This window comes from Sus scrofa, chromosome X (genome assembly GCF_054392235.1).
Source record: "Sus scrofa isolate SSC_HxYL_T2T_F1_AM1 chromosome X, Sscrofa_HxYL_maternal_Yorkshire_Landrace_v2.0, whole genome shotgun sequence".
NCBI lineage: Eukaryota > Metazoa > Chordata > Mammalia > Artiodactyla > Suidae > Sus > Sus scrofa.
The window spans coordinates 121,822,707-122,915,190 of record NC_139401.1 but is presented as its reverse complement, the minus strand read 5'-3'; the positions used below and the strand labels follow the sequence as shown (position 1 = coordinate 122,915,190).

The window sequence follows — 1,092,484 nt, the reverse complement described above, 5'->3', positions numbered from 1 at the left end:
ACGTCCTCATGGATGCTGGTCAGGTTCATTAACCACTGAGTCATGTCAGGAATTCCTTTGGTTAAATTTATTCCTCAGAACTTTATTCATTTTGATACTATTACAAACGGAATTTTTTCTTAACTTCCTTTTTGGATTGTTCCTTGCTATTGTATAGAAATGCAATTTTTTTTGGTACAATTGCCTTTTGTTGCTACTTTATTTCTTTTACCAGAAAATCATAAAATAGTTGTTCAGCAGTCTAATTCATTTGGTTGTTTATCTATTTTTATGAGTGATCATATACTTTATTGTGCTTAACCATGACGCTTTCTAGAGAGAAAAGGGCACTATCACATAACTGAAATAGGTATTTTGGATTTTCCAGCAAAAACATGGACATAGGCTACTAGACCTGCTGAGCTTATGCAGATTGCTTCCATTTTTTTTGTAACTCTCCTGCATCATTTAACTACTTTCACCTTAGTGCTATAGTAGTTTATAAATTCATTTTATATTCTGAACCAGCCTACCAGCTCCTTGAAGATAAAAATAATTTTCCACTGTCTTTGTATCTCCCAGAATCTAGCACAGGGTCTTAAATGTAGTAAATACCCCTGAAAAGTCCATTGGAAGAATGATGATCCCTATTTATCTCCAGAGAAATCCTTGGTCTTCTACTCACAGAGTGCTTCTGACCAGGAACTCCCCATATAGCACCGTTAGCAGTAAATAAAGGGGATGTGACCTATGACCTAAGGCAAATAAAACCCTTAATTATAGGGTTTAAATCATCTTCAAACAAGCTACAGAACTCAGTCAGCCACACAATGGGATTCATCAAGTTTGCAAAGCCATTTCCAATTTGCACAAAAATTACAGAATTCTCGGTTGTTCATTAAAAATGGTAATAAATGGCTGGTGAAGACTCACACATTCTCAAGTTACTTCCAATAGCAGCAATGTTTTTTTAATTAAAAAAAATTTTTTTGGCTGCACCTGCAGCATGTGAAAGTTCTCAGGCTGGGGACTGAACCCAAGCCACAGCAGCAACCTGGGGCCCAATAGCAACAATTTATTTGGGGCTTTGAATTCTACAAAGAAAATCATGGGTCCTCTGCTATTTTAAAACATATTCAGGAATTATACTAAATGGTAAACCAATTTATATGCTTCACAACTCTACTTAGAACCTAAGTGATGAACTATATGTGTTTTTCCCCCCTTTGGATGATGAATACAAAAGAATCAGCTTGGACCCCTACCTCACACTGTATACAACAATTAAAGGAATCAACAACCAAAATGTAAGAGACAGGAGTTCCCGTTGTGGCTCAGTGGTAATGAACTCGACTAGTATCCATGAGTATGTGGGTTTGATCCCTGGCCTCGCTCAGTGGGTTAAGGATCCAGTGTTGCCATGAGCTGCGGTTGCAGACGTGGCTCGGATCTGACGTTGCTGTGGCTATGGTGTAGGCCAGTGGCAAGTGTGGCCCTAAAAAGACAAAAAAAAAAAGGACTTTCTGTTCTCTATATCACAACTAGGACAGTGACAATGAACTGAGCCCTTTTAGTGGCAGCCTCCCTTATTTCTGACTTAAAAAAATTATTAGTTGATTTATAATGTTCTGTCAGTTTCTGCTGTACAGCAAAGTGACCCAGTTATACACATACACACATTCCTTTTCTCACATTATCCTCCATCATGTTCCATCGCAAGTGACTAGATATAGTTCCCTGTGATATATAGCAGGATCTCATTGCTTGACTGTGCCAGAAGTAGTGTCTCCTCAGGTAGGGTAACTGCACTGCTGGAGTCATTCGGAGAAGCCCAGACTTGAACATACACCTCCAACCCTTGTAAAGTTTTTCTAAGCACCTAATTCCCTGAATGGAGTACCTTATGCTTACCATATTGAAAGTGGCCTCTGATACAAAATCTCTGGGTGATATTCTAACTGCTAAGAGATCCAGATTAGAGACCATTTAGATCTAGAAGATTCAGAAAGGTTCCAAGGAGGATGTGGGGCTTGAGCTAGTCTGGGAAGAATGGAAGGGATTTAGTCAGTTGACTCGAATTCAGAGAAGAGGGGATTTGGGGGCTGAGGCATCTTTCAAACACTGATGGGAAGTCATTCCGTAGAGTTCAGCTGGCTGTTCCGTAACTGAACTTTCTTGAGAGGTTCTTGGTGTCTACTTTTGAACTCCTGCTACTTGTCATGATACTAACTGGCTCAGCTTCTCATATCATAACTGACACTGGCCTTACCTGCCCTCTACTCTTCCTCCTTGCCAGTCCCCTGCACCAAATAGATCGAGACAGGAGCAACATTAATCAAAGACTAGAAATTGAGGAGTTCTCGTCATGACTCAGTGGTTAACAAATCCGACTAGGAACCATGAGGTTGCAGGTTCGATCCCTGGCCTCGTTCAGTGGGTTAAAGATCCATCGTTGCCGTGAGCTGTGGTGTAGGTCACAGATGTAGCCTGGATCTGGCGTTGCTGTGGCTGTGGTATAGGCCGGCAGCTGTAGCTCCGATTCGACCCCTAGCCTTGGAACCTCCATATGCCGTGGGTGCAGCCCTAGAAAAAGACAAAAAGACAAGAAAAAAAAAAAAAAAGACTAGAAATTGGGTTCCTTAGGGGGTGGAAGGCACAGACCTGAGACATAATAATAAGAGGAGAAAATAAGCAACAGATGTTATTGAAATAAACAATAGCATACAAACCTCTGGTAAATTGTTTAAGAGAAATGGTGAGAAGGCACATATTTTAAAAAAATACAGTGAAGAAGTTATAACCATAGGTATAGTTGAGATTTTACAAATAATAATACCTAAAATTTAAATATCTAAACATTTTGTGCCAAAAACTTTTCTAATTATTTAATGCCCTGTATGACTCCGGGAGATAAATACCATTAAATTTCTGTTTTATAAAAGGGAAACTGAGCCAGCCATAGGGAGGTTAAGTAACTTGAATTAGCTAATAATAGCTAGCTAATAATGCTGGAATTTGAACACAGGCGTTCCAACTCCAAAGCCTTCATTCCTAACCACAGGATACTATGCAGGATTTTATGCCAATAAAATAAAATAGCAGCACTTATTATAATGAAGGAAGGTGGGAGGCAATCTAACCGTTCCTTGGTGAGGAATGGAAAAGGAAACTGTAGTTATTCATACAATGGAATACAATATAGCCCATTAAAATATAAGAAACAGATCAACCTATATCAACTAATATACATCTCGAAAACATAATACTCAATGAAAAACCCAAGTTGTGAAATAACGCAAACAGCATGATTCTATTTATATACAAGATGTTAAGATACACAGGAGTGGGAAAATATCCAGGGGTGGGAAAATGGCCCCCCAATGGCCAATTCTGGCCCTCAGCCTGTCTTTCTTTGTCTGGATCCAAGAATGGTTTTTACAGTTTTGAAGGGTGGTTTAAAAAAAGAAGGCAAAATATTGAGCAGAGACCCGCAAAGCCTAAAGTATTTACCTTTTGGTCCTTTGCAGAAAATGTTGGCCGACCTCTGCTGTTTTGTGGAGACACCTGCACATGCAGGAAACACAGGAAAATGATGCTCGCCAATTTCCTGATTGGTGGTTACCTCTGGGGACAGAAAGAATGGGAAATATATATTAGTGCCATTCTGTTTCTTTACAAAAAGGGATCAGAAATGGATATGTCAAAATGTTAGCATCTGTTCTGGGAATTCCCTTGTGGTACAGCAGGTTAAGTATCCCGCCTTGTCACTGTAGTGGCTGGGGTCTCTGCTGTGGTGCAGGTTCAGTCCCTGGTCTGGGAACTTCCACATGCCACAGGCACAGCCGAAAAAAAGAAAAGTTAACATCTGTTTTATCCTGAGGAATGCATAGGTGTCTGGTATATTATATCTAGTTTGAATATTTGAAATGCTTCATAATTATAAATAACATTTTAAGGACCTAATGAGTAAGTTCATGGAGCCACCAGCAAAAATCGGAATAAAAATATGAAATTTAAAAGTAAAAGTAACAGGCTAGGAGTTCCCATCGTGGCTCAGGGGTTAACGAATCTGACTAGGAACCGTGAGGTTGCGGGTTTGGTCCCTGGCCTTGCTCAGTGGGTTAAGGATCCAGCATGGCCGTGAGCTATGGTGTAGGTCGCAGACTCAGCTCGGATCCTGCATTGCTGTGGCGCTGGCGTAGGCCGGAGGCTACAGCTCGGATTAGACCCCTAGCCTGGGAACCTCCATATGCTGCGGGATCTGCCCAAGAAATGGCAAAAAGACAAATAAATTAATTAATTAAATAAAAGTAACAGGTTAGAAACAGACCCACAGACTTAGAGCACAGATTTGTGGTTGCTGAAGGGGAGAAGAGATGGGGGAGGGATGGATTGGGAGTTTGGGATTAGCAGATGCAAACTATTGTATACATGCATAACTGATACACTTTGCCCTATACCAGAAACTAACACAACATTGCAATCAACTATACATCAATAGAATACATTTCAAAAAAGTAAAAAAAATAAAAGCACAGGCGAAACTTCCTAGAGAAATGTGGGCAGCAAAGGAAGGCAGGTGAAACTAAGAAGAGCTCAGTCCTACCAGTTACCCTGTAAGACAGGCAAGGGCAGATGTGGGGACTGCCACACGTCAGAGACCCCTGCCATTTTGTAGTTTCCCTGTGTTTGCTATTTTTCTTCTCACTTCTTATTTGCTTTTCCTTCTTTCCCAAACCTTTAAATGCCTTTGAAAGTACATTTTTTGAGTCTCAGACCTCTTTGAGAAAACTGATCAAAGCTTCTGATGCCTCACAGTAGAAGAATGCATGACGACTTTGCAGGTTAAGATTTACATAATGAGGCAGGAAGAAAGAATGTTCCACTTGGCTCCAACAGTTACGGCAATGCATAGGCAACGGGCTACTTACTTCCCATCACTGTGAGGTGAACCCTCTCTTGGAAGTTATACTACGAAAGAACTGGGCTTTCAGCATTTTCAAGTCGAGTTCCCCATGTAGGGAAGTGTAAGAGGAGAGCACAGGAGAGGGGGTCAATTTTCCCCTTCCCTGGCCAAACACTGTGGGACTGCCTGGAGGTCCTTCTTCACCTCCATCAAGGGTGTCATGGCAACACCACAGTTCCACACTGACCTTGGACTTGAGTGTTGAGCTGGGTACTGCAGCAGCACATTGCCACTTTCAGCCTCTTTACTATAATCACAGAGTTGGAAAGAGAAGTAAAATTTCAGTGGGAGAGAGACACACTTCCCAGATGATGCAGTTCTTTGAGAGATGCTAAAAACTGTGGTCATGAACTGTACACACCCTGCTGGGCTCAAAAGCATCCGGGGAATCGTCTCCAATTTCTTTTGGTAACTTACCCAGTGTTGAACACTCTTCTCTGTCCATAACGACTTTACGAACATCAAATTTATTGTATGTTGCTTTCTCTTTTTTTTTTTTTCAGTTCTGTTTTATTGCTTTTGAGTATACCATTAGTCAAAATGGAAAAGATTCACTTAACGTTCACTTCTCATTGCTAGATCTCCTTAAGAATTTGCTTCCTAAGTTTTTCTTCTCTTGGCTAAATAGTCCTCATGCTCCTGGCCATGTTTCATTGCCTTTATTTTTATCTTTGTACCTAATTTACTGCCCTCTCTCCATATTTTCCACAACTAGTATGGTATGGAGTCATGTCATAAACCAGGCACAGTCTACAGAAATTGGCACAACATTGTAAATCAACTATACTATAAATAAATAAATAAATAAATAAATAAATAAGATCAGGCACAGCTTAGGAATTTGAAGACCTGGCTTCTAGTCTCAGCTTTGTCTCTTCCTACCTGCATGACCTTGGGATTTCTGAGCCTCAGTTTCCTGTCTGTAAAATTCAGGTTATAGATGTCCTTAATTTATAGGGATGCAGCCCAGATTAAAACAAATAACAGGATTGGAGGGGCTTCCTGACCTACAGAGCATTATCCAGAGTAAGATATTACTCTAAGGTAAAAGTCTTCCCCGTGCTAAATAAAATAAGCATTAGATCTCCACTTCTTGTTCTAGGATTTGTCTGATTTTGCTCTGTACATTTTCAGGACCTTACTAGATTTTTAGCTCATGATCAGATTGTGGTTTGCCACGATCCCTCTACTGAAGACAAGATTGTTTGTTGGAAATATTAGAACTTGCTCAATTTACAGCTCCCCATCAAGGTAGATATATCTAAAAAGAGGTCTTCCTCTTCAATGAAGTCCCTTTGAACATGTGTACTCTTATTCCAACTTATAAAATCCAGTAGTTTTAGACTTGTTTTCTCTTTTTTGGGTGGGAGGGGGTGGGCACTGCACCTGTAGCATAGGGAAGTTCCCAGGCTAGGGGTCGAATCAGAGCTACAGCTGCCGGCTTACACCACAGCCACAGTAAAGTGGGATCTGAGCCACATCTGTGACCTACACCACAGGTCATAGCAACACCAGATCCTTAACCCACAGAGCAAGGCCAGGGATTGAGCTAATATCAATCAATTAGGATTGGCCTAATATCCTCATGGATATTAGTCGGGTTCTTAACCTGCTGAGCCACAACTGGAACTCATTTCAGACTTTAAAAAAAGTTTCTTTTGGAATTAATGCCCATCTCCCCCAAGAATTATTAGGATTTTACATTTTCCTTTTTCATTCCTCCAAATCATTAGCAAATACTCACATTTCAGGGTGTTGTAATTTCTGGAAATATTCAAACCCCATCCCTAATACCAGGAGCTAAGGCTGGGGGACACTGTTTGGGGTCCAAATGAAATATGTCTTAAAAATGATATATTTAGATTGTTTTTTTCCCCTCCCGTGGCTTATAGTTGTTGAGAAGCAGAAAAAACCTGAAAAGTGATGGTCCAAAATATATCAGCTCCTGAATAATCAAGACGTGGCCATTTTTTCTGTTGGAGTTAGGATGGCCACCAAGTAGCCACATTATAGGTGATTTTTATTTTCCTATTAATATACCCTGGGATTTCCTAGTTTTTCTATAATTACCATATATTACCTTTATAATAGGGAGAAATCAATTCAAGTCATAATATAATAATTTTCTCACTATGTTCAATTTTTCTGTTCCCACCCTCCTCTTCTTCCCCAGAAGAAGGGGACACACTATCCTGAGAACTCACATTACCTACCACTCACCACAATAGGAGAATGACTTAATAAAGTAGGATCCATTTTACTCACTGGGAGGTAATGCAGCCATTAATAGGATCATTTTGAAAACTACAGAAACATGGTAACAGGTATATTTAATACAGAATACCAAGAGAAAAGCTCAAACTATAAAATAATAGTTACCTAGTGATTGTAATGATGTAGAAACTTACACATATGGATAAAAAGTCTTCAAAGATAATAGATGAAAATTAAAATATTAGTCATAGGTTGCAGGGATTATGGATGGGTTTTCTTTTATCCACATTGTCCTGGATATTTTTAAAACATCTTTTCACTTACACGTATTTTGAATGTAAAAGGGAGATATCTGTGCTTATTATATTTATTCCAATTGTCTCAAAGAAACCTTTTTATAATTTTTAAAATGCCACAGTTATTTATAACCTAGTGTTAAATAATACATATGGGATGATTTTATGGAATCATTTTACGCAGAAATTGTAATTAGTGAACCATAATGCCTTATCCTTCGCAACTTTCCATTTTACCTTCTAGGAAAAACAACATTTGACTTCACTATGTCTGAATAAGGGCTGATTGTTTGTGGACTACTTTGCACTTATGGATATTTGAAAAATAAATTAAGTGATTGAAAATTAAGATGCAAGGCTTTTGCTGAATTTTTTGTTGTTATTTTCCCCTTGAGGACTTTAAATACTCTAAACAATCCGTCTGAAAAAATAGAGGCAAACATGACTGGCTTTGAAAAGATCAAAACCCAAATCAAATTATTGTTTGTTCTCAATGTTATCAAGAGGTGTGGTTTAATTGCAAATGAAAAAAGATAAGGATTTATGAGTCCCATTTTCCAAATTATCACTAGCTTTTCTCCTGTCTCTGTGATCTTAGAATAGCACAAAATTTGGGGCCTTTATTTTTCTCTTCCTAGGACTGCAAATAACTAGAAATGGATGTCCTTTTAGTGTAATTTACTATTCGGAAAGAGTCATATGGTAATATTTCTATTAACAAAGAAACTTTGTGTGCCAGACCCACATTTTGCTTCCAGAAACCTTATTACCAAAGGTAGAGATAATATCTAGGATAAGAGAATGCGTCCAGAGTACCGATTCCTCCCCACAAATCATCCCCCACTTTTCACTTACCCCAGACCAAATCACTCCAGTCGCTTAACAAGATCAGGAGAAGGCAATGACTTGGACTTTGGCACAACTCCCCACCCACAGAGATCTCAGTCTGAGACTCCCTTTGCCTCTAGTTGCCACCACCCTTACCCAGCTGCAAATTGATTGGCACTTCCCCCAATGCTCTCTGTGCCCAGGAACACTCCATCAAAATATGCTTTCTTCACTCATTCATTCATGCACTCACTCAGCAAATATCTACCGAGTGCCTACAACCTGCCATGTTGTCGGACATGATCCAGGCCTTCTGAGTTTCAAAATGTATACAATTTGTTGGCTATCTTTAAGAAAACTAGTACCAAAAATGTAAACACAAAATTAGGTAATAAAGTAAATATTTACTTAGAATTCAGACATCACAACAAATCACAAATTCTTAAAAGTTGAAACAACACAAACATTACAAAATCCCTAAAAATAACATACTATTTACATTAACTAACTGCCTGACATACTTATGTTTTCCTAATTTTAAAACTGCATATTCTTGGATTATCTTTCCTTATGATAATGATTTTGTAACATAAATTTCCATAGAGAAAAACGGGAAGATAATTCAATCTTTCTTCTAGCATGATTGATCAAATTTTGTTTTTATTATCACTGATAGTTCAGAAAAATACCTTTTTCAACAAAATATTTATTATTAATATCATACAAACATAGTTTTTTAATGAAAATAGAAGGAAAACTCTATTGAGTTTCTCTCATGTATGACTTGTAAGATTTGGAAGAATTTTCTACAGACTAGCTTCTGTTTCTGTAGATTTCAACCTCATTTCTCCTGCATGAATCACATACCTCCAGTGATGGGCACCATGAAACACGTTCATATCAGGATATGACCTCGGGGCCTGTACTTCCATGCCATGGTGTCAGGTGAGATGGCACAGAGACAGGTCATGCAAGCCATTCCTATCCCTTACAGGTAGCAATAACATAATTATAACCCCAGGTGACTGCAAACAGCACAAATGTATTCCATTAAGCCACAACTAGGTGTTTCCCCACTTCCACAAAGTTTCAATCATATAGGATAAGTCCTAGAGATCTATTGCACAGCTTACGTATTATATATCATACAGCATATATATTATATATTATTATAGTACCGCATATATATTATATATAATATATATTAAATTGAATAGTGTACATTTTTATCATATTTATTTATTATATATTTCATTATTATTTATTATATATTTCATTTATTTATTGTATATTTTATATTGTATACTGAAATATTATATATTTCAAATAGCATATACCGAAATACTGTATATTTGCTAAGGTAGATCTTCTGTTAAGTCTTTTTATCATCATCGTCCAAGTAAACAAGAAGGGAGGAAACTTTGGAGGTGATGAATATGTTTATGGCACAGATAGTGGTGATGGTCATCACCGCATGGGTGTATACTTATCTCCAAACTCATCAAGTTGTACACACTAAATATGGATAGCTTTTTGTATGTCAATCAGAACTCAGTAAGGTGGTTTTAAAAAAATGTATTTCTACTTTAACTTATCCTTAGTCCAATCCCCAAAATACCTGCAGCCACTCAGATGCCACTTCACAAGGTGGCAGGTATGATGGAGAGGAGTCAAAATGGAAAGACAATTGTCTTAACTGTTTTCAAATTTTGCAAAAACGTAAGACCACGTGAACACATCGCCTTGGGAGAGACTATGCAAATGATGGATCCTGATGCTTATTCCTAATTTGCTTTATGGTAAAACTGCTACTGCTTATTGTATATACAAAATTTCCACTGTCCACTCTCTGTCCACTGAGGGAACCTAGATACATTAACATCTCAGCAGCAATGAGCACACATCATACCCAGATCTTGGTGATTTAAATAGCATTCCCCAGTAAATGGAGACAAAATAGCTGATTGCAGGCCTGGGAAAGGGGAAAACACAAGACAAGTCTGGGATAGCTTGCTGTGCCAGACAGTAAGAAAGCGTCCCTAAATGATGATGGCATGTCAAAATGACATAGGAACCAAACTGAAATGGTTCTCAGTGACAAAATCCGAGATGATATGGACATCAAAATAAGTAATGATGGTAACATAACTCTGTTTGTAAAATAGAAATTCATATTTTTATACTATATTTTTATAAACTAATAGGCAAGAAAGGGAAGTTGTTCCTTATAGTAGAATGCTAACTAATAAATGGTAGGATTAAAAAATGACCATTGGAACAGTATGGTTACATAGTTTCAAAGTATCCCCCCACAAAATATTTACTTATAACAAAGGGAAAATACAACTTTTTAGTGAAGAAATCTGATAGATACTACCTTAAACAATGGTTAAATTTAAATCACTAGTAATGGGACAATTCAATGATGCACTGAGAAAAACACATTACTTTTGTGATGTTTTTGCTAAAAAATCCATAAACAGATCTACTCATAAGGAAACACCGGACAGACCCAAACTGAAGGACAGTCTACAAAACAACTGAACTGTACTGTAAAAAGGTCTAGATCATGAAAGACAAGGAAAAACTGAGAAAATATTCCAGGTTGAGCAAAATTAGCATATGACAGCTAAATGTAACATGTGATCCTAAATGGGATCCTGGACCAGAAGAGAAAATATATTTTATTGATTGACTAACTGATTGCCATAAAGGACATTGTTGGGGAGTTCCCATTGTGGCACAGCAGAAACGAATCTGACTAGCATACATGAGGATGCAGGTTCTATCCCTGGCCTCACTCAGTGAGTTGGAGATCTGGCATTGCCATGAGCAGTGGTATAGGTCTTAGAGGCCGCTCAGATCCTGTGTTGCTGTGGCTGTGGTGTAGGCCAGCAGCTATAGCTCCAACTGGAGCCCTAGACTGGGAACTTTCATATGCTGAGGGTGCAGGCCTAAAAAGCAAAAAAAAAGTCAATTTCCTGATTTTGATGGTAGGACTAGGAGGGCATCTTTGTCTTTTAGGAAATATGCACTGAAATTTGGGAGCACTGGGCATTGCATTTGCAGCTTACTCAAGGCTATTTAGCAAAAAATAATACAAGACATAATGATAAAGCTAATTGAGTAATTAGGGAATCTAAATGAAAAGTACATGGTACTCTTTGTACTATGCCTGCAAATTTCCTGAAAGTTTGGAATTATTTCAAAATAAAAATTTAAGAAGAAAACAGCTGGATACACATTGCAAAATATTACATTAAGGAGTAGGCTGTCTACTTAATCAAACTACTTAAACTGCTACTTTAAACACTACTACATTTAGCTCATTAACCACTTTGAGCAGTAAGAGACCTCAAGAGACAACCATTCATAACATAACTGATCGTAACATAATCATAAGGGTCAGTGTAAAAATATTATTCCCTTCTTGACTTATTTTTTTTGGGGGGGGGAATCTTTTTAGGGCCACACCCACAGCATGTGGAAGTTTCCAGCACAGCCACAGCAACCTGTCTGCAACCTACACCACAGTTCACAGCAACACTGGATCTTTAACCCACTGAGCAAGACCAGGGATCGAACCCACATCGTTATGGATACTAGTTGGGGTTTGTTACCACTGAGCCACAGTGGGAACTCCTTGACCTATTCTTATTCACACAGAACTTCTCCTACACTTCTGGAGTTTAAAGTGAGCCATCCTATATCTGCAAATAAGTTGTGTCAACTGACCCTGAGCTAGAGTTATTGGATTTCTTAAGTGAACAATGGCAGTGGGTAAAGGATATTAATAAAAAAATGAAAATCTGATTGTAACAGTAATGTTGGCATTCACTTCCAATGTTCATTGACAAGAGGCTTAGTCAAACAGTCTGTTAAATACTTAAATACATAAAATTTGATCTAAAAGACTGCCAACAAGCCTCGAGTATCTAGGAGAAAAGAATGACAAAATAACAACTAGTGACCTTGTGACTATTGTCAGCATGCTCATTAATCATTTTCTCGAGGAGTTCCTGTTGTGGCTCAATGGGTTAAGAACCTGACATTGTCTTTGTGAGGATGTGGGTTTGATCCCTGGCCTCACTCAGTGGGTTAAGGATCCCGCGTTGCTGCAAGCTTCGGTGTAGGTCACAGAGGCAGTTAGGATCTGGTGTTGCTGTGGCTGTGGTGTAGGCCTCAGCTGCAGCTCTGATTCGACCCCTTGCCCAGAAACTACCATACGCCTCAGGTGTGGCCATAAAAAAGAAAAAGTAATAATAATAATTTTCTCAAGGGCATGATTGCATTACCTCTGCAGTGTGTCCACGCGGAGTGGGGCAAGAAGGACAAGGACATTCTCTTTAGGGATTTCTCTTTTGGTTATAGAAGCAAAAACCTAAGATGGGACAATAGTTTGGGACCTTATATTAACTCTTGGTAAGATGCCTGATATATAAATATCTCCTATAAGGATATTGAGGATGTAACAGCTGGGAGAGTCCCACTTAAGAGATTATGTCTGCTACAAGAACTTGATTTTGCTGAAACTGGTTAGTGGCAGAGTTAGGGCTTTAGATAGTCCTTCCCAAATCCAGGCCCAGCTTTTTTTCTATTGCCACTCTGCCTTTCTGATGCAAATAAATTATTTCCACAAATTAAAGATTTCCAATAGAAACCTGTGGCACTTAAGAAAAAATTTCCAAGTGCGGAAGCTGGCACAAGTACTACGCAATGACAGTTAACATGAGCACTGTTCCTACAGGAAGTGTTTAGGCCACTTCTTTCCTACCTCACTGAATGTTTACTCCCCAGATCTCAATAAAACAAAATTAAATGGAACCACCACCCATTTCCGGGATGCAAGTTGGAAGGACTATTATCAATGAGCAACGTCAACAGAAACCCTAAGATCCTCTTTGAACACATCACTCATCCAAGCCATATTACAAGGAAAATCTGTCTTTTGTATAGGAGAAAAATCTCTGTGAGAAATATGCAGAGGAATCATTTCATTTCTTTGCATCTGCCCTCCCGGTGGGAGGTATCAGGCCTTGGGTAGCCCAAGAAGCTATAGGAAGCATATTACAGAGAGTTTAATTTATTCAAAGAAAATCAGAATCAACTAATCAGAAGGAAGGGGAAAATGCATTAATTAAACAGCTTTACTCATGCAGAAAAGCTGCCAGCATGAGCATTTCAAATTACCTGGGCACACCTAATGCATTTGCATTTGCTCAGGAGAAATGCGTTCTGCCCTACAAAGCCATGAACATTTCATAATTCCATTTGAGCGAATAACAAAAGGGAATTGACAGCCAAGAACCACCTTCCACACTTGGGGGCTATAGCCTTTTCCTAGGAATTTTTAGCTCAAGCAGAAATTCTCTTCTTGACTAGATGTGGAGAGAGGAAGTTTAAAGTCTTCTGTAAAGTAAAAGCCTAAAAAAGAATACCCCTCCTCTCCACCCCCCCCAACAAAGGAGGTGGGGCCTTTACTGGCAGGAGGCTAACAGCATTCCTTTGTTAGATATTAACATAAAATAAGGCAGTAGAAATGGATGTCCATCAACAGAATTAGAAGGAACTAAGTAAGTTTTAAGAACAAAAGGTTTACTTCTTTAAATTACAGGAGTTGAGAAACAGCTGGGAATGCAATTTCTTTCCCAGAGTAAAAAACTACAAAATGGTTCAATGTAATTCTGTTGCAATGTAATTTTATTATTTCAGATTGAATGTCCATAATCATTCTAACTAAAATAACTCTATAGGCAATACTTGAATATATGTATTTATATGCTTTATCTTAACTTTTTTCAATTTAACTTATTCATCAAATAGCACAGTATTTTATTTTGGTGTTTACTCTTGAGAAAGCCTTTCAATGTGACATTCAAGCATATAATATTAGCCAATGAGATCTGCCTTTCGATTCTGTTAAAGATGCATTATGTTCTCTGTTGCTTTACTTTTACTAATCATACTTTTCTGTTCCTTTTTGCAAGAAAATATGCTACAGATACTGTAGGATTTATTACTCTGGATTTTTACAGAAGCAAAAAATAGAAATGACCGTTAAAAAAATTCTTAGAATTCTGCTTTCTACATTGGAAAAGAAAATGTTAATTTGAAATCCAAAAGATATAATCAAACATGAGACATACCCAACTTTGGTCTATTCAATAGCATACATGAGATTTACCCAACTTTGCTTTAATTTATGTATAATTATATAGTTAATTTTTTACTCAAAAAGAGAAAACTTGTATTTGTTGTCAAGAGACATAAGAACAGATTAGATAGATGGATAGATAGATACAGATGCATTTCCTTGAAGTATATGCTTTATCACATATACACAGTGCTTACTAAAATATTCTATAGTTGTGCCTAAAAAGCCTTACCTGTGTAAATTGGGATCAAACCAGACTGATTGTCTCAGATCCACCTGTAAAATGCAGTTTGAAATGATCTACATATATATATATATGCAATACTTTCCCTCCCTATCAAAAAGAGGATTCTATTAGGAAGTTCGGCAAAAAGTATGTGTATGTTGCAGAGGCCGTGGAATACCTCCCATCTAGATTGTGTATGTTTTTGGAAACTCAACTTATATTTCTGCATGATCTGATCACATTTTACGAAGCTCGGTTGTGCATCTTCGCTCTTCTAACTAAAATAAACTGCTTTTGTGGATTATCTTCCCATGAGTTCTTTTGCATGTCACCATTTGCAGTAGATAACAGACAAAAATTTTGAATACTCAGGGGCTTAAAGTAAGTGGCCCCTTAAATCCCAAACTCCTTGGCAGGACACTGCCCACTTTAGCCTAGGTTTCAATGCATTTAGGACCCTTCACCTGGAAAACAACCTCTAGCAATTAAATATACTAGGGTATAAATGTATTGGTGCGACAGAAGTGTGATATATGAATAAAGGTTTGAATATTCAGTTTTAAATATCCTGATAAAAGAAACTACAAAGACATGTCATTGATCTAATTAATACTTGTTTGCACATTCCTTAGAGCTGTGCTTGAAGTATAATAGGATTTCTACAGGCCAAAACAACAAAAGGTGTAAACTGCCTTTTCAATTGCAAACTTTGTTCATTTATTCCATTGGTAAAAGTATGCAAATCTTAAGTCATTTTTTGTTAACTGACACCAAGTCTTTCTCACTACATTTTTTTTTTCAAAGAGACAAGGGTAAAGTTCAGAGTAAAGTCAAGCTTCTTCCTCTGGAAAAAAGAAGAAAAGAAATTTCACTAAATCATCCCTGCCAATTAGGACCTGCCATTTCAATTAATTCCAGTGCCTGAGGTGGTTTAACACACCCGCAGATATCTATAATTCAGGAAAATAGATATGGGTATTCAAGAATCTGAACAGTATTTCTATAAATATTTGGAATGCAATATACAGCAAATGACAGCAACATCTTTCATGAGTTTGCACAAACGAAATATCCATATACTTTGCTTTAACTTCCTAGCAAATATTTACCTAACCATATAATGGGAGAATTAAGATCTTTCACTTGGAATTCCCTTTGGGGCACAGCGGAAACAAATCTGACTAGTAACCATGAGGTTGTGGGTTCGATCCCTGGCTTCACTCAGTGGGTTAGGCATCCGACATTGCCCCGTGAGCTGTGGTGTAGGTCACAACGTGGCTTGGATCCTGCGTTGCTTTGGCTGTGGTGTAGGCCAGCAGCTGTAGCTCTGATTCAACTCCTAGCCAGGAACTTCTATATGCTGCCGGTGCGGCCCTAAAAAGAAAAAAAAAAAATCTTTCACTCCCTGTTGTAATTATTTCTAAAGGACAAAGTAATGGGCCAATAGTAGGTGCTCAATAAAATTTGAACAAATGGACAAATGGTCAACATAAAGAAGAAAAAGAAGTGAAAAAGTAGAAAAGAGGCAGAGCAGAGGAGGGAAAAATGATATATGTAACCATAAATCTCATCATTTCAACTATTTCAAATGATGGTTTCAAGTAAAAAAAAAATCTAAATTTATTCATGTTGAATTCAATCCTAATGTACATACACAAGTCATTTTAAAATGTACTACAGATGTTCAAAAAGTTGATATTAATAGCAAAGTTAACTAATTTTTATTCATCTAGACCATACCAAATTCTATAGGTTATTAATGTGAATTCTTTTCTCTCACCTGCACTCCAGGGTGTTATCTATAATTACCTCGAAGCCCCAAGTCGCACTACCTTAGTTAACTCAAAAGTTAATTTATCTGTCCCAGATTGGAAGCTAAGGACATAGTACAATGTCAAGGAGGAAAAAGTTTTCCTATATCCTCTTAAGTTAACTTCTCGGTGTGGGGGGAGGTTGTCTATGAATTAAACTAAGAAAAGCCAGATTAACAAGAGAAAATGCATACAATTTTTACTAATATTTTCTATGCAAGGGAGTTTACAGAAAAGAAATTAAACAAGGAAGTGGCTAGACTCTGGGGATTATATGCCATTTAACAGAAAGCAGGTTTGGCCTTCAAGGAACAATAGTGGAGAAGTGCCCAGAAAATATCTGGGGGTACGAATGGAGGATAAGGGTTATTTAAGTATACTTTGTCTACACAGGTTCATCTCAGTGATGACTTTCTACCTCTGGTGATAAGTTGTTCTTCTCTTACTGATACAGGAGAGGCGGACACTTTCATGAAGAGAAATTTATGCCCTGCTTTTAGGCAGATAAAGGGAGGCAAGAAAACTCTTCCTACATTTGTTGATTCTCAGTTGCCTTCAGCTCAAAATAATCCGTATGTCAAAGTAGCATAATATGGGGTAGCATATCCTAATTCCCTTCAACAAGCAAAAGCAATCTGGGTTCCAAAATTAGATTCTGGACCAGAAAAAAGATGTTAGTGAGACAGCTGCCAAAATCTGAATGTTTATATCTGCACTGTGTAATGTTGTCATCACCAGCGTTATGTGGCTACTGAGCATTTGAAATGCGAAGAAAAATCCTAATTGAGATATTCTCTGAGTGCAAAATATATACTAGATTTTTGAAGACAGAGCATAAAAAAGAATGTAAAATAACATCATTAACATTAGTTTCATCTGTTTCTTTTTACTGTTTAAAATACGGCAGCTAGAAAATTTACTGTTACGGATGCAATTTGCTTTATATTCCTATTAGTGAGAGCTGGTCTAGAAATTCACACTCAGGAGTTTGTACTTCATCCTGGGCAGCCACTGCAGGTCTTTGAGCAGGTATCAGAGATTGGTGTTTGGGGAGCATAGTCCAGCTGTGGCCTGGAGAATGGCCTGGAGGGAAGGCTGTACTAGCTGGCAGCACTTGTCAGGAGTCCAGGAGAGGTGATGCAGTTCTGGACTGCGGTCATAGCTGTCAGGATGGAAAAGAAGGATACAATCCAAGAGAGTCCCAGCTCCACCTAGACCCCAGTTCCCTTTATGAGAAAGGAAGAATGACCCCAAAGGCAATCCAGAGATCATCAGGGCTGCCCCTCCCATCATCTGTTCCATGGGCCAAGGAACAGATCCACTTCCTCCTAGGTTTCAAAGAGTGGGGCCACCTCTCCAGAATGGCAGGCCTTCCCAAGTACCTCAATAGCAAGACCCCTGCAGGAACCCTCAGTATGGGCAGTGTCCTCTTGAGTCATGATGGTAACATTGCCACCGCAGTGGTCTTAGAGGGCCAAACGTTAGACCAAAGAGGATAATTCTCAAGGCTTACGATCTCAAGGAATTTGTCTAACTATGTTTTGGACTTGCTTCCTTCTTTTCAGAATGTGAATGTTTACTCCATGCCTGTCCCATTACTGTATTTTAGAAGCATATAACCTATTTCACAAGTTCATAGCTGGAGAGGAATTTTGTCTCAGGGTGAATCTTACTAAGATGATATTTAGATGAGACTCTGGCCTTTAGACATTAATGTTGATGCTGGAATGAGTTACGATTTGGGGATCCTTGGGATGAAATGAATGTATTTCGCATGTAAGAAGGGCTGAATATTATGGGCTAAATATTCCTGCCCCACCCCCCACAGAAATTCATATGTTTAAGCCCCAGCTCCCAATTTGATGATATTTAGAAGTGGGGCCTTTAGTAGGTAATTCAATTTAGATTAGGCCACGACAGTTGAACCCTACAAGAAGAGGAAGAGAGCAAGAAATCTCTCTCCAGGAATATCCACCAGATAAAGGCCCTGTGAGCACACAGGGAGAAGGCAGCTGTCTGCAAACCAGAAAGAGGGCCCTCACCAGACACTAAACTAAATCTGCCAGCATCTTGATCTTGAACTTCCCAGCCCCTATAATTGTGAGAAATAAATTTTGGTCATTTACGCTACCCAGTCTATAGTAGTTCGTTATAGCAGCCAGAAGATATTAGCTAAATTATGAACTCCTTGAGGCTAAACACCATGTTATACTTTTTTCTGTACCTACATAGACCCCAGAAGAATGCTGACATAACTTAGATGTCCCCTCAAAATATCTTGATTGATAGAATGATTGTAACGACGTCTTCTATAAATTAAGTTTATGGCCTAAATCTATTTATTTTAGCCACTGCTCCAAAACCCAAAATACCCTCATGGTTGATATTACGAATAGGCACAATATTTTAATTGTTCTCACAAATGTTTGGTTCATATAAAAGAACAAAATGGAAGCTTACACTTGATTGGATACTTATCATCAGGCTCTGGCCCTTTCTCCCCCACTTACTAGTTTTGTGATTTGAGGTAAATCATGCAAACTCCTAGATTTGATTTTCTCATCTGCAAAGTGAGCCTTATAATGCCTTACCTATCTCACATAGTTGTTGTGGGGATCAAAGGAGATAGTATAGCATATACGTAAAAGCATTAGACTTTTGCAATCAGAGAGGCCTAGGTTTGAATCCAGGCTCTGCCACTACTGGGTATGCGGCCTTTATCAAATTGCTTCACTTGTTTGTTACTGTCTATTCATTTGCAAGTATTGGCACAATAATATCAGTGTTATAGCAACTTGAGGTATGAAATATAGCAACTTGAGATATAGTGACTTGAAGTATATGAGGAGCTTAGCACATTGCCAGAGATATTGATGTCACTCAGTAGGTGATGGGTATTATGAAAGTGATCAGAGTGCTGTGAACATGTGATTATGATTAATATTCATAAAATGATTTGATATGGAAAAGTGGCTAACTGGGCACACGGTATCACTGACTTATTTCCCCTAAATTCAAAAGAAATCTTCCATGTTAAAGTTTGTGAGCATTTATGGGATTGGAACAGGGATCAGAAATGGACTCCATCTTTAAACATAAAACCCTTGATATTGTTAAAGATGGTTTTATTTTACTTGGAACTTGGAGAGTCAAATAAAATAGCTCTTCGGGATTGCTTAGCTTTAAAATGTCTTTTTAGCTTTAAAGAAAGTGTTTAAATTGACTCCAAGAAAGAATATAATTTAAAGGGAGAAATTAAACTCTGTATTTGTAGTCTAAGAAAGATCTTCTCTATGATCCTAACTCATTAAGTCATAGAAGCATGGAATGCATCAGTTGGAAGAGCTATGGGGGATCATCTGCCAAACTCCTCATTTTACGGATGGAAAAATTGTGGCCCAGGAAGGAGAAATAGCCATGAAGTTACTCAGTTTGTGAAAAGGACAAGAACTAGATCCCCCGTCTCCTGATTGTTAAGACTGTCTTCTTTATATCACACTATTTTTTTTACTGCAAAAGATACCATTCCTTTTTCAAGACTGTAGATGACATAAACGAAAAGATTTGGGAGAAAACCTTTAAATGTGTAATTGGATCTTGAACGTGCCCAGAAAATCCCAGTTCTTTAGCCAGATGCCATTTGCTCATGAGCAGTCAGTCATTGGACCAAATCTACAGGAAGGAAATAAACTGGTATCAGTATAAACTATTTGCAGCTGAGTGACTCCTCCCACATCTTGCTCATCTGAATTATAGAACGTGGTATGTAGGTCTGGTTAGAAACTTATTCCAAATCACTTCTTATGTTTATTTTTGGTGTTTGGCCCATGGCATGTGGAAGTTTCCGGGCCAGGGATTGAACCCTCGCCACAACAACAACCCAAGCCGCTGCAGTGACACCACATCCTTAACCCGCTGAGCCACAGGAGAACTCCTATCCCAAATCATTTATATTAGCTGTCAAATCCATGTGAGAGTGAGGCATCAAATGTCTTTAGAGGGTTGTGAACCAATTCACTAACATGAAGACAGCCTCATCATTAAATCAGTAGTACTATCATTAAATCAGTAGTACTATCAGTCACCTACCTACATTTATATTATCGAGTCCATTCAATGAGCATTTTTTTCACTAAAATGCAAGCCCCATGACAAGAGAGGGTTTTGCCCATTTTGTTTGCTGCTGCATTGCCTAGAACAATGCCTGGCTTTTAAGAAAAGAGCAGGTGGTATTTCCTGAGTTCTGATTTTTATATTTAAATTTCCTTCTTCTCATGGCTTAATTCAATAATATTAAAAATGAAGCTATAATGTATTTGTTGCATAAAACTAGCTGACTATACAAGATGGTACTATATACTAGAGATTTTCTTTTTTTCTTTCTTTTTTTTTATTTTTATTTTATTTGTCTTTTTGCCATTTCTTGGGCCGCTCCTGCGGCATATGGAGGTTCCCAGGCTAGGGGTCTAATCGGAGCTACAGTTGCCAGCCTACGCCAGAGCCACAGCAACGCGGGATCCGAGCCACGTCTGCGACCCACACCACAGCTCACGGCAACGCCGGATCGTTAACCCACTGAGCAAGGGCAGGGACCGAACCCGCAACCTCATGGTTCCTAGTCGGATTCGTTAACCACTGCGCCACGACAGGAACTCCCTAGAGATTTTCTAATGAACTTCTAGACTCTTCGTAACAGAGATCTTTTCAGAACTTTCTTAAGACCTGGTACTTTTATGACCCTTAAACAGCAGCTCCAATCAGTGAGGAAGTGCGTCTAGAACCTGACTGTCAATAAACTCACATCTTTCCCTGTAAATACTTTATCTGTCTCTTTAAAAAGTGAAACTGGTAATTAGGGAAAATGTCTAATCGTTTCCTTTATATAGCACCTTATTATGTCAAGCAATGAATTCTAAATGAAGTCAAATGAATTCTAAACATGAAGCAATGAATGTTTAGTAAAACCCTGAGAAACCCATAGAATGCAAATATTATTTATAAATAAGGATTTTAGTTCTTTCCTCTTTTTTCTGGCACCTGATATTACTAATGTGACCAATCTCATATAACCCTATCATATTTAAGCTTGAAGCATAGAGTAGAACAAAGGGAAGATTACTAAATAAGACAGCATAGTACTTAGGATGGGGACTGGAAGATAGCGGTGGGAGGGGGGTGGAGAGATGGGAGGAGCAGCTTTGCAAGTGGTTCGTAAATAATGGACTGCATCCCATCTCACAACATATAAGAATAAAAGGAAACTAATACATTTTGTTATTGTTTAGAAATGGGATGAAATTTTAAAACGTTTCAAATGAGCAATTTCGCCCTCACATTAGTACTCTGGGGACAGCTAGGGCTTCTCTTTTGTCTCTTCCTGTTGCCTTGAATGGTGATCAGCAATGCATGATCAGCCAAGTGGCATCAGCTCTAATGCTATCATCATATGCCAGCCAGAGGGGGTGTGAAAGGAGAAATGGGATTTGCCACCGCAAATGCCACCTCGATTAATAAATATCTGAAACGCACCAGGACAGAACAAAATCTCTCTTTTCCTTTCTGCATGTACCTTGCCGTTTGGGTTGTATTACTTGTATAATAAACCCTCTTTTAGATCTTGTTGTGTTTCCACGCAGCTGACAAGCAGTCAAGCCACCCCCCAAAAGGGTCATGTTAATCACTGTTTCAAACAGCGATCTAAAAATGCATTCTAACATGCCTTTGCAAAGGTATAATTCAAATGATTACCTCATGTGTTCCAAAGGGGAATCGGGTGGTGTCCTGTTTCCATAGCACTCAATTTCACAACATTTCGCAAAACTGCTCTGTGTGATGTCTTCCTTCAAGAATAGCAATATCACAGCCATAACTTTCTAAATTTGGGTTTGCAGTAATGACAGACTTTGAATGAATGCTTTCCCATCAAATGGGAAAGAAGTACAAGTTCAAGAAATTAGACTTTTGCCAGCTTTAAGCTCTAAGCTATACTAAGGTGATTTATCTTCCTTTTGATCTATGTGAAATACCTGGGCTTTGACGGGATTAGAAGGTTGGAATTCACTCTTTCTGCTCTTGGCTGTTGTGGAATATTTTTACAATGGTCACTTTTATAATCAGAAAAAAATGTATACCCGTTACTCTTTCTCATTATAGAATCTTATCTGAAAAAGGCAAAAATGACAGTGAAAAGACATGCGTTCAAATCCAGAGTCTACCTATAACCAGCTTTTTGACTTTTGACTTGTTTATTAAGGTCTCCAAACTCAATTTCCTGTTCTTCTAATAAAAAGCCTCTAAGGACTTCTCTAGCTTTAAAAAATATATATAGTAAATAACTTCTGTACAAAAAAGAGAATTTGTGCCCTAGATGTTAAGTTTCCAGATGTACTCTAATTTGAAATACAAAGATATTTGATGTTGTGGTTTGTTTGTTATTTAGGAATTAAAAAAATTTTTTTTCATTTCTCAAAAGCTTCATAATTCAGTTTCATGATCAACAAATTTTGAGTTGTCAAAAATTTTTTTCTACTCTTTTTACTTTGCTCTGTCTAAAATGGTAAAATTAAAGTGAATATCATTGATGGAGTTCCCGTCGTGGCTCAGTGGTTAACGAATCCGACTAGGAACTATGAGGTTGCGGGTTCAATCCCTGGCCTTGCTCAGTGGGGTAAGAATCTGACGCTGCTGTGAGCTGTGGTGTAGGTCGAAGATGTGGCTCAGATCCCGAGCTGCTGTGGCTGTGGCTGTGGCGTAGGCCGGCAACTGTAGCTCCGATTAGACCCCTAGCCTGGGAACCTCCATATGCCATGGGTGTGGCCCTAGAAAAGACAAATAAGTAAATAAATAAATAAGTGACTATCATTGAAATCAATGATTTCTGCTCAGAAATTATCATGTAAAACTTTTTTTCTTGTCAGAATATTTTCTAGCACTTTCTCATTAGAAATTGTACATGTAAGAAAAAGCTCAACTAAATAAGAAACAGAGTATTAGGATTTTAAAATATTTTATAGTAAAACTCCATCCTGCTCGATCTGTTCTCTTGTGTTCTGCACGTTCAACATGGCTGTGAACCTCTAGTTCTCCGGTGTCTGGTAACAATAGCCAGAAGACCTAACCAGAAATTGATTAGAGCCAAGAAGTTCCACAAAAACAAAAGTAACCCCCAAACAGTACCCCTTAATCTAAACAACAAAAGTATGTCTATATCAAAGAGGCAAAATGTGGCTGGTCACTATGATTTTAATTCTTGCACATGTAAGTAGCAGCAGTCTAAAACCAACCGAAACTTACTATCTAGGAAATTTCGCTCTTTAAAGTTTGGACATTATAAAATGTGTCAAGACTATTAAAAAGCAAAGTCTGGAGTGTATATGCTGGTGATGTTTGACTGTGCAAGGTTCAGTGAGTCCCAGAAGAAAGGGATGCTTCTCATACTAGTCTTAAACAAGAGCCAATCCAATTACTTTTCTGGTCTGTTTTCAACATTTGACTCGGAGTGCCTACAACTTTGATGAAATCATTTTTTTCTTTTGGCAAAGTTTTACTATTGTGATTTTGGTTGTAATAATTGTAATCCTTTTCCAAGATGCTTAACACCAATTGGTTAGATGTGGACGATCTTACTTTTAGCGGCATATATTTGCATAATATTGTTGACTGGTGTTTATTCCCCTTTTCCTCACAGCAACACGTCAAGAGTGGTACCAAACTGAATCCCAGAGTCTTGATCTAGTTTAAAATAAGTTTTGATTGAGGATATAGCAGGAAAAACCAACAGACAGACAGTCAGCTTCCCTGCAGGTAAAGAAATAGCACATGCAAGAGTCCTTTGGCAAAGCCAAATTCTTCCATTATAGAGTCTCACGACATACTTTGTTGTAGTATTTGTCACAGTTGAAGCTTTACATTTAGGTGTATGATTACTTAAGTAATGTCTATATCTTAGTAGCATGCCATTCAAGGTCTTCAATCATATCTTAAGAATTTTGGTCTTTATCCTAAAGATAATGAGAACGCACCCACTGAAGGGTTTTAAGTGTATTGTTGAGAAGGAAGCCATAGGATTGGATACACCCTTCAGAAAAGACACTCTAACTTCCAGGTGGAGAATGGGGAGAATGGATTGGAAAATGGCCTAGAGCGGCTAAGGGAAAACAAGTAAGTCTCTACTGTGACTCTCTCACTTGCCTCAATTAATTTTTCTTTTTCTTTTTCTTTTTTGGTCTTTTTAGAACTGCACCTGCAGCATATGGAAGTTCCCAGGCTGGGGTTGAATCAGAGCTGCAGCTGTAACCACAGCAATGCAGGATCTGACCCATACTGCAGCTTGTAGCAATGCCAGATCCTTAACCCACTTAACCCAGGGATTGAACCTGCATCCTCATGGATACTAGTTGGGTTCTCAACCCACTGAGCCACAACGGGGACTCTGGGTCAATTGATTTTTGACAAGAGTGCCAAGATAATTCAATGGGGAAATGATAGTCTCTCTGAAAAATGGGTCTGGGACAACAGGACATCAACGTGCAAGAGCATAATTGGATTCCTACTTAACATCACATATAAATATTAACCCAAAATGGGCCTAAATGTAAGATCCAAATATAAGAGCTAAAAATATACAGTGCTTCAAAGAAAACAGATATAAACCTTCATGACTGTAGGGTAGGCAAAATTTCTTAGATATGACACTAAAAGCACAAACATTTAAAGAAAAAATAGATAAATTGGACATCATCAAAATTATAAAGATTTATGTTTTGAAAGACCCTATAAAGAAAGTGAAAAGATGATCCACAAAAATGGGACAAAAATATTCACAAGTCATTCATCTGGTAAGAGATACGTATCCAGAATATATAAAGAACTCTTACAACTCAATAATAAAAAGACAAATGAGCTGATTTTCTAAACGCGAACAGGAACTGTATAGATATTTCTTCAAAAAATTATGCTCAACTGGCCAATAAGCACATGAATACATAATTAGTCCTTCAGGAAATGCAAATCAAAACCAATGAGCTATCAGAGTCTCCACCGTGGTGCAGCAGAAACGAATCCAAGTAGGAACCATGAAGTTGCAGGTTCGATCCCTGGCCTCCCTCAGTGGGTTAAGGATCTGGCATTGCTGTGAGCTGTGGTGTAGGTCGCAGTTTCAGCTCGGACCTGATGCTGCTGTGACTATGGTGTAGGCCAGCAGCTATAGCTTCAATTAGACCCCTAGCCTGGGAACCTCCATATGCCACTGGTGTGGCCATAAAAAACAAACAAACAAAAACAATGAGCTATCACTTCGCATCTACTAAGTAAGATGGCTTGCATCAAAAAGTCCACTCCTGGGAGTTCCCTTCGTGGCACAGTGGTTAATGAATCCGACTAGGAACCATGAGGTTGCGGGTTCGGTCCCTGCCCTTGCTCAGTGGGTTAACGATCTGGCGTTGCCGTGAGCTGTGGTGTAGGTTGCAGACGCGGCTCAGATCCTGCGTTGCTGTGGCTCTGGCATAGGCTGGTGGCTACAGCTCCGATTGGACCCCTAGCCTGGGAACCTCCATATGCCGCAGGAGCGGCCCAAGAAATGGCAAAAAGACCAAAAAAAAAAAAAAAAAAAAAAAAAAAAAAAGTCCACTCCTGGAAACATATCCAAAAAAAACGAAAACACTAATAATTCAAAAAGATACATGCACTCCAATGTTCCTAGCAGCATTATTTACAATTGCCAAGATATACAAGCAACCTAAGTGTCCATCAGCAGATGAACAGATAAGGAAGATCTGATATATATACACAGTGGAATATTATCCAGCCATAAAAAAGAATGAAATTTTGCCATTTGCAGCTACATGATGGACCTGGAGGATGTTATGCTAAGTGAAACAAGTCAGACAGAGAGAGACAAATACTGTATGATATCACTTACATGTGGAATCTAAAAAATAAAGCAAACTAGTGAATATAACAAAAAAGAAGCAGACTCACAGATATAGAGAACAAACTAATGGTTACCAGTGGGGAGAGGGAAAGAGGGAGGGGTAATAGAGGGGGAGGAGATTAAGATGTACAAACTATTATGTATAAAATAAGCTACAAGGACATATTGTACAATATAAGGAATATAAACAATATTTTATAATAACTATAAATGGAGTATAACCTATGCAATCACTGTATTATATACCTGTGACTTCTATAATATAGTACATCATCGGTAGTTCAATTTAAAAAAAGTCAGATAACAAGTGTTTAGTGAGGATGTGGAGAAATTGAAACTGTATACTGCTCTTGGGAATATAAAATGATGCAGCAAGTTTAGAAAAAGAGCCTGGCAGTTTCTCAAAAAGTTAAACATTAAATTACCATCTGACCTAGCAATCTCATTCCCAAGAGAAAATGAAAACATAAACTCACACAAAAACTAGTATACAAATGTTCAGAGGAGCATCATTCATGAAAGCCAAAAAGTGGAAACAACTCAAATATCCATCAACTAATGAATGGATAAAATGCAATATAGCCGTACAAATGAATATTATTCAGCCCTAGAAGGAATGAAGTACTGATACATTTCACAACATGGATGAACCTTGAAATAATTTTTGTTTTCTTTTTTTTTAGGGCCGCATCTATAGCATATGGAAGTTCCCAGACTAGGGGTCCCATTGGTGCTGCAGCTGCCAGCCTACGCCAGAGCCACAGCAACGCAGGATCCGAGCTGAATCTGCAACCTACATCACAGCTCAAGGCAACGCCGGGGATCTTTAACCCACTGAGAGAGGCCAGGGATCAAACCTGCAACCTCATGGTTCCTAGTCGAATTCGTTTCCCCTGAGCTGGGAACTCCTCATGAATACTAGTCAGGTTCATTACCGCTGAGCCACAGCGGAACTCCAGTCTCTTGGTTTTATTTGGCCACTTCGTGGGTCTCCTTTGCAGGTTTACCCTCCTCTACTTGGCGATTAAGCGTTGAAGTTCGTTAGGGCACTATTCTGGATATTCTTACCGTATGCTTTCATAGGTTGATCATATTAGAAACACATTTGTAGACCATTCATGTGCTTCAAGAATACTCTGAGAAACATTGATCTATGTATCAAAATGACTGCTGGAAAAATAGAGGAAATATAGTTATAGAAGCCCAAGGAGAAAAGTTACTTCTTTTCCTTGTGCCTCAGAGCCTTCAACTATAAAAGGATAAAGGTGGACTGGGCTATATCATTGAGGACCCCCCCCCAGCACTCCCATTTTATCAGCTTTATATTTATTCACCGTCTAACTAAGCACCTATACACCCTCAGTGTTTTCACAGAACTCCTTCTACTTCCCGCCCTGACAAAGACTTGGCTCTCTACAAAGACAGTGAACCTCACATGCTACTCTCACCAACTAAAGCTGCTTAATCTCTGAAAATCCCAACTTCTAGAGAGGAGAGGGTGCGAGAGAGCCAAGGATCAACCCCCTCCTGCTCCGTAGCGCCTTTCCAGGCCATCGCTCCAGTCTCATGAAGCACCTCCTCCACCTATAAGGTTCACCCCATCCCTGGGGTGCCTATTTACCCTTCTCCTGAATATTCCCCTTCATTCACTGAGGACTCTGGCATCTGGCTCACCGGCATCCTCTCTACCCCAGTTCGTGGCACCATTGGCCAAATGGAAAAGCCGCCCCACATCCTAGACTCACATTCATCGCCTTACTGAGTGCTCACAGCACATGCCGAGTATTGCCGTCTTCTAGAACAGCTTCACCTTAAGTCACAAACTTGGATATCCCACTTTCTGACCAAAGCCTCTTATCTTCTAGACTAGACCTTCTCCCTGGCCAGGTTCCAGCTCTGGGCTCCTGTACTTCCCTCTGGATGACAGTATCTTATTATTTGCCAGGTCGTATTAAAACTCTCCGTGAGCATGTCTGTCTGTCATGAATACTTTCAGGGCAGGAACTATTTCGCTCATGCCGCAAACCAGTCTGGCGCATGGAGGCACGCAAATCTGAATGGAGGTTTCTGAGTGACTTTTATAGTCAAAGCACTGTGTTTGGTATTTGAGGATCACCCAAGACTGAGTGAAAATGTATTCTGCTTCCTCTCCAGGAAATGTAGAAACTAATAGAAGCTATAAAACAAATACATGAAAAACTAACTTTCAAGGTGAAAAGTAAGGTGAGCCTTGAGAAAGATAAAAGCAGAATTCTTTGAGATGGCTAGGTAATCCAGGTGGGGCTAGAGAGACAGCAGAGAGACACTGTTTCTCTGAAGAGATCAGAGAAGCCTTCCTAGAGGAGCCAGCCCCTGACTGAGCCTGGAAGAATGGGTGGGAATTTGGATATATGAGGACAGAGGGAGAAGGACCCCTTTTAGGAAGCGGGACCAGCGTGAGCAGAGACAGCAAGTTAGGAAAGCATAGGGTCTAAGTGCAGAGCAACTGAATCAGTGGGAGCAAGGGGTATATAAAGGAGCAAGTAGGAGCAACCGAGTTGACCTAATTTGGGAGCAGCTTTAACGAACAGTTTTCATGTTATTTTGGCAGTGGGTACAAGACACAGGCGGAGTTCCGTGGTGTCTGATTTATCAATTAACCCTTCAACCACATGCCTTTCTTCAAAAGAATATTTAAGGGATTCAAAAAAAAAAAAAAAAAACCTTCTTACAAAGGCTTTTCATCCAAGATGATAGTTATTTATTATTCCTACCTAAGTTTACCTTTTTTTTTTATCAACACAGTCATTGTTTCCTACGACAAAGTGATAAACAGGTTTGTTTGTTTTTTAAAGGAAGGTAAGGCCAAACCACAAAGATGGGAATCGTTTTCAATTCTTTCAATTCTTTAGATGATATTTTATTTCCATGAACATATTTTCCTGTTATTGTAAATTTATACTAAGTAAATAATGATGGCATTAACTGGCATTCTTGATGTGCTTTTGATCATCTTTCTCAAAAAGGGACTGCCAAGAGAATTTCCTAACAAACATCACTTAACTACTAAGTGGCTGTGAGTGTTAAAAGCAATTAGGCAATCATTATTTAAGAAGCACAATGAAAATTACCCACTTTCTCTGCTGAAGAATTTAAAATATACACACACGCACATACACACTTACAGAGGAGCCCTTGGGGTATATGCCTCTAGAGGGCTTCATTTTAGAAACTCTTCAGGTCTTTGTCCTCAGAGTTGGTGGCTGTAGCCTTATGAAAATCCTTCTACGGAGTTCCCATTGTGGTGCAGCGGAAACGAATCTGACTAGTATCCTGGAGGACGCAGGTTTGATCCCTGGCCTCTTTCAGCGGGTCAAGGATCCGGCGTTGCTATGAGCTGCGGTGTAGGTCACAGATGCTGCTCGGATCTGGTGTTGCCGTGGCTGTGGTGTAGGCCGGCCGCTGCAGCTCCGATTTGACCCCTACCCTGGGAACTTTCATATGCTTTGGGTGCAGCCTAAAAAGCAAAAATAATAATAATAATAATAATCACTCCACAGGTCAGGAATTCCCTTCAGCATTCTGGCTCTGCCACTTACTAGCTGTGTGACCTTGGGCAATTGACTTAACCACACTGAGCCTCAGGTTCCATATGAATTAAAGGACACGGTATTGCTTACTTCATAGTGGTGGTGTGAGAATTAAATGAGACAATGCATGCAAAGTGCTCAGCAAAAGCTTGGCAAATAAATCAGGCTCCATAATTGGCGACTGCATTATAATTATGGGCAAAAATAGTCTTTTTGATAAAGAAATCCATGCTACAGTGTGGATTTGTACCCATGTGTAAAAACAACTCTGTCTACATGTGAAACTGAAGTACTTTTAGTATTAGGTTCCTGTACGTTTTCTGTCCCTTTCCAATTCTACACAACTAAACCTCTGCCAGATTTGGGACAATTCTAATTCTAGGATTGTTGGGACAGTTCTAGTTTTAAACAATTTTACATGTTTTTAAACCCAGCCTGGATCAGTCACATAGTCTTCGGTTAGCGGTACATCAAACTTGAACTTTTCCAATGAATTCCTTTCCTTTGAATCTCATGAAACAGGCACCTTCTTTCCCCTCATTTCAATTCAGTGTCAAAACAAAATGGCATTTACTAGTTTCTGATCTGATCCACATGCTAGACTGGCCAGCCCAGACCTAAGTATATAGGCAAAGCTGCTGAGCTCTTTGCAACCACTGGCAAGTGTCCCGACTCCCAGCGAGAGTATCCAGTTCTCCCTCACCGCCCAACCAGGAGCTATGTTAAGGCACCGATGAGACCGGCAAAGTATAAGTTATGCAGCTCCCCTTTGCCTCCCCTGCTTTTAAGAAAATACCGCGGATTTTCATAAACTAAATGTATCACTGAATAGATTAGAGGAGGTAGGTGGTGGGCAGAGTGCACATTTAGTTCCCCTCCTGTATCATTCCTAAGACTTAGAAAACTCATGGCAGTTCCCCTCCACTCACCCAAACCTATTCACAGGCCCTAGCGAACCAACCTCGGCCCCCTGAACAATTATGTAGAAGTTTGGTGCAGCCCTGTCGATCTGGAATGGGAGTCAGTCACTCAATATCTTGGGCTTTAGAAACTGAGTTCAAGTCAATTCCACCTGTATTGAGCATCTACTCTGTAAAGCTAGTCTGTGCTTTTAGACTGACGGGATAAGCAATAAGATCCTGCTGGAGAGCTCAGGGAACTCTATTTAGTCACTTGAGATGGAACATGATGGAGGATAAAGTGAGAAAAAGATTCTATGTATATCGACTGGGTCACTTTGCTATAGCAGAAATTGACAGAACATTGTTTTGGTTTGGTTTTGTGTGTGTTTGTGTGTGTCCTTTTAGGGCCGTACCCATGACACGTGGAAGTTCTCAGGCTAGGGGTCAAATTGGAGCTGCAGCTGCCAGCCTACACCACAGCTACGTGGGGTCTGAGCTGAGTCTTCCACCTACACCACAGCTCAGGGCAACGCTGGATCCTTATCCCACTGACTGAGGCCAGGGATCAAACCTGCATCCTCAGGGATACTAGTCGGTTTTGTTAACTGCTGAGCCACAATGGGAACTTCTTATAGAACAATCAACTGTAACAATAAAAATGTTAAAAAATAAAAATTAAAAAATTAAACCGAGGGGAACAGAAAGCTCCACAGGATATAATCTCTACCTTCAAGAAATATGACAGATGTTTGTGCTGAGCAGGAAGGTACTGCCCTGCCTCCTTGGCAGACATCTGTTTGAGCCCTAAAATGCCTGCACCAGGGGAAACGTGGGAAAGCAGCAGACGTGCCTTAATGAATCCAGTCATACTGCAGGATAAGTGGGCATTGCCAAGGAGGAAACGAATCTGTAGAGGTAACATACAGGAGTAAGAAGAGGAGCTCTGGGATCAGACAGACCTGAGTTCTAATCCCAGCTATACCACTTGCTAGCTGTGTAGCCTTAAGAAACTAACCTCAATGAATCTGTCTTCTTTCCATAAAATAGTAATATTATGAAGATTATCTGCAAGTTCCCACTGTGGCACAGAGGACTAAGGATCCAGTGTAGTCATTGCAGAGGCTCAGGTCGCTGCTGTGACACGGGTTCGATTCCTGGCCCAAGAACTTCCACATACCACAAGCACAGCCAAAAAAATATGTATAATACATATTACATATACGATTATCTGTTCCACAAGATTGCTGTGAGGCTTAAACAAAATAATTAAGATAAAGCACAATAAAAAGTACTCAAAAGTATTAACCATTAATATTATTATTACTTTGAGGTCTTTCTGGAGAAGAGGATGTACTCCTTAAAAGCTCACTTCGGCGGAGTTCCCGTTATGGCACAATGGGATCAGCGGCTGCTTGGGAGCACTGGGGCACAGGTTTGATCCCTGGCCTGGCACAGTGGGTTAAGGATCTGGCATTCCTGCCGCTGTGGCTTAGGTCGCTACTGTGGCTCTGATCTGATCCCTGGCCCAGAAACTCCATATGCTGTGGGGCAGCCAAAAAAAAGAAAAGAAGAGAAAAAGATAAAAACTCACTTCAGCCAAAGGAGAGATGTGTTTCTGAGATGTCACCATGAGCAGGAAGCCAGGAAAGTCTTACCCAATCAGAGTCTGAAAGTAGCTGTGCCTGAAAATTAAAGTTAGGCCCAGGAAGTCAAAGAGGAAGGTACCACTTTTTTAATCCCTTAAGTAAGGGTGCTACCAAGATTCTGTCCCAATACAATTTACTCCAGTCACCACGACCCAAATACACAATAACTTAGTAAGTACTTCCACCAATTTGCCTCAGCATTACCTCTAAAACATGAATTATGCTATCAATACAATTACCTCTTTACCTCCATTGCTAGCCTGGGGCTTCATCACTTCATCAAGATCATCAAGACACAACCCTGCTCCTCCACACACACACACACACACACACACACACACACACACACACACACACACACACACTGAGGTTCTCTCAGTGCGCTGAACACTTCACATCCAAATGTCTGAGCCCCAGGGCCCTGACTCAAGGGGATTCCTGTCCAGTTTGCAAGACAGATCATGCTCAGCCAGCAATAGCTCAGAATAAGTTAGCTTACCCTTGAAGCCAATGAACAGTGTAGAAAGAGATGTCTGTGGGCTCCAGAGGAGACTGAGACTGGAATATTCTCTGGCTCAAAGACCCCTTTCCCTCCCCCTCACCATTCTTTCCATTTCAGTGTAAAACCCAGTGTCTTCACCACGCAAGCTCTCTATGAGCTGGCTGCTTCCCAGCCCGCCAGCTCATCTCCTCCCACTCCCTACCCCTTGACTCTACTCCAGCCACGACGGCCTCCTCGCTTCTCTTCAACAGGCCAGGCATGCTGTACCTAGGAACCCTTGCGGTGGCCATTCTTTCGGTCTGGAAATTTCTTTCCCCTGATCTTTGCATGGCTGATTCTTTGGCTCCACTCAAGTCTTAATTCAAATTCTCAGAGAGGCCTTTCTTGACCTCTTATTTAAAGGACTTGCCCCTGTCCCCCCGCCCCTGTCACTTTCTATCACATCACCCTCTTTTATTGTCTTCCTAGCTTGCTACTCTCCAGCCAAAAGGACTTCTTTCAAGTTTTCCTTCCTGCCTCTGGATCTTTGCATATGCTATTTACTCTCCCTGGAATGTTCCTCCCTCTCTTTAGGTGGCTGTTTCCCAGGCTTCGGTCTCATCTCCTGAGAAAGGACTTCCGTGATCACTCTGCATAAAGTAGCCCACCTTCCCTCTCCACACACACACACACACACACACACACACCCATTAATCCCAACTAGCATCCTGTTCATTTTCTTCATGACCCTTATGACAATCCACATATGTGGATTTTGTTCATTTTCTTTCACCCTTCACGCCAGACTGGAAGCTCCATGAGGGCAAGGATTTCTATCTGCTTTGTTCACCAGCGGGATTGTCAGGGAAGTCCTCACTGAGGAGGTGGAATTGGAGCAAAATCCTCGAGAAGAGGTTAGCATGACGGTTACTAATATATTGAGGTCAAACACTTCTGCCTGATTTTCAAAGCCTTTCACAAGCTGGACTCATTTAACCCAGGCAGTTCTCTTCCTCATTCATGCCATGGGATACACTCTGTACTCTAATCAGAACCATCTCACACCTTTCCCTTTGGAGAGTCTTCCGTGCTTACTCTCCACAATCTTTTAAAACAGTATTAAATAGGTACAACCATTATACCCATTTTACTGATGAGCAAACTGAGATTCAAGATGTTGAATAACTTGTCCAAGGTCACAGAGCCAGTAAGTGCTGGAGCAAGTTTGGACCTCATGCCTATTTGGGCTCCAGGGCCTGTGTTCTTAAATACATGATACTAACAACATAACAAAATAGGCAGCATGGGAGAAATTTTTTAAAAGAAGTAGAGAAGAGCACTTAATAGACTCCAACTCATAGTTCCTGCTGTAGTGCAGTGAGTTAAAGATCTGGTATTGTCTCTGCAGTGGCTCAGGTCTCTGCTGAGGTACAGGTTTGATCCCCAGCCTGGTGCGGAGGGTTAAGGATCTGGTATTACCACAGCTGGCATAGGTCGCACCTGCAGCTTGGATTAGATCCCCGATCCAGAAAATTCCAAGTGTGGCCAAAAAAAAAAAAAAAATTGACTCCAACTTGTTTTTCTAACACCAAAGCCTGCGTTCATAAACTCTATGTAGAGTACCATACGTTCACATTTGTCTCGGACAATCCTGTTGTAATTTTAAAAGGGATTGGGTGGTTCTGCCTTCCCAGAATTCACAGTGCCATTTCTCTCACTCTCAGGAAATTAAGAAAAATGAAAAAAAAAGAAAGAAAGAAAGAAAGAAAAAGAAAAAGAAATTGTGAGTGTATCCTCTGACATGGCATTTTCATTATGAGAATTGCTTGTGTGTCCTACGTTACACCAGCATTTCTTGAAAACCGGATTTGACAATGAGGATATGGGAAGGACTGCATCTGTCTAATACGTAGTTTATGGGCAATAAACATGGGTTGAATAGTATTAGAAGATGGTGAAAATAAGCCCAAATATTGTCTCAATTAAATGATCTAGGTATCATTACAACTGCTAATACAGTTGACCCTTCAACCACACAGGTTTGAACTACATGGGTCCACTTATACACGAATTTTTAAAAATAACAAATACTATAGTACTGCACAATCTGTGCTTGGTTGAACCCACAGATACAGAGGAATCCTGGACACAGAGGGCTGATTGTGCCAAAGGTCAGAGCCACTCACCCCGTGTCATTCAAGAATTAACTGTACTTGCTGAGAGTTTAGTATATGTCAGACACTCTCTATAAGCATCATTTTATTCAATCTTCACAAGAACCATCATCATCCCCATTTTTTAAAGTTTATCTTTTTATTGAAGTATAGCTGATTTACAATGCATCCCCATTTTTTAAATGAGAGGACTGAGGATCAAGAAGGATAGGAGTTCCCGTCGTGGCACAGTGGTTAACGAATCCGACTAGGAACCATGAGGTTGCGGGTTCGGTCCCTGCCCTTGCTCAGTGGGTTAACGATCCGGCGTTGCCGTGAGCTGTGGTGTAGGTTGCAGACGCGGCTCCGATCCCGCGTTGCTGTGGCTCTGGCGTAGGCCGGTGGCTACAGCTCCAATTCAACCCCTAGCCTGGGAACCTCCATATGCCAAGGGAGTGGCCCAAAGAAACAGCAAAAAGACAAAAAAAAAAAAAAAAAAAGAGAAGGATAAAGTGGCTTAGCCCAGGTCCCATGGTTGCTAAGTGGCGAAACTGGAGTTCAAACCCAGATCAACCTGATTCCAAAGCCTACGTGTTTAACCGCAATGCTTTCCTCCTCCTTTCAACACTGTATTGCTTCCTAACTGCATTCAAAAATCATGACATAATATCCAATATTTACTCTAGAAAGGGAATATGAAAGGAAACAACTTCCTCAAAATCCCACCCAAGCACCCCTTTACTGATGCATTAAAATTGCCACGAACAGGAGTTCCCATTGTGTCTCAGTGGTAACGAACTTGACTAGCATCCATGAGAACGCACGTTCGATCCCTGGCCTCACCTGGTGGGTTAAGGATCTGTTGTTGTTGTGAGCTTCAGTGTAGGTCACAGACGTAGCTCAGATCCCACATTGCTGTGGCAGCTACAGCTCCGATTTGACCCCTAACTTGGGAACTTCTTTGTGCCCCAGGTATGGCACTAAGAAGACAAAAAACAATTTTTTTTCCATGAACAAACAAACCAATACTCCCCTCCCCAATGATAGAAGGCAGCTAATAAAACATAGCAAAGCCCACAAAGAAATGCTGTGTTTAACATCCTCTCTCTGCTTATGGGATGGAATCCCCATCCAGGGCCTCACATGGGAGGGAGCCCACGTAGAGCTGTCCAGGAAGGTTGCAGTTGGAGAGTGTGCATTGCATGATGCGGAGCAAACTCCAACCATGTTCCATTCCTGAAAACTGTCACTGTATTCAACTCCATCCAATCCTCTGAGCACCTGCCATGTGCTCACAGCACTGGGCCAAGCACTGAGGATACGGAGACGAAAAAAACAACAGTCCCCATGCTCCAGTCCCCATTCCCTGTGTTTGGAGGGGCAACGTGGGAGGGGAGAGGAAAAAAAAGACCCAGTGCAGAAGCTCTGTCCCTCCTCTGAACTCCCTTAGCACATTTGCTGCGCCTCTCTTGGGGCACTTCCACTTATTCTCTCCGGTGTTCGGTAGAAAGGCCGTGTAGCGTAGGAGCAAGTACTGAGCTTGGCAGTCAGACATTGCCTTAAATACCAGCTCCTCCATTTAAGCAGCCAGGTAAAATTGAATACGTTGTTTAACCTCCCTTGACCTCAGTTTCCTCACATGGAAAATGGGATTTACAATACCTACTTCGCAGAACTGTCAGAAGGAGTCACTTGGAAAGAATGATAAAATGCCTAGCACAGGACCTGACACATAACAGGTCTTGAATAAAGAGCATCACTTATTAGTCTTTTTTGGGGGGAGGGGGGCACGCCTATGGCATATGGAAGTTCCCAGGCCGAGGATCAAATCGGGGCTGCAGGTGTGACCTTAATCCTGCACCACATCAGGAACTCCATTTATTAGTCTTATGACCATGCCTTACCTCCTGTACTAGGGTGTGAGCTCTTTGTAGGCATTATGCAAGTATTTTTTATCTGTGTGTCCCCAGAATATTGAGCATATGGCCTTAAATATGAGACGCTCTCAATAATAGCTGTATTTTTTTCAAGCAAAGAACAAACTATTATAGTTCAAGTATGATACTCTGAGATCAAAAGAATTACAAACAAAGGGAGTTTCTGTTGTGGCTCAGTGGTTAATGAATCCAACCAGGAACCATGAGGTCGCAGGTTTGATCCCTGACCTCGCTCAGTGGGTCAAGGATCCAGCATTGCCCTGAGCTGTGGTGTAGGTCGCAGACGCAGCTCGGATCTGGCGTTGCTGTGGCTGTGGTGTAGGCCAGTGGCTACAGCTCCGATTGGACCCCTAGCCTGGGAACCTCCATATGCCGTGGGAGTGGCCCTAGAAGAGGCAAAAAGACAAAAAAAAAAAGAATTACAAACAAAGTGCTTTGGGATTCAAAGAAAGACAGCAACACATTTACAAGGACAGGAGAGAAAAAGAAGGGTCAGGGAAAATCTCTAAGGAAGAGATAGATAGTAAGTAGAAATAGTAGAAATGACATGGAAAAATAGTCCTTCCTAAGGGGATTTGAATCCACATCTATATGGCTTCAATGCCTCACTCTTGCCAAGCTGATTCCAGATAGTAAAGGACATTATGGTCCCTCCCATAATGTAAGTGGAAAGTTGTGGTGCAGTAAAAAGCCAAGAACCCAAGGTTTAATCAGCCAAAGACTCACTGTGCTATCTTAGGCCTGGCACTTTAGCTCTCTAAGCCTCAGATTCCTCATCTATAAAATGGGAACTTAAAAAATATATATCTGTCTCACAGAGTCGTTGAGGGTCATGTGCTCAAAAAATGGCATAAGCAAATTCTGTCCAGTGCTGCCAAGGAACATGCCCATGTGCTCTTCAAATTTGGCAGAAACCAGCCCATCATACAGATACACTCAGCTGGCCATGCCTCCCTGTTGCCTGGAATGTTAGATTTTGTATACAGCTTTGGGTGTCTTTTTTTTTTTTTCTTGCTTTTTTTTAGGGCTGCACTTGCGGCATCTGGAGGTTCCCAGGCCAAGGATCTAATCGGAGCTACAGCCGCCGGCCTACACCACAGCCACAGCAACGCAGGATCTGCGCTGCATCTGCAACCTACACCACAGCTCATGGCAACGCCGGATCCTTAGCCCACAGGGCCAGGCCAGGGATTGAACCCACAACCTCATGGTTCCTAGTCGGATTCGTTTCTGCTGTGCCACGGTGGGAACTCCCCCTGTGTGTCATTTTTTACTCCTAGTTTTAATAAGCGCTAGGAGAGCTGGGACACCCCAACTTGGAACGATTGAAACTTCATAAAGCAGATGACAGCTTGGGTAACAGGGTTGCTAGCTAATTTTATTAAGACTTTAGGAGCCTTTAGAAACTTTGGGAAAATAAAATGAATGAAAAGCTGGCTGAGACACTGATTTGGTGTGCTGATAGGAGCAGTCTTGAAGAGGAAAGTGAGAAGGTTGCTCTCATGAAGCCAACAAGGAAGGAGCCAGGCCCAGAAGGCGACGACACAGGGGCACCAATGGGGAGCTTGGCTTGTATGGTTTTAGAGCCAACATGTTTGGTTTAAATAAAGCTATAGACTATATCAGACAAAAAGGAGGGAACTTCCAGAACCATGATGATATATTAAATTCCATCCCAGGCTCAATAAACTATGACTTATAAGGCTTGTAAAATCTTTACAGGGCTCCTGACAGCTCCACATGTGCTGATGGCCAGAAGAATGGAACTTTTGGAAAACATCTGCTAAATCATGCATCTTAGCTAGAATTTCTCTGTCTGCCCATGATGACAAAATACAGAGGGAGTGGGGTGCATTGAGGTTTCATGGAGTGGCTGTGGGTGTTTTTGCACAATATAGGGGCTGCTTATTTAAAGTGGCATTTCGTCATAGCTTCCATCTGTAAGCTGCATTTCTGATCATATTGGATGAAAGCCGCTCTTTCCTAATTTTAACCATGCCTGAGCAACAAGACTCTGTTCATCACATATTGAATTACATTGAGGGTCTACTAGAAGATGCAAAGCTTCTGGTAACTTCTGACAAACATGAGCTTGAATAGATTATACTCAGCAGGCTAAAAGAGTTTCCTAATAATTTTAACTGGAGTTCATGTACAGATGGGGGAAAAAAATGGACTTTCATGGACAAGCGAATGGTTTTCCATTGTCCGGAAAAGTTGCAAATCAAGTGATTGGAACTTTTTCATATCATGCTGAGTTTTGTTTCAGAACTCAAGTGCTTGTGGAGTGAGAACACGGAGAAACAGGCTGATAAAAGGGACTTTCATCTTTCACCTTTTCAATGCTGTTTTGGGTTTTTGAGGTTTAAACAGTGTATTGCTCAGATGATTGGAATCTAAGTAAGGAAACAGAAGGAAGTGGAATGGTGCTCTTCTTCCCCTCCATTCTCCTCTCAGTTTTACTAACTGCTTCTCTCGCTGTCCTCAAAGAACTAGACAGTGTGGGGGAAGCAGCACACTTCGTTGGGACACCTGGAACTGAAGTCCAGATCCTTAGCACCGAGGATCTCTATCCAAACCCTTGGGCTGGAATCCAACCGGGTAACAATGGTGCCACCTTCCCAACACCCACTGAATTTGGTTAGTTGCTAATTTTCTAAAAATCTTGGGACAGGGAATGGTTTTTACTATGTCTGACTGCAACTACGCAAAACGATTTTCACCACCTTCTACCTCAGGTGGCTGCATCTCAGTGGGAAACCCACCAAATCTTAATGTCCATTGGCCACTTACTGGCATCTACCCTGTGCCAGGTACGACGCTCGGTATGAGCCTGGGGACACAGCAGCAAAGAAGGTGGGTGGAGTGTCTGTCCTCATGGAGTGCAGTAGAGCAGACAGGCAAGCAACGAGGGGGATAACTGCTGTGGTAGGGAGTACAAAGGGGCAGCAAATATGGTCTGTGCCCCTAGGGAGCTCAGGACCAAGTGCAAGAGACACGATAGCAAATCAGCGATTACGACACCCAGTGATCATCTCTGGGAGAGGAGGGGGCTCGGGGACTGTGAGAGTACAGAAGAAAGAACTCGTCCCTCGACCCGGGAAAGTTGGGAAGGGGCTTCACATAGGAGGTGCCATTCAAGCAGAGCCTGAAGGATGAAATGGCTGAGGCATGACATGGTCCGGGACTCCATGGAAGAGTCACAATTTTCTCCCGTCGACTGACTACGACCTTTGAGTCCAGACTGATGTAATCCTCACACAGTGAGCAATAAAGAGTTAAACTCACTTCTGCCAGTCCTTTTAAGGTTCTTGAAATCCCGGGGGAGGAAGAACTCTGATCCTGCCTCATGGTAGGAGGAATGCTTTAAAGAGAGGAAACTAGGCAACATCAAAGACAGGGTGTGTTTCTGGGTGAGTGGAAAAAGCCCCGGGTTTGAGTCCTGGTTCCACCACTAACTAACTAACTGACTAACCAACTAGCTAACTAAATACCTCTTTGATCTTCAAGGAAACTTTTACTTTCCTCTCCGACTCAGTCTCTGTCCCTACCCAGTGGTAATGAGCATGTCTGCCTTTAGGAGGGCTATGACGATCAAGTGCAGTAATCAAGGGAAGGGGCTTTGTAAACTAGAAAGCCTGATACACATGTCGGCTATTGTTTCTTGGAAGGGAGTGATGGCAGGAGGTCGGGGGAGCAATTGGGGTTGACTCCTGGTGTCCTCTGCCAGGAAGCCAGTCCTTTCCCGATGAAGCGCGCAGGCTTCCTGCAGGAGATGCACAGGCTTTTCCATCGTTCCTGCAGAGACTGAGAGGGAAAACAGTGACCTGCTTGGCCAGGCTGCCCAGGTAGGGGGTGCCTTCATGGTTTAGGGGGTGTGGGAAGGCGGGCGGGGGTGGTCTGGAGGAGAACAGAAAACACAAGGAAATCCACACAGCCCGCTGAAGACGGAGACCATGGCGAGTGCCACTCCGAAGAAAAGGAGCCCTTGGATGCAACAGACAGCAGCTGAGCAGCTGACAAAGAGCGCGGTCAAGAGGGCGTGGGAGGACCACAGTGCAGTGGTTAAAAGCACAGGCTTTGGGAGTTCCCGCTGGGGCACGATGGGGTCCGAGGTGTCTCTGGAGCACGGGGACGCAGGTTCGATCCCCATCCTGGCACAGTGGGTTAAGGAGCCTGTGTTGCTGCTGCGGAGGTTGCCATCTGATCCCTGGCCCAGGACCTCCATACGCTGAAAGGCAGATCCCAAAAAAGCACAGGCTTTGGAGCAAAACAGCCTGGACCTCACCTCTCATCTCTACAATCTTAGGTAAAAGGGTAAATTGTATCAATAGTTGACTGGTTTACAATGATTCACTCCCTCCCCGATCAAGGCTTCCCTAGAGGTCCAGTACACGTTCCTACCCATCGACTTTGGATTTGGCCATGTAACCTGCTTTGGCAAGTGGAATATGAGAGGACACGACATATGTTATATATAAACACAAGCAAGGCTTTGAGGGGCTTGTAAAATTTGGCTTTGCCCTCTTGCTCCCGTCCGATGAGAAAAGTGTGTCCCACATAACGACGGCTCTCTCAGCCTGGGTTCCAGAATGAGAACTGCGAAGCCAAGCACAGCCAAGACGGACAGAGCTCAGAAGTGCTACGGCTGACCTGCAGCCTCCACATAATGTGAACAAGAAATAAATAGGTGTTTAAGTCAATAGTCCACCAACTACTACGGGCCACAAATGGTCTGCTCCCTGTTTTTGGATAGCCTGTGAGCGAAGGATGTTTTTCACATTTTTAAATAGTAACGAACGTATAAAAAGAATAATATTTCATCACGTGCAAGTCAGAAGAAATTCAAATTTCTGTGTCTTTCAGCTAAGTTTTATTGGAACACGGCCCATGTTTTCCAATAAGCATTTTCTGTTTTAGTGTTTGTCCCGTGGTTTCCTGTTTATCCAGTGTATATGGCTACCTTTGTGCTGCAAGGGCGGAGCTCAAGAGCCCTGACTGAGACCATATGGCCCACGAAGCCTTAACTATTTACTCTCTGGCCCTTTACAGAAGAATTTTGCCAAACTCTTCAAGCCCCAAGATACTGGGGTTATTTGTTTACAGCCTCTTCAAAAGATAACATATTAATGAAGTACCCACGTTCACTAGGCCTCAGTTTCCTCGGCTGCTAAATAAGAAGGAAAATAGGCCCACATCCACTGGGTTTTTTTTTTTTAAATAAATTTTATTGGCGTATAGTTGACTTAGAAAATTGTGTTAGTTTCAGGTGTACAGCAAAGGAAAGCAGATCTCTCTCTCTCTATGTATATATCTGCTCCTTTTCAGTTTATAGAGGATTGACTCATAGTGCATCTAAAGCACCCATAATGCAACCCGACACATAGAAACCATTCACAATTATTATTAAAGGGCCATTGGATTCCCGTATCCAGCACAATAAGAAGGAAAGGAAAACCGAACAGAACAACCAGACACAATGCAGCAGGACCGAGACACTGGTCTACCTACCTACATAGTCTAATTACCTACATACCTACCCAGGATAAAACTGTCACGCAAAACTGGGTCAGGGACAACATGGGTATGATAAATTGTAACGTTGATGTTAACTGGTGGGTAAATCGGTTCCAAAGTTATCTACAAAGATGTGTGTTGCATGAATATCTTTGGGCTACAAGCCCAACTTAAGAATCCCCAAAGGGGCATTGTTAATATCAGAATAACCTCACGGACCATCCTTCTGGTGTTTGGATTGGTACCAGACAGCAATCTACCTGGGCCCCTTCTATTTGATGAGTGAGGGGCCAGGTGAATAAAACCTGAAAAAGGATGGTCACGCTGCGCCATGTTCCACCTTGACTGAGGGCTGGCTGGGCACCTGAGGCCCAGGGGTCAGCAGACTGCATATACATTCTTTCAATGTCCTTTTTTGCCTTGACGCCCATACCTGCATCTATCAATAGAGTGTCACCCATTGAAATCATTTGTGCTCCATGCCTGTTCTGTTATGGTCTTCATTCTCCGGATGCCCAGAAGAGGAAAGAGGCAAAAGGTAAAATTCACAGGGCGACTTTTTAATAAAAAGCTTTAGAAGGTGTTTCCAGAGCCCCCTTGGATGCTCAGCAGAGGAAATAAATTAATATCTTTCAGAAAAGAACCAAAAGGCCGGTCCCCCCTGCTCTACTCCTTCTGGAGCCTTGGGAGGTTTTCCTAAAATTAAATTAATTCCCTTTCCCTCCAAAAGCAGATTCGGTGGCAAGCTCTGTGGCTGAGCCACCTGATTTGACTCCACATTTCCCCCGTGTAATCTACACGAGGCAGAATATTGCAAAGTATTCCCAAAGTACTTAGAGTTTGAATTAATTACTTACTTTATTTAACTTCTACAGTCCTGAAACCGAAGTGTCTCATAGGTGATCTTTCAAAGGCTAGATGATGTGGAAATAGTTTCGTCATTGACCAAATATTTTGTTCTCTTCTCTCTTTCCAGATGTAAAAGCCATTAGTTGCTAAGGCTGCCTCTGTGTTGCTGTAAAATGGAACCAGAATGCTTTTCTCAGAAATATTAGATACTCCAAAAGTTTCTTTGGAAGCTCACCATTCAGAGCATCTGTAACATAAGGCTGGAAACTCAAAGGTACCTCTCCCTTGATACTTGCGCAGAGGAATTTATCAGACTCTTCTGAATCTGCTAAATCATCCTGACGGCTTTGCTGCAGCGTTTTCGAAAACACATGCACCATTTTGTCATGGAGATCACCTTTTTCTCTTTTTTTCAAGAGTCCAAACAAGCCAAAAAGCCTCCCAGTAAATTGGGACTAAAGAGAAACACATTTCAGAAGGGTCCCAGAGTAGCCTCTCTGCTGGCACCCCCCGACTGGCTCCCTTAGGCTGGGCGGGCAGCAGGACCACTGGTTCCAGGCCTCCAGCTCTTCTCAGAAGCTCCAACGTATATTCTAACCCAGCCTTCCTGATCTTGGAGTTTTGTTTTCTGTCAGCAGCAGCTTGGTAGAACCCCCAAGACTTTCCTATTTCTTTCCTACTTTTTTCTCTGAATAAATCATGCAAAAATCTGCTGCCATTCCTCACTTTTCCTGTCACTTCCTCTGAGCTCATCTGTTCTTGTCCATCAGCATTTTCCCTTCTTTCCCCGCAGTCTTCAGGCGAGGCGAAGAGGTCGAATTCTCCAAGCTTCAGTGGCCCCCTCACAGGCCTTCTCACAGAAGCTCTGGCTCGGCCTCACTGCTCCCGCCACAGAACCAGAGCTCACCTTTGCCCCCTGCATCGTCGACGTCCAGTCGCTTACTGGGTCCCTCGGAACTAGGAGCCCTTTGAGAACAGAGGCCTCCTCTTCTTCCTCTCTGAATCCCCAGGACATCGCATTGCCTGGCACATGGCAGATACTTCATATATATATATATGTGTGTGTGTGTGTGTGTGTGAGATGAAGGAATGAGTGCGTGGACCACTCAGCCAATGAATCAAACAAGCAGGCAATGAACTCACTGCCGCTCAAGGTATGAGGAAACTTCAGGCCTCCAGGTCTGTGGGCTCTTCCGGGGCTTCTCCATGTTTTTTGTTACGTTCCTGATACTCTGTGATGATCTCGGCAAAGAGGGTCGTTAAGCAGTGAGCAAGTGGCATTGTGGGCATGTAACCTAGTACTCTATTTACCGAGCAACTGCAGTTCTGTTAAACACACTGCAGCCATCTGTGGCCAGAGGACGCTCTGAAATGCATCCTTGCCCCCGTTAGGATTGTATGAACATGTCTCCCTGCCCTCCTTGTGCTGGCCCCGTAACAGACTCACATGCATTTACTTAATCGTCTCCGTCAGCAAGAAACCTAAGTACATCACTTTCTTGGTCTCTCTCACCCCCTTGTCTTCCCCTGTGCTGTATCAGAACAGAAGGTGGCTGTCACAGGGTTGGTGATAACGGTGGCAGGCGGGAGGCGTGGAAGTGAAGAGTTCTGAGTGGTCTCAACTGATATCTCCATGGAAACCTCAAGTTTCTACCCAGATCCCACCATATTTATGTACATTAAAGTGGCCTTTCCCTTTGTATGGAAAATCTCTCCTGTGGATGACCTCAGCCCTATCTATTGTATTAAACTAGGATTTTACTTAATAGAGCCAATTCTAAGTGTAGATTATGCAAACAATGAATTATCTAGAGAAAGTTTGAAACTCTAAACTAGGTTTCTGCCTGCTCCAACTTTCCACCCCCCTCCACCTCAGTACACACACACACACACACACACACACACACACACACACACACCCACCCCTTACCTATTTTCTCCTAATTGGTATGGCCTCAAGCAACACAAACCAATTTTATCATTAACCTAAGAAAAAAACAACTGGATGTCAAATCTGTGGCCCCAAACTTGTATAATCCAATCAAACATTTGGCTCTGAACTGTTTTGCTTGTATATGAGGTGATGAAAACAAAATGAGTTTGTCAGGCACTTTGGGAGTTGTTTTACATTTCTGAAGCCAATAAGGTATTACTCTGTAAATTACCATTGCAGTACACTAAACAGAGCCCTGGTAGCCTTAATGAAGAAATGTTTCTCTGAGAATGCCAGTTGACTCAGCGGACTAACTTTCCCCAGGTTGACAACAATTAGCAACAAGCACTTCTAGAGGTAGGGGAATATTTTATACCGTATTAGGTCCATTGTTTAATTGGTTGGATATTATTGTGAAGCTGTTGAAAAGAAGTCAATGTGCCATTAGGGTTAACCATCAATCTCAATGATTTATATTCTTAACTTGGCCCGGACTACATAGTCAAATGTAACAGTGAGAGCAAAGTATTGGTGCAGCAGATGAGGCTCAGTATTCCAGAAAGAACATTTATTTAAAGGATGAGATAGCTTGAAGTGATTAATCAGAGTGGGTAATGGAACATGAACTCCTTCCAGATTTAAATAAATGATTTGAACACACCCCCTAATCTATTAGGAAGTTATTTACATGTAGTAATCTTAAAATGAATTCTCTTTCTCTGTGGATCCTACCTATCTGTCATGCCCCAGCTCAAATGCTGACTTTATAATGCCTGCCTGGATCTCCCCACAGAATCGTCAAGGAAGAAAGGACAAGGTGGACAAATGCCCACCTGGAGGAAAGAGTTCTATTTGTTCTGGGAACTGAAGGGAGGCCACTGCGGCTGGAAAGCGGGAAACGAGGGGGAGAGTGGGAGCAAATGGGACTGGCACAGCATAGTGATGGAGGCATTTTTTATTCTAGGAGTATTAGAAAGTAATTGAAAAAATTACACTGAAGATAGAGACAGGAGTGGAATGAAGTGGGCCATATGATCTTATTTGCTTTCCCAAGATCATTCCAGCTGTAGCTTAGAGTTCAGATAAAAGGGGACTAAGAGTGGAAACAAGACCTGTGAGTTAGCCTATTGAGATGTCCAGGCGAGAGATGATGGTAGCTTGGCCTAGGGTTGTGGCAATGTTGCTGGTGAAAAGTAAATGGATTTGCTACATTTTCAAGGTAAAAATATCAGGATTTGTTGATGAAGAGGAGGCAAGTTTGAAAAAGAAGTATGAAGGATCTGTTCCAGGGAGTTCCTGTTGTAGTGCAGCAGAAACGAGTCCGACCAGTATCCATGAGGATGCAGGCTTGATCCTTGGCCTTGCTCCGTGGGTTAAGGATCCGGCGTAGCCTGGAGCTGTGGTGTAGGTCACAGATGCAGCTCGGATCTGGCGTTGCTTAGGCCAGCGTCTATAGCTCCAATACGACCCCTAGCCTGGGAAGCTCCATATGCTGTGGGCTTGACCCTAAAAAGACCAAATAAATAAATAAATAAAAGGAATCAGGAAAATGGTAAAATAACATAGCATGTAAAACAAACAAACAAACAAACAAAAGGTATAGTTGTGTTTAAAGCACTAAACTGAGAGTCAGTTATAGTCCAGTTCTGCCATAAATTCACTCTTTGGCCTGAAGCAAAAGTCCCTTTGTTTTCTGGGCCATAGTTTTTCCATTTACAAAATGACTGGTTTGGATTAAGTGATTTCTAAGATTTTGTTCAATTCTAACACTCTAAATCGGAAAAAGTCTAACTGGGATTTTCAAGGCTACTAGTTAGGTTATTATAACAACCTTTTGCTAAGACAATAAAGAGATCAACTACACTTGACATAAAATGATTTCTCAAAATTATATATTGTCAAGGCACAAAAGAGTTAGAAACATGGAAATTAAAAGTTGTAGAGTCAACATGTAATCCAGAAAAAAAGAAATGTATATTATAAGAGAATAATTTCTCAGTGTTTCTACAGCGTGATCAGGAGAGAGCAGTCTGTTCTAGGCAGTAATTTTAGTTGTTTGGACAGAATGTAACAGGAATGAAGAACCTGGAGTCTTTAGGACCCAAAGCGTGATGGAAACATCTCAGAAACCCAGTTTTGCTTCCCTTTTGCTGTGATTCTCTGCTCTAGAAGCTTCTGAGTGGTGGATTACATTACCAACTGGGGTGCCTAGCAGACAACTGGTCTCATGTATCAGCCCAGGGGCCACTCTCATAGTAAACTAATTAACCAACTTTCTGATTTACATTTAGTCTCCGGTGAGGTTTTCTTTTAAGAGTGAATTCATTCAGGGGAATCAGAACACCCCTTGGTAAAAAAGATAAAATGTGTTTCGTGCCCATAAGAGTGAAGGCCAGCCTGTAGAGTTGAAGTGGTCTCCAAAACATAGGAACCATAAAGCCCCAAATGGGAAGTAAATGTGCCCCATGTGTCAGAGTCGTGTTCTCTTTGGGCTGAGATGCCGCGTGTCAGGGCAGTGATTGTCTTCTCCAGTTGTTCAGATGCTCAGGAACAGCAGCTCAAAAATCTCAGGCCATTTTTCTCCTCCTCCCTGCCATCCACACATTCCTGCGGCACGGAGTATCCATAACCCTTCAAATTGTGAGAAAAGCACCCTATATAATAGCAAAAATCAATGGACAATTTTATCCTCTACATGGAAAAAGCACTTGGCAGGCATCATTAATTCATTCTCACCACATTCCTATGACGTAAGCGCCATCCTCATTTTGTCGATGATAAACCAGAAGTAGAAAAGTCTTCGTGATTAAGTCGATCTCAAATATATCCTTCTTTTTTACTTAAATTTCATACTTCTTACTAGAAAGCAGCCCAACTCTCAGAATTCTTTGCATGTTTACAAGTGGTTTACATGTTGTAAAGTGCTTTTCCCCCTCGGTCAAATATGCAGAGCGACTATTAAGCAATGCAAATAGGAGGAGTACTTTGGTATGTAGCCTCTTTAATTTAAAATTCTAAAAATATTTGGAGAGCAACCTTGGGAATTATTCTACACTATCAGTAACCTGTGAAGATATTATTAGAAAAAGAATTCTAGAATATGGCTTCGGTGTGTCTTTATGCGAGCAGCTCAAAAATTACGTCTTAATACAAGGTTTTATTTTCAGCAGCCAAAGGATTTGGTTCAGTCACAGCAAAAAGTGACAAAATGAAAACCAATTAAATAACATGGGGGAGGGGCTGTCTGGAAACATCTTGTTTAAATTGTGCAGTAAACATGTGGTTTCTAATTCTCTTGGTTTCTGTGTTTCCTCTAAAAGGATGAGAATCCTCATTCTCCAGTTCCCTGGTCCTGTACACGATTTTTTTTTTTTTTCCCGGTTTCTGGAGTCAGCTGGAGCCTAGATTCTTTTATAGAAAAAAAAAAGAAAAGAAAACAAAGAAATATCAGTCTTTGGATTTTGTTTGCTCTGCCTTTTTAAAATTTGGATGCAGAGAAGTACACACAAAGGACAATAAGCTGTCTGATGATTTGATGTCTGAGCTTTGGGACCAAGAGTTTTAAATTGGGTAAAAGCCTGCCTGAAAGTGCCCAGGCTAATGAAAGGTGGCCAATCCCAGAAAAAAGCTAAAGCAGAAGGTGAGCCCTGGGGAGTAATTAAACCAGGAAAAGACCAAAAATACTTCTTCTAGAAAGAAATGGAAACACGAAAGTATAATCTCTTTCCAAAAAGACTGATCAACTGTCTTGAATAGGGAATGTCCTGTGTGATAATTCAGTTTTCCAATCTTTGCACTTTTCCTCCATTTGTTTCAAAGGAAAAGTTCAAAGTCTACAGTCTGTTGCTGTCAGACCTAGTTTTCACACCTTGAAGGAGGGGAATTCAAAATTGGTTTTGAAGTGTCTTGCAGACTGAGACCTTTTTTTTTTAAAACCATTTTCCTCTGTTCCTTTTAACAATTAGCTACTTATTTAGGAGTGTGTGGGGAAAGGAGAACAGTACCCCCCACAGAAAATAAAATTGTGCTTCCACTTTGAGGCTTTTAAGCTACGTTGGACTCTACCCTAATACGCATGTCAAAAGACCCATTTGAAAGAATAGATTTTCTGTGCCCTGGGCCAAATCCATTTTAAAAAAATGCAATTGATCCATTCTCAGGAACTGTTCTAAACCCACTGAAAGAAAGCTACAGCTACTTTAGCAATTAAATAAACTCTGGCTTGGAAACATATAAATATATGTAAAGTTATCAAAATATATAGTTTGTAACTAATTCCTAATCAACTTATGTCTATTCTATTCTTCGACATGATTTCATACAAAGAATCGATTTGATCAAAATATGTTCCGAGATAATGAAATAAAGGGAAGAAGGAAAAAAAAAAAAAAAAAAAAAAAAGGGAGTTCCCGTCGTGGCGCAGTGGTTAACGAATCCGACTAGGAACCATGAGGTTGCGGGTTCGGTCCCTGCCCTTGCTCAGTGGGTTAACGATCCATCTGGCGTTGCCCTGAGCTGTGGTGTAGGTTGCAGACACGGCTCGGATCCCGTGTTGCTGTGGCTCTGGCGGAGGCCGGTGGCTACAGCTCCAATTGGACCCCTAGCCTGGGAACCTCCATATGCCGTGGGAGCGGCCCAAGAAATAGCAAAAAAAATTAAAAATTAAAAAAAATAAATAAATAAAGGGAAGAAGGCCAAATAGTTTCCGATGTAGGCATTAGTCTCAGAAGTGCAGTAGACTGTGGCCAGGTACAGAACCCTGGAAGTTGTCAAGGAAACGGAATGGCTTTGTGTGTCTGGTAGGCTTCTCTTCTGCCTCTGCCTTCACACTTCTTTTACACTAACTGGAGTGATGATGTCTGTGCCTTACAAATGTTCCAAATCACGTGACACACTTGCTCAGAAATATTCTCAGGGAAGAATGGCCTCCTAAACACCAAGACATACCTAGGGAAAGCCTAATTGTAAATGCACACTTCATTCTGAAAAGTTTTTCAAAAATTCCATCTTTCAGAATTCCTGTTGTGGCTCAGCAGGTCAAGAACCCAACTGTCCATGAGGATGCTGATTCGATTCCTGGTTTTGCTCACTGGGTTAAGGATCCAGCATTGCCCCAAGCTGCAGCATATGTCACAGATGTGGCTCAGATCTGGGGTCGCCATGGCTGTGGCATAGGCCAGCAGCTGCAGCTCCGATTGGACCCCTAGCCTGGGAACTTCCATGTGCAGCAGGTGTAGCCAGAAAAAGAAAAAAAAATTCCATTTTCCTTAAACCAAGGGTTTCCTGAATTTAACCCTTAGAAAGGAGACTATCAACTTAATCATTGCAAAGGTTTCAAACATCAGTCTTTAATTTCCTTAACACGTCCTGTTAGAGGGAAGGTAACATGTCATAATCCTCTTTAGTCATTGCAAAATGACCTGTTAAATTAAAGACCCACTGATGGTTCTTCAACTCATGAATAGATGAGCAAACAGAGGTATACCCATAAAAGGGAATACTACTCAGCAATAAAAAGGAAAGAAATACAGATGAATCTCACTCAAAGCATTGTGCTAAGTGAAAGAAGCTAGACTCAAATGACTACATATTGTAAAATTACATTTATATGTCATTTACTAAAAGGCAAAACTACAGGATAAAAAACAGATTCATAGTTGCCAGAGGTTCGTACGGAGTGATTGCTTGACTATATAAGAATATGAGTAGTTCTAGGTGGTGATGGAAGTGCTTTGCATCTTTTTTTTTTTTTGTCTTTTTGCTATTTCTTTGGGCCGCTTCTGCGGCATATGGAGGTTCCCAGGCTAGGGGTCTAATCGGAGCTGTAGCCACCAGCCTATGCCAGAGCCACAGCAACGCAGGATCCGAGCCGCGTCTGCAACCTACATCACAGCTCACGGCAACGCCGGATCCTTAACCCACTGAGCAAGGGCAGGGACCGAACCCGCAACCTCATGGTTCCTAGTTGGATTCGTTAACCACTGCACCACGACGGGAACTCCTTTGCATCTTGATTTGGATGGTTGTCAGACATTTGTCAAAACTCGCAGAACTATATACTAAATAGGGTGAATTTTTCAGTATACAAATTATATGTCAGTAAAACTGACCTTAAAAAAAAAAAACACAACTTACTTTTTATTTCCTTCCTCTAAGAAAACCCCCACACTGGTGGTTAAGTTTAGTGTATAAGTTCTCAGTATAGCTATACAGCAAATCACACATAGTATCATTATATAAAACAAACCCACAAATTGGAATTATTCCAATACAAGGGGTGCTGAAGCAAAATTTCATTGCAATAATCTTTATAATAATATTTTTCACCAAAAGATGTTTTAAAGTCTCAGTCAAAATATTGTAATACTAAACATTCTGCTTATATCTTCCAAGTAAAAATGACCCAAGTTTATCTCCAAATGAACCATAAAAGGTAAGTCTTTCACAATGTGGTATTTATATGTATCTCCAGATCTAGATTAAGTTTTCCTATTTATATATAATGAGCCACTAATAAAGAGACATTTATAAACGTTTTACCATTTGATCACATTATACTTCTGGAAAGCCAATATTTTCGTCTTTTTATTAGTATTGGGATTATTATATTGGGAACCTTAAAAAATTGCACTAATCCAGAGAGTTAATATAAAGGGGATAAAATAAACACAGTAGCTATTATATTTCAGGCACTGTACTAGCTCTTTGTTATCACCTTTAATTAATTTATTTATTTATTTATTTATTTATTGCTATTTCTTTGGGCCGCTTCTGCGGCATATGGAGGTTCCCAGGCTAGGGGTCCAATCGGAGCTGTAGCCACCAGCCTATGCCAGAGCCACAGCAACGCGGGATCCAAGCCGCGTCTGCAACCTACATCACAGCTCACGGCAACGCCGGATCGTTAACCCACTGAGCAAGGGCAGGGACCGAACCCGCAACCTCATGGTTCCTAGTCGGATTCGTTAACCACTTCGCCACGGCGGGAACTCCATCACCTTTAATTTAAAAGACAACTTTGTAGAGCTCTCTTGTGGCACGGTGGGTTAAGGATCTGGCATTGTCCCTGCAGCAGCTTGGGTCACTGCTGAGACGCAGGGTCATTCCCTGGCCCAGGGAACTTCCGTATGCTGAGGGTGTAGCCAAAAAATAAATACATAAATAAAATTTTTTAACCAAATAAAAAACAACTTTGTGAAGTACGCGTGACTATCTCTATTTTCTAGATAAGGAAAGAAAGTTTGAGGGAGATTAGGTGACTTGTCCCAAATCACCCAGCCAGTTTATTGTACCATCTGGATTCCAACCCCAGTCTGTGGCTCAAAAGCCAAAGGATTGCCAGGTTAAGGTGACTGAGCAATGATTAGGCTTTTGGAGGGTTCACTGGGTGTTGAAATAGGCCGGAGACTATTAAAGATTTATGCTATAAAGTTGGAACACCAGTACGTCATTGAAAATATGGCCAAAGCATTTTTCCTTAGCTCAAGACATCATATTTAAAGGATTTTTCTTGGGTTTGACTGTCCTAACTTCATCCATTTTTTTGCCTGCATCTCAAATTGATTTCCTACATTTCACAGGGTCTTAGGAAGATCTTTAATCTTCCAAGCCTGCAGACACAGTCCGGCATTTGAATGTTATTTAACGATGTGTTTGTAAAGGAAAAAGCCAGGACACTGATTTAAAGAGACCCTTATAGTGCTCAGTGTTACACCTAGTGTCACACTTCAAGCAGAGAAGTAACAAAGACAAGTGGCAAGAAGAGAGCCTTGGCACAAAGTCCCAAGCATGCATATTCTTAAACAAAGAGGCCACATAGAAAACACACATTACAGTATGAGCAAGACCACACTATCTCAAATTATTTCTCTTCTTTTCCTCAGCTGATTAAAAGACTAAAGAGAACATGCCTGCCTTTTTCCTGTGCTAAGAACTCTACTTGTGCAGAAAAGCATGGCTCAGCTAACTTTTTAAATTACCTAGTAGTCTTAAATGATAAAATCCTTCCACGGTGAAGGATTTTTATCTCATCTGTGTATTCCTAAAATCTTAAGCTATTTTATTTCAGGATATTAATGAAAGTTCCTAGCATTTAAAAATCAAGTCACATTCCAAACTTGGTAATTAAAGGAGTGACTACCTTTCCAAACAAAATTATGTATGTTGTCTGAAAAATGCCTTTTTGAAATGTGCCAGAAGGATGAACCACAAAAGCCTATTTATACAAGCCTAGCATACGCTGGCTCTTAATATTCTTCTTGCGGAATATGGAACCCAGAGTTGCCAAACAAAATGTTTATGGAAGACTGATCGAAACTAATTACTCTCCTCTAGATGAAATGCTGAGGAAAAAGTGAATGAAAAATCCAGCATGAATTTGTTGGAAATAAAACAGAAGCGCCATGTGCGGTTATGTACACACTGATTTTTCACACATGGACCTGTAGGAGCAGCATTTTGGCTTCGTAATTGTGTTCAGCATGTAGGCCTGTTTCAAAGCAACTGAATTTTCAGCTACCCAAGCCCTTCAGCCCACACAATCTACGGGGCAGTGTGCAAATTATTTTTTTTTAACAGCTAAAATGCTGAGATAAGAAAACAGCCAAGTTCACACCATGTTTTGAAACTTCCTGACTTTTAAGTGTTCTGAATGCTCATTTAACACTGTTTTGAGGCCATTTTTAGTTCGTTTGCCCTCACAGGTGTTTTGTTTTTTTCAATTTGAAAAGAAAAATTTTAAAGCCAGTTAGCTGTGAAGTCCCTCCCACAGGCAGCTTTAATTACCCGACAAATGTTTCCCAGGCTTATCATCCCCTTCTGCTGCTTAGAGAGCGAGGTTCCCTTGAGAGTGGGAAGTACACTTCTGTGAGTGTGTGTTTGTGTGTGTTTAAGTCAAAGGAAAGCCACTTCCTTGGTGTAGACAACCAACCTCATGGACACAACAAGATATCTGTTTAATTTGGTCAGATACTAAATTACTATTATTGCTGTTTTCAGCACTTTGTATTTTAAGGGACCTAATTCAAAGGTTCATTTTTTTTTTCCCCAGGATATTTTCGAAGCTAAAACTGTCTCTGGTAACCAGATGTCATATTCGATTCTTTTAAAATCTCGTTAGGTGGCCTCGTTCTCATCGCCACTACGCTGCCTTCTTTGGATATTTAGGAGAGGGCCAGATGCTCAGAGAAGATCCAAAGGATGAGGTCATGAGACTTGTTTCTTACAAAACAGTACCGGACAGTTAGCTTATTAAAAATGTGCTTTAAAAGACCATCGTGATCATGGAGTTCCTGTCGCGCCTCCACAGTAATGCACCCAACTAGTATCCATGAGGACGAGGGTTCAACCCCTGACCCTGCTCCGTGGGTTAAGGATCTAGCGTGGCCGTGAGCTGTGGTGTAGGTAGCAGTCGTGGCTCCGATCCCGCGTTGCTGTGGCTGTGGCGGAGGCTGGCAGCTACAGCTCCGATTGGACCCCTAGCCTAGGAACCTCCAAATGCCGCAGGTGCGGCCCTAAAAAGACAAAAGAAAAGGGGGGGGGACTACAGTGATCACACAAAACACATTCAGAAGAGAAATAAAGGAATATATACAAGGACAATACATTAGAATAGTTATCAAAATGCCAAGACTGAGAATATGAATGATGACTTTTTTCTCTCTTTCCTTTTCTTTCTTTTTTTTTTTTTTAATGTGTATGCATTTTCTTTCAATAGAAAGTGAAATTCTTTTTATCTTTTTCGGCCACCCCCATGGCAGATGGAAGTTCCTGGGCCAGGGATCAACCCCGAGCCACACAGCTGCAGCTGGATCCTTAACCCACCGCAGCTGCAGCTGGATCCTTAACCCACCACAGCAGGCTGGGGCTCAAACCAGCACCTCCAGAGACTAGCCAGATCATTAACCCACTGAGCCACCTTGGGAACTCTGAAAGTGAAATTCTAAAAAGATTGTTTCTTTCCATCATAAAGAAAGCAGCATATGTATTTATGGTCAGGTCACTTTTTTGACAAACAATCGCTACAAGTGCCGCCACGGACCCTGTTTGCTTCTGTTGAGAGGTAAGAGTGATTTATAGTTTCGAGTCTCTTCAAAGATTCAGAGTCTATTTATTCCAAAATAGTAATTCCTTGCTCACAGCAGTTTGGAGCCTATAAATTCATTCTATCCATAGAGATAAAATTAATCACTTCCATCATCAATGACATTTTCACAGATGGCCTCCAAGGTGGAGATTAGTAGTTTCTCCCTCCTTTGCATTCCTATGGAACTTATTGTCTGTAAAGCTTATTTGGCATTTGGCATTATTACTTGCATATTTTATTAGTTTTTCATGAACACGTTTAACTAATAAACTCCTTGAGGGAGCAGTGCTTTTTTTCCTGTCCAAAGCTTCACAATGTGATGCCTTTGAATTGCGATGCACTCAGTGTTTGTGATGATGTATCAGTTTTATGGAGGTGGGGGGTGGACTGAGCCTGATAGATTAGACCAGGTCACGAGTCACCCTCTTGGAGCTGAGAAAGGGGTCACCTTTCCTGAGTATGTGGGAAAGAGGATCCAACAGGAGAAAGGGGCTGAGCTTGTCAGGAATGGCTGTGCCTGCAGGAGCAGCTGCTGCCGATGATAGGATGATGGTGTTTGATCAAACTCTGAGATCGAAAGCATGGAGCAAAAATGGGCCCCTATGCTTGGGAAGATACCAGTCAGTGTAATTTCCAGCACAGTATGTAGATAACATAGAATACATAAAAGCATATTGGTTTCTGCAATAAACACCCACAATATAGGAAATCGAGTCAGTTATGTGCCCTGAATGGTTTAATTATGCTGTGCTATTAAAAATGTCTCTGCCAGAAACGTATTGGGTTTAGACAATTCTTTTATTTTTCATGTGTGGAAGACATAAGCAACAGATAGAATAAGACTCCTGCTGTAAGTTTGACAATTATGATTTGATAAGCCCAAGAATACAAATTGATTCACATGATAGATTCAGGGATGTGTTGTTCTACTCTGTTGAAAAATACAGATTGTTTGGTTTTGGTCTTGTGTATTTTTGTATCTTCCTTGGGGCCTTCACAGGCCTTTGCACATGATAAATACTAACTAAATATCATCTGATGAATGAATAAAAAATGAGTGAGTGAAAAAATTAACAACTTGTGGAAAGCAGAGAACAATTCTCATGTTATCCTAGCATTAGCATTACGGTCCTGATGACACAATATTATTTTGCCACTGTTTCGATCTAAGAAAAATACACCAAGATTTAGGGAAGATGTGAGACTGCCCAATGCAGAAGGGAGCCAATCTAAAGTCATCAGCATATTTCCTTCCTTTTCTAAAGAAAAGACACAGTCATTGAAAAGCACGTAGTTCAGAAAACTATTTTTTAATGTAGAAAGACTTTTTCCAACTGGCTTTAAGTAATCTAAAATGAGAGATCATTTTTCACTTGTTGTGTTGGATAAACAAAACAGCATCATGATAGCCACAGCCAGGCTGACTAATCTGTGAACAGCTCATTCACAGAAAACACAGAGACACACACAAAGTAAAGCTATTTCAGAGAAAACTTTGTTATGCCTCTGTACATTGCCAGGGCAAGGGAGTGGACGGGAAAAAGGATTGAGGAAATTATACTCTCAGATAATGTTACTGAAAAACATCAATTACTCAGGAGAGATAGGCCTAGCACCTCTAGAACTCTACAGGACCTTTCTATAAGAAAGAGAAAAGTAATTGAAAATGTGCATGCAGCTATGGGAATTCTCCAAAGAGTAAGGGATGAAACATTTTTCTTTGGGGACGACTAGAGAATAGCATGTTTCCCTGAATTTGACACAAAACAGAAACAAGCTTTCTGATAACAATGTGCAGATGAGAAAGCTTTCATTCAGAAAAGAGCATCGTGGAGTTCCCGTCGTGGCGCAGTGGTTGACGAATCCGACTAGGAACCATGAGGTTGCGGGTTCGGTCCCTGCCCTTGCTCAGTGGGTTAACGATCTATCCGGTGTTGCCGTGAGCTGTGGTGTAGGTTGCAGACGCGGCTCGGATCCCGCGTTGCTGTGGCTCTGGCGTAGGCCGGTGGCTACAGCTTCGATTCAACCCCTAGCCTGGGAACCTCCATATGCCGTGAAAGCGGCCCAAGAAATAGCAAAAAGACAAAAAAAAAAAAAAAAAAGCATCGTGTAAGAGACTGCACTGCTCTGTGCAGTACAGAAAATGACAACAGGTGACGTGACTCGTAGGTAACAAGACTACTTTCCTTAAGCCATGCTTATTAATGCATCTTGAAACTTTATAGTCATAGCCCATCTAGTCAACTCTTAAGGAATTCAAAATTGGGCTTTTGAAAGGCAGCAGCAGAAGGGTGTGTCAGGAATGTTACCAATTAGCCATGGAGGCCATTCATTTAACAGACTCTTGGCAAACGTTCCCTAAGCATGAAATGGGAATGAAGAAATGTCTCAATGGAAAAGATGGGAATAAATGAAATAACATAAATGAAAGGCTTAAGCCTTTAAAAGAAATGAAGAGTAGAAACAGGAGGCAGGAGTATGTGGTGATAAAGAAGCAGGATTCCAGAGGCAGGTTGCCCAGGTTCAAACCCTGTCTCTACCATTTACTACCTGGGCAAGTTCCTTGAACTCTGAGGCTCAGTTTGTTCGTTTCTAAAATGAGAGATAGGAGTTCCTGTCGTGGCTCAGTGGTTAACAAACCTGACTAGCATACATGAGGACTCGGGTTCGATCCCTGGCCTCGCTTAGTGGCTTAAGGATCTGGCATTGCCATGAGCTGTGGTGTAGGTTACAGACACAGCTCGGATCCCGAGTTGCTGTGGCTGTGGTGTAGACCGGCAGCTGTAGCTCTGATTCAACCCCTAGCCGGGGAACCTCCATATGCCGCGGGTGCAGCCCTAAAAAGAGAAAAAATAAAATAAAATAAAATAAAATAAGAGAGAAAGCAAATACTAATTTGATAGAGTTGTGAGATTTAAATGTAAATATGGGCCCAGTACGTGCGCATAGCAATACTCAGTAAACGTTAAGTTCTTTCTGCTACTACATTCATGAATAGAAAAATGTTGTTGAAAACTTTAAAAAAAGAGAAAATATATTGTTGAGGGACAGCTGTATTATACAGATTATAAGTATATAGTGCTTCTTCCCACGTATTAAAATCAACCTCTTTTGAATGTGAATGAACTGATCCAAATTATTCCATATGTTGCAGCAGAATAAAAGAAATGGCTTTTTATGAAGTGGCATTTCTATTGAATTTGGTAATCACTCTATGACAAATTAATCTCTATGGCTTAGTGAATGGTTTCATATGGAAACCCCTTTGTATCAGTGACAAAATAGCAACATTCCCATTTTAAAACATTTTATTGGTCCATGCTCTTTAATCAAAAATCATAGATTGTGTGCTACAGCAACAGGAGCTGATTCTGACCTTGAAGGTGACCAGAACAGAATTCATGTAGACAAGGAGAATGGTATCAACCACAGTAATATTTGTTCAGATCCTTCATGTGGCCCTAACAATGACATTGTTTAAGAGAAGGGACAAAGAGGAACAATAGAAAAACCACATGTAAGGACATGAGGCGAAGGAGAAACAAGAAAGAGTACAAATACATTCCTTGCATGGGGATATTTGTCAAATACTGTTCATCCCCTGCCCTGCAATATACATGTGCAAACACACACACATGTGCACACACGCAAGTACATACACGTTTCTATTTACCACTCACTTCCAAAGTCAGATGATAGACCAAGTCAGCTACCCCCAGCCAATATTCATTCCTTTAATTTATGTCAAACCTGTGCCTGCAAGATAAAAAACAATTAGCTGTTCCTAGAAATGAGAAAGGGTAGTCAGAAAAACAGTGCCATTTATTCGTTATCTCATTCCCTTTGACATTTAGTGATCTTTTGTATATGATTTGAGTTAGAAAATCCTTGATAAGATAAAAATAGAGCAAATGAAGAGATAATAAAACGCAGTGATTAATGTGGAGACAATAAAGCATAGTGGCTCAATTAGACAGATACGGCCACTCGTGGGGGGAGAGCAGGAGACCTGGTTTATACCATTTGCCGATTTCCATGGTGTAAATACACCTACCATGCCAGTTTCAAGTTCCCCCAATACATTAACCATCTCACAAAATTCTTGAAAATGTGACAAGCTGGCTGCAGCACAGCGCTAATTGTATTTATATGACCATACGGCAAGTTACTTAATCTCCCCAAGCTTCACTTTCCTCTTCTGTAAATCAAAATTATTTTTCACAATTATTAGTACAGGATAGTACATATATTTATCACAATCATCATGATCATCATCACTATTATTTCTATTATTCAGTCCCACGTACAGCCATAGCTTTTAATTCTCATGCCAATGGCATCCTAAATCACATACCAAGGTCTCCAAGCAATGCTATGGCTTCTCACCTCATGATTAGCAAAGTTCGCATGGTCCAATGTCAAAAATTAAAGACTACAGCTCCTATTGAAGAGCATCTCCCAAAATATCACCAAAATACCACTCATTAATATAGTTTGCCCCTAATTAGAAAGAAGGAAGGAATAGGGAAGAAAAAAGGAAAACAGACACATAGACAGACTAGAGAGCACAGAAATGAACCCATACTTATATGGGCAATTAATCTACAACTAAGGGAGACGAGACCATACAATTGGGAAAAGATAGCCTCTTTAATAAATGGTATTGGAAAAACTATCCAGTTCCATGCCAATGAATAAGACTGGACTAATTTCTCACACCATATACAAAAATAAACTCAAAATGGATTTAAGACTAGAAGAAAACATAAGCAGTATGTTCTTTGACATCAGCCTTAGCAATATTTCTTTAGATCTGTCTCCTCAGGCAAGGGAAACAAAAGCAAAGATAAACAAATGGGTCTACATCAAACTAAGAAGTTTTTGCACAGAGAAAGAAACCACCAACAAAATGAAAAGTCAACCCACTGAACGGGATATTTGTAAATTGTGTATTTGATAAAGGGTTAATATCCAAAATACACAAAGAACTCAGACAACTCAAACAAACAACCCAATTGAAAAATGGGCAGTGTACCCAAGTAGATATTTTCCCAAAGAAGACATACAGATGGTCAACAGACATAAAGAGATACTCAGCATCACTAATAATCAGGGAAATGCAAATCAAAACCATCATCTCACAGCTGTTAGAGTATCTATCATCAAAAAGACAAGAAATAACAAATGTTGGCAAGGATGTACAGAAAAGGGAACCCTTGTGCACTGCTGGCAGGATTGTAACTTGGTGCATCCACCATAGAAAATAAAATGGAGGCTCCTCAAGAAATGAAAACTACAACTGCCATATGATCCTGCAATATCACTTTGGAGTATTTACAAGAAGAAAACAGACATACTAATTCAAAAAATATATAATCCCCCATGCTCATTGTAGCATTTTTTGCAAGAGCCAAGACAACCCGAGTGTCTATCGATAGAGGAATGTATAAAGAAGATATGAAGAAAAGGGGGAGTTCCCATCGTGGCGCAGTGGTTAACGAATCCGACTAGGAACCATGAGGTTGCGGGTTCGATCCCTGCCCTTGCTCAGTGGGTTAACGATCCGGCGTTGCCGTGAGCTGTGGTGTAGGTTGCAGACGCGGCTCGGATCTTGCGTTGTTGTGGCTCTAGCGTAGGCCGGTGGCTACAGCTCCGATTCGACCCCTAGCCTGGGAACCTCCATATGCCGCGGAAGCGGCCCAAGAAATGGCAAAAAGATGAAAAAAAAAAAAAAAAAAAAAAAAAAAAAGGGAACCCTCCAACACTGTTGGTGGAAATGTAAGTTGGTGCAGCCACTATGGAAAACAGTATGGAGGTTCCTCAGAAAACTAAAAATAGAATCACAATATGATTCAGCAATCCCACTCCTGAGTGTATATCCAGACAAAAGTATAATTCAAGGAGATACATGTACCCCTATGTTCATAGCAGCATTATTCACAATAGCAAGACTGGAAACAACCTAAATATCCTTTGTCAGGTAAATGGATATAGAAGATGTGATACACATATACCATGAAATACTACTCAGCCATAAAAAAGAATGAAATAATGCCATTTGTAGCAACATGGATGGACCTAGAGAGTCTCATACTAAGTGATGTAAGTCAGAAAGAGAATGACAAATATCATATGATATCACTTATATGTGGAATCTAAAATGTGACACAAATGAACCTATCTACAGAACAGAAACAAACTCACAGACGTAAATTACAGACTTGTGGGCGTTCCCCTTGTGGCTCAGCAGAAACGAATCTGACCAGCATCCATGAAGACACAGGTTTGATCCCTGGCCTTGCTCAGTGGGTTAACGATCCAACATTGCCGTGAACTGTGGTATAGGTTGGTGATGCGGCTTGAATCTGCTGTTGCTGTGGCTGTGGTGTAGGCCAGCAGCTACAGCTCCAATTTGACCCCTGGCCTGGGAACTTCCATATGCCACTGGTGTGGCAGTAAAAAAAGAAAAAAATTGCTATGCGATTCCTTCTCCTTTCAACTCTCTCCACCCTGCCCAGCTTTGTCTTTGTCTTCTCACCTCAGCTTTCCTTACTGAAATAGTCTTTTAACAGGTATTTCTTCTCAGCAGCTCTTTCTTCCCATCTGTGATTTTTTTCAAGGCCATGTTAACCTTCCAAAGTACCCTGTTCCTGGTGTTACCCTACCTGTGGAGCCGTATATGAGTTATTTTTTATTTACTTATTTATTTTTAGGGCAACACCCACAGCATATGGAAGTTCCCAGGCTAGGGGTCGAAACGGGCCTACACTGCAGGCCTACACCACAGCTTACAGCAATGCCAGATCCTTAACCAACTGAGCAAGGCCAGGGATCAAACCCATGTCCTCATCGTTACTAGTCGGGTTTGTTACTGCTGAGCCACAGCGGGAACTCCCTGGGTTCATTTTTTTTTTTTTTTTTTTGTCTTTTGTCTTTTTTGTTGTTGTTGCTATTTCTTGAGCCGCTCCCGCGGCATATGGAGGTTCCCAGGCTAGGGGTCAAATCGGAGCTGTAGCCACCGGCCTACGCCAGAGCCACAGCAACGCGGGATCCGAGCCGCGTCTGCAACCTACACCACAGCTCACGGCAACGCCGGATCGTTAACCCACTGAGCAAGGGCAGGGACCGAACCCGCAACCTCATGGTTCCTAGTCGGATTCGTTAACCACTGCGCCACGACGGGAACTCCCTGGGTTCATTTTTATAATCAACATTTATTGAACTTCTACTGTGCACAGGTAGTATGATAAACTCTAGAGATGGAGAGGTGAGGCGAAAGCCAAACTCTCCAATTCAACGCCTTCACAAGATGGCTGGGGTAAAGATTGTGGCCAGAATCCCAACATCATGATAAAGGTTCTTGATCTAAAAAAATCAATAAGACTGAAGAATCTTGTAACCACCACCCACTACGTTTCTAAATAAATGAGCTATAACTGAACTCTGAGGAGTGAAAGAAGAGAAGTTTAAGAAAGATTACAGAGTTAGGGAATTTCCTCTGGTATATATTTAAGAACTATCTATGCCTAGGATCTAGCTTAAGCATAAAAACAATTTTGGATATTTTTCCATGGAAGTTGAGGAGTGGGGGATGGGCTGTGGGAACATTAAGAAATCGCTTCTAGAATTTTATGATTTTGAAACTCCTTAAGCAAAGCAAAGACAAACCAAAGGTTGATTTGGAGAGATATTAGTGATTCATTAAATAACCTTGATGCGTCTAGACTGCAGAGTGGGACGGAGACCAGGCTGTATTTTTGAACAAACTATAAAAATATAAACTCATTCATTTTTAGTTTTATTTTTTTGGCCATGCCTGCGGCATGCAGAAGTTCCCAGGCTAGGGGTTGAACCTGCACCACAGCAGCCACCTGGGTCCCTGCCGTGGCAAGGTGGCCACGCAGGGTCCTTAAGCCACAGAGGAACTCCTGAAGTAATCTATTTCTAAATAAAATATTCCCAAGCATAGTCACCAGCATTAAGTAGTGTTACTCTGAAGGAAGCCAATACGGACAAAAGTAATATTGTAAAACTAAGTTGCCAAATACCCAAGGAATTATGGTGGTCATCTGAGTTCTTCTGGATTAACATTTCCTTCCAAGGAAGTAGTGGCCTGACCTGCTTTGTGTTGTTAAGTACTTAATTTCACATTTATTTTATGGTTGCCTGCTTATGTGTTCTGAAAGACACATGATCAAATTCAAATGCTGCTAGAAGCGGAGCTTATATCTTCCTGACACATCTCCAGAAAATTATTATATGGTTAGCTCAATTGGATATTTGAACACTGCACAATTTGAGTTGATGAAGGAAAAACGGGAATGGTTTCTCTCTTGCAATGACACTAGAATTTTGACAGTGGGATGCAAAAATCCTTTGACTTGAAAGAACAAGCCAAGTGTGTGAGCTAGACCAGAGTTTTGCTGCATCAAATATTTCTGCAAATATATGGACTGATTACTTGCTGGCACTTTTTTTTAGTATTATTATATAAAGAATTTGGGGGCATTCTCATTGTGTCTCAGTGGGTTAAGGATCCAGTGTTGCTACAGGCTTCAGGGTAGGTCCCAGATGTGGCTTTGATCAAGCGTTGCTGTGGCTGTGGCATAGGCCTGCAGCTGCAGCTCTGATTCAGACCCCTAGCCTGGGAGCTTCCATATGCCATGGGTGTGGCCAAAAAAAAAGAAAAAAAAAATGCTGGAAAAGCATTTTTTTGTAATGGGATTTAATGCCAAGACTAAAATTGATACATGCTTAGTCAAATATTTGAAGCTGACATTTTCTCACCTTATTTGTTACCCAAGTCATTCAATAAGTTAACATAAAAACATGTTTGGTTCCATATGCCTGAACCATGTTAGAATTCTGCAGCTTTAAGAACACTGCAAATATACAGCAGCTGCCCAAACTTAATTATAGTGGTGTTTCTCAAACCCAGTGAGGAATTCTATATAGCCTGTTTTCCATGGTTGAAATTTAGATATATAATCTGAAACTTTTCACATAAGATCTAAGCTTGGAGAGATTTTTGTGTATATGTGAGTATTAGATGTCTTTAAAATTACTGCATATAATTTTAGACTACACAGAGCCCTAAAAGTTAGAATTCTTTTTTTAACTACTCCAATTTGTGGCAGGATGGAGAGAGAATTTGCATTGACATGAAATAGTACATATTGATTGTCTTGAATTTCATAGATTTTTGATAAAGATTTGATTTGATTTTTACTCTTCATTATACTATAAATGTACAAAACTTTGCCTAGCAGCAATTTTATTTTTTATTTTTATGTATTTATTTATTTATTTGTCATTTTAGGGTCGCACCCACGGCATATGGAAGTTCCCGGGCTAGGGGTTGAATTGGAACTGCAGCTGCTGGCCTACACCACAGCCACAGCAACACCAGATCTGAGCCACATCTGCGACCTACACCACAGCTCACGGCAACACCGGTTCCCTTACCCACTGAGTGAGGCCAGGGATCGAACCTACAACCTCACGGTTCCTAGTCGGATTCGTTAACCACTGAGCCACGATGGGAATGCCCAGATTTTCTCATGAATCAGTTCTGAAGTTTTTTTTTTTTTTCAGTGACCACTTATCCCAATGATATTAAGATTGCCCTCCCAGTTCCAGACGTGAGGGAGAACTTGCACAGGTTGCTGGCTCCTTCTCCTGAGCCCAAGCCTGGAAATGATCCAGAAGTGTGTTTGTGTTGAGAGGGGGAAGGTTGTAGATCCCAGAATCCAAAATGGAAATTGTGAGGAGTTCCTAGGGACAGAGAAAGTGGCTAGAGCCACCTTTTGCAGAGAGAGGAATGGCTAAATGTAGCTTTCTGAAATGTTGGTAGACTTTTCAATCTCACCAACATTTTGCTAGAAAGATTTTTTTGATCCTGGTATCGTTGCAGAATAGGAAACAATAGAAACAGCACCAGTCAGAGGCAGAGTGACACCGGAGTAGCACTCAAGCTCAGCTGTCATCAGGAGCAGATAACTATCGCCTTGGGAATAGGCATTCCATCCTACGTCAGCCTCATGGGTTAGTTGCTCAAAACCCAGGGGAAAGAGCAGTTCCCAGGATAGAGGTATAGAGAGGTTTCTTCACAGTCAAGGTCACTTGAGAGGGGAGGCACAGCAAACAGGGCTTTGGGATTGGCGTGTGTATACAATTGCATATGGAACGGATGGTCAATGGGGACCTGCTGTATAGCACAGGGAACTCTACCCAATATTCTGTGGTAACAGATATGGGATAAGAATCTGGAAAAGAATGGATACGTGTATGTGTATAACTGATTCACTTTGTCGTACAGCAGAAATTATCACAACATTGTAAATCAACTATACTTTAATAGAACTTTTTCAAAATGGGGGGAAAAGTCCAAATTATAACCCAGAGGTTATTATTTCCAAACTCAGAGGTCCCCAAGCGTGTGAGCCCCCCCACCCCGCCACACACACACACACACACACACACACACACTCACACATACGCATACACAACACACGGTAATGGATAGTGGATGATGGGAGTCAGGTGGTGAGGGAAGTTACAGAGAAGCAAAAGTGGCTAAAAGGATCCAGGTAGTAACGGATTAGAGTTGGAGACATCATTGTAAACTCATGTTTACCTTAATGGAGATACCGATACTTATAGATAATGTGGGTTTGTAGCCACACACTATTTCCTTGCTCTATCAGCCGAGAGGGTCTAGAAGCAATGACACTCCAATAGCAACAAGTATTCTAGGACTCCTTGGAAAGCTGGTTCATTCTAGGGCTGGGGTAGGGAATGTGCAAGATGAGACTGGAATATCTTGCAGTGACAAAAAGTAAGGAAGTGATTTTTTAAAAAATGCACAATCCTGCTGTGGTGCAGTGGGTTAAGGATCTGGCATAGGTTGTAGCTTCGGCTAGGATTTGATCCCTCGCCTGGGAGCTCCATATGCCACGGGTGCAGCAAAAACAAAACAAAACAAAACAAAAAAACCAGCAAATGCACAATCATTATGTCAAAGGGACACAGAAGCCAGAGGAAAGAGCTCCCAAAGGCCAAAGCCAGAATAATCTGAATAACAAAATCATGCACAAGTAAAAAATTTATTTGAAATGATGAGTCTTCCAATGGGTTTTAATGTAACAAAGTACATAAATTTCACTGATAAAATTTCAGATTTCACAATGCAATTTACCTTTAAGACTTTTATTGCAACAGATTGAATGTAGAAGCAGTTATGAGACAAAATATAACTGTTTTGTATTAAGCCAAACATTAACAAAATTTGCAAAAATATAATATAATGTGACATAACACTAAATTACTTTTTGCTTTGACAAATTTGGTTATTTTCAAATTAGAAATATGTTCTTTTGTTGACATATAATGAGTTCTAACTATTATATTTATTGTGTATATTATAATTAATCAAAATTTTAGAATTTTCTTGGTTATAATTTCTGGTATGATAAATATCAATTTGTATAACCCACATGAACCAAAGCTCTCTTGGATGTTTGATAATGTTTAAGAGTGGAACCCACGTCCTCATGGATACTGGTTGGGTTTTGGTACCACTGAGCCACAACGGGAACTTCCAGTTTTTGTATTTTGAGAATGCTTTAACAGTAATTTTAGATTTACAAAAAAGTTGTAAAGATAGTACAGAGAGTTCTATATAACCTGCACCAAAGTTTCTCTGATTAGTAACATTTTATACTAATTTATCACTTTGTTAAAGATTTGGCAATAACAAGGTACATTTGCCACAATTAATGAACTGATATTTATACATTATTGTTAACTAAAGGTCATACTTTAGCCAAATTTCCTTAGTTTTTATGTAACCTTTAGTCTTCATGTCTCTTTAGGCTCCTATTGGCTGTAACAGTTTCTCAAGCTTTCCTTTGGTTCACCAAGCTATGCAAATCTTACAAATGCTGACTCATTACACAATATCAAAAATTCACATTCAGTAATATCTTCACCGAACTATAATCCCTCTGGAGTTAATTTCTGTACAGCACATGAAGTTTAGGTTAACGTTCATTTTTTTTCCATAAGAAAAACCTTGAACTTGCTAAATTCACCTCTTAGTGAATTTGAAGATTCTCTGGGACTTTTTTAAGTAGGCAGTCATATCATATGTAAACTGGGGCAGTTTTATTTCTTCCTTTCTAATCTATGTGCTTTTTCTTCTTTTTCTTCCCTTATTACTTTTATTAGGACAGTCAGTATGATATTGAATAAGAGTGGTAAGAGTAGACATCCTTGAATGATTTATAATCTTAGGAAACATGTATTCAGTCTTCCGCCATCATGTATGATGGTGGCCGTGAGGTTTCTTTGTAGATGCCCTTTGTCATGTTAAGGAGATTTCCTTCTAGTCATAGTTGATTAAGACTTTTTTTATCATGATTGGGTATTGAATTTTATCAAATGCTTTCTCTGTATTAATTGATATGATCATGTGGGGTTTTGTTCATTAGTCTATTAATCTGGTGGAATGCATAGATAGATTTTCAAATACTGAACCAGCCTTACATTAGCAAAATAGACCCCATTTGGTTGTGTTATACTATTTTTATCATATATTGCAGTATTCAATCCAATTAATAATTTGTTGAAGATTTTGCCCCTATATTTATGAGAGATATTGGTCTATAGTTTTCTTTGCTTGTACTGTCTTTTTCTGGATTTGGCTGCAGAAGAATGCTGACCTCATGAGTTAAGAAAGGTTTTCTCGGCTTCTATTTTCTGGAAAAATTATGTAGAATTAGTTTTATTTCTTCCTTAAATATCTGATAGGGTTTGTCAGAGACATTATCTGGGTCCGGAGATTCCTTTTTTGAAAAAATTTTAAGTATGAACTCATTTTATTTAATAATAAGATTATCAGGTTATCTATTTCTTCTGGAGTAAGTTTTGATATTTTGTAAATTTGGAAGAATTGATCCATTACATTTAAATAATCAAATTTATGTCATAGTCATTTGTAGTATTCCCTTATTATCCATTTAATGTTGCAGATGTCCGTAGTGATTTTCCTCTTTTATTCGTAATATTTGTGTCTTCTAATTCTTTGTCAGCCTAGTTAGAGATTTGTCCATTTTATTCACCTTTTCATTAAAAAAAAAGCTTTTGGTTTTACTGTTTTCTCTATTGCTTTTTTGTTTTTAATTTCAGCGATTTCTGCTCTCTTTTATTCCCTTCCTTCTAATTCCTTTGGGTTTATTTTTTTCTTTCTTTTCTAGTTTCATTAGTTGAAAGTTTAGATTTTTGATTTCAGGACTTTTTTTTGTTTTCCAACATAATCACTTAAAGCTATAGTTTCCTCTAACCATTATTTTAGGAACACACCACAAATTTCAATATGTTGTATTTTCATTTTCATTTAGTTCAATTTACTTACTTTCTAATTTCCCTTGAGGCTTCCTCTTTGTTTTTTTGTTTGTTTGTTTGTTTGTTTTCTGTCTTTCGTCTTTTTAGGGTCACATCTGAGGAAAGAAAAGAACACTCATTTGTTTTGTTTTGTTTTTGTCTTTTGGGGGGAGGCTTCCTCTTTATCACATGGATTATTAAGAAATGTAGGATTTAATTTTGAATTGATTGATGACTTTCCATTTATCTTTATATTATTGATTTCTTATTTAATTCTGTTAAGGTCAGTCAACATACTTTTTGTTATTTTGATTATTTCAAAACTGTTGAGATTTGTTTTACGACCCAGGATTTGGTCTGTTTTGGTGAATGTTGCATTTGCATCAGAAAAGAATAAGTATTCTGCTGTCATCGGGTAACTGTTGTATGAAAGCCAGTTAGATACTGTTGTCTGATGGGATTGTTTGGTTCTATATCCTTGTTGATAAGGTACCTACTTATTCTATCAATTACTGAGAAAGGAGTGTTTAAGTCTGTGACTGTAATTGTGGATTCACCCAGTTCTCTTCTCAGTTCTATCCTTTTTTGCTTCATGTATTTCGAAGTTCTGCTTTAGTTGCATACACATTTAGGATCCTTATGTCTTCTTCGTGATTTGATTCTTTTATCATTACGTAATGTTGCTCTTTATCCTCAGTAATTTTCCTTGCTCTAAAGTCTATTTCTTCTGATATTAATATAGCCACTCCAGGTTTATTTTGATTAGTGATTGCATGATATATATCTTTTCCTATGCTTCCCTTTTACCTCGATTATTTCATTACATTTAAAGAGGTTTTCTTTTTCCTTCTTTCTTTCTTCCTTCCTTCCTTTTTTTTCCAGTTTTATTATTCATTTTATTATTCAGTCAATACACAGAGTGGAGACTGCTGAGGAAACTAAAGAGCAGGGGAAGGACATGCTTCACTTCTTGCTGGCCTTCACTGCTGCCTGGTCACCTTGACCGTGGTGGCCGTCTTCTTCTCCACCGCCTTGATGATGCCAACGGCCCTTCTTCCTTTCTTCCTTTCTTTCTTCCTTTCTTTCTTCCTTCCTTTCTTTCTCTCTCTCTCTCTTTCTTTCTTTCTTTCTTTCCTTCCTTCTTTCCTTCTTTCCTTCTTTCTTTGTCTTTTGAGGGCCACGCCCATGGCATTTGGAAGTTCCCAGGCCAGGGGTCTAATCAGAGCTACAGCTGCCAACCTACGCCACAGCCACAGCCATGCCAAATCCAAGCTGCGTCTGCAACCCACACCACAGTTCATGGCAACGCCAGATCCTTAACCCACTGAGCAAGGCCAGGGATCAAACCCAGATCCTCACGGATAGTAGTCAGATTTGTTATCACTGAGCCACAAAAGGAACTCCTAAAGAGGTTTTCTTGTACAAAGCATACCATTGGATCTTTTTAAAAAATGTATCTTGATGATCTACGTCTTTTAATTGACATGTTTAGATCATTTATGTATATTTATTGACATGTTTGGATTTGGGTCTACTATTTTTTATTACTTGTTTTCTCTCTTTCCTCTGTTTCCCTTTCTTACCTTCTTTTTGATGTTTTAACATATCCCTCTCCATATCTATTTAAGTGGTTACTCTAGGGATTACCATATACGTACCTAGCACTGTCTACTCAGAATCGGTATTTTATCACTTCCAGTGAAAGGTAGAAACTTTATCCCTATATGAGTTGCTTTAACCTCCTCACTTTATGTTGTCTTACCCATTTTATTTACATACATTGAAAAATCCCAATAATTTTGCTTTCAACCTTCATAATATTTTAAAGACCGTAAGAGAAGACTCATTTATTATATTTGCCTGTGCACTTAGCATTTCTATTTCTCTTCCTCCATTCTTTTTTCGTTTTTTTAGTGGCTGCACCCACAGCATATGGAAGTTCCCGGCCAGGCATGGAATCTGAGCTGGAGCTGTGACCTACACCACAGCTGCAGCAAAGCTGAATCCTTAACCCACTGCCCTGGGCTAGGATTGATCCAGTGCCTCCACAGAGACACGTCAGATCATTAACCCACTGTACCACAGCAGGAGCTCCTCTTCCTCCAAATTTTCTACTAGTACCATTTTTCTTCCATCTGAAGAATTTCCTTTAGCATTTCTTATGGAGCAGGTATTCTGCTGACAAATTATCTCAGTTTTCCTTCATCTGAAAGTATCTTCATATTACCTTCATTCCAGAAGGATATTTCCATTGAATATAAAATTCTGTATTAACAGTTCATCTCTATAGGCAATTTTTAAAATGTTATTACGTGTCTTTCTTGCCTCCATGATTTGTAATGAGAAATCCACTGTCATTGTGCCACCATCTGTAATGTGCTGTTTTTCGGGCTGTTTTCAATGTTTTTCTTCATATTTAGTTTTATGTAGTGTGATTTTGATGGGTCTATATGTGAATTTCCTTGAGTTTATCCTGGGTAGGGTCCACTGAGCCTCTTGAACATGTATATTCATGTCCTTTGCTAAGTTTGAAAAATTCTCATTGATTATTTCTTCAAGTATTCTTTCTATACCACACTTTTTCTCTCTTCTGGGACTCTGCTGAAAACAATACTTTATTTATATGTTTATTTGTTTTACAGATCCCTGAATCTTTGTTCATTCTTTTGATCACTTTTCTCTATCTTGTTCATCATAGATAATTTTTAGTTCTATTGTTTTTACTATTTTAAAGTTCAAGTACACTGAACTTTTCCTCTTAAAACTCTCTTCAGTTATTGATCACATCCAATGAATTTTTATTTCAATTATTGTATTTTTCAGTTCCAGAATTTTCACTTAGTTCCATATATTTTCAATTTCTTAATTGAAATGTTCTATCTTTCCATTCGTTTTAGGAGTATTTAACTTTCTCAGGACTTCCCTTTGTGGCTCAGTGGTTAAGGAACCTGACTAGGATCCATGAGGATGCAGGTTCAATCCCTGGCCTTGCTCAGTGGGTTAAGGATCCAGCATTTCCATGAGCTGTGATGTAGGCCATAGATGTGGCTTGATCCCGTGTTGCTGTGTTGACGTGGCTGCAGTGTAGGCCAGCAGCTATAGCTCCGATTTGACGCTAGACTGGGAACCTCCATATGCCACAGGTACGACAGCCCTAAAAAGAAAAAAAAAAAAAAAAGTATTTAACTGTCTCAGGCAAACAAAAATTGAGGGAATTTGTCACCAATAGAATAGAATATATTTCAAGAAATTATAAAAGAAGTTCTACAGCAAAAAGGAAAATTATATGTCAGAACTCAAATCCATACAAAGAAAGGAAGAAGGAATAAATGAAGCTTAAAAATCTTGTTTCTCATTCTTTTTTTTGTCTTTTTGCCATTTCTTGGGCCGCTCCTGTGGCATATGGAGGTTCCCAGGCTAGGGGTCCAATCGGAGCTGAGCTGCCAGCCTACGCCAGAGCCACAGCACCGTGGGATCCGAGCCGCGTCCGCGACCTATACCACAGCTCACGGCAATGCCAGATCCTTAACCCACTGAGCAAGGCCAGGGATTGAACCTGCAACCTCATGGTTCCTAGTCGGATTCGTTAACCACTGTGCCAGGACGGGAACTCCTTGTTTCTCATTCTTAATATAACAGTTTGTTAAAATAAGTGTAGCAACAACATATTTAGTGATTGTATCTTATAGATAAGTGAAATGAAGAACAATATTATAAGGGGTGGAAGGGAAGAATTGGGAATACTCTTTTATAAGGTATCAGCAATACTTATGAAGCGGTACAGTGTTACTTGAAATTGATGTAGTTGTAAATGTACATTGCAAACTCCAGCACATCCACTAAAACGAGTTTTAAAAAAAGAAGTATAATTGGTACGTTAAGAGAGAAGGAAAAATTGAATCACAAAAAATGCTTAATTAAAACCAGAGAAGGCAGAAAAAGGAGGGAGACAAAGAGTATTTGCCCTTATTTATTGAACCATAGTTATAAGGGATGCTTCAAAGTACTGTCATAATTCCAACATCTGTGTCATCTTGAAGTTGGAATCTGATGATCATTTTGTATCTTCCCTTGCAAGTTCAAGTTCCTGATTTTTCATACGCTGAGTAATGTTGGATTGCATCTTGCACATTTTCAATATGAGACTCTGGGTCTTGTAGGATTTCTAAAGAAAGTGTCAAGGGTTTGTGTTTGCTTGTCTTTGTGTTGTTTTGTTTTTTGCTTTAGAATTAATAGACCTGCTTAGGTTCAGGCTGCAAGTTCAACCCAGTTTCTCTGGGCTGTGGTTCCAATGTCAGTTTAGTTTTCAGAGCGTTTGCAGTGTTATCTGGATCTGTCTTGCATGTACACCACTCAGTGGCCACTCTCAGACTAGGCAGGTGTCTAATGGTCTTTGGTATATAATTCAGAGGTGTGCCCAGGAGTTCTCACACTGCTTTACAGATTCTCTCTCCCTGATGAGCTTCTTCCTCTCTGGGGCCCTCCTTCACAGTCCTCTGGCCAGAAAGCTGGAGAGTTCTGATGCAACACTACCCTTCTGAGTAATAGCCTGGGGCTCCTGTAACCAAAAATAAATTAACTAGAAGAAACCATACAAATTTATTTAATATGAGTTTTACATGAAAATAGGAGCCTTCACAAGGAAATAAAGACCCAAAGAAGCAGTTAAAACCGAGTGCTGTTTTTTTTTTTTTTCTGGGGTGGGGGGTGCACCCATGGCATGCAGAAGTTCCTAGGCCAGAGATTGAACCTGCACCGTGGCAACAACCAGAGCGCGGCCATGACAACACGTGATCCTTAACCTGCTGTGCCACGAGGGAACGCCAAACTTGAGTATTTTTAATGCTAAGTTTGATGAAGAGTGGAATGTCCTGGAAAAATATAAAAGGAAAAAAAAAAGAGTATGAGTTAAAATGCAGTAAACTGGGAGAACCAGCAAGGTGTGTTCACTCAAATCCTTTCAGCATCCCTCGGTCTTGGGAGATAAGGATGCTCCTTTACTCCAGGTATCAGGGTTTTATGAGGGTTTTACCACCTGCTTTAGGAGAAGGTCCTAAAGTCCTTCCTGCACCTGCCCTCTCTCAAATTCCTTCCGCTTGAAATATTCCAGTGCCGAGATGCCATATATTGGGGTAGCACATCTGAACCCTTCAGGGGCTAGAAGGTAGAAGGGCAAAGAGAGAAAAAATGTTCATTTACTCAACACTCTTGAGACCATATTCTTTCTACATTGCCTGGTGCAGGACTGAATCTGGGCAGTTTTCAAAAGAGGCAAAGATGTCTTTGGCATTCTCCTACCATTATTCTAACAGCTAGCTCTCTATTTTAGCAGACTTCTAAAGTCCCTTCTCACAGGGAGAGACTTTTTTTTTTTTTTAAGTAATTCAAAGTTATTAATAGCCCATACCTGGGGTTTGGATTACTTTTTTTTGACACCATTTTTATTTGAATCCTGCTTAGTAACTGGGTGACCTTAGAAGATTACTTAAATTTACCTGTACCTGACTTTCCTCTTAGTAGTACTTACCTCCTGGGGTTGCTGTGAGTTTTAAATGAGATACTGTATGGATATTGATACCCAGCACAGTACCTGCCATATAGAAATACTAAATGCTTAATAAATGAATGCTCTTACTTTGTAACTTAAGGAGAAATTTTCTTATTCTGGGACAAATTTCAAATTTGTTTTATTATTAGTTGTTTTTTTTTTTTTTTTTTTGGCCATACCTGCAGCATGTGGAAGTTCCCAGGCCAGGGACTGAACATGCGCCACAGCAGCGACCCAAGCCACTGCAGTGACAACGCTGGACCCTTAACCCACTGAGCCACACGAGAACTATTTTTGTTTTTGTTTTTGTTTTTTTTTTTTTGTCTTTTTCTAGGGCCACATCTACGGCATATGGAGGTTCCCAGGCTAGGGGCCTAATCAGAGCTGAAGCCTCCAACCTACGCCAGAGCCACAGCAACCCCAGATCCAAGCCATGTCTGCAACCTACACCACAGCTCACGGCAATGCCAGATCCTTAACCCACTGAGCAAGGCCAGGGATTGAACCCGCCATCTCATGGTTCCTAGTCGGATTCATTAACCACTGAGCCATGACGGGAACTCCTATTTTTGTATTCTTATCAAGCAAGAATGCTATTTTACGTATTGTGTGCTTTTGAATTTTAGCACAAAATTCTAACATGGCTTTAAACAGCCACATAATGCTTATATATACCAGCACACTATGTATCCTACTGAACATATGAATTTGAATTGTGTCAAATCAAAGGTACAGAGTCTGATTAGAGTAGGACTCTATTTGCATGCACTACTGATCAAATGATGAATTTTGGTGATAAACATGTATTGTTTAGATATTGAACATAATTTTGGCATAATTACACTGAACATTTAATTCTTATTTAGGGTTTATTCATGAGTGTGTTTATATTTTATTTTGAGACAGTATTCTTTTTATCAAGGTACAAAGTCCAAATGATTAAAAGAAGAAATATATGCAATATGATGTTGACCTTCATGCTTCCTTAATACAACAGAGTAATAGGAACAATAATACCTTGCATTTGAATCTTGCTTTTATAACTTCCAAAGCACTTCCACAGAGCCTCTTTTGAAATTTCGTTAAATTGCATGTTTCAGTCTCAATTGTGAAAAATCTGATTCCACTTTAAAAACGGAATGAAAAATACATCTTTCATTTTTATACAATAGTATTTTTCTTTTTCTTTTTACTAACGAGGGCTGCACGCATGTCATGGACAGAGCCTACCCACGATCCCAGCAGTGTGACCCTTTTTTCTCCAGGAAATTAGGTGGAAGACAGAAAACCATTTTCACGGTAGGCATCACACAAATTAATGTAAGAGATAAGAAACAAATAGCTTATTTAAACTTAGAAGGTAATTTAAATATATTTAGTAATTTTACATTTGTAGAAGCATGCAACAAATATTTGCTGAATGAATGACAAATTGGACGTTTTGTTCATTTAAAAGACAAATTGCAAGAAAAAGGTAATATGAAATTTAATTGTTGCCAAATATTCATGACTATGTTTCTCTTTCTGGCTCAAAGCAACACGCTGATGCTCAACTTTGGCTGGCTCGCTCTTGCCTACCGTGTGGGGACACTTGCTGTTGCCATTTAACGGTCTCCACTCTGAGGCCTAGTCTGATCTCCCAGCAAGCCCCCTCTTTAAATCCTTGACGCCAGGCCGCCTTAACTGTTCTTTGTTCCATGGACACAGTCATGCTCCCCCAGCTCAGGGCCTGTGTTCATGCAGTTTCCTTTGCTGGAAATGATCTCCCCACGGCCAGCTTACCTGTGGCATCCCGTCCATGGTGTGTGTGTGTGTGTGTGTGTGTGTGTGTGTGTGTGTGACGACCATTTGTTAAGGCTCCTCAGTTCTGTGAGTAGGAAATGAAGACAGGGCGCAGCGGTCATGACTTAGCTGCACAATGTCAGGGACCTCAGATGAGCAGCCTTGAATGGCTGGCGTGATTCCGTGGCTGGGGCTGACATGTGCAGGGCTGTCTTCACTCACTGGAAATTGCCCTGCTGAAAATTCTACTCACATCTGGCACCTGGGCTGGGTTGCCTGAAAAATTCCACCCACCTGGTCTGTTGGCAGAAGCACCTCTACATGTATCCCCATGTGCCCCTGGCATGCAGCCTTGAGGTTCCAACAGTGAGCGTCTCAGCAAAAAGTCCAAGCCATTTTTTTTCTTTTTTGTCTTTTTAGGGCCCCACCCCACGGCATACGGAGGTTCCCAGGTTAGGGGTCCAATGGGAGCTACAGCTGCTGGCCGACACCACAGCCACAGTAACTGGAGATCCTTCATCCGCTGAGCAGAGGCCAGGGATCGAACCTGCCACCTCACAGATTCATTTCCACTGTGCCACAATGGGAACTCCCAATCCATTCTTTTTTTTTTTTTTTTTTTTTTGTCTTTTTGCCATTTCTTGGGCCGCTCCCACGGCATATGGAGGTTCCCAGGCTAGGGGTCTAATCGGAGCTGTAGCCACCAGCCTACTATACCAGAGCCACAGCAACGCGGGATCCGAGCTGCATCTGCGACCTACACCACAGCTCTCGGCAACACGGGACCCTTAACCCACTGAGCAAGGCCAGGGATCGAACCCGCAACCTCATGGTTCCTAGTCGGATTCCTTAACCACTACGCCACGACAGGAACTCCCCAATCCATTCTTGAAAGATCCTCTCAAATGCTTCTCCTGCATATGAAGTCTCTCCTTATTTCCCCTCTTAATCAGAAGTGTTTGCTCTCTTTTGAAGTTTCCTTGGGCCTTTCCTTCAGCGCTGTTCTCATTACGCCTTGGCTTTACAGCCCTTTTAACGTGTGTCTTTAGGTTCATCCATGTTCCTGTTTTCTATGAACACTTCGAGGGCAGGAGCCACGTTTTGCTCACCTGTGTTTTCTCTAAAGCAATTAGCAAGGTACCTCGCTAGCGTGTTGTACACACTGCATAAGTAGCTGTTGCATCAAACAGGAAAGAAAAGCTCGTTTCCTAATCCTTCATCAAGTATCCAATTTCTTCAGCATCCACTGTAAAAAACCATGCTTTCACCTGACATAGCCATGTGTTTGGGAGTCATGAGTTACGCTGAACCCTAATAATCAAACCAACAGGAACACCATTTGGCAGTTAGCAAAGAGGAATCGGGTAACTACTGTGAAGTGGTTATTTCCAATCAACCATGCATCCATGGATGGTTTGTGAACCATGGTTAATTTAATATCCACACATGCTTATTAGAAGTATTCAGCCTCTTGCTATAATCAACTTGTTTATATATTTACAAGTAATGACTTTCTGGTTATTTTAATTAAGAAACCCTTCATTCATTAGGATTCTGTTGACTAATATAATCCCTTCCAATGGGGCAAACTAGTATTTATTGCAGTTGTAGGAAGAGCAGGTTGACAAATTGCCACAGACATCCACGAGGAGATCTTGATTAACCTGTTAATGGAAGAATTAAAATCAGATAAATGTTCCAGAGGGCAGTTTTGTAATATTCATCAATGGATATAAAATTGTACATATGCTTTGACCCAGTAATTTCTCTTCTAGGATTTTTTTTTTTTTTTTTGCTATGCCTGTGTCACAGAGAATTTCTGGGACCAGGGATCAAACCTGCACCACAGCAGCCATCCGAGTCACAGCAGTGACCTGAACGCCAGCAGCAACGATATCAGATCCTTAACCCACTGAGCCACCAGGAAACTCCCTCTTTTAGGAATTTATCCTGAACACTTGCCCAAGTATATGAACGTGGTATGAATCGAAGCACTGGCTATAAGAATATATATTTGGAAACAACATAAATGTCTATCAATAGAGCATTGGTGAAATAAATGGTGGTACAGCCACACAGTAGACTGTGAGAGAGCTATTAAAAAGATTGAGGGGCGTTCCCATCACAGCACAGTGGGTTAAAAATCTGACTGCAGTGGCTCAGGTCACTGTGGAGGTGAAGGTTTGGTCCCCAGCCCAGCGCAGTGGGTTAAAGGATCTGGTGTTGCCACAGCTGCAGTGTAGTTGGCAGCTGTGGCTTGGATTCAGTCCCTGGCCCAGGAATTTCCACATGCTTTGGGTGCAGCCATAAAAAAAAAAAATTAAAAAAAAAAAGAAAAGAAAAAAAAGATTCAGGAAAATCTATCTGAAATAAGACTGAAAGATATTCCTGATGGATTGTTAATCAAAGGAATTTTCAGGACAATCCATATATCATGCTACCATTTCTATGAAAAACAAAAGCATCAACATGTGTTTATAAATTGTAGACATTTAACCAGGACCAGAATGGCGATGTTGAGGGGGAAGGGAGAGAAGAAAAGGAAGGTGGAAGAGAGGCTGGGCTATATTTAGCATTTCCGAGAATCAAAAACATGTGTTGTCAATCTCACTCAAAACTGTAATTCTCGTGTCAAGGAGCTCCTCCCTTTTCTGTCAGTCCGTCTCCCAGTTGGTCAGGCTCAAACCTCCACTCTCTCAGACAGACCTGTTCCTGGGAGCCAGTCCAGGGCCCGTCCCCAGGCTGTGGATGCCGGCAATAGTCCCGTCCGCTCTGACCTCACCCCCGTCTCTTGATTTTTCTCCTCTCTTTTCCTTTGTACTTTCTCTACCTGCGGGTCCAGGCCGTTAGCACCTCACCCTTCAATTGCTGCAGTTTCTCTTCCCAGCCCACAAACCTTCCCTCTGTCCTGTGCAGAGTTTTCCTAATCTGCAGCATGTGCCAGCCCAAAGCCTTCAGTCCTTGCTACTGTGACATGTTCCAGCTCCAGAGGCAGGCTGGGCGGTGGGCAAGCCTCCCACGGCCCAGCCCAGGCCACAGTTTCGGGCGTAACTCCCAGGGCCCCTCGTGATGAGGCTGACCTTCTCTGATCACCAGGACCCCTCTCTCTGAAAGGCCCTTCCTGCCTTTTCAGCTCTCTGAACGCTCTGTATTCTTCAGGACCCACCTGCGCTGCTGTGACAACCCACTTATTTGTATGGGCCTCCGCAATGTCGTTCTCGTGGGTTTCTTTTGTTTTGTTTTGTTTGTTTTTTGTCGTTTTAGGGCTGCACCTGCAGCACATGGACGTTCCCAGGCTAGGGATCGAATTGGAGCTACATCTGCCGACCTACACCACAGCCACAGCAACACCAGATCCGAGCCGCGTCTGCCACCTACACCACAGCTCACTGGGAACCACCAGATCCTTAATTCACTGAGCAAGGCCAGGGATCGAACTCGAATCCTCATGGAAACTAGTCAGGTTCTTAAGTCACCGAGCCACAGCAGGAATTCCTTTCTCATCATTTTTATAATCTCTTTTTATTTGCCTTGTGCATCCGTCCCTAAGATGTGTGCGGAAGCTCCCTAAGTGGAAACCATGACTCTTACACTGATGGATTGATTACTCAAGCTGAATTTCCTTCGGCTTTGCCAGCCTGTGGGTACGGCAGGTTCAGGAGCATCTCTGCTTCTCTGACGTTTGTCCCTATCTGCTCATGGGGGACCCTGTCCTCCTGCAAAGGGCCTTTCGGGGGTGTGTGTGGGTGTCTCCAAGTAGCATCTCACCGTTGCTCACGACTGAGCCCCTGTCGGCTGTCCGGGTCTGCTTCCACGCAGCATATGCCCTTCGTTTCCTCATTTCCTGCTCTTGACCCCTGCCAGGCACCACTGCTCCCCACTGGGCACCACCGCTGCTTCCGCTGCATACCACCGTGTTCACTAGGCCCCAGCCTCCTGCAGGCACTACTACAATTATATATTTTTGCGCTTGCCACGCTGCTGTGAACCCAACAGTCTCTCACAAACATAAGCCGGGGAATGAGGGATGACATTCACCAGGACATGCTCCGATTTGCTTTTCCACTGGCGGGGAGATAGGTTGCAGGGATTTATCCTCACGCTCTCTCCACTCACCACGGGGACCGGGCAGGACACGGTTGCGAGGTGGTTTTTCGGCGCTCAGCGTACACCCTTCTGAGCGGCTGAGCAAAGAAATCCCACCTGCCAAGGTTGCCAGCCCACATCAGGGGGTGCTACTCCGACGTGTTTTGATCCTTATACGGAAACTTCCTATCTCTGGGTCTTCAAAGTTCAAATCCAAGTGGGAGCTGAGCTCAAATTTCAAGAAAGGTCAACTCACACCTCGAACAAAGTTTCTTTGTGCCCATCTGCTCGGCCGGCCGGCCGAAGAGAGTGAGCCCTGCTGCAGGTCTCACAAAGGGAGACTTGGGGAAGTAAAACAATCAAAGAAACGCTTTCTCCACCAAGAGTGGCACAGGGCAGCGTGGCTAAGAATGAAGGGACAAACGCGCTGCATGCAAGTGGGGTGGAAGGATGGGCAGAAGACAGTTTATGAGTGTTTGTTTCTTAGTGCTTAACGGTACTACCGTTCAAATGGCTCTCAGAGGCTTTGAAGTTAAAGCTCCTGGGAAAGAGAAGTGTTCACACTTGGGGTTTCCATGCACTAGACCCAAGGTCAAGTAAACCTGGTGGTGCGAAAGGCCCACAATAGAGGCTCAAATGGTAGGGAATCTATCTGGGGCTTCTTTTAAAATACCTGAAGGCATGGATGCGTGCATGTGTATAACTGAATCGCTTTGCCGTACAGCAGAAATTACCATATCGTCGTCAATCAACTATACTTCAGTAAAAAATTTTTTTATAGAATGATTTTTATTTTTTTCCATTATAGCTGGTTTACAGTGTTCTGTCAATTTTCTACTGCAGAGCACGGTGGCCCAGTTACACATACACATATACATTCTTTTTTCTCACATTATTATGCTCCATCATAAGTGAGTAAAATTTTTTTTAATTAAAAAAATAAAATAAAATAATACTTCATATGAAAAAAGAAAACAAAATACCTGAAAGAATATAGAAACAGTCTATCCTTACAGAAAGCAAAAGGTAACTCTGAATATTCTTCAATAGTAAAAGAAACACTTTTTGGAGTTCCTGTTGTGGCGTGGTGGAATCCGACTAGGAACCATGAGCTTGTGGGTTTGATCCCTGCCCTCGGTCAGTGGGTTAAGGATCCAGCGTTGCCGTGAGCTGTGGTGTAGGTTGCAGACGTGGCTTGGATCTGGCGTTGCTGTGGCTGTGGTGTAGGCTGGTGGCTGTAGCTCCGATTTGACCCCTAGCCTGAGAACCTCCATATGCCATGGGTTCGGCCCTAGAAAGACAAAAACAAAAAACAAAACAAAACAAAAAAACAAAAAAACACTTTCAAAGCATATAAATTGGATTAATAATTTTCTTTGACATGTAGTCCTTGGTAAGATGTGACATATGTAGAGGGGAAAAAAAGCTGATGGTCCGAAAGGCAAGGCACTTTCGAGGTAGATACAACCAACATTAGAAGTTTCCAGGAGTTCCCGTTGTGGCGCAGCGGAAACAAATCCGACTAGGAACCATGAGGTTGCAGGTTCGATCCCTGACCTTGCTCAGTGGTTTAAGGATCCCGCATTGCCGTGAGCTGCGGTGTAAGTCACAGACGCGGCTCGGATCCTGTGTTGCTGTGGCTCTGGTGTAGGCCGGCGGCTACAGCTCCGATTCAACCCCTAGCCTGGGAACCTCCATATGCCGAGGGAGCGGCCCAAGAAACAGCAAAAAGACAAAAAAAAAAAAAAAAAAAAAAAAAAAAAGAAGAAGTTTCCAGACTTTTTGTAGTGGGTGTCAATTTTTCTCCAACTACTTTCATATGGACATTTTTGGAATTTCTAGGACATTCTCTGTTATATGGGTCTCCCTCAAGGAAGATACCATTCTGTATCTATAACAAAGGAGAAACAGAGAATGATTATTCGCCTAACCAAAGGATCTTCGTCCCCTCTAACGTAATTTAAGATTGAGTTTACATAAATAGATTTTCTCAGAACTTTTCTTTTAACTGTTCTTATTTTTTTAATCCTATTTTCATAGATTCTTTGTGGAATAAAAAACTAATGCTCATCAGTTAGGAGCACTTGGGATTTGTATGACAGCTGCTGCGGTTCGAGCCCCGCCCCTCTCCCATCCACTCTTCATTTGGTCCTGGCAGCCCTGTGAGGAGATGGTTGGAGCAGAATTTCCCACCTCTGTTTTGTTTCATCTTTACTGCGGGGGGCGGGGCTGGGGTGGGGGTTCGACATCAGGAATCTGGTCTTGAAAAATATCAAAACGATTCCAAGTCCAACATCGAAAACCCTCTTGATCCTACACGGCGCTTTCGCGACTTCTCTCCATCCAGGGAAAGGTATTCCAACACCTCATAGCAAAACCCACTAAGGAACGGGAGTAATAGTTTCAGCCCGGAGAAGTGGATCCCAAACTTGACTCTACATCAGGATCACCTGAATTTGCCAAAAATACAGCTTCCGAAACCCCACCGCAAACCCACTGAATCAGAATCTCTGGCTCTAAGAAGCTCTGGGAGAGCCTGTTGCAGGTAGTACCCCGACTCTTACCTCAAGGAGAGGACTCGACTCTCCCTAATTCCTTCAGTCCACGCTGTACTTTCTTAGAGACCTTTACTGCATGCTTGCTGGGTGGCGAGGAGGTAACTGAGGTAGTAGCTTATAACTACTAGCTAACAATTTCCAATCCACATTCAGCTTCCAGCCCACCTCTTGGCAGTTTCTAGCCCACCTCTTGGCCAAGGAGGTACCGGCTCAAAATCCACACCAACAGCAATCTTTAGGAATTCCGGTGCCTGAGATTCCAGATACAGCTCCCCTTGGCTCCAGCCAAAGGAGAAACTCCTTTCGTGCCATCTAAGATCATTGGCCCACTTCTCACCCCAGAGTGGTTGACATAGGTTCTCTATTTCCTCCTGGGGCAATGCTAGTGCACGGTACTTCCAGATACCACGACCCAGACAGATAATCGGGACTCCACACTCCATTTCCCGAAGGCTGGCATAAACGTGTCTCAAGTGATACCAAGTAAGGCCGTCTTTCATCTATTCCAGCCAGCACTAAGTTAGGCCCAGGTTCAGTTCCCTGTCACAGCCTTTCCTCCAATTTAAAGCTAAAAAAAAAATCAAACTTGCACACCTGCCTCATTTCAAACTAATCTCAATTCTAAGTCTATTGTGAGAAAATTCCAAGGCAAAAAGCCACACCCATCTCCAGGGGAAAAATTAATCCAAGCTTAATCCAGCTTTAGAAAAATGGAAATTCTCTAACTCTATTGGGGCGTAGTTTGTTTAAACTCAATTTACATCACCAAACACACTGATTAGCATCTCACTCTGAAGTAAGTTTCCTCCAAAACAAAGACCTGACAAAAGGAGCTCCTAGAGGCGGCGCTCCCCCAAACAAAGCCCAGACCAGCTACCTTTGGAGTGCATCCTGCTACCCCTCACACTTTTCCTCCTATCGAACTTAGCCAGTTCAAATCCCTCTTCCTCCTGGACCATCCTGGCCCACCATCACGGCTCCTTCCAATGAATCCCAACAGTTACTACCTATCTCATGCATCTGGAAATCACTCATACGGGGTCTCGAGACTCTTCTTGTATTATTGCCCCGAGCTTTTGAATTCTTTTTCATTTAACTGCAGGTATAAATCTCTGTCCCCACCCCCACCCCCCTCATTTGACCCTGAGCTACTTAGTGCCAGTAAGAGCAGCTTTCAGGCTGGTCTAGTCAGTTCTGCATTTCCCTCCAGGACTAGCTCTATCTATCCTTATCACACAGCGAGTCATCATTGAGCGGTTGATAGGAATAATCTAAAATAGCCTGTTGTTCCCCCAAATGTCTGAAGTTTATCTCTTTGTTCAGTCCTCGCAACCACCCTACATGGCAGGTGTTGGTGTTATCCCCCTTACATCGATGAGGACAGTGACATTCAGAGAGGTAAGCAGATGCACCGAAGTCACACAGCTTGGTCACGGAGAAGCAATTCTGATCTGACTTCCAAAGAAAGTTCTCTTATCTATTATTTTGAACTCCTTCCAAACGGGTCTCTTTTGACCGGCCTGTAGGATGTGTGGAAAGGTATGCTGCAAACTAAGGTCTGGCCTAAGGGAGAAGGGCCTTATGTATCAAGCTATGAAATTTGTACTTAATCTGACAAGCAATGGGGTGCCTATTGAAGGTTCCGGAGCACAGAAGTGACAGGATCAGTGTTAGGTGTCTGGAAGATTAATCTGACGGTAGGGGGTAAAATGAGAGTGATGGGAGCCTGAAGGAGTAGGGGGTGCGGAGGAAGATCAGTTAGTGAGGAAAGGCAACGCTCCAGGTGAAGCAGTGGTTAGAACTGGAGGTGAGGAGTTCCCGTCGTGGCTCAGTGGTTAACGAACCTGACTAGTATCCATGAGGATGCGGGTTCGATCCCCGGCCTCACTCAGCGGGTTAAGGATCTGGTGTTGCTGTGCCTGTGATGCAGGCTGGCGGCTATAGCTCTGAGTGGACCTCTAGCCTAGGAACCTCCATGTACTGTGGGTGCAGCCCTAAAAAGAGAAAAAAAAAAAAACTTGAAGGGAGGAGGCAGATGTACAAGAAAGAAGGTACTGATTATAAAAAAAAAAAATGAGGAGGAATGTCAAATCGACCTCCTACGTCAATTTCTGGAGCCAAAGAAGTGAAGAAAAGGGTAATCTCTTAATATTATACAAAATGAACACCGTTTGAGTTGGCACCCTTTCTTCTAATTCTTGCCTCCTTTTTCCCCTTGTGATTGACCTATAGTCACCTGCCACAGGACTCTTCTGTTAGGTGTTTTATTTTTTTTTTTCCTAAGGAACACAAACATTTAGAAGTTAGAACTGTGATTATTCCAACTTGGAGCGGAGCCCCAGTATTATAGCTTCAGGGCTGAAATAGAGTCAAACACGACCAATGGTTCTGCCTGGTTCAGACACTTCAGCTTGAATAATGCCTAAGACAAATATACTGAAATTAACGATGACAAAATGTGAATCAGCTCCTTTTACAAATAGTATGTTACAGAAAATAAGAGATATTGAACTTGTTTTCAAGTCAGGAACTCGGACCTTATCTAGAAGTTTAAACGAAAAGAGAGAAAAGAATGGCATTTGTGCTTTTTTCTTAAGACTTCATCACTAACTTTAAAGATATCTAAACACCCAAATGAATTTTGGGCGGAAACCTGATGCAAACGTGAGTATTTTCTCTCCTACTCACTCTCTGGCCTTTAGTATCAGCCCTCGTCCAACTGGATTTGTTCTAGATCTCTTCTGATTAATTTTCTGTTTTTAATAATGATTTTTATTTTTTCCCTTATAGCTGGTTTACAGTGTTCTGTCCATTTTCTACTGCACGGCAAGGTGACCCAGCCACACATACATGCAGGCATTCTTTTTTCTCACATGATCCTGCTCCATCATAAGGGACTAGATATATAGTTCCCAGCGCTACCCAGCAAGATCTCATTGCTTCTCCATTTCAAAGGCAATAGTTTGCACCTATGAACCCCCACTTCCCAGTCCATCCCACACCCTCCCCCTCCCCGTCGGCAACCACAAGTCTGTTCTCCATGATTTTCTTGTCTGTGGAAAGGTTCATTTGTGCCGTATATGATTATTTTTATTTTGTTTTTCTTTTTAGGGCCGCACCAGTGACATATGGAAGTTCCCGGGCTAGGGGTCGAATCGGTGCTGTAGCTGCCGGCCTACACCACAGCCACAGCAACACCAGATCCTTAATCCACTGAGTTAGGCCAGGGATCGAACCCATGTCATCAGGGGTACTAGTCGGGTTCCTTACCACTGAGCCACGACAGGAACTCCTGGTTATTTTTCTGTTTCTATTTCTAGAAAAGTGCCTGGTTAGGTGCTACTCAGACAAATATTATCCTATGACCTCCAGTGAGGAAGACCCACTGTGTACCATGTTTAACACATCAAACGCGTTTCCATAGCTTCAAACACTGGGAATTACCTATGTTCTGATAAGGCACTTGGCACAGTGTGGTGGTACTGAAGCCGCAAGAAAGGAATATTACCTTAGCAGTACAGAGTTGAGGACGTGCTCTTTCAAGGAGGCGAGGAAAGGGCACAGTAAAAAAGCCCATGTACTCGGCTTCTCTGACACCAAGGAATCCAGAGGAGACCGCCTCACCCAAAATTAGCACAGAGCCTGGCTCCGAGCGCGCCCCTCCAACTCTGCCTCTGTTCCTCCCCAGTTCGGCAGCAGAATGGTTAGGACCCAAAAGGTTCGCCCCAAACAGGAGGTTCTCCCCTTTACCGCATTCTAAAAGCCTTACTCCACCGTGCCTCTGCTTGGGGTGCATAGCATAATAAAACCCATGTGTGAATGTTTATATTTTAAAGATGCTGTGCTCCAATATGCTCTGAGTTAGAGGCTTTGGAAAATACTGTACAGATTCAACACAACGCCGACTGAAGGCTAATCTTCCCATTGTTACACTTTAATTAGTGAGACCTGTCATTACAACTTTTTATGATGAAAAGTATCAAGGCCTTTTATCTTCCTTTTAAGCCCTATTCTGAAAACAGCAGAAAAGGAACCGAGAAGACAAAGGAAATTGCATTTTATGGAACAATAAGGAGAGTCTTTAAAAATCCAGGGAAGTTCACAAACTGCCAAGGAAAACTACTCAGGGGCAGCAGCGTCAAGAAAGGGGCCCATCCACCGGGCGTAGGACATTAGCAGCCAGCTACCTCTCTAATCCCCTCCCGAATCCAAGGGACAGGAAAGAGTGAGGACGTTTCCTACGAGCGGCCCGGAAGGGTGGCCTTGCAATTGCATCTCTTAATATGGAGGAATTTGGAGACGAGTTTCAAAGCCATTAGAAAGGTCCTGTGTGCTCTTTACCTCCAGACCCGAGTCAAAAGACAACCATGTATTGCAACTTACTGCATATTTATTACATTGATTGCATCATTTGTTTCACTAAAAATTGTTCTGACGCAGTAGAAAATCTGACATTGAAAAACTCAAAAAGCAACACTGAAAAAGTATAAGAAATTGGAAGATTTACAGGATTAACCTAAAAATTCGGAAGCACACGATGAAAAATGTTACAGGTTGAGCTGGATTTGGCATACTTGACATTTACGTAAATAAAGCGCTCAAAAAGTTCTCAGGAAGTGATCAATTGTAAAAAATGAACTAAAAAAGCCAGAAGCCATAGACAAAAGTAGAGTTTTCCTTCTGATTTCGTACATTACTTTTCTGCAAACACTATTTATGTAAACATTATTGCCATTTGTTCTCAAGATAGTAGAGGCTTGATACCAATGAACCTGCTGTTTTAAGGAAAAGTGCACGTTCTGAAAGCACGTGAGACAAAAAGACAAACACAAGGTTGAGAAAGCAGTTTCTGGTTTGGGGGGTGAAAAATAATTACTCAACTGCAAAAACAAAACCTACGAACATTAAATCAAGGATACAGTTCCTTTTGTGAAGTGAAAAAACAACTGATGACTGCAAAAATGCGTCTCCTTCCCTCTTTTCTGATTATCTACTTCGGGGTAGATTCAGTTGGTTTACTTTGTATCCGACTAGGAAACCAAAGCTTTAAACTGAGATAGGGAGAGGTTTTCAAAGCAGAATAGGAAAAAGAGCGGTGGGGTGGTTCTGAAAAGAGGTAGGAAGCTGCCTTACGAATTCAACACTCGGGCCAATTTATTCCCTTTATCCATCCCTACCTGCTGTTAAAAGCTGGCTCCTACTTCAGAAACCCAGTTCAACGCACCCTCCAATTCTAGAGCTCTCCTCAAGCACGCCAACCCCAAAGGGAGGAGAAAAGAGGGCGATGCAGAAGAGAAGGGGTGGTCTCCTCTCTTCCAGCCTGCACCGGTCCTGCCCCCATTTTGTCTGGGCAGCGGGAGAAGGAGAGCCAGGCGGGGCCGATGGCATCTCTACTTGAGTCACCAGCCAGTATTATGGTCCCGTCATCTGTTTACATTGGGTTAAAGTTCAGATAGAAGAATTAAAAAAAAAAACCCAAAACTTTCTGTGAGGTCATGCAAGGACTCCATCACTGATTCTAGAGAAAAACCAATTGTGAATTTAAAATCGCCTAAAACTTCAAAAGTAAATTTGGGAACATAACCCATTTCCAACTCATTTGTTGGAACTGCCAGCACTGAAAAGACTCCGCAGAGAGCGCTCTAGGGCTTAGAAAATGCAGATGAACGAAATTCCTCTGCTTGCTGCATCCAAGCAGGTATTTCCTTTAATATCATGGAAAAACAATCTTGTAGCACCCATCATGCCGAAAGTTAACTTTAGAGTTGGTGTTTCCTTCCAACGAAAGCTCTTGTATTTCTGTCTAACAGAAGTGTAGGGAAGGTGAGTTATTGTTCTTACTCATTACGGAAAAAAAGCTAGGGCATTATTTTCCGATTCAGGAAGTGCTAAATCCTTAAGACAGCACAGTATTTATAACGTTACCATTTTTAATATGTCATGATCATTGACACAGAAAGCTGCAGTAAACGCGGCGTTGGACTGTGGGCACAATGAATGGGAAATAATCGGAAATACAAAAAGGCTTGGGTTCTGCATTTAAGTCAAATGTTAGATCAAACAAACAGGTGCTGAGGAGTCTACCCCCTGCTTCTAGGTATCAATTTGTCCTCAGATCTACATCTATGTGTCTGAATGGTTTAGCAGTTCTACGTTGGCAAAATGAAGCAGAAAGAGTTGAAACACTTGTCCACACTGGGAAAAAAAATTTGCCTCAGACAAAAGTCATTTCGGAGCTTATTAATTGAGCAGGCCATTCCGACATACTGACTCTTAAAAGACCACTGGTGACAAGTAGATAAATTGGTGATAAAGAGTTTCAAGAATGTTGATGTTTGCCATTCTCCGTAAAACGGTAGTTCTAAAATGTTCATACCTATCCGATTCAGCTGGAACCACTTGTTTTAAAGACATATCCCCAGGTCCTGACACTGAGAATTTTTAATCTGAACTGGGTCCGAGAAATTTTGATACAGGTGACCTGCACGCCGCATAGCAGGCAGCTCCCTTGTTCTGTGGAAATTCCTAAATAAGCAAAAATAAAATGTCAGTTAAGTTACATTGTATATTCTATGCAAACTTTTGAGTTATTCATCCACTTATTCAACACCTATTTATTGGTGGACATGGTGCCAAGCCAGACACGCAGTAGGGGCAAAACTCAGTCTTTTGAACCGCCAGCTGTGTGTAAATTTCCTGACTCCCCACTTCATTGTATCTGTATAAACACAGTTGTCCCTGTCCAATGCCAGACCATCCAGTTGATTTAATGAATCAACCAGCTTAAATATACACAATAACTTCACCACTAATATTGAGTTTTTTCTGAAATAACTGGAGGTTTGGGTTTGATTAGATGTAGCCACTCTGAGTTTTAGAATGCCTAAGAAAATCAAGGAGTGAGAGTTCCCTTCATGGCGCAGTGGTTAACGCATCCGACTAGGAACCATGAGGTTGTGGGGTTTAGTCCCTGGCCTCGCTCAGTGGGTTAACGATCCAGCGTTGCCGTGAGCTGTGGGGTAGGTTGCAGACGGGGCTCAGATCCCGCGTTGCTGTGGCTGTGGTGTAGACCGGTGGCTACAGCTCCGATTGGACCCCTAGCCTGGGAACCTCCATATGCCGCGGGAGGGGCCCTAGAAACGGCAAAAAGACCAAAAAAAAAAAAAAAAAAAAAGAAGAAAATCAAGGAGAGAAATAGCGAAAGTCTTGCCCGAGAACATTCTTCAAAGCTTGAAGTAGAACATAGGAAACAAGGACTGTCTCTTGAAAGGGAAACAGGGCAACCGAGAGTTGTTGGTGGGCAAAGAACATTCTTTTCATTGTGTACACTTTCGAATTTCTCCTCATGTACATGTACTACCTATTTAAAAATCAACATAATTTTTACATTTAAAAAAAGCTTAAAGTAGGTAAGTTCCTGGAATGGTCCTTACACTATGGCCTGAATTTAACTATTTTGGGGGAGAGGAGCACACATGCTCAAGGCTAATGCTCAACCTGAGGGTCAGTGAGGTTCCCCACTTCTTTCATTCCACGCGATCCATTTAAAAATCGTGGAGTTCCCACTGTGGCACAGTGGGTTTAGAACCTGACTGCAGCCGGTGGGTTCGCTCCCCAGTGGATTAAGGATCCTGTGTTGCCCCATCTGTGGCATAGGTCTGCACCTACAGCTCAGATTCAATCCCTGGTCTGGAAATTTCCATATGCCAAGGGTGGGGCCATAAAAAAAATCAAACATAAATATTTGAGCCATTCAATTTACACTTAGCACAGCAACCATAACAGTTTTCTAGCATAAAAAAAAAATGGGTCTTATCACCTATTTTAGCTAAAGATGCTCTCTCCTGATTCTACCAGGAACCTCAGCTTTGAACACCCGATTACGACAGACACACATTTTTCATCTAAATGAATGTTATACGTGTGCACGCACAAGCCACAATTCCCTTATTGAACAACACATATGCACCAAATAAGTTTCAATTAGTGCAGGCTACAGAATCAATCTTCCCCCACCCCAGCAAAAAATGCCCCAGGCCGTACATTTAAAGAAATGAATGCAAATTGAAAACAAATGCACAATTACCTTTTCAAAATGATTTAATTTTAATTAACATATTTATATTGCATGTGGATGCTCAATTTAAAACACTTAAAAGAAGCAAATGCAGAAGATTTGATAAAATATTGTGTATGAAGATTGTGCACTTACCAATTACTGATTCATTTTCTGGTTTATTATTTGCCCAATAAAAAGCCATGCTGGTTAATTTAAAAATTCAAAGTCGTTTTTAGATTTTTCTTCTTTTAAAATAGAAAAGTGGTTATGGTCCTGCGTTCTGATTTTCAAGTACTATATTCCAACTATTCACTTATCCAAAGTGATTAGAGTGTTAATAGAAGCATTTGGGTTTAAATTCAGTGTTCAAATAGCTGTATTATGCAATTAGTCAATATGCAATTACAGGGAATCTAATGGAGCCAGATGCATGCAATCCAGACACATGCAAACTAGAGATTAAGACTTCCTCAGTTTTATGCATATAAGCAAATTATGCAGTTAAACAGGGCTCAGTAAAGAATGAATTGCATCCATTTTTAAACGGCTGGACTCTGCGAATTTTCATTTTACCAGTTCGGAGAGATGCCTTAAAGCCCTGAAGCTTTGCAACACTATATAATAGTGGTGTGAAGTCTCAAGTAGCCATAGCAAAGACAACAACAGCAAAAATGGTCTTAATGCTTTTCCTAAAATAGGGCTTCTTTCCCCTCCCCCACTCAGTTTCTTTCATAACAATGTCTCATCAGAAAGTATTTTGCTTCCCTGCCGACTCATTCACAAGATTAATCTAGTGCCTTGAACATAAACGTTGTGTTTCAGTGGAACATTCAATGGAAGAAGCTTCATTTCACATCCTTGATATACCCGCAAATCAGGCTCAAAAATCATGGAAGGCTCAGAAATGATCAAGGAATAGACGCCTGATGGAACAGATGCACAGATGCTGTGCTGGAAGAAAAGACAAATGCTGAAGTGCATAATGATTTTGAAAAGATTTCTTTATCAAACATGTCATTTGTTTGAAAGACCAGAGTCGTTGGCATCAGATGTGGGATATCAGCTTGTTAGCAAAGTGAAACATGATGGCTGCTAGATACTGGCGATTGATGAATCAATTGAAATCACTGATGTTGCCCAACTGAACATCTTCATTTAAAATGTCAATGGTCAGACGCTAACCGAACACCTTCTTTATCGGGTTATCCCTACAACCAATCCGATGTCACATCTCAGTGATACCCTGGCTGGGTATTTTTGTAAAGAATAGCAAAGTCTCCAAAGAAACGTTATCAGCTGACCCACCAACATACTCTGTTGATGATTCGCTGCAAAAATAGAATACGAGTGTAGCTTTTCCATGTAAGTTCTGGCTGGGTAACATGAGTGAATCATTCGTAAACAAGTTCCATGCACTGGATTTATATGGAGATGTTAACAGGCATTTATTTATCGGTACCACAAAGAGCCTCCTATTATTGACTCTGGGGCATTTACAGCGGGAAGTGTTGGCAATGACATTTTTCTTTATTTCATCAATGGAGTTCCTGACGACTCAATTTTTTTTAAATGACTTTTCCCCCCAAAGTACAAAAAAAAAAACCCCAAAAAACCCAGGAGCGGGAACGTAGATTCTTCTCTAAGAATCTAAGAGGGTTTTCTCCTGCCCCATCCATCCCTGTTCTATAGGAAAAGGCTGTGCTGACTGGATTTTCAGGCTCTAGAATGATCTCACCCATAGGAGGACCTGGCCACGGGGGGCACTACAGCACTACACTCGACATCAGTTTCCAAACTGGTCATTTAATATAACTTTGCTCTTACTCGGTGACAACCAATACCCCAATACGTTTTAACACCACGGCCGAACCCCGCTTCTAGTGGGGCAGAGTCAGGAGGAAAGAGAGAGAGGAATAAGGAAAATTCCCCAGGCCTCCGTTCAAAAGCCATTATCATTCAGCAGTGCTGCCTCTCTGGAAAGCTCCAAGTCCCCAAAATCAGTGGGAAGGAAAGAAATACTCCCCACGCAGTTCATCTGGGAAGAGCTTCGTGTGTTGGTGTTTTTGTTTTGTTTTACTGCATAGAGACCTATAACTGAGAAAAAAATGCATTTCATAATGCAGTAATAGGGCATTTCTACGCTTGCACTCGAGCCTCCATTTTATTAACATAAAATAATCAGGGTATCCTTTTAAAACATAATAAAACCAAAAGCATGGCCGTAAAGAAATAAGACTGGTGGCCGATGTTTGTTTTTTCTCCTCCGAAGCGAGGCCATCACCTAGGGAATCCGTAAACTTATTCTAAGGATGCTGACGTTGGTCAAAACATTTCGGGGACTCCTCCTTGGGAATTGCCCTCAGAGCTAGTTTCCAAGCCCCACAAGAAAATCAGTCTCATTACTCTATAGTCACAACCCGCATAATACTAACATAAATTTCGTAAGGGGGGAATTGAATAATTTAAGACATCATACGATTTAATCTTTTTGTTAAATGCGAATGCCAATTTGCACATTATGAAATTGTCATTTAATTTAAATGTAGTAAGAAGCTGTTGACTACAGCGAAAATTGTGTCAAATTGAAAGTAAACCATTAAAACACTGTTTACAGGTTTGAAGTACACAACTTATTTTTATCTAAGAATAAGTATTCATTGGAAGATAATGAACAACAGGCATTTAATAACATTTTAATTTTGTGTGTTTAAATATTCATAGCTATGTTCATAAACCCACATGCCTGATCTAGTGATTACGCTTATGAAACGCAGTATTTCTTATACGCCCTAAGTCTCCATCTATTTTCTGAACACTGCATTCATTTGTACCCCCGTACAAATCACTCACTCTATGTCTTTAGTAAAATAGTCCATAATATGGAAAATAGGAATCTACCCCAGAGCAATGAAACAATAGCTACCTGCAAGAGGAAAAGAAGCGAATTAACATTTGTTCAGGGCCTACTCTGTGCCAGGCTCTTTATGGACATTTTCTTGCTTAATCCTTAGAATAACCCTAGGAGGTATTATTATCACAGTGCAGCTGGCTCATGGCAACTTGGTAGTTTACCTTTCCAAGGGCTTTTTTAATAATCCCATTATAACACTCCACTGCCTGTCTGAGAGAACACAGTTCTTGTTCTTAAAAACAAAACAAAAAATTCTACCAACATCTTTCTGGGGGGAATGTCAAGTTCTAGGCAGCTAAGAATCCAAGCATCATAGTCTTTCTTGGCTGGCCTGTACTCCTATTCCAGATGTAAATGAACAGACAAAAATCAGAGGGTGATGAGCAGTTTTTCCTTCTACTTAAAGAAATTACAGTATCATCAGTCTACTTAGCAGAAATTTTAATAAAACTGGATCTAAAGAACCAATAGCAATATACTCTATCAGGCTGCAATTTTACAATACCTCATCATGGCATAATCATGTCAAATAAATAGAATGATGGCCACTCACAGATTAGATTACAGATGTTAAATTTAAAATGAGAAATCAAGTATCTGGAGTTCGAAGAATTTCAGTGAAGTGTCTTCATCCTCTCTAACACTACAGTTAATTAACGACAACTTGTGTTTTAATAACACCTATATTCCATGATTCTATAAGTGTTCTAATCAATGCTTGCCAAGTTGTCTGCCCCAAGAACCACTTCGGAGCTTCTGAATAATGTACATGTAATGTGTTGTGCTGCCATGCCCCCTTTCCAGAGGCCTTCCTTTCTCCTTTAAGGTTATTCTCAGCTTTGTTTTTTTCCTCTCTCTCACCCAACCAGTGGTGTTCCAGTGCTCTTTTTTCTCCAAACTCCACCACCAGTCTTTCCTTCTACGCATCCCAATCGATCCTTGACTCTGACGTCTCCCCCTGACCTGCCCAGCACCTAGCCCGGAGTCCCTCTGGGAAAACACTGTGAGCGCAAAACAGTTGGTTGGGCTTTGTTCAGTGGATTGCCCCCACCCCCAAGTTTATTGCTTCGTGAAAGCCAAGCTATATCGTGAAAAGATGTGAACAGAATATAAATTGTCCGAAGTCAACAGGTTAATCAAGGTTATTTAGGGGCTATAGCTGGCACTGTAATAAAACAGTAATCACAAAAAATAATTTAAATGGTTTTATTTACGTCAAACATCAATTATAGGGATCCCGGGTACTGCTTTTTGAACACAAATATGAAATTCACAAAACAAGCACTCATAGTTCTAGTTTTAAACACTTGAGTTCTACATGTGGAATGCAGGTGTTTGAAAGAGACTTTCAACAAGGTCAACACAATGCATGAGATAATACACCCTGGGTTATGAATTAGGCCAGTCTTCACCTCCGTCTTCCCGTTTATGATCCTAAATTGGCGGGGGGTTGGGGGGGTGCTTTTTTGCTTTTTCATTTCACAAATGATTGCTCAACACAGAATGAAATCCACCAAAAGAAGAAAATAGTCTTTTTATACCTAGGGAGGAAGCTACTACTCTTAAAATGATCCCTTCAAGGTAACAGACATCCAAATTGATGTGGTTTTCTTTGAAACCTCATCAGTAAATCATTTCTTGCACAGTAGGTTCGGCATTAACCCTGCATTTAGGATAGGTAGTGTTATGGAGGGCTGGCTGCTGCATACCAACGTCAGTATCAAGTTCTTCGTCAGGAATTAGAGACTGTCCCGGATACCAAGCAGGACAACACTGGCAAAAGAACAAAAAGTGAACTGCAGATAGGTCAAAACAGGCTACATTTACTCTTAGAAAAAAATTCGTAAAACGTTACCGGATATGTTGTTTTAAATACTAGTTTATAATAAAACACAACGGAATCCTTTATTTTTAACACCTTCAAACAGTCTTTACATAGATTGTGTTTTAATAAAATACACTGGACAATGCACACATCCAATTCGAAAACAAACATTATAAACTTGCCATCTGGTGAAGGCTGTTCTTATAGTTACCACAGAACTCACACTCCTCTAGTCATCAGATTAGCAAATTGGTTGAACTGTCATCACATTAAAATACACAAAATTGTTTGCTTTGTTAGATGATTTTTAAAGAAATATATATACTTTTAGTTTTAACAGACTTTTGGAAACAGGAATCTTACTCAAAGCAGCGCTGCTCCTGTGTTAAGTTACTATTAGTCCAAGTGCTCTGAACATCCTGCCCTTTAAATGCTTCCTGTAAACTTAGTGTTTTTCAAGCTGTAAGTTTCTATGGTTATGGTAGAAACCAAACCTCAGTGGGAAAAGCAGTGCCCTCTGGAGTTGTCATTCAAACAAATATAAGAGTTCTACCAATTTATCACTCAGCCAGTTCTGCAGAAATTCCATTCACATAACCCCTGTGAAAATTAACTGCAGTTTCACCATATCAAATGACCCAAAGAACACCGCAGGTATCCAGGGGAGATAGCTCACCAGTGCATCTTTAGCTTGATTTTAAAGTCAACTCCAGGGACAATCTGGGCTCTGCAGTTCTCAAAGAGACAAACTGCCTAGCCATTGGCTAAAAATTTTTCAAGTTAATGAACTTTGCATTTTCCACACTTTTTGGTACCAAGAGATTTTAACCAGGAAAAAAGCCCAAACCTCAGGGTTCAAACTACAGCATGGAAAAATAAAGTATACAGCAGGCAACCATCTCCTTCCTTTGATCTCTCAAAGATGTCAATACTCTAGTCCAGTTAGGGGGTGGGGTGGAGTGCCTGAGCCCTGGGAGGAAACTTCACCCAAAGGGGGGGAAATCTGTTTGGTGGCCATTTCAAAACAAGTTTCCAAACTGCAGAAGGGACTCCGGCCCCTTTGACTTGCAGGAACCACACATAAGAAAAGGACAGAAAATACTACAAGGCATGCTTATTTTAATTGCCCAGGGGTTTCCAATGCAAAGCACGACAACTTAAATGCATATTCCAAATTCTTGCTCCAAAGCCGTCTTCTTTGTGCACTGAAAAGGAGGAAAGACAACCCCATCAATTGTTCTCTGCAGATAAAGGCACTGTTTTGCAGATTTCCCCCCAGATCTGGGCCAGCTTTGCTAATGACCTGCCCACCCACCTGGGGCCCTTCCCAAGGTGGCCCACGGGAACTGCCCGACACCTTCAGGAGCCCAAACGCTCGACCGTGGGCAGCCCCAGAAAGGCTGTCTTTTCGTTTAGCTGTTGGCCTCCACGAAGACGCAACCTGAAAGAATTCGTACCGCTTAGTTTCCTAAAGGAGCCGGAGGTCAATAACTGTACTTAAAAAAAAAAAAAAATCCCACATTGTTTTATTCTCATGAAAGACATCTGAAGGCGAATCTGCAGCATCTTTCTGCAGGGAAAACACGAATTCGAGATCTCTGAGCTACCAGGGGTTCTTTCACACGCCAACATTTAGGCAGTTAAGCGAAAGCGGAATCAAAGTTTTTGGAATCATGGCTTTTTTTTTCTTTTTTTGCTTTTTTCCTAAGACCACCAGCTGTTCCAGCACACACACAAAGCGCACACAGTGCCATTTTTCATAGGCCCGCGTTTAAATGAGATATGCAGAAAATGGGGCCTGAGCAACGTGGAGGGTTCGAACTCGCACTGGCACGTCCACGTCGCTCATCCAGGGCATTTTGGCTGCAAACGGTGCCTCCGTGCTCGGCTCACGGGCCCCGCCATTGTCCTGGAAGAGAACAGTGTCCACTCCTTGGCATTTCTCGAGCCTCGAAGGTGCTGGGGGATCCCGACCCGAGCGCCAAGCTCCAAAGGCCACCCCCACGCCCGAGGGCCCGGGGCAAGGGTTTCAGGTCGCGACGGGAGGGCGGGGCGGCCTCTGGTGGGTTTCAGGTCCCAGTCCCCCCGGGGACCCCAGTCCCCCAGAGGCTCGCCAACTTCCCACGCCCAGGATGCCCTGGAAGAACTTCTTCGCTTCCGTGTCTTAACAATTTGCCGCTCGGCCGCCACGACCTACATTCCCCCGCGAGGCGCTCCGAGCCGAGGAAGAACAAGGGACTTGAAGCCCCACAACAGCGGGGCAGCCCGCAGTCGGCGCGCCGCTGCGCTCCGCGGGGGTTCGCATCCGGCCGCCATGTTCCCGACCCGCGAGCCGCCCCAGACCGGCCCCCGGCCCCCGGCCCTCCCCTCCGCCGCGCTCCCGGCCCGGCCGAGGCCGCGGCGCACCAAAGCGGCTTTCAGCTCTCCCCCGCCGCCCCCTCGCAGCCGAAGCCGACTCGACGGCTGCGGGCTGTGCGCCTGCGCGCGGCGCGGGCGGAGGAGGCCGGCGGGTCCCCGGCCGCGGCTTGAAAAGGCTGGGGCGCCGGGGAGCGGGGGAGGGGTTGGGGCCCGGGCCGGAGCCTCCTCTTTCCTCCCAGCGGGTCCCCGCTCCGGCCCCGGCGCGGCTCTCACACGTGCGCGCTAAAAACCCACTTCAAAGTCTGCTCTCGGCGCGGGGGCAGCCCCCTCTGGACCGGCCCTCGGGCCCTCGCGCGGGCCGCCAACCAGGCCCCAGGCCTCGTCCCCCCTGCAGTCCCTGGCGCGGCGAAGAGACCCGGAGGGCCGAGCGCGAGGACGCTCGCTTGAGAGCCCCGGGAGCCGGGATCGGCCTTCGGGCGCGCGAGCACCTCCCTTCCTCCCCCACCGCCACCGCCACCGCCACCGCCTGAAAAAAATGAATGGAACACAAAGTTTGCGGCCAGCGCTGCGCTGTGGCCTTCGGAGCTCACCATTGTTTGGGCTCGTATTGACCCCAGGTCCGGATTAGGCAGCGGCTGATTCCTGCTTTACAGCCCTGCCGGCCTAATGAGGCCGGGAGGCGATGGGGCGCGAAGCGTCCTCGGAGCCCGGGCGACCGCCGGCTTACGGCCGCCAAGGGCCCTGTAGGTGGAGGTCAAAGGGTCAGCGGGCCGAGACCGCGGGAGAATTGACCCTAGGAAATGAGGTCCCCTCCCCCCGGCCCCAGCTTCGATCGGGCCTCGCGAGGACTCGGTACGTGGGCACGGGCTCTGGGCGCCCCGACGAGGGGCCCGGGGGCCTCGGGCTGGAGCCCCGACTCCCGCAACGCCCGGCCTGGTCCCGGGCCAAAGCCCGACTTAGACTTAAGCCTCGAGGGGCAGACAGTCCGAGAGAAAACCAGCCTGGCTGCCAGGCGGAAACCCCACGCTTCAGGGGATGGGCACGCCGGTGGCTATTCTTTCAGAAACTTAAGTGGAGAGAGGCCCTTGGACTTTTTTCGCTTGTTTGGGGGGCTTTATAAGGGGAGGAGAGGGAGGCAGGGGCGAAGAGGCAAGGAGACCGCGGGCGGCAGGGAGGGGGGAGGGGCGAGGAAGTCTCGAACACAACTTTCCTGGGAGGCTTTGTGAGCGGAGGCGGTCCCTGCTTGCTCTCCAAGCTTCGCAGTAGCCAAGACTGACTGCCCTGCTTAGCCCGGTCCCTGATCTTTAACCTTCCAAACTGGATGAAGCCCAGACTTATGTCGGCGTGGAAATAGACACCTCCGCCTTCCCCACCCAACATTGGAAATCTTCAACCACCCATTTTGGAAAAGATAATGGATTTTTAACCAAAGGCTTTACCAGGTGCAAGAAGTAAAAGAACAGGCAGATCACTAAGAACCCAGCTAACATTCATGGTTTTCAGCTGATCTATCTTTAGGGTTGCAAGGGGGTTTTTTGGTGGGGGGGGGGGCTTATCCTTTAAGGTATTTACTGAAAATTCAAGAATGTACATGTGCACTCCCAGATTCAGATTATAGGAAGAAAATCTGTGAATAAATTTTTCTTTGCAACAAATGACAAGGGCAGAGGGATAGACTATTAAGAGAAATACGATGCTACACCCATATTAGAGGAAATCATGTAGCCGGGCAAAACTTTTATATTATCGTAACACTGGTTATCATCATTGTTAAATAGCATCATCCCCTCTTAGGACACAATGCTTTGCTGTAAAATTTTGTGGTAGAATAATTTCAAGCCTAGCAAGGAAAGATCAAACTCCTCTTTTTGTCTCCTAAGGAGATGTTTAATATAGTTAACTGGCATGGGGGAGAGTGGGAGAAGCAAGTTTCTGAAAAAATCTTGCAACCAACCCATCACTCTACTGCCATTTAAAGTTAGGTTAAGTTGGGCATGGAGAGGGAATTCATAGAGAAAACAGTAAACTGGAAATTCAACACGTATTTCAGAAGAAAAACATTTAGACTTCAGTTGGAACACATTTAAAGCAAATCTTATGGGTATAAGCTTTCTGAAAATTTGCTGAGCATTTAAAATGGTCTCTGGTTTGAAGTGAAGGAAAAATCCTGAAATAGGAATTTGGTCCAGCACCTTCAATGTCAAGGTCAAGATTGGAATGTTTGGAGTAGGCGTGGTAGACTGACCAGGTTACCTGCTCATCACTTTGCGAAGTCATCCCAATCGGTTCGTGGCATTCAGGCCCTTGCCTTGTCTATTGGTGGAGGAAAGTGCAAAAAAACCCATTCTCCACAAGAAATCCCATTCAAAGCAATTTGCAGTTAGAAACTGTCAATAATTAATTGTTGACAAAGATCAGTAGATAACTTAAAATAGACTGCTTCGACTGTATCCAGGGAATCAAAGTTTCTTTTAATCATCAGAAGTTCTCTGAGCGTTTCAATTTAAGGTTGATTTATTTGAACATGGAAAAAAAAAATCAGGCACCAAATACAAAAATGTTATAAATAGATGTGCCAAGACTTTATTTCTTCAAAAAGAACAATAAACAAAATTCTAGAATTCAAAATGATTATGTATAATACCAAACTGACTGCCACCAAAAAACCTAGAGCACTGCCCCTTCCAAGAGAAGGAGGTACTTAAGCCTATTCATTACATTTCTAAATTCTTTACAATTCCTTATCTCCACCATTCTATTTGCTGATTTGCAAGTTGGTTATTCATGCAGAGATTGGGCTCTCAGTATTAAATAGCACCCTAAATTAGTTTAAAAAAAAAAAGAGAAACCTCTCTCAATACTCTACCCACTCCAACCCCTCCCCCCCAAGAGTAATCAGTTTCTTTTTCAAATGACAACTGTAAAAGAACTGTTTGTCCAAATGAGTTGCTTCGCTGAAGATTAAATGGATTGTTAATATTTTATCACAAAGCAAACAACCATTTTTCATTGTTATTGATTTTAATGGAAACAATGCTCTTAACATCTTTGCCTACAAACCATGAACTTTAAAAATACATATTTTGCAAATGTTTTTTCTTTCCATAATATCATTTCAGAACCGCTGCAGTTATTACACCGCTATAAAAATTTTATGAATCAGTGTGATAATTACGAATTGGACTATATACAGCAAAACAAACCATCCTTTGCCTTCCAAAACTGTAAATGGACTATGGTTCTTTTAAGAAGCACTTTCATCATAAGTAAGCACGGCTCAACTGGCCTTACTCATCACCACTGTTTCAGACGTATGCTTACTTTTGAAAATATATAGAAAGCTAGATAGATTTGATAGACAGATTAGATAAGTCATAGATACAAACATATATAGGTATATGGGTGATCTCTCAATAGGACAGACAGACATGCATCCTGCCACAATGTTCATTTTTATGTAAGATAATAAAAAAACTAAGGGACATAAAACTCATTAGGTTACCTTATGTTTATATATGTAGGGCAGGGATGATTAAATCCAGCTTCTCAGTCTTTGAAGCACAAGATTGAGATGTCATGGCCACTAACTGAATTGATCAGTAATATTTGATTTGCATGCCGAAAATCCAGGACAAACACATTTAAACTCGTAGTTAAACAACCATCTGAGCTAGAGATAAAGAAAGGAGGGTCTTCCCAGATGGAAACTGACACTGTAAGGAATCTATACTGCAATAGAAAAATAATTTAACAATTAAAAAAGGGATCTGAGTGAGTTATAAATACCAACAAACAAGATTTCATTTGCTCACGTCTCCTCTTTGTAGAAGGAGGCTGTTACAAAACAAGAGAAAGGAGTCAGTGGTTCAAAAATTGTAAATTGTGTTCTTCTTTCAAAACAATAAAATTTAATGCTAAAGCGGTTATAATCAAAAGCTGTACAGAATTTGTTAGAAAACATTTATCCATAAATATTGTTCAGTTCCCGGCACTTGTAGCAATAATTAAATTACAAACGATAAATATGGCATCAATGGATATGTATTTACAAAAAAAAAGTTCTTACAAAAGGCAACTGTATACTAAACGTCACAATCTGTGTAGAGTAACATCACATCCTCAGCCTGAAAAAATACTGAACAACAGTTTCGACCCCATTCGACAAAAATACATTCACAAGTGTAATGCTTTGAGGAAAAGTTCAAGACATAACAGGACTTTGGCACGGTTTAAGACTGTGAGAGTTTAAACAATCACCACTAAGGCGAAGATGTTTCCATCAATTTTAACATCACCACCACCACCACCACCAAGCCTTCTGTAACTTCCTCTCAAGGAACAGGACAAGAGTTAAAATGAACTGAAGGCGTTCAGGGATGGGGTGAGCAGAGAGCAAGAGAAAGGGGAAGAAAATGCAGTGAAAAGATTTTTTTTTTAAATCCTTCAAATGCCAAAACATATTTTCTAATCCTGAGAAAAGGGCATGACTATTTTTGGATCTTGCCCCAAAGCCTTCCTGGACAATTGCAATGAACAAGATGTAGCCCTATGTATGGCCTCTTGCCTTAAAACTCCATTTCCATCTGATTGGTCTCAGTTTTCTTTTTAAAATGCATTTGGTCCATTCTATGGTTAACAGGGTTTGTGTTTGTGTTTGTCCTCAGACGTACCATTCGTTAAAATTGGGAGGAAGTCCAGGGTTGTGGCTGGTGCTAGTTTGAACTGCAGAAGGGGTTTTAGTGGTATCTTTACTGTTTGCAGAAGCTATAGCGGGTGGAGTGGAAGATTCATAGCCTGAACTGGCAGCAGGGGAGGAATCTGACCCTTGAGATTCATGAACCTAAAATTAACATGTATATATTATAATGAATATAATTCCAACTGGCATTGTGCAAGCAAAAACAAGAGCAGAATTCGAGCACTGTAAGAGCAAGACCGCCCAGTGACCCACTTAAAAGAGAAATGCTGCTGGTTTTTGGTATTCTCTTTTTAATTTCCACATTACCGATGTCTAGAAAACCCCAAGATGTTCGCCAACAAAACAGTCTGAGTCCTAAGAATGGCTTCATGAAAAAGGAATAAAGCGCTCCGATTTACTCCTGCCCCTTCAAAAAAACGCTTTCTCCGCGGATGGAGCGGGGTAAGCACGAAGCCTCAGGGGCCCTCTAAAATACTCCGGGCCCAGGTTTCGCCAAGCCCGCTTTGGCTTGGCAAAGCAGGTACACAGAAAGGTGGCACGGGCGCCCTGGGCGCTGCGAGGTCTCAGACAAATGCTTGGGACTCACAGCGCGCTCCTCGGCCCCATTGTTTTATCGGAAGCCTAAGAGCCAGTGAACCACGCACCCCCCGGGTTCGGCGCGGGCACTCTCGGTTCTCACCGCGGGCTGAGCGGGGAGAGGCGGCCCCTGCAACCTCCAGCCCTGGCGAGCCCGGTTAGAGCTTCCCAGTAAACAACTGATTGTTCCCTCCGCTCCCTCCTCCTCCCCACTGTGCTCTCCCCCGCCCCCCTCTGGGTCCCCAAAATGGGTTCAAGGTGTCAACGCTGGAGCAAATAGGATTTAACGTGGAGGACACAGGGTTGGCAGCGCGGGCGCTTCCGTTCCGCAGCCCGGTGTCGGGCCGAGTGTTTATAAACCGCCGACCGCTAATAAAGAGGTAATTACCTTCATGTGCTTGCGCAGGGAGCTCGGGTGCGTGTAGGACTTGTCGCACACTTTGCAGATATAGGGCTTGTCCGAGGTGTGCACATGCATGTGCTTCTTGCGGTCGCTGCTGTTGGCAAAGCGTCTGTCACAGCCTTCAAATTCACATTTGAAAGGTTTCTCACCTGCAAAAGGCAGAAACGCAAAGAGGGGTAAACACGGTCAGGGCCGGGGCTTCCTGGGGTCGAGCAGCGGGAGACGGAGCGTCCGGCGGTCTTCCCGGAGAGGGAGCGCCGACTGGGGGCGGCCGTGGCATCTCTTTTCCCTGGAGAAAAATGCAGCGCGCCGGTCGAGCCTGCTGGGGGGCGGGGGGAGCGGCGGTCGGGGGGCGGGGGTGGGGCCGGGCCGGCCCAGAACCTGCCGGTCCCTTTGTTCTCGCGCAGGATGGGAAAGCCCCCGGCTTTCCAAAGTTTCCCCTGAGTCGCGGTACCCCCCCGACCCGGCCCAGGGCCTCCAAAGCGCGGCCACCTTCCGCCGATCTCTCGGCGCAGGAGCCCAGCCCGGGCGGGACAATGGACCGGGACGGGACAATCCCTTTTAGTTCCTCCTTTGTACCTTTTAATTTGCCTCTTTCAAATGCAGCGGTTTTGCTAAGCCCAGTATTAAAAAGCTTGGGTCGTCGTACTTAACGTTCGAAAAGAGAAAACTATATAAATCCAGGGGATCCGGACAGTTTTACAAGATGCTCTGAACAAGCCACGAAACTGTGGTGCCTTTTCTACTTTAGCTTTCCTCCCGGAGGACTGAATTGAACCTGGAACTCCAAATAAAAATAGTTTGACAAAAGTATCCGTCATTTAATTAGGAGATGTGCCAATCAAGGGTAAAAAAGAGCGGAAGTAACCGAAAGTTAGTTTTCATTAGCATTTCTATGGTTGCCTCCCCCGACTGTGTGCCGAGAGCTAAGTCGCTCGTAAGCAATTCCTCTCCACACGTTCGGAGTCCCTTCACAGTTACCCAGAAAGAGACAAAAAGAGGCGGCGCCAGTTTGTTCCTGGGCGCGAGAAGGTTCCAATTAGTTCCCGAGACCGCAGAGCCGGCGGCCGGGGAAGTTAGAACTGGGCAAAAGCGCCGCGGGGCGGGGAGGGCGAGAGGTGGAGGGACGCTGACAGCGCTACTTTTTCGAACGGCCCTGGCGGGGCGCCGCCCCTCTCTTTGGCCGCCACCCCCCTCTCCCCGGCGCTGAAAGTCGGCTTGGGGAAGCGGTGCGGCGGCGAATCCCGCGCCCGCCCGCCCTCCCCCTTACCTGTGTGGGTCCTCTTGTGGATCTTGAGGTTCTCGGAGCGGGCAAAAATCTTGCCGCAGCCCGGGAAGGGGCACGGGAAAGGCTTCTCGCCCGTGTGCACCCGAATGTGATTGACCAGTTTGTACTTCGCCTTGAAGGACTTGCCCTCGCGGGGGCACTCCTCCCAGTAGCAGACGTGGTTGTTCTGCTCCGGGCCCCCCACATGCTCCATGGTGACATGTGTCACCAGCTCATGCATGGTGCTGAAGGTCCGGTCGCAGCTCTTCTTGGGCCGGCTCAGCTGAGCCTCGTCGATCCACTTGCACGACAGCTCCTGCTTGATGGGCTGCCGCATGTAACGAAAGAAGGCGCCAGGCCCGTGGTGGGCCGCCACGTTCACGCCCATGTTCATGTTCATGGGGCTGTAGTTAGGGAACTGCGCGCCGGCCGTGTAGGGGTCCGTGCGCGGGCTGGCCACCGGGCGGTACGGGTCGGCGCGGCCAAACAGCTCTCCGCGCAGCCCAAGGTGGACCTGGTTATTGTCCACGTGCCCGGTGGGCGACGGGTGCCCGGCGCCCTGCTCGTGCAGCCCGGGGAAGAGCAGGTAGCCGGGGGGCTCGGGAATGCCGGCCGGAGCATGCAGGCTGCTCGCCGAGCCGGCGAAGAGACCGTGCTGCCCGCTACCTGAGGCCGCCTCGCCCAGCCCGGAGCCGCGCTGGCGGAACAGAAAGTCGCGCGTGGAGTTGAACGCGGCGGAGGCGGCACCGCCGTAGCTGGGCACCTGGCCGGCGTGGTGATGGTGGTGATGGTGGTGGTGATGATGGCCCAGGGCGTTGGCGTAACCCGAACCCTGCGGCGTGAACGCCGAGCTCTGGCCCGAAGACAGATCGTGAGCCGCGGCGGGGCTCAGCTTGAAGGCAGCGGCGGCGGCGGCGGCGGCGGCGGCGGCGTGGGGCGAGTCCCCGAAGGGATTCAGACCCATGCCCGCCGGCTCGCGGTTGGGCATCTCATGGTGGCGCGGCGCGCCGAAGCTGCCCACTCCCAGCCCGGGGAACTGCGGGCCTCCGTCCAGGAGCATCGTCATGGGTGGGGCGTTCTGGGCACCAGCGATCCGGCTGAAATGAGCGAGGGTGCGGGCGAAGGAGATCTCCGAAGTGTCGTAGTCGGAGAGGGGTGGCGGCGGTTGGACACTGTCGGAAGACCCCCAAGGCGGTACCAGGGGCTGCAACTTTCCGTCGCTGCGAGAGTCTCCTGCAGAGGGATAGGAGGGAGGAGGGGAAGTAGAAGGACCTGGAGGGGGGGAGGAGGGGGGAGAAGGAGGGGGAGAGAAGGGAGGAGAAAAGACTCTGGGACTAGATCTGGTTTAACAAACTAACAGGCGCGCACAAAGAAAAATAAGCAAAATAATAAGTGGAGGGCGGAGTTTGCCAATCCAGCCCCGGGCACCCTTCCTCTCCCCGAGAGCTCAGAACCGCGAGGCCAGGAGGCTCCCTCGGCACCGGCCTCCCGGCTAGACTGCGCTTAGAAGCAGAGCCGGCTAGCGGCCGGCAGGCAGGAGGCAGGCTCGGTCCTCGCCGCTCGCCGCGCCAGTCCCAGCCTCTTCGCCTCCAGAGTAATGTCCTTGGACTGATAAAGTCAATCACTCACTCCTCTCACATAAACCGAGCGGGAGGCCCGCGGCGCGCGCCAATGGGGAGCCAGATGGCCCGCGGTCACCTGACCCCCGGCCCCGCCGCCCATTGGCCGTCGCCGCAGTGATTGGCAGCGCAGAGCGGGGAACATGGCAGCCGCGGCCGAGCGACCGCCGCTGATTGGGCCGTGGCCGGGCGCCTGGCAGGTGAGGCGGCGGCGGCCAGGAGCCCGCGAGTGGGCTTCGCGGGGCTGACGCTGCCGTGGGGAACTGGAGCCAGGCTTGGGCCGGAGACCGGCGGGGCGGGGGCGGAGCCGGGGCCTCCCTCCCGCCCGAAGCGAGCGAGCACCCCCAGCGCGCGCTTTACCCGCTTTGGCCAAATGAACTCTCTGCCCCGCGGGGATCGTTCCCACCGTCGGCGCGGCGCTGGACGTCCAGATCCGCTCGGGCCCCCGCCACCAAACCACCCCGAGAATGTACCCCTTCCGCGGCCGCAGGGCACCCATCCTGAGGCGAGAACAACAGTTCTACTCTCACGGCCCCTTAGCCGCGTCCTCCCCACGCGCCACTGTGGGCTCTGATGGCCCCAAGAGCCCGGACCCAGGCCGGCCGACTCGCCGTCTGTGATCCGAGTTGCTACCGGCCGGCCGAGGCCCAAGCGGGGGGAAACGATTACAATGAGAGCCATCTCCCTTACTTCCGTCTGAGCCAAGCAGTGACTCTTTAGTTTGTGAGTAGTGGCTATACAAGCCACTGTCCTGTCCCTGCCACACACACCCCACACACACACACATGACACACCAGACCCAAGGCAGCAAACATATATAACACAGGAAACTCGCACACACCACACTACGCACACAACTAAACACAACAGTAAGTACACAACAAACTACGCACAAAACAGTAAACACAGGCACACAACAGTGTACACCCATAACACATGCAGAAGCACAGATGCTAGACATGCACAGAGTACACTTAGCCTGTGTACCCAAAACGTGCACACAGCACACTAACACATTGCACAGCAAGCTCACTAGACACACAGGATCTGTGCCCTGTTTAAACCACGGGGTTAATCAACTTCGAACTCTCAACATTTTCAAATGCGAAAGTAGGAGGCGGGAATGGGGATTGAGAGGTGGAATTTTCTTCCCTCCAGAACTGCCAAGGCTTCGCCCCCTTCTACTTCTACCCGGAGAAGCACGTAGTGACCTCGGGAACTTCTCACCCATTAAGGACTGACTTTCCAGGGTTGTGTGTGGGATCACCGCCCCCTCTCCTGTCTGGTGCAAGGTCTTTCTGGACATAATAACCAGGTTCAGACCGGGCTATAAATCCACTCATTTTTTGTCCGGCCCGGCATTTGCAAAGAATGCAGGAGAGTGAAAGGGCGGAGAGAAAGATGGCTGTAATTGTCACACCCCGAAGAGAGCCGAGCCCCAAAGTCTGCGCCTTGAGGCAGCCTCGCAGCCAGGCCGCCATCTCTCTGTAGGAAACAGAACATCTGATCAAGTTCAGAGGCGCTAGGAGAGACCGCCTCAAGCAGCGCTTTTTAACTGCAGCCTTTCACTTCCTGCCCCCCATTCCGCCTGGCCTGGTCCAGACTTCTTCTTTCTTTGCCAGTTTGCTGGGGGGAAACCCTGCCGGCGGCACACTTACCGTAGTCACCCCCTCCCTTCAAACTCGCCCCAATTCTCCCTCTGCATCAGAGCTCTCTCCCCAGGTTGGAAGGTGAGGTCACTGCAGACTTCAATTATTACATCTACTGAAAATAGGCTCTCCAAGACTTGGTTTCAGTGTCGCTCAGCCGAGGGTTTCTTGGCGGGGCGGGGGGGGGGGGGAGCGGTCAGGGAAGAACAAATACGCCTAAATCATGCAAATGAATTCCCTGGAGTCAGGTTTACAAAAAAGGGAGGATTGCTTTTCTTTCTTTTTCCCCTTTCTCCTCCCTTCCCCCTTTAGATTCTGCCTTCCTGCTACCTCTCTTCACCTCCCATCCACCCCCCCAAGGACCCTGGGCGCAGAGTTGGTTTGAAAAAGTTTGGATTTCCTCCTGGCGCCAATCCGGAGGAGAGCGCGGGGCTCGGGGCTCCGGAGCGGGGAAGAGGTGGCTGTCGGACCCCAGCCCGGCCAGCGCTGATGCGAAGGTTTTCGGGGAACCTCGCCTGGTACCCCGAGAACCAAGGGCCTCGCGCGACTGGGAGTCGGAGCGGGCAGCGGGGCGAGGAGCGGTGGAAGAGGGCGGCCGAGGGAGCCTCGCCTGCCCCTTTGGGGGGAGGGGTCCCGAGCGCAGGGCAGGGGATGCCGCCGCCGCTGACCTACCCGGTGCCCAGTGTCCGTTTGGATATGGCCACATTCCGATAATTAATTGCCTCCAGCACGTGCTCTGTAGTCCCTGGAACAAAAAGGCATAATTCAATTAGATCATCAACGGAGAAGTGGGGAGGGGGGAACGCTTGTTAAGGGGCCGACCTGAAGCGGTTCAGCCAGGCCAAAACCCCCGGGCTTCCTGGGGCAGCCCGGCCCAGCCCGCGGGTGCCACTCAGGGGGTGGCGTTGCTTGGTGGGGCGCGGGAACCCCAGATGCCCTCAAGAGGACGAGGCTGGGGACTTTGTGAGCAGCAGGGCAGAGACAGGCCATCTCGAATTCTATTTCGGTTGGCTTGGGTGGCGGTTTCCTTTTGGGGGGAGGGGGAACCCTGACCCTTAAAACACGATAGAAAGCGAAATATCTCCAGAGATGGCAAGTTACTGCCTAAGAAATCGACTCCCCCCCCCCAAGCAAAGCACTCCTGTTGGGCAATAATAATCATAAGCCAAGTTTTACAGATGACCTGCAGCCCCCACCCCTCAACTCACTTTGCAGTGGAGACCCTGGGAACAACTTCGGGGGACAGGGGGCTTTAGGGAGCTGAGTCTGAGAGCAGACTGGTGGCGGAAAGTGGCAAGCGAAGAAAAGTTTTTTTCTGCACGCAGGCTGGGGCAGGGCAGAAACGAGTTCTGGTTTCTTCGTTTTTCAGGTGGAGAACGGAATCAGCGCGCAGGGCAGGGCGACTCGAACCCAGGGGTCGTGGTTCTTATTTTACGCTAGAACCAAGGCTCCCTCGGCAGCTTGGGCTTACTGGAGTTTACATGTGTATTAGGCGGCGTAAATTAACCAATAAATCTCTTTTATGCGTCCCCCAGTTGTATGTGGTCTGGTCTAAATATCCACATGTCTGTATGGATAGGAAATATAATGGGATCCTTTCCCTCACACAGAGTTCAAACAGTAAATAGGAAAAAAAGATTTATTTTCATGCCCAAATCTGAAGCAATAAGTGTATCAGAGAAACTGATCATTGCCAAATGAGCAAAGCTTTTGAGCCCGAATTTTAGGATCCATCTTGGAGAAGCAGGAGGGACAGAGAAGGTCCGGAGGGCAGTAGGGATGAACTGATTTCTCCCTATAACCCAGAGCCCCACTCTGCAGCACTTTTCTCTTCCATCCAGATCCAGCCTACTTAAAAAAAAAAAAAAAAAAAAAAAAAAAAAAGCAAAACATGTACAGCAGTTGTGCTATCGGGCAGAATTTCTTCCTAAACACATTTTCTGTGGCGGACGTGAAATTATCCTAAGTCGGAGACCTAGCAATTTTAAGTCCAAGGGAAACACTGCGGTCTTTTCTTCTGTTTTGTATTTAGAAAAGACTTGCAATCTAACACTCGCAACATTTTAAAGACCCTTTAAACCCAGCAAGCGGATTTCCGTTCTGTCAATGCTTCCTGATTTATTTCAATAAATGAATCTTTGAGTCCAGGAAGGGAATTATTCCAAGACGCTGAATTTGGTGCCCCTGCCTCTTCCTAGTGAAGCACAAAGTGTTTCTCGTTGAAACATGCCCTTGAAACTCACCATTATTCGCATTTTCCCCCCCTGGTAAACGACACTTTACAGAAATCCCCACCCTCTCTTCTGAGTCCCAGATCCTTTAAAAAGAAAAACTGCAAATCGCAATAAAAAATGAAGGGGGAAGAAAGCTGGGAAAGGAATGCATTTGTAACTCCTCTTTATTTTTATGCTAAGATAAAGCTCTTAATTGGTTTCAGGGTCCGAGCTAAACTATCGATCTCTGGAGCTCGGGGACCTGCGGACACTCTCGACAACCGCTCATTTGGGCTCCAGGTTTTATTGGCTTCATCATAGTTTTCGCTGCCCTCTCATCACTTGACGAAAATTGTATGAGTCCTAAATACCTTCAAATTTCAATATAGAATGAACAAATAGATATTGTTAACCAATCCTTAAAAAAAAAAAATCTGTCCTGTCTTTGTCCTCTGCAGTCCAAAGCATATCGCTGCCCAATGTAATGAAATGCAAACCAGGCAGGAATGAGACATTTTCATTCATTGTACTTGTCAATCAAGGCTGTGCAGATAGATAGAGAGGTAGATAGATAAAGAGATACTTGAACTTCAGCCACACAAGCTGAAGTAAATAGGGTTGAACTTGGAGGAAGGCAGGGAGTTGAACCAGAGCTATCAGAATCCAGGTTGAGACTGTGAAGAGAGCCCTGGAAATGGAGTGAAACCCTAGGCAGTGGGCAGTGCTCTGTCACCAGCCAAGTCTGGGTGCGAGGCTCACGGTGAGCTGTGGTCCTGGCCCACCAGGTCCTGCTGCTCATAAGTCCCTTTCTTGCCCTGGGGGTGCCTAGATGTTAGCCTCCAGGCTCTAAGGTACAGTGGCAGTGGCTCTGGGTGCCAGAAGGACAAGTCACATTGGAAGAAATACCCTTCCCTTCGGATCAGAACCCTTCGTAGGTGGGAAGTGCCCAGGCAAGGGGAGAGGGAGAGCCAGGCAGGGCAGAAGTACACAACGGTGCATCCGATGTATGTTTCCAAGTCCTTGCCCAGAGACCTGAAGAGATGGAGGAAGGAGAATGGATTTGGGGTGCAAAGCTTGTGTGACATCCTGGAGCTTTCATTTACCCAGGTCTCCAAGTTCCTTCCAGCTGCTAAATGCTCCATTAGTTCTAATGTAAATGATTTCGGCTCCAAAACTAGTGGAGGGAAGCCTTGACCATCCAGAGGTATTTATCCATTCACTTCCCTGTTTCGAGACAGGATCCTGCACCCAAGGTGACAGGAGGGGTACCTCCAGACCACATCATGCTTCTGGCAGTGTCTCTCACCTTTGGTGTCTAGGTCTGGGCCTCCTGCCATCCCAGCTCCATTTTTCTAGCCCAGGCCTCTCCCACGACTCCCTCTTCCTCCTCCCCTTCTCCCTGGGGGCAGATGCTGCATTACTGAGTTATCTTCCCTTGGGCCCAAACTGAGGGTGGGAGCTCCTGCCAACTAAAGAAATGCTGTCCCTTGTTCATTCAACTCCCAGGAAACTTTGTAGAGTCAGGAATGGCATTTTGCAAAATCAAATTGCCTGTGGATTCTGCATCAAGTTTGGAGTCACTCATCTAGTCCTTTCCCAGTGAAGGGATGGGAGGAATGGGCTTGGATATTAAAAACAAAACGTGGGGCCCTTTTCTCCTCCCCCCTCCAACAGGACAGAGTGGGAGTGAATTAGACTAACTTTTCGCTTGAATGTGATTTGGCAACTTGCAAGCCAAATCTGGCCCGTATAGCCTGTTGTATTTGTATGGCCCCAGGAACTAAGATTTAAAAAAAAAAAAAAACTTTTAAAGAGTTAGAAGTAGAAAAAGAAGGAGGAGGAGAAGGAAGGGGGTGCAGAGATAATGCTACAGAGACTGAATATGGCTCGCGAAGCCTAAGTATTTTCTATACGGCCCTTTCCAGAAAACGTTTGCTGATCCGTGGACTAGAGGTTGGACAGCAGCCTCACAGAAGCCCCGTGTCCCTAAGCGGCGGCCTTTGTCCACTCTCACTCCCCTACTTTCCAAGCTTCATTTTGCATGCCCTGATTTTTTTCAGCCTCACACCTCAATTATTTCCGGGGATAACTTTGGCTTCGGAAAAAGAGTAAAGAGTCCAAGGGAGAACGAGGGGCCGGGAGAGAGGAGGAAGGAAGAAGAGCTGTGAACGTCTCAGGCCGAGACCGCGCGACCTCTGACCCCGAGGGTGGTTTTATTGTCTTTCTTCTTGGCCAGAGATACACAGTTTGTTGACCCTTTCTGCCTGACTGAGCCCTGAGGGGCAACTGCAGCCGCCCAAGCCAGCAAGGCATGTGAGTCCAGGCTCGGCCCTTGAGCGGCCTGCCTTCAGGAGGCCCGAGGGAAGGCTCCCCCGCTCCCCAGGCCTGGGGGGCTCTGAGGAAAAGAGGTCAGCTTTTCCCAGTTCAACTGCCCCTCCTCAGCCAGGGCCTGGACGTCATCCCTCTCCTCTGGGTCTCCCAGAAACACCCACATGCCCACGCCCTCTCTCCCATGGACACAGGCCTTCAGCCAATACCTCTGGGCAAGGATTTTAGGCCGGCCCCCTGAATTCCCCTCCATTAAACTAGAAAGGTGGCTTAAGATAAAGAGTCCAAGTCCAACTAGGAACCATGAGGTTGTGGGTTCGATCCTTGGCCCTGCTTCGTGGGTTAAGGACCCAGTGTTGTCGTGAGCTGTGGTGCAGGCTTGGATCTGGCGTTGCTGTGGCTCTGGCGTAGGCCGGCGGCTGCAGCTCTCATTCAACCCTTAGTCCGGTACGGCCCTAAAAGGCAAAAAGAAAAAAAAAAAAAAAAAGAAAAAGAAAAAAAAAAAAAAGGAAAGAAAGCCGCGCCCAGTTCTCCTTCTCCTGGGCCCCCTACTCTGACAACGATAAAGATTCCAGGAGGCTTCTCCCCCTAGGTGTGTATGTCTCTCCCTCCTCTTTTTTCCTCCCAGACTCTAGCCCTCTCCTCCCTATTTCTCTACCAGGTTACCATTCCTCTGCGCCCTCAACCTTTGTCTCCTCAGATTCCATTTTGGTGAATTATACTTCATCTTCGAACCTGGCCCCGGGCCGGCAAACAGAGTCAAACAGTTCCTCCACACAGCAGCCACTCCAGTCTGGAAGGACCACCAGATTTAGCATAGACATCAGGGAACTCGGGTAAATTTGAATTTCTAATAAACAGTGATTTTCGAAGGGTGTAAGTATATCCCACATATCACAAGGGAGATACTTATGGCAAGAGAGTATTCCTTCTTCATCTGAAATTTGAAATTTTTTTTTTTTTTTTTTGCTTTTAGGGCCACACCTGCGGCATGTGGAGGTTCCCAGGCTAGGGGTTGAGTTGGAGCTGTAGCCACTGGCCTACACCACAGCCACAGCAATGCCAGATCCAAGCCGTATCTTCAGCTTACACCACAGCTCACGGCAATGCGGGATCCTTAAACCACTGAGCAAGGCCAGGGATCAAACCCTCAACTTCATGGTTCCTAGTCGGATTCGTTTCCGATGCACCACGACGGGAACTCCCGAAATTTGAATTTAACCGGATGGCCTGTATCTTGTAACACCAGGATTCAGGCGTCTGGCCTACACAGGCCTAGATGAGCCAACCTGTCCCAACATGGAGACACACTGACCAGGTATCGCGTGCCCAGGGGGGTGCAGAGAGTAGGACCTCTTGCACCTAGGGTTTGCCGCAAGTGCCATTTGTGGAAAATCAACTTGGGGACTCCGACCCCAGCAAGCCCAAGAAAGACCTGGTGGCATTCCCATTCCGGTTCCGGGAGGATGCCAGAGGGCCTCGAGAGGACCAGAGGACCGGGAACCAGGAGCCGTCTCACTGAGAGCGTGTGGAGGGCACAGCATTTAAAAGGAGCTCCCTCCCGGCCCTGTCTAGAGAAAGCTTCCGCTCTTGGAAGGGGGGAAGGGGCAACGGAACTCTGGGATTAGCACCTTCCCGGCTGCCACTCCCAAACTGCGCCCCCTATGGCTCAGGCTTCTCCTCTTAGAGCAGGTCCTTAACCGCTTGAAGGAAACTCCGTGCAGCTACTGACCACAGGCTTGTGAGGTCGCGGATGTTGCGGAAGAGCCGGTGCACCGGGAACCTTGAGAGCCCATGCACGGCCAACCGGCCTCGAGGCCCCAGGGGGTGACCTCTTGCTGCCCTTAAGGGGAGGGGAGGCTGCGGTCCATCCTGCTTTTCCTTTCCTAGTTTGCATCTGAGCTCTCACCCCAGGGTCCAAGTTCCACGTGGACCGGGCCCCCAAAGACCTCTGTGCCTTGCCCTCTCTCCTCCTCTCTCACTTTTGATTTGGGTCCTTGAAGGCTGTCCACAGGAGGAGGTGGCAGCGTCTGGGGTCCCCCTGCCCAGCCCCGTCCTTCTCCCAACCTCTACACACACACTTCAGCCAACACCGTTTGTGCAGAAGCCCACTGCAGCCTTCCAGGGTAAAAGGTCAAGTTTTCCTCAAGACCAAGGCCCTGGCGAGGCACATTTTATCAGCAGACTTGCGTTTTTCCTCCTCTCCTGCTTCCCCGCCCCATCCGTATATCTTGATAGAGGTCCTTATCTATCTACCTCTAAAATGAAGGTGAAAAAAACAAGGCCTGGAACCCTCTTTTCCTCACTCCCTCAGTACTAGTTCCACAGGCCGAATCTGTCCTCAGCTCAGGGGCCTCAAGAACATTCCAGAAGACCTCTCTACCCCCCTCATCCAAATATCTCGTTCCCCCTTTCCAAAAAGCTCACTAATTCTTATTTCTCATGTCTGCCTTCTTCCTGAAGTAGCCTTGGCCTCTAGGTTTGTCTGAAACCAAGGGCACTCGCACTACCTTTGGATGCCATCTAGCTTTCTGGGTGGCTTATCTGGCTCTTTACCACTGAGAAGAGTGGAGCACACTTGCTGACCTCCCCAGTTTCTAGAGCGCCCCCTAGGCCTGGAGGGGGACCCATTCCCTTTGTGCACATGCTGAAAAGCTCTAACTCTGGCCTGATCTGTTATTTTTGTGGTTCTCAAAGAGTTAAATTGCAATATCTTGTTTTCTTTGCAGACATCACACCTCCTCAAATTTGGAAGAGGGAGGAGTTGGCTGCCTTTTGCTCCAGAAGCAACAGCATGGAGCCAGGGTTCCCAGAGCTGGAAAGCCTGGCTTCACAGTGGAATCTCCTGGGGATCTTTGAAATATTCAGATACCCAGAACCACCCCAGAACTTCTGACGCACGGGTCTGGGGAGGGGTGGCATATTCCTAAGTCTTAAAGCTCCCCAGGCGATTGGAATGAGGGAACCACTGAGCAGAGTAGGGGATTATCTGGGGCGCCTTTACTCCCAGCCTGCAACCATCCCAGGTCTCAGGCACCCCAACTTGGTGTGCTGAGGGTCAGCTTGGAGTCCCCACTGCAGACTGCTGTCGCCTTCTCTTCCCTTTGCCACCAGATGTTCCCATGAAGAAGAACCTCGCCTTCAACTCCTGCCTCACTCTCTGCTTTCCAGGAAGGCACCCTTGCCATGCCCTGGTCTGAGGTGGAGGAAATCAAAAGTTTCTAATCAAGAAATGATTTGGGAGTTCCCGTCGTGGCGCAGTGGTTAACGAATCTGACTAGGAACCATGAGGTTGCAGGTTCGATCCCTGGCCTCGCTCAGTGGGTTAAGGATCCGGCGTTGCCGTGAACTGCGGTATCGGTCGCAGACGCAGCTCGGATCCTGTGGCTGCAGCTGTGGCACAGGCTGGCAGCTGTAGCTCGCTTTGACCTGTAGCCTGGGAACCTCCATATGCCGTGGGTGCAGCCCTAAAAAGCCAAAGAAAAGAAAGAAAGAAAGAAAGAGAAAGAGAGAGAGAAAGAGAGAGAAAGAAAGAAGGAAAGAAAGAAAGAAGGAAAGAAAGAAAGAAAGAAAGAAAGAAAGAAAGAAAGAAAGAAAGAAAGAAAGAGAAAAGGAATGATTTGCTCTTGGGCCTGGTCCCATTTCTTTTATTTCAAGAGAGCTACGCTCTTGCTGTCACGGGACAAAATTTCCACGGGAAGACAGCGAGAGATGGAGCCACTTAAACAAAAGAGCCGGTCCGATGGATCCTACTTCTCTCCATCTTACCCGGTCCAGTCCTGTCCTCCTTCCAGAGGAAAGGAGAAGGGGGGGGCATTTCTCAGGAATACTTTCTTTGCTCCCCCTTCCCTGCCCTGGGCGGACTCCCCACAGCTAGGGAAGGGAGCCTTATGCCTCTCAGGTTCTAGACAGTTCCAAGGAACAGCGCTGTCCAGGGAGTGTGCAGTTTGGTTCAGGCTCCAGGGACATCTCCTTGAAGTTGTGGAAAGCAGGGAGAGGCAGGGGCAAGTGGTTGCAGCTCAAGTTGCAGCGTAATTTGAAGCTGAACCTTTTTTTTCGTAGAAAACATTCTAAAAAAATCCACAGGATCATACATTAGCTGGTTTCACTCAAAAAAAAAAAAAAAAAAAAGTAGAACTTGCCTGCTCTCCGCAGCTGTCTGAGGTGCTGTGAGGGAGATGATAAGAGCAAGTGATGTCACACAATGACTCTGTCTCGCACAGGGACCAGCAAAATGTTTACTGCCCCCAAAACAAATGCTGGGACTTGAAGCTTTAGAATGAATATTGCATGAATACTGTGTTGATTGCTTGGAAGTTTGGGGTAACTTTTGGAATTTATTACTTTTTTAAAAAGCATGCCTCTCTTAGTTATGTCTTTTCCAACCCAGATATGTTACTGGGGTTGGCTAGGATGAATACTCAAAGGGAACTTTTATGGAAGAGTTTCTCTTTTGGTGAGAGAAAAAGAAATTGGCTTGAGTTTATTAGTTTTGTCTGTCTGTCTGTCTTTCTTTCTTTCTTCCTTTCCCTCTCTTTCTTGTCATTTTAGGCCCTCACCCATGGCATATGGAAGCTCCCAGGATAAGGGTCGAATTGGAGCTGCAGCTGCAGGCCACAGCCACAGCTACAGCAAAGCCGGATCCGAGCTCTGTCTGAGACCTACACCACAGTTTAGGGCAACGCCAGATCCTTAACCCACTGAGTGAGGCCAGGGGTTGAACCCATGTCCTCATGGATACTAGTCAGGTTCGTTACCACTGAGCCACAGTGGGAACTCCAGAGTTTCTTAGTTTCTTAATCTGGGGAATGGCTTCTTCCATTATATTTTTCTTTTGTCCTGTTTTGCAATATCAAGTCTTTAAGGCCGAGGGCTTCCTTTAAGATTGCTTCCCTTCTGGCCGCTTTAAAGCAGTTTTAAAGATCACACTGTAACAACTGGAGGCTTAAGTTTATTATTATTACTTTTCCAACTCTGCAACTCCCTGGATCACAGAGGGGAAGGGAGGGAGGGGGAGTAGAGAGACGAGCTGCGTGGGAGAGGGCTTTGCAGCGGGTTCCATGCATGAACTTCACATCTGGAGCTCTCTTGTTATTCGACAGCCGTGGTAGGTTCAAATGATTATTTCGAGTGTAATGCTCAAAAGAAGTTAGGAGACAGACTGTTCTCGAAGTGGGTTTGGCACTTCGTTGTCATCACACATGTCAGTTAATTTCTGTGGATTGTTTTTGTAATGCAGAGCCGTCACAAATACATTCATGAAGAAAAGAGCCTTTAGAGGATAATACACTGGAGAGCGCATACTGTGCCTCTGCTCCGTAACAGTGAATTTTGGGATTCATGGAAACCATATTATAAGTGAATTATTTTGATTATTATCAAATGGGCTTTGCAGTGGTTTTTACGTTTCCATCCAAACAGATCAGATGCTGCTCATCACATAGAGAGTGTACATGATTGGAAAAGGAGTCCTTGATATTGAAGAGCGAAAATTTCGGACCTTTATGCAAATACCAATATTTAAACCGCAAGACTTAGAGAAATATTTGGTGGTCCTCCTCTTTCCCCAAGCAAGGCAACCTTGCAGCCCTCCTCGCCTCGCAGAGCCACACGGGCTGCAGAGGTATTCGGCAGCCCATCCTGCCTTCAGTCTCATTTCCTTGAGTGGAGTGAGGTCAGAAGGAAAATTTCCTCTGAGCAAAAGCTGGAAGGGCAGCATCCCGGCCATGAGGTGGGTCTCCTCACCCCCAGCCCCGCTCCCAGGCTGCAAACCTTGACTTTCATTCCCAGTTCCAGCCAAAGCAACAAATCTTCACAGGAGAGGAGGTCTTATGACCAGTCATCAATTTATAGGGTTGAGTTTGGGGTCTGTCTAAAGGGTTAAATCTACACCTCTAATTCGGCCTCCCTCCTACTCCACAGGTTTATACTTTGTTGTCTTGTCTCACCGGAGAATGAGCAAACAATACCGTCGGAGTGTCAGGCCACAGCACGCCTGCCATCACTACCTACCAGCCAGAGCTGCAAATGCCGTGGGGAGTGAGTGCAGCGGGCCTGCTCGGTGTTCGGCTCCAGGGCGGGGCTGCGACGGAAGCGGGGCCACCGGGGAGGCGCGTGTGAGAGGGAGAAGGGGGTTACCGGTGGCGCTCAAGTCTGCAGAGCCTCCCGAGAAGCAAGGGTGTCCCGTGTGTGTGTGTGTGTGTGTGTGTGTGTGTGTGTGTGTAAGAAACGTGCCTTGCTTGGGCTCCCAGCACATCCTCCCATCGGCTTCTCCCCGGCCTTTCTTGAGGCGCCACTTAGAACAGCGCCCGCGGCGCCCGCGCTTTCAGGGAGCGGATGCTGGCGAAGTCGCCTCTTCCTGTTGGTCGGGACAGAGGATCCGCTACTCTGGGAGCCGCCAAGGGCCAAGGAGCCGGAAGTCGAGGAGTGGGCAGAGACCCCAGAGCGTCTCCTGGTGCCCATCGCTGTCCCGCCCCCCGGCCCAGCGGGGGCCTCGAGAGGCCCCGGGGCGGAGGGACGGCGGCCGCGCCCGCGGGGGGCGCGGGGGGAGGCGGGGAGGTTGGCGCCGAGCCCGGGCGCCTCGGACGGCCTGCGCCCGGTCCTCGTCCCTGGGGAGAGAAACCGCCTCCCTTCGGCTGCTCTCCTTCCCCTCCCTCCTCTCGGCCTCCGCGGGGCGCTCCGGTCCCGCCGCCTCCCGCAGCCCCGAAGCCTCCGCCTGCCGATCCCGGCCCGGAGGGCCCAAGGGCCTGCGAGCCTGGCTCGGGGGCCGGCCGGCCTCTCCGCTTTTCCTAAAGGGAACGAAGGGGGCGCAGCGCCCGGCCTCCCTCCCTCGCCCGCCGCCGCTTGAGAGGGGCTGTTTAATTAAAGGGGAACCCGCAATGTATACGTCAGATAAAAGCATCGCACAGAATAAACTAATTAAAACATTGTGTTTGCAACACATTTTATTTCTCTCTCTCCCTTTTTTGATCTTCGCTGTGTTTTAAAGAAATGTCATCGCACCATAAAGCGAGCCGTGAAACGCTATTTCCTTATAGTGTGCGGCGCTTTTCAAAGGCTAGTGTGATATATTTTAGAAAAGGGATCCCGCTGTGAAAGCTTGCGTGTCTTCCCTTTTCCAAACTAAGCTCTTGTCAATCACACCGAGCCCGGTCCAATCACCGAGATCCTTTTTGGAAAGCAGCTCATCCCGCTGTGCTTTTATACCGCGCTCCGCAGCCTGTTTTGATGCATTTTTACCAGCACGTCCAGGGAAATGAATGATGAGGCCGCGGACAGTGCAGGCCTGGCTCCCCGAGCGCCCGCCCGGCCCTAACGAGGCGCCGGCGCATTGTCCGCGGCCCAGGCTTTCTCACGTGGCGGTCATTTCGCGGGGGTATCCCAGCGTCAACTCGGGTCAATGCTGGGGGGGTGGGGGGACCCGGCTTGTCACGGCCGCACGACAGCTTCCACCTGGCAGTCCCTGGCCTGGATCGGCGAGGCTCAGTAGCCGCCTTCCTGGCAGGTCTGTCCTGGGAAAGCAAGACCCAGCGCAGCCCGGCGCTGCACCTTGACTGCGGGGAGCTGGGGGGCCCTCGGGACGCACCTCCGCGCGAGCTTGGCGGAGGAGGCAGGGCCCAGAGCCCCGCTGAAGGGGTCTCTTGGCCTCGCTCGCCCGGGTTTAGGCGAGGGCGTTGGTTCCCAGCAAGGCTCGGGTTTCTCCTCTAAGTCCCCCTCTCCTTGGCCCGTCAGGTCCAGAGGTTCGGGTGACTTCCCCAGCCTTCTGGGAAAGGCCGTTCCCGCCCCGGAGGGGCCACCAAACCACGGCAGCTGTCGCAGAGCTCTCGCCCTCAAAGAGGGGCTCGGCTGCAGATGCCCACGGATAGGACCGAACCGGTGGCCTCGGGCCGGGCAGAGCCTGCAGTTCCCCGGTCAGGACGCTAACTGGACCAATGGGCCATGGAGCCGCGGGCCAGGCGCGGGTGGCCCTGAAAGGCCAAATATAAACTCCCAAACCACTGCCGAGAACCCAGGAGGGGACGGGCCTACGCCCGCGCCTTCCCAGGATGCAGAGAAGGGTTGGCAGGAGCCGCCCAGCTCCAGAGTCCCACGGATTTCCTCCCTCCCCCGGTGCCCCCACCCTTCAGTCAGCCTCCGTCAGGGCTGGGGGCGCGCCCCGCCGGGGTGATGTGGAAGCTTTTGATCTTCACATCGGCTCCCCGGCCCCGGGAGGGGAGACGCGAGAGGAGGCTTTGTGGTGCTCCTTTCCGGCAGCGCCGGAACCGTTGCCTGCTTTTGTTTTCCGTTCCACTTCGAACTTGAACCAGGAGAATGCGGTTTGGCCAAGGTCTCAGGGGATGAGCAAGTGAAACCTGTGCGAGATTTAGGCACTCGTAGAATAGATCAAACTCTGCATTTCGCAACAGTCCCCTGTGCTCCATCTGTCCACTCTGCTTCTCTGTCTCCTAGTCCTCTGGCCGTGTCTCTCTCACTGTCTCTCACACACACGGATACACACGCGCCCTAGTCTCCAAAGACACGCGCCCTCCTTGCACGGGTTCGATTTCCACGGGCTGCCCCTCCAGCGCCCAGGCAGCACCTCATACCCCACCTGCCAGTTTCCTTCCTTAGCATCCCCCCAAGGGCCTATTGATGGGAGGGGCCTGGGTCCATCCAGGAGCCAAGGGCTTGGAGAGACGAGTGCTCAGCTCCCCTGAATCTTTGCTCACCCCCGCCTTCTCTCTGGACAGAAAGGAAATAGCTGCGCACCCCTCCCCTCCCCAGGGGTCTCCTCAGTGACGACCAGATGCTCAGACTGACTCTAAAACGAGGGGAGAAGAAGTCCCCAGCCCACCTCCCATGTTTCCGCCTGGCCTCGAGTTCCACGCGCCGGTTGGGATGACGATCAGCTGGAGCCCTCGCCCTACGCCCCCCGCCCCCCGCCCCCGGCCCCCCTCATCTTGTCTTCACAGCCCCGTCCGTGGAGCGCGGGCCCCGTGGATTGGTAGCGTCTCCAGGGTTCCCTTCCCGGACTCCCTCTCTCATGTGCCCTCCCCCCCCCCGCCCCGCGCCCCCGTAGGGAGGAAAGTCACCTCTGCCTGGTGCCCTCGGAGACGCCCGAGGAGCCTGCGGGAAGCCTGTGTTGGGGCAGTGCCCCCCTTCCCAGCTCTGTAAGACAAAGGGTGGGGCTGTGCAAGTGCGCAGGTGGCCCCAAGGCAAGCGCAGGGGCGGAAGAAGCCTGTGGACGGGAGGGAGGCAGGTGCCAGGGGGTTCACCTGTCTCGGTTTAGCAAGTTGACAGGGGCTGGGATTTTGCCGTGACTGGCAGACCACACCAGTGTCTGTCTCTGAGCAGCAGATCACACGGACTTTTCTGAAATGCTGGATGCAATGGCCAGCGCAGTGAAATCTCAGCATAGATGTATGTACAGAGAGAGAGAGAGAGAGATCCTGAAAATAATGGGCTCTTTTGATGCGGCGAATTGCTTGTCTCCAGCGAACACGTTATTGACCTTCTTTTAAATTGCATCATGGCTCTGGGGCTGCGGGGTGAGCGTCTAGGTTTCTACTTCCAGTCATACAGCAGTTCAAGTGGGAACTCGACGGCTGTAATAGGCAGTTTGCCAACAGCCGCGACAGGGAGACCAGCACTCCCAGGCACGAGGGCGACAAGCCACCAGCGGCTGAGAAGCCAGTGGCTCCCCAACACTGGCGGAAAAGCCTGAAGCAAAACCAGCATTCGTTCTGCCCCTGGCTGCCGCCTGCCACCCTGGTCCGCCCCAAGACTCTCTCCACTGCTTGGGTACCAGCCCTTGCTGAGGGTCCCACAGCCAACCCAGGAAGCCCAGACGGAACCTAGAGCCTTGCCAACAGCATCTACCTCTAGCAGCCGCAGCTCTCCCCGGCTTGCAGACCCCGCCTGCGCCACCACCACTGGGAGCTGTTGTCTTAGGCCGTACCCAGGGAAGCGGCTGGCAATCAGGGCCAGAGGCCCGGGAGCTTCGGATTTACTGCTTCCCGGACAGGCAAGGTGGCTGGCCTCCGCCTTTTTGATTTAATGCTTGGCTCAGAGGGTGGGGAAGGTGGGTGTGTGACAGGGTGTGTGATGGGGTGTGTCCCTTTAAGAGGAGGGACAGTAAAGTGCAACGTTCAAGTTGGAATTAGGAGCTGGCTTCCAGTCTCAGCTAGGCTCCTGCAAGTTGACTGACGTTGGGCCGATCCTGGCTCCTGTCCAGGCCTGGGTCTCTCCCGTGTGAAAGGAAGGGTCCTTCGAGGGCATCAGGCTCAGTGCCTGGGCTCCTGCGGTAGACGCCGGCTCCAAATACGTTTGTCCGGCAAATGCATGGACTCCTGCCTCTTCCGGTTACCCTCCCCCCATGGAGTCTCCTAAAAACTCGCTTTGAGCCCGTCAGTCCTCAGAACCGACTTTATCTTCCAGCAGAGCCCTGCCCACGTGGGAAGGTTGCCTCTGCCGCCGCCGGAGGTGGCTCGGCGATGCAGCGCCCCTCGCCTCAGTCCCTGAGCCTGACCATCCTGAAGGACTGGGACGGTGGCTCAGCAGCAGCGGGGGTGGAGTGGGGGGCCCCTAAAGGGGCTGACCGCAACCCTTCTCGGGGGGGCCAGAGGGCCACTTTGCTCCCGGGCTGCCTCTTCAAAAGCGGGGGCTTTCCATGTTTAGGGAATGGTAAAAGTAAGGCTATCCAAGCCCCTGCGAAGAAGCCAAGGCCCATCCCAGGCTGGGCCCAACCAGCTCCGGCTGGTCCAAGAGTGGGCAGACACGGCCCTCCGGCCCGCTCTCCAGGGCCGGGCTGAGATCCCTGTCCGGTTGTAAAATCTCTCGGATCGAGAGCATCAGATACAAATTGCTCCTTTCCCCTGCTGCCGCGTGATCATTTTCTCGGTGGGATGTCTTCTGCCCCCGCAGGCCGGAGAGAGGCGCTAGGCGAAGATTCCAGCGGTCGGCTGAGCCCCCCGCGGGCGGGCGGGATGCTGGTCCGCGGGGCGGTGCTGCCCACCTCTCCGCGGGTGCGCCGCTGCCGGGGCCGCTGCTTTCCAGCCTGCTGCTTCTCGTCCGGCTTTCCCGGCCTCGGCGCCGCTCACGACATCCCCTGCCAAGAGGCAGGTGGCAGGAACTTGTCCCTCCCCTCGACTTGCTCCCCCGCGGTGGAGGGTTGGAGGAGAGCACGCCTGAGGCAAAGGCTTGGTGCTCTGCCCTGGAGGCCTTAGGACCCTCAAAGGTCCCCTCTGGGCCACTGCTCCGCCCACCGCCCCCAGTCTGGCTCCTTTCTGCCGAATGGGGCCACACAAAAAAGCCACCCACTGACTCAGTCTTGTCTGCCCAGTGCACCCTCCACTGGCCCGTCTGCCCTTTGGGCTTATGATTTTTTTAGACTTCCATCACGTCAACTGGTTGTCCCCATCACCATCCAGCCAGATCCAAGTTGCTTCCTCTTTCAGCTTCCCCGCTTCACCTTGAACTCTGGAGTCGTTTGGAAAATGCACAACTTCGTAAGATTTATGGTGTTCAGAGCAATCTAGGGGAGCGGCTCGGCAGCGTTGTCTTTAGCACCTATGAAATTGCCCCCACTTTACATACAAGGAAACTGAAGGGCTGAGGTGACTGCCTCCAGGTGTTTAGAGTCTAGTAGAGCCCTCCCGCAACGAACTTGACCCAACCGTGGAGCCTCCTTGCTTAACCGGTTTTGGTGGTCCCTAACCTCTCCCTTTGCTCCTGGAGCTGGAAGGGAAGGACCAACATTCCAGAGGCTTTGGAAGGGAGACACAATTGCCCCCCGAGTCTGGCCTCAGCGACAGCCTGGCCTGAGGCACAAGATCTAGAGTCCCGCCTAGACTGCTGCCCACCCGCCGTGGGCCCTGGAGGCGTCATGTCTCCTCTCTGTTTCCCCCTCAATTTAAACTAGGAATAATGCTAAGCACCTACCCCTCCACTGGGTCGACGTCAGAATTCGGAGAGAAAATGTCTGTGATACCGCCAAGTACAATGCACTGTTGAAATGAGGGGATCCTGGGAGCTGAGGCAGGATTTGAGGGTCCTTGTCCGCCCAGGATGCAGGGGCCACGGCTGGGAAGCCCCCTCCCCCGACCTCCCCCGGAGCCGCCTCTGGGGCAGGACTTGGACCCCATTGTCCCCGAGCCGGCTGCGGCGGGGCGGGGTCCTCACGGAGCCTGGGAGAGAGTTTGGGGGCGCACCTGGCTGCCTGAGCGTCGCCGCCCCTGGTGACCGAGGCGGTTCGGCAAATGCCTCGCGCTCCAGAGGGCCCAGCTACTCGGCTAGCGATTTCGAATTCACTTGGGGCCACACCCAGCTTGGGTCTGCAAAGTGCGGGGTCAAGTGTCAGTAGAAGCGCTTGCATTCGGTTCCAGAAAACTTGCGCGGAGGGGGGGAGTTAGTGCTGCGGCTCAAGCAGCCGGCATTCAATTCTGGCCTTGAGGGCCCCAGCTCAGGCCGGGGGATGGCAGGGCATTTTTGCTTTGGAAAGGTCGAGGTAGGAGAAGTGAGACGCTCTTTCCTTTGGTCCCTGGAATGTCTCGGGCCGGGGTATGGGAACTAAGGAGCGAGTGAATAAAGACGGGCTGGTGTGGACAGGCCTCCCGGGGAGCAGGCCCTGGGGTAGGGGGGGGCTTTGAGTGCCCTGGGGTGAAGCCGTGGCTTCTGCAGTTAGTCAGTCTGCCTGGCCTGGGAGACAGCTGCCCATCCTGCTCCACCTGAAAATGTCCCATCGCTTACAAAGCTTTAACTGATTCCCGCCCTCTGGGCTGGCTGAGATGGTGGGAAATCTAGTTTAAGTCTCCACCCCACATCAAACACAACAGAGCTCCCGTGCTCCCCGCCCCATCCCGTCCCGTCCAGTCCCGTCCCTTTCCACCCCCCACCTTTTCTGTCTCTCTCTCCTACACTCTCCCTCACACACACCGTTCATTCACCCATTCTCTTTCTCAAAAGTCCTGCGATGTGTGCACAGGCTTCAGTCAAACGGTTTTAGGAGGGTTTGCATCTCTCCATCTTGCCACCAACTCGCTTCTTGACCTGGGACAAGGGACTTCCGAACTCTGAACTTTAGTTTCCATATCTGTGAAAGAGGTTAATAACCGTGCCTATCCTGACAGTTTTCAGGAAAACTAAATGAACTAGAGCCACATGATAGAAGCAGGAATACAGTAATCTCTGATGAAGTGGCTTCCTCTGTAATGTGTCAAAGCAGACTGAGTGGCTAGAAGGGGTTCGTGTGTGGCACCCTATTTGCGGGGTCTTGGAGAAAAGTGTGTTGTATGAAGTTACTTCCAAACATGAATCTATGACTACTGTCCCTTAACCCACCTGCCATCATACCAACGTATGACAGATGTGTTGTCCCTTGGATCCCCAAAGAGCAATTCCATTGCCACCTGGAGATGCCCTAACTGAGCCCCTATTGGTTCTGACCTAGCTATGGGCCAGGCTGGCAAAGCCCTCCCTATAATAGAGCAAGTCTTCCCCATCCAGTGGCCCATCACTACCCGGGGCAGCCAAAGACCCTGCCTAAGGCCGTGTGTTTCCAGGTGAGGGGAAGATAAGACGCCCAGAGCTTGTGGGAGGAGCCCCACCTGCAACCTGAGGAAGTGCAAGTACCAGGTGGGGAAGGAGGACAGGCCCTGAGCTACGTGCCCGGTGGGGTTAGAAAAGCCTACGGGACTCCGGAAACCCCATCCGTTTTCCCTTCCTTAATCACTACCCGATTCTCAACAGCTTAACTCAACTCTCACCCCTAACGAGGTGCCCAGAAGAATGCCAATGAATCACAATGCCTAGAGTCAGTCCTAGATCTTAAGACGAACACGGTGGTGAAGTGGACACACAATGGGCACCTGAATGGAGTGCCCTAAACTAGCCAAGTGACCTTGGACAAGTTACTTCAGCTCCCTGGGTTTCTACTGAATTCGTGTGCAAATCTGAGGCAGCCGGCCTGGGTGATCCCTACAAGCCCTTGAGTTCCTAAGGATCTATGACCACAGTCCTGTGGGAAAAGTCAAGATCGAGTTTGATGGTGTTGCCAGAATAACTGGGTGGGGGGAGGGCAGAATGGGGCTGAGGGAGCATGGACGTGGCATTTCTAAGCCATTTGGATTCTTTGTGAGTAGACAGTCTTTTTCTAAGAAAGAGATGAGACATCTCCACGATCCATTACTTCAAGAATCCTGATCAAGAGGAGGTGACCCCTAACAAGTTATGGTGGCCTGGGGAGGGTGTCCTGACCTCTTTCCTGGGATCATGATGATGCCAGGTTCCAGCTGAATCTGTCAACGATGGTCGAAGGGTCTGTAGCCCTTAACTGCACCTATACTGGATGGCATTTTGTGCCTTTGGGAAATTATTTGAACCTCCCGTGATTTGGCTTGGCCTTGGTTAACCTAATTGCAGGGAGTGGTATTGGTTCCCCAGGGAGTTCACTGGTGAAAAAAATCAGGTGGGCTCTTTTTCTCTCCATCCTTTCCAGGGGAGGTCACATCTGTCACCCAGACTTGTGGGGGCCATCCGACAATGCCCAGGCTAGCAATCCGAGCCAACTGATATCTGTCACGGTCACAGCCATTTTAGCTTACGAGCTGTGGGCTAAGAAACTCTGAGTTCCCCAAATGCCTATCCACATAAGCGGAAGTATCAAACCCAAGGAGTATGATGACAATTAAGGATGACCCCCCCCACATACCAGTAATGAATCATGTAAGATATTTCTCATTGAAGAAAAAGATTTCACTCTACTCCTTGCATTTGGATTTGGTTTGTGCCAATTAAGTTCTTATTAAGTCTCTGTAACATTCACTTTAAATAGCTCCTTCTGGAATCAGTGACTCCCTACCTTTAAGCGGCCGTCCCTTGAGTCACAGCATATTTTCAGTTGCATTTTAATATCTGCTACATTTCTTTGTGTCAAAAAGTCTGAACGTGTGTGTGAAGAAAGGAAAGCAAATTCTAAACTGTTTTGGCATTAGATGATGGTAGCTGGCTCGTATTTCCGTTAGACTGAACAGTAGGGTATTTAGTCAGGCAGCCTCACTGGATTCAGCAAGAATATATCCATACTCGGGTTGTCCTCTGCTTTGGACTTTCTGAGGACAAGAAGAAACAGTGCGGTTGGGGGTAAAAAGCTCTAAAAATACCGTGGCTTTGCTCTGGCTACTAGGTAGAATTATGTGGCTTTGGCCTGGTGAGTTCAGTGTCCATGGCTTTGCATACTATATGCTCAGCTAGTTGCTTTGAATATAATTTTAGAGAAGTGCACTTTGCTGTGAACAGTCGCTTTCTCCTCAGCTTGGAGAGGCAGCAGTCTTCTTTAAACTTCTGGGGTCGAGATTTACCATCATTGATACTTGGGACAATCTAGCAGATTTGTTAAAAATGAGTCTGTTTGGGGAGGTATAGGAGTGAGAGCCATCCTTCTCATTTGTTGTCTTTTTTTTTTTTTTTAGGGCCGCACCCATGGCATATGGAGATTCCCAGGCTAGGGGTCTCATGGGAGCTGTAGCTGCTGGCCTACACCACAGCCACAGCCACAGCCACGCCAGATCCGAGCCACATCTGCAACCTGCACCACAGCTCACGGCAACGCTGGATCCTTGAACCACTGAGCGAGGCCAAGGATCAAACCTGCAACCTCATGGTTCCTAGTCAGATTCGTTAACCACTGAGCCACGATGGGAACGCCCATTGCCTGTCTGTTTTATGCCTCATTTTAACCGTACTCAAATACCATCTATAACATCTTTCCTTCGGTAAAACACATTTTAAATTTCAGTCTGGGATGGCCTCCTCGGTCATAGGAAGAGAAACAGTCATGGAAATTTGCAGTCGTGTTAAGGTCAGCACTTAGGTTCAAGAGACAGCCCTATATGCTCCAAGAGATGGAGACTCCTTGTTACCCTGCCACTGACCAGCTGGGTCACCTTGGCAAGTTATTTAAACTCCTGAGCTCAGTTTCCCCATTTATAAAAGGAATTATGCTGATGATTAAAGGGTTAGTACAGTGTCTGGCACCGAGTTCGTGCTGAGTAGGTGATGTAAGTGCTTTGAAAGAATCTCTTCCTGTGTCTGTAACCAAATTCCCCAGACCCTTAGAATTAGGAACTGAAAACACAGAGGAAGCTTTGACTTAAATTATTATTAAGTTGGGGCCAACCTGTATTCAATTCATTTTTTTTTTTTTGTCTTTTGTCTTTTTGTCTTTTGTTGTTGTTGTTGTTGCTATTTCTTGGGCCGCTCCCGCGGCATATGGAGGTTCCCAGGCTAGGGGTCGAATCGGAGCTGGAGCCACCGGCCTACGCCAGAGCCACAGCAACGCGGGATCCGAGCCGCATCTGCAACCTACACCACAGCTCACGGGAACACTGGATCGTTAACCCACTGAGCAAGGGCAGGGACCGAACCCGCACCCTCATGGTTCCTAGTCGGATTCGTTAACCACTGCGCCACGACGGGAACTCCTCAATTCATTTTTAAAGAAATGGTGCAGGGTAGATCTACAAATCAGAAGAAGGCCAGAGTTTGGGTGTTGTTATTGGCTTGGTTGTGTATCTGAAAATAAATCAACAAGACGTTTCAAGTATCTGCTGTGTGCCTCTCGCAGCACCAGGAATCACAACGGATCACACCTCCTCGGCTCTCTTGTTTCATTAATTAGCCTGCAAACTTCTCAAGGAAGGATCAGAACTCCGTCCTCCTCCTCAGTGCATCCTCAGAGTGTAGCCAAGAGTGGGCCCTGTACTCATAAGAGCCTTCTTATTGGAACAATAGATTATTCCTAGGTGCTAAACGGCACATAGCAAAGCCATGATCTTGGGATCTCATAGATGTACAGGGACTTTCTAATGCCTTTCCTCAAAAAATGCAAAAAAGATTTGAAAGGGGTATCTACAGATGAGGCTGTACCGTGAGACGTAACGGTATACCAGTTGTACCATTTGTGTGTGTGTGTGTGTGTGTGTGTGTGTGTGTGTGTGTGTGTGTGTGTAAATTCCCCAAAGATTTCAGCATTGATGTCTAGTTGGCCTATTTCACAAATCGAAGCCTAGTTTGCCTTTTGTGATTAGAGAAACCTACAGACCGCTTCTTTGTGAAAGTTGAGCCTTCCCCCTTTGGTGTATCAACATTATCTTTGTTACCAAAGAGTTTAAAATGGAAGGACTCTTTCGAAGTCATAGCCTGAGTAAGCAGGCCTCTTGAGACATTCATGCTCAGAAAGGAAGTTCGGCAGGACCCCGGATGATGCAGGTCAACTTGTGTTACAAGAAATACCAATCACACACACACACACAAACTCCATATGGCAGGAAGTCCCACTGATGGCTGAATTTCAAGCACTATTTATTAGAGCCAAGTTCCTCTATGGCAAAGGAATTTGGCACCAGACCACACAGTTTGTTCTAGTAGGATTTAACTTGTCACTGGAGTTAAATTCTGGGTCCCTGTGAGGCCTGTCTGGACTATGGATGGACTGCAAGATCAGCCATGGAGAATGGATGCCACGGGGGGCTGCTTGCAGGCACAGCTGACAGCCCTGTGTAACCGGGAGCAGTAGACTTGGGTTGCTTCTCCGTTCTGCTGGTGGTAACTCCGCCCTGGCCAGACCGCTCATCAGTGTATTTGCTGGCGATGCTCAGGAGCCATCACTACCACATATTCCAGGATGGAGTGACTCATTGCTGCTGATGATAAATCGTTTCCTACGATGAACACCCACTCTGGGCAACCTTGCAATGATATTTTAAAAGAAAGTCAGGAGATCTCAATATAGAACTCAGAAGTCAGGGACAATTATGCAAAATGGAGTCAAGTCACTGGACTGTTTTTAACCTAGACTCCCCAAACTGAAAATAGTGAGAGGATGTGAACTAGCCAGTAAACTCAAAAACACTTTCTAAGGGCTTGCAGCAGGCCGAGACCGCAGGGGAGGAAGAGAGCAGATCAAACTAAGACAGCGCTGTCATTCTCAACGAAAGGCACACTCTGTGAATCGCTTCCCTCTGGGTCGTACGGTGCAAACATCCGTGAGTTTTCTCTCTTCTACCTTCCTTAGTTTTTTTTGCTCTTTCCCATATTCTATTTTAAAGTCCTTCAGATGGAAAATTCTTGGGCTTTTTTAATTTTCCCTCGTGCACCCCCTCTATTTGTTAGGACCTACTTCCTCCCTCAAAAAACCCTGAAAACATGGACAGATTCCTGTTTGGATAAACCTAAGTTTATGACGAGCAGGAGACCACTCAAAGATGCCTAAAGGATGCTGAGTAAGGAATGTTCTTTGGTGTCTCTCTTCTCAGGAAACGAAAAGCCCAAACCTAATATTGACCAATAAGATTCATTCATTCATTCATTCAAGTGTTGACTGACTGCCCCCTCCTCAGTGTAAGAATTCTTCAGTAAAATCGAATGTGAACATAGGATCCAATTCTGTTCTGCTTACTTCACGCATTTCGAATGCACTGCCCACCCGCTCGTCTGTGTCAGGTGCTGCTCTAGAGGCCGGGACACAAAGATGGATGGAGTACAGTTTCTTGTCTCCTGGTGCTCACGGTTCAGAGGAGGAAGACAAACAAGTAAGGGAGCTAGGACTGGCAGTTCCCATTGTGGTTCAGTGGGTTAAGAACCCAACATGGTGTCTGTGAGGATGCGGGTTTGATCTCTGCCCTCACTCAGTGGATTAAGGATCCTGCATTGCCACAAACTACAGCATATGTAGGCCGAAGATGTGGCTTGGAGCCTGCTGTTGCCATGGCTGTGGTGTAGGCCTCAGCGGCAGCTCCAATTCAACCCTTAGCCTGGGAACTTCCATAGGCTGCAGGTGCGGCCTTAAAAAGAAAAAAAAAAAGGAATTCCCTTTGTGGCTCAGCACTAGTATCCATGAAGATCTGGGTTCGATCCCTGGCCTCAATCAGTGGGTTAAGGATCCGGCATTGACGTGAGCTGTGGTGTGGGGCAGATGCCGCTCGGATCCCGAGTTGCTGTGGCTCTGGTGCAGGGCTGCTGCTGGAGCTCCAATTTGACCCCTGGCCTGGGAAACTTCCATATGTCACAGGTGGGGCCCTAAAAAGCAGAAAAAAAAAAAGTGAAATGAAAAAGTAAAAAAACAAAACCAAAAAACCCCCGGCAAATGCCATGTAGCTTTCTACATTGCTGTATCTTCATTAGGAAGCATGAACAAGGAAATACTATTCTTCCTTAAAAATAATCATAACGGAGTTCCCATCGTGGCGCAGTGGTTAACGAATCCGACTAGGAACCATGAGGTTGCAGGTTCGATCCCTGGCCTTGCTCAGTGGGTTAAGGATCCGGTGTTGTTGTAAGCTGTGGTGTAGGTTGCAGAAGTGGCTCGGATCCTGCGTTGCTGTCGCTCTGGTGTAGGCCGGTGGCTACAGCTCTGATTCATCCCCTATATGAACCTCCATATGCTGCGGAAGTGGCCCTAGAAAAGGCAAAAAGACAAAAAAAAAAAATGATAATAATCATAAGACCTCTCAGGTCTTGAGAAGTGCTCCAGGAAAATTCCAGGTAGATGGCCACGGCCAAACGAGCAGTCCTTATCTTCTGCGTCCTTTCTCCTCCCTCCCCTTCGCGGTTCTCTCACTTGGTTTCCCAGTGCACCCAGTCTCCTGTTAATTCATCTTTTCATTCAATAAACATGTATTGACTTTTTACTCTGAACCAGGTCCTACACAACACAGCTGCAGAGCCTGAGATAAGACATAGTCTCAGCCCTGGAGGAGCTCTCTGTCTAGTGGGGAGACAAAAGAGAAAAGAGCCGGGGACGATGGGCCATTGCCAGGTGGCAAAAGATGCCCTGCAACCTACCAGCCGCTAGTCAGTCATGTGTGAGGCCCCTGTTAGGTGTTGGGTACGATAATTATAATAGAAATCATTATATTTGCTGAAGTTATTGCTTTTTATATTAAACGTCATTTTGTTTTACTTATTACAATTAATGCTGTTATCCTAACGAAGATGTTTTGCATGTTTATGATTCTAGGCAATTTACATGTATCTGCTGGGCTAGTTAGTGGCAGGTTTGGAGCTGGACTCAAAGGCCTATCCGAATCCAAAGCTCACATTTTCATCCAGCCTCTATCATAAAGCAAAGCCAGCCTCTGCCTTCAAGATGCTCACAGCAGTGGGAAAGATGGAGAAGAAAAAAGACAATTATAACACCATGGGGCGCTGGGGGGGAAAGTGGAGAAATATGTCTTTGCCGAGGGTATTCACTAGAAAAGGGAATGAAAGCAGATGATTCTGGTTCTGGTTTTTTGGTTTTTTTTCCAACCAGGAAATCTCTCAGTTTATTATTATTTTTGTCTATTCTTTTTTTTTTTTAGGGCTGCACCCGAGGCATTTGGAGGTTCCCAGGCTAGGGGTCCAATCGGAGCTGAAGTCACCGGCCTGTGCCAGAGCCATAGCAACACCAGATCCGAGCCGCGTCTGCGACCTACACCCCAGCTCACGGCCACGCTGGATCCTTAACCCACTGAGTGAGGCCAGGGATCAAACCCGTGTCCCCATGGATACCAGTCGGATTCATTTCCACTGAGCCACGACTTAGCTTAAAATATTTAAAAAATTGCATTATAACTGATGTACAATATTATATTAGTTTCAGGTCAAGTTTTTAAAAATTGTGGTAATATATTTATAACATATTATAATTCTAATTTTTGTGTGTGTGTCTGTGGCCGTGCACATGGCATGTGAAAGTTCCTGGGCCAAGGATCGAACTCATGCCACAGCAGCAATCCAAGCTGCTGCCGTGACAACGCCAGATCCTTAACCTGCTGCACTACAGGGGAACTCCTTAAACATTTTCAATTGCACAATGTAGTGGCATCAATTACATTCGCATCACTGTGCAACTATCACCACCATCCATCTCCAGAACTTTTTCATCTTCCACAACTGAAACCCATTAAACAATAACTCCTGGAGTTCCCATGGTGGCACAGTGGAAGCAAATCTGACTAGTAACAATGAGGTTGCAGGTTCGATCCATGGCCTCACTCAGTGGGTTAAGGATCCGGCTCAGATCCCACATTGCTGTTGCTTAGGCCAGTGGCTGCAGCTCCGATTTGACCCCTAGCTTGAGAACTTCCATCTGCTGCGAGCATGGTCCTAAAAAGCAAAAAAAAAAAAAAAAAAAAAAAAAAAGCACTTTATCTGCTTGATAATAATAGAGCAAAATGCAATTTCTATATTTAAAGACGTCTTAGTTCCTATAAAAACAAATGGAATTCCCCAAATTAGAATCTGTGACATTTTCAAATATTCTGATGACTTCTTAACTTAAGTAGTTTCCAGAGTTTCAAGAAGTTCAAAGAGTTCTTTGATTATTATTCTCTCTCTCTCTTTTGCCCCTGGCCTTTATGTTACACAACACAGGACAGACCTAGATCCCTCGTTGCTAAAGATGCTATTAATCTTTCTCACACCTAGGAAGAGAGCACACAGTGACACAGAGTAAACAGATTTCTTCGCATTGACACGTCGTCAACATGAGGCGGTAATAGATTAAGCTGTTCATTCTTCCTCCGGGGCTGTTATATGGGAAACACTGCACAAGCGGCATGCAAAGCTGTGTTTCAATCACGTTGCATCCCATACATACCAGCTATGTGACAAGACTCGCAGGTGCTCAGTGGAATAGATGTGTCTTGAGCACACATCTTCCCTGCAGACAAGGGTAGCCGGGTACTTTCTATTGTGAACCTGATGTCATTTTTAGGAATGCATTTGAGGTTGGTGACCCAGTGATTTCCTATGGACAGACAGTAGGGTCTGCCTAACAGGGCCCATTTTGTGACTGACTGCCAAGCCTCCATCGGGGAAGATCGATAGTTGGCATGGCAACAAGCTCGTGTCTCCAGAAATGAGCTCCTTTTATTAAATTTTGCCAGCTATTGATCAATTCCGGATCCACATATCAAAACATGACAAGCAGGTAATGAATCATAGATCCGGTCGAGTTAAGCGACAACAACAACAAATATCCAAGAGAGTTAAGGCTGAATCTTTTTCTACAAATTTGGTCCAAGAATTCTTTTTTTTTTTTTTGGTGGGTGGGGGGGGCTGTACCTGCAACATATGGAGGTTCCCAGGCTAGGGGTCGAATCAGAGCTGTAGCCGCCGGCCTACACCACAGCTAAGCAACACCAGATCCGAGCCACATCTGCAACCTACACCACAGCTCACGGCAACGCCGGATCCTTAACCCACTCAGTGGTGTTAAGGATCCTTGGTGCCACTCAGTGGGTTAAGGATCTGGCGTTGCCGTGAGCTGTGGTGTAGATCGCAGCCACAGCTTGGATCTGGCACTGCTGTGGCTGTGGTGTAGGCTGGCGGCTGCAGCTCCTATTCGACTCCTAGCCTAGGAACTTCCATAAGCCACGAGTGCAGCTATATAAAGAAAAAAAAATTAAAAAAAAAAAAAAAAAGCCGAGGTGGGGAGGAGGAGCAAGTGTGTGTGTGCTGGGGTGATAGAAAACCAACACTTTTGGGGCACTTGCTAGATGTCTGAGCAAGGCCAGGGATCGAACCCCCATCCTCACGGATACTAGTCAGGTTCATTAACTGCTGAGCCACAACGGGAACTCCGGTCCAAGAATTCTAACATGAATAGTGCCTGGTACAGCATGAATCCATTTGTAAGGATGCAGATGTACCGAGACAGCAAAATGCAGTGACTAAAACACACTTTCACAGTAAGTTCAGGATTGCGATTTGGTCTTTTTTTCCTCTTTAGATATTTTAAGGCAAAGCTGTATTTCATACCAGGCATGCCCTTATTTTCCAAGTTGTATGCTGAGAGACAGAGTATCTGGCTCATCTGGAGCAGGGCTGATTTCCTTTAGCTACGAATGGTACCACCTCTCTCCTACCTGCAATTTTAGGCTGTCAGGCTCTTTGTGTGAAAGGTGGAGCCCAGAGAAGAGGAAGGATCCCATCGTGAAGAATGATCCAGACCATGGAAGTGGCTTTGACGCCTTCCGTTCCCATTTTCCTTTCTTCATCGTCCTTTCCATTGCCAGGCCACTCAGCGCCTCTCTTCAGCTGATTTTCTCCAACCCAAACAGAAGCCTGATTTCCCCCATAAGTGATGCTTTGTAGTTGAGGATCCTCAGGGGTTCATCTCCTCTTTCCCATTAACCAAGCTCATGTCACTTTAAAGAGTGAAAATAGCATAACACGCTCAAGTATCCAAACTACAGATTAAAACCACACAAAGGGCCTTAATGATGCCAGACAGGCCACATCATCCATCAAGAAAAAAAAAATCATGCCTAAAGAAAAAAATGTGCTCCAAGCCTTATTTACATTAGAGATAATAACAGTTCTGCCCTCAGTTTCTTCATATCTGATTTAATAAGATTCCATCCCATCTAAATTCTTATCACAGCGAAAGAGTATCGGGGATCCAGGAGTCGCCTTCCTAACCCCCATCCGTATACTTGGCACAGGTTAGAAACTGCCAGCTTCTCATTTAGTCTTATAACATGGAGTATGATAACACCTCACGACAACAGTTGGGAAAGACTAGCTGGGCTTCTATGTTATTGTGTGAGGTCTATTTGTAAAAGAATTTATTATCATAAAAATAAAATTCCTTCAATAATGACCCTATAGAAAGAGCAGCCTCAAGAGCTCTGGCAGGGATTCCAAACCTGAATTAAAATGGACTATTTTGCATAGGGGGAATTAGACCCACGTTACTGAGAAGTGATTTCATTATGTCTGATATTATCGAAATGACTACTGGAAGAATTAAAAGTGATTAGCTACGGAGTACAAGTGGTGCCTATTTGCTTCCTGAAGTGTCCGAGAACTTTAAAAAATGCAATTGGCTAAAAGCAGACTAAAATAATCTAGGACTAATAGCTATTTTATATATTTATATATGGATGTGTATCTGTGTCTTTGGAGGTTCACTGGGTATTTTTTTCATAGTGGAGTTGTCAGTATCACATAGTAAATCAGCATTTCTTAGACATTAAAAAAAACCCACTGAGTAATTCGATGCAACTTAAAAATAAATCTTTGACCCCTATTACAAACAATGCAAATAGTACTAGGCCCTACAGGGCAAAGATAGCTAGCTTTTCCTTTCAGAATCTAAAAAATGTTGATCTAAACAATAAAGCCGCAGACTAGTAACCGCCTCACGCCCTTACAAAAATTACCCCTTGTTAGACTAATCAGATGCCCTTTTGTGACCGAGGGCTCGGCCTGTTAGGTCAAGTGGCTATTGTGGCCGTCATCTAGGCTGGATGTCTCCCAGCTTTTGATTTGGTTTGTGAGGTCATCGCATGTCAGCTGAGAAGATAGGTTCTAACCCCCACCCCTGCTTTGTTGGCTGCACTAGGAACTCCTCAAGGACACAAACCAGGGCTCCTTATGCTGCAGTTCCTCCCAGAGGACGGCATAGTGGCTATAGCACCCCGCGACCATGCCATATTTGTATGTGGAGTCGAAAGAGAGTTTCCAAATGAAGAGGAGTTTATCGATGAGCCCGGACTGAAGGGAGAGCATGTGGAGCGGCAGGTGACATTCCCATGGTTGAACCTCTGCCTGGTGCTGCCCTGCAGTCTGTCTTCCGCGGTGACCCAGAGGCTGGAAGAGAAAGTTCACCTCTGTTCTCGCGAGTCACCGGGCTGGATGGGTGAGGCAATGGGCAGGTATTCACATCTGGGGATGTTCCCCTCTCCTTACATCTTGGGCTGTGGCTGGGACTTGATTTAACTAAGGAAATGTGGAGTTCCCCCTGTGGCTCAGCAGTAACCAACCCGACTAGTATCCATGAGGACCAGGGTTCGATCCTTGGTGCCACTCAGTGGGTTAAGGATCCGGCGTTGCCGTGAGCTGTGGTGTAGATCGCAGCCACAGCTTGGATCTGGCACTGCTGTGGCTGTGGTGTAGGCTGGCGGCTGCAGCTCCTATTCGACTCCTAGCCTAGGAACTTCCGTAAGCCACGAGTGCAGCTATATAAAGAAAAAAAAATTAAAAAAAAAAAAAAAGCCGAGGTGGGGAGGAGGAGCAAGTATGTGTGCTGGGGTGATGGAAAGCCAACACTTTTGGGGCACTTGCTAGACGTCAACACTGTGCGGTATATTTTCTATCCATTACATCATTTAAACCTTACAACAGTATTATGAGATAAGCACTTCAAAACTTATTCAGACACACAGACCTTATGCTAATTCACAACTGTGTACCCATCACCCAGCTCAAGACGTGAAACAGGAGAAATGGTAATAAACGCCCCTGTGTACTCCTCTTGTTGGCGACCATTTTTTTCTCCAGTTCTTTGCCGTTACGACGTTTCAGAGAAAAACTTTGTACATGTCTTCTTGTAAATGTCAGGAAGCGGGATTTCTGCCTCGTGTAGTGTGGATATCTGTTACTCGGTATTGCTGAACCGTCTTCATATTTATAACCCCGTTTGTAATGTTCGAAAAGATCGGTTTCTCTGGCTCCTTGTGGTATTTTACACCGTCAGGCCCTAATATTGTTGCCAACTGGGTTGTGTGCAATAATATATCCTTCGTGGTCTTAAGTTTTATTAAAAAAAATTTTTTTTTTGCTTTTTTTTTTTAAGGGCTGCACCCGCGGCATATAGAGGTTCCCAGACTAGGGTCCAATTGGAGCTACAGCTGCCGGCCTACACCACAGCCACAGAGATGCCAGATCCTTAACCCTCTGAGCGGGGCCAGGGATCAAACCGGCAACCTCATGGTTCCTAGTCGGATTCGTTTCCACTGCGTCACGACGGGAATGCGTGTGGTCTCCAGTGTTATTTCCGTGATAACTAGGGAGTGGTCATGATGTTTCATGTATTTGTTCACCATTCAAGTTGTCTCTTCTGTGAACCGCTTCATCATATACTTGGCCACTTTTCTTTTGGGTTGTTAGTTTTCTTTTAACTGATTTTAAGAGCATCTTGATATATTCTAGATACCAGTCTTTGTTAGTTCTGTTTATCCTGTTTTCTAGAAGACGAAAGAGAGGCTCAGAGAAGGAGACTGAGTTTGTCCATCTTACACAGTGATTAGCAAAGCTAGGGGTTGCAGCCCAGGTCTGACTACACTTGAACATGAAAGGCAGTCGCTGGATTCTATCCACCTACATTTAGTCTTTATTAGTAAGAAGCCTTTGAAATACATGCTTCTGAGATCATCAGAATTGTTCCTCTCAGAATCTGTAAATCGTAGAAGGTTCAACTTAATATCTTCAGATAAGACAAAGAGCCAGAGAGAAACTCAAATATATTTTATTCTCAGGTCCATGAAACTCCTTGGATTTGCTTATACTTTTCATAATTCTTCTTCTTTTTTTTTTTTTTTTGTCTTTTGTCTTTTTGTTGTTGTTGTTGCTATTTCTTGGGCCGCTTCCGCGGCATATGGAGGTTCCCAGGCTAGGGGTTGAATCGGAGCTGTAGCCACCGGCCTACGCCAGAGCCACAGCAACGCGGGATCCGAGCCGCGTCTGCAACCTACACCACAGCTCACGGCAACGCCGGATCGTTAACCCACTGAGCAAGGGCAGGGACCGAACCTGCCATCTCATGGTTCCTAGTCGGATTCGTTAACCACTGCGCCACGACGGGAACTCTACTTTTCATAATTCTTAAATCACACATATAGACATTAACATACCTACACACAATTAGACATTTTCTGGCACCAGGTATTAGCTCCTAGAGGGTTATTGATGTTACGAAAATTTAGTTCATATTGAAATGATCGATTTACATAAAGAATGTTTATGTTGTAGTATAGCCGATCCAATCGATTGCGTTATTAAAGTCGGATGAAAAAAAATCCTCATGAAAGCACGAATCCATTGATTACCTAAAACTGTGGTTTTAAGACAAACATAATAGCTTAAAAGCAAAGCAACAACAACAAAAGAAGTGTCTGGCTTGAAGTATATGAAATGTGGGAAGAAGAGGTTTCCCCAAGGAACAGATGATTGGATTTGTAATTATAATTTACAAAAACCAAGAGAAAATGATGAGGCCAAATGTTAAAAGAAATGCTGAAAGAAATTGGTTCTAGGAGTTCCGTGCATTCATTTCTTCGATTTCCTTTTCAACAAATAGGTCTTGAGGACCCACTGTGGCCCGGGTGCCGTCTTCGCCCTGCCGGAGCTTCGTGGCCAGCAGTGGTCATGAAATGGCTAGTTCTGTGGTCTCTGGACACACATTACTATCGGATATACGCTATGAAGGAGAAGTGTGGATCCTTGACGCAGGCGAAAAGGAATGTTTTCCAGGAGAATTAAGTGTCTAAGGTCAGTCTGGGCCAGTGGGTGGAAAATCCATGCGACCGAGATGGAAAGCAAAGAGTTACCAAACAGGGCGAGTGACAATGAGGACATGATGTGCTCTCTAATCCACGGAGTCAGTGGAGTATAAAACAAGCCAGGGAAAGAGACTGAAGGGGTGATTATAGACCTGCTTACTCCTCTTCCTGTAAGAGAGGTATTCATTACTGAAGAAGCCAAAAAGGTCACTAAAGAAGAAAGAGAGGCTTTAAGAGGTGGCAATCACAGAGCTAAAACGGGCAAGACCAGAACAATTAGCAGCAGGCTGTAAAAGGATGGACCAGAGGCCGACAGGAGGGAGAAGCACCAGCTTTCTGACGCGGGTCCTGGGGAAGCAGGGAGTAGATTCGGGCAGGTCACCGTGCATGGAACAGTATTCACAGGTGAAGGCTGGTTTCTGTGGTTTGGTTGTTTTGTTTTTGTTTTTGTTTTTGTTTTTTGCCAGAAAAGAGGAGGCGCCCTAGCATGCATGGGGCCCACCACCAAATGGCAACGAGGAGTGCAGCGTCATACACTGTTGAGCAGAGGGGGCAAAAATGCTCCCCAGGAGGAGAAAGTAAGAGGCCCTTAGGACAATGACGTGTGCGTCTGACTTGAGCCCGAATAAACTCGCCAAGTTTCTTGATTCCCAGGGGGCATGGCGTTCTCCTTTTCGTGCCAAAAGACCATCTCCTAGGATATGGAGGCCATCTGTGTCAAGGAGCAAAGCCCTTCAAGATGAGTTCAATGGAAAATGTGGCGTGACGGGGGCCATATTGTCTGACACTGTCCACCCCCTTTCGTATTTCAACAAGTTAAGCACAAAGGAAGTAAAAAACTGCCAGCAACAATGAACCAGAATTCCCAGACAGCTCCAGGGGTGAGGGCGAAGCCTTTGACAGAATTAAGACAAGTCAGTGTGGATGAGCACAAAGGTGTCTAAAATCACTAAGTATGGGGTTTGCAGCGAGCACAGAAAGACGGCCAGCTCCATGAGAAGCCACAGCCCTGGGCCCCAGGCTGGCTCACCTCCTTGCCTCTGAGGATCGCAGTGGGAAGGAGAAGAAACTGCCTTTCTTGCTTACGCGCAGGCTACCTGTCTGCACGAGCCCGGGTCCCGCCAGCCTCCGCACTTGGCCGAATTAATGCCACTCGGGGCTTGTCAGTTTCCAGTGGTTGCTCAGCTGGACATGGCGATGCCAAATGTCCCCCCCAGTTTTACTGAGACATCATTGACACACATCCCTGTGTAAGCTTAAGGTGTACAGCATCAGATTCCCGAGAAGCAAACTTAGGTTTCATGCTGAAATACCTAGAGTTGAGAAGACGCATTTGTGGCTTGCTTCAAAATCATCCAAGGTTCAGGCGGAGAAGAGGGAGTGAGGGTAGCGGTGAAGAAAGGCTGGCTACGAGTCCCCAAGAACTGTCCCCATCGTCCCCCTCATCGTCTGTTCCTTCACCAAACATGCCTCTGGGGGAGACGCTGTGCGGGGCCCCACGGGGCAAGCAGACGAATGAATCCGAGTTCTTAGTTCACAATCTCACGGGGAGAAAGGCTGGCACCAGAGGAGGGAGAGAAAACAGTTCTGGTTCATGCCCTTTGGGACAAATTTCAGGAAGAGGTGGTATTTGAGCTGATCCCCTGAAAGAGGAGTGTGATGGGTGAATAGTGGGTGTAAGGCTGCCTCGAGCAAAGAGTTACCTGGGACACGTGATCAGACTGGCCAATATAATATATTCTGTCTTCCTGTCTGGACAGACATACCTTTATAGATATCTCAAAGCCTGGGCTGGAACTTCGATTTCTTGTACGCCATGGAAATCTGGGCTGGAACATGGCCTCGCAGGGAGAGCCAGTCCCCTGGCCGACAGCCTGTCTCTTTCCTCTTCCGACCCTGGGTTCTAGCCCTCGTCACAGGGAGGGTCCCTGCACATGCAGGTAGACCCCTCGGCCCTCAAATCCCAAGTTCACCCCAAACTCCACAAACAGCCCCCCTTGATTGCTCTGCCACACTACTGGCATCGTCATCCGCCTTGGAGGGGATGGACACAAGGAAGCGTCCCCCTCAGACCCCGGGACTGAGTCTAGAGTCATTTGGGCAGGCGAGCTGGGGTCCCGCATTACCTGGGTTTGGTCTACAGGTGGGATGGAGGGAGGCCAGGCCTGCAGATTCCTTGCCTTGTGAGAGAGACCCGAGCATGGCGCTCCAAGCACAAAATGAGGATGGAGTCCCTCTTGGTGCTTTCTGTGTGGTTGCAGGGAAGTAAGAACTTGTGTAACCCCGGGCTCTTTAACTTCCACAGTGGGGATGATAGTAGGACTAACGTACTGGGTTGGATTGAGAAGTACGTGAGATGAGGCAGGTAAAGCTTTTAGAGTAGCACCGGGCATGTTGTCATTGCTCAATGAATGAAAATACAGCCAGCTAGATTTTTTTTTTTTTTTGTCTTTTTAGGACCACACCCAAAGCATTTGGAGGTTCCCAGGCTAGGGGTGGGATCAGAGCTACAGCTGCTGGCCTGCACCACAGCCACAGCAACATGGGATCTGAGCCTCATCTGCGACCTACACCGCAGCTCACGGCAACACCAGATCTCTGACCCACTCAGCGAGGCCAGGGATCGACCCCACATCCTCATGGATACTAGTCAGATTCGTTTCCACTGCGCCACAATGGGAACTCCAGCCAGCTCGGTTTTTCTCCCTCTGAAATGATTGAACAGGCTTGTTGCTTTGAAGGAGGAGGAGGGAGTGAGAAAGATGTTGAAAGAGCCTCGAAGAATCTTGTAAATAATGAACAAACCTTACACGTGTAAGTGAGAGTCCTTTGTCATAAAAGCGTTCATTTTGTGTGTGCTGAGCTGAGGTCTGCTGTTGACGGAAAGAAGAGGCAGGCAAGCCAGGCACAGAGAATCAAGATACACGAAGAATCATTTCCCTTCTCATCAGGGAACAGGAATGCATTTCTTGCCACTTTCTGCCTTTAGGGGCAGCAGCTTGCCTGTAACTATGTCATGTGAATAATGTGCCAATCACAATGAATTAGTGACCATGTATGACAGGAGAAGACACAGCGAGTGACTGGAAGGGTTACCACCTCAAGTGTGAGGTAAGAAAGCTGCATTTCTATTCATGTCATTCTACCATCAACTGTGCAGGGCAGCTGAGCTGTGGGGCTGAGTGCAGGCTCCGGAGCCAGGCGTCCTGGGCCCATGTCCCAGCTTTGCCACTTTCCAACTGTGCGACTACAGACAAGTTTCTTAACTGCTTTGTTTCTGTAACATGGCAGTAATAATAATAATAATAATAATAATAATACCTACTTCCTAGGGTTGGGGGATGAATACAGTTAATGTATATAAAGCATTTAGGATGGACACATCGTAAGCCCTATATAAATATGATTTTCATACCGTTATAATACATCCTGATAAGAAATTTTCTGCCCTTTTAAACACCACCCACCCATACCTTATTCAGAATTAGTGGGGCTTAACTATACTTAGAGAAAGTGTTTTTGTATTACTTTTTAGGGCCACACCTGCAGCATATGGAAGTTCTGGACTAGGGACTGAATCAGAGCTCCAGCTGCCGGCCTACGTCACAGCCATAGCAACGCGGGATCTGAGTTGCATCTGTGACCTACACTGCAGCTTGGGGCAATGCTGGATCCTTAACCCCCTGACGGAGGCAAGAGATTGAACCCGCATCTTCACAGACACTGTGGTGGGTTTTTAACCTGCTGAGTCCCAATAGGAACTCGCAGAAAGTTTTACTATTAATAATAATAGTGACAATAGTCACTATTGGTTGAATTCTTCTTATATGTGAGGCACTCCTCTTTTTTTACTACAAGCACCAGCTCCTTTATTCCCCACTTCAATCCTTGAGGAAGGTACATGTGATAGATGAAGAAACCGAAGGTCGAAGAGGGCAAGTAACCCGATCAGGGTCACAGAGGTCATTACCGATGAAGCCAGATTGCAAACCAATGTCTGCTGAGGGCCAAGCTCTGCCTGCTGAGCTGCCTGAGCGGAAAGTCTCCTATTTCTCCGGTGCCAATGATGCGGATAGAGATAAGTCGCTGAGAACAAACCCACTATTCCAGTTAGACTCACTGTGGTGCTTTCAGGAAAGGAGTTTGGAGAGTGGGCTCCTTATACCTGCAGCGGGAAAAGACACTGCAGATGTGAAGAGGCAGCTTTTCTGACTTAGGAGCAGCCGCCGCCTGCCCTGCAGAACCGCAGCACAGGTGCCAGGAGGTGAAGGCAGTCGGGGATCGTGCAACAGAGGGAAGTTCTGTCTCAGTCCATTTGGGCTGCTATAACAAAAACACCATAGACTAGGTGGCTTAAATAACAGATGTCTTTCTTTTCTTTCTTTCTTTCTTTCTTTCTTTCTTTCTTTCTTTCTTTCTTTCTTTCTTTCTTTCTTTCTTTCTTTCTTTCTTTCTTTCTTTCTTTCTTTCTTTTTTGCCTTGCCCATGGCATATAGAAGTTCCCCGGGCCAGGGATCGAACCCTTGCCGCAGCAGCAACCCAAGCGGCTGCAGTGACAACATGGGACCCTTCACCACAAGGGAACTCCACATGAGACGTATTTCTCCAGTTCTGGATACTGGAAGTCCAAAATCAAGGCACTAGCACATCTGGTCCTAGTGAACGTCCAGTTCCTGGGTTACTGGTGGTTGTCTTCTGGCTGGATGCTCACATGGCGGAAGCAGAGAGGGTTCTCCGGCATTTCTTTTCTAAGGGCACTAACTCCAGTCATAAGGGCTCTGTCCTCGTGACCTAATCACCACCCAAAGGCCCCCACCTCCAAATGCCATCACCTTGGGGGTTAGGATCTCAGCGTCTGCAGTTGGGAGAACACGAGCAGTCAGTCCATAACAGGTTCCTTACTGCTACGGAATGTGGCTGCGACCACCCAGGGACGAGCGCAGGTGGAGGCCGTGGTTAGGGGTCTCATTTCCTTTCAACCGCTTGGATAGTTGGGAGCAAGAGGGATAATTTTATCCGGTAGCCTTGACGGATCAGCATCGATCTTCTTCCTTGACAAATCTCCATTCGCCTTTCCTTCTGTGGAAATGTATCCAGTGGGTCACTGGCAAGGGACAGGTTCAAAGCTGGCTCTAAGTCCTCTGTACGCAGCAGGGTTCCTAGAAGGGGGTCCTCATGGAAGAGCAGGATTGAATGCTCAAGGGGAGTAGCTATTTGGAACTTTCTCCAGTGGAAAGTGGCAGCCTGCTTTACAATCCAAGAGAACCATAGATGGCTTGGGCTGGAGGGAAACTCAGAGACCATTGAAACGAAGCTCCATTTTCACACGAAAAAAACAGAGAACCGGAGGCCCCAGGAGGGAGAGGAACTCTTGTAAGGTCATGCAGCACGCTTCCCTGTTTTTCAGTTTTCTTTTCTTTTCTTTTTTTTTAAACAAACAGGAGTTTATTAACATGTATGCCTCATATACACATGGGAGATGCCAAGGAAGCTCAGTAATTCCTGTTCTTCCGTTTTCTATGGTGAGTTTCTTCCTCTTGGCTTCTATTGCAGGGTGCCCTGGGACAGGCTCCTTCTGGCATATCTATCAGCTATGCAAAGTCAACACAATGGGATGTTTTCTTTCATTGAAAACCACTGTTGCCTTACCAGTTGAAACCAAAGTCCCCAAAAGAATCATTTCCTCACTAGGATAATTTTGCTACAAGCTTTCCATTAATCCAATCATACATTCAGTAACATGATTTGGCAGCTTATCGAAGTCTTCAGAAGCCACAGGGGATTGGAAGCATTGTCTGTTTTTATGACCCAAAGAAACAGAAACAAACCACAAGCCAAATAAGCCCCGTTTAACAATCGGTTTTGTTCCACATCATGTAGGAAACTCATGCACTCATGCATCCATCCAGCAAACAAATGTGTACTGGAGCACCTGCTGGATGCAGGGCACTGCGCCAGGACGACTGGGGCTGCAGAGACCAGGCAGTCAAACACTGAGCACCCATTTCTTTCATGGCGGACAGCCTCGTAAGATAAACCACTTAGAACCAAGCTTCCTAATGCAGGGAGCACGGAAGCAAGGGCCATGAAGGATGTACACACGAAGTTCAGAGGAGGAAGAGTCACATCTAATGAGACCAGGGCCATCTTCACGGAGGACAGGACATTTGACGGGGCCTTGAGTATAAGTAGGATTTGGACCTGCACAAATGGACATTCAGGGTTGGGGCCATGGGGTGTGACATGGAGTGTTAAGGCTTGGTTAGAGTCTGGTTTTCAATTTGGATTGTCTGAAGCTGCTTCAGAAGATACTGCAGGGAAGAAGGAAGGTCAAGTTGAAGGAATCCCTAGGTTGCCTACTGCAGTTTCACCCAAAGCACCTCGGCTTTAATCTATTTTCCACATGAGGGTCCCATGTAAGACCTTATTTGGGAGAAAAAAACAAACTTCGGAAACAATTGGACCAGAGCACAGATAAATTACTGGGCAAGAAAAAGTCAGAGATAAGACTAGAAAATTAGGCTGGGGCCCAAGGAAGAAAGACCCTGAAGGTAGGCCTAGGGATGTGGGCCGCCTGACGCAACTGGTGATAATGAACCCCTGGGGAATTTCAGTCCGAGTGGAAGGATGAGAGTCACAACTACAGGGGTCAGAGTAGATTGGAGTGGGCAAGGCAGGTGGAAAGAGCCTGGATCCTTACCCTCGACGTCTGCTCTGTATCAGGCACTGTCCTGGTTGCTAGGGCTACAGTAGGGAACCAACCACAAGAATCCTTGTGCTCACAGAATTTATATTCTAGTATGAGAAGGCAGAAATAGATGAAGAGATGATACGTTGAGCGGTGGTGATAAGTGCTGAGATACAAAGGCCCTGAGAGCGAGAGGGGTACTGTTTTAGATCGATTTCTGGGGGAAGGCCTCTCTGGAGCAATGACAGTTGGGTGAAGACCTGAATTGAGCTCTGGGGCCACGGGGGAATTGTCGTTTAAGCCTTGGAAGCATCCAGTTTCCTGAGGTAGTTGTGCTAAAGGATCGGCAAGGGGGTGCCTGAGGCTGAGTGAGCAAAGGACAAAGTGTGAAAAGACAAGATTGGACAGGAAACAAGTTCCAGAACACGGAGGGCCTTAGAGGTCATGCCAGGGACTTCGGGGTTTTTCGGAGTGCGCCGAGAAGCCACGGGGGGATTTTGAGCACATGAGTGACATACAGTTTCCAAGTGCTCACTCTGGCTGCTGTGGGGAGCACAGACTAAGGGAGGCAAGAGTAGCTTGTTACTGGAAGCTCCCTCGTGGCACGGAGGCTTAAGGATCTGGTGTTCCTGCAGCTGGGGTGCAGGAACTGCAGCACAGGTTCAATCCCTGGATTGGGAACTTTCACATGCTGGGAGTGCAGCCATAAACAAAAGAGTAGCTTGTTACTTAGCAATACATACCTGAAACTGTGTGTGTGTGTGTGTGTGTGTGGTCTGTCTGTCTGTCTGTCTGTCTGTCTGTCTGTTTCCGAGTGCTCGCTTCTGATTCATTGGTCTGCTCTGGGGGTCAGTCCCATCCTGTTTTGATCCCCTTGCTTTGTAGTATGCCTTAATAACTGGCAGGGTGACACTGAGGTTTACAGATTTTTTTTTGTTCTTTTTTTTTTTTTAACTTTTCAGGGCTGCACCTGTGGCATATGGAATTTCCCAGGCTAGGGGTCAAATCAGAGCCGCCTGCCTACGCCACACCAGATCCAAGCCACACCATCCAAGCCACAGCCACACCAGATCCAAGCCTAGTCTGCAAACTACACCATAGCTCATGGCAATGCTAGATCCTTAACCCACTGAACGAGGCCATGGATCGAACCTGTATCCTCAAGGATACTAATTGGGTTCATAACCCACTTAGCCACAATGTCCTGAGGTTCTCAGATTTAATACACAACAATGGCACAGCCTGTTTGCAGCATTATATCAAAGCTGGGTGATATTTTAGTGGAGATAAAGATATTTGGCGCGGGTTTAATTTAGGAATCATATACACCATCCCCTTGCTCAGAGCCTCCCTGGTCAAATGGGTTATTTAGAGCTTCCACAATCTGGCCTCCAACCACTTGCCTGGCTTTATTGCCTCCTCTTACTTTTTGCAAAGTAAGCATGTCCCACTTTGCAGTCAAACCCAAGTCCCCTGAACACAGGCTGCACCTTTCTGCTCTCATGCCCCGCTTTTTTTTCAAATACCACGTTGTCCAGAAAAGCTTTCCCGATGCCCCTGGCAGGTTATGACTGTTCCCTCCCCTGAATCTTGATACCATTTGCTTGGCATTTTCTTTTCATCCCTTACCTTCCTGGACCGTGGCCGAGTCATCAGTATCCTCGGCTTTGGAAAGCAGCGCGTGGCCCTTACTCTTTTCAGTCTCCCTGAGAACAGGGCAGGCAGCAGGTGCTTGTTAATTGCCCGATGAGCTGGATGTGGTGGAATAACTCGGTTGTTCTGTTTACTCCAGATCACCTGCCTTCTTCCCAGGCAGAATGAGAGCTGCTTTCAGGATCCAGCAGAAACCAAGTTGCTTCAAAATGTTGGGTGAAAGAGTTCCTGTCGTGGTGCAGTGGAAACAAATCCGACAAGGAACCATGAGGTTGTGGGTTTGATCCCTGGCCCCGCTCAGTGGGTTAAGGATCCGGCGTTGTCGTGAGCTGTGGTGTAGGTTGCAGACGCGGCTCGGATCCTGCATTGCTGTGGCTCTGGCGGAGGCCGGCAGCTACAGCTCCGATTGGACCCCTAGCCTGGGAACCTCCATATGCCAAAGGTGCGGCCCTGAAAAGCAAAATAAATAAATAAATAAAATAAAAATGTAAAGAATTGGGTATAGAGTCTGCCTTCTGTTCCCTGCTCCCTTTTTTCTTTTTTTAAAGAAACATGTTTACTGATAGAATCGGGGTCCTGTTAGATCCATGACCAATTGAACTGTTTTCCTGGAATGCCTGCTTGAAGTGGTTCATGCACAGTATTGCCAAGTCCTCTTGACTTAGCATTGGGGCAGGACAGTTCAGTGGGGAAGGCAAACCGATTTCTTGACTTTATTTGGATCAAACGACTGGATGGACCGGCTTTGTTTCAGCATCCGAGAGGTGTGGATGGAGCGGAGTGAGGGACTAAAGACAGATGCATGGGGTCAGAGGACAACACTTGCTTTCCTGCTTAAGGAAGAAATTCTAGGCTGTTATTGAGGATAACGGTAGTATTTTCAGGAATACAAAGCAACTGGTAGCATCATCAGAGCTGTCATGGGGCTCTACTAATTTCATGAAATGAGGTAAGACCTTTTCAGCTCGAATTACGTTTCTTCTGAGAATCACAGAAATCATATGGAAAAAGAGGTGAATTAGATGGCACCCACCTTCGGCCATGGCCATAAACTTGGAAACGTGGACACAAGATGGTACAGAGGAAAGGAGTGTTGATCTTTGATAGGACACCTCCCTTTGCCTTTTTTCCTTACGCGGTACCTGTCAGAAATAAATGAAAGCGCCCAACAAAATCCCAGCACATAAACTGTACGCTCAATAAGTTTATTTGGAGTTCCCGTCGTGGCGCAGTGGTTAACGAATCCGACTAGGAACCATGAGGTTGCGGGTTCGATCCCTGCCCTTGCTCAGTGGGTTAACGATCCGGCGTTGCCGTGAGCTGTGGTGTAGGTTGCAGATGCGGCTCGGGTCCCGAGTTGCTGTGGCTCTGGCGTAGGCCGGTGGCTACAGCTCCGATTAGACCCCTAGCCTGGGAATCTCCATATGCCACGGGAGCGGCCCAAAGAAATAGCAAAAAGACAAAAAAAAAAAAAAAAAAAAGTTTACTTATCGCCTCCTGTCTTTCCTTTACGAAGATGAACACTCTCCAAATAAATGTTTTGTTAGGGGAGCAAGCACATACATTTCCTAAGTGAATCCTGCATCCTGTGAAGGAAGACAGCATGCATTTTCAATGCATACACTTAGCCTTATATTCTAGCCTACTTGCTACTCGTAAGTGTGGCTCATGAATCAGTAGCAGCAGTGGCAGCAGCACCGGGGAACTTAGAAGACATTTCAATTTCAGACCCATCCCAGACCCACAGAATCAGAACAGGCATTTTAACAAGATCCCCAAGTGAGTCACATGCACTTTAAACTTTGAGAAGCAGAGCTCGAGATGCTGCCTTTCAGGAAAAAAATAAATAAATAAATAAAAGAGGAAGCCATCCCAACGGACCGGGATGGGGCTTGCCTGAATGCACATCTTAACTGGCAGACCTCAACATCTCGCCTGGGATTATTATGGCATCGATGACAACTGCACTGTTTGGTTTGCAGTATTTAATGAGTTTCACAACAGAAAAGGGGAACTAAAATCCAACTTCTGAAAATTCTTCATAGGACATCAATACCTTTAAAAAAATATCAGCTGATCCTTGACCTCGATGTTGGCATGAGAGGGAAGAGAAGAGCAATCTGTATGCAGAAGAGGTATTCTTAAAACATCCATTCCCATCCATTTGTTTCCTTCAACCAAGCAAGAGTTTAAATTGTCGTAAATGCATTCATTTGGTCTGTAAAGGTCGCAGGTATGTTATTTTGCATAAATTCCAAGATTATGAGACGGGTGACTCCAAGTACATACTTTTCCAGCCTAAAATGGGAATGTAATAGTTCACCTGCTGGGACTAATTTCCAAAGAGATGGAAGTGCCTGGCAACACGTCTTTTAGCCAAGCAAATTGGACAGCTTCTGTTTTAAAAAGGGAATTTTTATGGGCTAACATTTGTTTCTTTTCCTCTCAACATATTGGGCTACTCTCAGTCACAACCAGGACATAAAATGCATGTTCAAATGTTAGGATTCACAGGGCTTGATTATTATGGAAAAGCTGTTTTTCATGGTCACCTTGGCAGGCTTACCAGATAGCTCTCACTTATTCTTTTAATTTTCTTTTTTTCTTTTTTTTGGTCTTTTTGCCATTTCTTGGGCCGTTCCCGCAGCATATGGAGGTTCCCAGGCTAGGGGTCGAATCAGAGCTGTAGCCACCGGCCTACGCCAGAGCCACAGCAACGCGGGATCCGAGCCGTGACTGCAACCTACACCACAGCTCACGGCAACGCCGGATCCTTAACCCACTGAGCAAGGGCAGGGACCGAACCTGCAACCTTATGGTTCCTAGTCGGATTCGTTAACCACTGCGCCATGACAGGAACTCCTAATTTTCTCTATTACTATACTCAACCCTCTGTCCATGTCAAGCCTGAGTGGGAGAAAGTGGAAAATAATAGAAGAAATCTAGAAAAGTGTGATTTTCAAAAATGGAGGCCTTTCCAATGATTAGGCTTAGTAATGAATTATCTTTAGATATTTTTATCAACCAAGAAACTTGGCTGATAAGGTGTTGACAAGAACCAATCAGTGAGACATTTAGGAAATAGCTGCAGCCAGTTCAAGGTTTAACTACCATCCTAAAGCTGATGACTCCAGGCATTCCCATCATGGCACAGCGGAAACGAATCCGACTAGGAACCATGAGGTTGTGGGTTCGATCCCTGGCCTCGCTCAGTGGGTTGAGGATCTGGCGTTGCCGTGAGCTGGGGTGTGGGTTGCAGACGTGGCTCGGATCTGGTGTTGCCGTGGCTGTGGTGTAGGCCGGCAGCTGTAGTTCCGATTCGACCCCTTGCCTAGGAACCTCCATATGCGGAGGGTTTAGCCCTAAAAAGCAAAAAAAAAAAAAAAAAAAAAAAAATGCTGATGACTCCAAACATTCCGCAATGTATGAGAGTCGAACAGTAGACTCACATGTTATTGGAAGCACATGAGGGAGCCAATTCCCAGAGAGCTAACCCCCTCATTATGTTTTACTTTCTAGTCACATGTTCCAAAAATAGATGTTCATAATTTTATTTATCTTCCATGATTATAATCCTTTTGTTTACAACTGAAGACATAAATGCCTTAAGCCCAGTGAGAAGCCAACTGAAGCGAAATACTTACCATGTTACAGCGTAGCCAGTGATTTCCCTCTCTGCCTCAGTGAAGTCAGAGACGATGTTTCTTGTCATTAGTATTATTTCTTTTGTTTTTCTGAATTTCAATTTATTCTTTTTTTTTTTTTTTTGCTTCTTAGGGCCATTCCCATGGCACATGGAGGTTCCCAGACTAGGGGTCCAATCAGAACTACAACTGCCGGCCTACACCAGAGTTCACGGCAACGCCAGATCCTTAACCCACTGAGCGAGGCCAGGGATCAAACTCACAACCTCATGGTTCCTAGTCAGATTTGTTTCCACTGTGCCACAACGGGAACTCCTCCATTTATTCTTCTCAGGAAAAATGCATACGATTGAAAAATGTCCCTAAGATTTCCCGTTGTGGTGCAGTGGTTAACGAATCCAACTAGGAACCATGAGGTTGTGGGTTCGATCCTTGGCCTCGCTTAGTGGGTTAAGGATCTGGCATTGCCATGAGCTGTGGTATAAATCGCAGACTCGGCTCCGATCCCGGGTTGCTGTGGTTGTGGTGTAGGCCGGCGGCTATAGCTCCAATTAGACCCTTAGCCTGGGAACCTCCATATGCCGCGGGTGTGGCCCTAGGAGAGGCAAAAAGACAAAAAAAATGTCATAATAGACGGTTTTGAACATACAGGCCAAGGTCTTTGAGACCATTGTCCAGGTTAGCACATAGTAAGCATTCAACAAAATGTCGGATGAATTGAAGAGACTGGAAAATTATAAAGAATGCCAAAATACCAGCTCTTTCAGTCAATTCAATGGAAGGGGTCAGCCAACAGTTCTCAATGTCAGGTAGACAAATCCACGAGGTGACAGCTTTTCACTTGCTCACATTTGTGCTACAGTTTCTATAGAAACTCATCATTAGTTGCTTTCATCAAAGCACAACAAATACCTAAACGAGGCGTTCTCATTGTGACGCAACAGGATCGGTGGCATCTCTGGATCGCTGGGATGCAGGTTCGATCCCTGGCCCAGTGCAGGGGGTTAAGGATCTGGCTGCAGCTTCAGTATAGGTTGTAACTGCAGTTCAGATCTGATCCCTGGCCTGGGAACTCCATACACTACAGGGCAGCCAAAAATGAAAAAAAAAAATTTCTAAATGAAGCCATTCAAGGAAAGGGAGTAAGAAGTAATAGCAATTTGCCAGTATCCCAGAAAAATGGCCATACCTTATTCGGAGGTAGATTGTCAGGCAACTAGGAATCAGGTCAAGCGGACAAGCATCTATGGCATCAAACCCTCAGCACTGGGCTAGGCTGGGGCAGGGAGGGCGGAGAATACAGCAGAATGTTAATGATTCTGTCTTCCAGTAACCGAACCACATTACCAAAGAGACACATCTCAGACATATGAAACAACTGGAGACAGATAGGATTAGGTAGCCGTACCTACAGGAGAGAGGAGAGGTCGATGCCAAATCAGTCTCCACACATTAAATTTAGTTTCATAGCTCCCCAAAGAATGGACGCCTACATTCTGGTCATGAATGGTCCATGTAATAACATTCCTTTAATACACCTAGGATATGTAGCTATGGGTCCAAACCCATTAGAACAAAGAGAACTGAAAGTGGCAGTATCATTCTGTAGCTAAAAAGACCTTTGAGGAGTTCCTGTCGTGGCGCAGTGGTTAACGAATCCGACTAGGAACCAAGAGGTTGCGGGTTCGGTCCCTGCCCTTGCTCAGTGGGTTAACGATCCGGCGTTGCCGTGAGCTGTGGTGTAGGTTGCAGACGTGGCTCGGATCCCGCATTGCTGTGGCTCTGGCATAGGCCGGTGGCTCCAGCTCCGATTCAACCCCTAGCCTGGGAACCTCCATATGCCACGGGAGCGGCCCAAGAAATAGCAACAACAACAACAACAACAACAAAAGACAAAAAGACAAAAAAAAAAAAATCTCTAAAAAGACCTTTGATCAAGAGGAATTGATTTTGCCTGCCAGTTTTCCACAATATTGATTGCAGAATTCTGTTATGGCAACACAAAACCAATGCAATGAGGCATCTTTGTTTTGGTTCTATTGGGATTTGATTCCAAAATCAGTCTAGCCAAGGTAAAGCGTCTAACACTGAAAGGTGATCAGGGGTAAGATATCCTGGCAGATTTCAGTGTACTCGAGTCACCCTGAGGCTGGTTGAGTCTCTACCCTCATTTCCTTCTGAAAGTGATGTGGGAGCCTGCATATCAGCCTCTGTTCTTTGCATAAAGCACTATCGTGCAAGCTCACTTGTCCCGACCGTCAGTAGATGATTTTGACTTTTGGATTTGAAACCTTGGCAGGGTCTGCATAGGACTGCAAGGGGTGACTGGGGACAGGGCTTCATATAAAAGATGAGGGCAGTTTGAACTTTCTCCTGCTCTAGGGGCAGAGCAAGCCCAAAAGGACCAGTTTAAAGCAGGGATGAATTTGAAGCTGCAATCCCTGGTACACAGCTCAAGCTAGACCTGTGCTGGCCAGCACAGTGGCCACTCGTCGCGTGTGGTTATTGAGCACTTGATAGGTGGCTAATTGAATCGGATGTCCTGTAAGGGTAAAATATACACCCAATTTTGAAGACAATATGAAAAAAAGTAAATATTCCCATTAATAAATTTATATTGGTTTTATGTTGAAATGATTATATTTCGGATACATTTGGTTACATACAATATATTATTAAAATTATTTTCAGCTCTTTCTTTTCACGTTTTTAATGGGGCTACTGAAAAAATGAAAATTACATCCACGCTTTGAATTATATTTCTCTTGGCAGTGGCTGATCTGGAATCTTGCAATCCAGAGGCATAGAGTGAACCTCGGACTCGAGTTACTTTTCAACAGTCAAATATCTCAAAGTTCATTTCCTATTCCATTTGTTTCTGGTAACAGGGACCTGCGTGAATGGCCGTTGTCATCAGATTTGCTGTCCACGGGGAGCCCTGGCCTCTGCTCTTGTTTCAGGCACTGAGGCTTGGGCGATATATTATTCGCTCGCTGTTACTGGTGGAAAATGCTATGTTGCCAAATGCTGCGCTCAGGAGATGAAAAAAAACCCTTTCAGCTCATCTTCAGATGCCCAAATAAATCTCGTCCCCCTCCTCCCACCGCAACAAAAATATTACAATAATAAAGCATTTGTGTCAACCAAAAAGTATCCCAAAGTCTTTTGCGCCTGTAGGGAGACCTGCTGCCAATAAGGCATTAAATCTGAGGGAAACATTTCTGCAATTACTGATCAAATACAATACAGCTAAATTTCACCTCCAGCATATCATTTTGATAATGGGTATGGAAATTATCCATTCAATAGCTATTCAAAAATAACTCAGGAAGATTGGTTACTAGATACTTCACAGACCTTCGGAATAATCCTTTCTAATCAGGCTGGTGAGATTTCAATAGGCAATGTCGGCCTTGGACAAAATAACCTTTGGGGGGTTACGGGGCTCCGGGCTTGCTCCTTCTCCCATTTGCTGTCCCGGAGGTGAAATCACAAGCAGGCAGGCAAAAAGGCAGGGACGGTTTCCCCGTGGGCCGAGCTGCTGCCCAATACCCACCAAAGCTCAGTGCAGACAGCTGTGCCTGCAAGTTAAGTGAGGCGCCTTAGTACTTATCAATCAGGAATCAGCAGGGCTTCTAGAGTTGTCCTCATTAAATTTAAAGTATATTCTCTCCCCAGCAGCAAACGTCTCCACTGCCATCCATTTCTGCACAGCCAATTTTAGGCAATCAAAGAGTGTTGGCTTCATCACTGTCTCCGCACAGATTTCCAGCTTGACACAGCTCTTCCCAGCTTCCCTGATCTTTGACAACCAGTAGCCCTCTCCCTCTGGTTGCCACCAACACGCCCCTGTCTCGGAGCCTTTTCTGATCCTTTTATCTTCTCACTGCCTTTCTCAGGGCAGGATGTGCTTGCCCATGAAAGATACCACTCCGACCTGGTCCGGCAGAAATGCTTCTTCCTTCTTCTTCATTTCCGGGTCCCCCAGATCTCAGTTCTCAGCACACGGTCGACGCTCACTTTCTCAAGGAGGCTCAGTGGTGTGGTGGAACAGAGTTACCGGCTGGCATCACGGAAGACCCTTCTACCCCTGATTAGCTCTGTGACCCTTGGGCAAGTCACCGAACCCATCTCTACCCCCGTTCCCTTCACTGTAATCTGGGAGTAATTCTCACTCCTTCCTTGTAGGATTAGTTTGAGACTCACACAAGAGACTTATAAAGGGCTATAGACCTTTGTTCGTTCATTTGCCAAGCATTTAACGAGCTCCTGTTTGGTCCAAGGCACGAGGTGACGCCAGGCTTACAAGGTCCATTTCTTATCTTCAAGGAGCTCACAGCCTGGAGCAGGGCACAGACATGCAGCTGACTCCAATAGGCGGCAAAATGAGATGAGGGTTGTGGATGCCGCAGGTAGATACCACGAGGATGAGAAGCCAGGAGCAGAGGCGATCGCATTGTGGCTCAGCAGAAACAAACCCGACTAGTATCCATGAGGACTCGGGTTCGATCCCTGGCCCAGCTCAGTGGGTTAAAGGATCTGGCATTGCCGTGAACTGTGGTGTAGGTCACAGACGCACTCAGAACTGGCATTGCTGTGGCTGTGGTGTAGGCCAGTGGCTGCAGCTCGGATTCGACGCTTAGCCTGGGAACTTCCATATGCCACAGGTGAGGCCCTAAAAAAAAACCAAGCCAGGAGCAGAGTGATTCATTCTGATCCAAGGTTTGTGGGAGTGGAAGAGGGAGGGAGACTTCAGAAAGGAGGTGGCATTTGCACTGGACCCGAAGGACAGTATGGGTTTTGACAGACCGAGGAGGATATGAAAGGCCGAGTGAGGGTGTTGGAAGGCAAGGGACGGTTTGGGGAGACACGGGAACACCTCGTCTGGCTGGAGATCAGAGTTTAGGGAGGACCGCGGGGAAGGAAATGGCTGTGCTGGGAAGGAGGGCTGAAATGAGGTTGTGGTGGGCTTGGATTGCAGACTGAGGAGTCTGAGTTCAAGAAAAAGCTTTGGAGGAGTTCCCCGGTGGCTCAGCAGAGTAAGGATCTGGTACTGTCACTGCTATGGCTCAAGCTGCTGCTGTGGCTTGGGTTGGATCCCTGGCCTGGGAGTTTTGGCATGCTGGGGGCATGGGGAAAGAACGAAAGGAAGGAAGGGAGGAAGGAGGGAAGGTTTTGGAGCAGTTTTGCAGCTTGGAAAGTTCGCTCTAGTGGCTGCCTGGAGAATGGATGGAAGACGTACAGGCCTAGAGACCAGAAGAACAGGGAGGAGAGTCATGTAATACAAAGCATAGAAAACCAGACTTACCCAGCGGCTTCCCCAGAAGCCCAGTCTCCGTGAGAGAAGCTCTGTGGATGGTGGTCTCTGTGGCCAAATGTTTGGGAAACGCTTGTTGCAGGCCCCTCTTGAATATTCATAAAACACATTAGCATATTTTTCTAGTGTCTAAGAAGTCTGTTTTATTCAGCATTTTCTAAACTTAATTGACTATACATTCCCCCCCCCCAGAAGATCCAGTAAAACAAATATTCATCTGTGTCAAGGTTATGAAAGACCTAAAAATTGCTGCCGATTGGAGTAAGACTACGGGGACCTGATGAACAAAGGCGGCGTGGTTTTCCGGGTTGGAACCTGACCCAGAGAAAGGCCATTAGTGGAAAACCTGGTGAAAGCCAAGTACAAGCTGGTTTAGTTAACGGTATTGCACTAATATTTATGTCTTGGTTTTGACACACAGACTGTGGTTGTGTGAGATTCCCCAGTAGGGGAAGCTGAGGGCACAATACACGCAAGCTCTTTGGACTTGCTGCAATTCTTCTCTAAATCTAAAATTAATAAAAAAAAAAAGAGATTTGAAAATACGCATTTTCATTAAAAGAGACTGGGAAATTGCGGTGTAAACTGATTTTAAGCACAAGTCAGGTTTAATAATACATTTCATTGTGTTAGCATTTAGAAGTAAACATAAGCTTTTATTTTCACTAGATAAAAGAAACTTTACCTCAAAATTTTATCACTAATATATGTAAAACATCTAGCAGATAATTGGAGTCTAATAAATCCTACTCCCCTTTTCCTTCTCTTCCTTGAATTTAGAAAACAAAATTGTGGAGTTCCCATTGTGGCTCAGCAGTAATGAACCCGACTAGTATCCGTGAGGACTCGGGTTCAATTCCTGGCCTCCCTCAGTGGGTGAAGGATCCAGCATTGCTGTGAGCTGCAGTGTAGGTCGCAGACGAGGCTTGGCTCCCACTTTGCTGTGCCTGTAGTGTAGGCCGGCTCTTACTGGACCCCTAGCCTGGGAACTTCCATATGCAGGTGTAGCCCTAAAAAAAGAAAAGAAAAGAAAAGAAAAGAAAAGAAAAGAAAAGAAAAGAAAAGAAAGTTGTCAGAGTTGCCACTGTGGCACAGTGGCTCGGGTTTGATCCCCAGCCTGGCACAGTGGGTTAAAGGTTCTGTTGTTGCCTCAGCTGCGGCCCAGGAAATTCCTATTTTGGTGAGTGTGGCCATTAAAAAAAAATGCCAAGTAGTTATTTAGAAACATTATTTTATTGACCCTAAAAGTTAGGTCTAACATTTGAAGAGCTATGTGAAAGCTTGTTCCTCTTCCACAGCAGATCGAGGAGCTGGAAAAAGGCATTTAACACTCAGTTATCGAGTCTTCCTAGAGCAGACAGGAACTAAGACTGTGCAACTTCCAATGTTCTGTTTTTCACTGTGATGATTAGATAATAGAGGAGAACACCTCAGATAATGTCATATTTCTTTTTTTTTTTTTCCTGCTGTAAAAAGGATATTTTTTCTTTGGACATATTTCTTTTTTTTTAATTTTATAAGGACTTTTATTTTTTCTATCATAGCTGGTTTACAGAGTTCTGTCAATTTTCTGCCTTAAAGGAGTTCCTGTTGTGGCTCGATGGTAACGAACCCAACTATCATCCATGAGGATGTGGCTTCAATCCCTGGCCTTGCTCAGTGGGTTGGGGATCCGGCATTGCCATAAGCTGTGGTGTAGGTCGCAGACGAGGCTCGGATCCTGCGTGGCTGGGGCTGTGGTGTAGGCCGGCAGCTGCAGATCTGATTCGACCCCTAGCCTGGGAACCTCCATATGCCGTGGGTGCGGCCCTAAATAAGTAAATAAATGTAACGGAATGAAAAAAATAAATAGGCGGAATGTGAAATAACATATTAGATAATACAGGGATCAAAATCAATTGTTTTAGAGGAAATTTATAACATAAAATGTACATGTGGCACAGTGACACCCTCTAGCCCCCAAACACACACTTGTCCACACCGGTGCCCCCTCCTTCCCAGCTGTCTATCAACTTTAGAATTTGCCTGCAGAGATGGAAGGCGATCACTGATGGGCTTAAGCCACATCAACTGCACTTATGAGAAGCCTGCAAGTCCGCAGACGTGAGGATCTGCCCGGGGAACATGGTGCCCTTCTCAGATGCCCTTCCCGACACACCGTCCCCCGCAGGTTTAGCTCAGAGGGCATCTCAGACGCTGTCTTTGGCTGATGCTCCATTTTACGCCCTCACTTTATCTGTTGTAATCTGTGTTGAGGGGAAACAATGTCCCGACCTCTGACACTTCATGAGGCTTAAATGATTCTGTCCAAACTGGGGCGGGAGGTGGCGTGGGTGGGAAAAGAGTGATATGTCGTTTCCACAAAGTCTGGACTTCCAGGCTCTCGACGGCCGGTATTTGCACCCCAAGGTAAATCAGGGCATCCCATACTCTTGAGGGGACCCCAACTAAAACCCAGCATCAGGTCAAGTGAGGTGGACCCAAGTTGGACGGTCAGGGGAAAGAAAGGCTGAACACTCCTCCTGGAGGTGGGAGACTGTCAGGTGAGCTGCCCCGGACAGCGGGGATTTGGGGCTAAGATAAACCCATGCCACCCCAAGACACCATCATCTCAAGTGACTATCAGTGTGGATCCAGAGATGCTCCATCCATCCCTTTGGAAGGACTAGGACTTTTCTTACTGATGTTCATGATAGAAATGGTTTTATTTTACTCTGTGCTGTTAGGGCCCCTGAGGAGGCAGAACTAGGATCTAGATGAAGTTAGAAAGATAGAGATTTCAGAGCCAAATAAGAAAGAAATTGTAAATAGAAAGAGTTTGCTAAAGATAAGTATGTGGCCTTAGGGCATGGTGAGCTCCCTCTGAGAGTGTTCAAACAGAAGAGAAATGCCACACCAAGGAAGGCGTGGTGAGGAATCAAACATAATCACAGATGGGGAAGCTCAAAGGACTTTGCTTAAAGCAAAGAGCCACCTGTTTGACCTTGGCAAAGAAAGACCCCAGAGAATACACACAACACCCTGCCCTCAGCCTAGGATCCTCATGGCAAGCTGAGGTGAAAATATTCGTTTAAACGTCCCACCAAGAGTTCCCATTGTGGTGCAGTGGAAATGAATCCAGCTAGTATCCATGAGGATGTGGGTTTGATCCCTGGCCTCACTCAGTGGGTTAAAGCATCCGGCGTGGCCATGAACTTCGGTGTAGGTTGCGGATGCAGTTCAGATCTGGCGTTGTTGTGGCTGTGGTGTAGGCTGGCAGGGGCAGCTCTGATTCAGCCCCTACCTGGGAACTTCCATATGCCGTGCATGCAGCCCTAAAAAGCAAAAATAAATAAATAAATAAATGTCCCACCAGGTGAGTGTGTGTGTTGCTTGAGGGAGTATGTGGGATGTGGTGCGTGTGTGTGTATGTTGGGTAGCAGGAGTCACCGAATGAAAAGAAGCAGAGAAGGCCCTGGTTTTTTGTTTTTGTTTTTTTGTCTTTTTGCCTTTTCTAGGGCCGCTCCTGTGGCATATGGAGGTTCCCAGGCTAGGGGTCGCATCGGAGCTGTAGCCGCTGGCCTCCGCCACAGCCACAGCCACACTAGATCCGAGCCACATCTGCGACCCACACCACAGCTCACGGCAACGCCGGATCCTAAACCCACTGAGCAAGGGCAGGGACCGAACCCGCACCCTCATGGTTCCTAGTCGGATTTGTTAACCACTGCGCCACAACAAGAACTCCAAGACCCTGTTGTTAAGGAAAACCAACACTTGATTAGAAAAGAATCCTAGATCCTCAGGGTTTACTTTATATCTTTTCCAATAAGTCACTCAGTTCTTCTGTAGTGTAGTCCCCAAACTCCTATTAGATTGAAAAATAAGGGAGATGAATATTCCCACTAGTTGATGGTCACTATAAAAATAGCTAGTATTTGTGTACACGATGCTCCAGGCTAAGAACTTCGCCTGTATTTAATTAGTTAATCCTCATCCCAGCCCTCCATGGGAGGCGCTGTGTTCACTCCCATTTGACAGATGAATAAATTGAGGCTCAGAGCAGCTTCACGCTTTGCCAAGGCCCCACAACTATAGATGGCGGAGGACTCGAACTTACGCAGTCCTCCTCCAAAGGCTGCGCTGTTGACCCCTGACAATATCGCCAAATTTATACTTAAATCAGGATTGCTGGGGCCCACCTGTTTGAGGTCCTCTCCCCGAAGCTCCCTTGGCAGGGCTCCCATGTCAGGCCCCGAGGCCCAGGAGGTAGCAGCGGTGTCCCTGGGATGGGCAAGGCCACGCTCGTCTACAGGCTCCAGGGAAGGGTCTGGCTGTCCCCTGGCCTAGCCAGGGCACAGGAAGAAGTCCTAGCCTGGCACGGGGGAGAGGGTTTGATTTTGCTCCGTCTTATTTTGTATCTGGACCATGAAGATGAAGACGGGATCTTTTCAGTTAGCTGTGTCCTATTTCCTTAGGTCCCCTGTCTTGAAAACCTATTTCTTTCAAGGTCACGATCCAATTAAGGTCTTCAGGGATCTTCATGGATCCTCCATTCTTGGAATTTCTTTCAACTAAAGATCAAGGATAGCTTCAGACACCGGCACTCGACAGAGAAAAGAATTCAACAGGGAGGAGGAGAAGTCTTGTGTCTGAATACCATTGCATCGAAGCAAATAAACGGAAAATGTACGCGGTCATATCTAAAGGCAGTCCTGTGGTCCCCCTGGGCTTCTCTGTAAAAGGGGAGCTCTCCGCCTGCAAGCCGCACAGCGTCCACTCTTCGTTATTTGGCTGGTTCTGCCATAAAGGGAAGATTAATGAATGACCTCCAAGTTCAATGTGTAACCATCTTTCAGACGTATTCGCTCATCCTTTACTTCATTTTCTTTGTTGCTTCCAACAGAAGAGACAACAGGGTATATATTCCCGTAGAACAATGGATTATTATCCTAATTATAGTTGCCTAGTGTTTTCTACACTTTTACCATTTTATTAAAAACAATTATCTGAGAGGAACCAATCTTTTGTAATACCTACCCTATTGTTCTCATTTCTCTCTGATTCTGATGAGGTCTTTTCAAAGGGTATTTTATTCATAATTATAGACTATAGGGCAATTGCTCAGAAACTGAGTCCAGGAGATACGATGCTGAGATTAATTTTTTTTCTTACACTTCTTGATCCAATTATGTCTTTAGTATTTTTTTTCAAATTAGCCACGTTCTTGTCCATAAGCCATGAATACTGTCTATTAGGGCTGATCAACATTAACGCTTATTTTTAAAGAGAATATTTTAGAAAAGTATAAGATAGTAAATGTGACTTTTTGTTTCATAAAAATGAATCTACCCTTTGCACATGGGTAGATGGGAGAAAAAAGTGCCTTAAATTCAAGCATTGCTCCCTGATTAGAGATTTTCGGTATTTTTAAAAAGTCAGGTACCGTCCAAAGATACCTGGGTGAAGAGACTGATAAAGCCGTGTCTAGACAGCAAATGTGGGGATTCAAGTGACAATACCCTGCGATGTAGTGGGCAGTAGCCTTCACACAAAAAACCTCTAGTTCTTCAACTTCCCAACTTTTTGACATGTCCCAGAGTAAATAAGACATTAAATAGCAATACCAGCGTGCATATAAAACATACTAGTTCACTTACTACTGGGGAGGCAGTTAAAAAAAATTTTTTTTCTTTTTAGGGCTGCACCTATAGCATATGGACGTTCCCAGGCCAGGGGTCAAATCCGGGCTGCATCTGTGACGTATGCCACAGCCACAGCAACGCAGGATCCTTAACCCACTGAGTGGGGCCAGGGGTCCAGCTCGCATCCTCATGGATACTATGTCGGGTTCTTAACATGTTGAGCCACAATGGCAACTCCCCCAGGGAGGCATTTTTATATCTTCTCTCATATATTTTATTTTCTCTTAACCGGTACCATTCTGTTCCACTGCATTTTCTTTTGGGGGGGGAGGGTGCTGTGCCTAAGGCATGTGGAAGTTCCCGGGCCAGGGATCCAACCCAAGCCACAGCAGTAACTGGAGCCACAGCAGTGACAATGTCAGACCCTTAACCCACTGCACCACCAGGAAGCTCCTGTTCTGCATTTTTAAACATACTGGTTGTGGAGTCCCTGTTGTGGCTCAGTGGTAACTAACCCAACTAGTATTCATGAGGATGAGGGTTTAATCCCTGGCCTCACTCAGTGGGTTAAGGATCTGGTGTTGCTGTGGCTGTGGTGTAGGCCAGCAGCTGTAGCTCTGATTTGACCCTTAGCCTGGGAACGTCCATATGCCATGGGTGTCGCCCTACAAAGACCAAAAAAAAAAAAAAAAAAAAAAAAACCCAAAAAACCTCACACTAGTTGTGACTTCATGACCCATGCATGGGTCATGAATAGCAGATTGAAAAGCACAATCCTTCGTAGGCTTTGGGGTGCGAGAGGGATCATACCGAGGAAGACTGATGAAAAAACTCTTTCTGGCCCCCGCTCCGCATCACCCCAGTGCCCTGGTCTGGCTCCGTTGGGCTGGGAGCTTCGGGGCTCATTGGGAGAAGCAGCTGTCTTCACTATGGACAGTTGCTCTTCATGTAGGCTTCAGAGACTCAATTTCCCGAAGTCTTCTCAGCAGCTCTGCTGACTCTTAAAGGTGTCCGTTTGTCCATGTTCTCCTCTGTAGGCCCCGCAACCTCTGGGGCGGCCCGGCGAGGAGTCTGATGGCAGGGCTGGCCAGTAGGGCGGCCACATCATCTAAGTATGAATGGGATCTAAATACAAGTGTCCACGCAAAGCCACAGGACTAGGAACTGTACTTTTCTCTCAGCATCCTGCCCTTATATGTCAAAGAATAGATAAGTTTAAAATTAAGTGTAGGAGTTCCCGTCGTGGCGCAGTGGTTAACGAATCCGACTAGGAACCATGAGGGTGCGGGTTCGGTCCCTGCCCTTGCTCAGTGGGTTAACGATCCGGCATTGCCGTGAGCTGTGGTGTAGTTTGCAGACGCGGCTCGGATCCCACGTTGCTGTGGCTCTGGCGTAGGCCGGTGGCTACAGCTCCGATTCGACCCCTAGCCTGGGAACCTCCACATGCCGTGGGAGCGGCTCAAGAAATGGCAGAAAGACAAAAAAATAAGAAAAATAAAATTAAATGTAATTTTTTTAAAGGAAAAATTCAAGGGTTCAGCTTCCACTTTTTTTTTTTTAAATTGATGACGCTTCATTTCTGTTCCTTAGCCATTTAAGCTAAGTCCCACTTCAAGAACAAATTGTAATTGCTTCGCATTTCACTCTAGGGCTTCTCTGTGCTCTGAAGATCTAATAACAGAGCAGCTCTTCCTTTGGGTCTTTATGCCGGCTAATCTTTCTTTAGTTTTTGAAAGAACTGCTATTTTAAAATTTTTTAGAAAAATTCACAGTCCTTAAAGACAAATATGAAAATGTGAAGATGCAAAAGTAATTTTAAAAAGCCTCCCTAATTCTCCCGTGCAAGGACTACACACTATCCACATCTGTCACATCAGAATTTTTCCTGTGCTAACAAATCCATGCAGACCTATATTTTGAAAACCAGGATCCTATTATATACACTGATTTTTCATTTAACCATATATTGTGAACACCTGTCCATGAAAATAGACAGAAACAACATTTCCGTGGCTACGTGGGGTCCCACTATACAGATGGCTCTTGTTTCTTTCTTTTTCTTTTTGACCGCCTTGAGGCATATGGAGCTCCTGGGTTAGGGATCAGATCTTAGACGCAGCTGCCAACTAAGCTGCAGCTGCGGCATAGCCAAATCCTTAACCCACTGTGCCAGCCAGGAATCGAACCCAAGACCCAGCACTCCCAAGAAGCCGTTGATCCCGTTGCACCACAGCTGAAACTCAGGCTCATCATTTCTTTAACCATTCTTCTTTGGTTGCCTAAGTAGATTGTTTCCATTTTTCACTATTATAAGCAAAATTGTGATAAATATCTTTGTGTAGACATCCCTTCACACACTTAAAATCATTTCCTTTGGGAGTTCCCGTCTTGGTTCAGCGGTTAACAAATCTGACTAGGAACGATGAGGTTGAGGGTTCGATCCCTGGCCTTGCTCAGCGGGTTAAGGATCCGGCATTGCCGTGAGCTGTGGTGTAGGTTGCAGACGCAGCTCAGATCCCGAGTTGCTGTGACTCTGGCATAGGCCAGTGGCTACAGCTCCGATTAGCCCCCTAGCCTGGGAACCTCCATATGCCGCGGGAGCGGCCCTAGAAAAGGCAAGAAGACAAATAAAATAATTTCCTTTGGAGCTCCCTGGATGTGCATCAGTTTGAGGATCCAGCACTGTCACTGCTGCGGCTGGCGTGGCCGCTGTGGTGAAAGTTTGATCGAAAATGAACCCTGGCCCGGCAACTTCCACATGCCTCAGGTGTGGCCAAAAAAAAAAAAAAAAAAAAGGTAATAATAATAATAAAATAATTTCCTTTGGATAAATTCTTAGAATGGACTTTCTAGATCAGCAGGTTCTCATTCTCTACAACTTTAGCCAGTATAATTGGCAAGAAAACGTAGGAGACTGTATCCTTGATGAGGTGTTAGGTCATTTCGGCTGAATTTCCAAGTACCCTATTTGGCACTTTCTGTTCAGGACACATATTTTGCCAAAATGCCTTCTAAAAAAGTTGGTCTTGACTCGTTCTCTCCCCAGCTGCGTGAGTGTCGCCTTCTCTACCCCTTGGCTACTCTGAGCATTAGTTATTCATTTTCATTTGTGTCGATCTGATAACTGACCGCTTCAGCTGAATGCTTAGTAAAAGCCTGTACTTGACCTGGACAACACACGAGACGTCTGAGTATTGCCACTTTCAACTGCTGCAAGTGTTTCCTAACATTGCGACTAGAACTTTCTGCTGAGCCTTTTCCTTGCTCTCTGGCTCCAGGGTGCAGGCCTGGCATAGGTCTACAGGTATCTGCGGCTGCAATTGTCTAGGTAGGTTTTGCCCACAGTGGCAGGCGACAGGGTCCTTCTGGCCCTGGTTTGCTTGCAGTGGACACTTGGCGTTCAGTCTAGATGGGAACAGTCTTTGTTCTGAGAACATTGAGATCCTGGTGGAGGTGGGCTTTTTCCTGTTGAGATGGGTGGAAAATGCCCAAAACAGAATGGAATGAGGGCCTGACCCAGGATTCTCTGTGGGTTCCAGTCTATAAGCAAAAGGCAATGGTGAGTCCTGACTGGTGAGGCCTAGGGTTTCTAGTTTCCGTGAACCTCTCTTTGGATAGCTGGGTCTCTAATCATGGCTGACACCTATTCCGTAGGCTTCTGGGAACTGGCCAGGCACTCAGTTACCATCTGCGGTATTACCTTTATTAGCAAGAACTTTTCAAGTTTGAGTCAACTTTCCTGGAAACTTTCAAACCCAGCCTTATTACAATCCAGAGTCCCGGCCTTAGAATTTTTGAATCAGAATCTCTAGGGAAGGACCCATGCATTTGCAACTGTAAGGATTGCCTCGGGTGAGGGGGAAGCACTTTTAAATTTGAGTAAGAGTTCTCTCAAACCTCTAATTAATCTTTCACGTGCCTGAGTCACCTTGGAATCAAGTTAAAATGCATATTCTGATTCTTTAAGTCTGCGGTGGGGCCAGTGATTCTTCATTTCTAGACAAACTCAGTGGTAATACCTGGGCAGCTTATTTGCGGACCACAGTTTGAGTAGCAAGGCCCTAATTCCTGCTCTACTACTAACTAGTTAGATTGCTTTTATCTTGGAGGGTGGGGTACAAAAGGGACCAGAGGATCCATCACAGAAGAGGTGATGTTTCAGCTAGACGTGAGGTTGAGGAGCGTGGAGAAGCGATGGGAAATCATGTTTCTGAGACGCTACCTGCTCTTGTCGAATTTCTTCCACTTAGAGCCTCTGTATGACTGAATGTTGTCCTTAGTCCTAAACGCCTCTCCTGGATCTGACTCTTCGAATCATCTTGACCTAACATTTCTTAAATCGTGTGTGGATCCTAAAGAGCCATCTTTTTTTTTTTTGGAGTGTTTTGTTATCTTCGTGGTATAGAGATACAGGCTGCCCTCAAAAGACACGTGGAGGAGTTCCTGCTATGGCACAGCAGGTTAAGGATCCGGCATTGTCTCCACGGTGGCGCGGGTTCCATCTTCAGCCCCGGAACTTCCATGTGCCACGGGTAGGTTCAAAAAAAAAAAAAAAAAAAAAGATGCATGGAAAGGGTACTTAAAATGTTTTCAAAGTTTGGTTCGTGGGGAAGTGGAGGGAAGTTTATTTTTTATAATCGAGGTATAACACACATACAGTGAGTGCACAAGCTCTGTACAGCTCAATACACTTTCATATACACATATCTGTGTAACCAATGCCCAAATCAAGTTATAGCATTTTCAACACCCCAGTAGGTTCCTCCAGTGCCTTCCCCCAGCTAACACTTTTCCCCTACAGGGTAACCACTATTCTGGTATCTAAAATCATAGATTAGTTTTGCCTGTTCTTCAAACTCATTGAATGAAATTGATAGGGACAGAGTAGGGAAGTCACACAGGTAGTAGTAGAAGTCCCAGTAGGGACCACAGAGGGAGAAGGAACCCTAGGGAACTTTGCGAGACCCCTGCAGGCTAATGATGGCTCGAGAATGCCATCCGAATGTGGTGGAACCAAACAGGCTTGCTGAACTATAAAACTCTAAATAAAAGCACCACGACAGTCCTAGTTGGACCTCAGAGGGTCAAATACTCTCTGACCCGATAGGGAGGAGGAGGTGGTGATGCAAGCCTACTCCAAGAATGAGGAAGAAGGCGGTTTCTTCCTCCTCCTTCTTTTCCTTGGATTATACAAATGTAGCCCGACCCCGGGCTGTCGGCACTCGGCACTCGCAGTCCCAGAGCCCCTGGGTGGGTGGGTGGTGGGGGAACGGTGGCCCAGCTGGCCTTTCCCGCCCCCTCACCCCATGCTGCTTGCCCCTGTGGGGTCTCAGGGGCTGTTTGAGGATCTATTTTCACTTCGTGATTATTTCATTTTAGATGTTGATTTTTTTTTTTTTTTAACAGGACTGGCAGCTGGACCATCCACCTTCCCACACTCACTGTCCACCCGGCTGCTCCCCCGGCTGCCCTGGCCCTGAAGTGCGGGGGGAGGGGGCAACACTGCGTTACTGAGGAATAGCTGAGCCCCAAGTCTGAAGAGGAGGCCAGGCCAGGGGGGCCCTAGGAAAGGAGGGTTGCAGTGGGCGAGCGGGCTCTCGTCCATCTCAGACGGGGCTGGTCGTGCCAAGGGCTCACAGGTCACTGGTTCTCCAAGTGCCAGGGATGGGCAGGTGGTAGCCCCGAGCCCCTCCCAACACTGTGCCCCGGTGGAGAGAACACGGACCTGTCCTGCCCACCCCCCGGGTCACCCCTTCGGACGTGCCTTTCGTGCGCCTCCCATTAGGACAATCAGTCTGCTCTCCTTTGGAAGCCGCTTTGTCTCTCTCTCCCCTGGCCCCTTGACACCCAGCCACCTGCCCAGGGGTGCCCCTCCTTTTCCACCCCGACCCTTGTGGCCAGCCCAGCTGGTTTTGTAAGATACTGGGTTGGTGCGCAGTGATGGTTTTTTTTTCTTGTAATTTAAACAGGCTCAGCATTGTTAGTTCTATTTAATGGTTTTCAAGTGATTAAATCTGCAGACTATGCAAACCAAGAAAAAAAAATGTAGCCCATCTAATCGTCAGGGCAGAACCTCCTCGCCCGCCTGCTTGTATCCCTCACAAGCATCCTATCTTAAATCTATTTCTTGCCTGTCCCTTTGCTTCTTGCTGAATTCCTCCTGCATTGAAAGAACCTGAGGCTCGTTAAGTCCGGACACCAGGTGAGTGATTCTAATTAAAAAACTGTAGGAGTTCTCATTGTGGCCTAGTGGAAACGAATCCAACAAGGAACCGTGAGGTTGCGGGTTCGATCCCTGGCCCCACTCAGTGGATTAAGGATCCGGCGTTGCCGTGAGCTGTGGTGTGGGTCGCAGATGTGGCTCAGATCCTGAGTTGCTGTGGCTCTGGTGTAGGCCAGTGGCTACAGCTCCGATTAGACCCCTAGCCTGGGAACCTCCATATGCTGTGGGAGCGGCCGTAAAAAAACAAAACCCAAAAACCATGGGTTCAAGTCCCAATCTGGGTTTACGCTGGGTTTGAGTCAGAGGTGTTTCGGTTTCAAAATGATACAGAATGCATTCGTCTTTGCATGGTTTTTTTTGATCAACATTAAACATTTTTTTGTAGTGCCTGCTCTTGCACAATAGGATCATGGGTGTCTCTCAAGTGCGCTGGGATGCAGGTTTGATCCCCAGCCCAGCACACAGTGGCTTAAGGATCTGGCGTCGCCATAGCTTTGGCATAGGTTGCAGCTCTGGCTTGGATCTGATCCCTGGCTTGGGAAGTCCACATGTTGTGGCGCAACCAAAAAAAAAAAATTTTTTTTTTTTTGGCTGCGTCTGCAGTATGTGAAAATTCCCAGGCCAGGAATCAAACCCAAGTTGTTGTTGTGAGAACTCCAGATCCTTAACCCACTGCCCCACAAGGGAACTCCCAGCATTAAATTTTTGAGACTCATCTGGGTTGTTGGAGCAGCTTATCCTCAAAGAGATGCCATTAATTCTCTTAAAATATTTCGCAAATTCTGTGTTGGCAAGATTGGGGGAAGCTTCAGGCTTTCTGAAAGCGACAACCACAAAGGAGGGGAAATCTTGGATGGGAACCCGTGGAAGTGAATGAGGCAAGATTGGCAGAGTTCTTGGAGCCTCTTTCAGGCTTTTCTGCTCCTTCCTGGATTGCATTTAAGGGCATGGCCAAGTCCAGCAGAGAGCACACCTAAGAGGTGGGGCCTTGGCTTGAGCAATCCTTAAACCTGCAACTCCCTTTATTCAGCCACAGAGCTGAAGCGAAGGCATGGTTCCTGTGTGCTCCTGGTGCGTCCTCCTTTGACTAGGAGAGATTTTCTTGCGGGAATCGCTGTAGCATTGGGAGCTTAACATGGGTGAAGATTATTAACCACGAAGGGATTTAAGAGGAGGGAGGGATAATTCCAGTTGGGAGGACTGAGGAAGGCTTCCGAAAGAAGCTGACACAGCAACTGGACTTTGAAGAAGGAATAAATCAGGCAGGTGACGAAAGGAAGGAATTTCCAAGCAGAGGAACAGTGCTGAGGTGTGGCCTCTGCAGAGAATGGCTAGTGAGCCAGCGTGTCCGGAGCATAAGGAAGGGGGACGGGGGTGGGATGTGGGTGGAGGAAGCTATAGTCGCGAATAGAAAGCTGGTCTGAGGAGTGCGTTGTGCAGACGCTATCGCTTATATGTAGACTCTGATATGTGGCCCAAACGAACCTGTCTACAGAAGAGAAACAAACTCATGGACATGGAGAACAGACTGGTGGTGGCCAAGGGGGAAGGGGAGGGAGGGGGATGGACGGGGAGTTTGGGGTTCGTAGACGCCAACTATTGCCTTTGGAGCGATAAGCAGTGAGGTCCTGCTGCACAGCACAGGGAACTGTCTCTAACCACTTGTGATGGAACAGGATGGAGGATAACGTGAGAAAAGGAATGTGTGTATGTGTATGACTGGCTCACTTTGCTGTACAGCAGAAACGGACAGAACAGTGTAGATCAGCTATAATAAATTTTTTTTTTTTTTTTTGTCTTTTTGTCTTTTGTTGTTATTGTTGCTACTTCTTGGGCCGCTCCCGCGGCACATGGAGGTTCCCAGGCTAGGGGTCGAATCGGAGCTGTAGCCACCAGCCTACGCCAGAGCCACAGCAACTCGGGATCCGAGCCGCGTCTGCAACCCACACCACAGCTCACGGCAACGCCGGATCGTCAACCCACCGAGCAAGGGCAGGGATCGAACCCGCAACCTCATGGTTCCTAGTCGGATCCGTTAACCACTGCGCCACGACGGGAACTCCAATTTTTTTTTTTAAAAAAAGAAAAATGACTCAAATGTCCCCCAAAAATAAAGACTAAGCTGTGGCCAAATTGAGGAGACCGTCAGTAATAGCCTTCAGATCTCGGACTTTGTGCTAGACGCAAAAACAGAGCCATTAAAGATTTTTTTTTTTGTCTTTTTGCCTTTTCTAGGGCCACTCCTGAGGCATATGGAGGTTCCCGGGCTAGGGGTCGAATCAGAGCTGTAGCCACCGGCCTACGCCAGAGCCACAGCAACACAGGATCTGAGCCGTGTCTGCAACCTACACCACAGCTCACGGCAACGCCGGAACCTTAACCCACTGAGCAAGGCCAGGGATCGAACCTGCAACCTCATGGTTCCTAGTTGGACTCATTAACCACTGCGCCACGACGGGAACTCCTAAAGACTTTGAGTAGAGCTGGGAGATGGTAACTCGGGGGGCAATGTGAAGAGTACATTAAACGTGGCTGGAGAAGCAGAGAGAGACTTTGTCCTGCCTCACTGGGACAGATAGTATGACCAAGTGGCTAGCCCATGGATTCTGGAGTCAAAGAAGCCTGGGTTCCAGTTCCGGTTAGAATTCTGCCGCTGTCATTTACTAGCTGTGTGGCCTTGGGTATGTTACCTAACCTCGCTGGACCTGAAGAATGAGGAAAACAATAGCAGCTACTGTTCGGTGCTCTGGCGGATTAGAGGGGATCCCACACTTGCACTATGGGGCACCGGGCCTGCCACGGAATAAGTGCTCGCGATCCGGTTATCCGCTGCTGTTAAAGGCATTTCCCGGGTTCTCTTCGGGGTACTGAGACCTCTGAGAGGTAAGACTTTGTGCGGAGGAGGCTGATGCGTAAATCCTTTCTCTGCTGGCTGTATAACAATGCTTTCTGCTTTGGCACCGGTTCGCTTTGGGACCTTGGAGTGTGTTTGCTGGTGCAGGGAGCTTCTTTTTCCTTCTGCGGGATTGCAAGCCGGCCTGCTTGGCTCGAGATTCCTAGCTGTTTCCCAAAGAGGCCTACAACTGAAGGTTGGGCTTCAAGAATATCTTTTCTCTCCTCTCCTTTGTCAAGTTCACTGTAGGAGTCCCATCCCTGGGGAGGCCCAGAGCCCAGACAAAGGGCAGTGGAGCCCAGTGGAGCTGTCCCAAAAGCCCAGCCCCACAGCTCCCTGCAGCTGCTCAATCAGGAAACTCCTAGGACTTCCTGTGGGGTTTCTCATTTACCTAACCCAGCTTTTCATTATTGCCTCCTAAGAAAAATCTGGAGTCCTTTTTCCTCCTGCATATAAGTGACCTCTCAGGGACAGAGGCCCTGTTAGAGGTATTGAGAATTCTCCTTCCCTGCCACTTAAGTGATGAGCTTCTGACAGGCACAAAATGCATTCTTAATAAGAACCAGGACTGAACTGCATTCTTTCACTCTTGACAGTCAGAAAAGACAGCTCTGGTAAGTAGTGAGTTCCCCATTCCCAGAGGTGTTTAAGCTAGACTACTACTGGTTGTGCTGGTGGTATATATACTACGTGGGGGATAATTGAGAGGTAATTGTTTTAGGGGTTGCTAGACCAGATGACTTTTTAAAGTCCCATCTAGCTCTGAGATTCTGTGATGCACTTGGGCTCACCTGTGGGCTTTCTTGCTTCCCAAATTGGCCAATCTTTGTGTGCCATTCAGCTAACAACACTATCTTTCTTTCTTTCTTTTTTTTTTTAGGGCTGCACCAGAGGCACATGGAAGTTCCCAGGCCAGGGCTTGAATCGGATCTATAGCTGCCGACCTACGCCACAGCCATAGCAACTAGGGATCTGAGTCATGTCTTCGACCTACACCACAGCTCATGGCAACACTGGATCCTTAACCCACGGGGGCCAGGCCAGGGATCGAACCCGCATCCTCATGGATCTTGGTCAGGTTCGTAGCCCGCTCAGCCACAATGGGAGGTCCCCTGACAACACTAGCTTATATCAGGTTCCCTGTAGAGCCCAAGGCCCTCTGGTTTATGAAGCTGTTACTACATTTCCCAAACCCTAATGATTCTTACAGAAAAGGTGATGAGGCAAGTCCGGATCTGCCATCGACTCATGAACTCTGCCTTGTGCCCATCAGAGGCCCCTGGTGGGGACAGGGGCCTTCTCTATGTGGCATGCGCCCATTAGCCCTGCAACAGAGCTGCTGCAGGGGTCTCTCCTGCTGATGTCCGCTCAGTGACTGAGCCCTGGGGCCTGCTCTCCACACCAACAGGAAAGACTTGTGGAGGGAACAAGAAGGGACACAACCAGAGGCAGTAAGGCTGGAGCTCTGGGGCTAGACTTCCTGTGTTTAAAGCCCTTCCTAGCTGTATGACCTTGCGCAAATTATTTAATTTTTCTGAGCCTCAGTTTCCTCACCTGGAATGGGGCTAACAATTTTATCTGTCTCCTCGGGTTGATGTGAGGCTAACATGGTTTAAGTAGTCGCTGTTGTTATTGTTACTCTTATTATTATTACTCTTTGCCTTTTAGGGCTGCACCTGCGGCATATAGAAGTTTCCAGGCTAGGAGCCGAATCGGAGCTGTAGCTGCCGGCCTACACCACAGCCACAGCAATGCAGGATCCAAGTGGTGTCTGCGACCCACACCACAGTTCATGGCAACACCGGAGCCTTAACCCACTGAGCGAGGCCAGGGATTGAACCCGCATCCTCATGAATACTAGCTGGATCTGTTTCTGCTGCACCACAGTGGGAACTCCCATTGTTATTATTGAGCGAGGTATGATATTTATCTTACTCACTTACAACCCCCCCCCCCCCCCCCCGTAAATCCAAAGTTCCTGGTTTCTTTAGGCTTCCCGGCCTCTCCTGCTCCTTTTCCCTTCCCTTCCACTGTCATTGTCAGAGAAACAGCTGAAGAATGCTGCATGGACTTGCCATAAAGCCTATGGCTTGCCTTTCCTGGAAGAAATTTCAATTTAATAGGAAATAATAAGTCCAAGGAAGGAACTGCCAATGACAGACGTCTTGACATTCCCCAGAAGATAGTGAAAAACCCTGGGGATATAGACAGGCTTGTCGATGAGAAAAAGCCAAGTTGCTTGGTGGTTTCAACACTGAGTTGAGTTTCTCTAGTGTTGGGAGGAGTTGGCCGGGAAGCGAGGTCTTGGAAAGCAGGGCTGCGTTTCCACACAAAGAGGCTTGGCTGAGTGGTTACTGGCGCTAGGGAGGGGGGACGCTGGGGGTGCGGGTCAGGTGTTAAACTCTGCTGGAGGTCTTAGCGGCTTCATTGGGGTTAAGTACAAAATTCTCTCAGTGTGGACTTCCCGTCATGGCGCAGCGGAAACGAATCTGACTAGGAACCATGAGGTTGCGGGTTCGATCCCTGGCCTCGCTCAGTGGGTTGAGGATCCGGCGTTGCCGTGAGCTGGGGTGTAGGTCAAAGACACAGCTTGGATCCCGAGTTGCTGTGGCTGTGGTATAGGCCGGCAGCTGTAGCTCTGATTCAACCCCAAGCCTGGGAACCTCCACATGCCATGGGAGTGGCCCTAAAAAAAGCAAAAAAACAAACAAACAAACAAAAACCCAAAAAACAAAAAAAAACACAATAAAATTCCCTCAGAGAAGCCAAACAGTGCTTGTAAGGGGGCATGACCAGACCTGGAGGCAGTAGCCGAATAGCAAACAAAAGAGCCCAGCGGCTGGCACTCGGCCTCATGCGTGTTGCCGCGTTGACCATCCTAAGAGGTGTGTGTGGTGCCCGAGATGAAGTGGCCACAGGGCAGGAAGTTAGCCTTATGCTTTGTGATGAAATAAGTACAGAGTAACTTAGACATTTCTCTGAAACAGAAGATGGGTAACTAACAAGATCTCTGCTCTTGAGTTTCCCCTTGGCCAGCAACGTTCACCCTCATTTATCACCAACCTGCACGAGGAGTTTGAAGTCGTGATCATCTGATTCGCAATGATACAAAGACGGCGGGGGACAGCCTATGTTCTGGATGAGAGAATGCCTTCGAATATCATCTTACATAAATGCAAAGGGAGGACCTAGGTCTGAAAATGCAACTACAGTTTCAAGACTGGGAGAATGTGGGTGACCCGTGAGCCTGGAACACAGAGGTGACAGTGTTAGTTGACTAAGCTCTGTATTTGTCAACAGTGCGCTGTTGCTGCTAAAACAGATAATTGGATCTTAGGTTGTGTTAATGAAATACAGTAGATTCACCTGTCGGAGTTACTGATTTCTGACCATTTTGACCTACCAAATGGCAATGGCATATGGTTAAACATCGCACCAAGCACGGGAGGAGGGATCCTAAACCTGGAGAACGTTACACTAAGTGAAATAAGCCAGACACAGGAGGACACATGTTGTGTGATCTCATTTATATGTGGAATCCAAAAGGTCTACTTCAGGAGTTCCCATTGTGACTCAGCGGGTTGAGAATCCAACATAGTGTCTGTGATGATGTGGGTTTGATCCCTGGCCTCGTCCAGTGGGTTCAGTATTCGGCATTGTCACAAGCTGTGGCATAGATCACGGGTGCAGCTCGGATCCTGCGTGGCTGTGGCTGTGGCGGAGGCTGGCAGCTGCAGCTCCCATTCGACCCCTGGCCTGGGAACCTCCATATGCCACGAGTGTGGCCCTAAAAAAAAAAGTCTACTTCATAGAACCAGAGAATAGAATGATGGTTGCTGGGGGCTGGGGAGTGGGGAAAATGGGCTACACACTTCCAGTTATTAGATGACTGATTTCCGGGGATCTCGAGTGCAGCCTGGTGACCGTAGTTAAGAAAACTGCCTTGAACCTTGCCACGTGCTGAGAGACTAGATCTTAAATGTTCTCGCCACAAACACAAAAAGTGGTGACTATAGTCAGGAGTTATAGACGTGTGAATTAACTTGATTGTGGCAATCCTTTCACAGTGCACGCCTGGATCACATTGTAGACTTTAAATATACACATTTTTAATTCGTCAATTATACCTCCAGAAAGCTGGGGGGAAAAAAAGATGAAGACCCTTTGTGCTCTGCACAGATTGGACCATGTTTACAGGATGGTGCTGGTTCTAGGGGACACATTCTAAGAAGTTTTGCAACAAGAGACACAGAGAATTGCTAGTACAGTCTAGGTTCAAACCCTCGGTACTGAGGGACACGAACAAACTGCTGTCTTCAAACATTAGAGCAGCTGGGAACTGGGAGAGGAGTCCTGGCTAGCTTTGGAAAGCAGCAGAAGGACAAATGAGTGGGGATTACAGAGCCATCAATTTGTATTCGACTTGAGGGAAAGGTCTCTCGCGATTGAGTCTCGTCTTGGGCTGTCAAGATAGCGAGTGAGAGCTCCGGCAGGTGTTGGAGCAGAAGCTGTATATTGTCGAGGGCGTTTATGTACCAGAAAAGGTTTGAACGACTTCATCGCTTGGTTCCCTTGCAGTTCAGAGGAGACTCTGTGATCCAGCTCAACACCGAACCAAAATGGGTTCAGTGCCACTACAGGGGGTAGTTTTTTTACAGCTTAGCATTTTTAGTGTCAAGCAGACCATAGCAAGGCATCAGAATGCTAACTCCACTCATTGGCTTCTTCCAAGTCTTTAGCAGGTTTTGTTTGATCAAACTGAAGAGTAATCTTCTCAAGATGCATTTTTAAAATCTATACTGGAGAATCTGGGTTAGAAATTCCATTGCTTAAATTTCACACTCTGTTGGTTTTTTGAACCCACTTGAGAATTAGCAGCTAGAAGGGCTGAACATAACTCACATGGGTTGGGTTCCAATACTATTTACATTACACTAATTGCAGTTACTTTTCCCAAGAAAAGTAAGTCATGGAGAAGAACCAGAGGATTCTTAAGTATGGAACTTTTTAAATGAGATAATATTTTGTTAAAGTATAGATGACACAAAAAGTAAGTTTCTCTCCAAGTGCAGGAGAGTTTAAAAATGAAGGCACTGAACACTTCAAAATGGATGTATTTTATGGTAATAAATTCTACCTCAATAAAATTGTTTAAACTAGCCAAAATTTGACAAAATGTGTGTGAGGTTGTCAGGGTTAAAGCACTTGCAAGCATGCTCAACGAGCACAGTATTAGGCCGGTACAAGAGCATTTGCCATCAAGTCAGACTGTCTGCATCTGTTACCTGGCCCCTCCGCTTACTAGCCAGGTAAACTCGGCCAAGTCATTTAACTTCTCCAAGCCTCAGGTTCTCTGAGTCAGCTTATCTGGAGGAGGTGGGGAAGGATTGATTGATAGGAATTTGATCAGGATAAAAGAAAGGAAGGCTATTTCAGTCAGAGCAACAGTATGATAAAAGGACTGAATTTTTTTTTTTTTCTTTTTTAGGGCTGCACCTGTGGCATAAGGAAGGAAGTTCCCAGGCTAGGGGTCAAATCGGAGCTGCAGCTGCCAGCCTACGCCACAGCCACAGCATCACCAGATCCGAGGCACATCTGCAACCTACGCCACAGCTTGTGGCAAGACTGGATCCTTAACTCACTGAGTGAGGCCAGGAATTGAGCCCGCATCCTCATGGACAGACAATACGTTGAGTTCTTAATCTGCTGAGCCACAACAGGAACTCCAAAGAACTGATTTTTTTATGGGACAAAGAGCAACTGGCCAGAGTGTGGTTGCAGCCACAATTCCTGGTGTATACACAGTCTCCTGTTTTCATGCCTGATGGATTCCTAAAAATACATATAGAAGTTTGAGAGGGTGAAAAATCCACGGGATAATTATAATACAGGATAGGGTGGGGGGGGTCCCATTTTCAGACAATGAAAAATATTATTGAAAAATCCACATCAACCTGAATGACATAGTCATAGGATTTTGTAAACATTCTCTGACTGCGTTCTCTTCCTTCTCAATTGAGTCACTAGTATCCTAAGTAAAAAACAAACAAACAAACAAACAAACGAAAAACTGAATCCAAAGACTAAGATTACCGAGGCTCTAATTTTGGACCATGTAATGATTTCCATCTTGATCTCGATCATATAATGTCTGAGAGACCTGATTTCTTCTCATCAGTATTGACACTTTTATTATTCTGTTTTCTACTTTCCATTCATTTTTTTTCTTGGTATCTGCATATCACTTTATTATTTTTTCAATTGAAGTATCATTGACGTGCAATATTGTCTTAGTGTCAGTTGCACAACACGGCGATCCAACAATCAAACACATTATGAAATGATCACATGACAAGTCCAGAATCCACGTCTCCCCATACGGAATGATTACAGTAGTACTGACTACATTCTTCCCGCTGTATCTTCCATCCCCGTAGCTTATTTCTTTTATAGCTTCACCCATTTCACCCAACCCCTCCATCCCCTTCTCCTCCAGCCACCACCGCTTTGCTCTCTGTGTCCATTCGGTCGTAGAAAGACTGGATGCAAAGTGAAAAAGCGCATGAACTGCTATGTCCAAAAAAGGTCACGCTGCTGAAATAAGAGTCATCATTACGGGACACCTCGAAATGCCCATACAGTAACGAATGAGCCGTCCGAAGCAGGTGTAGAGATGGGAGTTTTGGGAAACCACCGCACAGTGTCGGAGGCACTGAACGTGTGAGACGGTCAGGAAGGGCCCTCATGCCCCGAAAGACGCGGGGATGGTCGGGGGCGGGGGTCCTGGTGCCTGGGAAGCCCCCGTGCTCCCCTCAGACGGTGGAGCCTGCAGGACAACAGAACCAGCCATTTTGAATAAAGCCTTCCTCAGGTCTTTCAATGAGGCTTGACAGAGCAGGCCTAGCATTTCATTTTGATTATGAATGGAGTCACAGAGCTTTGGAGAGCTGAAATTCCTTAGCAACTCGGTAGCAACCGCTTGAGGTCACGATCTTAATTACAAACTGCCTCAGTTCAAGGGGCACCCCAGCACTTTTCTGAGGACGATTTCAAACAAGATTTGGGACTAGAGATGGATACTTACTTAATTACCTTTTGCCAGAGAAAATGGTACCCGAGCATCTTTCCTCTCCCCAGGCATACGTTTCCGGAAATAACTGGTGATGAAAGAGCCCATTTTCCACTTCCTCCTCCCCATGCTGCCGTCTGCTCCTCGCCTTTGCCTAAGCTGATCTGGGGGCTCCTTTGGTCATTTTTTTTAAACCAGTGAAGCACAGAGCTGAACAAAAGCTTCCACAGTGGCCAATTTGGGAACAATGCGAGAAACTACGTAAAGGACAGGTAACTAAAGCTTTGGTTAAATTCGCTGGAAAACTATTTAACTTTCAGCAAATACCTGCCCAAAGGTAGAAATTATCTAGTTCAACACGCTACCTGCAGCATAAATACGATCAAGGTCTCAAAGGAAAAGAGGGCCATTGCAATTACTTGCAATTGCCGTGTGCTCTTAACTTTTTTCAAAGCGCTCTCCTGCATGGACTTGATCTCATTGTATCCTCATAAGAACCCTATGAGGTGAAGTTGAACAAGAAGTATTAGCTCCGTTTTATAGCTGAGGAAACGTAACCATCGCTGTCTCGTCCACACACACACATACACAATCTGTGTATGTGGACAGGCAAAGATGCTGAACTTCCTTCGAATCTGAGAGAGTGTGGGGAGAGGCAGAGACAAAGGATAGAGAATAAAAACCAGTGCTTTGTTTAGGGTCAGGGGGCTGCTCAGTATCTCCTTCTTTATTCTCTCATTTAAAAAAAAATCACAAAATAGAATCACTGCTTGCTCAACAAGTAAGAGGAAATCGCACGATCTGAGCCTCCGGCGGTGGCTAAAACAGGAAAAGCAAGACCCAGTCACTTGTCTTTAAATAGATCTCATGCTCACAAATACAGTCAAAGCACTTAGGCTCCTTAGAGCTCTAGGTTTCTCCGGGCTCCAGAATTCTTTCTATTCCCCAGGGGGCCATGGGGGAGGGAAGAGAGGGAGATACAAAGAAAAGGGAGGTGCTATTTAATTAAACTGGTAAATCTTTTTCCTTTGAGAAAAATATGGCTTCTTCATATGTGCTTTTGCAACTTTCATATCAGCACGACTGCCAGAGAGTCAGCCTGTGTGTCGGCAAGGGCACTGCTTTTAAGGCTGAGGCGGCATATTAACCACCTCGCAGGGGGTGGCTGTTTTACATACGTCCTGTTTGCAGCAACACAGTAGAGGCAGCCACCATTTTGCTGGCGTCCCTTTGCAGGAATAAAATGGTGGCACAGAGGAAAACTTTGGGATCAAACACGTTTCGGCTGCCTGCCATCATTTTTGACTTCTTCCCAACTTGCGTGTTGATATTGGATGTCATGATACCTAAAATAATTTGAAGGATTTCCAATCCCCCCATCCCCGATTGGGTCCTGTAATATTTAAAATGCTACAACACACAGGCAGGTGATGCTCCTTCTTCCCAAACACATCGTAGTCTCACTTCTTAATTATAATTGCATTCCTAAGAAATGCGGAGAAAAAAAAACCGGCAACAATGAAAGCTAATTTGAACATGGACAAAAGACTTTTTAAAATCTTTTAAGATGTCCTACAGTGAATTGTAGAACTAAGTCTTAAGGCAATGATTTTACTAATTTTCCAAGCCCCCAACCCCCTTTAGTGGCAGAGGCCAGGTTGCAAATTCAATCCAAAATGAATGCTTTCTAATTTTCATTACCGATTAATTTAAGCCCCAGAATCTGGGGCATGTGCTGTAAATGCACAGAAATCAATTCTAAAGGTTTTGGCGTGCTGTTTTCTGCTGGGTGATGGTGAATTCTGCAGAGGCTAATGTTTTTTTTCTTTAATGGTGACATCTCCACTTGAAAAGTGGTTTGCTAAGGAACACACACTGGCGGCGGAGGGAAGTTGCCTTTCCCTGTAGGAGTCTGAACACATCTTGGCCATTATGCCTTCTGGTTGTTGACCCAATGCTGTAAGGTATTCAGAAGGGATCTGGTTTTAAGTGAATTTCGACTTTTCTATTAGGCATATGGACTAGATTTAGTTGTTCCTGGGTCTTTCTGATTTCCCACTCGTATTTCTCTCTGATGTTCTTAATCTATGAACATGTCCAACGAAAGAATGTCTTAAATAGCGGCCCCCTTTGCAGTCAGCACTTTCTTCTCCCTTCCTTCCTCCTTCTCTTCCTCCCTTCTTCCCTCCCTCCCTTCCTTTCTTCCTTCCTTCTTTCTTTCCTTCCTTCCTTCCTATGTGTTACACAGTTAACCATCCACAAGGCAGAAAAGGAATTCAGTGAATTTAGAGCAGTTTACATCACTCTTGATAACTTTCTGACTCTTCAAAATACCAGGTATATTTTCTCAAAGTTTTGTTTGTTTGTTTTTTGCTTTTTAAGGCCACACCCACGGCATATGGAGGTTCCCAGGCTAGGGGTCCAATCAGAGCTACAACTGCTGGCCTATACCACAGCCACAGCAACACAGGATCCGAGTCGCATCTGCGACCTACACCGCAGCTCACGGGCAACGCCAGATTCTTAACCCACTGAGCAAGGCCAGGGATTGAACCTGCGTCCTCATGGATGCTAGTCAGACTCCATGTTTCCTCAAAGTTGTAATCACTGGGCACATGACGTTTTGTGTTCTGCTTTTTCTAATTGCCATTATTTCATGCAGACATTGCTGCACATGGAAACTTACCACCTGCTCAATGCTCTGCTGGCTGTGCAGCGAACCACTGAGATGATGCGCTCGTCTTGCCTTAGCCAGTTCCCATACTATCGGGCATTTGGGTCACTCTGATTTTCCTCTGTTATAACTGAATTTGCTATAAATAGCCTTATTAAATTAGGTTTTGGTTTTGGATTATTTGCATGGGATAGACTCCCTTATGTGAGATTACCAGGTCAAAGGGCAGTTCGAGAGGCATGCTATGAGAGCTCTCATAGAAGCCTCTGTACTTACCATTCAGCAGCTCCTGCCTGAATCCTTCATCCACAAGGCCATCCAATAGTCCAGTGGAGTCAACCCATCTTCATGCTTTTCATAACTGAAAAATTGTGAGTCATGATTTTACAGACTTTTTAAAGATTTTTTACTTTCTTATCCAGAATTAAGAATACCAGTTTGTGAGTGATGAGAAGATGACAAGATCTTTTGAGAAAAAACACATTAAAGACTCATTTGAAATGAAGGCTGTCATTTGTACCCTGTGCCTAGCCAGTGGGAGTCAACCAACAGCCTCTGCTCAGGGCACATGGGATTGAGCTCAGTCAGGGCCCCCTGAGCTGCCAGCCTCCTTTGTGTTCATTTGCAACTGGGCTGATTTGTTTCTTTGATGAGAGATAAACATGTATTGTGTTAAGATTGATTTATTTTTGGAGTTCCCTGTTGGTTCCGCTGGTTAAGGATCTGGCATTGTCATTGCAGCAGCTTGGGTCACCACTGTGGTGGGGGTTCGATCCCTGGCCCAGGAATTTCTACATGCCATGGGCATGGCCAAACGAAGAGACGGATTTCTTTTTGTCTTCACTCATTCATTTACTTATTCATTCATTCCACAAACCTTTCTTGACTAATCCCCATTTGCCAAGCATTGTGCTAGGTACCAGGCAACTTATACAGCAGTCCAAGGTTACACACGACTAGTTAAAGGCCTGGGGCTAAACAGTGGCTGAGCCGCACCTTTGGACGCAGCTGGCCAAGAGCTGGCAAAGCACAGCCTCTACCCCAAACAGGGCGTCATTTATAGGAAATTTTTAAATTGCTGAACCAATTATTTACATGCTGAGTTCTATACCTTCGCAAGGGCTCAAGCTGTCAACATAATATATCTCGTTACAACCATCGCTGGGCATGGAAAGGATTCTTTTTCAAAGCCGTGAGTGCGAAACATCAGTTAGTCACAGGAGAGCGCAGTGAGCTGGCATTCGTTCGAGATTTTGCACTTTGGGGAGGAAGGGAAGCACATTTGCTTCATCTTTTATACCTGAATAAACAAAAGAGAGACACCAAAACCACTCCATTTGGGTTAGTTGATTCTTTTCTTTTTTCTTTTTTGTCTTTTTGCTATTTCTTTGGGCTGCTCCCACGGCATATGGAGGTTTCCAGGCTAGGGGTCGAATCGGAGCTGTAGCCACCGGCCTACGCCAGAGCCACAGCAACGCAGGATCCGAGCCGCGTCTGCAACCTACACCACAGCTCACGGCAACGCCGGATTGTTAACCCACTGAGCAAGGGCAGGGACCGAACCCGCAACCTCATGGTTCCTAGTCGGAATCGTTAACCACTGCGCCACGACAGGAACTCCCCGGGTTAGTTGATTCTTTAATTAGACTCTCGATTAACTGTAGATGCACACAGTGACCAGACAACAGAGACAGCTAGGAAGGTGGCTTTTTCCCTCGGCCTACAATATTCACCAGAAGAATGACCGCACTTCTGCAGAAGGCTACCGAAATCAATAGCAGCTTTCTTGGACTTCAATTCCGGGAGCTGCAGCTGCCCTGGAAAAACTACCTTTCCTTGTGTCACTTTTGATTTCTTTCCTCAAACAGGAGAAAGGCCAGATTCAACAAACACTGACTGGACCCCCACCAAGTGAGGGGCCCCTGGAAGGGCCGTTCCGTAAAGAAACTTTGGGAAGGAGCTCTAACCAGACGCTCTTCTTGCTCTCTGGGAGGAATGATTAAATGGAGTGGCTTGCATTGGGGGGGATATCTGGGAAATAGGAATATGAACTGGGTATTACATGATGACAAGAAATTGTCATTAATTGTATTAGTGATGAAAACGGCATTCTAGTTATCTAAGAAGATGCCCATATATATATACATTTTTTTCAAACAGGTAATATTTATTTATTTTTTAATTTTTAAAATTATATTTGATTTACAATGTTCTGTCAATTTCTGCTGTACAGCAAAGTGACCCAGCTGTAGGTGTGTATATATATATGTATGTACATATATATATACACATACACACATATATATACATTCTTTTTCTCACATTATCCTCCATCATGTTCCATCACAAGTGGCTAGATATGGTTCCACGGGCTATACAGCAGGAGAAGATGCCTATTTATTTATTTTTTGTCTTTTTGCCATTTCTTGGGCTGCTCCCACAGCATATGGAGGTTCCCACAGCCACAGCAACTTGGGATCCAAGCCGCGTCTGTGACCTACACGACAGCTGATGGTAACGCCGGATCCTTAACCCACTGAGCAAGGGCAGGGACCGAACCCGCACCCTCATGGTTCCTAGTCGGATTCCTTAACCACTGCGCCATGACGGGAACTCGGATGCCCATTTATTTTTAAAAGGTATCCTGAAGTCCACAGAGGTGAAGTAGCACAATTCTGGCACGTGCTTTAACATAACGCAGCCCAACACAGGTACAGGAGATTGAATAGATGAAGCAAATACGGCAAAAACATAGTTACTGCTCAAGCTGGCTGATGGGTCAATGGGGCGTCCCTGTACTATTTTCTTAGATATTTTGAAAGTTTTCTTATGCAAAAGAGTTTTAAAGGAGTGGCTTAATTTGAACACAGGTATGTTTTTCTTATTGGATTGATGGTCGGATCCTTTGGGATGGCTCGTTGAAAAAAATTAAGAGCAGCATTGTTTGCTGTCATATGACTTTACTGTCTATTGCAAGCAAATTCACAGTTCTGGAAACTTGTCACTGCGGCCGGCCCACTTAGGAAGGGCAGCCTTAGTAGAGATACACAGGCGCAGTGAATACAGGAGGCACCGCCTACCATTTCGATATTGGTGGGAGTGTGGGGAAGGAAAGACTGGTGCGCTAAATAAGGGATGACACTGAGAGCAGCTGGAGGCAGAGGCCGAGATTAGCCATGACTGAATCCCCATCTTTGCATACAGTAGTAGCAGTACCATAGCAATGGTTAAATCACAGGGTAATTAAAAGATCTCCTGGCTTAACAAGGGTATTTGTAAATATAACATAGTAGTTTCACTTTGGCAAGAAACTGGCATAGGAGTGAAAAAGTTAAAAACCCCTCTAAGTGAGGTGGAATCCTCTCCTTGGGGTCCTTGATAAAACTTACTGTTTTCCCCTTGGATTGGGGAAAGAGTGTTTTTTGTTTTTTTAAGTAGATGACACGGCAGCTTCGTTTATCCAGCTGCAGCCATCTGGCGCCTACAGCTGGCTTATCAGGTGAGTTTGCTGGCACCTGAGCGCTACAGGACCGCCTCCTCTGAGATGATTCCTTTCCAACACACAGCTCCTCCGCAGAGAAAGTTCTCCCCTACGGAAGAGGTAGCGACCCCGATGGACAAGGATAAACCCTGATCATCAGGCATCTGCAGAGCAGGCATGTGTCTTTAAGAATTAAAGTTCTCTGGGCTAGGACCTGGAGTTGGGCTGGAAACCATTTTTTGCTTGGGTTACTGTACCTGTGCTGATCTGGCAGAATATTCGAATGAAGTTTTTGGTTTTTTGTTTGTTTTTTAGCGAGCTCCTAAGACTTCTGGCAGAAAAGGGAAAACAAGCAAGTCCCTGGGACCATCCATGATATAAAGAGTCACTTCTAAAATCACAAACTGAGGAGTTCCTGGTGTGGTGCAGGGGAAACGAATCTGACGAGGAACCATGAGGTTGCAGGTTTGATCCCTGGCCTCGCCCAGTGGGTTAAGGATCTGGTGTTGCCATGAGCTGTGGTGTAGGTTGCAGACGCGGCTCGGATCCCGCGTTGCTGTGGCTGTGGTGTAGGCCAGCAGCTGTAGCTCCGATTGGACTCCTAGCCTGGGAACCTCCAGATGCTTAAGGTGCGGCCCTAAAAAGCAAAAAAATAAAAAAATCACAAACTGAGGAGTTCCTGTTGTGGCCCAGTAGGTTAAGTACCCGACTAGTATTTATGAGGATGAGGATGAGGATTCAGAAGGATGAGGAGGAGGGTTCGATCCCTGGGGACCCCTGGCCTTGATCAGTGGGTTAAGGATTCGGCCTTGCCGCAGGCTGTGGAAGCTATGATATAGATTGCAGATGCAACTCGGATCTGGTGTTGTGGTTGTGGCTGTGGTATAGGCCGGCAGCTGCAGCTCTGATTCGACCCCTAGCCCGGGAACTTCCATATGCCGAAGGTGCAGCCCTAAAAAAATTAATTAATAAACAAAATAAAATCACGAACTGAGAATCCTGAGTTTGATAAGGAATTTGAGAACTGTAAAGATGTTTCTTAGGTTCATTAAAGAAAGCTTGCATCTACACTTAAATTTGAATATGATGCTTAGGTTTTGAGAAATCATTGTCACCTTGCCAACGGATAAAAATGATCTGGCATTGACCGCACTGAACAGAGGCATGGCCTGGTAGGTGCCTTTGGAGAGCACCTGAAACCGCCAGGACCCAGCCACTTCAGGCACAGATGTGCTTGTCTTTCCTGAGCCGATGTCTTCCAGACAGGTTGGCCCTGATGTCTGGTTTTGTAAATTACACTGTGTTGCCCTCATCAACCTCTGCCATAAAATTATAGTGGTTTTCATGAGGATTCTCTGGCAATTAAGAAGTTATACAAATCATATTTTAGAATGTGAAAAGGGGTTTGCTCGTTTTTAACCACAATAAAAATATTCACATAATTTAAGATAAATCGTACATTGGTGGTGCACGATTAGAAAAGCTGCTCTGATTACATGTGAACAAGTAGGCATGTCCTGTGTGTTACCTTAGTTGTTAAATGTCTTCCATTGCTTACCTCTCGCTAGATAAACATTTTCTTTGAAAACTCAAAGCATTTAGTTGTCCCTTCTATAATGGGGTTTGTCTTATAGGAAATCCCTTAACTGTTTGTGTATTTAATCACCTTGTTCAAGGCTGCCAGTAGTTGCAAAATTTGCTCAATGCCCTTTTAAGTTCAGGAGGGAGAAGACACGGTATCTTTTTGCATAGTTGAGGCATCAGGTGCTGGTTGAAGGATTATTACCATACTCGGTTCCTTCTGTAAGAAAATTCCACCTAATGAGTTGTGTTTAAGTGGGAAGATATTCACGAACATTCTGACAGTGAAAATTTTCCTTTTTTTCTTTTTCTTTTTTTTTTTTAGGGCCGCACCTGCAGCCTATGGAGGTTCCCAGGCTAGGAGTCAAATCAGAGCTGCAGCTGGCTGCCTACACCACATCCACAGCAACGCAGGATCTGAGCCGCGTCTGTGACCTACAGCACAGCTCAGGGCAACGCCAGATCCTTAACCCACTGATCGAGGCCAGGGATCGAACCCGAAACCTCATGGTTCCTAGTCGGATTCGTTAACCACTGCTCCAGGACAAGAACTCCTGAAAATGTTTTTAATATTATCTTTTCTCCTCAACCTGCTCCCATTTGTAAGGTATTACTTTACTACTAGTAGGGCCTTTTCTTATAGATATTTCTGAATAATAATGGAATTTTTGTCTTTAGACACTTCTCAGGATAAAAGAAATGTCTTTAAAATTTTTTTTTGTTTATTATAGGAGTTCCCGTCATGGTGCAGCAGAAACAAATCCAGTTAGGAACATGAGGTGGCAGGTTCGATCCCTGGCCTTGCTCAGTGGGTTAAGGATCCAGTGTTGCCGTGAGCTGTGGTGTAGGTTGCAGATGCAGCTCGAATCCCGAGTTGCTGTGGCTGTGGTGTAGGCCAGCAGCTGTAGCTCCGATTGGACCCCTAGCCTGGGAACCTCCATATGCCACAGGTGTTGATTTGCAATGTTCTGTCAATTTCTGCTGTACAGCAAAGTGACCTCATCATTAAACACCTATAAATACATTTTTTTCTCATATCTTCCATCATGTTCTATCACAAAGAGATTGGATATAGTTCCCTGTACCATACTGCAGGACCTCATTCATTGCTTATCCATTCTAAATGTAATAGTTTGTATCTACTAACCCCTCAAAATCTCTTCAGTTGTATGTCACGGAAAGAACCATGTAAAATTCTTCAGGGTTAGTTCTTTGATCTGAAGGTTAAAATAATGTATATTTTTATGTAGTGTTTACCCTAGCCCTACCCCCCAACATCTGTCCCCCAAGCTGTATTTCTCTGGGAGTTTCCAACCTAGCTGAAAATAGCTTTAATTGATTGTTTTTTTTTTAATATTTGCAACTATATTTCAGCTAAAAAAATTACTAAACAAACAAAATGGAAATGAAATACCACTGTAACATTACCCATTTCTCCAAAGGGTGTATCGTCCTGAGCGTCCTATGGAGGCTAGTCAACAATTCTCTACATCCAGTTTCTCATATTTTTCTTGAAAGATTGAGCTCTGAAAAATCACATAAAATGAATCGATGAAAAATAATAATCACAATCTAAAGATATCCTCAAAAGAAAAATTCAACAATGCAAATATGACTTATTCATAGGAAACTTCTCTTTATTCCTAAAAGTTGACATTTTTCAAGTCCCAGTGTTTGAAAAACCTAACATGAATCTTCATCTGTGTCTACATCACGCTAAGCATCTGGATTTAAATGGAAAAATATGTATTTCTTAGCTACAAAAGAACAAACATTTGCAAATATCCATAGCATTGACTGTTACAGTCGATTGAGGTTATGTAGCAAGAGCCGGTGTTACACGCACCAATATGCCAACTATTCAATAACGACCCAGATTTAATTTCCTTCTGCTTTAACACGATATTCATTAATTTGATGGTGTATCTATTGCTGCTTCCAATGAAAACACATATACAAAAGACCCCTGGCTGCATTTTAAATGAAAACCTGCAGCCTATTAGAATCAACTATTTGCCTAATGTTGGTAAATTCATTGTTTTTCTTTTATTTCAAAAATTTTACTCTACTTATAGCATGGCCTTTCCCTGTGAGTCTGCAGGCACATTGTTAATAAATGCGTTTGCAAATATGATTATGCAAAGAACAAATGAATATTGATTAAACTGAATAATGCATTATTTTCGAGGATAAGTATATTAAATTAACTCTCGGTGAACAAACAGCATGAATTAAACCGGTTAGTGTTTTGAAGCTGTAACTACCTTATTTGGCACTGCTATGCACATGAGACAGCACTTGTGCTGCTTCTCCTCTTCTTTTTACTTACGATTTTTCAAAATGTATATAAGTAATATAGGTACCTTAAAGGAAAGTTGGAAAATGCAGATCTATTGAATAAGGAAAACGTCTATGGTTTTATCACTCAGACACAACCAGTAGCAGTATTTGGGCTTTCTAGTTTCATTATGGACGGCACAGAGTTTTTTTTTTAAACAGTTAACCCATCTTCTGCATTATGATACAAACTTTAAAATTGAGTCTTGGAGTTCCCATCCTGGCTCAGCAAGTTAAGAGTCTGAGTCGTCTCTATGAGAATGCGGGTTCGATCCCTGGCCTTGCTCAGTGAGCAAAGGATCTGGTGTTGCCGCAAGCGTGGGGTAGGTGGTAAATGCAGTTCTGATTTGACCCCTAGCCCAGAAACTTCCATATGCCACAGGTGTGGCCCTCAAAAATATTAAAAAAAAAATCTAAAAATCGGATCTTATTGTTTTTCTCCACTTTTTCATGTTTCCTTAGATTGCAAGATACTTATTACTGAGCAAAATCAATCACATTAGAAAACAAATAATTCTTTCATAGCTTCAAGCATTGGTTTTTAGGCTAATCTTGTTTGAGACTATTTATTGCAGAGAATTAAAGAAGTCTCTGAGTGGGTTTTTTTTTTTTTTTGTAGCATAAGTAATATAACAAATGCTTGGGGGTGGGGATGGAGTTTGAATTGCCAGATGGTTAGATTATAGGTATGATTAAGTATTCAATAACTGCTGTTAACATGGTGTACCAGGCACTTGGCATGTTCCATCCTATTTAACCCTTGCAACAATCTTGTGAAGTTGGTAACATTAGCATCCTGATTTTCAAATGGATAAACAGAGGCTCACCAGACATTGTGCTAGCCAATATTGCCCAGCTAAGTGACGGTGTCACATTCTGAATTTAGGCAGTCTGACTCTTGAATCTGTGTTCAAAACTTGTGCCATGCATAGGGTAGAAGGATGTGATAGCATGAAGTGTTTCCAACGCCCTGAGCACCTTTTGGCCAGGGCCTCTAATCTTTGGACACTAATGAACCCTACAGCACAGGAAACCACAGAAGGGACTTTGAAAACATGATTATCTCCAAAATCTACCCATAGTACTACTCCACCAATTAATTATAAACCAGAATCAAATGCTACCTTCTTCCTATACCTCCCAGGCTTTTTTTTTTTTTTTTTTTTTTTTTTGCTATTTCTTGGGCCGCTCCCGCGGCATATGGAGGTTCCCAGGCTAGGGGTCTAATTGGAGCTGTAGCCACTGGCCTACGCCAGAGCCACAGCAACGCGGGATCCGAGCCACGTCTGCAACCTACACTACGGCTCACGGCAACGCTGGATGGTCAACCCACTGAGCAAGGGCAGGGACCGAACCCGCAACCTCATGGTTCCTAGTCGGATTCGTTAACCACTGCGCCACGACGGGAACTCCGCTTTTTTTTTTTTTTTTTTTTTTTTAGGGCTGCACCTGCACCATATGGAAGTTCCCAGGCTAGGGGATGAATCGGAGCTACAGCTGCCAGCCTACACCACAGCCACAGCAACTCGGGATCCAAGCTGCATCTGTGACCTACACCACAGCGCATGTTAACACCGGATCCTGAACCCACTGAGCAAGGCCAAGGATTGAACCTGCGTCCTCATGGATTCGTAACCTGCTGAGCCACAGTGGGAACTCCTCCCAGTCTTGAAAGAAATCCTTCGTGTCAACTTGAGAAGATCCAAGCTCTCTCTCTCCGTGGGTCCCCCAACCCTTAAACATCACATTTCTCTGCCTCCTGCCAGGCTGGTCCAAGAGTGCCATATTGGGGCTTGCAAGCCCCACCATCCATCGCCGGTGGCCATAAGTGGTTCCAAGCAACTCGGAATGTCAGGCTTAGAGAGTTCCGAAGCAAGGAGTGCTCTAAGCAGTTCTTTCTACAGAGCAGGGATGTATTCTCTTTTCTATCTCGTGCTTAAATGACCTACAGGTAAGAAAGGATGAATCTTGGCCTCCTGGGAGAGGAAACTAAACCACTTTCTCTCGGAAGAAAGGACTGTGGTTTCAACGTGGGCTTAAGGCGGAGGGCGGGCGAGGGAAGCAGCCGGTTGTTCCTCCTGCTGCGCATGTCTGACCCCAGCCAGATAAGTGGCTCGCCCGCTGTTCCTGGGAGGGTAGGACGGGTCCTGCAGGAACAGCGCCATCCGCTCGCCCCTCCGCCCCTACCCATGCGCACTGCGCCCAGCAGTCCGCGCTCTCCCCCCAGTACGAATCTGCCCACGTCCCGTCCTGCCTCGACCGGCTCAGGGTCGTCCCACTGCACGTTTGCCAGAGCTATGAGGCTCTCTCCCCAGTATTTGTCTTGAACTCCACGGTCCCTCAGCCCAGGTCTCTAAACGTGCTCTCTCCCTGCCAGCCACGCTCTTTCCTTCCCTACGCCCTCGCCACCTGTCCCATGCCATCTCCACTTCTCTTCCAGTTTTTGAGGTAGAGATGGCTGCTCCCAGGTCCTCTCCCCGATGGCCTCCACCACCAGCACCCGTGACCGGGGTACATTTCCCTGCCCCTCGGCACCCTGCGCTTCTCCTTCAAGGCGCCCATCCCTCCCACCTTATTGTCATTCTTGTTTGATGTCTGTATTCCCCGACTAGACCGTAGGTTCAAGGAAGCCTTGGACCACGTGTGTATTTCTCCTTCAGGGAAAGGCAGAGAGAGAGGCGGTGTGCTCGAGGTCAGCTAAGCAACAGGGGCAAGAGGTGAGGCAAGTCCTTCCAGGTGGGAGGGACTTCGTGAGCAAAGCCCAGGAAGTGAGGGTGCAGGGAGCCGCGTGGACTTCAATAGCCTTACCATATAAGCCTTAGAGTAGGAAGTATAAGCCCTACTGTGTGGGGGGTCTATTTTTTTCTGAGACGATCAATAGTTTTTTTTTTTTTTTTCTTACAGGTTATTACAGAATATTGAGTAGTTACTTGTGCTACACAGTAAATCCTTGTTTATTTTTTATATAGTTGGGTATATCTGTTAATCCCAAACTCCTAATTTATTGCTCCCCCCTCTACCTCTTTGGTAACCATAAGTTTGTTTTGTATGTCTATGAGTCTGTTTCTGTTTTGTGAATAAGTTCATTTGCACTATTTTTAAAACTTTTTATATATTTTATGGCTGAGCCTGCAGCATGCGGAAGTTCCTGGGCCAGGGATCAAACATGCGCCAGAGCAGCAACCCGAGCCACTGCGGTGACAGTGCTGGATCCATAAATGCCACCAGCTAACTCCTTGTACTATTTTTTAGGTTCCACATATAAGTGATATTATATAATGTTTGCCTATGTGTGGCTTACCTGATTTAGTATGATAATATATAAGTCCATCCATGTTGTTGCAAATGGCATTATTTCATTCTTTTTAATGGCTGAGTACTATTCCATTGTATATATGTATCACTTCTTCTCTATCCACTCGTCTGTCTATGGACATCTAGGTTGCTTCCAAGTCTTGGCTATTATAAATAGTACCACTATGAACACTGGGGTGCATGTACCTTTTCAAATCAGAGGGTTTTCTTTCTTTTCCTTTCTTTCTTTCTTTCTTTTTCTTTTTTTTTTTTTTTTTTTTTTTTGTCTCTTTTAGGGCCATACCCATGCAGCATATGGAGGTTCCCAGGCTAGGGTTCGAATGGGAGCTACAGCTGCCGGCTTATGCCAGTCAAAGCATCACCAGATCCGAGCCGCATCTTCGACCTATACCACGGCTCACGGCAACACCAGATCCTTAACCCACTGAGCAAGGCCAGGGATCAAACCCAAAACCTCATGGTTCCTAGTCGGATTCATTTCCGCTGCACCACAACGGGAACTCTCAAAGCAGAGTTTTTGTCTTTTCCAGATAATTGCCCAGGAGTAGGATTGCTGGGTCACATGGTAATTCTATTTTTAGTTTTCTGAGGAATCTCCATACTGTTTTCCATAGCGGTTGTACCAATTTACATTCCCGCCAACAGTGTAGGAGGGTTCCCTTTTCTCTGCACCCTCTCCAGCATTTATTCTTTGTAGACATTTTATGATGGCTATTCTGAGGGGTATGTGGTGATACCTCATTGTAGTTTTGAGTTGCATTTCCCCAATAGTTAGCGATGCTAAGCATCTTTTCATGCGCCTATTGGCCACCTGTATCTCTTCTTTGGAGAAATATCTGTCTAGATCTTCTGCCCATTCTTTGAGTTTTGTTGTTGTTGTTATTCAGTTGTATGAACTATTTGTATATTTTGGAAATTAAGCCATTGTAAGTCACATCGTGTACAAGGATTTTCTCCCAGGCCATATGTTGTCTTCTTGTTTTGTTTATGGTTTTCTCTGCTGGGCAAAAGCTTATACATTTGATTACATCCCATTTATTTATTTTTGTCTTTAAGGAAATCAATAGTTTTAATCACGATCCCCCAAAAATTCGGGTGAGGGGCATGTAGAGATAGAATTTCAGGTGGCCCACAGACTCCCCTCAAGCATATCCATGGACCCCAGTTAAGACCTTTTAGAGACCTGTGTTGCTACAACCAGCCACAGACCACAGCCAAAATGAGGTCAGGGATTGTATCTTGTCCATCATTTAACTGTCAGTGCCTCGAACAGATATCTCAGACTTAACATGGCCTAACCCCACCTCAGGGATCTCTGCACCACACCCCTACCTGTTCCACCAACCTGCTCCTTCACCAGATTTCTTTTCTTTTTTGGGGGGTGGGGGTGGGAGGCGCACCCACGGTGTATGGAGGTTCCCAGGCTAGGAGTTGAATGGGAGCTGCAGCTGCCGGCCTGCACCACAGCCACAGCAACGCCAGATCCAGGCTGTATTTGTGACCACACCACAGCTGGTGGCAACGCCAGATCCTTAACCCGCTGATCAAGGTCAGGAATTGAACCTGTGTCCTCATGGATATTAGTCAGGTTCTTTTTTTTTTTTTTTTTTTTCCCACTGTACAGCAAGGGGGTCAGGTCATCCTTAGATGTATACATTGCAGTTACAGTTTTTTCCCCCACCCTTTCTTCTGTTGCGACATGAGTATCTAGACATAGTTCTCAATGCTATTCAGCAGGATCTCCTTGTATATCTATTCTAGGTTGTGTCTGATAAGCCCAAGCTCCCGATCCCTCCCACTCCCTCCCCCTCCCATCAGGCAACCACAAGTCTCTTCTCCAAGTCCATGATTTGCTTTTCTGAGGAGATGTTCATTTGTGCTGGATATTAGATTCCAGTTATAAGTGATATCATATGGTATTTGTCTTTGTCTTTCTGGCTCATTTCACTCAGTATGAGATTCTCTAGTTCCATCCATGTTGCTGCAAATGGCATGATGTCATCCTTTTTTATGGCTGAGTAGTATTCCATTGTGTATATATACCACATCTTCCGAATCCAGTCATCTGTCGATGGACAGTCAGGTTCTTAACCCACTGAACCACAAGGAGAATTACCCCCTTCACCAGATTTTTTTCTTCCCACGAATGGCTCCACTCCCCCTGGCCCCTCACGCCCTCGATTCTTCGTTTTTCACTACTCTTTCATCCCGTGCAGCAGCGAATCCCCAATCCATCTACCTCTCTCCATCTCCAGTGTTGGCAGCTGTCCCCTCCTGTCAGAGCTACTTGCTTTGACCAGTCTCCCTGCTTTCGTCCACCCTTGTTCCCTCCAATTTATTCCCCACCTTTTGGCCAGATCGTGTCAATCCCTCTGTTTTGTCACAGAGCTCAGTGGTGAGGCCAGGTAGGAATCATGGGATGGGAGAGAGATGAACCATAGCTAATATTCCATTCACAAATTACTCGGTTTATTGCTCAGAGTAGGGAAAACAGAAGGGGGTAAGGAAGCTCTCCAAGGAGGAGGCCGGGAGGAGACAGCTCCCTACAAGCAGCCGTCTCAGGTCTGGCCACAGGTCTCACGACAAGCATGAGCAGGAGTCACCCTCTGCTCCTCAGGGCCTTGGGCTGCGACCCTCTGAACAGCTCTCTGCAGCGAGGAGCCTTCAGGTCGCTGGGCTCAGTGCTCCGTTTTCAAGGGTAAGAGATACTTCGGGTGGGGGGGGGGTCCTTGGTTCTATTAGTTGCTCTTTCTGTTCCAGTGATGTACGTTGCCCATCAAACTTCTTATCTAAAGTAATACTCTTAGGAGTTCCTGTTGTGGCCCAGCAGGTTAAGAACCTAACATAGTGTCTGTGAGGATGCAGGTTTGATCCCTGGCCTCGCCATGATCTGCAGTGTAGGTCACAGATGCACTCAGACCTGGCGTTGCTCTGGCTGTGGTGTAGGCTGGGAGCTGCAGCTCCAATTCGACCCCTAGCTTGGGAATTTCTGTATGCCACAGGTGTGGCCCTGAAAAAAATAAATCAAATTTAAAAAATAAAGTAGGGAGTTCCCACCCAGGCTCAGCTGTAACAAACCCGACTAGCATCCATGAGGTTGTGGGTTCGATCCCTGGCCTTACTCAGTGGGTTAAGGATCAGCATTGCCCTGAGCTGTGGTGTAGGTCGCAGATGCAGCTTGGATCTGGCTTTGCTGAGGCTCTGGTGTAGGCCGGCAGCTGCAGCTCCAATTTGACCCCTAGCCTGGGAACCTCCATATGCCGCAGGTGTGGCCCTAAAAAGACAATAAATAAATAAAGAAATTAAGTAAGTAAGTAAGTAAGTAAAACTCTCGGTTTATCACCCTAAGACACTTGCAGTCGTACAGCAGAGGTTTTAAAATAACAGATATGGAAGTTCACATTGGCCACTATGACTCCAGTTTTAACGACTTCACATGTCTGAACATAGCTCAAATCCTATAAGTTTCACACAAGATGAATAGGTATCATAACAGACCTCGCATCGTAACACCCCCAAGCGGTCCATAGTTTCCCAAGGTACTTAGAATAAAAGTCGCTCTCTGGACCCTGGTCTGCAAGACTCTCCATATCTGGCTCCTGCCCATCCCTCTTGGATCTCACCTCACTCACCGCCCTCCCATGGCACTGGTCCTTGAACACGCTTCCTGTAGTGTCCTGCCTGCCTTAGGGCCTGTTCCCTTGGGACTCCCTTTGCCAGGAAACTCTTTCTCCTCATCTATTAGGTGGTTTCAACTCAACCTCCTCCTCTGAAAGATCTTCCCTCTTTTATCTTTCTAACACCTACTTCTATGGGAAATTAGCTTGTTCATAAATTTCTTTGCCAGTTCATTTGTTTTCTCCCCTCTCTAGAATGTACGTATTCCCTGAGGGCAGGAATCTTGGTGGCTTTTGCTGTGTTGTTGGGATTCACCTATGCATCCTGTTCCCCCAGAACAAATCTAGCTGTTTGTAGGTGTTCAATAAATATGTGTTGAGTAAATGAATACATTTCGAAAACATTGTTGGGATCCTGGAGGGTAAATACCATTGACTGGACTTGGAGTATATAGAGAACTTCTGTAGGCTCCGGTCGCTTCATCTGTAAAATGGGGTTAATCAAAATCGTTCTTCCCTAGGAGGACAGCATGAGTTAAAAGTAGATACTAATCCTACTGTGTGCCACAGTCTTGGAGAAAAGGAGCCCTGAGTACCGAGCACAGTGGGGCTGTCTCCAGGCACTGGATCGCATGGACACCTGGGCATGCTCAGAAGGCGGAGTGCAGGACAAACTGCAGGAAGGGCACCCCCCACACATAAGGCCACCAGGAGGTTGTGGTCCTGAAGCCTGCTTTGCCAGCTGCTCAGTTCTGCCAGGCAAGCCTCCTCTCTGCCAAGAGCCCTGGCACCCTCTCTTTCTCTCCAGCCATTCTTGCTGCCATTTCTGCCTTGAGTAGGGAACCAGTTGGCTCCCTCCCAGGTCTTGGCTTTGGGCAGAGAGAAGAATGACAACAGAAATATTTCCATTCCCCAGTTTACAGAGTGATGTTGCATGAGTCATCTTGTTTAACCTTCCCTCAATCCCTTCAAGATTGGCTTATTCTCCTTTTCCAGAAGAGGAAGCCGAGGGTCAGAGGCCTTGTTTGACCTGCCCGGGGTCACAAAGGCTGAAAGTGGTAAAGCCAGGATCTATCTACCAGGTCCGCCTATGTACTTTACATAACACAGCCCTGGATTTCCTGAGCACTGCAGGGCTGGGCTCTTAAGGTGAAATTCTGGTGAAAAGTCCCACCTCCCTCTCCAGATCCCTCCTTCTGTGGCTCCCAGTGGACAGGGCGCAGAGCGCTGGGGACCCTCAGTGCAGTCACTGGGAAAGACAGTGCAGTCCCTAGGCAAGCCATCCACAGCTAGCTTGAGGACTCAGAGGTTAAGTTAGGAGCAGGTCCCAGCATGCTTGAATGGATATTTCTCTGGAGGCCCTTGAACATCTTTTAAATACAATAAAGTGAATCAGTATTGCTGACGTCATGAATTTTGTGGTTTCAGCTTTTTGGCTAGCAGCCATGGCCATGACCTATGTGGTCTGCAGCCAGAGGCCAGGCCAGTGGCTGCCTCTGGAAAGCTGCACGGACTTGGGCAAATAATATCAACAGAGGTAAGTAAGCTTATAAAATCTTTATGTTACAATGAGGTAAACCTTGTGCAGTCAGCTCTGCTGCTTGGAGAGATTTGACGAGGTCTCTGAGAACAGGCTTAATTTCGTATCTGCTGCCTGCCCCCATTCTGCAGAAGGGAGATGTGGAAGATTACAGAGTAGATTTGAGACTAGCCAGGAAAGAAAGATGTGTAAATTCTAACTGAAAGTAGGAACCCATAGGTCCCGCTTGAAATAAATAAAGAGGGAGAAGGAAAAGTATCTCCTTGCATCAAAAACCAACTAATAAATGTTTAAGGGATAATTGGATTAGAAAAAGCACCATTTGGCCGCCATCGTAGTAATAATTAATTTAGCCAAGAAACATCAATAGATGCTGAAATTAGTGGGTGAAAGTTTGATGAGGGATGGGATATTGACTTAGTCTCAGAGTACCTCCCCTCCCCGCAGAATACGTATTAATTACAACAGGAATAACTTTACTGTGGAGAAGGCTGGCAAAGACTGGCACCTTAATGAAGTGATCAAAGTGAAAATAGCACTAGTCATGGGACAAATTGAAATCACGGGCCACCTGATAGGATGCAATGAGAACCCAGCATTGCATCTGTGCTATTCCTGCCAAAGTCGCACAACTTAAATCGAATCGAATCATGAGGAAACATCACAGGAACTGCAGATAGGGGGCATTCTACGAAAGGAAGGGTCTGCGCGCTTCAAAAATGGAGGGGCTGAGGAACTGTTCCAGACTGAAGGAGACGAGAAAAGACGGGAAAAGTAAATGCTACCCCAGGATCCTGGATCGGACCCTTTTGCTATAAAAGACATTCATTATTGGGGCATTTGGAGAAACTCGAGTGGAGTTTTTGCATTAGATGGTGGTGCTGTATCACTGTTAACATCCTGGGCTGGACGATCGTTTTGTGATCATGTGCCTCATACGTAATGTCCTTCTTTGCCGGAAAATATACCAAAGCATTCAAGGGTGTTAGGGGATCAGTTTGACAGCTTACTATTGAAGGATTCAGGGAAGAAACATATCGATATGATCCTAGCAACCCCCCTGTGAGTTGGACATTTTCCCAGATATATATATTTTTTTGCATTTCAAATAAGTGTTCTCTCTTTGCTTTTTAGGGCTGCACCCATTCTAGGTGTTGAAGAATCAGAGCCGCAGCTGCTGACCTATGTCACAGCCGCAGCAATGCGGGATCCAAGCTGCATCTGCAACCTACACCACAGCTCACGCCGGATCCCTGGCCCACTGAGTGAAGCCAGGGATCGAACCCGCATCCTCACGGATACTGCTTGGATTTGTTTCCGCTGCACCACAACGGAAACTCTGCATTTCAAATAATCTTATTGAAACATACACTCTATTTACAATTAATTTCCTGGAGGTAGAGTTATAGGTATTAAGTCTATGCATCGTGGGGGCAAATAGGGCACGTTCCAGGAAAAGAGAAAGGTGTGCCCAAACACAGACACTGAGGTCCCATACCCAATTCTAGGAGGCTCGCACCTGCTTCAGGAGTTAGGAGGAAACGGGGGCAGAAACGGGGGTGGGTGAGGCATTATTATCCCCATAGCATAGCTGGGTAAAGTAAGGCTACTCAGAATAAAAGATGATGCTAGAACTAGTCTACTCTTTTAACGGGTGAGAAAATTCACCCAGGGGCTCTGGACTTGCCAAGTTCTCACAGTCAGAGCTGAAATGGAATCCGGAGGCCGAGACCACATGGCTCCAACCAAACCGTGTCTCATCAAAAATATGCGTGTGGAGTTCCCACTCTGGCGCAATGGGTTAAGGATCTAGCATTGTCACTACTGTGGCTCAGGTCACTGCCGAGGCATGAATTCAAAACCTGGCCTGGGAACTGCTGTATGCTGTGGGTAGGGCCAGTTTTTTTTTTTCTAAATGTGTGTGAATGAGAAATATGTATATATATTCATTTTATTTGTTCATAAGATTATAATGTTTTGGTACATTTAGAAGTGGGAGTAGTTGGAATACAATAGAAGAAGCAAAGGCAAAAACACAGAAGCCAGGATTTTGCTCCCTTTTATTTGCTACTGTGTTTCCAGGGCTGGGAGAGGGATTGACTCAGGGAGAATGGATAACAGTGGTTCTAAACTTGAAGGAATAAAGGTAAATACTCAAGGAAAATTATTTGCTTTTTTCCTCTCCCCCAAAGTCTCAACTTGTCTTCCTCTCTCTAGGGACCATCCTCGCCACTCTCGGCCAGGCTGGCCAGGGGAACCACCCCCCGGGAAATGGCAAAAGGCCCTGCAGAGAGGACAGGTGCCTCTGCCCAGAGCCCTACATCATGGTGGCTTCTCGAGCCTTCCTGCTACTATTTGCCTTAGCTCTCTAAATGCAGCTGGCTTTGCCACACAGTAGCACCCTGTGGTGGGGAAGTGCGTGGTAACTGGAGCCGAACTGCGCGTGTGTTTTGGAGTCATGGCTCGACCAATCACTTGATGTGTGATCGCAGACAGCTCTTGAAGCTTGGAGTCTGAGTATCCTCGTGTGTAAAAGAGAGACAGTCAAAATACCTACATCACAGGGTTGGGGTGAGGATGAAGCCAATATACACATACAGTAAGCGGCGCCAAAGTTTGCATTTCCTGCCCCATCACCGGGAGCTGGTTAAAGCCCAGCCTCAGGCAAAGCACGCCTGAGAGCATCCTGCCAGACTGCCCTCTGGCACATCCACCCGCGGTGTGTCAGGCTTGCCTAGATTCCAGGGGCTCTGTCCAAAGGAAGGAACACTTGAACGAGGTCTTGAAGGATGAGTAAAAGGTCACTAGCTGGGAAAAGAGTCCCCAAGGAGCCCAGGTCTCACAGGCAACGTGTCCCTGGCCCCTGGGGACCCAACCTTGGGCTGAAAGTCATTTACCAAGAATGGACCGTGCTGTCATCATTTCTGTTTACTCAGTGCTCTGGCACACTCTGCGGTTGGCAGCTTGATGTGACCTAAAATAGCTCTTGGAAAACCTTCGGAAGCCAAACTAGTGGAGCAGCGCCCAGCGACGGCGGAGCGCACCGCTCATGAGCATGGGGTCCTGGGGCCGTTCCCAGCCGCGGGGCTTTGGGCGAGTTCCTCACCTCTCTGGGCCTCAGTTTCTTCATCTCTGAAACTGGGATAATGATGAAAATGGTACCTGCCCCATGGGGTCGTTGGGAAGAGGGAATGAATTCACATCCTAAAGGGCTTTAGAACCGTGACTGGTACAGAGTACGTGCTATGAAAGCCTCTGTTAAACATACATAAATAAATGATGACAGCACTCAACACTGAAACAGAAGATGACAGGACTATCCATGTAAACAAACACAATCATGATAAATTAGTAATACCCTGTAAGCGAAACCTCAGGTATCTTCAGCGCCTTTCCCGCTCTGGGCGCAGAGTCTGGGCGTGGGGGTGGAGGATAAAGGTCTCTCATTACCAGGAAGACCGAGTTATTTTGAAGGAAATTGTTAGTTACATATTACAGAGCTACGAAAGCTAAGTCAGAGGGAGAAACAGGTCCTTATTGCTGCTATTATTACTTCCAAACGTGAACGCGCATTCTGTGCGAATACGTCTTTGGTGACTAATCGACCGGTTTCCACCTCTTTGGAAGCAGCATTTTAGAAACCCTAGCACTGAGTAGAAAAAAACATTTTTTAAACCGTGGCAAGATCAAAATGAAAGGAATGGGAAAATAAATAAAAGCCCTAAGTGTAGTTTTACCGCCATCACTACCTTATAGGAGGGGAAAAATGTTTTCAGTAATTGCTATGGCATGAATAAACACCTGTTTCATTTGCTCACATAATCCTAGGATGACCCAGCCGAGTCAAGATGCTGTGAATTTCAGCACACGCTTGAGCGTGGTGTTGGCCTTCTGGAGCCACTGCACGAGGGGGGGGGGCCCAAGTTGTGTTTTTTGCCCTCCCAAGTTGATGCGGATTGGAAGTTGCTGTCTGAGGCGCTGCAGGGAGGGTGGGGATGGATGAGCTGACTGGCAGCCTCTGCACAGCTTTTCTGGAACCCTTGGTTGCTTGAGGAATTACATGCCGAGTAATTGGCTGGGGCAATTAGGAAGACCCTGAAAGTCAAGCCTCGTAGGCACATGCCGAAGGCTCCCACAAATGGGAAAGCTCCGTTGTCACCCTTTGCAGATGTCACCGAAATGCAGACATCTTGGGAGAGTTTTCTTTCCAACGCTGGCAGAGATATCGCTGGTATCAAGTGTTCTGCCCATAAAAATGATAAAGTGTCAGCTAATGTCTGTCCTTTGCTAAGAGCGACAGCTGGGGCCTCTGCGCTGGCAGAGGGGGGTGAATTGTATAATCAGGCTGCGCTTGACTCTCAGGAGCAGGACAATATGTGGTTCTCAATACATTTGCTCGTAAGGATGTGTCTGTGCCACTCGGGGACACCCCACCCCCTGCCACGATGCCACACCCCCACATGGCGTCTACACACCTTTGCCACACGAGGTTGGCGGAACCAGCTTTACACTGTACGGTCACATCTGGCTGGGTTTTTATTGTGCCAACAGTAAGAGTTGGGTCACAAGAACCCAGTTCACTCAATTCCAAAAATAGGAAGATGGATCTTGGGTCTGTAGCACCTGCCACGCCGACTTCACAGGGCGTGAGCGTTCAGTCAGCACATGACAAGGCTGTTGCCAGGTGTACAATGATAGCCACGTATGAAGGGTGATGGTTATTATTACTTAGGAGGTTCTCAGTAAGAACTAACCAATAAAGACTCATAAATCTCTGAATGATTAAGCAATGTCACTTCAGATAGTCCCAAGGCTACCATAAGTCTGTGTAATAGTAATAGTTTTAAATAATGTATTATAGTCATTCGAAAATCAGGAAGTTCCCATAGTGGCTCAGTTGTAACTCCTATCCATGAGGATGAGGGTTCAATCCCTGGCCTCGCTCCATGGGTTATGGATCCAGCGTTGCCATGAGCTGCGGTGTAGGTTGCAGATGCAGCTCCGATCCCGAGTTGCTGTGACAGCTCTGATTCTACCCGTAGCCTGAGAACTTCCATATGCTGAAGGTGTGGCCTAAAAAAGCAAAAAGAAAAAAGACAGGAAAAGAAAAGGGGTAGTAAATATGGCTTTGGTCTTTCCCGTCGCCATCATACCTCTTAGAAGTGTTGTTTCTATTTCCTGCCTGTATTTCTTTTTTTTTTTTTTCCTTTTAGGGCTGCACCTAAGGCATATGGAAGTTCCCAGGGTAGGGATTGAATCAGAGCTGCAGCCGCCGGCCTACACCACAGCCACAGCAATGCCAGATCTGAGCCACGTCTTCAACCTACACCACAGTTCACAGCAATGCTGGATCCTTAACTGGGCGAGGCCAGGGATGGAACCCAAATCCTCGCAGAGACTATGTCGGGTCCTTAACCCCCTGAGCCACCATGGGAACTCCCCTGCCTGCATGTCTTTATTTGTTCTCCTTAATCCCTTGTGGTGTGGGTCCTGCCCTCACCACTCTCCTCTAAGTGCGGTGAGTTAGTTAACTATTGCTGCCTAACAATGTACCCCCAGTTTGATGACTTAAGACGACAGACATTTATTATCTCACAGTTTCCGTGGGTCAGGAAATTGGGCCTGGCATAACAGGAGCCTCTGGCTCAGGGTCTCTTCACAGGTGGCATTTAAGATGTCAGCTAGGGCTGCAGGCTTTCCAAAGCTTGACTGGGGAAGGATTCAGTTTCAAGTTCAATCATCTTGTTGTTGGCAGGATTCAGTTCTTCATGGATGTGGAATGAGTGAGGGCCTCAGTTTCTTGGTGATTGTTGGCCAGAGGCCACCCCGGCTCCCGGTTCCATGGGCCTCTCCACGGGGCAGCTAATAACATGGCAGTTGGATTTCTCAGAGTGCGTGAGGGGGCAAGAGAGAGAATGTAAGGTGGATGTCACCGTCTTTTTAACTTGATCTTAGAAGTAATAGATGCCTCCTTCCATTTTCACTGTATATTATTTGTTAGAAGCAAGTCCCTGGGTCCCACCCATACTAAAAGGGAAGAAGATAAACAAGGGCATGACCTCCTGGAGGCAGAGATGACGGGGGTCATCTTCTAGTCTGTCTACTACACGGAGATCACGTGAGACGTCATTGCCAAGGCCAACGGACTCTTCATGTTTTAGCCTTGCCGAGCTTCCCACAGCCTCTCACCTGCACAATGTCCCCTCCTCTCTACCGCTCACTCCTTTCTTGCCTCCATCTCTCTTCCTCCTCCTGCCCCCTGTTTCTGTGGCTTAACTCAAAGTGGGCACCCTCAGAAAAATACGCAGACGGGCGGAATAAATGCACAGTCTCTCAGGGGTCAGTCCTTGACTCTCACACTTTCATCTTCCCTTTCCACTGCTTTTGCCACGACAATCCCATCCCGTCTTCCCCCTCTAAGCATACCCCTCAGTTACCATCTGTATAGAAACAGGTCTGATGTCTTCATCTACAACTTCGGTGCCCTCCATCTAACTGCCATGAGACATCCAAGAGGATGGCATGCTGGGACCTCAGAATCCCCTGACCTTTCCCGCCCTTTCACCAAAACCTGCTCACCACCATTCCTGATTTCTGACACTGCCCTTTACCCAGTTAGCGAGATCTAAAACCTTGGCATTGTATTTGAGTCCTCTTTTCCCTCTGTCACACCCAGTCAATTACTAAGTTTTGTCTATTCTTACTCTGCATCATCTGTCCTTTTCTCTCTGTTCCCATAGACCACTGTAATTGGTCTATCTGCTACTAGGCTCTATCTCTCTTTCCATTTATCCTACATCTTTCTTCCTTCCTTTCTTTATCTCTTTCTTTCTTTATCTCTCTCTCTCTTTCTTTCTTTCTTTCTTTCTTTCTTTCTTTCTTTCTTTCTTTCTTTCTTTCTGTCTGTCTTTCTTTCTGTCTTTCTCTCTCTCTCTCTCTTTCTTCCTCTTTGCTTTTTAGGGCTGCACCTGCAGTGTATGGAAGTTCCCAGGCTAGGGGTTGAATTGGAGCTGCAGCTGCCAGCCTACACCACAGCCACAGCAACACCAGATCCCTAACCCACTGAGCAAGGCCAGGGATGGAACCCACATCCTCATGGATACCAGTCAGATTCTTAACCCATTGAGCCACAACGGAAACTCCCTACATCTTCCTTTCAAATGAATCTTCCTGAAGTACATCTCTGATCATTCTACTCCTTGCTCACACACCATTAATGGTTGCCTTTTTTTTTTTTTTTACAGAATAAAGCTCAAATTCCTTAGCTAGTCCGTAGCATCAGATTTTAAATCTTTAAAAAATTTTATTATAATTGATTTACAATGTTCTGTCAGTTTCTGTACAGCAAAGTGACCCAGCTATACATATGCATACATTCTTCTTCTCATTTTATTTTCCATCATGTTCCATCACAAGTGATTGGATATAGTTCCCTGGGCTATGCAGTAGGACCTCATTGCTTGTCCACTCCTAATGCAATAGTTTGCATCTACCAACCCCAAACTCCCCGTCCATCCTACTCCCTCTCCCTTGGCAACCGCAAGTCCGTTCTCCATATCTGTGAGTCTGTTTCTGCTCTGTAGATAGGTTCATTAGTGCTATATATTAGAATCCCAATATAAGTGATACCATCTGGCATGTCTTTCTGACGTACTTCACTTAGTGTGAGAGTCTCTAGTTCCATCCATGTTGCTGCAAATGGCATTATTTTGTTCATTTTTTATGGCCGAGTAGTACTCCATTGTGTATACATACCACATCTCCTCTCCTTCCTCCCCCTCCTCTCCCCCTCCTCCCCCCCCTCCTCCTCCTCCTCCTCCTTCTTCTTCTTTTTTGCCTTTTTAGGGCCAAACCCACGGCATATGGAAGCTTCCAGGCTTGGGGTTGAATTGGAGCTGTAGCTGCCAGCCTACACCACAGCTACAGCCACGTGGGATCCGAGCCACATCTGCCACCTACACCACAGCTCAGCACTATATCCTTAACCCACTGAGCGAGGCCAGGGATCAAACCCATGACCTTGTGGATACAGTCGGGTTCATTATTGCTGAGGCACGACAGTAACTCCATGTATCACACTTTCTTTCTTTCTTGTTTTTTAATAGTTATTTCCCCAGTGTAATTTTTTTTCTACTGTACAGCATGGTGACCCAGTTACACATACATGTATACATTCTATTTTAGCACATTATCATGCTCCATCATAAGTGACTAGACAGAGTTCTCAGTGCTACACAGCAGGATCTCATTGCTAATCCATTCCAGAGCCAATAGTTTGTATCTATTAACCACAAGCTCCGCAAGCACCCCCACTCCCTCCCCCTCCCCCTTGGAAACCATGAGTCTATTCTCCAAGTGCATGATTTTCTTTTCTGTGGAAAGGTTCATTTGTGCCATATATTAGATTCCAGATAGAAGTGATATCATCTGGTATTTGTCTTTCTCTTTCTGACTTACCTCACTCAGGATGAGAGTCTCTAGTTCCATCCATGTTGCTGAAAATGGCATTATTTTCGTTTTTTATGGCTGAGTAGTATTCCATTGTGTATATATACCACATCTTCTTAATCCAGTCATCTGTCAATGGACATTTGGGTTGTTTCCATGTCTTGGCTATTGTGTTCATTCATGCTGCAATGAACATGTGGAGGCATGTGTCTTTTTTAAGGAAAGTTTTGTCCGGATATACGCCCCAGAGTGGGATTGCTGGGTCATATGGTAGTTCTATGTATAGATTTCTAAGGTACCTCCATACTGATCTCCATAGTGGTTGTACCAGCTTACATTCCCACCAACAGTGCAGGAGGGTTCCCTTTTCTCCACACCCCCTCCAGCATCTGTTATTTGTGGATTTATTAATGATAGCCATTCTGACAGGTGTGAGATGGTACTTCATTGTAGTTTTGATTTGCATTTTTCTAATAATTAGTGATGTTGAGTATGGTTTCATGGGCTTGTTGACCATCCATATGTCTTTTTTGGAGAAATGTCTATTGAGGTCTTCTGCCTATTTTTTAATTTTTTTTTTTTTTTTTTTTTTGCTGTTGAGTTGTATATATATTTTGGAGATAGAGCCTGGAGATAAGGCCCTTATCAGCTGCATCATTTGCAACTATTTTCTCCCATCCTATAGGTTGTCTTTTTTTTTTCTTTTATGGTTTCCTTTGCTGTGCAAAAGTTTGTAAGTTTGATTAGGTCTCATTGGTTTATTTTTGTTTTTATTTCTATTGTCTTGGGAGACTGACCTAAGAAAACATTTGTATGGCTGATGTCGGCGAATGTTTTGCCTATGTTCTCTTCCAGGAGTTTTATAGTGTCTTGCCTTATGTCTAAGTCTTTAAGCCATGATTTTAAATCTTTTTATAAAATCCCATTATATATGTATGCCTTTTTACCTCATGGTCACAGAAAAAGAGATTCAATATTACAATTAATCAATCAATTCATACAATTAACACAGGGCTGTTGCTTGAGGGTTAATATTAAACTTGGATGACTTCTTTTTTTGTTGTTGTTATCTTTTTAGGGCCACGCCTGCATCATATGGAGGTTCCCAAGGCTAGGGGTCGAAATGGAGCTGCCAGCCTATACCACAGCCACAGCAATGAGGAATCTGAGCCACATCTATGACCTACACCAGAGCTCACAGCAACACCAGATCCTTAACCCACTGAACGAGGCCAGGGATTGAACCTGTGTCTTCATGGATGCTAGTCAGATTTGTTTCCACTGAGCCACAACTGGAACCCCTGGATGACTTCTTATAGCTCATTATTTTCTTTTATGTTCTCCTTGAATTTGAATTTGTCTCTAAAGGGTAAGCAATATATGTTTTGACCCTAAGAAATGATGTCTACATTTTCCTGTTAGAAATACTAAATTAATAACTGTTATCAAACTTTTCATGGGAAGATAATCAGTTCTACAAACAGTCATCAGGCGTCTACACTGGATGATAGAGAAGTAAGACCTAATTCCTCCTTAGAAAACCTTTCGATGGGGGGTGGGAGCATAATACAAGACAACAAATAATAGGCTGAATTTCTCCCCTGCAGTGTCCAAGCAGTGCAGCCATCAATTAAGGTGCATACATCATTTATGCCTGGACTTTCATGATTCACTTGGTTTACCTTAGAACAGTGGTGCTCAGTGTGGTACCTGGACCAGCAGCAGCATCACCTGGGAGCTTATGAGTGATGCAAATTATCGGGCCATGCCCTAGGCCTACTGAGTTGGAAATTCCATGGGTGGGGCCCAACAATCTGTGTCTAAACAAGCCATCCCACCCAGGAGATTCTGATCACCTTACAGTTTATGAAGCACTGACGTAGCAATTAATCTCTCCAAGTTATTTTGGTTAGACTTCCCCCTTCTTTAAAGAGATTCCATTGGTCTTCAAACTGTGGTCTGCATTTTCCTGGGAGTACATGAAGACTCTCCATGAAGTTTTAAGAGAACCAAGTTCCAGATTCTCAATTTTACTATGTACTTCTTCCTAAAACTTATCTGTTTGCGAAAGTGTCCATGGTGGGAGCAGCAAGCCAGTTTTAATTTTCTACCTCTCCTTTTTACCACCAACCTTGTCTCAGTTCAACAAAGAAAGGCTGACTTTTACCCATCCTAAGTCTCACTATGATGCATTGACCCGGGAATGTAAATACCTCTGGGAAAACAAACAAGGAGGCAATTCGAAATACTGTGCCAGTGTTAAAAAAGCAGATGACTCTAATCAAAACTGGGTAACAAGTCCCTTTTCAAGTAGGTGGTATCCAATTCTTTGCTTTAAGCAAAATTGAAGAAGGGCTTACTTGTATTATCAGCTGACTGATCATTAAATATATTTTTTAATGGAACGCTTGTGCATTGCTGGTGGGAATGTAAAATAGTGCAGCCACTATGGAAGACAGTATGAACGTTCTTCAAAAAATTAAAAATAGATTTTTAGATCAAATGGAGTAGAAGGACATGGAGCTCATCTCTTCCTACAAATATATTAAAAAATACATCTACACATAGAACAATTCTCACAAAATACTAACACTGGCAGAAGACCTCAGACTTCTGAAAGTGCAAGAACAATCTCCATGAAACCAGGTAGGAAAAAAGGAAAAAAAAAAGAGAAAATTAAAAATAGAATTACCATAAGAACCAACAATTCCATTTCTGGGTATAAGCTCAAAAGAACTGAAAGTAGGGACTCAGACAGATATTTGTACACTCATTATTCACATAGCCAAAAGGTAGGAGCAACTCAAGTGTCCACTGATGAATGAATGGATAAACAAGATGTGGTATATCCATACAATGGAATATTATTCAGCCTTAAAAAAGGAAAGAAGTTCTGACGCATGTTACAACATGGACAAAATGTGAACTCGGCTGTGCTAAATGAAATAAGCCAAACACAAAATGAAAAATATTGTGTGAATCCACTTATCTGAGGTACCTACAATACTCAAATTCGTAGAGACAGAGACTAGAATGGTGGTCCCAGGGGCAGGAGGGAATGGGGAAGTAGTGTTTAGTGGATACAGAGTTTCAGTTGGAGAAGATGGAAAAGTTCTGAAAATGGATGGTGATGATGGTTGCACAACAATGTGGATGTATTTAATGCCACTGACCTGTCCATTTAAAATGGGTGAAATGGTAAAGTTTATGATGTATAATTTGCCACAATTAAAATTTTTTTCAGTGATAGTCATTATGAAATTTGGGGGCCATGTAACATGAAAAGAATTGGTTTTTTGGTTTTGTTCCGTTTTTTGTCTTTCTAGGGCTACACCCATGGTATACAGAAGTTCCCAGGCTAGGGGTCGAATCGGAGCTGCAGCTGCTGGCCTACACCACAGCCACAGCAATGCCAGATCCAAGCTGTGTCCTATACCACAGCTCATGGCAACATCAGATCCCCAAACCACTGAGCAAGGCTGGGGATTGAACCCGCATCCTCATGGACACCAGTCAGGCTCATCACTCCTGAGCCATGATGGGAACTCCATGAAAAGAATTTAAAAAAAAATCAAGTGATACTGTTCCAGCAAAACTCCACTCCTCCTTCTAATACACTTCATAAATAAAGTTTCTTTGAAGTTACATTTATGAAGATGAAAAACAGAAATAAAATCAATGTTGATTCCTATCTCACTTTAGCACTAAGTAATAGTTATCTCAGGTACATGAACTAATTTCATAGAAAAAATGTCAACAATGGGGAGAAAAGGGAACTCTTCCTTGTACACTGTTGCTGGGAATATAAATTGATGCAGTCACTACAGAAAACAGTATGATGTTTCCTCAAAAAACTGAAAAATAGAACTACCATATGATCCAGCAATCCCAATTCTGGGTATATATTTGAAGTAAATAAAAACCCCATCTTGAGGAGTTCCTGTCGTGGCTCAGTGGTAAACGAATCCGACTAGGAACCATGAGGTTGCGAGTTTGATCCCTGGCCTTGCTCAGTGGGTTAAGGATCTGGTGCTGCCATGAACTGTGGTGTAGGTGGCAGCTACAGCTCTGATTAGACCCCTAGCCTGGGGACCTCCATATGCCGTGGGAGCGGCCCAAGAAATGGCAAAAAAAAGACAAAAAAAATATTATTGATCATATTCCTTATGTTGTACATGGCTTAGTAATATTCTACTATATATATATATATATATATATATATATATATCTCACATTTTCTTTATCCATTTGTCTCTTGATGGACACTTTGGTTGCTATTAAAAATAATGATTCAGTGGACATAGGGCTGCATATATCTTTTCAAAAATATGCTTTTGTTTCCTTTGGGTAACTATCCGGAAGTGAACTTGCTAGATCATAGGGCATTTCTGTTTTTAATTTTGAAAGGAATCTCCAAACCGTTTTCTGAAGTGGCTGCACCAATTTAAAATGCCACCAACAGTGCACAAGGGTTCCGTCTTTTCTACATCCTCGCCAGCACTTTTTATGTGTTGCCTTTTTGATGAGAGCCATTCTGACAGGTGTGAGGTGATATCTCATTGTGATTTTAATTTGCATGTCCCTGGTGATTATGATATTGAGCTTCTTTTCATGTATCTGTGGGCCACCTGTATGTTTTTGGAAAAATATCTATTCAGTTCCTCTGCTCATTTTTTAATTGGGTTGTTTGCTTGATGATCAGTTGTATGGATTCTTTGCATGTTTTGGATATCGTCCTGTTATTGCTTGCAAATAACAGGTTAATAATTGCTTGTTATTGCTGTTACTGCTTACAACTGTCTTCTCCCATTCAGTAGGCTCCTTTTTGTTTAGTCAGTGTTTTCCTTTGCTGTGCAAAAGCTTTTTAGTTTGATTAGGTCCCATTTGTTTATTTTTACCTTTGTATCCTTTGCCTGAGGAGACAGATCCAAAAAAAATATTGCTAAGACTTATTATGTCAAAGAGAGTACTGTTTATATTTCCTTCTAAGAGTTTTATGGTTTGGGGTCTTATATTTATGTCTTTACTCCAGTTGAGTTTATTTTTGTATATGGTGTGAGAAAGTAGTCCGGATTGATTCTTTTGCATGTAGCTGTCCAGTTTTCCCAGCACCATTTGTTGAAGCACTTCCGCTCCTTTAAAATACCCTCATGACTCAATAGCATGCCTCTTGAGCACTTGCCTTCCCATCTCTCTGGTTTCAATCAGCTAGCTGAGAGCTGAGCTCACTGTGATCACCCCAGGGAAGGGCTCTTTGCCCCAAATATCTCTTAAGAAGTAACACACACTGTATACAACCTCATTACTTACTTGATTCCTGGGTTTTTCATCTATGCTTAACCAGTGCAATCTAAGAATGTCCTTTCTTCCAAATAGCTGGTAGATAAAATTAGCTGTTTAAACAATGAGAACTGCAAGCAGTCCCTTCACAAAGGGAATAAGAGGTTGATGGTTCCTTTCAGTCTCCTGTTCCATCCTGGGTTCATATGGCCTGAAGATTCTGTCAGGAAGATCTTCACATCTGGGAGCCTATAGATTCCAATCTTCAGTGATGCAGCCTTTTGGCAGCATCTACAAATAGCAATAGCTAATGTTTATTGAGTGCTTATTATATGCTAGGCACTCTTTCCAAAAGCCAGCCTACTGTGAGTGTCGTGCAAGAGCAAGAGTCACAGGCCAAGGAGATTCTCCTTCTCCAGCCCATACGAGTTCTGATGATCTTGGCCTTCAAGGCTACTGAGTCTGCCCGTAAAACAAAAAGCTATTGATTCCCCTCCTCTAAGACATATTCCTGACTCTAGGATGCAGTAAACATTTAGCAGGCAAGTTTGAGGTGCCTGCCTCCCCACATATTCTTTCTCCGAAAACTGCTTCCCACCTAAAATTCCTGCCAAAGACACGAGCCTAAGCTGCCCAAGTGCACCCATCTGTCCTGCTCTCAGTTGACTGAGTCCACCTAATTCTAGTTGGAGCCCTCCAACCCTCTTCCTGGGAATCTGGAACTGAGGTCCCAGGACACAGAGCTGTTTAGCTATGGGAAACAGCCATTTGAGGATGATCATGATGCTCCACGTGCGAGCAGCTGAGTGAATGAAGAAATTAGGCCTGCAGTGAGAGAGAAGAGTAGATGAGAGATGTCATGGGACAGAGATTGTGATCCTGCATAGAGTCAATTCCTGGTGGCTTTCCAGCCCCTATGAGGCCTGGCTTACTTTGTTTACTGACACTGGGTTCTGTGACAGTCCCTTTTGTTATATATTTTCAATAAATTCTCTCTTTTTTAAGCTAGTTTGGGTGAGTATCTGTTCCTTGTAAGCAGTGACTCATGACAAATAAAACCTTTATTGAGAAGCTACTAGATGATAGAAGCTACTAGATCTTACTAACTCTAGATTATCCTAGTCCATCGTGATTGACTCTGAAAATTTGTGATGCTTATGTTTTGTATTCTCCAACCTAGTAGTAAGTTATTTATGGATTTCACTCATTTATCTGGTCATTGAGTATTTATTGGGTGCCTCCTATGTGCTCAATATTCAGAGGATCACTTAAGGATGAAGTATGATCTCTGCTTTCAACAAACTTACAAATCCACTAGGAAATTGTAAATATGAAGCAAAAAAAGTTACTATAATAAAATTCACATGAAACATGAGATTTCATAGGAGAGAGCAATTAACTTTCATTGCAAAAACTGAGGAAGGCTTCCTAGAGGAGGTATCATCTGAGCTGAAGTTTAAAGGATGAGTAGAATTTTGGCAAGCAAAAAAAAAAAAATTTAGGGAAGATGAGTAGATTAGTCAGCCTTTACCATGATCATGCTGTGTAACAAACCACCTCAAAACTAAGTGGCATTAAACAACAATCAGTTATTCTTTTTTTTTTTTTTTTTTTTAAGGGCCGCACCTGCAGCATATGGAAATTCCTGGGCTAGGAGTCGAATCAGAGCGGCAGCTGCCAGCCTACACCACAGTCACAGCAAAACGGGATCCGAGCCACGTCTGTCACCTGCACCACAGCTTGTGTCAAGTCTGGATCCTTAACCCACTGAGCCAGGCCAGGGATCGAACCCACATCCTCATGGATACTAGTCGGGTTTGTTTCTGCTGAGCCACAATGGGAACTCCAACAATCATTTATTCTTACTCATACAACTATAGGTTTCCTGGAGATCAGCTGATCTTGGCTAAGCTCCACAGGGGCTTGGCTCCAATATGCAGGGTGAGTGTCTGTGTGTGTGTTTTTCTTCTGGAGCCCAGGCTGAAAGGGCAGCAGCTGCCCAGAGAAACCTCTTCTCATGGCCATGGCAGAAATACAAAAGGGCAAGTCCAACTATTCAAGCACATTCAAGCCCTTGATTACATCACAGCTGCTAATATACTATTTATGGGCCAAAGTGAGTCACATAACACCTGAAATTAATACAACACTGTATTGAACTATACTTCAATAAAATTAAAAACAGGGTAAACCACATAGCTGAGTCCAAAGCTGAAGGGCGGAGAAGTATATTCTGCCTCCAGTGGAATTGCACAGTGACATGGCAAAGGGTGTGGATACAGGGAAAATGAACAACCAGAGAAATTCCAGGCAAAGAGAGCAAAAAACTGATCAAAAGCATGGAGATATGGATGTATACGGATTGTTTAGAGGGAAGTATTGAGAGTAAAAAGTGAAGATACATTTTTAAAAGCTTCTAACAAAATTATGGAGAGCCTTGAATGTCATGCTAAAGAATGTGGGCTTTATTCTCCAGGTTCCAGGGAGCCCCCAGGGTTCACATGATTATATCTGGGTTTTAGAAAATGAAAAGCAAGGAGACAATTTAAGGAGACCAGTGTGATGGTCTAAGAATGCATGGAAGTTGGGTGGATATAAGAGATGTTTGGGAGATTTTAAGATATATCCATAAATTATGTGATATGCCTCCTTTCAAAAGGACTTTAATTGTTCTTTTTTTTTTTTTTTGGTCTTTTAGGGCCACACCTGCAGCATATGGAGGTTCCCAGGCTAGGGGTCAAATCAGAGCTACAGCCGCTGGCCTACACCACAGCTCACGGCAACGCCGGATTCTTAACCCACTGAGTGAGGCCGGGGATCGAACCTGCATCCTTATGGATGCTAGTCAGGTTCCCTAACCGCTGAGCCACGACAGAAACTCCAATTGTCCTCTCTTTTAGTGTCTATTCAGTCCCTTGTCTCTGTTAAACTGAATGTGGTGGAAGTGAGGCTGGTCTCCTTGCTCCCTCTTGGATCACTCACTCTGGGGAAGTGGACTGTCATGTCAGGAGGTCACTTGAGCACCCCAATGGAGAGGACCATCTATTGAGGAATTAGTACGCTTTCCCAATAGCCAGTGAGCAAGTGGGGCTCCTGCCCATGGTCAGGTAAGCGAGCAATTTTCATACCGATCCCGCAGCTCCAATCAAGTCTTCAGATGACCTCAGCTTCAGCCAACACTCTGACAGCAACCTCATGAGCAACGCCGAGCCAGAACTACCCAGTTAAGCTGTTCTTCGATTTATTACTCGCAGAAACTGGGTGAGATAACAAGTGCTTATGGTATTAAGGCGCTAAGTTTAGGGGTAATCTGCTACACAGCAATAGAGAAATACTACAGCTTGGATGTAGAAGGTGAACGAAAAGAATATGGCGGTGATGATTCTCAGGTTTCTGGCTTAAGCCACCGGGTGGTATGATTTACTGAAGGGAAAAGAGGCAGAAGGGCAAGTCTGAGGGACAGTGATAGGAGAAATAGGACAAAGAGTTCTTTTTAGGACAGGGTTTTTTTGGTCACACCCACAGCATACAAAAGTTCTCAGGCCAGGCATTGAACCCACGCCATAGCAGTAACCAGAGCCATAGCAGTGACAACACCAGATCCTTAACCCACTGAGCTACGAGTGAACTCCTAGGACAGTTTTTTTGGACTGAATTGTGTGTACCCTTTGCACAAAATTATATGTTGAAGCCCTGGCCCCCATTGTGACCATATCTGCAGATAGGGCCTCTCGGGAAGTAATTACGGTTAAATGAGGTCATACGGGTGGGGTCCTATTCCGATGGGACTGGTGTCCTCATTGGAAGAGGAGGCGATACTGGCGATAGCGCTCCGTCCATGCGCACAGAGACGGGGCCATGTGAGGACCCAGCAGAAGGCGGAAATCTTCAACCCAACGAGAGAGCGATCATCACACACCAACATTCCTTGAGCTTGGAATTCCAGGGTCCAGAACTGGGAGGAAATGCACTGCTGTTGCTCTAGCCACCCAGCCTGTGGCAGTTTGTTACGGCAGCCCCACACCTATCTTAGATTGATTTCTCTTGCGCCCCCCCCCCCCCCCCGCCCCCGGCCACACGCACTCATATTTCCTAGAAGTAACGACCCCTTTTAGGTCTTGCCTGGTCAAGGTCAGACAGGAAACGTGATCACACTGCCTGTCTATTTCCCTGGCCCGAGAAGGTTGGAGAGGAGACTGATGAATGGCCGGAAGCACTTTCACTTGCTGATAACTACACTTCAGACTTGAACTACTTTAAACTTGCTCTGCAGATGACAGCGACTCACTCGCCTGGGAACAAACCCGTGGCTGGGTGGAAATGTCTAGGAGAGTCAGGGGCAGGTCCGGACGGGAGCTTTACCATTCTCAGCAGCCCTCCAACACGCCAGAGCCCAAGCCTCCTCTCCGGAGAAAATGGGGCAGAAGAGAATGCTTAATGAGGTGCGTCGTGATCACTGAAGAGGGAGCTTCCCCTCCAAGGCCACAACCCTCAACTCAAAGGGCTCCTTTTCTCACGCGGCGCCCTGACTGGAGCCAGTGGGGGCTCTGCGCTCATGGGCAAGAGACGTGCAGGGAGACGGGGGGGGGCACCATTCGGGTCATGAGTCCCCAGCCCCAGAGCAGCGAAAGGCAGGCGCTGGGGCATTTTAGGAGGTGCAGATGCCGAGTGAAATCCGCCGAAGCCCAAAGTTAAGGGTTATGGGAAGACACGCAGGAAAGAAAACAGGAAGTATTTTACAGGCCACTTGGCATTGCCCAGGTGAAATCATCAGCCTTCGGAAGCTTATTAAAGGAATGATAACAAGGAAAGAACTGAGATAAGAAAGGTTGGAAGATGAGGGTGCCTTTAGTTTAAAACAACTCCTCAGGAAATGTTAGGGGGAAAATGGACATGCGACAAACACTGTCCCAGTGCAAGGTGGCCTCCAAAATGTCTGCGATGGGTTTGAGGCTAGGCAGGTGCTACTCTAGAAAATACAGAAGTGCACTGGGCAGAGAAAGAGACCGGAAAGAAGTCACGAAAACTATAGAAAAAGGGAGTTCCCATCGTGGCCCAGTGGAAACAAATCCAACCCGGAACCACGAGGTTGCGGGTTCGATCCCTGGCCTTGCTCAGTGGGTTAAGGATCTGGCGTTGCCATGAGCTGTGGTGTAGGTCGCAGACCCCTAACCTGGGAACTTCCATATGCCAGGGGTGCGGCCCTATAAAGCAAAAAAACAAACAACAAACAAACAAAAACAAAAAACCACTATAGAAAAAGGAATTTCAACACTCAGAGGAATCTAAATGGACTGGGTATTTTATATCATTACAAATGGAAAAATAAAGGTTAATTACCCAACAACGGATCTTTAAATGAAAAAAACTTCACTTTTTTTTTTTTTTTTTGTCTTTTACCAGGGCTGCACCCATGGCATGTGGAGGTTCCCAGGCTAGGGGTCGAATCGGAGCTGTAGCCACTGGCCTACACCACAGCCACAGCCTCGCGGGATCTGAGCTGTGTCTGCGACCTACACCACAGCTCACGGCAACGCCGGACCCTTAACCCACTGAGCAAGGCCAGGGATGGAACCTGCAACCTCATGGTTCCTAGTCAGATTCGTTAACCACTGAGCCATGACGGGAACTCCCTCATTATTTTCTTTTTTAAAAACTCCAAACCCAAAACAAAAAGTTCAAATCCAGAAAGCAAAATACATTTTTTTTTTCCTCGGGCACTCACTCCCACATGCTAATTTCATACGGTTTAGTTTCCCCGCATTTTTTTTTTTTTTTTTGTCTTTTGTTGTTGTTGTTGTTGTTGCTATTTCTTGGGCCGCTCCTGCGGCATAGGGAGGTTCCCAGGCTAGGGGTCGAATCGGAGCTGTAGCCACTGGCCTACGCCAGAGCCACAGCACGCTGGATCGGAGCCGTGTCTGCAACCTACACCACAGCTCACGGCAACGCCGGATCGTTAACCCACTGAGCAAGGGCAGGGACTGAACCCAAAACCTCATGGTTCCTAGTCGGATTCGTTAACCACTGCGCCACGACGGGAACTCCCTCCCCGCGTTATTTTCCTTCAGATTCAAAAGCATTTTTAAATCAGAAGAGCACAAGAACATTAAAGGCAGAGAAATAGAGATATCAACCTGGATCTGGATATAGACTTGAATTCTTTCCCTCTCCATGTAGCAGGAAGGGTGAAAGACTGCAAGGATAAACGTCTGCTTCAAATCACTTCTCCTCCAAACCCGAGTGGCCTTCTACTCAACTAAAGTGTTACTGTTCTGTGTCTCACCCTAAAATGGAATGCTCTGGATGAATGCAACGAGGACAGATTCTAGCATGGACCCTCTGTCACCCCCAGGGTCAAGGTGCTCTTTCTTTTCTAGCAGTCCACTCGCTGCTTTGTGTGCGGCCTCAACTACAAATCGGTCGGACTCCAATATCCTTGCCTCGTTGGTCATTTTCAAACTATATAGAGAATTGTCAATTCTTCATCCTCTAACTCAGCACCCTTTGATTGTGTGCTACTTTTGTGGTGGGAACCACGTTACGCCCTGGGGATGCAGCAAAGATGGACCCCAAGTCTCCGCCTGTGAGCAGCGTAGAGACCAGATTGAAAGAACTTTGAGCAGACAGGCAACTAAACTACGGCACAGCCGGGTCTGTGGGAGGGGTGCACAAAGTACAAAAGAGGGACGAGGGAGGCCGATGAGGAGCCGCGGGATGCTTCCTCCAAGGAGAGGGACCCGAGTGCCATCAAAGCCCGCCCTCTGCCATTGTCAGTAATGAGCTCAGGGAGCTCGGGGACTGTCAGTCCCTTCACCAGTGTGTCCTCAGTACCTAGAAGAGTGGCTGGCACTCAGCAAACAATACTCAGGATGTAAACCTTTCTTTGAAAAGACTGCAAGGAAAGCACCTGCTTAAACATTTCCCCCCTTCCATTTTCACCATGCGAAATGTATTTGCGACGGATCTGTGCTAAATAAATGAATGAATAGGAAAAACGAATATTCAGGGAAGGAACCAGATCAGGTCTGTGACTGTCTAGAAGGGTAGTTCAGTTCAGTAGGCTCTGAGTGCCAGACGTGACACTGGGTGCTGGAGCTATAGGATGGCTTAGACACAAGCCCTGTGTTCAGAGGGCTCGTCTCCTGGGGGTGACAATGCAGGATGACAGAGGGGTGATGACTCTGTGTATCTAGGTCGTTTGGGTGTGAAGGCACCTCTTCTCCCCTCAGCAGGTAGAAAGATTCACTAGCGAGGAAGACGTGGCCTTGGTAAGATGTTCTGAGACCCTTCTGACTCCACGAGAGCCTGAACACAGAGTAACTCTGCCCATTAGAGGAAACGCCAAGTTATCGAGAACTTCAGCTTATGTGTATACAAGTAGTAGTATTTTAAGTTTTTGGCGAAATCTGCTGAACATTTATAGTCAGATTTCAAAGAATACAAATCTCACAAGGACTCTCGGCTTTGATTGGGAAGTTTAAACCTAACCCATGCTCAACCAACCCTTGAAAGCAATGGAGGACCCCAGGGTGGAGAGGAGGGTGTTTCTAGCGATCAAGAGGAAGAAGAAGAAGAGAAGGTTTGCATATGTTCATTGAAGCTTAGACCACCAGTTCTAAAGTTATTTGTCTTAGTCTGTCATCCACCCTCCTAAAAGAAGATCTAGAAAGAATCTAGCCAGAACCTAGACAATAGACAAGCTAGGCAGGATGGCAAATGTGAAGGGATTGAAAATGAGCCACATTCAGGCTAGAGTTGTGTTTTGCTCCGTCACCACAGCATTTAAAAAATCAAAAGGTATTTGTTTTTCTCTTCCAACCTCCTGGGATAGACCATGATGGAAAACAATACTTTTAAAAAAGAACGTATGCATGTGTATGATTGAGTCACTTTACTGTACGGCAGAAATTGGCACAACATTGTAAATCAACTATGCTTTAGTGAAAAATTAAAACATAGGAGATCCTGGTGTGGCGCAGTGGGCTAAGGATCCAGCGTTGCCACAGCTGTGGTGAAGGTCACAGATGCGGCTGGGATTCGACCCGTGGCCTGATAATGTCCATATACCCCATTACGAACCGCAGGTGTACCTTTTATTTTCTGGTAGCCCTATTTGAAAAAGTAAAACAAAACAAACAAACAAACAAAACCAAAACCCAGCTGAAATTATTTTTATCTTGTATTTCACCCAGTCTCATTTCCACATGTAAAATATGAAAATTATTACTGAGCTATTTAGCCTTCTTGTTTTGTACAAGCCTTTAACGTCTAGTGTGCATTTTCCACGCACAGCGTACCTCCCTTGGGGCCAGCTGCATTTGAGTGCCCAGTGTCCCCCTGTGGCTAGGGACCATGGTGCTGGACAGGCCAGGCCTAAGGTGAGCGTTAGCACTTGCTCTCAAACACCAAACTTTGCTGAACACGAGGCTGGTCTATCTGGAACTTCCGAGTCTATGACTCCAGAGCTTGGCCACATAAAGCTGGGAAGTGAGGTGGAGGGGACAGAGGGAGGCAGGTTCCAGAACATTGTTGACCTAGGTCTTCAAGGATGTCATGATTTAGTCTATTCACCACGTGTTCTAAGCCACTCAGGCCAGGAACAAGGGCACATCCACCGCTGCGGTGCTTCTGTCGCTGTCAATTTTAGACATTTCATGCCCCTTAAGAGTGGCATAACAAAGTCAGCGGTGGCCCTACTCTTTGTGTTAACTAATCTACTATAGGCTCTAGACAGAAATGAGAAAATCCGATTTGAGCACCTGCTTCAGGGGTTCACATCAGGGTCAACATTGCTCATCAGAGGAAATCCAAAACTTCACTGTGGGTCGAAAAGGCCTGAGGAACACAGATCTGTGCACAGACCTGACAGTAGCCTTGCTGAACGTGAAGGTTCCCCAAGGTCTCTAGACCGAGCCCAGGAGAATGGCAAGGGTCCACTCACACTTTCCCACTCCGGCCCAACCCCGGGCCCTCAGCCTTCCCATGGCGAAAAGGGCCCCAGTCTTGGGGCTTTTTCCCCTCAGGAATGTCCACTTACAACTCATTTGCTGTCTGGGTCCAGCCTGAGAGCATCTCGGATGCTACCGTTTCCATCACAAGCCAAAGCGTTGTTCTCAGAACAGCTCTCGGGCTGGATGATACACAAAGTGACCTGCGCCAAGTGGTCAGCATGGCTGGCTGCCTTCATCCCTGCCCAGGTATCACCATCTTTTAGAAACTAGGGCTTGAGGATCCTAGAATCTGAGGATTATAAACTAAGTGGGCTCAGATTCCACTTTGTCCCCAGAATCACATTCCGTTAGAACAGACAGGGACCTTGGATTTAGTTCTATGTCTACTCCTTTCTCTTGGAGATAAGGAAATTGAAACTCAGAGAAGGGAAGTGACTTGCCTAAGAACTCACTGGAAGGTACTAGGACCAAGGGCTTTCAACGGCTTATTCAGTGCTCTTTATGGCATTCCCAGCTGCCTCCCGAATTCGAGAAGCCCTAAGGGTTTCAAGGTATCATGGACACACGGCAAACACCAGGTCCTCACTCGGTGGGTACCCTGACCTCATCCTCATAGCCATCAACTCAAGATTTTGAAGGTCTGTTTTTCCAGTCCTGAGATCCCAGGACTTTTTGGACTCTCTCTGGGTGTAAAACTTACCCTCTCTTGCTCTCTTTGTTTTTACTGTCAAGAACTAGACATTTATTCTCATTTTCTAGATCTCCACTGGAGCCCTACTCCAAGGAGATTATACCCATCCTCCTTGCCCCTAGCCACCATTGTCACCTCCAAATCTGGAAATAGGGTTTGACAGTGACGAGTGTGCCCTCTGCTGGCTGGATGTCTGCTCTGCAGTCATATCTGCATAAGTCACATGCGCATTTGGAGCCTCAGCTACCTGAGAGATACATTAAACAGAAACAAGACATGAATGAGAGTTGCCTTATGTCTTCTACAGAAGTTATATGTTTTTAGCCAATCGGTATCTTTGCTGCTCCTTATAAGTTCCGACGATGAGAAAACTATTATTAAAGAAGCTTTCGAGTTTTCATCTTCTACAGATTTTGCCGGAAAAGTGCATTTATAGCATTTACCATCCTTCCACCCTATACAACCAGTTAAAATGTATAAAAGGTGCTTTCCAAATGCAGACTATTACTCAGTACAATAACGAGCTTTTAAAACAGAACTTAAAAGGAGCCCCTTTCCTGGGAGCATGAAAAGTAATTAGAAATACATTTTGAGTCCTTCCTAGATCCCCAGCTCTCCTGGGGTGTGCTTTAGGATGTGTCACTTTTCTCACACGCCTCCTCCTGCCCTCCCCCCGCCGGGGCTGCCTTGGGGGCCAGGAGCCTCTCATTCGCAGCTTTCCCGCTGGAGGCCTCCTAGGGCTCTCCCGGTGTGGCTCTCTAATGGGGCCTCACCTTTCCTGCTCTTCCTTCCTTCTCTCCCTCCTGCCTTTCTTGTCCTTCCTTTCTTTTTTCTTTCCTTCCTTTCCTTCTTTTTTTCCCCTTCCTTCATTCCTTTCTTCTTTTTCTCTCCTTCTTCTCTCCTGCCTGAGATCACGGGAGGCACCTCCAAGGCCACCGCACAGGGCTGGACACTGGAATACGCTTCCTACACGCAGGGACGCGTAGATACTGCTGAGAAACAAATGCCATCGAGCCAGCTGGGGGGTGGGCATTTGAATCTCATGACCGTCTGCACATTCTCTTAAGCCACCTGTGGGACTGGCACAGCCAGAGTTCTGCTTAGGGTTCTGACTTAGCTGTAGTTTGAGTCTCTGTGAAGAGTCAAGAGACAAGAGGAAAGGACAGTTGTTCCAACAAGCTTCAGAAAGAGAGGGAGGGGGCAAGGGATGCCTTAGGATAAACTTCAGGTTTGGGCAGAAGAAGAAACAAAAGGAAACATCAGGCCAAGAAGGTGAAACAAATCCAAGAGTTCTTAGAGAATCTGGAGGAAGGAGGAAAATGAGTGGAGCCCAAGGATGCTGAACAGAACCTGGCTCTCATTCAACCCGGAAGGTCTCGTGCCAAGACAGCCAGTTAGGACCTGCCCCAGTCACTGCCCCAGCTCAGACCTTTGCTTCAGGTGGCAAATGTCCGCCACCTTGAGATCCTAGCTAAGCAGCCTGTGGTTACTGCTTCCGAATTTAAGTGGAGGAGACCCCAACATTGCTAGACTTCATTTGGACAATAAGTCAAGGTATGGGCTCAGTTTGGTGTGTGGTGGGGAGGGTGGCGGAGGTGAATCAAGCTGCATTAGGAGATGGCGGACAAACTCTTGAGGACAATGGCTAACACAGATTCTCTCTCCCATTTAATTAGAAGCTGGGGGAGAAAAAAAGTTTAGCATCATCCTTACTATGGAGAACAACTTAGCCCTGGGCTGAAGAGCAGCTTTGGAGTGGGGAGCGGAGGCTGGAGGTGTGTGTGAGGTGAAGCAGAGAACTGGTGGCTCTGTCTCCGGAGGGGGTAGAACCCTATTTCAGGCCCTGCCCAGAGTTGCTTGGGAACTGTTAGAGAAGCAGCAACCCCCCCATCCACCGCCGCCCCCCTCCCCCCCAGGATGCGGCACTCCTAACCTTTTTACTTTTGTTTCTTTGATTAGAGGTCTCCTGGATTTGGTGACAAGTGACAACGGCGGGGGCGGGGGCGGGGGGCCGCTGGACTTGAGGGCCCTGAGAGTCTGTGAAAGAGCAAACATCCCAAGCTACTAAGAGCTGGGGCTGTGTCTTCTCGGTTTGTGGAGATGGGCTTGAATTATGCCTGGCGAAGTTGTGCCAACCCGGTCAGTTTTTAACAGCTTTCTGGGGTGTCCCTGGGAACTTCGGGTCCACCTTCTTCACGAGAAACAGTGAGGTGCGCCAGGCGCTGTGCCTAGCGCTCAAGCTCTCCGGTTCCCGCGTCTGGGTTGGGCTCGGGTCAGGTTTTTTCCGTGGCGTGCTGCCCCCTCCGCAGACCCGCCCCCCATCCCTCCCCACCGCATCCTCTCGGCCCAGCGGGCGCCTGCGTGGTCCCAGACCTCAACCCCAGCACCCTCTCCCCTGCCCTGTCTACCTGTAGCTCCGGGGTCTCCGGAACCCCGGGCTGGTCCGCATAATGAGTGCGTTGTGCAGCTCTCTCTGTTGATTTAATACAAGGGCACCGTGAATGCGGAAAAATAAATAGAAGGACCGAACATATGACTCTCCGTAGTGAAAAGTCTTTTCGAATAAATAAAAAGAGGCTGAGTTTTCACTGTTGAATGTAAATTCCTTTGAAGTGGAACTAATCATTTCAAGGATAGTTCACGTTGTCCTAACAACGCGGGTGAATGGCAAGGGCCCTTCTTTTTGTTAAAGATATGTTTTCTTTCTTTCAGTCAAAACTGATGATGATACCCCTTTCACGCTCTGTCCTCGGGGATCGTAAATCTCCACTCCCAGCTACCCAAATCGCACTTTCAGATGCCAAGCCCCCGCGGGTGACCGCTTCCCAGGCGGGGCGGGCCCGAGCCGAGCTTCCCGCCCCCCCCATCCGGACCCACCCCCCGCCCCAGGGGCTCCCCGCGCCCGCCGGGCGGGTCCCACCTCCCAGCCTTAGGGGGCGCTGCAGCGGGGGGAGCAGGCCGCCCGGCCCCGGGGTGCAGCCGCGTCCCGGGGTCCACTGCGGCCCGGCAGGGGCAAAGTCCTGGGGCTGCAACTTCAAACTAAGCGGGATCCCGCGACTCCCATACCTTCCGAGGCCCCTGTCAATCTTGCCCTGCCCCAGGAATGTGAAAAATGTTCACAAAGACTGCACGCCCCTCGTCCGCGATTATCAGCCGCTGGTGCTCACTTATTGGGGAGAAAAGGTCATCCTGAAACAATCCCGGCCGGCCAAGCCGCTCAAATCTAACTTTTCTTCCCCCAACCGGCGCCTCCCACCACAATCCCGAAGACCCTTGCGGCCCAGGCCCCCGACTTGCCAGCCCCGCAGCGCCGTAGCCGACCCGGGTCCGCGACACCCTGGCGTCTGTGCCCAAGTGGGTGGGGGTGGGGTGCAGGCTGGGATTCGCGGCCCCAGAAAGGGTGCTTGTGACCTTGGGCTGGAGAAAGTTGCTCCCGCTTCACCTTCTCCAAGGCCCACAGATGGGGGAGGGGCTCCAAGATGTCCAGGCAGTCCCTTTTGGGTCCCAGAGATGCTGACCCTGGGGCAGGGGCGGTTGGCTGCTGTTCCCCGTACCGGGGCAAGGTGGGCGAGCCCGCCATCCTTCTGCGTCCCGGAAAACACACACACACACACACACACACCAGGAAAGGGCTCCACCAAGGCAAGAGCAGCAGTGCTTAGGGACGAACAACGAATGGGGAGGGCCAAGGGCCCCGAAAGGGTGGGCCCGCGCCGGGCGGACCCCGCCAGAAGCGTGGGGAGCGGAGCTTCCCTAGAAGGAGAAGGCTGGGCGCTTGGTGTCCAGTTCTCCTGGGGACAAGGTGGCACTTCTGGCGGCCTGGCCCAGGCGGGTCCCACACGCTCTTCGGGCGCTCGGGGCCGGGCGTTGGAACGCTACCCAGTCGGAAATGTCCAAGGGAAAAGCGAGGGGCTGATTCCTTCGCCTGGTTTTGCTCCTCCGGGAGAGAACGTGGCCGCGGTGAGACCCCAGCGGTTACCATTTGCATTTGCCTGGGTTTCAAACTACCCCCCCGCCCCGAGGACGTGATGCCAGCGGTCCGGTTCCCGCGCAGAGCGGGCACCGCTGCCCCGAAGTGGGTGAAGGGGGCTGGAGGGCCACCACTCGTCACTCCGCCCGGGGCTCGCGGGTCGGGACAGCGAACACCCGCGGGCCAGAGTCAGTACCTCCTCCAGCCCCGCTGGGGCCTGCGAGCGCTTTGGGACCCAGATTAGCTGCTCCCGGACCGGGGAGGAAGCACTCGGGGGAAGTTCATCAGCTGGGCAACTCTGAGGAACTTGGAGCCAGCCGCTAGCTCAGCTCAGGCTCAGATTCAAACGAGCTCTTCTTTCCTTCAAACAAAACGAAACAAAAATTCCAAACTCGAACCGCCGACTGTGCGCGGCCAAGTTGAAAACGCCGCCGGGCCCCGCGGTCAGCTCTGCCCTGTCCCGCACGCCCTCCGGACTAAGTTACCCAGAAGAACATTTGGAGGGCTCTGGGGGCAAACTGGGGAAGGTTTTCTGAGAACTTGCCTTCTTCTCGAAGAGCCAGGCTTGGCGGATAGGCCAGAGTGGCCAGGACATTGTCCTAAGTTGCTGCCGCGGGCTCTTCTGGCCTCAGTGTCTGCATCTGCGAAGGGGGAGCAATAATACCCTCTGCTGGGAGAGGGGGAGCTAACTGCAGCTCGGCAGGTGTTCAGAAAATTCTTATTATTCCCTTTCTGCACCCCGCAAGTCCCAACTCCTTCATTTGCCAATTTGGTCGGAAAAGTTGAAAAGGAAAACAGGCGTGAGCACCTAAAGCGGTTTCATTGTCCCGATTATTGGCTGCGGGGTGGGCCCAGGTTCCCGCAGCCCGGAACCCCCAGCCTGCAGCGGGGTGGCGTGTACCAGCTACAGCAGCTCTCTCCCCGGCTGCGGCCGGGGGACCGGGACTGAGCGGGGAGCCGCCTGGTGCCCCTCCTTCTCGGCCTCCTGGCCTCTGGCCTTTGGGCCGGGAAAGTGGTTTAGAGGCCGGCGCCGAGACTTCGGGAAGCCGGGGAACAGAACCTAGCATCCACACCCCATGCCACCTCGGCAACCCCGAGGACGCTAGCGACCCGTGTCTGCCACAGAACTGCGCGCGCAGGGCTGTCGGGCCCGGTGGGGGCGCGGCCGCCCGCGCTTCGTTTGGCGGGACTCGGGGCTCGCGGCGGGCGGGCGGCGTGATCCCGGAGGCTCCTTCCCGCCACCACGTCGACTGCGGAGGTAACATCTGTGCCGACCCCCCTCCTCACGCCCCCTCCATCCGCCACGCCACTTATATATTTTATATATATATATATATGTATTTTTCCTTTTTAAGAAAGAAAGAAAACGAAAAACCAACCTTCCTTTCCCTGCACAATAGCCGCACCAGGGGGCCTTTCACTTGGCCAATCTCAGGAGTTTCATATGAACTTCATTAAATCAATTACTCGGTGAACACATCACAATTTATTTGCAATTAGTATCAAAATGTCTTACTTTTCTTAATAGGTCGGAGCAGATGTAGCTACAGAAGGGACAACGCGTTTTCGTGAAATCTATCTCTTGCAACATATTAAATCTTCTGGTCAGAAGAGAAGGAGAAATTCAAAGGCAGTTTAGAGGAGGAGAGAGAAACCACGCTGGAGACAAATGCGATCCGTGCAGGTGTTGGAGCAGCTTGCGTTATAATTGTATCTAGCGAAAAGGTTGCCTTTATTATCCGTAATGATCGAACAAAAGTCACCGTAATTAAACGTCTGGTTTACTCGGATGACTGAGAGGTGCGTGTCTGAAAGGCGCCGAGTAGAGCGAGGGACTTCAGAAATGGTTAACAAGACGCCCCATTCTTTGAATAGTGGCTTTGTCTTATGGGGGTGGGGTGGGGAGAGAAGAGACAGAAAGAGGGAGAAAACAGTTATCTAATTTTCATTGCCCCAAACCAGAGATTTATTGATTGCGACAACAGTTTTATTGTACTCGGGGAGGGGGTTGCTGCAGGTTTATAGAAACTGATTTACTTTCGTTTGGAAGTAAAATCATATGCAACAGTCTCCCGTTGAAAGGTTGGACCTCAGCTCCTGTTAATACCATTAGTGACACAGGATCGAATTTCAAATGAAGCCTGGTGACAATTACAGACGGAAACAGATGCCCTTGGAAATTTAGGTCAAGTGTTCAAGATTCTGGTTTCATGGTCAAGGTTGTCTTGGGGGTAACCTTGAGGAGACGCTCATAAATCTGTCCTCCTCTCCGAACTGGGGATGCGCCTTCCAGGGGGGGTGATACCGGGAAGAGGCGGGTCAGAAAATTTATTTAGAGGGTCCTCAGGTCACCAAAAACAGAAGAGATGCCGGCGTGTTGTAAAACTGGGCAAGTGTGCTGGGCGGGCAGCGTGAGTGCGTGTGGTGTGGGGCGCCAGCCTGGGGGGTGCCACGGGGAAGAGCAGCTGCTCGGGCCGGAGCTGCAAAGACCTGGCCACTCCGGCGTCCACTTCCTGGTCGCCAGCAGGCTGACCTAGAGGCTGTCCCTTAGTCTTAGAGCTTTTTCTTTTTTTTAAACCCATCCGCTAAATGGGAATCCTGGTCCCGGCCTGGTCTTTCTGGAAGGGTGGTGGCGAGGATTAAGTGTGATAACGAATTTGAAAGCGCCCAGGCTTTCAAATGGAAGGTATTATTCTGCAAGTGCAGCCCCCTTCCTTTGCATTTTAATCACTTGCCCCTCAGCTAAGTGAAAAAGACGTCGTGTCTCTTCCCTCCTGCCCGCGGAAACCTTCCCTGAGAGCCGCCGGCTCCGGCTGTGGCAGCACCAACGCCTTCCTTGAGGGCATAAAAACCTCCTGTCTTTTACCCGGCTCTCCATCCCAACCGGCGTCTTTAAGCGTGGCCGTCTTCGGGGTTTACATCCCTCTGGTGGGTGTTTTCCACTTGACAACTCTTTTAAAGACATAGAACCATATTTTATTTACTGCCTACTATAAATTATTTACTAGCAGGCTGAGGTAATTCCATTAAAGCCTCACGGTTTGTTTATACTAAATAGTTATCTGGGGACTCCCTGCTCGCCTTCGAGCTGCGAGGCTCCGGAGAGGTGGGGACGGTCCGGGTTGGGCAGGGGAGGCCCACAGAAAGGAAAGGGGTCCGATGGCAACGAGAATGGTCTTATTTCTCTTGACGATGCATGGAAAATGAAATACAATCTAATAATCGTCGTGACTGCCCTCGCTACCCCTCCCCGTGCCCCCGTGTGGACTGGCTCCCGCTTGAGAGCAAGAGGACGTCTTCCTAGGCACTAACTCGACGGTGGCGGCCGCCGATTTGGGGGAGGGTGGAGGATTTCGCGAGGGGGAGATGGGGGGGCCGGCCCGGGATGGAGGGAGGGAGAGAGGGAGGGGAAGTCTGGAGCTCCTGCCGGGGTGGCTGCGCAAAGCCAGCCCGGGCCAACTTTGCCTCTGGTCCCCTCCCCCAACACGTGTGCCCGGGCAGAAAAGAGGGAGTCGAAAAACCCAGCCCGAGGGAAGGTACCAGGCGCTGCAGAGGGGCTGCGCGTCCCCGCGCGCGCGCGCGTCCGCGTCTCCCTCTCGCCAAGATTTTAGCCCTGGACCGCTGAGTCACTTCTCTCTCCTTTCCTGACTCTCTGTGTGTTATGTGTATATAAAACAACTTATTTCTGTCTCTCAACTTAGGGACCTCCCTGGAAATACCAAACACCCCAGGAGATGTATTGGCCTTTGAGGGAGGGGGAGGGGATTCGGCGAACCAACCATAAACGAGTATTTGTCTCATCTTGCTCCCTTCAGTTATGTTGGCCTTGGAAAGGGGGGGGGGGTATTTATCTATTTCTGTTGAAGGCTTTTTCAAAAGGGGCTCCAGAGGCATGTGGTAAGGGCGTGTTAGTTTCCCACCTGGTTTTGCAGATGGGGATTTCAGGACGGCGGGTCATTGCCCTAACACAGGCAGAGAGAAACAAGACACCTGACAGAAAGCCAGTTGTCTGAAGCAACTCGGAAGTGATCTACAGTAAACAGAAAGGTCGCTTATTTCACAGAGTATTTTTTTTCCTCTTTTTCTTTCGGCTGAAATGAAGATGCGAGGTAGGAAAAAAAATCATATTGGACTCAGCGAGTGAAAGACCTACTGCTGTTCATTACAGAGCTGAAGGACTGGAGTTGACAAACATTCAGGGCACAGCTTTCATTCTCAATAGTTATGTTCACCAATAATTTCAAATTCAATGACATATTTTTAATATTCTTGGATTATATTTCTTGGTAATTTGGTTACCTTTATTAGCCTAAATCCTGTTTTATCAAAAACGAGGAGAAAATTATAATATGTGTAAATGCCTTGAGTATGCAAACATGCAGGAGGCATTTTATGATGATAGAGATGCAAGTTAACCCTGTGAACACCAAGTGGAATGTACATTATGTAATCACGTATTTTAATAGCTACATGTATACATTTTTTAAAAAATCAAAGCGCAATTTACATAAAAATTAATGTGAACAAGGCCATATTTTGTACATTCACAATGTGGCACATCCACCCTGTTATCCAGTTATAAAGCATCTTCATCAAGGATGGGGATGATGGTTTTTTGCACAAAAATGTGAATGCAATTAATACCTCTGAGCCGTACACTTTAAAATGATTAAGATGGTAACTATGCTTTTTAAAAAATTAACTTATTTTCATGACTAAATTCAATCCTAATCCAATCATACACAAACATCTGCCACCCCGCCCAGAACCAACCAAACAAAAAATGTTCATCAATCCCAAATAAAACATTGTTACCCAGTAAATTGTTACTCCTCATTTTTCCAAACCCCAAGGACCTGGCAGATCTTTTTATTGGTGCTTGTATTTCTTAGGTATTTTCCTCAGCAGCAACATTTCTGTATGCTACTATTTCCTTAAAATCTATTTCATCACATTCTATTCCATACATCTAACTATGGATACAAAGAGAGAGGGGATAAACGACATAATCTGCTTATTTGTATTTGTTCTAGAAGCCAATAGAAGGTTTCCAGATTGGTATTTGCAACATGGGTCTTTTTAATGAGCGGGTGGATCCCTGGGCAACACATACAAATACTTTGTTAGTCATTGTGGGAGGGACATGAGTTTGAGGCAACAGTTAATCTTGCTGTCATCAATAGAAAGTGGATTAGAGTGGTATTTTCTCTTTTGAAATGTAATTCATAAAGTTTAACAAAGCAACAGTTATCGTCAACCTTTTGGGAAAAGAGTGCTAAGATGAGGTCTTTTGCAAACCGTTTGTTTCTGGGCATCAAAACTGTGCCCTGAATTCACAATTGTGGCAAAACTTTGTGAATAGCTTAGAATTGTCAGAGTCCCATCTCCTTGCTCTTGTGTGTGCTGACGCATTCATTTATTTCACACGGTTCTCCACAAAGACGAAGGGAAATATGACTGGGGCTAAAGAATTTTAATCAAAATCGAAGCCACCATTCATGTAACTAGGACCACAGGGTCCGAGGCCCTTGGAGAGGCTATTTCTGTAAAATGGCACCAAGAGGTCAGGACTGGCCCAGAGTAGTGAGCTCACACAGATTTTTGAACCCCATCCACCACCCTGGATTAATGGGAATTAAAGGAGCGAAGAATGTGTTGGTGGACGAAATCATGGCTGGTCACGTCTGTCGTTCGACGTTTGTGCTTTATTCTGTTTGGAGAATGATAACTTTCAGAAGGAGCCAACTGATTTTGACCTGCACTGATAAACTGCAAAAGGCATATTTTACAGTTAATGGTCAGATTAGTCCATCATGAGGGGAAAACAAAAAATGGCACTTAAAACTATTCCATTTCCCCTAATACTTTCTTCCAGTGAAACCTAATTCCTTTTGTGCCTTAAACATCCCTCCTGCAACAGGGTTTTTCGACCCATCTCTAGCAACATTTTGGACTGCGTTGTTCTTTGCTGTGGAAAGCCATCCCATCCGTTCTAGGAAGTTTTAGCAGCATCCGTGGCCTCTACCAGCAGCAGCCCCCCACCCCTCCCCAGTTGTGACAATGAAAAACATCGGAAATTGTCGAATGTCCCCCTTGGGGCCCAAATTGTCCCTGGTTGAGAACAACTATTTTACAGTGTTATGTTTAATTCTGAGACAAATTGCTTTCTTTTGGGGGGGTTGAACTTTACATAACATATATATCTTGTAGTCAGCAAGGACCGGAGCACTATTCATCAAATATGGAGGCTGTTAAGACCACAGACTTGGATTTGACCTCAGGGAAGTCATTTAACCTCCTTGAGTCTCAGTGTCCTCCTCCTACAAACGATCCTAAAAAGATCCACGTGAAGATGAAATAAGATACTACATACTCAGAGCTTGGCACAGTGCCGGGCATCCAGTAGGCAAGCAATGAGCATGGGCTAGGGTTGGTTACTGCCGGCCTACTGGGTGCCAAGCACTGTGTGAAGATCTCCCCTTCATGGCAGGACTGCTGTTCCGCAACCGTGCCAGATGTGGGGAGTAAGGGCTCAGCTGTCCTTATTAAAATAATTGCCTGCAAAACACGACGGTTCCCCTCAGAAGCATCACTAGACTGTAGCTGTGCCCGCTGTCCTTGGCTCCTTCTCACTCGCTTGGGATTTGCTGCCTTGGGTACCCCATACCACTCTCACATCCCCCTTCCTGGACCCCCTTACTTGGGCCCAATTAGGGAGAAAAACCCCTTTCTGTGTTTACCCTCAGCGCAGCTGGGAGAGCTGACATTTTCCAAGAGAACTTTACTAATCACTAAGGGGGAATTAAAAGGAAACAATTATAGAATAAACAAGCAGCATAAAAATAGATTTCTAAAACAGAGGTTTCTGGAGTTCCCGTCGTGGCGCAGTGGTTAACGAATCCGACTAGGAACCATGAGGTTGCGGGTTCGGTCCCTGCCCTTGCTCAGTGGGTTAAGGGTCCGGCGTTGCCGTGAGCTATGGTGTAGGTCGCAGACATGGCTCGGATCCCTCGTTGCTGTGGGTCTGGCGTAGGCTACAGCTCCGATTCGACCCCTAGCCTGGGAACCTCCATATGCCGCGGGAGCAGCCCAAGAAATAGCAAAAAGACAAAAATAAATAAATAATAAATAAATAAAAATAAAACAGAGGTTTCTGATCCTTTAATCCCGGTAAGGTTGCAAAGAGCCTTACAAGGCTCCCATTCCCCCTTCTAACCACATTCTGCTGCAGTCCCCGAGAAGACAGGTTCAGTCATTCATTCATTTAACAAATGATGATGCGTGCCACGAACTGTAATAGAATTGACCGGGTCGGGGTGGGAAAATTCAGGGATGCTTTTCTGATGAGATGCACTGAAAACTTCTTTTGTTCGTTTTGTTTTTGTGTTGCTTTTTAGGGCTGCACCTGTGAAATATGGAAGTTTCCAGGCTAGGGGCGGAATTGGAGTTACAGATGCCGGCCTTCACCGCAGCTACAGCAACGCCAGATTCGAGCCTCATCTGTGACCTACACCACAGCTCATGGCAATGCCGGATCCTTAACCCACTGAGCGAGGCCAGGGATCGAACCCAAGTACTCATGGATCCTAGTCCGGTTAACTACCGCTGAGCCATGAAGGGAATTCCAAGATGTACTGAAGTCTTAAGGAAGAGAATGTACTTGCCTAGTGAAGACCTGGGTTAACACGGTAAGCAGAAAACTCATAGTTTGCATCGGAAAAGGTCCTCAAATCGTTCCTGGGATATAGAGAGCACTATCATTATGACTCACAGCTCAGTCCTGCCTCAAGGCGTCTGCTGTTGCCATTCTTTCTGCTTAATGAACCAGAAGATGAGGTCCCCGGCTCTGGAGCCAGATACATATTCAAATTCCTGTACCACGTGGATTATCTGTATGACCTTAGGCAAGTCACCTATCCGCTCAAAGCTTCAGTGTCCTCCTCCTCTGTAAAATGGATATAATAATATATTTTCCATTATTTAATGATAGAATGTATGTAGAGTGCTAATTATAAGTACCTGGCACATCATTTTATGTTAAAATTGACCTTTATTATTACTTTGTTTCTATTTCTTATTTATTTATATTTCTTTCTTTTTTTATTTAGGGCCACTCTTGTGGCATATAGAAGTTCCCAGGCTAGGGGTCGAATCGAGGCTGCAGCTGCTAGCCTACATCATAGCCACAGCAACGCCAGATCCAAGTTGTGTCTGCAACTTATACCGCAGCTCAAGCCAACGCTGGATCCTTAACCCACTGAGCAAGGCCAGGGATCGAACCCGTGTCCTCATGGATAGTAATTGGGTTCATTACCTCTGAGCTGCAATGGGAACTCCTATATTTCTTATTACTCTTATTTTCACCTTTTAGTTTTAGTTCTGCCCAGGAAGCAATATAATAAATATAATTCCTCTTCCTCAAAGCAAAATTTAGCATTTGTGAAGAATTTCCACCTTACTGAATCTACCCTTCTGAAAAATGTCTAATTCTTTGATTTGTTCATGGGGTGAAACATTTCCCAACCCCTCTACATCCTTAGCATGTTCATAGGAATATTGTAAAGAGTGAAGAGGTAATGTTAAAAAAAAAAAAGAGGTAATGTTAGTGAAAAGCCTTTGTGAGCTGCGGGGAGATTTATAAGATTTTTATTTCTTAAACCATACATACATGGTATATAATGATAGTTTATCCTAATCTGCTTAGGAAAAATTGGGGCACCAAAATTCAACTGTGAATTTCTAAATCTTAATCTTAAGTTATTGCAAAAAGAAAACTAGAAATCCATTGTGGGCAAAGACAAGCACATTGTAGGAAACGATCTCAAATGTATGGCTAATTCCCAGGACATATATGCTGTGGTTAGAATGTTTATTACCTAGTCTACAATTCGACCCTGACATGCAGCATACAAATACTCTCAACACTAATTTACAAATTTAACTCTCCTCTATAATATAGGTAAAATAAAAAGAACATGGAATGCTTTTGTGCCAGGTTCTGTGCTAAATCATATATTTATCTTTTATTTATCTTTTAAATCAAAGTATATCTATACCATCAATTAAAAGGCTAATATATGTGTTACACCTATGGGTCAAAATTATTCATAGATTTATAATTTAAAAATCTGTTTTAATATTAAAATATATCCATGCTTTACATGAATGTCAAAAAGAACTGTTTTAATTATACTTGTCTCGGAGTTCCCATCGTGGCTCAGTAGTTAACAAATCCGACTGGGAACCATGAGGTTGTGGGTTCAATCCCTGGCCTTGCTCAGTGGGTTAAGGATTCCGCATTGCCGTGAGCTGTGGTGTAGGTTGCAGACTCAGCTCGGATCCTGCGTTGCTGTGGCTGTGGTGTAGGCTGGCGGCTACAGCTCAGATTAGGCCCCCAGCCTGGGAACCTCCATAAGCCACAGGAGCGGCCCTAGAAAAGACTATATATATATATAATATATATATATATATATTATATATATACTTGTTTCAGATTGATTTAAAATTGATCTAAAATTGTGAACTAGAATAGGTCTGGCAATCTCTTTCATCAAGGTCTTAAAAGTCTTAGAAATGTTTGAGGTTTTACTTCATCATCAGAGTTGATGAAATACCCTTTCTGCTTTCTACAAAAAAAACCCCAAAACCCTTCGACATCCTTTGTAATATTGAAGTGGCTCCAAAAGAAATTTTTTAAATTTAATAGTTGAATATAATAAGTGGGGCAAAGTATAAACAACTGATGAATTTAGGTGAAGGCTATATTCTTTAAATTTTTTTTTTTTAGTTTTAAAATTTCCAAGATTAAAAGTTAGCAAAACATATATAAAAATAAAGGTTTTCCTGAGCCATAAAGATTTCGGTGTGTATGAAAAGAATTTAAAAGCCAATATAGAAATAAATAAAATAGAAATTATTTGGCAACATACAGATTAGATCTACTTTGAAATGTATGGATTTACAATTAACCCAAAATGATATTTGGAAAAACACATTTTCAGTTTTATCAAACTACTTTTTTTCCTTCTTTAAAAAATACTTAATATTCCCCAGCTTCTGCATTCAGTCCTTCCACAGATATTTATTGAGCATCTCCACTGTGGCTAGTAATTGTCTAGATGCTATGTGAGATATAAAGATCTGTAAGACACGGCCTGTGCCTTCAAGGAATTTACAAGCTAGAAGCGGGATCATATTCTTCAAAAGCTTTGACAGTGTAAACAGAAACTATAAGCTTATAAAAGAAAGAAAGCAAGCAAATCTACTCCAGAAGTCCATTTTGTAATATCCCTGCCCTGAGTCTGTAGCTGTCGTCTTTCTCTAAAGCAGAGAGGGTTCCTGTCCCTGCATCTTCACCCTCTTTCTCTGCTTTCCTCTTCCTTCGCCTCCGTTTTTTCTCCTCCTTTTTCTTTGTTGTTCCCATCATCACATTCTCATTCACATTTTTTCAGTGTTTGCAAACAATTCTTGATCCTTAAAGTTAGGTATTGTTTTTATGCTTTTAAATGGTAGGGAGGACAGAAGCATAAACTCTAATTGACCTGGGACTATTAGAAGAAATTTTAAATAAAACAATGAAAACAACATTAGCTTCACACGATCAATGCCTTTTCCATTAAATAATGTTTTGTTACTTTGGGCAAAATGATCCAATAAGACATTAAGATAGCTTTTAAAACCCCATAATAGAGAACTTGCTGTGTGAAAAGAAGGCTTCCTTTATGGTCGCCATCGCCTGCTCTCCTGTGTCCCTGCCTTAATTCCACTTTATGAGGCTTTGTACTTTAAAATCCCCAGAAGTATGAGTCGAGAGGTGTGACTTTTGCATATTAGCAACAGTCACCACAAGATACGACCGCTCTCTTTGGCCTGCCTCTATGCACTGTGCTGTGGCCTTTTTGGTTGCAAAAGAAATCAAGCAATCTAATATCTGCATTCTAGTGTTTTTGTTTAACTATAGAAGGATGCTCCCTTTATGTCAGCAAAACATGGGGGTCTGTGAACAACAGCAGCAAGGGGGTGGTGAGGGGTTTAGTCTGATTACAAGAGTCAAAGCTGGGGGACTTTTTCAGGGAGGAAGGAAGAGAATAGCAGCGCGAAGCACAAGGACATCTACTCCATCTCACTGCAAGCCTTGGAGATCTTTCTATGTTGACTAGTACACAACTACATTATTCTATTAGCTCACTGCTTACTATTCCATCATGTGGGTGGGCCATAATTTAGTTAACCTTTCTGGCAGCTAATGGATATTTAGGTTATTTCTAAATTTTTTTGATATCACATATGATCTCATGTAGTGTTGTTTTTTTTTTCTTTTTGTTTTTGTTTTGTTTTACTATAGTTCTTATATAGAAAGAACTTGCTTTTCTCTACAAGGGGGAAAAACGAATGCTCTTCTGTATTTTATCCCGTGTTTCAAGATCACAGAATGTCAGAACTGACGGGGAATTTAGCCATCTTCCTCTCTCTCCTCAAGCCTCTAGTATCTCCTCTCCCGTCCCCATTCTCACTAATGATCTTGCTATCTATTTCTTTGAGAAAATAGAAATAATCAGAAGAGATCATCACAAGTTCCCAGTACCGTATGTATACACCTGCCTGGAAGTTCTGTACCCCTGGACTTGTCCTTCTCTCCAGGTATGTTGGATGAGGCCATTGTGCTACTGGCTAAGGGCACACACAATGGACTCTACTCTCCTTAGGAAAGACACCGGCCTAACGAGTCTTCCCTCTACTCTCTGCATCATTAAATTTTCTCTCTCTAATGGACCATTCCTGTTACTCATATAATTATGTTGTTACTTCTCCCATCTTAAAAATATAGTTTTTCTTTTTTACTGGAGGTTCCCAGGCTAGGGGACGAATTGGATCTGTAGCCGCTGGCCCACACCACAGCCACAGCAACACCAGATCCGAGCCGTGTCTGCGACCTACACAACAGCTCACGGCAACGCCAGATCCTTAATCCACTGAGCAAGGCCAGGGATCGAACCCACGTCTTCATGGATACTAGTCTGGTTCGTTAACCACTGAGCCACAATGGGAACTCCTAGTATAGTCTTTCTTGACCCTACTTTCTCCGCTAGATTCCGTCCCACTTCTCTGCTCCTTTCTGCAGCAAAATTCCTCAAAAGAGTTGTCTACCCTCAAGGATTCAAATTCTTCTTTCGTTCCCTTTTGAACCTGATTCACTGAGGCTTTTGTCCCCACTATTCTGCCCAAACTGCCTTTACCAATGTCACAAGGGACTTCAGCCAATGGCAGTTTTGATTCCTCATTATTTCTTGACCTACAAGCAGCATTTAGCCCAGTTGATTACTTCCTTGTACCTTGTCACGCTTCCTCCTTGGCTTCCACGAGACCACTGGGATGACGTCTCGTTCTCAATATTGGTAATTTGTGCCTTTTTTTCTTTCTTCCCAATCAATCTATTTAGAGTGTTATCAATTTCATCAATCACATCAGTGAGCCAGCTTTTGGTTCAATTGATTTTCTCTATTGTTTTTCTATTCCCTATTTCACTGATTTCTGGTTTCTTCTATTTGCTTCTTTTTCTAATTTCTTAAGGTGCAAATTGAAGTCATTCATTTCAGACCTTTTTTCCTTTTCTAATATGTTCAGTGCAATACATTTCACTCCAAGTACTGTTTTAAGTGACATCCTATAAATTCTGATATATTGTGCCTTCATTTCTATTCACTGTAAAAAAAATCTTATTTTTTGATTATTTTCTTTGACCCATGGGATATACAGAAGTTTTTTTTTTTTAAGTTTCTAAATATTTGGGAATTTTCCAGTTAACTTTCTGAAATGTATTTTCCATTTTAATGCCATTGAGTCAGAACAGACTGCAAATCAAAACCACAATATCACCCCACACTGGTCAGAATGGTTATTATCAAAAAGAACCCCCCCCAAAAAAAAGAACACAAATAACAAATATTGGCAAGGATCTGGAGAGAAGGGAACCCTCAAACACTGCTGGTGGGTCTGCAAATTGCTGCAGCCACTGGGGAAAACAGTATGGAGGTTTCTCAAAAAACTAAAAATAGAGCTATCATGTGATCCAGTAATTCCACTCCTGAATATATATCAAAAACCCCCCAAAATGCTAATTCGAAAAGATACATGCACCCTTCATAAAAGGATTATTAATAATTGTTAAAGTATGGAATCAACCAGCCTGTCCATCAACAGATGAATGGATAGAGAAGATGTGATTACACAGAAACACACACACACACACACACACACACACACACACACACAATGAAATACTACTCAGCCATAAAAATGGAATGAAATTTTGCCATTTGCAGTAACATGGATGGACTTGAAGAGCATTATGCTAAGTGAAATAAATCAGATAGAGAAAGACAAATACTGTATGAGATCACATATGTGGAAGCTAAAAAATACAACAAATTGGGAGTTCCTGCTGGGTTAAGAATCCAACTGCAGTGGCTTGGGTTGCTACAGAGTTGTGGGTTCGACCCCCAGCCTGGCAGAGTGGGTTAAGGATCTGGTGTTGCTGCAGCTACCACGTAGGTTGCAGCTGCGGCTCAGATTCAACCCCTGACCCAGGAACTTCCATGTGATGTGGGTGTGGCCATTACAAAATTGAAAAATAAAAATCAAACAAACTAGTGAATAAACCAAATATGAAGCAGACCCATAGATATAGAGAAAGTAGGGAAGGGCAACACAGGAGTAGGGGAATTGTATGAAATCACATACACAAAACGTTTGAAAATTGTAAAGCACTATAGTATTTAAATCTTGTATTCAATAAAAAACAAATTTCTTGACACTTGTTTTATGGCCTAGAATATGATGTATCTTGGTACACGTTTCATGTGCACATGAGAAGAATGTGCATTCTGCTGCTGTTGGGTAGAGTATGACGTCAGTTAGGTCAGGTCACTGACAGCGTTCTTCCAAACAGTATATTCTTGCTGACTTTGTGTTTACTTGTTATATCAATTATTGAAAGAAGGTGATTGAAATCTCTAACCATGATTATGGGTTTATCTGTTTCTTCTTGCATTTCTATACTTCTTCAACTTTCTCCTTCACATTCTTTTAAAAAATTATCAACTATTCTTGATGAGTTATTCTTTTTTTTTTTTTTTTTTTTTTTTTTTTTTTTTTTTGGTCTTTTTGTCTTTTTGTTGTTGCTATTTCTTGGGCTGCTCCCGCAGCATATGGAGGTTCCCAGGCTAGGGGTCCAATCGGAGCTGTAGCCACCGGCCTACACCAGAGCCACAGCAACGCGGGATCCGAGCCGCGTCTGCAACCTACACCACAGCTCACGGCAACGCCGGATCGTTAACCCACTGAGCAAGGGCAGGGACCGAACCCGCAACCTTATGGTTCCTAGTCGGATTCGTTAACCACTGCGCCATGACGGGAACTCCCTTGATGAGTTATTCTTATATACAGATTTTAGATTAGCTTATTGAGTTCTATGAAAAACCCATGTACGGAATGCATTTAAGTTATAAATTATTTGAGATCAGTAATTCTTATCTGCATGATATCATGTCTTCTTATCCATGAATAGAGTATGTTGCTTTGTTTATTTGGGTCTTCAACTTGCTTTTCTATAACTTTTATTATTTTTTTTCTGGAAAGGCTATGCAAAGGAAATACATTCATCAAATACATATTGAGCCCCGTTTCCACCCAGAACTTCTCCAGGCCCTAAAGATCCACTAACAAGTAACCAAAAGTAGACATGCTTTCTGTCCTCCTGGAGCATTTTATCTGAGGGGGTGGTGCAGTGAAGAGGCATACAATAAAGTAGTAATAAATAAATAGAATAACTTCAGAGTGATACATGCTCTGAAGAAAATAAAACAGAGTAATGTAATCGAGAATGATGGAGGAAGGCTTCATTACACTGAGCAGTCGGAACAGTCTCTCTGAGGAGGTAACATTTGAATCAAAACTCAAATGACAAGAAGAGGCAAGCCACAAGAAGTTCCAGGGAGGGAGTTCCCGCTGTGGCTCAGCAGGAACGAATATGACCTAGTATTCATGAGGATGCAGGTTCGATCCCTGGCTTTGCTCAGGGGGTCGGGGATCTGGTGTTGCTGTGAGCTCTGGCGTAGGTTGCAGACGTAGCTCGGATCTGGCGTTGCTGGGGCTGTGGTGTAGGCCAGCGACTACAGCTCCAGTTGGACCCCTAGCCTGGGAACCTCCATATGCCATGGGTGCAGCCCTAAAAAACAAAACAAAACAAAGACAAAAAAAAAAAGTCTCCTAGGGGGAAAAAAAGTGCAGGCAGAGAGCATATCAAGCACAAAGGACCTGTTGAGGGAATATAATAATGCCAATACTCTTAAAAATAATAGCTAGTGTTTGTTGACTATTTCATTTGTACTGTGCCAGGCCTGATTTTAAGCACTTAACTTTTGTTACATTACTATTAATCATTAATGAAGCAGATACCAGCTAGTAAGTGCCAGAACAAGACTTTAAACGCAGGCAGCCTGGATTTTAAGCCCTTCCTCTTAACCACTATGCATTACTAATCTCCCCCCTTAAGCACAGATCAGTGTGGCTGAATTGTATGGGGTAAAATCTATGAACTGTGCGGTACAACTTGAGGGGAGGGAGGGAGAATTTTAATAAGACCCTTCTCAAGTGATGCAGATACCTCAGAGACCACATGCAAAAAGAATACAGACTTTAGAGAATTCATTAAGAAAAGTCACTAAACAAACATATCACAACAAGAAACTCTGGGAAGGGAGAGAATCTGATTTCCGGAGTTGCCATATTACATTGTTTAAAATGCTCATTTTCCAACAAAAATTGTGAGGCATGCAAAAAACAAAACAAAACAAAACAAAAAACAAAAACAAAAACAAAAAACCAAGAAATTATGGTCCATACAAAGGAAAAACACTGTAATGAAGAGAAACTCTGAGGAAGTTCAGATACAGTATTTACTAGACGATAACTAAAAAGCAGCCATTATATACATCCTATGAGAAATAGGAGTTCCCACGGGGGTGCAATGGGACTAATGGGTCTCTGCAGTGGCAGGGATGTGGCCTTGCATGGTGGGTTAAGGATCCGGCATTATTGCAGCTTGAGGCGTAGGTCACAACTCTGGCCTGCTTTCGATCCCTAGCCCGAGAATCCACATGCCGAGGGGCGACCAAAAAAGAAAATAAGAAAAAGAAATAAAGGCAACTATGTCTAAAGAACTAAAAAAGGTATAAGAAAGATGTCTTACTAAATATCAATAAAGGGACATAAGTTATACAAAAATGAACCCAATGGAAATTCTAGAGATGAAAAGCAGAGTAACTGTAGTGGAAAATTCACTATAGGAACTCAGCAAATTTGATTAAGCAGAAGAACCAGGGAACAGAAGTCAATTGAGATTACTCAGTCTGAGGAACAGAAAGCAAAGCAGGAAGGAAAAATGAACAGAGCTACAAAGAACTCTTAAAATTCAGCAATAAGAAAATGAACAATCTAATGGAGAAATGGGTAAATGATTTGAATAGACAACACACCAAAGAAGATATACATATGGCAAATAAGCACCTGGAAAGATGCTCAACGTTAGAGAACTGGGTCATTAGGGAATTGCAAATTAAAATGAGATGTAATTATATACTTATTAGAGCAGCCAAAATCCAGAACACTGAAACGCCAAATGCTGCAAAGGATGCAGAGCAACAGGAACATTCACCCATTGCTGGTGGGAATGTAAAATGGGACAACACTTTAGGGAGATAGTTTGGTTGTTCATTTTTTTATAAAACTAAGCATTCTTTTACAACATGATATAGCAATCATCCTTCTTGGTATTTACCCACAGTTTGGGTTACCCAAAACTTATGTCCACACCAAAAACCTGCACGGGGATGTTTATAGCAGCTTTACTCACCGTTGTCAAAACTTGGAAGCAACCAATTGTCCTTCGGCAGATGAATAATTAAACTATGCAATGGAGGGGTTTCCATTGTGGTGCAGTGGAAACGAATCTGACTAGTATCCATGAGGTTTGATCTCTGGCCTTGCTCAGTGGGTTGGGAATCCGACATTGCCGTGAGCTGCAGTATAGGTTGTAGACATGGCTCGGATCCCACGTTGGTGTGGCTGTGGTGTAGGCCGGCAGCTGTAGATCCAATTTGACTCCTAGCCTGGAACCTCCATATGCTGCAGGTGTGGCCCTAAAAAAGCACAAACATTTTTAAAATAAAAATAATTAATAAAGTAAAACTATGCAATGGAATATTGATCCGTGCTGAAAAGAAATGAGATATTAAGCCATGAAAGGGCATGGAACAACTTTAAATGCATATCACTAAGTGAAAGAACCCAATTTGAAAAGGCTACATGCTGTATGATTTCAACTATATGATATCCTGAAAAGGCAAAACTATGGAGAAGGTAAAAAGACCAATGATGGCCAGGGGTTAGGTGGGAGGGGGTGAAGGATAAATTGGCAAAGCACAGGAGGTTTTCTAGGGCAGTGAAAATATTCTGTACAATACTATAATGGTGGATACATATCATTATACCTCTGTCAAAACTTGTATAGTATACAGGAGTGAAGCCTGACATAAACTATGGACTCTGGATGATATGATGTGTCAATGTAAATTTATTAATTGTAACAAAATATACTACTCTGGTGTGGGATGTTGACAGTGGGAGAGCTTGTGTGTGTGGGGGGGGGAGGGGTAGCAGGAGGTATAAGGAATTCTGTATTTTCTGCTTACTTTTGCTGTGAGCCTAAAACTGCTTAGAAAATAAAGTCTATCAAAAACATAAAGTTGCTTCATGTGTTCTGAATCTCTCTGTAATGTGTATATATAGTTATAGGTGTTTTTTTTTTTGAATGACTGGCACTCTACCTTTATAAAATGTCCTTTTTGTCTCTAGTAACAATTTCTGTCTTAAAGTCTATTTTGTCTCATATTAGTAGCCATTCCAGCTCCCTTTTGGTTAATGTTTTCACGGTGTATCTTTTTCTATTCTTTTACTTTCATCCTACTGTGTCTTTTTGTGTGTCTCTTGTAAAAAGTATATAGTTTTATCATGCATTTTGTATTAATTCGGCAAACTTTTGCCTTTTAATTAGAGTGCTTAGTTGATTTACATTTAATGTAATTACTGATAAGGCAGGATATTCATCGACCATTTTGCTCTTTGTTTTCTACGTTTTGCTTTTATTTTGTTCATTTATTCCTCCATTAATACTTAATTTTATGTGAAATAGAGATTTTCCCATCTACTGTTTTAACAACTGTGCCATGTATCTTATGGTATTTTTTGAGTTATTTTCTTAGTGGTTGCCCTGGGAAGTGCAATTAACTTTTTACCATAATAATTTAATTCAGATTAATGCTAACTAAACTTCAATAATGCATAAAAACTTTGATTCTACATATCTTCTTTCTTTCCCTCCTTCTTTGTGATGTTACTGTCATACAAATTATTGTGTGTCCATCAACATATACTTATAATTTATCACATTATACAGCTGTCTTTTTAACTCAGGAGAAAAAAAGTGTTAAGCAACCAAAAATACATCAATAATAATATTGGAGACTTCAATATCCACATTCAATAATGAAAACAACAACCAGACAGAAGATCAAAAAGGAAATAGAAGGCTTGAGCAACACTATACACAAACTAGATATGACATTTATTTACAGAGCACTTCATGCAACAATGGCAGAACACGAAACCTTTTCAGGTGCACATGGAAGTTTTTTAGGATAGACCATAGGTTATGCTATAAAACAATAAAGGATTTTAATTTATTGGATTCAAATCATAAAATGTACTCTGACCACAATGGAATAAAATTAAAAATCAATCACAAATAGGCATACATTAAAGAACACGGTTCTAAATAATTAACAGATCAAAGAAGAAATTGCAAGGAAGATTAGAAAATACTTTCAGATGAATGAAAATAAAACATTGCATACCAAAATTTATGGGATGCAGCAATAATAGTGCTAAAAGGGAAATTTATAGCTGTAATACATATATTGAGAAAAATCTAAAAACCACTAACTTAAACTTCCGCCTTAAGAAACTATAAAAAAGATCAAATTAAACTCAAAGTGAAAGAAGGCAATAATAAAGACGAGAGCAAATGAAATAGAGAACAGAAAAACAATAGAGAAAAACAACAAAACTAAAAATTGGTTCTCTGAAAAGATCAACAACATTGACAAGTCCTTAGCTATACTGGCCAAGAAAAAAGTGAGAATGGCTCAAATTCCTAAAATCAGGAATAGAAGAGGATACATTATTACTGACTTTACAAAATAAAAATGATTATAAGGGAATACTACATATGCCAACACATTAGATAACATACCAGATGATCTAGCAATTTTGCTTCTAGTTATATACAGAGGAGAACTGAAACAGAAATGGAAACCCAAAAGTCCATCTAACTGATGATCAGATAAACAAAATATATATACATATAATGGAATATTATTCAGCCATAAAAAGGAATGAAGTACGGATACACTCTATAACATGGATATACATTAAAAACATTAGGTGAAAGAAGCCAGACACAAAAGGCCACATATGTACGATTTTACTTAAATGAACTCTATAGAAAAGGCAAATTCATAGAGACAGAAAGAGTATTAGTAGTTTCAAGACATAAATGTTTATTGCTAAATGCCCATGTGACCTGGTAGTTGTATGTTACACTGCCAAAGACGACAAACACATGAACAAATAACTCCAGGATTCGGGTGGCTTACATCACAAAGGTTTAGTTCTTTGTCATGTTATGTGTGCTATTGGGGTCAGCTCCAGTTCCGCTCCATCTGTCTTTATTCTCAAATCCAATATGAAAGAACATCCCCTCTCTCAAACACTACTGCTTTCCTGGATAAAGAAGGGAAGAACATGGTGGACTCTGAGCTGACTTTTTTTTAAAAAAAGGCTTTTGCTCGGAACCTTTTGCTCTGTTCAGATGTCATAGGACAATGCCAGTCACCCGGTCAGGCCGAATGTACATGGAGAAAGGAAAGCACTGCAAGTAACATAGCTGAGACTGATGCCAACAGGGAGGAGCATCTAATATTTTAAACACGAACGTAACCCACTACAGCAACCCTGAGCATGTTATTTGACCTCTTTGTGCCTTGGGTCTCTCATCTCCAAAATGGGAATAATAATAGAACCTACTTCACAGGGTTGTTATAAGGATTACAAGACTTATCCTGATAGAGAACTTAAAATAGTGCCCGACATATACTAAACACGATTTAAATGTTTGTTAAATAAAAATAAATGAAAAGGATCACCCATCCGATCGTTTCCTCTTGCCATGGTGAAAATCATATTCAGCCCTTTATCATCACATGACTAAAAGAAAAGTACTTTCTTTACAGGCATTTAAAATAACACGTTCATTTTAAAAGTCTGTGCTTTTAAAATTAAGCCTCGAAAAGTTGTGTCATTGCTTAATCTCCCTGAAAGATATTCCTATCGTGGCCTTGCAGTCAGATTCGTTCCTTTGGGAAAAGGGGAGACGAGTTTCTGTGTGGTAGGAACAGGACAGCAGGTGGTGGTAGCATAAAACAGAAGAAAAGCTTCTCGGCTGGAAAAGGATGGCAGCCAAAAGGTCCAAAAAGCTGCCCAGGGCTGTGACGGAAAGAGCATCGCAGGAACACAGGTGTATAAGCTGCTGTCTGAGTTGCCACTACCCCTGAAATAAAAGGATTTCAATTCACATTGTGCTTTCCCCTCTTTGCCTGCTATGCTCTGAGTGCTCAGTTGTGTATTTTGATTGAAATGCTCTGCTCACTCAGCACGCCTGTTAATCCCCTCCAGGAACACTGAACACACACCTGGGTATTGCTAAAAGCATTCAAAGTTTTTTTTTCTCAGTCACTTTCTTCCTGAGTTAAAAAAGGCAATAATTGATCCACGACTGAAACCAAAATCGGGGGAAAATGTTCCTGCAGACAAATGCAGCCCGTTCAGCACATCTTCCAATTCCTACCAAAATAACAACTCCTTGTGTAAGAGCGAGAAAGGAAAGATCTGAATATTTTTTCTTACTGACCCTGCCTGGCACAAAAGAGAGCTTAATACAATGCCTGTGATATTAAACTTCTTATTAAGTACCTTCTATATCTTTTCTTTGTATAACCAGGGATTTTTAAGGCCTTCCAGTCCTGGCGATTGTACACTGGGTATCAATATAACATAAAGCTTCACTCTGGGAGTGGGCGCTCGCATATTCCCCTCTGTCTCTAATCATTTACAATTTACAGCCTTAAATCAGAATGAGTTGACCCATGTTCCAGCTCAGCCAGAAAGGCTCACTCCATTTCCAAACATTCTATAGAGCAGATTCAGAGACTCTACCAGAGAGTTGATAGTGAGGCTACAGTAACTAACATAAATGACATTCATTGAGCACTTTCACCATATATGCCAAGCATACGCACTATTTCACTTAATCTTCCCAATGAGTTAGGATTCATCGTCTCCACTTCACAAATGAAGAAATGAAGTTCCCAAAGCTAATGTAAATTGTTCGACGTTAGCATGTGCCAATGACGGAGGACATGGATTCTGAAATTAGACACCTCGGACTGAATTCTGACTTTGCTGTTTGACTTACTAGCTGTTTTAACTTGTCTAATTCATTTGCCCTTCAAATGCCTCACTTTTCTTATCTGTGGAAACAAGATGCTTTTGATAGTGCCCAACTCTTAAGCCCTTTATGAGGATTAAAGGAGTTAATTACAAAAATGAATTGTGAACTGTGCATAACACATAATAATCATCCTAAAAATGTTTCCTGGAGTTTCTGCTGTGGTGCAGTGGGTTAAGAATCTGACTGCGGAGTTCCCGTCATGGTGCAGTGGTTAACGGATCCAACTAGGAACCATGAGGTCGCGGGTTCGATCCCTGCCCTTGCTCAGTGGGTTAACGATCCAGCGTTGCTGTGAGCTGTGGTGTAGGTTGCAGACGCGGCTCGGATCCCGCGTTGCTGTGGCTCTGGCGTAGGCCAGGGGTTGCAGCTCCGATTAGACCCCTAGCCTGGGAACCTCCATATGCCGCGGGAGCGGCCCAAAGAAATAGCAAAAAAGACAAAAAAAAAAAAAAAGAATCTGACTGCAGTGGCTTGGGTCCCTGGGGAGGTGCAGGTTTGATCCCAGGCCCAGCACCGTGGTTTAAAGGATCAGGCATTGCCACAGCTGTGGCATAGGCCAGCAGCTGTGGCTTGGATTCAATCTCTGGCCTGGGAGCTTCCAGATGCCATGGGTGCAGCAATAAAAATTTTTAAAAAAGTTTGCTAATTTAACACCTATTCAAACTCTCAGCAAAGGAGGAGTAGAGAGGGAATCCTCCAGCTTGCTAACATCTACAAAACCCTACAGCTAACCTCATATTTAGTTCAGTGAAAGACTGAATTCTTTCTCTCTAAGAATGGGAAAAAGGCAAGGATATCTTTTCTCACCACTCTTATTCAACATAGTACTGTAAATCCTAACCACTGCAATAAAGCAAGCAAAGTAAATAAGTGGATGCAAATCAGAAAGGAACATAAAATTGTCGCTATTTGCAGACACCATAATTGTCTATATAGGAAACTCCTAACACAAAAAACCTAGAACTAATAAGTGACTTTAGTAAGGTTGCAGGATACAAGATTTTTTTTTTTTTTTTTTGTCTTTTTGCCTTTTCTAGGGCCGCTCCCGAGGCATATAGAAGTTCCCAGGCTAGGGGTCGAATCGGATCTGTAGCCACTGGCCTATGCCAGAGCCACAGCAACGCAGGATCCGAGCCGCGTCTGCGACCTACACCACAGCTCACGGCAACGCTGGATCCTTAACCCACTGAGCAAGCCTAGGGATCGAACCCGCAACCTCATGGTTCCTAGTCGGATGCGTTAACCACTGCGCCACGAGGGGAACTCCCCAGGATACAACATTAACATAGAAAAGTCAATGGAATCTTTTTTGGGGGGTGGTGCCTATGGCATGTGGAAGTTCCTGAGCTAGAGCTCAAACCAAGTCAAGCCAATGACAATGCCAGATCCTTAACCCACTAACCCACCAGGGAATTCCTGAATTTCTATATACTAGCAATGAACACATGGACATGGAAATTTTAAATGCAATAAAGTGTATAATCACTAAAAATTTAAAATACTTAAATGTAGATCTAACAAAACGTATACAGGATTTATACAATGAAAGTGACATAATACTGATGAAATAAATCAAAGAAGATCTAAATAAATGGTGAGACATACTATTTTCATCCATTGGAAGATCCAAAAGAGTAAAGATATTACTTCTCTCCCACATTTAGCTATTTAGCTATAGGTTGAATGCAATTATTATCAAACTCCCAGTAAGAGTTTTGTGTAAATAGACAATAAAATTCTAAAATTTATAACAATTATAAAAAATGAAAAGGCAACCTAAAGAATGGAAGAAAATATCTGCAAATCATATATCTGATAAGGAGTTAAAATCCAATATATATATAAATAACTCTACAAAACAACACCAAATAATCTGACTTAAAAATGGGGGGCAGAGAAATTGAATACATATTTTCCCAATGAAAACATATAAATGACCAAGAAGTACATGAAAAGATGTAATCATGAGGGAAATGCAAACCAGAACCAAAATGTGATATCATCTCACACCTGTTAGAACAGATAAAAGACATCAATATTGATGCAGGTATGGAGAAAAGAGAACACTTGTACATTGTTGATGGGAACATAAATTGGTGCAGCTACTGTGGAATGTAGCATGGAGGTGCCCCAAAAAGTTAAAAATAGAACTACCATGTGATCCAGCAATCCCACTTCTGGGTGTACAGCAAAAGGAGAAATATCAGGATCTCAAAGAGATATCTGGACCCCCATGTTTATTAGAGCCTTCACAAAAGCCAAGTTATAGAAACAACCTAAGTGTCTGTCAATGGATTAATGGATAAAAACGATGTGTAGTATGGACAGTTATATTTATACATATATATATATAACAACATGGATGGATGTTGTGGGCATCGTGCTAAGTGAAATAAATCAGAGAAAGAAAGACAAATGCTGTATGATATCACTTATATGTGGAAAGGCCAAACTCACAGAAACAGAGGAGAATGGTGGTTCCCAGGGGCTGGGCTGGTGGGGGAGGGTGGCGGAAAGACGTTGGTTAAAGGGTACAAACTCTTACTCTCAAGACGAATGAATCCTGAAGAAATGTACAGCATAGTGGTTATAATTAATAACACTTGAAAGTGGCTAGGAGAGTCAATCTCAAATGTTCTTACCACAAAAAAGAAATGCTGTACATGTGACATGATGGAGATGTTATCTAATGCTGTGGTGGTAATAATTTTGCGGTACATGAGTGCCTCAAATCAACAAGTTGTATAACACAATGTTTTACGTTTCATCTAATTATAACTCCATAAAGCTAAAAAATGAAAATAAAATGTATATGGAAAGGCAAAGAAACTAGAAGAGCTAAAACAATTTTGGGAAATAAAGAATAGAATCATTCTACTCAATTTTGAAAAATAAAAAGTGGGAAAATCCTTCTACTCAATACTAAAGTTTGCTATATAGCTATAGCAATCAAGACTGAGCAGCATTGGTAGAGAGAAAGACCTACAGATTCATGGACGGAAGAAGTAATCCAGCAATAGACCCACACAAATACACCCAGTTTATTTTTTGACAAAGGTACAAAATTAGCTCAATTAAGTTAGGATAGCCTTTCCAACAAATGGTGCCTAAGCAATTAGATATCCACAGGCAAAAAGAAAAATTATCTTTCCACTATAATTGAAAATGAACTTGAAAGGGATTATAGACTTAAATATAAAACATAAAACTATACAACTTTTAGAAAAAAATAAGAGAAAGTCATCAGGACCTAGGGCTAGGTGAAGAGTTTTTAGACTTGACACCAAAAATATGGTCCACAGAAGGAAAAATTGTTATTTTTGACCTCATAAAAATCAAAAACTATTGTTACATGAAGTACTCTATTAAGAAGATAAAAAGGGGAGTTCCCATCGTGATGCAGCAGAAACGAATCTGACTAGGATCCATGAGGACACAGGTTTGATCCCTGGCCTTGCTTAGTGGGTAGGGGATCTGGTGTAGGTCATAGATGTGGCTCAGATCCTGTGTTGCTATGGCTGTGGTGTAGGCCGGCAGCCTACATGGCTCCGATTTGAACCCTAGCCTGGGAACCTCCATATGCTGCGGGTGCAGCACCCCCCTCCAAAAAAAGGCAAGCTATCGCTTAAATGTTTTGGATGTTAACCACTTATTGGTCATATCATTTGCAAGTACTTTCTCCCATTCAGCACGTTGTTGTCTTTTCATTTTGTTGATTATTTCCTTTGCTATGCAAAAGCTTTTAAGTTTAATTAGGTCCCCCTTTTTATTTTTGCTTTTATTTCTTTTGCATTAGGAGACAGACTCCAAAAAATATCACTATGATTTATATCAAAGAGTGTTCTGTCTACGTTCTCTTTTAGGAGTTTTATGATTTCAGGTCTTACATTTAGGTCTTTAAACCATTTTGAGTTTATTTCTGTATTTGTGTTAGAGAATATTCTAATTTCATTCTTTTTTTTTTATGGCTGCAACTGCAGCATATGGAAGTTCCTGGGCCAGAGATCTAATCTAAGCCGCAGCTGTGACCTATGCTGCAGTTGCAGTAATGCTGGATACTTTAAACCACTGCACCGGGCCAAGGATCAAACCCATACCTCCACAGTGATCCAAACCACTGCAGTCAGATTTTTAACCCACTGTGCCACAGCAGGAACTCCTAATTTCATTCTTTTACATGTAGCTGTCCAGTTTTCCCAGCACCACTTATTAAAGAGATTGTCTTTTCTCCACTGTATATTCTTGCCTTCTTTGTTGTTGATTAATTGACCATGAGTGCATGGGTTTATTTCTGGGCTCTCTATTCTGTTCCATTGATCTATGTGTCTGTTGTGTGTCAGTACTGTGCAGTTTTTTTTTAGTGCTGTATTATTTAATTGTAAAGTTGCATTATTTAATTATAATTATCATAAATTCTTTGATGGAGAGGAAATCAGAATCAGATCTAAGAAGACTTCAGCATTCCAAGAATGATGTCAAATGACCCCCTTCATGGTGGATTATGCACTTATTTACTATGAGATATTTCTTCTCCAGAGATTCCTTGTTTGTGTATCAATTGTAGATTTTTGGTTTGCAGTTATTCTGAAGTTTTGATATAAGAGTCTATATATATGAGATTGTTTTAAGTTGTTGGTCTCTTAATCGCAAGTGCACCTCCAGTGTCCTGCATTTGTACCCACCTCTTCTCATGATTTCTGATTTTGGTGGCATAATTGTGCGTGGATGATTTCGTATCTTTACTGTATGTATACCTTTACTGGTGAGCCTTGTCATTTGTGGAAGTTTTGTTTCCTGTTGCTGTGTTTTCTTTTCTGCCTAGAGAAGTTCCTTTAGTATTTGTTGTAAGGCTGGTTTAGTGTTGCTGAATTCTCTCAGCTTTTGCTTATCTGTGAAGGTTTTGATTTCTCCTTCAAATCTGAATGAGAGCCTTGCTGGGTAGAGTAATCTTGGTTGGAGGTTTTTTCCTTTCATCATGTTAAGTATATGGTGCCACTCCCTTCTGGCCTGCAGAGTTTCTGCTGAAAAATCTGCCATTCCCCTTATTGGGGTTCCCTTGTATGTTACTTGTTTCTTTTCCCTAGCTGCTTTCAAGATTTTCTCTTTGTCTTTAATTTTGGTCAGTTTGATTAGTATGTGTCTCAGTGTATTCCTCCTTGGGTTTATTTTATATGGTACTCGTTGTGCTTCCTGGATTTGAGTGAGTGGTTTCTTCCCCATGTTAGGGAAGTTTTTGGCTATTATCTCTTGGACTATTTTTTCTGTCCCCTTTGCTCTCTCTCTTCTCCATCTGGCACCCGTATAATATGGATGTTGGTGCGTTTTACATTGTCCCAGAGTTCTCTGAGACTCTCTTCATTTGTTTTCAATCTTTTCTCTCTTTTCTGTTCTGCATCCATAATTTCCACTCATCTGTCCTCCACCTCGCTTATTCGTTCTTCTGCCTCCTGTCTTCGGCTGTTAGCTGCTTCTTGTGAATTTTTTATTTCAGTTATTGTCTTTTGCATCTCTTCTTGTTTAAGTTTTATATCTTGCATCTCTTTGGTCAGTGTTTCCTGTGAGTTATCCATCTTTGCCTGCAGTTTATGTCCAATGTCTTGCATCATCTTCAGCATCAACAGTCTAAAGTCTTTTTCCTGGAGGGTGAGGATCTCCTCATCGCTTAGCTGATTTTCTGGGGTTTTTCCTTTCTCCCTCACCTGAGTTATAGTTGTGTGTCTTTTCATGTTTATAGGTTTTTGGTGTGGTGACCTTTTGACAGATAACAGAGTTGTAGCCTCTCTTCCTTCTGGTGGCTGCCCCCTGTGGCTGAAGTCGGTATGGGGGGCTTGCTGTAGGCTTCCTGATGGGAGGGGCTGATGCCTGCTCCCTGTTAGGTGGAGGTGATTCTAATCCTTCTGGTGGGTGGGGCTTAGTCTCTGGATGGGATTAGAGGCAGCTGTGTGCCTGAGGGGTCTTGAGACAGCCTGTTTCCTGAGGGGCGGGGCTGTGATCCCACCTGGGTTGTTGTTTGCCCTGGGGCTTCTCAGCATCTGACTGATGGGTGGGGCCAGATTTTCCCAAAAGGGCCACCTCCAGAGAAAGGCAAGCTGCTGAATATTCCTGAGAGCTTTGCTTTCAATGTCCTTCCCTCACAACAAGCCACCTTCACCCCTGTTTTCCCAGGATGTCCTCCAAGAACTGCAGTCAGGTTTGACCCAGATTCCTATGGAGACTTTGCTTTGCCCTGGGATCCAGTGCATGTGAAAGTCCGTGTGCGCCTTTTAAGAATGGGGTCTCCGTTTCCCCCAGTCCTGTGGAGCTCCTGCACACAAGCCCCACTGGCCTTCAATGCCAGATGTTCCAGGGGCTCTTTCTCCCTGTGCCAGATCCCCACATGTGAGAGTTTGATGTGTGGCTCAGAACTCTCCCTCCTGTAGGTGAGTCTCTGTGAACCAGTTAGTTTTCAGTCTGTGGGGCTTCCCACCCGGGAGGTATGGGGTTGTTTATATCATGAAATCGCCCCTCCTACCTCTTGATGTGGCCTCCTCTTTTTCTTCTGGAGTAGGGTATCTTTTTTAAGGTTTCTGGTCCATTTGGGTGGAGATTGCTCAGCCTTTAGTTGTGAATTTTCTTGTTTTTTAGGAGAGAAGTTGAGCTCCAGTCCTTCTATTCCACCATCTTAATCCCCTAGTACTGTGCAGTTTTGATTACTGTAGCTTTGTAGCATAGTCTGAAGCCAGGGAGCACGATACCTCCAGCATTGCTCTTTTTTCTCAAGATTGCTTTGGCAGTTGGGGGTCTTTTGTAGTTCCATATAAATTTTAGGATTGTTTGTCCCTGTTCTGTGAAAAATGTCACGGGTATTGTGATAGGGATTGCATTAAATCTGTGGATTGCTTGGGGTAGTATGGATATTTTAATGATAGCCATAAAAAGGAATGAAATTCTTCCATGTACAACAATATTGCATGGACCTAGAACTTAGTGAAATAAGTGAGAGAGAAAAAGACAAATACTCTGTTATCATTTATATGTGGAATCTAAAAAATAAAACAAACAAATATAACAAAACAGAGACACACTCACAGATACAGGGAACAGACTAGTGTTTACCAGTGAGGAGAGGGAAGGCGGAGGGGCAAGAGAAGGGTAAGGGATTAAGAGATACAGATTACTACATAAAAATAAATAAGCAACAGAGATATATTGTTCCACACAGGAAAATAAAGCTATTATTTTTTAATAACTTTAAATGGAGAATAATTTATAAAATATTGAATGAGTATGTTATACTCCTAAAACAAACATAATTTAAATAATAGTTGTATTTTATTTATTTATTTATTTATTTATTTATTTATTTATTTTTGGCCACCTCACAGCACATGGAATTCCTTGGCCAGAGATCAGATCTGAGCTGCAGTTGTGACCTACTCTGCACCCGCAGCAACACCAGATCCTTTCACCCCCCCGTGCCAGGCCAGGATCAAACCTGCATCCTGGTGCTGCAGAGGCTCCACTGGTCCCACTGCACCACAGCAGGAACTCTACTAATATAACACTGTAAATCAACTATACTTCAACTTTTTAAAAAAGTCAAGCTTGAATAGGAGAAAATATTTGCAAGCCTCATATTGGAAAAGGATTAGTATCTAGAATATACAAAGAACTCAACACTTTACAGTAAGAAACAACTCAATTTAGAAATGGGTTAAAGATCTGAAAAAACACGTCACTAAAGAGGGTGTGAAGATGGAAAATAAGCATATGGAAAGTTATTCAACATGACAAGCCATTAGGGAATTTAAAACCACAATGAGATATCACTACACAACAATCAGAAGGGCTAGAATGACAATGGTAGCAATGCCAAATGCTGATGAGGATGTGGAGAAATTGGATCACTCCTACGTAATTGTTGGGAATGTAAAATGGTACAGCCTCTCTAGATAACAGCTTGGCAATTTCCATCAAAACTAAAAATGAGCTCACCTTGTTAGCCATGTATTATATTACCAGGCATTTATTCCTAATGAGAATTTATGGCCTCTAGCCATACTACCCTGAATGTGCCCAAATGCATCTAATGAAAACTTATGTTCGCAAAAAAAAAACCTCTACACAAAATTTCATAGCTGCTTTGTTCATAATAACCCCAAGTTGGAGGTAGCCAAGGTATCCTTCAATGGGATTCATAGCATGAAATATTACTTGGCAATAAAAAGGAACGAACTATTTATACAAGCAAGAACTCAGATGTATTTCCAGGGAATTACATTGAGTGAAAAAAAGCCAGTCTCAAAAGGGAGCATACTGTATGATTCAGTTCATATAACATTGTTGAAATAACAAAATTATAGAGATGGGGAACAGATTATAGTGCTTTCCAGAGGCTAGGGATTGTGGGAGGAGTGCTGTGTGTGTGGTTATAAAGGCATGATGGAGATCCTTGTGGTAAGAAAATAGTTGTATACTTTAACTGCAGTAGCAGTTATATGAACCTACACATGTAATAAAACGACATACACATGCATTTTACAATGTCAAACTTCTGCTTTTGATATTGTCCTATAATTATGTAAGATAAAACCCTTGGGGGAAATTCGATGAAGGGTATATAGATCCTCCATATATATTTTTTACCCTCCCTGTATATTTTTTTTGCAAGTCCAGTTATTTCCAAGTAAAAAGTTTTTTTTTTTTTTTTAAGTTTGTTAAACAAAATGTTGGGAACAAAGCTGGAATTCGAATGTCAATTTTTTTCTGACTCTAAAGTTAAGCTTTATGATGATAGTGAACAATTATTAAGTATTTAGGCCAAGTTCTATTAAGTAACTTGCCAGACACCACATAGATAGTGAGGACTAGAACCCAACTCCAATTCTGAACATGTACTTTTAACCACCATGTTGACTTTCTGAATCATATGGGAGAGAGAGGATCATGACATGAATGGAGGTAAAGAATTGGAATATGAGAGAAACTAAAAGAGAGAAAAGAAGGACAAAGTGAAAAACTTAATTCATTGTAGTCAGGGAAATAAAAATTAGATCCGGGAGTTCCCGTCATGGTGCAGCAGAAACAAATCCAACTAGGAACCATAAGGTGGCAGGTTTGATCCCTGGCCTGGCTCAGGGGATTAAGGATCCAGTGTTGCCATGAGCTGTGGTGTAGGTTGCAGACGCAGCTCAGATCCTGTGTTGCTGTGGCTCTGGCATAGGCTGGCAGCTGTAGCTCCAATTTATCCCTAGCCTGGAAACCTCCATATGCTACAGGTGTGGCCCTGAAAAGACAAAAAAAAAAAAAAAAAAAAAAAAAACAGATCCATAATAAGATGCCATAATGCACCAGACTGACAAAACTAACAAGTCTGACCATACTAACTATAGTCAGGTTGGGCATACTAGGAACTGTTATACACTGGGATGAAAGTATAAATTGGTACAGTCATTTTGGGAAATAGGCATTGACTAGTGAAGCTGAACATGTGCAAAACCAACACATAACAATTCCACTCCTTGGTATATATTATGAGAAACTCGTGCACCAAGAAATAGAAACTGTAACCAATGCAATTGCCCAATAGTAGTAGAATGGGTAAAGAAAATGTGGTATAGGAAACCAGAAGACAACATTAAAAACCGATGAGATCTACCAGACATATACAGAAGAATCCATTCAACAAAGCAGAATAAACATTGTTCTCAAGTGCATGTGGAATATTATCCAAGATAAACAAACAAAACAGTCCCAATCAATTTTAAAAGATTGAAATCATGCAAAGTATCTTTTCCCACTACTGTGAAATGAAGCTAAATCAATAACAGAAGGAAAACTAGAACATGCACAAATATGTGGAAATTAAACAACACACTCTTGAAAACTCAAATGATCAAATAAGAAATCACAAAGGAAATTAGAAAATAGAGACCAGGGAAAATTAAAATACAGCATACCAAAAATTATGGGATGCAGTCAAGGCAGTGCTCAGAGGGAAATTTAAAGCAATAAACACCTACATTAAAAAAATCTCAAATCAATAACCTAAATTTAGTCCTTGAGGATACAGAAAAAGAGTAAATAAAGAGTAATAAAGTCTAGTGTGGATATAAATAAGAAAATTGAGGGAGTTCCCATTGTGGCACAGCAGAAACGAGTCCGACTAGGAACCATGAGGTTGCAGGTTCAATCCCTGGCTTTGCTCAGTGGGTTGGGGATCCGGGGTTGCTGTGAGCTGTGGTGTAGGTCATAGACGTGGCTTGAATCTGGCGTTGCTATGGCTGTGGCATAGGCCAGTGGCTACAGCTCTGATTCGACCCCTAGCCTGGGAACCTCCATATGCCTCAGGTGCAGCCCTAAAAAAAAAAAAAAAAAAAAAAAAAGAAAAGAAAAAGAAAATTGAAAAATAAGAAAGATAATCAACAAAAGCAAAAGTTGGTTCTCATGAAAAGACCAATACGATTAGCAAACGTATAGATAAGCCTTTAGACAAAGATAAAAAGACGGACATACAAATATTTAAAATCACTAATGAAAGTGGGGAACTAAAGGATTAAAGAGAATACTAAGAACAAGCTGTTGTACACGAACAAATTACACAACCTAAGTGAAATGGACACATTCTTAGGCACTCACTCACACAAATTACTTAAACTGACACAAGAAGAAACAGAAAATCTCAACAGACCTGTAACAAGTCAAGAGATTTAATCAGCAATCAAAAACCTTCCAAAAAAGAAAAAGATGGCTTCTCTGATGAATTCTACTAAGTGGTTTAGAAATAATGAACACCAATTCTTATTCAATTCTTCCAAGAAACAGAAGAAGAGGGAATACTTCCTAACTCATTCGCTGAGGTCAGCATTACCCTGATACCAAAGCCATATAGAGATATCCCAAGAAGAGAAAATTATAGACTAATCTCTTTTGAATAGAGATGCAAAAATCCTCCACATAATACTAGTGAAATGAATCCAATAGCATATTAAAAGGATTTTACACCATATTAAGTGAGATTTATCCCAGAAACCTGAAGGTGGTTCCACATATGAAAATCAATGTAATACGCCACACTATTATGACGAAGAAAAAACCTACATGATCACCTCAATTGATGAAGAAAAGGCATTTGATGAAAATTCCCACACCCTTTCATGACAAAAATACTCAGAGAACTATGCATATAAAGGAACGTCCTCAACATAGTTAAGGGCATTTATAAAAATTTAAGAACATATATAAAAAATAGATTGGTCTCAGGCCACAGCAGCCACCAGAGCCACTGCAGTGACAACACCAGATCCTTAACCCACCGAGCAGGGCCAGGGATCGAACCTGCAACATCATGGTTCCTAGTCAGATTTGTTAACCACTGAGCCACGACGGGACCTCCAAGAATATAAGAATTTAAAGAAGTCCTAAATAAATAGACATTTGATGTTGATGGGTAGGAAGACAATACTGTAAAGATGTTGATACTACCTGAAGTAGTCTACAGATTCAGAGCAATCCCTGTCAATATTCCAACAGCAGTTTTTCCAGAGATAGAAAAGGCAGTCCTTAAATTCAAGTGGTATTACATGAGACTCCAAATAGCCAAGATAAACTTGTTAAAAAAGTTGGAGGTCTCACACTTTTTATTTCAAAACTTACTGCAAAGCTAAAGATTTTTTTTTTTTTTTTTTTTTTTTGCTTTTTAGAGCCACACCCATGGCATATGGAAGTTCCCAGGTTAGGGGTCGAATCAGAGCTACAGCTGCCAGCCTACGCCAGAGCCACAGCAACTTGGGATCTGAGCCGTATCTGTGACCTATACCACAGCTCAGGCAACGCCAAATCCTTAACCCACTGAGCAAGGCCAGGGATCGATCCTGCATCCTCGTGGATCCTAGTGGGTTTGTTAACTGCTGAGCCATGAAGAGAATTCCAAAATTTTTTTTAAAGCATGGTACTGGCATAAAGACAGACATACAGACCAATGCAACAGAAATGAGAGTTCAGAAATAAATCCACACACCTGTGGCCAATTGATTTTTGTCTTGTCTTGTTTTTTTCTTTTTTTGGCCACACCCATGGCATTTGGCAGTTCCTGGGCCAGGGATTGAAATCCGAGCAAAGCTGGGAACAAACCAGTGCTGCCACAGAGACAAACTGGATCGTTAACCCACTGCACCACAGCAGGAACTCCTGTGGCCAATTATTATTTTTTTCTTTTTTTAATTAAAAATGTTTAAAGTTCTATTGAAGTATATTTAATTTACAAGGTTGTGATAATTTCTGCTGTACAACAAAGTGGTCCAGTTATACATGTGCACACATCCATTCTCTCTCAGATTCTTTTCCCACATAGACGATCACAGAATACTGGGCAGAGTTCTCTGTGCTAAACAGCAGGTCCCCGTTTATGGTCAATTTATTGATTTTTGACAAGGGTGCCAAATTCATTTAATGGGGGAAAGAGTAACCTCTTCTGCAAATGATTCTGGGGCAACTGAATTTCCACAAGCAGAAGAATGAAGTTTGATCTCTACCTCATAACATATTGAAAATTAACTCGAAATGAATCAGTGACCTAAAGATAAGAGGTAAAGTATTAGAAGATAGCACATGGGTAAAAACATTAATGGTCTTGGATTTGGCAAAGAATTCTTAAATATAACATCAGGCTTGAGCAACAAGGGAAAATAAGAGATAAATAAAACTTCATCAAAATTAAAAGCTTCTGGGAGTTCCCACTGTGGTGCAGCAGGTTAAGGAGCCGTGTTGTCGCTGCAGTGGCTCTGGTTACATCTGTGATACAAATTTGATTCCTGGCCCAGGAACTTCCACATGCTACTGGCGTGGCCAAAATATATTAAAAGCTTTTGTACCTCAAAGGATATTATCAAGAAAGTAAAAAAGAAAACTTATAGAATGGGAGAAAATATTTTCAAATCATACATCTGATAAATGTTTAGCATCAAGAATATATAAAGATCACATCATAGTTCTATATAGTTTTCCCAATGTATATTCAACATCAAGGTGCACACCTTCAAAATATACAATCCCTTTTTGTCCATTACACCTCAATAAAGCTGGGGGGAAAGGATATGTAAAGAACTCCTAAAACTTAACCAAAAAGACAAAGAAGCCAAACAAAAAACGAGCAAAGGACATGAACAGACATTGTTTCAAAGAAGGCATACAAATGACCAATAAGCACATGAAAACACACTCTACTTCATTAGTCATTAGAGAAATGCAAATAAAAATCACAATGAGATAAATGTCACACCTATTAAGATGGCTAAATAAAAAACTCAAAAAATAAGAACTGTTGGCAGGATGAGGAGAAATTAGAACCCTCAGACACTGGGAGTAGAAACGTAGAATGGTGGAAACAGTTTGGCAGTTGCTCCAAAAGCTAAACATAGAATTACTATATGACCTAGCGATTTCACTCCTAGGTATATACCCCAAATAATTGGAAATAGGAACTCAAAAAGATACTTGTACATCTATAAGCATTTCAGCACTATTCACAGCAGCTAAAAGATAGGAAGAATCCATCAACAGACGAGTAGATAAACAAAACGTGGTATGTATACACACAATGGACTACTATTCAGCCATAAAAAGGAATAACTTTTCTTTTTTTGTCTTTTTAGGCCCGCATCTAATCCGAGCTTTTGCTGCCAGACTACACCAGAGCCGCGACAACGCCAGATCCAAGCTGTGTCTGAGACCTACCCACAGCTCACAGCAATGCCAGATCCTCAACCACTGAGCAAGGCCAGGGATTGAGGAATAACATTTTGATACATGCTACAATATGGATGAACCTTGAAAATATTATGCTAACTGACATAAGCTACAGGAGTTCCTGTTGTGGCTCAGTGGAAACGAATCTGACTAGCATCCATGGACACAGGTTCGATCCCTGGCCTTGCTCAGTGGGTTAAAGATCCGGCATTGCCGTGTGCTGTGGTGTAGGTCACAGACATGGCCCAGATCCCACGTTGCTGTGGCTGTGGTGTAGGCTGGTAGCTACAGTTCCAATTCGACCCCTAACCTGGGAATTTCCGTATGCCATGGATGCAGCCCTAAAAAGACAAAAAAAAAAAAAAAAAAAAAAAAAAGAAAGAAAGAAATAAGCTACACACAAAAGGACAAATATTGTAGGATTCACTCATATGAAATATCTAGAATAGGTAAATTCATAGAGAGTGTAAGTTGATTAGAGGCTGCCAGTGGCTGAAGGAAGGGAAGAATGGGAGCTATCACTTAATGGTTGCAGAACTGGCTTGGGATTTATAAGAAAGTTTTGGAACGTGCTGGTGGTGATGGTTGTACAACCTTGTGAATGTAGCCAATGCCACCGAATTGTATACTCAAAGATGATTAAAATGGCAAATTCCGTGATACATATAGTCAAATTTAAAATGTGGTATAATGATGCAATACGGTAGTGGAAATGAATGAATGGCAGCTAAACTCACGAACATGGATGAAACTCACAAACATATGATGAGAGACACACAAGTTACAGAGCCACATGCGCATTACAGTTTTGCATAAACTTCAAACGTGGGTATGCATAATAAAACACACTGTTTCGAGACACATGCATAGGTTCAAAAAGATAAAGAAAAGCAAGGGGGTGATTACCACAGGACTCAGGAGAACGCTTAGCTCTGAAAGTGGGGGGGAATCGACTGAGGGGGTTTTGGCAAATGGCAGTGTTCTGTTTCTTGATGTGGATGGTAACTACACAGATGTTTGATTTATATTTATTGTTTCAACCCTTGCTGCCAGAAGCAAGCATCACCTGAAGCGTGTTACAAATGCAGAATATCAGGCTTTACCCCAAACATGCATTTTGAACAGATCCCCATGTGATTCCCGTGCATACTGAAGTCTGAGAAGCACTGTTGTGAACTTTACACACGTTTTGTGCACTTTTCTCTAAGGGTGTGATACATGTCATAATTTTAAAATACGGTCCTAGTTTGACTCAGCTTCCATCAGGCTATCAACAGGATAGTTGTCACTGAGTTCCCTGGTGACCTAGTGGTTAAGGACCTGGGTTGTCACTGCTGTGGTTCTGATGACTGCTGTGGTGCGGGTTCTATTCCTGGCCCTGGAATTTCCACACGCTGCGGGTGTGGGAAAAAAAAAGAAAAAGAAACAGTTGCCTACTTCTGCTCTAACTCCGGTCACATGTACACATAATATACAATAATAATGAAGATGCTAATAATGAGCATCTCTACGCCAGACACGTACACAGAGCACTTCACTGAATCTCAAAGCAACCTCAGAGGAGGCCCCCGTAATAGTCCTCTGTTTGCACATAGGGAAACTGAGATGCAAAGAGGTCAGGTGGCGCATCGGGGACTCAGAAAAGCTTCTGTTAATTTCCAAAACCCGCATTCGGAAGCTGCCCACGAAAATGAGTGAACCCCCGGGTTTCTGCAGTAGCAAGAAGGCAGGCCCTGGGCGGCTGTCCTGGCCACGGCCTCCCTTGGACCCGTCCTCAAGGCCACGCCGCTGGTTTCCCTCCCGCTCCCCCCGCCGGGCCCAGGGCTCTCCTCCGGCTTCCAGGCCTGCGGGGCCGGGGACTGCGGTGACCAGCCGGCCCGCCCGCCGCCGGGCCGGGCAGAAAGGACACTCTGTCGAGAAGGCGATCCGAGTCTTGGCCTCTCCGGCGTCGGGATCAGCAGAATGCCTGAGCCCTTCGCAGCGCGCGGTCACCCGGGGCCCGGCGCGACGCTTCTTGGCCCAAGCGGGGCGATTCTGAGAAGCACCTGGGGCTGGGCGCAGTTCCCAGTCCTGCTGCTCCTTCCTCGTCAAAGCTTTTGTGCCTTATTTCCACCCGTCAACAATAAATAGACCTAAATGCTCTAGTGTTCTGATATTTCATCCTCCCTCATTTTTTTACCTTCTGCACAAAGTCTCTGAACGAGAATCACACTATAACGAAACGTATCTGGCATGAGCAGAGGCTTTGAAAAAGAATGTATATATGTCTGCGTGCCTGGGTCACCTTGCTGTACAGTAGAAAATTGACAGAACCCTGTAAACCAGCTATGAGGGAAAAAATAAAAATCATTAAAAAGAAATAAAAGTATTGTGCTTTGGAAAAAAGACGAAGATGCTTTGAAAATTACCTTGAGTTTCCACTTAGGGCCCTCGGTTAACTGACAATACAGAGCATTATTTCCAAAGGGTAAAATTATTTGTGGTGAGATGAAAATGAGAAGACATCGTTCTTGGGGAGAGCCTTAAGTGCAAAATGCTTTTAAAAAACCAGTACCATGGATAGTAACCTACAATATTATTTTTCCAGGGATTCATTATTCATTACAGTTACAATGAAAGAGGCATGATGTTAGGACTTAACGTAGAATGAAATGTTCTTTCTTCAAGCTTTACAAATCCAGCTGTTTGTTTTCCATATTTGTGTATACCTATTAGTTTTAATTACACTAATAATTTCCCTGGGTTCTTAAATTTACATTAGCTTTTAAAGGATAGAGAAAACATTCCTCATATAATTTAATCATTTGTGCAAATGGCAGACAAGGAAGTTATTGGTTTGTATTGTAATTATTGTAGTTCATGTTTTGAGCTCATTTGTACAATTGCTAAATTAATAATTATCATTTACGTAAGCAGATTAGGTCATCTGCACTCATTTACAATTATAATTCAGAAATGATTAGATGTTCTTCAAATTTCCCAATTTCTTTAATGCCCTTATTAAAATTGTACATTAAAGAATTTTCCAATTAAGTCTATTATCATAAGTAAATTTGGCTTTGTACATATAATTACTCCCATGCTATTGCATATAAATTTTCACTTAATCCATCTCTTTTCCAAAATGTATGGCAAAACAAGTTGATTGTCATAATGTTGTTTGCAGCATTTGCTCAAAAGCCATCCTAGTTAAAATTCACAAGGCCAAACCATTCTGAGTAGTATAACACAGTGTATGAAATTACTCTGTAAAACAGCTATTACACCAGGTAAAACTTGAATGCGCCTTGCCCTTTACTGTGATGTATAGTTTGTGGGAAAAGAACTTTTGATTAATTGCATAGATTCTTCAATAACGTAGAACACCAGGAAATACTTAAAAGCCTCACATAGTTGAAACACATTGACTTTTTTCAGATTATAAATGCCATGCATATTTGTTGTAAAACGTTTGGAAAATACAGAAAAGCATGAAGAGGGAAAGAAGATCATATATAATTTTGCCACCCAGAGACAGTTTTTGTTATCATTTTGATTTTTATCTTTAAAGACTTTTCAATGGAGTTTTTATCCATCTATCCATTTGTGTGTGTGCTATGAAGTAACAAAATTGGACCTGTATTATACGTACTGTTCAAATTCTTGTTTTTATGGCTGCAATAAAAAATGATATTTTGTCCCATTATTTCTGCTGCAGAAGTGACTTACTATTGTATTTATTATAAAAGTACTATACTTGGAAGAACAAAGTTCCTTGTCAACAAAGTTAATGGCATCCCAACTCTCAACACTAGTTGTGTGATCTTGGATAAGATACTTAACCACTCTATGCCTCAGTCTCATCGTTAGTAAAACTGGGATAACGATGGCATACATATTTTGGAGAGTTAATGTGAGGATCAAATGTAGGAATTAAATAGGGAGCTCATAGAGCAAAGCCTGGCACATAGCAAGTGCCATGGAAGTGTTTGCCATATGAATTAGTTTACTGGTTTTGGGGGGTGGGGGTGGGGTTAAATAATTAGTTTGCTGCTAGAACATCCAAATCTTGGAGATTTTAATTTAGGTTAGGGATACTATTACTGTGTGAGAGTAATACCATCTTCTCAGACGGGTATGGAGAATGAGGGGGAGGGAAGGAGAGACCAACAGGAAACTAATTTAGAGATAGCGTAGAAAAGGTAAGAATTAAAAGACACTTTTTTTAGACAGAGAGGTATTAACCATGGGCTCTCCCACGGTGCCAGAACTTTTTTTTTTAAATGGCCACACCTGAGGCATAAATTCCCAGGCCAGGGATTGAATCAGAGCTGCAGCAACACTGGATCCTTTAATCCAATGTGCCGGGTCAGGGATTGAACCTACGCCTCTGCAGTGACCTGAGCCGCTACAGTCAGATTCTTAACTCACTGTGCCACAGGGAGAACTCCTGTTCAATACTTTCATGAATGCTCTGAAAGTAAGAGTACATATATAATTGTCTGTTTTTGTAAATAACATTAATTTCTTCCAGTGGTGAAAAGTCAAATTAATGGACATAAATTAGAGGAAGATTCGACTAGTTAGCAAAAAGTAGCAAATGAGCTTTTTAATGAGCTTTACTGAGGTATCATTATATACAATAAATCACACTCAGTTTGATGGGTTTTCATAAATGTATTCACCTGAGTAACCAATCTCAAAGTCACCTTCACTCCACCTCCTACCCCACTGAGAGACTTGGAGAATCATCAATCTTCTTTCTGTCATCTAAGTTTCAAATGGCATTTTCTAGAATTTCATATAAATGTAATTATACAGTGTGTACTCTTTTGTCTGGCTTTTTTTTTTTTTTTTAATGCTGCACCTGCTGGCATACAGAAGTTCTCAAGCTAGGGGTTGAATTGGATCTGCAGCTGCAGGCTTATGCCACAGCCACAGATCCAAGCTGCATCTGCGATCTATGCCATAGCTTTCAGCAACTGGATTCTTAACCCATGGAGCGAGGCCAGGGATCGAACCTGTATCCTCACAGAGACAATGTTTGGTCCTTAACCAGCTAAGCCACAACAGGAAGTCCTTGTCTGGCTTCTTTCATTCTCTGACATTCATCTATGCTGTAGTTTATTCATCGGTCATTAGTTTATTCCTCTTCATTGCTGAAAGGTGTTCCATTGCATTGAATATACTGCAGTTTGTCCACTAACCTGTCAATGGACATTTGGATCATTTCTAGTTTTGAGCTAAAACTTAGTGGTGGGCGGAAGCTGGCTTATACTGGCTTGTAGACGCTGATGTTGCATGTCTCTTCTTAGCTCCATGTTCAGTGACCCAGATTGGTAGGTTGACATGAACCATGGTGGGAGTATTTACACGAAGGAAATTGACAATCGGCATGTTTTTCCCCCAGGGAGCCATTTAAGCAGGACTGCACTGGCTATTATGAATAAAGATGCAATGAATATTTGTGTCGTAGTTTTTGTGTAGACATGGTTTTTTTTTAATTGAAGTATAATTGATTTATAATGTTGTGTTACTTTCTGCTGCACAGTAAAGAGATTCATAATATTTAAAAATATTCTTTTCCATTATGGTTTGTCATTGCGCATTGAATACAGTCCTCTGTGCTATTCAGTACAATCTTGTTGATTATCCCCTTCAGGTCTAATAGTTTACATCTGCTAATCCCAACCGCCTCCCGCTTGGCAACCATGTTTCTTCTCTGTAGATGTAACTTCTTATTTCTCATGGGTTAGTGCCTAACAGTATGATTTTGGGGTTTTTGTATGGTTAATGAATAATTAATTTTTGAAGAAAGTGCCAAGGAGTTTCCCAAGGTGGTTGTACCATGTTAGTATTCCTATAAGCAATGTGTGAAAGTTCCATTTGTTGTACATCCTTACCAGTACTTGGTATGGTCAGTCTTATTTGAGCCATTCTGTATGGTTGTATAGTGGTATCTCAAGTGGTTTTCATTTGATTTTCTATGAAAAATGAAAATAAGCATTTTTCATAGGCTTATTGGCTATATTTAGATCTTCTTTTTTGATCTTCTATTTGGGGAGGAGTTGTTTGTCTTCTTCTTATTGAATTGTAAGAGTTCTTTATATATCCCTTTTTTTTGGTGACATCTACTGCATGCTAAAGTTCCCAGGCCAGGGATTGAACCTGAATCACAGCAGTGACAATGCCTTAACTGCTAGGCCACTAGGGAATTCCTTTTATATATTCTTGATACAAATCCTATATCAGATACATGTATTACTAATGTTTTCTCCTAGTCTATGGTTTGCCTTTTAATATTATTTGTGTTTTTCAAAGACCAGAAACTTAATTTTTTTATGAAGTCCATTTTATTAAATTTTTCTTTGATGGTTCATAATTTTTGTATCCTATATAAGAAATCTTAGCTTAATTCAAGGGCAAAACTTTTCCCTATGTTATCTTCTAGAAGTTTGGTAGTTTTAGCTTTTATATTTAGATATTTGATGCATTTTAAGTTAATTTTTGTGTATGGTATGAGATAATGGTTGATGTTTATTCTTTTCACATATGGATATCCAGTAGTTCCAGCACCACTTGTTGAAAAGAAAGACTACCCTTTCCCCAATTTAAATTTTTTTTTTGTCTTTTTGCCTTTTCTAGGGCCACTCAGGCGGCATATGGAGGTTCCCTGGCTAGGGGTCGAATTGGAGCTATAGCCACCAACCTACGCCAGAGCCACAGCAACATGGGATCCGAGCCGCATCTGCAACCTACACCACAGCTCACAGCAACGCCGGGTCCTCAACCCACTGAGCAAGGCCAGGGATCGAACCCGCAACCTCATGGTTCCTAGTTGGATTCGTTAACCACTGCGCCACAACGGGAACTCCATCCCCAATTTAATTTTTTTGTTTGTTTTTGGCATACAGGAGTTCCTGGGCCAGGGATCAAACCCACACTACAGCAGTGGCCGAGTAATTTTTCATTACTATTATATTTGCTATGGTGATCTTTGATATTATTATAATATTTTTGGGGTGCCATGAAATTCACCCATATGAGACAGCAAACTTAATCAATAAAGGTTTTGTGTGTTCTGACTGCTCCACTGACCTAACAAATAGTAATGAAAAATTTTGAAATATTGCAAGAATTAGAGAACTGTGACACAGAGACATGAAGTGAGCAAATCCTATTGGAAAAATAGACTTGATGCAAGTTTGGCACAAACCTTCAATTTGTAAAAAAAACAAAAACAAAACAAAACAAAACAAAACCCACAGTATCTGTGAGGCACAATAAAATCAGGTATGCCTTTATTAGACATTTAGTCATTGCAAGGCCAGAAAAGGAAATAGGAGGTATACAGATTGAAAAGGAAGAAGTAAAATTGGCTTTATTGGCACATTAATTGATATTAAATTTTGTCAAATGCCTATATCTGTTAAGATGATTATATGCTTTTCTCCTCCATTCTGTTAATATGGGGAATTATACTGATTAATTTGAATTTTTTTTCATGGCTGCACCTGTGGCATATGGAAGTCCCTGGGCCAGAGGTCAAATTGAAGCTGCAGCTGTGGCCTACACTGCAGCTTGTGGTAATGCTGGATTCTTAATCCACTGAGTAAGGCCAGGGACTGAAGCTATATCCTCACAGAGACAAAGTGGGATCTTTAAGCTGCTGAGCCATAATCAGAACTCCAGCTGATTTGAATGTTAAACCAACCTTGCATTCTTGAGATAAACCCCACTAGATCATGGTGTATAATCTTTTCTATATGTTGCTGGATTCAGTTGCTAGTATTTGAAATAATGTTTGCCTCTTTATCAGTCATAATAGTTTGTAATTCCTTTCTTGTAACAAACACAAAACATCTTATTATTTTTCTAAATCAAGGTCAGCAACCTATGGTCTGTGAGATAAATCTAGTGCACAGTCGGTTTTCATACATAGTCTACTGAACATAGCCACACTCATGCATTTATGTATTATCATCTACGGCTGCTTTCACACTACAATAGCAGATTTGAATAGTTGTGATAGAGACCATATGACTTGCAAAGCCTAAAATATTTACTATCAGGTTCCTTAGAGAAAATATTTGCTGACTCTCGTTCTAAACCATGGCGCATCTGGATGTGAAATTCTGGGAACAAATTCCGTCAGGACTTTCATGGACACATGAAAGATTTTCATGGGCACATAGGGATGGGGCCCCAGACTTCCACATTGTTCAGAGGTCACCTGTATATAGTTTGGAGATGTTTAAGCCATACTTGGGTTAGTGTCACTCCCTCCACCCCTTGTTAAAACTGAAAGTCCTATACAGTGACTTCCCATTGTACTTAGAATAAAATGCAGACTCCTTTCCTTGGTCTGTCTGCAAAGATCTATATAATCTAGCCTGTTCCTACCTGTCCATTCTCATCTTGAACCACTCTGACCACTGCTTGTTTCTCTGTAGCCATACCGGCCCTCTCAATTCCTGCAATGTTGCCAAGTTCTCTCCCATCTCAAGACTGTTTACTTGGAAGTCCACTTCTACCTCCACCTCCAAATCCTTGTCCAGGTCATGCTCATCCTCAGGTTTCAGCTTAAGTTTTGCTGACTCTGAGGCGTCTATCAAATTAGCCTCTGTAGTTAGTCTTTTTCATAAAATCCCGTTCTTTTCCTTCAAGGACTTATCAGAATTTGCAATTATATATTCGTCTGTGGTGTTAAAAATGTCTATTTTATTTCTTAAGACAATGAAGGCAAGGATTGCCCCTGTCTCTTTCATTTAAGTATCTTTAGTACAGACCCTGGCACATAGTAGGCATTCAAGGTAAATGCTTGTTGTATGAGGGACTCTTAATCGTAACAGAATGTCTTCTATTTACCTATCTTTAATGAAAATTGAATCTTACTTATCCTAAGCCATGCAATACCTAAGCTCTCTATGCACTATAGACTAATCTTATTAAGTTGTTTTGACTGTAGGACTACCAGACACCTGCTCCTGGTTTTATTGGGTGAGATTATGCCAGTCATTTGTATTAATTTCCCATAGTGTTTCTGAGGATTTCTGCTGGAAATAGCCTTTTTGTTTTCCTTGAATGTGCTTCCTGGTTGATCCCCACTACACTCCACTGTCCAAGCCCCACCACTGTCACCTCGTCCAAGCCATTTCCCAAACTTCTATCTTTTGACTGACTGCAGGCAAGACAAACTATAAATATTTAATCACTCTGAAAAACACTGAATATTTTATACTCAGGTATTCAAATCCATCTCTTTGCAAATTACACATTTCCCTTTTTAAATAGAGGCCCCAAATGTAGGCAACTTGAATTAGAAATGTAGGGAGACGATGATCTACAAAAAAATCTTCTAAGTCCTGCCTCAGGTGAGGTGTGAGTTATAAGTCAGCTAGCACTAGAGGACTGAGAAAGTAATTTTCCTAATTTATTAGAATTACTTTCCTCAGGCCCAAGCCCTTCCTCACTTTCCTTGTCCTTATGGGTCTGCACTTTTTTGTTCACTCACAATATGTCTTATTTCATAGTGGCTAAGACTTTGGAGCCAGGTCGCCAGGTTTCAAATCCTTGATTTTAATATTTAGTAGCTATGTGACCTTGAGTAAGCTACTTAACCTGTCTATTACTTTCCCATATATAAAATGTGGATCATGAAACATGATGATAATAATAGTGTGTACTTCACAGAGTTGTAAGAGGACAGAACGAATTTATATTTGCACTGTTTGGAACAAGGCTTGGCGAATACATATTTTTTCATTTTGAATGAAGGCCTTCCTCAAAAGGGATGTGTACACATTTTTGTGTACAAGCATTTGCCTTTTCATTCTTATCATTGTCCATTTTTTAATTTAGAAAGCAAGAAAATGACCGCAAGAAGGCAGGGTGTCACCTAGAGTAAGAGTCCATTCTATGAAATCATTTAAGGACTTCCTACTTGTCATTCTTCTGTGCATATGGAGAGGGGTGTGATATAAGACAGTTATCGACAATGGGAACCCCACAGATGCCCTATTTTCTGATATTTTGAAGGTCCCCAGGGGCTTGGACAGACTGGTATACCCCAGTCCATGAGCAGTCTAGATTCATGGCATAGGCCCAATTGCGTACATTTTGTTGTCTAGGCTAACTTATCTCTCTGGTTTGTCCAAGAGAGTCCCAGGTTCAGTGCTGAAAATACTGGGTTCCAGGAAACCCCGCCGTCCCAGGCCAACCAAGACAGTTAGTCACTATTTGTCACTGGCGTTTACTTGCCTAGATAGATCGCTCAGAATCGCTGATACAAAGCCACGGATCTTTGTAGTTAAACTTAATTTTTGATAGACCTCATTTCATACCTCCCTGCCACTTGTGTCACCCGCCTACTTATACATTGTTTCTTCTAGACATAGAAGTGGTACTGTGATGTAGCTAAAGGTTACACATTGTCTTGCAGTGGGCTAATGGTTTACTTTGCTGGCACAATTTCTGACTCCAGCAAATGGTAACATAACAAAACTTCATTCTTACTCTCCTTTAAACATTTCTTATGGAGATATAATTCACATATAAAATTCACCTTTCAAAAAGTATACAATTCACTGTTTTTTTAGTATATTCACAAGGTTGTGCAATCATCACCACTTTCTAATTCTAGAATATTTCCATAACCCCTACCAGAAACCGTGTATTCTTCAGCAGTCAGTCCCAATTCCCCCACTCCCATACTTTATGTCCTGGAAGCCACTAATGTACTTTCTGTCTCTACAGATTTGCCTGTTCTGGACATTTCATTATTAATGGAATCATATAATTATGTGGCTTTTTGAATCTGGTTTATTTCACTTAGCATAAGATTTTCAATGTTCATCTAACTGTAATATGTATCAGTAATCCATTTTTTTTTTAACAGCCACACCCATGGTATCCAGAAGTTCCCAGGTCAGGGATTGAATCCGAGCCACAGCTGTGACCTATGCTTCAGCTGCAGCAATGCCGGATCCTTTAACCCACTACGCTGGGTGGGGATCAAACTTGTGCCTCTGCAGTGACCCGAGCCACTACAGTCAGATTCTTAACCTACTGTGCCACAGCAGGAACTCCCATTCATTTTACAGCCAGATAATAGTCTATTGTATGAACATATTTATTTCATGTATATTCCTTTGTCCATTCATCAGTTACTAGACATTTGGGTTGTGTCCACTTTTTAGCTACTATGAATAATGTTGCTATGAATATTTGTATACAAGTTTTTAGGTGGATATGTATTTTTATTTCTTTATGCTTAACTTTTTGAGGCACTATTTTCCAAAGTGGCTGCTCCATTTTACATTCCTGGCAGCAGTGCATGAGGGTTCTGATTTCTTCAACATTTATCTCACCTTTTGATTTATTCATCCTGGTAAGTATGAAGTGATATCTTATTGTATTTTTGGTTTGCATTTACCTGATGGCTAATGATGTCCAACATGTGCTATTTGTCTATCTTCTTTGAAGAAATTCATATTTTTTGCCTATTTATGAGTCAGGTTATTTGTCCTCTTCTTATTGAGTTGTAAGAGTTCTTTATAGTCTAGATACAGGTCTTTTAACAAATATATAATTTGTAAATATAATTTGAAAATATTTTCTACTAAGATGTCTGTTGATTTTTCACTTTCTTAATACTGTCCTTTTGACGCACAAAGTTTTCCTTTTGCTTGATGTGGGCCCTCAGTTCCCAGACCAGGGACTGAACCCAGACCACAGCGGTGAAAGTACTAAGTCCTAACCACCAGACCACCAGGGAATTCCCCAAAGTTTTTAATTTCGACAAAGTCCTACTTACCTGTTTTTCTTTTGCTGCTTGTGTTTATGGTGTCCTTTTTGAGAATCCATTGCCAAGTTCAAGATCATAAAGATTTACCCATGTTTTCTTCTAAGATTTTTATATAAGTTAAGAGTACATAAGCCTTTGATCTACTTTGAGTTAATTTTTACATATGATATGATGGTTAAGGAACAACTTAATGAAGTTTGCATCTGGCTATCTAGTTGTCCCAACAGAATTCATTGAAAAGACTATTCTTTCTCCATTGAAGAGTCTTGGCACCCTTGTCAAAAATCATGTATCATGGATACATGGGCTTATTTGTAGACTCTTAATTCTATCCCATTGAGGTATATGTTTATCCTTATGCCAGTACCACACTGTCTAGATTACTATCACTTTACAGTAAGTGTTGAAATTGGGAAGGGTTAAGTCCTCCAACTTGTTCTTTTCCAAGATTGCTTTGGTTATTCTGGGTCCCTTGAATTTCCACATGAATTTTAGGATCAGTTTATTGATTTCCATAAAGAAACCAACTAGGATTCTCAAAGGGATTGTTTTTATTTTTTATTTTTTTTCAATTTCGGTTTTTTTTTTTTTTTTTTTTTGCCATTTCTTGGGCCACTCCTGCGGCATATGGAGGTTCCCAGGCTAGGGGTCGAATCGGAGCTGTAGCCACTGGCCTACGCCTCAGCCACAGCAACGCAGGATCCAAGCCGCGTCTGCAACCTACACCACAGCTCACGGCAACGCCGGATCGTTAACCCACTGAGCAAGGGCAGGGACCGAACCCGCAACCTCATGGTTCCTGGTCGGATTCGTTAACCACTGCGCCACGACGGGAACTCCCAATTTCAGTATTTTTTTTATTACTAGAGTATAGTTGACCTACAATGTTGTGTTATCTTCAGGTGCAAAAAAGGGATTGTTTTTAATCTGCAGATCAATTTGGGGAATATTGCTATATTAACAATATTAAGTCTTCCAATCAATGAAGATGAAATATCTTTTCAGTTGTTTAGATAATGTTTAATTTCTTTCAACTATCTTTGGTAGTTTTCAGGATATTAGTTTTATTATTCTTTTGTTAAATATATTCCAAAATATTTTAAAAATATTTTTGATGCCATTGTAAATAAAATTTTCTCTGAATTTCACTTTTAGATTGCTTATTGCAGGTGTAGAGAAAATTATTTTTGTGTATTACTCTTGTATCCTGCAATTGTGATGAACCCATTACACTAATGGTATTAGTGGAATTATTAGGAATTCCTATATACAAGATCATGTCATACAAATAGAGATAGTTCTTTCAATCTGGATATCCTTTATTTTATTTCATTTCTATTATGTGTTTTTGAATGAATTTCTTAGCGTATTACCTGCGAATTACAATTAATGATACCTTTATAACAATCTCATGTAGACTGACACCAAGTTAATTTCAACAGAATACAAAATATTTGCTCCACTATAACTTCATTCTCTCCCCATTCTTTTGTGCTGTTGTCCTCATACAAATTGCATATTTATACATTGTGTATCCATTAACACAGACGTATTTATGTATTATGCAATTGTCTTTTAAATCAAATACAAGAAAAAAGTTACAAAAATAGATTTATACTATTTTATATTGAATTATGTAGTTACCTTTACCATTGAGCTTTATTCTTTCCTGTGGATTTGAATTACTGTCCATTTGTTTCAGCCTGAGTTCTTGTAGGCAGGTTTGCAAGAATTGAAATCTTTCCATTTTTGTTTACTTAGGACTGTCTTAATTTATTCTTCACTAAAAAATTTTTTTTCTTTTTAGGGCCACACTCATGGCATATGGAGGTTCCCAGGCTCGGGATTGAATTGGAGCTGTAGCTGCTGGCCTACACCACAGCCACGCTGGATCCTTAACCCACTGAGTGAGGCTGGGGATGGAACCTGTGTCCTCATGGATGTTAGTCAGATTTGTTTCTGCTGAGCCACAACAGGAACTCCTAATTTCTCATTTATTTTTGAAGGATAAGTTTTTTCTGGATCTAGAATTCGTTTAGTGCTTTTATTACTTTGATTACGTCATCCCATCCCCTTCTGACCTCTATGGTTTCTGATAAGAAATCATCTCTTAAAATTGTTGCGGATCTTTTTTACATGATGAGTCATTTCTCTCTTGCTGCTTTCAAGATTCTCTCTTTGTCGCTTTCTTTTGACATTTTGATTATCATGTGTCTAGGTATGAATCCCTTTGAGATAACTGAGTTTCTTGGATATGTAAATCAATTTAGTTTTTCAAATTTAGGCACTTTTCAAACATTATTTCTTCAAATATCCTTCCTGTCTCTTCTCTCTCTTCCCTCCTTCTGGGATTTCCATACGATAATATGCTTGATGGTGTCCCACAGGTCTCTGAGGCTCATTCTCCTTTCTTTCTGTTCTTCAAAGTGGATAATCTCAATTGACCTATCTTCAAGTTCACTGATTCTTTCTGCTAACTGATCAAATCTTCTGTTGGGTTCCCCAAGTAGAATTTTCATTTCAATTCTTGTACTTGCAACTCCAGAATTTCTATTTAGTTCCTTTTTATAATGTCTGTCACTTTACTGGTGTTTTCTATTTAGTGAGACATCATTATCATGCTTTCTTCAGTTCTTTAGAGCTGATTTTATTTAGTTTTTTGAACATGCTTGAAATAGCTAATTTAAAGTCTTTGTCTAATAAGGCCAAAGTTATGACTCCCTCATGGACAATTTTTCTTGATTGCCTTTCCTTCCTGTGTATGGGCTACATTTTCTTGTTGTTTTTTTTGTATGCCTCATATTTTTTGTTAAAAACTAGACATTTTACATAATATTATGTGGCAAGTCTGTAAATCAGATTTCCCCCCCTCAGGGTTTCTTATTGTCACAGTCTATTGTTGCTGTTGTTTGTTTAGAGACATTTCTGAATAAATTATGTAAAGGCTGTATTCTTTATTGTGTCTGGTCACTAAAGTTACTGCTTGATTAGCTTAGTGGTCAGCTAATGATTGGACAGGATGTACCTCAAATTCCTAGAACCAGTAAGTTCCCCAGCCTTGTCAGAGGGTTCTGTATGTGTTTTAAAGTATATCTTCATCACTCAGCCATGTGTTGCTTATCTGGCTGGCCTAAGCTCAAACTCATAGTCACTCTTTAGTGGAGAAAATATACACCACACATGCTACTGTTGATTATTTTCTGGCGCAAGTTATTTACTTGCTCTGAACTATAATGGAAAGGTATAAATGATCAAACATATGTCTAAAACATTTTTAAAAAAATTAAGTCCCCCAGGTGTGCCATTAACTGGAAGGTAACAGAAACTATGCTATGACTAACTTCCTATTGTCTCAACCATTTTTTTTGCACTAAATTCAATGCTTTCAAAGGAGAGGTAATCCATTATGGTTTGCTGTGCTTGGAATTTCAAATTTTGTCATTTAACTCTACTAAACTACATTTTGGGTTGTATTTTGATTTTTTGCTCTAAAACTACTATCTTTTCCAAGATGATCTTAAGAAATAATCCAGAGGAGACGGGATTAAGATGGTGGAATAGAAGGACTGGAGCTCAACTTCTCTCCTAAAAACAACAAAATTCACAACTAAAGACTGAGCGCTCTTCACCCAAATGGACCGGAAACCTTAAAAAAGATACCCTACTCCAGAAGAAAAAGAGGAGGCCACATCAAGAGGTAGGAGGGGCGATTTCACGATATAAACAACCCCATACCTCCCGGGTGGGAAGCCCCACAGACTGAAAACTAACTGGTTCACAGAGACTCCCTACAGGAGGGAGAGTTCTGAGCCACACATCAAACTCTCACATGTGGGGATCTGGCACAGGGAGAAAGAGCCCCTGGAACATCTGGCATTGAAGGCCAGTGGGGCTTGTGTGCAGGAGCTCCACAGGACTGGGGGAAACGGAGACCCCATTCTTAAAAGGCGCACACGGACTTTCACATGCACTGGATCCCAGGGCAAAGCAAAGTCTCCATAGGAATCTGGGTCAAACCTGACTGCAGTTCTTGGAGGACATCCTGGGAAAACAGGGGTGAAGGTGGCTTGTTGTGAGGGAAGGACATTGAAAGCAAAGCTCTCAGGAATATTCAGCAGCTTGCCTTTCTCTGGAGGTGGCCCTTTTGGGAAAATCTGGCCCCACCCATCAGTCAGATGCTGAGAAGCCCCAGGGCAAACAACAACCCAGGTGGGATCACAGCCCCGCCCCTCAGGAAACAGGCTGTCTCAAGACCCCTCAGGCACACAGCTGCCTCTAATCCCATCCAGAGACTAAGCCCCACCCACCAGAAGGATTAGAATCACCTCCACCTAACAGGGAGCAGGCATCAGCCCCTCCCATCAGGAAGCCTACAGCAAGCCCCCCATACCGACTTCAGCCACAGGGGGCAGCCACCAGAAGGAAGAGAGGCTACAACTCTGTTATCTGTCAAAAGGTCACCACACCAAAAACCTATAAACATGAAAAGACACACAACTATAACTCAGGTGAGGGAGAAAGGAAAAACCCCAGAAAATCAGCTAAGCGATGAGGAGATCCTCACCCTCCAGGAAAAAGACTTTAGACTGTTGATGCTGAAGATGATGCAAGACATTGGGCATCAACTGGAGGCAAGGATGGATAACTCACAGGAAACACTGACCAAAGAGATACAAGATATAAAATTTAACCAAGAAGAGATGCAAAAGACAATAACTGAAATAAAAAATTCACTAGAAGCAGCTAACAGCCGAAGACAGGAGGCAGAAGAACGAATAAGCGAGGTGGAGGACAGATTAGTGGAAGTTATGGATGCAGAACAGAAAAGAGAAAAAAGATTGAAAACAAATGAAGAGAGTCTCAGAGAACTCTGGGACAACGTTAAATGCACCAACATCCATATTATAGGGGTGCCAGAAGGAGAAGAGAGAGAGAAAAGGGGACAGAAAAAATATTCCAAGAGATAATAGCCGAAAACTTCACTCACATGAGGAAGGAATCACTCCCTCAAATCCAGGAAGCACAACGAGTACCATACAAAATAAACCCAAGGAGGAATACACCAAGACACATATTAATCAAATACCCAATGGATCACTGAATAAATCAAAAAGGAAATTAAAAAATACCTAGAAGCAAATGACAACAAAGATACGACACTCCAAAACCTATGGGATGCAGCAAAAGCCGTTCTAAGAGGAAAGTTTATAGCAATACAAGCCCACCTCAGGAAACAAGAGAAAGCTCAAATAAGCAAGCTAACTTTACATCTAAAGCAGCTCGAGAGAGAACAGACAAGACCTAAAGTTAGCAGAAGGAAAGAAATCATAAAGATCAGAGCAGAAATCAATGAAATAGAAACAAAGAAAACCATAGAAAAGATCAATGAAACAAAAAGCTGGTTCTTTGAAAAGATCAACAAAATTGATAAACCCCTAGCCAGACTTATCAAGCAAAAAAGAGAGAGGACTCAAATCAATAAAATTAGACATGAAAAAGGAGAAGTAACAACAGACATCACAGAAATACAAAGGAGCATAAGAGACTACTATATGCAACTATACGCCAATAAAATGGAAAACCTAGAAGAAATGGACAAATTCTCAGAAAAATAAAATCTTCCAAGACTAAACCAAGATGAAATAGAAAAGATAAATGGACCCATCACAAGAACCGAAAGTGAAGCTGTGATTTAAAAACTTCCAACAAACAAAAGTCCAGGACCAGATGGCTTCACAGGCAAATTCTATCAAACACTTAGAGAAGAGCTAACACCTCTGCTTCTGAAACTATTTCAAAAAAATCGCAGAGGAAGGGATACTCCCAAACTCATTCTATGAGGCCACCATCACCCTGGTACCAAAACCAGACAAAGATTCCACAAAAAAAGAAAACTACGGGCCAATTTCACTGATGAACATCAATGCAAAAATCCTCAATAAAATACTAGCAAACCACATCCAACAATACATTAAAAGGATTATACATCATGATCAAGTGGGATTTATCCCAGGGATGCAAGGGTTCTTCAATATCCACAAATCCATCAGTGTGATATACCACATTAACAAACTGAAGAATAAAAACCATATGATCCTCTCAATAGACGTGGAAAAAGCCTTTGATAAATCCACCATCCATTTCTGATAAAAACCCTTCAGAAAGTGGGCATAGCGGGAACCTACCTCCACATGATAAAGGCCATATATGACAAACCCACAGCAAACATCATTCTCAATGCTGAAAAGCTGAAGGAATTCCTGCTGAGATCAGGAACAAGACAAGGATGTCTACTCTCGCCACTACTCTTCAACATAGTTCTGGAAGTCCTAGCCACATCAATCAGAGAAGTAAAAGAGATCAAAGGAATCCAAATTGGAAAGGAAGAAGGAAAACTATCACTATTTGCAGATGACATGATACTATACCTAGAGAATCCTAACAACTCTACCAGAAAACTGTTCGAGCTCATCCATGAATTTGGCAAAGTCATAGGATACAAAGTCAATACACAGAAATCGACGGCATTTCTATACATTAACAATGAAAGATCAGAAAAAGAATTAGGGAAGCAATCCCATTTACCATCACATCCAAAAGAATAAAATACCCAGGAGTAAACCTACCTAAAGAGACAAAAGACCTGTACTCTGAAAACTATAAGCCACTGATGAAAGAAATCAAAGATGACACAAATAGATGGAATGACATACCATGCTCTTGGATTGGAATAGTCAATATTATCAAAATGACTATACTCCCTAAGGCAATCTACAGATTCAATGCAATCCCTATCAAACTACCAAGGACATTTTTCACAGAACTCGAACAAAATATGTTAAAGTTTGTTTGGAAGCACAAAAGACCCAGAATAGCCAAAGACATCCTGAAAAAGAAAAATGGAGCTGGAGGAATCAGGCTCCTGGACTTGAGACTATATCACAAAGCAACAGTCATCAAAACCGCATGGTACTGGCACAAAGACAGACATATAGATCAGTGGAACAGGATAGAAAGCCCAGAATTAAACCCATGCACCTACAGCCAACTAATCTATGACAAAGGAGGCAAGAATATACAATGGAGAAAGGACAGCTTGTTCAATAAGTTGTGCTGGGAAAACTGGACAGCCACATGGAAAAGAATGAAATTAGAACACTCCCTAACACCATACACATAAATAAACTTCAAATCGACGAAAGACCTAGATATAAGACCAGACATTATAAAACTCTTAGAGGAAAACATAGGCCAAACACTCTCTGACATAAACAACAGCAACATCTTCTCAGATCCACTTCTCAGAGTATTGACAACAAAAACAAAAATAAACGAATGGGACCTAATGAAACTTAAACGTTTCTGCACAGCAAAGGAAACCCTAAACAACACAAAAAGTCAACCCACAGAATGGGAGAAAATCTTTGCAAGTGAATCAACTGACAAGGGATCAATCTCCAAAATTTATAAACACCTTCTGTAGCTCCATACCAAAAAAACAAACAAGCCTATCAAAAAATGGGCAGAAGATCTAAACAGACAGTTCTCCAAAGAAGACATACAGATGGCCGAGAAACACATGAAAAGATGTTCAGCGTCACTCATGATTAGAGAGATGCAAATCAAAACCACGATGAGGTACCACCTTCCACCAGCCAGAATGGCCATCATGCAAAAGTCTACAAACAATAAGTGCTGGAGAGGGTGTGGAGAAAAAGGAACCCTAGTACACTGCTGGTGGGATTGTACATTGGTGCAACCACTGTGGAAACCAAACAGCATGGAAATTCCTCAGAAAACTAAACATAGAACTACCCTTTGATCCAGCAATCCCACTCCTGGGCATCTATCCAGAGAAAACCACGACTCGCAAAGACACATGTACTCCAGTGTTCATTGGGGCACTACTTACCAAAACATGGAAACAACCTAAATGTCCATCGACAGAGGAGTGGATCCAGAAGATGTGGTACATATACACAATGGAATATTACTCAGCCATCAAAAAGAACGAAATAGCAGCATTTTTAGCAACATGGATGGACCTAGAAACTATCATGCTAAGTGAAGTCAGCCATACAATGAGACACCAACATCAAATGCTTTCACTGACATGTGGAATCTGAACAAAGGACAGACGGAACTTCTTTGCAGAACAGATGCTGACTCACAGATATTGAAAAACTTATGGTCTCTGGAGGAGACAGTTTGGGAGGTGGGGGGATGTGCTTGGGCTGTGGGATGGAAATCCTGTGAAATCATTGTTGTGATCATTAATCAACTACAGTTTGAGTAAAAAAAAAGAAATAATCCAGAGACATGTTAGCAAGGGTCACTTTGATTTTGCCTATCTGCGATGCTGTCAATATAAATGCTTTGGTTTTTTTTTTTATTAAAGGTGAAGTTTGTTATGAAAAATTCATATACTTTTAAGCAACCATGGACTTAGTGACAAAAGAAGACTTTAAAATCTGGCAAATAAAACTATTCGACAGTTGGAAATATTTTGGAGAAAAACTTTCCTTGGCTTAAAGCTGAGAAGTCATTTGAGTTAGTCTAGCATGCAAATTAATGTGCTTGAGTTTAGTGAAGGAAGATATGTGACTGTCTTGAAGATTAGCTGTTAGGATTATAAGTGATAAGGAAGGATGGCAAAGTACAAAGAAAAAATGATTGAATTTAATAGTCCCCAAAGAACAATGTTCCAAATCTTGCTCAAAAATTTTCAGACTGCATTTTGTTTTTGGTCCTGTGATCATTTAGGACTTTTGGAACAGCAAATAAAACAAAAATTGATCTAACTGGAGAAGAGTAATTCTAATTGAAGGGGAAGGTGTATAGGCAACAGTAAAATGCCAACTCTGGTTGAAATCTATTTGTAGTGAAATACCTCTTTAGAATGGGGCCTGGCACATAGTAGGCACTCAGTATTTGTTGAATTTATTGAGTGAATTACACTAAAATTTATTATGATGAGAACACACTGAGACAAATTTTTTTTTTCCTGAGCACAGGGAAAAGATTTGGTAAGCAAGCATGCATCCTTAACACAAATAAATGTTAGCCTCATTGACAGTATAGCTGATGATGGGGTATAGAGAAAATATTTTTATGTATCTGCAGAGATTGGGACCTTATAAATAAATTTTGTTGAAAACTTGGGATCTTGGGCTAACAGTAAGCCCAAGGTAATTACAACTGGGAAGGTAATTTACAACTGTATAGATAGTGGTAGAACTTCAGGGGATTTATCTAACGCTGGACGTAAATGTTTACATTTCAAGGAAAAATGAGGGTAGGGACCTTGAAGGCAGGTCTAGGTCATAAAAGTTAGAGACATATCTAGTCCTTGGAAAGATGAATTTATATTCAAAATAGCTGGAGTAAGAACCCAGCATCCTTTTCATTTTGGCTCCAAAGAGAAAAGTTTCGCTCCCTCCTTTCAAGAGTGAATGAGGAGGTAGCTGCCTCTTTTTTTCTGTATTTAAAGAAGAGAAACCCCATTTCTCTCTGTTCCTCATCTGTGATACAGACCTTGCATATGTAGGAGATTTGACCTGGTTTTCATTGTGTTACCCCAGGGGTAAAGATAAGGGTATGGGGAATCAAGGTCATTATTTGATTTTTAACTTAATAACAATAAGCTGTCTCTGATCCAGAACCCTCCCTGTGTGCATTCAGAATACAATTAATAAATATGAATATTAAAAATTCAACACAGACCAATTGTTTTCAAGAACTGTCATCACAGCATCATTTGCATTCAAACCAGAATGTGAGATTTTTTTTTTAAAGCACTTACAGGATTCTCAAGTACAATACTTGAAAATAATAACATTGCAGGTTATTTTTTAAAAGTCTGTAAGTTTGAGTTCTCCACCTATCTGACTGATCATTTAATTAATAGGGACAACTAATTATGGAGATTTTACAAAAAGTAAAGCTCACTTGAATTGTATGACTCTAAAGAGATAAGAGCTTTTCTTTAAAAATCAGAACCAAAGAAATGCTAAAAATCTGGAATGTTTATATTGTTGTTGTTATGATGATTCCATTTGTTTTTAACTTCAAAAGAACATATCACATCAACTGTGAGACAGGCCTTCTATGAAGGAACAGCTACAGATATTTCATTTCCTGTCCACAGACATTTGAAATAGCTTAGAGAACACATGATATTGTTCAATTTGGTAAATGATAAAACTTTTATGTTCGGTTTTTTTTTTGGTTACATTTGGATCAAAATGTAATAGATAACAGATATAGAGAAGTCAGATAATGAGATTCTGGAAATTAAGCTGCCTTTGTGGCAGCAGAAAATAACTGACCCTTATTTTCATTTTGTTTTTGCTATGAATGGTTTCCAACTCAGATGCAAGAATTGTATAGGCAAAGCCAAGGGCAAGCATAGAAGGAAGGTAACATTCATGCCTAGCTTCCTGGCCTCCATAAAAGTTCAGGCTCCCTGGAGTGGACCCTCAAGATCTAGCCCAATTTCACTTTTTCTTCCTCATCTCCTCTCCCCCTCTCCTGATAGACCTTATGCTCCAGCAATGATGAGTTACCTAAGATTTGACACATTTTCTCCATGTCTTTGAACATATTTTCCCCCTCATTTAGAAAGGTCTTCCCACCTTAACCACCTTGTCTTCTTAGCAAATTCCAATTCATCCCTTTGGGTTCTACTCAGACATGGCTTTCTCCTCTGTCAGATCTTCCTAGATTCTGCATCCCCATAAAATCTCCAGGACTCTTTCTGTCATTTAAACAAATCTGTCTTTGCATGCATCAGCCTATACTATAATTATCTATTTATATTTTGGTATCATACATTTCTGTGTCCTACATATCTTGTGATTAACATACTACCTGGCACATAGTTGTCACTCAATAAATGCTTGTTAAATGAATTAATAAATGGATGCTTGGATGGATGAATGAATGAAGGCATACGATTTTATTTTCTTAGTTCTTGATCAGCATCGTAGAAAAAAAATTAGGGTATGAAAGGGATACTTTGGAGATTACCTAACCAGTCTCCCACTCAAAGAAGCATCCTTTTTATAGTATCCCTAAAGGCTCAGCTAGCTTGAACATCTCTAGGAAGAAATTTCTACTCTCTGAGTAAATATATTCTACTTTTGGATAGTTTTCATGTTTATAAGGCTTTATTTGTCCTGTTTATCTGAAATGTGCTTTCTTCTGATTTCTGTTTATTCTAGATTTTGCTTCTGTAGTTACACAAATCAAGTGTACTACTTCCATTGTCAAATCTTGTAAGAGTCAGTGTGGGTTAGCTTGGTTTTCTCTTCAAGCTAAACAAACAGCTATTTCAACCCTTTCTTGTTTGTCATGCTTTCTAGACCTCTCCTCAGCTTGGCCGTCTTCCTAGGTAGATTCTCCTAATGTCACTCCTATGATGCAATACCTACATTTAAAACCAAAGCTCCAGATGTGTTCTGCCTCATGTCCAGTAGAGTTACTACTTACTGCATATGTACACCATTAGTTTGAGAAGCTAATGTCACAGGAAGCTGTCATCCCTATCATTCCTACTACTAATTCGCATTTCCAGAGCTTCCACTGCCCTTAGAAAGAGATTCTACTTTTTTTTTCATTTTTTAAGTTTTATTGAAGTATAGTTGATATACTATGCTGTGATAATTTTTGCTGTACCAGTGATTCAGTTATACATGTACACACATCCATTCTTTTTCAGATTCCTTCCCCATATGGATGATCACACAATATTAGGTAGAGTTCTCTATGCTCTACAGCAGGTCCCCATTGGCCAATCATTCCATATACTACAGTGTGCATATGCCAATCCCCCAGTCCATCCCTCCCACCTCCCCCGCCTGTCCCCTTTGGTAACCATAAGTTTGTTTTCAAAGTCTGTGAGTCTGTTTCTGTTCTGCAAATAAGTGCATTTATATCCTTTTTTAAAGATTCCACAGGTAAGTGACATCATTGGATGTTCATTTCATATCTAGAGGGTGATATGTCCTTATTATAAAGCTCAATATGGTGAGTTTGGGCTGGTGAATAAAAATATTTCACAAAGGAAACAATAAACAAACTGGTGGAGTTCCTGTTGTGGCTCAGTGGAAACGAACCCGACTGGTATCCATGAGGATGCGGGTTCAATCTCTGGCCCCACTCAGTGGGTTAAGGATCCGGTGTTGCCGTGAGCTGTGGTATAGGTCGCAGATGTGGCTTGGATCCCGTGTTGCTGTGGCTCTGGCGTAGGCTGGCAGCTGTAGCTCTGACTTGACCCCTGGCCTGGGAGCTTCCATATACTGCACCTGTGGCCCTAAAAAGCAAAAATAAAATAAAATAAATAAACTGGTGCTATGAGATCAGGACAGCATTATCTTAATGCACAAATTGGGTCTTCCAGGCAAGTGTATGATTACTTCCTGAACTGTCACTAGCTCAGTATGTAGAAGAGAAGATGCTGATGGGATAAAGGGGCAAAGCTCTTAGCAATGCTGTTATGTGCAGATTCAATCTAAAGAGAACTCCACCTGACACCTCCACACATGGACATACAAAATTATTGCTTCAGTTAGTTTGGCCAGAGGGCCATAGTGATGCGATAGTGCTACCAAGGTCAGATGAAAGCCAAGAAACAGTTGGGTCTCAACTGGATCTGGTCGTTCCCAAGAGCAAGAGGCTCTTCAGCAACAGATTAAAAGACAGTTATCACACCGTTTCCTCTTTCAGGAGACACAGATTAAATAATACCCACCTACATGGGCAAATTATCTCCTTGCACCAACCCCAGATCTCATCTTTTCATGTCAAGCTCTTCTACAGTCTCACATGGCCACTCTGACTTTAACTATTTTGACAAGGAAAAAGCATTCACATCCTAGACAGAGGAAGACACAGACTTCTGTGCTGTCATAAAGCACCTTTAACTAGTTACCTGGATCAAAACAGTCCTGTTCTATTTTCTATGCACATTGACTAGTCAAGGTCTACATAGGAAACAGCCTAAATTCGGCTCTCTCTCTTACACACACACACACACACACACACACACACACACACACACAGAGGCTCAGTATGTTAAAATATTGGGTTTGTCCTGAGGATTTTGAGGAATTTTACTCTAGTAAGTTCCATAGGCTTACCTCAGTCAATCTCTTTTCCCAACATATAAGGAGATGAATGTCTCCCAAACCACATACCGCTCACTGAATACTGATAAAACACAGCCACAGTTCAAAGCAAGCCTCTTCAATCTCACATTTACAAAGACTACAGAGAAAAGTCTTTGGATTCCTGACAATGCAGTAAATCCTTCACCCTTTCTTTCTTATGGGCTGAAGTACCAGCTGAGGTGAGAATCAGTGGCCTCTATATGCTGGTATTTCATTTGTAGACATGAAGTATTAAATATTTGCTTTCTTATTCTTTGAGTTTCAAGGAGAAGAAATTGAGAAACAATTCTATGAAGTAAAGAAAAGGAGTTACTATCGATGATATTTCATATTAATCAAATGGTAGCAATTGTTTAACATGCTATGGCCAGTTAATAAATATAATAATCAAAAAAATGAAGAAAAATATTTGCTTAAAATGATACTAAAAAATTTACTTACATTAAGTGTTCCCAGAAACTTAAAAGCCAGAAGGTGCCATCATGATTTAATTCAACACCTAGAATAGCAAGAATTGTTTGTATTTCCCAATCACTACGTGCAGGCACTGTACTATTTGCACATAGTTTTTCTTTTCTTTCTTATTTTCTTTTTCTCTCTCTTTTTTTTTCTTTTTAGGGCTGCAATTGTGGCATATGGAAGTTCCCAGGGTCGAACTGGAGCTACGGCTGCCAGCCCATGCCACAGCAATGTGGGATCCGAGCTGCGTCTGTGACCTACACCACAGCCACAGCAACGCCGGATCCTTAACCCACTGAGCAAGGCCAGGGATCGAACCCACACCCTCACAGATCCTAGTTGGGTTCGTTACGGCTGAGCCACGACGGGAACTCCCATTCACACATATTCTCTTATGTAATCTCCACGAAACACTACGTGATAGATATTGTTGTTCTCTCCATTTCTTAGGCATCAGAAGCTGAGGGCCAGAGAGATTAAGTGACTTTTTCAAATCCACACAACCGGTAAGTGCAAGAACTGCCTCTTAACTTTTGTCCTGTCCTGTCTTTTTTATTCTAGAGAAAGAGAAACTGAAGTACCGAGATGATCAGCTCTTTCTTCCTGGTTGTGCGGCTCCCCAGAGTCAGAGTCGGGGCTATAAGCCTAGCTTCCTGATGCCTAATCTAATGCCCTTTCTATGGCTTCCAGCCTCTAAGCTCTGCAGGGAGATAGGACATGTTCCAGACAGTTAAATCAATATTCTTTCTTCAACAAGAACTAAAAACAAAAGCTGAGCAGGAAGTCACCTTGGTTTTGTCTTGCAAAGCTTATTTATTAAAAGGAAAAAGAAAAATCTTCTGTCCCTTAAAATAGCCCTTTCTGGGTATGTGGCTACATAATGGGCATACTCAGGCAAATGGAAGCAGGTCGATAGTGGGGCACGGAACAGCCGTCTTGCGCAGAAAATGATTCAATAGACTTGAGTTCACTGGCTGCTTTAGGGACTGGTTACATGGTGTGTCCATTACTAGGGAAAAGCTAAGAGCGTTTCAAAAATCATTCTCAATAAACCCGGAAAACATTATCTATTAAGAATAAGAAAATGTGTTTTGGCTGCTGTTCTAGATGCGTGAATGCTGGTCTCTATTTAATTAAGGCTGAGGGGGTTCTTATGTTTCACATAAGCCTGAAGCCAACACTTAGTTGAAGTCTCTTGGCGCCGGATCATAGCATATAGTAAGTGCTCAATAATTGTTGATTCGAAGATTGACGGGTGGGTTTCATTCAAATTACAAAGGCTTGAAGGGCTGGACCCTGCTTTTTAGAAAGACTCGAGAAACATAGAAGAGGACATAAAGGAGCTATTTGCTCTTTTATGAGGCTCTCTGAATAAAACAGGAGGTTTGCAAGCATTATTTGCTGGGTTTTTTTGCATTGTTTTTTCCCCTCCATATGGGCAAATACAGCTTCAAGCAGGTGTGTGGATAGTACTCTGTCCTTGGCTCCAGATATGAAATCCTGAGATTTTAATTATAATGTGTGAGATACTTAACCCTATGTCACAATATGGTTTTGGAAACTGTAGCATGTACTTTGCCAAGTTCACAACGATACAGAAGTGCTTTCCACCCCCCAACACACACACACACACACACACACACACACACACACACACACACACACACATACACACACACACCACACACAGCCAAGTTATAGAGCCAGCAGGGCCATAGGTAGTCCTAACTAAGGAAGGAAGCCTCTTCCAACCAAGGTTAATCTGTTTTCACTGAAGGGCAGAAAGCGGTCGGGGAGAAGCTCATCTCCTGAGATAGATGGAAACAGCAACTGAGCCCTTTGGCATCATGCATTCTTCATCTAGATGCCCCCATGGCTCAGTCTTCCATAAAGACATCTCCTGCACGTCATTTATAAACTTGAAAGGGAGGCAATTGATCAGAGGAGTTGTTCCAATAGTCCAGGGAGGAGAGCTGGATTTAAAATAACCTTAAAATCTACCTGCAGCTGTCCATTTATCAGGGCTGTTTTGAGAAGAAAAGGTCAGTGATGAAACCTTAAAGCCAGTAAATGTTACCCTGCTTCCAAAGAGTTCATATATTAATTCCTTGAATTTTATTGCTTAGAAGCAATAAAACAATCCTTTAAAAAAAAAGACTAGTAAATGTCAGAAGGGAAGACTTCCTTGGTTTTCCTGGCACTCCTCTCCCAGCCTTTTCAGACATTAACCCAGCAAGGCATGCTTTGAGGCTTTGCCCTTTACACGCCATACAGGAATGAAGAAAATCTCTGGGTTCTTGGGGCTACCAATTTAGGGCTAAAGAGCCAGCTTATAAGGAGGGGTGGATAGACTGAGGGAAAGAGTGCAAGACGGGATTAAAAGGAGTCAGTCTTGGAGTTCCTGCTGGGGTGCAGCAGGTTAAGGACCCAGCATTGCCGCAGCTGTGGCACAGGTCACAGCTGCAGCTCGGACTCAATCCCTGGCCTGGGAGCTTCCATATGCAATGGTTTCAGCCAGAAGAGAAAAGAAAAAAAAAAGAGTCAGTCTTGGCTCTGCCACTTTCCACTGTGTGCTCTTCAGCAGGTCAACTGTCCTCTCTGGGCCCCAATTTTCTCTTCTATAAAAGGAAAGAGGTTGGGCTAGATGCTTTCTGAGGTCCCTTTGAGTGTCACCAATTTATGATTCATCATCATTTCTGACTTTCTTATGATGATGGTACAAGAAAAGCAAATGAAATAAAAATAGTTTTATTTGTAGCAAGATTACCAATTTCCAGAGAGTTGGATATGAACCAGCGCTATCATAAATTTCTATGAGAAAAGCAGAAGCTGTTTGTTTGGCATTTTAACTACAAAAACATGTGCTAATCAAAATGTCATTTCCTCTCGGTAATTAAAGCCTTGGCAAAAAACACAACTGCAGCCAAAACCGCCTGGCATCAGAGAGTGTGGGATGGAGTAATGGAACGACTATAGGGTTGGTGTTTGAAGTTCGGAGTTCAAATTATGGCTCCACCACTTACTAGCTGTGTGACTTAGAGGAAGCTGCTTAATCCCTCGGGGACTCAGTTTCCTCCATCTATAAAATGTCCATATCTTCAGACTATTGTAAGAATTAAATAATGATCCTAAACACCCTAGCAAGTGGCAGATGCTCAATGAATTAGTCCTTTCCTCTTCCACCTACTCCCTGAATATAATTCAGAGAAAACTCAGTTCCTGCTCTTCAGAAATGTATACTCTAGTAATCAAATCAACAATAATACACTTGAGAACAATTAAATAAGAGTGTCAGACAGCAGCTGAAGGGTAAAGACACAAAGGGGTTCCAAAAAGACTGAAGTGGTCAAGGCAGCCTTTTAGAAGAGGTAGGATTTATGGAAGATACGTCGTTTTCCTCTCTGCAGTGTATTGTATGGAGAGACATTTTGCTCTAAGTGTGCAGATGAGGAAATGAGCTCAGAGAAGGGAAGTGACTTGTCTAAAGTCACACGACTTATAATGAGAAGAACTGGGACTTGAATTCAGGTTTTCTGGATCCAGGTGCAGTGCTTTTTCCCAAGCAAAGAGGCTGAGCCTGGATGGGTAGAAAGGATTAGAGAGAGAGAGAGAGAGAGAGAGAGAGAGAGAGAGAGAGAGAAAATATGAGGCAGAAGGTACAGCAGAAAAGAGATACAGATGTGGCAATATTTGCCATTCAAGCAGAACTATCTCATCTTCTCACCACCAGTTCCATCATCATCCCAGATGTACCCTCTCTGCCTTTCTTCTTTCAGCAATAGGTAATTTCCAAGTGCAAAGACTAGATGCCAACCCATCCCACCTTTTCAAGGGCTCTGTGCCTGCAATGTTATTTCTCACTTTTCCTCAATCTCTCTCCCTAGAAAAACATTTCAGAATAGTTGTCTCTAATTGCTGTCTTTATTTCTTCACTTTCCTTCTTCTTTTCTCAGGCTCCCAATTCCACCACTCAACTGAAATGGCAAGTATCAAGGCCAGCGATGACCCCTATCTTTGCCAAGTTCAAGGATCATTCCTTCTCAGTTCTGATCTTTATTCATCTCTCAGCAGTATTTCACATGGCTGATTACCTCCCTCTTCTGAAACCTCTTTCTTCCCTAGGCCTCTAGAAATTCATGTTCTGGTTTTCTTCACCTTATTTGGCTGCTACTTCTTAGTCGTCATTGCTGGTTCCCCTCTCCTCTTTGCCTGACTTCTAAATGTTGGAGGATGAGGGCTCAATTATTGGACCTTATTATGGGCTGAATTGTGTCCTCTCAAATTCATATGTTGAAGCTCTAACTCCTAGTATCTCAGAATGTGATTGAATTTGGAGATAGGACCTTTAAAGAGGTGACTAAGTTAAAAAGAGGCCTTTAGGATGGGCCCTAATCTAATCTGACCAGTGTCCTTATTGGCAGAAGAAATTCAGACATACAGAGACATCAAAGGTGCTCATGCGCAAAGGAAAGACCATGTGAGGACACAGCAAAAGTAGCCCTCTACAAGGAAGGAGGAGAGGCCACGGGAACAACCAAGTCTGCTGAAACTTTGATATTGGACTTGCAGCCCCGACAGCTGTGAGAAAATAAATATCTGTTACTGAAGCCACCCAGTCTGTCATGTTTTGTTATAGCAGCTCTAGCAAACTGATAGAGTCATCTTCTCCCTGTTTTCAGGTCTGTACTCATCATCTTTCTGATCTCATCTAGTCCCATGATTCTAAATACCAACTATTTGCTGACAAGTCCCAAATTTATATCTCTAGCCTACCCATTTCTTATAGCCAACTATCTATGCCACATCTCCAGTTGGAGGTCTAACAGGCATCTGTAACTTAACCTGGCAAATAGAGTATTTTCTTACTCCAAGACTCATGCCTTTAACCACTGTATTAAATTAGAGCCATTTCCCCGTATACTTCTACTAATGTGAGCTGGGACTGCATTATTAGTTTTTCCTTTGGCCTATTTGTTTTTGCTCTTATCAAAATACTGGTGACTCACACTGTACTTGAGATATTTTTCACTTGGAGTGCTGTCGGGACAAATATTCCTCATGATGTACTTTGGCAATTGACTTTTTAAAACCTAAATGCAAGTTCTTTCACTTTATCCTTGTTAAATTTCATCTTCTTGGTTTTCACCTAGCCTTAGAGCCTAGCAAGACTTTGAAATGCAATTCTCTCCTCCATTATGTTACTCGCTCCCTTATCTCTGTGGCACAAACTTAACAAACACAACTATTTTATCTAAGTCTTACAAAAACAAGTTAGGCAATGCAAGATCAAGAAGAGCGCTCCAGGGCACCCTAACAGAGAGTCCCCCCTTCCTCGGCAAGTTGTCCTCCATCCGGGAATGCACATTCTCTAGAGCTATGCAAGCAGTTGTAGAGATAGGTAACTATAGCACCATCTAGACTCTAGGATGTCATATGAGATTTTTGTCAAATGCCCTGCTGGGACCAAAATAACCCAGAACAAAAGTATAGTGGTAGTGGTGATAAAAGAATAGAAGGGAGATGAGATCCCTCAAAGGGACATGCATGTGATGGCACTAGGTTCGAGGAGAACGGAGAGACAGTCAAGCACAGTTTAGAGCTTTGCATCCAAACATTGCATGGGTTCCGAATGTGGGTTTTATGCTTTGTTCTACAGAGTTTTAAAATTTGATAGGTTTCCCAACAACCTAAATAACTCTCAGTAGCATTATTATGCATAGAAAAGAGTATATGCTGTATGATTCTATGTATATGAAATTCTGGAATATGAAAATTAACCTATGGTGGAAAAAATCAGATCAGTGATTACCTTAGGTGGAGATATTTGACCAGGAAGAAGCACAAAGAAACTTTCTGAGGTGATGGAAATGTTTTCTATCTTTTGCAAATATCTTCTCCAATTCAGTAGGCGGCCTTTTCATTTTGTTGGTAGTTCCCTTCAGCTGTGCAAAAGCTTTTCATTTTGCTGTAACTCCATTTGTTTATTTTTGCTTTTGTTCCTTTGCCTCAGGAGACATATCCAAAAAAATATTGCTAAGAGTGTACTGCCTATGTTTTCTTCTAGAAGTTTTTTATGGTTTCAGATCTTATATTTAATTCTTTAATTCATTTTGAGTTTATTTTGTATGTGGTATGAGAGATGAGTCCAGTTTGATTGTTTTGCACATAGTTCAGTTCTAAATACATAATAGGATTCATTCTTAAGAGCTTGAATGAACAACGTTGTTAAGATTAGTAGTCTTCTTTTTTTTTTTTTTTTTTGGTCTTTTCTAGGGCTGCACCCTCAGCATATGGAGGTTCCCAGGCTAGGGGTCGAATCGGAGCTGTAACCACCGGTCTACACCACAGCCACAGCAATGCAGGATCCTAGCCATGTCTGCAACCTACACCACAGCTCATGGCAATGCCGGATCCTTAACCCACTGAGCGAGGCCAGAGATCGAACCCGCAACCTCACGTTCCTAGTCAGATTCATTAACCACTGAGCCACGATGGGAACTCCTAAGATTAGTAGTCTTGATGAGAGGAAAATAGGAGAACAGTGCCAACCTTGCCAGAAACAGGGAAGCTGAACTGGAATTTAGGGAAAAGAGTAGGTAGGGAATAAGATATGTCTAATTTTAGGCAAGTAGAGAAGGGCTGGATATTTGAGTTGAGAATGTACTAGACATCTCCACATAGGAAAGCGGAGTTTACAGCAGATGTCAGAGCTGGACGAAGTTTCCAAGAGTCCCCTTTAAATGGGTGATAGGTGGAGCCATAAGAGTGGGTGAGAACTTTGAGGCATGTGTCCAAGGTATGAACCTCAAAGACCACAAATTGGGAGCAAGAAGACAAAAAGGAGGTAGAAGAGCAAGAGCATGTCCCCAAAACCAAGAAAAGAGAGTGTTTCAAGGACAGAGAGGTGTGAAGAAACAAGAGCTTATGGAAGCATAACACTCAACCCACTTGTCAGGCAACAGAGGGACCATGAGACGCAAACAAGGGCTAATGACAGTCTCCATTGGACCTGCATGCTCCTCTGGGCTGAGTGTTTTTGGATCACAGTCAGGTCACAGTCTGTCATGTGCAAACCTAGTGTCATGTTCTTTAGGAAAGAGAATCATCTGCTTGCAGTCATAATTCTGCTAGTCCTTCTGTGGGAGAGTAACATCTATTATCTAGGAAGGAAAAATACAATGTCTCCTCCATACCAGGTAATCTCAGGCCTTGGGGGAACTGGGAGGGGAGATAAGTGATAAGCTTTTAAACTTTTCATATTTCTTTTAAAAAAACCTTTATTTTTAAGAATTCAATGAATTTTATTATATTTATAGTTACACATCCATCATCACAACCTAATTTGAGAACATTTCCATCCCGAAGCCCCAGTCCACCCCTCCCCTGAACCTGTCCCCTTTGGTAACTATAAGTTTGTTGTTGTTGTTGTTTGTTTTTGCTTTTTAGGGTCACACTTGCAGCATATGGAAGTTCCCGGGCTAGGGGCTGAATCAGAGCTGTAGCTGCCAGCCTACCCCACAGCCACAGTAATGCGGCATCTGAGCTGCGTCGTGACCTACACCACAGTTCACGGCAATGCTGGATCCTTAACCCACTGAGTGAGGCCAGGGATCGAACCGGCATCCTCACGGACACTATATCGGGTTTGGAACCCGCTGAGCCACAACAGGAACTCCTGGTAACCATAAGTTTTTCAAAATCTGTGAGTCTGTTCCTGTTCTGCAAATAAGTTCATATGTATCCTTTTTTTAGATTCCACATATAAATTATATCACATGATTTTTGTCTCTCACTTTCTTTACTTGGTGACTTGGTATGACACTGATTTTGAAAGCAAGACTATATCGACATTAATTTATAAATATGGGACTCAAATTATATTTCATTTATATTTCATTTTATATTCATTTTATAGCATACCATATCATATCGCTAAAATCCATGGCTGAGTTACATTAAATCTTCCAATATTCTATAGTAAATGAAAATCCAAGGTGGGACTATGATTTTAAAACTATTTTAAAAAATCACTACTATTTGCGTTATACTGTAGACATAGAGTTACTTTAAAGCCTTTGATTACACTCATATATTAATGCGATCAGTTACTCTGGGAGAGAATAGGTTCCTCATCCGAGCTAGGTGTTAACTCCTCTGACATCACTTGTACATTGATACCAAAAAAGTGTCTAAGAAAATGCACTCAATCTTTAAAAAATGCTGTAATATTAATTCCCCAATCACCATTATTTCCCCAAATTCCCCTCAAAAGTGCTCTCAGCAATGTACTTCCAGAAACTCATGATATTGCACTTGGAATTTCCTCTGCTCATAAGTTGAGTAAGCTACTGGTTTATCCGCTTAGCAAATAAAGCCACAGGAAGGGTTTTGAAAGTTTCATCTATTTCTGTTGTACTATTTTCCACTAGGCTGCCTAGCTCGCTTCTTTAAGCCCAGCTTAAATGTTCCAAATGTTAGCAGTTTTCATTTACCGCTTCCAAGTGGTAAGATCTACAAAAATTTCAGAATTCACATAAGGAATCAAATTCTTAAGACTCACCCAGAGACCAAGCTCTTCAACTTTTCTAAATGCCAGACACAAGGATCTGTTCACTCACTGAGAAATTTTAGACAGTCGTCCAGGTATCTTTAGTTTTTCTTCTAAAAGGTGAGTAAATGTACCATAAGACAAAGAAAATGTGTGTCTTAATCACTGCTGTGATTTCTCAAGGGCTCTATTTTAGAACCGAAAGTAACCAGTGGTATTTAAATAGGTAAAATTTATCATTGTTACAAACAGCATGTCTTGAGATAAACCAGAATTCCCTTTCAGCATGTTTCAAAATTAGTTATAAACTAGTAAATGATGGGGGATGAAAAAAGTGACAAAACATCAAAAAGCTTCATCACAAACCTGACTCCTGCCACCAAAGTGTTTTGACATGAGCTGACATCTTTTTCATCTTGAATAGTATTAAAATTGTTTAATTAGGACTGCACAGTTTGCTTCAAATGTAAATCCAGCGAAGCTCTTGTTGTATAGTAACTTGTAAAAGATTTTTGCAACAAGGTAAGCTGTAATCAGCTGATCTTGAAAAGGAAGAGATTTGAAGAGTCTTCGATTCTCGAATGAAAACATAAATTATATTCTTTTGTATTTGAAATTATCCCTCTTCTTTTAAACTTCACTCATTACAGATGCTCTAACCTATTGTATTAGTTGAATCTTTCATGGACGTCTTTGTTTGCACGTACCATCAACTCTTGATTACCTCAATTCGGCGATGCAATTGAACAAATATTTACTGAGCATTTGTTAATGGTGCAGCTAATCTAAAACAGCAGACTGTTTTAAAAAATAATTCATATTGGGTTTAGTAATACGTTATGATTTTATTATAAAAATACCGTGATTTGTATAGGGCTTTATAATTTCCAGGGTACTTTCACATACATTATCTCATTTGATTTTATGCAGATTCACTTCCCTACTTAGGAGAGGCTGATTTGGCTTAGGCTGATTGATATTAATATTAATTTGCATTCACTAAGCACACACTGGCTGAACAGCAGGAGCAGGCGGCTGCTGGAGTGTGCCGGGGAGAAGGGGTAGCTCGTCAGCGATTACAGCTCGGAGGTGGACAATGGTGCTGATGCGCATAATAAGGCAGTAATGACCACACATACACCCTGGCACATATGCCTTAATTTATTTTTCCATTGCTATTAACCACTGACACAGGCATTTTGGAGGTTGAAAATGGATAGCTAATTATGATGGGCAAATAGGATGGCATAATAATTGTGTTTGGATGAGTCACTCACTCGAGATCTAGTAGTTGAAGAAACCTTTGTGACTATCAGTATTGACTCCGGAAAGAGAAATTAAATGGAAATGAACAAAGTGACCACGGATAAGACTTCAGCCTCAGCTCAGAAAGTGGAGGCTGATGGCAGCAAAGCCATTAGCAGAGGAGCGCTGGTTACTGATTTTAGTCAAATGAGGAGCAGCAGCCATTTTATCTCTGGAGGCGCCCTCAGACTTGGCTTTCACTGGGAGGCGGCACGATGTGTGCAGAGGATGCAAGCACCGGTTTTAGAGACTCGGTTCTTGAACTTGCTGACTATGAAATGCAGCTGTCCTAGCCGTTATTTAACAACAACAACAACAAAAGTGTTCACCCGTCACAGGATTGTTCAGGAAATTCAGGAGAAATGTGTATAAACCACCCAACCCAGGGCCCGGCACATAGTAAGCACTCAATAAATGGTAGCTATTACTTGCAGTAGTTTTAAAAAATTGTCCTAACCCATCCCTTATCCTCTCTGGGAGCACGACCTGCACTCTCACAGCCAAGGCAGCTATTAAATGGTAGCTATTACTTGCAGTAGTTTTAAAAAATTGTCCTAACCCATCCCTTATCCTCTCTGGGAGCACGACCTGCACTCTCACAGCTAGGAAACAGAGTGGCTGTGGCAGGCATCACTTGGTCCGGGCAGCAGGTGCAGTATCAGGGGCAGGTAACTAGAAAGGAAGCCAGGCCAGGTTCATTACCCATATGCAGAGAGTGAGCTTAGGAGAGACAGGTTTTTGAGCAGACTGGCCAGCAGAAGCATCACCCAGAGGCAGGAAGCCAACCTCACTGCTTCCCACAGAATGAGGGGATGGGTGGGGGGGGGAGGCCCTTGTCATCTCCTTAGGTGTGGGTCCCAGGAACTGTGATATCCCATGGCACATCTCCTCAAGTCCCCTCCACTGTTAGAGGTGGACCGTAGGTCTGCAACCTCAGCAGCCTAGAATGGCAAGAGGGCACCCGAGGGACCGAGGCGTGGGGAAAAGAAATGTAACAAGGACCCAAAGCAGCAAAGCAATCTGACTTGACTGAGCGGGACCTCTCTCAGGAGAGCAAAACACGGAGGGGACGTGGAAGGAGAGAGTCTCTTAGAAACAGAGACCAGGAGATGGGAACCAACGGTGCACGCAGCAGTCATCCTGGATTAACATGATGCTTTCCAAACAAAGAGGAAATGTGATGGGTTAGTTTGAGTTTCTTTAGAAAGCAAAGTTCCTGTTAGTTTCTTCATGGCCACAGACCCTTTTGGAAATCCAATGAAAGCTATGCACTGTCCTCGGCAAGAAGCAGATGTACTGCCGCCCACGAAATGTTCCATTATGCTTGGATTAAGAATCTCTGCTATCCGAGGAGATAGGTTAGTATTGGTATCACAAAGATGTGCTGGAAGTTCCAAATCTCAAGAGATAATAACACAGCGGTCCAGGGTTTACCTCGGTATTGCGTGAAATGGAAACCAGCTAGTTCAACTCTCCTTCCCATCAGTACATGGGCCCTAACAGTCCCAAACAACCATCCCATTTCATTACCAAACAGCCCCTCGTTTCCACCAAAGGAACCATACTATCTCTAGTGAATTCCTTGTGGGTCCTAAGGGCTATTCTAATTCAGAGGAATAAAAGAGGAGTGAAACTCTAGAAAAGGCATCTTCCCCGTTGGGCAAGAGATGGTTCCAGGATTTCAACTCACAAATCTGTCATTTACCTCTTTACATCTCTGCACTTTGCACTAAGAAGAATTAGTGGGCCCCAGAGCCACTATTTCTTTTAGGTACTACCTTCCCCTTCCTCAGCTCTTGCCACTGGCACCTGCTCTCCGGGAAAGATGGAAGAGCACTAGCTGAGCACTTCAGTGGTCACAAATTGAGTCACCACCATAAATAATGGAATATTTCTTGTTTGGACACTTTCAAGTTCCACAACTCCAGAAATAGCAATTTAAATGACTTAATTTTCTTCTCCATTGACTTTAATGAAGATCTCCTTAGATTCAGCCATCCGGCAAACGTAGAGTCTCAAATAGTGCTGCGAGTGTTTGACTTGGGCCAGGAATGTCTGAGCAGTGGACTTTGGTTATGCAACTGAAATATGAATTTGGATTAAATGCTCTCATGACAAAGCCTTAAAAGGTTAGGTACTCATTTTAAAAGTTAGCACACTCTAATACAACTGCAGTGGCATTGCAAACCCTGAAGCTGATGGACCCAAAGCCCGCAGATGCTTCTGTTTCTTCTTTTGATTCTGATTTTTCCTTCAAGGACCCCTTTAGCATCCAACAATCACCCTGGGATGCTTGGATACTGGACCTCCCCCACTTCTCCCTCTTGCCCCTGGTGGCCAAGCAAACCAAACACAGCCTTGACCGAGTCCTGATTGGCATCAAGTCTGAGTGCCAGCACCAAAGAGGCTCTGGGGACCCTCCCAGCCACATGACCTCATTTTATGCCGGAGGACACCTGAGCTCAGACATGGGAAACACTGGCTTTGGGAAATCTAGAGGCAGGACATGAAAGGGCAGGGCTAAACAAGGGTAGGATAAAGATAAAAGTGAGTGTCAGAAAGCACCCGGGACATAGAAATGAAAGTTCTCAGCCCAGAATCACAGCCCGATTTTAGATTTAAGATTAGGATGTCAATTTTCTTGGATTGAAGACACTGACAGCCTAATAATCCGAAATCGCCTGGGATGGGCGTGAGTTCTGTTAAAAGTACCTTCCTTTTTTGCCTTTCTTGTGCTTTATATGCTGATCTTCAGACGACATTAACAAAACCTTGTTGTGTATTCATTTAAATGTAATGACAATTTAGATGGACTATTGTTAAATATTCTCCTTTAGTAATTGTAAAATGAATGGTCATTGAATCACAAATTTGTCCTGGGCTAAATTAATAATTACCATACCCTGAAAAATACCCCCTCACTTGCAGGCGTTTTCAGCACATTAGGCCACCAGTTTCAAAACTAATGTCCCTGAGCGATGTCAACAAGAGTGACCTAATTGTCAGCATGGGCCACCACCTTTGTACCCTGAAACATCAAGATTCAACCCGGAAGCGCCCAGATATCTTAGCTGGATAGGAATGGTCTGGAACACCCAGAGAATATGGTGAGACCAAACACAGGCTCCCCGGCTTTCAATCTCAAAATAGAACCCCGTTTTGTGTGCTGAACCGATACCTTGACTCCTGGGAGTCTGCTGGCTTTGGATTTGACCATGCTTATTCTACCCTTCTCTTCGCCTCTCCCACTAGAAATGCTTGCGTGGTTACAGATTGTTTTTTTTTTTTTTTTTTTAACGAAAAGGTAAGAAGATCAAATAATGTCTATAATAGCCTATGTTTAGTCAGCCCTTACTGTCTGCCGGGCACTGGTCCGCACGCTCTACATGTTCATGTCTTAGAAGCAGGTACTGCTGTGACTCTCATTTTACAGCTAAGGGGCACCAAGGTTGTCATCGGTCCAGGGTTACCCATCTAGTAAGGGGCAGATCCAGGATGTGACTTGGGGATTGGCTTGGCCCCTCAAGCTCATGTGGCAGGTTCTTCTGCCTCCTAATCTACACGTGTACACATAAGTGTAGCTTTGGTAGGTTTACATCAGCTCTCAAGATGATGGAGCATCACAATCCTAGGAGGTCACTGGCCTGAGCATAGCGTGACCCATGGGCTTAGAAGGTATAGGCTGATCCCTGTTTTACACTATCCACCTTTTTGTCCGCAGCCACATGCTTGTGTCCCCCGGACTGACGTGTCCTCCTTTAGGACCTGGAAAGTCCAGTCCACCAGTCCTGAGGCTTTTCTTCCCTTAGAGCAGGGGAGAGCACGGAGATATAACAAGGCCCAGTGTTTGTCCTTGGAAAACTCATGTTCTGTCTTATCTGGAGTCTATGAAGGTCCAACAGATTGATCGTAAAAGCCTATCTTCCACACTACCGAGCAGCTGTATGGAACAGCCTGCAGGAAGAGGGCAGAGGGAGAGAAGTTTGAAACAGATGCCCTGTGAAGTCAGTGGCCCCAAGAGAGCCATGCGAGGTCATGCAGTGGGAGGCACCAAATCCAACCGGTCCATTTAAAAGCTGCCCCCTTTTTAAGGGTAGAGTGATTTTTGCCTTTTCCTTCTAGTCCCCACGATTAGACGATTTAAGCATTTCAGCATATGCAAACCATCAAATAGGTCCTTTGCGAATTGGTACGTTTCAAGATGCAGAGATGAGCCTCAAGAGAAAGTGCGCATCTTGGAAACTTGGTCGCACGTCAAATATTCTCCCAAAATGTTTGTAGCAAATCACAGAAATTCAAGTACAGCCCTTGCTGATTGATAGGCGTGACCAAGCAATTCCCCACACTCCATAAAGCGGCCTCCGTGCAGCCACCCACATATTTGCTGATACCTGGGAGAAGCACAGTATAGTGCAAGCTCTGGTGGAAGTGAGAGAAAGCTTTGAAAAGACTGGTTTTTTCCACTCCAGAAATAATATATTGCCCATGATCATCATTTCTCAATCTCCCTAAAGAATCAGCCTTCAAAGATTTAAATAACTACAAGGGGATTTAGCAAGTCAGACCAGAAAGAGCCACAGGCAAAGATTAGTGTCAGAAAGGCTGACAGGTAAACTGTCATTATGATCTGCTAGGTGGACAGAAATGTGTGTAGCCCGTCACGAATTTCCCTCACACGTTTCCCCTAACAATGGGCTGGCCTAACCCACACGATCCAACTCCACGGATTAGAAAGAGGGCAAAAATAATAATAATGAGTAGAAATCAAGCTGACTGCACCACCAAACATATGATTATGAACACTTAATGAGCACCCACAGTATGCTGGAAGCGGGTCCATCTCCACACTAGTGGCTTATTTTTATTCGTAGCACTTGATGGAAAGTGGGTAGCACAGTAGAAGAGTTCAAGCTCACTTCAGGTTTCTAGATCCTCGGAGGAGGGGAAGAACATTCCCGAGGCCAGACCAAGTGTGTAAAGCCAATGAAAAGTCATGCCTTTTGGTTCTTTTTTTGCTTCACTGGGACTGAAAAATAAAAAAGGGGAAAAAAGAAGACAGAAGAGAAGAAAGCCTGCCCCGGAGCGAAGCAGGTCCGGGGAAAGGCAGGCAGATTCAGAAGTGGGGGGGAACCCTCCATAAAGAAAAAAAAGGCCAGTGCCTTGGTTCTATGTGGAGAAATGTTCATCTTTGTATCAGGACAAGCGTAGAAAGGTGAATAGAGAAGTTCCCCCGTTCCTGCCCCCAGGGAGCCCCGCAGCCCCCACGTTCCCAGAGTCCCCACGTTCCCGCCGCCCCAAAGCCCAGCACAGGGTGTGGCCTGCAGGGAGAGCTCGGGGAATCACTGTTTATACATCTCCTTCTTCTGCAAGCAGACCCGAAGTGTGTATGAATCTAAAAATAAGCAACATCCCTGGGTCTGGGAGTGGGTCTTAATAGATGTGGGAAGGAGAGTCTAGAAACTACAGAGTGGAGTGCCAACACCTCAGAAAATGGAGAAAAGCCACCTGCCATGCCAGCCAGAAATGACCACTCTTCATATTTTAGAAAAGTCTTTTTTTTTCTCAATTTTGATGGTCCATTGGACAGTATCTATCTTTGTCCACTTTTCCCTTTTTCATGGGACAGTGTGTCAAGACTCCACAGGAACCAAGGAGCACCCACTTCTTGAGCATCTCCTAGAGCGTCTAGAACCCTCACAGTGGAAAATGACCCAAGAAGTCATGCCCTCCCTCCCTGTAATATCGCAAATGGGAAAACTGAGGACTGCAGGGTAGGAAGTGACCTCCCAGGCCTGCAAGCTAGTGCGTAGAAGCCACTGAGGCCAGGTCAGGCCAAGTTCAAAGTCAGATACTTAGCCAGTACAATGTATATACGGAATAGGTCTCCTTCCTTTTGCAGGGGAAACAAGACCTGTTTAGGAAATTATGATCTCTAATATTAGACAGTAGCACATTAATTTAATGGAGAGAGAGAAAGAAGGGCCAGTCAGGGAGATTTGAGCCTGGCGGGCTGGAGATGAGTTAGTCCATTCATGTAATGGGCAGATGTTTTCTGAGCCAGGTCCTGCAAGTATGACGCTATCAGGCCAAGGGGGGGGAACAGACGTTTTAGACGGGGAGGGAGGGGAGAGGCAGAAGGGTATGATAGGACGAGCCTGTGCTTTTCTGGGGCAGAGTGGAGGAAGGTTGGCTGAGAGACAGTATAAATTGGTAAGTAGGGGCATTCATGTCCTCACCCCCTCATTCGACTCACATTTATTCAGAAGCTACTAGGTCTAAGACACTGTACTAGGCGGTGGTGAGCACAAACAGTCTTGTGGGAAAGACAGATTTCAGGCAAGCAATGCCATGAATGTATTGAGGCCTTGAGGTAGCTGCTCTAAAGGAAGGAACACATGGCTTTTTGAGATGTGGCTGAAGCCAGGGCATCAGACAGGGAAGACCTCAGAGGGGGTGATGCTTGAGCAGAGGTCTGAGAATGAGCAGGCCTTCCCTGGCTTCCCACAGTCACCCAACTTCCCTCTGTCCTAGCATCGAGTTCCAATGCTATCAGGCCAAGGGAGGGGAACAGATAGCTTCTCTGGCTCTCTAGCTAGATGGGAAGCTCCTTGAGAAGAGGGACCACCTGTGTCTTGTTTGCGCTTTTATTGTCACTCCTAAGAGTGTATGGCTCATAGCAGGTTCTCAGTAAATACTTGTCCAGTGAATCTGGGAGCGTGTGTATACACTGTGCAAACATGCAGGTGCATCTGCAAGTAGAGGATGGCAGTTGGTAAAAAGAGCCTGAAGGAAGGGCACTGGGGACCATGAGTGGCTAGATGGTTACGAGAGTATTTACTCCATGAACTGCAGATGCTACATAGCACAGTATGTGCCTGGGACTTTGCACATGTGTCATCTCCCTGAATTCTCAGGAAAACCCTTTGGAATAGGCAGCCCGATTTGATACACAAAGAAAGAACTAGGTTCAGAAAGATTAAGTAACTTGTCCAAAGTCATTTAGCTAATAACTTGCAAAGACAGAATTTTGAGCAAAATCTGTCTGACTCCAACCTGAGCTTATAGCCACAATGCTGAAAAACGCTGTGCTTACTTCAAGTTGGGTGCTCACTGCTTTTCTTTCTTTTCTTTTCTTTTTCTTTTTTTTTTTCTTTTTTTGGCCATGCCCACAGCATGCGGAAGTTCCCAGGCTAGGGATTGAACCCTTGCCACAGCAGTAACAACGCTAGATCCTTAACCCACTAGGCCACCTGGCAACTCTGCTCATTGCTTTTTTTCTTCAGTTCCACATGTACACACACGCATTCTCTTTCAGATTCTTTTCCCACATAGATGATCACAGAATACTGGGTAGAGGGCCCTGTGCTAGACAGCAGGTGCCCGTTGGCCACGCATTCCATAGACCTCAGTGTGCCTATGCCATCCCAAACCGCAGTCCACCCCTCCCCTCACCTGCCCCCTTTGGTTTGACAGTCTCTCTGATTCTTATTCCAAATGTCCTTGTGCTACAGCCACACCCAGCAGAAGCAAGAAAAATATAACGCCCAGAAAGCCGGAAGCAAGATCCAAGGAAGGATGGAGGGACTGTGGTCTCCCTGCCAAAGGGCCACACCTCAGTGACAGGACTTCCACACATGGGGGCTTTGATCCATCTTCTCCTAGGATTTCTTCTAAACCCTCTAGACCCCCAGGGCTCCCACACTTCCCTTTACACTCTTAAAAACATCCAGAATTTCTGAAGGGTTTTGGTTCTTGTAGGCCCTATTTATTGCTAGGTATCCCATTATAAGCTAAAACTGAAAGATGGAAAATATCTATTGATTATTCCATTTACAAAGAATAAGGTAAGAAGTCCATCGCAGAACAAAGGGTGGGGGAAAAATGTAATTGTAATGTATACATGTAAGGATAACCTGACCCCCTTGCTGTACAGTGGGAAAATAAAAAAAAAGAAGTCCATCGCAAATATTTTTATGAAAAATACCCAGATTTTCCCAAACCAAAGTAAATTTAGTGAGAAGAGCGGCGTTTATTTACATGTTTGCAAATCTCTTTAACGTTTGGTTTAATGGAAGGCGGCTGGATTCTCATAGCTGCTTCTGCCTTTGGTCTGCAGCTGTGTTGTCTGGGGGCAGCATATGTCGAAAAACCTGTCACACACAGATAAGTCGTTGGGAAAAGGAGGAAAGCATCTCAGGGACGCCTCCCCCTCCCCCGACCCTGGTTCCTCCAATCCCACTTTGGGCACCCAGACTTTGAGACCTGCTCTTCCAAAGTGTCCTTGTTACCTGCAAACATTATATGAGGGCCACAGCTATGCCAAAGAAAAACAAAAGAGTGGCGGGCCTTCTCAGGAGGAAAAACATTTCAGAGCTGCCAGACCACCACAAAAATAGACTTGGCTTAAAAGAATAGCCCTCCATGAACTGAATTAGTCCAGGAAGCTAAACAGCCTGATTGCCCAAGCTCAGAAGGGGCTAATTTAAGAATTGGCAGAGGGGCCTATAATGCTGCTTGGGCATTGGTGTCACAACTAACTTCTTCCCAAAGTGCCCAGCTGGAGAGGGCCTTCTTAAGCAGTCTCATTTTTATCTCAGCTTTTGAGAGTGGCAGGGCCAATTAAACACCCACTCCAGTGTTCCAGCCTAACCCATTATGTTTCCATTCACGCGTCATTATTATTAAAGGTAATTGTAGGCAGACAAGAAGAATCCAAAAATGCCCATTGAGGCACTCGCGTCTTTTTTAGAGCTAACAGAATACATTTTGACAGGAGAGAACCTTGCTGAGTTCTGGGGTTTTGAAATTGGAAGGGGGGGGGGTGTTCATTTGTGAGTTGGCAAAGTACAGCCTCCTGACTCCTGGGGAGCAGAGGAAGTTTTCTCAACATGGATCACAAAGTAACACTGAACCTGACCCCAGGAAAGTCCAACAGCTGTTTAAGACTCTCTATGACTGGAAGGTTAAGAGTGGATGGACGGTAGGCAAACACTGTATTGTCTGAAGGCCCAGGTTTGGAGGGAGTTTAAAGCCTTGCTCCCAAACCTGGGAAACCTTATCATCTACTTCTAATGTCATTGTCAACTGATGTCTCAAGTCCTGTTTTAAAAGGATGGAATGTGAACTCTGACCTGAAAAACAATGTCCCTTAAGAGCAGATTTTTTCACATTTGCCAAGGGGTCCAGAAAAGGCCCGAGTGGAGGGTAGCTCTGGGAGCGGGGCAGGCGTGGGGACCCAGCGGCGGAATTGCCTCGTACGGACACTAGCCTCCTTTCCTGCTCGGCAGTGCCTGGGTCCGTCTCCGGCAACATCCTGTCTCCTGCTCATGTCATCTCTAGCAATACCTGCTGGCCTGCAGAGAACCCGACCCGAAAAACCCATGACTGCGTAAACTGCACGTTGCTCCGCTCTACAACGGCTGCTGGTGCTTTGTGTGGGCAATGCAGGAAAACCATTAAAGGAGGGAGGGGTCCTACTCGAAAACGTGCACCTCTCTACCTTCTTCTGGCCTCCTGCCCTCCTCCGCACCCCACATGCAGACGCTTCCCTCCCAGGGGTCGTGTGATGCTATTTCGGAAGGTGACAAAATTAGATGGTCGGGTAAACATGAGCTCAGCTCAGCTAGGACATTTTTGCGGTGAGACAAAATTTCATGTTCTATCTGAGCATCTGTAATTTGGAAGCTCATTGTTGTTCAGACTTTCTGGTTAGGGATGGCAGAGGGAAAGTCAGAAGAGTCTTCTTGAGTGATTCGAGCGATCTGGAAACTCTCTAATGCATGTGTCCACGTGGGGAAGCTGTCCTTGGAGAGAGGATCCTGGCATTTCTGGGACTGCCGAAGTGCTCTGTGACACTCGTACTGCCCTGGTGGGACTGCCGAAGTGCAAGCTGGATGTATGCTCTTTGTTTTCTCCACGTCCCTCTGTCTCCTTTTCTCCACCTCGCTTTCACTCCATCAGCCCCACTCCCCCCACACTTCAGCACCAGGGAGCCCTGAAGAGGGTAACAGCCACCCCATCCATGGGTCCGCTTCCATCCTTGGATCCTCTGCATCTTAGCTGCCACTCCCCATGTAGAATCTCTTGCCTGGCTCGGTTACCCTGGGATCCGGAGCCCTCCGCTCCCAGCTGCTGTGCTGAGATTCTCTTTCCCCCTCCCCATGGGGCACGGTCCCTCTTTGGCCTTTACAAGTGCTGACCCAGCCTCGGAGAAGTTCTCCATTGACCTGGCAGATTTTGCCAGATGCTCTAAGCCTGTGATGGCGTCAACCTGGTCACATCGGAGTCACATTCAGAGGTGTGAACTGGACTCAGACTTCAAAATAGCTTCTTCAAGCAGCGAGATGGTTCACAGCAGAATGTAACAGGTTCTTAAAAAGAGAAAGCATGTTTTTCAGAGGCTGCATGGTGTAACAGCTTTGGTGTCTCCTAGACCTCTTAGTCCCTGGTTTGGACACTCCCCAGCCGCATGATTTGGGACATATTATCCAACCTTCTCACGCTTCAGTTTCTCCACTTTCCAATGGGGGAAACATCCACCTCTGCCTCCCAGCGTAGGCGAGGGGAGTAAAACAGAGATTGTGCGCTGAGGGCCAGGCCCATAATACGTGCTGGAAAAGATGCTAGTTTTCTTCTCTTTGTGGCTGAATATCCCCAAGGACATTCCTATTTTCTACTTTCTTTCTTGATGTGGAGGCAGTATTCCAATTGTCCTGAGTCATTAACCATGAAACATGAGCTGACCTGCATATAATGAAGACATGTTCAAGAAATTCAAAGGCTGGAATGTTCTGTTTCCTCATTCACTTTAAACAAAACTAAACCCCAAACCATAAACAATCCAAATTAGGATGGAGAAAGTCTCACTCAACTTGAAGAATACCAACACCCAGGTAAATTTCCATATGTACACAGTACAAATAGAAACTCCTTGATCCCTAAAGCTCTAAGACCTCTAAGTATACTCACTTTGAGTGTAGGCCAAGCAGATGGTGGGATCCTAGATCCCAGGAACCCATGCCCCAGCTAGCAGAACATAGTGGCCCCAGTGCACTATGAAGGAATGGTTTATGTTGGGGCAGGGATGGGGGGCAGGAGGAGTGGGAAGGAAAAGTCAGATGATTCAGTAAGTCAAAGGGAGAGATAAGGCCAAAGCCCTCAAGATTTAAGCCCTTGCCATTAGATCTCATCTATCCCTCAAACACTCTTTCTAGGATCTGCCATTGTCTTAGGAGGGCTGCCAGAGGTGATGACAGCAGTAAATAACCAAATCCCTGTGGTCCTTCTTTATCTGCTGAGCACACTCTTAATCTTGCCTCCATCCTTTCAGCAGCAGCAGCAGCTGCCTTGTCTTCTCACCCTTCTTTTGTTTCAGGCTTTCCCCTTCTCCAAGCCCCAGAGGATAGCTGTATACACTCATCCAAGAAGCACCCACGAGGCTTGAGGCCTGGAGTTGAATTCCTAGTCCTTGTTCGGTGATATTCTGTCTTAGGCTTGTCTTTGGCACTGACACCTGGGGTAGGAGAGAGAACTGGATCCTGTGTGCTCTTGGGACAGGAAGCAACTGAATGAGCAGAACAAATGGAAATGACTTTGAAGACACTGGCCCAGGGTCCCCCAGAGGAACAGCTTTCAGCTGACTCTGTATAATCCCAGAAGTTGCCAGAGTGGGCATCTGGGGCACATTGGTAAGGCCAAGGAGAGACTCTGGGATAAAGTCAGGGAACCAGCCTTCTTAAAGCACTAGAGGAAAAGTGAGGTGGCTAAGTTGAACGAAAAGATGAGGGCTCTATGTATAAAATGTATGCACATCAGTCTCCTTTCTCCAAGAATTCATCAGGTAATCACCGTGTGGTATTAGCCTCAAGTGTCTCACAATTAAGCACTAATTCTCAATGAAGCTGATAATATAGAATAATAGCTCAAGTCAGAGCCCAGCATATCTCAATATAAAGTAAAAGCTATTTAATACATTAAAGAGCACAGTCACTGGATAACATCCATTTCCAATGAATTTGATTCTCGTAGCATTAGTCACATCGGTGAGAACATTTTATCTCAAAAATAATTCAGATGACTTCAGTCATAAACACATCAATGACACATTACTGATAATGTACAATTCTTTTATCTCAAAAACAGAAAATATGAGTAAGGCAGGCAACCAATGGATTGTATTACGTTTACTATTTCAGGGTCGGAAAAATGGTAGTTATACTAAACTAGTTCCTAAATTTCTACTTATTTTTGTTTGTCATACCCCTCCCTAGCTACAAAAGATTTCTGCATAATAATGATCCATTTTACCAGTGATTATAGTCATCGTTATCTATCACGAACATAATTCATTTTCTTTTTTAAATGGCTGCATCTGTGGCCTCTGGAAATTCCTGGGCCAGGGACTGAATGCAAGCTGCAGCTGTGACCTACGTGGTGACTGTGGCAATGCTGGATCCTTCAACCCACTGCGCTGGGCTGGGGACTGAAGCCATGCCTCCTTGGCAACCTGAGCCACTGCAGTCGGATACTTAACCCACCATGCCATAGCGGGAACTCCCAACACGAACATAGTTCTTTACCTATAGAATAGTTTCACAGTATTTCTATAAGTTGACCTTTTATGGACTGAATATTTGTGCCCCTGAAAAATTCATATGTTGAAGCTCTAACCCCCCAGTGTAATCGGATGTACAGATAGGACCTGTAGGGAAGTAATTAAGTTTAAATGAGGTCATAAGGGTGGGGGGCACTAATCCATTTCCAACAAAAATGAGGATTTCAGAAGATTTCTCATCAGAGAGCGTGCAAGTGAAAAGACAGTGGAACAACACTTTAAAGTCCTAAAAAAGCCCCCCAAACCTCCTCAAACCAAAAACAACTACTTTTTGACCTAGAGGCTATTTAGTCCTACAAGACTCTCAAATCTGATACAACAATGTTTCAAATTCCAAGGATTCCATATTTCTCCTTTGAAAATATTTGGTGACAGAAATAAAATTTTCTTGCCTTAATCTTCAATTTTTGTAAATTTTATTCAGTCTGTCAGGTTTCCAAACCTTATAGCAAGAACAAGGTTGGGTAGATGGTATTAGCAGTGAAGAACGAAGCTGTGGAGGAAACGGAAGCAGGAGAAACAGTAGAGATATGAAAATAATTATATTTGCTTAGGCAGAAAAAAAAGCTGCTTGGCAACTAATATTTCAGATAATCTACCAACATCTGTGACGATGAGAGGTGACATCTAAGTAGGGGGTTGGCAGTGGGCATTGGGAGGGGGGAAGGAATGATCTCGAAAAATGATTCTGACATCTAAATAGATAAGATGTAATATGTGAATGTAGGGAAGAGAAAAAGGTAGGAGTCAAAACTTAAGTCAGGGAGGCTGGGAAATGTGAAGTTGATAGTTCAAGGAAATACAGAAAGAGAAAAGTGACTGAAAAAGAAGATAACGGATTTGGTTTTACTTGTTCAATATCACTTTATGTATTTGCCACCTGAGGAGGTAAATATTAAGAATGTAAAAATAAAGACGATAAAACTTTTAAACTAAACCACACCAATAATTACATGAAGTTTAAATGGTCTAAATATTCTGCCTCTGCCTCCTGATATTCACACCCTTATGTAATCCCCTCCTTTCGAGTATGGCATGGAACTAGAGACTCACTTATACTGGATACAGTATGGCAAAGAGGATGAGAGATCACTTTTGAGATTAGGTAACAAAAAGACTGTGGCTTCCATCTTACTGGCCCTCTTTCACTCTTTTTTGTTTGCTCAGAGGAAGGCCAGCTGCCATGGTGTGAGTGGTCCTATGGAAAAGCGCATGTGGCAAGGAACTAATATCTGATATCATGGGCCAACAGCCCATGAAGACCTGAGATCTTTCAAACAGCTACTTGAATAAGCCTGGAAGCAGATCCTCTTCCAGTAGAGCCTTGAGATGACTGTCAGCCATAAAACATTTTGATCATGGCCTTATGAAAGTCCCTGAATCAGCAAACTCAGCTGCACTCATATATCTGGCCCAAAGAAACTGAGATTATAAATGTTCGCTACTTTAACCCACCTAAGTTTTGCGGTTAATAGGTTATGTAATAATAGAAAGATTGGATGAAAAAAACAAGACCCAACTATATCCTGCTTACAAGACTTATTTTTTTAATTGAAGTATAACTGATATACAATATTATGTTAGTTTCAGGTGTACCATGTAGTCATCTAACAATCAAATACATTATGGAATGGTCACCATGACAAGTCTAGTAACATCTGTCACTACACGAATTATTACAATATATATTTTTTGTCCAGGCTCATGGCATGTGGAAGTTCCCTGGCCAGGGGTCAAACCCACGCCACAGCAGTGATAATGCAGGATCCTTAACCCGCTGCGCCACAAGGGAACTCCACAATATTTTTTACTATATTCCTTATGTTATATATTACATCCCTGTGACTCATTTATTTTATAACTGAAAGTTTATATGTTTTAATCCCCTTCGCCTATTTCACTCAACCCCCTAACCTCTCCCCTCTAGCAACCATCAGTTTGCTCTCTTTATCTATAAGTCTAAGAACATATTTTAGATAGTAAAGATATCAAAAGGTGAAATATGAAAGGATGGGAAAATAGACCATGTAAACACTAGTGAAAAGAAAACTGGAATGTCTACATTAAATTCAGAAAAAATATATTTCAAAGCAAAGAAGAATAGCGGGGATAAAATGGTCATTTATTTCTTAGTAATAAAGTGGTCAACTCACCAAGAAGACATACCAATCTTAAAAACTTATATAGCTAATAAAAGAGCTTCAAAATACACAAAAATCAGAACTGCAGGGGAAAGAAAATTAATCCACAATATTTCGAGATTTTGATACCTCTTTTTCAACAGTTGGTAAAAGAACTAGACAGAAAATCAACAGTGATATAGAAGAATTCAACAATCCCATCAACCAACATGATTCAACTGGCATTTACAGAACACACTACCCAATGGTGGCAGAATACACATTCTTTTCAAGTGTACATGAAACATTTACCAAAAATTGACCACATTCTGGGCTATGAAACAAGTCTCAATTCATATAGAAGGCATTAGTTCATATAAAATATGTCCTCTGAACACAGAGAGATTAAATTAGAAACCAATAACAGAAAGATGTTTGGAAAACTCCCAAATATTTGGAAATTAAATAACACACTTCTAAATAATCCATAGTCTATGGCCACACCACCCTGAACATGCCTGATCTCGTCTAAATAATCCATGGGTCAAAATCCTAGCAAACTAGAACTGGAAAGGAACTTCTTGAATCTGATAAAGGCTACTTACAAAAAGCCTCACAGCTCATGCCATACTTAATGGTGAAAGCCCGTATGCTTTCCCTGAAGTTCAGGAAAAATACATAGATATCTACTTTCATCAATTCTATTCAATATTGTAGTGGGGTTTCTAGCCAGCACAATAAAGCCAAAAGTGGGGTGGGGGATCTAGATTGGAAAAAAAGAAGCAAAACTATCTCTATTCATAGATGACATGATTTCATACATAGAAACTTTTAAGGAATTCACTATAAACTATTACTATTAATAAACAAGTTCAACAAGGTTTTAGGATATAAAGTCAATATACAAGGATCAATTGTATATCTATAAATCTGTAAAGAACAATCCAAAATGGAAATTAAGAAAACAGCTGGATTTTCAACAGCATAAAAAATAATAAAACACTTAGGAATAATATATTTTACAAAAGAAATGCAAGACCTGCATACTAAAAACTATAAAACACTGCTGAGAGAAATTAAAGAAAACCTAAATAAATGGAGATATTTATCTTGTTCATTGGTTGAAAGACATAATATTGTCAAAATGTAAGTTCTCCCCCAAATGATCTGTAGATTCCCAATCAAAATCCCAGTAGGCTTTTGTTGAACTTGGCAATCAGATTTCACATTTTACATGGAAGTACAAAAAACTGAGAAGAGCAATACAAAACACCTATGGAAAATAACAAAATTGGAGAATTTCGAGACTAATTATAAAATTTCAGTAATCAACTCCATGTGGAATTGGTATCAAAATAGACAAATTAATGGGATACAGAGTCCAGAAACAGACCTATTCAAATATGGACAACTGATTTTTTAAGAAGTTGCAAAGGAAACTTACGTAGAAAGAATAATCTTTTCACCAAATGGTTCTGGAAAAATTCTATATGCAAATAAATAAATGAATAAAACATCGATGCATATCTTGTATCATATAAAATATTACCTCAAAGTGGATTATAGACCTGAATATAAAACATAAAAGTGTAAAACTTATAGATGAAAACGTAGGAGAAAATCTTTATGATCTTGGGTTAAAGCAAAGAATTCTCAGACACGATAACAAAGGCTTGAGCTGTCATCAAAGAAAATAATTGATAAACTCAACTGCATCAAAACTAAACATTAATGCTCTTCAAAAGACACTAATAGGAAAATTGAAAGGCAGCTACAGAATGGGAGTAAATACTTGCAAATCACATATTAGATAAAGGACTTGCATCCAGAATAAATAACTCTCAAAAACACAATGAGAAGAAACATACTCCATTAACAATTGACAAAATAGGAGTTCCAGCCATGGCTCAGTGGGTTAAGAACCTGACTAGTATCCATGAGGATGTGGGTTCAATCCCTGGCCTCGCTCAGTGGGTTAGGATCTGGCATTGCCAGATGCGGCTCAGATCCCGCGTTGCTGCGGCTGTGGTGTAGGCCGGCACCTGCAGCTCCAATTCACTCCCTAGCCTGGGAACTTCCATATGCCGCAGGTGTAGCCCTAAAAAGACGAAAAAAAAAATGGACAAAATATTTGAAAAGATATTTCACTAATCATCACAGAAATGCAAATCAAAACCACAATGAGATACAACATCACACACGTTAGAATGGCTACTATCAAAAAAACCAACCAAACAAACCAGAAAATAACCCATCTTAGCAAGGAGGTGGAGGAACTGGAACACTTGCGCACTATTGGTGGGACTGTAAAATGGTGCAACCACTATGGAGAACAAAATGAAGCTTCCTTTAAAAATAAATAGAACTATTATATGATCCAGAAACCCCACTTCTGGGTATACATCTAAAAGAATTGAAATTAGGGCCTTGAAGAGGTGTTTTCATCCTCATATTCACTGCAGCATTATGGCTTCCACCATAGTCAAGAAGTGGAAGCAACCCAAATGTCCATCGATGGATGAATGATTAAACAAAATGTGGTATATAATATACAATGAAATACTACTCCGCCTTAAAAAAGAAAGAAATTCTGACATGTGTTATAACATGGATGAAACTTAAGGACATTATGCTAAGAGAAACAAGCCAATCACAAAGAGACAAATACGGGGTGATCATTAAAATAGTCAAATTCATAGAAAGAGAAAGTAGAACTATGGTAATTGCCAGGGGCTGGACTTGGGGGAAGGGGAGTTATTATTTAATGGTTATAGAGCTGCAGTTTTGCAAGCTGGGGATTGATTGTGCAATAACATGAATATGATTAACACTAGTAAACTGTACACTTAAGAATTGTTCAGATGACAAATGTTGTTATATATTTTTATCACAATTAAAACAAATACCTTTTAAAAAGAAGTAAAGAAAGCATCTATCTACAAATGACCATGAAAAGATGCTGAACATAACTAATCATCAAGGAAATACAAATCAAGATCACAATGAGATACCACCTTACAACTATCAGAATGTCTATTCTCAAAAAGACAAGAGATAACAAATGCTGGTGAGGATACAGAGAAAAGGAAAACCTAGTACACTGTTGGTGGGAATGTAAATTGGTGCAGCCACTTTGGAAAACAGTTTGAAGTTTCCTCAAAAGATTAAAAATAGACATACCACATGATCCAGCAATCCCACTTTTGGGTACATATCCAAAGGAAATGAAATCACACCTCAAAGAGAAATCTGCATCCGCATGTTCACTGCAGAATTATTCACAATAGCCGAAATATGGAAACAACCTATGTGTCCACCAATGGATGAACAAATATTATTCAGCCATAAAAAAAAAAGGAAAACCTTCCTTTTTTGACAACGTGGATGGACCTTGAGGCTATTATGCTAAGAGAAATGAGTCAGACAGAGAAAAACAAATACTGCATGTTCTCACTCATATGTGGAATCTAAAAAGGCCAGACTCAAAGAAATAGAGTAGCATGGTGGTTGCCGGGGCTGGGGAGGTTGGGGAAATCGGGACCTGTTGGCTACTTTTCCAGCTATAAGATGAATCGTTTCTGGGGATCTAATGCATAGCATGGTGACAACAATTAACGCCACCATCTTATACACTTGGAAGTTAAGCGAGTAGTCTTAAAAGTTCTCACCACCAAAAAATGTTCATTATGTGAGAGGAGGAAGTGTTAACTAAGCTTACTGTGGTAATCATTCTGTAACATACATGTGACCAAATCATCATGCTGTATACCTTAAACTTACATGTGGTATGTCAAGAATCTTGCAATAAAGCTGGCAAACTTTTTTTCAAATCTATGCCTATACAAAGCCAGGTATATGAATGTTCACAGCATCTTTATTTGTAACAGCCCAAAACTAGAAACAGCCCCGATGTCTATCAATAGGGCAGGGATAAATGAATTGCGGTATATAGATACTAAGCAATTAAAGATAATGAAGAATTGATACGAGCAACAACATGAGTGAAACTCAAAATAATTACGCTGTATGAAAGAAGCCAGACAACAAACAGCACACACTATATGATTCAATTTTATGAAATGTTATAGAATGCAAATTAATCTCTGGTGACAGAAACAGAAATGTTTGCCTGATTGAGGAGGGGCAGGACAGGAACGGGTTAAAGGGAAGGGGAGGAAAGGGAACTCTGGGGTGCTAATGTGTTCATTATCTTAATTGTAGTTATGATTTCCTGAATAGTATACATACATCAATAGTTATCAAAGGGTACAATATTGACTATATTCCATTTATTGCATGTCAATAAAGCTGTCAAGGAGAGAGAGGCAGGGGGAGAGAGACAGAGAGAGACACCATGGCATTGGAGCCAGGAGTTCCCTTCCACCTGAAAGGATAGGTTTAACCCCAGCTTAAACCCTAGGAGAAACAGCACCAGAAATAGATTTCCCACTCACTCAGTCTGTATATTCCAGGTTTAGGCTTTTATCAACCCATGTTTACTTTTACTTTCACTGAACTGCTAAGGATTAGGGGCCTCCTTTTGCATGGAACGGACTTGGGGAAAAACAGCCCCAAGCCTGCAATCTCTCTCACATCCAAGTCCATCCTCAAGAACTACTGCATCAGTCTCAGGGGCACAGACGCATCACTGCAGATGTGAGACTGATCAGGGTGTGTGTCCCACGATAAGCAGACCAGCGTGTCCATACAACACATGTCTGGTATCCAGCTTCATGCAGTGGGTGGGAAACAAGTCAGATTTGGAATCCTTTGGTCCTGCTCTCTCTCTCTTTTTTTTTCTTTCTTGGTCGCACCTGTGGCATGCACAAGTTCCCAGGCCAGGGATGGAACCTGTACCACAGCAGTAATCAAAGGCACGGCAGCGGCAATGTTGTATCCTTAACCTGCTGAGCCACGAGGGAACTCCCTCATCCTGCTCTTTGAAGACTCATCTGGCTAAGCTCCGGTCCTGGCTATTGGGACAACCACATTCTGTTCTGATTTTTGGTCCCTTCAGGAAGCAGGTTCCCATGTTATTAACTGTAACTCAGGAAGAACGCCCCAAGAGCTCAGGTCCCCTGCGATGGCAAGTCTCAGCTAGGTCCTAGCACTCACAGACTGTATTCAGGGAAGAAAGCTTCTGTATCCTTTGTGCCTGGCAAACAGAGCAGTATCTGTTGACAGAATGAATAAAGTAGTGATAGAAAATGTCCTCTTTCACTTGAATCTTGTCTATGAAATTAATAAGAGGCATTTCTGTGGTGATGCAGACAGTGTGCAGAGTTCCTTGATATAAATTATCTCACTGGATTGTTGCAAGAACCCTTCGGAGAACGATCATCCTACTTTTGTTCTACTTTACAGATGGGAAATCTGAGGCTTGGAGCGCGTGAAGTGACCTGCCCAAATGAACAAGGCTAGTGAGTGACAGACCCGTGACTCACACCTAGGTTGGCCAATTCCAACAAAGTGTGCTTTTGAGACTAAGGAAGACAGCGTTTATAAAAATGCTTAGTGCAAAGTCTGGCCCGGCTCTCAGATCCGCCCCCTCTAAACTCCATGTGTTTCCTACCAGACCTCACAGTCAGCGGAGGGAGAGGATGTAACTCATTATCACCCTCTCTTTTCAAAGCTCTTCACCTTCCTCTCTTCATCCATATCCCCACATGTGGGTCCCAACTGGTCCCATACCATCCACCCCCGTAAGACATGATTTTTGCTTCCTCAGCACCTATCGGCCCTTCAAAGTGACGCCCTGCTTAGGTTACATATATAAAAATCACCGTTTATCAGAATATCTACAGGCTGTATCTTATTGATTAGAATGCCCTATTTGTCTCTGCACCTTGACACCAAATTTTCTAACAAGAAAATATTTATTGACTTTACTCAAAACTACATTCTGGAGTTCCCTTGTGGTACAGTGGGTTAAGGATCTGGCATTGTCACTGCTGAGGCTGGGGTTCAACCCCTGGTCTGGGAACTGCCACATACCATGGGTGTGGCCAAAAAAACCCCTATACACCTCATTTCAATAAGAACCTGAGCAGTATCAGAAATTCGATTCATAATAGTTCTGAGGGACTGGATCTGAGAAGGCTTCATACTAAAATTGTCTTTTGGGTTGGATCTTTGGGAAGGTAGACTTAGAGGATGGTGAGCCTTTAGAAGCAATCTGAGCATAACAGGACAGGGCAGCTGGGAACAGGGGTACAGTTTGGGCGGGGACACCAGTCCCACTAGCTAGAGCTACAGGCGGAAGGGAAGAGGAGGTAGTGGTGGAGGTGATGGTAGTAACGGAGGCGGTGGTGATGACGGCCCTGACTGAATTAGCTAGCCTAGGGCCAGATAACAAGAAGAGTTTTAACAAATTATTCTCTAGGTCATGGAGGCACCAATGAAGGTTTACTCAAGTTTTCTAATGGAAAACTAGAATCTAAAATACTTCCATAGAACAGACTTGTGGTTGCCAAGGGGGAGGGGGAGGGAGTGGGAGGGACTGGGAATTTGGGGTGAATAGATGCAAACTATTGCCTTTGGAATGGAGAAGCAATGAGATCCTGCTGAGTAGCACTGGGAACTATGTCTGGTCCCTTATGACGGAGCATGATCATGGGAGAAAAAAGAATGTATATGGGTATGTGTGGCTGGGTCACCTTGCTGTACAGTAGAAAATGGACAGAACACTGTAAACCAGCTATAATGGAAAAAATAAAAATCACTGTTAAAAAATAAATAAGTAAAATATTTCCATAAATGGTGATCACATATTACTAAGGATGACCACAATCACGCTTAGTGTGGCCATAACCAGACATCCTCCATCTCACCAGGGAATGTGACATCATGTGTCTTTCACAGTTTCCCACCCCCCCACCCCCCAAAAAACTAGCCTATGGAGTGTTAAGAAGCCTGCCAAATCATTACTACAAAGTATTCGAAACAAGCAGGTTTTTTTTTTTTTTTTTACTATGTAATTTCACCACAGATGAAATCCTTCCACCGGGAGTGGGAGAGGAGACTCCCTGATATTGGGAGTAAATACAGGGCCCCCAGGCAGGTGGTGGGTTTATTTTCCGCTCTAAGGCTGTGGCCCTGTGCCTTCCCTTCTTTCCCCAAACCCTTCTCCCAACTTCCCTGCCCTCGAGGAGCTGTAAACTTTCTCTGCACAGCCTTCCACAAGCTGGCAGTATATTTCTACACTAGGAAGACTTCTGTGACTCACGAATCAATCTCAGTATGCGGCGCAGTGATGACAGTCTTTGTCTCTGGATGCGGAGATTACAGATGATTCTTTCTTTTTCTTTTTGCTTATCTGTATTGTCTGGTTTTGCTGCAGTGAGTATGCCTCACTAATGAACAGAGACAGAATAAAAGCAGCTCTCAGGAAGATTCAATTTCATTATAACGTCAAGCGAATGGGGCTGGATACAAAACCGTATAAGCAGTATGACCCCAACTTGGTGAAACAGATAAATGATTAGGAGAACCAACTGGAAGGAAATGTTAATGGTTGGCTCTGGGATGGGGATTCTGTGTGCCAGGGGCTACGGTGAGAGGGGAGGTGCTAAGGGCACAAAATGTAAGGAGGCCCTCGCTGTCAGAGTCATGAAAGTGCAGGATGGGCACCTGACCATGAGCGCCTCCTTACCTTTGGGCCCTAGGCACTTGGCTTGCCTCCTCCGAGTCTGAGCCCTGCCAGGGCAACTGAGGTGTGAAGGTTTCAACTCTTTCAACAACCCATTTTCAAATGACGACTGGATTGTGTACTTGTAGGGAGAAATGCAGTCATTACCGAATTCCCCCAGTCCATCGGCAACCAGGGAGCTTCATGACTTCTTTCTCTAGTCTTGTTTCTAAGGCAGCTTGCTCTGCAACTACTTTTTTTTTTTTTTTGGCTTTTTAGGGCTGAACCTGCAGCATATGGAAGTTCCCAGGCTAGAGGTCCAAGCAGAGCTGCAACTCCCGGCCTATACCACAGCCACAGCCACAACAACGCCAGATCCAAGCCGTGTCTGCGACCTACACCACAGCTCACGGCAACACAAGATCCTTAACCCACTGAGCAGAGCCAGGATCGACCCACATCTTCATGGATACTAGTTGGGTTCGTTACCTCTGAGCCACAATGGGAACTCCTCTCTGCAACTATTCTTGACCAATACTCTGAATTCATTTGGCCTTTGGCAAAATTCTTACCACGAATCAAGCCAACCAAATGCTTTGTCTGATCCTATATAAGGGCAGCTTCCGGCCTCAGCTGGGGCTTTGCCTCAACACTGCCCGGCAATCCTGCGAGTGGCTCTTATCAGCCGCCTCTTGCGTTCCCCAGGAAAGTTATTTCAAGCCCTCTCCATTCTCCTTAAACTACTTCTCATGTCACTTCCCTCATTCTCAGTAAATGCCTGTACCTCCTCGATCAGTCTGGGTCCTTGCAGGAATCAGATGGCACATCCAAGAGGAATCATTTACAAACGTGAGGGCAGAATTTCAGACAGGCACTATGCCGTAGTGCGGAGGCTGGGGCTATCGACAGGGGGGAGTGTGAAATGCCTGGCTTTACCGAGGCTAGGAAAGCAAGCAGCCACCAGAACCTGGAGGGCAGCTTTGTAGAGGCAGCTGTCTGACGGGTGCTGGGGCCTTCGGTAGAGAGAAACGACTGGCCCGAAGCAACTCCGTAAGGAAAGAACTAGGTGAACAAATCCCCAGGCCTTACCCTTCTCACACTCTCCTACCTCCCGCTGTCACCTCCACTGACCAAACTCAACCTGAAGTGTCATTTAGGTCAACCTCCTGCTTACAGCCCAGGATGGAGAAGGGTGGAAGGTGGATCTGGGCGGGGGATAGATCTCCTATTTCAAAGCAAATAGACCACTGAGTAGCATTCTTCTCATTTCCTGCAATTCTTCCCTGAATCCTTATGTGGCCCTTCCTCTCTCTTTTCCATCCCAGTGGAAGTGGTGACCCCCGTCCTCTCTGGAGTCAGTCCTGTGCTCTGGTCATCATTTGTTTGACTTTCCAGGGACCACAAGCCACCCGTTTTCCCAGCTCTCACGTCTGTCTTCAGGCTTTCTCTCGTTACAGTTTCCTTTCAAGTTAGCATTTCAACCCACATGCTTAAAGCAACAAAGCAAAATACAAAACTTTCTCTCACGACCCCAGGGCTTCCTCCACTAAACGAACCCTCTCCTCTTTTTCACAGACAAGGTCTCAATGGAGTCATTTAGTCCCGAGTGCATTTTCTTCCTTCCTCATCTCCAATTCACTCTTTCACCGACTTTAGTCAGGCTCTTGACAAAGCTAAAGGACCTATATTTTTGTCCTCACTCTAGGTAATCTCTGAAGCACTTGGCACTGGCTAATCCCTCCTTCTGGAAACGCTCTGCAGCTTTGGTTTCCTACGGAAGTCAGGAGAGGATAGTCCACAGCACGTCCTTTTGAGTCAGAGAGACACAGGGTCCACCAGCTGTGTGTTCTTCTGAGTCTCTACTTCCTCAAGCTTGAACTTGGGGTAGTAATACTATCCACCTTAGGGATTTGTTGGGAATGAGATAATCTATATAAAGTGCTTAGCCCAGTTACTGACACACTGCGAGTGTTCTGTAAACGACAGCACTGTGACTTTGCTACTCTGTTTTCCTGGAACACTGTGACCAGCCCTTATAACCTTCTTCATCGTTCTCTTCCCATGTATGTTACCAGGATCATGTTTCTTCATCCCTTCTTTGCTTTATCCATACTGCATGCATGACCTCATCAAAACCCACCACTTTAATGGCATCTATATGCTATCAACTGCCCGTCCTAACCTCACTCCCATGCTCAAGACTGTCTGTTGGATCTACCCACAGGGATGTCCCACTAGCATCGCAAATGCCACACATTTGAAATCACACACATGGTCTTCCCATCATCTTTCCTCAGAGCTCCTCTTCCGGCACTCCTTAGTACAGGAAATAGCACCAAATGCTCTCAGCCACACAAGCCAGAAACCCAGGCTCCTCTCCCGCCACCTCCCCTTCTCAATTCAATCAATCCACCTCCTGCCATCTAGTCCAGTTCTTCATGTATTTTGAATTCCTCCGCTCCTCTTCACTAGGGCAGTAACTTTAATTCACACTCTCATTATGTCTTACACGATCACTGTAATTGTTCCCCAACGGCTACTAGTCTGCTGTGATGCGTACCCCCATCCCCTGTTCTCACCTGCAAGAGTGTTCATTCGAAAATGTGACTCTGAGAATGCAACTACTCCCCGTGATCTTCAAGACAAAGTTTAGACTTCATCACCCAACACATAAAGTTCATCACAGCCTGGCTCCTGCATATTTGCTCATATCTCTCCAGGTTCATCTACCACCATTCCCCGAGCAACCACTGTATGCTCAAGCTTAGCAACTATTTTCAAGTCTACCAGCTCTCCAGGCTTACCTAACAGCTATTGCTGTTCTTTTTTTTTTTTTTTTTTCTCTCCTTGGAAGATCTCTCCTCCCTCTCCTTCGCCCTCCCTCTCCTGACTAGCTGCTCCACACGCTTGAAGAGCCAGCTTAGACTTCACTGCTTCCTGAAAGCGCTACTTGACCTACCATTGCACCTGCCATGCTTTAATGTCATCTTTGATTTATTTAAACAGTCCCCATTGGCAGTCAGCAAATACGGCCTGGCTTCTGTTTTTGTAAATAAAGTTTAATTGGAACATGACCATGCCTCTTCATTTATGTACTGTCTGTGGCTGCTTTTGCACTTCAACCATAGAACTCAGAGCTGCAACAGAGAGTGCATGGCCCATAAAGTCAAAAGTATTCATTCTTTGGTCCTTTCAAAAAAACACTGGAGGAGTTCTCGTCATGGCGCAGCAGAAATGAATCCGACTAGGAACCATGAGGTTGCAGATTCGATCCCTGGCCTTGCTCAGTGGGTTAAGGATCTGGTATTACCATGAGCTGTGGTGCAGGTTGCAGACGCAGCTCGGATCTGGCATTGCTGTGGCTGTGGTGTAGGCTGGCAGCTGTAGCTCTGATTCGACCCCTGGCCTAGGAACTTCCATATGCAGTGGGGGCGGCCCTAAAAAGCAAAACAAAACAGAAACAGTGGTCAACTGCGGCTCTGGATCAGTGGTCTCATCTCTGGCCACATAGTCGAATCACCTGAAAATCTCCTGATGCCCAGGTCACACACACACCCTGAAATTTTTAATTAATTGCTATGGATGCAGCATTGAGAGTTTTAAAAGCCCCTTAGGTGAATCTAATGCACAAGTCTAAGAACTTCTGCTGTAGACTATCAATTCCTTGAGTGCAGAAACTGGGTCTTTGCCTTTCATCTCTCTGTTCCTAAGTTCTAGTACAATGAGGAGCTCGTGGTAGATAGTCAGTAAATAATTGTTTCACAAGTCATAGTAAAAGCAATAACAGGCAACACCAATTGCGTACTCACTGTGCTCCAGGACTTATACCAAGCGCTTTACAGACATTCTCTCTTTTAATCGTCACTATAAACCTACAAGGTGCACACTGCTACTGTCCCCATTTTACAGATGAGAAAATTGAGGTTCAAAGAGGCTGACTGACGTATCCAAAGTCACGCAGGTAGTAAGGAATCAGACTGCGACTTGGAAGTCAAGCTACCGTGGTTTCAGAACCTCTGTTCCTAAGCAAACCAATCCGCTGTGTCACTTTGAAGAGTCTCAAGCAGCTCGTTGAGGAAGAAAGTAAATTGTTTTGTGGAGAATGAAGGAGTTGAGATTGTGGGTAGAGGAACATTTTAAAAATCAGGGACATGGGGAGTTCCCGTTGTGGTGCAGTGGAAATGAATCCAACTAGGAACCGTGAGGTTGCAGACTGGATCCCTGGCCTTGCTCAGTGGGATAAGGATCTGGTGTTGCCGTGAGCTGTGGTGTAGGTCACAGACGCGGTTCGGATCTGGTGTTGCTGTGGCTGTGGCTGCTGTGTAGGCCGGCAGCTGTAGCTCCGATTAGACCCCTAGCCTGAGAACCTCCATATGCCGCAGGCGCGGCCCTAAAAAGACAAAAAAAAAAAAAAAAAATCAGGGCCATGGGAAGATCATAACACTACATAACAGCACCTCCCATTTCTTGAGCACTTACCAATGCCAGATACTAGGTAATCACTGTATATGCATAATCTCATTTAATCCTTACAATCTGGGTTTGCAGGGTTTGCAGGCTTAGGTAGGATAACCTAACGAAGGATTTTAACCAGAGTGAGAAAGTGAAGAGAACCCTGTAAGCTAGGGTCCCAAGAGGAAGGAGAGGGTTAGAAGATGCTAAAGGCCAATATTACCTACCTTGAAATGTTCAGCTTTGCCTCTGTAACAATAGCTACTACTACTACCAACTATTGAGTCGCTATTTTATGCCACTTAATATATATTGACACCTAATATATATTATCTCAATTAATCTTACTATGGCTGTGAAGAATTACAATATCCATTTTAAAGATTTTTTAAATGAGACAGAGAAGGTAAGAAAGTTTTTTCCCCAAATCACACAGCTAGTGAGTGGCACAATCCAGATTCAAAGTCAGGTTTCTCTGACTTCAAAGCCTGTGATCCTAGCCACAACATTATGAATGAAGAAATCAGTCATACATAACAGATATTACGAAGAAAGCATTTTTGTCTCAGTTGCAGTTGAGACCCTAAGACTAAGGAGCCTTTAAAAACTGGCTATTGATTTTTAATCCCTCTCTGACATTGAGCGTATAGAGGAAGAACCCCTAAAGTAGCCCACACAGTAAGAGCCAGCTTTAAACATCTGCTAAGCCCAGAGAGCACTGATGCTGGATTATCACGGCAGCACTAGTTAAGTAAGGTCTTTCTTGGCCCCTTATCCCTTTTCTCTGTCCCTGCTTTGACATCTGAGAAAGTCAGAAGCCATGGTGAGCTGAGGGCAAGGCGGGGAGCAGAAGCATAAGACATGGAACTTGGGAATAAGATGAGCACCAGCGCCCTGTCTACTGAAGGCTCTAGTTGAAGGAACACAGACAGTTTTGTTTTAAATGAAAAGAGGGGGGTTGACTTGTTATATTTATTTCTTTAATTTTAAATTTTATTTTGTTTCCAGCTTTATTGAGATATAATTGACATATAACACCATGTAAGTTTAAGGTGTGCAATGTGATGATTTAATAAACATACATATTGTGAAATGATGACCTCAATAAGGTACTTGTATTTCTCTAACTTATTTCACTTAGCACAATGCCCTCAGGTCCATCCATGTTGTTACAAATGACAGGATTTCTTTCTTTCTCACAGCTCAATAATATTCCCCTCTGTGTGTGTGTGGGGGGGGGGCTTGTGTGTGTGTGTGTGTGTGTACATGCATGTGCGCACATGTGCATCTCACATTTTCTTTGTCCATTCATCTACTGATGGACACTTAGGTTGCTGGGGTTTTAATCTTAAGTGGGACTGGACTGGAACCTTTACTGAAAATGGGATACACTTTGTGACCTAAAGTGACTAGAGAACTTTTCATTTTCCAAGAGTGACCAGAAATGTCACAGGACTAGCACTGGTTTCCATCCGGGGTTGGAATAAAGCACAGGTACCGCAGAGGAGATAGGACCAACCAGTGGGGGAGCGCCGCTTCTTCGGCGGGGAAGATACACAGGGTACTCACAGCCAGGCGGCAGAGCGGGGAGAACACTGCTTCGAGGGGCTGGGAATAGGGCTTGGCGACTACATGACTTTGGACAGGCCATTTTACCGTTCAGGGCCTCAGTTTCCTTATATGAAACTTGGTGACTCTATCTGCCTCACAAAACTTAGGACACAACAAGGTAGGAAACGTGAAAGAGCTTTGATGTATGTGCATAAGAGATTATGAACATGTAAAAGTGCACCAACTTTCCAGAAAAACCAAGTCTCAGAATCAAGGGAGAAGCTACTAAGGCTTATTTCAGGATGATGCTAGTGGAAAAAATAAAATAAAAAAAATATATATGGAATGAGGTACAAGTGAACAAATCATTAATGTAGTTGTGAGACAGTTCATAAGAAAACCTAGTTGGTTTTTTTACTGTTGTTTGGTTTTTCAAAATCCAATTGCTTTTTATGTTACGTATCAACAGACATGCTGTTTCTATGGCTTCTTTTTTTTCCCTATGGCTTCTTGATTCCTCAGGCTGTTTGATATGATTCTAGAAGCAAGGCTAGTGTCTCTCCCTTTTTAGAAAACACTAAAGGAGATATAAACATATGAGTGTAGATATGCACACAACGGTGGTGTGTGTGTTTGGGGGTGGGTGGGGAGAGAGAGAGGTTTTAAGCTGGACTCTACCAATAACTGAGCTATTGCCAACACTTCTGAAGCTGATACCTTTTGTTTTATGTGCCCTGATGCTATAGTATTACCGCAGAAAACCATTTCCAGGGTGTCAACAAGAAATTTTTATCCTTTGGCCTTCAAAAATAATGAATGGCCCATTTTTCTCAGAGCTTCTTTCCTTTCTGGGTTGCATCTTCCTCCATTCTTGCAGAAGACTCCCACCCAGACCCAAATTCTGTTTCAGACTTGAGTGGTGGGCATGTTCTAAGACTGTGATTTCTCATTACCAAAACCCAAGATGGTTGCAGCTAAATCATGAAACTCATGACAAAGAGCCATCCCATTTAGCCTCAATCTTGGTTAATATTAAATGGGGAACTGAGCTAATGGTCACCTGCCAACTGCTACTGCTCTGCTTCAAAAACAATTACCAAAAGGCAGGGGTTTTAGGGAATAAACTCCTCATGTTCTCTGCCACATTGTGACTTAGGCATGGAAATGGGCACAACACAGGCAGATTTAAGTTCACACCCAAAGTGACAGCTCATACCCTTTACCTGTGCCTCTTGCAGCCGTAAGGGACAGTTTTGCACGTCTTTTATCCTTTCTCCAAGACCATGCAGGATCTGTGTTCCATCCATCCGTGTAGCCTAAAGTGTCTAGCACAGTGCTTGGCACAAGAGTGGGCTTTAATAAGCAATACGTGAATAAATGAATGAATGAGTGATATCTTGATATTGGCCAGTTCTTGGAATCTGCTGAGCTAGAGGAGTTTATTTACCAGAAGAGCTGCGTTTTCCTGTGAAGGACATCACAGGCTGATGAAGCACCTGGAAGGTTGCTAGAGCCATTGTATCTTGTGACCACATCTTCAGTTTAAGAGACAGTTTGTAATTCACAGTCAGGTCCATTCTCTTTAGTTCATCTTCATTTCCCTTTGGAGAATGACTGGAACATAACAGTGTGTGTTGATCCTGAGTGGCTGCCTCCAGCTCTTTGGTCAAAAGGGTTCTCAGAGCAAATTTGGGCCCAATGGGAAAAGTCTACTGAGACTGGTTGGCAATGATGTCATAGATACAGTGAGGCAGGTGTAAACACAGGTGACCCTTGTTCCCCGTCTCCTCTTCAAAAGTGTGCCCTCAAGGCATGTTTCTCTCCCACCCCAACAGACAAGACATCAGTTTATAAGATTCTGCAGTATATAGATCATAATACACTGCAGAACCCAAAGTTTGTGCATTCCTGCTTAACTTCTTATCTTCACGAGCAATTGATAACCACAATACTTTTTGTCTAAACCGGACATCAGTGAGGTTCCAATGTGATAATGGATGTTAACAGATCGGTAAATGTAAAAAACACCATACAGGACTTCCCGTCGTGGCTCAGTGGTTAACGAATCCCACTAGGAACCACAAGGTTGAAGGTTCAATCCCTGGCTCCGCTCAGTGGGTTAACGATCCGGCATTGCCGTGAGCTGGGGTCATAGACGCAGCTTGTCTCCTGTGTTGCTGTGGCTGTGGTGTAGGTCGGCAGCTACAGCTCCGATTCGACCCCTAGCCTGGGAACCTCCATATGCCATAGGTGCAGTCCTAGAAAAAGACAAAACAAAAGACTATTCAGGTGGAAAGGCCTGTTATTTCCCTCACTATATTCTAAGGCCAGGGTTCTCCAAGTGTTTCCCTGGAACAGCGGTATAGGACCCCCTGGGAATTGTCTGAAATGCAAATTTCCAGGCTGCATCCAAAACCTACTGAATTGGAAACTGCTGTTCCAGGGAAAGTGCATTCCCACTGTGGCTCAGTGGAAATGAACCCGACTGGGATCCATGAGGATGCGGGTTTGATCCCTGGCCCCGCTCAGTGGGTTAAGGATCCAGCATTGCCGTGAGCTGTGGTGTAGGTCGCAGATGTGGCTCGGATTCCACATTGCTGTGGCTGTGGCGTAGGCCGGCAGCTACAGCTCCAATTGACCCCTAGCCTGGGAACTTGCATATGCTGTGGGTGCAGCCCTAAAAAGAAAAAAAATACCTGATGTTCCAAGCCTTACAATAATTCAGATAGCTAAACATCTGATGAGCCCCGGATTTTGCCTTTTCCCTAAAGGAAAGAGGTACTTTATAGCCAGGATTGGGGCCCCAAATAGAAACTTCATCAGGACCACGCCTCTTTCATTCCTCTAAAGTACTTATTCTTAAAACAAAAACAAAACAATCCCTCCGATTCTTTTCCCAATCTGTCCAACCAAAACATCACTAACCCACTGGGAAGAGCATCACATTTTATTATGACTAACATGATTTTTAACAAGGAACCTTTGCCCAAATGCAGTGCTAACACAGACTAACCTTTGGTTTCACAGAACGATACCTATGCCCCAATGACTGCTAAGTGGAGAGGGGCTTTGGAATGTAGTCCTCACACAGGAGTGCTTATTTTCATCAAGACTTCATGGGAATAACTCCATGATGACCATGAGACTAAGCTAGGTATTAAAATTCCTTTGTTCAGAAAGAATTCTACTCATGATACAAACAGCTAGCATTTCTCACTCCTAAGCATCTACTGAGGAGTTTACATGAATTCTCTCATTTAATCTTAACGACCATCCTTGGGGGAGGTACTGGTATCATCCCCATTTTTCATATGAGGAAACTGAGGCTCAGAGGGGTTAAATAACTTGCTACCTAAAATCAGACAGTAGAGCTCAAATTTGAAACAGAATCCACGTTTTGAAAGCCGAAGCTCTATTTCTTAACCACTCTGCTACGGGAAATCTTTGATTCAGATTCTCGGGGGAGCCCACTTTCCTTCCCTACTTCAGACAGGGCAAACAATGTCTTCTCAATTCTTCTGTCCATTAAACACACACACACACACACACACACACACACATACACACACACACGACACACACGGAAGAAAACGTTATCTGTCTTCCTGGGGACCCCATTAGCATTTGGAAATAGACTTAAGTAGAGCATGAGGGATTTTAATAATCCTTATTGTCTTCCTTCTATCTAATCTAACTCTGAATCGAGTTACTGGGGAAGGTTGTGGAATCTCATGTTCCCTGATGACTCAAACATTAAAGAACTAATCTTCTCACTAGGATGCTGAAGTTCAGCCTTCCCTCAGCATTCACCCAAGTCTGGGAATTTCAATGAATGAAGGAATTATCCATCACCAAATACTGCTTATCTTTTGAAAAACATCATGATAAAATTAATATTTCCTTTTGAGAGAACCAAACACGTGGAATCTTAGTAGCAAGAAAAAAATTATCTGCCCTCAAGAAGAGTACAATTGAGATGAAGAAAAGAGATTAATTCATCATTTCTGCCATTAACAAACATTGATGGAATTCCTATTATGCGTCTAGCGCTGTGCAAGGAAATATGGACGATAAGGATATGAAATTCTTAATAAGGACGTCTTCCTTGATCTATTTGGACACGGGAGGGGGGGCATTTTGTTGCTATTTTATCAAAGTGCCAATGCCAAAAAGCTGCATCAGAATGCCCTGTATCCCATTTAAACTATGGTTTCTGCTATCAAGAAACTTAGAATCATCAAAGAGTTATAGCGCCCAGATGTTGGTGCTTTATATGCATTATCATAAATCTTCACAACACTGCAACACGGATACTATCCCTTGTTTTAATTTTTAATTTTCATTTTTGAATTTTTATTTTGGTATTAGAGTTTAGTTGATTGACAATGTTGTGCCAATTTCTGCTGTATAGCAAAGTGAACCAGTCATACACACACACACACACACACACACACACACACACACATTCTTTTACTCATAGAATTTCTTAAAGAAAAGGAAACTGAGGCCAAGACACTTATTTAATTGGTGCAAAGTCACACATCAGGTGACTGAGCACATATCTGACTCCAGGTCAGTCTACTTTGTTGGGCCAAACCAAATGGAATGGTGGGGGCAGCAGCTGGAGGCGGTGGACGGGGGCGTCACGTGTAAGCAAGGAGACAGAGAAGGCGCACACAGCTGACCATTTCCCAAGCCCGGCTGGCACGTTAGGGAGAGAAAAGTATCGGAAATATGAGGATCAGGGAAAGAAGGTTTGTTGTTCTGACATGGTTTGCGAACGGGAGTGATAAGAGAGAACGTGGTGCCCGTCTTCTGGGCATTTACAGAGAGAAGCGCTCCTCAAATCTGTCACATGGAAAACCACTCCCAAAGGCCTGCTGAGGACTCTAATTGGTCCAATTGACCTTCTTTGGAATTCGGCAATGTAAAGAAGGGAGAGCCATCCTCAGAAATCCATAAAGGAAGCAGGTATGGGAAACTTAGAGTTTCTGCCACGGTTCCGTAGCATGTACAGCTTGCCAGTCTCAAGGATTAGCTTGCTATCCACCTTGGGTAGGTAAGCTCCTAAAATGGCCCTCAAGATTTCTGCCCCCGGGGTACCCACCCCGCACGAACTTTAGGTGTGAGTGGAATCAGTGGCTATAATGAGATATCATTCCCATGTTCGCACTGCATTGTATGGCAAGGGGAGATGATCCTGGGCGGGTCTGATCTAATTGGTCGGGCCCTTTAAAAGCACTTTTCTACAGCTGGTTGCAGAGAAGGACATCAGATATTTGAAATGTGAAGAGGATGTGACACACGACTGTTGCTTTGAACATGGAGGGGACCACGTGGCAAGGAATGTGGGCCGCTCTAGGAGCTGCCTGTGATCCCTCTCTGATATCGGCAAGGAAATACGAACTTCAGTCCTGAAACCTTAATGAGTTGAATTCAGTCAACAGTCTGAATAGGCTTGGAATCAGATTGTTCCTGGACTTTTTGGATGGAAACTCAGCCCAGCCACAATCTTGATTTCAGACTCGTGATACCCTGAGCAGAGAAACCAGCTGAGCCATATCCTACAGAACCGCATGCTAACAAATGGATGCGATTTGAAGTCACTATACTTATGGTAATTTCTCATACAGTAAGAGAAAGTGAATATACCACCTCTTCTGACCAGCTTTCCCTAACCAATCCCAGCTTGGTATGGCCCCCCGAGAGCAGGGAGCATGCCTCATACACCACCATACTCCCCACTGTGGTTCATGCGGGGCTTCACACAATGAACAGCACTCAGCAGATGAAAGCTGATGACTAGCAAAGTCAGAGAGTAAAACTTCCCTTTAAACAGTAATTCTTGCTTTATCGAACCACGGGAGAGGTGCTCCATGGGAATGAGGGACTGAATGAATTAGTGGGTACCTCTTGCCCTTAAAGTGACTGAATGTCTACATATTTAGTGATACGAACTCCTCCACTATGTGAAATGAAGCGCACCTAAAAGTCACATTACCAAGTGCCCAAACCTGTGATGGCAGCTCTGCTCCCAGCGTCACTTAGACCCACTTGGTTCACCTTGGCTTCAGTCACCCAGTCCCTCACTTGTAATCCTGAGATGGGCAGATCACCTATTCCTCTTTATCTTCTTTATCTGTCCACAGTTACACAGATGGGGCAGCTTCTGTATTAATTTCCCTTAGACTGAAATAGAATCTGGGGATATGTATCCAAAAGGGGTAATAAAAATATATGAATGCTATGGAAGAAATAAGGCTTTATGTTCTTTGGGGAACACATGATTGGTAATGACTTATATAAGCATACCTCCACATATAGGCTTATATATGTATGCAGCATGTGTGCATGCACACACACACACACACACATAATAAAACCTCACACACTTCATAGTTTACAAAGTTCTTCCATAACCACTGGTTATTATAACCTCACAACTCAGTCAGGGCAAAGATTTGTATCTTCTTTTTTAAATGAAGAAACGGAGGCTCCATGAAATTATTTGTCCAAGTTCCCACAGCAAATTAGGGGAACTGCCGAGGAGGGCTCTCCCAGGCCCACAAATGTTGCCCATAATAATGACTTCGGGATACTTCTGGTGAGCTTTGCTCATGATGACCGACTTAGTTTCTTGGCTAACCAAAAGCCCTTTAAAGAGGTTTTTTAGGTCAAGTCTCCTAATCAAAAGTGTGAAAATTGGACCTCATCTTATCTCATTTCTTCATTCAACAAATGTCTATTGACTACCGACAGTGAGCGCTGTCCTTGACTCAGGAGATGCAGTGGGGAGCAAGGCAGTCCTGGTCCCTTCCTGATGGAGTTTGCATAGTCAAGTCATTCACTGAATTAAACAGAAATGCTGCCACTGACTTTAATTAGGGAGCCCACGTTCTTTCCTTTTTGACGCCTTAGATGAAGTGGCTGCCCTCTGCTGAAAGGGAGAACCAGTCCTTGGGCATACAGAGGGCTTTAAGGTTCTGGATACCTCACTTGTTTTTCAGGAAGGTGTAAGGGAATGCTTCTGGAATAGGCCACTGAAAACTCAATCCTTCCCCACTGCTGGTATTAAGTCGCCCCACATCCAAATCAGACCAAGGATGCTCCTGGCACCTGATAGAGAACATATAGATTCCAAGCATAAGTGAACCACAGCACCCCTAGAGCAATACAGACATGACCCTCGCCTCCCTGGCATTGGGCTGGTCATCCAGGATGCCAGTCTGGAAGGTCTGGGGCAATCACTACTAGTTGTTGCAATACACACATTTTCCTATCCCCCTAATCAGTGTTTTAACACAACAAATGTCATGGGTCAGTCTGAGGAAGGTTAGGCAGATGTCCTTGGCAGCTCTCCTCCAACAAGTGATTCAGCTAGCCTGCCGTCTCAGAGGTTTTACCTTCTAGCTACATGGATGAGGAAGACAGCAAGAGGAGAGGGCACACCAGGTTACACTACCTTGGACCAGAGAAGACACAGCACTTCAGCTCACATTCCCTTTGGTAAGAATTTACAGTAGGCCCTCAGGCTGGGAAATGTACTCTTCCTGCTAAAGGAAGAAGAAATAGGGTGGTGAACAGGGCGTTGCCTTTGCCACATGGTCCATGGGAAGAAGTGCACCTCCCACTTTCCCTTGTGCACTAGTTTTGTCAGGGTTCTTTTGCTACATGATAAACCCACTCAAGTTTTACCCCCCAGGCAAATGGAGAGAGTCATGCAACGTGGATTGGAATTGGCCTTAACAAATGCCAAGAACAGAGACAGTTACTTTCTCTGGGAATCACTCAGGGGCTGCTGTCTCTTCTCTTGGGCACGCCGGTTTCACCCTGCCTGTGTGCTCCATCTACCTTTTTAGCAATCTGATTTCATAGCATTTCTCCCTTGTAGGTAACCTACAACAGCCACCCTGGCCCTCAGTCTTCCTGATGAACTTCCAGCCCAGATGTCCTGGCAGAGTTTCTGTTTCCCATCTTAAATTCCTGAGGGCAAAAGTCTATTGGCTCAGCTCCTTTTTTCTTTTTTTCCAGACCAGGCCACCTGAGCCACTTAGGTCCCTGACCGGCCTACACACATGAGACACAATTGAGCCAATGGCTCAACCCGGTCACATAGGGTACAGAAAGGCGGCCAGGTCACATAATCCCACTGGCCATTCAACAAGGCTGTGGGACAGGAAGTTTCTCTTGAAGCTTCTCCTGCTGTGGGCAGGGCCGACAGTGCTCAATATATTTAGTGTAATGACATCTTTAGGACGATGTGTCTGGCTGACACGGGGCAGGAAGCTCCTAAGTACCATAGTTGCACAGGGCTGGCAGACTCTCCTGGAATCGGCTTGTGGGAAGGCTGTGCTTTAGTTTGCCCAGTCTCCACCCCACCCCCCTTCTGATGTACCTCTCAATACTGCAGAGCTTGGCAGGCCAGAAACTACATTTTCCCATTCTCTCTTGCAGCTGGGGTTCTGAATGCAAAATTGATTCTACCAACTGGACGCACTTGCGTGGTTTTTTGAAGACAGAGGTGAAATGTAGGCCATCTGTCTGCCCTTGTGGTTGTTTTCTGCAGGCAAACGCGGTCTCAGAGGTGTGAGCTTTTTTGGTCCTAGTGGTCCTATGTCCATTCTCTAGCTTTGTGGATGCTGGGAAGCAGTTACAGCCAAGACACCTGCCAGAGTCCATGGTCTAGTGGCCAGTCACCTCTGTGTGGGCCTGGAGGCAGCTGTGTTGAGATGGTGGCAGTGGCAGCTCCTTAATTCCATATTCCTGATTCCAGAATAACAGCAACCACAGTGTGTTCTCGAATTTGATGATTCCATTGGTGGCCTTAGAGATAGCTGGTCTTCAGATCAGTCAGTTCTGTCATGTTCTGGGAGTCATTTTTGGATGCCTGGCAAAGAGCCCACTGCTTCAGCACTTCAAGTAGTTTTTCAGCATGAATGCCCTGTATTAATTTCTGATTAGTATACCTTGAGTGGCTTCTGTTTCCTGCCCTGAACCCTGAACTGATATGCCAACTGTGTACTGCACCCACACGGAGTGGAAAATAGAGCAGACCGAAAACAAAAGTGCGTTTATCAACTTCAGTTTTTCACGTCTAAGATGCTAATGAAAGTCTATAATTGGGAAGATGCCTATGCATCCCGTTTCCCTGCCCCTAACCCCCAGATCTCATTCCGAAAATATAAACAATTTCATTAATCAGCAAAGGAACTTCATAAAAAATATGCTACAACAGATTCCAAGGCTGACTTTTTTGTTAATTTTAGATTCGATTCAGCCAAGAGCGATGGAGTGGCCTCCTCCGTGGCAGGCACTGCACTAGAGGTGGCTGACGCAAAGATATGTAAAAGCTGGTGTGTGTTCTCTGAGCGCTCACTGCCCCTGGGCGGGGGGGGGATAACTTCAGTACAAGGCAACACTTAATAAATACCAAAGGGTTCTCATCAAAATGCAATGGGAACATGGGGGAGGAAGAAAGAGATAAACTCTGCCTGAGGTGGGACAGAGAATGAGTCCTAGATGAGGTGTCAACTAAGCTGGGTTTTGAAAGATGAGTAGGATTTTGTCAAGCAAGAGAAACAACACTGCCCTTCCGGCAATCCACTAAGCTCTATCTTCACTTTTTTTTTTTTTTTTTTTTTTTTTGCTTCCCAGTGAGTGTATTTTTCATTATATCTTCTTCTCCTACCTTGACTTTTCTTCTACTGAAAGTGTGTGTGAGCCAGGTATGCATCTTGGGGCAAGCAGGAAGTAAAAAATCACGGAGATGAATTGCACTGTGGGATTTGTGAGTACGTGCTGGCAGTCTGCATTGGAGGCAACCATTAGAGCTAAGCACTTGCTGAAATTACTTTCTATCAGGAAGACAAGATGTAATCAAGTTAAAGGATACAGGCCTTGGGCGAAACAACAAAGAAAGAAACCAAGTGTGGAAATTATTTTCTAGGGCCTCAGAGCAAATCAGGAGAAACTCTAGGAGGAGAAGGATAATATAGTTGAAGGAGCAGGGCCGGGAGGGCCAAAGAACACGGGTTCTGGTCCTGACTCTGAGGCGAGTAGGGTCTGACTGTCAACAGACCATTTCCCCTTCCTAACATTTGATAATTCATTTATTTGCCTTCGGCTAATCGAATAGGGAGTAAGAACAGTCAGCAAACACTCCGGAAGCCTAAAAATGGAGCGACTAAAGAGGCCCCAAAATGCATTTACACCCATTCCAGTCCGCACCATTTCTGCCTTGCCTAAAACAAGAATGGCCCAGGAATTCATTTTACAAAACCTTACCCCATTGAAGCCCGGGCCTGGAGAATTCAGTATTTGGATTAACCCCAATTAGACCCTATTTGCTTCTGTAAGCAAGTCAAACCCTTTGTAATTTCATGTCTCCAACTGTTAAATGGCAACAGAAACATTACCACGGAAAACGGCATCAATAGTGGGAAAGCAGTTGGGAGAGATCTAATGACTTAGCTAGAGTCCAACAGCTAGTAAGCGTCAGAACTCAAGCCTATCTCACCCCAGAGACCAAGTTCTTATCACTACCCAAATAATGCTGAACTAGCTAAAGCACTTCCTACTAAATCTTTTCAACCTCTTCTTGAAGTGTGACTAGCTAGCCCTCCTGGTAAGGCTCATGAACTTTATATTTTTTTTCTATTGCCTTATAGCAAATGACCATAAATGTAGTGGCTTAAAATGACACCCATGTATCATCTCATAGTTTCCATGGGTCATGAATCTGGGGACAGTGTAGCTGGGTCCTCTGCTCAGGCTTTCGCAAAGCTGCGATTAAGATATTAGCTGCGGTTAGGATCTCATCTGAGGCTCAAGGGTCTCTTCCATGGTCATATGGATGTTAGCAGAATTCATTTTCTTGCTGAAGTAGAACTCATGGCAGCTTCTTCTGCCAGGCCAGCAGGAGAGAGTCTGCCTCCTTTGAGCCTTTTTTTCAGGGAAAGCCTGGAACCTCTTTTAAAGGGCTCATCTGATTAAGTCAAGCCCACCCAAGATAATCTACTTTTAATCAACTCAAAGTTAACCTAGAGAGGCCTTATTTACATCTGCAAAATCCTACCACCTTTGCATATTCTATTGGTTAGAAGCAAGTAACAAGCTCCACCTACATTCAAGGGGAGGGGCTTATATAAGAGTGTAGGTATCAGAGTGTGGGAATTATTGGGGCCATCTAAGAAGTTTGCCTATCACAAAGTTTAAACAACTTTTCCAATTAATGTTTTCCATGCCTCTATCAGGAGTACCCAAAAGTATCTTTAGAGCTATAATTATAGTAAATTTTTTAGTACCTCCTTTCCTATAGCTTTGTTCTTACTGCCATTTAACAATTTAAGACACAAAGTTAGAAAAGCAAGTACTAACAGAAATACTATCCATCTTTTAGAGCTGCCGAGAGGATTAAATTCAGTAAAGCTATGTTAAATGCCTCACTCGTAGCTGCAGGCACAAAGTAGGTGCTCAAAAAATAGTGGCTGCAGTGAGGAAGAGTGAAGAGGCCCATCCTGCCACTGCTTCCCCTGTTCTGGAAATCCAAAGGGGGCTGCTTATGCTGAGTCCAGGGGACTGTTGGGGAAGGAGCAGTAAGAAAAGATCTAAAAGCCTTTAGAAAACATATGCTAAATGGGGAGTTCCCGTCATGGCTCAGTGGTTAATGAATCTGACTAGCATCCATGAGGATGCAGGTTCCATCCCTGGCCTCGCTCAGCGGGTTAAGGATCTGGCGTTGCCGTGAGCTGTGGTGTAGGTCACAGACGCGGCTCAGATCCTGAGCTACTATGGCTGTGGCGTAAGCCAGTAGCTGTAGCTCTGATTTGACCCCTAGCCTGGGAACCTGCATATGCTGTAGGAGCAGCCCTGAAAAGCAAAAAAAAAAAAAAAAAAAAGAAAGAAAGAAAAGAAAACATATGGTAAATATGAAAATAATACATCATCTCTTTGAAGACAAATGTGAGATGTACACTATTTGCTTCTGTCAGACAATTTGAATATTAAAAGCATATTTTGTTCCTGAGTCATGAGTTTTTCTTTAAAATGAATAAGGTAGATAATAAGATGCCTGTTTTGTGTGTGTGTGTGTGTGTGTGTGTGTTGGTGAAGAGTAATAGAATGACTCTCAGGCCTTTAATTATTTCTACCTATTTTCTCCTTTTTTTTCTTATTCTTTGTCCCTTGCGTGTGTGACTGCTTCCTAGCTCTATATTATTTGGTTGTCTCAAATGGTGTGCAAAGGGAGCAGTGTGGATGCATATCCCAAGTAACAGAAAGAACCTTTTTTGGTTTTTTTTTTTTTTGTCTTTTTAGGGCTGCACCTGTGGCATGTAGAGTTCCCAGGCTAGGGGTCAAATCAGAGCTGCAGCCGCTGGCCTACACCACAGCCACAGCAACACTGGATCCTTAACTCAATGAGTGAGGCCAGGGATCAAACCCATGTCCTCATGGATGTTAGTTGGGTTCGTTACCACTGAGCCAAAATGGGAACTCCCCAGAAATAAATTTTGAAGAAGTATATTACAAACTTTTTTTTGCTGTTATACTTTCAGTTATTACAACAACAGAGGAGGAAAAAAAGAAATTCTAGTAGAAGACACAGTCCATGAACCAAATCCAGCAGGTAAATTCCCATTACATGAATAAATGTTAGTGAAATAAAATTTAGTTAGATGAGTTTTAGGTAGGTTTTCTTTTGACTAAAGCCAAAACAAAATTATATTACCATTATTATTTCCAAAGTCTTTCTGGATAGTAAAATGCATGGTTAGATGTTATAACAAATAAAGCAATGATACTTTCCATTAATTGTGCATCCTGGATGCTAACCAGTCGAATGTAAGGGCCTGACCTAAATGCTCATGATTCTTGTAACTGGTAAACCCAACGACATGGACCTGTTGCTGCTCTCTTAGCTTAACCTGCGATGTTTGATGAATGAGTCATCGTTCACGGGAACTTTCCGTGAAAGTTCAGCTTGGATAGTATACTCCATGGTACAAAGCTATATAAGGGTTGGCAACTATCTGGTTAATTCTGTCAATGCCAAGAGGCAGCATCAGTAATCCAGTCATTACAGAATTTGCTTCAAGAATTCAGTTAGTCACCTAAAAATGCACCCCAAGAAGCCAAATCATCCACATTTGTACATCAATACTGATGCAACCTGGCTTCAAACTTGTCCATTTCTACCCTCTCTTGAGCGTGGCAGACAGAACACTCACAGTCATGTACAACTTTGGGTTTCCTCCTTTGAACCATAGTAGGTAATCAGGAGTTTGACTGGAAAAGAATTTCCTTTTCCTCCCAGTCACTTAGCAAAGCGTCCTTCAATATTCCATGCAACCTCACCACCTCCCCTTTTATCAGACTGTCAAATAAAGTCCTAAGGAACAAGTCTGTAAAATGAAATGCTTTCCTTCCTCTTCATAGCATGTCACTAGGGCACCGAGATGAGGGTTTCGGTGATGGTACAATGGTATGGCCACAGTCAACTCCTCCCAAGGGGGAAAACCAGAAAAGGAGGTTGAGTTCAGCACAGCCACTCACCTACATGTTTCTCATAGCAAGTCTTTCATTATTTCAGGTAATGCATGTGTACTTGAGAAATGGAGTGACCCACATTATCAAAATTCTTGGGGCAGAGTTTACAGACTGTGTAACACACCGTTAAGTCATTCCCAGGTGAAGAAGAAGTGAGATGCCTAGAAAGACTATTATTGTTATCATTATTAACCATATTTAACAATACCTAATTCTAATATTAATAAGAAACACGATGATCTCAAATATTAAAAAGATGAGACTAATCATTAGGAATAGTTCTCCTTTCTCTATACTTCATTAGCACTTAGTTATCTTATTTGCTAATGTCCCACAGGGAGAACTGATCTAGACTGAGAAAATAAAAGGGATTTTTTTTTCATTTTTTAAAGTAATTTGGCATCTTGGGGTAGATAAAACTGTGACTTTTTTCTGGGATCTTTTGGAGACAGCCCTTCCCAAGAGAAGTATGCTTATTAAAGGGAGATTCATCTTTAAGGCTCCACGCACCCATGTCTATGGACTCTTTCCTGGGAAGATGCTCTGATGACTGTCTCCTCCTAACTTCTAAGGATGCAGGATAAAAAGGAACAGACACGGGACTATCTAGGGAGCATGAGGCAAACCTAGGAGGAAAGAAGAAAGTAGAAGGAGTTGAGTACAGATATTGTTCTAACCTAGAGTTGTAACCAGTGTGATTAGGTCAGTGTGATTTTTTTTTTCCTGTCGTTCAGCCCACGGAAGTTCCGCAATGCAAGGTGAGGAAGCCGAGTTCCAGGGCATCATTGCTTCCTGCAGTGGGAAACCTGTAAAAGGTCGGAGAGGTCATGTGTTTGAGTCTCCGCATGGGATAGATGAGGGAACTGATGTACAAGCACAAATAAGGGCCTTGCTTGGGGTCAGAAAGCCAATGGGGGGCAGAGGTGGGGCTTGCACAAGTCAAGAGCTTGTGAGGGGCATACAGGGCATGTCCTCTGCAGTTTTGAGGGGTCATGTGCGGTGCTTTGCCTGTGGACGGCCAGTAAACAGCTGCTGGGCAGCAGAGCGCTGACTTCCCAGGTCTTGACTCAATGATTCTCATGATCCCGTGTCACTGCCCTTCAAAGCCGACTCGAAGCACCACACATCAAAGTGATAACCAAGAGGTGGCATGTGCTGAAAATGTGCGGGGAGTGGGGGCAAAGGAAACGGATGGTCTAGACACATTCGTGATAGTTTGACAGGAAAATATTTTAAAGGACAAAGAGAGAAAATGTATAGGAATAAATTTGTGATACTCAGATAGAAGGGTAGCAGGTAGGAAGGGGTGTAGGCTTTTCATGTCAAATGTCCCCAAGGCATGTTGCTTTTTTTTTTTTTTTTCAAAACTCCCAAAAGTCATCTTAAAAATCCTTCTGGCTGAGGAGTTCCCATCATGGCTCAGCAGTAATGAACCTGACTAGTATTCATGAGGATGCGGGTTCAATCCCTGGCCTCGCTCAGTGGATTAAGGATCTGCCGTTGCCATGAGCTGTGGTGTAGGTCACAGATGTGGCTTGGATGCCATGTTGCTGTGGCTGTGGTGCAGGCTGGAGGCTACAGCTCCGATTCGACCCCTAGCCTGGGAACCTCCATATGCCGCAGGTGCAGCCCTGAAAAAAAAAAAAAAAAAAGAAGACAAAAAAATTCTTCTGGCTGATAAGTGGAGGATGGACTCTAGGGAGGAAAGAGTGGATATGGGAAGGAAAAAAGAAGTCATGAAATAGAAGGGAGTTGCTCACTGACTCAAAGAAAATAGCTGAAAAAATACAGCCCCTTTCATGATATATGGATATATTGCAAGGTATTTTTCTCAATTGATTTGAGGGCATAACATTCTAATGGTTTAATAGGTGTATTTTGTTCTTCCATGAACTGACAGACCTTAAAAGTGATGCTTGGGTACAGCCACTATGGAGAACAGTTTAGAGATACCTTAGAAATCTATACATAGAACTTCCATATGACCCAGCAGTCCAACTCTTGGGCATCTATCCAGACAAAACTCTACTTAAAAGAGACACATGCACCCACATGTTCATCGCAGCACTATTCACAATAGCCAGGACATGGAAACAACCCAGATGTCCATCAACAGAGGATTGGATTCGGAAGGTGTGGTATATATACACAATGGAATACTACTCAGCCATAAAAAAGAACGACATAACGCCATTTGCAGCAACATGGATGGAACTAGAGACTCTCATCCTGAGTGAAATGAGCCAGAAAGACAAAGACAAATACCATATGATCTCACTTATAACTGGAATCTAATATCCAGCACAAATGAACATCTCCACAGAAAAGAAAATCATGGACTTGGAAAACAGACTTGTGGCTGCCTGATGGGAGAGGGAGGGAGTGGGAGGGATCGGGAGCTTGGGCTTATCAGACACAACTTAGAATAGATTTACGAGGAGATCCTGCTGAGTAGCATTGAGAACTATGTCTAGATACTCATGTTGCAACAGAACAAAGGGTGGGGAAAAAATGTATACATGTAAGGATAACTTGATCCCCTTGCTGTACAGTGGGAAAAAAATAAATTAAAAAAAAAGTGATGCTTGGGATGCTGCTACCCAGTTGCATCATTCTGAGAGAGAAATTCCAGAAAGCCATTCTAGCATATTCCTTTACAAAAATAACCTCACTCGTTTTCTATTCACTTGCCCACACCCCTTCCAAAAGACTGCAAAGCAGTTCATCCTCAGAAAGCCTCTCCTTTAAATTTTTTGAGAAAATACCTACTTAGGAATTGGACTGGCCTATGTTTCCTTCCTCTGGATCTGCTGGAGCCAGTCTTTCTGTACATTTTAAGCATTTGGCTTTCCACGCATCGTTATTTTCCAGTACAATTGTTTGCAAATGGTGGCCATGAACCCAAGGGTTCAGAGAAATTGTTTCAGGAGTTCTGCAAATATTTGACTCGAGGCTTTCTCTGTGTGAATGCACATAGATTTACATGAAAATAAATAAAATCATATTAAAATTTATAGTAAGTTTAGCCTAGGCACTCAGATGTTGAGTTTTAACCAAGTTTTAACATTTTGGCTTTTACCAATGCTTCAGCTTAAGCTACCAGGTTGACTGTTTCTGTGCATTCCTTAGGATAAAGCCTGTTCTACCATCTTTGTTTTTTTTCTTATTACAATATACTTGACATATAACATTGTGCGAATTTAAAGTGTGCAATATGTTAATTTGATAAATTTTATATTGTAATATGATTGCCATGTAGCAACAATTAGCACCTGTCATGTTACATAATTATCCTTTCTTTTCAGTTGCTAGAAAAGTTAACTTTTAGTCTCTCAGCAAGTTTGATGATTACAATTCAACACTGTTGTCCAAATTCACTGTACTGTGATTATACAATATATAATATATTAATAATAATATACTATATAAATACTATATTAATATATGTTATAATATATTAATAACATATAATAACATTATTAGTACACTCTCAGGCTTACTCACTACTTATTGCAAGTTTGTACCCTTAAACGACATCTGTCCCATTCTGCCTACCCTTCATTTCTTAGTAACCACCACTTTATTCTCTGTTTCTATGAGTTTGGCTTTTTTTCGAGTCCACCTGCCATCTTTACTGGCGGGCTCAAATCCCCATATTGCAAGGCAGGCTACGGTAGCCGTCCGCTCAGGCTGCCATAACGAAATGCCACGAACCAGGCTTACACGACAGAAATGATGTCTCATAGTTTCTGAGGCTGGGAAGTATAAGACCAATGTGCTGGCTGATTGGTTTCTGGTGAGCCCTCTCCTCCTGGCTTGCAGACGGCTGCCTTGTTGCTGTGTCCTCACACGATGGAGAGAGAGAGAAGAGAGAGACAGAGAGAGAGAGCATCTTCCTCTCCTAATCAGGCCACAGTCCTATCAGATGAGGGCTCTACCTTCATCATCTCATTTAACTTTACCACCTCAAGACCCCATCTCCAGATACAATCACATTGGGGTTAGGGGTTCAACACAGGACTTTGGGCAGAGGGGAGCACCCACAATTCAGCTCATAGCAGCCATTTTTGAATGTCCCCGTTTTTAGCTGGGTTACTATGATTCCCCAATTTCCCGACACTGAAGAATATAAACATAGCTCAGAAATAAAACGAGCGCCACGATTACTCTCGCTTCACAGACGCGGAAACTAAGGCTCAGAGATACGAAGTGACTTGTCCAAAGTAACATTGCTAGTTAGTCAGAATTTGCAGGTGATTTTGTCTGGCTTCAAAACCACCTGTTGTCACCCTCCCTTGCCCTCCTACCTCCTAGATATGGTCCTGCCTCGTGAACCCAGGAGCTGCCTAAGGCACCTCATCTCTGCGGCACTTTCAGCACCCAGTGCAGGGCCTGGGATGAAGGAGGCGGTTGATTTTCCTACCAATGGTCTGACAGCCAGATCCCCCCAGTTGTCCACGGCGGTGGGCAGAAAGACTTTTGAACACATCCCTCTCACCCAAATTCTATCTATCCTGAAAAAAAAAATGCTGCCTTTGAGGAAATACAAAAGCATGTACCTTTGAGGAAATACAAAAGCATGTACCTTTGAGGAAATACAAAAGCATGTACCTTTGAGGAAATACAAAAGCACGTACAAGGCCACTGCACTGGCTGGGGAGGAGGCTGTCGGTGATTCTGGGGGGTGCAGCTTCATTAGGGAAATGCAGGAGAGAGCTCTGAGGAGCCTAGACACCCTCGTGGGTCAATGGCGAGGGTCTCTGCTGGAGGGAAGGGGCAGGGGAGGCCTGGGTCGGAGGAGAGCAGAGCACGGAGGCTGGATCCACAGAGGCCAGCACAACAGGCAGAGGGGAGGCCAGGCAGCCTGGGTGGAGCCGTGGATCAGCAGCATTGTCCCACTGGAAGTTCAGACAGGAGAGTTTCTAGAAGAGAGTTGTGGCCAGCGTGGCTGAAATGGCTCACTCTAGGAGAAGTTTGGTCCACTGTCTGGAAGACGAGGAGGCTCAGGGGAGCCAGGGGAATTGAAGAATGCAAGGGGCACGAAGCAAGAGCAGCTTCAGCAGCCAAGGCGCGAGGGGACAGGGGGATGGTGAACAAGCTGGGAGCAACTGCCAAGTCTGAGATCACGGGGTGGTGGCAGCAGTTCTGAGACGCCGAGGCCTCTGGTGCGTTTCTACGGGCCAAGTGAAGGAAAAGGGAAAATCATTGAAAGTAAGAAGGTCAAGGAACCCAGAGCCTCGGATGTTTGCAGGGTCATCACAAAACACACAGAAGTCCCCAAAGATTCTGGCCAGGGACAAGGGCAGACGGACTATGAGCCAGAGGCCAAAGCTCCAGAGGTAGGAGGTAGTGGACAAGGTCCAAAGGCTTTAGAAGGTGGCCAGGATGTCAGGTGACCAGAGACAGGGTTGAGCCAATCTCAGTATTGAGGACGCACTAGCTTTAAAAAAAAAAAAAAAAAAAAAAAAAGAGTTCCTCTTGTGGCTCAGCAGGTTAAGGACTTGATGCAGGTTCAATCCCTGGCCTCGCTTAGTGGGTTAAGGATCTGGCGTTGCCATGAGCTGTGGTGTGGGTCACAGATGTGGCTCGTATCTGGCATTGCTGTGCCTGTGGTATAGGTTGGCAGCTGCAGCTCCGTTTGGACCCCTAGCCTGGGAACCTCCATATACCATGGGCGTGGCCCTAAAAAGACAAAAAGAAGAAGAAGAAGCCCTAGCTCTTTTCAGTGAGAGTAAGAAAGACAAAGAAAGGAGGATTTGAACATGGACCTTCTCTCATCTCTGGGAAATGTCTGTCTGGAAGGCTGGTAGGGTGCTGGATGGGCAGGGCTGGGGCCACCTGCCCACATGTCCCAAATCAGAAGCTAAAACGCTCTATACCCTGGCTTTTACATCCTGCCTGTGGCTCCCTTTGCTCCCCAGAGTTGGGTGCTGAGTCCTGGTAAATGGCCAGGAAGCTTCCAGTTCCACAGCCAGCTCCAGTCTCAGGGCTTCCTTCTGGCAAACCAAGAAGCCCTCTGCGTCCAAAGGAAGCACAGCGCAGCAGATCCGGTTACAGCTCTAAGATCAGACTGCCTTGTGTTTGCATCCCAACCACGTGGTGTAAAGCAAAACGCATTCTCTGTGCCTCCAGCTGTAAAGCGGGGATAAATAACAGCTACCTCATGGGATCCTTCATTTATTCAGCAAACATTTATTGTTTGCCTACTACGTACCTTGGGCAAGTCACACCACCTCTACTCTCTGAGCTTCTGTCCATCTGCTAGATGTGGGGAGCTGGGCACTCTTCGGGGTTGACCGTCGATGCATATGGGGCTGCCCCTCACAAGGACGAGCCTGGGGGCTACCTGGGCAGGCCAGGCAATGATGGCATGAAAACCCACAAGGCAGGGGCGGCCTCTTATGCTGGAGGCCCATTTGCCAACCCCTGGGCTGCCAGGCTGATCCTACTGAGGAGAAAAACTGTTCTATCTTCCTGTCCTAAATAAATAAATAACCTACAAGCCCTGTCTTGGGCCCAATCACATAAGTATGAGGAATATGAATGGAAACAAACGAGTGAAAAACTCAACCACACGCTTGCTCAGCTGCTAAGTGATCCTTAGAGCTCTGGGGAAACGTGGCCATGGCAGGAGGCGGGAATGGGATGGGCGGAGAAGACAGAGGTGCTGGTGGGGTGGAGGGAGAGGGTGCAAAAGACGGAGGAGGCTTTGCAGCAAGTGTCTAGCGTGGGTGCCTTTGTGCCGAGCTAGAGTCTTGTCGCTTAGACCCTCGGCGTCCACTGCTGGACTGCTGAGTGGGGTGGGGGACGTCATCGGCGTGGAGTAGCGCTCTAAGCACTCTCCAAACAGTGCCTCACTCCGTCCTCCCTCCAAGCCCAGGAGGTAGGTTCTATCTTCTGCCACTCTACAGACGAGGAAATCCACGTTAAATGACTTGCATGAGATCTCGCAGCTAGTACATGGCAGAATTGGAACTCCCACTCCGGGCTGACTGATGCTACCACCTCGACTTTCCCCCAAAGCCTCCTTCCTGTCTGTGAGGGGCTGGATTGGACTGCATGATTGCTGAAGACCCTCTCTGAACCTGACCAGCCCAGTCCCCTTGCTTCCTGGGGACCCAGGGCTGGCCTGGCTGAGAGCCGGAGTTCTAGGAGGCCAAGACCGTAGCAGGGAGTCCTGACCTGAGACAGTGGGGGAAGGGGCACTGAGGCCAAAACAACGACCGAAGCTGAAAAGAGCATGGGACAGCTGAGAGCCAAAATGCCAGGAACAGGCTCAGAAGGCTGCTGGATGTAAGGGAGCCAGAGCTGGGTGCGGAGGTTGGGATAGGGACCCATTGGGATTACATCCCAGTGTGACACCAGCTGGCTGGGCACCAGGAGGGGTGGGGGAAGAGAGAGGCTCCCACAGGCAGTTGTGTCATTTCTGGCGTGCTCACCATCCCCCAGGCCACACACCAAGGACTCCATGGCTTGACCTCATTTCACCCTCACAGCATCTTGGAAAGGGAGGCACATCATAGCCCCGCTTCGTCAGAGGGCAAACGGAGGCTCAGAGAGATGAAAAGACTTGGCCAAAGTCACGCCACAAGGGAGTAGCAGAGCAGGGAACCAACTCAGAGCTGGCTGGCTTCAGATCCCGGCTCCGGCCACCAATCCTTCTGACCTGTGTGTGCTAAGTATCGCTGACCTTTGAACCATATAGGTGTGAACAGCGCAGGTCCACTTACACGTGGATTTTTTTCAACAGTAAATACTACAATACTACATGATCCATGGTTGGTTGAATCCACGTATACAGAGGAACCGCATACATATGGAGGGCCAACTATAAGTTCTATGCAGATTTTCAGCTGTGTGGAGGGGCAGTGCCCCTAACTCCTGCCTTGTCCAGGGGTCAACTGGATATACTGGTGAGTGGCCACCTTGAAGGCTCAGAGGCAGAGGGGCCAGAGCTTTCCGGCCCTGTGAATAAAGCATCTGATGCCTGTAATATCTGCAGCAGACAGGTCAGAATTCATTTGTCCTTTGCCAACATATCTCCAGGCCATTAAGCTCAACCTCCCAGGGAAAAAAATTTTTTCCCATTTCTAAATCTAATTTATCATCAACCAAAATTTTCAGAAAAATCTATAGAATTCTAATTTCGCGTAAGTATAGCCTGCAGGAATACTACAGAGATTTTATTAATTTATCCTCTATATTAATTCCTTTATGGCCTGTGGAAAGTATAATTAAAAATGAGATGTCACAAAAAAATCAATTAAAAGAATTGAGAAATGCTAGAAAGATTTTACTTTCCGGATCCATTGACAATGGGGAGAAAGACTGTGTCAGAAGTTCTAAGAATAAAGGAAAATAAGCACTTGGCCAGTCACTAAATGCATCGTGAGACTAGGTAGTTTACAAGCATGATAGTCTCAGGGAATGAATCCAGAGTCACCAAAAGTCCTGTTTTCAGCATCAACTCTGGTCTTGCTGGATGACCTTGGGACAAGAGCCATGCTAGATGTTCTCCACCTGTCCCTCCAGATCCACTCTCCACTACTCTCCATCCTGCTCTCTGCCCCAGGAGATCCATGTGGACTGCACCCGGGCTCCCTCGCCCTCTGGCTTCTGGTTGGGTTTGGCCAATGAAAAGCCCTGGCAGAAGACTGAAGGGTAGAAGGAAAGAGAGAATGGGATATCTACTCCCCTGGCTCCCTTACTGTCTGGGTGCTATAGACTGAATGTTTGTGTCCCTTTCACCCCCAAATCCCTAAACTGAAACCTAATCCCCAGTGTGATGGTATTTGGAGGTGTAGCCTTTGGGAGGTGACTAGGTCATGAGGGTGGATCCCTCATGAAGGGGGTTAGTGCCCTAAAAGAGGCTCAGAGAGCTTATTTAAAGACACAGCGAAAAGACCACAGTCTGAACCAGGAAGCAGGTCCTCACCAGCCTCTGAATGTGCCAGTGCCCTCGTCCTGAGCTTCCCAGCCTCCAGAACTGTGAGAAATAAATTTGTTTATGACACCCTGCTTATGATATTTTGTTATAGTGGCTGGAATAGACTAAGACACTGGGCCACAGGTTCACAATCTTTCACCGAAATCCACATCTCCTGCTGCCATAGCTACAGCTTTCACTGGGTTCCGTGTCTATTCCCTCCCCTTGCTCCTTCCAGCTGGGGTGTAACCCATTGCTTTGTTCTTAGAACTTCTGACACAGTCTTTCTCCCTGTCATGGCTAGATTCAGGGTCTTTCACCATCCCTTGTGGGTTCCCTTTACCAAGCCAACAAACACCTTTGTAAGTAGTCCCCCCTTAGACTCTCCTCAAGTCACCCCTTTGGTAACCATCTCATTCCTGCTGATGCCATGATCCATGAACTCATGTCACATGGGTGGGCCTCAACGTCTCTGTTCAGGTAATGGAATTTTGTCTTCTGACCATCCCAGGGATATGCAGTAATTCACCAAATATTTATGGAATGCTAACATATGCCAGATGCTTAGAGGAGAAATGAGAAAGGCAGTGATGCCCTCAGTCCTGGGAATAGGAGATGCTATTTCAATCCCAGGAGGGAACTGTGCTTCATTCCATCTCACCCCTGTCCAGCATTTCCAGCAGGGAGCTCAGAGCTGGGGATGGGCTGGACTCAATCACCAAGAAGCACCTGCCCTCCTAATGTAGAATTCCTGTCCAGGAAGCCCTGAATTCTGGGATAGTAGGTTGTGGGCTAGGAGTAGAATAGAGATGCTGCAAAGGCTGGAGATAAACTTCTTTCATAGGACCTTTATGTGATAATAACTATAATTCAATGTGAAAAATAAACACATGATTTTGGGATCCAGACATTTGAGTTGCAACTGCAGCAATTTCACTTGCTGGAAGAAATGTGTCTAAAGACCCAAGTATAGGACCTGGCATATAATAAATACTCTGTTGGTAATAACAACAATGACAAACAACAATGACAGTGACAATAGCTAATACTCATACAGTGATTACCATATGATATGCATTGTTTGAAAGTCCTTTGCATGTATTGACCCAATGAATCCTTACAACAACTTTATGTAATGGATCTTAAAATGAACCCTATTTTCCAAGTGAGGAAATTGAGGCATGAAGAGCATATTAGCCATTTCTTATGGCCGCTGTAATGAAGGACCACAGACTTGTTGGCTTAAGACAAAAGAAAATGATCTCTCACAGAATAATTCTGGAGGCCAAAAGTCCAAAGTCAGTATTATTAGATAGAAATCAAGGTGTCAGCTGAGCCACCCCCAGGAGCATCCATCATTGCCATTGCCAGCTTTGGTGGCTGCCAGAATCCCTTGGCTTTTGGCCACATCACCCTAATCTCTGATCACCCTACAACACTGTCATCTCCTCTCTTGTGTGTCCAATCTCCCTCTGCCCCTCTCTTACAAGGATACACGTGACTGCATGTAGGGACCACCCAGATTATTGGGGACAATCTCTTCATCTCAAAATCCTTAATTTAATCACATGGGCAAGTCCTTTTCTCTGCATAAGGTAATACACACAGTTCCAGAGATATGGACCTAAATATTTGTGGGGCCATTATTCAGCCTATCATTGAGAGGTTAAGAAACTTGCCCAAGATCACACAGATACCTATTATTATTAATTCCACATTACTCTATGATTTGGGACATGTTACTTCACCTCATCTGTGAAATGGCAGTGAAAATCTCTGCCCTCAACATGTTCAAAAATGCTCAACATCACTGTTTATTAGAGAAATGTGTATGCCCAGTACACAAAGACATAACCATTAAGATTTTCAGGGAGAATGTAAAGGTACAAAGGCAGAACCTCTATTTCAGCTTAGTATCTACCCTAGCCCATAATAATCCTTTAAGACAAGTTTGTTGAAGGGACTAATAAATGCATTAATGAGAGCATAGTGCATTCATATTGACCTTCTCAGTTTACAAAGCCCTTTTTATTCATCATCTCCTCTGACCTCACAATAAGCCTGTGAGGTAGATAGTGTGGGCTCTACTATCCCATTTTTATCCAAGTGAAACAGGCTCAGGGAGACTAATTACTAAAATAATAACCAGCTAACAGTACGGAGTGCTTGCTGTGTTCCAGGCTTTGTACTAAGCCCTTGCTCAAGGCTGCATAGCTAGTAAGTTACATGATAGTAAAAGATAGAGCTGAACAAAGAAGGAAGGAAGGAAGGAAGGAAGGAAAAACTGGGCCTCTCAGAGGTCAAAGCCCAGGCTGTGCAGGGGGGTGGTGACCGAAGGGCCTGAATTTTCCTCCTGGAGATGTCTGATGACCCCCAGGTTTGTGGAATGTTAGGCTATGTGTTCTGATTTGGGGTTAGGAACTTTAGTATCAGGGAGATCTTGGTTCAAATGCAGGTTCCACTGCTTGACCTAGGTTAGCCTTCTTCACCTCTTTAAACCGCAGTTTCCTCTTCTGTAAAAGTAAGGATGGTAATGGTTCCTACTTCGCTAGGTTGTTGGGAGGACAAAACAAGGTAGTCTGTGAAGGCACTTAGTACAGGGCCAGGCTATGATGTTTAGCAACTTCTGACTATTACTACTGTTGTCACTGTTATTAGTCTTGTCAATATCCATTGTGTTATCAAGCCAGCTTGGGTTTAGAGATTCCCACTGCCTGAGTGACCTTGGGTACAGGATGTGGCATCTCTGCCAATACTCAGGTGTCCCGGTGCTTGGTACCCCAAGCTATTCTTCCATCCTTTCTTTCCCTCTCAAGCCTGCCTTTCTGGTTGTTTATGTGAGCCATTTCCCCTGGACTGAGATGTCTTTCTGGATTGGAAACAAAGTGGTGGCACACAGAGGTGCTCTTACACTGGGCTGACTCTCTCCTCTCCATGTCCTTGGCCTCCTCTGGGCCCAACACCTTCCTGCTGCCCACCCAGTCTGCCACCTAGACAGCACCCAGGGAACCATAGGGCTCTGGATTGTGCCCACCTCTGGCAAAGAGCTGCCTTGGAAGCCTGGACCAGTCAAAGAGAGCTAAGTCATCCCTGGTGCCTATGTGCCTTCTTCCTGAGGACACAGGCCTATAGCCAGCCAGCCGCCTGCACAGCACTTGGATGTTTGGCATGGGCATGGCTCTTGGGGGCCTTATTTATATCTTGTTCAGCATCCCCGCCCCCACCCCCGCTGTTTCACAGGAGATGAGGCCTCTACTGGGACAAGTGAGTCACCTTGCTCGTCACCCTACACCGTCACCAGGCTGGCTAGGGACCGGGCCAGCTGTACAATCTGGGAAGCTTGCCAATTCTATCTTTTAATAAAAACCCAAGTTGTAAACTCAAAGCTGGCTGCCAGGGGAAGGGGCTGCCTGTTCGAAGCTATCTTTGAAACTTCTGTACATTTTATTCTTAAAAATCTATTTTATGTTTTATATAATAAAATAGTATTATGTACCAATATTAGTAATGATTATTTAGGACTTGCTACATATAAGACACTGCAATTAGCATATATGATACCCACGATCTTATTTAATATTCATAATGACCTTATGAACCATTTTACAGATGAGAAAATGGAGGCACCTGTCCAAAGTCACACAGTTAGTAAGAGGCAGGGCCAGAATGTAAACCCAGGACTGTGGGATTCCAGGATATGTGTTCTTGATGTTTCACCATCGACATAAGTTGAGATGATTGAGCCAGCATCTATGTGTCCCTTCTCCTGAAATGGTTTTTTAAAAGCCAGCTTGCAAAAGAAGCTCAGTTTCCACCAGAGGCAGGCACTATCTTCCGGGGCTCTGTTGCTCTTCCTCATCACTGCACCTCTCAAATCACTAACAAACTTTCCCTCAGGATCAGGGCTGTGGCTTTCAGTTGGGTCATCTTGTACAGTGAGTGTACAAGGCCATGTGGCTGGGGAGTAAGGCAGAAGGGGTCTGCAATGCAGCCTGTGCCCTGCTCACCAAGCCATTTCCTTTAAGGATGGTGCCTGAGTTGAAGGGACACTTTTCTCCAATTCACACAAAGGTACTGTATGTGCTAGCCCTGTTCCTGCTCACATCAGGCTTGTGCCATAAATAGTTTCCACTGGACTTGCTTACTTCTTTGGGTTTTTAGGATTTAAAAAGCATGAAGTAGTCACACATCACTAAATAAGAAGGGTGTGTTAACCCCATCTGAGGAGCACAGATGGGCCACGGAGGAAAAACTCCACTGAATACACATGATTTAACACTAAATAGAGAGTGGCAAATCAACCTATGGTGGTAGAGCATTCACTCATTCATTCATTTAACAAGTATTTACTGAAAAAAATGTTCAACATCACTGATTATTAGAGAAAAGCAAATCAAAACTACTATGAGGTACCACTTCACACCAGTCAGAATGGCCATCACTAATAAGTCCACAAATAACAAATGCTAGAAAGGGTGTGGAGAAAAGGGAACCCTCCTACCCTGTTGGCGGGAATGTAAGTTGGTACAACCACTATGGAAAACAGTATTGAGGTACCTCAGAAAATTAAATATAGAACTATCATACGACCCAGCAATCCCACTCTTGGGCACATATGCATACAAAACTTTCCTTAAAAAAGACACATGCACCTGTATGTTCATTGCACCACTATTCACAATAGCCAAGACATGGAAACAACCTAAATGTCCACTGACAGGTGATTGGATTAAGAAGATATATGGTGTATACACACACGATGGAATACTACTCAGCCATCAAAAAGAACAAAATGATGCCATTAGCAGCAACGTAGATGGAACTAGAGACTCTCATACTAAGTGAAGTAAGTCAGAAAGAGAAAGACAAATACCATATGATATCCCTTATATCTGGAATCTAATATACGGCACAAATGAACCTTTCCACAGAAAAGAAAATTATGGACTTTGAAAAGAGACTTCTGGTTTCCAAGGGGGAGGGAGAGGGAAGGAGAGGGACTGGGATTCTGGGGTTAATAGATTCAAAGTATTGCATTTGGAGTGGATAAGCAATGAGATCCTGTTGTATAGCACCAGGAACTATATTCAGTCACTTGTGATGGAACATTGTGGAGGATAATGTAAGAAAAAGAATATATATATATATATATATACACACACACACACACACACACACACACATACATATGTGTATATGTATATATGTGTGTATATATATGTGTGTGTATATATATGTATATGCATATGTGTGTATATATATGTATATGTATAATGTGTGTGTGTATATATATATATATATATGATGGGGTCACTTTGCTATATAGTAGAAATCGATAGAACACTGTAAATCAACTATAATGGAAAAAATAAAAATCATAAAAAAAACAAGTATTTACTGAGCTCCTATGCAGGTATTGTGCTGGATGCCAGGAATACATGGGTGAATAAGACAAAACAACTCCTACCCACATAGGGTTTATAGTCTAATGGAAGATACATGAAATAAAAGTAATCATTATAAGTTGTGCCAAGGAGTTGTATATTTACAGCATGCAGCACAATGTCTGGTATATAGTAGGAGCTCAGCAAATGCTTGTTAAATGAATGAATAAATGAATGAATACTCTACCACCATAGGTTGATCTGCTACTCTCTACTTAATGTTAAAGCATTTGTTTTCAATAAATATTTTTAAAAGGTCTGCTGTATACAGAATCAATTATAGGAGTAGAAGAATGGAGTCAGGAGTTAACAGGAGATTATGACAGTAATTCAGGTGAGAAATGACGGTGGCTTGGATCAGAGTGATGGTAGTAGGGTGGTGAGAAGCGGTGGGATTCAGGACATAGAGTAAAGAGAGCACTGCTGGACTCAAGTATGCCTAGAGCTAACAGCTTTTTCCACAAGGGTATTTGGCAAAAACAATCGGCAGCAATGGTTTAACAAAACGGCCTCCTGAGGCAGTATATAAAGCCCAGGGCAAACAAAAGACTAACCAAAAAGCTTAAAAAGAAAATCTGAGAAATGAGATGTCCACTAGGGCCTCTGAAGAGATCTGACATATTCCGGGGAATCTAGAAGGCCATGTGCACATGAAGGACTGTGCACCTGAACAAGACTGTGCATATCTGCACCAGAGAAGACCCCACCTCTCACCTGAGAAGGCTCTGATCTCTCACCACTGGACAGCCTTGAACCTATATGCAAGCAGGAAGTGAAGGCTAAGGCAGAGTTGATAACTGTCTGCCAGAATGCTCCAACATGTACATACAGCTCCTCAACAAAGATTGAGAGGCTTATTGTTTCCAGACATTTAAAGACATCTCTGTCTAACCACTAGTTGACCACTAAACTAACCAAAAAGAGACTTCAGTGGTCACACATGACAAAGAATACAGACTTTACAGATTTTGTTCAGAAAATTCACTAAACAAACAATAATGATATCATAAAAAGAAACAATGAACCCTGGCAAGGGTTGCTGAAGGAAAACCAAAAGACTCCATAGTATGTGAAAGGAGAGTATTTCAAGAAAAAGGAAATGGCCAATTGTGTTGCATGCTACCAAAAAGTCATGTAACATGAAGACAGAGTAATGATCACTGAATTTGTTACCATTAGGTTCCTTGATGACTTTGATAACAGCAGTTTTGGCTAAACAGTGGGATCTGAAGCCTGATTAGTGTAGACTGGAGGAGATAGAGAAGGGCAGACAGGGAGTATAGACATAACTCTTCCGGTGGACTCTTTGGAACAAAGGCCTTCAGGTTGTATTGAACTGAAGTAGGTGAATAGTGTGAAAAGTCTGTGGATGCACTTAGATCTTTTATGAGACACTCTTCACAATCTCCATTCCACTTGCTGCCTCACACTCAGCCATGGCCATAGCTAGCTTGGTGGGCTTGCTGCAGGTCCTTCTCCTCTTCGAGTCTCACTTTAATCATTTGTAAAATGATAGGCAGGAGCTGGGTTAACATATCCCAAATTAAATTTCACGACATATTAATTGCAGCATTTGTTTGGCGAACACAAAAAAAACTTTGCAGTCATATATAACTGGAGAACACCAGGCTAAACAAAGTTAAGTAGATTATCTTTATTGCAGGACTTCTTAGAGCCTTTAATAGGCTAATATGAATTTCAGATGTCCAAGAGTGGGATATAGTGTGCAGCATGACTCGAATAGAATTAAGGAAGGAAACCTTATTTCTTGAATGATCTATAAACAGCCTGTGCAAACAGTGTTCTGAGAAACACATTTTGAGAAATACCGGATCTCTAAGAGATTTCTAGAGATAATCTCCTTTGATTTTTATGTTAATATAAATGTATCATACATTTAATAATTTATGCCCAAATCAGTCAAAAATATTAAAATTATTACAGTAACAACAGCTATTATTTTATTGTGTACTTAGTCTGGATGAGATTTGTATAAAGTGCTTTACATGTATAATAAGAAAAAAAAATCACCCTCCACTCCATAAAAACAAGGAGGTGGATGGCAACTTGTGCAAAAACTTAATTAGGTCCTTCTAAGAGATTGTCTCTAAGCCTCGGCCAGACCCTTGCTTATTCTAAAAAAAAAAAAGCTTGGGGGTTAAGGGCTAAAGAGAGCTAAATTGCTTTGCATCAGAAAATGGAAAAAATTTGGTTCCTTTGTTTCCAAAAGAGAAGGAGCAGAGAAGAGAGCTGAGAGAAGCCAGTTGAGCAACTCGGGGGAGCAGCCAAAGGCCTTTTTTTCAATTTCAAGGTGTTTTGCTGTGCTGCAAAGATATATACTTTCCTAAACTTTTAACAAAGAACGTTATCCAATACAGGCTCTGTGAATCATTGCTTTTGTTGTTAATATTTAGGGGTTGTTGTGTTGTTGGTGAAATCAAAGCAAGAATTTGGATTCTAAGTTTGGGTTCATACTGAGAGGGAGCTAAAAAAAACCCAAAAAACAAAACAAACAAAAAAAAAGAAAACCCTCAAATGACCATAATTTGAAGAATAGCAACTCAGAAGTGGGAGAAAGTCAGAGATACAGGTTATCATGCGATTGTAACCGCCCCCCACCCCCACCCTGCCGCCCCATGAAATTTGCAGATATCTGGGAGAGAGTGAATGGGAATTTAAGCCAATGTCACCAAGATCTTAAGGCTAAGAAGACTTTGGTGGCTGACACCTGGGTTACATAGGCAGGACCTCACTTAATCTTCACAACAGCCCTATGACGCAGATACCTATTATTTATCCCTATTTTTCACCTGAAGAAAGTAAGGCAACTGAGGCTCAGAGAAGTTAAACAATTTGTCCAGGTCACACAGCTTGGCAGAGGCACAGACATGATTCTAGACTAGATCTGTTTGAGTCAAAAGCTCACGAGTAACCATTTTCCAAACTGCTCCCTAAAAAGGACTGCAAGTGGAGTAGGCGTGGGCATGAGCTAAGAGTCGTTTTCGGTTTTGAGTTTTCACTTACTGACCGAGCCCCAGATGCCAGGACTGCAGGTGGATTGACGGATCTGTGCAGGCAGCACGGGAGCATGCAGGTGTCTTATGGGCCGTCACTGTGGGCACTGCAGTGCCCACTACACTTTGGAACCATCATCCTCTGCTTCCAGAAAGAAGCCATTCCCTGTGCCATGGCTGTCCAATTGTCATCCATTCTTCTAGATCAAGCTGGATGTCAACTCCCTGATGCCTTTCCGACAACGTTAAAGCATATATCATATGTCTTCCCCGCTAGAACAGACACCCCCCACCCCAAAGAGAAGAGGCCCAGCATTAGCTTCTCTGCATCTGCAGTGAAAATTAAATTTTGACTCGTGTTGGATGAGGCTCTTCTTATGAATTGATGGCACCCACCCCTACTCCAGCCTGGCCTCGCCTTTCACCTCACCATGGGCCCTAGCCTGGTTTCACTCCAATGACCGTCAGCAGAAGGCAGCTCAGCCTTTCACATTCTTTCTGCTTTCTGCCAACAGTCATATTTTTCTTGGTGGGGGCACGAGCAGGGCGGAGATGGAGTGCAGACTTATTTTATTTTATTTTTCATCTGCAGCAGTTAATTCTCTGAAATCAGTTCTTTAGCCTGAAAGGACAAAGCTACCTGAAATAGAAAGTCAGCCTGGTATAGCCAAGTGTCATTATATTAATATGCAAAGCTACCAGTCAGCTAATCTCCACAAACCATTTGTTTCCTTAATTGCCCTCTCAGGGCAAAAGAGAAAAAAAATTAGGGACGATGAATACCAATTTTATTTAATTCACCCTACCCATTCTCCCCAACTCCACTTACTAATGCAGTTCTGAAGCTGGCAATTTTCAGCTTAAATTGTCTAACTCCCCCCACCCGGCCTCCCCCGCCTACATCAAGCATCTGTCTTTCTGCACCTCTGAGTTCTGTCCGTTGAGCCCACTCAGAGCAGTCCCTTAGGACTTTGGGACTCAAGAAGATCCTCAAAGAAGTGGAGGGCAACGACAAAATGGCAGCACTGAAGACAGTGGACGTCCTGCATCCCCAAGGAGGAGGAACGCATCAGAGCACCAGTTCTGAAGCAGAAGATTGCGCTTGAATGCTGGCTCTGCCACTTACTTGCTCTGTGCCCCTGGGCAGGTCACTTGACTTCTCTGGCTGTCACGCGCCTCATCAGTAACAATGGGGCAGGGGAGGTCTAGAGGTATATTAGTACCTACTGCAGAGAACTAGTGTGAGGATCGAATTAGATTGTGTCCAGCAAGTAAGGGTAGGAGGCGTGCAGGGGGCTGCTCTGTGACATTAGCTGCTGCCGCTGCAGCTGGTGTTGTTTTGATGCCTTTGTCAGTCAGGTAATGGCAAACCGGGTTTTCCTTCGCACGCACTGCCAGCCAGACCACGGCAAGCAGAGCAGCTGGTGGTGTTTTGGATGCCAAGTTAAATGGCTAAGAAGAGAGGAATGACCTCGGTGATTTCCATGAACCAGCCACCTGGGTCCTTATATACTATTTCCCATCTCCAGCCTCAGGAACTCCCCCGCCTCTGATCACAGTCCTGCCCTCTCAACAGCCAGTAGTTTTTCAGTAGTCTGTTTTGTTCTGTTTTTTGTCTTTTTAGGGCCACGCCCACGGCATATGGAGGTTCCCAGGCTAGGGGTCCAATTGGAGCTGCAGCTGACGGCCTGTGCCCGAGCCACAGCAATGCCAGATCCGAGCCGTGTCTGTGACCTACACCACAGCTCATGGCAACACCGGATCCTTAACCCACTGAGCAAGGCCAGAGATCGAGCCTGCGTCTTCACGGATACTCGTTGGGTTCTTAGGCACAAGAGGAACTCCTCCAGTAGTCTATTTGAACCTTAGAGTATCAAAATGATTCTCAATAAAACGCCAAAGCCAACAGGAACCCCTCCAGAAGGAAGGGTCACTTGAGCACAATTTACCCCTTCAGTCACACTTGGAGGGTAGCCAGGCCTAGAATAATGGGGTCACTAACGTGTTGTGTCCTGAGCATTATGTGCGTATGTGCATGAACCAGGTACTAAGAATCACAAAAGGTCAGTGGAGACCCTGGAAGCATCCTTTGGAGGTCTGTGAATGCCAGTGGAGGCGACCTAAAGTTCCTTTAAGGTTTGAATAACTTCATCCTGAAGAACAGCTCTCCCCGCGAGACTCAGCCACTGACAGACTCAATAGTTTCCTCATACAGCAAGTGGGAATAATAGTATCCAGCTCGCCAGGGGTGTTGGAAGAATTAAACGACACAAATGATGTTATCAATACAAGCTTGGTTTCCACCCCTCCCCTACCTCATCCTCACTTATCTGCCTTGGAGTCAGCAGTCCAAATTTGATTCCAGGGTCTATAATTTATGAGCTTTGCAGCCATGGGCAGGTGACTTAATCTTTTTGGAGTCTCAGTTGGCTCATCTGTAAACGTGGGCTAACAGTACCGCCTACCTTACAGGGTTTTAAGAAGTGAATAAGATAATCCCTATAAAGAGTTCAACAGACATGGTAAACATTCAATCAAAGTGTTCTTACAGTAAAATAACAGTGAACATTACCATTTGTCTCTGTGTTCCTTGCAAATTACTTCTGAGATCTCCAAACATATTTGCTTCCTTTTCAGTAACTTCCTGAGAATTTCCTACCACTGGCATTTATGTGTGTACTCTTGCCAGATCCTAAGTGGAGGCAAGTGAATTCCACTGACCCTGGGTCTCCACACCCTTCCTGCTTCAAGACCCATGGTCAACTCCGGTGCTTTGGCCACCACTGCAGATGCTGTCACAGATCCCTTCACGATGTGGTTTTGTAAACCAACCCTCCCACAAGCAACTTCATTGGGTTTCATTATTGGCACTCAGGGAGCTGGTTTAATTACAATTTTTAATGGCACACATGTTCATACAACTACTGTATTAGCTGCCATCTCCTTGAGTGCTCTTTAATATGTAATAAACATTACCCTTCACTGAAGCGGAGATCCGATTTCTCATCTTCAACACATTAGGATCATCTATAACCCTTTCATTCCACTGCCATAAGGAGGCTCAGCTGAGGTCTTGTGGTTGAGGACAGAATGAGCTCTTCCCTGCTTCCAAGGGAGGAGGCATCCCTAAGCCCATGAACTCCAAAGTGACTCTTTTGATAGAGGCAAACTCACATCTTGAAAGGCGTCATGGGAAGAATGGCTGGGGGTTTTGCTGTACTACTTACTGGTGATATGAGAGTCTAGAGGGGGTACACATGCCTGCTGAGGGTGACATAGCCCCATTTAGATGATTTGGTGCCATCATTTACCTGCACAGAGTAAGGGTGATTGAATTCTGTCCCTCAATCAAATATACTTGCTGGCTAGAAACCCAGACCATGAAGAACTTGCCAAGTACATTCAGAAAACATGAAAGACCAGGGAAGCAGAGCTGCTACATGTGACACCTGCTGGACTGCCATCTTCCTTGGTACTTGGAGAAAGGCCCTCTTGTTGACATCGCTGCATAGAATGGGAGCGGGATTTTGAAAACAAATAAAATTCACTATCATAGACATAACCATTTCTTTTTGGAATGTTTTTTCTTTTTTAAAAAATTGAATTATAGTTAATTTACAATGTTGTGTTAGTTTCAGGTTTACAGCAGATTCAGTTACATACACATGCTTTTTTAGCTTCTTTTCCATTACAGATTATTAAAGATATTAAATATTAAATATAGTTCCCTATGCTATACAATAGGACCTTGTTTGTCTATTTTATATATAGTAGTGTGTATATGTTATATATGTTATTTACAAACTCTTAATTTATCCCTCCCCCCTTGGCTCCCTGGAAACTACAAGTTTGTTTTCTATGTCTGCAAGTCTATTGCTGTTTTGAAATACATTCATTTGTATCACTTGTTAAGTTTTCACATATAAGTGATATCATACGATATTTATCTTTCTTTGTCTTATTCATTTCACTTAATATGATGATCTCTAGATCCATCCATTTTGCTACAAATGGCATTACTTCACTCTTTTTTATGGCTGAGTAATATTCCACCATGTATATGCACCACATTTTCTGTATCCATTCATCTGTTGATGGACATTTAGGTTGCTTCCAGGTCTTGGCTATTGTGAGGAGTACTGCTATGAACATAAAGGTGCACGTATCTTTTTCAATCAGAGTTTTCTTTGGAGATATGCCCAAGAATGGGATTGCAGAATCACATGGTAACTCTATTTTTAGTTTTTTAAGGAACCACCACACTGTTCTCCATAACAGCTGCACCAATTTATATTCCCACCAATGGCATAGGAGGGTTTCTTTTTCTCCGCACCCTCTCCAGCATTTATTTATTTATTTATTTATTTTTGTCTTTTTAGTGCTGCACCTGTGGCATATGGAGGTTCCCAGGCTAGGGGTCAAATTGGAGCTGTAGCTGCAGGCTTACACCACAGACACAGCAATGCCAGATCTGAGCCCGTGCTTGCAAACTACGCCACACTTCACAGCAACACTGGATCCTTAACCCAATGAGGGATCAAACCTAAGCCCTCATGGATGCTAGTCAAGTTCGTTTCTGCTGAGTCATGACAGGAACTCCCTCTCTAGCATTCATTGTTTATAGACTTTTTATGATGGTCACTGTGACAGGTGTGAGGTCGCACCTCATTGTAGTTTTGATTTGCATTTCTCCAATAATTAGCCACATTGAGCATCTTTCTATGTGCCTGTTGGCCATTTGTATGTCTTCTTTGGAGATATGTCTATTAAGGTCTTCTGCCCATTTTTTTTTTTTTGGTCTTTTTGTCTTTTCTAGGGCTGCACCCATGGCATAAGGAGGTTCCCAGGCTAGGGGTCCAATCGGAGCTTCGTCTGTGACCTACACCACAGCTCACAGCAATGCCAGATCCTTAACCCACTGAGCGCGAGGTCAGGGATCGAACCCGCAACCTCATGGTTCCTAGTCGGATTCACTAAGCACTGAGCCGCGACGGGACCTCCTCTGCCCATTTTTTGATTGTGTCGTTTGCTTTAATATTGAGCTGTTCGTGTATTTTGGAAATTAATCTCTTGTCGGTTGCATCATTTGCAAATATTTTTTTCCTATTCTGTAGGTTATATTCTTGTTTTGTTTATGGTTTCCTTTGCTGTGCAAAAGCTTTTAAGTTTAATTAGGCCCCATTTGTTTATTTTTGGTTTTATTTTCATTACCCTAGGAGATGGATCCAAAAAGATAATACTATGATTTATGTCAAAGAGTGTTCAGCCTATGTTTTCCCCTAGGAGTTTTATAGTATCCGATCTTACATTTAGGTCATTAGCCTATTTCGAGTTTATTTTTGTGTATGATGTTAGAGAATGTTGTAAATTCATTCTTTTATATGTAGCTGTCCAGCTTTCCCAGCACCACTTACTGAAGAGACTGTCTTTTCTCCATTGCATATTTTTGCCTCCTCTGCTGTAGATTAATTGACCATAAGTGTGTGGATTTATTTCTGGGCTCTCTATACTATTCCACTGATCTACATTTCTGTATTTGTGCCAGAACCATACTGTTTTGATGACTGTAGCTTTGTAGTATAATCTGAAGTCAGGGAGCCTGATTACTCAAGCTCCGTTTTTCTTTCTCAAGAGATTGTTTTGGCTATTCAGTATACCTAACAATTTTAAAGTATACAGCTTAGTGGCACTTAGTACATTCACACTGTTAAGCAATTATCACTGTCAGTCCCCAAACATTTTGTCACCCCAAAAGGAAGCCCTGTTACATTAGGCAGTCACAGTCACATTCCATGCCCACCCCTCTCCTTGATCCCAGCCTCTGGCAAACACTAATTTTCTTTCTGTCTCTATGGATTTCCCTATTCTGGATATTTCATTTAAACAGAGTCATACAATACATAACCTTTTATATATGGCTTCTTTCATTCAGCATAATAATATTTTCTAGGTTCATTCATGTTGTGGCATATATCACAACTTCATTCTTTTTATTGGTTTAATAATATTCCATTGTATGAAAACAACACATTTTATTTATCCGTTCATCAGTTGATCAACACTTGGGTTTGTTTCCACCTTTTGGCTACTGTGAATAGTGCTGTTATGAACACTTGTATATAGGTATTTGTATGAGTACTTGTTTTTAATACACTGGAGTGTATTCAAGGAGGGGAATTGCTGGGTCTGTGGTAATTGTATGTTTAACTTTCTGAGGATCCACCATCCTGATTTCTACAGTAGCTGTACCATTTTAAATTCCCACCAGCAATGTACAAGGGTTGCAATATCTTTAGATTCTTGCCAACACTTGCTATTTTCTTTTTTTAAAAGTATAGCCACCCTAGTGGCTGGAAAGTACTGTCATTGTGGGTTTTACTTGTATTTCATTAATGATTAATGACACTATCATTTCACGTGTTTGTTGGCAATTTATATACTTTCTTTGAAGAAATATATATTCAAATTCTTTGCCCACTTTTTAAATTGGGTTTTTCTTTATATATCCTAGTCACTATACATATCAGATATAAATAAGATTTGCAAATATTTTCTGCATTTTGTAGGTTGTCATTTCACTCTCTTGATTATGTCTTTTGATGCACAGTTTTTAATTCTGATGCAGTCCAATTTATCTATTTCTCTTTTTGTTGCTTATGCTTTTGATGTCATGCCTAGGAATCCATTGTTAAATCCAAGGTCATGAAGATTTATTCCTGTTTTCTTCTAAGAGCTTTATATGTTTAGCACTTACATATAGGTCTCTGATTCATTTTGACTTGACTTTCTTATATGATATGAGATAGGGGCCCAACTTCATTCTTTTACAAATAGATGTCTGGTTGTCCCAGCACCATTTGCTGTAGAAATGATTCTTTCCGCATTGAAGAGTACTGGCATCCTTGCTAAAGTGTCAGCTGACCATAGATGAATGGATTTATTTCTGGTCTCTGAGCTCTTTTCCATATATTTATATGCCTATGCTTATGCCAGTGCCACAAGGACTTGATTATTGTACCTTTGTAGTACATTTTCAACTTGGCTAATGTAAATCCTCCAGTTTTTTTGTTTTTGTTTTGTTTTCGTTTGGGGTTTTTGTCTTTTTGCCTTTTCTAGGGCCGCTCCCACAGCATATGGAGGTTCTCAGGCTAGGGGTCTAATCGGAGCTGTTGCTGCCAGCCTACACCAGAGCCACAGCAACATGGGATCCGAGCCGTGTCTGCGACCTACACCACAGCTCACAGCAATGCCGGATCCTTAACCCACTGAGCAAGGCCAGGGATCAAACCCGCAATGTCACGGTTCCTAGTCGGATTTGTTAACCACTGTGCCATGACGGGAACTCCCCTCCAGTTTTATTTTTCTCCAGGATTGTTTCGGATGTTCAGGGTTCTTGGTAACTACACATAAATTCTAAGATCAGCATGTTCATTTCTTCAAAAAAGTTCCTAGGATTTGGATAAGGAACTGCATTGAATCTGTGAATTCCTTTGAGAGGATTGTCATCTTAACATTGTTTTCCAATCCCTGAACACAAGATGACTTTCCATTTATTTACGTCTTCTTTGATTTATTTAAGGGAGAAGGATGCTGACGCTCAACTTTCAACAGGAACTGATTGAAGCTGTGTGGAGGTGAGTTGAAGCAGAGTCATTTGGGTTGAGGCTGGCACCTTCTTAGGTTAACATAGGCTGAGTTTCACACATGCTGCCAACAGGAGTGAGTGGGGATGAACTTCAGAATGCTGATGATGTTAACAATTTTCACATGGGGAGAAAGACGCTCAGAATGGATGTAGGGGCTGTCTGAGAGAGTGTGGGTTTGGGATTCAGCAGATGTTGGAGGCTCCTTGCGGTCTGCCCCCAGTGCAATGGCTCTTAGACCGGAGCCTGGTCTAGAAACGCTGGTCTCCAGCTTATGGTGAGAATATGAGCACATCTCTGCTTGGAAGAGCTGGAATAGTTTCTTAATTATACTTTTTGTTCCTGGTAAACAAACGGAACACTGCCCAACAGAGACCTAATGAAGAGTGACACTGTTCTTCCCGTTTATCCATCCCTGTGAGCTATTGGGGGCAGCAAGCAGGATTTGAGGTCTGGAGGCAAGGTGGTCCCCAGGGTCTTCTGCTCCCCCAACATGCCCCAGAAAGAGCACCATTTGAACTAGACATCCAAAAACCCAGGCTTGAATCCCAGTTCTGCCACTCAATTTGCTGTATGACCTTGGGAAAAATTATTTAAATTCCTCAAGACTGTTTACTTATCTGTAAGAGGAGAATTATTTGAATATACGCCTAACTCCCAGGATTGTTGTAGTGTGCAAACAAGAGGCATAAGAAGGTATTCGGGAAACCGATGATGGTAATGTAAGTATTACTGCTGTCCCTCCCTGGGGGTCCCAGGCCTGGGGAGAGGGGCCTCACTCGCAGGGGACATTAATGATGTGAAGGAGTCAGACTTGAGGAAGGTGAGAGAAGGGGTGAGGAAGAGATTCTTTTCTCTGAACTACAAGGGGGAAGATTGTTGAATAAGAGAATGAAAGAAACACTGAATGAATGAATGAATGAATGAGGGTAAAAACAAAGTGAGGGGGGTCTAGTGATTTGCTGTAAAGAGGACGAAGATACAGTAAACAAACAGAAAGTACAGACGGAGTGCCTACTGCATGTCAAGGCACCGCGTGGAGCTCAGGGATCCGTCTAGAGAGACATATCAAGTGCCAAGGGGGATTAAGGGACTCATCTCACTTGAAGGCCAAAGGTTACTGAGAGTACAAGGTAACTAAGATTTGGTCCCTATTTTTTAGGACCTTCAACTGAGTAGGAAATGTAGGATATAAACAAACAAATAATAGTAATATGCAGAGAAAGTTATATTTAAAAGAAGCTAAAGTCCCTTTTATGGAAGAACTTGGGAACAGAATATAACACACAGTTGTTCAGAAAGTACTCACGCCTAGGAACCAGTCCTCCTGACTCTGTTTCTTTGTGAAAACAAAGCAGAAATGTTGGAGAGACACTGGGGTGGGGGTAGTATATTTGTTTTTGAGCCTACCAACACTCCTGGCAAAAGCTGGATGGGTACAAAGTCTGCTGACATGTCTGTAGGTTTGACTGTTCAGAGCACTGCTTTAGGGTGTTAGGCTGGGTAAGAGTCCACACTCTTGGCCTGGCCTGGCAGAGGGGTTGGGGGCAGGACTGCCTCTTAATTAACTCCTAGCCATCGCACTTACTGCAAGATGTAAGGACAAAATCATGGTCTCTGCCACTTACCACCAGCTCCGTGAGCTCGGACAAATGAAGTAAATTGCCTGAGCCTCAGCTTGTCCTAAGTAAGATGGTGATGATAATAAGACCTACTTTATAGGGCTGTTGTTAGAACACAGCACAGGACACAATGTATAGCAATTGGTCAATAAACGGTGTAGCTCTTACTGTAATTCCTTAATGGTTAGGAAGCCTGACGGTTAGTACCATCCTGGAATCAGAGAAAACTTGGATTCATTAATACACTCTCCTGGCATCTGAAGGAATTCCTAACAGGACAGGAACTAGATGTCCAGAAAAAAAAAAAAAAACTGGTTTGAACTGTAATCTTTCCATCTTGTAGAATTTCTAATCACCCCAAATCTGACCTGGGTCACACAAATACTTGAGGGCAACGGACCGCTTTTGGTGCTGGCCTCTTCTGTGGTTTTTCAATCCATCTTGGTGTGACAGAGAGAGAAAGGGAAGAAAACAAAGGAATATGTTCAGGAAAACTGAGCAATTACAATTAATATATCTACTGATGATGCTTACAATTAAAGTCAGAGTTCACCCTTTGCCAGACATGTTTATTGCCGTATTACCCTCTGGACCCTCTCACAGCTCATGGGGATAGAGGAATTACGGTATCCCCGACTTTGCACAGGACACTAAGCAGACATCTCTTGGGAAAACCCAGATCAAATAATATCGTGGTCAGTCATCCTGGTATATTTTTTTTCTTTCATTCATTCAATAAAAATGTCCTAAGTGAGTCCTGCATGACGACCACTGTTGGGACATCATAATTGGGGGAGGGCGTGTTGGGCACAGAGGTAGAAAATAAACAAAGAGTAATTTAAATGGATGATGTCGGCTGGTAATGATGCTATAAAGAAGAGGCAGGTTAAGAGCAATACAGTGTGATAGTGAAGGAGTGTCATTTTGTTTCAGGTATTCAGGGATGAGCCCGTGGATGAGATGACATTTCAACAGAAACCCGAAGCAAACAGTCACCAACCTCACTGTGGCCACACATAACACATAATGGTGCTGCCTTGCATGGGAGCACAGGACGGGGAGATGACAGGCATCATTTCAACAAGTATTTATTGAGCACCTACTACAGGCCAGGCACCATTTACCACTCTGGCAACAGAGCCAAGTAAAAGATAGAAGTCGCTTATGTCTTGGAGACTTCCTTTTAGTCACCAGAGTCTAGTGGGAGAGCCAAGCAATTAATATGTCATCAGGAGTTCCCACTGTGGCTCAATGGGTTAAGAACCTGACTGCAGCAGCTCAGGTCACTGTGAAGGCACAGACTCAATCCCTGGCCTGGCGTAGGGGGTTAAGCATCCATCATTGCCACAGCTGCAGTGGAGGTCACAGCTGCGGCTCGGATTCAATCCCTGGTCTGGAAACTTCCATATTTCACAGATGTAGCCATTCAAAAAAAAAAAAAAAGTAGTCAAACAGATACCTAAGTTAATGGCCCATAGCAATACTTAGAGCAAGATGAAGAAAATTTAAGAGTGAAAAGATAGAGATCAACAGAGCATGGGTCCTATTTTAGATAGAATTGTCAGGGAAGAGTTCTCTACGGCTGTGTTATTTGAGCAGAGACCTGAGGCAGGAGGAAAGGAGTTTTCCAAATGTCTGGGGGAAGAGCCTCTCAGACAGAGAGAACAGGAAGTGCAAAGGCCCTGAGGTGGGAACAAGCTCTGGGTAGTGGAGGAGAAGCAAGGGCAAGGGGCTGAGCCATCGCTCTCAGTGGGACATCAGTGCCCCCTGGAGGGCATTTTGAAAATGTGAGCGGGTGTTTTTGGTTTTTGTTTTATAACGACTAGAGGACACTACTTGGAAGAGGGATGTTGCTGACAGGAAAGACCATATTTCATTTTGTTTGAAACTTTATCAAGGAATAGTCACCATTTCAGAAAAAAATCGTTTCACCGACAGCCACACACAGTTGTGATATTAGAACAGTCCCTCCGATATGTTTTATCAGTATTTGGAGCTGTCACTTTCATTACGATTTTTCACTATAGCTACAAAACTTCTTACTACTTCATCATATTTTTAAGGGTAACTGTGACCCAGGGTTTACATATTAAAATATGTACTATTTTATTATAAATTATTTCCTTGTATTTCTTTTATGTTTGGGGGGCACTGACATTTTTAAAACACGCGCATAGGCAAGTTATACTATTTATGCCTTTCATTTCAGGGTAAAAGGGGGCATTAAAAGTGTTTATGGTGAAAAGAGAGTGTTGATCTGTTAGGGTTGAGATCCTCTAGAGTAGAGGAAGCAAGGAGAAATGTGGGGAGAAGTAAGGTCAGAAAAGTAACAGGGGCCAGATCACGTGGAGCCTTGTAGGGCAAGGCGAAGACTTTGGCTCAGACTCTGAGCCAGACAGGGAGTTGATGGAGGGTTCTGAGCAGAGAGGTGACATGATTTGACTTTCACGTGTGAAGAATAGCCTTTGGCGAACAGAAGTAGGAGCAGAGGGATGGACAGGAGACTCTTACAAAGACTCCTGGGGGAGATGATGGCAGCTTGAATCAGGGTGGGAGCAGTGCAGATGGTGAGAGGCGATCGGACTCTGGATATATGTATTTTGCAAGTAGATCCAAGAAGACACGTGGAGGAGATTTTGAGCTGAGCCTTGAGAGGATGGGAGAGGACAAGAAGCATGAGGACAAGGAGACGAGGCGGCACGCGGTGTCTGTAACAGGACTGGAACAGAGGCTGTGTCTTGAAGAGGAAAAGGAAAGAACGGCCAGGGAAGATGACAGCACATCCCTTTCAGAGGCCAAGGGCCATGAACGTCCAGCAGAAGATTTTTGACGTTCAAGCCCTGGAAGGCTTTGGAGCAGGAAGGTGAGTGGCTTGGCCTCGGGGCCCTGCTTCCTTCATCTGTCACTGTGCTCCTAGCCTGGGTGTGATCCTGAGAGAATGATGTCATTATGATTGACCTTAAGGAGATTAGTCTTTGTAGAGAGAATTCCAAATGGAATTATTTTTAAATTTACAAAACAGTTCCATGTAGTCTTTTTTTGGGGGGGAAGGCAAAGAATAGTGACTTTATTTGGAAAACCACAAATCAAAAAGATGGTGGACTAGTGTCCCAAAGACCATCTTGCCTGACTTTAGATGCTAGTTTCTTTTCTTTTTTTTCCGTGTAGTCTTAAACTTGATTAGGAACATGAAAACAAGAAAGGTAATTAATGGCAGAAATGCACAAGAAGCATACCTTGCTTGGAGGCTAAATGTGCTCTGCCATTTCTACAAAGATTGCTGCCTCCAAATGCCAGAGAAGAGCTTTCAGATGCTCAAACACTTAGGGGTTTTACTTTACAATGCTTTCTCTTCACCCCAAATCTAAACAGTCACTTTCTCTTAACTTTACTGTTACAGAATAACATCAACAAGACGCTGACTTTGTAAGATTCTGCCGAACTTTAAAAAAAACTCTGCTCAAAGAAATTATTGTCAAAAGAGTCTACTATTCCATTAAAAAAAAAAGAATGTATATATAGGTATGACTGGGTCACTCTGCTGTACAGCAGAAATTCAAGGAACACTGTAAATCAACTATACTTTAATAAAAAATGTTTAAAAAAGAGTCTATTATTCTCCAGCTTCATCAAAAGCATGAGAAGAAACTAGCTGGTGACCAGATTGTTTACACAAATATGATGCGGCACTGAGCTGTGCTGAGCATGGGAGTCAGGCAGGCTTGCTTTCCTCAAACAGATCAAAATCCTCGTCCACGCAGTTTGCTAGGGTTCCATCAAGGGCTTGAGCTGCTGAGGTCTTCTCACCACCCGCAGAGGCTTCTCTCGGGCTGCATCTAGTAGCTCCTTCCCTTGGGGCTTAACAACCCAAGGAATGCCTTTTGACAGCGCCCCGGTGCTGAAGCAAAGCCAGCCAGGCAACTGTGGCCAGGTTCCCTGGTGCTTGTGCCTCGCTACACCCTCCACGACCACGTCCACCAGCACCAGCCCCTGGAGGGAGAGGAAGAGGAAGCTGAAGCGCTCCTTGCTCTATCACCGTGGCCTCTGGACCAGAGCCTTTCCCTTAGCCTGGCGTCGTGCTTCTGGAACCTCCTCCCCACATCACAGGTTCATGGCCAGTGGAGAACAAAGTAACTTGACCACAAACGAAGGAGCCTTTGGGGTTCATACCATACTCAGATGGGGCACGCTGTGGGTGGGCAGCCTGGTGGGCGCAGCCAGCATGGCACAGAGAAATCATTAGTCAAGCGTTCTGGCTCTGGTTCTTTCTTCTCTCGCCCCACAGCCTAGGTCCCAAGCTCGTGATTTGTAGATCTATTTCTGTCAGCCGTACGTTACAGGTCCACTAAGAGGCAGGTCCAAAACACTCTCACTCACATATTAACAGAGATATTCCTGAGTCTTCGCCTGTGTGGGCCAGAAGCCGGGGATATAGTGGCAACCGAGACAGACCTGTACAGCCACAGAGGAGATAAGACATAACAAATGGAACGAATGCTGCTAAATGTCAAGAAGGGGCGCCGTGGGAGCCGGAGGACAGCGACTGCACCATGGCAGGGCTCTGGGGACTTTGCTGTAAGTGAGCGAGGCTGAGGCTGAGCTCTTAGAGATGAGAAAGATGCAGACAAGTGAGGAGGAGGAGACCAGTCAGAACAGGTTACTACCAAGTGGGGGATAAAAGCAGGGTGTGAAACACGCCGATCCCAAGTGTGTCAAGAAATATACATCTGGGCTTAGAGGAGACCGTCCAAAAGGATGTACTTTGAATGTTAATAGTGGTTATCTTTGGCTAACAGAATGACGAGTTGTTTTAGTCTCTGCATAATATTCTGCATTTTCCAAAATTCCTACGGATGTTTGCCTCTGCAGTTAGAAAGGGAAATGTCATCGTATGCAAAGCAAACCTGTCTCTGCCAGCCACTCCAGTCCTGCCCCAGTGACTGTGCCCTCTGAGGACTTCCTCAGTGCTCTTCCTGGGCCCTGGTGGCCAGCCAGCCAAGGTCCCCTCACAGCTGCTCCTCCGTCTCAAACCACTGCCGGCTGACTCAGCCCTGGTCAGTGAATGGAATCCTCTCCCGGGAGCCCCTGTGCAGCTCCATGAGCTGCATCCGTCCTCCTGTCACCTCACCTGTCATCTCACATCCTCTGAGACCCGGTTTCTCTCCACCGCCCTGTTTTTCTTTCCGTAAGCGCCCTCCCCCTCGAACTGCCATCAGATGCCACCAGCAGGCTTGTCATGGAGACTGCCCGCCAAACAGTTCCTCAGTGCTGCCAGCTTTGTGAAGGCCTCTTTTCCATTATGAGCACTTCCGGCCCAAATAAAGGCGAGTACTCTCAAGTCCATGATGCATGATTTTGCAAGACTTTTCCCTAGAATCTGCGGGCCTGTTGAGGGCATTTGCTCATTTCGTCATTATCTTCTCCAGCTATGATTTCACTTCCGAGGCAAGAACAGATCGGAAGCCTCACTCCTGGCTTCCAATGTGATGTTTACGTGATGTCATAGCTACAGACAGGCATGAGACCAACACCAGGCCCCATAAGCTAACACGGCGGGATGTGCAGAAGCTGCGCTGCGCTTTCTCCTTTTCTGCTTTCCAGGCCCAAATGCAGCCATTTCACTTCTCTGGTTTGAAGCTGTCCTGGGGTATCTGGGAAAGTTGTCCGGAAGCAGGAGGAACTAAGCAGAGGCAAGGCGGAGGCAGTGACATCGCTCTCACTGGGACAGCTCCCTCCATGTGCCCTCTCCCTGGTGCTGGTGCCCAGTGTGTTCCAACGCCTGTGTTTGACAGCTGCACAGCTGCCGAGCAATTAAGCCCAGTAATCTCAGAGAATTTGCAAAGGCACAGAGATAAAGGCTCTCTTTTCCTGCTAAGGCCATGGTCTAGGAAGTTGTATGGAATTATCATATGGAACGCCAGAAGGCAAGAAAGGACAGAATACTAAGTGGCTTTTAGAAATCGCTCTCCAAGAGTTTATCATAAAATCAAAGAGTCTTAAAGTTGGAAAGGACTTTCACAAATATTTTCACCATGACTTATGATGCTTCTTTGCTGTCTCTGAAAGACAGGAACAGAGTTATGGTCTGTTGGCCCCTCACTTGATGAATAGAGGTGTTTATTTCTTAGCCTTACAGCAAGGCAGTAGGAGGCTGCTTGAGGGCCACCAGATGGATAGGTCATAACGTAGCTCAGTCAGCCAAGTCAGCACCGAGCCACCACACCATTGTTTTCCATAGTGTTCAGCCCAATGGACCCCTCCTATTTTGCCAGGGCACCCCTCTCCCACTATGGTCCTGTCTGGTCTCAACTTCCTTCCCTTCTCTAGCAATCCTTTGGGGTGGATGAGATGGAGAAGGAACCAGTGCAGATTTATTCATACAAGGAATGGACTGTTGCAACTATAATCTGATAACTTGATGGCCAAAGTGTAGCAACAGTTTTGGATTGTGTTGATGGTTAAGGGTTTTTTTTTTAATTTATTTATTTAAAAGGACATCCACGCCATATGTGTGCTTAATGTTAAAAATCCCATCTCTTGGAGTGGTAACATTTACAATTTTATTTAATGCTTTCGGCCAGGGAATTTCAAGTACTTAAAATATTGGCTTACTCATTCAGCAGATTCATTCTAGACCTGCTGAGAGCTATTAAAGCTGAAATTGAAGAATGGATCTCTAGACTAGTCTTCCCAGTCAATTTCAATCTTTGGCTGTGGAGGTGGGGGGAGGGTGTGAAGGAAGTGTATCAGAATCTCCCAAGAAGGGGGCAGAGGTAATGTGGGGAATAAAATAACAATATTCCTCCAATTTAAAAAATCTATCACCTATAGAGAGTAAAGCTCTGAAAAATCTTCCTAACTGGAGAGAATATGCAGGTGATGTAGTAAAAATGATTATAGAAGGACCATGTGATGAAAAGGAAGTGAACATTGCCTGGCTAAGGTCTGTGCCCTTGGTACAAGGAGAAGCAGGTGAGTGGCCATTGACAGGTCAGCACAGATCAATCTAACCCACTGGAAACCCCTCTCCTGTGCAGCCCTTGCTGATTACTTGGATACCAGCAGGGCGAACTGCCAAGGCAAAGTGCGCTGCTGGAATCACAGCTGTCCTGTGTTATCCTTGAGGGCAAAGGCTAGGTCTTGTCCACAACTCCATCCTCAATGGTTGGAGCTCTGCCTGGCACATTACAGCTCCCCAGTCAATAAATGTTTCCTACATAAATACACCATGAAAAGAAATGGACTGGCAACACCCCAGACATGTGGTTCACCACTTTATACCATATTGCCCGCTCTTTTTCTCAACAAAATAACTCCCTTGAAGAGCAGCAGAGTGTATAGCAAGCAAATGCCCATCCATTTGTATCTGACCTGCCCAAATAATGCAGGTTCAGATTCATGTTCATCCGAACACAGTGCCTTGAACAGTTGTAGTACGCACTCAACAAATATCTCTTGTAAGAATGTAAACGTGACTTCAGAGGAAATAAGTACTGAAGAAATAACTTGCAAACAGTACACCCAGACTGATGCTAGATTTTCTATCTGATCTTCAGGTTTTTGTTCACAAATGTATCAGGTCAATTAAGACAAATCAAGTCTGTCAGAAACAATATTAAACCACTCTCAGCAAGGAAAGGCAGACTGCATTCGCAATGCCTACATAAAGTTGAATATGCTCACTCATTGTTCCTGTCTGTGATCCATCGAGGAATGTTGCAAAATCATTCAAGGAGCCACATTCTATCTGAAGAGCCAATGGGGGAAAAAATTAGTTGTTGAGAATGAAAGGAAAACATCAATGGCTGTTTGTATTTTCATGCACAATAATACTATTTTCTCAGTATGAAGTCTAGTATATATTACTTTCATTATCAGACCAAACAGACTTTTAAAGAAATAATCAAATGAAAGGTGATTTGTTTTCTTCCAATGCAGGTATTTACATACAACCATTTGCTCAATCTGAAGAGCTTCCTCATTTCGCCTCTGTACTGTGAGGCCATCTCAGAGACGGTTTGCATAAGTAATGCATTTGTTTACTAATCTTCAAAGAGTCTCTATTTTTCCTGCCTTCCCACTGTAGTCATTAGGGGTCACAACCCTGCAGGAAATATGGGCTGCCATGGTAACACAAAATGTCTGCTGCTGGGCTTAGCGTAATTCCTCCCTAATAGAAAAACAACGAGCAGTAAATCCCATCTTTGATAAACTGGCTTATTGTTGTACGGAGCCTCTACCTGGGAGGTGGAGATCCTTCAGAGCAGTTTTAAATGATACAAATGCGATCCGTTATCTGGACTGATTTCTCATTTTGCACAAGGAACTGGGTAAAACTGCACCAGGTCAAGTCAAATTCCTCGTCACATTTAAAAATCATTGGCATTGCACTCAGTAAGTCATCTGTTGGGCACATTTATCAGCTGCTACATGGCACTGTGCTCAGGGCTGGAACAAAGCAAATCATTTCCCCAAATCGCTTTTAATCCCCATAGAGAACTACAAATAAAATGCAACAACTCCATCATTTTCAACTATTTAGTAATGATAGCTATTTTATTAGTTTCCAGCCTTGTGTACTGAAAGTGGGATGAGCCTGCTCAGGGTTAGGGGACCAGATATGAGAGAAGGATATTCTAATATCGACCGCAAAGGGAAATCATGTACCACAACAACCGGAAAAGGCTTTCTCACTTATTATTTGGGAACAAAAGAAATGTAAAAGAATAAAAGGAAGAGCTATGGTCCAATTATTTTGCTCTGGAAGGGAAGTGTTCAGAAAAACATCCTGAAAGTAGCAATGATTATTTAAATAAAATTACATGCTAAATGCTAAAAATCACAATTCTTGTCAAAGTACATACTCATCAAACGTGTGCCTTTGAGGCCCAGTCATGCGGTCACCCCCTTGGGTATCAACAGGAACATCCATTGGAAAGATGATGCTTCTTCTCTCAAATGACTGATTCTCTCTCAACTCTCTAAGGCACACTTGGCGTCGTCTATTGTTTAGTTCTCCTGCTTTCCACTACACCCCAAACTCACCCTCTACTCATCTGGGCTGCCAATCTCACTGCTCTCCAAACATACCCCGCTCTCCTGCTCCCCCATCACTGCACACACCATACCCTCTATCCGGAATGCCTTCCCCCTCCATGTGTCACTACCCCTCCCCACCAAAGTTCTGTGAACCTTTCACGCCTATTAAACATTTGAGCATTTAATCACAGTCTGTCATATATGTTCCTTGCCAATTGTTTCCCAGATCAAGATCTAACCTCCCCAAGGAGACCGTAAAGTCCCTGAGAGCAAGCACCACGCTTGCTTGCTTTACCAGCTACCATGCTTTGATGAAGCAAGTTACCGTGCTAGAATGGTCCACAGGGCAAGGAACTGAGGGTGACTTCCAGCCAATAGCTAACAAGGAATCAAAGCCCTCAATCCAACAAACTTCTAGGAACTGAATTCTGCCAGCAACCACATGAGCTAGGAAGCATATCCTTCCCCAATCCAACCTTCAAATAAGATCCCAGCCCTAGACTGTACCTCAGTTGCAGCCTATGAGAGACTCTTAAGCAGAATACTCAGCTAATCCATGCCTGAATTCCTGACCCATAGAAACTGTGAGACAATAAATGTGTATTTAAGCTGCTAAGTTTGGAGGTAATGTTACACAGTAATAGATAACTCACACAATGAACCTAGCTAGTAAGTTCACAGCAGGGGCTCCATAAACATGTAATGAATCAGAGATATATGAGAGAGAATTATATTTTTGGTATATTCTTCAGTGATTTAAATGTTTGGGAAAATAGTATCATACTTGCTAGATGAAGGCCAGAAACATTGATTATCTGGGTCAGTTGCCAACTTCAGAATAGGGAGGGTAATGACCAGGGCATCTATTTCTCATTTATCCCTTCATCTTCCAAATATTAAGAATATTTATTGAGTTCACATAGGACTCTCTTACAGCCACCCACTTAGGTGGGCCACTTTGCCGGCCTCTCCCTCTGATGAGTCCTCACTGTTCACAAGAACTTAGCCTGTTGTTCAAGCTCTTTCACAGCTGGACCAAACTACCTCTCCAGTCTTGCCTCTCACCACATAGTCTTCTCGGCCCCATAGTAATCAGAATGAGCTTCTAAAAACACAAATCCAACCATGTGCTTCCTGTGCTTAAAACCCTCCAACGGCTTCCTATTGCCCTTAGGACAAAGACTGCACAGCTCGGCTCCCACCCAGAGCTGAGGCCTTCTCTTGCACTACTCTTACCTGGATTCTCTCCTCTAGCTACGATGCCCTGCTTTCAGTTCCTGGTACTAGCAATGTTCTGTCATGCCACGGACGCTTTAAGAATGCTGTCGCTTTGTCACCTGGTTAGTCCTACTCATCCTTCAGCTCTCACCACAACATGACTCCCTCAGGAAGGCATTTGCTGACTTTCCTAACCAAATCAGGCACTTCATTCTCAGCTCCCATGGCACCATGTACCTTTCCTTTCTAAGACCTGACATATTTATTTGTGTGACTTAAAAACGTTAGTCTCTCTCAATCACTGTAATGTCAGCTCCATAAGGATGAGTCCCTGTCTGCCTTGTTCACTGCTGTATCCTCAGCACTTGCCACATAGTAGGTACAGAATATATATTTTCAAAAAACAAATTGACTGGAAGTCACTTCTCACCCTTAAGTTTCAATTTCCTCCTCCATGTAGCAAAAGATAATGTTCTATTGCCTCTTCCAGTTCTGACTAGTTTGTGATTCCAAACCCTTCCCACCTTTCAGCCTCAACTCCTGAAGCAGCAACCTTTCTGGGTCACTGCACTTCATTTGTTGAGCCTCCTGAAATAAAGGGCAGATCCCTGGACTACTTTTCCAGTTCCTGAAACTAAACATTAAATTTCAGAAGATAAATCAGTGCAAAAATGTTTCTCTTTTGAAAACAAAAGAAAATCCAGAGAGGTTTTTAAAAATTGCAACTTGATAAAAATATGTATGAGTCATTTGTTCACTGGGTTGTTTACTTCAATCTGATTGTGCCTTAGGGGCTGTCCTCACCTTTCCTGGGTGGTGAAAAGCTACTTGAGAATGCAGCCTCAAGTTCCCAGGGCTTTAGCCCAATGGCTACTCAGTAAGGACACTTATCAATCTCTCCTGGAGGGCATCACTGAGAACAGAGCTCCAAATGCAAACAGAAATACAGCTTTAGGTCATCAATTCCTACAGTGTCACAGCCAGAAGTACCTAAGAGATAATTTGCTCGAACCTCCTCACTTTACAAATAGGGAAACTGAAGAGTAGAGAAGGAGCGCAGCCCGCCCCAAGTCACAAAGCTGCTCAGTTCATCTATCAACCAGATCTCAGTGCAGAGCTGGAACTAAAAACCAAGATCCTTGACTCCCAATTCTTCACTCAGTGTCATTTCTTATCTCCTTTTCTCTCTCTCCCTCTCTCTCTCTCTCTCTCACACACACATAGACCCCATTGCTCATTATGAAAATCTGCTCATTTTCTTCTGAATCTCTTCCCACCTCTCCATAAGCATTTCATTATATGCCTTACATTTAAGAACGTTTTAATCAAATGAATGCTAAAGGGAAACAAATATCCCAAGACTAAATCTCTGACTATTGGGAATGATGAAGAAATTGTTAAGTACAATGAACCCTTGACATTCAGGGAGGGCATCCAGAAAACTTTATCTCTAACCCCTCTCCAATTCACAAATCCCACAATTATCTAATTGGCATATAATTTCCTCCATAAAACTTTTATTTTTCTCCTAAGGACTATCACATTCTTACTAAGCCAATTGCTTTATCACATCAGCCTTGAAGTGTGTGCAATTCAAATTTATGCCTCAGCAAAATTACAAATTACTACATCTCATGGGCCTTTAAGACCCACTCATAAATAGTTGAAGCTATGAATGTTATATCAAAAAATCCCCAGGGTCTACTGATTCTCTAAAGTAACAGCTTCACCAAACCTGGATAGGTATTTGTGTCGAAGGTCCCAATTCGAGGGAATGACCACGTTGTGCCAGCATGAATTCTAGGAAACTACTGGCTCACGATTTAACACGTGAAAGCAGAGAATATACTGAGTGGGCCTAGAAATGGAAGAGTAAAGAAAATCAGATCCATCCTGATCATGGAAGACCTTTCCGTCTCCCTCCTCTCCAGGTACTGGAGGCTATTTTGACCACAGCTATGATTTAGGCATTTGTGCCATCCCTGCGCTATGCTATGTTCTGGGAATTTACAAAGAAATGTGTAACTAGGCTTCTGCTCTTGGGGGCTTAAGTGAAGTTAAGGAGTCCAGGCAAGTTCGTTGGAAATTGGTAAATAGCAATTCAAGGGAAGAAACAATATTTAACAGCATTTAGTGGAAAAGAAAAACGTTTGAGCAAGGGAAAATGAAGTGGGCTGGGGGAGTTTTGGAAGAGTCTTTGGAGGACCCCAAAGACGGTCTAGGGCTTGGTTATAGGTACCTTAACAATCAAGGGGAAATTGAAGGGGTCCTTTGCCTATTTCAGATTTTATTTTCTGATCTCTTTGAAAGGGAAAAGAATCCCTAAGGTCACGGAGCACAGGAGTTTATACACAGGGAGGGCTCGAGAAACCCTTATTTGGGGAAAATGTCATTGAAGTATAACCTACATACAGAAATGTACACAAATCATGTGTTCAGTTTGATGAATTTTCAAAAATGGAATATATTCTTGTAACCAGCACCCAGATAAAGAAATACAACTTGGCCGGCATTCCAGAAGCCCCTCCCACCCACCCCCAGTCAGTAGCTGCCCCTCAAGATTACACAGTTTAATTTTCCCTGGTTTTGAACTTTATGTAAATGGAATCTTGCAGCATGACAGTATTTTCTCTTTTGTGTCAGGTTTCTTCCACTCAACATTGTGTTTGCAAGGTCTGTCATGTTATTGCATGCGTCCGTGCATACAGACCTTTCTGGAAGCAATTAGTTTCATGATAGTTGCACATAGTTATCATGTGTCAGGAACACACGAAATCATCCACTCACTGCTTCTATGAACAATCAAATGGTATAGATATTCAACAGTGAAGGAAAGAATGAATGAGGAGGATGAGCAAATAGACTGGGCTTCTACAGCCAGGTCCTTGAGGGAAATTGGCTCCTAGCAATTAGGTGAAAGGTGAAGGGGATAAGAGGTCTGAGTGGCAGACCTGATTGAGATTAACATAAACCATTAGGTTAATCCAGAGACAAATAGGAGTGGCACTTGAAATTTACATAAACGCTATACCCAGCCGCAATCAAGGTTCTGTAGGAAGAAAAGAACTAAAAAAAAAAATGTAACCCGAATCGAGGAGAAACAGTGATGGCCCTAAATTGTCTTTATATGGCAGGAAAGAAAGGAGATTTGGGGAAAGATTTTTGTCCAAGTTTGTGCAGAGGTAACCAAAGGATGCAGGGACTTAGTGACACCTCTCTCTTAGGAGAAGGAGAAATGCATATGCCCTGGTGGTACCCCTGCAAACCATCCCCTCCTCCCAGGTTCCTCAGCCTTTCCGAGCCTTCCCACTGTACACTAAGCCCTGGGCTAGCTGTATGGTGGTGAAACTGACACAGCCTCTGTCCTTATGCAGCACCCAGCCACATTAACACTGTGCAACAGCAGTCTGACATAACCATGAACCACACAGCATCCCTCTGGGAGGTTTCTTCGCCAGAATGAAAAGCTGCCCCTGTCACCCTCAGCACTCCTCTCCACTCTACTCCTGCACAGGTAATCTAATCTGGGGTGGAGTTACACATCATTTAAACCCTTCTGTGTTCCCCATCTTGCACCTCAGGGGAACTGGAACATCTCTCCAGGACCTGGAAGAGACCCAAGAGGAAGGAGACGTGTGACAGTTCCTGATTCTGGAAAGCTTGTACACAGGAAATCACAATTCCAGAGTAAGTTCCTCCAGGCTGACTTTGAGTATCTTCTTCCCTGTCCCTCTGCCCCAGCACATACCCAAATCCTGGGGATATGGATTCCCCAGTCTCTCCTCTGCCTCCCTCTGCCCAGGCACAATGATAGGCTGTAACTGGGCATAAGGGCCATGGCTCCCTACCTGCAGAAAACTACAGCAAGTTGTTTGGGATTTATAATCTGAAAGAGCCCTCCGTTTAAGGAGTTCTTAAGAATTGTGTGAGCGCTGGGATCATTTCTGAAGGCAAGTGGGACTGGTGGCCAACGCCATGACAATAGAAGTGTCCATTTTTGGTGTCAAGTACCTTGCATAATAGCAAAATTATGGAATATTTATTATGGGCCGGACTCTGTCTAAAGGCTTTACAGATACTAACACACTTAGTCCTCACAGCGATCCTATGAAGTAGATGCCATTATTACCCCCATTTTACAGATGAGGCTACGTGAGCTTGTGCAAAGTGCCTTAGGGCAGACAACTGGGAAAGCTGGGAAGCTGGGGTTCTGGTGCTGTAGTTTGGGCTCTAAGCAGTATCCCCATGATCTCTCTTACATGCAGTGTCTAATGTAGTCCTCTCACCTTATGAAGTAGCAGTTATCCCATTTTACAGAAGAGCAGACTGTGGGTCAGAGAGACTTAGAGTCTCATGGTTAGTGAGTGACAGAGCAGGATTAGGAGCTAAATTTCTTTCTCTGTAAAATCTCATCTTGAAGCCAGTCAAGCAGGGTAAAGAGGATTTGCTTGGTCTGTCTTGGACAAGGCGTCTAGCCTCAAGTTTTCACCACTTTTTCCCCTTTTCACTCAACCAAGGGAAGTGAGGTCAAGTCTTCTGAGACAAAGATGAGAGATCAAAACTGAATTGACTTCATGAGAAGTCGGGGGAAGGGGACCCAATATCTTTGTGCTATCAAAAGAAGAATATGGCACAGGGGTTAAAAGCATGAGAACGAGAGTGCAACTAACCTGGTACTGACTCTCCATTTCTATCACTTACCAGCCATACGACTTTTGGGAAAATCACTTAACCTCTCTGAGCTTCGGTTTTCTCATCTGCAAAATGAAGATAATAGTTCCCACAACATGCAGCTTTGGAGGGTCATGAAGTAAGAACTCATGAAAACCAGTCACTGCAGTACCTGGTTGAAGGTAAATGCCTAATAAATGGCTGTTAGGTTTTTAGTTCTCCTCCTTGACATGTCCCTCGTTTCCCCGACACTAGACACAAGGCACACCCAGTGACTAATCTACAGTCTGAGGCCTAGAGGTGCCAGTTTCCATTTGAAGTGACAAGTAGGTAGAGAGGTCATCAAGATGAGGACAGGGAGACAGAATGCCCAGACAGACCAAAGCCACTTTCAATTGCAACATGAATTTTCCAAATCTAAAATCATCCTCACACAGACTGGCTGACAAATAAAGACTTTTCTAAAACTCTAAACCAACTTCTGTTTTTGGAAAGGAAAAGATCCTGAAGTGCTCTGCAGTTCCTGAGGGTGAACTGTTTCCCTGGTCTTTAAGGGTACTTAGAAAATGACAAATGGTTACACATACATCCAGCCAAAGACTGCCCTTTAGGTTCCCAAGGTAATCTCTTCCCAGAAACAATTTATGTTGACTGTCTGATAGCTTCATGGGTACAGGAGGAATACCATCTCCTTGCTGCCTTAAAGATAATGAGTTTCAAGGGAGTGAGAGGGGTCTGGTCAGGCCAGGGGTTGCTGAAGCTCACCATCCCGTGGGTTCCAGCAGCTGTAAACTGAAGCTATTTAGGCTAGTTTTGCAGCAATCAAGGGTGGTTTTGTGCAGTCCTGCTCATCTCCTGCCACTTCTCCAGGGATGAGGGGAGAGCTATCGGCTGACTGTACTTTTAAAGTCTTGTATCTTTTTATAGCACCAGCCACAAAAGCCAGTTCCTTTTCTTCCTGACTTTCTGAACCAGAGCTCCGAATACCACTCAGGGCTGAGCTAGCCATCAAACATGACTACTGATACTAATAATTTTAAAATGCTATTTGTTGTGCTGGGCACTGGGCAAAGCACTTTTTCTGCATTAGCCTATTTATTTATTTATTATTATTTTTCATTTTCCCACACCCGCACCCCGGTGGTGACAATGTTGCTTTTTAAAAATAAATACATCAATACATTTATTTATTTATTTAGGTATGTACGTATGTATTTATTGGCCACACCCATGGCACATGGAGTTCCCAGGCCAGGGATCAGATCTGAGCTGCAGCTGTGGCAACACTGGATCCTTTTAACCCACTATACCAGGCAGGGGATCAGGATCTGTGCCCTGGAGCTGTGGAGACGCCTGATACCCATCCATCCTATTGTGCCACAGTGGGAACTCCCAATATGATTATTTTAAATACTACCCTGTTGTTGTTTTTAATGGACATATACTGCATTACCGTATTCTCTCATCCGTCCCTTTTGTGGATGCCTCTTAGCTGTGGTGAAAATGTATGATCTGGCCTAAGAAAAAAGTAAATACACCTGGATCCTCCATCCAAGATCCATGGCCCTCAGTCCTCGGTTGGCGTTTTTCCTTTTGAGGGCCCCGGGTCCCAGCCATGGTCATGGCAGGAGAAATTCGCTCCAGGAGGCACAGGACCAGGCCTTGCGCCCTCCCGGAGATCCAGCAACAGAGCGATTCTGAGGCGTTCGTCTGGCTCACTCGACTGCCGGTTGTCCTGTCTGCATTAGCCTATTTAATGTTCATAATATACCTATGCGTTTGGTCCCTATGATGACCTTTCATTTTATAGATGAGGCCTAGAAAGGCTAAGTAACTTCTGAAGTTCTCACTAATTGGAAGTGGCTAGGGCTGGAACCCAATTTATTTTGGCCAGAGATAGAGTGATACTTCCTTTGGAAAGAAAAAGAACCTTCTGGATTCTGTGATGGCTGCCATTTTGGAAGTCAGCCAATGGGTGTATGTATGCCTTAACACTGAGCCGCTGTTCTCAGCATGTCTCAGCAACTCCTACTGGAAACAGAATTTGGAGAAGGAACCTCCAAAACCCAAATGTGATGCAGACTAAAAATGGAAGGGTTTTTAAATACTCTTTAAAAAACACAACAACATTTATATGTGCCGTATTTTCTGTTGTCTCAATATTAAATTCTAAAAAGAACTTATGGCATTACAGCCAATTGTTTTTACAAGTATAAAACCAGAAAGCACATACATAATGATTATAGAAACACCAAAGTGTTTCCATGGAAGAGAAATTTTAAATGAATTTCAATGAAGTGGAAAAAAAAAAAAAAGAACACTGAATGCTTTTATTGGAAACGAGCTCCACTTGAAGAATTACTTTACAAGCCCCTGAATTTCAAGTTCTAATAGCTGTCAGATAGCATTGTCATATTGTGGAGGAAAATGTGCTCACTTTCTGCAGATGGGCCTATTTCTGGCACTTACTAGCTGAAAAATCACTTGTAAAGAATTAGGTAAAGGATAATATGAAAGGCCTCAGGATTCAGGAAGTACTTTCTCCTGGATTTCATTAAATCTAATGAGTCAGATCAGTTTGGAGCCTTCAAATGTTGTGTGTAGTATTTTTTTTAAAGGACTCTCTATTGGATCACTAATAAAAGAAAAAAACACACAATTTTCTGTCCCCTATACTCCTCTAAAAAAGCTCTTAAAAAATAGAATCAAATCCTTTTCAAAGCATGCCTTCAGTGGCCATTTTATTTGCCACCAAATGCTTGGCTCACTTGAAAATCCTAGTGTGCAGCTGTACTGGGGTCTCTCGTTTTACAACGAGAGGCTGCCAAGGGAACCATCATGGCCTTTGTATCCCGAGTCATCTGAAAACATCGTGGCTTACATGAGAACTCACATTGACTCGGCATCCACTACCCGCAAGACACACTATACTCCGTGCTGTGAAGGGCACGAAGATGACTAATGCCCACTCGTTGACCTCAAGGAGCTCTGTCATCTAGTGAGGACACACAGAATCCACACACCGGGAGCCAGACACCTTGGGCAAGTCTCTCTGGGCTGCCATTTTGTATCCACACTGTGACGCCCGGTGACTTCCTCTCATTCTGTGACTCCCTCAGGCACAGCATAGACCATAACTGCTGGAAAAGTGCAGAGGGGAAAGGTGGCCGTACACAAAGACATCCTACGACCCCACCCCCTCCACCTTCAAAACACAGACATTGCATGTGCTGACCGGCATCTTTACATTATTCAACTACTTCTAAGGGAAAATCCTGGAAAATTGAAAATGGCAATTTTAGGCCACAGTCACAAGGAAGCAGGTACCTCAGGTGACTGCCCCATACTCTGAGTAACTGGCCCAGGTTGGAGTAGTCAGTCCATAGAGGTCGTGTCTACACAACCATAAACATCTCCACAAATACAGAGCATCATCTCAATCATGCATTTCATCCATAGAGTTGTTTGGGATCTTGCGGAGGTAGCCTCCAGATCAAATGCTCAAAATGCATGTGTTTGAGTTTTTGTTCAATTACGAGTAGCATTTGCAATTCTCAAGTGTAATGGACTTGATTCCCTTCTCAAAACCCAATTTATAGAACTTTTCTACAGGTCAGCACGGCGATATCTCTATGTCACAATGTCCCAAGAGCACTCTGTGCTGGGAGACGCCCAAGAGGAAGGACACTCCATACCGGCCTGGAAGATTGCTCTGCCTGCTGGGGAAGACAGAGATCGAAACCAAGCCTTGCCATTTTTTTTTTTTTTCTCAGTTTAAAATGGGACCTCATACTCAAGAGAGGCTGCTAATCAATGGTTTATGGTTGGGGGGGGCGGTCAGAGCTCAAATATCCACAGAACCTAGACAAGCAACCAGGCGGGCCTGGCGGAGACTGCCCAGGTGGGGAAGATAGGTGCTGCGGGGCGGCGGCAGCCACGGCTCAGTCCCAGGGAGGGCTGGCCTTGGAGAAATGGTCCTCCACCCCCAAATCCAGAAACCCTGATTTTTGTTCACATTTCTTGTTCAAAAATCCTAATGAAATCTCTCTCAATGTTTAAATGTCAGCAATTAATTTTAAAACATCTTTTTAGGGGCGTTCCCATCATGACGCAGTGGAAACGAATCCAACTAGTATCCATGAGGATGCAGGTTCGATCCCTGGCCTCGCTCAGTAGGTTAAGGATCTGGCGTTGCTGTGACCTGTGGTGTAGGTCGCAGACGTGGCTCAGAGCCTGCGTTGTTGTGGCTGTGGTGTAGGCTGGCAGCTGCAGCTCCGATTGGACCCCGAGCCTAGGAACCTCCATAGGCCCCAGGTGAGGCCCAAAAAAGAAAAAAAAAAAAAGAAAAAGAAAAGGAAAAAGTCTTTTTCACACCATGCAAGGGCCAAATGAGACTCCTCTACAAGCCCTCTGACGAGGTCAGCAGGCTGCCACAGACCCTGCTTGCTTTAACAAAGTCACGCCGCCTGGGGTGTCGCTGCTAACCAGCCACATGACTTAGTCAAAATCTCGGGACTTCTCCTCTGGGCCTCGGTTTTCTCACCTGGTAAATGGGGTTAAATATCTATTTCCCCAGACTGTGATAAGGAATCTAATGAGACTGAAAATGTGAAAGTGATTAAGAAAAGGGTTTTTTCCTTTTAAGTGCAAAGGTGGGACTCCTGACATCCTCCAGCTCATTTAATTCAGAACTGCCCCAATGGTTCCAAACCGACCCTACAGGTCTCTCCGCGTTTGGGTAAGTTGAGGTGGAGCATTTCTACACCGGTAAAACCTACTGCAGATGCACCCGACTCCACGTGACATAAACACTGGCTTAGTGAGTTTTGAGTAAAAAATGAAACTACATTCACGTGCATCTGACTTGGCAATTATTTAGAATCAGATTAGAGCCTGTCGGATGCAGAGGGCATAATTGGCCTTTCCCAGAACTACAGATGAGCACTTTTGTTCTCACTATTCCAACTGAGAGAACTCAGTTTTATAAATAGAGAGATTGGTATTGTCTCCACATCAGTTCGGGGAAATGGTTTAAATTGTGAAGTTTGGAACACTTCCTTAATGCCATTCCGGTCATCCCACTCCTAATCACATCACTCCAGCAACACTAACAAATAACACTGCACTTTCTAATAACCAGCCGCATTAAGGCCCGTTAAGCTGGAAAGTCCATTGTGAATTTAGAGATCACGGCTCTGCCAAGTGACAAGTCAAATCAGTCCTCGACTTTTACCTCCACTATTCCACTTGTCTCTTTTAAAGAAAAATCTTGTAGCTCCATATGCTTTCTGTGGGGTCAAATTTTCTTCTGAGCAAGTAGTTTACTGCCTCAAATATCAAAAACCAACTTTTAGAAGGTGCTGCCAAGAATTTAGGCCAGATACATATTTTTTCAGTCTCTAAAATTAGCTCTTTTTGGTAAGATTCTTGTGTGGACTGTGTGGTTTTACAATAAGGCAGAATCAAGGTGCCATTTGAAAAGAAAATTTGGCTTTGTGATGACTTGCTTTGAATACTCTTTCCCCCCTTAATTCCATCAGTTTTTCTATACTTCTTTCCTGTCTTTATAATCAAAGAGGCCAGAATGTCCCTTTCACTCCACAGACAGAAATTGAGCTGGAGTATCGGGAAAAATAAAATAAAATTTGTGATAGAAAACGCCCACAGATTGTCCCTGTGTAGGCAAATCGATCTGTAAAAAGAAATGACCTATCTAATGTGAAACCCTCTATACAGAGTTTTCAATGAACACATCATGCCAGGGAACAGATCAGAGATTCCTGCAGCTGTGATTTCGATTCTTTTTTTTTTTTTTTTTTTAATCCGGAGATAGCTTTCCTAAAGGAGAATAGCTTCTTTGGAGACCTTTCTGTGTTGCAGGTTCTTTCATAAGCTCTACTTGGCCACTAATTTGCTTTTGTAGCGAGGTGACTTGAAAACATCACGAAAATAAGCCATTGAGCATGTGGATGGGCAAACTGTTAAGCATTAATAAATTGACATTCTGGAAAAAAACCAGAGCCAGAAAATTCTTTATGGCTTACTAATGCGAAATCTTGTCATAAGAAGCGCTGGGCAAAAAGAACTGAAAAGCAGAGATCAAAAACTGACCTACTTCTTATTATTTTGCCTGTTCTGACCTCATACAAACGCCACCATATGCATATGTCTCCAAAATGGAACAATACTGAAACCCAAGGCAGGACCTCTCAAAGCACAGATTGAGGCTACAACACAACGCCAGTCATCAGCATCGTGATTAGTTGCATTTTTAGAGATATTGGCTAGTCTGGTTGTCTGTTGTTCCAAAAATGCATAACACCTGATTTATCCAGTCATATCGACCCTGTGTCAAAGTGGCAGGACCTCCTGAAGGGCGCACAGAGAAATGAAATGTTTACATGCATATCTATATCTCTATACAGTATTTTATATGTAAGCAAGTTACAAAGCATTACCCTAACACAGGATTTTTCTTTTTCAGTCCCACTAAGGATTATTGATTCCTTCGAGAAGTCATATGATGCAATGATTAGTAACCAAACAATTACTATTTTGCATCTTTACCATCCAGCCAAAATGTCCTCTATAATACATGTGGCGAGACCCTCAACAAACAGAAAGCAGTAGTAACTTTCCTTCCCTGCCTTTAAGTGGACCTTTCTGTACGTGCAAATCACGATGCTGTTGAGCATAAAAAGACATGAAATTCAAAAATCCCATTTTATTTCAAATAAACAAGTCATTAAAATGTCTCCGTTTTGCCATATTTTAAAATAAATGTACAGCTATCGTCCTGCACTACACATAACAATTTATTGCACCTGAATATTTACTTCAGTTGAATAAAATCCATATGTTTTCAAATAAACCTGAAAGACATTTGTTGTTTTAATCTAATTCTCCCAGTTAAACAATATACTAATTAGTCACATATTTCATCAAAGTTATGGAGATGTGATAGCAGCCTGTAAATCGCCTTGCATTGCCTGATATATGATTCCATAAATTATCACAAAGCATAAAATGAGCAAGACCAAAGGCTGGGTAAAAATTAAACTATAAAACATGATTTCAACTAAATGTATCATTTTCTCTTTTTTTAAGAAGCTATGACTGGACAGCTAAAAATAAAAAGAAGAAACTGTCTATGAAAAGACAGCCCATTCTGTTTAGATTGCAGCCATCTTTAGAAGCGGTAGAGACATATAGAGAAAACAGGATCGTGCAGCCACTGATTTCCATTTTTAAGAGGAATTATTAGCTAACCAACCAGTTCAGATTTGATTACATATAAAAGGTCTCTATTTCACGTGGGGGAGGGAAGCGGAGACCGGATCAGGGTGAGGAGGAAAACAACAGAAATACAGAAATAGCGCGCGTACTCAATCCCTAACAAAATTAGAAATCGAATTGGTGTTTACTCTTTAAGTGACATTAAAGCAGAAGAGGCACATCTAGTTGTGTTGCATGTATTTACAACCTCATTAAGAATAGTTTTGTCTCTCCCTCTTTTCCTCCACTAAATCCGCTTTACTGGAATCACGAAAATGACACAGGATTAACCAAAATGTATACTTTGAAAATCTCTCCAGAAAACGCTTCCTAGTCGCTTGATGTATTCCTTTTGGATTCTGGAAGCTATGGTACTCAATCTCTAAATTAGCTACTATTTGCCATACCCCCCAAGTCCCCACTTTCTGCATCCTTCTCTCAGAAAAGCCAATACAGAAGGCTGCCTATTTTCCACCTAGACACACGTGCATCAAAACAAATACTCTCATATTTACTAAGTGTCTTAGACAACAAAGAGGAGACACACTTCTGTTGTAAAGACAGAATACAGCAAATTTCAGTGAAAAACACCATGAGCATTAATATCGATAGAATCATAAGGAGCTATATATGTGGTTTTCTTTATACTGTTTTTCATCAAATAAAATACGTTCCTGGTTTGCATGTATACCCTCAAACCGCCAAGAAATCACCCCAGAGCAATAGAAAATTCCACTCAGATGTTAAAACTGTCTTACCGAAAATCCTGAAACCACCTAACGGACTTTTTAGAATAGCACGTTATTAAAATCGTGTACATATTAATTATACTAAAAATCTCTCCAAACTTCACTTAATTTCAGCTATAGCCTCCGAAAACATGATAACTTCTTTAATACCCTGGTGCCCCCTTTTGGCGTAGCTAGATCAAGGCATTTGTTTTCCAATTAAAATAAATCATATACCCTGTATTCATTCACAAGACTGTAGTGTTTAACTTGGGAAATGTCGATTCGCGCTGCAGATGGCTCATGGTTATTAGCGCTTTTGTCCTGCCTTTACTATTACCAGTTATTGATCTAAAACATGTGCAAACAAACAAAGCTCACTCTTTGAGTGGGAAAGGAAACGCGTCCTCTCCCCTAGACAATTGGCACAGCACCGCTCAGATGCCTCGAGTTCTCGTCCCAGTCTTCACGGTAAATAGTGACCCGTTACCTTTGCTACAGGACATTCAATGGCTCGCTGACGGCTGCATTCAGAAGATATGTTTTTGTCTTCGATACATTTATGCTGTATGTCTGTCTATCATCCTGAGGAAAGAAAGGCGGCGGGTGAGCGTGTATAGATCCCAACATCTACTGACAAACAGCAAAGCCAAGCATGGAGACACAGTCCAGTAAACAAGCTTTGTCAAAGGGGGAAATAAGAGTTAGCTAAAATGCTAAGAGTTTGACCAAAATTTAAGAAAAGGAAAAAAAAATTAAATAACCTTACGACGTCTCATATGTTAGAGCGGGTAATTATGCCTCAGAAATAAGTTCTTTCCACGTTCAACAGCACTGTGTGAAGAAGACGAGCTGATTTCCAGCAGGGATATTGAATCCTTCCATCTGAAGGACCAATCAAGTGTGAAGTACAGTATAGTTTTAGATTCAATTGAAAGGAAAAAGCTTGACTACTAGTTCAGAGCATGACAACTTTCATGGATTAGTTCAGACCCTATTCTCCTCCCTGAAAGGGTGTCACAGCATGCAGACAGTTTTCAATGCACCAAACTTTAATAGCTGAGTGGGGGAGCCGAGGCTTCCCTTTGGTCTCTATAGAAACAGTATAGCCAAAATTTGAGGCAAAATTAAGGGCTTTGGTCTGAGGTGCGGCATCTCCCCTCAGAGGTTCCTTTTCACAAACAGAGTTTGGCCCTCCTCAAATGTGTGCTCTTGGGGGGCTACTGTAAAAGGGAAGAGGCCAAACCTACTTCATTATTTTCCCCTCTGAACTGCACGCAGGCGGCCACGTCAATGAAACGGCAGCCGGCCAGCTGTGGAATCGTCTCTCAGGAGAGACGTCCCTCTGCAGCGGCGGAGGCTGCGGCGCGTTCGTGGACCGAAAGCACTTCCTGTGCATCCCTGCGACCACTCCCTGCCGCCCGCAGGCGCAGGCGGGAGCCGCCCTGCCCTCGGCCCTCGCCGCTCCCACAGCAGCGCCCCGGCTGCCTCCCCCACTGCTTCCGCCGCCTCCACTGCCCCCCCCCGCTGTCTCCCCGCCCCCCCCACTGGTCCCCCCCCCGCGCTGTCTTCCCCGCCCCCCCAACTGGTTCCCCCCCCCGCTGTCTCCCCCGCCCCCCCACTGGTTCCCCCCCCCCCCGCTGTCTCCCCCGCCCCCCCGACTGGTTTCCCCCCCCCCCGCCGCTGTCTCCCCCGCGCCCCCCCCTCCCCGGCTGCCCCCCCGGGTCCCGACAGCAGCCCTGGAGGGGGGTCAGAGGTGGCACAAACGAGACACTTTATTAAAAATCTACCACGCTCCGAGGTCCTTTATCAGAATTCCCAGGCCAAAAGGCACCGAGGCCCTAAACCCGGAGGCCTTTCTTCCGGGGGAACAGTCTGACTTCCCGCTCCCGTCAGCTGTGTCTGGACCTACCCAACAGTGCTTTGGTTCTTTCCTGTCTTCCTCCTTACAACTTCCTTTCCAGGTTCAGGACCCCTTTGCTGATAAGAAAATGCAGACGGACTGTCTGCCTCAGAAAGGGGGCTCCGAACCTGGGCTGAAGAAGACCTAGGATTCGCTCCCCTGGACGCTTCAAACCACCGCCGCAGGATGGGGTCTGGGGAAGGCTCTCAGCCCTCTGCGGGGCTGATGGCTGTACATGTTGAGGAGAAAATCTCTAAAGAACACGAATGTCAGCAATGGCTTTCTTCAGAAAATCCTATTAGCCATATGACAGAAGAACCAGCTGGAAAATCTACCAAGCTGTCGATGGACCCAAATCCATGGTTAGGGTCCCCTTGTCTCAAACTTCACAATCACATTCAAATGATGCCAACACTACTACCAACTGTTGTCGATCATCTGGAATTCGAGAACCCTCAGGAAGGTGCTCGAAAGTATGCTGATGGTGAAAAAGCTACCCGTTGGCATCCAGCATCAAACAACGTGGCCAAAAGGGACAGAATTAGTCCAAGTGCAAGTTGAATATTCAGGCTGCCACCCAAAAGGAGAGTGACACTATTAACAGCTGAAGATTTTATAGCCCATGTATTTATAGCATAGAGAGACAGATACAGTCATTTTCGCACTTGAAAGCCAAGAGGCACTGGAGGAAGAACAGACAGGAGAAACAGAGTCGTTAACAGCAGAAACCAGAAGCAAGGATGGACGGAGCGGCCACGCAGGCATAACGGCACCAGGGGCGGCAACAGTAGATCCCAAGTAAGAAGCAGTGACAAGAAAGTTTCCGGGAATGGAGAAGAGAGCGTATTTGCCACATACAGAGCTGAGTGACCAACTCATTCCTGCGCCCCTGCATCCCATCCATTTACGGTTACATCTGTGGAGACCATATTTTTAAAAGCACAGGCACAGATAGTACTTTGTAGAAATATTTTCATCAACATCCATTTACAATTTTAAAATCAGTGTACAAATCTCTGAGTACCTAGAACACTTACCAACACTGACAGGCTCATTCCTCTGAAGGTGCTATATAGCTGAGCTATTCCTGGAGTATTCGTGATTTTTATTGATTGAAAATTATTCCTAAATGGCTGAGCATTGAGCCACGTGCACAGTAGGCACTCCATAACTATTTGTTGAGTGAGTGAATAAATCATGAAAAAGTCAAGAGGAAAATAACCAAGAACGGTTTCCTTTGGTCAGATTCTTTAAATAATTCATTCTTGTACTCATGCATTCGACCAGCATTTATTGACTGGGTAACACACAGAGTGGTTGTGTGTGTGGGTATGTGTGTTGCAGGGTGCTGGAGTTGACAAAAGTCAACACGATGCACAGAAAAACCCTGCCAGAACCCATCGATTTAATATCCAATTGTTAGATCCATCAGACTAATGAAAATACAAATATCCAAGAAACACTTGAAAAAATAAATCACTTTCACTAAAAACCATCAAGGCAATGAGACATATTGATAATTACTTGTGGTCCAGTTGGTATAGGAAGATGAACAGCTTTTCAGGAGGGAAGTTTGTCAAGTTTAAAAGCACATATTAACTCTCAGGCTCAGGAATTCCATTTCTAGGAATATGTCCCAGGGTAATAATTAAAGACGTGCACAAGATTAAACTACAAGGATTTCATTGCAATATTATTCATATTAATAAAGTATGAGACAACCTGAATCAGAGGCTTGAATGCTTTATGCTACAGTCGTACAATGAGATTAATTAAACAGCTATTAGAAGCCACTTTTGAGAAGAATATTAACATGGAAAGACATTCACAAAACACTAAGTGAAAAGTTTCAAAAAGATATTCATTGATTTTGATTATCAAAGTGATTCATATTTATCATAATTCAAACAAAATTGAAGAGAGTTGAAAGTACAAGTCTACTATGGTACCAGAAATAGGCACTGTTAGCAGTTTGGTGTACATGCTTCTGGACTTATTTCTTTTGTGTAAATAAATGAAAGCCATTAAGTTGTACTAACAGAATTCATGGAACTAACAGAAGTCACAGAATTAAAATATTCACTCTTTATTTCAAATTCATATTTAACTAGGCATCCTGCATTTTTATTTGCCATATCTGGCAACACTGGTTCAGAGACAAAGCAAGGAGATGAAAGAGATAAGGGATGGAGTTCCCTTGTGGCACAGTGGGTTAAGTCCCCAGCATTGCCAATGCAGCAATGCAGAGTCTCTGCTGTGATGCAGGTTCAGTCCCGGGACCAGGTGCAGCAACAACAACAGCAACGAAAGGGTGAGGGAGACAGGGAGGGTCCTTGCTGACTGGTACTGTTGTAAAGTGGCTTTTCACCAGCAGGTGTTTATTTATTTATTTATTTTATTTTATTTTATTTTCCCACTGTACAGCAAGGGGATCAAGTTCCTTACATGTATACATTACATTTTTTTCCCCACCCTTTGTTCTGTTGCAACATGAGTATCTAGATAAAGTTCTCAATGCTACTCAGCAGGATCTCCTTGTAAATCTATTCTAAGTTGTGTCTGATAAGCCCAAGCTCCCGATCCCTCCCACTCCCTCCCCCTCCCATCAGGCAGCCACAAGTCTCTTCTCCAAGTCCATGATTTTCTTTTCTGTGGAGATGTTCATTTGTGCTGGATATTAGATTCCAGTTATAAGTGATATCATATGGTATTTGTCTTTGTCTTTCTGGCTCATTTCACTCAGGATGAGATTCTCTAGTTCCATCCATGTTGCTGCAAATGGCATGATGTCATTCTTTTGTATGGCTGAGTAGTATTCCATTGTGTATATATACCACACCTTCCGAATCCAATCCTCTGTTGATGGACATCTGGGTTGTTTCCATGTCCTGGCTATTGTGAATAGTGCTGCAATGAACATGTGGGTGCATGTGTCTCTTTTAAGTAGAGTTTTGTCTGGATAGATGCCCAAGAGTGGGACTGCTGGGTCATATGGAAGTTCTATGTATAGATTTCTAAGGTATCTCCAAACTGTTCTTCATAGTAGTTGTACCAGTTTACATTCCCACCAACAGTGCAGGAGGGTTCCCTTTTCTCCACAGCCCCTCCAGCACTTGTTATTTGTGGACTTATGAATGATGGCCATTCTGACTGGTGTGAGGTGGTATCTCATGGTTGTTTTGATTTGCATTTCTCTTATGATCTGCGATGTTGAGCATTTTTTCATGTGTTTGCTGGCCATCTGTATATCTTCTTTGGAGATATGTCTATTCAGGTCTTTTGCCCATTTTTCCATTGATTGATTGGCTTTTTTGCCGTTGGGTTGCTTATATATTCTAGAGATTAAGCCCTTGTTGGTTGTCTCATTTGAAACTATTTTCTCCCATTCTGAAAGTTGTCTTTTTGGTTTCTTTTTGGTTTCCTCTGCTGTGCAAAAGCTTGTCAGTTTGATGAGGTCCCATGGGTTTATTTTTGCTCTTATTTCTATTGCTTTGGGAGACTGACCTGAGAAAATATTCATGATGTTGATGTCAGAGAGTGTTTTGCCTATGTTTTCTTCTAGGAGTTTGATGGTGTCCTGTCGTATATTTAAGTCTTTCAGCCATTTGGAGTTTATTTTTGTGCATGGTGTGAGGGTGTGTTCTAGTTTCATTGCTTTGCATGCAGCTGTCCAGGTTTCCCAGCAATGCTTGCTGAATAGACTTTCCTTTTCCCATTTTATGTTCTTGCCTCCCTTGTCAAAGATTAATTGACCATAGGTGTCAGGGTTTATTTCCGGATTCTTTATTCTGTTCCATTGGTCTGTCTGTTTTGATACCAGTACCACACTGTTTTGATGACTGTGGCTTTGTAATATTTCTTGAAGTCACCAGCAGGTGTTTAAAAGTGACTCTTTCCCGGATGCTTCTGGGACTTGGCGGATGCTGTGAGACCCTGCAGTGCAGAGGACCACTGGCCTGCAGAGCTGTCTGCATGTGTGGCCCTCATCTGATCCCAGGGCACCCTCGCCCAGGCCATGCTCTCCCACACAGCAGTAGTCCACTCTGGCTCCTACTGCTGGCCCTGGCCAGCCTCTTACATTTTCCGGCGAGAGTCAGACACCATGTCATCTCCTGACCTGATGAAGAGGGCGAAGCCCCCTGCCTCCCTCCTTGGGGAGGGAGCTCCCAGCACGGCCCTCTTGGAGGACACATCTTCCTTACCATCCTCCCCCCGTCTCCACCAACCAGATCTTTTCAATAGCCTGGGCGTGGGGAAGGGTTTAAGAGGCCTGAAGTCAGTCATTGGTTCTCTACTCTGAAATCCAAACAAGAAAGCCTGTCTCGCGCATCACCTGGATATCTACTGTATCTTGGTGCCTGGGTCAAAACGTCTAACTTAATATCCTGTTCTACCAACACTCTTTTTATGGTTCCTCTAGTCACCTCTCTGACATGCTCCACAACGGAACCTTCCTGACTGTGCTCGCGCGCTGCCCTACCAACGCCATCAGTATTTATGCGACGTTGTTTGGCAAACCCGGCGCTTCTCGAAGTGTGCTCTCTGGAGCAGCAGAATCAGTGCCGTCTGGAAGCGCACTGGACATGCAAATTCTCAGCTCACCTCAGACCCACTCTGTCAGAGCCCCTGGGGGGTGGGCCCAGCACTCAGGGTTTTTTTCACACGTCCGCGGGGGCATTCAGATGCACGCGGGAACTTGAGAACCAAGGCTGCAGCCGACGCTCCCTCCCCTCCTTTCCACAGAAGGACTTTCAAGCCTTCATCCTCTTCCTACCCCGCGTCATCCAGCCGCCTGAGCCCGCCCGCCCAGCACACGCGCTCACGTTCACAGGAAAAAAATCAAATGCTTCAGACAGAAATTCCCTAAACTTCCTGCCACCAAATCAACCAACCTACCTGTAGTTCTGCCCATCCCCTCCAAACAAAACGGAAGATGATAACCCCTTTCCGAGGCTAGTCCTGCCACCCACGCGCTGAGTCCCGGCCTCTCTAGCTTCTCAGGAAGCTTGCTTTAATGCTTATTTACTCTCCACCTGAACTGACAACCTCTTTAGGGTTTAAAGACCCCCGTCTTAAAAATCTCCCCATCCAAGCCTCCTTTTTCAGTAATTATACCAGATCTGGTTTCCATTTCACAGACTTCTTGAAGAAGCTGTCTAATCTTGTTGCCTCCATCTCCTCAGCTCCACTGGCTTCTCACTTTGACCTTTGCTCCCAACAACTCTGTTGAAAGTTCCCGTCGTGGCTCAGCGGAAACAAATCTGACTAGTATCCATGAGGACGCAGGCTCCGTCCCTGGCCTCGCTCAGTGGGTAAAGGATCTGGCATTGCTGCGAGCTGTGGTGTAGGTCGCAGATGCGGCTTGGATTCGGCATTGCGATGGCTGTGGCGTAGGCCAGCGGCTACAGCTCTGATTCGCCCCCTAGCCTGAGAACTTCCACATGCTGTGGGTGTGGCCCTAAAAAGACACACACACACACACACACACACACTCTGACCTGGAGTTCCCACTGTAGTGCAACGGCATCAGCAGTGCCTCTGTAGCGCCAGGACGCTAGTTGGATCCCTGGCCCAGCACAGTGGGTTAAAGAATCCTACGTTGTGACTAAGGACTGAATTCTTAATTTAGTTTTAAGTAGCCACTTACAGCCAGTGGCTACCATATTGGTCAAGGCAGGTCTAGACTGTAGGTCACTTCCTTCTCCTTGAAACACTTCTTGTCTTTGGAAAGCTGTCAACTCTCTGAACTTCTGTAGGATTCCTTTCCAACCTCCTTTATTGGCTGCTGCTTTGCTATCGGAGCCTCCGGGGTTCTACTGCAGCTGCCTTGATCTTTGTGCTTTATAATCTCTCTAGGCTTCAGTGGGCACCTCTATGGAGATAATTCAAAAATTTGTATACCCAGGGAGAGTTCGTGCCTTGGGTTTCGTGTGTGTGTTATACGTGTTAATAAAGAGGAATGGAATTACATTTAAACAAAAGTATAGTTAATAATACTGCATTATGTATTTGAAATTTGCCGAAAGAGTAGTGCTTAGGTGTTCTTACCGCATTAAAAAAAAGGGGGGGGACGTGAGAGATGCGTTAACTAACTCAATTGTGGTATTCATTTTACAACATGTACGTGTATCAAAACATCATGTCATATACCTTAAATATGCGCAACTTTTACTTGTCAATTTACCTCAATAAAGCTGGGAAAAATAAAACCACAGAGATGCACGTGCACGCGCGCGCGCACACACACACACACAAGGTCTGGACAAGTTAGTCTTCCTGATACTACCTTTCCAGAAAAGGAATTTGGGAAAGTATATCAATTTCGATGCTCACTAATAAATTGTGAGACAGTGAACCAAACTGCACCCTCAGAAGCGATTCAATTCTGAAACAGCTCGGGTTTGCTGGCTCACACCAGCTCACTTCCTGACATGTCAAGACCAAGAAGCAGAGAACACCCACCCTGAGTAGTTAGCCCTGACCCCTTGACACTTTTGTCTGACTCCCCTTTCCTTCCTAAGCCAGCTTTTTGTTTGGTTTTGTTTGAGCCTCCAACACCTTATTTTGAAAAAAACTTTCAAACTTACAGAAGAACGCCAAGTATAGTGTAGGGAGCTTTTTCACTTCGTGCAGATCCACTAATGGTTAACATTTTGTCACAGTTGACATCCCACCCCTTTCTCTGTCTCTCTTTGTACACATGCACACACGTGTGCATGCACACACACACACACATACACATATTGTTATTATTGTTGTTTCTGCCAGGCTATTTAGGAGTTAGTTGCCAATATCCCTGAAATTGTCTCCCGAGATATTTCCCTGTAAATCTCCTGGGAACAGGTACATTCTCTTGGATAAATATAGCTAAATTATCTGGTATGGGAAGTTTAGCATTGATACAATATTGTTATCTAGTTTGAAGACAGCCCATATTCAAATTTTATCAATGATATTCTTCATAGCAATTTTCTTTCAATCCAGGATCACATACGGTGTTTAGTTCACACGCCTCTCCTAAGCCAGCTACCCTGACCATTTCGGCTCAGCTCCCCTCTCAGACCTCTATTTCAGGAATGATACGACCATCTTTCCCAGCCTCGCCTGAGACAATTCAGGCTGGTTATGACAACACTAGAAACCATTCCATTCTGTAGAGAGGGTCTGAGAAAAAGAGCCACTCTACTATAATATTCTATAATATTTTGTGCTGCTATCAGAGGGATGGTGCTAGTGATGGGTTTGCCTAAAAGGGGGCACTGCCGACAGTGACCCTGAGGTTCACCTATGATACCCAGGAGTAGGAAGCCAACCCTCCAGCTGAATCCCACTCCTAGGTGAGCTGGGCCACCTTATCCACACTCACCTTAAATTCGACGGAAGTTTCAAATTGCAGTCAACAAAATCCTTCCCCCAGACAGACGGAGCACGCTGATGGAGAATGAGCATTATTAGCGAGTTGAAAATGCCTTCAGAAAGCAGTCGTCTAGGATGGAGTGACCACGACCCTGTAGTTTGTGTAGCAGATGACGCCCAATGGTCACTATATAGAAGAGAAAAAGAACCCTTAAATTCACCCTCATGGTCCCAGAAAAATCACTTTCCTGGAGAAGCCATAGCAAATAGAACATGTCCTGGACAGTGTGTGCTTAATAAAGACTGATACAACTTTACAAAAAAAAAATTTTATACACACACACACACACACACACACACACACACACCAAGACCTCTCCAGTGTCATGTGTAACTGTGGAGTTAACATTCCTTTACAGCCATCTTCAACTTAACAACCCCAAAGAAAACGCCTGAATTTCATTTGCCCTCCCCCCACCAAAGCCTATTCCTTCTCCAATTTTCTCATCTTAATACGTAGAACTCCCATCCACCCACTTACTAAAGCCAGAAGGCTGGAAGAACTTCCACTCCAATGGCTTTACTTGCCATCACTATGCTGATCTTTGTCAAATCCCAAACTCTAATTGTGGAAAGTCAAAATAAAATTAGTCACGTTACCTTAACGGTATATTGTTGGGCAGTGGAAGTGCTAGGTCATGGGGCAATTTCATGTGTAAGTGTCCGGGGAACTGCCAAACAGTCTCCCACATCATTTGCATTCCCACCGGCAATGGCTACTGACTTTGAGCATCTTTTCAGGTATTTACTGGCCATTTGTACATCTTGGGTGGAGCATCTGGTCAAATTGTCCATTTTTAAATTCTTTTATTTGTGAATAATTTTAGATTGACAGAAACTTAATATAGTACAGAGAGTTTATATGTATTCTTTCTTCCCCTCATATACTCTTCAACCAGCTTCCGATAAACACTTTTCCAATAAGTGACACATGGTGCATTTGCCAAAACTAAGAGGGAGTTCCCATTGTGGCTCAGCGGTAATGAGCCCAACCAGCATCCATGAGGATGTGAGTTTGATCCCTGGCCTCACTCAGTGGGTTAAGGATCTGGCGTTGCCGTGAGCTGGGGTGTAGGTCACGGACGCGGCTCAGCTCCCACGTTGCTATGGCTGTGGTGTAGGTCGGCAGCTGCAGCTCCAATTCGACCCCTAGCCTGGGAACCTCCATATGCCATGGGTGTGGCCCTGAAAAGACAAAAGACCAAAAAAAAAAAAAAAACCTAAGAAACTATTACTGGTACTGTACTATTGACTGAACTCTAGATTTTACTTGAATTTCACCAGTTTTTCCATTAATGTCCTTTTCTGTCCCAGCATCCAATCCAGGATTTCACATGGCATTGAGTTGTCATGGCTCCCTAGTGTCCTCCAGACTATAATAGTTCCTCAGTTCTTCCTGACCTTAAAAGTTTTGAAGAATACAGCTCATGCATTCTTTAGAAAACTCCTCATTTGGGGATTGCCAAAGCTTTCTTGTGATTACACCAAGGTTATGAATTTTCTGGCAGAGTTCACAGATGTGAAATGCCCTTTCATTGCGTCACATCAGGAAGTACATGATATAACACCAATATGAATGAATAAACTACAACTCCAATCAACAGTACAGATGAATCTCACAAAGGAAGACGCTCTACACTACGTGATCCATAATGGATGATTCCGCAAGACGGAACCTGTTTACGCCATTAGAAATCAGGATACTGACGACCCCTGCAGGAGTGGCGACTAGAAGGAATGAGTTCTTTCCGGATCTGCGCTCTGCTCACCCAGGTGTGTTCACTTTGTCATAATTTTGGGGGATTTACACTTCTGATTTGTGCACTTTTACGAATGGGTGCTATATTTCAATGAAAAGCTCAAAAAACTTTCCCTGAGGGTCAGAGGACCCGGGTTCACATGCTGGTGCTGCCATTTACTCCCCTCATTGTCTGATCTCAGGAAACTTACTTAACCTCTCCAGCTTCAGGTTCCTCATCTATAAAATGGGATAACAACATGTTAATAAGGGTGTTTTGAGGACTGAATTATATATGAGAAAAAATGATTTTACTTTCCAAAATGTATATAGCGATGGCAGTGTGGGTCCTGATGGATTCCAGTGAGAAGAAACAGGATTTCACATTTCTCTCTGTAGAGCCTGGGTATCAGGGCAAAAGCAACAGCCAGAAAATGGTATGACAAGTGGTTCCAGCTTCGAGGGGATGTGATTAATAAAAATAGTGCAGATTAAATGCAAGTAATTATGGGTAAACATAATTAGATATGGGACAATCTCTAGCTGCTAGTGTACTTAGAATTAATGTTTCCACACTTTAGCTAGATTTCCATATGATCAGGGAAAAGGTATATCCAAACAATGATGTGGGTAATTAATGGCAAACCTCCCTTTATTTCAATTTTATGGATATTTTGTACCAAATATACTTGACTTGGAAATAATAAGACAGATTTAAATGCTCTGAGACTGGACCCTATTAACTTTTAAAATCTTGATGGTCAGAAGAAGAGACAAAATGGCCATTTTAAGGTTGAAAGCAGTTTTTCTTCTGTTTTTCTATGACTGGGTGCACAGCTCTCATTAGGGGTAACTATCCGGATGCTGTGGTAGGCTTCCCACGTCAAAAAAATGTGGCAGAAGTGTTGGTATGCCTTTTCTTTTTTAAAAATTTTTAATTTTTTATTATAGTTGATTTACAATGTTCTGTCAATTTCTGCTGTACAGCAAAGTGACCCAGTTATACAGATATTTTATACACGCTTTTTCTCACATAACCCTCCATCATGTTCCATCACAAGTGATTGGATATAGTTCCCTGTGCTATAAAGCAGGACCTCATTGCTTATCCACTCCAAAGGCAATCGTTTGCAGTTACCAACCCCCAAACTCCCAGTCCATCACACTCCCTCCCCCTTCCCCTGGCAAATACAAGTCTGTCCTCCATATCCATGGTCTGTTTTGGTTTTGTAGATAGATCATTTGTGCCATATATTAGATTCCAGATATAAGTGATATTGTATGGTATTTGTCTTTCTCTTTCTGACTTACTTCACTCAGTATGAGAGTCTCTAGTTTCATCCATGTTGCTGCAAATGGCATTATTTTGTCCTTTTTATGGATGAGTAATATTCCACTGTGTATACGTACAACATCTTTTTAACCCATTCATCTGTCAATGGATATTTAGGTTGTTTCCGTGTCTTGGATAGTGTGCCTAGTGCTGCAATGAACACAGGCATGCATGTATCTTTTTCAAGGAAAGTTTTGTCCGGGTATATGCCCGGGAGTGGGATTGCTGGATCATATGGTCGTTCTACATTTAGTGTTCTGAGGTATTTCCATACTGTTTTCCATAGTGGTTGTACCAATTTACATTCCCACCAACAGTGAAGGAGGGTTGGTTCCCTTTTCTCCACACCCTCTCCAGCAGTTGCTTTTTGTTGACTTGTTAATGATGGCCACTCTAACTGGTGTGAGGTGGTACCTCATAGTAGTTTTGATTTGCAGCCACTTCTGAAATAAGATTATAAAATACAATGGCCTACATCTTGGACTCTTTCTTGCTCTTGCTATTTCTTGAATCACTCACGCTAGGGGAAGCCAGCTGCCTGTCAAGAGAATACCCAGGCAGCTTACCCGAGGAAACAGTCAGTGAGGAACTAACCAGCAACCGCATGAATAGTTTCAGAGGCAGATGCTCCCCAAGCACGATTTCACAGGAGACTGCAGTTGCAACCTCACAAGAGACTGTAAACCAGAGGGATCCACCTACTTCACTCCCGGATTCCTGACAGACCAGAATCTGTGAGATAATGTTTGTTTTAAGCTACTAAATTTGGGGGATAATTTCCTACACAGCAATAGATGGCTAAGAGAGATGGTTAGTTTCTCTATGCGAATATAAAGCCAGAATCCAATTCTGGAATGGAGAAGTTTGGGGAAATGTTGAGACAAACAGATTTGCACAATAATGTAAAAAGTTATCTTCATTACAAGCTTGTATCTCTTTAAGGATTCTGACAATGACAGGAAAGTTTTTTCTCTGATGTATAGAGGGAGGGTATTGGGACCTTGACTAGAGTACATGGTCAAGGTCATTAGCAATGGAGATAAGTAGGTTGGCTCCACACCACAGTGGTGGGCTAGGGGCTAATAAGAGAAGGCTAGAATGAGATCACCTGGCACAGTTATATTGACTGTAGGGCAAATGGACTGTAGAAGCCATGCTGCCTAAAATATAAACTTAAGCTTTTCTCCTATTCGAATTCTTCTCATTGTTCCAAACCTTCAATAAAGAGAAGGGCTTGTGATAACGATTCAGCTCCAGCAGTAGGAGAGGGTGGCCTACAAGCACAGTAGTCGAAGGTGACTGGTGACAACCAGGACGTATTTGTCACTATGTCAGGGAGATTCTCAGAAACACGTGGGAATGGAAATAAAAATAAACAGGACCTAATCAAACTTAAAAGCTTTTCCACAGCAAAGGAAATCACAGACAAAACAAAATGACAACCTATAGGATGGGAGAAAATATTTGCAAATGATGCAACTGACAAAGAATTAATTTCCAAAATATACAAAAAGCTCATACAGCTCTATGTGAAAAAAAATTTTTTTAAATGGGCAGAAGACCTAAATAGACATTTCTTTAAAGAGGACATACAGATGGCCAACAGGCACATGAAAAGATGCTCATCATCGCTAATAACGAAATGCCACTCAAAACTACAATGGGGTATCACCTCACACCTATCAGAATGACCATAATTAACAACTGTACAAATAATTAATGCAGCACTATTCACAACAGCCAAGACATGGAAGCAACCTAAAGACGACGTGGTACATATATACAGTGGAATGTTACTCAGCCATTCGAAAAAGAAAAGCCATTTACAACAACAGGGATGAACCTAGATATTCTCATACTAAGTGAAGTAAGTCAGAAAGAGAAGGACAAATACCATATGATACCACTTATATGTGGAGTCTAATAAAAATTATATAAAAGAATTTCTTTACAAGACAAAAACAGACACAGATTTTGAAATCAAATAGATGGTTTTCAAAGGGGAATCTTGGGGAGGAGGGATAAATTGGGAGGCTGAGATTAACATACACGCACTACTATACGTAAAATATATAACCAACAAGGACCTGCTGTAGAGCACAGGGAACTCTACTCCATATTCTGTAATAACCTATATGGGAAAAGAATCTGAAAAAGAATGGGTATATGTTTACGTGTAACTGAATCACTTTGCTGTACACCTGAAATTAACACAGTATTGTAAGTTAAGTATACTTCAATAAAAAAGATGGGGGAAGAGAACGCTATAAAAAACTGGACTATGCCATCATGGAATATGCAAGCTCAGACCCTGGTGGCCTAGTTTTAAAGGGGAGGGTAAATGAACCTCGGACACTAGAGAACTCCGAGAGAGGAATGATGATGTTCCTGCCACTTTCATCTACAGCTGTGCACAATAGCTTGCTGCTCCCTTAGGAATCAAGAAAAGTAAAATTAAGCTTCAAGTTTTGACTTTTCGTGGATGTTCTGGGTTGACATCCCAGTATTGGTTCTTTATTTTTCTTTTGTAACATGGGTCCTTCCCTCCCTCATGTATCCATGTGGTTCTCAAAGTGTGGCCCCCAGATCAGCAGCATCAGTATCACCGAAAAACATTAGAATTGCAAACTCCTGCTCTCCACCCAGACCTATTGAATCAAAAACTCTGTGGGTGCAGCCCAGCACTTTGTGTTTTAAAATAAGTCCTCCGATTGATATTGATGCAGAGGTGTGACAACCATTGGTCTAAGGGGATCCCATTTCCTTGGTGATAAGTGGGTTGGGGATGGCCACACCATCTGATTCTAGTCAATTACATTTGAAGAGAGGACTGTTATATGGCTTCTGGGGAAAGTTTGTTCATTCCTAAGAGAGAAGCATATAAAAATATCTACCTACAGCTTCCCAATGTTGTTATATTTGGAACTGTTACAGCCATCTTGCTACAAGCCTAAGGGCAAAGCTTGCACTGAGAATGGCAGCGCATAGAGATGGAAAGATCCCAAGGTTTTCATAAGATCACTGAAAATCAACCAAATGAAAACCTGCCCTACCTCCAGTCTTTCTGTTTTGTGAGATAATATATTTCAGTGGAAACAGATAACCAATGAACAAGGGCAAAACTAAGAAAGATGGGGGTGGGGTGGGGGAGGGGCAAATGCTATTTAAAGGGGAAAGAATGCAAGAGGGCTGAATGTTTGTGCAGATTCAGCTGCTCGGGTTTTTCAGAGTCAAGGGGAAGAGCTGATCACTGAAGAATGACAGCCATGTATGTTTAGGACTGCACAGAAGTACAACGGAATGGGAAAGCCTCCCCTCCCAGCCCAGCTACACACAAACCCCAGGCCCCACTCAGCTTTGAGAGGTGCTCCCAGTTTAGTAAGCAACTAAGATGATCATTAAATAGCGTTTGGAACTCTGCTTCTCTGCTTTGTTCTTCACAAAGATGGCATTTGGTTGTGTTGGGTTGGTGACACTGGGTGTAGAGCACCTGTACTGGACAGGGTTCAAGCCACTTCAAAGGCAGCAGAGATCCCTGGGCCCCGCACAGCTGGCTGCCTTGCAGTTAGTTATGATGATGCCTAGTCCAACGATCTGTGACGAGCATAGCGAATGGTTAACAAAATAGGCTAAAAAACAATCATGGCTGAGGCAGGGAGAAAGCAAGTGGGGCCACCCCCTCAAAGAAAGCAGCTGTGTGAAGTGCAGGTTTGGGGGTGTCATTGATGTCTTTTGTGGGTTTTTTGTTTGTTTGTTTGTTTTTTAGCTATTTCTTGGGCCGCTCCCGCGGCATATGGAGGTTCCCAGGCTAGGGCTTGAATCGGAGCTGTAGCCACCGGCCTACGCCAGAGCCACAGCAACGCGGGATCCGAGCCGCGTCTGCAACCTACACCACAGCTCACGGCAACGCCGGATCCTTAACCCACTGAGCAAGGGCAGGGACCGAACCCGCAACCTCATGGTTCCTAGTCGGATTCGTTAACCACTGCGCCACGACGGGAACTCCGATGTCTTTTGTTTTTATTCCATCAGAAGCCATGGGATTTTTCCTTAAACCAATGGTTCTACTGGTAGTAAATTTTAATAGTCAACAGGGAGTTACGTAAATGCCTACCATGCCTACTGAAAGAAACAAGAAAAGCTTGCAACAGGGTGGCCCTCAAGACTGGCTGGTATCTATCACAAGGGTTGTGTGACAGCCTGACCAGTGCAGTAACTCCAGAAATATCAAACAATGCATTTGTGAATTCAACAGAGATGGATTTATCAGCTATAAAGTCAATTAATTATTGTCAAAGCTATGATTCTATAAATATTATTAAAGATCTACTGTGTACAAGACTGTGCTACGTTCCATGAGATGTATAAGGAACAATACATGATCCCTCTCTTGCCTTGTAGTAGACTACGATCTAGTGAAAGATGACAAATAATATAAATTAATTTACTGGTAGTTGAAGGTCAGTATCATAATAATGGTACAAAGTAGAGGTACAACACTTCAGAGGAAAAAGGCATTTATAATGAAGTAGTTAAGGAAGATACTATGAAATGTCCACAATCAAGGGTGAACTGGAAGTTGATCTACAAACGTCAAAGTATTCTAGACGGAGGAGAGATGGTGAGCAGATCTGAGGCATGAGGTTACTTTAAGCAATAATTTGTTTTTATTGCTTTGTAAGTCATTTTTTAAATTTTCTATGTTCTAATTTCCATTCCCAGTGTATAAGAGTCAAATTTTGAATATTGATTTTATATCCAGTAGCCTTTCTTATTCCAAATAGTTTCTAAAATCTCTTGGATTTTAACATAAACAATTATCTGTTGAATAGCGGCAGTGTCATTTCTTATTTTCCAATCCATAGCTCTTTTTTTCTCTTGTTTTATTACTGTTGCTATAACTTTTAATATAATGTTGAATAGAAGCTTAGCAACATACACCCTGGTCTTCTTCCTGAATTTAAAGGGAGTGTTTCTGGAGTTCCCTGGTGGCTCAGTGGGTTAAGGATCTGGCCTTTGCATTGCTGTGGGTCTGGTTACTACTGTGGCATTGGTTTAATCACTGGCACAGGAACTTCTGTATATTGCAGGCATGGCCAATAAATAAATAAAAGATAAACAAACAAAAAACAGAAAGAAATTTTTTTAAATAAATAAAAAGAATGTTTCTAATGTTTCACCATTTAAAATGAAGTTGCTGGAGTTCCCTCGTGGCTCATCTGGTTAAGGATCCGGTGTTGTCACTGCTATGGCTCAGGTTATGGCTGTGGCACAACTTCAATCCCTGGCATGAGAACTTCTGCATGCCACAGGCACAGCAAAAAAAAAAAAAAAAAAAAAATGAAGTCTGCTGTTTGGGTTTGGTTTGGTTTGGTTTGGTTTGGTTTTTGGTACTCTACATCGGGTCCAGGAAGTTTCCTTCTATTCTTATTTGCCCAGAGATTTCTTTTTTCCTAATCATGATTCGGGGTTAAATTTTAGGAATATTTTTTCTCTAACTATTGACACGATCATGTTATTTTCTTTTTTAACTGCTAATATGGTGACAAATTAACAAATGTCATAATGTTAAACTCCCTTTTTTTCTTGGCTTAAAGAAATTTTGATCTTTTTTTTTTTTTTTTTCGTATCTCCTTGGATTCAGTTTGCTTATAACTCATTTTGGATTTTTGTGTCAATGTTTACAAATGAAGTTGGCCCATAATTTTCCTTTCTCATACTGTCCTAAATCAGGCAAGAATAGCACAAGAAAGGAGTTAAGGAGCTTCCTTTCAATTCACTAGGAAAGTGAATGCAGAAGATGAGCATCGCCTGTTCCATTAATACTTGATAGAAATTGTCTATAAAGCTATCTGGGCTTGGGGTTATCTTTACAGAAATATTTTTGAAACAAGCTTTTTAATTAAATGAAAATCTGTTTAATTTCTGAGGCAACTGTATTTTCATTCCTAGTCTTGTATATTTGTGCTTTCTATCTTCTGTCAATATTAATCTTGCAGAAGTCCACTTTATTAGTTAAAAAAACCCTTTTGCCTCAATGACTGTCATATCTTTAATTTCTATTTACTTTTTACACTTTATTAGCTCTTTCCTTCTATTGTTAATTTCACTCATTTGTTCTTAATTTGTTCTAATTTCTTTAAACTGGATTCTTTAGCTCATTTGTTTTTAGTCTTTTTCCTTACTATGTTTTAGTTTTACCCATGTTTACCGGTTTCTTTGTTCTGATTTTTTTTTTTTTTTTTGTCTTTTTGTCGTTGTTGTTGTTGTTGTTGTTGCTATTTCTTGGGCCGCTCCCGCGGCATATGGAGGTTCCCAGGCTAGGGCTTGAATCGGAGCTGTAGCCACCGGCCTACGCCAGAGCCACAGCAACGCGGGATCCGAGCCACGTCTGCAACCTACACCACAGCTCACGGCAACGCTGGATCCTTAACCCACTGAACAAGGGCAGGGACCGAACCCGCAAGCTCATGGTTCCTAGTCGGATTCGTTAACCACTGTACCACGACGGGAACTCCTGTTCTGAATTTTTAAACCTCATTCCTTTTGAGTTAAATTTCTCTTTCTGAAGTACATATTCAGTTGCATTTTTGTAGATTCCATAGAATTTTCAATGTAGACAGTAACATCACCATGAATAAGAGACAGTTTTATTTCTTCTATTTCAGTCTGTATGGCTTTTATTTTTCACAGCACCTACAGTATATTGGTGACTGGAAGCAGTGAACGCAGACAATCTTGCCTCATTCCTGATCTTAGGTGGAAAGCACTCGGTCTTTCTCCATTCAGTATGATGCTGCTTTTATGTTTTTATAGATACCTTTTATCAGGCTGAGAAAGTTCTACTCTTAATTTGCTGAGACTTCTTACTTTGAATGGATTTTGAATTTCCTCAAGAGCTTTTTCTACATTTATTGAGATGGTCTTACATTTTTTGCTCCCTTATTCTTTCAATATGGTGAATTACACTGATTGATTTTCGAATGGGAAACAAGTCTTGCTTTCCTGAGATAAATCAATCTCACTTGACTATGATATGGCATCCTCTTTGTATATTTCTGGTTCGATTTGCTAATATTGAAGGCTTTTGCATTTATAGCTTTCCGCTCCTTCATTTCTTGTCCCTGAGGACTTCCTATCCTTTCTTATGAGTCTATTTATGCTTTTTAAGGTGTGTTGGACATACACTGTTGAGAAGTTCTTGGTGTTTGTTTGGGGGTATGTTCAGATGAGAGGGATCAAGATAAAAATATGCCATTTTACTTGTGCTGTATTCAATAGACATTGGCAGTTTGGCTGGAACAGGAAGTTTATACAGGGAAACAATAGGCATGTAATGGTTTGAAGCATAAGATATAAAGCCAGATATTTCTGGCTTCAAATATCAGGTCTGCCTTTTCCTCTGGACAAATACCTTCTTTTATTCATTTGACAAATATTTATTGAAATCGTACATTTCAATGTATCAGTAAGTGATGTGCTACCAAGAACATATATTAAACTAAAGAGCTACAGAGTGGCATAAGTGCAGGGAGTTGGCTATTTTGTATAGATCATCAGAGAAGATTTCTCTGATGAATTACCATTTCAAAAGAGAATTGAAAGAAAGAAGAAGTAAACTCTTCAGATTTCTTGGGGAAACACACATGTAGCAGAGGCAATAGGAAGTGCAAATGCCCTGAGGTGAGGATACACTGAACAGTTCAAGAAACAGTGCAGAGGCCAGAGTGGCTAGAGGAGAGAGGGAGAGAGGAATGGAGGCGTGGGTCCACTTGGAGGAGCGAACAGTAGGCCATGATTTGGACTTTAGGATTGATACTGAGTGAGATGAGAGCCATTGGAAAGCTTCTGAGCAGAGGCATGACTTTTATTTAATGCCATCTCTCTGGGGCTGCTGCATTGAGAAGCTGCTGTAGGGAGCAAAGCTGAAAGTGGGAAGATGAGGTACGGAACTAGTCCAATAATCAAGGTGAGAGGTAGTTAGTAAAAGAGACCAAGAGTATAGCGTTGGAGGTGGTGAGAAATGGTTATGTTCTGGATATATTTTGATGGTACAACTGATGGATTAGATGTGTGGTTTTAAAAGATGAGAGGAAGCAAAGGCATCTGTGAGCTTTAGGGCTTAAAAAAACTGAACAGTGGAGTTATTGCCTCCCCAAATGAGAAAAGACTATGGGGGGAGCATAGGTTCAGGGACCATGGAAAATCAGGAGTTCAGTTTTGAATATCTTAAGTTTGAAATAATACACATCCAAACCGAGACGTTAAGTAGGCACCTAGACATGTAAGTATTAACTTCATGTGATAATCTGAGACTAGAGTTACAAGCTGTGCCTCAGTTTCTACATGCGTAAAAAAATATGGAGGTTAACTGGACCTGCCTCACAGAGTTTTTCCATTAAATGAAATCACATATGAAAAATGCTTGCCCACAATGGCACAAAGAAAGCATTCAATAAACAGCAGCTATTATTATAAAACTGGAAGGAGAGCTGAGGCCAGACTTTGGAGCAAGCATCTTAGATCACTACCTAAGGAACTCAACTTTGTCCTGAACGCAACACTGAGCCAACAAAGGTTTTGAGCAGGCAAGTGACTTTATCAAAGTGGTACCAAACACCGCGGAGGGGTCAAGGGCAGTGAGTAGGATGCAAAAAAATCACTGGAGACCTTTACAAAGGACTGTTTCAATGGTAGGAAGCCCTGTTTCCTGGTACAAGGGGTTTAACAAGGAACTTGTAGGTGAGCAATTAAAATAATAAAAGGAGAGAAATAAGCAAGGAAAGAAAGCATCCAGATAAAATAAAGAAGAGAAGGTCAGCTAATTTCGGAGCTTATCTCTTCGGATCCTTGCCCTGCAGCAAGGTTCTTCACCCCGCCCTTAGCTTACCTAGCTTACCTGGCCATGCAATCTATCACCGGGGAATGCTTCTGTCACAGGAGGACTGGCTTCCTCGAGGCCGCCTCCCCCTCCCCACAGACACAGAGATAATCCTTCCAACACCCTGGCCGGTGTTCTTAGGCTTACCTGGAATGGTAACCTTGAACCACCTCCCTGCTTCTATGCAAATGAACTCTTCCTCTAATGTTCATTTCCTATCCCCGCCCACAGTATGTTGTCCCGCATCTGACCTTCTTCAGCACTTGTCTGTACTCCTCATTTGCTCTTTATGTGCTACCTTTTATTGTTATTTCTCTTTCGTGTATATCTTCTCTCTCCAAGTGGATTATAAAGTCCTCGAGGGCCTTATTCATCTTTGTATTTGCAGTAATGAGCACACAAGAAGCGCTCAATAACCGGCTGTTGTTGATGATGATTACAATAAATTGAATTGAGGAATAATGTCATCAAGCTATGGCAGCCTGGTGAGTCACCCTTATCACTGTGGAGAGAGACTTATCAAGGAAATAGAAGTACTCACATTAGCCTGACAGGGCTCTCTCCCCCGGGGTTGTGTTAAAGTCGCATACTTCTTTTCTCCATGTTGGTGCTACGTTTTAGCTATCTGAACATAGAGCATCCAACTTTTACAATATGCTCTGACTTCTAACCTTTTAGCTCATTTAAGGGTGTTTGCTTCCTGATGAAAACTAGGGATACACCTTAATCTCCTGCAAATCACACTTTGAGTGCATAACTGACCCAAATAACTTACTCTATATTCATGATGTGTGGATCCTGGTTAATTTCACGAGGGACTCGCATCGCTGTTTTTGTCTTCTGTTTCAATTTTTCCCTCATTTCGAAGGTCCAGTGGTGATCTACCTGGGTTTGCGCTCATGTAATCCGTAGGTTCAGAAAGCCCAGCTAAGGGCTGGAACTAGAACAGAACATGGAGACAAGTGATTTCATAGTGATCCACGCTGTCTAGCCATTCATGATTTACGACTTAGTCTAAGGGCTGCCATAGAACCACAGCTCCTGAACCCCCTTCTCAGGTGTGAGCGAATCTCTCATCGAATGAGTCTGAGCGAGGCAGAGCTTCTCTCTCACCACCAAAGTTAAAAAGCCTTTCCCAACACTTCTTGCAGTTAGGGTATGGACACAAGATTTGCCTTGGCCGATCACAGGCATGGGTCCTAGTGGCACACGGAAGCCGAGGAGGAAAAATGGTACTGGAGAGCTCCATGGCAGCTACGGCAGTGTCCTCACAGTATAGGATTTGAGACGCAGTCGTGGCCGTGGTTCTGGTTGCAGAGCCACACTTACTCCTATTTTCTGAGTCAAGTTCTCTTGTCTTTCCAGAAATTCTATAGATGACAAAATGTCCTCCCCTACTTAGACATTTTTAATTTGAAAATTTTCATAAATTCAGAAAAGTTGAAAGGTAAGTACATTCAATTTCTACACATCCTTCACTGGGATTCACCAATTTGTTTACATATTGCTACATCTGCTTTCTCTCTCATATATACACATATGCGTGTATAGGTATGTCACATATCATGACGCATATATACCATATATTAATATATTTGAAAACGACTTGCAGACATCATGACATTTTACCCCTAAACACTTCGGTAAGTATCTCCTAAGAGCAAGGACAATCTCCTACATAATCACAACACCATTATCATACCCAAGAAATGTGACAATTATTACATAAAATCATCTAATATACCGTATATACTCAAATTTCCCCAATTGTCCCCAGAACACCTCCTATGTCTTCTTTCCCAATACAGGTACTAGTGAAGCTTTGTACATTGCATTTAATTGCCATGTCTCTTTAGTCTTTTAACCTAGAACAATCCTTTCCCCTTCTGTTTTTGACATCACTTTTTTCCAAGTCTAGCTGTCTTGTAGAATAGCCCAGATTCAAGATGCCTCTGATTACATCCTCATGATTAGATTCAGGTTAAACACACTTGGGCAGAAGTACTTCATACGTGCTGTTGTGTACTTGTGATTTTCTCGCATCAAGAGCCACATAATGTCATGTTGGTGATTCTAAGGCCGAAAACTTAAGTAGCGACTATCATTTCTCACCATGGTAAAACTATGCTATTCCCTTTGCAATGTATATATATTGCCAGGTGATACATCGACACTATGTGAATATCCGTTGCCCAAACTAACTTTCACTCGATGGTTTTAGCAGCCATTGATGACCTTTGATTAATTATTACACTGGAGGTTGGAAAATGTTGTTTATAATTCTGTCACTCTTTCCACATTCAAAAAGTATTATTATTCTGAAAAGAAGAGCTTTCCGTCCACCTCACCCAGCCTACTTGGCTCCATCATTTCAGACTCATGAATTGTTTTCTTTCCATGTATTATAATCAAGATCATCATTTATGACGTTACAACTGTCTCAAATTTGATCAGTGACACCACTTCAAACCAGTCCCTGTGTCCTTGTGACTTGACCCCATTAGTGTTTGAGTACTTCACTTCTAGCACACAGGGTGTTCCAGGCTCACCTTGCACTTTCTCCACCCCAGCCCTGTAATCAGCCATTTTCCTGGTTCTTTTTAGCATGCGATGGTATTTAGAAACCAATATCTGAGCTCTCGGTATGCCCACTGCCACTGGACTGTTATTCTTCCTAAGCCCTCTGAGTGAACAGAGCCAGGAAAAATACATATACATACATAGAATGAATTCATACTGATGTTTCTAATTTAAATTTAACATTAGAGGGCTTTCCTTTATATTGGTTTATACTCACATCGCTTTTCTTATACTGTGAAAATCTTGGTTCCTTCTAACACTAAAACAATTACTTATTTGCTCTATTCTATATGCACAAATATAATGTACTATTAACAATAAATCGATTTATAAATTTATTGTGAAATGTATAATTACTTTGCAGCTCTTTTTATTCTTAGAACACATTCTAATGATGCATACAGTCAGAGAACGGTTAAAATTTTTTAAAGAAACTTGAATTTTCTCTCTGTGGTTATAAATGTGATATTTAGTTAGGTTTGTTTCTCTTCTTTTCTTTTTTTTTTTTTGGTCTTTTGTCCTTTTAGGGCCACACCCGAGGCATATGGAGGTTCCCAGGCCTACGCCAGAGCCACAGCAACGCCAGATCCAAGCCACGTCTTCGACCTACACCACAGCTCACGGCAACACCTGATCCTTAACCCAGTGAGTGAGGCCAGGGATCGAACCCACAACCTCATGGTTCCTAGTCGGATTTGCTTCCGCTGCACCACAACGGGAACTCCATTATTTGTATTTTTTTAAGATCTGACATTTCATCCCTTTTTATTGAATTTTATTGTTTAACATGTAAAATATTTACATGTTAAAAAGTCGAAAGTCTCTAAAAAGTTACCATTAGAGAAGTTTCTCTTTTCTCCTCTGTACCCAGTTTCCAGGAATCCCCATAGATTCTATCTTATCCTTTCACTATTCGTTTTTGTAAGGAAAAAACACACATACAAATGTATATGCATATTCTTATTTATTACACCAAAAGTAGCTTGCCATATTGCACTTTTTCCTTTTTATTCAGTAATACATAATACATCCTGGAAATTATACCATATCAGTTCAGAGACTGTGCCTCATTCTTTTTTACAGCTGTTTTTTACTCTGTTTTACTCCATGTCTTAAAATTTCCAGGAGTTCCCTGAGGGCTCAGCAGGTTAAGGATCCGGTGTTGTTATTGCTGTGGTGCTGGTTACAGCTGTGATGCAGGTTCAGTCCCTGGTCCGGGAATTCTTCATGCCATGGGCATGGCCAAAAAAATTTCTTTCTTTCTCCTGTGGTATCTAGTACTATTTCTTGAATGACAGCAGCTAAATGTCAAATATTTTCTGTTTGGCTAAATAAGATAATAGAATAAATTGCAGCATAAGTTAACTATGGTTATACTTAAAGAAGAACATCCTACAGTGAGATTAATTTTCTTAAAATTTCTTAAAGAAGTTGTAGAAAGTCTTTTCCTAAAGATTTTTAGGAATTACAGGGGAAAAAATAGCAGTCTGGATTAAGATACATAGCTGGTCCAGCATCCACTCTAACAAACGTCATTGCTCAGAAAATTTTAGAAACTGAAATAAATTAAAATAAATACTATGCCAATATTAAAAGATTTTCTGAAGTACCACTATAGTGCTAAAATAGTCTGCCAGCTGAGAACACTTTCTTCACAATGACACTGCCAAGATGTGATTTAGTAATGAATTTCCTTAACATTTTCAAATCCTATAATGACAGGTCATTTATTGAGTTCCTCCCTCCCCCCCAGTTGTGGACTTCAGCACACACTGTGCCTTTTCCTTGCCCATGGTTATTACCAAGTTTAATTTTTAAAAATATAGAAAAGCATTTTTTTCATGTGCCTGTTGGCCATCTGTATATCTTCTTTAGAGAAATGTCTATTCAGGTCTTCTGCCCATTTTTTGATCGGGTTGTTGGTGGGTTTTTTTTTTTTTTTTTTTTTGCTGTTGAGTTGTATAAGTTGTTTGTATATTTTAGAGATTAAGCCCTTGTCAGTTGCGCCATTCGAAACTATTTTCTCCCATTCCGGAGATTGTCTTTTGGGGTTTTTTACAGTTAAACTATTGCATTTGGAGTGGGATAAGCAAAGAGATCCTGCTGTATAGCACAGGGAATTATATCTAGTCACTTGTAATGGAAGATGATGGAGGATAATGTGAGAAAAAAAAATATATATATATGACTGGGTCACTTTGCTATACAGCAGAAATTGACAGAACATTGTAAATCACCTATAATAGAAAAAATAAAAATCTTAAAAAATACAGAAAAGCATATGCATTCACTGGCAAGCTTTTCTACTGAACGTTAAGAAAGCCTAGCTCATGTTAGGACTTTGACATATGACCTGATGCTAGCGTACCTTTTAACTGTCCTCAAGAACTTTGTTCAAATTTTTGTGCCTTGATTAAAATATATGATTCTCTAACAACCCAACGTTGCCGCAAAACACTTTGCTTTTCAAACTGTGATTGGGAATATCTGGATGAGAGCCTTTTGCCACTTAAAGTGTCGTCCAGGAACCCCAAGCATCAGCATCATCTGGGAGTTTGTTAGACATGCAGAGCCTCAGGCCCCCACCCCAGACTTATCAAGTCAGAATCCGTAGTTTAACAAGATTCCCCAGGTGATTTGTGGTGCACATTAGACTGTGAGAAGCACTAATGTAACATTTGCATGACAGAATCGAACAGTCAAGCAAGAACAGCCCAACAAATCAGCAGGTGGATAGTGTTAGTCACATCTGTAGCGGGGGGGGGGTATAGGGGAAAGATAATGACAGGGTGGAGTCACTGCATCAGGGGATGGGAGAGCAAATAGTAAAGAGAGATTATTTAGATGGTACCCAAACCAGAAGTTTGGTTCTGCCAAAAAGCCAGAGGCTTGTAAAATCCCTCTCACTGCAACAAAAAGGGAGTGGGGGAGGCATGAAAAGAGAAAGAGATGCAGATAATACTGTGGAGGCTGGAAGATATCAGAAAATGGGAGCTTCAGTCTTGCCAGCAAACTTATCGAAATCAGGGCACAAATTAGTGATGAAGAAAGGATTATGAATAAGGTGCCGGTTAAGAGCAGCCAGCAGAGCAGCCAGCAGTGGACAGTTCAGAGGAACTGATGTACTCTCCAGTGACTGTGAGTTTTCTAAAGACCTACGCACACCTGATGACAATACGGATTTTGTGAAACTTTTCTGCTTGACACGCAGTCTACCAATTCGTTGTGGGTTTTTTTTTTTTTTTAATTAATTAAGCCTCTTCCCATAATGATGTCTGCAGAGTGCTTGTGCATGTGCGCATGTGTGGGGTAATCTAGTACTTTCCTCTAGATATAACAGGAAAAATGTGCCAGCGAGAAGGAAAGTGAAGAGGGTAAGATGTCCCCCAGTCACTACAGGGATCCCCAGTTTGCTTCGTCAAAGCAAGGGTGAGCTACATCCTTAAATTCAGAACCAGAAGGCCCCACTGAAATCCCCTGACATTCACCTATTACATGTCTCTACTGACTTCCTATTCAAGACCTGAAGAGCCCCCCTCTCCCCCAAGAGCAGGACGTTGCCAAAACCTAAACTGAATCATCTAAATCTGTTAGGATTTTTATTCACGGTCTACAAAGCTGAGGTTGCCACTTGCAAGAGAGACAGAGAGAGAGAGAAGAGAGAGAGGTGCTAGATGATGCTAGAAATGCAATACTTCACCAAAACAGAACCAGGCCCTGCAAACCCTGCTCTGCCTTCTATTCTAGCTAGAACAAGATTTATTCTCTTCCAATTTTGCAATAATCTACATTATTCTAGGCTTTGTCCTGACTCTCTTCCTCACAGCCCTTTTCAAATCCTTGTTTAGAATCACGGGGAGGGAGGGAGGCACCTTTCACCTGAATTTTCAATAACCCTATCAAAAGAAAGAGAAGCCCAAAGAAACACGAAGCCCACTATTTGTGCACATGAACTAGCATGGCGTGTACCCCGCTCCTGCTTTTAATAAAGAAACAAATAAATTCGTTTCACGGAGTAATACTAAAATTGGTTTCCTCCCCGCACAAAACCATGAAGATATTTATATATAATTTATCTTTCTAAGTTGTCATGTGGCAAAAGACCGCTTGCTGTGCAGCAGGCTTCTCTTGCTACTTAGAGAGAATTACGTGATTAAATAGAGACCTGAAAAGTTTGGAACAAGCACTGAAGAAGAAAAGGTTTCCTCTTCAAGCCTTAATGAAGTGAGCTCATTCCTCCTCCAACATCAACTTAGCCCTGTGTAGTTTGTTTTCTCGCGGGTTAATCACTGACCAGAGCCTCAGTGCGGACCACCAGTTTCCAATAAACCATAAAAGGCCGATCAGCAGCCATTGTGCTTTTCTGTAGGGCTTAGCAGACAGCAGCTGAATAAACCTGTTCAAAGTCAGAACAGTCAAGCAGGAGCGCAGAGGCCCAACCGGTGCCTCTGGTGAATCCTGAAAAGCAAATTAATTTATTAGAACATAATTGATAGCATGTGCAAATATACTAGCCAAAGACTCCCCTGTGCTAATTTCGGCATAATTAAATATGGGGCAGTTAATGAATAGTGTTCCGGGAAAGCAACATTATGATAAATATCCAATTATTACTTACTGTATCCCATCCTTGCTATGTTATATGCAGGCCAGTGCCTCTGCTTTCGGGGTTTAGAGAAAATCCAGACGGAAAGAAAAGACCTAATAAACTGTGATTCCTCTGAATTAAGCTTTAAATAAAGGCGGTTGCAAGTGAAATACGCCCAGAAAGAGAATTACTTCAATATGCAAGGAAAGGAGGACCCGAAATCTATCAATTATATTTTCATGTAAATGCACATGTTCTTTCTTCTTTGGAGACGTTCACATTTGTGAGTCGATTGAAAGCCTCTGTGCAAACGTTGTCTAAACAAGGGCTGCTCTTAAAAAAAAAAAAAAAAAAAAAAAAAAAAGCAAGCAAGGAAGCAAGCAAGCTCCACCTGCCAAGGTAAAGCCTGTATGGTAGCTGGTGGCATACTGCGGCACAGACCCAAGCCATCAGCCAATGCGCTGCTGGCTGTACGGGGTCCTCTGGCACGGGTGCTCTTTTGTTTCTGTCCCTTCCCTCTATCTTGCTTCGGAAATTAGTGCCAAAAACAGTGCTCCCCGCAGGTCAGGACCTGAGATTCGGCACTGTCCCCAGACTCACGATGCAGTAACAACTCCATCAAGCAGTTTCTGATGTGGCCGTTGGCTACCGACTCCACAGGTTAAGAAAACAAGATGGGGGGGGGGGGGCGTGCTCCATGAAAAATAAATAAATAACACCTCGCTAACCGGCTTGGTTGACTGGGCTTTTGAAGTCACAGCATCAGCATGCATAAGGAATGCCAAATGTCTAAATTGTGCCATTTTTTCTCCAAAGGAGCTTTGAAGCAACCTTTGAAGATGGGAGTGATGGTCCCCTTTGTGCTCGGAAACAAAGGTGGCCTCCCCCATCCTCACGTCCTCCTCTGACCCCCGAGGCTGATAGGTGAGGGAAAGGCGGACGCTTTCATTTCCTACACTCATTGACAAGGATTTTCTTCGGAGAAGTCTCAGATCTGCGGAGAGTTCATTGTCACTTAGAGTTATGTTTATCTTCCCAAACAGGAGCCTCTTCTAACACATTTCAACTGCTTGTCGCCAATTGTGTTGTCAAAGGGCTCGGCTTTCCAAATTATTTGCTGCTGGTATTAGTCTGTGACACGATCGTAAAGGCAGAGGTAACGGGAGGCTTCCCCCATCTGCTCTGGTCAGTTTCTTTTCCCCAGCTGGCATCAGTGTGTCATTTCTATTCTCCACACCCTTGGAGTTTCTGACAGCTAAAGCCGCCAGATAAATGATCATTCTAGATACATTTGTGATGCATGATATGCCAGAGAAAGAAAGTCGAGTGACCCTTCGTATCATTTTAGATATTCGAGGATGAGAGAGCATGTGTGGATCCTTCACAGGTTTTCTTTCAGGATCCCAATGGGTTTTCCATCAACTTGAAGTCATTTATCACAGCCTTGAGCATCACACGAATTTAAATCACCCGAGTTTATGTTTTCAAGGCCTGTACCATCAGCCGGTGGCAGAGAGCTGACAGTGCCGTTTGGCTTTCGGAAGACAAATAACTGTGATAAATGTCCTTCCAAACTCAACGGCACCATGGAAAAAGTAAAACAAAATTTCAATACAACTAGCAGAGAATCTATTTACATTTTCCGAGGTAATCCAGTGTCAAAAATCTAAGGCCACTTCAGAGGAAAAAAATTAAACAAAAACAAAAACAAAAACAAAAAACAGGCAATACATGACTTTTAAAAAAAGACCTGGCCGTGGGGAAACTTTTCAACAGGGAGCACAGATCCACTGACCTGGGAGGGAGAGAAGTCTCCTGATGGGCGCATCAGAGACTGGATCGGGAGAAATGCTCGCAACTCACCTGGCTCACCAACAAACCACGGCTGCAGCTGACACCAGTGTGCGAGGCCACAGAGGAACCACTGGGACCATTTGTCTGTGTCACATTATTAGGCAGCTTTCCAGCAGCTACTTTATTTCAGGGGAGTCTTGCAATGCACATGGCCTAAACTTGGGTTTTGCGCGCAATCTGCTATTTGAGAGCAGTTTATTTCTCTCACCTGCATACCCCATGGGGGAAGCGCTGATTGCTTTAATTCTAACATTTGGAGTGGAACCCATTCATGAAACTTTCTGGCTGTGTGATTCAAACGAAGGCTTCTCTTTCCTCTTTTTGTTCTCACAAGAAAATCAATTCACTTGAAGAGCCTCTTAATCCCATTTTTGCAATCAACAATTGCCACTTGTATATCGCTCTAATAGATTAAGAAGTGGGATGATGCGGTTGTCTGGTCTAATTCAACCCTATTCAGGTAGCTGCAGCCCGAGGCACTTTGTAGTGCCAAGTGCAGAGCTCGACAGGAAGACTTTTGCTATCATAATTTCCTGTGGAGCTATGCACTGCCCCCACTGAGGAGCCTGAATTACTTTGAATTAGGCCCGACAACCACAGAGAGTCGAAATCCAGCAAGCAACAATAACCAACTCTTTGAGCATGACTTGCATGGGTTATTTTTTTCTTTGCATTAGCACAGAAAGGAGGAATTTCAAAATGCACATCTATTTAAATGACAGCAACCTGCCATAAATCAAGTGTGAAACAAAAGAGCAAACAGTTGAAGTGAGAGAGAAGTTGGAGTGGAGGAAAAATTAATCAAAACAGTTTTCAAAAACTTCATAGTTGGAGCCTGTGAAAACCTTCAGGCCTACACTATCACCATGACAACCCGGAGCAACCCCATGTTGGATAACCACATCAGAAAGGGGCTGTTTTGTAAGGATGAAGCCCTCTCATATTCATCCGAAGTTCAAGTCTCACTTCTGAATGCCTTTTTTTTTTTTTAAAGAGTGACAAAATATAAATATAAATATAAAAGCCACCCAGGCTTCTTTGGTGCTCTGGTAACAGGCAGATCTTCTTGTGTGATTTTAAAATGCTTTTATCATGAAGTCCACTCTAAACCCCATGCAGGCATCACCTCAGGTAGGTGGTGCCTGAATCCTTATAAAGCAACTGTTTGCTAAGTATCAGACCCAAGTGGGAAACAGCCATCCATTAAATCATTTAGCAGATTCCAAGAACCACCAAAATGGGAAGCATGTGGTTAAAATGCATTATTTCTAGGGATACCAGTTAAACAAAATGTTCTAGGTAAGGAAGCGGAGATCACAGTTCTATTTGCTGTAACTCCTTAATTATTACCGACATGGCCCAAAAAGTGAATTAAATCTAAATAAATATAGGTTTCTCTTCTTAAGAGTTCCAATCCCTATTCCTACTCTTTTACCTTTCTGTGTTCAGAAAATAAAGAGAACAAAGAGGGAGTCCCACTGATTCAAAACTAGCAGAACAGCCAAACAACAGAGCACAACTGTTCTCTCATGCATGACTGGGATTAGGATAAAAGCAGAAAAAGACTTCTGAGAAAAAGAAAACAACAAAAGAAACAGGAGTGCTGACAAAACTTTTTTTCTTTCTATTGAGGCAAAAGAGAGGGAAAAAAAAGAAGACTGCTTAAAAAAAGATAGAAGTAGAAAGCTTAACAAACAGAAGTAAGGGCTTTCACCTCCTGTTTTACTTTTAGCCCAATCTGGTCAGAGAAACAAAACCCAGAAGTAAAGTAGATGATAACCCACGACACTTGAGCAATTTTCATACTCAGAGAAGCAGCCCTATTGCTACGAGACCTACTTTTATGTGATCAGTTTATTCTCTCAAATATCCAGGATGTGGGACAATGTCTCCTGATCGGAATTCTCCCCCGCACCCCTTAGGACAGGATGCATGTGAATTCACACATTCCGCGGCAGAGGGAAATCAGGGGAGGGCAGGGGAGCTTTTGCATTTGGAAATCGCATTCACAAATTAAACATAATTGTTTAAAAAAGAATGACCCTGAGGTCAACGCCACCAGCGTGGCATCCCTGGACGGCTGGAGGGAGGGATTCAAAGCTCCGGCAAATGCAAACTGTGATTCAGGGCGCCTCACAAAGGCTTTCAGATCAGTCATATTCTGCTGCGACGACCCCGAGCCTGCTCTCCTAGACTTTGTACAGATCCCATTAGACGCTAACGATGACGGGGCTCAGGAGAAGGCCACTTTTCACAAGTTTTCGACCTACTTCTCAAAGATTCTTACCACACCTTAAAATGGGGATTAGATTCCTTCCCTACCACTATTAGCCATCTTGAGTTTTAAAACATTGTCTCAGCTCATGTAGTAGAATCTTCTCCTTCCAAAATATATTTCAACCATGAAAGGGCCAACAGCCATCAGGCTTGCTCCCAGGATCCTTAAATAAATAAACTCCCCTTGCAAAACCTGGAAATTGAATCTAAGAGTTTAAGTAGAAGCTTCTATTGTCAGGAAAAAAAGTGCCTACCATGTACATGACAAGACTGCAGAATAAATATCAGTAAGCCACAGTTGATAATATGAAATTATTTTGAGATGTCTAATACAATATTTTCTCATTCTGCTCTATTACACATAACAAAAATGTCTCGCCAAATTTATAAATAGTTTAGATGCTCTGGGGAACATCTACTGAGCACCTCCTGTGTGCCAGGCATGTATGCACATCCCCTTTGCTGTGCTGCTATCAATAACTCGGTGAGGTCCACGTCAGTGTGCCCATTTTGCAGGATGCTATTCTATGATGCTTCCTTTCCTGAATGAATTCAATGAACACTGAGTTAGCATCTGCTAAGTTCCAGGCAGTATAAGCTGCTAAGGATAAAATGACAACAATATAGACACAGTCTCTGTCTTCCTAGAGCTTACGATCTAGAGAAGCAACCATTAAACAAATGATGACATTAATAAGTGTTAAGTTATAGTTGGGCAAGAGGCCTCGTTAGGACAGTGGGTGGCACATCAGTCCCATAATTATAGTTGGGCTAAGCGGCACAGAAAAAAAGCAGGGCACTGTGACAACTGAGTGGACCTAGATCCCTAACCTGGTCTAGGTGAAGAATGGGGAGGCCGAGGGGAGAAGTGGAAAGAGCTCTTTTTTTTGTGTTTTTAGGGCCACACCCGTGGCATATGGAGGTTCCCAGGGTAGGGGTCAAATTGGAGCTGTATCTCCTGCCTACACCACAGCCACAGCAAGATCTGGGCTGCATCTGTGACCTACACCACAGCTCACAGCAACACCAGATCCTTAACCCACTGAGCGAGGCCAGGGATCAAACCTGTGTCCTCATGGATACTAGTCGGATTCACTTCCACTGAGCCACGATGGGAACTCCCATGGAAAGAGCTCTTAAGAAGAGGAAAGAGCAAGTGTGAACAAAGAAATCTGGTGCATCTGAGGAACTACAAGAACAGTGGGGTGGAATTTCGTGAACGAGGCCGAGAGTGGTAGAAGGTAAAAGTTGGAGAGTAGATCATGTAGGGCCTAATTTGCAGGCTATTTTTAAAAATTTTAATCTCAAGTCCATTGCAAAGATTCGGAATGGTTTGGAGCAGGTGAATCGTATGACTAGATGGCCCGTGTGGAGGATGGAATGGAGCAGGGCAAGCGGGGCTGCCATGGATGTACCAGGAGGCCTCACCAAGGGGTAGGCGGAGGCTGAAATACAGCCTGAGCTCTTCTTGTCAAGCCATAAGCCCAGAATCTGGGATGTGTCTACTTAAGTGGGGGTTCTCTTTCCAATTCATACAAAGGCACAGTATACGCTAGTAGTGATTCAGAGATAAAGGAAGGAGATAAATGAGAAGGCAGTTGAAATAGTTCTGGTAATAATAAAACAATTGATTCAGGCCAGAAGTCATCAATGGAAGCTATGTTAAATCATTACGTTGAAATATCCACGGGGCCCTGGATACTTGCATGATGCCAAAGCATCGCCCAACAGGTTCCTTCCGGCAAGGGGGAAGTATAACTTTACAGTGGAAGCATTGGGATGTTCCTACATGACTTCAGTGACCCATCTCTAATGGTGGGACAATCAGACATCAGCTGCCTCCTGATGGGATGCAATATGAGCACACAACTTGACGTATGAGGATTGTATTCATTTGCTAGGGCTGCATAACGAAATACCATCAACTGGGTAACTTAAAGAGAAATTTATTTCCTCACAGTTCTGGAGGCTAGAAGTCCAAGATCAAGGTGTGGGCAGGGTTGGTTTCTCCCGAGACCTCTCTCCTTGGCCTGCAGACGGCCGCCTGCTTGCTGTGTCCTCACATGGTCTCTCCTCTGTGCACGTGTGTCCCCAGGGTCTCTGTATGTCCTTGTCCCCTCTTCTTCTAAGAGGAGACACCAGTTGCACTGGATTAAGGCCCACCTCTTTAAAGGCTCTGTCTGCAAATGCACTCATATTCTGAGGTCCTAGGTAGGGCTTGGGATTTCAACCTATAAATTTTGGAGGGACACAACCCAGTCCATAACGAGAATCCCATAACAAGGATTCTTGCCTAAAATGTTTAACCTGACTCTACAGAAGCCGTTTAGATCTAAATCCTAGTTTACAGAAAATGCTGAGAGCAGAAGAACCAGTTTAAAAAGACCATAAGGCAGTGATCATTAAAATCGAGAACAGTGAGACATTATCCAGGACAACTGGCTAGCTCTGTTAAAGAACTCAAAATTTTAGAAAGTGGAAGTTGTTGGGGACTAATGTTCTAGATGAAAAGAAATTATAAATATAATACATGGTCCTTGATAGGATCTTATGGTTTGATCACATTTCAAAAACGTTTTAAGGACAATTGGGGAAACTTGAATATGAACTGAGTATCAGCTGTTATGAAGAATTTTATTGGTCATCTGTTAGATGTAATAATGCTATTGTGGTTATATAGGAAAATAATATTAATTTTAGAGACTTATATTGAGATATTTATTTGGTAATTTATAGGAAAATACAAAATAGATGAAACAAGTATGCAAAATATTAAGAATGATTAAATTGTGATATATATACATATGTGGGTGTTCATTATACTAGTCTATCTTTCTGAGTGCTTGAAAGTTTTCTGAAGAAAACATTAAACATGAGATTTGCCCTAAATGGAAAAAGGGAGAAAAAAGTACAGTGACAGATAATGATGGCTTGAGCTAGGGTAACAGTGCGGATAGAAGGAAATGAATGAATTCAAGTGATTAAATGCGTGAAGAAAACGGACAGAATTTGGAGACAGAATGGACAGAATGTGGGAGGTAAGAGAGAAGGAGGTGTCAGGGCAGCTGAATGAACAGGGGCATCTTTACTGAGACTTATAGCACAGGGAAGAAACTGGTTTGGGAAGGTAAGTTCAGTTGAGGATATGCCCGGTTCAAAGTACCTTCGAGATGCGAGAGGAAATATCCATACTGAAGGTCAGAGGAGAATCCTGAGCTGGAGACAGAAATGAGAGAGTTGTTACCCCATAGCCAGTACTCAGCACTAGGTGGAGGAACTGCTTAGGGAGAGGGTAAAGAGTCAGGAGAAAAACAATAATCCAAAATAGAAGTAATAGAAATTTCCACTACGAGCTAAGCAGAAGAAATCATGTAAATCTGACACACATTTATTGAGAATCTATTATCTGCCATGTAATGGGCTTACAAAGATGAATAAAGCATTGCTTCTGCCCTTGAGGAACTCAAGGTCTAGTCCAGGAGAATAATGTGAAGACCAATGGAAGAACACACAAAATGTGCAAAGGACACATGGGAGTGTGATTAATTTTGCAGAGAGGCATCTTGAAAACCAGACATTCCCAGTCGAAAGTACATCATATCTAGTAACTTGCATACTATGTTTGGAGTTCATTTTCAACAAATGGATTCATAAAATGCTATTAAAACAGCTCACTAAAAATACTTTCACTGAATGTAAGTGGAATTTTCTTTCTTACCACTATAAATGTCATTAGTAAACCTCACCAAAATGCATCAATCCACAAAATAAATAAAAGCAAGGAAGCAAATCAGTTTGCCCTACAAGAAATATTCCAAAGCAGCACACTCAGAAAGCACTTATGGAGTAATTGTCATATGTCAGGCATTGTGTCAGTCATATTTGCACACGTTATCTCATTAAATCATCAGAACAATGGCTCTAACAGGTTGTAATGCCTATTTTGCCAAAGAGGCAGCTGTGGCTAAGAGAGGCGAAGAAGAGGCTTTCCCAGGGCACAGCCAGCTAGCAGACAAGGCTGTAAGAACCTTCTTCCTACCAAATTTGAACCACATTAGAGTAGCATGTTATTTAAAGAAACCCCGTGGCTACTATTTTTAGGGAAAGAAAAACTTATTATGTCATTGATCACCCCCTAAGCTCCTCATTTTGTAAAGTTTGGGGTTTTATACAGCAGGTTTCCTGGAAGAAATGGCCACCTATATTTTAGAAGCCTTTCAAGAAGTAAATTGTCTCCTGAAATTGCTCTTGACACTAAAGCGACCTGATTAAATAACCCGACACAGCTCCTGTCCATGGAAAATGGCGGCGCCAGCAGTGCACGGATTATACACTCAGCAAATGTGTTTTAAATTTTCCCCTGGTTTTCCAAAATAATTAGCTACTTGCTATGTTACGATTTGTGGAATACTGACCTTTAAAAAAGTATCCAGAGCCACCTCATGGGTGATGTCTAAGCTTTAAAAGGCCACTGTTTTAATACCCTCATGAATCAGAATTCGTGTAACATCCTTAAGTGTTCTAACCCTTTAAAATGCTTGTTTATAATAAGCATTAAGGGCATGCGCTGTTTTCCCTCCTTTAGGCAAACCAATAACAGTCAAAAGCAAAGTTTATGGGGTTCATAGGTGAACAGCATTCACAGAAATGAATGCTAGTGTGGCTGTTTTCCACCTCGGTGATGAAGACTTTCTTAACCGGCCATCCTGGATTGCAGCCATCCTAGTCACAGAAGATCGTAAAGAAGGAGAAAGGCAGAGTTCCCGTCGTGGCTCAGAGGTAATGAACCTGACTAGGATCCATGAGGACGCAGGTTCGATCCCTGGCCCGGCTCAGTGGGTTAAGGATCCGGCGTTGCCACGAGCTGTGGTGTAGGTCGCAGATGCGTCTCGGATCTGGCGTTGCTGTGGCTGTGGTGGAGGCCGGCAGCTGTAGCTCCTATTCGAACCCTAGCCTGGGAACCTCCATGTGCCGTGGGTTCAGCCCTAAAGAAAAGAAGAAGAAAGAGAAAGGCATTTTTGAAACTAGACCAGGAGAACAAAAATATGCAATAGATCTAATCAGAACTGTCTTAGAGTAGAGACCAACTTGCTTTCAACAGCTTCAGGAATTTAGTGCTTTCTTCATGTACTATGGAGAAAACAATTTAGGGTTTTCTTGTTTTTAATGCACTGATCTCCAGCATCGCCAACATAGCACTCTCCTCCTCGCATCTCTCCTTTTCAACGTGTGCACATCGTTTGGAACGCTGGGGGCACAGGAAGATTTTCCATGAAGCTAATGTAGTTTAAGTTTCAGGACTCATCACTGGGAGGGGCCATAACAATTTCACACGGTCATGTGCTGATGTAAAATTTTAAAAATTCGGGTAGTTTTCTGTTATTCCTCTTAGAAATCCCTTCCCCAAATTATAACTGCTTTAGGCACCACAAAAGCTGGCTCCCTCTGTGCTCAGGAAACTTACTGAGCATTCATCCAGGATGTACATGTCCTCCTGCTCTGAAGGCCTTTTCCAAGCCAGCTACACAGGGGCCAGGTCAAACCACAAGGGACCTTCTGAATCAGAATTTTAAATCCTTAAGAGATCCTTGGGAAATAATGCTTAGAAGATTCAGTCTACCATGGTTCCACATTTTCTCGAACGCTTTCATTGTCCCAATACATTTTGGATTTAAAAAGCCAATGATCACATGCAACCCTGACTTTCAATAGTGTTAAACTCAACATTTTTCTTTTCAGAAGAAAATTAAATCTCTAAGACTGAAAGATGTACCACTAGCATGGAGCACACCATCCACCTGCCCATGACCTGGGCTCTCTTCTCCAAGAACAGGGTTCTTTCCTGTGACTGACTTCGCACTGCTTCGGCATGTCTGTGACACTGGGATGAACAGGAGTGAAGAGAAGAAATTCCACAGCTGCTGAGCTTCTGGTTTTTGAAATCTCTGTTTTGAAGCGAGCGATGCTCTTTCCCGAAAGGAACTTGAGTAGCTCATGATACGAACTCTAACATAGACGCGCAACTGAAAGGGAGACAAGCATTCTTTCTGCCCTGATTTGATCACCCTTAAGTCAGAGGAGGAATCAAGGAGGTGCCATCTGACACTCATTTGGATATAATCTAAGGGAAACTGTTCCAGGAGTTTTCCCATTGGCCACCAGCTGGCACTTTTGTCGCACACATGCACAAACTAGCAAACTCACAATTACTATTTTTCTACCTGCAAATATCAGATCCTTAATGAGGGAAAGTCAGTATTTAGCACAGTACATAGAAAGCGTACAATGTTTGTTGAAAGAAATGAGGGTTTGATTGTTTGAGATGAGAGCTGACTAGGTATCTCTTTATCAACATATAGTTTCTTTCTGCACACACACACACACACACACACACACACACACACACACACACTCCTCTCAGCTGTCTATAGCTACGACTCAGTCTCTAAATCCCAACTGGCCTAGACCCTGGGGTTGCAAACATCCTAGCTTTCCGGTTCAGATTCCAAGTCCTAGAAAATTTCTGACAGAGTGGTCCTTGTCTGAGATTTGGCCAAGATTCTTCCAGTTCTTGGCTACATCCTGTGTCTTGTACATCATCTGTTAAGACTTTTTAAATTAAAGCAAGTTCCCTGGTGGCCCAGCAGTTTAAGGATCTGGCGTTGCCACGGCTGCAGCACAGACTGCAACTGTAGCACAGGTTCGATCACTGGCCCAGGAACTTCCACACGCCATGGGTGTGGCAAAAAAAAAATTTTAAATAAAGTGACAACACAAAAAGTATAAGTTATGAGTTCACCAGACTTTAATGGAAATGTTCTGAGCATGATAGATCACCACCATGTCCAATTTTACAGTATTGCCGGTAAAAGCTTGGCTTTTGGTATATTTTTCCTACTCCTGAGGTGGTAGGAAAACATTTTTCAAGAGACAATTGTAGAGGCAGAAAAATGTTAGGCAAATACATATCCTACCAATCACGTTGCAATGACTCAAGCACAGAGATGGAACCAAGCAGCCTCTTCTTCCTCATGGGGTGAGCAGTTCGCTTTCCTCTGACTTCTCCGCTAGAGGTTAGCCAACTACATCCGGGACATTGCTTACAGCATTTCAACAGCCAACAGTGCACAAATCATGTCATGGTGAGAGTTCGCTTTCACATGTCCTCAGGAACGACAGACTCGCTCTGGCTCTGGGCCCCCAAATGCCAGCTCTCTCTGAATCCTGCACTAGGTACTGAATTCCTGTCATTAAGTATCTGATATTTGCAGCCACAAAAATAATAATTTTGTATGTGTAGCAGATACAAAAGTGACAACAGGTGGTTGAGGAGAAACCTCCTTCAGGAGAGGAAGGAATATCTTTGTAGTACTGCCTTCTTAGGTTGATTTATATATGCCTTAGGGTAGCAGATCTGTGACTTTTCGTTGAATAAAAACCATGGTATATGACATTTCTACATAAAAGTGGGCCGTTGGCTTCCAGATAATATTTTTGTCCATTCACTAAATTTTTATTGAACATTTACCATGAGCCAGGAACCGTGCTAAGCACTGAGAACGCAGTGGTGAAAAAGCCATAGCACCTGTCTTCACAGACTTAGTACTTTAGGGGGATGGGCAGAGAAACAAGCCATGCCAATTTCCCACTACAGGTAGACAGAGGGGCGAATGACCCCAGGGTGCTAGGTGAGCATAGAGGTACTTAATCCAGTCTCAAGGAACCAAGAAGGGTTATCTAAACTGCGATTCAAAAGGTTATTAAGAGCTACGAGGAAAAGGCGGAAGGAAGAGTAAGGCATAAGCTTTCCTCCAAGGATGTGAAAACCCTGATAGAAGTGAGGGCGGATGGACAGAGACATGAACTGCAGAAGCTAAGCAGTTTGGATTTTTATCTCAAGGGCAGTGGGAAGCCATCGAATAGCTTTCAGCAGAGAAGAGCTATCATCTAATTTACATTTCAGGAATATCGTTCTGTCTATATTATGGGAAAAAGATGGGGAGGAGACCAGAAAAGCAGCAGAGTGATCAGCAAGGGGGCTATGGCAATAGTGCAGGTGAGAAATGAAGGTGGCCTCAAGTATCAGAGTGGCAGTGAGGGACCAAGAGCAGTATATAGATTAGAGAGGTGTTAAAGAAGCAATTTGCTCCCCCCACCCCTTTTTGGGCTACACGGTGCCATGTGGAAGTTCCTGGGCCAGGGATCGAACTCCCCCAAGGCAGCTACCTGAGCCACAGCAGTGACAATGCTGCTGGATCCTTAGGCCACCGTGCTACCAGGGAACTCCAAGGACACAGCTAATAAGAGTAGCTAGTGTTATTTTGTGCCAGGCTCTCTAGCATGCACTTTACTTGCACCGTCTCCCTTGAGCCCCACGAGAACCCCATAATGAATGTGGTCACTGCTGAGGACATTGAGGACAGAGAGGTGAAGTAATTTACTCAATACCTCTCACCTAATAGCAGGTCCCTGCTCTCAACTACCATATTCTCCTGCTGCTTCAGGTCAAAACATCAGGACCTGTGGAATAGATTGATAGGGCGAAGGAAGAGTAACAGTCAAATCTGACCCAAGGTTCCTGGTGTGGTCAACTGGGAACACAGAAGGAGAAGGTTAGAGAAACGCAGGGGAGTTGGGGGATACGTTCAATTTTGTACATGTTGAGTTGGGTGTTAGTCATATTTTCAGGGTGAATTACCAAAACAGTTGAGTATATGGGCCTGAAGTGCAATATATGTGATGAAGACAGATCTAATGGAGAACAATCAGCCATGAGAGCACTGGAGATCACCCCCCGGGTGATGGAATGAGAAGAGGCCTAAACAAATTCCCCAAAAGCACAGACATTTGTGGGGTGGTCAGAGAAAGAGGTCTATGCAAAAACAAGAAAGAAAAGAAGAGATGAAAGAAGAAACTGAGAGAAAGCGGTGTCATGGGAGCCAAGGGAAAGAGTATTTCTAGAAGGAAGCGGCTGGGGTTCGTGGATGCTGCAGCAAGATGGAGTAAGATGCACATCAAACAATGAGGCTGTCTGTGACCTTGATGCGCATGACTGGTGAAGGCTGAGAAAGAGGACACCAGAGGGGGAGACCACTGCGGTTTGGTGGTGAGTGGCGAGAAGGGGGTAAGGCATATATTGTCTCCTTTGATCCTCACGATGGCCTTATGACATAGGCCAGGGTTACGACTTCCATTTTACAAATAAGAGAAATGAGGCAGAGAGAGATTAAATGGCTTTTCCAGGATTACCCGACTGGTACGTGGCAGAGCTAGGACTTGAACTCAGGCAGTCCAGCGCCAGAGCCCGTGCTGACGTTCATCACAGCTCCCTCCAAGCTACTATTTATTGAGCATTGTTTATGCTCCAGGCATTATGCTATGTATGCCACGCGCATTATGTCATTTAATCATGACAACACCACTGTAAGATAGGGACTATTATTTCTCCTTTTCTACAGATAAGGAAAATGAGGCTCAGAATTACCTCCAAAAGCATATTTTCTATAGGAGAATTAGCCTTGATATTCCTGTTTTAACTTATAGCAATATGGAACATAACATCTAATTCAGGTACCTGGATATTCGCATCACAGTGTGGATATTGCCAATTGCCTTCCAAGTGACATTCTTTTAAGTGGCTGATCCGTACAGTACGTTACCTGATTAAGAGGGCCAAAGAAGAGGAAATGGGCTTTAATGGTAGAACAATGGCTAACAATAATGTTATAGTTGTATAGCACTTTAATGTTTTACAAAAAACTGTAGCATATAATATTTTATTTGATCCTCCCCAAAGAAGAGTTTCCTGACTATGAAAGTTCTAAGACCCTAGAATACAATACCTAAGGGAAACCCCACCTCAGGAGGCTTGCTGTTGTTATTTTATCAGGTACAAACAGCTATTGTGTCTATGAGGGAGAAAAACAGGAGGCAGAGGGATGGTCTAGTCTAGAATAGACTCGAAATCATTTAAAGTCTTTGAAACCTTGTGAGAACGTTGAATTCCTATCCATATTCTAAGGAACAGATTCCCAATCTTTTGGGCACTAGGGTACCCTCTTTTTAATCCCACCTATCTTAGTCCTAAAGGTATTATCATGCCTATCTTTTAAAACAGTAATTAAAACCAATTTTATTGGAGTTCCCGTCGTGGTGCAGCAGAAACGAATCCCACTAGGAACCATGAGGTTGCAGGTTCAATCCCTGGCCTCGCTCAGTGGGTTAAGGATCTGGCGTTGCCATGAGCTGTGGTGTAGGTCGCAGATGCAGCTCGGATCTGGCATTGCTATGGCTGTGGTATAGGCCGGTGGCTACAGCCCCAATTAGACCCCTAGCCTGGGAACCTCCATATGCCGCGGGTGCGGCCCTAGAAAGCAAAACAAAAACAGAAAACAAAACAAAACAAAAAAACATTATTATTTTGAAAACGCTAAGGTCATCTAAGCTTACTGGAGCTGTCCAGTGTGTCAGCTCCAGTGTGTGCTCTTTGTACCTACTAGTTTCACCATCCTCTATGGCCTCAGAGTTCTCCACTGGATACTCACAACTGGCTAGCAACAAGGGAAGAGAGGGAGTTCCCGCTGTGGTGCAGTGGGTTAAGAATCTGACTGCAGGAGCTCGGGTCACGATGCTTTCACCTGTATTTCAAGGACCAATACTCAGTCACCTGGCTTCAACCTCATTGCGAGGGATACTGGAAAATGTAATCTTCCTATATGTCCAATAAAAAGAAGTTGGATTTGGTGAATACCTAGACACTCTCTGCTTCAATCACATAATTCATTGTTTTCCAAACTTCAATCACTCTTAAATCACCTTTGTGGTTTTTGTTATATATGTATCATCTGTATTATTATTTAATTAGTGGTTTTCTAGAAGTTGACTCGCTTTTTGTTAATACTTAAACACATTTATTTTAAAAGGAAACTTGGTCACTATAATGAGTGGAAAAAGAGTATCTCTTACCATAAATATAATGTAGCCATAAAAATAACTACAACCACAAAACAATATTGAATTTGACCAAAGACCATTTCCTGCTAGAGGCACTAAACTGAGGCCTGCTCTCTCTTTGTTAACAAAGGTGTTTCGGAAGCATCAGTGACATAGGAACACCTAAGTCAAACTCACCTGTCAGAAGCATTGAAAGAGACTAGAACTCTAAATGACTGGAATTAATGGATAGTAGTTCTACCATTCTGAATAATTTTCTTTCCTGGGAACTTTTAAAAATTTCCTTTTACAAATTACATGCTTGGTTTTTAGATCATAACAAATTTTAGAACTGGATTTTCTACAAATAAGAAGACTGAGTCCTTATAGAGGTGAAATAACCATTGTCTCGCAGTTAATAACCAGCACGGCTGGAAATATAACAAAGGCCCACAACACTGGATTCATAAACATTTTTATGAACTACGAAGATCATCAGGATACATTTTATCTCTCTCTATTTGATTCAACTGAACTATAAAGTTGGTCATATCTATCAGAACGCCTGGCCTCTATGAACACAGGGTGGCAGGGAAATCATGGTTGGTTTCTATAAATCTAGAAAAGAATTACCAAGAAATAAAAGGAACTCAGAATAGCCTTGACATTTCTGAAAATGAAAAGTAATGAGGAGGGGATTACTCTTGGACTCTATTAAAACACATTATAAATCTATGGTAATTAAGACAGTGTGGCACTGGCACATGCATTGACAGTCATGTTGATAAACTAAAACATAATCCAGAAATAGATGCAAACACATATGAGAATTCCATACTTGATAAACTTATCATTCATATCAGTGAAGGAAATGTGGATTCTTCAGCAAAATGTATCTGGACCACTGGGTAGCCATACAAAGAATAATTATCATAAATTTCATCATATGTGCTTGTAGATACATATGTGCTTATAGATATACAGAAAATACACAAGAAATTGATCACAGTGGTTGCTCTGAGAGAGGAATACTAAGTGGCTGACACGCCATATGCATGTCTTGTCTATTATCATTGAATAATTTTAAAAACCCAATGAACATCATAGAATAACACCAATGACGTCACACAGCTAACCATCCCTAGGCAGCCTAGAATCTTTACATTTCAGTAAAGGTTTGAAAACATTTTCTCTTTTAATTGCCTCTTTTGTTTACATTTGGTTACTTCATGCCTATGACCAAATTCTGGAGCGCTGAGTCTCCAAAAGCAGCCTCCTCCTCTGCCCTACTTGACACTCCGAAACACACAGACCTGTTTCCAGGATCTGAAAGTCCTTCGACTGGGCCTGAATGAAATCAGGCTGCTAACAATGCAAGTTTTAATAACATAGGAATTTCTCACAGCCCTCATCCTGTATCCCTTTAAACTATAAATATTGCCGAGTGACCCGAGAAAGTATGGCTCCAGCATCTTGGAGCATCAAGAGGGTAGGTGAACATTTTCTGAAATGGTATCAACATTTTTCTGCTAAAATGTTGATTTTTTTCAATCTCTTGGCAAGCCTATCTCAGGATAGATAATCCCTCCTATAAGATATGATTGCTCTGAAATAGCCCAAAGGCAGCAGAGGCTGGAGGGAAGGGAGGAGGCAAGAGATCATCTAAACACTCCGCAACTTTCATAAATGGCACATACGCCCCCTAATTTATCACGATGTAGTAGCTCAACCGTTTCTCATCTTTGCACCTTTTATCACTGCACTTTCCATTTTGTATCAAAACCTGAACAAGTAGCTGTGGCCCCAGCAAAACCACGACTTCCCAAAAGCAGCAACTACATGATTCATCTCTGATTACCAAAGGGTTTAACATAGTGCCTAGAATATGGTAAAGGTTCTATGAATGAATGCACGAACAAATGAATGAATGAACAAGTCAAGGATTTCTCTTCAACTAAACTGAGTCGTGATAACGTATTCACAATGTAAATGCTCTTGCAATTAAACAAAATAATGTATTCACAGAGGTAGAAAATTAGGTGTGGAATTTGTAAGAGAGAAAGACATTTGCAAGTGTAATTGAACATTGATATTTACATTCGGGATTTCCTCTGCTCTTGAGGTCCTGGTCCTGGGCTTACTCACCTTTGGTCCAAGGGGGGACACAATCCAGGAAGGCCGCTGCTATAGCCCCAGCTGCTGAAAGTACAATGAGAACCTGGTGATTCTTTACTTTCAGCCTTCAGGGGATGAGAAAAGAGAAAGACGAAAGCCAACTGGGCAGAGGTAAATGAATGAATACTAACTAAGTCTCTCCACCCCAGCCAGTAGCAAGTTACCAGCTGTGCCTTTAATTTAGCCCTTTGTCTTCCCTAGAAAGGCCAAAGCCATTGTGCTTGAAAAGAAGGCTCCTCTAGGAAGCTGTTCAAAAGCAGAGAAGGAAATTACGGGGGATAGGAGAGATGATATTTATTAAGGGAAAATAGTCTTCTCAAAGTGAAATGAAGGGACACTATATGAGAAGGGAAAAAAAATACATGAATAAATCAGGTCATTGGACTGCATTTTTTTCCTGCAGATTAAAAACCAAGCTCAAAGGACAACTGGGATCTATTTTAAAGGTTAAGATCTTGTTCTTCTATTGATAAGATTTAATAACAACCATGGAGATAGCTTGGTGAGAGGGAAAACTAAGCAAGATCCAAAGGGATGCACCCCACAGAGCCAAGCCCCAAAGGGAGCGGTCATTGGTGGTAAAAACAATGTCCAGTTAAAGTGGCCAGACTTCCCTCTTGGGAGGAAAAAAAGAGAAATAACTCATTAGCGCTGGTTCGCTGTTTGTTTTGAAAAAGAAGCAGTTTAAATACGAAAGACAATACATATAGAGCACTTAGCACAGTGCTTGTAACATCACATGTGCTCCATAGCTGTGAGCCATTCGTGTTAACAGTATACTATATACACTGTATATATTCTATGTGATATATAACACAATATGAGGGGAGCTGACTCTGACTTCATCTGCAATGGAAGAAATGACCCCTGAGCTGGAAACAGGCAGTTACAATTGTAGTCCTGGCTCTGCCCCTGTCTGTGTGATGACCCTGAGCAAGCCTCTTCCTCTCCTGGGGACTCGGTCTCCCCAGGTAAAAAGGAGAGGCTGGACTAAACAATGCGGGAGGTCCTTTCAAACTCCTGGATTCTACACAAACAACCTGAACAAATACAAAATTCTTAGGGGTTTCTTCCCTCTTGGAAGCCCCAAAGGCTGTAAGAAGGGTTGCATCAGCTCCTCTCCCTCCCCAGGGCGGCCAGCACAGCATCGTCTGATCAAAGGCCCCGGCAAACTGGGAAAGCAGGCAAATGGGACAGCGTGACAGCTGACCTGGGGCTGCCACTGCTTCCCCAGATCAGTTCTGGCACCCACCTGGACTGCAACCGTGGACCCTGAAGAATTTGGCTGATTGACGGGTCTAAGATTTCCTTTCGCCAGGGTACATGGGCCCGTTGGGAAGGAGGTCTCATCTGCCTATGTATAAAGTGCCAACGTGTCGGCACAGAACGTTTTGGTCTTAATGTTACTCTCCAAAGAGTTCATATGGCTCAAGCAGCAAATATGGATCCTTGTAACCCCTGGACAAGAAGAGGGAGCTCTGTGGTTCTGTCTTGGCTCTGATGCTAATTTGGGAGGTCACCTTGGCCATATTACTTAAGCTCTCTGTATCCTAATTGGTACATGGAAATGATAGCTCCTCTGGCAAACTCACGAGGAGGTTGTGAGACTGAAATGAAGTAACATATGTGAAACTACTTTGAAGAGCATAACGGCTACACAAATGTATTCTCTCTGCACGGGTCCAGAGTACATGTGTATGGCTAATCCCATTAGGAAAGTAAGGGAGCTTCCCTGAATGCAATTACTCCTTATTCTGGAAACAGCGTTCGGGGATACAGCATCATCGCGTTCTCTTCATCATTGACAATCAGATGATCACAGTTCCACATAAGCATTCGCAGTCACTAAAAAAAAAGGTTCACTCCTCAAGGGTTAAAGCAAGACCATTGCCACCGTGAGAAAAGTCATTTATATCTCTGTTTAAAAGCTGCTTTAAACTAATCTTTTAAAGAAATAGACAATCTTTGCTTCACAAAAGCAGCTGTGACACAAGCTGAAGTCTCACCAGGTAGTCAATGCCTAATTTCAAGCAACGTGGGATACTCTGTCCTTTATGCAAAATTTCAGTTCAAGTTGAAGCTTTATGGAAGGGCCTACTATAGGCCAGACACTGTCATGGCATTCGGGATCAAATGGTAATAAAAAACAATCCCTGTTCTCAGAGGCTGAAGTCAGTCTGTAGACAGGTTAGTTCTAAGGCATCGTGTGATTCGTGCTATAATAGACTCTCAAGCGGCAGTGAGCATCAGAGACCTGGGAGAGGCAGGATTCATCAAGGCTCCCAGAGAAGCAGGCTCTTGATTAGAGAGAGAGACCAGCATGGGGTTTTGCCTCCTGCCTCTAGACCTGGCTGCCTGGAAGTGTTCGTGGGGTTGGGGGGGAGGGCTGGGGGGGCATCTTAACTTCTGCTGAGAAACTCCTTTTGTCTGCAGTGGTAATAAGTCAGAGGCCAGCAGACAGGAGTGTTACTCCATGAAAACAGACCCTGTCAATTGAAGCCTGCCTTTCTTTCAGAGCAGAAAGTTGGGAATTTTCTCTACTGAAGACTGGGCAAAGAGAGTACGGGGACCATCCGAAGGCACAAACTTATTCACAATTAAAGCATTTTAAATAACAAACTTGGCATGACTCATCTGGATCAAAAAATCTGTACTCATTATGAGTAGTAATAGCAGCTGAAATAGGCCATTGCTTCCTGGTGATTCATCCCTTCACTTTCCCTCCGCATCTCGTGATTGTGTTTATCTCTCTCTCTCTGACTTTCTTAATTGCTCATAGTTTAGAAAATGGGTTTTTTTTTTCACCTTTTGCTATATATACCCAATGGGTTTAGATTTCCTGCTCTTAAAAATTGAGTATTAGTACTAACTCCAACAAAATTATTCAAACTTAGGTTTTGTTTTTGTAAGTTATGTGACCTTTGATTACATTTTTTCCTGAAAATTGGTAGTCCTCAATATAAAAAAATAATAAAGTTTTCAGCCTCATATTGTAAAACATTGATTCTTAAAGTTTAGTGGAACAGTGAGTTAAAAATATAGACTCTGGTAGGTCGGGATTGGGTGCTGGGAAACTGCATGCTGAACACCCCTCCTTATGGTGTATCTGACCTAAGAGAACCAGGGACCACATTTTGAGAAGTCCTGCCCTAAGTCCTTCCTGTGCCATGCATTGAAAGAACTGTGTGTAGGTCCGTTCTCGGATTCCCAAACGTCAGTTACCCTGGTGACACTCCATGCAACCATGAGGTCAAACCAAGACTTAGAACATCTACCTTGCGGTCCCGACTACCTTCCAGCCCTAGTGAACTGGCCTGGACAACCCCATACACGGAACCCTCAGAAATATTCTCTATCTTTCCTTTTCCCAGGGCAAATCCCTGAAATTCACAAAGACTCATTTCCTCACCTTCCAGTGAATTTTTCTTACTTTTTCTCTTTTCCCCAATATCCCTTAAACAAGTGGTTCTCAATCCTGGCTATGAGTCAGGATCACCCAGAGGAGTCAGCTTACAATACAGCTGTCCCTGGGCACAAATTCAGACCTGGAAGCTGGGGAACCTCCCAAAGAAATTCAAAATCACTACATGCCCAGGGGCATCAGTATTTCTAACAAGCTTCCCCAGGTGAGTCTGAAACATTTGGGATTAAGATTTACAACCTAAACCCTTAGCTTGTCAGCCCTTCTCTCTTCCAACCAAAGATCACCTTTCCCAGCAGCACGCCTCTGAGAGAGCGCGCAAGACGGCTGGCCCGCCTCTCAAGCCAGGGGAGATGAGTCGCTCAGTCTTCTTGCCTTATCCTATCTCTGGCCAGCTTTGATGGTGATCCCAAGGGAGAGGGGACTTTCAGAAGCCTCAAAAGATCAAGTTGTCCCCCAAATAGTGCCTATCAGGTGCCTATCAGAGAAGAAAGTCATGAACTATACAGGGAAGGCCCCCAACCTCACAGAGCTCACAGTCTAGCTGCAATGAAATAAACACAAAAGTTTCAAATTATTAGAAGTACTATGAAGGAAATAAATTGGACCATGGGATAGAGCCAGGAGTCGGGGGAGTTTGCTTCTAATCGATAGAAGGTCAAGGATGACCTCTGACAGGAAGGGGAGTGTGTTGAAGGAAATGTCAGGAATCTGACATTGCTGGCGTTAAGCAATAAAGGGCAAATGGTACATGATGATCTGGCAAGGGCCTTTGGGGGTCTCATAAAGATTTTGAATTTTATTATAGATGCGAAGGGAAACATTTAGAGAGTTCTGAGTGAGATAGCCATATAATTCAAATAATATTTAAAAAATAAACTTTATTTTGGGAGTTCCCATTGTGGTGCAGTGGAAACGAATCTGACTAGCATCCATGAGGATGCAGGTTCAATCCCTGGCCTCACTCAGTGGGTTAAGGATCTGGTGTTGCCGTGAGCTGTGGTGTAGGTCACAGATGCGGCTCGAATCTGGCAGTGCTGTGGCTGTGGCGTAGGCCAGCAGCAACAGCTCCAATTTGACCGCTAGCTTGAGAACTTCCATATGCTGTGGGTGTGGCCCTAAAAAGCCAAAAACAAAACACAACAAAGTAAAAACATCTTTATTTTGGAATAATTTTAGATTTACAGAAAAGTTGCAAAGATAGTAGAGTTTCTGTACACTCTTCATCCAGTTTTCCCCATTGTTAACATCTTAAAACACCATAATACATTTGTCACAACTAAGAAATCAACATCGACACACAAATGTTAACTAAACTCAACACTCTATTTAGATTTCACCAGTTTTTCCACGAATGTCCTTTTGCTAGTCCAGGATCTAATTCAGGAGACCACATTGCATTTAATCAACATGTCTCCCCTATTTTTGTCTAGTCTATGATCATTTCTCAGTCTTTCCTTGTTTATCACGACTTTACCAATTTTGAAGACTACTGCTCAGGTACTCCATATCCTGTAGTACATCCCCCAATCTGGGTTTGTCTGATGTTTCTCTCTTAAGACTAGACTCAGGTTGCAGGTGTTTTGGAAAGATTGTCATGGATGTGATATGCTCTTCTCACCCCATCATATCAAGGGTACCTCATATGCACATGACATTATTGGTGATATTACCCTTCATCACTTTGTTAAGGTGATGTCGACCAGGTTTCTCTACTATAAAGTTAGTTTTCCTTTTCCACACTTTGTGCTTTGGAAGCAAGTCACTAAGTCTAGCCCACCCTCAAGGAGCTGGGAGAAGGGAACAATGCTTCACCTCCTGGAGTGGGGAGCATCTACGTATATTATTTGGAATTCTTCTGTAAGGAACATTTATTAATTGATTTACTTGTTCAACCATTCATTTATATGAGTATAGAGTCATGGGTATTTATTTTATACTTTGGGTTATAATCTAAATAGTATATTATTATTTGTTATATTTTTATTGTTCGAAGTATTCCAGCTTTGCCTGTTGGGGCCTTTTTAAGCTTGGCTCCTATATTCCTTTGGCATGCCCCATCCTTTTTTTTTTTTTTTTTTTTTTTTTTTTCCTGTTTCTAAGCACTTCCTTACTCTGTGGCACTACCAGACGCTCTATGCTCATCTTGTCCTTTTTCCTTCCTCAGTCCTAGAATCAAAGAATCTGGTTCCTTTTATTAGAGCACAGTATTAAAAACCAAGATCTGTGCCCTCGATGCTGTAATTGTTAGTTGGGTGTCACTGCCTCCAGGCCCTCTTGGCTGACAGAGCTAGGAAACATGATATTTGTGCGCTAAGCCACATACGCACCTAAGCCACATCTAGGATCACTTCCACATCTATCTGTATCTACAGTAGACTAAATATGCATTCATACCAATGTCTCCAACTGTAGTTCAGTACCACAGGGTTCCTCGAATCACATTTTTTTTTCTTTTTTTTTTTTTTGTCTTCTGGAGGCTGCACCCATGGCATATGGAGGTTCCCAGGCTAGGGATCGAATGGGAACTGCAGCTGCTGGCCTACACCACAGGCCCAGCAACTCGGGATCTGAGCCTCGTCTGTGACCTACACCACAGCTCACGGCAACACTGGATCCTTAACCCACTGAGTGAAGCCAGGGATTGAACCCGTATGCTCATGGTTCCTAGCTGGATTCACTTCTGCTGTGCCACAACAGGAACTCCCTCGAATCACATTTTTAAAAGATCACTCTTAAAATACCTTATGAAAAAAAACCAACAAGAAAGGATAACTCTAGCTGCTCCAAGAGTGGAGGCAATGAGACCAGCTGGGGCTGCTGCTCTTGTCTAAGCAGGAGGTGATGTACATAGGCTTCTGTGACGATGGTGGCAAAGGTGAAGGAGAGGAATAAACTGATTCCAGACAGATGCTGAAGACAGAACTGGAAGGATTTGGTGGTCACTCGGGTATGGAGTGAGGGGAGAGGAGTTAGGGAAACAGAACAATCAAGGACAGTCCCTGGGTTTGGGGGTCTGAGAAATTCAGTGCCTGATGATACCGTTTGCTGAGATGAGGAAGACTGAGGGAGGAGCAGGTTTGCAGGGGAGGGTATAGAAATCAAAAGCTCGATTTTTGCTTTGTCAAGTTTGCAGTGTCCTTTAGACAGCCCAAGGGGTTCAATAAGCAGATATGCATTGGAGTGTGGGGCCCAAGGGCTGGTGATATCAATCTGGACGTTATCAGCATATAGCTGGTCATTTAAGCCAGGGGCTGGATGGGGAAAAGTAGGGAGGAAATGAGAGTGGTGACAGAGAAAAAAGGACAGGACTAGGTCCTAAGACACTTCAACGAGCAGAATCTGAGCCAAAGGATGCCGTCAATGGCCATTTAACTTCTCCACTAGAAGTAAAATGTGTTTTTCATGTGAGACATACACACATTTCCTTACTGCTCAGGAGAGTCAACCAACAAGCAGAGGGATTTCTATTTTTATATTAATTTTTGTGTAACTGCTATGAGAAGGAAGCTAAAAATGATTCAACTTTTTTCTTTTTTTCTTTTTTTTCTCTTTTGCTTTTTAGGGCCACACCTGCGGCATATGGAAGTTCCCAGGCTAGAGGTCGAATTGGAGCTGTTGCCGCCAGCCTACACCACAGCCACAGCAACTCAGGATCCGAGCCTCATCTGTGACCTACACCACGGCTCACGGCAATGCCGGATCCTTAACCCACTGAGTGGGGCCAGGGATCGAACCCGCATGCTCATGGATACTAGTCGGGTTTGAACCTGCTGAGCCACAACAGGAACTCTCTGATTCAACTTTTACTAAATCGACTCTGGAGGTGATGGGGGTTGACTTGTTACACGACCTTCTTATCTTCTGAAATGTTAACATCTACTTTGCTTTCACGAGGCTCCAATGGACTCATCGTTCCTGCCCCTACGCCCATTTCCCTCCCTGTGTCCCAGAATATCTTCCTGAAGAGACGGAGCTCGTGGGCTAATCTTGCGGGTAGGAAGTAGGGCAATGCTGGAGTGCCTTGCAGAGCCCCAGGCACATTTATGAGAAAGGAGTTGTTTCTCTTCCTAACCAAAATAGAAGACCAAGTCTTTGATAAACATGCCAGATTCCCAAATCTTGCCCATTTCTCCAGTCCAGTCTGCATTTCCCTCTTCTCTAAGCCAGATTCCTGTCACCTCCCAAGGCAAACAGGAGGGTGGTGCGCTGGCTTAAGAGCATGGATTCTGGGTTTAAAGATTACCTGCACACTTGCCAGCTGTGTAACCTCGGACAAGTTGTCTAACTTCTTTGTGCCTTGATTTCCTGACTTGTAAAACGGGGATAATAATTGTGTCAATTTCAGAGAGTCGGAGGATGATTAAACGAAGTAATATACACACAGTCGGCTCTCTGTGTCCATGGGGGCAAAACTTGCAGATACGGAGGGCTGGCTGCACTACACTGTTTTATTTCAGGGACTTGAGCAGCCATAGATTTTGGTATGTGCAACAGTGGAGGAACTAGAGTCAATCCCCTGTGGACAGCGAGGGACAACGGAAAGTGCTGACAGCCGTATCTGGTTCATAGTAAATGCTTCGGAAGGGCGGACCGTGATTACTGCCACGGACTGGCACACCAGCTAGTCTGCCTGCCCCCAGTGTTTCTGTGCCCTCTCAACTGTATTCTGCGCAGCTAGGAAATTTTTTTCTTTCCATTAAGTGATTAATTTTCAATCAGATACCATGAGCCAGGCAGGCTGGTCCTACATAGTGAGGATATGGCATTGAACAAGAAGCACAGAGTCCTTGATTTCCTGGAGCTTGCATTCATGCAGGAGGAGACATGCAATAAACAAAACAATGTCCAGCAGCAATTTACGTGCTTCAACAGAGCTGTGAGGAAGATCCAAGAGCAAGATGTGCGAGAGTGAGACTCTGCCCGTAAGGGATCAGGGAAAGGCTTTCCAAGCTGGGGACTTTTCATCAGCCGCTCAAGAGGTGCTATTTATAAAAGGCACAGGAACAGCAACTGGGAAGGCCCGGCGGGGACAAGGCCCTTGGCATGTTGGCAGAACGGTCACAGTGGTCATGGGACATGTGGCAGAGGCCGTGAAGGCTCACCGCTACCCCCACCCATGGTCTCCTCTTACCGGGCACACAGCCTTCGGTGCCACACATACGCCCATGACACGTGCTCTGCAACGGCAGATGAGCAGAGGCGGACCACCCCATTTCCGGGACCGGCCCAGAAAACCCGGCAACAGGGATTCTCTCTTCTTTCCCCTCCTTGCTGGCTGCAAAAGAACCAACAGCCCATTCCTAACCCTCGAAGGTTTCAGAGCGACAAAATGGAAGGCCTCTGGTCCCTGAGTACGTGGAGTGGGCCCCCGACCGAGAACTGGAGGGCGATCACGCAGCACTAGCCCTTCTTACCTGCGCCCCGGGAGCACGGTGCAGGCTGACGGCAGACGGAAGGAAAGGGCCGACGTTTCCTAAAACAACCTTCCTACCATCTATCCTATGCCCTACTGTCCAAACTCCCCAGCCCCGCCCGCGAGGCCCCTCTGGCCATCCCCACAGTACCTATCTCACCACACTAGCTCGCAGACCGGAGCGGGCGCTGCAATCGCGCTGTGCTTCCTGCCTTGCGAATGAGCCAAGCCTACCCACCTCGCAGTGGCCACCAGCTCCAGCCACCACATTCTCTGAGGGCCATCAGGCTCCTCAGCCTTTCACGTCACTGCTCATAAACAGTTTCACGCATGGGAGTTTCTTCGTTTGGTAGGCTTGGTGATGGGGCGGAGAAGATAGGTCCTATGCTGCTTCTGGATCCCTCACATTGCCTAACGGAAGGCTCGCCGCAGAGCAGGTATTCAACAGACGCCCGATTAGCCACGTCAATTCATCTGCGATAACGTCTCACCTGTTCCACTGGCAGGTGAAGGGGGCAATCCTGAAAGCCATTAAGCCAGGTTTCTGTGACTATGCAGTTTGCACTGAGGAGCCACAACAAATGTTCCTGCCATGGCACTGACCCCTGCTGGGAGGAGTGGCTTGTATTTACCTGGCAAGCTCTCCCTAGGAGCTTCAGAATACGAGCTGCATTACCGAGATAATTGAAGCCTCCAGCTCACTTGCACAGCAAACCTCAGAAAGCAAATACCCACTTCTGAGATGTCTTAAAAGCTGGCTGTCTTGGCTCCCAGCTCTGCATCTGACATAGCACCTGTTCTCCATAGCTTGTGTCTTGTTTGAATTCCCATTTGCATCATTCCCGAACTGCGCATTCTGGTTTTTCTGGTTTTGGGTTTTTGTTTTTGTTTTTTGTCTTTTTGTCTTTTCTAGGGCTGCTCCTACAGCATATGGAGGTTCCCAGGCTAGGGGTCTAATCAGAGCTGTAGCCACCGGCCTACGCCACAGCCACAGCAAGATCTGGGCTGCTTCTGTGACCTAACACCACAGCTCACAGCAATGCCAGATCCTTAACCCACTGAGCGAGGCCAGGGATCGAACCCGCAACCTCAAGGTTCCTAGTCGGATTCGTTAACCACTGCCCCACGACGGTAAATCCCAAACCGGGCATTCTGAGACCTGAACCCCTAGGCTAAGTTGGGAGTTTCCATCCAACCCAGTTTGCCGAGAGCTGTCTCTCCTAAATTGACTCAGAGCTCTCAGCCGTGGGAATGAATCAGGCCTCAAACCAGCAGGGCCGTGGCTCAGGGAGAAGCACAAACTCTGTCCAGGATCAGCCCCACCCTGATATTTCCCCACAGAACTGCAGCATCAAGGAAGTATTCCAAAACATACCAGTTTAGCTTGATTTGGCTTCCAAGGCAAGTGGCTCTCAGCTCCAGGAACAGAAAGCCTTTGGAGCTGGCACTCATTAAGGCAAGAAGAGGAGTGGGCTGGGCGACACGTTCCACCTGCCTTTTCCTTTACCCTTGCCATTAACCCACCTCTCAGAGGGGCAGCAGCGGTGGCTGGGCCTGGGGCTCTAAATCAGCATATTTATCCCAGACGGTGCTGTCAGTGTGGGGACTGTGGGCTCCAGCCATCACGGCTCGGGGGTGACTCTTTGCTAAGCAGGCATCCCTCTGGAGTTTGGGCCTGAGCCAAGAATGAAATGATTCGCATCTCCCGTCCTCCTTTCTTCCCCTTTCCCTTCGTCTTTCCCATGTTCTGACTTTCTGTGCCTGCTTATCGTTCGGATTTCCCCCGCCCCTCACCTTTCCGTGTCCACAACCACTAGCCCCATCATGGGAGACGGTGGCATTTGTTAAGTTTCCATTTAGGTACTGTGCGAAGCCCTCTGAGAGAGAGACAGAGAGAGGGAGGGAGGGAGGAGAGCTAGTTGTTATCCCTCTTATTTTTAAGATGAGGAAACTGCGGGTCAGCTAAAAAGCAAGACCTGGTCTGGGGTCACATCATAGAGCTGGGATTTGAATCCAGTGCCGGTTGGCTTTAACGCTCTTGTTCGTTGCACTATGACTACATCATGTTCCCAAAGACATCTCATGCAAACAACAGCGTCCTTGAAAGCTTCCCTGCTCCAGTGCTTCCTCCAATATCAAGAGGAGAGATTATTTCCACAATGTACTTGTGTGATCTTCTCCTGGGGAATGAAATAGCAAGTGCCTATTGAAAAGCTACTTTTGCCCGTGTTCAGCTAAGACCAAGGCTCAGCAAAATGATTCCAGAATATGACTGTGCAGAGTCAATTGAGACTTCTGTTGCCAGAGAAACAGAAGGTACTCAGGAACAGGGTATTCAGAATAGCACAGTGGACAAGTGCGCAGGCCAGGCTCAGGAATCAGCCTGCCTGTTTTCATCGTCTGCGCTGTTCAGTATCTATCGGATGCTAGACAAGTTATTAAGCCCAAACGCCCTCCTCAGTAAGAGAGAGTCTTTAACACCCAGTGAGCCCCCACTATGTGCTAGGCATTGTTCCAAGTATTTTACATATATTAACTCATCCGCTGTTCACCTCGACCCTATGAAGTAGGTTGCTTTCAGAAACTCCATTTTAGAGATGAGAAAATGGAGGCATAGAGAACTTAGGTAAATTGCTCGCAGTTCCTGGGCTGATGATGGCACCACTGGGTTCAAAGTGAGTAATGCTCTGCCAGACCCTGTGCTCCTCAACATTAGCGTCCTCACGGGAACAAGAATAAGACCGACCTCATCGGCCTTATTAGGTATCTACAATGCCTAGCAGTGCTTGGCAAAAAGGAAACTCTCAAGAAAGATGTTATTATCGTTGTTGTCGTTGCTACTGAAAGCTAGAGTACTTAACTTTTTGGCAACAAGTCACCTTGAGTGAATTAATTTGGATAGCAGTCCAGGTTTGGAAAAAGGTAAGCCTCTGTATTGTGAAAACCCAGGCCACACAAATCATCCTAGCCATTCTGATCATGGTTCTGCACCTCCACGTGAACCCAAGCATTGGTTTTCCTGCTTTTCTGGTGGGATGGCAAAATGTATTGTGTTCCATTTCATGATCTTAGGCTGGCATGTTAGAGTGTAGCAATGCCAGCTCTCGCCACAGCACTGAACACATTTGCAGTTAATTATTTCTAGAATTGCATACTTACTATTCTCCCACCCCCAAATCAGTCTGTAAACTCCTTGAGGGCAAGATCCTTGTGTATTTTTCTACCACTCTATCTCCAGCCCCTGGCACAGAACCTGGCCCCAGGCATGAGTGTTTGTGGAATGGATGAATGACTGATGCTGCTGCCCCAGGACCATAGAGCCTGTTTAGGATTGTGCTTCCTCTCCAGATGCAGGGAGAGGCCAGAAAAGGTGCAGTTCCCAGGGACAGCCAAAAGGTGGCAGAGTGAGTCTGCAAACAGTCATTTCCCAGCATCCAGAGGAGAAAATGACAGCCTGGGAGCTGGGTTAGTTGTCAGAACCTGGAAGATCTGGGATAGTCTCTATTGCCCCCACATTGTTTGAAACAGGGCACCGCACATCATACATGCTCAAAAGTATTTGCTGAAAGGAGGAGATAACTCTCCTCCTTTCAGCAAGGATTTTTATTCATTTGTCTTTCTTCACTAAGAGCTGCCTTTCAACCAATATTTATTGAGTGCCTACTATGGAGATTCTGAAGCTACAAAAGATGAGCAAGGTAGATTTAGCTTCTGCTCTCTTAGAGCCTTTATATCCAGCAGAGAGGAGATGGGTAATGAGACAAGTACGTAAAAAGTGCTAGGGGGCAGGGGCGCCTGTCCTGCCTCAGAAGGATTAGGAGAGCTTTTTGGAAGTATCATTGAAGCTAAAGAGTAATTATATATTTGCACACCCATATGAGTCACCAGCCCTTAAAAAAAGAGACAATTCCTTAGTTATATAAACTGTTTCAAGGCAGAGAGAATGTCAAACACACAAAAGTTTAGGAAATTCCACCATTGGCCTTTTTCAAATTCACAACCTAGACTAAATGTAACTATTTTTAACAGAAGACATTTGTTGAAAGGGAATTACAAATACAGGTCAAATCCCAAGATGCACACGAACTTCCCGAATTCTCATCTAGCATTTCTTATATGTGTCCAAGGCTTTTCATTTCCTACAGTGTTAGCTTATCTGATTCTCAGCACTGATCTGTGAGGTGGGAAAAGCAAACATCACTAGCTCCATTTTATAGGGTCTGGCATTTTACAGGGTGAAATGGAGGCTCAGAGACGTTGCATGACCTGCTCAAATCCCACTGCACTGAGAGGCAGAGTTAGCTCCATAACCTGGTCCACTGACTCCCAGCCTGATGGTCTGTCTATTGCACTAGGCTGTCTGTTTATTACAATGACATGCTCGTGCAAACATATAAAGTGGAGACTGCTGTAGGTCTCTTACACTGGCATGAGACCTGCATTTGTGTTTCCTCTTGTTCTCTATGCTCCAGAAGAGTTTGCATTAGAATGGAACTGGGCATTTTCTAATTTCCTCCTATGATAATAAAGCTCTTCAGATTTTAAAGCCTTCCTGGAGGAAACTTTGGAATATAGTTTTCTAGAAACTCACCCCTAGATTGTCAAATTTATTGGCACGCAGTGATAAATAGTAATTCTTTAAAAATACTTTGGTAACACTTTTCCACACTTTATTTCTTCATGAATATCTATATGTATAATGTTTTTCCTGAACCATGGTGAGAGTGAATTGCAGCAATTAACAACACTTTACCACCAACAACTTCAGCATATCTACTAAAAATATGAATTTTTCTTACATTGCAACAATAAAATGATCAAATTCAAATCCTTTAACACCGATAAAATACTATTACCTAATGTACATTCCAAATGCTAATTTCAACAGTTATCTCCATTAAGGCCTTTATAATAATTAATTTTCTAATCTAAGCTGCAATCTAGGATCAAGCCGTGCATTTAAGTTGTCCTGTCTCTCCAACTTCCCGAAATCATTCCCTCTTCCTTTCCTTACAATTCATCAATCACATTGCCATTTTTGAAGAGTACAAGTCAGTTGCATTGTAGAATGGCTGTCAGTTGGGTTTTGTGTGATGTTTCCTTATGACTGTATTCGAGTGATGCGTTTTAGGCAGGGAAACCACAGAAGTGATGCCATGCCCTTCCCAGTGCATCACAGCAGGAGGCACATGCTGTCAGTTTGTTCCACGTATTGGAGGACATTCACTTTAATTACTTTGTTAAAGTAATGTCCAACAGATTTCTCTACCATAGATATACCTTAATTATATACCAGGAGTTCACTGGTGGCCTAGCAGGTTAAGAATCTGGCGTTGTCATTGCTGTGGCTCAGATCACTGCTGTGACGCAGGTTCAATCCCTGGCCTGGGAACTTCCACATGCAGCATGGGCAGCCAAAAAATTTTTTTAAATTGCAAGTGTATAAAGGGGAAACCCTTTCTAATTAATAAGTAATCTGCGGGGAAATAACTTTGAGTCTCTTTAATACACTTGAACACAATGATTTTAGCTTCTTTCCTAAATCATTACTATGTTAACTGCAAAACATTGATTTCAAACTCTATTATTCCCAGTACATTCATTAGTGAGCATTTTATAATAAAGAAGCGTTTTCCCTTCTCTCTCCTTTTTTAATATAGTGAGTCATTATTTTTTCATTTTGGTTTTCAGTATCAGTTTGGACATATGGATTCTATTCTATTTAATGTGTTAAAGCTATTACTTTCATGATCCATTTTGATGGTAAAACTGCCCACAACTGAGTTGTAGAAACCCTTAAAGCCAACTTCTATATCCTTTTGACATGTCCCATCGATGTTTGATCACTGTCTTACTTTTTCACACAATGAGATGTTCCCAGTTTCCTCTAGCCCTAGAACCAGCCATTTCTCTAAAAGGCTCTGGTTCCTTTTATTGGAGAATGGTATTTAGAAACCAAGTGCTTGGTACCAGCTGTGCTCATTGCTACTGGGGTGTTACTACTTCTAGGCACTTTCAGTAAACAGAGTTAGGGGTGACTTCATACTGATACCTCTTATTCCAACCAATGCCAAAGAGTTTTTCCCCTTTATCCCCCATTCCAAAGATGTAATCTTCCTTCTCCCACAGTGAGAACCCTAGCTCTCAACATTAATATAACCATTCATTTGCTCAGTCATATAAACACACACAAAATAGTTTTAGCATTGCTATACCAATACCCGCTACCACCAACAAACTTAAGAAAAGTTCAAAATTTGCTTAAATTGTTTTTAATCTTTAGACTAATGGTATATGGTCAAAATTCCTTGGATTAGATTTTTTTCTTGTGTGTTCATTAAATTATCAATTTGGTATTTAATTAGGTCCATCTGTCTATATTCAATTTCAATGTCTTTTTCATCCTTACTGCTTTAATTTCACTTTTTGAATATATAAAATACTAACATGATTTCAAAAATTAAAACTATACCAAAAAGGTATACTCAGGGTTTCTGAAAATACTTTGATTTTTGCATTTCTATTATGTCCACTTTCTTATTATGAAAGTAATGTCTTGCTTTTTTTCCTTAATTAGACTTGCCAAAGAGTGGGTTGTTTTTTGTTAGTTTGTTTGTTTTTTAGTATTTTTAAAGAATTAGACTTTGGATTTATTGGTCAGGTCTACTTTTGCTTATTTTCCATTTTAGAAGTGCTTGTATCTTTATTGATTCTTTCCATCTACATTCCTTGGGTTTGTGTTACTCTTCTCCTAGCATCTTGAATTAGATACTTATTCCATTAATTTTCAGATTTTCTTCTTTTGAAAGCACTTCTAAGTTTTCTTCTTTACTCTTTTAGCCACCCACCAAATATTTTAATATGTAGTTCCTTTAGTTTCATTCAACTCCAAACATTGCTGATCTCCAATTTTCCCAAGTTATATTTTCAAACTTTCTTTATCATTTAATTCTAGCTATGTGTCACTTATAAACTGCATTAACTGGTTTTTATCCCGATCTGAAAGTAATAGTGAAATTTAATGCATTCACATTTATTGGAATTATTGATATGTTTGAATCTGTTATTCCTCACATATTATGTTCTTCTTTATCATGCCTTTAATTTCTTTTTTCAACTGTTCCTCTTCTGCTTTTTATTGGTGTACAAATCAAAAAACTTTAAGTTGCAAAAAACAAAAAAAAATTTACTTTAGTTTAAAACAACAATTATGAAATGAATGACTTTATGTAAATTCATTTAGATCACAGAGTCTCTGGGAAGGTAAGAGAAACAAGCTTAGAGTCATCATAGTCTCAAACATTCAGATCACACTGCAGAAATCCTTCAGTGGAGACCTTTTTGCTGCTGCTGCTGCTGAGTACTGAGTACTCAATGTGTACCATGACACCTCTGGCAAACTAGATGCATATATCGTACCATTACTAGGATGTCTGCATAGTGCCTCTTCCAATTCAAAGTGTCATGTAGGTGCAATCTGAATCAGACGCACCCACATGGCACTTTGAATTGGAAGGCTGCAAAAGAGGCTGGGAAAGCAACTTTGTGGCTCAGAGTCTTCAGCAAATTAGGGCTCAGACTCTTCAGGTGAGAAAATTTCCCACATAGGAAGAATCTTCAAAAGTACTAAACATCTAAGAGGATGGAAATCGAAAGAAGGCCAGAGTAGCAATACTCATATCAGATAAAATAGACTTTAAAATAAAGACTATTATAAGAGACAAAGAAGAACATGACATAAAGATCAAGGGATTAGTCTAAGAAGAAGATACAACAATTGTAAATATATATGCTCCCAACACGGGAGCACCACAATATGTAAGCCAATGTAAACAGACATAACAAGAGAAATTGATAGTAACACGATAATATTGGGGGACTTTTAACACCCCTCTTACATCAATGGACAGGCCATCCAGACATAAAATCAATAGGAAACACAGGCCTTAAATGACATATTAGACCAGATGGGCTTAATTGACATTTATAGAGCATTCCATACAAAAGCAGAAGAATACACATTTTTTTCAAGTGCACATGTGACGTTCTCCAGGATAGATCCCATGCTGGGCCACAAAACAAGTCTCAGTAAGTTTAAGAAAATTTAAATCATATCAAGCATCTTTTCTGAGCACTATGCTATGAGATTAGAAGTCAATTATAAGGAAAATAACTGCAAAAAACCACGAACATGTGGAGGTTTCACAATATGCTACTAAACAACCAATGGGTCACTGCAGAAACCAAAAATAAATTTAAAAAAATACCTAGAGACAAATGGAAATGAAAACAAAACCTACAGGACACAGTAAAAGCAGTTCTAAGAGGGAAGTTTATAGCAATACAAGCTTACCTCAGGAAACGAAAAATCTCAAACAACCTAAACTTATACCTAAAGCAACTAAAGAAAGAAGGACAAACAAAACCCAAAATTAGAAGGAAAGAAATCATAAAGATCAGAGCAGAAATAAGTGAAATGGAGATGAAGAAAACACTAGAAAAGATCAATGAAACTAAAAGCTGGTTCTTTGAAAAGATCGACAAAATTTTTCCTCATCCAGAATTATCAGGAAAAAAGGGAGAGGGCTCAAATCAATAAAATTAGAAATGAGGAGTTCCTGTCATGGTGCAGTGGAAACGAATCTGACTAGGAACCATGAGGTTGTGAGTTCGAACCCTGGCCTTGCTCAGTGGGTTAAGGACCCAGCGTTGCTGTGAGCTGTGGTGTAGGTCACAGATGCAGCTCAGATCTGGCATTGCTGTGGCTATGGTGTAGGCCGGCGGCTACAGCTCCAATTAGACCGCTAGCCTGGGAACCTCCATATGCTGTGGGTGTGGCCCTAAAAAGACAAAAAAAAAAAAAAATTGGAAATGAAAAAGGATCAGTTACAATCAACACCACAGAAATACAAAGGACTATAAGAGATTACTACAAGCAACTATATGTCAATATAATGGACAACCTAGAAGAAATAAACAAATTCCTAGAAAGGTACAACCTCCCAAGAATGAACCAAGAAAAAATAGAAAATATGAGCAGACCAATTACAAGTATTGAAATTGAATACATGATTTAAAAACTCCCAACAAACAGTCCAAGACCAGATGGCTTTACGGGCAAATTCTACGAAACATTTAGAGAAAAGTTAAAACCAATAATCTGAAACTATTCCAAAAAATTATAGAGGAAGGAGCACTTTCAAACTCATTCACCCTGATACCAAAAACAAAGATATCCTAAAAAAAGAAAATTATAAGCCAATATCACTGATGAACATAGATGCAAAAATCCTCAACAAGATACTAGCAAGTCAAACCCAACAACACATTAAAAGGATCCTACACCATGATCAAATGGGATTTATCCCAAGGATGCAATTATCTTTCAATATCTGCAAATCAAACGGAAACTCCTCTCTCCACTTTTATTCAATATAGTTTTGGAAGTCCTAGCCACGACAATCAGAGAGGAAAAGAAATAAAAGGAATTCAAACTGAAAAAGAATAAAACTGTCATTGTTTTCAGATGACATGATACTATATATATTGAAAATCCAAAAGATGCTGCCAGAAAACTGCTAGAGCTCATCAATGAATTTGGTAAAGTTGCAGGATACAAAATTAATACAGAGACCTCTGTTGTATTTCTATACACTAGCAATGAAACATCAGAAAAAAAAATTAAGGAAACAGTCCTATTTACTATCACATCAAAAAATAAAATACCTAGGAATAAACCTAAGGAGGCAAAAGAGCTGTCTTCAGAAAACTATAAGATGCTGATGAAAGGAATAGAAGATGATACTAACAAATGGAAAGATATACCATGTTCTTGGATTAGAAGAATCAATATCGTCAAAATGACTATACTAACCAAGGTAATTTACAGACTATACTAACCAAGGTAATTTACAGATTCAATACAATCTATCGAATTACCAATGGCATTTTTCACAGAACTGCAACAAAAAATTTTAAATTTGTATGGAAACACAAAAGACCCCAAAAGACAAAGTAATCTTGAGAAAGAAAAACAGAGCTGGAGGAATCAGGCTCCCTAGATTCAGACTATACTACAAAACTACAGTCATCAAAATAGTATGGTACTGGAACAAAACCAGAAATACAGATCAGTGGAACAGGATAGAAAGCCCAGAGACAAACCCATGCACCTATGGTCAATTAATCTATAACAAGGAAGGCAAGAATATACAATGGAGAAAAGACAGTCTGTTCAATAATTTGGTGCTGGAGAAACTGGGAAAACATGTAAAAGAATGAAATTAGAACATTTTCTAATACCATACATTTAAAAAAATCAAAATGAATTAAACACCTAAATGTAAGACCATATACTATAAAACTCTTAGAGGAAAACATAGGCAGAACACTCTGACATAAATCGCAGCAAAATCTTTTTGTATCCACCTCCTAGAATAATAAAAATAAAAACAAAAATAAATAAATGCGAACTAATTGAACTTAAAAGCTTTTGCACAGCAAAGGAAACTGTAAAAAGTGAAAGGACAACCTCCAAACTGGGAGAAAATATTTGCAAACAATGCTACCAACAATAGATTAATCTCCAAAATATACAAACAGCTCATGCAGCTCTATATCAAAAAACAACAACCCAATCAAAAAGTGGTGAGAAGATCTAAATAGATATATCTCCAAAGAAGAAGGACAAATGGCCAAAAAACACATGAAAAGATGCTCAACATCACTAATTATTAGAGAAATGCGAATCGAACTACAATGAGGTATAACCTCGCATCAGTCAGAACCACCATCACCAAAAAGTCTACAAACAATAAATGCTAGAGAGGGTGTGGAGAACAGGGAACCCTCCCACACTTTTGGTGGGAAAGAAAATTGGTGCAACCACTATGTAGAACAGCATGAAGATTCCTTAAGAAACTAAATATAGAACTACCATATGACATAGCAATAGCACTCCTGGGCACATATCTGGAGAAAACCATAATACAAAAAGATGCATGAACCTCAGTGTTCACTTCAGGCACTATTTATAATAGCCAAGACATGAAAACAACCTAAATGTACATCAACAAAGGAATGGATAAAGAAGATCTGCTGCATATAGACAATGGAATATTACTCAGCCATAAAAAGAATGAAATAGGTATACGGATGGCCAACAAACACATGAAAAAATGCTCAACATCCCTGATTATTAGAGAAATGCAAATCAAAACTACCACGAGATACCACCTCACACCAGTCAGCATGGCCATCATTAACAAGTCCACAAATAACAAATGCTGGAGGGGGTGCAGAGAAAAGGGAACCCTCCTCCCACTGTTGATGGGAATGTAAGCTGGTACAACCACTGTGGAGAACAGTATGGCGGTTCCTCAGAAAACTATCCATAGAACTACCATATGACCCAGCAATCCCACTCTTGGGCATCTATCCGGACAAAACTTTCCTTAAAAAAGACACATGCACCCACATGTTCATTGCAGCACTATTCACGATAGCCAGGACATGGAAACAACCCAAATGTCCATCAACAGATGTTTGGATTAGGAAGATGTGGCATATATACACAGTGGAATAGTCCTCAGCCATAAAAAAGAACGAGGTGATGCCATTTGCAGCAACATGGATGGAACCAGAGACTCTCATCCTGAGTGAAGTGAGTCAGAAAGAGAAAGACAAATGCCATATGATATCACCTATATCTGGAATCTAATATACGGCACCAATGAACCTTTCTACAGAAAAGAAACTCATGGACTTGGAGAACAGACTTGTGGTTGCCGAGGGGGAGGGGAAGGGGGAGGGAGTGGGGTGGACTGGGAATTTGGGGTTAATTGACGCAAATTATTGCCTTTGGAATGGATTAGCAATGAGATCCTGCTGGGTAGCACTGGGAACTATGTCTAGTCACTTATGATGGAGCATGATAATGTGAGCAAAAAGAACGTGTACATGTATGTGTGACTGGATCACCATGCTGTACAGTAGAAAATTGACAGAACACTGTAAGCCATCTATAATGGAAAAAAATAAAAATCATTATATAAACATAAAAAAAGAAACCGCAGGGGGAAAAAATAGAAACATTTTTAAGATGGGAGAAATAACAGCATGTTAGTATGCTGATGAGTAGTTCCAGTAAAGGTGGAAAAATTGATGAGGTAGGACAGAGAGAAATGAACTGGTGGAAGCCTTTCTTTAAGTAGGTGAAACAGGATGGAGTTGAGTGCACAAGTGGAGGAGTCGGTCTTAGCTAGGAACACAGGGAGTTCATCTACAATAATGGGGGGAGGGCGGTGTGTGTACACAGATGGGCGTCAGCTGGTGGTGGGAGTGTGGGAAAAAATCTCTTCTGATTGCTTCTAATTTCTCATGAGAAAAAGAAGGTCATCAGCTGAGAACGATGAGGGATGAGGGAGGTGCTGGGGGTTGGGGAAGAAAGTAAGGTATTATTTGTTAGAAGAGTGGGAAAATGAATGAATGAGTAAATGTAATAAAATTACTGAGCAGCATTAAAGATCCACTTGAGGATAGTAGTCATGAAACTAAAGTGTGTTTTCCCCCCAGTATGTTTAGCTGCACAGATGCAGGTTCAAAGGAGCAGAAAATCTGATTAAAATAGAGTGGTGACTTTGCCATATGGGTATGATAAGGCAAGACAAGGGCAAGGGCACACATACACACACAAATACACACATATACGCACACACTTACAAGAGAGAATTTGCAGTGATTGGCCGTGGATTCTAAGCTGTGTATTGAAGGAAGTAAAGACTATGAGAGATAAGAAATAGTAAAAAGGTGAGAGGATTCATGAATTATAGGTCCTGCTTGGATTGAAGGATTGCTAGAAATGGAGTACTAGAGGGAATGAGTGGAGAAATGAGTGGTGGTAGGGTGCTGGGATGCATACAATTCAAATCATGGAGGCAGTGTAGTTACTGGTAATGACTGGCTCTAGGGCTTGCTCAAGAGAGTGACTGGCTGAAGTGGTAGGGATGGACGAGGTCACTGGAGCAGAGGAGGTCAAGAAACTGAGAGGTCAGGGTGCAGGTAGGATTATCTATGTGTGTTATTGAACTTGCCAAGAAATTAAGGCAGATATAGCATTGGAGAGTGACAGTGTGCCAAATATGCAAGTTAAAATATTCAAGAAGTCAGGGGTCGGTGGATGACTGCAGCAAGGAGGGCAGAGTAAGTGGTTTGGTTTGATGACATGGGATTCAATGCCGTACACCTGAAACTAATGCAACATTGCAAGTCAACTATACTCCAATAAAATTAAAAACAAAAACACAAAAACAAAACAAGAGGAGGGTGCTTTGCTGGACGGAAGAGGAATTGTCTGGAAATGACAGTAGAAAACAAGACAGACACCTATCTCGCCCCCAGATTCAGTGATACAGGGGATTTGATAGAAAAATAAAATAGGCACCAACTAAGAAGGCAGCGGAGAAAGGATGTTCTCAGGGGAGAGCTGAATTTCAATTAGAGCTGGAAGGGGAAGGAAATTTTTAGAGAATAGACTAAGATCCTATAAAAAATAGTTTAGGGAAATGGGAATGGACTTTGATGTAGAAATATTTGGTCTATTGGGTGCCGGCAGCAGAGTATTGTCTATGCGTCCTGGGCTATGTTTCCTATCACACAGTTTTCTTAAAGATTTGCAAAAGGAATGCTGTACAGTAAGACATAGTCAATATGTCTCCAGCAGTGGTCTTAAGAGATGGGTCCCTAATCAGTCAACAGAAATCCTAGGATCTGCTGGAGCGGCCCGTCACTCCATTAGAGGCAGAATTCATCAGGTTGCCATAGCTTGGTGACTATTCTTTGAATCCATCTAACAGCTCTTGTCCTGATTTCTATGCTCTTCAAACAACCTTTGGGCTGTAATTCGGTTTTTCAAGTTGTCTTTTCTTCTGGCAGAGAATGCACTCACTGGCTAGTTGGCAGTTCTATTTTTCAGTATAAATTAATCAATTGGCTTCCTGTTTAATCAGCTAGTCTCCTGTAAATTTGGTTAGCATGAGTCAGTCCCCTGAAGCCTGATCACCTCTGTGTGAATGCCATAAAAATCAAGTTTGTGAATTTGTTAAGCTGAGGACCAGACACTGGCACTCATGGTGACCCCAGTAATGTGGCCCAGCCTGAAGCAACTGCGTCTGCTTTCTTCACACATTTACCTTAATTCTATTCTACTAAGAATGTATTAAAAAGAGAATTAGGTTGAACCCTTTACAAATGCCTTGTTGTTTGGACAATAAAAACTATTGACATTAGATCATTTATTCTTATGCAAATATGATATAAGGTGCAAAGGAAAAATGTGCTTTGGCAAATATCTTGGTGAAATTCACACACTGTCTCCTCATTTCCTCAAGAACACTGGCTAGAGAAGTTGGCTCCCTTATTATTATTTATCATTAAATTGGTTGGCCTTATTTCAGAAAAGTAAAGCCCAAGTAGCTAAGAGATTTAGTGCAGTGAGGGATTAGAATTCTCAGTCCACAAATGACAGGACCCATGTTCTGGAGAGAAATGTTTCTGGGTTGAAGTATCACGTGAGAGTTAGCTAGGTTCCAGCCAGTGGAATGATCTGCATGAATGAATGCTCTAATCATTTTTGACTCTAAAATTCACATTTCTGGAATGAGGACTTCCTTTCTTTTAAAGACACAGACTTTATTCATTGTCTGGAGTATCAAAATTCAAAAAGTTAACGGACCCAGCCACCCCAATTTCTCATAGTAATAAAGAAAGATGGTTATCTCAATATCTCGCTTAACCACCCCCGTGTGTGTGTGTGTGTGTGTGTGTGTGTGTGTGTGTGTGTGTGTGTAGCTTACATCATTGTTGGGTTAGAAATAAAATCAAAAGGAAAAACAGAGACAAAATAAAGCAGTAATGCTGGGGCCAATCCATAGGCTTTCAATATATATGCAAATTGGCCAAAATGAGGCTGAGTGGAAAGGAAATAACAGAAAGGAAACACCTATGTTCCCTTTCCCAAACATCCATTTGTTGATGACGAAATTCAGGTGAAAGAAGAAGAGATCTATAAACACTGCAGGGTTTGTCTGGCCAAAACAGGCATTGAAAATGATGGCTAGAACAGAGGTCCACAGACTGTGGCCTGCAGACCAAATCCAGCCTGCTACCTGATTTTGTATGACCAGCTAGCTAGAATGGTTTTTAAATTTTTAAATAATTGAAATGAATAAATGGAAGAATAATATTTCATGACACTTGAAAATTATATGAAATTCAAATGTTCTTAAGCAAAGTTTATTGGAACACAGGTACATCCATTCATTTATGTCTGGTCCATGGCCACTTTCACACTACAGTGGCAGAGTAATTGCAACAGAGGCTGTCTGGCCTGCAAAACCATAAATATTTAATATCTGGCCCTTTACAAAAAAGCTTATCAATTCCTCTGCTAGAATGATGAATTATTATTTGGTTTTTATTAAGATAATAACTGTTTACCAGCTCACATCATCAACCCCCAAACCTGAGATAATTTAGAGGAGGATGAGGTGAATATTTAAATGTCTTTTCTGTTAATTGATTCTTCAGTAAAAATCTTTACCAGTGAACTTAAGACAAGTATTAACTTAGCAGCTCTTATTTTCTCTATTCCCAAGGAACTCACAGAGGTAGAGCATCAGAGAGTAACTTGGAAGTTGAGATCCAGAATTCAAAATATCATTTGGTACTCTAGCTTTTGATTCTATTCAGTATGTGAATATCAAATATCCATTTGGAGCAGGGCTGAGCAAGAGGAAGAATAAGTAGCTTGTTATAATATTTAATCCACAATCAGAGAATAGGTAAGTGTCTTTGGATATTAAAAACCTGACTACTAAAATAAAAAATTCAGCAAAATGGCTGAATAATAGAATGGGTGTGACTAAAGAAGGAATTATTTGTTATTAGAAATGCAGGTGGGGAGTTCCCGTCGTGGCGCAGTGGTTAACGAATCCGACTAGGAACAATGAGGTTGCGGGTTCGGTCCCTGCCCTTGCTCAGTGGGTTAACGATCCGGCGTTGCCGTGAGCTGTGGTGTAGGCTGCAGACGCGGCTCGGATCCCGCGTTGCTGTGGCTCTGGCGTAGGCCGGTGGCTACAGCTCCGATTCAACCCCTAGCCTGGGAACCTCCATATGCTGCGGGAGCGGCCCAAGAAATAGCAACAACAACACCACCAGACAAAAAGACAAAAGACAAAAAAAAAAAAAAAAAAAGAAAGAAATGCAGGTGGAAGAAAGCTCCCCAAATATAAAACAAAGAGATGGAAAATTCTAGAGAAAAGTTGAAGCATATGAGATTGGTCCAACTTCCTAAAGTTATCAGTGCTCAGGTGTCTTTTTTCTGTTGTCACCATTCTCAAGGTATGGCTTCTAGCCATAGTTTACCTCAAAGTCCAATATAGCTGCTGAGGCTCCAGACATCTTATCCATATTCCAAATAGCCAGATTAAAGCAGTGAGAGGAAGATGAAAATGGACACTCCTCCCAGTTTTGACAGTTCTCTTTAAGGAAGCTTCCTGGAAGTCCCATGTAGTATTTACTAATAATTTTATTGGCCAGCACTTGATCTTATGGTCACACTTGGCTTAAAAAAGACTGAAAAATATAGTACTTACTCCAGGCAGCAGTGTACTATGCTAAAAATTGATGTTTAGTTCCTGAGGAAAAAGGAAAAATTGGACTTTGGTTAGGCAATTAGAAGTCTCTTCAGTAAGTCCTGTCCTTAGGCAAACTGGCATTCAGGTATGAGGGCAAATACATACTCATAAGATTTATCATTCATAGACCCTCTCTGAAATACTCAAGGGAGTACTAAAACTAAAAAGCAGTGCAGTAAAGAGAAAGACATGACATGCAATAAGCCAGTGGTGTGCTAATAAATGTTCAACAACTGGCTCTCTGGGGGGAAAAGCCCTGATTTGTAGTGTTTGCTGATTTCCGTGGTATCTATACTCCCATGATGGCTGACATCAAGTTACCAACATGATGTCACTGAACACAATTGAAAGAATTGGTAACAAAAATTGCCTCTTGCGAGTCAGTGCAAGCTGGGCTCCATCACACCACCGGAAGAAAAAATAACAAACAACAAAAACAAAGAGGTAAAATTTTCAGTTAAGTCTAAGTAATTGCTAATGCCTAAAGGCAAAAGCAGTTCATTAGAGTCTGGAATTAAAATCTCAGTCACACCTTGAGAGAGAGGGTGAGGGGACAGTGAGGTCAGAAAGGTTAGTGGTAGCATGTTAAAGATCTTACCTTGTTTAGATAAAGGACATAGAAGTTTACTAATTCTAAATATTTATATTTTTATTTAAAAATTTATAGAATAATATAAACATGTGTTTAAAATTTTAAGGTAATGGGTAAAATAGAAATAGGGTGTTTATCAAGACCATTAGAGGAAAGAAAATGGAACAAAAGAAAATCACTCAATGCAACTGTAGTATACATTCATCATTCTTTTTGGATGTCCAGTACTTTTTTTTTTTTAATTGTGGTATAGTTGATTTACGATGTTGTGTTAGTTTCTGGTGTACAGAAAAGTGATTCAGTTATACATACATGTACATCTATTCTTTTTCATATTCTTTTCTATGATAGGTTATTACATGGTACTGAGTAGATTTCCCTGTGCTATGTAGTAGTAGTTCCTTGTTGGTTATCTATTTTGCATATAGTAGTTTTTATATGTTAATCCCAAACTCCTAATTTATCCCTCCCCTCCATTTCCCCTTTGGTAACCATAAGTTTGTTTTCTATGTCTGTGAGGCTATTTCTGTTTTGTATATAAGTTCAGTTGTATCGGTTTTTTTTTTATTCCACATATAAGCAGTGTCATATGGTATTTGTATTTCTCTGTCTGGCTTACTTTACTTAGTATGATAATCTCTGGGTCCATCCATGTTGCAGCAAATGGCATTATTTCATTCCTTTTTTATGGCTGAGTAACATTCCATTGCGTGTGTGTGTGTGTGTGTGTGTGTGTGTGTGTGTGTGTGTGTGTGTACCACATCTTCTTTATCCATTCGTCTGTTGGTGGACATTTAGTTTGCTTCCATGTGTTGGCTATTGTAAATAGTATTGCACTGAACATTAGGGTGCATATTCTTTTTGAATGATAGTGTTCCGATATTCCCAGGAGTGGGATTGCAGGATCATATGGTAGCTCTATTTTTAGTTTTTTAAAGGAATTTTTCTCCATAGTGGCTGCACCAATTTACATTCCCACCAACAGGTAGGAGGATTCATTTTTCTCTATACTCTCTCTAGCTTTTATTATTTGTAGACTCTTTAAAATTTTATTTAATTTTATTGAAGTATAGTTGGTTTACAATGCTGTATTAGGTTCTTCTGTACAAAAAGTGGTTCGGTTATACATGTATATACATTCATTTTTTAGTATTCTTTACCATTATGGTTTATCACAAGATATTGAATATGGTTCCCTGTGCTATACAGTAGGACCTTGTTGGTCCTACCTATGTTATGTGCAGTGTGTATATGTTAGTCCCAGTCTCCTGATTTATCCTTCCCCCTAATGTTTCCTCTTTGGTAACCATAAATTTGGTTTCGAAATCTTTTTTTTTTGTTTTTTTTTGGTCTTTTTGTCTTTCAAGGCTGCACCCATGGCATGTGGAGGTTCCCAGGCTAGGGGTCCAATCAGAGCTGTAGCCTCCGGCGTACACCAAAGCTGTGGGATCCGAGCTGCGTCTTCGATCTACACCACAGCTCACGGCAACACTGGATCCTTAACCCACTGAGTGAGGTCAGGGATCAAACCTGCAACCTCATGGTTCCTAGTCAGATTGGTTTCTGCTGCACCACAATGGGAACTCCTGGTTTCGAAATCTTTGAGTCTATTTCTGTTTTGTAAATAAGTTCTTTTGCATTATTTTATTAGATTCAACATATAAGTGATATCATATGGTATTTGTCTTTTTCTTACTTCACTTAGTATGTTAATCTCTAGGTTCATCCATGTTGCTGCAAATGGCATTATTTCATTCTTTTTTTCTAGTAATGATTTTTATTTTTTCCATTATAGATGGCTTACAGTGTTCTGTCAATTTTCTGCTGTACAGCATGGTGATCCAGTCACACATACATGTACACGTTCTTTTTGCTCACATTATCATGCTCCATCATAAGTGACTAGACATAGTTCCCAGTGCTACCCAGCAGGATCTCATTGCTAATCCATTCCAAAGGCAATAATTTGCGTCAATTAACCCCAAATTCCCAGTCCACCCCACTCCCTCCCCCTTCCCCTCCCCCTCGGCAACCACAAGTCTGTTCTCCAAGTCCATGAGTTTCTTTTCTGTAGAAAGGTTCATTGGTGCCGTATATTAGATTCCAGATATAGGTGATATCATATGGCATTTGTCTTTCTCTTTCTGACTCACTTCACTCAGGATGAGAGTCTCTGGTTCCATCCATGTTGCTGCAAATGGCATCACCTCGTTCTTTTTTATGGCTGAGGACTATTCCACTGTGTATATATGCCACATCTTCCTAATCCAAACATCTGTTGATGGACATTTGGGTTGTTTCCATGTCCTGGCTATCGTGAATAGTGCTGCAATGAACATGTGGGTGCATGTGTCTTTTTTAAGGAAAGTTTTGTCCGGATAGATGCCCAAGAGTGGGATTGCTGGGTCATATGGTAGTTCTATGGATAGTTTTCTGAGGAACCGCCATACTGTTCTCCACAGTGGTTGTACCAGCTTACATTCCCATCAACAGTGGGAGGAGGGTTCCCTTTTCTCTGCACCCCCTCCAGCATTTGTTATTTGTGGACTTGTTAATGATGGCCATGCTGACTGGTGTGAGGTGGTATCTCGTGGTAGTTTTGATTTGCATTTCTCTAATAATCAGGGATGTTGAGCATTTTTTCATGTGTTTGTTGGCCATCTGTATATCTTCCTTGGAAAAATGTCTATTCAGGTCTTTTGACCATTTTTCAAATGGGTTGTTGGCTTTTTTGCTGTTGAGTTGTACAAGTTGCTTGTATATTTTAGAGATTAAGCCTTTTTCAGTTGCATCATTTGAAACTGTTTTCTCCCATTCTGTAAGTTGTCTTTTTGGTTTCTTTTTGGTTTCCTTTGCTGTGCAAAGCTTGTCAGTTTGATTAGGTCCCATTGGTTTATTTTTGCTTTGATTTCTGGTGCTTTGGGAGACTGACCTGAGAGAACATTTGTATGGTTGATGTCAGAGAATGTTTTGCCTATGTTCTCTTCTAGGAGTTTGACGGTGTCTTGTCTTGTATTTAAGTCTTTAAGCCATTTTGAGTTTATTTTTGTGCATGGTGTGAGGGTGTGTTCTAGTTTCATTGATTTGCATGAAGCTGTCCACGTTGTCTAGCAATACTTGCTGAAAAGACTGGCTTTTTCCCTTAAAAATGCTTTTAGTTTTATATCACCCTCCAATTACTACCCATTTTTCTCTTACCTTTTACAGAAAAACTTCACAAGGATATTGCCCATACTCATCATCTTCAATTCCTCTCCTCCAATTCTCTTTAAAACCCATTCCGGTCAGACTTTCATCTCCACCACTTGACTAAAACTACCCTTGTTGAGGTTATCAGTGACCTCCACCCTGCTGACTCCAATGGTTACCTCTCAGTCCTCATTGTATCTGACTCACCACAAGCATTTGACACTGTGTCCTTCCTCCTGCAAGGTAATACTTGCTGTGGGTGGCTTCCAGGCCTCTGTACTTTCCTAGTCCTCTTGCATCTCACTGGCCTCTCCTTCTCAGTCTCCACTGCTGCATCGTCCTCACCCCCCTCATTTTTCAATTTTGGAATTCCCAGGCAATCATTACTTGGGTCTGTTATTCTCTCTCTACACTCACTTTCTTAGGGATCTCAGCCAGCCTCATGGTTTTAAATGCCATCTACAACACCAACAACTCCCAAAGTTATATCTCCAGCCTAGATTTCTTCCTTGAATTTCAGATTCATGTACAATTTTCTACACTTCAGAGCTCCACTCAGATATATATTTGATATCTCAATATTAACATGAACAAAATCAAACTCTTGACATGCCTTCTCCACCCATGTCTATTGCTGAAACCTGCTCCTCCTGCAGTCCTTACTCTATTAGTAAACAGCATCTGCACCCTTTCAGCTTGCTCAGGCCCCAAACATTGGTATCACCTTTGATTCCACTGTTTCTCAAATACTTCACCTCCAATTATCAGTAAACACTGTGGACTCTCCTCCAAAATATAACTGGAATCGAACCTCTTCTCACCACCTGCCTCACTACCATCCTGGTCTGAACCACCATCATCTTTCGCTTGGATTATTGCAATAGCTTCCTAACTGGTTTTCCTGCAACCCTTGCCCCATTACAGTTTATTTTCAACAGAATATACAGAGTCGATTTGGTTACAATGAAAAATTAGATCATGTCATCCCTCTGCTCAAAGCCTCCCACCTCCCTCGAAGTCAAAGCCGATGTCCCTGCAATGGCTTAACCTCATTCATTCTGTTCCAGCAGCCCTGGTTTCTTTGTTCCTTATCCAACCTATCAGGCAGCTCTTGCCTTAGGGACTTTGCTCCAACTGTTTTCTCTGCCTAGAGTAATCTCCCAGGTATCCCCGTGGCTTACTCTCTCTTCTCTTTCAGACTTTACATACATGACTACACTATTTTAAATTGCTCCAGATACATCCATAATTCTCTATCTTTTTCCTTACTTTAAAAAATTATTAACTGTTTTATTATTTGTCATTGCATTTACTACCATCATACAAACCACATATTCTACGTATTTTTCTTGTTTATTGTCTATTCCCCACCACCACCGCCATCTTCACTAGCATATAAGATACATGAGGGCAGGGATTTTTGTCTTTTTCATTCACTTCTGTATCCCCAGGGCCTAGAAGAACACCTCAATTACAGAAAGAACTTAAGGAAATATATTTAAGGGAGGGAGGGAGAAAAGAACATTTAAAGTACAAAGGATTTCAGTCGATTTTGTCTCTATGGGAAATTTTTAATGAATTTAATCAGTTTCTTGGGAATAGGTATTTTTTGTCATAGAAATAATAGTATATAAGATTGTTATTAAAAGTAATATCTCTCTAAATGTAATATTCTATCCCATATTAGATCCTGAAAAACCAAAAGTACATTAGTGGAAATCCTAATAATGTCTGCAATTTAATTAATAGTAACATACCAGTTTTGGTTTCATAATTGTGATAGATGTAATGTAAGATGCTAACATTAGGAAAAAATGGATAAGGGGTATCTAAGAACCCTCTGTATTATTTCCACATTTGATAATAAAATTTAGAAGCTGAAAAAGACAAACAGATTCTCCCCCTGCCAGAGAGAGAATCAGAAGGGAATACAGCCCTGCTGACACCTTGATTTTAGCTCCTTGAGACCCAGGTCAGACCTCTCACCTACAGAAATTGTGATAATAAATTTGTGTTGTCTTAAGACACTAGGTTTGAGGTTATTCATTATGACTGGAAGAGGAAACTAAATATACATAATCTGTAGTCATTACTACAACCCAGAAAAGTAAATCTTCTCCATTTTATAGAATAGAAAACTAAGCTTTACAAAAACTAAGATCACAGAACAAGTAAGTCACAGAGCTGGGACTCTAACCAAGATTGGACTCCTAGGAGTTCCCGGTGTGGCTCAGTGGTAACGAACCCAGCTAGGATCCCATGAGGATGCAGGTTCAATCCCTGGCCTTGCTCAAGGATCTGGCATTGCATGAGCTGGGGTGTAGGTCACAGATGTGGCTCGGATCCTATGTTGCTATGGCTGTGGTGTAGATAGGTAGCTATAGCTCCAACTGAACCCCTAGCCTGGGAACCTCCATATGCTATGGGTGTGGCCCTAAAAAGACAAAAAAAAAATGAAGATTTGACTCCTAATTTTATGCTCTATCATCAGCATGCTGCCTCTCTAGTTAGGGTCCAAGGCTTAGCCCACAAAACCCTATTTAACCCATAATATGGTTGAAATATTATATGTCCAAAAGTTTTTCTAAGAAATAAATTTTGAAAAACAAAAGGGACTGTGGGGCCACTTTTTATTTTAAACATCAAAAAGTGTCTTTTAAAAGGGTAGATGTAGGTACTTTAAAAAATATATATATGCACCAGTTCTCTATCATGCTCTAAGACCAGCAAATACAACGCCATACACTTGCGTAAGTAGTGTTTGCTTTTCTTGAACAGTGCTTAAAGTCAGTCAGATGTAATTAAGAAAAATACGGAGGTAAGATGAGACCGCTTCGGAGAAGCTGAAGGGAGTTTGGGCCATTTTCCAGGGCTGTAGAGATTGAGGGCACTGCTGCGGTTGTTTTAATGTCTAATTTTACTTCAAAGCTTATGGATATGGATGCATCGCTAGCACTGCTCTTACCTAGCCTTGATCAGGATTGTTTTCAGCTCACAAAAGAACATTGCTTTCACTCAGAAACAACCAAGAAATTGCCCCAAGCCTCAAAGCAAAATTTCATAATCCTTTTTGTTTACTCTCTCCTAGGTTCTGGGTTTTTCAGCATATCTTTGTCTTGGGCTCTATGCTGTTCTATCTCCACTTAGGATATGGGTATATGTGTTTGGAGCTGGCAAAGCACTTTCTCCTCCATTAACTCAGTTTGGTTTTGCTATTCTCAAACATCCTTTGAGGTAGGCAAAATAGGTATTACTATTCACACTTTACAGATGAGTAAATCAAACTCAGAAAATGGAGCTGGGACACAAATCCAAGAGAGTCTGAATCAAAGCTGAGTTCTCTTTCCACCACTGCCTGCGACTTTGTCCCCCAGTATGGAGCCATGCTCCACTGGAACCTAGGTTGAGGAAGAGCTGAAAGTGAGGGGATGCGGTCCCCAGGTGGGGAAACTTTGAAGGAGGGAAAACCAGGAGAACAATGATGCTGTGGTTCCCATGGTGGGGGGTGCTTATGGGATCTGGGGATGAGTGCCTGGGTCAGTCATCTACGCCACAGATGAATGGTAGATGGGGGAGGTGAGGGCCCAAGGCATAGGAAGGAAAAGAGACTCATGGCAGCATCAGAGGGGAAAGTAGAAGGTGGGGAAGCCATTCATATGTAGTGGATGCTCATAATTTTAAATTCTTATGTAAGGGATATTCATAATTATAAACTGGAGGTGGACTGAAGAAATTCTGAAGCAATCAATATGCAAGTTCGGACTCTAACACATCTCACTAGTTTCACTTTCTGACCCATCCTTGCTTCCAATTGCTGTCCAAAGGCAGTTCCCTTGGGCACTGACGAAAGGAAGAGCCTTTAGGTTTGGACACCATATTTACCCTTCAGTCTCAGCAACGAGAAGGCCGACTCAGAGGGGTCTCTAGATTATGTTAGCTGGGACTCCTGAACCAAACGTTATTCACCTCTTGGGCCCCCATGCGGGGGTCTGTTAACCAGAGCCGATCTCATTGAGATGGTTCTCATCCTTTCTGAGATGTTTAGAGACCTATGCCTCAAAGTATTCAACTTTCTTCACCTCTGGATTATCTCCCCACCAACATTTACCTCCTCAACAGCAACAATAACAAAGTCCCCCAACACAATTTAGTCATCAGCTTTCCTGGTAGCAAGAAGCTCATATTTTTCTAGACCTGACTTTATTTTCCAAACTAACAGTATCACATCTTCGACTTTACATTTTAGTTACTTTTGTCTACTCAGTTGAGATTTCCCTTTCACCTACAACATTACTGAAGGAGTACTTACAGAGTCAAGATCGTGATATAATCTGTTTACTCCTACCTTTATCAAAATCTTGTCTGAGAAATAAAAGTGATAATCCTTATCTGAAACATTTAGCAGAGTGCTTGGTGATTATCATTATTTCTCAATAACTTGAATTTCACATCACCATCCCCAAATCCGTAGATGAACTGACGGGTTTTCTTCTTGATTATACGTATAAATACCCAAACTTCAAATAATGAGTTACTTCTTACAGAGTTTCCTACAAAAAAGTAGCCCAATCATGACATGAAGGTTCTCATTACTTCAATCCCAGAGCTCTCCGCTGTCTCTTGGCTGTCTAGTTCTAGTTCTCTTCCCTTTTCTCTTTAATGTCCTTTATTGTAACTGTGCACCCCATCTGACTTGGAGGACCTACAGCCCTCTGCATATCACCTATATATTTATGATTGTGTTTGTCAAATAATCATTTATTTTGGTTTCGAAATTAAATTTAATATGTGAATTTCGAGAACCATGTAGAACTGCTTCAGTTATTTGAAGGTGGGGCTGCCAGCAGCTTTAACGATCTGGAACATGGCTTTAAACTCAGAAAGAAATGAAAATGCCTAGGAGCATTGAGGGCAATAGCCATGCAAAAGCCTCCCTTCGGCCTATGGGTCAGAATGAGCGTCAACTATGAATATTTGTTTCATGGGCGTGATGATGGTCAGTGTCATATGTCAACTTGGCTAGGCCAACAGTCCCCAGTTATTCTGTCAAATACTAATCTAAATGTTGCCATGAAGGTATTTTGTGGATGTGGTTAACATCTACAATCAGTTGATTTTATGTAAAGGAAATGACTCTTGATAATCTGAGTAGGCCTCATTCAGTCATTTGGAAGAGCAAAACTGAAGGTTCCCTGAGAAAGAGGAAATTCTGCTTGTGGACTGTGTCAACTCCTACCCACGAGGTTCCAGCCTGCCCCTCCTACTGGCCTGCCCTACAGATTTCAGACTTGCCTCCATAATCATGTAAGCCATGATTATACAAATATATATATATATATATATATATATATATATATATATCATAAACACACACATTCATTCAAAAATACATTAAAAAGGAGACAAGAAGGGGGATGTTTGTTTGAAGCTGACACACTAGCAAGCGAAGTTAACTGGAAGAGAGAAGATGCCACAGTCAGCAAGTCATCATGAAAAAAGCTAACTTATGTTCAGTGGAGTAAAGACATAAATATGGGATAAAGTGCTTAATTAAAGGAGTTTTCAAAATTCTATTTGGGTTGACTATCGAAAATACACTTTCTATATTAAATGAAAGCCCAAGTTTAAAAACTTGGAATCATTCTGCATTTCGTAGGCTGAGTAACTTATTTTCTTCTTTATTCTAAGAGCCAGAGAGTTGAGAAAAATAAATAACTTGCCCTCTGTGAAAAAGAGAGAGCAAGAAATGGTATGCCATTGAAGAATTTTAAACAAGGGGCAACATGATTAGATTTGTGTCAAGGCACTCACTCTGCTTTCTGGGTGGATATCAAACTCGAGGAATATAACATGGAAACTTGCAATGGTCCAGACCAGGTGAGAAAAGACAGTGGTGGAAACTAGAGTTGTGGCAGCAGCAATAAAGAGACATGGGCACATATGGCTGTATTTTGTAGGCTGAATTGATGTTTGGGACTTCCTGAGGGACTGGATATGAGGATAAAGGGGTAGGATGTGTCACTGATGGCAGCTAGGTTTCTGGCTCATGGAACAAGACAGATAAAGGTGTCATCAGCTTAGACGGAACACTGGAAGAGGGCCAGGTTTGGTTGAAGGGGATGATAGTGAGCAAGAAAGAAAAGCAGAAGTTCTTTTTAAGACCTGTTTAATTGGAAATTTCTGGGAACTATCTAAGAGATGTCAAGCTGGCGGCTAGATGCACAGGCTGGATCTCGAGCAAAGTTCTGGTCTGGGGATACAAATATGTGAGTCATCTGCCTATGGATGGTAGTTGAAGCAGAGAGAGTATGGTGTGAGAAGAGATGAATAGCTTAGGATGGAGCACAGGGTAGCTTCGATGTTTAACAGCTGGAACTAGATGACTGCTCATGATACAGGCTCAGCAAGTACTTATTGATCTACCCTTAGGAAAAAGGTTCCAATGCACCTGTGTTGATGACTGATCCTACAGAGACTCCCAACCACATATCTTTAAATGTTACAGTGGATTCTGGCCTGAAATAGCCTCCATCACTTGGCACCAACCCAGCCTCCCCCACGGAGATCTGGGAGATCGCTGCCAAGTGCTGCTGAGCTTCTGTCAAGCTGGACCTGTTTCTCTCTTGCTTCCTTCTTCAGCCCACAAGATACAACCCACACAGGCTAGTTCACTTGTGCACTGTCTTTATACCCTTCCAAACTATACCTTGTACCAAATGGAATTAGACAACTAGATTCCTGGTATTAGGATTTTAAATCATTTTCATTTTTCAAAGAAAAACAGTGTACCTTCTATAAAATGCATGTTGGCATTTTATAAAACTACTTGGACCACATCTCCATGACTTAATCAAATATTTATTGAATGCCTGGCCCTGTGTGCAACAGGAGAAAAGCAGAAGAAATAATTAGCTTTATAAAAAAAAAGAAAATATAATTAGCTTTGAAGAATTTTCACTCTATTTAGAGAGACAAGACCAACACTCATGACACAAGTACAGAAAGAAAAAAAGACCACATAAATCAGGCTTATGTTGCAAAGCACAGGGCACTAAGGTCTACTCCAGTTCAGAGCAAAGACCTCTAATTGACATTCACAGAATCAGGCATCAGAGAGACCTGACGGGGCTGTGCTGCTCTCACAGCGCCACTATTCTTGCTCTTAGGAGGAACTGGACAGAAACCATATTTGACAAACATATCTCTAGGGGAGAAGGTTGCACAACCACCTGCAGAAACCAATTCAATCTCACATAATAGAATTTGAACTTCTTGTAAATGATTTAAGCCACTTGAGAGTTTTACAAGTCAGTTCTCAAATTAATTTAGCATTTATCTTCCAGACAGGCTATTACAGCTAACAATAAACTCCCGTTAAAGGAATGCAGATGAATGTGGCTGAGGAAGACTTCCTCATTTCTCGCCCTCCTTGACTTTCCTGCAGCATTCGACGCTGTTGACCAGCCACTCCTGCTCCCCACCCACCCAGCACCACACTCTCCTGGTTCCCTTCTGACCTGATTGCTCAGTCTCCAGCCCAGGGTCAGGCACAGAGTAGGCACTCAGTAAATATCTGCGAATGATCGGATGCTTCTTCGTCTGTTCTCCACTGACCCTTCTGCTTTCACCCCATCCTTAAAGGCAGACATCTCCTCATCCAAGTTTCCATTTCTGACTGTCTTCTCCTCTCCCGTACCTGCTCCTCTTGAGTGATCACACTCGCTTCCGTGGCTTCAGCTGCCACGTCTACACTGATGACACCCGAAAGCCTATCTCTATCTGTCCTCTGAGCTCCATATTTCAACTGCCTATAGAGACTCTGCCAGGTGCACTGCAAGCAGTTCAAGGTCAAGGAGTCCAAAGTCGAGCTCATTATCTTTCTCCTTAAAGTTATAACCACTCGTGTTATGAACATCGGCGTACAGTTCCACCAGCCCTTCAGTCCCTAGGGCCAAAACCTTCAGAAGCATCTTCAACCCTCCCCCGCGCCTACAGCCTCCCTGTCTAATTCTTGCCAGGTCCTACCAGCTTTCCCTCCACATTTTCCCCGGTATCTGTCTCCTCCTCCTCCTCCTCGCTGCCACGGCACCTTCATTGTTCAGGACCGGGATTCCGGTCATTACTACCTCACTAGCATTCCCTATAACAATTCATGTCTGTAATTTCTTTTTCACTCTGTTATCAAAATACAACTGTAACTGTGGAAGTCTCGTTCTCCAAAAATACTCTCTATTTTCATAAATCAATCACTTTTTGGCTTCTATAGTTCTTTCATAAACTCTGTATTGGTAAAGAATGATTTTGGGTGCAAGTAACAGAAACCCCAGCTAACTTATACAAATAGAGGGCTATTTGTCTCATCTAAGAGTAAGTCCAGAGGTAGGTGGCAGCTGGCATTCGCTTACTGGTGCCATTGAGGGCTCAGACTCTCTTCTGATAGTTCCGCACCGCCACCCATTCTTAACATGTTGGCTTTTCATCTTCATTGCTACCAAAAATTCGGCGACAAGATGGCCATCTGAGCCCCAAGTACCACATCTGCATTCAAGGCAGAAACTAGGGTGAAGCAGACAGCATGAGCAATGCCTGCATATTTTCTTCAGGAAAGAAAACCTCTGCTAGACCCCCCTCAGCAGTCTTTTGTTTATGTATCATTAACCATAAGAACATTACTGTCATGTGGCCACCTTGAGCTCCAAGGGAGACTAACCCTGTATTTGGCTTCTCAAGCTCCTGTTATGGATGCAGCAAGGATTAGGAACAGCCTGGGTTCTTCAGCCCGCAGTGTCTGCCAAGTTCCCCTTTCATTTGATCAATACTAAAACCTTATGAGTAGGAAAATTATCTGCACTTTCAGGTTAAGGAAATTGAGGTCCTGAGAGGTTAGGTGATTTGCCCAAGGTCATAGCTAGCTGATGGCAGAGTCTTAGATACAAGTTTCTGATTCTTACTGAGGGTTTTACTCTGCCATTGCTGTATGAAATGAAGTCTTATCTCAGAGACTAGTCCAAGCTGCAGGGGATTGAAGGTCCTCGGGAATCTGACCCCAGGCTACCTCTCCAGATTCGTCTCTCATAACACCTCTCCACACTCCTTATGCATTATCCAAATTCTTGGTAGCCCCTTGATTGGGGCAGATAACTGCAGGCTGCCATTCCTTTGCATATGCTGACCCCCCTACTTGGAATGAATTTCCTTTTCCATCCAGGCTCCCAACACCCTGAGGCTTTGTTTAATGAATTGAATTCTTATTCACACTTCAAGATCCAGGTTAAATCTTGCCTCCAAGCTGAAGCATTCTTTAATTGCATCAGTCATTAGTCATTCTTTCTGCCAGAGGCCTCGAGGTCTATTACAGCACTATCTTTTACTCTGTCTGGGGTTTCTGTTACCTTTCCTATCTGTCTCCATCAGAAACTCCTTGAAGGCTTCTGAGCACCCATGCCCTGAGCACCCAGTAAAGTATCAGGCACAGAGCAGAGGGCCGGTGAGCACTTTCTCTGTAACAGCTTTATTGAGATATAATTCACACACCATACAATTCATGCATTTAAGGTGTATAACAATTCTTTTTAGTATATTCACAGAGTTGTACAACGATCATCACAGTTTTTAAATGTTTCCATTACCTCCAAAAAGAAATCCCAGGAGTTCTCACTGTGGCACAGTGAATTAATGATCCAGCATTATCTCTGTGGCAGTGCCAGTTCAATCCTCAGTCCAGGGCAGTGGATTAAGGATCTGGCATTGCTACAGCTGTGGCTCAGGTCGCAGCTGTGGCTTGGATTTGATCCCTGACCCAGGAACTTCCACATATCGTGAGTACAGTCGAAAAAGAAAAAAAAATCCCATGCCCTTTAAATCTCACCCCACAATTCTCCTCTTCCCCTGCCCCAGCCCCAAGCAGCCACCAATCTACTTTCTGTCTCTATAGATTTGCCTATCCTGGACATTTCATAGAAATAGAATCATATAATATGTCACCTCTTGTGTCTGGTTTTTGCACCTAACATGTCTTCAAGGTTCATCCATGTTGTAACAGGAACCAGTACTTTTTATGGCCAAATAATATTCCATTATATGGATATACCATATTCTTTTATCCATTCTCCAGTTGATGGACATTTTGGTTGTTTCCATTTTTGTCTATTGTGAATAGTGCTACTGTGAACAGTGGTGTAAAACTGTTTGAGATCCTGCTTTCAATGATTCTGAGTATATTCCCAGGAGTGGAATTACTGGGTCATAGGGTAAATCTATGTTTAACTATTTGAGGAACTACCAGCCTGTTTTCTACATCAGCTGTATGATTTTCCTTTTTCAGCAGAAATGTTCTGTAGGCTTCAATTTCTCCATATCCTTGCTAATGCTTACTACTGTCTTTTTGGTTATAGCCATCCTAATGAGTGTGAATAGTATCCCATTGTGGTTTGGATTTTCTTTTCTATGATGACTAATGATGTTGCGTGTCACTTCATATGCTCGTTAGCCATTTGTATAGTATCTTTGGGGAAATGTCTATTCAAATCCTTTGTGCATTTTTAAAGTGGGTTGTTCTTCTTTTCATTATTGAATTGTAAGAGTTCTTTACATATTCTAAACACAAGTCCCTTATCAGATATACTAATTGGTATGTGCCCAGTTTTTCATTCACTTGATACATTTTTCCAATAAGTGAATTTAGTACAAAATATGTTGTCCTGATGTTTCTAGGACTACAGCTGGCTGCTCCAATTAGTAGGAAGATTGCAACATTCCACATCGGAACAACAGTAAGGATCAGAATACTTAATTCAATGCCCTTGGAGGACTTCCTGTCTTAGGGGAAATGTGCGAGTGTTTAGTGTGTTCCTTTCAGCTTTGTAATCCTTTTCTGGGAGAGTGGAAAGAAGCCAGAATCAATAGTTATGAAACCTCGGTCCAGTCCTGGCTCAGCGTGAGTTCAGTCCTACCTCTGTTGTTACTGGCAAGTCTCTATGCCTCAATTTTCATATCTTTAAAGTGGAAATGATGATTATACTTGCATTAGATTGAATTGTGTAGTGGAGGAAATACAGGCATACCTCATTTTTATTGTGTTTTGCCTTACTGCACCTCACAGATATTGCTTTTTTTTTTTTTTTCACAAATTGAAGGTTTGTGGCAGCCCTGCATTGTCAGATGATGGTAGTTTTTGAAATAAGTTTTTTTAAATTAAAGTGTGTAGATTTGGGGGAGTTCCTGTTGTGGCTCAGCATGTTAAGAAACTGACTAGTATCTCTGAGGATGTGGGTTTGATCCCTGCCCTTGCTCAGTGGGTTAAAGGATCCGGTGTTGCCACAAGCTGCAGTGTAGGTCACAGATGCAGCTAGGATCCCGTGTTGCTGTGGCTGTGGTGTAGGCTGGCGGCTATAGCTCCAATTCAGCTCCTAGCCTGGGAACTTCCATATGCCATGGGTGTGGCCCTAAAAAGACAGAAATAAATAAATAAATAAATAAAGTATGTAGATTTTTAAGACATAATGTTATTGCACATTTACTACACTACAGGATGGTGTGAACATGACTTTTATATGCACTAGGAAACCAAAAAAATTCACGTGACTTGCTTTACTGTGACGTTCACTTTATTGTAGTTGCCCGAAACTGAACCTGCGATATCTCCAAGGTCTACCTGTAGACAAATAGTTTATACCACGTGATAAGCTCTCTCTTTATATGTCACAAGATCTATGGGATTCACTCATTCTCTTCCTCTTTCCCCAACCTGGTATTCCTATGTTTTCCATCGCTACCGAGATTGCAAAGTAGACAACCTAACCAAAAGAGTATGTTATATTTAGGGGAAAAATGAATAGATTACTATATCAGGAGAGGAGGAGTGAAAAGTACGAGTGAGAGGATGAGAAATGAGGCTCCAACAGAGAGCCAAATTATAAGCTTGGAGGGCCGTGCTGAGGAATTTAACTATTATCTTGTCAAAAATGAGACGCCATTGAGAAGTCTTGAGCAGAAGGTTACTAAACTCCCATCCTGTGTTTAGAACGATCACTCTTTCAGCAGTGTGGGGAGGGTGAGCTGGAGGAAAGACAGGCAGAGAAGACTCAGGAACCGTTGGGAAGCTATTTGTTGATCTCATACAAACTCAATATAGTGGTAGTTATTGTCCCAAAAAGACAAATTTGAGTGATATTTAGGAAGAATGGAGAGCACCTGATTCAATGTGAGCAGAAGTAGATGGGGAATTATGGAATCATTAACAAGAGAGACGATACAAAAGTCTGAGAAAACATAGTTTAGTTTAGGACATGATGAGCTCAAAGTGTTAAGAGCCCCTCCATCTAGAGAAGCCTAGAAAAGTCTTCAAATGGGTATTTTCAGCTTGAAGAGAAGAAGCAAGCGATCTGGATTGTGTTTACTTATGGGTAGCCAGATATGACAACTGAAGTCCTAACAGCAGCTGAGAGAGCTTAAGGCGAGAACACAGTGAGAAAATGGTGCCAGCGGTGAGCCCTGAGCAACAACAGCTTCCAAGGAGCAGAGGGGGAAGGACACGCAGACAGAGACTGACCAGAAAGGATGCTCGGTAGATAAGATTTTTAAGAAGCGGGGAACATTCAAAAGAACGAAATACTACCAAGAGTGTGGGTAGGATAAGAATGGAGAAAAGACCGTTGGGGTTAAGCAATTAAATAGTATCTGGTCATGGCCAGGTCTAAGGCAATTTTAGCTGATGAGGAGAGAGCTGAAAAGTGACCAGAAGGCAACTCTGAAGCTATAGCAATGACGAAATACTCTCAGAAAGCTTGGTGAAAGGACTGGGCAGGGAGGTAGTTGTAAGAATAAAATGAGTCCAGGTGAGATAATATATGTGAAAGCTCTGTAAAACAAATTCACAGGACAGTTATTATTCTGTTCAGCAAGGGCTATTCTCCAACAAAGAAAAAAGGAACTCCCACCAGCAAGTAAATGAGTCATTCGGTAAAGGAAACGGAGTTCCTGTTATTATCGCTGTTTTCATGGACATGGCAGCACTGTCCATCTTTATCTGTTTTCAGGGATCTCATTAAGAAATTACTCCCTCGACTTGATTTGGCAGCTTCCTTTGATACCCAGAGTGGCAGAGGGCAACAAGGTATTAAGCAAAAGGTCGAAAGCTTGCCACTGTCTTTTAAGCTAGGACGTGGAGGCTCTGCCCATATAAAGACCAGTCAAGAAGCTTTGGTGACTTTGTGCACTGAATTGATCCTGATCTGGTACTGTGTTGACCCAGCCTGGATCTCCCAATCAACTGCACATCATACACACTCTGGTAGTGTGAGAGAGAAAAGAGAGCTGGTACAACCCAACCTGAGGGTTCTTCAGACAAACTTTAGAAGGAGAAAGAGGGAGGGAGGAAGAAGGAGAGAAGGAGAGAGGGAGGGAGGGTGGGGGGGAGAGAAACTGACTTTTCTGGCATAAAAATATCAGGCTATGAGGAAATAGGAATCTTAGTAGAGTGGATATTATAAGCTGTGACACGGTTTTTTTGCATCTTCTGAAACAAGGAAGACGAATCACTTTGACAAGAACGATAATAATATCTTTTACGATCAACAAAGCCTCTGCACATCCATTCTGTCATTTGAGCCTAACAACCCAACAAGTTAGGTTATGCAGTGGTTATAGTCCCCTTTTGCAGTTGCAGAAACTAGAGCTCAGGGGGTTACGTGATTTCTCTACAGGGCACAGACAGTAAGGAGGAGAGAGCCAGGGCTCCGCTCGGGGTCTCTTAACCCTGAGTCCAGCATGCATTCTGCTACCTACACAGCCAGTCTAAACAAACAGCCAACTGATTCTGTGGCCCCAGTGGCACCACAGGTTCAACACTGAGAAGGTAAGAACAGGTGCTCAAGGATATTTGGGGGCCTGTCGGTAAAGCCAAGCTTTTTGTTCCTTAGAGTTAACCTTTTTCCCCTGAACTGCAGATCGCTCACTTAAATTCTTGGTGCATTATGTAAAGATTTCTTGTTTGAGTAAGACAGACAGGCTTGCCCATGCTGTGCCCGTGTCTGATTTTCTGAACAATCCTCCTCACTTTGTTAAATCCTCCCAGATTTCTTACTCATCTACCCCCTACATTCAGCTGAGAAAAGCCACCACACCTGTGAATCCCACATTCTGAAATTTGAATCACAATTTGGATTTATTTCCATGTCTATTATTACTGTCGGGATATAAGATGAGGGAAAATGGACACATTAGAGAAATGAATTCAGCATAATGAAGGTCATTTTCAATTGTGACTGCCCATTATACAATTCTTTGGCTAGCATTACAGACAGATGCCATGCAATAGAATTTTTCTGATATCAAGTTAGCTTCTTGGCAGACTAAGGCAGCTCATTAGTAATCTTGGATCTTTTTCTATATTTGTGATTCAACTCTAGATGTTGGATAGTAGGTGATCTGGGCTTTGTGCCATTAAAACCCACAGTGACATTTCCATGCAAATTCTGATTATTGAGAGGGGAGTGCCCCTTATTCAGACCCAGGACTGTTTTACCCTGAATTAGTAACCCCAGTTTAGGGTTAGCTAGAAGGTGAAAAAGAAGGAAATGGGGCAGAATATGAAAGAGATAGACAAGGAGGAAAAGCCAGATCTCAGTTTTAGTTTAAGAGTAACAGTTGCAAAGAACATTTTGAAAATGACCTAAAACAAGCTATTGAATAGTTTGGAGGGCGTGCATATAAAGGTCTGGTGTGGCATTATGTCGTGTGTGTGTACAGGAATGGCAAACAATTTCATTTTGCTTAGTTTATTTCCTGAGGTTCTTTTTTTTTTTAATAACCTAAGTTTTTATTCTCTGAGAGTTGACTTCTACAAAGTGAAGGAAAATTTCAAGTTCCAAGAGGTTCTTCCTCTGACAACCAGTCTCCCTACTTCCAATCTTTCTCCTCAAGTGTACCCTACACATTTCCACCAATGATCTTCCTAAGAACAAATGGGACCATAGTACTACTCTGCTGCCTAAATGCTTCAGTGGCTCCACTACTCCCTTCCACACACCCTACCCTTTAACCACACCAGCTTATAAGCCATTCTGAACATACACTCTTATTCATCTGCTAGTCTGTACTCTTGAAGTTTGTTCATAATGTAAACTCAACTTGAACTAGCTTAGACAAAAAAAGGAAAACGACTGAAAGGATACCAGGATAAAGCTGAAGGAATGGCAGCAATGTAGCTGGATCTCAGAAATAAATAAACCTGGAGTTCCCAAGTAGTGCAGTGGGTTAAGGATCCAATGTTGTCACCTTGTCACTGCAGTGGCTTCGGCTGCTGCTGTGGTGTGGGTTCTGTCCCTCACCTTGGAACTTCTATATGCTGCCAAAAAAAGAAAGAAAAGAAAATGGAAAGAAGGAAAGAAGGAAGGAAGAATTGAACCTAAGGAAGCACCATCTCTCTCTCATTGCCACTCCTGTCCTCTTTCTCACCCAACTTCTGCCTTAACTTCAGTTTCTTTCTCTTCCCCTGCATTTAAGCACCCTTTATATGGTGAAAACTATACCAGCAACACCACCTGAGTTTGACCTGTTACTATATCCACCAACAGATACTGAATCTATCGATTCTACTTTAAAATACCCTAGGGAAGAACTCGATCCGCCCAGCATAGAGACTTGATACAATCAAGTGTCTGGGGAGAGAGCAGGCAGGTCCCAGGCAAGGGGAAAGTTGTTATATAGATATGCCATAAATGCCCACTACGTTATATCTGCTCCTGGGCCTCACCCTCGTCTCTGCTTGTTGCAGTTGTTCTACTTTGGCTTATATTCTCTCATTTCTCTAAACTTCTGTAGAACATATTAATATCAACCATCTGGTCCTTGGTTAGAACACTGTCTTCCTTTTTGCTTGACTATTTCACAAGTTTATTACTTTGTACACCAATGACACTGTAAAGGGCCTGGGGGACAAGGACATACTTTGTGACTCTTCAGAGTCCCACCACTGTTTCTACAACTGTTCTAATACATAGAAATTGCTCAGATGTTTCCAGAGTTTAACTGAACATTTATTAGATTTCTATAGCAGAGAAGCTTTGATGCTGAACAGAAGTAATTCACCTACCCACCCCTAGCTCTAGCCACCGAATAGAGAGAATGAATGACATTTTATTTCATTCCATCCATCCATTCATCCATCCATCCATTCACTGGAAAACATTTAATGAATTATTACTCTATTTCAGTGTTCAGTGCAGAGGATATCGAAATTAATTACATAAGGTATCTGCCCTGGAGGGCACAGTCTAGCTGGAAACCAGACACGGACAGAAATAAATCATCACCACTCTGGACAACGAGGGTGGGCCACGAGTTGAGAGCGCTGAAGGAGCCCCGAGGGGGTGAATACAGGTGGGTCTCCGGTGTTGGGATTAGAACTCCCGAGAAACAAGTCCATCTCTAGTTGGTCGCAGCCGACATTAAGATCACTCATCTTTGACACTTGCCTTCAAGCCTGTGAGGCTCCAAAATGAGTGAAAGAAACCAAGAGGAGCAATTTTCTTTTTTCAAAATTCTTTTCTCAGGGGTAGCATTCCATGTCCTGACTTCTTTCTTATCTGCTCCTGGTGGGTCCTTCTCACTCTCTTACCAGCCACTGCCTGCTGCCCCAGGGGAGGGGGACACGATTGTCCCTCCTTGCATGACCTTGTTTTATGGACCAAGACTGCCAGCAAATTGGGCACTCGAGTGAAAGGATCTTACAACTGGGGCCTTCTGCCAAATTATTCCTCTTCTAATGATCTTCTGTTTTAAATATTCCTAGCTGTTTTGGATGATGTGCAGATACCCAGACTATTTCCTCTGTGAAACTAGTCTGCAGAGCTAAAACTGTACTCTGAATATTGGGGTATACGTATCTTTTCGAATTACGATTTTCTTTGGATATGTGCCCAGGGATGGGACCACTGGGGCGTAGCGTGGTTCTCTATTTAGTTTTTTAAGGAACCTCCATACTGTTCTCCATAGTGGTTGCACCAGCTTACATTCCCACCAACAGCGCAGGAGGTAAGGAGAGCACAGTGTAATCTACTCAATTCTGTGTAATAACCTAAATGGGAAAAAGAATCTGAAAAGGAAAGGATATGTGTATACGTATCACTGATTGACTTTGCTCTACACCTTGACACTAACAACTCTGTAAGTCAACTCTATTCCATGAAAATTCTTTTTAAAAAACTGTACTCTGATATGCAGGTATGACTTAACTGAGATGCAGAGATTTTGTTTCACTGTATTGTAAGGAGCCTGACGAGGGAAGATGATACCCGGAAGAGCAGTTTGGAGAGCCACTGCCCTTTCCATGGTCCTGATTTGTAACCAGTAGTTTTGTCATTTTCATTTCACCACAGACTCTGGCCATGCAAAACCCCTTTGTTCACTAACCGCTAAACATACAGGAAACTACACTTTAAAGGGTCCAAATGTGGTGGGAGAGCAAGCAGGTCAGCAGTGGAGGGCGAACAGAGGAGAACCAAGCAGCCTCCATCACAGGTCCAAAGAAACACAGTTTCTATTAACTATTTGCCAATTTTAGAAATTTGTTTTCTCATCACAGATGTTGCTTCAGAATCCAGATACACCTTCACCATGCCAACACCCCCACACAGCTGTTCCTGGGAACTGGACAAGCAAATCACACTAATGATGTGACCATCTGCAATCTTAACTCTCAGTGGGCATGAAACCACTTTCTGGGAATTTCTTAATACTAAGCTTGGGGCATTACCACTCCACCTATGGTACTGGGAGAGATACCACCATTTGCGATGGAGCAAGCAAGGCAGGGTTTGACCCTGGGCGTGGCAGCTAACCACAACATTCAAAGGTGGCTGTATCAGGCATGTCACCTGCTCACCAGGTAAAGACTGTAAAATAACCATTAGTTCTAATGGAGAAATGAGGCAGAAGAACTCTCCTTTTCTCTCTAGTTTCCTGTTTAAGGGGGACAATGTCCATTCTGCAACCAGAAACAACACACAAGACCCTCTTTCCTCAATTCTCAATTCTCAGTTACAGACCCTGACTCACACACCCCCTAGTGGCTGGCCCAGTTAACCTCACCCCCCCATCCTCCCACCTTCAGGGGGCTTACATAACCTCTTCATTAAAAGCCTTTTTTTTTTTTTTTATTAAAAGCTTCTTATTCACTCCCACCATCCCAGAGAATTCTTCTCTTACTCCATCATCCCCAGAGTGGATTAACCCCTCACAGCACCCAACTTAACCTCCATCAGTACTTACAACACTGAATGCCATCGTCTCACCCACTGACTACGCATCCCTTCAGGGCCAAAACCCAGGTCTTATTCATCTATGTGAATATGGAGCCCAGGACAGTGTCTGGAGCACAGTAGATATTCAATAAATGTTACCTGAATGAATTTTACTGGGCAAAATTTCTGACTTCCCTTTCTCAACTGTAGCCTCAGCTTTGGGTTAATGGGCTCCTCTAATATATGTCTCTAACCCCTTTTGGAAGCAACAGACACACACACACACACACACACACACACACACACACACACACACACACCTCTTTGACTGCCTTTGACTACCATGTAAAACCCAGAGTAATAATTTTATGAATTTTCTACTTTAGTGTGTGTTATACCTGGGCATATATATTACACTAAGTCAAGTGATATTCTTTGCCCATATACCATGTCTTGTTTAAATTCTTGGCACAAAGTTATATTGAGACATTTAATTCCCAACAAGCAATATTTAACAACATTTGTTCAGTAGTTGGTATATGAAGCTGGCAAGCTCCCCTTCCCCTTACTCTGCCAAATACCTGATCTTACAAGCCAAAAATATTTCCACTCTAGCTTTATCGCCTCTGCTGCATGTTCTTATGACTTTCTCACTTCAGCCCTTCAACTGATCATCTCTTCATGGGATCTAGGGGCCACGTGGGTCACCTATCATTCCAGCTGTGAGCCAGACTGCTTCACTAAACCCCAAATCCCCTATTACTAAGCTCGTTTTGCTGGGAGACAAAGGCTGACCCACTGACCCCCGTCCCCAACTTTTAAGTATTCCTTTTCCTCTGAACTCCTTCATTTCTCATTTTGGCTTTTCTGCTAAGCAAAGAGTTATTTCCAGCCTTGAGGGGCAGGCTTTCCTCTCCAATCAATGGATAGAGACCCAAATGCATACACTAGATCTCCATCAATGCCATGGAAAAAACCTGGGCTTGCCAGATGTTCTCCATTTATGTGCAAATCATATGCATATATGTCCACGGACTCAAATCTTTGAGGCTGGAAGAGGTCTTGATGGTGCCCTAGTCCCACTGTCCCTGCAAAGCTGGAATTCTCTTGATTCGCAGTGGGCTGAGGACTTGAGCTAGAAGAAAATCTATCCACAACACGATCTGACTCAGCCACAGTCTCACAGGGTCAGCAGTTTATTGTGAAGGTTATCCTGCTATCGAAAGGCAGAGCAAATGTGCTCTTTCTCCTAAGGTCTTGGGGCTTAGACCGAATCACCAACAAAGAATATTGATTTAAACAGTGAGTAGAGGTTTCAACCATGTGCACATCCATGCTCCAGCATGAGCCCTCGCAGACCTTGTGTTAACACTCAGTTGCCATATGCCGTGGGGCGGGCAATGGCCAAGTACCCAAGCCCCCTTGAAGATGGAGGGGTGCCGGGAGTCTGGAATGAAAAGTCTTCACACTTTCTCAGGCTCCTCTTTTGTCTCACTTTGGTGCCATGGCCTTACCTGCTACTCTCACCTCCCTCTTCTCTTGACTCCCAGATTTTCCCAGAGGACGCTGGCCTTAGTTTTTGTTGAGAGTCTCTTCATGAGGACAGATGATTCCAGTCTGAACATGATTTCAATTTGATATGCACCCTGGCCACTCAGTCTAAGGGCATGTTCTTGCTGCATATAATCTCTCTTTTAGCCCAGACTTGATATCACCCTGCTTTCTCGGGGTCATCATTCGAGTGCTCAGCCATGCATCCACATTAAGTCTGAGAGGGGTAATACAGACCCTTCTGATTTGATACAGTAGATTTGGATTCAATTAAAATTTCATCCATTCACACCAATACGTACTTCATTCTCACAGTTATCAAAATGGTCCTGGTTTCAATCTTTTTCTTTACTTGGTTGCACATTCCAACAAGAGACCTGCACACTTCATACAAAACAGGGACCTAGACAACTTGGTACTTTGGATCAAAAGCTTTAAAACTGACTCACTGATCAAGTTCTTTGAATAATCTTAAAGAAAACAAATGTATACAAAGATTTAGCTACAAATGGATATTCATGGAGGCATCATTTATACAAATGAAAAATGGAAGAAACTCATATATCCAGCAACAAGCATAATTAAATTTTTATTTCCATGATACAGAATACTATAGTCACTAATAACAAGATTATAGATTTATATTTACTGGTAGCTGAAGCTGTGGATAAATTGTTCACTGAAAGCATCATGTTTCAAAGCAGCAAGTATGTCATATTCCAATTTTAAAATATATGTGTGTGACCAGTCAAAATATATATGTGTGACCAGTCAGAATGGCCATCATCAAAAAATCTACAAACAATAAATGCTTAGAAAGGGTATGGATAAAAGGGAACCCTCCCACACTGTTGGAGGGAATTTAAACTGGTGCAACTACTACGGAGAACAGTATGGAGGTTCCTTTAACCTCCATAACCAGGAGTTCCCATCGTGGCGCAGTGGTTAACGAATCCAACTAGGAACCATGAGGTTGCGGGTTCGGTCCCTGCCCTTGCTCAGTGGGTTAACGATCCGGCGTTGCCGTGAGCTGTGGTGTAGGTCACAGATGCGGCTCGGATCTGGTGTTGCTGTGGCTCTGGCGTAGGCCAGTGGCTACAGCTCCGATTTGACCCCTAGCCTGGGAACCTCCATATGCCGCAGAAGCGGCCCAAAGAAATAGCAAAAAGACACAAAAACAAAACAAAACAAAACAAAAACTAATACAGAACTACCATATGATCCAGCAATCCCACTCCTGGGCATATAACAAGAGAAAACCATAATTCAAAAAGATACATGCACCCCAATGTTTACCGAAGCACTATTTATAATAGCCAAAACATAGAAACAATCTAAATGTCCATCAACAGAGGAATGGATTAAGAAAATGTGGTACATATACAATGGAATATTACTCAGCCATGAAAAAGAACAGCATAATGCCATCTACGGCAATGTGGATGGACTAAGAGATAGTCATACCAAGTGAAGTAAGTCAAAGACAAATATCATATGCTATCACTAATATGTGGAATCTAAATATATGATACAAATGAACTTATTTACAAAATAGAAATAGACTTACAGACTTCAAAAACAAACATATGGTTACCAAAGGGGAAGAGCAGGGAGGTGGAAGGGATAAATTAGGAGGTTCAGATTAACATACACACATTACTATATATAAAATAGATAATCGATAAGGACCTACTATATAACACAAGAGAACTCTACTCAATATTCTGTAGTAACCTACATGGGAAAGGAATCTGAAAAGGAAGGGATATACGTATGTGTAAAACTGATTCACTCTGCTGTAAACCTGAAACTAACACAACATTGTAAACAAACTATACTCCAACATAAAATAAAAATTAAATTAAAAATAATATATGTGTGTGTGTGTATGAATACATATATAAGAAGATATCAGGAATGCCATGCACCAAGATATTAATAGTGGTTATCTGTAGGTGGTGGCACAAAGGGTGACTTTTTTCTCTTTTGTTATCTATATTCCTAATTTTATTACATGAAATGTACATTGTTTTCGTAAGTTATCAGAAAAAGGCTATGGTAGGAATAGTACAGTCACCAACAGAGTGACATGCTAGCAGCAGCCATTGGAGCAGAATTACTTGTACACAGAACTAACAAACTACACAAATATTTAGTGGCTTAAATAATGCAATTGTTTCTTTTTCTTATGGTTCTGCTCTTTGGGCAGTGCTCAGTAAGGATGGCTGGTTACTGCTCCATGTAGCCCTAGCTAAGACAGCCCAACTGTGGCTAAAGGATCCACTTTCAAGATGACACATTCACAAGGCTGGCAAAACAGTGGTAGCTGCCATGTGGGAGCTTAGCTAGGGTGGGTGGCCAGGAGCCTTGTTTCTTTTTCTCATGGACATTTCCCAGGCCTTCTTAGTCTTCTTCACAGCAGAGTGCTGGGTTCCAAGAAATCCAGGTGGAAGCTGCAAGGTTTTTTATAACTTAGCTGTGGAACATTACTAGGGCCAGGCCAGATTCAAAGGGAGGGGAATTAGATTCCACCTTTCGATGGGAGGAACAGCAAAGAATTTTTGTCCATCTCTAATCCACCACATATGGGAACAAAAGCAGCTTTTCTACTTGGCCAAGGACCCAAGTCCTGGTGAAGGCCAGATATACTTTGATCTTTTCATGACTCTCCCCTGAGGTATTATGTTATCATAGATATAACCGATATAACCATTATCCGAATAAAGAAGCATCTGTTTATGCGAGAATTCTTGAAGAATGAAGAGATTATGCTCAGTAAAATGCTGTTAGACTTTCTTCATTTCTGAATTCTTCATTTTAAAAATGAAGGCAGCAACCTTCACTGTGGTTTTCTATTATCTATCTTTTTAAAATGGGGTATAAAAAGCACAAGTTGACACTAATGATTGCCTATCATAAGACTCTGAATATATCTCAATCCTTCCAACCTCTTGCCTTTGTTATTTCTACCCTCTCTGCCTAGAATGCCTTTCCCATGTTGATGTCCTTCCTACTCATTCTTCAAAGCCCTGCTTGAGTCCTGCCTCCCCCAGATAAAATTTCCCTCTCTGCTACCCTATCTATATATGTTTTAGCAATTATCACAGTCTGCCTTTCTAGCAAGGCCCTCTCCCATGGCAGATGCGCAGTAAATATTCATTTAATGGATAATTAAATGAGTGCCCAAGTTGCTTGTATAGCCGTCTTTACTGAGCTAGTAGTTCTTGGAAGGCAGGCTCCACATTACAGCGATCTCTATAGCCCCACTCCATCCTACAACTAATGAAGAACCTGGAATGAATCCTTCCTCCCTTCCTTCCTTTCAATAATTATCATTGAAGCCCTACTATGTGCTAACCATTATGCCAGTCTCTATCCTTGTGAAGCTTATATTTTACTTCAGGTGACACACACGTAAACAAACAAATAAAGGAATTGTAAACTGTGATCAGTGCTACAAAGAAAAATAACAGCATACTATGAAAGAGAATAGGAGTGTATAACATCTGCCTAGACAGGTGAAGAGTAGGCATTTAATAAAGATGCTTACGTGAATCGATTGCTATGGGTGGATAACAGTCTAAACTTATCCTTGATGACCACATCTCCTGGTCTTTTAATATTCTCCATTGCAACTCATAAGTCTGCTGATTTTAAAGAAAAACAAGATTTTAAATTACTATATTTACATGAAATAGTGCATAGTATTTTCTTAGTAGATAAGTTATAGGTGAAACAAGGTTGGACATGAGTTGCTAATTGTTGAAGTCGGATAATGGGTATATAGGGGTTCACTATACTATTTAACACACTTCTGCATATTTTAGAGATTTTCCATAACAAAGGTTTTTAAATAACCATATTTGCTTACATAGTCCCTCCATATTTTCCCTAAGATTCCCAGTTATCAAAAATGTAAAAGAGAGGGGAGGGGCTACAATAGAGAGTTGAGGAGGCAAGAAGGCAGTAGAGAATCATGTTTAAGAGTGCTTCTCTCCTAGATTCCTAGATGCTGAGGTATTCTAATGCAGTGCTTGCTGAATGTGCAGAAACTGCTGATTTCCCCCTGCTTCTATAGTAATAGAATCCTCCTGTCCTGTACATGGACAGTCAGCATAAAAACTAAATTTCCTAGCCCACCTGGCAGCTAAGAGAGGCTAACTGATAAGTTTCTGGATGTAAACAAAAGTGATTTTTGCAACTTATAGTTTTTGCCCTTAAAGAGAAGGAACACCTCTTCCCTCCCCTCGCTCCTTCTTGCTGGCAGGAATGGAGACATGGTCATGAGTAAGATGACAGCATCTCTGGGAAAGCTAAGCCTAAAGAAGTAAAGACCTGGGCACTAGACAGAACCACTACAGCAAGGTCACCAAGGCAGCTCAGATGTTTATATATGAGAATTAAATTCTCATGCTTAAGCCCCTTTTATTTTGAGTGTCTCGCATCTAGCCAAACTTATACTCAACTAATGCAGTGAATTAGATTGCAATGGAAGAAGGACTTGGAAATTTCCATGCAAAAATGTGTGCTTTTTAAAGAAAGCTTCCTTCAGATCAGAAAATCCTAATGCAAATCAAAATGTCTCCCTAAGGAAAAACAGCCTGCAAACATGCTATCAAATGCAAACAGTACAAATACCAAATTAAGAGTGTCAACACACAGACTTAACCCCATATAGAAAAAGATATATCACTGCAGTACTATTTACAGCCAAGTCATGGAAGCAAACTAAATGTCCATCAACAGAGGAACAGATAAAGAAGATATGGTACATATATACAATGGAATATTACGCAGACATAAAAAAGAATGAAACGATGCCATTTGCAACAACATGGGTGGACCTAGAGATCATCATACTAAGTGAAGTTAGTCAGACAGTGAAAGACAAACATCATATGATATCACTTATATGTGGAATCTTAAAAATGGATACAGGGGAGTTCCCATCGTGGCTCAGCAGAAATGAATCTGACTAGTATCCATGAGGATGCAGGTTCAATCCCTGGCCTTGCTCAGTGGGTTAAGGATCCAGCGTTGCCATGAGCTATGGTGTAGCTTGCAGATGTGGCTCAGATCTAGCATTGCTGTGGCTGTGGTGTAGGCCTGCTGCTGCAGCCCAATTCAAACATCCATATGCCATGGGTGCAGCCCTTAAAAAAAAAGATACAAATGAACTTATTTGCAGAACAGAAACAGACTCACAGACTTTGAAAAACTTATGGTTACCAAAGGGGACAGGTGGTAGGGGGAGGGATAGACTGGGGATTTGGGATTGGCATATGCGCACTGTGGTATCCGGAATGATTGGCCAATAGGCACCTTCTGTATAGCACAGGGAACTCTACCCAATATTCTGTGATGGTCTAGTAAGAAAAGAGTCTGAAAAAGAATGGATGTGTGTACATATATAACTGAATCACTTTTGTTGTACAGCAGAAATTACCACAATATTGCAAATCAACTATACTTCAATAAAACTTTTTAAAATGAAAACAAGTGAAAAGGTACCTACTGTAGACAAATCACAGATTTGGAAAATATCTACAAGGATGATGTGTGAGGTCATGACATCATTTACAAGGATCATTTGAAAACTGAGATGAACAAGGCAAACAGTTCCATTAAACATGGACCAAATATATGAACAATCAATTTAAAGAAGACTAGCCAAGACATGGAAACAACCCAAATGTCCACCAACAGATGAATAGATTAAGAAGATGTGGCACATATACACAATGGAGTACTACTCAGCCATAAAAACAACAAAATAATGCCATTTACAGCAACATGGATGGAACTAGAGACTCTCTAAGTGAAGTAAGTCAGAAAGAGAAACACAAACACTATGTGATATCACTTATATGTGGAGTCTGAAATATGGCATAAATGATCTATCTACAAAACAGAAACAGATCACGGACATGGAGGGGAGGGAGGAAACAGGGGGACTTATGGGGAGTTTGAGGTTGGTAGATGCAGACTGTTACATTTAGAATGGATGGGTGATGGGGTCCTGCTGTACAGCACAGGGAACTGTATCCAGTCTCTTGGGTAAGAATGTGATGGAAAATTTTTTTAAAAATGGGAGTGTATGGGTGGCTGGGTCACTTTGCTGTATAGCAGAAACTGAAGGAACATTGTAAGTCGACTATACCATAATATAAATTAAAAAAAAATAAAGAGGAAGTTCACATAAAGTTTTTAAAAAATTTAAAGAAGGGCTAATCCAAAGGGCCAAAAAACATATGGAAAGATGTTTAAACTCACTCTTAGGCAGAGAAATGAGAAAAAATGTAACACAAACATAGCACATTATGTTCATCAGACTGGCAACAAGTTAGAGTGTAACAACATCTACATTTTATATGTGTTGAAAAACAAATCATTATCGCCTTTTGATAAAACAATCTGGCAGTAGCTATAAAATTTAAAATATGTATGCCCCTCTATTCAGCCATCCCACTGCTGAGAAAAGATAACGTGGATTAAAAGCACCAACACAGGGAGTTCCTTTGTGGTGCAGCAGTTTAAGGATCCGGTGTTGTCACTGCAGCAGTTCAAGTCAGGAACTTCCGCGTGCTGCAGGCACAGCCAAAAAAAAAAGAGCACCGATACATAATGACATACATGCAGATATTTATTGCGATGTTGTTCTCAATGCAGATATTTTAAACAAATTGATGTTCATCAATTGGGAAATGATAGAATAAATTTATATACATATATATATCTATATCATGAAAATGATGCACACATCAAAGAGAGAGAGGGAAGTGATAAGAGCTGTATCAGTGGACTTGGAAAGATTTCCACAGGATATTGAAGAGTGAGAAAAGCAAGATACGGAACTCTGTATGTGATTCATTTCTCAAAAGTAGTAACTAAGAAAATTTTGCATATGTATGTGTTTGTATATGATTACATGGGTATAGAGATATAGAGAGTATATTTCTATATATTACATTAAATATATATTTAAATCTACATAGGCATAAAGATTTAGAGTACTTATGTATATGAAGAGAGATTTGTGAAAGAATGATTACTAAATTGTTAATGATACTGCACATGTGCTGGCTTTCTTCTTCCTCTTGGTATTTTAATTTTATTTTACACTGAGCATGTAGGGTCAAAAATGATAAGAAAAAAATAATCTTAGGATGGATACTTTGTCTCTCCAGATTTATTCTCCACTCTCCACCTTTCCCCATCCTCCTCTGAGCTCTCGCAACTTTCTCTAAAAGACAACAGGTTGGTAACAATTTCAGTTATTTTTTATGACTATAAATTGTCAATAGTAACCCCAAAATTCTATGTAGGACCTGTGTGAACATAAGAAATTCCCTAGATATGAAGTAAAACCATATATCCTGGATTTCCATCTCAGGTAAACCTCAGCGCTGTTAGAGACCTTGACCTCTGTATGTCTGTGGCTGCACTCCAGTGAGTGACCTTTGCTCGCAGAAGGAGAGCCCTTGAATTTACATTTATATAGGCCATTTGATACAGCTTCAGTCTTAATGTTTTTTATCAGAACTGGAATAAAAACACAACTCATCAGACTTTGATAGGTTTTTCTTCCCTTGCCCAGTTGCATCGCAATTGTCTGGTTTCTTCTCATCCCTCGGGTGTATATATAAGTGCTGGGAGCTTCTTACATATAATACCAAGGGGGAAAAGTGTATTTTTGTCTTTAGAAATGAAAAACACTATCTCTTATGGTCCTAGTTCCAATGAGGCCTCAGCCGCGTCAGCACAGGCCACATTTAAATGGCCCCCTGAGGTCCCTGCTATTGTGATTATTGAATCAATTACTCCCATTATTAGATCACATGGCAGAATATAGACAAAAATATTCCCTGGCCAAAAGAAATATCTTACAAATGATAGCAATAGGCCTCAGAGCTTGGATAAGCCTGAAGGAAAATACTGGGTCATTATCTGAAAGAAAAATAAAAAGATCGCTAACCTGATTGTCTCTTTAAGTTACATGAAAATGCAGCCCCAAGAGAAAGAAAAAGAAAGAGAGAAGCATTTGTGTGTGATTGAAAAATATAAGCTGCTTCAACATTATAAATAGTTGTGTCTCAAAGGGTCATTTATAAATCAGTGATTTGGATCTAGAATGTGTTTTCCACAAAGAAAATAAGCTCTAGAGTTGAGGGGGTCCTGGGCTGGCCCTCTACTCAGGGACTCTCTCCATGATCCCAAGGCTATCAGGGAAACAGTTCATGTTCTGCTTGAGGGAAGAGCGGGGAGAGTGGACATGCACGTGGTAATAACTGAGCTTTGGAGCCAGACAGACCTGGATTTGCATCTGGACCTTTCCATCTATTATCTATGAGACCTTGGGCAACTCACCTAAGCTCTTTGCTCTCACTTCTTCCTCTGGGAAATGAGGATCATAACTCCTTTTCACAGAGTCATTGTGGGGCTTAACGAGATAACACACCAAAAGTGCCTGGCATTTGGCAGAAAATAAAATATAATTACTATTGTTAGGGGCAGGGCTGGCCGCAAACAAAACATCAAATAAATCAGTGGTGTTTATCTTTAACATCCTTCTCTCTGCCTTCCTTCACCCAGCGTTTTCTTCATATTGTCCTACATCCCTGAGTACCCATCGTTTCTACCTCTGCTCTAAATTACCCACTAGGACACTTTCCCAAAGTGCCCACCCTGGATTAGTGTTCCATGTTACAAAAATACATAAAGTTCTTCTTCTCTGCCCTGTCCCTTATCAAAACTCCTATTCAATGTAGTTTGGAAAATAGTGGCCTGTTCATCAGAAATACATTGAATTTTCCAGAAGAACCCTGGCTAACTTAAGTGGCACTCTAATTGGTGAAACTTCAGGCAACATAACAAAAATTCTAGACAGTACCAGGGGAAATATTTCAGGAGCCCAGATGCCAGGATGTTGAGAGCATCTATTCATGAGAAACTTTTAAAAAGTAAAACTTTGGGCTTCTGCCTCCAGGAAGACAGGACAGACGTACATTTCCCTATTCCTCTCACTAACTGCAACTAACCCCCCTGGACACCTGCATACTACATATGAAAGAACCATAAGAAGACTCCGAAATAGGAAGAGAAAAATGCAGGCTGGTTAGGAACCTTGGTACCCAAGGAACAGCACAGTAGTAAGTTCCTTGCATTTTCTTTTTGCTTCATGTATGTCAGACACGGAGATGAAGAAGCTGATAACTTGGAAATGTCAACAGAAGCAGACAGAAAAAAATCCTCACCACAAGCTTTCTCTCTCTTGCCAAAACACCAGGAAAGGTGGTCTCTTTTGAGAAGAGGAAAGGAGAAGCCTAGTAAGGAAGAAAATTTTTAGACAATCACCATTCTACTTCACCCAAATGTAACAGAAAATACTGCAGTCCCATTACCATTCAAATCAGCAAAAGCCAGGTAGGGTACCTGGACTTCCATTCTTGGAGGGCTGTTATAAGGCACTGCAGTACCCCTATCGGTCAGTGTGCTGTCAGAGAAGGCCAAGTAGGGAGTCAGAATTTTCATCCCTGCTGATAAGTAAGGCCCCCTACCCCGACAGTGTCACTGGAGACCACATGAGGAGGTGGTGCGTCTTTCTCCACTTGAAAGCGATAAGGTGCCCCTCCCCTTCTCTGCTGGGTTAGTGTCAGAAGAGGCCTAGTGGAGAGTCAAGACTTTTACCATTGGACAGCAGTTACAAAGCCATCCCCACCAGTGTCAGTGCAGACCACGTGTAAACAAAGAACTCCCACCTCCACCACCAGCAACAAGGAGCCTGCCCCCTTGGTGTCGAGGGAGGCTAAGTGGGGAACCTGAACTTCTACCTCCACCTGGCAGTAATAAGGCAATGCCCTCACCTTTCCCTGACAGAATGATGTTAGAAAAAGGGAACTAAAACAGAAGATTTAAATGAGATTCAAAGTCTCATAATACAAAACAGACCAGGTTACAATAAAAAAATCACTGGTCATACCAAGAATCAGGAAGATTTCAAACCAAATGAAGAAAGAAAATAGATAGTTGTCAACACCAAAATGACAGAAATGTTAGAATTATCTGACAAAGATTTTAAAGCAACCATGGTCTAAAGTGCTTCAAGTGACAATTACAAACACTGTTAAAGAAATAGAAAGCCTCAGAAAAGAAACAGAAAGTCTCATCAAAGAAATAGAATATGTTCGAAAAATCAAGTCAAAATTTTGGAACTGAAAAACACAGTAACTAAAATTAAAGCTCAGTGAATAGGCTCAACAGCAAAGTGGAGGTGACAGGGAAAGAATCAGTGAACATATAGGTAAAACAACAGAAATTACCCAACTAAACAACAGAGAAAAAAAGGACTAAAAAATGAACAGAGCTCACAGGGACCTCTAGGAATATAATGCAACATCTAACATTCGATGTCATCAGAGGCCTAAAAGGAGAGAAAAAAAGAGGGCAAGGCTGAAAAAGTTCTCAAGGAACTAATGGCTGAAAACTTCCCAAAGCTGGAAAGAGACACAAACCTACGGATTAAAGAAGTTGAACAAATCCCAAACAGAATAAACCCAAAGAGGGTCCCAGAAGGAGAAGAGAGAGAGAAAGAGGCAGAGAACTTATGTGAAGAATTAATAACTGAAAACCTCCCTAACCTGGGAAAGGAAACAGACATTTAGGTCCAGAAAGCATAGCAAGTCCCAAACAAGATGAACCCAAAGATGTCCACACAAAGATGCACTGCAATTTAAACAGCAAAAGTTAAAGATAAAGAGAGAATCTTAAAAGCAGCAAAAGAAAAGTAAGTAGTTACATAAAAAGGAACCCCCATAAGACCCTAAGCTAACTTTGAAGCAGAAATGCTGCAGGCCAGGAGGGAATGGTACTATATATTCAAAGCGATGAAAGAAAAATGTATAGCCAAGAATACTCTACCTGACAAGGTTATCATTCAGATTTGAAGGAGAAATTAAGAGTTTTACAGAGAAACAAAAGCTAAAAGAGTTCAGCAGCACTAAAACGACTCTACAAGAAATATTAAAAGGATTTCTCTAAGCAGGAAATAAAAGGCCATAACTAGAAATATGAAATTATGAAAGAAAAAATCTCACTGGTAAAGGAAAACACACAGTACAGGTAATACATCAACCACTTATAGAGCTAGCAGGAAGGTTAAAACACAAACGTAGTAAAATCATCTATATCCACAATAATCAGTTAAGGGATATGTGGAAAAAGATGTAAAATATAACACCCAAAACATTTAATGTTGGGAGGGGAGTGAAAATGCAGAATTGTTAGAATGCATTTGAACTTAAATTATCAACTTTATATATACATTTGTATATATGTGTATATATGTGTGTGTGTGTGCACTATGTATGTGTCATAAATATAATATTTTATATAAAATATATTTTTATATAATATTTATATATTTTAACATATAAATATTATATATGTGTGTCATATATACATAATATTTCATATAAAAACAGCAGAATACACATTATTTTCAACTGCACATGGAACATTCTCCAGGACAAATCACAAACTAGGCCACAAAACAAGTCTTAATAAATTTGAAAAGACTGAAATCATATCAAGCATCTTTTTTTACCACAACAGTATAACACTAGATCAACTACAAGAAAAAAACGCAAACACGTGGAGTCTAAACAGCATGTTACTAAACAACCAATGGGTCACTGAAGAAATCAAAGGAAAAAAAAATAAAAATAATAAAATACCTGGAGACAAATGAAAACAGAAACACCAAAATTCAAAATCTATGAGATGCAGCAGAGCTCTAAGAGGAAAGTTTATAGCAATACAAGCCTATGTCAGGAAATAAGAAATTTTTCAATAAACAATACAATCTCACACCTAAAAGAACTAGAAAAAGAACAAACAAAACCCACAATTAGTAAAGGAAAGCTATAATAAATATCCGAGCAGAAATAAATGTAATAGAGGCTAAAACAGTACCAAAGATCAATGAGACTAAGTTCATTCTTTGAAAAAATAAAACCGATAAACCCTTAACCAGACTCCATGAAAAAAAGAGAGAGGGCTCAAGTAAATTAAATCAGGAGTTATACAGGAAAAGTTACAACTGACACCACAGAAATACAAAGGATCATGAGAGATTAAACAATTGTGCACCAATGAAATGGACAACATAGGAGAAATGAATAAATTCCTAGAAATGTATAATCAACCAAGACCAAATCAGGAAGAAATAGAAAATATGAACAGACCAATTACCAGTAATGAAACTGAATCAGTAATTTTAAAAATTCCTAGCAAACAAAAGTCCAGGACCAGATGGCATCACAGGTAAATTATACACAATATTTAAAGAAGACTTAACACCCATCTTCTCAAACTATTCCAAAAAATTGAAGAGGAAGGAACACTTCCAAATTAATTACATGAGGCCCGCATCACCTAGATACCAAAACCAGACAGACACCATACACACACAGAGAAAACTATAGGCCAATATCATTGATGAACCTCGATGCAAAAGTCCTCAACAAAATATTACTAAAACAGTAAATTCAACAGTACATTAAAAGCATCATACACCATGATAAAGCGGGATTTATCCCAGGGATGCAAGGATAGTTCAAGATCCACAAATGAATGTGATACACCACATTAACACATTGAAGAATAAAAATCATACAATCATCTTAATAGATGCAGGAAAAGCTTTTTTAAAAATTCAACATCCACGTACAATTTTTTAAAATTTCCCAACAAAGTGAGTATAGAGGGAAAAGTCTTCAACATAAGAAAGGCCATATGTGACAAACCTATAGCCAACATCATACTTGAGGGTGAAAAGCTAAAAGTATTTCCTCTAAAATCAGGAACAAGACAAGGATGTCCACTCTTGGCCCTTTTATTCAATGTAATATTGGAAGTCCTAGCCACAGTAATCACAAAAGAAAAAGAAACAAAATGAATCCAAATTGAAGAGGAAGAAGTAAGACTGTCACTGTTTGTAGATGGTATGATAGTATACATAGATATCCTAAAGATACCACCAGAAAGCTACTAAAGATCATCAGCGAATTCAGTAAAGTTGCAGGATACAAAATTAGTATACATAAATCTGTTGGGCTTCTACACACTAATAACAAAGTATCATAAAGAAAACAATCCCATTTATAATCACAAACAATTGCATCAAAAATAATAAAATACCTAGGAATACATCTAACTAAAGAGGTAGAAGATCTGTACTAAAAAACTATAAGACGCTGGTTAAAGAAATCGAAGATGACACCAAAACAAGTAAAGATATACCATGCTCATGAATTGGAATAACTAATATTGTTAAAATGACCATACTATACATTTCCAGATTTAATGAAATCCATATCAAAATACAAATGGCATTTTTCACAGAACTAGAAAAAAAATCTAAAATTTGAATGGGAACACAGAAGACCCCAAGCAATCTTGAGAAAAACATACAGAACTAGAGATATCATACCCCCTGACTTCAAACTCTACAAAGCTACAGTAAACAAAATAGCATGTATTGGCACAAAAACAGACACACAGATCAATGGGACAGAATAGAGAGCCCAGAAATAAACTCGCACTTATATAGTTAATCTGTGACAAAGGAGGCAAGAATATACAATGAGGAAAATAAGTGGGAATACATGGTCAATAAGTGGGAAAACTGGACAGCTACATGCAAAATAATCAACCTGGATTATTTTTTCACACATATACAAAAATAAATTCAGAGTTCTTTTGTGGTGCAGCAGGTTAAGGATCTGGCGTTGTCACTGCAGTGGCTCAGGCCACTGCTGTGGCGCAGGTTCAATCCCTGGCCCAGGAACTTCCACATGCCATGGGCATATCCAAATAAATAAACTCAAAATGGATTGAAGACTTAAATGTAAAACCTGAAACCATAAAACTCTGAGAAGAAAACATAAGCAGTACATTCTTTTACACTGATTGGTCTTTCTAGATATGTCTCCTCAGGCAACGGAAATAAAAGCAAAAAAATAAACAAATGGGACTACATCAAACTAAAAGGTTTTTTTCACAGCAAAGGAAACTATCAACAAAATGAAAAGGCAACGTATTGAATGGGAGAAGATATCTGCAAATAATATATCCAATAAGGGGTTACTATCCAAAATACACAAAGAACTACACTTCAAAAATTAAATAAAATAAAATAAACAACCTAATTAAGAAGTGGGCAGAGGACCTGAAAAGACATTTTTCCAAAGAAGATGCATCAACGGCCGACAGACAAATTAAAAGATGTTCAACATCACTAATCAACTGAAAAATGCAAGTTAAAACCACGAAATACTACCTCACACCTGTCAGAATGGCTATTATCAAAAGGACAAGAAATAACAAGTGATGGCAAGGATGTGGAAAAAAAGGAACTCTTGTGCACTGCTGGTAGGATTATAAACTGATATAGCCACTATGGAAAATGGTATGGCGATTCCTCAAAAAATTAAAATAGAACTGCCATATGATCTAGAAATTTCACTTCTGGGTATTTACCCAATGTAAACAAAAACACTAATTCAAAAAGATTTGTGTGCCCCTATGTTCACTGCAGCATTATTTACAATAGCCAAGACAGGGAAGCAACCGAGTGTCCAAGGACAGATGAATAGATAGAGAAGATGTGGTATACTTTATATATGTGATGGATTTTATATGTGTGTGTATGCCATAAAATATGAAATCTTGCCATCTGTACAACATAGATGGGTCTTGAGGGTATTATGCTAAGTGAAGTAAGTCAGACAGAGAAAAACAAATACCATACGATCTCATATGTGGAATCTAACAAACAAAACAAAATGAAAATAGACTCGTAGATACAGAGAACAAATGGGTGGTTGTTGGGAACAGGGAATGGAGGGTAAAGTAGGTGAAAGAGATTAAGAAGTAGAAGCCTCTAGTGATAAAATAAGCCATAGTGATATAATATACATCATAAGGAATATGGTCAGTAATATTGTTAATAATTTTTGTGGATACAGATGGTTACTAAACTTACATGGTCATTTCATAATGTATGCAAATGCCAAATCACTATGTAGAACACTTGAAATGGACATAATATTGTATTTAAGGTATATTTCAATTTCAAAAAACAATAAACCCAAAGAAAGCCATTCCACGACATATCCTAATTAAAGTCCTGAAAAACCAAAGACGAAAAAAATCTTGAAAGCAGTCAGAGAAAAATGACACATCCTATAAAAGAAAAAAAATTCAAATAACAGAATATTTCTCATCAGAAATGATGAAAGCCATAAATAAGTGCCACAATATTTTTCAAGTCCAGAAAGAACTACAAAACCATAATTCTACACCAGCAAAATCATTCTTCAGGAAGAAAGAAGAAATCAAGACATTTTCAGATAAAGGAAAACTGAGAGTATTTTTCACCAGCAGATCTTAATAGAATAGCTAAAAGAAGTTCCCTTAACAGGAATGGAAGGATAATAAATAAAGAACTTTGGGATATCAGGAAGGAAGGAAGGAAACAAGAAACAAAAACATGGGTAAAAACGAAGCCTTTCCATCTTATTTTGATTTTTCTAAATTATATTGATGTTTGAAGGAAAATCACAGCATTGTCTGATATGATTCTAAATAGGTAAAGAAAATATTCAAGATAATAACATTATAAACAGGTCAGGGAAAAGAGATATGAAGGAAGATATTGTGTCTATACAGGCACACCTTATTTTATTGTCCTTCACTTTACTGTGCTTCCAGACACTGCATTTTTTACAAATTGAAGATTTGTGGCAACCCTTCATTGAGCAAGACTCCATTTCTCCAAACAGCATTTGCTCAAATCATGTCCCTGTGTCATATTTTGGCAAATTCTTGTAATATTTCAAACTTCTTCATTATTATATTTGCTATGTTGATCTGTGATTGGTGATCTTTGGCATCACTATTGCCATTGTTTGGGGGCATCATGAACCATGCCCACAAAAGATGATGAACTTAATTGATAAATTGTGTTCCGACTGCTCCACTGACCAGCCATGCTCCTCTCTCTCTCTCCTCAGGCATCCCTATTCCCTGAGACATGTCAATATTGAAATTAGGCCAATTAATAACCCCACAACGGTCTGTAAGTGTTCAAGTGAAAGGGACAGTCCATCAACGTGGCAAATTTCATTGTTGTCTTAAGAAATTGCCATAGCCACCCCAACCTTCAGCAACCACCATCCTGATCAGTGAGCAGCCATCAAAATCAAGGCAAGACCCTCCACCAGCAAAAGATTGATGTACTGGAGGCTCAGATGATGGTTAGCAGTTTTTAACTATACATATACATTGCTTATGGCATATACATTGCTTTTTTATACATAATGCCATTGTGTACTTAATAGACTACAGTATAGTATAAACAAAAATTTTATATGCACTGGGAAACCAAAAAAAAATGTGTTTTGCTTTACTGTGACATTCACTTCATTGCAGTGATCTGGAAATTAACCCACAGTATCTACCAGGTATGCCTATACTTCACTTTAGCAGGTAAAATAACAACACTAACAGAATATAATGTTATGTGTATATATAATGTAATATCTAGAACAACCATTTTAAAAAGCTATACAAAGAGATTACACTCAAAAAACACTAAACATAAATTAAAATGGAGTTCTAAAAAATGTTCAAGTAATAAACAGGAGGGCAGGAAAAAGAAAATAGAGATGAAATGCAAACAGAAAAAACAGAAAACATAAAATGGCACACTGAAGCCCTTCATATGAATAGTTACATTAAATGTGAAATGACCTAAATACACCAATTAAAAGACAGACCGGCAGTGTGGGTTTTCTTCTCCTTTTTATAGCCATGCTTGTGGCATATGGAATTGCCTGGGCCAGGGGCAGAATCGGAGCTGCAGGTGCAGCCTATACAACAGCCATGGCAATACTGGATCCAAGTTGCAACTGGTACTGGCACAAAAATAGAAATATAGATGGATGGAACATGATAGAAAGCCCAGAAATAAACCCAAGCACCTATGGTCAACTAATCTACGACAAAGGAGGCAAGAACATACAGTGGAAGAAAGATGGTCTCTTCAATAAGTGGTGCTGGGAAAACTGGAAAGCTACATGTAAAAGAATGAAATTAGAACACTCTAAAACCACACACAAAAATAAATTCAAAATGGATTAAAGACCTAAATATAAGGCCAGATACTATAAAACTCCTAGAGGAAAACATAGGCAGAACACTCTTCAACATAAATTACAGAAACATCTTGTTTGATCCACCTCCTAGAATAAGGTCAATAAAAACAAAAAATAAACCAATGGGACCTAATTCACCTCAAAAGCTTTTGCACAGCAAAGGAAACTATTTTAAAAAACGAAAATACAACACACAGAATGGGAGAAAATCTTTGCAAGTGGTGCAACAGACAGTTTAGAGCCTAATCTCCAAAATATATAAACAACTCATACAACTCACCAATTAAAAAAAAAAAAAATCCAAAAAAATGGGCAGAAGACCTAAACAGACATTTCTCCAAAGAAGACATACAGATAGCAAACAGGCACATGAAAAAATTCTCAACATCACTAATTGTTAGAGAAATGCAAATCAAAACTACAGTGAGGTACCACCTCACACCAGTCAGCATGGCCATCCTTAACAAGTCAACAAATAACAAATGCTGGAGAGGGTGCGGAGATAAGGGAACCCTCCTGCACTGCTGGTGGGAACCTAAGCTGGTACAACCACTGTGGAAACCAGTTTGGAGGTACCTTGGAAAATTAGGTGCCTTGATATTTTCTTTCTTTTTTTTTTTTTTTAAGCCTAAGGCCATGTTGTCCACTGAAATTGCAATAGAAAATCAAAATAAAGGCTTTGTTTACCATGATGAAGTCAGAGAACCCGAGAGCCCCGGTGTTGGCGACGTGAAGGAAATTTTAGCAAACAAAACAGAGCCACGAGTTTCTCCTCCAGCCCCCTCTCCCAGGAAAGTGCGGACCGCGGGGAGAGGAGATGCAATTGCCGGGCCCTCAGCCCTCGGGGCTAGCCCGGCCGCCCCCAGACCCAGAGGAGGCCCCTCCCCGGCCGCCCGACCCTCCCCCTTGGTTCTCGGGGACCCTCACCTCCATCACGCAGCCCTCCCAAGCCGGCCCGGGGCCAGAGCAGCCCTTCAGCTCGTGACCCCTGACCCGGCTCTTGATATTTTCATAATTAAGGAAAAGTCCTTTAAAAAGTTACCTGGTTTTAGCCAGCTGGCTCACCTTCTGCTTAAATGGTAAGAGGCTGCTACTCTCTATGTCTGAGGTTTCAAATCTTGTTTTAAATGAAGCAAATAACTTCAGTTACTCTTAAGGTTTTTAGTTGATACACTTTATGAGTAATCCTCTCAGAATCTTAGTGACGAGAGGGCTATTCATTACAGCTCACACAGCGGGAAGGTGGCCTTTGCTGGCCTTGCTCTGCACGCGAGTACAGCCACAGAGTACTACAGCCGCCAGGGGTTCCCTCTGTCAAGGGCGTCACTGAAAACACGAGGTCCCGAGGTGCGCGCCTGGGGCCGCCTTGCCGGCCCGCTGCTTGTACCAGGCGCTTCCCCGGGCAGCCGTGGAGGTGAGCTGCTGGGATGGCCATCCAGGAAGCAATGGCTGAGGCTCCAAGGGGTGCGATGAGCCGAGCACCTCCTGCTGCAGGACCTTCGGGAGCTGCTGCTGCATTGGAGCCGAGGCCACGCCCTCCCCAGGCTGCCCCCGGCCAGCGACTGAGAGTGGCCGGGGGGTTGGGGCCTGGCCAGGTCTGCCCAGCGAGGGCCTCCTCTGTGGGAAATGGAGGTGCCAGAGGTCCCTGTTGGGCTGGCCAAGACTTTCTAGAAGCTATACTGATGTCTGAGGCTCTTCATACTCAACCCCCCTTCCTTGCCCCATCCGCCTCATAAGTATCAATCAGATCAGCATTATGACCTGAAGGCTATCTCTGCCTACTCTAGTTCCTTCTCCCCTTTATCTTTTATAGGCAAGCACTCTGAATAACTATCTTACCCTCCAACTCCATCTTGGCTTCCTAGAGGATCCAAACTGATATGCAAATTTAAGCTGTGTTTCTAAACAAGAGAAACACTTGGGTATTCACAGGGTTTCTAAACCCCTGGGGACTCATAGAAATAATTAATATAGAGCAATCAGTGGGGATTCCAAAATAACCAGTGGGGCTAATATAACAACTATGGGTGACAGAGATTCAAGGCAATTGGAAAAGGGGGAATTTATAACCCTGAAGAGTGGTCATGCACAGAAGTCCATTCCATGCCCAGGTCTCTCCCTTCTAGTCCCTTCCCCGTTAAGATACATATGCTGAAGGAGCTCAGTTTCAAATTGCCAGAGTTCATCAGAACATGCAAGTTAATTAATCAATCCAGTTGGGGGGATCATATTTTTGTTTAATAGCTGATCAGTTTGATTGTTTAATAGTCATTTATAAATCAGCAGTAGCCCCCATACATCTTGCTTGTCAAACTGAATGATAACGGTGTAGTGAAGGAGAAGGAGATAAATGCAGCATGCTGTAATTAGTGCGTAAGTTAAAGATTTGTTTAATTGTGTTTTATTCCAAGAAGATGTCTAAGTGATATTCTGAATTAAATCCAAAAGCTGTTTCTGCTACTTACTAACTTAGCCTTTCTTCCTGGCAGAAACCCCTGAGTTCATGTGTATTCATTAAAATCCAGTCCTAATTGCTCCCTAGTCAGCTATGAATCTTAAGAAGCTTAGCTGTTAAGTGCTTAAATTGTGTTTGCTGACAGAAAATGGAATTTCTCTAATGATTTGCTATGAAAGTCTCCATGTTGTTATTACAGTGATTTTATTCAGAGTAAGTTTCGGAGACTGCGTTACAAGCATTCACATTAGGATTTATTCATTTAAAAATTAAGCAGGCTCCGAGCCATCTTTGGAGCCTTCCTCATAGACCAGTTAATAGTACCAGCCAGTGAAGGAGTTCTTAAATCCATGCATATGGCAGAGTCCCACTCTAAAGGACACGTGCCACTCCAATATAACTTTCTGGATCCAGAGCTTCTCTTCCAAAGATGGTGGTTGGGTTGGGTGAGGGGCAGTGGGAGGGCAAAGGAGAATCTTAGTTCCTTCACTAAGCTCCTGGATCAAGTTAGGCCCACAGCACCTTCTGCTTCCCCTGTCCTAAACCTCACCAGAGCTTTCCTGCCTACTCCCCCAAAGAGTTCATAAGATCCATGAGGGCAAGGATACTGTCTGTCTTGCTCCTTTTACTGTACACCCAACAGCACAGAATTTGGCATGATTTTGACGACCAGACTCCTATTTCCCCCACCCTTACGCCACTCACAACTTGAGCCATTTCTAACTGACCTGCCCTTCTACATAATAATAATCATTAAAATCCAGTAACAACATATGATAGTCACATGTTAAGAAACATCATAACACCAAGAAGCCACCCCTCTCCCAGGTCCTGCCTTTCCTAACTAGAGGGGAGAAGAATCTCACTGTATTTTTTCCCCGCCAGGCACTCCCTCCTCAAGCCCAGGCAATCTGATTCCGCTCCTCCACCACTCCATGGATACTGCTCTGAGGTCCTCAATGGTCTGCTTCTGGCCAAATCCAAATGTCTCTTCTGCGTTTCTTCTTGACGGCGGAGGTGTTAGGTCACTTTCCTTTCTAAGTTCCCCATCCCCTTGCCTTTCATCACCTGCCACGTCTCCTGTCATCTTCCCACCCTTTGGATCATTTGTTTTTACCTTCACTGGTTCCAACACTTAATATATGTCTCACTCTATGGCTACCTCCTTTCCATTCCTCCCAAATAAAAAGAACTGGCATTTTGACAGATAAGGAAACTAAAATTCAGAAAGGCTAAGTACTTGCCCAGATGTCAGGGAAAGGCTGGATGGGTATCCAAATTTCATTCTCATTCTTAATTACTGTGCCTCCAACAACCTTCTTCTCCCTCTCAATTCTGCTCCCTTACTCCCACCACTGATTTTCAACAAAGGGGAAATAACGTATGGTGGATGAAAACAACTCTTACATGCTCAATAGGTTGTCTGTCTATGTAATGTGATCCCAGAATGAGTTACTGTCAGTGGGGGAAAAAGGCAGTATTTCTTCACACCTTTTTTCTGTTTCCACTCCTCCAATTCTGGCAGCATTGTGGTTTGGAGGAACTGGAGCCCAATTTTCAATCTGCCATGAACCAAAAGGCCAGATTTATATAAAACACCTCAAATCTGAGAAAGCGAACCTAGCATTGTAATCCTCATTAAAATATCAAGGTGGAGATGCCAAAAGCTGACTGCCAGAACGTGCACTGTTTCCTTGGAGACCCCCAAGTGAATGACAGCATTAAGGAAGTAGCGTGGGCAATTGAGATGCACAATGAACCTACTGAGCATTACAGACGCTCTGACAATCTGTAACTGAGGTGAAAGAGTAAGGCACTCCTGGCTGCTATTGTTTTCCTGCTCGCCTCTGCAAGGCTCCTCTTTCCTCACCAGACTAAAAGACCCCAAAGGACCATGAAAGGGCTCTAGAAAAGTCATGTGGTGTTTGGGGAGAGCACAAAACTACAGGGCAGAAGGCCTGGCTTCTGTTCCTATTTCCACTTCTCAGTAGCTATGGGAAACGAAACCGGAGCAACATTTTAATCTCTTTGAGCCTTAATCTCTTCATCTTTCAGTGGGGCTCACACTTCCAGCCCTCCATGGTCATTACTGTTATTAATACCTGCATCCCCCAACAGCACCTACAGCTTAATGATGGGCACGTATGCAGTAAATCCGTGTCGAATTTGCTCCAATTAAATAAAAAATTCTCATCCATCAGGAAAATTAACGATTGAGTTAAACTTTTGAAAAATACAAGCCCTCAGAAATAGAGTGCTGAATTTAACTAATCAAGTCAGGTAGGTGAGCAAGAAATTAACATTTATTGAGCACATATTTGTACAAAACAGTGTAAAGTCATGCTGAGCAAAGACTGAGTCCTTGCCTTTAAGCTAGAAGAGATATCTTGGAAAGCTAAAATGTATACACTTGAAACAACTTGAGAACAACGATCAACAGTGACAACAATCATAAATGATATTATTTTGGGATTTACTCTGTGCCAGGCACTATGCTAAGCACCTCACATCTTCGATCTCTTTAGATCCTCACCCCCATTCTCTGAGAGGCATGTTTTCATTAAGTTAGGATATTGAGGAAGTTTCTTAAGGTCCATAAACCTGAAAAGGTCACAGCTAGAATGGAGATTCAAGTTCACCCACTGCACCCATATCAAAATGGGCTAAAATGAAACTGGGTAAAGGACCATGAGAGTTGGTTGGAGTTAATCAGGGAAGATTTCCTAGATGAAGATATCTTGAGGGAGTTCCCGTCGTGGCGTAGTGGTTAACGAATCCGACTAGGAACCATGAGGCTGTGGGTTCAACCCCTGGCCTTGATTAGTGGGTTAAGGATCCAGTGTTGCTGTGAGCTGTGGTGTAGATCGCAGACGCGGCTCGGATCCCGCATTGCTGTGGCTGTGGTGTAGGCCGGTGGCTACAGCTCCAATTAGACCCCTAGCCTGAGAACTTTCCTATGCCGATGGTGTGGCCCTAGAAAATACAAAAAAAAAAAAAAAAAAAAAAAGATACCTTGAGCCAATGTTATAAAGGTGAAAGAGAACACATGGTATAGAGGGGTGAAAAAAATAAGATGTGCTGATTGGAGGGAATGCCTAGATAAAGGGACAGAAGAGGAAAATAACTTTTCCTGTATAATGACAGGAAAGTAATGGGTTTGCTAGAGCTGAAATGGAATGAATTGTTGGTGACAGGGAAGAAAACAGCTTGCTGAGGATATTTGAGCTGGCTTATAGGAAGCTTTAAATGCGCTTTAGTTTGACACAACAGAATTTGGACACCTCCAGGTCTTTATTCATGCTATCATCTCTTCCTGGAACATCCTTCCTTTACCTTCTCACCTGCTAAACCATCATTTCTCATCTAAGGCTTCACCTCATTTCAGAAAGCTCTCCCTAATCTATTCTTCCACGAAGGCCATTTGGGGCACCTCTTCAAGGTTAACCATGGTCCCCTGTGCATACCGCTAGTCACATCTACCAGTCTAGAACTTTTACAATCCTATATTTTTCTGGCCGCACCCACAGCATGTGGAAGTTCCTGGACCAAGGATCTAACCCACGCCACAGCAGCAACCCAAGCCTCTGCAGTGACAACACCAGACCCTTAACCCGCTGCACCACAAGAGAACTCCCTAGTTCTATATTTTATATTTAGGTCTGTGATATATTTTGAGTTAATTATTGTGAAAGGTATAAAATCTATATATCTAGATTCATGGGGGGGGGCATGTGGATGTTCTGTTGTTCCACTTGTTGAAAACACTGTCTTTGCTCCTTTGTTAAAAAGAAGTTGAATATAGTTCATGTTTGTCTACTTCTGGGCTGTCTCTTCTGTTTCGCTGATCTATTTATCTGTCCTTTCACCAATACACCACCATCTTGATTACAATAATACATAACAAAATTTATAAGTCTTGAAGTTGTATAGTGTCAATCCTCTGACTTTGTTCTTCTCCTTTAATATTGCAGTAGCTATTCTGGGTCTTTTGCCTCTCCATATAATTTTTTCCTCTTTAAGGCCACACGTGTGGCATATGGAGGTTCCTGGGCTAGGGGTCAAATCAGAGCTGCAGCTGCCAGCCTACATCCCAGCCACAGCAACACCAATCCGAGCTGGATCTGCAACCTACACCACAGTTTGCAGCAATGCTGGATCCTTAACCCACTAAGTGAGGCCAGGGATCGAACCCACATCCTCACAGACATTATGTCGGGTTCCTAACCCACTGAGCCACAACAGGAATGCCTCCATATAAATTTTGAAATTAGTTTGTCAACATCCACAAAATAACTTACTGGGATTTTGGCTGGGATTACACTGAATCTATAGATCAAGTTCAGAAGAGCTGACATCTTGACAATATTGAGTCTTCCTATCCATGGACATTTACTTAGTTCTTCTTTAATATTTTGCACCAGAATTTTGCAGTTTTCTTCATATAGATCTTGCCCATATAGATCATATGGCTTTTCTACTTTGGTGTGACCTGTCGAAAGTCTTAGCCAGCCCAACAGGGACCACTGGCACCATATTTAGATTTATACATAAAGTATTTCCTTTTGAAGGGTACTTATGTAAATGGTAATGTGTTTTTTATTTTAAATTCCACTTGTTCTTTGCTAGCATACAGGAAAGCAATTGACTTTGTATATTAACCTTGTATCTTTGAACCTTGGTATATTCCTTTACTAATTCCAGGAGGAGTTTTTGTTTGTTTGGTCAATTCTTGTGGATTTTCTACATAGACAATCATGTCATCTGAAAACAAAGATAGTTTGATTTCTTCCTTTCCAATTTATATACCTTTTATTTCCTTTTCTTGTCTTACTGAATTAGCTAGGACTTCCAGAATTATATTGAAAGGCAGTGCTAAGAGGGGCAACTTTGCCTTGTTCCTTATCATAGCAGAAAAGCTTTGAGTTTCTCACTACCAAGTGTGATGTTATCTGCAGGTTTTTTGTAGTATCAAGTTGAAGAAGTTCTCCTCTGTTTGTAGTTTACTGAGAGTCATGAATGAGTGTTAGATTTTGTAAAATACTTTTTCTTCATGTATTGATATGACCATGTGATTCTTCTTCATTAGCTTGTTGATGTGATGAATTGCATTAATTGATTTCTGGATGTTAAACCAGCCTTACATATCTGGAATAAAACCCTCCTGGTTATGGTATATAGTTCCTTTTACACTTTTTTATTTAATTTGCTAATATTTTGCCAAGGATTTCTTTTTTTTTTTTTTTTTTTTTTTTTTTTTTTTTTTTTGTCTTTTGTCTTTTTGGTGGTTGTTGTTGTTGTTGTTGCTATTTCTTGGGCCGCTCCCGCGGCATATGGAGGTTCCCAGGCTAGGGGTCGAATCGGAGCTGTAGCCACCGGCCTACGCCAGAGCCACAGCAACGCGGGATCCGAGCCGCGTCTGCAACCTACACCACAGCTCACGGCAACGCCGGATCGTTAACCCACTGAGCAAGGGCAGGGACCGAACCCGCAACCTCATGGTTCCTAGTCGGATTCGTTAACCACTGCGCCACGACGGGAACTCCAGGATTTCTGAATGTATGTTCTCAAAAGATATTGGTCTGTAGTTTTCTTATAATGTCTTTGTCTGGTTTTGTATTAGGTAATACTGGCCTCATAAAATGAATTATAAAGAATTTCCTCTGCTTCCATCTTCTGAAAGAGATTATAGAGAATTGGTATAATTTTTTTTTCCTTAAATGTTTGGGAGAATTCACCAGTGAACCCATCTTGGATTAGTGCTTTCTGTTTGAAAGTTTATAAATTATGGATTCAATTTCCTTTATTTTCTTAAGTTTCCTAGAAATGGGCCTATTCATATTGCCTATGTCTTCTTGTATGAGTATTGGCAGTTATTGAATTCCTTTCAAGGAACTGATCCATTTCATCTAGATTACTAAATTGTCAGCATATCATTGTTCAAAACATTTTTTTATTATCCATTTACTGTCCATAGGATCTGTTGTGATGTCTCCTCTTTCATTCTTATATTAGTAATTTGTGTCTTCTATTTTACCTAGCCTGGCTAGATATTTATTTATTTATTTATTTATTTATTTAATCATTTTCCCTCCTTTCTTAGCACATCAACTACACTTTTTTTTTTTTTACTTTTTTCGGTGGTTGTTCCAGAACTTGCAATATACATTTACAACTAATCCATAGTTCAAGTACCATATAATAACAAAGTATTCCTAATTCTTTCTTCCCATCAAATTTATCATTGCTGTCATTTATTTTGCTTATATGTAAGCATACATAATGAAATACATTGTTATTATTACTTTGAGCAAACTTTTTTCTGGTTAGATCAATTAAGGAAAATAAAAGGTTTTATTTTACCTTCTCATATTCTTTCTCCAAGCTCAAAAATTCTTTCCTCAGCTGTGTCTAATCTATTAATGAGCCCATTAAAAGCATTATTTCTTTATGTTACAATGTTTTGTATCTCTATCATTTCTTTTTGGTTCTTAGAATTTTCACCTCTCTGCTTACATTATCCATTTGTTCTTCTATGTTATCTACTTTTTCCATTAAAACCCTTATGTATTAATCAGTAATTCCAACATTCCTGCCTTATCTGACTCTGGTTCTGATGCTTGTTCAATATCTTCAAGCTGTGATTTTTGCCTTTTAGTGTGCCTTGTGATTTTTTGTTGAAAGAAGGATGTAATGTACTTGTGCTATGAACTAAAGGTTTGTGCCCCCTCCCCCAAATTTATGTTGAAGCCCTAACCCCAATGTGATTGGTATTTAGAAGTGAGGCCTTTGGGGTGGGGTGGGGTAATTAGGTTTAGATGAGTGTCCTTAAAAGAAAAAGAATAGACCAAAGCCTGCTCTCTGCCATATGAGGACCCAACAAGAAGGCAGCCATTTGCAAGCTAGGAAGAAAGCCCTCATCATGAACCAAATCTGCCAGTACTTTGATTTTTTTATTTCCCAACTTCCATAACTGTGATAAATAAATGTCTATTGGAGTTCCCTTCGTGGTGCAGTGGAAATGAATCCGACTAGGAACCATGAGGTTGCGGGTTCAATCCCTGGCCTCACTCAGTGGTTTAAGGATCTGGCATTGCCACGAGCTGCGGTGTAGGTTGCAGACGCTGCTCAGATCCCATGTTGCTGTGGCTATGGCATAGGCCAGCAGCTACAGCTCTGATTTGACCTCTAGCCTGGCAATCTCCATTTCCCATGGGTGCAGCCCTAAAAAGAAAAATAAATAAATAAAATTTTAACAAATAAATGTCTATTGTGTAAGTCACCCAATCTATTGCATTCTGTTACAGTGACTTGAACTAAGGTAAGTGAGTAAAAGGAACTGTGGTAAACAGACCTTTAGTAATGTCATGACAAGGTATAGGGCGAGGGGAAGTATTGTATAGCCCTATGACTAGGTCATAGTCTTTTGGTGACCCTTTACCCCAAACTACAAACTTCACTGCCTTTCAGTATTCCCCCTGCCCTTAGGTGTGACAAGATGAATAGAGGGGGTTGGAGTTGGGTGTTTCCCTCCCCCAAGTAGGTTAGACTCTGATAAAACCTAGCATGTGAGGTTCTCATAAAATAGTCTCTCCTGAGGGCAAACCTTGTTAAGAAGAACAAAATGGTCTAGCATATTTCAAATTCATTTTCTTTACCCCTCTGCCTACTAGAAGCATGAGGGGATTCCTCTCTGATATTTACTGTGAGGATCTGGTCAAGCTTCTAGACGTAAAACTCACAAAAATGTGGGGGGGAACATACAACTGGGTCCCTCTGGCATTTTTAACTCCTAGAGTTGCCTACACTGACCCTCCAGCTCAGTTTATTGTAACTGTATTTCACCAATTACAGTTCAGGTTTTCCTAACCAGAGCTGGTTCCCATGGAGGTTTCTTCTCATGGATTTCTGCTTCATTAGGTTGTGTTTCTCTGTATATGTCTGTCTATCTCTCCCATTTAGGGGGCAGCAGTTTGCCCTATGACCTCACTTCTCTAACAGATCTAAGAAGAGCTCTTTCAGCTTGTTAAGCTTTTTATTTGTTGTTAGGACAGAAGAGCAACTTTGAAGCCATATTTTTTTGTTTTTCCTACCTAAGTATACCTTCTTTATCAACTCAGTCCCTGTTTCCTATGGTAAAGTGATAAACAGATTTGCTTGTTTTTTAAAGAAAAGTGATGCACAACAATAAAAATGAAAATCACTATCAATTCTTTAGTGACATTTTATTTTCATGAACATAGTTTTCCCATTATTGTGAATTTATATTAAGTAAATAATGATGGCATTAACTGGCATTCTTGGTGTGCTTTTGATCATCTTTTTCCAAAAGTAAGTGCCAAAAGAACTTCCTAACAAGCATCACTTAACCACTAAATGGCTCTACTTATATAATATAGCTTATTTAAGATATTGCTCTTCATTTTCTTCTCTTTTCTATTCTCATTAACAATAATGAAATTTCCACACTTCCTCTTCAAATACAATGGATTCATTGAGCAATTGTTTTCCTGTTGAATCTTACTATAGAAAATGGAACATGTCTTCAGAATGGTGTTTAATGGCTCTAGCCTTACCCAAAGCCCTCAAGCTTAAGATTCACATCTGATTTGAGCTTTATCTGTGGCCCTTATCATATCGTACAATAATTGGTCATTCACTTGTCTATCTCTTATCTCTAGACTAGACTTGGAAATCCTCAAGGGCAAAGGCCATATCATATTCATCTCTGTATCTTCCATGCCAAGCAACAAGCCTTGGCACATAGCACTCAGAAAATATTTGTTGAACTGGGATGTAATTCCTCTTACCTTTGGTTTACTCTTTGCCAAATACTCATTCGCTAACCTACCAATTGAACACACATTCATTATAAAAGTACTCCCCTCTGTGAACATCAAAGGGAATTTTTCAGGTACAAACCCTTCCTGTATAACCTTTTCAAGTAAAGGTTTTCATCATATATAATTCATTCAATAACAAACGTTTTGGGGTTTGTTTGTTTTGTTTTTTTTGTTTTGTTTTGTTTTTTTGTTTTGTTTTTTTGCTTTTTAGGGCTACACCCACGGCATATTAAATTTCCTAGGCTAAGGGTCCAATCGGAGCTACAGCTGCTGCCCCACGTCACAGCCGTAGCAACACCAGATCTGAGCCACATCTGCAACCTACACCACAGCTCATGGCAATGCTGGATCCTTAACCAACTGAGTGAGGCCAGGGATCGAACCTGCATCCTCACGGATCCTAGCTGGGTTCATTAACCACTGAGCCACAAAGGGAACTCCCCTTACTTTTGTTTATAACACTCATCAGTCATCATCTGACACATAATCACCGTGTCACTAGAATGTAAACTCCATGAAAGCAGGGATTTTGTTTTTATTTTGTTCATTTAAAACAGTACACTCAGAGTTTCTGTCATGGCTCAGGGGAAACGAATCTGACTAGGAACCATGAGGATGCAGGTTCGATCCCTGGCCCCGCTCAGTGGGTTAAGTATCCGGCGTTGCCTTGAGCTGTGGTGTAGGTCACAGACACAGTTTGGATCCCACGTTGCTGTTGCTGTGGTGTAGGCCAGCAGCTACAGCTCCAATTCCACCCCTAGACTGGAAACCTCCATATGCCTCAAGTGTGGCCCTAAAAAGAAAAAAAAAAAAAAAAAAAAAAAAAAAAAAGGACACTCAATATTGTCGAGTGAATAATAAATTTGAGGAAGGTCTCCAATATTAAACAAATAAATAAAACATAAATAAAGGAATCCAGATTTGTAACTGAGAAAATGAAATAAACAGGAAACATTTGTGTTTTAAAAATCTCCACATTGACATCACTAGAAATGATGAAGTAAGGACATCCGAAAATTCTCTGCTCCATAAAAGCAACGAGAACATGGGAAAAAGTTGTTAGGATCAACATTTTAAGAACTCTGGAGATTAACCAAAAGATTGCAGCAACTGTATTTTTTCAAGAAAAGATGGCTGATTTTCAGTGAAAAAGTGAACTTTGATGTATTTTAAATCACTCTAGTCTGACATTGCTCATCCCAGCTTGAGTAGCCTTGAAATCTAACTTCCTGCAATCACAGTGAATACCAGCAGCCTGGCAGCCACTGGAAGAATGGGTTGGATATCCTATAAAACCCAGAGAAGAGAACTGACATTATTTGGCTTATCTGGTGATTTCCTAGAAGATTCCATTCACAAGGTTTATCATTATTTAACAAGACTAAGAGCTTGTCAAATATCTAAAAATCTTTTCCCCAGGGAAAATTATAGAAAATAATTAGAGGTATTTGACTAACTTTAAGACTGTCTTCGGGAGTGGTTAACAGTTGGGGCAAGCAACTGGCTAAGAAACAAGTTTAAAAGGAAAATCTAGAGAATGAGATATCCAGGGGCTTTGAAAAGCTCTGACATAGTTCAGGGAATCTGGAAAGCCATGTGCCATGTGTAATGAATAATCACCTCTTATTGAGAATCCCTTGTATGTCTCATGCTCTTGTCAAGATTCTCTTTTTGTCTTTGTCCTTCAACAGTTTTATGATGTGTCTACGTGTGGCTCTCCTTGAGTTTTTTCTACTTAGAATCTGTTGAAAGTACAGATTATTTAGGTAATCCAGGCAAAATTTATAAATTCCTCGAAAGACATTAACTAGCAAAGATGACTCAAGAATAAATATGAAATTTAAATAAACCTCTAAGAAGTAAAGAGATTGAGTCAGTAATCAAAAAATTTCCCACAAAGAAAAGCCCAGGTCCAGATGGCTTCACCAGCAAATTTTAAAGAAGAATTAACAGACAATAACTTGCAAATTCATCCAAAAATAGAAGAGGAGATACTACTCAACTCATTCTGAGGCCAGTATTACCTTGATACTAAAACAAGACAAAGATTTCCAAAGAAAACTATAAACCAGTATCTCTTATGAAAAGAGATGTAAGAATTCACCAGAAAATACTAGCAGACTTATACAAATAACAATAAATAAATCCAGCAACATATACAAAAGACTGAGTGAGTTAACTCAACAGTGCAAGATTGGTTCAACGTTAGAAAATCAATTGATGTAATATACCATATTAATAGAACAAAGGATAAAAACCAGTAGGTACATTAACAATTTGATATAACCAAAACCTTCTCGTGATAAAAATTAAATAAAATAGAAGTTCCATGGCGGTCTATAGCTATTGAGGATCCAGCATCGTCACTGCTGTGGCACAGCTTCGATCCTGGCCTGGGAACTTCTGCGTGCCGCGGGCATGACCAAAAAAATAAAAAATAAAATAAACCAAAATAACTAGGAATAGAAGTTAACTTTCTCAGTCTGATGAAGGACACCCTATGAAAAATCCACAGCTAACATCATACATAATGGTGAAAGACTGAAAATTTTCCTCCCCCGAAATCAAGGACAAAACAAGAATGTTCACTCTTGCCACTTCTTTCAATATTGTATTAGAAGTTCTAGACAGTGCATTTAGGAAATAAAAGGCTTCCAGATTAGACAAGTAAATCTATCTCTAATGGCAAATGACACAATTTTGTATACACAGAATCCAAAGGAATACACATACCCACACGCAATTAGAACTAATAAATGTGTTCAACAAGATTTCAGTGTAAAAGGACAATATATAATAATCAATTATATTTCTATATGCTAGCAATAAACGATTCAAAAATGAAGTTAGAAAAATAATTCCGGGAGTTCCTATTGTGGCGCAGCAGAAATGAATCCAACTAGTATCCATGAGGATGTGGGTTCGATCCCTGGCCTCGCTCAGTGGGTTGGGGATCTGATGTTGCTGTGAGCTGTGGTGTAGATCGCAGCTGCAGTTCAGATCCTGCGTTGCTGTGGCTGTGGCACAGGCTGGCAGCTACAGCTCTGATTCGACCCCTAGCCTGGGAACTTCCATATGTCATAGGTGTGGCCCTAAAAAAGGCAAAACTAATAATAATAATAATAATCGCAACTACATTACCATCAAAAAGAATAAAGTACATGAGAATAAATTTAACAAATGAAATACCTACATTGCCTTGAAGAGCTTGCTGGTAGGAATATATACGATCATTAAAAGTGATTCTGAGGTGATCTCAGATGAAAATGAGGAATATGTTATTGGAAACTAGAGAAAAGGTTATTCTCATTATAAAGTGGCAAAGAAGTTGGCTGAACTGTGTTCTAGTGTTTTGTGGAAAGTAGAAATTAAAAGTGATAAACATGGATATTTAACTGAGATTTCTAAGCAAAGTGTTGAAGGTACAGTCTCGCTTCACCTTAGTTGTTGGTAAAATAGAGGGGAGAGATAAATTGAAGTAAATGTTAAGTAAAAAGGCTAGAACTCGAAGATTTTGAATTTTCTCAGACTATTCTTATAAAAAAATGAGAAAGCATGTTCTGGAGAGAATACCAAGAGTATGGCTAGAAAATCATTGAATAAAAAGATTATGGGTGCTATTCATAGATTTAATCAGCCATCTTAGGAGAAGCTAGGAATAGTGATGCAATTACTTTAAGAGAAATACTGCTTGCTTCAACTACAGAGGACAAAGGTCAAAATGAAGAAAAGGGGTCAGACTTCTGGGATTCTGCAGAACACAATAGAGCCATCCAGAAGCTCTTGTGCTGTCCTTGAAGAAAAGGAAAGAAGGACTCTGACAGTGTTTCAGAAAGCAGTAGGGTTGCCACTGCCATCACAGACTGAGGAGACAAGACTTTCTCCCCCTCAGTTTCAACAGGGACAGAGCCACTGCTACAGGGGTGACACTGCTATCCCAGCAGACCCAGAAGGCAGAGCACTGAGCCAAAGAGGATTATACTTGAGCCTTAAAACCTAAGAGAACTTTCCTGTATTTGTGACTGTATTTGGACATAGGGCCTTTAAAGAGGTAAAGTTAAATCCAGTCATGAGGATGAGGCCCTAGTTCAATATGACATAAGAAGAGAGACCAGGGAGAGACACTCACAGAGGAAAGGCCATGTGACGACGCAGTGGGAAGGTGGCCATCTGCAACTCAAGGAAAGAGCCCTCAGGAGAAATCGACCCTGCTGGCACCTTGACCTTGAACTTCCAACCTCCAGAACTATAAGAAAATAAATTTCTGTTGTTTAAACTACCCACTCTGTGGTGTTTTGTTATGGCAGCCCCAGCAAACTAATATAGTCACTATAATCAGTTTTCTACAATTTGTCACCAAAATATTCCTAATTGATACAACATATCATAGGCAAGGAAATGTATATTTATATCTACATGTGTGTATGTAAAATCAACTAAAGAACAACCCTATAGATAAAAAGGAAAGCAATATGAAGAAATGGATCTTCAACATATGAAAAAAATATTCAAAGAAACATACCTTTAAACCACAATGAGATATAACTTTTTACCTATCAGATTAACAAAAACATAAAAAAATGCATGATGTATGGTGAGATAGACACTCTAATACATTGTTGATGGAAGAATAAGTCTCTAGGAACAATCTTTGGAGGAAAACTTAGCAAAATCTATAAAAACATAAAGTTCACATATCCTTTGACCCAGGAATTCTATTTCTAGGACTTGAGCCCACAGAAACAGTCATACTGAAATATGTTCAAGGCTATGCATTAAAGAATTGTTTGTAATAGCAAAAGTTTGTAAGCAACCTTCATATTCACCATAGGAAATTGGTTAAATAAATTATGATACACCCATACAATAGAATATTATGCAACCACTAAAATAAATGAGATAGTTCTAATTTGACTGAATTCATATGGACTCAGCTCCACGATATAAGGTCAAATGATTTAAAAAGAGCAAGGTGCAGAAAACACTATATGTAGATTATGTGACTTAGTAACAAGAAAAAAAATACACTTACATGTATAGTTATATATACATAGAATATCTTTGGAAGGATACACAGAGGTAATAGTGGCTACCTCAAAAAAAGGGGGGACATGTATAATCAAGAGAACAGAATGTAGAATTCAGAAGTAGACAAATATGGCCATTGTTTTGGGCAAAGGAAATTCAGTGGAGGAAGGGATAGTCTTTTCATCAAATGGTTCTAGAATAATTAGACATCCATATGCAAAAAAAGAAATTAACCTAGACCTAAACCTCATGCCTTATAAAAAAATTAACTCAAAATAGATCATTAGTCTAAATATGAAACAGAAAGCTATAAAACATTTTTAGAAAAGAACATAGGAGACATTTTTGTGACTTTGATTTTGGCAATTAGTTTTTAGTACAATGCCAAAGCATAATTCATAAAGAAAAAAATCAACAAATAGGATTTTTTCTACTTTTCCTCTGCAAAAGATACATTAAGAGAATGAAAAGACAAGTCACAGACTTGAAGAAAATATTTGCAAACCACATATCCCACAAAGTACTCATTTCTAGACTATATAAACAACTCTTAAAATTCAATAAGAAAATTAATAAAAATTAAACCTTTTAAATGGGGAAAATATTTGAATAGATATTTCACCAAAGATTATTTACAAATGGCTATAAGCACATGAAGCCCACTCAAAGTCATTAGTCATTAGGGAAATGAAAATTAAAACCACAGTGAGATACAACTAAACACCTATTAGAATGGCTAAAATCAATAAAACTGATAACACTAAGTACTGACAAGGATGTGGAGCAACTGGAATTCTCAGACATTGCTGTTGGAAATGCAAAATGGTACAGGCACCTTGCAAGTCAGTTTGTTACAAAATTGAACACATATCAACTATATGGCCCAGCAACTCCACTCCTAGGTACTTAACAAGATAAATAAAAACTATGTTCATTCAAAAAAAAAGTAATGACTAGATAATGTCTAAAATTGCTGAAACAAGAAATAACAATATAAACCTATTTTAGGAGTAAGGGATTAACTACCACAAGGAATAGTTAAAATAGATTGACTCTCAGGAGCAGAACTGATGGGTGAGAATAATTAGAAGTGGCTACTGTTTTTCCATTTGAAACCTTCCAGTATTAATCATTTTTAACTATGTAAAATTTTTCATAAAAATTTAGAAAGCAAAAGCATGCTCTGTTATCCCATTTTTATGTGAAGTTCTGGAAATAGCAAAACTAATCTATGCTTGCATGTCACTTAATCTCTCAAACGCTTCAGAAATAAAAATCTGTCTACATATAAAGAAAGTGGATGAGGTAAAATGTTAATGACAGTTATATTTGAGTAAAGGATATGTGAGCATTCTTTGTATTATTCTTTTTCTTGTAACTTTTTTGTAAGTTTGAAATTATTTCCAGATAAGTTTTTTAAAGTAACTAATTTATGGTAGAAAAGTTAAAAAAAAAAAAAAGGCTGCTCTAGAGAATGAAAGAATGAAAGAACGGATTGACTGGGAAAGAGCATGAAGGAAATTTCTTGAATGGTGGTAATGTAATATATCTTGATAGAGAGGTAGGTTATAGAGTGTGTTCGTATATCAAACCTCATACAACAGTATTCTTAAGATTGCTACGTTTTGCTACATGTACACTTTATTTCAATTAAAAACAAATACTGAACTTAATGATAATCACACTGATGTGTTTAGATGTGATGTGTGCTGATGTCCGCGACTTACTTTCCAATAATCAAAACAAAATTCAAAATGGGTTGATGGATGAGAAGAGACATAGATAGATGGACAGAAATGTAATAAAGCAAAAGTAGCAAAATGTTTATTATTAAATCCAATGATGGATGAGTGTGTAGATGTTCACTATAAATGTCTTTCAACTTGTCTGTATTTTTGAAATTTTTCATAAGAAAATGTTGGCAGGAAAGTAAAGCATGTAAAAGCACCATCAAAGGAGGCAAAGGATTTTAAAAGTTTAACAGATACTCTGATAGGGAAGAAACAATATCTCATTATTATTTACTTTTCTCTGATGATTAGTAATGTCGACTATGTTTTCATTTTAGGGAATATTTGCATTTCTTTTGTGAAGTGCCTATTCATGTTCTTTGTCCATTTTCTTATTGATTTGTAACAGCTACTCCTATAAATACATTAAATCTTTGTAACATAAAAATAAATAAATAAAAATAAACTTTAACAGAAAGGAACAAGTCTTTTAAAATACTGCAAAACACTGATATGGGCAAGGAAATCAAAATTCAAGAGGCTTACACACAATGGTCCAGCTTGAAAGTGGCAGAAAAAGGTCTGGAATGTACATATGTCCGCCCCTGTAGCATGTAAAGACTTCTCAATAGCAAGCCCCCAGAGGCACAGTACCATAGCCATGGACTAGCTCTGCCCTCTGTCTGGTCCATTACCATGCACAGTAGACACTTAGAACCCTTCAAAAAGGATGGGGGCCCCATTTTCTTCATCAAGTTTGATAAAATTTTTATTCAGAGAGTTTTACTGACAGATCAGGTTCTAGTCCTCATTTATCAACTGAGATTTTTTTTTTTTCTGTCTTCTTAGGGCTGCACCTGCGGCATATGAAAGTTTCCAGGCTAGGGGTCGAACTGGAGCTGTAGCTGCTGGCCTACACTACAGCCACTGAAATGTGGGATCCAAGCCGTGTCTTCGACCTACACCACAGCTCATGGCAACACGGATCCTTAACCCACTGAGCAAGGCCAGGGATCAAAGCTGTGTCCTCATGGATACTAGTCAGATTTGTTTCTACTGAGCCACGACAGGAAGTTCTATTAACTGAGAATTTTAAACTTTCCCTGGGATATTTGTGGGCATAAAACTTTCATCTCAGCTTTTCTTATACCTGAGAGGCACTGCTTTCTCATCTTTGTTGAGTCAGAAGGAAATATTTTGGTTAAGTAAATAGCCTAGAAAGAACTACCATTACCTACATCAATCTTTTTGGACCAGATTATACAATTCAAAACACAAATAACCCCGATGTTCATCAACAAGAGAATGAATGAGAAATTTATGATGCTGTCATATGATGGAATAGTATGCAGCAATGAAAATTAAATTAATGCACTAGCCCTGCATGTAACAAGATAGATACAACTCAAAAACATCATGTTGAGGAGTTCCCACCGTGGCGCAGTGGTTAACGAATCCGACTAGGAACCATGAGGTTGCAGGTTCGATCCCTGGCCTCGCTCAGTGAGTTAAGGATCTGGAGTTGCCGCGAGCTGTGGTGTAGGTTGCAGACGCGGCTCGGATCCCGCATTGCTGTGGCTCTGGCGTAGGCCAGCAGCTACAGCTCCGATTCGACCCCTAGCCTGGGAACCTCCATATGCCGCAGGAGCAGCCCAAGAAATGGCAAAAAGACAAAAAAAAAAAAAAAAAAAGACGTTGACCAGAAAGTGAAAATTACATAAGAATTCATTTAGCATGATATCATGTTTTAAAATTTTAAAAACACACAAAACAATCCTATATATTGTTTGAATACATGTACCTATTATCAAATGTATGAAATGATAAAAGCCAAATTCAGAATAATGGTTTCCTCTTGGGAGAGAGAAGAGTTACATAGATGGCTTCATTAATTTTTGTATTAGAGTAAAAATTTTAAAGATAAGAGTTGTTTCCAGTCATTGCAGATGAGCTCATTCAGAACTACCCTTCTGCTAAAGAAAACTCATATTTTTAAAATACCCCTTTTTTAAATGTAAAAGGAACTAATAAAAATAACACATTTTTAAATTTAAAAGGAACTAATAACACATTTTTAAATGTAAAAGGAACTTACATTCAGGCTTGGATCAGAAAACCCAGAGAGGTATTTGGTCCACTGTGGCCCATGGGGATTTTGCCAATATCAAAGTAGTTGCAAGATGAGCAGCCTTGTTGACAGTGCTGAAGGAACAAAAGTTGGCATCTAGGATCCACAAAGGGTGAGGGCGGTGTAAACCACCCCAAATCTGGGGCTGGGACCTCATAAGATCAAACAGTAGGTGACATAAGCATGAATAGGAAATAAACTCTACTGCACATGGATTGCAGCCCTGCTCAGGATCCTGCGAGTGGTCCAGAACACCTCAAGCCCTAAATCAAGAGCAAGGTGATCCTGAGGAGCTAACCTAGAGTTCTGATGTTGTTAGGCACTTGGAAATACACTCCTCCCCAGTCAAGCCTCCAGATGAGCAGCCTGGCTGACACCTTAAATGTAGCCTTCGAAGACTCCAGACTCCTGACCCACAAAAACTGTGAGATAATAAATGTGTTGTTTGAAGCCCCAAAGTGTGTAGTAATTTGTTACCCATCAACTGACACCCAATATAACCCTCAGGTTGCCTAGTCACTGGATGCGAGCTGTCCCCAGGATAGGAGCTTGACCTTGGACAAGGTCCTCTCTTTAACAGAAGCAATTCTTATAAAAAACGGGCAGCTGAATACTGGTATCCAGCAGAAGCTCAGAAGCTAGGTGAACGAGTCCTGCAGACCTAAAGGGGAACTAGGGGGGGTGCAGCACAGAATCCATAGCAGTCATACCCATCCTTCACAGCTCATTCACTGGTTTCCTGTAGTTGCCATAATAAAGCACAGTTCTGGAGGCAAGAAGTTTGAAATCAAGGTGCTGGCAGGGCCACACTCCTCCCTGGAAACTTTATGGGCGAATCTCTTCCAGCTTCTGGTGGCTCCCTGGCATTTGTCTGTCCCTTGCTTGTGACTTCATCACTCCAATCTCTATCTCCATCTTAACATTGCTTTCTCCTCTTGTCTCTCTGTTTCTTGTCTTCTTCTACCTCTCTATCCTTGGAAACCCTAGAATCCTTGGTTGGCACCTCCTCTATGGCATTTTCTTTAGAACATCTTATGGTCCTCAGCTTGTATACCCTCACCCTCACTATTATTAGACTCTGATCTCCAGAGAGGCAGCATGGGCTTTATGTTCAAGTTCCAACTCCATCACTTACTAGTGTGTGTGTGACTTTGGAAAAGGTCACTTGATTATTTACTTACTGCATATTGAGCACCTGCTATTTTCCAGACACTGTCCCAGGCGCTAGGTATATAGCAGTGAACAAAGCCCCTTGTGAGACATACATTCTAGAGAGAAAGACAGTCAATGAGATCAGAGTGAAATATATTTTATCTATTTCTATACTTGACGTCAGATAGTAATAAGGGATCTGGAAGAAAATGAAGCAGGGACAGGGGTTAGAAAGCACGGGGTGGTGTGCAATTTTAAATTGTCAAAGAAGGCCTTAACTGAGAAGGTGGCAGTTGAGGAGGAATCTTAAGGAGGTAATGACGCCACTAGTCACGTGGTTATCGAGGGGAAAGTCATCCCAAGGGGAAGAAAAAGCATGAACAAAGGTCCTGAGGTGGGATCATGCTTGAAGCATTCAAGCTTGGCTAGAGGGGGAATAAGTGAGAAGGAGGGGTAAGTGAGAGGGAGAAAGCAGGAGATGAGGTCAAAGTGGTAAGGGGCAGAGTCCAGCCGATCATGAAGGGCCTTGTGGGACACGGTGAGGACGCTGGCTTTTCCTCTGCATGATCTTGTGAGTCACCAGAGGATTTCCAGTCGAGGAATGACAGGATCTAGCTTATGTTTGAACAGGATCACACTGGCTACTGGGTAGAGGACAGAGAGGGAGGGGGGTGTGGTAAACAGAATGCTAAATACACACCCCCCATGAATTCTGTCTCCTGGCTATTCAATTAAATACTAATCTGACTAAATACACACCCCCCATGAATTCTGTCTCCTGGCTATTCAATTAAATACTAATCTGAGTACAGTTCTGAAGGGATTTTTCTCAGGTAACTGAAGTCCCAAATCAATTGACTTTAAAATGCAGGGCTTATCTGGGTAGTCCTGACCCAATCAAGTGAGCCCTTTCTCCAGCTGATGGCAGAAGAGGAATTCAGAGATATTTGAAACACAAGGATTATTTGGTGTGCAGTTGCTGGGGTTGAAGACGGAGAGACCACATGGGAAAGAATGTAGGTGGCCTCTAGGAGTTACCACCTGCTAGCAGTCAGTAAGAAAATGGGGACCGTGACCTACAGTCACAAGTATCTGGATTCTGCCAACAACCTGAACGAGCCGAGAAGTAGATTCTTCGATTCTTCCCCGGAACTTCCAGATAAGTATCCAATCTGGCTGACACCTTAACTTTGGCCTCGTGAGATCCTAAGCAGCAAACTCGGCCAAGCCCTCCAGACTGTTGACATAGTACAAAACGGTGAGATAATAAATGAGTCTTGTCTTAAGCTGCTAAATTTGTGTTGATTTGTTACACAGCAACATGGGGCAAGCAAGGAAGCTTGGAGACCAATTAAGAAGCTATGGTAGACTTGTGGTTGCCAAGGGGGAGGGAGAGGGAGTGGGATGGCCTGGGAGTCTGGGGTTAATAGATGCAAATTATTGCATTTGAAGTGAATAAGGAATGAGATCCTGCTGTATAGCATAGAGAACTATATCCAGTAACTTGTGATGGAACATGATAGAGGATAATGTGAGAAAAAGAATATATATATATATATATATATATATATAACTGGGTCACTTTGCTGTACAGTAGAAATTGACAGAACCATGTAAATCAACTATAATGGAAAAATAAAAATCATTTTAAAAAGATACTGTGGTAGTAATTTGGGCAAGAGAGGATAGTGGTTCAGGCCGAAATAGTAGCCATGGAGATGGAGAGAAGGAGTCAGATTCTAGATATATTTTGAAGATGTAAGAAAAATGTTTTTGACCTAAGGATGGGAAGAATAGAGATGTTGAGACAGCGGGGAAGGAGGACAGGCACAACCATTAAAAGAATGACACAGCCATTGAGAAGAACAGGGTACCACAAAAACCCAGTTAGAATCTACTAGGCCCAAGAGGGCGGAAGGTCCCACTTCCAGTAGACCTTGAGCCTCACTGTATACTCATTGTAATGCATGAGCATATGCCAAGTGACACACCCACAGGCGCCATGACAGTTGCAAGGACAACCATAAAAGGCCACAGAGTATGCCTGGAAATTCCCACCCCTTCTACCAAGACAATTAAAATATTCCTCCCGCTCCTTAGCCCATGAAATTGCCCAGCCCATAAAAACCAACTCCGCTGCCACCGGATCCTCTCTTACTTTCTGACATGGACCCTCATTCTGCCTGTGGAATATGTATCTCTCTAAATAAACCTGCTTTCCCTTTACCATGGCTCATCCTTGAATTCTTTCCTACATGAAGCCAAGGACCCTCACTTGGCTCCTTGTCCCAAGGACTCACCCAAGACCTGGGATGTGACCATCCTCTCATGCTTCCCTTTCCTACAACGATCGCATCCACTCAGATTGGGGGGAAAAAGGAAAAAGCCTTTTAGGGGAAAGGGAAGATCAGAAACTCCATTTAGTACATAATTCTGAGATGCCTATTAAATAGGTGGGGTCTAAAGCCATGAAACTAAATGAGATCATCAAGGGAATGAGTCTATACCAAGAAGAGTTCCAAAGAGCAAGTCCTGTGGCACTCCAGAGTGAGGTCAGGAAATGAGCCCCCAAAAGAGAGTGAAAAAAGAAACAGTTACTAAATTTCTCAGAGCCTCAGGTCCCTCAGGTTTATAATAAGGATATAAATAGTACCTACCCTTAGAGTCACTGAATTAAGTAATGGGTTTTTAAGTACTTAGAAAAATACCTGGTGCTTTGGATGCTTTCAACAAATGTTAGTGATTATTCAAGAGGGCCGAAGCCATCTCTCATTCACCCCTTTATCCCTGTCCCCTCCGCCCCTCTGCCTCCATCCTCACCACCTCGCCCAGCACCAGTGTGGGCTTTGCACACAATCATGACTAGAGCCACTGGCATCTCTGAAGGGAATTTCATTCTCCATCTTAGTGTTCTAAGCTGGGGTTACTTTTTCAAGCTGAACGAAATGAGCAAATCCATATGGCCATTTGCAACTCAGGATTTGGGAAGCCAAGGGCAAGGGAGACTGTCAAGAAACATATCCTGGACTTCCTGCTGTGGCGCAACGGGACTGGCAGCGTCTCTGGAGCACCGAGACGCAGGTTCAATCCCTGGTCCAGCACAATTGCCTTAAGTTAAGGTTAAGGATCTGGTGGCAGTGTAGATTGCAGTTGTGGCTCGGATCTGATCCCTGGCCCTGGAACTCCATATGCTGCCGGCCAGCAAAAAAGAAAAAAGAAAAAAAAAAGACAAAAAACAAAGAATCCCTCCCCCCACACATGCTTTTTCTCCCTAGATTTCCATTCTGGAGCAGTTGGAAGTGGAAACAACCCAAGAACGGAGAGATATTCAACTTTGTTGACAAGACAAGGCCACAGATATTTAGCTTTCAAATGAAGTATCCCTGTAGGGTTTACTCATTTTCTGTTTGGAGTCATTTCTTCAGATCCTCAAGACATTTATAAACTTCTAACTCTGAAAAATACTGCCCTCAGCGGGTCATAATTCTTTGACATGAGCCTTGTGGTTTCAAACAGTGGCCTGAAGAGTGGCTACTGGGAATACTTGTGCTTCTTCCCTCTAACTTCCCCGCTGAGACTTATTTACTGAAATACTTTATTGCCACTGCATTGAGAATAATTTAAAACTGCAGTTAAGCCTGTAGTGGTTAAGTAAAAGCATGCATCATTTGGATTGAATTTGTTGAGAATGAATCAACTGTTCGCTATCTGCCATGAAATTTGGAAAATTCTAGGCAATTAGCTCCCTGAAAAGAAAAACTGTTCTAATTTACTCGGCTTCACAGAAATGCACTCAGAAGTGCCATTCAAAGCTTTAACTTTTGCTTTCTGTGTTTTAAGGTAACCGTTCAATATCAGGAAAATGTGTGCATTTAATTAATGGTATCCAAACAAAAGAAGCATTTCCAAAGTGCTCGAATGCATGTGAGACCAATATGTTGACTTGTTGATGGGAATTTAATTAGTGTCTTCAAGCCTAGCTCCAAAAACCCCTTTTATCTAATCATCACATTTATATAAACCATTAGCACATCGTACTTGGTTTGAAATGTTTTGCTGCAGAAACCAAACCGTCATCCTACCCTAGGAGAGTCTCTAAGAAACTCAGTATGTTTCCACAGAGAAACTTTGGGATCCACATCAAGTAAGTTTAAGCTCAACTGTTGCACCCAAAGTAACTTAAAGCCAGTCTTTAAGCATGCAGAACACAAGTGATTTAGTGCTTGTGCTGCCTTTCCATCACCTTCCCACGTGAACGAAAGGAAGGAAATGAGACTGCTGCCCCAACCAGTCTCAGGAAGTAGCCTAGGTGAATGACTGAACAGAGGCCCCGAGCCCCACCTAGCAGGGAGCAACAAAGCCTGAAGAAGTCAGTTTGCTGGGCAATATTGACTTGACGGTTTTCAGGGGAGAAATATGCTCTGGGTGCCCCAGGAACAATCTCTCAGTAATAAGTACATCTATCTCCCAGCAACTCCTTTTCCCTGCCTATCCAAAAAGGGTTCTTAAAAGCAAAAAGAAAAAAAAAGACTTTTAATATGGTTTTAAATGACTGTTGTATTACTCTGCAGTCCTAAAAGTCCAGGGGGTACATGTTGGTGGCGGTTTAACTCTTTACGATCAATATAATCAGAAGCCAGACTTTTGGAGGCGAGGCAGGTGGGTAATGGGACAGTAGAGAGCAGACTCTGAAGCCAGACTGCACTAGGTTCAAATCCCAGCTCTGCCCTTACTCTGTGACCTTGCACATGTCACTGACATTTCTGCACCTTAGCTTCCTCATCTGCAGAGTGGGGATCATAACAGTACCCCCATGTTATTTCGGGCTACTATAACAAAGTACCATAAACTGAGCGGCGTCAACAATAAAAATGTATTGCCTCACAGTCCTGGAGGCTGGAAACCTTAAGATCTAAGTGTCAGCAGGGCGGGTTCCCTCTGAGGGCTGTGAGGGAAGGACATGCTCCTGACTGTCGTCTTGGATGGTACACGCCACCTTATTCCTGCGTCTCTTCACGTCCTCTTCCCCTTATGAACGTCTCTGTCTCCAATTTCCTCTTTTATAAGGACACTAGTTACACTGAATTCCAGCCCACCCTAATTACCTCATTTTCCCTTGATTGCCTCTATAAAGACTCTATTTCCAAATAAGGACACATTCTGAGGTACTGCAGGTTGGGTCTGCAACATGTGAGTTTTGGGGGAAGACCATTCAACCAGTCATATCCCTCAAGTGGGTGCTGTGAGGATGTGACAATATATGTAGTTAGCATAATTTAGCATAGTTTCCAGCTTATAAAAGCACTTAATAAAAAGTAGCTAATATCAGGCACTGTGGATGTCCATACTTACTGATTTTTATGGGTTCAATTAACTTGGTAAAGATGAAATTCCTAAGTCTGTCCACACTACCTCTGGAGTCTACTTCTGTTAACAAGTAGAGATACTCAAGGAGAAAAAAGCTAAACCACTGCAAAAAGTAACAGGGTGGGGGGCAAACCCTTGTTTTGAGGTACCATGGCATTGAGTTGCCATCATGAAAGTAGAATTACATTCAGGTAGTATGAAATGATTTTAAATCCTTATCTGACAGTGAGGCTGCAAAATCAATTGTCAGTTCATCAAGTAACCATGGGATGGGAAAAGATATTTTGAAGACAACTTCAGCTCAGAAAAAAAAGACAAGTGTTTTCAATGGAATATTACTCAGCCATAAAAAAGAATTAAATATGCCACCTGCAGCCACACTGATGGACGTAGAGAGTATCATATTAAAATAAGTCATACAGAGAAGAACAAATATCATATGATATCACTTGTATGTGGAATCTTTATAAAAAAAAAAGATACAAATGAACTTATTTACAAAACAGAAACAGACTCACAGACGTAGAAAACAAACTTATAGTTACCAAAGTGGAAAGGTAAGGGAGGGATAAATTAGGGATTTGGGATTAACATATGCACACTATGAAGTATAAAATACATAAAAAAACAAGGACCTACTGCATAGCACAGGGAACTATATTCAGTGTCTTGTAATAACCTATCATAGAAAAGAATCTGAAAAAGAATATCTATCTATTTATCTATATATCTTCATACATCTGAATCACTCTTCTGTACACCCGAAGCTAATGAAACAGTGTAAATTAACTATACTTCAATTTAAAAATGGTTATTGAAAAAAATTAAGAGTTGCAAGAGACAACAGCAAAAGACAAGTGTTTTAACACTGGAGTAATCAAAACCCATAATGACAAAGCTAGAGCCCTTAGTCCCATGGACTATCTTTGGGAAGATTGGAGTTCAAGTGCAACATGAACACTCTTTACAGCCAGAGGAACAACAAGCTCTGCAATGGCAAGTTTATCATGTTACTCTTTCAACACTGTATATTCCTAAACAAAGGACATTTGAGCTGATCATCAAGAAATTAGATGGAATTTCTCATGGATTTTGTTTTACACACATGCTTAGGCAGAGCAAATGGGTTCTCAGAGACTGGAAGAAAAGGGCTGCAAACATAGTCAATTCTGATTCTGCAGTCGAGAAAGGAACGACAAAGCAGAAGAAATATAAAGAGACATGGCTTCTAGACCTAGACCTGCTACCAGCTAACTGTATAACTTCGTATGAATCACCTCTCTAGGTCTGGCCAGGATAATTGCTACACTTCCATGTTTGGGTGGATAATTAAAGCTTTTATACCATAAAGTAATAAATAATACACTCTAAACTATTAGCAGTGGTTCTGGGAACTACAGACCTCACAGTGTAATTACATCTTTCTGTAACCTTTATGCACTACCAAAATCATGAAAATGTATTTCAAGTTTCAGAAGCTATTCCCTCTTGAGAACCCTTGCCAACTGCCATTTTCTTTGACATGGCAGATGCCCCCATTTCCTTCCTATGCATCTTACCTTAGTAAATGGCACTATCCTCCACTCCATTCAGCAAGCCTGAAATCTGGGAGATATCCTTTATCCCTCCCTTGCATTCAACCCCCATAACCAGTCATCTACCATTTCTCATTAATTCTACCTCCTGAATATTTCTAATCTGTTTATTTCCACCAACTTTACTGCCACGAACCTAGTCCAAGCCACATTATCTGGACTGTGACAACAGTCTCCTTGACCTTCTACCCATGCCCACCCTTCCCAGTCCATGTTCCAGGTAACAACCCAAGGGACCTTTTTTTGTTTGTTTTTGTCTTTTGAGGGCCGCACCCACGGCATATGGAGGTCGAATCGGAGCTGCAGCTGCCAGCCTACACCACCGCCACAGCAATGTGGGATCCTTAACCCACTGAGCGAGGCCAGGGATCAAATCCACATCCTCATGGATTCTAGCTGGGGTTGTTAACCACTGAGCCATGATGGGAACGCCGGGATCTTTTTTTTAAGTTCTCATAGCATTTGTTTGATTCTGCAAAGACGACACTTCAAATATCGTCACACACTTGGCTGTATACATGTCTCTTCCACTAGATTGCAAAATCTTGGCGATCAGGAGCTGGGTCTTACACATAGTCCTAACTCTTAGTACTTAGCATAATTGGTACTTAAAAAGATTAAGTTAAAACAAGTCGTATTGAAATAAATTTTAATAAAATTGCATATATTGCCCCAATTTTTATAAATATTCGGCTGCCACATCTGAATGTGGGTTCATGTTGTAGACACATGGTAATATGCTATGGATAATTTATTTAGTGAGGTAAAGTTATGGGTTATATCAAGTTTATTCTGTAACTCCGTTTTATAAATTTACTTTTTACTACTTTATTGAGATATAATTGATATACAAAAAAGACACATATGTAATGTATGCAATTTGATGAGTTAGGCATATACCCATGAGACCATCACCAAGGTCACGGTAATAAGCCTATCCATCACCTCCAAAAGTTTCTTAGTGTCCCCTTGCTTTGGGGGTTGGTAGAAACACAAAATGCACATCGGACCGTATTATGGCCCTTCCTGAACACCCCCAGCGGCTTCCCACTACACTTAGAATAAATCCACAGTCCAGACCTCAGACCTCTGTTTCCTCAGTTCATTTGGCCCTGCTTCTCCCACTTCTCCACCTCCTGTCTCACAATCCATTCTCTATAGAGTCAATGATCTTTTGAAAATACATCATGAATTTGTCAATCTCATGATGAAAACCCCAACGTGGCTCCCAGCTACCTCCTGGATTAAGGCGCTTGGCACTTAAGGGCTTTTCACAGTCTGCCCGACCGTCACCCCGACCCTGCCATCTATTTCAACAGCCTCGCCTTTGGACACTCATCTCCACCTTTACTTTGTCCTAACTACACCAAATCTCTCCTTTTTTTCTTTGTTGTAAATTTTTATTATGGAAGATTTCAGATGTACACAAAAGTAGAAAGAACAGTACGATTAATCTCCTTATACCTAACATCCTACTTCAAAATTATCCACTCTCTGCCATTCTTGTTTCATCTATTCCCTCTCCTCTCCACCCCACACATTTTAATTTTTCTGAGGTGTTTTAGAGCAAACCCAGATGGCACGTAAATTCACCTGTAAATACTCAAGTGGGGCCATTCTCAGAGAGGAGAACTCGCCAACCTGCCTGGTGTTCTCCAGACATGGCCCACTCTTCCCTGTGCGTTTGCAGGTCTACTTCTTCTGCGCAGAGTGGGCTTGGTCTCCTCACTTCATCTGACAAACTCCTATGTACCCCTCAACGTCCATCTCAAATGTTATCCTTTCTGAGAAAACTTCCCTACTTCTCCTCCACTGGGCTCACACGGCACTTTGTAATACCCCACACATTTACTGATATAATAGAAATATAAAACAGTACATAAATATGGTTCATATGAAATTATGTCATATAATGCTATTGTGTATTTCATATCAAAAATTATTATTATTTTTGTCTTTTTGCCATTTCTTGGGCCGCTCCCGCGGCATATGGAGGTTCCCAGGCTAGGGGTCGAATCGGAGCTGTAGCCTCCGGCCTACGCCAGAGCCACAGCAACGAGGGATCCGAGCCGCGTCTGCGACCCACACCACAGCTCACGGCAACGCCGGATCCTTAACCCGCTGAGCAAGGCCATGGATCGAACCCACACCCTCATGGTTCCTAGTCGGATTCATTAACCACTGTGCCACGACGGGAACTCCTCAAAAATTATTAAAAAGAGAATATGGCATCTAAGTTGTTGAATACCTATTATATTCAAATCATGTGTTTCTGTGCCTGTCTCTCCTATAAGCCCTTTGAGGCAGAGAATGTTCCGTTTCTGTCTTACAGTTTGAGCCACCACCCAATGCATGTTCATACTCCTAGGGCCTAGCATAGTGTTTGGTACACAGGACCGACCTGCGAATGTTTGTTAATCCATTAATCAGGTGTAGTATCACCAAACCTGTATCGATTTTGGAGTTGAACAGACTCGGATTTCAGTTCCAGTTCCAAGAGTTATTTGCAAGCTATTTTACATCCTGAGCCTTGGTTTCTCATCTGGCAATTGGCATAGGAATGCCTAGGTCCCTGTACTGTGAGAATCAAATACAAAAGCAATCTAAATACAAAAGCCTTCCGCATGTACGGCACAAACACACCACGTGTGCACTGTGACCTAAGACATGAGAGGTGCTTGGCACAATGCCTAGCCTGGAGCAAGTGCCCCATGGCTACCATTATTACACGTGAAAAGGAGGCCGCTGCCAGCCGCCCTCCTTGTGCATGCACCTGTGGGTGTAAGAAGTGACTGACGGACAACCAAACAACCCTGCCACACAGCAAATGCTCTTCACCTGTTGGTTCCACGGCTGTGAGACGGCTGCTTGCACTCTCTTAGGCCTGCAGTGTATCAACCATCTAAAACAGTCCACATTGCTGGATGCCAGGGTTCAGGAGAGCCTCAAAGCTTATCCAAGCTGATGGTCAAGGCTGGAGAGATGACACACACCTCAGAGGGCCTGGGATAGGCCCAGATTATTTTTGCAATCCAGCAAAATTATTAACGGTGTCTTCTTTCACTTTCAAAAGGGTTATAGTTTGGACAATCATGGACATTATGGTTAGCCCCACTGAGGCTATATTTACTACTCAAGTTACTTGTTTTCAATGTGGAGAGGAAAAAATCCTAAGTGAAAGTCTTATTAGTGGAGGTCTGATTAGTGTCTTTTCAACAGCAATATCTTATTTTGGGGTGCCCAAGTTTTGTTGCTGTTGCGGTGGTGGTGTTTTGCCTCCGTAGGGCACATGGAAACAGACCATTAGGGAAATTAAGCATCGTACAAGCAGCTTTGTCTCATAGCCCCTGGGTTGATTTACATCAGGAACTATTCTGTGTCAGCATCTGCTCCTGTAACAGCGTAAGCAGGATGTCATCCTGGCCCCAGAGGGCATTCTGTTTGGAGCTCTACCACCTGCACACTTTTTGGCCACTGGCCACACACCGCAGAGAAGTGCCTATAGCCACCACCTGGGCCGATGGTCTCCAATCCCAGGCCTCTCCCGGACTGCAGCTTTAAGGGGACAACTTTATTCTACAGCCTCTGCCCGCCCCCCGCCCCAGCTTCCTGGAAACTAACAGACAAGTCTCCAACCACTCCTAGCTATCACTGGGGTTGTCAGGGGTAGGGGTGAGAACCAAGGGCCACGAACCAGGCTGGCTGACTTTGGTACCTCTACTTAACCTCCTCTTAAGTTGACTGAACCTGGCTTTGACAACAGTTTGATAGGATTCATTAAAAAGCATTCTGGCAGACTAGGCCACAGATACTCACATCTCCTGCTTTAGTCCCTATTAAAGTTGTTTGGCCCCTGCGTATTGTCGGCAGACCCTCCAAGTCAGCTGTTTCCAGCGAGAAGCACATGGCTGTGTATGATGTTCCCAGCCATCACGAACCGTGCTTGACTGATGGCCACTCTGTGCCAGCCCAGCACAGCCAAGAAACAAAGAGATGGAAGCCACAGCTCTTGCTCTCTGGACCTCCAATCCCGCTGGGGGAAGCAGGGTACAGACACACAGCATGATTACTGACTCAGATCAGGGAAGGACTGCGCTTGCACTGAATCTACGGATCCCCTACACCAGACACCCAGGGAACAGCAGTAACTGAGACAAGCACCAGTCTTGCCCTCATGGGCCTTAGAAGCAAGTAGGGAAGGAAGACAGACATTAACACTGCAATTGTAAGATGCACTGAAGATGAGAACAACAACAGAAGGCTATAAAAGAAGGGCTTAACGAGGTCTGGGATGGGAGGGGAGACTCTCAGACACAGACCCGTGGAGGAAGCGGCAGCTAACCTGAGACCTGAAAGAGGAACAGAGGGAGCTACACAAGAATCGGCAAATCCTATTGTGGTCACACACACACTCATACACTTAGTGGGTGGGTGCGTTGAGCGCCAGGCTCTGTGCTGAATGCCAAGGAAACTGTGTTGATCAAGACCGAGTCCCTCGCCAAGCTCACAGTCCAGCGGAATTCCCGGAAAGTCGAAGATCAGGGAGAGTTTTCAGAGACCCCGAGCACTCCTGTTCCCGCCCACCTTTCCTGGCTAGAGAAATGCAGGCAAGCCACCCTCAAGTTTAAGGTCACCGGTGTCCTAGCTTCTAAAATAACCCCATTCTGAGGCTATGAAGCCTCATCTCGTTTCAACCCTGGTGTTTAGGTAGAGGGAAGCCCTGGTTTTAGATGGTTGGGACTCCGTGTCAGGAATCACTAAGGCCCCTCTACACATGCACACGCATCTCAGTTCCTGCTCCTTATTTGTTTGCAAAACGTCTCCCTGGCTCCCAGCATCCCCGGGCTGGTATAAGAATCCTGCTAAGACCTGTTTCTTGAGCTATGGACCCATTTCAGGTGGGCCTGACTCTTTCAAAATAACCTCCACATTCCAAAACAGACACATTAGGTGGAAATCATTTCACATACCCAACCTTTTTCAATGTGTTTACTTTACAAAATATTTCATCGTGCAAAGAGGCTTTCCGTCTAGAGCATTTCCCCAATATTTTGATTAGAGAAATATTAAAAAATACAAAAAATTTGAAAAAATTGTATGATAAACACATCACCCATATATACATATATATATATACACACACATAGATATTTTTTGTATTTAGGGCTGCACCCGTGGCATATGGAAGTTCCCAGGCTAGGGGTCTCATCGGAGCTACAGCTGCTGGCCTGCTCCACAGCCACAGTAACTCAGGATCCGAGCCGCGTCTGAAACCTACACCACAGCTCATGGCAACACTGGGTCCCCAACCCCCTGAGTGAGGCCAGGGATCAAACCCGCGTCCTCGTGGACACTAGTCAGATTTGTTTCCGCTGCACCACGACGGGAACTCCCACATCGCCTGTATCATACAACAAACATCTGTTATATTGTCTCTATCACATATCTATCCATTGATCAATCTGTCTTATTTTTTTGACACATTTCAAAGAAAACTGCAAACATTATACTTCACCCCTAAACACTATTCATTTTTAACTAGAGCTTAACATTTGTTTATGGTTATTTAGGTTAAAATTTGTAAAAGATACAGTGAACATATCCTAAGCATGCTATTCAATGAGTTTTGACAAATGCATAAACCTGCGTAACCTGAACTTCTAACAAGGTGTAGAATATTTTTATCACCCTTGTAGGCTTCCTTGTGCCTCTTCTCCTAGTCAGTTCCTACTCATCTACCAGTAGCAACAAGTCATGATTTTTTTTCACCATAGATGGGTTTGGCTTATTCTAGAACTTCATGTAAATGGAATCATACAGTCTATAATCTTTCGTGTCTTTCTCAACTTATTCTAGAGATTCAGGCATGCTATTGCATACATCAGTATTTTGTTCATTTTTATTGCTGAGCAATTTACCATTGTATAAATACTTAACTCCCAGTCCATACATTTTGGAAATCTCACTGCCTTTCCAAGATTTCTGTGACTTTCCAGGAAAGAAGAACCAAGTGCCAACAGATAAAATGGAGAAAAAATTTATATAGCAGAAGCAAAAAGAAAAAAAAAAAAACACCTCTATGGTCATTTCAGCAAAGGGGCTAGAGTAACCCGGCGACCAGTAAGATACCGCAAGAAGATCCGTGAGGGCTCAGAGGAGACAGAACATGGAAAAGGGGTGGAAACAAGTCAGGACTTTTAGAGTACGTTCGGGGGTTGCTCAATCCCAACTGTGGTCTCCCTTTGTTCCCAATATGAAAACGCCTACCAGACCAAGGCAGGTGCAGCGGGTAGGACTCAGAGGAAATGAGCTGACAGGGAAGGCATAATTGAGACGGACTGGTGAAGGAGAACCTCTCTGAGGAAGCAGCGTAAAAGAGTGTTCCAGCAAGTAGCTCGGGCAAAAGCTCCAAGATGGCAAATCCGTTGAGGAAATGACAGAAGGCCACAGTGGCTAACATGGGGCGTGGCAGGGAGAATGTCATGAGAGAATGCTGAAGAAAATGGGCAGGTTGGAAGGTCTTTGTAGGCCGGTGACGTTCTGCCGTTATCCTAACAGCAAGAGTAGCACTTACGGGGGGACTTTGAGGAGGAGGAGAGGGGGATAATTTCCTTTGTGTTTCTAAAAGGACACAGTGACCACAGGAGGAAAAACGATTTGGAGAAGGGCAAGGACGGAGGCAGAGATCCCAGTTAGAAAGTACTGCAGTTGAGCACAGGAGAGAAGGAGCTCTCCGGATCATTGTAGTAACAGTGGAAGCAACAATAAGATCTCCTAAATTTAAGAAGTAAAACGGACAGAACTTGCCAATGGATGGATAATTGTGAGTTTGTGCTGTGTTGAAAAAATGTCTGGGAAAATAACCACCAAGTGTTAGTAAAGACTATTTCTGGATGGGAAAGATTATCAACAGATTTTATTTTCTTCTTTGTTATCATGGGTTTTTTTAATTACCACACTATGAACTACTTTTAAAACAGGGGGAAAAAACAATAAAGTTATTACATTTAACACATAAAGAAAGGTGACATCAGACCCTAACCAGTGACCTGGGTGTGCTTTGTGTTACGCTGACCCCCTTGGAGGCCCTCCGCTCTCTACAGAAGACCTAAGGTATGCGACCGTCTCCTGGGAAGCTGCCTTCGGGACCTGCAGCCCACCCTTGCAATGTCCTCGGTGACCATACGTCTTCATCCTTGGGGTGTGGGCTCAAGCTTTTGCAAACAGTTATAAGTTATTTGGAACCAGGTCTATTGGGCCTGCAGGGTGGAGGGTGGTTGAGGGGGTCAGGGGTATAAAGCTAAGGGATGCTATTTTAGTTAAAACAACCACCACCTGTGAGTCCAATGTACTCAGACCTGGTTTTCCCCTGTGGCTCTAAAGACAGATTCCGAAGAAAGGTTGCTTCTAGCAAGCAAGCTTTCGTGGAATGGCAGCATTCTTACATGCAGCCTGTACAGCCTCCCAAGCTTAAAAGTCAATATCTATCTTAGGACCTTACAGTCATTTCGTATGTATTACAGGCTAACTCTCATTTATAGCACTAACAGGAAATTCCTCCATCCTATCCCTTTCCTGCAGCCAAAGGTCTAGGTTTTAAGCAGGGTGCCCAAATGGCATTAGTTTAATGTTCAGAGATAATACCTGGGAATGTTATTAAGTGCATGAATCAGAAACAGAAAATCAAAACATTTCCAGAATAGAAGACCACAGCCATATTCCTGTATCAAAGGATAATGCAGAAAAGCGATGGGTGGGGGGATTATTACAAAATAGGAGTTGGAGCTCTTTTTCCCAGGTTCCTCACTTAAAACCCAGATGCTGATACCAACCAATCAGATGTGATTTTCAATCGCTGGTGACAGCTGCTTTGGCTCTAAGACAATAATAATAAAAAGCTGTCCAACTTTTTCAGCAATTTATTTTAAATTTTCTAAAACTTCTTGTTAGTGATATATTAGATGATTCGATATTTTACGGTGATGCATAAAAATAACGTAATTATGAATGTGCCATTTGCAGAACAAAGTCAGCACCTTTGGGAAAATTGCTATTGTAATTGGCTGCAATAACTATCCTGGGTTTAAGGACCTGAAATATGTGACCATAATGCAGGAAAAGTAAGGCAAGTTAAAATAAGGACTTCCGTGCTCAAATACGTAACGTTCCCCAGGATCTCAGTGTCTGGCTGCTCTCCGCCTAGAAAGGGAAGACACTTGTCTGCCTGACCCTTTCAACCACTGCTTGAAAATGATTACGGGCCAGGCAGCTGCTTACGTAAGACTATGGCTATTCTGAAGCCCTATAGGACAGTGAATTCCCAACCTTATTTCCCAATACAGAGCATCCCCTTTGCATATTCCATGCCTTTGTAAGGATGATTTTTTTTTTTTTTTTTTTTTTTTGCTAGATGAGATCATTTTCTAGGAGAAACTGCAGAAAAGAGGGTGCAGGACACAGTTCTGGGTCACTTCAACATTTGTAAGTTGGGAAGAGGAGAAAAATGAGTCTGATAAAGGGAAAAGGGGAGGCCAGAGAAGTAGGAGAAAATTCTGCAAAGTGTCCCAGAAGCCAAGGGAGGAGAGAATTTCAAGAAAAAGGGAGCAGTCGCCTGGTCAAATGCTGCTGAGACATTAAGACATAGAGGACTGAAAACTGGCCCTGGACTAAATAAAACAGAGCAGGGCTGGAGAGGAAAGCATAGGGAATAAGGCAGGAAATTCCAGGGGCTTAAAAGGAATAGGAATTATCTGTTACTCGAAATGGGCTGTGCCAATGGTATTTGGTAGCCCCAGGTTGTAAGAGCAGCTGAGTGGCTGTGTGACCACCCAAGGCTTGCAGGAGATGGTGAAGGGGGGAGGTACTGCTCATTGTTAGTAGCTTCTAGAAGACTCAGGCTCCACAAGATTCTTCCCCCTCCCCAGGAGCCACTTTCCTGGCTTTCCCAGAGGTCTTGTCCCCCATCAGCTGCTCCACCTGCTACTCAACTCATTTAAATGCCAAACCAGCTGTACCAATTAGCACTGGTCCAACCATCCAGAGCCTGAAAAGAACTGAAGCGTGAAGGCAAAAATCAGGATGAAGAAGCCCTTACAAAATGCTTCCCCATCTCCCCAAACCTGCTCTTACATTTCTTCAAAGCAGGAAGGCTTTTTCATAAGATGCTGTGAGAGCAAGGCAGGGGAAACACACGTGCAACAGAAAGCAAATAGGGCCGGGAAAGACCTCAGTGAGTTGATCTTTGCACATTCTGTTTGCAGAGCTACACTGAACTTTCTCTGGAAACCTTATGACATTTGACAGGGAGAGTCAAAGCACCTCCGTGAAGTGTTTGCATGGGGATTGTTAATACGGAGTGTGCTCTACGGTACGTGTGGATTAATCAGGCTCATTAGAAAGAAAATGTTGATAATTGGGTCCCAACGTGCTTAGGTTCTGTGAGAGAGACAAGAGTCACTTGGGACTTGCCTGACATGGCCACATGCACACCTCTTTCAACTGCAGACTTTATTTAAACCCCAGGCACCGGCATCGAATGGCCACTTTATAGCAGACGGCATTCTACACGTTTAAGTTTTTCAACGGAGTCGAATTCATAACGCCATATCCACACAGCAAAGTGACTGTAATTGGCACGACTGCTTGGGACCCCAGCTCCTCAGTTAGCTCAGAAAAACAGTCCTCACTTCTCTTTCGCCCTCCATCCTAACGAAGTGCAAACCCACTCACTCCCAGATCCCAGGTCTGTTGCCACCCGTTCTTGTCACTGGTCTTCATTCAAATATAGAAGAAATGCCCCAAGTGCAAAGTCAGGCAATGTTCTCAAGCAGACAGAGTTGCGGTCTGAGAAACTCAGAGACAAGTCCAAGATATGCCACTAACTCACCTGGTGACCCCACTGGCACTCTCTCCGCCTGCTTCTGAGCCAGTAAAATGGGGGAGTAAATGAGCTCAGTCCAAAGAGGACTCCAGAACTGCCCGCTGGAGTTTCTCTAGAACCTGTTTGCTTTTTCTCAACCATCACTGCACAGCCATTGAAGCACCTGCACCTGATATGGCTGTGCTCAGACTTCTGCTTTCCACTTAAAGGGCCAAGTCTCCCAGGCTGGAAGAAGGAGGCTAAGCATCAGCCGTGGATTTGTTTCAGCATTTTCACACCAACTCTCCAAAGTCTCCCGAATTTCTGGTCCAAACAAGGCAGAGCTAATAAGCAGATTTTAGTACTTAACATGAAAATTAGGAATTTGGGTTAGAGGAAAATCCCAAAACGTCAGCCCCCACAGAGCAGACAGACCTGGGTTTGAGTCCAAATTCCTCCCCTATCTTAACTCTATGACCTTGAGCACACTACTTAACTTCTTGGAATCCCAATTTCCTCGTCTGTAAAGTGAGAATGCTAATAACAGTACCCACCCCACTGGGTCCTTCTAAGGATTAAAACAGACAGGACACCTTCCTGAGCATGGTAAACATTCATAAAAGGGTAGCTCGGACAGTCCAGCTTTTCATTGCCCACCTGCACGTGCAGCAATCGAAGAGCGGATGTCTCCCTGTCTGCCTCAAGTTCTTGCACACCCATATACCCATCAATGTCCTCAGACAGAGGAGGTGGCAACGCTGGTGGATAGATACAGAAGAAAAATCACTGGGACAGGCACACATGTAGAAAAAAAGAGAAAGCAAGGGCACATTTCATAGGATTCCAGGAGATAAACTGACTATCTACCGTGTTTTTTTTTTGTTGTTGTTGTTGTTGTTGCTTTGGGTTTTTTGGGGTTTTTTGCTTTTTAGGGCCGCACCCACAGCATTTGGAAGTTCCCAGTCTAGGGGTCTAATCAGAGCTACAGCTGCCGGCCTACACCACAGCCACAGCAACGCCGGATCCGAGCCACGTCTGCGACCTACACAACTCACGGCAATGCTGGATCCTTAACCCACTGAGCGAGGCCAGGGATCGAACCCACAACTTCATGATTCCTAGTGGGATTTGTTTCCGCTGCACCACAACAGGAACTCCTGAATCCCTTCTTTTGAGTTTGTAGTTGTGGTGGCTGTGATTGTTTCTAAGATGAAACTTCTTTCCATCCCCCTGACCCCCAACCATGAAACAATCTGAGAAATGCCCTACAGGTGGGGCAGAAGAACCAGTGGCTTCATTCCCCTTCAGTGCTTGTTAGAACCCACACTACTTACTAGTCCAAGGAAAATGGAAGGTGGAAACTTCCTGAGAAAGTCCCCCTGACTTCCTCGTAGACCTCAGGGCCCTAAACTGAACGTAGAAGAATACATTACTTTGAATATGCTATTTTGACTTCTCGCCCATCACATTCAAAATCAGATCATCTAAATCTTGCTTCGATACCTGAGATGAGAGACCCTCTCCCTTCCCTCGCTGGCCAGAAAAGGTTGTCTTTCCAGTCTCTTAGTGGGACTTCTAACAAATGACAATGCAGATCTTTGATGCTGAGAAGTGTCTGGTCTGCAACTGTTTTCATTTTCTCCTTTAGAAGCAATAGCAATTAAAGACAAAGTTGGAGTATCTTAAAATGGGGGAAATGCATGACCAAACCAAAAAAAAAATCACAAGATGTTCTTTTTGCTAGGAAAAAACAAATCTATTACTTCTCTCTTGAGATCCCAAAGGCCTCATTCAGCATTTGGTGCCAGGGCACTTAATAAATATTGTATAAAGGGATGATGATGAAGATGATGATCTTAATAAGGATAAATACCTCTCCACCGCGCACACCTCTTAGCCTTCTCTTCTGTAACAGAACCAATGTCCTTTCTTTCCCATCTGCCCCTATAGATCGTGTTTTCTGAAGAATATTGCTACTTAGCAGATCTATGTCTTCAGGCAGTTATTTAACCTCTGCCGTTTGCCACTTTAAAGTGAGGATGACAACAGTACCTCTCTCTCTCCTGCTGATTGGAACGATTTAACACATGCAAGGAACCTGGCACACAGGAGGTGCCTGAGAACTGCTTGCCATGACAGCCCTCCACCATAAGGAGCACGATGACAGCTGGACCGCAAAAACACCTCGTTGACCCCCACTTGTTCCAGGAAAGGGCCAGCCCTGGACAGTCTTCCACTGCTAACACCGAATAATCTTTCCTCTATTGAAATGTCCCTTACACGCTTGCTTACCCCCACACAGCCAACCAAGGACTCCCAACTGCACCTGAAGACCGATTAGAATGTTCCCCCTGCTTCCAAAATTCCCACACTAATCGAATGCTTGCCAATCAAGACCGGCTCAATAGTTCTTTTATATTCTGTAAAAACTTACCCTCCTTTCTCACACTTTCGTACCTCCACCGAAACAAAAGTTTCAGCAGTTACTGCAGCAAGTTTATGCATCAACAGCTTTTGTTAAGCATGTCTCTGACCTAGTTTTGTCTTTGACATGCTCAAGTCAGTTCTATCCCCCACTCTACCTGCTCAGTAGGGCCTTGCACATAGAAGGCACAAACCCCATACTCGTGAAATGGTTCATAGTTAAGTTAACTGTTCTTTTAATCAACATTTATTGAGCCTCCTATGTCACTAGTCCCTGTGCTAGGTGTTTTCACTTACATTCTCTCTTTTTACCACATAATTCATCAACTCAACTTTACAGAGGTTGAAAATCTGTTCATTGTTTCAATAATAAACATGAGCTCTAGCGTCTATGAAAAGTGAGATTTGGAGATACTGATCCCAAGACATTTTGGCTCATACTTTCTTTTTTAAATTATACTCCAAAATAGCATAGCTAGCGGGTTTCCCTCAGCATGCAAGAATCATGATGGATTAAATAAATACTGTTCTTCTCTCTTCCCTCATTGTGCCAGTCCTTGTAACACACTTTCCCTAATTGCCAAGATCTTCTTTTCTCGTGACATTTTACACCACGTGAGAATGTCAGGTAGGAAGTGGAGGGAAAGTCCCCTTAAAATTAGAAGATGCACGTCAATGTTCCTAGACGATGAATGAATAAAAAAAAATGTGGCATATGTATACAGTGCAAATCATTCAGCCTTGAAAAGGAAGGAAATTCTGATACATGCTGCAACAAGGATGAACCGTGAAGACACTATGTTTACTGAAATGAACCAGTCACGAAAAGACAAACACTCCATGATTCCATTGACATGAGGTATATAAAATAGTCAAACTTATAGAAACAGAAAGTAGAATGGGGTTGCCAGGGGCTGGGGGGAGAGAGAAATGGGAAGTTGTTTAAGGGGCACAAAGTTTCCATTCTGCGGGATGAAAAGAGTTCCAGAGATCTGATGCACAACAGTGTAAATGTATTTAACACTACTTGAGCTGTATACTTCAAATAGTTAGGACGGTAAATGCTATGTGGTTTTCAGCACAATTTTAAAAAATATTGGGAGTTCCCTTGTGGCTCAGTGGGTTAAAGAGTCAACACTGTCACTGCTTGGCTCTGGTTACTGCAATGGTATGGGTTCAATCCCTGGCCCGGGGAACTTGCGCATGCTGCAGATGCAGCCTTCATATATACATATACATATATAGAGAGAGATGAAGATTCCACAGTGATCCAAAGGATTAACGCAACAGTGATCCAAAAGATCTGAAGCATTAACCAACAGCCCCAGGCACCTCCCACAATGCCTTTCACTTCAAATGTCCACCACTCAACACATCTGCCTCTCTTCGAGTAGCATGACTTCTGCACCTTCTTATTTATGATCCTACAAGTGATGTTTACCTCAGGGAGGAGACTAAGGAAACAGAAGTGCATGAGACAAGCATTTTCCCAATTGCTTTCCAATTGATATTTACAAATATTCAACTTCCTCCAAGGATCAATGCATGGGAATTTGCAGTTGTTCATCTTACCCATATCCCCTTACTACCAGAAGCTCTGTCAGAGTCATTCCCTGCAAGCTTTCGACTAAGCTTGTGGATCAACTGAGTCACTGTAATGCATATAAAACATGTTTATAATACATCTTCAAAACCCCAGGGCCTACCTTTAAATATTCTCATTACTTTGAAACTCATCAGCAAAAAAGAGGGACTCCAAGACAAAAGTAACCAAAAAGCATGAAACTGATGAGCACAGAGTGGCTGGGAGAGAAAGGAAAACTCAGCTCTGGTTAAAATTTCACCTTGTTGATCTATTTGGGGGTTTATTTTGGAGGGGGTGATTTCCGGCCAGTCTGGGATGTTTTAATTTAACAGAGTGTTCATATAAACAAGGCAGTTAATTGTCTAAATGTCTTCAATATTACCAGCTTAATTGAGGAGGACATCAATATGGTTTTTTGACCTCTAACATTTGCATAATAAACTCTAAACAAATCTCTCATTACCAACATCCCTGAAAAACAAACATAACCTGATAAAAATGGGAGGCTCAGAAACAGATGGGTATCACCTTCATTCAGTCCTCAAAATGCCCCCCGGATTCATCATTTACCCATGACCCTGATTCTCCTTCCTCCATACCTCCTACACTCCCACACCCCTGCCTGGACCAGTGTCATCCCATCAGTGCAATGCTTACAAAACTGTCTCCTAATCATTTCTCTCCCATTGGAGATCCACCTCATTGTAGCAACAGCAATAATAGTGATAGTAGCAGTGGTAATAATAATGATAATCGCCACAATTTATTGAGCCCATAATATGTGCCAGGCACCGTACTAAATCTTTTATGCGTATAGCTTCCTTTGAAACTCTTAAAAAGTGTGGTGAAATCGATACGTACAGATGAAGAAAGGTAAGTCAAAACCTACCACACAGTCAAAACCTAGCATAGCAAGTAAGGAGACCTAGGTCTGCCTGACCCCAAAGTCCATTATCAGAGTGCTCCCCGATGCCACCACTAAGAACTGTATTGTCAGAATTGGGCAAATATTATAAAGAACTCCAGGTGTTGTAATCCATATTCATACGATGCATGACAACAAAGTAAAATGTAGTTCCTCTTTTTCAGCAAGCCACCAGAACTTCTGTATCTAAGTGAACGATGCCCCTCCGAGTTGCACCCGTGGGAGGACATGCATTGATTCCGAGGACATGAGCATCGATCCCATGTTCCAACATTTCTGCAGCTCTCTGCCAGAAGCGCCTCCAAAGCTCACTTTGAAGCTACACAGGAAAATGCGTCTCCTTCCCAGAGAGACACAGCTCATTTGGAAATCCAAAACATTCGCTGCCGAGCATGATCACCCACCTTATTCAGCAGTGTGGGCTCTAATGACTTTCAGTTGTTTGTTCAAACATAGTGTATTCTCAGAGGACAAAGATTTGTCACCACTGAGGAGATTCAAAGGACTATGCGACAGGCTCTGAGTGCAATTTGACAATAGGGTTGCTTCTTCCTCCCCAACATCTAGCATCTGCTTTGCCTTTTCAAAATGTCATGGCAAACAGGCAACAAGGAATCAAGAAGTTCTTTGCTGAATTAGAAAACAAACTTTCTCCTCTAAGTGCAATGATAAGGCCCAGAAAGTCTGCATTCTCGAGCAGACATTCATAGGTCCTGGAAGGGATACTGGTGGAAGCCGCTTGCTAGTTGGCCTTTGCTTTGGAGTGGCCGGAACCCAACTGGCTCCCTGGGGGTTATTCACAGTGAAACAGGAAACTACTCGCCACAACTCTCCTTTGGTTGGAACTGTTTACTCCAGGAATAAATTCATGGCTGGTATAAAACACTGTTTCTATTTGTCTGATGTATGTCTGTGAGAAGAGGGAGCAAGCCCTTCTGCCAGGTGGCTGCTTGAAGATAAATGGGCAGTGGCAAACCAGCAGCCAGTTGCTCATCCTTGCCACGATTTTAAATACATATTTCAAGCTGCCCCCCTGCTCCTACTGGTAAAATATTCTAGCATATTTATTGCACAGGAAGTAATCATCTCAGCATAAGCCTGATGTACCAAACCACACTGCTAAGTAAGAGATATGCTTCATGGATCAATTACCTCCAGGCGAATAACACACCACTTTAACACTCTCGTGAAGTGTCAAGCTTTTTGCATTTGAGTGCCAAAAAGGACACAAAGAGCAGTTATTGTTTTGGTGCTGGGGATATTATACCAACCTGACATTCCTGGGCTAAGCAATGGGACTTTCTGGATGTGGGAGTTGCAAAGAAAGGGGTACTTCAAAATAGCCCGAGCAAGGGATGCCCAACCTGTGGCTAGCCCTTGAGTAAATGTGAAAGAAAACCCAAAGCCACTCTGAATGGGATTGATGCTATAATCAAATGTCATCTTATATCCCTTAGATTATATATTGCCTTTGAAATGCCTAGGGGCATCACAATCAACAAGCAATGGGAGGGAAAAACGGGGTTTCATGATCTTCTTTTCAAGTAAAATAGGGAGCAGATTAAGCCATTTAGGAGAGGCACTAATGAAATCTAGCATTTGCCCTTAGATTCCATTGAAAACCTCACCCTAAACGACCCAGAGAGCCATCATTTGGGGCGATTTATTGGAGGCTTACTGGGCCCTTGAAGCTTTCTCCCACCTTCCTCTTCTCACCTTTCCAGACGTCGTGACTGTCTTAGACCTGTGTTTAACTTTGTTAGATAACAAATTCAAGCAAAACCCAGCGGAGAGGCCCAACTGAGGATGTGGCGTGAAAAGCACACTCCACACAAAATGTATCTATAATACTCGCATTAGTGAGTAACACTCACATTCCCACATGAACTGGAAATGCTCGATTTCTTCCCCAGGGTTTTGCCTCTTTCGAGGTTGCCTTTATCAGAGTTAAGGCGCAGTCAAATATCCTTTATTTGTGCTGTGAGTATGCAAGCCTCTAAGAGCTCTTGAGTCCTTCTCCTCCTCGGCCTGGTTTTGAATATTCCTCGAGGGAGAACAATTTGTTTGACATGTAACCTGAGCACACAACAATGTCTGCATCATTTTATAAGCCAGTGAAATGTTGTAATAAGCACTGCTAGGAAGTTAGTAATGTCCATAAACATTAACCGTGCTGGCTGCACATTTGCTCCATCGACAGAATCCATCTTCATCGAGAAATGCTAGAGCAATACTCTTGTACCTTTATAACCCTAAATGCATTCAGATTTTCTTGCCTGTAAATAGAAGCCGGAAGCCCTAGGTTAGAAGTATGGAAGTAGATCCCTTTTCCCTCTGCCATGTTATTTGCTTCCATGGAGACTCTTGATTTTTGGTGAATTTCCCTCTTGGTGGGCCCCATGAGAATTCGAACTGATCATGAGGATTTTGCATTTTCCCCAGCTTTCCTGGGACTGCCAGCCACAGAGAGAGCATTCCCAATTTGCCATCTTTTTCAGCAGCGCATGTTGCCTGACATTAGTGAACCACGGAGCAGGAACATAATCCCTCTTAAAGGCTGTATTTGCTGCCACTGAAGTTGGTAGAAACATTCAGAAACATCAGACACAAATTTGAGAAAAAGTAATTTCCCATGAGCTTGTCTGGTACTACTCAGACCAGATCCTTTTACTTGCCTCCTGCACCTCTCTTCAAAATGCCACATATTAGTTTAGAAGTAAGTACAAGTGGTGAAACATCCTCTAATGACATTCCCCAAGCAGTGGCCCCAAAGTCAGGTCACAAGAGCTAGGGCACCTGCAAACTTGGTTAAAGAATTCCTCTCTCAGGAGTTCCCACTGTGGTGCAGTTCTGATGAGATTCCAACTAGGAGCCATGAGGAAGCAGGTTCGATCCCTGGACTCACTCAGGGGGTTAAGGATCCAGCGTTGCCGTGAGTTGTGGTGTAGGTTGCAGACATGGCTCAGATCTGGCATTGCTGTGGCTGTGGCATAGGCCAGCAGCTATAGCTCCGATTAGACCCCTAGCCTGGGAACTTCCATATGCTGTGGGTGTGGCCCTAAAAAGACACAAAAAGCCAAAAAAAGAAAAAAAAAAGAATTCCTCTCTCAGACTTCAGACAATACCACAAAGCCACAGTAATCAAAACAGTGTGGTATTAGTACAAAAATCAACATAAGGATCAATGGAGCAGAACAGAGAGCCCAGAAATAAACTCAGACACCTACAATCCATTCACCTTAAACAAAGGAGGCAAGAATATAAAATGGGGGAAAGACGGTCCCTAGCAAGTGGTGCTGGGAAAATTGGGCATCTTCATGTAAACTGATAAAATTAGAACACACCCTCACACCATGCAGCACAAAAATAAACTCAAAATGGCTTATAGACTTAAACATAAGACAAGACACCATAAAACTCCTAGAAGAGAACACAGGCAAAACATTCTCTGACATCAACCTTACAAGTGTTTTCTTAGGTTAGTCTCCCAAGGCAACAGAAATAAAAATAAACAAATGGGACCAAATCAAACTTACAAGCTTTTGCACAGCAAAAGAAACCATAAAACAAAATGAAAAGACAACCTACAGAATGGAAGAAAATAGTTGCAATCAACAAGGGCTTAATTTCCAGAATATACAAATAACTCATACAACTCTACAACAAAAACATTGAAAAATGGGCAGAAAACCTAAACAGACATTTCTCCAAGGAAGACATACAGATGGCCAATAACACATGAAAGGATGCTGAACATCACTAATTATTAGAGAAATGAAAATCAAAACTACGATGAGGTCCCACCTCACGGCAGTCAGAATGGCCATCAATAAGTCTGCAAATAACAAATGCGGTAGAGGGTGTGGAGAAAAGGGAACCCTCACACACTGTTGGCAGGAATGTAAATGGGTACAACCACTATGGAAAACACTATGGAGATTCCTCATAAAACAAACTATAGAATTACCATATGATCCAGCAATCCCACTCCTGGGCATATATCCAGACAAAATGATAATTCAAAAAGATATGTGCACCCCTATGTTCACAGCAGCATTATTCACAAAACAGCCAAAACATGGAAAAAAACTAAATGCCCACCAACGGATGAATGGATTAAGAAGATGTGGTACATATATACAATGAAATACTACTCAGCCATAAAAAGGGCAAAATAATGCCATTTGCAGCAACATGGATGCAACAAGAGATTCTCCTACGAAGTGAAGTCAAGTCAGAAAGAGAAAGATAAATACCATATATCACTTACGTGTGGAATCAAAAATATGACTCAAATGAACCTATCTACAAAAACAGAAACAGACTCACAGACATAGAAAACAGACTTGTGGTTGCCAAGCGGGGAGAAGGGAGGGAGTGGGATGGACTGGGAGTTTGAGGTTGGTAGATGCAAACTATTTACATTTAGAGTGGGTAAGCAGTAAGGTCCTACTACACCAGACAGGGAACTAGATCCAGTCTCTTGGGAGAGACCATGATGGAAGATAGGATAAGAAAGGGAATGGATATATGTATGCATGACTGGGTCACTTTGCTGTACAGCAGAAATTGGCACAACACTGTAAATCAACTATACTTTAATTTAAAAAAATAAATACCCAAAAAAGAAAATTCCTCTCCTGGGAGTGACCAGATGGTCTAGTGGTTAAGGATATGGCGCTGTCACTGCTGTGGCTTACGTTCAAGCCCTGGTCTAGGAACTTCCACACGTTGCGGGTGCAGCCAAAAAAAAAAAAAAAAAAAAAAAAAAGAATTCCTCTCTTTTGTAGTACAGCAGACACCAAATCCCCTTTTAGGTCAATGCTCCATCAGTTAGTTCAATATCCTACACAGATACTACTGCAAATTCCCCACGTGCCTATCCTACTGGAGAGTAAAAATTTTCTAAATATCAATTTGTAACCATTTGAAGCATGCATTGATGAAAGACTGGGTAAAGAGCTATGGGTACAGTCCGGGGAGGGCTGCCAAATACACATTTTGATTGAACGAAGTCTTTATGATTATGAGACAAACCAGAAACCCATTCCTAAGCCTGCAACACATCTAGAACCATGGAGCAAGTGTATGTACCTCTTCAGTAAAGTCAATATGAACCGAATATAGTCCTGCTCTTTTGTCATTGCTAAGAGATTTCTCAGCCTGACGACACTGCCAATAAATACTATCACTGTTGATTCAGAAATGTACTCTGTAAGCATTTCTCCCTTTCTTTACACAGAAGGCATTCAATTGCTTATTGATGATGCAACTTGCTGGTCAAAGGACGCACTCCATTTGACTGCTTTACTTCTCCCATTTCTAAGACAGTTCCAGTTTTTCTCTAATGACACTGCATTCATTCCTAGAGAAGATCAGGCTGAGCAGCGAGGCAGAGAGGGAGAAGGGGAGAAGGAATGAAGCCACTAAAGCTTAGTTAAATTCCTTGGAATCTTGGTAATAGTGCTTATTTAACCCCTAATATTGGCCAAAAGTCAAAACCAAGAGCAATCATTTTCCCTATTCCTTAGGCAAACAGGGTTCATTTAAAGTACCAGTGTATCTTTTCCACAGTATTATAGCTAAAATTGGCTTGTGCTGCACACTAACCTAGGATTCTTGTTACTGCCGTGTCACCTGGGTTCAAGTCCTGTCTCTTCTCCTTTCTAGCTGTGTGACCCTGAAGCAAGTCACCTCACCTCTCTGCACTGTGTCCCATCAGGAGGATACAGAAAATCTCAATACCTACTGCACAAGTTTGTTGTGATGCTCAAAATCATCATGAGAGGACGGGACACTACACAGTACTCCGCAGTGCATGCAGACTCTAAGGCAGTTTATAACCATAAGGCAATATGATCTACAATTTACTATGGGAAATTGTAATGTGTACACTATAAATTGTGATTGACTATAATTCAGTGATGACCCACGTTCACATCGTTGCTGAGAGAAGCTGCAAGACTCCAGAAGTGCTTCTTGATCAACCAAACTCCTTTGATTGTATGGAGTATAATTTAGCAGGAAGTACAGTTGATGTTCTCATTCCTTTAAACGTGCATCTTCCATGGATGTGGTACCCCATCTACCAGGCAAAACAGTTAAACAGCAACGCCACCTCCCCATCAGACTGAGTTGAAGAATTTACCAACTCCACTGACACAGAGCTAGGTGCACCCCCTCATCTCAGGGTCTGTTTTATTCTCCCCAGGCTTCAGAAAACTCTGGTTCGCAATGCAGCCTTCTGCATGTAGTGCCTGCTTCCCCGGAGGAAACCACATGTTTAGCAACAAGCACCAGAGAGATACAGTAGAATATGCAGGTGGCCTGACTCCTTTACTACGTGTGACCAACAGGCAGCGACTTGGCTGTTGGCCATTCAAATCCTAGAGCCCATCTGGCAACAGGATTGCATTTACCCCTCCCGGGGCTCACAGATGTCTACTGGGTGACAATTAGCTCGAGCCATGGCTAAACAGTTTCATTCCGGCTATTTCCCACAAAAACAACCACACCTAATTCCAGCATGAATAACCAGCTTATAAGCCACCGTCACTTACTGTTCACGTGCACGCTGTACCTGAGACAAGCAACTTCACACGGACGCCACCAGCCCATGTGAGTATCATATTCTCATGAAGGGCCCTGCCATGTGTCATTCCGCATTTTTTCTCACAATAACCTGGGAGGGGTAGGTAAGTAGGCGCTGGCCCCTCTGCTTTTGAAATGAGGAGGCTGAGATAGAGAAAGTTCCTGCTTCAAGCAATACAGCGGGCCAGTGAGAGGCCTCGGCCTAAAACCTGGGCTTCCTGACCCCCAGTGCTCTCTCTAGATGCTGACGTGTCCACCTTTGTTATCACGTGGCTACACAAGAAGGGGAGACGTGGTCAATTTAGGGCATGAGCGACACAGAATGGCCACATCGGCACCCCTGTCTCACTGGACCATCAACACGCAGCACTTCCAAGGCAAGATCTTTTATCTTTTCAATGCAGAGACTGGCTGCCCCACCTCGAGGAAAGAGAAGCGCTTCATGTTAACAGGCGCACTCCTTCGCGGCCACCGAAAAACAGCATCGCCTTCTCACCAGAAATTTAGCTTCTGAATTCCACCCGCCAGACTTCCGGAATCACAATGTGTAATCCAGACAACACTACTGTAAACTTACCCAACTCCCCTGCCTCTTGGCTTCCTTTCGGCAACAAGCAGGAGAAAAACCGCTGCGCTGCAAAGAGAAGAACATCTTGGATCATTCATTAGCAGTCATGGCAAAGAAAAATCTCAAAGATAAACAGCGCTGCCCTTAAAAGGGTTGCATTTCCCCCAATTTCTCCTGATCTGCGTCTCTCATGAGCCCACCTATTTCTCAGAAAGCTGTTTGTGTTGTTTTCACATAATGAGGATGCCTGCAGGACTATGAACTTCTGCACCGGCAAAGAGTTGCGAATAAAGCAGAGTCATGCTATTAAGCCCCAAACGCGGCAAGTCATTTCACACTCCCCAGCCCTACTAATTACTGAACATAATTATGCAACAGTAAGAGCTTTCTCCCTCGTTGTGTTTGGACTGATCGTAATAGAAAGTCCTCAGGCAAATGAGACGTCTAACAACTGCTTTGTTCTCTCCCGAGCGAGAGAGAACAGTAAACTGGGAGGAGGAGCACACAGGAGCAGGGCCAAGGCGAGCCGGAGTGATTCAGGTGCACGCGGGCCATTTCTCACTGCAGAAATACAGTCCATTTCCCAGGGTCTCTTCCCACATTTTAAGAGCAAAGCAAGAATAATAGCTCTGGTGTGTCCCCGCTGACCCATAGGCTCTCCCTGAACTGGAATAGGTGGCTCTTTGGTCCGATCGATGAAGTGATTCTCCTGGCAAAGAGATCACTGGCTTCAGTGGCAGTTCCCAACCAGGGATCCCAGAGGTCGAATCCAAGCTGCTGTTGGAAGGCAAGGGCTCATCCAGCCTCTCCAGGCCCCAACTCATTGCAAGTGCTTGTGGGGAGTCTCACTGCTGATACCACTAGTCCATCCTTTGCGTGTTTATGATTTTTATAAGTAAAATTTATAGAGAAATGCACAAACCTTAAGTGTACCATTCGATGAGTTTTGACAAATGCACACTCCAGAATAACCCACATCCCCATCAAGAACATTTCACTCACCCTGGAAAGTTCCCTCATGCCCCCTTTGTAGTCAGCTCACACACACACACACACACACACACACACACACCACCCTTGGAGCCCCACTGGTCTGATTGTTCTCACCATGGCTTATTTTGCACTTCATGTAAATGGAAACATAGAGCAGTGTACTCTTTTGGATAAGACTTCTTCCACTTTCGCAGAGATTCATCTATGCGCTTGTTCATTCCTCTTTATAGCTAAGTGCAACTCTGATCCATGACTACACTACAGTTTATCCCTTCACCACCTGATGGACATTTGGGTCATTTGCAGTTGCAGGTAATAAAGCCATGTATGCATTCTTTTCCAAGTGGTTTTGTGGACCTATGCTTCCATTTCATTTCTCTTAGGGAAATGCCTAGAGTGGGACGGCTGGGTCATAGGGTAGGTGTATGCTTAGTTAAGTATCGAAGTGCCCGATTTTTTTCCAAAGTGGTTGTGCCATTTTACATTCCCACCAAGAGTGTAGAAATATTCGAGTTGCTCCAGATCTTTCCCCACAGTCAGTCTTTTCAAATTTTAGCGATTCCAAGAGTGTGCAGTGGTCCTCCTTGGTTTTGGTTTGTTTCCCTCATGACCTATGATGTGTAGCATTTTTTCATGTGCTTCTCAGCCATTTGTATTGTTTCCCTTTGGGAAGTATCGGTTCAAATCGTTGGTCTATCTTTAATTGGATTTCTTCATTCTTGAGTTATAAGATTCTGTGCATGTTCTGGATATAAACCCTTTGTCTTAGTGTTGGGAATATTTTCTCCCAGTCCATAACTTCATCTCTTCATTCTCTGAATGGTGTCATTTGGTGAGAAGAAGTTATAAATGTTGATAATATCTAGTTTATCATATTTTAAATGATTTTTGTTCTCTGTGTCCTAAGAATTTAATCAATTTTAAGTCCTGTTGATGCTCCCTCTTTATTTGGTCTTGAATTTGACCATTTTCCTCCTTTCTTTCCCTTTTGCAAATAACCAACTCTGAGCCACCACCACCTTTTGTCAAGACAATTGCAAGAGCTCTTTAGAGGCCCAAGTAGCACTCACAATTCCCACTCTCTCTCTATTTGTCCCTCCCTTGGTCTCCCTCTGCTCTTTAAGAATACTACTATGGGAGTTCCCATCATGGTTCAGCAGTTAACAAGCCCGACTAGCATCCATGAGGATGCGGGTTTGATCCCTGGCCTCGCTCAGTGGGTTACGGATCTGCCATCACCATGAGCTGTGGTGTAGGTCGCAGGCATGGCTCAGATCCTGCACTGCTGTGGCTGTGGTATAGGCCAGTGGCTTCAGCTCCAATTCGATCCCTAGCCTGGGACCTCCTGGGTGTGGCCCTAAAAAGACAAAAAAGATACTACTATGCATTTAGTCCCTCAAGGCAAAACCTGGAAGTCCCCTAGGACTTCCCTCTCTCCCTTACATCCAAGCCATCACCAGGCCCTTGTGATCTTCCCTCCTACCCGTCTCTCAAAGGCGTACACTTTTCTCCACCTCCTCTTTCACCACCTGAGCTCAGGCCACCCTGACTACAGCAGCAGCCCCTCACTGGTCTCTCCAGTTCCACTCTTGCTCCCTCCTTTCCGTTCCCCGCGGAAGTTCAAGTGACTTTTCCAGCTACCTACTGCTGTATGACACGGCATCTCAAAACAAAACACTTCATGATGTAAAACAACAATCGTTTCGTTGCACCCCTAGATTCCAGGGATCGGGATTAGGGAAAAAGCAGAGCAGGGAAGGCTCTTTTCTACTTCTTAATATTTAGGGCCTCGGCGGAGAAGAGACTTAAATATCTGTGGACTGGAATCACCTGGAGGCTTCTTGATTCATCTATCTGGCCCCTGGCCTGGGAGGACTTAAAAGATGGATTTAGCTGGGACTGCCAACCAGAGTGCCTTTAAGTGACTTCTTCATGTAGCTTGGGCTTCCTTACAACGTGGCGGCCTCAGGGAAGTCATACTTCTTATATGTTGATTCAGTTTCCAAGAATGAATATTAAAATGGACATAGCAGAAGTGGAATGGCCTTGGATGGCAAGCCTTGAAGTCACATAGCATCAGATCCCTTGTAATTTTCTAGTTGAAGTAGTCACTACGCCCAGATTTAGCAGGAGAGGATTACAGACCCCATCTCTCAACGAGCTCTGTCAAGGAATTTGCAGCTACGTTTTAAAACAACCACGGTGCCTATTCTGAACCACAGAGCAGATGGTGACACTGCCTGATGAAGTCTTCCAACTGCCTTAGCAATGACCCTCGAGCGGGTGGCTCAGGATCACCTGACAAGCAGTCCAGGCCTCCAGGAGTGTGTGTGCCCCAGAAGTCAGGAGCTCATCCAACAAGCTTATTCTTGTTCATGAGCACACTTCCACCAGGCGCATACACAGCCAACACCAGCTCCTGTGGCACCTTTGTGCAAATTTGAAAGGTACTCTTGTCCCCTCTGCATAGACACAGCCCTGTTCCAGTATGCATGGGCATGGTGCGAGAAGCAGGGCTGTATTTAGCCCTCACCTCCTTGCTGTCAAAGCCAGGTGCCTCTGTGTATGACAGCAGGTGCACAACCACACATAACAACCCTTGGGAACACAGCTTTTTCTGGGTGTGCCACAAGACGCAACCCAACACCCAGGAAAGGGGCCTCCCCATTCCTGCCACACCCTTGACTCTTCGCTTGCTCTTATACTCTCCATTTAGTCCATCGAGAAATCATATCAGCTTTCTCCTCAGACATGTATCAGGGTCTCCTTGGAGTAGCGTTGCAGGTGCTTTTCTAGTCTTCTCTACCAGAGTGTAAGCTCCTTGAGGCAAAGACAACACCTCATCCACATGCGCGCAAACGGAAGGCAATTGTTTACAGGTTGCAACGTGATGTACCAGAGAGCGCCTCTCTCCCATCATGGTGCCCCAATGCCTCAAACATCAGCATTAGAACTCCTTTCTCTGAGTTCCTGAGTCTATTTCAAATGCCAGCATTCCTGGCACATCCAACTCATTCCTACTCAAGTGTTAGTGGCACATCACATCGGCTTCCTTCTTGTGAATGCATTAGTCCAGGGCGGCGGCGAAGAACGACACCCAAAGAGAAGGACGATGGAAAGAAAGGCCTGGGTAGAGTTTCACCTTGCTTTGCCCTGCACATTCCCAACAGCCATGGCCAAAGGCCAGTCCCTGACTGGCTGCGTGAGAAAATGTTTCATATTCAGAATGTCCCCATACTATTCCTTTTCTCCACGGATGCTACTCACACCAGAGAACATAAAATAAAGTTCTTCAAGATCTTGAAAGAATTTCTTTATAAAAGTTAAACAACTGGAGTTCCCATCGTGGCGCAGTGGTGAACGAATCTGACGAGGAACCATGACATTGGGGGCTCGATCCCTGGCCTCACTCAGTGGGTTAAGGATCCGGCGTTGCCGTGTGCTGTGGTATAGGTTGCAGAGGCGGCTCGGATCTCGCGTTGCTGTGGCTCTGGCGTAGGCCGGAGGCTACAGCTCCGATCAGACCCCTAGCCTGGGAACCTCCATATGCCCCAGGAGCGGCCCTAGAAAAAGGCAAAAAGACAGAAGAAAAAAAAAAGTTAAACAACTGGAAGAGGGAGCAATCTAACCAAGATGATGGAAACTGCCTTTCTGAAAAGCAATTTGGCTCTCTGCATCATAAGCTTTTGACCCAGCAATGCTCTTTCTGGAAATCAAGCTATGGGGATGGGGAGACAAAAATCCAGAAAGAGAATTATGTGCAAGGATACCCATTTATAATGGTGAACAAAATGGACAAACAAAATGGCCAACACTAGGGGGCTGGGCAACTAATAGAAGGGACTCCTATGCAGTCAATGACAGTGGTGTTTTGAAGGAATATTTAATGACAGGGGAAATGCTCATGACACAATTCAAGTGGATAAAGCCAAACACAAAACTACAAATGCAGTATGCACATATTTTTGTTGGTGTTTATTGTGATCTACACAGCGCCTAGAACACTGCCTGCCATATCATAGTACCTAGCTCAATAAATAATCACTAAATGAGTAAAATATATATATATAGTATGTAATGCAGCATATATACTAGTCATCGAGTGACTAAAATACTGAGTGATGACAGTGGATCAAGCTCTATGCCGAAAGTTTCCATGATGCACATACCCTGTTTAACTCTTACCACAATCCTTGTCAGATGGTTACTGGCATCGTGTTGATTTTTGCAGGTGAGGAAGGTGAGAGTCTGAAAGGGTAAGTAACTGCATTCAAGGACACAAGGCTACTCAGTGGCAGAGCCAGGATTCAAACCCGGGCAATCTGACTCTGCAGGCTAAGCTTTTTAACAACGTAGTAATGCCTCACGCATACTTGAGCACACGTACGGAAAAAAGACTGACTCGGAGAAAAAACACCCGTGTTACCAGTACCTTATCTCTGGCTGATAGGATAAGAAGGAAGTGGTATTTTCTTCTTTTGCTTTGCTTTATGTTCCAAATTCCCTACAATAATTGCTTTTGTACTCAGATTTTTCAATCAAGACTTCTGTTTTTAACCAACCAAGGACTTGAGAGTTCTTAGCGATCAAGTCCAGCCCTGGTCCTGACCCCACTTGGGGCAGATTCCCCACAGCCCCCCCGGCAGTCCTAACCAAGCAATACGGAGCACTGCGCTCTGACCTCCCTCGCCAAACCCACCTGACTCCCAGCTGGAAGTGTAAACAATGCCTCCTGGCCGAGGCGGCAGCCGGCTGTGCCCCTTTGCAGGTGTCCTGCCTAGTCTCAGGCTCTCTGGCTTCCCTTAGTCTGACCCCCTGTTCTGCCTTTGCCACCTAGGCTCTCTGCTCCCGCCATGCCTCACCCCCATCTTTCACTCGCGGAGCCTATAGGCTCAGTGTGACATCACTGCAACAGCCACTGCGACAGCTGGGTGGGTGGGGGGAGTCTGTGTGCAGCGTCCTTGCAGCACACAGAATTCAGGGACAAGCCACAACAGCGCTCTCTTTCCTCTGTGACATCTTCACTTCCCTCTTCAATTACAGACCCCAAGCTGATCACACCACTTTAATAAGGCCCTGATCAATGCTAAGGAGTTATTTTATGATTCCTGCAGGTTGTATTCCTGTTATTATTACACATCACAGCATCACATTAGCTTTCAAAAAAACAAACCAGCACTGATTTGCTGACTCACTCTATGGTCTCCTAAGACGCCCAGATCTTTCCATTATGTTTGCATCTCCAGGCAAGGAGAGAATTGATTTCCTCTCCAGCCTCCATAAGAAGTTCCTGTTCACTCGCCGCTCCCAATCTCCTCCCCTCCCACCCTCCGTACTGAAACTGGAGACATGTGGAAAGCCACAAAACCACCAAACCCTGAGGTCTGTTTGTTAAACCTCTGAACAACAACAAAAAAACAAAAGCATCACAAGAAGTAAACTAAAGGCTTTTGCCTACTTCCCGCCCGACCTCTTCAATTTTTGATTTTAAATCTTTTTAGCCAAAAAGACGGATGATTTTATAAGCTATACAGCAATACAGTGTGATAGTTAGGAGCTTAAGTTATGGAGTCAGAGAGATCTGGATTTAAAATCCAGTGCCAAAATCTCCCAGCTGTGTGATCTTGAATGAATCACTTTGCCTCTTGAGACCTTCGTTTTACCACCTGCAAAATGGGAGTAATTATAGTACAGTCGGTTTTGCTATAATGTGATCTGTGAGCTCCGAAAAATCACAGAGCTACGCAAAACTGCGTGTTACAACCACAGGGCTCAGGGGGAAAATGAGTTTAGAGACACAAGATTCAAAACCTTCACCAGTAACACATCTGAAAGGACAGGAATCTAACACAAACACACATGTATGACAGCTTTACACATGTCAAAAGCTTCAAGACATCAGTACTACAGTAAATGTGGCACGTAAAAAAAAACACAACAAAACTAACGACGTTTGTTTGCGGAAGCGGCCCTTGGGAGAGCTGCCGCTTGAGAAGTGGTGGAGGGAGGGTGATCTGAAATGGGACAGGAATTTGTAAAGCAGATGTGAGCGAGTGTGGCTCATGACACACATGGTGACCTGAGACAGCTGGTGGATGTCTGAAATGTGTCTGTGTCTGCGTGTGCGCATGCACACCCCTGGGCACACGTGCACACGCTTTCGGCCATGCTGTGGGGCCCACTCGGCTGCGTGCGGTTTCTCATGGAAGAGATTGTGCACAAGCAAACGCGAAGTTCGTGTTATGCTCAAATTGTTCCTTAATACAGCAATTGCATTAGAACAAATTCACATTTTTCAAAACAAGAGTTTATAGCAGAACTGACTGTACCAGCCTCCTCGGCTTGGAAAGACTACATGAAATAATGCCTTTAGCAAAAAGCCTGGCACCCAGTAAGCTCCCAGGAAGTGATAGCTGCACTTATCACGAGCAGCACTGGCAGCCACAACCGAAGGGCCCCGACAGCAGCGGCAGGGAGAACCTGGGACAGCCTCCGCGTGAGTTTGCCTTCGCACATCTGAGGCGGTCCAGCAAAGGTCATCTCTGTTCGGAGTCACATTTCTCCAGACCCTACCTTCTAACCAAGTGCCCTTACCATTTGCAACTCACTTTATGAACATCTTTTATGGCCTCAGAGTGCCAGGATCTACAAGAGGAGCCGTGGGCCCCGCCCTTGGCCTAAAAGAGCTTCCTCTCTGCTGATCAGCAGGAAGGGAGAGGCATAAAGCGAGCTGGGGAGGTCTGCCAGAAGGGTCTCCAATAAGCAAGAGACATTGTTGGCTCTGGAGCAGGACAGTGACAGGACCAGTGCTACTGTTTAGAGCAGATGTCAGCAAATTTTGTCTATAAAAGACCAGATCGTAAGTTTTTTAGACTTTGCAGACCATATGATCTCTGTTACAACTAATTGAATCTGCTGTGGTAGCACGGGCAGCACCATAGACAATACATACATGAATGACTACAGCTGGGTGCCAGTAAAACTTTATTTACAAAATAGGCAGGGAGCAAGATTTGGTGTTGAGGCCATAGTTTGGCCATCTCTGCTTTAGAGAAGTCCTATCCAGTGGAATATGTGCTACAAATGCAAGCCATAAAGGTAATTTAAAATTGTTCTTGGGAGTTGCGTCGTGGCTCAGTGGTTAACGAATCTGACTAGGAACCACGGGGTTGCGGGTTCGATCCCCTGGCCTCGCGCAGTGGGTTAAGGGTCCGGCGTTGCCGTGACCTGTGGTGTAGGTCGAAGACACGGCTCGGATCTGGTATTGCTGTGGCTGTGGTATAGGCAGGCAGCTGCAGGTCAGATTCGATCCCTAGCCTGGGAACTTCCCTATGCCATGGGTGCGGCCCTAGAAAAGGCAAAAAAATAAAATAAAATTGTTCTAGCAGCCACATTTTAAAAAGCCGAAAGAAAAGAAGTGTAATTTATTTTAATAGTATATTTTATGTAACCCAGTAGATCCAAAATATTATCATTTCAACATGTAATAAACAAAACCATTATTGATGAGATATTTTACATTCTTTTTATCATACCAGGTCACTGAAATCGGTTAGGAGTTGAGTTGTAGTTCTCAAAAAGATGTTGAAGTCCTGACCGCCAGTACCTGCGAATGGACCTCATTTGGAAATAGGGTCTGCAGAGGATCGTGTTAAGACGCGGTCACTGGGTGTGCTCTAAGCCCATCGGACTGTTATCCTTATTAAAAGGGAAAATCTGGATAGAGAGACAAACATACAAACAGAGAAAGGACCGTGTAAGGACAAAGGCAGAGATGGGGGTGATAGAGCAGAAGCCCCAGACCGCCACACATTGCCGGCCAACCACTGGAAGCTGGGGGAGAGGCCTGGGACACGCTGTCCCTCACAGGCCTGACAACCAACCAACCGCGCCCACGCCGCCATCTCAGACGTCTAGCTTCCGACTGCGAGGAAGTACATTTCCGTTGTGGAAGTCACCCTGTTTGTGGTACTTTGTTAGAGCAGCCTTAGGAAGTGCATCCAGGACCTAGGTCTTTATATTTTATACTCACAGCACAACTCAATTCATAGCGACCACGTTCCAAGGGCTCAACAGCCATCCATGGCCAGCGGCTACCATACTGGACAGCGCAGCTTGAAAGAGAACAATTTGGCTACCCCCAAAGTGGGGGTCAGAGAAACAGGGAGCCTGAGGACGAGGTATAAACAAAGAACTTTTTATTTTATTTATTTATTTATTTATTTATTTATTTATTTTGTCTTTTTGCTATTTCTTGGGCCGCTCCCATGGCATATGGAGGTTCCCAGGCTAGGGGTCCAATCGGAGCTGTAGCCACTGGCCTACGCCAGAGCCACAGCAACGCGGGATCCGAGCCGCGTCTGCAACCTACACCACAGCTCACGGCAACGCCGGATCGTTAACCCACTGAGCAAGGGCAGGGACCGAACCCGCAACCTCATGGTTCCTAGTCGGATTCGTTAACCACTGCGCCACGACGGGAACTCCAACAAAGAACTTTTTAAAAACCTGGACCTTGGAGTTCCTGTTGTGGCTCAGCAGGTTAAGGACCCAACACTGTCTCTCTGGGAGGATTTAGGTTTGATCCCTGGCCTCACTCAGTGGGTTAAGGATCCAGCCGCAAGCTAAGGTGTAGGCTGTAGATGCAGCTCGGATCCAGGGTTGCCGTGGCTGCGGCACAGGCCGCAGCTGCAGCCCTGGTTCAACCCCTGGCCCGGTAAGCTTCCATATGCCACAGGTGAAGACACAAAAAGAAAAAAAAAAAAAAAACACCTTGAGCTTTCTTGCAAATGTATTAAATGGCACAGTGCTAGGGTGTTTCCTTTCCCGCTCCAGTCTGGGGCCGTCAGGAACCGAGCAAGGCACAGCCAAGAAACGCTCCATTTTCTTTAGCTTTGGCCCAAGTCATTTCATTCCAGAGTTCTGTTTTTGCTTCTCTGGTGTGTGATCGCTTTGATCTCCCAACTGATTTCCTCTGAACTCAATATGTGATATTTTCCCTTGAAGTAATTTGGCAGTTTCATCATTTTATTGATCTTCCTTTCCCATTAACTGTATTCGTGCATGCAATATATCATGTGAAATGACAGGAAAATTGTAACAAAAAGTCGAGTTCCATTTTCGATATCTGACAGCTTTCGAGCTCCCTCCGCCTTTTCCCCTTTTGCCCCACACGCAGCGAGCCCATAAGAAAAGCTAGGCGCCCCCTCCCTCAGTGCTGGCGAGGGAGTTCAAACCAAGAACACCCCAACCCGCGTGCAGGAATCTGCACCCCGGGCCCATCTTCTACCCACACCAAAACCCAGAGCCAAGTGAACGGGCTGGAATGCCTGCCCCACTCTCCCAGAAGGCCTCTGATGTGAATAATAAACCTTTTCACACCCTCTTGGTGCATGTGTGACATCAGCCTTGAGATCTGAACCAGTTTGGGGTGGGGGTAGGAAGGATGCCTCAGGACCCCAAGACGGCTGGCGCTGAGAGCAGCCTTCTCTAAAAAATGACCACCACCTCCTGGAGGTCTTTCTTCTGTTGCTTTCAGCTAACTAACTGGCTCTGCAGCCCGCCAGCAATTATCCATGTTGAGTGGCTACCTAGTGTGCTCCTTGAACTGCGCTGCTGGCTGCAGCTGCCTGCCAGTGAGCTGGCATCGGCGTTGTGGCCGCATTTAATAAGTCCTAGCAAGCTTCGGTGACTGATTTAACCTGCCCATGTCAGGAGTTTTGCATTTGGGGCCAAGAGTTAGGTACTGGGACCCTCCTCAAAGGGGCCCCGAGTTGGGTATCTCAGCCCAGACCTGTCTGTGTCAGATGGAACGCAGTGTCTCAATTCCTGAACCAACCAAGAGTGAGGTCAGACTCAGGGGAGCGACTCTCACGCCGCGATTGTTGGTTGTATGTTGCAACCTGGCATTGGTCCTAGTCTACACAGTGCTCAGGACAAAGACTGACACCATGAGCAGTCTGCTGGTCACGGGGGACACTGGCATAAGGAAGAAGAGTCGCCAGGTGGCGTCCTGGGGTCACCTTCTTAAAAACAGTTGGCTCATCAGGACTCTATCTGCCTCTGGTGCAACGAAGCTCCTGATCCTCAGAATCACAGGCGAAAACACCCACGGTAGCTCCGTGGCACAGACCCCTAGGAAGAGCAGCCGTGATGCTTCTTCATCTCCCCTTCTGAAAGAACCAGAGGACGCCATCGCCTCATCCCACAACGGGACCGAGGAGGACTGAATGCCACATCTGACCTCACGCCAGGAGGTTAGTTCGGACTCCACCTAAGCCCAGAGTCTAGACCCAATAAAACAATAATCGCTGTAAGAAAGGTCCCTATCCCTGATAACACTGATTTGGGACTCTCTGGAGAATCTTATGACCATGACCAGGGTAGAGAGGAGTCCTCCAACACAAGGGACATCCAGTACCCACCGAAACAAAAAGTGAGCTGAACAAGAAAAAACTGATGAAGGGGGAGGGGGAGGAGAGAGGCTGAAACAGAGCCTTGAAATTTGACCCAGCCGTATATCCAAACTGTACAGGAATAATTTACGCAACAGAAAAGTAAAAGTTTGCTGACTGGCTCTTGCACGTCTAAAACAAGTTTCTAAATGAACATTAACATCTGCTGATATGCACCAAATGGCACACTTTCACGGCCTTAGTAGATACTGAGCCCCAAATCACAGTTACACCTGCAGGTCTCACTAAATCTAAACGAAGTATCCTCTCTACTCTTGCAGGAATTACCAAACAGAAGAAGAAAGAATTACCAGCAGAGGGGGAAAAGGCGTGCCTCACCTCAACCATCAGAACGACTGCCTTGACTCAATTCCCCATGGTCTTAGAGCCCCCAGCTCTCACATAGCCCACAGTGAGTGCTCTGACCCGGGCAGTAGCAAATTGAAAGAGAGTTAAATATTTGGTATCTACAATTGGTTTAGCAAAAATGGAGCCACATGGACATTCTCCTTGCTGTTTAAAAATCAGTAATGTGGTCCGCTATAGATTAACACAAGGCCCTCAAGAAATAAGACCAATAAATTCTACAGAAGCTACTGAAGGAAAAGACTATTGTTCCTACTGTCTCTCCCTTTAACAGCCCAGTTTCCGCAGTGCTCAAGCCCGATACAAATGAATAGTGTCTCACAGTCCCTTCAACCTAATTCCATGGCACCCCGATGAAGGCCCCATCCGAAGCTGGAGGGAGTGCATTGCACAAGACTGCCCTCACTTCTGATACCAGTCGCAAGTTCAGGGTTCTTGAGACCACATTCGGCTTCTATAATTCACTAGAAGGACTCGCAGAGCTCACTGAAAGCCATTACACTCACAGTTCAAGCTTATTACAGGGAAAGGATACAGATTCATATCAGCCAAGGGGAGAGACACACGGGGCAAGGTCCAGGAAAGCTCTGAACGCAGAGCCTCCAGCTGTCCTCTACCCACAGAGTCCTGGCCGGCGTTACTGTCCTGGCATTGCTATGTGACAAGACACATGGAGTGCTGCCCATCAGGGAAGCTCACCTGAGCCTTGAGTCCAGAGTCTTTAGTGGGGCTGGATCACGTGAACCTGGTTGCTCATCTATGGGGCTGGCCTCAATCTTCAGACCCTCCAGAGGTCAAGGGACACTCCATGACCCAAAGCTCCCACCCCAGATCAGCTGTTAATGTGGTCCTGAGGCAAACAAAGATATTCCTATCAGGCATGGTATTTCAAGGACTTAGCTATTACCTCCAAGAAGCCAAGGGCAAAGGCTGGACCTGACTTTGGGCAAGATTAAATGTTTGACTACACAGCTCCCAGACCTAATTTTACTAAAATTACTGGATCCGATTAACAACTAGAAAATGTTCTGCTACTAAAGATGCGGCGAGCATGTTCCATTCAGGGCCTACTTCCGTCGTCTCTCAGCGGAAGTGTGTCCTCATCTCCAAAGAGACGTGATACACCAGCTACATAGGCAGTGGCTCAACAACCCTGTCACTGCACTCAATCCCCACCCCCCACCCCCGTTTTTGGCCGCACCTGCAGCACATGGAAGTTCCCGGGCCAGGGACTGAATCCAAGCCACAGCTACAACCTATGTCACAGCTATGGCAACACTGGATCCTTAACCCATAGCACTGGGCCAGAGATCAAACCCGCAATGCCACAGAGATGAGCCACATCGTTAATCCACTGCGCCACAGTGGGAACTCCTGCACACACTCTTGGCAGGGAAAATCTCAGCGTCATCCGACTTTCCTCAGGAGCACAGGTGTCATACGCACTGATGACCCCTTCCTCCGAGGTGACTCGTCTGACATCACTCACATAAAAACACTCCCAAAGGGGATGCGCCACGGCCCCACACAGGGTACTAGGCCCCACCGTTTGGTGGAACTGCTGGGAATGACCTGGCCAGCCAAGGGCCACCCCACCTCGACACTGTCAGGAAACACCTGTTGACCCTCTCAGCACCCGCGTCCTTAAAAGAAGCCAAACATCTTTTAGATATTTGGGGTCCCGAAGGCAACATACTCCTGTTTCCAAATTTTACTTCAACCCACTATGCTGTTACTTACAAACCAGCCCATCATGAATGAGGTTCCCACCAGCAAAAGGCGCCAGAATGTGTCCAAACTTGGAGACAACGCGCATGCCCAGTCGGTGTCTTCCAGAGACGCCTTCACTGTGGAGGCTTCAGCAACCCCCTCTCAGCCTCCCGGAGTCTCCAGACCACCTGGGATGGCCATAAGTTGTCTAGGTAAAGAAATCTTTTTTTTTTCTGGTGCAAAGACTGGTCTCCTGAGCCCCGTGGTACCTGCCATTAGAGCAACAACTGCATTCTGGGCCCTTCTGGAGAGGGAGACTCTCACAGGAGCCTCTCCCCGCCCCCCCACCGCGGCCCTTGTACGCTTTTGATCACGGAGGCGTTTTGGTCCCTCCTGACTGCAGTAACAATGATACTTAGATGATGGAGGCAAACCTGGGCCCTCTGGCACATGCCACCTATAGGAACAGGTGGCCTCCCCTGTCCTCCTGCCCTTGGCAGAGCCAGCAGTGCTGAAGGAGATGACCCCTCTCCCCGACTCAGTGATCATCTGGGGAGCCTCTTGGGATCAACTTCAAATCAGAAAGGGGAGTCTGTATGCTTTACAGACCACAGCGCTGCTGGAGAGCTGCTGCTGACTGTCATCTAACCTGGATGTCTTTAATCAGGGACAGGACCCAAGTGTCATCAAAACTGACCCAGCCACAGGCCATCACTTAGCACTAGAGGATACCCTGGCTAGCAACCATTCCCATGTGCATATTTCTGCAGACTCCTGGGCCACAGCCAATGGTCTGGCTGTCTGGTCTGACCAACGGCAACAACAATTCCTTATCCAAGGCTGCCCCTTTGGGGAAAGGAACTCTGGGGATTTATTGCCTCGCAGATACCCGAGACATAAATCAAGGTCACACATGTCGCTGTGTGTATTTAACGCTACAACACAAGGTCTCAGCAAGGCACTCCTTATCCTCTTCAGGGTTCCCGACATCACTGATAGTGAACGAGGCATTCATTTCACTGCTCAGAATACACAATGCTGGGCTCTTGAACAAGGTACTCAAAGGAGTGTTCACGACCCTCCCCGGTCTCAGGCTGCAGGCCTCCCAGAGCATCCTAACGGCTTCCTTAAACCAGTTCAAATTCAATTCAGTGAAATACGGCACCATTCAGTCATGAGTGAAACATCAGGGATGAATTGGAATAAAGAATCTGACTCCATGTTTTGTGTTTGATTGTTGATGGCTTTCAAGCCCCCTTTCCCGTTGGCCCCACATGTGTACAAGCCCAAATCATCCCTCCCCTCGTACCAGCAGGGAAGTTCTAACCACCAAAAGCTCAGGGAAGCCTCATCCCTACCCCATGCCCTCATCACACTAAAGCCAAACCAAACCACTAGCCTCCTCCTTCATTCAATTTGAATGGACCCGCCTGGGCGCTTCGCCTGCTCACCCAACAAAGCCTCCTGATGGAATAGCTTCTTCCTGCTTTCCTGGAGCAGGGAGGACGCCATCAGCCTGGACTTCAAAGCCAATGTGAGACAGAGCTGGTTCCATTCTCCTCAGGGCAACCCCAAAACTGAGATTCTATCAATTAAGAACTATAATATCAAATGTCCCAGCCCATTTCTGATAAAAGCTAACTCCACCTCCAGAAGGACTTGACTTCTAGTCCCCAAAGGGAATTTTTGCAATCGTAGCCATGAGGGAAGAGACATTTTAGACGCTTATGTGACATGTCACATATGTTCCCCACTCCCACTTAGTGATACTCATTTCCCCTTAAATACAGTTGCAAACGCTTACTTTTCTAGCCAGGCAGGAAAGAATGCAACATTCAAAGTCATCATCTGTACAGAAATCCTGATAAAGACTTTTACAGAACTGCAATGTCACAGCTACCCTGGTATTATTAATCCTTGAAAAGGAGAGTCAGCATTGCCCAAGAAAGCTTTGTTAATACTATAACCATCACACACTTGGCCAAAAAAAAAAAAAATAAAAAAGTAGCAGCAGTAGGATTGAAATCCCAAGTTGGTTTTACAGAAATGAAAGGTCCGTAAGAGGTTATACGGTGAAAATGATATTGACAAACGCCATGGCAACCAAAACCGCTTGCCGCCTTGTGAAAATTAAAATCTTCCTGATGGTCAGGCAATTGGCGGGTGTCTGTCTGTAAGTGAGCATATGAATAAAAAGCTTCTCCTGGAATAAAAATCATTCCAGGGCTGCTAAGACTGTTCAGGAAAGAGGAAACTTTGATTCTGGAAATCTCTTTTTGCCAGTCTAATCCTACAGGCAAGTTATCAATTTCAGCTTCCGATGAAAACAGCAAGGGGAAAGGAGTATTTATGTGAGCATGTGAAGCAGAAAGGCGCCTGGAGAAGCAGCCACTGCACCGCCCGCCCATCTGCGAGGTTGTGCTCTCAGGCAGGGCTCTGCAGAAATACTGTATTTCCACGGAACGAAGCTGCATTTTTTCCTCTGCCAAACGCCGATCATGGCCCTCACATGCAGAGTTCTTCCTGGGTCTAACTTCCATTCTTCCTGCCCCGGTTTCAGCGCTGCTCCTTGTTCTGGATATGGCCTTCTACCTTACTGGTCGGTGTGATGAGGGTTCAGCGTCCCGTCGGCTTTGAGATAAGGCCTCAGCTCTGTAATGCAGCCTTGTCTGTGGGTTTCTAAACTCAAATATTTCCATCGCAGGGCAGGGCTCACCCTGACATTAGTTCCCCTTGAACATGAGTGCTCCTCTCTCCTAGGAGTTAACTGCACTTCACTATTTCCTTGTGAAAGGAATTCTAGTGGAAGGCTTCTTTCTCCCTCTGTCTTCTCCCCTTTCTCTCTCTCTCTCTCTCTCTCTCTCTCTCTCTCTCTCTCTCACACACACACACACACACACACACACACACACACACACACACACGACTTCCCAGGATCCACATTCTCAACAAGACAGGAAGAACTACAGGAGTTCCCTGATAGTTCAGCAGGTAACGGATCTGGCGTTGTCACTGCTGTGGCTTGGGTTACTGCTGTAGTGCAGGTTCCACCCCTTGCCCAGGAACTTCCACACGCCGTGAGCATGGGGAGAAAGAAAGAGAGAGAGAGGAAGGAAGGGAGGAAGGAAGGAAAGAAGGAAGGAAGGAAGAGAGAGAGAGAGAGAGAGAGAAAGAACGAAAGAACTATATTAACTTGACCTCTTCCTAAGAGCTGTCCACTCGATGAACCCTCTGCTCCCCACTCAGGCCTCCAGCTTGTCACTCCCCTTCTGCATGTGAAGAAACTGAGACGCAGCATCCGAGGGGAAGCCTTGCAGTACTAGCGCCCGTGGGACTGAGATTCTAAGCTTAACTCCTGGATGTACCCACCACCCGGCAGCAGCCTGGGGCTGGCACAGGTCCCCATCTCCAGGCCTGGAGATCAAGGGCAAGGTCACAGAGGGGCCAGGCCACTCCTTCCATCCCTCCCCCCTTGAAAAGTGCTAGAAAAGCCATGGAAATATCCAATGGCCCTTTCTGGAAGTCCACCTGAGGCCCACCAACCAACCCAATCTTCCAAGATCAAAATATACAAAACAATGTCCCTCAGGCTCTCTGCCTCCTTCTCTCAGGGGTCCAGCTCACTTCTCTCTAAACCAGAGGTATACAGGCCTGTGCTAAGTCCTGGGCAGTGGGAAATCTTTGATATTTCCACTGGTATTCCCTCCCAGGTTTTTCCCCTGCAAGGAGGTTGCACAGTCACGAGGGAAGCAAGCATCTGAACACCAGCAGAAGACATCGAGTTTGAACTTTGGACTTGGCACCTGCGCAACACTAAAACTAAAAATACAGAGGATAGGTAAGGAAAAAAGAAGAAGAAGAGAAATGAACCTTTAAGAAGACCCACACAATGCGAGTGCTTCTGTAAGCTTTGGGTTTTCTCAAAGGTGACGTGCAATTGTTTCTTGCAATTGTATTTCCCGTATCATTTTCTCTCTCCAACCTCTTACCTATCTGCCTTTCAGAGAAAACCATTTGGTGATGGGTACTCAATTGGAACACTCTACTTGTGACAAACCTGTCCTGTCGATTTTATATAAAAGGAGAGGGAAGGGGAAAAACTCAAGTAAGAGATGATAATGCCATAATTGAGACAACAATAACTCTTCTTACTTTTGCCATTAAAAACATCTGAACATTTGAAAGGCTGAATACATAGCCTCCCGGTCCCTGCTCTTCAATAATACAACTCATTAGGAGGGAGCGGAGGGAAATCTCGGTGGCATTAAGAACACCGAGCAAGGGGGAAATGAAGGCCGGTGTTACAAGCCCTATGGCCAAATTCAGAAATGAATGATAATTAGATTGCAGTTCAAAATGTGCAGGCGATCCAGGCACGCATTTTGAATCCCATCCACATTTGCAAAAGGAAGAGGTAGACAAGGCCTGGAATGTTGCCTTTCAAAAGTATCAGTGATGAACTATAAACTTCGTCCACGTATTAATGATAATTTAGCCCTCCTTAAGCGCGGGGGCTGAGAGCAACCCACATTTCGGCACAGCAGGCCCTCACAAATTTATTTTCCCTTTGCTAAATCTAGTTTACTTTGGTAGTTTGCCGAGCCATAGACTGAAGCTGCGCGGGGGTGAAAGTCCACGTCTACGTCTAATCAAATACAGGGTTTTTTAAAGGCCGCGCCAGCGCTCCACGGCCACGCGGACGTCTTCCCGGCTTCCGCGGGGCTGGGGCCAGGCTGCCAGAAGAGGCGCCTCCCTCGCTCCCTTAAGTGCTTCCCCAAACGAAAATGGTGACGAGGACAGCAGACGGCAGCCGCCAGGCCATTGCAGGATGAGCGCGGGCAGTGGCGCCGTCGGAACAGGACGGGCACCGGGGTCGGGAGAGGGCGCGGTGGGAACCCAGGCTGCATTCGATTGCAGGAACCCGCGGCGCCCTCGGGGGCAAAGCCGAGCGCCCAGAGAGCGTCTCGTCTTAGGCACAGTTTTGCTGAAAGGCACAGGGCACCCCCGGGTCTGGGTCCTGTGGTCCACGGGGACCCAGGGCACCCGCGAGTGGCGGTGGCGGCGCGCGGCCCCGCCGGGGCCTTCGCAGTCACTCTCGGCGGGTCCGGGCAGGCCGGGGGCGCGGCACCGGCGCAGTGGCAGCTCCGCGGCAGCAGAGGGCGCCGTGCGCACAGCTTGCTTTCGCGGCGAGCCGGGCACCGGCGGGGAGTTGGGGGCCTCCGGGAGGGTAGGACCAGGAACGGGTCGCAACCAGCCCGCCCGACCCGCTGCAGGTAACGCGCGCCCCTGGGCCTCCCAGTGCAACCCCCAGGGAGGGGCCTGCACTTCCCGGGAACATCGGATCCGATAACATCTGCTGACAATCCAGCAAAACGCAAATGAAGGAGGGGGAAGCATCCCCAACACCTACGCGAGCTCAAGCAAATGTCATTTTTAAACTGCCGAGGATGAGCAATTGCCGTCAGACCCTATCCTGCCGCACCTCACAGATCTCTCGCAGCTGGCTCTGTCCCCAGGTAGACCCCACCTCAGAGATGCAGGCTGCCACACACCAAGGGGCCTTCCTGTCCGGACGCCACAGAACTGCCTTAACAATCATCCAAAGAACACCTACTACTTGCCATTGTTGCTCTGAGTACTTTCGTGTCAATCATTTTACCTAATCCTCACAGATGATCCCAGGAGGCCTTCTTAGCCTCACTTTACAGATGCAGCAACTGCAGCTCAGAGAAGACGGAGAACCTATCCAAGTTCACACAAAAACCATGTTCTTCTCACTGTCCACACTGCCTCCCGGATGGGGAACACAGCTGGCCAAATGGGTTCTTAGACACTTCTTCAAGCCCGCAGAAACTATTGAAGCTAAAAGTATGCATATGAGTTCATATAATATATAAATAACTCAGGCTCTACTCCCTTTTCCATTCAGAAATAACCCCTAGACCTTCCTCTGGTGCCCTTTGAATACTGTCTCTCGGACCCATTGAGGAAAGGCCTGCCCACTTGCATTAGGACATGATGGCACACACGGGGAACCACAGTGGCCTCAGATACTCAGAGCCTTATCTTTTGGACTCTCAGGCATGGGTTCTTAGCAGCATTTGCAGAATCGGCTTTCTGTGCAGGGGAATGGAAAAGCGCCCGGTAAGGGATCCAGCAGTATCGCCAAGCACACTGGCATGAGCTGCTGGTGCCAATGTCTTACCTCCTTCCAGAAGCCTGTGCCAGCTCCTCAGACCACATTACCTTCTCCTGCCTCTACCCCCACCCCCCCGCACTTCAAGTAGGAGCCATCCTGTAGCAACTTGCTTGTTTCCACGTCCTATTCTCCAGTGCCTTCACGTGTGCCTGTCTCCCCAGTGAGCCGGAGAGAACCGCAGGAGCAGAGGCCATGTCGGCACCTGGCACGCAGCAGCTCCTGGCGGCCTGTGACACCGAATCACGGCTGCATCTCTGCTTACAACATCTATCACTTTCCACCAATTAAACAAGGTGGCCCTGTCTGCTTTTCCTTCGGATTTTTGAGTTTGTTTATTCAAAATGTTGATAGGTATAGTTTTTAAAAAGACAACGGCAATTGTAAAAATGTGCATCATTTCCTCGGCACGATGCAATGTTTACTCGGTCCTCTCTTCCTGTTTGGATCCCTGTTTCGTCTCTCCTTTGCCCCTGTACTTTGATAACAGATACACATCTATGCTCTAGGAAGTCAAATACAAATGAACACGAATAGGAAACACTGCTGTCCAGCAAATTCCCATCTCCTCCACCATTTGCTAGAACGTGCTTAGAGGAGAGTGTGGTATCACTATCAGATGTGCTGGACTGGGTATTGCTCCCTTTCCCCCATAATGCAGTGCCCAAACTGGCTGTTACTGAAAAGAGGTGGAAAGATGGGCAGTGCAGAGAGGGAAGCAAGGACAGATAGGGAAACAAGATGAAAAAGGTGGAATGGGGTGGTGCTGGGAACTGGGAGAGCAACAAGGCAATATGGATATCACAGAGCCCAATAACTAGAGAGAAGAAGTGTTATGGACCGAATATTTGGGTCCCTCCCACCAAATTCACATGTCGAAATCTTAACCCCCCCCCCATGTGATGGTATTTGGAGGTGGAGCCTTTGGGAGGTGCTCAGCTCACAAGGGTGGGGCCCTCATGAAGGGGGTTAGTGCCCTTAGAAAAGAAACTCCAGAGAACTTTCTCAGCCCTTCCACCATGTGAGGACACAGTGAGAAGACCACAGTCTATGCACCAGGAAGTGGGCTCTATTGGCACCTTGATCTTGGACTTCCCAGCCTCAAGAACTGTGAGAAATAAATTTCTGCTGTTTCATTTCTAGTTTGTTATAGCAGCCTAAAATAAAGCACAGAGGAAGGCCTAAAGAGTTGGGACTTCTTGCTAGGCCAGTTATGCTACCCAAGCAGCTCCTTCTAAAACGCATGCCCTTGCAGAAGCTTCAGAGTTTCCGGATCCACCCCACCGTGCTGCCTGAGCTTGAACATGAGTTCCCCAAGCTAGCTAGGTACTTTGGGTTGAAAAGGACAAAGAGAGTCTCATTCAGGCTGCATTCTAGTTAATGATCCCTAGTGGCTGCTAACATCGCAAAGAACAAGACGACCAGACATTATGCATCTCCTGATGGAAGCACATGGCACCATCTCTGAAGAAGTCTTGAAAAAAGGCAACTGTGAATCTGATCAAATATCGATCTAGCTACCAACTTACAGGAAATACAAAGGACAAAGGAACGCGTTAAAAGACATCACAGGGGTGCAATCAGCAAGATCCAGACTCTGGGAAACTCTACAGAACAAATGATCTCATTTCTTTCAACAAATCAATTAGACAGAAAGAAAGAGAGAGGATATGAGGAAACCTGGAGATACAAAAGCATAAATACATATCAAGCAATTGCAACGTGTAGATCTTGTTTAGATCCTGATTTTAACAAAATATATAACTTTATAAAAGTCCCCTGGCATCTAAGAGATGACTGGAAGTTTTAATGTCGGAGTTCCCATTATGGCACAGTGGAAACGAATCCGACTAGGAACCATAAGGTTTCAGGTTCGATCCCCGGCCTCGCTCAGTGGGTTAATGATCCAGCATTGCTGTGAGCTGTGATGTAGATCGCAGACGAGGCTCAGATCTGGTGTTGCTGTGGCTGTAGTGTAGGCCAGTGGCTACAGCTCCGATTCGACCCCTAGCTTGGGAACCTCCATATGCCATGGGTGCGGCCCTAAAAAGAGACAAAAAAAGACCCAAAAAAAAGGAAATTTTAATCTCATGGGATAGCTGATGGTATTAAAGAGTTATTATTAATTATTTTACACATGATAACAGTATTGTGTTTATGGTTAGTTTTTTTTAAGGCTCCTGTGCTTAAGCCAGAGATACATAGTGAAGTGTTTCCAGACGAAATAATGACCTCAGAGGTTTGCTTCAAAATGTTCTAGGGGTGGATATTTATAACAGCATTATTCACAATAGACAAAAAGTGAAAACAACCCAAATGTCCATCAGGTGGTGAATGGACTTTTAAAAATGTGGTATATCCATACAATGGAATACTATTCAGCAATAAAAAGTGTATGAAATGCTGGTATATGAGACAGCTTCAAAAACATTATGCCAAGTGTATGAAGCTAGAAGCAAAAGCTGAATGTATGATTCCATTCATATAAGACGTCCTGAAAAGAAAAATCTATAGCAACAGAAAGCAACTGGTTGGTTGCAGGGGGTTCTGGGTAAGAAATAGAGTTCAGGGAAGTGAGCACAAGGAATATCTTTGGGAGTGATAAAGATGCTCTAAAACTGGATGTGGGGAAAACAACCTAAATGTCTATCGACAGATGAATGCATTAAGAAGATGTGGTATATATACACAATGGAATACTACTCAGCCATCAGAAAGAACAAAATAATGCCATTTGTAGCAACATGGATGGAACTAGAGACTCTCTTACTAAGTGAAGTCAGAAAGATAAATAAAACTACCATAGGATATATCACTTGTATCTGGAATCTAATACACAGCGCAAATGAATCTTTCCACAGAAAAGAAACTCATGGACTTGGAGAACAGACTTGTGGTGGCAGAGGGGTAGGAAGTGGGATGGACTGGGGGTTTGGAGCTAATAGCTGCAAACTATTACGTTTGGAATGGATAAGCAGTGAGATCCTGTTGTATAGCACAGGGAACTGTATCTAGTCACTCGTGATGGAACATGATGGAGGATAATGTGAGAAAAAGAATAGGGTCACTTTGCTGTACAGTAGAAATTGACAGAACACTGTATGGACATCAACTACAATGGAAAAAATAAAAATCACATATAAAAAAAGATGAAGAAAAAAAGACAAAAAAAGAAAATATCCTTATTCTGAGAAAAAATAAAACTAGATGTGGTGATTGATATTTATACAACTCTGTATATTTACTAAAAGCCATTGAGTTTTATACTTAAAATGGGTAAATTTTATAGTTTGTAAATTATGCCTCAATAAAGCTGTTTGGCTTTTAGTGCTCCAGGGGAATGAGAGGAAGGAGTGGGTGGGAATTAAATAAAACAAGATTGGCCATGATAATTACTTAAGCTGGGTGATGGGTATATGGGGTTTATTAAGCTATTGGCTTTAATTTTGCATATGTTTGAGAACTTCCACAATAAAAATATTTAAAAAGTGAGAGGAGAACTTTGGAAGTCGAAATCATCAGGAACTAAGGCTTCTCTGGGGACCTGCTACTCTCACCATTTCTCTTTCTCGTGTGTCACATTATCTCTCATGGTGTCTCTGCTCTCTTGTCCACACCCCTCGAATGACAGACTGACCAAAGCCTCTCGACATGCATTCTCTAGTCAAAATCCTGGAGGGCATTCTCTGCATGGCCTGGCTGATTGCCAAGGCCACTCTTAGGTGAAGCCCCTGGTGCCAGCCTCAGCAGGGCCCGCTCTCAGGTCAGGTATCCATTTCTGATCCAAACAGCCCACAAAGAAATAAAGGAAGGATGGAAGGAAAGATGGAAGGAAAGGGGGAAAAGAAAGAAAGAAAAGCACACGCGCGCGTGCACACACGAAGATATGAGCCTGAGAAGGGGGCTGTGCAATAGGCTATTTGGGCTGGAAATGGAAGCTGAGTCAGACACTAGCACGTCCCATGTAGCCTCCACTCCTACTGACCATAGAAATAACACAATCTGCTACCTTTGTGGAACTACCTCTCCTGGATGCAGCTCCAGCAGTTGAGTCTGAAACTCAGAGCATGGCCTGCCAACAAGATTGGACAGAAGTGATGGGATGTACCCCAGGCTAGCACTGGACAGCAGCAGTTCAAGAACAAGTCAAAAGCTTCTGAAGGACTCACAGACGTCAGTGTGGACCTAAACAAACTCCAGGAATCCCCCGCAACCTACAGGGGCATCGAGTCCATAGGCCTGGCACGCCCCCTCAGCGCCTTTTCTCTGGGGACCTACTCTCAGAGTTTCCTCTCAAAATTCCCTGGCCATAAAGAGAGGTCGGAGAAGAAGAGGAAGAGTTAGAAGAAGAAGAGGAAGAAGAAGAAGAAATGTCCTGGCAGGCCGGACCTGTCTCTGCTGTCTCGTGGCGGGGCAAGTAAGCGACGCTGAGTGGTCCATTAGCCGCAGTTCACCCCTGCCGCCTCCGAAGTGGTTGATTATAAACATTCCCTTGGTTATTACTCCATGAGCGCACTGACAACCGCCCACAGAAACGGCATGTTGCCTCGAGGCAGGGAAAGTGCAACACTTGAGCAGAGAAAGCTATTCAGCCTCCAAGCCCCATTGGCTTGTCCCACTTGAACACACCACGGGGAAAGTAGGGCTCTCCTCCTGCCACAGTTACACTCCAGCTGCCACTCCAGTTCTTTGGCTGGGTCAACGCCAAGGGTAAATTCATGATGCTAAACAGATGCGCGAGACTGACACAAGTAATTCCACCTAACTGACCCCTTTCTCCTCCTGTTGGCTCCAAAAGAGCATCTCTCTGAGGGTACCAGTCTAGCCAGAGCTCCGGAACTTCGACAGTTACTCGCCATGATCGCTCACCATGGCGCGTGTGTCGAGCACTCAGCCCAGCTCAGTCTTCGGAAAGGACCTTCTGCTTCAAAATGGACCAAACCCAGGTACACTAAGGATGGATCTGCATGTATCAAGGTGCTCTTTGCCCACCTCCTAATTAACCTCCATGCTCTGGATTCCAACATCCCCCATTCGTGTCCCCACAGCTCCATGGCACGGACGAGCAAGCGCTCCCAAAGGCCATCGTGACATCCCCATCAAGAAATCAAGCATCAGGTGAGAGAGGATTTCCCTGAGAGCATTCCCCCTCTGCTGCCACTTACTTATCATCAGGCTCGCTTCTTTTTTAGGTCACTGGCTTCCTAAGTCTATTCCCATTCAAACCACCACTTTGCATTTGAACATCACTCTCAATTGTGCTTTTCCCAAACGCTTTACTTGGCTGTTTTTTCATAGATTTTGGCTGGTATAATAGAAAGCAATGGACTCTCTTCCCCACTTGCCAGCCACAGAAGCACTTCCCAGCGATTCTACATCCACCAGCAAGCCTCGCATCAGAGAACGCTCCTTGACCTGAGACGCTGTAAGAATCTGCTCACTTGGCCCTCATTCCGCTCCCTTTTGTTGCTGGCAGGGCTTAGCAATGCTTCTCAGCTACAGGATTACTGTCCAAGGGGAAATGACTCCTTCCAGATGCAGTCAAAGCTCTGGATCAATTCTGGTGGTTTGTTGATCTCCCCACTGGTCCCAGCCCATGAAGTCAGGGCATAACCAAGCTGCAAGGGAGGACAATGAGCTCAGTGCAGGCCAGGAGCCAACTTCTTGGGCAGGATTATTAACCAGGGATCCCTTGACTCCAGTCTGCATGGACTGCCTCCATAGGTCATGAACCCCCTACACCTGGGTTCAGGGGTGTGTGTGTGTGTGTTGTGTACAAATTCTTTAGTGTACAAGGTTCCTGGCTTTCATTAGTTTCTCAAAGGGGTCCCTGATCAAAAAAGTAAGTTAAGCATGTTTGTACTCAAAGAAACACCAAGCTTGGTCAGCAGTGCTCCCCACCCCATTGAGGAAAAGACTAAAGAGCCAGAGTATAGGGCTGGGCGTGGGGAAACTGAGAAGGGAAGTTCAGGAGCCTTTTCTCCAGAGCCAGACACCCCGTCCCAGGCACCAACTTACACCTAAATCCTGACCCTGGATTCACATACTGAAGGGATCCAAAAATATTACCCAAGGTTCAGTCAATCTGAATCTCATTCTTTACTCCTGGAGCAAGGTGCATGTTGAAAATGCAGTAAATGCAAACTGAATCACCGGGACCACATTTATACATCCCTGTCCTTCCTATGAGCCAGTCCTCTCATTAAAAAGATGAAACTGAGCCCAGAAAAGGGAAATGGCATGGGGCCAGTATGAGTTCCATTCACAAGGTAGGAGGGCCCTAAAGCGATCTGAGGCAACACCTGATTTTCATAATAAAGCATGAGCTCGATGACCACTTGGACGACAGGCTACAAAGGTGAAGTCACGCCTGACCAGTCTACTACGAATGGTTGAAGCAGTTCAAATGCACACGAATTTTAAAAAGGGAGACTGTGAAAACAGAAGATTTTGACATAGTTCCAAAGCACTGTGGAAGTGGGGGACAGTTGCATCATGGATCATCAGTGGGCACAGGGGCAGGAAACAGGGATAAATCCGAAATTCTCAAGAGGACAGAAGTGTAGACACTATGGTTTCCCCAAAAAAATTGGTGGAGAGATCCATCTCATCTGACTTCCTCAAAAATTATGTGGAAGAAAGTCAGCCTTGTAAAAACTTCAGGTTTCCAGGCAACACCCAACCCTTCTGAGTAGTAACATGTTAAGCTCTTTAGATTAAACTGCAGAAGATGCTGAGAGGCTGTGTGAGTGGGCTGAAAGGAGCAGGTGAGCGTCGGTGTAGGCAAGTGCAACATAATGCACCGAGAAAAAGAATCCCATTAACCACGCAAAATAACACACCGAGCAATCAAGCCTCCTCTGTACAAATTCTCGGGACATCTGCATCCAAAATGAAAGGGCTCATTCTTCTATTAGACAAATGGAGTGACACAGGGGTCATCCAGCTAGAGATGAGGATATGGAGGCCGAGGGACAGAGCCAGGACTAGAACCCAGACCAGTGTACTTCACCAGGAGTACAGCCACTAGACAAGAGTATTAGCCTTTACATCTCAGCAGGCAGATCACGGGTCTTGGAAGCAGTGTCGTATAATGGAGAGAGCACGGGTTTTCAGGCCAAACACATTCAACTACCCCTCTGCTTCTAGCTGTCTACAAATTAAGCAAGTTGCTCAATCTCTTTGAGTCTCGGTTACCTCAACTGCAAGATGGGAATAATACACATCCTTTCCGAGATTGATATGAGGATTCGAGAGCTTTTAAAAGCGCTCTACTAAAGGATTAGAACAGACATTTCCCTAAGGAATATATACAAATGGCAATATGCACATGAAAAGATGCTTGACATCATTAGTCATCATGGAGATGCAAATCAGGACCACGATGAGATTCCCCTTCACATCCACCAGGATGGCTATAATTAAAAAAATGGAAAACAACAAATGGTGGTGAGGATGTACAGAGACTGGAATCCCAATACACTACAGGTGGGCATGTAAAATGGTGCAGCTGTTGTGGAAAACAATTTGGCAGATCCTCAATAAGTTAAACAGAATCACCATATGACCTAGCAATTACATTCCTAGGCAGATGCCCAAAAGAACTGGAAACAGATGTTCCAACAAAAACTTGGGCATGAATGCTCAGAGCAGCACCATTCACAGTAGCCGAAAGGTAAAAGCAGCTCAGATGTCCATTGACTGACGAACAGATAAGTAAAAGGTGGTATATCCACATAACGAAATATTATTCAGTCATAAAAAGGAGCCAAGTACGGACATATATCACAACATGGATGAACCCGGAAAACACTATGCTAAGTGAAAGAAGCCAGTCACGAAAGATCGCATATTGTATGATTCCATTTATATGAAATGTCCAGAATAGGTAAATCTAAAGGATTAGAGACAAAACGTAGATTAGTGATTGCTTAACTAAAGCGTTTCTTTTTGAGGTCACAGAAATATTCTAAAATTGAGTGTGGCGATGGTTGCATGCGGCTGGGAACATACTCAAATCAGTTGAATTGTACACTAAATGGGTGTACGGCACATGGAGTATACGTGTCAATAAAGCTATAGAAATAGAAAGAAGGTGTTCTACGGATAGTGATGTGCTGGTAAAGCCTTAACGTTTGGCTCTCGGAGAAAAAAGGCCTCGTTGGTAGCGATTAACAACTTCGGTGGTAAAATACTCCCTTGGCCAATTTCAAGGGACCAATGCGATGTCAGCCAGCACGGAGTTGTGAGGAGATGGGCAGCAACATGCCATTATAAAGTATTTGCATTGTACACATACAATAAACAAACAGCCTCAAGATCAAGGTGATTAAATAATTAGGAAGTGCTGTGTTTTGAGTAGATGTTACTTTGGTTTTGAATGGAATTTACTTAACTGCGGGTGTGTAGGATGTTTAATGATCACTTGCGAAATTCCTGAAAACGTTAACCATCAACTCTCACACACCAGGACAGACTGTCTCTAGACACTATATGACAGAACAGTCTTTTTGAAGACTTTCACACAAGCAAAGTCTAGGAAAGCGCCACCGTTGGCATTCCTCTGGGCAACAACTTCCATGGTCATTACGGTTTGGCTACAGAGCAGGTGTCGGTATTAGAGCTGATCTCTCCCCCTCTAATGCTGATATCTGAGTGTGGCAGAAATCGTTTCCTAAGGGTAGACCCATAATCCTGTTTTCTGTAGCCTCCATTTTGAGGCATTTTGGCAACATCTCTACAACCAACAAGCAATGCTAACAGTTCAAGCAAAGCATCTGAGTTCGCTTCAGCAACCACCTTTCTCTAGTCAACCCTCAGGCTCCAGGCTCCCTTCCGCTTCTTAATGGCCATGAGGCTCAGTGTTTATGCTCTTTTATGAGCCAAACTTCCAAGTCCTAATTCAATGAAAAACAAAATATAAATTTGCCTTTGAAAACGCCACTAAAATTTAATGGAGAACCATGGGAGATGTGAAGTGTTTGGTGCTTCGACTAGTCAACACCAGTCAGTGATATGTCAGTTCTAACCACCCAAACCCTCCGCCCAAGGAATACATGTTGTAGAACGTTCCAAGGCTCCTGGCACCTCCGATACTGCACCCAAGTTATGCCGTGCAATTCTAAAGCCTTTGGGCAAGTCAACTCAACAAGAGTTGTGCAGTTCCAAAGTTGAGAATATTTAAGGAGTTCCCGTTGTGGCTGAGCAGTTAACAAACCTGACTAGTATCCATGAGGACACAGGTTCGATCCCTGTCCTCAGTGGGTTATGGATCCAGTGTTGCTGTGAGCTGTGGTGTAGGTCACAGACACTGCCCGGATCCCATGTTGCTGTGGCTGTGGTAGAGGCCAGCAGCTACAGCTCCGACTGGACCCCTAACCTGGGAACTTCCATATGCCACAGGTGCATCCCTTAAAGGACAAAAAAAAAAAAAAAAAAAAAAAATGACAGTATTTAAGACTTTCTTGCCCTGGAGGGTGACAGTGAGCAAAGCAACTACAGATAGAGGACTCTCTCCCCTGTGCTATGGGGGTGGCCTGAAGTAAATTACTTAGCTTCTCTGAGCCTGAGTGTTCTCATCTATAAAATAAGGAACAGTACCCACCTCACAAGACCGCTGGAGAACTGGATGAGATACGGAGTATAAAATTCCTCCTCACATATCAGTGACACATTTTTAAAATTGCTTAAAAAATAAAAATAAGTTTAAAATTGCTTAAGATCAGGAAGCAAAAACGTGTAACAGCTAAGCATCGAGGCTATAAATTCAGTCTTAAATTCAAATTCTAGCTCTGCCTGTTCCTGAATGACTCTGAGTAACAGCTCCTTTCTAAGCCTTTAGTTCTCCATCTATGAAAGGAGGCGAATGATAGCACAGCGATCATTAAATGAGCTGGGACAGGTCAAGTGCTAGGTACACTGTTAAGTCCTCAGTAAATGAGAGCTGTGAGCCCACCATGAGGGGATGGACAGAATTGTGCAAGCGTGTGGGTAGAGCTCACACTGTGTTCCCATCACAGAGGGAAGGTAGTAGAGCAAGAACGCTGATTCCTAAAACGTAAGGGTACACGGATGAGAGCCAAGACCGGGTGCGGGGAGGCCTGACAGTTCCCTTACAAAGGCAAGGGTTCTAAGGCTGGAGGTGGGATCCTGGACTCACAAACCCTTCCCTTTAGGGTTCAGCCCCCTGGGCTTATTTTTACATACAGCTTTGTAAGGTATAATGTAGGGAGACTAAACTGCACAAATCTGAAGAGTGTTTGCTCAGTTTCGACATAGGTCTACACCACAAACCATCACCACCATCAAGATAATGAACATTTGCATCATCTCCAAAAGATTCTTCATACCTCTTCCCTCCCTTTCCCCATTCCAAGGCACCCCCTGATCTGCTTTATGCCATTTTCGTTTGCATTTCTGAAATTTGACATAAAAGGAATCATACAGTATGTCCTCTTTGGTGTGTGATTTCTGTCACTCGACATAATTAAGATTCATCTGCATTGTCATGTGTATCAACACGTCACTCTCTTTTCGGTAAAGCAGTATTCCAATGTGTGAATATACCATTTACCTGGGTTTTTTTTTCCACTTACCTGTTGATAGACAGTGGAATCGCTTCCGGTTTTTGTCTATTACAAACAAAGGTGCTATGAACATCCATGTACATCTTCACATGGACAGATGCTTTCATTTCTTTTAGGAATGGAAAAGCTAGGTCATATGGTCAGTGTATGTTTAATATTTTTTTTAACCAGCCAATCTGTTTTTCAAAGTAGACATCTGTTTCACATTCCAAAAGCAGTGTATGAATGGTATAATTTCTCCTTTTATTTTTTTTTAATTTATGGAGAAACAGTGAGCATTATGGTTTTCATGTTTCTTGTGCTTGAGTTTTGGTGAGGTTCTTGGATCTGTGGGTTTATCCTTTTTATTGCATTGGGAAAAGGTTCAGCCATTATCTCTTCAAATAATCTTTCTATCTTCCTAACTTCGTCTGGGACTCCAATTACACATATATTAGGCCACTTGAAGTTGTCCCACAGCTCACTGTTTCTCTGCTTATTTTTTTCTATCATTTTTTTTCCTTCATTTTGGACAGTTTCCATTGCCATGTCTTCAAGTTCACTAAACTTTTCTTTTGCAGTGTCTAACATGCTAATAATGTCACTCAGTATATTTTTTTCTCCACCACTATATTCTTTTTCTCTAGAAGTAAGATGTAAGTCTATTTTCTATCTTCTATGTCTCTCCTTAACATGCCCATGCTTTCCTCTACCTTCTTGAACATATGTAATACATATTTTAAAGCCATTTTACTATCTTTGTCCTCTAATTCCATCATCCATCCCTATTTCTATTTAAGGATTTTTCTTCTAATTATGGATCATATACTCCTGTTTTGTATGCCTTCTAATAGTTTATTGGATTTCACAGTTGGCCAATTTTACCTTGTTGAATGCTGGCTATTTTTACACTCCTTTAAATATTCTTGAGACTTGCTCTGAGATGTAGTAAATATGCTTGGGAAAAATTCAACCCTTTCAAAGCTTCCTTATAAGCTCTTCTATGTGGGAGTGGAATAAACTTTACACGAAAGTTAATTCGGCTCCACTGCTGAGGCAATCCTCTCAGCATACTCAGTACGATGCCCTGCATATTATGAAGTTTCTTCTCTCTGGCTATTAGGAAAACGGAGCTACTCCCAGCCTGTGTGAGCTCTAGAAAACACCCCGCCTACTCCTTTTGAGTCATCCTTTCCCCAGCTTTGAGTAGTTTCCTCACATGCATGTCCTGATCAGTATTCAGTCAAAGATTTGAAGGGGACCTTTTACAGACTTCCAGAGCTGGCTCTCTATCTCTCTGGGAAAGTTCCTCTCTGGTTGGTACATTATCTTGCAAGTTCTCGCTGCCCTTACTTACCCCCCTGAACTCTGAACTCTGGCTGCTCTGTTCAGGCAGACTTCCAAGCTCAGCCTGGCTTCCCAGCTGGGAAGCTCTCTCTAGGTAGTAAACTGGGGCAATTGTAGGGCTCACCTCGATTGTTTCCCTTTTCTTGAGGATCACTGTCCTGCGCTTCCTGTTTTCCAGTGCGACAACCATTATTTTATATACTTTGCCCACTTTTAATAGCTGTTTAAGGTGGAAGGGTAAATCCAGTCCCTGATACTCTTTCATGGCCAGAGGCAGAGGTCTAGCTTTCAGTTTTTAAACCGTTGAGTTGAATTACTTTGGGGATTTCTTATAACATCCAGATATGAAAGAGATGAAATCAAAAGTCAAAACATGACAGGACACTTTGGGATTACCCAACACTACCCCCACCTCATCTGGTGGATGAACAGAACTGAGACCAAGAAGGGGAGGGGTATCTTCCCAAAGTCACATACCTAATTCTAGTCACAGAATCAGGATTAGAAATCAGGTCTATTGCTCTTCATTTTTATTCCATACAGTTATTTTCTGCTCATTTTCTCTTCCTATTTTATTTGGATAAATACAGCTTTGAAATCTCTGTCCAAGCCCACAGAGTAGGCACTATAAGCTCATACCCAGATAGTACTTAATTTCATGTGAATTTTGCAAACACAACTCCTAGGGTTGGCCTAAAGTGAATACCAGAGCAGCTCATTATACTGAAAAACTTAAAATACCCCCATGGGTAGGCACTCCAGAACTAAACCATATATTTTTCCCCATTGACTTATTATGAACTCTCTACATAGGAAAGCGTGTGACTTAGAATTTAGATTGGCTAATTTAGTCATTTTACCACCTATGGGAACCATGTATCCTATGGAAAGGAGTCATTATCACTGCAACTGCATTTATCTTGCCACAATTTTAGCAATTCACCTGGATTCAAATATTTTATCTGGGTTGGGTCTCTTGACGTCATTCTTTCTGTCTTGCCTCTTGACTCTTCCAAGAGGCAGCCGAGGTAATGCCCCTGTTTGGAGTTAGATAGAACAGGTTTTACCTCTCAGCTCCAACACTTACTTGTGACCTAGGGTAAAGTTACTTAACCTCTCTGTAAGGACAGGGACGGTACTGGCATACATCGATTCTAAAGCTCATTTCTTTTCGTATTTTAGCATCTTTGAAATTAAGATGCCTATTGCCAGCAGTAGTGTGAAGGTTAAATTTCTGGTTTTTTATTCTTAATGGTATATGATGTCTTGGATTCTAAAAATACTGTATTAATCTCTAACTTGCAGAGTTTCCTCAAGGATTAAATAGGATAAAGCAAGCACAGGGCTTGGCATGTGGTAGGCAGGTGCTCAAGGGCTCTTGCACCCCCACTGTTACTGGAACCAATACCTGGCTGGGTGGTGGGCCTCTGACCTCCCTCACCTGGCCATTGGGGCAGTCTAATGAGGTGAACAAGCCTAGGAAGACCAGGCTGGCATGCGCCGGCTGGTGTTGCAGCTTGTGATGGTCATCAGGCCCTAGAGCCTTTCTCCTAGCTTCTTGCCCTCTAGCCCCATTAATACCATTACCCCGATCTAAGCTCCACTGCTAAAGAACTAGGAAGGTAGGGAAATGGACTAGGTGACTTCTCGGGCCATCATCCCAAACTCTCCCTGTCTCATCCCAAAGAACCTTCCTGGAATCTAACCAAGCTTGTCAGTTGAAGGGCTCTCCCAAGGCCATCAGAATCGGCCTGCAGGGCCTGAAGCCAAATCCACATTCCCCAAGGCCCCCCACATACCTCCAGTTGGGATGCTGATATTTACATGCCTTTGAAATTCAAGGACACCAACTTTGCTCCCTCCTAGAGGAAAAAAAAAAAGAGGAAACAGACACCTGAGAATGAACAATCCTCGGACAATTCTCTATACAGAAAAGTGGCTTATATTTCTTCCCCAAGGCTGCCGTGCCTTTTCTACTGTCTTCCGCGAGTAGTCTGGCTTTAGTTGCGGAGGCCTTGTGGCACTCCGGCTCTTCTACTCTCTGTCATGTCCTTTGGCACACAGGGGCATAGCTGCAGACTCCACGAACCCACCTCTCTGAGACATCCACCTTGAACATGAACCTAAAGGTTTTCTTCCTGTGCCCTGCTGGACCCCAGCAGTCCGGGGAAGCCTCAAGACCACAGTGAAAAGGAGGAAAGAGCAGGATGAACTGAACTGGCCTTTGTCACTGGCCATTTCTCCCAGCTTGACAGCTTCCCAAGTGATTCTAAAATATGGAGTCTGGGAGTTCCCGTCATGGCGCAGTGGTTAACGAATCCGACTAGGAACCATGAGGTTGCAGGTTCGATCCCTGGCCCTGCTCAATGGGTTAAGGATCTGGTGTTGACGTGAGCTGTAGTGTAGGTCGCAGACACGGCTCGGATCTGGCATGGCTGTGGCTGTGGCTGTGGCATAGGCCAGCAGCTATAGCTCCGATTTGACTCCTAGCCTGGGAACCTCCATATGCCACAGATGCGGGCCTAGAAAGACCAAAAAAAAAAAAAAAAGACAAAAAAATAAAATAAAATAAAACATCAAGTCTGAACGACCTGCCACTTGACAGTGCATGCCACCCAAGACCCTGCACCACAGCCAGTGTGAGGCTAGGAATTAATAACTGTGAGTGATTATCATGGAAACTATCTCCAAGAAAAGCAACCAGGTTTACACCATTCAAACTCTGGCAGATAAAATCAGGCCTACCAAAAAAAAAAGGGGGGGGGGCAATGATCTATGCAAATGATAGGACTTAAAATCCATAGAGCATCCCGGGGCCTGATTATACACCTGCCTTGTGTCCCTGTCCAAAGACAGGGATGCAGCCAGAGGGTGGGGAGTGGACCTCCATCCATCTCATCAACCAACTCCGAAACTTGTGTCATCCTAGGCCCTCCCCAGTACCTCCTTGCCCTCATCCCTCTCCACTGTCAATCTTGCCCCTCTATTGGTTTCTGCTCAGCCCCCTCCCTGTCATCCATTACACCCCTCTTTGTCCCCTGACACAGCCTTCTTTCTGCTCTTTCTCCATTCAACACCTCACCACCCCCACCCCAGCCCTGCCTCCAGGAGACCCTGGAAAAAGAGACATCTTACCACATCGCCCCGCACAAAAACCATCCATGAAAAATGAAAATTGTTTCTAAATCATATATCATCTTATCATACACTAGATGCTAATTTTTAACATACTGGCTTCTCCACCTTCACGTTCTGAATTCAGTTCTAAAAATATATAGGCCTTTTAAATACATATATATGTCATTTTATACTCTAATTTTTTTCACCTACTAAAACTTCCTTTAAAAAAAATCAATGGGAGTTCCCGTCGTGGCGCAGTGGTTAACGAATCCGACTAGGAACCATGAGGTTGTGGGTTCGGTCCCTGCCCTTGCTCAGTGGGTTAACGATCCAGCGTTGCCATGAGCTGTGGTGTAGGTTGCAGACGCGGCTCGGATCCAGCGTTGCTGTGGCTCTGGCGTAGGCCAGTGGCTACAGCTCCGATTCGACCCCTAGCCTGGGAACCTCCATATGCCGCGGGAGCAGCCCAAGAAATGGCAAAAAGACACACACACACAAAAAAATCAATGAACAACAGTGGCAAAATATTTATCGCTGTTAAGGCTGGATGATGGGAACAAGGAGAATTGTTTTACTATTCTCATTATATTTGTACATGTTTGAAATTGTTCATAATAAAACAAATCCTCAACGGGATCTCAGGATAAAGTCCGAAGTCCCCAGACTGGCATTCGAGGCCCAACAGGATCCGCTCCTACCCCACTTTTGCAGCTCCCCTGCTGGCACTCACCATGCTGCAGCCTCTCTTGGCCCCCAGATCTCTCCTGCAGCCCTCCTTGTCCGGTCATCTCCTTCTCCAAGAACACATTCTCCCTCTTCCGTCCTGCCTGGAAAACGTTTCAACAGCCCTTGGAAACCAGCTCCAAGTGACCCCTGGCCTGGGACACCTTCCTGGACACGACCCTCCCCTCTGGGGCTGGGGAGAGGGGTATTTGCCCACATACGGTAAAGAGCAAACACTCCGTGTACCTGTTTGGGACGGACCAGAGAGTCTTCATAGAGCAGAAGCAACACTAACTTGAACTTAGGCTCGAACTTAGGCTTCTGCTTCTGCCTCTATCAATGAAGATAAATCTTGCAAGGCTGGGGTAAGGGTTCAGCAGTTTTCTGTGTCAACAGTTTAGCACAGTACCTGGCGGAGAAATCGAGAGAGGGAGGGAGAGAGAGACTGACTTATAGTCAGACTTCAATCAAATAATACAGTGGACAATCACGGAGCTTGTCTGAGCTGCAATGCTCCCAAGACCTACAGGAAAGGAACCGCTGCTGAGCTCTTGCTGGGTTCTAGAGACAATTGTGGAAAACCGGGGCTGCCAGGGCCACTTCGTCTCTCAGGCCCAGGGACCGTTTGTACCTTGGGGGGGGGGCGGGAATGGGGGCCTGGGGGTCTTCGAAGGTCGAGGCCCCAGGCCCTGGCGCAGGTTTCTGCTTCTCTTCCACACAACTGGGCCCGAAATCCGGGGGCTGGGCGGGCATGGCTTTTGCGGGAACCTCCGCCCCGGTGCCGAGCCCCCCTCGGCCAGGTCTCCCGGGAGCTGGGACCGCGCGGGCCGCTGCTGCGGGGTGAGGAGACGGACGCGGGCCCGTCGCAGGGCCCCCCGCCCTCTCGCTCGCTGCTCCGGGCGCCCGCGGCCTCGTGCGTCAGCGGCGCGGGCGGAGGCCGAGGGGAGGGGGGCGCCGCAAGGTGAGGGCCCCGCGCTGCCTTAAGACGCCGCGCGCCCCCGCCGCCGCCGCCGCCGCCGCCGCCGCTCAGAGCTCGCAGCGCGCCGCGCCGGCCGGACGTGCGGGCACAGGCGCCCGGCTCCCGCCGCTCCCGCCGCCCCGGGCCCGCTCCCGGCCGCCGGCGCCTCGAGAAGCCGCCTGGTCGAGCGCGCCGAGTCCCGAGGGACCGGCACGCAGCTCCCGCGGCGCGACGCCTCCGGCAGCAACAGGTAAGCGGCCCGGCTGCGCTCCCCGCGCCGCGGCCCCTGCGCCCAGCGGGCCCCCGTGCGCCGCGGCCCGACGGCGGCTGCGCGGCCCCTCGCGGAGACCCCCGGCGCGGCCCCGCCTCGCCCCCCTCGGCCAGCCCCTCGCGCTCGCGGTTTCCCTCGCACTTTCCCTCGCTCCCACCCCCACCCCCACCCCCACCCCGACCCCGATGATGTCTCCTCGTCCTTTCTCACGCTCTCTGCTTCTCGTCCTCTTTTGCGATTTTTCTCTCTCCATCTCTCCCAGTCTCTCTGTCTCTCATTCTCTTTCTCCCACTCTCTGCCTTTCACTCTGTCTCTGATTTGCTCATTCATCGTCCCTGTGTCTCCTCTCCCGGTCTTCTCTGTTTCGCTCTGTGGCTCTCAGGCTGTCTCTGTCTCTCATCTCTGCCTGTCTCTCATTTTCTTCTCTCTCAATCTCTTTCTCTCTCTCTGCCTCTCAATCTCTTGCGCTCTCGCTCAGACCCTCCAGCACCCCTTTCTCCTCCCTCGCTCTCCCCAAGCTCACCCATCCCTACACCCGCCGCCACCTATGCGCTGCGCGGTGGGCTTGGGGATGCAGGGAGGATGCGGAATTTGGGGAGGGGGTCGCAGTAGGCATCGTCCCTGCATCCAGCCGCGGCTGCGCTACTGAGAAAGTAGGAGATTGATCCACCAGAGCCCGCGGGTGGCCTAGGCGGCAGCTGGTTTCCATGGCAAAATAAAGTCGACAGAGAGAGATCAGAGAGAGATCCAGCCAGAGAAAACCCGAGGTGAGGGATCGTCGGAGATGGATGGAGAAAGACAGAGGTGCGCACACACCTAAAGATACAAGGAAAGTGTTTAGCGGGAGTCCCAGGGAGAATGAGAGACTGGGAGAAAAACCCACTTCCCTTTTAAAAGTGCACGCGCCGGAGAGATAGCCTGAGCTAGGCAGAGACAGAGATATCAGGAGAGACAAGCAGGAGATCTTCAGAGAGGTGGTCTCTGAAGGGAGAGAGGCGAGCAGATAGCGATAAAGAGAGAATTGAATGCACGGGGCACGGTGGGGGGCAGAGAGACACAGAGGGGAGAGGGTCCGAGACAGACGGAGCAAACGCAGCTAGAGATGGGAGACGCAGAGAACCGGAGGGAGAGTTGGCGAGACACGGAGACGGAGACACACATTCAGCGAGTGGTACTGAACAGGTGCATTGGGGACCCACAGTGACTGTCAGGGAAATAGACTGTGAGAGAGAAATGGAGAGACAGCAACAGGAGAAGACGCAAAGGCGCACGCACTGGCGAGCGACAGAGACAGTGACAGAGATACAGAGGCAGACGAGAGCGCATCGGAAAGAGACGGAGGGAGAGACCCGGATGAGACCGGGAGAAAGCCGACCAGAGACTGACACACACACACACACACACACACACACACACACACACACACACACACAGCTACAGAGAAAGCGCGCTGGCGCAAGAGACGCAGAGAGAGACTGACCGAGAGTGGGAGGGAGAGATGGGCGAGAGAGACTAAGGGAGGTGAGAGGAGGACAGATTGGCACAGACGGACAGACAGCGCGCACGTGCTGGCGAGGGACTGAGAAACAGGGACAGAGGACAGAGTGAGAGGCAGGGCTGAGAGAGTCAGAGAAAACCCGTCAGCGCGCGCGCGCGCGCACACACACACCCACACACCCACGAGATAGAGGAAAGTGCGCTAGTGAGAGACTCTGGAGAGAAAGAGACAAATCGACGCAGGTAAACAGGCAGGAACGGAGCGCGCGCGCGCGCATGCGCTGGCGGGCGAGCGGGCGGTGGGATCTCCGGAGAGATCGAAACTCGGGGACCCCCAGATAGTGCGGGGGACACGCCGAGAGCGCGCGCACGCGCCCGCAGGAGACGGGAGGGAGGGACTCGGAGGGCCCCCCCCCCGCCCCCGAGAGAGAGAGGCGGAGAGACCCAGAGAGTAAGAGAAAGATTCAGAGAAACTGCCCGGACGCGGACTGGGGCCGCGCGGGGGCTCCGGGGCAGGGGTCCTGCCGCGCTGCTGCCCGGCGCGGAAGCGCCCCGCCATCGCACCCGGGCAGGGGGACTAACCCGGCCCGCGTGTCTCTTCCGTCCCCAGCCTAGGCAGTGAGCGCGCTCCGTGCGCCCCTTCGCCGCCCGCCGGTGGTGCCCGCTGCGAACCGGCACCCGTCGCCCGCTGTCGCCATGGCGTCCACCTGCACCAACAGCACGCGCGAAAACAACAGCAGCCACGCGTGCCTGCCCCTCTCCAAAATGCCCATCAGCCTGGCACACGGCATCATCCGCTCGAGCGTCCTGCTCATCTTCCTCACCGCCTCCTTCGTCGGCAACATAGTGCTGGCGCTCGTGCTGCAGCGCAAGCCGCAGCTGCTGCAGGTGACCAACCGCTTCATCTTTAACCTCCTCGTCACTGACCTGCTGCAGATTTCGCTCGTGGCCCCCTGGGTGGTGGCCACCTCCATGCCGCTCTTCTGGCCCCTCAACAGCCACTTCTGTACGGCCCTGGTTAGCCTCACTCACCTGTTCGCCTTTGCCAGCGTCAACACCATCGTCGTGGTGTCGGTGGATCGCTACCTGTCCATCATCCACCCTCTCTCCTACCCGGCCAAGATGACCCCGCGCCGGGGTTACATGCTCCTCTACGGCACCTGGATCGTGGCCATCCTGCAGAGCACACCCCCACTCTACGGCTGGGGCCAGGCCGCCTTCGACGAGCGCAACGCCCTCTGCTCCATGATCTGGGGGGCCAGCCCCAGCTACACGGTTCTCAGCGTCGTGTCCTTCATCATCATCCCGCTGAGTGTCATGATTGCCTGCTACTCGGTGGTGTTCGGTGCGGCCCGGCGGCAGCACGCTCTGCTGTACAACGTCAAGAGCCACAGCCTGGAGGTGCGAGCCAAGGACCGTGTGGAGAACGAGAACGAAAAAGAAGGGGGAAAGGATGCGTTCCAGGGTGAGAGCGAGTTCCACGGCCAGGGCGAAGGTGACGTCAAGGCCAAGGAGGGCAGCGTGGAGGCCGAGGGCAGTGAAGAGGCCAGAGAAGGCAGCTTGGCGGCCGGCAAAGGCAGCACAGAGGGTAAGGAAGGCGGCCCCACAATTGAGAGCAGCAAGAAGGCAGACCAGGGCCGCGCAGAGGTCAGCCAGTGCAGCATTGACTTGGGTGAAGATGACGTGGAGTTTGGAGAGGAAGACATCAATTTCAACGAGGAGGACATCGAGGCAGTGAACATCCCAGAGAGCCTCCCAGCCAGTCGTCGGAACAGCAACGGCGACCCCCCTCTGCCCAGGTGCTACCAGTGCAAAGCTGCTAAAGTGATCTTCCTCATCATCTTCTCCTACGTGCTGTCCCTGGGTCCCTACTGCTTTCTAGCAGTTCTGGCCGTGTGGGTGGATGTCCAGACCAAGGTGCCCCAGTGGGTGATCACCATAATTATCTGGCTCTTCTTCCTGCAGTGCTGCATCCACCCCTACATCTATGGCTACATGCACAAGACCATCAAGAAGGAGATCCAGGACATGCTGAGGAAGTTCTTCTGCAAGGAGAAGCCCCGCAAGGAAGACAGCCACCCAGACCTGCCCGGAACCGAAGCCGGCACCGAGCCGGGCACCGAAGGCAAGACCGTCCCTTCTCATGATTCTGCCACTTCGCCCTGAAGTCGGTCCCAAGGTAACCCTTGAACTGTGCACAGAAAACAGGAGCAGCTTTCTCTTCCATGGACCATGCACAACCCCATTAATGGCAACCCATACCATTCCAGGCAAAGGCTCCGCACACATCCTCTCACCGCAAGGCAGGTAACCATATGGTAGAGGTAGGGACTGGGGTCTTCCCTGAAAAGTGTGCCCCTCGAAGGATGGACTGGAGGGTTTTGACGGAAATGCCCCCCCCCCCAGAAAAAAAGTTATTAGGCTCTAAATTTTAAAGCATCAAGGGCTATCCATTTCGGACCCGCGCTTGGTAGTCTGTCTGTCCGACCAGAGCTACCGTGTGTCAGCTTTGGCTCTGAGGGAAAAGGAAGATGATGCGGTGAACCTAAGGACCTCTGAGCTCACGGGCAAAGGCTACAGCCTATGTTCCCCTGAAGGAGAAGCAATGGACCAAGTCATCCATGGAGCCCAGGAAGTGGAACCCGACTGGCTGAGGAGCCCCGCAGTCTGGTGCAAAGACTATTACGGAAACTAAGGGCATCGTGTAGTTAAAATACCAAGAAGGTTTCTAGATCTTCTGAAGGGATCCGTAAAAGTGGAAGAGGATAACAGGGCATGTTTGAAATGGGAAGCTAGTCCAAGGGAGAAGATAGAGAAATATCACACATTCGGAGGGCTAAAGAGTTGACCCTTTTTTTTCTATAAAATCCTGGGTTTGTGCATGGGCTGAGACCAAAATTATGGCATGCAAATGGAAAATTATCAGTTGACCCTAAGCTATTTTCTATCTCCTATCTGAATAATAGTGGGACAGAAATCATGCCACTCTTTTACCATTTTCCCTTCGTGATTGAATTGAGATGCTCGTAAGAATCCTCCAAATCTCTGCCAATCACTTGTGTGTGTGTGTGTGTGTGTGTGTGTGTGTTTCCAGAAAGGCCTTTTTGGTCCAACAGTATTTCCAGGAAAAAAAAAAAGTAAAAGAAAATCAGCAGTGGCCAAAATCCTACAAAACTCACTCTGCCAATCAGGAGTGCTGTGCCCACTAGAAATCTCTTTTGTGTCCATGAGATCATAGACAAGGCATATGATCTCCACATGGGGAACAAGCAAGGCAGGAGAAACATTTTCTTTCCTGCAGGCGCACCCCTGTGTCTTTTCCACCTATGGCTCTCTCTGAAGCCTTTAAGCTCTCCGCAGATGTGGGAGAGGAATGTAAGAGAGTCCGGAACAACGAGAGGATGATGTCTCAGTACCTGGCAAGCCCCTGATCTATTCCAAACAATCGCACTTTCAAAGCGTTCAAGTCAGCCATCTCCTAAGTATTACTGCTGAAGTATATCACTTTGGGAAAACCTTTATGGTATCTACATCATCCCTAGAGCCAATACAGAGGTTGACTCTCTTTTCAGATCCCAAACCCTGAAATCACTTGGGGCGGGTATATACTTGTGTATTTCTGAGGGCACAGACTGTACCGACATGACCAAGTAACAGGGAACCAGGGAATGGTCAAGACAATGGTTTTGATCCTTCTGAAGCCCAAATTAAAGCAACTCTGTGGTCAGTCAAGTGTTCATGCAGAAATCCAGTGTCCGTATGGGTGGAGGGAGAGGAAGGAGTATTTGGTTGAAAGAATGGTTACTCAGCTGGTTGTCCGTAACGATGGTCGCATTCAGAGCTTAGTCTCCTTGTGTGATTACCGGGTCTAAATTAGAACTCGACTTACATTAATTTAAAAGCCAAGCTCACTTATACCTTATCTCTTCCTCTTGACAGATTCCAGCATGAGCTTCTGAAGGGGGAGAGGTAAACAGCTGTGTATTGGGCTGTGAATGAGTCTGTATGGGAACTTGGCATTGCCATGTCCAGAGTTTAGGAAAAGAGAGGGGTATGGACCCAAACAATACTGAGCTGACCTGTCGACTTGATATAGCTCTGATAACTGTATTGACTTTCGAGCCCATTCCTTTGGAATTTGTGGTACTTCAGACAAGACACGGGGGCTGAAGTTTAGCTCTGCCAATCATTTATTTTTCTACCGAGGTGTATAAAGCAAGTTAATAGTCATAAATTGACGTTACCGATTTCTTGCCAAACTCTTGGCTTGACCGGTCCTCAAAAGATATCAAGGTGAAGAAATGGCCCGTTTGACCAGTCCTGCTGTGAGGGGAGGGGTAGCGCCTTGAAGATCCGTCATGGTCAGCGGAGTTGAAGGTAGCCTATCCTTTGAGTAGAAATGCTTCCCTGGGTAGGAAGGAGGATTTCAAACATAAGGGTCTCCAAATAGTCTGCTGAAACTCAACTTCTTATTTTTAAAGCTCACCCCCTTCAAAGTGTATCAGAGAAAACTGTTTGCCAAAATCCCAAATCAAAATGGAAGCAGAACCTGTACGGGTGTGGTAAGTTCATTTACCAGCACACACGACATTCTCTAGGACTCACTTTGCCTCTGTCAAGTTCCGCTTTCCATACCTTAGCCATTGTCCATTCTTACAGGAAATTGGATTTTTCAAAGGTGGCTGGAGAAGAGGACCTTTTCAATTAAGACTATTCTGCTTTGCTGACACTTTCTTGTTAATGAACGAGAATAGGGCCTCGAGTTAGCTTGGAGATAGCAACTGCTTCAAATTTTATGCTATTTTGAATAAAGCACTATCAACTTAATGAGTTTTTACTGCACGCACTGTTTTGTCATTTGAAAATCGGAAGGCACACAAAAAAGTCATCATTAGCCTCACATCCTTAGGCGCAATAGCTTTTCCTAAATGTTTTTGAAGGAGGTATTCTTTTGCCAAGGCCACTTCATACATGCAGTAAAAATCCCATTATAGTACAGGGGCCAGACAAACCAGACTTTGAAATGATGTGATTTCCAATTTAATGATTTCCTTATTTAAGAATAAAAGAGCATCCAGTTTGCCAAGGAGTCGCAGGTGCTTTGACTAACACACCAATTTCCACAAGCTTGGGAAGGCAGTAATAAGGAGCAAGCCCCCGGGGCCCCTCGGACTTCCATAAGGTCCATCTTCTGGAAGGCACCACAAAGACCCGCTACTGGGATGTGCTCTGCACTTCCGGCTCCCTGCCCACCTCCTGCCCTCATGCCCACTCCCCGTCCCCCTGCTATGCTGGCCCCTCAGGAATATCCTGTGCTTGAAGCTCTGTGTGCTGACTCATTCCCATTCATCCCTTCCCAACCCAACCCGGAGCAGACAGGTTCACGGGGGCGGGGGGGAGGGGGAGGGAGAGCAGGGAAGCAGGGAAGGACCAGGGATGGACTGAAGTGAACAACAGGAGTGACCAGCCATTAAAGGTACTTTTCTGTCTCCCCAACTCCAATCCAGTTTAGAGAAGACGGGACACCAACTTCAAATTCAACAGGTGAGGAGAAGTGCCATTTTAGAATAGGAGGAGGTAGACACCTCATTTCTTACCCCCGCCCCCGAGAAAAGCACCCAATATAGCGCATCTTTAGGAGCACTTTCAATCCTGTAGCTACGGTCCAATTACTTCAGCCAAAAAAAAAATCACCACTAAAAAAACTTTACCTATAAAATTGTAAGGTGCCTGATACTGCCTTATTTTATACATAATTAGCCAATTAAGCTAGGTAAAGTTACTTCAAGAGATTTTTTCATACTACCCGAAGAATAATTCACAAGATTAAACTAGGTTTTCTTTCTTAGACTTTGCCAAAAGGCTCTTAAAAATACCTGACAGACACCCTTTGGAAGAGAAAAAATTATCATCCGGTAATGTCAGCTCTCCAAGATAGACGCCTCAGAGGTTGCTGGACTAAAACGGAGCAACAATTTAAACTACGGGACCGTATTTTTCTCTTCATAACTGCCCTCCCCCATCTTTTGAGGGGGAAGAAAAACAAAGGAAATATTTTCCCCTCATAATGTCCTTTTTTGTTTGTCTCTTTAAGACAAACCCAGCGCTGTCAAGAGCGGCTTCTCTAAGCAAATTGTCTTTTCCTTCTAGAGCAGCCGAAAGATTACAGGAACAGCTGGCTGTGAGCCCGTTCCCAAGATAAGGGGAGAAAATCTGGTCAGTCGTGGCTTTTAACCCTCTCCGTCCGTCTGTCTGTCTCTCCCACTGTCTTCGGGCTCTCAGCCCCCCAAGCCCCTCCGAGCTCAGGCACGAGGAGCTAGAGCGGTGAGGTCAGAGCCCAAACGGCAAGGAGAAGAGGCCGTCCCGTCCCAAGTCCTTTCCAGGTACTTACAGTCAATCTCTGCCTCCACGGCAAATGCCCAGCTTGCTTCCAACAGTCTTCGGCTAAAAGCAGCAAGACTGGCTGAAGGAAGAGAGAAAAGCTAAAATTCACAGAACTTGACCACTGACGGCCAGGTCAGTGGCCAAGTCCACGGCAGTCTGGTAAGCAGAGTAAGAATCCTCGAGGTCCATGAGTCGTCAACAGGAGTCAAAGGTTCCCATCGCTGCCCCTCAAAGCTCTCACATCTCACAGTACACACACCAAGGGGAAAACGCAGTAACCTGTACACTCACAAAAGGTTTGCTACGTCCAAGGACTCCTTACTGGGTCTCTCTTGTTCTAAGACATGGGCAAAAACACGATGGGTTTTAGTTTGGTGCTTCAAAGTCGAGTGGATCCCCCCCCTTCATCTGTGCTACAACTTTCATGTTAAAAATTGGGTATTTTTGTCTGTTTCAGTGGTGTATTCCTTTCCGTAGTGATTCTCCTAAATGTGAGCTATTACTGTATATAAAATAGAAGTGTTCTTGGAGATAAGGTGCTAGAGATTAGATCGTCTGTGTTCGTAGACAGTGTCATCCTCACAATGGGTAGTCTGTACATGTCAGGTTAGTTTTAGAAATGCATGCGGAATTCTATTTGTGACTCACACCTTGGTCAGTTTCTGAAGTAGATCATAGTACATTTGTGTTTAAAGTTTTCTTTTTAAAGTGTAGACTACGGGATGTACAAGAGGGCTCCGAGGTGGGGTGGCAGGAAGCGGTGCCTTTCATTCCTTAAATCCCTGGTACAATATACGACAGGTGAGAACAGTGGGTCATGACTGGGAACGAATCGTCTTGGCTGAAGTCCTCGCTGGCAGTTCTCCGAAACCTACTTGGCCCTGGTACTCCTGTTCTCCATTGATTGCATAGGATGCAAAATCAAAAAGGATGGTCCTTTTCCCCTTAAAGAGCCAAGACCCCAGGACAGGCTACAGGAGTCCTATTAGCAGGATGGAAAGAACGATGTATTGTTAAGACCCAACCAGTACCTGACTGTGAACTGACAGGGTTCAAGTTGACCAGATCTGCATTACAACCATCCCTGCCCTCCCAGAGCAGTACCAAAACCCAGAAAAAGACTGTTCTGGGTTTTTTTTTTTTTTTCTTTGATTGGTTGCCTGAGAAATAAGAGAGCATAGATGGGTAAACAGATCAATAGGTAGTGGGACTCTCCCGGGGTCACAGCGAGGATGTTTGAGAATTACAGTCATAGAGCAATGGCTTTTGCATCAGACAAGGAGAGAGAACTTTGAGATGAGTTTATTATATTTTAAAAATAAAAATATTAAAGCTGAAAACTATATATATATATATCTCTACACCCTCATTGAATCATTTCTAAAACTGCCTTTAATACCAAATTTTATGTACTGTTTCGAGACTGAAAGCAAAAGGAAAAGGCTTTCAGTCAATAAACAGTTTTCTTTAACATTTTAGATTTTGAATTTGAATTTTTTCCTTTTCCTTTTCAAGAAGTATTTGTAATTTAAAAGTGCCTTTTCAAAGGATTGCCAAACTCCAATCCTGGGGCCAAGTTCCCAATGGCACAACTTACTTTCAGGTGCACAAGAGGGGTAGGCTTAGGCCTCCTCCCCCAACCAGAAGAGAACCCCCTTCGCACCCCAGGCAAATTCACACATGCATACTGTCACACGGGTCAGCTGTCTCGGAGCCTCTGCCCAAGGACAAGTTTTCTTGTATTGCTTGGCTTTAATTGGATCCTTTCTGAAACGGTTTCAGTGCATCTTTTTTTGCTGGACAGGAATAATGGACTCCTGCTTGGGGAATACAGAGAGATTGATGTCTGTGGTTTAACTAAATATTATTAAGTGATGTTTGTGTTTCTTAAATAGGTGCTGTTAATCTGTCCTCGGTATATTCTTCTTAAATATGCTAAATAAAGTCTAATTTTAATGCTAATAAAGTCTCATTTTACCTGGTTATTATGCCAAACTCCATGGGAAGAACATAAGGGAAGGACCCATAGAACCAGTTCTCCATCCCTTCCCTTTTGCTCGGACAGAGGAGACAGGGGAGAAACTCACTGTATTACACGGTGGAATGAAATACACAGGCTCCAGCATTTCACACGGCGCCTTCGGCGCTATTCCACATAAGGACCAGGCAGTGGCGCGGGGTGGGGGGGGCCGAGGCCTGGGGGGCTTGTTGCAAGAGGGCATCTGCCTGGTCCTCTATGAATAAAAGGGATCCCAAGGTGAGGGTGGGTAGGTGGTGTGAAAATATGGGGCCAAATGGTTTGTGGGGCTCCTGAGGGCCAGTCTTTATTCTCAAGGCCGTGAGGATGTGGGGGGGTGGGGGTGTGAATCTGCTTTGTCTTAGGAAACAGTACTGCCGGGCCCCTGGGTCACCCCCACTGGGTTCCTGCCCCTGCTGCCCTGCCACGAGGACCAGGGCACAGCCACACCGCTCACACACACATAGTTGAGCCCTGACTCACCAGGGTTACAGAACAGGAGCCAGGAGCCTGTCCCTTCAAGCCCTAGTTTCAGAAAATGACCATGACATATGAAAACGCGCAGCACAGAGGAGGTAGGCAGATGCGTCTATAACTTAAGAGCCCGCTAGTTCCTCTCAAGTCAATGTGCTTGACCTACTGGTAGCCCTTCCTCTAGTAATCTCATCAGCGGTGGTACAAAGAACTGCATGCCTCGTGCTTCCAAAGCGCATTCACCAGCCCACACTCGGAGGTTCAGGGAGCTGTTCGTCCCCGGTTCAATCAAAGGAAAGTGCTCTTCTCCATTTTTCACTCTAAAATCAGGCTAACTACTGCCTTATGCGCTGTACTTTAGGATGTTCAAAGATGAGACTGCATGTGGCTGACCTTAAGTCTCTGAACACCGTCCGGGGCGGTGACCTTTTCCTGCTGCAGAAATTCATCTGCCTTCTAGCAAACTGCTCGCCCTCATGCAAGTCAGTGGGCTCATGAGGTCAGACAAAACTATCAGGCAGCAAACCTGGGGGGAGCAGAGTCCCCCGAAGCTCCTATAACACTGCTCGGTGAAGACTATTTGCAGGAGAACCGACAGCACTGGCTCCAACGCACCTCCTAATGGTAGGGCCTCCTCACAGGGTGTAGGGCTCGGCCTTAGATGATGAGACTGAATGCAAGGCGGCTGAGAGGATCTGAAAACCCCACTGTCAGGCGACACCTCTGACTGCTGCAGCCACTCCGTCTCCCACCAGTCTGCTCAGGCCCCAGGCCTATGTGCCTCCAGACACAGCCCTGCGCCTCCCAGTCCAGAAGACCGCATGCTATCAGCTATCAGCTAGTGAATTACTCTGTTCTTCCACGAGGCAGCAAGTCAACACTTACTCCCTCTCCAGCTCTCCCTCAGAACATGCAACTCTCTGATCCTGGCCCTCCTCATTCCAAACTCCCTTTCAAGGGCTCCACCTCTTAGATCCCTGCGCACACAAACAAGTATTCTTCAGCTTAAGGATAGCTTTGAGAATGCTCACGAACTGAAGGGTATGTGCAGACACTTTTCAGACATTTTCCTCAATAAGACCAATATTGGAGTTCCCTGGTGGCTAAGGGGGTTAAGGACCCACCATTGTCACTACTGTGGTGCAGGCTTAATCCCTGGCCCAGAAACTTCCACATGCCACAGGTGCAGCCAAAACAAAACAAAACAAAAACAAACAAACAAAAAAAAACCCAACATTTATCAATAAAATTTATCACAGAACAATGTATGATTTTCCTGACGGCTCCCCCCAAACTGCAAGCTCAAAGAATGTTTGCAATACAAATTCCCAACATTTGGGGAGTTGTGACACCTGACTTTTGTTTAGTGGAAGCAAATAAATCCAAGAAAATAGACTCCAAAAATTTGTTATCTACACACAACTGAGTCAAACTTGCACATTCTCTGCCTCCAAAAAGAAAAAAAAAAAAAGACAACCAACAACCAGAAATGTGCAGAGTTGACTGAGGAACAAGACAGCAGTTATCTGGGAATTCCCACTGTGGCTCAGCAGGTTAAGAACCCAACATAGTGTCTGTAAGGATGTGGATTCGATCCCTGGCCTTGCTCAGCGGATTAAGGATCTGGCGCTGCGACAAACTACGGCATAGTTCACAAAGACAAGGTTCAGATCTGTTACCTGCTGCTCCGATTCGACCCCTAGCCCAGGAACTTCCATATGCTGCAGGTGTGGTGGTAAAAAGAAAAAAAAAGACAGCAGTATCTGGTATTTCATAAACCCTGGATGCTAAACCAACGTAGATTTTTAAAGTGATCACCCAGTGATCACAGAGGTGTGAGAGAGTTTGTATGATCAACTTAAGTTATAAAAGTTCAGAGTTCCCATCATGGCTCAGCGGTAACGAATTGGACTAGTATCCATGAGGATGCAGGTTCGACCCCTGGCCTTGCTCAGCGGGTCAAGGATCTGGCGTTACCCTGAGCTGTGGTGTAGGTCACAGACTCGGCTCGGATCTGGCGTCGCTATGGCCGTGGCGTAGGCCAGCAGCTACAGCTCTTATTGGACCCCTAGCCTGGGAACTTCCATATGACGCAGGTTCGGCCCTTAAAAAAAAAAAAAAGTTCACGTTTTACCTAAAATTTATTTGACAATAGTTCTGATGCTCTAAATAAATGAGGAAGAAAAAAAGAAAAATTCTTCATCTGAAAAACCACTGCACTTTAATTTCTTAAATAAATGTGCCTCCCTTGCTCTAATTCCTTTAAATCAAACCCTTTTATAGTATCATTTCAGGAAAATATGACTTAGAATAAAGCTATTTCCCAACCTGGTTTTCTGCATGCAATCAGTGTGTTGTGTTACACAAACTGAGGCCAGACAATGAGATTTTCCAATTGATATATATTAAAAACAGGCAATTGGAAGCATACATATGTATCTTTATAGATGTTCATATAGATACAGATGTATATTCAAAAGCAAGGGTGATGTGCCTGGAAGCCTCTGGGGACATTCTTTAATCCACTTTCACCACACTGTAGATTTTGATAATAAAACAGAAGCAGGAAAAAAATCCGACTGTTCCTGAAACACATTGAAAAAGATATTTGTTAACCAGACATTATAGAGAGTTGAAGTAGCTTTCTCAAAAACACAAATCATGTCAGTTTGAAGGTAGACTACTGATTTTATAAATCTCAAGACTGGTACATTATCAAATAAAAATCATCAGGCTCTCTTGCTGAGCAAAGAGAATGAGCAGCAGAGCTGGAGGCAGTCACCTGCAAAAGGGTGTGAGAATCCATCTGATTGAACACTGCAGGTCTCTAACCAAAGCAAAAGAATAAAAACGAGTAGCTTCAGGTCCCTATTTCAATAAAGAATACAAAAAGGTCCAACGCTACTTTCTAACACAACAAACTTGGTATAACTTGCTTCAATTTTTAAAAAAATGTAAATCACCATTACCATTTTACAGAGCAAAAGCAGGACTAATCTATTTATTTACATACTCAGAGCAAATATTAGTTTTCAAAGTTTTGTATTTTAAGCTTAAGAAACATCCCACCTCTGCGGACTTATCCTAAAGAAATGATCTCACAGAAGAAAAAAAATTGCATACAAAAAGGTATTCATAATACTGGTTCATAACACTGAAAAATTACCAACAAACCAAATGCCCCCAAATAGGGAACAAGCTAAATGACGAACTAAACGTGCAGTGAAATCAGAGAGGCATCGAAAATGCCAAATACAAAGACAAATACAAGCAGCATGGGGCAATCTCTATGATATGGCATTAGGTGAAAACAGCCAGATCTCAACTCCCAGGCATTGCATCAGTGAGAACGCTGCATAAGCTTAAACTCATTGACTAGAGCAGGGCATGAACAAAAGAAGAAGCTTCTACATTTTAGGGTGACATAATTTTGGACAAATTTTTCTTTTTTTTCTTTTTTTTTTTTTCTTTTTTTCTTTTTAGGGCTGCACCCGTGCGGCTTATGGAAGTTCCCAGGCTAGGGTCGATTCAGAGCTGCAGCTGAGGTCTACGCCGCAGCCACGGCAACACCAAATCCAAGCCACACCTGGGACCTATGCCACAGCTTGCGGCAAAACCGGATCCTTAACCCACTGATCAAGGCCAGGGATTGAACCCTCATCCTCATGGATACTATATCAGGGTTCTTAACCCTCTGAGCCACGATGGGAACTCTTGAACAAATTTTTCTTTAACATAGAATCCCATTGGTGTTCATACTATAAAAATAAATTTTCAGATGACATTAAGGTTCAATGACCTAATTGAAGAAAACTCTAATATGACTTCCAATCCCATAGTCTCAATTCAGTCTCCTAAGAAAACATCTTACTCTATAATAAGATCACAGAAAGCTTAGGCAGGCTTTGTTACCCCTTTTTTTCTTCTTCTTTTTTTTTTTTTTTTTGCCAATTTCTAAATTTAGAATAACTATCCATCCTAAACCCCATCATGCCACTCCCCACACCCCAAGCTCCTTGTCAGGAGTCTGTATGGTATAGTGATTAAGACCATGGGCTCCAGAGGGACCCACAAATCTCCTTTGTTGATTACTTGTTGATCTTGCACAAGTGACAGTCTTCCCAGGCCTCAGTTTTCACAGCTGGAAAATGGGAATAATACCTCTTCCTACTTTGAATTCATTTTCTGAAGATGACAGGTGTGTAGCTAAGACATGTCTCCGAATCTAAAACACTCCTGGAGTTCCCGTCGTGGCGCAGTGGTTAACAAATCCGACTAGGAACCATGAGGTTGCGGGTTCGGTCCCTGCCCTTGCTCAGTGGGTTAATGATCCGGCGTTGTCGTGAGCTGTGGTGTAGGTTGCAGACGCGGCTCGGATCCCGCGTTGCTGTGGCTCTGGCGTAGGCCAGTGGCTACAGCTCCCATTCGACCCCTAGCCTGGGAACCTCCATATGCCGCAGGAGCGGCCCAAGAAATGGCAAAAAGACAAAAAATAAATTAATAAATTAATTAATTAATTAAATAAAAAAACACTCCTGATTTCAATTTGCTGCATATTACTCCCATAAACTATTAAGATGTCTACGAATTCTCAACTTTTTTTTTTTTTTTTGTCTTTTCAGGGTCGCACCTGCGGCATATGGAAGTTTCCCAGCTAAGGGTCAAATGGGAGCATGACGGGGACGCTGACATTTCTTTTCTAAGGGCCATTGAACCATACAAGTTGAAAGGACCTGGAGAAATTAATTTTTTCTTCTATAGCTCAACTGCTCATACTACAACTTGAGGGTACAAAAAGGAGATGGGGGAAAAAAAGGAGAAAATGATCACTTTGGTGTCTTTATCTACTTTTGCTCAGGACAGAAAAAGGACTAAATCAATACTAGAGTGACCTAGTTTCATTCTACACATGATAACCTTTTTTCATTAGGTCATAACAAAAAGACAATTCAACCACAAGATCTTGAATGAGACACTCCAAGACAAAAAAAAAAAAAAAAAAAAAAAAAAAAAAGCCTGGTTTTTCCCTCTGTCTTTTCCCTAGTCGCAATTCTATAATAAAAAGAATTCACAGCCTGATCCGAGGAGTGGCATCCAGTACGCATTTCCTCCTGAGCTTTCCCAAAGTAGTCATGCACACTTGAAAAAGAAGGAGTTCCCTTGTGGCTTAGTGGGTTTAGGATCTAGTGTTGTCACTGCAGTGGCTCTGGTTACTGCAGCAACATGGGTTCCATCCCTAGCCCTGGAACTTCCTCATATCATGGGTGCGGCCAAAAAAGTAAAAGGAGTTCCCATTGTGACTCAAGGGGTTAAGAACCCAACATAATCTCTGTGAGAATGCAGGTTTGATCCCTGGCCTTGCTCAGTGGGTTAGGGATCCGGCATTGCCATGAGCTGTGGTGTAGGTCACAGACACGTCTCGGATCCCGCGTTGCTGTGGCTCTGGCGTAGGCCAGCGGCTACAGCTCCAATTAGACCCCTAGCCTGGGAACCTCCATATGCTGCAGGTGTGGCCCTAAAAAGGCAGAAAAAGAGAAAAAAAGAAGAGAAAAGAAACTAGCTAAAAAAAAAAAAAAAAAAAAGAAAAAGAAAGAAAGAAACTAGCTAAATAAAACATTTTAAAAGTCTACCGCATACTATTTAATGTAAACAAACATTTAAAGATTTCCACAGACACTGTAGGGGTTAAATTCCAATATACATTGAGAATCTGCAGCTCTGAATAAGACATGCAGAAAAGATTTTCCTAAAGTTAGAATTAAAGCCACTGCAGGAGTTCCCATCGTGGTGCAGTGGTTAACGAATCCGACTAGGAACCATGAGGTTGCGGGTTCGATATCTGGCCTCGCTCAGTGGGTTAAGGATCCGGCGTTGCCGTGAGCTGTGGTGTATAGGTCACAGATGCAGCTCGGATCCCACGTTGCTGTGGCTGTGGTGTAGACCGGCGGCTACAGCTCCGATTCGACCCCTAGCCTGGGAATTTCCATATGCTGTGGGTGTGGCCCTAGAAAAGGAAAAAAAGACATCAACAACAACAAAAAAAACCCAAAGCCATCGCACAGAGGAATAAAGAGAAAGCTTTTTTGGAGGAAAGGGGCTTGGGGACTTTGACTCTTCCGCCACATCTGAGTCAGTGTCCAGTAGCACTTTCTCTGGGCCTGGCACTTGCCACATAATGCAAAGGATAGAAAAGGGGCTCTTGCGAGGAATGACCTCGGTTGGTGGCTACAGGACACATCACTATTTATACAGAAGGACCCTCAACCCCTTCCTCCTTCGCATTCACATCTGGTCAGTGACCAAGACCTGCAAATTTCAACTTGGAATTTTTTTTTTGAAGTGCAAATGTTTTATTTACGTAGGTATTTAAATGCTTCTTTTCCTCCACTACATACTTACTATGATACAGAATTCAACTGCTCTGCCCCCTCCGTTGCTAACTTGTTGAATTTTTTTCTTTTGGTGTTTGCGTATGTAGGAAAATTTTTTTTTGTCTTTTGTCTTTTTAGGGCCACACCCGCGGCATATGGAGGTTCCCAGGCCAAGGGTCCAATCGGAGCTGCAGCCTCTGGCCTACACCACAGCCATAGCAACACAGGATTTGAGTTACATCTGCGACCTACACCACAGCTCACGGCAATGCCGGATCCTTAACCCACTGAGCAAGGACAGGGATCGAACCTGAATCCTCATGGATGCTAGTCAGATTCGTTTCCACTGAGCCAGAACGGGAACTCCAGGGGATTTTTATCTCTTTAAATAAAGTTTTGTTCAATGCTAAAGTCCCAGCCCCTACGGCAGTGCATGATATACAGGAGATGTTCAAAATATACTTCTTGAGTGAATGGATGAATGAATGAAGGGCAGGAATTTGGAGACAGCGTCATAGAGAAGGTGCTACGAAGCTGGATTCAGAGGCATTTGAGGATGGGAGACAGCTGTTCCAGACAGAGGGGAAAGTACCCATAAAGGCCTGGAACAATTAAAACCCTGGCAGCTTTAAGGAACGGTGAGAACCATGGCAGAGGGGTTAGAACACTAAGGATGAGTGATTGAAAATCAAGGGAACAGTAAAGAGAGCACATAGAAGACAAGACCGCAAAAGGAGGTGGCAGCCAGATAACAAATGCTAAGAACTTTGGGTTTGATCCCGTAGGCAAATGGGAGCCTAAGCAAGCGAGGGAGGAGGAACAAATGTGTTCATAAAAAGGATGACGACGAAGATGACGATAATGATAATAGCTATTACTTACTAAATGCTTATGATATGCCTGGCTCTGGGTTACGCGTTTCACATGTGCGGTCCCTCGGAGGTAGATGCTATTATTTTCTACAAGGAAAGGGAGGCTCCTAGAGGTAAAGAGACTTGCCTGACAACACACAGCCAGTAAGCGGTGGGGGCTCAAAGCCAATTCTGCCTTGATTGTTCTAGGGTGTTGATATCAATACAGGCTGAGATGACCAGAAATACTTCAAAGAACTAGCAACAGCTGGACAGGAAAAGCTTGGAGGTGGGGATAAGAAATCAGCCCAGGTATGAGAAGCCAGAGAACACAAAATGTACAAAACAAGAATACACCAGAGAATGCAGCTTTTGCTTATCTCTGGGGAAAAAGAATACTCGCCTTCCTTTGAAATTGTTTAGTATGATGCTCAAAGCTAAATAGGACATGATGGAAGGACAGTATGAGAAAAAGAATATATATATATATATGCATGACTAGGTCCCCATGCTGTACCCCAGAAATTGACACAACACTGTAAATCAACTCTACGTTAATAAAAAAATAAAAATATAAAAAATAAATAAAACTTGGAGTCAGTAAGAAGTACAAGACATTAAAGATAAAAAAATAATAATAATAATACTGGTTACCACAGGGCTGAGTTAGACAAGGTCTATAACCACTTGCACCGGGAAAAATAATAAGACCCCGAGGTTTTCAATATCCTTGAGAATAGAAAATACATTGTTCTGTTCATTCTTACAGCACCGGGCACTTTGGACCATAAATATAAACTGAAATCAAAATGAGCTGGAACTGAAGAGGTCATGGAATTATCCCAGAGATTACACTGGCCTTGATTCTTTCCATCCTAGAATCATAGAAGCATATGGAAAAACTGGAAAGAGGTACCTTTTTTTTTTTTTTGTCTTTTGTCTTTTTAGGGCCACACCCTCGGCATATGGAGGTTCCCATGCTAGGGGTCGAATCGGAGCTGTAGCCGCCGGCCTACACGTCAGCTCATAGCAACACCAGATCCTTCAGCCACTGAGCAAGGCCAGGGATCGAACCTGCGTCCTCATGGATGCTAGTCAGATTCGCTAACCACTGAGCCATGACAGGAACTCCCAGAAAGTATTTCTTTTTTTAAGGAGAACGTAGGAAGTTGTATTTAAAAGAATGAACTTTGGAGTCAGATCATCCCGGGTTTGAATGAATCACACAACTCCAACATTTACTAGCTGAGTGACCTTGAACAAGTCACTTAATTTCTCTGGGCCTCAGTATTCTCAACCATGTAATGGGAGTGATATGACCTACACTCCGTAATAATTAGACAATTAGGCGAAAACTAATGTGAAATAAATGTATGTAAATAGTTGGCACATAGTCATCTCAGTCAAAAACAAATGCTATCATATCTTACGTCTGTGTATTTCCTATAGCACATAGCCCAGGAAAGAATTAGCATTAATACATCTTTATCTGTTTTTGTTTGGTTTTGTTTTTGTTTTTTTGTCTTTTCTAGGGCCTCACCCTAGCATATGGAGGTTCCCAGGCTAGGGGTCGAATCAGAGCTGTAGTCACCAGCTTATACCACAGCCACAGCGATGCGGGATCTGAGCCACATCTTCGACCTATACCACAGCTCACGGCAACGCTGGATCCTTAACCCACTGAGTGAGGCCAGGGATTCAACCCTCGTCCTCATGGGTGCTAGTTGGGTTCGCTAACCGCTGAGCCACGACGGGAACCCCCAGTACAGGACATTTCATCTTGCACTCTATGAGAACATGGGTTCTTCATTTTAATTTAGTGATAAAATATTACACAGCAGACACTCTTGAAATATACTGAACTTCATTTGCTTCTTTTAATGAATTAAAATATAGTCAAAGCACAGACACTTAAAGAGAAAGCCAACAGAAAAGCACTCTGCACTTGGCTGACACTTCTTCGGGGTCTTCAAAGCTCTTTGTATCACACTGGCCTCAATCACTGCACAGTGATTGGTGGTTCAGAGTCTCAGATTCTAAATGTGTTGTCTTTTTTTTTTTTTTTTGGTCTTTTTGCTATTTCTTTGGGCCGCTCCTGCGGCACATGGAGGTTCCCAGGCTAGGGGTCGAATTAGAGCTGTAGCTGCTGGCCTACACCACAGCCACAGCAACGCAGGATCCGAGCCGTGTCTGCAACCTACACCACAGCTCACGGCAATGCCGGATCGTTAACCCACTGAGCAAGGGCAGGGACCAAACCCGCAACCTCATGGTTCCTAGTCGGATTCGTTAACCACTGCGCCACGACAGGAACTCCTAAATGTGTTGTCTTGAGATGATCAAAATTCTATTTTGAAAATAGCATTAGCTAACAGTCTGCTGTGAACCGAGTACTTCCCTCATGGCGTAGCCTAGAAGAAGATGAAGGTTTCTGAGAGGAAGCAGGGAGTGGCCATGTCCCCGTCTGTAAAATGGGGGCAGCGAGACTTAACCTGCAATGTTGCCATGGGACTTGTAAGTAATATGCATAGGTCTTTAGCAAAGCTTTGGCACATGGTACTTCATAAATTATAACTATTATGATGATAGTGAAAAATGAGAGCCAACTGTTCATCAACTATCTGTGTGAGGAAAAAAAAAAAAAAAGGAAAATAGCATTAACTTCCAAGTAAAAATGAGGTTCAAAAACAGTTCGCTCTCGACCAGGTTTCTTAACAGCAGCGCTATTAACATTTTGGACCAGCTCACTCTCTGTTGTTCAGGACTGGTCTGCACATTGCAGGATGTTGAGCGGTGTCCCTGGCCTCTGCCCACTAGATGTCATTCGCATCCTCCCAGTCATGACAATCAAAAACATCTCCAGAAACACAACACTGTAAATCAACGGCACTTCAATTTCTTAAAAATGAAAAAAATTAATTTAAATTCAAAATAATTTTTTGGCTGCACTTGAGGCATGTGGAAGTTGTGGGATCAGGGACCAAACCTGCGCTACAGCTGTGACCCGAGCTGCTGCAGTGACAACACCAGATCCTTAACCCACTGCACCACAAGAGAACTCTAAGCATTAGTTCTTCATTGGTTATTGTGATCTTAACGACTATGACATCAAACTAGAGATACTTATTTCAGTTAATTTTCTTAAGACTTCAACCCATTTGTGGATATTGTAAACAAAGCTTGATGTAAATTAAAAAACCACTATCCTCAAATCAAGATCAAGTATCCAGGAGTTCCCTTGTGGCACAGCAGGTTAAGGATCTGGCATCACTGCAGCAGCTTGGGTCACTTTGATCCCTGGTCCAGGAACTTCCACATGCTGAAGGCGCAGCCAAAAAAAAAGATCAAGTATGGAGTTCCCGTCGTGGCGCAGTGGTTAACGAATCCGACTGGGAACCATGAGGCTGCGGGTTCGGTCCCTGCCCTTGCTCAGTGGGTTAAGGATCCGGCGTTGCCGTGAGCTGTGGTGTAGGTTGCAGACGCAGCTTGGATCCCCCGTTGCTGTGGCTGTGGCGTAGGCCGGCAGCTACAGCTCCGATTGGACCCCTAGCCTGAGAACCTCCATATGCTACGGGAGCAGCCCAAGAAATGGCAAAAAGATTAAAAAAAAAAAAAAATCAAGTATCCATAATAGCGCCAACCATGAGCATCCATTAGAGATCTGAGTAAAGGATCAAATTAGAAGAGCTCAGAGCCTACTTGGTCATGCACACACTGCCTTTTCTTTCATAGCTGGTTCCTTAACAGCTGGTTAAACTAGCTATACTAAAACTAGTTAGGAATTGGGGCAAGTTATCCAACTTTAACTGAAATTGATCTTTGCCTCTCAGTACAAAGTCCCCCTCCTAGTATGACATTAATGACATTATTGGTATATTGTGACTTATCCTTTCTCTCCCTGTTCCTTGAGTCCTATTTCAAAATGTTACTTACACATCTGTTAGCGTTCTACCAACTGAAAATTGGGTAGACGAACACCAGCCACAATGCACATCACTTCCTTGGGCTCAAAAAATGAGAAGAAAACAAATGAGGTGCCATTTTAGACATACTGTGTTAACAACAACAAAAAAAAATCGCTTTGTCAGCGGGGGTGCTGTTGTTTCTTTAAAAATAACACTCAATGTCAACCAAGGCTGTAGGGACACTGATACACTCGGATGATGGCAGAAAAGCACAGTCATGAAAATATTTATGCTCTTCGACCATGTCATCTTACGTCACAGATTATCCTAAGGAAATAATCCATAATAGGGAGGGAAAGTTTAACAATGAAGAAACAAATATAATCTGCTCAATCGATTAAACAGCCATAAAAAATGGGAAATATAAAGGATACACAGCAACATACTCCATACTGGAGGGTGACAGCTATGAAGCCCTAAACTTCCACTCTGATGCACGGGATGAATTCAAGTACCAAAGAGGAATGCGGTGACCACAGGAAGAGCTCGGGATGAATGCACAATTAGTCTCAATAAGCATGAAACTCCTCAGCATTTTTTACGGGAGTGGATGTTGCTAATTTTAAAATGGTCATTTAAAAAAAAGTCACCCTCAGAAACATTTGTCTACAGCAAGAAAGAGTCATCAGCAATTAATAACTGTACTTGGGTGTATATCTATATTCTCAAGACTAATTAATTAAGGATGTCTTCCTCAAAAGCGAAACACCATGAACAGACGCAATAAGCCTGGCTTCCTGCTGTGAGCCTCAAAATATAATTATGAAATGTAAAGAGATGCCATTTAAGAGTCTTCTGCAGAGAGGGCTTCTTAAAGAACAGTTTCGGAAAATAGATGTCAAAAGCACACTTCATGATTTTACTAATTCTTTCCCAATACGAACAATAACCAGGTTTTACTTTGAAGATTTCTCATACCCATGATTTCATTTTAAAATAGATATGGAGCCCTCTTTTCCTCTCTCTCTCCCCCCTCACATGGAAAATAATTCGCTCTGATTCAAGATGGTGACACAGGATCCTGAACTCACCTCCTCCCATAGACACCCCAAGTCTATAGTAATAGAGGGAATGAACGAACTCCTCTGAAAAGCACCTGGCAAAGCGACCTCTTTACATTGGGCAAGCGAGAGGGAACCACATCGAAGTGAGTAGGAAAGACTGAGACACAGTCTTACTTTCTTTTTTTTTTTCTTCTTCTTCTTTTTGCCAGTTATTTCTTTTTTCACTGGGTGCCATCTTTGCATTTCCCATTTGCCTTGCTCCCGTCAGTGGGTGCCACCTTTGGGCTCTCGCATATTCCAGAGTGCCAGTATGGCCCAGAGGGGAGCTTCTACACACATCTGGTGCCCTGAATTTTGCAGCTGCTGCCAGGGAACACCTCTGCCTTGCCTGGCTCAAGTGCGCAACGGGGCTCATCCTCCCAGGTCCCACAGGACTGTAACCAATGGAGAAAGTTCTTAAACAGCTACCGCTGCCAGTGCACAGCAAGAGGCAACAGAGCCAGGAGCTCCTATTAGCTTATCACTGTAACTTCAGCCTGAGGGGCAGGCTTCTAATTAAGTACACATCCTGGGGCCGACTATAAACTTTCCCTGATACTTTGGAGGGCAGGAACTCTCCTTCTGCTCTCCCCGTGCTGCACTCGAGATTGCCAGCATCACTTGGAAGGGAACTCTTATGTGAGTCTGGTGCCTCTATTTTGACATTTAGTGCTCTGGCTTTTGCAGCTGCCTCACAGGGATACCCCTAGATGGCCTAGCTCTGGTGGCCAGGGTGGGGCTGGTGTTCCTGCAGCCCCTGGATCTGTAACAATAAGAAAGACAGTTCTTGCCCCCAGGGCACTACAAACAAAGCAGACTGAAATACCTCCCCAGGCGCTTTGTGAAGGAGGCCAACTTGCTAGGCCTCATCCTCAGCCTTAGGGGCAAGGCGCTAGGTGTGGCACACATCCGGATGCTATGGAGCTGCCTTCGGGGAAAGTAAGCTGAGGAGCACCAGCTTTGTGCTCTCCCTCTAACTTGCTACCTCTCGCCAGTGTCTCCCAGAAAGGAACTTGAACACTCATCTGGAGTCCAGATCACCTGACTCTGCCAGCCAGGGGGGGCTTACGCTTGCAGTTCTACAGGACTGTATATATTCGTATTCTTTAAAAACTGCTGTTGGGATTTCCCACTGTGGCCCAGCAGAAACAATCCAACTAGTATCCGTGAGGATGCGGGTTTGGTCCCTGGCTTTGCTCAGTGGATTAAGGATCTGGCACTGCCGTGAGCTGTGGTGTAGGTCGCAGAGGAGGCTCAGATCCTGAGTTGCTGTGGTTGTGGTGTAGGCTGGCAGCTATACCTGTGATTATACCACTAACCTGGGAACCTCCATATACCACAGGTGTAGCCCTAAGAAAAAGAAGAAGAAAAACCTGCTGCCTGAGGGTCTGGCTTCCAATCAGTTTGAATCTAGGTGTGACTGAGATCCTCCCCTTTGAGACACTGAAAGGTCTTGGTACACCCTCAACTACTAGGAGCTACTAATAAAATAAAGTGCTTGGATAATCACAAAGGTTTCAGAGACAACCAAGAGCTAGGGCAGGTTTAAACAATAAGGTTTATCTCGGAGTTCCCGTCGTGGCGCAGTGGTTAACGAATCCGACTGGGAACCATGAGGCTGCGGGTTCGGTCCCTGCCCTTGCTCAGTGGGTTAAGGATCCGGCGTTGCCGTGAGCTGTGGTGTACGTTGCAGACGTGGCTCGGATCCCGAGTTGCTGTGGCTCTGGCGTAGGCCGGTGGCTACAGCTCCGATTCAACCCCTAGCCTGGGAACCTCCATATGCCGCGGGAGCGGCCCAAGAAATAGCAACAACAACAACAACAAAAAAAGACAAAAGACCAAAAAAAAAAAAAAAAAAAAAGGTTTATCTCCTACACGAGGCCAACCCTTCAAGATTGGAAGAGGCAGCTATTTCATCTAATGCACAGAATCCACAATTGTCAAGCAAAATAACGAAACGGAGGAATACGTTCCAAATGAAAGAACAAGAGAAAATCTCCAAAAAAAATAACCTTAATGAAAGAGAGTTAATTAATTTCCCTGATAAAGAATTCAAAGTAATGGTCATAAAGATGCTCACAGAACTTGGGACAAGAATGGATGAGCACAGTGAGAACTTCAACAAAGATAGACAAAATATAAGAAAGTATCAAACATAAGTCACGGAGCTGAAAAACACAATAACTGAACCGAAAAATACACTATAGGCGTTAAATAGTAGACTAGATGAAACAGAAGAAAGGATCAGTAAACTCAAAGACAGGGCAGAAGAACTTACCTTATCAGAGCAAAATGGGAAAAGAATGAAAAAACTGAAGATAGCTTGAGGGATTTATGAGACATCATCAAGTGGACCAACATTCATATTATAGGAGTCCCAAAAAGAGAAGAGAGAGAAAAAGGGATGGAAAAATTATTTGAAAAAATAATGGCTGGAAACTTCCCTAACCTGGGAAAAGGAACAAATGTCCAGCTCCAAGAAGCCTAGAAAGTTCCAAATAAAATGAAGCCAAAGAGACCCACACCAAGACACATTATATTTAAAATGTCGAAATAAAAGACAAGAGGAAAAATTTCAAAGCAGTAAAAGAAAAATAACTTATCATACACAAAGGAACTACCTAAGACTATCTGTAGAGCTTTCAGCAGAAACTTTGCAGGCTAGAAGGGGGTGGCACGATATATTCAAAATGATGAAAGAAAAAAAAATTCTATCAAGAATACTCTAGGGAATTACCGTCGTAGCTCAGCAGTAACAAACTTGACTACTATCCATGAGGGCGTGGGTTCGATTCCTGGCCTCACTCAGTGGGTCAGGGATCCAGCACTGCCATGAGCTGTGGTGTGGGTCGCAGCCATGGCCCAGATCTGGCATTGCTTTGGCTGTGGCGTAGGCCAGCAGGTGCAGCTCCAATTCGACTCCTGGCCTGGGAACCTCCATACGCTGAAAATGCGGCCCTAAAAAGACAAAAAATAATACTCTGACTGGCAAAGTCATTCGTTCAGAATTGAATGAGAGATAAAAAGTCTTGGAAGCTTTCAGCCCTGAGAAGCTAAGTGAAGCCCTGGGACTAGATAAGCTCTAAAAATTAAAGTGTAAAAAGAAAGGACTGAAATGCTGAAGGCTGAGTCCTCGATAAAGGCTAGAGTTAAGTGACAAGAAGAGGAAGCGAAGCAAAAGACGTCACAGCATGGTACAAGAACAATGCCAGTCACACCACGAGAACTTCACAGAACAGGCGCTGCATAACGTTAAGCTAAGAAACCAAGGAGGGCGAAGACGAGGGAAAAGCTACTGGATTTGGCAACAGATGACCAAGAAGCTGCAGAGTCCACATGCAGGGTGGTGTGGAGACAGGAGCAATGCAAGGGGTGGAGCTCACCACTGGGCACATTTTTGTCAGCCACGTGACCACTCAGGATGATAGCTAACTTTTGAAAGTTGTTGTAAGACCCCCAGAAAAAGGCAGCCTGAGTCAAAATATTCCGTAATGAAGAAAACATCAGCCTGAACTCACTGTGCTCAATCCATCCAAGTGCCCATGACACCGATAGAAAAGCCAGTAAGTCACTGGGGCAGAGATGAGCTGTACACACAGCGAAAGCGAAGAAGCACACCAACAACCCTGAGCAAAAGAAACCAGACCCCATAGAAGCCAGACCCAAAAAAGTGCATCCCGTAGGATTCCATTTACATTCCATTCAAAACCAGGTCAAGTGAATCGGGGCTGCTAAAAGTCAGGATAGCAGTTGCTTTGGGGGGAAGGCGAGTGGAAAGAGGGCCAACAGTGGCTTTGGGCGTGTGGATCATGTACTGTCTATTAACGTGGGTGTCAGTTACAGAAGGGTGTTCACTTTGTAACAACTCATCAAGCTGTACACTTACGATGTGTGCACTTTTCCGCATCCATATTTCAGGAAAAAGTTAAAAAAAAAAAACCTCAAAAAAACCAACATGAGGAGCCTGGTTGAACTAGAATGCTGAGATGCTCTCAAGCCTTTGGTTTTCTTTTTTCTTTCTTTTCTTTTCTTTTTTTTTTTTTTTTTGTCTTTTGATTTTCTAGGGCCAAACTCAAGGCCTATGGAGGTTCCCAGGCTAGGGGTCGAATCGGAGCTACAGCTGCCGGCCTACACCACAGCCACAGCAACACGGGATCCGAGCCACATCTGCGACCTACACCACAGCTCACGGCAATGCTGAATCCTTAACCCACTGAGCAAGGCCAGGGATCGAGCCTGCATCCTCATGGCTGATAGCTGGGTTGGTTAACCACTGAGCCACAATGGGAACTCCAAGCCTTCCGTTTTAAAGGGAACTTCGGGTGGCTGACAGCTGAGAGGAGGCCTGTGTGGTCTTCTCTTTACTGAGATGTTGAGAGCAGCAATGCATAAAAAGGACAGAAAGGAGCCACCACCAAGATGCCCAGTTTGTCGCATAATCAGTTTGTTACATGTATCTTAAGGCTTTGACTTCTGATAAACTTCCGTGGTTAATTTTTGCACATATGTTGAACCTGAGAGTTAAAATCAGAGAAAACACTTGAAATATTTCAAACTGATGTTCACAAGAAATATGACTTGAGTTAAAACCCGAACTTGAAAGTGAGGCAGGGAGAGGTGAAGCACTGCTTCCCTCACATTGGAAAGGGCATAGAGCTCTCCGACTTCGTTATGTGTCCAAGGGGATCGTTTTATAAACCATTCCATTTTTTCACCTGCTTCAAGCATTAATCGAAATAAAGCTTTCCATGCCATCTGAACCCAAATCACAATCCCAAATGAGTAATCCTGAGAAGTATACATCTTGTGCCTCACATATAATTGCTTATATTGACAATCTAATTTTACTAATTTAAAAGTTATTCAAGTCAGTTAATGTTTCATGCTTGGAAGCTACTCAAAGGTGATTACACATAACCCTACTGTGCTTTTGAACACATCCCTACTGTTTTAAAACATCCACAAGGGACAGTCTTGCAGCTAAATACATAAGGTCCCTCCAGTTCCCCAGATTTTGCAATCTTTTATCCCCAAAGCATAACAATGAACACCATGATTTTGTTCCGTCTTCCTTCCATTAATTGTTAATTGATGCTTATGACATTATGGCTATCTCCAAGTCTCTTTAGAAAACCTGAAACACACAAAGTACTTCTGTGTTTACCTGTGAAAAGGAAGAAAATCAAAACCGTGACCATTGTGCCTGTGATTTGAAGTTTGGTAAAAGAAGTAATAAATTGCATACATAAAAAGGTAAACAGCTGTAAAACTGCTGGTAAAAAAGCCTCTCCACCACCAATGATAATCTTGCAAAACCAAGTAGAAAAAAAACCAACTTTTTAGAAGAAATTCTAACTATCCATGGGTTAGCAATTATGGCAATAACAAGCAACATAAAATCGGCTCCATAGGATGATGGATTAAATAAACTAAAATAAAAGAGGAAGTTTTATGAGAAATTTAATATAACATGTACCGTCTGACTAATGTACATCCTGCTCGGGGTGCCCTAACAATTATAATTCTTTGTTTCCAGGGGGACCACGTGTGCCCTCGGGGATGGTACTTCTAATGGGTGCATCCTTTCTCTCCAGATGCTGTCTCAGCCTTGGAAGGCTTTCAAGTCAGCTTCAATTTCCTGGCCAGAGTTGTGCCGGGCCTGAATTGAAGCCTCGGGCCAGGTAAAGGTTAGTGTTGAGATTTAAGATACATCTTTTTTCCCTTCTGGTTTTATTGAGGTTTTTACTGAGATATAATTGGCATACAGCCCTGCCTAAGTTTAAGGTGCAAAGCATAATCATTTGATTTATATACATCATGAGATAATGATCACAATAACTTTAGTAAGCCTCCGTCATCTCGTCTAAATACAAAACTAAAGAAAGAGAAAAATCTATTTTTCTCCCTTGTGCTGAGAACTCTTAGGATTTACTCTCAACAACTTTCATATATTTATCATATTGTAAGTACATCCCTAGTACTTAGCTTATAACTGGGAGTTCGTACCTTTTGGCCACCTTCATCCAATTATCCGCCCCCTAACCCCTGCCTCCGTAACCACAAAGCTGATCTCTTCTTCTCTGAGTTTGTGTGTTTAAGCTAGACCTCTCTGGTTAATGGGATTTGTTTTAACTGGCTAAATTCAGGACCTCTGGAGGCATGACTGAGGTCCATAATCAGGTTGGCCTCACCCTGCCCCATGGGCTCTTCCTGATAATAATTTTACCAGAAAGGCACTGTGGTCAAGGACCGAGAGTGCAGAAAAGACTTAATTTAACCTAGCGGGTTGAGGCTGCTATCTTTAGAAGGGTCTGCTTGCAAGGTTGGCCCCTGGCTTATATCTGGGAATTTGGCCCTTAATCAGGCCCTGATGGATCAGACTGGTTTGCTAGATGGTGCAAACAATGCGATTTATGGTGAACACTCGCTTTCCTTTTGAGAGTCTGGAATGTCTTAGTTGCTAGGCAGAGGGTGCCTATGAGCAGTGCCCAATGAAAACCTTGGGAGCTGAGTCTCTGATGGGCTTCCCAGGGCAGAAATATTGTACATATATTCTTGCATTTTTTACCGCTGGAGAAAGGAGCAAGTGCTCTGTGTGTCTCCTCCTGGGAGAGAGAAAGCAGAGGATGACTGTACATGGATTTTTTTCCTAGGCTCCACCTGCGCTTTTTTCCCTTGCTGACCCTGTTGTGTATCCTCTTGCTGGAACAAACCCAAGGCAATGGAGTTCCTCTTGTGGCTCATTGGTAACGAATCCGACTAGTATCCATGAGGACTCAGGTTCAATCCCTGGCCTCACTCAGTAGGTTAAGGATCCCATGCTGCCGTGAGCTTATTGTGGTGTAGGTTGCAGAAGCAGCTCAGATCCCACATTGCCGTGGCTGTGCTGTAGGCCGGCCGCTACAGCTCCGACTGGACCCCTAGCCTGGAACCCTCCATATGCCACAAGTGCAGCCCTAGGAAAAAAAAAAAAAAACCCAAGTCAAGAATACATCTATATGCTGAGTCCTGTGAGACCTAGTGAGTCACCAAACATGTTGGTGGTCTTGAGAGCCCCCCAAAACATTTTCTGAGAAATAAAAATACACACATTCTATGCCTGTTAATGGATGTTTCGTTACTGATTACTGCAGATTTTTATGACAAAATGTACCATAGAATGAATGAGTAGAACTAAGTATAATATATAGAATTATATATTTCTTACCTTTACTTCTATAGCTCAAGAAGAAAATGCTGGAGTTCCCATCGTGGCTTGGTGGTTAACGAATCTGAGTAGCATCCATGAGGATGCAGGTTCGATCCCTGGCCTTGATCAGTGGGTTAAGGATCTGGCGTTGCCGTGAGCTGTGGTGTGAGTCACAGACGCGGCTCAGATCCCACATTGCCGTGGCTGTGGTGTAGGCCGGCGGCTACAGCTCCGATTAGACTCCCAGCCTGGGAACCTCCATACGCCGGAGGTACAGCCCTAAAAAGACAATAAATAAATAAATAAATAAATAAATAAGAAGAAGAAGAAGAAAATGCTCTAAGACATCATGTATGTAATAATCATTCTCTAAACTCTCTATTGTCACCTTTAGAGAGTCACGCTGAACCACCCAAATCGGAGGGATTTAGAAATGATTTAAGAAAAGACGTTCATTACCAGCTTCATTATCCAAAATGACATCAGGAAAATAACTGGGGGGTGGCATGCGGTAAAAAGACCTATTTATGTCCATGGTAACCAAAAGGCAGCAAAATGACAGTAAGAAAAAAGGCCTTTAGCATCCATCTCAAACCCATAAAATACACTCCTGGCCTAAGCTGCAAGAAAATTGTAACTGGTAAAAAGAAAACATCATCGAACCAGATCTTTATATGTCTACCGTGTCAAATCAGTTCCCTCTATTTCTCTATATTAACTGAATATTACGCAGCAATTATAGTAACTAGCCAGAGAGAAATCACTTTGTTTAAATTTTTCCATCAAACTAGTATTAACGTGATAGCTCCCTCAAAATCAAAATGTGTCATTAGGAAAACGCAATATAAAACCGATCCCAAGTAGTAGAAACCCTGTAGTTAACATTTATTTCAATCCCTTTCTCAACACAGACTTCTAATTCCAATAACACAAGTTTAGAAAGCTTCAGATGCACTAGTTTCTTAGGTCTGTTCTTCAGCACACAAATGAAAGGGACGTAGCAAAACGGTAGCTTCTGAACAAGTCATTAGGAGAATTAAAAAGACTAAGAAAAGGAGACCAAACATGAAGTACATCTGATGAGATCTGAAAATAAAAACAACAGCTTTAAAATAAGGTTTAACTTGGGAGTTCCCATCGTGGCACAGTGGAAATGAATCCCACTAGTATCCATGAGGATGCAGGTTCGATCCCTGGCCTCGCTCAGTGGGTTAAGGACCCTGCGTTGCCATGAGCTGTAGTGTAGGTTGAAGATGTGGCTCGGATCCCGCATTGCTGTGGCTGTGGTGTAGGCTGGCGGCTGTAGCTTGATGCCACCCCGATCCTGGGAACCTCCATATGCTACAGGTGCAGCCCTAAAAAGCAAAAAAATAAAATAAGCTTTAACTCAGCCATACGCACAAAGATCCATCCAGTTCTATACAATCAACTGTCACACACTTCTCAGACCTTGAATTTTTCATTCCAAAACTTCATCTGTCTATGTGGTCCCATCAAATCCATGTACTATCATATAATATGTATTCCCTTACCTACGCAGCTTCGGAGTTTGGCCATATCCTCTCTCATCAGAATCAGTGTCAAAGCACCAGATAACCCACAGGAACACGTGGGTTCCCTCCTGAGAGTGATAAAATACTGTGAGGGCAGAAAAGCCCTGTGAAATTGAAGTGTAAGGCGCTAAGCCCAAACGCTGGATGCTCTTGTTTATACTGGACATTCTCTTCCCTTAATGTTTTATCTGCCGCCCGCCCTCTCTGTTCCTATATTCCTCTGCTCCTATAATTTAGTTTTCACTTGAGACCCCTCAATTTTCTCTATAGACACTTAAAAAATATGCTCTCTCTCTATAAATGGAAGGTTGTAAATGTCATAAAAACCAGCGATTACATCATACAACAGAAAACCACAGAATCAAACGCCATTTTTGCTTTTGGAGGACTGTGGACAGGTAAACGCCCCAAACAGGTCTTTGCAGCACAGCACACATAATTCTATTAAATATACCTTCAAACATGCATCTCTCAAAATTTCTGTGTATGGATTACATTTAGGTCAAACTTTGAAGGAATGAAGTCATTTCTTTCACTATTATAGAGCTGAGCTGAATCAAATTGGGTTAAGAAATACATATTTTTAGAAGTATCCTAAAGAGAAGACGAGACTGGTGAACCAATCAAGACCCCATTTTATTTTTATTTATTTATTTATTTATTTATTTATTTATTTTTATTTCCCCACTGTACAGCAAGTGGATCAAGTTATCCTTACATGTATACATTACATTTTCCCCCCACCCTTTGTAAGACCCCATTTTAAAATCTTATGTCTAACTACCAAACTCCTAGAAGAGAACATAGGCAAAATATTCCCTGACATCAACCATACAAATGTTTTCTTAGGTCAGTCTCCAAAGGCAACAGAAATAAAAGCAAAAATAAACCAATGGGACCTAATCAAACTAACAAGCTTTTTCACAGCAAAGGAAACCATAAAAAAAAATAAATAAAGACAACCTATAGAATGGGAGAAAATAGTTTCAAACAAGGCAACTGACAGGGGCTTAATCTCTAAAATACGCAAACAACTTATACAAATCAACGGCAAAAAAAACAACAATCCGGGAGTTCCCATTGTGGCTCAACGGTAATGAGCCTGACTAGTATCCATGAGGACGTGGGTTCAATCCCTGGCCTCACTTAGTGGGTTAAGGATCCGTGAGCTGTGGTATAGGTCACAGATGCAGCTCGGATCTGGTGTTGCTGTAGCTGTTGCGTAGGCCAGCAGCTGTAGCTCTGATTCGACCCCTAGTCAGGGAACTTCCATATGTCACAGATGTGGCCCTAAAAAGCAAATAAAATAAATTGAGATAAAATAAAATAAAGAAGTTTTCCAAAAAAAAAAAAAAAAACCAGCAATCCAATTGAAAAAATATGCAAAAGACCTGAACAGACATTTCTCCAAAGAAGATATACAGATGGCCAACCAGCACATGAAAAAATGCTCAACATCACTAATTATTAGAGAAATGCAAATCAAAACTACTATGAGGTACCACCTCACTCCTGTCAGCATGGCCATCATTAACAAGTCCACAAATAACAAATGCTGGAGGGGGTGTGGAGAAAAGGGAACCCTCCTGCACTGTTGGTGGGAATGTAAGCTGGTACAACCACTATGGAGAATAGTATGGAGACTTCTGCAGCTCCATACCAAAAAAACAAACAAGCCTATCCAAAAAATGGGCAGAAGATCTAAACAGACAGTTCTCCAAAGAAGACATACAGATGGCCGAGAAACACATGAAAAGATGTTCAGCCTCACTCATGATTAGAGAAATGCAAATCAAAACCACTCTGAGGTACCACCTTACACCAGCCAGAATGGCCATCATCCAAAAGTCTACAAACAACAAGTGCTGGAGAGGGTGTGGGGAAAAAGGAACCCTAGTACACTGTTGGTGGGATTGTAAATTGGTGCAACCACTGTGGAAAGCAGTATGGAGATTCCTCAGAAAACTAAACATAGAACTACCATCTGATCCAGCAATCCCACTCCTGGGCATCTACCCAGAGAAAACCACGACTCACAAAGACACTTGTACTCCAATGTTCATTGCAGCACTATTTACAATAGCCAAGACATGGAAACAACCTAAATGTCCATCGACAGAGGAGTGGATCCAGAAGATGTGGTACATATACACAATGGAATATTACTCAGCCATTAAAAAGAACAAAATACCGGCATTCTTAGCAATATGGATGGACCTAGAAACTATCATGCTGGATGGACCTAGAAACTATCACGCTAAGTGAAGTCAGCCATACAATGAGACACCAACATCCAATGCTTTCACTGACAAATGGAATCTGAAAAAAGGACAGACTGAACTTCTTTGCAGAACAAATGCTGACTCACAGACATTGAAAAACTTATGGTCTTCGGAGGAGACAGTTTGGGGGGTGGGGGGATGTGCTTGGGCTGTGGGATGGAAATCCTGTGAAATCAGATTGTTATGAGCATTATACAACTACAGATGTGATAAATTCATTTGAGTAATAGAAAGAAAGAAAGAAAGAAAAAAAGAAAGAAAGAAAGAAAGAAAGAAAGAAAGAAAGAAAGAAAGAAAGAAAGAAAGAAAGAAAGAAAGAAAGAAAGAAAGAAAGAATAGTATGGAGATTCCTCAGAAAACTAAATATATATACATATATTTTTTTTTCTTTTGTCTTTTTGCCTTTTCTAGGGCCGCTCCCTCAGCATATGGAGATTCCCAGGCTAGGGGTCGAATCGGAGCTGTAGCCACCGGCCTATGCCAGAGCCACAGCAACTGGGGCTCCGAGCCGCGTCTGCAACCTACACCACAGGTCACGGCAAAGCCAGATCCTCAACCCACTGAGCAAGACCAGGGATCAAACCCGCAACCTCATGGTTCCTAGTCGGATTTGTTAACCACCTGTGCCACGATGGGAACTCCCAGAAAACTAAATATAGAACTGCCATATGATCCAGCAATCCCATTCTTGGGCATATATCCAGACAAAATTTCCCTTAAAAAAGACACATGCACCTGTATGTTCACTGCAGCACTATTCACAATAGCCAAGACATGGAAACAACCTAAATGTCCATCAACGGATGAATGGATTAAGAAGATGTGATATATATGTACAATGGAATACTACTCAGCCATCAAAAAGAGAAAAATAATGCCATTTGCAGCAACATGGATGGAACTAGAGACTCTCATGTTAAGTGAAGTAAATCAGAAAGAGAAAGACAAATACCAGATGATATCACTTATATCTGGAATCTAATATACGGCACAAATGAACCTTCCACAGAAAAGAAACTCATGGACTTGGAGAACAGACTTGTGGCTGCCAAGGGGGAGGGAGTGGGATGGACTGGGGGTTCGGGGTTAATAGATGCAGACTATTGCCTTTGGAATGGATAGGCAATGAGATCCTGCTGGGTAGCACAGGGAACTATATCCAGTCACTTGCGATGGAGCCTGGTGGAGGATGGTGTGAGAAAGAGAATGTCTACATGTGTGTGTGACTGGGTCACTTCGCTGTACAGTAGAAAGCTGACAGAACACTGTAAACAAACTATAATGGAAAAAATAAAAATCATTAAAAAATGAAATAAAATCTCAAGTCTCAAGTCTCACGTGGGTGTGAGGACAAAGGATAGAGGTTGCCAAGAATCATTTCTATGGTTAAAAAGTATATACAAAGTTGTACACAACAAGCATGTGGTTTCTAATTGAAACAAAAATTAATTTGTCTAAAGAATCTTTCAGTTTTCGCTTTAAAATTACTTTCCTATCAAAATCGTATGGAAAGTTTGGTTACTATAATCTATTTCGCAGCATGTTTTTTAGTTGCTGACAAGGTAACAGATTTTATTGTTTATCTTCAAACAGCTTTTACAGAAAGCTGTTTAAAAGGTGAGCAATCAATGTGTGTGACTAAGCCTAACTTCTGAGGACTTAAAAGTTTTGTCTAGAGGATCCCTTTGGGACAAAATTGTTATAAGCACACACATTTGATGACTGCATTCTATTGTATTTTTGGTGCCTTTGCCCCAACTCCCAAAATCCCTCCACAGTAACAGCCTACTTGGCCAGCTCTCGAAACCAAAATGCCATCAAGAATCAGGAAGTAAGAAAAAAGGCACTTGAAGCAACTGAAATAGCTGTCACAAGGCAGGGGCACTAAAGCCAAGGCACTTTAATCAGAGAGCACTGATTCTTACTTCACACGACGCATTTCTTTCTTCCTTTCTTTCCTCCTTCCTTCCTTCCTTTCTTTTTTATGACTGAACCCACAGCATATGGAAGTTCCCAGGCTAGGGGTTGAATCGGAGCTGCAGCTGTGGGTCTACACCACAGCCACAGCAATCAATGCCAGATCCAAGCCGCATCTTCAACCTACACCACAGCTCACGGCAATGCCAAATCCTTTAACCCACTGAGCGAGGCCAGGGATCGAACCCACATCCTCATGGATACTAGTCAGGTTTGTAACCTGCTGAGCCACAACAAGAACTCCCAAGAGGCTATTAATTTTTTTTAAAAAGGAAACCTTTATAGACATTCCATCAAAAAGTGGCTTTAAAATTTGGTGAATTAGGTCTTAGTTTCCCAGGAAATTCCCTGGAGTCAGATTGCCATTTATTTCTTGGATAAAACATGGTAGCAATGAAGTTTTGCCATACCAGAATTTAACCTTAGCACAGAGGAAAACTGGTTTATTAACAATTAATATTCTTGAGATTACGAAGATATAATACTCACCAAACACTGTTCAGAAGGAAAAAGAGTTGAATAAAAATACAGCCAAAAGGGAAAATGCCACTGATTATGATGCCAAAAGTCATTTTCTAGAGAAAATCTGTTGAGGAATCTGACGTGGAATCTGGTTTGTGCGAACTGGATACCTAACCTGCTCGAAAATAAATCAAGAGAAAATCAGAAAGAAATAAACTTGAAGTAAATTTATTCAGATATCATCATAATACAGCATCTTGAATCTGAACACTTCCAAAGGCAGTTACATGGGCAGAGGCTAGACCAGTGCTGTGTGATACAAGTACTATAACGCAAACCACAAATGCAGTGTTAAGCTTTTTAGTAGGTGCATTTTCAAAAGTAAGAAAAAGTGAAATTAATTTACTAATATATTTTACTAGATCTAATGATCTAACATGTCCACATATTATCATTTAAATTTGTAATCGATGGAGTTCCCGTCGTGGCGCAGTGGTTAACAAATTCCACTAGGAACCATGAGGTTGTGGGTTCGGTCCCTGCCCTTGCTCAGCGGGTTAACGATCCGGCGTTGCCGTGAGCTGTGGTGTAGGTTGCAGTCGCGGCTCGGATCCCGCGTTGCTGTGGCTGTGGTGTAGGCCGGTGGCTACAGCTCCGATTCGACCACTAGCCTGGGAACCTCCATATGCCGCAGGAGCGGCCCAAGAAATGGCAAAAAAAAAAAAAAAAGACAAAAATAAATAAATAAATCAATAAATAAATTTGTAATCGACATAGTATTAATCAGCTCTCTTATATTCCTTTTCTTGCTGTTGCTGTTCTAAGTGTCTGAAAATCAGGTGTGTTTTACACGTACAGCACGTACTTGAGAGACGAGCCACAGCCCAAGGCCTCGAGAGCTAAACAATAAAAATGTCATCCCTTCTCTGTTTTTCTTTGGCCACGCCCACTGCCTGTGGCCGATCCGGAAGTTCCTAGGCCAGGGATCAATCCCTCACCACTGCAATGACAACGCCGGAACCTTAACCCGCTGACCCACTATGGAACTCCTGTTCATCCTTTCTTTCTTTTTTTTTTTTCTTTCTGTCTTTTTTTTGTCTTTTTGCCATTTCTTGGGCCACTCCCGCGGCACATGGAGGTTCCCAGGCTAGGGGTCTAATCGGAGCTGTAGCCGCCAGCCTACACCAGAGCCACAGCAAAGCGGGATCCGAGCCACGTCTGCAACCTACACCACAGCTCACGGCAACGCCGGATCCTTAACCCACTGAGCAAGGCCAGGGATCGAACCCGCACCCTCATGGTTCCTAGTCGGATTCGTTAACCACTGCGCCATGATGGGAGCTCCTGTTCATCCTTTCTTATAAATTTCAAGGGAGAGACTGAACAAAATTTACCAGTAACGATTCCAATATGAAATAATATATGATGTCAAAAAGTGCTCTCTTAAAATTTAATAATTTGTCTCATATAACTAGACAATCATTTGTCTCTGAAAATCTGTCAATAGTTTTCAGAAATTATTCTTTTTTCTGTTCCCTGGGGAACTCCAGCTCCTGTTTTGTCTTGTTTAATTTCTCCCCTGCAAACTCCTGCTATATCTTTACACAACCCTTTTGCAGGGTGGCCTCATTTAGTCTCTTCGGTATACTGCTCCTTTTCCCTATACATGGAATATGCTAACTTCAAATCTATAAACTGAATGGCCCCATTTCTTGGATGGTATCTTGGCTTTCTTCCTTGGACTATATACTCCTGTTGCTTATCTGACTTCCAGGCTGGGGGTGGAATCGGAGCCACAGCTTCCGGCCTATGCCACAGGCACAGCAACACAGGATCCGAACCACATCTGCAACCTACGCTGCAGCTCACGGCAACACCAGATCCTTAACCCACTGAGCAAGGCCAGGGATCAAACCCACATCCTCATGGATACCAGTCGGGTTCTTAACCCACTGAGCCACGATGGAAACTCCCTAAAGAAATTGTTTAAAGGCACAAATACACATGAATGGGGGTATACAGGAGAGAAGACAGCAAATTTTGGAAACCAGAGAGCAGACAAATAGTAACTGAGTTAGTAGAAATGGGAACCTGTATGCGAAGTCGTCAGTAAGGAAAGCTGAGAGGCAAATCGGTTTTTGCCACAGAGCTCCAAAAGGCCCAGGAATTTGTAGTGCCAGGTGGGTCTTAAGTAGGGGTGAAGCAGAGGCGAAAACCAGGTCTGGTTGAAAGTCAGCCTAAGATACTGATAGAGCGGCAGATTCCCCCCCTAACTCCGCAGAGCCGAAGAACCCTCCTTCTGGACCCTAACAGAAGACGGGGGGCAGTCCCTTAGAGAAGACACCTGAAACTCAGAAGAAAACTTTACCAAAGAAAAATCTATGATCCTCAGGGAAATTAGAGGAGACACTGGAACCAGGAGACAAGAAGAGGCAATTGCAAAGGATTTTGAGAAAAGAGTCCTTTGTAATTAAAAATATGGAAGTTCCCGTCGTGGCGCAGCAGAAACGAATCCGACTAGAAGCCATGAGGTTGTGGGTTCGATCCCTGGCCTCGCTCAGTGGGTTAAGGGTCCAGCGTGGCCGTGAGCTGTGGTGTAGGTCATGGACATGGCTGGGATCTCGTGTGCTGTGGCTCTGGCACAGGCCAGTGGCTACAGCTCCAATTAGACTCCTAGCCTGGGAACCTCCATATGTCGCAGGTGTGGCCCTAAAAGGACAAAAAGATAGACAAAAAAAAAAAATACATGACAAGAGGGGAGTTTCTGTTGTGGCTCAGTGGGTTAAGAACCCAGCATAGTGTCTGAGGATGTGACTTCAATCCCCAGCCTCACTCAATGGATAAAGGATCCAGTGTTGCTGTGGCTGTAGAGGAGGCCGGAAGCTACAGCTCTGATGACCCCTAGCCTGGGAACTTCCATATGCCACAGGTGCGGCTCCCCAAAAAAAGCAAAACTAAATAAATAAATAAGAAATGAACAGGTGAACAAAAAGGAAAATTAGATGATCAGCCAAGCCAGGTACATGAAAAACAGAAGTTATGTGAACAGACAAGTGTTCTTTCTGAATGTCTTTTAGGGACATCCGGTAATTTGCTGAGGACTGAACAGCTAGTGGATAAGAGGTAGAGCAGGGATTCTTACTCAGATGGATGTGATTGTCTCCTAAGAGCAAGCTTTCTCCATTCCACTGCGCCATAATACAGCCTCTACAGCAGGAACCAGTCCAACCAACCGCATCCACCTTCTCCTCCCCTGAACACTGTGTCAAAAATCAGAGACTGGGAATATGCTACCAGCCACTTCAGGACGCACCAGGTTACGTTTTGAGGTCTACTATTTAGAGAAGTTCTGCTTTTGTTCTTCAGTTGTAAATTCTTTCAAGGTCCATTCCCATTCTAGAATTTTAGTGGGTTTTTTTTGTCTTTTGTCTTTTTAGGGCCACACCCGCGGCATATGGAGGTTTCCAGGCTAGGAGTCTAACCGGAGCTGTAGCCGCCGGCCTTCGCCACAGCCACAGCAACGCCAGATCCAAGCCGCATCTGCGACCCACACAACTCATGGCAACGCCGGATCCTTAACCCACTGGGTGAGGCCAGGGATCGAACCCACAACCTCATGGTTCCTAGTCGGATTCGTTCCCGCTGTGCCACGACGGGAACTCCACATTCTAGAATTTTAAAGTTGCTTTCATGTTTGCCATCTATGCTCTTTTTCCTTTTTATTCTTTTCTTTTTTTCTTTTCTTCTTTTTAGGGCCACACCCGTGGCATATGGAAGTTCCCAGGCTAGGGGTTGAATAGGAGCTGCAGCTGCCGGCCTACGCCACAGCCACAGCAACGCCAGATCCAAGCTGCGTCTGCGACCGACACCACAGTTCACGGCTACACTGGATCCTTAACCCACAGAGCGAGGCCAGGGATCGAACTTTCGTCCTTATGGATTTGTTTCTGTGAGCCATTTGTTCTTTTCATTTTACTCCTTCCACTTCACCCTTTCCCCTGTGTTTATGGCCTCTTCTGTCTGTTAACACCTTTTCCAGCAGGCATATCTATTCTGCTCTTCAAAGGCTCATAATTTGCTCCTGTTGGAAATATAGCTTTGAGTGTTTTCAAACAACATATGCAAAACAACAAAACCTCCACCTTACGTCTCATCAGCTTCTGGCATCTCAATAAGGGAGTCTAGTTTCCCATGATTTAACCATACCTCTTAAAATGTTTTTTAATAACTTTCTGCTCTAATGAATTTGTTTAGCCACAATATTCCTCTGCCACATTTCCTAGCTTTTGAGAGGATCATTTCAGCTGTTATCACTCCATGGCCAGAAACATTACTTCTCACTTGGCAAATCATAACCTCCCCTCTTATACATAAACTCAATTAACCCGTCTCAACAATTTCCCTTTTGAAAGTACACTCTAGAATGTTAATATGTATTTAACGATTCTGTAACTGTCCTTCAATTTCATGTTTTTATATTCCAAATATTTCTTCCTTTGTCAATCTCTAATTATTTCTAGGCCTTTTCATGGAATCTTAAACAGCAAAACTAAAAGAAAACTTAAGAGGTCACCTGGGTTCATCTTCTACTCAAAACATTTATTCACACATTCATCAAACATGTATTGAGTACCTATGCGTTAGGTCCTGGTGTTCCAAGATAAATAAAACAAAAATCCCTGCTCCAAAAGAGCTGCTAGTGGGGGACGGAGATAAACAAATAAATTACACACAGGAAATACTATGGCAGATGACAGACCCAGAACATGGGACCACAGAAAAAAAACGTGACCAAATATGCTCTGTAGCCTACAAAACAATGTCACACTCCATTAGTTCAGTTACTTCTCTAAACAACTTGCTTACACAAGCATTCCAGGCAAGGAAATGGACAATCAGAAAGGTTAGAGGACTTATCCACAGTCATTTAGCTAATATGGTCTGCTGGAATTCATACTTTCTTCTTCCAATTATAAAGGCTGGGTACACACCCATCGACCTGTGCTGACTCTTCCCTTTCCCACCTACCACTTTTGGGGTTCCATGCAGGAAAAGGACATCATTTAATAATTTTACTTTCTTCGGTTTCTCTTAGGGAGCATATATGTTCATTAGCTTAACCACTTCTCCACTTAGATTCAAATCCATTTTTACATTGTCCACTTACATACCATGAGGCACTGAAATTCTCTCTGCACTTAGCACACTCCGAGACACAAGAATCCCAGGACCTACCTACGAGAGCCTCTAAACCACTTGAGAGAAATATGTTCTGTGTATCTTGTCTGGTTTATTGCTTTTAAACTGCATTCAGTTCTACTAAGGGAACTAGGAAACTGAATCTGTTTTGCATTTTAAATTACTGACATGATTAAATCATTTACTGAGCACTTACTCCTTATAAAACACTTAATACTTCATATAAGACACCCAGTTACACAGTGTGAAGGATACAGAAATGAGGAGTTCCTGTCCTGGCTCAGTGGAAATGACTCAGACTAGTATCCATGAAGACGCAGGTTCGATCCCTGTCCTTGCTCAGTGGGTTAAGGATCTGGCGTTGCCATGAGCTGTGGTGTAGGTGGCAGACATGGCTCAGATCTGGCATTGCTGTGGCTGTGGCATAGGCCGGCATCTACAACTCTAATTCGACTCCTAGCCTGGGAACCTCCATATGCTTCGGGTGCGGCCCTAAAAAGATCAAAAAAAAAATTAAACTTTTGCACTTCAAAGAATACCACCAAGAAACTGAGATAACAAGTCACAGAATGGAAGAAAATATTTATAAATCATATATCTGAGAAGCATCTAGTAACCAGAATATATGAGGAACTCTTATATTTCTTACAACTCAGCAATAAAAAAGAAAAACAGTCCAATTTAGAAATGGGCAAAGGATTTGAATAGACATATTTCTAAAGAAGATAGGCAAATAACCAATAAGCACATGAAAAGATGCTCAATATCGTTACTCATTAAAACATGTAAATTAAATATGAAATTAAATATGCAATAAAATACCACTTTGTAACAATTAGGATGGATAAATAATCAAAAACAGAGATAATATCAAGTGCTGGCAAGCCTGTGGAGAAACTAGACCCCTCCTACATTGCTGGTGGGAATGTAAAATGGTACAACAGCTTTTGAAAACAGGCAGGCAGTCTCTCAAAATAGTAAGCACAGCGATCGTATGACCCAGCCATTCCATTCCCAGGTATACACCTAGTATCTAGCCAGTAGAATTGGAAGCATACGTTCACTTAAAACATCACATACAAATGTTCACAGCAACATCATTCATATTATCCAAAAGGTGAATACAGCCCAAATGCCCATCAACCAATAAATAGATAAAAAGTGGTGTATTCATACGATGGAATATTGCTCAATCATAAAAGGAACTAAGTAGTGATACACGCTATAACATGGATGAACTCTGAAAACATTATTCTAAGTGAAAGACGTCAGACACAAGAGGTCATATTTTTTTATGATTCCATTTATATGAAATGTCCAGAATAGGCAAGTCCATAGAGACAAAAATTAGATCAGTAGATTAGCAGCTGAGAAATTCCAATGGTATTTTTCACAGAGATAGAAAAAGCTACCCTAAAATTTACATGGAACTAAAAAAGACCCCAAATAGCCAAAGCAATCTTGAGATAGAAAAATAAAGCTGGAGGTGTCACGTGTCCTGATTTCAAACTATACTACAAAGCCACAGTAATCAAAATAGTATGGGGCTGATATAAAACTAGATACAGACCTATAGAACAGGATCAAGAGCCCAGAAATAAAGCCCTGCATTTATGGTCAACTAATATTTGACAAGGGAGCCAAGAATACTCAATGGGGAAAGGACAGACCCTGAAAAGGTCCTCTGTATCACTAGTCATCAGGGACATGCAAATCAAAACTGCAATGAGATATCGCCTCACACCTATGAGAATGTCCATCACCAAAAAGACAGCAGATAACAAGTGTTGGCAAGAATGTGGAGAAGAAGGAACCTTTGTGCACTGCTAGTGGGACTCTAAATTGGTACAGGCACTATGGAAGACAGTATGGAGCTTCCAAAAAAATGTTTACATAAAATTACCACATGATTCAGCAATCCCACTTCTGGGTATATACACCCAAAGGAGAGGAAAAGAAGATCTCAGAAGGATAGCTGCACTCGAATGTTCACTGCAGCATTATTCACAACCTGCTCAAGGCCTCATTAATTAGAAAGAGGCAGAACTGGGAAATGAACCCCAATGTGTAAAGATTGTAGGGTGTGTGTGTGTGTGTGTGTGTGTGTGTGTGTGACTCTAAAGCCTGTGCTGACAGCCTCTAATGCTACCTCTCCACTTCAACATGTGGTTATGAGTTGTTCTTACTGTTGTTTATAATGAAATTATTTAAAAATAGGTAGGAGTTCCTCTTCTGGCTCAGCAGTAAAGAACCAGACTAGTATCCACGAGGTTCAATCCCTGGCTCCCCTCAGTGGGTTAAGTATCCAGCATCGCTGTGGCTGTGGAGCAGGTCGGCAGATTTAGCTCTAATTTGACCCCTAGCCCGGGAACCTCCATATGCCACAGGTGCAGCCCTAAAAAAAGCAAAAATAAAATAAAATAGAATAAAAATAGGTAAAACATGCATAAGGTATATAATGTGAAAAGTAAAAAAGAAACAGACAGTGAAAAGTACGTATAAAATAGTCTCCTTCACGCTCCTGTCCCCCAACCACCCAGCAACCCACCCAGGAGACAGGCTGTTAACGGTAGCTTTTCAAATTAAAAAGAAAAAAAAAACTGGACTTCCTGTGTGGCTCACAACAAATGTTTCTGAATTATTTTCACAAAACTGTCATTTGACACTGTATCATTTCATAGTCCATGCAGCCCTGAGCCATGGTGTCACGGACTACTACTTTAATTTTTAAATTTTTCTGTGTAAAACATTCTACAAAATTGATCCCATAGAAAACACGATAAAAACAACTCACACTGCACTGCCAATGCCAATGCTTTTCAGACATTAATTGTTCAATTTGGCTCATCAAGCTTGGTGACAGAGCATATTCTAATTCTTTTACATTTTCTATTTCAATGACGTAACTTCTTTTTACAATAAGATGGAACATCTGTCTGATGAAAAATGGGCCATTATTATTCATCTTAAGCCACGAAGGCAGTTTCAGGGGAGATTTACATTTATTTCCTCTCCCGTGCCTAGCATAATGCATTAAATATAGGAAGAAGCAAAAACAAAACAAAAAACACAATAAACATGTCGAACGAGTAACTCAATAATGGAGAGGAGAGTAGATGGTTACTCATGAGTTCTTGCACGCAGTAGCCCTTCTGTTACAATCCAGCATAACGACGTTTGCACATGGTCCTTTGTTGCCCAAGTTATTCCATTTCGGATTCATCTGAGTCTTGAACTTGAAGCAACAAATATCTGAAATACTGTCAAGGACATTGCTTTCCAACAAAAATATATTACAGCATTCACCTCAGGAAAGACCACCCATTCTAGTTCCCCTGAAAAGAGCTATAGAAAAGGCAGATGGCACTATTCGAGGTGCTCAGGGGAGGGGAACGCCTTGTCCTTAGTTTCAATAAGCTAAAGATTCTGTGGTACATGTGTTTGATGTGCAAACTTGTAATGTTCAGTCCTTTCAATGATATCACCCTTTGCCCTTGAGTTTAGACGAAACGAGCCGCATGGAGATAAAAGATGACAAGTCTGGGGACTCGATCCTCTATCACTGCATTGCATTTGTATGGCATTATACAGGCACAGAGCATTCGCTCTCATTTTGTCACAAATTAGTACATAATGTAACTGAATTTACCATGTATAACGTTCATTACAAGACTTCCTTTTTTTTTTTTTTTTTTTCATTTCTTTTTTTTTTTTTTTTTTTTTTTTTTTTGGTCTTTTGTCTTTTTGTTGTTGTCGTTGTTGTTGTTGTTGTTGTTGTTGCTATTTCTTGGGCCGCTCCCGCGGCATATGGAGGTTCCCAGGCTAGGGGTTGAATCGGAGCTGTAGCCACCGGCCTACGCCAGAGCCACAGCAACGCAGGATCCGAGCCGCGTCTGCAACCTACACCACAGCTCACGGCAACGCCGGATCGTTAACCCACTGAGCAAGGGCAGGGATCGAACCCGCAACCTCATGGTTCCTAGTCGGATTCGTTAACCACTGCGCCACGACGGGAACTCCACAAGACTTCCACTATCACGACACACTTCTAGGATCACATAACAATTAAGACATCATCCAATGCTTTTTCCTTTAAAAACAAAAAAAACAAAAAAAAAACAAAAAACCTGCCCTTCAGAACATATCAGGGAAAGAATTTGTGGGGTTTTTTTTTTTTTTTTTGCCTTTTCTAGGGCCGCACCCGCGGCATGTGGAGGCTCCCAGGCTAGGGGTCGAATCGGAGCCGCAGCCGCCGGCCTACGCCAGAGCCACAGCAACGCGGGATCCGAGCCGCGTCTGCGACCTACACCACAGCTCACGGCAACGCCGGATCCTTAACCCACTGAGCAAGGCCAGGGATCAAACCCACAACCTCATGGTTCTTAGTCGGATTCGTTAACCACTGAGCCACAACAGGAACTCCGGGAAAGATTTTGTTTTAATGAAACATGCTATGGACTGAATTGTGTCCCCTTAAATTCATATGTTGAAGGCTTAATCTCTCTAATGTGATGGTATTTGGAAACGGAGCCTTTAGGGGGTAATTAGGTGTTTTTGGGGGGGGGCGCCCCATGGCATGGGGAAGTTCCCAAGCCAGGGTTAGAACCTGTGCCACAGAAGTAAACAGAGCCACAGCAGTGACAATGCCGGATCCTTAACAGGCTGAGTCACCAGGGACTCCATTCCATGATTAGGTTTAGATGAGGTCGTGAGGGTAGGGCGTTGGGGATGGCATCAGTGTCCTTCTAAGAAACACACCAGAGAGTGCGCGTGCGCTCTCCTTTCCTCTGCCGTGTGAGGACACAGCAAGACGGTGGTGGCCGTCAGCAACTGGGAAGAGGGCTCTTGCCAGGACCAGACCCTGCTGATGCTCCGACCTTGGGCTTCCCAGCCCCTGGAACTGTGAGATGTTCTCTCACAGTTTAAGCCACCTAGTTTAAGCCACCTAGCCTCTTGTTTAAGCCACCTCGTCTACAGTACTTTGTTACAGCAGCCCGTGCAGACTAAGAAGAATTTGGAGATAAAACCCTAAGGCAGCACTTTATCTGCGGGGTATCATGGGAAGAGCACTGGGTGGGATGCAAGGGGTGCGTTGGGTTACAGATGGCCTGGGCTCCATTACTGACTTCCTGTGTGACCTTGAACACGGTGACTCTGCATCTCTATAACTAGAGGACCGGAGGAGCCACTGCGCAGCCCCACCCCACTCCCACCCTGACCCTGACTCTGCCTTGGGACAGTAGTTACTAATGACACTGCAGTAGCTAGGTGAGACAGGAAGAAACAGTCACTGAAGGCAAGGACACGCAGAATAACAACGTGGTGCAGAGACTGCCACCATGGCAGTGCCCAGCATGGCTCAGCAGATTAAGAACCTGAGTAGTATCCGTGAGGATATGGGTTGGTTCAATCTCTGGCCTCACGAAGAAGGATCCCACGATGCTGCAAGCTGCAGCAAAGGTTGCAGAGGCTGCTGGGATCCCAGGCTGCTGCAGCTGTGGTGCAGGCCTCAGCTGAAGCTCCAATTCGACCCCTAGCTGGGGAACTACCATAAGCTGCAGGCGCGGCCATAAAGAGAAAAAGAAAAAAAAACTGCCACCACTCTAACATGACACACAAGGCAAGATGCATAACTGAGATGAGCATTTGTGAAACCTTCTTCAAAACAAAGATCAAAATTGAATACCACGGCCCCACTGCCATCTCCTCGTACCAGGGTTAAGAGGTACCAAAAGATGAAAATAACGCAGCTGCCCCAGAAAAAGAATATGCTGCAGCCACAGAAAACACAGTGGTCATTCATCTTGTTTCTATTCTTCATTCTCATGGACAATGACTTTTCCAAAAGTATAAGAAAGAGTATAATTGCATAGAGAAAAGAGAACATGAGATACTAAGCCAGGACACAGCAGTGCCGTCAGCAAAAAATTTATCTTCCAGGAGTTCCCGTCGTGGCGCAGTGGTTAACGAATCCGACTAGGGACCATGAGGTTGCGGGTTCGGTCCCTGCCCTTGCTCAGTGGGTTAACGATCCGGCGTTGCCGTGAGCTGTGGTGTAGGTTGCAGACGCGGCTCGGATCCCGCGTTGCTGTGGCTCTGGCGTAGGCCGGTGGCTACAGCTCCGATTCGACCCCTAGCCTGGGAACCTCCATATGCCGCGGGAGCGGCCCAAGAAATAGCAACAATAACAACAACAACAACAACAAAAAGACAAAAGACAAAAAAAAAAAAAAAAAAAATTTATCTTCCACTTAACACCTCTAGATGCTGAGGAAGTAAAGGACCAAATAGTTACTGGAGCAACTTGATTTAGTCCACTTCACAAAGACTTTATAGTAACCAAGACACAATTACATTTTGACAGATCAGCTAAAATTCCCCATGCAATTTTTGAATTTTGAATTTTATAGCTTTTTCATTGCTACATTAAACACAGCAACTTACCAGCAAAATAAAGAGTTGTAATGCTTGCTCTTATACATTTTAGCAGACACGTATCCAGCAGAGGTTCCCAGAAGGACCCATGACAAAACAGCACAGGTCATTAAAGACTTCGATTGGCAGGGGAAGGGAAACCAAGACAGGCCAGAACTAAAGGCACAAAAAAAGAAATATCAGGGAGTTCCCATCGTGGCGCAGTGGAAATGCATCTGACTAGGAACCATGAGGTCGAGGGTTCGATCCCTGGCCTCGTTCAGTGGGTTAAGGATCCGGCGTTGCCATGAGCTGTGGTGTAGGTCACAGATGTGGCTTGGATCTGTTGCGGCTGTGGCTGTGGCTGTGGTGTAGACCGGCAGCTACAGCTCTGATTGGACCCCGGCCTGGGAACCTCCATATGCCATGTGTGTGGCCCTACAAAGACAAAAAAGAAATATCAAACCAGTGACAATAATAGCCTCAAAAAGGAAGTTCCCGTCGTTGCGCACTGGTTAACGAATCCGACTAGGAACCATGAGGTTGCGGGTTCAGTCCCTGGCCTCGCTCAGCAGGTTAAGGATCCAGCGTTGCCGTGAGCTGTGGTGTAGGTTGCAGACGTGGCTCGGATCCCGCGTTGCTGTGGCTCTGCTCTGGCGTAGGCCGGTGGCTACAGCTCCGATTCGACCCCTAGCCTGGGAACCTCCATATGCGCTGGAGCAGCCCAAGAAATGGCAAAAAGACAAAAATAATAATAATAATAATAATAGCCTCAAAAGCACACAGGACTTTACTATAAAGACAACCTTATTAAGACATTTTTATAAAACAGCATACAAGGAAATTCTCAGATGTTATCCACTTAGCTAATTTTTAACATTTTCTCCTTAATGAAAAGGTCTGATTTTCAATATAAGGCAAATGATATGTTTTCAGTTTAGTCTCTAATTTCACTGTTTAAATCATTAATTAGATTTAGCCTTTAATCTCACTGTTTAAATAAAAACTAAACAATACATCTCTCCACTCCCTACTCCACTAGTCATTCCACAAAGAGCAAATCATTTTTCCCATAAACATTTCCTTTTGGGAGTTCCTGCCGTGGTGCAGTGGGTTAAGAATCCAACTGCAGCAGCTCGGGTCCCTGCAGAGGAGCAAGTTTGATCCCCTGCTTAGGTTAAAAGATCCAGCATTGCCACAGCTACAGTGTAGGTCACAGCTGCAGCTCAGATTCAATCCTTGCCTAGGTAACTTCCATATGTCGTGAATGCAACATTAAAAAAAAAAAAAATTCCCTTCTGTTTCCTTTTACTCAAGGTAAAGGAAAAAAAAACTCATCAAAGTGAGACTTGGTTTCAGGAAAATATAACCTTAAGAACTGAATTTTGAAATTATCATTGACATCTGAAATACCTAACAAGTCAATTTGGGGAGTTCCCATCATGGCTCAGTGGTAACAAACCCAACTAGTATCCATGAGGACTGATTCGATCCCTGGCCTCACTCAGTGGGTTAAGGATCCAGTGTTCCCATGAGCTGTGGTGTAGGTTGAAAAGACAGCTCGGATCCCGAGTTGCTGTGGTTGTGGTGTAGGCCGGTGGCTACAGCTCTGATTGGACCCCAAGCCTGAGAACCTCCATATGCCATGGGTGCAGCCCTAAAAAGACAAAAAAATGAATTTTCCTCTAAAGATGAACTAACCAAAAACCAGTGGCTCACTTTGGATAGGTCTCTAGAAGGTAAATGATTACTCTAAGTTTTGCATTGGATGGAGTGTGTTAATTATATAAACTGGCTTGATTTCATGAAGAAAGAAAAATGATTTGGAGTTCCCGTCGTGGCGCAGTGGTTAACGAATCCGACTAGGAACCATGAGGTTGCGGATTCGGTCCCTGCCCTTGCTCAGTGGGTTAAGGATCCGGCGTTGCCATGAGCTGTGGTGTAGGGTGCAGACGCGGCTCGGATCCTGCGTTGCTGTGGCTCTGGCGTGGGCCGGTGGCTACAGCTCCGATTGGACCCCTAGCCTGGGAACCTCCATATGCCGCGGAAGCGGCCCAAGAAATACCAACAACAACAACAACAACAAAAAATGATTTAACATAAAGGGAGTTCCTGTTGTGGCCTGGGGGTTAAGAATCCAACTAGCATCCATGAGGATCCAGGTTAGATCCCTGGCCTTGCTCAGTGGGTTAAGGATCAGGTGCTGCGGTATAGGTCACAGATGTGGCTCAGATCCGGTGTTACAGTGGCTGTGACACAGACCGGCAGCTGCAGTTACAATTTGACCCCTACCCTGGGAACTTCCATATGCCGTGGGTGTGACCTTAAAAAAATGATTTAACATAGAGAAAAAATTCAACCAATTCTATAGAAATTAAAAATTCATCAATACACAAATGATTACAAGAGTCAAAAAACAGTATAAATTAGACAAAACTAAATTTACCCTAAATTGTAGTATTTTGCAAAGTTTCATACATTTACCTCACGCTCCAAACTAATGAAACTCCTAATTATTATTATTATTATTATTATTACTACTACTACTATTATTTTGCCACATCCACGGCATATGGAAGTTCCCTGTCCAGGGACTGAACCTGCGCCAGAGCAGCCAAGTCACTGCAGAGACAACACCACTCCTTAATTCACTGTGCCACAAGAGAACTCCAATGAAAATCTTAAAAAATGGTATTTTGAAAGTTCAGAAACATGAAAAGGAATGTAACCAAAGAGTTGATAGCAAATAACTCTATAATAAACTTACCTATACTTTTAAGGAATCTACACAACACTCTACACAACAATATTCAGCATATGAAAACTTACTAGACACCAAAAGTGCCTTGTATTCCAGAAAAAAGTGTATTGTATTCAAGGTGTTATACTCTAAATAGAAAGATAACATTGAGAACTGAGCAGAGCAGGCACTCAAATATTTTCTGAATCAAACATATACATTTTTACTTACAGAAAAACTCATCTGATTATATCTGATAGTATCTCTATGAAGTCCTTAATATCATCATAGCCACCATTCCAGATAAGAATAGAATGATAACAAAGGAATTCATTATACTAGAAAATGTAAAGAAGGAAAAAGAGACGTTAAATCTCTGGTTCCTTATTTGAACAGTAAAAAGAAAGACATTTGAATTATCATTATGTTGATCCGTTTTCTAAGGTTAAACTTGGATCAAAGGCTGAACGCGTCAACATGTTAAATGAACTTAAACCTCTATCACAGCCATTTGCAGCAACATGGATGGACCTAGAGATTCTCATACCAAGTGAAATAAGTCAGAAAGAGAAAGACAAATACCGTATGATATCATTTAGATGTGGAATCTAAGATATGGCACAAATGAACCTTTCCACAGAACAGAAACAGACGCACAGATTTTGAAATCAAACTTACGACAACCAAAGGGGAAAGAGTGGGGGAGAGGGATAAATTGGGGGCATGGGATTGGCATATACACACTACTACGTATAGAATAGAATCCCTGCTGTAGCCCAGGGAAATCCACTCAATATTCTGTAATAACCCACATGGGAAAAAAGAACAAAAAGGAGAGGAGAGGAAAAAAGAAAAGGAAAGGAAACGAGGGAAAACAAAACAAGGGTAAATGAATAGACCAGAAACACAAACTTAGTTCCAGAACATGAAACTGAGAACGGAAGTTCAGGAATCAAGGTCAAATTGATGGCTGACTGACTTTTTAGGTGATGGACCAAAGGGTTTTTGTTTGTTTGTTTGTTTGTTTTTTAGGGCTGCTCCTGCAGCACATGGAGGTTCCCAGGCTAGGGGTTGAATCAGAGCTGTAGCTGCCGGCCTACACCACGGCCACAGCAACACTGGATCCTACACTGCAGCTCACAGCAACACTGGATCCTTAACCCACTGAGGGAGGCCAGGGATCAAACCTGAAACCTCATGGATTACTAGTTGGGTTCGTTAACCACTGAGCCACGATGGGAACTCCAGTCCAAAGGCTTTTAAGTTTACCAAGTCTTTATCAAGCTTTAGAGTAAGACCCTCATGGGACACTCACCTACCAGCTCTTACATATGGTTTCCCAAATTGAATCTTTAAAACTATGCCCAAATCAAAATCAAGACGGTCTACCATCCCACTACCCAGCCGAAGCAGCACATCATAAAAGTTTCACCAGGGAGTTCCCATTGTGGCTCAGTGGTAATGAACCTGACTAGCATCCATGAAGATGTGGGTTTGATCCCTGCCCTTGCTCAGTAGGTTAAGGATCTGGCGTTGCCATGAGCTGTGGTGTAGGTCACAGACACGATTCGGATCGTGCATTGCTGTGGCTGTGGTGTAGGCCGGCAGCTGCAGCTCTAATTCGACCCCTAGCCTGGGAACCTCCATATGCCAAGAGTGCGGCTCTAAAAAAGAAAAGGAAACAAACAAACAGAAAAAGTTTCACCAGAATCTATGAAAAGGCCAGAACTGTTTTAGAAAAATGCCAGTATGAAGATACCTAAAATGTCTGTTAAATGTCGTTAAGTAAATTAACTTGTGACAGAAAGTAAACTACATGTATTGTTACATTATAAACATGTGATACTGCTAGAGATTAGCCCCACAATCTGTCTGGATGCCCTTCCCTTTCACAACCTAAATAAATTTTATCCGAAGACACCACCTAAATAAATTTTATCCGAAGAGAGTTCTGGGGAGGTGTGACAAAATGGGACCTGAACTATTGCTCACACAGAAGATTTTCCAGAAAAACTACACTATGATAATAATAATGATGAGGCAGAGGAGAAGGAAGAGGAGATGGAGATAGAGAAGAAGGGGGAATTAGCACAGAAATAGGAGGAGGCGGTGGAGGAGGAGGGGGCGCTATTCTCATTTTATTTATTTATTTATTTGTTTTTGTCTTTTTAGAGCCGCACCTGCAGCATATGGAGGTTCCCAGGCTAGGGGTCAAATCAGAGCTGTAGCCACCGGCCTACACCCCAGCCACAGCAACGCCAGATCCAAGCCACGAATGCGACCTACACCACAGCTCACGGCAACACCAGGTCCTTAACCCACTGAGCGAGGCCAGGGATCGAACCCGCAACTTCATGGTTCCTAGTCGGGTTCGTTTCCACTGCGCCATGACAGGAACTCCCACTATTCTCATTTTAAAGGCAATGGCAATATAAGGAAAACCATCACCTCAGAAGACCATACTCAGAGCATCACATCTTTCATCAGTCTTCTTCTGCCCAAAACAAAGACTTTGCCAGGGTCTGAGGATAACAGGGAACAGAAGACTATATACACATACGTATACGTGTATACACACACACACACACACACAGACACACACACACACACGTACAGGTGCACCTGTTTTTCATCAGCTTCTCTGATTAATCTCCTGAGTTACTAACTGAACATTCGACTCTCATCCTCAGCACGTCATGACACCCCAGGCGTCACGGCCTCAACTGCTCCATCCCTCAAGGGCACAGAGAAATCATTCGCTCCTTCCACAGTCAAGACGGACTTCTCTCTCTGTGGTTTGAGCCTCCTGGAGATTCCTCAGGAATCACATCCTCTCACTCTGAACTCCCCGGAATGTAAGCTTCCTGCGAGTAGCAGCCTGTCTGCTCTATTCGCCACCGTGTCTCGGAGCCTCCGCTAGTGCCTGGCCTCCTAAGAGGGAGGCAAAAGCATATGCCTGGAGAGTGAGTGGTCCCTCACGCACAGACGTGGCCTCGACACAGTCCTCTATGACCTGCCTTGATCAAATGAGCGCTCGTTACGACACGTGGGGCTGAGTGTCGGTGACCCCGTGTGCCTGTCATAAAGGGCAAGGAAGAGCCTGTTTTCTGTGTCCTTCGCCCGCCCCCCCAAAATAAATAAATAAATGGCCACTCAAACCATTCCGCTTCCTCACACGTAATCTCTCCATCTTTCTCTGCCCTCTTCCCAGTCTTTCAGCATTTCCTGACCTTCCTCTACCCCAGCCGGCTACTGCTTCTCCTACACTCTCGTTTGCTCAGACTTTCGGACCCCGCAAAGGAAAGCGTCTCTCCTGTTTGCCTTCCATCTTCTGCAGTGTCCACTGCCACAGCCCTACCCCGTCTCCTTCCCACCAGGCACTGTTCTCTACATGCAGACATCACATCCCTATGACATCTTGGGTTCTTCCTGCCCTTCAGCATAAATATTAGTGTATTTAGAATACATTTGCCTTTTTCTTTTTCTTTGTGTACATGCAGAGGTGAACAAAAGGAAAAGTTAGCCACAGAGAAGAAAAAAATGTCACCCAAGATCACCTCTGATAGGGGGTGGAGGGGGATTAGGATGAAGGAAGTTATAAGATAAATAAGTTCTTGGAGTCCCCATCGTGGCTTGGTGGTTAATGAACCCGACTAGCATCCATGAGGACGCAGGTTCGATCCCTGGCCTCACTCAGTGGGTCAAGGATCTGGCATTGCCATGAGCTGTGGTGTAGGTTGCAGGCATGGCTCAGATCCCGCATTTCGGTGGCTGTGGTGTAGGCCACTGGCTTCAGCTCCAATTGGACGCCTAGCCTGGAAACCTCCATATGCAGTGGGTACGGCCCTAAAAAGACAAAAAAAAAAAAGATAAATAAGTTCTAGGGGTGTAATGTACAACATGGTTAATGTAATTACACTGCTATACTTGCTACACTACATTACATGCCAAGATCGATAAGACATTCAATCCTAAGAGTTCATCACAAGGTGACTTTTTTTGTCTTTTTTAGGGCCACACCCACGGCATATGGAGGTTCCCAGGCTAGAGGTCGAATGAGAGCCACAGCTGCAGGCCTACGCCACAGCCACAGCAACGTGGCATCTGCACCCCAACGCTAGATCCTTAACCCACTGAACAAGGCCAGGGATCGAGCCCTTGTCCACATGGATACTAGTTGGGCTGGTTACAGCTGAGCCATAAGGGGAACTCTGAAAACTTATGTTTAATTTCTTTAATTTTGTATCTATATGAGATGATGGATGTTCATTAAACCTACTGTGATCATCACTTCATAGCTGTATGTCAATTACATCTCAATAAAACTGGAAGAAAAAGAACATCACTGGTGACAAAATAATTTTTAAAATATATATGTATATATGTGTGTGTGTGTGTGTGTATATATATATTTCCTGCCCTGAAGCTACTTATTCCTTTTTTTTTTTTTTTTTTTTTTGCCTTTTAAGGCCACACCCAAGACCTATGGAAGTTCACAGCCACAGCAACAAAGGATCCAAGCCCATCTGCGACCTACACCACAGCTCACAGCAACACTTGATCCTTAACCCACTGGGCATGGCAAGGGATCGAAACTGCATCCTCATTGACGCCGGTCAGATTCGTTAACCACTGAGCCACAACAGGAACTCCATGAAGCTGCTTATTCTTTATTTCATAAAGTGCTTACCTAAGCCACTGGATGTGGGGATGAGGCATAGACTCCAAAATGTAATCCCATCTAGAATCCCACTTGATATGTTTGTTTTCCTAAAAACAAAAACATAAAAGCACATGACCAAACTATGGTAATCCATGCTAAGAAATACTATGCAACCATTAAAAAGAATGAAATGCATCTATAAGTGGTGCTTGTCTATGAAACAGCATTAAGTGAAAAAAGAGGTGAAAAGTATATAGGAAGACAAATATGTACAGCAAGATTCTATTCTCCACCCCCAAATATATGTATGTTTTGGAGATGCAAACATTTTTCTGAAAGAAAAAATAATGGTTATACTTTGGGAGGGAGAGACTAGAAATTGGGGGGCGGGCTTAGGAAGGGGAGAGAGAACTTCACTTACACATTTTCCATACGGTGTGAAGTCTTCACCACATACAAGTATTATCAATATTATTGTTTAAATTGAACTACTCCAAGATTTCAAAACCAAATTTGTGGTTTTCAAAGGGGAAACACTGGAGGGGATGAATTAGGAGGTTGGGATGGACCGATACTTGCTACTACATATTGGGATGGATGAGCTACAAGGACCTACCGTACAGCACACGGAACTCTACTCAACAGTCTGTAATAAACTATACGGGAAAAGAATCTGAAAAAGAATGGATGTATGTATATGCATAACTGAATCACTTTGCTGGACACCTGAAACTAACACAACATTGTAAGTCAACACCAGTGAAATGTAAAACTAAATAAATAAATAAATTGAACTAAAAGACAACTTGCTTCACTGCAACTCACCAAATCCACCTCTAGCAAATAGGTTTATTATTAGTGTATTTTGTTTCATTAGAAAACCATATTCAATTTCAGTCATTATTTCTTATCAAATATTCTAATATTTTACATTTTTGTATGCTATTTTGAAATGTTTTACCAACAAGTTTATAAAAGATTTCTTTAGTATTGTACTTCTCACTAGTGAATAAAACATAAGAAAATATAACCACCAGCTGTTTCTCTGATGCATGATCAGACGTAACCTTTCAATTGCTTTCTTATAAGATATCCCCAATAGGAGTTCCCTGGTGTGACTGCTGTGGTTCGGATTCGATCCCTGGCTCGGGAACTTCTACATGCTTTGGGCACATTAAATAAAAAAATAGGAGTTCCCGTCGTGGCGCAGTGGTTAACGAATCCGACTAGGAACCATGAGGTTGCGGGTTCGGTCCCTGGCCTCGATCAGTGGGTTAAGGATCCGGCGTTGCCGTGAGCTGTGGTGTAGGTTGCAGACACGGCTCGGATCCCGCATTGCTGTGGCTCCGGCATAGGCCGGCGGCTACAGCTCCGATTCAACCCCTAGCCTGGGAACCTCCATATGCCGCGGGAGTAGCCCAAAGAAATAGCAAAAAAAAGACAAAAAATAAATAAATTAATTAATTAATTATCCCCAATAAATGAAGATCTTAAATGATAATCCCCAATAAACATTTCAACCATTAATATTATTACCCCTCAAATTAATGGCATGCTCTTAGCAAATTAATATTTTTAACCATTAATAACAATTAATTAGTAACGATTAATAACCATTATTAATTAATAACCATTAATTATTAATATTATTACCCTTCAAATTAATGGTATGCTCTTACACTGGCACAGACTGACCAAGTTATGTTTGAAAGGACTTATTACTTGTTTTTTGGTTTTTGTTTTTTAGCAGCATATGGAAGTTCCCAGACTAGGGGTCGAATCAGAGCTGCAGCTGCCAGCCTGTGACACAGTCACAGCAACGCCATATTCAAGCCAGGTCTGCGACCTACACCACTGTAGGCGGCAATGCCAGATCCTTAACCCACTGATTGAGCAAGGCCAGGGATCAAACCCACATTCTCATGGATACTAGTCAGTTTTGTTACCGCTCAGCAGAAACGAACTCCAACTTACTACCTTTTTTTTTTTTTTTTTGCCTTCACCCATTGCAAGCAGAAGTTCCTGGGCTGGGAATCAAACTTGAGCCACAGCAGTGACAACACCTGATCCTTACTCAGCTAGGCCTCTGGGAAACTCCATGAAACGACTTATTATTTAAAATTGGGTATCTTTAGGTATTTTTTCCTGAAATTTGGGCGTGGCTATGAAGAAAGCCAATGTACACTCTGCTTTGAATAAAACTGATAGATTTTCATTAAAATGAATTTCAGTTCAACAATGGATTTTAGTTGACACCTGATGACCTGGATAATCATGGTCAACGCTATGAATGAAAGGTCGGGTGGACATTATGTGCCTACTGATGTGATATTTTGTGGTATTCCTGCCAAGAACACATGGCTTGAGCCTGTTCATGAAGAACCCTCAGATAGATGCAGGTTGATGGTCATCCTACAGAATGTAAGGTCTCTGCTCTTCAATTTTTTTTTTTTTTGGTCTTTTTGCCTTTCTAGGGCCGCACCCACGGCATATGGAGGCTCCCAGGCTAGGGATCTAATCAGAGCTGTAGCCACTGGCCTACACCAGAGCCACAGCAACGCAGGATCCGAGCCGCGTCTGCAACCTACACCACAGCTCACGGCAACGCCGGATCCTTAACCCACTGAGCAAGGGCAGGGACCGAACCCACAACCTCATGGTTCCTAGTCAGATTCGTTAACCACTGAGCCACGACGGGAACTCTTCAAATTTTTCAAGACTATGAAACACAAGGAAAGACTAAAGAACTGGTCCAGACCAGAATAGACCAAAAACTAAACTAAATGTGGACTCCTGGATATGATCATGAACCAGAGAGGGAAAAGGGACACTGTTGGCCAGCTGGTGAAATTCGAATGGATGGATGTGGATGAGCCGGCAATGCAATGCCAATGTTGATTGCTGCTTAGCACAGTTGCACACTAGGTTATGTAGGAGAGTGACATTATTTTAGGGAAAAGTCACTCTGGAGGCTTTAGGGGTGATCAGACAGCATCTAGCTCTCAAAAGATTCAGAGAAAGGCTAATGATAATGGACACACACAGAAGAGGGCACGATGGAGTAAATGAAGGGCATCTGGTTAAAGGGACTACGGGAGTCCTTTGTGTTATTCTAGCAATTTTCCTGTACTAAGAAGCTGTTTGGGAATAAATTTTTTAAACCTGAAGAAAATCCGAATTTATAGAACTGATAAATCCAGGGATAGTCATTGCATGAAAGGATGAAAGGATTTACCTTAGCCATTTCATTAAAATATTGTTCCTATAGCAAACCGGGATTTAATTTGTCCAAATTTGAATTACATGCATTTCTTCACCAAACCATCCATTGCCTTAAGCCAGTTACCTGATATCAAGCCTTTTAAAAAGGAGTGAAATTAAGTGAGAGAAATTAAGAGGTACAAACTTCCAGTTGCAAAATAAATGAATCACGAGTATGAAACGTACAGGGTGAGGCATACAGTCAATGATTATGTAACATCTTTGTATGGTGACAGATGGTAGCTAGACATCATGGTGATCGTTTTAAAATGAATAGAAATATCGAATCACTATGTTGTGTGCCAGGAACTAACACAGTGTTGAAGATCAACTATACTTCAAAAACAGGCTACAGCTCCCATTCAACCCCTAGCCTGGGAACCTCCATATGCCGCGGGAGCGGCCCAAGAAATAGCAACAACAACAACAACAAAAAGACAAAAGACAAAAACAAATTCATAGGAAAAAAGAGATCAAATCTGTGGTTATCAGAGGTGGAGAATGGGGAGAGAAGAAATTGGATGAAGGTGGTCAAAAAATACAAACTTCCAGTTATAAGTAAGAACTAGGGACATAATGTACAACATGGTAAATCCAATTCACACTGCTGTATGTTCCTATGAAAGCTATGAAGTGTATAAACACTAAGAGCTCCCATTACAAGAAATTTTTTTCTAGTTCTTTAATTTTGTATCTATGGGAGAGGATGGGTGTTCACTAAATTTATTATGGTCAGCATTTCATGATGTATGTAAGTCAAATCATTACGAGGTACACTTGAAACCTATACAGTGCTATATATCAACTATATCTCAATAAAACTGGAAGAAAGCATTAAATGTAAAGGAAAAAGGAGAACTACTTTGAAGTAGGCACTATGAAGTTTGGTTTCTACATACAAAGAGAGCCTAGGAAATCTGCAGTTGCTAAATCAGGCAGTTTTTGCACCAAACATTGCCATCTGCTGGAAATAACAGTCTACAACACATATTACTTCTTCCTAAGAAAATAAGAAATTATTTTAAAATCCAAAGGCACATTTGGGACCAAATGGGAAGTGCAAAAAGGATAACAAAAAGGTGGAACAAATTTTTTTTTTTTTTGTCTTTTTGCTATTTCTTTGGGCCGCTCCCATGGCATATGGAGGTTCCCGGGCTAGGGGTCGAATCGGAGCTGTAGTCACCAGCCTATGCCAGAGACACAGCAACGCTGGATCCGAGCCGCGTCTGCAACCTACACCACAGCTCACGGCAACGCCGGATCCTTAACCCACTGAGCAAGGGCAGGGACCGAACCCGCAACCTCATGGTTCCTAGTCGGATTCGTTAACCACTGCGCCACGACGGGAACTCCCGGAACAAATTTTTTAAATCCATTTAAAGTTAACGAATTTTTCTGCACCTTTATATCCCAGAGTTTCAAAATCTTTTATAAAAACATAGCAATTCTCATAAAATCATACAAAGTAGGTCTTTAATGGTGTTTATAATGAAGTCACAAGAAGCAAAGGTAGAAGAAATATGGACAAGAGTTCTTGATTCAAGACACAGTACATGATGGGTTTCATTAAGTAAAAACATATTCAGGGAAGCAAAGAATCAAGCTGGCAGGCAACTAGAGCATCAGCTAGTCTAGTTGTTTTCAACAGGGAGAACAGCACCCTCTAGAGGGCATAACGAAAAAGTGTGCAGATGCTTACTGGTTCTAGGTAGCACGCCAGACATCCCGCCATGCACTGGGAGACCCACAAAAAGAACTGAAAAGAACTTCCAAAAGCCCCATCCAACATTCATGTGAGTGAAAAATTATGATTATCTGTGCCTATATTCTAACTTCATTTTACAGATAAAGTATTTTTACATGGTTTTGATACACATTGATTTCCCCCCCACACCCCAGGAATGCAACTACCATTGTATTGAGGGGAAAATGGTACTATATTTGGCTTGAAACTTCATCCAAATTGATCAACACTGGAGTTCCCGTCATGGCGCGTCGGAAACGAATCCGACGAGGAACCATGAGGTTGCAGGTTCGATCCCTGGCCTTGCTCAGCGGGTTAAAGATCTGGCGTGGCCGTGAGCTGTGGTGGAGGCCAGCAGCCTCAGCTTCCATTCGACCCCTAGCCTGGGAACCTCCATATGCCGCAGGTGTGGTCCTAAAAAGCAAAAAAAAAAAAAAAAAAAAACCTAATCAACATTTCGGAAAATCATGGCATCATTTGGAAAGATGTGGTATTTGGGCCACCAATATACAATATTCTTATACCTATCTACATTCATAGATATCACGTTTACAATGATCATACACAGAGGTACATGACAATGACTGAAATATATGCTGAAATACACAGTATTTTATTAAAAGTTAATTTCCTTTTATTTCTCCTTTATATTAGAGTTAGGGTATTTATGTTTACTGAAACTATGTGCAAGACAGGTTTAATGATCTGGTACCTATTAATACAATTTTACATTTAAAGGGTGACTTATAAAACATATGTTATTAAAAGAGGACATCAAGGAGTTCTCTTGTGGCACAGCAGGTTAAGGCTCTGGCACTGTTGCTATAGCAGCTCAGGTCACTGCTATGGTATGGGTTTGATCCCTGGCCTGGGAACGTCTACATGTGGTGGGTATGGCTCAAAAAATTAAATAAAAAAATAAAAATAAAATTTAAATTAAAAAAAAGAGGACATCAATCTGACAGCATTGAGAACAACTAACCCAGCTCTATTCTCTCACTTTTATTATGGTGCAACCGAGGTCCAGAAAGGACAATGAACTTGCTCAAGGTCACAGTATAAGTTCGAAGCAAACCAGCACTAACACGTCCTGATTCTCAATTTAGTTATTGGTCTATGGTGCCTGAAAATCAGCAATTCATTTGGAAAAAAAAAAAAAAGCTACAAATGTGGTGAGGGGCCCCAAGCTACCCTGCAATTAAAGCTTATATAACACATACCTAGCTAAGGCTAATGTGATCCGAGAGAAGCCAAAAAACCTTTGGTTGGTGGTATAAAAACAGTAAGTTTCTAAAGGAAAAGATGGTGAATAGAAACACCTTAGCCTGGCATCCGAGGCCATTCAAGAGCTGGCCCTAATCTATCTTTCTAACCTTTCTACCAATACTATAGGAACAATTAAAGTCTGGGGTGTTAGACTGAATCTTTCTAGCCTTTATACAGCCCAGGGCTGTACACCTGGCACCTGGAGTGCATTTACTGCCTGTGGTTCAATAAATAAACAAATGAAAAAAAAACTTGTTTCAATCAGACAAATCTATTCACTGTTCCCCACATACACCATACTTTCCATGTACATTCTTACCTGGAAAACTCTTCCTCTAGCTCCTCTCCAAATTCCTGAATCCCAGGTCTTTTAACTCACTCCGTGGGCCTTCCCATAATGCCTTGCACAACTCTGCCCCTTCCACCCCAATCATCTTCAGCATCCTTCAAGGACCAGCTCAGGGCCTCTCTCTCAGAAAGCCTTCGTGGCCAATTCACCCACCATAATTCCTTCACATTCTAACTCACAACATGTATTCAACAGGCTGTGCCAGGAGCCTGGATTCTATAGACAAGCTAATCTAGATTTATAATCCTTTACATCTGTGACCTTGGGCAAATGTCTTTACCTCTGTGAGTCTCAATGTTATAGTCTATAAAATGGAGATTTAAAATATTTCCCACTGCGGTGCAGAGGGCCAAGGATCCGGCTTTGTCTCTGAGACAGCTCAGGTTCCATCCCTGGCCCGGCACACTAGGTTAAGAATCCAACATTGTCGCAGCTGTGGCACAGGGCACAGCTGCAGCTCAGATTTGCTCCCTGGCCCGGGAACTTCCACATACCATGGGCATGGCTGAAAAAGAAAAAAATAAAATAAAATAAAAATAAAATAGTGCCTGCCTTCAGAGGACTACTGTGAAAAGTAAACTAGCTGCTTTACAAAAATTCCCATGCTAAACACATAAGAAGCCCTCAATAAATATTTGTTTATAAACAGAAGAATAAAAGGTCTGCACGCGAATGTCAATGTTTCTGGACCCATCCTTCAATAACCTCTGAACAAAATTGTTAGATAAACTCTTAACTTCATACCCATCTGGGAACATGGATCATTTTCCGAAAACATAAAGTGTTCAAGATGTTCAATTAAAAAGCAGAATCACTAAAACTTTTATAACTACAAATTGCTGTATTTCCTCTGAACTTTTCTGTGGCCAGCAGCTGCCTGACCAGGGGCTCAGGCCAACGACTCGGCCAATGAGCACAGGTTCTGCATCCAAACAGCAGTTTGCAGGTGGCTGCACTAAGGCGGGAGAGGCAGCCAGGAGGCTGGGGCTTGCAACCCAGGTGGCTGAGGTGCCACAGTTGCTGCCTGGCGCTGACTTCTCTAAGTAGTTTGACGTGTGCCCGGTATTCAGCTTCCCCAGCCATGTCCCCCTGCCTGCCCCATGGCTGCGTCAGGATCGCCCCTACGCCTCCCCTACAAGCATTCCCGAGACTGTCTTGTGGAATGCTTCCTACAGCCTGCAGGAGGGCAGGAGAGTGTAGTTTTACCCAGCTAAGCACCTGGGATCAGTTCATATCACAGAACCCAGTGGGATTTTCTGTATTGAGAATGAGAAGCAACAAAAAGCAAAAAACATATAGAAGCACAGACCAAAGGGGCAGTCCCCAAAAATGTGGTGACCTAGATCTCTGCCAAGATGGCAGTGGCGGGTCACACATGGTTATTCAGCACTTGACATGTGGCCAGTCCTACGTGAGATGAGCTGTAAGTGTAAAACACACACCAGATTTCAAAGACTCAGTTCAAGAAAAAAGAATGTAAGCTATTTCTTTATCAGGGAGTTCCCTGGTGGTCTAGTAGTTAGGATTTAGTGCTTTCACCACAGTGGCCCGGGTTCAATCCCTGGCCTGAGAAATGAAATGCCACATTAAGCCACTACACAGAGGCCAAAAATATATACATTTCTTTTTTCAAAAAGTGCTATACAAACACAGCCTGCTGGCTAATGAATTCATTTCTCACAGGGCTATGGGTTAGCAGTTGACAGTACTTAACGCGTGGCTAGGGCCGACCGAAGAAGCCGGTATCTTGGGGATGATAGGAGCCAGGGTTCTCAAAGTCAGAGAAAGAAGTTACAAATCAGCAAGGGAAGAGGACTAGCACGACCACTGCAGTCACAGAGGTCAGTATGAACTCACCTTTATTAATTTACGAATCTACTTACTTGTTTTTCTATTTTCCCACTGGCAATTAGCAAGGAATCTGTCGGGTGCTACATCGTCCCTGTGAGCGGTTTTCCCAACACTCAGACATCAACAATTCGAACATCCTTTATAATACGGACCTGAGTCAATTATTTAAATAAGGATGAAAAGAGTTATTTTCAAATTCTGTCACTCCCACTAAAGCGGTTCAATAAATGATGATGAGGTACCCAGCTGGCAGACAAAAACCCTTCACAAGCCACAATGTAGTTTATTTTAGAGTTACAGTTACCAACGCATGCACATGGATACATGTTGAAAAGTTTTGTTTCTCCTGAGTCCACGGAAAGTTCTAGCTATATTGTGGGTTCGACAGGATCTTGTAACTAAGACACCACAGCCATGAGATACCCAAAATGGAATGTGCAGTGGGAAAATGTTACTCCAGAATAGCACTCCACAGCCAAATACAACGATAAAATGCTGAGTTGGACGCAATGAAAGGTTTCTTTATTAGGAGACTTTTAAACACAATGTGCTTTTTAAAAAATATTTTATTTTTTGTCTTTTTTTTAGGGCCACACCTGCTGCATATGGAGGTTCCCAGGCTAGGGGTCTAATCAGAGCTATAGCTGCTGGCCTATGCCCCAGCCACAGCAACGCCAGATCTGAGCCACATCTGTGACCTACACTGCAGCTCACAGCACCACCAGATCCTTAACCCATTGAGCGAGGCCAGGGATCGAACCTGCGTCCTCATGGTTACTAGTCAGATTTGTTTCCACTGAGCTATGACAGGAACTCCTACAATGCGCTTTGTGAAGCTGAGAAAGGGATCAGTAGAAGAGTAGCATCTTCCAAACTTATTTGACTAGTATTCTTAGGAATGCACTTTGGGAAATGTTGATGTGTACGATTATCACTGGGGGAAAAAAAATTTTTTTTCAACACAAGACAGAAAATAAAGAAAGAGCACGGTATGCACACGGGGGTACATGGACGGGGTGGTCCACGGGGACCTGCTGTCTAGCACAGAGAGCTCTACCCAAGATTCTGTGATGGTCTATCCAGGTGGGAAAAGAATGTGAGAGAGGATGGACGTGTGTCTATGTAGGACTAAATCACTTCACTGTACGGCAGAAAAGATCACAACAACGTCAATCAACTACACTTCCAGAAAACTTTTTAAAAAGAAAAAAATATAACAAGGAGACCAATTGGACAAGAAAAAAGAAACAGCACCATCAGAGACATACGTCGCCACTCTTCCTGGCACCCTCCCCACAACTCTAACAGCAACTGTCTAGCGTTCAGATAAAGAATATTGCAGCTTAGTGCGTTCCCACTGTTTACTAAGTCCACTCTCTGCACACATGGGCCACTCTTGCGTAAGACGTGTAATCACGTGCTCCTGTATCTGAAAGAAGGAAAAGGAAACATCATGCGCCTTCTACCAGGCACTGTGCTAAATATTTTACGTTATCTCACTTTTTTTTTTTTTTTTCTTTCTGCCATTTCTTGGGCCGCTCCCGCGGCATGTGGAGGTTCCCAGGCTAGGGGTCGAATCGGAGCTGTAGCCACCGGCCTACGCCAGAGCCACAGCAACGCGGGATCCAAGCTGCATCTGCGACCTATACCACAGCTCATGGCAACGTCGGATCCTTAACCCACTGAGCGAGGCCAGAGATCGAACCCGCAACCTCATGGTTCCTAGTCGGATTCGTTAACCACGAGCCACGATGGGAACTCCTTGCGTTATCTTCACTTATTCTGATAGTAATCATATGAGGTAACTATTTTATGCCCATTTTACAGATCAGGAAGTATAGACTCAGTGTAACCTACCCAAGTTCAGATAGCCAGTGAAAGAAAGTCAGTGGCGGCATTCAAGCCTCAGGTATGTCTGGTTCTTTCCATTGTACCATGTCTGGAAGCCAAGGGGCTTCTAAGCACCCTAAATGAATTTCAGTGGAAAAGGAAAATCCCTCTTCTGGAATAGCTCCCAGGATTAAGGAATGCTGTAGAACAAGGAGTCGAGACCCAACCCCAAATAAGGCAATGCCCTAAAACCCCCATTCGCTATAGCTGCATCTGAACTTGCACTTCAGCTCTTTTGAATGCCACAGTTGCTTCCAGACAGACAGACCACTAATGCCATACCATGCAGGCTCCTGGCACAAATTTAAACTTCAATTTAGATGTGCTTTCCTCGGCTTTTACTGTAAACATAAGTGTTCCTACACTCAATTTTTTTTTATTGTATTATTTTTTCTTCCAACGTAATTGAGGTATAATTGATGAACAGCACTATAAAAGTTTACAGTGTACAGCCTAATGATATTTTTTCTTTTTGGCCGAGCCCACAGTGACATCCAGAAGTTCTAAGGTCAGGGACTGAACGCATGCCACAGCACTGATCTAAGCCATGGCAGCGACCATGCTGGGTCCTTAACCTGCTGATCCACCAGGGAACCCCTATAGCATAATGGTTTGACTTACATACATCATAAAATGATGACTACAAAAGTTTAGTGAACATCCATCATCTCATATAGATACAGCATTAAAAAACATTTAAGGAGTTCCCGTAGTGGCGCAGTGGTTAACGAATCCAACTAGGAACCATGAGGTTGCGGGTTCGGTCCCTGCCCTTGCTCAGTGGGTTAAGGACCCGGCGTTGCCGTGAGCTGTGGTGTAGTTCGCAGATGCGGCTCGGATCCAGCGTTGCTGTGTCTCTGGCATAGGCTGGTGGCTACAGCTCCGATTCGACCCCTAGCCTGGGAACCTCCATGTGCCGAGGGATCGACCCTAGAAAAGGCAAAGAGACAAAAAAAAAAAAAAAAAAAAAAAAATTTAAATATGTTTTCCTTATGATGAGAACTCTTAGGATTTACTCCCAACAACTTTCATATATAATATACAGTGTTAATTATATTTATCATGATGTACATTACATTCCTAGTACATCTTATAACTGGAAGTTTGTGCCTCTGACTGCCTTCATCCGATTCCCCGTCCCCCACCCCTCTGCCTCCCTTGACCACAAATCCCATCTCTTTTTCTATGGGTTTGTTTGTTTGTTTGTTTGTGGAGTATAGTTGACCTAAAACACTATGTCGATTCCTGTTACCCAACACAGTGATTCAATATTTCTATACATTTCAAAACGATCGCCATGATAAGTCTAGCTACCCTCCTACACTTAAAATTTTAATAGCCAACTGATAAGTGATCAAAATGTGTAAGGGCTTCAGCTCTTCAATCAACTTCTGATAATAGCTCAGCCTCTGAACAGTATTTGCAATTGCTAGGGAAAGGTTATTTTAATTTCTTCAGGGTGTATTTCATTCCCTTCCCCAGATTACACTTCTGTGTTTCATCCAGAGATTAGAAGACTGGACTATACTTACTGGACTAGTAAATTGCCTGTTTTCACCAATTGTACTTTGGATAAACTGCGGGATGTAGGATCAAGTAATCCTGACCTTTAGCTGGATGATTCAAAGTACACACACACATTTCTAACATAAACGTTTCTCATTTTCTTTACAGTAACTCTGTAGGTAGAAGATATAATAGACCTTGAATACAGAAAGCCAGAATGGAATAGTGGAAAAACTATGAGTTTGGGGCCAAACAGATCTGAGTTTGAATATCGCTTCCACCTCCTGCTAGCTATGATCCTGAGAAAATTACTTCAGCTTGCTGGGCTTCAGAATCCTCATTTATAAAATGGAGATAACCACTACAGGTGATACATAGGGACAAAAGCAAGGCATCCCCAAACTGGAATTGCTTTCAGAGATTAGAAAGAATCGTGTTATAATGGCTGTCAGGCCAGCTATAGAAATGACACAAACCAAGCACAATTTCTAAGTGTTCGAAGAGATTTGAGACCTAAGCCCAAATAAGGCGATTAAGGTTTTGTCTCAGGAAAGCATATCTAAAGCTGTAAGAAATAAGCCTTCTACAAAATCAGGTATAATCAAAGCTCAATCAAAAATATGATGCATAAGGAGTTCCCTGGTGGCCTAGCGATTAAAGACTTGGCTTTGTCGCTGCTGTGGCTCAGGTGTGATCCCTGGCCCAGGAACTTCCATATGCCACAAACAAGGGGGGGAAAAAAATCCATAGTCTTAAAAAAACTACAAAGAGAAATACATATATCTACATACTCATTAAAAGTTGTCCCTTGAAAGGCAAGTCCCAAAGTTCGTCTTTTGGAGAAGCACCTCTGCTACTATCCGAGGCTAAGAGCACTTAAGCAATGAGGAACACCTGGTCCAGGGGCAATCTCGGCACAAAAGCGCCATGAATATCGTCTTTTAATGCTCCTCTTCCTTTCGATCTGTGGTCCTATACTCACCAAGAAACTTTCTATTTATTCTACCCTATTAATATTTGCTTTCTCATATATCTTTATTATAGGCAGGTGTGCTAACCAGCTGGCATGAATGGTGTGGTCCACTAGGCATTTATAGTCTCCATATAAATTAAAAAATTGCTATTCCGGTTTATATATTGGACCCTTAGGAGTTGGCCTAGTATGAATCTATCTCTCTTTGCTATATTCACAGAAGTAAAATTCTGAAGCAAAATTTTTTAAAGATCGACAAAAACCTAGTACTGCTGAGTGTGTGAGGAAAGAGATCTTTGGGCCTAGCAGCTCTCCTACCAAAGAATGTGGTGAAGTGTTATCAAAATGTGTACACCCGTATATATATGCAATGGAATACTACTCAGCCATAAAAAAGAATGACATCATGCCATTTGCAGCAACATGGATGGAACTAGAGACTCTCATTCTGAGTGAAATGAACCAGAAAGACAAAGACAAATACCATATGATATCACTTATAACTGGAATCCAATATCCAGCACAAATGAACATCTCCACAGAAAAGAAAATCATGCACTTGGAAAATAGACTTGTGGCTGCCTGATGGGAGGGGGAGGGAGTGAGAGGGATCGGGAGCTTGGGCTTATCAGATTCAACTTAGAATAGATTTACAGGAGTTCCCGTCGTGGCGCAGTGGTTAACGAATCCGACTAGGAACCATGAGGTTGCGGGTTCGGTCCCTGCCCTTGCTCAGTGGGTGAACGATCGGGCGTTGCCGTGAGCTGTGGTGTAGGTTGCAGACGCGGCTCGGATCCCGCGTTGCTGTGGCTCTGGCGTAGGCTGGTGGCTGCAGCTCCGATTCGACCCCTAGCCTGGGAACCTCCATATGCCGTGGGAGCGGCCCAAAGAAATAGCAAAAAAAAAGACAAAAAAAAAAAAAGAATAGATTTACAAGGAGATCCTGCTGAGCAGCATTGAGAACTATGTCTAGATACTCATGTTGCAACAGAACAAAGGGTGGGGGAAAAAAATGTATGCATGTAAGGATAACTTGATCCCCTTGCTGTACAGTGGGAAAATAAAATAAAATAAAATAAATCTGTACACCCTGTAAATTAAATAATCCTACTACTAGGAATTTAACTCTAGGAGATAATCACACAATTAAAAAGTAAGGATGCTCATCAAAGCATTGTTTATAATAATTAAAAGTTAGACGTTTGGGTTGTTTTTATCAATATGACACTAAATAAGTCAATTACAGTCAATTAAATACACCATGCAAGTCAATAAAAGAAGGCTATGACTCTATTGACATGGAAAGATATCCAGGACATACACATTAAGTGAAAATAGCACGTGTAATATCCCATTTGTACCAAGTTGTACACTTTATTTTTTCTTTTTTGGCCGCCTCGCAGTAAATGGAGTTCCCAGGCCAAGGATCAGATCTGATTCACAGGTGCGACCTACGCCACAGCTGCAGCAATGCCAGATCTTTTAAGCCACTGTGCAGGGCCAGGGATCGAACCTGTGTCCCAGTGCTGCAGACCTCTGATCCCACCTCACCACAGCAGGAACTCTGAAAGTTGTACACGTTCGCACCGCACAGTGTTTTCCTGGTATCTTCCACAGAACACAGCATCCCTATGAGTTCTCCCGCCCTGGTCTATGAAATGTCGCATGTTACAGTCACCTTCTGGAAATTCACGACGCTTTTTAACACAGTCAGTACTCCTAAAGCCATCGTTTTCACGTTGTTTAACCGAGTACTATCAAAAGCAACTCATCGTAGATCCTTTTTTCACACCTTCTAAAACACAAAACGAAAACAAATGAAATACGAGGAAATCGTTTCCAGAAAACCCTTTGAAAAACATGGGCCTCAAAGAGCGGACAGATTACTCACCAGAACGTCAATAGTAAATCTATCTATCTATCTACCAAAAATATACACCATCTTTATAAAAATAGCTATTTACAAAAGGAAAAATTCCAGATTATAAACAATATTAGAAAACAAACTTACGGATACCAAAGGGGAAAGGCGGGGGAGGGATAATTAGGAGTTTAGGATTAACAGAGACACACCACTACATAGAAAACAGATAACCAACAAAGACCTACCATACAGCACAGGGAACTATACTCAATATTCTTTTTTTTTTTTTTTTTTTGTCTTTTTAGGGCCGCACCTGTGGCATACGGAGGTTCCCAGGCTAGGGGTCCAATCGGAGCTGCAACTGCCGGCCTACACACAGCCACAGTCACGCAGGATCTGAGCCACCTCTTCGACCTATGGCACAGCTCACGGCAACACCAGATCCTTAACCCACTGAGCAAGGCCAGGGTTCAAACCCGCATGCTCATGGATGCTAGTCGGGTTCGCTGACCACTGAGCCACGACGAGAACTCTATTTTTTGACTTGTACTCAATATTTTGTAATTGGCACAACACGGTGAATCAACTGTACTTTAATTTTAAGTAAATCATTTCAAAAATATATATATTTTCAGATTTTTCCATCGTGGCTCAGGGGAAACGAATCCAACTAGGAACCATGAGGATGCAGGTTCGATCCCTGGCCTCCCTCAGTGGGTTAAGGATCTGGCATTGCCATGAGCTGTGGTGTAGGTCACAGACGCAGCTCAGATCCTGCGTTGCTGTGGCTGTGGCATAGGCCAGCAGCTGTAGCTCCAATTCGACCCCTATATATAGTAATAACCTATAAGGGAAAATAATCTGAAAAAGACTGAAAAAGAATAGATATATAGGGAGTTCCAGTTGTGACACACAGCGGTTTAAGAACCCAACTAGTATCCATGAGGATGCAGGTTCAATCCCTGGCCTCACTCAGTGGTTGAAGGATCCAGCATTGCTGTGAGCTGCAATGTAGGTTGCCAGATGTGGCTCAGATCTGGTATTGAGGTGGCTGTGGTACAGGCTGGCAGCTGGAGTTTCAACTCAGCCCCTAGCCCAGGAACTTCTATATGCCACGAGTATGGCCCTAAAAAGCAATAAAATAAAACAAAATAAAATAATTTTGTTTCTGTCTTTTTAGGGCTGCGCCCACGGTATATGGAAGTTCCCAGGCTAGGGGTCAAATAAAATAAAATAAAATAAAATAAAATAAAATAAAATACTTTTGTTTCCAAATGTCCCTAACATTCACATAAGACTTAATATACTGCCCAAAACACTTGATTTAAGAACCTTTTAGTCACACAAGTGGATGTGTCACATAGACAGCTACATATATGAGCCTAGAGGTCTAAGAGTCTTTTTGGTATCTGATGACATGAGACAAGCTCAAAGACTGAATCCTGTGGCCCTCCGACATTAAGAGGTCGAAGAGGAGTTCCCTCGTGGCTCAGCAGGTTAAGGATCTGGTGTTATCACTACTGTGGCTCTGGTTCCAGTTGTGGCTTGGGTTCCATCCCAGGCCCAGGAACTTTCCCATGCCTTGAGGCATGGTCAAAAAAATAAAATAAAATAAAATAAAACAAAACAAAAATAAGAGGTTGGAGAAATGAGAAGACTGATGAGCAATCAGGGAGATGGGAGAAAACCCGGAAAGTGTGGTAACCAAAAGGCAAATGTGGCAGATATTTTAAGCGAAAAGAGATGATCAGCATGGCAACCATCAGGGAAATTAACAGAAAAGCACAAGACGCTAGACCTAGAAAACCATTAGGCCTAACTCCCGTCTAGGACCCTGAGCAGACTGCCTAATTCTGAAAAAGATGACTTGTAACACAGACCTTGTTCTCAGGAGGCCCCAATAAACGAGTTTTACTGCGATCAGATGAACGTTTTCTTGCATGCATATGTCAGCTGTTACTATGGACAAGGTAGAATAAAGACAGCTCTAGAAAGTTACTCTATTCTCTTGGCTCTTTTATTCTATCCAAATCTGAGACTATGAGATATGATCATAAGCAGTAAATTTGATTTTCATGTAGCTGATGATATGAGTTTCCTGTATCATGTTTTGTGTTTACTACCTTTCTACCAAATGACATTCAACATGAGCAGCCATCCTGAGTCAGACTTCACAGTCTATCAACCTAAAATTCTGTTCCCAGGGATCAGAAGTGACAACACAAAAAAAGCATGGGTGATTGCCCGTGACAATGGTTATTGTTCCTTGGCCTCTCTTAGCAGCTCTGTTTACCCTTCTTCTTTTATTTCCTGTCTGCAACTCCTTGTGAAATAAATAATCTGCAAATTTTTTAACATAGCCACTAATTTTAAAAGAAATTTTTTTCCACACCCACAGCATATGGAAGTTCCTGAGCCAGGGATCCAATCTGAGCCGCAACTGCAACCTAAACCACAGCTGTGGCAACACCAGATCCTTAACCCACTGCACCACAGCGGGAACTCCACAAATACCTTTTTACTAAGATAAATCAGATTTAGAAAGAACCAGTGTTCTTCATCTTTTGGGGTGTATTCTTCTAATGAAACATATTAACCTTTTCCCAGAAAAATACACATCAATAGAAACTGGATTTGATGCATCACGATCTATATTTAAAAATCCTAATTTAGCCCTCTCCTTTTGCAGATGAGGAAATTAAATTTATGAGAGGTCAAATTAACCCACCCATGGTCAAAAGCTTAGCCCAGTACGTTCTCCAACTCTTCTTTCCTTTTGGCCATCAGCTGTGACAGATGAGACACTCTTGGCTAAAGTAAAATAGGCCAGCAGGTTTAAAAAGAATGAAGCCTGAATCATCTCTATGGATTTAGGGTTGACTTTCAAAAATGGAACCATCAGAGATGAGACTAAAATCCAAATTATCTAATTCCTTGTTCTGCGTTCCGATACTCTACCACAAGCATCTCCTTTAATATACCTCACATAGGTTTCAAAGGACAACTTCCTCCATCCTAATATTTCAGGTTTTATAACATTTTGCCCATATGGAATATGATTTGATACACTGTATGATACAGTCCCCTCTCTATCTTTTTTTTTTCTTTTTTGGCCACCCCAGGGCATATGGCACATGGAGTTCCCAGGTAAAGGATCAGATCCGAGCCACCGCTGCAACCTGCACCACGAGCACAGCAACACCACATCCTTTAACCTACTGTGCCAGGCTGAGGATCGAACCTGCATCCTGGTGCTGCAGAGACACTGCCAATCCCATTGCACCACAGCCCGAACTCCTCTCTATCTGTTTTAACTGAAGAGAACTAATCTTATCCTAAAGTTTCAAAGAATCTTAAAGTTGTAACATCAAAAGTCACCTGTCCGGTCTCTGACACGATGCAGGATTACCCTTCACAAGCCATTAAGAACTCGCTTACAAGGGACCTGATTCTACGCTGGGTGCCTAATTATGAAATCTCTAAGAGCTGGGTCATCTAGGCTCTTTCTACAAATGTCCAGGCATTAACTACTCACTAATTCTTGAGATGGCCCATTTGACTTTTAGCTTTAATCGCTAGCAGACTCCTCCTTAGTCCCGCTGATACCTGCCTACTAGACGCCATTGGTACTAGAATTGTCCTCTGAAGAAACACAGATCTTAATCTAACCTCTTTATAACATGGCAGCCACTAAAGATGAGTTCCCACTGTTGTGCAGTGGGTTCAGAATCTGGCTGCAGCAGCTTGGGTCACTTGGGAGGCATGGATTGGATCCCCAGCCCCACACAGTGGATTAAAGGACCCAGCATTGCTGCACCTGTGGTGTAGGTCACAGCTGCAGCTCAGATTCAATCCCTGGCTGGGAACTTCCATACACCAAGGGTGCGACCTGAAAGAAAGAAGAAAGGAAGGAGGGAGGGAAGAAGAGAGTCAGGATACCCTCAACAAGTCTGTCCTCTTCCAGGAGTTCCCACTGTGGCTCAGCAGTAAAGAACCCAACTACTAACCATGAGGACGTGGGTTTGATCCCTGGCCTCACTCAGTGGGTTAAGGATCTGGCGTTGTTGTGAGCTGTGGTGTAGGTCGCAGGGCCAGCTTGGATCTGGCGTTGCTGTGGATGTGGCATAGGCCAGCAGCTGCAGCTCTGACTCGACCCCTACCCAGCCCTAAAAAGAGGGAAAAAAAGTCTGCTCTCTTCCAGATCTGTCAATTCTTCCTCACATTACATGTTACTTAGATGCTTACTACATAAAAGGGAATAAAATGGCCTATTTGATTTTTCAAACTTTATGTCTAAGGTTATATATCACACATGTAGCCTAAATGAAGTAAGTCAGAAAGAGAAAGACAAATACCAGATGATATCCCCATATCTGGAATCTAATATATGGCACAAATGCACCTTTCCACAGAAAAGAAAGTCATGGACCTGGAGAACAGACTTGTGGTTGCCTAGGGGGAGGGGGAGGGAGTGGGATGGACTGGGAGTCCAGGGTTAGTAGATGCAAACTATTGCATAAGGAGTGGAGAAGCAATGAGATCCTGCTGTACAGCACAGGGAACTCTACCTAGTCACTTGCGATGGAACAGGATGGAGGGTGTGAGAAAAACAATGTGTACATATATGTATGACTGGCACACTTTGCTGTATAGTAGAAATTGATGAAACACTGCAAATCAACTACAATGGAAAAAATTAAAATCACTTAAAAATTAAATTAATTAATTAATTAATTAATTTAAAAGATTCTGTAATTACCTTTTGAGATCAAGTCAAGCAGTAACCAAACTTGCAATAGCCCAATTTGTTTCACTTTCCCCAGGATATGTAACGGTAATATCAGTGTGGTCGAAGAGGTAGAAAGTATTACTTCTGTTGAATTCAAACTGCAAAAAATAAAGAAATCTTAAAGAAGTTTGAACTTTTCCTAAAAACTAAAAAGTATAAAATCTGATTATGGAATGAAAATGGGATACATCTGTTCTAAAAAAAATCAAACTATCAAGCAAACATATTGAGGTGTAAATGTGTTTTTATAAGATCAAAACGGCAGCCCTGGAGTTCTCTTTCGGCACAGTGGGTTAAGGATTTGGCGTTGTCACTACAGCAGCTTGGGTGGCTACTGTGGCGCGGGTTCGATACTGCGCCTGAGAACTTCCACACGCCGAGGGCATGGCCAAAAATAAATAAATAACTGCAGCCCTGTGCATCTGGCCTAAAATTAAGATGTTCGTTAACCCGACAGCCTTAAATAGTTGTTACAGAGGAATCATACTGCAAAATTGTAAAATTCATAAATGCGCGCATCTCTGGGTTTTTAATCACAAAACTATGAAGTAATATAAAGAAACTAATAAAATGCTATCAGTATTTAAGGTTTAAGCATATCAAGAGTTTGGGCTTTATTTACGGTAAAAATAATGAAGCAAGAAAAAACTGCTGCAGGAGCAGCCCTAAAAAGAAAAAACAGAGGAAAAGCCATGTGAAGAGAGACACACACAGGGAGAAAGCCATGCGAGGACAAAGGCAGAGGCCGGCGTGATGCATCCACACGCCAAAGAGGGCCGAGGATTGCTGGCAACCACCAGAAGCTGGGAGAGAGCCACGGAACAGATTCTCCCTCGGAGCCCTTGGAAGGAACCAGCGCTGCTGCCCACACCTTGATCTTGGCCTTCTAGCCTCCAGAACCCGGAGACAATCAATTCCTGTTGTTTCAAGACACCCATTTCCAGGTACTTTGTTATGGCAGCCCTTTTGCAATCAGACAGCCATTTAGTAGCTATACAACCAAAGACGAGTCATTTAACCTTTTTGAGCCCATTTCCTCTTTTTAAAAATGGGGACAATGATAGGATTGCTCATACTTGATAGCTGAGAGGATTAAATAGAATAACATTTTAGTGCAGTGCTTGGCACAGGAAGCCTTTGGTAAATATTAGCCATGATGTCACCCAGGCCTTCGATCTTCAGAAAATGAGTACAAATGAGCCTTGTCAATTACCACACTGAGTAATCTACACAGGTAGCACTCATAAACTAAGAATTGTGACTGTCTGGAGTTCCTACCGTGGTGCAGCAGAAACGAAATCTGACTAGCATCCATGAAGACACAGACTCGACTCCTGGCCTCACTCAGTGGGTTAAGGGTCCGGTGTTGCCATGAGCTCTGGTGTAGGTGGCAGACACGGCTCGGATCCTGAGTTGCCACGGCTGTAGTGTAGGCCAGCAGCTGTAGCTCTAATTTGACCCCTAACCCAGGAGCTTCCATATGCCACGGGTGCGGACCTAAAAAGACAAAAAAAAAAAAGAAAAAAAAGTGACTTTTTGGAGTTCCCTGGCAGCTCATCAGGTTAAGGATCTGGCATTGTCACTGCTGTGGCTCTGGTTACTGCTGTGGCACAAGTTTGATCCCTGACCAAGGAACATCTGCATGCCTCAGGCATGGCCAAAAATAAAAATAAAAAAAGAATCGGGATTCTTCGAATCTCAGAATTGAGAGGGCCCTGAAGGAAATTTTCGTCCATTGATGATTAATCAAAGGGTAAGAGTGACCCTGTGGGGTGTATCAGAATCGGCTTGGAGTAAAGAGTAAGTACTGCTCACCGCAGCATGTCCGTAATTGCAAAAACCTAGAAACAACGAAAAATGTCTATCAACACAGTTAAATGAAAGAATGCTAAATCCATACAGAGAAATCAAATGCAGCTAGTAGATCTGGTAGCAGCAGATCTGGTAGTAGCAGATCTGGTAGCTAGTAGTATAAGTGTGTCCAGGATATATGCTACTAGAAGCAAAAGAGAACAAAACAAAAGCATAGGTAGGGGTCAAGGAAGCGGACTCCACAGTCAAACTGCCTGGGTTGAAAGCTCAGGTAATACGGCTTCTGCTACTAGCCTGTGTGACCTTGGCCAAGTTGCTTAACGTCTTTTTTTTTTTTTATTACTCAATGAGTTTATTACATTTATAGTTGTACAATGATCATCACAATCCAATTTGCTTAACATCTTGCTTTTCCTATCTATACGTAAAAATGCTAACGGGGTGCTGTGAGGATTAAATCAACCCCTGCCGAGCAGTTCATCCACCATCAGGCATAAAGTAAGCACCCAAGCTGAGCAATAACATGGTCACAAGGTCCTTCAGGATCTGAATCCTGCTTGTCTTTCCAGATTCATCTACTGCCACAGCCTCTACCTTTTTTTTTCTTTTTTTTGGCAGCACCCACAGCATGCAGAAGATTCCAGGCCAGGAATCAAACCTGCACCACAGCAGCAACCTGAGCCACAGCAGTGACGACACCGGATCCTTAACCCACTGAGCCATGAGGGAACTCCCTACAGCCTCTACTTATAATCTGATAAATTACTAAAAAGAATTCTTTATTCTGTGCTCTCACAGCACTCAGCTCACATTTATGCCACTTACCACAGCAAACTGTACTCGATGTATTCACATGTTTACATCCCCTAGTAAACTGTGTTCTCCAGTAGATCACAAGGCTAGGAACTTTTTCTGGCTCAGTGATTCATTTATTCAGACCACAAATATTTTTGAACATCCACTGTGTACCAGGCACTTCTCAAACGTCCTCAGAACTAATATCCTGTAGATGCTCAAAAAATGCAACAGCTAGTCTGGTATGGTGCAAAAAGAACATAAGTTCCTGTCGTGGTGCAGCGGAAATGAATCCGACTAGGAACCATGAGATTGTGGGTTCAATCCCTGCCCTTGCTCAGTGGGTTAAGGATCCGGCGTTGCCGTGAGCTGTGTTGTGGGTCACAGACGTGGCTCAGATCCTGCGTTGCTGTGGCTGTGGTGTAGGCCGGCAGCTGTAGCTCCAATTCAACCCCTAGCCTGGGAACCTCCATATGCTACAGATGTGGCCCTAGAAGGACAACAAGACAAAAAAAAAAAAAAAAAAAAAACCACTGGGATGGAATTCAGATTTTGCCATGTACATCTTTGGTATGTATACAATCCTTTGTATTTCAGTCTTTCTGGACCTTGGTTTTCTTAGCTGTAAAACAGGACTACCATCACTTAACTCACAAAAATGTCTAACACAACACTGTAAAGCAACTATATTTCAATAAAGAATTTTAATTTTAAAAAATTTAAAAAGGAGAGAACTGAAGAAAAGGATGGGCCATCAAAAAAAAATTCATAAAATATTTAAGAGGATTACGTGAGAAATGATATGGAAAGACCTAGAACCTGGCTCAGAATAAGGAAATCACGAAAAGTTTCCTTCCTACTAAATGTTAAAGTCATGCATTAATACTTTAAATAGATTTCCAATCCCAAGCTTATTTGGGCCAAATCTCCTGCTGAAAACTACGAATGATAAATATCACAAATACCTCCTTAAAAGCAACATGAGCATAGAACGTCCACACTAAGGGTGAAACCTAATATAAACTATGGACTTTGGGTGATTATGATGTGACGCATCGATGTAGGCCCATCAGTTGTAACAAATGTCCCACTGTGGTGGAGGATGCTGAGAATGGAGGAGACTGTGCCTGTGCGGGGCCGGGAGGATATGGAAAAATCTCTGTACCCTGCTCTCAGTTTTGCTGTGAACCTAAGCTTGCTCTCAAAACATCAAGTCTTTAAATTTTAAAAAATAAAAGCAACACGAGGTGAGAAGAAAGTAAGGAACTGCCACGTCGAAATCTAGGGGAAGGCAGGATGCCCAAGGCCAGCTGGGTAAGGGAGCCCTGGTGCTGCTGTTGCCCTGAGGACACCCACTGATCTGGGCAAACTCGAACTTCATGAAATGGAGAGGAGGGAAGTCACGGAGAGCCCTCCCAGGCGAGGAGGCTACCATGAGACCCTATGTTCATTAAGCTGAAACCACCCACTCCTTTCAAAAGCAACACCCTCAGGATAAGGGTGAACCACAAGTGAACCTGCTCCTACAGTCCTAACAGACTATTGGGAAAATGGCCTTGAAGCTAAACAGAACAAGGCAGGGGTGGGTAGAGAGAAATAAAACTGCCCTTAAAAAGTTGTGACCACATGGGAGTTCCTGTTGTGGCTCAGTGGTAATGAACCTGACTCGTGTCCATGAGGATTCGGGTTTGATCCCTGGCCTCACTCAGTGGACTGGGGAGCCGGCGTTGCTGTGAGCTGTGGTGCAGGTCGCAGACGCAGCTGGGATTCTGAGTTGCTGTGACTGTAGCTGTGGCATAGGCCGGCAACTGTAGCTCCGATTCAACCCCTGGCCTGGAAACTTCCATGTGCCATGGGTCCAGCCCTAAAAAGCAAAAAAAAAAAAAAAAAAAAAAAAAAAAAAAGGGTGGCCATATATCAGCCATAACATAGATGTGCAGGCTGGTCATATCATCTAAGTGACCCCAAAAAGTTTGAGTTATGAATCTGCTTTAAGGAGGTCCCCAACTGGTATTCCCCAAAGATGCCTTGTGAAAGTAAATGAAAATCCTCTCTGGAGGAAAGTACTTTGATCCTAGGACTCAAAGAAAGTTCACAAACAATTTTTGAGAGCAATGAAGATGTCATCAGAATAGTGCAGCATGCAAGGAAAAAAGGAATCAAGAGCAAAAATCAGCAGAAACAAACTTATAAAGATTTCAGACCCAGGAACGAACAGAGGCAGATTAAATTAACCAAATGTAAGTGCGAAAGCAGGTGCATGAAAGAGAAAAGTATGAAACAATGACCTAGCATATTTGAAGAAAAATTATAGAAATGAGATGATTGCTGAAATTCTCTTAAGAAACAAGTGAAAAGAGAATTTATAGACTAGAAGATAGACCAGAAGAACATAGAACAGATACCATAAAAGGGGGGGGGTGAGTTCTCATTGTGGCCGTCAGAAATGAATATGACTAGTATCCATGAGGACATAGGTTCGATCCCTGGCCACGCTCAGGGGGTTAAGGATCCAGCGTTGCTGTGAGCTGTGGTGTAAACTGCAGACATGGCTCAGATCCCATGTTGCTGTGGCTGTGGTGTAGGCTGGCAGCTCCAGCTCCAGTTCAACCCCTAGCCTGGGAACCTCCATATGCCGTGAGTGGGGCCCTAAAAAGACAAAAAAAAAAAAAAAAGGAAACTCAAGAGGGAAGTTAAGAGACATAAAGGAGAAAAATAACAGTTAACATAGCTTTACCTGGAATCTGAAAAGAAAATATCTGACAGAGGAATTGTGTGTTCATTGAGAGCAGCAGCCACTGTGCTGGGCATGGAGGGGTGAGCTGTCTTAATTCCCAAGGCAGCCTTTGAAGATGCTCCTGTTAACCCTGTTTACAGAGGAGAAGGTATAGACTCAAAGAGAATACGCAACATGCCCCAGATCTCAGAGTTACAAGAGGCAGAGCTGGGATGCAAAACATGAAACTTAACTCCTGCCTGCCGTTGCCTCGTCTCACTGGCCCAGCAAAGGAGGCCTGACAGGATGTGCTGTGGCTGATGATGGAAAGAGGTCAGAGCAAGACCCCACTGACCTGAAGTCTGACCTCGGGTCAGCAGCGGATGAGGAAAACCACTCAACATCTCTTAGCCTCAGAAGACCTCATCACAAGAGAAAAAACACACTGTAACTACTTGGGAGTGTACCTTACCTAGACTGATGGTGATGACCTTTTTGCAACAAATACAAAAGCCAAATAATTAGGAGTTCCCATCGTGGTGCAGTGGTTAACGAATCCGACTAGGAACCATGAGGTCGCGGGTTCGGTCCCTGCCCTTGCTCAGTGGGTTAACGATCCGGCGTTGCCGTGAGCTGTGGTGTAGGTTGCAGACACGGCTCGGATCCTGCGTTGCTGTGGCTCTGGTGTAGGTCGGTGGCTACAGCTCCGATTCAACCCCTAGCCTGGGAACCTCCATATGCCGCGGAAGCGGCCCAAGAGATAGCAACAACAACAACAACAACAAAAAAAAGACAAAAGACAAAAAGACAAAAAAAAAAAAGCCAAATAATTACACTGTATACCTGAAACTAATATAGCTTCTATGCGATCAATAAAAATAAAACTTGTAAAAAAAAAAATATCTGACAACGGCTGAGAATTAGAGTACCAATAAAAGGCACCAATCCAGGAAACTCAAGGAATTACACACAGAATTAAAAACAAAGCAAAACAGGGAATTCCCACTGTGGTGAAGCAGGTTAAGGATCTGGCGTTGCTGGCAGTTGTGCTGTAGGTCAAAGCTTCAATTGGAATTTGATCCCTGGCCCAGGAACTTGCATATACTGGGTACAGCCAAAAAAAAAAAAAAAAACCCAAAACAAAACAAAAATTCATAACCAGACACAAAGTCATGAAACTGTATAACACTCTCTAAAGAAAGAGGTAACCAATAAGTCACCAGGAGTTTCCTGGTGGCCTGGTGGGTTAAGGATCCAGCACTGTCACTGTTGCGGCTCAGGTCGCTGTTGTGTTGAGGGTTCGATCCCTGGCCCAGGAACTTCCGCATGCCTCAGTCACAGCCAAAAATAAATACATAAAGGACTCTCACAGAAATACAAACCTTCTTAAATATTAGAAGTACAGTAACAATGTACTTCTACAAGAGTAAAAATGTAGACCACATAAAGACCTTCAAATAAATATTATATTTTATGGAATCTAAAATATAGATTGTAAAACATTCTTTTATGTGCCGCTAAATAAAAGAAAAAACACTGCCAATTAAACTTTAACATGCCCTCGACTCCAAGACACACCTTGATTTCGCAAATGTTAAAATATGGGGAAACATGAGTTTTAGAATCAGTAAAATATGGAATATCAAAACAGTACACAAAACATAACAGAACTGAAAGCAAATGTCACATCAATAAACAAACGGGCATAACTCGCCCATTAAGAGGAAAAGATTTTTCAGAGGACGCCGCAAAGCAAAACTCAACAACATACTGTACACAGGAAGAGACACGGCTAAAAGAAAGAGACTCTCAAAAGGGAACAATGCAAGGACAGGCAAGTGACACCAAGTAAATGTTTGCAAACAGAAGGCAGGAGGGTTGGACTTCCTCCTCCAGACACGGCAGAATAACATGAGCCCAGATTTACTCTTGCACCTTAAACATCTTTTTCACATTAGTAAAAAATATGAAACGACAGTTTTTCAGATTTGGGACAACGAAGTACATGAAGAGAGTGATCACCCAGAGAGGGGGAAGCCGGAAGCTTCCCTCCCAGAGAGAATTCCCAGGCTGTGATGCAGGAAAAGGGTACCCAAGCCGAGCTGCACAAAGGTTTCTGGAGACAGGCGAGCATGTTCTTTCATCAGAGTATTGATCAGCACATGCGTGTCACGTGTGCCAATTCTTGATTTCTTGCCTCTCTTCCTCAAATTCATGGTCCTTGACCTCTGTGAAAATTATCTGGCCCCTTAAATATTTTCAAGTTTTCCTTTGCAAGCGGGCACTGAACGAAGCTTTGCCAGTAGAGGGCGCCGGATGGACACTGCAAGGGAAAAGGGGTTCGCTTCCGGTTTGACCAAAGCTCATTCTGTGGCCCGCCTGGTGCTTCAGCCTGGGCACATTCTAATGAATTAATGAATCCAGTTATCATAATAAAAGAGAGAAACCAAAGGCATCAGGTGTGGGGAGGATGAGTAGGCAGAACGCAGATTTTTAGGGCAGTGAAATTACTCTGTACCATACTCTAAGAGTGGATACATGTCATTAGACACTGGTCCAAATCCATGAAATGCACACCACCAAGAGTGAACCTAATGCAAACTGTGGGCTTTGGGAGATAATGGTGTATCAATGAAGGTTCATCAACCCTGACAAACGTACCACATTCTGGTGATGACGTCGACTATGTGTGTGTGGGGGCAGAAGGTACACGGGAAGTCTCTGTACCTGCTGCTCAATTTTTCTCTGACCCTAAAACTGCTCTAAATAATAAATATACGTTTTAAAAAGAGACGTCATGTACTTCCTGATGAAAGAACACATCAGTACCTTATCTCATCGGAAAGGTCAAACCTGAATCAGATCAAGCCACTGGATCCATCTGCCAACTGGCAGGACATCAGGGACAGGGGAAAATGCACCATTGTGTGAATGAATGATACAGGAATGGACAAATGGATGTGTGATCAATCAAATACAGAAAAATGCTAATTGGAGAATCTAGCCAATGAACATATGACTGTTCACTCTATAATTTATGCACCTTTCTGTGTGTTTAAAAATGCTTACAATAGAATATTGAAGATATATATCTAAAATAGTCAAATCTAAACTATAGCATCTAGGGACATAGATGTGAGGGATAAGACTGTGAAAGAAACTCAAACAAGTGATCAGGGTAAAAGTTAGGACAGTGGTTATTTTAGGGGAAGGGGGAGTGTTGTGCACAAGGAGGGACGTGTGGAGACCTACAGGGAAGCTGGCCGAATTCTTTTTTGTTTTAGGGCCGCTCCCGCGGCATATGAAGGTTCCCAGGCTAGGACACCAATCGGAGCTGCAGCTGCCGGCCTACACCACAGCCACAGTAACGCCAGATCCCAGCTGCATATTCCACCTACACCACAGCTCAAGGCAACGCCAGATCCTTAAACAGGATAAACAACTCCCCTACAGCTTTAACTTTGCAATGGGAGGGAATCTAAAAATAAATACCCTTTAAAATAAATGAGAAAAGGGAGTTCCCATCGTGGTGCAGCAGAAACGAATCCGACTAGGAAACCATGAGGTTGTGGGTTTGATCCCCGGCCTCGCTCAGTGGGTTAAGGATCTGGTGTTGCTATGAGCTGTGGTGTAGGTCACAGACGTGGCTCAGATCTGGCGTTGCTGTGGCTGTGGTGTAGGCTTGTGGTTCCCTAGCCTGGGAACCTCCATATGCCACGGGTGTGGCCCTAAAAAGACAAAAAATAAATAAATAATTTTTTAAAAATGAGAAAATTCACAAAGCATTCCTCTATATATAAAAGGGATGCCCAAAAGACAACTGCTGGTTTTACTTAACCCTGGTAATCTTAGATTGGCAACTCACAAATGTTAATAAAAGTTACCGCTACTCGGGCCCACAGGGGCACTTTCATCCTATTGGTCCATTTATTCTTTACAGAATTGATCTTCAAAGATGTGGTCTTTAAATGGTCCCAAAGAACCGTTCCATATAGACTCTCTCTTTTTTTGGCTGTGCCCATGACATGTGGAAATTCCAGGGCCAGGGATCAAACCTGTGCCACAGCAGTGAACTAAGCCACAGCAGTGACAATGCCAGATTCTTAACCTACTGCACCACCAGGGAACTCCTTAGATTTTCATATAGTGTCAAACAGACTATGTTAATCCAATATTCTCCTTTTCCATAACTCCTTTTCCTTACTTTATTTATTTATTTTTGTCTCTTTGCCTTTTCTTGAGCCATTCCCAAGGCATATGGAGGTTCCCAGGCTAGGGGTCGAATCAGAGCTAGGGGTCAATCCGAACCGCATCTGCGACCTACACCACAGCTCATGGCAACACCCGATCCCTAACCCACTGAGCAAGGCCAGGGATCAAACCCGCAACCTCATGGTTCCTAGTCGGATTCACTAACCACTGAGCCACGACGGGAACTCCTCCTTTTCCTTACTTTAAAAGAATTATCAACTAAGCAATTGTTTGCTGCTTTTCCTCCATATCCCCATGTAAATGTTTCCCACTGTGAAGAATACATACCACTGGGGATATATGAGATAATTTTAGGCAGTAGTAAACAATTTGTACTCTGCTTTTTAATTTATTGAAAATTGATGAATAAAATACATAGGTGGTACACTAAACTTGTGATTTCTGTAACTTCCTTTTAAATAAGTTTAAGGAGTTCCCGTTGTGGCTCAGTGGTTAGTGAATCCGACTAGGAACCATGAGGTTGCAGGTTCGGTCCCTGGCCTTGCTCAGTGGGTTAGGGATCTGGCGTTGCCATGAGCTGTGGTGTAGGTCGCAGACGCGGCTCGGATCCCGTGTTGCTGTGGCTGTGGTTGGTGTAGGCCAGTGGCTACAGCTCCGATTCGACCCCTAGCCTGGGAACCTCCATATGCCACAGGAGCGGCCCCAGAAAAGGCAAAAAAAAAAAAAAAAAAGACAAAATTAAATAAATTTAAGTTAAATTATGTTTTTTTGTTTTTTGGTTTTTGTCTTTTGGGGTTTTTTTTTTTTTTTTTTTTTTTTTTTCTTTTTTGGGTCATACCCTTGGCATACGGAGGTTCTCAGGCTAGGGGTCAAATTGAAGCTGCAGCTGCCAGGCTACACCACAGCCACAGCAACGCCAGATCTGAGCCACATCTGTGACCACAGCTCCCAGCAATGCCTGATTCTTAATTCACTGAGCAAGGCCAGGCATCAAACCCATATCCTCATGGATACTAGTTAGGTCCATAACCCACTGAGCCGCAATGGGAACTCCCTAAGTGAAATTATGGATAAAAATAATAAAGGTGCCTCAGAGGTGGTAAAAATCACCAAGGTGGTATATAAATGACTGAAATTCAAGAAGCACTGCCCCTTTCCCTGGAAAGAAAACAACAATGAAGGGGTACCATCAATTAGACAGCCAAGCCAGAAACCTGGCAGTCATCCTATGCTACTCTCTCACCCTTCCCTTTCATCCCCATTAGGGATTTTTTTGTTTGTTGTTTTATTGTGTTTTGGCAGAACCAAGGCACACGGAAGTGCCCAGGTCAGGGATTGAACCCGAGCCACAGCAGTGACAATGCCAGATCCTTAACCCACTGAGCCACCAGGGAACTCTTTCATCCCCATCATTGATACACATTGAGTTTCCACGTTTAAGACAGATTATAGGCGTTCCCGTTGTGGTGCAGCAGAAACGAATCTGAGTAGGAACCACAAGGTTGTGGGTTCGATCCCTGGCCTTGCTCAGTGGGTTAAGGATCCAGCACTATCATGAGCTCTGGTGTAGGTCACATACATGGCTCAGATCTGGCATTGCTGAGGCTGTGGCATAGGCCGGCAGCTATAGCTCCAATTTGACCCCAAAAGTGGGAACCTCCATAGGCCTCAGACCAAAAAAAAAAAAAAAAGACAGATTAAAAGCAGTGCTGCCTTGGTTGAGCCCTTTCATGCCCATTCAGCCTCTCCATTAGCCTCCACGGCAGACCTAAGATCCTTTGTGTGTGTGTGTGTGTGTGTGTTTTTAGGGCCTCACCAGCGGCATATGGAGGTTCCCAGGCTAGGGGTCAAATCAGAGCTATAGATGCCAGCCTACACCACAGCCACAGCAACACAGGATCCGACCACGTCTGCAACCTACACCACAGCTCATGGCAATGCCAGATCCTTAACCCACTGAGTGAGGCCAGGGATCAAACCTGAGTCCTCATGGACACTAGTCAGATTCGTTTCCACTGAGCCACCACGGGAACTTCTAAGATATTTCTGTTACCCTAGGGCCCAGTGGAAAGCAGTTGGAGAAGCACAAGGCAGATTTCAAACACAGTACGACTGGGACTTGCAAGCCAAAAAGATCTGAGTTGGAGTCCTGTCTCTGCCACTTACTAGCTGTATGTCCCTAGTCATGTCACTTACCGTCTCAGTGACTGAATTTCATCATCTGTAAAACAGCAGAAGTAGATTCTAGCAACAGGGCTGTTCTGAGGATTAAATCAGTCACTGTGTATAGAGTAATACAACCTTGCTTCTGGCTCATAACAGGTGTTCAATGCTATTTTCCTTCCCCTTGTATGCAGGCCCTGGCTCCATGATCTGCCTTCTGCCCACCCCCCTTTTCAGCTTCATCCCGTCTGCAACCCCCAAACCCCAGAACTTATGCCACAGACATGCTCAGCTGCTCACAGCTCCCCCACCACAGTGTATGCTATTTTCAGACTTCCAAGCTCTTGACCACACTGACGGCCCGACTAGAAATGCTCACCCACCCGTTCATCGGACAAACGCCCTTTCATTCCTTCCATTATGTCCTCCTTGCCCCTCAGTCTCCTACCATAGGACACTTTTTGGCACTGAACTGCTTACACGTCTATCTCCCTACTCAGGACGGTGACCTTCTAGAGGACAGGGATCACATCTACTTGCCTTCATACTCTCAACACCTAGCCCCAAACCAAGAAGCTGGTAGGTGTCTCATTGATGCTTTTTAAGTGACTGTAATAGAAAGCAAACTGTAAGTGAAGCAACGTTCTTACATTTCTGTAGTAAGCTCTCAATACTACATTGATAATGCAAGCATCTTTTGTTCTGTCTGTTTGGTCTTTTGTTTTGCTTTTTAGGGCCGCACCCGCAGCATATGGAGGTTCCCAGGCTAGGGGTCTAATCACAGCTACAGCTGCTGACCTACACCACAGCCACAGCAACACCAGATCCGAGCCGCATCTGCAACCTGCACCACAGCTCACGGCAACACCAGATCCTTAACCCACTGAGCAAGGCCAGGGAGCAAACCCACAACCTCATGGTTCCTAATCAGATTCATTTCCGCAGCCCCACGATGGAAAAACTCCAGCAAGCACCTTTTGATACGCTACTTTTGGTAATAAAACATCCTATCGGAAATCCTGGTGTGCAGTGCTTTTTTCCATCTTCCATATCACAACACCATATCACTGGTATATTATCAATAACCCTAAATATAAACTTTTTTTTTTGTTTTTTAGGGCCGCACCCACAGCATATGGAGGTTCCCTGGCTAGAGGCTGAATTGGAGCTACAGCTGCCGGCCTACACCACAGCCATGGCAATGCCAGATCCCAGCCACTTCTGCGACCTACACCACAGCTCGAGGCAACGCCAGATTCTTAACCCACTGAGCGAGGTCAGGGGTAGAACCCGCATCCTCATGGATCCTAGTTGGGTTCGTTAACCACTGAGCCACAAAGGGAACTCTCTAAATATAAATATTTTTCAGTAACAGATTTAACAAGAATTTCACATCAAGCAATGTTAACATCATCTTACATGTATGTAAGTTCAGTGTTTTGGGGAGGTGCACCCACAGCATGAGGAAGTTCCCAGGCCAGGGATCAAACACACACCACAGCAGTGACCCGAGCCACATCAGTGACATTGCCAGATCCTCAACATGCTGAGCCGCCAGGGAACTTATGTAAGTTCAGATTTTTAATCTAAGTCCCAAAAAACAGTATTCAATGTCAGGGAGGTATTAAAACTACTTCTTCTTTTTCTTTTCTTTTTTTTTTTTTTTTGTCTTTTTGCCTTTTCTAGGACCTCTCCTGTGGCACATGGAGGTTCCCAGGCTAGGGGTCAAATCAGAGCTGTAGCCACCGGCCTACACCAGAGCCACAGCAACGCAGGATCTGAGCCGCGTCTGCGACCTACACCACAGCTCACGGCAATGCCAGATCCTTATCCCACTGAGCAAGGCCAAGGATCGAACCCGCAACCTCATGGTTCCTAATCAGATGTGCTAACCACTGAGCCACGACGGGAACTCCCAAAACTACTTCTGAAAGGAACTGAGGAATTACGCCATGTGGGTTCAGATGCCAAACTTACCAGTGACGTTGATAATTCAGCTGTGTTCCTTTCTTCAAAAAATCCAGCCTTTTCTTTCGATCTTCACTTGCTATATCATAAAATTTTACACAAACTTTTGAACATGTTTCTGTCTTGTTAAAACTGTTAAGAAAGAAAATTAAAAATATTAAGCGATTTGACTAAATTTTTTAAATCAAATGTCACCAAATAAGCACATCATCGTACAGAAAAGACTTTTAGTCCAAGACTTCAGCATGCTATCATTCTCAGCACCATCTCCTAGACATTTCAATACAAATGATTATACTAGATACACACACGCGTGTGCACACACACACACACACACACACACACACACTGCTTTCCCCACTGAACAGAAGAATTTGTCTTCTTCAGTATTACATAAGGTGGCATGTAAAAGCCACTGCAGCTTTCTAAAAACTACCCTGATATAGAACCCTTCGCTTAAAAGTGATAACAGGAATTCCCTGGTGGCCCAGTAGGTTAGGGGTCAGGCATTATCACTGCTGAGGCTCATGTCACTGCTGTGGTTTGGGATAGATCCCTGGCCCAGAAACTTCCACATGCCATGGGGGCAGCCAAAAAAAAAACAAAACAAAAAAAAAGTGAGAATAAAATTGGTTGTAGTGATGGTTACAAAACTAACTCTATGAATATACTAAAAAGCATTTGGAGTTCCCTGGTGGCCTAGTGGTTAAAGACTCGGCATTGTCACTGCTGTGGCTTGGGTTGCTGCTGTGTCTCAGGTTCGATCCCTGACCTGGGCCCGGGAAAAAGAAAAGCATTGATTGCATGCTTATGAATGGGTGAATTATGTGGTGAATTATCTCTCAATAAGGCTGTTACCAAGAAAAGTGGTAATAAAATATTTAATACTTTTAATATGAAATCGCTTGTTTACAAAGTCTAGTTATGGGAGATTATCAAGGTGAAGTGCCAGTGCTGTTAATCAGAAAACAACGAGCAAGAACAAACAATGAAGGGAGTTCCTGTCCTGGCGCAATGGAAACGAATCTGACTAAGAACCATGAGGTTGCCAGTTCAATCCCTAGCCTCGCTCATTGGGTTAAGGATCCGGCTTTGCTGTGAGCTGTGGTGTGGGTCGCAGACGCAGCTCAGATCTGGCGTTGCTGTGGCTGGGGCGTGGGCTGGCAGCTACAGCTCCATTAGACACTTAGCCTGGGAACCTCCATATGCCGCGGGTACTGCCCTGAAAAGACAAAAGACCAAAAAAAAAAAAGATTAAACAATGAGGAGTTTCCACTGTGGTGCACTGGATTAAGACTCCAACTGCGGCAGCTTGGGTCGCTGTGGCGGCTCAGGTACTATCTCCAGCCAGGCGTAGTGGGTTAAAGGATCCAGTTTTGCCACAGCTGGGGTGTAGGTTTCAGCCCTGGCTTGGATTCAACCCCTGGCCCAGGAACTTTCATATGCAGCAAATGCAGCTGTCATAAAAAAAAATAATAAACCGGAGTTCCCGTCGTGACGCAGTGGTTAGCACATCTGCTTAGGAACCATGAGGTTGCGGGTTCGATCCCTGCCCTTGCTCAGTGGGTTAAGGATCTGGCGTTGCCGTGAGCTGTGGTGTAGGTCGCAGACGTGGCTCGGATCCTGCGTTGCTGTGGCTCTGGCGTAGGCTGGCAGCTACAGCTCTGATTAGACCCCTAGCCTGGGAAACTCCATATGCCGTGGGAGCAGCCCAAGAAATAGCAAAAAGACAAAAAAAAAAATAAAAAATAAAAAAAAAAAAGAAGAGGAAAAGAAATCAACAGTATTTTCACGGTTAAACTTCAAATTAATATAAGCACAAATAAGCAAATAACGGCTTAAAGTCTATACTGATTCCAACCTGAGACACTGAGAAACTGTAATTATTAGTTCTGATCAAAGGGAAACAAGAAACAAAATTCCCTCCCTAACACATTCCCACATGTTCACAAATTAAATGATTACTAGGTAAAAAGAATTACAACTACCTTTAAGTAAATTTGAATATAAAATGACTTAAGGAGTTTCATTGTGGGACAGTGGATTAAGGATCAGGCATTGCCACTGCAGTGGCTCAGATTGCTGCTGCGTCACAAGTTCAGTCCCTGGCCCAGAAAATTCTGTATGCCACAGGCGCAGCCAAAATACACAAACAAGTAAATACATATAAAATGGCTTAAGTAGAAGCTAAAATAAAAGGCAGGTCTGTATAATATATTACATATTCATACCAACACCCTACATTTACAGCTGGTATTTTAATGAAAATCAGACCAGACTTTATTCATCTTAATTAGTGGAAATAAAGTAGTATCAAGGGGAACTACAATCCCTTTTTCTAAGAAGCATATCATTTGTTGTTATTCTCAAATGATTCATCACAGTTAATCTCGATTATAATAACTGCTCACTGCTAAACTAAGCACCTTCATCCATTAAAACCTTTAGTATGCACTTCTCTGTTTCACAAATAAGATACAACTCCACAAAGACTTTTTTTAAGGTTCAAAGTGTAGTAAATTTATAATTTGCCATGTTTAGGGAGAAAAATCAAGTATGGCAACTTCCTAATCTTTTAAACATTTGTCTCATATATTCTAATCATTTTTCCTGTTACTTTTATTATAAAATTACCACCACATTTCTTAGTATATCCAAGGCTTTTGCTCATTAACGTTAAAAACTTAAGGCACATTTTAACACAATTATACCATAACTGGGACATAAATTAATCATACTTTATCAACTATATCAGATATAATTATAATACTTATAACTTACATATTATATTCATAAGACAGCAGGTTCCACTGAGTCCAGACTATTTACAAATAGTGCTACAGATGACTACAAGAAGGAAAAAAAAAATTCATTAATAATACAAACTAAAATAAGGTAGCACTTGCAAAATACATAATGAAGTAACTGAAAGGTCACTGGTTATCCAATCAATTTATAACTGTACAGTTATAAATTTATAACTTAGTGCAGTGTTATAAATCTACAACACAGTATAGTCATAAATTTTTAACACAGTATAGCTATAAATTCATAACATTTCATTTATCTGGCATCATCAGGGTCTCTGAATTACATGAATTTTTCAGACACCTCAGCCATTCTTAACTTTTTAAAATTATAGAACCCTTTGAGAATATGATGAAAACCATGGCCCCTCTCCCCAGAAAAAGCACTCTTATTTGCCAAATTCAATCTTTGGCCTTAAGAGGTTTCATCGAGGGAGTTCCCATCATGCTCAGCAGTAATGAACCCGGCTAGTATCCATGAGGATGCAGGTTCAATCCCCGGCCTCGCTCAGTGGGTTAAGGATCCAGCGTTGCCGTGAGCTGTGGTGCAGGTTGCAGACGCAGCTCGCATCCCACATTGCTGTGGCTGTGGCGTAAGCCAGCAGCAGCAGCTCCAATTTGACCCCTAGCTTGGAAACTTCCATATGCCAGAGGTGCAGGCCTAAAAAAGCAAAATAAATAAATGAATAAATGAAATAGTTAGATCTTAAAAAAAATAATAAAATAAAAAATTTAAAAAAGAGGCTTAATAGGGCCCCTAGTGTCCACAGAATTCAAGTTAAGAACTTGAAATAATTAAAGCTACCTACATAAGTGCTATTCTTGCATTATTTTAACCATTTTAATAAGAATTATTCTAAAGTACACTTCACTCTTTCTTCACTGTTTCTTAAATAGAACATGATGAAAATTTAACCTTCCTTGATGACTCAGGGACAGTTTGAACATCAATCAATCATTGCACTGCTTTGACTCTGTGACATCTTCAGTATCAAATGAGATAAGCTATTTGCCCCAAAACCAAATGGCTAGAGATGATCACTTATACCCCTGCGACCCACACCCCCTTACCCCACCAAACAAGGACATAAACTTGTTTGTAAAGATTATGTGTCTCTATCTTTTTGGTAGTCAGCTGTCATTATGCCTCTGCTCCCTTATTCCCCCCCACACCCCGAATCTGCTATAGATAGGGCAAGCCTTCAATCTGTGGGATAAATGACTAGGTTTGTTAAAACTGTTAAAAAGACCGTAAAAAGGACTTCCCTGGTGGCTCAGCAGGTTAAGGATCCAGCGTTGTTACTGCTGTGGCTCAGGTAATTGCTGTGGCGGGGGTTCAGTACCTGGCCCGGGAACTTCTGCATGCCCTTGGCATGGTCAAAAAGGGGGGGGGGGGCGCGTATACTAAGTGAAATAAGTCAGAGAAAGAAAAAAATACTATGCGATATCCCTAACATGTGGAATCTAAAAATAAAACAAATATTGAGTTCCCATTGCGGAGCATTGGAAACGAATCCAACTAGGAACCATGAGGTTGCAGGTCCAATCCCTGGCCTCGCTCAATGGGTTAAGGATCTGGCATTGCCATGAGCTGTGGGGTAGGTTGCAGATGTGGCTCAGATCCCGCGTTGCTGCAGCTGTGGTATAGGCCGGCGGCTACAGCTCCAATTCGACCCCTAGCCTCGGAACCTCCATGTGCTGTGGGAGCGGCCCAAGAAATGGCAAAAAGACAAAAAATAAATAAATAAATAAATAAAATATATATATAATAACTTTAAGTATAATTTATAAAAACATTGAATCACTTTGTTGTACACCTGCATTAAATATAATATTGTAAATCAACTATACTCAAGTTGAAAAAACAAACTGTGTCTTTCAGCCATAAAAAAAGACAAACTAATGCCATTTGCAGCAACAAGGCTGGATCTGGAGACTCTCATACTAAGTGAAGTGAGCCAGAAGGAAAAAGACAAAGACCATATATCACTTATTCGAGGAATCTAAAACATGGAACAGATGATCCTATCTAAAAGTAACAAACAAACAAAAAACAGAAATAAATCATGGCCAAGAAGAGCAGACCTGGGGCTGCTGGGTGGGGGGGAGGGGGGATGGATGGGCATTTTGGGGGTTTGGGGGATGTAAACTGTTATATCTGGAATGAATGGGCAATAGGATCCTACTGTCCAGCACAGGGAAATGGGTCACTTTGTTGTACAACAGAACTTGAGGACACATTGTAAATCAACTATACTCCAGTAATAATAAAATTTTTTAAAGTTTTTTAAATTATGTCGAAAAGACCGTCTGAGGGCATGAAATTAGTGCATGAACATTCTGATATCTATTATGATACAGATATTTCAATATCTAGTGCAGTATAGCTGTTACAATATCTGTTCTGGCTCTCCTCTTCAAAGGATGCTTTGCTTACTTCCCTGGATTTTAGTTGTGCTCTAGGTAGGATTTTTGGGGGGATGTGCCCACAGCAAATGGAAGTTCCCAGGCCAGGGACTGAGTCTGAGCCACAGCTGCGGCAACACTGGATCCTTAACCCACTGCACCAGGCCGGGGATAGAACCTGAGGCTCCACAATGACCCAAGCCATTGAAGTCAGATTCTTAACCCACTACACCACAATGGGAACTCCCCAGATGATTTTTTAAATCACTAAAACAGCTGAAGGTAGGTAATCTCTTTAACTCTTTTTCAAAATTCCATACCCTGCTTTTTAAAAAATTAATCTTTTGGTATCATCTTTAGCATATGGTTAGTTTTGCTTTTTTTTTTTTTTTTTTTAAAGAAGAGGACATACAAAATTCTCATGTTTGGGAACAAATATAAATAACCTTTCTATAACTCTGTAAAACAAGAGAATCGTATCTGCACTCAGTGAAATCTAACCAGAAATTTAGCAACAGCAACACATGTCGTTATAGTTTTATAAAGGTGAATAGGCAAAAGTTTCTAAAGGACAGCAGACAATTAAAGATGATAGTTCTCATCCAGAGTCCCCAAGATGACAGTGTACAAGATTTGAACTAGGAGTTCCCAACATGGCTCAGTAGAAACGAATCTGACTAGGATCTATGAGGATGCAGGTTCAATCCCTGGCCTCCATCAGTGGGTTAAGGATCTAGCGCTGCCGTGAGCTGTGGTGTAGGTCACAGACTCAGCTCAGATCTGGCATTGCTGTGGCTGTGGTGTAGGCCAGCAGCTACAGCTTCAATTGGACCCCTAGCCTGGGAACCTCCATGTGCCCTGGGTACAGCCCTAAAGAGAGAAAAGGCCAAAAAAATAAAATAAAATAAAATAAAATGCATACTTGGGAGTTCCCTAATGGCCTAGCAGTTAGGATTTGCCATTGTCACTGCTGTGGCTTGAGCTGCTGCTGTGGCTCGGGTTTGATCCCTGGCCTGGGAACTTTGGCATCCCTCAGGCAAGGACAAAATAAATAAATAAATAAAATACATATTTGGAGCTTAGTACGTACATACATACATACATACACACATTTATTTATTTATTTATTTATTTATTTATTGCCACGGCGTGTACCAGCTTGATGTGGGATTTCAGTTAGTACATACATACATACATACATACATACATACATACATTTATTTATTTATTTATTGCCACGGCGTGTACCAGCTTGATGTGGGATTTCAGTTCCCAGACCAGGGACTGAACACAGGCCACAGTGGCAAAAGCACTGAGTCCTAGCCACTAGACCACAGGGAACTCCCTGGAGCTTACCATATGTATTTCTTTTTATTTTGGCCACACACATGGCATTCAGAAGTTCCAGGCCAGGGATCAAACCAGCAGCACAGCTGTAACCAGGGCCACAATAGTGACAATACCAGATCCTTAACCTGCTGTGCTACCAGGGAATTTCTGAAAGCCAATTTTTCTTTTTTTTCTTTTTTTTTTTTTCTTTTTTGTCTTTTTGCCATTTCTTGGGCTGCTCCCACAGCATATGGAAGTTCCCATGCTAGGGGTCTAATCAGAGCTGTAGCCGCCGGCCTACACCACAGCCACAGCAACTCAGGATCCAAGCTGCGTCTGCAACCTACCCCACAGCTCAACACTGGATCCTTAACCCACTGAGCATGGCCAGGGATCAAACTCGCAACCTCAATGTTCCTAGTCGGATTCGTTAACCACTGAGCCATGACAGGAACTCCCTGAAAGCCAATTTTTATAAATGACAAAAAAAAAAAAAAAAACCAATAACCAAAGCCAAAAGACAACTGACAAGTTGGAAAAAGGATGTCACAGATAAGGAACTAGTTTCCTCATTTAAGAGTTCACACAGGGAGTTCCCGTCTTGGCTCAGCGGAAACGAATGTAACTAGCACCCATGAGGACGCAGGTTCGAGCCCTGGCCTCACTCAGTGGGTTAAGGACCCGGTGTTTTGTGAGCTGTGGTGTAGGTCACAGATGCGGCTCAGATCCCACATTGCTGTGGCTGTGGTGTAGGTCAGCAGCTACAGCTCCAATCTCACCCCTAGCTTGGGAACCTCCATATGCCGTGGGTGCAGCCCTAAAAAGAAAAAAAAAGTTCCCACAAATCAATTTTTAAATGTGCAACTTAGTATAAAATGAGGAGTTCCCATGATAGTTCGGTGGTTAACAAATCTGACTAGCATCCATGAGGACGCAGGTGCGATCCCTGGCCTCACTCAGTAGGTTAAGGATCCAGCATTGCTGTGAGCTGTGGTGTAGGCCGGCAACTCCAGCTCTGATTTGATCCCTAGCCTGGGAACCTTCATATGCCGTGGATGCGGCCCTAAAAAAAAAAAAAAATTGAAAAATGAGCAAGGATATACAAATAGGTCGCAGAAAAGAAAATACAAATGGCTTTTAATTATATGAAAAGATTCTCAATAAAAAGATTCATAAAAAAGATTAATAAAAGCAATGCAAATTACAACCGTAACACACAATTTTCCACCTATCAAATTGTCATAGATTTAAAAGTTTGGTAACACACTGTTGTCAAGCTATGCAGAAACAGGCACTCTTAACACATTGCTGGTAGGAGTGTAAGTTAATACATGGAAAGCGATTTGGTGCTATCTAAACTGTTCTTTGGAGTTCCCGTCGTGGCGCAGTGGTTAACGAATCCGACTAGGAACCATGAGGTTGCGGGTTCGATCCCTGCCCTTGCTTAGTGGGTCAAGGTTCCGGCGTTGCCGTGAGCTGTGGTGTAGGTCGAAGACGCGGCTTGGATCCTGCGTTGCTGTGGCTCTGGCGTAGGCTGGCAGCTACAGCTCCGATTCGACCCCTAGCATGGGAACCTCCATATGCCGCAGGAGCGGCCCAAGAAATGGCAAAAAAAAAAAAAAGACAAAAAAAAACAAAAAAAACTGTTCTTTGGGAAGCACAAAAGACGCAGAATAGCCAAAGACATCCTAAAAAAGAAAAATGGAGCTGGAGGAATCAGGCTCCCGGACTTCAGGCTACACTACAAAGCTACAGTCACCAAAACTGTATGGTACTGGCACAAAGACAGAAATAGAGATCAGTGGAACAGGATAGAAAGCCCAGAATTAAATCCACGCACCTACAGCCAACTCATCTATGACAAAGGAGGCAAGAATACATGATGGAGAAAAGAGAGCCTGTTCAATAAATGGTGCTGAGAAATCTGGACAGCCACATGTCAAAGAATGAAATTATAGCACTTCCTAACACCATACACAAAAATAAACTCCAAATGGATTAAAAACCTAGATATAAGACCAGATACCATAAAACTCTTAGAGGAAAACATAGGCCAAACACTCTCTGACATAAACAACAGCAACATCTTCTCAGAACAACCTCTTAGAGTAATGACGATAAAAACAAAAATAAACAAATGGAACTTAATTAAACTTAACAGTTTCTGCACAGCAAAGGAAAGCCTAAACAAAACGAAAAGACAATGCACAAAATGGGAGAAAATCTTTGCAAATGAATCGACTGACAAGGAATTAATCTCCAAAATTTATAAACACCTTCTGCAGCTCCATACCAAAAAAACAAAAAACCCCATCCAAAAATGGGCAGAAGATCTAAACAGACAGTTCTCCAAAGAAGACATACAGATGGCCAAAAAACACATGAAAAGATGTTCAACATCACTCATTATTAGAGAAATGCAAATCAAAACCACTATGAGGTACCACCTTACAGCGGCCAGAATGGCCATCATCCAAAAGTCCACAAAGAATAAGTGTTGGAGAGGGTGTGGAGAAAAAGGAGCCCTATTACACTGTTAGTGGGAACGTAAATTGGAGCAACCACTGTGGAAAGCAGTATGGAGATTCCTCAGAAAACTAAACATAGAACTACCATTTGATCCAGGAATCCCACTCCTGGGCATCTATCCAGAGAAAACCAGGACTCAAAAAGACACATGTAGGAGTTCCCATTGTGGTGCAGTGGAAACGAATCTGACTAGGAACCATGAGGTTGCCAGTTTGATCCCGGGCCTCACTCAGTGGGTTGGGGATCCGGTGTTGCTGTGAGCTGTGGTGTGGGTCAAAGACACGGCTGGGATCTGATGTTGCTGTGGCTGTGGTGTAGGCCGGAGGCTACAGCTCCAATTAGACCCTTAGCCTGGGAACCTCCATATGCCACAGGTTCAGCCCTCAAAAGACAAAAGACAAAAAAAATAAAGTAAAATAAAAAAAGGAAAAGACACATGTACTCCAATGTTCACTGCAGCACTATATACAATAGCCAAGACATGGAAACAGCCTAAATGTCCATCAACAGAGGAGTGGATAAAGAAGATGTGGTACATATACACAATGGAATATTACTCAGCCATTAAAAGGAAATAATGGCATTTGCAGCAACATGAATGGACATAGAAATTATCATGCTAAGTGAAGTCAGTCAGACAATGAGACACTAACATCATATGCTTTCACTCACATGTGGAATCTAAAAAAAGATACAATGAACTTCTTTGCAGAACAGATACTGACTCACAGACTTTGAAAAACTTATGGTTTCCAAATGAGACAGGGTGGGCGGTAGGGAGATGCACTGAGGGTTTGGGATGTAAATGCTGGAAAAATTTGGTTGTGATGATTGTTGTACACCTATAAATGTAATAAAATTCATTAAGTAATTTTTTTTAAAAAACTGTTCTTTGACCCAGCAATTCCATTCCTAAGAATTTATTCTACAAATATATTTTCATGTGCAGCAATGGCTGGTAAGATCAAGAGACTGGAAACAAGGTAAATACATAAATAAAGGGCTATGGAGTTCCAGACATGGGTTAGTGGAAACGCATCCGACTAGGAACCATGAGGTTTCCAGTTCAATCCCTGGCCTCACTCAGTGGGTTAGGGATCCGGCATTGCCGTGAGCTGTGGTGCAGGCCGGTGGCTACAGCTCCAATTAGACCCCTAGCCTGGGAACCTCCATGTGCCGCAGGTGCAGCCCTAAAAGGACAAAAAAAAAAAAAAAAAAAAAAAAAAAAAGACTATATAGCACTTCCACATGATGGAATGCAAAATGTGACCATTTTAAAAAACGAGGATGTTCTTTATGCAATTATATAAAACACTCCCCAAGCTGTATTGTTACATGAATAAAGGTACACAAAGATGAGAATGGTATGCTACCATTTGTGTGGAAAAATGGAGGAAAAAAGAGTATAAATATATATTTGTCTGTATAATCATAAAAAGAAGGATGCACAAGAAATTGATAACATTGGTGCCTTCCAGGGAAGGGTACTGATGTGACTAAAGAACCCAGGTAGATGTGACATTCACAGAAAACCTCTCATCTGCCTGCATCCCTGCCTGTTATTCTAAGAAGTGGGATCATTACGATCAAGAGAGATAAACATTTTTGTAGACTTTGACACATATTTCAATTACTTTCCAAAGGGTTCAAGTTTAACCACGAAACCAAGCTAAATGCTATCACAAGGCAAGAAACAGATAAAGCCAGGAGGAGGGACATTCCACAGGAAAAATAGACTGGTCCCTTTAATAAGTCAGTATTATGAAGAGAAAAGGAGGAACTATGCTTGATTAAAAGAGCCATAAGAATACAACAAACAGATGCAATCTGTGCTCCTAGATTGGATTCTGGTTTGGATTTTTTGAGGATAGCTGAGGAAATCTGAGTGTGAACTGAGATAACAATATATTGATGTGGCAGTTCCCGCCGTGGCGCAGCGGAAATGAATCCGACTAGGAACCCTGAGGATGGCGGGTTCAATCCCTGGCCTCACTCAGTGGGTTAAGGATCCGGCGTTGCCGTGAGCTGTGGTGTACGTCACAGACACGGCTCAGATCTGGCATGACTGTAGCTGTGGTGTAGACCAGCAGCTGTAGCTCCGATTCAACCCCTAGCCTGGGAACCTCCATATGCCGTGGGTGCAGCCCTAAAAGGACAAAAGACAAAAAAAAAAAAAAAAAAAAAAAAAAAAACACACAATATATTGATGTGGAAAGATGGGGAGTTGTTAACAGAAAAGTACAAGCTACAAAATAACATGTTTTACTCTGATTTGACTTCAGCAAAAGAAAATGCATGTCGACTCTCATAGCTGGTAGGAGTGTAAAATGGTACAGCCACTTTGCACGACAGTTGGGCAGCTCCTCACAAAACTAAACACACTCTTACCATATAATCCAGTAATTTTGCTCCTTGGTATTTACCCAAAGGAGTTGAAAACTTCTGTCCACACAAAAACCTACACACAATGTTTATAGCAGCTTTATTCTTCATTGTCAAAACTCGGAAGCAACCATGGTGTCCTTTAGTGGCTGAATAGATAAATGAACTGTGGTACATCCAGACAATGAAATATTATTCAGCACTAAAAAATAAACAAGCTAGAATACCATGAAAAAACATGGAAGAGACTTTAGTGCATATTACTACGTGAAAGATGCCAATCCGAAAAGGCTACATCCTACATGCGTCCCATTATGTGACATTCTGGAGACGGCAGAACTACAGAGAAAATAAATACATCACTGGTTGCCGTGGGTTAAAGGGAAGATGAAATGAATCAACAGAGAACACAGAGGATTTTTAGGCCAGTGAAATTACTCTGAATGAAACTATAATGATGGATACGCGGCATCATACATTTGTCCAAACTCAGAGGATGTCCAACACCAAGATTGAACCTTAATGTAAATTGTGGACTTTAGGACTTTAGGTGATAAGGAAGATTCAACACATGCCCACCAATTGTAACAAAGAGTCCACTCTGGTGGGGGATGTTGATGATGGGGGAGGCTAGGCATGCATGTGGGCAGGACTACTTAGGAACTTTCTGCTCAGTTTTGCTGCAAACCTAAAACTGCTCTGAAAAATAAAGTCTATTGAAAGTAGGTATAAATACGTATTTTTAGAAATCCAGAATATATGCTAAGGTATCAGCTGTGGTAATTCTCTAGTTGTTAGAAATGTTTTTTTCTTATTTTTGTGTATCAGCATTTTCTAACCACCCACCATGCATGTAATCTCTTTCATAATAGTACAACTTTAAAAAATCAAGGAGCTGAAAAGAAAATCATGGACTTGGAGAAGAGACTTGTGGCTGCCTGATGGGAGGGGGAGGGAGTGGGAGGGATCGGGAGCTTGGGCTTATCAGACACAACTTAGAATAGATTTACAAGGAGATCCTGCTGAGTAGCATTGAGAACTTTGTCTAGATACTCATGTTGCAACAGAACAAAGGGTGGGGGAAAAAAATGTAATTGTAATGTATACATGTAAGGATAACTTGATCCCCTTGCTGTACAGTGGGAAAATAAAATAAAATAAAATAATAAAAAAATCAAGGAGCTGGAGTTCCCGTCGTGGCACAGTGGTTAACGAATCCGACAAGGAACCATGAGGTGGAGGGTTCGATCCCTGGCCTTGCTCAGTGGGTTAGGGATCCGGTGTTGCCGTGAGCTGTGGTGTAGGTTGCAGGCGCAGCTCCGATGCCGTGTTGCTGTGGCTCTGGTGTAGCCCGGCAGCTACAGCTTCGATTCAACCCCTAGCCTGGGAACCTCCATATGCCACGGGAGCGGCACTAGAAAAGGCAAAAAGACAGAAAAAAAAAAATCAAGGAGCTGGACACTACTGAATTAGGGAAGTTTGGAGTGTAAAACAAAAATGAGAGACTCACCAAAGGAAAGAAGGTGCAATCTCAATAAAAAGTAGTACACATTTAGGGAGGCAAGTAACAGCCTAAAATGAAAAGAGTTGACAGAGAAGAGATTCCAGACATTTGTTATGATTAAAGATTATATTTCTTTGCTAGGAAGCCTGCTGAACTAAAGAATAAAGAGCCAGGACCAGGTATTACCAGTCAGAGAAAAAGCAGATGTGAAAATAATTTTTAAATGCCATTTCTTAGTTACTTGTGTTTGGTAAGGTGAGGGCTCAAACACCAGGATCAATACTTCTCAGAGGAAAAGGCAAGCTCCAGGTTTTAAGAGCAAATCTGCTGCACCTAGAACTGGCCTTTAAAAACCTCAAGTTTCAAGTTGGCTAAGTCTGTAGCCAAACCACACCCGGCACTGTTCTCAACTCTGCAGTGCCTCTGCGGTACCTTCTACCGGAACACACCCACACACACTCGACTAGGTAACCTGGGGACAGAAAATACGTCTTACTATTCATTAATACCTTTTGAATTGATTACCTGCAAAAAAAAATTTTTTTTAGAGTGAGTTTACAGTGACAAAAACAAGGCTGCCAAGGAAGGGAATCAAGAAATTATTCGCGGCTGGTGGACGTGCAGAAGAGGACTTGGACCAGAAACCTCTGGCTAAAGAAAACTAATAATGATAATAGTTACCACTTATTGAAAGCTTACCATGTGCCAAGTGTTTTTGTCAGTGCTTGTCATACGTTGTCTCATTTTATTCTCGCAAGTCTGAGAGGTACAAATTAACTTGCTGTTTGCAGAGACTGCGCAGGGGAAACCAAAGTGAATTAACAAGAATTAAGGAGGTCAAAGTGTGAGACCACAGGAGTGAGGGGTGATGGAAATGTAGTGCGGACGTATCTAAGAAACATTTAGAGAGTGCGTGAGCCTAGAAAGGCATGAGGGGGACAATAAGGAGGGGAAGGGGTAAAGAGGCAGCGGATACCAAGCGCGAGAGGAAGGAGCCGAGAGGGAGGGAGAATAGGAGGACCTATGACGAAGGAGGAGCTAAGAGGAGTAGCCAATTGGGAGGGAGAAACGGAGGACGGGGCGGAGCCGAGAGGGAGGGGACAAGGCGAAGCCGAGACGGCGGGGCACGTGCATAGAGAATAAGGTAAAAGGAGGAGCAGTGAAGCAGGAGGAGGAGCTGAGAGGAAAAGAGAGGAAGGGGGCGGAGCCGAGAGGGAGGGAAAAGAGGATCAGGGAGGAAAGAGAAATCCGGACTCGCCAAGTGCGAGGCTCCGAGACTGAGAGCCTGAGACACACCCGTAGCGGGAGCTTAGGCATTCCGGGTCCAGAGCGCTCCCAGTACTGGTCGGCCCCGAAGTGCTCCATACCCCAACCCAAAGCCTTCCCCTCGCATCTCACTTCCTCCCTCTAGTCCTCACCTTGCAGGTGGCAGTCTCTTGGTCCGCCTCGCAGAAGTTGACGGGAGCCAACCCCGGGAGATAGAAAGCCACGCAGAGGGCGGCCTGAAGCCCCAGGAGCAGCCCCAGCCCCAGCAGCCACCTAAGCCAGCGGAGGGCGGGCCAGAGGCCCCAGAGGTGGGTTCCCACGCGGAAACCACGAGTACTCATTTTAGGAGCCGGTTCAGCGTTTTGGGACGCACACCGTGGGCGAAATTGGAACCAGTGGAGGGGAGAAGGGGAAATGATAGGGAAGAGCCGAGACCAGCTGGTGGGAACAGAACTCCAGGGAAGGCCACTTGTTCCGGCGAGACACTGGCTGGAAACCGGGTTGCTAGGCGGCCTGGCTGCGTTTGAGGGCGCGCGCAGTACGCATGCGTGCAGGTCCCCGCCGCGCCTTTCACGCCCCCCGCCCCCCGCCACAGCCCCCTTCCTCCCAACTCCCTCCTCCCCCCCAGCTCTCCCTCCTCCCTTCCCCTCCCGAGCATCCCCAGGCCCGCACTTTCCCGCGGTTCTGGTGGTTCCTCGCAGCCCGCGCCGCAGCCAAAGCGGCCTCGCGGAGTCAGGAGGGCGGGGCAGAGGGGTAGGTGTTGTCTGAGCGGTTTCAACTTCGCAACCTCTCAGTCTCGCTTCCTCCCGATTTTGCCGCTCTTAGTACCAGAGTAGCAGAGTTACCATCCCCGCCATCTTCGGGTCTTGCTGCCCGGGTGGGCGGAGAGGTGAAGAGGGGGAACTCCTGGGCTTCACTGCCCTGTGCGGTGGTTATTAGGCGCTTGAAATGCAGCTAGTCCGAAACTGAAGTTCTGTAAGTGTAAATTGCACACCAGGTTTCAAAGACTTTGCACGGTAAAAAGAATGCAAAACGTCTCCATCTTTATATTGATTGCACGTCGAAAGGATAATATTTCGGGTCTATTGCGTTAAATAAAGCATTAAAATGAATTCCACCCCTTTGTGGCTACTGGAACATTTAAAATTACGTATGTGGCTCTAGCTATATTTCTGTTGGATGGCGCAGGTCTGGGGAAGGAGAAAGAAAGGAAAAAAAAAACTGAAGAAGAGGGGGCAAGGAAGGAGGTTGCAGTTAGACTCTGAAAGTTTTCTTTCTCTTAGCGGGAGGGCTCTTATCTTGCGACCTCCGTAAGAAAACTTGTCGCCTTTACCTTCTGCTGCTTGTGCTGACTTATTAATACAAAGTGCCAGTATTTGGACCTAGAGCATTTAGGTATCATAGGACAAAGATAGTAGAAGAGCTTATTATTTTTCCTCCTTGTGTCTCAAGAGCTTTGGAGAACAAGAGGTCATTTGTTTTTGCTGAGACGTGTGCGCCCCGCCAAGGGCCTCTCTCTGTGAGTTCCCTTGTTCCAAGAGGTGTGCATCTTCTGCTGATTGGCAGGGGACGATTCAAGACAGAACAAAGGCAGCCAGCTGGCCCTTAGCAGAAGCAAGTCAAAATTTACCCCGTTAACTCTTGGACTAAGAGATAGGAAAGGTTGTAGGAGAAATGAGTGGAGAAAAAATGTACCCACGATGAGAATTAGGGGAGTTGTGAGTGGAAAGATTGAACTTGACCAAGAGTCCTGGAGAACAGGATAACACAATTAGAAGGGGCACCAGTTTTGAGAAGACAAACAGGAAAAGGGGGCTAGGAAGCAAGAGAATGGCCAGTGTTGGAAATACCCAGAGTCTGAACTAAAATTTTGTGTTTCACCACTGGGTGACCACTTCTCGCTGATCTGTCTTTGGGTGAGAAGGAGTATAAATTAAAATAAAAGGTTTGGTCTGCCAGCTCCCAGGAGTCTAGGGCCTGCGCTTTGACCCCGGCAAGCAGGAACTGCCTTGGAACTGGGTTGCCTAGGCTTCTGCAGAGAGAGGATGGGAGAGATGTGCCAACCCACGGTTCCTGCCCCCGCCCCCTCCATGCCCTCACCAGAGAGATATGAGAAGCAGGAAAGGGCAGTGGTCAGCGCGTTCGTGACCTTTATGCCCTCATCACCATCCTCATCCTCCACACCTCCAATAGTGCCTTTGAGGTCTTTCCTGAGCCCTCCTTGCGGGGCCCCATCTGTCAACCTCAAGAAGTGTACCTGCACAGAAAGCTACGTCCCCATTCTCAGCAACAAGACCCAGCCCTCCTGGTGTCACCAGTGTGCAGTTATCACCAGCTCCAGGGCCCTGCTGGGCCAGGAGATACAGCATAGTTATTCTCGATGGTGTGGGGGCTCTAAAAGTTTGTATTCTGCCTCCTCAGGCCCCTCCCCCACCAGAAGATGCAGAAGCCTTAGGGCAGCCTTGGGGGGAGTCGTCCTCTAGGCGGGCCTGCTTTTCCCCAACACCAAGGCCTCTCCTCCCACCAGGAGACAATTTGACCACCTCTTGCAGAAGAGTAAGACCTGCCTGCCACCTCTGGCTGCCCTGTACACCTTCCCATGTTGTATGCAAATAGGGACAGTTTTACTTCCTCTTTTCTAATTTGTATGCGTTTTGTTTCTTTTTCTTGCCTCGTTGCACTGGCTAGCAGTTCTAATACGAAGCTGAATAGAAATGATGAGAATGGACATCCTTGCCTTGTTCCCCATCTTAGGGGGAAAGCCTTCAGTCTTTCACCTTTCAGTGTGATATTAGCTATCAGCTTTTTGTAGCTGCCCATTATCAGGTTAAGGAGGTTCCTTTTTCTCCCTGGCATGCTGAAGAATTTTATCATGACTGAATATTGAATTTTATCCAATTTGGGGGCATCAATTGATATGATTATGTGTTTCTTCTTAAGGCTATTGATTTTCAAATATTGACTCAGACTGATACTTCCAGAATAAGCCCCCCTTGGTTGGTTGCTATGTAAAAAAAGCAGCAGCAAAATAAACGGGACCACGTGGTGGTATGGAATGAAAAATTGATAAGGCTTTTATTTCCATTTTTGAAAAATGACCCCAGCCACTGCAGTGACAATGCCAGGTCCTCAACTTCGGAGCCACCAGGGAACTCCCTATAGGTTGTTTTTTTGTCTTATTTATAGTTTGCTTTGCTGTGCAAAAGCTTTTAAATATCATTATGGGAGTTCCCGTTGTGGCGCAGTGGTTAACGAATCCGACTAGGAACCATGAGGTTGCGGGTTCGGTCCCTGCCCTTGCTCAGTGGGTTAACGATCCGGCATTGCCGTGAGCTGTGGTGTGGGTTGCAGACGCGGCTCGGATCCCATGTTGCTGTGGCTCTGGTGTAGGCTGGTGGCTACAGCTTCGATTCAACCCCTAGCCTGGGAACCTCCATATGCCGCGGGAGCGGCCCAAGAAATAGCAACAACAACAACAACAAAAGACAAAAAAAAAAAATAAATAAATAAATAAATATAATTATGTCCCATTTGTTTATTTTTGCTTCTATTTCTATTGCCTTGGGAGACTGACCTCAGAAAACATTGGTAAGATTTATGTCAGAGAATGTTTTACCTGTGTTCTCCTCTAGGAGTTTTAGGATGTCGTGTCTTATATGTAAGTCTTTGAGCTATTTTGAGTTTATTTTTGCATATGGTGTGAGGATGTGTTCTGACTTCACCGATTTACATGCAGTTGTCCAGCTTTCCCAACACCACTTACTGAAGAAACTGTCTTTCCTCCACTGTATACTCTTTTTTTTTTTTTTTTTTTTTTTGCTTTTTAGGGCCACACCAGCAGCACGCAGAAGTTCTCAGGCTAGGGGTCAAATCAGAGCTGTAACCTCCAACCTACACCACAGCCACAGCAACGCCAGATCCCCTACCCACTGAGTGAGGCCAGGGATTGAATCTGCCACTTCATGGATACTAGATGGATTCTTTTCCACTGCACCACAATAGAAACTCCCTCTCTACTGTACATTCTCTCCTCCTTTGTCTGAGATTAATTGACCCTAGGTAGATGAGTTTATTTCTGGGCTCTCTGTTCTATTCCATTGATCTGTATGTCTGCTTTTGTGCCAATACCACACTGTTTTTATTACTATAGCTTTGTGGTATTGTCTTTGTTCTTTTTCCTCAGCATTGCTTTGGCAATTCTGAGTCTTTTATGGTTCCTTGTAAATTTTAGGTTGATTTGTTCTAGTTCTATGAAAAATGTCATGGGTAATTTGATAGGGATCAAATTAAATCTGTAGATTATTTTGGGTAGTATGGCCATTTTTTTTTTTTTTTTTTTTTGGCCCCACCTGCAGCATGTGGAAATTCCAGGGCCAGGGATAGAACCCAAGCCACAGCAGTGAACCCAAACTGCAGCAGTGACAACACCAAATCCTTAAATAACAGGCCACCAGAGAACTCCATGTATGGCCATTTTAACAGTATTAATTCTTCCAATCCAAGAACATGGGATATCTTTCCATTTCAAAGAAATTAATTTCTTAATGTAGGCTATGCCCCAAACTCCAGGGAGGTGTGGGTTCTCACTTCTATACCATTATATTTTGGTGGAAAGATAGAGAACAAACACTTGGAGTTCCCATTGTGGCTCAGTGGTTAACGAATCCGACTAGGAACCATGAGGTTGCAGGTTCGATCCCTGGCCTTGCTCAGTGGGTTAAGGATCTGGCACTGCCATGAGCTGTGATGTAGGTTGCAGATGTGGCTTGGATCTGGCTTTGCTGTGGCCGTGGTGTAGGCTGGTGGCTACAGCTCTGATTCAACCCCTAGCCTGGGAACCTCCATATGCCATGGGTTCAGCCCTAAAAAGCCAAAAAAAAAAAGTATAAAATAGGGAGTTCCCAGGTGGTCTAGTGGTTAGGACTTGCTGCTTTCCCCAATACAGCCCAGGTTCAATCCCTCATCTGGGAACTGGGATCCTACATCAGGCTGCTACAGGCCATGTCCAAAAATAGTAATAATAATGATAATAATAAATAGGGAGTTGCCTGTGACTCAGCAGGTTAAGGATCCAGCATTGTCACTGTTATGGTACAGGTTTGATCCCTGGTCCGGGAACTTCTGCATGCCACAGGAGCAGCCTAAATAAATAAATAAATAAAACGCAAAAATATATGTGTAAGTATTTTTTTTTTTTTTTGGCTGTGCCCATGGCATGTGGAAGGTTCCAGGCCAGGGAATGAACCTGCACCACAGCAGTGACCCAAGCCATAGCAGCAACAATGCCAGATCTTTAACCTGTTGCACCACAAAGGACATTTTTTTTTTAATGTATAAAACAGACCAATGCAATTACTGGTCTTCAATAGTTAATTATTTCCCCATGTTTCTAACCATTTGGAGGTAACAATATCCAAGCTTCAGTGTCCATCCTCCTTCCAATTCACTCCAATATGTCCATACCAAAATGAAGTAGTGGAGGAGTTCCCATCGTGGCGCAGTGGTTAACGAATCCGACTAGGAACCATGAGGTTGCAGGTTCGATCCCTGGCCCTGCTCAGTGGGTTAAGGATCTGGCATTGCCGTGAGCTGTGGTGTAGGTTGCAGCCACGGCTTGGATCTGGCGTTGCTGTGGCTCTGGCATAAGCCGGCAGCAAGAGCTCTGATTCGACCCCTAGCCTGGAAACCTCCATATGCTGCAGGGGTGGCCCTAGAAAAGGCAAAAAGACAAAAAAAAGGGGGGGGGGGGGCTGATGTGGTAGGCCAGTGTGTCTGACCCAGAGGCTACATGACATCTTCGGGCCAGACTAACTTATCCCTTAGGCTTCCTGCCTTGACTCACTTTTTCCTTCCCAGTTCCCCAAAATCTAAATATGTTTCTCTCAAATTAAGAGTGCAAATCTTTTTTATTTTGTAGGCCATACCCACAGCACGCAGAAGTTCCCGGGCCAGGGATCAAACTCACACCACAGCAGTAACCAGAGCCACAGCAGTGGCAATCCTGGGTCCTTAACCCACCGAGCCACCAGGGAACTCCAACAGTGCAAATCTAATCATGCACATTTCTCTTTAAAATCTTTTGCTGGACAATTAAATGCAATGTGGTGTCCCAGATTGGGTCCTGTTGGGGAAAAAAAGGACATTAGTAAGAAAACTGGTGAAATCCAAATAAAATCTGTACTACAGGAGTTCCCACTGTGGCACAACAGGACCAGCAGTGTCTGGAGCGCTGGGAGGCAGGTTCGATCCCAGCACAGTGGTTTAGGCTCCCCTGGTGGCCTAGTGGTTAAGGATTCAGCTTTGTCACTGCTGTGGCACGGGTTCAATTCCTTACCCTGGAATTTCTGCATGCCCTGGGCACGGTTAAAAAAAAAAAATGGGAACTAAACCAGCACCGTGGGTTAAGGATCCAGATTGCCAAACCTGCAGCATAGGTTACAACTGGGGCTCAGATCTGATCCCTGGCTGAGAAACTGCATATGCCAAAAAAAATAAAAATAAATGAAATAAAATCTGTCATGTAATAATAGTATTATACCAAACTTGATGTCTTAATTTGATCATTCTACCATGGTTATGTAAGATGTTCATATTAAGTGAAGTTCAGTGAACAGTATGAGACCTTTCTACTATTTTTGCAACACTTCAGTAAATCTAAAATTATCTCAAAATAAAAAATTGAAAAAAAAATCTACTGGCTCTTCATTGCCCTAAGGGCTGAACACAAAGTCTTTGCTTTTGCTCCTGAAGACCTGCATGACCTAACCCTCGGCCCCCACATCAGCCTCTCCAGCATCCACATGTACTGCAGGGGATGCGGGGGCCGACGCCCACAGTCACGCCACTCTGATTCTGCTCCAGAGAATACTTGCAGTCAAACGAAGAGGCCATGCTCTCTGGCCTCTGAACGAATTGATCCTTGCTGTTCCTGGGTTTAGCATGCTCTGCTGACCCTGCCACCCACCCCCTACCTTTTGCTTGGCTGAAGTCTTGCTTGTATGTCTCAGCTCTTGGAAAGTTACCTTTCCCAGCGTATCTTCCCTGCGAACCCCCCACTCCACGCGTGGTTAGTTTAAGCGCCCCTCGTAAGCACTCCCGCCATACCTTAAATGCACCTGTGATTCGCCACTTTCACACTCTCTGCCTTCCCCTTTTGTCGATGGTTAACGCTGAATCATTTTCCTTCTATCCACACCTACCACTTTCACAGAGCAAGGCAGCTATTGAAATAGCTTGATTTCACAGGTTTAACACATTGAGGGGTAAGTTTTCTAGTTGAGTGAATATTCTTTTAATTGATATACGCTGTGATACGATGAGAGTGGAAAGTATTCATTTTTTCCTTGATACTGTAGAGTTGCTGACTAAATCTTTTTTTCTGCACCAACAGCAACTTGTTATCAAAAGGGTACACATAGGACTTCCCTGTGGCACAGCAGGTTAAGTATCCAGTGTTGTCACTGTGGTGTCCTGGGTCTCTGCTGTGGCAGGTTCAATCCCTGGCTCTGGAATGTCCGCATGCCGCAGGTGCAGCCAAAAAAATAATAATAATAATAATAACATAATAAAAAATAAAAGACTTCATCTTTAAAAAAAGAGGGGGACACATATATCCCTTTATTTCAGGGATCATTGCCAAATGATCACCACAATTAGCCCAGTTAGCTTTCATCACCATAAATACTTACAAACTCTTCATCTTTGTGATAAAAACTTTAGGATTTATTCTCTCAGCAACTTTCAAATATATGATACAGTATTATTAACTAGAGTCACTATGTTATACACTACACCCCCATGGCTTCTTTATTTTATAGTGGGACGTTGTACTTTTAACCCCCTTCACCCATTTTACCCACCTCCCATCCCTCCACCTCTAGCAACCACCAATCTGTTCTCTATATCTGTGAACTTGGTTTTTGTTGTTTGGTTTTGTTTAAATTCTACATGTAGGTGAGAGCATGTGGTATTTGTCTTTCTCTGTCTGACTTATTGCACTTAACATAGTACCCTCAACGTCCCATCCATGTTGTCACAAATGGCAAGGTCTCCTTCTTTATGGCTGAATAATATTCCATTTTGTGCATATGTGTGTGTGTGTGTGTGTGTGTGTGACATTTTCTTTATCCCTTCATACATCGATGATGGACACTTAGATTACTTTAATATTCAGCATCTCGTCTATTGTAAATAATGCTGCAGTGGGCATGGGGGAAGGGGAATATATCTTTTCCAGTCCATGTTTTCATTTTCTTCAGATAAATACCCAGAAGCAGGATTGGTGAACCATGTGGTAGCTCCATTTTTATTTTATTTATTTATTTTTTGCTTTTGGGGGCCGCACCCATGGCATATGGAAGTTCCCAGGCTAGGAGTCGAGTCAGAGCTACAGCTGCCAGCCCACACCACAGCCACAGCAGTGCAGGATCTGATCTGCGTCTTCGACCTAACACCACAGCTCACGGCAACGCCAGATCTTTGACCCACTGAGGGAGGCCAGGGATTGAACCCTCAACCTCATGATTCTAGTTGGATTCATTTCCACTGTGCCATTTTTAGCTTTTTGAGGAGACTCCATACTGTTTGCTACAGTGGCTGCACCAATTTTCATTCCCACCAACAGTGCTCAAGAATTCCCTTTTTTTCACATCTACGCCAACACTTGTTATTTCTTTTCTTTGGTGGGGGCACACCCAGGTATTTGGAAGTTCCAGGCCAGGGATCAAACCCACGCCACAGCAGTGACCTGAGCCACAGCAGTGGCAGTGCCAGATCCTTAACCCACTGAACCACCAGGGAGCTGCTATTTCTTGATAGTTTTTGATAATAGCCATTCTAACAGACATGAATTAGTATGTCATTGTGGTTTTGATTTGCATTTCCCTGAAAATTAGTAATGTTGAACACGTCTTCATTACCTGTTGGCGATCTGCATGTCTTCTTTGGGAAAACGTCTATACAGATCCTCAACCAGTTTTGTAATAGGAATGTTTTCTATTGAGTTATATGGAGTCTTTCTATATTTTGGATGTTAACCCCTTACCAGCTGTATGACTTGCAAATGTGTTCTCAACCAGTAGGTTGCATTTTCATTTTGTCGATAGTTTCCTCTGCTGTGCAGAGGTCTTTTAGTTTGTTGTAGTTCTACTTGATTTTTGCTTTTGTTGCCTTTGCAATGAATTAAAAAAATTAACATCAAGACCAATGTCAAGGGGTTTACCACCTATGTTTTCTTGTAAGGGTTTTATGATTTCAGATCTTATGTTCAAATCTTTAATTCTTTTCAGTTAACTTTTATGTATTGTATAAGATAGCAGTCCAGTTTCATTCTTTTGCATGTGGCTGTCCAGTTTTCCCAAACGCATTTGTTGAAGACACTTTTTCCTATTGTATATTCCTGGTTCTTTACTGTAAATTAGTTCACCATATATCTGTGGGTTTTTTTCTGGGTCCTCTATTCTGTTCCATTGATCTATATGTCTGTTTTTATGCCAGTGCCATACTTTCTTGGATACTATAGCTCTTTAAATAGTTTGAAATCAGGAAGTACGATGCCTCCAGCTTTGTTCTTCTTTCTCAAGTTTGCATTGGCTATTCTGGGTTTTTTATGGTTTCATGCAAATTTCAGGATTATTTGGTCTATTTCTGTGAAAAATGCCATTGGATTTTTTTTTATAAAGATTGCGTTGAATCTGTAGATTGTTTGGGGTAGCGTAAACATTTTAATAATATTACTTCTTTAAATCCATCAGCACAGAATATCTGTCCATTCATTTGTGTCTTCTTCAACTTCGTTCATCAATGTCTTATAGTTTTCAGCATAGAGATTTTTCACCTCCTTGGCTAAATTTGTTCCAGTGTATTTTATTCTTTTTGAATGCAAATGTAAATGGAACTTTAAAAAAATTATCTTTCTGGAGTTCCTGTCGTGGCGCAGTGGTTAACGAATCCGACTAGGAACCATGAGGTTGCGGGTTCGGTCCCTGCCCTTGCTCAGTGGGTTAACGATCCGGCATTGCCGTGAGCTGTGGTGTAGGTTGCAGACGCGGCTCGGATCCCATGTTGCTGTGGCTCTGGTGTAGGCTGGTGGCTACAGCTTCGATTCAACCCCTAGCCTGGGAACCTCCATATGCCGCGGGAGCGGCCCAAGAAATAGCAACAACAACAACAACAAAAGACAAAAAAAAAAAATAAATAAATAAATAAATATAATTATGTCCCATTTGTTTATTTTTGCTTCTATTTCTATTGCCTTGGGAGACTGACCTCAGAAAACATTGGTAAGATTTATGTCAGAGAATGTTTTACCTGTGTTCTCCTCTAGGAGTTTTAGGATGTCGTGTCTTATATGTAAGTCTTTGAGCTATTTTGAGTTTATTTTTGCATATGGTGTGAGGATGTGTTCTGACTTCACCGATTTACATGCAGTTGTCCAGCTTTCCCAACACCACTTACTGAAGAAACTGTCTTTCCTCCACTGTATACTCTTTTTTTTTTTTTTTTTTTTTTTTGCTTTTTAGGGCCACACCAGCAGCACGCAGAAGTTCTCAGGCTAGGGGTCAAATCAGAGCTGTAACCTCCAACCTACACCACAGCCACAGCAACGCCAGATCCCCTACCCACTGAGTGAGGCCAGGGATTGAATCTGCCACTTCATGGATACTAGATGGATTCTTTTCCACTGCACCACAATAGAAACTCCCTCTCTACTGTACATTCTCTCCTCCTTTGTCTGAGATTAATTGACCCTAGGTAGATGAGTTTATTTCTGGGCTCTCTGTTCTATTCCATTGATCTGTATGTCTGCTTTTGTGCCAATACCACACTGTTTTTATTACTATAGCTTTGTGGTATTGTCTTTGTTCTTTTTCCTCAGCATTGCTTTGGCAATTCTGAGTCTTTTATGGTTCCTTGTAAATTTTAGGTTGATTTGTTCTAGTTCTATGAAAAATGTCATGGGTAATTTGATAGGGATCAAATTAAATCTGTAGATTATTTTGGGTAGTATGGCCATTTTTTTTTTTTTTTTTTTTTGGCCCCACCTGCAGCATGTGGAAATTCCAGGGCCAGGGATAGAACCCAAGCCACAGCAGTGAACCCAAACTGCAGCAGTGACAACACCAAATCCTTAAATAACAGGCCACCAGAGAACTCCATGTATGGCCATTTTAACAGTATTAATTCTTCCAATCCAAGAACATGGGATATCTTTCCATTTCAAAGAAATTAATTTCTTAATGTAGGCTATGCCCCAAACTCCAGGGAGGTGTGGGTTCTCACTTCTATACCATTATATTTTGGTGGAAAGATAGAGAACAAACACTTGGAGTTCCCATTGTGGCTCAGTGGTTAACGAATCCGACTAGGAACCATGAGGTTGCAGGTTCGATCCCTGGCCTTGCTCAGTGGGTTAAGGATCTGGCACTGCCATGAGCTGTGATGTAGGTTGCAGATGTGGCTTGGATCTGGCTTTGCTGTGGCCGTGGTGTAGGCTGGTGGCTACAGCTCTGATTCAACCCCTAGCCTGGGAACCTCCATATGCCATGGGTTCAGCCCTAAAAAGCCAAAAAAAAAAAGTATAAAATAGGGAGTTCCCAGGTGGTCTAGTGGTTAGGACTTGCTGCTTTCCCCAATACAGCCCAGGTTCAATCCCTCATCTGGGAACTGGGATCCTACATCAGGCTGCTACAGGCCATGTCCAAAAATAGTAATAATAATGATAATAATAAATAGGGAGTTGCCTGTGACTCAGCAGGTTAAGGATCCAGCATTGTCACTGTTATGGTACAGGTTTGATCCCTGGTCCGGGAACTTCTGCATGCCACAGGAGCAGCCTAAATAAATAAATAAATAAAACGCAAAAATATATGTGTAAGTATTTTTTTTTTTTTTTGGCTGTGCCCATGGCATGTGGAAGGTTCCAGGCCAGGGAATGAACCTGCACCACAGCAGTGACCCAAGCCATAGCAGCAACAATGCCAGATCTTTAACCTGTTGCACCACAAAGGACATTTTTTTTTTAATGTATAAAACAGACCAATGCAATTACTGGTCTTCAATAGTTAATTATTTCCCCATGTTTCTAACCATTTGGAGGTAACAATATCCAAGCTTCAGTGTCCATCCTCCTTCCAATTCACTCCAATATGTCCATACCAAAATGAAGTAGTGGAGGAGTTCCCATCGTGGCGCAGTGGTTAACGAATCCGACTAGGAACCATGAGGTTGCAGGTTCGATCCCTGGCCCTGCTCAGTGGGTTAAGGATCTGGCATTGCCGTGAGCTGTGGTGTAGGTTGCAGCCACGGCTTGGATCTGGCGTTGCTGTGGCTCTGGCATAAGCCGGCAGCAAGAGCTCTGATTCGACCCCTAGCCTGGAAACCTCCATATGCTGCAGGGGTGGCCCTAGAAAAGGCAAAAAGACAAAAAAAAGGGGGGGGGGGGGCTGATGTGGTAGGCCAGTGTGTCTGACCCAGAGGCTACATGACATCTTCGGGCCAGACTAACTTATCCCTTAGGCTTCCTGCCTTGACTCACTTTTTCCTTCCCAGTTCCCCAAAATCTAAATATGTTTCTCTCAAATTAAGAGTGCAAATCTTTTTTATTTTGTAGGCCATACCCACAGCACGCAGAAGTTCCCGGGCCAGGGATCAAACTCACACCACAGCAGTAACCAGAGCCACAGCAGTGGCAATCCTGGGTCCTTAACCCACCGAGCCACCAGGGAACTCCAACAGTGCAAATCTAATCATGCACATTTCTCTTTAAAATCTTTTGCTGGACAATTAAATGCAATGTGGTGTCCCAGATTGGGTCCTGTTGGGGAAAAAAAGGACATTAGTAAGAAAACTGGTGAAATCCAAATAAAATCTGTACTACAGGAGTTCCCACTGTGGCACAACAGGACCAGCAGTGTCTGGAGCGCTGGGAGGCAGGTTCGATCCCAGCACAGTGGTTTAGGCTCCCCTGGTGGCCTAGTGGTTAAGGATTCAGCTTTGTCACTGCTGTGGCACGGGTTCAATTCCTTACCCTGGAATTTCTGCATGCCCTGGGCACGGTTAAAAAAAAAAAATGGGAACTAAACCAGCACCGTGGGTTAAGGATCCAGATTGCCAAACCTGCAGCATAGGTTACAACTGGGGCTCAGATCTGATCCCTGGCTGAGAAACTGCATATGCCAAAAAAAATAAAAATAAATGAAATAAAATCTGTCATGTAATAATAGTATTATACCAAACTTGATGTCTTAATTTGATCATTCTACCATGGTTATGTAAGATGTTCATATTAAGTGAAGTTCAGTGAACAGTATGAGACCTTTCTACTATTTTTGCAACACTTCAGTAAATCTAAAATTATCTCAAAATAAAAAATTGAAAAAAAAATCTACTGGCTCTTCATTGCCCTAAGGGCTGAACACAAAGTCTTTGCTTTTGCTCCTGAAGACCTGCATGACCTAACCCTCGGCCCCCACATCAGCCTCTCCAGCATCCACATGTACTGCAGGGGATGCGGGGGCCGACGCCCACAGTCACGCCACTCTGATTCTGCTCCAGAGAATACTTGCAGTCAAACGAAGAGGCCATGCTCTCTGGCCTCTGAACGAATTGATCCTTGCTGTTCCTGGGTTTAGCATGCTCTGCTGACCCTGCCACCCACCCCCTACCTTTTGCTTGGCTGAAGTCTTGCTTGTATGTCTCAGCTCTTGGAAAGTTACCTTTCCCAGCGTATCTTCCCTGCGAACCCCCCACTCCACGCGTGGTTAGTTTAAGCGCCCCTCGTAAGCACTCCCGCCATACCTTAAATGCACCTGTGATTCGCCACTTTCACACTCTCTGCCTTCCCCTTTTGTCGATGGTTAACGCTGAATCATTTTCCTTCTATCCACACCTACCACTTTCACAGAGCAAGGCAGCTATTGAAATAGCTTGATTTCACAGGTTTAACACATTGAGGGGTAAGTTTTCTAGTTGAGTGAATATTCTTTTAATTGATATACGCTGTGATACGATGAGAGTGGAAAGTATTCATTTTTTCCTTGATACTGTAGAGTTGCTGACTAAATCTTTTTTTCTGCACCAACAGCAACTTGTTATCAAAAGGGTACACATAGGACTTCCCTGTGGCACAGCAGGTTAAGTATCCAGTGTTGTCACTGTGGTGTCCTGGGTCTCTGCTGTGGCAGGTTCAATCCCTGGCTCTGGAATGTCCGCATGCCGCAGGTGCAGCCAAAAAAATAATAATAATAATAATAACATAATAAAAAATAAAAGACTTCATCTTTAAAAAAAGAGGGGGACACATATATCCCTTTATTTCAGGGATCATTGCCAAATGATCACCACAATTAGCCCAGTTAGCTTTCATCACCATAAATACTTACAAACTCTTCATCTTTGTGATAAAAACTTTAGGATTTATTCTCTCAGCAACTTTCAAATATATGATACAGTATTATTAACTAGAGTCACTATGTTATACACTACACCCCCATGGCTTCTTTATTTTATAGTGGGACGTTGTACTTTTAACCCCCTTCACCCATTTTACCCACCTCCCATCCCTCCACCTCTAGCAACCACCAATCTGTTCTCTATATCTGTGAACTTGGTTTTTGTTGTTTGGTTTTGTTTAAATTCTACATGTAGGTGAGAGCATGTGGTATTTGTCTTTCTCTGTCTGACTTATTGCACTTAACATAGTACCCTCAACGTCCCATCCATGTTGTCACAAATGGCAAGGTCTCCTTCTTTATGGCTGAATAATATTCCATTTTGTGCATATGTGTGTGTGTGTGTGTGTGTGTGTGACATTTTCTTTATCCCTTCATACATCGATGATGGACACTTAGATTACTTTAATATTCAGCATCTCGTCTATTGTAAATAATGCTGCAGTGGGCATGGGGGAAGGGGAATATATCTTTTCCAGTCCATGTTTTCATTTTCTTCAGATAAATACCCAGAAGCAGGATTGGTGAACCATGTGGTAGCTCCATTTTTATTTTATTTATTTATTTTTTGCTTTTGGGGGCCGCACCCATGGCATATGGAAGTTCCCAGGCTAGGAGTCGAGTCAGAGCTACAGCTGCCAGCCCACACCACAGCCACAGCAGTGCAGGATCTGATCTGCGTCTTCGACCTAACACCACAGCTCACGGCAACGCCAGATCTTTGACCCACTGAGGGAGGCCAGGGATTGAACCCTCAACCTCATGATTCTAGTTGGATTCATTTCCACTGTGCCATTTTTAGCTTTTTGAGGAGACTCCATACTGTTTGCTACAGTGGCTGCACCAATTTTCATTCCCACCAACAGTGCTCAAGAATTCCCTTTTTTTCACATCTACGCCAACACTTGTTATTTCTTTTCTTTGGTGGGGGCACACCCAGGTATTTGGAAGTTCCAGGCCAGGGATCAAACCCACGCCACAGCAGTGACCTGAGCCACAGCAGTGGCAGTGCCAGATCCTTAACCCACTGAACCACCAGGGAGCTGCTATTTCTTGATAGTTTTTGATAATAGCCATTCTAACAGACATGAATTAGTATGTCATTGTGGTTTTGATTTGCATTTCCCTGAAAATTAGTAATGTTGAACACGTCTTCATTACCTGTTGGCGATCTGCATGTCTTCTTTGGGAAAACGTCTATACAGATCCTCAACCAGTTTTGTAATAGGAATGTTTTCTATTGAGTTATATGGAGTCTTTCTATATTTTGGATGTTAACCCCTTACCAGCTGTATGACTTGCAAATGTGTTCTCAACCAGTAGGTTGCATTTTCATTTTGTCGATAGTTTCCTCTGCTGTGCAGAGGTCTTTTAGTTTGTTGTAGTTCTACTTGATTTTTGCTTTTGTTGCCTTTGCAATGAATTAAAAAAATTAACATCAAGACCAATGTCAAGGGGTTTACCACCTATGTTTTCTTGTAAGGGTTTTATGATTTCAGATCTTATGTTCAAATCTTTAATTCTTTTCAGTTAACTTTTATGTATTGTATAAGATAGCAGTCCAGTTTCATTCTTTTGCATGTGGCTGTCCAGTTTTCCCAAACGCATTTGTTGAAGACACTTTTTCCTATTGTATATTCCTGGTTCTTTACTGTAAATTAGTTCACCATATATCTGTGGGTTTTTTTCTGGGTCCTCTATTCTGTTCCATTGATCTATATGTCTGTTTTTATGCCAGTGCCATACTTTCTTGGATACTATAGCTCTTTAAATAGTTTGAAATCAGGAAGTACGATGCCTCCAGCTTTGTTCTTCTTTCTCAAGTTTGCATTGGCTATTCTGGGTTTTTTATGGTTTCATGCAAATTTCAGGATTATTTGGTCTATTTCTGTGAAAAATGCCATTGGATTTTTTTTTATAAAGATTGCGTTGAATCTGTAGATTGTTTGGGGTAGCGTAAACATTTTAATAATATTACTTCTTTAAATCCATCAGCACAGAATATCTGTCCATTCATTTGTGTCTTCTTCAACTTCGTTCATCAATGTCTTATAGTTTTCAGCATAGAGATTTTTCACCTCCTTGGCTAAATTTGTTCCAGTGTATTTTATTCTTTTTGAATGCAAATGTAAATGGAACTTTAAAAAAATTATCTTTCTGGAGTTCCTGTCGTGGCGCAGTGGTTAACGAATCCGACTAGGAACCATGAGGTTTGCGGGTTCGATCCCTGCCCTTGCTCAGTGGGTTAAGGATCCGGCGTTGCCGTGAGCTGTGGTGTAGGTTGCAGACGCGGCTCGGATCCCGAGTTGCTGTGGCTCTGGCGTAGGCTGGTGGCTCCAGCTCCGATTGGACCCCTAGCCTGGGAACCTCCATATGCCGCTGGAGCGGCCCAAAGAAATAGCAAAAAGACAAAAAAAAAAAAAAAAATTATCTTTCTGCTAGTTCATTATCAGTGTAGAGAAATGCAACACATTTTTGTTTATTGATTTTGTATCCTGTGACTGTTCTGAATTTGTTTATTAGTTCTTGAAGAAACTATTTTTTTTTTCTAAAACCAAAGAAAATAGTAAGAAGAATAGTATTGTTTTCCAGTTTGGCAAATCTCTTTAATATCTGGCTTAATAGAAGATAGCCAGATTCCCATACTTGCTTCAATCTGTTGTATTATCCACATGGACTGTAGCCTCTGGGCTACTGCACAATCAGGAGAGAATAAGAGGGGAAAAGGCACATAACACCTTGGTATTATTATGCAAATTGTTTTGACCTTGTAACTGCACTGAATGGATCTCAGGGACCCCAGGGGCTTTATCTCCTAAATATTTAGGACTTGGTGATTGCTAGATTTTAGGGGTGGGGGCTGAGGGAGACGGAGGTGCCATGGCTGACTCACCAGTTTCTGACTTGCGCGACTGGATGGATGATGGAGCCAGTCACTGAGGCATAGCATATTGAAAAAGGACCGGATCGAAAGGGATAGAAAGAGATGAGGCGGGTTGTTTTTTCTTTTTCTTTTTTTTTTTTTTTTTTTTTTGACATATACTTGAGGAGACTCTGAGAGTTACAAATTGAGATATCGAGCATGCAGCTGATTATATAGCCATGGAATGAGAGATAAACTGGGGAGTTGATGGCTTATGGATGATAGAAGAAATCCATGGGGAGAGTAAGAATGAGAAGAGAAGAAGACCTAGGGCAAGACTTTGAAAATATTCAACAAACATGTGGTGTAGTAGAGAAGGATACGCTGCAGAGTTGCTAGACAGGGAGCAGGCAGAGGTAAGTGGAAAACCAGAGGCATGTGACGTTCAAAAGAAAAGAGGAGTTCCTGTCATGGCTCAGTGGTAAACAAACCTGACTAGGAACCATGAGGGTACGGGTTCGATCCCTGGCCTCGCTCAGTGGGTTAAGGATCCGGCGTTGCTGTGAGCTGTGGTGTAGGTCGCAGACGCAGCTCGGATCCCGCGTTGCTGTGGCTCTGGCGTAGGCCGGCGGCTACAGCTCCGATTCGACCCCTAGCCTGGGAACCTCCATATGCTGTGGGTGTGGCCCTAGAAAAAAAAAGAAAAAAAGAAAAAAGAAAAGAGCTTGGAAGCCAAGGAAAGAGAGTGTGTCAAGGAGAAAGTGGTCAAGAACAAAAAAAAAAGGCCAAGAAAAATAGCAGAAAACAGCTTATCTTTTTGATTTGGTGGCACAGGTGTCATTGGAAGCATGAAAGAGCGCTCTTTGGGGGAAATGATCAGGATAAAAGCCAGATCGGAATGGGTTGAGAATTGAGTGAGAGGTAATAAAATGGAGCAGTTGGTATAGATAACTCCTCTTTTTGACAATTCTTTCTTTTATTTTTGCTGTGTGTATATATTCTCTACTTTAAAAATTTTTATTTTTAATTTTTTTTGGTCATGCCCAGGGTGTGTGGAAGTTCCCAGGCTAAGGATCAAACCTGCCCCACAGCAGCGACCCAAGACACTGCAATGAGCATGCCAGATCCTTAACCCACTGTGCCCGAAGACAAATCCTATTTTTAATTATTGGGGTTTTTTGCTGTTTGGAGAGGGGTTGTTTTGTTTGTTTGTTTTTTCTTTTCAGGGCCACACCTGTGGCATATGGAAGTTCCCAGGCTAGGGGCTGAATCAGAATTGAAGCCACTGGCCTACGCCTCAGCCTCAGCTTGTGGCAGTGAAGGACACTTAACCCACTGAGTGGGGCCAGGGATTGAACCCGCATCCTTGTGCATACTAGTTGGGTTCTTAACTGGCCGAAGCACAATGGGAACTCCAATTATCGTTTTTATTTTACTTTATTTTATTGATTTAGATGACTTCTTTTTTAAAAAGTTTATCATCTTTACCTTATTTGGGTGGGGGGGCCACACCTGTGTCATGTGCAGCAACCAGAGCCACTGAAGTCAGATTCTTAACCCGCTGAGGGTTAACCCAGCGTGGGAACTCTGACAACCCTTTTATTTGATTTTTTTTTCCTAAAAAGTTCTCATCACAAGGAAAAACATTATTTTTGTGTGTATACGAAGATGGATGTTAACTGACTTTATTGTGATGCTTACTTCACAGTATATGAAAGTCAAGCTGTATAACTTACGTAATGCTGTTTGTCAATTCTATCTCAGTAAAACTAAAAAAAAAAGAGAAAAAAAAGACCTGCTACTCCCTCCTGGAGCTGGCCCCCATCCAGTAACTGTTAAATACAGGAATATAAAGATTTGTCCCAATTGTTGCGTCAATTTAGGATAATTCTGAGGAGCCATTCCAGAGCCAGAGCTTTCCTGAGATGGGTTAAGGTCTATTTGGGAAAAAATGCATTTCGGTTCAACTCCTCCAGCCGCACAGTTTTTCCTTCAAACTCCCTCCACCCCAGATAGATGTTGATCCTGAGGGCACTCCTCAAAAATATTTTTTTTTTCTTTTTCGGGCCACACGCGAAGCATATGGGGTTCCCAGGCTAGGGGTCTGATCAGAGCTGTAGCCGCCGGCCTACGCCAGAGACACAGCAACTCGGGATCTGAGCTTCGTCTGCAATCCATACCACAGCTCACGGCAACGCCAGATCCTCAACCCACTGAGCAAGGCCAGGGATCGAACCCGCAACCGCATCGTTCCTAGTCGGATTCGTTAACCACTGTGCCAGGTCGGGAACTCCGAGAAAGTCTTGAGTATGTTTTAATGTGCGTGAGAAGGTTCTGATTGAGGAGAGGTCGAATATACAGGAGGAAAGAAAAATATTTAATGACATAAAATTCCCAGGAAAGCAGGGGAATGGCCTTAAATGAGAAAAGGCATTATTCTTCTCTTGGATTGCGTTTTGACTTGACTGTGCGTCAGGAATTACCTGGAGAGCTGGTTAAAACAGATCTCTCCGGGCTTCCTCCACCAGATTTTGTGATTCTGTAGATTTGGAGGTGGGGTCTGCAAATTTGCCTGTGCCTATGCTGCTGTTCTATTCAGCAGAATTAACTTACTCTTTGGGAACCACCGTCCTGTGTAGCAGGAGGAAAGGAAGATGGGGTGGGTGCAGAGACGGTTACATATGTAAGTTCGGTTGTCAGAAGATAAGGGAGGTCCTATCTAATGGCTTCTATTTTCTCTATGAAATAAGAATTGTGGGAGTTCCTGTCCTGGCTCAGCAGAAATGAAACTGACTAGCATCCATGAGGACACAGGTTCGAGCCCTGGCCTCACTCAGTGGGTTAATGAATCGGCATTGCCGTGAGCTGGTGAGCTGTGGTGTAGGTCACAGACACTGCTCAGATCCTGTGTTGCTGTGGCTATGGTGTAGGCCAGCAGCTACAGCTCCAATGCAACCCATAGCCTGGGAAACTCCATACCATATGCTGTATGTGCAGCCTTAAAAAGACCAAAAAAAAAAAAAAAAAAAAATTGTGTCGGAGTTCCTGTCATGGCTCAGTGGTTAACGAACCCGACTAGCATCCATGAAGTTGCGAGTTCGATTCCTGGCCTTGCTCAGTGGATTAAGGTTCCAGCGTTGCTGTGAGCTGTGGTGTAGACCGGCGGCTACAGCTCCAATTGGACCCCTAGCCTGGGAACCTCCATATGCTGTGGATGTGGCCCTAGAAAGACAAAAAAAAATTGTGATCAAATATTGAAAATGCAGGGGCAGGAGGGAGGTGGTGCTGGAGTAGGGGTTAGAGAAGAGTACAGAAGATTTTTTTTTTCTTTTTTTGGCCGCTCTGCAGCATAAGGAGTTCCCCAGGCCTCAGTTGCAATCTACGTCGCAGCTGAGGCAACAATGGATCCCTTAACCCCACTGTGCCAGGCCAGGATTGAACCTGCATCCCGGCACTGCAGAGACACCGAGATCCCATTAAGCCACAGCAGAGCTCCAGAAGATTTTTAAAAATGGTTGCAGAAGGCAGGTCAAAAATGAATTGACCAAAAATAGGTAGTAAAATTACTGGGCAACATTGAAGTCTCATTTGAGGTCTATGATAATGATTTTTATTTTATTTTATTTTATTTTTTATTTTTTTTGTCTTTGCCATTTTATTGGGCCGCTTTCACGGCATATGGAGGTTCCCAGGCTAAGGGTCTAATCGGAGCTGTAGCTGCCAGCCTATGCCAGAGCCACAGCAACGTGGGATCCGAGCGGCGTCTGCAACCTGCACCACAGCTCACGGCAACGCTGGATCCTTAACCCACTGAGCAAGTCCAGATATTGAACCTGCAACCTCATGGTTACTAGTCAGAGTCTTTAACCACTGAGCCATGACGGGAACTCCCACGATTTTTATTTTATTTTATTTATTTATTTAGCCTTTTGCACATGCTATTGCTACTATCTAGAATGTTCTTCCCATGGGCAGTTGCTTCTCATCCTTGTACTCTCAGCTTTCATGACACTACCTCCAGAGAGGTCTTCCCTGGGTATTGCAAATAGGTCTCTCCTTGCACACACATTTATTTTATTTTTATTTTTTTAAAGTTACTCAATGTATTTTATTATTTTATAGTTGTACAACAATCATCACAACCAAATTTTATAGCATTTCCATCCCAAACCTTTAGTGCATCCCCCCACCCCCTGCGCACACATTTCTAAAAAAAAAAAAAAGTTACTGCAACTTATTTTATTCATAGTGATTTTCACTATTTTTTGTTTGTTTTCTTGTTTATTTTCTCCCACTCCCCCACTAGAGTGTAATAGAATGGTTAACGTCATGAGGGCAGGGACCAAGTGCATTTTATTTTATTTATTTTTTTATATAATGATTTTTATTTTTTCCATTATAGCTGGTTTACAGTGTTCTGTCCATTTTCTACTGTACAGCATGGTGACCCAGCCACACATTCATGTACACATTCTTTTTTCTCCCATTATCATGCTCCATCATAAGGGACCAGACAGGAGTTCCCATTGTGGCACAGTGTTTAACGAATCTGACTGGGAACCATGAGGTTGCAGGTTCAATCCCTGGCCTTGCTCAGTGGGTTAAGGATCCAGTGTTGCCGTGAGCTGTGGTGTAGGTCGCAGACACGGCTCGGATCCCGCGTTGCTGTGGCTCTGGCGTAGGCCGGCGGCTACAGCTCAGATTAGACTCCTAACCTGGGAACCTCCATATGCTGTGGGAGCGGCCCAAGAAATGGCAAAAAGACAAAAAAATAAAATAAAATAAATAAATAAAAAATACAAGGGACCAGACATAGTTCCCAGTGCTACACAGCAGGATCCCATTGCTGATCCAAGTGCATTTTATTTGCCATTATTATATACCAGTCTCTACCATAGTGACCAACAGAGAGTAGGTACCCAATGAATATTTGGCAAGGGAACGAGCTCATGAATTGGAGGCAGCTGAGTAGTGACGTCATCTGGGAAGTTAGATATGCAAACTGAGGAGCCCAAGAGATTTGGCACAGAAATATAAATCCTGGGGTCATAGGGATATTATTGAGGTGGACACCCTAGGAATGGATGAGATTACCTAAGGAGTGAGAATGGAATGAAAAAACAAGAGTCTAGCTATGAGCCTGAAGAAACTCTAAAGATTGACAAGAAAATTTTTAAATAACACCTTTGTCAAAATAAAGTTTTTGTAAAGAGGTCTCCTGTGGCTCAGCGGGTTAAAGATGTGGCGTTGTCACTGCTGTGGTGCGGGTTCGATCCCTGGCCCTGGAAACTTCCACAGGCTGCAGGTGCAGACAAAAAGAAAAAAAAAAACCTTCAAAAGTAATGTTTTTTGGAGTTCCCACTGTGGTGAAGTGAGTTAAGGATCCAGCATTGCTGCAGCTAGGGCATAGGTCACAGCTGCAGCTCAGATTCCATCCCTGGCCTGGGAACTTTCATATGCCTCGGGTAGGGCCAAAAAAAGGTAAAGTTTTTGTTATAATTACATGTTACATGTAATTTATAATGTATAATATATATTTACAAATAATGCACATGATTACCGTTGATGAAGACCCTTGTTTTCCATTGTTTTTTTCCATCTACATTTAGGTTTTTATTTTTAAAAAGTTATGGAAATAACAAAGGCTTTTGAGAAGACTTGTTGAACAGATTTGGTTTGCAGTTTGAAAAAAACGAATGAGTGAGCCATCAAAGCAGTTTGAGAAGGTAAGAATGCGCTATAGTCAAACGAACCAATCTTTTCATTCCTGCCATCTAGATTTTGTGCCAGGAAGTCCCTTTGGTTCTACCTTCAGAATGTAACCAGAATCAGACAACTTCTCACCACCTGCACCATCTAGGCATTATTATGATAGCTTTTTTTTTTTTTTGTCTTTTGTCTTTTGTCTTTTTAGGGCCACTCCCAGGCTAGGGGTCGAACCCGAGCCGGCCACAGCCACAGCCACGCAGGATCTGAGCTGCGTCTGCGACTTACACCATAGCTCATGGCAATGCCAGATCCTTAACACACTGAGGCGAGTGAGGCCAGGGATCGAACCGGCATCCTCATGGATATTAACTAGTAGGGTTCATGACCACTGAGCCACAAGGGGAACGCCCACGATAGCTTTCCAATTGGTCTCCCTGACCCTTGCTCCCATGAATGAAAAATGTTGCCTGCCATATCAGCCACCAAGCCATCAGCCACTACTGCCACCCAGGCAGAGAGCCTTGAGGGAATTCAGGATGGAGACACACTGGCTGCCTGCTGCCAAGCCCTCAGCCGCTGCAGCCACCCCCAAATGTGCACCCTGCGGAGATTCAGGGTGGGAAAGGACCGGTTACTGGCCCTTGATAGCTAACGTGCACATCAAAGGAATGATTTCAAAGAACCCAGACTCTTGCATCTTCCTATACATCGAAGAGCACTAAATTCATTAACCAGAGATGTCTGGTTTTCTTTAATTAACAGCAATCTTTTGATGTTCCAACTACCTGGGTTTTTGTTGCAAAATTCCTGGTCCCTCCCTTACCTCTTCGGAGCAGTCCCTCAGAGCAATCTGAGAGGCTGTCTTCTGGACTTAAGCCCTCAGACATTCCGCCAAAGAAAACATAATTCTCAATTTTTGGGTTGTGCATATTTTTTCAGTGTGATCCTGTTCTGGGGTAAGATAGATGTGTCACTCCCCTGCTCAAGGCCATACCGTGGCTCCTGATTTCAATCGCAGTAAACGGTAAAGGGGAGAAGAGCTGGCCACGTCAAAGTCAAAATAGGCCTCTTTGGCATAAAGATTATTGCGAGCTGATTGTTTTTAAGAAAGAGCAGACCACAGGAGAAAATTTCAAAAATCAAGACGTTACCGATGGGACCCTACCGTCCAGCACAGGGAAATGTGTGTGATTGGGTCACTTTGTTGTACAACAGAACTTGAGGACACATTGTAAATCAACTATATTTTAATAATAATAATAATAATAAAAGAAAAAAAATCCAGAAGTTACCCTTTTGTAAGAGACATTTACATTTAGAAGGGAAATCTCCATTTGTAAAAGCATCTTCCTCTGTGCCAGGAAGGGGAGGCTGGTCTTACCTCTAGAAACTCTTATCAGTGGAGAACTCAGCAATTTCAATTTGCACCACAACCATATTCTTGTTTCCTGTGCTTTGCTTGCTAGCCTCCCAGAAATGGCTCCTCCTCTGTCTCTTTGTCCTTGGGCGAATACGGAATTTAAGATGCTGGCTTGAGGGGGGCAGGGCAGTATAACTGGAGTAGGGGATAAGAAGCACAAACTGTTGTGTATAAAATAAGCTATAATGATTTGATAAATTCATTTGAGTAATTAAAAAAATGAAAAAAAAAAAAAAGCGGGAGTTCCCGTCGTGGCGCAGTGGTTAACGAATCCGACTAGGAACCATGACGTTGCAGGTTTGGTCCCTGCCCTTGCTCAGTGGGTTAACGATCCGGCGTTGCCATGAGCTGTGGTGTAGGTTGCAGACAAGGCTTGGATCCCACGTTGCTGTGTCTCTGGCGGAGGCTGGTGGCTACAGCTCCGATTCGACCCCTAGCCTGGGAACCTCCATATGCCGTGGGAGCTGCCCTAGAAAAGGCAAAAAGACAAAAAAATAAATAAATAAATAAAAATAAAATAAGCTATAAGGATATATTATTCAACACAGGGAATAGAGCCAATATTTTATAACTATAAATGAAGTATAACTTTAAAAAATTGTCAATCACTATATTGTATACCTGTAACATAATATTGAACATCAACTGTAAGTAATAAAAAAATAAATTATGGGAGTCCCCGCTGTGGCATAATGGGATCAGCCAAGTCTCTGGAGTGGTAGGACACAGGTTTGATCCCCAGGCCCAGCACAGTGGGTTAAGGATCCGGCATTGCCACAGCTGCAGCATAAGTCACAATTGCATCTCACATGTGATCCCTCGCCTGGGAGCTCCATATGCCACAGGGTGCCCCCCCCCAAACAAAACACTTCTCTGGTGGCTCAGTGGGTTAAGGATCTGGCTGTTGTCACAGTTGTGGCTCAGGTTCAATTCCTGGCCCAGGAACGTCCACATGCTGAGGGCACAGCCAAACAAATAAATCAAAGTTCTGGAGTTCCCGACTTGGCGCAGCAGAAATGAATCTGACTAGGAACCATGAGGATGTGGGTTCGATCCCTGGCCTCGCTCAGTGGGTTAAGGATCCGGTGTTGCCATGAGCTGTGGTGTAGGTCGCAGACGCGGCTCAAATCTGGCGTTGCTGAGGCTCTTGTGTAGGCCAGCAGCGGTAGCTCCGATTAGACCCCTAGCCTGGGAATCTCCATGTGCTGCAGGTGCAGCCCTGGGAAGCAAAAAAAAAAAAAAAAAAAAGTCACCTCCTTCATTGTAGAGAAGGATACAGTAGAATTATATCTTCACTCATTCTGCTACTTCCTATGTAGATATCAGAGCCATGCATTCCTTAAAAAGTTTTTTTCTTTGCCTGTTGTAGCTAAGTAGGCTATCTTCTGGACAGTGGCTTGGAAAACCTCCCAATCTTTAATCACATACAATTTTTCCCTCCCTTCCTTCTTGCTTCATACCAGATAACAGACATTTTTAGAATATGTGGCAGGATAGCTTTCTGTAGTTAGGACAACAGGCATAACTGGCTGCAGAGTGACCTTACTTAGATCTGCCCTTCCTGTAAAAATGCAAGGCTGACAGGAGAGCTTCAATTTACTCAGAGTGATCCTTAGCTTGATGACTTGGAAAGTTATTTTTTAATCATTTAATGGGTTGAGGCTTTTAAAATGAAAGAATTTTTTTTTTGTTTTGTTTTATTGCTTTTGGTTTAGTTAAAAAAAATGTGAGCCCTTTTCAGGTAGATGGGGATTTAAGACAAGGTCACTGGTATTCTTTTTTTTTCCCCCTCTTTGAATCCTAGCTGCCACAGCTGCAGCAAGGCTGGATCCTTAAACCACTGCACCTGGCATTGAACCAGCACCTCCAGAGACAAGCCTGATCATTAACCCACTGCACCACAGCAGGAGCTCTCCCACCAGTATTCATTAAGTATTTACTATGCACCCATCCCATAGGAATGACCAGGGAGGGCTCAGGAGGTTAAGGATCTGGTCTTGTCTCTGCTGTGGCTCAGGTCATTATTGTGGTGAGGGTTCAATCCCTGGCCTGGGAACTTCTTCATGCAAGCAAGCAAAAACAAAACAAAACAAAACAAAACAAAAAAAAAACAGGAACAACAACAAAAAACCTGGAGTATATAAAAACTGCTTGCAATTCATTCAGCCACCATCTATTCCTTTATTTAGCACCAATTATAATCCAAGGATACCTTGTGGCGACTTAACATCGCTTGACTTAGACCATCAGTTCCAGAGATGGCATCCGGAGAGCAACAATGGGTCAAGGGAAAAATTAGAGTAAAAAGAAAATTATAACTATATTTAATGATAATGCAAAGGAGTAAATAGAAAGACGTAAAGGGGAAGATCTCGAAGGTCCATGAGAAGGAAAGGATGGGATTCAGAGATTAGTTTTGGGCAGTATGAGACTGGCTTATTCGACTGCCTGGTGGCCCAAGTCCCTCACACTCAGCTTGGCCACATCCCCTCTCCTGGATGCCATCAGCTCTACCTGCTTCCTGCCCCTCCCTTCCCCACTGCAGGCTCCCGACGGCAGCCACAGTGACCCCTTTCAGATCAATCAGATTTCCTTGCTCACCCCTTAAAGAGGCTCCCCCCTCTCCTGTGCCCTCTGGTCTAAGTCAGTAGGCCCTCCGCCTCTCTCCCAAGCGACTTCCTTGGTCCTCTGTCTCGCCTGTAGATGCTAAGCTACAGCCAGAACCAGTCCGTCTCCTACAGTTTCCTCAACTAGCCATTCCCCACCCCCCTCCCTCTCTGGTCAGGCCCTTGGAAGGGCTGTCCCCTTGTGTAGAGCACTCTACCCCCCACCCCCCATGAGGCGCATGAACTGCAAAGACCAGAGGGATCTATCTGTTTCACAGGGAGGCACGTTTCCTTTTTGGGACCCAGGGACACCGGAGAGTCAGCCCTGCTCTGCCCCTAGACTGAGGGAGGCCTGGCTTAGACCCAGAGCCTAGGGAAGGTCCAATCTGGCTATCAGACAGAAAATAAGAGTGCCTGCAGGCGCAAGGGGAGGGGATTCTCCTAGTTCTGTCGGGGGAGAGGAGTTGTTGCAGACTGTGCTTGTTGAGCCAGGCATTTAAGTGGTTTTTGCCAACCTGGCCAATTCCCAACTATCGCCAGAGCCAATAATTTACACAACTCTTTCTGAAGGCAAGTGGACATGACTTTTGTTTTACTTGTTATTAGTTGGCTGGGAAAAGAAAAACAAGAATTTTCTTGCCCTACTGAGTACTCTTTCCTCCATTAATGTTAATAATTTTCGGAGCTGATTCCAAAGCTCTTTGGAGCTTTTACCCATAACCCAAACATCGTGAACTACCTACCACCTGCCGGTCACCAAGGCAAGGGAACTGACTATGAAGAAGAAAAGTAACAATTGTCCCTAAATTCTACCTCTCCTCCAAGTTGAACTGGTAACATCTGAGCATATTTCCTTCTAGTGGTTTTGTTTTTTTGTTTTGGTTTGGTTTGGTTTTTTGCTGTGGAGTGCAGCAGCTTGATGTGGGATCTCAGTTTCCAGACCAGGGACTGAACCCAGGCCATAGCGTTAAAAGGGCCAAACCCTAACCACTAGACCACCAGGAAACCCCTGCCACCTATTAACTATTTTTTAATAGTTAATATTGTGTGATTTGGGGCCTTTTCTTTTCCCCTTTGCATTCTCTTCTTTGGTGGTCTCATTCATTCTAATGAGTTTTAGTACTATTTTTTTAATTTATTTTTTGTTATTTTCCCCCAAATACTTTGTTTTTCCCCACTGTACAGCATGGGGACCCAGTTACACATACATGTATACGTATTTTTTTCTCCCATTGTCGTGCTGCGTTGTAAGTATCTAGACATAGTTCGCAGTGCTACACAGCAGAATCTCATTGTAAATCCATTCCATGAGCAATAGTCTGCATCCGGGGTTTTATTACTATTTCTAAAGCAACACATTTAGCCCTAATCTCTGCTCTGAGCATCAGCTTTCTCTACCCACCCGGCCCCACATTCCCAAACTTGCTCCTTCGCAGCCATTTTAGTAAATGGCCACCAATACTAGATACTTAGTCATCCTTAATGACTTAGCCTGTTTCTTCAATTCCACCCCAGTGCTTTCCCATCTGATTCATTAGCAAACCCCAATCCTGTCCATGCAACCTGCCCTATCCACCTAGCAATTGCCCCCCCATCCAGTGCCACAACCCTAATTCAGGTCACTGCCCTCCTTCTCCTGGTCTGTTTGAACAGCCCCATCAGTGTCCCTGTAATCCTTTAATGGCTTCGAATGGTCTGCCTACCTTGTCTTCCTCTTTTTAAGCCCCTTAAATTCCAGTCACCCTGGTTCCCTTTCTGTCCCTTGATACATGCAAGCTCTTTGCCTCCACTTTGTGCCTCTCTTTTTCTGAAAAGCTTCGCTCCCCTCCACCCCAGCTTTCCCAGGGCAGGTTTCTTTCTTCAGATCTAATCTTCAAAGTAATCTCTTCAGATAGACCTTCCTCCCAGGCTAAATCGAATTTGGTCTTCTAAACCTTGTGCATCAGAGCACCTGGTTTACTTCCTCCCTGGCGCTAATCGCAACATGCAATTATTTCATTTGTTAACTGTATTTACATTTCTTCTTTGGTTTTAAAAGAAATTAGAAAATTAAAAAATTTGGCAATCCCCTCCATGAGTAGGATCGGCAGATAAAATACGAGATGCCCAGTTAAATTTGAATTTCAGATCAACAGCGAATAAGTTTTCTTGTATATGATATTGAAACCTACTGATACCGAAAAAAGTATTTGTTATCTGAAACTCAAACTTACCTGAGCGTCCTGTATTTTTATTTACTAAATCTGGCCGCCTTACCATGAGGCGCGTTGCCCTTGTCCGGCTTGTTCTGGGTTGTATCTTCACGGCCAAGCCGAGCTTGCCTGCCATTTAGTAGAGGCTCAGTAATTGTTCTATGTAAGGAGATTGTCTGCTGTTTTGTACAGTTTTCTTTTCCCCACTTGACATTTATCAGAATTTTCCCCATTCACTAAAAATTCTTGTCAAAGATATTTGAAGAAAATGGATTTTATTATCGAAACTTCTTTGTTGTCCATTTCTGCAAAACTGGCATAGTTCTACCCTCATTACCTTGTTTTGAGAATTGAGTCAATGGGTGTAAAGTCTAGTACCGTGCCCAGCCCACCAGAACACGCAATAGATTTCAGTTCTTTATTACATGCAGCCCAAAAACCATTTCAGCGGAAAGCAAAAAGGCGGGTTTGTGGAGCACCGGTTGGGGGCTGGGAAAACGGTTAGACGCTAGGGCTGGCCGGAGAGCGGAGGGCCCGGGAAAAGGGGAGGAGCGAAGAGTGAATGACAGCAGAGCTAACCATTGAGGGGGCTGGGAACAGCTCCCCCTCCCTTCGCGTTTCAAATTCTAAGCTCCGCCTCCATCCGGGTCCTTGAGCCTCGTTCCCGGGCAGTATAAAGTTTGCTGTCTCCTTTGTTCGCCCTCGTTGCGCAGTAGTGCGAGCCGCTTCTCCCTTCCGTCTTCGAGACCGGCCGCCCTCCCGCGTCCCGAGCTGCTAGGAAGCCGCTGTCGCAGGAGCCTGGGACCGTTGTCACCCCTCCGGTAGGTCAGTTCTTTTCTTTAGGCCATTTTCCGTCGACTCTTGCCGCGTTAGAACTTGGGATTATCTCCCTGGAGATGGGGGTGGCGGGCGCCATTTTAAGAACCCAGAGGTGCCGACCTATTTAGAGAAAGCTGGGAGTGTCGGAGGAAAACGGACGCCAGGGGGCCGCTTCGCCGAGAGCCTCTCTGGAAAGTTTGGCTCTCGCCTGCGGGAGGGGGAGGTGGCGGAGGTCTGGGCTGGCGCGGGACGGGGAGGGACCGCGCCTCCGCGGTCGCTACCTGCATTGGGATGGCGCTGGCGCTCGGGGCGGGCACGTGCACTTTTACGCGGGGTCCTCGTTCATTGGCGGCTTGGGAGAGGAAGCCCTGTGAATATTCTTAACCGCCGTGGTGGTACAAGTTACTCCCTTGACCGGCGGCGCTTCTGGGCTGAATCCAAGTGTCGCCATTTTGTGTTTTCCACGCGGTTTTTAATGACGGGTTTTAATTGGGTTCTGCTGCAGTCACGGAGTGTTGAGTGTCACAGCGCGCGCCTCGACGTTCCGTTACTTAATAGATGATATGGATGCTTTCTTTAAGAAAAAAAGCCGGTAACCTTGTCAGCGGGGCAGAGGCTTGTGGGGAAGAGCCATAACTAGGTTAAAACTTTTTTAAATTGCCGCTTAGATTTACTAAGAGAGGCAAAGCTCTTGGGAGGAGAGGGCTTGGTCTCACGGACCTGCGTTTGGCTTGTGACCTTGACCGAGTCTAAAGGGTTTTAAAACAAGGGTAATTGGCATGTGATAATTGAATCTTTAGGGGGCAACATATCTAGTATTAAAAGTAGAATTTACTTTTGTAAGTTTGGAGTAGTTAATCTAATTAAAATTGCCAAGGTGGATTAAGGATGGAGGCATAAGTTACGTTGGCTCTTTGAACAAGTTTAACTAAACTGCTGTCACCAAACTACTTAAATTGGTTTCCTGCTGAGGCTTAGCAAAGGAAAGAGATCGCTTTCCGTGTCTTAACCTTATTAAGGAATGGTTTATAGTAAAGAAAAAAATGAGCTCCGATACTTTTGTCAGGTAAACTGGAACTTTTCCCAAGGAGGGTAACACTTTTTTCCCCAACAGACTTATACCAGGGGAGAAAAATGGTTGAAGCAGATCGCCCTGGGAAGCTCTTCATTGGTGGCCTCAATACTGAAACAAATGAGAAGGCCCTTGAGGCAGTATTTGGCAAATATGGACGAATAGTGGAAGGTGAGTTATCTGAGACTATATGGAGGCCTATTGTAAAAAAAAAAAGAAAGCTATGATGATTTCGATTGCATTGATCATATGAAATGATAATGTACTTTGTCCTCTAAGAAGTTCTGAGCTTTCTTTTTACAGACTTAGTTTTATTTTCCCGTTTGAACTAGAGTAACACTTCTTTTTCCCTTGAAAACTACTTTTTAGTTCTCTTGATGAAAGATCGTGAAACTAACAAGTCCAGAGGATTTGCTTTTGTCACCTTTGAAAGCCCAGCAGATGCTAAGGATGCAGCCAGAGACATGAACGGAAAGGTGAGATTTGTGCAATACTAGGTTTCCTAATACACAAAAATAGCACACTGTTATCTAAGTCTGGTCTAGGGCAGCTGTTGTATTTTTTGTGTTTTCTAGAACCTGCTGGTCACAGCCCTTTGTAATTTTTGAACCAATTTTTGTAGTCAAAGTTGAGGATTTTAGGTACTTTTAGTAGTCTTTGTCAGTCTAGAATATTACATCATACTTTATCTGGGATCCAGAAACTGATAATTTGGCTTTTTGGTTATTTGTCCTGATAAACGAGTTGGAAATTGGCATTGTTTAAGCAGTGCGCAATGCAGTGGATTCATGTTAGGGTTTCGTTAAAATCCTCAGCACCTTATAGAGTAAGCATTTAAGTGCTAGGTTTATGAGTAAAACATTTCGAAGGATGTTGGTGTCACAGTGCACAGTGGGTCTGCAGATTGTTTTTAAATACTGATACAATCGTTTTTGATACTATTTAGTCCTTAGATGGAAAAGCTATCAAAGTAGAACAAGCCACTAAACCATCATTTGAAAGTGGTAGACGTGGACCACCTCCACCTCCAAGAAGCAGAGGCCCTCCAAGAGGCCTTAGAGGCGGAAGAGGAAGTGGAGGAACCAGGGGACCTCCCTCACGTGGAGGGCACATGGGTAATGACTTGGTTTTCCTTCAGGCTCGGTATATAAGTTAGGAACTGCAGACCATCACCAGTGTGTGCTTTGGTTAAGTCCTTGTTTACAGACCCCAGCTCTTTTGAAATTGAGAACACTTGTTCATCTACCAAAAGTGATTATGACTTAGGGAAAACATAGAAGGCAACCCAAGTTAAATTACAATGTCATCCGATAATTAAGTTAGCTTTTCCTTATCCAGGGAGTTCATCCTGTTGGAGAAAATACTTGCAGAAAGTTTTTGATAGGCATTAGTGGTGTTGGTCATAGGAAAATGAAACGATTTGTGATTTTTCTTTAAAACTACCCTTCAGTTCTGCTTTTCTAATATGTAGATAGATACAGATGCTCATCTTAGACACTTGAAAGCGAAGGAGTGCCCAACTAGACAGGAATAATGGTCATATTCCTGATAAGGCAAAACTTCCGTAGCTTTTCCTTGATTCTTGTATTACCATGTTTTTCTTTTCTGTTTCAATGTAGATGATGGTGGCTATTCCATGAATTTTAACATGAGTTCTTCCAGGGGACCACTTCCAGTAAAAAGAGGACCACCACCACGAAGTGGGGGTCCTCCTCCTAAAAGATCTGCCCCTTCAGGACCAGTTCGCAGTAGCAGTGGAATGGGAGGAAGAGGTAAATGTTCCATTTATGACAATCTCTCTTGCCACCATGATGCAAAGGCTTGCGAGGTGAATCCCCAAAATGTTCCTTAAAACTGACTCCAGGTGTTTTAGGTACAGTACATGCAGTTGAATGTAGAGCATTGAAAAGATTTTAGATGTGAATAAGAAATTTTAGAGGAAAATCTAATTTAGCTCCCTATTGTCATACTTGGTTGAATTGATATCACCACTTTTCGTTGCCTGAATGCAAATTCACATTTGGACTTTTCTGGGTGTGATTTTAAAAGTGGTTGTTTTTCCTTAAGCTCCTGTATCACGTGGAAGAGATAGTTATGGAGGCCCACCTCGAAGGGAACCCCTGCCCTCTCGTCGAGATGTTTATTTGTCCCCAAGAGATGATGGCTATTCTACTAAAGACAGGTAACAGAAAAATAGAGTCGTTTTTGTTTCATTGATAACTGGGGTAGAAGGAGAGCTCATCTAAAGTATGAACCAAGTTACTTCTGTTTTTATAGCTATTCAAGCAGAGATTACCCAAGTTCTCGTGATACAAGAGATTACGCACCACCACCAAGAGATTATACTTACCGTGATTACGGTCATTCCAGTTCACGTGATGACTATCCATCAAGAGGCTATAGGTAAGTTGCTTGCTGTTGCTGTCGTGGCTCGGTTTGGGGTTTGTTTTGTTTTTTCTTTTTTTTTTTTTTTCCTGTTAAAAACTAGAAATTGATGTTCTGGGACTTGACCGTTTTTCTCTTTAATTTAGTGATAGAGATGGCTATGGTCGTGATCGTGACTATTCAGATCATCCAAGCGGAGGTTCCTACAGAGACTCATATGAGAGTTATGGTAAGATTTTGGTTGAGGGTCTTTGGAATATCACCAGCTTGAGTTTTTTAGGTTCATGAGCCAGTTTATTAGGCTGTGTGGTGCTTGCTTTTAAAGGGTTGTTTGCTTGCTTTTAAGGGGGTAACTTAATCAGCTGGGCTTTTCCTAGTCTTGTGAGGGGCTTTTGTTTTTTCTAAGTTTTTTTTTGAGGCTGTTTGCTTGCTTTGGAGGGGATTTTGCTTGCTTAAATTGGCAGCCTTATGTGTTTTCCCCCAACAGTGAAAATACAATTTAAAAATTTTTTATTAACAAGATCAAATGTTTACCATTGCAATATGAAGGAAAGTCTACAGTTCAAAATTGCAACTTATCACTGGAAAGTGGCTGAGTGTCTACTATAAAATAACAAGCTGGAATATCCTCTTGAAATACACACCGTCTTCAGTCTTTTCAAACAAACATTAAAACCCATCCATTTCCGTATCTCAGCAGATGAGCAAATCCCTGTTAATGGCCAGCAATGGCAGAGTTTAAAACCTCCCAGTTGAGAAAGTAAACGTTTAATACAAGAATTCTGTAAATTCAAATTTAAATGTTGTCTATATACAATTTATAGTGTTGCCATATTACCTGACCATTGACCCTGCAGGTAACTCACGTAGTGCTCCACCTACACGAGGGCCCCCGCCATCTTATGGTGGAAGCAGTCGCTATGATGATTACAGCAGCTCACGTGACGGATATGGTGGAAGTCGAGACAGTTACTCAAGCAGCCGAAGTGATCTCTACTCAAGTGGTCGTGATCGGGTTGGCAGACAAGAAAGAGGGCTTCCCCCTTCTATGGAAAGGGGGTACCCTCCTCCACGAGATTCCTACAGCAGTTCAAGCCGCGGAGCACCAAGAGGTGGTGGCCGTGGAGGAAGCCGATCTGATAGAGGGGGAGGCAGAAGCAGATATTAAAAAACAAACAAAACTTTGGACCAAAATCCCTGTTCAAAGAAACAAACAAAAGTGGAACCTATTCTGTCATAACTACCCAAGGACTACTAAAAGGAAAAATTGTGTTACCTTTTTAAAATTTCCTGTTAAGTTCCCCTTCCACAATTTTTATGTTCTTGTGAGGAAAAAAGTAAAATGTTTAATCTTATTTGATTTTATGACATTGCTTTCAATAAGCAAATGTTAAATGTGTTAAGACTTGACATGTGTGCTAGTGTTGTAATTTTCCAAGTAAAAGTGTCCGTAAAGGCCACTTCCTCTAAGATTTTTCCCAGTAAATGATGAGGCAAGCAATTCTAAGATCTTCCACAAACTGTCTAGCCACCTAAAATGGAGCGATGAATCCTCCTCCTGCCTATTCAAACAAGCTAGCTGTTAGAGGGTGGTCGGGGTTATGCTACTCTTAGGATTTCAGAATGTCTTCAAACTGAAATCTCAATGTTCTCAGTATGAAAACCTGAGATCAGATGCTTATATGTAAGGAAAGTGCTATTCGCCCAGTAAACACTCAAAAAAAGCAAATGGATAATGGCCATATTTTGCCTTTCTGACATTTCCTTGGGAATCTACAAGGAAAACCCCTTTCCCCCTCCCCCGATAAGACCATTTAAGTGTGTGTTAAGCAACTACAGAATACTAAATAAAAAGTTTGGCCAAAACCAACCATGAAGCTGCAAACGATGCTTGCTCTTACTGTTTCAAATTTTTGCAACTCTGTAGTGTCTCACTTTTAAGGAACAGCTTGATTGCAAAGGAGAAAATAGATAAGCAATGAAGTTATCTCCAACTTCTCAAAGGCTTATGACTTCTAAAATGTGAATCTATCAGCATTCCACATCAGATTTAAAGCATCAAATGCCTGTGAAACAGCAAAGATGGTAAGCAAAGCAAACTAGTTTTTCCGTCTAAGTCGAAATTGAACACTTACCTTCCTCATAGTACAGTGAAACACACTGTACCTCATGGCAATGGAAATGCTTTCTAGATTTTAAAAAACTTTGGAAAACAAAGTGTTCGATAGCGTATTAGAAGTCCTCCAAATTCAACACTTGGATTTTTTTTTTTTTAAGCATGTGTGACACTTAAAGGCCTTAATAAAGCTGTTGTTTACCAATGGCGATCTGGGGCTTGGGAGGGGGTGTTTTTTTTTTTTTTTTTAAATCTATTTTTGATGAAGACCTTTAAACATGCTTCATATGTTTTAACATTTTTCAAATTAGTCTTTTAGTCAATGTAGGAAATGGCTTAAGTTTGGGGTCCCCCTCTCTCTACCCCTGTAAGCCATTGCAAACTTGACATTTAGTTGGATGCCTGACTTGTTTTTAGTTCTATGAACCTACACTGTATGGAGAAAATCTATTGCAAGTGGTCTTTAAAAAGCAAAACCTGAGGCAGCATGACCCAGGTCCAGCCATGAAGTTGAAAAAGATGCTCTTGAATATAGTAAACTTGAAGACCTCCAACTAAAAATCCTTACACTGCACTTATTCCTTCAAATAAGTTTTGTCCGTTCAACTTATGGATTTAACATGGCAGTGCACCATTGGAACAGAATGGGAATCCATAAGCCATGCAACTTAACCATTTAAGCCATTCCAGTCCATCCCAAGCCAATGAAATCTTCCACCACTTAAGAGAAATAGTAGAACATGAAATAACGTTAAGCTGCAAGTCTGAACTTGCCTTGTCTTTCTGGAGAAGAGGGCAGTTGTAGGCAAGTTTTGAAGGATTTCCTTAAGAGAGATAACTAGTTACCTATTTAATTTTTACAGGTTGAGAATTTTGGTCATGATGGTCATGGAGTGCTGATTTATTCACACTAGATAAAGCGGGCAGCAAGAGAAATGCAATGCTAAGGTAAGTTTCGAAAGCAGTGCCTTTTACAGGTCTGAAAGCCAATAGAGCTTTGCTCCTTTGTCGCCTTGGGTATCTTGATGTTGGCAAGTTGTGGTAGGGGGATAGTAATTGAGCTCTTGGTTTGTGAGGATAAGATGTATAAAGTGCTGTAGGGATTCCCCGGTGGCTCAGCAGGTTGAGGATCTGGTGTTTTTAATGCTGTGGTGCAAGTTCAATCCCTGGCACCAGAACTTGCACTTAATCTCACAATGCTCTTAGCTGTATCTGAATGCATACGGTTTGCTAATGCCACCTTCATAAGCCACTCCTGGGCTGGAGTTGTGTAATTAGCATTTGGTGTGTGAGCAAACTTTTCACTTGTGTGAAGTTTAAACTTTTTTCCTGTATGGTGAATGGATGCAGCTGCCACGGAGTCCCTGCTTTAACAATTTTATTGGTGAAATGCTGGTAATATTTATAGTCTTTATTACCGTAGTGATGCTTAGAGGAATTGTAATGGGGTTTTATGGTTGCTTTTTTGAGCTTGCAACTTCGAGCAAATATTTTGTTGCCAGTTAAGACAACAAAAATTACGTAAAAAATATGTAAGGGGGGGGAATGATTTCCAGTTTAAAACAGTCGATTTCTTGTGCCTGATAGCATGCTTTTCATTTTACAGAGTTGTTGAAGCAGAAGAATGCTGATTGTCCTTAAGGCACAACAGTTGCATAAGCAGCCCTCAGCAGAATTGGTTTGGTGCAGACAGTAGAATTTTGCCTTTCAGGGGTTCCTGTGGCTCTAAGGAAGGCATCCGTGTTGGTTAGCACTCTTAACTAGGGAGTGGCAGTTTCTTGAAATGAGGAATTGGCCAGGTGGAGGAAGGGGCGCAGTTAAGGAAAGTGGTAAGTGGAGGTAGTCAGGAAGTTCTTAGAGATGGTGTGTGTAGATTTTACAGCTTTGACTTTTCTTTAGCTAAAGTCGTGGAGATAACTGACTGCAATTTCGAACTTCCTAACTACGCCTGGTTGTCAGAAAGTTGGATTAGAAAAATGAAAGGCATAAGAGGTAATTTTATCCAGTATAAGTGTCTGATTTTTTTCAGCAAGTAAAATGTTTCTTGGTGTTAGTTAGTCAGGAACTGAGATTTAGTCTTGAAACTAAAGGGAAGACTAATATCTGGAAACTAAAAAGTAACTGGAAACAGCTAAAACGATAAAAAGCACAATTTTAAGGACAAAAAACTGGAAATGATTGGGCTATTTGGCTTTTTGCTTCTTAAAAAATAGTGTTTTGTAAGCCTACCTTACCCCCCACCCCACCTCGTATGTCTTGGAAACAAATCAAGATACTATTTGATAGTTTTATTCTGTTGGAAATTAGAGCCAATAGCATCAAAGCTAATGTTCTTAAAGGAAACAGATTTTGAGTTGTTGGGTTAGAAGAAACTAACTCACCTTTTGAGAGTTTTTGCTTAGTAAGTATCAGTACTATCCTGTTTAACATAACATTTGCAATCGTGGAAAATAATCCAGAAAATGTAACCCTTCTTTGACTGGCTCTTCTAATCAGAGACCAGGAGGGTGTTGACCAAATTTAAATAGCCATTGCACTTAATAGCTGTCTTCCTCAATCATTCTGTAATCTAAATCACTTGGGTTTATGCATCTTGAGGACCTTTTTTGGCTCTTGAGATTTATTTACTTAATCTGGAAGGTAGTATAGAACGTAGAGCTTAATGGTAATACTAAATTCAAGAAGAAGGTGTAACAACCAGACAGCTGTTTGGCAAATAGTTTACTGACCCAGCAGACTTGATTCTGCTCCTGTTGGAAAAAGAATCTGTTTTGATTTTTCTGGCTTTATACTGGTTGTAAAAGAAACAGAATAATTGTGTTTTCCTTGTTTAACTGGTAGTTGAATCTAGAACTTAGGAATAAAAGATGGTTTTTCTCTTTTTGGAATGTTTTGTATTTGAACCTTAATAAAACTTAACATGCATTTTTTTTTGTGGCCCTGGGTTCTTTTATCCTTTTTTGGTATTGAGTAAATGATTTAGGCTTTTAAACAATGATCAGGAGAACCTCCATATGCCTTGGGGGCAGCCCTGAAAAGCAAAAAAAAAAAAAAGAGTTCCCGTCGTGGCGCAGTGGTTAACGAATCCGACTAGGAACCATGAGGTTGCGGGTTCGGTCCCTGCCCTTGCTCAGTGGGTTGACGATCCGGCGTTGCCATGAGCTGTGGTGTAGATTGCAGACAGGGCTTGGATCCCGACTGGCTGCAGCTCTGATTAGACCCCTAGCCTGGGACCCTCCATATGCCTCGGGAGCGGCCCAAGAAATGGCAAAAAGACAAAAAAAAAAACCAAAAAAGAACTGATCAGCACATGTTCTCTCCCCCCCACCCCAAACTCCTAACTCTCAGGCACTGTTAAGACTTGCAGTTGCCAGGGAACACAGTCACTGAGGTAGCCTGTGACAGACAGGCTTCCTTTATTTGGGGGAGGCGGCTTCAGGCAGGCATCAAGGTAATTCAGATGATTTCATTTAATCCTTACTCTGAAAGTGGAGCCATAACACCAAAGAACTAGAAGCCGAAATACCAAAGATGTGCTGTAGTGCTTTTAATATTTCCTGCTAACTCCTGGGAGAAGCAGGTCCGGTTGGTTATGGTTAATTGGATTTGGCGGTGAATCCCACTTGAGACCAAGCCCCTCAGGGATACCATTAAACCAGCACATTATTAGTGTGCTGCTCTATTGGTAACTTTCTGCTTTATCTGCTGTTCTATGTACATCTGACTCATGTTCATTTGCACTTGATAAAACTAATTTAGTGACATTTGTCCTTTATTCAAGGGAAAGCAATCGATGGGGTGCGAGTGGAGCACCTCAGTGAAACACTTCCTCAGGGATTCCAGGCAGTGGTTTTACACTACAAGAGGCAACAGGAATGAGGCATCCTTGCCTGCGGGTCCTGTTTTCTGGAGGAAGTCAGCTAACTAAAGCTGAATTTTGGAGGATTGGGATTGGTGTATGTCTGGTCTCCTTGGCAAGTGTGGGCGGACTTAGTTTAGCTTTGTGAGGTGGGCCTCAGCTTTCTTAATGTCTTTTTAAAATGGGTATTGCAATTGAGTTACATAGCCAGCTGAACAGCATTCACACGGAAGAGCCATGTTGGCTGAGCATTAGGATGGCAGAGGAAGCCTTAAGTATAACCTCAGTTCCTGACCAATTGTTCAGAGAAACTTAAATCCATCTAGAGAAGTTGGAAAGATAGATAGCATGGAGTTCCTGTTTATCCTTCATCACTTTGCCCAAACTTCATTACCTTATATTAGAATGGCATATTTGTCAAAAATAAGATACTAGCATTGTTATATTAAACTGGACTTTTCAATATAAAAATCCTCAGGCTTCGCCTACAGCATACAAACATTCCCAGGCCAGGGATCGAATCCATACATCAGTGGTGACCTGAGTCCACTGCAGTGACAGTACTAGATCCCTAACCTGCTGCACCACAGACCTCAAAATCTCTAAGATCACGTATGAGTGTTCTAAATATTTTCTCCTAGTCTGTGTCATGCCTATTTTTCTTGATGAGGAAATGAAATATAATCAAACATTTTATGGTTTCCAGTGATAGGTCGATCGAATTTGGGGTCAAGATATTTCCCTTTTTTCTACAAAGTTTGATAGTTTTTTAGCTTGTTAGTTTAGTGGTTCATTTTTTATGGTGAGGTAAGCGTTTATTTTTTTATATATAGGCTTATATTTATTCTAGTGTCTTTTGTTGCTAAGCAATTGAATTCCATTGAATTACCTCAGTGTCTTTGTAATTTTTTAAAGGTTTTTTTGGGGCGGTACCCTTTTTGGCAAAGTTCCTGGGCCAGGGATTGAACTCAAGCCACAGCAGTGACAACTCTGAATTCTTGAACCGCTAGGCCACCAGGGAACTCTCCTAAAGGCGTTTTTTTTTTTTCCTTTTAATTGCTGCAGGGTGTCTGGGTTTTTTTTCCTCCCTGATGTTGTTTATTTCAATTTTTCTACATCAAACTTCCATGTCAGAGGCTCTTCTCAAATGAGTGGAGATTTTTTTTGGTTTGGTGCTCATGAATGAGCTTACATACCTGTAAGTTCTGGAGGCTTTTCAACTTAATAGCTGCACTGTGGGGGCTGTTTGCTGGGAACTCCTGATGGCATTGCCTTTGAGTTTTTCCTCTTGGGATGACCACATTCCTTAAGGAGATCTTGCCCTAATTCCTGCCTTGAGGGTCTTGTGTTTATTGTCTAACTCTAGACATAGGGCTTGGGGTTTCAGGGTGTGTGTGTGTTCATGCGCGTGGGAGGTGGCTCTGCTTGTGTGCCTGTGCGCACGTAACATGCCCCCACTAGTGTAGCCCTTGGCTCTGCTTTCGGTCTTGTCATGGTGATGAGATAGATGGACAGGGATCTTCCCAGAGCACATTGGAGGTGGGAAGGAAAAGACAGGATTAGAAAGTTTTCCTCTGGCCTCCCTTTTGTCTGTGGTGCCTGCTCTTCCATTTTAGGCCACTGGCCCAACTTCCAGCCCCACCCCAGACTCAGGCTCTCCAGTCTCTCTTGTGCTGTTCTCAGTTTTATCTGAACTGAGTTAAAAGTTTCAGCTACAGCATTACCAGCTGTGTGACCTTAGGCAAGTTACCTAACCTCTCTGTACTTGTTTTCTCATCTGTAAAATGGGGAATAATATTTTTTAGCATTAGCACATGATAAATTTGGCATAACTAGTAGATAATGAAATCTACTAGTTTATCTACTACATTATCTGTCATCTTCAGAGCTGGAATTGGAAGCCAGCACCTTATAAGTCAGTGTTAATTCTTTTTCTCCTGATTCATGCTCAATTTTTTGTTAACATCATGATTAGTCCACACAGGACCCTCGTTTTATTTTCACTTTTTTGGCCACACCCGAGGCCTGTGGAAATGTTCAGGCTAGGGATTGAAATCTGTGCCATAGCAGTGACCCAAGCTGCTGCCATGACAACACTGGATCCTTAACCCATAACCTGCTCTGTCACAAGAGAATCCTGTTTTCACTTTTTATTTCTATTCCCACTCATTCACCTGCCCGCCAGTGGCAATCATTCTAATGCATTTAATTAATGTATATTCTTTCATTTGTATATGTTCTTGTTGAATGTATTGTTTTATATGTATATATTTTTAAATAAATGGTATGGTGTTATATCTTTCTTGTTTATTACAATTTCATCACCGTATATTAAAGATTTCCCGTCATAGCACAGCAGAAAAGAATCCGACTAGGAACCATGAGGCTTCAGGTTCGATCCCTGGCCTCAGTGTGTCGATCTGGCACTGCCCTGAGCTGTGATGTAGGCTCGGATGCCCCGCGGCTGTGGCTGTAGTGTAGGCCAGCAGCTATATCTCTGATTGGACCCCTAGCCTGGGAACCCCCCATATTCCACTGGTATGGCCCTAAAAAAAAAAATTTACTCTTCAAATACACATCTAGTCCATAGTATTTAGTGGTGTGGAACCCCTATGTTTCACATGTCCACTCCCAGTTTGGTCTGTAAATGAATGATTCTTCCTGGATTGTAGTGTATGTTTGCCCACCTGGAGCATCTTGAGGTTTGACCCTGATTATGGGTTTAATGGTTGGAGGTGGGTGTGGAAGGGAGAATCCTTTCAAGGAATCTGCCCCAGGTAAGGTTATCACAGGATTCTAAGCAGAGGAAGGCTTATACCTAGAGATACTGCAGGACAAGCTGCTTCAACTGGTAAGGGCAGCTCAGAATGGCTTGGGGGCTTAAGATTGTCAGGTTCAGCTGGTTCCAGACCCATGTCTCCATTACAAGTTTCAGGGTCCCATTGCATATCAATCCCTTTTCACTTGAGAAACTTGAAACTGAATCCACCTTTTCATTTTATCAGTATATCCTGTATGATTGGTTTTCAGGAATATCAGCCCTGTGATGAGAATAAAGTTATTTTTTAGGATTGTCATGGAAGCTCTTTGATTCTCAGTGATTTGAACTGAGAATTAATGGACTTGAGGTTTGTGATTTTGTTTCTTTGTAAGCACTCGGGTAAACTCAGAAAAGTCCACTCAACACCCATTTTTCTGGTCGCTGCCGGCATGGTGAACAGTTGCAGCAGCAACTTGAGCCTCCCGAGCACTGCTTCACTTGGCACGTCTCAATTCGCTGTGATGCCCCCTGCCTGCTGGGGGTTGCTAGCAACCTACTTTTCTCATTCTCTAGAAGCACTGCCTTCAAGCCCAAAGGCCATGAACAAACCAAGCCCCAAATCCTGTTTTTGTAGGTTTGGAGTTGCCATTCCCCAGGGTCTATCTCCAGGCCAATTCAGTATTTGGGTCCGATCAGGAAAGAGAAACTAGACTTTGAACAGGGAAGGTTTGATATAAAGAACTAATATGGAATAATGAGGGATTCCCCAGGAGAGAACCAGGTATCAATGATAGGATAATAGGTACAACGGAGTTCCCTTTGTGGCTCTGCGGTGACAAGCCTGACTGGTATCCATGAGGATGCAGGTCCCATCCCTGGCCTACCTAGCTCGTGGGTTAAGGATCCAGCGTTGCCATGGACTGTGGTGTAGGCCGGCACCTGCAGCTCCAATTCGACCCCAGCCTGGGAACTTAACATGCTGCAGCTGCGACCAGGTGGAAAAAAGACCAAAAAAAAAAAAAAAAAAAAAAGTAATAGATATAATGAAATACAATACTCCTAGGGCCATGATGGAATACTCAAGGAAGACCCCCTCCCCCCCAGGGCTGAAGTCTATAGACTTCTTTTTTTTCCTTCAGCTGCACCCATGACCTATGAAAGTTCCTCAGCTGGGATTGGAGCCCATCTGCAGCTAAAACCACAGATGCAGCTAGCCCGGTCCTTAACCCACTCCATCACAGCAGGAACTGAAATCTAGGCTTTGTGGAGAGGCAGTGCTTTGCATTGTTGAAAGGTAGAGAAGTCTGGCCTCCAGGGTACTGTGGAAGGCTGTTGATAGGTGTCACAGCAGTGGTACTCGGCTGCAAAACTGCTCCGGGGGAGGGTTCTGCGGAAGCTGCTGCCTGGGGCGCACGGCAGGGGCCATGCGCCCAGGGCCTGAGGCGGGAGCCGCTGCCTGTGCAGGAGAGGCCCAGGAATCTGCCAAGCAAGCTTACCTCAACCTGGAGGCAAAACCTTTTTTCTTCTGGCGGCGGCCGGCGTCTCTCCAGCGCCCTTGACTAACCAAACCTAATGTGATGTTAAGATGCAAGAAATACATTTTGGGGTCTTCATCCCCAGCACCTCAAACTGCTCCAGAGTAATAAAGGTGAAAAGGACTTCCCGTCGTGGCTCAGTGGTAACGAACCCAACTAGCATCCATGAGGATGCGGGCTCCATCCCTGGCCTCGCTCTGTGGGTTAAGGATCGGGTGATGCTGTGAGCTGCAGTGGAGGTCGCAGACGTGGCTTGGATCTGGCTTTGCTATGCTGTAGGCCTGTAGCCACAGCTCCGATTCCCTAGGCTGGGAACTTCCGTATGCCGCGGGTGCGGGCCTAAAAAGCAAAAAAATAAAAATAAAGGTGAAAAGTATTTCGTCGTAATGCTTGTTTTTCGTCCCCAGTTTCGGAACTAGTTCCAGAGTGATGACAGCGAAAAGATTGTCTTTTGTGGTTCAGGACTAGCCCCTTTCAAAAAGACGACTTTTGGAAAGTCCCCGAGGGTGTGGGGCTGGTTGCCCGGGGAACCGCCGCTGCGATCCAGGACTGGGACTTTCAGCTCCACCCCTGACCTCAGGGAGGGGAGAGGAGTGGCCAACGATCTCATCCCGCCTCTCCCGACGCCTTCTTAAGGGAACGGAAGGGGTGTTGGGGAGAGCTTCGCGTTTGGTGCAAGTGTGGGGTTGCTGAGGGGGCGGTGAGCCCAGAGGGGGCAGGGAAGCTCGGCAACCCACCCTGTGCCCCTCTCCCATCTGGCGCTTCCTGAGTCACAAAGCCTTTTGTAGTAAGTGGGGAATAGTAGAGCAGTTTCCTGAGTTCTGTGAGCTGGTCTAGCAAATTACGGACCAGAGAAGGGGGTGGTGGAAACCCCTGGTTCAGTGACAAATACCAGAGGCCCAGACTCGTGATTGGCTTCTCAAATGGAGGCGATCTTGTAGGACTGAACTCTTTTAACTTGTGGAATTTGCCACCAACTCCAGGTAGATGGAACTGAATTGCAGTCCACCCAGCAGTTGGCAGAGGATAGGCCAGTGTAAGACGGTAACCACACATCTGGTGGCCAGAAAAATTGAGAGCCGTGGTATAGAGCAAACAGGTCTTTTAGTTTACGTTACGTTTATTTGCCAGTTGGCAAAGGAAAAAGATTTAAAGGCTCAGATTCAGTTTCCTAGAATAAGCAGCAAGAGTGCATTTGGAGCCGAGAAGCAGTAAATTGGTAACTGGTGTGAAGGGTAAAGCTAGTCTCATAAAGTGAATTGGGAAATGTTTCCTCCTCCGTTTTGTGGAAGTGTGCAGGATTGGTAGTGTCTTTTCCTTAAATATCTTTTTTTTTTTTTTTTTTTAAAGGGCCACACCTGAGGCATATGGAAGTTCACAGGACAGGGGTCCAATCGGAGCTGTAACCACCCCCTATGCCAGACTCACAGCAACGTGGGATCCGGGCCGCGTCTGTGACCTACACCACAGCTCATGGCAACGCCAGATCCTTAACCTGCTGAGCACTGAGCAAGGCCAGGGATTGAAGCCACATCCTCATGGATCCTAGTTGGGTTCGTTAACCACTGAGCCGCGAAATGAACTCCTTCCTTAAATGTCTTGATAGGACTTACTAATGAAGCCATCTGAGCCTGGGATTTTCTTTGTGGAAAGATTTTTTTTTTGTCTTTTTGTCTTTTCTAGGGCACACCTGCGGCACATGGAGGTTCCCAGGCTAGGGGTCCAATTGGAGCCATAGCCACCGGCCTACGCCAGAGCCACAGCAACACGAGATACGAGCCACATCTGCGACCTACATCACAGCTCACAGCAACGCCAGATCCTTAACCCACTAGGTGAGGCCAGGGATTAAACCCTCAACCTAATGGTCCCACTTGGATTCGTTAACCACAGAGCCACGACAGGAACACCAAGATTTTTTTTTTAACTGTAAATTTAATTTCTTGGGTAGATATAGGTCTATTCAGATTTTCTATTTATTTTTGTTTCTCTCCTACGCAAGATTCCAAATAACCCCCTACATTTACCTCCTAATCCCCAAGACCTCAATATGACATGTCATAGGCATAATTGTTATGTCGCATGGTAAAAGGGATTTTGCAGATATAATTAAGGCTATTAATCATTTGGCTTTGAGTTAACCAAAAGGGAGCTTATCTGAGGAGGCCCAATGTAATCGTATGTGCTCTTTGAAAGCAGAGATTTTTCTCTGGCTGGTAGCAAAATAAGTCAGAGAGATTTCAAACATGAGAAGGATTTCCTGTGCCATTACTTGCTTGAAGATAGAGGGGGCTCATCACAAGGACTAAGGGTAGCCCTCTAGAAGCTGAAAACAGCCTCAGGCTGACAGCCAGCAAAGCAAAGGAGCTAAAGTCTACCATCAACCCAAATGAGCTAGGAAGCTCATTGTTCCCCAGAACCTTAAGAGAATAGCCCAGCCCAGCCGGCATCTTGATATGAGCCTTAGGTGACTCTAAGCAGAGATCCCAGTCGTGTCAGCCTTGGCTTCTGATCCACTCCCCATGAAGCCAACCTTGATGGTCCTATTTGGTGCTACAGTCTGCCCATTGCATCTCAGCCCATGCTCAACATGCCTGAACTCCCTTACCCTGCTCTTATTTCCCCCCCCCCAGAATTTTTAGTGCTTTCTTACACACTATATTATTTACCTATTATATCCATTATCTATTTTCTGTCTTCCCTTGTTAGACTATAACCTCCTTGAGGTCAGGGAACTTTACCTGTTGATTGATGTAAAGCCTGGCGGAGTATAAGACTTCAACAGAGATGTGTTGTTGAATGAATGAATAGACTTTGCTCCCCCTCCTTCCAAAAATGTCTCTGCCTCACACACTGAACTATTTTGCATACATCCCAAAGTGTGCTGCTCCGTGGCCACCCCAAGGAAAGACAACTCAAACTTGTGTGAGTAATAGCATTCAACTCCAAGTGCAAAATTTCTGGGATCTTATCTCTATGTTCTCCTACATAAATGGACTAAAAATGTTAAATTTATCCCCCAGCATGCTCTATGAAGTATTGGGAGGAAACAAGAGTATGATGCATTCAGGGACAAAATTCAGGTGGCATCTACAACTCTTACTTAGGTAACTGGTCACAAGGCCATAATTGGTATTTATTCTTTCTAGAAGATCCATTTTATATGCCCTTTTACCTCAGTTAATGATATTTTGCTTGGTGCTATAACCTAAATCTTTATTCCTAAGGAGTAAACTACCTGTGTATTGTAGTTATCTTCCCTTAGCTTTTAAAAAACAATTTTAGGAGTTCCCGTTGTGGTGCAGCGGAAACAAATCCGACTAGGAACCGTGAGGTTGCAGGTTCGATCCCTTGCTTCGATCAGTGGGTTAAGGATCCAGCGTTGCTGTGAGCTGTGTGGTGTAGGTCGCAGATGGTGGGTTGGATCCGAAGTTGTTGTGGCTGTGGTGTAGGCTGGCAGCTGCAGCTCTGATTCGACCCCTAGCCTGGGAGCCTCCATATGTCGCAGGTGGGGCCCTAAAAAGAAAACAAAAACAAAACAAAACAAAAAAAACAATTTTAAAAAGTTGCAGTGTAACACACAGAAAAGTTTAAAAAAAGCAACTTCCACTTCTGACCATGATGGAGTAATTGGTACTGAACCTGCTTTCCCACCATCCACAACTGTAAAGTGGGACCCAATAAAAGGAGACAACTATTTTCATGCCTCGCTCAGTGAGTATTCCAGGAGTATAGCCCTGAGAAAAGGGAGACACATGAGGGAAGCCACCTGTTCACTCCAGTTGTCTGCTTTGGGACATTGCCTGACTGCAACACGGAGAGCTAGAGTCCAAGTCTCATCAGGGTAGAATTAAGGTGTTAGAATGGCTGCATTCCTCTCTCTAGGCTTGAGCAGAGCATCTGTTTCTTTGCTCATTTGCTTTGTTGGCAGATTTCACTTCCTTGTGATCACAGGACCGAGGTCCATGTTTACTTATAGGCTGTAAACTGAGGGATGGTCCCAGCCTCTAGAGGCTGTCAAATTCTTAGGTTTGTAGCCCTCTTCTGCCTCCTTCTTCTGTTTTTAAGGATTCATGTGATTAGACTGGGCCCACATGAATAATCCAGGACAATCTCCCTACTTTATGTCAACTGATTAGCAACTTTAATTCCATCTGCAACTTGAACTCCTCCTCTCCATGTAACGTAACATATTTAGAGATTCTGAAGATCGAACAGGGACCTATTTTGGGGGGAGCATTATTCTGCCTACCACAAAAAAGGGTATGTTCTCTAACTGTAATGGAACCAAGCTAGAAATCAATAACAGAAATGCAACAGGAAAATCAGTGGACACTTAGAAATAAAACTTTAGCTTTGCTAAATAATCCATGGATCAAAGAGAAATTCTCAAAGGAAATTTTCGAAAAGTACACAGAATTGAATGGAGACGAAAATACAATATATCAAAAATATGTGGGACTCAGCTAAAGCCGTGCTGAAAGGGAAATATTTTTTTGTTTTTGATATAGTAGCTTCATTGAGATAGAATATACCCTTTTAAAGTGTGGAATTCAGTGGTTTTTAGTGGAGTCACAGAGTTATGCAACCATTACCACTGTCTAATTTAAGAGTACTTTCATTGCCCCAAAAAGAAAGCCCATACCTATTTGTAGTTACTTCCCATTCCTCCCTGCTCCCAGGCCCTAGAAATAACTAATGTACTTTCTGTTTCTGCATGTAAATGGAGTCATACAATATGTAGCCTATTTTTTATCTGCATGTAAATGGAGTCATACAATATGTAGCCTAATGTGACTGGCTTCTTTCAATATATTTTCAAGATTCATCCATGTAGCATAAATCAGAGCTTTTTTTAATCAAATAATATTATTTGGTGGACACTCGAGTAGTTTACACTTTTTGGTTGTCATAAATAATGCCGCTGTGAACACCCTTGTGCAGGTTTTTGTGTGAACACGCTTTCAGTTTTCCTGGGTATAGACCTCAGAGTGAAACTGCTGGGTCATACGGTACCTCATTGGTTACCGTTTTGAATCGACACAAAACTGTTTTCCAAAGTGGCTACCATTTCACAGTCCCACGAAAGAGAAATTTATAACCCGAAATGCCATTTACCTTAGACAAGAGGAAAAGCCTCAAATCAATAATATAAGTTCCTTTCTTCAAGCAACTAGAAGACAAAAAGCAAAATGAAAGCAAAGAAAGCAGAAGGAAGGAAATAATAACAGAAATCACTGAAATTAAAAACTGGAAAACCAAACTGGGTCACCTTGCTGTACAGCAGAAAATGGACAGAACACTATAAGCCAGCGATAATGGAAAAAATTCAAAATCATTATATAAGGACAAAAAATAGAGAAATTCGATAGAAACAAAAAGTGATTCTTGAAAAAAAAATCAATAAAATTGATAAACTTCTAGTCAGATTGACAAAGATAAAAAGAGAAAAGACATAAATACCAATGTCAAGAGTTAAACAAGGATGTGGGTGTTCCCGCTCTGGTGCAGTGAGTTAAGAATACAACTGCAGGAGTTCCTGTCTCGTGGCTCAGTGGTTAACGAATCCGACTAGGAGCCATGAGGTTGTGGGTTCGATCCCTGGCCTCGCTCAGTGAGTTAAGGATCCGGCGTTGCCGTGAGCTGTGGTGTAGGTTGCAGACGTGGCTCGGATCTGGCATTGCTGTGGCTCTGGTGTAGGCCAGTGGCTACAGCTCCTGTTGGACCCCTAGCCTGGGAACCTCCATATGCCGCAGCGGCGGCCCTAGAAAGGGGCAAAAAGACAAAAAAAAAAAAAAGAAAGTCCAACTGCAGCATCTCAGGTCACTGCAGAGATGCAGATTTGATCCCTGGCCCAAGAACTTTCATATACTGCGGGTGCGGCCATAAAATAAAAAAGATGTACCCCCCCAACTAACAAAAAGACCAAAACAAAGCACAATCCTTAAAGGAAACAATGGCAAAATTGAACCTCATCAAATAAAGAGGTTTAGGAGGTCACTCGTGGTGCATCAGGTTAAAGATCCAGTATTGTCACTGCAGAGACTTTGCTGTGGCAAAGTTTTGGTCCCTAGCCCTGGAAACTGCCACATGCCGCAGGTGCAGCCAAACATCAACAAAAAAGTTTTGCTTTGCAAAAGACTGTTAAATGGGTAGTAAGCCCAGTTGAACACTGGGAGAAAATCTTTTCTTTCTTTCTGTTTTTATTATTATTTTTATTTATTTATTTATTTATTTGCTTTTTAGGGCAGCACCTGCAGCATATGGAGCTATGTCCTCATGGATACTAGTCAGATTCGTTTCCATTGAGCCATGACGGGAACTCCAAGGGGGAGGATATTTTCAAACCACTTATCTGACGAAGGCCTTGTATCTAGTATTTATGAGGAACTCTCAAAATTCAAAAGTAGAAAACCAATTGAATTAGAAATTAGGTAAGGAGTTCCCGTCGTGGCGCAGTGGTTAACGAATCCGACTAGGAACCATGAGGTTGCGGGTTCAATCCCTGGCCTCGCTCAGTGGGTTAAGGATCCAGTGTTGCCATGAGTTGTGGTGTAGGTCGCAGATGCGACTCGGATCCTGTGTTGCTATGGCTGTGGTGTAGGCTGGCACCTGTAGCTCCGATTCGACCCCTAGCTTGGGAACCTCCGTATTCCGCGGAGGTGACCCTAAAGAGACACACACACAAAAGAAAAAAGAAAAATACAGTTTAAGACTGCAGTGAGATATCACTATGCACCTACCGGGTTGGCTAAAATAAATTATGATAACACCAAATACTGGTGAGGATGTACCAAAATTAGATCACTCATACATTATTGGTGGTGATGGAAAATGGCATAGCCGCTCTGGAAAATATTTTAGTAGTTTCTTTAAAAACTGTGCTTACACTGACCATAGGATGCAGCAAGTACACGCTTGGCCACTTGTCCCAGAAAATGAAGACTTAAATTCATGGAAAAACCTGTGTACAAATGTATAAAGCAGCTTAATTCATAGTAGCCCCAAGCTGGCAATAACCCAGATGCAGCTCAGTGGATGAATGGTTAAACAAAATGTGTTACCTGCACAGCATAGAATAATATGCAATAAAGAAGAATGAACTTGATTCATGCCACAAATTAGATAAATTATACTAAGTGAAAAGTCAATCCTGGGAGTTCCCTAATGGCCTACTAGTTAAGGATCTGATATTGTCACTGATGTGACACGGGTTCAATCCCTGGCCTGAGAACTTCTGCATGCCGAGGGCATGGCCAAAAAAATTCAGTCTCAAATGTTACATGATATATGATTTCCTTTACATAGCATTTTTAAAAAAATTTTTTATAGTTGATTTACAATGTTGTGCCAATTTCTGCTATACAGCAAGCAAAGTGACCTAGTCATACATATGTATATATATACATATTCCCTCTCTTATATTTTCTTGCATCATAGTCTATCCCAAGATACAGTTCCCTGTGCTGTACATACAGTAGGACCTCCTTGCTTAATCCATTCTAAATGCAATAGTTTGCATCTACTAAACCCATACTCCCAGTCCATCCCACTCCCTCCCCCTTCCCCCTTGGCAGCCACAAGTCTGTTTTCTATGTCTGTGAGTCTGTTCCTATTTTGTGGATAGGTTCATCTGTGCCATATTTTAGATGTCACATATAAATGATATCATGTGGTATTTGTCTTTCTCTGTCTGACTTACTTCACTTAGTATGAGAATCTCTAGTTGCCTCCGTGTTGCTGCAAATGTTATTTCATTCGTTTTTATGGGTGAATAGTATTCCATTGTATACATGTACCACATCTTCTTAATCCATCTGTCGATGGACATTTAGGTTGCTTCCATGTCTTGGCTTACATAGCGTTCTTTCTCTTTTTTTATTAGGGCCGCACTCATGGCATATGGAGGTTCCCAGGCTAGGGGTCCAATCGGAGCTATAGCTGCCAGCCTACACCATAGCCACAGCAATGCAGGATCTGAGCCACGCCTGCAACCTACCCCACAGCTCCCGGCAGTGCCAGATCCTTAACCCACTCAGGAAGGCCAGGAGGTTGGAACTCACCACCTCTTGGTTCCTAGTTGGATTCATTTCTGCAGCACCACAAGGGAAACTCCCATAATAAAGGTGTATTTTTAGAAAGCTGATGAATGTTAGAGGTGTGTAGTGGTTACCGTTGTTGTCTCCCCAGACCGCCACGAGGGATATTGTGTTATTCAGTAAGAAATATAGGAACATAATGGTGGTCTTTCTCACCCTTACTGGCTCAGAGCTCCTAAAATTCTTGGAATTTCCTAAATGATAAGAGAGATTAAGGTATCTTTTCTTATTCACAACAGGACCCTTTGAACCACCTCTGACTTTATGTTAACAAGATGTCTTTTCGAAAGCCCCTAAGGATGGGGCTGGATGCCAGGGGAACCAACCCTGAGATTAGAATGTATAAAGGGAAGGGAGGGGGCTAGAAGCTGAATGAATCACCAATGACCAATGATTTAATGGTTCATGCCTAAGGAAGGCAACCTCCATAAAAACCCAAAAGAATGGGTTCAGAGAGCTTCCCAGTTGGTGAACATGTGGAGGTGCTGGGAGAATGGTAGCCTGGAGAGGGCTTGGGAGCTCTGCATTCCTTCCCACAGACCTTGCCCAGGGCATCTCTCGCATTTGGATATTCCTCAGTTGTAAGTTGTATCTTTTTTTTTTTTTGCCCATTTTTTTCCTTCTTTTTTTTTTTTTTTTTCTTTTTTTGCCATTTCTTGGGCCGCTCCCACGGCATATGGAGGTTCCCAGGCTAGGGGTCGAATTGGAGCTGTAGCCACCGGCCTACGCCAGAGCCACAGCAACGCGGGATCCGAGCCGCGTCTGCAACCCACACCACAGCTCACGGCAACGCCAGATCGTTAACCCACTGAGCAAGGGCAGGGACCGAACCCGCAACCTCATGGTTCCTAGTCGGATTCGTTAACCACTGTGCCATGACGGTAACTCCCATTTTTTTCCTCCATTAAAATTTTTTTTTATTATAGTTGCTTTACAATATTGTGTCAATTTCTGTTGTCTAGCAGAGTGACCCAGTCAGACATTTATATACATTCTTTTTTTTCACATTGTTCTCCTTTTATATTCTTTTCTGATATATTTGTATCCTTTTTAAATAAACCGGCAATGGTGTTAGGGGACCACTGACTGAAACCGCCCACCTTGACCAGCCACAATAATAGCCCCTTGCACGAGCTGTCTAATAGGAGACCCTGATAAGGAACGGGGTGCAGCCCTGAAGACTAAGCAGGAGGATGTGGGAGGGGCCACTGGGAGGGAGGAGACAACCAACCTCCCAGAATCCTTGGCGCTGGAATCTTGGCGTCTTGGCCGAGAGGTGCTTTTTGCCTCCAGGAAGGACCCCAAGTCAGACCAAATATGGGCCAAGCAAGACGATCGGCTGGAGACAAGCGGGGAAACTAACCCCCACCTCCACAAAACCTGAGACTGCCAGCCATGTGGCAGAACAGTGCTGGGTTCCCTCACCCTGCTTCTCTCCATAAAGTCTCGCTTTTTCAGTACTTATGTCTCTTTGGACAATTCTTCTCTGAGTGTTGGACAAGAGCCCATGCTCAGAGTCTGGAAGGGGCCTCCTTCCTGCCACAAAAGGAAGTACAGGTGGCCCTGGAACAATTTGAGGGTTAGAGGCAGGGTCCCTGGGAGCAGTTGAAAATCTACTTCCTACGGGCAGTTCCTCCGTATCTGAGGTTTCACATCTCAGATTAACCAAGGGCAGATCCTGTACTAATCGGAATGTTTATTACTGAAGAAAATCCACCCGTAAGTAGACACTTGAAGTTCAAACCCGTGTTGTTCAAGGGTCAGCTGTAAATTGGCTTCCTGAGTTCTCTGGGCCACTCTAGCAAATTAATACACCTAGTAGGGAGTCTTGGGACCCTCTGATTTACAGCCTGTGGGTCAGAAGCCCAGGTGACAACCTGGATTTGTGATGGGCATCTGATGTGGGGACAATCTGGGACTGAGCCCTAAACCTGTTGGAGCTGACGCTGTCTTCAGGTAGATGGTGTCAGAGCTGAGGTAAATTGTAGGACGCTCAAGCTGGGGTCAAAGAATTGGCTGGTGGGGGAGGACCCCGCATATATTTGGTGGCTAGTACTGAGAGTAACGAGTGTGAAAAGGAAAACAGCAGTGTTTTTCATCTACCTCCAATCTGTTTAATCCCCCCAGGGATTTGTGAGCACAACTCCCCTGGTTTTTGTGTAAGTTAGCTTCTTCTTCTTCTTTGTCTTTTTAGGGCCACACCCTCAGCATATGGAAGTTCCCAGGCTAAGGGTTGAATCAGAGCCACCGCTGCCGGCCTACACCACAGCCACAGCAACACCAGATCTGAGTGGCGTCTGCGACCTACAGCACAGCTCAAGGCAATACCGGATCCTCAACCCACCGAGCGAGGCCAGGGATCGAACCTTCGTCCTCTGGATGCTAGTCAGATTTGTTTCCACTGAGCCACAACGGGAACTCCTGTATGTCTGCTTCTAAAGGCCTGCACCTGTGTTGGGGTCAGTGGCGCTGCTTTGCACCCGCCGAGAGCGGCCACTGCCTGTGAGTTTCGTCATCCTTACACAACCCCATTCCTCCCCTCCTGCGAGCTGTGGACGGTTGTTCCCGGATGGCGGACTGCTGTGGGGGTCTGAAAATGTAGTTCCTTTGCCTCGGATGGGGACGCACTCTGAGGCAGAATTTACATTCAGCGTGCTCCTCCGCAAGATGTTGCCGGAAAGTGCACATTTGTTTAACGCCTTCCCTTTTCCCCTCCCGCTTCCTCCATTCCAGGTCCCCCTGGGAGCACTTCCTTAAGGTCTCTGCATGTACATCTCAGCATCTGCTTCTGGGGAACCCCACCCAAGGCAAGGGGGTACGGAACGTACCCTCCCCCTGCCAACCCCAGTTGCAGTAACACTCCCGGCTTCTCCATGCCCCTCACTTGCTTGTCTCCATGGGAGGAGTGACATGCCCAGTTATGAGCTGGGCACTAGGACTTTGGCATGTGTCGGTAGGTCAGATGCTCTGATAGTGGTGCTGCCAGAGGCTTTGGGAGCTGGTAAAGGCGAGTCCGTACTTGGCACATAGGTGTCAGAATGAATGGTTGACCTTTGCAAAGGGAAGGGGTCAAATGTAATCATTCTGGCAGCAGGTGACTGGTTGATAGCCGCAAGAGACAGTGTCATATTGGGGACTTGGTGTTGGTCTCTGTTGCTGCAAGTTTAGATCGTTGACCACGGCAATATGCAGATCCGCGAAGCCCATGCCCATGGACCCATGCCTAGCCTCCATCACTGCCACGCTGTCTAGTCCATTGTTCAAGGACTGGGGTGGCAGAGGACAGACTGGCTGATGTCTGCTGGCCAGGTCATCCTGTCTCCTTGGTCGTTTATGCTGCTTCTGCAGCAGATGCTCTCTGGTGGGTGTTAATGTAAAAAGACAAAAACCTCAGGAGTTCCCTGATGGCTCAGCTGGTTAAGGATCTAGTGTTTTCACTGCTGCGGCTCAGGTCACTGCTGTGGCACGGGTTCCATCCCTGGCCCAGGAACTTCCACATTCTGTGGACACGGCCAAAAAACTGAAGAAACAAACAAACAAAACCCCTCCAAAACAAAAAAGACAAAACCCTTCACTTTGTGCCCATTTCCATAAGCCACCCACGTGCCTCTTCCTCAGACCCCCTTGACCCCGATCTTTCCATCTGTCCCTGCCAAGCCCCTGACCGACCAAGCAAACCGTTCACTGTTGCCCATGAACCAATATGTATCACATATCACACACCTCCAAGCCACTCCTTTCACACAAAGTGGATGACCACGTGCAGCACCAAAAGCTCTGCCCACTGTCCATCAGGAGCATCCTTGCGTGGGGCCAGAGGGAAGCAGCTGCGCCTTTTCGGTTTGTGCCCAAACACTGAGCCCAGCCGTCCCCCGGAACCACGTCTGAGCACTTTCCTTGTGCATCAGCTGGTCATAAGGGATGCTTCCCTTTCATGTGGCCGAGTGTGGTTTGAGGGAGAGGCCCCGTGCCACTGTGGTGGGTGACGTAAGTGTCTGGCCCACCTGTTCCTACAGCTTCCTGCTGGAGGTACCACTTTGTCTTAGAATGGATTGCTGCTGGCTCTGCCCAGTCTTATGACTGGGTGACCTGACAGAACCCAGCTCATGACGGGCAGTTCTGGGAACATGGTCTCTTGATGTCCCCAAGTTCGGGTACTCAGTCTCTCTCTCCTAGGGCCTAGTGGCGTGCTTGGAGCTCCTTTGCAAATGGTATATGGTTCTCTGCTTCTAGATGGTGTGGCCTTGCTCTGGAACCCCAAGGGCCTTCACTGCACTGTTCCCGTTTGGCCTTGTCAGAGACTCCATGAGGCCTTTTTTTTTTTTCAATCACAGATACCTCTAGTATCATGGAACTTTCTGGATCATGTGACCCAAGTGGCAGGATTACGTATAGTAACAGCTTGGACTTGCTACAAGCCCCTCCTCGCCCTCCATGTCACTCCCTAAACAAACCAGTGCCATATTCCCAAGCTCAGAACGTGTTGCTTCCAGACTCCAAGGGGCCCACCTTTGGACATATCTAAATGTATTGTATTTAAACATTTTTTTTATTTTTTATTTTTTTGCTTTTAGGGCCACACTCACAGCATATGGAAGCTCCCAGGCTAGGGGTCGCATCGGAGCTGTAGCCGCCGGCCTACACCACAGCCACAGCAATGCACAATCCGAATCGTGTCTGTGACCTACACCACAGCTCATGGCAGCGCCGGATCCTTAACCCACTGGGCGAGGCCAGAGATCGAACCCACCACCACATGGTTCTTTGTCAGATCCATTTCCTCTATGCCACAACGGGAACTCCCTGGACATTTTTTTAGAGGTGGGAGGTTCAAAGTACAACAGTTTGTCCAACACTTTGGAGAAAATATCCCAGCTTCCCTAGACACTACGTCTTGAAAAACTTCATTCATATGACTGCCCTCTAAATCGTTGTAGGGTTTATGGCAGACTTTCTAGTGGATGTGTCTTATCAGGGCCTCCAAAGTACTTTTGCTTCTTGCTCATCAGGTCCAGTTAATGTGATGCCGTCAGGAGGGAGGACCGATGTGATGGTGTATGAGGTACCAGGTGGGTTAGGTTCCTTTGTGCTTTATTATGAGAGAGAGCCGGAGAAATAACATAACCCTGGGGTAAGGCTGGGAATATCGGTGGTGTCTGTCCCATGGAAAAGGAACCTGGTTTTGATTTTCCTTCCTGATGCATGCGAAAAGAATCTATCTGCCCAAATCTGTAGCCACTACCACTTACCAGAGGCTGTGTTAATCTGCTCTAGTGAAGCTAGCACGGAGCGTGCCTGTCGTGGCTCAGCAGAAACGAATCTGACTAGTATCTGTGAGGACACAGGTTCGATCCCTATGTGGTTAAGGATCCGGCGTTGCTGCGAGCTGTGGTGTAGGTTGCAGATGTGGCTCATGGCTGTGATGTAGGCCAGCAGCTGAAGCTCGCCTGGCCTGGTAACCTCCATAGGCCTTGGGTGGGGCCCTAAAAAACCAAACAAAAACAAAAAGATACCACCTCCAGCTCGGTCAGTGTAATTGGGATTATTACCGAGCAGGTGCCAGACTGATTAAACGGGGACATGATGGGGATCAGGACTCTTACATCATGTAATTTTTTTTTTTTTGTCTTTTTGCTATTTCTTTGGGCCGCTCCTGCGGCATATGGAGGTTCCCAGGCTAGGGGTCCAATCGGATCTGTAGCGCTGGCCTACGCCAGAGCCACAGCAACGCGGGATCCGAGCCGCGTCTGCAACCTACACCACAGCTCACGGCAACGCCGGATCCTTAACCCACGGAGCAAGGCCAGGGATCGAACCCGCACCCTCATGGTTCCTAGTCGGATTCGTTAACCACTGCGCCACGGCGGGAACTCCACATAATGTAATGTTTTGAGAGTGACCCTAATCTTTACCACTCCCCCATGCCCACCCAGGGATGTGTTTGTTTTGTTGTAATTTACCATCTTGACCATCGGAGGGGTTTGGGGCGGGGGGGAAAGAGCTTCAGGGGCTTCCGAGGGGCCGTTCCTATTATTACAGCTTTTACTCTACAGATAAAGAACTGCCGTAAGGTTTCTGCTAACTGCTCATATGTTCGTTGCCGTTATTCACTATGGAGATGACTTCTGGACCTGCGCTGAGACTCATCCGAGCCAGTGCTCTTCGCCTCCGTATTGTGACCTGGCTCTCATACAGCCCTCTCTACCAGGGCAGCCCCAGGAGCTCTTTGGCCTCCTGGGTATCAGTGTCTACTTATTTCCCGGTTCCAGTAGACCATGAAGGTGTATTTCCCTTTCCCCCACTATCTTGAGCAAATGGTCATAGATCTTTCTGGAGAAGGTCTGGGCAGATTGACCGCTGGACGTACTTGCCATATTGTAGCCTTGTCCCTCATGAGAACCGGGCCTCACCTTCATTTTACAGGTTCTGGGATCTGAGAACTGGCTTAATTTTGGAAGTTGGGAAAGGAGTTGTGAATTCCCACTGGGACGGCCGACCTCTGTCTTAGTCCGTTGGGGGTGCTATACCATCACCAGAGGCTTATTAACAATAGACATTTATTTCTCACAGTTCTGGAGGCTGGGAAGTCCAAGATCAAGGTGATGGCAGATTTGTTGTCTGAGGAGAACCCATTTCCTGGTTCTCAGACAGCCGTCTTTTCATTGTAACTTCAAATGGAAGAAGGGGTGAGGGATCTTCGATGGGATCTCATTCATGATAGCGCCACCCTCAGGACCTAATCATCTCCCCGAGGCCCCACCGCCAAAACCCCGCACGCTGAGGATTAGGTTTCAACATATGAATTTTGAGAGCAACACAAACATTCAGTCTATAGCAACCTCAAGGAGTTTCCTTGTGGCTCAGTGGGTTGAGGAGCCAGTGTTGTCTCAGCAGCGGCTTGAGTTGCTGCTGTGGTGCAGGTTCAATCCCTGGAACTTCAACATGCCCTGGGAGCAGCCAAAAAACAAAACAAAACAAAACCTGATGCTATAGCAACTCCTGCTTATTTAATTTTTATCTTTAAAAATATATATATGTGTATATATATATCTGTGTATATATATATCTGTGTGTATATATGTATATATGTGTGTGTATATATATATATATATATATATATATATATATAGAGAGAGAGAGAGAGAGAGAGAGAGAGAGGACATAGTAGGACATAGTACCTGTGTTGGTTTTTGTTCTGTCTTCCTCTTAGGAACACAGTCTCCTATCTGATCATCTCTTTAGGTACCTGTGAGTCAGGCAGCTTTGGTGACATTCTAATCTTGCTGCCCATTCCAATACTTATACCCACCTTACTTCTGATGCTTAAGTGCTACCACCTGTCCTCACATATTCCAGAAGCCTATCACCCCCATTGCCACTAGGAAGCCTAGTTTGGGAACAGCATCTCCTACCATCAACCCCAGCTCACATCCCTCCTCCCTCCAAAGTTCTTCTCCTTCTTTTCCCCTTCCTTCCTTCCTTTCTTTCCTTTCTTTGTCCCTTTCTCCCTCTCTTTTTCTCTTCCTTTCTCACTTTTTTCTTTCTTTCTCCATTTCTCTCTCTCTCATTTCTTTCCTTCTCTCTTTTTTGAATTTTATGATTTTTATTTTTTCCATTACAGTTGATTTACAGTGTTCCGTCAATTTCTACTGTACAGCAAAGTGACCCAGTGATATATATACATATATATATATTCTTTTTCTCACATTATTCTCTATCATGTTTCCTCACAAGTGACTGGGTATAGTTCCCCATGCTATGCAGCAGGATCTCATTGCTTATCCACTCCAAATGCAATAGCTTGCATCTATTAACCCCAAACCCCCAGTCCATCCCACTCCCTCCCCCTCCCCCTTGGCAACCACAAGTTTTTTCTCCAAGTCCATGAGTTTCTTTTCTGTGAAAAGGTTCATTTGTGCTGTATATTGAATTCCAGATATAAGTGATATCATATGGTATTTGTCTTTCTGACTTACTTCACTCAGTATGAGAGTCTCTAGTTCCATCCATGGTGCTGCAAATGGCATTACTTCATTCTTTTTTATGGCTGAGTAGTATTCCATTGTGTATATATACCACTTCTTCTTAATCCATTCTTCTGTTGATGGACATTTAGGTTGTTGGCTATTGTGAATAGTGCTGCAATGAACATGTGGGTGCATGTGTCTTTTTCAAGGAAAGTTTTGTCCGGATAGATGCCCAAGAGTGGGATTGCTGGGTCACATGGTAGTTCTAAATTTAGTTTTCTGACGTACCTCCATACTGTTCTCCATAGTGGTTGTACTAATTTACATTCCCACCAACAGTGCAGGAGGGTTCCCTTTTCTCTACACCCCCTCCAGCATTTGTTATTTGTGGACTTATTAATGTGGCCATTCTGATTGGTGTGAGGTGGTACCTCATAGTAGTTTTGATTTGCATTTCTCTAATAATTAGTGATGTTGAGCATTTTTTCATGTGTCTGTTGGCCATCTGTATATCTTCTTTGGAGAAATGTCTATCCAGGTCTTTTGCACAGTTTTCAATTGGGTTGTTGGTCTTTTTTTTTTTTTTTTTTTTTTTTTTTTGCTGTTGAGTTGTATAAGTGTTTGTATATTTTAGAGATTAAGCCCTTGTCCGTTGCATCATTTGAAACTATTTTCTCCCATTCTGTAGGTTGTCTTTTTGTTTTTTTTATGGTTTCCTTTGCTGTGCAGATCTTGTCAGTTTGATTAGGTCCCATTGGTTTATTTTTGCTTTTGTGTCTGTTGCCTTGGGAGACTAACCTAAGAAAACATTTGTATGGTTGATGTCAGAGAATGTTTTGCCTCTGTTCTCTTCTGGGAGTCTGATGGTGTCTTGTCTTATGTTTAAGCCTTTAAGCCATTTTGAGTTTATTTTTGTGCATGATGTGAGGGTGTGTTCTAGTTTCATTGATTTACATGTGGCTGTCCAGGGTTCCCAGCATCACTTGCTGAAAAGACTGTCTTTTCCCCATTTTAGGTTCTTGCCTACTTTGTTGAAGATTAATTGACCTTCCTTCCTTCCTTCCTTTCCTTCCTTCTTTCCTTCTCTCTCTTTCTTTCTTTCTTTCTTCCCTTCCTTCCTTCCTTTCTCTTTCTCTAGTGGATGAATCTAATTTTTATTACTTATGAAAGAGTTCTGTATTTATAGCAAATATTTTTTCAAGGGTTTTGAGACTCCCCTACAGTTTTTTTTTTTTCTATCCATTTACAGGAAAACTTAGAGAAGTTTCTTCCACTAGAAGAATTTATGATTTTCAAAATGTAGATGGTCAGTGATCAATGTTAAACTGATTGATACTTTGGCTTTTTGCAATTCTTTGCTTCACAAGGGCATAAGGCCTCACTAGACAAATTGCACTATTGCTTATGTGCCGTAAAACAGGCCCTCTGTTGTCAGCTGTAGGCCAGAGGGTGACAGTCTAGGAGGCAGCCCATTTTGCAGATGGAATAGTTACTAAAACAACAACAACAACAACAACCTTAGATAGTTTTGAGGCTAGTACAATGTTGTAGATAGTGGATTTTTGCAGAGGGGATAAACCTCTGGTGAGACAAGTGCGTGAAGCTCCTCCAGACCTTCCGGTTTTGTCCTTAGACTCTGAAGAGGCTTTTGAACACCTGAAATTGACAATAGCCCTCCCTCCGTTTTGAGGAGTCCAATATTTGAAAACTCTGACCTGATTTATGTGCCATTCTTGTTAAAAATGCAGATTTAATAATATTTACCGATGGACAATGTGCTGCAGGTAAGCGTGACCCACTTAAGTCCTCCAGTGCTGTGGTGACATCATACAGCCTTGGACGCTCATGTTTTCTCTGGAATTAAGCCACAGGCAGACAAGTTAATACCAGTTACTAGAGCTACAATTCTTGGCTCCAAACTTAAAATAAACATATAATATGTCTACTAATAACACATTTATGTCTGTCTGTCATGTAACACGGCACTTTTGCATTTTTTTTTTTTTTAAGAGCCAAACCCGTGACATATGGAGGTTCCCAGGCTAGGGGCTGAATCAGAGCTGAAGCTGCTGGCCTACACCACAGCCACAGCAGCACAGGATCTGAGCAGGATCTGAGCGGCGTCTGCGACCTACACCACAGCTCATTGCAACACCAGATCCTTAACCCACTGAGCGAGGCCAGGGATCAAACCTGCAACCTCACAGTTCCTAGTCAGATTCGTTTCCGCTGAGCCATGATGGGAACTCCAGGGCAATTTAAAAAATGGAGAATTTGGGGAGTTCCCTGGTGGCCTAACAGTTAAGGATCCGGTGTTGTTACTGAGGTGGCTTGGATCACTACTGTGGCGTGAGTTCAGTCCCTGACCTGGGAACTTACACATGCCATGGGCACGAGCCCCCACAAAAAAATGGAGGATTTTTACTTTATTACGAACTAAAAAAAATCTCATGAGAAACTGATAGCTGGTTTGTTAGGGGTTTTACAACTGTCTGCTCATGTACCAGTAGTTCATTTTGTTAAGAAAGCTGCAAAAGCTGTTCTGTTAAAACATGGCAACCTCCAAACATAAAAGGCTTGTTTTTTTTGGCTGTGCCCAAGACATGTGAAATTTCCCAGGCCAGAGATCGAACCCTCACCACAGCAGTGACCCAAGTGCTGCAGTGACAACGTGCAGACCTTTAACCTGATGAGCCACAAGAGAACTCCAGAAGACTTGTTCTTTCTTCTTTTTAATTTATTTTTTTCATAAGAGATATTTCATCATTTACTTATTTATTTATTGCTTTTCGTGGCCTCAACCAAGGCATATGGAGGTTTCCAGGCTAGGGGTCGAATCAGAGTTACAGCTGCTGGCCTACACCAGAGCTACAGCAATGCAGGATCCAAGCCACGTCTGAGAACTATACCACAGCTCATGGCAATGCCGGGTTCTTAACCCACTAAGCGAGGCCAGGGATGGAACCTGCATCCTCATGGACGCTAGTCAGGTTCATTTCCGCTGAGCCATGACGGGAACTCCTCACTTTTTATTTAATTTTTTTTCAATTTTTAATACGATTCCCTGACAACCTGAGTCCTTCACTGCTAGGCCACCAGGGAACTCCTAAAAAAGGGATTGATTTTAAAGGCAAAAACATATTAAAGAGATGTGCTCTTTGTCAGCCAAATTCTTTAGAGCCCACCCCCAAGGTAAGCATAGGAAAAGCCCGCTAACCGATCTTACCAGGCACGTGGTGGCAGCTGACTTCATAGAACTAATGCTTGTAAGAGGTCCGAGAGTTTGTCTCGTAATGTTATGTGTGACATTTGGATGGCCAGAAGTGGTTCCCACTTCAAAGGCTCTTGTTCCGGCAGTGGTGAAGCCTCTCTTAATATACACCATTCCCATTTTGGAAATATTAGAGCACACTGACTAGGCTAGAGGAAGTCATTTTATTTCTACTGCTGTTCTGGAATTATGCACATGTTTGCAGGTTCCTGTAAGAGCAAGTGAATCCAACTCCTTGGCTAGGATTCAGCAGCCTACCAGGTGAAAACGGCCTGGGAGTTCCTGTCGTGGCTCAGCGGCAACAAATCCGACGAGGGTCCATGAGGGCATGGGTTCAATCCCTGGCCTTGCTCAGTGGGTTAAGATCCGGCATTTCCATGAGCTGTGGTATAGGTCGAAGACGTGGCTTGGATCTGGCTTTGCTATGGTGTAGGCCTGTAGCTCCAGCTCCGATTTGACCCCTAGCCTGGGAACTTCCATATGCCACGGGTGCGGCCCTAAAAATTAGGGTGACTCCTGCAAGCAAGCAGGGCATCTCTCCTTTTGGATTGAGTTTGGCAGGTCTACGAATTTGGGTCTGAGACCAGGTCCTGGGCCTGATTTAACTGAATCCTCTCAAATCACGCTCAATACTTAAAACGGTAAAAAGGCTTCTCTTTTGCCTGGAAACCCTGAGCCTTGAGGTCCTAGGACCTAGAAGGACCCACCGGAGGAAGTTTGCCGCCTTCCTCAATGGGAAACTTTTCAAGGGGAAACTTCATCTGCAAAAGTTATCCTAGAAGAAATCAGGCTGTCACCCGGTTTAAAGCAACACTTTCAAGTGTACTCATCACCCATAGGGCTGTCAAAGTAAGGGAGAGACTTAGCTGGATTCATGCTTTCCAGGTGAAGCCCACGTCGCAGGGAGACTGCCCTGTGGTTCCCACAAAGGACTTTTCCTGGGCCCGGGATCAGATCTGAGCCACAGGTGCGACCTACACCGCACCTGTGTTAATGTTGGATCCTTGACCCACTGTGATGGCCAGAGATCGAACCTTCGTCCTGGCACTGCTGATCCTGGTGAGCCACAGTGGCAAGTCCCACATAGGACTTTTCTGTAGTAACAGATATTGATACTAAACTCATGAAAAGAGACATTCTAGACACTTGATTGCTGTTCTCATAAGCTGCATGGCTGTCCTACTTCAAGAATCACATTTACTAAGAAAATGAATGTGACACTACATTTTTTTGCTGCACTCCAATAGTTCCCACAACCACATGTTTCCAATCAACTCTGGATTGTGCTTTCAGTTTGGACGTGATCTAAATTTACAATCTCACGATCTAACTATTGGCAGAATGCAAGCGGGATCACCTTTGTTAGTGATTTTTGATGATAACGAAGTAAAAGGAGTTAGTATGCATCTAGGTACTTGAGTTTTAAATTTAACACAGAAATGTTTTGTTAATTGGTTTGATTGGAAGGTTGATGTAGTAAAGAGAAACATTTAATTAACAAACAGATGGAGGCGTTCCTGTTGTGCCTCAGCGGAAACGAAGCCGGCTCGTATCCATGAGGATGCGGGTTCGAGGCCTCGCTGGGGGATCTGGTGTTGCCATGGGCTGTGGTGTAGGTCACAGATGCAGCGGGGATCCCACGTTGCTGTGGCTCTGGCGTAGGCTAGCAGCTGCAGTTCCAATTCGACCCCTAGCCTGGAAACTTCCATATGCCTCGGGTGTGGCCCTAAAAAGCAAAAAACAAACAACAACAACAAAACGAACAGAAAGCTGTCATCTACAGACAGAAACAGCAGGAGACAGGTCTGATTACCTTTGGCAGGTCGGTTCTCTGCCTTCCCAGTATAAACAAAGGAGGATGCCTATTATTTATCGTGATTCGGTTGACTATTATAATAATGTAAGTATTGATTTCGACCAATGTGAAACATGACCCATGAGTTTGCCCTAAAGACTTAAAACATTAGAACCATATGCATTAAACACTAGCACTTCCATCTGTACTCCTGAACTGGTGGCTCATAATGAGACTTTGATACTAGCTGATTGACATGAGTATCTGCATTTCACATCTGGAAAAATTATTTGGAAAGATGGGACAATTAATGACGGGCCCAAATTATCATGTAAATGTGTGATGTTACCTGTGTAATCAACTGAAACCCAGGAGACATTTATTGGCCTTAAAAGGAAAAGGCTTAGGGAGTTCTCCTTGCGGCTCAGCAAGTTACCAACGCTATTCGTATTGCTGAGGATGAGGGTTCCATCCCTGGCCTCCCTCAGTGGGTCGGGGATCTGGCGTTGCTGTGAGCTGTGGTGTAGGTCGAAGACAGGGCTTGGTTCCTGTGGTGCCGTGGCTGTGGTGTAGGTCGGCAGCTGCAGCTCCAGTTTGACCCCCAGCCCAGGAACTTTCATATGCTGCAGATGTGGCCGTAAAAAGCAAAAAAAAAAAAAAAAAAAAAAAAGAAAGAAAGAAAGAAAGAAAGAAAAAGAAAACTCGGAGTTCCCGTTGTGGCGCAGTGGTTAACGAATCCGACTAGGAACCATGAGGTTGCGGGTTCGATCCCTGCCCTTGCCCAGTGGGTTAAGGATCTGGCGTTGCCGTGAGCTGTGGTGTAGGTTGCAGACGCGGCTCGGATCCCACATTGCTGTGGCCCTGGCGTAGACCCCTAGCCTGGGAACCTCCATATGCCGTGGGAGTGGCCCAAGAAATGGCAAAAAGACAAAAAAAAAAAAAAAAAAAAAAGAAGAAAAAGAAAACTCTTAAAAATTTAGGTGTTTTCTTGTGGAGCATCAGGCTGGGGATCTGGCATTGTCATAGCAACTTGGGTCACTGCTGTGGCATGGGTTTGATTCCTGCCTGGGAGATTCCACATGACATGGGTGCAGTCAAAAGATTTTTTCTAAATGATCAGGTTTCTGAATTAAGCTAATCCCTAGGCTTGGATTGGGGAGGAACTCATAAGGAACTACAACATAATACTCAATAGTTAATCATTTCAAAACAAAAGCAATAAAGGCACCATCATAATTTGCAAAATTAATGTATATGAGGAAAGAGGGTTTTTTGTGAATCAAGAATCTGATTTAGGAGCTTACTATAGGGATGATATATTCAAAGAGTATTTCCCCAGGGCAGATAATGTCCTGATTTGTAAAAAATTCAGTAATTCTCTTATTCGACCACAATTCATTTTTTTTATTTTTGTCTTTTTTTTTTTTTTTTTTTTTTAATGGCCGCACTCGTGGCACATGGAGGTTCTCAGGCTAGGGGTCGAATTGGAGCTACAGCTGCTGGTCTACGTCACAGCCATAGCAATGCCAGATCCTTAACCCACTGAGCAAGGCCAGGGATCGAACTCACATCCTCACGGATACTAGTCAGGTTCTTAACCCACTGAAGCGCCATGAGAACTCCTAAATTACTGCTTTATGGTAACACAGGGAGGAGACTCAAATACCAACACCAAACAAGGTTAATTCTCCCTGTTGACAAGGCAGGAGGTGCCCCTCTTCTTTTTTCTCCAAGCATTTGCTTTAGAAAGCCTGTAACTGTCAATACTTTCTCGTTCTTCAAAACGTATATAAATCCTTGTGAAGACTATATAGACTTTTGTCAGCTTGTGGCCCAGGAAGTTCTCTCTGAAAGACCTGGGAGCCGTCTTATGGCCTCATTTCAGTGGAAGAGAAGGAGCCTAACTTCCGCGGGTACCTCGCTCCAAGTTGCAAAACGACAACTTGCTGTAAAGATAGGAGAAGTTCTTTTTCAACTGAAATAGAGTTGATTTACAAGGTCGTGTTGTTTTTGGGTGTACAGCAGAGTGATTCAGTTATACATACAGGTATCTTTTTTTTTTGTCGGATGCTTTTCCCCTAGGGTTTTTACGCAATACTGAGTTGAGTTCCCTGTGCTATTCAGCAGGTCCCGGTTGGTTATCTGTTTTATATACAGTAGTGTGTATACGTTAATCTCCGACTCCTAATTCATCCCTTCCCCTCCTGTTTCCCCCTGAGAAGTTTGTTTTTTAGCTTAATAAAAGCCCATTAGCTAACACGGATGATCACCCCAGTGGCCAGGTGAAGTTGGGATTAACTGTCACAAATGGTGCTGTCAGGTCCTCTTACTGGAGAAGAAATAATCATTTATCTAGAAAACATGTATATAGTAGGGCGGATCTGACTGCCATACAAAAGGGTGAGATCGCTTTCAGTCCTGCCAATGCCTTAGTAGATTGTGGATTATTTGTAATCCATATCGCATTCTGGTTTAATGCTTATTCAGTATCAAAAGTGTTTTTCTTTCTCTGCTACCATTGTGGAAGGGATTTCTGGGTTTGGAGAGATTTCGTTTTATCATATTTCTCCAATTTAGGCAAAACAGTGCTCTGCCACTTCAGGATCCCCATGTACCAATTCCTGAAACTCGTGAATGTTACCTTACACGGCGAAAAGTGCCTTGCAGATGTGATTGAGAGTATGAACCTTCAGATGGGGAGATTATCCTGGATTATCCAGGTGAGCCCAATCTAATCACTTGAGTTGGTTTTTTGGGTTGGTGGTGGTTTTTTTTTTTTTTTTTTTTTTTTGCATGTGGAGTTTCCGGGCCAGGGATTAGATCTGAGCTGCAGCTGCAACCTACACTGCAGCTTTGGCAACACTGGCTCCTTTAACCCACTGTGCCGGGCTGGGATCGAACCTGCTTCCTGGTGATGCAGAGACGCATGGATCCCGTTATGCCACAGTGGGAACTCCTAATTACATGAGTTCTTAAAAAATGGAAGAGGGGGGCATATGAATGGGTCAGAGATGTGGTGTGAAGACTTGACCTGTTGTTGCTGGCTTTCAAGAGGGAGAAAGGTGGGGGGAGTTCCCTGGTGGCCTAGTGGTTAGGGAATCAGCATTGTCACTGCTGTGGCTCAAGTCACTGCTGTGGCAAGGATTCGATTCCTGGCCGGGAAACTAATGCACGCCTTGGGCGTGGCCCAAAGAAGTGGCAAAAGGGGGCCAAAAGCCAGGGCCATACCATAGATTGACAGTTTAAGAACAACAGAAAATTATTTCACACAGTTCTGGAGGCTGGAAAGTCCATGGAGCAAGGTGCCAGGACCGTCTTCCTGGTGCATAGCTGCTGCCTCCACACTATGTCCCCACATGGTGGAAGGAACTAGGGAGCTCTCTGACGCCTCTTTTATAAAACACTAATCCCATTTATGAGGGGTCTGCCCTCATGACCTAAGAACCTCCCAAAAGATTTCAATAGGTGAATTTGGGGAGTAGGACACAAACATTCAGGCCATAGCAGCAGGCGATCTCTAAAAGCTGGAAAAGGCAAGGAAATGAATTCTCCCTTAGCATCTAAAAAGGAGCACAGCCCTGCTGATACCTCGACTTTAGTCCAGGGAGACCCATGTTGGACCTCTGACCTACAGAACTATAAGATAGCAAATCTGTGTTGTTTGAAGCCACCAAAATTGTAGCATTAAAAAGCTAATGGAGCAAGGTAGTCCCCAAGAGCTAAGAGCAAGTCCAAGGAGAAGGTTGCAATGGTAAGTTGTCAGCTACAACATTCCCAGGAGCTGGAAGACGGGGTACACTGGTCACCAAGGGGCAAACACCAGTGGCTACTACAGTAAGTCTGCCCAATTCTAGGAGTCAGTATGAGGAAGCCTATGTTTATGGTTTGGGTTTTTTTTTTGGGGGGGTGTCCTTGTAAGGAGCTGTTCCTTAACCCAAGGCCCAACATATATCCTCTTATATTTTCTTCTAATATGCTTTTAGTTTGTTTTTTAATTGATTTTTATTTTATTTTTTTGTGTGTGTCTTTCTGCTATTTCTTTGGGCCGCTCCCACGGCATATGGAGGTTCCCAGGCTAGGGGTCGAATCGGAGCTGTAGCCACCGGCCTACACCAGAGCCACAGCAACGCGGGATCCGAGCCTCGTCTGCAACCTACACCACGGCTCACGGCAACACTGGATCGTTAACCCACTGAGCAAGGGCAGGGACTGAACCCGCAACCTCATGGTTCCTAGTCGGATTCGCTAACCACTGCGCCACGATGGGAACTCCTTTTTTTTTTTTTTTTAATTGATTTTTAAACTGAAGTGTAGTTGATTTACAATATCATGTTAGTTTCAAGTGCACAGCACAGCAATTCAGTTGTTATCCTTTATGGATTATTAAAAAATTTTGGGTATAGTTCCCTTATAGATTCTTTTCCCTTATACGTTCTTTTCCCATATAGGTTATTACAAAATATTGAGTATAGTTCCCCGTGCTATACAGTAGGTCCTTGTTGGTTTTAGTGTGATTTTATAAGTAAGGATTTACTCCATCTTTTCTGCAATTTATTTTTGTGGTATGAATTGGTGACCTACCTCTTTTCCAAATGGATAACCAGTTGTCTCAACATCATTTATTGAGGTGTCAATTTTTCCCTATTGATTTTATTTTTATGTTCTATTTAAAAGTTTTATTGAAGTGTAGTTGATTTACAACATTGTCTTAATCTCTACTGTGCAGCAAAGTGACTCAGTTGTACATATATATTCTTTTGCATATTCTTTTCCATTATGGTTTATCACAAGATAATGAAAATAGTTCCCTGTGCTATACAGCAGGATCTTTCTTGTGGTTTATCCATCCTTTTATATATTTGCCTCTGCTAATCCCAAACTGCCAGTCCTTTTTTCCCCTACCCCCCAGCAACCACAAGTCTGTCCTCAATATCTCTGAGTCTATTTCTGTTTTGAAGATACGTTGTTTTGTGTCATATCCACATATAAGTGATATCATATAGTACTTGTATTTCTCTGACTTACTTCACTTAATATGATAATTTCTAGGTCCGTCCATGTTACTACAAATGGCACTACTTCACTCTTTTTTTATGGGTAAATAGTATTGCATTGCACACATGTATCACATTTTCTTTATCCATTTCTCTGTTGATGGATATTTAGGTTGCTTCCATGTCTTGGCTGCTGTAAATAGTGCAGTAATAAACATTGGAGTGCATGTATCTTTTTGAATTATGGTTTTGTATGGGTTCTATTGATTTTATTTATTATTTATTTGTCTTTTTAGGGCTGCACTCCTGGCATATGGAGATTCTCGGGCTAGGTGTCAAATTGGAGCTGTAGTCACTGGCCTACGCTACAGCCACCTGCACGCCAGATCCAAGGTGCATCTTTCACTTACCACAGCTCACGGCGGCGCTGGATCCTTAACCCACTGAGCGAGGCCAGGGATCAAACCTGTGTCCTCATGGATACTAGTCAGATTCGTTTCTGCTGAGCCATGACAGGAACTCCTCTATTGATTTTAAATATTATGTCCATCATATACCAAATTCTCACATGAACATGGGTTAGTTTCTGGGCGCCCTATTTTTTTCATATTGATTTGTTCCCCTAATTCTGAGTCAACACCAGTCTTTGTTTAGTTGTAGCCTTAAACAATAAGGTTGTGTCTTGGTACCTTGTGGGTAAAATCCCTTCTTTATTATTTATTTTCTATTTTTTTGTCTTTTTAGGGCTGCACCCGAGGCATATGGAAGTTCCCAGGCTAAGGGCCGAATCGCAGCTACAGCTGCCAGTCTACACCACAGCCACAGGAATGCGGGATCCGAGCTGCGTCTTCAACCTACACTGTAGCTCATGACAACGGCAGATCCTTAACCCACGGAGTGAGGCCAGGGATCAAACCTCGTCCTCATGGATACTAGTCGGGTTTGTTACCACTGAGCCACAGTGGGAATCCTCCCCTTCATTTTTATTTTTAAAAATAGTCTTCTAGTTTGGAGAGATGTATTAAACCATCTTTTTCTTCTTCTTTAAAAATATACAACAGCTTTAGAGTTCCCATCATGGCGCAGCAGAAATGAATCCGACTAGGAACCATAAGATTGCAAGTTGGATCCCTGGCCTCACTCAGTGGGTTAAGGATCCCGTGTTGCCGTGAGCTGTGGTGTAAGTCGCAGACGAGGCTCGGATCCTGTGTTGCTGTGGCTATGGTGCAGGCCAGCAGCTACAGCTCCAATCAGACCCCTAGCCTGGGAACTTCCATATGCCACGGTGCGGCCCTAAAAAAAGGACAAAAAAAAAAATATATATATATATATATACACAACAGGTTTATTGCTATATAATTCCTATACCATAGAGTGAGCCCGCTTAAAGTGTACTACACAGGGGTTTTTTAGCATATTTACAGACTGGCACCACAATCAAGTGGCGATGGTGAGTGAGCAGTTGAATATATGAGTCTGGAGTTTAAGGGAGACCGTGCTGGGGTTTTACAGCCATGACCCTGGATGAAATCCCCAGGGAGCGAGTGTAGATAGAAAAGAGGTGTGCCAGGGCTGCACCCTGGAGTGCTCCAATATTTGACTCACAGGAGGAGGAGAGGCCCCAGCAAAAGAGACAAGCAGAAACCAGTGAGGCTGGAGGAGGACTCTGGTGGCACAGAAGCCAAACGAAGAAATCTGTTTCAAGCGGAACAAATGCTTGGCCGTATTATTCCTTTGTGAAAATAAAACAAAACAAATAATAAAACAAAGAAGAAGCCCTATCTCTTCCTCAAGTAAAAAAAAAAAAAAACAGTTAGTATACTATTTATTTTCCAGTAAGAACAATTACAAAACTATAAAGTCACTCTGTATAAATTATACAAATCAAATATGGAACTCAAAAGTACAGACAACTCCAAGATTTAATTCCAACAACTAGGAGCTCAAAGCCAGCGGGGTGTAACAATTTATTACTCAAGAGTTTTCCACCATGCTTTGATGGAAACAAATCTTTACTACAGTTTTAATTTTGATTTGCTCTCTCTCTATAGAAATGTTCCCTATATATGACACTTTTCTTTTGACAGTGTAGACAGGAAGTAGTTCTTAATAAATTTTAATCTGGGAAACTGCTTTCTGTACTGGTCAGCATTATTGACAAATACGTCCTGAGAGCTCTAGAAGTACTCAGAAATGCACCCAGTGAATTAATGCTGCAAATGTATGACGCATTTCAACAAGAGGCTTACTAGATTTTACTAACCAGCTTTTTAGTTCCAGATTTTAGTTCCTCATACATCAGCGACTGTCAAGAGCACATTTCTGACATAACTTCATCAGTCATTTCAATTGTAAAGTTTTCATAGATGCATTTGTTTATTTGTATGACTATTTTATATTTCTATATTGTATTTATTGTAGTAATGATTTATACATAGGTATATATAAATTATGTATTTTATTATTTATTTAAATATAAACTATATTTATAATTTATATTTATACTATTATTCAATAATACATTATTTGGAACACTGAAAAGACCATTGTACTAGGCTGAATAATCAGGACCTAATTCCTGGAACCTGTACGTGTAATTTTATTTGGAAAGAGGATCTTTGCAGGTATGATTAAGGCCCTTCAGTTTATCCTGGATTATCCAGGTGAGCCCTAAGAGTCATCACAAATGTCTTTGTAAAAGAGAGGCAGGTGGGTGGAGTTCTCTTGCAGTGCAGTGGGTTAAAGATCCTGTGTTGTCACTGCAGCAGCTCAGTTTGCTGCTGTGGTGTGGGTTCGATTCCTGGCCTGGGAACTTCCACACGCCGCAGGTGCTGTCAAAAAAAAAAAAAAAAAAAGGTAGATGGAGACGTGAAGACAGAGGCACAGACTGGAGTGATGTGGCTATAAGCCAGGGAATGCTGGTAGCCACCAGAAGCTAGAAGGAGCAAGGATCGGCTTCTTTCCTAGAATCTCTGAAGAGAGCATGGCCCTATTTGATGTCAGACTTCTGGCCTCCAGAAATGTGAAAGAATAGATTTTGTTGCTTTAAGCCACCAAGTTTGGTGATAACTGTTTTGTTGTTTTTTGTTTTTTGTCTTTTTGCCTTTTCTAGGGCCACTCTCATGGCATATGGAGGTTCCCAGGCTAGGGGTCGAATTGGAGCTGTAGCCACTGGCCTATGCCAGAGCCACAGCAACTCGGGATCCGAGCCGCGTCTGCAACCTACACCACAGCTCATGGCAACGCCGGATCGTTAACCCACTGAACAAGGGCAGGGATCGAACCCACAACCTCATGGTTCCTAGTCGGATTCGTTAACCACTGCGCCACGACGGGAACTCTGGTGATAACTTGTTATAGTAGCTCCAGGAAACTAATACAGCCCTGATATTATTTAATTATTGTAGATCTTTCTGTTAAATATGTTTTTATATACAATATAGAAAAACAAGTTGAAATTGATCGTAAATGAGCTCACCATAGGAATACAGTTAAAGGGCATTGTCTTTTCCCTTTTTATAGTCTTTCTATATTGGAGAGGTTGGTCTCAATTTTAAGACACTCTACAATTCGTTTAGCCTCATTAATATATTTTCCTTAAACGTCAATTTTTAGTTTTTGTTAAATAATTTCTAACTTCCTTCAGTGTTTTCAAGGGCACTTGTACTTGGATGACCAATAGACTTTTCAGTTGTGATGACATGCCAAAAACTGAATTTTTTCTTCTGCACCCATGGCATGTAGAAGCTCCCGGGCCAGGGATTGAACTCGAACAACAGCAGTGACACAAGCCTCTGCAGTGTCAACGCTGGATCCTTAACCTGCTGCACCACAAGAGAACTTCCAAAAACCAAATTCTTGGGAGTTCCCAGTGCGGCTCAGCAGATTAAGAGTCCAGCTAGTATCCATGAGGATGCAGGTTTGATCCCTGGCCTCGCTCAGTGGGTTAAGAATTGGGTGTTGCTGTGAGCTATGGTATAGATCACAGATGAAGCTTGGATCCCACTTTGCTGTGGCTGTGGCTGTGGCTGGCAGCTGCAGCTCCCATTCGACCCCTAGCCTGGGAACCTCCATATGCTGAGGGAGCGGCCCAAGAAATGGCAAAAAGACAAAAAAAAAAAAAAAAAAAAAAAAAAAGGGAAAGAAGGCAAGCTTGCAGATTTAAAACTTAAATTCTGCTTTTGTTTTTTTGGGCCAGGAATTGCTTGATCTTGAAAGTCTTGTGAGAAACAGGGCAAGGAACAGTCAACCATGCACACATACCACGATGTCAGAGAGAGGGAGAGAGAGCTGAATTTTCTTTCCTTGACAGATTTCCCAATATTGAGTGTCCAAGGGGTCCTGGCAAAAATCTAAGGAGTAAAAACAACGCTGAAAGAAATGACTTCCAATGTATCACTCAAGGCCAGATTATCAGCAAAATATCTCTAAGACTGAGTTACCCTCCAGAAAGAGAATCCACTTCCCCTTGGGAAAGCAGAGTATATAATCCTGTATAGCTTTGCATTATTTCTCTGCAGCAAGGTTTTTTCATGTATGTTGCACCTCTGGCGTTGTGAGACCTGTGTGCACCTGTCATTTCAAAGTGTTAAATAAAATTATACAGTATGTCAATTTTGGGGATTGGCTTTTCTTTTACTCAGCATCGTTTTCTTGAGATCCATCCAGGTTGTTGCGCGTTCTAATGTGTGTTCCCTTGTATTGCTGAGGAGCAGTCTGTGATATGAATGGATCACAGTTTGTTTCTCCATTTGCCCTTTGAAGGAAGGACGTTTGGTTTGTTTCCAGGTTGGGCTGCTGCAAATAAAGTATGAACATTCATGTATAGGTTTTTGTACTTTCATTTTTTTCTGGAATAAAATGCCCCCAGGGTGTAATTGCTGGATTATATGGCAAAGGCATGTTTAGTTTTTAAGAAATTGCAAACTACTTTTCCAGTGTGGCTGTAACACTTGACATTCCCACTAGCAGTATAGGAGTGATCCAGTTTCTCTGCATCCACAGCAGCATTTGGTGGTGTCACTGTCTTTTATTTTAGCTCTTCTGATATGTGTAGTGAGATCAAACTCTGGTTTGTTTGTTTGTTTGTTTGTTTGTTTGTTTTGATTTTTAGGGCCGTACTTGGGGCATATGGAGGTTCCCAGGCTAGGGGTGGAATTGGAGCTGCAGCTGCCGGCCTACGCCACAGCCACAGCAGTGCCAAATCTGAGCCATGTCTGCAATCGACACAGCAACGCCGGATCTTTAACCCACTGAGCAGGGCCAGGGATCGAACTTTCGTCCTCATGGATTCTAGTTGGGTTCATTACCACTGAGCCACAACAGGAACTCCCTCAAACTCTTTTTTTTTTTCCTTTTGAGGGCTGCACTCGTAGCATATGGAGGTTCACAGGCTAGGGGTCCAATCGGAGCTGTAGATGCTGGCCTACACCACAGCTCATAGCAGCGCCGGATCTTTAACCCACTGATGGAGGCCAGGGATCAAACCTGCATCCTCATGGATGCTAGTCAGATTCGTTAACCACTGAGCCACAATGGGAACTCCCTCAAACTCTGGTTTTAATTTACATTTCCCTAGTGTCTAATGATATTGAACATGTTTTCATGTGTTTATTTGCCATCCACATATTCTGTTTTATAAACAATTTGTTCATGTCTTTTGCCCGTTTGCTATTGGATGTTTTATTTTTTTACATTTTTATTTACTTAAATAATTTTATTTACTGTTGAGTTTTGAGAGTTTTAAAAATGTATTCTAGATAATAGATCTTTATCAGATATATTCTCCCAGTCTGTAGCTTGTCTTTGCATCTTCTTCAAATGGGCTTTCAAAGAGCAAAAGTTCTTAATTTTGATGAGAACTAATTGTTTTTTTTGGCTGCACCCATGGGATGTGGAAGTTCCAGGGCCGGGGATTGAACCCTTGCCATAGCAGCTACCCAAGCTGCTGAAGTGACAATGCCAGGTTCTTAACCTGTTTCACCACGAGAGAACTCCAAGACCTAATTAATTAATTTTTTTTTTTTTTGCTTTTTTTCTTTTTAGGACTGCACCTGCGGCATATGGAGGTTCCCAGGCTAGGGGTCAAATCGGAGCTGCAGCTGCCAGCCTACATCACAGCCACAGCAACACCAGATCTGAGCCATGTCTGTGACCTACACCACAGCTCAGGGCAACACCAGATCCTTAATCCACTGAGTAAGGCCAGGGATCGATCCCAAGTCCTCATGAATACTAGTCAGGTTCGTTTCCACTGCACCACAATGGGAACTTTCTTAATTTTTGTTTTTGTTCTGTGGATTGTGATTTTATCGTCTTCCAAACTTGTCCTTATTTCCCTGCAATACATTTCTAAAATGACCTTGAAGAAGGACTTTAGGCATGATATAAAAGTTATACACCATAAAGGGAATAATTGGTATATTTAATTACATACAAAATTTAAAACTTCTTTATAGTAATTGCTAAGAAATTAATAAAATTTAAAAGACAAATACTAAGTAGGAAACAATTTAAAACATAGACATTGGGCCTTCCAGTAGATTAAGCATCTGGCATTGTCACTGCTGTGTGCACAGCCAAAAAAAAAAAAAAAAGCCCAGAAAACAAACAAAAAAACCTCACATATATATCAAAAGGTTAATACTCTTAATATCTAAAGAGCCCTTATAAATGAATAAGAACACACTGTACTATGTCTCATGTGTTGCCTCACATAGAAGACATAATTAAAAATAGACTAGGGCGACATCTGCTTCTACCCATGAAGGATTATGGGGTATGGACTTGTCCTTGAACTATAAACAACTAGAAAACTAGTCAAAATATGTGAAACAACTCTTCCCAGAAACTGAGACAGTAGGCAGGACAGGACTTTGATCCCCGAGACAAGGGACACAAATGGGGAAGAACCCTACGGTCACCCAGATTTTTGCCTAGAAGCAAATTCCGTTCTATGACACAAGGAGGGGCAACTTGATCAGATGCTACTTTGAAAAAAACATCTCTGAAAGACATTTGTAGGGACAAATGAGGAAGTCTTAATATGAACTGAAAATTGGATGGCATTACTGCATTCTTGTTAATTTTCTTAGCTGTGATAGTAGATATTTGGTTATGGTGAAAATGTCCTTAATTTGAGGAGCAGCTCACTGAAGTATTTCCGGGGGAAATGATAAGAGGTCTGCCCATGGCATTATGGAAGTTCCCCGGGCTAGGGATCGAACCTGGGCCACAGCGGTGACTGAAGCTGCTGTAGTGACAATGCTGGATCTTTAACCCACTGTGCCACAAGAGTATTCCTGAAATTTTTAAAATAGTTTATTTTTCAGTAGTTCCTGTTGGGGTGCAGTGGGTTAAGAATCCAACTGCAGCTGCTTGGGCTGCTGCAGAGGTGTGGGTTCGCTCCCTTGCCCTGTGCATTGGGTTAAAGGATCTGGTGGTGCAGCAGCTGTGGCTCGGATTCAACCCCTGGCCATAAAAATGTTTTAAAAAGTAATCAGGAGTTCCCGTAATCAGCAGAAACGAATCTGACTAGGAACCATGAGGTTGTGGGTTCGATCCCTGGCCTCACTCAGTGGGTTAAGGATCCAGCGTTGCTGTGAGCTGTGATGTAGGTTGGCAGCCACAGCTTCAATTGGACCCCTAGCCTGGGAACCTCCATATGCTGCAGGTGTGGCCCTAAAAAGGCCAAAAAAAAAATAATAATAATAAATAAAAAATAATCAAATTAAAAAAATAGTCACTGCACCTATATAGGCAAATGAAATAAGGCAGAATGTCACCAATTATTAAGTCTGGATGGTGAAGACAAAGGCGATCATCATACCATTCCTTCAGTTTTTCAGTATGTTATAAATTTTTCCTAATAAACCCTGAATGGAGAGGGAGGAGTGTCAGTTTAGTCCCCTGGCCTCCTTCCTGGTGGCTGCAACTCAGACCTGATGGCTAGAGCTGAAGATGTCTTTTTTGTTTGTTTTCTACTCATCACAATTGCCTTAAAAAAAATAACAGCTTTGGAGTTCCCTAGCCCAGGAAATTCCCTATGACAAACAAACAAACAAACAAACAACCCCCCCAAAAAATCCAGCTTTACCGAGACATAATTCAGATAGTACATAATTTACTTGTTTTTTTTTTTTTTTTGCCTCACCTGTGGCATGTGGAAGTTCCCAGGCCAGGGATGGAACATACGTCATAGCAGTGACCTGAGACCACCGCAGAGACAATGCCGGATCCTTAACCCACTAGGCCACCAGGGAACTCCTCGCACTTTGGTTTTGATTTGCATTTCCCTGAAGGCTAAAGATGTTGAGCGTTTTTCCTTGTGCTTATTAGCTATTTTGTTTATTTTCTTTGGAAAAGTGCCTATTCAGGTAACTTGCCAATTTTAGTTATTTGTCTTTGTTATTGGGTTATAAGACTTTTCAAAATATATATATAGTCCCTAATCAGATGTATGATTTGCAAATATTTTCTCGTGTCCTTTTTTTTTTTTTGTTTTTGGCTTTTTAAGGCTGTACTTGTGGCATATGGAAGTTCCCAGGCTAGGGGTCCAGTTGCAGCTGCAGCCACACTGAGACCTATACCACAGCAATGCTGGATCCTTAACCCACTGAGCAAGGCCAAGGATTGAACCTGCATCCTCATGGATACTAGTCGGGTTCATTACAGCTAAACTGCAATGGGAATTCTGATAGTATCCTTTGAAGCACAAAAATTTTTAGTTTTTCTGTTTTGTTGTTTTTTTGGGGTTTTTTTTGTCTCTTTGCCATTTCTTGGGCCGCTCCCACAGCATATGGAGGTTCCCAGGCTAGGGGTTGAATCGCAGCTGTAGCCGCTGGCCTACACCAGAGCCACAGCAGCGCAGGATCTGAGCCGCGTCTGCGACCTACACCACAGCTCACGGCAACGCCGGATCGTTAACCCACTGAGCGAGGCCAGGGATCGAACCTGCAACCTCATGGTTCCCAGTCAGATTCGTTAACCACTGCGCCACCACGGGAACTCCAAAAATTTTTAGTTTTGAGAAAGACCAATTTGTCCATTCTTTTCTTTTGTGGCTTGTGGCCTTGGTATGATATCTAAGAAGCCATTGCCAAATCCAAGTTCACACAGTCATTCTGAACTATGAGGTAGGCAGCTAAGGATGGCAGAGTAACTGGATCGGAGAATCCTGGGTCTCTGATGACTAGGAAGCTGCATGCTAGCCTTGGATTGCCAGAGTCTACATTTATTTCACATGAGAGTGAGATAAAGTAAATTATTTAAAAAATCAAGAACCTCTGTTCCCTAAAACACACCACAGAACGAAAGACAGGAGTACAAGAAGATACTTGTAAACACATATAACTGACATTGGTTTCGTGTCCAGAAGGTAGGACAAACTTTTATAAATCATCAACAAAAAGACAAACAACCTATATAAGGAGGGCAATAGAAATAAGCAAAGAGGTCAGAGAAGAGGAAATATGTGTGGCCCATCAACATAGGAAAAAATGCTGGTGTTCCCGTTGTGGCACAGTGGAAATGAATCTGACTAAGATCCGTGAGGATGTAGCTTCGATCCCTGGCCTCACTCAGTGGGATAAGGATCCAGTGTTGCCATGAGCTGTGGTGTAGTTGCAGACTCGGCTCGGATCTGGCGTTGCCGTGGCTGTGGTGTAGGCCGGCAGCTGTAGCTCTAATTCGACCCCTAGCCTGGAAATCTCCATTCGCTGCAGGTGTGGCCCTAAAAAGCAAAAAAATAAAATAAAATAAAATGAAAATAAAGAAAAAATGTTCAACTTTATTAGCAATCATAGAAAAGTACATTTCATACACATCAAAGTAAAAAAAATTAAGAGTCTGTAATATCGAATATTAGCTGTGATGCAGAGCAGTGGGAAATCATACTTGCTTGTGGGAATGTAAATTTGTGTCATCATTTGGAAAACCGTGCTTTGAAGATCCTTATGAGGTTACGGACTAACTGTAGTGGGAGTAACTAAATACACAAGCTGGAAAGACTGTAGGTTGTGGTTAGAAAATGTAATGTTTGAATTCACCATTCAGGAGGCAGAGATGTTTGTGTGATGCCAAAGTGCAAGGGATGACCTTGCGAGGAGCGGCGGTGTGTTCATTGAAGATGATGAGGCATGTTCGCCTCAGCCCAATCAGGACAGAGAAAGCACAGGGGGATTTTAAGAGGCAAAGTTTAACATCAAGAATTATTAACTTGGAGTTCCAGTTGTGGCTTTGTGGGTTAAGAACCTGGCTAGTGTCCATGAGGATGAAGGCCCGATCCCTGGCCTTGCTCCAGTGGGTTAAGGATTCGGCATGGCCATGAGCTGTGGTGTAGATCACAGATGCAGCTTGGATCTGGTTTGCTGCGGCTGTGGTATAAGCTTGTGGCTGCAGTTCCTATTCGACCCCTAGCCCAGAAACTCCTTTATGCCACAGGTGTGGCCTTAAAAAGAAAAAAAAAAAGATTAATGGGAAGAGGAATTTGGAGTGATAAGAGATTGGCTGGTGAGAAGTTAAAGGAATTCTAAAAGAATATAGGAAGAGCAGATACACTGCATGACAATAGAAAAACAGCAGATAATAGTCATTACCCATAATGCCGTGATAAGCTCTTTCCCTGCACAGCTGATACCCAGACCTTGGTAGAGAAGTTGCTGCGGTGCTGAGTCAGGGGAGCCTGTAGGACAGCCACCCTCTGGAACTTGCTGAACACGTGCCCCCCCCCAGGGTATTTCCCCTTCACAGGGTTGGTATTTCACTAGAGACACTTTGCTGCAGAACCACCCAAGGGTGGTGCCAGGGACAGCTGCTCCCCACCGTGTGCTGAGGAAGCCAGTAGCTGCAGCAGGTGACTGCTAAGGATGCTGGGAGCTCGGCAGGAGCCGGTGGAGCGAGTGCACAGGAAACAGGAAGTAAAACCCCTTCTTCCTGTCAGGTCTGCCTACCACCATCTACTCAGGAAACTTCATATCGTGCCAACCGATGAAGGAAAATATATTTAAAGGCCCCAGATACATTTTCACAGCATAAAGAGGGGCTGAGAGGTACTATATCAATTACGGATATAGGAGGTCAAGGAACTGAGTGACCATGTTGTTGAATTGCTTGTGTGCATATTGAAAAGACCCAGGTATTGGCAGAAATTTTGGTGAAACGAAAGGTTACAAAGCAACTTGTTGCTCTAAGTGTGTTCTTGGTCCACCTGCATCAGAACCAAGGAGATATTTTTTTTTTTTTGGCTGCACCCAAAGGATTTGGAAGTTCCCAGGCCAAGGATGGAACCTGTGCCATGGCAATGATCCTAGCCGCTGCAGTGACAATACCGGATTCTTAATCCACTGCGCCACAAGGGAACTCCAAGGGGGTACTTTAATAATACAGATTCCTTCGTCCCCTTGTGGGGCTTCTGAACTAGGGTAATGGGGAATTGAGCCTTGAAACCTTTTTAACAAGTGCCCCAGTAGATTTTTTTAAATGATTTTCATTTTTTTCCATTATACTTGCTTTATAGTGTTCTGTAGATTTAAAATACAAAATCAATTATGAATATTCTAAACACACAAGAGTAAAGAAAATAATGCAATGGGTTACAGTGTAACAGTCACAGTTTTTAACAAAGGTGAACACTTGCCTTATTTCCTACAGGTCTTTGTGTTTTTATGTTTTCTGGCTGCATCTGTGGCATGTGGAAACCCCTGGGCCAAACACTGAACCCAAGCCACTGCAGCGACCTTAGCTACTGCAGTAACAGTGCTGGATCTTTAGCCTACTTTGCCACAAAACAACTCCAGGTCTTTTATTTTTAATGTAGTATTAGCGATTTTGGCTCAAGTTTCACTCTCATTCCTCCCTCCCTCACAAGAGGTATAATTCTTTTCGTACATTGTCATTTGTAAATCGCTGCTTTACACGCTGGAGAGCCTTTGAGAGTGTCTGAGTAGGAGTATTACGGTATTGAAGAGGCGTTTTTGGAAAATCAAGCGAACTGTGCTCTGCCAGAAAGTTCATTAGGACAAGAGGATGGAGACGGGAAAGCCAGTGAAGAGGCAGTTTCAGGGCCCAGGGTGTGTGGTGCTAAGGATGTGAGCTAGAGCTAGAGACCTTTGCTCTTTTTTTAAAATTTGCTTGTAACTTATGTTTCACTTTTGGTGATATCTATATATATATATTTTTTTCTGTCTTTTTAGGGCCACACCTGCTGCATACGGAGGTTCCCCAGGCTAGGGGTCAAATCGGAGCTGTAGCTCCTGGCCTACACCACAGCCACAGCAAAACCAGATCCGAGCCGTATCTGCCACCTACACCGCAGATCACGGCAACTCGGGATCTTTAATCCACTGAGCGAGGCCATGGATGGAACCTGCGTCCTCATGGATGCTAGTCAGATTCGTTTCCACTGAGCTATGACGGGAACTCCACAGGACACTTTTTAACAAATCTTGGCAATGTTACTGGAATACAATACAAAGATTATGGAAATTCGAAATGACAGTCCTGTTTGTAAAAACTGACAAAGCATCTTTTCAGAAAGTTCAGTGTCTGCTTTTTAAGGTTATTATAAAGTCTGTTTCTTCTTTGATAGTATATTGTATGCTTAGATCAAACAATTCATAGATTTCTGTGGCTACTTGTCTGTATAGCCGAAGGAGAGCAGCTAATGCTGCTCATCAAAGTGGATTGACTCTAGGGGTGCCTTTGTGGCTCAGTGGTTTGAGGAGTTTCTGGCACTTTCACTCCTGTGGCTCTGGTTACAGCTGTGGTGCGGGTTTGATGCCTGGCTGGGGAACTTCCAAATGCCATGGGTGTGGCAAAAAAAAAAAAAGGTTTGACTCTAATAATAAATGGAAGAAAAAACTTAGGCTTCTGCTTGAATTAAATGAGCCATTGGTGCCATTTCATGAGAGTCCAGGATGCATTTATTCCACCTTTACTTCTGCCTTCCTCTTCTTCCAGTCTTGACAAGGTAACTTGGGCGTAGTTTATTTATTCATTTCATTTCATTTCTTTTAGACTCTTGTATGAGGTCTGTGCTTTGTGTCGCTGTGACCTCCAGTCTTTCAACCACCGTCGCCCCAGTTCTGTTCCCCTAGTTCACCAACTCCTTTCCACTTCGCTGGCTTCCCTGGCCAGCCAGGGGTCCATGCTTAGTCATTTCACTTGTGTGCTTACAACCGTCCCGGGATTCCTTGCTTTCTTGACATTTGACCAGACTAACCCTAACTTCTAATCTTTCTACCGGTAGAACTGTTTCTTCTGCCCTGAGGAGGTGGCCTTGCTTTTCTGCTTTTACTTTATTGCTTACAGCAATTTGCTATAGCCAGTGTCAAAAACGAGGCAGATTTTCACGTGGATGACCTCAGTGGGCTCAAGCCTATTTTGCACTGGGCTGGGTTTCTGAAATTACCCAGATTTTGTTCTTCATCAAAAAGTGTAAGTGCTATCTCAATAATACTGCCAGATTTGTTTGTCTATAGAGTATAATTTTCATGAGCAATTGTGAAAACTCTTCAAATAACATATCAAAGGAGTTCCCGTCGTGGCGCAGTGGTTAATGAATCTGACTAGGAACCATGAGGTTGTGGGTTTGTTCCCTGGCCTTGCTCAGTGGGTTAACAATCCGGCGTTGCCGTGAGCTGGGGTGTAGGTCAAAGACGTGGCTCAGATCTGGCGTTGCTGTGGCTGTGGTGTAAGCCAGTGGCTACAGCTCCGATTGAACCCCTAGCCTGGGAACCTCCATATGCTGTGGGAGCGGCCCTAGAAAAGGCACAAAGACAAAAACAAAACAAAACAAATAACATATCAAAATGTGTTTCAGCAGGTCAGATTTAAGAATTTCATTGACCAACACATGGATTTTGGTTTATTTGCATTACATAGATTTGGTCATGGGTCAAAAGTCAATTAAAACTTTTGATTGACTATACTTATTTCTCTCATAAATATAATTATACCAAACCAAACACTTGGAGGTCAAACATTTAAGGACCTTTTTTTGACTGCACTCGTGGCATGGGAAAGTTCCCAGGCTAGGGATAGAACCTGAACCACAGCAATGACGATACCATACCCTTAACCGCTAGGCCACCAGGGAAATCCAAATAATTTCGAAAGTTATCATTACAAAATTTTTTGGTTATAAAACTAGTGATAGACACAGCAACATGAATGAATCTCAACGTGGTGCTGTTAAGTGCAAGAAGCCAGAGAAAAGAAGGTTCCATCCTGTATGCTTGCATCTTTATAGGATCCTAGAAAATGCAAACTAATCTACAGGGATTGAAAAGGGATTACTGATTATCTGTCTGGGATTTAGAGGGAAGACAGAGTTGAAAGGGCACTTTTAGGGGGTGATAGGAAGGCTTATCTCAGTTGTGTGTGTGTATGAGTGGATCATGGGGTAATGTACATATGTCACAACTGATTAAATTATACATCTTACATGTGTGAAGTTTATTATGTCAACTATTTCTCAATACAAGTATAAAAAATCATTAGCAAGGAAAAAATCTTTAAGCTATTAAAACATCCGTGTAGCAGGCGCTCTGCTGGGGTTAGTGCTCAGCAAGGCAGATAAGACCCCTGCTCGAGGAGGGTGTGTTCTGGCGGAGGAGACAGATCAACAAGTGATGTAGTCAAGTCTGGTAACTGTCACAGCCGGGGAAGAAGGGGAAGCTTTGAAATAAAAACGAAAATAGATAAATGGGACCTCATTAAACTGAAAAGCTTTTGCAGAGCAAAGGAAACCGTAAACAAAACAAAAAGACAACCTCGGGGGTTCCCATTGTGGCTCAGTGGAAACGAATCTGACTAGCATCCATGAGGATGCAGGTTCGATCCCTGGCCTTGCTCAGTGGGTCAAGGATCTGGCGAGGCTGTGAGCTGTGGTGTAGGTCGCAGATGTGGCTTGGATCTGGGTTTGCTGTGGCCGTGGTGTAGGCTGGCGGCTACAGCTCTGATTCAACCCCTAGCCTGGGAACCTCCATATGCCATGGGTGCAGCTCTAAAAAGACAAAAAAAAAAAAAAAAAAAAGAAAAAAAAAGAAAGGCAACCTATGGACTGGGAGAAAATATTTGCAAATGAAGCTACCAACAAAGGATTAATTTCCAAAGTATACAAAGAGCTCATGCAACTCAATATCAAAAAAAACAAACAACCCAATCCAAAAATGGGCAGAGACCTAAATAGGCTTTTCTTCAAGTTAGACATACAGATGGGCAACAGGCACATGAAAAGATGCTCAATATCACTAATTATTAGAGAATTGTAAATCAAAACTAAAATGAGGTACCACCTCACACAGTCGGAATGCCCATCATCAAAAATTCTTACAAACACTAAATGCTGGAGAGAGGGTAGAGAAGGGACCCTCCCATACTGTTGGTAGAAATGTAATCATTGCAGCCACTACAGCGGACAGTATGGAGTTTCCTTAAAACAACCGAAAATAGAACTACCATATGGTCCAGCAACCCCAGTCCTGGGCACATATCCAGAAAAGACGAACATTATTTTTTTAAAATTTTACTTTATTTTTATTTTATTTTACATTAAAAAAAATTTTTAATTACAGTTGATTTACAATGTTCTGTCAAATTCTGCTGTACAGCAGAGTGACCCGGTTATATGTATACATATATTCTTTTTCTCATGTTATCATCTATCATGTTCTATCACAAGTGATTGGATATAGTTCCCTGTGCTATAAGCAGGACCAATATTATCGCTTATCCATTCTAATTGTAATAGTTTGCATCTACTGTCCCCAAACTCCCAGTCTGTCCCACCTCCACCCCTTGGCAACCACAAGTCTCTTCTCCATGTCTATGAGTCTGTCAGAAAAGACAACATTCTAACTCAAAAAGACACATGCACCCCATTGTTCATAGTAGCACTTTTATTTTTTTAATTTTTTTTTCATAGTAGCATTTTAAAAATAGCCAAGACATGGAAACAACCCAAATGTTGATCAACAGATGAATGAATAAAGATGGAATATTACTCAGCCATAAAAAAGAACAAAGTAATGCCATTTGCAGCAATATGGATGGACATAGACATTATCCTATTAAACGAAGTGACTCAGACAGAGAAGGACAAATACCATATGATGTTGCTTATATGTGGGTCTAAAATGGGACACACATCAACTTATCTATGAAACAGAAACAGACTCACATAAAGAGCATACTTATGGTTGCTGAGGGTGAGGGGAGTGGGGGAGGAATTAGGAGTTCAGGATTAGCAGATGCAAATTCTTACATTTAGGATGGATAAACAACTAGGTCCTACTGCATGGCACAGGGAACTATTTTGGTATTTTGTAATAACTATAATGGAAAAGAATCTGAAAAGGAATAGATATATATGTATAACTGAATCCCTTTGCTATCCAGCAGAAATTAACATTGTAAATCAACCATACTTTAATAAAATAAATGTTTTGAAAAAAGGATCCTGGAGTTCCCTTGTGGCTCAGCAGGTTAAGGATCTGGTGTTATCACTGCAGTGGCTGTGGTCACTGCTGTGGCGTGGGTTCGCTCCCTGGCCTGGGAACTTCCACATGCCACAGGCCTGGCCAAAAAATAATAACAATAAATTTTAATAAAGGATTCTGAAGCTTAGCAGGATCCCATGCATGAAGAGGGGGTGGTGATGGTGAGTACCATGCATTTGCTGATATCAGGCTATACTATGAAAGTTGGCCTTGTCATAAATTTCCCAATAATATGGCTATTTCAGCCTATTGTGAAAATGATTGAGAATAGTGAAGACCTCTTGTTATAGACCAGCTGTTTTTTCAGAACAGCAATTTTTTGGTTTGTTTTTAGGGCTGCACCTGTGGTATATGGAAGGTCCCAGGCTAGGGGTTGAACTGGAGCTGCAGCTGCCAGCCTACACTACAGCCACGGCCATGCAGGATCTGAGCCGTGTCTGAGATCTATGCCGCAGCTTGACCAGGAATTGAACCTGCATCCTCACGGGCATTATGTTGGGTTCTTAACCTGCTGAGCCACAACAGGAACTCCCTAGAGCAGCATTTTTAATGCAGAATGTTTCTTGCTGGGGAAGCACCAACGTTCCAGACTGTAGTATAGACAGAGGACAAGGGTTCTTTTGTTCTCAAAAGTTCTGTTTTCAAGTGCTTTTTACTTGCTTATGTGACTGTGTCTGAGCCTTTGCTAAGGGTACTGCAGCTGGATTGTGTAGTGGAACCGGGTCCAGAAAAAGAATCATTCAAGAATGCAAGTAAACAGGATGTCAGATGCTATCCTTAGCCTATTTCCCTAAACATAGCTTTTTGGCTGCAAAGTAAAATGCCATTCTTCTAGCCTGTGCGTATACACAGAGATGGCTGACAGCAGGCACAGTCTTCATTTGCTTGGCATGGTGTCACCGAGCAACTCAACGTGTTTTGCAAGGAAGGACCGTGACACATCACCTCGGTGAGACGGTATGGGGACATCCGGCCACCTCTTGGAAGACTTTTCCCAGCCTACCTTCCCTGAGCTGTGTTGTGCCAGCAAGCTCCCCACGAGGCTCAGATCTGTCTGACCTAAGAGCCAGTTGGCATCTTCCTCTTGACAGAAGCCAGATTTTCACTGGGGCTAGACTATTTATTGACTGCATTTTTCCCAGACTGGACCACGAGTATCTCATTTCCAAGGTCCCCTGAAGTGCCGGCTCACCTCTGTGTTCCCAGGGCTCTGGCTTCCTCCTCTCTCCTCCTGCCCAGCATCCTCTTCACTTCCTTCCCTTACAGCTTCTTGAACCGTTGAGCTTTTTTTTTTTTTTTTGGGGGGGGGTGTGTGTGTATGTGTGTGTGTGTGTGTATATCCTTCTTCTTCTTCTTTTTTAATCCTAATGAAGTTGTTTCGCAGATTTTGAAAACGAAGCCCAGTGTCATCCAGGATTGTTTTTTCCCATTCTATTTCCACATCTCTGAGTGTGATCTCTGTGGTTTATAAGATCCCATAATTGGAGTGGCTTCCACCCTCGCCTGAGAAAAGTTGTTTTAGAGCTTTGCTCTGCAAGCACCAGAAGAGAAGTCATAAAAAGGAAGACAACAGCAGATGCAATCGCGGATGTGGCTTTAGTCCTTGCAGCTGCCCCAGAGAGCTGTTCGGAGCATACGGTCCTCAGTAATGAATCCAGAAGAGCGAATCGTGACATGGCTTATCTCCTTGGGAGTATTAGATTCCCCCAAAAAGACCATCTGTGATCCAGAGGAGTTCTTGAAGTCCTCGCTGAAAAATGGGGTAGTGCTTTGCAAGCTGATCAACAGACTCAGGCCCGGCTCTGTAGAGAAGGTAAGGGCGATTTGCAGTATCTGGAGATTTTCCATTGCCCGGGTCATGGGATGCGCCTACTTTAATCTCTTTCTAAGCCTCAGCCCTTCCCTCGTTGGCCAAAAGTCCGAAAATGACGTGTTAGCCTTTAGTCACTGGCCACCGAATATTAGTACAGTGAGAACCTGTTGCACCCCTGGGGCCAGGGGACAAGGGGAACACCCGTGTCACCAGCTTGCTCTGCCATAGACATGCCTGTTATACCTCCCTGTGTACCAAGGACATGGTTTGAACTTGGGCTACCTCGGAGTCCGTGGAATAATGGGGTGATTTATACCAGATGGTGGTGGTGCTTATTGATAGGAGGTCAAAAATCAGTGCAGATTGTCTTCTCAAAGAAAGAAAAAATATCCATTGAAAGAGAGGCGACTTAGCAACCAAGAGAAATAATCCAAAAATGTCACATAGCAGGTTTGTTAAGACAATAGAAACCAAATATGTTTTGAATGCAGCGTGTCTTCAAAGTGAAACTAACCGTACGCTCTTAAAAAAAAAAAATCCAGTGTTGCAAATATCAGGCTCATGAGGATGGATCATTTAAAAAGGGGGCACTTTAATTAAGTTTAAAGGTGGAGCCTCACAATTATTTTCTTAAGGGAAATGTGACTGTGAATACAGTTCTCCTGCTTCCTGGAGCCTCTCTGTACTTTTACTGAGCAAATCAATTTACTTATAATTTCTTAAACTTGAAAAACGGTGATAACATGATGAGGCGATGTCAAGAAATGTGATCTAAAGTAGAGAGCAGCAAAGGAGAAACATAATTTTTAAGAAATTATCACGAGGATTATGGAGGGAGGTACTAGGCTGAGAGCAGGAACCGGGATCAAAAAACTGGGTCCCTCCGATTTGCTATCACGACGATTTGGCAGAAAGCATGAGAAAACGTTTGCGAGTAGACATGGCTGGGGACTAAGGGCTTGGTGACATTTGAAATAAGACCGACCGTTTAGATTTTTGCATCACTTCCTTCAGTGGTAAATTTCTCTTCCTGGATTGACAGCGACGCTGGCCCTGCCTTAACAAGTGTACCTTCTCTAGTTCTCAGCCAGTGATGCATACGACATGCCCCTCCTAGGGTGACAGTCTCCGAGTGACATTTGACTCTGTTTCTCTAGTACTGTCTGGAGCCCCAAACCGAAGCTGACTGCACCAACAACATCAGTGACTTCCTGAAAGGATGTGCCGCCCTTCAGGTGGAGGTAAGGCCACTCAGGGTGCCTTCCCTGGCATCATATCATCATCTTTCCCTCGATTGTAGTGGAAAGTGCTGTAGTAAAACAGCCAACAGGAAGCTTGTGGAGACCGTGGTTAAGCTCGGTGGTCCCGGGTCGCGGCTTGCTGGTTTGTCTTTTCCAGAAACCGACTCCCAAACAAAACAATATCAACATTCTAAATATGGTACCTTTCATTCTTTCCTTTTTTGTTGTTTTTTGTTTGTGGCATATGGAGGTTCCCAGGCTAGGGGTCTAATCAGAGCTACACCTGCCAGCCTACACCAGAGCCACAGCAACGTAGGATCCAAGCCGCATCTGCAACCTACACCACAGCTCTGGGCAACGCCGGATCCTTAACCCAAACCTGAAAGCTCGTGGTTCCTAGTCGGATTTGTTCCCACTGCTCGACGACAGGAACTCCAAAATATGGTACCTTTCAGAGCTTCTGTTGTGGTTCAGTGATAATAAACCCGACTAGGATCCATGAGCATGCAGGTTCGATCCCTGGCCTCGCTCAGTGGGTTAAGGATCCGGCGTTGCCCAGAGCTGTGGTGTAGGTCCCAGACGCGGCTCGGATCCCGTGTGGATGTGGCTGTGGCTGTGGTGTAAGCCAGCAGCTGCAGCTCTGATTTGACTCCGAGCCTGGGAACTTCCATATGCTGTGGGTGCAGCCCTAAAAAGAAAAAAAAATGTAGCGCTAAGAGCCCCAAGCTCCAAAGGTCTATGAGGCAAGGTATGCAGAGTGCTCAGCACAGGACCAGGGACATAAGAAGTGTAGATGAGAAGTGTAGCAGTATTTGTGGAGAAGTATTAGCAATGGTTTGAGCCCAGACGCTGATGTCCGACTGCTTGGGTTCAAATCTGTTTTCTCTCACTAGTAGCTTTGTGACCTTGGCCATGTAACTGAACTACGCCTTTATGCCTCAGCCTCCCCACCTGTAAAATGGCAACCATAGCGCACCCAGCTCATAGGATCCGAGTGAGAGTTCAATGAATTCATGGCCCTGGAAGAGTGTGGGTGCGTAGTAAGTCTTTTCCGAGTGTCAGCTGTCAGGGGTAGCAGTGCAAGTACTTTTGCCCCAGAGAAACTTTGCTTCCTGCAGAATTTTCCCTAAAGTTAGCCATAGCATCAGACTTGTCTCAGAATATTTTATTGCAGGGTTCCCTGTTGCCCAATTTTAGCTGAGGGTGTGTGTGTGTGTGTGTGTGTGTGTGTGTGTGTGTGTGTGTGTGTGTGTGTACGCAGCATGGGCACATGGGTGTGTATGGCTTTTGAGGTTTTTTATCTGTCAAATAAAAGCAAGGTGAGGTTGCCAATGATTTCTGCACTCTGAAGCTGCCACAAGGGGTACCGAGCTTCTTTGCAGTTCTAAGTACATTCGATGATGCAGAAACACCTCCTGGGGCTGGCATTGTTGGAGAATGAGTGGTTTCACAGGAGTGGATTTTTCTGATAACTCATGCTTACTCCTTGAAGCACCCATTCTTAAAATATTTTTATCCGCTTTGGATACAAATCTTTCTTAAAAAAGTATAACGTAATTTTCATTTCTTACATGAAAGGCACCAGGCATATTTTCATCTCTTTCTGGTAATTCGGCTGGCCTGAACATCACATGAATATTATGAGAAGGCAACACCTCGCATCATAATTCAGCACGTACCTTTTCTGGCTTGACAGACAGACCTGGGTCAGAATCTTGCCTTGGTCAATTACTGACTGTGTGACTAGTTACTTGGCCTCTCTCTGCTCCAGGTTCCACATCTGTATAATGGAGACATTCATAATATCTCATGCAAGAATTGGGGATTGTTTTATTTATTTATCTTGCCTGCATCATGCTGAAGGTCCCAGGCCAGGGATCGAACCTGCGCCATAGCAGTGACCCCAGCCAAAGCAGTGACAATACCTGATCCTTAACCCGGTGGGCCACCAGGGAACTTCTGCCTAGGATTTTTTTTTCTTTTTTTTGTCTTTTTGCCTTTTCTAGGGCTGCTCCCACGGCATATGGAGGTTCCCAGGCTAGAGGTCAAATCGGAGCTGTAGCCACCGGCCTACGCCAGAGCCACAGCAACGTGGGATCCGAGCCGCGTCTGCAACCTACACCACAGCTCTCGGCAACGCCGGATCCTTAACCCACTGAGCAAGGGCAGGGATCGAACCCGAAACCTCATGGTTCCTAGTCGGATTCGTTAACCACTGCGCCACGACCGGAACTCCTGCCTAGGATCGTTTTAAGGATAAAAGAAATAATGCATTTAAGGCACTTAGTATGTCACTGCGCAGAACACAGGCATAACAGGAAACACTGCTTTGGGAAAGATCCCCTGTGTTCTCCTTAGTTGCTGGAAGCAGTAATAAATCCCTCTCATGGAAAAAAAAAAAACCATGCATAATAGCAGCTCACTCGCACTGTCGTTAGTAGGTTGTACCGTGTGCAAAAGCAGGACTCTTCGAACCCTGAGGGGAATCTCATAAGATCCATACTTAAATGATACTGAAAGCTGAGCTGGGGTGCACCCAGCAGCCAAGAATACTGACCGTCCAGTCTGAAGCTCCCAGGTAGCTAGGAGACAGACGTAAATAAAATATTCGCAAATTTAAAAAATTATTATAAAGTTGAACATATTTGGGAGTTCTCTCGTGGCATTGTCACTGCCGTGGCCTGGGTCTGGGAATTTTTGCATGGTGCGGGCGTAGCCAAAAAATAAATTAATTAATTAAAATAAAATAAAATCGAATATATTTGACATAGGACATTGTGTAAATTTAACGTGTGCGATGTGTTACTTTGATACATTTAGGTGTTAGATTATGAATGCCATTGTTATGGATTGGAGTATGATTGCAGTTTATTGCATCCTGTGAGGACAGTATGACTGTTGTCTGTGTTCACTGTCGTGGGCATTAGCTCTCTGTGGTGTATTTACCACTCCTTGCAAGTTCGTACCCTTAGCCAACGTTGGTTTCTATCCTCCCGCCCCTCGCCCCCTGATAACCACCACTGGACTCTCGCTCTGTTGTTGCTGTTGTTGTTTTTTTTGCCACGCCCTCAGCATGTGGAAGTTCCTGGGCCAGGGATGGAACTCAAGCCACAGCAGCCACCCGAGCTGCAGCAGTTGACACCACCAGGTCCTTAACCTGCTGCACCACAGGGGAACTCCCTCTTGTCACTTTTAGATAGAGTATCTCTCAAGCCTAAAGTACTGAGCACAGTGCCTAGTATAAGGCACGCTTAATAAAGTTTTCTTGATGCTATAAAACGGTTAATGCACAAAAAGCAAGAAGAGCAGGGCTTGATAATGGCCAAGAACACACTATTGTTTCTATAAAGAAAGAGTGCCAGCTTGGAATGGTTGGTTTGGAAATGTAGAAAAATGAAGCCTGAGATGCAGCAGTGCACTGACAATTTTTTTTTTTTTTTTTTGTCTTTTTGCTATTTCTTTGGGCCGTTCCCGCGGCATATGGAGGTTCCCAGGCTAGGGGTCGAATCGGAGCTCTAGCTGCCAAACCTACGCCAGAGCCACAGCAACGCGGGATCCGAGCCACGTCTGCAACCTACACCACAGCTCATGGCAACGCCGGATCGTTAACCCACTGAGCAAGGGCAGGGATGGAACCCGCAACCTCATGGTTCCTAGTTGGATTCGTTAACCACTGCGCCACGACGGGAACTCCTGCACTGACAATTTGAGTGTTTTCTGTGGGGCGTGGTGTCTGCATTAAAGAGCTGCTGGCTTCTGAGAACTCCCTGGTGGCGGGTTGGGGATCTGGCATTGTTACTGCTGTGGCACAGATTTGATCTCTGGACTGGGAACTTCCTCATGCCTCGCACACACACACACACAAAAGCTACTGCCTTCTGACCCTGCAGATGGCCAGTGGACTTCTCCAAGCGACCTTCATCTTTGTGTTCTCATGTGGCTGTAGTGTCCCAGGGCCTCCGGGGCTCACATAGCTAGCAACTGCTCAGGGGAGTCTGTGGAGACAGCTGGGAAACAAACGTGTCTCTGAAGCACCTCCCAAACTTTGATAATATCTTTTTTCTTTTCTTTTTTTTTTCCTTTTTTAAAATTTTTATCTTTTTTCCTTTTCTAGGACCGCTCCCACGGCATATGGAGGTTCCCAGGCTAGGGGTCTAATCGGAGCTGTAGCCACCAGCCTATGCCAGAGCCACAGCAATGCCAGATCTGAGCCACGTCTTTGACCTACGCCACAGCTCACGGCAACGCTGAATCCTTAACCCACTGAGTGAGGCCAGGGATCGAACTTGCGTCCTCCTGGATGTTAGTAAGTTTCGTTTCCACTGAGCCATGATGGGAACTCCCTGTGTTCTTTTTGATGATAGCCGTTCTGACAGGTGTGAGGTATGATCTCATTGCGGTTTTGATTCAAATTTCCCTGATGATTAGTGATGTTAAGTATGTTTTCACGTGCCTGTTGGCCATCTGCATTTCCTCTTTGGAAAAATGTCTATTCAGTTTTTCTGCCCTTTTTTTTTTTTAAAGAAGATATGAAATGTATTTATTATATATATATGAATATATATACTTATATATACAATGGAATATTACTCATCCATGAAAATAATGAAATTTTGCTATTTACAACAACATGGATGGACTTGGAGGGTACTATGCTTAGTAAAATAAGTCAGAGAAAAACAAATACAGTATGTAATCACTTATATGTGGATTTTTTTCCATTTTTTATTACTCAAATGAATTTATCACATCTGTAGTTGTATAATGATATTGATCATAACAATCTGATTTCATAGGATTTCCATCCCACAGCCCAAGCACATCCCCCCACCCGCAAACTGTCTCCTCCGGAGACCGTAAGTTTTTTCAATGTCTGTGAGTCAGCATCTGTTCTGCAAAGAAGTTCCGTCTGTCCTTTTTTTCAGATTCCACATGTCAGTGAAAGCATTGGATGTTGGTGTCTCATTGTATGGCTGACTTCACTTAGCATGATAGTTTCTAGGTCCATCCATATTGCTAAGAATGCCGGTATTTTGTTCTTTTTAATGGCTGAGTAATATTCCATTGTGTATATGTACCACATCTTCTGGATCCACTCCTCTGTCGATGGGCATTTAGGTTGTTTCCATGTCTTGGCTATGGTAAATAGTGCTGCAATGAACATTGGAGTACAAGTGTCTTTGCGAGTCGTGGTTTTCTCTGGGTAGATGCCCAGGAGTGGGATTGCTGGATCAAATGGTAGTTCTCTGTGTAGTTTTCTGAGGAATCTCCATCCTGCTTTCCACAGTGGTTGCACCAATTTACAATCCCACCAACAGTGTACTAGGGTTCCTTTTTCTCCACCCCTTCTCCAGCACTTGTTGTTTGTAGACTTTTGGATGATGGCCATTCTGGCTGGTGTACGGTGGTACCTCAGAGTGGTTTTGATTTTCATTTCTCTAATCATGAGTGATGTTGAATATCTTTTCTTGTGTTTCTTGCTTCTGCCCGTTTTTTAATTGGGGTGTTTGGTTTTTTTTTTTTTTTTTTTTTTTGGTGTTGAGTTATATGAGCTGTTTATATGTGTCAGATATTGTGCCCTTTATTGATCATAATATCATTTGCAGATATTTACTCCCATTCAGTATGTTGTCTCAGTTTTGTTGCTGGTTTTCTTTGCTGTGCAAAAGCTTTAAAGTATAATTAGGCACCATTTGTTCATTTTTGCTTTTATTTCTTTTGCTTTAGAAGGCAGACCCTCCACACCAAATATTACTTTATGCCAGAATGTTCAGCCTATGTTTTCCTATAGAAATTTTTATAGTATCCGGTCTTGCCTTTAGGTCTTTAACTAATTTTGAGTTTATTTATTTATTTATTGCTTTTTTAGGGCCACACCTGCAGCATATGGAAGTTCCAGGGCTAGGGGTAGAATCAGAGCTGCAGCTGCTGGCCTATGCCACTGCCACAGCCACAGCAATGTCAGATCCGAGGCGCATCTGTGACCTACACCACAGCTCATGGCAATACCAGATCCTTAACCCACTGAGCAAGGCCAGGGATTGAACCTGCATCCTCATGGATACTAGTCAGGTTCATTACTGCTGAGCCATAACAGGAACTTTGGAATTTATTTTTGTGTAGTATTAGAGAATGGTATTTCATTGTTTTACATGCAGCTCTTCAGTTTTCCCAGTACCACTTATTGAAGAGACTGTCTTTTCTCCAAAAGGTATATTCTTGCCTCCTTTGTTGTAGATTAATTGGCTGTAGGTTCATGGGTTTATTTCTGGACTTTCTCTCTTGTTCCATTGATCAATGTGTCTGTTTTTGTGCCAGTACCATACTGTTTGGATTGCTGTAGCTTTGTAGTATAGTCTGTAGTCAGGGCACATGATTTCTCCAGCTCTGTCCTTCTTTGTCAAGATTGTTTTGGCTATTTGGAGTCTTTTGTGTTTCCATCAGATTTTAAAATTCTAGTTCTGTGAAAAGTGCCATGGGTATTTTGATGATAGTATGTTTTGAAACACAGAAGTTTTTTGGTCTTTCGTCTTTTTAGGGCTGCACCCTCGACATATGAAGGTTCCCAGGCTAGGGGTCGAATCGGAGCTGTTGCTGCCAGCCTATGCCAGAGCCGCAGCAATGCCAGATCTGAGTCGCATCTGCAACCTACACCACAGCTCATGGCAACACGGGATCCTTAACCCACTGAGCGAGGCCAGGGATCAAACCCGCAACCTCCTGGTTCCTAGTTGGATTCGTTTCCACTGCGCCACAACGGGAACTCCCGAAACACAAAAGTTTTTAAATGCTGATGAAGTCAAATTTCATCAAATTGCTTGTGTTTTGGGTAACTACGTGTAAGAAACCATTGCCTAACGCAAGGTCGTGAAGCTCTACTCCTGTTTTCCTCTAAGAATGTTCAAGGTTTAGCCCTTACATTTAGTTCTTTGACCATTTTGAGTTACTTTGTGTTCGGGGTGTGAGATAGGGGTCTGGGTTCATTCTTTCACACGTGGATAGCCAATTATCTCAACACCATTTGTTGAAAAGCCTTTTCTTTCTCTCATTGACTTGATTAATGTAGCTGTGTAGTAAGCTTTCAGATCAGAAAGCATGCGTCCGCCAACTTTGTTCTTCATTTTCAAAATAATTTTGGCTACTCTTGATCTCTTGTGTGCCCATATGGATTTTAGGATCAGCCTGTCCATTTCTGCAAAAAAGCCAGCTGGAATTTTAATAAGGATTGTGTTCAGTCTGTATATTGCTTTGGGGAGTACTGCCATCTGAACCATATTAAGTCTTCTGATCCATAAACACAGGATGTCTTTCCATTGATTTAGGTCTTTAAAATTTCATTCAACATTGTTTTGTAATTTTCAGGGAACATGCCTTGGGCCTCCTTAGTTGAGTTTATCCAAAGTATTTTATTCCTTTTGAAACTATTATGAATAGAATTGTTTTCTTAATTTCATATCTGGGTGGTTCATTACCAGTGCGTAGCAATACCATTGATTTCTGTCTATTGATCTTGTGTCCTTCAGCTTTGTTTAACTTGTTCATTAGGCCTGATAGTTTGCTGGATTCCTTGTGGTTTTCTTGTACGAGATCATGTCATCTGGGCACTTCTTCTCTTACTTCTTCCCTTCCAATCTGGATGCCTTTTATTTCATGTCCTTGGCTCATTTGCCTGGCTAGAACCTTTAGAACAGGGCTGAAGAGAAGTGATGAGAATGACCCCCAGTCTTGTTTTTGATCTTAGGGGGAAGCTTTCAGTTTTTCATCATTCCTTACCTTGTTGTGAGTTTTCATAGATGCTCTTTATCAGGTTGAAGGAGTTCACTTCTTTTTTTGTTTTATTTTGTTTTAGGGCTGCACCCGTGGCATATGAAGGTTCCCAGATGAAGGGGTGAATGTGGGCCTACGCCACAGCCACAGCAACACCGGATCCGAGCCACGTCTGCAACCCACACCATAGATCCCACGGCAATGATGGATACCCGACCCACTGAGCGAGGCCAGGGATTGAACCCACATCCTCAGGGATACTAGTCAGGTTCGTTACTGCTGAGCCACAATGAATTCCAGGAATTCACTTCTATTCCTAGTGTTTTGAGTGTTTTTGTCTTGAAAGGGTGCCAAATGCTATCTGTTAAGGCGACCCCTGGTTCCGTCTTTTATTATGGTATGTTGTATTACATTGATTAATTTTCATATGTTAAATCAATCTTGCATTCCTGGGATAAATACCAGTGGGTCATGTTGTATATGTATATAGAGGTTTGTGCACAGCAGTGATTAGACTTTTTTTTTTTTTTTTGTCTTCTTAGGGCTGTACCAGTGGCGTATGGAGGTTCCCAGGCTAGGGGTCGAATCATCTGTGACCTACACCACAGCTCACAGCAACACCGGAGCCCTGACCCACTGAGCAAGGCCAAGGATCAAACCTGAGTCCTCGTGGATCCTAGTCAGATTCGTTTCCTCTGAGCCATGATGGGAACTCCAACAGTAGTTATTCTCGAAGCATCTTTCTTCACAGAAATGGGATTACTGTGTCAAAATTTGATACTCTCAATTTCCCCTTCAAAATGCTATACGAAGTTATAGTCCCACTAATAGTGTAGAAAGTGCCTTCTTCCTCATATCCCTGGTGGCCCTGGATATTATTTATCTTTCTGGGGGGCCGCACTCACAGCATGTAGAAGTTCCTGGGCCGGGGATTGAACCCGTGCCACGGCAGTGACCTGAGCCACTGTAGTGACGCCAGATACTTAACCCACTGATCTACATGGGAACTCCTGCATATTATTTATCTTTAATGTTTGCTAAAATGTTGGGTGAAAATGGTATTTAATTTAGTGCTCTGACTTGAATTTCATGATTCCTAGTGAGTTTAGACGTTTCTCACCCCTTTGTAGTTCATTTGTATTTCCTTTACTGGGAACCAAATGTATCTTTTTTATTTATTTACTGAATGGAGAGGGTAGGGAGGACGCTCAGGCCTCAAGTGAAAATCTTCCAGAACATATAGAAAAATCCTCGTGTCTAGGTAGAGTGTTGCTAATGTGATCAGGCCGTCCCTTGACAACGCTATTCTAGGAATGGTACTTTTGTCTTTGTCCTGCCTTGGAACTTGGCAGGAGTCAGGGACAGATACTGTTCTCGTGCTCATTTGAGAGTGGCCTGGGTGGTACCTGTCTGGCTGTGTTGTCCTGGCTACAGCCCCATGAATGATGGGTCTGTCCCAGCTCCAGATACCCTGCCATCTCCTACTCTGCTCCGGGGCCAAACCTACTTTGCAAAAAGATGTTTTGTTCATGAAAGATTTCATCGAATGAACGTGAGGCTGTTTGTGCTTCCTTCTTTCTTTCTCTTTCTCCTTCCTTTCCTCCCTCCTTCTCTCTCTCACCAGCTGGTATCGGTGTGGCTTTTTCTTTGCCCCCATCCGCTCACTGCCTCCTGTCTCCCTGAGTCACTCCATCTGCCTTGTCATTGGAACAGCATGGGTGCCCTCCCCAAAGTGGGGCCTGTGGGATGGACGATTTGCCATTTCCCAGGGGCTGCTCTGCAGGGAAGCAATTCTGGAAGGAAGGCATTTCTACTAATGATCATGAGTCAAGGCTAAATCTACCGAAAGAGAATTCCAGCTCTAGGAGAGCAAAGCCTCCCTGGAGCAGCGCCGCGGCACAAGGCCAGGCAGTAACTGCGGTGGGTATCAGCGGACCTTCCTTCAGGCCCTGAACCCGCCACCTCCTCTTAGAGAAGCCACAGTCCCCTAGAGCTCTTCATCTGTAAAATGAAGAGACCGGAGTAAGAAAGAGCTGGTAGAGCCTCACTGTTGGACACGGTTTTTAACTGGACCATTTCCATCAGTTTCCGCTGGGGAAAGCTTTGTGTATTTAGCTGCTCAATTTGAGCTAGTGGGAGGACTAAAGAGGATTTGGGTAAGTTTTTGCTCTTTTTTTTTCCCCCCCGTTGAATCAATCTGCCACTCCTACTGGAATTTCCATGAGTTACATCAAATGACACCCGTGACCGGCCATCCTAGTCTACCGGCTGCGTTGTATTTCTGTAAAAACTGGACTGCAAGTAAGGTCGGAAATATATTTCCCATCTGCCACGAGCCGTCTCATTCTCCCTCAAAGGGATTATGTGATGGGGGGCCTTTTATCAGACAGCGCGGGCAGGGCAGCCAGGAGAGTTCGGAGAGGGGAGGGGTGTGCAGGGCCGCTGGGGAGCGCTTCCTCGCTGGGGTGTCTCCGCGGCTCACCCTAGAGCTCGGGGGGTCCGAGCCGCGCCCGGGGCCGGAGGCGGAAGCGGGCTACCGGGCAGGGCTTCTCTGTGAGGCCGGGATTCCCGCCCGAGGCTCTGGCCGCGGCCGGCGGCAGGCCGGGCGGCGGCAGCCCTGGGCTCTGGGCCGAAGCCGGCGGCCTCAGCATGCGCAGTGTGGCCGCAGCCGCTGCTCCGCCGCTTCTGCTGCTGCCACCGCTACCCGGGCGGCGGCAGCGGCGGCGGCTGCTGCTGCGGCTCTGCCCTGCGCCGCTGTCACTTCCAGTTCCTACTTCGGCGATCCAGGTCCGGGTCACTGCTTTCCCGCTGCTGGCCGGGTCCCTCCAGGCCGCTCTCCCTGCCGGGCGCCGGCTCCCGGCTGGAGGGAGCCGGCGTGGTACCGAGAGTGGGGTCCGGAGCGGTCGCGGAGGCAGGTTCCCCGGGCAGCCGCCGCCCCGCGCGCCCTCGGCCGGCTCGCCGCCAGCGCAGCCAGCGGGGCGCGTCTCTCGCACCCCGCTCTCGGCCCCGCGCTCCTCCGCCCGCCGAGCGGCCCGGCCGCGCTGGAAACAAGAACTTGAGGGCAAGAATCTGGCTTCCCTTTAGGTTAAAAAAAAAAAAAAGAAAAAATCCCTGGACTGGAGAGGTTGCGGGCGCTGCACGGAGTTTGGAGACGGGCGCCCCCTCCTCGACCGCGTCCAGGAGCAAAGTTGCAGCCGCCCCTCCCCGCTGGCCGAGCCGAGCCCAGCTCTCCAGTTTCGCCTTGGTGGCGGCCGCGCTCGGGGCAGGGTCCCAGCTCCGGCCGGGTCGAACGGTTCCCGCAGCCTTGGCACGGGCTCGGCCGCCCGCTCGCCGGCCCCGTGACTCGGGAGGGCGAGCCGCTTCCAGGAGGCAGCGGCGGCGCGACTGGAGCGAGCGAGCAGCCGGAGGACCAGCGGGCAGCGGCCGAGCCAGGTGACCCGCCCGGGAGCGAGGGGTCAGGGGAAGGGGAGCGCGCGAGGGCCTGGGGTGGGGCCGAAGGACCCCCGTTGGAGAGCAGCCGCCCTTCTTCCCCGGGGCCGCGGCTCCCAGCCCCAGCCGCGGGGGCTGCCCTCCGCCAGGGCCTCGCGGTGCTCTGAGCTCCCGGGTGCCGGGAGCGGGGGCGGGGGCCGAGGGCGCGGAGAGGGGACGCGCCAAACTTAGGGGCGAGTTGTCCGGCTCTGGCCCGAGGTTTGCCTTCGACCGGATTCCTTCTTTCCCCCGGAACCAGGGCAGGACTCAACGGTACTATTTTTTGCTACTAATTTGATGCCCCCCCCCCCAGCCCCCGGCATCTGTCTATTTGGGGATATTTTCGGCGTTGAGGATACAGGTCTGTCGCAGGAATGGTTTGTGGATGGGGCAAGGCTTGTGTCTACAAGGTGTTCCAACGTGCCTGTGATTAATTTCGAGTTTTCATTTTCCAGTCATTTAGGAACCCAACAGGTATTTGAGCGATTTCGTTCCATGGCTCTAGAGTGGAGAGCCCTTAAGTTTATCTGTCTCTTCAAAAATCTTATGTTTTTATTTCTGGTTTGTATTGGTTTTGGATATGGGGTGACACATGATTTTTAAAAAATGTTCTTAATGTGTAGTGGGAGTAAAAATAGAGTAAAAGGGAATATATTTTTCTATCCAACTGTGTATATTTTTGTCAAGGAAACCTTCACGTAAACCAAAACCCATTACAGAATAGGATACAATTTTTAAAGCACGATTCTAAGGTCCCAACTGCTTTTCTAACTTATATTTACCTGGGAACCCCACAATTTGTCCTTGAACTTCCTATCTTAATTTTGACATTGACCGTGGTAAGAGGAGCTGCGATGACATCATTTGCTCCAGCCACAGTTCTGGTGTTCCCTTACTGAGAGAGCCTGTCTCCAAAACCTAAGGCCTGGGCCTGCCCTTGTACTTGAGCTGAGGCATTTCCAAGGATTTCTCTTAAGCAAAGTATTCTGCCACATGCCAGGCAGTGCTGCAGTCTCTTCTTACATAAGTGAGCTTCAGGCTGATGGAGTGTCTGGGTGCACTTGGAGCGGTTAATATCGGAGTTCTCAGTCTTGGTGGGGGGGCCAGGGCGGTGGTTGGTGATTGGAGTTTGGAACAAAGTCAATCTCCAGCCTAGAATTCTCATCTTGCATTTCTTTGCTGCTTAATTTTGGAGCCGGCTTTCTGCTTATCTTATCTGAAACTCACTGTGCCCTTGTAAAGGATGGAGGAGAGATGGCTTTGCTTTCGTTTGATAGAGAAACAGAAAAGTTTAGTTCACTGAAGGCGTACAGCTGACTGGTGTGATCTTTGACACTCTCGCCAGAATCTTCTGATCTAAGCCCAGGATTCTGTTTTGCTTGTTTGTTTTTACTAAAACATGACATTTTATACAAAAATGTTTCACTGGGCACAGTTCGTGGATGGTATGTCTTCCCAGATACTCTTTTTTTCTATTCTTTTTGCCAACTCACATGGCTGGCACTGTTCTTCGGGGTGAGGACAGGAACGAAACTTTCCAGAAGGGGGTCCGTGGCTCATCTGTCCCCACTGTCTGCCTCCTCTCCGTCCATCTCCGTGGATAGCAGGTGCTGAAGGGAGTGAGGCACCAGGGCCCAGAAATGTCCCAAATTCGTTGGACATCACTAGCCCGAGTATAGAATTACTCCAGTCCCTACAAAGAAGCTCATTCAGGAGGGGAAATTGGAGAGCGTGAGTTTTGTTCCTGTACAGCAATCTGCCCATCACTGGGGTGAGACTTAGGAACTTAGACAAGAAGGAGGAAAATACTGTGCTAGGTGCTTTGAGTGTATTATTTTATTTACTCCTCACAACAATCCTGGGAGAGAGGGGATATTGTGCCCATTACTCTGTTGTGGAAACTGAGGTCTGGGGATGATCCAGACAAATGCAAAACAGAGCCAGAATGTCATCGCTGATGTACCTTTCTTCAGAACTTGTTCCCTTTGCCACCTGCCAGGCTGTCCCCCACAAAGAAGCTATTTTTTTTTTTTTGTCGTTTTGTCTTTTAGGGCAACACCCACAGCATATGGAGGGCTCCCAGGCTAGGGGTCCAATCGGAGCGACAGCTGCTGCGCTACACCACAGCCACAGCAACACCAGATCCAAGCCGCATCTTCGACCTACCCCACAGCTTACAGCAACGCCGGATCCTTAACCCACTGAGCGAGGCCAGGGATCGAACCCACAACCTCATGGTTCCTAATTGGATTCGTTTCTGCTGTGCCATGACGGGAACTCCCCAAAGAAGCTATTGACAAATACAGGAACACCTAAGCTTGGTTTTTCCCACTTGGCTGTACATTAGAACCACGTAGGATGTTTTTTAAAATACAAATGTTGGGGAGTTCCTGTTGTGGCTCAGCAGTAATGAACCCGACTAGGACCCATGAAGATTCGGGTTCGATCCCTGGCCTCTCTCAGTGGGTTAAAGAATTTGGCGTTGCCCTAAAAAGACAAAAAAATAAAAGATACAAATGTTGGGGTCTTGAGCACTGAGCTTTTGGGTTAATTGGTCTGTACTGAGACCCAGGCCTTGGTATTTCTTCTTCTTCTTTTTTTTGCTTTTTAGAGCTGCACCCGCAGCATGTGGAGGTTCCCAGGTTAGGGGTCCAATGGGAGCTACAGCTGCCGGCCTACACCACAGCCACAGCCATGCCAGATCCTTGACCCACTGAGCAAGTCCAGGGATCAAACCCGCATCCTCATGGATCCTAGTCGGATTTGTTAACCGCTGCGCCACGAAGGGAACTACCCCCCCTTTTTAATGTTTGAATATATATTGACCTATAGCATGAATTCGGGAAACTGCACAGATCCTAAGTATAGAGTTTGATGCATCCTTGTAGATTGCACACATCCATAAATCAGCACACCGATTAAGAAACACATCATTATCAGCATTCAAAAGCCACCCGCCTTCTGCCCCTTCCTACCCCTCACCAGTGGGCACCACTGCCCTGACCTCTAAGACAGTAGCTTTGTTTTTTTTCTTTGGTGCTTAATATGAGTGGAAGTGTACAGCAGGTAACCTTCCGTGTGAGGGTAATATTTGTACAAGTCTCTGGTGTTTCTGTGGGGTCTAGTCGTGCTTTTTTATTGCCTGTGGTTTTCCGTCGTGTGGATGTCCCCTCTTTTGTGTATGCATTCACCTGTTGATGGGCGTGTGGGTTGTTTCCAGTTTGGGGTTGCTATGAACAATGCTGCTCTGAATATCCTTGTGCATGAACCACACTTCTGTTGGGTTTATACCCAGGCGTGGAACTGCTGGGCCACAGGGCATGTATATGTTTGCTCGAGTAAATCCTGCCCCAACGTTTTCCAAGTGGTTGGGTCTGGTTATTTGGTTTGAAAGCTCCCCGAGTGATTTTAATGGGCAGCCCAAGTGGAGAACCATTTCCCTGGCTTATCAAGAGTTCTGCTGTCCAGCAACCTCTCGTGTCGTCCACCTAGCTTCCTCCTTAGCCTCAGTTCTTCTGGAAAATCTTCTCCGCTGGATTGGGCAGCTAGCATCCATTTTCTCACAATCCCTTGTACCCAGCTACCTTTATGCTGCCCTGCAGCTCTCACCACGGCCGTCTGGATGCCTTCCTCTCCCTGCTCGTCTGGGAGCTTCTCAAAGGCAGGAACCAGAGCTTGATCATCCTTATAACGCCAGCAGCCAGTACAGAACGTGGCACCCGGCAGGTGCTCCGTCAGTGTTGATTAAATGAATGGGTAATAGAATGACTGGAGGAGCGGGGAAGAGCGGGGCTGCCAAGGCGATGCCCCATCTTTGTACTTGGACTTGTGCGCTCGATTCCTAGGAGGCCGCCTCAGGCCCTCACTCGGAGCCTAATTATTATTTATTGAAGCCTGTTGGAATTATGGGTAATCTGGTTGCTCATCCCAAAACTGATTAGAAATCGCAAATTGGATTAGATGAGATAAGGTATGTGGGAGCACTTTGTAAACTGGAAAACAGCATCCACATAGAAAGCTGTGATAAAGGGAGAAGGGCACTTGCTCTAGAGGAGGCGTGCGGGCCACAGCAGAGAGCGAATAGCTATGTGTCCCGTGGAAGCAATGAAGTCAGCAGGAGCCAAAAACTATAAAAAGCAGACTGCCAAACATAGCCATCTGGGCCCTTTTGGGGTGGGGTCAGGCTGTGTGGTCTAGTGGCCAGAATTTGTGACTTTCTCTGCTTTGGTCTGGGTCTGAGTCCTGGTCAGGGAATCTTTGTTCTTGAGAAGCAGTAGGATCGTGCCCTGGCTAAGGGCCAGAGTTTTGGACTTGAACTGACCCAAGGTCGCCACTTATTAAGGCTAATGTCCTTGGTGGCAGTGGTAAGTAGTATCAGGTATATACTACTTGATTATTATTAAGTATATGCTTATTGGATATATGCTACCACCTCTTCGCATTAAATGACCGAAGGCAGGAATTCCTGTTCTGGCTCAGCAGTTAATGAACCCGACTAGTATCCATGAGGACGTGGGTTTGATCCCTGGCTTTGCTCAGTGGGTTAAGGATCCTGCATTGCTGTGCCTGTGGCGTAGGCCGGCAGCCACAGCTCCGATTGGACCCCTAGCCTGGGAACCTCCATATGCCTCAGGTGTGGCCCTAAAAGGACAAAAAGGCCAAAAAAAAAAAAAAAAAAAAAGATGAGCGAAGGCAAATAAAGCACTTAGCACCAGTGCCTGGCACTGAGTAAACTCTCAATAAAAACTAGTTCCTAATTGGAATTTTAATACATCCCAGTAGACTAGTGTTCTCAAATGATAATCATGCATTATCAGAAAAAGTTCACTTTTCTTTAACAGTTGCATGAAGCAGATTCTGTTTAAGAAGTGACTCATGCTTTCTAGAAGGACCTTGGATGCAGGAAAGGGTAAACTGTGGGCTCTGTGGAGTGCCGGCTCCCCCAGGGCTTCTGAGGTTGTGTAGTAGTTACATGGAGAATTTAGACGGGGATGAAACTTAAACCAGGGAAGAAAAAAATCCAGCCATCTTGTTTCTCAGTCCTGTGCTTTATTTGGCAGAGATCGCTTATTTTTGGAAAAATGTTTTTAAAAAATAAAGTCGAAGGTTAAAATCCCCATATGTTTTCTAATCCTCAACATGGCTCTTCCAAAGACAAAATAAAGTGGAACATTTCTGGGAATTTTTGATGAAGAGCGCTAGCCAGCCTGAGCTCTGTTCTCACGTCGAACAGCAGAAATTCATGCTGTCAATATTACTAACGTCTTTTACTCACTCACTGAAGTTTTTCCCCCCTTTTTCTGGACGTGCAAAAAAAAAAAAAGGTGGAAAAAAAGAAAAAAAGAAGAAAAAGAATTTGAATTTCGATTGGGAGTGTTGCAATGTGTTTAAAATTATTTTTAGGTCACATGCATCTTGTTTTCATATTTTATTTGGAATCCTGCCCAGTAGAGACAGTTTAAACTTCAGCGCTATTACAGCCCAATGCTATCCATGGGATAGAGCCTGGAACCTTGGACCATAATTTCTGACGATACATGTGGAAGATGTGGGTAATCTGAAGAGTTTCATAAACGGGTTGTAAATGTTCCTGTTACGTCTCCAGCTGTTGTCTTGCTGTCGCTCACGTTGTCATGCCCAGCGTGGCCAATTTGTAACGGCCGAGAAGGATTTGTATATGGTTTCCTTTGCAACAACTCAGGACTAGAAGCATGTTTGGGTATCCAGTTCTAAAGAGGAACTAGAGAAGACAAAGCAACTGAATTCTTCCGAGGCTATGAATTATTCAGTTGTCAACCACAGTAACTTCTTTAGCTACCATTTTGTGTGCTAATAATAGAAACGGTTTGGACGGATTCCTCTTGGAATTCTAGGGTCAGGAAAGCTTTTCACTCTTTCCTAGTCTATGCATAAACTTAGAAGAATGTGGAAGAAGGATCTTTTCAGTTTCTCCTGTTTACCTGGAAGAAATCGTTTAATGTGTGTCTTTTGAAACAGTGTTTGTTTATCAAAACAAAAGAAAAAAAGAAAAAAGTGGGAAAAAAAGAAAAAAAAATCGAAAATAAAAGATTAAAAAAGAACAGTACTTGTTTTGTAATTACAATAGCTTGATGTTCGAAGATCCACCGTGGAGCAAAATGCTTCTTGTTTTCGTTGCATGAAATAGTTAAAAAAACCAGTTCAACATTTTTTTTTTAATTGTTGATGACTGACAAAAATTTTTTCCTTTGCCCCCAGGAAATAAATAATAAACCAGTTGAATTGGGCATAGTTGAGGAAGGAAATTAAAAATCAATTGCCTCTATTAAAAAAACAACCGAAAAAGCAAAAAACCCACTTTTTAAAAGTATGTGATACTCAAAAAGGAAACGTAGTTTCTGAGTTGAGCTGACTGTGCGCTGATCATACTAAAAGAAAGGCATTTTGTTAGACAAGTTGGTCAGGAGTTCCCGTTGCGGCTCAGCAGAAATGAACCCAACTAGTGTCCATGAGGACTCAGGTTCGATCCCTGGCCTCGCTTAGAGGGTTAAGGATCCTGCGTTGCGGTGGCTGTAGCGTGGGCCGGCAGCTGCAGCTCCGATTCGATTCGACCCCTAGCCTGGGACCTTCCATATGCTGCAGGTGTGGCCCTAAAAAAGGCAACAACAACCAAAAAGTTGATCAATTGAATCTTCCTGATGGAAGGTGCCAAAGTTATCTTGTTTTAAATCTAACTCGCTCTCATTTGGTCTTTATGTTGATCCCAATCCAGGCTGTTTCTGGGGGCAACAGAGCACAATCTTGGCCAGCTCTCCCCTACTCCAGCCCTAGCCTATTTTTTTGCCTCTTTTTTAGGGCCGTGCCTGCGGCATGTGGAAGTTCCTGGGCTAGGGGTCGAATCAGAGCAGCAGCTGAGGCCAGGGAGCGAACCCTCATCCTCACGGACACTAGTCGGGTTCTTAACCCCCTGAGCCACCATGGGAACTCCCAGTCCTATTCTAATTTGATCATTGCTGTCATTGAGGGGCCCCCAGGGATCAGTCCGAGGGGTGAAGATGTTGCCAGCACAGCCATGGGTGATAACGGTGATAACGTGGGGGTTAGTACCAAAAGGAAATACTAGGTCTGGCCTGTGAATTGCAAATGAAGAAGAGCGAGGGCTCCCCACAGTTGCTTAGGGCCTTTGCTTACTAATATTTTAATTTATTTACTTGTGGAAAGTGCCCAGGCCGGGGATCAAACCCATGCCACAGCAGTGATGACACCCGATCCTTAGCCCACCGAGCCCCCCGGGAACTCCTCACTCACATTTTAGAGGCGGTGTATGTCCACTCAGTCTAGAAGCTGCCCCATATCTGCATTTCGGGGTTGGCATTGCCACGTCCACTGTTGTCGTCTGGAAGAAAGACTTGTGACACCAGACATCTGTCCAGTTAGCTCCAGGCCTTGTCATCCCCTGGCACACTGAACCTGACTGCACTGAGGGGTGTGTGGGTTCAGAGATGCGCATCATCCCAGCCGACACAGGGTCACATGTCACTTTTATTTGACTTCTTGGCAGAGGATTTACCTTCCTAATTTAGTTCTACTTAGAGAAATAGGGTAAAATCCCAGCTTTATCCTTTCTTGGGGACTTGAATATTATTACAGAGATCGGACATGTCAATTCAGGGATTGAATAGGGCAGGAGGGAAGAGAAGGACTTAAATTAAGGTGAGATGCAGTGCCGCAGTTTGCACAGTATTAAGGCTTAGGGTTAGGGTTAGGGTTATTGTCGTAAGGACCTGTCTCACTCTGGTCAGTAACAGATGGGTTTCTCCACCCTTTGGAAGCGTGGATGCTACTTTAAGCGGCATCTTTAAGGGGTCAAGCTCTGAACATCTTTCATGAAGATCTGGGCCTGCGAAGCAGGCCTCAACTCTGAGAAACATCCACTCCATCTCGTGATTTGTGCATTCTTCCAGCAAACTGGGCCTACTTACCAATAATTTCTGAGGAATGTACGCAAGCCAAGAGGATGTAGTATTTTCCTATTAAAAGAAGTTTAGCCACTGCTTTCGGGAGAAATGTATTTTGGGATCGAGTAAACAAGCATTTGTCCTGCAATGTAACCCGTTTGCATTCTTTGAAGATATGCTGATATTTGGGAATGGGTTTATCTTGATTGGGGACCCCAAAAAATCACCTTCAAGGAAAGAGAACAGAGTGAAAACCAATCAACGTTTGACGACAGTTGGGGTACCTGCAGATGACGTCTTTATTTGCTAGATTTTGTATAGAATCCTTTTAATTTCCTATCTTAAACCAAATTTCTGTATTAGTACCTGGCATATACCAGGTGTTCAGTAAATATTTGTTGAATGGGTAATGAACGGATGAATTTTTAAAAAGTTATTTTGTTTTATTTTTGTTTTTACGGCTGCACCTGCAGCATATGGAAGTTCCCAGGCTAGGGGCTGAATTGGAGATGCAGCTTCAGAACTATACTGCATGCAGGCACGGCAATGCGGGATCTGAGCCAAATCTGCGACCTACGCCTCAGGTTGTGGCGACACCAGGTGCTTAACCCCCTGAGCCGCAATGGGAACTCTTAAAATTTTATTTTAGATAAAATAACTATCTAACAGTCTATGAAAAGTGTTGACTTTTCATCATAGAAATGACTCTTTAGTGGCTGAAAATAAGGCTAAAAAGAAAGCTGGGTCTCTCCTCATACAGCATCATTACCAGGTTTCTGTATGCCAAGTTGGTGCATCTGTTTCGTGTTTTTAAAAGTTAAAAAAAAAGAAAAGAAAAAAAAAAAAAAAAGAAAGCTATGCGAGGTGAGGTCCCACACTGTCACATGGAAGATCACCTCTGCCTTTCCAGTCCTCTGGTCACTTCCTACTTCTTTTGTTACTCAAACTCTCTTGATGTCACTGGTCTTTCGAGGTGTGAGATTTGCACATCCAGGACTCTGTCACTTTGCTGCTCCACAGTGATCCCAGGCAGTAACTTCCCTTCCTGTTGGTGGAGTAAACGCTTGGTCAGCCTTCTTTGCTTCTCTCAGTCCTATTCCTCCAAAAGAAAAATTTCTCTTTTCCCAAGTGGTGGAAACACTGTGAGCCCTGATTTATCACGTTCTACCAGAGGAACGTTTTCCCCATGCCTTCCAGGGAAGGCAGGCCCAAAGGACAGATATTTCTGGTGTAAGAAATTCCTGCTTACATCTTAGGCTGCAAGGAGAGACGGTAGTCAGCAAGTGCTTGTTCACCGTCTGTATGGTGAGTGCAGTGCATTGTGGGAAAAGGCGGCGCGTGTGTGGGAAATAGTGGAGGTGTTTCCAGGTGGGCAGAATCCAGAGCAGCATACAGAGCTTCCAGAATCTCGAGCAGCATGCAGAGTTGAGAGAAGGAGGAAGCCACTGTGTACTGCGATGCCGAGGTAAGGGAAGCCCCCGTGGGGGAGACTGCTGGATGGTGGGCCCTGAGGGACAGCTAGGGCCCTAGGGACTGTCGAGGGACCTTTTTCATACGAGAGGCACGCGTAGCAGAGAGGGGCACAGTGAAGAGAGGAAAGGATTCCGGGGTGTACACGGAGATGATGGTGAAAAATGATGGGGTTGCTGGGGGTGGGGCCCGCTTGGGGTAGGACCAGGCTTGAAGCGTGTGGACTTGACCTCGCAGGCTGCATGGGTTACATGAGGCTGAGAGATGTGGACGTTAAGCATCATTCCTAATGGCCCGGACCCCTGAGCTCCCGGACGCCCACCTGACCGTGTTTGGATGGTTTCCTAGCAACAAATCTTATTTGGGGTCAGATGGAAGACCCTCCATTCATTCATGTATTCACTCATTTATTGGTTGATTTCTGTCTGTTAGGCACTGATTGGGCACCTCTGCCAAGGGCATACTTTTGAAAGAGTGCCTCACAGAGAGACATGAGCCGTGTGCCAAAGGTCTTGGCCAAAGGAATTGTTGAAGGTGACCTTGAAAGAGAAAGGAAGTGGGAGGACCTTTGGCACAACACCCTTCCCGCCCGGATTAGCTGCCGTCAGAGGGGCTGCGGGCATAGGATTTGTGGTCTTTCGCATGGCCTGTCACCTCTGCTTGCTTCCCCTGGGTTACCTTGCCATATTTTGCCACGTCCCACGGTGCTCTGCTGTGACGCGGAGCCTGTTGTCGTACAAGGGACGAACAAGCGAATGTGGCTCGTAGTGGCTGTCATTTCAGCTATTTTACAGTAAACGGTTCCAAAAAAAAAAAAAGAGAGCCCAGCCCAGCCACCCAGGAACATCTCACAGTCCTTGGGGCTTCCCATCTCTGGCCTGCTTAGGTTCTGGTGCTCTACGAGGAGAGCGAAGGGAACCTGTCGTACCCGGGACAGGTGAGCAGTCGCATTGGCAGGTGAGTCAACGAAATCTGCCACCATGGAGTTGGAAGTGTCTTTGGTCACCTCACAGTCACCGGTTCCCTTTTTTTCGGACCAGTAACAGGTGTATGTATTGCAGATAACAGATGTTTCCTGAAAAGTCACACGGAAATTGATTTATTTTCTTCCTTAGCGATATTTCCTTTTGACTTTACTGTCATTTTGGCAATACCTTTTCCTCGATGGTGATTCATCACCAACTGGCGAGAGCGTCTCGACTTTCATTAATTCATCAAACATTGATCGACTGCCTGCTGTGTGACAGGCACTCTTTCAGACACTAAGGATCCAGTCGTGAAAAACTTTTTAAAGACCTGGCCTCATGGGGCTTCCACTCTAGATGGAATTTGTACTAAGGTTTCTCTGACGGTACATCCTGTGGCTCCACCAATGAAAGATTGTTTATCACATGTCTCTTATGTGCTGAGTCCCGGGTCGGGGTGGTGGGGTGCTCTGGATACCAAAGAGTTGGCCTTGCAGTGGGAAAGCCAGGGCTAATCTTAACCGCACAGAACAGAGTATTACAGTGGTGGCCAGTTGGGACCGTCTGTGTGCATCTTGCCGGACTGAGGGTGAGCTGGTGGAGGGAGGGCTTTCTGGAAGGCAGCAGATGAGGAGCTGCTGCTCAAAGCACCCCGCAGTGGCCCCTGTTTGCATTGGCCTCCTCCCTCTCTAATCTGTTTGTGGGGCTCATTTCTCACCCATCACTGCTGTGCATGGAATTCATAGCCAAGCGGCTGCTTCTGCCAGGTTCTTGGGCTCTGACCCTAAATCATCGTAGGCTCCTAGGAAAGCAGGGGCTGCGGGGGCCCTGTCTTCACAGGGCACCCCCCTCCCCAACTACCTGAATGGTTTAACAGGCAGGAGCTGGTGGCTCTTGCAATTTCTGAGCCTCTTCTTATAACCTTCATACATTTGCTTGATTGATCATGGGGAGGTCTGAAATAACTAGTACTTGGAGTACTAGTACTTGGAGTACTAGTGCACAGCATGCACAGCAGCGATGGGTGAGAAATGAGCCCCACAAACAGATTAGAGAGGGAGGAGGCCAATGCAAACAGGGGCCACTGCGGGGTGCTTTGAGCAGCAGCTCCTCATCTGCTGCCTTCCAGAAAGCCCTCCCTCCACCAGAAATAACTAGTACTAGAAATAACTAGTACTTGGAGTACTAGTACTCCCGCGGCATAAGGAGATTCCCAGACTAGGGGTCTAATCGGAGCTGTAACCACTGGCCTACACCAGAGCCACAGCAACGCGGGATCCGAGCTGCGTCTGCAAACTACGCCACAGCTCACGGCAACGCCGGCTCCTTAACCCACTGAGCAAGGCCGGGGATCGAACCCGCAACCTCATGGTTCCTGGTTGGATTTGTTAACCACTGCGCCACAACGGGAACTCCACTGCAATCAGATTCTTAACCCATTGCCCTACAGTGGGAACTCCTATTTTTATTTTTAGATTAATCTTTTTTTTGATTCCTTCTTTTTCATCTGTCCTTTATGTGAAAGAACACAGAAGTATAAAAGGATAAGACCGTTGATTTGGGACCCCAAGCTCAGGAATTCTTCAGTAGGAAAACGGATGATTTTCCAAAAGTTCGTTTTTAACTTATTGTTAGGAACATCGAAAGCATTTCCCCATAGAAACAAGATTCTAGGAGGAGCCTCTGCTCTCTGGCCGGCCCACAGCAGCTTGTTTCATAACTACTGTGGCTGAACTATGGATGTCACGGAGACTAAATGGCAGGGGTGACCCTAAGTCTCCGGGAAAAAAGTGTTCCTTGTTCCAATTTGCAAGACTAAGACACGGGCTCCCTTCTCCGCATGGGTGGGGAGGGGCTGGGGAAAGACGCCCCCAGCTCTGACGCACAGACGCTCCAGCAGCTGGGGCATCACCCGTCGGCCCCCACCCCTCAAAACTGGCAGCCAGACTGGCTCTGGTGACAGGAGCGACTGGCTGGCGGAGCAGCAGCAGCTGGTGTTCGGCCTCCTGCTTCCCGTCCTGGACTTGGCAAGCGCTTTGGACAGGAGAGGGTTCACCTTCCCCTTTCTGTCGCGTCTGCTCTCTTTTCGGTGAGATTATCCAAAGCCAGTTGTTGGCTCTTTTCACTTTCTAACTCCGGGCCCATCCGCATCAAGATGCTGGTAGCATTCCTCGTTCCTTCGCCTCTTGTCCGAACGCTTGCTCAACTGAAGATAAATCTGAGTTGGGGAGAAAGTGGTTTTTCCCCTAGAGGCGTGCTCACAAGGAAGAACCGCGATTCTAACGTGGGATCTGTCGATGGTTGGTGACGCTGAGGAGGCCATCTGGAAGTGGATTTGGGGACTTGGCCGTGAGGTGTGAGCAGCGATGGGTTACTCTGAGATCTTTGCTCCTGTTACGGGAGCTCTGTGGACCTCAGCTTCCTGGCCCTGGATATGTTAGGAGATCCAAGTAATCTAGAAGCCCGAGGAGTCCCCATTATGGCTCAGGGGTTAAGGACCCAATGTTGTCTCCAAGAGGATGCAGATTCGATCCATGGCCTCGCTCAGTGGGTTAAGGATCCGGCGTTGCTGTGAGTTGCGGCATAGGTTGCACATGCGGCTCAGACCGGGTATTGCCGGGGCTGTGGTGTAGGCTGGCAGCTGTAGCTCCAATTCCACCCCTAGCCTGGGAACCTCCACATGCCACGGGTGTGGCTATAAAAGAAAAAAAATTTGGAAGCCCGAACTATATTTATAATGTGACTCAGGTGTCCCCTGGTGACTCGGTGTGTTAAGGATCCTGGGATGGCGCTGCTGTGGCGCAGGTTCGATCCCTGACCTGGGACCTTCTGCATGCCACAGGCATGGCCAAAAAAAGGTGACTTTATATAAATCTACAGAGACAAGAGGACATAGGTGGTGGAAGCTATCCACAATCACAGTCTGAGTCTCAAGAGGCAATGGCAGCAAGATAAAGCCAGAATTTATAAATAAGCCATTTTAAAAAGTGACATTTTGAAAAAAAAAATCAGCTCTAAACAGGTAATAATTATGTTAGGCTGCAATACCCCAGAATCCCTTTGCTTTGATTCTGTGTTATCCAACAAATTACTCATTCTAATTTGGTTTTACCATGTAGATTTCTCTATTGGGAGAGAGCGATCTGCCCGTAAAATGGAGTACCCAATCCTCTCAATGGTTCATTTTTTTTTTTTAGTAAAAATTAGAAAATGGGCATTTTGGTTGATGCATTGGCCTTTTGTGAGCGTGGTTGGTCAGAGTCCATTTTCAAGAGCCTTGAGAATCCAAGACCAGCTTCTGGACCTTAGGACCCAGCTAAGGTTCAGCCCTTGGGAGCTGCTGCTGGGGCTTCAGATGATGGACCAGCAGGCCTTTCACTGTGCTTCTTTGGTCAAAGACATTTCTCACTTTCCAGATGGGAAACAGAGCCCCCAGAAAAGTCATATTGCTTTCCTTGGGTCCTCACCACTGCTCGAGGGTGACACACCTGGGATTGGAGTCCAGGTCTTCCGACCGGCACAGCAGGGCTCTTTTCAGTACAGCGGGTTACTGCAGCGACCTTGTTCCCTGAGTTGCTGAAATGGAGAGAAAGGAAGGAAGGAAGAGAGGAGTGGAGAGCTGGGTTTGCCCTCTTAAGTTCGCTCCACATCTAATAAGAACTGTTGTTATTATTTAAAACCGGGCAGGGTACAAACGCCGTCCAGTGTATTCTTGTCAGTGGAATACCAGGGGCGAATGGAGTCCAATTTCTGGGCTGAGGGCATTATTTGTTGCTGACTTTGTGACTGCTTTTAGTAGGTCGTGTTCATAGAGCCAGGAGCGGTGCCACCCAGTGAAATATGACTAAGCAACTCCAGTTTGCTTGCTCTGAGGCACTGTGGAATGACATGTCCTCCAAGGTGCAGGGGTTAACAGAGGCAGCGTGCTCAGCTGCGAGGATTAGCGAATGTGATTCAAGATGGGCTAAGTTAATTTAAGATTTTATTCAAGAAGAACAAGAAGAGCAAGGAGGAGATGGATATGTTCCTAAAATATTTGGATTTTTTTTTTTAAATGGACCTGAAACATAAGCTGTGTTCATGTCGTTCCACTGAATCCCTGGCCTGGCAGTTGATTAGATTTTAATAGTGCAGTGACAGAGCCTATTGTGATCACCTCAAACCCTATATTAACTTTAAATGAAGTTGATTGAGTGGCACTGAAGCCACAGCACATTAGAGATGCTACCCAGTTCTGAACTAATAGGCAGCATGGCTTCTTCTCTTAACCAGGATGTGGCTGGGGCTGGGACTGGTTAACTCAGGTGCCAGCGAATGCTTTAACTTGATCCTATAACCACAGGCTGGACCCCCACCTCATGTGTCTGGACAATGGAACCAGATCGGCAAATAGGAGTAACTCTGTGCAGCCCTAATTTCCTTCTGGCAAACAGAACCACATGCTTGCTGGGTCAGAGATGCACCTTGAGATGACAAGGACAGTACAGGAGTTCGACAAAGCCCCTGCAGAGACAGCCTTCTCATGTAGGAGATTTTTTTCTTTTTTCTTTTTCTTTTTGTCCTTTAGGGCCATACCCGTGGCATATGGAAGTTCCCGGGCTAGGGGTTGAATCAGAGCTGTAGCTGCCAGCCTACACCACAGCCACAGCAACGCTAGATCCAAGCCAGGTCTGTGACCTACACCGCAGCTCACGGCAACGCTGGATCCGTAACCTCCTGAGCAGGACCAGGGATCGAACCCACGTCCTCATGGATACTAGTTGGGTTCATTGCCACTGAGCCACAGTGGGAACTCCAGGAGATTTTTTTTCTTTGACATGATTAGTTGAACCATGTCATCTTAGAGGTTGTAACAAACTTGCGGCAGATGGTACAGATACTGCTCCTGTTGAGCAGCAAGGGATTTCTTTCTGTGTACAAACTCGCAGATTTCATTCTCATTTTTTTTTAATGTCTCATGGAGATATGTCAAGTGTGCATACAGGGCTAGAGTGCCCCTCAGAGCACTTTCTCGTGTATTCTTATTGGCTCCGTCACTTTCTTGCTTGGGGACTTAACTACTCTTGAGCCACAGTTTACTTATGTTTAAAACGGGGGAAATAATTGTGCCCACCTTACAGGCTTGCTGGGAGGGTCAAGGGCAATGAATGGGGTGGCTAGGATGACGCCAAGCACGGTGTCAGCACTGAGCACTATCAAGGGCTCGGTAAATCAGGAAATTGTAGCTGTAAGATGATCGAGTGGCTGGGGCGGGGGGAGGTTTCTTCTATGCTTCCTTGCTTTTGTCAGTTTAGAGAAAATGTCATAAAATAGCATCCATGTTGAAACTGAAAACTACTCCAAAAGGATCTATTTGTAAAGCCATATAAATATTAACTTCTGTGCGGCTTATACTGGCAGATCCCCAACAATTCAGAGTTAACACCTGGTGTTTAGTGGATGGAAAAGAGGTTTTGCAGTCTTTGTGAATCTCCAAAGTGGGAAAAATGTGGGGAAACATTTGAAAATGAAATGCCTTGTCTGATTTCAGCTGTTCACCTACGATTGGCCCTTAGGCTGGCTATATGTAAATACTTTTTTTTTTTTTTTTGTCTTTTTTGCTATTTCTTGGGCCGCTCCCACAGCATATGGAGGTTCCCAGGCTAGGGGTCGAATCGGAGCTGGAGCCACTGGCCTTTGCCAGAGCCACAGCAACGTGGGATCCGAGCCGCGTCTGCAACCTACACCACAGCTCACGGCAACGCCGGATCGTTAACCCACTGAGCAAGGGCAGGGACCGAACCTGCAACCTCATGGTTCCTAGTCGGATTTGTTAACCACTGCACCACGACGGGAACTCCTGGCTATATGTAAATACTTAAAAAAACCCCCAACAACCCTTGAGGAGCTTTAGTCCCTGTCTCTCCTCTTGCTTACCTAGAATAGAGTAAATGTGTTTCTTTGTCGTTGTTGTTATGTTTGAACCTTGCCTCATCCCATGGCAGGTGTGGGACCTTGACACCATGGGCAGTAGTCTAAGAAGCAGTCCTTCCCGTCCTGTGTGCCTCACAGTCGGGGTAAATGGAGGGAGGGGAATCCTGCTGTTCATCTGACCTTCATGGATACAACTGGGTGGGACTCACCAGCCAATTTCTGCCCCGGAATCGGTTGTAAAGAAAGTTCAGCTAATCTGGAACTCAGTTTCATACCAGAGACACTCGACAGGCGAGTGAGGCTTGCACAGCGTACTAGGAGATGAGTGCCGTCGGCACTTTGTATTGAGAAACCAACACACAGCACTAAAGTACATATTTGCATTACCTGTAACCATCCCAGTGCTTTGCAGGTGGCAAAGGGGACTTGGGTCTGCATTTTGTACATGCAGATGATTGGGATTAGTCCTAGGCAGGTGGCTTGCCTTGGACTCTACTTCTCTTGGCTCTCTTCACAGCCTCTCCATGCTGGGGCTGTCTCTCTTGTTCTTCCCAGTTGGAATCCAGTGCCCTTCGTTTTTCTCCACGTCATCCTCTCTAAACGTGGTCTCACGGCTCTCAGTTCCACTGGGGTGTAAAAGACTCATCAGAGCTGCAAGTACTGCCCTCCCTCCAAGTAACATTTCCCTCTTAGTAGGTGACCCATCTCAAGTGCCCGTGTGAGGCTTCCGGGGGTGTGGTGCGGTGGCGGGTGTTCATGGTTGTAACTAATCTTCCTTCTGCTCTGAAAACATCACCCTCAGTTGCTGCCTTCCCTACTGGTCCCTAGAGGCGTCTTCCAACTTCTTCCTATGTAGTTCCGAGTGCTTCAGAACAGCATCTGTGGGTAAATTCTAGTGTATTGAGGTTTTCTAAAAACAGAACCGTGTGTAGCACAGGCAACTTCCCTCAAGCAGACGCAGTGCCTCTTGTTGATGCCTGTTTCGTTTTCTGATCAGTTGATTTGTTCTCAAATTCAGTCCAGTACCAATACAAGGGAATACTGCCAGCATCGGCACATACAGGCAGTCACTGAGCCTGGATAAGGGGCAACATCAAAAGAAGGGGGGGGCTTTTAATCACAGCTTTTGCTCTCAAAATATATTAATATTCTGCTAATATTTGTCTGTTTATTATTTTCTTTTATTATTATTTTTATTATTTGGCCATGTCTGCAACATGCAAAAGTTCCCAGGTCAGGGATGGAATCTGCGCCGCAGCAGCGACCTAAGCCACAGCAGGGACGACACCAGATCCTTAACCCACTGAGCCACCAGGGAACTCCTGTTTATTATTTGAGACTCTACTCATCTCCACCACACCTACCCAACACACATATCCACATGCATATGCATGCTCATAGTCCCATTAAGAATTATGGGCCAAAAACAAATGAGTTTTTTGCTGACATATATGTCATTAATGCTTTCCCATTGATCAGGTCTGAGGGAGCTTCAGTAAGTCTGGAAGCACTGGAATACTGGATGCTTTCTCTAGGGTCTGTTGTGTCTTGTTGAGCCAGGCTTTGGCAAACTGAATCAGAATGCCTATCAATTTATTCCTGAAGACATTTTGTCTTGTAGCATCAGAAACATATTTGGATTGTAGTGTCATTTAACTCTTCAGTAATACTGGCATTTCCCCCTTTGCTAAAAGTACATTAGTGTCTCATTTTTAAATGTGATTTGGTTCTTCAGTCGTTTTAAGTTTGAATGCAAAACATTCATTGATTAAATGAATCAGAATTGTGAATCTCGGAAGAGGCGGACTACCGTAAGCTCACATTTGCATATATTGTTTATATTCATGGCCCCCCCAAATTTGAAAAAAAAAATGGATGCTATGTATTTTCATTTTAGAGACAGATTGTAGGTCTTGAAGAATATGTACACACAGAAGATAAAATTGGGTCTTGACGTGGCTCCCAGAAAACATGCAGATTAGAAATGTGGCAAATGTCTCTACCTAATGGGAAGGCAGATCCTTCGCAGTCTCAGGCTCATTACCAACCATTCCCCCATGAGCATTTTATTCCCGTCGCCACATTTGAGAATAAAAGATGCAAACCTCTAAACATCCTGGAACAAAATGCTTCTAGAAGGCGTATTTCTGTCTAGAAGGTGGGCTTATGATTATGTATCTGCATCAGTGGCTCCAGATTAATAGTTTGTGCTTATGCTTGAGAATACGTCTAGTTTTAAACATACATATATGGGACTAGAAGAAGTCTCCATACCTTTTAATACATTGACTATTTTTATTTTTATTTTTTATTGAAGTATAGCTGATGTACAATATTTAAGGTGTATGGCAAAGTGATTCAGTTTTACATATCGCTATACTTTTTCAGATTTGTTTCCATTACAGGTTATTACAAGATATTGAATACATTTTTTTTTTAGGCCCGCACCTGAGCCGTATGCAAGTTCCCAGGCAAGGGGTGGAATCAGAGCTGCTGGCCTACACCACAGCCACAGCAATGTGGGATCTGAGCCCACCACAGCTCACGGCAATGCCGGATCCTTAACCCACTGAGCGAGGCCAGGGATCGAACCCGCATCCTCACAGACACTAATTGGGTTCATAACCTGCTGAGCCACAATGGAAACTCCCTGAATACATTTTTAAAGTAACAATTAAATTGTCTTTATTTATTTATGTTTTGTCGTTTTAGGGCCGTGCCCGAGGCATATGGAGGTTCCCAGGCTAGGGGCTGAATTGGAGCTGCAGCCGCTGGCCTACGCCACAGCCACAGCAACATGGAATCCAAGCCGCGTCTGCGACCTACACCACAGCTCACAGCAATGCAGGATCCCTAACCCACTGAGCGAGGTCAGGGATTGAACCTGTGTCCTCATGGATACTAGCCAGATTCATTTCTGCTGAGCCATCACAGGATCTCCTAAATTGTCTTTAAAACAACAACTGATTGATATCTTCCTCAGGGACAGTGGGATATCCGAATGATGGTTTCGACAAGGACGGGCACAGTGAAATATTGTATTTCTTTAATGTTCTGTTGCTGGCAGTTGAGTAATACCGAAGGCCAGAGGTCGTATTTGGAAAAATCACCCAAGGCTAGGGAGAACCTATAGGCTCAGGCAGGCCAAGGTTCAGATCCACGGAGATGAGCTGAGGGGGCAAGGTCAAGCCGCAGAAGCTGGGCTCTGAGCCTGGGAGCAAGAGGCAGGCCTGGGCTGAAAGTATGGGTGGCGCAGGGTTGGGATGCCAGGGAGCTGGGAGATGGCGGTGGCCATGGGGAGAATGGGCAGCAGAGAGAAGTAAACTGTTGAGGGGCAGACGGGCCAGAAGGCTCCCCCTCCTTGCTCGTGGACCTTGCTGTTAAGGACCTCGTGTAGGTGCTGGGCAGTGACCGTAACCCATGCATTGAGTTTCCGGTAACGGGGCTGAGCGTATTGATGTGTTCAGGTCACAAGAGTGGGTCTCTGCATTTCCTGGTGGGCCCTACACTCAGCGCGGCTCTCATTTCCCATTACTGCTTCTCTCTGACTCACTGATGGCCTGCCACATGTCATCAGGCAGCTCAGCTGCTGCTTTCATTTCTCCCAAAGGTGTACAGAGGTTTAGGGTCTGGGCTTTTACATTTTTTTCTCCTGAGAGCTGGAGGAAGTGGCCTTCTTATGGCTGGGTTTGCTGAGTTGTCTTACAGTTTCAATTTCCTTTCTCATAGGCCTTTGATCCGGATGACCTTTATGCAGGGGTCAATTTCTCCAAGGTTCTGAGCACTCTTTTAGCTGTCAACAAAGCCACAGAAGGTAAGCAGGTCTCCGGGTGACATGTTTGGGTTCCCGGGTTTCCCATTACCCTGGGGGCCAGCTCTGGCCAGGATTGTCTCATTGCTGCACATCTATCTCCTCTCCCGAAATGAACCCCAGTGGGTGCCAAGTGCTTTGATTCATCCTAGTTTAGGACTTAAACACAACTTTCCTAGGTGTTATTCGAATGCCCTCACTCTAAGCACTGGGAAACGATTTCATTCGAAGCTATTGAGTAGGCAGCTGAATATAACAAGACAGAAAATAAAAAGGAAAAAGGCCAGTTCCCTTTTTCATAAAGTTTACAAAATGTAGCCGTTACTTCCCTTTCCCCACCAGAGACAAATTTTTCTCATCATTTTCTGCATGTCTTTGTCCGTGTGAAGGAACCCGCAGTAACCTTGCCCTGGAAATGAAAGCTCGGCTTCATAGTGAGTGAAAAGGACCTCATTTATTTAAATGTTTTGACCCATCACGCTGGCGGAATTAAATATAAATCCTAGCAAATGCGAAGAAAATGATAACAAAATATAACTTGATTCCTTCTGTGATATATAGTGTCTTACATGCACCTGTGCAATAATACCCACAGTTAAAATGCGTCGCGCCCTTCACCATGGGCTAGGCTGTCCTAAGAGCCGTCGATGGTCTTATTCAGGCTTTGAAACAACCCCGGGAATAGGTATTATTATTAGATCCCTTTTCCAGATAAAGAAAGGCAGGCCCACGGTTGCCTAAGCTCCAGACCTGGGATTCAGACCCACATCTGCTTGACACCGGAGCCCTGACGGTGCCGACACGGGTCTTGCCACTCGAACCCTTGGAGAGTCAACAGGCTGTGTTCCCAGCATTGCCAGGTGCTGCAAAGGAAGCTTGAGACGTGGTGCCCGCCCTTGAGAAAATTACCGTCTATTTAGGGAGACTCGACTTACCCACGTGAAACAATTAGAGAACAAGAGCAGACAATATAACCAAGTGCCAAATAGGCTGGAGCATCTAGGAAGCTATCAAGTAATTATAGTTTTTAGTCAAAAGAGCTGTATATAATAGCAATACATGTAAAAATACTTCTCCGAAGTTGTTCTTTTGCTATTTGGAAGAAAATGCTTTTGAGTTATTGCAAGGCGTATAGCAGAAAGTACAGCTAATTCAAGTGACTATATTTAACACACATGACAACTCTCCAGTTCTGAGCAGGGAGGAGCGTATAATTCTAACATTATGCCGTACAAATTATACGTTCCTTTGCCAAACTCTCCTCGCAAGTTTTACAGTCTCTTCCTTTGCCACAGATATTTATAAAATACAAGGAGGTGAAAGTTAAAACCCACAGCACCAAGGAACTTACTTGGATACTGAGCTTGTCGCCTAGGGAATGTTTGGGCTTTAGACTTTTGCAGTTTATGTCTTTTAAAAATAAATGGAGAGGAAAAGAACCCTCATTTGAATTTGTCAGCAAGCCAGCTCCTCCCTTTAGCAGGCTCTCAGCATTCTGAAAACACCCGGCGGCGGCGCAGTGCGGGTCTGATCCAATTTCACAAGGTTTCAAGGAAGAGGAGACTCTTGAGTTTGATTTTTTTTTAATTAAGAAAAAATAATTCTGGTATCAGGATTGCATCTTTCCCAGACACACATTCTCTCTCATTCCCTCCCCCCCCCCGCCACGTCCCCCTCCCCGCCGCCCCAGGCACAAGGGGGATTTTACATTCTATGTGCCGCACATACTGTTCCATGCAAGGAAGAAAAGAACCCCTCAGTTATGGGCCAAAAAACAAAGCGAGAAATTTGAAATATTTCGAAGTAATAAGAGCCACAAACAGCTGTTTGGTACCCAATATAGTCTTGCCCGGGCTAACGGCATATACTGTTGCAACTGGTGCAAGAGGGAAGAGTTGTAGGGAAATGGGTTAAGAGAAAATGTGGTTCTGTCGCTGTTTTTCATTCTACTGGAGAGCAATGGCCAGTAAGGTTAAGACAAGAAAAAGAAGTTGGCCTCCTTCCTGGGGGAGGGGGTGAAATAAGCCGCCGGGCGTGTTCGAGATGATAACAGCTAGAATTCTGGTCAGATGGCCTCTGATAAGGTCCCCTGAAAGATCACGTTCTGCTGGAGATGTGGGGCTTTTTGTTTTTTGTTGTTTTTTTTTTTTCCTGACACGCGTGGTTCTCTTCACGGTGCCTTTTCCTCTTTTCACAGATCAGCTCTCAGAAAGACCATGCGGACGCTCCTCTGCTCTTAGCGCTGCTAATAGTTCCCAGACAAGCCCACAGGGAGCAGTGTCTAGCGCAGCTCCAGGGCTGCAAAGGCAGTCAAAGCCCGGGGTAAGTGGAGTCTCCACATCTTCCCTGCCTGCTTGGAAACCCATCAGCCGGCGGTCTCGGTTACGTCCGCAGAGGTGGGCAGATAGCCGTTCCGCTTACTTGGGGGCGCTGTGAGAAAACGAATTTGAAACCTCGTACCCACTGGGACAGATCGATGGCGATGGCGTGTTGGGCACAGTCAGAAAATCTAAGCTGAAGCCCCAAGGTCCCGGCCCTTCTGGAACTGAGCACCCGAGAGTGCCATGCAAATACCCGTCATTAGGACCACTTCCTGAGGGAGCTTGGCTGCTAATTCCCCTCTCCCTGGGTTTCTCAGGGGAACCGAAGCGCTCCTGGCACCTAGCAGGCAGTCACTGGAGAGCACCCGCTCTCATCATCCCTGCTGTCATTTTCGTTTTGTCTCCCGCCGCCCCATTCCTTTGGCGCCCCTGCTGAGCCCCTGTCTGGGGAGGGCTCAGGCCTCTCTGCGTTTGGTCTTAATGGGAGCTCGCATTTGGGAGGAAGCGCCCTGTCTCCTGCTCTTTTGAGACCTTTTTTCCTTGTCAAAAGCCACCCACTTGCTTTCAGCCATCATGAGCTGTTACTTCCAAAGTACTTTAATTACTTCGAAAGCACTTAACCTTTTGAGATCACAGATTCCTTTCAGAAGGGTTGCATACCCCTCGGGCCCTCTCGCATTTTATGCAGAACCTCCTGTCTGTGAATTTATGGGGGTCCGTGTTTGGGGTAAAGCATCTTGGTGCTCTCAGCTTCTCAAAGCCCCCCGCCCCGTGACAGCTTAAGAACTCCCGATTTAGGTAACCATGGGATATTTGATCTTTGCCTGTGACTAAGTCTTAGCCGATTTAAGGTATTCTTAGTAATTGGGAGGTGGGAGGCAGATTTTATGAGAGTAGGTTAGTATCTAATCTTGGTCATATAATTATGTAAGACTATGTCTGGGTGTTGGGTAGAGGCAAGGTGGGCTCGTTTATTATTCTACTTTCTTTCCTGGACTCATTTAAATAAGTATCTTTAGATAATGGATGGGGAGAAGGACATAAAAGCTATGACCCCCCCCCAAAAAAAACCCACACGTTCTCACGAATGCAACTTTGCACATGGTTTTGAGGGCTTTATTAATCCCCCCCGACCTCCCCCCCCCCGCAAGGCCTACCCATGAAAGGTAAAAACTCAAGACCGAAATGGACCTGGGTCTGATCCTCGGTCACCCTACTTTATTTGCCTAAATGCATGGAATGTCTGCCCCCTCCTCATTGAGATGAGCGCCTAACCTGCTACGGCTTTGGTTTCTCTAGGAGATGACGGAAAATGGAAGTCACCAGTTGATAGTAAAGGCGAGATTCAACTTTAAGCAGACGAATGAAGACGAACTGTCCGTCTGTAAAGGGGACATCATTTATGTTACTAGAGTCGAAGAAGGAGGCTGGTGGGAAGGCACTTTAAATGGGAGAACAGGCTGGTTCCCTAGTAATTATGTCCGAGAAATTAAATCCAGTGGTAAGTCAGTCTTTTCAGAGCTTTCTTGCCTGGGACTCTTGTCCTTTCTTGGAATTCTGCCTGCAAATCTTGTAGCTTTAATGGGTCAACAGAAATTGTTGGTCCTTGTATGTGTATGTCAAAAATAAGACTAGAACAGAACTGGGGAAAATCTGTGATTAGATATTTTGGAACGAAGTTGTATTTAGATTACATCAAAGCAGCCAAAAGCTAAAAAATCGAAAGAATTCAAAGCTCAGACAACTGCCCCACCTTAACTGTGTCCCCTTCTGTCTACTAATTCTAGCTCATGTAACGTAGCACACAGCCCTTCCTGCTCCTCTAAGAATCGCCGTGGCAGAACACAACAATAAGCGAGGCCATGTGCTAACTTCCTTTTTTAGCCCTAAGCTCTTCGAGCAGACCTAAGTCTAAATGTGTTGGAGAAATAACAATCATAGAACTGCAGGAAGCTGTCTGGCTGCTTTGATTGTGAATAAGATTGCCCTTAACCCGTTGCGTACTGCTAGCTGTGTACTCTTTTGCATAATGATACCCAGAGAAAGAAATCTCCTCACTCGTAATAATCTTTCTAGAAGTTTCTTAGGTCGTGTACTTGCCTTTTATTATTTAAGAAAGTAGGTCCTCCCTCTGCTACCAAAAACCAAAACCAGAACCCAAACCCTGGCAGTATAAAAATATGTCGCAATACAGATAAAATAGTATTCAGTTATTCGCATTCTTACACCTCTTCAGTCTTCAAAACTATTTCCCCAAGCGCTCCTTATATTTATTCTTTCTTTTTTCGAAAATTCTCTTCATTTTGTGAAGTTTTATTGAAGTATAGTTGATGACAAGCTTGTGCTCATTTCTGCTGTACAACAAAGTGGTTCCATTCTTTATCAGATTCTTTTCCCATATAGACGATCACAGAACGTTGGGTAGAGTTCTCTGTGCTCTACAGCAGGTGCCCGTTGGTCAATCATTCCATAGACCTCAGGGTGCACATGCCAGTCCCAATCCCCACCCCCCTTCATCCCTCTTCATCCCTTCATCCCTTTTCGTCGTTAGTTCCTCAGTGTATTGTTTTCTTTCCTTTTTTTTTTTTTTCTTTCCTTTTCTAGGGCCACACCTGAGGCATATGGAGGTTCTCAGGCTAGGGGTCCAATGGGAGCTGTAGCCACCGGCCTACACCACAGTCACAGCCACACAGGATCCGAGCCGCGTCTGCCACCTACACCACAGCTCACGGCAACGCTGGGTCCTTAACCCACGGAGTGAGGCCAGGGATCGAACCTACAATCTCATGGTCCGTAGTCGGATTCGTTAACTGCTGAGCCATGACGGGAACTCCAGTGTATTGTTTTCTTTGGTCAATGTCTTTATTCCTTTTTTAGTGCCTCAACATTAATGCCATTACTTAACAAAATTGCAGGCTCACTGTAAATTAGGTAAAACTTCGTGCACTAGATAATGTAGATAAGAAAACTCCTCTCTCCTTTGCCCCCTCCTCTAAGATAATCACTGTTGGGAGCTTTTCCCTAAAGCATTTGAGATGAAATTTAGTTTCATGCTTTTCTGTATTGTGTGTTGGGCGAAGGTGGGGCATCTCCTTCAAAGGAATAAGTGTTTAGTTATATCTGTATATGTGGATTTCTTATTATTTTTTATTCCTGGGAATTGAGAAATTTCTGTTGAGCCTTGAAGTGTTTTCATAGGCCTGGCCTGAAATTTCCTTGGGTTTGATGATTTTCACAGCTGATTTTTTACCCCTTGCTACATCTTTTATTTGGTGTAATCTGCTTGTTAGGATCTTTAGATGATTTTCCAGATTCACTCTGACACTGTTCCCTGATTCAGTGCCTTCATCTGCAAAACTAAAAGGAACAGCGCTTGCTTCCTGGCCTGGAAATCCCAAGCATTGTTGAGTGGTGGGTGGAAGTGGACAGACAGCACACCCCCATTTTTTTTTTAATTGGCTGTGCCCACAGCATGCAGAAGTTCCCAGGCCAGGGATCAAACCTGTGCTGCGGTTGCAACCTGTGCCACAGCTGCAGCAATGCCGGATCCTTAACCCTCTGCACCACATGGGAACTTCCTCCTATAATCGAATTGAAACTCAGTAGCCAGAGTGATCCTTTCAAAACGTAACGAGTAATTCTCACCATGATGCGGTGTTTTGAGTCGTTGTGGAGGCGTGGATTTGATCCCGGGCTGGCACAGTGGGTTAAAGGATCCTTGGCAGACAGGACAGGTGACATAGACAAAGCTCGATATAGGATGCTGTCGGAGGAGTAAAGAAAAAGATTTGATTAACAATAACCTAAGAGGAAAAAAAGCACTTGAATTGGGTCTTGAATGATGAAAAGAAGCTTCTGAAAGGAGAAGAAGGTTAGGAGTTACGAAGTTAGGGCTGGGAAGTAGGAAAGCATGGGGTGGGCGGGAGGTGGATTGGGTTGAGGGTCAGGTGACTGAGAGAAGGGGCGGGGCCTTGGGCCGGAGCTACTCAAGAAGGGTGCCAAAGACAAGCTTGAAGCTGGGCATGGCATGGGATTTAGAGAGATCTTTCGAGTGGCGGTGCTGGGGCTGGATGGCAGGGAAGTGGTGGGGGGAACGAATGAGGATGCGGGGACACCCGTCGCGACCGCTGCCGAGGTCCCCGCACTCGGGATAGTGGTGTGGGCCACTTTGGTGATGGTGGCGAGGAAGAGAGAGTGGACAGATGCAGCGGATACGGGGAAAATAGAATCCGGAAGCCTCGCTGACGATCAGGGATGGGGAAGAAGGAAGATGTGGGGGTACCGCCGTCTCGGGGCCCAGCACGCGGGTGAGCTACGTGTGGGCATGGGGTGTCTGTCATCCACCCAGCCAGGCAGCCAAGGGTTATTTGCCAGGACGAGGCTGTCAGTCTCAGACCTGGGCACGGGTGAGGCAGAGAAACCCAAGGCGCGCCTCTTGCCCTCCCGGTGTTCAGTCTAGTGAGGGGAAGACCTCGTTAGCGTACAGTAGGATCCATTCTAAATACAGGGTGCTCTGGAGCGTGGTGAGAAGAAGGGGGGTACCCAACTCAGCCTGACAGGGCGGGCAAAGGGAAATGATTCATCTTGGTATACCTTTCTGTCTCCCTAGTGCCTTAGATGCAGGAAGTGTTGGGTACATGCTGACTGCCATTAATGGAGAAGGGATGGAGAGGAGATTGTGTGTGTGTGTGTGTGTGTGTGTGTTGGGGGGGTGACTGGTACAGAAGATGATGTGTTCTTTTGCACATGCTGAGTGGAGGCGCCAGCGAGTCATCGTTCTGCAGATTTCTAGCAGGTTGGCGGTACCGATTTGGAGCAGGAAACAGATTAAGAGCTGGAGCCGAAACTGACAAGGGACAGTGCGACACATGTCACACATCATATTCTACATGATGAAACGTAGAATAGATGGCAGAACCTCAATGGGTAGAGAGGCCACTCTGGCTGGAGAGGTTGGCAGAGGCTTCATGGAGGAGACAGGGCTGGAGCTGAACCCACAAAGACACGGAGGCTGTGTGGATAGGCCCAGAAGAGAGCAGAGACAGTCTAAGTCGGAGTGACTGGCTAGGGAGAGGGAAAACCACGACGGATCTGTGGTAGGATCGAGCAGAGTGAGTTAGGGAACAAGGAAGAGATTACCTTGGTGTAATGCCAAGGTCTTGGTGGGAAGGTAGGTATCAAGTCTTTGCTGGCTTCAGTGCTTTCTCACCCCCAGTCTTGCCACATCCATGAAACAGAGAGCAGGCCAAACCTAATAGGATGAAAAAAAAAAAAAAAAAGAAAGAAAAGAAAAGAGGGGTTCCTGTCGTGGCTCAGTGGTTAAGGAATCCGACTGGGAACCGTGAGGTTGCAGGTTCGATTCCTGGCCTTGCTCAGTGGGTTCAGGATCCAGCATGGCCATGAGCTGTGGTGTAGGTCACAGATGCGGCCCGGATCCTGCATTGCTATGGCTCTGGTGTAGACCGGTGGCTACAGCTCCAATTAGACCCCTAGTCTGGGAACCTCCATATGCTGGGTGCGGCCCTAGAAAAGACAAACAAACCAAAAAACCTACTAGGATGCTTCGGGACGTTATACATTCAATGTTGTGCTCTCTTACGTTTGATCTAGAAAATGCATCTCAATTTTTGAATTTCTTTCCATGAAGTCCATAGGGATGTGTAAGCTTAGACAAGAAAATTTATCTTTTTTTTTTTTTGTCTTTTGCCTTTTTGTCTTTTGTTGTTGTCGTTGTTGTTGTTGCTATTTCTTGGGCTGCTCCCGCGGCATATGGAGGTTCCCAGGCTAGGGGTTGAATCGGAGCCGTAGCCACCGGCCTACGCCAGAGCCACAGCAACGCGGGATCCGAGCCGCGTCTGCGACCTACACCACACCTCACGGCAACGCCGGATCGTTAACCCACTGAGCAAGGGCAGGGACCGAACCTGCAACCTCATGGTTCCTAGTTGGATTCGTTAACCACTGCGCCACGACGGGAACTCCAGAAAATTTATCTTTAAGAATTTTAAACAATGACTTATAATAGTTCTCTTGTGGCTCAGTGGGTTAAGGATCCAGTGTTGTCCCTGCCGTGGCTCGAGTCACTGCTGTGCCGTGGGTTTCTATCCCTGGCCTGGGAACTTCTGTATGCTGCAGGCGCAACCAAAAAAAAAAAAAAGAAAAAAAAAAAAAAGAAAAGAAAAAAGACTTAGAGATTACATTCTTATCTCAGAGAAACGAAACCTTCCATTTGGAGTTTTAAACCCCTCTGCGATACAACATCTGGTTCCTTTATGAGATTGCATCAGGCGTGGGACTAAAGCACTTCTCTGATCTCCATCTGCTTACCGTTGGGAACTAATGGGCAACTCTGCGGTCACTGGAACAGTCAGTAATTCTGACCGACTCTTTCACGATAGCCTGGGGTGCCCTTCGGGCTCCTCCTCCAGATTCTTAAGGATTGTCTTAGCAATAAAATGCAGCAACCCCAGCCCCATCCAGCCCTCACCCCGGGGATGGCTGTGCCTCTGGGGACCTGTGCCGTTTTCTTCTCCGGAGCCTGTCACGGACAGGAGCCCATCCTGCTCTGGAAAGCTTGCCCTGGGGGCCTGGCCTCTGAAGTTTCCGATTCCACCACCGTAGCTTTGATAATTCCCGCCAAAGCCCTGGGGACAGCTTCCTCCAGACTAAAGGAGGAGGCTGATTTCCGAGGACTTACAGGACCCCCCCCCCCCAATAGTGTAGAAAGTGAAGAACTCCAGTATTGGAGTATGTTTTACACACGCACGCACACGCACACACCCCTCGCCTCGACAGGAGCTTAAGGCAGACGTTAGCGTGGGTTTTTGTGACCGGGATCTTATAAAAGCCTCTCGCCCAGGATAATGGAACCTGGCCACCACTGGCATTTGGAAGCCCTTGTTATCCGTCTTGCCGGCCACTTCTCAATTTCTTGTTACGTGAGAAAAATAAACCCTATTTGCAGCAAAAACATTCTTTTTTCAAAGATCTTACTTCACAAAAATACATGTATGGAACAACTTAGTCATTATATATACCGCAGAAGCTATATTAAGGGCCCTTCCTCCTTTATTTCATTTTAGTCAGAGACCTTGTAAATAAGAAAGTTAGCCGTTTATAATTTGCAGTCCTTTTCTTAGAAATCCGTGGTCACTTGTGTCAATTAACATGTTATTTATCCATCACAATCATTTCTGTCAACTACGTCGGTAACATAGTAAATTACATCTCTTTTTTTATTTTTGTCTCTATTGCCCAGAAAGGCTAAGGGTTTTGTCAGGACTCTGCATTAAAATTTTCCTGGCAAAATTTCCATGCCAAGAAAATATTGAGGCTAGTATGATTGAGCAGATATTTTAAGCAAGTTCTGTTTTCTGCAACTGATTTAGTTAAGGGGTCATTAAATCCTTCTAAAACTTCTTATTAGCAGGCAAATATAGATGTCAAATGAGGGGATTAGTTAGATGGCTAATTCAATTTGTATTAAGGCAGATTAAGAAATGACTCTTCCTGCTCATTATCATCCAAAACTAGGATTGGGCTTTATATTTAGATTTCCTGTTTTAATCCCCTAGCTGTCTCCCATAGATGCTTCCTGTCCAGAGGAAATGAGTTGTCACTAGACTTCTTTTTGACCTATCACCGCCAACGGGCATAGGGATCGGTACCTCATCCAGGGAGGGGAAAGAATCAGGAGTTACCTGGAAAGGGATATTTATAGCAGAATTAGGAGACTTCTTATGGCTCCACCTGCGAGATGCTTGTTCTTGCAGATTATGAGTTCGATTATGAGTTCAATTATGCTAAAGGACCCATTTGAATTCTTCCCTACCTTGACTGATTCTTTTTTCACTGATTGAATCGAATCCATCAATTGTTTTTCATCGCCTTAGAAACACCACCTAAAAGGTTTACGTTTTCATGGTAGTTCCAATCAGGTCAGGTCGGGAAGGACGTACCCTTCTAGATTCTTCTGGCTGGTCTAATTGACAGGAGAGAGGTTAACAGGAGCAAAATCATACCGAAGTTTAGCAACTGTGTACAGGGAAGAAACCCCGAACTGAGTCACGCAACAAAATGGACAAAACCTTCACCTTAAGTTCCATCCTCCGCTAAAGATAAAAGAGGATGTTGGGGGTCGTGGTTTGGGACCTCACAGGGGAGGAGGGCAATTGACACAGAGATGGAAAAGCAAATGTTTGCTAAATGAATGTTTGCTGGGCCCTGCAGACACAATGGAAAACAGAGTGGACTCTGCTCTCCGGGCCCCGCTCCCCCCACCGCACCCAGCCCGGGTTCTTTGCAGGTGTCTCTGCTGGTCGCCCTATTCCGGGAACAGGCCCTGGATCTACATTCTCTAGGTAGCGAAGGGAGAGGTGAAAAGAAAGATTTCCTGTCTTTGGGGCCCTGATTGCTAGACCTTCTCGCACTCTGCTGGCTGCTGCGAGTGGCGAGCGCAGGCATCTTGCCTTGTTCGTGGTCTTGGGGGAAAGCGTTCAGCCTTAGGTTTTCCACCGTGAGGTAAGATACTGGAGGGTTTTTTGTAGATGCTCTTTATTGAATTGCGGAAGTTCTTTATTTCTATCTTTTCTGGGCATTTTGTTTCTTGAATGGGTGGCCAATTTTGTCATGTCCTTTTTCTGCAGCGATTGACACTTTATCGTGTGATTTTTCTTTTCGACTGTGACGGTCGTGGGTTTCGTTGATTGATTTTGGAATGTTTAACCAAACCTGCATCCCTGGGATGAATTTCATCAAATACAATTCTTTTAAAATATTGCAGAATTCTATTTGCTGATACTTGGTTAAGGTTTTTGGGCTTGGAAATTCGTGAGGGTTATGGGTCTGCAGTTCTCTTTTTTCTCCTGTCTTTGGTTTTGGTGTCAGTGTAATGGCAACTTTATAAAGGGAATTGGAAAGCCATCCCTTGTCTTTCGTTTTCTGTGAGAGATTGGGAAGAATTGGTATGGCTTCTTCCTTAAACATTTGGTAGACCTCTCCGTTGAAGCCATGTGGGCCTGGAGATTGCTTTTGCCAGAGTTTTGAATTTATAAATTCAGTTTCTGGACTAGTTATAATAGGCTCTTCAAATGGTGTATTTCATATCCTGGTGAATGGTGGCAGTTTTGGCTTTCTGAGGAATTGCGTCATTTCACACCTAGTTATCAAATTTCTGTGTTTCTGAGTTGTTCATAGTATTTCTTTCTTTTCTTTCTTTTTTTTTTTTTTGTCCTTTCTAGAGCCGCACCTGCTGCATATGGAGGTTCCCAGGCCAGGGGTCCAATCGGAGCTGCAGCAGCAGGCCTACACTAGAGCCACAGCAACTCGGGATCCGAGCCGTGTCTGCAACCCACGCCACAGCTCACGGCAATGCTGGATCCGTAACCCACTGAGCAAGGCCAGGGATCGAACCCACAACCTCATGGTTCCTAGTCGGATTCGTTAACCACTGAGCCACGACGGGAACTCCCGTAGTATTTCTTTATTAATCTTGCTGCTGTCCCTGAAGTCTGTAATGATGTCCCCAGTTTCACTTCTGTTATTGGTAATACCTGTCTTTTTTCCTCCGTCAGTCTTGCTAGAGGTTTGACGATTTTATTTTATTTAAAAATTTTTTTTACTGTAAGACTTATTTAGTAAAGTGTAATTGATTGACCATATCGTATTTGTCTCAAGCGTACGGCAAAGTGATTTAGTCATACATACGTATGTATATATGTATGTTCTTTTTTGATTCTTTTCAATTATAGTTTATTACAAGATACCGAATATAGTTCCTGATGCGATGCAGTAAATCCTTGTTGTTAACAATTTTATTGGTCTTATCAAAGCCCCCACTCCTTTTTGCATCATGTTCAGCCACCCAGGAATCATCACGGCAGCCGCCTTTTTTTAAATTCGTGTTTTCGGTTACGGCCACTGATTCCTGTGGCCTCTCCGCTTCTGTGCCTTGGCAGGCTCTCCCTTACTGTTTTACCCTTCCTTTTGGGCTTGCTTTGGAAAGCTGGCCACATTGTTCTGCTTTCTCTAGAAAGTTTCACTTTTATCAAGATGGTTTACATCGTATTTGCACAAAACAACTGAGTTCTACATAGAAGCATTATGGCTACATTGTAGAAAACTTGCCTAACAAAAATGAAAAGGATTTGGTAACTGTCGATTTTGAATATGCCTACGAGCGCAAGACCGTGATAGACTGGCTCTGCCCCTTACAACCTCACGTGGTAGGCTGGGTGTCTCTGCATTTTTCAGGTTTACCCAGGAAAGCCTGGTGGATCCAGGCAGATCTTGAAGTGGCATGAAGTTTCTCCAAACTGGTCATGCTCCACTTTTTTTTTTTTTTGGTCATTGACAAGTGACATAATTGACCCTCATTGCTGCCTATGTGTTTTATTTCCACTTTACCCAGCCGGGCCCAGCTGGGCAGTTCACTCTCACAGGAACAGTCCTGCCTTGAGCGTTGCCATTTCTACATCTATGCTGTTGGGACCTTCTCTGCCTAGAAAAATGCTCTACTGTCTTTTCAGCCTGTTTTGGTTTTTCTTTTTTGACTGCGCCCATGGCATGTAGAAGTTCCTGGGCCAGGGATTGAACCCACACCACAGCAGCGACTCGAGCCACTGCAGTGACCACGCTGGATCCTTAACCCACTGAGCCACACGGGAACTCCCTTTTCAGCCTGTTTGAATTCCAGCCCCGCCCCGCAGGGACAGATCCAGTACCCCCTGCCCAACAAGTCTTCTCTGACCTTCTCAGATCAAACTGATGGCCCCTCTGAACCCTGGTGAGAACCACTGCTCATGACATTGACTGGGCCCTTCGGTACTTTCACCTCTGGATGTCCTGCTGGTTAGGAGCACAGGATCTTGTCAGGACACAACTGGGCTTCGGTCTTGGCTCTGCCATTTCCCAAATTCAAGCCCTTAGGCAGCTGATTTTGCTTTTTTTTTTTTGTCTTTTTGCCTTTCCTAGGGCCGCTCCCGCGGCATATGGAGGTTCCCAGGCTAAGGGTCTAATCAGAGCTGTAGCCACCGGCCGATGCCAGAGCCACAGCCACACGGGATCCGAGCCGCGTCTGCAACCTACACCACAGCTCACGGCAACGCTGGATCCTTAGCCCACTGAGCAAGGCCAGGGATCGAATCCACACCCTCATGGTTCCTCGTCGGATTCGTTCACCACTGAGCCACAACGGGAACTCCTACTTTCTTGATCCATAGTGATCACCTTTGCAAAATGAGATCATCGCTACCTCACAGAGTTTGTTGTAAAGATCAAATAGAATGTCTTAAAAGCTGTTAACTACTACGTATAAAAGATATAACCAACAAGGACCGACTGTACAGCACAGGAAACTATATTTAATATTTTATAATCTATTAGGGAAAAGACTCTGAAAAAGAATGGATCTATATGTATGTATAACCAAATCACTTTGCCGTACACCTGAAACTAACGCAACATGGTAAATCAACTGTGCTTCAATTAAAAATATATTAAAATAAATACCCAAAACAAAAACAGCAAAAACAAAAGCAAAAAAAAAAAATAGCTGTTAAATGCCAAATACACATAAGGGATCTTTTAAATATTATAATAATTAGAAATAAAGGTTACATGGGAAAACATTCATGAAGTAATGTTGGAATAGGAGAATTCCAAAACTGTAGTTGCAGTAGAAAGATCTCTGTGTGTCCATAAACACATGTAGGAAGGGAATGGGAAGACACACTTCAGAATGTTACTCTGGATGATGCTTAGGTCTGGGTGATGGGCTAATTGTTGGTTTTACTTTCCTCTGTTTTCATTTTTTTTAGGGTAAAAATGTAATAAACTTAAAACTAGAGGAGTTCCCATCGTGGCTTAGTGGTTAACAAACCCGACTAGTATTCATGAGGACTAGAGTTCAATCCCTGGCCTCGGTCAGTGGGTTAAGGATCTGGCATTGCCGTGAGCTATGGCGTAGGTTGCATACGCGGTTTGGATCCTGTGTTACTGTGGCTGTGGTGTTGGCCACAGCTCCAATTAGACCCCTAGCCTGGGAACCTCCACATGCCACAGGTGTGGCCCTAAAAAGACAATACATAAATAAAAATAAAACTAGAAAATATTATTTTAAAAAAGAAAAAAATCAAGGCCTGATGATATTATTTGGTTATTTATACTCCACCATACTGGAAAAGAGGTTAAAGAAAGAGTTTAAAGCAGGATACAATAAAGCAGGTAAAAATGGAATATAAAACAAAATGAAGGAGAAAATGAGGGTAGGGACGGTAGTATGTAGTGACACTGTTAAACATTTATGATCACTGTCTTGTATTTGTATTAAGTGGTTTCTTTTTAAAAAAATGTGTGTTGGTTTATAATGTGTTAATTTCTGCTGTATAGCAAAGTGACTCATATATATATTATATAATACATATTATATAAATTTATATATATACTCTTTTTTTTTTTTTTAGGGCCACACCTGCAGCATATGGAAGTTCCCCAGGCTTGGGGTAGAATCTGAGCTGCAGCTGCTGGACTGTGCCACAACCACAGCAACATCAAATCTGAGCTGCATCTTCAACCTACACCTTATGCCACAGCTTTTGGCGCCGCTAGATCCTTAACCTACTGAGTGAGGCCAAGGATCGAACCGGAGTCCTCGTGGTTGCTAGTTGGGTTTGTTTCCACTGTGCCGCAACGGGAATTCCCCCATTCTTTTTTTTTTTTTTTTTTAATATTATTTTCCATCATGGTCTATCCCAGGGGATTGGATATAGTTCCCTGGGCTGTGCATAGAAGCTTGGTGTTTATCCATTCTATATGTAATAACACGCATCTGCTAACCCCAAACTCTAGGTCCACCCCCCCCACACCCCACCCCCGGCAAACACAAGTCTGTTCTTGTTTGTGAGTCAGTTTCTGTTTCATAGATAGGTTCATTTGTGCCATATTTTAGATCGGGTGATTTCTTTATTAAAGAAAAATGTCTTAGAATGTCTCTTAGTCATGAGTTTAATAGATAACACTAACTTGGTAGAAGAAAGGCAGTATTTTACAGCACAAGGTAATGATATTAAAATGAAGGAATTTTCTGTTAGTTGAAAGTGTATTAAAGATTCTTATTATTTTGTTATTGGCACAGTAGACAACCCCAAGAAACAATGGCTGCTATTATCTATATTATATTATACTTGTATAGTAAGTTGCAAGTTACAAATGTGTATATATATATTTTTATATATAAATATGTGTTTCAAGTTATACATACATATATATATATATTTGATCAGTGTTGGCTTTGCTCATCTGTTTTGAATACATTGAGTGTAGAGGCAGATTGGAGTCAAGAAGCAGGAACTGGGAGTTCCTGTCATAGCTCAGTGGTTAACGAACCCGACTAGGAACCATGAGGCTGCAGGTTCGATCCCTGGCCTCGCTCAGTGGGTTAAGGATCCGGCACTGCCGTGAGCTGTGGTCTAGGTTGCAGACGTGGCTTGGATCTGGTGTTGTTGTGGCTGTGGTGTAGGCCGGCAGCTACAGCTCTGATTAGACCCCTTGCCTGAGAGCCTGAGAACCTCCATGTGCCTCGAGTGCGGCCCTAAAAAAGCAAAAACAAACAAACGAAAAAAACCCCAGGAACTGGAGTTCTTGCCTTGACCCTGTCATTAAGAGGCTAGACGTTAACTCCTTGGCTTATTCTCCCCTGCAGAAATCGAGGCCCCTGGACAAGAAACTCTAGCTTGACCATCTATAGTTTAGTAAGATTATAGTTTTACTTGCTTAGAAATGTTCATTTCCATTGATCCTTCCACTTGACAATATTTATAGGATGTTCATTGACCTACGTTATAAAATGTTCATCTTAGACGTGTGTGATATTAACATAATTTAAATGTCTTTTTCACAGAGAGACCTCTCTCCCCCAAGGCTGTCAAAGGATTTGAAACTGCTCCTCTTACCAAGAATTATTATACTGTGGTGAGTGTTCAGCTGATGAACAGACATTTTCTTGACTCTCTATATGGAGAACCCCGGATGCGTTGAGGTGACACCCGTAGGAGAGTGGATAAAGTTGCATTGCAAGGGTCTAATGGCAGCTGTCTCACACCGGGCCTCTTCTACTTGTAGGCTTCTTACCGACGTCCACTGTACTGAAAAATTCAAGGGTGGCACAGAGATTCAGAGCCAAGGCTTACTAAACCGCAGCAAAAGAGAAATTGGCTAATGTGTAGACAGGATGGGGAAATTCAGCAGTCAGATACAGCCCGAGCAAATAGTTAGGAGGTGAATTCCCAAGTTCCTCTACTGCAGTAAGTTTTAAGTGACTGCATACTGTGGTTTTATTTCAGAATCAATTAACCCGTTAGGACATCCTCTGAAATGTTATCAGCCTTGTTCTTGAGGAGAGCCCAAAGGGAAGACCGCCCTTTGGCCCAGAGCGAGGAATGAAACGGCTCTGGCTTGCACACAGATATGTCAAAATACATTAGCTATAAATAGGGCATGTGCAATACTCAAGATAAGTTCCCGTTTGAAAAAGAGATCATATCCTTTTCCTCATCTCCCCTCTGCTTTCCTTCATGCCTCCTTTCTAGGCTTGGCCCAGTCGCTAATGAAAAGGTCAAGTCATCATCACCTAGAAGTCCCCCCGTCTGGTAGCCTTGTCGTCTTCCCCCCATCACTGCTAGAATTCAGCTTCACTTTTCACCCACTGTTCTCCGTGCATTCGTGCTGCCGGCTCCTTTCATCGTGTGCATGGATAAACAGTTTCAAGATCTCTCTGTGCATTTGTTTCAAAAAAGTGAATTTCATTCTTCAGCGAATGTGCTCCATAGAGATGATATGAAAAATCAAGTAGGAGCTTCATAGGTAACACATGGGCAATGATCATACAGGACAATTTTGTCACCATTTTTTCCTCTTACATTTCCGGGTTTAAACTATGGCACTCAACAGAGTCAGGGCCCCTTTTCCGTTCGTCCCTGGCCACTTTCCTTTTTTTACTGCTAACTTTTTGATGCATTTTTTTCCCACCTACACATATATAACTATATATCTTTACGTAGTTGCAATCATATTATATACACAGTGTGTGTCCTGAGTTTTCACTTAGTGTTTTATCTTTTTTTTTGGCCGTATCTACGGCGTGTGGTCGTTCCAGGGCCAGGGATGGAACCTGCGCCACAGTAGCGACCCAAGCCATTGCAGTGACAATGCCGGATCCTTAACCTGTGTTGCCACAAGGGAACTCCCGTGTTTTATCATTTTTAATTGTTTATTTACCTTCTTTTCCCTTTTTATTCCTTACAGTTTTATGGAGATATAGCTGACATATAGCACTGTATAGGGCGTACATACATCAGGAAAAGATGACCACAAGTTTAAGGACCATCATCTCATACAGATACAAAATTAAAGAAGTGAAAAACTTTGCTTGTGAGAAGAACTCCTTAGATTTACTCTCTTAATAGCTGTCATAAAGAACATACAGCGGTGTCAGTTATCTCTGTGATGTTGTACATTCCATCCCTAGTGCTTATTTATTTATAACTGCACGTTTGTACCTTCTAGCTGCTGTCATCCGAGTCCCCTTTCGCCCACCCCCACCTCTGGTCCTGACCACTTCTTTTGGCTTCCCGGTGACCCCCAGGTGGTTTAATATTTAGCGATAGAGGAAGGGTGCAGGCAAATGGTGGATGAAAATGTTACTGTAGGAGTTCCCGTTGGGGCTCAGTGGTTATCAAATCTGACTCGCATGCATGAGGACGTAGGTTCGATCCCTGGCCTCACTCAGTGGGTTAAGGATCCGGCATTGCCATGAGCTGTGGTGTAGGTCACAGAGGCAGCTCCGATCCCACGTTGCTGTGGCTGTGGTGTAGGCCGGCAGCTGCAGCTCCGATTGGACCCCTAGCACAGGTATCTCCATATGCCTCAGGTGTGGCCCTAAAAAAAAAAAAAAAATGTTACTATAGCTGCTTCTCCCTGTGGATCTGGAGCAAACCATTGCTCGGCTTTGGCTCTCTCTCTGCTGATGCTGATGCTACCCTCTGCTGATCCCACCACTCTCCTCCTGATGCAGTTCATGTACATTATTTCCAGTTCCTCACTATTGTAAACGATTCTGATTCTGCCGTGAACGTCCTATATGTGTAACTTTGGCAGAGTATGTAAAGATGAGTAAGGCGGATTCCTAGAAGTTACATTGTTGGGTCAAATACATACCTGACTCTCTCTCTCTCTCTCTCTCACACACACACACACACATGAGATGGTTTATACATATATATATATATTTACATTTTGATAGATTTTTGTCTTGAACCTCAAACTTAATCAGAAAATAGAAGGTCTTGGGGAACCCGTGATGGCCTATGAAGGAGCCGCAGAGCTGTGGTGTGACTGTTGCTGAACTACTGAGACCAGCTGGACACGGCTTTGTAACTAGATATGCATGTGAAGGGATCTGGATTGGTTGTTGGTTTTTTTTTTTTTTAAATCTACATTTCTCTTGAGTATTTAGGCAAATTTTTTATCTTTATTTATTTTTATTTTATTTTATTTTTGTCTTTTTAGGGCCATACCTGCGGCATATGAAAGTTCCCAGGTGAGGGGTTGAATCAAAGCTGCAGCTGCCGGCCTACACCACAGCCACAGCAACGCGGGATCCGAGCCACGTCTGCGACCTACACCACAGCTCAGGGCAATGCTGGATCCTTGATCCACTGATCGAGGCCAGGGATCGAACATGCGTCCTCACGGATACTAGTCAGATTCGTTTCTGATGAGCCACGACGGGAACTCCTTTTTAGGCAAATTTTTAGCAGCAACTAACTCAGAACATGTTTCACGTGATCTGCTTGCCCTCCCCACCTCTGTTGAATACCTTAGACAAATCAAAACAATTCTAGCTCACCAACGGTATTTGGAGACCTGGAAAATCAGTTCGCCCACATATAAGGTGTCTTCATCTCATCTTCTGTTAACTTCTCTTCCCTCTAAGAGTCATTAATTGTAGACATTTTCTGGTGCTAGTTCTATAAGAGCATTAGCGACTGATTTTTACTTCATTTTTTAAAATGGAAATAAATTTTTGCTCATTACATGACATTATATAAATGACTATTTAAAAAAATCAGACAATATAGGAAAAGTATAGAGAAGAAAATATCAGCTGTAATTTCACCACCTGGGGATAAGCACTACTAATGTCTTGGTGAGTCTCATGCCAAACTTTCTTTCAGGTAGATGTGAAGTGTAGTGTGTGTGTGTCTGTGTGTATTTAGCCTATGAATATACAGCCTTTTTTTAAAAAAAAAAAAAAAAAGCCCGATTGTGATCATTTCACAATGTATGCATATATCACAATGTCAGTTTGTATACCTTGAATATATACAATTTTTATTTATCAGTAAGACCTCAATAAAACTAAAAAAAAAAAGAAGCAAAGAAAAAGGAATCTATGAGGTTCAGTTGTCAGGCTTCATTTGCATGCAGCACTTTCATTGGGAAGATGGGACAGACATGGTACCGTGAGCCACACAGCAGACAGTGATGTCACGTGATAAAGTGTCTGAAGATGAGTTGCTCCAAATGTGTCTGGGGACATCTGAAGCCCCCGGGGCCGCCAGAGGTCTGGACCCTTCACCTGACTTTGTTACATTAGGATCTTCGGCCATAGGTCCCAGGAAACAGCATTTCAGAAACAATTTTTTATTAACATGTCATTGATTTACACGCATGCATAGCCTCCCCCACTATCAGCATCTCCCACCAGGGTGGACTGTTTGTGACAACTGATGAACCTGCATCGACACATCACCCAAAGTCCAGGGTTTGCATTACCACTCACTCTCGGTGTGGTTCATTCTGTGGGTTTGGACAAATGCACAGTGACATGTTTCTGCCATTATGGTGTCCGGAGTAATTGCACTGCCCTAAAAAACCTCTGTGCACCCTCCGTTTTTTAAAGCACCAGCCCGAACTACCTTCCACCTCTATCCATTTATTCTTTCGACCTATCCATTTCCTGGTCTGCCTTATCCATGCATATCTTCCATCTGAGGTAAGGGAGGGGACGAGAGTTTTCAGAGCCAATCTGTTGTTTTGCGGACTCTGGATAACAGGGCACCGAGCTGCTTGTTTTGTAAAAGTCAAGGACCTGGAGGAGCAAAATCGATCTGTGCGCTTGAATGTAAACAAACAGGCGGCTCTACCGGCAGCTGAGTCAAACCTGACATACATCCAGTAACACTGCCTTTTCCCACCGCACAGGCGTTAGGCAACGTGAGCTCATTTGTGCAGGTGTCATAATTAGCTCAGGATTCCTATAATGTTTTTGTTTAGCTTGTGGGTTTCCGGGGGCCGTTGTCGTCCTCCTTTATCATGGGTCAGATCTCTCTCCATCTGCAGCCTTTGTTGATGCATTTTAGCCTCATGAAATAAGTTCTTCCTACTTCTGTGACTTGTTCCCAAAATGGCGTTAGAAATTTGAACTCACTCTAAAGCCTTTCCAGGAAGTGTAAGGACTACATTTTATTGGAAAATCGATAGCCCAGGATGGAGGCACAAAAGGCCTCCGCCTCTTTTTCTAGGGCCTCTCACCATCTGTTTTATTCCGAATTTAGTCAAAGGTTAATTAAGGGAAAGGGTCCTCGGCTGTCCTTGTGAAGACGGCGTCAGGGCGGCAGTCTGGACACGGTCTATTTTAGTAAGTTTGAGTGGATTTCATCTCGATCAAACTGTACTGCTCTGAAGTTGATTGGCCTGCCAAGCTCCTTGCCTTCTGACTCACCACTGAGGCCTTCTGTTTGGGAACACATAGCCTTCTCTGTCTGCTTCCCTTTTTCATCCCTTTACAGTAGATGCCCTGTGGCCTGAAAAAGAAAGAACCAGTCTCAGAAGTTCATCCGTTGGTCTTCCGAGATTGGAGGAAAGCAATAAAAGGGCAAGTGAATTTGGGAAAGAATCCCAGGCATCCACCCTGGGCGCCGTTTCTACCAATCAGACCACGGCAAGGGCAGTGCCAGTTAGTCGAGTATCATTCAGACAAATTTTGCATCCTTTAATGAAGGACTCATTCATCACCTCCGTCAGTTTAGCTTGTCAGGTCAGCATTCAGCTGTACCCTCAAAAGTTGCAGCAATATGAGTTTAAAGTATGTTTCCTTTTAGCTCTCCAGACCTCACTCAAAGCTGACATGCCTGCTGCCTCTGTCTGTCCCATGCCAGTGGTTTCTAACGATGGAACCCGTAGAAAGTGTGTGGCTTTGTCTAGCGAGTGAACCCGCTGGGGCGAGACAGTTGGCACCTTTCTTGGAAAATCTTAGTGATTTCTCTGAGAGGAAGTCCAGATGATAGCATTTTAGGGGAAGACGAAATAAATACTAAGACTGTTTCGATGCGGGAGGGGGAGGGGGAATGGTAGCAAACCATGGAATTGAGGCAATGATGTTTCATTGGTCTTCAGAATCACAGTTGGTGATGTAAATAATATCTGTGCATTTTCTAATTTAAAAGTTCCCTCGGGCCATGACTGGTTTTTGTTTGGTTTTCTGTTTTCACTTTCTTTTTCTTTTCTTTTTCCAATGGCTATTGTAATTTGGGTAGGATGGCCGTTCTAGACAGCAGGGCCTCAAAGGAGGGCGAGGGTGTGCGATGGGCTTGTTTGAAAAATGTGAACAAAGGAGAGGATGAGATGACTTCCTTCTCTCCTGAACAGAAGTGGGAAGGCACGCCACCATCCTCTTTTTCCTCCAGTACAAATACTATAGGCAGACGAATAAATATTGCTCGAAAAGAAATCTGCCTGTGACTTTTACCTCTTAATAGAATTCTAAGTGCCGCTCCCTCCATTTCTAAGAACTGAAAAAAAAAAAAAAATGAAGCCCAGTGCTGAGCGTGAGTGGAAGTGATTACTTAATGCACAATCATGATCAACAGCCCAGCTGGGCAGAAAGCTAAAATGATGGAAAAATTTGAGTTTGGAGGGACACCCTGCTGGATAAGGACTGGGTGTCAGAGGAAAGACAGAAAAAGGACTATTAACAGGTGAGAAATTTGTGCTTTGACTTTTAAAAAGTAACAGCTATCTTGGCATAGAACTCAGCACAAAATTCACCATTTTAAAGGGTACAATCCACAGATTTTTAGTAAAGGAACAGAGTTGTGCGAGGGTCACTGCCATCTTGGTTTATAACATTTGTCATCGGCCCTGCAGAAACCCCGTACCCACCGGGAGTCGTTCCCTCCAGCCCTTGAAAACCACGAATCTGCTTTCTGCCTCTACGGGTTTTCCCTCTTCTGGACATTTCATGTAAACTGAGTCATGCAATATTTGTTCCTTGGTGTCTGGTTTCTTTCTTAGCATACTATTTTCATCCACGTTGAAGACCGTATCAGAACTTCATTCCTTTTTATGACCAAAGAGTCTTCATAGTTTTGACTATACCAGGTTTTGCTTATCCATCCATCAGTTGGTGGACCTTTGATTTATTTCTGCTTGTTTGTTATTGATAATGCTGCCGTGAAAAGGCGTGCAAATTTTTTGCAGGGACATATGTTTTCATTTTTCTAGGAGTGGAATTACTGGGTCATATGCTAAGTCTATGTTTAACTTTTTGAGGTGCTGCCAAACTGTTTGCCGCAGCAGCTACAATTTTTGGCATTCCCACCAACAGTATATGAGGGGTCCAGTTTCTCCATATCGTCACCAACACTCGTTACTGTTTTTTTTCTTTTGGTTATAGTCACCTTCCGGAAAGTGAAGAAGTAGTGCGACTTTGATTAGTGCTTCCCTAGTGGTTAATCATGTTGAATGTCTTTCTATGTGCTTATTGGCCATTTGTGGGTTTTTTTTTTTTTCCTTTTAGGGCCACACCCACGGCACATGCAAGTCCCCAGGCTAGGGGTCTAATAGGAGCTGCAGCTGCCGGCCTACACCACAGCCACAGCAATGCAGGATCCGAGCCATGCCTGTGACCTACACCATGGCTCATGGCAACGATGGATCCTTAACCCACTGAGCGAGGCCAGGGATCGAAACCCATATCCTCATGGATACTAGTCAGGTTTGTTTCTGCTGTGCCACAATGGGAACTCCCTGTGTGTTTTTTTGGATGGCCACACCCACGGCATATGGAAGTTCCCTGGTCAGGGATCAAATCTGAGTGATCTAGGCCAAAGCTGTGGCAATGCCAGATCCTTGACCTGCTGTGCCATAGTGAGAATTCCCGTCTTCTTTGGAGAAATGTCTGTTCAAATCCTTTGCCAACTTTTTTTTTTTTTTTTTTTTTTTGGCTACGGTGAGCAGCAGCTAGATGTGGGATCTCAATTCCCAGACCAGGGATCGAACCCAAGCCACAGTGGTGAAAGCACTGAATCCTAACCACTAGACCACCAGGGAACCTCACTACCAACTTTCAATTGATTATTTTTATTGTTGAGTTGATTATTTCTATTATTGAGTTGTAAGTTGTATATATTCCAGATAGTAGACCCTTATCAGTTACATGATTTGTAAATATTTTCCCCATTCTGTGGGTTGTTTCCTCTCTCTCTCTCTCTCTCTTTTTTTTTTTTTTTTTTTTGGCTGCACCTGTAGAATGTGGAATTGAACATTCCTGGACCAGGAATGGAACCCATGCCACAGCAGCAACCTGAGCCACTGCAGTGACAACACAGGATCCTTAACCCACTGTGCCACAAGGGAACTCCTCTCTTCACTTTCTTGATAATGTCCTTTAACACACAAAAGTTTTCAGTTTTCATGGATTTCGGTTTATCTGTTTTTCCTCTAAGGTTTTTGTAGTTTTCCCTTTTGTATCCATTTTGAGGTAACTTTTGCACACGTGTGAGGTAGGCGTGTGAATTCTTTCTTGCATGTGGTTATCCAGGGGTCCCAGCACCGTTTTTTGAAAAGACTCTTCTTTATTGGAAGTTCTTGGCACTCTTGTCAAAAATCCGTTCACCATGGGTCCATTTCTGGACTCTCGATTCTGTTCCATTGGTCTGTATATCCACCTCATGCCCGTACTCAACTATCCTGTTGCTGAAGCTGTTTCGTGAGTTTTGGAATTGGAAAGTACACACAGAGATTCACTGATGGCAGTTCAGGTTTTCCTACCCTGCTCCTGATTTCTGGGGAGGCTTCTGCTCAGGGTTTTCTGGTCCAGCAAGTTTTGATTCTCTGTCTGCCTGCCTGTGTCCAGTTTGGGGTGTAGCACTTTCCCCTGTGACCTCAATTCCCTGCCACATCTAAAAAAGTATCCCCCCCCCCGCCCCGCCGGCGTGATCAGCTATTTACTTGTTAAGATGGAATTAATGGCTTCCAAATGCCTTAAATGCTAGACTGGAAACCAGAAGTCCTTTCTTCTTTTTTTGATACAGGCATTTATAGCTCCAAACGCTGCTTTAACCGTATCTCATCTCCTAAGTGTTTTATGTTGTGTTTTGTTTTTTTGTCTTTTTAAGGCCACACCTGTGACATATGGAGGTTCCCAGGTTAGGGGTCGAATTGGAGCCACAGCTGCTGGCCTACACCACAGCCACAGCAACGTGGGACCTGAGCCACGTCTGTGATCTACACCACAGCTCACGGCAACGCTGGATCCTCGACCCATCAAATGAGGCCAGGGATTGAACCCTTGTCCTCATGGATACTGGTCGGGTTCGTAACCCACTGAGCCACAGTAGGAACTCCCGTGATTTCTTTTTTATTTATCTCAAGATGGTTTATAATTTCCTCTGTTGTGCTTGGACTTTCTCTGGGGGGAACATTTCTATCCCATCACTGGATGGTGTCACAGAGCCCTGGTTCTTCTGGGCCCCTAGATTTCCACTAGACCTTTAGAGAGGAGTACAGAAACTGCAAGTCTGCACGGTGGCTGGGAGGCGGGGCTCCGACCTAAGCCCTGGCTTTTAAAGCCACCTTGTGGCCTGTACCCTTGTCCCCTAGAGGTGACACTGCCCTTCAGGTGACATTTAAAATGGCTGGACACATTTTTGGCTGTCACCCTGGGCTGAGGGGTGTGGCGTGCCACGGACATCTGGCGGGCGGAGGCGGGGGATGCTGCCAGGGGTCCTGCAGTGCCCAGGGCACCCCTCCCCCAGCAGCGTTACCTGCTCTGAAATGTCAATCGTGCCGCCGTTGAGAAAACTTCTTCTTCACCCCTTAAATTGGTGAGACTCGCCCAGCGCCTACCTGTACACTGTCTCACTCCCTCTTCACAATGGTCCCTGAGGTAGGTGAAATGTCACAATCTGAGATGAGGCAAGCGAAGCCTTGAAAACTGAAGCCACCTGTCCGTCGGTAGCAGAGCCCGGACCACCACCCTCCGGCTGTGTCCCCCAAAGCCCACGGCTGCCGGGGCCTCCGCTTGCCCCGTCCACCCACGCCACCTTCCCAAAGCAGCTCAGCATGCACTGCCTCGTGAGTATCTGCCTGGTGCGCTGGTGGCCAAGGGCCTTCTCGTGGCTAAGAGTGCCTGGCATTGTCTCGTGAGCCCGGGTTTAATGTCTCCATCGGCAGACAGAGCACGAGGCCCCTTGGCACAGTGGAGGCAGTCAGTCCATTTGTGTCGGATGGATTAGGAGATAGGAGAGAAAATACACCCAAATGTTAGCTCGCTGATCTCTAGGAGCTTGCGATGAAGGTTGCAGCTGCCTCCGGAACAGGTTGGGAAATGGGCCTGGTGGGGCAAGAGGAACTGTGGACCTGTGGCATAGGTCGTTTTGCCTGTAGGATTTTCATGTGACTGTCACTGATGATATTGGCAAGCATCATTTCTCTTGTTATATTTCTTGCATTTCAGCTCCCTTTCCTCTTTGAAACGTTCATACTAGCACCTTGTACCTTGATTTAAAAAATCACATTTAACCCTGCTTAAAAATTCAGTGTCCTCAGATTTTGTCACCTAGTGGTCTTCTGAAAAATGTTATTGTGGACTTATCCAGATATTGAATCCCTGTGTCTTGAGGTAGCTGGCCGCAATTTTCTCATCCATGAAATGGGAATGATCATCTTTTGTTAGCTGAGAACTTGCCTGAGGATAAAATGATGTGAAGCACATGAAAGCATTCTGCGCGGTACTGCGTAAATGGCAGGACCCCTCCAGTTATGGGTAAATCGGCAAAATGTGTTATGTGAGTTATGCCATATAACCAGTTGTCATATAGTTACTATTTTATTATTATTATTATTATTTTTATGGCAACACCTATGGCATATGGAAGTTCCTAGGACAGGGATTGAATCCGAGCTGCAGCTGTGACTTACACCACAGCTGGGATCCTTTACCCCACCGTGCTGGGCTGGGGATTGAGCCAGTGCCTTTGCAGCAACCCAAGCCACTGCAGTCAGCTTCTTAACCCACTGCGCCACAGCAGGAACTCCGTCATACAATTATGAGTCTGCCAGAATGGAACAAGCTGCATTTAGATTTTTGTCCCATCCTTGCTTACAGTGCTAGCCTGAGTAGCTAGGATTTCTTTTCTTTTCTTTTTTCTAATAATTTGGTTAAAAGATCTAAAAGTCTATTTTACCTTGGACTTTTCTGACAATTACAATACCTTGACTTTTGTTTCTCCATAGGTGTTACAGAATATCTTGGACACTGAAAAAGATTATGCTAAAGAACTTCAGTCTCTCCTTGTTACTTACCTAAGACCCCTGCAGTCCAATAACAAGTAAGATTTATATTTTAAACCCCTCACCAAGTGAAGCAAGATAATGTCCGCATATGAAGTCATTACTCTTATGTTGCTGAATAATTGATTTTGCCCTTTAGAAGAATTTCCGCAGATCACAGGTTGCCAAGAGCATGGTCAAGGCAACAGAAATAATGCAAGATGTTGCTTTTGGAGAGCTTGGCTTTCTCTCCGGGACATGGAGGGAATGAGACGGTCTGCATTTCTGTTTGTCACAATTTTTATCTTGTGTGTTTTTAAAGTGATGCCTCTGGTTTTACCGTCCAGAAAAAGGACTTGCTGGTGTTTGGGGGGTTTTTTGGTTTGTTTGGGTGTTTTTTAAATGTATTTTTTCTTTTTGGGGCCACACCTGCAGCATCTGGAAGTTCCCCCGGGCTGCGGGTGTGGCTTTCAAAAACAAGCAAGAACGAAACAAAAACAAGGACAACAACATAAAAGGTTCAAACCTTATTCTGGTCTTAGAAATCTCAAGGCCTGAATTGAAAACTTAGTTTTCACAAAGGAAAACTATTGACCATTCATTTCTCTGTGTGTGCTCAGGGGCCTGGCGTATTTAACAACTAACGGCTAATTGCTCTTGTGTGTGTTCTTATTTTAATGGATTAAACTTTATTGGAGACACTGATCTATAAGTCAGATGGAAAATTTAGCAGTCAGTGCATATAATGAAAGACAGAAGCCTCCTCTTTTACCTTCGTAAGAGTTTACTTTTGCTGAACAGTGGCCTGAACTGTTGGCTTCAGGCCCAAACAAGTTTGATGTATTTCACCCTTTTCTCCCCTTTTCTAAACCCTGCTTGCTTAGGCGTAACGTCTTGCTAAATTTCCCACTTGGTTATTTTCATGGCACTATGGGAATCTTCAGTATGAAAGGGTTTTGTACTCTTGTGTTTTGAGTTTACATGATGCACAACAAAGTGACTTTTGTTATTATTACGTAAAACCTGAAGCGCTCTGTGAGTCACAGTTCTTAGTGCTGAACGGACCTTCACTGAATCACTGGGTCTAGTGCCCTGGAAGAAATGACGATCCCCACTGAATAAATAAGAAAACTGAAGTCTAGAGAGGTTTGCGGCCCTACCCATCACACGGCCAGAAAGTGGCCAGGCTGAACCCACTGTGTCTCCCGCCACCAAGTGAAATATAGTTTCGCCTTCTGGAGGTGACAGGCAGAGGAGGAGAGGGGAGACGGTCGCATTCCAAATGAAAGAGCGACTGATGAGCAATCATGAAATAGTCAAAGGAGGAGTCCCCGTTGTGGCTCAGCGGTAACCCACCTGAGTAGTAACCAAGAGGACGCGGGTTTGATCCCTGGCCTCGCTCAGTGGGTTAAGGATCTGGCATTGCCGTGAACTGTCGGATCCCGCGTGGCTGTGGCTGTGGCGTAGGCCAGTGGCTACAGCTCCAATTAGACCCCTAGCCTGGGAACCTCCATATGCTGCAGGTGCCGCCCTAAAAAGCAAAAAAAAAAAAAAAAAAAAAAAAAAAAAAAAGAAAGAAAGAAAAGAAAAAGAAAAAAGAAAGAGTCAAAAGAAAGGGAAAGAGCCAAGGCAGAGGAGGTGAGAGACGTGGGTCAGAACTGGCCTGATCCCAAAGAAATTCAAGAGGCAGTATAGGCAGTTTCTGTTGGTTCTGTCTCGTGGACCCAAGTGATGTAAGCAAACCAGACTGTTTATTGCTTGATTCCGAAGGGAAAGCAGCAGCCAGGAAAGCCAGCTAAAGGTTTGGCTTTGGACACCCGGAGAGAGGGGTTTCCAGCTCGTGGCTCAGGAGGCTTCGGAGCAGAGGAACGGGGAGCTTTTGATGCTCTAGGGGTGACGGGCAGTGTCATTTTCTTGGTCAGCAAGCGTCCCTGGGGATTATGTGAAGGAGAAAGCACACGTGGCAGACACTGGCCTTTGCAGTACATCTCCAGAAAAGGGTTTCCTCAAAACACGGTTAAGAGCATGGACTCTGGAGCGAGAATGTTTTGGTTCAAATTCTGGCTTCACCGTTCACTGGTTTTGTGACTTTAGCTAATTTGCTTAACCTCTCTGTGCCCGGGTTTCCCTCGAGGTAAAATGGAAACAGTAGGACTTGCCTCATAAGGTTGTCATGAGGTTAAAGCGAGTTGTGGAAAATCCAATTTACCGCTAGGTAATTGTCACCTAAATAAAATTGGAGGTGAAACTCCTTAAAAAAATAAATAAAATGAAGTGTTATTCATACAGTGCTTACCTAAGTGTTAGGTGCTGAATTAGTGTGGGCTCTCGTTAGTAGGCGAAGAAAGGATGAGAAAATTCTTAATATAGGGGCCCTGGGTAAAATTACTCAGTTAGCCACTCCAGTCCAAAGACAAAGAAGCTTCCCTCCTACTTCCTCTCAAGATTTCTGTTAGTTGATTTATAGTAATTGTTTTTCCCCCGCCACATCCACAACATGCAGAAATTCCTGGGCCAGGTGACAAACCTGAGCCACAGCAGTGACAATGTTGAATCCTTAACCCACTGAGCCACCAGGGAACTCTGATTTATGTGCATTTGAAGAGAAGCTGGATTTTGCTGTTCTTCTCTCTGCATTTTATGGCACATGTAATAGCTTTCAATTACTTTCTCAGCCTCTAGAGGAGCGTACTCAAAGGTTTTTATACTTATTCCCAGCTATGATGTATTTTAGCCATTTAGATCTTGAGATATTTTTTATTATGTTATAATGGACATATTAGTTTCCAGGGTACAGGGTAAGGATTCCGAATTTGTATATATTGTGAAATGGTCACGATAATAAGTCTAGTTAATATTATCAGCAAACATAGTTACAGTTTTTTTTTTCTTGTGATGAGAACTCAAAATCTACTCTCTTAGCAATTGCCTTTTTTTTTTTTTTTTTTTGTCTTTTTGCCATTTTTTGGGCCACTTCCATGGCATATGGAGGTTCCCAGGCTAGAAGTCAAGTCAGAGCTGCAGCTGGCTGCCTACACCACAGCCACAGCAACGCAGGATCCGAGCCGTGTCTGCCACCTATACCTCAGCTCACGGCAACGCCAGATCCTTAACCCACTGATCTAGGCCAGGGATCGAACCCGCAACCTCATGGTTCCTAGTCGGATTTGTTAACCACTGAGCCACGATGGGAACTCCAGCAATTTTCAAAGATACAGTTCAGTGCGATTAACTGGGGTCACCATGCTGGATGTTACCTGCCCATGACTGGCTTATTTTGTAACTGGGAGTTTGAACCCTTTGACCCCTTTCCCCATCCCACCCTCCGCTCCCCCACCTCTGGCAACCCCCAGTCTGTTCTCTGTGGATACTTAGAGGTTAAGCACTTGCTCTTCATTTACTCGTTGCTTTGTAATATACCTAAATGTCCCTTTTAAACACCCATTCTCTCTAGGATCATTACTCTGGTTACGGAAAAATGGAAATTGAGGAAAGAAGCTCTGCTGCTTAAGGCCACAGAGTTGGTATATATTTAAAAGCAAAAGTGAAAATACAGGGTTTGCTTCCCTGGTTCCATTTGCCAGTTACTGGCAAACTATCAACTAACTAAACCAGAGCTAGATAACTAGAGCCCCCCTCAAGGTTTATTCGCTGAACCTGCACGTGTATTTTTTTCAGCCTGAGTAGCGTGGAGTTTACGTCTTTATTGGGAAACTTCGAGGAAATATGCACCTTCCAACAGACACTCTGCCAAGCCTTGGAGGAATGTTCGAAGTAAGTGTCTCAGAGCCCATTAGGCGAGCCAGCAATGTTGTGTTTTTTGTGTTTTGTTTTCCTTTTAACTGTTCTCTTAGATAGGGGCACTTTATTGTCGTTGACGCATTGATTACAACTTTGATAAACTGTCCCAGTACAGAGAAAATGTCCTAGGAGGTGGTATTCACACTGTCACACCACGAGTCGAATATCAAGGCTCTACAGCAAGTAAATTATTTCTGAATTTATTTTAAAAATCCTATCGACAAATAAGGTCTAAATTGACGATGGATGATGCCTTTCTCATCGATTTGATGTTTTTCTTTCGTACATTGCAAATGCCTTGGAAGAGTCATTCGGATTAATCATTCAGTTTCACAAGCTGCTGCTTCTCTTTTAATCACGCCCGGTATCATGGCTGTTAGCAGTTGAAACACATAGAAAGTGGGGAAGGGAAGCGTATGTGCTTAGGTGAGCTGGCACATCACTGACGGGTGGCTGGATTGTTGCAAGTGTTCAGCTTCATGCTGCGGAATGAACTGTCATGATCATCAGGCAGATACATTTCGGGAGCAAGACTGATTTTCCAAGCAGTGGGTCCAGGAGCAGTTGGTGACTTTCACCATCTGTAGGGAAGTCGGGGCGATGGCCTGTTTCTTGAGCTTTAGGAGGCACAGGTGGTTGTCCTGGGAGGAAGATGGTCAGGGGTCCCGCTAAAGAGACTTGAGGAGCCACTCCAAGTCCAGATCATGGGAATGGGAAGATGCTCACTAAGTGAGAAGAGCAGATTACTATGGAGACATGTGATCTTTGCTTCCCATTTTTTAGAGAAACATGTAGAAGAGAGTCCAAGGCATATTGTCAACATTGTGATGATAGATATACCTCAATGGTGGAATTCCAAGTAATTTCTTTTCCTTCCTCGTGCTTTTCTGTTTTTTTGTTTTGTTGTTGTTGTTTTTTTCTCTTCAGATGAAAATGGGTGGCTTATCATTTCAAGCATCTGGATGCCACCTTGCTCTTTTTTTTTTCGTTGTTGTTCTTTTTATGGCCACACCCGTGGCATGTGGAGGTTCCCAGGCTAGGGGTCAAATTGGAGTTGTAGTCGCTGGCCTACACCATAGCCACAGCCACGCCAGATCCGAGCCGCGTCTGTGACCTACACCACAGCTCACGGCAACGCTGGATCCTTAACCCACTGAGCAAGGCCAGGGATCGAACCCTCAACCTCATGGTTCCTAGTCGGATTCGTTCACCACTGAGCCACAACGGGAACTCCTGGATGCCACCTTGCTTAGTGACCACCAGGCCACCGAGACTACTGAATACTACTTCGGATTCAATTAGTTTTCTCTGTACTCAAACTTCATTCGAATTAACCAAGAGTATTTTTAGTGTGCCCAGCTAAATTTGAGTTTTGTAATTTGAATAAGCATCTTAAAAAACTCCTACTAATTCCAAATAAGTATTTGACCCTATGTTTTGGAGCTATGTTTGGTGACTAGAATTTAAAGCAGTGGTCAAAATTGACAGGCCATTGTAAATCCATGATAATAGAAAAAAATAAAAAATCCTAAAAATTAAATAAAGTGGTGGTCAGGAACTTGCATTTTATAGATAAAATGGTTGTAATATAGAAGTTTCTTTTTTACTTTGGAAAAAGAATTCAAAAGGTTTGCATTTTGCCAGGTGTGATTGGAATCATCTTCCTTTATCCTCTTTCTTATTTTGCATTCTGTGTTTCACCTGTTTTGCTTACAGATTTCCAGAAAACCAACACAAAGTAGGTGGTTGTCTCCTGAACCTCATGCCTCATTTTAAATCTATGTATCTGGCCTACTGTGCAAATCATCCTTCAGCTGTAAATGTACTCACCCAGCACAGGTAAATTATTATTTCCCCCAAAGTTGTTTCTCTATGCTGTCCTTTCCTAGGACCACCTCATTGGGAAATCCAAGGTCTCTAGCCGAACTCTTTTTTTCTTTTTTTTTTTTTTTGTGTCTTTTTGTCTTTTTGCCTTTTCTAGGGCCACACCCACGGCATATGGAGGTTCCCAGGCTAGGGGTCTGATCGGAGCTGTAGCCGCCGGCCTACGCCAGAGCCACAGCAATGCGGGATCCAAGCTGCGTCTGTGACCTACACCACAGCTCATGGCAACGCCGGATCCTTAACCCACAGATCGAGGCCAGGGATCGAACCCGCAACCTCATGGTTCCTAGTCGGATTGGTTAACCACTGAGCCACGATGGGAACTCCTCTAGCTGAACTCTTGATTATCCCCGTTCATCCCAGGAATTGATTCATTGTTATATGGAGTCATCATCCATCAGTGCCACAAATAATTTATTGAGCACCTACTATGTGCAAAGTCCTGTAGAAGTTGATGAGGATACAATAGTGAACGAGGAAGAGAAGGTCCCTCTCCTCATGGGGTATAGACTCTTGAGGGAAATAGATGTGAAATCAAACATCGTAACATGTTGTATTAGAAAAGGGTAAATTTTTTTTTGTCTTTTTGGTTGTTTGTCTTTTTATTATTGATTTGTTGGAATCCTCTTGCCAGTCCTTTGTTAGTTGTATGTATTGAGAATATTTTCACTCACTCTGGGACAGTTTATTTTCTTGACCATGTGCTTTGAAGAATAGATGTTTATAATTTTCAGTGACTTTTAACCTGTTGGTTTTTTCCATTGATGCTTTCTTTACTGCTTTTTGTACTTTTGTTAAAGAATTTTATCTGTTTCAAAGTTGTGAAGCTATATACCTATTTTTTCTACTGATTGAGCTTTTGTACTTAGGCCTATGACACGTCTCAAATTAATTTTTATTATTTATTTATTTAGTCCTTTTAGGGCCCACCCTTGGTGTATGGAGGTTCCTGGGCTAGGAGTTGAATTGGAGCTGTAGCCACTGGCCTACACCACAGCCGCAGCAACGCCAGATCCGAGCCACATCTTCAACCTACACCACAGCTCATGGCAACACCAGATCCTTAACCCCCTGAGCGAGGCCAGGGATCGAACCCACATCCTCATGGATACTGGCAGGGCTTGTTACCACTGATCCACAATGGGAACTCCTAGAAAAGGGTAATTAAAAGGATATTGTAGGACTTTGAACTGGTATCAACTTAGTGTGGCTGAGGGAAGCATCAGGGCAAGCTTTCTTGCAGTAAAATTCTCTTTAGAGCCAATGGTTTAGGCTTCCCCTGACCCAGTAAATGTTTTGTCTGAGTGGCTGCCAGAGCTAAACTGCCTGGGTTCTTTCCTTTTTTACTCTTCTTTGTCTGGGAGAGAAGGTCTCGAGCAGTAATGTGGCTCGAAGGTGGGTATCAACAGGGAAAGACAGAAGGAAGCTCACCCTGTGAACTGTGTCAGGTACTTGAAACAAAGTCTCTGGTGGTAACTATACAAGGATATAAATTGTTTCGGATTCATGGAGGACAGGACCCAGATAAGTTCACATCTCTCTTATGGAACCCTAACCCTTCCTCGGCCCTCTGGTGATTCATCCTTGACATTCACAGGTGCCGGAATACGGTAGCGTAGGCTTAAAGACATAGTTTTGACTTTGACGCCGTGCGCTAGAAATCTGAGTCGGGACAGTAGAAGAACAACACAGAGGCTCGTATACGACTGAACTTGGAGACTAGATCCAGAGCACACATGGATTCGGAGCTTGGCTCAGGACTGAAAAGATTACTCTTCTCTTAATATGGCTCAGACTTGAACTCCCTGAACCAGGCTGGAACACTAGTTGATACCAACCCTCAGAAGGGATGGGAACTTTGGTTTTGTCCTGGTTTGTTAGGCACTTCCTTGGCTTTATAGAGCTGATATGTAAGGGCATTTTGAAGATAGAATTCAGTGGGTCCTACTTGAAGGTCATTTTTATTTCTCTGATTAAGGCCATGAACTCTTGTGTAAGAGCAAGTATGGAAGTTGGAGTTGAAAGAAAGGGAAGCCGTGATTGTGGATTATTTAGGCAAGTGGCTCAGCTGCCTAGAGCTCACAGTAGCTAATAATAGCACTGACAATGTGCCAGGCACATGCTGTAAAAAGCCTATGAGGGACTTACTATTATTACTGTCTCTGCTTTCAGATAAGACATTGGAAAGTTAAGTATTGTGCCCAAGTACTCATAAACTCTTGAGTGGTTGAGCCAGGATTAGAATCCAGGTCTGTCAGACTTCTAAAACATGTTTTTATTAAGATATATATTTCACCTACAAAGAGAATAATCTAAGCTTAAGGATCAAAATATTACCATTTCCCCCCTTCCTTGCTTCCTCCTTCCTTCCTTCTTTCTTTCTTTCTTTCTTTTTCTTTCTTTCCTTCTTTCTTTCTTTCTTTCTTTCTTTCTTTCTTTCTTTCTTTCTTTCTTTCTTTCTTTCTTTCTTTCTTTCTTTCTTTCCTTCCTTCCTTCCTTCCTTCCTTCTCTTCTCTTCTCTTCTCTTCTCTTCTCTTCTCTTCTCTTCTCTTCTCTTCTCTTCTCTTCTCTTCTCTTCATTTCTGTCTTTCCTGCTATGCTGGAGGCATACAGAAGTTCCCAGGCTAGGATTGACCCAAGCAACACCTGTAACCAGAGCCACAGCAGGGACAACGCTAGATCCTTAACCCACTGAGCCACCAGGGAATGCCACCATTTTCTTTCTTATATAGCAGCTTTATTGAGATATAATTCACATACCATACAATTCACCTGTTCAAAGTGCACAGTTAAATTTTTTTTTGTATATTCAGAGCTGTGCCATCATCACCATGATCAATTTTAGAACATTTTCATCGTTCCCTAGACAAACCCATACCATTAGCAGTCACTCCCCATTGCCAGCCCAAGGCAACCACTAAAATACTTTATGTCACTATGGTTTTGCTTATTCTGAACATTTCATTTAAATGGAACCCCACAACATACAGCCTTTTGTGTCTGGCTTCTTTCACTTAGCATAATGTTTTCAAGGTTCAGCCATGTTGTAACACTTATCAGTACATTGCTTTCTTTAATTGTTTTTAAAATTGCCATATAATGAAAAATCTTCCATTGTATGGACACCTCATATTGTTCTTCCATTCACCGGTTTGTGGACATGTGGACTGTGAACTGTGCTGCTGTGAAGATTCGTGTACAAGTCTTTGTGTTTTCATTTCTCTGTGGTAGATACTTCAGAGTGGAATTGCTGGGTCATATGGTAACAGTTTTATTCTTTTAGAGGAATTGTGAGACTCTTTTCCAGAGTGGCTGCACCAACTTATATTCCTGTCAGCAGCGTATGAGGGCTCCATTTTCTCCACATCCTCACCAAGCTTTTTTCCTCAGTTTTTTTGATTATAGCCATCTAGAACAGATGAGGTGGTATCTCATTGTGCTATTGGTTCGCATTTCTTCAATGACTAATGATGGCGAGCATCTCTTCATGTGCTTATTGGCAATTGGTGTATCTTCATTTGGGGAAATGTCTATCCAGATTCTTTGTGAAATTGGTTTACTTGTCTTATTATTGAGAGATTACTCATATGCTAGAAATTCATCATTTTAAAGTGTAAAAGTCAGTGGTTCTTAATATATTAAGTTTGAGATATTGCTCATATGCCATAAATTCATCATTTTAAAGTGTACAAGTCAGTGGTTCTTAATATATTAGGTTGTGCAGCCATCACCACTATTTAGTTCTAGAACATTTTCATCACCCTAAGAAGAAACCCCTCACCCAGTAGTAGTCACTCTTTATTTCTCTAAGGGCTAATGATCTGGAACATCTTTTCCTGTGCTTGTTGGCTAGCTTTCTCTCTTTTTTGGAAATATGTCTACTCAAATCCTTTGCCCATTTTTGGGGTGGGTTATTCGTCTTTACATTGGTGAGTGGCAATGTGTCTTTATATATTCTTATATATTCTTCTCAGATGTATGATTTGCAAAAAAAGTCTCCCATTTTGTGAGCTGTCTTTTCCCTTGCTTGATGGTGTCTTTTGAAGCACAAAAGTTTTAGGTTTAATTTTGACGATGTCCAGTATATGTATTTTTTCCTATTTTGCTTATATTTTTGGTGTTATATCTAAAAAATGTTGCCTAATCAACATTTAGCCTCTCTTGCAATTTTATAGTGGCTGGCCTAAATTTAGCTCTCTAATCCTTTGTGAGTTAATTTTTACATGTGGTGTGAGGTAGGGGTCCAACTTCATTCATTTGCATGTGGATATCCAATTGTCCCAGAACCATTTGTTGATTTTTGTTTTTTATAAATTTGTTACATTATTTTATGTCCCAGAACAGGATCTATCTTGGTGAATGTTCCATGGAACTTGAGAAGAATTTATATTTTGCTGATTTTGAATGAAGCATTTGATAAATGTCAATTAGATCTACTAGACTGATGGTGCTGTTAGTTCAACTACGTCCTAATTAATTTTGTTTTTATGGCCACGCTCAGAGCACATGGAAGTTCCCAGGCCAGGGATTGAATCTGAGCCGCAGCTGTGACATATGACACAGCTTCAGCAATGCCAGATCCTTTAACCCACTGTGTCGGGTGTGGGATTGAACCTGCACCTCTGCACCAACCTGAGCCACTGCAGTCAGATTTCTTAACCCACTGTGCCAAAGCGGGAACTCCCATGACCTGCTGGATTTGTTGATTACTGTAGAGGGATGTTGAAGTCTCTAGCCACAATACTGGATCTGTCTATTTCTCCTTCTACTTTTATCACTGTTTGCTTCATACAGTTTGATGTTCTGCTGTTAGGTGCATTCACTTTAAGGACTGCTTTGTCTTGTTGGAGAATTGGTCCTTTTATCTACGTAATTTTCCCTCTTTATCCCTTTTAATTTTCCTTGTTCTGATGTCAGCTTTTTCTGAAATTAAGATTGCTAGTCCAGCTATCTTTTGATTACTGTTAATATGTCTTTTTTCATCCCTTTACTTATTATTATTATTTTGGCTGTGCCTGCAGCATGCAGAAGTTCCTGGGCCAGGAAGGAATTGAACCTGTGTCACAGTGGCAACTGGAGCCACAGCAGTGAAAATGCTGGATCCTTAACCTGATGCTCCATGAGGGAACTCCTCCATCCCTTTACTCATAATCTGTGTCTTATAGACAGTATATAACTGAGTCTTGTGTGGGTTTTTTTTTTTTTTTTTTTTTTTGTCTTTTTAGGGCTGCACCTGAAGCATATGGAAGTTCCCAGTCTAGGGGTTGAATTGGAGCTGCAGCTGCCAGCCTGCACCACAGCAACAGAAACACGGGATCTGAGCAGCATCTGCAACATACACCACAGCTCACAGCAACGCCAGATCCTTAACCCACTGAGTCGGGCCAGGGATGAAACCTGCATCCGCATGGATACTAGTCAGGTTCATTATCACTGAGCCACCACGGGAACTCCTGAGAAGGTTTTATTTCACCTCCACTTTTTCTCTTTTATTTTTTACTTGTGTCTTTTCAGGGCCGCACCTGTGGCATGTGGAGGTTCCCAGGCTAGGGGTCTAATCGGAGCTGTAGCCACCAGCCTACACCACAGGCACAGCAACTCGGGATCTGAGCCACATCTGTGATCTACACCACAGCTCATGGCAACGCCAGGTCTTTAACCCACGGAGCAAGGCCAGGGATCGAACCCGCAACCTCATGGTTCCTAGTCAGATTCATCTCCGCCACGCCATGACAGGAACTCTTTTCTCTTTTATTTTTATTGTGGTGAAAGCTAACAAACATATAACATGAGGTCTACCCTCCTGAAAAAGTGTACAGAACGGTCCTGTTAACTATAAGCACAACTTTGAGAGTTCCCACTGTGGCACAACAAGATCAGCAGTGTCTCTGCAGTGCCAGGACTCAGGTTTGACCCCAGGCCCAGCACGGGTTAAAGGATCCAGCATTGCTGCAGCTGTAGCATGGGTGCAACTGCAGCTCGAATTTTATCCCTGGCCCAGAAACTCCATATGCCTCGGGGTTGCCAAAAAATAAAAAAATTAAAAGTATATGAACACAGTTTTGTACAGCAGACGTCTAGAACTTTTTCATCTTACATAACTGAAACTTTATACCCATCCAATAGCAGCTCTCCATTTCCCCCTTACCCCATCCCCTGGAAATCGCTGTTTCCTTTCTGAGTTTGACTACTTTAGATCTCTTGTAGTATTTGCCCTTCAATGACTGGCTTATTTCACGTAGCATAAGAAGATCACCAGCTTCATCCATGCTGACACCACTTTTCTTTATCCATCCATCCATCATCGGACGTTTAGGATGTTTCCCGATTGGCTACTGTAACTAATGCCACCACACACTCGGGAATGCGCATGTCGCAAGATCCTGCTTTCAATTTCTTGGGATAAATACCCAGAAGTGGGGTTGCTGGATTCGATGGTAGTTCTCTTTTCAGCATTTTGGGGAACTTCTACACTGTTTTCCATTGCGGCTGCGCCAATTTACATTCCTGCCAACAACACACAAAACTTCCAATTTCTTCACATCTTTGACAACATTTGCCTTTTTTTTGGCGGGGGGATAATGGCCATCCTAATCAGATATAAGGTAATAGCTCATTGTGTTTGTTTTTTTTTTTTTACAGTAACTGTAATAGTTCTCTACTTAAATGTATATAATCTTATGGAGTAAAGGTCTTTCCCCCAAATAAACACCAATGTAATATTTTACAAATTGAAGTACAGTTGCTATATAATATATGTTACAGGTGTACAATATAGTGATTCACAGTTTTAAGGGTTATCTACATTCGTAGTTATTATCATTATGGTTTTGATTTCATTTCCCTGATGATTAGCGATGCTGAGCATCTTTTTATGTACCTGTTGGCCAATTGTGCGCTTTCTTAGGAAAAATGTCTATTCAAGTGCTTTGCCCACTTCTGAATTGGGTTATTGGTATTTTTTGCTGTTGAGTTGTAGGAGTTCCTCGTTTGTTTTAGAGATAAATACATCCCTTATCGAATATATGATTTGCAAATATTTTTTCCTGTTCCATAGGTTGCCTTATCACTCTGACGTTTCCATTGCTGTGAAGAAAACTTTTAGTTTGATGTAGTTCCCCTTGTCTTTCCTTTTGTTGCCTGTACCCTTGGTATCATGTTGAAGAAATCATTGCCAAGACCGATGTCATGAAGCACTGCTCCTATATTTTCTTCCAGGGGTTTTAGAGTTTCAGGTCTTAGGTTTAAGTCTTGAGTTGATTTTTGTGGGCAATGTGTCGTAATTACAGGTCCATTTTTTTTTTTTTTTTTGCATGTGCACATTCAGGTTTCCCAGTACCATTTGTTGAAGACTATCTTTTTCCCATTGTGTGTTCTTTCACCCATGTTGAAGATTAATTGAACATATTGAACATATATTTATAGGTTTATATATTTATTTATGGATATATATTTATAATAAATCTATATTATATAGATTATATATAGAGATAGATTTATTTCTGGGCTTTCTAATCTGTTCTATTGCTTGTTTCTCTTTATGCCAATATCATACTGTTAATTACTGTAGATTTGTATTTGAAATAAGGAAGTATTAAACCTCCAGCTTTGTTCTCTCTCAAGATTCTTTTGGTTATTTGAGGTTAGTTTTCATTCCCTATCTATTTTGGGATATTTTTTCTATTTCTGTAAAAAATGCCACTGGGAATTTATAGAGATCGCATTGGTCTGTAGATCACTTTAGGATGTGTGCACAGTTTAACAATATGAACTCTTTTTTTTTTTTTTTTGGTCTTTTTGCCTTTTTCTGGGGCCACTCCCGAGGCATATGGAGGTTCCTAGGCCTAGGGGTCTAATCGGAGCTGTAGCCACCGGCCTACACCACAGCCACAGCAACACAGGATCCAAGCCGTGTCTGCGACCCACACCACAGCTCAGGGCAATGCCAGATCCTTAGCCCACTGAGCAAGGCCAGGGATTGAACCCACAACCTCATGGTTCCTAGTTGGATTCGTTAACCACTGAGCCACGACGGGAACTCCAATATGAACTCTTTTCAGCCATGAACATGGGATGTCTTTACATTCGTTTGTGCCTTTAATTTCTTTCATCAATGTTTTGCCATTTTCAGTGTACAAGTCTTTGGTCTCCTTGGTTAAGTTTAGTCCTAAGTGTTTTATTCTTTTTGATGCTACTGTAAATGAGATGTTTTTCTTTCCTTTTTTTTTTTAATAGGTCATTGTTAATGTATAGACAAGCAACTGGTTTCTGTATGTTAATTTTGTATCCCGCAACTTTACTGAAATCATGTATTAGTTTTACCATGTTTTTTTTTTTTGTGAGTGGGGGGGGGGGTCTTTAGGGTTTTCTACATATAAAATCATGTCATCTGTGGAGTTCCTGTCGTGACTCAGTGGTTAACGAATCCAACGAGGAACCATGAGGTTGCCGGTTCGATCCCTGACCTTGTTCAGTGGGTTAAGGATCTGGTGTGGCCGTTAGCTGTGGTGTAGGTTGCAGAAGCGGCTCGGATCCCGAGTTGCTGTGGCTCTGGTGTAGGCCGGTGACTGCAGCTCCAATTTGACCCCTAGCCTGGGAACCTCCACATGCCATAGGAGCAGCCCTAGAAAAGGCAAAAAGACAAAAAATAAAAAATAAAAAATAAAAAATAAAAAATAAAAAATCATGTCATCTGTGAACAGAGATCATTTTACTCTTTTCTTTCCCATTTGAATGCCTTTTATTTTTCCTTCTTGCCTCTCTGGCTAGAACATCTAGTACTGCGTTGAATAGAAGTGGCAAAAGTGGGCATCTGTGCCTTGTTCACGGTCTTAGAGAAAAAGTCTGTTTTTCGCCATTGCGTATGATGTCGACTGTGTGCTTTAATTTCCTTCTAGTCCTAATTAGTTGAGTGTTTTTTTTTTTTTTTTTAATCATGAAAGGATGTTGAATTTTTGTCAAGTGTTTTTTCTGTATCTGTTGAGAAGATCAGGTGATTTTTTTATCTTTTGTCCTTTGTGTGATGTATCACATTAATTGATTTTTGTGTGTCAAACCATCCTTGCATCCTAGGGATATTGCCCACTTGGTCATGATCCTTTTAATGTGCTATTGGATTTGGTTTGCTGGTATTTTGTTGAGGATTTTGCATCTATATTCATCATTTGCTTTGTTGGATGGAATGATAGGTGTATGTTTGCTAGGTCCATTTGAGCTATAAGCATTTTTCAAGTCATTGTCTTCCATCTGGATGTTCTATGCATTATTGATAGTGTGGTATTAAAATTCTCTACTATTATTGTGTTGCTGTCTATTTCTTCCTTCAGTTCTGTCAATATTTGCTTTATGTATTTGGGTGCTCTGATGTTGGTTGTGTATATATATTTTTTAATTGTTATATCTTCTTGATGAGTTGATCCTTTTATTATGATACTTCTTTGTCCTTTTTTGTCTCTTTTGACAGTTTTTGATATAAAGTTTATTTTGTCTAGTATAAGTGGCCACCCTTGTGCTTTTTTTGGTTACCATTTTTATAGAATGTCTTTTCCCATCCCTTCACTTTCAGCCTGCGTGTGTCTTTAAAAATAAAATGAGACTTTTGTAGACAGCATATATTTAGGTCCTTTTTAAAAATTAAAATATAGTTGATTTATAATATTGTGTTAATTTCTGCTGTACAGCAAAGAGAATCAGGGGTGTGTGTGTGTGTGTGTGTATTCTTTTTACATTCTTTTCCATTATGATTTATCTCAGGATACTGAATATAGTTCCCTGTGCTATAAAGTAGGACCTTGTTGTGTATTCCTTCCATATGTAATATTCTGAATCTGCTAATCCCAAACTTCCAGTCCATCTCTCCCTCACCCCCTAGGCAACCACAAGTCTGTCCCTCTAGCTAGATAGGTACATTTGTGTCATATTTTTAAGGTAATCAACTCAGGAGGCTAGTTGATTTACAAAGTTGTATTAGTTTCAGGTGTGCAGCAAAGTGAATCTGTGATACATATTTTCATTCTTTTTTAGATTCTTTTCCCATATAAGTTATCACAGAATACTGAATAGAGTTCCCTGTGCTATGCAGTAGGTCCTTGTTATTTATTTATTTATTTATTTTGCTTTTTAGGGCCACACTTGCGGCATATGGAGGTTCCCAGGCTGGGGATCTAGTCGAAGCTACAGCTGCCGGCCTACACCACAGCCACAGCAACACCAGATCCGAGCTGCGTCTGCAACCTACACCACAGCTCGTGACAGCATCGGACCCTCAACCCACTGAGCAAGGCCAGGGATCAAACCTCATGGTTCCTAGTCAGATTTGTTTCCACTGAGCCACGACGGGAACTCCTAGTTGTCTTTTTTATATGCGTGTGCAGGTGTTAACTCCAAACTCCTAATTTAGCCCCCCCCCCTTTTTCCTTTGGTAACCATAGGTTTGTTTTTTGAAGTCTGGGAGTCTGTTTCTGTTTTGTAAATGAATTCATTTGTGTCATTTTTTTCCTTTGTATGGCTGCACCTGCAGCATATGGAAGTTCCTGGGTCAGAGGTGGAATTAGAGCTGTGTCTGCGACCTACACCACAGCTCACAGCAAGGCCTAATCCTTAACCCACTGAGGGAGGCCAGGGATTGAACCCATGTCCTCATGGATGCTAGTCAAGTTCGCTAACCACTGAGCCACGACAGGAACTCCCCTCGTTTCATTTATATATATTCTATAGGTATTTTCTTTGTGGTTACCATAGGGCTTAAATAAAACGTGAATAGTTATAACAGTCTTCTTTAAGCTGATGAAAACTTCAGTTAACACAGCTCTACGCTTTCATTTCTCCTCTACTTTGTTATTAATGTCACAAGATACGTGATACATAGTTTCATCTCTTAATTTCTAGGCCAGAATGAAAGCAATTTATGTGCATGGCTAGCAATATTAGAGTATCCTGTGTTTGTTTATATATGTAACTTTACCAGTGAGCTTTATTCTTAAGAATGCTATCGTGTTGCTGTTTAGGGTCCTTTTATTTCAACTTGAAGGACTCTTTAGAAGTTCCTGTAAGGCAGGTCACAGTGATATACTCCTCCAGCTTTGGTTTATTTGGGAGTCTTTTTAAAAAATTTATTTTATTTTTAAAACTAAGGTACGCTTGATTTACAGTGTGGTGCCAATTTCTGCTGTACGGCATAGTGACCTGGTCACACATAGGATATATATTCTTTTTTTTCACGCTATCTTCCATCATGTTCTATCCCAAGAGATTGGATATAGTTCCTTGTGCTTCACAGTAGGACCTCCTTGCTTATGGTGTGGTCAGTCTCATTAGCCATTCTACGAAGCATCTCTCTCATGTCTTTGGCTTTTCTTAATAATTAATGAACCTGAGCATATTTTGCCCATTTTTTTTAGCTAGCTTGTTTGTTTTCTTGTTTTGAATAGTTTTAATTTTCAATTTAATTTTTTATTATTGATTTACAATGTTCTGTCAATTTCTGTTATACAGCAAACCTAGTCATATATATATATATATATAATATACTATTTTCTCATATTATCTTCCATTGTGTTCTATCTCAAGTGAATGGATATAGTTCCCAGTGCTATGCAGCAGGACTTCATTGCTTATCCATTCTAAATATAATAGTTTGCATCTACTAAACCCAAACTCCCAGTCCATCCCATTCCCTCCCCTCTCCCCCTTGGCAACCACATGTCTGTTCTCTATGTCTGTGAGTCCGTTTCTGTTTGTAGATAGGTTCATTTGTGCCATATTTTAGATTCCACATGTAATATCATGTGGTATTTGTCTTTCTCTTTCTGACTTACTTCATGCAGTATGGGAATCTCTCGTTGCATCCATGTTGCTGCGAATGGCATTATTTTTCTCTTTTTGATGGCTGAGTAGTATTCCATTGTACATATATACCCCATCTTCTTAATCCATTCATCTGTCGATGGACATTTAGGTTGTTTCCATGTCTTGGCTATTGTGATTAGTGCTGCTATTAACATAGAGGTGCGTGTATCTTTTTTTCTTATTTTTATTTTTTATTACTTAATGAATTTTATTACATTTATAGGTGTACAACAATCATCTTGTTGTGCACATATCTTTTTGAATGAAAGTTTTGTATGGATAGATGCCCAGGAATGGAATTGCTGGATCATATGGTAGTTCTGTATTTAGTTTTCTGAACTTTGTTTATGGATAATTTTGCCAGACATTATATTCTTGGTTGGCAATTTTATTCTTTTAGTACTTTGAACATATTATTCCACTCCCTTCTTTTTTTTTTTTTTTTTTTTTTTTTGTCTTTTGTCTTTTGTTGTTGTTGTTGCTATTTCTTGGGCCGCTCCCGCGGCATATGGAGGTTCCCAGGCTAGGGGTTGAATCGGAGCCGTAGCCACCGGCCTACGCCAGAGCCACAGCAACGCGGGATCCGAGCCGCGTCTGCAACCTACACCACAGCTCATGGCAACGCCGGATCGTTAACCCACTGAGCAAGGGCAGGGACCGAACCCGCAACCTCATGGTTCCTAGTCGGATTCGTTAACCACTGCGCCACGATGGGAACTCCTCCACTCCCTTCTAATTTGCAAAGATTCTACTGAGAAACCTCCTAATAGTCTCACGGCGATTCTCTTATCTGTGACGTCTCTCTGAGTTTGACTTTGTTTAGATTCGACATATGAGTGATACCATGCAGTATTTATTTTTCTCTGGTTTGTTTCACCTAGCATAATGCCCTCAAGGTCCATCCATGCCGTTGCAAGTGATAGAATTTCTTTCTTTCTCCTGGCTCTGATTAATATTTGTGTGTGTGTGTGTGTGTGTGTGTGTGTGTGTGTGTGTGTAGCACTGCTTCTTTATCCATTCATCTGTCCATGGACACTTATGTTGTTTTCATCCCTTGGCTATTGTAAATAGTGCTCCCATGCACATTGAAGTGATGTGTCTTTTCTAATGAGTGTTTTTGAGGTTTTGGGGATATATACCGAGGAGTGAAATTTCTGGGCCATATGGTAGACATATTTTTAATTTTTGAGGAACTGCCATACTGGTTTTCATAGTGGCTGCATCAATTTACATTCCTACCAACAGTGTAGGAGAGTTCCCTTTTCTCCACATTCTCACTAACACTTGTCATCGCTTGTCCTTTTGATAATAGCCATCCTAACAGGTGTGAGGTAGTATTTCACACCCTCTCCAGCATGTATCATTTGTAGATTTTCGATGATGGGTATTCTGACCAGTGTGAGGTGGTCCCTCATTATGGTTTTGCTTTGCATTTCCCTGATGATTAGTGATGTTGAGCAGCTTTCTCCGGTTGGTCATTTGTATGTTTTCTTTGCGAAAATGGCTGTTCAGTTCTTTTGCCCATTTTTAATCAGATTGTTTGGCCTTTTGGGGGGGGTTTAAGTTGTATGAGTTCTTTATATACTTTGAATATAGCCCCTTATCAGATAAAATGACTTGAGAATACCTTCTATTCCATACACTGCCATGCATTTTATTGATGGTTTCCTTTGTGTGTGCAAAGTCTTTGTAGTTTGATACAGTCCCAGTTGTCTATTTTTTCCTTTGGTTGTGCATTTTGTGAGTACTAGGGGCTTCAGTTTCTCCTTTGTTTTTTTTTTTTTTCCCTCTCTCTGTCTCTTTGAGTTTGCTAAGAATTCCTTCATAAACAGAGTCTGTATCTTGCAGCTCGCTCAGCTGTAATCTACTGTTATTATACTGGAGCCGTGGTGATGGGGAGTGAAGTGTAGTGGGGGGGATGCATTCTATAATGTTATGAATAAGTTTCACTTATGTAGTGGACCAGTGTCCCTGAGCTTTGATCTTTAGAAGCGTTTCTTAGGATTCTTTTCTTCCTCTCACATATGACAGGAAGATGAGCAAGGGCTGGGGTTCCCATTGTGGCTCAGTGGGTTTAGAACTCCACATAGTGTCCATGGGGACGTGGGTTCAATCCCTGGGCTCACTCAGTGGGTTAAGGATCCAGCCTTGCTGTGAGCTGTGGTGTAGGTCACAGATGCGGCTTGGATCCTATGTTACCGTGGCTGTGGTGTAGGCCGGTAGCTGCAGCTTGGATTCAACCCCTAGCCTGGGAACCTCCGTATGCTGCAGGTGTGGCTGTAAAAAGAGACAAAAAAAAAAAGAGAGAGAGAAGGCTGGAACTGGCCTCTTGTCCCTTTGCCAGGCCAGATAAAGCTCTGGCAACATAGTTTCCCTTGGAGAGCAATCCTTTGTTAGAATGTTCTGGGAGCATTTCAAAATGGTTACTTTTCTCTCCACTTCCCCGAAACACAAGGGAGTTTTTCTTTGATCTTCTCCATGAGAACCTGCTTGGGTTCCTGGATGCAAACTCCACAAGTGTTGGGCTGGGCAAGACTGAAGCCCTGGGAGTTTTTGACCATTACGCCAGTCCACTCTCAGACTCTTGCAATACCATTCGAGTGGTCCTAGCAGTTACTGACTCCAGTGGCTTCTCCTCAGGGAAGCTGATCTCAGTTCTAATTCTTTGTCTTTGACTGTCTTTCTAGATTTTGAGGTGGTCGTTTCCCAGTGATCTCAAGTCTTAGTGGACCTAAAAAAAGTCATTGATTTTCAGTTTGTTCAGTGGTTTTTCGTGTTTTGAGGATGGTAATGATGACTTCTAAACTCTTTGGATGTTAGAGCTGAAACCAGATGTCCTTTAATGATTAAAAAATAATTTTTTTCTTTCGTGTTTGCTTTGAGACTTTCCATATATATCTTAACTTGTCCGAATCTACTATGTATTTACAGTAGCTTAATTCTACTGAGATATAAAAATGTTAGTCCTAGTCTACCTCTATTTCCACTGCCCTTTTTGTGCTACTGTTGTTATACATGCTGTATGTTTAAAACCCAATAATACATTGCTTTAATTATTATTACTATCCTTTTTGGACTGTTAATGAAGCTGAGGGAAGTGAGGATATATTTATATATTTATAGCATTTGCTATATTAACACTCTTATTTACCCTTGTTTAGCTTTATTTTTTCCTTTGAATTTGAGTTACTTTCTGCTATCATATACTTATTTGAATAGAGCTTTGCTTCCACCCACCTGTGTTGTGCTGTTGTCGTAAAATTGATTATATTTCTATATGTTAGAGGCCTAACAGTATAGTTCCATAATATTGCTGTATACAATTTTTAATTTCAGTTAAAACAGGAACTCTGGGTCTCTGCTACAGTTTTTCATAGTTACATGATTACCTTTACCATTGCTCTATGTTTTTATATGTGGATTTTGAATTTACATCTGGATTTACTTGATATTACCCTGGAGCTTTAGTATTTCTTGTAAGGTGAGTCTTCTGGCAAAGAATTCTCTGTTTTTTGTTTCTATCGGAATGTTTTCTTTCATTCCTCCATTTTTGAAAGATAGTTTGACTATGTATATATAATTTTCGGTTGGCAGTTTACTTTCATTACTTTGAGTATGTTATCTTATTGCCTTTGGCCGCCATTAATTCTGATGAGAAATTAGCTGTTAATCTTATCCAGGCTCCCTAGCCCGTGGTGAATTGCTTTTGTCTTGGTCTTTTCAAGATTTTGTCTTTGGGAGTTTCCGTCGTGGTACAGCAGGAACGAATCTGACGAGGAACCATGAGGTTGCGGGTTCGATCCCTGGCCTTGCTCAGTGGGTTAAGGATTCCGAATTGTGGTGAGCTGTGGTGTAGATCGCAGACAAGGCTCAGATCTGGTGTTGCTGTGGCTGTGGCTGTGGCGTAGGCCAGCAGCTGTAGCTCCGATAAGACCCCTAGCCTGGGAACCGCCATATGCCACAGGTGTGGCCCTAAAAGGACAAAAAAAAAAAAAAATTTGTCTTTGTCTTTCATCATCTTTAGTATAATTTGTCTGTACATGGATCTCTTGAATTGATCCAGCTTGGAATTCATTGAGCATCTTGGATGTGTAGATTAATGTTTTATTCAAGTTTCAGAAGTCATTATTTTTTCAAATATGTATTTTTTCTTCATTCTGTCTTTCCTCTCCTTTTGGTACTCTCAGCACGCATTACTCTGAGGCTCTGTTTACTTTTCTTTATTCGTTTTTTCCCTGTGTTTTCTCAGATTCCATTATGTCCATCAATCTATCTTAAGTTCACTGATTCTTCTACCAGTTCAGATTTACCATTGAGCACCTCTAGTGAACTTAAAAATTTTAGTAATTGGACTTTTTAACTCCAGAATTTCCATATGGTCCTTTATCATATTCTCTTTTTACTGATATTATGTGTTTGATGAGACGTTGTCATCATAGCTTCCTTTACTAGGCATGGTTTCCTTTTGTTCTTTGAAAACATTTATAGTGATCACTTTGAAGTTTTTGTTAATTTTGACATTTTGTCACACTCATGGACAATTTCTGTTGTCTCTTTCCTCCCCTGGTCACACATCTCGTTTCTTTGTGTGTCACATAATTTTTCATTGAAAACTAGATACTGATGCAATTTTAGGTTTAGCAACTCTGGATACTGATTCCCTTTCTCTCTCTGGGTTTTGTTTTTGTTGTTCTTTGCTTATTTGTTTGTTCAGTAGCTTGATTAGACTATTTTAGTCCAGTCTACTTCCTCCATACTGGGCAACCTCTAAAGTCACTCTTCAGAGGGCACAGCCTCAGTCATGCACACAGCCACCATGAAATGACAGTGGTTTTAGAAAGACTCTTTTTGATTGTGTCTCTACCTGATTTCTCTGTGAAGCTGTCTGTCTCCCTTTAGTATCACACCCAGCAGTTAGGCTCCACTCATTTCCAGATGATTGCACTTTTTTTTTTTTTTTGGTAATTCCTTGGAGCATAAATTTCTCTGCCATCTGATCCAATTAAGTTCAGGCAGGGATAGTTTTTTTATTGTATAGTTGATTTTCAATATTGTGTTAGTTACAGGTATACAGCAAAGTGGTTCAATTATATATATATATATATATTCATATTATTTTCCAACATAGTTTATTAGAAGATATTGAATATAATTCCCTGTGCTCTATAGTAAATCATTGTTGTTTATCTATTTCATATAGAGTGGTGTGTATATCTGTTAATCCCAAACTCTTAATTTATCCATTCACCTACCTTTTCCCTTTGGTAACTCTAAGTTTATTTCCTATGTCTGGGAGTCTGTTTCTGTTTTGTAAATAATTTATTTTATTTTTTGGTTTTCACATGTAAATGATACCATATAATGCTTCTCCATCTGACTTAATTCACTCAGTATGATAATCTCTAAGTCCATCCATGTTGCTGGAAATGGCAATATCTCATTCTTGTTTATGGCCGCTGAGTAGTATTCTATCACATATATGTACCACATCTTCTTTATCCATTCTTCTGTTGATGGACAATTTTTTGTTCTTCTTAGGGCTACACCCTCGGCATATGGAGGTTCCCAGGCTAGGGGTCTAATCAGAGCTACAGCTTCCAGCCTACGCCACGGCCACAGCAATGCCAGATCCAAGCCACATCTGTGACCTACCCCACAGCTCACGCCAACGCCAGATCCTTAATCTACCGATCGAGGCCAGGGATTGAACCTGCAAGCTCATGGTTCCTAGTCTGATTCATTTCTGCTGCGCCGCAACGGGAACTCCTGTCGATGGACATTTAGGTTGCTTCCATGTCTTGGCTATTGTGAATAGTGCTGCTATGAACACTGGGGTGCATGTATCTTTTCAAATTAGATTTTTTGTCTTTTCTGGATATATGCCCAGGAGGGGGATTGCTGGATTATATAGTAACTCTATTTTTAGCATTGTAAGGAACCCCTATACTCTTTTCCATAGTTGACCGCACCAGCTTACATTCCCACTAACACTGCAGGAGGGTTCCCTTTTTTCTTCACCCTCTCCAGCACTTATTGTTTGTACACCTTTTAACAATGGTCATTCTGACTGGTGTGATGTTATATCTCAGTGCGGTTTTGATTTGCATTTCTCTAATAAGTACCAATGTTGAGTGTCTTTTCATGTGCCCATTTGGCCATCTGTATGTCTTCTTTGGAGAAATGTCTATTTAAGTCTTTTGCCCATTTTTTGATATTGAGCTGTACAAGCCGTTTATGTATTTTAGAAATTAAGCCCTTGGTCGCATCATTTGCAAGTATTTTCCCCCAGTCTGTAGGTTGTCTTTTCATTTTGCTGTGCAAAAATTCTAAGTTTGATTAGGTGTCTCTTGTTATTTTTGCTTTTATTTCTATTGCCTTGGAGACGGACCTAAGGAAAACTTTGGTACGATTTATATCAGAGAATGTGTTGTCTATGTTCTCTTCCAGGAGCTGTATGAGGTCTTGTCGTCTTTTTAAGTCTTTAAGCCATTCTGAATTTATTTTCGTGTGTGGTGTGAGTGTTCTCACTTCACTGATTTATGTGCCGCCGTCCAGCTTTCCCAGCACCGCTGGCTGAAGAGGCTGTCTTTTCGCCATTGTATATTCTTGCCTCCTTTGGCAAAGGTGAATTGACTGTGAGTGTGTGGGTTTATTCCTGGGCTCTCTATTCTAGGGGTAGTTTTTTGAGACCAGTCTTTGAGGGGTGTTCTGGCCCTTCTCAGTACTTCCTCGCTGTCTCTTTCCCAGGTTCTTTCTGGCCACCTAGCTGGCCTGGGGTGTAGCTTGTTCTGAATTAAGAGGACCTGTCTCCTCGTATGGCTTACCACCAAACCCTCCACTGTTTTGGCAAGAGCCCTTAGGCTTGAATGTCCCCCTGCTGTTTTTTCAGCTAAAACCAATTCCTTTGAGGAAAGCTTCGGAGCTCTCAGTTCCTCTGTTCTACCTCTCTCTCCCCCCGGGCCAAATCTCTGAGCCACTACTCTGGGTCTGCGCAGGGCAGGTGCTTCTGGTCTTTCTCTTTATCTCTCCCAGCGCAGAACCTCTGCCCTACAAGTGAGCTGGGCTGAGGGTGACTTGGCTCCAGAAGTTTCTGCTGGCCACTCCTAGGGTAGGGCCTTATCTGTGTGTGTGTGTGGAGTTGTGGGGGGACACTGAGTGGAGGAGGAGGAGGAAGCCTCCATTGGATGTGCTGGTGAGACACAGCATCCTTGCGTTGGGAGCTGAGGGGAGGGGGAGACCCCACGTCTCGTCCACAGTAGCCTGGAGTGGAGCTTCTGTCGAGCTGAGCTGGGAAGAGAAGGAGGGAGGGAGACAGCAGGTCAGGCTCAGATACCACAAGCTCTCTCTGTTCTTACTGAGCTTTAGAATATTTTCCTTTTTTGTCTTTTGTCTTTTGAGGGCCGCACCTGCAGCATACGGAGGTTCCCAGGCTAGGGGTCGAATCGGAGCTGCAGTCACCGGCCTACACCACAGCCACAGCCACGCCAGATCCGAGCTGCGTCTTCGACCTACACCCCAGCTCACGGCAACGCCAGATCCTTAACCCACTGAACGAGGCCAGGGATCGAACCCGCAGCCTCATGGTTCCCAGTCAGATCGTTTCCACTGCACCGCAACGGGAACTCCTAGAATATTTTCTTAAATAAATGTTTTCTTCACTTACCAGATGCCACTGGGACACCTTCTAGAGACTTTAAACGGTAGTTTTATAGGTTCTGGTCGCGTTCCCCTGGGGAACGGGTCCACAGAGCAGCTCAGGCCATCACCCCCTCATGCCGCGCCTCCATCTCAGCCTAAACGTTTTACAGCTTTTATATCCTCTCAGGGGACAGTTCCGCCACGTAGAAGCCACGTTAGCCAGGGTGATTCGCTTAAATTTTAGCCTTCGTTTCCTCCCTTGTAAAATGAGGATGAGACCACCCACCTTGCAGGATGGCTGTGAGGAATCCGTGAAATGATGTGTACAAGGTACCCGGCCTCTAGCGAGCGGTAGTTGCCGCTGCTCCCCGTTTCTACGTTATTCATCTTCTACCAGCTACTCACTCTTTTTTAGACCAAAAAAAAAATTATGCAATATTTCAAGCACACAAAGAACAGAGATGAAGTCCACCCATGTACCCACCATTCAGCTTCAGAGACGAACTGTAGCTGCCGTCGGAGTCCTGTGTATACTTTCCAGTGTTTCCTGCTCCTGTTTCCCTCCCCCGAGGGAACCAGAGCCCCTGAACTTGTTTTTGGTACCCCAGGAATGTTTTCATACTTTACCACTTATCTTCACTAAAGAAAAAAAATGCGTGAGGGCCGTTTTTCCTGTGATGGGCATATAAACGTCCTCTGTGGAGAAGGGTAAATTTCTCCATACCAATAGAAAGAGACCCCCGTATGTTAGCTTGCCATTTATACCAGCACACGTTCTTTTTCTTCTGAGCTGAGCACAGCGATTCTGGATAAACACCAGAAAGATAGTGTACCTCGGCTGGCAGACTTCTGTAGTGGGGTAATTCTGTGTGCTTAACGTGCTACTGATGCTGCATTTACCCATGCTAGGAGTTTCATTGATAAATAACAGTAGAGATTCCTTCAAACATTTTGATTTAAAGTTTGTTACACAGGGAGTTCCCATTGTGACTCAGTGGGTTAAGGACCCAACTTAGTCTCCTTGAGGATGTGGGTTCAATCGCTGGCCTCGCTCAGTGGGTTAAGGATCCCACGTTGCTGTGGCTGTGGTGTAGGCCTGCAGCTGCAGCTCCAGTTCTACCCCTAGCTGGGAACGTCCATATGCAGGTGCAGCCATAAAAAGGAAAAAAGTTTGATACACAGTTAATTGAAAGATTCTCAACTTGGGGGGGAGTTACTATACTCTGTTGGCTTGATTTTGGCTAGTGATTTTTAAAACTTATTTATTTATTTATTTTGTCTTTTTAGGGCCACATCCACGGCATATGGAGGTTCCCAGAATAGGGCCCCAATCGGAGCTGTAGCCGCCAGCCTATGCCACAGCCATAGCAATGTCAGATCCGAGCTGCATCTGTGACCTACACCACAGCTCACAGCAACGCTAGACCCTTAACCCACTGAATGACGCCAGGGATCGAACCTGTGTCCTCATGAATGCTAGTCAGATTCGTTTCTGCTGAGCCACGAGAGGAACTCCTTAGAGGCTTTTTTTAAGATTGAAATGTAGTTATTTACAGTGTCTCAAGTGTACAGAAAAGTGATTCAGCAAAATGATTCAAATATATAAAAATATATATTTATAAATAACTATATATAATATATAAATATTTAGATCTATTACATATTTATTATTATATACAATTATAACTATTTTATGTAATATATATTTATATTTAATATTTATTTTATATATTTTAAATCTATTTAAAATATGTAAGATACATTTTCATATATAAAATATAGATTTATATATAAATACACAACATACATTATACAAATATTTACATAATAGAAAAAAGATAAATATATATATTTACATTTTTATTTTCAGATTCTTTTCCCATATAGGTTATTGCAGAATACTGAGTATAGTTCCCTATGCTATACAGTAGGGACTTGTTGTTTATTTATTTCATGCACAGTTAGTGATTTTTCTTTGAGAATTTTATATCCCTTGAAAGGATGGAAGACTCACTGGAGTCTCATAGAACTGACTTTTTATCCTAGTGGTTTATTTGCATGCAAGGAATGGAAATTAAATTAAAATACTTGGAGTCATCCTCAGAGGTGCTTCTGGTATAATCTCAGCTATTTTCTATGTATCTTTTGGTAGTTTATGCTCATATCTTAGAGGCAAAGCATAGGTGAATGACATTTGCATAAAATTCAGATTAAAACTCTGTTTTATATGAAGGTTTCAGCTGAAATAGAGACATCGGTGGACTTGTGCTAAAGCTGTAGATGCTTAGCAGCAGGAAAACCACTGAGAGTCAGAGCGGGCCAGTCAGGTGAACGTCTCTACTTCGGCCTGCAGGTGGCAGTATCGCACCAGACATGCTGGCGATGCTTGGCAGTGAGACCAAGCGCAGCCCTGAAACCGTATGATTGTGTGCGTTGGTGCCTTGTGAAAAATGCAGTCACACATTATTTGAATTTGGAGATAGAAGCAGCCCCCCACCTTGCTATGTTCCCCACATTTACATATATTTGAATGAGTGCCCCAGTCCTTTGCGCGCTCCGGGGCGAGGTCTTTTGGGATTTCCCCTCTCTGTCCCCTTCTGCTTTGCTACTGTAGCTGTTTCTTCCTGGGAGGAACCTCACCCGTACAGAAATACCCACTTCAGTCCCGTGCTTCGGTGTGGCATCCCTTCTTTTCACCAGGGCGAGGGACGGGAGTGAAAAGACAGAGCCGGGAGAGGAGGAGAGAGCCCCCAGACAGGTCTAGCGCAGGCCCTCGCTGCCGCTGGATCGCAGTGGCCACCGCAGACACCACGTGTGCTTTGCCTCTTGGTAGGTTTAGTCTCGCTCTGGTCTCCATTGTTGTCCGCCATGAAGGCTCTGAGAAAAATCGAGAGCTGTGGCCTTGCTTCCCGGACAAAGAGCCCAGGAATAATTCTGAGACTGGGTTCTGCTCTGGCCTTGAGGAGCCAGGGAGAGACGCGAGACTGATCACAAGCAAAAAGGGGTCTCGACACAAAAGAAGCAGGCAGCCGAGGCTCTGGGACTGGCTCAGTGAAAAAAGGGATTATAGAGACCCACCCAACCTGCCCCCCCCACCCCAGTGATTCCCGTGAAAGGCTGGTGGGGAGAGTAAGAAGGGGGAAACAGCTGACCCTTTTCTAGCTGCTCTAGGTAGAGTTTTCATCGTTTAGAATAGAAATCTGTGCAGAGATGCTACAGAAACAGTGTTATGTGAGATGGGTCAGCCCCATAGGGTTATTATTATTTTTGGTTTTATTGACGTCGAGTTGATTTACAAGGTTGTGGTCATTTCTGCTGTACGACAAAGCCATTCAGTTATGCTTGTACGTACATCCGTTCTCTTTCAGATTCCTTTTCCACTTGCATCACACATACAGAACGCCTTAAGCTTGGAAGGCATTTCAAGCAGGCTGTAGAAAAATTAAAAGCTGCATTTTATTTTTTTAAAATTTTTTGGCTTTATAATGCTCTTTATTTTTTTCATTATAGCTGGTTTACAAAAGCTGCATTTTAAAGACAGGTTGTGTTTTGGTATAATGATGCACGTTTGTGTATTATATTTGTGTATAACAATGTTAATGTATGCATTAAATTTATTCGGCTAAGTAAAATGTGTCTTTTAGGATCTATTTATCCTAATGGGCAGTGGCTTTGTAAGACAGATTTCTTTTTTTTGGTTGCACTAGTAAAAAATGTTATTTTTTTCCCCCAATAGCCAGGGTTTTCTTCTGAGACAGTGATCTCATGTTATATGGAAAACATTTAAAAATTTCTTTTGTAACATCCAACAAGCCTAGAAGGTAGAGAGCTGCAGGGAAAGGAATAAAGTGCACATTAGCATTTGCTTTTAATTGTCACTCTTGTGTCAATTAGAGTAGAGCATTGAAAATGCGGGCAGTCATTTAGTCATGGAAAGGAAAAATAAGACTTGTTTTACCAAATTGAAAAGAAATTAGGAAAGTGATTTTCTCACAATTACGTTTCTACTCAAATGCACTCTCCAACTTCAAGTTATTTTCCTAATTATATTTTATATGTAGTGATTTTTTTTTTAAGTCTAAGCTAAATCTGACCCTGAGGCAGACTAACCTAGCTGTTTCCCTAGTCACTTGCGGTAGCCACTCTTTCTTTTTCTTTTTTTAAAATTTTGATTGGAGCATAGTTGACTTACAACATTGTGTTAATTTCAAGTATACAGCAAAAGCGAATTAAGTCTACATGATAACTAATATACATACATCTATATATACCTCTTTTTAAAGTGATTTTTATTTTTTCATTACAGTTGGTTTACTATGTGTACGTCTTTTTTAGATTTTTTTCCCATTATAGGTTATTACAAGATATTGAATGTAGTTCCCTGTGCTATACAGTAGGTCCTTGTTTATTTTATACATAGTGGTTTGCATCTGTTAATCCCAAACTCCTAATTTATCCCTTCCCAGCCCTTTCCCCCTTGGTAACCAAGTTTGTGAGTCTATTACTGGTTTGTTTGTGTGAGTGTTTGTTTTTTGGCCACACCCTTGGCATTTGAGAGTTCCCAGGCCAGGGATTGAACTCGAGCCACAGCAGTGACCCGAGTCCCTGCAGTGACAATGCTGGAAACTTAACCTGCTGAGCCACATGGGAACTCCTATTTCTGTTTTGTACATACGTTCATTTGTATCCTTTTTTTAGATTCCAAATATACGTGATATAATATGGTATTTGTCTTTCTCTGTCTGACTTACTTCACCTAGTTTGATCCAAAGCACTATTTCTTATAGAAGTTCTCCCAATATTTAAGCTTTGAAATTTGAGTAGGAAGTAGGTTTTATCTCTGATTTACAGATGAGTCAGCTGAGGTTGGTAACTGATCCAGGGTCACCAATTGTGTTTTATGATTTCAAATCAAGGGTACTTCCCTCCCCTCACCTGCTTCTGGAGCAAGACTGCAGAAATCGATAAAACAGTCAGCATTGATTGCTACACGTCTCACTCAGGTGAGATGTAGCTTCCGAGAAGGTGGCCATTCCTGGCCCCCTTTCCCTCTGGCATCCCTGTGATTCTGCGTGACTCAAGTTCCGGTACAACAGCCGAAACGCCATCCTTTTCTCTCTTGCTCACAAAAGCCCAAGGAGAGGGAGTTCCCCTTGTGGCTCAGTGCGTTAAGAACCCAACTAGTATCCCTGAGGTTGCGGGTTCGATCCCTGGCCATGCTCAGTGGGTTAAGGATCCGGCATTGCCGTGAGCTGCAGTGTAGGTCGAAGTCGCTGCTCACTCTGGTGTTGCTGTGGCTGTGGTCTAGGCCAGCAGCTGCAGCTCTGACTCGCCCTCTAGCCTGGGAACTTCCACATGCTTCAGGTGCGGCCCTCAAAAGAAAAAAAAAAAAAAGCCCAAGGAGAGGGAGAGTGTCTTTAGCGGGGGTAACCTGCACACCACCCCATCTCCAACCCACCTAGAATGTTACCACTGCTAGCAAGTTTCTATGAACACAATTTATGGCCACAGGCCACAGTTGGGACCTGCTGCGTAAGATGTAGTCCAGGGAGCGTGTGTACGTGGCTTGGTGGTCGAGGGTTCCTATGGGAGGGTGATAAGATTGGTGGGGCCCGTGAGAGTCTAAAGAGACTTGATCTTGCAGGCAACTGGAAGTTCTTGAGTAGGAAAGCAACAGGATTAAAGTGGTGGTTCAGAAGCCAGGAGGTCTGTGGGGCCATTGCAGTGGGATGAGATGCAGAAAGGATATAGCTATAGATACGCTACAGATGGGGTGAGAGGAAGACCTGAACTGAGTCAGTGCTAGTGGGAACGGAGAGGAAGCAACAGAAACAAGAAGGCTTGTGACGGATTGGATAGACGTGCGCAAGCAAGGAGGGAGAGGGGTCAAGTCATAAGGCAGCCTTACCGCTTTAATTCCATTTTGCATGAGCGTAAAGGAAAATGATCTCGCAGCCCCAGGGCTCGTTATCCCATTGGCGGGAAGGAGACATTCCAGAGGGTTCTGAGGGGCAGAGAAAACCCAAGCTTAGACTTGGACATTTGCAGGACGTGCCTCTTAAGATGTGAATACAGTCTTTTTCGGGGTGGGGGGGGTGGCGCACGGGTGGCACTGCTTTCAGATCCCAGGTGAAGTGCCTTCGTGGTTAGTCACGCAAACATGCTGCTCTCGGAATAGGACTCGATTCTGGAGCACCAGAAGGGGGTGTCCGGGGGGAAGGGAGCAGGTGGTGAGTTACTACTCTTGGCATCTTGCTGGCCATGTTCGCAGTGACTAAGAAAAGATTTTTGTCAAACCTGACATCGAGGTCATCTGATAGATGTGACGCTCCATGCCTCTGGGTGCAGGCCTCTTAAGGGCAGGCATTTTTGTTTTCTTCACGGCGGTTTCTCCTGCAGAGCACAGAGCCCCTCACTTCGTCCATGCTCTGTAAACAATCGTTGGATGCAGAAATGAGGCCAGGGGGTGTGTGGTGTGTGTGTCTCCCTACGTGCCAGACACCACCATGGCCCAGTGCTGCGTGCAGGGCTGATTGAACTGCGTTGGAATGCATTGCACAGCATGTGGGCTGGTGATACAGGACCTATTTGGTTTTATATTCTGTGAAATGCAGTACAAATAATGTTCAGTGGCTAACGCTGTACATGGGATCCTAAGCAGTAACAACACGATATCTGTTCTTCTGCTAGTGATGATCTGGAACGATTTATGGAAAATCAAGGTGCATCCAGCCCAGGTATTCTCATTCTAACGACGAGCCTCAGCAAACCGTTCATGCGCCTGGAAAAGTATGTTACTCTCTTGCAAGAGCTGGAACGGCACATGGAGGTAAGAGGAGGCGCGCTGTTTAAAGCTTGCGTACGAAGGATGGGCCTCCACTCTGCAGGAAACAGCAGTCCGCCTCCCGACTAGCTTGGCGAGGAGTTCAGAGCAGGCCTTGGTTTCAAATTGTACTGGGCGCAGCCTGCTGTCTTCCTGAGCTTTTCATTTTCCTCTTTATGTGGCAAAATAAGAAGGGGGCATTCTTTTTCTTTTTTCCCTCTGAAGATTTTGTTTTACTTTTATTTTTTCCAGCTCTCTTGAGGTATGATTGACCAATAAAAATCGGATACACTTAGGTCGGACAACGTGACTCTTTTTAAGGTGTACGGTGCAGTGGTTTCATATGTGTACCATCGTGAGATGATGGCGTCAGTCATGCTAATTAATTAGCACATCCATCAGCTCACGTGCTTACCCTTTGTTTTTACGGTGAGAACATGTCTACGCTTTTAGCGACTTTGGAGTATACAGTGCAGCATTATGAATGAGAATCATGCTGCACCGCCAGGACTTCACGTCTAACTGAAAGCCAGCCATCCTTTACTGTTAAATTGTCAGACCATGCTCACGGAGTTCCCGTCATGGCGCGGTGGAAACGAATCTGACGAGGAACCATGAGGTTGCGGGTTCGATCCCTGGCCTCGCTCCGTGGGTTAAGCATCTGGCATTGCCCTGAGCTGTGCTGTAGGTCGCAGATGAGGCTCAGGTCTAGCGTAGCTGGGCTGTGGTGGAGGCCGGCAGTTGGACCTCCAGTTGGACCCCTAGCCTGGGAACCTCCATGTGCCGAGGTTGCGGCCCTACAAAGGACAAGAGACAAAAATCAGTAAATCAATAAATCAATATTCAGTCCATTCTCCCCCCCACCCCTGTCTCCTCGCAGCCCTGGTCCTGCTGCTTTTCTACAGTCTCTGCTGGCTTGTTGGCCTAGGTTTTCTTTGGCCCTCTCATCTGTAGATGGTGGCTCTACAGAGAAATCTTCCGCCGAAACATCTTCTGTTGCTTTGCTCTGTGAACCAGCTTTCTTGCGGGGGATAAAACAGAGCAAAAGAGCATCAGCAAATGTAAAGGACATTTTCATCATAGACAAGAGTGTTTCTCCCTAGAGCACTGCGCTCCGTCCGCTTTCTGACTCCGAATTATGATGGAAGATTCTAGTAGTTCCTTAAAGATGAATGAACGGCTTCAACTGTTTCTCCCTTTAGGCCTCCAGACAGCTGCGTCAAAGCCCCCTGACGTTTTGTTCCTGAGCTTACAGTCTCCTTGCAACAGCCAGGAACCCAGCTGTCACCTTTTCTAAATATTCTGCTAATCGAACATTTTGGCATCGAGCGCCCGGCCGTCTTATTAAAAGCCAATCAATAAGGGTGGCTGCTGGAGCCGTTCCTGTGCGATGGAGCTTGGGGGGTGGGGGTGGAGGTGTGGGTGGGGAAGGAGGGCCCGCTGGGTGAGGCCGCCTTTACCCTACTTGTTCTTCCTGTGTCTGGGGAAAGGTTTTGAGGTTTCAAGGGGTTTGATTATCTTTAAAGAAAAAGGTTGCACGCTGCCGGTCTTGTCAGCATTTGTAAGGATCGAAGGCGTGTACTCTGAGTGAAACCACATTCTCAGGTTATTTGACCTGCCGGAAAGCTGGAGGCAGTGGGGGCTCGTGAGTAAATGCTGTCGGAATGAAATTTCGGTTAGGGCCCGGGAAGGCGTTGCCCTCTGGATGGCTTTCCAAAAGCTAAACCAGTTCGCTCAACCGTTTGAGGTTTGCCCCTCCTTTTTGGTGATCACAAAAATCCAGAAACGAGGGGCCTCAGGTTCTGTACCCGCTCGGGGCTGAAATACGAGCATACACTTCGCTTGCGGGGGGAGAATCCCCAGGTGCTCCTCCCCCTCAGATCCCCGGCCTTGGCCTTGGCCGTCTCCCTTCCAGCCCCTTTCCACTCCCCCCGCCACGTGCGGCAGGTCCCCAGCCTTGGGCCTCTGAGGGCGGGTTCCCTCCCTCAGATAACACACACCCTTAGTTGGCCACCTGATGATGACACACCTTAGCCAGCTTTCTGGCCAATGAGCATGGCTGCTGGCTCTTGCTGGGGGCGAACTTGAACTTCTCCATCATCGGTTGATTTGAGGAAGGATAAATTTAACTACAGAGGAACACAAGCTTTCTTTTCCTTAAGCAGTGCTGTTCTTGGCTTGGGTCAGACCCCTAATCTACTCAGCTCTGTATTTCATCACCCAAGGCTGGTTGAACAGCAGACTCTGTCTTCGCCTGACTCCAGCTGAATTCCAAAGGTTAGCTCTGCATCTCCCCCAGGAAGCTTGACTGGCCCTTCATAAACAGTTATGGAGCTATGGATCCCTCAAAGCTGGTTTTGAACCTGCTCGCTTGTCGGGGTTGTGAGCACCATGGAATTGCAGGCCAAACATAATAAGCTTGCTGAAGAAGGGGCACATGGTATGAAGCTTGGAATTTTTTCCCATCTGCCGTGTGGAATCTGCTAAAAAAAAAAAAAAAAAAAATGGAGGCATTTTAAGAAATGAGAGTGGATTGATTTTTCTCTACCCATCACTCTGTTTCTACAATTCCCTACCTCTTGTCATTTACTAACAAGAGGACCTAATGATGCCCCCCAAATAATTATTATTTATTATCTACAGTATAACAGCAAAAAGGGAAATGGGAACTCTTGCCTAATAACTATACCTAGGATGTTATTACCAAATATATAAAGGGTTCCCAGACTGGGTCACCTTGCCGTACGATAGAAAATTGACAGAACACTGTAAACTAGCTATAATGGAAAAAAATAAAAATCATTATATTAAAAAAAAGGAAAAAGAAAAAAAAAAGTGTTCCCAGCTGCCTTAATTTCTTCATCACTTAATCATTAGAGATGCTGTGATTCCAAATGCTCAAATTCTGTTCTATTTTTTAATCTTGAAATGAGCACATAAGAAAACGGACTTTTTTTTCTTTTGGGGTACAGTTCTATGACTTTTTAACAAGTGTATAGATTCGAGTTACCACTGCCACCATTGCGATATAGAACAGTTACATCGTCCCTCAAAATGTCCTCTTTCTATCTCTTTGCAGCCTCACCCTCCTCCCACCCCTAACCCCTGGCAACTGCTGATCTGTTCTCCTTTAATATTGTTTTAAAATGTATTCCTTTAATAGGATACGCATCCAGATCATCAGGATATTCTGAAAGCAATCATAGCATTCAAAACGCTCATGGTAGGTGATGCTCTAAAATTATAATTCTCCATTTTTTATGCTTTGTTCCTAAAAGAGTGACTTGTGTGTAATGTTTCTTTCCTTCTGCAAAGGTCTTTAGAGTGGAAATAATAAGCTCTAGTGACTGATGGTTTCATTGAATGTTGTCTTCCAAACATCATGCTCACCTGTGAAAGGTTGCCAGGCTGAGGGTATAAAGCAGTCACATTCGAAGTGTCTGCCACATTAAGCATGGCTGTGTAGGTGGGGGGTTTCCTTTTGTCTCTTTGTCTTTACCCCCGTGTTGCTCACCCTATGTCTGTGCAACTCGCCCTTCACTGATTGGCATCAATACTGGATTCATCTACTTGTGCCCGAAGGTGTGAGTCTGTTCTTTGCAAATGAAAAAGGAATCCTTTATCATATCTGAAAGGAAAAAACCCTACTAAAACACAATTGCTTTATATAGACTGCTATCAGAGATCCCTTAATCTTATATCTTGAACACGATGGCTAATGTCCTCTGGAACCCACCGATGCAAAACCGCTTGGTGGCATTTTAGGAGGAAAGGAAACGTTATCTGAGGTGGGTGATTGAGTGTCTGCAGCATTCCAAGTGACGGGGACGGGTGGTTACTTACTGATTCCGGCCCTAAGATTCTGATGCCACCTTCATCATCACCTTGCTTTTATTGCTGTTGAAAGATCTGTACCTGATGTGGCCACCGTTCAACTGCAATCTGAAGATCAGAATGTAATGTATCAGGTTAAAATTGGTGTTGGAGGTAAACAATAGTTGAAATATTGGCAGTTTTATGTGGTTCAAACTAAGAGGACAGCCCCCTGAAATCCATAGCATTTATCATTGCTTTTCGTGTCCCGTTTCTTTTTTCCTATGTAAACTGACTATAAAATGTCTCTTGAAAAATGATATTTTATTCTAATCCTTTTAAGTGTCGTGAAACTTGCTTTGTTGGTTATATTTATTCTCGTGCTTCAAAAATATGCGTGCAATTAATGTATTTCTTCAGGTTTCCATTTAGCTGAAAGGGGCAGCAGGGATTTTATAGTAAACACACCGCCAAACACGCTGACAGTCAGTTGGAAACAGTAACATAACTAACCATATGCTTATTTTCATATTGAATTTGGCATGAACACTGTTAAATTATTTTAGGATAACTTCACATTTTCTCAAGCTCAAGCAGAGATATATATATACAGTGCATATTTTCATACATATATATAGTATTCATACCACACGTATTTTTTTTTCTTGGCTTGTATTTTCAGTTTGTATTTGTGAAATTCAGCTGTATCCCGTTCTCAGTCCTTTTAGGGATAAAAATTAATTTACAATTTTTTCATAGCAATCGACTGCTGATCCCAAAACAAAGTACAGGGCAGTGCTTATGTTTCATTATTAGATCAATAAGGAATTTAATTTTCTCTTTCCGGATAACCCCTGGAGTCATTTTTAAAATTAAGATGTTACTCGGTTTGAAACTGAGTATGTGTTAGAAGAATAAAATTGCTTTGTAACTAAAAGCACGCTTTATGCAAAAGTAGACCAGACGGAGCAGGACGCCAAGCAGCAGATCTGAAGCTCCGGGTCCTGTTTGATGGAATTCTGCTCCTCTTGCGGGCAGGGAGAGGCAATCTCCTCTACCGTTTTATCTTGATGTTTTGACAAAATTAGAAGTAGCTCTTCCTTACAAAATGTTTGGGAGCTCAAGGCCGGAGATTTAAGGTAGTGGATCCATCTGACTGTCATGAATGGATCTGGTGATGGGACTCCAGTAGAAAGCTGAGAGTCCAAAGCTGCATCTTAACTTTAGCCTTGTTTTAGGTCTGTTTCAGAACAATTCCTTATTCCATGGTGTTCCGCTTTGGTTCTGTAGGGGCAGTGCCAAGATCTCAGAAAGAGAAAACAGCTGGAGTTGCAGATACTTTCTGAACCTATTCAGGCCTGGGAAGGAGAGGATATTAAAACCTTGGGAAATGTGATTTTTATGTCGCAAGTCATGGTGCAGTATGGAACGTGTGAGGTAAGATGCTTCACATCTCAACACCATGTCCTCCAGCTTTTATAGTTGTCTTGCTTTATTTCTTCCTCCGTCAAGGTCAAATGCTCAAACTCTCATATCGGAAGCTGAGCACCTGTTGTTTGCCCAACCCTCTGCTCCGTGCCATGGGCGGGAGTCAGGAGGAAAACCCAGCCATGATCTCCGCCTTCAAAGAACTCAAAGATGTGTTAAAACACAAGCTGCCGCTAGAAAACAAATCAAAATAGTCAGTGACAGATGGTGCGATCCCAACAATAGATTCCATGGAAGTTGAGAGAAGGGAGAGAGCAAGATAGGACTTGGCGGGCAGGGGGACGGGGAGGGTGATGAAGAGAAAGGGGGGCGGTTTGGGGAGTAGAGCTCATTCTTATCTCGGGAGAGGGCAGGAATGCAGGCACCGAGGAAGCCAGTTTATTAGGAGCAGAGGCAGCATCCTGGGCAGAGTGCAAGAGCAAACCGATTGGCTTCGATGCAGGCAGGTTGTGAAGAACCTCGATGTCCGACGAGAGTAGATCAGATGGAGGCATAGGGACCATGCGAGGCCTGAGTGGTGGAGGAGCACGACGAAGGGGGTGCTTCTGACACTTGGGCTGGAGGGGATGGGGCTAGAGACAGCCAACTGGGTTGGCAAGTGCTCAGTCCCCCCCAGGAAGGTGGTGGTAGGGACAATGAAACGTAAGGGGCAAAGCTGAGACCTGTATGGGAGGGGGTGAGCTGAAACCTAGAGGAGATGACGAATGTCATTTTATTTTATTTTTATAATGACATTTCTTTTTTCCATTAGAGCTGAAAAAAGGAGGTTCCCAGGCTAGGGGTCAAATTGGAGCTGTAGCTGCCGGCCTATGGCACAGCCACAGCAATGCAGGATCCAAGCCATGTCTGAGACCTACACCACAGATCATGGCAGCACTGGATCCTTAACCCACTGAGCGAGGCCAGGGATCGAACCCGCCACCTCATGGTTCCTAGTTGGATTTGTTTCCACTGCACCATGACGGGAACTCCAGATAATTTACTGGGTTTTTTGTTTGTTTGTTTTTTGTCTTTTTAGGGCCACACCCATGGCATATGCAGGTTCCCAGACTAGGGGTCCAGTCAGAGCTGCAGCTGCCAGCCACAGCCACAGCCACAGCCACGCGGGATCTGAGCCACGTCTGCGACCTACACCATAGCTCACGGCTGTGCCAGATCCTTAACCCACCGAGCAAGGCCAGGGATCGAACCCGCAACCTCATGGATGCTAGTCGGGTTCGTTAACTGCTGAGCCATGACGGGAACTCCGAATGTCATTTTAGACCTGGTAACTTTCAAGTGACAGTAGGGATCCAGGTGGAGCTCCTTTGTGGGCAGCTGCTGAAGCAGCATAGAAATGTGGGTGGGTCAGAGTGAGAGGCCGAGGTGCAGAGGTCCTGACAGTTGTCCCTTCCTGGGAAGGACGTATCCAGGGAGAAGCACAGAGGCCTGAAGATGGATTATATCTTTGAGGAAGGGGGCGGGGTAGGGGAAGAGGGTTGATTACACCACCTGGGTGATTTATGGGGTGATTTATGGGGTGATTTATGGGGTACTACAACTGCCTTCTCCCTCCCCAAATGTCTTCCTCTGCTCCCTGACAAGTCTCTGTCAGAGATTCATGACTTCGGGTTAATACGGTTACCAAAGGGGAAAGGGGCGAGAGAGGGGTCCATTAGGAGTTTGAGATGAACAGATACGCACCAGGGTACATCCCAGGGACACCGCAAAGCCCTGCGCGGCCGCACAGGGACCTCGCCTCAATCTCTTGTAATAACCTGTGATGGAAAAGAATCTGGAAAAAAGCACGGGTGTGTGTTTATGTATAACTGAGTCACTTTGCTGTACACCCGAAACGGACGCAACGTTGTAAATCGAGTATGCCTCGATTAAAACATTGGGAAAAACATGAACCGTGTCATTTAAAAGGCAGATACCCTGGGGAAGGTTAATGCGGTGAGTCTAACATTCTTTCGTACCTTTGGGATAAGCAGCCTCTCGGGACTCAGTGCACAGGGGAAAAAGAAGCCAAAGCAGAAGATAGAGGAGAACGAGGGGAGCTGTGATGTCCCAGAAATTCTGGGAGGAGCATTTCAAAGTGGGCAGCCTGCGACTATGGAGACGGGGAAGAAGCCATTGGATTTCGCTGGAAGGCAGTGATGGATGACTTGGAGAGAGCGGCAGGGATGCAGTTAAGGAGGGCTTAATGGGGAGAAAATGAAGGCAGCAAGTAATTTGGCGACAAAATGTCACGAAATGGGATGTTATGTCTAAGGAGCCACCGGGGCAAGTGAGAGCCTGTGTAACAGACAGGAGCTGTGCCTTTGGTAAAGGCAGCAGGGAAAGCGAGTTCCACAGGAGAGGCAGCTGGCAGCAGGGAGAGGAGATGAGCTGCCCGTAGGAGACCCAACAAGAGAAAGACGTGAGAGAGGGCAGAATACTTGTTAGAAAACTCAGCCCGCAGAGGCTGCTGTCCTCAGGTGGGAGGATGGAGAGGGGCAGGGACACCTGTAGCGGAGGAGGCTGGAGGCACAAGCACAGGACTTGCAGATCTGTTTACAGATTCGGAGGAGCCCTTGTGTGCAAACTTTCCTTTAGTGGCATTTTCAAAAGTATTCAAAAGTATTTATTTCTTTGTTTTACACAGGTATAATAATTATTGTGTAGTCACTGATTCGCAGTAATTTTATTTATTTATTTATTTATTTATTTATTTATTTACTTATGTATGTATGTATTTATTTAGCTTTTTAGGTCCGCACCCGCGGCATATGGAGGTTCCCCAGCTAGGGGTCGAATCAGAGCTGCCACCACAGCCACAGCACCCTGGGATCCGAGCCTTGTCTGCGACCTACACCACGGCTCATGGCAACGCCGGATCCTTAACCCACGGAACAAGCCCAGGGATCAAACCTGCGTCCTCATGGATGCTAGTCAGGTTCGTTTCTGCTGAGCCACGATGGAAATGCCTAGCGGTAATTTTAGGAAGCCTTTAACATACATGTCAGAACATGATAAACTTCCAAGCACCTGAAAAACCCCTTTATTTAGCTGCTTTTCAAAGTAAAATCATTTCCACTTTGGGAACCTCAAGACCTGCATTGTGCTCTCGCTGCAGCTCGGGCAGGAAGGCATCAACTGTGTGACTTTGTTGGCTTCCGTGTTTAGGAAAGAGGCATGGTTATTTGTATTTAACTGTTAGGTATAGGAAGGAGACAGATAAATTGTAGATTTATATCCTTTTTAAAGTAAAATTAAATTTGTACTTTGCAATAGAGTATCTTTTAAAAGAAATCACTCTTTGTGTTTCATTGCTTTATATAAGATTATAAAAAATGCTTCCAGAAATTCTTAATAAACAGAATGTGCAGTTTCTATTCTCCATTTAATCTTTTTCATTCCACTTCAGGAAAAAGAGGAGCGGTACCTCATGTTATTTTCAAGTGTCTTGATAATGTTGTCTGCAAGTCCTCGGATGAGTGGCTTTATCTATCAGGTTAGTAGATTTCATATAAAGCAAATAGCAAGACCTGTAATGAAAACAGGTTTCCATCCAGATGCAGTATTTCCACTGCGGCATTCAGAGCTCCAGCCAGAGGAGGCAGAATGTTCTGACCCCTCATCGTAATTAACCAGTTTAGAAGAGCAGATGTTCCTTCGAGCAGAGATCTTTTGTGTTACCGTAATGAGTTTATCCTGGATGTCCACTGCTCTGGTTATGAGCCAGGTATGAATGTATAACTAGAAATCTAAGCCCGCAACTAGATAAATTAGCAGGGGCATTTTATAGGCCCATAATGTACCATTATTGCTGAGAAAATAGAAAGGTGGGACCTGCCCCGTGATGGTCTGATTATAGTCACGTCACGTGACTCAGGTGTCTGCGAGGCAAGTCGTTCAAGTCCTTAGGAAATTCAGCTTCCTTCGGTCTGCTCCCCAGACTCGGACTATTATTAAGTTACTGTTGTCTGTCCGATCTCGGCCTAGCAATGACCAATTTTCATAGTTTCTGCTTTGTTTACTGATTCTCCCGCAAATGTGTTCGAAAAGGAAACTGTGATTAAATCCTGACCTTCTGGTTTAGGGTGTGTTTGCCAAACACATCCCACGTTTCCCCCTTGCTCTTTTGTCTGATTAACATTTGAAGCAGGGCAACACCTTATCTGTTGCCAGACCAGAGCGATATGTCGCGCCATAATTCAGCGGTGATTCCTAGGAGGGTGAGAAAAATCTGACAGAAACAAGCAGAGACATGTCTAAGCACAGAATTAATGGGAATGTTCTTTTGCCGGCAGGGAAAAATACCAGTCGCAGGCATGGTGGTGACCAGGTTAGATGAAACGGAAGGCAATGACTGCACGTTTGAAATCACAGGTGGGTGATTTTCTCCCTGTAGCTACTTGGAATCCTTTTTGGAATGGAGTGGGGTTTAAAAAAATAAACGCTATTATTTTCCGTTACGTAGTCCAGGAGCAAGGTTTACATGCGCCTGGCAAAGTACATTCCATTTCCTGGAATCATTAGGCTACTGCGATTGGCAGGGACCCCTCCTGGTCATTCAGAAGCCTCGGCTTTGCCATTGCTTTCAGTCTTCTCCGGCATAAAGAGCTACTGGTTAGAGCTACCAAGTAACAGCATGGACCGATGTAAATACAATTGTCTTCCCCTTCTGTCCTTGATCCCCTGGTGGTAGAGGAGCCGAAGACGTGGCCTTTTATCAGCAGTTGTATCATCAGCCTATGAATGAGCAAGATTTGATTGGGTTTCTAAAAAGTGGCGAAAAGTCACGAAAATTGTCTTCATAAAATGAGCACAATGCCGCATCTCGATGATGCTCCCTGACATTTTGGCCTTTTGTCCCTTTTGCCAAACCTGGTTGATATTCATGCAACGGTTGAGATTTTTGCACTGATTCGGCCTGATGGTTGACGCTGAGATGCTGGTCCCAGGCCTCGATCCTTCTTCCCGAAAGGGAGCCCAAGATTGGGTGTTGGCCTAAGCACTGTGACCACTCCAACCAACTACGGTTGCATCTTGCTTCAACCTTGATATGGGATAGAGCAGTACAAGGTCCCCATTTTCGACTATGAACCAGATGGACCCTGGGCTTAAATATTGAGGTCGTAAGTTTGTTTACAGCAAAGTTTTATACTCCTTCCGAGACTCCGTAAGCAGTAGAAATCGAGGACTTTCATTTTTTAATTTTTTGCTTTTTAGGGCCACACATGTGGTATATGGACGTTCCCAGGTGCTGTAGGTGCCGGTCTACACCACAGCCACAGCAATGCGGGATCTCCGCCACATCACAGCTCACGGCAATGCTGGATCCTTAACCCACTGAGCAGGGCCAGGAATCAACCCCACATCCTCATGGATACTAGTTAGGTTCGTTTCCACTGAGCCACGACGGGAACACCCAAGGATGACTTTTGTAAATCAGATATGAGTGTTTCTTTCTTTATTAGCGCAGCATATGTGTTCCTGATATAGACGTCCCAACACGGTTAGCCCATAGGTATGAACATAAACCACCGAGTTGTGCTGGCAGGAAGTGTGTTTATGAGTGAGTCAAGCTTAAGGTCCTCCTCGCCTTTTGTTTCCAAATGCTCGTCATCGGGTGCGGCAGGTAACATAGTGGAGAGAATTGTGGTTCACTGCGGCAACAACCAGGACTTCCAGGATTGGCTGGAGCATCTCTACAGGCTGATCAGAGGACCTGCTTCTTGCAGTTCGTTGTCTAAAACATCGTCATCGTCTTGTAGCGCCCATTCCGTAAGTAGTCCGTTTGTCCTGTCCGGGGATTATTGAGTCTCTTGTCCAACCCTGCCCGCTGAGGACGTACGGGAAGGGGTGAGCATGCCCTTAGCCTCTGGACAGTCTGTATTTCTAGGGTTTGAACTACAGTCAAATCTCATTACTTCTGATTTCTTGTTATGGAGAGAGGCGCATCCGCATGAACACAGAGTTTGACGTAGAGCCGTGAAGTTTTGCTTGACAGTTACTAAGCTACTCCGGCTAATCACCGGCAAAGTTCTAACCAGACGTCCGGCTAAGATGTTCTAATGATACACAAAGATTCATTTGAATTAGCAACCGTTATGGTTAATAAGGTGCTAAGTCCAAAGAAAGAGCTTACCGTTGTAAGTGCCTAAACACGTCTCCACGTAATCTCACTTATGCTCTCACGTTCCCTCGGCAACCCCTAAGGGTCAACTTTGAGGGCTGTCTTCTTCCTATTGATCAGGTCCTTAGAACTCACGGGATTTGAGGTGATGAGATTTGACTGTACTGGCCGACTGAGATCGAAGATGATGCCGTGTTGCCTGTGACAGCTCAAACCTGTGATGCCCAAATTCCAGTTGTGAGCGCTGTGTGTTGTAGGGAGAACAAGGGTTCGAATCTTGGGCATCAGATCTGGGGTCACATCTTGGCTTTGCCAGTTGCTGGCTAGTCACTTTGCTTTGCTAAGGTTTGTCTTAGGTTTTTCTGATGAAATAACCTATGTAAGCAACCAATGGAGTGCCAAACACTTGACTAAACGCATGACGTGTTGACTGTTGCTCTACTTTCCCCCTTAGCGGGACAGAAACACCTGACTTGAATGAAATTTCAGGAGAGAGGGAGGACAGGGTCATTCATGGGGCGTTGTGTCGCTTTGGTGCTGTGCCTCCGAGGCCCCGTTATCTTGAGAGGAAAATGCCAGTTTTCCAACTGGAGACTTGGTCTCCCATCTTTTTCCTTTCGGCGGCTGGCTTTGCTGATCCCATGGAACTGTCGTGCTCTCACTGTGTGGCAAAGGGTCGGGTTCCGCTGGCAGATTGCCACCATCTCATCAGCCGTTTTCCCAGTCTTTTAGCTCTACTGGACAGCCCCGGGGACCCTTGGAGCCTCCTCAAATTATAAAACCGTGGAGTTTAAGCTGTCTACGACCTGCACCCCCACTTAGACCGTCAGCAGCACTAGGTTATAAAGAGGTATATAAAGAGGTAATTTTGCTACATATGGTATAAGATGCTTCTGACAAGATGATTTCATCCATTATTGCAAATAGTTCTGTGGGAATGTGCTAGAACTGATGATAGGTGATACATGCCGCTCAATCTCGACGGGCTCGACTCAGGGATTTTTTTTTTTTTATTTCTTTCATTTTCCACATCCCCCTTGTCCATCTACAAATATTTCTTGAATATCCACAGGGTTCATGTGCCCTGCCTGCGTTTCCTCCATCTCCTCCTGAAGTGCCTCTGGTTTGCCTTTGTGATGATAACGATAATTCTGTAAATTGGGACTGATGTACGTCCATCTCTAACAAAAGCCACTTCATGAAAGTTGAATTGCTAACCAAGCAGACCTAATTTTGCCTTGTGAATCCTTTTGATCTATTAAACCAAATCAGCACCAATCAGATGGGACCAAGCCCTGGGTCTGAACTATCAAAGCCTGAACTATTTGCTGCAGTTGGCAAGGAAACAGAATTCAATGAAAGGAGTGTCTTTTAAAGAGAGGCTTCTCAGCGACAGCCCGAGAGGGCATTTGATATTTGGGTAGAATGGGGATTTCAAGGTGTTTTTTTTTTTTTTTTTTTCCTCTCAAAGTTGCAGTCAGGAAATGTCAGTCACATAATTGTGGGGAGTGTTACCTTTTCCATCCAAATGGAGGGGTGTTTTTTTTTTTCCCCCCTAGCGCATTTCTCATTGTTTCAGCTTTCAAATTCACATTTACTAGTGACTGCTCTTTAAATCGCTCTTCCCGAGGGAAGATTTCCGTTTATGACAGTTTCGAGACCCATCTCAGAATTGTGTTGTGAAGGCAGCATATGTTTTTGTATCAAATGTGTGTTTTGATAAGTGACACAGACTTGGCTCAGTTTTGTGTGTGTTGTAATTCAAAACACCATGCTCTTGTTTTGCTGAATTGTTGCCTCCAATTCTTGATGCAATAAAAGTAGAACAATATTTGGATACTGGAGGATTTCTTGATCCTTTCAGCCCGACATGAGAGGAGAAAGGATCCTCGAGCTGAATCTGTATTATTCAGACTTTGACCAAGAAACAGCCCTGCAGGTTCGTTTTGGAAATTGACCAACGATGCCTGCAATCATCCAGTTTTCATCTCTGCTTCCTGGATCACGTCATACAGTTATCTAAGTCCCTGTCAGTTACGACATTCAGATTCAGGGGAGCTCTAAAGAGTTAAGGTGGCCTAATCCTTCACAGAACTAATCCATTAAAACTAAGGCATGATCACTTTGTTTCCTCTGGGAAAAGAGAGTTATTAATATATTCTTACGATGGAGTGTGTTTTTCGGGTATTTTCAGTGTTCGTTATTCTGCGCAGGACTGTTTTCCTTGGGCTTCTGCATGACGATATTGCATCTGAAACTAATGTGGGAAACGTGATGATGTTCTCGCTGTGTAATTTATGATAACACTAACATTTCAAATGTTGTTTTAGAATTATTGATAAGTGGATTTGGTCATTATAACCATCGACCTCTCACGCTCATCTTCTCTTTCTTTACATATTCACTTTAGAGGATGTCTTATATCTTGAAGGTAAGGGTAGAATGATATCTTTGGCATATAGTAATGCTGTGCTATAACCTTTGATAAATGAAGCTTTTCTTTATGCTTGTTTTGTCCCTTGTTGTAATTGGTGGCTAAAATATGAAGACACAATTCTGACATGTAAGTATTTTCTTCAAAAAGCAGGCTTTTGTGAAATACCTATGAAAATGTCATCATGCCTTTAAAATGCATTTTTTTTTTAATGCTATTTCTGGAAGTTCCCTTGTGGCGCAGTGAGTTAAGGATCTGGTGTTGCTGCGGCTGTGGCATGGGTTCAATCCCTGGCCCAGGAACTTCCTTCCATATGCCATGGACTTGGCCAAAAAAAAAACAACAAACCAAAAAACGAATTCTATTTTTCCTGTCATTTTTGTCACGTGTGACTTTTTCATGTCTCTGTTTTCAAGTCTCCGTGGCTCCCTGAGGTTAAGTGGAAGAAATTAAATTCTTTGTTGCATTTAATGTGGGGGTAGTAATTGTTATCCCTGCATCCTGTATATTCATTGCATGGAGATTGGGAAAAAGATGGTCACCGTTTGCTTGGATATTTAATGAGTGCTTTTTAGACCTGCCGGCAATTCATAGGGCAAAGGCAAATCCAATGGTTCATATCTCTTTTATCTACTAATTAAAAATATGACTTTATAAATGTGTATTTAAGTTGGGCTATAGGTACCTTACTCCTTACCCCAAATTATTTACCAGGAAATCCTTCACTTGGCTCTTCTCTCTGACTGCAGGGAATTTACTTAAGTCTCTGGGCCTTAATTTTCCTATCTGACAAATGGAAACTGATATTCTTCCTTGTGGGATTGTTGCTAGGGAAATTTTATTTAAATAGTTTTGAAGCACTTTGAAAAGCTTGAAAAGTGGTGGATCCCTCATTAATAGTTACAATGGCTATTTAATTCCCTTGAAACTAGAGGAGCTGCCACATCTGCTTTGGTTTTTCTTTTTTTTTTTTTTAACTTCATCTTTTTTTTTAAAGTTTTTAAATAAGTACAGTGTATAGTTGATTTACAATGTTGTGCCCATTTCTGCTGTACAGCATAGTGACCCAGTCTCACACACACACACACACACACACACACACGTATATTCTTTTTCTCATGATATCTTCTATCATAGTCTTTCCCAAGAGACTGGATTATAGTTCCCTGTGCCCTACAGTAGGACCTCCTTGCTTATCCATTCTAAATAGCATAGTTCACATCGACCAACCCCAAACTCCCCGTCCATCCCATGCCCTCCCCCTCCCCCTCCCCCTTGGCAACCACAAGTCTGTTCTCCACATCTGTGAGTCTGTTTCTGTCCTGTAGTAGGTTCATCTGTGCCGTATTTTAGATTCCATGTATAAGTGATATCATATGGTATTTGCCTTTCCCTCTCTGACTTACTTCACTTAGTATGAGAATCTCTAGTTGCCTCCATGTTGCTGCAAATGGCATGATTTCATTCTTTTTTATGGCTGAGTAGTATTCCATTGCACTCGCCATTCTTATTCCCATCTCTACGGCAATTGGGGGGATGATGGCATTGCCCGGGGTTTTAGTTAACCTTTTAGAGTTTCTTTGAGCCATTTTTAATGGGTATAGTATTAAATTTTGATACACTCCTAAGTGAGACTGTCAGTATAAGAGAGAGCCATTCTATTTAAATTCATTTCCTCTTTTTAATTTTTTTTTTTGGTGGTGTGGGGGGGGGGAATTTTCACTCATAAAGAAACCTCTGTCCTTACAGGAGTCTAGTAAAAGCCCCAAAACGATGAAGAAGTTTCTTCATAAAAGAAAGACCGAAAGAAAGCCATCGGAGGAGGAATATGTCATCCGGAAAAGTATGTGTTTTGTGCTTGTAGAAAATCGGTTACAGATGAGGAATTTTTTGAAAGCAGAGGGTTGGCACAGTTTGTTCTCAGCATCATCTTTTACGTAGAGAAAACCGCATGGAAAGGGTTGGCCGCCTCTAAGATTTTGGAATAAGCTGCCTCCTGCCCTATTTCATGTCACCTTAGGTAGATACCATCTGCATGGTTTTTGTGTGGAATATTTGGTCCTACCAGGTTTAGAACCACTGAAGCAACCCATTTTCTATGGATACATTTTTTTCCCCCTCTTAGTTTCTGATGCCTGAGATATTTGTCTTTACTGAGACTGCCTCATTAGCCCCGAAGGCTGAGACCCTTCTGAGAGTTTAATGGTCAGCGATGTCCTCAGGGAGCCAAGGAAACAGCCTGGTGGCATGCAGAACCAGGGCTGGCTGGAGAGACAGACTGCAGGGGCGGTCAGCCAGTCCATACGCACGGATTTGCCTCGGTGGTTGGGAACAACGTGCTTTGGGACACACTCGAAGGTGTCAGTGTAGGCGGGTCACGGCTGGGGCTGTATCAGTCGGAAATACAGTCTGGATCCATCTTGGCTGGACTCTAGCTTCTGCATCCCCCAACCCCCACTCCTGGGTGTGCACGCCAGCATGTTAGCAGGGTTCTGCCATCCCGACATTTCTAGAACAAGTTGGAGGGGCAGGTGGGGAGAGGGAGAATGAGTGCCTCTGCTGGCTGGTTGGGGTGGGGTTAACGGTGGGAAGCTTCCGAGAGGAGGTGAGCCCTGACACTTGAAGGGGAGGAAGGGTGTGGTGTATCGGATGAGCATGGAGGCCAGCGCCCAGCCTAGTGCTGTCATTGACAGGATGCCCCCGTTTAGAGTCCTGGGCAGCTTCCGGGCCCTAAGTGATGCTGGCCCCCAGAGCTCCTTGGGGATACTGCTAGTCTTGCTCCATATGCCAGCGGGACAGCTTTTTCTCCAGCCTTCCATGAACGCTGTTGGTCAGAGAAGCCGCTTCCCGACACCAGGGTGCATGCATCCTTTTAAGGGTCCAGAGACACATATGTCTATGAAGAGTCACGATTCGTTATATCGCGCAGGTACGGCTGCTCTGGAGGAGGACGCTCAGATTCTGAAAGTGATCGAAGCCTACTGTACCAGCGCGAACTTTCAACCAGGCCACGGCTCAAGTAGGTTCCCCCCGCCGCGCTTTCTCTAATGAGCGATGGCTCTTTTCTACTGCTCGCTGCCTCTTAGAAAAAGAGAAAAGCCATCCAGATGGGCCGCAGGGTGTATAAAGCAGGTGACTTGCATGCAGCAGAGGAGCGGTATAGGGCTGCATCTTTCAGATAAGCTGCTTTTAGCAGCCGGGCGGTTTGTTTACCCACTGCTTCTTTTGCCCCAGAGAGAAAGAGATGCAAGAGTAAAAAAGTTGGAGGTGGTAGCAATGAAAAAAAAATTTTTTTTAAAGCCATTCTCCTTTGAAGTACGCAGATACCTTCAACAACACTAGTCAGGAATTAAAGAGCCCAGAGAGTTCCTGTGTCTGTGAACTGATGCTAATCTCGTCTTATAGGGCAGATTTGGAAAGGAAGTCAAAATACTATCTTTGATCAGCTGCATATTTAAGCTCACAGCGCTTCACCAAACTCAAGTTTCAGAGTGGCTCTGAAAATCTGGCAAAGTGGCTGCTTCTCGGGGCCTGTTGAGCATGTATACACTTTATCAGGGAGCTATTGGGTGAGGGTATTTCCCCCCCAGAACTTTCAGGCTACAAACCGAAAGCGAGGTCATCGTTTCTGATTCATCCTTGTGCTGTCGTAAAAGCCAGGTCGCATGGCTTGTGTTCTTATTATTCTTATCCTCCATTCCTGTAGGTATTCGGACACCCTGGGTGAGGGCTTTGCATCTGGGTGAGAGATGAGTTTTGCCCCTGGCTTGAGCGGCGGGAGGCTTCCTGGGGTGGGTGGCCCTGAGCGGTGCTGTCAGAGGAGCAGGCCTCCAAGGCCGTCCTGGGGAAAGCATTGCATGTGAGGCTGGACACACTGGCCTCTGAAGCGGGGACCGTCACACCTGCTTCTCAGACCACACCTGGCTGCGGCTTTGGGCCCAGCTCTGACGACAGCATTTGAGGGGCCAGGAAAGGAAAGGAAAGTGAGAGCAGATTTTATCTTGAAAACTAGGACGGGGAGTTCCCATCGTGGCTCAGTGGTTCATGAATCCACCCAGGAACCATGAGGTTGCGGGTTCGATCCCTGGCCTCGCTCAGTGGGTTAAGGATCCGGCGTTGCCATGAGCTGTGGTGTAGGTCACAGACACGGCTCGGGTTCTGGTGCTGCTGTGGCTGTGGTGTGGACCAGCGGCTTTAGCTCCGATTGGACCCCTAGCCTGGGAACCTCCATAGGCCGCACCGGCGACCCTAAAATGCAAAAAAAAAAAAAAAGAAAAAAAAAAGAAAAGAAAACTGGGACGGGGGTGGGGTGGTGGTGGGGAGCAAAGAGACACCAGGAGCCATGGCCCTTATACAAAATTTGACCTATTTCCCCCCGCCCCTGCCCCCCGCCTCCTTTCTTTACACCAAGCTCAACAGGAGATCTGCTCGGAGGTGTGGCCAGGGTGTTCTGGCCTCAAGAGTCACACATTTGTCCCTCCCTCCCCACCCCAGTGCCCCTCCTGTGCGTGGAAAGTGTGTAGCGTCGTGGTGACCAAGCCCCGTCACCCCTGTCCAGCCAGAAGTCCTGCTTCCCTAGAACTGACCGCAGTTGTTTCTCGCTGCCTCCAGTCGGTGGGGCAGTCAGCCGGGCCGCTCTCCACTTATTAAGCACCTACGAAGTACTGGGCCCTGCGGGAGGCAGACACATCCCCTCGGGAAAGGGGAGGTGATGGAGGGAAGGCACTGAAGGGTCATACCTTGAGGGAACCCGGCTTAGAAGAGAGGAAACCTATCATTTTGCTGTGCACTTGAAACTAATGCAGTGTTGTAAAGTAACTACCCTGCAATTAAAAACCAAAAAGAAGAAGAAGAAGGGAGCGAGGCCAGGGAGACGGAAGATTGGGGTCTTGGGTCTCCAGCTCTGAAAGGAAGGAACCAGAAGGGAGGGAGAGGTTGGAGGTGTAGGAGAGCTGTCTGGTCGGGTCCCATAGCTGCTCTGTCCCTTCTTCATTCCCAGGCAAACCAGGCAAGGACAGGGTCTTGGGTCAAGGATGGGGCTCCCGGTGGCCCTTTCACGTTAGGTTTCTAAACGAGAATGTGCCCCCCGCCCCCAGGATTGACTCCAGGGACTTGGCTGCTTTGCAGGTCTCGCGTCCGAAAGAGCCAGATGCCTGGCAGCCACAGGAGACCCCACAAAAACAATAGGAGAAAGGGCCTGACAGCAACAAGTCCTCTCCCCTCGTAACTCTCCCCTCTCCTGCCTCCTGCCAACCTTGTCTGTAGGTTCTCGCAAAGACTCCGTTCCCCAAGTCTTACTTCCCGAGGAGGAGAAACTCATCATTGAAGAAACCAGGAGCAACGGCCAGACCATCATCGAAGAGAAGTGAGTAGAGCAGGTGAAACGGTTCCTGATTGGTCTGGGGGCTGGAAAGAAGGTTCTGGGAGCCTGGCCCTCTTTGCTGATCGTGCAATTGGGAGCCCAGGGATGCCCCTCACATTTATTGACTCGGACCCTGGACTTCCACATGCCTGACTCATTTGAACTCCTACCGCAAGCTAGTGAGATAAACAATTAGTTTTCCCCCTTTTAGAGATGAGGAAACTGACGTTTAAGGAAATCGTGTCCCTGGCCTCCCTTTGCACAGTGGTGAGGGTGACCCAGTGGGGGAAAAATCAGGCTAAATGCCGTATGGCTCATAAAATAAACACAAAGTAGACAAACAATTCATTGGTTTAAACTTGACTCATTTCTGAAGTCAAGGCTAAATTTGCCTAGGACAGCATATTTCACGGTGCTTGGCGTCGTCAATGTATTTTTCCATCTGGTGTTTGAAGTGCTACGGCCAAATGGTAAAGCACTTGGGCTCAAGAGAAGAACAGCCCTGGTTCAACTGCAAGTTCTGCTCCTTGTTGGTGTGACCTGGGGCAAGTTCCTGCCCCCTCTGTGCCTCAGTTTCCCCATCTATATGATGGGTGTGATAGTAATACTTTCAGGGTGGTTGTGAGCTTAAATGGAGTAAGAAGTACAAAGGTAATCACTTAACATATGATGGTGGTTGTAATTACTAAGATTATAGCTATATGCATCCCCACAGCAACTCTGTGAGGTTTTCAGGGACTGTAGCATTACCACCAACTTGTATGTGAAGGGAACTGGTTGCCCAAAGTTAGATGACCAGGAAGTCGTGGGATCAGAACTGGAACCCAGATCTCCGAAGTCCTCTTCCAGGGGGAGATCCAGAGAGGAAAGGGCTCTTCCACAACTCAGCCAAGGCACTTTATCCTTTTTCTGAATATATGGAATGTTCCAGAACACCCTGAATTTGTGTCCTGTACGGTGGTGTAGGGTCAGATAGGCAAGAAGGGCAATGCCACCTCTCCTTACAGGTGGTGGTCCTTCTTGCCCACAAGAGAGAAAGCAAAATCTTAGAAGGAGTCCTACTCCCTTTCTTTTCTTGATTTTTCCCCTTAATTCTTTTTTTTCTATGAAAGTAGAGTTGATGTACAATATTCTGCAAGTTGCAGGTATACAATATACTAATCTCTTTTTTGGTACCCGCCCAAGCCGGGAAGTGAGCCGCAGAGGAGGAGGGAGGCATAGACAAGGTGTGAGGATGGGGAGAGTGCTTGAACACGCGTGTGTGGCACAAGTGAGGAACCTAGGGAGTATCCACAGCAGCGTCTCTCCCATCAGCCAGAAAGCCCACCGCTTTGCAGGATCTGTGTTTCTATAAAGCTGCTTTTCTTCTAAAGTATCACTTAACAATACTTCAGTGCCAGCTGTTACTCTCTGAGCTTTACCTTTGTATTCTAGGAGCCTCGTCGATACTGTTTATGCCTTGAAAGATGAGGTCAAAGAGCTGAAACAGGTAATGAAATCCGAAAGTCTTTTTTTTTTTTTTTTTTTGTCTTTTCTAGGGCTGCACCCATGGCATTTGGAGGTTCCCAAGTTAGGCGTCTGATCGGAGCTGAAGCCACCGGCCTACACCATAGCCACAGCAATGCCAGACCCTTAACCCATTGAGTGAGGCCAGGGATCGAACCTGTAACCTCATGGTTCCTAGTAGGATTTGTTAACCACTGCGCCACGACGGGAACTCCCGAGTTTTTTTCTCACTGGTCGACACCTTCAGGAAAGGACCAGAACAAGGTGGCGAGGTGGGGATTTGTAGTTCCCTTGTGTCATCCAGGTTTTGTGGATTTTACCACATGGCCCTGGGTTTCAATTTCTGAGGCTTCCTCATATATTTTTTGAGGGGTTTACAGTAGGGCCCCAAACTTAATGACAACTTTCATGTTCCTGGACATTTGCAAACAGAATATAAGAAAAGATAAGTCAGGAGTTCTCGTTGTGGCTCAGTGATTAACGAACCCGACTGGCATCCATGAGGACGCGGGTTCGGGTTCAATCCCTGGTCTTGCTCAGTGGGTTAAGGATCTGGCATTGCTGTGAGCTGTGGTGTAGGTCACAGACGCGGCTTGGATCTGGCGTTGCTGTGGCTGCGGCCTAGGCTGGCAGCTGTAGCTCCGATTAGACCCCTAGCCTGGAAACTCACATATTTGGCACATGCGGCCCTAAAAAGCAGGAGAAAGAAGGAAAGAAAGAGAGAGAGAGATGAAAGAAAGAAGGAAGGAAGGAAGGAAGGAAGGAAGGAAGAAAGAAAGAAAGAAAGAAAGAAAGAAAGAAAGAAAGAAAGGAAAAGAGCGAACCAGGGGGAATTTCTGGCTCAACTGGTTAAGTATCTGGCATTATCACTGCAGTGGCTCAGGTCGCTGCTGTGGCTTGGGTTCCAGCTCCAGCCCAAGAACTTCCACGCGCTGAGGGAGTGGCAAAAAAAAAAAAAAAAAAAAAAAAAAAAGCCAGGGATTGAAGAGGAAGCTTCTTACCTGGGTATCCAGTTTGATATGACAGTGGCCTTCACGGAAATCAGGAGGAAAAGAAGTTTGGGTGATGAGGGGAGATACTGACTTCGCTTTAGGACACAGTGAGTTTGAGGTCCTCGTAACACATGTAGGTGGAAATATCAGGTCGGCACTGGGGACCGGGGACCCAGTGCACATGAGCCGAGAGGAGGTCCGTACCAGAAAGACGGAGAGGCTGCTTCGGAGAGACGTGAGTTGAAAGAGAGAAGACATTAGGTAAAGAGAGTGTTGAAATAGAAGAGGGCCAGGGCCAGAGCCCTACATGATGCTTGTGTTTCAGGGACTGGCCACGGAGAAGTAGGGGAATCCAGAGGCTGCCTTGTCCTGGAAGCTGAGGGAGCGGAGTTTGAGGAAGGAGCGTGTAGTTGCTTGTGAAGGCTGAGCAGGAGGCTGAGCCGGAGGAGCCCTGAGATGGGGTCCCTTTGCCTGGTAACCAGCCAGCCTTTTCCCATTGTAGGAGAATAAAAGAATGAAGCAATGCCTGGAAGAGGAGTTGAAATCAAGAAGAGACCTAGAAAAGCTGGTCCGGAGGCTGCTGAAGCAAACTGATGAGTGTATTCGGGCCGAGTCCAGCAGCAAAGCCTCCCTTCTTCCCTAACCATCACCGTGCGGCTGGCAGAGTGCCTTGGCGGCGGCGGCAGATGTCCAGCTGAGTGACCCGACTCAGCTCGCTCACTTCTTTGGTTTTTATTTTGTATCTTAGTCTCTCTCTCTCTCTCTCTCTTTCTCTCTCTCTGGTTGAGTGTTGTTGTTTGGTTATTGGTTGGTTGGTTGGTTATTTTTTTCGACAGGAGTAAAAGCCAAGTCTCCCCGGAGGCTTTCCCACTCAGTCAGAAAAGGAGGGCTAACGTAGGCAGATGACTCCCAGGGTCCTCAGATGGCCTTCCATTCACAGTGCCTCTTTTCCAGCCATCATCCCCGGGTCGCTCTTGTTGGGCTGGCTGCTATCCCAGCGCGGGCCAGCCCTGGCTTATTAAACGTGAACCTGACTTTTCCCCTCATGCTTTCCTGTACCTGGAAGCCCATCAGTACCTCATGGGCTGAGAGCAACACTTCCTGAAACTAGGGTAGGCTGAAAGACTAACCCATTTGCCCAGCGGTCCAGCTGCCCTTCCCCGAGCATCCCATGTTATCCTTTAATGCACACTTTTTTTAAAAAAAAAAGACTATTCTGTGTTGTCTGTAAGACCAAGAAAACTATAGCGCCCTTCCTCCTTCCGTGTTGGTTTACATTTGAACTCCGTGGGGCAGAAGCTCTGGTGGCCCATGTCGGCGCCAGATCCATTAGCAGCAACTCTCTGGACAGTCCTCCCCTTCAGTGGCTGAATAGCTCATCTCTTCCCGGTGCATGATAGCTTTTGCCCCCAGACTTCTGCCTTGTGTGTAAGTTTTCTATCTCCCCAGCGCTTTTAGCCAACCACACCAAGCGGTGTGTAAACTGGTATGTGTGTGCTTTGCTTTTGAAAAATAGACTGTGAGCAGTTACTTTTCTCTACATCGCATATGCAAATTGCGACTTCTCATCCTTCACAACGGTCTACACTGAGGAGCTGCCGTGCCCTAGCAGACAGCATGAATTCACTTGATGGCCCTCCCGGATGGGCTGTGAGAAGCCGTACTATTCATCAGCCTCTTGGAGCCGGACTCTAAGCGTCATTGGCAGACATGTGCTGTTGGTCCAGTTTGTGCAGCTGGAAAGAAAGGGCCTCGCTAGTAGCTGTGCAGCGGTTACTAGTGAAGCTGATCATACGGAACCAGTTTACTCCAGGTGCTCAGCGACTCAAACCCTCGCCTTTGTAAGTATCTCAGAAGCGAGAACTGTGATAAACTGGGCTTAGAAGAGGGTCACGATGGACAACACACATCCAGATTCAGCACGATTGAAAGCGGGCCTGGAGCTCTAAGACAGAGCAGTGCAAGCCACACCTGTCTTTCCCGAAGACAGGTGGAAGTTTGGCCAGGTGGGAGAAATGATTGGAAAGAGAGGCCAAGAACAATGGACTGAGTGGACTTGTCTCCCAGTTGCATTTGATGGGTGCCTATCAATGTAGGTTTGGCAAATGTTGTTTAGAGACCAGACTGGAAGCTTGAAACCCCCAGCTCGCTAAGCCCTTTTCCTTTCTAGTACGGGGGTCGGGAAGGCTCCTCAGTTCCCATAGCTCCATGGTACGGGCTGTGGACCACTTGCTGCCTGGCAGAAATCACCGTGTCCACGAGAAATGGACTGGTCCTGCAGCCCGAGATGAGCCAACCACGCACAGCCGTCTTTGGAAGCTGAGGACCGAAGAAGGTTGTGAGGGGTGCTGTCGTTCTGTTCTGAAGCCCAGCCGTTTAGAGATGTCATCCTTCGCCTCCAAATTAAAAACGACAATAACAGCAACATAGATCGTAGCATCTGCCCTGCCTGTGGTTAGTCAGTGGCTTGCGATTATGTGCAAACTATATTCATAGGAAACATTTTTAGGATTACACTGTAGTTGATAAGGTATATAGGATTGCTTACAACATCGAAGGTCTTTATCTTCAAGTGACGTGTACCTGTGCATGTCTGGGGACTTGGCCCTTCGGACGAGAGGCCCTCTGGGTAATGTCGCTTGTGCGGGGTGGTGTCCGTGCTCACACGCCACAATCCTATAAAGGACATGAAGCCATGATAACCTGACAGCAGTGTCTCCATAGTTGTGTTGTTTACAATACTCTACACGTGGGTCCCTGTTACCCTGTAGCTAAACTGCTGCCCTTCGAGGCCTTTCAGTTCCTCTTCTGTCGTGTCCCTTCTTACACGAGCTTGAATTTTCTAACTTGTTTTTATTTTGAAGACTTTTAAAATCGACATTTTCAATAAATAAGAATAACAATGCTTTATAAAATAAGTCCTGTGTTTCTTCTTTTTCTCTTTCCTTTTTTTTTTTTTTTTTTTTTTTTGGCTAGCTGATATGCAGAAAGATTCGTCATGCTGTGTCTGCTGCCTCTCCTGTTGCTCAAGTATCCACTCTCATCAGGCCCCTGAGCCAGCTTCTCCCTATTTTGACTCAGAGCAGATGATATTTGTCGCTCACTTGACAGAGCTAATAGATGCCACAAGACAGACCGCCAACTCCTCCATCTCTCTCCCCCCGCCCCCACTGTCTGTACCTCTTCTCACCATTTTCCTTCCAATATTAGAGAGAGAGAGATTCATTTCCCCGTTCAAGCTTTGCCCTTGATCTTTGGTCTTGTTCCCATCTCTCTTTACATTTTGGAGGATTTTGTCACTCGGTGATGTGCTGTATTTGGACTGCAGTTAGAATGCTGGGGTCAGTGGTCAGGATGAAAATATTTGCTCCCCTCAAGGTAGATGCACTGGATAGTATCTGTTGTTACTCAGCATCTACCTCTGCCCTCCATCCCTTCAAAGGCTAAAATAATAATAATAACCTGTTCCAGACTCTCTTGCTGCTGGGATTCTGGATACAATGTAGGTTCGGATACATTTTCAGTTCTGTGCATGCGATGCCTTTGCACAATGTTTGAAAGGCTTCAGTTAGGCAGAGACTAACTTCCCGGGGCTTGGTGGCTGGCAGGGAGTTCCAAGGATATGTCTGTGGCTTCTGTACCCTGCATTCCAGTGGATTTACTCACGGCTTGGTGGGTGAGGGACTCTAGTGGCAGCAGCATCTTCTGAAACTAGATTTGGATCACAGCTACTGTGCTATGACCTTGAAACCATTCGCCTAACCGAGGGCCCCTGACTTCTGCTTCTGTAGCCAGCAATTTCGTAGGCACCTACTATTACCTTTCTGCTTGAGATGGCTTAAGTGGTTTTTATTTCCCACACTGAAGCAATAGCGATAACATGGCACCTCCCATGCGCTAGACTCTGTACTGTTTTACATGGTTAAGCTCCTGTCACCCTTGCAGAAACCCTTTGGGGTATTCACTATTGTTATCCCCGTCTTGCAGTGGACAGAGGTATAGTGGTTGAATAATATGCTAATAGGTGTGGAGCGGGGATTTGAAACCCCGACGTGTCTGCCTGTCGAATCCGTGCTCTTTCTACCGCATCTCCTCCCCCGGACTTGGCACTTGGTACGTCAGCTTCTACCTCGGCCATCTACTCTCTTGAGGTCACTGATGAGCTCTTATCGCCAAAGCCAGGGAGCACTTTCCTATACTATGGTGACCTCTCTGCAGTATCTGACCCTTGATAAATCTCTTCCTTGGCTTTCATGATCCCAACTTCCCTGGCCTTCATTCAACCTTTCTGACCATCCCACAGTCTCCTTTGCTGGATCTGCCTCCTGCCTGCCCCCTGAATTTTGCTGGTCCTTGCACTCCTCTCCTCTTCTTCGCTATAGCCCCTTCCTGGACAACCTTGCCTGCGCCTGTAACATCATTCATCAAAGTGCTGATGACGCCCTTGTCCGTGTTTTCCCATCCTGACCTTTCTCTTGAGCCCCAGACCCATGGGCGCAGCTACCTTCTGGTCATCTCAGCTTGGATGTCCTACTGCCCCTCAAACTCAGCATGTCCCGAGCTGGTCTCCTCATTCCTCCTGCCAGATCTGCTCTCCCCATGTGGCCTAGCCCAGCACACAGCAGCCCAGCCAGAAAAACAGGCATTATCTTGCATTTGCTCCTCTCCTTCAACCCTGTATAAATGTATCCCTTCGCCCTTTATACACCCAGTCATCAAGTCTTACCATTTTTATCTCTGTTGTAGCCCCAAATTCCTCTCCATCCTCCATTGCCTATTTTCGGCTCTTGTCGTTGCTCCCTCAAACTAATTCTTGTCTTTGCCTTTTGGAGTCTGGCCTCTTTGGGGCTGGTAGAATAATTATCTAAAAGATCTGACTATGCCATGCACCGGTTTCAAAAGTTAACCTCTTGCTACTCCTTACCACACTCGGTAAAGTTTGAGCTCCTTGAATTTCTCTTCAGTCCCATAATATGCCATTTGTCCTGCCTAGTGTCCCTTTCTCATCCCCGTCCACCAAGCACATTCTTGCCTTTGCATTTAGAGTCAGCTAAAATATCTATGTGAACTCAGGATTTCTCAAACGCCTATACATGTGGGTCCATGCATGTGTATGTGTATATTATATGGATGTAATATGTATGTTTGCATGTATTAGGATAGCCAGATAAAACCCAAGACGCCCAGTTAGATAGGAATTTCAGCTCTACAGTCAAATGTTTTGGGTCTGGGTCATGCCCCAAATACTGCATGGGATATATTTATACTAAGTTTTTCAGTGTTTAACTGAAATCCAAGTGTAACGGGGTATCCTGCATTTTTATTTGCTAACACTGACAGCTTTAGTATGTCTGTGCTTGTACATCTAATAGCCATGAACACAGCTAGTGCCCAGCACTTGGCTTCTAAACACTATACTCTGCACTGAAAGGAACCAGGGCTCCTTGGAGAAAGGGTTGCCTCTGTGGCCGAGGCAGGAAAAGTACAGGGTGAAGCCAGAACATCTTGTTCTGCCAGAAAGTAATGCTCGGAAATACGATAGGGGCATGTTACAAAGACACAGGTGCCAACGTGAAGAGGTTCTGACCGGCCAAATAAGGGAACATCTGAGCACCAAAAGAAAGACTGTAATGGATTAGAAAACATTGGAAAAAGTAGACATCGATGCGTCCATACTGATACATATTATCAGTAAGTGGGGAGAAAAGGCAGGCTCTTGTTGACAGTACCATGCTGAGTGTTGACTGGTCAACGTGGAGAGAACTCTGGAGTTGGAAAATCACCATTTTGCAGCCATCATAGTAAAGACTGATTCAGGCAGAAATTATCATTGGATGCTCAAGGTAAGGGGAAACTCTGATGATCAGCAAGCTACTTGCATAGTCTTAAAAGTGTTTCCTCAAAGAGGGCTTACTAGTTGCCAGGTGGAAAACAGTAGCTATAGAGACCGGACAGCACTTGAACTGGGTGATCAAAATTCACATCAACCACGAGAGGCCCGTGGCCATCCTGTGCCTCTAGATATGACACCCTGAGAAGGACACTTTTTAAGTAATTTTCCATCTAGGAAGGCATAATCTGAGTTTAACCATGAGGAAACATCAAAAGAAGGAACACTTTTTTTTTTTATGGGGAAAGATGGTTCCTATGTTAGTCTAAAAGGTCAACGTCATTAAAGACAAAGAAAGGGTGTGGAAATGTTCCAGATTAAAGGCGGGTACAGAGATGTGACAACTAAATGCAATACCAACCCTTGACTCTGCATCCTGTGCTGGCGGGGACACTGCTGTAAAGGGGGTTGGAATCCAAATGCAAGATCATTATCAGTGTGCAGTTTACTGAAGTTGATAACTGGCCGGTGGTTCTAAACAAGAATATCTTTCTTCGTAGGAAGTACACACTCAAGTATTTCGGGGTGGAGGCCGTGGTCTACACGACTTACTCTCAAATGATTCAGAAACCATTTTTTATTTGTACTAGTCTTATTTTTGCAACTTTTCTGTAAGTTGGAAATAATTTTTCAATAAATTAAAAAAAAAAAAAGCTCGAGATTGCCTCCTCGGGGAATCCAACAGCCCCCTTTTGAACGGTTGGTCATCACGTGGCCCTTGGATTGTGCTTTTTGCACCCTAAAGGTTAAAAGGCAGGATCGACCCCTTTCATTCAGGGGTCAGTTCAAGACATGGTGCAGGGCGGGGTCGAGCCCATCTCATCCCACTCTATCAATATTTGTTGAATGAACCCATGTTCCAAATAATTTGAGGCCTCCGCTGCCTGGGTAGAGACTTGCCTCGGTGCTATAAGGAGAAGCCCAGTGGGGTCCAGTCTGTGACGTCGCCTCCTGGCACTGCGGGCCACCTCAGCCACGCTGGAGAGCAAGCAGATCCGGGCAGTTTATCTCTGCCGGATGAGCACAAAGGCTCTTCCTAGCCCGGGCTTTAGCCTGTGCCATTTGGCTGGCACACCAAGATTTTCTTCTCCCGCAAGGCCTCTTGCCCGCCCCGGAACCTTTATAAGTCTTCACGCCTCTGTGCCTTTGTGCGTTCCGCCCTCCCCCTCTGCCTCTCCTTTCCTCCCGGGGCCCCTCCTCCCCTAACACCCCCGAAGACTCCGTCTGTGTCACCTTTACCGACCCCTGTCTTCGGCTCCTTCTCTGGGTTCCTTGTCCTTCCTGTGTATTTCCGATAACACTGGTCCTTACCCTCGCTGCCGCCGCCGCTGCATTGACACTGGCCTTTAGATGTTTGCACACCTGCTCCGCAGAATTCTGTGAGCTGCTTGAGGGCGGCACCAGATCACATGCCTCGTGTGCATAACACCGAACCTATTGTCACAATCACTGTCGCATGGATGGGTGGATGGATAGAAACCCCAAATCTTTAACTCCTAGTAACAAGGAATGTGAATCAGATCTAAGATACGTTAAAGGTTTCCTGGTGGATGTCAGAGGTTTAGTCGGAGATGTACAGAAGATAAGAGTAGCGTTTGTGGCCAAATGTTATTGGACTGTAAGAGGGGTTAACATTGGCAGGAAAAATGTGATGGGTGACTCAGCGGAGCTCCAGGAATGGAGAAGGGAAAGCAATGATACTTGAACTCGTTTTCTTTATTGTTTTTTGGCTTTTTATCTTTTCAGGGCCGCACCTGCAGCATATGGAGGTTCCCAGGCTAGGGGTCGAATCGGAGCTGTAGCTGCCGGCCTACACCTCAGCCACAGCAACACGGGATCCGAGCCGCGTCTGCCACCTACACCACAGCTCAAGGCAACCCTGGATCCTTAACCCACTGAGCGAGGCCAGGGATCGAACCTGCCACCTCATGGTTCCTAGTTGGATTTGTTTCCACTGCGCCATGACAGGAACTCCTGGTTTTCTTTTTAAAAAAAAATTTTTATTAAAAAATTTTAAAATATGCATCTTATTTATTTTTTTCTTTTTAAGGCCAAACCTGTGGCATATGCAAGTTCCCAGGCCAGGGTCCAATCAGAGCTGCAGCCACCAGGCTACACCATAGCCACAGCAATGCCGGATCTGAGCCATATCAGCAACCTATGCTGCAACGCTGGAACGCTGAGGCTGGGAATCGAACCCGTGTCCTCCTGGAGACTATGTCAGATTCTTAATCTGCTGAGCCACAAGGGGAATGCCTGAACTAGTTTTCCTTGAGAGATGCTGAATCGCCTGTTGGGGTTACTCAGAGGTGCATGGTATGGAAGTGGTTAGTCTGTATGCGGAGGCCCTTTAGATTGGGAATCAATGGTCATGGTTTGTTTGTTTTTTAAAGAGACCTTCTTGGGAGTTCCTTTCGTGGCCCAGCAGTTAACAAACCCGACTAGGATCCATGAGGATGGGGGTTTGATCCCTGGCCTTGCTCGGTGGGTCAAGGATGCAGCATTGCCATGAGCCGTGGTGTAGGTTGCAGACATGGCTCGGATGGGGCGTTGCTGTGGCTGTGGTGTAGGCCTGCAGCTGCAGCTCCAATTCCATATGCCACAGGTGGCCATAAAAGAAAAAAAAAAAAGAAAAAAAGAAAGAAACCTTCTTAAATAGCCTAAAGATGGAACCGCTCAAGGCTACTGAAAAATTTGGCAACCCCCAGCCTCCAATGTTTAATTGTTTTTGACAATGAAACTATACTTAATACAACATTGTAAATCAACTATTCTTCAATTTTTAAAACAGAAGAAAGTATAAGAAAGAGTCTTTGGAGTTCCCTGGTGTCTCAGCAGGTTAAGGATCTGGCGTTGTCACTGCTGTGGTGAGGATTCCATCCCTGGCCCGGGGAACTTGTGCATGCCCTGGGTGAGGCTAAAAAGAAAAAAGCAAAAGAGAGAGCAAGAGCCAGAGAGTCTTTGCTACACACGAATCTACTCTAGTGTTCAGTATATGTTCTAATCTTGCCAATTTTTTTTTCTTTACTTTCACTTTGCTTCAAGTTGGGTGTGATCTTTGGGCCACTCCATGGTCAAGGCCTTTCATGTGTCCCTGGGCTGCCAGGCATGCTCCTTGGTCTCAGAGGTTTCAGCCATTTTCAGATGCCATCCTATCAGCCCACACCCCTGGGCGCAGGCTGGTGTGCTGGGAGCCACGTGGAGACCTGCCTTGACGCTCTTTATAGGATGATGGTTCCGAGAGCAGATCTGCTGGGGGCTTTCTGTGAATGGGCTCATCAGATCCTCATAAACGCTGCGAGGCAGGCATTCTCAGCACCCCCACTTTATAGATGAGGACACTGAGGCCCAGAGGAGATGAAAGGCCCCGCCTGTGGTTATGAAGCTGGTAAAACCGTGGAGCCTAGATTAGACCATCCCTGTCTGACTCCAGCCTTCACCACTGAACGACAATGAGGATTTCTGGTTTGGTTTTATTTTGGTTTTTGCTTTTTAGGGCTGCACCCGCAGCATATGGAAGTTCCCAGGCTAGGGGTCAAATCAGGGCTGCAGCTGCCGGCCTACGCCCCAGCCACAGCAACGCCAGATCTGAGCCACATCTGCGACCTACACCACAGCTCCCGGCAACGCCGGATCCCTAACCCACTGAGCGGGGCCAGGGATCAAACCCACATCTTAATGGATACGAGTCAGGTTCGTAACCTGCTGAGCCACAACAGGAACTCCTGATGATTTCTGGTTTTGTTTCTTTTTAAATGGAGATGTGCTTCACAGAGAAAAAGAACATGATAAAAATGTTCCATAGGGAGCTACATTCAGTATCCTGTAATAAACCATAATGGACAAGAATCTGAAAAAGAAAAAAAAAGATGAAAAAAATCATATATATATATATATATATATATATATATATATATATATATATATATGTAACTGAATCCCTTGGCTGTATACCCCAAACTAGCACAACACTGTAAATCAGCTATACTTCAATTTTAAAAAATTAATTAAAAAAATCTTAAATCATGCTCCATGTTTGCCGCTCAAAGTGCTTCAAGCCGGTCTAAAGGCCTAAGGCAGTGCAGCTTCTAACACAGGGGATCAGGCCCTGTGAACATAGTCAGGTTCAGCACAAAATGTGTTCCTTCTGGAGCCCAGGAGTCTCTTGTTTCCCTTTGACTGGGGCGCCCGGTGCGGACAGCTTGCCAGGTCGCCCTGTTCGCATCTCATAGACATTTGCTTCCTATCAAGGCACAGAGACAGTCAGGTTTTATGCTTTATTTTCTGGAAGTAAAAATCACTGATTATTTTAAGCATTCCTCTCTGCTACCCCTTAGCTGGAATGCAAAGTGCCATGTCGATCAAAATGGAATGAAATTAGATCATTTCTGATCAGCAGATTACAGGTAGATCAGACATGGCCCCCAATCCTCATCATTTACTGCAACAACTCTGAAGATGTTTCAGCGAAGTATAGAACCAGCATCATCGAGTGTCTAACCAGCTTCCATGTTCACTTTTGCAAAATACATTTAAAAAATAGATTAGCTATTTTTACCTACGGTACAATTTTCAGTCCTTCTCTGCTCCTTGAGTATATTTTCATCATATAGATATTGTTGCCATCATGCAGGCTTTTACAGTAGGGCAAATTCTGGCTTTCACCAACACACAGAATTATTTCACGGACTACTGAGTTAGAAACGGCTCCAGGTATTATTTACTCCTTAACGCAATGACTAAAGGGCCAGTTCTGTACCCGGCCCGGTGGACGGCGCTGAGGTTACTGTGGGCAACAGGACAAGGCCTTGGTCCTCAAGCAGCTCCCAGCGTTGCAGGAAATGCCTCGACCGCGTCAGTGCTGTCGGGTTCAAGTGCTGGGGCAGCAGGGAGGGAAGAGCTGGCCCACGTAGAGAACACAGCCTGCCTGCCTCCTAGGCACAAAAGCGTTTGTAGCCTTGCTTAGAGGATCGGAGGCTTGGGACTCCAGACACGGAGAGAGGAATTGGCAGGAGAAGAAATAAGTTAATTCTTTTGGTCTTCGGTCTAAGGTCATTGGGAAGTAGGGGAGTGGTGACATCAGAACTTATTCAAGAGCTCGCTCTGGCCCTGCACGGAGAAGGGATGGGAGGGAGCAGGAGGGGAGGCGGGGGGTCCAGGAGGTTGTTGTCATCTTCCAGAAGACACGTGACAGGAGTTTGGACTAGGATCGTGGCGGTAGAGCTAGAAAGAAGTAGATTCATTTAAGAACTCTTTAAGAAACAGTTCCTGGAGGTCCCGTCGTGGCTCAGTGGTTAACAAATCCGACTAGGAACCATGAGGTTGCGGGTTCGGTCCCTGCCCTTGTTCAGTGGGTTAAGGATCCGGCGTTGCCCTGAGCTGTGGTGTAGGTCGCAGACGTGGCTCGGATCCTGCATTGCTGTAGCTATGGTGTAGGCCAGTGGTTACGGCTCTGATTGGACCCCTGGCCTGGGAACCTCCATATGTCACAGGTGTGGCCCTAGAAAAGACAAAACAAAACCAAAAAGAAACAGTTCCTGTTGTGGCTCATCGGGCTACAAACTGGACTAGTATCCTTGAGGATGCAGGTTCAATCCCTGGGTTAAGGATCTGGCATTGCTGTGGCTGTGGTGTTGGCCAGCAGCTGCAGCTCCAAGTGGACCCCTAGCCTGCAAACCAGCAAGTGCAGCCCTAAAAAGCAAAAAAAGAAGAAGAAGAAAGGAAAAGAAATAGTGCTGATGCGCTGGGCTGCTGGGATTGGCCAGGGGAGTGAGGGCAGGGAGGCGTTCAGCCTGGTGTCGGGCCTGGGGGGGAGGCTGGCATCCTTCACTGGAATGGGTGGCGCTGCAAGTGGAGCCCAGCATGTGGGCAAAGAGCGAGAGTTCCATTTGGATGCCTTGGGTTTGCCCCTCGGGCCCACCCTGTGGAAGTGCAGGCAGTTGGGGACATGGTCTGGGGGCAGGTCAGCACGAAAGGCATGACAGTTTGGACCGGAAGAGAAGGGGGGAGGGACGGGGCCTGGAGTTCTGGGCACGGGCGAGGGTGACGTCAGAGGAAGCTGTCTGCGAGGTGGAAGGCACTTGGCTATGGGAGGCTGAAGCTTAGGAGAAAGTTCTGGGCTGGGCCTGTGCGAGGTGGCCGTTGGAGGGCCGTGGAAAGCGTGGGCGCAGAGGAGCTAAGCCTAGGAAGGGGGGGGTTGTGTCTATAGCATCCCTTCTGATAACAGGTGTGGTTAGACCCTTGGTTACCAGACGTAGAAGTGATCTGGAAGATTCCCAAAGAGGAGGAAGGGGAGGTGATGTGCAGGGAAGGCTGACAGCAGAGTGTGAGTCTGTAGAGTATTAAACGTGGGTCCAGCATGGATAGGAATTCCCTTCTCACAAGGGGGCAACGCCTCTGGCCCGCCCCTCCCTCGTTGTCTTGTCATTGTGGGCCCGCAGCTACCAGGATGGAGGGACAGTCATGGCCGGGGGATTGGCCTCTCTCCAGACCAGCCAAGCCCTTCCCTCATGAGAGCGGGGGGCCCGGGCCACCTGTGACCAGCATGGCCAGTGTCGTCTTCGCTGTGCCCCCCTTCAAGTGTCCCCGGCCGAGGGCAACACGGCAGAAGGATCTCCGCTCTGGAGGACGCCATAGCCCTGCGGCCTTCTCCCTGAGTCCCCGAGTCCACAAGTGTCACCCCCTCTCAGACCAAAGTTCTCTTGCTGCAGAAAGTACGCAACCAAGCAAGTTTGTCCAGGGTGGCTCCGGCCTTGTGTTAGAAATTCATGCTCTAAGGTCATCCAAGGCCCTCAGCCAAGAAGGGACTGTGCTGTCGGGGGACTGACGAGCAGGGACAGTGGCCCGGAGCTGCGCCCACCTCTCTGCACCACCCCTTCTTATTTCTCTAGCAATAGGTTCCTACTTCACCAGCTGGTATTTGCCTTAAGGAAGACCTTCTACCAGGAAGGATGGCGAAGCCACTCCGGGCTTCTTCATGTGAGCAAACCCTCACCTGGAGGCGACAAGACCGACCAAGGGGCCAGTACTTCCCCCCAGTTTGTCTCAGCTCCCTGTCCCCTTGCCTAAGGCAGAACTGCCAGGGCAGCTCTTAAAAAGGTAAGTGGCCATCCCTCCAGCTTTACTGAGCTGTGATTAATCAAGGAAAAAAAAGAAGAAAAAAACCAGCCTCTTTTTAAACCTCTGCAACTTTTCCAGAGCAAGCTTTTCACTGGCTAAGTTTCACGTCATCTGTCAAAGGCTACGGCGGCCTTTCGGGGAGGGTGTTGTTGCCAAGACCTTTTTTGGTGCCACAGGCTTCGGGACCAAGTTTCAGAAAATATCAGGAATGTGGGGCAGCTTTCCTCCGGGTGATTTCCCCCACCCCCACCCCCCCCCTGCCGCCGCCCTCGCCTGGCCTGGGGCTTCAGATGCTAAGTAGCAACAATACTGTTAAGAGATCTTTATTATCCAAAAAATAAATAACAAGATAATCACAAGTTCACTCTGGAGACAATGAGAACTACAGGTAGATACAATAGATTTCCTTTAAATACAGTCATTTCTCGGGGGAGGACTGGGCAGCCTTGGGGCAGCCCCCCCTCCCCCCCATCGACAGCGGTGGAGTTAGGAACGGGCTTGAAATAAGATAGCTGATTAGCAACAGCCTGACTCTGTGTGTGTGTGTGTGTGTGTGTGTAGGAGAAAGAGAGGATGCGAATGAGTGTCAGGGTGGCTGGTGGGGGCAGGGTTTTCGGTTCTCCACTGCATTACACTTTCTAGAGGCGGCCCCCTCCATCCCTGCCGCGGGGACCCAGCATCCACCACAAACGACTGCGAGCTGAGGCTCCCCGTTGCCCTTGGGCATCTTCGCTGAGAAATCAAATACATTCTCCACTGAAAGACACTGCATGCAAAGAGACAAAACTAAAGTTGGCTAATTTTCTGCTGTTTACTCAGAATTCAACCTGTGCAAATGCCCTTGTCTTTTCATAGGACCCTCTGGAAGTCTGCGTCGGTGGGGTTGCTGCTTCAGAATATAAGCTTTTATGGAGCAGGGCCTGCTGGGGGTTTCGCCCGCCCCGGGACTCACTCATTGCAGCCCTACGTGCCTCGGGATGTTTAATAAATAGTTCTCCGTGAGGAGGATCCTGGGGTTATAAATAGGCAGTTGAACGGTAGGGGTGGCTTTGGACCGCTCTGCTGCTTCGCGGAGACGGCCAGCATCAGCCCTGCGCAGCCTGCCAGCTCACACCGCTCAGAGTTTGAGGAGGCCAAAAGACGTGAAGCCGGTCCCGTGGCTCACTTGGCTTGGATCAGTCACGTTGACGAACACCGAAGCGCCGGGTTGCAACTCGAAGACTCCGCCCAAGTGAATGGATTGCTGCCCGCAGGGCTTGGAGGAACTGTGGGTGTTGGCCGCGCGGAGTAAGATTCTCTCCGACCCGCTTGGGGACCTCAGGCAGAGGCTGGCTATGAAGGGAGCTTGACCCGCGGCGTCCCGGTTGGAGCAGAAGGTGACTTGGGCGTAGATGTAATAGATTCCTTGTCTTTTGACGGCCAGCTGTCTCCCGTTTTCCAGGGTCACCAAGTTGGTGCTGAGGGTGTAGTACCCTTTGGGGGCCCACTGCAGGACTGAGGGAGAGAGGAGACATCCGGAGTGAGAGGGAGCGGACCCGATCCCTAGGCTACCAGGAAAAAGATGTTACTGTTGGCTGCTGGCTTCACAGGCCGATGGAGGCGCCATGGTTGACCCATCAGCCGCCGGAGCTGGGGTTCCATCCAGGCCTCACCCGAGCTGGGCCCAGGCCCAACCTCCCTGCGCTTCGGTGTCTCGCCTGTGACACGGGGCTGATGGGAGAGCTTATCTCAGAGACTTGTGAAGATGAACTGAAGGAAGAGCTCAGTGCGATTCCTCACCCTTTAAGAGCCCTCAAGACCAAGGTGCCCTTGAACTTAAGAAAGTGTGAATGACTTCGCCATCCCACGTCATGAATGACGCCTGCCCCAACAGGCAACGTTCTGGCCAATCTTAACATCCGCACCTTGCTTTCCTTGAGTTTGACCAAGTCCAAGAGCTGCCGACCTCGCTAGCCCTGCCTCGGCACGGAGGGAACCAAAGACCCCCTTTCTGCCTCCGTGATCACGCTCTTGCAAACCCGACCCGCCTCCCACAGCCAGGACTAAAATTAGGCGAGGAAGTATAAAAATAAACCTGTCATTTCACGGTGTGTTTTGATCTCCCATTGTAGTGGGCGCCACCAACTTGAAAGTATCTGTGTTCTTGTGGCTAAGCCCGAGTACCCACCAACACTGTGCCATTTTCTCGGCTGAGATGTTGAGTGGGTTCCAAGTCGTGTGTGCACCTGATTTCGGATCTCAGCTCCCACCGAGAGCCGGACGGTGGGGGGGGAGGGGGGTGGAGATGCGAAAGGACTGATGCATTTTCTTCCTTGGGCTTTATTCTCTCTACCTCCTGTCTGGTGGTCTTGGGCCGATCGGGATGCAAGACCCTCCGTGTTAAGACTCACCCTTTAGTAATCAGCACAGGCAACCTGAAATGCCTGGCATTTCTTGGGCCTCCAGAGTACTCTAGAAATGAGGCTTCCTTATCATGCTTTTGCTTTGGGGCCATCTGGTTGCGCAAATAAGGGCAGGTTCCTCATCTTTTGAGTGTGCAAATTTATTTTTATAAATCCTCGCCTCATTTTCGTCCTTGCTGTGGGACGTGGTTCAAGTTTGTGGCCGCATGGCCAGGCAGGTCGGAGAGGTCTGCGACTGGCTGGGGTAAGAAACCTGACTCTGTGATCCCTTGCAGACCTACTGTGATGCGGACTGTAAAGCATGCCAGGACCACGAGCGGTCAGGGCCCTTCTGGCAGAATGTGAGCACCAAGAGATCTGTCCGAGACAAGCTATTCCTCTAGGACATGACTCGGCGGCTGTCATCTCATCCGGATGAGACGGCGTTGGGCTGATGGCTGCTATGGAATGCTAATATTCTCCCTTAAGTGTAGTTTCTGAGAAAGGGGTACTTGACAAATTATTAAATATTGTGGGAGCCGCCGGTACTGAAAAGGGGCTTTATGTCACTCTTCTGACAGCTAAGCTACAGTGAGGTGAGCTAAGTAATGACACCTGACACCTGTATAGCCCTTGACAGTGTAATTTTCTTCCAACTGATGCTCAGAGTCACCTTGTGAAGTGAGACAGGAAACTGCTGTGACACACTCTCCAGCACCAGCCATCATGAGATACAGATTTGGGGAAAAAAAAAAAATCCAAGGGCTAGAATGATGGCAGAACATATATGGAAACAAAATCATTCAGAGTTGCAAAGATTACAGTATGTCGTTTGTTGTTACCTCATTGGAAAATCTAACGTCCCGGCATCTATTGATCTTTGCAGAATGATTTTACCTTTAATTTCCCTGAGGTTGGCCCCGGTGAGGCGGGGGTTAATCATACAGGGATTGACAGATGGCAGGAAATAGCCCTGGAGGCCCATTTACACACAGGGAAGGGAGGTTAGGATGCGGGATGCTCCCAGTCACAAGGTCACTACCTGCCATCTCTTCTGTGTTGTCGGAATAATGGTCCCTCCACCCGGTAATTCATCATTTAGAAGCAGCCACTGAGCAGGAACATAATGAGAACATGGGAATTGCTTTCCCACCTCCTTTTGTCCCCGCAAGTCCCATCTGTGCATTTGAGGCCACTTTGAAGACAAAGGCGAGCGCGTGAGCGGCGTCTGGGCAGCTTTGTAAATTGGGCCCCAGAGGAAGAGAGGAGACTAATCATTAGGCTGCGTGGCTTTAGCCTCCTGGGCTGCCCCTTGGGTGGCGGGTGCTCAGATGCTTTGGACTTACCAGATGCTGTTTTACTACTGGCCTCGCTTATGACATGTGCCGCAATTTGAGGATCCTGATCGCCTGAAATGAAACCAAAAGCCAACCGTCAGGCTAAAGAAACACGAAACTGGCCGCAGGAAGATTTGCTCTAGTTCTTCAGCTGCCTCACAGAGACTGTGCTGAAATAGGTTATGGGAAAGGAGCGGTCGGATGACCTGACGTCTCAACAATTCGACTGGCCACGTCCGCTGAGCCCCTTCTTCTAACAGTTGTTCAGTACTTGACTCCACTTTACACAGGTGAACACAAGCTACAGAAGCCATTCTTCATTAAACATATGTTGAATCTGCCTTTTAAGAACAACTCCCATCTTAGCGGTCATCTGAGTGGGTCCCAAGGTCGGGTCTGCACACGTAGCCATGGATACAATAGTGTGGCCATTGAGACAATAGCGTGGACCAAATCAGACCCCAAGAGCATCTTACTAGCTGGGTGTTGCTCATGTAAAAGCCTTGCTCCCGAATCAGGTGCAATGATCCCCAAGTATAGACACTGCGTGGAAATGTCTTTTTTTTCCCCAGTAAAGCGCCTGGTGCCGGACACGTCGTAGGTGCCCTTATAAATCTTGAGCCAAATTGCATGACCCAAATGGCCACTTTTGTCAAGACAACCTGGTACCACTCGACATAGTTTGCAGCCATTCCGAAAGCAAACTGTCACGGAAATCAGGTGACCCTTTGCATCCAGACCAATAGTTAGAGCAAAGCTCTGAGTATTCTCTTTGCCTCAGAAAACAGTATCTGTACCTCTGTATGTAGGTGTATACGCATGTCTTTGTGCGTATGACACTCACACAAGCCAGACCGGCTTTTACACGGACTTCATGGTTTAGCAGCCTCTCAAACGCCCATCTAAGAGCAACAGGGAAAGTTAGTGTGTCCAGAAAAGGATGGAACTAGGACTGCAACGGTCGTAAGAGGAACAGTGGGAGACACTGAGGAGGTTTGCCCTGCAGAAGAAAAGGCTCAGGGGCCATGTTTGCTGTTTGCAACATCTGGACAGCTGCAGTGGAGAAGAGGAATCCTGCTTTGCTTGGAATGGCCCCAAAGAGCAGCGAGTGGCGATTGCAGGAACAAATGTCAGCTCTAGAGGAGGGAAGTCCTCTCTCCAAGTATGTAGTGATCTTACTGTAATTATCAGAGCCATTCACAGATGGCCCAGGCTGCTTTATGACACAGAGGGGGTCCAGGCACGTGGGAGCAGAGGCTAGATAGTCAGTGCTGCTGGAGAAGAGATTTGTGATCTGGGCAGGGTGTGAGGACTGTCAAGGTCCCTTCCAACCCTGAGACGTTTGAGATGCTCTGACCTCAGGAACAGGACTGTCTCACTGAACCACGCCTTGGTCCCTGAGGCTCCATGGGTCATGGTTCCCCAGGAAACACTCAGTGAATGATAACACTGCCAAATAATGACCGTCTTGTCATCTCCCCCTCGGTAGCCGGTACCAGGCTGTATGGTGGCTTTGATCAAGGGGTTGCGAATAATGCAATTGCTTCACACTTGGTGTTGTCAGCATGAAAGGAAGCGTCTTCCCTAGAAATGTGTCTTTTGGTTCCAGGGCTACAGGTTCCCCGATTCAGCACTGGGTTGTTTGATATAATCGGCCTAAAGCTTCCTGTTAGTTTCTAAGTACTGCTAGACATGGGAAAGGGGAGCCTACCTTTGTGCATTTCAAAGCTTTTTTCTTTCTTCTTCACTTCTTTGCTTTGCATTATACCCTGCAATAAGAATCATTGTACAAGGTCACTTTGATGGGCACTCTGGCCGGGGGGCTCGAGCCGGAGGTTTCAGTCACGTGGCATCTGTCATTACACTGTTGTGTGTTTCTGGTGAGGATTCCCATATAGACCCGGATCCTACTGATGGGGAGCTCTTGGCTCTGACAGATGAGCTGACAGCCCAGAAAGCCCAGGGGTGACCCTGGAAGCAGACTCGGGGCTTTCTTACCTCCCAGTCCTCTCCCCAGACCGGAGCCCGCAATCCTGACCCTCCCTGTGACCCCAACCTTCCCCGCTTTGACAGATATTGACGAGTGACGCCGAATGGGGAGCTGACTCTACCCTGGGAACCGGTATAGAGAATATTATTAAACATAAAGCCGGGTGTGTATCTATTAGAATAAAACTGGTCTGGAATCTCTTAGGAAATGGAAAGAGCAAGTTTGACCTTGGGAAGGAATCCCAGATGATGAAGAGACCCTCAGCCATTGTTTTATTTTGGTATCCCTTTCAATGGGCTGAAGAACGGCTCTCGTGGCTGGTGGCCTCATGTGACCTGTTGTGATTTAGCATCTAGAAAGCACAGGTCATCTCCCTGCGTGGCTGATGGTCCAAGACCCACACAGCAGTTCTTACGGGGGCTCCTTCTCATTAGCAACTGAAGGATGGCTCGAGGGTCTAACGGGGACCGCCACCCACACAGGTTGGGAAGTCATGAAGGCTACTGCTGCCATTTTACAGATGCAGAGAGACTGAACAGAAGGCCCAGTGGGCTTCACTGGCTGGCACAAGGTCTCCCAAGGAGTCTGAGGCTGAATCCGAGAGTAGAAACTGTGAGATGACATTCAAAGGCTAGGCTTAACCCACACCCTCACTCTGGACCCTGACTACACATCTTCTGAGAACCAAAGTCTTGTGCTCCTTTCCAGCACGGGACCAAGTCTCTTCTACAGGCCCCTTCATTTTTGTCTCTCTCTTGGAAGGAATTAGTGCAGTTCCCGTGGAGGGTCTGGCTGCAGGCTCAGCTCGGGCGCCAGCTGTCAGGGTGTAAGTCACAGACGGTGACAGGGCACAGAGCTGCACCTTTCCACTTGAGCTCAAGTGTGGCAGTGTGAAAGAGAGGCGACAGGAAAATGTTTGCGAGATGACAAGCAAACAAATGACTATTTCGGGTCTTTTCAAAAGATGGAGTGTGATGAGCGAGGCTGAGACACTTTTAGGCTAGGTGGTTGCACTAGTGTCAGGGCTTGGCCAAGATGAAAACGTGAAGTCAGCAGAGTTTGTCTTGCCTTTCCGTGACCTTGCCCCCAGCCACACTCCCCAGCGTCCTTTTTTTTTTTTTTTTTTTTTTATCTCCTCCGGGTTTCATTCCCCGCCTCAACTGAAAGCCTTTTAAAAGTTGACTTTCCGAAAATCTAGAATTAGCTATTTCTCTCTGACTGGGAACTCCGTGGGACAGGTATGGATAGGCTGACCTTGAACTCGTCAAGGAGATGCTTTGACCCTATCAGAGACATCTCGGGCCTTGGCGAGCAATCACAGAACTGATCTTTCCAGCAGGAAGTGGAAGTGGGGGGGGGGAGTGAGTTTTCATGCGAAATTACACCATTTAAAATGCTCCCTCCGTTTACCCTAACGTAAGCCCCGAATCCCACTTGCCACCCAGAGTGACAGCGCGGTTCTGTCTGCCTCAGGAAATAATGAGATCCTTGTCACTAGAGGTGTTCAGAGAGAGACTGAGTGACTGCTGGGTAGGGACTGTAGGTCGCTCTGGCCCAGTCAGTCTGTGACCCAGAAAGAAAGGCTGCTGATATTCACTAAGAATATAAAAGTCCAATTTGGGGTTATTTTGTAGTCAGCCTGTTAGGCTAAAAAAGTCCAAAATACTGTTTGAGGATGAGAACTTTGGGGGCCTGTATATGGGAGTGGGGGAGGGTGGAGCAGCTGGAGTACTTTGACCACCGGGGTGGGATGACAATAACCCGGATTCCACCTGCCGCAGTGGAGGCAAGGGCTTCCTCTGCTGCACGCAAGGAGCCCTGGCTGATGTGCCTGAGAAGCTCTGCCTTTTCAGAATATGAACCTTTGGCGCTGTCACTGAGTTCATGCAAGCATAGGCAGAGAGGCCAGACTGGCTTTCTTCTTTACTTTCATCCTGGGGACCTGACTTGGGAAGCTTTACGTGTCCGACCTGAAATAAAGCTACGAGGAACTGGCAGCACAACTGTGAAACTCTCAGTAAGAAAGAGGGAGGGAGAGAAGAAACCAGAAGCCACTGTCACTGTCCGTGGGGGGAACTGAAGGCGGATGGCATAATTAGAGTGTCGGAGCTGGTAGTGCCCTTGCAGATAAGCTCAGCCCTCTCACTGCACAGAAGAGAAAAATGGGGCCCAGAGAGGTGAAGTCATTTGCCCAAGGTCACACAGGCGAGCACATTAAATATGCTATTTGGATGATTAACCATTGTTCTAAAAGTGACTTTATTTCCATTTCAATCCGCAACACCTTCCAGTATCCTGTAATACTAGCCAGAACCCTCCAAGAACCAGAGGACCTCAAATCATCTCTAAGCCTTGCAGATAAAGAGTTAGGAGTCTTCCTCTAAAACCTTGATTAGTATAAAGAACCTGGACGCCAGCAGTAGATTTGAGCCACATTCTGATTCCCATAGGTGCCTCGGGAATAAGCTCTCAGAGTCCTCCCTGGATTAAATGACCCCCGGGGGACAGTACAGGAGGACAGGAATAAGCCCAGAAATAAGATCTTAGGCCCTCACTCCTGGCTTAAACTAACTCCTGTTGGTTTCGTCAGCTCCCCAGGCCCCAGGCACAGAGCTGTCCTCGGCCTGGAACCCATGACCCCGAAGTCGTGGGCCAAGCTATTGGGCTCAGTGTTCTGGGAGGAGACGGGCAGAAAGACTTCCTGATGCTCTTCCCCTGGGGAAAGGGCTCCTAGGCCCCCGGTCCACGGCGGTGGAAGGATGATGGAGGCGCGCCCTCAGTAAACGAGCGACAAATTCTGGCTCTAGGTACCCGTCATAGGCCACAGTCCCTGCAGTGACTTCGCCCTGGACACCAGTCTGTGGGGTGGGAGGCCTCAAACGCCCTCTGTCTCAGGTCTGGATTGGCCCGGGAGTGGACTGGCTTCAGGAGCAGGTGGTACTACGCGGGGTCCGGTTCAAGCACCACTGAGAAGGCCTGTCACCCGCTGCCCACCCAGTAAAAGGAGAAACTCTCGCTTACGTGGCACCTGAAATCCTGTCGCAAAGAAGTGCTCCTTGCTCTGTTGGTCTATCAGTGTTCCCAAGTCCCCCTGGCTCCCCGGGGAAGGCCAAACCTTAACCTGCGGCCTGTCGACAATGGCCAGGGGTTCTCACTCACTTCCCTGGGACACAGGGACCAGGCCACAGGGCCACCGGGGGAAGACAGCCAGGTTTGGTTGGAAAGATGAGGAAATGCAAAAAACACACTCGATGGACTTCATCAAGTTTCCGCAGGCATCTGCATGCATGCGCTCACATGCACGTCTGAGTGTGCCCACAAAAGTGTATATTTGCCCCAGAGACAGTCTTCTTTATTCTTCCTCAGGACGTGCCTATGAATGAGCACATTTTCAACCTCTCTTTCCCTTTTCACCATAGGCCTATGGTTCATTTTTGCTTTTGTAAAGAAATATGCCCGCCCATGAACATATGGATGTATATACGTGTCTATATGTGCACATGTATATCTATATATCCATTCTCTCTCTCTGTCTCCCAACAAATGTTTAAACTATTACATTGGCAGGTTTCAGTTTCCCGACCAAGCAGGTTTCCCAACCAAAACGTTTCAATGACGCTTTTCCCAACAAGTGAGCTCCTTACCTTGACCAGGTCTTCAAACTGGCTTCTGATTTCCTCACAGTTCAATAAGGATAAGGACCCCTCTCCTTGCTTGCATCTCTGTATCGTTTTTATGAACACAAAATCTTCATGAAGATTCCTTTCATCTTCTATCTATTTGTGAAATAGCAAGGGCATGAGAAATTGTAATGATGAAGAAGAACGGGGAATAACAATGTATGAGCAGTTAAAAAAAAAAAATCTATGAAAGCCAGCAATTACAAGGTCAGATTGTCTGGAACGCTAGGTAGAAATCACAGCTATTCTAAAGAAATTTTATCACAATGTGTCCATTTTTGCACGTATTATAGCAGCACCATTCTCTAATGGTCACATTTCCTGGGGCTTCTGTAATGATTGGCCATTATAAACACAGTCTATAAAATAGTTTTCTGCGGAGCTTTTCTGCCCACTTCATCTTCGTGTTTGTGATGCTGTGCTTTAGAAATTAATTTGCAACGTGTGTCGATGACTTGAGTTCTAATTACATCTCTCTCTTTTTAACTCCAGGATTTGCAGAAAACATTTGCATTTTGAAAGAAATCATCTTTCGTTGCCAAAGTTAACGAGAGATTTTCGATGCCTTAGAATAATTAAATGTATAGCATTCATTTGTTGTGCTGTGCCACTTTCTCGTACTAAGATTATATTTTGAGGTCCAGAACAAGCTTCAGTTCGCCGGCGGCTTTCAGAGTCATTAAGAGAACACCTAAATGCCGGGGCAAATTTGAGTCTACCCAGATCAATACTTCCCTTATCGAGGCTAGGCTTATGTCTGGGCATTGATTGGCAGAGCCCACCAGGCCAAAGCAACCAGACCCAGAATCCCCCTCTTTTCTCAGCAGTGAAACCTAAACTTTGGGCAACCTGATGAATCGTCTCAATTGTCCCTTCCCCACCTCATCCTGATAGGAACCCTCGTGGTCTTAATTCTGGGTCGGGATCCCAATAGAGGCCACTCCAACATCCCTGAGCAAAACACAGTCTCCGGATGCTCCGCATCCACAACTTCCACATCCAGACTCTTAGGAACAGCTCAATCAGTGATGAAATTTCTCCTTTTCTTCTGTGACTGATACTCTGTCCACACAGCCAATAACGCCCATCAGAGGAGGTGGGTAAACACATCGAAACAGGATCGATCCTAATGGTTACCTTTTCCTAAGAATGCAAAACAACCTACCAACTCCCTCCATTCTTTTCTTCCTGAAAGTCCAACTATTTAAGAATGGGAAACATCTCTGGGGAAACGGAATAGCTTGCAGCTACCATCAGTATTTGAAGAATTATATAGAGAACGCCGCTTTGCCTCCAAGACTGCACATTTGGGGACTTATCCGTGTCTATGCTACCCTGACGCACTATGCATTTTCAGATCAAACTGATGCTCTCCCAGTTGTAAATTTAGAAGAAAATCATTTGTCTCTATCAGAAAAAAAGTTTGCTTTAAAAGCAAAACCTTAGCCCCAAAGGATCGCCACTGCCTACATAGTACTTATTTTGTGCCCAGCTCTCTTCTAAGCTCGTCACTTCTCAGCTGTGGAAACCGAGGCATCGAATTGTAAACTAACTTGCCCAAGATCACAGAGCTGGTCCGGCAAGTGTCAAGATTTGCACCCTGGCGGCGGTCTGACTGCAGAGCCAAAGCTGCTGACCAGAGACCAGACGAGCAGCCCTCACGAAACAGACCCCAAACACGAATACCACACGACCACTGATCTCTCTGAGTGCTTACCATTGTCCATCCTTTGGGTAGACCTAAAACCAATCAGCCCCCCACCTCGGGAAGGACCCCGAATTGAGTTCCAAAAGGCCCACGGTTCTTCTTACCTTGTCCAATCTTCTGTGAAGGTACACTGCAAAAAGTGCTGACCCAATCATCTGGGTGATAAGAAAAACAGTAAGTAAATACATAAAGATTTTCATACTGACGGGTGGTCCAGCGGCCACAGAGCGGGGCGAAGGTTGGCTGTACGTTTCGATCATGCTGCGTTGGAGTTGAAATGATGTCTTCTGACTGAGAAGGTGGCAGAGGCAGCATGAGAAGACTGTCAGAGTGGCCACCTTACTCAGGATTAGTTAAGAGCGCACAATCGTCGCAGCCCACACTTCCTGGAAAATGTGCTTCGCAGTCTCCTCTCCCAGCAAAAAAGTTACGTAAAGGGTTTTTTTTTTTTTTTTTTTTTTAAATATACCCATATCATTCACTTCCAGGCTTTCCCTTTCGTTAGTAAAGAAGAAACGAGTTTCTTCTTCCATATATTCATTCTTGCCTTGAAATGTCATAGACTGCTTCACAGACAATGGCTGTATTTTCCAATCGCTGTCTAACGTTTGGGGCTCACCAGTTTCAAGGAAAGTGACAAATGAATCCACCAACAACAAACTTATTTCAATTTCAATCTTACTAAGAAAAAGCGGGAACCTGGTTTAGGGGGAAGGAAAGAAACATCAACAAAAGTTTGGATTGCTTTTATGAGTGGCTTGCTGCTAGCTCACTGCTTCTGAGCTCTAAACCTGACAAAAATCCCAGCAGCTTTTCAAGTCTACAAGGCATCAAGCAAAAAGAAGCACTGACAATTAGGAAAGAAAATTTAGCTGGAAAGGTAATTCAAGAAACATACACTTCTCCAAAGACCAGGAGAAGTGAGGTCTTAGGGGAATTCAAGCTAGAACTCTGGGATTAAGGCTAAAGTAGGAACGTTAACTTGCTTTAGCCAAGTTGCCTGTCTACACTGTTCCAATCCATCAGATAATTTCTTTAAAAATGAGAGTTCCAACATTTATTTCAGTTTCTTTTTTCTTTTTTTTTTTTTTTTGCCCCACCCATGGCACGTGGAAGTTCTGGGGCCAGGGGTCGAACCTGTGCCACAGCAGTGACTCGAGCCACAGTTCGGGAATGCAGGCATCCTAACCCACTAGGCCACCAGAGAACTCCCCCTCAGATCGTTTTTGGTGCCTATGTATGGGTTCAGAACAGGGAGAATAGGCTGCAGCTAAGAGACCTGAATTCTAATTCTTGCTCTACCAGAAAATTGCCATGGCCCCTGAGCCAATCACTAATTCTCTCCAGACCCTAGATTCCTCCTATCCAAAGGGGCAGCTGCACCACCACGCCTTCCTATAGGTTCCTGTGAAATCTACTAAGGATTTTTGCAACATGTTAAGCAACCAAAAAACCCTCTCATCTTGAGTTTTTTGGGTATTTGCTTAGCCTATGATACGAGTGTTCCAAATAGCTGTCATACAAGTGCAAAAACAAATGAACAACAACAACATCAAAACACCCAAAGTTTTGACAACGGATTGAATCACTGAAGTGTGTTTACACATTTCTGAATGGCTTTTGATGGTCTTATCAGATCGCCTTCAAAATAAAAGCCGCTGTGGAAATCCCTACGCCACATCCCAACCTGGTCTAGAAACCATGATAAAATTGCTTTGGTCATTCCCATAAAATGTTTTGAGAGGCAAATAGGAAATGTACCAAACCCCTCTGATAGGCATGCTATCTGCATAGCTACCAGCCGCTCTCTTCCCCTCCCACGCCCCGGCATCCTGTCCTGGGCCCAGATCTCACTACATCTGCCAAGTAGGTGGCTTCAATGCTGGTGATGAACTTTGATCAGTCAAGTCAGAGGCTTCGGTTCTTAGACAAGTAACCTTGATTCCACTAAAGGAAAATGATCACGGGCTCGAGGACAACTCCTGCGCCACATTCATGCAATGACAGCGGGCCAGAGCTGCCAGGGCCCTGTGACGTTCAGCTCGACCCAGCCCCGAGGGAGAGGTCGCTGAAGGGACCACAGAGATGCAGACAATGCCACGTTTGTTCACGTGACCAACTTCAAGAGAGACGTGTTGTCCCATCTCCCCGCCTCCACTTCCTGACCCCCCAGCCTCCTGCTGTCTGATTTTCCCCACAACACTCTCCTCAAACCGCTTCCACCATTATTCGTTTCGGCCGAATGCTTCTCAGAGTCCATGTTTAGGGACCCTCCTAACAGGCTGTTGACCTATTCCTGTGCTGTCATCCTTATGAACCCCCCCTTCCCTCTCAGAATGCTTCTTCGTGAGATTCCCGTTTTTCCGTGATACCCCTGAAAACTTGGATGTTCCCCGCCCTCGTGCTCCTCCCCTCCCCTCTTATGCTACATGCGAGTCTTGGTTGATTCCATCCATGTTCACGCTTTGCACTGTCACCATCGTTGTGATAAACCCCAAATGCATAACTGCCGCCCTGACCCGTACACTTGCGAGTGCATCTACCTCTGAATAGCTCCACTTGGACACCCCAAAGCCGCCTCCCATTTGGCAAGCCCCGAACTTACCTCCTCTCCCCACTCCACTTCCGACCCAGACCTGTTCCCCCTCCAGCCTCAGCCGAGCTCAGCCAACGGTATTACTACCCCCAGACAGTTGTCCAAGTCAGAGACCTGGGAGTCACCCACGACTCCTTTCTCTCTCTTGCCTAGATTACCTCCCAATCCCAGGGGCTTCCTCGGCCCCCAGGTGGCTGATTTGTCACCTTGCTTCCCTCGCTGCCCCACCCCATCCATCCACCATCCCACCAGCAGAATGGTGACTCTCAGTCTTCCAACAGACGGTATTATCTAATCTGATTTTACTCCGCAGAGACTCTGCATCAGACCCAGGCAAGCAGATTGGCCGAGTTTCCTGGCATGCTCAGCGTGAGTGGATCAGCTCCAGAAGCCCCCTCTCTCCCCCATCCTTCTTCTGCCTGGTCCTCTAGCTTGCCCCGACATGCACTACCTTTCCAGCTTCCACATTTTAGCTCTATTTTCTGATGTCTAACTCCGTATCAGATGTCCTTTGTGTCAGGACCACCCATACCTGCCTCTCCCCTGACAAGGAGTGGCCTGGCCCTGGTGTTGGACTTCCTCTAAAAATCTTCAGCTGCTTTTTGCATCCCGAAGGGATGTTTAAGCTAGGTTACCAAGAAATCTGTAGACCTGTGGAGTACATGGAAGTGCCTGCCGCTGAGGTCAAACCTTGGCCATCTTTTTCTTAGTTCATAGAAAGAATTAAGTGTATGGAATTGTTTTAGTTTTCAGTTTTTCATGCTTCAAATGTTCTTAAATCTCTGTCACCCTTTTTACTACTGCTTTCCTTCCAGCTGGTGATTGATCTGCAACAAATAAGCATCAAGGGACAAACTCAAAAAAAAAAAAAAAAGTGGATCATACTTCTACCCCTTGTTTCTGGTGTGACTATGCTTGTGGTTGTGATTTTCTAATGATAACCTAGACGACAGTCAGAGTTTCTGCTAGGAAAATTATTTCCAGTACATAAGAAAGAGTTAAATATATCAGCATTTTGTTTGTTCTACAAAGGGCTTCTCAAGGACTCTTTTTCCTCAACATGTCTGGAAAACCCTCGCCTGAGGGGATAGTGTTTCCATTGTAAGCACAGCACAGGCTCTGACCTCTGCCCACCTTTCTCACTTCATCTCCTGCAACTCATTCAGGCTCAGTCTTGAGCATGACCCATGTCAAGCTACGTTTATTCCCTTAAATGTGCGGTGTTTGTTCAAGATGTGCCCTATGACCGTAATGACTCCATCCTTTTTATCCACTAATGTTAAAGAGATACCCTCTCTGGAAAACAGGCCCTCCCAGCTGACAAGACGCCCTGGTCTGTGCCTCATCTATCACAGCATTCGCCACATTCCATCGTAGTTGACTTGTCTGATTCCCTACCATGAGCTTCTAGAGGAAAAAGATATTCCCGCCCCATCCCCAAATCTCAGAATTCTTGCTTCCTGACACATTGTAAGGAAGTAGCAAATTTTTGCCACATTACTAAATTTGCTTTTCAGGGGATAGAAGGGGAAGGTGTAAAACCTTCTAACCTGCTAGGACAGCACTGGGTAGCCTCTCTGGCAATACAAATCACAATGTATTGGTTTTAAGTTTTCTTCTATTCCTTTAATTATCTCTCTTTCCTCTGGGGTCAGTTCCACTTGTTTATTTTGATCCTTCTCCTTCATGTTGATAGTTTTCCTCAAATGTCTGATGACCCTTAGTTGTCTGGTCGTATTTATGAATGAAGATCTATGTCAATTTTTATGGGTGGATGATGTGAGTTTTCTCTGCAATTAGGTGGATCTGTTTCCCCCACAAAACTCTCTCCAGAATGGGAGGGTTGACTGTGGGTTCTGTTTAAGTGAGTAGGACTTATCAACAGGCAGGCTTCCCTTTAGGTTATGTGGGTGGAGAGGCAGGAAGGCCGGGACCCCCACAACTGATGAAGTAAGGAGAACTTTTCTCTGGGGGTGGAGCGCTACAGAGGGTTTCACTCTAGACTGAAACTGGTTTTCCTTTTGCTTTCTTTTTCTGTCTGTTGTGGAGGTCTCAGCACCCTCCCTAGAGCCCTCCTAGGCAATTTTAGCCTGAAGCAAAGGCCAAACCCTGCTACTGACAAAGCGCCCGTGGGGGAAGGGAGAGAGAGAAGGAAGGGCCCACCTGTCCCAGCTGTTCCACTGCAGCTCTTTCGTGAGTTACCATGATTCTTTTTCCTCCTACCCCTGTTCTTTGCATTTACCAAGATTCTGAGATCGGTGCCTCCTTGAGAAAACACACTCTTATCTCTGATTTCTTGAACTGCAATGTTCTCTGCTCTGAGATCTCTGACAGCCCAAATTCACTGGCTTTCCTGCTTCCTGGTATCCATCGAGATGTATCTCACATTGATGTCAATTTTTCATGTTTCCCATGCTTGCTGTAGTTTCATTTTTTACATTTATTTTTGATTAAATAAGGTTAAAATGGTCACATGGTTAAAATGTAAGTGATACAAAAGAGGGTGCAATGTCTCCCTTCTGCCTCTTCCTCCTCCTCCTTCACTGGCAACCAGAGTTGTCAGTTTCTCATGTATCTTTCAGAGATGCTTTTATGCACATTCAAGCAAATCCATCATCATTCACTCTTTTTTTTTTTACCCATAGTAGTATAAAACACACTGCCTGCATCTTTGTTTTTTCGTTTAACAATATACCTTGAGGATTATTCCACATGGCAGAGTGTTGCTTTTCCTCCTCCTCCTTCTTCACTGCCCCCGAGGCGTATGGAAGTTCCTGGGCCAGGGATGAAATCCAAGCCACAGCTGTGAATTACACCACAGCTACAGCAACGCAGCATCCTTAACCCACTGTGCCACGGCAGGTGTGCCTCTTTTTTTAAAAAAAAAAAACAACTGCACAGTGTTCCATTGTATGAATGACACACTGTAATTGATCTAACTAGTCCCCCCCTTGATGAACATTTATGTTGTTTCCAGTCACATGATATTAAACAGTGATGCAACAAAGAATCCTGTACTTACTTTTTTAAAATTATAGTTGATTTACAGTGTTGTGCCAATTTATGCTGTACAGATAGTGACCCAGTCATATATATATATATATATATATATATATATATATACACACACACACATTCTTTTTCTCATATTATCTTCTATCTTCTATCATGTTCTATCACAAGTGGTTGGATATAGTTCCCTGTGCTGTACAATAGGAGCTCATTGCTTATCCACTCTAAATGTCATAGTTTGCATCTACGTACCCCACACTCCCCATCCATCCCACTCACTCCCCCCCGCCCCACCTTGGCAACCACAAGTCTGTTCCCTACATCTGTGAGTCTGTTTCTGTTTTGCAGATAGGTTCATTTGTGTCATATTTTAGAGCCACATATAGGTGATATCATATGATATTTGTCTTTCTCTTTCTGACTTACTTCACTTAGTATGAGAATCCCTAGTTGCATCCATGTTGCTGCAAATGCTTACTCACTTTTTAAAGTTTATTTTCAGACATTCCTGTGGGATTTGGAAGACTAAAACTCATGTATTTTTTTCTTTAACATTGATCAATCTACAGGTTAACCTGAATACACTCAAAGGAAGATAATTTAAAAGTTATTTGTTTATTTTCCATTAGATCAATGCATAGTAAATTTTCTGTGTTGTACAGCCTCTTCAAAGCCAGACATTACATTTTGAAGCTTCTAATGCAAAGTTTTATCTAGCCTTGAGGATAAGGGCTGCACCATGTGGAGATCACCTGATCTCTGGTGCTTGCATCCAGGATGCTACAGTTGTTGGTGAGATTGGCAAGAAGCATTTTCAGGAGACATTTCTTTCAATCAGTTCATCTGCTCAAATCAATGTTCATGGAGTGCCTACTTTGGTCCAGGTGCTCAGCTGTATGCTTGGGATACAAAGATAAAAAACGATAGTCCCTACCCTGTCAGGAGCTCCTGGGCTAGCCAAGCCAATCAGTGCATGAACAGACAACCATAAAACAATGTGAGAAGTGCCACGGTAGAGGTGAATGCAGAATGCCGTGGGAGCGTTAAGGAGGAGTATCTATTCCGCAAGGAAGGAGGACAGAAAGAATGTCAAGGACATTCAAAGGAAGTACACCTGTCATAACTTTGTTTTTTGACTTCTAGCACCCCACTGACAAATCTCAACTTTCATTGTCCGTCTACCGTCCTTGGCTTTTCTAGTCTGGAATCTTCCACCCCTTTTCATTCTGTAGCCATCTTCTAGTTGGCTATACTCACTCTGATGCTCCAAAGGCTTAGGAGGAGTAAGGTAGGAGGGGGTTGGTGGAAATCATCTCCAGCATAGATGAATGTGGTTGGCAACAGAGATATTTGAAATGTTGACCTGGTTCTAGGTATTAGGCTTGGTAGTGTGACAAGAATCCGCAATCTCTAGCTGCCAACCTCCACCCCACGTCTCCAAGGTGAATTTTGTTTGCAAACGCTCACTCTTTGTTTCTGACTTGTAGACTCTACAACTCCACTACTTATTAGCGTAAGAAAGAAAGCTGTATTTGTTTATGTGCTTAAATAGATAAGAAACACAGGTAACAGTAGTTACCACAGGGAAGGACAATCAAGTTTACGGGGGAGCAAGTTTTACTTTTGTATCTATACCTCTGTGGTCTTTGCATTATTTTTATAATGAGCATATTTTACTTCTGTAATATTTATCTTTGATAAACTTGTAATTGAGTAAACCTTTATATTCAGAATAGTGCACAAATCGTAAGCTTAAGGAATTTTCATAAAGTCGATATACCCACTGTAATCATCATCCACTGTAATCACTAGTAGCTCGGAAGCCCTCGTTTTGTTTCCCTCCAATCACTTCCACTTCTCACAAAGCTAATCACCATTCTGCCCTCTATCACCAAAGAATCCTTTGGACCAAGGCCTCCAGTCGCTCCTTATCGGCGGCGCTGGCACTTGATCTCATTACTATTTATCTTAGCCATTCTAGTAGGTCTGTAGTATTATCTCATTGTGGTTTCAATTGGCATTTCGCCAGTGGCTAATGGTGTCGACCATCTCTGCACGTGCTCGTTTGCTATCCATACATCCTCTTTGGTGCTAACATCTTCCATAAATGTAGAATATAATCATTTAAGAAAATTGTTAGAAAATGACCACCATCAGCCAGGCCAGGGGATATTCTTTGAGTGGGACAATTCTTCTTGTAGGCAGATTAGGCTGCTAGAAATAGCCGGCATCTGGTAGCAGACATTCCAAACTACTCTACTTGCTGTGGGATCTCAGACAGAGTATTGAACCTCTTGGTGCCTCGGTTGCTTTGCCTGTAAAGCAGGGATAATAACAGTTCTTGCTTCACAGGCTTGGCCTCAGGATTACATAAGAAAATTATGCAAGTTTTTCTGCTCTGTGCCTGACAGGGGAAAGGTTCATCAGGGTCTCTCTGCCCTCTGGAAAAAAACCTGAAAAAACCAGAAAGTGAAGATTTTCCTTGAGGCAGTTAGCAGCTTAGTATCTGAGGGAGGATGGATGATTAATTCCTCTTTCTTCAGCTTTAAGGAAAAAAAAAAAATTCTAGAGATGGGTCCTGGAGGTAGGTTTCCGTTTTCTCACTTCCTGCTGCCTCCTTACCCCCACCCCACCAAACAGCCTCCTTTGAAGGGAATTCTAGAAATTCTAGTCATAACGGGGCTTTTGGATGCTGCTGCATCCCTTGTGTGATTTAAACACCTACTGCTGTGTGTCTAGCAGGAAGACACAAGGCCCATGGCATCTTTCTGTATAATTCTCGAAGGTTCTCCCATTGATGTTTCCTCTGGCAGGAATGCACAAGAGCCCTTGTGCTTGATATCAAGTACTCAATGTCTGTTCAGCAAATATCTGCTCAGCACCTCAGCAGCACTAGGCTCTCTGACACGTCTGGGGAACCAAAATGAAAAAGAACGGACCGCTAGTTAAGGAGCTAGAAAAGCAAAGAGTCGACTACGGTGCGCTGGGGAGGCACCACAATAGAGCAAGCGCAGGGGGGTTCAGGAACACGCGGGAGGAGGAAGGTGAAGGCCGGAGAGGGTCCAGGAAGGTTCCTGGAAGAAGTGACATCAGAGCCCCGAAGGAATTTTCTGGGTGAGGGAAGAACGTGTTCTGGGTACAGGGAATAGCACATGCAAGAACCTAGATGCTGGAGACACGGATTCTTTCTCCTCTTGAGGCTGCGTGCTTGGACCACAGCCTTGCTCTGGGCTCGGCATGGCACCCCGGGCTCTTCCAATGGGCCCTTAAGGTGGAGCACAGACTACCAGGACTTTTCAGTTAAAAAAAAAAAAAGTTCCCCTCCTTCCAGGGTGAAGTGGCTCAGGGATCAAGTGCTGTACAAGTGGGTGCCCACCCTTGGCACCCATCTTTCTTCAGAAATCAGCCTGATATGATTGAACATAGAAGACTTATCTGTGTGGCTCCAGCTCATTTTTTTTTAATGCCACAGCCACAGCAACACAGGATCTGAGCCACATCCACAACCTACACCGTAGCTCCTGGCAACACCAGATCCTCTGAGCAAGGCCAGGGATCGAACTCGCATCCTCATGGTTACTAGCTATGTTTGTAACCCACTGATCTACAGTGGGAACTCTGGTTCTAGCTCATTTTTACCTCCCTCGGCGCAGTCTCCGATTGCTGTCTGCATTTCCCCCAGAGTCCAGAAGGCTGGTAGGCTGGCTCCCAGCTCCTGACCCCCCAAACCCTCCCACAGAGTGTTTCCCTGGGCTCCCTAACCCGCCCCTCCCCTAAGCCTTCTTCTTGACCTGTTCAGGGTTCCCCCTCTCTCTCTCCAGCTTCTAACCACTAGCCTCCGAGCTACTGCCTTCAGCTCTGACCCCAGGCCTCCCCCATCCCTCCTGTGGTCCGTTCTGACAACCCCTCAGGGCTGTTTCTGAAATGAGCGCTTTTCCCCCTAACTCCTGTCTTAGGTCTTGGCCCAGGAGACTGTCTTCTTAGTGGAGACTGAGCCTGAGCCCTCCAGTTCTCCCACAGTGTGTCCTGGAGCCAGCCCCAGGGTTTCCAAATGGAGAAACTGAGGCTCAGAGGAAGGGGATGACTTACGAGGGTCAGGCGGTCCGTTAGCCGCCGCGCAGAGACGTCCAGCCGGTGCTCTTTCCGAGGAGTCAGGCTGCCTCTCCGGGGGCCATCAGCTCCCACCCACCGGCGGCACGGGGGCGGGGGCAGGGGGGCATCTCTCTTCCCACTTCCTTCCTGAGCCATTTCATTAAGACGGCAGCTGGCCCGTCCAGGCTTCTGACTCAGCAGCCCGGCAAAGGACATCCAGCCATGTCTGCATCTGATTAAGGAAACACCGGGGGCAGGAAGCATTTTTTTTTCCCCTCTGGCAGGGTGGGGGGCACAGAAGAAGGCAGGAAGATTCAACGAAGCGGTAAGATGTCAGGGACCACGGGTGTGGGGGGAGAGGGGGAAGGGCTGTTTCAAAGATTTAGGATCCCTCGTTCAATACATTTAGGGGCAGGAATATAGTTCCTGGCTTAGAAGGACCCCCATGATACTCTTTCAGTGTGAATATCATGGCAAAAATAGGACGTTTCCATAATAATAAGCCCAGCGTGCCCCAAAGTAGTAGTTATAAATTGCTGTCCCTTCCCCTCCATTCCCTGCACCCGTGTTAATCTTTGCCCAGAGGTTAATGGTTGGAAACATGACCACAGCCTTGGAAAGCTGCCGTGGCAAGGCATCCACCTGCAAATAAATGCAGCGGAGAACTTTTCTCCGTCACAGGTCCCCACAGCGACGGTGCCATCTTGTTAAGTGTGGATTTAGAATAGCGCCCACCAGCATCCAATCCGGTCAGGGGTTTGGACCCCAAGATGTTTTCTTTTTTTTTTTTTTGCTATTTCTTTGGGCCGCTCCCGCGGCATATGGAGGTTCCCAGGCTAGGGGTTGAATCGGAGCTGGAGCCACCGGCCTACGCCAGAGCCACAGCAACGCGGGGTCCGAGCCGCGTCTGCAACCTACACCACAGCTCATGGCAACGCCGGAACCTTAACCCACTGAGCAAGGGCAGGGACCGAACCCGCAACTTCATGGTTCCTAGTCGGATTCGTTAACCACTGCGCCACGACGGGAACTCCTTTTTTTTTTTTTTTTTTTGCAAGAGAATCCAAGATGTTTTCTGACTGGGAGGAGCAGGAAGCCCTGGGGCCTCCTATTGTCACAGGGGACCCTGATGTGGGGGGGGGGGGGCTCTCCCCTGACCTGAAGGAACCAATGGTATTTGAAGCATGCACAAATGAGCAATGGGATTGGCATTTGTGCTGGGCTGAATAGCATGCCCCCCCTCCCGTTCTTGTCCACCTGGGATCTGTGGCAGTGACCTTAGTTGGAAATAGAATCTTTGCATCTTTGCAGATATTAGTTAAATTAAGATGAGGCCCTACAGAATTAGGATGGGCCCAAAGCCAATGACTGGTATCTTTATATGAAGAGGAACATTTGGACACGGATACAGATTGAGGGAAAAAGGCCATGTGAAGATGAAGGCAGAGACCGGAGGGATGCAGCCACAAGCTAAGGACAGTGAAGGATTGCTGGCTGTCATCAGAAGCTAGGAGAGGCCCATCAGGATTCTTTCCCAGAGCCTCTGGAGGGAGCACGTCCCTGCTGACACCTTGATCTTGGACTTCCGGCCTCCAGAATTGTAAGAGGATACATTTCTGTTGTTTTGAGCCACTCAACTTGTGGCACTGTGTTACAGCAACCCTAGGAAATGAGAAGCAGGGGTCCCATCTTCTGAAATGCTGCCCCAGTGGTGACACGAGGAGAAAGATGCTCATAACCCAAAGACACAGGCTCAGCACAGGGACTGCGGGGCCCCTCCGGTTACGCTCTACACGGCTCCCTATGTGCATAGAGAAGTAAGTCTGGAAGGCACCCCAAGACTTGTCTTTGGGTGATCAATTCTGGGAGATTTTCATCCTTTTGCTTTAACTCGTGTTTTCTAAGTTTCCCACATGGCTCTGTATTACTTGGGTAAAAAATATGTATTAAATCCACCTATCATTTATGTATCCATCTACTTTTATATTTTTTTATTAAAGTGGAAGTGATTTACAATGTTGCGCCAATTTCTGCTGTACAGCAAAGTGACTCAGTCATACATACATGTATACATTCCCTCTCTTATATTATCTTCCATCATGTTCTTTCTCAAGAGACTGGATGTAGTTCCCTGTGCTGTACAGTAGGACTTCATAGCTTATCCATTCCAGCTAGAATAGTTTGCATCTACTAACCCCAAACCCCAGTCCATCCCGCGCCCTCCCCCTCCCCTTGGCAACCACAAGTCTGTTCTCTATGTCTGAATCTGTTTCTCTTTCGTAGATAGGTTCATAGCATAACTATTCACAGTAGCCAAGACATGGAATTAACCTAAATGTCCATCGACAGATGAGTGGATTAAGAGGATAGAGTACATATATGCAATGTAATATAACTCAGCCATAAAAAAGAATGAAATAATGTCATTTGCAGCAACTTGGACGCAACTAGAGATTCTCATACCAAGTGAAGTAAGTCAGAAAGAGAAAGACAAATACCCTATGATATCACCTATATGTGGACTCTAAAATTTGGCACAAATGAACCTATCGACCTACCTTTTTTTTTTTTTTTGGTCTTTTTGTCTTTTTAGGACCGCACCTGCGGCATATGGATGTTCCCAGGCTAGGGGTCCAATTGGCGCTATAGCCACCAGCCTATGCAAGAGCTACAGCAATGCAAGATCTGAGCTGAGTCTGTGACCTACACCACAGCTCACGGCAATGCCAGATCCTTAACCCACTGAGCAAGGCCAGGGATCGAACCCACATCCTCATGGATGCTAGTCAGTTTCGCTAACTGCTGAGCCACGACATGAACTCCAACCTGTCTATCTTTAATTACTAGTATGCTCATGCGCTCACAGAATCTTTCCAAGTGAAATAGCCTCAGAGTACCTTCATTACTTGTAGATCCAAAGCTAGGAACTACTCCCCAAAAGCTCCGGCTGGGTGAGAGTAGACAATAATAAAACCATGTATTTGTGTGGTATTCAACATGCTTCAAAGATCACACCTCCTTACCATCAACCCATTCAACCTCACACCCCTCTGGTTGATAAAGGATCTGGGATTCAGAGAGGTGTTAAGGAACTTGTCCCAGGTTTCATGGCTAATGACTGGCAGTCATGGTCCTGACACCAGGTCCAGCAGGGGCTTCTAGAATGTACGATCTATAAAGCCAATGCCTTTTCTCTGTCTTGCTTTCCCAGCACTTATATCTCCTGTCTTTAGATGGTTCCGGGCATACAGTAGGTGATCAGTACTTTTTCGGTGAATGGATGTGACAAAAGCACTTTCCTCCCTAGAAGCGTTTTCTGCTACTGGGAGAGTTTTTGTTCAGTCCAAGCTGTGGTGCTCAATCCCTGTCTTGTCTCACTACCTGCTCTTCTGCCCCCACCCGCAGACAAAGGATAGCTCATTTCCAGGGCTGGCCTCCCACATCACCTACAGGGAGGCCCCCAAGTGGGATGGATCAAGGTGGGTCTGGAAAGGGCTCCTTATTCCAGCGTAATGCCACTCAACGAAAAAGGCCTGGGGTCAGGAGGAGGGCAGGCTGTGCCAAGGGATGGGTTTGTCAACCACTGAATGACTTATTTGGTTCTGAGACAAGGACTAGGACATATCAAGAAATACTGACACACAACACGGGGAATATAGCCAATATTTTGTAATAACTGTAAATGGAAAGTAACCCTTAAAAACTGTATCCAACAAAATTAAAGCGAGGGAAAGAAAAGAAATATTGCTACACAGAAAGATAGAGGCACAGGAAGAAGATGGCAGCAAGGTGGATGTGGAAGCCCCTCAGTTCAGGAACAGGACACAAGAAGTACAGAAAATGTCCAAAATGGAGTCAAGAAGTTTTACTGCTGTGGCTGGGCTTGCTGCTGTGGTGTGGGTTTGATCCCTGGCCCAGGAACCACCACATGCCCCGGGGGCTGGCAAAATAAAAAAATAGGGTCAAAGAAGGAAGATGTGTCCAAACAAATGGGAAAAAGGAAGTGGGGTGGGATGGGCAGAAAACACTGCTCCCCTGCCTGTCATCCTAACCCAACCCCCAGTTTTCATATCCTCTCTTAAGGATATCCCCCCACAGCCCTCCACACAGGTGACACCTTCCCACAAGGCCCTGTGTGTGTGTCGGGGGCACCCAAAGGGCAGGCTTTGTACAGAGGGGCGTGGCTGCCACCCCAGGTCTCCTTTTTAAGTGCAAATTCTCAGGAAGCTTTAAAGCTGCCCCCTGCCCAGCCTGGGACAGTGTGGGTGTGGCTCCTCTCAGTGCGCAGAAGGAAATGGGTCTCAGCCCAGAGGTCAGCAAAGAAATTGGAGAAGGGGAGTGGGCAGGGGGTGGGGTGGGGTGGGGGTGTGTGCTTCTGAGCACCAGGGTCAGGGAGCAGAGCTCTGGGGACCCTATAGGATTTCAAGATTCCCTCCTTCCCTGATCTTTTCCCACACAGCCAGGACAGGAAGAGGGAGCTTAAAAAGGATTATGGGCTAATTCATTGCAGGTAAGGAAATTGCCTTAAAAAGGAACGTTCCCACCACTGCACCACTGTCTTAATGAAAGACCATTCCTGGCTAATTTGCTAGCCAAGGAGAGGGGTGGCATGGTTTTGATAGCAAGAGGTTTCAAGAGCTCACACATTTCTGGTTCCAGGTCAAACCACACGTATTCTGAGAAAAGAAGTCTTCCCGGCCTTTGAGCTCTATGGGAGGGGAGTTGCAAGAGTGTTTTTCTTCTTTCCCAAAACTGCATACCTTTACCCCAGCGTGTCAGGGTTCACTGCATCTGCATCGGTAGGCACAAAATGTCAACCCAGGATATCACTCCTGTGGCGAAACCTGGGAGTTAATGCATCTTGTCAATTACCAATGCTCCTATTTTCATACTTGTGAACAAAGACCTGGCTCAAAATCCACTACTACCTACGAGCAAAATGGTCATTTGCAGCTTAGGACACATGAGAATTTTCCATCCATGGGGTAGGTATCCACAAAGTTGGAGAATAGGGAAAATGACTGCATTTTTAGAGTTAGCTCCTCTGAAACCGGAAATGTGAACAGAGCTGACTTAGTGCTAATACTTTCTCTTACTCCTGTAAGAAAGAGAAAAGGCTGTGCGCAAGGTAGCAGTGATGTGCAAAAACCACAATAGAGGTTTTGTGAAGAAGAGCAATTGTGGCTTTTGCACAAGTTATTCCTAAACCAAGGCTGAGGACAGCATATGACACTCTTCAAAGCAACTTCTGGACTGGTATTTCACTGAAATGAAGAAGATCTCTGAGCAAGACCGGAAAGCCAAAAATCTACGTTTCATGACCTCGGCAGGAAAGTAATAGTTGCATTATGGAACATTCTAGAATGGCAGGCTTAAACCATGGCCCGGAAGACCTGTAGGCCTTTTTCGGTGGGAGGGGGAGAAGCAGGGAAAATATAATTCCCAATTAGGTTTCTGATAGTTTTCCACTCTCTCTCTCCACCCCCTCACTTAGTTCTGGGCCTCTTCTTTAGCTGTCTCCTCTAGCACAGGGGATCTGATTCAATAGCTGGGGAAAGGATGTAGAGGAAACAGAGAAGAAGCACTAATGTCAGTCTCAGGAAGCCCAGAACGTTTTTAACTCAAAAGTTGCCTGCATATGTAAAGAGTAGGCATCTCGTACCCACTGTACTGGGAGTGCCCCTATAAGTATGTCATATACCTGAGTGTAGCCCTGGAAAAAAGTCTTCACAGTAAATATTATTTTAAAAAGAATTCGTATTTGGATTAGAAGAAAAGAAGAGAGAAAATTTATCAGGTAAACAGAAGGATATCATTAATGAGTGAGTAAGCAAACAGGAAGAACAAAGAATTGGCCTCATGGAGACGGATGAATTTTTTCTGTCCCTCACCGTGTTCCTTGGGCTGATTTCAGCCCCTATAGGATAAACTGGGAATGTTTTAAATAGCTAACTCTTCTAAACAGCATTGGGCCCAGACAGCTTTATGAATAAATTCTTTCAAACTTTCAAGGAACTGATAAGAGTACAAAATAAGAAAAGATCTCCACTTTTTAACCAAAGCCAGTATAAAATTAAAAATGAGTTTAGACAAAGGAACAATCTAACTTCATACTTCAAGGAATTAGAAAAAGAAGAAAAAACTAAGTCCAAAGTTAGCAGAATGAAGGAAATAAAAAAGACCAGAGTAGAAATAAATGAAATTAAAAATAAATAGAAAAAATAATAAAATAACTGGGTTTTAAAAAAGATAAATAAAATTGACTAACTCTTGGTTAGCCTAAGAAAAAAGAGAGAAGACTCAAATAAATAAATAAAATAAAATCAGAAAGGAAAGAAAGGACATTACAACTGATTCCATAAAAATAAAAAGGATCATAAGAGATTACTATGAAGAATTATATACCAACAAAATGGATAACCCAGAAAAATAGATACATTCTTAGACACATATGACCTGCTAAGACTGAATAATTAAGAAACAGAAAATCTGATCAGAGCAATATGAGTAAGGAGATAGAATCGATAATCAAAAACCTTCCAATAAGGAAAAAAACAAAGAAAAAAGAATCTGATTAACAAATGGGTGGAGGACCTGAAAGGGCATTTTTCCAAAGATATCCAACAGGCACATGAAAAGATGTTCAGCATCACCATCAAGGAAATGGAAATCAAAACCACAAAGAGCCATCACCTCACACCTGGTAGAGTGGCTGTTACCAAAAGGACAAGAACTAATAAGCGTTGGTGAGGATGTGGAGAAAAGGGGAGCCTTGTGCACTCTTGGTGGAATGTAAATTGATGCAGCCACCATGGAAGACTGTATGAAGGTTCTTTAAAAAATTAAAAATCGAACTATGATATGATCCAGCAATTCCACTTCTGGGTATTTATCCAAAGAAAACAAAAACACTAATTTGAGAAGATACATGCACTCTCAGGTTCATCGTACCATTATTTACAATAGCCCAATATATGGAAACAAATTAAGTGTCTGTTGACTAATGAATGGGTAAAGAAGATATGATGTGTATACACATACACGATGAAATACTACTCGACCATAAAAAAATAATGAACTATTGCCATTTGAGACAACATGGATAGACCTTGAGGGAACTATGCTAAGCAAAAATAAGTCAGACGGAGAAAGACAAATACCATATGATGTCGCTTATGTATAGAATCTAAAAAACAAAACAAATAAACAAAGTCCTAGATATAAAGAGCAGAGTAGTGGTTGCCAGAGGGGTGAGGGGTTGGAGAGTGGGAAGAATGGGTGAAAGAGATCAAGAGGTAAAAACTTCCAGTTATAAAATAAATGAGCCAGAGGTATATAATGTACGACACGGTGACTATAGTCAATAATACTGTAGAGCATACTTGAAAGTGTCCAAGAGAGTAAATCCCCAAATTTAACTTTGGATGGTGAAGAGTGGTAACTAGACTTAATGTGGTGATCATTTCAGTGTATACAAATATCAAATCAGTATGTTGTACACCTGAAACTGATATAACATTATATGTCAATTATACCTCAATAATTTTTTTTTTCGCTTTTTAGGGCTGCACCTGTGGCATATGGAAGTTTCCAGGCTAGGGGTTGAATCAGAGCTAAAGCTGCCGGCCTACTCCACAGTCACAGCGATGACAGATCCAAGCCGCAGCTGCAACCTGCACCACAGCTCATGGCAATGCTAGATACTTAATCCACTGAGTGAGGCCGGGGATTGAACCTGCCTCCTCATGGATACTAGTCTGGTTTGTTACCACGAATCCACAATGGGAACTCTTACCTCAATAATTTTTAAATGAATAGTCATTATTTTACTTTTTGAATAGTCACTCTTTTATAAGTGAAAATTAAAAATTGGTAAACGAATGGAACAAACAAAATAAATCTCCCAACATAGAAAGCACAGAACCAGATGGCTTCACTGGTAAATACCATTCATTCTCAAACTCTTCCAAAAATTTGAAGAGATGGGAACACTTCCAAACTCATTTTATGAGCCTAGCCTAACGATACTTGATACCAAAGCCAGACAAAAACACCACAAAAAAGGAAGCTACAAGCCAATGTCCCTAATGAATACAGATGCAAAAAGTCCTCAACAAAATACCAGCAAACCAAATCCAACAGCACATTAAAAAGATCAAACACCACAACCAAGTGAGATTTACCCTGAGGGTGCAAAAATGGTTAAACATATGAAAATCAATCAAAGTGATGATCCACATTAACAGAATAAAGGATAAAAATCACATGATCATCTCAATAGATACAGAAAGGCATTTGACAACATTTGAAAATTTTTCATGACAAAAATTCTCAACAAACTAGGAATAGAAGGAAAGTACCTCACTGTAAAAAAGGCCATATACGACAAGCCCACAGCTAACATAATACTCAATGATGGAAAGCTGAAATCATTTCCTCTAAGATCAGAAAAAAGACAAAGATGCCCATTCTTGCCACTTCTATTCAACAGAGAACTGGAAGTAGCCAGAGTAATTAGACAAGAAAGGAAATAAAAGGCATCCGGATCAGAAAATAAGAGGCAAAAACATGTATTCCTATTTGCAGATGACATGATCTAAAGATTCCATTTTAAAAAAACTGTTAAAACTAATAAATTCGGTAAAGTCTCCCAACATAATCAACACACAAAAATCAGTTATTTCTATACACTATCTGAAGAAGAAATTAGGAAAACAATTTCATAAGAGCACCAAAAAGAATAAAATACTTAGGAATACATTTAACTGAGGAGGTAAAAGGCTTCTCTACTAAAACTAGAAAACAATGAAAAAATTAAACAATACACAAACAAATGGAAAGACATTACCTGTTCATGGATCGAAAGACTTAATAATGTTAAAATGTTCATATACTCAAAGTGATCTACAGACTTAATGCATCCCTATCAAAATCGTGATGGACTTATTTACAGAAACAGAAAAAAAAATCCTAAATATTACAAGGAACTACAAAACACCCCGAATAGCCAAAACAATCTTAAGAAAGAAGAACAAAGCTGGAGGCCTCATATTTCCTGATTTCAAAATATATTACAAAGCTACAGTAATCAAAACAATATAGCACTGGCATAAAAATAGACACATAGACCCATAGACCAGTAGAACTGAACACAGAGCCTGCAAGTAAATCTGCATATATACTGTCAACTATCTTTGACAAGAGTGCCAAGAATACACCACAGTGAAAGGATAGTCTTGTCAAGGAGTCATGTTTAGAAAACTGGATATCCACATGCAAAAGACTGAAATTGGACCCTTATCTTACATCATACACACAAATAAATCAACTCGAAATGGATTTATAACTTGAACATAAGACCTGAAACTATAAAACTCCTAGAAGAACGCATAGGGGAAAAGTTTATGACATTGGTCTTGGCAATGATTTCATAGATATGAAACTGAAAGCACAGAAAACAAATACAAAAATAGACAAGTGAGACTATATCAAACTATATAAAAAGCTTCTGTGCAGTAAAGGAAACATTCAACAGAATGAAAAGGCAACCTATAGAACCTACAGAATGGGATAAAACATTTTCAAACTTTATATCTGACAAGGCGTTAGTCTCCCACCCAAATATATGCAGAATTTCTATAGCTCAGTAGTTTAAAAAAAACCACTAATGACCTGATTTAAAATGGGCTATGGACTTGAATAGACATTTTTCCCAGGGGAACATACAAATGGCTAACTGGTATATTAAAAATGCTCAATGTCACTAATTATCAGGAAAATACAAATCAAAACCACAATGAGCCATCACTTCACACCTGACATGATTGCTATTATCAAAAAAAAAAAAAATGCAGCAAGTGTTGATACAATGATGAAGCTACTATGGAAAAAGTATGAAAAATTTCTCAAAAATGAAAACTAGAACTATCACATGATCCAGCAATTCCACTTCTGGGTATTTATGCAAAAGAATTGAAATAAAGATCTCAAAGAGATATTAGCACTCCTACGTCTGTTGGAGCAATAGCCAAGATGTGAAAACATCTTAAATGTCCATCGACAGATGATTGGATAAAGAAAATGTGGTATAGATATGTAATGGAATACTATTAGCCTTAAAAAAGGAGGAAATTCTGGAGTTACCATTGTGGCGCAGTGGAAGTTAACCACCTCGTATCCATGAGGATGGTGGTTCAAATCCACAGCCTTGCTCAGTGGGTGGGGGATCCGGTGTTGCCGTGAGATATGGTGAGATATGGTGCAGACTAGGCTCGGATCTGGCACTGCTGTGGCTGTGGTGTAAGCTGGCAGCTGTAGCTCCAATTCAACCCCTTAGCCTGGAAACTTCCATAGCCATGGGGGCAGCCCTAAAAAGCCTTAAAAAAAAAAAAAAGAGGAAATTCGGCAATATGGGACCACATGGATGAACCTGAGGAAATTATGCTAAGTGAAATAAGTCAGTCACGGAAAGAGAGACAAATACTGCATGATTCCACTTATGTAAGGTACCGAAAAGAGTCAAAATCATAGAATCAAAGAGTAGAATGCAGTTTGCTAGGGGTCTGGGTAGGTGGACATGAGGAGTTACTAACCAGGGGGCATAAAGTTTCAGGCGGGCAAGGTGAACAAACTCTAGCGGTCTGCTATACAACAGCACACCTGTAGTTACAACTGTGGTCAGTGGACACTTACAAAAATTGTTGGGAGGGTAAATTTTGTTAGGAGTTCTTGGCACGATAAACTAAAATTCAAAAACCTGACAAAGAACGTGGAAAATGAAACTGCTTATTACTTTCACATGTAAATATTTACTGAAACTATGCTAACTAAAATATTAGCAAATGGAATCGAGCAGTGTATTAATATACTCATATCTCCACCAAGGGGGACCATTCAAGTAATGCAATAAAGGCTTAGTATTAGAAAACTATTCATCCCATTCCCTTTAGTAAGAGAACACTATGGTGGTAAATGGTGAAAAAGCAAAAAATTCAACCTCAATTCCTGATCAGGCTTTTAGAAGACAAAGAATAGCGACAGCCTTCGTTCATAAGGTAAATTTACATTTCAGTCTTACTATTTTTATAACCTTGGGGATGTCACATACTTCATGCCTCAGTTTCCTAATATTTTAAATAGTGAAAATAATACACATTTCTCAGTGTCTGAGGATTTCAAAGATAAATGTAAATATAGTGCTAACACACAGTACCCAACTTCCCTTTCCCCCATCTCTTACTGCCTTATGTTCTCACCTGTGTAATACTCATTAACATTGTGTGCAAGACACTAAGGTACATGATATTCTACCAATTTTCTGTTGTCCTGTTTTTTTCATTTGCACCAGTGGATGTAGCATGTTTTTGACCGCTACTGTAGCTTGCGTTTGTTGACGCATGGTCTTGTAAAGAGAGTAACACTACCCGAGCACCCCTCTATACTAACTCCTAGACCCCCTCAAAGGAAGATTGTATTGATTGGTTTCATTTGCTGTATTAACCCATTGGTTCTCAGCCCTGTTTGCATATTAGAATCACCAGAGCCGCTTCCCTGCGTGATTCTACTGGTGGTAGAATTCCAAACTGGCTCTGTAGTCATTTCACTCCGAGTTACAAATACTTTTACTGCCTCTACACAAATTGACATATATATTTGACCCTTAGCATCCACAGGATATTTGTTCCAGGACCTCCATGGATACCAAAATCCATAGATGCCCAAGTCCCTACAGGGATCCCTCTGCATCCACGGGTTCTGCATCTGTGGATACTGAGGGCCAGAACTGGGTCAGCATTTGGTTGAATCTGCTGATGTGGAACCCACGGATACGGAGGACCAACTCTATGCCATTTGATACTGAAATCAGCTTTGATTATTACTCAAAATTAACTGAATGACTCACACAATACCTAAAAGACCATTCATTGGAGTGAATGCACTTTCAGAAAGAAAGAGATCTTAAAAGAGAGGACAGGGAGTGAGTAACCATAACTTGGGGGAAATCTCAAAATCAGGTACAGGCAAGAAGAGAAGCAAGGCGGGGTCAGAGAATAGTGAAGGTGGAGTGGGCAGAACCATGGACACCAAAGAGGGGAAAAGATGCAAGAAGGACTAAGCTCCAACTTGTTTCCCCTCAACCCCTTCCCCACCTAAGGAATGCTTTTTCTGGGCTAAGCAGCTTGGCTTGACCCTCAGAACCAGAACCATCCTTCCTGGCTTCAAATGCCAACTCCGCCAGTTCTCCAAGCACACAACATCGGAGAAGCTACTAAACGCTCTCTGCCTTCATCTCATCACCTGCAAAATGAGAACAAGCGTAATCTCTGCTCCTAAGGCTGGTATGTGGAATAAGCAAGGCGACCAACAACAGCGCCTGGAAAGCAGTACGTATTGTGTTGAATGTTAGATTCCAAGGCCCCCATCGTAGACCCTCCTGGCACCACGTGTTCCTCTCCTGTAGCATTTGTCCCAGTTGTCATCTTACTTTTTTGGGTGGTTCAATAATGAGGTGCGCCAGAAGCCAGCCACTCTTAGGAACAACTCAGAGCCAACTGAAGTACATCTGCCAAATCCCTTCATCTTTGGAACCTAATCACGGGAGTGGTGTCCTGTCACATGCACAGATCCTGCTCAGGTGCAAGGGAAGGGGGTTCGAGGAGGCATGTCCACCAGGAAGAGGGAACCTGGGAACCAGCTTAGAATTCTGCCTGCCACACTGATGACTTGATTGGTTTTTCTCCCACTAGATCATAGAGGCACAAGGGCAGGGCCCATGTCTGTTTCGTGGGATGAATGAGTAAAGGAAAAATGAAAGAGAACTAAGGAAAAATAGTTGTGTGTGTATGTGTTCCAATTCACCAAAAGCCTTATCACTATAGGGTCAGGAAGCTGAGGGAACTCTTACAGAAAGTTTCCACAGAAAGTTGTGGAAAGCTGTAAAGCATAAAGCCCAGGTGAACATCAAGGCCGAACCCCTCTTTGGGGTTTGTCACATTGCCAGAGGTGATGGGGGAGCTGCCTGGGGCTTCTGCTGGCCTGAGCAGTTCCTGGGGCACCACCTGATCTCAAGTGTTGATGGAAAGATCAAGGGCGTGCTGAGTGAGGGGAGGAGGGGGAGAAAGGGCCTCGAAGGCCAAACTGATGAACTTCAGACAATGCTTTCAATACCCCACCTCAGACGCACCCAGGCTTTTCTGCCGGGTGCGTGCAAAGCTTCTCAGTGGCGAATGGTCTGACCTGTGCCCCACTCTGCCGTCTTGTGGTTCACTTGCACCATTCTTCTCCCAGCAACTGAGCCCCGGTTCTGGGCCTGGACCCGGGATGGGCCCTGGGGCTTCAGTATTTTTTTGGCCATGCCCACAGCATGCAGAAATTCCCGGGCCAGAGACAAAACCCACACTACAGCAGTAGCCAGAGCCACAGCAGTGATGATGCTTAATCCTTAACCCACTGTGCCACTAGGGAACTCCAGGCCTTTTCTTACATGGGGAAAGGTATCAACTACGCTGTCCATCCAGTGCCTTGGGTTGTTGTGTTTTGGGGAGTCTTTCCTGCTTGACACCTGGCAAGGTATTGCAACGTTTCAGAACTTAGCGTGAGAGCAGGAGGGAAATAGGATGGGATGAGCATGGGCTGGGCACTTCCTTCATGCCCAGTCCATGCTGAGGGGGTGATATGCTTTCTCTCACCGGAGGCTCCCAGCAGCCACTTGTGAGGGAGAATCCAAGCTGGGAAGCATCAAATTACTGGGCCAAACTACTAAGCAACCCGAAGCAGAAGAAAATCCAAGTCTGTCTGATTCCTGGCTTTGGGCTTCTGACCTCTGTGCCATGATGGCTCTCACTTCAGTAGGAGATGCTGGGGCGGGGGGACGTGATGAGATAAAATCCGAATCCCTCCTGTGACTGGTGGGTGTTGATCTCACTCAGGACGAGGAGCAGAGGCTGTGGCCTCAGCATCCCTGGGCTCCTCTGGGCGCACAGCAGGCCCTCGGCTCCTGTTTGCTCAGGCCCTGGGCCGTCTGTCAAGATACTGAGGTTTATGGGAGGGTGTGGCTGGCCCCCTGGATCTTGGCGGGGGGGGGGGGAAATTTACCTCCTAGAGGCTTAATTTCTGTTGAGAATTCATTTTCAGTTAGCCAGGGATTTCTGCAAACTGGCTCTTAAACTCATTTTATTATTTTGACAGAGAGTTCTACATTTTAGAATGCTTCACCCACCAATGCCTGATGGAGATCTGGTTTTCTGATGAGAAAAGTGATAAGTGCTCATTGTGGGAACTTTTAAAATGCAGAAAAATATAAAGGAGGAAACAAAAGGCACCCACAACCCAAAGATAACCACTGATAACATTTTGGAGTATTTCCTTCTAGGCTCACCGGCTTGCATGCTCTCTCTCTCTCAATAGAGAAATAAATACATAGGCATACATCATACATCACTGGATTCCGGCTGAGTATCTAACTTGAGGCCCCCCTTTTCCCAGAACACTGTGTTGGGGGGAGCATTGTTCTATTTAAGTTGTTTCCCAATTTGTCCCTATTAGGAGCTGATTTTTTTTTAAACAGCTGATTTTTTAAAATTGGGCTCTCAAGACAAATTCCATAACGATCAAATACCAAAGCCTAATAAGCAAATGAAATCAGCTCCAGAGCCCAGCGGGCGGCAGAGGAATTTGGAGATTGTTCTGGAAGCCCTGGAGTTCTCTTCCCTTCATGTGGTGCTTAATTCTGTAGCATCCAGGGATTGGTAATTAACCATTCTTGTCTCTTCAACAAGCTCTAGGTATCAAGCTTCTTTGATGCCTTGTCCCTTCACCCCTCATTTTCCAATTACCAATTGCATTCAAATGCATTTTCCAGATCTATTTTTTTCGGTCCATGTAGTAAGCCGCCCCCACAAAATATTTTGGTTAACCTGGTGATTCGCTTGATGATCCGTGGGGACCAGGGAAAGCGCTAAGTGGCAAATCTTAGCCACAAAGGTCAGATTCTTTCCCAAGAAGTGGCAGCGCCAGCTCGCACCCAACAGGCTCCATTTCCTTTTTCTCTATTCCGGGACCAAGGGCTTGGAGCTGGAGTCAGGGGCCCCCACCTGTTCCTTATCCTCCTCCTTTGGCTCCGCTTTCTGAGACCACAATGGCAGGCGCTCAGAAGGCACTAGTGCACTGCGACCTCGATTTAGAGAAACAGACAGGGGTGAGGCTGATGGCTCTTGTTCTGGGGTGACTCAGAGTTTCTCTGAGCCTACTCATTGCCAGCCAGGAGCCCAGCGGAACCCCTCTCCTAGACAACCTTTTCAGGATGAAGAGTTGCTCACCTCACTGAGAGTCTCCGTCTCTGGAAGATTGGGTTAGGCAAGGGAAAAAATCAACTCATGCTTTCAACCTGGGAACTTAGCTGTTACAATAACTGGACAGGAACCCTTCTCTCAAAGAAAATTCTGAAAGTCTTCTTTAATGCTATTGCCAAAAACAGAACGAGAAAAGGAATGAAATTACTCATAAACCTACCTTTCCAGCATAGCCATTGTTTTCATCTTTCCTTCTAGTCTTTTCTTCACATAAAAGTTTCCATTATTGTAATTACAGAATCTGCATGTTTGTATCTTCCTTTTGTTACCTTCGATTTTTCTCAACGTTTTAAAAATTGAAGTATAGCTGATTTCCAATGTTGTGTTAGTTTCAGGTGTACAGCAAAATGATATATATATATATATATATATATATATATATATATATATAATTTCCAATTACCAATTGTGTGTGTGTGTGTGTATATATATATATATATATATATATATATATACACACACACATTATTTTTAGGATTCTTTTTCCATATGGATTATTACAAAATTTTGAGTATAGTTCCCTGTGCTATACAGTAAGTCTCTGTTGTTTATCTATTTCATATATAGTAGTGTGTATATATGACTCCTAAATTCCTAATTTATCCATCCCCCCAACTTTTCCCCTTTGGTAACCATAAGTTAGTTTTCTATGTCTGTGAGTCTGTTTCTATTTTATAAATAAGTTCATTTGTATCCTTTTTTTAGATTCCATATGTAAGTGATATCATACAACATTTGTCTTTCACTAACTTCACCTGGTATGATAATCTCTAGGTCCACCCATGTTGCTACAAATGCCATTATTTCATTCTTTTTCATGGCTGAGTAATATTCCATCGTATATATGCACCACATCTTCTTTATCCATTCATCCATTGGTGGACCTTTAGGTTGCTTCCATGTCTTGGCTATTGTAAACTGTGCTGCAATGAACACTGGGGTGTGTGTATCTTTGCAAATTATGGTTCTCTCTGGATAGCTGCCCTGGAGTGGGATTGCTGAAATATATCATAGTATATATGTGAAAGTATCCCCTCATCTAGTTAATTAACACACCCCTCACCTCATCTATTTATCTTCACTTACCACTTTTTTCTCTGTTGCTGCACATTTTAGTAACGACCGTTTTAGAAGGCAACGTGATAGACGCTTCTTTTTAATAACATGGCATTGCTATGAGACTGTGATTTTTCTCCCACTTCTCTGCAGTAGGTGCAGGGTTAAGAGGTTTAAGACATGGCTGCTGCTGCCCTCAAAGAGCTTTTATTGTTTCTGATGGAGAGAGTTCTTTCTTTGAAGACCCTTAAGCTGGAGCTCCAAAGCCTGAAGAGCATCAAGTTCAGGACTGCCTAAACAGGTATCCTTCTATGAGCAATGGAGTACATACGATTGCACTGGGATGAGTCATTTTCAGTGACCCAGATCTCCCCCCCTCCAGGTCCGATTCTGTCTTGGCACCTATATGACCTACTCCCATTGAGAGAGCTGTTTCGATGGCCTTGATGTGGGGGGTGTATATGTGGAGGCCTCTCCCACACCCTTTAATCTGGTTGGTTGGTTTGATGGAGAAGGTGACCTGGTGGGTTTAACCCTACCTCCGCTGTGGTAACCAAGTGAGAAGATTCTAGCATCTTGAAGAATATCACATTAAATCCCAAGGTGAGAAGCGGAAACTTTGTGACTCTAAGTGGCTCAGCTGATGGAGGTGTCACCCAGACTCTATAGTCCTGAAAAAGGCTACTGTATTTTGTCACGCTGCTGAAAACTTCCCAGCCTGTGTTTTACTTAGAGATCAGTAAATGTCTAGACATTTTTGCAATCTGTAATTTGGGTCTGTTGATTTCCATTAGCATTATCAATGCAAATCATTTGCATTCTGAGCCTCTTATAAAAAGTATGGACCCTCTTTAGTATCCTGAATTTCATGAAAAAAGCATAATCTTGCTACGAGGAAATCTTCATCGCTGGCTGCCCAGGTTCAGGAAATAACAAAGCCACCATCAGCAATGTATTCTCAAGTGAAAAGAGCCATTTGAACATTTGGTGGCTTTAGCTAGTTTGACTGCTAAACAGGGTACCTTTCCTTTAGCTAATGCTCAGCTTTGTTCATAATGACCTTCCTGCACTTTTCTAACTAACTCTACAGTATGTTTTTATACTGAGCCCAAGATCATGTGCATTTGTGATCTTGTAACTCGGATCAATAGCATCCTGGACTGGTTGAAATCAACATCTTTCTCTGAGGCACCAGCGCAGGCATGGGAATGTGGCCAGGTGCTAGATCAACTGGAAGTCAAGGTTTCAACGATGAATTACAGAAAGATTGTGAAAAACAGATGTTCCAGAAGGACCTGGGAAAGTATCCTTCAATGCCACTTCCTACAGTCTGTGAGAGGGAGACTTTTTAAAATATTTTATTTAAAAAAATTTTTTTGGAGTTCCCGTTGTGGTGTAGTGGTTAGCGAATCTGACTAGGAACCATGAGGTTGCAGGTTTGATCCCTGGCCTCCCTCAGTGGGTTAAGGATCTGGCGTTGCTGTGAGCTGTGGTATAGGTTGAAGAAACAGCTTGGATCTGGCGTTGCTGTGGCTGTGGTGTAGGCTGGCAGCAGTAGCTCCGATTAGACCCCTAGCCTGGGAACCTCCATATGCTGTGGGTGTGGCCCTGAAAAAGACAAAAGACAAAAAAAATTTTATTAGAGTAGAGTTGTTTTATAATGTTGTGCCAATTTCTGCTATACAGTAAATTGACCCAGTCATACATACATATATACATTCACTCTCTTATATTATCTCCTATAATTGCTTATCCATTCTAAATGGAATAGTTTGCATCTACTAACCCCAAACCCCCAGTCCATCCCACTCCCTCCTCCTCCCCCTTGGCAACAAGTCTGTTCTCTATGTCTCTGAGTCTGCTTCTGTTCCGTAGATAGGTTCATTTGTGCCATATTTTAGATTCCACATATAAGTGATGTCATATGGTCTTTGGCTTTCTCTTTCTTACTTCACAGAGTATGACATTCTCTGGTTGCATCCATGTTGCTGCAAATGGCTTTATTTTGTTCTTTTTTATGGCTGAGTAATATTCCATTGCATATCTGCACCACATCTTAATCCATTCATTGGTCAATGGGCAAAAAATTTATTTTATTGAAGTATAGTTGATTTACAATGTTGTGTTAATTTCTGCTGTACAGCAAAGTGGTTCATATATGTGTGTGTATATACATATATTCTTTTTCACATTCTTTTCCATGACAGTTTATCACAGGAGACTGAGTACAATTCCCTGTGCCCTACAGTAGGACCTTGTGATTTATCCATCCCATCCCATATGTAATAGTTTGCATCTGCTAATCCCAACCCGCCAATCCATCCCTCCCTCACCTAAGAGGGAGTCTTGAATATTCATATTTTCTCCTCTTCTTTAAGAGCATCTTCTGGGCATTTTGCTGCTACAAGGTGGCAGATTGTCCCCCATCACTGTGAAAAGACATTTTCCCATTTGAATTACCTATTTAGCTTCCTCGATAAAGTATTTCAGTAGTTTTATCCACAGCCATTAGTCTTCCTCTAATTGCTCTGACTCAAATGAAGACTAACCTTGTGGTTGGAAATTTCGTGACATTACCAAGAAAACTCAGTCAGTACCAGGACTCTTCTCAAACTCCTGTTTGCAAACCCAAGGAAAGACCTTTAGCAGGAAAGGCCAAAATACTGATATGCAAAACAATTATGCAATGTAGAACTCAAATGATTAGCGAACCTACCCTTCTCTCCGTTGTTTTTTCAGTCAGAGGCACCAGTTCAAGGAAATTTTTAGTGAGGCTACCTACTGATTATTTGTGTTCATAAAGGACAAATAAGTTCTGGAAAATTAAAAGCCAGACAATAACAAAAGCTTATGTTCTGCTAGAAGTTTCAAAATTATTTCCCGCCAAACCTTTATTTTTGCTTTTCTCCTTACTCTGGGCCATGCTTTGCTGGAAGCAAAAATACAGAAGGCAATGCACCAGCTGCATTAATGATCGAACCGGAAGCTAAGAGCTGTGAAAGGCCCCTGGGAGAAAGCGATCCTATTTCTAAACAGATGGTGGGGGTGGGGCAGGGCGGAGTCGATAACAGGTCATAGACTCACGAGATGCTGAGTTTGAAAGAGACCTTGGGGCAAGGGGGTTTGTTAAAATGCAGATTCCGAGACCCTAACACCAGAGAGTCTCATCAGGTGGGTCTGGCTTAGCACCCAGAATTGTATTAGTAACAAGCATCCCAGATGCTGGGGCTGCAGCTGGTGTAGGCTGCTCCCACCGTGAGAAATCTCCCTTAGTAGGAAGGGCATACAACCCACTCATTTTTACAGATAAGAAAATAGAGGCCCCGAGAGGTTGAGTAATTTGCTCAAGATCCTTGAGAACAAGATTAAGAAGCCAGGTCTCTCAGCCCAGTGACTTTCCTTCTCAGCTGGGGTCCTCGAGTGAGGTCTTGTCCTTTATTCTGGGCGCTTCACCTGAGTCTAGGCCAATGGTCAAGGCAGGCAGGCTTATTGCTTCCAGGTGGGGGGCTGGAACCTCTTCTTCTTCTTCTTCTTTTTTTTTTTTTTTTTTTTTTTTTTTTTTTTTTTTGCTTTTTAGCATATGGAGGTTCCCAGGCTAGGGGTTGAATCAGGGCTGTAGCTGCTGTCCTATACCACCGTCACAGCAAGGCCAGCTCTGAGCCGCGTCTGCAACCTACAGCACAGCTCATGGCAACACCAGGTCCTTAACCCACCGAGCAAGGTCAGGGATCGAACCTGCATCCTCAGAGGTACTAGTCAGGTTCTTTACCGCTGCACCACAGCAGGAACTCCTGGAATCTCTTTTCACTACACGACTCAGACTGAGTGGGCTGGGCTGGGAAGGAAGGGCCACCCACAAAATAGATCTGGCCCCCTTAGCTTCATTGTTGTCCATAAACTGAGTGGATGACAACATAGACTTTTCCTGGGGCCAGAGTGCCAGCTGTAAGGACCACGTGCTGAGCTCTGCAGTCAGCACTGGTTAAGCCAGACAGCTATTTCACATCGCTGACCCTGGGCCCTGGAATAGATCTGTCCTCCTGAGGAACTTGCCCCAGGATACCTGGCCCCTGGGCCTACACAGGTCGTTAGAAACTTGGATATGTGATCCCTTCGTGTCTCCAAAAAGAATACTATTAATTGACAGTGCATGGAGTGTGTGTGTTTGCGAGGCTGCCATAACAGGTATCACAGACTGGGTGGGTTCAACCACGTAAATTCATTATCTAACAGGCCTGGAGGCTAGCAGCACAAAACCAAGGCGTCTGCAGGCCGCTTGTAAATGACCATCTTCTCTTGTGTCTCCACGTGGCCTGCCCTCCGTGTGCATCTATGTCCTAATCTCTTCTTATAAGGACACCAGTCATACTGGATTAGGGCCCCACCCATGTGACCTTTCTAAATGTAACCACTTCTTTAAAGATCGTATCTCCAAATACAGCCCTATTCTGAAGTACTGGGGGTTAGGTCTTGAACATATGAATTTTAAGGGACAGAATTCATCCGATAACAGGTTGCCTTTGTTTATTTCTACACTAACCAGGGATGAGCAGCTGATGATGGAGGTGGGATGGGAACAGCGGAGAGGAGCCAAAGAGTAAAAGCAGACTCAAGTGGAGGGCTGCCTAGAGAAGGGAAAAGTGTTTGTTAAGTGAGAGAACTCCAATGTTAGCGAGGAAATTCCACCCGTTTGATGCTAAAATCATGCACCGTACTGTTTTATTTGCACAAAATCCAATATTACATGAGAATAGATGAATGTTTCATCAAAACTCTCTACCTGAGTGAATTGATATTAAATTTTACCGATAAAATGTGCTCTTCTCAATCAAGAAAAAGGAGAATCACCCCCCTCCAGTCTTTTGGAGCTTTCCAATATAAAGTTCCCAAATCTCTTAATTTTAAGGGGAAAAAAAATGGTAACAGATTATCTGAGAAATTTTAAAAAGATATGAAGGCATCAAACATATCACCACTGAGAACATGAATAGAGATGTTACGGGCCTTGTGTTCAGAAGCTCCTGAGCTGTGGTTTGCTATGGTTGACTTGGACAAAAATAGAAGTCATAGCTAGCTTTTTTTTTTTGTCTTTTTAGGGCCTCACCTGCGGCATATGGAGGTTCCCAGGCTAGGGGTCCCATTGGAGCTGTAGTTGCCGGCCTACGCCAGAGCCACAGCAGTGCCAGATCCGAGCTGTGTCTGCGACAGCGTTGCCCCAGCTCACCACAACGCCAGATCCTTTAACCCACTGAGCAAGGTCAGGGATCAAACCTGCGTCCTTCTGGATGCTAGTCGGATTCGTTTCTGCTGAGCCACCACGGGAACTCCGAGGAATTAGCTATCAAAGGTATCTTGCCAAAAGGAGAGAAGACATCATGAGGGAGGTGGGTGGGTGATGCCAGCTTGTTTGGGATCCGCCCTGCAGTTCAGCGGCAAAGCTTGGGAAGCAATTGGAGGTGGAGCCTGTTTCGTTGAATGTGGGATCAGGCGATTTAAATCCAACTGGCTACTGGGGATGTAGGTTTTGCTCAAGCAGAATCCCACTCGGGGAAGGTCTGGAGTCCTGGGTCAATAGCCTGAGGGGTGTCTCCTTGCAAGGAGCATGCCCAGGGGATGCCGAAGGAAGGAGTGCGAGGGGCCCCCCCAACACACATGGCCGAGGCCACCCACTGTTGTGGTTCAGGCTAGCCTCGGGTTTAGAATTGTAGGGGGGATTAGAAAGTAAGTGCTGAGTCACCTACACAGAGTTGCTAGAATACAGAGGTGGGCAAGTCTGAGTTTTGGTGGTCACAGAGTGTGGCTTCTGGTGAGGCCCTATCTAACCAATACTCTGGAGTTCAGCAGCAAGTAGGGGAAGGAGCAAAGAGAAACCCCCATGCCAGCTTCTGTTGTGTTTGTCCGTTTGTTTTTAGCAGCCGGTTAGGGACGAATTGTTTATGCACATGTTCAACTCTAGGTGACAATACAAATTGTTATTCAAGGTGGTTGAATCAATTTACACCACCAGCAGAGCATACACTTTCAGTCCATACACATTCTCAACAATGTTTGTTTCTCATGTTATCATAATGAAATATCCTTTTGCACCGGGGTCTGTTGAAAGTGCTTTACAAATAATAACTCATTTAATCCAGGTGATAGATGAGGAAATCCAAATACCCAACGATGAAGTGATTTGCCTAAGATTATAGTGTCGGAGCCTGTGCTCATGATCCTTGCAACTTACTACTGCCTAGTCCCTGCGTACGAAGCGAGGACAGCAGAGGCAAGCAATCCCAACTTTCCAGAAACATCGGGGGAAATCTGTTCTAGAGAAGCTCATTTCTTATGTAGCTGAAGGCCATCCCTTTATGCGTGAGGGCTTACAAAGTATGCCTGTTGGATAGAAATCTTCCTAAAATGTTACTTTCCAACAGAAGGCTTCAAATACGCGGTCACATTTTCTCGAAGATTAAACAGCTTTACGACCAACATTATTCATGCACCTGCTCCCCATTTATTCCCTGCCGGTGCTGTTGATGCAGCCGGTGTTGGTCGTGTGGGGCTCGGGCTGAACGAGCTTACTTGTCTGTGTAGGATGAGTGGTTGGCATGTCTTCAGCTGGAAACACACATGCTTAAGGTTGGCTCCGGGGTCAGGGAGACCTGGATGATTCATGGTGAAAGTGGCCCTGCCATTTTTTAGTTCTGTGACCTTGGGCCAGTCCGTGAGCTTTGGGTTCCTCGTCTGTAAAAGGGGGATAAAGATACTTCCCATCTCAAGGGTCGTGAGAACCCAGGGAGATAGTGTGGGGGAAGCACAGTCCCTGCTCCAGAGTGAGCCTTGTGACCATGAACCAATCAGAAGGTTCCTTTCATTCTACACAGGAAACCCACCACTCTTAAGCACTGGATGTCATCTCAGGGGTTCTGGTCTCCCCAGCTCTGCTCATTTGCGGCTATGTGATCAGCCTCTATGCGGTCAGAAGAGCTTCTTCCAGTCCTGAGCCGGGCAAGCCCGGGCAAGCTCACGCCTGTCTGAAAGGGAGCGATAACCCGGGCTCCTGGTTGACTTGGCTCAAGAATCAGGCCTTGTACAAGGTAGGTGCTCAACGAGGGGCGGCTTGAACGCAGGATGCGATTAAGCCAGGTTGTCGATCCACCTCGCCCCGCCTTGACTGTGCCTCACTTTCTCCACCTGCACATGGGCCTAATAATACCCGCCACCTACACACCTCATCGCTGTTGTGAGAGTCATTGTAGGCAAAGGCCATAGAGAGCGGGGGATCATTAGAAGATGTACATCTAACAAAGTGGAAACCTTTGAACTTTCAGAGCTGTGGGGTTGTCGTGTGGAGACCTGTTATCTTCATCTTTCAGACTCCTCTTCAGCATTTCAGTTACGTTAGCAGTGAAGTGTTCCCTTCCGGCCCCAAGCTCATGTGTACCTATGCAGGAGAGCCTTCTGGCCCTCTGGTAGCAAGTCCTCCAGCTCACCTCTTGCCAAAGGTCCCTTGAGCAATGACCGTGACAATACAACAGGTGTTCTTTAGCACTGCCACAGCCCTATGCTATGTTGTGTACAGGTGGGACAGACAGTCTTGTCTTGTTTGCCCCATAAAAAAAAAAGTATGGGGTTGGAGTTCCCGTTGTGGCTCAGCAGCTTAAGAACCCAACTAGTATCCATGGGGACTCGTGTTCGATCCCTGGCCTCGCTCAGTGGGTTAAGGTTCCGGCGTGGCTGTGAGCTGCAGTGTGGGTCGAGGATGTGGCTCGGATCTGGCATTGCTGTGGTTGTGGTGTAGGGCAGCAGGTGCTGCTCTGATTCGACCCCTAGCCTGGGAACCTCCATAGGCCCCAGGCGTGGCCCTAAAAAGACAAAAACATGTGCGGGATCTGAGTTATCAAAAGCTATGGGGACGTGAACAATGTATTTTCAGAACTTGTTCAAAAATCATTTCAGGGAGCTCCCGCTGAGGCACAGTGGGTTAAGGATCCAACATTGCCGTGGCTGTGGCGTGGCTCAGAGCTGCGGCTCAGATTGGACTCCAGGCCCCAGAACTTCCCTGTGCCATGGGTGTGGCAAAAAAAATCATTTCGGTTCCTTATGTTTTCATTCACTTCCTGAATATTTACGGAGCACCTGTTGTGTGGCAGACACTGTTCTGGGAGTGAACAAAACAGACCAGAGCCCCGTCCTCATGTACGTTCCATTCTTGAAAGCGTAGACAGACGGCAACCAATTAATTGATACATTGTCAGGAAGATTTTAGACAGTAATGAGTGTTGTGAAGAAAAGGAAGAGGGGCCCTCGGGTGGAGAACGGCCCGTGCGGGGAGAATGGTTTCCTTGGGATGACTGCGAAAGGTCTCAGCCCAACTAGCTCATCGCATTCTGGGACTGGAGGGCTGCAGGTCTCCAGGGCTTGGGGGGTCGGAGATATGTTAGCCTCGAGTCCCCGTGACTTGTAAACACTGCCCAAAGCGGTCACCACTCGGGACTAGCAACACCTTTTTGTGAAGTTGGTGTCGAATCCTCTGCTCCGCATCCGGAAGCATGAAGCACATGGGGGCCAAGGGAGGGAAAGGAGCCTGGGACGAGGAGGGGCAGAGAGGGAGCCTTTCGGCGTCTCTGCGTCATCGTTTCCGCCCTCACCTCAAGGTGCTTTACCCCTCAGGAACAATCTTCAGATGACGAGTGACTAGAAATTGGTTTGCGAGGTTTCCAGGGCCGTAGATATTGTGATCGCTGTTGCCATACCTGCCTTCTCCCCTTCCTATCAACAAACACTGGAAAAGCTCTGATTCATGGCGCCGGGCTTGCCATGCGGGCTTCTTGTTCTGAGTCACAGTGGAAGGGCTCGGAGGCCTTCGGGTGGTAGGGCTTAGTAATGAGGAAGGAAACGGTTACTAGGAAATGAAGAGTTGCACTCATCAAAGTGATCAGTAACCAAAGAATGGTGACTTGGTTCTTTGTTACATGGTGGAATAGAAAAGAGTAGGTGTGTGACAGAACCAGGCCCAGGTGACCCCGCACGGCTCGGAGGGCCAATGCCAGCTTCCTATGAAGCTGCCTAGGAAGTAGGTGGGGACGGCCCCAATTCTATCTCCATGTTGTTTGTTTTCACTTTTCCCGAAATAAGCAATTTCAATCTTTAATTTCCATGTGGAAACACTCCCCCCGCTCCCCTGCCCCCCAAAGGTGGGCGTGTGGAAGAACAAGGCCTCGCGGGCGGTAATCGGTGACCTGAATTTGGAAGTTTTACTCACAGCCGCTCGCCTCTCCTCTGCCTTTGATTTGTTCTGTCCGTCAGGGCTGCTCGCTGAACGGGCCTAGCTGCCAAAGTCAGCCGAACATTCTAGAAACATGTCGAACTCAGAAACAATCATAAAGAGCATTCACCATTTGCTTCGCTGTGGTGGGATCATTGTCTACATGATGACACACGTCCTCTTACAAGTATTCCATAAGGCAGTGCTCCTGTTACTGTCTCCATTTTACAGATCGGGACACTGAGGCCCGAGCAGGTGAATTAACTCGCTGAGCTGTGGGTGGTGTGGCGGGATCTAAATCTAGGCAGCTCACTTCCCCGGCCCATCTCTTAATCATGATGCTATTCTGATTTCTCCCATTGATCTGGGACATGTTTTAGCTCTCAGTGTTCCTGGCTTAAATGCTGCGTATGATGCTCATCTCATGCATATGCATCTCCTCCCCAACTAACTTCCAGAAAATTTGGAGGTGGTGACTTAGCCTCTAAGGACCTAGCCCACCTAGAACAATAGTTTCCCAAATGTCTACCAGCTGGCTTGTAATTATTTGTTACCCACCCACACGTTTCCCCCACGTGTTTGTCATACCTGCCTCTTCCTCAATCAGGGCTATGAACTTCTGATGTGCCAGGGAGCACCATCGTATTTTCTGGAAACTATGAGTTGGGTGGGCACAGGCAGACTACCTTTCAGAGATGACTGATTTCATTTTCAGAACCACCGAGCCCAAGGCACGTTTCGCTGAATACTGGGATACAGTTGCACAGTTTGGTTATGGTCTATGGCAAGAAATCCCGCCCGGGCCTCCTCGGGAGAGCCGCCGTGGTAATGCCTCAGTTGGCTTAGTTGTGTCTCGTCAGCTGGTTGGAGCAGTGTGCTTGTGACGGCAGGCGGATGAGTGTGCTCCTGGGTTTGATGGCTGGGTGTGGTTCCGGTCTTGCCCCCAGAGACACATGCCGAGGAGGAGAATCTGAAATCTTCAAACCAAAGACCCATGTACATTCCCAGAGGGACAGGCCAGAGTGAACAGAGACTAGAGAGGCGCAGCCTAACTGGCCTTTGCAGCAAAATAGGCGGAGACAGTCTCTGGGAGCGAGGTGCCAAACTGGTACTTACGTCCCGTGATCTGCGGGTCAATTTCAGGATGTTTCCTTTGGGGCTTCTCAAAAAATGTGAGCGACACAAAACCAAAATCAAGAGGAGTTGTTTTGGGGGTTAGGTCAGCAGAGGTGCACAGGTGCAGATACGCAGAGAGAAGAGGACGTAAGCTTGAGAGAAGGGGGTTTCTCTGATTACCACGGGCTCCCTGCCACCATCCCCTCCAGACCTTAATTCGGGGTCCCTTTAGCCCCGGAACCATTCATTTCGAGTTTATTTCTCGGCACCCGGTCATCCGTTGCTTCAGGATGGCGGTGTCTGTTTTCCGCTGGGTTGAGCGTTTCCTTTGCCCAAGAAAGTCCTTTGGGGCGTCTCACAGACCCGAGTCAGGTCGGAGACTCTCAAAAAAGGTGAGCGACACAAAACCAAAATCAAGAGGAGTTGTTTTGGGGGTTAAGTCGGCAGAGGTGCACAGGTGCACAGTCCCAGCGGGGATGAAGGCGCGCCTGGTCTGGGGTAGCCGCGCTTCCCCAGGCGCCTGGTGGCCTCGCACGAGCGCCTTCTGAAGGCCTAGAAGAGTCTGCCGAGCTTGGCCAGGCCTCACAGCGTCCGAGCCAGCCCCTTCCCCGAACCCTGAGGGGAGGCCCTTCACCCGAGACACCGGGAAGTCAAACGAGAGATGAAAATGCTCTCCATTTATTGAGCACTTGCTGTGTTCAACAAGCTTCATTTGGATCAGCTCTTTTTATCATTCCAGCAGCTCTGCGAAGTAGGAAATATTATGATTGTCCCTATATTTTTGTTTTGTTTTGTTTTTTGCTTTTTAGGGCTGCACCCACAGCATATGGAGGTTCCCAGGCTAGGGGTCGAATCGGAGCTATAGCCACCAGCCTACACCACAGCCACAGCAATGTGCGATCCGAGCCACATCTGCGACCTTACACCACAGCTCACGGCAACCGCGGATCCTTAACCCACTGAGCAAGGCCAGGGATTGAACCCGCAACCCCATGGATCCTAGTCAGATTCTTTTCTGCTGTGCCACAACAAGAACTCCACGATTGGCTGTATTTTATTTTATTTTATTTTTTATGGCCGCACCGGCAGCATATGGAAGTTCCTGGGCCAGAAATCTAATCCGAGCCATGGCTGTGACCTATGCCGCAGCTGTGACAACACTGGATGCTTCAACCCACTGTGCCAGGTTGGGGATGGACCCTGCACCTCCGCAGGGACCTGCACTGCTGCAGTCGGATTCCTAACCCACCGCATGACAGTGGGATCTTCAATAATGTCCTCATATTACAAGAAACCAAAGATGAGAGGGATTTAAGAACGCTCCCAAACTCCATTGGTAAGTGGCAGAGCTGGGCTGAAATGCAGGGAGAGTCCGTGACCTGTGCCCTTTGCCACTGCCCTGCACTGTCCCTCAGAGGTCCCCAGTGCGCGAAGATGGGACTGGGATTGGACTGTACGTGCCATTTAACCTCTGCTGGGACTTGCTCGATCCTGAGGTGCTATTGGATGTCTTAAGAGGCACCACTGGTTTAGAAAGATCTTTGGGGAAAGAACATACATCCCATGGTTTCGGTAACGTGCATGGTTTTGGCGCCTCAGGTTTACTCTCCAGTTAGATGTCCATTGGGTTTGCTGTCAGCACATGCGGTTCCTGGACAACGGTCCCTCCCAGGGCACAGCCGCTCTTATGCCTGGGTCCCAGCCCCGGGCCCTCCTCATCCTCCCCGCGCAGGGTTCTGCGGGAGTCCTGGGCGATGCTCGAAGGCCGGGATGAGGGTAACTAGAGAGATGACGATGAGGGGCAGGGGATGTACAACCGGACACTAAGAGGGGCTTTTGCCTTTGTGTTGTGAAACTGAAAAGCATGAAAGAATTGACCCTGTCCGAGGGTCTTCCGCGGACACGTCCTGGTCCCTGGCTTCCTTTCTAAGTACGGCCTGTATTTTTAAGGCAGGAAGGACTGCCTCCCCGGAGGGACGGTCCACTTCATAACTGCAAACAGTCAGCCCTTGCCATCGGCCGAGCACTGCGCTCTGCACCTCGTCAGTATTTACTACTACACTTCGTCAATTAGGATTTTTTTTTGGGGGGTCTTTTGTCTTTCTAGGGCCACACCTGAGGCATATGGAGGTTCCCAGGCCAGGGGTCGAATCAGAGCTGTAGCCTCCGGCCTACGCCAGAGCCACAGCAACACCAGATCCAAGCCGTATCTGCGACCTACACCGCAGATCACGGCAACTCAGGATCTTTAATCCACGGGGCGAGGCCAGGGATGGAACCTGCAACCTCATGGTTCCTAGTCGGATGCGTTTCCGCTGCGCCACGACGGGAACTCCCACATTTCACATTTTAACATTTCTGGTACCAGGATGTCTCGATATCTATGGAGTATAGAGTTTAAGGGATACCTTCCTTCCCTGTCTCCCCTTTTCTTGATTTTTTTGTGGCCATACCCACAGCATGTGACGTTCCCGGGTCAGGAATCAAACCTGTGTCACAGTAGCAACCTGAGCCACAGCAATGACACTGCTGGATCCTTAACCCTCTGAGTCACCAGGGAACTCTGATTTTTCTTTTGCAGTGGTACACAAAAAGTGGTCTGTCCTGCAGTTGATGTCCTAGACTCAGTGAGAGACGGCAGTTTAACTTTCACAGTGACTCCATCACGTAGGGACCGTATTTATCAACATTTTGCAAATGACATATTTGAGGCTCCAAGTGACACATGGTAAATGCGGACCTAGGACTCAAAAGCCCAGACCCTTAGGAGATGGTCTGACCCTCCTGGGATCAACGCGGGTCCCCATCAGTGATCCAGGACGGTCCAGTCTCCTTCAAACTGAGGAAGAGAAACATTTCCCAAAGGTTCTGGAAACCTGCCCCCTGGCCCTGCCAAGGTCTACTGTTACCCGAAGTGAATGTCATTGTTTTGTTTCTCCTCCTGCTTTCAGACGGTGCCCTGGGTGGGTGGGGCAGGTGCTCTTAGAGGCAGAGAAAGTAAACCTATCGCAGAGCCGCCTACTCCGCTGACAGAAGCTTTGAAATGGAAAGTTTTTTTTTTTTTGCTTTATTTTGGAGGTTAGGTCAAATTCCAGGGCAGGGCTACCTCCCGCAGTCTCTGAAAAGAGAATCTGGGTGAGGATCTACTCATTCTTTTGTACCAAAAGCATCTCCGGGGTGGAGAGGGGAGGGAACGGGCAGAGGCTGCCCTGGCCGTGACATGTATTTGTGATATTAGTGTTTATAATGTCTTATCTATTAGATGGGTCTATTTCATCCACTCGGTTCCTGCGAGCTTGTGACAGAAAGAAGAAGAGTGTGTCACTAGAAGCAGAGATTTATGTCTTCAAACTCTATCTGCATCCAGCGAGCAAGAAGCCAAAACACTTCAAAGTGTTTGAACCAACCCCATCTCTAAAAACTGGAGGGAAACAGCTGCAGAATACCAAATAATTCATGAGTTTCAGAGTCTATTCTAAGAGTTTCCAAATGTTGCCAGTTTGTGTTCTTCCTTTGGCTATGCAGACCTTTTTATGGTTTTTTGTTTGTTTGTTTGTTTTGTTTTTGTTTTTGTTTTTTTAGGGCTGCACTTGCAGCATATGGAGGTTCCCAGGCTAGGGGTCGAATTGAAGCTACAGCTGCAGGCCTACACCACAGCCACAGCGATGCCAGATCTGAGCCTCGTCTGTGGCCCACACCGTAGCTCACAGCAGTTCAGGATCCCCAACCCACTGAGTGAGGCCAGGGATTGAACCCACATCCTCATGGATACTAGTCGGGTTCGTTTCTGCTGCGCCACAGTGGGAACTCCTACACAGACCTTTTTAAAACAGGATCTTCACACCAGCAGGCAGGAAAAAGCGAGTTCAAGAATACATGTAGTATTTTATTATTAATAGCCTCACATGGGGATCATGGACCCTCCTTCCTAAATGAGGCAAAGTGGGTGTCATGGGGGATTTGCTGAAAAGAATACCTCACTGTTCTCATTTTTATGTTTTATTTATTTTTTTAATTAATTAATTAATTTATTTATTTTGTCTCTTGCTATTTCTTTGGGCTGCTCCCGCGGCATATGGAGTTTCCCAGGCTAGGGGTTGAATCGGAGCTGTAGTCACCGGCCTACGCCAGAGCCACAGCAACGCGGGATCCGAGCCGCGTCTGCGACCTACACCACAGCTCATGGCAACGCCGGATCCTTAACCCACTGAGCAAGGGCAGGGACCAAACCCGCAACCTCATGGTTCCTAGTCGGATTAGTTAACCACTGCGCCACGACGGGAACTCCACTGTTCTCATTTTTAAATGTCTTATGGTACATATCATATTTCATACAAAAATGTAAAGAAGTATAGCTTTATCTTGCTGTGTGCTGCACTGCTTTTTGGGAGGGGGGCCACACCTGTGGCACCTGGAAGTTCCCAGGCCAGGGATGGAACCCATGCCACAACAGTGACAATGCCAGATCCTTAACCACTAGGCCACAGGGAACTCCATATGTTGTACTTTTTAGTGTCAATTAAAGTGATCTGATTTCTGTATTTTACAATTTTGTAATAAATGCTAAATCAGCATATAAATCATATTTTGGTGACTTTTTTTTTCAGCACCAACTCACTGCGAAAACCAAATTATGTTTTCTGCTATTTGCCATGAGTGATCCATAAGCCCATGTTGGTGAGCTAGCTCTAGGTTATAATCTTCAAAATATATAATGGTTGGAGTTCCCACTGTGGCGCAGTGGATTAAGACTCTGACTTCAGTGGCTGGGGTTGCTGCAGAAGCATGGGTTTGATCCCCCACGCAGTGGCTTAAAGGACCCAGCATTGTTGCGGCTCCAGCTCAGATTCGATCCCTGGCCTGGGAACTTCCATATGCCGAGGGTGTGGCCATAAAAAAAAATACTCCACGAAATCCATAATGGTTAAATATGTTTGAAGACTTCTAACAGACACTGAACTTTTTTAATGAGTATAAATTAGCCTCTATGAAGGTCAGCCTTGAAAAACCTTGCGCTACGGCTGGTTCTTTCCTACACAGCTACACTGGACTTTCCCCCGTGTTTCTTTTATGCTCGTAGTTTTAAAAGCACAGCACTGCTCCTCTTACCTTTCAAAACACTTTGAGATGACAACCTGAAGTCCTACAAATGCAGCTGTGATGCGGAAAATCACTCATGGGTCAGTCAAACAAGCTGGGCCACTTTCCCCTTTTTCTAAAATAAATTCTGACCTCCTGGCCACAGCCAGTCCTGCATCTAAATGCACCCCGTCCCACAAGCAAGAGCAGGTGCTCTGTTAAACTTGAACGACTCCTTGGCAGGGTCTAAGGCCACCGTCCGTGCACGTATCCCCTTACGCTTTCATTCTTCAAACTGGGTGTGAGAGGCCCATGTGCTCTGGGATGGAATTTCACTACCACGCTGGACTATCTCTTGCTGGGATCTGTATCTCTGTGTATTTCATGACTCATCTCAGGACGAGGCTAAGTGAATTGGAAGTTAAAGTGTCTAATATTTTTCTTTCAGTTGAACAATTTCAAAAAAAGGCTCTTTGCAGTTCTGCCACTTCGAGTTTTTGAGATGTGAATTTTAGTATATTAACAGATGTGTGCAACTATCACCAGAGTTAATTCTAGAATTTTACAAGTTTCAGGACCTCAAAAAGACCAGATAGTATGTGGTCTTCTGTGATTAGCTTCTTGCCTTAGCATAATGTTTTCAAGATGACCCCATGTCATGTTATCAGTACTTCGTCCCTTTGTATGGCTGACTTATATTCCATTGTGTGGCTATACAAAACTTTGTTTCAACCAAGGTACTTAAAAAGAGGCAGTGGGGGAAAAAAATGACAGGGCCAAGGCCAGGTATTAATATGCCTAGCGGACCTTAAGACCTGACAAATTTTTTTTTTTTGTCTTTTGTCTTTTTAGGGCCACACCTGCGGCATATGGAGGTTCCCAAGCTAGGGGTCTAATCCGAGCTACAGTTGCCAGCCTACACCACAGCCACAGCAACTCGGGGTCCAAGCCACGTCTGTGATCTATACCACAGCTCACGGCAACACCGGATCCTTAACCCACTGAGCATGGCCAGGGATCGAACCCGCAACCTCATGGTTCCTAGTCGGGTTCACTAACCACTGCGCCACAACAGGAACGCCAAGACCTGACGATCCTAAGAGTCTCTGAATATCGTTCAGGGCACACGAATATCTGTAGGATTTGCAAGTACTTATAAGTAGACGGGATTCTTTGGTCCAGGTTTTCTTCAGAGCAGAGTTTCCAGACCTGCCGGACTAGAGGTGCTAACCATGTGCCTGCCCACCCACGGGGAGTTAGCCCTGCCCATCGCTCCTGCAACCCTAAATGTCCAGGAGACCCTGCCCTTCCCAGTCTTGTGCAATTGCAGCAGGATTGGTGGGCATTTCACCAGTGATGGGCCCTTCATTGGCAGGTTGGTGCCCTATGCAGGACTCCTGTGGCCTGGCTGGGGGTACGCTTGAGCAATCAGCTCCCCCTCTTAGGAGTGTGCTATGGGGGAGCAGAGAGTCTGAGCCACCATTTAAGGTGGGACCAAAAGGCTTAAGCCGACCTTGGAGCTGGGCCACATGTGAGGGATCCTCTATGAGCAAAAGTTAGGAGGAAAGCGGTCAAGAGAAAGAGGAGAATGGAGAAGATACGCAGAGAGGAGCAGAGACTCGGAGAGAGAGAACACGGGCTCTCCCGGGGGCGCCGTGCCATCGGGGTCTCCTTAGAGAGATTGTACCCACCCTCCCGCTCCCTCACACGCTTCGTTGTTGAACCAGCTTGAGTGGGTCTCTGTTCCTTGCCTCCAAGGGAGCTCTGACGGAAATACAGGCAGACCAGGCACAGCGTCAGGGGCTGGGAGCGGGTTGGGAGGAGAGTTGGGCTGGGAGATGGAAGAGGTGCCGGGTAAGCGGGTGAAACACCGAGGGGCAGAGGCGCCTCATGCCCTTCCTGTCCTGAGCTCCGGGTGCAGGCCTGGGGGCGTTGTCTGTGTGCGGTAAGCGGAGGGGGTCGGGGTGCAGCTCCAACAGCCAGATCTTAACCCAGAGATGAGGGAGGCATGTAGGTCCCAGAGGCCAAGGGACACGAGCCATGGTCACACAGCTGGCAGTGTGAGCACCTCCTGGCCCTCCTGCCTCCAGCCTCAGCCACGAAGAGATGCACCTTTCAGTTAAGGGTTGGTTGATGTTGGCGAGGACAAGAGCATTCCGCTTCGGATGGCCTCTGGTGAGAGCACCTGTTAGAAAGCAGAGAAAAACTTGGGGAGGACGATGAGGGAAAAGTGTCTGAGGAAAACATTTTCCTAGATTATTTTCTTTTTTCTTTACTTTTTTTTATTTTTTGCTTTTTAGGGCCACACCCACAGCACATGAAGATTCCCAGAATCAGAGCTGTAGCTGCTGGTCTACACCACAGCCATAGCAAGAGGGGATCTGAGCTGCGTCTGCCACCTACACCACAGCTCATGGCAATGCCGGATCCTTAACCCACTGAGCGGGGCCAGGGATCGAACTCGTGTCTTCATGGCTAAAGTAGGGTTTGTTACTGCTGTTCTTTAAATATGCCTTTGTAATTAACCAACAAGGACCTGCTGTAGCGCACAGGGAACTCTACTCCATATTCTGTAATAACCTATGTGGGAAAAGAATCTGAAAAAGAATGGATAACGGATTCACTTTGAAGTAGAGATGATTTTCAATGTTGCGATAATTTCTACTGTACAACAGAGCAATTCAATTATACGCACACACACATCCTTTCTTAAATGTTCCTTTTAAAAATGGGAGTTCCCTGGTGGCCTAGAGGGTTAAAGATCCAGCATTGTCACTGCTGTGGCTCAGGTCACTGCTATGGCACAGGTTCTATTCCTGGCCCAGGACCTTCCACAGCTGCGGGTGAGGACAAAAAGAAACGTTTCTTTTAAAAAATGAAATGCTTTTCTTTTCTCTAGTCCACAAGTACTACATGTCCATACGGAAAAAATCAAAACATACGCAAAAGCCTAATAAAGATTAAAACAAAAATCTGCGGTGACCTCACACCCAGATACCGCCACTGGCCACATGATGCCCTATGGTCATTGCAGCCTTTTCGGTCCCTGCATTCAAGCCACACTTCCTGGCATTGTGCCAGGAGCCGGCCAGCCGCCTGTGGCCTCTGATGCACGCAGCCTGGCAGAGAGAAGCAAAAGTTGAAACAACCCTGCCACCTGCTGCCCGACCGGTTCTCCCGAGCAGCTTTTTGGCTCTTGGAAGCTCTTTCCCTTTTAAAAATCCCGATTGTTTATATTTTTCTAATGGCAAAGATAATACGTAGTGGCTATAAATTCACGCACGAGAGAAGCAGGTACCTCTGTGGCCGGTTTTGCGTGTATGCACACACATCTCCTGTGCGTTCATTCTTCCTTTCAGGAAATTGCTTCCTTAGGGCCTCCCTCGGGCCAGACCAGACAACGAACGGGGTCGGAGCTGTGAACAAAACCAAAGCCTCTCCTTTTTGGAGTTTATGTTTTAGTGCAGAGAGACAAGCAGTAAAGACATTAACCACGAATTCATACTAGGCTAGGGGACGGGAGAGAGAAAATAAGACAGGTTCAGAGAGCGGGGGTTGCCCGCGGGGTGGAGGCTGGGTTGCTATTGTACAGAGAATGGGAAGGCAGGGGGGCTCCGTGAAGCTTGCACTGGGCAGGGCCCTTCACGAAGGGAAGGGGTGACCCAGAAACAGGCTTGAGAAACATCAAGGGGAGTCGCTGGCTGGAGTAGAGTGACCCAAGGAGGGGGGCAAGAGGAGCCAAGGTCACAGAGATGGCAGGGATGGGGTGGGGGCAGGGGGCCCTTGGCCAGAAGAGGCGTGGAGAGGAAACAGCATCACAGGAGCCCCGTGGGAGCTGAACGATGGAGGCGGGCCCCCTCGGGGGCAGCCACTGGTTCGAGGAGGGGCAGGAGGGACATGCTCTAACTCAAGCATGCTAAAGGACCACTCTGGCTGCTGGCTTGAGAATAGACTATGCGGTTGGCGTAGAAGCAGGGAAGTGAGCAATGGCAGGAAGCAGAGGTCTGAGGCTGGGGGCCCGCCAATGTTTAAGGGTGAGAAAGTGAGGAGAAGCCAGCTAAGGAGACCAAGGCGTGGCTGGTGAGGCAGGAAAAAACAAAACAAGGGGGGCTGTGTTGATTTGGAAGCTAAGCAGACAAAGGGTGTTGGGGAAGTGGAGTAATCCCCTGTGTCAAGTGCCACGAATGGGTCAAGGAAGGTAAGGCTTGAAAGTTGACCTCCGGCACTGGGCTGTGCAGTAGAAATGGACACAACGCTGTAAATCAACTATAGTGGCAGAAAGGAAATATGAATAAAACCTACCTTATATTAAAAAAAATTGATCTTTGGCTTTGGAAGCATGGAGGTCACTGGGAAGGTGGCGGTCGCAGGGGAGCAGAGAGGGGATTGATGACTGTGATATGGAGACGGACTATGGCAGCGAAAGCCTGATCACAGTGGGCTCAACAGAGGATCATGGCAGAAACTGGAGACTCCTTTTTGCAAACACTAGAAGAAAAGAAAGAGAACGGAATGAGAGGGGGAAATGAAGCAAGAACTCCAGCCACCGAGCAGTTAGTTCTTCCAAGATACAAAACTCAAAAGGTAAGGGCAGAAGTGGGGGTGGAGGATCGTTTTGTAGGAGCCAAAAGAGACACGACCATGACATCTAAACGCAATGCGTGAGTCTTTTTTTTTTAATCTTTTTAGGGTCACACCCGCGGCATATAGAGGTTCCCAGGCTAGGAGTCCAATCGGAGCTACAACTGCCGGCCTACACCACAGCCACAGCAACACTGGATCTGAGCCCGGTCTGCAACCTACACTGCAGCTCCTGGCAACGCCAGATCCTTAACCCGCTGAGGGAGGCCATGGATTGAACCTGCGTCCTCATGGATGTGAGTCAAATTGTTTCCACTGAGCCACGATGGGAACTCCATAATGCATGATTCTTGACTGGATATCAGAGTGGAAAAGTTAGAAGAGGTATTATGAGACAATTTAGGAAATATTAATTTGGACCTTTATTGTTATTTCATCAATGTTAAATGTTTTAGGTGTGATTAGGGCACTCTGTTTATGTAGGAGACTGTTCTTAGGCAATACCTGCTGAAGTAAATAAGGGCGAAGTGCTGTTAAAAGGTCTGCAACTTTAAAAAAAAAAGTCTGCAATTTACTTTCAAGTGTCCCACAATTTACACACACACACACACACACATGCATGTACCTACACACACACATATATTCAGAGATGCAGCAAATGTATAAAAATGTTAAAAATTTTAGGAGTTTCCGTCGTGGCTCAGTGGTTAACGAATCCGACTAGGAACCATGAGGTTGTCGGTTCAATCCCTGGCCTTGCTCAGTGGGTTAAGGATCCGGCGTTGCCGTGAGCTGTGGTGTAGGTTGCAGATGTGGCTCGCATCCCGCGTTGCTGTGGCTCTGGCGTAGGCCGGGGGCTACAGCTCTGATTAGACCCCTAGCCTGGGAACCTCCATACGCTGAGGGAGCGGCCCAAGAAATAGCAAAAAGACAAAAAAAAAAAAAAGTTCAAATTTTTTAGATGAGGTGTTCCCATTGTGTCTCAGTGGAAACGAATCTCACTAGCATCCACGAAAATGCAGGTTCGATCCCTGCCCTAGCTCAGTGGGTTAAGGATCTGGCGTTGCCATGAGCTGTGGAGTAGGCCGGCAGCTACAGCTCCGATTCAGCCCCTAGCCTAGGAACCTCCATATGCTGCAGAAGCGACCCTAGAAAAGGCAAAAAGACAAAAAAAGCCTATTGGTTGCAAAAATAGCACATGGTAGTTGTAAGGAAAAAAACCTTCTCAAACATTAAAAGTTCAAAATGAGTACACCTCTATCCGCTCACCCTCCCCAGAAGCCTAGCCACTGTCAACGTCTCCTTGCATTTTCTTACAGGCTTTACTTGTTTGCCTGTACATAGGCTTGATTTTCCTTCCTTTTTTTCTTTTTACACAAACGGGGTTGTAGTACGCATATGGTTCTGTGTCCCTTTTTTCTTCACTGAATATCACATCTCAAAGGGTTTCTGTGTGGATACGTACAGATCTACTCTCTGCTTTTTATCAGCTGTTCCATTGAAGGAGCCACCATGGTTGATTTATCCAATGTCTGTTGATAAATTATCAAGAGCATATAACAATTATAATTATTTACTCAGATCAGAGCACCTAAATAAATATATAAGGCAATATTTACAGATCTGAAGGCAGAACTAGATGGCAATAAAATAATAGGAAAGGACTTCAATACTTGCTTTCAACAACAGATAGATTATCTGGACAGAAAAATCAATAAGGAAACATGGGGCTTAAGTTATACTTTTGACCAGTCGGCCCTAACACACATATAAAGAGCATTCCATCCAAGAGCAGCAGAATACACATTCTTATCAAGTGTACATGGAGCACTGTCCAAAATAGATCATATTAGGTCCTGAAACGTCTTAATATATTTGAGAAGACTGAAATCATATGAGGCATCTTTTTGGATCATAATGATATGACATTAGAAACCAATTATAAGAAGATACCTGGAAAATTCACAAATATGTGGACATTAAACAACTTGCTCCTGAATAACCAATGGCTCAGAGAAGTCAAAGGGGAAAGAAAAAAATATCTCAAGACAAATGAAAGTGGAAACATAATATTCTAAAACTTATTGGATACAGCCAAAAGAGTTCTAAAAGGTAAGTTTATAGTGAAATCACCTACATTAAGAAAAATGAAAAGATCTCAAATAAAAAGTCTAATGTTGCATCTTGAGGAATTATAAAAAGAAGAAACTAAGCCCAAAGTTAGTAGGAGGAAGGAAATAACAAAAATTAGAGAGGAAGTAGGTTAACCAAGAGCTGGTTTTTTGAAAGAAACGAAATTGACAAACAATTGTTAGACGAACTAAGACAAAAAGACTCAAATAAATAAAATCAGAAATGGAAGAGGAGACACTCCAACTGATAACACAAAAGTACTAAGGATCACAGGAAACGTCTATGGACGATTATACACCACAAATACACACCACCTGTAAGAAATGGATAAATTCCTAGAAATATAAGACTTACCAAGATTAAATCACAAAAAAATAGAAATTCTAAACATACCAATTACCAGTGAGGATATCAAATCACTAATAAGAAGAAGAAGAAAAAAAAAACCTCCCCAAACAAAAAAGTACAGAGCCAGATGCTTCACTGTTAAATTCTATCAAACATTTAAAAAAGAATTAATACCAATCCATCTCAAACTCTTCCAAAAAATACTGAAGAGGAGAGAATGCTTCCAAATTCATTTTATAAGGCCAGCATTACCCTGATACCAAAGCCATGAAAGGACACTACATACTATCCAAAGCAATCCACAGATTCGGTGTAATCCCTATCAAAATTCCAATGGCATTTTTCATAGAAATAGATCAAGAAATCTTAAGATTTAAATGGGGGAGGTCCTGATGTGGCTCAGCAGGTTAAGAACCCGACACAGTGTCAGTGAGGATGCAGGTTCTATCCCTGGCCCTGCTCAGTAGGTTGAGGATCCAGCATTCCCACAAGCTACAGTGTAGGTCAGAGATGCAGCTCAGATCTGGCATTGCTGTGGGTATGATGTAGGCCTGTAGCTGCAGCTCCAATTCAACCCCTGGCCTGGGAATTCCCATATGCCACAGGTGCAGCCATAACAAAAAAAAAAAAAAAAAGAAAGAAAGAAAAGAAAAGAAAAGAGGGAGTTCCTACCACGGCGCAGTGGAAATGAATCTGACCAGGAACCATAACGTTGTAGGTTCGATCCCTGGACTTGCTCAGTGGGTTAAGGATCAGGCATTGCCATGAGCTATGGTGTAGCTCGCAGACATAGCTTGGATCTGGCGTTGCTGTGGCTCTGGCATAGGCTGGCAGCTATAGCTCCGATTAGATCCCTAGCCTGGGAACCTCCATATGCCGAGGGTATAGCCCCCCCCAAAAAAAAGCCATTTGCAGCAACCTCATACTAAGTGAAGTGAGTCAGAAAGAGAAAGACAAATACTGTATGATACCACTCATATCTGGTATCTAATATACAGCACAGATGAACCTTTCCACAGAAAAGAAACTCATAGACGTGGAAATCAGACTTGTGGTTGCCAAGGGGGAGGGGGAGGGAGTGGGGTGGACTGGGAGCTTGGGATTAATAGATGCAAACTATTGCCTTTGGAATGGATAAGCAATGAGATCCTGCTGCGAACTATATCTAGTCACTCATGATGGAGCATGATCATGGGAGAAAAAGGAATGTATATGTGTGTGTGACGGGGTCACCTTGCTCCATGGTAGAAAATTGACAGAACACTGTCAACCAGCTATAATGGAAAAATACAAATCATTATAAAAATTTTAAAAAGCAAAAAGTAAAAAAAGAAAAGAAAAGAAAAAAAGAAACAGCAGAATAGTAGTTACCAGGAGCGGGGAGGTGAGAAAATGGGGAGGAATTGGTTCAAGGAAACAAACTTTCAGTTATAAGAGGAATAAGGTCTGAGGATCTAATGTATAACATAGCGACTATACATGGCAATACCGTATTGTTTAAATTGCTAAGAGAGTAGAACTTAATTGCTCTTTGCCAGTAAACAAATAAATAAATAAATAAAATCAAAATTCACTTTGTGAGTAAAATAGAGGTTCTTCACCAAGTTAATTAAAACTATTATAATTTTTGTCAATTTTACTTCAATGAAGCTAGGAACAAAAACAAGCAAGCAAGCAAGCAGTCTCCTGTGGTGCGGTGGGTTAAGGATCTGGCATGGTCACTGCAGTGGCCCGGGTCACTGCTGTGGCTTAGGTTTGATCCTTGGCCCAGGAACATCTACAAGCTGCAGGCACAGCCAAAAATCCCAAACAAACAAACAACGCCCCCCCCCCAAACGAGCAAGCAAATATACACACTTACAAATATCGCTTGATACTTGCAAGCTCATGCTTTGTAAGAAAAAGGGCTGCATGAAGCTGTATTTTCTCCATAGAGCAAATAACAGGGGTAAAAAATGCCCAACGTGAGCAGCGTAGTAAAAGCACACCTGTTTAGAGATCAGTGGAGAATGGATGGAACGAGCCCCACTCCCTGCTCTGAATTCTGTCATTTCGTTCATTATGTTACCTATGACTGCATTTCAGGGACCCTGGGTCAATCAGGGTGGGGCTTGGGCTCACTTTTTCGGGGGGCTACACCCACAGCATGTGGAAGTTCCTGGCCCAGGGATCGAACCCATGCCACAGTGGCCACCGTAGCCACTGCATTGATGGCGCCAGATTCCCAACCCGCTACACCACACGGGAACTTTGGGGTTCACTTTTGAGTTCTACCGGTTGTTTGAGGGGGAAAGGCTGGGTACAGAGTGCCGAGCAGGGAAGGGATAAGCAGATTGTGCCTTGGGGGTGGGGTGGGGGGAAGTCTTCCTCAGTGAAATACACAATTACCAACCACCAGCAACAAACAGACCTTTTGAACACTTTTTTGACTCTGGCTTATTTTTGCACAAATTCTAATCGAACGACTTGTCTGGTGACAGGGATGAAATAAATTTCCCGTGTCTGTCAGTGCAATTCTTTTGTGGGGAATTATTAGTAAGCCTGATTTCTTATTTGGCGAAGTGGTTTGTCTGATTGGCATATTCGGGAAGAACAAACTGGGCATTTTTGGTTTTTAAAAATTAAGGATAATTTTATTGGGTGTCAGCTAAAGTTGAGGATTCGGAGAGAAATTAATGTTGATCAGGGGAAAGTAATGGAACAATATTTTCTGCAAGTTTGGGGTGGCGAAGAAAGAAGGAGTAAAGGGAGGAAAAATGCAGAGGAAAAAATGTTTTGTTTTCTTTTGTTTTTGTTATCATGAAGCAAACAAAATAAATAATCCTGAACAGAAAGAAGCAAGTTCTCCAGATCACCTAAGGGGCTCAAACTTTCATCATGATCTAATTTGAATTCTCATCACCCCTTAGTTCTCATTAAGGTCCTTAGTACACTTTTTACCAGAAGCTGCAGTCTCTTTTTTTGAGTTTTCTTTTTTTTGGCCACATCCTCGGCCTATGGAAGAGATCAAATCCAAACTGCAGCTGCAACCTACACCACAACTGTGGCCATGCCAGTTCCTTAACCCACTGCACTGCAGCGAGAACTCCGAAATTTCTACTTCATAGATGAAATCAATGGTAAGAAGGCTTTGCTCTTTTGGTAGCAGAGCTGTGCAATCTTGGCCAACTCTGCGGCTGGAAAGCTGTGCCGGGAATGAGGTCCTGCACCTTCCCAGCGGGTCCCTTCAACTGGCCTCAGGGAATTCTGAGGAGTCACGGGATGGACAACCCTGGAAAGTGTTCCCGAGTCAGATGGAGCTGCTTATCATCTGCATGATTGGAAACAGTGGGCATGAGAGCAGATTGGACACAAATTCGCTCCAGTCGTGCCCATCACTGGTAGAGCCCATTTGCTTCCGTCCTCCCAAGGCTGTTGAGACCAAGGTGAGGTGAAGCGTTCATTCTAGGCCACCTAGCGACAGTGAGGGCCGATTGGATTCGCAAGACAAGTCCTCCCCCTCCGCTCCATTTTGCTTGAAGTAGCTAAAGTTGCCACTTGCACAGGAGTCAGGTACACAATTTTTTCTGGCTCAGGTAGTATTTAAAAGGGAAAGAGGAAAAGCTTGAAATGACGATTGAATCACTGCATTCGAAAGGGAGAGATGGTCCACCCTCAGTCTTTTGGAAAAGGAATGGGGGAAAAAACTCTACATTTCCAATAAAGATAGGAAAATAAATCTTCTACCTACGGATCCTGCGTTGCTGCAGCTGTGGCGTAGGCCGTGGCTGTAGCTCTGATTCGACCCCTAGCCTGGGAACCTCCATATGCCGTGGGTGTGGCCCTAAAAAGCAAAAAATAAATAAATACAGTTTTCATAGTAGTGCAATTTTAGAAATGTCATCAAATATTTTGACAAGCATTCAGTGTCTACATTTCCCTGGGATCAGAGGCTGATGGTTAAGCACTGAATGCAAAATAATAAATGAGAATTCTTGCTGCCACAGTACAGATCCCTAGACCCTGGGGGTGGGATGGGGTTAAGTCACTAAACTGTTACGAGATTCATCTGACAGCTGCTTTTAAAGAAAATGTGACAGCTGCTGTTTTTTTTTTTTTTTAGCACAATGCAAAATATGGTTTAAAAAAAAATCTTCCAATTGAGGTGGACCTGAGGTCAAATATAATTCACTTAGAAATCTAACGGAAAACAAATCCGTTCTGGATCTCTTATGCTACTGCAATGGACTATTTCCACCATTATTTCTTTGCGTGAGCAGCATGGGGCGGATCAGTTCCTCAACCCAGATTGTTTCAGGTCAGGTGTTTGGATGGTGAGGTGGAGGGAGGCAGGAGGCCAAGGAAGGACCAGGCCCTACCCACCCCTTCCCACCCCTTCCCACCCCTGGGACCACCATCTGTAAACTTTCATTTCAAAGGAATGTTTCCTACTTTACAGCACAGGGAACTATATCCAATGTTTGGGGACAGAACTTGATGGAAGATAATATAAGAAAGGGGATAGGTAGATAGATGGATATGTATGACTAGGTCCCTTTGCTGTACAGCAGAAATTGGCACAACACTGTAAATCAACTATAATTTAAAAAATAAAACAAAATATCCCTGGGTGTAAAAAAAGGAATGCCAAGGTCAGCTTTGATGGGGGAAAGAACTTCCAAAAGACCAGTGTAGTTTGAGTGATGGGGAAGGAACTTGAGTTGACCGTGCATATGCTGATGAAGTGTATTTTTGTGATTAAGTGGGGTTTGGTTTTGTTTGGTTTTTTAACTGCAGTTAGAGCTTCCTCCATCTCACTAAGGGGTGGCCCAGAGCAACTTGCTCATGTGTTGATAAGGAAATGGAGGCCCAAGTCAAAGCTTGGGTGCCTGCTCAATGGCCTTCCCGCCTCCATGTCTTCCTTGATAGCAGGACCCTGCTCATGTCCAGCTTTCAAGCCCAGGGCCCTTGATTTCAGGAAAGACATCCCCAGCCGTTGTCCTTACGGGTTCAAGCCAAGCTCAGTAAACCCATTTCTCTTATCACCTCATGGAGGTTCATGTGGCCTAGCTTGGGTGGCTGAGACAAACGGGAAGTCCACTAGGGGGTTCTGGAAAGGGCTTCCCTCTGTGGTCAATGAGAGAGGCGTTGAGAGAGAAAGCCTCTTCCCTATACCCACCCCCTGCTTTTCAACGTTGTCAGGCAATTGACTGACTGCATGAGCCACTGAGTACACTGTTAGTGGGAGACAGTGCTTACCCATGGAGGGGGGCAGAGGGCAAAGATGGAACAGGGCGCTTGAGTTGCCTTCTCTTCACGGGCACGACGCATTTTCAAACTTTTTCTTAGGTGAGAAAATGAAATATATTTGTCCTTTAAGCTGATGTCAGTTACCCTCCTGCTTGAAGATCAAAGCAACCTAACAGAGACAAGACACAAATAAAAGATGACATAGCCAAGAGCCTGTGGGTCCTTAGTGTCAGTGTAAGGGCTAGAGCTGGAATGAATAGAGAGTTAGTTTGGAATGAAATAGACCCAGGTTTGCACCACTGATTCGCTGTGTCTCTTAGACAAGTTACGTCATCTCTCTGGGCTTGTTTTTCGCTCTGTAACATGCACATAATGCAAGCACCCAGCTCCTGGAGTTGTCATGAGGTTTAAATGAGATCATGTAACGTGGCCGACAGCCAATGAATGACAGCTCCCTTCTGCTTCCTCCTTGACACCGTGGCCAGTGGAATTTTTTTTAATTTAATTTCAAAAATGGGCTTATTTTATGAAACTTAGCTTTAAGAATTTTAATGCAGTAACCAATTTTAAATTGATCCTTTTTTTTTTTTTACAGAATGCTTTTGAAACAGTGGAATCTTTTGACATCATCTATTCTTTCTTTTAGAACTTCATTAGCTGTTGGATTTTGATGATAAAATATTAGTTGTACAGAATCTCAGAGTACCTAGAGAATTAATTTCATTTCATTGAAAACTTTTAAAACATATTTACGATGTGCCTTTTCTTTGAAAGTCCCCCCAAAAGTAGATGGCCTAGCACATTAGTATCCAGAAAAGTTACTGCCGAACGCCTGTATCTCTTGTTCTGAAAAATAATAGGGACTTCTTGAAATTTGATGTATCATCTTGAAAATCTGTAAGTGCTTTTTAAAGTAATCCTTAAGGACTCCTCACTGTGGCCCAATGGGTAAGGATCCAGCATGTGGCCTAGCTCGGGTCGCTGCAGAGGCACAGGTTCAATCCCCATCCCAGTTCAGTGGGTTAAAGGATCCAGCATTGCCACAGCTGCAGCATAGGTTGCAGCTCAGAATCAATGCCTAGCCCGGGAGCTTCCATATGCCTCAGGTGCAGCCATAAAATAAATAAATAAATAAATAAATAAAAGGAATCCTTAAATCTCTCTTTCTTGAGGCTGTTTTCAGACACCTGTGACAAAAGCAGACGAGAATAAGGAATGGCTCAGTTGTTCCTACCTGTGAATATTGAAAAGAAAAATGGTATCTCAAGAACAGTAATTTAGGAGTTCCCGTCCTGGCGCAGTGGTTAACTGGTTAACGAATCCGACTAGGAACCATGAGGTTGCGGGTTCGGTGCCTGCCCTTGCTCAGTGGGTTAAGGATCCGGCGTTGCCGTGAGCTGTGGTGTAGGTTGCAGACTCGGCTCGGATCCCGCGTTGCTGTGGCTCTGGCGTAGGCCGGTGGCTACAGCTCCGATTCAACCCCTAGCCTGGGAACCTCCATATGCCGTGGGAGCGGCCCAAAGAAATAGCAAAAAGACAGGAAAAAAAAAAGCAGTAATTTATAAAATGGCCATAATGTTTCTACAGCACAGATGCTAACAGCCTCGAATGTGAACAAATGGACTCTCATTGTGACTCAGAGGAAACAAATCTGACTAGTACCCATGAGGATGCAGGTTTGATCCCTGGCCTCGCTCAGTGGGTTAAGGATCTGGCATTGCCGTGAGCTATGGTGTGGGTCACAGACGCGGCTTGGATCCTGCATATTGTGACTGTGGTGTAGGCTGGCAGCTGCAGTTCCGATGAGACCCCTAGCCTGGGAACCTCCACATGCTGAGGGTGTGGCCCTAAAAAGCAAAAAACAAACAAACACCAAAAACAGACCAAAAATGCACTATGATAAATTCTTTCCAGTTATTAGCTCACTAAATTGTGCCAACAACCCTCTGTGGTAAACTCACCTGCATTTGAGAGATGAGAAAACTGAGACTTGAGAAGGTCCGTGATCTGCCCAAGGTCACACGGGCTCTTCATTCCTACACTGCACTGCTGCCTAAATTGCCTGTTGAACTTTCCTGAGACGCCAGACTTTCCTGAACAACTGGACCCAAACATATATCAGGCATTCATCATAACATGAGTTAGCATTTAAGGAGCACTCACTATATTCCAGTAAATGAGATCATTTTATTATCAGAACAACCCTAGAAGGTAGGTGTTAGAGCTATAATAACAAGGATAACAAATATTAATATCACTATCTGTAACAGCAACATTAAGTAATATTAGCATTACTGATAATATTCATGATTAATGTTAGCATTCATGATTAAGAATATTGATTAATAGTACCTTTAATTAATAACATTGACATTTGTTATGAAATGATGATATGAATTACAAACTAAGAAGACTGATACTATTTATTAATTAATAGAACTACGGATAAAAGTATTGTTTGTTATAATAACTTTACAGATGGGGAGAATGGTGGGCTGCACCTTCTCCAGGTTTGCACAATCAGTAATGGGTATTCGGTTCCAACACAGCCTGATTCCGAAGCCTGTGCTCTTTCCACTGCACCACGTAGCTTCCTCTTGTAACAAGAGGAACTGCCATCAGGAAGCTTCTGCATGTTTAAAATGGAAAATACATCCAAGGTAATATATTTTAAGTGTCTCAGGGGCCTCACATTTCTTTTGTTCCGCAGACAACTAGAACAGTGCTAGGTCCCTACTGGCTACTCAATGACTGATTGATTGATCGACTGACTGGTTGATAACCAGCAAGAATCTCCTACTTGCACCCTTTTCCGTCTGAGGAAGTATTTGATGATGTGAATCTCATTGCCATTTCCAAGATAGGTGCCATATTTTCACAACGGCAATGACAAGATATGTAACTTTTCTTTGTTTTTTGGCCACGCCCATGGTATGGGCCAGGGATCAAACCCGCGCCACAGCAGAAACCCAAGCCACAGCAGGGACAGTGCTGGATCCTTAACCTACTGAGCCACCAGGGAACTCCCTCTTGATATTTTACATCTTCATGAACTGGAAGGGATAGAACGAATGTCGGGAGGAGTTGATATGTGTTTCATGAAGAAAAGAAAGTGTGGGTGTTAAAAAATGCATTGCAATTTTATTTATATAATTTCAGATTTGGGGGTGGGTCTCTGGAAAACTAGAGGGAAGAGACGAGGAAAAACGAACTCTGGTTCTGGCTCTGCTGCTAAGTTACCGTGACTCTGGGCGCATCACCCCTTCATTGGCGTCCATTTCCCTGGCTGTACAATGAAGTCTGACTGTGATCTGTAGAGACCCTTTCACGTCCAAGGCAGTCCCTTTCCTTTCACTGGCCAGGTCGTTACCACAGGCGGAAGAAGGGACATGCTCGAGAAGAGTCCCTTTGACAGAGAATATCCTGGCTCATGGACCTGGGGGAGAGCATGCTCCGTGCATGAAGACAGCCGCAGAAGGACAAGTCCTGTCCCACACCCCGTCTGTGGGGAACCTAAAACAGTCAAACTCGCAGAAACAGGGAATGGAATGGTGATGACCAGGGGCTGGGGGAACGGGAAAAGGAGGAAGCATTAGTCAAAGGGCACTAAGTTTCGGTTATAAGACTGCAGTTTCACGGCGGCCTAGTGGTTAGGGATTCGGCCTTGTCACTTCTGTGGCTCTGGTCACTGCTGTAGCACGCGTTCAATCCCTAACCCGGGAATTTTCATACACGGCGGGTGCAGTCAAAATTTTTTTAAAAAGAGGTGAGGGGTTCCCATTGTGGCTCAGTGGGTTAAGAACCCGACATGGTATCTGTGAGGATTCGGGTTCCAACCCTGGCCTTGCTCAGTGGACTAAGGATCTGCGCGGCTGCAAGCTGCAGGGTGGGTCAAAAATGTGGCTCTGGTTCGACCCCTAGCCCGGGAAGTTCCATACGCTGTGGGTGCTGCCCAAAAAAGGAAAAAAAAAAAAAAAGAAAAAAGAAAAAAGGAATAAAAAGAAAAGAAAAAAAAGAACAAGTCCCAGAGATCTATTGTACAGCACAATGCCTATAGTTAACAACACCTATTGTATACTGAAAAATCTGCTGAGAGTGAATCTTATGTATAAGTGTTCTTTCTCATCACAGAATAATAAGGATACTAGTAAAAGGCGTGGGACGAAAGTTTGGAGGTGATGGACGTGCTTACGGCAAAGGCTGTGATGATGGTTTCACAGGGGTATACTTATCTCCGAATTTATCAAGTCATATATGTTGGTAGTTAATGTACAGTTTTTTTGGATGGCAATCGTACCTCAATAAAGTGGTTTGGAAAAAAAAGAAAATACCCCGTCTTGAGCTGAATATACTTGGATATACCAAATATACTATAAGGCTCTTCATTCATTTCTGGAGGTAACGGCATGTTCCATGTGTGTATTGCTCAGGATTCTTGCGGCTGCCAGAGATGTAAACCGAGCTGGAATTTCGCTTATGACAAAAAACGGGAGACTTATTAGTTATTGTAACCCAGCCGTGGGAGAGTCAAGGGCAGCTGAAACAAAAGCCTCAGATAACTGATGGGACTCTTTCTCCCTTCTGGCCCCCTCCCTTTCTTTCTCTGCCCCCCGTCGCTGCCTCTCTGAGTGCCAGCCTCATACTTTCAGACTAATTTCTTTCCCACAGCTGGATACGAGGCAGCTGGCCAGATCTGTGCTCACACCTCCCAGAGCTGCTGGCGAAGAGGAATTTCCACTGGCTTTTTCTAATGCCGAGTATCGGAAATCCACGGGGGGATTCTGATTGGCCTGGCTTGGACTAGGTGTCCCCGTCTATGCCAATCACCGTGTGAGGCAACAGAGTTTTGTAAGGCATAGCAGTCGTCCTGCAGTCACGTGGTTGGATGATTGGAGCAGAAAAAGGAGCATCTTCCGGAAGGGGCGTGCTGCTCCAGGTGGACAGAACCATAGACAGCCGCTGTGGCGAAACTTCGTCGTCTTTACGGCTGAGCACAACCCCCAATAACACCAAAAGCTTCTAGGGCATTTTAGTAATCAGGAAGTGCTTTGGACTGAATGTCTGTGTCCCCATCTGAATGCATAAGTTGAAATCCTAAACCTCGCCGTGACGGCCTTATGAGGTAGGGCCTTTGGAAGGTGATTATATCAAGAGGGTGAAGCCCTCATGAATTCGATTAGTGCCCTTACTGAAGAGACTCCAGGGAGATCCCTTGCCCCTTTCAGCTATGTGAGGACACGACAAGAAGACACCATCTATAAACCTGGAAGTGGTCTCTTACCAGATACCAAATTTGCCGGTGCCTTGATCTCGGACTTTCCAGCCTCCAGCAGTGTAAAAAATAAATGTCTGGTGTGTGTAAGCCACCCGGTCTATGGTAATTTGTTATAGCAGCCAGAATGGACTAAGGAGAGTCTTGGAAATACGTTGCTATGTTGAATGCAAAGGACTGAGGGGTTGAATGTGTCTTACCCGTCTCTTTTCTACAATGCAGATATGATCTGCGACTTGGCAAGACACTTCCATTTTCTACAATGTCTCTCAAGGAGTAAGCAATAGAAACTTCATCCATTTTTATTATTCATAACAATACTTGAGATTTACATAATATGGCGTTTTCATCAAAGGATCTCAGACCATACAATTAACAAGTATTAGTCAGTTTTCAGATGGGAAGTCAAAGGTGCTGAGAAGGCAAAGCCAGGCACCGTGAGTCTGCCTGGGATGATGAACTTCTGGAAAGTACCTTTTCTAACCCTGGCCTACTCAGCCAGTTCAAATGTGACATGCCTTCCAGTCCAGAAGCCCTATTCCAGTCAAAAGCAAAGAAAAAAGGAAACTCAGGTTTTCATGGGATCAGAGATGCTTAGATATAGAAGAGGACTTGGTGGTTGCTTCCCATCTGTGCATAGCCTCTTTCTAGATCATCATCCATCATGAGTGGCCACGCAATGTCTGGAAGCCAAACACTATTTAGCTCACTAAGCAAAACATTTTATTGTTGAAGTAAGAAGGTTATTCTTGACCTTGGAATCTATCTTTCCCAGGGCAGTGATTCTTTCTTTCCTTTTTTAAAATTCACTCTTGAAGGCATGTTCTGTGACCAACACCCAGTTAAGTGTAGGAACTCAGAGGTGAGTAACCATTCGTATCTCTCCTCCAGGATCTCAGTGGAGGAAACAGATCTATCTGTCTATGGCAAGTGCTTTAGTGGACGTGTGATCAAGGGATCCCAGAAGCAGAAATGCTGACCTCTCCCCAGAGAGGTCAGGAAAGCTCTCCTGGAGGGGCTAACTCCATAGCTGATATTTGAAAAGATGAGTAAGAATCTGCCAGATGAACAAGGGTGGATCCTGGATGAGGCAGACGTGAGACCAGCCTATGTAAAGGCTCGGAGCCAAACAAGAGAATGACCCATGGAGGGAACGAGATTCAGTGTGACTGGAGACATGGTCTTTGAGGTTTAAGAGTCCAGGCTGCAGAGCAAAGCCGGACCATATGGTGACGCGCCCTCTATCATAGCAAATGTGCAGTGTTTTCCTATAAGCTAGTGGGTCTTGGCCCTTCTAGGGCCACAGATTACTAAGAATCTGCTGAAAGGCTAGGGGGCCTGTCCCCAGGGAAAAGCACGGACCCACATGCACATATGTGCACCCCCCACAACATTTCTTATCATTTCACGGACACTCTAAAGCTCAACCATGGATGCATGCATGCATTCATTCATTCAGCATTGGTTGAGGGAATTAGAGACCAGGAGCCAAGCACTAGTTTTGTGCTGGAGACGGAGCAGTGTTATGTGCGGAATTGTGTGCCCAGCCCCCACCCCGCCCCCCCAAAAAAAAGATACATTGAAGTCCTAACCCCCACTACCCCAGAATATGACCTGATTTGGAAACAGCCACTTTAAAAAAGGTAATAGGTAAAATTAAGTCATTAGGGTGTGTCTGAAACCAACATGACAGCTGTACTTATAAAAGGGGGAAATTTGGACACAGTGAGAAAACCATGTGAACATGAAGGCAGAGACCAAGGTGAGGCATCTACAAGCCAAGGAACACCAAAGATCACCAGCAAACCACCAAAAGCCTGGAATGGATCCACCCTCACAGCTTGCGGAAGAAACCAAGGATCCATCCTCACAGCCTGCGGTGTTCACACCTTGATTTCAGACTTCTAGCCTCCAGAACTACAAAACAATCAATTTCTGTTGTTAAAGCTGCCCCGCCTGTGGTACATTGCAATAGTCGTTCTAGCAAACCAACACAAGCAGTGAACAGAGAAAAGGTAGATTCCGTCCTGGTGATGCGTATACTTTACTGAGGAAGAGAGATAATTGAAAAGATACAAAAATGTATGCTATGCATTATGGGAGCAAGAGTTCAGGGGGCCATGGGAATACACAGAGGGGACATAATTTAATATTGGTGGTCAAAGAAGATGACCTGGGAGGAATGTGCTAAAGGAGAAGTGGAGGTAAAGCATATGCCACAGGGGTGATGAGGTGGGAAGTGGGTTGTGAGAGAAGAGAATAGCCATGAATTCCCGGATCAGAAAGAAAGTCACGATGGTTGAATCTAATGGGTAAAAGGGAGAAAGATCAGAGATGAGGATGTAGAGTTGGGGTCAGACCTTGGAGAGTCTTGGCCAACCTAAGAAGCTCAGACTATATTGTAAGGGAAATGGTGAGTCATTGATAGGTTTTAATCAGGGGAACCAAGATCAGCTTTAGAAAGATCACTCTGGCTTCAGGGTAGAGAATGGATTTGAGAGCACCCAGGGTGGCAGTGAAGAGACCAAGTTAGGAGAGGGTTACCATAGCCTGCTGAGAGACGATGATGACTTGCACCAAGATAGCAGTGGTGGAGGTGAAGAGAACTAGGTGGATTTGGGATATAATTTTGAATTAGAGTCCACAGGACCTCCAGGTATATCTACCCTGCTGGTAGATGGAAATACCTTCCGGAATCTCCTCTCTTTCCTGCATCACCAATTTCTCCCTTCCTGCTGCATCAGTGCTGTAAAATACAAATGAACTCTAATCATTCCCATCTTTAAACAAATTCTCTTTTGTTGTTATACACTCCTCCAGCTAGTCCCTCTCAAAGCAAAATTTTTGCGAAAAAATATTTGCCAAGAGTTGTCTATAGTCTCTCCACTTTCTCATTTTCCATTCAATTTTTTTTTAAAATAGCTTTATTGATGATATCATTCACATATTAAACAATTCTCCCATTGTAAGGGTACAATTTTAATGATTTTTAGTATAACAATAGAATTGGAACATTTTCATCTTCAAAACCAAACTCTGTACCCTTTTTTCTATCACCCTCTACCCCTCATCCTACCACACCATAAGCAACCACTGATCTACTTCTTTCTATCTCTATAGAATTGCCCATTCTGAACATTTCATATAAATGGAATCATATAATATGTGGTCTCTTGGGACTGGCTTGTCCCTTAGCACAATATTTCAAGGTTCATCCATGTTGTAACATGTGTCAGTACTTTATTCCTTGTTATGGCTGAATAATATTCCAGGGTACAGACACGCGACATTTTGTTTATCCATTCATCAGTTAACCCACTCAATCTTCCATCTTCTCCAGCTGGGCTCTCACCCCCACCACACCACTGAAAATACATTTGTCAAAGTCACTAATAAATTCTATATGGATTGATTCAATAGTCATTTTGCTGTTCTCATATTATCCAACCTCTTAAGCATTCAACGTGACTGAATGCTTTATATTTCTTGAAATAATTTCCTCTCCTAACTTCAGTGACACCGTATCTTCTTACCACCCTGGTCGCTTTTTCAGTTTTGTTGCTACTTCTCCCCCTTTTATTCCACCTCTAAATGTTGGAGTATTCTGGAGTTTGGACGTTGGGCTCTTTCATCTGTCGGTACTCTCTAAAGGATTTCCTCCAGTCCTATGGTTTCATGTATTACCTGTGTGTACTGGTGATGCCCATGTTTTCACCTTCAGTCCAGACCTCTTCTCTGAGCTCCAAATTCACATATTCTGCCTTCTGCTTAACCACTTCTTTGAGATGTCTAAAAGATGTTTCAAATATAACATGGCCAAAGCAGGGCACTTGATTTCCTATCATCACAAATGTGGTTTTCTGACAGTTTTCCCCATCTCAGTAAATGCCACCACAGCTCAACAGCTACTCAAGCAAAAACCTAGGGGTCATTTTTGATCCTTCACATTTTCTTCATCCTTTAAATCTAAACCCTCAAAAATTCCAGTGGGTTACATATACCTAACCACCACCTCCACCCCCAGGTTAAGCAAGGTCCGGAGGAAACAGTTGTTCTTGCTTGGACCGTTGCAATAGCATCCTCACTGCTCTCCCTGATTATATTCTTGGCACCATTCCAATGGACTCCCTATATCACAGCCAGAGTGATGATGCTAAAATGTAAATCAGGAGTTCCCTGGTGGCACACTGGGTTAAGGATCTGGCCTTGTCACTGCATCAGCTCGGGTCACAGTTGTGGTGTGCGGGCTTGATCCCTGGCCTAGGAACTTCCACATGCCATGGGTGCAGCCAAGAAAGAAAAAACAACAAACAAATACAATGTAAATCTGATCATGTCATTTAAAATCCTTCTAAAGTCCTCCAAAGCCTTCTTATCCAAGTGGAATCCCTTAGAATAAAACCCAATGTCCTGATGATGGCCTATCGGGTCATTTAGAAATGACTCCTATCATTCTTTTTGAGCTCATCCACCATTACTTCTTTCCGGGTTGTTTCTCAAACAAGCGTATCATGTGCCCATCTCAGGAACCTTTGCATTTTTGTTTCCTTTGCCTTGGAGGCTATTGACCCAAATGTTTGTGTAGCTAGATTCTTATTGTATCATCTCAGTTCAAATGTTGCCTTCTTTTGAGATGGCATCCCTTGACTACCCCATCTAAAACTGCACCCACCATTTTGTATATGATGGAGAGGAAAGTACTTTTTTAGTCCATTGGAGCAACTATCCTACAACAGGCTTAGCGTTAATAAGAAAGATGATCCTGTAAAATTCTTGGTTGAAGCTAAAAAATGTATTTGTTTACAATAAATATTCCAGATGAACTAGCACCATTTCTGAAGTTGATAGAAAACTGTTTCAAAGCAAACACTGTAAGAAAAATCTATTAGTAAGGAAAAGGTATATGAATGCTGTGTGGAAGGGTGTAATTTGCAGCATAAATAAATTTTAGGTAGAAATGATAAAAATGTCAACATCAATTACTGTGAGAACCTTCTTTTTCGTCAACATAATTTGCCAAAATAGTAGTAGCTATGGGAGCAGAACAGTGGATTTTGAGCTATGTCTCTATGCTCTTGGGAAATTATAGCTGAGTAGAAACCCCTGAGACTTCATAGAAGCTTGCAACACTCAATCAGGTTCTTTCAGGGGTTTCTAAAATCTTGAGAGAGGGGGTTCCCATTGTGGTGCAGCGGAAATGAATCTGACTAGCATCCATGAGGATGCTGGTTTGATCCCTGGCCTCGCTCAGTGGGTCAGGGATCTGGTGTTGCTGTGAGCTGTGGTGTGGGTTGCAGATGTGGCTTGGATCTGGCATTGCTGTGGCTGTGGCATAGTGTACACACACACACACACACATTCAGAAATAACATTTTTCAGGAGTGGAAAATTCCTGTCAATCACAAAGTCTGTATCCAGAGAAACTCTCCTTCAGGAACAAATGGGAAATCAAGACGTTCTCACATTAAGGAGAATTAAGAGAATTTGCAAGCTTTCCCTGAAAGACTAGCTAAATAAATTCTCTAAGGAGAAATGAAATAGCGGAAGAAGGAAGGAAATTTCAGAAAGGAATGAAGAACATGGAATGGGTAAAAATAGAAGTAAACATGGCGAGTTCCCGTCGTGGCTCAGTGGTTAACGAATCCGGCTAGGAACCATGAGGTTGCAGGTTCAATCCCTGGCTTTGCTCAGTGGGTTAAGGATCCGGCATTGCCATGAGCTGTGGTGTAGGTGGCAGACACGGCTCGGATCCCGCGTTGCTGTGGCTCTGGCGTAGGCCGGCGGCTACAGCTCTGATTGGACCCCTAGCCTCAGAACCTCCATATGCTGCAGGTGCAACCCTAAAAAAGACAAAAAAAAAAAAAAGAAGTAAACATTGTAGACTATCCCTCACTTCATGAGTATCTTTAATTATATTTTATGGCAGAAGCAAATGATATAACACTATCTAATATGGAGCTCAATTCATGCAGAGGAAATATTTAAGATAATTGCATTTGTTAAGTGGGGAGGGCAAAGAGCCCTAAATGGAATTAGGGTTTCTATACTTCATTCAAAGTAGTAAAATGTCCACAGGGTAGCAGAATATCACCAACATTAGCAGGTGGTCATTTATGCATGTGTGTGGTAATACCTACAGCAACCACAAAGAAAACCATAAAAAGCAGAATGCATTATAAATCAATAAAAACATGGAATTATAACAATCGTTCAAGTAACTCACAGGAAGGAAAGAAAAAAGAACAAGGAACAGGGAGCAAATATAAAACAAATATTAAAAAACAATAGACTTTAGCCCTAACAATTCAATAATTACTTTAAAGGTAAATAGCCTAAATTCACCAAATAAAAGAGATTGGCAGAATACATTTTTATGTTTTTTAAATTTTTATTTATTTATTTATTTTGTCTTTTTAGGGCCACACCCATGGCATATGGAGGTTCCCAGGCTAGGGGTTGAATGAGAGCTATAGTTCCTGGCCTACACTACAGCCACAGCAAAGATAGATCTGAGCCACGTCTGCGACCTACACCATAGCTCATGGCAATGGTGGATTCTCAATCCACTGAGCGAGGCCAGGGATCGAACCTGTGTCCTCATGGATCCTAGTCAGATTTGTTTCTGCTGAACCATGATGAGAACTCCCAGAATACATTTTTAAATGATCAACAATATAGACAATTTGAAAGTAAAAGGATGGAAACAGATACACCATGTAAGCATTCATCAAAAGAGAGCAGGAGCAGCAATAGTAATATCAAATAAAGTAAACCTCAGAGCAGGGAAAATTGTTGGAGACAAAGAAGCATATTACATAATGATAAAAGGGTCAATCCATGGAGAAGACCACCAAACAACACAGATGAAAAACATATGATCTAAACCTATAGATAGGAAGGACTAGGCAAACACATAATGCTAGTCGGAGACGTCAATACCCCACTCTTAGCAACTGATAGATCTGCTAGACAGATAATCCGCAAGGATATAGAAAACATGAACACAGTTAGCCAGCAGGATGTGATTGGCATGTGCTATAGAACACCACGCCCAGCCACTGCAGAATACACCTTGTTTCAAGCACTCATGGGACATTCACCGTGATAACTACATCCTGGGTCATTAAAAAAGAACAAGTACAAGAAGTGAAATCATACAGCGTATGTTCTTTGGCCAAAACCAAAGGAGAAGTCAATAAGAGGGAGATAAAAGGGATATGTCTGTACACTTGAAAACTAAGCCACGCACTTGATAATCCATGAGCCAAGGAGGCAAATCTCAAAGGAAATTTAAGAATGCATAGAACCGAATGAAAATAAAAATACAACATAACCTATGTGGGAATGGATCTAAAGCAGTGCTGAGAGGGAAATTTATAGCACTAAATCCTTAAATCAGAAAAGGAAAAAAGTCTCAAATCAAGGATCTAACCTTTTTAAAACCTAGAAAAAGAAGAGCAAGATAAAGGTAAAGAAAGTAGGAGGAAACAAATAAGAGCAGAAACAGTGACACTGAAAATGGAAGCACAAGTTCCCATTGTGTAGGATCCATGAGGATGCAGGTTCAATCCCTGGCTTTGCTCAGTGGGTTGGGCATCCAGCGTTGCCATGATCTGTGGTGTAGGTCGCAGACTCGGCTCAGACCTGGCGTTGCTATGGCTCTGGCGTTGCTATGGCTCTGGCATAGGCCAGTGGCTATGGCTCCAATTTGACCCCTAGCCTGGGAACTTCCAAGTGCAGCAAGTGTGGCCCTAAAAAGCAAAAAAAAGTTCCCGTAGTGGCTCAGTGGTAACAAACCCAGCTAGTATCCATGAGGACACAGGTTCGATCCCTGGCCTCACTCAGTGGGTTAAGGATCCAGCATTGCCGTGAGCTGTGGTGTAGGTCACAGATGTGGCTCCGATCTGTTAACAGTAGCTCAGATTTGACCCCCAGCCTGGGAACTTTCATATGCTACAGGTGCGGCTCTAAAAAGACAAAAAAAAAAAAAAGGGGGGGGGGAGAGAGAGAAAAGAAAACGAAAGCAACAGGAAAAATTAATGAAACGAAAAACTAGTTCTTTGGAAAAACTCTATAAAATTGAAAAGCCTCTAGCAAGTCTGAAAAGGTAAAAAGAGAGAAGATACAGGAGTTCCAGCGATGGCGAAGTGGGTTTAGAATCCAACTGCTGTGACTCAGGTCACTGCCCAGGCACAGTGGGTTAAGGACCTGGCCTTACTGCAGCTTGGTGGAGGTCGCAGCTTCTGCTCAGATTCATTCCCTGGCCTGGGAATTTCCATATGCCTTGAGTTCGGCCATAAAATGAAAAAACGAGAGAGAGAGGTGCTACAAGTCACGAATGTCAGGAATGAAATAAAAATATCGCAGCAGACCCTACAGCCATTAAGAGGTTAATAAGGAAATACTACAAACAATTTTACGGTCTTAAAGTCCCATGCAGGAATTGTCCACAAATGTTCATAGTGTCTTTCTCCGGAGTAACCCCAAACTGGAAACAGCCCACATGTCCTCTGGTGGGTGAATGGTTAAACAGACAGTTATACCAGTCTTCACGTGTGATACAATTGCATGGAGCCACACACACACACACACACACACACACACACACACACACACACACACACGTGTATGTATAGATCTGCTAGAATTTAAATACTCTCTGCGGATTTTACCAGCCGCACTTTCTGGACTTTGATGTTGTGCTATGGTTGTGTAAAATTAACTTTGGGGGAAGTTAGGGGAAGGTTGCTCAGGACTTTCCTGTGTATTTCTTGGCCACTTCCTATACATTTATAATTCTTTCAACATAAAACACTACAAAAAATTTTGCAGACCACGCGAGAGCCTCCATATGCGAAGTTCTTCATCAGCCGGGAGGGGCCGCACACATGCCCATGACCAGTGCAATTACAGCCTGTCCAGCTTCCTGCCCCAGCTCTTCCCCAGCTTGGGTATGACTGTGCCAAAGAGTGGCGCCCAAGCGCGCAGCTTGGCCCATTGCGGTCCCTGCAAGAAAAACCCAAATCCTTTTGTTCACCTAGTTAAACATACGGTCCTCGTCCAGGCTGCCTTCTCCTAGCCCCTCCGTGCTCCCAGACAGCAGCACTTCTGGTCAGGCAATACAACACGTTTTGAGGAATCCAGTAAGAAGCACTTACCGAATGGTGAGCGTCACGGCCAGTCACAACAAGAGTCACCAAAAGCAGCAGCAGCAGCAAGGGTAGAGAGCATATATGTACACAGTTGTAGGTATATAACGGGTGTCATGTTTGTCATTCATTTCCAGGAACCCAGACATAAGGACGTGCTGTTCCCCTGCCTTGGAAATCAGCTTATCATTAGTTCAAATAGGTCCCGCTTCATTCACCTGGCCCCGGGCTAAGACCACGGACACGGACACGAGGTGAATGTACGTCCCAAACCCAGGCTGTGAGAATGTGGGCCATTTGTGTCGACTTCTCTAAGCCTCCTTTCCTCATCGTCAAGGGAGCTCGAGCTTCAGCTCGGCTTCCCCATGGGGTTGCTGACATGCACCAATGAGGTTTTTGTAAATTGCTTAGCACGACACCTCCTGGCCTGTAGCACAAACTTCATTCAGAGGAATAGTTGTAGGTGTCGTGATGATCAATATTAGTCTCATGGGTATTATTTCACCACCCCCGTCTCATGGCAGCAGCCCTAGATGGCACTCCTTATTGTAATTCCAAGGGAGGCTGATTCGCTCTGCACCCTCTCAAAAAACTTTTGAGAAAAGCGTCAAGTTTCAAGAAAACCTTTATTTCTTTGGGGTCTACACTGTGGTTTTGACTGAGTTTCACTCTGATATTTAGGTGCAGCCAAAGGAAGAGTTCAAAGTGAAATTTAAAGAGGAAAGGCTCTTTTATGCAAGTGTAACTGAAAAAAAATTTTTCTGCCAAATGGAAAGTGCTGAGTTTTGCAGGAGTCTTAGGTCAGTGGGCATTCTTAGGCTAGACAACTCTGTCTACACTGGGAGAGAAATGGCTGTGGGAAGAGTAGAGGCCCCTTTCTCTATGCAGTACTTATCCTGGGTGTGAGGAGACACGGCTGCAGGAAGGGCAAAAAAGAGGCTCAGTGTCTGCTGGGCGTATTGTCACCTTTAGGCAGTTGCTCTTCTTCAGAAGCCATGTTTGAGGCTGCAGTGGGCAGAGGGCAATGCAAGGGCTTCCTTGCCAGCTTCTCAGATGCCAAGTGTCATCAGGGAAGGGAAATTTCCCCTTCTTCCCCCCTTGAGTTCTTATGGCTGGGCTAATAAAAAAAAATAGACACAAGATAGATGAACAGGAGAAAGAAAAACCAATTTTAATTCATGCGCATGGAGTTCTCATAGAAATAGGTCCCAAGAAGTGGCTAAAGCAGGCAGATTTTATATTTTTTAGACAAAAGAACAATACATAGAATTGCCAGGACAAAGAAATGCAGATTTGGGGGGCTCGATTAGAGAAGAACCTAAACAGAGTTTGAGCTTGAGGGAGCCCGTGAAAGAAGTGACAAGGTTTGTGTACAGAAGTTTCTCGGCCCGAATCCCCCATCTCTGGTGATGAGTCCTTCTCCCTCCAGACGCAGGGAGCTCGCCTTTCACACGGCCTTTGTTTCCTGCTTCCTGGGAGACAGAGAGGAGGGCAGAAAGCCCCTCTTGCATTCCCCATTTCTTAAGTAACTTTGATTCAAAATGATCAATGTGCCACTGTGGCATATTTGGGGGCGGACTGTCTTGAGTCCCAACAGAAGTAACAGGCAAAAGCACATATCTGCTGTGTAAAGTATGAAACACAAATCAAAAGTGTAACTAGTCCTACAGCACTATCAAAATGCATAATGGTTGCAATAGGCTGTTTTTGGCTCCCCCAATTCATATATGTGTGTGTGTGTGTGTGTGTGTGTGTGTGTGTGTGTGTGTGTGTGTGTTTTCTTTTTTGGCTGCCCCATGGCATATGGAGTTCTGAGGCCTGGGATCAGATCCAAGCCGTAGTTACTGCAATACTGGGTCCTTTTAACCCCCTGTGCCAGCTGGAGATAGAACCATCGTCCCAGACCTCCAGAGGCACTGCCGATACCCCTCCCCCATTGCGCCACAGCGGGAACTCGCCAAACTCACGTATTGAAATCATAATGCCCACTGCCTGCCAATGTGATGGTGTGTGGAGGTGGGGCATTCGGAAGGTCATGATTAGGTCATGAAGGTGGCATCCTCATGAATAGGATTCGTGCCCTGATAAGAGGCTCCCTCGCCCCCTCCTCCACGTGAGGACACAGCAAGAGATGCTGTCTGTGAACCAGGCGGCAGGCTCTTACCAGATGCTGAATTTGCTGGTGCCTTGATTTAGGACTTCCCAGCCTCCAGAACTCTGACAACTAAATTTCTGTTGTTTATAAGCCACCCAGTCTATGATAATTTGTCATCGGGGCCAGAAGGAAGACAGTTGTTTGTGAAGACAGAAAATCAAAACTTTAAAATTCAATAACGTCATGTTTAAATGATCAGCACCCACACAACCGGTTAGTGCTGCTGTTCCCGTGACTGAGGCAATGCATTTACTGATGCAAATCCCTTCCTGCGGCGCCTGCCGGGTACAGCGCAGTAGACGCACACATTTTAAATCAATGTCAGCCTCAATGGCATTTTGTCCGGAGCAGGCAAGAAATAAAGCCCTGGGTGAATGGAAGATCCCAGAACCTCTGTCCAGGGGCAATCACTGAGCATTCGGGTAGAAGGATCCTGAGAATACAAAATAGACTTGGAGGATGATTCTTCTATGTTGTTTCTGAGTTTTAATTTTTCAGTTTTCATGCTGATTTTGGAATGCATTGCCTCATAAGAGAATTCGAAGGAAAAACAAAGGTACCAGATATACCTCCCTCATCCCAGCTACAGGCATACTCGAGTGTTTTCAAGGTGGTTTTTTTTTTTTTGCTTTTTAGGGCCACACGCATGACATATGGAAGTGCGCAGGCTGGAGGTTGAATCGGAGCTGCAGCTGCCGCCCTACACCACAGCCACAGCAACGCCAGATCCTTGACTCCCTAAGCGAAGCCAGGGATCGAACTCGCATCTTCATGGATACTAGTTGGATTTGTTCCACTGAGCCACAACGGGAACTCCCTCAATACGGCTTCTTGAGGGACACGTTCTCTGACCTTCCCTCCAGCCCCATTAGGTTGGGGTCCAATGGGATCTGCAGGGGAGCAAATTTTGTGGCCCCAAGGTGTCTCCTTGGCATGTAGATTATTTCAAGCTGAAAACAATCAGGGCCCAAAAAGACTCAGGGAGAAGCTTTGACCTTCCTTCTAACTGCCTAAAGAATGTAGGCTGAGGGCCTGTTCCAGGAAGGGAGCCCTCTCCGGGGAAAACTACAGTGTGAACTAGAGAGGAACCCAGCGGAGTCTTTGTTAAAATTCCTCCCTGGGTCCCATCCACTCTGCATGAACCAGCAAATAGTTGTTTGCCAAATATTTGCTTTGCCATCTGCATGTGAATTGCCTTCCTCCCCTTCGAAGCCCCAAACCACTACCCTGAACATCTTCTTTGCCTCGAGCTGCAGATGGGTGTTTAGGATGAGGGTTTAATCCATTGGGGGAGTGACTCAGTTCTCCGGGTCTCTCTCGTGCATACATGGTATTCGACTTTTGTTTGATTCTCTCCTGTTAATCTGTCTCATATCACTTTAATTCTTAGACCAGCCAGAAGAACCTAGAAGAACCTAGAAGGGTAGAGAAAAGTTTCTTCCTCAGTCTCTGGTTCCTCTCCCTCAGAGTGCTCATCATCCTTATAATCAGATAACAAATCGTGTAATTGCGAGTGTGGTGGGGTTTTTTCCTGCTAGACTGTACATGCTATGAGGACAGGGCCTGGGTCCAACTTGGCCACTGCTTCTGAGACTCTCAGCTCAGAATGTGGCCCCTAGAGGATGCCTGGCATTTTTGAGTCAATCTCCCCCCTCATCCTTTACCCGAACTGGCGTGATGAACTGTGCCATGCGAACAAGGAACTTGAATCGAATGCAAAGGGATAAATGAAATCTCCAAGCCTCTGAGAAAGCTCAGCGCTGGTTTCTTTCCAAGAGCTTATTTGCAAAGGGATTCATTCTGTTTGTAAAAAGAGGGGTCCCCATCTCCCCTCCCCACCGCCCAGGGTCTTGGATAACTAAACCTGCTTCCTCTTCTCAGCCGTGGAGTAAGCTTTCCTCACCTCCACTCTAGTTTCATTTTTAGGTTGCTAATCTGACCTTTAGTTTTTGGGTTTTTTTTTTTTATTTTTTTAAAGGCACCAAATGCAAAGAGAAAGTAGGTATTTTCCCCAGGTTACCAAAGCGAGACATCATTTTTTGGATTCTCTGTAGTTAGAGACCCGCTTGCTGTGCAAGTTTCCTGCTCCCCGCACATACACCGGAATGCAATCCATCCTTATCCCAAAGCCATTTTTTCTTGGAAAAGTTAGGCGGTGATGTTTATGTGAATGTATTTTATTGAAAAGAACATGGTGCAGTTTAAGCTCTGCTCCTGAAACTTGAGGGCTTAGCAAACACCAGACCTTTGAAAATAGGACTTAGTTATTCCTCCCCCAAGTGAGAGGTTTGGTCCCATTTAGTTCAGAAGTTAACAAATGCACCCCATTGCCTTCTCCACCCCCCACCAAGCCCTGTAGTATAATTCGAGCAGCCCTCCGAAGCCTTCAGTCGGACCTGTCAGGTGGGAGGTTGTTCTAGAAACTGAGGCCTCTTCACACCCACAAGGCAACACATCGAGAATTACAGAAGCTGAAAAGAGAGTGAGACGCTTCTTGAGAATTTTGCAAGCAATTGCAATTCTTCACTCTTACGCAGAATATGCTGGCAACATATTTAAATATATCAGAAGGCATTGCTTTCCTATGTCAGTTTCCAAGAGACGTGGCCACTCCTAATGATCTTTTGATCTCAGCTTAAGATGCCACATCACCTCCTCCAGGAAGGCCTCCTTCACCCTTGACAAGCGGTCAAGGGTGCTGCTGGGGCCTGGGCTTCAAAAGCAGCCCCAGCAGGTCCCAGCAGCACCCTGGACCTCGGACCTCCTTCAGCCTGTTGCCTCGTTTGTCTCTCCCACTGGACAGAGATCCTCTGAAGGTAAGAAATGCCTCTTTTCCGCACTCAGTTCTGCCCTATCTTGCTTGTGGGCTCTCATGCCTGCTTATCCTTCAGGGCTTTTGCTTAAGCACTGCCTCCTGTGTGAAGCTTTCCTCCACGCCTCTACCTCGACTGGAATCCTAAACCCAGGCCTCCTGGGTTTACTAACACCACGTATTTGCTAGTCTGTGTCCCGTGGGGTGCTTGTAAATGTTTAATAACTGGCTCTCTGGAAAAAAATTCCTTGTTGACAATCATTGCTGATTTCCCTGGTATAAATAGTCCTACCACGGCCAATTTCAAGCTAACTGCATGAGGTCACTCGACGCTGACTTGGGAAGAGGTGCCTGGCTGTGCAGCCTTATACAGCGCTTCCACTACACAGACACAGATCGTAATAACAGGCAGAAAAATCATTAGGAAGTGCTAAGCTTTGAGTACTTATTACCTTTGTTTTAACTATATTTGATTCCATTGTAAGTTTACATAATTAAATGGTTTTGGCCACGTCCAAGGCATGTGGAAGTTCCTGGGCCAGGGGCTGAACCCACACCACAGCAGTGACCCACACCACAGCAGTGACAATGCCAGGTCCTAATCCACTGTGCCACAAGGGAACTCCTATGTAATTTAATTTCTTTTTTTTTTTGTGTGTGTGGTTTTGTTTTTTAGGGCCTGCGGCATCTGGAAGTTCCCAGGCTAGGGGTCAAAACGCAGCTACCACTGCTGGCCTAGGCCAGAGCCAAAGCCACACGGGCTCGGACCCACATCTGCGACCTACACCACAGCTCATGGCAACGCCATGTCCTTGACCCACTGAGCGAGGCCAGGGATCAAACCCGCATCCTCATGGATCCCACTGAGCCACAAGAGGAACTCCCATAATTAAAGAAAAATTTTTTTTGGTCTTTTTGCCTTTTTCTAGGGCCGCTCCCACAGCATATAGAGATTCCCAGGCTAGGGGTCTAATCGGCGCCGTAGCCACCGGCCTACACCAGAGCCACAGCAACACCACATCCGAGCTGCATCTGCAACCCACACCCCAGCTCGTGGCAACGCCGGATCCTCAACCCACTGAGCAAGGCCAGGGATCGAACCCGCAACCTCATGGTTCCTAGCTGGATTTGTCAACCACTGCGCCACGACGGGAACTCCCCATAATTTAATTTTTCACAGTGGTGTGTTTAACAACCAGTTCGCAAAATTTCTGAACACTTATCCTCTCTCCTGAGCCAGCACACCATGCTGTGTCTCCAGGCTAGATGCTCAGCTCCTTGAGGACTGAGACGGGACCGCCTTGTCCTCGCAGCCCCTGCCCCCAGCTCAGAGGAGACACTCACCCGTGCTCAGTGGAATAAGCCAGGCGGATCGGTCCTTTCGCTCTTCCTATGAAAGATTTTAAGAGAGAGCTCTGTGTGCTGTCTAACCACAAGGGTGTTGGGGAGGAAGAGATTTTCCTCTACACTTCTAGATTTTTCTGGGGGGGGGGTCTGAGAATTAACTTGACATGAGACAGATTGATAGGAGAGAATCACACCAAAGTTGCAAACCACAGGTGCATGGGAGCGACCCAGGAGGACTGAGTCTCTCCCCAGATGGATGAAGCCCTTCGCTTAAGTTCCATCCTCCGCTAAAGATAAAAGAGGATGTTGGGGGTCGTGGTTTGGGACCTCACAGGGGAGGAGGGCAATTGACACAGAGATGGAAAAGCAAATGTTTGCTAAATGAATGTTTGCTGGGCCCTGCAGACACAATGGAAAACAGAGTGGACTCTGCTCTCCGGGTCCCGCTCCCCCCACCGCACCCAGCCCGGGTTCTTTGCAGGTGTTTCAGCTGGTCGCCCTATTCTGGGAACAGGCCCTCTGTGTAAACTCTTTTAAGCACAGAGGGGGCCTAAAAGAAGGTCAAAGTTTCTTCCTGAGTCCTTTGGGCTTTGATTATTTTCAGCTCAAAACAATCCACCTCCAAAGAGGTATTTTGCGGTGGCAAGTTTTGCTTCCCTACAAAGGTCACTTGACAAATGCTCGAGAGGAAGCCATCCAGCCTCAGCCAAGACCAAGGGCAGCTCTCTGTTATACCCAACACCTCAGGACCAACTTCTTACTGGCTGGGCCAATGTGTTTCCCTGCTGAGCAGTTTCCCTGCCTTTCCAAGCCTCAGACACCGATCCAATTATTTCAAGACCCATTAGAGTCCACCGAATTCCATTCCAACAGGAGACTTTAGACATTTCCCTGAGATTTCTTGTAATGGTTCTGACTCTCCCAGAGCACCGGGCTGGACACCAGCAGCCCAGAACCACAGAAAGAGTCGCAGTGTTTGAGGCCAAACCCCGGTCATAGGAAGCCTACGTTTCAGGCACTGGTGGAAACCTCTGGGAAGGAACATTTAATAATCACAGTGGAGTTCCCGCCGTGGCACAGTGGGATCCCAGTGTCTGTGCAGCAGCAGGTCACAGGTTCAATCCCCGGCCTGGCACAGTGGGTTTAAGGATCTGGCATTGCGGCAACTGCAACATAGGTTGCAGCTGTGGCTCAGGTTCAGTCCCTGGCCTGGGAACTCCATACGCCAAGGGGTGGCCAAAAAAGGAAGAAAGAAAAGCAATCAATCAATCTTGGCTGTTAAAGAAAATCATAGCGATACCTAAGACACCATGGGCCTTCCCACCTCCGTGCCCATCCTGACAGATCAATTCATAGGGCTCACATAAAGACCTCATCTGAACTGTCACTGTGCCGGGGCTGTTACCAGTCCCATAAGATCAGACCATGGTGGGGATCAAAAGATTCTGCTTCATGAGCTGGCAGAATGATGCGGTGGCTCTCTAAGAAATCCCAAAGTGTGGGGGGAAATTCTCAGCGACTTATTTTCCTTTCGGCCAAGATGGTGCCATTCAAAGTGGCAGGAGACCTGGCTTCCTCAGTAATGTGCCCAAGTCACCTTGAGTTACTCCACGGCAGGAAGAGACCCCGCACGCAGGCTCAGCTTTGCCCCTCCGACATCCGTTCAGAGAGCTGAGATCCGTTGGCTTTTCGGGGCGGTGGGTGACACTACCCACGGCCCTCACGGATCTTCAATAGGTTGACATTTTGCCTGATTTGAATAAATCAAAGTGTCGGAGGCGCGCTAAGTTGCTGAGTTGGGGAGATGGAGAAGTGAAAAAAGACATTTTCATGTTCTTGCTGATGAGCGAAAGAAGTCAACTTTGAAAAGGAAGTGAGAGGCTTTTGCAGGAGAAACCTTCTCAGGGAAAAAGCTGTAGTGGTACCTCTGCCTTGGCCAGTACTAAACTGGTGAGGAAAGGTTTCAAAACCATCCATGCTGGCAGCACCCCAAAACCCAATGAGTAGAATCCGAAGTCTCCCTGCAAACAAGAGAGGCCTGATTGGCTAAAGCCTGACCTCAGAAGGCGTACAAACTCTCAGCATCACATGAAAAACTGAATCTTCTCAGTGAACCTTGAGTCTTGGTCCCCCATGGCTGGTGGTTTTTATCTTTTCCTGCAAAAAGAAAAATAAGTTTTTCTACCATTGCTGCAAACAGAAGCTTAGAAAGGCGCTCTTCTATTTGTGTGCAGAAATAGCCTGACTCCGCTTCCAAGCTGCCAAAGGCCTTTCGAGAATGTAGTGACGAGAAGAACAAGCAAGCAAAACAAACAAACAAAGCCCCTGAAGTGGTCGGTTGGCATCTGGGTCAGAAGTTGAAACACACAATTGCGAGGCCGCGTTCAGGAAGGAAGGTGGTTTTCATGCCAATCAACTGCTAATTATAAAACAGGCGCAAGCGTGGGGCCAGAGGAACTAAAAAGGAGGGGGCGGGGGCGGTGCGACTTCACAATTGAGTCACCCTGCCCTGGGAAGTGGGCGTTTTAAGATTTAGCACCAAACCCCAGCGAGTCACTCTGGAGTGTGGGTTTCTCGAACTTTGGGCTTGCAGTTTGGACACCACTGGGCGGGGGTGGGGGTGGGGACACTAAAGTCATTCTAAGACCAAGTTATCACACGGCCCATGACGCCTGCCCAGAATCAAGCAAGGGGCCTCAGCGCTGCCTGCCTGTTAGAATCCCCTGGCCAGCTTTAAAACCCCGTGATGCCTGGCTGCACTCTAAATGAATTAAGTCAGAATCTCTGGGGAGGGAGTTCCCATTGTGGCTCAGTGGGTTAAGGACCCGATGTAGTCTCTGTGAGGATTTGGGTTCCATCCCTGGCCTCGCTCAGTGGGTTAAGGATCCGCAAATGATAAAGACGACACAACCATTCAAAATCTATGGGATGCCGCAAAAGCAGCGCTTAGAGGGAAATTCAGTGGGTTAAGGATCCGGCATTGCCATGAGCTGTGGTGTAGGTCGCAGATGCTGCTCGGATCCTGCCTTGCTGTGGCTCTGGCGTAGACTGGCAGCTACAGCTCCGATTCGACCCCTAGCCTGGGAACTTCCATATGCCACAGGAAGTGACCCAAAAACAAAAACAAAAAAAAAAAAAAAAAAGGAAAAGCATGTTTCAATTGGCAACCATGTTCACTTCAGCATAGCTGGGTCTTAAGTGTTTCCTTGTATGAACCTAAGGAGAGGGATGGATCAAGAATGACTCCCAAAGGAGTTCCCTGGTGGCTCAGTGGGTTAAGGATCCGGTGCTGTCACTGCGGTGGCTCCGGTCACTGCCGTGGTGCTGGTTCAGCCCCTGGCTCTGGAACTTCTGCATGCCGTGGGTGTGGAAAAAAAGAAAAGAAAAGAAAGCCTCCCAAAGAAATCTGACCATTGTACATTTCTGGCGGGGGGGGGGCTGTAAGATATCAGGGGAGGTATAGGGAGGAACTGCTAATTGATAAGGGTGTCATTTAACCATGCAGAGAAAACAGGTGGCAGAACACATTTAAGAGGAACTGGTGCGGAGCCCCCATCGTGGCTCAGGGGAAATGAATCTGATTTGTATCCATGAGGATGCAGGTTCGATCCCTGGCCTCACTCGGTGGGTCGGGGATCCTGCATTGCTGTGGCTGTGGCGTAGGCCGATGGCTACAGCTCCAATTCAACCCCTAGCCTGGGAACCTCCGTATGCTGCGAGTGCGACGCTAGAAAAGGCAAAAAGACAATAAATAAATAAATAAATAAAATAAAAATGCCATAGGAGTTCCCATTGCAGCTCAGCGGAAATGAATCCGACTAGGAACCGTGAAGTTGCGGATCCGATCCCTGGACTCGATCAGTGGGTTAAGGATCCGGCGTTGCCGTGAGCTGTGGTGTAGGTGGAAGACGAGGCTTGGATCTGGCATTACTGTGGCTGTGGTGTAGGCTGGCAGTTGGAACTCCGATTAGACCCCTATCCTGGGAACCACCATATGCCATGAGTGCGGCCTTAAAAAAAGAAAGCCTTATGCTGGAGTTCCCTGGTGGCCTGCAGTTAAGGACCTGGTGTTGTCACTATTGTGACATGGGTTTGATCCCTGGAGTGGAAACCTTATTGCTGAAAATGCTAACCATCATCTGAGACCTCAGTGAGTCATAGTAGTAGCATCGTAGTTCACAGGTCACCATACCAAGGAGAATAATAATGAAAAAACCTGAAATATTGTGAGAATTACCAAAAGTGACACAGGGACTTGAAGTGAGCAAATGCTGTTGGAAAAATGGCACCGATAGACTTGCTGGATGCAGGGCTGCCCCAAACCTTCAATTTGTAAAAAAACAAAAACAAAAACAAAAAAACCCCCACCAATATCTGCAAGGCACAATAAAACGAAGCACATTAAAACGAGCTGCGCCTGTATTTACAGCCAGGTAAAAGGCTCCAATTGCTTATATGGGTACACATTACACGGTCTTTCTCTGATAAATGTCCTGTTAACGAGAGCCATTTCTAGCTATTAAAATGTATATCAATAAACAAGCTACAAGATATATTGTACAGCACAGAATATATAGCCAGTATTTTATAATAACTTTAAATGGAGTATAATGTATATAACAATTTTGAATCATTATGTTGTATACCTGAAGCTAACATAATATTGAAAATCAAGATGACTGCAAAAATTGAAAGATATACATACCAGGAGTTCCCATTGTGTCTCAGCGGGTTAAGAACCTGATGTAGGAGTTCCCGTCGTGGCGCAGTGGTTAACGAATCCGACTAGGAACCATGAGGTTGTGGGTTCGGTCCCTGCCCTTGCTCAGTGGGTTAAGGATCCGGCGTTGCCGTGAGCTGTGGTGTAGGTTGCAGACGCGGCTCGGATCCTGCGTTGCTGTGGCTCTGGCATAGGCCGGTGGCTACAGCTCCGATTCGACCCCTAGCCTGGGAACCTCCATATGCCGTGGGAGCGGCCCAAGAAATGGCAAAAAAAGACAAAAAAAAAAAAAAAAGAAAAAGAAAAAAAAAAGAACCTGATGTAGTCTCTGTGAGGATGTGGGTTTGATCCTTGGCCTCACTCAGTGGGTTAAGGATCTGGTGTTTTAGATGCAGCTTGGCTGTGGTGTTGCTGTGGCTGTGGTGTAAGCTTCAGGGACCCCCCAGCCCAGGAACTTCCATATGTCGCAGGTTCAGCCTTAAAATATATGTATACACATACCAAACATTTGTGTCTCTTAAAGCGTAATTTAATTAAACCACGAATGTACATGTCTGGTTTCTGACGCCGTGGCAGGTGACTCTTCACTGATGAGTCCAGAGCAATGCTGACACACTAATTGATGAGATTATTTTGTGGGTTTTTTGGTTCGTTTTATTTTTGGCCACTCCCACAGCATGTGGCCAGTTCCCGGGCCAGGGATGCAACCCAGGCCACAGCAGCAGCCCAAGCCCCTACAGTGACAATGCCGGATCCTTATCCTGCTGCACCACAAGAGAACTCCAGGATTGATCTTAACAAGAACATTATAAAATCCTCTTTTCCAGGTCCTGGTGCCTGAGCCCATTCCCGCTGTCCCGCTCCCTAGAAAGGCAGGGTCACCTCTCCAGGGCAGAATTCGCTCTTCCAGCCTCTGCAGCCTCTTATTCCCGCAGGTCCTCCTGGAGACAAGAGGCAGAGGTATGGTCCCCGGAAGACTGAAAAATGAGCTGGCAGACTGGACTCGTCACACGTGCCCCAAGTGTTCTACCCCACGTGTTGACAATGATCTTGAGAGCTGATGGTTAAGTGTTAACTACATGACTGGCATAAGCCTCTACTCATTTAGTCCTCAAAATACCCTTATAAGTGCTCTTATTCTTGCCATTTAAAAGATGGGGGACACAAGAGAAATAAAGCTAGCTAGAGCAATGGTCGGACTCTGGGAGCACTTGACCTTAACCTCGATCGACCCACTTCTTAGGAGGCATCAGGAAGCAGTGATGCAGGAGGAAAGGAAGTGGATTCCAAGTCAGCCAGTCAAGTCTAAGCTCTGTAACCTATCAGCGCACTGGGCTGCATTTGGCAACTCATGCACCCTCTCTGAGTGCTCGCTCTGCAAATCGCACTGGTTTGTTGTGATGATCAAATGAGGTGTGTACTAAGCGAATGCTGAAACGATCAAGCCCTGGGCAGATGCGAGAGGGTGGCATTATTATTTTCCCAGAACCTCACTTAGCAGTGGAGAGAGAGTTGGAGCTCAGGCATCCTGCTCCATCCCCTCTGGTGACGCTAACTGCACTTTATTGTGACTATGTTTGGGATTCTGTCCGGGACTTAACCTCTGTCTCCACAGCACGTGGCTCAGTACCTGGTCCCGAGAGGCATCGGGTACGTGGTACTAGTCGGTGGCGGTGAGAGTGAGCGTGGCAATAGGAGGAGAGGCCCCAGAAGCGGCACTTTGGAGTGACTTTCTGGGCGGCTGCAGGACCAGCCTGTGGCCAGCAGAGGGCAGCAGAGACCCCCCCCCCCCCCCCCCCCGCCCCTAGCCAAGCCGGAGTCCGCGAAAGCCCGGGTACCGGCCAGGTCTCCGTGCATCTCGGACCTTGCGCAGCATTTGGCCTCCCTCCTAAGGGGTGGAAATTGCGCTCAGTTTGACTAAAATGTTTCCCCGAAACTTAGCAGTTTGCACATTTCGGCCTGAAACCAGAGCAACAAGAGGAGTAGTTTTCGTCACCAGGGCCATTCCCATTGTTGGCCACGCCAGGACGGACCTCCGGGCAGTCTGCAGCTCTCCGGGGAAGGACGGCGGCGCTTCCTACTTCCTTCACACGGAGCGCAGTGCATTTGACAAAAGGTCTTACCGAATTTGGAAAGAGTGCCTGGCTTTAGTAGATTGAGAACTGGGAACTTCTGCTTTTGTTTTGTTTTTAATAATGTTTTTTAACAATGCAGTCAAAGGTCCCTTAGAGCTGCCATCTACCTATTATTTTGATGTTCTGTCGTTAGTGGAAAGCCGCACCGGCCCGGGTTGGAGTCATTTAAAGTGATTGAATGGCTGGTAATTATTTTAGCTAGCAATGGAAAGGAGGGCCTGCTTTTACTAATTGATGGGCCAACCTTATTATTTTTTCCATTTGACACCAAAAGCCTGCTGGAACTAATGGCCTTTCAAGAGAAGGCAAAAGCTTTCTATTTATTTATTCTCTGGCTTTTACAAGGTTCCATTTTAATATCCCTTAATTACTCTACAGCAGTTGAATTAAGGGGTTAAGAGTGTGGGCTTTGGAGTCAGACAAAACCAGGCTTGAATCCCAGCTATCCAGCTTACCAGCTGCATGAACTGGGCCACTTATGGTACCGCTCGGAGCTTTAATTTCCTTATCGGTAAAATAGCAACACTAATTCCTGCCTCAAAGGTTTATTGTGAAGATTCAATGAGATGATGCATCTAAAGCACTTAGCCTGGAGCCTGGTACACGATGTGCGCTCAGTAAATCATAGCTCTTAATATTACTCGAAATTGTCCAAATGCTAAAACCCACACGTGGGCAATTAGGAATTCATCTTGAGGATAGTCAATGGCCATGATAAAATGCTCAGAACAAACCCTGATAAAGTAATGAGGTTCAGAGGGATGAGGTCATTGCCCAAAGTTGGTCAGAAAGTGCTAGAAATGGACCCGAAGCTCTGTCTGTCTGAGGCTAGAACTAAGCTTCCCCAGTGAACTTTGTTCTGGAAGGGACAGCTTCCCTCCATCCTGAGACGTCTCAGAGCCCTGATGTCAGGGACCTGCCCTGCGCCCCCTTGGAGTCCAGCCCTGAGCCCACTGCTCTGCAGCCAGCTCCCAGGAAGCCCAGGTACAGATACGCGGCCCCAGGTCACACAGTTGGCTGAGCAAGAACACATGGAGAAAGAGTGGTAAATCCATCCTTCCTTAGCCTTAACCTTGTGCTTCTGGAACCTGCATCCGGTCATTCCTAAACATGGCACAGGAAGTGCACTGATGATCAGAGCAGACCCAGCTCACAGTCTAAGGGGGAACTCAGACAAGGGGATAGTCAGTTGGGATAAACATGGGGTGGTGCTGTGATGGGGACGACCGGAGCGTCATAGATGCTCAGAGGAGGGCATCTAACCCAGGGGTGAGGGTGCAGGTCCAGGAAGGATGTGTAAAGTCCATCTGTTCTCTTTGTTGGCCAACAGTAATATCACTTGGTCAGTGGCACAATGCTATTTTCATTTATTTTTTGAACCAACTTTTATGGAACGAGGTCCCTGTGCCAGCTGCTGTGCTAGGTACGATACAAGAGAAAGGAGTCAGCCCTGGGTATTGCCCTTCTGCAAGCTAGCGCTTTCATTTAGCAAGTGGGTGGCCATAGTGCTTTTCGGTTTATTCGGAATTATCGAAGCCATCAGCTTCAGGTGACAGGTAACAATAAGTCTGAAAAGTTCATTGGTTGGATTTCTGCCTGGTTAAAACATCTGTTGGTTATTTGTTGTTTTCACATCACAAAATGTGTTCGTTCGTGAGCAGGGAAATATACCTGAATTTCTGGAACTTCCTGCGTGGTTATATGTTATAGTGTCAATGAATGGAGACTTGACGGTTGACCTTCAACTTTTGAGGATGAAATCAAATTCAAGGTCAGTGATATGAGAAGACGCGTTAACAGGTTCATCTGGTATTTGGCTTCCATTTTCTTTTTTTTCGTCTTTTCTCGGGCTGTACCCACAGCATATGGAGGTTCCCAGGCTAGGGATCTGATTGGAGCTGTAGCCATCGGCCTACACCACAGCCACAGCAACGTGGGATCCGAGCCACGTCTGCGACCTACACCACAGCTCACGGCAATGCCGGATCTTTAACTCACTGAGTGAGGCCAGGGATCGAACCCGCAGCCTCTTGGTTCCTAGTTGGAGTCATTAACCACTGAGCCATGACGGGAACTGCTGGCTTCCCATTTTTAAATTCTAGTTTTATTCCATTTAGAACCTCGTCATTTTACAACCATGGATTTGTTCTCTCTCTTTTTTTCACTGTATGTAAACGGAAGCCTGCTTACCCCTTCTTCTGGAACTCCAAAGCATTTCTCTTTTCAGTAGAAAAGACAATATACTCTCAAAGTATCAAGCTCTTTGGACCTAGAATTGGAAACATTCCTACCATAATTTCAATAATTCTGGAAGTTACTGAGGTTGAGCCAGTTAAAGTGGACATGTCACCATTGCAGTTAGGTTTGGGGACACAAAATCCCAGGGAAAGGGTTGGGAAATTGGAAAAGGGGTCCTGATTGTCTTTCCCAAACTGCCTTTTCTGATATTAGCAAAAGCTGGAAGCCACTTAACAGGACATGAGACTGTAGTGCTGTTTGCCCCGGATGCTATTTCAACGCATTTCACTTTCCAGCTTCACGGGGAATGTGTTCATGGGGTTTGAAATGTAATCCTCCGCTGTTGCCTTCAAAGCGTGAGCAACTCATTACCAGAAAACTAGGTTTTTGTACCATCTAGTGGCACGACCAAAAATAGCTGACTCATAAATATTTTTTAAGTTAATGGTCTTGGAGAAAGTCTCTGAGGGCCCAGCTCACTGTGGATGGTTTCATATAGAAATTATAGTGCAGAGAAATGGTCAGCTCCCTCATTCTGTTATTATTATCAGCTCTGTGGCTTGATTCCTCACCTTGTCATGAGCATGAGAGGTTTGGGTCTGCATTGACTCCGGGGTGGGGGCGGGGGTGTCAAGGATAAACAGCATACGTGCATTGCTAGAGCACAACCTCTCCTGCTCTCTTTTTTCCTTTCTGGGACATCATTTGAAAGTTCCAGAACTCTCTAAGAAAAATTTTTTCAAAGTTCAAATGTGGGAATTCCCGTTGTGGCTCAGTGGTTAAAGAATCCAAATAGGAACCATGAGGTTTCGGGTTCGATCCCTGGCCTTGCTCCATGGGTTAAGGATCTGGCATTGCCGTGAGCTGTGATGTAGGCCACAGACACGGGTCGGATCCCATGTTGCTATGGCTGTGGTGTAGGCCGGGGGTTACAGCTCTGATTAGACTCCTTGCCTGGGAATGTCCATATGCTGCAGGTGCAGCCCTAGAAAAGACAAAAAGACAAAATAAAATAAAATAAAAAATAAAGTTCAAATGTGGTTAAAAAAAAAAAGCACATAATGTGAAATTTACCATCTTAACTATTTCTAAGTGTACAGTTCAGTCCTGTAAAGTATTTTCACAATGTTGCACAGCAGATTTCCAGAACTTTCCATCTTGCAAAACGGAGACTCTGTACCAGTGAACAACAACACCCCCCTCCTCCTCCCCCTCAGGAGGTTTTATCAGGGGATCACTCATAGCCGATCCTTTTATGGGCCAGAGTTGTTGTTGTTGTTGTTTTCTAAAAGGAATAATTGCCGCAAAAACTCCTCTCTCCCTTCCCTGCCCACTACTTGGGAATAACAAAATGAATCTAAATTAGTGATGTGTTTATATTTTTTAACCAAATCTCAGAGCTGAGTTCCTGTTTGCCACCATCCTTGCCAGTGAGAGCCGGGAGCAGAAGTTTTAAGACCTTAAAATGCAGGATTCAGGAGTTCCCGTTGTGGCTCAGTGGTTAACAAATCCGACTAGGAACCATGAGGTTGCGGGTTCGATCCCTGGCCTCGCTCAATGGGTTAAGGATCCGGCGTTGCCGTGAGCTGTGGTGTGGGTCGCAGACGCGGCTCGCATCCCAAGTTGCTGTGGCCCTGGCGTAGGCTGGTGGCTACGGCTCCCATTCGACCCCTAGCCTGGGAACCTCCATATGCCATGAGAGCGGCCCAAGAAATGGCAAAAAGACAGTAAATAAATAAGTGAAATGCAGGATTCTGTATTCTGTAAAAATAAAAAGTGAAAATTAACTCTTTTTTGAATTAAAGGATCCAGTCAAGGGAATTTAAGACTCATCAGGGAAAAGTCACAAAGAGATCCCAGTGGGCTGGCAGAACGATTTCCTTAGAAAAGGGAGAGCAGGTTTGGCATGCTGCCTCTGCCAAGTTTCGAGCTGTGTGGTTGCTAGAGACTGAATGTTTGGGTCCCCCCCAAATGTACATGTTTTGACCTACCCCTCATTGTGATGGTATTAGGAAGTGGGCCTTTGAGAGTGATTAGGTCACAAGGGTGGAGCCCTTAAGAATGGGATTAGTGCCCTTAGAAAAGAAGCCCAGAGGAGTTCCTGTCGTGGTGCAGTGGTTAACGAATCCAACTAGGAACCATGAAGATGTGGGTTCGATCCCTGGCTTTGCTCAATGGGTTAAGGATCTGGCATTGCGTGAGCTGGGGTGTAGGTCGCAGACGCGACTTGGATCCTGTGTTGCTGTGGCTGTGGTGTAGGCCGGCAGCTGTAGCTCCGATTGGACCCCTAGCCTGGGAACCTCCATATGCCACGGGTGCAGCCCTAAAAAGACAAAAAAATAAATGAAAAAAAAAAAGAAAGAAAAGAAAAGGAATCCAGAGAACTCCCTCTTCCCTTCCCTCACCCGAAGAGGACACAGCAGGAAGACGGCCGTCCCTGAACCAGGAAGCAGGTTCGTACCAAACACTGGATCTGCCTCTGCCTTGATTTGGGGCTTTCCAGCCCCCAGAACTGTGAGAAGTAAATTTCTGTTATTCGAGCCACCCTGTCTGTGCTAAGTTGTTATGGCAGCTTGAACACACTGAGACAGTGACCATGAGGGAAATGATTGCAGCTCTCACAGCCACGGTTTCCTTGTCTGCAAGGTGCAAATAACACCTATATGTTGTGAAGATAAAGTTAGGTAAGTTAGATACTGTAACTAGCACACAGTAGGTGCTCGTGAAACATCTGTTCCTTCCCTCTTCCCCATTTTGACAATCTGGAAACCTCTCCCCGAGCCTCAGTGTCCTCATTTGTCACAGGGTCACTGTAAGGTTTGAAAGTGACAGTGTATGTAAAAGTCACTTTGTAACAGAAAATAGATGTTTTTTAAAATGAATTTTTATTTCTACAGAATCGTAACTATTCAAGAAAGAAAATCATCACTAAATACAGGTAATTAATATTCCCAGGGAAGATTACTAAAACTCTTCTGATGAGCAATGATTTGTCCTAGATAACTAAAAACAACGTCTCCCTCTGAAGGCAGAGGCCTGGCCTTGGTAATCTCGTGAGGCTGGATCTGCCCCCAGAGGACACTGACTCTCTTCCAATATTACAAAAGGAATAGGACCTGCAAGGAGAGTTGGTTGAGTTACCAGGGAAGCGCTGAAAGAACAGAACACATTCTGCTCTCTCACAATTACCACCCCCCTCAAAGCTAACCGCCGTTCATTTTTCTCAAACTTTTCTAATGAAAGTGACTCATGCTTGTAAAATGTCCAAGCAGAACAAAAAGGTATAACGTAAAAAGTAAAATTACACACACACTCGCATATACACACTCACACAATCTCCCCAGTCCCGCTCCCTAAAGGAACTTACCATTAACATCTTGTCTGAGCTCATGCAGCCGCAGGTTCATTGCAGCACTATTCACAGTAGCCAAGACATGGAAACCACCTAAATGTCCATCGACAGAGGAGTGGACTAAGAGGTGGTATATATGCACAATGGAATACTACTCAGCCATCAAAAAGAATGAAATAATGCCATTTGCAGCAACATGGATGGAACTAGGGACTCTCATCCTGAGTGAAGTAAGTCAAAAAGAGAAAGACAAATACCAAATGATAGCACTTATATCTGGAATCTAATATAGGGCACAAATGAACCCTTCACCAGAAAAGAAATTCATGGACATGGAGAACAGACTTGTGGTTGCCAAGAGAGAGTGGGAGGGAGTAGGAGGGACTGGGAGTTTGGGGTTCATAGATGCAAACTATAGCCTCTGGAATGGATAAGCAATGGGATCCTGCTGTATAGCACTGGGAACTATGTCTGATCACTTGTGATGGAGCCTGATCATGTGAGAAAAAGGAATGTATATGTGTATGAGTGGCTGGGTTGCCTCGCTGTACAGTAGAAAATTGACAGAACACTGTAAACCAGCTATAATGGACAAAAATAAAATTCATTAAATTAAAAAAAGATATCATCTGAGATTATCTCAGTAGTTGTCTGTGCCTTTCCTATGCATGTACAAATGCACATGTGCTGTATACACATACTGTGTATAAACACAAACCTACCTGCAGGTACGTGTGTGTGCACACACACACACACCTTGTGTTTCAGAGAGAGCGTTGGTCACATGGAATATCATGTGATAGGATGAGAATGGTACCCCTACCTCTGGAATTGGACGGCATTTTGCAAACAACTCTATACGAACATCTCCTTCTTCAAAAAAAAGGAAGAAGATAGTACTAAACTGGTTATTTTGTAGCTTGCCTTTCTCAACTAATGCTATATTTTAGATGTCTTTCCATAGCAATGGCTATAAATCTACCTGATTCTTAATACCTGCTCCATAGTATGCAACTATGGAGATGTATTATCGTTCATTTAGCCAATCCCAGAAATTGGGATCACTCGTAGTTTTTCTGCTGCTACAAACAGTACTGTACAAAACACTTACCCCTGGCACAATATTGTAAGTCAACTATAATTTTTAAAAAAAGACACTACAAGAAAACTACATGTCAATATCCCTAAAGAGTATAGATGCAAAAATCCTCAATAAAATACTAGCAAACTCAGTTGAACAACTCACCCCCTCAAAAAAAACCAAAACACACACACACAAAACAATTACACCTATTTTAATTATATACGCATATTTTATAATGAGCTTAAAGTACATGTGTGTGCAGTGAGTATATATAGCTTTTTTGTACTTAATATGCATTTTCATGAATATAGATCTATAGCATCATTTTAAGTGCTATATATTATGTTATATTGGATGGATGGGCCAGAAGTTGATTAATGAATGCCCTGCTTTAGAGGATTTATGTTCTTCTTGATTTTTCACTAGAATAAACAATGCAGTGTTAAACATCTGTGTACTTAAATTTTTGTACGTTTGTCAAATTATTTTCATTGGACATATTTCTAGAGGTGAAGTTGCTTGGTCAAGGGGTATGCATGTTTTTTTAGAGTAGTCTCTTCCTTTAAAAAAACCCCACCAATTCTGCCATACAGATTTGCTAAACAGATGTCCTCCGATAAATGGCCTCAAGAAGAAACAGTTATATCACATAGGTCAGTGGTTTCCAAGCCTAGCATGGCAGGAAGAATAATAACCCATGCTGTCCACTTCCTGATCCCCAGAAGCTGTGAATATGTTGTTACATGGCAAAAAGAAACTAAGGGTACAGATGGAATTAAGGTTGCTAATCAGCTGAACTTGAAACAGGGGGATTATTCTGAATATTTGGGGCCCAATATAATCACAAGGATTCTTAAAAATGGAAGATGAAGGTAAAAAAAGAGAGTCAGGAAAGATGTAACTATGAAAGAATGATCAAAGAGATTCAGTGGTGCTGATTTGAAGATGAAGGCAGGAGACCATAGGCCAAGGAATGTGGGCAGCCTGTAGAAGCTGGAAAGGGTAAGGAAACAGACCCTTCCCTAAATCCTCCAGAAGGAATGCAGCCTCACAGACACCTTGATTCAGCCCAGTGAGACCCATGTAGAAGGACTTCTGGTCTCCAGAACTGTAAGAGAAGCAATTTGCCTTGTCTTAAGCCACTAAATTTGTGGTGATATGTTACAGAAGTAATAGGAAACTGAGACACTTGCTTACACACAAGACTAAAGTCAGGGGGTGGGGCTGGGTGGACGATGGGGAATGAGGGGTATCTTGTCCCCAGAGACTCTGATTCAGTAAGTCGAGGAGAGAAAGGAGGAATATTTCTTTTCACCATGGACTCCAGGTGATAATATGCACCCAGTGGGGCTTTTGGGAGTCACTGATATAGACCACATAGTTCTGCAGATGCAACCATCTTCTGTTATGTAGAGAGTCATTTGCTGGCCAGGAGGATGGTCCAGGTAGGTGACTGAAGATGGGACTGACCTGAGGCTCCAGTTTGACACCAACCTTAACTCTATCTCTACATGACAGTGTCAACCAACCTAACTAATTTGACCCCTGTCTACCTCTCCAGCTTGATTTTCAACTGTTTCTCAAGCCGAATGTTTCATACTAGTCTAATCACCATCTATTCAACAAGTCTTGAGATTTCTATGTTTTTGCTCTAAAAATACTGCCATATTATCATCTGGGTCTCCCAGGCTCCGAGAAAGAGTTAAATGTTTGAGAAGCGTACGGTATGGGTAACACCTGCATAAAAATAGGAGAAGCAGAACTGAGCAGGGAGAGACTCAGACTGGAATGCAGATCTGACAAAGTCTCAGCCAATGCCGTAGAAACTCCAGAACGAATATTGCCCAGTATAGGCGTCTCATGCTGGGCAGAAATGGCCAGACCCCTCTACCTCTGTTATGCTCAGGCAGCCCACAAAGAGCATGGCTGAAATAGATCCTACTGTGCTAATAGGTGGAGGCACTCAACTTGGAGCTAAGTGTCAAATCCATGACTGCCAATTCTTTATTCTTTAATTGACCAAAACATGTCCTTTTCTTTAAGCCCCACTCTGGCAACTACTCATAGGTCTTGTCATAACTATTAATTTATTTCAAAATATAGGCTGTCTAAGTTGGAATGACCTTAGGGATCATCTCATTTTACACATAGAGAAATTGAGACCTGGGGCAGAGAGGGCGGGGGAGAAGGTGATTCATTCAAGATGGCATGGCTAGCTAGTGGCAGAGCCAGGACCGGAACCCAAGTGTCCTAATGCTTAGTTCCGGTTTTCAGTAGCATTAAGAAAAGGCTTTTGTGTTTCCGTATAAATTTTAAAATCTTTTGTTCTAGTTATGTGAAAAATGTCCTTGGTAATTTGATAGGGATTGCACTGAATCTGTAGATTGCCTTGGGTAGTATAGTCATTTTGACAGTATTGATTCTTCTAGTCCAAGGGCATGGTGTATTTTTCCATCTGTTTGTGTCGTCTTTGATTTCTTTCATCAGGATCTTATAGTTTTCAGAGTATAGGCCTTTTGTCTCTTTAGGTTGGTTTATTCCTAGGTATTTTATTCTTTATGATGCAATGGTAAATGTGATCGTTTTCCTAATTTCTCTTTCTGATCTTTCATTGATAGTGTACAGAAGTACAATTGATTTCTCTATATCAATTTTGTATCTTGAAACTTTACCAAATTTATTAATGGGCCCTAAGTTTTCTGGCAGTGTCTTTAGGATTTTCTTGGTATAGTATCATGTCGTCTACAAATAGTGATAGTTTTACTTCTCTTCCAATTTGAATTCTTTTTATTTCTTTTTCTTTTCTTTTCTTTTTTTTTTTTTTTTTTTTTTTGTCTTTTTGCTATTTCTTGGGCCGCTCCTGCGGCATATGGAGGTTCCCAGGCTGGGGTCGAATCGGAGCTGTAGCCACCGGCCTACACCAGAGCCACAGCAACGCGGGATCCGAGCCGCGTCTGCAACCTACACCACAGCTCACGGCAACGCCGGACCCTTAACCCACTGAGCAAGGGCAGGGACCGAACCCGCAACCTCATGGTTCCTAGTCGGATTCGTTAACCACTTCACCACGACGGGAACTCCCTTTTTCTTTTCTGATTGCCATGGCTAGGACTTCCAAAGCTATGCTGAATAACAGTGGTGAAAGTGGACATTCTTGTTTTGTTCCTGATTTAGCAGAACATATGTACAGTGGAATACCACTCAGCCATTAAAAAGAATGAAATAATGCCATTTTCAGCAACATGGGTGCAACTAGAGATTCTCATACTAAGTGAAATAAGTCAGAAAGAGAAGGAAAATACCATATGATTCACTGATATGTGGAATCTTAAATATGGCACAACTGAACCTATCTACAAAGCAGAAACAGACTCACGGATATACAGGACTTGTGGTTGCCAAAGGGTAGGGGGAGGGAGGGGGACGGACTGGGAGTTTTGGGTTAATAGATGCAAACTATTACATTTAGAAGGGATAAGCAATGAGGCCCTACTGTACAGTATAGGGAACTCTATCCAATCTCAGGATAGAACATGTGGAAGATAATATGAGAAAAAGACTAGGTAGGTAGATAGATAGATAGATAGATATGAGACTGGGTCACTTTACTGTACAGCAGAAATTGACATAACATTGTAAATCAACTATACTTTTTTTGGGGGGAGGTCTTTTTAGGGCTGCACCTGTGGCATATGGAAGGTCCCAGGCTAGGGGTCAAATCAGAGCTGCAGCCACCAGCCTACACCACAGCCACAGAACTGTGGGATCCAAGCCGAATCTGCGACCTACACCACAGCTCACGGCAACGCCAGATCCTTAACCCCCTGAGCGAGGCCAGGGATTGGACCTGTGTCTTCATGGATGCTAGTCAGTTTTGTTCTCCGCTGAGCCATGATGGGAACTCCTAAAAAAAATTTTTTTTTAATTAAAGTATAGAGTTCCCATTATAGCTCAGTGGAAACAAATCTGACTAGCATCCATGAGGACGCAGGTTCGATCCCTGGCCTCGCTCAGTGGGTTAAGGATCTGGCATTGCCGTGAGCTGTGGTGTAGGTTGCAGATGCGGCTCAGATCCCGTGTTGTTCTGGCCGTAGTGTAGGCCGGTGGCTACAGCTCCAATTGGACCCCTAGCCTGGAAACCTCCATATGCCATGAGTGCGGCCCTAAAAAGATCAAAAAAAATTTTTTTTTAAAAAAAAGAGAAGCCTGATCACTTTGAAAGATTAGTGGAGGGGCACAGTCATAACCTGAAATGTAGTTGTAACTGCTGAAAATCAGTAGACTCGACTTGCTTCAAAGCATGCTGTATCGCTAAAACAAGGGGGAAAAATTACCAAAATTCTCTGTGAGAAGATCTTTGAGTCTTCATTTCATCTCAATTAAATTTATAAGAAATAGTGATAAAACTCTAATCCCTATGAAAATTCTATAGTCCAGTTCATTTCCGTAATCACCACTAATCTATAAAAAATTCAATGACATGCTATTTTAAAATCTTACACATTAAAAGAGTCGAAATGGACCATTGTGTTATTTCTTCACATTTTGAAAATACGAATGGTTTACAAAACTATTTTCGATTACATAAAGTTAGAGAAACAGTTATGGAAAGAGTAGACTATTGTTTATAGAGAAAGATAACTGTGTTAAGCTAACTACTTAGCTTTATTTCCAGAGGGGTGACTGTGTTTTCAGTGTTGCACGTGATACTGATTTTTAGAATGAAAAACCCAAGTCCCAGTTGACTTTGCAAACAACATCCTTATTTGGAATTCTTGAAAGATAGTCTTTGCTACCAGAAAAAGGAAATTGTCACCTTTTATTGCTTTTTTAACCCAGGCATCATTTAAGTATGTGAGTTTTCAGCCCATCTGAAACAATTCTCATTCTTTCAGATTGTAAAGCTGAGGAATGGGTGTGCTTGGGGGGAGGGGCAGCCGCTGGCGGATCAGAGCCCATCAGGCCACTTGTCAATTTCTCTACAGGGTGGAGAAAAATGTGAATGAAGTTTATGGCTTCCAGCCCTATCCATCCGCTAGGTCCACCCCATCCCCAATGAGCTTCTCACAAGATTATCAACGAGGCATATAGGTGAAGCTCCAGACAACACACGGGGGCCAGCCGCCCCGTGTTTGTGTGTGAATAGCAGCACACATCTTGTGTGTGTGTGTGTGTGTGTGCAATTATCAAGAATAAAGTGGTTGAGTGAGTCAAAGAAATGCCTTTGAAGTTAGCTTTTTGTGAGTTGAGGAAGTGAGAGAGGATAGATCTCGACAGACCGAAGTCAAAGTCTGGAACCAAGGAGACGATCTGGGCCGGGCTTGACTGTCAGAGGAGCAGGGGTCTCAGAGGGAGAGAGGGAGGCCTTTTCTTCCCTCTTGTACTTGGGAGCGTTGAGGACGGCTTTCTGCTTTCTTCCAGAGACAGCTTCCAGGCGGAGGGATTTACAGGGAAATATTATCAGATTACCCAGCCTGCATGAAAGGCCAGCCCACTTGGAGTCATTTCTTCTTGTCCCTAAATAGCATATTAAGAGTTCGATTCTGATGGTACATGTTATCTTCCAACACAGACGAGGCTTTCTGCAGCGAGCCAAGATACACACGCACTTGTGTAATTATGCATCACAAGTGCTAGAACCAGCCTCGACCCTGAGTTTTCCCCAACCATCTACCTTAAGAAGAACATGGCTTTTGAAGGTAAATAACTTTGAGAGAAAATGTACTTGCTGAGCGGTTGTTGTTTTTTTTTTTTTTTTTCTCCTCTTACTAAATCTCAGAAACATATGTAATACACTGGAAAAACCTGAGACAGGAGAATTACTGTATTACTGCCAAAGTGACCAGTTCACTCATGCCAGAGCTGTGGTCTCTATTTATATAGCAGAGGGGAGGACAAAATAGCTAAGAGCCACCTTGACGGTAACCCTTGGTAAGTATTATGGTGGAGAGGAAAGAGCTCTGAAGTCAGAGACCTTGGCTTAGCTCTGGCCCTGCTGGTGGCTGTGTGATCTTGGGCAGGTCATTGGCCAACTCTAAGCCTCGGTATCCACAGGTATCATGTGAAGAGAATGATATCAATCCCAGGTTGCCAGGAAGTTTGCATGAGATCACGGACATGAAAGAACTCGGGATGAAGAATAGCATAAGCCAGAGATGTCATTTTATTATTCACCCTCTGAGCTGTTACATGGGAGCAAGTGGGGTGTGCATATGGGGGACGCTGGCGGCAGAGGCTTCGGGGCTTGTCGGGGGTTAAGTACTGAGCTCACGCTGGACCCCAGGCTGTCTACCAGATTGGAGAGATGAATGGGTTTGGGAAAATCTGTCATTTTATCTGGGACTATCTGCAAGGAGATCCTGCTGCTGTGTCTCGGAGCCAGCCTTGCCTTTCACCTCCAATTCGTGTAAAAGATGCTGTGGGCGGCCGCATGTGTGGCCTCAGCGGTTCTGTGCTGAACAGAAAGTTACTATTTCCCAGATGTCATCGACAGTGGAAGAGCTACAGTAAAGGTTCTGAGCCACTGCTGAAGCCTTAAAGGCACGGATGTGCGCCTGTGGGGTGTCAGATGCCAGGCTCCTTCTCCCGAGAGTGAGAGCAGCCAGGAACTCAGGGAATTGCATCTCAGAAATGTTCTGGATACAGAACTTACTCTAGGCCCCACTTGGGCTGGGAGAGTTTGCTTCCTAATGTGCAGAAAGTTAGTTCTTAGATTGCTCAGCAATTCCATTTGCAACCATCACTTTTTCGGAGTGGAAGAATCCAATTTTCCAAGTGAAAGTATCTCCTTCATCACGATCAGCCTGAGACCCTTTCAGCTTCCTTCCAGACTTGGAGGATGCAGAGTGCCCAGCCTCAAGCTACTCTCAATGGGTCTTGCCCACCCCATTTCCATTTTGCTTTGGGTAGAGGAAAGAGGGAAATTGCCCATGGTCTGGGGTCAAGGCTAGGACACTTCAGGTGGAAGGGTGGGACAACCCCATTGGGTACCACAGGCTCACTTGATGTGGACGATACTGAAGGAGAGTAAGGGCGCTGACTTCTGAGTAGGAGGGCAATGGGTGCAAAGGGTCAGCTGGACCCTGGACAGCTCTTTAACCATCTTCCATGCTCAGGATTCACTTAACAAGTTAAAAAAAAAAAACCTGCCACAGGGCACGGGTGCCAAGGAAGAGAAGTATTGAATTTCGGGGAGAACAGCAACTTGCTCCGGACTCGGCACTCTTTCGTGGCACAAAGAGAAAAGGACGGTGAAGTCTCTGGACTCGCGGATTCGCAGGAGGAAACCATAGGCAGGTTCGCAAAAGGGAATTCTCATCTTCAGACCAAGCTTCAGTAAAAGAACAAATCTTTTCTTCTCTCTGGAGCCCGGCTTTCTGAAAAATAGGATAAGTGTGATCAGGAAGAAGTTGGCTTGGGATCCTAGGAGCCCAGGTTTGAATTCTGACTTCACCGTTCCTAGCTCTGTGACTTTGGGCAATGACCTAGCCATCTAAGCCCCACTTTCCTCATCTGTTAAAAGGGAATATTCACGATACCTTCCTCCCAAGATTCTGGTAAGGATTACCTAAGTTAAATACATGTAAAGGGTTAGAAGAGTGCCTGGGACATACAAGCTCAATAAATGTTAGGTCTTATTTGGTTAAAGAGGCAGTGACTTTGCATGTAGCAGAGTGGAATTATTGTCTGGTCACCCTGCAGCTTAGCTTAGCTTAGTGGCTAAGACTAGGGACACAGGAAATTGACACTGGCACTTAGCTTGACTTTGGAAGAGTTACTTAAACTCTATTTTCCCATTTGTGAACGAGGCTAAAAACACCACCCATGGGAGTTCCCTTGTGGTGCATGGGGTTAAGGACCTGGCATTGTCACTGCCACAGCTCAGGTTGGTACTGTGGCATGGGTTCAATCCCTGGCCAGGGAACTTCAGTAAGCCGGGGGTGCGGCCCCCCAAAAAACAATCAAATGAACACCCCCTCCCCAAATCCAGCACCTGTGTTGTGGGGAGCTACTAGTTCTTATTTTGTCTCACTTCCATGATTCTGGTCATTCTCCTCACCTTCTAATGACTTTCACATCATGCCACCTCTGTCAGCTATTCACTGTGGTCACGTGTTGGACCTTGTCATCACCTACACAGGTGGCACTCTCTAACCATCACCTCCCAGGGTCGTTGGCTTAAGTAGTCTTATCACTGCATTTCTATATAACCCAATCCCCCAATCCACCAACCTTCAGTACCTGTCACCTTCCATCTGCTTCCATATCCTTCTTCGAGCAGCTTAGATACCATGGGACCTGGTTATCATCCTTCTCTTGCAAATCCCCTCAACTCCTTTTCCTCTTTCTCCACCCACATACTCACTTGGCAAAACCTCAACCTTGGATGAGCCTCTCCTTTTGCCTTCTCTGTGCATCACACCAACCCAGCAGCACTGGCGAAAATCACACGCAGGTGCAAACTATGACATTTAGAGTGGAGAAGCAATGAGGTCCTACTGCACAGCACAGGGAACTCTAGCCAATCCTTATGATAGAACACGATGGAATATGAGAAAAAGAATGTGTACATATGTATGAGTGGGTCACTTTGCTGTACAGCACAAATGGGCACAACACTGTAAATCCACTATACTGTAATTTTTAAAAAGTAATACATAAAAAAGTAATACATAATGGCAAAAAAAAAGAAAAAAAATGAAAATCACATGAGCCAGCTGATGGTTTTCAATTAAACTCCTGACCTCAGCCTTCAGGTGGGCACTCTGAAGTCCTGCTTGTGTCTGCCCACAGCCGACTTGCTTCCCTGGTGCCCAAGAAGACTCGTGCCTACTCTGCCACTCTCCTCAGCAGCCCATCCATTCTCACGCCCCGCTGATGATCTCGCTCCATAGTTAATTGAGGAAGTAGAAGTCATCTGATTAGTATGCTTCGGACTCCCCCCACACACAAGCCTGCCAAGCCATTTGCATCTGTGTCCTTATTCTTTTGTCCGCTTTCAGTGGTAGAATGTCCCCTCCTCCTAGCAGATGTCATAGCTTCCCTGCGTCCTTTCTCTATTCCCAATGACTTCACCCACGACGCCATCCTCCTCCTCCGTCGTTGGTCTCTTCGTCTTTGTCTAGGCTCTAGTTCTTTTTTTTTTAAAGACCTTCTCCACCCCACTAGTCTCTTTAGCTAACACCTCATTTTTGTTCACTCTGCCCCATGCTAAGCTTCTCCAAGAAGCTGCTGACTCCATGGTCTCTGCTGCCTCGTCTCCCATTCCCTCTTCAACGCACCCAGCCTGCCTTCCATCCACATGCTATACCTGCTCTTCACCAGGGTCTCAAAATCTGATGCCACATCTGATAGAAATGTGTCTGGCCCTCTCTTCCTTGACCTCTTGGAAGCCTCTGAGCCAGCTGATCACTTTCTGTGTTTGGAAATATTCTCCTCTTTCGGTTTCGGAAAGGCCACGCTCCCGGCTCGCCTCCCACGGGGACCGCGCCGTCTCACTGGGCCGCGCCACGGCCCAGCTTCTACGTACCGGCGCACACCAAGACTCTGTCCTCTGCCCAACTCTCTTCTCTGCCCAGGGCATCATTCAATGGCTTTAAACGTCATTTGTATATGGCTCGATCTGGAACGTTTACCCCAGCCCCCCTTCGTGACCTCCATAGCGACACACACAACTGTGGAGAGGTGTCCATCGCCAAGGCCTCGGGACTGAACACGGCCCAGAGTTGTGTTCCGAACGATCTTCTTCAGCACATGGACCAGTCTCCACCCAGTTGCTCCAGCAGGAAATGGAAGAGCTCACTGCCCCCCCCCCAATAGATCTAAATCCATCTACTTCGCTCGGCTTCCCGCGCCGCCGTCTGACCCAGGCTGCCGTCTCCGGCTTCTGGGCTCCCCTGGTCCCTGTCTTTCTGCAGTCTCTCCTCTCCACGGCAGCTTCTGTGGCCTCTTAGCCTACAGATATTTTGTTTTTTCCTTTTTCCCCCCAAGTGGACTCTATCTTCCCCCCTAGACTAGAAACTCTCTGAGAGCAGGGACCAAGGCAGTGTTATACACGACTGTGTTTATAGCTGGATGAATGAAAGAGCCCTGGGTCTGGCAAAGAGCAATCTCCGTGTTACTACCTGAGACGCTGAAACAATGTGCAATGAATCAGTGTCTGTTTCTTCACATAAAAAACCAAATCAAATTCATGGAGGTCCCGTTGTGGCACAGTGGAAATGAATCCGACTAGGAACCATGAGGACGCAGGTTTGATCCCTGTCCTTGCTCAGAGGGTTAAGGATCCGGCGTTGCCATGAGCTGTGGTGTAGGTTGAAGACGTGGCTTGGATCCGGCATTGCTGTGGCTGTGGTGTAGGCCAGCGGCTGCAGCTCCGATTCGACCCCTAGCCTGGGAACCTCCATATGTGGAGGGAGCGGCCCTAAAAAGACAAAAGACAAAAAAAAAAAAAAAAATCAAATTCATGAAACATTTTGCACTGTAAGTTTTGAAGACTCACCTCCACCCTCCCGGTGGTGCCTGCCTCATGGGGTGTGCAAGCGCACGAGGGGACTGGGCCATGCTGCAGGGGCGGGAGGAGGCTCCTGGTCATTTTATTCAGAGCCCTAGGACCTTACCCCCCTCCCAGTCCCCACATCTTGCTGCCTCCCTCTGCCCAGAGCCACAGCGGCAGGATAGGTGAGGGGGCTGTTGGCATAGCCCGATACCCACTCCCCACCCTGTCACCTCCTCTCTGCGTGGCAACCTCATCCCCTTGCCCCTTGCATGCTTTCCAAGCCTTCAGCACCCCCGCCCCTTACTGGGGATGCAGAGTGGACCTGTGGACAGTGAAATGCTAATCTTCACTGTGTTAAATTGGAATTGGTTTTGATGGTTTACGTTTAGTGGAATTGATGGTTCTGACAATAGTATGACACTGTGAAGGCTGCTGTGCGATGTGAAGGCAAGTCCTTCCGCCTTTCTGAGACTCAGTCTACTCATCTACAAAATGGGGAGAGTCATCCATTCATTCATTCCCTATGTCCTGCCCACCTCTCACATAAGGCATCTAGGACGTCCTCACCCATGTACCACAAGGTCATTGTGGGGACTGAGCAGGTGGCAGAGTGTGGTATCTAGCCCGTTGCCACCACCCATGCATGTCATTGCTGCTATTTGGGGGCCCCTGAACAATTTAAAGCATTGGGGTTTTAGTAATTCTAAGGCTTACAATGTAAAAATGTATGAATTCTTGCAAAGTACTTGAGGGACTTTATAATCCTGAATTGGCACAGCTCAACCCCTTGGGCAGAGGCTTCCATGAAGCCTGCAAGAGCCACCCCTAAGATTCTGGGTTTTTGGGGGGCCTACACCACAGCCACAGCAACGCGGGATCCAAGCCGCTTCTGCCACCTACACCACAGCTCACGGCAATGCCGGATCCTTGACGCATTGATCAAGGCCAGGGATCGAACCCGCAACCTCATGGTTCCTAGTCGGATTCATTTCCTCTGCGCCACAGTGGGAACTCCCCACCCTAAGGCTCTTGAATCAGCCCTAAATCTAGCTGCTCGCTTGGGCACGGCCAAACAAAATCATTTGTACTCGATCGGCAGAGAGACGTTCACCCCGTCCTTTTTCAATGCTCTTTTATGGTGCCCAGCATGTGCTCACTTATTCCTTCGACACTTATGTGCTGAGCTCTGTGCCAGGTACGGCTGAGCTAGGGGGCGGGGGGGGGGGGTGCTGGGGGCGCACCCCTCTGTCTTGGCCATCATGGAGCTGACATGCTCCTGAGGCCTGTGTGCGGTGCTCACGCTGACCCCACACCAAAGCGTAACCAGCCACACGGGGCCGTGGCCGCCCTTGCTTTGGTGCTTCTCAAACACAGCGGGAGCAGAGCCCAAAGCACCCGCGCGTCCTCCTCAACGGCACTTCTTGCTGCCTCTCTGTGCCGGTCTTAGTGGGGCTACTTTCCGTTCGAACGGAAATCCTAAGTATTTACATACACTATTTCATTTAATCCCCACAGAAATCCAACAACGTGGGCACGATTTTGATCCTCATCTTACAAATGACAACATCTGGGAAAGAGCAAGCTAATCCCCGTGACTTTGCTCCTTTTCCTGCGTCGCCTTGGTTACCGCGCTGAAATCCAGCTCAGGTTAAAGAACTCAGTAGAGTTGTTTTAACAGCAAAGTAAGAAAATGGGCCAAACATTTCCCGAGATGCCAAGCACATGGGCTCTTTGAGACTAAACGGAAACAAATTCTAAGGGCAAAAATCCTAAATTTTAGAAACGAGGGCCATTTCAGTGGCTGGGGATCCTGGTTTTTACACAAGCTTCTCAAGTTTGTTCTCAGGATGCAGAGACGTGTTATCAGAGGCAGAGGCAGGTACTTACTTTCGGCTGCAAGGCTGGCACCAGCAGATCCACCATCTGGGGGGAAATAGATTTTCTTAACTGGAAAGGAAGAAAATACAATTGGAAATGAAATCTGGGGCTGGGTTACCAAGTGCCCAGGAGCACCCCAGGGACCCCAAGTCGCTGCCCCTCAGACATGTGACATTTTCTTTTATCAGATGCTGCAAAAACAGGTGAGCTTCTGTTTCTAAGGCCCTTTGGGTTTTGTCCCCAGGGGTCACTGACTTCCTCAAAGATGCATGACCTCTGTCACGGATCAGTATGAAGATACCAGCTTTAGTAAAAGGGGGCGAAGGGTTTGCAGCAGTTGAGACTTGAGTGGTCAACATTTGTTTGCGAACATATCTAGAGCTTTCAGGAATAAGATAACGTCTGCATTATGGTTTTGCTACCATGTGCCTGGCATATAGTAGGCGCTCACTAAATATTTGCTGAATTGGATTTGAACTGCGTCAGCTTATGTCTGGGAGGCGATGATTTGAGCCACATGTGTTCTAACCAACTGTCGAGACAGGGCTCTGCCGTGTGTACGCGCGAGCATATATCCACCGACTGTTGGCCTAATTTTCCCTCTGAATCCAGGAGAAGATTTTTGGAAAAAAAAAAAAAAAAGAGTATGGGGTGGGACTTTTCATAGGTTTCCCAAGCACGACATTTTTTTATGATTTACACTTAAGTACATTTCCTAATCAAACTCTGGTGATGACAGAGTGGAGTTTTAATGGGAAATTTGTTTTTGTCATGAGGATGGATGCCAGCGCCTGACTTAGGTAGGCCATGTCCAGCAGGCTCTTTGTGTGCTATATATACTTAGTTCAGAAGTAAAGGCAGCTTTGGCGTTCCCGTCATGGCTCAGCGGTTAACAAACCCGACTAGCATCCATGAGGACGCAGGTTCGATCCCTGACCTTGCTCCATGGGTTAAGGACCCAGCATTGCCGTGAGCTGTGGTGTAGGTTGCACACACGGCTCGGATCCCGTGTTGCTGTGACCCTGGCGTAGGCCGGCAGCTGTAGCTCTGATTGGACCCCTAGCCTGGGAACTTCCATACGCCGTGGGTGCAGCCCTAAAAAAACAAACAAAAACAACAACAACAACAAAAAAGCAAAGGCAGCTTCTAGCAAGTTCTTTCAGGCAAGGAACACTAGAACCACAGATATATATGGAACAGGCAGCTGTCAAAGAAAATTCCTCCAGGGTGCAGAAGGCCAAAGGATGCAGACTTGGCCCCACGAAACTATTAACTATTACTACCGATATTTCGTGTGAAAGGCCAATCTTACAGCAGAGGGGCTTGCTCTTTGGGTGAAAGTACACCCAGGCCAATTCTTCCCCATCCGTTTACAAAGAAGGGGGTCTTGCTTTTCTATGGGTATTTTGAATCTAGTAGGTGCTGATTCAATATCTGTTGGGTGAGTGAGTCAATGAAATGGTGAACGAGCCTTAAGGACTTTTCCCTTGGGGGAGGGGGGCGGTCAGGGAGCAGAAGCCCCAGACAGCCAGCACTGCCACGGTCTCCAGGCAGCAAGGGGGCTGCCTCCACAGCTGCCCTGTGTTGGCTGGCCCAGGAGTCTGGCATTGTGGCCAGTTGCCAACCTGTTGGGAGGATAGAGTTTGGAGCCTGCAGGTACATCACAGAGTTCTGTTTGCACGTGGATGACTTGCTGGCTCACAGTGAGGTGAATGCGGTACCCTAAGATGTTAGGCAGCAGCCTGTCATTTTTCTAGGGTGAGTCCAAGTCGGCAGACCGGGGTGGCTATTCTGGGCCAGGTGCATCTGGCTAGTTTTCTCTGTAAGCCTTTAGTCATTAAAAAGGGAGGGTCGGCGCAGCCTAGAGAAGATATACTGACGGCTTCAGCAGAACATCCTGCCCTCCAGAAGCCCCGGGTCTGGAGGAGTACCGATTAATCTCGGCACCCCATCTCTGGCCAACTGACTCTCAACCACAACCCATCGAGGCGATCCTCCAAGTACTCGGAGGCGTTTCCTTACAGGGGGCTGAGCTGGGAGGCAGGTTCAAGAGCAATCCGGTGCTTCCGACGGTCTGGGCAGAGCTGCCGGTCTCCCACGAGGCAGATTCCTGAGGATGCGCAAGGCATCTCTCTTGCTGGAGCAGACTCAGGAGAGGCTCATATTTCCCATCGGGCTGGGGCTCTGGAACCAAGTGCCCAGTGGAGAAGGCATGAGGGTAGCCAGGCTCTGGGAAGCTGGGGCTGGCGAGGGAGGAGAAATGCCGCAGCTCGCTGGGCTGAACGGAGGGGCTCCCGGTCAGAGACAGTGGGTACTGATCCACCGCCAGGGGACCAGATCCGCTCAAGCTGCAGCTGGCGGCACCATTTGCAAAAGATGCTTCCGGCTGTGGCTTTGTCCACGGAGAAGAGAAACGCCACTGATTTGGAGGCATGGCACTATCTGGGAAGGAAAGATTTAGAAGATAGATTTATTTATTGCTTTCAAAATGGGATTAGCTTCATCTGTTTCTGGTTGATATATACTATTTTTAATGTGAAAAATATAGAAAATGTAAAAAAAAAATTACCCTAAGCATAATATCCAGAGACTGCTGTTGTCTACCTTTAGGTGTAACTTCTTTGTAGATTTTGTGTCTATTTGTGTGTGCATTGTCATATCATATATTGTTTTTGAGGTCACTTTCCTGTTACCGAAATATCTGAAACATCCTCCCATAGCAATGAGCAGAGCCAACACCAGCTTTTTAAATGGCTGCATAGGATCCCATCAAAAGGCAGCAGCGTGACTAGCAAGCATGGTGCCCGGGCAGCTTGGTTATTTCCATTTTTTCAATATTAGCGTTGGGGGAGTTCCCATCGTGGCTCAGCAGAAACGAATCTGACTAGTATCCATGAGGACGCAGGTTTGAGCCCTGGCCTTGCTCAGTGGGTTAAGGATCCAGCATTGCCATGAGCTGCAGCGGAGGTTGCAGACACAGCTCGGATCCTGTGTTGCTGTGGCTGTGGTGTAGGCCGGCGGCTGTAGCTCCGATTCGACCCCTAGCCTGGGAACCTCCACATGCCATAGATGCAGCCCTAAAAAAAATAGCGATAACAAAAAAATTAGCATTGGGACGACCACCTTCATACACACCTCTTTGTATACCCTCCCCCTTTTTTTTGCCGTGTCCACTGCATGCAGAAATTCCCAAGCCAGGGATCGAACCTGTGCCATAGCAATGACCTGAGCCACAGGAGTGACAATCCTGGCTCCCCAACTCGCTGAGCCACTAGGGAACTCCAACATCTTTGTACCTTGTCCACCTTGCTCCTTAAGGAAACTTTTCTAAAAGTAGAATTACTTAAAGGTGATTGGTGCTTGTTTGTTGCCCTTGTTTGGCTTTATTTTATAGCTGGTGTTTGGCATACACTGAACAGGTGGACTCCACAGAATTTCATAAAGGGTTTAACACTTGCCTGCGTGACACAAGTCTACAGGTTGAAAGCCCACTTACAAGCCTTCCTCTTTTTTTTTTTTTTTTTTTTTTTTTTGCCTTTTTAGGGCCGCACCCATGGCATTTGGAAGTTCCCAGGCTAGGGGTCCAATTGGAACTGCAGCTGCCAGCCACTGCCACAGCCACAGTCATGCCAGGTCCCAGCAGCATCTGCAACCTACACCACAGCTCACGGCAATGCTGGATCCTTAACCCACTGAGCAGGGCTGGGGATCAAACCCACATCCTCATGGATATTAGTCAGGTTCGTTACCTCTGAACCACAACAGAAACTCAGAAACCCCATTTTCAAGGGGGGGAGCTGGGGCATGAGGATGTTAAGAGACCAAGTTAGCAAAGCAGATCCACCAAGGAGGGAGCTGAGCTGGAGGCATCAGTGATGGAAAGGAAGTGGTGGCAAAAGCAAAACGCTCGAGGTCAAGTGGTGACTCAGTGTCTTCTCGCCAAGATCTCGTGGACGAGCTTGCGGGAATGGAGTCTCTTTTGGTCTCAGAGACACTATTCAAATGATGCCATTAACAGCTGCTGAATCGGAGCACTCGAAAAGTTGAGGGCCGCTCACGACACGAACGGATGTTTTCCCCATTCTCAGCACCCATCAGCCAAGGGAGAGATGGGGGCGAGCGCTCTGGCAGATGGTGCCTAAAGCCTGGAGGTTCTCATCGGCCAAGATAATGAAGGGGCCGTGGGTGTGGAGACAGAGGAAGGCTGGAGGGCTGAAGAGGCCGTCTGTCTGGTCCCCTTCCCCTCCTCGCGCGCCTCTCCCGGCTCTCGAGTGTTCGATTTGCCTGGCTTCTGTACAAGATCAAAAGGTCTGAGTGGGAGTTCCCGTCGTGGCTCAGTGGTTAGCGAATCCGACTAGGAACCATGAGGTTGCGGGTTCGGTCCCTGACCTTGCTCAGTGGGTTAACGATCCGGCGTTGCCGTGAGCTGTGGTATAGATTGCAGACACGGCTCGGATCCCGAGTTGCTGTGGCTCTGGCGTAGGCCGGTGGATACAGCTCCGATTCGCCCCCTAGCCTGGGAACCTCCATATGCCGCGGGAGCGGCCCAAGAAATAGCAAAAAAAAAAAAAAAAAGTCTGAGTGGTCTGCCCACGGCTTTTCATGCGGCACAGACAATGAGGGCCAAACAAGCTCCCATCTACACCGCACAGACATTCTGGCCAACCTTTCCCTGGCTCACAGCCAGCAACAGCCAGTGTGGCCTCTTCCAGTGAAGCCAAGGGCAAAGAAACACATATCGATATTTGTTCCTGGGGGAGTTCCCGCTGTGGCTCAGCGGAAATGAGCCCAACTCGTATGAGGATGCGGGTTCAATCCCTGGCCCCACTCAGTGGGTTAAGGATCTGGTGTTGCCACAAGCTACGGTGTAGCTCGCAGACGCGGCTCAGATCCCGCATTGCTGTGGCTGTGGCATAGGCCAGCACCTGCAGCTCCTCTTAGACCCCTGGCCTGGGAACTTCATATGCCACAGGTGTGGCCCTAAAAAGCAAAACTAAATTAAAAAATTAAATTAAAATATTAAAAAAAATAGAGAATAAAAGATTTGTTCCTGGGGCTGATTGCTGCTTTTGAAAACTGTTATCTCTGGGCTAATACGATTCAGGGCGCTGTGCAGCATAGAGTGGCTGAGCTGGCTAATCACTGCCCGCGCTTCCTGAATGAGGGTGCTGCATGTCCTAAGGCTAAATGCGAAGCAATGAGAAGTCTCTGACAACTGGACCGTTGCCAGCTGAACTGGCCTTCCAGACCTCGTGCATATGACCGAGGTTTTGGATGCAGGAAATGTGGAAGGCAGGGCCCCAGCATGTTTTGAATATCTCTTTTAAAAACCTGTTGCCTTTCCAGAATTATCTGACTGAAGCATTAAGGGGAGTAGGCGGTGTGCCCCTGTCCAAGGTCCTGTTTGGTCCCTGAGTGCAGCGGGGCACAGTTTGGATGGGAGCACGGGGGGAGGCCCAAAGTGTCCCACTCCAGAATTCACAGCAACCCGAGAGTGGGGACTGGGTGGCCCGGGGAGGCTACAGAGCAGGCTTGGGTGTGGCAGCCGGTGGAACGAGACCCTGGGTTTTGGTGGGCTTCTTTCTCAGGCTTCTTGGGCAAAGTGCTCCAGCAACCGTGCCCAACTACCCTGTGAGCCGGCGAAGGTATAAGTTAAACCGTAGCCTGGACAGGCTCAAGGCTGCTGAAATCCCCAATGCCCTTTTTAAAGGGAGATAATTCGAAGATGCTTTCAGCTTGTGTTTTCTTTTCTACAAGTAGGGCCCGTATACATTATACATGAGTCAATAAAAAAATAACTCTGATTTGGGAAAAGCAGCCAGGAGATTCGACGGCATTTCCCGGCCACACGGGTCCCAGTGTTCGGCCTGACAGAGCACCCTTAGATGGGAGCCCGTGAAAGGGAGCCTGTTCTCCGCAAGGCTTAGCCGGGGCCTCACTGGGGCCAGGGGGCCTGGGACTGGCCTGCAGGGGTTGGGCAGGTGCTAATGGTCAGCGATGAAGAGCCACTTTATAGATGTCCTGCCACTGTCGAAGCTGCGACCATCTCCTCTAACGCTTCCAGCGGGAGCCCCTGGGGACCTGTCTTCTCTCGGGGCCCTCTCCCTGGAGGCAGCAGAGCTGAGGAGAGCCTTGACTCCTAACTGTGATAAGACAGGCCTTGAAGAAGGCAGCCTGTCACTTGACAATCATTTGCTCAGTGCACAGCCCACTCTGCCAGGGCGACATGAGCAGACATGGAAACAGGGCCGCGGCCATGCAGCAGAAGGCCCTGCACAGCTATGAAGCTGACAGTGAGCCTGAGGTTTCGCAGGCAGACCCTCGTTTCCCCTGTAGCCAGACACAAACACGCCCAGCCTTCCCACCCCCACCCCAGAAACGGCTCCCGCCCACATGGCTGGCATGCACTATGTGCCACTTGACATGCGGGACAGCGTTGGTTCCTCCTATAGGTCGATCGCCCTCGGTTTGGCAGACGAGGAAACAGAGGCCCAGACGGATGACCTGGAGCCCTGAGATCACGCGGTTAATTGATGGTGGTGGAGCTGGCGCGGCCCCAGGATGCCTGGTTCAAAAGCCAGACACCAGAGGATCCTCTCTCTACAGGGACTCCATCTGTGACAGACATCGGCACCCTGGGAGCCAAGTCACAATTTCACGCATGCACGCGATATTTCTGGAGCGCCTACCCGGCGGCAGGCATCGAGCTGGGTACTCGGAAAACAGCACCTAACCGACCGAGTCCCTGCTGCCCCAGAAGTCAGAGTCGAGGCGAGTGAGAGGAGACAAGAACGAAACACAGAAATATATCATATGCCCTGTGAGGACACATGCTAAGGAGAAGTAAGAGGGGGTGAGACAGAGAGTGACAGGATGGGGGCTTCTATTTTTAAAGTGGATTGTTCAGCGAAGGCCTCTCTGAAGGGCTGACATGCGGATGGAGACTCGAATGATGAGAGAGGAAGTCATGCAGTTATCTGGGGAGAGAGCATTTCAGGCAGAAGGGAGAGGAAGTGCAAAGGGCCTGAGGCAGGATTGTCCCTGGCGTGTTCTACAAAGAGCGAGCAGGCTAGACTGGAGGCAAGGAGCCGGAAATGCTAGGTTACAAGATTAGAAAAATAACAGGGGCCAAGAGGATGCTGGGCCCCCTGAGACTTCAGATTTGATTCCAAGTGTGATGAGAAGCTATTAGAAGGCTTTAAACACAAAAATGATTTTCATTTTAATGGCATTAGTCTTCCTGCTACCTTGAGAACAGACTGAGCAAGGGCAGAAGCAGGGAGACCGATGAAGAGGCTACTGCAAAAATCCAGTGCTGCGGGGCAAGGACACGATGGCTTCTCAGACCAAGGGGGTAGCAGTGGAGGTGAGGAGACTCGCTTAGAGCTTGCATATATTTTCAAAGTAGAACTTACAGAATTGTTCAAAGGATGGGATGTGGGGTATGGATAGAGGGAGTCAGATGCTAGTTAATCGGAAGGATGCAGCTGCCATTTATGGACACAGGGAGAGTACGGACAGAGCAGGGTGGGGGTGGGGAAGGGGGGGATAAGAGTTCAGCTTGGGACCTGTTCGGGTTGAGAGCCCTATGAGCTATGTGAGGTGATGGTATCAAGTAGGCAGCTGCGTATAGGTCTGAAACCCAGTCTAGAGCTATGCCTTGGGATTGGGCAGCATATAGATGGTATTTAAGAACAAGAGACTGGACGAGATCCCCAGGGACTGAGGGTAGAGGGAGAAATTGTCTGAAATGGAAGTCCCGGGGCCCTCAAATGTTTAAAGAGTTGAAGAATGGGGAAAAAAAAAAAAAAGGAGTTCCCGCTGTGGTGTGGTAGGTTAAGAATCCCACTGCAACGGCTCAGGTCACTGCAGAGGCATGGGTTTGATCTCTGGCCCAGTACAGTGGGTTAAGGATCCAGCACTGCTGCAGCAGCTTGGACTCAATTCCTGTTGCAGGTGTGGCCATTAAAAAAAAAGAGAGTTGGGAGTTCCCATTGTGGTGAAGCAGAAACGAATCCGACTAGGAACCATGAGGGTGTGGGTTCGATCCCTGGCCTCGCTCAGTGGGTTAAGGATCCGGCATTGCCATGGGCTGTGGTGTAGGTCGAAGACGAGGCTCGGATCCCAAGTGGCTGTGGCTGTGGCATAGGCTGGCAGCTCCAGCTCTGATTGGACCCTAGCCTGGGAACCTCCATATGCCATGGGTGCGGCCCTAAAAAAAAAATAAAAACAAAGACGAAAACGACAAAAGACCAAAAAAAAAAAAAAAGAGTTGAAGAGGACTTCCAGCAAGAGAGACTGAGAAGGGATGGTAGGCAGGGGCTATAGGGGGAAAACCCTGAGCGTGTGATAGTGTGGAATCCGCGTGAAGGAGATACTTGCAAGGGGGGAGGGCAAAGCCACTGCAGCCACTGCTGCGATGGGTCACATTAGATGACACCAGAGAAGGACCCTTTGCCTTGGAAAGTAGAGGTCCCAGCTAACCTGGATAAAAGTGGTTTTGAGGAGTGGTGAGAAAGAACCCATAAGTAGAGTGGATTCAAGAGAGCAGGAGAGGAGTTCCCGCTGTGGGGCAATGGGACCGGCGGCGTCTCTGCAGCTCCAGGACGCAGGTTCAATCCCCGGCCCAGCACAGTGGGTTAAAAGATCTGGTGTTGCCACAGCTGTGGCATAGGCCACAACTGCGGCTCAGATCTGATCCCTGGCCTAGGAACTGCATCCGCCACAGGGCGGCCGAAAAAGAAAGAAAAAGCTAGAAAGCAGGAGAGGCGGGAAGTGGGCAGAGCGCGAGGACACGCTTACAAGCTTTACTGCAGAATGAAGCCCAGAAATGGGCCAAGAGGCCAAGGGTTGGTGTTATTTCAGGGTGGGTGTACCAGGCAAGCAGGCTGGAGGAAGCGAGACGCTAATGAATTGCTGGTGCTGACAAGGGAGTGACGAATAATCCAAACCAGCATGTTCTGAACTGACCCAGTCCAACAGCCAAAGTGGGCAGACTCGTCTCTGGGTTTTGACCCCGCTGAGGAGGAGCCGGTTAGATCCTCTGAATCCCGCTCACCACCTACCCTTTCCCCCAAGGACTCAACCTCAGCCATTCCTGCTTCTGCTCTGAAGTACTGAGCACACTTTGGACAGCACTGCCCTGCTTTCCACCGAGGCCCCAGCACCCAGGGCTTCCTTTAGCACCTGCTGCTACTACGCTCCCTTCTGCGTGTTTCCTGAACTCCCAAGAGTCTCTGAGAATCACGACACCTGACTGGAAAAGTTCCTTCTAGGACAGAAGTCAAAGCTGTAGCAGAAAATATAGCAAGTCCTTGTCCAGACCCAAAGAGTCTGGCCAGCCAGGGTGACGGCGTCTGAAACCAGGTGAGCTCGTCAGCCACAGGCAGGGGCCCCCTTGGAGGCCTGTACATCATCCAGTGGGACCAAGGCGACCCACACGCCAGCTCGGCCATAAATCCTCCAGACCCTGCTCTGTTTTCACGTTTCAAAGAGGTGACGAGAAGCTATTTCCGCGCACATCCAAGTGGCAAGGTGACCTCTCCACCTGGCACAGCAGGCACAATGCCAGGACCCAGGGGTACATTTGGGAGCCCAGGAAAATATTTGAAAACCACAAGAAAAATGAGTATAAAAATGATAATGAATATATAAAAATGAATCCACCCCAGATTAGATTTTTTTTTTTTGGTCTTTTTGTCTTCTTAGGGCTGTACCTGCAGTATATGGAGGTTCCCAGACTAGGGGTCAAATGGGAGCTGTGGCTGCCGGCCTATGCCACAGCCACAGCCACAGCAACTCGGGATCCGAGCTGCGTCTGGGACCTACACCACAGTTCATGGCAACACTGGATCCTTAACCCACTGAGCGAGGCCAGGGATCGAACCTGCATCCTCATGGATACTAGCCGGGTTCGTTAACCACTAAGCTACAACGGGAATTCCTAGATTTGTTTTTATACCAATGCAGTCACAAAATGTCCTTGTTCACTTGGAGGGAGGGGCCTGTGGAGGCGATCAGGTCCAGGGGCCAGGAAGGTCACAGGGCAGTGCTTGCCAGCTTCATTTTCACAGCTGTCTCCAGACCTGGATATTTCGATGAGCATCTTTTGACATAGCTCTCTTGAAGTAATTGTTTTGAGAAGAAAGGATGCTTATTTTTTTTTTTATAATTACCCAATAGTAGGAGTTCCCATTGTGGCTCGGTGGTAATGAACCCAACTAGTATCCATGAGGATGTGGGTTTAATCACTGGCCTCGCTCAAACGGTTAAGGATCCTTCATTGCCGTGAGCTGTGGTGTAGGTTGCAGATGTGGCTCAGATCTGGTGTTGCTGTGGCTGTGGTGTAGGCCGGCAGCTGCAGCTCCGATTCGACCCCTAGCCTGGCAACTTCCATATGCTGCAGGTGCAGCCCTGAAAAAGCAAAAAAAAAAAAAAAACAAAAACAAAACAAAAAAAAACACAAAAAACAAAAAACCAATAGGTGTGCAACAGGCACCCCTTTTGCTTTGAAGGGTTGGGAGAGGAATGAGGCAAGACCTTTCATCTGTCCCCCTCTGGCCCCACCCCTTCTCCCCAGAGCATTCCCTATTGATGGAGAGGCGGCCGGGCACAGGTACAGTGTGCTCCTGCCCTGTCAGCCCCTGGTAGCAGCAGCAGTGGTCCTGACAGCAATACTGATCATGGCGATAATAGTGAACAGTTGTGACCCTGGGTAGTGAGCCCAGCCTTTAAGACAATGGAAATAGGTAAACCAGTTCGCTTTAACAGTGAGAAAGGCGCGTGGCTTCTCACCAGACAGCGTGTTGCAAACTCAGCAGAGGTACACATGGTCTAAGAGGATCGAGGGCATGAGAATGGGTCTTTCCGTGAAGGCCTGATAGAAAATTCCAGCCCCTCCCTTGTGACGTGCTCACCATTCCTCAGGATCACATCCCCGCTGCGGCCGGAAGGGCTCAGTCCCTGGGGGCTCCTGACAGTGCCCAGCGCTCTGGAGAAGTGCTCATCCACCACGCTGCTGATGTCCCCTTGGAAATAGGTAAAAAGGACACAGCGGGAATTCCATTCAGTCTTGATGGGGCTCTGCCTCTGCACCGTGGTTTTCCTTACTTCTTCCATCGTCGCGCAAGGGGACAGGGGATAGCTGCGGACCAAACACAAAATGTCACTGGCACTCTTTCCAAGTGGCTCAGCGCTACTTTGGATGAGCGGCATCCTTAAGGGCAAGCAGTTTGCTCCCAAGGGCCAGGCTCTCTCTCTGGGACCCCAAGGGAAACAAGACAGCTCTACAACTAGATGAAGGGACCCTCTCTTACAAATGAGAAAAATTCTCTGGGAACATGGTTAGAAGAGCAGAGGAGTTCCCACTGTGGCTCAGGGGGTTAAGAAGCGACTGCAGTGGCACAGGTTCTAATTCTGGCCCGGCACAGTGGGTTAAGGATCTGGCGTTGCCTCAGCTGTCGTGTAGGTGGCAGCTGCCGCTTGGATAATCCCTGGCCCAGGAACTTCCATATGCCGTGGGTGCAGCTGAAATAAGCAAATAAAGTTCTCCCTCCCTTAAAAAAACAAAAAGCATCAGGAAATGGGGGAGAAAGAAGACTGAGGCCCAGAGTGGAGGAACTTGCATTCTATGGAAGTGCCTGCATTTCCCCGGAACTACGTGGAGATGCCCTTGGACAAGGGCACAAGCGCCCCAGCGGACTTGGCTAAGCGCCCCAGGGCAGTTTCAGGGTCCCTAAGAAGCATCTCCCGGATGCTGCCGTCTACATGCCATGGTGTCCCGCATGCACCCCATCCCACCCCCCATCTTAGAAACTAGCGGTTATAAACCACACCAGTCCCAAGGCCTCTAGACTGACATACTGTCAACCAAATGCAAAAGACACTCTTCACACTAATACGTTGCAGCAACATTGGGGAAAAGCCCCTGAAAAACTGTCGGATTGTTAGCTCTGCTCACTGCACTTCCTCTGGGTCTAGAACGGTGCCTGCAATCCAGCTCAAGAGTGAGCAATGCTGAATTGCCTTAAACTTAGCCTCCGTCGTGGGATCCTAGCTGTGGGCTCCCTGAGGCAGAGGCTGTCCTTTTGCACCCAGGACCTGGCACAGAGCGGGCACTGGAAACAGGCTGTGGCCTTCCTTTACTAGGAAGTAAGCGGGCTGGAGGCTTTATTACCTGTGGTCATCCAATCGGACTTGCCCTGCGCTCTGGCTAAAGATGCGTTGAATCTATTCATTCTGATGCATGTAATAAACATGGCTTGAATTTAATAGCCTGTCTCCCTCTCTAGTCTCTGAGATCCTTGAGGATGAGGGCCATTTCTTGGTCATTTTTTTTTATCCTTAGCACCCAACACTAAGTAAACAATGGCTGAGTAAGGGAATGCCGTTTCATGCAGAAAAACACAAGGGAGGAGTTCCCATCCTGTCTCAGTGGTTAACGAATCCAACTAGGAACCACAAGGTTGCAGGTTCGATCCCTGGCCTTGCTCAGTGGGTTAAGGATCCGGCATTGCCATGAGCTGTGGTGTGGGTTGCAGATGTGGCTTGGATCCCACCTGGCTGTGGTTCTGGCGTAGGCCGGCGGCTACAGCTCTGATCACACCCCTAGCCTGGGAACCTCCATGTGCCGCGGGAGCGGGCCAAGAAATGGCAAAAAGAAAAGAAAAAAGAAAAACACAAGGAATCACACCAATTAGGAGTCGGAGGACCTGGAGTTTTCCTTGGCTGCCTGTGGGACTTTGAAGGAATCACGGGGCCTCTTTGGGCTTCACATGCCTCTTGGATAAAATGAAGGCATGGAGGTATATGAAAATTTCGCAGCCTTCTTTTACGGCTCTGCTAGACGTGTCAGCAGATGATGATGGCAACATTAGGAGGGAATCCGGCTGCGAGCCGGGGACCCTTACTTAGAAGAAGGTCTCCTTTCAGCATCCTTCTAGCCCCAGTCACGGCTGGATTCTGTTGTCTGCAGAAGCCTTTGATGGAGCAAGTCAACCTGTTTCACCCAGGGTGACAGCCATGCACAACATGACAAATGAATCCACTCTATCCTCACTTCAAAACCCATGGTTAACATCCACTTTGAAAAATTGTTTGTCGCTTTTTTCTAAAGTTAAAGGTGTGCTTCCCATGTGAGCCAGCAACCCCTCTCGAGGTACACAGCACAACCAAGAGAAGCGAAAACAGATGTCCACCCGAAGATTCTACATGTGTGTTCCCCGCGGCCTCATTTGTAAGAGCCCCCAGAGTGGAAACAGCACAGATATCCACCACCAGGAGAACAAATAAACGAGCTGTGACATTCTCATACAATGGAATGTTCTTCAGCACTAAAGAGGCACAGGCTACTGATCCACCCAACGGCAAGGATGAATCACGAAAACATTAAGCTGAGTGACAAAAGCCAGACACAAGAGACCACATATTATATGATGCCATTTACATGAAACAGACACAAATAACCTATGGTGATAAAAGTCAGAACAGCGGTTGCCTGTGGCGTGGAGCTTGGGGAGGGGCGGGAGGGACCTCTCAGGGGTGTTGGAAATGTTTTCCACCGGCCGGGGGTGTGTGTGGGGGGGAGCGGTGTAAAGGTTACATGCGGATATCGACGTTTGTCAAAACTGATCAAGTTGTACACTTAAGACCTGTGCATTTCACTGAAGGTAGATGATTCCTCAGTGAAGAACCACATGATGTGTTCAGATACTTGAACTTGTAGAAATAAAGTGAAGACGTCAACCTTGAGTGAGTTATGGGAAAAATCACAGACAAGTGCTGGATGATGCTCTTACTCATATGTGGAATTTTCAAGAGCCAAACTTGTAAAAATAGAAAATAAAATGGTCATTCCCAGGGGATGGGAGGCAGGACAGCTGTCATGTAAGGGTACAAACTTGCAGTAAGTGACGAATAAGCCCTAGAGATCAAAGGCACAGTGCAGTGTATGCAGACAATACTGTATTATAGTTGTTGAACTTGCTGAGAGACTAGAACTTAATCATTTCCAACTACTCAAAAGAATGGATAATTATGCATCATGATAGAGGTGCTATTATCACTACAACATAGAAATGTGTCAGTGAACATACTGTATGCCTTAAATCTACACAACGCTATAGTCAAATATATTTCAAAAGATAGCAAATCAAATAAAGCAATGGCCTTAGGAGTTATAAAGTAATGAGAAATGTGGACGCGGTGTTTTTTGTAAAGCTGCAGTATAACAGAAGACCTACTGAATGCCAGAAGCTCCACGTATATTTGCTCCAATATTTACAACCCTAAGAGTAGGTCTTACTATTCCCATTTTACAGATGAGCAAACTTGGGCTTGGAGCAGGGAAATCAAGGGCCCAGGCTACGCGGCTAGGTGGGTGCAGAGGTGGGGTTGGAACGCAGGTGCCTCAATTCAACGTCTGTCTTTCCCATCATCCCTTTCTGACAACCTGATGGGACTAACAGTCCCGTCCCTTCCGTGGGACTCACGTCAGGACCCTGGCTCCCTGGAGGGCAGGCAGGCCGGCCTGCGTGTGCTGAAAGCCTCTACCTGCAAGGGCTGTTTAGCACCTGTGTGGGTTTTGCCCTGTTACCCTCTTGCCAGAGGCCACTGCTCTAGCTCAGGTTCGACCCAGCCTACCGTCCGTCTTTGCTAAGTCTCTCTGAAGCCACGAGAAGCAGCCGGCCAGACCCGTGGGACATCAGGGCCGTGAAGCACACTCCTAGCCGCCTTGGGCAGAGACCACAGGCCAAGTGGCCACAGCCGGGAAAGCCAAGAGCCCGAGCAGGTCAGAGCAACGCCTCGGCTCCCTCACCTGGCGGGCTCGGACTTTCCACAACTGCGGATCCCAAATAAACCACAACTCCTACCTCTGCCCCTCTTTTCCTCGCCGAACAGGTGGACACACCCTCAACAGACAGCCCTGGCTTTACATCTCTGGATCCAGTTCGCAGCAGTTCCCTGGGCGGTCCTCGGACCTCGGGGGAGAGGATCCGTATTTGAGGGCTATTCGAATTCTGAGAACTGTAATCTGGTTTAATCCTTTGCAGAACCGCATCTCACAGCACATCTGGAGAAATTGGAGCGGTTCTAGCTCCACCGGGGCCCGCCCCGGGGGTCTCTATTCAGGAGGGAATGGTCGGGGTGGGTCTGGTTTAGGAGGGGCCGCCGCAAAGCTGGGACGGAGAGGAGAGCGGGGTGGAAGAAAGGGTGGGACATTCCTGGACAAGATGTTTCTGGATCAGTGCCTGGCTTTGTAGTGAAAGCCTCTTGCAGAAGAAAAAACAAAAACCAGGGCCAAGCTTGGCCACCTGTGCCGTTCCAACCGCAAAACTCCAAAAGTCCACCGTGGTTTGCCGTTTCCCCAGCGCACTAAACATAAAGGCACCGAGTAGGCATCGAAATACCGCCGAGTCCTCCATGCAAATATTTTAACACGGAATCCGATCGCAGCGGTTTGGTCAGTCTGCCGACCTGGACATGCTTGCCACCTTTCTGTGAAATGGTACCCAGCACCCTGCGGGCCCGCGTGGGGCATCTGAGAGGTTGGCACAATGATGGCTTGCAACGAAAGCCCCAAAGGCTTCGGATCTCCCTGAGCAAAGGATGTGACGCCCCGGCCTCGATTCCTCCCCAGCTGAATTTCCATCCCTCCTGCCTCCCCAAAGCCTCCACCTTCTCTTACCTTAACTCTCGACCATCGGCTGAGACAGAGCAAGGCGAGCCACTGGGGCTGCGCAAAGAGGTGCGTCTCAAAGGCCAGAGCTGCCTGGCCCCCTTTAGAGCCGCTCAGTGCCGGCCCAAGAGGGACCCGGCGGTTCCGTGCCCTCCCCTCGCTACTCTCTAGCAGAGCCTAGACGAGGCATTTCCTGCTAGCTATCTATTAAGAATGTGGAAAATGTACTCCAACGAGTCAATCGGGTTGGGCTCCTGCAGGAATGAGGAAAATAGGTAGTTCTTTTCTATTTCTTTCTTTTTGCATTAAAAAAAAAAGCACTTAGCCATATTGTCTCTTCAGGTGGGCGGCCAACTGTTTGCCTGGAAACCACACACAGAGTAGGAGCGTCTAAAGCGGCAGTGGTGGGGCTGGGATCGACTGATGTGCCTAGCAGTCTTGGGAAGGGAGAGGATCAATTCGGCTGGTCACTCGTTTCTTCCTCTCTGCCCCGTGGGAAGAGAAGGGGAGCCCAGCTCCCTAGGGTTCTGGACTTTTCTCAGGCTTCCGTGGGCCCCCGGAGGGGTTGAGGGCTTCTCTGAATCTGCAATAGATGAGGCAGATCAGGAATCCACTGGATGGAGGTTTGGAGCAAAGAAGTCCCAAGCCTCATTTCGACAAATCTTCACTATTATGTCAATAAGTGGCAGCATCATTCAGACTCCAAAGCCTGGCTTTCTCCTTGGCTCCTCCCATTCTCTGTTTCTAGCATATTAATTTAACAGACATTTATTAAACACCTACTACATGCCAGGTGCTCTTCTGGGAGTTCTATACCATAGGGCACAAAACAGAGCAAACCCCTGTCTTTTCGGAATAAGCACACCCACATTTTGTGTGTGTGTGTGGTGGGGGTACATAGATGCGTGTGTGTCCCGTGGACTGTCAGGTGGAGTCAGTACTATAGCGAGAAGTGGAATCAGGGAAATGAAGGCGGGACAGGCAATAGGAAGTGTCTCATTTATACAGGGCGGTCTCGAAAGAATTTTCTGATAAGATGACCCTTGAGCAGCACCCTGAGGGAACACCCTGTTAACACCTGCTCTCCTGATACGGGGGGAGCCTCTGATGCAAAAGGTGAGATCACGCTTGGCCTGTTCACGGGTGGACGAGGAAGCTCACGTGGCTGGAAGGGGGAGCAAGGAGCGACAGGGCCACGGCACAGCGGGCCTCCCCGGCCACCCTTCGCCGGTGGACTTTTCCTCTAAGTGAGAAGGAAACCCGTTGCAGAGGTTGGAGCATCCACACATCTTGAAACGCAAATCCTTCCAGCGCATTCCTATCTGCCCTCCGTGGCCACCTGGTCCAAACCGCCATCGCCATCGCTCCTCCTCGGGTCCCCTGCCGCCTCACTGACTCTACTTCCATCATCTCTGATCTGTCATCCCAAGACATGCACAGTGAGCATCTGAGAATGTGCATTAAGTCCTGTCCCTCCTCGTTGACGAACTTCTAGTGGCTTCTTCCTGAAAACAGGAAACCTAGTGGCTTCTTCCGGGCCGGCTCCTGCCTTGTTCTCTGTCCTCATCCGTTACCACCTGTCCCCTTTGCTCCCCTCCAGCCCCCCTGACTCCGCACTGGGCCTCCAACAGGCTAAACACCTTGCTGTCTATTCAGGCTCCTCCACGCTCATCACCAGGGGCCCTCCCCACTCGCCCTCCCCTGCATTTAAACCTCGGCTCAGCCACTTCCTCCGAGAAGCCTTCCCTAACGGTCCCGTCCAAGCCAACCTGTCCTCTTCTCCTGCTTCCTAGTTCTCCGTGGCTCTTTCCACCGCTTGACGTCGTGTTGCAGTCAGTCACCCCTTCTAAAACCATGCCTGGAATAGAGTAGGGGCTTGGTAACCCTTTGTGGAATGAGTGAATGAATGAATGAATGAGTACCGAAGGAGAGAGAAATTATTCAGATATTCACACAAATAAAGGGACAACTGCAAGAGTTCCCGTTGTGGCTCAGCGGGTTACAAACCTGACTAGTATCTATGAGGATGCGGGTTTGATCCCTGGCCTCACTAACAGGGTTAAGCCTCTGGCGTTGCTATGGCTGTAGTGTAGGCTGGCAGCTTTAGCTCCGATTCGACCTGGAGACCCCGAGACCCCTAGCTTATGAACTTCCATATGCCACGGGTGTGGCCCTAAAAAGAAAAACAAACAAAAACAACTCCTCCCCCCCCCCGAGATAAACAGACAGCTGCAACGGTGAGGAATCCACGTCTGGTCCCGGGAGCCTCTGATAAGGAAACCTGACTTCGTCATGGAAGGCAGGGTCGTGTTCCGAGTGGAAATTAAGCTTGAGTGGAGATCGGGGAGGCAGAGAAGGCGGTAAGCATGAGAAGAGGGAAGGGATGACTGCTCCAGGCCGAGGATACGGCTTGTGCAGAAGCCCTGCGGCAGGAGGGGCCCCGGCGAATCCGAGTAACAGGCAAAAAGGAATGCAGGCGTGAGAGCGCAGTACAAGGGGAGCTGGAAGGGGAGGCAGGGGTCAGAGCAAGCCCGGCTTCACGGGCCCTATGGAAGAATTTTGCCTCTTTCTTAAGAAGAGGAAGCAGCTATTAATCGGTTTCACAGAGATAGGTGCTGAGGAGGGTGGGGAAGCAGGGAGGGACGTGACCTAATCAGATATGCATTTGGAAAACGCAAGTCTGGCTGCAGTGTAGACAAAGCATAGAGGGAACCATGCCGTATAGTAGAAAAAAAATTGTTTTGGGGAAATAACTATTAACAAAATAATAATAAAATTAAAAAAAAAGCAAAGAGGGAGCACGAGGCCATGAACAGACTGCTTAGAGGGCAGCTCACTTTGTCTAGGGGAGAGATGATGGCAGCTGTACCTGGGGGTTGAGGGAGACCAGAGAGAAGGGGGTGGATTCAGGATCTGTTTAGAAAATAAGATCCACAGAGTTGATAGCGAATCGGAGACACGGAATGAGGGGTCTTGAGGGTAGTGCCTAGCTTTGGGGGTTGTGTGACTTGATCGCTTAGTATGTCTTCCACTGAGCTATGGAAAATCACAAGCATGTCTTCTTCAGGAAATAAACATTTCTGTTTGAACATGCTAATTTTTTTTCTTTTTGGGCCACATCTATAGCATGTGGAGGTTCCTGGGCCAAGGATTGAACCCGTGCCACAGCAGTGACCCAAGCCACTGCAGTGACAACACCAGATCCTTAACCCACTGAGCTACAGAGGAGCTCATGAACATGTTGATTCTGAGGAATCTTAGAGGGGATGACAGTAATCAGAGGGAGAGAGAGCCAAGCTGGGGATACGATGTGGGAAATGATGTTATACAGATGCCCGTTGAAGCCTTGTTGCTCTTACTCACCCTGGGAGAACAGAGAGAGACATTAAGAAGAACTAAAGCACCTTAAAAAATAAGGGAGGAGCATGTTCATTGCGGCACTATTCACAATAGCCAAGACATGGAAATAACCCAAATGTCCATCGACAGACGATTGGATTCGGAAGGTGTGGTATATATACACAATGGAATACTACTCAGCCATAAAAAAGAATGACATAATGCCATGTGCAGCAACATGGATGGAACTAGAGACTCTCATACTGAGTGAAATAAGTCAGAAAGAGAAAGACAAATACCATATGATATCACTTATAACTGGAATCTAATATACACAATGAACCTTTCCACAGAAAAGAAAGACATGGACTTGGAGAATAGACTTGTGGCTGCCGGGGGGGAGAAGGAGGGAGTGAGGGGGAGAGGGAGGGAATGGGAGGGATGCAAACTATTGCTCTTGGAATGGATTTACAATGAGATCCTGCTGTGTAGCATTGAGAACTATGTCTAGATACTTACATCGCAACAGAACAATGGGAGGAAAAAGAATGTATACATGTATGTATAACTTGACTCCCCTGCTGTACAGTGGAAAAAAAAAATAAGGGAGGAGTTCCCACTGTGGCTCAGTGGGTTAAGAATCTGACTGCAGCAGCTCCGGTCACTGCAGAGATATGGGTTTGATTCCTGGCCTGGTAGAGTGGGTTAAAGGATCTAGAGCTGCCACCACTTTGGCAAAGGTGGAAGCTGCAGCTTGGATTCAACTCCTGGCCCAGGAACTTCCATATGCCAAGGGTGGAGCCATAATTTTTTTTTTTTTTTGTCTTTTGTCTTTTTAGGGCCGCACCCATAGCATATGGAGGTTCCCAGGCTAGGGGTCAAATTGGAGCTGCAGCTGCCAGGCTACGCCACAGCCACAGCAACTCGGGATCCGAGCCACGTCTATGACCTACACCGCAGCTCACAGCAACGCTGGATACTTAACCCATTGAGCAAGGCCAGGGATCGAACCCACAACCTCATGGTTCCTAGTTGGATTCGTTTCCGCTGTGCCACGACGGGAACTCCCCATAAAATTTGTTTAAAAGGGATAAAAAAGGACCAAGACCTGCTTGTGTAACCACAACATTTATGGGCCGAGTCAGAGCGATGAGCCAGCAAACATGACTGAGAAGAAGGCAGGATAAACATCAGGAGCCCGTCGGATTCCCACGGCCCAAAGAAGAACGTGTTTCAAGAAGGTGAGTCAAATGCCGCTGAGAAGTGGGAGAATCTGATGCCTGAAACATTTCTGTTGGATGCAGTAGCCTGGAAATCATAAGTGACTTTAGTGAGAGATGTTTGCTGGAGTGAGGAGGCCAGCGGCAGGCTCCCGCGGGATGAGAGAAGAGTTTGGACAATTCGAAGAGTACATTGCCGGAGTTTGGAGGTGAAAGAGAGCGGAAAGATAGAGCAGAATCTAGGACTGGGAGTGGGAGGGCTGGAATGACTTCACTGTTCCCTTTTTCCCCCTTTTTGGCCACACTGTGGCCTGTGTAAGTTCCTGGGCCAGGGATTGAACCCACACCACAGCAGTAACCAGAGCCCCAGCAGGTCCTTAACCTGCTGAGCCACCAGGGAACTCCACTGTTCCTTTTTCTAGAAGGGATAGATTTCAACATGATGCAAGGCCAGTGGGAAGGATCCAGTTAAGAGCAAGAGGTTGAATATACTACAAAAGTAGGTATTATTATAATGTAAAATATTGGAGGAAGCAGGAGAGGATGGGATCAAAGTCCAGGTAGAAGAATTGGCTTTAACTATAAGGGGTTGTTCTGTTGCGAGAGGAGGAAAGGGGCAGAAGAGGGTCCCAGACATTCAGAGTTTATAACCTTGGCACCTGCGGTCATGATTTACTTATTTTCGGTTGTAGGGGACCTGGGCTAGGAGGCAAGGGATCTTGACTCTCCCCCCACCGCCCCACTGTAAAGTTTTATTGAAGGATAGTTGATTTACCATGTTGTGAGAGTATCTCGACTCTTGTATAGGATCTTCCCCTAAATAGATTCACAGACTTGAGGGAGTTACTTCTCATTTCTTTGCCTATTTTTACTTTTGAAGTGGGGGGGGGCAGCATGTGGAAGTTTCTGGGCCAGGGCTCAAACTTGTGCCAGAGCAGTGACCCAAACCACTGCAGTGACAAAACCAGATCCTTAACCTGCTGCGCCACCAGGGAACTCCTCTTTGCCCATTTTTAAAGGGAGAGTGCTCTATTAGATGATCTCGCTGGTTCCTCACAGCTGTGCTTATTCTAAGTAAATCAAGAGAATGTGAAAGTCAAAATAGTAGAAAATTAACCTGAAGTTTTTTTGTTTTTGTTTTTGTCTTTTTAAGGCCACACTCATGGCACATGGAAAGTCCCCAGGCTAGGGGTCGAATCGGAGCTGTAGCTACTGGCCTACACCACAGCCATAGCAATGCTGGATCCGAGCCTCATCTGCAATCTACACCACAGCTTATGGCAACGCCGGATCCCCAACCCACTGATCGAGGCCAGGGATCGAACCCACATCCTCAAGGATCCTAGTCGGGTTCGTTTCCACTGCATCACATGGGAACTCCTGGAGTGTTTATTTTTATTGTTTTCAAATGTAGGGCTCACTTCCAGTTCAAGGTAATGGATGTAGCGCATGTATTTAATCTCATCTTCCCTTCAAGTCCCACTAAAATGCCTGAAGAAATATAAAAATAAGAACAAAATCCGGAGGCGTTCCCGTCATGGCTCAGTGGAAGCGAATCCGACTAGGAATCATGAGGCTGCAGGTTCAATCCCTGGCCTCGCTCAGTGGGTTGGGGATCCGGCGTTGCCATAAGCTGTGGTGTAGGTTGCAGATGAGGCTCGGATCCAGCATTGCTGTGGCTGTGGTGTAGGCCAGTAGCTACAGCTCCGATTCAACCCCTAGCCTGGGAACCTCCACATGCCACAGGTGCAGCCCTGAAAAGACAAAAAAAAACAAAAACAAAAACAAAAAACAAAAAACAAGAACAAAATCCAGAGCAGTGCTAGAAAGCCAGAAAAGGTATCAGACTAGAGACGCGTAATGCTAATAGTTGTTCAGCGCTTTCAGTAGACCGGCTACTGCACTAAATCATTTACATGTATTAAACCATTTAAATAATTCTACAAGGAAGGCACTTTTATTACCCAATTCAAAAATAAGTTGACAGAGGTTAGTTAAGAGTTTGCCCCAGCCGGGCAGTCCGGACTCTTACGCCACTGTTACATGACCTTTCAGAAATAATAGGAAATTTCCAGAAATTATACCATGGACCCCACACCCTGCTAACCCAGAACTAGGAGAAGGATATTGGGGAAATGATTATGAATCTCCCAAATAGAGCCCCCGAAATGCTCCGAATTCGCAGGGGCGGGGAGCTAAAGCGAGTCACGGAAGAGCGAGCCGAGAGGTTGACTAGGATCCTCGTGTGCGACGCGTCCCAACCATCCATCCTCGCAGCGCTGTCACATTGCGAGAGGAAACCTACCAGGTGAAGGGCGACTCCAAACCAAGGGACCAAAACACAGCCCTCTAGTCCCTCACGTGAATGGTCCATCACCAGACGTCCAAGGACAACCAGCGGCACGAGAGACAAACACCAGGATGAGCAAGACCACGGACTTCTGAGGGAAGAGCTAATGCGGAACACGGATGAGACGTCTCGTGTCTTGCGAGATGACCCAGAGAACACTGTACCCCTCGAACAAGAGCAGTCTGCTAAGAAGAGGTGGTCAGAGGCCGAGGCCGAGAGAGTCACAAACGGGAAACCACTGCTGAAATAAAACAGGTCAATCGCCATGGGCACATTTGAAAACGCTCTTAGGAGCTTGGAAGCCAAGTCGTGGCAATCCGTGGGACAGACTCCGGAGTACAAGGAAGTATTTCGCATTTTTAAAGGTTTCAGATCAGTAGGGAACAGATGGATGAATTAATTGATGGTATCCGGACAATTGGCTCTGCATTCAGAAACCAATTAACTTCGAGGCGTGTCTTAAACTCAGTTATCTCCTTTCTCTCCCTCCTCAATTTCGCCATCTCTCCTGGATCACTATTCAGATATGCCCACGTATCTCCCACTAGTAACACCCCACTCACCTCCATGTCCATTCTTTTGTCCCCCTTCACAGCAACGCTTCTCGAACCCATGCTCGGTCCATGGTAGTTCACTATATTTCTCACCTTTCCTTTCCCTCCCAAACCCAGTCTAGGGGGGGCATCCATTCTCATCACTTCAATGTTTCTGCTCCTTTTTTTTTTTTAAGGGCTGCAACCATGGCATATGGCGGTTCCCAGGCTCGGGGTCGAATTGGAGCTCCAGCCGCCGGTCTTCACCACAGCCACAGCAATGCAGGATCCGAGCCACATCTGCGACCTACACCACAGCTCACGGTCATGTCGGATCCTTAACCCAGTGAGCGAGGCCCATGGATACTAGTCCTCATGGGTACTAGTTGGGTTCGTTACTGCTGAGCCACAGCAGGAACCCCAACAATGTTCTGATTTATAACAAGGTCACAGCAAGTCACTGTGAACACTGTTCATCTGTGCAAACCTCCAGAGAGACTGATAACACCATTGATATTTGCTTAATTTAAAAACAAAACTAAACTATCAAACTAAAGAATGTCAATCAATAAGGAGGCATCGCCAAATTCTCTATCTGACAGGTAGAGTCTGCAGCTATTAAATAAGCAAGGTTTTCTGGGTGGAGGGGGATATTTAAAGTATTTATGAAAAATCTATTATGGTTCGTGGTAGGGAATGAAACACATGGCCCTCCTCTCCTCCTTTGTAAATGAATTTCGATTCCCATAATCTAACTTCACAGGACCGAAAGAGCCAAAGTGTTACTCAAATCTTTTCCTATCATATTTATACAGTAGAACTAACACATCCATGAAGACTGCGTTACCTAAGATGCGTGTCTCCTTGCAGTGGTTGACAGCACAGCAGGTGCGTTCATTGCAGTTGTGTTAACTATCAATGTCGATCAACACATGATCAATTTAGTTTCGGGTGTCACCATCACGTTAAGTGCCCTCCTTCTCCTCCCATTCTTGTCATGTCCAATACTTCCACCTCTTCTTCACAGGAAAGGTATGTGAGCTTTTCCTGACTCCACCCCCCCACCTGCCCATGGAAAGGGGATCATTGCTTCTTTGTGGCCCCACTGCTTCCAAGCCAGACTTCTCTCAAGACTGGCAGCACCAGCAAGCACCTGAGAGCTTGTTAGAAATGCAGAATCTTGTTCCCTGGTGGCTCAGCGGGTTAAGGATCTGGCGTTGTGACTACTGTGGTTTGGGTCACTGATGTGGCACGGATTCGATCCCTGGCCCAGGGAACTTCCACGTGCTGTGCGTGCAGCAAAAACAAACAAACAAACAAACAAAAAACCCAACAACCAAACAAGCAAACAAAAAACCTGAGAAGTCCAGAATCTCAGGCTCTACCCCAGACCTACTGAATCACAATCTCTCTGGGTGGGGCCCACTGTTTTAACTAGTTTTTCAGGTTTTTCATGCTAAAATTTAAGAAGCACTGACCTAGGGGCACTTGACCAGAGCCTCATCAATCTCTGGGTACAAATGAAGTCACATTTACACCACTATCCAAATGACACTAGCTCCCTTGGGCACCCACATTTGTGGGACTCTGCAGTCCTTTCCAGGTCAATCCCTCCTCTACAAAGTATTTCGGGGAGTCTCTGGGGTGTTCACACATGCTCCAGAGCTGATGAGCGCCGCTGTTCACTTCTGCCATGCTCAGTCTCCACTGATGGAGGCAACTTTCAAGCTGATGGTTCTGCATAATCCAGTCCATCAAGTGAGCAAAAGCACAGGCTGTGTTTTGGCCTGGTGGAGTGAGATGTGGGTAACTGCTGGTCGCAGTGTAAGGCTAAACCCGATGTTAGCTGCCCTACAACTTGCACTGATCAACTGAATTGCCCTGCAAAAGGCAACTTGCTTGCATCTCTCCGATTGAAACAGCCTACTCAAGGGTTTTGACCTGCAATTATCCTCTCCTCTCGTGCACATCCATTTTTGTACAGCATCCCATCAGCATAAAATATGATATATACAGATATATATATATACACATACATATGTATGCTGATATATACAGATACATGATATATATAGGTGTATGTACACCTATATATATCCATTTTATTTTTTAAAATTTTGGGGGGCTGTCCCTGTGGCGTACACATACAGAAATTCCCAGACCAGGGATCAAACCCGAGAGACAACACTGATGATGCCCAATACTTAACCACTAGGCCATCAGGGAACGCCCTGTATATTCCAACTTTTAAGAAAACACTTGAGGTTCTGGTTTGGCATGTAAGAACCTTGTGTGTCACACTCCATCCTACCAATAGGTAAAAAGCAAAATAAACTGAAAACTCGACGACTCTTCCTAGATTCCCAAGAGAAGTGAGGTCACAGGGCAAACCGCTGCCCCCAACATCAAGAGACTGACAAGGGAACACAGAGAATCGCAACTTCCTGGATCAGAAGCCACTGAGGGAGGCAGTGCCTGGACAGGAAACTCTCGACTGTAATCGACAAATTGCTGGAGGCTCCATCCGGGCCAGTATGAGAGGGAAGGTGTTCCCGGGGAGCCCAGTCCTCAGTGACCCCCCACAGTTGATGAGTTTTAGCTCTGGGGACTTGTCCAGGCTCTCATGGTAAATGTCTGACAAAAATTCTCCTCATGCTGCCGACAGAGAGAGGGGAAGAAGAGCCATTTGGGAAGACACCAGGGCGCCGGGTTTTTTTGTAATAAGGTCTAACCCTCAAGAGAAACTAGTTGACCAGATCCTAACCCACTGGGGTTTTTAGTGGAGCCTAACTGACCTGAGGGAAAGGAGATACCCAACTCCAGCCCCCTCTAACCATACTGTCCCACTTAAAGGGGAGAAACATTTGTAAGTTTCACAGTCCAGAGGTCTAGACTCACTAAAAGACTGAGACCTTGGAGTTCCCTTCATGGCTCAGCGGTTAACGAATCCAACTAGGAACCATGAGGCTGTGGGTTCGATACCTGGCCTTGCTCAGTGGATCAAGGATCCGGTGTTGCCGTGAGCTGTGGTGTAGGTTGCAGATGCAGCTCAGATCCCACATTGCTGTGGCTGTGGTGGAGGCTGGCAGTTGGAGCTCCGATTCGACCCCTAGCCTGGGAACCTCCATATGCCGCGAGAGCGGCCCAAGAAATAGCTAAAAAAAAAAAAAAAAAAAAGAGAGAGAGAGAAAAGAAAGGGATGTTGGAATTAACAAACCAGGAACTTATTTTATTTTTGCCACCCCCCCACCACCACTAGCATGCAGAAGTTCCCAGGCCAGGGGTCCAACTCCAGCCACAGCAGCAACTCAAGCCACAGCAGTGACAACGCTGGATCCTTAACCCACAGTACCACCAGGGAACTCCAAGGAATTTAAAACTACTATGATTAAGATGCCAAGGGCTTTACAGGATAACACAAACACTGTGCCAGAACAGGTGCACGAGGAGTTCTCCTGTGGTGCAGAGGGTTGAGGATCTGGCATTGTGGCTGCCGTGGCACAGGTTTGATCCCTGGTCCATGCTGTGGGCACAGCCAAAAAAAAAAAAACAAGTGGGCCAGGTAAGCAGAGAGGTGGAAATTCTAAGAACCAAAGAGAAATGCTAGCGATCAAAAGCACTGTAACAGAAATGGAGGAGACTTTGATGGGCTTTATTAACAGACCGAGTACAGCTGAGGAAAGAATCTCTGAGCTTGAGGATATCTCAGAAACCTCCAAAGCTGAGAAGCAAACAGAAACAAAGCCTGAGAAAAGACAGAATATCCAAGGACTATGGGACAATACAGAAGGTGTAATAGGCACATAATGAAAATAGCAGAAAGGAGCAGAAGAATTATTTGAAACAATAGTGATTGAGCATTTCCCCAAATTAATGTAAGACATCAACTCACAGATCCAGAAAGCTCCAGAAATGGGTTAAGGATCTCACATTGCCTTGAGCTGTGGTGTAGGTCACAGACACAGCTCGGATCTTGCGTGGCTGTGGCTGTGGCCTAGGCCGGCAGCTACAGCTCTGATTATACCCCTATCTTGGGAACCTCCATATCCTCCATATGTGGCGGGTGCGGCCCTAAAAAGCAAAAAAAAAAAAAGAATGGATAAACAATGCAGCCCTGCTGTATAGCACAGGGAACAATATCAAGTGTCTTGGAATAGAACATGATGGGAGATAATACAAGAAAAAGAATGTATAAGGCATTCCCCTTGTGGCTCAGCAGAAAGAAACCTGACTAGTATCCATGAGGATGCAGGTTCAATCCCTGGCCTTGCTCAGTGGGTTAACCAACTGTGCCACCAGGGAACTCCTAGGAAACCACTCTTTTTTTTTTTCTTTCTTTTTAAGGCCACACCTGTGGCAGATAGAAGCTCCCGGGCTACAGGTTGAAACAGAGCTGCAGCTGAGGCCTAGGCCACAGCCACAGCCAAATGGATCTGAGCCTCATCTGTGACCTACACCACAGCTTATGGCAACTTGGGATCCTTAATCCACTGAGTGAGGCCAGGATCAAACCTGCATCCTCCAAGATACGTCAGGTTCTTAACCTGCTGAGCCACAATGGGAACCCCTAAAAATTCATTCTTTGTTTTTTTTGTCTTTTTGTCTTTTTAGGGCTGCACCTGTGGCATATGGAGGTTCCCAGGCTAGGGGTCAAATCAGAGCTACAGCTGCCAACCTACACCACAGCCACAGCAACGCAGGATCCGAGCTGTGTCTGCAACCTACACCACAGCTCACGGCAACAGGCGATCCTTAACCCACTGAGCGAGGCCAGGGATCGAACCTGCGACCTCATGGTTCCTAGTTGGATTCGTTAACTGCTGCGCCATGACGGGAACTCCCTAAAAATTCGTTCTTGATTATTCTCTTGCCCTCAATCCCCATATCCACTCCATCAGCAAATGCTATCACCTCTCCCAGCAAATCATACCCAGAATGAATGCCATCATTTCTCCCCATCTCTACCGCTATTCGATTCATAGGCACTGCCATCACCTCTCACCTGGACCCTCGCGTGGTCCCTTTAGGGCCGCCCTTTTCCTCCATTGTTCATCCTCCTCTCAGCGGTCAGCATGGTCCTTCTGAAGCAGAAAGCAAATCATGTCACTCCTTTGCTTAGGAGCTCCAAAGGCTTTCTTTTGCAGAGTTTGTTTGCAACAGTGAGTTTTTCTGTGTTGGCAATTACTTACTGAGTAATAGGGGACTGCTGTTGAGCTAACACAGAAATTATGCCAGTTATCACGCTGTTTCCCTAGCATGGTAACATTTTGAAGTGACAAACTTCATTGCTGTTAAAAAGGCCTAAGAAGGCCTTAGCAGAGTTCCCGTCATGGCTCAGTGGTTAACGAACCCGACTAGCATCCATGAGGACGCGAGTTTGATCTGCCTCACTCCGTGGGTTAAGGATCTGGCATTTCCGTGAGCTGTGGTGTAGGTCACAGATACGGCTCGGATCCCGTGTTGCTGTGGCTGTGTCCTAGGCCAGCAGCTGCAGCTCCGATTCAACCCCTATCCTCGGAACCTCCATATGCCTCAGGGGCGGCCCTAAAAAGACCAAAAAAAAGGGGGGGTGAGGGGGCCTTAACAATATATCAAGACCCTAAGCAAAAAGCAGGATATCTGCAGAGAGAAGCTCCTTTAGTACTGGTGTGGCTAGTTCAGTGCTTTCGGTAGTGGCTACGGTAAGTTATCCATCAAAGCTGTGAATGCAGAGGAGGTACTGCAAAGGCATTTCTCCCAAGGTAAAATGATGAAAAACAAAGTCTATGTCCTGAATCATTTCATTTCAGTGAGGATGGTCTTTATTAGACCCGAGTGCCCTGAAGGCACACATCTTAGAGGAAGAAGCTGAGCCAGGGTTTAAGACTGTGGAGGATTAACTAGCTGGGATTCAGGTCATAAATACCAGAGAAACATAACCCCATTATTATTATCCCTGGAATTGGTCTTCCTTCCTTCCTTCCTTCCTTCCTTCCTTCCTTCCTTCCTTCCTTCCTTCCTTCCTTCCTTCCTTTCTTTCTTTCTTTCTTTCTTTCTTTCTTTCTTTCTTTCTTTCTTCCTTTCTTTCTTTCTTTCTTGAGGGGGGTTCACCTGAGGTGTACAAAATTCCTGGGCCAGGGATCAAGCCTGAGCCACAGCAGTGACAACACCAGATCCCTAACCTATGCACCGCAAGGGAACTTCCAAGACCTATAATTTTTAGCACAAATTTTTCAGAATGTGAAATTTTTCCAAGGTATCTTTTTTTTTTTCTCTTTTGTCTTTTCTACGGCCACACCCGTGGCATATGGAGGTTCCCAGGCTAGGGGTCTAATCGGAGCTGTAGCCGACAGCCTACACCACAGCCACAGCAATGCCAGATCCGAGTTGTGTCTGCAACCTACACCCCAGCTCATGGCAACACCGGATCCTTAACCCACTGTGCGAGGCCAAGGATGGAACCAGAAACCTCATGGATACTAGTTGGGTTCATTTCCTCTGAGCCACAGTGGGAACTCCCTCAGCTTAAATCTGATCCCTTGCCTGGGAACTCCATGTTCTGCGGGGGTGGCCAAAACAGAGAAAAAAATATGTATTTATCGACTTAAAAAAATGCACAACCTGAAAGTTGAGAGTTAAGTTTTATTTGGGGCAAAATTAGGACTTAAACCTGGGAGACAGCATCTCAGGTAGCCCTGAGAAACAGCTCCCAGGAGGAGGGGGCGGAGCTAGGATTTATAGGAGTTTTTGCAACAAAGGGCTGGTGGCAGAACAAAAGAGTTCTGAGCTCACCGAAATCATTCCTTTGATATGCAACTGAATTTTCACAGGCTGCAGGCCCACCGGCTCTCACCCTCTGAGGCGGCTGCATTCGCAGATGACTGAAATTCTGCCCCAAGAGGCAGGGGAGATAATATCAGTTTAAGTGATAAAGGGGGGTGTGGGGGGGTGCAGACAGGCACACATTTTACAGAAGTGTGTTGCTGGTCTCCTGAAGGTCACTACCAGTCACAAGGAGCAGACAGCACCAGGAGGGATTCTAGTGTTTTCCTAGCTATGAGGAGATGCAAGAATTGGGCTCATAAAAGCTTCTCCTCAAAATATCTGACTCTCTGAAGACCTGTTCTTCCAGTCTCCCAGAGCACAGAGCGCCTCCCTCCTGGTCTCCACCCTGAGTTCTGCTCAGCGGGGGCTGCGGGTTCGCAGCTGCAGTGGCTCAAGATTTAATCCATGTAGAGGTGGATGAAAAATGCCAAACTGCAGGAGTTCCCGTCGTGGTGCAGTGGTTAATGAATCCAACTAGGAACCATGAGGTCGAGGGTTCGATCCCTGGCCTTGCTCAGTGGGTTAAGGATCGGTGTTGCTGGGAGCTGTGGTGTAGGCCGGTGGCCACAGCTCCGATTCAACCCCTAGCCTGGGAACCTCCATATGCCACGGGAGCAGCCCTAGAAAAGGCAAAAAGACAAAAAAAAAAAAAAAAAAAAAAAAAAAAAAAAAGCCAAACTGCAGTTCCCATGTTGGGGTTCCCTGATGGCCTCGCAGTTACAGATCTGGCATATTCACTGCTGTGGCATGGGTTTGATCCCTGGCCCTCCCAGGAACTTCATGTCTTGGGCGTGGCCAAATGTGTGTGGGGGGTGTGTTGTCTATCTCCCCTCCAATTCCCCCTTGTTCATTCCTGTATTCCCAGGCCTAAAACAATGTTTGGGCCATAGTCTGTATTCACTGAATGAACATACTAACTGGTACTTCTGAAAATTGTATAAGCAGACTCCTAATTGCGTGGGACTCAGACATGGAAAGTTCTAAGATTTGCAGGCCTGCTTTCTTTTCTTTTTTCTTTCTTTTTTTTTTCTTTTTCTTTTTTTTTTAGGGCTGCTCCTGCGGCATACGGAAGTTCCCAGGCTAGGGGTCGAATCGGAGCTGCAGCTGCAGATGAGGGGTAGCAGCACGTCCCAGGTTGAGGCTTGTGCGGAGGTGCCGGGACTGAGAGACCAAGGTGATGGCCGAGTGACTGAAGAGCCCTGCGCTGGGGAGAGTTCTGGGAGGAGGCTGGCGAGGCCCGATGAGATCGCCCAGAGCCTTGTGCACAGGAAGGTGTTTGAACTTTAAGTGCTACCGGGACATTTTGATAGAAAGCCATCAGGGCACTGGGGGCAGTAACTGTGGTAGAAGTGGCTGTGGGAAGAAGTCATCAGATGATCAGATAGCGGGTGTGTTTGGAGTCTGAGGATGTAGAGGCGAAGGAGAGCAAGCGAAGCAGACTCATGGATGTGGGGTGTGGACAGTTGGCTGCTGAGGTGGGAGGCCTGGGGGAAGAACGGGATCATTTATTTCAATATTGAAATCGCCAAGAATGGGGGTTCCCTGGCGGCTTGGTGGGTTAAGGATCCGGTGTTGTCACTGCTGTGGCATGGATTTGCTACCTGGCCCCGGGAACTTCCGCCTGCTACAGGTGAGGGGCCCCCCCCCCAAAGAAAAAGAAATCACCAAAAATGATGACAAGGTAATGGTAAAGCCAATGACCTTCTTCAAATAAATGGGAGTGAGCCAGTGTGTCCATAAAATAAATCCACTCATTCAACAACTATCTGAGCCCCTATTATGTGCCAGGCACTGTGCTAGGCTCTAGAAGTGGTATTGCTGGACAACTGCCCCATTCTGGGGGAGGATGTCTTATGGCAAAACAGCTCGCAGCTGCCATTTGAGGAGGGTCCATGTCTAATGCTGCCTTTATTCTCAAAGCCCCCTCCTCACTTCATCTAGTGTATTACTAGATACACACTGGCCCAATCTATACTTGCTAAATAAATACTTTAGTGAACGTAAACACACCGAACCAATAGCCTAACACTACTAATATCTTAAGATGGTAATCAATACGCTCCCGGTAAAAAGCACTGAAGTGATATGCAAATTATTACCCCCGTCCATAATTTCCTAAGAATTGCCTGAAAACCAAAGCTTCTCTTATTTAAAGGCAATTTTTAGTATCATTTTTTTGTCTTTTGTCCTTTTAGGGCCGCACCTGTGGCAGATGGGGGTTCCCAGGCCAGGGGTCAAACTGGAGCTCCAGCTGCCGGCCGACGCTCCAGGCACAGCAACTCGGAATCCGAGTCACCTCTGCGACCTACACCACAGCTCACGGCAACGCCGGATCCTTAACCCACTGAGGTCAGGGATTGAACCCTCAACCTCACGGCTCCTAGTCAGATTTGTTTCCGCTGTGCCACAACGGGAACTCCCTAATTTTTTATTTATTTTTTAATTTTTTTGTCTTTTTGCTATTTCTTGAGCCGTTCCCACGGCATATGGAGGTTCCCAGGCTAGGGATTGAATCGGAGCTGTAGCCACCGGCCTCAGCCAGAGCCACAGCAACGGGGGATCCGAGCCGCATCTGCAACCTACACCACAGCTCACGGCAACGCCGGATCGTTAACCCACTGAGCAAGGGCAGGGACCGAACCCGCAACCTCATGGTTCCTAGTCGGATTCGTTAACCACTTCGCCACGGCGGGAACCCCCCTAATTTTTAAATAAAGAATGAGCTCAAGCTATCACATTTTCAGACTTTTTAAAAATTAAGTATGCATTTATTCATTATGTAAACATTTTTTGAATTTTTGACATGTGCAACAATGTGTTGGGAACCTTTTACAAGATATAAAAGAATTTTAGATATCTATTCTTGTGCAGTTTATATTAGAGCTTGGATTTTCTTCCTCTTTTTTTGAACTGAGGAATTATTATTATTATTATTATTATTATTTTAATAGTTATTTCCCCAATATTTTCAAACTTTTAAGTGAGACATATAGTTGAGTCTAGAAATTTTTACATTCAACTGTTGCAGGTTTATCATTATTATTGTCTAATTTTTATGAAAAAGCTGGAAATGGCAAATCAATAAATGCTTTCTTCTTAGATCTTGACTCTTCCAACATTATCAGTGCTATTTCAGCTGCTGCTTTCTTTATCTAGCCTGAAAGCACTACGGACAACTAGAACATAAACACAAGCCCATCTGCAGAGGCTATGTGAGCGTATGGTATAGGGCATTACTGTAACATCAGTATCCTCTTGATTCCAAATGAACAGATCTGAACACCTAAAACGAAACTTTAAACTATTAAGTGTTTCTCTCAAGCCATCAATCGCTCAGATAATCCCAAGAATTTAGGCGATTTGCAGTACCAAATCATGATTTTAGAAAGGAATAATTTTAACATTTTTTTCTCACATCAGGTTGTATTTCACTTAGAGAGATATGAAGAAAGTCAGATAAATGAAGTGTGGTAAGAAGCAAAAATAACTTGAGCCAAAGGATTTTAAATGAAGAGAAGTGACTGTCTTAAAAAAAAAAAAAAAAGCATGCAGTTTATAAATCTGAGACTTACTCAGTAAGGAAAAAGCAATGGATAAGCATACTGACAAATACTCACAAAGGGCAGATTTATAAGCTTTCTACTTGGCTTCTATAGCCAGGGCGTTGCTCAAACTAATTAAGAGTGCTTCTCCACATTGAGAAAGGTGTATTCAGAAAATGAGCTAACTCCCACCTTTTCTCCAAGCCTCAGAATCACCAAAAAAATTTATAGCAGGAAAAGATTCCACTCTAAAAAGGAAGAAGTTGTGGCTTCCAAATGGGCCAGATTTGGCAACCTGCTTTTAGGAGCCCAGAGTTATCATTACTTGGGAAGGAAAAGAGATCCTTGGAACAAATCGATCCAATTTTGCTGTTAAGTTTCTTTTGCAGAAAGCAGTAGATTTCAAAGATTTCATGAACATTGGCAAGACCAGTAGTATTCTTACCTTCTAACATGGAGTTTCAATACATTAACTGATATTTCTATAAAGGAGAGTCTTAGGGAGCTGTGCTTGTAGGAACTGCCAGGTAACTGTTAAGCACTGCTGTGCTTATAATCCACCCCCCCCATTTTCATTGTCTTTTGATAATAGGATGTGCTGTTGCTTCACAGTAAATTCCCTTCTCAGGACCAACAGAACCTGATTACTTAGAAAACAGGTGTGTGTGCTTCATGACTCTTAGTATCTACTCATCAACATCACCTCATAAGTTAGTCACGATTTTATAGTCCCTTGTGACTTTCGCTTCCAGGGTGCTGATATAAAAAAGGCTAAGTATTTGATATCAACCAAATTCATGAACAGGGGAAAAGACGTTAGAATGAGAACACCCTCCCTTTAATAGCCTTAGAGCTGGGGAGTTCCTGTTGTGATGTGGCGGAAATGAATCCGACTAAGAACCATGAGGTTGTGGATTCGACCCCTGGCCTCGCTCAGTGGGTTATAAGGATCGGTGTTGCTATGAGCTGTGTCGTATAGGTTGTAGATGTGGCTTGGATCCTGCATTGCTGTGGCTGTGATGTAGGCCGGCAGCTACAGCTCCTATTAGAACCCCAGCCTGGGAACCTCCATATGCCGAGTGCAGCCCTAAAAGGCAAAAAAATAAATAAATAAATAAAAAGCCTCCATTTGTGTGTGGAAGATAAAGCATTCTTTCCCTTTCATTTAGAAAACCAATAAATTCCCCAATGAGTTGTGGTAAAATACAATAAATATGGTGTTTAAATGCTTCTGGTTTATCTTTAAAGGGTTTGCAACTTTTCTGTTTTAACTTTCTTCACTTTTTTTTTTTTTTTTTTTGTTACTGGTTTATCCCTGTGAGAAGCCTAAAGACTTTTAATAGATGCCAGACGTCAACTGAAAAGTTCTCAGCGAGCGGGCTTGAAGCACAAAAGCTCTTTTCTGTCTAAAGAGGGTCACGATTACAGTGAGAGACAGTACAATGAAAAAGCACCAACGCAGTTTATTTTAATTCTTCTAATTTATGAGAATAACATCTTAACACTACATGAGAAGTCAGTTCATCAATACTGAATTTGGAAAGCACAATCAAAAAAGACCCGATTTCTTTTTACTGGGACTATACAACTTAGCCTAGTACTAGGTACTATGAATCTAGAACAAAATCAAAAACAAAAAACTGAAATAGACATGACAAAAGTTCTTAAACGCCAAGGGATTCATGAACCTCCCCAAACTGTATACAAAAGCTTGTGTAGTGTGTGCATACATTTTCTGGGGAAAGGTCCTGTAACTTTAATCAACTTCTAGAGGGGTCCAAACAGTACACAGCAGAATTCTCATCTGCTCTCTGTATTTTCAATAATGGAAGCTGTGGATCTTGGGAGGTTCACTTTTGCACACTGAAAAGTCAATTTTCATGGGAAGAGGGTAGAAGAGAAAAAGAAAAGTAACCTATGAAAACCGGGCAGGGAAAAACTCCAAAGAAGCAACATACTCTGGTTTAGAGAAGGGAACTGGAGACCTCAGCAGGACCATAAGCTGGAAGCAAGGCGACACCTACAGGGACTTTCTGAGTCCTTAGAAAAACCAAACTTTAGTATGAATAAAGCAACAGCAAGAATTAGAAATGCAATTTAACTCAAGTCCAGTTTTCAGTTTCTGCATATTAACAACTTATTTTTTTATTTTTGAATTATCACAAACTTCAATCAGAATACTTTAAAAAATATTATTCTGCATGCATTTAACAAATATGACAAAGGACAGAGTATCCAGTTTACTTGCATTACGCTATGAAGTTTAAACTGAACAGCCAATTGACAGGTATTTAAAATCATTAAGTACAAGTAACAATGAAAACGCCACTGCATTGATCTGATGGCATCCTACCACTATGCACACGTTCATGTAACTCTACTAGCAATTACCCTGGAGCAGAGGCAAAATGCAGATGGAGCGGGTCTCCCTAAAAAGCAACTTCAAGGGATTAAATATCATCGTCGTCGTCGTCGTCGTCGTCGTCGTCACTGCTGAGGACAAAGCTGCTGCCTGTGGACAGGGGCCCTTCCTCCTTAACATCCCCTAAGCCACCCACAGTCCCTCGCTCGTCAGAATCTTCGAACAGCTTATCACTAGAATCGTCATCAAACAACTTCTCGTTGGAATCGTCGTCTTGGAACATCCTGTCATCTGTGTCTTCACCCTCCTTGGCATCTACGTCTTCCTCGTCGTCTTTTCCGTCTGAATCTTCAAACACCTTTTCATCCGCGTCGTCGTCTTCGTCCCTTTCATCAGCATCTTCTGGCCCCTTTTCTTCGGCATCCTCTTCGTCCTCCTTTTCGTCCGACTCATCGTCGAACACTTTTTCATACGCATCCTCCTCCTCTTCCTTCTCCTCGGACTCTTCGTCCAACTCTTTCTCGGAGTCTTCCTCATCGAACACCTTGCCGGAGCTGTCGTCTCCGAGCTCGGACTTTTCTGAGTCATTGTCCTCCGGCTCTCTGCCAGGAGCGGCTTCCTTCGGTCCCCCGTCGGAGGCGCCGTCCTCAACGCCCTGCCCCAGGCCGTTCTCGCCCGAGCCGGCCTCACGCTGCGGGTCCGGGTCCGGGTCCGGGTCCGAGCAGCGGTCTTCGGACTCGCGCTCCGAGTCGCCGCCGCCGTCTGCGGCCGCCTCCGGCTCAGGCTCCCCGCCCGGGCCCTCCGCCTCCGGCTCCCTCTCCAGGCCGTTCTCTTCGGGGGCCGTTTTGAGCCTCTTCGTTCTGGATTCTCGTCCGGAGCCGTTCTCCTTGGCCTCCTGGGCCGGAGGGGCCCCCTCCGGCCCTTTCCCGGCGCCGCCCTCCGCGCCCGCGGGGCAGCCCGCCTCCCGCTCCCTCGGGGGGCGGCCTTCTCCAGCCTCCTTGTCAGGGCCACTTTCTTTAGCGTCTGTTCCCGAAGCGGCTTCTTCAGCTTCACCCCCATCTTCTGGCTTTTCAAACTTCTTTGCATCTACAGCTTCTTCCAACGCCTGCTCAGTCGCGGCTTCTGGAACATTCGCTCCAGGTGCGCCAGGGCGCTGTGAGAAATGCCTGGCTCTCGAAGGCCCGGCCCTTTCGGGAGCACAGGCAGCAGCGGCGGCGGCCCGAGGAGGGCCGCTGTTGGCCTCGGGGGCGTTGAGGAAAGCCTCCCAGCCCCGCAGCCTCTCCTCCCTTTCTCTCGTGCTCTCCTCCACCTGTGTGCACACACGGAAACCGCTGTTACCTTACGGACCGAGGGATGGGTTAGGCAAAGAGAAGCAACAGTGTCTCTGAGCAATCCAACTGCCGTCGAAAGCACCTGGTTTTATATGGCATCCCGTTTAGGAAATTAAAGCAATTCCCAATCTTCAGTTTCCAAAACTCTCCATCTTGATTTACTAGAGTTGACCTTAAGAGCATTTAAATAAATGCCCAATCCCAGAACACTGCAGAAACGTCTCATCAACTAAAAAAGTTAATAACTGAATGCTGCCTGTACTTTACAACCCAGAAAGGAAGAGAAACGCTTTGGTTTAATGGGTTCTTTTCTTATTGCCATTTTTAGCAAGCCCTAAGATTTCAGACTTATAAACTGAAAGACTCAAACATTTTGCTGTCTACACTCTGAACGTAAAGAGTTATTTAAAAGAAGCACTGTTGGAGTTCCCGTCGTGGCGCAGTGGTTAACGAATCCGACTAGGGACCATGAGGTGGTGGGTTCGGTCCCTGCCCTTGCTCAGTGGGTTAATGATCCGGCGTTGCTGTGAGCTGTGGTATAGGTTGCAGATGCAGCTCGGATCTGGCATTGCTGTGGCTCTGGCGTAGGCTGGTGGCTACAGCCCTGATTCGACCCCTAGCCTGGGAACCTCCATATGCCACGAGTGCAGCCCTAGAAAAAGGCAAAACAAAAAAATAAAAGAAGCACTGAGACATTAAAGAGATTAAAGAGAACCCAAAACTTATGTGAAAAACTGCTAGAACAGTATTTGTTGGAAATGAAACAATTCATGTGCCCGTGACAGTTGCAGAGCTCACCTGATAATCTGTAGTCCCATCCCACGCCTCGGCAGTGATCTGACGGCCACCAAACCACCTCCCATCAAGGGTCTGAATACAATAATCAGCTTCCTCCGGCTCCCTAAAGGACACAGAGGCCACGCCATCCGGGTGTCTCTACAAAGATAGGAACAGAAAAAGGAATGAATGGAGAGATTTAAAGTGAGACATACACATGCGACAAAGTAGGTAAGTAGCATTCTTTCTGATCATTTGAGCTAAAGATTTTAAGTATGAAGTCTTTCTTCCCTTTCATTCCAGCCAGTGACGTGCAGCTAGCTGCTTCATTAGCTTATTAACCTCGGCTAGCAAAAACCAGGCCTGATATCCTTGCAAGTGTTTCTGTTGATAACACTGTCTGATGAGAGGCAAAACAGTATGGTCATTGAGAATGTGGGCTCTGAAGTTGAAGAGCCCTGGGATTAAATCCTGGCTCTGCCACCGACCTTGGGCAAGGTGCTCAATCTCTAAATTTCCTTATCTGGGAAATGGGTAAATAAATAAAATGGGTAAAATAGCACCTATCTACCCCAGAAGACTGTGAGGATTCAATGAGACAACAGGTCAAGTAGCTGTAGGTCATGCCATCAATAAATGGTGACTCTTAATTATGCGTCAATTTTGGATGTAAAAAAAAGGTGAGAAGGGGAACACAGGGGAGAGTCTTTTTCTTGATTGTTCTTCTCCAAATATGTGAGAGGAACTAACAAAGAAGGGGAAATGTGGGCAAATGGGGAACCATAAGCTCTTGTACACATTTCTTGAACTTTCTTTCACCTGATTATATACTCCAGAGTGATGAGCAAGGAAAATAACCAAGGCATACCGAGTCTATCAAAGCCTTGGCCTGTCATCCACGTTCATCTAATTATACCGTGTAATACCGCTAACAGATAATCACCAGATAACAGACCTACTATATAAAAACATGAATCTAACAGTTGAGGCCATACTGACATTTGTTAATAACTTACTAAAATGGAAGAAAGGTGCTTTAGGAATCATTTGTCCAAGCCATGAACTTACATCAAAGAGAAGGAGCTTCCTAATTTGTCCAAACTTTGAACACTCTACTCGAAGGTCTTCTCTGATCTCATTCAGCACCAGTGGATCATCCTACAAAAACACACTTGATTAAAACCAGTTTGCCCCCTTCTTTAAGTATAAATGCTGAGAATCAAATTTCTTACTTTGGCAAACCAACAAATAAAAAAAGGGATTTGCTTAAGGTTAGCTATGTTTGTCTGCACTCTACAAAATTTAAAAAAAATCAAATTCAAATGAAGTTAGACTACCACGGCTGCTGCTACTACAGGTCTGCCCTGCTTTGAGCCGGGGAATGGACAGCCACGGGAGGCAGCAGCAGGCGTCACAGTGGCAGAGGAGAGGGAAGGGAAGGAAGTGTCCGTGGAACTCGACACAGCAGCAGCTGTAAAGGCAGGAGAAGGCCTGCGGCCCACAGGAAGTCAGAGGTTGCGAATTCCTCGGTTCTGCACGCACACCACACTGACTGTCCCGATGAGAATCCTCTGCTTTGTGTTTTGTGTGGTTTCCCATTTACAGAACGTGATGGGGAGAGGTACACCTTCATTGATGAAGTGTTCTAAGATTATTCTTTGTGCTTCCAAGACTCTATTTTAACTCCCGGAGTAAACCTCCCTTATAAGGATCCCTATTCCTCTTGCCTCCTACCACCCTGCAACAGGACCACACCGACAGGGAGCTGCTGTTAAGCACACAATGAAATAGGTTCTCAGCTGGGGCTTTCCTGCAACTATGAGTCTATGAAGAACACATAGAGTCTCCCCCTCTACCCACAGCATGTGGAAGTTCCCAAGCTGGGGACTGAACCTGCACTGCTGCAGAGACAATGCTGGATCCCTAACCTGCTGCGCCACAGCGGGAACTCTGACTTACACTTTTTAGGAAGCATTTGAATTCATCTATTCACAGGCTTCTCTTTTCCTCACCAACTAAAGAGGAACAGGAAAAATGACAAGTGGCCTTTCCTTCCTAAGGTTCTATCAAAAAGCAAAAACAAACAACTGGTAGGCAGTTAATGAAATCAAACAAAAAAATCAAAAATATAAAATCCTATAAATCTGAGGCTTCTAAAACTATAGCAGGCAGGACTCTGGACTTCTCCCACTTATATGATCTAACTTTGGAGAATATGCCAAATTATTTTATACCGAATTCTCAGACCGGAGAGGAATGAGGAATGGAGCATAGGAGTCATTTGGTAAAGTTATGCGGTGGCTTTTATGAGTGGGGGGGAAGCTCCTATCAGATTGTGTGCTTTCCGCAGGCAGGAATCTAGTTTGACTGATTTTTGATTCCCTCACAGAATACAGCACAGTCTCACATAATGAACAGTCAATAAAAGCTTTTTCAGAGTTTGATAAACTGTCCCTAATACTTCCTTCCATTTTATTTACCAAGGGAAATCAGGATTACATTAGAAACAGACACAAATTATTTCAAAATATTTGATAAATGTCAGTGTGCTTTCATTGTAGGGGGAAGGAGCATTATCTTCTTTCATTTCTTTATCAAGTCTCAGTGGCTTTCCTACAAGGATATAAAATTTTAGCCAGTATTCCCCAACCACTGTTTTCATTTTTACCAGCTTCAAAAACAAATGTATGCTACATACCATGAGGCTTAAAGACAGTAACTCCTTCCTCTGGGAAAGACCTTTAACCAAGCTAAGCATGAATTTTTTTTTTTTTTTTTTTTTTTTGCTTCTTAGGGCCACACCTACATCATGTGGAAGTTAACTGGCTAGGGGCTGAACTGGAGCTGTAGCTGCCACAGTCACAGCAACATGGGATCTGAGCCGCGTCTGTGACCTACACCACAGCTCATGGCAACGCTGGATCCTCAACCCACTGAGCAAGGCCAGGGATCCAACTTGCATCCTCATGGATACTACCGCTGAGCCACAGTGGGAACTTCCAGAATGAAAGTTTTTTAAAGACAACACTTTGCAAGCAATAGACCTAAGACTAAACTCAGACTGATACACTGAAACCTTCTGCCGTCATTGTTCAGAATTTTTTTTCCAGAGTGGTGTTTTATTTTCCCAGGAACAAACCATTATTTCTCATTCCTTTCCAATCTAAACTTGCACTGTCCAAGACAGTAGCCACTAACCACACGTGGCTATGGAGCACCTGAAATGTGGCTGGTCCAAACTGAGGTGCGCTGCAGGTGTGAAATAAACACTGGAGTTTGAAATTTTTGTCCTTCACTGGACAGCACTAGCACACACAGTGAGAAACCTACCTGTACATCTGAGTTTTGGTTCTTCATCTCTTGGTATTCATATTTGCCAGGCATGAATTTTTAAACAAGGCTTTGAATTAAATACTGAAACCCCCCTAAAGTTACATTTAAAATATTAGCCTTCATTGTTGACCCTGATACCAAAGAGTATTTTTAGGTGTTTTGATTCTAATACCACTCAACTGTTTAAAATAAAAATACACACGCATACCTTGGAGACATCACAGGCTTGGTTCCAGACTAGCGCAATAAAGCAAATATCGCAAGAAAGCACGTGGCGAAATTTTTTTGGCTTTCCAGTTATGTTGACATTATACTGTAGTCTATTGAGTGTGCAACAGCATTAATCTAAAAAAAGTCTCAATTAAAAAATACTTCATTGCGGAGTTCCCGTCGTGGCTCAGTGGTTAACGAATCCGACTAGGAACCATGAGACTGCAGGTTCGATCCCTGGCCTCGCTAGTGGGTTAAGGATCTGGCATTGCCGTGAGCTGTGGTGTAGGTCGAAGATGCAGCTCGGATCTGGTGTTGCTGTGGCTCTGGCACAGGCCGGCAACAATAGCTCCGATGAGACCCCTAGCCTGGGAATCTCCATATGCCACAGATGCGGCCCTCAAAGAAAAGACAAAAGACAAAACAAACAAACAAAAAAACCCAAAAAACTTCATTGCTAAAAAATGCAAACCTGAGCCTTGAGCAAATCAGCCTTCAGCAAGTCACAGGAATAACACCAAAGATCACTGATCACAAATCACCAGAGCAAATATAATAATGATGAAAAAGCTTGAACTATTGCGACTATTACCAAAACGTGACACAGAGAAATGGAAGTGAACAAATGCTATTTGAAAAATGGCACAGACTTGCTCTACACAGGGGAGCCATGAAGCTTCGATATATATATATATATATTTTTTTAAAAGACAGTACCTGCAAAGTGCAGTAAAGTGAAGCACAATAAAACAAAGTATGCCTGTGTCTGTATTTCATCTCCCTAAATCTGATTTCTTTCTGATACCCAGGGTAACCTGAAAATTCAGTCTTTATTTTCCACTACAAAGCTCTATGCTGAAGTCTATTCTTCAGATTCATATGAAATCTTCAGAGAAATCAAACACTCCCCCAAAACATCCAATGAATGCAGTTTTCCTGTTGAACACCTCTATCCAGAGCTATATTCTGTCCATACCAGCGCTAACAGAACGTCCCATGGCGATAGCAATGAATAGCTCCATTGTCCAATACAGTAGCTACCAGCCACATGTGGCTAGTACAAGCGCAAAACTGAAGTTTTTGTTTTAATTAAATTTAAATAACCACATGTGGCTAGAGTCTCACGTACTGGACAGTCTACTACAGTAGACAGGTCTACACTGATACGCCTTCAGGTTCAAACCCGGACAGAGCAAAAAAAACAAGAATTGGTGACAGGGTCTCATCAAGCTCGTCAGACCACACAAGACCTGGCAAATGGGCAACAAGAATGGCACCTGTGAACTCTGCAGCCCATCACTGCCCTCCCAGCCTTTGTGGCATAACTGCAAACTTTCCTTCATTTTCAGAGATGCTAAAGAGGAAAGGTTTTATTCATTGAGTGAACGAAAAGACTCTACTTATGAGTAAAAGGGGTTTCATTCAATCATTCTTTCACTTTTTCGTATAAATATTGAGGGCCTATTAATACATATTGAGAGCCTACTGTAGGCCAAGCATGATCTGAAGCACTGGGAATATAACTGCAAATCAGGTAGACAGAGCCCTTGGCCTCATGGAACTCACATTCTAGCTATGAGTAAAATAAAATAGGGTAATATAAAGGCTCTATTAACTCCAAAGTATAATCTATACTAAACCAATATAGGAGTTTTTTTTTAGACAAAAAGAATTTACAAGCATGGGTGTTCCTGTCATGGCTCGGTGGTTAATGAACCCGACTAGAATCCATGAGGACGCAGGTTCAAGCCCTGGCCTTGCTCAGTGGGTTGAGTGTATCCAGTGTTGCCGTGAGCTGTGGTGTAGGTTGTAGACACAGCTCGAATCCCACATTGCTGTGGCTGTGGTGTAGGCTGGCAGCTATAGCTCCCATTCGACCCCTGGCCTGGGAACCTCCATATGCCATGGGTGCGGCCCTAAAAAGACAAAAAAAAAAAAAAAAAAAAAAGGAATTTACAAGCATGAAACTTAGAAATATTTACTGGAGGGGAGTTCCCATAGTGGCGCAGTGGTTAACGAATCCGACTAGGAACCATGAGGTTGCGGGTTCGGTCCCTGCCCTTGCTCAGTGGGTTAACGATCCGGGGTTGCTGTGAGCTGTGGTGTAGGTCGCAGACGCAGCTCGGATCCCGCGTTGCTGTGGCTCTGGCGTAGGCTGGAGGCTACAGCTCCGATTTGACCCCTAGCCTGGGAACCTCCACATGCCGCGGGAGCAGCCCTAGAAAAGGCAAAAAAAAAAAGACAAAAATATTTACTGGAGGGAAATTGCAGGGGTCAAGAAAGAATAAATTAAGTCTGCTAAGGATGATAGCTAGACTTAGATTAGGTGTCTCGATGAGCAGGTAGGAGGCAGTAGCAGGTCAAGGTAATTACACAACAGACTTGGATTTGCAGAAGTCCCAGATACTTAATGAATTAAGTTTGCATTTATATTCACCGTCAAGTGATAGGAGTATGGAATGCTATGAATCAAGGATCTCAAGTCACAGAAATTACTCAGTCACCTAATTAAAAATAACAATTATTTACCAGGGAAATAAAATTCTGAAGTTGTACCTACTAGGCTAGATACCAAGAACCATCTACGCATGCCTTTCAAAGCCCCATCCAACAGGGACAGCATTTCAAAAAGCATCTAGTGCACACGTGTCCATGTGTGTTTTTTCAACACCCTCCATTGTCCCTGGAGTCTAAAGTAGCTCGGCCATATTTCGAGATTCCTCAGGATTCTAGTCAGAAGAGACATCAATCATTACAAACAGACCACATGTACTCCCCCAATGGCGTCGAAAGATGCGGGGATGCCACGCGTGCACAGGAAACGTATCACATCACTATTAGATATGAAGTTCCGCAGGCCATTCGGGGGCCCTCTCTGAGGGGCTTGAACGATACTGCCATGCTGATTCTGTTTAAACGCACAAAAGGAGCAAGAGTGGGCTCTGGCTGCCGCTAGACCATTTGTAAACCTAGAATTTTACATTATGAACATTTTTCTCTTATGTGTAACTCGTTATCATTAACTTTAGAATCCAAGAAGAGAATAAAGAATTGTTCTTCCATGAATGATCTCATCAGCCTATGGGAAACACCGAGATGAGAACAAGAGGCGGAATGCCACACAACCACACAACGTACCCTGTGGCAATTTGCATTCCTTAACCCTCACTTGCAGCTCTTCCTCCTTTATCTGCTTTGATTTGCTGTTCCTGGAAGCTTTCAGGGACATTAGGTATTATAAAGTCCTCTTAATAGCCACTACAGAGTTTTGTAAAAATTAGGTCTTGAAAAAAACAAACAAAAACCCAACCTCCGCGACTTAAATGTCAGGGGCTGTAGTTCATTAACCCAAGGCTCTTGAGGATCAAACTTTTAGGACTAAGGTGAAGTTTTCATTTCCAAGTGGGAAACTGGTCCGCTTCACCAAAATCAGCCTGTATTGTTGAACTGCACTCAAAAGCCACAGGCAAGTCCCATAAGTCTTTTAAAGATTAGATTTTTAATCACTTCCCATACCAAGTAGCTGCGTTTGTGGCCACAGTAAGAGTATATTAAACAGGCTTATCTGGGATACAATGAAAAGAGGACAGGGCTAAACCTGGGAAAATCCGAAGCCTTCGACTGATTCTTAGCTCTCTTTTCCTACTTCGACGACTACTGAAGTGTGCAAGATGTGACATGAGAAAGACGAGGCGAGGCGAGCTCCGGGCTCCCTTGAAAGAAAGCGTATCTATGTTTCCGCCAGTAAGAATACTGCTTCCTACCTCAAAATCCATAGGATGAAACATATTTTTGATGATGACAACTCGCTCATGGCGCATTCGGGATGGGCCTGCTCTTCTCTCAGGTCTCCAGTCCAACTGCCTGACGAGACAAAGCAGGAACAAGAAGCTGTGAATTTTGTTTCAGACTCGGAGAGAAGGAAAAATGAGCTATTAACATAATTCTTCATTGGGTATTTAATAATGATAATTAGTTGATTCCTGAACAACAATGTATATTTAAGTCACAGTTCCATTAGAACTTTCCGAAATGAAAATAACGGGCAGGTGAAACGCAGATCCAGCATCTGAAACGTCCGGAATATGAATTTTTTTCAGAACTGCTGTCTGATTATAAACATCCCAATGAGACTCCTGAAAAACTGCTAATTATTTAGCATCTATGACTATCTACCTCTACTTGGAAGCCAAGAAAATGTGCAAATTGTACTGGTTTTTAGGCATTTTATGATTATAGAGAACAAACGGCATTGAAATATATAAAACTACTCACTCTGTTACAATCTTAAGTTTTACTGATTTTGTTTATAAAATTTCTAGGTATCTATTTTAACTATTCCTGTAAAAACTGTAGGCATCACAACTAAATGCTTTTATGATTATTTTATCATTAGTGTAAGTATAGTGTTACAAGTGTTATTAGGATTCACTGTTAAAAGTACTTATCATTTTGACTAATTTCTTTCTTTTTCTTTCTTTTTTTTTCCCCTCTTGTGGCCACCTGGCAGCATATGGAGTCCCCAGGCCAGGGATCAGATCTGAACCAGTTGTGACCTACACCACAGCTGCAGCAACGCTGGATCCTTTAACCTACCATGTCAGGCCAGGGATCAAACCTGCATCCTGGTGCTGCAGAGACCCCACCAATCCCATTGTGCCACAGCGGGAACTCTTAATTTCTTAAAATCAGTGTATTTCAAAAAAGCATGTTAAATAAATGCATTAATAGAAACTTGATGACATCATGTATATACTATATACAATCAGACACCGTATATGATAAAATGATAAAACCTATCATTCCTAATTTCTAACTTCTACTAACAAACCTGTATGTAAAAGTTTAGGTTCTGGTATAGCTGATTCCAACCCCCATGAAAAATGAACTGATGGCTCTGGTACATAAATATAAACCATCTTATTTAATCTGACATTCAACATTTTCCACAGAGATGGCTTTCTTATTTCATTTAAGCCTCCATTATATAAAAATGAACACCCCAGAAAATGAAAAACCCCACCACTGCTAAATCATCCTATTACACAGCGAGATGCTGATGATCTAATAAAATTGTTTAAAAATAATTTGTAGGCTATTTCATGGGACAAAATCAGGTGAAAAATATTAAAATATACTCTAGGATATTTATATGAAATTTTTCAAACAGGAAAAAAAAACAACACAAACTTTTGTTGCATAGACAGCTTTTTCTTGTAGTCTTTGCACTTCTTCTTCTTCTTTGAGGCATCATATTCCCCCTTCAGTTGAAACTTTGCCACCTCCACATGTAATTTGTAGCCTCTGATTTCATCTTCATCCAAAAGTTTTAATGCAAGATCCACAGATTCTCTCTTTATAAAGGGAAAATAAGATACAGTCAGTAAGTTACACATTGAAATGAAACTTCATGAAACTTAAGATGAATGATGACTATACATAACATTTTTCTTTCTTTTTACAGCTACACCTGAGGCACATGGAAGTTTCCAAGCTAGGGGTCGAATCTGAACACAGCCACGGCAACACCAGATCCAAGCTGTATCTGTGACCTATGCTGTAGCTGGCAGCAATGCCGGATCCTTAACCCACTGAGCGCGGCCAAGGATCGAACCCGCATTTTCAAAGAGACAACATTGGGTCCTTAACCAACTGAGCCACAATGGGAACTTCAAAATAAAGATTTAAATGTAACTACCTACACTGGAATAAAGAACTCTAGAATGCGTACTGGGAAACTTGCATTTAAGACGTAGCTGTCTCCAACCAGTTCTGTGAACCTAGGCAAGTTATTTAAGCTCCCTGAACCATAACTTCTTCATGTGTATAAACGGGAATGGAAACGGCTTCTTTGCAGGGTTCCTGACGAAATTAAATAAAAGGTTACAAAGGATAGCGACTGGCATACAGCAAGTGTTCAATGAGTGATACCATTACTAGAATAGTAGGTTTGCCTCTTGGAATCTCAATGAGGCAAATGGACTTGCATGATTTCTAGGGTATAGTCCAGTTTTAAAATTCTAAAAGGTTCTTAAAGACCAGATGACTCAAGGAACTGGGAATAGCACAGCCAGCCTTTAATTTTTTTGTTCACCAGTTAAAACGTAGAAATATAATGGGGAGAAGATGATTATCTGGCAGCTTGAGCATGACACACATTTGTGGATCCCGGGTCCCATACAAAGGGGGCAGCTGTCAGCCCCACACAGATTCAAAGATCTGAGGATCTGAGAACTCAAAAGGACAACTGAACTCAGCCACACAATCAAATATGGATCCTGGAACAATTAACTATATTCTTCTGGAATTCAATTTACTGGTTTGCCAATCTTGCACTTTTATCAGTCATAAGTTTTACATATGAAGGTTGTCAAAACCTCATTCTTCTCCTTGAATTCCTTTTTTCTTTTTAGGGCTGCACCCATGGCACATGAAAGTTCCCAGGCTAGGGGTCAAATTGGAGCTACAGCTGCTGGTCTATACCACGAACACAGCAATGCAGGATCTGAGCCGCATCTGCAACCTATATCATAGCTCACAGCAATGCCGGATCCTTAACCCACTGGGCGAGGACAGGGATCGAACGCGCACCCTCATGGATACTAGCTGGTTCATTACTGCTGAGCCACGACGGGAATGCCCTAAAAAAATTTTTTTTGTCTTTTTAGGGCCGCTCCAGTGGCATATCGAGGTTCCCAGGCTAGGGGTCTGATTGGTGCTGTAGCTGCCGGCCTACACCACAGCCACAGCAACTCGGGATCAGAGCCACATCTTCGGCCTACACCATAGCTCACAGCAATGCCAGATCCGCAACCCACTGAGTGAGGCCAGGGATCGAACCTGCAACCTCATGGTTCCTAGGATTCGTTTCCACTGTGCCACAACGAGAACTCCCCTAAAGATTTTAAAAGCCAATCAAACCTCCCAAGAATCCGTTCACAGAGTTTTAGTAATCCTTCAATAATTTACAGAGCACTCAATCTCCTTACACTTGAAACTTTCATAAATATCTCCCTTATAATGGTCATACTCGCATATGATCCCATCATGTTCAAGAACCAGGTCAAAAACCTATCTTCCCAAAAGCTGTCAGCTTAACCCTACATTGCTCGGATTTCCCTGAAACGTTGTATACTCGCAACACACGCACGATGTTGGTACTGTTGTTCTACCGCTTTGATTTTCCCTTGTAATTCTTTTCTGTTTCTATGGCAATGTACGTGCCATCACTGTCCCCATTTCTTTTGTACCCTGTGGTGAGGCATCATACAATGCTCTTAAGGTGATGGGTGTTTTGAAAATGATGGCTGCCTTTAACACGGAGCTTTCCCCTGTGCAACTCAAGGTACTGTGAACAAGGCTCTGCAAATTTCCGTTACTATCACTCTTCTCTTTCATTCAAAATACATTTCAAAGAAGCAAGCACAGGCTAAGTAAGCACAGGCTATCACCTCCTTTGTGGTCTAATTCAGGGGTCAGAAAACTTTTGTAAAGGGCTAATGAGTAAATACCTTAGGCTGTGTAGGCCACATGGTCTGTAGTTGCAACCATTTAACTCTGTTGTCGAAATGTGAAAGGAGTTACAGACAAATGTGTAAACGAATGAATGGGACCATGTTACTTTAAAACTTTATGTACAAAGACAGGCGATGGGCTGAAGTTTGCCAAACCCTGGTCTAACTCATTCCAAAGGCAAATAAAATGTTACTGCCTGTCTTTGCTTTGTGGATTTGTAGAATGGGTTCTGCACTGATTATGTGCATTTACTCCTAAAAGAATACTCACTGCAAAATCTCTTTAGGACAAAAGAGGCACTTTGGTCATAGGACTTACCTAATGCCTTGACCTGGTAACATATTTTCTCCGAAGAGAAAGTAATGATCTTACCAATATGATACATACAAGCACAACCTGAAATAACAGTTTCCTTCGCATCCTGTTTTGAATAGCTCTCGCTCTTGGTTGTCATCTATGCCAAATTACGGCCCTGGTTCCTGAGTTAAAAATGGAGATAGAAGAAATTTATTTGACTATATAACTAACCTTCAGGTAACAGCAGAGCCCGTCTCCTTTAAGATTTCCTTGATTATCTTTGTAAAGCTTGACCTTAAACTCTTCTGTTTGAGGATCTCTCATAATAATGCCGAACTTAGACATGAGCTGAATAAACTCATCCACTGTAATGTCTGGAGGCAAACCTGTAACATTAGGGGAAGAAAGATTACAGAGGCATCTACAGTAAAGAGCTTACTTAAGGAGTGTAGCAATTAGAATTCTATAACGTAGATGAGTACAATTTTGATTTTCTAAAATATAAGAATAACCCACATCTGGGAGTTCCCGTCATGGTTCCGTGGTTAACGAATCCGACTAGGAACCATGAGGTTGCAGGTTCGATCCCTGGCCTTGCTCAGTGGGTCAAGGACGTGGCATTGTCGTGAGCTGTGGTGGAGGTTGCAGATGCGGCTCGGATCCCGAATTGCTGTGGCTCTGGTGTAGGCCGGTGGCTACAGCTCTCATTAGACCCCTAGCCTGGGAACCTTCATATGCCATGGAAATGGCCCTAGAAAAGGCAAAAAGATAAAAAAAAAAAAAAGAAAAGAATATCCCATATCTATAGACTTGAGAAAATGTCATGTTTTAATGTATTCAAATACACATTACAATCATGCTTTATTTACACCTTGAATCAGTGAATCTGAAGGGCCAAACTGCTATGAGTTACCTAAAGCAGACAAAAAGGGTGGCATGCCAAGTTACATACCCTTAATTTTTCTTAGTTTTGTTCAAAAAAAACCCCCACATATTTCTCAATAATGCAAATGACTGAAAATGACACAATGATAAAAAGTAGAATTTAGAAAAACTAAAAACTACTCCGAAAAAAAAAATCTCAAAATAAAATATTTTCTACTCTAAATTTGGTTAAAAAGGTATACATACCAGACACATAAACATTTGTATTTCTGTCTTCTTCAACATGAAACCATCCTAAAAATCAAAATAAAATAAATAAATAAAACACATGAAAGAAAAGGTAAGAGTCCTATTATGAAACTCTGACAACATGGCAATTTCTCAAAACTTTCAGAAATGTTTTCTGACCCTTAGAACAAGGGTGACTAACTCAAATCGCCATCAGCTTTCAAAGCATTTGGATCTTTGGATAGATAACTAATTTCAGAACCCTGTCTGAAAAAAGATGGCTAGTTTTTCTTGTTTGTTTATGAATCTGATACTACCTTAAAAAACCCTCATCGTTATACTGATTTTAGACCTTGGCGTAAGTTGCTTCTGACTCCAATCTACTGTGTTAGACTTGGCCAAGCTGAAGCAAAATTGACTTGAGTTCAGTTTAATTAAACTCAAAAAATACAAAAAGGAGTTCCCGTTGTGGCTCAGTGGTTAATGAATCCAACTAGGAACCAGGAGATTGCAGGTTCGATCCCTGGCCTTGCTCAGTGGGTTAAGGATCTGGCGTTGCCCTGAGCTGTGGTGTAGGTCACAGACGCGGCTCGGATCCTGCGTTGCCGTGGCTCTGGCGTAGGCCAGTGGCTACAGCTCAGATTCGACCTCTAGCCTGGGAACCTCCATAGGCCACAGGTGTGGCCCTAGAAAAACACCAAAAGACCCAAAAAAAAAAAAAAAAAGCTTAGGAACAGAACTTTATTTTTTTTTATTTTTTGTCTTTTTGCCTTTTCTTGAGCCACTCCTGTGGCATGTGGAGGTTCCCAGGCTAGGGGTCGAATTGGAGCTGTAGCCGCCAGCCTACACCACAGCCACAGCAACACGAGATCCAAGCTGAGTCTGCAACCTACAGCACAGCTCACGGCAACGCTGGATCCTTAACCCACAGAGCAAGGCCAGGGACTGAACCGGCAACCTCATGGTTCCTAGTTGGATTCGTTAACCACTGCACCACGACGGGAACTCCGAGGAACAGAACTTTAGATCATCTCATAATAATAGCACTATTTTGCAAAGGAAGAAACTGAGAATTGAACTGGATTAGATGCCCACAGGATAGTGTGAGAGCCAACATATGAACTTGAATAACAATAACAATAAAAAAGCCAATCTTATAATACTATCAAAGCTATTTTATAATTCTTCAAAAGTAACTATATACGCACACGCTCACATTTTTAATTTTTATACTCAGGTTTTGCAAGCTAAATCCACTTACCTGATTCAGCCTTTCTCTTTTCTCCTTTCTTTCTGGGATCACTGGGTTCAGGGGTTTTCCTTTGCGGAGGCTCCTCTGTGGTCCTAGCACTGACATCCTGGACACTTGCAGCAGAGCTAGACGCACCATCATTAGAAAAGCCGTAATTGGCCTGATATGTAGCAATGAAATCTTCAGTGATCTAAACAAGACATTTAGAATACACACACAGATATTCAAAAATGATTTCTTCCCAGAAAAAGTTTACACTGTGTTAAATAACAGCATATTCAGTTATGCAACCTAACATACAAATGTTTCTGTGGATGACAGTAATTAAAGCATACATGAAAGAACAGTCATCTTACATAGACAGTTGTGCATAAAGTGATAAAAAACTAAGACATAGATACTTGCATTATCAATACCAAAGTCTGAGATACTATAAAAGGCATTTTAAGTGATGTTGGCACCTTTTCCAGTTGTTTTGTTTATGAATTACTATCTCTGCAATCTACTTGACTGAGGCTATAAATAAATATAACAAAGGAAGTACTAGATAACAATAAAACAGAAAAAAAACAATAGTCAACTAATAATCTAACAACAGAATCAAATTTTCTTTTACTATATGGATGAATAAAAGCATATGCACACTAAATATTTAAATACTTGTAGGCACAGAAATCCCAGAATAGAACTGTGATTTAGCATATAAAGAATGGGGCTAATAATGATAAAAACGAAATGCTTATTTTAACTCCATCACTAATTAAATCACATTATCGTCTTAATGTCAGAACAAACCCAACTGACTTCTATCCTCCTGGCTTTTGGGGGGGAAAAGCACAGTTGCACAATGAAAGAAATGTAGTTATATCTTCATACCAATCAATGTTAGGCATATGCAGGAATGAAGAAGATTTAAAAGTTCAAGGTTTGAAGAGGTATGGGCTTTCATAACATAAAAAGACAAAGCCACACATTAATCCATTATCAGACTACTGTTAAAGTGCTCAGAAGGCTGAAGAAACTGCACACTAGCGGGCACTACCATTACAAGAAGTCATACAGTAAGTTTAACGATTTGGACGGGTTGGAACATATACACAAATACGAAATGGGAAAGAAAAAAAGTTGAAATAAATAATTAACAAAAATAACACTCACATTACACAGTGGAGACAGTTTGTATCGGCGGCTTGCAAGTCAATTAGTCTGTGAGTAGTATCCTTTTTTCCCCACCCACATGAGACTGTGATTAACAGGGTACTTTTACCAAAAAGTTTACAGAACCAAGTTTACCATCAGTCATTTCACTTACAAGCTGAAATAAAGTACTTAACAACTTCTAAGTGCTCTAATTAAATATGCACAGATCTTTTCCATCCGCAGTCTGTGCACCTCTAGTCATATTCCTGTGGTGATATGATTCAAACATACATGTCCAGGGACAAAATTTAATAGAAAGTAAAAAGAGGCGCAAAGTTTAATCAGTAAAGATCTATCAACTGCGACTTCTTTCTGTCCCAAATCAGTAAGTTGCATTTTGCACACAGTACTTCAGCTAAATATCTGAATTCCTAGGATAAGTGAGGTTGGCTTCCTGAGATTAACAGCTACTAAATTTGCTCTTGGTGTTTTTTCCTCTTTGCAATAAAAAGCAGTCACCAATGCAATAACCAACTGTGACCTTCACAGATAAAATCAATCTCCCTAAAGATTTCGGTTCCTTTACACGTCGGTTCTGCTAGACACAACAAAAAGAAACGTCACTATCCAGAGGGGCTCTAACCCAGGAGCTCGGCAAAGAAAACGTGAAAGGAGCGCCACGCGAGGCTGGCCAGGAGGGACCGCTTTGCAGTGGCGCCCGCGCGACTCTTACCTTGGGGAACCAAGCCTTCTTGTCCAGGTCCCACTCGTACGGGGTGTCAGCCGGCTGCTGCCCGAAAGAATCGGTTTCTCCACCGGGATCTTTCTGGGTGTCGCCGTCCTTGGTGTCTCCGTACAATTCTTGCATTCGCAACTGCTCATCAAACTCATCATTCGCATCCAAGTTGTTGCCGCTCATGTTGCCGACTTAGCCCAGGGGCAGGGTCTGAGAGAGCTAAGAGGCCGAGCTGATGCTGGAGGGCAATAGAGAAAGAGAGGTCGGCCGCGCTCAACCCGCGCCCCACCGCCCCCCGGCCCGCCTCCCCGCGGCGCCCCAGCAGCCCCCGGGAAGTCGGGGCCGCTCGCTGGACGCGCCGCCCCCCGCTCCGCCCGCCCCCTGCGCGCGCGCGCGCGCCGCTGCTCCCCGCCCCGCCGCGCCACCGCCCACCTCGCTCGCCCCGCCGGGCCTCGCCGCCGCCGCCGCCGCCGCTCGATCCAGGGCGCGGCGGGAGCGCGCGCGCGCGCCACCGCCGCCGACCGGGTCTGAGGCGACTGCGGCTCCCGCGGCCACGTCCGGAAACCACTTGAAAACGAAGGCCCGCTCAGGCTGACGCAGTCGCCATTGTCGGAGCGTCGCGACGTCGCGGGTCGCGCCGACACGCCCCCAGTGGCGTCAACAGGCGTCGACGCGGCTCGGCGGCGTGGGGCTCCGGGGGCGGGGCAACGGGGGCTGCGCAGCTGCCCGCGGGGATGCCCACGTGGGTCGCCACGGCGCGGGCCCGCGTCGCCTCGGGGACTTTGGGCTCCGCGGGGGCCGCGGCGGGCCGCGGCGGGCCGGGGCCGGGCGGTAACCCGAACGCGTGGGACGTTTCCCACTCGGCCGGCGCCGGGGCGGGCGTCCGGGCGGCCGCCATCTTGGGGGAGTAGACGGGGCGGGCGGGCCAGGTCCGGCTGCGAGAAAAAGATGCGCCTCCTTCGCCCCAAAGCCCCTCCTCCGCGTGGAAACAGGGCTTTTACTTGTTTCGTTACGATTTTCGTACAAGAGGTGCCAGCTCTTGTTCATGTTTCTAGCCCGATCTCCTAGCCCGGGGTCTGGTGTCTAGTGCGTGTGTGGTGCGTGATTGAATGAAAGAATGCACGAAGGATGGGTGGAAGGACCATCCTTTGCCAAGCCTCAGCTCCTTTTTTTTTTTTTAAATCTCTCCGGAGCTTTTCTCAGTCTCTGGAAAGGAATGGCAGCAGTTGCCTGCCCCCAGTACTCCATAATTCAGACGTGCTCAAGCTCCAAACCGGAAACTTTAACCTCCAGTGTACATACTACCTTTACGGCCCGGCTGACATCTTTTTTTGGCCTTTTAGAAAAAACATGCGTGCATTAGCACTTGCATGCGTTTTTATAATATAGATAACACGAGTTTTGTTAGGCTCATTTAAGCATTGCTAAATATTTCTTCCAGGATCCTAAAATAGTATACAGCTGTTTTCAGCAATGTGTTATTGGGCTCCCATTTCATTCCTGAGCGAGTTCACAGCATAGGTGACAATATGCTGCACAGCTCTGCTGCACGTGACACTGAGCACCTGCTATATCCACAGGCCCCTCTGAGCAGGTGGCCAAAAAGTTTCCTGATGCTTGGGTCCCACGCGACCCAGCCAAAGTCTACCCAGAGGCCTGTGACCTGGTGGGGAAACCCCGCATTCTAGACTGACTTTGACTCAATGAGCCCCTCCCAGAGAGAGGGATGAGACTGGAACAGACAGGGACAGGGTCAGAGTAGCCCAGAAGCAGGGAGGTCCACATAGGGAAGGTAGTAAGCGAAACAGGCCTTCTGTGGAGAAGTTCTCCAGGGGTGAGGGGAGAAGCTGAGGCAGGGAGGAGCAGTGGCCTTGGGAGCTAAGCATGCTTGCACCTGTGATGGCATTCTGTTTGGCCATTGGACATGAGGCTTGTTTCCCGTTGTTAAATCCTTTTGGATTCCTAGAATTAAATTCCTTGTAACTGAGGAAATCGAAGTATCTCTGTCTTTATAACCTTTTTTTTTTTCAAGATTTTTTTTTAACACGTCGCAAATGCTCAAGGTAACAAGCAAAAAGGGGGGAATGTCTGGAGTTCCCATCATGGCTCAGTGGTTAATGAACCCGACTAGTATCCACGAGGATGCGGGTTCGATCCCTGGCCTTGCTCAGTGGGTTAAGGATCCAGCATTGCCGTGAGTTGTGGTGTAGGTCGAAGATGCGGCTCGGATCCCGAGTTGCTGTGGCTCTGGTGCAGGCCGGCAGCTGCAGCTCCGATTTGACTCTGACCCCTAACCTGGGAACCTCCATATGCTGCGGGTGCAGCCCTAAAAAAAATAAAAAGACAAAAGACCAAAAAAAGGGGGGGTGTCCTTTGTTATAAAGATAGGGGATAGCTCCGGAAACTCCAGCACTGGGATAAGGTGGGCCACATGAGGGGCTGCCGGACCCAGGAAGACAGAACCCCAGACCACCGGCTTCTCTGTACTCCTGCCTAATAGGCCACGGCCTTCTTGGTGGATAAAAATACAATAACCTAGGAAAGTAGAGACTGCCTGGCCAGAGAAGTCATCTACCTGACCTAGGAACTTTTTCTGGAAAATTACTGAAGTATCCCAAACTCAGTTTTTAAAAAGTAGCTCTCTCATTCAAGCTCACTCCCTGGGAATTTTCCTCTCCCCGCTTCCTGTAAAGTCAAGACTTAGTGGAAATAAAAGTAACTCCTTTTGACAAAAAGATTGATGGATCCCTGACTTAAGATGGTTATAACTGCAGAAATTGTTTAAACCCAAATTGGCTACTTTCAGTAGGTATGCCAGTGTTAAATGTTTCCCAGTACTTTCAACTTCAGTGACAAAGCCGTATCTAAATTTGTGACTCTGCTTTCCTGCTTTGTAGCATATTATTATGATCCATTGCTCCAAGTCTTGGGTCAGGGCAGAGCCTGAACAAAATTGCGACGCATACAAAATTTGTCATGTGTCCCAACCCTGGCACTTAGGACCCTCTCTAAAGAAATGAAATATTCTGCAATCACATTTCTGTACCACAGTAGGCAGTGTGACAGAAATTGTGGCTGCCGAGGCCTGCTTGTAAGGTTAGCTCTCACAAGGATAATCTGTTAAAAAAAGGAGACCACCCCCTCCAAAAAAATCAAAGCAAAGCCATGGATTTTAATCCCAATTCCCCAACTCTGGTTGGGAGGCTGATGTCCTATAAAACTATTTTGGGAATTATTTTCTATCAGAGCCCCTAGGTCACCTAGGGATTATTGAGAATGAAGAAAAAGTTCTTTGAGCTCTGGTTTTATCAAGTGCTGGAAAGCTTGCTTAGCTTTTGTAATCTGGTACTTGTATCAAGTCATTTCTAAAATGTTATACTTGGGAGAGTAAAGATGTAATGTTTAGCCAGAGTAAGGAAAATAGTAAAATACTTTGGACTTTGGGGACTTGAAAATAAATTTTGGGGTTAAAGTGGGTTCTCAGTGATACTCTGCCAGAGGGTTTTTAGAATAACAAAGTCATTCAAAACTTAAGTTCACATTTATTTGTTTCTCTCCACTTAGTACAATGTCCAACTCAAAACAATACTAAGACCCCCTCCCACTTTAAGGAAGCCAGTTTTACAGAAATGGAAAGCCTAGTGTTAATATAGATGTCCCCATTCAAGCCACATCTTTAAGCAAAAGCTCACAGGTACACAAGCCACTTAAAGAAGCTCGGAGTTACCAAAAGCACACCCCAAAATCAAGTTTTTGAAAATACAGATTTAACTATCAATAGTGCCAAACATATGCTTTAATTTGCCCCAAGAAAACATTTTTCTGAAACCACAAATCTAAATCTGACACATCTATTGACAACAGCAGTTGTTGGAAATAATATTTATTAGTAAGCTTAAAGCGGTAGCAAGTAGGAGCAGAGGACAGAAAATCAGAACCTTCCATCTGATTTCCAAGGGCAGAGATTAATGAGGTCATACTCTTACAGGACTCAGGCACACTTGGGGTTTCGGGTAGTCAGGCAGGAAGATGATCTGATGACATCTGCACACCCAGGTGTTAGGGATCACATGTGGTACTTCTGCATCTTTTAGAAAGAGGGCACTGCTTACCAGAAAGAAATGAATTTCCTTAAAGGAAGAATTTCAGACACTGGCAGGCTCGCAGAGTTTTTGACCAGGGGGGCCCTCTTTGGAGCCCTCAAATGACACCATAAACGTGGCCACTTATTCTGCCCGTGAAGAAGGCAAGTTCTTCACAATATTTGTGAAAGATAACTTTGCCCAATTATCAATCAATGGTAGTTGGAAGTAGAACTACCTTAAGTTAGTAAGCGCTGACCTAGTAAGGCAAACACCTTGCCCCAGATCCTTTCTCGTGTACGCCGCTGACCCCAAAACATTTTCATTGCCATTTCACAGCATTGATTCTGATGGAATAGCGATTAATGGAAAAGGGCAGTCAAAAACGAAAATCAGCCAAACAAAAAAGCCACCCACGAAGGATTCTTTTTTAGGACTTTTTAAAAAGAAAACTGCAGAAGACATGTTTTACCTCACTTTGATCCCCTCTTCAAATGCAAAGTATAATCTATAGATTTACACCACATAACAAACACAATCACAGTTTTATGCAAATCACAGGAGCATATGTGAAATTAGAAGCTTCGTAGATGTGATGGAAATAAATTAGATTTTTCAGTGTCATCTTGTTGATTTCGCCTTCCCTTCCTCTTCAACTTCCCTTAGGACCCACTGACATATACAAACGTGTCTTCCTATGCCTGGTGGGGCTTCGCTTTATTTAGAAAGCCCAATAAGATCATTGTTCGTACCTTGAAGAAAATCATGGTTTGTCCAAGCCTTCCCTCCTAAGACTTCAGCACTATTCACAAACGAGCAACCTGACACCATAAACCTACACGTCGCCCAGAGTCGAATACACATGCTGGAAGGAAAAACACCGGTTTTAATGGAAAAGTTAGACTCTGTCTTCTTCCTTCTTGACACCACTGCCAGGAAACAGGGACGCACTAATTTCAGACACCTGAGTGCTCGCAGCACCCCGGACCCGTCCCATCACTGCCAGGTTGTCAAGAGGTATATCACCAGCAGAAGGTTCAGGCGCCTCTGCCTTGCAACAGAATAACTGAGCTTTAAAATGCTGCTGGAAGGTTTTGCTCAGCCAGTAAAGAGCAAAGGGGTTTACGCAAGAATTGCTGAAAGCCAGAACCCGAGAGAAAATGGTGACAATAAAATGAATGGCAGAGGAGTCCACGTAGGTTTGGTAAGTGAATGAGCGGTAAAGATACAGGAGGTGATTCGGCAACCAGCAGAGAGCAAACAGAGCCACCAGCACCAACACTGTTTTGGCAATTCGCTTCCGGGATTCGATCTGTAGGAGAAAGAAAAATGGCAACAATAACAACAACAAAACCCCAAACCCAAACAAAACCAAAAAAACAAAACAAAATAAAACTCCAAAACATTTACTTGGCAAAGATGTTTAAAAGCCGCTCTCTAGATTTTACATAGAAATTTACGTCAACAGGCTAGTGCGCGTTTGAATATGCACTTGTGAGATAACTGGCTGGCACGTGCAGGAAGGCAGCCTGTGCCTATAGAATGTAGCACGTGAATTGACACGGTAGCCCTTGACCTTGGTCTCTCAAGAGCTCTAACTCAGAGACTCGAATTCCTGGTTTTGAGATATCATCCTAGGGTGTCTCCAGTTATCTCAAGGAGTGTTGTGGAATTATAGAAAATTTAATTTAATTAAGAAATAGATGCTTCCTGCGTTCACCGCATCGGCAGGGGTTGACTAGGTTAGAATAGCTTTCCGGGGTCCATGAAGGTTGCCAAATGGGTTGCCCACACTGTTTTTAATGTAAAGGAATACTCTATGGTCTAACTCTACAGTCAAAGGAGTGAAAAACCAATGCGCCATCCTTTATGTGTGAAAATAATCCTACCCATACCTATTAATAAGAGAAACCAAAGACGTTGCCTGTGGTCACAGAGAGAGCAAAGATAACTGCTCCTGTGGGCATTTAATGTGCAGTTTTACCATCCTGAGTTGAACCAACTGAAGGGACTGGCTCCAAAAAAAAAGGCACTGAGCTCTCCATGGACTGGCCAAGAGGTAAACAGAGTCACTTCCTCCTACCCAAGAAAGAAATCCTGGTGGGTTTTTTTTTTTTTTTTAAATCAAATGGAACAATGTTTTCCCAATATTCTTTTTATCTGTTCATATTTATGAGAGGAGAGCACACCTGGGTCTCACCACGGTCTTAATCAAGCTTCTGTGAGTCAGTGTGTTCTCTTGCCACTGGCTCTCCGCTCCCCCCCCCTCCCCCCGCCGCCCCCGCCCCCGGCCGCCCCCTGGGTGCTCATCTGTGTGTAAGCGGTTTGCATTGACTAATGTTATGGCTTCTTGCCAGCTCTACCGTCCTGTGTTTTTCTATCCTTCTGCTCCACTTTCTAAAACAAAAGATGCTTCACTTTATAGTCTCACCTGGTGTGATGTTCTTTACTATTCCGTGGGAGTGATTTTGACTGATCCCAAACTTTGGCTGTCCCCCTTTTCTCATAATAGTAGTCCTACCATTTATTGGAGGTTTACTGTGCAGGAGGAACAAAGCTGAGCATGCCATACCTATCATCCAGCCCTCGTTTTCATTTGACACAGGAGGGAATTGAGGCTCAGAGAGGTGAAGTAACTTGCTCAGGATTGCTCAGCTAGTATGGAATTAAATCCTGGGTCGGACAGACTCCAGAGCCCATGACCATAACAGAAATACTCTACTGCTGATGTATTTCTTGCTCACTGGGGCAAAAGTAGACATCTCACTTCTAAATTCCTGCATGAGTGCTGATTAATACATACCTGCTTTCGGGCATGGCTTTGTTCCTCCGTAGGTATGTTCAAGGTGCTTTTGTAAAGGGTCCTAGCGATCAAAGAATAATAGACAGAGATGATGGAGAGGGGAATAATGTAGAATACTAAGAAGCACAGCAGAGAATGTATCTCTTGCAGGAGCCTCTCAGAAACAGGATAGGAGGCACACGCTTCAAATGTCATATTTCTGTTGGGATCGTGAAAAGTATATACATTGGAAAATATAGCCTCTGGTAGAGCAATTAGCATGGACACGATCCAGATGCAGCCAGCTTTGGCACAGGTCTTCAGGATGGCGTTGGAGGGCTGCCGCTCCAGGGGTTTCACAACTGCCTTGTATCTAGAAACACATAATGAGAGCAGAGGGCAAAAATCAATATCCAAATGACAGAATCTTAGGGGTAGAGGTGACCTTAATGGTCATCCAGTTCCACCTTCTATCTGTATGAATATAACCAAGTCAACATTAACCAAGTGGAATTGGTTCTGATTTCAAATACACATAATACATCCCAGCATTTAAAAATTTATGCTAATCACCTTTTTTTTCCCACTGAGATAGTCCAGATTTGCAATTTTAATCATTTTATTGTAGGTCCTCTCTTTAGGGCAAATATATGTTTTCCAGCATGATTTCATGTGTGATGGAGAGTAATGCATTACCTGTGTATTAGCTTAAGTGTTCTAAAAGACTTCCTTTTTGCATAAGTGACTGAGGTTAAACCTAATTCTCCTATCTTCGTGAGTGAGCAGTCATCAACCTTCCCAGAAAAGAATTCCATGAGTTTAGGCAGGAAAGCGGAGAGGGTTAATTTCCTCTCTGTTCCTAAGTGCTAATTTCTTGCCCAAACCCGATCTGTAGGTAGATTTAGGGCAAGGCAAGGGTGCAGTCCAAAACCCTGGACCCGTGCAAAGATGCCTCCTTATTCTGACAAATCCACCTTAAAAGCTGTAGCCTTTAAGTACATCTGCGCTCAAACAGAATATAAAACCAGTCAAAGCAAAATTCTGTAAAAGACACAGGGAAAGCTTTTCCTCCTCTCATATAGAAGCTATTCCTTCCGGTACTGCCAGGCATTGATTACTTACAGGCTTCTTGCAGGCTTTTTAAAGCATCACTTTTAACATTTGGAGCCTCAATTTTTTTCCCCCATGCTTTCAGTTATTTTTCTACAGCAGGAACACAGAAAAACACTGTCCTTGGACTGAAAATACCCTAACAGAGCCCGAACATCCTGACTGCCACCGGTTTTCACACGCTCCATCCATAGAGCTCTAAAAGTCAACCGGGATTAATTTATGTCTCTGGAAACAGAATGCCAGCGAACGCCTATAGAGAAAACAAATACAATTAAGTGATGACATGACACTGACTTTCCAGGAAGCCGAAAGCCTCACCGTTTTTCTGCCATTAGTTAATTTGATGCATTTCAAATAAATTAGATGCATGTATCTTTTTTTTTTTACCATTCTTCCAGTAGACAGTAATGCATATGTGGTCAATAGTCACACCTATGCTGATGTTTTAATGTTGACAATATTGCACCACTAGGCTGCACTAATGTATAAAGCATGAATTGTTTTTCTTTTACACCTGGAACAATTTGCCTTAATAAACGGGGAACGGGGAGTGGGGGGGGGGGAGAAACACCGTCCAGTCTTTCAAACAAACAATCACACTTCAGAGAAAATAAATGATCCCTAAAGCATGCAATTTCAATCTCTCCCCTGATGAGTGTCAACATTCTTACACCAACTTTGATTTAAAATGCCCCCCGATTTTCCAATCTTACATCCAAGTTACAGAGTATGAGAAAAGCAGCAGAGTAGCCAGTGAATGCTAAGTACAAGCTTTCCTTTCTTTTTTGCCTAATTTCACATCCTGGCAAATATAACTGAGAAAAGAAACCCACCTGTCAGCACTGAGAATTGTTAACGTGAACACTGATACACCAACAGAAGTGAGCCGGATGAAAGAGAGCACCTTACAGCCAATTCTTCCGAACAGCCATCCTTCTGCAAGGTAGTGGGTTGCATCCACTGGCACACAAGTTAGCAGAAGTAAAAGATCTCCAAAAGCCAGGCTGGTGATGAAAATGTTGGGAACTGTTTGCATGGACTTGGTCTTGAAAAAGACTTTGATGAGAATAGCATTTCCAAGGATGCCCACTGAAATGATCACGGCATAAGTGAAATAGATGACACACAATGCTTCTATTCCTGGAGAGTTGTCTCCGGTCCTTCCTTTATTTGTGGTATCATTAGGAACGCCGGGGCTTGATGATTCTGTGTCATTTGTGGTTGAAATTAAAGTCTGATTAGGTGACTGAGGCTGCCTTTGAGCCATTGCTTCTGAAGCCTATGCCTTTAATCTTTCTTCTGCTCAGTTCAGAGGTACTTGATTGTCACGTCTAATGCCTACGTCTAGCAATGAGATGCTAGGAGAACAGAGCAGAATGGCAAGCAAATTCAAGACATCCGGAGACTCCTTCCCTTCAGTAGTTCTGTATCTCCCAGCATGCTTGGCTAAATGCTAACCGATCTGGCACTGAAGAGTGGGAGGTGGAGGAGCTTTATTGGCGTTTCCATGACAGAAGGAGGGGGTTTGGAAATGCTCTGCAGTTGCTTGTTCTTTCCTGTTGGGGAATCTTTGACTACCCTGCTGCCATTAGATACTACTGATTACTTGTTAGAATCACTCTGTTTCCCTGTCTAACCACGAAGGTCGAGACAGATTTTTGTCAATTTCCTCCCAGAATGCATCCACTTCTCTGCAATCAGAAGATGGTCCGATGCACCTTCTTCTACATGCTAAACGAGTATATGTGTCCCCTGAAGCACAAACTCGAATCCACGCCTCTAGATGGAATATCAGACACGCGCTCCCACAACAAATCATTCACATTTCAGCAGGGCTGATGTCACTTCAAGGAGGAATAATTCAGGTGACCTGAGCTTATCACCTAGCTCTGACATGTGGTAATTCCCAGCCCTGCATAATGTCTAAGGGCTCTGCTGCGTAATATCAAAGCAACCTTTAAGAGATGAAAAAAATCCAGGCAAACCACCAGTTGCTTTGTCTCTAAATGTTCTAATAAAACACCTTTTTACTGTTTGACTGCCTGTCGTAGTGCCACTTTTTTTTTTTCAATGCTGTTTAGGGTTTCTCTCTTTAGAAATGCTTAAAAGGGACCTGCCTTGTTCCAAAACAAAATAATGCAGAGCCCAGCTCGAGATCCTGACCCAAAAGGACTTGTGAGAATGAAAATCATTCTTTTCAAAAGAGACAATGCCACAGGCTACTCCAGAGGTGATGGGCATGTAGATAATGTTTGCATCAACTGAAGGAAATAGAAAATCAAGGCAATTGCCTTGGAACCGGCGAGAAATGGTTCCCAGCAAAGGTAAGCGTGTATACATGGGGAGTAGGGGGTTGTCGGGGAGTGGGAGGCCAGCAGTTTAAAGGCATTTAATAATATAACCTGCTAAGAAATAGTCTCTGAAATGATCAAATTCAAAGGATCATCTCTCAGCTAGGAGAAACTTTTTGTAGCAAGGCGCTTATAAATATATCCACGTCAGATTTAGTCTGGGGAGTGGAATAAAAGACAGCAAAGTATGTGACTGGCCAATGAACAAGAAGAGCAAACAAAGATGGCTTTTTATACTGACGGAATAATAGGTGCAATAAATTCTGCAAGGACAGTGACTTGGATGAATTGAATCAATTATCTGGATAATTTGAACAACCTGAAACACACCTCTGCTCCACACCTTATGAAATTATCTCCAGAGCTTGAATGACCCTGTTTCTGATGGGAATGAGGTGGGGGAATGTTTGAGCAAACCCAGGTCCCTGAGCCTAAGTTTATTCCCTTAAGTAGTTTCATGCACCGGGCTGCCTCTTTAAGACCAGCTCTATAGAAGCGGCTCTACACAGTTCCTATCTCGTTCTTGCAAAGCTAATGATCAAATCTCTTTGGGATTCCTGCCGTAGCATTTAGCAAAGAGCAAACTGTATCTCCCGATTCACACCTCGGCGGATGGTCACAGAGCACTGTTTGGAAAGAAACAAACTCTGGCACGTGATTCATAAAATTAGCTGAATTCCCCAGATCTCAGGCAGGCTTGCCTCAGGCTGCAGCCACCAGCGTGCCTTCCCCCCTTCCTCAGCCCTCTGGTCGGGAGAGGTCAGGAGAGAGCAGTGATGGCCGGGATGCTGCTGGTGTTTGGGGATCTCTGGAATTCCAGAATCCCAGCAGATCAGAAATGCAAATGAACCTAGAGATGATGAAATCAAATCCTCTATGATTTTCAGAGGCAGGAATGAGGTTCAGAGAGGGAAAGTAGCTCATGCAAGGTCACAAGAGCGTTCTGGGGCCGTGCTGAGGTGGAAACAGCTTCCCTCTGGATTCTGAAAGGTTAAAAATCAGGGGCAAGAGCGGAAAAGCCCTCAGTTGCTGACAATGAGCCATATTTGCTCATTTGGCATCGGGGACTTGGGTTTTCTGTATGTTTTATTAACTAAAGAGCAAGCGATTTCCAGGCTAACAAGCAAATCATGATCGATAATTTAAACGCATCTGCTTTCATATCTACTTCTATTACCCTGTAATTCACCCCTAAACAGAACCATGTCGAATGAGTCGTTTGTAGTTAAAGTTGCAGGACAGTGAGCCAGTACAAAATGATGAAATCCCTTTTTGTTTGTTTTTAGTGCATAATTGGTCAATATTATCTTCCAAGGTTTTCAAACCCAACGACTTGATTACAGATGAAGCAATCGTAATACAACCTTCATGTAACTGTTTAACGCTAAGCAAGTATTAGGCATTGAACAAATAAATGATCAGTTTTCCGAAGTTAAGTTTCCCGGTTTCAGTCCAATTCAATTAGTATTGGCAACATCTTTTGTAGCTCTCCATGGCTCTGGGGATCTAAGAGTGCCGAAAAACGCTTCTCTGCCTCTAAGGTGGTGGGGAGAGGGATTAGAAAACTGTTGCTAGAAAGAGGCTGCAAATTTGGCTCCAAGGCTCTCAGCCATCAGTTAACCAGGACAGTGGTTCTCAAATTTTGGCTTGCATTAGAGTCGCCAGGTTTATCAAACACAGGTTGCTGGGTCTCAGGCAACAGTTTCTAATTTGATAGGTCTGGGGTGGAGTCTGACTATTTGCATCTTTTTTTGCTTTTTAGGGCTAGGGGTCGAATTGGAGCTTAGTTGCTGGCCTACATACACCACAGCCACGGCAATGTGGGATCCGAGCCACATCTGAGACTTACACCGAAGCTTGTGGCAATGATGGATATTTAACCCAGTGAGGGAGGCCAGGGATCAAACTGGCATTCTCATGGATATTAGTCAGGTTCTTAACTCGCTGAGCCACAGTGGGAACTCCCTGACCATTTGCATTTCTAACAGGTTCCCAAGGTGATACTGATGCTCGTTGGGGACCACACTCTGAGAACCACTTCCGTAGGATAAAAATGAAAATGATCCAGTTGTTCAGAAGAAGCAAGGCTTTTTCTTTTTTTCTTTTTTAATTGCTGCTCCTGTGGCATATGGATGTTCCCAGGCCAGGGAGTGAATCCAAGCCGCAGCTGTGACCTACACCACAGCCGTGGCAATGCAGGATCCTTTAAACCACTGTGCTGCGCCAGGGATCAAACCTGAGCCTCCGCATTGACTGGAGATGCTTCAGTTGGATTCTTAACCCATTGTGCCACAGAGGGAACTCCAAGCATGGCTTTTTCTGATATCGAGGTCAAGGAGATATTTCTGTGGGTTTTCATTAAAGAAAAAGCAATTCCGTGTTGTGATGGATACTTAAAAACCCCTCCCTATATATCTCGATCCCTGGAAAGCCACATCCACTGAACCACTGGGTACCTGTGTTCAAATGACTCTGGGTGCTTGGGGTGATCTTTCCAATCAGAGAAAGATGAAGTGGCTAAAACTTTTGCCTACGACTCAAGCCCAAATTCCATCTGCATATTTGAGAACTGAAAAATGAATAACCAGAATTCTCAGTCTGAGTCTCCCACAGAGGCCCCTCCCTTTTTTTATGTTCTTATGCTGGGAAAGAGGATGAATGTCTTTGTTATTAATTAACTGGATTAGATCAGTTTTAAGAGGACACATTTGACTTGTGGGTGTATTTGGATCTATGTAATAGTGATTCCTGTCATCACAGAGTTCTCAGTTCTCCCTCATAATGCCTTGCCCCCCAATTTTACTGGTGCAGTTTCATATTTCGAGGGACGAGTAGTATTCAGAATAGCCTCTGCAGAGACCAGGGAGAAAAAAATCCAAATTATGTAATGGTAGGCTCTATGCAGAGTGGAAATGCCAGTTGAATGTTTAAGTGGAATTTTTTCTTAAGGCAAATTCTTGTCATGATTAAACTTAATGGCTCCCTAAAAGTGGACAGCCATGTAGGCTGTTCAGATGGACATGCCTTTCTAGGCTCTGATCTCTGCATGCATCCACGCCCACATGCCTAATATCGTATGCTGTGGTCAGTGTGAGGTTCTACAGTTATAATAGATTGAGGCCGTTTTGCGTCAGATAAAGTGTTTAGGCTTCCTGAATATTGAGATACAAATTATGAAGTTGATTAATTTCTTAGTACATTTTTGCATCTCTTCTCGGTAATATGCTCCCCTTTCGTAGAAATCTCTCACAGACCCCTAATCGTGTAATCATTTCCACAGGGCTTACTTTCAGCTTCCTACAGCTTAATCCCTGTTAAGGGGCTTCAAATCAATAATTACCATGCGGCCACAAAATTCCACTCCCAGGTATCTACCCAAGGTAAGTGAAAACAAATAGCCATACAAAGACGCGTGCAAATGTACATAGAAGCGTTATGCATAAAAACAAGCTGTGAACAACGTAAAAGCCATCAGTTAGCAAGTGGGTAAAGAAAATGTGGCTTATCCGTACAGCGGAATGCTGGTCAGCATAAAGAAGAGCGATGTTACTTTTAAAATCCAGTTTATTGGTTATCAGTTTTACTATATGAGACATAAATATTACCGTTTTGTGGCTATTTAGTTATAGCAATATGAAACACTTTCACGATCTATTATTTGTAGTGGGAATTGTCTCAGATAAAAATGGTGACTCTAGGAGTTCCCTGGTGGCCCAGCAATTAAGGATCCAGTATTGTCACTGCTGTGACTCATGTCACTGGTAGGGCATGGGTTTGTTCGATCCCTGGTCTGGGAACTTCTGCATGCCTCAGACATGGCCAAAAAAAAAAAAAAATGGTGATTCTCGTGAATTGGAAATTGCATATTAAATGCATTTTGATCCTCCCCTCTCATCCTCACTGTAGGACTGGAATAACTTGGGAGAGCTGGTTTTCCTCCATATTAGCACTAAACATTCCTGAGTTCAGACTGGCCACTGATCCCAAATAAGAACAAAAGAAATTTTTTTTTTTTTTGGCTTTTTAGGACAGAATATGGAAATTCCCAGGCTAAGGGGACAATCGGAGCTACAGCTGCCAGCCTGCTCCACAACCACAGCAACGCTAGAGCCGAGCCGAGTCTGTGACCTACACCAAAGTTTGTGGCAATGGCAGATCCTTTAACCCACTGAGCAAGGCCAGGGATTGAACCCGCATCCTCATGAATACTAGTCAGGTTCGTTACTGCTGAGCCACAATGGGAACTCCAAGAACAAACAATTGATACTTGTTACAAAGTGGGTGAATTTCAAACATACGCAATGAAAGACACCAGATATATTGTACGATTCCTTAACAGGAAATTTCCAGAAAAGGCAAAACTATAGTGATGGAAGGCGCATCAGCAGTTGCTTGGATCTGGAGGTTGGGGCAAGGAAAAATCGGGGGATAATGGAAGTGTTCAGTAATGATGTGGTATGATGATGTTTGCGTGATGTATATAATTATTTATTTATGTTTCTTTTTACAGCTGCCCCTGCGGCATATGGAAGTTCCCAGCCTCGGGGTTGAATTGGAGCTGTAGCTACCACCCTACACCACAGCCCCGGCAACACCGGATCTGAGCCACATCTATGCCAAAGCTTGTGGCCATGCTGGACCCTTAACTCACTGAATGAGGCCAGGGATTGAACCTGCACTCTCAGAGAGGCAGCATCGGGTTCTTAACCCGCTGAGCGCAATGGGAATTCTGGTATAAATTTATTAAAACTCGAACTATACCTTAAAAATGGGTGAATTCATGATGTGTACATTATACTTCAAGAAAGCTGGAGAATGAGAAAAAATAGTTTTAAAGAGTAGTAAAAATATGTAAATTATTCCTTAAGAAATCTGAAAAATGAGAAACAAAATGATACGTCCCAGGATCTTTAGCTTCTTGCAGTGTCCGCCACCTCAAGATTTCCGGCAGCCCCTGAGGATGAGGCTCCTTTGTTTCTTTTTCCTTTGTGGCCATCCCGGCAGGATATGGAGCTCCCGGGCCAGAGATCAGATCCAAGGCACTGCTGCAACACTGGATCCTTTAACCCACTGGGCCAGGCTGGGGATCAAACCTGTGTCATGGTGCTGCAGAGATGCGGCTCATCTTGTGCCACTTCGGGAACTCCAAGGATGGGGCTCTTAGCTGTAGTTTGGGACGCAGGTTTTGCTGGAGTCGGGCGGCAATCCTCCAAGCCCTTTCCTTGCATCTTCCCTGTGCTCGTGAACAAGTATATTCCCACCAGCCCTGCGGCTGCTCCAGTGGGGCGCTTGTCACTCTGCCAGGCTCGGGGTCTTCTCCACTCTCCACTGCTCCACCAAGCACCGCCGTCCCTCTCCAGTGATCACTGGTCTTTGAGATGCTGCCAGGATGACACGGTATGGTAGGCCTGTGAATTAAAAATAAGGTCTCCTAGGTGTGCCTGTTCTGGCTCCACAGGTAAGGAACCCGACTAGTATCCATGAGGATGCAGGTTCAATCCCTGGCCTCACTCAGTTGGGTTAACAATCCAGCGTTGCCCTCAGCTGCGATGTAGGTCACAGATGCAGCTCAGATCCTGCATTGCTGCGGCGGTGACGTAGGATGGCAGCTGCAGCTCTGATTTGACCCTTAGCCTGGGAACCTCCATATGCCACAGGTGTAGCCCTAAAAATAAATAAATAAATAGATAAATAAACAAATATAAAAATAAGGCGTCCTTAAACCTTTAAAGTTCTCATCACAAGAAAAAAATTTTAAGTATGCGTAGTGACGTACATTAGCTAGATTTAATGTGGTGATCATTTCACAATATATTCGAATATCGAATCGTTATGTTGTCCACCTGAAACTAACACAATGTTGAAGGTCAATGATACCTCAATAAAAAAATAAGGTCTTGGGAGTTCCCCTCGTGGCTCAGTGGTAACAAACCCAGCTAGTATCCATGAGGACGTGGGTTCGATCCCTGGCCTTGCTCAGTGGGTTAAAGGATGTGGCGTTGCTGTGAGCTGTGGTGTAGGTGGCTGACGAGGCTTGGATCCCACATTGCTGTGGCTGTGGTGTAGGCTGGCAGCTACAGCTTCGATTTGACCCCTAGCCTGGGTACTTCCACATGCCACAGGTGCAGCCCTAAAAAGACAATAAAAAGGTCTTATCTTTCAATATCCAGATTATAATGGCATTGAGGCCTCCCATACACACCCATTTTTTTTCTAGGAAGAATTCTAATGGTTCCCCTCCTTAAAGAGACCCAAGAATCTCTAGGGTTGATTCCACGTATGCATGAATGAGTCCTTTAATTTTTTTTAATTTTTAATTTTTTATTTTTTTGGCCCTTTTCTAGGGCCGCTCCCACAGTATATGGAGGTTCCCAGGCTAGGGGTCTAATTGGAGCTGTAGCCACCAGCCTCCGCCAGAGACACAGCAACGCGGGATCCGAGCTGCATCTTCGACCTACACCACAGCTCACGGCAATGCCAGATCTTTAACCCACTGAGCAAGGCCAGGGATAGAACCCGAAACCTCATGGTTCCTGGTCGGATTTGTTAACCACTGATCCACCACGGCAACACCAATGCGTCCTTTATTTGTTCGATCTTGGGTTATTGGCAACATAAAGTTGTCCCCTTTTTTTCTTTTTAAGGACGCCCCCGTGGCATATGGACACCCCACGCTAGGGGTCAAATCGGAGCTGTAGCCACCAGCCTAGGCCAGAGCCACAGCAACGCCAGATCCGAGCCGCAACTGCAACCTACACCACAGCTCACGGCAATGCCAGATCCTTAACCCACTGAGCAAGGCCAGGGATAGAATCCAAATCCTCACAAAGATAATGTCAGGTCCTTAACTCATTGAGCCACAACGTGAACTCCTAAACTTGCCTTTGATACGAACTTCACAACTATTACCATCAAGTGACAGTTGATGGCAGTGCCACTGGCTGCCCTCAGTTGACTTGCTCAGTCCCCCCTATTTACCTGTGAGGAAGCCGTCCAACCCAGGTAGCTGCTTCCAGAGTCCTTGCTCCTCACCACTACCCCCATCCAACAGAGGTGGCCCCAACCAAACCACCAGCTCGGACTGGTTCCAGCATAGCGTGCTGACTGGATCCATCCTCATCAAGATGGCTTCTCAAGGTGCCATCTCTACTGGGTCAGATGCAGGTCAGAAGGGGCCTGAAGGAAGACCGCCTGCGCCCTGGAGGAGTCACAGGACCCCCGGGATGGCTGCAAGTCCTGAACCACACCCCCTGCAGGGACCTGGACTCTGGTCGCCCAAGCACGTTCTCCCTTCGTGCAAAGCCTCCTTTCCGGGCACTGTCCTTGTCCCTTCTCAGTAATCTGACCTCATTTGGGACCACCCCAGCCATTAGACATCCTTTATGCCTTTGCGTGCAGCGGAACGGGGGTAGGGGGGACGGTGTTAAAATACATTTTTAGGAATTCTCTTATGGTGCTGTGGTTTAAGGATCTGGCATCATCACTGCAGTGGCTCAGGTTGCTGCTGTGGTGTGGGTTTGATCGCTGGCCCGAGAACTTCTACATGCCTAGGGCATGGCCAAAACAAACAAACAAACAAACAAACAAACAAAAAAAACAACGCATTTAAAAATATCAAAGTATAGTTGCTTTACAACGCGATTCAGTTATGCTTATAAATATTCTTTTCCGTTATGGTTTATCTCAGGATATCGCATATAGTTCCCCGTGCCTCTCAACCTCGGTGGTCTGTGTTGGGAAGAGGGGATCAAGATCTCATTCCCTTTGCCACCGTGAAAATCCTGCCTGGATGCAAATAGGTCCCTGGAGGGGACACAGGCAGCCGGGCACCCAGGGAGGCTGGGCCGGGCAGATGCAGAGAAGAGCCATTGCATTTTACCCGGGTCCACGGCTTCCTACTGCCGCCCTGGGCTCTGCGCCCGACTCAGCCCGGTCACACCTGGTTCCTTCCTCCCCTCTGGAGGACTTCTCTCCTCTGAGGCCCCCAGCCCCACCACCATGCCCTCAACTTACCAGACTGCCCAAATACGAACTAACCCCCGCACCCAGGCTCTCGCTAGAATCCACACCACAAGCGAGAAGGAAGACAGATCCCACCTGGTTGGAGGCGAGTTAGGCATCAGGAAAGGATTCATGGGGGCGTCTGTTTTCCAGAGGAATTCTGGGGGGGGTTTCAGTATGTAGCGATGGGGGCGTGGGGAAGATGTCACAAATAAAAATAAACAGCAAAGACACTGGGGTGGGCGTGTATGGGGCATGTTCAGGGAATAAACAGTCCCGTTGGCTGAAGGGTGGCTGTGAAGAGGGAAGCAAGTGAAATAAGCTTGACAAGGTAGGTTGAGGTCAACTTCGGGAAGACATTTGAAAGCTGTGGGCTGAGACTGAACTTCATTCAGTAGGTAACAGGTTATTTCAAATGTTTGAGCGGAAGAGCGGTGGGGTCAGATCCCTTCTCCCCAGTCTCAGACCAGATACTCAAGAGGCATTCTCATATATTGTGGCTGACAATTTAGGGGTACAACCATCACACCGCACTTGTGGTTGAGAGCATGCAAGTGGTTGTCTAGATTAGCTTGGCTCCTTTAAAAACACACAAGGCACATCCTGTTCCGTAAGAGGTGCACTGAACCATACCTAAGGGTATATGATGGCAGGTTGGCCGTGGCCCTAGAATCATTTCTGAACATCACCTTGACCTGCCCAGACCTCATCTTATCTTGGACCACGCTGTCGCCAAGTCTTATTTAGTCCAAAGATCTGGTCTTGTTTTGCTTTTCCTGTTCCCGTTTGCTGGACCCGCCCGGCATAAGCAGTGCTGGTGGGAGTGCCATGGGGGCTGGAAATGAGGAGAGGCTTCAAAAGGGGGTTCTTGGGGCCATGGCAATTTTAAAAAAACCTGTTTGCTGGAGCTGACGCTGGGGCAGAGAAGCTGCGTGGTTGGGGAGGGAAGTTGAAAGACTGCTGGTTTAGATGTGAAGAGAGGACTCTGCCCATTTGGCCGTGACCAACCTTCCAGGAGGTGGGACATGATGCCACCCCAGTGGCTTGATCGGAGGTGGAATAGAGGCCATCTTGGACTTGAGCACCTACTGTGTGCTGGGTGCTCTAACATGTTCTTCACGTATGTTGCCCCGTTTGATCTTTGAGAGGTAGATGATAGACTTTTGCATTTTTAGTGGTGAAGAAATTAAGGCTCAGAAGGTAAAGAAAAAATAAATGAAATAAGAGTTCCCTGGTGGCCTAGCAGTTAAGGATCTGTCATTGTCAATGCCGTGGCTTGGGTTCCCTGCAGTGGCTCAGGTTTGATCCCTGGCCTGGGAACTTCCACATCACACCCAGAGCCTTCTAGCACCAAGGTCTGTTTTCTTTGTTTTCATCTTTAAGGCCAAACAGTAAAGGAGGAAACATAGGGACAAGCTGAAAGAAAGAACAAAATCGGATGCAAAGAATGCAGGCTGTTGCCAGTGGAGTCCGAGCTCAAGTACCCCCTTTCTGGGCAGATCCCTGGCACATGGTCTGGGGCAGCTGTGGCTGTTTAGATCTACCGTCTAGGAGGCTGGTCTTTGATGAGCCACCTGGATGATTTTCAATCCCTTTGGCATTGCCTTGGGATCCCCAGGTCCTCGCGGGCCACTCTGACTTGCTGGATCTTGCCTGGTTTCTAAGAGGTGGGTTCATTTGGGGGGAAGGAATTCTGTAGAAAGTAGCTCCCTGCCTCACCTGGCCAGCCTCTTCCGTGGGGGCGGGCGAGGGGTGGGGGCTGGGGGCGAGGGAAGCCGGTGGCCCCGGCACCAGCAGGGGGCAGTTAGGACTCGGCTGGGAGCTCCCGGCACAGCTGGCCTTGCCCTCCAAAGCGGACCTCACCCAGGAGGTGGCTCCCCAGTGCAGTTGGTCAGGCAAACCGAAGCGCTGGTTCTTCCCTCCTGTTTGGGATTCAAGTACACGGGACCCACCCTCAGAGGCCTTGGACAGGCCTGCTCCTTCAGGCGGTGTGCGCCTGGGGAGAAAGTTCTGTGTCCCAGGCTGCAGGGACTGCCATGCCGAGCCTCTGAGTCTCACCCCCTTGGTTAACCCGGGGTCCCTGGTGGACTTGAGGTTGGGGAGTAAACATCCCCAGATTACCCTGAGGTGGGTTAACAGAGGCAGGATACGGAAAAGGCTGCCAAAGCAAGGCTCCCCGCAAACCATGTCCAAGTTCCCTGTCTTCGAGAGTACATAACAGGCCTGCCTTAGTAATTGTTTGTGCCAGGCAAATGAAATGAACGGTTTTGCGGTCACACACACCGCCTGTTCGAGTGCACATCGCTCTGCAAAGTGAGGATCTCGTGGAAGGCTTTGAAAAGATTCAATGGTGACGTCAACCCTGAGTACCGAAGGCAGAGAAGCTGGGGCGCCTGGACCAACCATCGGCCAACCCAGTCGCTCCAGAGCCCTGTAGAGTCGAGAGTCTCCTTCTCGAAGGCCTGGAGCTTGGAGCTGTCTGCTTCACCCCACTGCTCACCTCCCTTGTAAAGGAAACCACTGTGTTAGTGCCTTTGCAAGGCTGGGGTGAGGGATTTGGGTGATGAACCCACTTTCTGCTGAACCCACTGTGGGCAATGGGGCACCATCTCTCTCAAACTAACAACAGAGATGAATCTTTGAATCTTTGGCAGTGATGCCGCAGAGTTATAAAGATGAAGTTTGTGGAGCTCCCTGGTGGCCTAGTGGGTTGAGGACCTGGCGTTGTCACTGTTGTGGCTCAGTTTACTGCGGTGGCACAGGTTTGATCCCTGGCCTGGGAACTTCCACATGCTGAAGGCTCAGCCAAAATCAAAATAAGTGGAAAAAAAAAGATGAAGGGGCTTGTGATGGTGGCTTTCTGGAGGTTAGAAGCAGAAACCAGAAAACAGGGATTCAAATGTTCCCATAACTGGTTGATCCTCTTTCCCCAAGGATCAAAACAGTCTCTACACACTCTCTTCCACTCTCCTTTCTGCCCTGTTGAGTCTACACTGCGGGCTCCCCAGCCGTCTCCTTTCCCATGGATAGACTGAGATGGAGCAGCTTCTTGGTGCCTTTACAGGCTGGGGCCTGGAAACATGATCAGCGCCAGAAGCAGTTGGGCGTTGACTCTTGGGCAGGGGGTGCGTCAAGAGCCACCCTGCCCGCGCTTGCTGGGTGGACGACGGCCCAAAGGGAAAATTAAAGGGAGTCCAGAGAAAGCAAATACCAGTGGAGGAAACATTGGTGCCTCACTCCCAAGCCTCTGCTCCCGGGGCCCCATGGTCTCTGCGGACCTCTGTCCTCTGAATGACTAAGATGAACAGTCACCTTGTGGCTGCTACAGAGGCCAGGAACCAGAAACCTCGCCAGCTTCTCTGTTCTGCCAGAGCCTGATCTATTTCCAAGAGAGGCGCTTGGTGGTCAGGAGGAAGCCCGGGGGAGACTTGGTTGGGTGGCCCAGACAAGGAGGTTTTGGTGAGTGTCCCCCAGATGCTGGCGACAGCAGGGACAAATCTGCTGCCCCGTCCAAGCCAGCTCCCCCTTGCACCGTGTTGCCCCTAGAAGAGGGAGGCTTAGCATAAAGACCCGGGCTGGGAGCGCTGACCCTGGTCCGCTAGAGTGTGGTAGAAACAGCGGAGAACACAATTTGGCCTTGGACCAGCAGGTGTGGGAGATCCCTTTTCTGAGCCACAGCAGCTGTGTTCCTGCCTTTACAGAGGCAGGTGTCTGGAATTACTCATAGCATTTCGCTCATGCTCCAGCTTTAACTGTGTGGAAGGGAGCAGTGTGGGTGGTGATTTGTGATAGAAAAATTTGCATCAATAGTGATCCTTGCCTTGTGTGGTGGGCTGGAAAATGGCTCAGGCTGCTGTACCAGAGGCTGGCCCTATGTAGGGACTTCTGGAAGGATCTTGTGCCAAGGTGGGAACAGAAAGGGAAATATTATTGCCCTGCCTCCGCTAGCCTGTCCTTTCTGGGCCTTTCTAACAGGCCAGTAGACTCACTCCATGCTGGCTTGCCTTTCTGGGGTGACTGGCTTTGCCCCGTGTTCCAGGGTCCCTCCTGCTGACAGGTGGACTTTCCATACTGAGCTGGGTTTGGCAAACCAGTGGCACCGACATGCAAGTATCCTTATAAGAGTCCTGGCATGGTAACCGGATGTCAACGGGGAGTTGTGGGAAAATAAAGTTGAGCCCAGTGAAGTCACTTCTAACAAAATGACCTTGGACCAAACCGTTCCCATCAGCCAGGTCAGGAACTGTCAGAAGCCCCAGCTGCATTCACTATGCCCTAAAAGCTGCTTTCAAGACAACCTGCCCTGCTCCTCTCCGTCTCCCCGCAATCACTGCCCTGGGATGACTTCCTAGTATTTTTCTTTCCATGGCCGCACCACGGCACATGGAAGTTCCTGGGCCAAGGATCGAATCCGTGCCACAGCTGCAACCCACACCACAACTGCAGCAACGCTGGATCCTTTAACCCACTGTGCTGAGCCAGGGATCGAACCTGTGTCTCTGCGGTGAGTGACCTGAGCCACTGCAGTTGAATTCTTAACACACTGTGTCATGATGGGAACTCTCATTCCCTGGTATTATTAAAAGAATCCTGCAGGTAGGTTCCTGTCACTTACATGTGTATGCAGTGTGTGTGTGTGTGTGTGTGTGTGTGTGTGTGTCCCCAGGACCAGGTGCATGTGCTCTCCCCTCCGCCTGAACATCGGAAAGTCCTCTAACCAGTGGGTCCTTCCACCCAAGGATGGACAAAGTGAGAGGAGTCTCTGGGGGGGGGGGGGGGGGAGAGCGTGCACGAGGGGGCTGGCAGGCACCTGGTTCCGGGGACATATGTCTGATAATATGTATAACGACAAAGCTCGGAATTACTCGAAATCACTAGCTCTGGGGTGGTGTGTTTTGACATTCAATGCCTTTAAGCAGGAGAGAAGGGCAGATCCTGCGCGGAGCTGAGTCAGACCGTAACGACTAGGGTTCTAGGCAGAACACCAGGCTCGAGGAAGAGGCAAAGAATTGGAGACCAGAGCAAGGGCCGAGGGGGCCTGGACCTTGGGACAGGGCACGTGCAAAGCGGTAAAGAGCATGACTTTGTGGCCTTTCTGTTCATTTATTTATTTTTTATTTTATTTTATTTTTTTTTTTTTTTGCTTTTTAGGGCCCCACCTACAGCATATGGAAGTTCCTGGGCTAGGGGTCAAATCCGAGCTGCATCTGCAACCTACACCCCAGCTCACAGCAACGGCGGATCCTTAACCCACTGAGCGAGGCCAGGGATCGAACCCACATCCTCCTGGATACGAGTTGGATTCTTAACTCCCTGAGCCACAATGGGAACTCCGTTTGTTTAGAGCGTGCATCATGGGCCAGGTGCAGGTGCTGGCTGTACAGTGACAACAGAGACAGGAGGGTCCCAGCCCTGGGGAGGGTGGTGAACCGGAATGGCTTCGGCTCTCCCGCCAGCTGTGTGATCTTGGGCCAGTCACGTCAGTACCCCGTGATGCGGTTATCTCGACCGAAATAAGGATGGTAATACTTACCTCACGGGGCTGTTCTCAAGCGCTGGCTGCTCCTGGATTTCCCTATGGGAGTGATTTAGGCACAGTTTAGGTGGAGGGGACAGTCTGGGGGAGCTTATCTTGAACATCCTGGCAGTGTTTTTTTTAATTATGCATGTAATTTTTTCGAGTTATTTTGCAGGGATATGATGGAGATGGAGAAGGAAAACTAACCCCCCCACACATCCTTCAAGCCACCTCCTGACTCAAATGCTTCATGAGGATAAAGCAAAATAATATGTGTGAAGTGCTTGCTGCAATATCTGGAACACAGTAAGTGGAACCTTAACGAAGTCCAATTATACTGTTTGGTCCGCAAAGACTGGACTTACGCAACCATGATGACAGGTTGGGCTGGACTGAGTGATTCTTAGTTCTCATCTGGGGAGCTCTTAAGAGATACCCATGCCTAGGCCCCAGCCCCAGAAGCTCTGAATCGATTGGTCTGGT

At 44.2% G+C, this 1,092,484-nt stretch overlaps 9 protein-coding genes, 1 non-coding gene and 1 pseudogene across 70 annotated transcripts; 4 read left to right on the top strand and 7 right to left on the bottom strand.

Annotated features, from left to right (window-relative positions):
- Positions 1 to 94,995: 94,995 nt before the first annotated feature.
- On the bottom strand, positions 94,996 to 106,541 carry ZIC3 (Zic family member 3). Of its 2 annotated transcripts, none has more exons than XM_013983895.3 (3): positions 104,935 to 106,541; positions 103,650 to 103,813; positions 94,996 to 95,576 (listed from the first exon to the last, which is right to left on the bottom strand). In XM_013983895.3, the coding sequence occupies exons 1-3, from the start codon at positions 105,995 to 105,997 to the stop codon at positions 95,427 to 95,429; spliced, it is 1,377 nt and encodes a 458-aa protein (XP_013839349.2). In that variant the 5' UTR covers positions 105,998 to 106,541; the 3' UTR covers positions 94,996 to 95,426. The 2 variants fall into 2 exon arrangements, with proteins under 2 accessions (XP_013839349.2, XP_001927777.2); XM_001927742.7 differs by lacking the exon at positions 94,996 to 95,576 and adding an exon at positions 100,989 to 102,826.
- Positions 106,542 to 154,627: 48,086 nt separating this feature from the next.
- On the bottom strand, positions 154,628 to 585,844 carry LOC110257774 (uncharacterized). 17 transcript variants are annotated; one of them, XR_014834723.1, is made up of 14 exons: positions 585,556 to 585,844; positions 585,171 to 585,333; positions 584,932 to 585,028; positions 582,881 to 582,943; positions 582,025 to 582,118; positions 549,460 to 549,516; positions 491,242 to 491,310; positions 490,355 to 490,454; positions 485,538 to 485,631; positions 458,372 to 458,413; positions 415,351 to 415,514; positions 409,252 to 409,416; positions 396,475 to 396,651; positions 385,912 to 387,790 (listed from the first exon to the last, which is right to left on the bottom strand). XR_014834723.1 is itself a non-coding variant. In XM_085006753.1 (10 exons), exons 3-9 carry the CDS (start codon positions 584,987 to 584,989, stop codon positions 232,706 to 232,708), a joined length of 603 nt encoding a protein of 200 aa, XP_084862879.1. In that variant the 5' UTR covers positions 584,990 to 585,028; positions 585,171 to 585,333; positions 585,556 to 585,844; the 3' UTR covers positions 229,311 to 230,810. The 17 variants fall into 17 exon arrangements, 1 of the variants encoding a protein (XP_084862879.1); XR_014834726.1 differs by lacking the exons at positions 415,351 to 415,514; positions 458,372 to 458,413; positions 485,538 to 485,631; positions 490,355 to 490,454; positions 491,242 to 491,310 and adding exons at positions 364,029 to 364,714; positions 371,958 to 372,021 and having other exon boundaries at positions 387,696 to 387,790; positions 396,475 to 396,742; positions 409,199 to 409,416; XR_014834725.1 differs by lacking the exons at positions 415,351 to 415,514; positions 458,372 to 458,413; positions 485,538 to 485,631; positions 490,355 to 490,454; positions 491,242 to 491,310 and adding exons at positions 429,350 to 429,434; positions 578,774 to 578,854.
- Positions 585,845 to 585,952: 108 nt separating this feature from the next.
- On the top strand, positions 585,953 to 592,477 carry GPR101 (G protein-coupled receptor 101). Of its 2 annotated transcripts, none has more exons than XM_085006751.1 (2): positions 585,953 to 586,132; positions 588,261 to 592,477. In XM_085006751.1, the coding sequence occupies exon 2, from the start codon at positions 588,347 to 588,349 to the stop codon at positions 589,814 to 589,816; it is 1,470 nt and encodes a 489-aa protein (XP_084862877.1). In that variant the 5' UTR covers positions 585,953 to 586,132; positions 588,261 to 588,346; the 3' UTR covers positions 589,817 to 592,477. The 2 variants fall into 2 exon arrangements, with proteins under 2 accessions (XP_084862877.1, XP_084862878.1); XM_085006752.1 differs by lacking the exon at positions 585,953 to 586,132 and adding an exon at positions 587,779 to 587,893.
- Positions 592,478 to 593,952: 1,475 nt separating this feature from the next.
- LOC102165590 (transmembrane 9 superfamily member 2-like) lies at positions 593,953 to 689,100 on the bottom strand (annotated as a pseudogene).
- Positions 689,101 to 718,560: 29,460 nt separating this feature from the next.
- RBMX (RNA binding motif protein X-linked) lies at positions 718,561 to 727,173 on the top strand. 5 transcript variants are annotated; one of them, XM_021079411.2, is made up of 11 exons: positions 718,561 to 718,677; positions 719,790 to 719,918; positions 720,117 to 720,223; positions 720,694 to 720,862; positions 721,367 to 721,519; positions 721,815 to 721,929; positions 722,025 to 722,150; positions 722,279 to 722,361; positions 722,990 to 724,217; positions 725,112 to 725,196; positions 725,855 to 727,173. In XM_021079411.2, exons 2-9 carry the CDS (start codon positions 719,810 to 719,812, stop codon positions 723,298 to 723,300), a joined length of 1,173 nt encoding a protein of 390 aa, XP_020935070.1. In that variant the 5' UTR covers positions 718,561 to 718,677; positions 719,790 to 719,809; the 3' UTR covers positions 723,301 to 724,217; positions 725,112 to 725,196; positions 725,855 to 727,173.
- LOC146394798 (small nucleolar RNA SNORD61) lies at positions 719,968 to 720,039 on the top strand. Its single transcript, XR_014835935.1, has one exon. It is a non-coding gene; the product is annotated as a small nucleolar RNA SNORD61 (small nucleolar RNA).
- A 48,677-nt stretch (positions 727,174 to 775,850) lies between the features above and the next one.
- Positions 775,851 to 892,952, top strand: ARHGEF6 (Rac/Cdc42 guanine nucleotide exchange factor 6). 37 transcript variants are annotated; one of them, XM_085006727.1, is made up of 23 exons: positions 775,851 to 775,977; positions 776,413 to 776,841; positions 777,999 to 778,082; positions 809,332 to 809,416; positions 811,611 to 811,735; positions 813,034 to 813,235; positions 825,632 to 825,702; positions 836,311 to 836,405; positions 840,025 to 840,120; positions 841,864 to 841,986; positions 868,207 to 868,345; positions 871,503 to 871,562; positions 873,443 to 873,589; positions 877,029 to 877,115; positions 877,915 to 877,993; positions 879,246 to 879,391; positions 880,468 to 880,593; positions 882,154 to 882,174; positions 883,927 to 884,020; positions 885,107 to 885,196; positions 887,443 to 887,542; positions 888,974 to 889,028; positions 890,540 to 892,952. In XM_085006727.1, exons 2-23 carry the CDS (start codon positions 776,677 to 776,679, stop codon positions 890,678 to 890,680), a joined length of 2,331 nt encoding a protein of 776 aa, XP_084862853.1. In that variant the 5' UTR covers positions 775,851 to 775,977; positions 776,413 to 776,676; the 3' UTR covers positions 890,681 to 892,952. The 37 variants fall into 37 exon arrangements, with proteins under 37 accessions (XP_084862853.1, XP_084862851.1, XP_020936217.1 ...); XM_085006725.1 differs by having other exon boundaries at positions 880,468 to 880,605; XM_021080558.2 differs by having other exon boundaries at positions 775,851 to 775,985.
- An 11,211-nt stretch (positions 892,953 to 904,163) lies between these two features.
- On the bottom strand, positions 904,164 to 914,402 carry CD40LG (CD40 ligand). Its single transcript, NM_214126.1, is given in 5 exon segments — positions 904,164 to 904,540; positions 906,774 to 906,836; positions 908,476 to 908,533; positions 912,399 to 912,530; positions 914,247 to 914,402. Coding segments are annotated over 5 exon segments (786 nt in total).
- Positions 914,403 to 1,008,393: 93,991 nt separating this feature from the next.
- VGLL1 (vestigial like family member 1) lies at positions 1,008,394 to 1,042,879 on the bottom strand. 3 transcript variants are annotated; one of them, XM_085007401.1, is made up of 5 exons: positions 1,042,745 to 1,042,879; positions 1,025,541 to 1,025,767; positions 1,016,647 to 1,017,066; positions 1,014,634 to 1,014,693; positions 1,008,394 to 1,009,624 (listed from the first exon to the last, which is right to left on the bottom strand). In XM_085007401.1, the coding sequence occupies exons 1-5, from the start codon at positions 1,042,786 to 1,042,788 to the stop codon at positions 1,009,581 to 1,009,583; spliced, it is 795 nt and encodes a 264-aa protein (XP_084863527.1). In that variant the 5' UTR covers positions 1,042,789 to 1,042,879; the 3' UTR covers positions 1,008,394 to 1,009,580. The 3 variants fall into 3 exon arrangements, with proteins under 3 accessions (XP_084863527.1, XP_084863526.1, XP_020935551.1); XM_085007400.1 differs by lacking the exon at positions 1,042,745 to 1,042,879 and adding an exon at positions 1,030,310 to 1,030,495 and having other exon boundaries at positions 1,008,394 to 1,012,478; positions 1,014,485 to 1,014,693; XM_021079892.2 differs by lacking the exon at positions 1,042,745 to 1,042,879 and adding an exon at positions 1,030,310 to 1,030,495.
- A 6,652-nt stretch (positions 1,042,880 to 1,049,531) lies between these two features.
- Positions 1,049,532 to 1,068,781, bottom strand: HTATSF1 (HIV-1 Tat specific factor 1). The gene is made up of 10 exons (XM_021079891.2): positions 1,068,587 to 1,068,781; positions 1,068,152 to 1,068,392; positions 1,066,288 to 1,066,468; positions 1,065,045 to 1,065,092; positions 1,064,145 to 1,064,299; positions 1,061,292 to 1,061,455; positions 1,059,866 to 1,059,965; positions 1,053,627 to 1,053,716; positions 1,052,580 to 1,052,717; positions 1,049,532 to 1,051,759 (listed from the first exon to the last, which is right to left on the bottom strand). The coding sequence occupies exons 2-10, from the start codon at positions 1,068,335 to 1,068,337 to the stop codon at positions 1,050,539 to 1,050,541; spliced, it is 2,283 nt and encodes a 760-aa protein (XP_020935550.2). The 5' UTR covers positions 1,068,338 to 1,068,392; positions 1,068,587 to 1,068,781; the 3' UTR covers positions 1,049,532 to 1,050,538.
- Positions 1,068,782 to 1,071,680: 2,899 nt separating this feature from the next.
- BRS3 (bombesin receptor subtype 3) lies at positions 1,071,681 to 1,078,055 on the bottom strand. The gene is made up of 3 exons (XM_003360456.4): positions 1,076,965 to 1,078,055; positions 1,075,040 to 1,075,391; positions 1,071,681 to 1,073,548 (listed from the first exon to the last, which is right to left on the bottom strand). Exons 1-3 carry the CDS (start codon positions 1,077,396 to 1,077,398, stop codon positions 1,073,135 to 1,073,137), a joined length of 1,200 nt encoding a protein of 399 aa, XP_003360504.1. The 5' UTR covers positions 1,077,399 to 1,078,055; the 3' UTR covers positions 1,071,681 to 1,073,134.
- Between the last annotated feature and the right edge of the window lie 14,429 nt (positions 1,078,056 to 1,092,484).

Excerpts from the sequence above, each read along its gene's own strand:
- ARHGEF6 (XM_085006724.1), top strand. The coding sequence starts at position 776,677 with ATGAATCCAGAAGAGCGAATCGTGACATGGCTTATCTCCTTGGGAGTA. Across the intron at positions 825,703-836,310 it reads CCAAGAATTATTATACTGTG|GTGTTACAGAATATCTTGGA; the intron begins GTGAGTGTTCAG and ends GTTTCTCCATAG. Across the intron at positions 887,543-888,973 it reads CAGACCATCATCGAAGAGAA|GAGCCTCGTCGATACTGTTT; the intron begins GTGAGTAGAGCA and ends TTTGTATTCTAG.
- BRS3 (XM_003360456.4), bottom strand. The coding sequence starts at position 1,077,398 with ATGGCTCAAAGGCAGCCTCAGTCACCTAATCAGACTTTAATTTCAACC. Across the intron at positions 1,075,392-1,076,964 it reads ACAATTCTCAGTGCTGACAG|ATACAAGGCAGTTGTGAAAC; the intron begins GTGGGTTTCTTT and ends ATGTGTTTCTAG. Across the intron at positions 1,073,549-1,075,039 it reads AAAGCCATGCCCGAAAGCAG|ATCGAATCCCGGAAGCGAAT; the intron begins GTATGTATTAAT and ends TTTCTCCTACAG.
- VGLL1 (XM_085007400.1), bottom strand. The coding sequence starts at position 1,025,742 with ATGGAAGAAGTAAGGAAAACCACGGTGCAGAGGCAGAGCCCCATCAAG. Across the intron at positions 1,017,067-1,025,540 it reads GGATGTGATCCTGAGGAATG|ATAGTGCCATGCCTCCAAAT; the intron begins GTGAGCACGTCA and ends TTTCCTTCCCAG. Across the intron at positions 1,014,694-1,016,646 it reads GCCTCCCAGCTCAGCCCCCT|TTAAGAAAATCTATTTCCCC; the intron begins GTAAGGAAACGC and ends CTTCCTTTCCAG.
- HTATSF1 (XM_021079891.2), bottom strand. The coding sequence starts at position 1,068,337 with ATGAGCGGCAACAACTTGGATGCGAATGATGAGTTTGATGAGCAGTTG. Across the intron at positions 1,065,093-1,066,287 it reads AAAGAGAAAGGCTGAATCAG|GATGGTTTCATGTTGAAGAA; the intron begins GTAAGTGGATTT and ends TTTGATTTTTAG. Across the intron at positions 1,052,718-1,053,626 it reads GGAAGCTCCTTCTCTTTGAT|AGACACCCGGATGGCGTGGC; the intron begins GTAAGTTCATGG and ends CTATCTTTGTAG.
- GPR101 (XM_085006751.1), top strand. The coding sequence starts at position 588,347 with ATGGCGTCCACCTGCACCAACAGCACGCGCGAAAACAACAGCAGCCAC.
- LOC110257774 (XM_085006753.1), bottom strand. The coding sequence starts at position 584,989 with ATGACCGGACAAGGAGGGCTGCAGGAGAGATCTGGGGGCCAAGAGAGG. Across the intron at positions 582,944-584,931 it reads CCAAGAGAGGCTGCAGCATG|GAGGGAGCAAAGTTGGTGTC; the intron begins GTGAGTGCCAGC and ends TTTTTCCTCTAG. Across the intron at positions 549,517-578,773 it reads TTCTCCAGCGGTCTTGTGAG|CGCAGCGGTTTTTCTCCTGC; the intron begins GTGGGTACTGTT and ends TTCTCTTTGCAG.
- ZIC3 (XM_001927742.7), bottom strand. The coding sequence starts at position 105,997 with ATGACGATGCTCCTGGACGGAGGCCCGCAGTTCCCCGGGCTGGGAGTG. Across the intron at positions 103,814-104,934 it reads CCACAAGAGGACCCACACAG|GTGAGAAACCTTTCAAATGT; the intron begins GTAAGGGGGAGG and ends TGCCTTTTGCAG. Across the intron at positions 102,827-103,649 it reads CCCTGCGCAAGCACATGAAG|GTTCATGAATCTCAAGGGTC; the intron begins GTAATTACCTCT and ends TGTTAATTTTAG.
- RBMX (XM_021079411.2), top strand. The coding sequence starts at position 719,810 with ATGGTTGAAGCAGATCGCCCTGGGAAGCTCTTCATTGGTGGCCTCAAT. Across the intron at positions 719,919-720,116 it reads ATATGGACGAATAGTGGAAG|TTCTCTTGATGAAAGATCGT; the intron begins GTGAGTTATCTG and ends ACTACTTTTTAG. Across the intron at positions 721,520-721,814 it reads CAGTGGAATGGGAGGAAGAG|CTCCTGTATCACGTGGAAGA; the intron begins GTAAATGTTCCA and ends TTTTTCCTTAAG.